Here is a 1,056,781-nt window from a genome sequence, read left to right as displayed (position 1 = left end):
GCGTGCAGCGTAGGTTTACTAGGTTAATTCCCGGAATGGGGGGACTATCATATGTTGAAAGACTGGAGCGACTAGGCTTGTATGCACTGGAATTTAGAAGGATGAGAGGAGATCTTATCGAAACGTATAAGATTATTAAGGGGTTGGACACGTTAGAGGCAGGAAACATGTTCCCAATGTTGGGGGAGTCCAGAACAAGGGGCCACAGTTTAAGAATAAGGGGTAGGCCATTTAGAACTGAGATGAGGAAAAACTTTTTCAGTCAGAGAGTTGTGAATCTGTAGAATTCTCTGCCTCAGAAGGCAGTGGAGGCCAATTGTCTGAATGCATTCAAGAGAGAGCTAGATAGAGCTCTTAAGGATAGCGGAGTCAGGGGGTATGGGGAGAAGGCAGGAACGGGGTACTGATTGAGAATGATCAGCCATGATCACATTGAATGGCGGTGGTGGCTCGAAGGGCCGAATGGCCTCCTCCTGCACCTATTGTCTATTGTCTATTGCCTAAGATATTCAAGATTCAAGATTTAATTTAATTGTCACATGTACCAATTAAGGGACAGTGAAATTTGAGTTACCTTGATACCTTATAAATCTGATTACATCTTTGTCTATCCCACCCTTTTATGGTGTGACTTTCAGAAACCTAATAGCTTTTGATTGATTTTTGTTTTTACTATCTCCCCTCTAATTCTTAACTCAAATCAATGCTGCAAATGATTGACCTCCTTGCTGTTCGCATTTAACTTTCCCATCGTTTTCAATCTCTGAATCTTGTTTATTATATATAAAACAAACAGTTTATCATAACCTTCATAACCATAATTCTTTTGCACTGCCAACATTCTGATCAATCTCTTTTGCACCTTGTCCACATCACATCCTTCTAGCAATGTAAATAGTACTCAGAGCTGTGTTCCAACCAGTGTTTTATTTAGTTCTGACATAAGTTCTCTGCTATTATAATCTATGCCTCAGCTGGTAAAGGCTAGTATCCAATAACCCATTTTAACCACCTGTCTCACTAACTGCAGATTACTGTGACTATTCCGTCCAAGATTCCTTCTTAATAAAATATTGTTTTCTATGTAGTTCCCTGCCTTGTTTATTCCTATCCCAAATACATTATCTCACACTTCACTGAACAGAAACCTCATGCCAGATTTGGGTTGACCTAATTAGTCCTTTGATAACTTCTTTCAGTCCAGCACTTTCTCTCCATCAAACACGATTTTATTTTTGTTTATAGTGAGTAAACATTGAAATCAAGCCCCCGGCATTTCAGTTTTGTTTTAAATTCGTTTTTGGCATTTGCATATCATTGGCTGGCCCAGTATTTATTTTCCATTTTCGAGCGCAGTGAAGTTAATTTAGATCTGGAGTCAGACTTTGATGTTAAATTTCATATCTTCAACTTTTCATGCAACAGAAAAAAAGGCTGTTCAACCCGCTGAGTGTTTGTCAGCTCTCCGAGCAATACCATCAGTCCCATTCACTCACTTATATCATGTAACCTATTCTCTCTATCACATGACCAACTCTACCCTGACTCACCAATCATCTACCGACAATGTTTAGTTCAGTTTAGAGATACAGCGCTGAAACATGTCCTTCGACCCACCGTCCATGCCAACAGCGATCCCCACACACTAGCACCATGCTAAGCACCCGGGACAATTTGCAGTCTTTACTAAAGCCAATTAACCAACAAACCTGTACATCTTTGGAGTATGGGAGGATACCGGAGCACCCCAGGAAAACACACGCAGTCACGGGGAGAACGTACAAACTCCCTGCAGACAGCATCTGCAGTCAGGATCAAACCTGGGTCTCTGGCGCTGTAAGGCAGCAACTCTACCGCTGCACCAGTACAATGGCCCTAGTACAGTGGCCATTTCACCCACCAACCAATGTTTAGCATATAGGAGTAAATCAGTGCACCCAGGGAAAATCGCAACTTCGCAGGAAGAAAATACAGTTATTTCATGTTTACCGTGTTTACCACGACTGATACCCACCTTATTGGATAGGCACATAGACATGCAGGGAATAGAGGGATATGGATCATGTGCAGGCAAATAAGAACAGTTCAGCTGGGTATCATGCTCGGCACAAATATTTGGGGCCATGGCGCCTGTTCTTTTGCTGGAGTCAATTATAAAAGACGAAATTGCTGAGCATTTGGATAGCAGTAACGGGATCATTCCGAGTCAGCATGGATTTACGAAGGGGAAATCATGCTTGACAAATCTACTGGAATTTTTTGAGGATGTAACTAGGAAAATTGACAGGGGAGAGTCAGTGGATGTGGTGTACCTCGACTTTCAGAAAGCCTTCGACAAGGTCCCACATAGGAGATTAGTGGGCAAAATTAGGGCACATGGTATTGGGGGTAGGGTACTGACATGGATAGAAAATTGGTTGACAGACAGAAAGCAAAGAGTGGGGATAAATGGGTCCCTTTCGGAATGGCAGGCAGTGACCAGTGGGGTACCGCAAGGTTCGGTGCTGGGACCCCAGCTATTTACGATATACATTAATGACTTAGACGAAGGGATTAAAAGTACCATTAGCAAATTTGCAGATGATACTAAGTTGGGGGGTAGTGTGAATTGTGAGGAAGATGCAATAAGGCTGCAGGGTGACTTGGACAGGTTGTGTGAGTGGGCGGATACATGGCAGATGCAGTTTAATGTAGGTAAGTGTGAGGTTATTCACTTTGGAAGTAAGAATAGAAAGGCAGATTATTATCTGAATGGTGTCAAGTTAGGAGGAGGGGGAGTTCAACGAGATCTGGGTGTCCTAGTGCATCAGTCAATGAAAGGAAGCATGCAGGTTCAGCGGGCAGTGAAGAAAGCCAATGGAATGTTGGCCTTCGTAACAAGAGGAGTTGAGTATAGGAGCAAAGAGGTCCTTCTACAGTTGTACCGGGCCCTGGTGAGACCGCACCTGGAGTACTGTGTGCAGTTTTGGTCTCCAAATTTGAGGAAGGATATTCTTGCTATGGAGGGCGTGCAGCGTAGGTTCACTAGGTTAATTCCCGGAATGGCGGGACTGTCGTATGTTGAAAGGCTGAAGCGATTGGGCTTGTATACACTGGAATTTAGAAGGATGAGGGGGGATCTTATTGAAACATATAAGATAATTAGGGGATTGGACACATTAGAGGCAGATAACATGTTCCCAATGTTGGGGGAGTCCAGAACAAGGGGCCACAGTTTGAGAATAAGGGGTAGGCCATTTAGAGCGGAGATGAGGAAGAACTTTTTCAGTCAGAGGGTGGTGAAGGTGTGGAATTCTCTGCCTCAGAAGGCAGTGGAGGCCAGTTCGTTGGATGCTTTCAAGAGAGAGCTGGATAGAGCTCTTAAGGATAGCGGAGTGAGGGGGTATGGGGAGAAGGCAGGAACGGGGTACTGATTGAGAGTGATCAGCCATGATCGCATTGAATGGCGGTGCTGGCTCGAAGGGCTGAATGGCCTACTCCTGCACCTATTGTCTATTGTCTATTGTCTATTGTCTATTACCTTTTATTTATTCAATTTTCCGGATGTGGCTTTCAGTGGCAAGGCCAGCATTTATTGCTTATCCATAATTGCCCCTGAGGAGGTGGCGGTGAGTATCCTCATGAACCACAGCAGTGATTTTGATGAAGAAATTCCTGAAAAACTGTTGGGGAGGGAGTTCCAGCAGAAATGGCAATATATTTCCAAGTCAAGGTGATGTGTGACTTGGAGTTTGCAGGTGGTGGTATTCTCCTCCACCTGCTGTCTTTGCCCTGCTTGATGATAGAAGTTCATGGGCATTGGGATGTGCTGTCTTGGTTGTTTGAGTGAGTAACCACAGTGTGTTTTGCAGAAGGTTCACACTGCAGCCATAATGCACCAGTGCCTGGATTATGTCATTGTTATTAACTGGAAACCATCTTGATTAACAGACTTGGTCCTCATCAGTTGTCGAAAAATCTAGAGGAAGCTGTAATCCTTCTGGTAAATAGAATGTTTATAATTAACTTTTATGGTTCATAATAAGTACTGTAAAGGCAGTTAACTTTTCTACAAAATAACTCTTTAGCTGCAGGAATGAGGAGCATACCTATGTCAGGATAACTGAGGAAGACATTAAATGCAAAACTTGTATCCAAAAGGGTCCTGAACCAAAATTTCCTCCAGAGTTAAAACAGCACTTTTTTTTTGTAAACCAGCATCTGCAGTTCTTTGTTTCTACTTAGCCTTATTACAACCTATTTAAATGAGTTGATTCCCACCAGGTATTAGCTGACTGTCCCCACTCCAAACCACCTGCATCAGTAGAACCACCCTCTTCTCCCCCATCATCAGTTCCAAAAGGGATTGTTATTGGGACTCTGGCTGTTTGTTAGGTGCATCAATGAGTTAAATGTGAATGTAGGATGTATGATGAGTAAATTTGCAGATAACATAGAAAATGGTGTTGTTGTTGATAGTGAGGATCAGAATGATATCGATCAGTTGGTAAGTTAGGGAGGGCATTGCAGATGAAATTTAACCCTGATAAATTGATGGCACATTTCATGGGCCCCTGCAAAATGTACAGTTTCTGTCCTGTAGAATTCTATTAAAATAGTAAAAGAGTGATGTGGAGACAAATTGGAGTCAAGTTGAGATCCAGTTTGGAGCCTTTAACTAGTCCCAAAGTCTTGCAATTTCCCTTAGTCCTAAAACTGTCACCTGTTTTTAATATAATAATAATAATGCATTACATTTATATAGCGCTTTTCATACACTCAAAGACGCTTTACAGGGATTTAAAGAACATAGGGAAGTGAATAAATAGATAAATAAGTAAACGAACAGAGAAAGGATACAGAAGGTGAGGTGACCTTCAGTGGTTGAAGGCAGTACTGAACAGGTGAGACTTCAGTGATGTTTTGAATGTGGTGAGTGAGGAGGAGTCTCTGACGATTTGGGGTAGTGAGTTCCATAGGGTGGGAGCAGCGATGGAGAAGGTCCTGTCCCCCCAGGATCTGAGTTTGGTCCGGATGGGGGGGGATAGGAGATTGGCAGCAGCAGAGCGGAGGGTGCAGGTGGGAGTGTGCCTGTGGAGGAGGTCAGTCAGGTAGGATGGGGCCTGGTTATGGAGGGCTTTGTAGGTCATGAGGAGGATTTTGTACTGGATTCTCTGGGGGATGGGGAGCCAGTGGAGTTTGTAAAGGACGGGGGTGATATGGTCACGGATCGGGGTGTGGGTGAGTAGACGGGCAGCGGAGTTTTGAATGTATTGAAGTTTACTGATGATTTTTGAGGGTGCGCCATAGAGGAGGCTGTTGCAGTAGTCCAGATGGGAGGTGATGAAGGCGTGGATGAGGGTTTCTGCAGCTGTGGAGGAGAGGGATGTTTTTGAGGTGGAAGAAGGCTGTCTTTGTGATGTGTTTGATGTGTTTGTCGAAGGAGAGGGTTTGATCAAAGATGATTCCAAGATTCCGGAAGTGAGGGGAGGTGGATACTGGGAGACCATCAATATTGAGGATGAAGTTTTGGGTGGATTTGGTGAGCGTTTTTGGACCAATGATGATGATTTCAGATTTGTTGCAGTTGAGTTTGAGGAAAATTTGATTGAAGCCAAGATTTTATTTCAGTGATGCAGTTTGTCAGTGTAGAGTGTGTGGTGGTGGAGATTGACTTGGTGGAGATGAGGAGCTGGATATCATCGGCGAAGCAGTGGAAGTTGAGACCATGACGGCGGATTAATTGACCAAGGGGGAACAGGTAGAGGATGAAGAGGAGGGGGCCAAGGACTGAGCCTTGGGGAACACCTTGGGGGAGGGGAGCGGTGGGGGATTTACAGTTGTTAATGGAGATGAACTGGTGCCTGTCAGAGAGGTAAGATTTGAACCAGGATAGGGCTGTGCCGGTGATGTTAAAGGAGGTTTCAAGTCGGGTGAGGAGAATGGAGTGATTTATGGTGTCAAAGGCGGCGCTGAGGTCAAGTAGGATGAGGATGTTGAGGTTGCCAGCGTCGGAGGAGAGGAATAAACTAATAAACTAATAAACTTTGAAATCGTTTTTCCCTTTCAGCCAACGCATTCTAGGACATAAGCCACTAGGTTAAAAAATGACCTGGTATAAAAGCCCATTGCAATGCAAGGTAACAGTTCCCCTCAGAATATCTTTAATTGGACTTCACTGGACTTTTCTTGCACTAAATGTAATGCCCTTTGTAGTGGTAACTTCGATCCTTTCCACTAAAGTCCTCTCCGCTTGCCACCACTTCACAGAGAGTGGACTGATCGATCTTGATGCAAACCAACAACAGAGAGGCCTTCAAGACGTTTCAGTTTAATTAGTCGTTTATTGAAGTAGTAATACAAACAGATCTGTATCTATCCAAACTCTTCTCTCGTCGCAGGTCTGTTAAGAACTACATCTCACCCTGGCTCCTCTGTGTCTAACCCTCCCATCTCTGCATTCCCAGATATACTCCTAATTCTGGCTCCTCCCAGTCCATTATGTCCATGTATGTATTCACCCCACGACAACCCCCAAGTGTCCAAAAATAATACAGCCAGATACAAAATAATATAATATGCTAAAACAGCTAGTACAAACACAAATGACTTCTACACCATTTATCCTGCACCTGTCCACTGTGGATGGCTCAATTGTAATAAAGTATAGTCATTCCGCTTACTGAAAAGCACGCAATTAGAAAGCTTTTCACTGTACCTTGGGATATGTGACAATAAACTAAATTAAAAAGCACTATAATTAAAGATCACACGCTGTCGTTTTGAATACCGAGGCAGATGAGAAGAGTTGAATGCCCTACCCTTGCATCTGCTAACCATCTAATATGATAGTTATTAACTTTTATAAAGTTATTGAACAGAGCCTTTGGGATTGAGGGCTCACAATAAGACTGCCCTGTAAGCAACAGCATAACCATAAGTTATTATTATTTGGATTGCTAGGATTTTTAAAAAAAGTTTGTGAAAGTGCAACTCAAAAGAGGTTGGTCTTCATTCTTGGCACGGCTACGCGGCCAATGGCAGCAAGTCAAGAGTGTTTTATTGTCATATGTCCGAAACGGAACAATGAAATTCTTGCTTGTGCCAGCACAGCAGATATGTAAACATTGTACTCAGACATCATAATAAACAAAACCAAAGTTCAAAATGTAAAAATTAAAAAATATAGTGCAAAGACAAAAACAAAGTCTCAAGTACAATCAAGGCCATTTGTAGTTCAGAGTTTAATTGGAGTATGTAATGTTTTATAGCCTGATGGTTGTTGGGAAGAAGCTGCTCCTAAACCTGGACAGTTTTCAGGCTCCTATACCTTCTTCCTGATGGCAGGAGTAAAATGAGAGGTGTTGTGGGTGCTTGATGATTCAGGCTGCCTTTTTGAAGCAACGCCTCCTGTAAAGCAGCCTTCCTGAACTGCAATGCCCCTGAATCCCTGATAGTGAATAGCAGTGGTTGGCTACATTGGAATACTGTGAAGCATTTCAAATGATTCTGATCTGCACTCCAGTGTGGTGCAGTGCTGGCAGTGATTGACACCAACTTAGGGTTAAATTCTTCACTGATGAGCAATTATTACAAAGTTTCCTTTGGAAGTCATTCCTATTATCTTTGTGGTTTTGCTCAAAAAGGGAATATCATCCCAAAACCTTAAGCCTTACAAATGTCCAATATGATATCAGTGCCCACAGGCAACAGATCAAATTGAGTTAGACTTGTTTGAAGTAAAAGAAAACAAGCATTGCATCCCATACCAAACAGCAAAGGTAGAGTAAACTGTTCTTCCAACATTGATATTCAACATTTTTACATCTGGCTCAAATCAAAGTGCCGTTTTACTTCTAGTTAGCACAGTTTGGAAATCACAGTGGTTAATAATTTTTCTGCTACTTATATGAAGTAATGAATTCAGTTTAGTTTATTTTATTTTAGAGATACAGTGTGGAAAGTAGGCCTTTTGGCGCACCAAGTCCGCATCACCCGATGATCACCCATACATTAGTTCTATGTTATCCCAGCTTCGCAGCCTATACACTAGGGGCAATTTACAGAAGCCAATTAACCTACACACCTACTCTTCTTTCGGAATGCGGAAGTTAACCAGTGAAAAGCCATGTGATCACAGAGAGAACATACAAACGCTGAAGGGACAGCACCCGTAGTCAGGATTGAACCGACTACGGGGCTGTTATTATCATATTCTTGAACCGACCTTCACAACACTAATTCTACCTTAGTGATGCAACACTACAGATCACCACTTGTACCACCATGGACTTTGGTTTTCTAATTATGCATTTTTGCACTAATATCTTGTTTTTCTGTACAGTCTTTTACACTGTCTTGTAGAATTTATGTATAATTTCTGTACAATTTATGTTCTGTGTTGCCTAAGATGATGTCTGTAATGCTGCTGCAAGCAAGATTTCCAATGTACCTGGACATCACCATACATGCATATGACAATAAACTCAATTCAACTTGACTTGCTAACCTTTAAGATGAGGCTGCTACCTTTATATCTTTTGATACTCGTGTTCAATGGGACTTTGAAAATGTCTGGCTCTTCAACAAACTACTGTATCACAGATTTGAGGCATTAACTCCATCGAGCTTGAGTGTGCAGTTGTATCTCCTGCGCCCAACTCTGCCGTTTCCTCAGTGTCTTAGCTTTTGCCTTGGGAATCAGCCAGAAAAGTCATGGAAAGGCAGTGCAGTCCAAAGATGTTACAGCAACATGTGAGGTTGGGTCCACTGAGGATTTGTGTCATGGATGCAAGGAAACAAGATTACACTTGCCCTATGTTATGTTGAAGGTCTATTTGCTGCCAATTTTGGTTGATTGAGCATATTAGCAAATCACTCAATGACCAGTTTTGCCTGCTCTCCACACTAACTGCATTATGAGATGTATCTCAGCATTATTAACACGTCTGATTAAACACTCATTAAGTTAATGTGAGCTGTGTTCCCATATGTACTTCAGTGTGTAGGCTTTCGATTCTGTTGCATTACAATGTTCATGATTCAGACATTATAATCAGAAAACTGGTGGTTGCAAATATTCATGACAGGGTTGTTGGTGGCCTGATCTCCTAGCTCTTTAGCAGTACTATAAAGACTCTCTCCTGGGAATGTTACAATCAGGCACATTTAGATGGAAACTTGCAAGTTGAAGTCATAACATAATGTGGATTCTCAATCAGTTATTGTGTTTTTAGGTTTAAATTTAGATTTAGATTTAGAGATACAGCGCGGAAACAGGCCCTTCGGCCCACCGAGTCCGTGCCGCCCAGGGATCCCCGCACATTAACACTATCCTACACACACTAGGGACATTTTTTACATTTACCCAGTCAATTAACCTACATACCTGTACGTCTTTGGAGTGTGGGAGGAAACCGAAAATCTCTGAGAAAACCCACGCAGGTCACGGGGAGAACGTACAAACTCCGTACAGACGGCGCCCGTAGTCAGGATCGAACCTGAGTCTCCGGGGCTGCATTCGCTGTAAGGCAGCAACTCTACCGCTGCGCCACTGTGCCGCTGCAATACTTGGAGTCCACTACAATATTGTACCATTGTGTTGTTTTGAACTTATTGAATGGATTGTCATATTTGTCATTACTGTATGTTACTCTATTAAAGCTGACATTTACAGGCCAATGGTGCTAAAATGCAGGGTCTTTAAGGTGATTATCCATCCCAATGTACATCATGGACATATGAAAACCATAAAGGGAACAATGAAGAGGGTTTTCCCAAAACTTGGTCAAGGGATTAAGCTTTAGAGGAAAACATAAAGGTTCAGAGAGGGAATTTCAGTACAGAATAAAGGAATTGGGTTTACACAAAAGCTGCAAAGAAACAGAATTCTTGGAGAGTAACAGGTCTGTATATGTGTATGGAGGTAGGTTTGAGGAGGTAGTATGAAACGATTTTAACATGAGAGTAAGAGTTATAAATTTAAGGCTTTGGGGACTAGATTCAATGTAAGAATGAGCACAAGGTTGTAGGAAAGTAAACATGATCCAGAATAATGTACAGATAGGCTTGTTTACGTAAACTGACACTTCTATGCACAGTATTATAATATGTCTGCACTAATGTTAGCATGGATGAAAAGAAACTTCATTCTATTGGCATTGTATTATTAGTTACAAAGGACTCAAACGAGTTGCATCTGGTATGAATAATCTGTCTCCACAGTGTAAATTCTTCTAATTTACCTGACTTAATGGACCTTATTTTATAACCTCAATAAAATAGTACAAAATATTGGCCAGAGGAGCAATATTTGCAATGTGCTCATACTAATAGCAGCTGCCTTTGTCCTTGCATGTAATTGTAGCGGCTTTAATGCTTCTAATTATCACCATGGAGTCTTTTCACTTGTGCTCATCATTTCACCACACCAGGCTATTGATAGAATTAACTGCACTCAAGTCTACTATCAACGGAGGGAAACTAAATGCAACTCAGGTTATTTATGAAACTAATAACAACATTTATGCAACAATGCCTCTGCCAATTCTAACCCGCCTTTGGGAAGACATAAGAAATTCTGTTGCAAGTGATTTACCATTTGCTTTAGCTCAAATTGCATATTTTAGTGAACCATTAATCATGGCTTCCACCTAACAGTTGTATTAATACATTTTATTAGTGTAAACCTCCACCTTTCCTTTCCCTACCAATGTCTGCTTCCTGGAATGTGTGTTTATCACTTTGGTTTTATTAGCGTATTTTTATCAGTAAATTATTAGTCGGATTGCATTTGCTGAAGCAGGAATGTTCCACACCACAAAACCTCAATTGTGAAATAACACATTGTACTAGACACCCCATTGAAAGGAACAGGACCTGTGATTTTATTGTGGTTCAGAGGCTCAGTGCCAGAACAACATGGTAGGAACATTCCAGACATTAGCAATAAGTGTCTGGTTTATCAAAGCAATTTTTTGTTATGCTTTCTGGCGATCTAAGTGGACCTGTGGAAACAGTAAAACCTTGAATTAATACGGATCGCATTCCAAGTCTCCTTAAAAAGACAGAGGACGAATAATCAGTCAGAAACTGTGACATTTCAAGAGGCTAAGCTCCAACCTGGTCTCTAAATGTAGTTATTTTGTAAAATTGAGAGAACATGGTGAAAGGTGAAGGTGCGATAAGTTGGAGACCACCGGGAAGACATCACTGAAGGCAAAGATTTACAAACATGTTTAAGAGCATGAAAAATAATAACCTATCATACATTCTTTAAAAATAAGACTCTTTTGTCACCTTGGCTGTATTATACAAAGGCAAGTAATCACTTTTAATGCCTGATTATCACTGCTGGAAGGTGAAGCCATGCTCAAAGTCTTTAGCTGAGTTGTGTTCCAACTCACCATTTTACTTTGACCTGATAAGCCATAAAGTCGAGTAAAATTTTGATAATCTGCCATCTGATTGTTTGAAGATCCAAGATCCAAGATCGCCAAAGAAAAAAAAGATCCACAATAAACTAAACTAAACTAAAGATCCCGATAGTTTGGAATCTGGTTCACTCTTTGGTCTGGAGTGTGACCTGGGGTTTGGAGTGTGGGTTTGGAGTGAGACAATCGGCTAAGTGTGTGTCCTGGGCCAAGATGGGATGGCAAGACAAAGGTCATGAATGTGGATAGGTTTGCGGCAGGAGTCTGGGTCCAGAGTACTTTGTTTCAGCTTGTTTTGACATTCAAACTGAAACTCACCTGGATCTGATTCCGTTCTCTTTAAACTCACTGGGCTCAATGAAACAAAATGATACTGTTGAAAGAGTGAAATTAAGGTGTTGCTCCAATTCCCTCCAACATCCCATAGATATGCAGGTTGGTAGATTAATTGGCTGCTGTGAATTGTCCTTTAGTGAGGAGGTTAGGGATAGAATCTGAGAGAGCTGAGAGAATGTAGGAAACATTTAAAATTGGGACTAACGTAAGATTAATGTAAATGGGTGGTTAATTGTTGGCATTGACTTAGAGGAGCAAAGGGTCTATTTCTGTGCCATCGGAATCCATGACTATATTCTTATTGCTACATAATAGATCTTATTGCTACAATACTGAAGCAGTCAACTAAACCGTTTCTTTGCTGCAAGCATAAAAGGCACCATGGAGGGTTAAGAAGCAGCACTTCACCACTTTGAGTAAGAGTTGGGAATGATTAAAACATGTTGACCTCACAGTAGTGTCTGCCTTCCATGATTGATTACAACTAAAGAAGAACATGAGTGTCCACAGTGACACGGTCTTGATGACATCATTTCCCTCTTGCTGCTTATATCAGTATGCAGTTAAGTAAAATTATGAACACAAGGAGTGTCCAAATCAACATACCAAACAATATGACGCATCCAGTGAATGCCAAAACCATTCAATCATTGATTATTAACCCATTATTTATTCACTTATGCACTGCCTTTGCCATACTGCTTCTATGCACGGCACTGGAAGAGGCTGTTAAGGAAGATCTTGAGCATTGCCACACCTAGGTGGCTTGGCTACACCTTCTCTGTCATCTGAGTATTGACAAAGTCTTCTGGAACAGAACTTCTGAATGAACCCACTACCCAGGAGCTAGCAAAGGAAAAGTCTTGCTCTTTGACTGCTTCACAAACCATGACCCCATGAGGTACATGGATAGGACAGGTTTAGAGGGATATGGGCCAAATGCAGGCAGGTGGGATTAGTATAGATGGGATATGTTGGCCACTGTAGGCAGGTTGGGCCATAGGGCACTTTTCCACTCTATGACTGACCAGCCAAAGCAGATTTCACCTCTAAATTACTCTTACTGCTGAGGGAACAGTTTCTGAGCTGGTGGCCACAGTTGTCAATATAGCAAGGTGCTTGACCCCTTTTGTATCCTTTGGCTGAATTGCAGTGGCCAGGAATTGCATGTATATATGAATGGAGAAGGACCTGATGTATTGCCACACTGAGCCCCAAGATGATGCATTCCTGAAAATAATTCCTGTTATTCTGCACTAATAGAAAACCATCTTTGCACAAGTTGTAAGTGTGAAATTCAGCAAGGAGCAGATTGAGATGCAATGACCTGGGTTTTTTGTTCTTTGCTATGACAGTACATTCTGTGACGTATTTGGATTTCTAGTCCTGTAACAATAGACAATAGACAATAGACAATAGGTGCAGGAGTAGGCCATTCAGCCCTTCGAGCCAGCACTGCCATTCAATGCGATCATGGCTGATCACTCTCAATCAGTACCCCGTTCCTGCCTTCTCCCCATACCCCCTCACTCCGCTATCCTTAAGAGCTCTATCCAGCTCTCTCTTGAAAGCATCCAACGAACTGGCCTCCACTGCCTTCTGAGGCAGAGAATTCCACACCTTCACCACTCTCTGACTGAAAAAGTTCTTCCTCATCTCCGTTCTAAATGGCCTACCCCTTATTCTTAAACTGTGGCCCCTTGTTCTGGACTCCCCCAACATTGGGAACATGTTTCCTGCCTCTAATGTGTCCAATCCCCTAATTATCTTATATGTTTCAATAAGATCCCCCCTCATCCTTCTAAATTCCAGTGTACAAAGAAGAGTAGACAATATCTGGCCACAGATTCGTTCATTAGTTAATATAAGCCCCCCAGCCCAGCGTTCTATTTTGGGCTGGTTACAACCTTCCTTCCTTCCCATTGTGAAGTTGATAATTCCCGGCATTTATCACTGCTTCAGATATTGTTTTCGGCGGATACCACGAAGGAAAAGACAAATTGTCTCCGGCACTTTTGCATCGGATCATTCTTACTTGTGGTTGATGCTTCCACAGGGAATAACATAGAAACATAGAAAATAGGTGCAGGAGTAGGTCATTTGGCCCTTCGAGCCAGCACCGCCATTCAATATGATCATGGTTGATCATCCAAATTCAGGGAAGTAAAATTCAGGCTATTAAATAACCAGCTACCTCCTCTATGCAGGTCAGCTCATCTCTGACTTCAATACCTGCAGATTGAAAGGCAGAAGTCAGGCACAAGCTGATGTCAGATGTGGGCATGTCTGTCCTCCTGTTCCACAGCCAAACTCCACCACTGACACAATGCCGCCCTTCACCTCAACCTCACCAACTGACATAACCAGCATACCTCACCTCACTAACTGCTTATCTCACTAACTGACACAACCAGCATTCCACTCAGCCAGCATCATCAGAGGCCCACACCAACCTGGCCACAATCTCATTTCACTTCCCGGTGGAAGAAGGAATGGAAGCTTGAAAACTGTAACCTCCAGGTTCAGGGGCAGCTTCTTCCCAACAACCATCAGGCTATTAAACACTACAACCTCCAGATAAGCTCCAAACTACATAGACTTATGGGGATTGTTTTTGTCTTTGCATTATTATTGTCTGTTAGTTTTTTTAAATATATGTTTGTACTGAACTCTTTCATTGTTAAATGAATAAAAAGGAACTGCAGATGCTGGTTTATACGACACAAAATGCTGGAGTAGCTATCGGGTCTGGCAGCATCTCTGGAGAAAATGGCTGTGCGTTTTGGGTCAAGACCCTTCTTCAGACTCTTCTTCAAATCCTTCTTCAATGTCCTATCTGTTTTCTTCAGAGATGCTGCCTGACCCATTGGGTTACTTCAGCATTTTGTGTCTATCTTGGGTGTAAACCAGCATCTGCAATTCATTTTTTCTTTTTGTTGTTGTTTATTATGATGTTTCCAGAGTACATGTTTACATATCTGTTGTGCTGCTGCAAGTAAAAGTATAATTGTTCTGTTTCAGGACAAGTGACATTCCAGCACGTATTAGTCTCTCACATGGGTAGCTTGAGGTGGAAAGTGCCAAGAATAATGCCCTTCTGAGTCTCTGATCAAGTCATTGTTGTAGTACTGGTCATTTAGTTTAGTTGAGAGATACAGCATGGAAATAGGCCCATCGGCCCATCGAGTCCACGCCAACCATCGATAACCTGTTCACATTAGTTCCATGTCTTCCCACTTTCTCATCCATCCCTACACATTAGGGGTGATTTACAGAGGCCAATTAACCTACAAACCTGCACGTCTTTGGGATGTGGGAGGAAACCGGAGCACCTGGAGGAAACCCCTGCGGTCACAAGGAGAACGTGCAAACTCCACACAGACAGCACCTGAGGTCAGGATTGAACCCGGATGTCTGGCTCTGTGAGACAGCAGCTCTAGCAGCTGCACCACTGTGCCACCCTTTGTTGGTAGGCGAATGATTTACTAAAGGTACAGTCACGGAATGAGGTTGAATTTCGACAAACCTTTAACAAATCAATCCTAAAATATATTCTAGATTACTGGGTTATGATTAATTTTTAAAATAATGAGCAAATTCCTACTGTTTCATAACCTATGAGGGGCAGTAATAAGGAGCGACATTCTCTGATTTTATAGTGTTCATGTACATACCAGCCATTGCAGGAAATACCTTTCCACTATTTTTCTACCAGGGGTAAATGACGCAGATAAAAGGGCCTCATTCATTATTAACAAACCTTTATTCAAAGATTATTTCCAACTACCAGCAGTCCATGCTTAAATTCATTCTCTCTACAGAAACAAATTCCTGTAAGTGGTGTGAAATATAAATTCCGTTGAACACACAGCCTTTGTGAGTGGAAGGCGCAGTGCCTCATTTCTAACAGTCTGTCAACCTCATACAGCTCAGGTTAATCATAGAGTTATTCCCAAGCATACTTTGGCAGATTTAAGAAACAAACTATCAGATTACTACAATAAAATGTAAAGAATATCGTCCTTTCAGGTTTTGCTGGCGCATAGATTTCTGGCAAACCTGACCAATGGGCATATTTGCGCGTAAAACAATACCGGAAAAGAATTCCAAAAGCGAAGCACGAATATGAAAACAGTCGATGCCCAGACTTGAGGTTGCTGATGGAAAAATACATCCTTGATTATAAAATCAAATCCTTATCTTAATTGTGTAGCCAAGTGTCTTCTGGTGTTATTCATTATTGAAAGGTAAAATATAGGGAAGCTTTGAAATGAGTTGGCTGGGAGTCTTGACAAATCAAAGGAAAGATAACAGTCTTTTTGGTTTGGAATTTGGCTCCAGGATTATAAACAGTTCAAGATAGTGATACATCATGCCTAATTAAATTAACTAGAAGACAATCATTTCCTGTCTGGCTGTACTTTTGGACTTTTATTTCCAACCCCATTTGTCGTTTCAGCATTTATGGTTCAAAGCTGGTCATAAGATCATAAGATCATGTAGAAGGAGCAGAATTAGGCCATTCGGCCCATCAAGTCCACTCCGCCTTTCAATCATGGCTAATCTACCTCTCCCTCCTAACCCCATTCTCCTGCCGTCTCCCCATAACCTCTGACACCCGTACTCATCAAGATTCTATCTACCTCGGCCTCCACACCCTTCAGTGGCAAAGAATTCCACAGATTCACCACCCGCTGACTAAAGAAGTTCCTCCTCATCTCCTCCCTAAAAGAAGGTCCTTTAATTCTGAGGCAATGACCTCGAGTCTGAGACTCTCCCACTAGAAGAAACATCTTGTCACTCGGAGAAGGGGAGGTAAGTGTGATTTTGCCAGTCTCTCCCTCATCTCTGCTTAGCTTTATGCTCACAGATCCCCAGAGAGAGCTAACAGTACCTTCAATGTATTGTGACACTGGTGTAGTCACGGGTGGCTTCCAGCACTTTGAGGATCGAACATGCTTCGAAGGTCTGAAAGTAGATTTGTGATGTAACATGAAGGCAAGAGGTTATTACAGCGGCCAATTAAACCTTATCAATAACACAAAATCATGGAAAAAATAATGAGAGGAATAGATCAGGTAAATGCACAGAGTCTCGTGCCCAGAGTAAGTGAATCAAGGACCAGAAGACATAGGTTTCAGGTGAAGGGGAAAAGATTTAATAGGAATCTGAGGGGTAACCTTTTCACACAAAGGGTGGTGGCTGTGTGCAACATGCTGCCAGAGGAGGTAGTTGAGGCTGGGACTATCCCAATATTTTTAAGAAACAGTTAGACAGGTACATTGATAGGACAGGTTTGAAGGGATATGGACCAAATGCGGGAAGGTGGGACTTGTGTAGCTGGAACATGTTAGCCGGTGTGGGCAAGTTGGGCTGAAGGCCCTGTTTCCACACTGTATCACTCTAACATGCTGACAGCTTCCCACTCAAGGTTCTCTTCTATGACCAAATACCATATTTCTTCCATGATTTTTGGCAAACATGACAACAACTGGATATGAACCTATAAATTTCTGTTCTTCCGCCATTTGATGCTGTCCTTCATGGTTCTATCCTATAGTGAAGCTGCTTCTACAGAGAACACAGAATATCCTTGAATCAATTGCCTGAGCCATCTATTTTCTTTATAAGATTGAAAATTAGTTCTGTGTTTGAGGTTCAGTTCCAGAACAAGGAGAGAGGTCCAAATCAGAGCCCTTTGTTGCAAGGATGTCCGTCTAAAAATGCCTTCTGACAGATGACCACTGGAAGATTTTAGAATATTAAGGGAGTCAAGGGATATGGGGTAAGAGCAGGAAATGATTAGCTATTTGTATCAGTCACAGGAGCAGAAGTAGGCGATTAGGCCCATCGAGTCTACTCCGCCATTCAATCATGGCTGATCTATCTTTCCCTCTCAACCCCATTCTCCTGCCTTCTCCCCATAACCCCGTCAATCTCCACCTTAAAAATACCTAATGACTTGGCCTCCATAGCCGTCTGTGGCAATGAATTTCAACATGATCAATAGAATGGAGAAACAGGCACAAGGTGCCTAATAACACATTCCTACATATGTTTTATATTATTATATCCTAAAATAGTTGTTTCTCTGGCATCAATCACATTACATCTCTTAGTTTACCACCAGTATTTGTTCCACTCCATAGCCCAGAGGTCTGTACAGTCCTCACCTAATAACCATTCAGAAAATATACATTGGTGGGAACTAGATAAAGTGATTAAAAATGGCTAGTCTGATAGAAAAAACAAGGAGCTGTGTATTTCTTACCTACATCTAGCTGGTGTTCTTCACAAAGTGAGCCAGATAGTGATGGCTGTACGGAGTTTTTATTCACAAAATGCTGGAGTAACTCAGCAGGTCAGGCAGCATCTCAGGAGAGAAGGAATGGGTGACGTTTCGGGTCGAGACCCTTCTTCAGACTGATGTCAGGGGGGGCGGGACAAAGGAAGGATATAGGTGGAGAACGGAGTTTGTACATTTGCTCTGTGACTGCGTGGGATTTCCCTGGGTGCGTCCCACAATCCAAAGACGTACAGGATTGTAGGTTAATTGGCTTTGGTAAAGATTGTAAATTGTCCCCAGTGTGTAAGATAGTGTTAGTATATGGGGATTGCTGGTCGACGCGGACTCAATGGGCCGATAGGCCATTTTTCCACGCTGTATCACGAAACTAAACTAAATTAAGCTAAAACAAGCCATGGTTGTTAAAAAATATCAAAGGATTATTAATAATTTAGTGAACTTTCTATAATGTAACAATCGACATAGTGCTGGGTGACCAATCAAATAACATAACGTTTTCAAAACAGGTTATATTTACTGTATGTTGTGGATTCTGCTTTTCCGGCATTATAATGGTCTCCATGAAAGGATCTGAAGTGCAACTTTCCAATGCCATTACTGGAGTGATATAGGAATGCAAAAGCAAATAGTTTTTCATTGCACTTCATTTTCAAATAAGTTGCATCAGTGGGCACTGTGGTATGGCTCATTTGATCATGTAATTTGAAATATGCCACTTTCTTTTCCACTTGGATGGGATGGTGGGGAGATTTCCAGGATTATTTTTATGCAACAGAGTTGCTGGCTTGGGTCCGACATTCCACGCACACCTACTTCTGACTGATCAGGCTGGCTGCTGCCAGAGTCTGTTGATCTCTTCAGCTTGTTGAATACAGATGGCTCCTTGTGATACAGCAATCGCCGGTAAAACAGATAAAACCCATACGCAGAGCCTGTGGTACTTCAGAGATCTCAATGGACAATCAGCTTCACAGTGGGATAGAACCTAGCAACCTGCACAATGCTAATCTTACCTCCACAATGAAATGCTCCAGACCACCTCTTGCACTTCCATGGACTTGACTTTAATTTCTTATTGTGTTTAGCACGAATGTCTTTTTTTGCACAGTCTTTTTTCTTTTTTCCATCTTGCAGAATTGTATGTGTAATTTAGGTATAATTGATATACAATTTATGTTTTAGCATGTTTATATGTCTATGATACTGCTGCAAGCAAGGTTTTCATTGTACCATTGACTCACAGCACTTGTGCATCTGACAATAAGCTCGTCTAGACTTGCCTGTAAAGCCAAACCTTGAAGATCCAGTTTGGATCCACTTTTCCTAGCATTCATTGTTTTTTTTTCTCTTTTCATTAAGTTCATCTAGTTTACTGTGTGCACTCTCTTTAACATATTAATAACATTCTGGATGGAGACTAATCAGTTGTCCCGTGGCTCTACCATTCCCAAGGATGTGGGAGTGTTCAGTGGAGCATCTGCTCTCTTAACCAATGATAGGATGCCAGTAGAGCAAAGTGGCCAGATGGTAGTACGTGCCACTGCAAAACTGTACTTTGTTTCTGCAGATGGCAAGTCATCTTCCGGAGTATTCTTGGCAAATTAAATGTAACTCAGTTCCATTCTTGTATAGTTGGGGGAAAAAATATTTCCCTTTGGTCCACATACCATTAAGTGACCAAATCCTGCACTAAATCAGAATAAACAGGAGCTAACATTTTTGCGGCAGATTTTATGTTATTCATTTGGGCAGATATTCTACTGATACTGAGCTTGTCGGTTCTTGGACGGCACTGTTTCTTCCAATATTGTCCTGGGAACAATCAGCTGCTGGGAAGGTGATTCCCAGCTCATTGGCTCAGGCCGGTACCATGTACTGGGACTCTATTCCTTGGAGTGCAGGAGGAATAGAGTCCCAGGTGGTGATCTTATAGAAGTGTACAAAATCATGCGAGGAATACATTGGGTGGACACACAGAGTCTCTTGCCCTGAGTGGGGAAATCAAGAATGAGAGGGCTTAGGTTTTCATGTGAAGGGGGAAAGATTTTATAGGCATCTGAGGGGTTACTTTTTCACGCAAAGGGTGGTGGGTGTATGGAACGAGTTGCCGGAGGAGGCAGTGGTATATGGATTGGGCAGGTTTGGAGGGATATGGACAAAACGCAGGAAAGTGGGATTAGTGTAGATGGGACATGTTGGTCGGTGTGGGCAAGTTGGGCCGAAGGGCCTGTTTCCACATTGTATGACTGTATTTCTATGTGAAACAATGCAGTGTACATGTATACTGCACACGTAGAGTGGCTCTCTCAGCCAGAGGCCTTGTTGCCAGAGCTGTCACTGAGATTGAATGGTTGCGACTGTTTTTAACTCAAGCATACTTAAACACAATTAAATTCATTTGAGCTGACTGAATTAAGTTTAAATACTTAATTCAGATTTGCTTTCATGGCAACCATTGAGTCATAGAGTCGATAAGTGCTGAAACAAATTCCTTGGCCTACCCCATCTATACCTACCTGCGCTAACTTCATTTACCCATATTAGATGGAGTTTGTTGTGCCTTGGTGTTCAAATACTTGTCAAAATGCTTCTTAAATGTCATGGAAGTGTCTGCCTCCACTAACTCCTCAGGCAGTGCATATCAGACTTCGATCAACCTCTGTGTGAAAAAATATTCCTCTCAGGTTCTGTGTCGCGCACTTTTCACTTTCGACCTATGCTCTCTTGTCTATGGTACCTCCTTCTCATTGATTTCAATGGGGAACATTTGCTCCTGCTCAACCGGATGCAGGTTCAGTAGCATTTCTCTGGGCCTTAGGGGACTCCAAATCCACCGGAGCAACATGGCGGTCATCACCTGCTGAGCGGCACGGCAGGAGAAAACAGTGCCAGCGTCAGCTCTTCCAAAGGGAACCGCAGATATGTCCAACAGAAGGCCTGGGGTCTGATCTCCCCATGGTCTCTCATAAAAAGAAATTAGGCTTGTTGTGTTTTGTCTCCTTCGCAGTTAATGACTGGCCTTTTGCCATGATTTGTCACACTTTCTCAACATTTGGCATAAAGATTTCCAGGCCCTCAGCCTCCTAAGTGGTGGTGTTTACAAATCTGTACAGCAGTAATAAATTACTGTAAGATATTGGAAGGGTAACCGGGCTCTTTGACATCCATCTTTTAAGGCTGACAAGGCCTCCTGTTGGTAGAAAATGGCACTCAATGTGAGCACACAATTCCAAATGGGACCTGAAATGTCACTTGTCCCTTCCGTCCATAGATAATGCCTGACCCGCTGAGTTCCTCCAGCCTTTTGAAATAATTCTAATGTTGACACCGAATCAACAACTGTTGAAGAGTCACAGAATAACCAGGTGTTAAGCCAATAAGTTGCAAGTTCTTCAGCACAGGAAACTCATGCAAAATCAGACATGTTAAGACAAGTGGAGTCAAGTCACGTTTATTGTCATGAGCTCAAGTACGGTGAGGAACAGGTACAATGAAAAACGTTGACATGCACACAATGACAAGGTCCAACAATGACTGAAGCCAGTCAATTGACCAAATCTGTCATGGCTGTGTGAAGAGCATTTCTGCATAGTTTTTAAAGAAGGAAAGCAGTATAATGTGCTTATTTATAATATATTAGAAAAGGGTGGACCCGTTGGGCCCAAACCTCTCCTGCACTGGTCTAGCACCCTCCCTTCCCCCATTCTCCCCCTCCCCCCTTCCCCTGCCCCCCACTCCCCCCGTCCCCCCCTTCCCCCCCCCCCCACTCACCCACCATCCCCCCATCCCCCCTCAACCCCCCTTACCCCCTCCTCCCATTAGCCCCCCACCCACTCACCCACTCCACCACCCCTCAACCCCGCTAACCCCCTCCCCCTCCCCCCCACTCACCCACTCCATCCCCCCTGAACCCCCCTTATCCCCCGCTCCTCCCGCTCAACCCCCCTTATACCACCCACCTCCAACCACCCACTCATTCACTCCATCCCCCCTCAACCTCCCTTATCCCTCCCACCTCCCCCCCCCCCCCCCCCACCCTCCGCCGTTTGCACCATCGCAAAATCGAAATATCGTAAGTCGGGGAGCATCTGTATTAGATCACGTGGCTGGAAACGAGCTGCGGCTCGCTACGGGTCACTGCCATTTGCACCATCGCAAAGTCGAAATATCGTAAGTCGAAGTATCGTAAGTTGGAGAGCATCTGTATTAGATCAACGGGCCCCAACTGCGCACGCATGGCCCTTCTCCCAATGTGACGTGGAAAATGCAGCTCGGTGGCAACGGCCATCTTGTTTGACTCTCTGCTGCAGCCCTGCGCCACGGGAGGAAGGTCAGGCTCGGGGCACGCCGGGACGGGCGCCGGTCCTCCCAACATGGGGAGGGGGAAGTGCACATTTATTAAAGTTTCAGCTCAACGGCCCCCTCATTGCCCGCCACTCCCGTCATTCTGGAGGGTCCTAATCCCGGAGGCCATCGTGCCCCCTCCCCCCCCCATTGGCCGCCACTCCCATCACTTGGGCGGCTCCCATTGTGACGTTGCACGCGACTGACGGCAAGGGAAATGGAGAAGTGATTTTTTAAACTTTAAAATGTCAATAACTTAAAACATATAAGACCAATTTGAATGAAACTTGGGTAATACAGACCCCAGGACAATGGTGAGTAAGGTGGGCCTAAAATTGTCGCGCTATCATGTACCGTTTTGGCAGTCGGATCAACGGACACAGACAAACGGCACAAACAAATGGGACAAACAAACGGCACAATCAAATGGGACAAACAAACAAGATGAGAGTTTTTGTGATATATAGATAAATAAGTCATGAGGATACACAATGCAGTCATGCCATCAGGGTGTGTATGATACAACATTTCTTATTGAGTATTGATTGTTTCTTATTGAGTAGTGAGAGTTGCTAACTGGCCAGAATACAGGATGCACTCTTGTTTTGAAGCTCCAGGTGCTGGTATTATTGCTTTTGAATTTACCGTTACTCTCATCGTAGTCTAAGATCCACTCTAAAGTATATTACAGGCACATCTAAACCCTTCTGTGTGATTCCACTGGTAGCCATTGCCTCAGCAATGTTCTTTATAATTATTTCCAGCACTATTACCTCCTCAGGGGTTTAAACATGAATAACATTTACCTCATCCTGTTTATTCCATGCTGAGTGTGTTACACACCACCTTTAACTATAGGTGTAAAGGAGTATGGCTGTGAGTGTTATGGATGTGCCTGTCATCAGTTGCAGTCAGTAGGTTTATAACAGAGCTAAGTACAGGTGAGGTCAAATATATTCATTTTATGGCTGACTACAAATGGATAAATGGCTTGAGGATACAAGTTGGTTTTATGTAGCCTTAGTCACTCACGATATTGGGCACCTTGCAGATAGAAACATAGAAACATAGAAAATAGGTGCAGGAGTAGGCCATTCGGCCCTTCGAGCCTGCACCGCCATTCAATATGATCATGGCTGATCATTCAGCTCAGTAGCCTGTACCTGCCTTCTCTCCATACCCCCTGATCCCTTTAGCAAAAAGGGCCACATCTAACTCCCTCTTAAATATAGCCAATGAACTGGCCTCAACTACCTTCTGTGGCAGAGAATTCCACAGACTCACCACTCTCTGTGTGAAGAAATGTTTTCTCATCTCGGTCCTAAAAGACTTCCCCCTTATCCTTAAGCTGTGACCCCTGGTTCTGGACTCCCCCAACATCGGGAACAATTTTCCCGCATCTAGCCTCTCCAACCCCTTAAGAATTTTATATGTTTCTATAAGATCCCCCCTCAGTCTTCTAAATTCCAGCGAGTACAAGCCCAGTCTATCTAGTCTTTCCTCATATGTAAGTCCCGCCATCCCAGGGATTAATCTGGTGAACCTTCTCTGTACTCCCTCTAAGGCAAGAACGTCTTTCCTCAGGTTAGGAGACCAAAACTGCACACAATACTCCAGATGCGGTCTCACCAAGGCCCTGTACAACTGCAGCAGAACCTCCCTGCTCCTAAACTCAAATCCTCTTGCTATGAATGCCAACATACCATTCGCTTTCTTCACTGCCTGCTGCACCTGCATGCTTGCTTTCAATGACTGGTGCACCATGACACCCAGGTCATGTTGCATCTCCCCTTCTCCCAATCGGTCACCATTCAGGTAATACTCTGCTTTCCTGTTCTTGCCGCCAAAGTGGATAACCTCACATTTATCCACATTATATTGCATCTGCCATGCATTTGCCCACTCGCCTAATCTATCCAAGTCACTCTGCAGCCTCCTAGCATCCTCCTCGCAGCTAACACTGCCACCCAGCTTCGTGTCATCCGCAAACTTAGAGATGTTGCATTCAATTCCCTCGTCCAAATCATTAATATACACTGTAAATAACTGGGGTCCCAGCACTGAGCCTTGCGGTACCCCACTAGTCACTGCCTGCCATTCCGAAAAGGAACCGTTTATTCCTACTCTTTGCTTCCTGTCCGCCAACCAATTTTCTATCCACCTCAACACTGAACCCTCAATACCGTGTGCTTTAAGTTTGTACACCAATCTCCTATGTGGGACCTTGTCGAAGGCCTTCTGAAAGTCCAGATATAACACATCGACTGGTTCTCCCTTATCCACTCTACTAGTTACATCCTCGAAAAATTCTATAAGATTCGTCAGACATGATTTGCCTTTGGTAAATCCATGCTGACTTTGTCCGATGATTTCTCCACTTTCCAAATGTGATGCTATCACATCTTTAATAACTGACTCTAGCATTTTCCCCACTACCGATGTTAGGCTAACTGGTCTATAATTCCCCGTTTTCTCTCTCCCTCCCTTTTTAAAAAGTGGGATTACATTAGCTACCCTCCAGTCCTCAGGAACTACTCCAGAATCTAAAGAGTTTTGAAAAATTATCACTAATGCATCCACTATTTCTGAGGCTACTTCCTTAAGCACTCTGGGATGCAGCCTATCTGGCCCTGGGGATTTATCTGCCTTTAATCCATTTAATTTACCTAACACCACTTCCCGACTAACCTGGATTTCCCTCAGTTCCTCCATCTCTTTAGACCCCCGGTCCCCCGCTATTTCCGGCGGGGGAAATACACTTGCAGTTACTGGGTTTTATCCCACAAGACTGCAGGTCATGATTATGTAAAATACAGCATAGAAAGACTTGCAATTATATGGCATGTTTCACAACCTCAGCCTGTTCCAAAATCTTTATCTACCAATAAACAAATTTTGAATTGTTGTTACTCTTGTAATGTCGAAAACATGACAGTAAATTGTCCACAAGCTCCAAAAATAACCATGTTATTCTGATGTATTGACATTAATGTAGTTGTAAGGTTGCAAGATTAAATATTGGCTTAGAGGCTGGGGAAAAACAAAATTACACTCTTCAGAATAGTTCTTCATAATCATTCACAACTGCTTGCAAAAGTAAAACGGAAGACATTTCCAACAGTACAACAGTCCCTCAGTGATGTGCTACAGAGATTGCCTTGACTTTGACTGTGTTTTCTGGACTGGGATTTGTTCAACATCCTTGTGTTCCACAGCAAATTACAGAATCACAGTTGACAGTAACACCATTAATCACAGCCTGAACTAGAATCCGAGGAAGGTTCCTGACACGGAACGTCACCTATCCATGTTCTCCAGAGATGCTGCCTGACATGCTGAGTTGCTTTGTATCCTTTTGTGTATTAACCAGAATCTGCAGTTCCTTGGTTCTACCATTAATCATGTAACATGAACTCCATGTTCCATTTTGGAGTTGGCCAAATAATTCCCTAAAGTCTTAGAAATACTCAGCAGTTAATGGATCTGATGGTCTGAGATCCAGTCTGTCACCTGGACTTACTGCCTGTGATGCCCACCAACCTTCTCTAAGTGTGGAGGGGTCACCATGTTTAACTTCTTCATCGTGCAGGGTGAGGAAGTCTCTGAGGCTAATGGACCTCAGGTGGGGTATTGCTAAAGCCCACCATTAATACATCCCAGCTTATCACAGCTTGAGAAGCTCAACGGCTTTGCAAGTGTATTTTAGATTCTTAAAACTATTTAAAAACCATTGACTGAATTAAGTAATTCAAATATACTAAAGCTAATGAAAAAAACCCTTAAAAACTCTTTAAAATACTAACATGTAATTAGTTATTCAAATTCAGAGATCATTGTATATGATTAATTTACACCCATTCATTGCATAATTAAGATAAAATAAAACAACATGAAAAAATTCCCTTACATGCACTGACATTTCTCGCGGGGTTTGATTGAAAGGGACTGGTGATTGTGCATCATACTACCAAGTGCAAGGGGGCTGGATGCAATGTATTCCACCTCTGGGCTCAATATGAGTCCAGTGGTAGTGGGGGAGGTCGTGTGCCTCGGTGTCTGAGGTCCTGGAATTCCCCCATTTGGCTCTCCAAGACACGCTGAAGCTTGAAAGGGTGAGACCAGCCTCTCCCAACAAAACTGCGGCACCTCATTCAGCTTGATCCAGCCCATTCTGTCCAGTGGATGATATTCCATCAGAATTGGCAATTTTTTTTACCAAAGCCAATTTACCTGCAAACCTGTACGTTTTTGGAGTGTGGGAGGAAACTGGAGCACCTGGAGAAAACCCACGTTGTCACGGGGAGAACATACAAACTCCGTACAGACAGTGCCCATGGTCAGGATCGAATCCGGGTTTCTGGCACTGTAAAGCAGCAACTCTACCACTGTGCAACCGTGCCGCCCCTAAGTTTTCAGATAACCAGCTTTTCCTGTTTGTGCAAGGATGGGCTAGTTCTTTAATGCAGTCAGCCACCTTAACTCATTTTCCTCTCTCCACATATGCTGCCTGATCTGCTAGATGCTTCCTGAACTTGCTTTTATTTCACGTTTCCCGCATCTATTAATTAGATGGCTCCAAAAGCATTGCGTCACCTGACCAATGTTATTTTAACCCTATTCTCTTTTACACATATACAGCAACCTCCCTTTGAATCAGTCTGAAGAAGGGTCCTAACCCCTAAAACGTTGCCTGTGCTTTACCTCCCCAGATGCTGTCTGACCTGTTGAGTTCCTCCAGCACTTTGACTATTGTTCAAGATTGAGGCATCTGCAGGTTCCTGTGTCTTCCTTTGATTCTTTTTGCCATTAACTGGGGGCAATCTGCACTTTCTATGTAGATGTAACACTATATTTTGCACTGTTTATTTTCTATTTTGCACTGCCTGACGTAATCATGCATCGTATACTTTGCTTGGATAGTATGCAAAATAAAGTTTTTCACTATATCTTGGTACGTGATGATAGTAAACCAGTATTGATTTACAGTAGCACAGTAGTGCAGCTGGTAAAGCTGCTTCCTCACAGTGCCAGAAAAATGGTTTGGATTCTGACCTCAGGTCCTGCCTGTGTGGAATTTGCACGTTCTCCCTGTCACCACGTGGGTGTCTTCTGGGTGCTCCAGTTTTCTCCTGCATCCCAAAGATGTGTGGGTTTGTAGGTTAATTGGCCTCTGTAAAGTTCCCCCTAAAGTGTAGGGAATGGATGAAAAAGTGGGATAACATAGAACCAGTGTGAACGGGTGATTGATGTTGGTGTGGACCTGGTGGGCCGAAGGGGCCTATTAATCTTGAACTAGACTGGTCTAAACAAAGCAGCTAATTAACCTTCCAACACAACTTTGGCATGCCTGAGGAAACTTGAGCACCTGGAGAAAACCCTTGTGGTCACAAGGAGAACCACACACCACTGGAGATCAGGATCAAAATCAAGTCCTTGGAGCTTTACAAGAATGATCCCGGGAATGAGTCGGTTAACCTATGATGAGCGTTTGTCGGCAGTGGGCCTGTACTCGCTGGAGTTTAGAAGAATGAGGGGGGACCTCATTGAAACATACAGAATAGTGAAAGGCTTGGATAGAGTGGATGTGGAGAGGATGTTTCCAATAGTAGGAGAGTTTCGGACTAGAGGTCAGAGCCTCAGAATTAAGGGACGTTCTTTTAGGAAGGAGATGAGGAGAGATTTCTTTCGTCTCAGGGTGGTGAATCTGTGGAATTCTTTGCCACAGAAGGCTGTGGAGGATGTCAGTGGATATTTTAAAGGCAGAGATAGATAGATTCTTGATTAGTACAGGTGTCAGAGGTTTTGGGGGGAAGGCAGGAGAATGGGGTTGGGAGGGAGAGACAGATCAGCCATGATTGAATGGTGGAGTAGACTTGATGGGCCGAATGGCCTAATTCTACTATTCCTCATGACATTATGAGCTGTGAGGCAACAGCATTAACTGTTGCCCCACCATGCCGCACATCACAGACATTCCCTCTATGTTCCCCGTCCCTTCCCCTCACTGCATCTGAAAATGCTTGTTTTATCACTACTCAGGTAATTCACCTACAACATTAAACCTGCTTCTTTTTTCAGTGCCACTAAGGTGCTGTCTGGGCTGATGATAATTTCCGGCCATATTCTGTTTATATTTCAGATTTTCCCGTGTCTGCAGAGTTTTGATTTTGAACCAAAAGGAAGGTTTATTAAGGAATGGAAGGGTAATAGATTAAATCACATCGTGAGTGGCAGAGTAATGTGAAAGAAAGTGTTAATGAGAAAATAAAGAAATTAAAGGTCGGATTGCAAATTTAATTCAGCAAAGGAAAGTGACTGCTAGAAATCTGAAATAAAAATGCCTAGCATGCTGATTTAAAAAAAGTTTTTTAACTAAATCTTCTGAAGCAAGCTGTTCTATACGTAAGCAAAAACTGATAGAAGATCAACCACAATGATACGGATTAGCAGAGCAGACACAAGGTGCCAAATGGCTGACCCCTGGTTCTTTTATGTTCAATTGATCTGTAATCTCCTGGACACAAGGAACTGCAGATGCTGGTTTGTGAAAAAAGACACAAAGCGTCGCAACAGTGACTCCACAGGTCAGGCAGCATCTCTGGATTAAATGGACTTGTTTTTATCTCCATTATTGTGTTCTTCCCAATTATTTTAATAATTGAAAGTGCTAACTCGAACCAGTTGCTGTGCCTCCTATGTTACCTATCCCAGTGTTGAGTGGAAGCAGATTAATGAACTGTATGGTGCTTAGCAGCCAGACTCACTGAAACAGGGCTCATTGGGGAGCAATCTTAAACAGGAACTCTGGCTGAATTCTGAACAAAGGCTGGAGATTTGCTCTGGGATATTTCGGTCTTAAAGAAACTGCTTGTAAAATGTAGCTCATGGCTCTACTTCCACCCATTTATGACTGTTCTACTTGAAACAACACTTCAATGGGAATGTGCACATTTTCTTCAAAGTCCGATCGGATGGTTTTGTGTAACTAGGGCAATATCAGGCTTCACCAGGCACCACGCTTGGTTTCATTTGGGGCAAGATGACTACATCGCGTCTCAACACCACTGATTAATGGAGGGAGAATCCAGTTCCTGATTGGTATCCAATGTGGGAGTACATGAGAATACAAGTTCAAAGCTGGACAAGGTTGTAATTGTCTGTCTTATTACCAACAAACACATGGTAGAAAGCCAGGAAAGTGCAGTTCATGAACATGGATTATGATCTTCTGGTTTGCTTCCCTTCCTACACAAAAAAAAACAATAAGACAGTTCTCCTTTAAATAATAGAACATTCATTTCCATCCTTGGAAAACAACACAACTGATGGACTGCATTAAACCACATCTCTCCCACCACTACATAACTTAGTGCAAAGTGAACAGCAAGTTGGATGGCAGTGTGAACTGTGAGGAAGATGCTATGAGGTTGCAGGGTGACTTGGACAGGTTGTGTGAGTGGGCGGATGCTTGGCAGATGCAGTTTAATGTGGATAAGTGTGAGGTTATCCACTTTGGTGGTAAGAATAGGAAGGCAGATTATTATCTGAATGGTGTCAAGTTATGAAAAAGGGACCTACAACGTGATCTGGGTGTCCTAGTGCATCAGTCACTGAGAGGAAGCATGCAGGTACAGCAGGCAGTGAAGAAAGCCAATGGAATGTTGGCCTTCATAACAAGAGGAGTTGAATATAGGAGCAAAGAGGTCCTTCTGCAGTTGTACAGGGCCCTAGTGAGACCGCACCTGGAGTACTGTGTGCAGTTTTAGTCTCCAAATTTGAGGAAGGATATTCTTGCTATTGAGGGCGTGCAGCGTAGGTTTACTAGGTTAATTCCCGGAATGGCGGGACTGTCATATGTTGAAAGACTGGAGCGACTAGGCTTGTATACACTGGAATTTAGAAGGATGAGAGGGGATCTTATCGAAATGTATAAGATTATTAAGGGGTTAGACATGTTAGAGGCAGGAAACATGTTCCCAATGTTGGGGGAGTCCAGAACCAGGGGCCACAGTTTATGAATAAGGGGTAGGCCATTTAGAACAGAGATGAGGAAAAACTTTTTCAGTCAGAGAGTTGTGAATCTGTGGAATTCTCTGCCTCAGAGGGCAGTGGAGGCCAATTCTCTGAATACATTCAAGAGAGAGCTAGATAGAGCTCTTAAGGATAGCGGAGTCAGGGGGTATGGGGAGAAGGCAGGAACGGGGTACTGATTTAGAATGTTCAGCCATGATCACATTGAATGGCGGTGCTGGCTCGAAGGGCCGAATGGCCTCCTCCTGCACCTATTGTCTATTGTCTAAGTCTGTAACTGCAGGCTTTTAACAGTATGATCAGTCTGCAACAGTTGGCCTTTATTTGCTTCGTCTATCTCACCAGGAGGTTATTTAATCCACCGATCCCTTGCACTCCTTTCTATCCTTCAAACTCTTGCAGTCGTTGCAGAGTACTGATAGCTACTCAGCGCATAACTTCTGAATGTTTATTTCTTGGAAAATAAACCCATGTAAAGCTCATCAGAGAGTATCCAATGTTAATGCTAATATATATATAGATCGGGGCCAAGAATGCTCTGCTTTCATCAAGTGAAGTGAGGCACACATTGAGTGTGGTTTCCCTTGAGCAGAATCTAGTAATCTGGTGCAATGAGTGCCAACTGTTTGCCTCTCTGATGATCCATCACTGCACAGTGCCTAATGTGGAACAATAAATACCCATTGTCCCATGCCCTCCCTCCCTGCACGCTTATGATAAATTGCAAAGCCATTCGTGAGATTGATCTTTGCAAAGCTCTCTTGACAGCAGTAAGAAAAATCATGCCCATATTGTGTTTCTGGATTATGTAAATGAAGTAACAGCGTAGCCTCACAGTCATTAGAAAGCGCCATTTCCACTAATAGATCATCTTGTCGAACAATATTAATGTTACGAGTGCAGTGGATTTAGCACCTGTTGTACTATTTTCTATTGGAGAGCAGGTCCAGAATGAATGTGTAGGAAGGAACTGCAGATGCTGGTTTACTCCGAAGATAGACACAAAATGCTGGAGTAACTCAGCGGATCACGCAGCATCTCTGGAAAGAAGGAATGGGTCCTTCTCCAGAAATGCTGCCTGTCCCGCTAAGTTACTGCAGCATATTGTGTCTATCTTAGGTCCAGAATGAAGATAGACACAAAGTGCTGGAGTAAGGTCATAAGGTCATAAGGAATAGGAGTAGAATTAGGCCATTCGGCCCATCAAGTCATTGCCGCCATTCAATCATGGCTGACCTATCTATCTTTCCTAACCCCATTCTCCTGCCTTCTCCTCATAACCTCTGACACCTATACTAATCAAGAATTTATTTATTTATGCCTTAAAAATATCCACTGACTTGGCCTCCACAGCTTTCTGTGGCAAAGAATTTCACACATTCACCACCATCTGACTGAAGTAATTTCTCCTCATCATCTTCCGAAAAGATCGTTCTTCTGAGGATATGACCTCTAGTCCTAGGCTCTCCCACAAGTGGAAAAATCGTCTCCACATCCTCTCTATCCAAGCCTTTCACTATTCTATGTTTCAATGAGGTTCCCCCCTCATTCTTCTAAACTCCAGCGAGTACAAGCCCAGTGCCGACAAACATTCATCATATGTTAACCTACTCATTCCTGGGATATTTCTTGTAAACCTCCTCTGGAACCTCTCCTGAGCCAGCACATCCTTCCTCAGCTCGCTATGGTGCCCAAAATTGCTCACAATATTCCAAATACGGCCTTACCAGCGCCTTATAGAGCCTCAACATTACATCCCTGTTTTTGTATACAAGCCCTCTTGAAATAAATGCTAGAGTATGCTTCAAGAAATGCTTGAAATAAATGCTGGAGTAACTCAGCGAGTCGGCCAGCATCTCTGGAGAAAATGGATGGGTGACATTTCGAATTGGGATCCTTCTTCAGTCTGACCTACTGAGTTACCCCAGCACTTTGCGTCTATCTTCGGTATATACCAGCATCTGCAGTTCCTGTGAACGTCTGGGGGATGCAATAGGTTCAATACCTTGTTAGTTGATGGAATAGAAAGCCGACCCTGACAAAGAAGGAAATCTAGCCCCGTATTGAAGAGATGAGTTAGTTGATGGCTCATGGGTGCTGAAGCCATGTGATACATCCATTTTGTAGACCTCTTCCTGATCGTCCTGATCTTTGCCGAAGAATATCTTATGTGACAGCGAAAGAAAAATACCATAACTGTATGTTTTGCCAAACGTGGGCCTGGGATAATGTGGATGAATGTTCATCTGACCCAACAGGTTGAGTCTGACACCTTATACAGTTCGCTCTGCACCAGGCTCCCAAGGAAATTAATGAAATTAATTTATGTCGGAGAAATGGCAGCTCTCTGTGTGGTAGAATACAGCTTCTTGACTCATGCCTTCCTTTGAGCTCTGCTAAACTAAATTTTGCCCAACTTCCCTTTAATCTGTTTGGGGAATACATCTGGTAAATTCATCTCTCCAATGCAGGTCAAATACCACTAATCATAACATCAACTCCTGTTAGATTTCTTACTTAGTGCTACTAAATCCTGGTTGATTGTCCTTGGTATCATAAAGTATGTTTTCCAGACTTATTTTGGGAAATGATCGAAAAAGGATTAGTCACATCAGATTTTTAAAGTCAGCCCTAAACGAAATTGGTTGAGTCTTATCTGAAAGGGATACTTAATTATGTCTGTGCCAAAACATTGAGTGATGGATGTCTTGTGGAAGGGTACCTACCTGGTCATTGCACTATGAGAAGCATTGATAAAAAAGGTGGCTCTCTGTGAAGCGTAGGTTGATAAGGTTGTAGAGTTATAGGAAGATACATCACGGAAAGGCCATTTTGCCCATGAGTCCGCATTGACTAACAACCACTCATTCACATTAACCCTACATTGATCCCATTTTTTATACTCCCCACATTCTCCAAATGCTGGATCGACAAGTCCACCTCGTATCTTACAGGACTTGAAGGATCTGTTGCTAATGTTTAGGTGCCAGATACCATAGGACACCTTCAGGGGTCTTGTAGAGTCCATGCCTTGGCGGGTCGGCGCTGTTTTGGCAGCACACGGAGGACCAACAACATATTAGGCAGGTGGTCATAATGTTTTGGCTCATCAGTGTATATATAACTCTTTGCAATTTCTTGGGTTTCTGGGAAGAGCTGTTGCCAACAGTACGCTTTCTATGGTGAATCTGTAGAAGTTTGTAAGCTCTTGCAGACACACCAAATCTCTCCAGTCTCGTCAGGAATTAGAGGCATTGGTGTGCCTTCTTGCTGTTACATCAATGTGGCTGGTCCATGACAGATCATTGATAATATTAACGCCAAGGAAATTGAAGCACTCCACTATTTCCACTTCGACACCATTGATGCTGATTAGAAGATGTATCCATCACATTTCCTGAAGTTGATAATTAGCTCTTTGTCTTGCTGATATTGAAGGAAAGTTTGGTGTCCTGACACCATGTTACTAAATTCTCTATCTCCTTCCTGTACTCCGTCTAATCATTGCTTGTGATTTGGCCCACCACAGTGGTGACATCTGCAAATTTGTAGATGGAGTTAATACCAAATTTGGCTGTACAGTCATGAGTGTACACTAGGGGATGTATAGCAGAGGACTGAGAACATATCCTTGTGGGGCACCAGTGTTGAGAATCATTGTGGATGAGATGTTTTCATCCATCATCACTGATTAACGTTGGTGGGTCAGAAAGACGAGGATCTAATGGCATGGGGGGGGGGGGGGGGGGGGGGTGCGGAATCCTAAGTTCAGAGATGAGTTTGGACGGGATTATTGTGTTGAAGGCAAAGCTATAGTCGATAAATAAGAGTCTTGTGGAGGAGTCCTTGTTTTCTAGGTGCTGCAGAAATGAGTCAGGCCCAGGGAAATGGTGCCTGCTGTGTGGATCTGTTGCAATGGCAAACAAGCTGCTGTGGAGCAAGGCTGGCTAGGAGGCTGGAGTTAATGTCATCGCCAGTCTCTCAAAGATCTTCGTGATAGTGGATGTCAGAGCCACTGGACGGTAGTCATTTAGGAACGCTACCTTACCTTTCCTTGGCACCAGGATATTAGTGGTCTTCTTAAAGCAAGTTGGGACCTCAAAATGGAGTAGTGAGTGCTTAAAGATGTCATTGAATACCTTTGCAAGCCGATCTGCACAGGTCCTAATGATACGGCTAAGGACTCCATCCGAACCAGTTGCTTTGTGTGGATTCGTTTTGAGGAATGCCAACCTTATGTCAGCCACAGTTTACTGTTGGTACAGGTGCACCCAAGTCTGGTGGAGCCGGTAATGTTCCTCCACCAACCTTTCTGTTCAAAGCGGATGTCTAATACATTGAGCTCATCGGGGAGGGATCTATTATTGCCAGCGATACTGCCCGCCTTTACTATGTAGCCCATTATAACATGAAAGCCTTGCCACAAGCTATGGGTATCCATGTCATAGCCTTGGGACCCCAACTTTGTCTGGATATCTCTCTTGACATTCTTAATGGCTGAATAATAGATAACCAATGCACCGATGCAACAAAAGCTTGTACCTAGAGGGACGTATGTTATTAGCAACTGGTGTTCACTCTTTCAGAGACCTGCAGGATAATTATTTTGTGCAACATTATGTCAGTTTTCAATGATGCAAGACTTTCTTATTCAGGTGCTGGTTGAACTAGGTTCTAGACCCATGCTTTTTATGGTTTAGTGCCTTGAGAAGAATGTTACATTTCAGGGATAATTTTATGACAGTGTTTAGAAATCAAGATGGAAAAATTGCTAATTATATGCTCCCCTGAATGGGAAGTTATTCAGTACATGAATCAGGGAAACTGACCTCATACTGACATCTCCTCTGTGATGGGTTCCAATCAGTCAATATATTATGATGGCACCACAGACTTTCAATTTTAACCATTTGGTCACATGATCAGGAACTGCTGTCACTAATGTGAGAATATCTTCTTGGACATGATCCATATTCAGCCTGTGCCTGGTGTAGGTCTGCGGTGAATATTTTATTTTAGAGTCGGGCATTATAATAATAATAATAATAATAATGCATTACATTTATATAGCGCTTTTCATACACTCAAAGACGCTTTACAGGGATTTAAAGAACATAGGGAAGTGAATAAATAGATAAATAAGTAAACGAACAGAGAAAGGAGACAGAAGATGAGGTGACCTTCAGTGGTTGAAGGCAGTGCTGAACAGGTGAGACTTCAGTGATGTTTTGAATGTGGTGAGTGAGGAGGAGTCTCTGACGGTTTGGGGTAGTGAGTTCCATAGGGTGGGAGCAGCGATGGAGAAAGCCCTGTCCCCCCAGGATCTGAGTTTGGTCCGGATGGGGGGGGATAGGAGATTGGCAGCAGCAGAGCGGAGGGTGCAGGTGGGAATGGAGGAGGAGGAGGAGGTCAGTCAGGTAGGGTGGGGCCAGGTTATGGAGGGCTTTGTAGGTCATGAGGAGGATTTTGTACTGGATTCTCTGGGGGATGGGGAGCCAGTGGAGTTTGTAAAGGACGGGGGTGATATGGTCACGGATCGGGGTGTGGGTGAGTAGATGGGCAGCGGAGTTTTGAATGTATTGAAGTTTACTGATGATTTTTGAGGGTGCGCCATAGAGGAGGCTGTTGCAGTAGTCCAGACGGGAGGTGATGAAGGCGTGGATGAGGGTTTCTGCAGCTGTGGAGGAGAGGGATGGACGGAGGCGGGCAATGTTTTTGAGGTGGAAGAAGGCTGTCTTTGTGATGTGTTTGATGTGTTTGTCGAAGGAGAGGGTTTGATCAAAGATGATTCCAAGATTCCGGATGTGAGGGGAGGTGGATACTGGGAGACCATCAATATTGAGGATGAAGTTTTGGGTGGATTTGGTGAGCGATCTCCCTGAGTTAAATATAGGACTGTAAACCTGTTTGTGTGCATATTATGCGCAGATTGTTTGCTTTGCATGACTAGAAAACCATGTTATTGATTCCTGATTATTTCTCCTTTGCAGTCTTTTTAAAGGTGTTGTGGAAATTAGGCTGTCCTACTCTCCCCTACGTCACCACTGCTCGTGCTGATCTTCAGTTGAGTGAAGCCAGTTTCTAATACTGTACTAAACTAGACAAACCTGGGTGGTCCCAGGCTTGATTTATCTTGTCTAAGTTGGTGCGTTGCATTTGGCCTCTGTATGAAGGAAGGAAGAAGTAAGCAGTATGTCTTCTCTTGCTCAGCAGGGACATGAACATCAGAGAAGAGGTCTTGGGCCACAGTAATGTCTCCCCCCCCCCCCCCCCCCCCCTTCCCCATTCAGGACGTTTACATATGTATGTGCACAATATACACTTCAAAAGCAGCCGCGTTTAAATTCCTGGACATTTCCCTTCTGTTCAGTAGTTTGTGTTTGTGCAAGTGTATGAATGTTTTTACTGGGGGATCAGAGCAGTGCTGTCTTAAATTTGCATTCTGCAAAGTATCAGTTCAATTCACTCACAATATGTAGTGAATCTGAATGTAGTTCAATCTGGATCCTTTTAACTCTCCGGTATTTATTGGAGATGTTGCCACAAAACAAAATAAAATCTAATTGATATTATGCAGGTGACCCCTTCAAACCGTTTACTTATTTGGAGATGAAATGCACAAATGGGTTAACTGAAGCAGTGACTAACATCTAAAGCCTATTCCACTGTGGTTAGACCTTCCAAAGTCAGCAATGTTTCAGGAAAATACAAATATGACAGAATGGATAATATTTTAGTTGAACTTTATCCATTCATGAAATGCATGCAAGACATGATGTTTGCTGACTTCAGTTAATGGGGAGAAACTGCATAACCACGAGTGCCTAAACTATATTTTGACGGCCTATTCGGAATGGAATGCAATTTTTCAGATGGAAATAATTATTCTGTATGGAAATGAACAGCTTCAAATAATAGAACAATGTGTAAATATCCTCATATAAAGAGGCTGTTAGATTTCTCATGGCACAGAGTGCTGGAGTCGCTTAGTGGGTCAGGCATTATGACCCGCTGAGTAACTCCAGCACTTTGTTTCCTTTTTGTAAAACCAGCTTCTGCAGTTCCTTGTACCTACCTACATGTTATTGCTCCACTGTAAGATCTCCTCCAGGTGTGTCTACTTTGAAGGAGTTCTCCTCCTCTCTCCAATGGACACCCTCTCTCATTGCTCCACCCTTTGTGATCTCTACTGCTCTCCGGTTCTACGACAATGTTTTGACCTGAACTCATTACCGCAGCCATGTGTGTTTCCTCAACACTTGCCTTCATCACCATCTTGTTCCATGTGGCTCCAACTTCTGTTCCAGGCCTCCCAGTTCGGGCCCAACCAGGATTTTAAAAATGCTGCCTGACTCACAGAGTTATTCCAGCATTTTGTGTCTTTTTTTTTTTGTAAGCCAGCATCTGCAGCTCTTAGAATCTAGACTCCCTATAGGCTATGCTGACTTTGATGGGAGTTTGTTTTATTGCACAGTTTGTTTTTCTGCCAATCTACAATGACTGTTGGGAAAATTCAGGTAATAATTGCTTTCTATTAAATGCAGATTGCTGCAACAATTATTTTTTGGTATTGATTACAATGCCATTTTAAAAATACCTCAGTAAACATTGGATGATACAATATTGTAAACCATGCTCAATAAAGAGAAACACTTATTTCTCTCCTTCCTTGGTGCATTTAAGGTCAATTTTAATTCAGTTTCAGCATCTGGGCATTCTTGGCAAGGCCAGCATTTATTGCCCATCCCTACTTGCCCTGGTGAAGGTGTAAATGCTTGAACAATGCAGAACATTTGGTGAAGATACTCTATCAGATCAGTTGGGTAGGGCATTCCAAGATTTAGACCCTGCTGCAATGAAGAAACAACAATGGGCAGCACAGTGGTGCAGCGGTAAAGTTGTTGCCTCACAGTTCCAAAAACCCGACTTCCATCCTGACTACGGGTGTCATCTGGACGGAGTCTGTATGTTCTCCCTGTAGCCACGTGGGTTTACTCCAGGTGCCCCAGTTTTCTTCCATATCCTAATATGTGCAGGTTTGTAGATCAATTAACTTATGTAAATTGTCCCTAGTGTGTAGGATAGAACTAGTGGTCGGCATGGACTCGATGGGCGGAAGGGTCAGTTTCCAAGCTGTATCTTTAAAACTAAAACTGAAAACTAAAACAACATACTTCCACAGCAAGATGGTTTACAGACTGGATGCAGGAAGGTATTTTCCTGACTGAGGACTCCAGGACCAAGGGCCGCAGTTACAGAACAGGAGGTGGACCATTTAGAACTGACATGAACAGAACTTTCTTCATGCAGAAGATGAAATTATCTACCATGCTGCATCATGGAGGCTGAATCACTGAATTTGTTCAAAATAGAAACTGATAGATTTCTGGATGTTGAGTGAATTGAGAAATGTGGGCATAACGCAAGAAAATAGACTTGAGGTAAAAGATTAGCCATGATCTTGATGAAGTGGACAGACCTAAAGGGCCAAATGCTTTTATGTTCTACTTCAGTGCCCTTTTGTCCTCAGTCATAATATTCCCCATCTTATGAGTAGGCGTAATGCAAACAACTCACGGCTCTAGAAGAGTGGCATAATGATGCAGCTGATAGAGCTGCTGTCTCACAAGTCCAGTGAATCAGGTTTGATTCTGACCTCCAGGCATGGACCTACGTGGTTCATGCATGGAGTTTGCTTGTTCTTCCTGCGACCATGTGGGTCTCTCTGGCTGTTCTGGTTTCCTCCCACATCCCAAAGACTTGCTGGTTGGTAGGTTCATTGGCTACTGCAAATTTCACCTAGTGTGTTGGTGAGTGGCAGAATTTGGAGAGTGCCGATGAGATCATGCGGAGAATAAAATAAGGAAGAGTGTAGATTTGTGCACAATGATAGTCACTGGACTCATACATTGGATTTTCATTGGGTATCAAACCTACCTCTGTTTCATTCACCCATTCATCTTCCTCGGTGCATACTGTGTTTCTGGCGTCGTTTGTATTTGAAGTTGTACCGTTAGGACTTCTGGAAACGATCCTGAAGCAGGAGGGCTGGTATTTGGCAAGTGACACAACCCAGTTCCTTGATAAATCTGGATTCAATCTGCGACATTGTCTTGTGCTCTCATTAAATATTTCCAGACTGTTCAAGGACATGGTGCAGTCAATGAGCGGCGCTGGGGCCTGGCTGCAGCTTGGAGTGTGGTACAGATCAAACTATGGCACACACTGTGGAGAACACCTAATCTGAAGAATGGTCTTGACCGGAAACGTCACCTATTCCTTTTCACCAGAGATGCTGCCTGACCCGCTGAGTAACTCCAGCAATTTGTTTCTATCAACAATAATCTAATGCTTGGCTAATAATGCCTGCAGATACTACATCAATAAATAGACCAGCCGGTTCTTTCCATCAGTTCTTTTGGTCATATGGAGCAAAGAGGCCAAAGTCTCAGTCTCTCTAAGAATCCTTAAAGGCACACTATTTACAACTCTACATTTAATATTGCTAACAGTGCTGGGTTAATAATGTGTTATGGTATATGCTGCAGTATTAAATACACATTTTTTAATCTTTAATTATTTCAAAATGTTTTAACTCTGACAAATCTGTTGTAAATTCTAAATGAATTTTATATCCCGTTGTTAATACAGCAAAGTGCTTTTGACATGTCTTTCCATTATGTCATTTTACAATCGCAATGAACTTTGCTCTACTGTGCTTTTGTCTTTGCAAGCACTTGTATGCAATCGTACACCAATGTTTGTTGTTCTTTCACTTGGATATTGTGTTAAATTTGACATTTCTATCAAATTAATTTGCTTTGCATTTTCATCGAACTAAGAATTAAGAATTAAATCTATTTTACTAACATCTGCAAGATTCTCTAATTATAGCTTCAGTTTATGGAGTCCAACCTGAGTATAAGGATGTACTATTCCAGTGTAAAGTACAGTTTAGTTTATTTTTGACTCGTGGCTGTGTACATGTATGTTAATGACAAGGCATTCCATCTGTATCATATTCAATTTGGATTCAGGAGGAACAATTTTCCACCTATAACTGGTGGTTCAGAATGAAAGTGAACACTGGGGGCACAATGGAATGACAATGGAAATACAACAGCATTCTCAGCGGGAAGCCTTGCATGTGTCAATAAATCAGCATCCATTAGCAATGTGCAAATTCACCCATACCGAATACTAATCCCACCAACAACTGTAATCAGTCCCTTAAGGTTAATTGTACTATCATGGGGTGACGCGATGTAGAAATGAGGTGCTACGTTAATGGATGACAGAAAAAAAACTGCAGTTAAAGTCTTGCCATGATAATGGCTGGAGTTGTGGAGAGTGATGAAGGTTATCAAACTCTTCAGCTTGATCTAGATCAACTACAGAAATAGGTGGAGTAATAGCAAGAGGAATGTAATCTTTGGATGGTCGAACATAGGGGAAGATATATGATTGATGGCAAGACCCTTAACGGCATTTATGTGCAGAGGGATTTTGGTGTCCAGGTCCATAGCTCCATAAAAGTGGAAGCACAAGTAGAATGAGTTGTAAAGAAGGCATATGGCAATACTTACCTTCATTCATCAGGGTATTGAATATAAGAGACAGGGAGTCATATTGCAGTTCAAAAAACTTTGGTTAGGTTGCATTTGGAGCATTGCGTGCAGTTCTCATCCCACATTACAGGAAGGATGCGGAGGCTTTGGAAAGGTGGGAGGTTTGCCAAAATGCTGCCTGAATTAGAGGGTATTAGCTGCAAGGAGAAGTTGGACAAACTTGGCTTGTTTTCTCTTGAATGGTTAAGGTTGAGGGGAGACCTGACAGAAATATTTTATAATTATGGAAGGCACAGAAAGGATAAACAGCCAGAACCTTTTTGTTAGGATGAAAATGTCAAAGAACAATCATATGAAGAAGTTTTTTACATTGTAAACATGCATCTCTGGAGGTCCTTAATTGCTAACATTAAATGGACAACTGCTGAAACATTCTAACCTATTCATCAATTTGACTGACCCATGCTTTCTATGGTCTTGGTTGAATAATTTGCAGTGGACCTGGTACAAGAGACTGCAGATGCTGGGAACTGCTTGTTTCTCCATCAGCGTGTTTTTTGCTCATTTGGTAACACTGTTGAATCAGAAAATCAAGGTCCAGACTTTATAATGTTACCACAGAACCAGTGCTGGTGTTCTTGTCCATGAGGAGGTGCTGCTTGCCAAATGGGGCTTAACAACTGCGCTTTTCAAAGTGGCATAAGAGGTTGGATGGCATGAATTGCAGAAAAGCAGTAGTGTTAATTCCAAAATTAGATTAATTGCTCATTCAGCTTCCATTTTAGGAGCATCTATCAATCTATGAAGCAGTTTGATGTGTACTAAGGATGAATGAATGAATGAATGGTACTTTATTCTCACATGTGACAAGTTAGGATTCATGATTCAAGATGGGTTTATTGTCACATTTACCATAAGGCGCAGTGAAATTCGAGTTACCATACGGCCACACCAAATGAAAAGCATTAAGACACACAACCACATAAAATAAAATTTAACATAAACATCCACCACAGCAGCTCCCCACATTCCTCACTGCGATGGAAGGCAATAAAGTCCAATCTCTCCCTCTCTCTTCTCCGCGGTCGGGGCTGTCGAACCATCCGCAGTCGGGGCCATCAAAGCTCCTGCAGCCGGCGATCTGAGGCCCTCGTGTCGGGGTGATGGAACTCCCTCGTTGGAACGGTTGAAACTCACCACGGCTTGGAGCCCCGACACAGTCTCTAACCAGGGACCGCGATGTTTAAACCGGGCTCCAAGATGCCGAAGTCCACAGGGCTGCAGTTGGAGCTCTCCACAGTTGATCCCTGGCAAGGGGATCGCAGCTCCATAATGGTAAGTTCGCGCCGTGCCCGCGTTGAAGCGCCGTGTCGGTCTCCAGGAAAGGCCGCGCCGCTCCACGATTTTAGACCACAACGGGGGGGGGGGGGGGGGGGGGGGGCGGAGATACGACATGGAAAATATTGCATATCCGTTGAGGTAAGAGATTGAAAAAAGTTTTCCCCAAACCCCACCCCCCACACAAAACAAACCAAGAAACACTAAAACCTACTTTTAACACATACCTAAAATAACAAAACAGAAAGAAAAGACAGACAGACGATTGGCTAGGCAGCCATCGTCGGCGCCCCCTGGTGTCACAGTTATATTCGATGTTTTGCACACCCAAGATATACCTAGAGGCACCGCATAAAGGGTGCTGACAAAGTACTATGTTGTCACACAAAGATTTATTCTTCCCCCTGTAATGAAAATAGAATCTGGAGAGTGGCAATCAAACAAATATTCGCGATCTCAGAGTTAAACAATTTATTATACTTTTACTCAGTGATAAACATCAGGTAGTATTGTACAATTCTTATTTCAAAAAAAGGATTTAGCCTCCACTTTTATACAAAATTCTGAGGAAAGACTAAGACAAACTGAAAATTTGGATTGTGATAAGTGTGTTTATATTAGAGGGGTTGAATCATCTTCGATGGGTATCCATCAGTGTTAATTTGTTTTAACAGGTCAGTGTGATCTCAGTGCTGTTTTCCATGAGTAACTTTTAACATCTTGCATTCTTTAATGTAGAATCTCCCTGAAGGCCCATTCAGACAAAAATGTAATTATTAGCATGGGTGACTTAATCCTTGGATCACAGCAATTATTTTAAGGTGCAACTTGATAGAGAGGCAAAGAAAATAAATAATTCCTGACAGCCAAAGTTAGAAACGCACAAGAGGTTAGTTCTGGAGAAAGGCAAGTCCAGTTTATTGCCCTGTGCCCAAAGAGAGAACCGTACAGGTACAATGAAAGTCTTGCTTGCAGCAGCACATAGATAATACACAAGCACATAAGTTATTATACATAATTTACACATAAAGAAAGACTGCTAAATAAAACAGGACCATAGCACAGAAGTACACTCCAAAGACAAACAGGTTTGTAGGTTAATTGGTTTGGTATAATTGTAAATTGTCCCTAGTGTGTGCAGGAGAGTGTAAAGTGTGCAGGGATCACTGGTCGACATGGACTGGGTGGGCCGAAGAGCCTGTTTCTATGCTGTAAAACTAAACTAAACTAAACTAAACTAAACTAAACTAAACTACACAATAAGAATATGTCCTCTGACAGCTCATTCCCGACATTACCAAGTCCATGGTGGTGCAAGATGTGGTCCGTGGTGTTCGATTGCCAACATAGGGTTTGGGTCATAAGGTCACACAGCACAGAAACACACCCTTCGGCCCAACTTTCCTGTGCCGAACAAGATGCCATATATACACTAGTTCCTCCTGCCCGCGTTTGCCCGATATCCCTCTAAACCTTTCCAATCCATGTACCTGTCCAAATGTCTTTTAAATGTTGCTTTAGTATGTGCCTCAACTACCTCCTCTGACAGCTCGTTCGACATACCCATCACTCTCTGTGTGAAAATGTTGCACTTCAGGTTCCTATTAAATCTTTCCCCTCTCACATTAAACCTGTGTCCTCTGGTTCTTGATTTACTACCATGGGAAAAACACTGTCCATTCGACCTGTCTATTGCTGGTCTGCGTGGACTCGGTGGGCCAAAGGGCCTGTTTCTAAAATGCCTAATGTCTGTAAACCTCACAAACTAGAGGTGCTGGTGTGCCTTCTTTATGATTACTTTTATATGCTGGGCCCAGGACTAATCAGGGAGGAATGTTGGCTCCGTGGCAGGCTGTAGTGTTGTAGGGTTGTGTTTGTAAGAAAAATAGCTCTGGATGCTTGTGTTCAATGGATAAATGTGGCAAGGAAGTGTGATTCCATATATAACACATCTCAAGGGCTTGTTAGTTTGCAGATCTTAGCAAAAACAGCAGGTGGAATGCTGGCAATGGTCTTGGGGCAAATGTATGAAGGATATGAGAAAATATTTCGGTTATTAATTTCCCTTCGGTCATCCCTGCTGGTAGTTTACGTATGTGGGTTAATTATAACCAGTTGAGCTTTTATCGTGAGATCGTGCATAGTCAGGTAGTAAATCAATATTATCTAGGCTCACCAATGCTTATTATGTGAAGATAGGGAATGAGTAAATGAGTAAAAAGGCAAGGAAATGGGCAAAATATAAAGGTTAAACTGCTTGCAGAGCAGGTCTTGCACTGATTGCAGAGGTTCGCACCTACAGTGAATCGTAGGGTCCTGTCATTTAATTGTCACATAATCTGTGATACAGCTATCTGAAATTTTAGTTTGTAGATACAGCGTGGAAACAAGCCCATCGGTCCATTGAGTCTATGCCGACCCGCGATCACCCTGTACACTAGCACTATCCAATACATTCGGGACAATTCACAATTTTTACTGAAGCCAATTAACCTACAAACCTATACATCTTTGGAGTGTGGGAAGAAACTGGAGCACCCGGAGAAAGCCCACATGGTCACGGGGAGAATGTACAAACTCTGTATAGACAGCACCCGTAGTCAGGATCTAACCCGTGTGCGTCTCTGGCATTGTAAGGCAATAACTCTACCGCTGCGCCACCGTGCCAACTAAAAATGTCAAGTATAGGAAGTGGAAAGAATAAGCAGGTGAAGCTACTTCATTGTTCAGCACCCTGACTATCACCAAAGAGACCTCAATCTCAACCACCATGAAGTAACAATCACAGATATTTCACCCTGCAACATATCCCTCTGTTTCCGATAAAGCTTCTGTTCACACTGCTAATATAATATAACTAGACCAAGTGGACCCGTTGGGCTCAAAATTCTCTTGCATTGGTGCAGCACCCTCTCTTCCCCCACTCCCCCCCTCAACCCCACTCCCCCCTTCCCCCCCTCCCCCAACCCCTTCCTTCCTCCACCCTCCTCCCCCTCTCCTCCCCTCCCTCCACCCCCTCCCCATCCACTCCCCATTCCCCTTCCCCTTCCCCTTCCCCTCCCCCCCCACTCCATTCCCCTCAACCCCCCCTTATCCTCTCTCCTTCCCCTCCCTCCCCCCTCCCTCCCTAGGAGATAGATTTAAACTTTAAAATGTGAATAACTTTAAAAATATAACACCGATTTCAATTATACTTCTTCCATTAGCACCAAAGGGACGACGGTGAGTAAGGTGGGCCTAAAATTGTCGTGCTATCGTGTACCATTTTGGCTGTAGTTCAGGAACAAACAAACAAACAAATGAGAGTTTTAGTATATCGATGTTGTTAGTAAATTCAACAGAACATCAGAAACTTGTAAGAAGGAACTGCAGCTGCTGGTTTACACTGAAGATAGGCACAAAATGCTGGAGTAACTCAGTGGGACAGGCAGCATCTCTGGAGAATAGGAATGGGTGACGTTTCAGGTCGAGACCCTTCTTCAGACTGAGAGTCAGGTGAGAGAGAGACTAGAGATAAGTAGAATATATGTAGAGATATGTGGAGATATGCAGAAACTTGATGGTTTATGAAAATTGAATCCATTGCACCGCCCAGTAGAGTTGGTCAGTGCGTGTGCACTGATCACGGCAACATCAGAAGGAAGGATTCCTCTGATAGTCACAGAACATTTATCTATGGCATTGGCAATTATGATGCATCTGAGAGGAGTATAAATAGGGAAGAACAAAGAGCATTGTTTATTCTAAATTGTGACTAATATATCATCCTGGAAATAAAGTGGGCACTTTAATTCCCAGTGCCAGAGGGTATTTGTAAACCAAACTGAAAATATCCAAAGACTCCATCATGTTTTGATGCGTGCTGTTAGCAGTCGGCTTTATTTGCTTTTATCTGTGTTTTCACTTAAAAATGATGTTAGCCCTCTGTACTGTCAGGCATTCTGACCTTTCAATGTAATTCTGATTTTGGCTGAACCAAACCCACGGCACGCAATGCTCGTCGGTACAGAAGTACGGTTTCGAAAATCAAGCCAGGCAGTGTTTTGTTTCCAATTGAATGTTACTATGAGAAACACATTCAAAAATACAACAGGTCAAATTCCTGTGATATTTATTCAGTCTCGGCAAAAGAATACTGCGATTATATTTAGACTGGGTAAAAAGTTTCTTCAACGGATGACAATTTCCTGAATGTAACTTCAGGGCCAAAGTATCTCTTCTGAGGTTTGTGGCAGCTCTCCAAATGGTCCTCAATCAAATTCTGCTCCACCAATTCTTGCATTGGTGACAATGAAAGCAATAAAGAGCCCAGACACTTCCTGAACTGATAGAGCAAGTCTCCTGCACTGACAGTGAACGAGACAGCTGACCTTCTGATAAAATGTTCTGATTTCCTTTTCGCACAATCAATGAATCTTTCTCAAGTCATGCAGTGTTATCAATGATCAGTGCCGGGGTGCACCACTGCAGCCTTTTCTTCCTGTGCAAGTTCCACATCAACAATCTTTCAGCAGTATTGACACAATTAATTGTAAATAATATAAACTCTAACCACTCAGACTTCCTTCAAACATTTTTTTTTCTCTCTACTGTTTTCAAATGTTTATGTTTTCTTTTTAAAAGCTTATATGGTTATTGCTTTCATGATGGGTTTTTGAGAAAAAACTTTTTTTTAAATGTTCTGCAAATATGAAAATGCTTCTCACCTTCAGAGTGTCAATGTCATTCTTTACGCCATCTTTAGTTCGTTCATCAATCGCCTGAAATCTGTTGCCCTGGACTTTGCCATTGCAGCAGTTTATCTTTACTCACTTTACTCCACACCCTCCGTGCTTGTGAATACTTCTCCCAAATCACCTCTCAGTGCAATGTGTTATGAGGAAAGCTACATTAATTCTTCCAGTCTATCTGCATAACTGAAATACATCATCCCTGGACCATTTCAGTAAATTTGTTCGGCACTGTTTTTAAGACCTTTGCATCTTTCTTGAAGTGCAATACATTGAATTGGACGTAAAATTCTAGTTGAGGTTAAATGCCTACCTTACACCACTTCAACGTGTTCCTGGTTAGGTCACATTGACACTGACACATATTATGGTGGATCTATTACAAGGAAATAAAAAAAATGCAGGAATGAGCTAGACAAAAAAAGGAGCTATGAATATAAGCCTTCTATCTTATTTCTCACCAAATCAAAATACTATTTTTACAATATGCTAGAAAAAGACTACTTTTCCTTTCTGCATTTATCTTGCTTTCCCTTAATATATCTGTGTAAATTGTCTGAAATTAATTAAAAATAAGTCTGAAGAAGGGTCTCGACCCAAAATGTCACATATTTAAGTTTTCCAGAGATGCTGCCTGACCTGCTGAGTTACTCCAGCACTTTGTGTCTTTTTTGTTGTAAACCAGCAGCTCTTTGTTTCTCTTTGAAATTAACTATGTAGCCAATGCTACAAAGTCACACTTTGAGGGTAACTACGATTTTCCTGAATAATTTATGAAATGAATTCTTGATAACATACTTCGAACCCCTACTCGTGCACAATACAACTTGTGTACAGCATTACGTGACTGAATAGCACGCAAACAATGTTCTTCACAATGTCTCGGTACACACGACAAAATAAAACAATGCCTCAAAATTCCTGATGAGGAAACAGCACAATGTCTAACCTATTTTACCTCTATAAATGCAACTCTTCAGTTTAGAGGGAAAAGAGCCCCAGCCAGCAAATGTTTTGAAAAAGTGTATGCTTTTGATTAGCTGATGAAGTGAACACATATGTACTGTGTGAGCGTGTGATCTCATGACACAGGAGTGAGCTGAAAAATGAATTGGAACAAGTAAATCTGGTCCTATCTGAGTATGTTGAAATATATGTCTTTATTATGTTAAAGTAAATAATCTTTGTAACCAGAAACAACCTTCACCAGGATTATTTAATCGCATGGACACATTCTCTACCTGGCACTTCATATTTTCAGAGTACAATGTTCTCTTGGCACAAAATAATTTAGCAAGGTATTGCATTTTGGCATCACACTCAATATGGCAGTTTTTAGTTAGCTGACTGTGAACGTATTATTGCTGGATACTGGAATATATTCTGCAGACACCATCCACACTGCCAACCCATAAGGCCACAATTATCCCATTCACCAGGTTCTGTTTTGTTTAGAATGGTCAGAACTAAACTCTTTGAAAATCTTTTTTTTTTCTTCTATTTTTCAAACCTTAGCTGCAGTGCGTAGTTCTTTGTGAATTACTATTAGTTGAACTGCGGTAATTTCAAGATGAATCTGCAAAAATTTATCCAGTTAACTTTGAAGAGTATTTTACACTAATATTTGGATTGAGATGTTACGCCAGTGTTTATGTAATTACTTCATTATCTAAGCTACGGATAACGTTAGAGAAATCTGACCAATGCATTCTTTTCTCCTCCAATACATCCACAAAATACTTTGAATGTTGGCAATCTGAAATAAAAGTGCTAGCAAGGCTGAGTACATAGAACATAGAACAGTGCAGCACAGGAACAGGCCCGCCATGTTTGTGCCGAACATGTTGCCAAGTTAAACAGATCTTATCGGCCTGTACATGATCCCTATCACTCCATTCCCTGCACTTCCATGCGCTTATCCAAAAGTCTCTTAAATGCCACCATCGCATCTGCCTCCACCACCACTCCGGAAGTGCGTTCCACGCCCCCACTGGTCTTTGTCTAAGAAAACTTGTCCCTCACATCTCCATTAAACTTTCCCTTCTCACCTGATTGCTTATGCCCTCTAGTGTTGGACATTTCCACCCTGGGATAAAAGTTCTGCTGTGTACCTTATGTTTGCTTCTCATAAGTTTATGGACTTCCATTGCACGTTGTTGTCACTGTGAATTGCTCCTTTACGTGGAAGGAGAGTTTGGGGTGCTTGATGACAGGAAGGATAGAGATAAAAGGGCTGTGTATTGCAATCCCTCCATAGGGAGATGCAGTGGTAAAAGGGTGTTCTTGATGGAAGTGGTGTTCTTGGTTCTTGGTCCTCCAAAATATTCCAAATGGAATTTAAACTGGTGGTGGCGGAGTATGGACTTAAGCAGGAAGGGCTTCTTGGAGAAGAAGAGCTGCCTTAAATTTAGTTGCGTCTGGTTGAGTAACTATAGTAGGGCGAAGACTATTCCATGCTTTAATTGTGCGAGGGAAGAATTAATTGCTATACACATCTGTGTTGATTCTGTAAACTAAATATTTGCCGTTGTTAATTTCAGATGTCTCTTCTTTTCCCACTTACATCTCATCAGACCAAGCATTTGATTTTTATTTGTTTCATTCTAACAGTAATCCCTCTTGACATTTAATCTCTCCTGCCCTCCATTTTATAAAATAACTCCCCTTTTGTTTCGTTTCAGGTTGAGACCCTTCGTCAGACTGAAGAAGGGTCTCGACCCAAAACGTCACCCGTTCCTTTTCTCCAGAGATACTACCTGGCCCACTGAATTACTCCAGCATTTTGTGTCTATCTTCAGTACTTTGCTGTTCTCTCATGTACTGATTGAAAACGGCCAGTATGTTATATTATAACCTACTATTCTAGTGTAGGAAAATAACTGCAGATGATACCATTCTAGTGTGTTCTGTCACTGAGCATTGCCCTTGTACCCTTTTGGTCTTGGGGTCCTATTCTTAGATAACTGCAGAATTCCACTTTGCATTCAGTCACTGTGGAACAATGCCAACATATGCAGTGCAAACAGGGCTCTTAAGAACAAAATACAATTGCAATGCAAAGTAAACCAGTTTGTTGGCAAAAATAGAACAAACCAACAGTTGTGTCCTCCACATCCCTCTGGGCTTATTCAGGGTATGCTTTCATATAGGCATCAGCAGTCTTTTAGTAAGTTGCCCAAGTAAATATTCTTTCTGCATGAGCAAATACAGCAGGTTTAGCTACCACTGGAGAAATAACAATTTAGCTTGATGATACCCTTGCAGGCCAAGGTGTCCTGGTGTACATTTTACAATGAGGGAACAGATACTGGAGAATAACTGGGGTTATTGGAGAATACTGGAGAGGGCGGCATGGTGGTGCAGCGGTAGAGTTGCTGCCTTACAGCGTCAGAGACCCGGGTTCGATTCTGACTACGGGGGCTATCTGAATGGAGTTTGTACGTTCTCCCCGTGACCTGCTTGGGTTTTCTCCGGGTGCTCCGGCCTCCTCCCACACCCCAAAGATGTACAGGTTTGTAGGTTAGTTGACCGGTAAAAATAGTAAATTGTCCCCAATGTGTAGTATAGTGCTAGTGTACAGGGATCTCTGGTTGGCGTGGACTCGGTGGGCCGAAGAGCCTATTTCTGCTGTATCTCTAAACCAAACTAAACTAAATAAACAGGATTCCGGGATAATGTCCAACTGTTCGGTTTGCACTGTTGCTCCATCTATCAATGATGTGATGTTGTTCTAAAAGACTGCACTGGGTTGCGGGTGGTCGTCACCAAGCCCAGTGGGATTATGATCACTTGCTCCCATCTCTCTTAGACATTGCCAACTCACATAAGAGTAGTGCCTGCTTTTAAACACCGCCTCTCTCACTCCACATCTATTTAATTCTGTCAACTCCCTCATCGAACGTGCGTTTATAAGAGATGCCGCTTGATTTACCCCTACCCTCTTAAATGGCCTGAATCAATAAACATAAATCAGCAATATATCAAAAGTTTAGTGAATCGTCATTTGAAATGTTCCCTATAATGATGGAAAATGGATTCCACCTTTATTTACTATAAACAGCAGGAATTGCATTTCGTGTTAATGTTCAGGTGCAGGTGCAGGTGCAGGTGTTCAAGAAATCATGAAATTGGAAAAAAATTGCCTTTGAAAAATCTTCATGGTGGGTTTCATCCTAACTGCTGTGTGAATTTGTGAGCTGGATAGTTCCAAATAGCAGCTACTTGCAGAGATAATAACCCCTCCTCTGTGTCTTTACTGCTCCACATTAAGGGAAGTGGGTCATACATTTACCGAATCTCAAGGAAGCAATAGCACAAAAACATGAATGACTGTCATGGAGGTGAAGGCAAGGAAGGGGAAGGAACATATGTCTTCAGTGCATGTTTAGTTTTAGTTTAGTTTAGTTTAGAGATACAGTGCGGAAACAGGCCCTTCTGCCCACCAAGTTCGCCCCTACCACCGATCCCCACACTATCCTACAAACATTAGGGATAATTTACAATTTTACAAAGCCAATTAACCTGCAAACCTGTACGTCTTTGGAGAGTGGAAGGAAACTGAAGATCTCGGAGAAAAACCACGCAGGTCACGGGGAGAACATACAAAGTCCGTACAGACAGCACCAGTAGTCAGAATCGAATCCAGGTATCTGTTGCTGTGAGGCAGCAACTCTACTGCTGCACCACCGTGCCCACGTGTCTATTCCCTTCCATGACCAGGGAATCATGGGTTGATTCTAACGCTATTTGTAGTCGCTCATCATTTTGAGGCCTGGGTTCGTTATTCAGGCAGCGATTGCAGTGTATCTGCCCTATGCCGGACTTTGACAGCCACAATTAATCATTGTTCGGCTCGGACTTGATTCAAAGTAATGTTCAATGTTAAAAACCTCTGGAGGAACTGCAGATTGCACCACGTCAATAACACAACTCTTAGCCAGGTCCCTGTTGTGAACCTAGCCACTCAGAGACTAAAGATGGTGGATATAAAAGTCTTTATTCATCAAGAGGACCAAATATTCTCTTGGAGACTTTCATGGTAGAATCTCCAATCTCTAAGTACATTGAGTCTTTGTATTTTTTAAACACAAAGCCAACAATAAATGATGAACTACAGTTTCAATGGCTGTAATTAACTACTTCGCTTTAACATTTTGAGTGTGGACAAGTAACATTGCAGAATTACTTACAGACAATGGGTCTGGACTGCGGTTGCCAAGACACCTCTGAATATTCAAACACCTTTGATGGGACAAAGTAATTGATAACGATAGTCTAGAAGTTTCAGAGAACAGAACCCAGACATCTCAAATATGCCTCTTTTGTTACCGTGTTGAGGGACGGCTCCCTGGATACCCGAACAACAGAATATTAAATTACGAGATAATGTGCATTGAATGTCAGAGATAGGCCTTTAAACAATATGAGATTTTAAACAATACACGAGATTGAAATGTAATGTTTTCCCTGATTTCATCATGGAGGTTTCAATGAGGTCCAATTATAACGAACATTCATCTACAGTCCTCGATGGCGCTGGTCAGTATATCCCACACTTAATGAAGCAGACACAAAATGTTGGAGTAACTCAATGGTCAGGCAGCATCTGTGGAGGAAAAGAAATAGGTGACATTTCGGGTTGAGAAGTTCTCTTCTATTTTGTCTGTCCCACACTTAATGACTGGTTCCAAAAGCCTTAAAGTATACTTGCAAGTCCACTTGCGAACACGGTGCTTTGTCGTTTTGAAGATATGTTCTTATTGTAATAAATATCTCCTGTCGACATCATTCTTTATCCCTTGGAATATTCCCCAACAGTAGCTTTAATTCACGGCAAAAACAAACTGCTGGAGGAACTCAATGGATCAGGCAGCATTTGTGGAGACAGAGGGATGATCAACATTGCAGCCTGACATCCTGCAGCAGGAAAGGTTTGGACATTTTGCTGCAGATTACAGCATCTACGATCTCTCGTGCCTCCTAATTCATATCTCTTTGTCAATCTACTGTGTGATTAGCATCTTTTTTTACTGTGTGTTCAAAACAAAGGTCCTAGATTGCACATTATTATTCCAGTTTCTGAAAGAAAGTCAGGTGTGAACTTTGCAACATGATATCATGTGCATAAATAAATCCTGGAAAGCAACATCCACAAAGTACCAAATAGTGCCTGGAAGTGCCGTGAGAGTGCTTAGATATTACACTACAGGCAAATGTACACTTGAAAAAGATGTTATTACAAATATTTATGCTTTCATATACGAATTCTTTATCCAAAATGGGTGCGTGTCCAATTGCTGAGCATTAATAACTTTGTAGCCTTTTTAGGTTGAGTTATTCAATTTCTTTCTCTGTAGGGCAAGGCCACTGAAGACAGGGGAGCTGGATTGTTGAGCTGATATGTGCATTCATTGCATGGCAGCTACCAATACAGACCAGGAGAATCCAAATCTCATTCTGTACCGATTTACTCAGGCTTAACTGTAACAGTTGGCATGGTGTTGTGATCATCAATAATCCTACAGTGAGAGAGCAGGGAAAGGTGACTCAGTTTCCACTTCTAATCACTGTGCAGTAACTCTTTCTAAAACCTGTGCACATGTGTGAAGGTTGGATGAGGACCGATTTGATCTCAATTTAGTTTAGTTTAGTTTAGTTTAGAGATACAGCACGGACACAGGCCCTTTGGTCCACTGAGTCTGCACCGACCACCGATCCCCACACATTAACACTATTCTGCACACACACACTAGGGACAATTTACACTATACCAGCCAATTAACCTACAGACCTGTACGTCTTTGGAGTGTGGGAGGAAACCGAAGATCTCGGGGAAAACCCACGTGGCCAAGGGGAGAACGTACAAACTTCATAGAGACAGCACCCGTAGTTGGGATCGAACCCAGGTCTTGGGTGCTGCAAGCTCTGTAAGGCAGCAACTCTACCATCAGTTCATGCTTCTTCCTCAAATGTACTTGTACCTGACAATGGCCATCTAGGTTTTCACATGATGAAAGGTTATCTGGGTGAAGGGGTCGGTCAGGATTATTTCTCCTGACAATGCACTTCAGTACGGTTGTTAACCTTCAGGGGAGTTAAGAAGGAAAGAGCTATAGAAAAAGATTCAGTATTTTGATGTTCTACATTACTCTGTCATTTTTGACGTGTTCTATAATTTTCATTTATAAATGAAGAATAATGGTTGGTGTAGCTCAGCCAACATGCAGGAATGTATTGATCAAAATCTGTGCTCTTTGTTGTTCAATTATTACAAGCCCATATAGAAGATATTTTGAAGAAATAAACTGTAGATGCTGGTTTATACCAAACGTAAACACGGTACAGACATCACCTGTAGTCAGGATCAAAGCTTATGGACGGCACGGTAGCGCAGCGGTAGAGTTGCTGCTTTACAGCGAATGCAGCGCCGGAGACTCAGGTTCGATCCTGACTACGGGTGCTGCACTGTAAGGAGTTTGTACGTTCTCCCCGTGACCTGCGTGGGTTTTCTCCGAGATCTTCGGTTTCCTCCCACACTCCAAAGACGTACAGGTATGTAGGTTAATTGGCTGGGTAAATGTAAAAATTGTCCCTAGTGGGTGTAGGATAGTGTTAATGTACGGGGATCGCTGGGCGGCACGGACTTGGTGGGCCGAAAAGGCCTGTTTCCGGCTGTATATATATGAAATAAAATGCTGGAATAACAGTGGGTTAGGCCGCACCTCTGGAGGGTGATGTTTTGGGTCTGAACCCTACTTCAGACTTAGTGGGTGGAGGGCCTGCTTCCGCGCTGTATCTCTAAACTAATGTTCTCTGGTTTGTTTTATGTGGGGGGTGGGCGGAGGTAATCTCTTACCTTGCTGGAGATGCGACGTTGTTCTGGACCGTATCTCCGGTCGCTCTGCGGCCTAACATCATGGAGCTGGCAGCCTTGCCCGGGACTGACTTTGAGCCCCACCGCGGGGCTGTGGACTTACCATCAGAGCGAGCGATCCCTTGCCTGGGATCGAAGCTCCAACTGCGGCCTGCGGACTTTAACTTCGAAGAGCTCACAGTCTCGGGTAGAGACCGACGTCGGGAGCTCCAAATCGCGGAAGGTTTTCAACCAGCCCCGACTCGGGGTAGATCGCCTGGCACGGGAGAGATGAGATTTCCCCCCGATGCGGGAGCTTGATCACCCCAACGCGAGGGCCTGGCCGCTAGCTATGGGAGCCAAGATCGTCCCGTCAACAGAAGGCTCGAGGCCCCCGACTGTGGGATAACAAAGAAGGGAAGAGATTGAACTTTTTTTCACCTTCCATCACAGTGAGGAATGTGGAATCTGCTGTGGTGGATGTCTATGTTAAATTTTATTTTATGTGGCTGTGTGTCTTGTTGCTTTTTACTTAGTATGACTGTATGGTATCTCAAATTTCACTGCACCTTAATTGGTACATGTAACAATAAATTGAATTTTGAATCTTGAATCTTGAATCTTAAAATTAAACTAAACTAAACTAAACTAAACTAAACTAAACTAAACTAAACAATCAATATATCCTGTTATTCCATTTTCTCTCAACTAATAGTTATCAAGTGAACAAAATGGTTAAGGGAAATAGTTGACTTTGCTGAATTACTGAAATATTCAAAGAAGCAAATAAAAATCGAGCAATTAGGTGTAAAAAATGATATGAATTATAGCTTTCTTAACTATTGATGGAAACTGATTTTTTATATGATATCTCTATCTATCTATCTCTCCCTACCTATCCCTACCTATCCCTACCTATCCCTACCTATCCCTACCTATCCCTACCTACCTACCTACCTACCTACCTACCTACCTACCTACCTACCTACCTACCTACCTACCTACCTACCTACCTACCTACCTACCTTGGCCAGAATTAGCAATCCAGATTCTGAAAAAAAACTATTTTTCCAATCATCTACATGAATTAGGCTTGATAATATATTCAAATACTGACTCCACTAATAGTTGGGTACTGACCGGTGCAATGGTCGCTAATATTCAATTCAGTATCGGAACCTATTATGGGGTTCTATTTCATGATCGCACAATATCATGTTTTCCTGCGTTCTTTTGTTCTAAAGGGTATATATTCTTGCTGAATCAAAGCAAGATTTACATTACACGACACCATTACCACAATTTAATCAATTCAATTCTAACCAGTAATATCCCCTAAGTTTTCCTGCAATCTATAAGTTCAAAACATGCATTTGAATACCAAAGCACTACTCTGCAAATTACTTGGCATTTATATTGAAGATAGACACAAACTGCTGGAGTATCTCAACGGGACAGGCAGCATCTCTGGAGAGAAGGAATGGGTGACATTTCGGGTCGAGACCCTTTCTGCCATATGTACTATAATGCAGCGAAAAACATAGTTTTGCATGTTTAGTTTAGTTTAGAGATGCAGCGCGGAATCAGGCTTATCGGCCCACCGAGTCCACACCGACCAGGTATCTACGCACACATACACTATCCTACACACATTAGGGACAATTTACAATTAAACCAATCCAATTAACCTACAAAATCTGCACGTCTTTGGAGTGTGGGAGGAAACTGAAGATCTCGGAGAAAACCTACGCAGGTCACGGGGAGAACGTACAAACTCCGTACAGACAAGCACCCATAGTAGGATCAAACTCAGGACTCTGGTGCTGTAAGGCAGCAGCTCTACTGCTGCTCCACCATGCCATCCCAGTGTGATCCTGGCAAATCTTACCATCAAGCAATGCTAAAGAGAAAATGATGCTCTTCTTTTCTTAAGTCCTTTTCTTTTGACAAATCCAAGAGCTTTGAAAATTACATTCAATAAGATAATTTCATTTTGCTGGAGGCAGCCTGTTTATGATCTGTGCCATGTTTTGTTGCCCTTGTTCAAACATAATGAAGCTGGGCCTAAAAAATTGCACTTTTAACCACAGACTATGACTTCTCATTATAAAGTTATATTTCACAAAAGATGCAAGAACACTGACAATAAACTCTTGAGCATTTTAAATTGTGATGAAGCCTGAAAGGATTTAAATCTCCATAGAATTTAATTCCAAGATATTATTGTGCTTGTGGGTTGGTATCCTCAAGGAGGATTGAACATGGAGTGGGGTGGAGGGTGGAGGTGGAGGGGATGGCAAATGTGACTATTCTCCTGCATCTGGCTGTGGGTGGCCATAAATCACACAGAACTTGGCGCACATATTTGCATTAAACAGTTGACCCATTATAATTCTGGAACATCTAAGAAACTACAAGTTAAAATGGTTCTTTTTTGATAACCGAAGATCACTGTAAAAGGAAAATAATTTTTAATAGACAGGCCATATATACTTTTGGCTTTTCTTGCCATGTTTTCAGCACAAACTAAGTGAATTATCAGTCAATAATTTACAGTCTGCAAAATTACCAGCAAATCTGTTCCACTACAGACCATTCTTAAAGGAGGCTGTGTCCCAATAAAGTCAACAATGGGAACACCTCAGTGGTGATAACCAAAACTGTGTTTGGCTTAAAAACATTTGTCTCGTGGGAAGGATGAGACTTTTGTTCACATGGTAATAATTGTTTCAAAGAAAACTGGCATCATGACGGAAGTGATACAAACCTATAGATGAATATCTAGTTGGGAAGAGGCTTGAAAGCTCCTTTAATGGAACTAGTTGGGAGGAAGATTGATGGTTTTAGTACTCAGAACTATACAATTCTTGGGATAGACAATAGACAATAGACAATAGGTGCAGGAGTAGGCCATTCAGCCCTTCGAGCCAGCACCGCCATTCAATGCGATCATGGCTGATCACTCTCAATCAGTACCCCGTTCCTGCCTTCTCCCCATACCCCCTCACTCCGCTATCCTTAAGAGCGCTATCCAGCTCCCTCTTGAAAGCATCCAACGAACTGGCCTCCACTGCCTTCTGAGGCAGAGAATTCCACACCTTCACCACTCTCTGACTGAAAAAGTTCTTCCTCATCTCCGTTCTAAATGGCCTACCCCTTATTCTTAAACTGTGGCCCCTTGTTCTGGACTCCCCCAACATTGGGAACATGTTTCCTGCCTCTAATGTGTCCAATCCCCTAATTATCTTATATGTTTCAATAAGATCCCCCCTCATCCTTCTAAATTCCAGTGTATACAAGCCTAATTGCTCCAGCCTTTCAACATACGACAGTCCCGCCATTCCGGGAATCAACCTAGTGAACCTACGCTGCACGCCCTCAATAGCAAGAATATCCTTCCTCAAATTTGGAGACCAAAACTGCACACAGTACTCCAGGTGCGGTCTCACCAGGGCCCGGTACAACTGTAGAAGGACCTCTTTGCTCCTATACTCAACTCCTCTTGTTACGAAGGCCAACATTCCATTGGCTTTCTTCACTGCCTGCTGTACCTGCATGCTTCCTTTCAGTGACTGATGCACTAGGACACCCAGATCTCGTTGAACATCCCCTCTTCCTAACTTGACACCATTCAGATAATAATCTGCCTTTCTATTCTTACTTCCAAAGTGAATAACCTCACACTTATCTACATTAAACTGCATCTGCCATGTATCCGCCCACTCACACAACCTGTCCAAGTCACTCTGCAGCCTTATTGCATCTTCCTCACAATTCACACTACCCCCCAGCTTAGTATCATCTGCAAATTTGCTAATGGTACTTTTAATCCCTTCATCTAAGTCATTAATGTATATCGTAAAGAGCTGGGGTCCCAGCACCGAACCTTGCGGTACCCCACTGGTCACTGCCTGCCATTCCGAAAGGGACCCATTTATCCCCACTCTTTGCTTTCTGTCTGTCAACCAATTTTCTATCCATGTCAGTACCCTACCCCCAATACCATGTGCTCTAATTTTGCCCACTAATCTCCTATGTGGGACCTTGTCGAAGGCTTTCTGAAAGTCGAGGTACACCACATCCACCGACTCTCCCCTATCAATTTTCCTAGTTACATCCTCAAAAAATTCCAGTAGATTTGTCAAGCATGATTTCCCCTTCGTAAATCCATGCTGACTCGGAATGATCCCGTTACTGCTATCCAAATGCTCAGCAATTTCGTCTTTTATAATTGACTCCAGCATCTTCCCCACCACTGATGTCAGACTAACTGGTCTATAATTACCCGTTTTCTCTCTCCCTCCTTTCTTAAAAAGTAGGATAACATTTGCTATCCTCCAATCCACAGGAACTGATCCTGAATCTATAGAACATTGAAAAATGATCTCCAATGCTTCCACTATTTCTAGAGCCACCTCCTTAAGTACCCTGGGATGCAGACCATCAGGCCCTGGGGATTTATCAGCCTTCAGTCCAATCAGTCTACCCAAAACCATTTCCTGCCTAATGTGGATTTCCTTCAGTTCCTCCATCACCCTAGGTTCTCCGGCCCCTAGAACATTTGGGAGATTGTGTGTATCCTCCTCAGTAAACACAGATCCAAAGTAACGGTTTAACTCGTCTGCAATTTCTTTGTTCCCCATAATAAATTCCCCTGCTTCTGTCTTCAAGGGACCCACATTTGCCTTGACTATTTTTTTCCTCTTCACGTACCTAAAAAAACTTTTGCTATCCTCCTTTATATTATTGGCTAGTTTACCCTCGTACCTCATCTTTTCTCCCCGTATTGCCTTTTTAGTTAACTTTTGTTGCTCTTTAAAAGAGTCCCAATCTTCTGTCTTCTGACTCTTCTTTGCTATGTTATACTTCCTCTCCTTAATTTTTATGCTGTCCTTGACTTCCCTCGTCAGCCACAGGTGTCTCTTACTCCCCTTAGAGTCTTTCCGCCTCTTTGGGATAAATTGATCCTGCAACCTCTGCATTATTCCCAGGAATACCTGCCATTGCTGTTCTACCGTCTTCCCTGCTAGGGCCTCCTTCCAGTCAATTTTGGCCAGCTCCTGCCTCATGCCTCTGTAATCCCCTTTGCTATACTGTAATACCGACACTTCCGATTTTCCCTTCTGCCTTTCCATTTGCAGAGTAAAACTTATCATGTTGTGATCACTGCCTCCTAATGGCTCTTTTACCTCTAGTCCCCTTATCAGATCAGGATTATTACACAACACTAAATCCAGAATTGCCTTCTCCCTGGTAGGCTCCAGTACAAGCTGTTCTAAGAATCTATCTCGAAGGCACTCTACAAACTCTCTTTCCTGGGGTCCATTTCCAACCTGATTTTCCCAGTCTACCTGCATGTTGAAATCTCCCATAACCACCGTAGCATTACATCTGTGACACGCCAATTTTATCTCCTGATTCAACTTGCACCCTATGTCGGATTAGGATTCCCGACAGACATCACATTTTCAAAAGCTGCAGTAAACATTTGATGTAGCTCATTATAAATACACACAAAGGTCTTTGACCAAAATTAGCCATGTACGAAAAGTGACAAATGTGCATCAGGCAATCCATTTTAAGTTCCCTCTTTGTACCCCAGGGCACCGATCCATGTTTCTCAGCGTTGTGCCCTAAGATTCAAAGAGAATCACAGCAACTGGAGAAATGCCTGAGTTCATGATCTGGTATTCCAACATTTAGCATCAAAATTCTGCCTGCTAAATAACATCTTTTGCGGCAGTTTGGTGTAATATATATGTAGATCCTCAGTTCATTGTGCTTTTGGTTTTCAAGGGGCAAAGGTCACGGAAATGACATTAAATACTGATGTCATGAATCTTCAAAATTTTGTTCATTTCCTGGGCCCAACAGAAAAATATCACACAGCGACACAAATGTTTAAATAATAATAAAATAACCTACATAAAAATCAAAATGAGCTCATTGGGTAAGAACAAGGGTGATGCTATTTTGATAATGCCATTCTTTGTTGACAGGGGTCCTATAGCAAGCTATGAGGTCAGAGAGGGCTCTAGTTTAACATGTAAACTCTGGTAGTGCAGCATTCTCTCACCCTCTCTGTACTGAAACATTCACATAGACTGTGATAGAGTCATAAGCAAAGAGGCCGATACGAGATACGAGGCCGGTCATTTAGAACTGAGGCGCATAGAAATTTTTTTTCTCGGAGTTTGATGAATCTCTGAAATTCCCTGTACTAGAGGGTTGTGTAGGCTGGGTCATTAGAATTATTTATGGCATTGAGAGATAAATAGTTAAAAAATTGAAGATTTGATGGCCATGGGCGGATTGGCACAAGAGAAAGATGAGGCCAGCATAGATCAGTCAGTCTGAGGAAGGGTCTCGACTTGAAAGGTCACCTATCCATTTCTCCAGAGATGCTGCCCGGCCTGCTGAGTTCATAAGTTCATAAGTCATAGGAGCATAATTAGGCCATTCTGCCCGTCAAGTCTACTCCACCACTCAATCATGGCTGATCTATCCCTCCCTCTCAACCCCATTCTCCTTCCTTTGCCACATAACCCCTGACACCCATACTAATCAAGAATCTATCAATCTCCACCTTATTATCCATTGGCCTCCACGGCCTTCTGTGAAAATGAATTCCACAGGTTTTCCACCATCTGACTAGAGAAATTCCTCCTCATCTCCTTTCTCAAGCTACGTCCTTTTCTTCTGAGGCCATAGCCTTTTGTCCTAGACTCTCCAACTAGTGGAGACATCCTCTCCACATCCACTTTATTCAGGCCTACTCCAGCACTTTGTGTCCTTTTGTGTATTAATCAGCATCTGTAGTTCCTTGGTTTTACATAGATCAGTCATGATCATATTGAATGGTAGGGCAGGCTTGAGTGGGCCGGTGGCCTACTCCTGCTCCTATTATCCTGTGTTCTTGTGTACTCAAGTCACTGAATGGTGACATGGCTCCATAATCTCTGATTCGGAGGCAATAGTGCCACCATTGAACCATGGCTGATATGTCGGAAGGTGATCATGAAATGGATAAATAACATCTCTCATGGCAGCAGGGTTGTAGTGACAACATCAGAAGATATTGCAGCAACTGGCAGCCAAGGAAGAAATATTTTGAAGGAAGGTGAATTGAGCTTTAGTCTGTGGTGTTCCTTGGTTTGAGGATTCAGTGCTCCATCACTCTGGACCAAGAGTCAAATCAGCTCTTATCTCTGTCTTGTCTGTGCCCATCTCCAAAGACGTACAGGTATGTAGGTTAATTGGCTGGGCAAATGTAAAAATTGTCCCTAGTGGGTGTAGGATAGTGTTAATGTGCGGGGATCGCTGGGCGGCGCGGACCCGGTGGGCCGAAGTGCCTGTTTCTGCGCTGTATCTCTAAATCTAAATCTAAAAAAATCTAAAATGAGTAGGAAGGAACTGCACATGCTGCTTCACCTTTCCTTGATCATCGTTGCTGCTTTCGATTTGTTCTTTTCATACCTTTGATTAATTTGTTCTTTGTACCTTTCCATACCTCCAGTTTCCATCTCCCCTGACTCTCAGTCTGCAGAAGGGTCTCGACTCGAAACGTCACCTATTCATTTTCTCCAGAGGTGCTGCCTGGCCTGCTGAGTTACTCCAGCATTTTGTGTCCCATCTAAGAGGAGGTGAATTAAAGATTCCTGCAGTCACTTTAGACACAGTTTATTCAGAAACAAATCAGATTGCTCTCTGGAGCTGTTTCTTAAGAAGGTCACTGCCTAAAACACTTATGCTTTGTGTTCATGAAACCATGAGGGAAAATAATTTCCAGAAAATGCTCTCTTACAAAGAAAGTAGGAGAAGAGGGTTAAATTAATAAAATAAGAAAATTCCGATAAACCCCAATGCAAATTGCTCGCTAACCAAGAATTCATTCTTCCACATTTTATTGGTCCTGTAGTAACAAGATCCTAGATGGTTTAATTTTTAAAAAAAGACTAGAAATGTATTCATAATTTATGAACCACAAGTTAAGACCACATCCTACTTACTTTTTAAGTAGTTTTCAAGTTATGCAGTTAATGAGGCTATTAATAGTTTTTTCTGGGGTTGAGAAGGAAAGCCTCAGTGTGAAGCTGGCAGAGGTACAACCGCTCGATTCAGTAACCTGAGTCTGTCTTGTTGCTAATGGTGGCTTTAGCAAGCTTTATGTGTGTGTGTGTGTGTGTGTGTGTGTGTGTGTGTGTGTGTGTGTGTGTGTGTGTGAGTGTATGTCTGCATGTGTGTGTGCGTGTGTACTTGTTATTGTGTGTGAATGTATGTTTTTGCATGTGTGCGTGTGTTTAGTTTAGCTTAGTTTAATGCCACGTGTACCAAGGTACAGTGAAATTTTTTTGTTGCGTGCTAAATCAGTCAGCGGAAGACAAACATGATTACAATCTAGCCATCCACGATGCAAGATACATGATAAAGGGAATAATGTGAATAACGGTTAGTGCAAGATAAACTCCAGTTGTTGTTGTTGTTGGTCTTTCGGGTTCAAAGATGACCATGACTTCACTTTCAGTTGGAGGATTGGTGACTGTGGGTCCGGAAGTGACTGGTGAGGCCAATCCAGGCCCGAAGGCACGCCCACACATAGGACACAAGTGGATGGCTGCTGCAGTGGAAGTGGAGGTAGCTCGGGCCTTGCACGCGGTGCGTTTCCTCTGGGCCTCTGCAGTGCGTCTGTTCTCTGCTGCACGGGCTCCTGTGGTGAGCTTGCTATGCCACGTTGGACGGTCCAGAGCGAGAGACTCCCAAGTGCTGAGGTTGATGTCCCCGATCAAAGATAGTCTGAGGGTCATCAATGAGGTAGATAGTAGCTCAGGAATGCTCTCTAGTTGTTGGTAGGATGGTTCAGTTGCCTTACAACAGCTGGGAAGAAACTGTCCCTGAAGAAACTGTTCTGTGTGTGTGTGTGCGGGTGTATGTGTGAGTGTATGTGTGTGCATGTTTGTGTGTGTGTGTGTGTGTGTGTGTGTGTGTGTGTGTGTATGTTTTTCTATGAATGCGGTTGTACATATGTGTGCATGAGATAGTGGGGAGGGGTAGATAAATGATGGGAGAATCTTGGCAATTGCTGCCTCCCTAGTCACACTGCACTTAGTCTTGTGTTTTTTAAAACTACTCCAGACTCTAGCTCCAGCAATCATGCACCACCACTCCCCCAAGAAAATAACAAGCAGCTGCTTCAACAAGAATGATCTTTCATTTTTTACTAACTACTACATATTCTACTACATATTTTAGTTAAGGAAGATAAATAAACGCAATCCCTTGCAAACAGCAGAGATTCCCTGTCTGCAGGCTGCACGTATTTTCTTCCCAGGTCAATATTTTTTCACTGGTGCTTACATAGGGAAATCCTCCATATTTTATGTCTGGCTATTGGTTCTTCAATCCTTCATTGAGGCAGCAACAGTCATAGAGTCATAGAGTGATACGGTGTGGAAACAGGCCCTTTGGCCCAACTTGTTCACACCGGCCAACATGTCCCAGTTACACTAGACCCACCTGCCTGTGTTTGGTTCATATCCCTCCAAACCTGTCCTATCCATGTACCTGTCTAACTATGTCTTAAATGTTGGGATAGTCACTGCCTCAACTAGGTCCTCTGACAGCTTGTTCCAAACACCCACCACCACTTTGTATGAAAAGTCATCTTTATCAGTCTGCTTCAGCCTGTTTCAAAGCTCTGAAGAATATCTCAGCAAATTATTCCAGTAACCCAGGGTTTGAAAAGAAAACATGGAACACTTTGAAGTCCCAATAATATTCCACAGCTTTTTAATGAGAATTATAATAAAATTCTGATGTAGACCATGGATATGTTACTTTCATTGTTGTGCTAATCAAGACCTTTGGAGGTCAGGTTAAACTGCAAATAGAAGTAATATTTCTTTATAAAGCAGCAAAATTCAATTAAAAAATCCCCATAATTATATATTTTTTGAGTACCTGATTTTCCAGAGTCTATACTTTGCATTAAAATGGAAATGTAATTTCAGATTTAATATCTCACTTGCAAAAAAAGACTAACTTTTCATGGCATGTGAGTCTGATTAGGCTGCCCTGGAAAAGCAGCCAACATAATGAAAGACCTGTCCCACCATGGTCATTCCTTCTTCTCCCCACTTGGGTCAGGCAGGAGTTGCAGAAGCTTGGAAGCGCGCACCATCGGAGTCAGGAACTATTTCTTCTCCTCTGTTATCAGGCTTCTGAATGGTCTTTCTAAAAGTTAGGCTACTGCCTGATTCATTGGACATTGGACATTATCTCAGAAGCTGTTGCGCTACAATGCTGAGAATGATATGCTGCACTCTGTATCTTTCACTTTGCTCTACCTATTGTACCTATTGTCTGGCTTGATTGCATTTATGTATAGTATTATCTGATTTGTTTTGATACCTTGCAAATCAAAGTTTTTCACTCTAGTACCTTGGTACATGTGACAATAACAAACCTAAACCCAAACAACGTCACCTGCAGTATGCAAGAATGTTTAAGCAGGTCAGAGTCGATTCTTGAATCAAGACTGAAACCTATACAATGTCAACCATACAATCTGCTCTGTAAACTAAATATAGTACTTGTGAAATTGTGATAAGGAGTGAGGAAAGGGACAGTAACGACATCGGCAAAGTATAAGAATGGCCATGCAAATGATTCATATATACAGCATAAGCTCAAATTTTGAACTTGCCAATTTTGGTATTCAAAAAATTGGGCTACAGTAAACCCTCGTTTTAATGGATCTCTTCATAACAGGTTTTGGTTACTGAGGGTGGACCTACCGTTGAATACCACCCATGGCTCCCACTCCCTCTCTGGCCATTTCTGGGCTGGGTTGCCAACGTCACCCCCTCCCGCTTTCAGGCTGGACTGCCGCCACCACCCTGTCCCCCACCCCCTCTCCAGCAGCTTCCATGATGCGCCTGCTATCGCCATCACTACTGCCGACCCTTACCTGCACTCTGGCGACCATAGACTCTGTTGATCCTCACTTCACATATAAATTTTTTAAGGGATTGGACACGCTAGATGCAGGAAACATGTTCCCGGTGTTGGGGGAGTCCAGAACCAGGGGCCACAGTTTAAGAATAAGGGGTAGGCCATTTAGAACTGAGATGAAGAAAAACCTTTTCACCCAGAGAGTTGTGAATCTGTGGAATTCTCTGCCTCAGAAGGCAGTGAAGGCCGGCTAACTGGATGCATTCAAAAGAGAGTTAGATAGAGCTCTTAGGGCTACCGGAATCAAAGGATATGGGGAGAAGACAGGAACGAGGTACTGATTGTGGATGATCAGCCATGATCACATTGAATGGCGGTGCTGGGCCGAACGGCCGAATGGCCTACTCCTGCATCTATCTATCTGTCTGTCTGTCTGTCTGTCTGTCTGTCTGTCTGTCTGTCTGTCTGTCTGTCTGTCTGTCTGTCTGTCTGTCTGTCTGTCTGTCTGTCTGTCTGTCTGTCTGTCTGTCTGTCTGTCTGTCTGTCTGTCTGTCTACCTACCTGTCTACCTGTCTATCTGTCTATCTATCTATCTGTCTATCTATCTATCTAGTATAAGAAAATAACTGCAGATGCTGGTACAAATCGAAGGTATTTATTCACAAAGTGCTGGAGTAACTCAGCAGGTCAGGCAGCATCTTGGGAGAGAAGGAATGGGTGACGTTTCGGGTCGAGACCCTTCTTCAGACTGATGTCTGTCTGTCTGTCTGTCTGTCTGTCTGTCTGTCTGTCTGTCTGTCTGTCTGTCTGTCTGTCTGTCTGTCTGTCTGTCTGTCTGTCTGTCTGTCTGTCTGTCTATCTATCCTATCTATCTAATCTATCTGTCTTCTCCCCAGCTGCCAGTAGGCCGGGGCCATCAACTCATCTGGATTCCAGGCCCAGTGCTGGGCTGAGAGTCTGAAGAAAGGTCTCGACCCGAAACGTCATCTATCCATATTCTCCAGAGATGCTATCTGACCTGATGAGTTATTCCAGCAATCTGTGTCCTTTTGTTTATTAACCAGCAACTACTTATACAATGACAAAAGCTTACTTGGTAATAGTGGACAATTGGCAATAACCAACACCATTCCCCCCTTTCCCACCAGTCTGTTATAATGAGGGTTTAATGTATATCAAACCCTATGGAATTTCAGAAACTGTAATTTGTTGCATGGTTAGCTCCCCTTTTTTTTTATTAATACATGACAGTAAACAATCAATAAATTATGAATGGAATCATGATAAAATCAAGGCATTGAACCAAAGACAACCCAGACCATATTCTCGTTGTATTATTGGCCAGCAGCTTGAATCTCAGTGGTCCACTGGAATTTTTTAATTATCTTCTTGGCTTAAGGCAGGCAACCCTATACCTTTATTTTCAATGCTTCTTTGTTATGTGCTGTTTTTATAAACTAATCCACGGAGAGAATCGACCTTAATTATCTTCAGTGATTATGTTTCACATTATCACTACCAGTAAAAGGCTTTCAAGGGAGTTCAAAATTTCAAATTATTGTCTCTGCTGCCTACATCTCCTTTTGGAGTTACGTGCCGGTTTTTTTAAAGGCCAGCTGATCAAAATGCAGGATCAGCATGTTCCAGTATAAAGGAGGGATAAGGATGGCAAGGTGAGGGAACTGTGGATGACCAAGGAGGTTGCAAACTTGGTCAGGAAGAAAAAATAAGCAAGAAGGTTGCATCAGATAGGGCTTATGAGGAATATAAAATGAGTTGGAAAGACCTCAAGCGAGAGATTAGAAGGGCCAAAACGGGCTGTGAAATATCTTTGACTAGCCAGATTAAGGAATATACCAAGGCTTTTATACAAATGTTATAAATAAGAGGTAGACCAGGGAAAAGGAAGGACTGCTCAAACATTAAGGATATCTATGCTTGGAGTCAGAGGATGTCGGTGAGGAGTACTTAGCATCTGTATTCACTGAGGAGAAGGTCTTGGAGAACACGAGATCAGGGGGGAGAATACAAATATGTTAGAGTAGTTTGAGATCAAGAAGGAGGTATGTTGAGGGTCTTGAAGAGCATTAAGGTGGATAACTCCCCAGGGGCTGATGGGATCTATCCCAGGTTATTGAAACGCGATAACCTTGGATTTACAATAATACTTGAACGTAAATGTAGATGGGTTGGTGAATACGTTTGATACCAAATTTGAAGGAATCGCAGTGAGGAAGGCAGTCAGATACAGTAGGATATAGGTCAGCTGCCGAAATGGGTGGAGAAATGGAGTGTACTTCGAGCACGGGTGAGATGCTGAACTCTGGGTGGATGATTGTGAGGGAAAAGTATAGTTAATGGCATGACACTTAACAGCATTGACGTGCAGAGGGATGCAGAGTCCAAATTCATAACTCAATGAAGGTGACAGCACATGTAGAGAGGGTGGTAAAGAAGGCATATGGTATACTTAATTGCTGGAACATTGAGTATAAGATCACAAAATCCTGAAGCGGCTCGATAAGACTTTGGTTAGGCCTCATTTGGAGTATTGTGTCCAGTTCTGATTACCCCATTGCAGGAAGGATGTGGAGGCTGTGGAGAGGGTTCAGAAGAGTTTTGCCAGAATGCTGCCTGAATTAGAGTGTTAAGGAGAGTTTATATTTCATCTCTGGGACATCCAAGGATGAGGGGAGACTTGATAGAATTATATACAATTGTGAGAAGTATAGATAGGATAGACAGTCAGAACCTTTATCCCAGGGTAGAAATGTCCAAGGCAAGAGAGCATAGCTATAAGGTGATCGGGGGAAAGTTTAAGGCAGTTGTGCGGGGCAAGTTTTTTACACAGAGCGTGGTGGGGACCTGGAATGGATTGCCAGCTGTGGTGGTGGAAGAAGATACAATAGTGGTGTTTAAGAGACTTTTAGACAGATACATGGAAGCACAAGAATGCTGAAAGCCATTGGATGCCTAAAGCCATCAGTAAACATCTGCACTGTTCTTACACATCAGAACCGTTCTGAGTTTGTGATGAGCTGGCTGGGGCTTTGCACATAGCCACAGTATCCAGGAGTTAGGAAAAGGGATAACATCAGGCCCGGTTTCCCTGTAACATATTGCTACCAGAGTGCAAGTACATAGATACAGGGCGGCATGAACTTTGTGCTTGATTGCAGGCACTGCCCTCACAAAGGAAAATGAGGTGGTGGGTAGCTGGAAGGTAATTGCATCCATGGAGTATTCTGTAGAGGTGTGGAGACAAACTTGTGTCAAAAAGAAAATTTGTCTGTACGGAGTTTGTACGTTCTCCCCGTGACCTGCGTGGGTTTTCTCCGAGATCCGGTTTCCTCCCACACTCCAAAGACGTACGGGTTTGTAGGTTAATTGGCTTGGTAAATGTAAAAAAATTGTCCCTGGTGGGTAAAGGATAGTCTTACTGTGCGGGAATCGCTGGTCGGCGTGGACCCGGTGGGCTGAAAGGGCCTGTTTCCGCGCTGTATCTCTGTAAAATGATAACTTTTTGCAGTACCAATAATGGCCCAATTTGCTGGAGCCAGAGGTTGCCGTGGGATACGACACATCATTATGGGCAAGATTGAAAGGGAGCGATGAATTTAGGACCGGTGTTTCTTGTTGCAATTCACCTCTCACTTTAAAATATGGTAAGAAATCAATACCCATTTCAGGAAAATGGAATGATTGTACCTCACCAGACAACCGCTCAAAATGAAGCATAAAATGCGCATTCGATTTTGTTTTAATTAACACCAGGAATTTGAAAAGCTCCTTCTCGGATTACAAATCAAGTCCAGATGGGACAAATTCAACACCCACAGGGTTAATTATGAAAACCAATGTCTGGTTTGACTTGTTAAATATTGTACCACCACCTTCCTGATACAAGCGTGACTCTAATACATAAACATCTTTTTGTTTGGGGCATCTGACAGAATAGACATTACACAGTAAAATATATAACGATTCTGAGATTCTAGACCGAGGGTTAATGGCCACAGTAAGAAAGTGTATGGCTGTTAGAAGTCCTCCGATTAACTGAGATGGCAAAGCGTGACTGATGTAGTCAGGCTCAGCCTGCCTGAACCTATCTGATCTCCCAGTTGCCGGACGCATTAATTCTCCTTCCCATTCCTACACGGACCTTTCTGTCTAGGTCTCCCCCATTGTTAAAGTGAGGCTAAACGCAAATTGGAAGAACAGCATCACATGTTTCGCTTGGGCAGCTTACAGCCCAGTGGTATGAATATTCATTTCTCTCACTTCAGGTAGTCCCCGCAGTCCCTCTCTCAGAATCCCTCCCCCACCCAAGTAGCACTAGCTTCTTGCTTTCACCTGACAAGCAGCCAACAATGGCCTGTTTCCTTCATCATCGCTACTTTTTTCTATATCTTTTATTCATTGTTCTTTATCACATCATCGTCCAAGTCGCTCATTTTCCTTATCTCTAACCAGTCTTGACCCGAAACGTCACCCATTCCTTCTCTCGAGAGATGCTACCTGTCCTGCTGAGTTACTCCAGCTTTTTGTGTCCATCTTCAGTTTAAACCAGCATCTGCAATTCCTTTCTATGCAATATCTCAATACACTGCTCTCCTAAGAAAACTGCCCACTGCATAGAGACAAACACAGCAACAATAAAACCTTTCATCACTGTAATTAAAACTCAACCTTTTAATTGACGACTAAGTAAATAAATGGACTCCTTAATCAAGATTCAAGAGATTCAAGATATCTTTATTTGTCATCCAAAAAACAAGTTTTTTGGACGAAATTTCGTCACCCACAGTCCAACAATAAGAGCAATAAAATCTAACTTTAACAGTTTTAAGTGTATTGTTTTGCATAGATTTATTTGTTTTTTCAATACGATGGAAGTTCATTAGCCATCTTTGCATTTGTTATTTCAAACTGCTACCAAACACATTAAACGCACACAAAATGTCCACACAATGGCTTCACAATATTATCTTTTATCCTCAAACGTAATTACTTCTCCACCATAGTTGACAGAGGTCTCAATGTCTGTTTCATTTCTTGCTTTTCTTTTATCATTCCCTCTCCCACCCAGAACAAGGGTTTCCCTTGTCATCACCTTTCATTCCACCAGTCTCCACATTCAATGTGGTATTTATTGTGGTAATTCCGACAAGTCCAATGTGATCCCACATCTTTCCCTCCTAACACCTTTCAGCAATCCATGGCACCTTGACTGCATGGCACCTTGGTTCCATCTCCACCAACATTTGTGGCAATTTTTGCAGCACCATTCTAAGCAGGGGACGATGGATGTGGTCTTTTACCTCCTTCTTCCTCGGTGTCCAGGGACTCAAGTATTTCTTCCTGGTGAAGCATTAATTCGTTTGTACTTCTTCCAGTCCAGCATCGTGCTAAACTGGAACATTACAAAATATTATCTCATGATAATGTCCCCACAACATTGATGATCCAAATGCAGGTTGGCTGCCCAGCAGAACACCTCCATTCATTCTAGAAGCATGACTCACTCCACATTTTCAAGTAATCAGCTTTACCCGCATTGTACATCATGTTTACCAGCATTTATTTTCTTATCCCTCCCCTCATCTGGTGTTTCTGTTGTATCCCTCTTTTTATTTACACCTCCTCCAGACATGCCTTTACCATCTTCATTCATACAGCACCACCACCATTTGTGTCATGAAATCCCTTCTGGTATCAATTCCATCTCAGATCTTCTCTTTTGCTCTGCCTGCTGTTCCCCCTCCTTTTCCCTGTAAAACGTCTAATTTCCACAATTCTGATGTAAGATCATTGACCTGTCATGTTTTCTCTCTGGAGGTGGTGCCAAACCTGCTGAGTATTTCCAGCATTTCCTGCTCATATATTCACTTTGTTGAATGTATATATAAATTTTATCCATTTCACTAAAGTCCTACAGGCCAGTTCCCATCAAGCGTGCAGGAAAAGGCCACAACCCAAGATTCATTGGCCTTGTTCATCGCAGTCAGGTTGGAGAGTTTGTGCTCAGGAGCATGTCTTGTCATGAAGGCACATCCTACCACCTAGTGGTACTGCGGGTTGAAGCATTACCAAAACCTACTGCATTGGATGTGTAAACAAATCAACTTGAATTTGATCAAGCTGACCCCCATTACTGGGAGAAAATACCACATTTAAGCCTCCAGTGATCCTAAAGGTCTTTAGACCTATGCTATGAACCATCTAATTTTGCTGTGCACCGGGGCTAATTGTACTGAAGAGTCGATATGTAATGTTTATAGTTTGACCTGAATTAACATGTGTAGAGTGCATGTTCTAATATTATTTGAAACGTAGCATTGTGTACGTTAGAATATAAACGTCAAACCTTAAACATAATTCCCAGAATGAGGCAAAACATTGTGAAGTTGGGAGGGATATAATACAAAGCCACAGAACAAAATGTAAATTGTTTTGTTTTTAATTTTTAATTATGTTCTCAAAAGATAATTACAGAAGTCTACACTTAGACTAGTCATTCACTACTTACCAAAATGGGTACATGCAGTCATTAACTTATGCTAATTATATAATTTTCACAAATAGAAACCTCTTCCCACCTCATAAAAAGCATCAGATCTCCTCCCGCATCCCCCACTTTAACCCTAAACCTTCAATGTTAAACTATTGCACTGTAGACTTGCTTAAGAATAAGCACTGAATTCTAAAATCAGGATGGGTCCCTTTCGGAATGGCAGGCAGTGACCAGTGGGGTACCACAAGGTTCGGTGCTGGGACCCCAGCTATTTACGATATACATTAATGACTTAGACGAAGGGATTAAAAGTACCATTAGCAAATTTGCAGATGATACTAAGTTGGGGGGTAGTGTGAATTGTGAGGAAGATGCAATAAGGCTGCAGGGTGACCTGGATAGGTTGTGTGAGTGGGCGGATACATGGCAGATGCAGTTTAATGTAGATAAGTGTGAGGTTATTCACTTTGGAAGTAAGAATAGAAAGGCAGATTATTATCTGAATGGTGTCAAGTTAGGAGGAGGGGGAGTTCAACGAGATCTGGGTGTCCTAGTGCATCAGTCAATGAAAGGAAGCATGCAGGTTCAGCAGGCAGTGAAGAAAGCCAATGGAATGTTGGCCTTCGTAACAAGAGGAGTTGAGTATAGGAGCAAAGAGGTCCTTCTACAGTTGTACCGGGCCCTGGTGAGACCGCACCTGGAGTACTGTGTGCAGTTTTGGTCTCCAAATTTGAGGAAGGATATTCTTGCTATGGAGGGCGTGCAGCGTAGGTTCACTAGATTAATTCCCGGAATGGCGGGACTGTCGTATGTTGAAAGGCTGGAGCGATTGGGCTTGTATACACTGGAATTTAGAAGGATGAGGGGGGATCTTATTGAAACATATAAGATAATTAGGGGATTGGACACATTAGAGGCAGATAACATGTTCCCAATGTTGGGGGAGTCCAGAACAAGGGGCCACAGTTTGAGAATAAGGGGTAGGCCATTTAGAACGGAGATGAGGAAGAACTTTTTCAGTCAGAGGGTGGTGAAGGTGTGGAATTCTCTGCCTCAGAAGGCAGTGGAGGCCAGTTCGTTGGATGCTTTCAAGAGAGAGCTGGATAGAGCTCTTAAGGATAGCGGAGTGAGGGGGTATGGGGAGAAGGCAGGAACGGGGTACTGATTGATAGTGATCAGCCATGATCGCATTGAATGGCGGTGCTGGCTCGAAGGGCTGAATGGCCTACTCCTGCACCTATTGTCTATTGTCTATTGTCTATTGATGTTAATTTTAATCTAGCCTGCCTATTGGGAACCTGATAAACTGGATCATAATCAAGTCTTGTGCTTAACATTGAAATCAAGGGTTGGTCATAATTGGGAAGACCATAAAGCTGAAATTGCACCAAGCTATTGATTTCTCTAGTGGTTGGAAAGGGCAACGTAACTCCAAGTAAACGGGGTACATAGAACAGGATTTTAAAAGAAAGGGAACACTTATGGAGAGTGATCAGCTTGAAAGCCCAGTCCACATTTCCCAAACCCCCAGTCCTTGCACTCCAATCCCCCAGCTTCAATTGCTCAGCCATCACACTCCAATTGCCCAGTATCTGTTCCCTGCTGGTGAATCTCATTGTTAGCCTTGCAAATTTGTAACATCTACCTTATAGAACTAAACACTGCATACATACTTATATACAATTAACAATCAATTCTTTTGAAATTTGAAAACAAAGTTAGTCTTCCGTCAAGCAACAAGATTGTCTACTGCAAGTAATTATATAAATGTCAAAAAGCTCAACTTGCTAACTTCTCGCTCTGCTGCAGAGTATGCAGAAATTGGATAATGCTGAAATAATCAACATGCTATTCACACTTTTGTCATGATTCCCTTCCAAACATTCAAGGAAAGAATTGTTATGGAACAACACAAAACATACACTGATCAGCCAAAACATCATGATCACTGACAGGCGGTGAATACCATTGATTATCTTGTTACAGTGGCATCTGTCAAGGGGTGGAATATATTAGGCAGCAAGTGAACAGTCAGTTCATGTGTTAGATGCAGGAGAAATGGGCAGGAGTCAAGACCTGAGCGACTTTGACAAAGGCCAAATTGTTATGGCCAGACGACTGGGTCAGAGGACCTCTGAAACGGCAAGGTTTGTGGGGTGTTCCCAGTCAGCTGTGGTGAGTACCTACCAACAGTGGTCCGAGGAGGGACAAACCACAAACCGGCGACAGGGTGCTAAATGCTCAAGGCTCATCAATGCGCAAGGGCAACAAAGGCTATCCCATCTGGTCCAAACCGACAGAAGGTCTACTCTGGCACAAGTTACAGAATGGTTTAATGGTGGGCACGGGAGGAATGTGTCATAATACACAGTGCATCGCACTCTGCTGCGTATGGTGCTGCACATGGGGGACCAACAGCATATTGGGCAGGTGGTCATAATGTTTTGGCTCATCGGGTCATAATGTTTTGGCTGATCGGGGTATCTAATCACTAAGTAGTTGCTCAATTGCAGTCATAGATAGACAGTAATGCAGTTATCTGATGCAAGAGGAACGTGGATGAGGGGATATTTTATTGGCATTTCTGCAGTTATTGTCTTAAATCAAAGCAACTTTACATCAAAGGCAGCAAGTCTTATCCTTGAAGACCCTCCTTAAAGATATGATACAAATTAAATTTCCCAAGTTATTTCAACCACGAAATCTGAAATATCTGCTGTTTTGATTTTTTGTAGTTCATTATGACAAAAGATAAATCTTGACTCCACAAGGCAGTAACTTTAAATTAGTGCCGAAAACTGATAGCTCTCATGGCCATATACTTTCCCTCTTTAGTTGGAGAGATCTCCCATTTCGTGGTGCATTCCAAGGGTGTCGGAACTTATTCTAGTGCCCCAGCCAGAGGAGCAGCTGAAATTGTCCATCATAATACAGTCCAAATTCACTTTCAACTTGAAGAAGTACTTTAAGAATGGAGTCTGGATAGTGATTTAGCAAGTGAATCTAGCTAACTTCTCCCTCAATGTACATGGGGTACCAATGTTAAGAGAAGCACTTTTACTATTATACCAAAACCAAAACAGTTCAGGTTATCAAATCCAAGGATTGAGAAGTTTCTGTGGGTTGTATATTCACTGTTTCTACCCACTTACATAGAAACATAGAAAATAGGTGCAGGAGGAGGCCATTTGGCCCTTCGAGCCAGCACCGCCATTCATTGTGATCATGACTGATCATCTACAATCAGTAACCTGTGCCTGCTCCCCATATCCCTTGATTCCACTAGCCCTTAGAGGTCTAACTCTCTTTTAAATTCATCCAGTGAATTGGCTTCCACTGCCTTCTGTGGCTAGAAAATTCCATAAATTCACAATTCTCTGGGTGAAAAAGTTTCTTCTCACCTCAGTTGGGGATCTCTGGAAATGATTTCATTTTCCGTTGAATAATTTAAACTGCAAAACATATTGATGTGGATGGATTTAATTCTAACTTCAAATACTTTGCTATTTATAATCTAAATGCATTTCACCATTACATTAACGCACAGATCTAACAACTTGATAACAACTTGGCTTAAGCTGAAATAAACCCTCACAAATATGCCTTTGCGATAGATCAGATAAACTTCCTTCAATCATGTGCTTATCATGCTATAGTATCCTATAGTCAATAGGTAAGCATGGTGTCCTATTAAGCATGGTGTCAAAATATGAAGGTACTGCAAAAACAATGTCATTTTTTCAATCCTCAAAATAAAACTTAGTGTGAGATTGAAGGCAGGTACACTTCATTGCAATTGAGCACAGGATACCAAATTACAGTCTTCTTTCAGTGGATCATTCAAAAAATATTGAACCAATAACAAATACATCAATTCAGCCTTTTGAATGAATCTTATATGGTTTTAAAGAATGTCCACTATGTGGGAGTATTTCACCCTTGAGGGTTCCTACCAGTTTATGTTAGATTTGTACTCTATGATCTAGCTGACTGAAGTTTCGTGGGTTAATTTATATATGTGGCACGATCTTGGTTCCAGTGAAAGGCTTTCACATTCTCTTGATGCTGTTACTACAGGGTGGACAATGCAGCTTCACCTGGTCCAGCTCATAGGCCTTTCCTTGCAGTGGCTGCTCACACTCCAGGCAGCAGAAGTGTTTCTTGTGCCATGTCAGTCCCTTGCATTCTACGTAGTCGTCTGAGAAAATTAACTGCAACAAAAAGAGATCGCAATCAAACACATGTTATTACACAGTTCTTGTCCCCTTCCCTGCCATTCTTTGTAGACTAAACCACAGCCGCCATTTCAATGCAGTATTTACAATAAGAACATTTAAGGGCGGCACAGTGGCGCAGTTGCTTCCTTACAGTGCTAGAGACCCAGGTTCAATCCTGACTACAGGTGCTGTCTGTGTGGAGTTTTTGTATGTTCTCCCCATGACTTGCATGGGTTTTTTCCGGAAGCTCCGGTTTCCTCCTACATGCCAAAGACGTACAGGTCTGTAGGTTAATTTACTTGGTAAAATTGTAGGTTGTCCCTAGTGTGTGTAGGATAATGTTAGTGTGCGGGGATCACTGATCGGCATGGACTCAGTGGGCCAAAGGGCCTGTTTCCACGCTGTATCTCTGAACTAAACTAAACTAAAACATGCCACAGTATGAAGGTAAAGTTCCACATTATGTGCTCTGTTCTAGAGTAGATCCTCAACTCTTGATCTTCTGACTCAGAAACCCATGACATGGGTGACCTCTTTACGATGGCGAAGGAGGTTATTTGGCCCATCGGATTCACGCCAGTGTCCACAAAGCAATCACATTGCTTCCATTTTCCCCTCCTTATTTCCTTGTAGACTTGCAATTTATTATCTCAGGTGTCCAAGAACTCCCCTTTGACACTAGGTGTAATTCATAGTAGACAATTTACCTTTATAGATATTATTTTTAGATATTAAAGGAATCAAGGGATACATCCATGTTCATATTCAACCCTTTCAACCCAGAGAGGATGTTTTCTTTCAAATAAAAACATCACTTATCTTTTCCACCAACTAAAAGCTTGATTTTATAATCACTGACAAAATCTACTATCCCATTTCCCATCTTCTCTTTTGATGTAGATGGAGGCCATTCTATCCATTGAGTCCATGCCAGCACGAAGAGCTATTGCCATTCCTCACTAATTCCTTGCAACCTATTCTCTCCCATCAACTACCTGCCCCCTGCCCTCCTTACCCAATTGATTCTCCTGTCATCTCCGGTACCAGGGATAATTTGCAGTAGCCAATTCAAATACCATGTGTACATCTTCTGGAGAGCCAACAGTTTATCTCCAGGAAGTAGTCTTTATTGATGATTACAGAAAAGGTTTATGTAATAAAAGGATCTCAGCATTCACTTTGAAAATGATGGTTAAATCTTGACACAGCTATTGAGTCCAATTTCTGAGATATTATGAGGCATTGATATCCAATTGAATATTGCATTTATGTGGGAATACAATTCACTATTTAGCCGAACTTTTATTTTTATGTTTTAAAACAATATTCGTAGCAATTAGCACATGTCAAATCCATGGTCTGTTTATGTTTCTAGTAAATGAAATGTAACCAACTGCAGACAGCTTTTTAAAATTCCCCGTTTTTGAAGCAACAATACAAAGATATTGAATGATTGTTAAAGATAACAATCTCCAGAACTCAAAAAGGATTCCTTGGAGACAATATTATATGCAGTGAGAAAAGGACATGTTCCTGGGTTATGTTCCTGGGTTGTCACTGCCATGATTGGCAAAAGCAAGCTTAAAATCAGGGGGCATGACAAATGTAACAAAAAGCATCAAAACATAAATCATTCCCTTAAAAAAAAATATTGGCTATGGGGGGCTTGGATCAGGTCACCCACTGGAATAGAGTCTTCATGTTGAGAACAACGATGAGAAGGCCTACGATGAGAAGGCCTACCGGGAGGAGGTGGCTGATCTGGCACTCTGGTGTCAGGACAATAGCCTCCTCTTGAATGTCACAAAAACTAAGGAGCTGATTGTGGACTTTAGAAGGGCTCAACATCCAAGGACGTACACACCACTGGAGATAAATGGGTCTACTGTGGATAGGGTGAGCAGTTTTAAATACTTGGGAGTCCACATCACAGAGGATCTGACATGGGCAACGCACATTGCCGCACTGGTGGGTAAGGCAAAGCAGTGCCTTTACCACCTTAGACAGCTGAGGAAATTCAGAGTGTCTCTGAGGATCCTTCATTGCTTCTACTCTGGGGCTGTAGAGAGCATCCTGTCCGGCAACATTACAGTCTGGTTTGGGAACAGCTCTGCCCAGGACAGGATGGCCCTGCAGAGAGTAGTGCGTTCGGCAGAACGCACCATGGGAACTACACTTGCCCCCCTGCAGGACCTATACATCAGGAGGTGCAGATCCAGAGCAAGCAAGATTATGAGGGACCCCTGCCACCCCAGCAACGGACTGTTCCAGATGCTACAGTCAGGCAAACGCCTCCGCTGTCACGCTGTGAAAACGGAGAGGATGAGACGGAGTTTCTTCCCACAGGCCATCAGGACTGTTAACTTTTATAACCCCAGAGACTAAATTTTGTCTTCTCTATATTAACTTTATTAACTTTATTTATATGCTGTAACTGTAATTATTTTTTGTGCACAATCCGCAGGCATTGCCACTTTCATTTCACTGCACATCGTGTATGTGCATGTGACAAATGACAAATAAACTTGACTTGACTTGATGTTCTCTGTTAGTCTTTTCTGAAAAAGTGAAGATTCAAAGCATTTTACAAGAGGGGAATGGAAAAGAAAGCAAAAGAAATGCCATTAGATTAAGACTGATGGGACAAGCACAGCTGGGTATCTTGGTCAGCGTGGATGAGCTAGGCCAAAGGGTCTGTTTCTGTGCTGTATAACTCACCGACTAACAATAATTTAGAATTGAATTTCATTAAATTTTCCTTTTACAGCTCTCTGTAAGTGACTAAATGCTCTGCAAAATAATGCTCCCATTAACTTTAGTTGTATTTCAGTGCATTTCTAAACAATGTAAGCAGACCTTAAATTTTCAGGTTGTGTAGGAAAATAACTGCAGATGCTGGCACAAATCGAAGGTATCACAAAACGCTGGAGTAACTCAGCAGGTCAGGCAGCATCTAGGAGCAAGGGAATGGGTGACGTTTCGGGTCGAGACCCTTCTTCAGACTGATTTTCAGGTGGTTTGTGTGCACATACACAATGATTAAGATAATCTTTAACATCAGACTTTCATTGCTGACCTAAAACCAATTTTACTTTCACAGCCATTTCCACCGAGAACACATTGTTTCACATGGAACTTTGTGTTTTCATCTTATTGGAGATTAATGCAATGCATTTGGCAACATCAAAATGTACAAGTCTATAGATTACACTCAGAGGTGGCACAGGATGTTGTTCTTAGGGGCTAACCACATAAAATTATATTTAAATGGAAAATCGTGCTTGCAATGCAGACGTAAGGCTGGTGGAGAAATAGTCTGCACCGTTCAGATGAGTCGTTCTCCTTGCTGCTTAGATAAGATATCTTAAAGCAGTCAGTTGTTTGTACTTTTATGATTCCGGGGCAAGATTTTGTAACTTTATAGTGATGTAGTGAGTTCAGTGCAGCTGTGACCATTACACAGCTTGTAGGCTTCCAGGATGGACGATGTTATCTTTGACATTTCCAAGGAGCGAACATCACAGTTGGTTGTATCCATTTCAATTGACCGCATCCAGAATGACTTCACCACATCAAGGCTGCAGCCCACCGGTATCATTAATAAGACGTTGGACACCCGGTTGAATTATTACGCACTGTGACCCAGCCTTTTCTTGGGTTGTAAAGCTGACAGCTATGTGCAGGAAGGAACTGCAGATGCTGGTTTATACCGAAGATAGACACAAAATGCTGGAGTAACTCAGCGGGTCGTGGCAGCATCTCTGGAGAAAAAGAATAGGTGACGTTTCAGGTCAGACCCTGAATTGTCACCTATTCTTTTTCTCCAGAGATGCTGCCTGACCTGCCCGAGTTGCCCCAGCATTTTGTGTCTATCATTGACAGCAATGTGAATACACATTGCTTCGTGCTTGGGCTTGTAATGCACTGAACATCATTCTCCCACCAACAAAGAGCGGCAAGATGGCGCAGCTGGTAGAGCTGCTGCCTCACAGTGCCGGAGACCCTGGTTCGATCCTGACCTCAGGAGCTGCCTGTGTGGAGTTTGCACATTCTCCCTGTGGCTGCGTGGGTTTCTTCCAGGTGGGTGCTCCAGTGTCCTCCCACATCCCAAAGACGTGCGGGGGTTGAGGTAATTGGTCTCTGGTATGTAGGAAGGGGATAACAGAACAAGTGGGATAACAGAACAAGTGTGAATGGACGATCGATGGTTGGCATGGACTTGGTGGGCCAAAGGGCATGTTTCCGCACTGTATTTGTAAAATAAAGCACACTCACCTCATCACAGGCATTGCAGCGAGGTTTCTCACTCTCACAGTAATGGCGCCCACACAGCAGCCGGCCGCTCTTCCAGAAGTATATGAGATCCACCAAGGGTTCTTTGCACCAGCTGCATAAAAAGCACGCTGGGTGCCAAAGGCGGGCATACCCAGCTCGCTCGCTATATACCACAGGGTACTCACTGCTGACTGTCTGCTTGCAGAGCTCACAATGCTACCAAATAAAAAAGAAATCAAAAATCAGGTCAGCAGAAAACAAATCGCACACAAATGTTTCCATCAGGAAAAAGACAGTTTCAAACCTTGAGGTGTGCCTCGCTCTTGAAACAATACCCTTTGATTTTCAGATGAGGCCAACCCATTTCCAGCATTTCCGTTTTACATGTGCTGCATTCAGAAGACTGGAACAATTTTCTATTAAATGGGGAGAGGGTTGGGAGTGGGGGGGGGGCTGGATGTTTGGACTCTGGAATGCTACTAATGGGCTAAGTTCCAAAGGTTGTGCTGCAGTTGACCTCTGAAGTTCACTTCTAATGCAAACATTTCAGTCCAAAGCCAAGTAAAAAGGACTCATTATGAACACAGGGTAATTCCACCACAAACCACATGTTTGCTGAGCAACAATCCAGAAATGTGGTATTTTAATGCAGGACAAGGCTATTTATGAATTGAAAATACATTTTTAAAGCATGGATAGATTCAAACCCAAAGCTGGAAATATTAGTGCTAGCTCACAAACTTGTTGGTGAGGAGCTATATTGGCACTTTTTAAGTTTATGTGCTTTAGATGGAAGGAGAAATTGTGTTGGCAGATGTTGATGTAGAATTTACCCTGCAATTTTAAATAAGGATTTTTTTACTTGCAAAGCAAATTCCACAGCTCAGATACAGAATTTCAATATTGCCGGTGGAAGGTCTGGATGCATCATAATTTTACATATGACAACAGCTCACTGTTTGGGCAAATTGGCTCCAGACACAACACTATCCAAAAGCTACTTTGTGTTTGACTGAAGCTGCAGATTTTGCATTTCAAAGGTGAATATACCACCTTCACGAATGAATAGTTTCTTCCATTTATTCCATTCCTGTTGATACTCCCCAAGGTGAAAATTGTGTGAGTCTTCTCTATCCAGTCAAACAAAATAAAATTCAAAAACACCTTTTTAAAAAATAATTTTCTGTTTAAAACACCTTCTAAAGAGTGATGGAAATGTTTAACCTCATAGTCAAATAGCTGTGCAAGGTCCAAAGTTCTTGATTTTCTGCTAACATTTTCCATCTAATCTTCACCTTCAGTAATTGAAAACATTTTTGTGGTTAATAATATGGAACTTCTAGCTGCCTATTGTAGGGTTCTGCACAGCCTGGGGCCTGGAGACGAGAAACAAGCAAAATGGCCACTGGTCTATAAAATAAAAGGAGCCAATGAGAGCAAGACTATACAGAAAAAAAAGGAATTACTTAATTTCCTTCTTCATTAAGACACGTGAGATTACAGATGCTGGAATCATCATATCATATCATCATCATATATATACAGCCGGAAACAGGCCTTTTCGGCCCTCCAAGTCTGTGCCGCCCAGTGATCCCCATACATTAACACTATCCTACACCCACTAGGGACAATTTTTTTTACATTTACCCAGCCAATTAACCTACATACATGTACGTCTTTGGAGTGTGGGAGGAAACCGAAGATCTCGGAGAAAACCCACGCAGGTCACGGGGAGAACGTACAAACTCCTTACAGTGCAGCACCCGTAGTCAGGATCGAACCTGAGTCTCCGGCGCTGCATTCGCTGTAAAGCAGCAACTCTACCGCTGCGCTACCGTGCCGCCCCAATCTCAAGCAAAACTGGAGCAACTCAGCGGGCCCAGCAATATTGTTTGTCCATTCCCTTCTACAGATGCTGCCTGATCCACTGAGTTCATTCAGCTGTTTTTTTTGTCTCTCAATGACATTGGTTGAGAGAATATTGGATATGACTTTAGGAGAACTCCCACTCCACCTCCCCTCTCCCTTCTCCCCAACCCACACAGCCACCTACCTCACAACACAGTGTCACAAGATCACATTTTGAGCCAAACAGGTTTAAGGCCTGTCTAGAAAACAATGAAGTGCAAACAAGATGGAAGAAATTAACTGGATACTAGAATTAGTCATGTCTCTATCTTCTGTACATCACAGGCTTTGGAATCAATTCTAGTCCAGTAATACAATTCTTTGAGCTGCCTGAGAGCGGTGGTGGGGTGGGAATGAAGCATTGGGATGGGATAAGAATATAAAATAAATCACAGATTCTATTTTGAAACTTGCTTAATAACCCCAGTCCAAGTGTTTGTAATTATCCGCTAACAAATACAACTTAGTTCTAAGAAAATTGTTATCACCTCAATGCAAATATCACTTCAAACCAAGAGATTCCTACATCCTTATAAGCATTATCAACATTTCGTTTTTCATGCCCCTCTGATGCGATCAGTTGGTTGATATGTTCAATGTCGCAATGTCCAATGTGCTAATTCTTTAAACTGATAATAAAGCTCTCAGGAAATACCAAGAGTCTTGTTAATGCATTTTCCCCACCTCCACCCAAATCCCATGCCCGCAAAGAAACTCATTAGTCAAATCATTAACAGTTCATTCTATTCACTGTCCCCATCTGCCCCTGGCCTGTGTGACATTTTCTGTTTAAAAAAACCAGAGCATTTACCTTTGAAACTGGCAGAACCTGACGTCAATGCAACTAGATCAAAGTTAGAGAAGTATTAAAAACTTCAACATGCAGCAACAAATCAGCCAACAATGAAACTTGGAAACTAGAAGACTTTACAAAACAACCAGAGGTGAAATTAAAAGGCCAGCATTTCCATCACCAGTGGTAAATAATACTTTAGTTAATCAGCAGGACACAATCATCAGTGAGGAATGCTCCTTTCCACTACAACAAAATGTTTAGGTCTATTATTGTCACGCAGCTGAGATTTTGTGGATTCTAATAAATACTTTTGACCAGTTTATCGACCTTCTCAAGTGCTTACTGAAATCTAGAGGTAAACAAATGTAGTTTAGTTTAGTTTAGAGATACAGCATGGAAGCAGGCCCTTTGGCCCACCAAGTCCGTGCAGACCAGCGATCATCCCTTTCACTAGTTCTAGCCGACAAAATAGGGACAATTTACAGCAAACAATTAACCTACCAACCTTGGGATGGGCCTGGAGAGGCAGGTTTTGCAGGCCAATGTGGTTGAAAATCTTGGCATCTGAACTTTACATATTCAAGAGAGTAAAAATAGTTTAAAAAAAAGTAGTAAAATTAAAAATCTGTCAAAAACATGAACAGGCAAAATTTATTTCACCGGGTTAACCTGACTTTCATCAGCTTTGCTGTTGTCTGGAATTCACTAAATTAAATTCTTGTCCACTCTTTCCAGAAAATGTCACTTTTCTCAAGTATTTTCAACAGTGATATACTTTGGCAAGCAGTGACCAGATGGGTCAATTCTAAACTACATTTAGACAAATGGCCAGTGAATCTGCTTTGAGCAGTAGACGTTGATGGAGGATTCAGGAAATCTCAATGCTTTTCTTTGGAAGAGACCATGGAATCTTTGTTACCCACTGGAATCTTCTAGTGGTTGTTTAATGTATCAGACAATAGCACCTCCGATAATGCAGTGCTTTCTGAGTCACATCTATCGGCCTCTCAGATTGTTTTTTCAAATATCAGAATTTTCAAGATCTAGCTAAATGAATATTTGTGAACGAGTGCAGGGCTATTTTATTCTGATAAAGGTGGCCATTGGTACAATAAACCTTTCCAAAATGGATGCATTTGCCCATCGGAATTACCAGACAGTTGGAGTAACCCAGTGGATCAGGCAGCATCAGGCGGCACGGTAGCGCAGCGGTAGAGTTGCTGCTTTACAGCGAATGCAGCGCCGGAGACTCAGGTTCGATCCTGACTACGGGTGCTGCACTGTAAGGAGTTTGTACGTTCTCCCCGTGACCTGCGTGGGTTTTCTCCGAGATCTTCGGTTTCCTCCCACACTCCAAAGACGTACAGGTTTGTAGGTTAATTGGCTGGGTAAATGTAAAAAATTGTCCCTAGTGGGTGTAGGATAGTGTTAATGTACGGGGATCGCTGGGCGGCACACGGACTTGGTGGGCCGAAAAGGCCTGTTTCCGGCTGTATATATATGATGATATGATGATGATGATGGGAGAAAAAGTAGAGGTGACACTTTGGGTCGGGATCGTTCTTCAGGCAGTCTGAAGAAGGGTCCTGACCCGAAACATCACCCATCCTTTTTCTCCAGAACTCTCGCTTGATCTGCTGAGTAACTCCAGCGCGTTGTGTCTATCTTTGATATAAACCAGCATCTGCAGTTCATTGTTTCTACATTAATGGACAGCTCTTTATTAGCACCAACAGAGGTAGTCAATCAGCCAATGACACAGGGTTGAGCATCAGGCACAGCAACAATCAATCCGCACCTTATAATTTCATATCCTCATATCTGATTGTTCCCATTGTTCAAATGAGGCCCTCAATTATGATGAGTACTCACCTTTTACCTTCTTCTGATGCTGCTGTCACACAAAACAAAAGTGATTGCTTTTCAAAGCATATACCAGATGTAAATAAACTCACACACCAGAGGCTAGGTTCTGGGATACATCAACCAGCTAGTAATTTGAACCAGCCCTTGTAGCTGGTTTTAATCACGATTGGGGCATTTGTGAATCCTGCTTATCGTGGCTAGCTTTTTTACACACATGGTCACAATTTTCAACATAATAAGTTAACTAATCAGATTAGAATCAAAACAGAAACTAAGTTGGGGAGTTTACTGCTGTTGGGGAGCAGTAAAACTTCCAAAGGCTGAATAATTGCAATCAGCAGTATCTCAGAATCGTAAATGTTTCACAAACATTAGCTTTACTTTAAGCAACTGATCTGTCTTTTCTAAGAGGTCAGATGGGTGATTTCTGCTGTTTCTGTGGGTGATTTCTGCTGTTTCTGTGGGTGATTTCTGCTGTTTCTGTGGGTGATTTCTGCTGTTTCTGTGGGTGAAACAAATCTGCAGCCTGTTACAGACTTCACCCCACTGACAAAAGATGGCATTGAAAAGATCTATATGTTCACATCATTGACAAGTGACAGCAAAGATTCATAACTCTGCTCCACTCACAAGGAAAAATAATTTGCTGAGTACTTTTCACTAAAGAGCTATCCATTTGAATTCCTGAGCTGAAGTTGGTAAGTCCATAAAATGGAATTTTAGCTGCATTTTTACTATGTGATATTGAAATACTTACACATTTACTGGCAATTAATCTTGGTACAATGTGAAAGCGCGGATATCTGAACTCAATTAATTTTAACCCTGGCAGCTCCAATTTTATAATTAGTGGTACAGAACAGGTGGGGGGCAGAGTTTGCTGCCTTATCAGAATACACTTGAAGCTACTCAGTGCATTAGTTGTAACTGGACATTCTCAAATTTAAATGTATTCCATTCATCATTATAAGTGTTTTCAAGTAGTTGTTTCAAGTTACTATTATCCTCCCTCTGTAAAACTGTGACAGGTCAACTTCCATTGATGGAGTCATTATGCAGTACTGACATGCTTGCTAACTCACTAGGGCAAATCAAAGTGTACGCAATGAAGTTACTAGCCTGATGAGTTTACAGAAACAAAAGAGAAGGATATGAACAGACTTAATAATACTTAATGATCAGTCCTTGAATCTTAGCAAACCTGCTCTGAATGTTAAAGGGCTAGGATGGAGAAAATTCCTCTTTGACTCTCTCATAAGATCACTGGAGGAAGAATGTGGCTAAAGATTTCTGACCACATACAAGACACTGAAAGGCATTTGTTAAACGTAAGAACCTTCTCTTGGCATTTTATACACACACATATACACTCTGTACATTAGCACTATCCCTCTCACCAGAAACAATTTACAATTTCATTGAAGCCAATTAACCTACAAACCTGCACATCTTTGGGATGAGGGAGGAAACCGATACACCCGGAGAAAACCTATGCGATCACAGGGGGAATGTACAAACTCCGCACAGACTGCAACCGCAGTCAGGATTGGACCCCAGTCTCAGGTGCTGTGAGGCAGCAACTCTACCACTGCGCCACTGAACTGTCCCAAATATGTTTAATGTAATTGATGTTTAGGTGTGGAACCCAAGAATGTAAACTCCATTGCGAGGTTTAGTAGGTGCTTTGTGAAATAAAAGTATTAAAGCATCTTTGCTAAAAGCTAAAAAGTAGAGGTGAGGAGCAAACCGATCCCAATCTAAGTAACTGGTAGAAGTGACCAAACATGCATTTGATCAATCCTGTCCTATGTTCTTGGGGTTGGGAGGTGGGTTAGGACTGAAGAAATAATGTGCAAACAAAATGCTTCTGAACATCAAGACATTTGGCTTTGTGTAGCAAGGTAGGGTTTTCAAGTTATTAATTCAAACAAATGAACAATATGGCTCTCCCAACCCAGATGTTCATGGAGTGATCTACACTCTAGGGCTTTGAACAAATTACTTGGGGGGGGGGGGGGGGTTAAAGAAGTAGCACACAGATACAGTTGCAAACTTATAACATTAGAATATGAGAAGTACACTTACTTTTTAAGTCTTCTTGAAAGGGACCACAGCTGTGTTTTACAGATCAGAGTGACCATTTGCAGTCAGAATTTTTTTTTGGAAAGTGAAAATAAAATCCTTGTTTTCTGTGCAAAGGTACCTTGGAAGTGAACAGATCTGGCTAAAAGTTTCCTCTGGATTTGGGCCAGACCTTGAGTGAAAGTCTCCGTGCAGTGAAATAAGTCAACCAAGCCTGAAAGGGGAAGGTTTGAGGAATCCCAAAATTGAAAGAGATTATGACCTAATTTCCTTCCTTGCTTTCAGCTAACATCCCAATTCTTTGGGATGGATAAGAATTCTTCAAATCATTTTTATCCCAAATTGCATATGACCATTTTGAGGTAACCAGCCAGTGGGCATAAAAGCCTAGCTGACTATTTGGGACATTTTTTAGGAACCATCTGGTCCAATTCCAAAGAGACAATTCTTGCAGTCAATCAAACAGAGAGCAATTAAAAATATTTCTTCAGAAGCTGATTTAATTCACCAAGCTGCATGTACACAACATATCCATGGGTGAAACCTTTCTTTTTTTAGGTCTCTTCCTCGGGGCGTGGCTCGGCCGCGGGGCCTTCCATCGCCCGGTACGGCCGCGGGACTTAACATCGCCGGCGCGGCTCGGCCGCGGGACCTAACATCGCCCGGCGCGGCTCAGCCGCGGGACCTAACAGCGCTCGGTGCGACTCGGCCGCGGGGCCTTCCATCGCCGGGCGCGGCTCGGCCGCAGGGACTTCCATCGCCCGGTGCGGCTCGGCCACGGGACGTTTCAGCGCTCGGTGCGGCTCGGCCGCGGGGACTTCCATCCCCTTGCGGGGGCTGTGCGGGTCGGTCGCCTCGGTAGGGGTCGAGCTGTCTGTCCGTGGGCATGGGGGAAGAGACGGGAAGTTTTGTTGCCTTCCATCACAGTGTGGGGGTGTTTGGAGTCACTGTGATGGATGTTTGTGTTGGGGTCGTGTGTCTTGTGTTCTTTTTTTTTTTTTTTGTGTGTGTTCTGTGACTGCTGGAAATGTAATTTCGTTCGGTATCTCGGTATCCAATGACAATAAAGCTCTGTATGTATTAGGGATGGAAAATCCTTAGGCCTTGAACTTGATGGTTCATGAATAAAGAGCTTAACCACGTACTTCCTGCCATCGCAATGCTCATCCCATTGTAAGGTTATCGACCTCAAACCCGCCAGATTCAGTGGCATGTCCACAATGCAAGCATCTATTATTAAGGATCCCCAACATTCAGGCCATGCCCTCTTCTCACTGCTACCATCGGACATTAGGTACAGAAGCCTGAAGCTCTCCACCACCATGTTCAGGAACAGCTACTTTCCTTCACCAGTCAAGTTCTTGGATCAACCTACACAATCCTAATGTGTAGGATGGAACTGCAGATGCTGGCTTACACTGAAGATAGACAGAAAATACTGGAGTAACTTAGTGGGTCAGGCAGCATCTCTGGAGAAAAGGAATCTTATTTTGACAATGGAAAACTACACCCCACGTCTTATTTCACTCTGGACTTCTTTTATCCCAATTATGTTTTTGCATTCATATCTTATTTTTTCCCACAGTCTTATTTGTGTTCAATTTATTTTGTTTTGTGTTCAATTTATGTATAATTTGTTTTTGCATTTTTGTCTGAGTCCATGTGCCTGTGGTGCTGCTGGAAGCAAGATGTTTCATTGTGTCAACACCCACCGCACTCATCCAAATGGCAATAAACTTGAATTCATTGAAAATTTTCGGGAGACACGGGGAACTGCAGATGCTGGTTTATAAATAAAGACACAAAGTGCTGGAGTAACTCGGCTGGTTAGGCAACATCTCTGGAGAACATGGATAGGTGATGTTTTGGATCAGGACCCTTCTTCAGACTGAATTACTCACTGAACTCATTGAAATATTCTAGCACTTTGTGTCTTGTTTTTTAAACTATCAGCTTCACTGTCTGAATGTAGATCAGTTAAATAATGCTGTTTGTCAATTGTGCAACCGAATAACAAGGCGATATCACAGAGTCAAGAATAAATGATGGCCTTTCTGTTATCCTTTGATGACTTTGGCTTACATCTCCTGCAGACTAGGTTATTATCAACATGTCATTTATAGAAACATAGAAAATAGGTGCAGGAGTAGGCCATTCGGCCCTTCGAGCCTGCACCGCCATTCAATATGATCATGGCTGATCATCCAGCTCAGTAGCCTGTACCTGCCTTCTCTCCATACCCCCTGATCCCTTTAGCAAAAAGGGCCATATCTAACTCCCTCTTAAATATAGCCAATGAACTGGCCTCAACTACCTTCTGTGGCAGAGAATTCCACAGACTCACCACTCTCTGTGTGAAGAAATGTTTTCTCATCTCGGTTCTAAAAGACTTCCCCCTTATCCTTAAGCTGTGACCCCTGGTTCTGGACTCCCCCAACATCGGGAACAATCTTCCCGCATCTAGCCTCTCCAACCCCTTAAGAATTTTATATGTTTCTATAAGATCCCCCCTCAGTCTTCTAAATTCCAGCGTGTACAAGCCCAGTCTATCCAGTCTTTCCTCATATGAAAGTCCCGCCATCCCAGGGATCAATCTGGTGAACCTTCTCTGTACTCCCTTTAAGGCAAGAATGTCTTTCCTCGGGTTAGGAGACCAAAACTGCACACATATGGTAGGCAGCAGTGGAAAAAGTGAGAAGGGAAAGAGAAAGAAAAGACTGAGAGAAACAAGAGAAAGGCAGATAATTTGATAGGCAGATAAAGGATGAGAAAATACATTTTATCGTCTGTGGTTGTATATTATTTGCATAGAAGATGAAGATCTAAGGAATGAAATGTGCAATCATTCGTAATGAATGGCAGGGGTATTTATCTTGCTCTGTCTTGGAATAATTTCTTACACATATGCCAAGACAAGTATTTTTGAAGTTGAAATAAATTTAAAACAGATATGAAAGTGAATAGGGTCCACAATTATTTTCTTTTGATTTAGCTGAGTAAGCTTTTTAATTAAAAAAAAACTATTTGTGTTAACTACTCACATATTTATCTTTCTGTTGGGACTCTGCCAATGTCCCATTGGGTGCAGCTGGGCTATCCTGGGGTTGTTCCTTTGCTATTTTTCCGTTGGAAAACTGTCCCTGGGCTTCTGTCTTCTGCCTTTGGTTGACTTCGTCTTTGGTACCGGCTGCTTGGCCGGGCAATGCCACTTCACCAACGCCCAGCATGTCGGTCTTGTACTTCCTGATGAATTCCTGCATGCTTTTCACTTCACTCTCTGACAAGGCATGACATTGAAAGGGGTCTTGGTCGTAGACAGGCAGCTGCCTCATTAGTTGCCTGCGGCGATAATAGGCCCCTTCGGTACCAGTAATTGGCTGCATTTCCTTTGGAATGAAATCCATATAATGGATAGCCTGATGGGGAGAGGGAGAGAGAAAGAGAAAAAAAGAACCTCTGTGATCTATAACAACAAACATATGGATTTAATTCCTCTTAAATTACAGCCAGTATTCAACTACAACGTGCATGAGTATAAAACAGCTATTTCATTCATTACCCAGCTCTTCGTGTTTTATAAGTATTTTTTGAAGTTGTGATATTTTACTATAAATGGTCATAAATTATTTCCAGTGGTGGTGCTCGCAGATTACTCATTCTAACGTATTAATAGAATTCTACAAATATTGTGTTGTTTGGAACAGTTTGTGCTGAATACAGTGTCCATTCCGATTAAATGGAAAATCAGTTTCTCTTCAAGCATTTTTGGTTCTTGAGGCATATTTTCTATGTCGGTTCGCGCTGATTACACTCGCATAAGTGTCTTGCTGAAAATAAAGATATGCCGTAACAGATCAATTACAAGTAAAAGATTTAAAGATAATTCTTATCATTTTTGCCAGACAGTTCTTTGGCTCCACGTGAATCATCAGACATAGAACACATGGTCTGCCCAAGATTTCATGGGCTTCGAGTATAGTAAATGGACATGAATTTACTGATACAATATCAAGACATATCTTTCTTGGCTGCTGTCCAGGCATGTTAACGGAATAACTAAATCTGCAGCAGAATTCCCATTACCACATGGGCTTTCCCGGGAAAGGGGAAATAAATCAAACTAGCAGCTCTTCATGCAGACTCTGACCTCCTGGCTTCTTTAGGTGTCACCCGGCAGGCGCACAGAGTCCCTTGCCCAGTGTAGGGGAATCGAGAACCAAAGGACATACTGTAGGTTTATGGTGAGGGGAGAAAGATTTAATAGGAAACTGAGGGGTATCGTTTTCACCCAAAGGGTGGTAGGTGTATGGAATGAGATGTTGGAGGAGGTAGTTGAGGTACCACCGCTATGTTTAAGAAACATTTAGACAGGTACATGGATAGGTCATGTTTAATGGGATATGGGCCAAATGCAGTCAGGTGGGACTTGTGTAGAATAGACATATTGGCCAGTGTGGGCAAATTGGGCCAAAGGTCCTGTTTCCATGCTGTAAAACTCTATGACCATGATCTGACCTCTTCCAAAATTTCTGTCTACCTCCTGAGGATGGTGACACGGTGTAAAAGGATACAGACTCAGAATTGCTTCCAGGAGAATCCTAGTTTCCGAGTTGCGGGTTCTCAGTGTCACAGGGTAACTTGAATGACAAGTGCGGAAGACATGGATTAGTATCTGTGTCAGGTGATCACCCGTATGCTAGTTATCCCAGTTTCTCATACACTCCCATACACTAGGGGCAATTTACAGCGGCCAATTAACCCACAAATCTGCACGTCTTGGGGTGTGGGAGGAAACCAGAGATCCCAGAGAAAGCCCACGCGGTCACGGAGAGAACATGCAAACTCCACACAGACAGCACCAAGGTAGCTAGAAAAACAAACCAAAAAAATCCATACTTTTTTCAATCTCTCTCGCATGCAGGGCTGAAGATAAATAGTTTGGGAAGTTTACAGATTGTGCTTGGATGGGTTTGATGGGGAAACCAATTTAGTGCAATGGCTCAGTGACCTTCTCTGAGTTTGCAGGTGAGAGAGCTTTCTGTGAAACACAGTCTGATAATAATCCTCCAAGAGAAGTTATTAGGTACCATTCATTAACTGAAATCCAGTTTCTTCTCACTACCACAGAACTGCAGCATTTCAAATGCTGCTTACAGTAAAATGGCATTGCGGGCACTGAGTTTATCAGGGGAAATCTGAACAACTGCAGAAGAAGTCTTAATTGTTTGTTCTTTTGCTTCTGGGTGCTTTCCCCCCTGTGGATCATTGCAAAGGGGAGGCTTGGCTACAGGTTGACGAGTAAGCAGTCTGGAGCAGACCGGAGGACCAGGCAAATCTGTTCGCTGGCCCTGGCTTTGTTGGGGTTGGCCACTGGGGTGGGGGTTCTAAGAATCTGGGCAGTGAAAGGGCGAGTATTGGGAGTAGGACTCATATTTTGACTGTGGAGAATTGTGTGGTGTTTGGATACGGGGTAAAAAAAAAACATTATTGTCCATAATTAAAGCTATAAAGATGGTTGCATCAAAGCAACATGTTTGAAAGTGGAAAGAGACACTGTAAATAAATTGGCTGCTCATGTTTATCCAATCTCCTGAAAATTTGTGAGAAAGAAATACTTGGACGTTTTTTTCTTGCATTTTATTACTCATGGAAACGTAACTGGAATTTTTTAATACATCCAAATTTTCTTGAACATTGTCAGCATTTCCCAAAAACATTTGATGAAACTGTTTTTCCACATCATATTAACTCCACCTAACTCCTCTATTGAAAAGAAAAGCACAGATGTGCTGAATTTACAACCATTTCCAAGAGGTATGAAATATAATTATGGAACGATTAAAATATATCGTATTTTCTGCTGAATTTTTGTTAGTAATGAAAAAAAACAGCATATACTGTGTATGGGTGTGAAATTGGGCCCAAGATGATGCCTCATGTTACGATAATAGTTTGTTGTTGACATAATGCTGTCTGTAAACATAACACAGGGACTACCACTGGGTGGCGCCGTACGATGGCAGCCTCGCCAACAGTCTGTCTTGTCCTTTTTCTTCTTTTGTTGTTTTTAGTCTGTTGTTAAATGTATGTTTCAGTGTATCTTTAGTTTTGTATTATGTGTGTGTGTGGGGGTTGGGGGGGGGGGGGGGGGGGGGAGGGTGGTGGGGGAAACCTTTTAAAATCCCTTTCCTCGACGGAGATGCGACTTTTTCCATATCGTATCTCCGTTCGAGCTGCGGCCTAACATTGTGGAGCTGGCAGCCTCTTGCTGGGGATCGACTTCGGGAGCTCAGACAACATCGTGGACCTGCTATCACTTTGTCAGGGATCAACTTCGGGAGCTCCAAGCCACAGGAGATTCAACCGCTCCGATTGCGGGAGCTTCGATCGCCCCGACGTGGGAGCTTCGATCGTCGGCTGCAGGTGCTCCGGTCGCCCCAATTGCGAATGGTTCGACTGCCCCGTCATCAGGAGAATAAGGAGGAAAGAAGATAAGACTTTATTGCCACCCATCACAGTGAGGAATGTGGGGGAGCCGCTGTGGTGGATGTTTATGTTAACTTTTATGTGATTATGTGTCTTGTTGCTTTTTTGGTATGACTGTATGGTAAATCAAAATCCTTGTATGTTTTTACATACTTGGCTAATAAATTAATTACAATTACAATTCATGGAGCAGCGTTATTGCGTTCCATTGAATAGCATTGCACCGACATTGCCCAGTGTAATCATTGGATTGTTAGATTAGTTTAGTGCCATATGCACCAGGGTGCAAAGAAATTTCTCATTTCACATGTTCACATGTAGCTCACTGAGTAAACATTCCATGATGATAACCGGAAATATAATGATGAGAACAATGCAGTAAGATGGTGCAAGATCATAGTGCAAATCTGAAGTAGTGCAAAATATTAAAATATAAAAAAGAATAATTGAATGAGGTAAAGTTAAGAGTAAATGTATGTGGCAGCCCGCCCAGGAAGTGAGCACAAAAGAGGTGATTAGTTCAGGAGAGTAGTGGAGAACCCTCCTACTTCTAGTAACCCTTACATCCCCTCTCTTTCCGTCCCTCTCCCACCCCAGTTGTCCTACTAATTTCACTGTCGTCCTGCTTAATTTTTGTATCACATTCTCACCCTTTCCACAGCCAACAATGGACTATTGTGGGCTCCACCTTTCCTTGATCATCATTGCTAGCTTTGATTTACCCTATTGCATACCATTCATTCATTTGTTCTCTGAACCTTTTCATATCTCTAGTTTCCCTCTCCCTTGACTCTCAGTCTGAAGAAGGGTCTCAACCTGAAACATCACCTATTCCTTTTTTCCGTTTCTGCTGAGTTACTCCACCTTTTTATGTCTATCTTCGGTTTAAACCAGCATCTGCAGTTCCTTCCAACACAAGCTATTTTTAATTTTGCATGTCTGAGCTTTCAACCAACAAAAAGTACGAGAGAAAAGGGAATGGTCATGGTGACGGGCATCTTTGGCAATACTTCCAGCCTTTCTGATGCAACAACTGTGATGAACAGTGTTCGCCAGTCTCTGCAGTTTCAGAAAGTCAAGAGCACTTGCGGTCGCCAAACCAGGCTCAGATGCATTTCATTAGAATATTTTCTATGGTGCATCTGTAGAAGTAAAAGAGAATCCTCGTAGATATGCCAAACCTTCTCATATGCCTAAGAAAGTAATTACTCTTGATCGCCACATCAATGCGAAGGCACCAGATAAAATTGGTGGTGATGTGGCTCCCTAAGAACTGAAAGCTGTAATTACAAGTTCTCGCAGTTTTTAGCGTGAAGCACAGAAGATGCAATCTTTGCGGTCAGCTCTTAACAGGACATACTGCAATATAATTTATCTAGCTATGGGAATTATTGAGCATTGTTATTCAAACAGATGCTACACAGATGGGAGGGAGTTGGGGAGTGTTCTTGGACATTTGGTGAACAACAGATTTCTCTAACTTCAAGTAACACTTACATCCCCTTTCCCTCCGTTCCGCCCCTGCTCCCACCCTAGTCTTCGTACTAGTTCCACTGTCGTCCTGTTGAGTTTCACTCTCTACATAACTCATTATCACCTAATCCACAGCCAACAATGGACCATTGCGGGCACCACCTTTCCTTGATCATCGTTGCTTTTTGGATATCTTTCATTCATTCGTTCTGTTTACCTTCTATATATCTTGTTTCCCTTTCCCCTGACTCTCAGTCTGAAGAGGGTCTCGACCCAAAATGTCACCTATTCCTTTTCTCCCAAGATGCTGACTGACCCGCTGAGTTACTTCAGCTTTTGTGTCTATCTTCAGCCTACACAGGGGACGTTCTTTGTGCATGAGAGTTATTAAGGCTCTTAATGCCTTAGACAGGCAATCCTGGCATGAATTTGCCAGGGGGATATCTTAAAGACATGAACGCAGTCACTTCAGGAGAAACAAATTCAGCAAATCCAATTGTCCTGTGAGTAAATAAGAATTTGTGTTTATTAGACCAGTCAGTTTGAAAAATCAGGCTGTGGACAATAATGCATGTTGCACTACATCTGGGAAAGTTTCATGGTTGATAAAAAGGGTTTGAGGGAACACAAATCCTGCTATAAATTGACATGAATTTCCTTATGGCTGCATGCAGATATACTCATAAAATTATTTTCCTCTGAGTTGGCCCAATTTCAACTCTACAACAACATTTTGAGTAGTGCGAAACTTACAGATTTGTGTGTTTAACCAGGTGACTTTATTACATCATATTCGCAGTCTTACTTTTTCCATGAATTACACTTAAAGGCATATTAGTTAAGGTAGTAGAATACACATGACGTCTGCTGGAATCTCATTGTGCTGGCAAATTGTGATGCCAATCAACAGCCAAAAAAAAATGATATCTGCGTTGACATTTTGGTGCTCAACATCCACGTAAATGCCCTCTCTTAACCTTGCACACATGAGCACATGTTAACAACTGGAAAGGATTTCTCTCCAAAGCTACTCAACGGAATCACCAACTGCATAGAAATGATTCAGGTGTTTGGTGCATTCTCTTGCTGCTTCACATTGGAGGTGTTGTTCTACGTGTTAGCCTGGTTATCTGCTGCACTGCTGTTCACCCTCATCACAAGGACATAACCCCTGCCACTGGGTATATGGCAAGCAGCAGAGCAAAAGGCACATATGTCTGACAAGGCCAATGTTTAAAGGCCATCCCTAGCCTTTCTCAAGCTGCCCCCCTAACCCCTTGCAGTTCAGATTGTAACAGCTCTGTTAGGAAAGAAGCTCCAGGATATTATCATAGTGGTGATGAATCCATCAGGATAGAGTATGTCTCAGAAGAGCTATAGGGTGAATCTCTATATCTCTACTGACATGGCCTTTCTGGGTGGTGGAGATTTACTACCTTGGAGGTACTGGTGAAGAAGGCCTTGGCCAGCTGTGGAGGAAGCAAACTTTCAGAGTCATAGAAGAGGTGCCAATCTCCAAGCTGCTTTATCCATGGTGGCGTTGAGTCGTCGGAGAGTTATTGACTCTCCCAGGCAAGTTTACACTATTCAACTTTTCTCCTGACAGATACTTGATAGATGACAAAAAGGTTTGGGTGTGAGGAGATGGATTCTTCATCACGTTAGCTTTTGACCTAATATTGTAGCAGTGATAGACATACAGCGTGGAAACAAGCTCTTCAGCCCAACACATCCATAACAATCATAATACCTATTTATACTCATCTGCATTACAATCGCCTGCATTAATTCCATTTCCCACTATGTCCTGTTCATTCAAGTTCCTATCTAGATGCCTCATATATATTGTTACCAAAAATATGGATTGGTACATAAAATGTGGTACATAAAATTATGCTTCTAATCAATGATGCCTCATGAATGTTAATTGTGAGGCACTTAACATAGAATATAGAACAGTGCAGCACAGGAATGGCCCTTCGTTTCGCAATGTTTGTGCCAAACATGAAACCTAGTTAAAATGATCTCATTTACCTGTACATGATCCATATCTCCCTTTTCCCTGCACTTCCATGTACCTATTTAACTTGATGTTGATAATGTAATTGAACATTAAGAGACAGGAGTGACACACTTCCCTGTTGATGATGGCACTTGCATGGGATGAAAGCTATTTTTTAAATTTATTTTTTTAGATTTTAGAGATACAGCGCAGAAACAGGCCCTTCGGCCCACCGGGTCCGCGCCGCCCAGCGATCCCCGCACACTAACACTATCCTACACCCACTAGGGACAATTTTTTACATTTGCCCAGCCAATTAACCTACATACCTGTACGTCTTTGCTACTTCTCGGCCTATGCCTGAGTGCTGTCCAGGCTTTAGTGCAAATAGAAACTGGCTATGATATGAAAAACTGTGAATGGAAGAGAACACAGTGCAACGACTTAATTAGGACAAAGATGCACACAAAGTGCTGGAGTAACACAGGGTCAGGCAGCATCTCTGGAGAATATAGATAGGTGACGTTTCGGGTCTGTACCCTTCTTCTCCCACCATTTATTTATTTAAGATATATATTTCAACACATATTAAAATGAATAATTAATAATTATTTAATCTCCCACCATTGCTCACAAGAAGGTGTAACAGAACCTCAAAGCATTGGTCACTCTGTTGGTTCTGGGATTGCTTAGCTTGGTCTTGAGTGTACTGCTTCCACTGTTTAGCTCATATAGTTCTGCGTTGTTGCGTCCTCTGACTGATATTTCTTTGTTGGCTATGCATGGTGCTTTCCTCCGCAAGCTGTGTTGCATTCCTTACTAAACCAGGGTTAGTGTCCTGGCTTAACGACGTGACAGAGGGAAGGTCATGCTGAGGTGAAGGTTACCGATTGTGAGAGAAGAACATTACGCCAGTGAAATCCTACAGCGCCTCACAGATACCTGGTTTTGCATTGGCACCATTCCAGTCAGGGTATATTTAGATCAGATCTAGTGGTTCACCTTCAGCAAGACAGTGAGCTGGTTTCCCGACTGCTACTAAGGACAACAATATTGATTAAGGTAAATAGATTTTGTGTGCTGTTTCTCTCAGTACTTGCTGTCAACAGCCCATACACCTTCAGACTTGGCCACTTTGGTCAGGGTTGATGTTTTGAAGCAAATCTTCATGCTAGACCATAAACCTCCACACCTGAACACAATCTTGCCACCACTGCTGCTTTTTCCAAAATTCAGCATTGAGGATTATAGACTCATTAGTTGAGTAAAGCACTAGATTATGATGAATGGTTTGCTTTACCTGATACAGTGATGTCTATTGTGCTCTGGAATCAATTGTTTGGAATTCCCAGGGTCTGTCTCTCCCAACTCATAATTCCCATTTCTGGCACAAGCCCTGCCAGTGAGATTTGGTGTATCCCGGGATCATGATGGAGAAATCTTTCACATTGTGAACAATTGTGGGCATCATATCTGAGGAAGGATGTGCTGGCTCTGGAGAGGGTCCAAAGGGGGTTTACAAGAATTAGAAGGTTAACCTTTGATGAGCGTTTGTCGACACTGGGCTTGTACTCGCTGGACTTTAGAAGAATGAGGGGGGACCTCATTGAAACATACAGAATAGTGAAAGGCTTGGATAGAGAGGATGTGGAGAGGATGTTTCCACTAGTGGGAGAGTCTAGGATTAGAGGTTATAGCCTCAGAATTAGGAAGGAGATGAGGAGAAATTTCTTTAGTCAGAGGGTGGTGATTCTGTGGAATTCTTTGCTACAGAAGGCTGTGGAGCCCAAGTCAGTGGATATTTTTAAGGCAGAGATAGATAGATTCTTGATTAGTACAGGTGTCAGAGGTTATGGGGAGAAGGCAGGAGAATAGGGGTTAGGTGGGAAAGATAGATCAGCCATGATTGAATGGCGGCGTAGACTTGATGGGGTGTATGGCCTAATTCTACTCCTATTCCTTGTGACCTTATGACCTTATTGGCTGGAAGCTATGTTATAACTATATGTATCTCTGATCATGACCTAGTGTAAGGCTGAAGGTTAACTAATCTGTGAAACAGCTTTTCATATTTAGTACAAGGTACGAGCTGTTCCTACACAGGAACCAGCTACCAGCCTTGGAGGGCATCTACAACACACGATGCCTCAGAAAAGCCACCAGCATTCACAAAGACTCTTCACACCCCTGCAACAGTCTGTTCAAACTTCTACCATCGAGCAGACGATACAAGGCCTTCTACGCCCGCACCTCCAGACTCAGGAACAGCTTCATCCCCAGGGCCATAGCTGCTATGAACCGGTCCTGCTGAGCCGGATGGTCACATCACACAGTGAACCGGCACAGATCTACTTGCACTTTATTCTGTTTTAAAACTGTATTATTTGTTTCATTGGGTTGTTTAAATGAATACTGACTAGCTAATTAATTTATTGCATCGTATGGGAGGCGCATTCCCAATCTCGTTGTACCCCCCCTGTACAATGACAATAAAGATATATTGTATTGTATTGTATTGTATATTAACCAGGTGAGATATGAATTTGTCGGTTCTCGGTTCTCGGTTCAGTGGTCATGGTGATGTTAGGCAGTCTGTAATCTGTCCGGTTTTATTCTTGTGTTGTCCAAGAGTGTGGTGCAACCAAATGACTTTGCCATTGCAGGATCCATCATATTGCTGCTGACCTGGAGTCACATATATACCAGATGTCTGGCAAATTAGCCTGTTTTTTGACTGACAATGCAATAGTTTGAAGGCAGCATTTAATAGCTATCTTTGTGATTCCATATCTATCTTATTAGATGAACTGAATTTCCAATTTCCAAACAGGTGTGGTGAGATTTGAACAGATAGCTCCAGATCCCGGTAATATTAGTGCAAGAATAACTAATACTCTATTCGAAGAATAGATCGGGTGAATGCACAGTCTTTTTCCCAGAGTAGGGGAATTGAGAACAAGAGGACATAGGTTTAAAGTGAGGGGGGAAAGATTTAATAGGAGCCTCATGGGTAACTTTTTTACATATAGGGTGGTAGGTATATAGCATGAACAGCCATAGAAGGTAGTTCAGGCAGGTACAATCGTAATGTTTAAGAGACATTTTGGCAGGTACATGGATGAGATATGTTCAGAGGGTTATTGGCCAAGAGTAGGCAGGTGGGATTACTGTAGATGGGGCAGCGTGAGCAAGTTGGGCTGACAAACATGTTTTCATGCCGTATGACTCCATGACTCAATAACTTAACCATAGCACTGCCACTTCCATATTGGGAAGGATGGGGTCCAATAAATACAAGCATCTCTCCGGCCCCTTGTTGCTCCTTTATTTGGAATGCATGCCTGCTTATCTGCACCCAATGCACCAAACAATTCTTTGCAGACACTTGTCAGCTTTCCAAAGCTTGTGCAATCAAAGTCCACATCTGAGAGTTCTGCATCAGTAATCTGTCCCCAAACTTCCTCCAATCCCCTCCCCTTCCCCACCTCCTTTCTGAAGTCACAATTCACAGCATTAGTATAGATCCCACCATCCCTGCTTTGGCTGCACGCCAATTAGTAAATACAGACCCACCTCTAAACTACACCCCAAGGTGTCTGCACTTCCTTTTCCTTGAAGCTGCTGCTATTTCCACTTTGTTTAGTGGGAGATCCATGTCGGATGGACACTAAAAGGCTTCAAATGGGACCAGGGTAGGTCTGTTTTCGGCAGAGATCAGCACATAATAGATGGACACAAAATGCTGTAGTAACTCAGAGGGTCAGGCAGCATCACCGGGGAATAAGAATAGGTGACGTTTCAGGATGAGACCCTTCTTCTGAATGAGAGTCAGCGGAGAGGTTGCCTCTAGTAGCTGCCTGAGCCACAGAGTTACTCCAGCATTTTGTGTCTATCTTTGATGTAAACCAGCATCTGCAGTTCCTCCCTACACATTTGATTAGCACATAGTGCCATGTTGGTGAATAGGTTGAAGCCTGCTCTTAGAAATGGCAGCTGTAGGTCTGCTAAGGTGCTGTTTGCATCATAAAATACCTCTGTGAAAAAGGCTAGGGCTTCACCTAATGCCTACGTAAAACCAAGCAGCTGGTTGGGATTAAAAACAGCATTCTATTCTTTCTATAAAATCTGTGTGGAATGGTTAATGCTTCATGTCCTGACATTGAATTTTCTATGGTTTTCAACCAAATAAGTCAATACAACTTATTTTGCTTAGACAATGTCTGCACAAAACCACAGGTCCATAGTGTGAGATATTTAAAGCAATCCTTAACAAAGGAGGAGATCTTTCAGTCCATCAAGTCTGTGCCTCCAACTAGCACAGTCCCATTTCTACACTTAATTACCTGGTCTACCCCACAAGCCCATCAACTTCCCTCGATTCTCCTTGCAGCCAACTGCACAGGAGATGATTCACATAAAGAATTGGTTACCAACTTCACAGAAACCAGGGCTGCATGGTTGCGTAGTGGTAGAGCTGCTGCCTTACAGCACCAGAGACCCTGACTACGTATGGCATTTGTCTGGAGTTTGTACGTTCTCCCCGTGACATGCGTGCGTTTTCTCCGAGATCTCCGGTTTCCTTCCAAAGGCGTACAGGTTTGAAGGTTAATCAGTTAATTGGCTTCTGTAATTTTTTTTAATTGCCCCTAGTGTAGGTAGCATAGTGTTAGTGTGTGGGGATCGCTGGGCAGCATGAACCTGCCACAGGGCCTTTTATCTAAACGAAACAATGAACCTACCAACCAGCATGACTGGGATGTGGGAGGAATCCAATGCACCCGGGGGAAATCCATGTGGTCACTGGGAGGAAGTGCAAAATCCACACTGAAAGCACCAGACATTAGCAGCCGAGACCCAGCACTCTCTGTGCATTACAGTAGTGCCCTTGTAAGTGGTGCGTGTTCAGGCACTACACTACACTGTTCTCCACAACTCACTTTAAATATCTCACACTCTGGTGCTCTGGTTTGTGTGCAAACACTGACTAAACAAAAAAAGATGTTGGATTGACTTCTTTCAATTTGGTTATGGTTGTGAAATCAAAGTCAGAATATACTTGATTCTATCAAAGACCAAACATGCAGACTGTATTGAAAAGCAAATCCAACAAACTTGATCCTGGAGGGAAGTTTTTTAACTACACATTCTGCACCCACATTGCCCCATTATGTGATTCTACTGAGGCATTTTAATCATTCTGCACTATTCCAAAGTCCTCACAGAATCCAAAAGATAAAAGCAAAAGGCCCAATGGTGAAATATAAACTCTAGGTCAGTTAACATCTACTGAAGTGTATCACTTGTACATTAAAACTGTTTTTAAAACCCTAGAAATTTAAAATAAATCGGATAGAAGTGCTGATAAAGACAATTGCTCTACATCTTCCCTTTTCCACCCCAAAAAAGAAAACACACTAACATAGACCATTTATAACAGTCAGCACAGAGATCTTAATTTCTGTGGGATATAAAATTGAGGCAACAAGCCATGATTTACAATTCCTGGTGACTTAAGGAAACAAATAAACCATGTGCAAATAATCTCCAAAGGCAAAAAGCAGGAATGAAAATCTCTTCAAGCTGTCTTATCACAGTACTTAGTTTAATTTGTTTGGCTGAAAAAAACTCAGATTTACTGTGGAAATCAAAAGAATAAAGGATCTTTGACCCGCAATGTTAGCTATGTTTTTCTTCCCACAGATGCAACCCGACTTCATAAGTCTTTCCAGATTTGCTGTTTTTATTTCAAAGTTACTATGCATCTTTTATAAAATGTACCAATTTGTTTAACTTCTCCTCTTGAAGAAATTGATACAAGATGCATGATGTTAAGCCATTTATCGGACCAAATCACGCTGATGGTTGGGTGGACAACCTCTCGCCAGCTGCAGTGTGCAGGTCAGTGAGCTCTGCACTGCCAACCCAAACAACATCAGAGCGTTGTACAGAACTGGTTGGAGGTCAGATGTAGGAAAATCAGGCTTCTTGCTCTACCTCTGGACCTGCACCAAGTCCAGGGGGTCTGCAATTTGCTGAGCCTAGGGCTTGGAATAAAAGCAGAAAGTATAGCTCCTCAGGAAGTCAGGCGGTATCTTTGAGAATTGAAAACATATTGAAAAATTACAACCAACAAGTCAGCTATCTTACCATTCCTTTCAAAACAAGGATAAAGTCCACTAGGATCCAGAGACTGCCAGCCTAAAGCTCCAGCAATTTGCTCAGTGCCCCTACCCCAGTGATTGCAGTTCCCCTACCCCAGTGATTGCAGTGCCCCTACCCCAGTGATTGCTCAGTGCCCCTACCCCAGTGATTGCACAGTGCCCCTACCCCAGTGATTGCACAGTGCCCCTACCCCAGTGATTGCAGTGCCCCAAACCCAGTGATTGCACAGTGCCCCTACCCCAGTGATTACACAGTGCCCCCACCCCAGTGATTGCTCAGTGCCCCTACCCCAGTGATTGCAGTGCCCCTACCCCAGTGATTGCACAGTGCCCCTACCCCAGTGATTGCACAGTGCCCCTACCCCAGTGATTGCACAATGCCCCTACCCCAGTGATTGCTCAGTGCCCCTACCCCAGTGATTGCACAGTGCCCCTACCCCAGTGATTGCACAGTGCCCCTACCCCAGTGATTGCACAGTGCCCCTACCCCAGTGATTGCTCAGTGCCCCTACCCCAGTGATTGCACAGTGCCCCTACCCCAGTGATTGCACAGTGCCCCTACCCCAGTGATTGCAGTGCCCCTACCCCAGTGATTGCACAGTGCCCCTACCCCAGTGATTGCTCAGTGCCCCTACCCCAGTGATTGCACAGTGCCCCTACCCCAGTGATTGCACAGTGCCCCTACCCCAGTGATTGCAGTGCCCCTACCCCAGTGATTGCACAGTGCCCCTACCCCAGTGATTGCACAGTGCCCCTACCCCAGTGATTGCACAGTGCCCCTACCCCAGTGATTGCACAGTGCCCCTACCCCAGTGATTGCAGTGCCCCTACCCCAGTGATTGCATTTCTTCTTCCCTTCCTTCTAATTCCCAATTTCACCTGTTTCTGGTATGGTACTTTATTTTCGATTGAAATCTTACATAAAGTACCAGTTCAATTCATTTGCTCTTAAAGTACCAGTTCAATTCATTTGCTCCTTTATTTCTATTAATTCCTCTGACTCTTCCAGAAGGATCAACTTTGATAACTCTCAAAAATATCTCTTACTGTTTGGTGTTACTTTTCTAGTTAGCTTTTAGCACTGTTTCTTTCTTTCAGTCATTCAAAGCTGTTTGTATTCGTCCCACTCTTCAGACCTGCCCCTAGTTTTTGCACAATCATATGATATTCCTTTGAGTGTGCTGCTACCTTAAGTTTAGTTTAGTTTAATATCATCATATGGATGGAATCTATCTATTCTGTCTTTTCTTAAAGAACCCCTTTGACCTCTGCTGATGACCAACCGATTCTTTAATCTAATTTGTTAATTGACCATTGTCTTTCCCTGCTGACTGGTTATCACGCAACAAAAGCTTTTCACTGTACCTCGGTACACGTGACACTAAATTAAACTCAACTCATCTTTTACATCCTCATGATTGTACCTAAAATTTAAAATATTAGTCATGGAGCCATTCCCCTCTCCCTCAAATTGAAGGTAAATCTCAATCATATCAATGATCCATTGGTGAAAAGATGCCTTTTCAATGAGAACGATAATTAAACACATTTTTAATATAATACCAAAGGCAGCATTGCTTGCTCTCCAGTTGTCTCCAGGATATGCTGTTACAAGAAACCATACTAGAAACACTATAAGTTCTTCATCTAGGCTATCTGTGCTCATCTGATTTTTCAGTCCACATGTAGTCTTGGGCGGCACGGTAGCGCAGCGGTAGAGTTGCTGCTTTACAGCGAATGCAGCGCCGGAGACTCAGGTTCGATCCTGACTACGGGTGCTGCACTGTAAGGAGTTTGTACGTTCTCCCCGTGACCTGCGTGGGTTTACTCCGAGATCTTCGGTTTCCTCCCACACTCCAAAGACGTACAGGTATGTAGGTTAATTGGCTGGGTAAATGTAAAAAAAAAAAAATTGTCCCTAGTGGGTGTAGGATAGTGTTAATGTACGGGGATCACTGGACGGCACGGACTTGGAGGGCCGAAAAAGGCCTGTTTCCGGCTGTATATATATGATATGATGATATGATATGATAGTCTAAGGTCCCCCATTATTTCTGAAAACCTTGCATGATTTCTTCCTCTTTTTCCTGCCCTACCTTGAAGTTAATGCACAGGGGATCGAACACCATTCTCACAAGTGATAAGCTGCCTTGATCGCTTCTCATCTCCGCCCAACATCCTGTTTCCTGAACAAAGGCCACTCCTCTATTGTGTAAAGTTCATTATTAATAACAGAGTCCTTCCTGCACCTTTTTCTAGCTTCCTCTCCTTCTCAAACGTCATATAACTATCAACATTCAAATCTCAATCTGTCATCCTACAGCCCTACCTCCATAATGAATAAGAGATCACACATTTTTATTTCAGTCTGAAGGTTCTCGACCCGAAACGTCACCCATTCCCTCTCACCTAGATGCTGCCTGACCTACTGAGTTACTCCAGCATTTTGTGATACCTTCGATTTGTACCAGCATCTGCATCTACACACATTTTTATTTGCACACTCAAATCATAAAAAAAAATTCTGGTGTTAGGTGTATTTGGATACGGAGCCTTTGGATTTTTTTTCTATTGTTTTTATCTGCCGATTCAAGAGAGAGCTAGATAGAGCTCTTAAGGATAGCGGAGTCAGGGGGTATGGGGAGAAGGCAGGAACGGGGTACTGATTAAGAATGATCAGCCATGATCACATTGAATGGCGGTGCTGGCTCAAAGGGCCGAATGGCCTCCTCCTGCACCTATTGTCTATTGTCTATTGATTTAAAATTAAATTTATATTTTATCCTGTGTATTATTTCGATATTAATATTTTTTCCCTGGCCTTGTCTATAGTCTTGCATTTACCACATCTTTCCTATTTTGGTCTCACTGTTTAGTGTTAATCATCTGGTTTCCTAGTTCCCCACTACTCCCACCCACTGTTGCACTGCTATTTTAATGACCCCGATTAAAATGTGCCTTCCCTGGGATAAGCTGAGGTGCATCTGGACCCTTACTCAGGATATCACTGCCAATATGGTCAGTCACTGGATCCAATGCCGAGTGGAACCAACAGATAGATGTGCCAGTATCTTGGACGACAAACTTTCAACTGTGCACGCACAGAATTCCTAGAGACATTGAGGCATAAATATCTGATGGGGAGCAATTCTGAAGGGAACCATTGGCGATGAGATCACAATTCTAGTCCTGGTATTCCTAACAGTGTTGCCAATCCCCATAGTTAGCAGTCATTAAGGACAAGTCGTGAGGCCATGATTTGCACCGAGCAGTCCTTGGAAAATTGCAGCAACACTCAGGATACAGCAAGGTTTTGATCCTGTGAACTGTTCATGACCCAGAGAGTTTGCAAGTCAGAAATGCAGTCACAGACTGAGTTCTGAAATCGCAGGAGACTTCTGCAATCCTACATCAGCCAGCAAATCCGTCACCTCGGCCTCCCAAAGGCTCATTCATATGTATGGACTGTACATAAGCCGGGCGTTCATAAGCTGGGGAGGACTGCCGTGATCAGATAACTCAGACCAAATGACACCGTGCATTTTTAACATGTGCAAACTGGAGCGCCTGCAGTACGAGAGGCTGGTTGTGTACTCCATCCTAGCAACAGCAATACACACAGCATGTGCAATACACACCATTGTTCTCTGCTGCTAAGCCAGCTGAGTTTCTTTTTAAAAGGATAGCCACAAGGCCATAAGTTTAATTTCTGTAATTCTCAAAAGGCCTTTTGGGGGCTTAATTGAAGCTTTCAGGATGGATTGCAGTCAGAAATGTTTAAATATCTAGCTCCCAAAAGGTGTCAAATCTTTCTATTGTTTTGACACTTTGATGTGACATGAACAGCATACTGGATGCAATGCACTTATATATGAAGGGATTGAGTATGTATCTCCTTTGCAAGTAATTCTAAGTTAAGAATTCAGATGCATAAAATCTAAATTTTAGTTTGGCTTAGAGATGCAGTGCGGAAACAGGCCCTTCAGCCCACTGAGTCCGCGTCGACCAGCGATCCCCGCATATTAACACTATCCTACACATACACTAGGGACAATTTATATTTTTATACAAAGTCAATTAATCTACAAACCCGTACAACTTTGGAGTATGGGAGGAAACCAAAGATCTCGGAGAAAACCCACGCAGGTCACGGGGAGAACGTATAAACTCCGTACCGACAAGCGCCCTCAGTCGGGATCGAACCAGACTCTCTGGGGCTGCAAGGGAGCAACTTTACCACTGCGCCAGCGTGCTGCCCTGAGCAAGTGAGTAAATGAGCTAAACTATTTTATTTGTAGAATAAGTTTCCAATGCACTTTGAGGGAGAAAAGGAGATTGTAGAGGAACTGTACACGTTCCTGCCAATCAAGAGATGTTATTATACTATAAGTGACATCTCTTTGAGGAAATGACAAGATAAATTAGCTGGCTAGTCATTTTTGTCATGTCTGAAAATAGCTGGATATTTATCTGTGATTATTGTCTAGCAGCTAAGTGGGGTGTCAGCTGGGAGTCATTACACAAAGCGGAGATACAGATCATCACCATCACTAAAATAATCAGTCCAAAATGACTCACTGTGCAGAAACAGACAGCAAACAGCAGGAAAGAAGATGACAAAAGCATGGTCGATGCAAATTTCAAATGCAAAACCAGAAGTAGCAAGGTAAAGACCTTGGTGAGTCTAGAACTAAGAAAGCAAAATTATTGAGAGAGAGAAAAAAAGAAAGAAAAGATGTATGGAATGAGTATGGAACCAGTGTATGGAACAAGCTGCCAGAGGAGGTTGAGGCTGATACTATAGCAATGTTTAAGAAACATTTAGACAGGTACTTAGATAGGACAGGTTTAGAGGGATATGGGCCAAATGAAGGCAGGTGGGACTATTTCCATGCTGTAGGACTCTATGACTCTAAACAAATAGGAAGAAAGACAGCATGAGCATGCGAGAGAATAGAAGCAAGTGAACAAGAGAATAGGGACAAGTGAGAGAATGATGGAGAGAAAATGAAAAGAAAGTCGTACAATTAATTGTGCCTGCTTTTCCACCGACTTACTTTTGACAGGAACGATCCAGTGGTTATTATTAATCTGCCTAGCACACATAATGTGGTGATCAGGGCATATGGGCCTCAAACTAGAGCAGGCGATTGCACTGCAAGCTGTGAAAACATAAACTTATCAATAGACAATAGACAATAGACAATAGGTGCAGGAGTAGGCCATTCAGCCCTTCAAGCCAGCACCGCCATTCAATGCGATCATGGCTGATCACTCTCAATCAGTACCCCGTTCCTGCCTTCTCCACATACCCCCTCACTCCGCTATCCTTAAGAGCTCTATCCAGCTCTCTCTTGAAAGCATCCAACGAACTGGCCTCCACTGCCTTCTGAGGCAGAGAATTCCACACCTTCACCACCCTCTGACTGAAAAAGTTCTTCCTCATCTCCGTTCTAAATGATCCAAGAGAACCACCAGCTATAGCTCAATTTAAAACTTCTGCAGCTCATTTGAGAAGGATGATACCCATGATCCGAAACTCTGCAATTTTGTCAGACCAGTCACAGAAGATTCTTACTGATAATGACACAAGACTATCACTCAGAGTGATCATTTGATTCACTGATACCACTGATCTCTTTCAGAAATTCAAGGTAGCGTTAGATGGTTGTTAATCACGGCAGATTTGATGCGCGCACTGCTGCAGTGATCCTGATAATCTCTCAATAAGCAGAGCAACCACCGCGGGGCTCGTAAAGGGCAACATGGTGCTTTGAATAAATCTAAAGAAGCTGCAGGCAGCCTTCCTTCATCCAGACGTCAGCTCTCGCACTGACGAGAGGGATCTCAGGACAGCTCCACATCTAGACCTAGCTCCATAAGCCGAGCATTCAAATATTAGCTTCAAAGCTGCCCTTTGGCGGTGAGGACAACATGAGCAATAGCAGGAGTAAATCAGCGGGTCAGGCAGCATCTCTGGAGAAGGGGAATAGGTGACGTTTTAGGTCGAGACCTGTCTTCAGACCCAAAATGTCACCGATTCCTTTTCTCCAGAGATGCTGCCGGACATGCTGAATTACTCCAGCTTTTTGTGTCTATCTTCGGTGTAAACCAGCATCTGCAGCTCCTTCCATGTTCCTTATTGTTCCAAATGCATTTCTCATTCTTCATGCTGTAACTCTTCGCAACAACGAACCTCAATGCAAGGCTTGAGGAACAACACCAAAGCACTTTGCAAAGCTTGCGACTCAATACTGAACTCAACAATTTCACATAACAAATCATTTAAACTTTTTTTCCCTTTCCTCATCATTTGCTGGGTATTTCTTTGTTTTGGCTTTCCAATAACTGACATGTTTGGCATCTTACAATCCCATCACATTCTTTTGTCTTAATAGAACAAGAGCCCAGGAACAGGCCCTTTGGCCCATGATGTCCGTGCCAAATATTATGCCGAGTGAAACCAATCTCCTCTGCCTGCATGCTATCAGTATCCCTCCGTTCACTGCAGAACTGTGTGCCAATCTGAAAGCCTCTTAAATGTCTTAAATGTCATATCTGCCTTTGTTGCTATCTGTTTTTTTTGTTCTCAGCTCAGAAAGCCTGTACAACCTAGGCCTCCACCCAATCACAGGTATTCCCTTTGTTCTCTCCATCTAGCCATTCTATGCAACTTAAAACAAGTTTTCTCACTTATCCTGCTCTAATGAAGAATCATTGACCCAAATCAATCATTATGTTTCTTTCTTCACAGGTAGAATCTGACCTGTTAAATATTTATAATAATTCAGTTTCATGTATGTTCCATTTAAATGAGTGTTTCTAGCGTTAAGCTCAGCTGTATCATAGAGTTAAATTATTTTTAAAAACTCATGTGTATAGATCAGGAGAAGCCTTTAAGCATGGTTATGTAGACAGAATGTTGTGGCTTGTGGTGAATTAATGCACAGTCTCTTTTAGTCCAGAGCAATGGAGATCAAAAGGCCCCAGACTTTTCCCACATCTGTACTAAGTTAGCTGATCACTTTGAGGAACTGTGGTTGAGGTGTTTCAAACGGTCTCAAAATACTTGGGTTAGGAAAAAGAAAACAAAATCCAGGTGCTTCACTCCTCATTGTTATTCATGAACACCATCTGTGGCTATGCAGGTATTTTTGCCTCTAACGGAAAAAAAGTTTAGTTTTAAGTCCCATATCAGAAACTTGAGCACCAAAGCTCAAGGTTAATATAGACAATAGACAATAGGTGCAGGAGTAGGCCATTCGGCCCTTCGAGCCAGCACCGCCATTCAATGTGATCATGGCTGATCATTCACAATCAGTACCCCATTCCTGCCTTCTCCCCATACCCCCTGACTCCACTATCTTTAAGAGCTCCATCTAGCTCTCTCGAAAGCATCCAGAGAATTGGCCTCCACTGCCTTCTGAGGCAGAGAATTCCACAGATTTACAACTCTCTGACTGAAAAAGTTTTTCTTCATCTCCGTTCTAAATGGCCTACCCCTTATTCTTAAACTGTGGCCCCTGGTTCTGGACTCCTCCAACATTGGGAACATGTTTCGTGCCTCTAATGTGTCCAATCCCTTAATAATCTTATATGTTTCAATAAGATTCCCTCTCATCCTTCTAACTTCCAGCGTATACAAGCCTAGTCGCTCCAGTCTTTCAACATACGACAGTTCCGCCATTCCGGGAATTAACCTAATGAACCTACATTCACTATGTTCCAATGTAGTACTGAGGGCATGCTGCCGTGATGGAAGTACTGTCTTTCAGATTGGAAATTAAACCAAATGGTCATCTCTGAGGCCTGATGAACACAAATTATGTTGTATAGTGGAGCATCCTTCGTACCTTAACCAATAGTTATCTCTTTCACATCCTTAAATCAAATTATTCATTCTTTATTCCTTTTGCAAGCTTTCTATGAATTGACTTTCTTGTTCATTGTTTGAATGCTAATTTACTATCTATAAAGTATTTGTGATGTCCTGAATGGGGCATGGAGGGTACCCTGCAAATGCAGGCTTCCTTTGAGCTCTTCTGGTAAGAGAATTAGGAATTATCAAGTATTGCGTAAAAATATAGCAACATGACTTGACCATTAAGCCCCTTGCGACAATCCACCAACAAAAGACACAAAGTGCAGAAGTAAATTTGTGTGTCATGCAGCATCTCTGGAGAACATTGATAGGCAACCTTTCAGGTCGGGATCCTTCTTTAGACTGAGTGTAGTCAGGGGTGGGGAGGGTCGGTGGGGGGAGAAGGCAGAGTGGCAAAATGGTTGTTGAATCTCCAGTTGGTCTCACTGATGTAAAGAAGGCCACATCAGGAGGACAGAATGCAGTAGATGAGGAAGAGATAGTATACCTTGCTGGAACAAGGCATCCTCACTGGAGCGCCGGAAGTTGGTCACGGCCGAAGTCCGCCGACAGGAGGAGTCGAGTAGGTGTGGCTCTGGCTGAAGAGGAAAGACCCAATCTGGTCTCCCAAATAAGCCGGCTAGGCAGATGTAGAGGGTGGTGGTTCTGGGACGCCAGAATGCACTGCTGAGCCTACTGGAGACGTCGTGGGTCCAATCAGCGAAACGTCGATGAAAGTATGTGACCACTTGATAACCCCAATGACGTGTCTGCCTAGCCTTTCTTAACATCGGAGGAGAATAGGTGAGTGCGTAAGCCTCCCATCACCACCGGGAGCAAGTTGACATTTGGCACTTTGGATTTCTAACATCTTGTCCTGTGTATTTGGAAACAAAACCTGAAGCTCTATCTCAACTGGCACTGCTGTTGGGGTCCTGAGATGGATGTGAGGGAGGAAGTATAGGGACAGGCATTACACCTCCTGTGATTGCAGGGGAAAGTACCTGGGAAGGGAGTGGTTTAGGTGAGATGGGATGAGTAAATTAAAGAATTGTGGAGGGAGTGGTCTTGGCAGAAGGCAGAATGGGAAGATGTGACTGATTGTGGACATGTTAGAGAATGATATGATGGATGCAAAGCTGGCGGGATGAAAGGTAAGGACCAGGAGAACGGGAGGATTATTCCTATTCCATCATGTGAGAGGGGGAGCACAAGCAGAACTATGGGAACAGAGGCAACATAGAAGGGTATCTATCCACAACAGAAGTGGGGAAACCAGGTTTACTAAAGAAAGGGGACATTTCAGATGTTCTAGAATGGAGAGCCTCATCTTAGGAGCAGATGCGGTGGAGATGGAGAAATAGAGTAGGGGGTGGTGTCTTCGCAAGAGGCAGGGTGGAAGGTGATGTAGTCCAGATAACTATGGGCGTCAGTGAGTTTATAGTAGATGTTAGTAGATAGTCTTTTCCCTGTGATGGAGTCAGAGGGATCAAGAATGGGGAGAAAGATGCCAGAGATGTGATTTTTTTTAAAGTGAATTAGAAGGCAGTGTGGAAGTTAGTGATAAAGTTCATGAAATTAACGAGTTCTACATGGGCACAGGAAGCAACTCCAATGTAGACGATGATGTAGTGGAGAAAGAGTTGGGGGATAGTGCCAGTGTGCGTTTGGAGCAAGGACATAACCAACGAAAAGACATGCATAGCTGGGAACCAAGGCTAAACCTTTTATTTGATGAAAGTGAGAGGAGTCAAATAGAGAAGTTGTTGAGGGTGAGGCGGGAGTTTTGCTGGGGCGGAAGGGAGCATTAGGAGAGGGTAACTAATTGGGTCTGCTCAAGGAAGAGCCATTTTGATGGGGAATGGCGGTGTAATGGGACTAGATATCCATGGTAAAATAAGTCAATGAGGGCCCAGGAATTGAATGTTATCGAGGAGTTAAAGGTTGTCTCAAACAAACGTCAGAAAGGACTGGATAAGAGGGGATAAGATGGAATCAAGGTATTTAGAGATGTTCTATTGGGTAGGAGTAGGTAGAAACAATGGGTCTATCAGTGCAGGCCTGTTTGTGGATTTTGTAAAGGGGATAGAAGCGGGCAGCACAGGGCCGGGGAACAATAAGGTTGGAGGGTTTTTTCCAGTTTTTAGTTTTAGTTTTTAGAGATACAATGCAGAAACAGTCCCTTCGGCCCGCCGAGTCCGTGCTGACCAGGGATCCCCACACACTAACACTATCCCACACACACTAGGGACAATTTACAATTTTACCAAGCCTATTAACCTACAAACCTGTAGTTCTTTGGAGTGTAGGAGGGAACCGGAGCACCCAGAAAAAACCCACCCAGGTCACAGGGGGAACGTACAAACTCCACACAGACAGCACCCGAACTCGGATGATCGACCTCGGGTCTCTGGCGCAGTAAAGCAGCAAATCTACCGCTGCGTCACCTTGCTAGAGCAGAGGCTGTGGAGGGGAGTACACCAGCGCTGATAAGATTGGTAAGTCTGGGAGATGGTGGCCTGGTGTTCGTCTATGGGATCTTGGTCAAGGGGTAATTAAGAAGAAGTGTCCACGAGGTAGCACCTGGCCTCAGCATGGTGGAGGTGAGCCTGCCAGAGTACAAAAAGTACTGCCCTTGTTTGCAGTTTTGAAAACACTATTTGGATTGTTACTGAGTGAGCGGAGGGCTGTGTGCTCAGAAGGTGTGGGTTTGGAGTGGGCAAGGGGAGTGGAGAAATCATGATGGCTGCTGTTGCGCCTTTAGCTGGAAATAAAATGGTCCAGAGAAGGTAGAAGGCCAGCCCATGGTGTCCATGAGGAAGAGGAGGAGCATTGGAGACGAGAGTTGTAGTCTTCATTGGGAGGTGAGGACTCCTTGCCAGAGTATAAGGGGCAGAGGAGGCAGAATCGTGAGAAGAGCTCAACATCGCGATGGGTGGAGAGCTCATTTTGGCATGGATGTAGGGGTACCCAGGTACATAAACGTGGTTTCCCCCTGCTGTCATGGATGCATCCCTCACCCTCGTCTCTTCTGTGACATGCACTTCTGCTCTCACTCTACCTCCCCCCTCAGATGGAACAAGGATAGAGTTCCCTTGGTCCTTACCTTTCACCCCACCTCCCTTCATATTTAATTAATACCAAGGCTTTGCTTGTGCCTTCTAACTGGAGATGGTTGGGAGCAGGGCTTCAACAGGGCTCTTCTGGATGCATGCCCCATCATGCATCTGTGTAGTATAAAGTTGGGAAAGTGAATTGAGAGAGATGAGTGTTGCCTTCAGTTAAATCCCACATTAACTTCCAAAGAAAATTAATGCACAAATAATTGCCAATCATGATCAGATGATTATAAGAAAATAACTGCAGATGCTGGTACAAATCGATTTATTCACAAAATGCTGGAGTAACTCAGCAGGTCAGGCAGCATCTCGGGAGAGAAGGAATGGGTGACGTTTCGGGTCGAGACCCTTCTTCAGACTGATGTCGGGGGTGGGACAAAGGAAGGATATAGGTGGAGACAGGAAGATAGAGGGAGATCTGGGAAGGAGGAGGGGAAGGGAGGGACAGAGGAGCTATCTGAAGTTGGAGAAGTCGACGTTCATACCACCGGGCCGCAAACTGCCCAGGCGAAATATGAGGTGCTGCTCCTCCAATTTCCGGCGGGCCTCACTATGGCACTGGAGGAGGCCCATGACAGAGAGGTCAGACTGGGAATGGGAGGGGGAGTTAAAGTGCTGGGCCACCGGGAGATCAGTTGCGTTAATGCGGACCGAGCGCAGGTGTTCAGCGAAGCGATCGCCGAGCCTGCGCTTAGTTTCGCCGATATAAATAAGTTGACATCTAGAGCAGCGGATGCAATAGATGAGGTTGGAGGAGGTGATCAGATGATTGTCAGGTCAAAGGCATGGAGCCTCCAGCTCCCTTGCTTTACTACTGGTAGGTTACACTCTCTCTCATTTCTCCCCCCTTTGCTTCACGGCATCAGATTCAGCAACCTTTCCGTCTTCCTAACCTTGCTGTGTGTTCCACATTAAAAGTGAATGATAATAGCCAAGTAAGTACGAAAAGAGAAAACGGAAGGGAAATAGCAGACCAAAGACAAACATGACTTAGGGTATACAATTAGCCAAGATTATATAATGCCTTCATTTGATTGATCCAATGATCCTGCAATTGATGAGTGCTTTGTGGGTCATTACATTCTTTTAGTAAAGCTTTGCCTGAAGTGCCTGAGACAACCAAAGCAGACAATTTATCTGTGATGTCCCAGAGGAAAACATTTTACTACCAGATAGCTTATTCCTAGCCCCATTCCAATCTGCTGAGAGGATTAACAGACCGGCATTTATTCATTTCTAATTGATATACATGGTACTTAACAGGAAGAAACAAGTCCAAAAGTCAAAACCATGTTTGGTCACATGGACAGACAACAGACATGACTCAAAGTTTAATTGCCTAATGGAATTTGACCCTCCGGTTTACCAATTTAGAGTCAAGTGCAAGGTTGAACAACTGTTATATTTGCCTCAAGCTTTATTATTCTAGTTCAGTCTTTTTACAGTGAACTATTTGATAAGAGTCCTTTGGGCCCATCAAGTATGTGGATTCTTTCAAAGAGCATTCTAGTTTGTCCCAATATTTTTTTCCAACATTTCCAAATTATTTTTCTTCCTCTTTGTTTACCTTTTGAAAGGCTACTATCAATCCTGAATTTACTGCCTCGTTGAATTTCAAATCTTTAATCATTCATTGCACAACAGAAAGTCATTCCTAATTCTTTTGCCAGTGACATTAAAACTACCTATGTTTAGAAGAAGCAGATTTTTCTTTATCCAAGAACTTCACATTTTAAGTGATTCTTTTCACTTGCAAAGATATTAATTGGTTGTCACATTTGCACTTTAAGTTTTACAGATTCATGAAAAGGACACCCAAGGTTAACTCTTCTCAGTCTCACCCCTTTTAAAAATTACTATGCCTTTATTTTTAACCCCACACGATCCTTCATGTCCTTACCCATTTTCTTAACCTGCCCATGCCCCCACCTCTTTCCCACACTGAATCATCAGCAGACATGGATAGATTACATTTGATTCCACTCTTTCAATGCAAATTGGAATGAACAGTTGGACCCCTGCAGCAGCTTACTTCCTCTCAACCCAAACATTACTTTATTCCAAATTTACATGTTCTGTCAGTTAATCACTCATCACTCCATGACTGGAACATTATACTTTTAGTACCACTTGCTCCAATTTTGCATCATAACCAGTTGCGTGGCACCTTATCAGATTTCTATTCTTCTCAAGTAATTTCCAAGTTTGATCATTATCAGCATTTTTCATTGATTACATACAAAAGTAACATTATCTGTGATGCGCTGAAATTCCCGTTTAGAAGTTTTGGATGGAGGGGGAATGGGGAAGAATGTGGATAATCTTTCACCAGAACATGCATGCTCCAATACAAGCTGAGAAAGCAAGTTTGGAATTGTTGTCCAGATGGAAGATGAGGAGTAGTACCTCGTTGGAATGGAAGCCAGACAGATAATACAGTCTGGGAGTGTGATGGAGAATTGAAATTCCAGGCAAGTGGAAGCTTGGGGCCATCCCTGCAGACTGAGCAAAAGTGCTCCTCAAAGCAGTCATCTCTCCTGCTTTAGTTTTCTCTAGTATAGAAGAGACCACATCATATCATCATATCATATCATATATCATATATATACAGCCGGAAACAGGCCTTTTCGGCCCACCAAGTCCGTGCCGACCAGCGATCCCCGTACATTAACACTATCCTACACCCACTAGGGACAATTTTTTTAAACATTTACCCAGCCAATTAACCTACATACCTGTACTTCTTTGGAGTGTGGGAGGAAACCGAAGATCTCGGAGAAAACCCACGCGGGTCACGGGGAGAACATACAAACTCCTTACAGTGCAGCACCCGTAGTCAGGATCGAACCTGAGTCTCCGGCGCTGCATTCGCTGTAAAGCAGCAACTCTACCGCTGCGCTACCTTGGAACGGAACAGGCACAAGAGAATCATCACCAGCCAAAAGGTCTTTCTGAATTTCTGTTTGGTGGGAAAGGAGAAGGTCAAATGCCCAATGCTGCATCTCCGATGGTTACTTGAGAAAGTGGTGCCGAATGGGCAATGGTGGGTGAAGATGGAAGATTGGTCCAGGGTGCCACGAAATGGAAGGCCACTTAAAAATGCTGAAAGGGGAGCGGAGGGAAAGATGTGCACAGGGAATCCCCTTGAAGGTGGCAGAAATTGCAGAAGGTAATCTGCTGAATGTGGAGGCTGGTGGAGTGGAAAACGAGGACCAGGGGAATTTTATCCTTGCTTTAAACGAGCTTTGCAAGTGTCACTTTCTCCATCATTCACAGTCAAGTGTCACAATTTTTGAATTACTATTTTAAACACATAACCTCACTCCTTTTCAAAAAAAAGGAACCCAAAAAAAACCTTCCATGAACAGAACATTTGTGTACAAGTCACAGTACAGTACAGTTTCTTGTACCAAAAAAAAAATGCATTTCAGCTTGAGAGTGAAGCAGAAAACTATCTTTGCCAAAGTTTACGCAATGTGTCAATAATTCATCTTGATATCCAGTCAAGCTTGTTATTTTAACCAGGCTTTTCATTAGCCACTAACCTCTACTCGGCTGCAATGTACAGGGATGGGACCTCTTGATCATGTTCCATTCTCTGACACTTAGGGATGAAAATTAACTGTGACTCCCTTCCCACCACTCGAATGAGATCACAGCATGTCCGTGGGGGGAAGAGAGTGGAAGTTTTGTTGCCTTCCATCACAGTGAGGGGGTGTTTGGAGTCACTGTGATGGATGTTTGTGTTGGGGTCGTGTGTCCTGTGTTCTTTTCTTTTTTGTTGTGTTCTGTGACTGCTGTAATTTCGTTCGGTATCTGTACCGAATGACAATAAAGTTCTGTAATGTTTGCAAAGTACTTTATAAACAATGATTGTCCAGGCCTGTCTTTTATGGATGGTAACCCCTGTTCTACATGGGTAGGCCAGGACAGGGTGATTGCAGGTAGTCCAATCGCAAACAAACAGCATTATTCAAGGTCTACCTTTCAGAAACTGCTGATAGTCGAACAGGGAGAAAAAATGCCCTTCAACCCACTGAATCTGCTCAACATTGAGCACCCACTTACTCTAATCCCATTTTAATTCTCCCCTTGCATTCCCATCAATTTCCCCCCAGATTCTACAACTAACCTACACATACTAGAATCAATGTACAAAGGCCAATTAACATACTAATGCACACGTATTTGGTATGCATTCACGTATTCACGTTATTCCCATCATCATTTATCTGTACACTGTGGATAGCTCGATTGTAATCATGTATTGTCTTTCTGCTGACTGGTTAGCATGCAACAAAAGCTTTTCTCTGTACCTCAGTAGAGTGGCAATAAACTAAACTAAACTATGTGGGAAGAAATAATAACACCCAGTAGAGACCCTAAAAGAAATCATTCACAGGGAAAATGTGAAACTTCAACAGATAGCAGCAGAGGTCAAGATTGAACCTGGGTTGGTGGAGCTGTGTAGAAGCAACATTTTGCATTCGGTTGTCTCGAACGATACAATCATTCTGATTATTTTGTTCTATTTTCGGAATTTCTCCCTGTGTCAAAAACTAATGTGTCTACACTTCAAGTAAAACAAGTTTTGTAAACGCACACATCAGCTCTCCTGGGTGGATCACCTTACCAGTTTCTGGGTCAGTCCAGGTGGGGCCCACTCATATGTGACCGTGACAAAGGTTGGATCTTTCCTCGATACAATAGGGTTGGTTATGATCATCCTGTTCCTTTTATAAATGCGAACTCCATCTCCTCCCTTCACCCGAGCGGTCAGATTGGAATATTTAGAGTCAGTCAAAAGCCGGCCAATTTTCCGATCATCCTCCGCATCAGAGGGCAGGCTGTGATCCTCTTGGCTGCATTTGCATGACTTGCATATCTTTCTGTGTTAAAAGAAAGAGTGTAACATTAGACAGCTTGCATTTCCCGGTGAAGGAATGACCATCAGCTGGTAGATCAGTGGAATTAGTCATGCCACAGAATTAGAACACTGGACCTTTGAGCACCAACGCATCTAATGGAAAAGTTGCACTTAGTACAATGAAGACTGCATTATAGAGGACAGACTGTTTAGCCTCTGTGCAACATCGAGAATGATTCCAGGGATGATTGGATATGTGATATGATGAGCGTTTGACAGCACTGGGCCTGTACTCGCTGGAGTTTAGAAGGATGAGGGGGGACCTCATTGAAACTTACCGAATAGTGAAAGGTATAGATAGAGTAGATGTGGAGAGGATGTTTCCACTAATGGGAGAGTCTAGGACCAGAAACTATAGCATCAGAATAAAAGGACGTACCTTTAGAAAGGAGATGAGGAGGAATTTCTTTAGTCAAAGGGTGGCAAATCTGTGGAATTCATTGCCACAGACAGCTGTGGAGGCCAGGTCAGTGGATATTTTTAAGGTACAGATTGATAGATTCTGGATTTGTACGGGTGTCAGGGATTACGGGGAAATGGCAGGAGAATGGCGTTGTGAGGAAAAGATAGATCAGCCATTATTGAATGGCGGAGTAGACTTGATGGGCCGAATGACCTAATTCTTCTCCCTGTGAACGTAATTGAGCAATAGGACTGGTGGTGTTGTGTCCAACAACATTGCTTCAATAAAGTCTGGGGACTCATTTGGGATTCAAGCCAGACTGAAATAAGCAAAAGGATTTCTCCTTCCCTCCTGGTGTCAAGAGTCACAAGAAATTGGCAAGTTCACAATTCACTTTGCAGGCAGAAAGATCCCATAAGCACAAATGTTTTTCAAAACTTGGCAAAACATTACATTAGCAATCTGCTAACACCTCTGAGCTCTCTATAGTAATAACTCAAGAACTGCAGTGTCATAAATGAGGCCATTCTGAAGTTGGAGATAACAGCAATTATACTGAGAGAGCATGGCAGTATCACCCTGTTGACCTGACTGAAAAATGCTTATTGTAGATAAGGCTTAACATGTAACAAATCATTCAGTTGTTCAACATTAATGTGCCATTTTTAAATTAATTAATTTATTTTTAAAATTATTTTTTTATTAATTAATTTAATTAAACATTAATCAACAAATGCCAAAGCTGCAAAGCTATATCACCAAAGGTGAAAGTTAAGAGTGTCTTCCCTTTTCCTACCTTCCTTTCCCTCCAAAGGACCCAATTAACCTACAAACCTGCAAGTCTTTGGAATGTGGGAGGAAAACTGAGTATCCAGAGAAAACCCACATGGTCACAGGGAGGACATGCAAACTCCGTACAGACAGCACCCAAGGTTAGAATCGAACCTGGGTTTCTGGCACTGCGAGGCAACAACTCTCCTGCTGTGCCACTGTGCTGCCCTATTTCTTGGGTTCTTTGTCCTCCTTGCCATAGCACTGACCACTGTCTCTAGCTTCTTCTCCTTCCTAAGCTGCCACTGTCTTTCATCCCCAACCCCCCCCTCCCCCACCTCCCCTTTTTCCAAACTCAGTTTCCCCTTGCACCAAGTTTTGTGTGAGAAACACTAATCCCTGTGCTATGGGCATGTTAACTACAGGATCACCTGAAACAGGCACAGATTTGGGAAAGAGGAACCCATCATGTGTTCAAGAACCCAACTCAGCCCAACCCTATTTGGACTGTGTACACGCATGTGAAGGAGAAAACAGCTTTACTCTAATCCCTGCATCAAATCATGACTTCTTATTCCCATGGATCATCCACACCAATGATTAGCGAAACAAACAAATCATATTCCTCGACTTAAAACTAACACTGAATTTTGGGCACTTGTCCAGCTCATATTTCATTGGCATTATTGGGAATTGTCCATTGCCAGTTTAAAAATTAACTTTGACAGGAACATAGCAAGATATACTTGCCTCAACTCGAAACTAAAATTCAGAATTTTGTTTAGAAACTAACCACAAGATAGCTGAAGATGAAAGTTTATACTGGAGCATTGTAGGATTTTCTTGCATTTATCATTATTCCCTGAAACTCTCCATAACCCTGTATTCTTCCTATGAGCCAAGTATCGATTTAAGGCAGTTATCAATTAAAAAAAATTACGACATATAAGGCAGACTATTCATTTCCATGGATTTCAATGGATTACAGTGATTTTTTTCCAGGTTTGTGTTGCCTTTTGGGAAACAAAATAGAGGTAGGTCATATACAGTAGGGCATTGATGAATGCTGACGAACCTGAGAATGTGCCCTGACCTATGAAATCAGTCTGAGGAAGGATCCCAACCTGAAATGACACCTATCCATGTCCTCCCCAGAGATCTGTCTGGCCCACTCAGTTACCCCTGCATCGTGTGCCTTTTTTCATAGAATACAAGAGTTGGGACATTATGTTGCAACATTACAAAATACAGGTTAGGTCGCACTTGAATAATTGTGTGCAGTTCCGGTCGTCACACAAACGTAAGGGTGTGATAACACTGGAGAAAGTGCAGAGGAGATTCACCAGGGCGTTGAATGGATTGGAGAACTTCAGTTATGGGGGGGAGAGATTAGATAGACCAAGTTTGTTTTCCCTGGAGTGAAGGAGGCCGAAAGTCAATCTGATAGAGATATACTACTGTACAAGGTGATGAGCAGTGTGGATAGGTTAGATGATTAAAAAATATTTTTCCCATAGTAGGCATATCAAAATCAGAATTGACATAGACTGAAAATGAGATTAAAGAATTTTTAAAAAGAGAATTTGAGGGGTAATTTGCTTTAATTTCCCCCCACATAGAGAGTACAGGCAACTCACATTTTACACTTGTTTGAAGTAACGCTCTTGTTCAATTAGTACCAAAGCCTGATTTGCACGCACATATCTTTGGAATAACTCACTCAAATTTACACTTGGCAGTGTAGTGTATGTATAGTGTACGCATTTTTGAATTATGTGCTGTTTTTAAATTATGTAACCCGCACATAAAATGTGAGGTGCCTGTAGTTCATTTCCAAAACTCGCTGTAGAGAGGTAGTGAAATGAGATACAATCACATTTAAGAGGCATTTAGCCAGATACTTAAATAGCAAGGCATAGAAGGATATGGATCTAATGTGGATAAATAGGATTGGAGCAGATGGACAAAAAGATTAGTGTGCACTTTATGGGCCGAAGGGACTGTTCCTGTTCTGTATGACTTCATCTAAGCTTAGCCTGATGAAAAGGATGTATCCCACAATTTTAATCTGCATAGATTCCTCAAGAAACAGGGTCCCTGGGAGGGTGGGCTGGAGTTTCGATTTTCTGCCACACCCTGCACAGATGTCAGCGCACTCGGGACTGGGTGGAAGTATTACTTGAATCTTACATTGGCCAACCAGGCTTTCCATACTGCCAACCCCACAGCCCCATTACAATTTAAGAAAACAACCGTGGACTTAGAAAACTTTCTTATTCCTCAATCTGGAGCAACTTAACCAGAAAAACAGAAACCACATTGATAATCAAATCCAAATAATGCATTTCAAATAATGATTCCTATTCAATCTGTTAAGGCCTTCCCTCCTCAGCAGCATCCAGCATCCTCTATTCACAAGGGAAAAGATAAACTTTCGGCCGCAATAAATTGATCTTTAAGCATTTAAAATCAGAAAAGAAAGGACAGATGTTGTTTACAAACACAGTGTTCGTGGACCAACATTTTTGAGAAGCAACTCGTGTCTCTCTAGACACTTAATCTTCAACCCTTCCAAAATCACTGGTTTCCTTGTGAATGAGAGAGACAAGGTTTCCAAGTTTCAATGCCACAAGTTCACAAGTTACAGGAGTAGTATTAGGCCATTCGGCCCATCGAGTCTACTCCGCCATTCAATCATGGTTGATCTCTGCCTCCTAATCCCATTTTCCTGCCTTCGACCCATAACCCTTGACATTCGTTCTAATCAAGAATTTGTCTATCTCTGCCTTAAAAAGATCCCCTGACTTGGCCTCCACAGCCCTCTGTGGCAATGAATTCCCCAGATTCACCATCCTCTGACTAAGTTCCTCCTCGTGCAGTTGCAATGTTACACATGCTGATCCATGTGTGCATATAATCCACCATGCATTTGTATCTGCGTCTGTCTGTTAGTGCTTGTAGTTGAATCTTGCAATAATCAACCATATGAAAGTAATATTCAATTAGAATTATTTATTAATAATTTGGTGCAGTTCCTTGAGATAGTTCTGCCTTGCATTTTGGTCATGGTTGATCAGCTTCTCAGCATCATTTATGGTTCTTTGACCCAAATTAATTAATAACTTTAAGAATCTGAAAGAAAAAAAACACAGGCCATTCAGCCCCTCATGCCCGATTCACCTGTAGATTGATTGATCATTAATTAACCAGATTCAATTTGTCCTGGTTTTTGTAAACTGGACATACTTGGCCAATTTCTCACATAGTCATCCGATTTCTCAAGGCCATTTCATATCAGAGGCCACCAATCTGAAAAAACAATCCTCCGACATGTCAATGGATCCCATGTGATGTCATCTTCTACACCAGCCTACTACATTGGACCTTGTTTAAAGTGTTGAGAAAGTCCATGCAGATGCCCACAGCCCTGCCCTCATCAATCCTCTTGGTCACCTCTTCAATAAACATCAAATTAGTAAAAAAATATTTCTCATGCACAAAGCTATGCTGACTATTCCTAATCAATTCGAGCCTTTCGAAATGCAGGTAGATTCTGTATCTCAGAATTCCCTCTATTAACTTTCCCATCACTAATGTTAGATTCACCGCATGTCCTTGCAGCCCTTCTTAAATAAAATGCACAACATGAGCCACCCTCCAGCCTTCTGGTACCACATCATTGGCTAAGCAATATGCAAATATTTCTGCCAGAATGCATATATTTCTTCCCTTGCTTCCAACAACATCCTAGGATATACTTGGTCAGGCCCTGAAGTGTTTCCACCTTCATGTGCCTCACATCATGGGTATTAATTACATTTTTTTGAGAAAAACAATAAATTCTTACTATCCAGGTCTCAAACTTTAAAAAAAAATGAGATGAATGGTATTACGTTTACTGAAAGTGGGTTTAAGTGGTTCTGTATCTATTTAAAAGTCTATGAACAGTTAAGGCAAACCTATTTTTTGAAATACATCTCAGTGCATTACATTCCACAAACACTTATTGTTCACACTATACATCTTATAATGAAATCACAACAATGCAAAGTATTCACTAGGATATTGAACTATAATCCCTTAGCAGCCACAGAACAATTAGAACAGGAATGAATATGTGAGGTTGGTGTGGTACCAAATAATGAATTAGGAAATAATGTAAAAAAAACAAAGGCAAATGAACACCTCAAAAATAATTCATATTTAAACTTGCATATGCTTCATGCCAGAGTCTGGCAGACAGAATGAAGCAAGAATTGTGTAAAAGACATCTCACGATGTGACTGCAGTCAATAGACAAAGCCTAAATGTCTAAACATTTCTTTATTAATAGGTTACAAAAAATGTGCTAGTTTGCCTTGCGAAATAAAAAGGTCTTTTATTTTTGGACACCAAAGTCAATAGAAATGTAATTGACTGGGAGTGCTCTGATATGCTTTTAAATATGACAAATATTCACTCATAAAGTAATGAATTACTTCCTTAAAGAGTGTTTGAGCCTGCAGTTCACTAGATGGATAGGTAAAGGAAGCAGATTCATAGTAACGTTCAAACAGAAATTGCATATACAGTAGTAAAGAAGAAAGATAATTCATCTGGGGGACATACAAGGAAAATAGATATTTACAGATATCATTTTGGGCCAAATGGGCTTCCTTTGAACTGTGAGATTTTATGATCTATACATGGACCATTTACCTCCAAGGATGTGGCTCAAATGCCTTACACATCCCTCTGCATCCTAGGCACGGGGTTCCTTTTCCTGCCTGATGGAGAATGGACATCTGTAAAGAAAATACAAGAGTGAAACAAGAGAATAAATAATGACAGGATAGCAAGCACATATTTGCCTAACCCATCTCCCGAGAAGTACTTCTTCAAAAGGTATTCCTATTCTGTAGAAAGCCAATTAACAAATACTAAGATAACTATAAACTTGAATGGACATCCACATTGACGTAACTACATAGAATTCACCCCGTTACAAATATAGATACCACACAAGACCTTTTTTATTTGCCCATTATGTTTATGTTAGCACTTTGAAAGTGCCTTCCTATTAGCCCCTTTCCCTTCACAAGGTATCAAGACTGATACTTGCATCTGATCAAATGACCATTGCTTTGAATGGAACTCCAGTCGATATATAGTCATAGAGTGATACAGTGTGGAAACAGGCCCTTCAGCCCAACTTGCCCACATCGGCCAACATGTCCCGGCTACACTAGTCCCACCTGCCTGCGCTTGGTCCATATCCCTCCAAACTTGTCCTATCCAGAGGACGCTTATTTTAGATCAAATAGACAATTGTTCTGGAAAACCGAGATATCAATGCAAAATAATGTTGAGACAAGGCTGAAAATATGTTCACCATGCTCAGTGATTTTACTGCATTTTCTCCAAATCACTAGCAGTTTGAGGATCTCTTTCCAATATGGTTTAAAAAGAGACATGCAGCTTTTCCATTTCCTGCTGGCAATGCATTCAAACATAAAATGTCTTTATTTTTGAGAATGATGAATAGTTCATATTCCTTGGAGACACAGGTCCTTTTACACCCCTCAGAGTCTAACAAAGACGAATATTGTTTTACTTAAAAATTGGCCCAAATCTATTAATCAAAATACCTCTACGTGAAAATTCTTAGCTGCAACATGACTAGGCTGTTTACAATATTTTATCATTGTCCATAAACTTCAAGCACTCAACATAATGTCCACTAAAGTACAACTTGTATTCTGAAAGTTGCGATGTCAACAGCTTTTATAAAAAAGGTCAAAATAAACGGCAAGCAACATTGGCAAAAATTGAGAAAAATAAACTAATGACTGGGCTGAAATGTATTTAATTTATCATAAAATATCAAGTTCAGAGAAATAAAATTGTGAAAGCTTGCTATGAGTTGCAAAAACATTGGTTAGTAATAGTGGAAAAAAAAATGTTGATAACAGCCAACAATCTATAATGGAATGCTCAAACTTGGCTTAACACCTCCAATTTTGGGCAACCTTCCATGCATCTTGCAGAACAAAGGAAGTCTGCACCAAGGCATCCTTTCAAAGGGGTGAAATGAAAAAATACCAATTACTTTTTGTGTTTAGTTTGAGTGAAACTCAATTTAAAAAAGAGGATGATTTCAACTGGTGGAGGCTCGAACACATCTCCAAATGCAAAATACAAAATTAATCCATGTTTATCCATGGGACAATGGATTCCTACAATCCCACCACTGATCGTCAATTTTTACCAAATTTTAGTAACTGGAAATGGTTTGGTGAAAGAGAACTAGAAGCATACAAACATAGAAAAATAGGCGCAGGAGTAGGCCATTTGGCCCTTCGAGCCTGCACTGCCATTCAATATAATCATGGCTGATCATCTAAAATCAGTACCCCGTTTCTGCTTTTTCCCCATATCCCTTGATTCATTTAGCCCTAAGAGCTAAATCTAACTCTCTCTTGAAAACATCCAGTGAATTGGCCTCCACTGCCTTCTGTGGCAGAGAATTCCACAGATTCACAACTCTCTGGGTGAAGAAATTTTTCCTCATCTCAGTCCTAAATGGCCTACCCCTTATTCTTAAACTGTGACCCCTGGTTCTGGTCGCCCCCAACATCGGGAACATTTTTTGTGCATCTAGTCTGTCCAATCCTTTAAGAATTTTATATGTTTCTATACGATCCCCTCTCATCCTTCTAAATTCCAGTGAATACAAGCCCAGTCGACCCATTGTTTAATCATATATCAGTCCCGCCATCCCTGGGAATTAACCTGGTGAACTTAAGCTGCACTCCCTCAAAAAGGTCCTTCCTCAAATTAGGGGACCAAAATTGCATACAATACTCCTGGTGCAGTCTCACCAGGGCCCTGTACAACTGCAGTAGTTCCTCCTTGCTCCTAAACTCAAATCCTCTCGCAATGAAGGCCAACATGCCATTAGCTTTCTTCACTGCCTGCTGTACCTGCATGCTTACTTTCTGTGACTGAAGTACAAGCACACCCAGGTCTCGTTGCACCTCTGACACCTTCCTGTTCTTGCCACTAAAGGGGATAACCTCACATTTATCCACATTATACTGCATCTGCCATGCATCTACCCATTCACCCAACCTATCCAAGTCACCTTGCAGCCTCATAGCATCCTCATTGCAGCTCACACTGCCACCCAGCTTTGTGTCATCCGCAAACTTAGAGATGTCACATTTAATTCCCTCGTCTAAATCGTTAATATATATTGTAAATAACTGGGGTCCCAGCACCGAGCCTTGCGGCACCCTACCAGTCACTGCCTGCCATTCTGAAAAAGACCCGTTAATTCCTATTCTTTGCTTTCTGACTGCCAATCAGTTCTCTATCCATGTCAATACCCTACCCCCAACATCATGTGCTCTAATTTTGCACACTAATCTCTTGTGTGGGACCTTGTCAAAGGCTTTTTGAAAGTCCAGATACACCACATCCACTGGCTCTCCCTTATCCATTCTACTTGGTACATCCTCCAAAAATGCCAGAATATTAGTCAAGCATGATTTCCCCTTCATAAATCCATGTTGACATCCTGTCACTACTTTCCAAATGTGCTGCTATAACATCTTTAACAATCGACTCAAGCATCTTCCCCACTACCGATGTGAGGCTAACCAGTCTATAATTCCCTGGTTTCTCTCTCCCTCCTCTCTTAAAATGTGGGGTTACATTTGCTACCATCCAGTCAACAGGAACTGATCCAGAGTTGAGAGAACATTGGAAAATGACCACCAATGTGTCCACGATTTCTAGGGGCACCTCCTTGGGATGCCGACCATCAGGCCCTGGGAATTTATCTGCCTTCAGTCCCAACAGTTTACCTAACACAATTTCCTGACTAATGTGGATTCCCTTCAGTTCCTCCCTTCCACTAGATCCTCGGTCCCCTTGTATTTCTGAGAGATTGTTTGTGTCCTCCTTAGTGAAGACAGAACCAAAGTGCTTGTTTAGCTGTTTTGCCATTTCTTTGTTTCCCATTATAAATTCACCTGTCTCTCTGATTATAAGGGACCAACATTTGTCTTCACACTAATGAACCCTCACACTAACTCATTAATCAATGTTCAAGGACATGTTTGCACTGTGTGCAAAGGCAAGGCCAATGGCAAGGCAGAATGTATTTATCAATACCATCGATGTATGCATGCCAATAATGATTGTAGAATAAAGTTTCACACCATTAGCAGATCTAAAAAACTAAATAAATAAGACACCACGAAGATAGAGGAATAAAATAGGCAAGTCACAGAGTTAAAGTGGAACAAGCTTCAGGTGTGCATTAAATCTCCTACTTTGTCCCCACATTGTAGCTAAAACTTTCCTTAGAAGAGCATTGTTCATCAAATTCCAGTTTTATTCTCCACACCTTACAGTTTTAAGGTTTTGGATCTTCCCTATTTGCCAATTACTTGTCGTTCCCTTTACCCTGGGTACAATGTGAATTGCCAGTAAGCCTTTGACTTACAGTAAGATTGGAAGTATGAGAGCGAGATTCTTCAAATGTCCTTTCAAATTGGGACTGGGTTCAAACCCTGCACAAAGTAGTAATTGTGTACTTTTTGTAACTCACTGCAAATTTATTTGCGCAATTATTGCTTGCGAATAACCAGTTACTAAATCGATAAATATTGGACAGATTGTTGTTTAAAAACACTAAAGGAAATGGAGACCAAGATAGAACTGGATTCAAAGTGCAAAAACAGCATGATCCTATCCAAAAGGGGTCAGATTCTGCTAACTTGATCACCACCTGGCAAGAATCACTGTCCCGTCCCCTTCTAAGCTTGTCACAATGTACAGAGTTTTGTTGTTAACCTTGCCTTACAAATGTGTTTGCTTGCTTGAAAAGCCCCATTTACACCTTTGCCAGTTGAACCCTAAGAATTTATTTTCAACATTAGATTTTGAGATATTTGAAATGTCATTAAATCTATTAATTGAATAATCAAAACATTGCAAGTCTACGAGAAAATACTTATAACTTTATGCATTTCTCAATTTACTGTCATTCTATCTATGAATTTTCTGCAAAAGCGTCTTTGACTAGTTAAAGAGTACACATCCTGTATGAATCTATTCTTCACTATAATAAAAAGTACACCACTCACCTCCCAAACACCACACCAAAACACACGATGAATTTAACCCAGAACAAATTTATGACATTTTGCTTAATGAAACGTTTTCCAGGAATGTAACAGTCATAAATCCAAGAACATTCCGTTATAGAGACCCATAAATAAAATTGAGATAACAAAAAAAAATTAAGCAACTTACTCTTTGGAAGGCAGATTATTATCTGAATGGTGTCAAGTTAGGAAATGGGAAAGTACAAAGAGATCTGAAGTTAACATGCACGTACAGCAGGCAGTGAAAAAAGCTGATGACATTTTGGCCTTTATGACAAGAGGAGTTGAGTATAGGAGCAAAGAGGTCCTTCTCCAGTTGTACAGGGCCCTAGTGAGACCACACCTGGAGTACTGTGTGTAGTTTTGGTCTTCAAATTTGAGGAAGGATATTCTTGCTATTGAGGGAGTGCAGCGTAGGTTCATTAGGTTAATTCCCGGAATGGCGGGATTGTCGTATGTTGAAAGACTGGAGCGACTAGGCTTGTATACACTGGAATTTAGAAGGATGAGAGGGGATCTTATTGAAACATATAAGATTATTAAGGGATTGGACACGTTAGAGGCAGGAAACATGTTCCCAATGTTGGGGGAGTCCAGAACCAGGGACCACAGTTTAAGAATAAAGGGTAGGCCATTTAGAACGGAGATGAGGAAAAACTTTTTCAGTCAGAGAGTTGTAAATCTGTGGAATTCTCTGCCTCAGAAGGCAGTGGAGACCAATTCTCTGGATGCTTTCAAGAGAGAGCTAGATAGAGCTCTTAAAGATAGCGGAGTCAGTGGGTATGGGGAGAAGGCAGGAACCGGGTACTGATTGTGAATGATCAGCTATGATCACATTGAATGGCGGCGCTGGCTCGAAGGGCCAAATGACCTACTCCTGTGCCTATTGTCTATTTGCTTCTCAGTTCTACAATCCCCATTGAAATCAACGGGGTCGTCAAACGTGGAAGACCTCGACTTATTACTGTTGTACGGTCCAACTGCTGGCAGTTCCAAATTTAGTTAATTAAATGATTGAGCAGATTCAAAGTTCAAATGTCCAGTCCTGTATTTATTTCTTACATTCTTTCTCTCTACCATTCAGACACAATACTGCAGCAGACACTGTGTCATTTAAATATACAGGCCAGCCTGCAACTCCTGCTCAATCCATTTACCAATTTGAAATGTCTACTTTATGATGTATACAAAGAGACCATGGTGCAAAGGCAGACTTTTGGGTCTGAACATATTTAGACATGTTTCATGTCTAACAGGGCATTTAAATTAGTCCAGCTGTGTACGCCTTTTGCCCCCGATTAACATTTCTGAAATTTCTACTACATTTCACAAAAGGCTGCATTAAAAAACAAAATCACTGCAAATGCGATAAGCCAAACACTGATCACCATTCATGGTATTGCATTAGTCTCGGTTTAAGAAAGTCCTGGAAGTTTCCAACATTGCACAATATTTTGTGTGAGAATACTGTGGAGCACTCTCTCTGCTCATCAATCAGAACTACATTTGAAACAAAAATAGTTAAACCGAAAGGATGTCAACAACATCTCAGGAGTCTGGAGCTATGCTGGAATTGCATTTGAATCCAAATATCAGGGGCTTATTCTCTCAAACACCAGCCAAAAGCAGGTTCACCAGCATCTATGGGAAGGCAGATAGGTTACTATTATGAATGCATGTTCTTCTTAAAAGAAATAGTGACAAGGTGAGATAGTTGTACTAAATAAAATAAAAAAGGGGAGAAGATAAATACAATAACCATTTCCCCTTATTTATTCCCCTTTCCCCTCACCTTGACAGATTGAGCAACTATGATGTTCAATTTTGAAACTATAATGTCCATTTTTTTCGGGGTTTTGCCTTTGATAAAGGGCTGAATATTGTGTTTAATATTTCCAATTCTTGTTTCCAGCAAGTAGTTACTGTGCTTTTGAAATTTCTATCCAATTTTACAGATTGGTTGCTTATGGCAGAGAGGAAGAATGTTCTAAACTATTAAATTTTAAGAGACTGCTTGGTAAATGTGAGGAACGTTTCTCCTTTCAGTAGGTCCTTAGATGTTTACAGATGAGGGAACACAAAGATTACAGTCAGAACATGTGCAACAAATCACTAAAGGTACTATCTCTGAAATGCATTGCACAAAGAACATCAACTCTGCACTGACTAGAAGAGTAACTTAGCACTGATAAGTGAAGGTTTCAACAGTAAGATATCACAATTAAACAGCTTTGAAAGTGGACCCTGTGTTGTTTCCAAAAGCACAGGCATTTTTCCATGGAAGAATTCAATCGGTGGCGCAATTGTGCGGTTTTATACAGCTCACCATAACTGCACAGATACAATAGGCTAGTGCTGATGGAATTGTGTTGATGATGAAAAGAGAAACTGGTTGAAAAGAAATCAGCTCAAAGAAAAATGTGAAATATGAATTAGGTGTCCAAAGTTGTCAGTTCCAGTTCCAATCTAATCTGTCAACTTTAAAATCCCTCCATCATTCTTCACTTTATGAAGTGTCTTTTAAAAGTATACTCATTGACTGGATGTGGGCACTGGCGGCGAGACTTACATTCCTTCACGAGTCAACACATTCTCAGATCAGAGAACACATGGATCAACTAAAGACTGCTGATTTTCTTCATTGAAGAACATTACTAAACCAGAAGGATTTTTACATACAGTCAGTAACCATTGCACCAGCTTTTATTTTAGATTTTAATTTGAATACTTGAACTGGAATCCACCCAAATGCAATGATGGTATTTAAACTTGTGCCTTTAGATCAAAAGCTGAGTCCTCCAAACACTTGACTAATAAGCAAGCTCCAGCCTTGTACGCTTGCTGTACCTACCAAAAGCTAGGACACCCCAAAACACTTTAAAAGCAGAAAATGCGGGTAATACTCAGCAGGTCAGGCCACATGTGCAGAAGGAGAAACACTACTAATGTTTCCCTGACAAAGAATCCTCGACCTGAAACATTCGCTCTGGTTCTCTTCCCACAGTTGTGGCCTGATCTGTTGATCATTTTCAGTATTTACTGTTTTTATTTTAGATTTCGAGAATCTACAGGTTTTTTTGATTATCACTCACAGCCATTTGAAGTTTTTTGGATGCAAATTCAATCATGCCAAAGTGTCAGTCAATTTGTGGACCAACTGGGGGGGAGCTGAAACATTAACCCTGTCTCTCTTCACAGATGCTGTCTAACTTGGTTAATACATCCATCATTTTCTGCATTTTAATTTTTTTGTTGCTTCCCATGAATTGCATTCAGATCATTGATGGCCCTCTGTTTTCTCACCCGACTCTCTGGTCATATCCCAGACTTTTAATTCACCCTAGCCTTGAATGTGTTCATTGCCAGACAGCCACAGCCCTCTGCAAGAGAATAAATCCCTGGAGTTGCAACTTTCCTGTTGAACTTTCAAAATTCATGTTGAATTTTCTGTTTTATTTCAGACTTCTGACCACTGCAGGACATTTTCATTTTTATTTTTTCAAAATAAAAGATTTGAAAATAGGATAAACTGAATATTTTTTCATGATTACAGGCATTGTTAAGCAATAATCATAGTCTGTCATGGAAAAACTCAACTTCACCTCATCCAATAAAGTGTAATGTTCTTAGGAGGTTAGCGGGGAGAATATTTTATAAGCACCTGACATTCCCATCAGATCACAAATCCCCTGAAGGTGCCCAGATTGGGGTGGTACTGAGTGCAAGGCCACGAAGAGTCTCAACCCGAAACAACACCCATTCCTTCTCTCCAGAGATGCTGCCTGTCCCACTGAGATACTCGAGCATTTTGTGTCTATCATTGGAGATGTGGACATCCCCAATCATTGTCTAAAATACATGTACTTCTTTGAACCAGTTCTATTGCCACCATTTAGAAACTGAAGTAAACATATTTTCTCAAACTCAGTTAAAACTTAAAACGTATAGGCATTTAATAAGTGCCTCGGGTAGACATTTGTTTATGATTATTGTCATGTTTGGCAAGATACAGTGGAAAAAAACCACTTTGTTCTGCATTCTAGCCAGTAAATCAACAAATCATATTTGTGTTTCCTTCCATTTATGGACACTACAAAACCCAATAGCTAGCGGACATAATGTTTGATCCAAATACTGTCTGCAGATTGGAAAAAAAAATAAAAATCACAGCATTGTGCAAATAGGCTGTTTTCAGAATTGAACAACATCCTGTTTATTAGCTGTTAATCTTATATATTATGAATTCAATTCATCTAATCATGATCCAACTGTACTTAATGAATATTTATGATGCATTCACACTCTGAAGCAAGACTATTTCAAATAAATGCAATAATATGGAAAAATGCATGATTGCTTTAGCAGTTGTGATGGAATCTCATTGTGGTTGGGAGAGACACATGTTTTCATCCTTCTCTGATCAGACAGTGGAATTTGCCTGTGGTCATTGGACTAGACCCACGAACTTTTGGATTATTTCTGTGCAGCATTTTCAAAGAAAGGTTAAAGTCACAGCTCCCACTTTGTTTTATAAGAGGAGGTCTACAATTAGCAGTTGCAGGTGAGGTGATGCGAATGAGATCAGGTTTATTACAGGTGCTGTGATTTCTGACAGAAATAAATGTACTATCAATGGATCAATATTAGCAAACCTACAAAAAGTTATCTTTTCCATCAAACGTCTCCTTAAATCATTGCAATTATTAATATAAGTATTGATTTTCAGGATTAGAATTATCAATGTAATTTCACTTCTATACAGACAACAGATAATTTTGTGAGGAAAGACAGGTATTTTTAGTCTTTTTCAGTGAATACTGAATGAATGTGGCGGCATGGTGGCGTAATGGTAGAGTTGCTGCATTACAGCGAATGCGGTGCCGGATCACGGGTCCGATCCCGACTACGGGTGCTGTCTGTACGGAGTTTGTACGTTCTGCCCATGACTTGCATGGGTTTTCTCTGAGATCTTCGGTTTCCTCCTACACTCCAAAGACCTACAGGTTTGTAGGTGAATTGGCTTGGTAAATGTAAAAATTGTCCCTAGTGGGTGTAGGATAGTGTTATTATGCAGGAATCGCTGGTCGGCGCAGACCCGGTGGGCCGAAGGACCTGTTTCCGCACTGTATCTCCAAACTAAACTAAACTTAAACTCAACTATACTTCTGCCAAAGTGCTTGCAAATGTGAATTCACATTGAGATGTTAGATTCTTTTGCTTACTTTTTATTGTACCCTGTAAGAAAAGGCGAAGCTAAGCAAGCAAAATTCAGCAAGAAGCAATACTGTGTTCTCTTTCTGCCCAGTATCCTGCGAATGCTCAGCCCCAGCATGAAAATGTTTTACATTTGGACAATCATTTCTTCAAATTCATTTTTGAAGTTTCCCCAACCAAGTGCATATTAAACATAAGAACAACACCAATGGAGAAAATGGAGAGCAGAGGACACCTACTGAAGGCACCAAAATAGCCAGGTGATCCCTGGAACACTAGTATCTGATATCTCATAGAAACATAGAAAATAGGTGCAGGAGGAGGCCATTTGGCCCTTTGAGCCATTCATTGTGATCATGGCTGATCATCCACAATCAGTAACCTGTGCCTGCCTTCTCCCCATATCCCTTGATTCCACTAGCCCCTAGAGCTCTATCTAACTCTCTTTTACATTCATCATGTGAATTGGCCTCCACTGCCTTCTGTGGTAGAGAATTCCACAAATTCGCAACTCTCTGGGTGAAAAAGTTGCTTCTCACCTCAGTTTTAAATGGCCTCACCTTAATTCTTAGACTGTGGCCCCTGGTTCTGGACTTCCCCAACATTGGGAATATTTTTCCTGCATCCAGCTTGTCCAGTCCTTTTATAATTTTATACATCTCTATAAGATCCCCTCTCCTTCAGTGAATACAAGCACAGTCTTTCCAATCTTTCCTCGTATGACAGTCCCACCATCCCGGGGATTAACCTTGTGAACCTTCACTGCACTAGCTCAATAGCAAGGACGACCTTCCTCAAATTAGGAGACCAAAACTGCACACAATACTCCAGATGTGGTCTCAATAGGACTCTATACAATTGCAGAAGGACCTCTTTACCCCTATACTCAAATCCTCTCGTTATGAAGGCCAACATGCCATTAGCTTTCTTCACTGCCTGCTGTACCTGCACGCTTACTTTCAGTGACTGGTGTACAAGGACACCCAGGTCTCGTTGCACTTCCCCTTTCCCTAAGCTGAGATAATAATCTGCCTCCTTGTTTTTGCCGCCAAAGTGACACTAATTTTGCTCAACAATCTCCTGTGTGGGACCTTATCAAAGGCTTTTTGAAAGTCTAGATACATTACATCCACTGGCTCTCCTTCATAATTTTACTTGTCACATCCTCAAAACATTCCAGAAGATTAGTCAAGCAGGATTTCCCCTTCATAAATCCATGCTGACTTGGACCAATCCTTTTACTGGTATCCAAATGTGCCGTTATTACCTCTTTAATAATTGACTTCAGCATCTTCCCCACCACCGATGTCAGGCTAATTGGTCTATAATTCCCCGTTTTCTCTCTCGCTCAATTCTTGAAAAGTGGGATAACATTAGCTACCCTCCAATCCACAGGAACTGATCCTGAATCTATAGAACATTGGAAAATGATCTCGTCTAATGCAAATTTCTTTCAGTTCCTATGTCTCCCTAGATCCTCTGTCCTCTAGTACATCTGGGAGATTGTTTGAGTCTCCCTTAGTGAAGACGGATCCGAAATACCTATTTTCAATTCTTCTGCCATTTTCCTTGTTCCCCATAATAATTTCACCCGTTTCTGCCTTCAAGGGACGCACATTTGTCTTTACTAATCTTTTTCTCTTAACATACCTGAAGAAGCTTTAACTATCCTTTATATTCTTGACCTGCTTAGCCTTGTACTTCATCTTTTCAGCCCGTTTTGCCTTTTTTGTTATCTTCTGTTGTCCTTTGAAAGTTGCCCAATCCTCTGGCTTCCTGCTACTCTTTGCTATGTTATACATCTTTTTTTAAGTTTTATTCCATCCCTAACTTCCCTTGTCAGCCACGGTTGCCTCTTACTCCCCTTAGAATATTTCTTCCTCTTTGGAATGAAATGATCCTGCATCTTTTGGATTATGCCCAGAAGTTCCACCGTCATTCCTGCTAGGATCCTTTTCCAGTCGACCTTGGCCAGCCCCTCTCTCATGCCTTCATAGTCCCCTTTGTTCAACTGCAACACTGACACTTCTGATTTAACCTTCTCCCTCTCAAATTGCAGATTAAAACTAATCATATTATGGTCAATACCTCCAAGCGGTTCCTTTACCTTGGGTTCCCTTATTAAATCTCATTCATTGGACAACACTAAATCCAGAATTGCCTTCTCTCTGCTAGGCTCCAGTGCAAGCTGCTCTAAGAATCCATCTCGGAGGCACTCAACAAAGGTTGGAAGTAGCAGGTGACCTGTTCGTAAATCTGTGGGTAGGTTGGTCCCATTAGCTATCAGGCTAACTTGTGTTAGCCTGGCATTCAGGGCGCTGAATTAAGCATGTACATTTCTGCTCCCCCTTCTGTACGCTGGCACCTGCACCATTCATTCTGGGCCAAGCGCACAAAAGGCTGTGGATTCATCTGTTCACTTGGTTCTATGGCACAGGCACTCATGTTTAAATGATGAACGTATGGTTGTTTATTACAATACTTCTGTCGCATGTTGATGTATTGATAGAGCTAACTGTCTACAATATGCTTAACATGCCCTGATAGAAGTGCTCAGATTTAAATTCCTGCACTTTCTCTTGCAGTTTCTGAAGATTACTCTTCAGATGGTGTAGAGCCTCTTTGTATATCTCTGAAGAAAGACACATTTAATACCGCTGGAACCCATTCATACTTTTGACTTCCCATCATAATTTATTGCACTGGGTTATTTAATTACTGTAAATTTTTGGCAGTTTTCCCAATTTTCTAACGTTTCCATATTTTTAATCTTCTGTCGTTTGATATTTTAATCCTTTGACATAGAGACATCTTGTCCGATTCAACTTCCACAAACCAAGAAAAAAAAGGTCTTTCCAAAGAAGCCTCTTCTACAAAATCTAAACCTTCGACATCAACAACCTCTATAACCATCATGTCCAATTGCAATTCACAAAGAAAATAGCAAATATTTTTTCAAACAGCTTTTCAAAACTGCATTGTATTCGAGATGGAGGTTTGAACAATGTATTTTTTAAAATTGAACTGTCCCCATCTATTGGAAACACAAACGTAATGGCTTTTCGGGAAAAAAATTGTCCCCAAGTAATTAGCTAGTGTTTCACAGACTGATCTTTTGTTACAGTGAATCATTCCCAAAAATCACGTGCAAAAATTGACATATTTTCCCTTCCTTTGTCCCCTAGAATTCCCAATTTTGTTTAGCAAACACATTAATCTACCTTGGATCAGTATAATGCTACACATATCAAAGTTGATTATTTTAAAACAGCCTTAACCCATTATTATTCACGAGATGGAGTGTATAGGTCAACATCAGTGAAGTTAAAGGGCAGCTCCATGGAGATTGGATTCAGTGGAAACAACACCCCAAACCAAGTTGACTGTAGACTGGGAATCACATTCTGTTAAAGGGCTGGATGGTTTGGAGTTTGTAAAATGTGTGCAGGATAGTTTTTTGCAGCAATACGTAGAGGTGCCTACCAGAGAAGGGGCAGTGTTGGACCTCCTGTTAGGAAATGAGATGGGTCAGGTGACGGAGGTATGTGTTGAGGAGCACTTTGGGTCTAGTGATCACAATGCCATTAGTTTCAATATCATTATGGAGAAGGTCAAATCTGGACCAAGGGTTGAGATTTTGGATTGGAGAAAGGCTAATTTTGAGGAGATGAGAAAGGATTTAAAAGGAGTGAAATGGAAATTTTTGTTTTATGAAAAGGATATAATAGAGAAATGGAGGATATTTAAAGGTGAAATTTTGAGAGTACAGAGTCTTTATGTCCCTGTTCGGTGGAAAGGAAAGAATAATAATTTGAAAGAGCCGTGGTTTTCCAGGGAAATTGGACACGGTTCGGAAAAAGAGGGAGATATACAATAAATATAAGCGGCAGGGAGTAAATGAGGTTCTTGAGGAATATAAAGAATGTAAAAGGAATCTTAAGAAGGAAATTAGAAAAGCGAAAAAAAGATATGAGGCTGCTTTGGCAAGTAATGTAAAAGTAAACCCCAAGGGGTTCTACAGATATGTCAATAGCAAAAGGATAGTGAGGGATAAAATTGGTCCATTAGAGAGTCAGAGTGGACAGCTATGTGCTGAGCCGGAAGAAATGGGGGAGATATTAAACAATTTCTTTTCTTCGGTATTTACCGAGGAGAAGGATATTGAATTATGTGAGGTAAGCGAAACAAGTAGAGTAGTGATGGAAATTAGGAGGATTAAAGAAGAGGAGGTACGGACACTTATGAAAAATATAAAAGTGGATAAGTCTCCAGGTCCTGATAGGATATTCCCTAGGACATTGAGGGAAGTTAGTGCAGAAATAGCAGGGGCTATGACGGAAATATTTCAAACGTCATTAGAAACGGGGATGGTGCCGGAAGATTGGCGCATTGCGCATGTTGTGCCTTTGTTTAAAAAAGGTTCTAAAAGCAAACCTAGCAATTATAGACCTATTAGTTTGACGTCTGTGGTGGGAAAATTAATGGAAAAGATACTTAGGTACAATATATATAATTATTTGGATAATCAAGGCCTGATTAGAAACAGTCAACATGGATTTGTGCCTGGAAGGTCATGTTTGACTAATCTTCTTGAATTTTTTGAAGAGGTTACCAGGGAAATTGATAAGGGCAAGGCTGTGGATGTTGTCTATATGGACTTCAGTAAGGCATTTGACAAGGTTCCACATGGAAGGTTGATTAAGAAGGTTAAATCGTTGGGTATTAATAGTGAGGTTGCAAGATGGATTCAACAATGGCTGAATGGGAGATACCAGAGGGTAACGGTTGACAATTGTATGTCAGGTTGGAGGCCAGTGTCTAGTGGAGTACCCCAAGGATCTGTGTTGGGTCCACTGTTGTTTGTCATTTACATTAATGATCTGGATGATGGTGTGGCAAATTGGATTAGTAAATATGCAGATGATACTAAGATAGGTGGTGTAGTTGATAGTGAGGTAGATTTTCAAAGTCTACAGAGAGACTTGGGCCTTTTGGAAGGGTGGGCTGAAAGATGGCAGATGGAGTTTAATGCTGATAAGTGTGAGGTGCTGCATTTTGGTAGGACAAATTAAAATAGGACGTACAGGGTAAATGGTAGGGAATTGAGGAATGCAGTGGAACAGAGGGATCTGGGAATAACTGTGCATTGTTCCCTGAAGGTGGAATCTCATGTGGATAGGGTGGTGAAGAAGGCGTTTGGTATGCTTGCCTTTATAAATCAGAGCATCGAGTATAGAAGTTGGGATGTAATGTTAAAATTGTACAGGGCATTGGTGAGGCCGAATCTGGAGTATGGTGTGCAGTTCTGGTCGCCAAATTATAGGAAGGATGTCGACAAAATGGAGAGGGTACAGAGGAGATTTACTAGAATGTTGCCTGGGTTTCAGCACTTAGGCTACAGAGAGAGGTTGAACAGGTTGGGTCTTTATTCTTTGGAGCGTAGAAGGTTGAGGGGGGACTTGATAGAGGTTTTTAAAATTTTGAGAGGGACGGACAGAGTTGACGTGGGTAGGCTTTTCCCTTTGAGAGTGGGGAAGATTCCAACAAGGGGACATAGCTTCAGAATTGAGGGACAAAGGTTTAGGGGTAACATGAGGGGGAACTTCTTTACTCAGAGGGTGGTGGCTGTATGGAATGGGCTTCCGGTGGAAGTGGTGGAGGCTGGCTCGATTTTATTATTTAAGAGTAAATTGGATAGGTATATGGATAGGAGGGGATTAGAGGGTTATGGTCTGAGTGCAGGTAGATGAGACTAGGTCAGGGAGAATGGTCGGCGTGGACTGGTAGGGCCGGACAGGCCTGTTTCCATGCTGTAGTTGTTATATGGTTATATGGTTATAGGGAACCATCCCCTATCTGCTGTTCACCCCTCATCATGTCACGCACACGTCAAATGCAAGAAAGAAATCCAATATGAGTTGGAAGCCAGATGCTGGTATATGCAACATCCACTCCATCACTATCTCCACATTGATTGCCAGTGTGAGCTGTGACATACTAGAGAAAGAGTTTAGATGCACTTCACATCCAGTCTTTAGCTTCATTGTAGATGTTATCACATGACAGGTGATGCTATTGATTTGAATAAAGGCACGTACCAGCATGCAAGAAGTAATTTGAAGATATGGTGAAATGTGGTATGTGCACCAGCCAATTTTAAAATATTCCTATTTTACTTTAACAGCACAAAAGGATAGGGTTTTTTGGTACCCACAGAGATCCCATTGGTCCCATTTTCCTTTTCCGCCTGCAACTTATGTACCCATCAACTCCCTGTTTGGTTCTTTGGCCACTATGCTGGTATTTTCACTAGCCAATTAACCTACCAATTAACCTTGTACTGTCAGAGGAACGTACCCTGTAGAAACCACACAGTCACATGAAGGGGAGGGGGTGGGGAGACAGAGACATAGAAACTCAACACAGAGAGCAGCTGAGGTCAAGATTGAACATGGATCCTTGGAACGGGAAGACAGTAGCACTAAATGCTATATCACTATACCATCCATCATGGCGGTGTCAATATTGTTGTTGTAATAGAACGGTCTTGTAAAGATTAAAGATAGACACAAAAAGCTGGAGTAACTCAGCAGGACAGACAGCATCTGTGGAGAGAAGGAATGGGTGACGTTTCGGGTCAAGTTCCTTCTTCAGACTAGTCAGGGTATAGATTGTTTAACATTGCCAACATTAAGTTATAAATCGTTAAAGCAAATTTGTTTCGTTTATTGTCATGTGCACCGAGGTACAGTGAAAAGCTTTTGTTGCGTGCTAACCAGTCAGCGGAAAGACAATACATGATTATAATTGAGCCATTTACAGTGTATAGATAGTATAAGAAAATAACTGCAGATGCTGGTACAAATCGATTTATTCACAAAATGCTGGAGTAACTCAGCAGGTCAGGCAGCATATCGGGAGAGAAGGAATGGGTGACGTTTCGGGTCGAGACCCTTCTTCACAGTGTATAGATACACGCAGTGAACAAATGTAACATGCATCTACAAAGATCAAAGTTGAGAAGTGATGCATGATGGTAGTCAGAGGAATGCCAACTGCAAGAGGATGTTCGAAATATAATTCGAATTATATTTCAAACTTGCAGACTGTGAAGGGAAGTGTAGTAAATTGAACTGCAACCTTATGTTGGAGGAAGAGAGATAAACAGGAACAGAACAACAAGATTACATCTATAAAAGACCTTATGAAGTGTGAAACCAGACAATTAGGGTGAGAACACACTCTAAGAGATAAAGGAGTGAAAATAAGTGATTCAAACATCTGTAGGATCACAATATTTAAGCAAAATTGTAAAGGAATGCGATTACATTACCACATCTCATCAATTAGCTCAAGACTGTAAGGAAGCAAATGAGGCTCAGAAGGAAAGTCTCAACTGCAAAAAGAAACAAAGCTTATAGAGAATACTTAATGTATTTTTGAAATGACCAGGGATAAGGTAACTCTCACAACTTGTGGTTTGGATGCAAATATTAGAGCCAAAGGAATGGAAGTGGGAAAGGGACCAGACCAAATGCAGATGTAACCCTGGGTGCTTCACTTCAGTGCTTGTCAAACACTGGATACATTAGAATTTCTTAGCCAATGTCTCATGAGCAATCTATCTGGTTGTACTTCAATGAAGTGCACACAAGTATCCTAACTTGCCAGTTCTGCTGCAAGTCCAAATCCTCACATCCTGCTTGAATGTCTAAATCATGCTAGATGACCATTGCAAACACGGGAACAAAATTCTCCCAGATTTTTTATCCCCTTCCTTTTTAATTGGGGGGTACAATGTTCATTGTTTAATACAGAACACAAATCATGCATTCAGTTGCTCAATTTGGCATCCCAACACTGAAATAAAAAAGTTTTGTGTTTGTGTGTGGAGGTCAAGTCAAGTCAAGTCAATTTTATTTGTATAGCACATTTAAAAACAACCCACGTTGACCAAAGTGCTGTACATCTGATTAGGTACTAAGGAAAAAAATGAAACATACAGTAGCACGCAAACAGTTCACAGCGCCTCCTCAATGAGCCTCAAACGCTAGGGAGTAGAAATAGGTTTTGAGCCTGGACTTAAAGGAGTCGATGGAGGGGGCAGTTCTGATGGGGAGAGGGATGCTGTTCCACAGTCTAGGAGCTGCAACCGCAAAAGCGCGGTCACCCCTGAGCTTAAGCCTAGACCGCGGGATAGTGAGTAGCCCCAAGTCGGCCGACCTGAGGGACCTGGAGTTAGAGAGGGGGGTTAGAAGATTTTTGATGTAGGGGGGGGAATGTCCATTTAGGGCTTTATACGTGAATAGGAGGAGCTTGAAGTTGATTCTGTATCGTACAGGGAGCCAGTGGAGAGAGGCCAGAATCGGGGTGATGTGGTCCCTTTTACGGGTACCCGTCAGGAGTCTCGCTGCGGCGTTTTGGACCAGTTGCAGGCGGGACAGGGATGATTGGCTGATCCCAGTGTATAGGGAGTTGCAGTAGTCTAGGCGGGAGGAAATGAAAGCGTGAATGATTTTTTCTGTGTCGTCGAATTGGAGGAAAGGTTTGATTTTAGCTATGGTTCGAAGTTGGAAGAAGCTGGCTTTTACCACAGCGTTGACTTGCTTATCAAATTTTAATGCAGAGTCAAATATCATGCCGAGGTTTTTGACATGCGGTTTGACTAGGCAGGATAGACTTCCAAGACTGCCTGTTATCAATTTAATGGAGTCGGGGGGGCCGAATAGGATGACCTCAGACGGTCTCATTTAATTGGAGGAAGTTCTGTGCCATCCAACATTTTATGTCCTCAAGGCAGTGTAAGAGGCTGTTTAAATTTGACTGGTTGTTGGGTTTCAGGGGGAGGTAAAGCTGAGTGTCATCGGCATAGCAGTGGAAAGAAATGCAGTGCCTTTGAATGATTTGGCCAAGGGGGAGCATGTATAGAGAGAAGAGAATGGGGCCTAGGATGGAGCCTTGTGGAACTCCGCAGGAGAGGCTAGCTGGAGCAGAGGAATAACTGCCTATGTTGATGCACTCCAATCAGGCAATGATCACATGGAGGTATAAACTGTGAATATAAACTTTATATACATGTAATTCACAGAAATTCCATAAAAATCAGAGATATTAATGCTTCAGGTAAACACCAGTTGTATCATTCTTCTGCTTTTAATGTTGATGTAAAGAGTTTATGATTAATATCAGATTCACTAAGTGGGTTATCAAGTTAGTGATTAGTAGACACTAAAAATGACCAAAGGGTCCTTTGATAATTAAGCTATAATTATCCTATCAAATCATGATTACTAAACAATTATCTCCCCAGATTCCTTAAAGCCTAAAAACTAATAATGGTAAATGAGTGGAAGATTACAAGATTCAGATGCAGAGAAAGTGTTGGTGCAGATCAAGTTTAGCTGCACTCTTACCCTGGGGTTACCTGGTGAATAACATAACTTTAAAATGCATGCAGAATGAAACTATGTGCCCCATCATTCACCACCATCATGCATTCCTGTCACATTCAATTTCACAGCCAGGAGCTTGCCATAAACAAAAGGTTTGTGTGAGAGAGAGAGAGAGAGAGAGAGAGAGCGCGATGCTTCATACTGTAATCTCCTCATCTCGCTTCTGCACAATTTGAATATTGCCACCATGTCCTTCCATTCACCCATGCACTCACATACCTGTAGAGAGGGCCAGAGAAAACCCATCATGATCTAATAATTTGGCATTAGTCACCAATAATTGTTAACAATCCACCGTCACAGCCTTCCCACCCTCAATTACCTTCGGGTTAGGTTTCCTTTGTTTCCCCATAACTCAAATGCAACACATCCTTCTGATCTCCCAGTTGCTAAACATTTGAACTCTCCCTCCCATACCCATACTGACCTTTCTGTCCTGGGCCTCCTCCACTGTCAGAGTGAAGCCGAATGCAAATTGGAGGAACAGCACCTCATATTTCGCTTGTGCAGCCTACAACCCAGCGGTATGAATATTAATTTTTCTAACTTCAAGTAACCCTTGCTTTCCATCTCTCTCCCACCCAGGTTCTCTAAATAATTTCACACTCCTGATCAGTTTTACTATTTGTATGCCTCGTTGTCACCTTTCCCTCAGCCAACAATGAACCATTGTACATTTGTTTTACCACAATCTGCTTTGATCTGTCCTCTTCACACCTTGCATGTTCTCCGTACCCTAACATATCTCTAGTTTACCTCTCCCCGACTCTCAGTCTGAAGAAGTGTCTCGACCTGAAACATCACCCATTCAATCTCTCCAGAGATGCTGCCTGTCCCCTGAGTTACTCCAGCATTTTGTGTCCATCTTCACACATTATTCCCATTAGTCTTTAAATGAAGAATTAGTACATGTTTTTTTTATCATTATTTTTGCTCAGATTGCTACCATTGTTTAGCTTTAAAGTCCCAAATTGATTGTTCTTCAATTTCTTAACGGTGGGTTCTTTTGTTGCCTCTTCAACCTTGACATTTTAGTTTGATTTATCTTTTGATTTTTGATTTTTCTGTCATGGGTATAAATAGAGATATATATCTAACCACAACAGCTGAATTGAAAGGTGTTGAAAAGAGCAGGATGAGTCAACGGCCCTTTCTCATACCAGACTGAAGTGTCCCAAAATATCTATACTTCAACACATGGGTAAAGAGCTGCTACATGATTGAAGCTTAGCTTCTCTGGTTTAAATAAGCTCCATAAAATTAGTGATTACTCCCTATTCCCCTGCTCGAGCAAGAATCTCAGAGACCTTACACACTGGGGCGGTGCAAATAGTTGAGTTCCAGCAACTCAAGTTCATTCTTGACCCCTGATGCTATGTGCATAGAGTTTGTGTTCTCGCCGTGACTTAGTGTTTTTCCCAGTTCACTGGTCTCCTCACACTTTCCAAAAATATACAAATTGGTTGGTTAATTACCCAATGTACATTGCACCAAATGCGCAGTTAAGTGATGGAATTGAGGATGGGAATGAGAAGAGAATAGAATGATTTTAGGAAGTATTAGCATTAAAACAAAAAGTGTTTGATTGATGTGGACTTGGCTGAAAGACCCATTTCCATGCTATGATTTTTCATAGACCACAAAATAACCACAGATAAAGTGGGATCTGTGAACTATCGTGTCTGTTGTTTGTTTGCCGGCCAACCAAAGTGTACACCACTGGAATTCTATAATCTGCAACTTTCAGCCATGTTGCCAGTGAACATCTATACCTTCCATTCAGAAAATGATAACTACATTTTAGTGAAATCACTCACTTATTAGATGGGACCTAGTACCCATTAGCAAAACGGCCTGTTTCCTTTCGCCAATCAAAACCAGAGACAACTAGAATGGATTGGTTGGAAAGGTCAGGGCACGGTGGCGCAGCGGTAGAGTTTCTGCCTTACAGCGCCAAAGACCCTGGTTCGATCCTGACAACTAGTGCTGTCTGTATGTGGTTTGTATGTTCTCACTGTGACGGTGTGGGCTTTCCTCGGGTGCAAGAGATTTTTGTTGTTGACATCGTCAGGGTAAGGAAGTTGTGGAGTAAGGAGAATGCAAGCTAGCAGAAGCAAGTGACTACTGGAAGAAGAGAATCCACTATACACTACTACTTGGAAAGTCGGCAAGGAAAGTTCCTCGGGAGTTTCCTCCCACATTCGAAAGACATGCAGGTTTGGAGGTTAATTGGCTTCTCTAAATTGTCCCTTGTGTGTAGGATAGAACTAGTGTAAGGGTGATTGCTGGTCGGCATAGACTCCGTGGGCCGAAGGGCCCGTTTCCACACTATATCTCTAAACTAAATCATGGATTCAAACTTTCCAAGTATTTGCAATAAATTAAAAATAAGTGAAAACCCAAATAATCAATATCTTCATAGCATATTGTATACACTGTGCGTTGAAACATGGACAAGATGAACTTGTTATTTGATTTGTAAAAATGAACCCTTTTAGGTGATTATAGGCAACCATGCTAACAAACGGGTAGCTATACTATCAAACATTCTCTCATGTGACTTCACTTTCTTCCATCCAGGGCATTGCACACAAACGCTGCTTGTCCAAGGCCAAAAATATCCTTAAAGACCCCACCCATCTCCATCATGGACTGTTCACCCTGCTGCCCTCTGGTCAAAGGTACTGCAGCACACGGAGCAGAACAGCCAGGTTCTGCAATAGCTTCTTCCCCCGAGCCATCAGACTCTTGAATTCACAATGATCCGCCGCCATTATTTTATGTGCGAGTTACTTATTTATTTATTTTTATTTAATCAATTTTTATTATTTGTTGTCACATTGTGAGCCAGTTGCAACGGAATTTCGTTCAAATATGCACTCGTCTGTATAGTTTTGAATGACAATAAAGTTATATTCATTCATTCATTCATTCATTCATTCATTCATTCATTCATTCATTCATTCATTCATGTGACCACAAATGATAAAGGATGGTAATCTGTACTCTCATCACTCTCGCCTTGCCGACTTTCCAAGTAGTAGTGTATTGTGGATTCTCTTCTTCCAGTAGTCACTTGCTTCTGCTAGCTTGCGTTCTCCTTACTCCACAACTTCCTTACCCTGACGATGTCCATAACAAAAATCTCTTGTTCAAGCCAATACTGCAACAAATAAATCAAGCGTTTGAAGGTCCATCAGAGAGAAAAGATGGATTTCACCGTTGCTACTGAAGACAAGAGATCAAGAGAGAGTTGGATATAGCTCTTAGGGCTAACGAAATCAAGGGATATGGGGAGAAAGCAGGAACTGATTCTCAATGATCAGCCATGATCATATTGAATGGTGGTGCTGGCTCAAAGGGCCGAATGGCCTACTCCTGCACCTATTTTCTATTTTTCTAAGACAGTGGAGCGAGTCAGATCTTCCCACTGGTGCAGGAAGTGGACCAGACCACCAGCACAGATCAGCAAAATCTGTTTGCATTCAAAGATTCCTTCCAATTTTCAATTAATTATTATTGATAGCCATTGGCTATATAGCTCAGCATACTATGGCAACTTGCAGAGAACTGCAATTATTGTTGACAGGTAGAATATGGAAATGATTAATGCTGCTTGCTTTTCATGTGCAAATGATGCTTCAGATCAGAAATTGATGCATGTCCAAATGCAACAATTCAGAAGTTTTGCTTGTACAGCACAGCCACTGCGTTTACAAGTGTCATTTTTGGTCTCGTTTACCATTGAAAGGCATTGTAGATGACATGCAGATATTGTATTTGACTAGAGGATACAAATTAAATCTTACTATAATCACGCAATGGGAAATCTTAACTTTCTACATATTACAAAAGCATGTGAACTGATTACACACTTTGCAAGTGTGAATTCTCTCACGTTTTTATTGTTATTTTTTAAAAAGACAATTATAACACTTTATTTCACTCCATTTACATTATATCACAATCTAGCCAAACTTAATTTATCCATTTTCTTTTTCCATATCTCATTTGGCAATGAAGTACAAATAAGTTAGATGATGTTCCATGCCCTGCCATAGCACAATTGGGGCGTGAAGTCCAATCCTATCTGAATGCTACATAAAAGAATCACTGCACTACTTCCGATTATTTTGACGCCTGTTTCACTACCATTTCCAATTAATTGCTGACTGTTTAATTATTCTTTTTATCCCAACATACCCACTTAAAATGTTTAACCACCATATCCAAACAGTTGTCTGGGGACAGGGATACATACAACCATTTTCATGTCTGGCAAATGGGTAGTGCTCTCCTGCCCTGAAATAAATATTCAGATTGGGGCTACACGAGTTGATTTCCTTGTGACTCTTGGAGACTAATCATAATACAGGTCTCTCCATAAACTCATCAAAATCTAAATTGGTTTAATTTATACAAAATTCTAATAACTATGTTAGTCAATTTGGTTTTATTAAATCGCAAAAATCTTATTCAAGATACTCATCAATAAAACATTTCCAAAACTATCAATGTAATCAGTTATTCCTTTAAATTTGGAATTTTAATAAAAATCTTGCAACTTCCCAAAAAAGGCAAATGGCCTGGATCTCAAACAAGGAAAAACTTGCATCTAATGTTTCCCCCCACAGTCCGTTGCTTCAGTGGTTGTTTTAATTAAGGAGAACGGTTGCAATGTAGTCCGTTAATGGGGGTAACGGGCTGTTCATTGAGCAATGCCATCTGAATACCAAGAGCAGACCAAGCTCCAGTTACTTAAGGATGGATACTGGCGTGTTCTCTCAGTAACATGGACACGTCTGTGGAAGGGGTATCAACCAGATGCGATTCAGAAACAAATCAGTCATTGAACACGAGTCTCTAACATGAACTTGTTTTGAATGACTGGTACGGAGTAGGGAACCTTTCCATATCAGAATTGATCATTAGTAAATGTTGCTACTACAAAAAATAAATCTGGGCCGCTGTAAATAACAGTAAAAACACAAGGAACTGCAGATGCTGGCATCTTGTGTAAACACAAAGTGCTGGAGTAACTTAACAGGTTAGGCAGCATTTGTGGAGGGATTGGACAGGCTTGTCCATTCTCTCCACAGTTGCTGCCTGACCTGCTGAGTTACTCCGGCACTTTGCGCGTTTATTAACATTCGGTCTTGTTCATGGGATAGTTCTGTCCTGTCGGCGATAAAATACAGAGAACCCGAACACCTTCTGCATGTGGACAACCCCACACATTGTCCCTCCCCACGCTATCAAGCACCTCATGGCACTGACACCGGATGAAACAAACACTGTGTGGCGGAAGAAAGTGCAGAAGGAGAAGGACAGAAGTGCAGTCTGAAGAAGGGTCTCGACCCGAAAGGTCAGCCATTCCTTCTCTCCAGAGATGCTGCCTGTCCCGCTGGGTTACTCCAGCACTTTGTGTCTACCCAAGAAAGTGCAGATGCTGGTTTACGCCGAAGATGCAACATGCTGGAGTAACTCAGCGGGTCAGGCAGCATCGCCGAGGAAAAAGGATAGGTGGCGTTTCGGGTCGCAACCCCCTCTCTTCTGAAAACACTTGTTTTCTGCATTTCTCCCAGCCGGTTGTCTGGCTCGGGGAAAATAGCGACCGAAAGCAAAACTTTCAGTATAAGAAAATAACTGCAGATGCTGGTACAAATCGAAGGTATTTATTCACAAAAAAATGCTGGAGTAACTCAGCAGGTCAGGCAGCATCTCAGGAGAGAAGGAATGGGTGGCGTTTCGGGTCCAGACCCTTCTTCATTCCTTCTCTCCTGAGATGCTGCCTGACCTGCTGAGTTACTCCAGCATTTTGTGAAAGCAAAACTTTCTTTGGAGCAATCCCTCTTGGTGGGGAAAAGAGACTCGTGGGCAGCAGCAGCAACAACTCCTCCTGACGACCTGTGGGAGACCAGGAGAGAGAGAGAGAGAGAGTGCCTTTGACAGAAGTCAACAGACTCCGGCGCCTCGGTGCCTCGCACGGGGGACGGGGATGTTGCCAGGGGACTAGAGGGTGTGAGCTACAGGGAGAGGTCGAGTAGACTGGGACTGTATCTATTCCGTGGGGCGCGGGAGTATGAGGGGTGATCTTTATAGAGGTGTACAAGATCATGGGAGGAATAGATCGGCCAGGTGCACAGAGACCCTTGCCCAGAGTAGGTGAATCGAGGACCAGAGGACATCGGTTTAAGGTGAAGGGGGAAAGATTTAATATAGAAACATAGAAAATAGGTGCAGGAGTAGGCCATTCGGCCCTTCGAGCCTGCACCGCCATTCAATATGATCATGGCTGATCATCCAACTCAGATACTGTATGTTTCTTTTTTTTTTTCCTAATCAGATGTGCAGCACTTTGGTCAACGTGGGTTGTTTTTAAATGTGCTATACAAATAAAATTGACTTGCCTTGACTTGAATATCCCGTACCTGCCTTCTCTCCATACCCCCTGATCCCTTTAGCCACAAGGACCACATCTAACTCCCTCTTGAATATAGCCAATGAACTGGCCTCAACTACCCTCTGTGGCAGAGAATTCCACAGATTCAACACTCTCTGTGTGAAAAACAGGAATCTGAGGGGTGACTGTTTGCACACAAATGGTGGTGGGTGGGTGTATGGGGCAAGCTGGGCGAGGCAGGGACTACTAGAGCAACATTTAAGAAGCAGTTAGACCGTCGGGCACATGGACAGAGTCTTACAGCCTTCCAGCCCCCCGCCACACGGTCTCCACCCGCCTCCGGGTTGTACGGTCGGGGAAGCCGCCAACACCAGAGGCTCGCCTCGGGGAACAGGGTCACCACCAGCCTCCCTCCAGCCCGTACCTTCCCCGAGTGAGCCCCCTCTCTCTCTCTCTCACACACACACACACACACGGGGGCGGGAAGATGAGTTTGGAGTTGATCAGGTGAGCGGACCTCTTTTCGCGATCAGACTTTTTACCTCAGTAATTAACTTTTTTTTTAAAACAAAACTGAAAACAAAAAGGGCACCCGTCAAAACAAAGTGTAAGAAAATAACTGCAGATGCTGGTACAAGTCGAAGGTATTTATTCACAAGATGCTGGAGTAACTCCAGCAGGTCGTCAAAATAAAGTGACGAATTGTCTGCCTCAGAAGGCAGTGGAGGCCAAGTCTCTGAATGCATTCAAGAGAGAGAGCTGGATAGAGCTCTTAAGGATGGCGGAGTCAGGGGGTATGGGGAGAAGGCAGGAACGGGGTACTGATTGTGGATGATCAGCCATGATCACATTGAATGGTGGAGCTGGCTCGAAGGGCCGAACGGCCTCCTCCTGTACCTATTGTCTATTGATCAGAATTTGTTTTAAACCATGCACTAGTCTTCCCACTAGTAAAAGAAGTATGTGAAATCCTTCCACTGGTGGATTACATTACACCCTGATTACAAGAAACAAGGGTCGGAGACTTGCCCACATAAGGATGCCACAGACCCCCCCCCCCCCCCTTCAGCTCCCCTCTGCAGAAGGGGCTCGACCCTAAACGACACCCGTTCCTTCTCTCCAGAGATGCTGCCTGACCCGCTGAGTTACTCCAGCTTTTTTGTGTTTCCCCTCTCAATTAAACAGTTTGTTTAATTCTCCTGAACAGCCTCAGCTGCTGGCGGCAAACAGCGTTCAACCACCCGAGTCTTACCTTCTGCATCCCCGTGCTCAGATCCATGTGGAAGTCTGCAAACTTGCACCTATTGTCGACTTCTGTGGCTCCTCTCTCCTCCGACCTCGGGTGCTGGTGTAGACAGTGCCTGGATGTAGTCGCTCCCTGTGCACGTTGCCACGGGTCAGTTCAATTCTGCACCAGGAGTGTGCAGACAGAGGTGGTTTAATTTGAGTGGGAGGGCAGGGCTTGCGGAAGCCGGGAGAGCGAATCAGGAGGTGCTGGGGAGTGTGGACCTCCGTCCTCCCCGGGAGATGGGAGGGTTCAACTGTTGCCACCCAGCCCATCCCAGGCAGACCCGACGTCAGGGCGAACCGTCAGCACCACACTGACCCGCTCCAGAAAAATGCTTGATTCGCCTCCTTCGTGCCGGGAAGACTAGTTGTTTCCTGCTTCTTATCATCGCCTCTTCCCTTTCAAGGAAACGACTTCCAGCCATGCCGACGAGACGTAAACACCAATCCTCAGAGTATTTGTTGAATCAATGGGCAGGATTGAAAGTGTATTTGTGAGTCAGGTTTAAAAGACCGTCTCCTACGTGAAATGATCAAACTCACCATTTTTTCTTGCTTAACTCTCTTTAAATAGAAAAGGATGAATCAGTGTACAATTTGTGGTTTTTCACCATGTGGTGGCTTGACTCCTTGTGAGGATTTTCTTTCTCTCTGATTTGAACTAGCAGTGGCGTAATATTTGAGTGTGTTTCGCAGTCTTCTCACTTGTCACAATGTGAAGTTCTGTATGGTATTTGACCCTGACACCATGTTCTCTCCATCTCTAAGAGCAATTCCATAACAATAACATCCATTTCCATAACACCACTCAATAACCTCAACTTTGGGCATTGCCCTTTCCTCGTCAAACTCTCCTGGTTCCTCCTCTGAGGAATCAAATTCTAAGTACACATGTTGAACCATGTCCTGATTCTTTATTAGTACTCGTTTCTATTCCGTGTTCCTGTGGTAATGGATTTATTCCATTCACTGGCTGGGCTCCAACCTATCTGCATCATATGACTTATGGCTCCAATCCTTACGTCCACTTCAACCTCTTCCTTCCACTTTTACAACCTTTGACCCTATCCATGTAGACCCACAATATATTTTTTCGTGCACATGCCTTCTGTTACATTCCTCAACTCTTCTACTATTCTTCAGTGTTATGCCATCATTGAATTCAGGCATTACATTTCTGCAGGGCACCGAGTATGTAGTGTGTAGGGATGGTTCTGTATATCTATGAGGAATGTACCACTGTAGCAGATCCTGTAGATCTCAAGTGATTATTTGTGGCTTGTTAAGGAATTACTGAGAAAGAAATGAGAAGCAGTGTAATTTAAAATAGGTCCTTGGATTTTCTTCAATACTAGTATCAGACAACTGATCGTTCACAATGCACACACATCCAATTGTAAGCAAAATAAACACTTTTTAAAAGCCTTGCCTCCGATATTCAAAAAGGACAGACCAGACATGTTAGAGCAATTTGAACTGGTTTTCCGAGTTTCAGGGGTTGCAAAATTCATTTGGAATATCATAAACTCAAATTAATTTGTGGTAAGATGACAATGTAGCTGGATGAAAATGGACTCATTTTATGACAGCATAGAATATTGCAAAGCCAAGCAGGTCAATGTTAATATGAGGCAAAATGCAGAAAACACTAAAATAATTTCAGATATTGGTAATTTGGATCTTTATTTATTGAGTTGGGCAAAGTTGAATTCATTATGAGATTTCTTAGGACTAGAGTTTACATAAGAAACCTCTGGATCGCCTAATCGTAAGATAGTATTATGTGTCTTCCGGATGATGTTAGTGTCCAATGCTGGGTGGATTTACGCAATCACATTTGGGTTCTTAATAGGTCTACAGCACAATGGGTAGGTTGATTCAGACACCACAGGACATAGTGATGGATAAAAATGGTAAAATCACTTACTTTCCTGGGGTAGAGGCAGTAATTTTAATTTATATTTCACCCGAGCTTAAATGTGCTGTGTCTAAGTGCTGACATTGGTGGATCAGAATGGAAGATGTTGCAGCATTAATTACTTGCCTTAAGAACACAAGATTCAAGATTCAAGATATCTTTATTTGTCATCCTTTTGGACGAAATTTAGTCACCCACAGTCCAATAATAAAAGCAATAAAACAAACAAATTACACAACCCCACCCAACGCACACAAAAAGAAACATCCATCACAGTGAGTCTCCTCCAGTCCCCTCCTCACTGTGATGGAAGGCCAGAATGTCTTTTCCCTTCCCCTGCCGTCTTCTACAACAGGTAATGGCAGACGTTTGAAGAATACCTCAAATTAAAACATTCTGGTGGGAGTGGATGCCCTCTTCGGTAGGGAAAGACAGACAGCAGCTGTGTAGCATAGTCTCACACAACCTGGAATGTGTTGATGCACTGCAGTTTGAGATATACTATGAATTCCTAACCTTGGTTGATTTGGCACCATGTTCCACTCAGAACTCAGCATATTTACTGCTGAGATTTAAGCGAGGGATTAGAGAGACCTGGGCGTGCGAAGAACTTCCAAATGGAGAAAACCACATACCCAACTTGTAACAGATTGCACAATATCCTCGTGCTAACACATTGTCACAGCGATGGACAGTAATTTGGCCGAGGTGCTTGTCTGTGTCTTGGGAGTTAGAGTCAAGACATGCAGTGTTGGGTTTTTTTTCCTCCCATCTTTCTGCCTAATGGTTTGGGCAGGTCTGTGCTGGAATTCTCTTCTGGGAGTATTTCTTCCGTAGAACTGACAGCGGCTGAGCTTCCTAACAAAGTGAGCTATTGAAGGGCGGGTGTTCTCAATGGATTCCAACCATGGTTTTGATTCCTCTCGCCTTTCCAGATAAAATATGATTTAATGTAATTGTTTTTTTGTTTTTCACTGCTGGTGCCCAGACTGCGAGGGAATATTGTGCTGAGACAGTTTCAGACATTCTTTTGAAGTGATTCACAAACCCTATTTGCAAAAACATCTTTCATATCTCACAGTAACATTTCCCTGTGATCACGTCTCTGATAAAAATATACTACAAGGTAGAAAGTATTTCTGCTTTGCTGATTTCAGTCTGCTAACCTAGAGATTAACTACAACTATGTGACTAGTATACACCTGACTCTTCTGATTTTGTAGGGAAATGCTCTTAACATTGTGCCTGGCACCAACTATCCTCCCAGAACTGTGGTCCAAGGGCAATCAAAGAAAGGTCATCAGTGCTTTCACTTAATTTTGAATGGTCAGCGGCTGGGATAAAATTAGTCAAGCTCATTTTAAATTAAAAGCTATTGTTTTTATTAATTTATCCCTGGACAGTGTGTCATTGTCAAAATTCTTCTGGCTGTAGGAAAGAACCCTGATTATCCAGATCCCCTGAACTTGACCATCAAGGACATCTTTGCAAATGTGCCCTATTTGACTGATTCCTATTCATTTTACATTTATAATAATATAATAATAAGCATTTATTTTATATAGCGCTTTACCAAAAGCTCAAAGCGCTTTACAAAAACAGTCATAACATAAAAACAAACAGACAAACTATCCTGACGGAGAAGCGGCGAACAAACAGCGCCAGCGTCCTCTCACGTCAGGGTCCGGCAGTAGACAACAAAAAGCACAGGACACACAGATACAATTTTAACACAAACAGCCATCACAGTGATTGCTCCAGGCACATCCTCACTGTGATGGAAGGCAAAGAAAAGTCATTATCTCCTCCTCATTCTTCTCCCGTGGCGCCACGAGGCGATCGAGGCGATTGAATTGTTTTATCCATTGCTATGAAATAAAATGGGAGTTTTTGCCAGAAGTTTGTTGCATTGTTTATTTTTATACTGGGAGTCTACTCTGCCATTCAGCCATGGCTGATCTATCCTTCCCTCTCAATCCGATTCTCTTGTGTTCTCCCCAATAACCCCAATAAGAAAAATGTTCCCAATGATGGGTGAGTCCAGAACCAGGGGCCACAGTCTTAGAATAAAGGGGAGGCCATTTAAAAATGAGGTGAGAAAAAACGTTTTCACCCAGAAAGTTGTGAATTTGTGGAATTCTCTGCCACAGAGGGCAGTGGAAGCCAAATCACTGGATGGATTTAAGAGAGAATTAGATAGAGCTCTAGGGTCAAGGGATATGGGGAGAAGGCAGGCACGGGTTATTGATTGGGGACGATCAGCCATGATCACAATGTATGGCGGTGCTGGCTCGAAGAGCCGAATGGTCTCCTCTTGCACCTATTTTCTATGTTTCCCCTTGACACCCTTACTAATCAAGAATCTGGCAATCTCTACTTTAAAAATACTCAATGACTTGGCCTCCACAGCCACCTGTGGCAATGAACTCCACAGATTCACTACCCTCTAACAAAAGAAAGTCCTCCCCATCGCCTTTCTAAAGGTACGTCCTTCTATTCTGAGGTTGTGCTCACTGGTCATAGACTCTCCCACCAGTGGAAACATCCTCTCCACATGCTCATCTATCTAGGCCTTCCACAACCCGGTAAGGACCCCCCCCCTCATCCTTATAAGCTCTAGTGACCACGGGCCCAGAGCCATAAAATGCTCTTCACATATTAACCTAATAATCCCCGGGATCATTCTTGTAAACCTCCTCTGGACCCTCTCCAACACCAGCACATCCCTTCTCAGAGATGGAGCCCAAATGTAGTTCCATCTTTTTGAGACCTCACTCAACGAGTCAGTTTTCAATGATAGCAGGAGAGTTTTCAAGTTGACCACCCTATGATCCTCACATAAAATCTGCAAACACTGCATTCAGTGTCATTGCTGAATCCGGAGGAAGATATATTTCCTTTACCTTCTCCAACCATGTGACACAGAGATTACCTCCACTTCTATGACTGCTGCCAGCTAACCGCATTGAAATTGAACTAGAAATTATAGATGTCATGGTCAATCTGCTGTTGTTTCTAATGGATTAAAGAACTTACAGTTATGCTTCTGTAGGTAATCAAGGAATCCATAGCCAATTAATTACTTTTGACATGGATTCATTTTAGAACGTCCAACAATGTATACAGGAAAGCTTTTGCAAACAACAAATGGATGAACAACCAGGTCTGATGCTTTTACCTGGGAATAAATATTAAGCTTCCTTAGTAGTGCGGGTCTCATACATCCCTGAAGTAACTGATGGGGGAGGGCACTGTTTTAATGCACATAGGATAATGTGGCACCACATCAGGTAGATTTGGAAATATGCATTTGAACTTGCAGCTTTCCTAACACAATGCCTGGTCTTCAAATGTAACTCTGTCATGATAAAACTGAGCATGTGATTAGAGATTACATAATGGTTCAATGGTGCTTTGACCATTGAAGTCAAATCACCGAGGATGTGATTAGGGGGGTTACATAACTGTGTGTTTTCCATATTTTGTCCCTTGTCTGTCACGTCCCTCACATTCTTCACCATCTTTTAAATTGGTGGGATGAATTAGTGAAATGTACTCCAGTCATTGATGAGGAAGTGTCTTTTTGTCTTGGAGTTTCTCAGCTGCCTTTAAACCGAGGTCCATTCCAATTGTTACGTGGCCATTCATTGGTACTCCTCAGGGCAATGTAAGGGTGGGGAAATTGTTGTCTAATGTGGATGAAAGGAAATTTGTACAGATGATCAGTTCAACCTCATGATGCAGGACATAACCTTATCCCCTTGAAATTTTCTCCAAGAGTCTGGGGAAAATAGGGGTAAGGGTAAGGGAAGCCAATTAGAGGTGGAGAAAGCTGGCAGAAGAGGGGATGGCAATAGAAGTATGCAGAATGGGAGACAATAAGGCACAATAAAGTGGAATGATTAGGGAGATGAAGAGAGATGTGGGTCAGTCTGGGTGGGAAAGAGAGAAATGACAGAGCAATAACATCTGAAAGATAATTGAAGGAGACTGTACAAAATGGTTGTGGGCAATCAAAGCTTTAGACAATTCAACATTTTTCCAGTGCTCTTTGGCAGTGATTCAGTGGTCATGACTGCAATGTTGAAAGAATGAATGGTATAAGATTGAGCCATGTTGGTGTGTCTGTGTGTGAGAGATTCCGTGTCTGTTTGTGTCTGTGTGTTGGTTTGAAAGATGTCAGCCTGGCTGCATGGAGAAATCTCACAAACTGCATTGTGTTAGTTGGACTGGCAGGCAGCAACAAAAGGCACAGATTTCACACAATCCTTTCCTTTGGCCCCTTTTCTGCAGGTATTCAATATCGGGCAGAAATGTTGTGAATTTCTGTGGCATGACTGGTCCGCACGCACACATTCCCAGTTCTTCAACTGCAAGTCAAGTATTTACTTTCCCATAATAATCAGTTTTATTTTGGAAGAAAGCTAACTTAAGTATTTCCCCATAGTTTGTCAAGAATATCAAGTGTTGAAGGTGTTTTGATTCTGTGAGCATGGGGTGCTACAGTAAAAGATTGCTGAAACTGCCCCCTGGTGGTATAACAACCATACTTTCAACCGGTTGGCAACATCATTTTTTTGAAACCATGGTTACATGGACTGTGAATCAAAGTGGTGATATAACACACTTTGAAACTGGATGTAAATCTGATGTAAATCAGTGTTAGATCTACAGTTCATTGCTAAGTCCCTTGCTCAATTTTAAAGGAATGCATGGCGAAAAAAAACTTGCAACTATTTGCAAAAAACTTGCAACTTGCAAAAAAAAACAAACACCTGGAGGAATTCAGCAGGTCAAGTTGAATCTGTGGAAGGAAACAGATAGATGACATTTCAGGTAGGGACCCTCTTCACATGGAATCAATAGAATCTCAAATTCTTTAGAGTGATATGCGTTAATGTGGTGCAGCGGTAGAGTTGCTGCCTTACAGCACCTGTAGCGTCAGAGACCCTGGTTCAATCCCGACTATGGATGTTGTCTGTACGGAGTTTGTACGTTCTCCCCATGACCTGCATGGGTTTTCTCCGAGATCTTTGGTTTCCTATGTATACAATTTTGGTTTTCTGTAGATGATTCGTGTAATGCTTCTTCTGGTCTACAAGATATTTCTGGACTAAAAACAAAATTGTCTCGAGCATGTGTTGTATAGTGTTAATATGCGGGTATCGCTGGTCAGCGCGGACACAGTGGGCCGAAGGACCAGTTTCCGTGCTGTATCTCTAAACTAAACTAAACCTTAACTGCGGTTGGTCAGGAAAATTAATGAATCAGCAGAGGCATTTTGTTTTTAGTCCAGAAATATCTTGTCGACCAGAAGAGCCATTACACAAATCATCTTCAGAAAACCAAAATGGTATTCGGTCCACTTGAGGTTATGTCAAATATAACATCATAAAGGTTTGAAGGTGGCTTAAAATTGAAATTATTAGTGCAAAAATATGGCTCAAAAATGAAACAATACCTTTTGATTTAGATTGTGAGGCATCGGTGAAACCATGGCTTTATAAAATATGAAAATTGGCACATTTCTGTGGCTGGTTGACTAAATTAATGGAGCTTGGTGCCTGTGTGTGGTGCTGATACCAGTGGATGTAACCAGAAACAAAGCCTACTCTGTTCTATGAATCACCACTAAAGTATGCTCCTCCATTGTACAAAACCTGGAATCTGGTACAGAGCATTTCATTAAATCCTTTGCTGTTATATTCAGCACGCCAATGGGATATTATAAATGTATTGTCTGACAAGGTCATCAGACTGGGTTATTTTTATCTTGCTACATAACATCTACAATAAGTCAGTGGCTCAATCGTCAGGACTATTGCATATTGATTTACAAAGGAAGAACAAATACCAATGCAGCTCATCAACATTGGCTGTTCTCACAATAAGTCATTATCAAGGTGTATTGAGAATTTTTAGCATGGGTGCCAGAAATTCTTGAATCGTGAAAACAGTAGATATGTAACAGCCAAAAAAGGATAAGCAGTGGAATAGGATTCTGCCTTAGAATTTGCAAGTATTTCATAGAACAATTTGGTACACTAATTGTTTTAACCTCCGAATTGTGTACAATACAGAAAGAATTAACGAGGATGTTTGGGTTCAATAAAATGTGATGAAAGTGCTTGGATTTTATCGTAAACAGAAAAGGCCACAGAATGTGAGCCGTTGTCTGCACATAATATTTGATACTGAGAGAAGTCAGGAAATTTGAGAGTTGCTATCCTCTGTCATTTTCGTAACATGGAGAGGAAAGGATAGGAAATTATGAAATATCTAGATTATCACTCTAACAGGCTTTTGGTGCAAATCCAATTATTTCAATCCAGAATTGAAGAAAAATTACGCAAATCGTTCAATCTGTTTCTCTCCCCATAGAGGCTGCAGCGTCTTCTGAGTGCTTCTCATCATCTCTATTTTGTTGTAGCGAAGCTGATGGTAGGTTGCCTAACTTGTTGGCGATCTATCATGCGAGAAGTGGAATAGTGAAAGAGACAACATAGACCCTTGTATATTTTTGGTGTTGAGCCCAGAGAAGCTGAGTCACAAAAGCCATGAAAGAAAGTAATGCATGGGTTTGCAGCAGAGAAATTTATTCTTTAGATGCAGCTTTGCAATATGTAGACAATAGACAATAGGTGCAGGAGTAGGCCATTCAGCCCTTTGGGCCAGCACCGCCATTCCATGTGATCATGGCTGATCATTCTGAATCAGTACCCCGTTCCTGCCTTCTCCCCATACCCCCTGACTCCGCTATCCTTAAGAGCTCTATCTAGCTCTCTCTTGTAAATGCGGTCGGGGGGGGGGGGGGGGGGGGGGGGAGAGAATCATTGGCAATTTAGGGAGAATAAAAATGGGATTACCGTTGTATTAATGTAAATAGATGCTTGATGGTTAGCAAAGGACCTGGCTCCAATCAGTATATTACTATGATCTAGATATTAAGGAGGAAATTATGCTGTTCGTTGATCTTCAGTTTCAGAGTTATAGAGTCATACGTCATGGAAACGGGCCCTTAGTCCAACAAGTCCATGCTGACCATCAAACACCCATTTACACTACTCCGAAAGTAATCCCATTATATTCTCCTGTATTTCCATCCACCCCTCCCAGTTCTTAAAAAAAGTGGTTGTTGAGATATTGACTGCATTGATCTTGTATTTCTAGCATTCCATACAGCCGAGAACACAAACCAAGGTTTGTAAACTAGCAAAAATATTCCCAAGGTTCAAGAAGAAGTGAGGAGGGAAAATAGGCTCTCGTCCCAAAATTGTGTGCAGCTTCAAATGAAGCGTTATGGAGCTATCAAGCCACACAGAAGGGAAATGGTCTCTTTGGCCACCGTCTCTGTGCCAACAGTCAAGTACCTATCTGTACTAATCCCAATCTCGACCACTTGACCTGTGGCCTTCTATGCGATGTCATTAAGGTGCTCATCTATATACTTCATAGATGTTGTGAGAGAACCTAGTGTGACCATCCACTCAGGCAGTAAATTCCAGATTTCAACCGTTCTCTAGGTGTAAATAATTCCTCCTTGAATCCTTTTAAAATCTCCTGCACCTTAAACTTATGCCTTCTGGTAAAAGACACCACTGTGAAGGAGAAAGGATTCTCACAAGCACTGCTCCTCAATTTTGAGTACCTCAAACAAGTCCTCCATGGCCTTTTCTGTTCCAAGGAAAACAAAATATTCAATCTCTTCTCAAAGCTGATATTCTCCATTTCCGAAATCCTGGAGAATTTCCTCATGTCCTTCCAACAGTGTTTGCAACCAAAATTATAAACAGCAATACAGCTGTGCCTGAGCTCATGATTTATATGCAGCTATCCAGCATCTATGGGGAATGGGTGTGGGGGGTGTGTGTCAGTCGCATGAGAAATGTTAAAAAAAAACACAAATCGCAGAACTATATGTCTTCTCCTTAGATAGACACAAAATGCTGGAGTAGCTTAGTGGGTCAGGCAACATCTCTCGAGACAAGGAATAGGTGACATTTTGGGTTGGATCCTTTCTTCAACCTTCTTCTTACCCTTTTAAATAAAAATATTTTACACTGCAATTCTATATTTTAAGGCTAAACATTATTATTGTAAAATATAGCAAAAACAAACCAAATTAATGCCTGCACTTGCCATTACATGAAGTACCAAATATTTTAAGGTGCTGTTGCTGTTAATTAGACTATAACTGTACTGCCCTCCCTGCTCTTCTCCCCCAGCTATTGAAACCAAGTTTATTGCATGATAACCTTGGTTCTTGCTTAACCATCTTATCTGCCTGTTGAAGAAACAAGGAACTGCAGATGCTGGTTTACAAAAAAAGACGCATTGTGCTGAAGTAACTCAGTGTGTCAGGCAGCATCTTTGGAGAACATGGATATGTGATGTTTTGGGTCAGGACCTTCTTCAGACTGTTCTCCAGAGATGTTGTCTGATCTGAAGAGTTACTCCAGCACATTGGGGTATTTTTTTAAATCTCCCTGTTGTACTACCTTCATGGATCCTTTGGCATGTACACCATGCTCCTCTGCTCCTACCATTCATTGTATATATTTTAGCCTTAATGTTATGAGAACAATGACGATAAGGCTTTGTGTATACATGCGGCAAAACTGAATTTGTAATTATAGCAGTATTTAGACATTCATTGTTGCACTGTTTGAAATGGAGACTGTGAAAATGTTACCTTGCTCAAGGTAAATTTTGTTAATTGGGCATTTTTTTGGAACAACTATTCGGAGCGAAACGGTCCATTTCTACACTGCACGACTTTACAAACTTACTCTATAGTAAAGATATGTCAAATCTCATTATGTTTATGTTTATATTCAGGAGTTTAAAAATTATGTGGATAGATACTTATTAAAATTAAACACAAATTTCAAAAAAGCAAAACAACCCATTTGCAAGTTAACTTGCAAGAATACTTTAAGGTTATTGAAGCCAGTCATTGGGTGTGGGACATTCTGATCAGAACCATTGGGGACAATAGATTAATGTGTATGTTTATTGCCTCCTATTGAAAACACCAGGATGAGATCTGGAAAACCATTAAGTTGCCATCTTGCATGTTAACATATAATTAAGAACATATCCCTGCAATTCAGTACATAGTTTATCTGGCCATTTAATATTCTCCTGCTTGTAAATCTAGAAAGCCACCCCTCAACATTGGTGTCTGCATTCCATCCTCAGAAGCTTTTAAGCCATCCATATGAATTTGTATGTCCCAACAAAGGTGTTTGTATATTCAGAGGTGTCTTGGAATCTGCAGTGTACCCCCACTGTTTTTGTTGCATGTGAGAGAGAATTACAGGGAAAGATGTGAGGCAATGGGAATGATTGGAATGCTCGTATCCAGCATAGACACCATGGAAGCTACATTACTTCTTTCCATGCCAAATGTAAATATGACAAAGAATTTGAGCGTGATTCTCCACACCAACACCAGTTAAAAGCAGAAAATCAAGGTTACAGGGAATGAATGAGGAATGGGATTGGCCATTAGCCTCAGTTGTGCAAAGCCAAAGTGCTGGAGGAACTCAGAGCGTCAAACTTCCTGAGAATGAAGAAAGGTTCCAATCTGAAATGTCACCTGTCTATTTCCTTCAAAAGATACTGTGTGACCCGTCGAGTTGCTCCAAGAATTTATTTTTTGCTCAAGATTCTGCGGTCTCTTGTTTGCCCAATCTGAGTTGTGGTTCCATAAGGTCAATGGTGAGGCCATTGTTTCAGATATTCTTGTCATTCCACTTTGGCTTCCATTGTTTCTTTTAATAACATAACAGTACAAGAGCAAGAAAGTGTTGCTGGAATTACACAGGACTTTAGTGGGACCACATCTGGAGTTGTGTCACTTACCAAATGAGGGATACATTTACTATAGAGAGGTTCATTTTCTTAATTCCTGGAAAGAAAAGATCACCCTGGGAAGGGAGGTTGACTGGAATGTACCTATAATTTCTGCAAGTTAGATGATATCTCATAAAAATGTTTTTAAAAAATCACTTTTTTTAAACATCTACCTTAATTCTAGATCATAAACATTGGTAGATATTTAGACACCAATTCCTTTTAGCCAAAGAACCTAGAATTAAAGGACAGAGGCTTGGGATAAGGACTTGGACACTTACAATTGAGATGAAATTTCTTCACTTAGAAGGGCTGGGCAGGCTTGATGAGTCATATGACACACACATTCTCCTTTGTATTATGTTCTTAAGTGTTTAGTTTAGAGATACAGAGCGGAAACAGGCCCTTCAGCCCACCGAGTCCACGCCGACCAGCGATCCCCGCACACTAATACTATCCTACACACACTGGCGACAGTTTACATTTATAGCAAACCAATTATCCTACAAATCTGTATGTCTTTGGAGTGTGGGAGGAAACCGAAGATCTCGGAGGAAACCCACACTAATAACTCTGATCCTATATTACTCCAATGGGCACTCTTCAAAAAGTACTGAATCTAAAATGCTTTGCAACATTAATGGTTTTGAAGGGCATCAAATATATGCAAGTCTACATTTTGTATCAATACATGAGCAACTTATTGTCAGTCAGTGAATTTAAATTTAAAATATTCTTTATTAAAGAGCTATGTACATTAATATAATCAATTAATTATCTTACTGATCATATGCTACATTTAAGTGCAACTCAATCCCCAAAATAGTTTAAATTTGAATTATCAGGATCATTAACAATTAAACCTGCATATTCTCAAATAGTTAACCAATTGGTGTTATGCAAATATTGAAGCAGGGGCGGGGATAGTGATGGAGGGTTGCAGAAGAGGATGTAACACATTATTACATAATGTTCCATAAATCCTAGCATTCCCAAATGGGATCAATTGTGAACCCATTTCATTAATAAAAAGTCACTATATTCTATCGTTCGAACCTCTGAACTGTCAAGCTGATATTAGCCTGTAAAATAAACACAGTGAACTTGAAATTAAGCTTTACAATGTAGTTATATGATTTCTTACTGTAGTCCAATTTAGTTTTTTGTTTTAATAAATGCATTTTTTCATTTAAAGTAAATAGGTTAAACATTGCTAAAATTAATTTCATACAAGGTTTCAAACCAACGCTGCACAACATCATTTCAAGCATAATGGTTTTTTATAATTGCAGAAATATAACCGTCGGCTTTTGAGAGCCGGATGTGAAGTATTTAATTGCAAAGAACTGTTCTGAACAGAACTTGGCATAGCTCTCCAGAATTACAAAGCTTTGTAATTGAAAATATCTGAAGGGGACTGTTCTGCATGGATGAATTGTTTATAAAGGTGTGACTGTTTAGAGTCCTGGACCCCAATCATGTAGCTGGTGCAAAAATGTTTCAAGTCCTAGTGCTGTAGGGTCAAGCACTAGCTTTACAATTAACTGCTTAGGCATTTGCATTTCAGTATTTCAATATTACACACTGCCATTATTTTTCCATGTTTTATGTTATTTATAATTAGGCTAGTTATTGCAGAATAGCCACCTGTCCCTCTAAATGCCTTCCCCTCTCACCAATATGGTTGCCAGTAACATTGGCTACCCTTTCCCACCAGTCGAGCAATAATTTCTCAACAGTTAGTCCCTCCTGGCTCAAGTAGAAGCATCATCTCAGCGATAACAGATGTCAATGTGCATAAAAATTCTCAAATGGGATATTGGCCCAGATTTCATTCTTGCTATGCTGATAAAACAGTTACAGTTTGCCATCGTTCTACAGCACCTTCTGTGGTACACACGCACAGTTAAACATGGAAATCTATAAAATGGAGTTAATGATTCTCAGTTCCTCGATGTGCTACAGTGTTCTGGGGTTCTTTCTAACATAACCTTCAGAAATCAATAATCTGCCAATGACTTTGTGAACCAGTTGCACTGGAAAGGCTGTAAAATACTGAGTTTGTTGCATGAGGTGGAAGTGCATTTTTAATGGCATGCTAAGCTGTTATTATTGTGAACCCGTATCTCTGACTTTAAAATGCTAACTTCATCTGTGTGGATTGTAACATCTTTGGATGCATATTCCAAAATGTAATTGATTTTAAAATAATAATATTTAAAATGTGTGCATTGCATCTGTCTGTATTGCGTTCGCAGGCCTGTTAAGCTGCTGCAGGTGTGAATTTTATTGTACCATTGTTGATACAGATGACAAGTAAACACTCTTGACCCTCATGCCTCTCTAATAAAACATATTATTGAGGCTTGGTTACTTTGTTTCAACATCTACCACAATTACCTGTGGGAATTCTGAAGAAGGGTCTCGACCCAAAACGTCACCCATTCCTTCTCTCCAGAGATGCTGCCTGTCCCGCTGAGTTACTCCAGCATTTTGTGTCTATCTTCATTTCATCGACTTTTACTTCCCAATTTATGGTCTGCAAGAATTCCTCAATTTGATTGGTTGTTTGAGCATCTTGATCATATCACATTAGAGGGATAAATCTCATGCTTAACACTAACCAATATCAGAGGAGTCCATTCCACAGTTTCTATGTAAATAATATTGTGAGCAGCTTTCAGTAAGGATAGCATTTAGCCCATCATTGTTGATAGACGCTGCTAAATCTCAGCCATTTTATTTCAGAGGGATAGGTTATACAGGCATTTGGATAGGCAAGGGCTGATTAGGAATAGTCAGCATGGTTTTGTACGTGGGAGGTCGTGTCTCACAAATCTGATTGAGTTTTTTGAAGACATGACCTAAAAGGTCAATGAGGACAGAGCTGTAGATATTGTATACATGGATTTCAGTAAGACATTCGACAAGGTTCCGCATGGTAGGCTGCTCTGGAAGGTTAGATTGCATGGGATCCAAGGAGAGATAGCTGAATGGATAGCAAATTGGCTTCATGGAAGGAAGCAGAGGGTGATGGTGGAAGCTTCTCTGACTGTAGGCCTGTGACCAGTCGTGGGCCTCAGGGTTCGGTACTGTTTGTCATTTACATTAATGATTTGGATGAGAACATACAGGGCAAGATTGGTAAGTTTGCAGATGATACAAAAGTGGGTGGTTTTGCAGATAGTAAAGATGGTAGTGAAAGATTGCAGCAGGATCTGGATTAATTGGCCAGGTGGCCTGAGGAATGGTTGATGGAATTTAATACAGAGAGGTGTGAGGTGCTGCATTTTGGGATGTCTAACAAGGGCAAGACCTACACAGTGAATGGTAGGCCTCTGGGGAATGTTGTAGAGCATAGGGATCTAGAAGTGCACGTGCATGGTTCCTTCAAGGTCGAGTCGCAGGTAAATAAGGTGGTCAAAAAGGCTTTTGGCACATTGGCCATCAGTCGGAGTATTGAGTATAGAAGTTGGGAGATCGTTTTGCAGTTGTGGTGAGCCTGCATTTGGAATATTGTGTTCAGTTCTGGGCACCATGTTTTAAGAAAGATATTGTCAAGCTTGAATGAATGAATGGATGAATAGCCTTTATTGTCATCCAAAAACATGTTTTTGGACGAAATTACATTACCCACAGTCAACAATGAAAGGCAATAAAAAAGAAAGCAATAAAGCACACAATCACAAAAACCAACATAAAACAAAAAACATCCATCACAGTGCGTCTCCTCCAGTCACCTCCTCACTGTAATGGAAGGCCAGAATGTCGTCTCTCTTCCCTGCCGTCTTCTCCCGCAGTCAGGCAGTCGAAATTGCCACCTCGGGGCTCCCGACATTGAAGACCCCGCCAGGCGGTGGAAAATCCCGTGGCCTATTCCAGGCCGCGCCGGACGGTGAAAGGTCCGCAGCGGGCCGACCCAAGTCTCGCAATTCGGGGCGGACGAAGACGCTGCCGCTGAAAGGGTTCAGCAAAGATTTACGAGGATGTTGCCAGGACTAGAGGGTGTGAGCTAAAGGGCGAGGTTGAGTAGGCTGGGTCGCTATTCCTTGGAGCGCAGAAGGATGAGGGGTGATCTTATAGAGGTGTATAAAATCATGAGAGGAATGGATCGGGTAAATGCACAGAGTCTCTTGCCCAGAGTAGGGGAATCGAGGACCAGAGGACATAGGGTCAAGGTGAAGGGGAAGAGATTTAATAGGAATTTAAGGGGTAACTTTTTCACTGAAACTCATGAACAAATGTGACATTGGGAGTTTGTGGTGGGTGTATGGAACAAGCTGCCAGAGGAGGTGGTTGAGGCTGGGACTTTCCCAATGTTTAACAAACAATTTGACAGGTACATGGACAGGACAGGTTTGGAAGGATTTGGACCAAGCACAGGCAGGTGGGACTTGTGTAGCTGGGACATGTTGGCCAGTGTGGGCAAGTTGGGCCGAAGGGGCTGTTTCCACACCGTATCTCTCTATGACTCTATAACTCTATATTGAAACAAACTCCTCAACGCAAACCAATTGCTGGAAACATTCAAAAGGCCAAACAGTATCTGTGGAAAGATTAACAAAGTTAATATTTCAGGTCAAGGACTCATCAGAGCTTCTTCATTGTCTTGGCCATTAACCTTTGCACAGTTTTATCTTTTTACTGCAGCCTAGATTTGTAAATAACATCATGAATCAATGGTAAATTTCTCTCTAAATTAAAATATACCTTCCATTTTTCAATGAATTTCCTGTGCTGTAAAGGAACAGTTAAAAAGTGTTATGAAACCTGATAGAGATGTTGTTGTTTGACATAGCATAGCTCTTTGTTGTTTATACCAATTGGCTCCATGCAAGCTTCACGGGCAGTGATGAAGCTGAACTATGCAGCTTCAAATGAACTTCATTCAAAATGGTTGCTGTAGTGGAGTCAATGGGTGCACATCAGTTGCAGGCGAGTTGAGCCTTGATCAAGATCAGATCAACCATGACCTTATTGAACAGCAGGGCAAATTCAAGGGGCTGTAATCTGGTCCTAGTTATCACGTGTGTCTGTCCTCTTACTGAGAGCAATGGGTTTATTCAGTCAATGATATAGCAATGAAACAAAGCACTGGGTGAGTTACATGAAATGGAGCATCTAATATGAAAATGGACTCTGGGTTGCGAATATTAAGAACACCAGAGGATAACTTCAAAAGGATTAATGGTTTGATGGAGACTTTCTTCAAAGTAAACAATTTTTTTAGATAAGACACCCAATTTCACAATTGTTCATGAGTTTCAGTGACATCTAGTGGCAAAAAATGAACTTTGTGCCATTATTTGTATTGTAAAACAAACCCATAACGAAGAACTGCTGAAATGAAATTATATTAAACTGCAAATGAGTATGCTGATTTTCAATAGATAGTTCTGGGGGATTTACTCTAAGCTTGGCTAGAGGGAACAGTGTGCCAATGATGATGTAAAATATTAACCTTTTATGACTTTTATCGCTTGCTATATTTATCGAAATCTTATCTCCAGGATGCCCTTGATAGCCAGGAAATTGATGTATTTGGCAGGATTATTGCACATAAACATTAATGCAGTATGACTATAATTAAATTGAGAAGCAATTTTCTCTGTACTTGCACATCACGAAAATGTCCTCAAGGTATAGCTGCCAGTGGATTATGAAACCATAATTTTAGACATTATGTTTTTACCCACAGACCCAATTCTCACTTGTTTGTATGCAACTTAATTTCTGAAGGTGAGCCAGAGGATACACTGTGTATAAGAAAAGTATCCCCCGTGGCAACACCCAAAATCAAAAATGCTACACCTTTCTTCGGACAACGATGTATCTTTTTTCTCTCAGTTATTTTGCATTCTCTCTATCACGTGGTCTCTTGCTCGCTCTGATCATAATAACGGTGCGTATTACTATATGGACGTGTGGGATTGATTAATGTTTGGTATCGGAATACCGAGGGGCGAAAAAAATAGAGGGCAAATCTGATTTTGCATTCATTATTGGCATAACAAAATCTTGAGAAGGCCAAAGTCACTCTCCTTGACAACATCTCCCCGATCAATTTATTTTTTTCATCCCACTCTCTGGCAACTCACTGAATAAGTCCGTTCGCAACCTTGGTCGTTTTTGATTCTGAGATGAGCTCTGAACAAATATCAGCACAATCATTAAACCCTGCTCTTTCCACATTTACAACAAATAAAGACTCTACTCTGCCTCAGTTTAACTGTGCTGGAACCCTCATCCAAGTCATTGTTACCTCTAGAATTGTATATTCCAAATGCCTTTGTTAAATCCTTTGGTATTTATACCATAATAGAACAAAACAAAGAACGATGCAGCACTGGAACTGATCCTTTGGCCATGATCGTATCTACTTCCACCATCATCCTGGCAGTATGTTGCAGGCACCTACCACCCTCTGTGTGAAAGACTTGCCTCGCAAATCACCTTTAAGCTTTGCCTCTCTCATCTGTGTCCTCTACTATTTCATATTTCCATCATGAGAAAAAGGATTCAACTGTCCACCCGATCTATTCATCTCATAATTTTTATCAGGTCTCCCCGCAACCTCCAGCATTCCATAGAAAACAATCCAAGTCTGTCCAACCTCTCCTTGTAGCTAATACTCTCTAATCCAGGCATCATTTTGGTAAAGATAGACACAAAATGCTGGAGTAACTCAGTGGGTCAGGCAGCATCTTTGGAGAAAAGGAATAGATGACGTTTTGGGTCAATGCCCTTCAACAGACTGAGAGTCAGGGAGTAGGAAACTAGAGGTATGGGAAGGTCCAGAACAAAGCAGAGCCTGCATCGATGACTCTGGAAAAGTGGAGCCCACAATGGTTCATTGTTGGCTGGGGATGAGGTAATAATGAAGGGAATACAAATGGTGAAATTAGCAAGAGGACGAGGGTGGGGGAGGCACAGAGAGAGAAGGAATGGGTTACTTGAAGTTAAAGAAATTAAAACTGCTGAGTTGTAAGCTGCCCAAGCGAAATATGAATATGAAATATGAGGTGTAGCACTGATATTATCCTATTCTTATTCCTCCTCCTTACTGGAATATTCCAATCCTGAATCTTGATCAATTGGCCTTTAAACAACTCCCACATGTCAGATGTTGACCGACCTAATGTACCCTCTTAAGATCCCGCCCAATAATGGTGTAATTTGCTATACTCAATTTAGTATCTTCTCACTCAGTCCAGATATCGCTATTCAAAATAACCTTAAAACTAGTGGTTAGGATAACTCTCCCCAAAATGTTTTAATTTACATGAAGATCTGCTTATTGACACTGTGTCTGCCAACATCCCCAGGTTTTGCTAAATCTTGGGTTCCTGGTTAAATCTCACCTCAATTTAAAAACTTTCAAGCTTGTTTCCATTTCGTTCAAGGTCTCACTGTCCTCTAGTATCAAAATCCCCTCCATGCCTAAGCCATGCCAAAATATGTGCCCTGTTCAAATTCTGATGTCTAATGTAAATCATCATCGAATCATTCACTGCACCTGCCAAGGCAATGAGCTCTGGCATTTCCCCACTAAACCTAACACTTCTTTCCTCTTATGTCTTCAAACCCATTCCCTTTGATGAAGTTTTTGATCGTTTGCATTAACATCTCCTGCTGTTGCTTTGTTTAATAACACAGCTGTGGAGAGCCCTGCGATGACTTGCAACATTAAAAAGTGCTATACAAATATGTTTTATTTTGTCATTTGGCTATAACTGGATGCAAATATGAGGATATATGAACAGTTAGGGGGAAATATGAGTGGAAACGTTGGAAGAATTTGGGATCACTACTATTGAGGGAGGCACCAGGACTAGGGGAGATACTAGACTTTGGAGGGTTGAGGGGGGATAGAGTGGGTGAGTGAGTGAGTGGGGGTGAGGACGTATAAGGGGGGTTGAGGGGGAATGGAGTGGGTGAGTGGGTAAGGGGGGTGAGGGGAGGATAAGGGTGGTTGAGGGGAGATGGAGTGGGCGAATGGGGAGGGTACTAGACCAATGCAAAAACAAAAACGCCATTTATTTTAAAGAAAAAACGCGATTTTCATTAAGATTTATTTAAGAAAAATTTAAACGCCATTTATTTTAATGAAAAGACGCAATTTTCATTGAGATTTATTTAATTTTTTTAAAACGCGAATCTCCCACATGGGCGAAGGATGATGATATAAAAATGTGCAATGGAATTGAAACATCTGATACGTTTCAAGGCAGATTGCATCTAAAATATGAATGCAAACTTTGTAAAGTTCAAACTTTTTAAATAGCGTCAGTTGTGTTAGTGAGAGTCTGGCCTGGAATATTTAATGATCACGTCTATAAGAGCTCATCTGAGGCAGTTTGTGCTGCCTCCTTCTAGCATTATTCCTTGAAGCCATCCCTTAGTCTGGAGAATCGGTCGTGTGAGAATTGACATGGTTTTATTTTTGTGGAACTCACAAGTGCACCTAGTGTTGGCATATTATCAATCTCTGGACTTAATAATGTTTTCCTATTCTGGCTTGTGAACAATTATGAAATTCACTCCACTTCGATCACACAGACCTCTTCACCATTCCCAAATTTTGTGTAGTTGGAGTTAGTGCTTTTGTGGACTTCACTGAATTTCTTATTAATCTTCACCTGAGAATCATTAGATTTTGATACCTTTTAAAATTCTTTACTAATCAATCTTCTTATCTTCAAACTGTCCATTCCTACAATGTCGATTGAGCCTGTTCAGTTTGTGATCCTTGAATGTATGTGTCTCTTTTCTTCCATAAGTCCATTACCATCTGACTGGGAAGGAACTACAGATGCTGGTTTATACCGAAGATAGACACAAAGTGCTGGAGTAACTCAGGGGGCAGTCAGTATCTCTGGATAAAAGGAAAAGGTGATGTTTTAGGTCAGGACCCTTCTGCAGACTCTCTTTACCATCTTTCAACTTTCCCATTAAACTTGAGTGATAAGAAGTGAGCTGATGCTTATTCCCTTGCTGTTCATAAATTATTGAACTGTAGTTATGAATTCTTCTAGAAGTTAGATTTTAAATCCTGTTCTGTACAATCATGCTGCAACACTCCACATTCTTCATGTCAAATCACTTTCAATGACTGTTGACCAATACCAATATGCTGTCCATCCCTCATTTACAATAATCTATGAGGATGCCCTGGAATGATCTGTCCACTGCAATACCTTGAATGGTGCTTTATGGAGTCATGCATTGTATTGGGATTGCTATGGGGTTTTTTATGGTCACGTATCCAGAGATACGGTGAAAGACTTTGTTTCATGTGCTACGCAGGCAGATCATACCATGCAAGAGTACAAGACGCAGTGCAAAAGAGAAGATAAACAAAGAGCGGAATATAGTTTTACAGCTACAAAGAAAGTGCAGACAAAACAAAAGCAGAAGGTCCACAACAAGGTAGATCGTGCTTTCCCGATCTCCAATTTTACTGGTCTGGGACGAGCCTGCCAGTTCGTTTTGTGCCCACTTTAACAAATACAAGGCTTGTCTTTTTAAAAACCGGCACAACCTTAATCTTTCTTTCGAACGGTTCGACCCTGCATCTTAAACTGACTATGATTAATTGTGGTTCTGAGAGACACTACCAATGCACTTTTGCAGTCCTTTGTCATCTTTAATGCCTGTGACTTTTCACCATCCTTGTATAGTCTATGTCCTCGTTGGGTTATTAACCTCGAACAAAGCCCACCGTGGAATGCACACAATGATACATATGGCATGAGGAACTCAAACAAAATCATTTTACTGAAAGGTTCTATGTAGACCATCTCTTGAATAGTCCAAAAATGTGGCAACCAGGAGAGCAGTAGTTACAAAATAATCCTTAAATTATTAATCATTGTACTTCAGCATTATCCATATTCAATATTTTTGGAGTCTTCTCCTATCCTACCTAATTGAACTCCAATGGTATTTGCTTTTATTTTTTTCTCTCTCTCGTGTATTCATTTAGCTTTCTCTGTCAGTAATGGCTCAGTTATTGGCACTTCAGTCTCTGCACCAGCGAGTTTGTTCCTCTCCAGAGACTTGAACAAAATACCCAATGACGCTTCAGTGCCATCCAGAACCAGTGCTACACGATTAGGGGACTTTTGCATAAGCAATGAAATGAAACCACTGCTTGCTCTTTTAAGATGACACCATTCAAAGACACAAGAATGTAATCGTAGTAGCAAGGCTCAATTTTAATAATTCAATATTTCTAAAATTAATCTTATTATTATAGACAATAGACAATAGACAATAGGTGCAGGAGTAGGACATTCAGCCCTTCGAGCCAGCACTGCCATTCAATGCGATCATGGCTGATCACTCTCAATCAGTACCCCGTTCCTGCCTTCTCCCCTTACCCCCTCACTCCGCTATCCTTAAGAGCTCTATCCAGCTCTCTCTTGAAAGCATCCAACGAACTGGCCTCCACTGCCTTCTGAGGCAGAGAATTCCACACCTTCACCACTCTCTGACTGAAAAAGTTCTTCCTCATCTCCGTTCTAAATGGCCTACCCCTTATTCTTAAACTGTGGCCCCTTGTTCTGGACTCCCCCAACATTGGGAACATGTTTCCTGCCTCTAATGTGTCCAATCCCCTAATTATCTTATATGTTTCAATAAGATCCCCCCTCATCCTTCTAAATTCCAGTGTATACAATAGTTTGTGGGAACGTGTTTTTTAATAGTTAATTCAGTACCTACTCTTGGTGAAATAGTTTAGGAACATATAAAAGATGGAATATTAACGTGGTCTTTTAGTTCCCCACAAAATACCCACACAATCTGTCTGGCTAGACCACTTAAGATGATAACGCGTTCCATATTCCACCGATTGTCTAATTAAAAAGTTTCAACTGCATTTTTCATTTAATTAATTTTCATTTAATTAATTTTATGCAAATGTGCAATGTTCATATCTTTGTAGCTTACCATGGAACTGCAGCTACTGTACATTTTAAGAGCTGTAACGAAATACCATGACCTCTACGGCACTCTGTACCTGGTCCCAAACCTTGGGGAAGACATCTAATGGAGGATATTCATTTATCCTCTAACATCAAAACATTCCCAGTTTCAGTGCAATCAGATATGCAATCTACTGTGCTCTCAGATGGCAGAAGGAGGAAGGAATACGTAAATAAAATATATTGTTGAATAATCTGGAAATAATTCTCAGATATTCCTGAGATGATGCAATTTATAGCAAGGTTCACACACAAGGATAATTGTGGTTCAAAAAACCACTCAGAGTCTAGATCTGTAGATGTAACATGTATTTTATTCAACACAAGCAGACACATTGGGAGACGATAAGAATCTTCCCAAACTTGACTCCATAGTCAAGGCAAATGTGGGTCCCTTGAAGACAGAAGCAGGGGAATTTATTATGGGGAACAAGGAAATGGCAGACGAGTTGGATCTGTCTTCACTAAGGAAGATACAAACAATCTCCCAGATGTTCTAGTGGCCAGAGATCCTAGTGTGACGGAGGAACTGAAGGAAATCCACATTAGGCAGGAAATGGTGTTGGGTAGACTGATGGGACTGAAGGCTGATAAATCCCCAGGGCCTGATGGTCTGCATCCCAGGGTACTTAAGGAAGTGGCTCTGGACATTGTGGACGTATTGGTGATCATTTTCCAATATTCTATAGATTCAGGATCAGTTCCTGTGGTTTGGAGGATAGCTAATGTTATCCCACTTTTGAAGAAAGGAGGAGAGAGAAAACGGGAAATTATAGACCAGTTAGTCTGACATCAGTGGCAGGGAAGATGCTGGAGTCAATTATAAAAGACGAAATTGCAGAGCATTTGGAAAGCAGTAACAGGATCGTTCCGAGTCAGCATAGATTTACGAAGGGGAAATCATGCTTGACTAATCTTCTGGAATTTTTTGAGGATGTAACTAGGAAAATTGACAGGGGAGAGCCGGTGGATGTGGTGTACCTCGACTTTCAGAAAGCCTTCGACAAGGTCCCACATAGGAGATTAGTGGGCAAAATTAGAGCACATGTTATTGGAGGTAGGGTACTGACATGGATAGAAAATTGGTTGGCAGATAGAAAGCAAAGAGTGGGGATAAATGGGTCCCTTTCAGAATGGCAGGCAATACAATACAATACAATACAATACAATATATCTTTATTGTCATTGTACCCAGGGGTACAACGAGATTGGGAATGCGCCTCCCATACGATGCAATAATTTAAGTAATTTAGACAGCAGCAACCCAACGAAACGAAACAGTTGTAACAGTTTTGGACAGGGTAAAGTGCAAGTTGATCTATGCGTTGTGGCCATCCGGCTCAGCAGGACCGGTTCATAGCAGCTATGGCCCTGGGGATGAAGCTGTTCCTGAGTCTGGAGGTGCGGGTGCAGCGATAGAAGGTCGTCAGCAGCTGTTGGGGTAGACCAGACTTTTTCAGTGTTCTTAAGTAGAACAGTCTTTGTTGTGCCTTCTTGACCAGCGCAGCAGTGTTATTGGACCATGTTAGGTCCTCTGAAATGTGAGTGCCCAGAAACTTGAAGCTGGACACTCTCTCCACACTGTCCCCGTTGATAGAGATCGGGGCATATTCCCCGTTATGTGATCTACGGAAGTTGATGATCAGCTCCTTGGTCTTGGTGGTATTTAGGGACAGGTTGTTATCCGAGCACCAGTCCGCCAGGTTCTGCACCTCCGCTCTATAGTTTGTTTCATCCCCGTTGGTGATCAGCCCGATCACCGTTGTGTCATCTGCAAACTTGACAATGGTGTTGGTGTCGAATGCAGGAACACAGTCGTGTGTGAAGAGGGAGTAGAGCATGGGGCTCAGAACACAGCCCTGTGGTGTGCCGGTACTCAGGGTGATAGTGGAGGACAGGTGCGGGCCCATTCTCACTGCCTGCGGTCGTTCCAGCAGGAAGTCCAGTATGACTGGTGGGGTACCGCAAGGCTCGGTGCTGGGACCGCAGCTATTTACAATATACATTAATGACTTGGATGAAGGCATTAAAAGTACCATTAGCAAATTTGCAGATGATACAAAGCTGGGTGGTAGTGTGAACTGTGAGGAAGGTGCTATGAGGTTGCAGGTTGACTTGGACAGGATGTGTGAGTGGGCGGATGCATGGCAGATGCAGTTTAATGTGGATAAGTGTGAGGTTATCCACTTTGGTGGTAAGAATAGGAAGGCAGATTATTATCTGAATGGTGTCAAGTTAGGAAAAGGGGACGTACAACGAGATCTGGGTGTCCTAGTGCATCAGTCACTGAAAGGAAGCATGCAGGTACAGCAGGCAGTGAAGAAAGCCAATGGAATGTTGGCCTTCATAACAAGAGGAGTTGAGTATAGGAGCAAAGAGGTCCTTCTGCAGTTGTACAGGGCCCCAGTGAGACTGCACCTGGAGTACTGTGTGCAGTTTTGGTCTCCAAATTTGAGGAAGGATATTTTTGCTATTGAGGGCGTGCAGCATAGGTTTACTAGGTTAATTCCCGGAATGGCGGGACTGTCGAATGTTGAAAGATTGGAGTGACTAGGCTTGTATACACTGGAATTTAGAAGGATGAGAGGGGATCTTATCGAAACATATAAGATTATTAAGGGGTTGGACACGTTAGAGGCAGGAAACATGTTCCCAATGTTGGGGGAGTCCAGAATCAGGGGCCACAGTTTAAGAATAAGGGGTAGGTCATTTAGAACAGAGATGAGGAAAACATTTTCAGTCAGAGAGTTGTAAATCTGTGGAATTCTCTGCCTCAGAAGGCAGTGAGGCCAATTCTCTGAATGCATTCAAGAGAGAGCTAGATAGAACTCTTAAGGATAGCGGAGTCCGGGGGTATGGGGAGAAGGTAGGAACGAGCTTTTGAGAATGATCAGCCATGATCAAATTGAATGGTGGTGCTGGCTCGAAGGGCCAAACGGCCTACTCCAGCCCCTATTGTCTATTGTCTAACTTAAAACACTTCAAGTTTAAACAACTTATAGTTCGATAAAAATGTGATCAAATGCAATTCCAATATTTAACCTCAATATTTTGTATGTGAACAAATGGTTCCATAGAATTATATAGTAACAATGGGAGGACATATTCAGTATCAATACCTACATTGTTGTTGAGATATGGTGTTTACATTAATATTGTAAAACCACAGAAGACAAAATCTAGTCATCCAAAAAAACCCTTTTAATTACCACAGAATTGTGGGAGGCGGTTCTTTGATACACAAACACCCGAAGTGTTGATTGGCAGAATAAATATGGCTTTGTCCATGTTTCATGTTCTGTGTTGCAAAATATTCAGTCTGTAACTTCCCTTAATCTCATTCTAGGATTAAATCTACAGGTCCCCCCCCCTTTTATCTATGTCAGAATGGATCAAAACATCTTTGCAATTCAAGATGTCTAATCCCTCGTACCAATGCCTCGACCTTTATTGTTTCTCAGTATCAACAGATGTCACACTTCCTTCTCAGTTTATTTAGTCATTGCAATTGATAATACCTCATGGTCATTACATATTTGCTATATCTCCATATGTAACAGTTACCTTGATGTAGATCTCTTTTGAGATATCAAGTATATTCTTGTCAGTTTCCAAAGCATATCAGTTAAGTAGTCTCCTGATGCATGCAAGTATGCACATTTGCTTCTACAAAATTCTTCATCGTGCAGGGATCGCTGGTCAGTGTGGATGGTGGGCCGAAGGGCCCGTTTCATGCTGTACCACGAAACTAAATGAATTGCAAAACTGATTCTTACTTGTAAATCACATTTAGAACAAATTTGGAGTCTGGATCTTGCTTTGATAATTAAATTAATTAATGGTTACTATACTATGTAACCTCTGCCTACGGCACATGACTCACTAACAGTAATTATTGATTTAATGTAAACAGGTAGCTATGTGTAAGGGGTTTCTGCGCCGAGCTTTCGCCCGACCTAAGGTCCCCCCGTGCCTTGCTCTGATCCCTTGACCAGGCCGCGCACACTGGTTCCCCGTGAGTGGTTCGACCCACTCACCCCCTACGGTTCTAGACACTGGACTTAGATGCAGGAGCATTGATAGTGCAGGAAAAACTCAGCCAGACCAGATTTGAAGACCAGGGTTTAAATGGAAAAGGCTTTTATTGAGCGCTTGGGACTATTGTACATGAATGCTCTTCACAGTTCTATAAGACATATCTATAAGACACATACCGAATTACATGAATACTTTTGACTATGAATCATAAAACGCACAGTTCTACAAGACATATACATGAATACCTTTTACTCTGAATTATAAAACGTACAGTTCTACAAGACATATACATGAATACCTTTTAAGATGGGGCACGTACGACACATCGCAAAATTGGCCAACACATATACACTTACACCCACGTTAATTAAAACCACCCTCTACACTAAACTATGTCCAGGATGTGCAGGATCGGGGTACATGCTCACCATGGGGCTATTACTGGGTTTACTGGCTGTTCGTGCTGCTTCTCCGCTGTTCTTCGTGAGGGTCATGCTTGTTCCGTGAGTTTCTTCCTTCCGTTCTTCTCGGTGAGTCTCCGTTCTCCGTGCCGTTTGTTGCGTTCTCTGACTTCTGTCTTGCATCAGTTCTTCTCCCTCCTGGCTTGCGTTCCTTGCATGAGTTTAAAACCCAAAAGTCGTGGCCAGTTATACTATTGTGACCCGTCCTATCTCCCGCCAGATCTCGGGATCTCTTTGTTTCAAAGATGGGTATTTGAGTTTTCTCTCTGATCTGCGTTATGTCCGGGGGTACCGGTGATGGCCAGACAGTCTGTTAATCTGTTTCTCGTTGAGAGGTGATGGGTTTAACTGGTTTCCCATCTCCTGCCAGGTAGGTTTCTATGGGCTATTGTGCCCCCTTAACGAGATTAACTGTGTAGGTCGGCTTGGGGCATTGTGAGTATGCTGATGTCAGCGCCGCAGTGTCTGGACTTCGACCTGGTTTTGCAGGTTTCTGCATGGCCAATATCCATCCATTGTTCTGGCCGTGGCTTTGCAGAAACCTAGAGACTGGGCTGTAAGGTTTTTGCTTTTGTGGCTGGTCACGAGGTCCCGCGGCCATCTTAGGACCCATGGATTGTGACATCCCTTGTTAAACTGACCGCAGCCTTTCTCCGCTATCAGCCCCAGTCTCCCGTGTAAAATGTCCAAACTGCAGCTCTTTGGTTTTGTGTTGATTGCAGAATGAGGGAAAACTTCTCAAATCTTACAGTCCCTCCTGTTGATTTGCATAACCCCAGCTTATCGAATCAATTAAATAATGTGGTTGAGCAATGTTTTCCCGATTCTCCACATCCAGACCCCTGAGGTTTTAACTAACTAGTGCCCCATTACGAACATACAGTCCCCATCTTTTAGGCTGACCTAAACTGTCCGTGTCCCGGGCAAAACTATATTACAAACATTTACATTTTTCATGTCTAGACATATACACTTACACCTTGTCCCAGGCCGATGCCTCCGCCATCCTCCTACTGGTGTCAGCTTTAATGTAGGACATGAAAACAACACAACAGCAAAACTATACATTTTGTACATTCCTTCAACACAATCACTCTTTGTACAATTTTGAAAAAGGACAATGCAAAACACAGTTCACTCGGTGCGGAGGGGGGCCCGTCCTCCTAGCAGCTTGCGGCTGGGTCCTGCTCGCCCACCCGCACGTAACGGTCTCTCCATTCTCCTTTATATACCCGGTTATTGAGGCGCTGCCCTCCTTTACATTTCACACATAGTAAATATAGTCAGTAGCACCTGGTACAGTCTTTCAGTTTCCCTGGGGCACCACTCCGGCAACTGCACCTCGGTGAGGTTTAAGATCACCGAGGCTACCGCGTAGTGCACCCCCTGGTACAATACCTGGTCAGTCAGTATCAGTACCAGGCCATTCCCGGGCCCCTTAGTGGTTTTAGGGCACTCGCCCTCCTGTGCTACTGCCAGCGGAACTGTGGGAGGTATTGTGCGTGGTCGTGTGATGAGTTCGGTGGCGTTTACCGGGATCGGGGAAAGGGGGACCCCACAAGCCCGTGAGCTAAAATCCCACCTCATCCCCTTACCGTCATCCTGCCACTGTCTCTGGAAAAATATGCTGTTGCCTGTGGGGCAGCGGTACCTCGAACCCCACATACACATATAGATCCCCTCATCCGGTTCCACCATTTGTCCCAACACACACTCAACTGTTCTTTAGTTCCAGAAATAGTCCTGTAAGTGTTGTTGTCAAGTCTCTCCCACTCAACAGTGGAGTTGGCCATTGTCCTCCTCGTTTTCCTCAGCCACCACCACCTGCTCGCGGGGACCTTCCCCGTGCATACCCGGCAGATCCTTTTGCCAACGGTGGTGCTTATCTTTTGGGCGATGATCTTGACTCTCGGGCACAATAACGAAGTGTACCGATAAGCAAAGCCTGAGGTGCTGGAATATTCTGAAAAGTTCGATCCCAGCCACCCCGGCCACCAGCCTTCATGGAAGTGAACTGCGGTCTCCTCCGCTTCTCTCCTTCCAGTCCCATCGGTCGCGATGGGAGCCGTGTCCCCGGAGCAGCCGTAGACGATGATGTCCTTGGTGCGGCCCCCATAGGCCCACCCACATCCGATCGCCGTGGCAACGATCCACCATACGAGTGCCTCCTTCCACTCCAGAAAACTGATAAAAATATGGTATAGCCAGCCTCTTGGGGAGCGCTTGGCTTTGTTAACGCCTCTGCGGGCGGGTCTCTTGACCCCCAGCCTGCACCCCACACCTGCATCCTGGACGCATCAACTTTATTTAAAAACTATCCCCACAAATTTATCTAAATTACTTATCCGTATCTAAAATACTTATCCTTATCTAAAATACTTATCCGTATCTCAAATACTTATCCTTATCTTATTCTAAAATATAATACAGCGCCGCCTTCCCAGGGCGGCTCAGCTAATCCCTGTCAGGGCTGCAGCGGGTCGTCTCCTGCGGCTGCACCACGCTGTCTCCCACCTTTGACCCTCCGCAGCCTGTCGCTGCCTGTCGGGGGCTAAACCTCCTCTGAAACGTTAGCTCCCTCCTCCTCACTTGGCTCCCGTACCTCGGGGCGTGATTGACCTCTGGCCAAAACTTTCTCGGTTGGGGTTCCCTACTAGACCTACGGAGAGTCACCTTAGGCACTGCCCCCTGGACAGCCTGGCTGAGGACCGGTTCCTGCCGTGCCGCAGCTCGGGTACCCCCCGCAGCTGCCGACCCTGGCCCCTCCTCATCCAGCTCTGCCCCCTTGGTGCTGGGTATACCCGCGGCATCCGGCCTCACCCTGCCTGTACCTACAGGTGGTGAGCCTTCGCCCGCTACCCCCGCCTTCCTGGTGCTGGAGTCGAGGACGTTACTGTCGTCCCCCTCCGACTCCTCCTCCTCCGTAATGGGATCCAGCCCCTGGTCGAGCTGATCAGGCTCTTCCTCGTCTGAATCCCACCCAAAACGCGAGACTCTCCATTCCTGGAGAATGTCCTCCCCCCTCACGCAGGCAGCCTTGCCTGTCTGCGTGACCTGCTTCATCTTTGGTTGTGAGTCCCCACTCCCAGGGCTGGCCCCTGTGGTTGACCCCTGTGCTCCCGGTTTATACGATTTGCATTGGTTGATGTGGAACCATTTAACCCGCTGGGGCATCTTCACGGCGTAGACCATGAGGCTGGCTTTATCTACAATGCTGTAGGGCCCCGTGTAGAGTGGTTCGAAACTACCTACCCTAGCGTAGTTCCGAACCATTACCAGTTCTCCTACCTCCCACTCCTGCAGCTTGCGCGGCTCCAGCAACAGCTTGTTGCCCAGGTGCTGCCTTCCCATGTTCCCAGCCGCCTGCCCGTGGACCTGCTTCAGATGCTCGAAGAGGTTCTGGACAAACCTGTCCCTCTTAACCTCTTCGAGCTGACCTTCCGTGAGCACCGGGGCCAGAACATGGGTGGGAGTGCGCATAACCCTGCCAGTCATCAGCTCGTACGGGGAATATCCCGTGCTCTTAGACTGGCTGGCCCTGATCCCCATGAGGACTAGGGGCAGGACCTCCGCCCATTTTTGGGGCGAGCCCATAGCCTCCTTCCTCAACCTTTCTTTCAGTGTCCTGTTCATGCGCTCCACAATCCCTGATGACTGTGGGCTACGTGCCACTTCCCCTCAATGCCCAAGAGCATGAGGGTGTTCTGCATTACCTGTCCGGTGAAATGACTCCCTTGGTCGGACTCCACAAAACGAGGGAGCCCCCACTGTGAGAACACCTCCCGGACCAGGATCTTGGCAGTGCCCAGTGCCGTAGCTGCCTTACAGGGGGAAGCCTCCACCCACTTGGAGAACACGTCTATCAGGACGAGGCAGTACTTATAGCCTCCTTGGGTGGTGGGCAAGGGCCCGATGTAGTCGATCTGGATCGACTGCCATGGTCCCTCCACCCTCCTGACGTGTCCCATGGGCGCTTTCCTTTTCTGGGGGTCTGGGTTATTGGCAGCACAGACGAGGCAGCTGGCACAGAACTCACGGACCTCGTCCCTAAGCCCCGGCCACCATCCCGCCTGCTCTACCCGCTGCCACGTAACCTCCGGTCCGGGGTGCCCTGCCCCTGGACCCTCATGTGCCAGCTGGAGGAACTCCCTCCTGTGCTGCTGTGGCACAACCCACTGTTCGGCATGGAAGAGCATGCCTTCTTTTACGGAGAGAGTCGCCTTACCGTAGAGACCCTCTGCCTGCTCGCCCTCACTAACAGCTCTGAGGACGGCTTTTAAAGCAGGATCCTGAGCTTGGACGGTCCTCAGGTCCAGAGGCAATGTGACCTTTGGGGTCCCGACGTTACCCTCCTTACCCTGGATCGCTGCTATCTGCCTGTGCGCATAGGGGTCACAGAAAATGCCACTGCGGGCGCCCTCCTTAGCCAGGGCGTCCGCCTGCTGGTTGCCCTCCCCCCGGGGCTCTGTGGTGGAATGGGCCTTTACCTTGTGGATAAAAACCTTCCCTTTCTCCCCTGCTGCGGCCAAGATCTGCTCTAGCAGGGGCTTAACCGTTAAGGGTCTTCCGTCTGAGGAAGTGTATCCACGACGGGACCAGATGGCCAGGTACTCGGTGCACGAATTGCATGTGAACATGCTGTCCGAGCAGATCGTGTACGGGGTTGGGAACCTCTCTGGGTGGGTAACAATGTACGCCACTGCGGACAGCTCGGCCTGCTGCGCGCTCATGGTACTGGGGAGCTTAATTGCCAAGGCAATGCCTGCCTTGGGGTCATAGACTCCACATCCCATGAGTCGTTCGCCAGCTGACACCGTGCTGGAGCCGTCCACAAAGATCTCCCGGCCTGTGGGATGGATCCCAGCACGTAGACCTATGTCGACGTCCCAGACCCCCTCCACGGAACACCGATGGGCCATTCCGGTATATACTAAATTGGCCGCGAGCTTGGGTTCGCACAGACCTTTAAACTTCAGATTCATCTGTGAAAGGAGGAGGGTCCAGCGCGCAATGCGGGTGCTGCTGACAGTCCCATCCTTGATCCTTCCATCCAGAAGCATCTGGGTGGGTGTGTGATGGGTGAGGAGAATGATTGGAGAGGTACCTGTGAAGATTAAAGCCCTCTTCACAGCCCAATGCGTGGCTAAAAGGTGCCTCTCGCAATTGGAGAAACTCCTCTCCACATCGGTGAGCACCCTGGAGGAGTACACCACTGGTCGCAGCCTACCGTGCCGTTCCTGCAGCAGCACGGCACTCAGGCTGTCCCCACTGGCTGCCACCTCCAGAGAAAACCCTTTCTCCCCATCTATGGCTCCTAAGGCTGGTGCGGTTTGCAGATCCCCTTTCAACTTCTCGAACGCGGCCTGGCAACCCTCATCCCAAGACCACTCCACTCCCTTGTGTAGGAGTCGGAGTAGCGGGGCTGCGGTGGCCGCGTAGTCCTCGATGAAGTCTCTGCAATACCCGGTCAGTCCCAGGAAAGACCTCACACCCGTTACAGTACAGGGAATTGGCAACTCCTGCACTGACTCCCTCCTAGCCTGATCTATGGCCCTTTCCCCAGCGCGGATGGTCAGACCCAAGAATTTTACCTCTGGCAGACCGATCCGTGCCTTTTTCGGGTTTATTTTAAAACCCTTCCTAGCCAGCAGCTCTAGCAGCTCGGCCAGCAGTGGACCGTGCTCCTCCTTTGTGTCTGTGAACAGGAGGAGGTCGTCCACATGCTGCACGACCTGGTGGCGCTGGCTAAACTCCCTCAGGCTATCCGCCATGCACTGGTGAAAAATGCTGGGGCTGTTGTGGAAACCCTGTGGTAAGCAGTTCCAGGTATACTGTTGCCCTTTAAAAGTAAAGGCAAACTTGTACTGGTCCTCCCGCCGCAGCGGAATGGACCAAAACCCATTTGAAATATCCAGCACCGTGAACGTGGTCGCGGATGCTGGGATACTTCCTATGAGGTCGGCAACTGCTGCCACCGTGGGTGCGCAGGCGGGGATATTACTTGTTGAGGACCCGGTAGTCCACTGTGGCCCTCCATGAGTTATCCGGTTTCCTAACCGGCCACAATGGAGAGTTTACGTGTGTGGCTATAGGCCTCAGTACGCCCTGCTGCACCAGTGAAGATATGGCTATCTCCAAATCGGGTTCCGCCTCCTTGGGGAAATTGTACTGCCTCTGGGGTCTGGTCATGGGGTCCCCGTCTATGCTGACCTCGAACCCCACTACCCTACCACAATCGTGTTTGTGGGTCGCAAACGCGTTCAGGTTGCTCCCCACACACACTTGTAGTTCGGCCGGGAACTCCGCCACCATGCGCTCGAGGTCGTAACCCTCGGGCGGCTTCATGGTGCACAGAGTCCCTTTCCCCTCCTTTCCCCTAATTACTATTATCTCACCTTTACCGCCCTTGTCCACCCAAAGGCAGTGGTTCCGTAAGTCCATGAGGATCCCATGGCTTACTAAAAAATCGGATCCAATGATCCCCTTTCCACCCCCTTCTGTCCACTTCATCAGGATACACTCCCATGTGGTATGGAGTGCCCCCAAATGAACGGACAGCGGGATGGAACGTGCGCCAGCCTGTTCCTTCCCTGTGAACCCTGCCAGTGCGAAAGGGACCCCTGTGGACAGGGGAGAGTCAAAGGGTTCCTCTGTGTGGACCACGGTGCATGAAGCCCCCGTGTCCAACAGATAATGGCGACCACGAAGGGACACTGGCAGCAGGACGATAGGGTGCCAGAAAAGGATTTGCAGACTAGGGACGTAATGGACGAGCGCATTGCGGACTATGTTTTTAGCAAGGTGAATATCACCAAACAATGGATGTGTGGTTTATTAGAGGACAAGCACCCACTGGATGCAGCGATCCGGTGGACGGCCAGCAAAGCCCACAAGAAATCTGTGGAAAAGGCGGTCTGGCTGACCTGCTACAAAAAGCAGGTCCAGCTCTTGGACCGTGTGGTTGTGGCACAGGCAGCCCAGATCAGGGACCTTCTTGAGGAGGTAGAGGAGAAGGCTGCGGGCGGGCACCAATTGATTGAGGCTCTGGACTCTTTAAACAAGGAGCGCCGGGTCGTGACCAACCGCCATAAATCCAGGGTAGAGCTGATGGAGTGCCAGATCACTGAGGCCATGCTCAGTGAGGGCAAGCTCAGGGAGCAGTGCGCTTCCCTGAGCCGCCAGCTGGAGACCCAGGAAGAGAACCTCAAGGGGGTTAGGGCAGCCTACAAAATGGTTTTGGAGGACAGTTCGGAAGGGGCCGACCACGGGGCCTGCCTGCAGGAGATAGAGGGTCTGCGGAGTGCTTTAAATAAAGCAAGCGGGCTGGTCTATCTAATGAACCCCCCAGCGAGCCAGTCGCTGGCGGTTGCGAAGGTCCCGGTTCCGGTCCCCAGAAAGACCGTGATGGCTTCGGCCCCCAGACTCCACAATTCCCCTAGCTACGAGGCATCCTGGGAAAGGGGTAGTGTAGGGGAGAGAGAGAGAGAGGAGCTCCCGGTCGAGGACTTGGCACAGGCGCCCATGTGCCCGGTCCTGGAAACCAGACGAGGACCCACCGCGCTGAATGGGGACGCCGGACCCATTCAAAGCGAGATCGTGGTGCCCCACAGCTCCCAGCAGTTAAGAGCCATGATCGGGCATGTAATGAAATTGTCCGAATCAGGGGACCCTTCGCTGCATTTTAGGGAGGTCGAGCAAACCGCCGCAATCAACAGTTGCGACGAAGGAGAACGGGCAAAAATGTTGCTGTTCTCCCTGGACAGCTCGATCCTCCAATGCCTCTCAGATGAAAGCAAAAGAGGGACCAGGACCTATGATCTCCTACGGGACGAGGTCCTGGAAGTCTTGGGGATGGGCGATGAGGGTCCATTTGCCCGATTGGGGAAGACCCTCCAGATGGAGGGAGAATCCCCAAAGGTTTTCGCGGCGCGACTGTGGTCAGTATACCAGAGCAGCTGCCCGCACGTCCCTGCGCGGGATGTCCTGGTCGAGAATGGGAGAGCCCAGTGGCTCCGATGTCTGGTATCAAACAGCCTGGCGGCCGTCAGGGAGCAGGCGAAAGCCTGGTTTGATCCCACAAATAGTACAGAGGAGGCGGTTTTGGACCGTCTCACGGTAGGGTATAGGAACACCCGGGGCACATCCACCCGACTCATAAAAGGGAAGTTGCACTTAGCGGAGGCTACTGCACCGGCCCAAAAGGAATGGCGACAGGAGGGTAACCCTACCGCACAGTCCAAGTGTTTTAGGTGCGGTAAGGTGGGGCACTGGCGGAAGGATTGCAGGGCCCACACCAAGGAAGATAGGGTTGGCTCCACCCTGCGCGCCAATGTCCCAGTTAAGCCCGAGATCATCGAAACGATGATCGAGGTGATGCGGTCCCTCATGGCCGAACAGGGGAAGGTGGCAGTCGCTACCGGCTCCCCGGGTGCGAGGGAGGCACTGGACATTCCCAATGACATCAGCCCGCGCTGCCCGCCTATCTGTGTCCTTTCCGCTACGATGCGTGGAAGAGGCCGCTTGTGGAGATGGTAGTGGAGAGGCAAAGGGGCAATTATCTGTTGGACACGGGGGCTTCATGCACCGTGGTCCACACAGAGGAACCCTTTGACTCTCCCCTGTCCACAGGGGTCCCTTTCGCACTGGCGGGGTTCACAGGGAAGGAACAGGCTGGCGCACGTTCCATCCCGCTGTCCGTTCATTTGGAGGCACTCCATACCACATGGGAGTGTATCCTGATGAAGTGGACAGAAGGGGGTGGAAAGGGGATTATTGGATCCGATTTTTTAGTAAGTCATGGGATCCTCATGGACTTACGGAACCACTGCCTTTGGGTGGACAAGGGCGGTAAGGGGGAGATAATAGTAATTAGGGGAAAGGAGGGGAAAGGGACTCTGTATGTAACCTCTGCCTACGGCACATGACTCACTAACAGTAATTATTGATTTAATGTAAACAAGTTGCTATGTGGACTGAAGAAACTAATTGACTGTGAAATCCTACTTAGGAAACTCCAACACAAAAGTAAAAGTTCATTTAACTCAAATTGGGATTTTGCATCAATTCCAGAAAAACCACCCAACATTCATACATGGTAGAACCATTGTCCCAAAGTGCCAGAGACCCAGGTTGAGACCTGACCTTGGGTGCTGTATGTGTAGAGTTTACGTTTTTTCACTGTGACTGTGGATTTCCTCCGAGTGCTCTGGTATCTTCATCCCAAAGACGTGCGAGAGTAATTGACCTTTGTAAATTACCCTTGTGTCTAGGGAGCCGATACAAAAGTGGAAAAACATAGAACCTGTGTGAATGGATGATCGATGGTCAGCGTGGACTTGGTGGGCCAAAGGCTTTCCATGCTTTCAGTCAATGAATTCACTAAGCTTGAGAAAATGATTTGCTGTTACTTCTGTACATTATTGTTACTGCCAAGTATATAATTCCAAATCCCTACGTCAATCAAAGGTAAACAGATGAAACACCTAATCCCCATTACCCACACGCCAGCTTGTCAGGGCCATCCACAGCAAATGTCCAATATTTTACCCCAGAAAGACAAATTGAACTTTGGTCTACTTATCCTTGCATGAGTTTTCCCAAACTTCTAATTAACAACTCTGATCTCCTATATTTTAGTCTAAGACTCCTTCGTTCAGTATTGACAGATAACCTCTCTGCATTGTTTTTGCTTATAGTCATTACACCCTCTTGGTTGATGGGTCAAAACAACCTCCCACAGATTCTCCAGGTTCTCCTGTGGAGTCCTGCCAATTTCCCAGATGTGCAATCCAACATTTAGTTGTTTCTCTTCGTCTCGGGTTATCATGAGTGCAAAACGCCCAAAAAGAAAACTCTTTCGAATGTTTCAGAAACAGAATGTGGGTAATTTCACCTGGAAACATGCAGCAGGCTAATTTCACAAAGCATTAGGTGCCATTATGCATTGATCAGAAAATACATGTCTTGAGACCAGAAATGCAATGTGCTCAGGTACAGAGGCAATTTCATTAGGAAATTTGTTGATTGATACTTACAGCAACAGAACTTGCTTAAGAGATTGAAGCATGATGTTTACACTGAACGGACTGTTGCAGACAGATGAACAATTAGCATTTAGGATGGGAGAAGCAGGAGAGGCAGCCAATAAAATATACACTTCACCAAAATCTCTCCTTTTTATGGCATACTTAATAGAAGCAGGCTTCCATTGCAGTGGATATGAGACCATACTGGCTTGTGAAAAAGTCTTCCATTAACAGCTGTACACTTTGAATTGATGGTAGAGTAGAGACTGTTTTGTCATGGCATTGTGCATTTACTTAATTTGGATGCAAGAAAACAGTCCCTCAGAGAGTGCTCGATCGGTTTTGAAAGGAATATTATTAAGAAACACATTTGTTGAAAACACCTGCATATTCATAGATCTTCAACAACAGAAAAGACCGACATTCAGGCTTTATTAAGTTGATATGTTGGTGACCATTCAGTCATAGAACACTACAGCTCGGCAGAACATATGGCCATATAACACCCACGTTGACAAAGAATTATCCATCATTTAACACTCTATTCCACTCCAAATAGTTATGTAGTTTTCAATTCCCATGCATTCCCCTTGGTAGAGTTTTTAGAAAGTTTACAAATGCAGAGTGGAAATAGCCCTTCAGCCCACCAAGTCCATGCTGGCCATTGATCACCCATACAATAGACAATAGGTGCAGGAGGAGGCCATTCGGCCCTTCGAGCCAGCACCGCCATTCAATGTGATCATGGCTGATCATTCTCAATCAGTACCCTGTTCCTGCCTTCTCCCCATACCCCCTGACTCCGCTATCCTTAAGAGCTCTATCCAGCTCTCTCTTGAATGCATTCAGAGAATTGGCCTCCACTGCCTTCTGGGGCAGAGAATTCCACAGAGCTTCCATTCATACTAGTTCTATGTTATCCCGCTTTCTCGTCCACTCCCAACACACTAAGACTAATTTACAGAGGCCAATTAACCTAGAAACCCACAGATGTGAGTTGTGGATGGAAACCGGAGCACCCAGAGGAAACCCACGTGATCACAAAGAGAACATGCAAACTCCACACAGAGAGTACCCAAGGTCAGGATCAAACCTGGGTCTCTGGCACTGTGAGGCTGCAGCACTACCAGCTGTACCACTGGATCATCTGTGTGTGTTTTGGAATATAAAACAGTATTTCATCTATTACTTTTTGCTAATGATCTGAAGGCAATGTTTTCGATTATCAATCTTCTGTTGGTGGAAACAGTTTTCATTTACTATTAATAAATTATTTGATATTGTGAAAAATCTTCCCTTAATGTTCTCTGTTCTGAGAAATGAATCCAGGTTTCCCAATGTCTCCACGTAACTAAAGTCCATCACCTTTGACGACTCCCCGCCACATCTTCAAGGCATTGGCATCAAACTTGAGGGCTGATCCAAAATATATTAAATGGTCTATATAATGCTTGTTCTAACTCAGCATTCACTGATCCCATGGTTATTTGGGCAGACAGGATGAGAGGCTTCCATTTTGGCCTCTGACAGTTCACTGCTCTCAAAGGCCTTTCCAAGTGGTTCTAAAGATCAGTGATATTTGTAAGCAATTTAAATGGATTTATAAATAAACATTACCATTAAAATTAGTTTGAAACTCATTCATGCATTCATGTCTTGCCAGTTTGAAAGGTGCCGTGAAATAAAAACACCTTTTCAATTAATTTAGAAGCCCTATTCAAATAATCAGTGTACCGTTTTACAGTCAGCCCCAATGCATCTGAACCATCAGTAAGTACATTGTGTTCCAGAGTTGCTCTGGATGTAGTGGCAAGTCTAGCGGTGCTGCAGGTCAGATGTTTCTGTGCTTCTGCACTGCAGTGCTGATTCAGAAGTCAAGGGTATGTAGAAGAGAGGCAAGCATGCACTTGGCTGGACAAATGTGACTCATCCCAATTCTTCAGCTGAGGCTCAGCCACTGATTATTAATGAACACAAATCCTTGATTTGGTACTCCATGGCTGTTTAACTGGGTAAACAACAACTAATTTTATTCAAAGTAAGTTACTTTTTCCTTTCTTTGAAAGAAACCGCCATTTCCTTGTTTTGCTGAGTTACGTAATGAATACACATTCATTATCAGCATCTTTCGAATCTTACTCTGAATTCCACTGACCTTCAGTTACATTTGCGTAAAGCTACATGTACTAGTGCATTAATTGTGGGCGACTTCTTTCCATCTAACTTTAAAAATTCTATCTTCACACAATAATCCGTTATATCGTGGTATTTAGATATGAAGCGTATAGGATTTACTATGAGATGCTACAGATTCTTGTTCATGTTTCAATATAATTGCTTAAAATATATATTTTATGCAGAGATCAATGAAAGTCTGTTTTACAACTCCACATCTATATCTATATAAACATTACTAAAACTCTCATCGGGTTTATCATATCATATCATATATATACAGCCGGAAACAGGCCTTTTCGGCCCTCCAAGTCCGTGCCGCCCAGTGATCCCCGTACATTAACACTATCCTACACCCACTAGGGACAATTTTTACATTTACCCAGCCAATTAACCTACATACCTGTACGTCTTTGGAGTGTGGGAGGAAACCGAAGATCTCGGAGAAAACCCACGCAGGTCACGGGGAGAACGTACAAACTCCTTACAGTGCAGCACCCGTAGTCAGGATCGAACCTGAGTCTCCGGCGCTGCATTCGCTGTAAAGCAGCAACTCTACCGCTGCGCTTATCCTTCCTTATTTTTTTCCCCTCGTCACACGACAGCGTGACAATTTTAGGACCACCTTACTCACCATTGTCCTGAGGTCACCTTAATGCAAGTTTCATTCAAATTGGTCATATATGTTTAAAGTTAGAGCCATTTTAAAGTTTAACATTACCTTTTCCAAGTCCCTCGCCGTCAGACGCGTTTGACGTCACAATGGGACCCGCGCGAATGACGGGTGTGGCGGCCAATGAGGGAGGGGGGGCCCACGATGACCGCTGGGGGCGGGACCCGCCAGAGTGACGGGAGTGGCGGCCAGTGAGGGGGGGGGGTTCCGGGCCGACGAGCTGCCGCTAACTCACCCACCCCATCCGACCTGACCCCCCTCCTCCCCTCCCCCCCCACTCACACATTCCATTCCCCCTCAAACCCCCCTTATCCCTCACCCCCTCCTTCCCTTACCCACTCAGCCGCTCACCCCCCCCACCCTGCGGGAGGACGCGCAGTTGGAGTGACCTACGCTATTTTGACTGCAATGGTGCAAAAGGCAGTGATCCGTGACGTGGCACAGCTTGCTTCTGGCCACTTGAGGGGGGTGGGGGGAGAAAAGGGGGGTTGAGGGGGGAGGGAGTTGGGTGTGTGTCTGAGGGGGGAGGTGAGGAGAGGAGGGGGATAAGGGGGATGGAGTGGGTGAGGGGGGGAGGTAGGGAAGGGGGTTGAGGGGGGATGGAGTGGGTGGGAAGGGAAAGAGGGGGGTTCAGGCGGAATGGAGTGGGTGAGTGGGGGGGAAGGGAGGAGGAGGGGATTAAGGGGGTTTGAGGGGGGATGGAGTGGGTGAGTTGGGGGGAAGAGGGGGAGGTAAGCGTGGTTGAGGGGGATGGAGTGGGTGAGTGGGGAGGAGGTGGGCAAGAGGAGGAGTGGTTGAGGGGAGGGTGCTCGACCAATGAAGTTTTAGGGGATTGAGGGGGGATGGAATGGGTGAGGGGGGGGGTGAGGGGAGGGGGGATAGAGGAGGGATGGAGTGGGTGAGTGCATGAGGGGGAAGGGAGGAGGGGGGTTGAGGGGTGGGTCGAGTGCGTGAGTATGGGGGAGGGGAGAGGGGGATAAGTGGGATGAGGGGGAATGGAGTGAGGGAGGGGGAAGCGGGGGGGGGAGAGGGGGAAGTGGGGGAGGAGCGGGTGCTGGACCAATGCAGGAGAGGTTTGGGGCCAATGAGGGGGAGGGGCCTGCTGAGCCCACGGGCTGCCGCTAACTTTAATAGATGCGCTCCCTTCCCCCCCCCCCGCCTGGAGGACCGGCGCCCGTCCTGGCGTGCGCCGTGCCTGACCTTCCTCCCATGGTGCAGCGCGGTGGCAGAGGGTCCAACAAGATGGCTGTCGCCGCTGTTAGCCGCCCTTCTCCGCTGTTTGCCGACGATCGCCGCCATGCTGCAGAGGGAGGTTTCGCGTCCATGGCTCGCTCTGGCTGCAGCGCTGGTAGCAGAGGGCCGAGGTGAGTGCCTCCATCTCCCCTGCCCTGTCCTCCCTCGCCCATCCACGAGGACACTCCCCACCCGACAACGGGCTTCATCAGTTGGAGGAGGGTTGCCCCAGGAGGGGCCCGCAGGACAGATTTGGACCCAACAGGTCCACCTCAGTCTAGTAGACACTAAATTCACCCATTAAGCAAATAAACATAGAGTAGGGAAAACAGACAACAGCAGCTGTCAAATGTTAAAACAAAAGGATTAAGTGGCTGCCGACTTTGCAAGGTACTCTCACTCTCAATTACATTTGAGCTCTCTTATAATGGATAACCTTCAAACAAAAGAAAATACTTTGTTTCTAATAGTTTTGATTAACCACTTTCAATGGTCCATTTTAAAACCCTACTGGGATCAGAGATTATACTGCCATCTTCAGTAGAGTGGGCCTTGCACATTAATTTTACTTAAAAGCCCTAAATTCTGCTTACATCGCCGTAGCACAGACAGTGATGGAGAATGTGTAGCTTGTCAAACTTGCTCTCGGTTAGGCAATTCTCAGGTTTAAGGTTGCCGTTACAGACAGAGGTTTGGGTTCCTTAGGTGGGGGTGGAGGACACGGACACACACACACGCACGCACGCACGCACACACACACACACACACACACCATACACACACACACACCCACACACCACACACCCATAACCACACACACACCACACACACCCACCCACACACACACCCACACACACACACACACACCACACACACGTCAAAGCCAAATTTCAGGATAAATGTTTTGGATGGTTCCAATAAATTTAATACTATTCTACATCTGCACAATCGCAAACCAATTATGCATGCAACTCACAGCTGAATGATCTGTGTGGCTGTGCACAATCCGTCCCTGTATTTCTCTTCAGCTTCCTTCAGTGTTAGTCATGGAGACTGACAGAACGTTATCAAGTATGCATTGACCGTCAAGCACCCATTACACTAATTCCTTTTTTCTTCCTACATTTCCATCAACTCCCTGTAGATTCTGCAACTCAGCTACAGATGAAGAGTGATTTACATTGGGCAATTAACCTGCCAAACAGCATCTTTGGGATGTGGAAGGAAACCAGAGCGCTCAGAAGAAACCCATGCACACAGGGAGAATGTGTAAATGCGACACAGACAGCACCAGGGGTCAGGATTAAACCTGGTCACTGGAACTGCAGCGACACTACCAGCTGCCCCATCTCTGCATTCCCGCATATCAATAGTCGTTTATTTGTTACATACACATAAATGTGTAGTAAAATGAAACATTACCCGCAGTTGAACAATAAGACCAATAAGATTAATCAATAAAAATGCAATAACACATACAATCACAACTAACACCAAACAAAAAGAAACATCCATCACAGTGAGTCTCCTCCAGTCCCTCCTCACTGTGATGGAAGGCCAGAATGTCTTTTTCTCTTCCCTGCCGTCTTGTCCCGCGGTCAGGCTGTTGGAGTTGCCACGTCGGGGCGGTCGGGGCTCCCGATATGTCTGAACAAAGGGTCTCGATCCGCAACGTCACCCATTCCTTCTCTCCAGAGATGCTGCCTGTCCCGCTGTGTTACTCCAGCATTTTGTGTCTATCTTTGGTTTAAACCAGCAATTTGGTTTATCCAGAATGAGTGGTCAGTCATCAAGCAGCTCCCATCTCTATCCAGTGGACCAGCCTGGCTGACTGCAGTAACTATAGTTGCTCAGCAACTTTCATACGTAAATATTGCTCAGTGCCCAATTAGTTTTATGACCCAGAACAGGTGTGTTACTCAGTTTTTTTCATTGTCTGACTGATTATACTGTCAAGATGTAAGATAATGAACAGTAAAATATTGTGAAGTTTGAAGTCATTGTAGAGTTGCTGGAGTAATTCCAAAGTTTGAGTGGTCACAATAGTTGGCAAAGATTCATCGTCGTTATTCTTATAACCCATGCGATGGGTTGCTTTGTTAAGCTGCCTACAACTTTAATACTGTTGTGGTGTTAGTAGTGATGGAGGAGGAGGGGGAAGTGGACCAAGATGGGGACCTCCAGAGTCATTTTTAGGCATGGAGAATGGGGGAAATGGTGGAATGCAATGAGAGTATGGCCAGAGCTACAAATTAGATGAGAGGCAGCTAAGTTGATGTGAAGAAGGGCGTGGAAGGGGAGGCATTTGGGTATTGGGGGTTTGTATTGGATGAGAAACCCTTTAAAGAATTGTAACTAGGAATGTCTTTAACTTAAATGCATTTATCCACAGCCAATTACCAGCCCAAACACACACACATATAAAGTAGTTCTCAATTCGTAGCAAAACCTAACTTCTAAGCAAATGGATGGCAAATTAAGTTAATGGAAGTGGCATCCGGATGGACACTGCATGGATAGACCTATTGTGTCTGACCTGATATATCGGTCTGTTAGCATGTGCTAACAGCACACTCTCTTCTTGACTGGGAAATTTTTCTGTAAAGTGCACATGGACACTGTGCCTCCGAGTAGAATGACTCAACCCAAGAAAAACATTGGCGCTGTAGCCTGCTTTTAATCAAATTTGATCTCCTTGGTGCATGTGTGGAACAGGACCAAGTAGAATGAAAAAAAGTACCAATTTCTTGATTGCACCGAAAACATTGGTCAGATAAACTTGAATTTATTCTCTTTAATTTTTGTGGTGTGATATATAATTGATGCAGAAAGTTATATTGTACTAGTCTAAACCGAACATTTATTGTATTTTTCATACTGTCAAGGCATAGTTGAATATTAATATTCAAATCCGTTTCCCATTTTCGCCTTGATATATGAATTCCTTGTTTAGGGGCCTTTTTTTAAAATTAGTAGATTTTCACACAAAGACAGATCCATGCCAGTGTCGAGCTCCATTGGCTTCAGCTGCCCCCTCATTTGCAAGATCCTTGTATCAATATTAATTTGAAAGGGATGAACATTTGATCCACAGTCATTCTTTGATTATTTTTTTTGTCGGGATTAACTTTAGGCAAGCTTTGTATTTCGAGTTGAGATGTTTGTGAAATGTTTACACCTGAGTTAATCACACTGGCCTGCAACATATCAGATGTGACACACCATGCAAGCACTGCTTTTGCAAACTACAACATCCTTGGCATAGATCATGCTGGTGGCCTCCACACCACAGTCCTTCTGCAAGCCAGGCCGTCACATGATGCCCAGGCTGCTAAACCCTTTCCTCACCCTCAGCAGTGTCTCGATAGCCTTTGACAACTCACGATTCTCAAAAAGCATTTTCACTGTTTGATGATGATTTAAAAACAGGTGGAACAGATTAAAAACTATAACATCTAATAATTAAGTTTAAAAAAACATTACCATTAAAAGTAGGATTATACTGTCAAATAAAGGAAAGTAAATATAAAGCTTGACCAGACTTCTTGTTTTCGTGAAGGTCAGTGATCCTATTCTAGTGAATGGGCTTATTGCTTTTCCATCAGCCGTAGTTGGATGTAAACCAAGGTAATGAATACTTCAGCATCTGAGCGACAGAGAGACGTGCACTGCAGTGTTGCAGTAGTGAGATCTGGATGTTGAAGACAGCGGATAGTGATATGTGGAGTTTCCCTGTGGAATCTCTGTCTACAACAAAACATGATCTGGAACACCGAGGGACGATGCTGACAGTAACTGGGGTATTTTGCTTCTGTTTCACCATTTTAAACATTTTTCCCCAAAAAAAGAATGAAATGTGCCAGCTGTTCATCTGATAATATCTGGACCTGTCTCTGATGGAATGCATTGTGCTTCATTTACTTGAATATTTTCTTATCTTTGCATTAAGTATCAGGTGGGCAACAGTATGAATACACAAGTCGATTTGGGTCATGTTGCATATCATGACATTTTAGTTCTCTTCATATAGCAAGATGGACGGCTTTGCATGTAAATGAGCTAAATTTTAATGTTGAATTACTTACATATCTTTTTAATTCACCTCATCATTTTAATGCATGCATATTCAATATTCATTTTTTGTAGAAGTACGATATGTTATTCCATTTGATCTTTGAAGCATCAGCTATAACTCAGATGGAAGCAATCTCAACTCAGGGCATTGAGTGAGGAAACTGGGATCACTGGAGTTTGTAAAGTGCTTTAACAGAAGGTTCACATCATGACTGCTTTGGCACAAAGATGCCTCAGACATACTATGGAAACCCGTGTTGGAATAGCAATTGCTAAGGAATAGCAATTCCTTATTATCAGGGAAGGATAACAAGGCTCAAATTAATCTATGCTTCTCAAAATGGCTGAGATTCTCTATTACTGCAGCATCACTCTCAAGCATTCATTATTCCCCATTTAATGTGTAGCAATTAGCTCCATACACTTGGTATCTCACCTTGAAAATAATCCTTTTGAAAATGCTCCTCCTCAGTTATTTGTATTATTACATTTTACTTATGAGGGAAGAGAACCAGTCTCATTTGTCAGAAAATCTATCTGGCCATCAAATTAAGCACATCAGTAACATTGCAAAATCTCTCTCTACAGATGCTGCATCCCATTGGAACACAAAGACTAGTTGGGGAGGAGTATTGAAGACAAGCCAAGGTGGGTCAATGAAACTGAAGAGAAAATTAGCCCTGCTTAGGCGTTAAGAGTCTTGAGATTTTAGATTTTAGACCAGATATACCACGCAGAAACAGGCTCTTCGGCCTACCAAGTCCACACCGACCAGCAATCACCCCGTACACTAACCTATACACACAAGGGACAATTTTACAACTTACCGATGCTAATTAACCTACAAACATGTACATCTTTGGAGGGTGGGAGGAAACTGCAACACCTGAAGAAAATGCATGGGGTTTTATAGAACGTACAAACTCCATACGGACAGCACCAGTAATCAGAATCGAACCTGGGTCTGGCATTGTAAGACAGCAATGTTACCATTATGCCACTGTGCCACCTCATTGAATTGGTATTGTATGATGGTGCATTCTCAAGGAGCTGAATGACTTAGACCTGAGACGCAAGCAACTGTGGATGCTAGAATCTTTCACCTTTCCATTTTCTAAGCAGAAAAGCCATGTCTTGGCAGAAAACATTAGCCTTTTGACTTTTGGATTTGAACTTCAATCACAGAGAGGATTATAGTTTATTTTCTCCAATGATGTTAAAGTAGGATGAGTTGGATTCAGTCCCGACCAAGCTTGGTTGCTGAGGCCTAGTTCCTTTACTCTTTGTTAAAAGTAACTATGAAGAGTGAAATGTGAACAGAAAGTGTTGAAAATACTTAGCAGTCAGGTAGCAGCAGTAGAGGAGAAGAATTAATGTCTCAGGTCAATGAGTTTAAGGAACCAAAATGTCATCAACCTCAAACAATAATAGTATAATTCTCCACAACTACCACTTAACATAGAACATGGAATAACACAGCACTGGAACAGGCCCTTCAGTCCATATTTTCTGTGCCAAATATGATGTCAAGATAAACTGTTTTCATCTGCCTCCACATGATCTATAACTCTCTAATCTCTGCACCTCCACGTGCCTATCTAAAAGCCTCTTAAACATCACCATATCTGCCTCCATCATCACTCCTGGCAATGCGTTCCAAGTCCCCACCACACTCTGTTAAAAAAACGTTCCCTGCAAATCTCCATTAAGCTTTCCCCCCACTCATCTTATTGCTACACTCTCTAGTGTTGGGCATTTTCACCCTGGGAAAAAGGTTCTGATCCCCTACCCTATCGCTGCCTCTCATAATTTTATATATTTCTATTGAATCTCCCTTCAACCTCCAGCTTGACTTCCCCTTTCCAGCACTTCATGGTTTATTTCAGATTTCCAGCATCTGCACTAATTTGCTTCTGAAACAAAAGACACAGACATTGCATTTACATGTCATCTTTCACTTCCCCCCACAACATGTTCCAAATACCGTTACGAAAGCAACTATGTTTCAAAAGTTCTTTGTTGGCTGTGGTGTAGTAACAGCCAGTTGGGGTAGAACCAGCTCCCAGAAGTAGCAGCATGATAACAATCAGAATCTGCTTTTAAAGATGTTGGATCATTAAAATATATTAGGCATGGCACCTGGGAAAACTCTACAGCCTTTCTTTAAAGATCACCCTGCACTATTTTAAGAGAACAGCTGAAGCCTCAATGTAACTTCCCATCTGAGAGCCTTTACCTTTGGCCATGCAGCACTACCTCAGTATCAGTACAACACTAAGTGTCTTAACCTGGTCTCTGGAGTGCTACTTGAAACCAACTGACTGCAAGTTTGAGAGTGCTACCATCTGAGTCATAGCTGACACTATGAAGATCAACCAGAATATCATAATGTACTTTAATAAAAGTTAAAATTTAATATGCAAACTTTATCATGATAGACTGAATTAAAAAGATACTTGGGTAAATTAACATTCATTGCATGCTCATTTGAAAACAAAACTGTCGATCTTACTTTTGGAAGAAAACTAAAATATCACAGTTTGCAATATGACCCAAATCAACTGGCTGAAGAAGGGTCTCGACCCGAAACGTCACCCATTCCTTCTCTCCAGAGATGCTGCCTGATCTGCTGAGTTACTCCAGCATTTTGTGAATAAATACCTTCGATTTGTACCAGCATTTGCAGTTATTTTCTTATTAAAAAAAACTGGCTTATTGCAAACTGTTACCCATCTAACACTTAATGCAAAGATAAGAAAATATTCAAGTAATTGAAGCATAATGTATCAACAGAGATAAAGCAAGTTGTCCCCTGGTGAACAGCTGGCAATTTACATTATTTTTTTTAAGAAACATATCTGAAATTGCGAACCAGAAGTAAAACCCCCAGTTACTGGAAGTTTACAGTAATACCAAAAATAATCAACAGGCCAGTCTTACTCTGTGCAGGGGACAGGAGTACTATTTTAGGTCAATGGCTTTTCATTGGAATTAGGAAAGGTTAGCGTAGGCAGCAGCTGATGAGGAATGCAGCTGCAATGAAAGGTGGGAGAGAACAGAATTAAAGGAGGGGCCTGCCCTAGGATGGAGAGCGAGAGACAAATAAACCATGATGGTGCAGAGCAAAAGAAGATGTGAAAGGGGCAAGAAATATTAGAGCATTCCTCAACCAAGCGCAACACTTCATCTCTTCCTGCCCTTCCCACAGCCTCCTCATATGCAGCAACTGGAAATACCACACTTGCCATTTTATCTCCTACCCTTCCCACTATTCAGAATCCCAAAATACTCGTTCCAGCCGAATAGCAAACTGCTTTAGACAGTAGACAATAGGTGCAGGAGTGGGCCATTCGAGCCAGCACCGCCATTCAATGTGATCATGGCTGATCATTCTCAATCAGTACCCCGTTCCTGTCTTCTCCCCATACCCCCTGACTCCGCTATCCTTAAGAGCTCTATCTAGCTCTCTCTTGAATGCATTCAGAGAATTGGCCTCCACTGCCTTCTGAGGCAATTTATTTTTATTAAACAGCTTTTGTTTCCTTACTTGTTCCTTTTGTTTTGCACTTCATACATTACTAACTTACTAACCATTTCCAGAATTTTCTCTTATGGTAGATTCTACACACTAAAACTGTTCTTAACTCTTTATAAATACTGTATATCACTAGTGTTATTTCATCTTAAAAATAGACTATAACGTTGTAATTTGATTTTCCTGTGACCTAGAAATAAAGTTAGCATTGCCTCTTGTTACAGTCCTTGCATTTAACCTACTTAAACAAGTTTCTTGTTTGCAGCATCTATTTTCCCAAATGTAATTAAAATTCCTTTGAGTAAGCTGTAACATCAGTTGACAGTTTAAAATTGAAGGCACCTACCACCTCATAAATGAACAATGCAATTTTTAAAGAGGTCAGTCTATAAGTAACAATCTGATCTACATTTAAATTCTTATCTGCTGCTGAAGCTTTCAGTTAATCGGCCTCTATTATGTTAAACTATGAAAAACAGTTTACTGGCGGGTAGAACCACAAACAATTGGACATCCAAAGGAATAAAATGTGCTGCTTTAGACCACTTGGAATCATAAGATTTAAAATTTGATTCAAGTTGTATGCTTTCTGATCTAGAATTCAAGCAGCAGATTACTCAACCTGTATCTCTCTTCTGCTTTAAAAAAAATGTTTGACCATTCTAATCTGTAACTGCTCTTGTTCAGAGTCACAGTGAGTCAGAGTCACACAGCGAGGAAACAGGCCTTCAAGCCCAACTTGCTCATGCCAACCAACATGTCCCATCTACACTCATCCCACCTGCCAGTATTTGGCCATATCCCTCTCAACCTATCCTATCTATGTACCTGCCCAAATGTGGGTAGGATGGTGTCTGCTATTGGGCGGCACGGTAGCGCAGCGGTAGAGTTGCTGCTTTACAGCGAATGCAGCGCCGGAGACTCAGGTTCGATCCTGACTACGGGTGCTGCACTGTAAGGAGTTTGTACGTTCTCCCCGTGACCTGCGTGGGTTTTCTCCGAGATCTTCGGTTTCCTCCCACACTCCAAAGACGTACAGGTATGTAGGTTAATTGGCTGGGTAAATGTAAAAATTGTCCCTAGTGGGTGTAGGATAGTGTTAATGTACGGGGATCGCTGGGCGGCACGGACTTGGAGGGCCGAAGGGCCTGTTTCCGGCTGTATATATATGATGATGATGATGATTGCTGAATGTCTGCTGTAACTGAGTGAGGGAGTAAAGTTTAATCCAAGGCTAGGAGGGAAGAAACGCATGTTTTTTTAGGGGGGGGGGGAGGGTTTAAACAAGCGGGAATTCACAAGCCAGGGAGCCACAGAGCCCCCAGCCCCACACACGGTGCACCAAGGACGGGTCTGGTACTCAAAACGCCTTCTTGCTGCCCACTCTTTCTGCTCCCACAACCAGATGCATGTCACATAACATCATCCTATTAGGGGAACTGGTGGAAGTGGATAGGTGGTGCAACTGATCCTCGCTCAGCTATGACCCAAATCCGCTATATAGAAGTTCGTTAATGCAAGGGTTTACTGGATTAGTAGGTTTGAATTATTTGAATCTGCAAGTTATGTTTCATGAACCAGACTGGTTCCCAAATAGGAACTGCCTTGAATGGTCACTGCTCATCAGAACTCCTGTTTGCCAGATCTGGAACATTGATCTCATTAGTCCAGACCATCTTACAGACAAATGGTGAGGCTTTGGTGGCATCAGGGCCTTGAATAGTACAAAGGACTAACAGGAATGGCTTCTTCCCCACTGATATTAGAGTCCTGAAACAATTGCCTCCTTCACACCCCCTTCCTAGACATGCTGCCATGTAACTTTACTCTTTACCACTTTTGGCTATTCTGCACCTTAGCATTTAACTGCACTACTTCAGATTGTACTATATTTTTTTCCAGTTCCGCTGTTTTACAATCATTGTATTTATCATTACTATGTGTACTGTTTGCTCATCAACCTTCATGTGAGCAAGAAATTTCATTGTGAATATCCTGAATATAGGTAGTGATTTCCAAATTCCATATTGGTGAATTCCCATTATCTGAAACAGCATAACACTGTACGTTATACATTAGTAATTGAGAATTCAAACGTGTAGTGGAGATCTAAGGGTATTGACTTGTGAATGGGGCTAGTTTACATGTAGAAATATAAACCAAATTGTAGCTAGTTAGGTCCAAACCATCAGGAACATCGATGTAAATTCGAACAATGCATTCCCAGCACAAAAATAGGACCTGGGTAAATTATCAGACCTTGAATGCTAAAATATTTATACTTCGGATCTAAATCAGATTTTTTTTTCATGATTTAGCCAGTTACCCAAGGTTCAAGGCTGATGGGTTTCTTTGAGAGATATTCAGGAAGATCCTTTATTTTGTGGGGAATAAACTTGGAAAATGCATCCATAGTTGTTGAGTTTTTAAGTAAAATCTTTAAATATTTAAGATGTTTTAAATAAAACATAGAATCTCTTTGAAAGAGAATTGCGTGGAATATAGATATAAGGTTTTACCCAATGGGCTGCAAGTCTGATTTCTGAGCCATTATTGGCTTGATTTTGGCAATATTGATTCAAGAGTATCCAATCTCATTTCACTCAAATCATCCATACTTTGGCTTTTTTTAAGTGGTCAGACGGCTGAAATCGATGACTAGCCTCACAAGGTGGCTATCATAATTGTGAATTAGTTCAACTACAGAACTAGCCATACAATAGGTAGTTCATGATCTTGCTTACAAGTCAATTATACGTTCCTCAGCCTGGCAGTTTCACTAAAATAAAACTTACAAATGATACATGTTTGGTAAAATGTATATCTTCAATGGCCAGTATTTATCATAAAATATCTTTATTAAAATGGACTTCAAATGAAGCGTTTTTATTATTCACTGGATCCAAATGAATCGTGTGCTTGGAAATGGATGGGCAAGCAAGAGAGACACATTGTGCTGGAGTAACTCGGTAGGCCAGGCAGCATCTCTGGAGAAAAGGGATAGGTGATGTTTTGGGTTGGGACTCTACTTCAGACTGAAAGTAAAGGGTGGGGGTCGGGTGGAGATGAAGAACTGGAGGCGAGAAAAGACCAGGTGGCAACAAATGACCTCGGCCATGGTGGTACTCTGGCTTGTCAGTTGCAGGTTTGCATTAGTAGTTAGACAAGTGAAGCATAAATATCACCTCAGCAACCCAGATAACAGCTGATTAAGTCTCCAAAGAACTAATCATTCCAAGACAATGCTCTGCTTTGGTTGTAGAAAGCTTGCAAACAAGGAATTGAACTGAAAACCCAGTGGATTTATGATCCCTATGGTGAGAATATGATGAGTGCTTAAAGTAAATTGTAACTGCAATGTTTTCTATGCTTTCAAACAACGGAATTGATGCCATAGTGTTGAAATAAAGAACTGCAGATGCTGATTAATATACAAAAGGACGGTGCAATAGTAATTTTACAAAGAAATAAATAAATAAATGGTATCAGGACCTGGTAACGGGAGGTAAAACAACAAAACAGACTTGGTTGGTAGTCCCCTTCCTGCGGAGTTTAATGTTATAATAGAGCGATTGTTTCTACCCCTTTTTTTTTTTTTTTCTTTCTTTTCTAGGGTCTACTTTCTTACTTTACTTCCTTCTCTACTTCTTTTCCAAGGGGCTTTCTTTTCCCAACACTCTCTTGCACTTCACGACTCTTGCGCACTTTCTTTCCTTACTTCTTTACTTCTATCTTTTTCTTAAAGCTCAAAAAAATGAAGCGGTATAAAAAATGTATTAAGATATATCTGTTGTATTATTGTAATTTACCGTACTTTTAATAAAAATATTTAAAAAAAAAAATATATATACAAAAGGACACAAAGTGCTGCGGTAACTCGGCATCTCTGGAGAACATAGACTGATGATGTTTTGGGTTGAGCTCCTTCTTTCCCTGTTCTCCTTGCCTCTGGCAGCTCCTACAATTGGCCTTCAACTATTCTGAGTTGAGCGTTCAATGTGAGCCATGATCACATTGAATGGCGGTGCTGGCTCGAAGGGCCGAATGGCCTCCTCCTGCACCTATTGTCTATTGTCTATTGTTCCCTCTTCAACCAATTTGATATGTTCTAATGGGCTCAAGTCCTGCTTTTAAACTTAGCTCACTGGACTCACACTATCACTAATAATTGTAGAGAAACAAAGACCAACCTTTTCTTCCAAATGCAACAAAATGACAAAAGGGTTGAAACAATCACTTGAAACTGTTAAAACGCTAGCAGTTCTTCCCCAATGTGCAAAAGTTTCCATCATGTAGCTCCAGGTACTTATGAAAAATACAGAGGCAATAATAATGAAAGTCATTGCCACCACTGCAATTGTAAACACTACCCATTATCCTTTTTGTTTTGATGTGTTTATGCTTTATTCTTAATTGTTAACTGTATGTTTGTGTTGTCATTTGTGAGCGGCGCACCAAGGCTCATTCCTTGTATATGCATACTCATTCATTCATTACTTCTCACGTTAAAGGGTGTGGAACACAGTCAGGAAAAAGTAGTGCAAGCACAGATGATTATGACTTCATTGAATGGTGAAATAGACCCCTACGTTGAATGGCCTTCTCTTCAGCCTATCCTCACAACGAAACTGAATAGTACCTTTGTAGAGAAAACAATGGCCTTAGTTTCTCTTTTTTTCCACTTTTTTGGCAGAGTTTTATTGCAAGTTCAAACAGGCACAAGTGGCACAGTGGAAACTTGCCCAGAGATCGGGAGATTTAGGAGCTTTGGAATGGTTATCGTTTGCTTGCAGAAATTGTAGCTTTGCACACTGTTCCAAAAAAAAGTCAAAAAGGCAAGTCACAGTCCAACAAATGAATTGTAAATAATTCTCACTGTGGGACTTCAGATGCTTAACTGCCTGAATGCTTGATTTTTATTTTTACTTCACTGAAACATGGGTCATGACACACATCGCAGTAAAGCTATGTTATCCTTCCACTACCTTTTATTCCTCTGAGTGACTGCAAGTGCACAGAAAATTTATGTCTTCTTGTACTTATTGAAATGCGAGGTGATGTATTTGCATACCAAACCATTCAACAGAATAAGCAAGTTCATGTTCTAACTCATTCACCATTCTCATGGTAACAGCAAGATAGGAAAAGAATAGAAACCACTTAAGGCATCTTATGTACAGCCAACTCTAAATCTTCCCTCGCCCTTAGTTGTTGAGGTTGAAACATGGCCAGGCTCATACAGTAGACTAAAATCTTTGTCTCAATCCAAACAAGATGGATGGGGATCAATCCTCTCACTGTAACCTCCACAAATAATAAAGGACATGCTCTTACACAGCACCATTCAGTACCTCTCTTGTTCCAAATTACTTTATAGCTAATGAAATTCTTTAGAGGGCAGTCGTGGTTGTAACTATGCAATTTCACACCATTTCATTTTATGCATTACTGGTCTGCAAAATCATTGTCCACAGTTCAGGAGAGATGGGCTACCTTATACAGAAAGGTCACAGCATTAGTTGGCCCTCACCACAATCCTAACTATTCATTCCTTCCACTCTCAGGATACCGTGGCTGCAGTGTGCATCACCTACAAGGCTACTCCAAAAACACTTAATAAGCCTAAAAGGAGAGTAGGTTCCCCTCCAGATCACACACCACTCTGACTCAGAAGTTTAAATTCAGGAATGTCTTCCCCACAGTAGAACTTCAGCATTTCAAAGTGGCTCACCATTATCTTTTCATTAGGAGTCAGGAAAGGTAATGTATATTAGCCTTGGCAGTGACACACAGACCCTGGGGAGGTGCGGTGGGGGTAAGTGGGGAAATTGAAGTAACAGACCAAGGCAGTGGGGAATTTTTTCAAAGTTTGATCCAAGGGACTGATGTTGACCAAATTCTGAGTGTTATTTGTTCACTAAACTTGCTGACAGAAAATAAGAACAACTGTACACTATGTTTCACTTCAGTCTTCATTGAACTGAACTAGGAGTGAAATTGAGTGTGGATTAAACCAGTGTGTGAACTGAAATAACCTATTGTGTTTACATGATCCAGACCAGTCTAGAAAGTCAGAAGTGGATAGGCCACAGAACAGCAGCAATAGTGAAGTAAATTAGGCACTTTACTGATGTATTTTCATAGTGGAGTTAATCTTAATAACCTGGCCCACGTTTATCCCTCAATCAATATTAAAAACCACGATGAATTATATATTATGTACACAATGCATTTTGTGGGATCTTGCAGATAATTTGGCTACATTTCCAACAGAATGGTAATTCCAAGTCAAACTCATTAGGTTGTAAGGCTCTTTGGAATAACATAATGTTGTGAAGGAGACAATGAGTTGAAAAAGTTATATTGCTCCTTGTGCTGCATGCGGAAATAGGTGGCAAAAGAACTAAAATTGACAAGGTTAAAAAGAAGCACAGCAAATGGTTAAGTTCTGGATTACACTACCATGGAGGTGGGAGCAGTGAGCAGTAAAGGGTAGATGGTAGAGCAGTAAAGAGGCAGATTCAATTATAGTAATCAAAGGTGAAGTAAATATTACTAAAAGGAAAAAGATATTACACATCCATGGTGGAAAAAAGCAGGGTATTGAACCAACATAGACACTCTGGGCTGAAAGACCTCAGACTGGGCCGAGAGGCCTCATCCCAAGCTGTAGCTTTTGTGGTTTGGATTCCTTATTTCTTTCATTACCCTAGACACCAAACACATACAGACCAGCCGTCTTGATCTAAAGCGGAAAATTTAAGAGTAGCATCCAGGACCTCCAATCAGGACACCCATCCCTACTGTTTCAACTTGTATAGATTCTGTGGGACTAGTATACGTCCCTTATGAAATCCATAATACAAAACAGGCTGATTCACCTACTGTAGACACAATTTGGTTATGACTGCCATCAACCAGGGACCCAGTAAAATAAGGGTAAAGGTTTGTAACATGCCCGCTTAATATTTCCTAACCACTGTTCTCAGACCCAGGAACCCTAGGCCAAGGCCAACTGGAGGGAAGCAGACTTCCATTTAACTTTTTTTTGGCCTACTTTATATCAGGGTTAATACTGAGAAATTAGCTGAGCTTTGATTTTTATTCCTCTTTCATTTACCCTCAGAATGTCAACACTTGACTGTATTCTTAAATCCTTTAGCCATTTAATCACCACATACAACATTCATTCAATTTTTTAATGTTATGTTCAAAACTTTAAATCTTCTGAACATGTTCAACACTTCTCAATGTTCAATCCACTTCTCCGTGGATTGTCACCTTGTCATGGTGGAGAAGCTTGTGTGGTCCTGAGATCTTGAGAGCGATGCCGTCTGGAGCTATGCTCCTGGTAGGGTCACCCATGGCAGTAAGGTCGAGGGGGAGGTCCCTGACAAAGAGCAATCCAACCAAGACCTCAACGGTGAAACAGGCGGAGGATGATGGCTGACTTTAGTGGAGTGTCACAACGGCTGGGAAGGCGGATGAAGGCTGCAGTGGGCAGGTGCTATAGATGAGAAGGTAGATGTTCCCGCCCCCACGAGTCTCGGGCAGATGAGGCTCATCATCCTGGGAAGGCAGTCCATCTAGGAGAGGGAAAACTCTGATCTAAAACCTCCACTACCTTGTGGCCATGTCCAATCATGGAAAAGGTTCCAGGAGTAAACCTCAAGAAAAATCCGGAGTCGGAGTCCTTAGGGCAGTTCGTCGTTGTCTACAACCTCGTTCTGGCAGCTCCTGCGACGGCGCTGGTGCCAAACTGTAATGGCTCTGCTGTTCCTTTGGATCGATCAGCGACGTGGAGAGGGGGGACGTGCTGCATGGGCAACAGCCTGTCCTTCATATGACATCGCCCAGGCTTACATCCGACCACACATCGACACTGCTCTAGCTGAGGTTTGGAGCAAGCAACCAACAACCAGGATGCGTCACCCATGGTCAGCCATGACCGAGGGGGGCCTTAGAATGTCCAAAACTTTTAATCTTATGAACATGTTCAACATTTGCATTAGAATTACTGGCTAAAATGGGTCAAGTACCAAATATTAATCAGCCATTTCTGACTGATAGTCAAGCCTATGATAAGATTGTATATAAATTCCTTTGATGTCAGCGAGTTGTCAAATATATTTTTGTTAACGCTAAAGACTTGCTTTCCTACCCAATGATTTCCCTTTTGAAAATGAATATGCTGCAGATTTATTAGTTCAGTTTCAACAGATATCATCATCGCCATGACAAACAAACATTCGATTAGTCACAGGTGATGCCATGCTAACCATTAACCAGCACAGCTATCATCACTTGCCACATAAGTAAATGCCAGGAGAGGGAGAGGAGAGTTTACTTTTTATTAGAAGAGATTAATATCTAGATATTCATGCAAGTTGTCATATAGTTGGAGTTTATTACCACAATACTATTAACACTTAATTAATACTTACTGTATGCTCTGGCTAATGTAAATATATAGTGTGCCAGATGCAGCTAATTTACTTTGTGGTTATAATCATTTCATTGATTTCTATTTACTGCCTGGAAATATCCTTATAGTTCTGATGTGCTAATGCACCATCATTGAACAAGTCCATCAATTAACATAACTAGATATACCATTTTTTTTTCATATTATGCTTGATTACAATACTGTTACAGAGGTGATGTACCCTATTCATGGTGCCTGAAGGCAACAAAATTAATCTCAATCAAGATACTTGAAGCACCACCATCCAGCTAAACTCCAGATTAGCTATCCATGGTTTATAAATTAAGTAAATAACAGATCAGACCCTGGAATTATTTAAAATGTTACTTTTCCTTCAAATAGAAACAGTTTCTCCCTACCTACATCAGAATCCCTTGATTCTAAACACGTATTCTTTACGCTCATACTGATGAAAGATCAACAACCCAAAATATTTACTCCATTTCTCCTTCCATAGATGCACCCTGATCTCCTGAGTGTTTCCACCACCTACCATTCTATTCCAACGCGCAGTATTGTTTTATTTTTACCTTGGTCCTCAGAAATCTGTCTTAACCTTCTTTGCTCCCTTCTGCATCAGCTGTATTGTTCTTGCAGAATGTTGAATGACCTTCAGTGCTGTACCGTTCTATAATTCTCTTAAAAGGCAGCCGAGGAGGGCACAGTGAGTGTCTCATTATTGTGTTTCTGTGGCTGAATATGTCTTGACACTTGGAGATTTGTGATAAACTTGAAGGCCACAGATTTCAGAACGTGTCACTTTTCCAATTCAATGGCCATGATGTATTTATGCCACTGCACTAATAACAGTGAGGAATGTTTTTTGGGCCGACCATTATATAATACATGGTTCCTCAAAATATAGTCACACCTGTCAAGATATTTTGACCAGAAGCTGTCAGTTCGAATCCTCTGGAGAGCATCGCAGCACAATTAAAGCTTTCTGGTAACATCTCCACATAAAAAGAAAATCTCGTGGAAGTGCCCAAGATGATGGCATACAAATGTCCATCGTCCCCACTGCTTTCAAAAATTTGACATGTGATTTTAGTGTTCAATATTTGAAGAAATATTTCATGTTTCTACAATTACTTCATCAATCAAAGAAATTACAAGCATGCATAAGCACACGGGACATATAAGGGTGGCACTTAGTTTATGAATTGTGCTCTAAGGATATCACAAATTCCACCAGCCATCAGTCTGATGTTGACGGGTCAAGGAATTAATCAGACCAAGGTTCCTCAATCCTCACAGATGGAGAAGATCTCAAAGCAATGTATCTTCCCTAGCCACCCCCCCCCCCCCGACCCCCCTCCCACCCACCCATCCACATTTCCCTGCACAATACATAAATTCCTCAGCTGAAATCAAAAAGATTGGTTATGATATTACATGGATGGGATTCTGGTATGTCCTGTGTTTCCCATCGTACAACAATGAACACCATTCATGAATGCATCATGAGCTCTAAAAGACAACTTTGGGAGGAACTGGGGTAATGAAATCAGTGATAGAAATACAATTCTGTTCAAGAATCAACAGAGTGGTTAATTGATAATATGCTCTGAGACCAGTACACTGACATTCTTACAAGCTGCAGCTTTACAGACACATTAAAAGCAACAAATATAATAAATAATAATAATAATAATTTTTTTATTTGTCATATGTAGGTTGGCACAGGGTCAACGGTACAATGAAATGTATTTGACAAGACAACGGGTCACCTCAGCAGTAATATTCCAAGGATAAATAAGATTAAAAAATGACATTAGTAAGGTAAAAAGACGATATTAAAAATAGTTAAAAAGACAATATTAAAAAATAATCAACATATATGATTTGAAATGTGTTTATGAGTTCAGAAGCCTGATGGCCTGATGGTAGAAACTGTTCTTAAGTCTGGTTGTATGCGCAGCCATACTCCTGTATCGTCTGCCTGATGGTAACAAGAACAGCCTGCATGCTGGTTGGCTGTCGTCCTTGATGATGCTGCGTGCCTCCCGCAGGCACCGCCGGTAGAAAATGTCCTGAATGGCCGGGAGATAGTTGCCAGTTATTATCAGTTATTCTTGGTAAACCAGACCGCAATAGTGCAAGCCAAAGTACTTAGCACAACTTAGTGGTAGAAAGTCCATAGTAGTTTGATGCTGAGGTAGGATTATTGCTAGGATTGTACAAGGTGGTTCAAGGACCTGATGGTTGATGGGATGAAGCTGTCCCCAGAGGTGTAGTAAGGAACTGCAGATGCTGGATTAAACTGTGGTGCAGTTTAGAGATACATCGTGGAAACAGGCCCTTCAGCCCACTGGATCGACGCCGACCAGCGATCCCCATATATTAACACTATCTTACACACACTAAGAACAATTTTTATATTTACCAAGCCAATTTACCTACATACCTGTACGTTTTTGGAGTGTGGGAGGAAACCGAAGATCTCAGAGAAAACCCACTCGGGTCATGGGGAGAACGTACAAACTCTATACAGTCAGCACCCGTAGTCGGGATTGAACCTGGGTCTCCGGCGCTGCAATCGCTGTAAGGCTGCAACTCTACCACTGTGCCACCGTGCATAGACACAAAATGCTGGAGTATCTCAGCAGGACCCGAGACTCGGGTTGAGACCCAAAACATCACCCATTCCTTCTCTCCAGAGATGCTGCCTGTCCCGCTGAGTTACTCCAGCATTTTGTGTCTATCTTTGGTTTACCCCAGAGGTGATAGTTATCAGACCTTCTTCACGATGGTAACAATAAACGTTAGCCAGGGTGGTGTTTGTCTTTATAATAGGAAGGAACTGCAGATGTTGGTTTATACCAAAGAGAGTCACAAAATGCTGACGGCTGGAAGTATTCTCAAGGATGCCCACCACCTTGGCATTTTCCTTTTCCTTCTACTTTCTGGAAGAATATACTGGAGCTTGAAAACTCATATGTCCAGACTTAAGAATAGCTTCTTTCAAATGTCATCAGACTTTTGAACAAATCACTTTCACAGCCCCTTCCCGGAGACGTTGCCACATACTCTTAACTCAACCTCATTTGGTTATTCTGGTATTGTCCTTCAGTACTTTTTTGTGCTATTTCAGATTACGCTACAATCTTTGCATCAAGCTGCTGTTTTACATTTGTCATTGTATTTATTGCTGTACCAAACATTACCATGTATATTGTTTACTCCACGAGCGTTATGCAAACAAGTAATTTCATTGCACCCTGCTGTATACCACAAGAAACTAATCTGAATCTGATTCTGATAGCTTTTGGAGAAAAAAATGGACATAAAAAAAGAATAAAAGGATCCTTTCCTGTTTAAGTCCTATTCCATTCTTAATTTTGGTCATGATCAGAGATCCATGCAGCAAATCCTCTTCCACTCTAGTTTTCTCCCATGGATCTATCTTCATGCACATTTTGTTTCCCATCACCAGGCTGCTTCCAGAGTGGCATCATCTAAAATAGCCACAATCTTCATACTTGCACTCAGGAAATCCAACCCTACTTCAGCACCAAATACCTTGACAGCTGCATCTCTAAATTATTAGGCTGGTTGCTAAATCTAGTACATGTATTAAGAAGCTTCAATTTCACCCCCTGCAACCTCCATCTTTCTCTTTGGATTCCTTGAGTTTGAATGAAGCAGCATGCAAACTTTGGCATCATCATTTGACTCTGGGATGAGTTTCCAACCACCTAGTTTTCATCTTTGAGTCTAACTACTTTCATTCCCACAGCACTTTGTGACTCAAAGCTCATCCACTACTAAAAGCTCCTTCCATGACTTCATTACCTGTAGACCTTCTACAGAATTTTGGGCATTACTTCTCACTTCCTGCAGGTGAAAAACAACCCAATATTCATTTCTCATGTTCTAACTTGAAGGAATCTCCATTCACCCAGCACCATTCTGTTTGTCAAATTGCATTGGCTCTAGGTTAAGTAGATTAGAGGTTTTAAGAGTCTTGTCATTTCCAAATCTCCTCTCCATCTGTAAAGCTTCTAATCCCACCTCCTTCCAAGTAATACAATCTCTTCTGATCTTGTGTATTTGCTTTAAATCACAAATTGTACTTGTTCAACCTCAAAGACCCCGAACATTGGATTCCCTACCTGATCCTCTCTGCTTTTCTTTACTCAAAGTATTTATCATCTGCATTGCATCTCCTCATGTGCTTTATTGTCAAATGTTATTTAACATGAATTATTTCTTCTTAGGCAGCCCATCATGATAGAATATGACTTACCTCCACACTGGCTCTGTGGGTTGTGTGGTGACTAATAAGGGCCATTGCGGGAACATATTCCACAGATGAGTAGGAGGAAGGAGGAGGCAGATGGGCGTGTAATTTTTGAGATGGTCTATTCCTTCTATGAACGCAGTGTGTCCGTGTGCTCATTGGGCATGGATTCAGTGTTCCTAAAACCATTCCAAATGATTCCTCTTCACTTTAAGTGATTGTGGGCCAAAAATTCCCTACAGTAATTGTGGAAGTTTCCTCATGGAGGCTTTGAAATCATTTTCTCCACTATCTCCCTGGTAATCTCATTCCATGACAGAACAGAATAGACTATGTAATCATCTCCTGGTGTAGTGTGCTGTCAAACGTTGTTTGATAGTACCCTTCTCACTGTGTTAAATGATTATAAAAACTGTTGCTTTTGATACGTGGGTAATTATTATCAATAACAGCTTGAAGTGAATAGAGATTCCAGTGTGGAACAGAATAAAGAAAAATTGTGTCAGTGAAGCTCAATAACTTATTAAAATCACCCCCGTTCTTGCTTGTGTTCATTCGTGCCCTTGGCAAAGCCAGGTTGTAAAAATCACCTTTTTTTATTGTTATTCATTTTGATGTCTGGTTAACAATGATGTTATTCAACAAAAAACCCCTTCATGTTGCAATTTATCTTAGTAGAAAATGCAGGTATGTAGCATTACATCTGTGCAACACAGAAAAAGATTGCAAAACTATAATCTCATTTTGGGATTTATATTGTCAGTTTGAAACCACAACAGTTTCAGAGGATGAGCTAAACCCACAATTATATCAGCACCTTGTAATCAGAATCCCCATATTTAAAACACTTTATATATACACCTGCTCTAAGAATTCTAAAGCAATGGAACAGGAGCAGGCCATTCGGTCCCTCTAACCTGTTCAAACACACAATTGATGGCTGATTTACAATTCAATTCCTTTGAGATCCTTACCTACTTAAAACAATCTGAATGGTGAAAGCTCAAAATGTGGCAACACTCAAACATCTGGGTAATAGAATTCCAGAATTCCAGATTTTAACTATTTTAAATAAAATCTGTTAAGTAGACTTTTCTTGACATCCCCACAAGGCATCCACACAAATGGAATATTTCAATCAGATCATTCATCAAATAAGTCCTCATCATTTTAACCCCTTTTGTCCCCATATCAGTCTGGTATTATTTTTATTATTGTTATTAAAGTAATGTGTGCTCTACTCCCTTCAAGGCCAACTTAAAGGTAAGCTTCACAACTCTTATTGGGGTCTGTCCAAAACTCCCTTCAATCTCAAAGATAAAGGGTTTCAGTAAATTTTCAATTTATTTTGAAAAATTAACTTAGTTTTCAAGGGACCGTAATGTTAAACAAGCAAGGTAGGCACACCTGGAGATTTGAAAATATAGGCAGCAGAGAACAGGCGAGTTAATGCACAATCTAGGTAGACCCGAATTGCTGGGATCCATACATCACCCATGTTTCCCGTTCCACCACACAAACCCTCCCAATCCCTTCTCCCTAGATTTCCCCATGAATTTCTCACGGAAGCATTGCCATAACTCAATTGTGTTTTCTGATATACTTTTATTTGTAAAACTATTACAATGAAGTAAATAACTGATAAGAAAAGTAGTTTAGAAAAAAACGAAATCACAAATTAAAAAATGAAAATCTACTAAAGATATAATTAACAGACTACAGCTTATTCTATTCTTATTTGCCTCTCCACAGCCTGATGATTCCAGATTCAAATGAATAGGCTCCTGGATCCTGCGGCAGAATTAACAAGACAGAAGTTGTTCCATTGTAAACGCAGGGAAATAAGCAAGTTGTAGTTTTCTTCCCTCCACTAGTACTTTTAGTCTGAACAAAGGTCCCGATCCGAAACGTCGTCTGCCCATTGTTTCCACAGATGTTACCTGACCCGTTGAGTTTTTCCAGCATGTTGAGTTTTGGTCAAGGTTCCAACACCTGCAGTTCCTTTTGTCTCCAGGGTAAGTTCTTACTCTTCTTTTGGACTCCACGGTCGCGACGGTATTTGAAGGCCAGCAATTTCGCAAATAAACGACCCTACCTTTAAACCCGTACTAAAGACTGACGCCACAGTGAAGAACTTCCACCAGAATCCGCGTTTTGGTCTGTTGGTGTGAAGTTGAGTTGATTGTTTCGAGCCACATGAGGGCATCCTGGTACCATTATTGAGCTACTGAATAAAATATACGGGCTCTTCCTTCCTCGATCGATTGCCAAATGGACGACTTTTGTATTACTTTCTCAAACCAGATAAATAAATAAAAAAGACATCTAACAAACTGACCCGAAAAGGGTGATATTTTATTAGTTTATTTCAAGACTATTTTGTAAATGTTTCAAAAAGATCACATTTGGTATCAAATACAATAAAGACGTCTACCGAAGTGGTAAATACCAGTTGATAATTTAACGTTAGAAATGAATAAGAATTGACCTACAACAACGCGTTCACGGCCAAAACCACCGAGCAGAAGTCGTGCTCTTTCTCTGAAAGTGTTGGAAATACCTCAAATACAAAACTATTTCAAGTGCTTAAAATGAAAATACTCGGAAAAAGTTTGCTCCTTGAGTTGGTGGGCAGAAAACAGTCTGCGCTCAATATCTGAGAACACAGCATTGTTTATGGTTGTTGACTCAGTGCTTTCATATCCCAATGGTTTTACTCCCGAAGGTGTCAACTGAGAAAACGAAATCAGATGGAAAAAATCTCTGTTAAGAGATACACAGTTAAAGGGCTTGGGCGGAATGGGGTTTCCCATTGCTCTGATGGCCAATTAACCCGCCTCCTGGGTTGGCAATGGCGGAAACGAATGGTCCATTTATGTTTAATTACTCTTTGATAAAAGAGACAGCAGATCAGCGGTCGAGCAATTGGAAATCTGATCACTGAGCTGTTCAATTCAGTGCAACCCCGTTCCGCCCCACACAAGACGCGGGACTATTTCGATGCTGCACAGAAGCTGAACTCCCATCTCTCCCGAGTCCCAGTTTCTTGCTCCTCGGGGGATAATCGGGGGAAGGATTTTAAAGTCACTTCTGATGAGATGAAATACTGAATGCAGCAACCCCTCGTCTCGAATCAATTTGCACCGGCAGCCTTATGAAATATCATGGGTAATGCAGTCTACTAAGTAATCAAGAAAGGCAGTTTTCTGGAACTCTGGTTTGAGATGCAACCCAGGTCGTGGCATAATGTATTACCTCCCAGTGTGGAAACCCCATTCCGCCCAAGTTTAACTGTCCTGCGTACTTCTCTGTTTTGGAACAGCGGACAGCATTTAATTTTAAACCCTCCCCCCAACCTCAAAATGTAAAGGACGATACGATTAAAGTAGGATCGTAGGATTAAATTGCCTTGAATGGCTTCCACTCTCTCTTTCTCTCAACTCCCCTGAAGTGGCCTCCCTCTGTGTTCAGTTGCAATGCATTAGCATCGCCAGAGTACTGTGGTTTGATGACTGGTGGACACAGATCTGATTACATTTGCCATCTCTCGCCACGTGTCTGGAGGTCTGGTTTCACAGAGCGGTAAATGTTAACCTAAACAGCTCTCATTTTGTAATCACGGATTGAGAGGTTTTATGTTCTTAATTAGAGTCATGAAAATTGCCTCACTACTTTTAAATCCGCTCACTCAGGTATATATTAAAGGGAATTAAAAGAAAGCGCCGTTTACACGCCACCACTCTCTTTAACAGTGGTATTATGTCCCCCCCCCCCCACCTTACAATTAGTAGCATGTGTGCAAACTAGCTATTAATTCCCCAGGAGCTGAAAACTCAAAGTTCTGCTGGTAGGTTTGGTACCATATCCAAGATGATGTTTGTGCGCCTTGTACCCGAAGTTAAGAGCCCCACACAACCATTAAAAATTTTTTTTTTTTAAAAGTTAAACAAGACCCCCTGGCTCAAACCACAATATTCCCGCCAGTGACAGCCCATTGCAGCTATTACATAATTTCCGCGTTCAAATTCTCACCGTATTAAAACAAGCTGGAACTGTCAGGGACGCTCCAAGCCCGAAGGCGGCAGATTGGGGAGGGGCTGGGGAGGGGCTGGGGTGGGACTGGGGAGCGGCTGGGGAGGGGCTGGCGAGGGGCTGGCGAGGGGCTGGGGTGGGGCTGGGGTGGGGAGGGGCTGGCGAGGGGGTGGGGAGGGGGTGGGGAGGGGCTGGGCTGGGGGCAGGGCTGGGGGCAGTGGATGATTCGTCTCACTGGAACTGAAGTCTGTTGGTGAAGAATAACGCAGAAGGGCCACGGAAAAGTTGGAGAGAAAAATTGCAGTTTACAAAGCTTCTGTTTTTATTACGGTTTGAGATTTGTTGTGAGTCTTCCCCATCCGGCCGCTGTCACAAACATGCCAGGGGAAGATTTTATGGATTAAGAAAAATCCGGGCACATAGTTCAACTATTCCACATTGATGAATTAATCATCTGAATTGATTATAGGATAAAGGTGAGCTCGGGTGGAGGTGGCGGTTTAATGAGAGAAGTGATGATACAGGTGCGGAGATATTTCAGTGTGGGATTGCGTTCTCCAATCATGTTTTGCAGAGCTGTTGAGTTACACGCCGTTCCCTTAAAATCAAACGGCGCACATTAGTGTTGAAGGCTTGTTTAATCGGGTTGCAATGTTCTAGTGCCTGTGCGGTTATAATGACACCTGTTGCACCCGCAGTTCTTTTTAATAATGTGTCTACATCCCCCCCCCCCCCCCCATTTAAATCAGAGCAGATGGCGATAGCTCAAGACAGCCGCATCGCATTTCCAGGATGATTAGATAGGCTGCAGGTGCATGGAGAAAGAAGATGTTCCGCAAGTTTGGAAAGAGAGCGTTAGTGTTCAATTATTTTTTTTGTTGAGCTTCATGTTAAAAAAAACCCCCCATTAGGATGTACACCAAACCAAATGTCGAGAGGAAAACACTTTTGACAATAACAAGGGAGGTGGACCCAGTGAAAGCAGTACAAAGTAGATAATATTGTAGCAAAACCTAAAACGAGTATCAAGCGAGAGATGGAGAATTGTGTGTCACACTCGGTGTTTTGATGCGATTTTCTTGCCAGACCGAATCTGTTCTAATGTATCAGATCCGATCCAGTGGATCTGATTTCCCGAAAAGAATTGAGCACGGAATTCGCAGGCATTCCGCATGACATGTTCTCCTCGGCTGTAAGAAACGGCGGTTGAAGAATCCAGCGGTATGGCAATAAAGCCCTCCTCCACCGCCCACCCTCTCCCCGACATTAACCCGAGGGACTCGAATCCAACCGATCACCATCACTTGCTGCATGTCGGAGAGTCTCTCTCACTTACTCCACTACAGAATGCAACGTGATCCACTGCCACAAGGTAGGAAGGAGCGAGAGCAACTAATGCATTTTATAACCATTGCAGTATTTTAAATTAAATGTAACGTCGTACGATTAACAAATCGACGCGGGGTTGGGCTACGCTTTGATGCCTTAAGAGTTTACTTAAAGATTATTATTTTTAGCTGCTTGTGTGTATGGATATTAGTTTACCGTGTCTGTTTTTCCCAGGAACAGGCTTCCTAACCCTCGGCGCCGAATCGATGGTTAGCTAACTGCAGTGTTACAGGGTGGAGTTGGGACATAGCGTCATTGCTTTCCGCTGAAGCCACTTGAAATCTTTTTTTCTTCCCCCCCATCTCTTTCCATCTACAACACCCCCCCTCCTGCTCCCCCACCCCCAACAACTCCTCTCTCTGCTACGCGAGTGTCTTTTCACTGGTAGAATCGAAACTATCGAGGACTGGATGGAGGTCTACTGCAGAGAACGGCTCATGCTCAGAATCATGCCGACACCACACGCTCCTTAAGCGGGAGAGAGATTCCCTGTAGCCCCGCTGGTTGGTTGGACCCTTGGTGGCGGCGGCTGTTATTGAAAAAAATAATAATAATTTCCACACTTTCCAAATCTGCGCATGGATCCTGCTACCTGCAACTCGTCCAACTTTCCATAGCTTTTTTTTTTTACTGGAGACAGCATATAACGGAGATCGTGAGGGTATTGAAAATCCCCGTGTACATATATTGAAACATACAAGCGAAGGCAGGGTATGCTGTTCACCAAGAAGTTGCTTCTTTGCCGCCAGACCCTAATAGAGGTGCCTTTTCCAAAAAAAACTTAGTTCGATTGCAACTCGAGAACGACTGGGAGGTTAACGATGGTCTGTTCAGGGAGAGCTCTACACATCTTGTGGGGATTACTGTGGTTGGCAGCGGCGGTGTGCGGAGAGGGTTTAGCCCAGGAACCTTTCGCGATTCATTCCATTAGGACAGACGGAGACCTCACCTTGGGTGGCCTTTTCCCAGTCCACGCCAGAGGACCGAAGGGGACTCCCTGCGGGGACCTCAAGAAGGAGAAGGGAATCCATCGTTTGGAGGCGATGCTTTACGCCTTGGACCAGATCAACAGCGACCCTGATCTTTTGACCAACATCACTTTGGGCGCTCGCATCCTGGACACCTGTTCCAAGGACATCTACGCACTGGAGCAATCTCTTACTTTCGTTCAAACTCACATCCAGAAGGACACTTCGGATGTGAGATGCACGAACGGGGAGCCCCCGATCTTTGTCAAGCCCGAGCGGATAGTTGGAGTTATTGGGGCATCGTCTAGTTCCGTCTCCATCATGGTGGCCAAAATACTGAGACTCTTCAAGGTAGGTGAAAGCGCTTTTTCACGTTTTAAATGTATGACCGGCAAAATTCTGTCGCACCGCGCTCTCGCGTTCTCTCCACTCTGCACTCGCCCGGGTTGCGGGGATTCCCGGGTCCCCAGAACTAATCAATAACGCGCAACAAGATTTACAACAAAAAAAAAAGATGGATAATATTGGCCCTTTCTGATGGGAGCTAAATGTTGCCACTTGATTATATCCCCCCTACCATTCCCTATGGCATGCACCGCTCCCGACGATGGACACGTTTTGTGGTAATCTGGTTGTACTTGGTCCAATGTGTGTATTTCCTTCCGATATACGTATCCCATGTGTTCCATTCTAAAATGTTCTTGTGCAGTGCGAATACGATGAGTTGATTTTGAAAGGGCATGTACTTTGCCTTGCATTTTTGAGGGAACAAATGTTACGTTGCTCTGTGAGTGCAAGGTTGGACTTGCTACCTGTCAATTCATTCGAGAAAGCAATAAGGTGGATTTCAGATTGGCCTTTCCCGCCACGTTAATGGGAGGCTGCGAATGTGTGGCGGCGGTTCAGCATCAATAAGGTAGCGATTAAATGGCCCGAGAGGGATAACGCTGCAGGATAGAGATTACGCAGAGAGAGCGGCAGCGGTTCAGCTAACTTTGAGAGAGAGGATAATGAAAAATGGTGGGGATTTTTAGACCATTGATGTATAGAAGATATGTCGTGGTCGGACTGAAGTGGCCAAGACTTGCCTGAGGTCAAAGTAATTGGCTTTAAAAAGTACACTCCATGGGCTCCGTTATCTGAATCCAGACCCGAGACCTGTTAAATATCGCCTCGGGATGTCACTTTAGCAGCCTAGCGCGTTCAGATGTGCTGAATCTCGGGTCTAAAGGCGATTGGGCTTCTACGGAGAGGATCAGTCAGTTAGTTGCTCTCTGCCGCTCTGAGTCTTGTATATAAACTATAGCAACGCATCTCGCTAAAACACTTTCTACCCAAACTGAGCGCCACCTTCCCCCCAAAATATTCCTGGAAGGCATTTTATTTTTTAAAAAACGTAACCAGCCACATCTTTAAAGAGGCAAGCAATTGCTTGTTACGTTTAGTAGCCGCCATGGCGTAAATGATATGTTTATTAAATCATTGCTGCCGTGGGGCGTGTGAAGAGTAACTCAAAGCCAAGGGCGTAAGAGATCGGACGCAATCTGATCACTTTGAGTATCTCGCAGGTGGATTTTGAACCCGGACTCCTTATTCACGTGTGTAGTGTGACTAAGCCGCCTTCTCCACAGCCTTCTCGGTGAGTCAGTGAGCTGAGGCGCATTTCAGCTTAACAGCTACCGTAGTGGTGTGTGGTGATCGTGAAGACCCAAGCGGATCGCAGCCTCGCTTAAACGCACGGGGGCGGGATTTTTAGCACCGTTTGCGTCAAAATAAATGTCAATTTCGCAACCCAATGATTTATTTTTTTTGCTCCGAATTCTGGCGGAGAGATTGCATCTCCGCGTATTTTCCGATTTGCCACATTTCAATGTGGAAAGCACCTGCAGGTCAATCAATGTCTTAGCCCTCGCCCTCAGCTCCTCATGGCGTCAAATCCAATCAATTGCCGGTGCCGATGGCCGAATCACGCCCCCTCTCCCCTCCCCTCCCCCCGGTTTATCTGCACGCATATTAAATCTTTGATTACACTGTTATGGCTGTAAACTGCACGGATCTACAACCCCTGTGTATTAGGATGCGCGCTGTAGCCACTCCATAGTCAATGTCGTGATGCTGACACTTGGTGGGCATGGACATTGGCACCCAAGGGGTTAACCTTCCGTTGGCTTGAGGTGAAACGCTTGCTGTGAAGGTAGGCACCCCGTGCTGCCAGTATGAATTGGCCCAATGGCGAGATTAGCATTAGCTTTCCATCCGTCTAAGACAAAGCGGTGCAAACTCAAATTCGCCAATAAACTTCTCGGTGGAGGGATTATTGATGAGTGGTCGTGAATGAATCCACAGTGTGTGTGTATATATATATATATATATATATATATATATGTGCTTCGAGCATATTGTTTCGCCATCCTTTTGCCAACCCATATGAGCCTTCTCGCAACTCGGCCCTCTAACAAGTTATTTGTGGTATAATTCTCCCAATGTTTCTTCAGTCATTTTATGTAGGAAAGATCCAAAAAGGCTCAGCTAGGGTTTAATTAACCAGGAGGAGGGAGGGAAACTGCGAGGGCAGGTAATCTCGTGGCGATGGCCTCGAACGTGTCAAAAGTGTTTACGATGTACATTATAACCGGAGCGTTCTCTCCTGTAACCACCGTTCTTTCTGGCTGGCTTGCCAACTGAGAGCTTTACTGTAAATTAATCATGTTCATTTTTTGCAAAAAATATATATATATTTTTTTCCTTTTGTGCCAGGTGCCTGATACGTACACTTGAATTTAGTTAATTTTATTCTATCTCCTGCTATTCTAGTCAATATGTTTGAGTGTGACGGTTTGATAGAATCGATCTCTTGCGCCTTTTGAGGGGGGCCGTTGTATTTTTCATGCAGGTGTCTCGACTATTGTGGGTTGAGTGGCCAGTCTTCTGCGTGTACTAGGATAGGCAGTTCACTTCCAGTCATTTATGCTTTCAGAAGCTGCACTGAAGGTAGACATTGTTTTGGCAATGAAGTTATGTTTGGATAGAGATGGAAATCAAAGAACATTTTTGCATTTACTGATCTGCAGAAGACTTTGGATGAATGCTTTTATTCTGTAGCTTTGAGATGAGATATTCTCTCCCACCCCAACAAAAAACTAGCAACACTTGCCTACCAGGAATTCGATTGACTGTGTCTTTAAGATGCATACCAATACAAATGATGGTGTGGATAAGACATCCTTATGAAATCAGACACATAGAAGTGGCAGAACAAAACGCGTTGACATTTTTTAAAGCTGGGTGAAACTTGGAACCTCCAAGTTTGTTCCCTGCTGTTTGGAGAAGATGCTACTGAATTGTCATTTCCTCCTTGCTCACCATCCAAGGCTCTGTTTCTAATGGTTGAACTGCCCTTTGACAAGAGTACCGGAGCTCTCCAAGACGCATCAATGTATTTGGTATGATTGATGAGGAAATCACTGTGGACAAAAGTGGTTGAATTTGCGGTTGTTCTGTGTTGAGATGATAACATGTTGGAGACTGACAATTGTAAAGTATTAGCAGGGCCAAACTCTATGTGATTGTAGGCTACACCGTGAGCCCATACTCCTTGTCACACATGTTAACACCTCTAAATGCTGTCAACCTGATACAAATCTTTAATTGTAGCCCACGGCTAGATGTTTAAGAATTGGTATCCATGTATAATATTGACTCAATTTTTTTCTCTTCATGAAGATTGTCTAGTTCGACGGGCATTCTGCACAGTTCTGGAATTCATGGCTTTTGTATTTCACCTTTTTGTCTTTAAGTCCCTTCGCTAATGTATGAAACAGATAACTTTAACAAAGAGATTGTGTCCATTGCAGCCCAAGCCCGGCCATTTTGCGGTTATTTGACTCGGCCCCTATCCATCTTGCTCCATGCCCTCTGAAACTTTAAACTAACTCTTATCTATTTCCCTGCTCTAAAGAGACCTGAAACATTAACTTTGTTCCTCTTTCCACAGATGCTGCCTGATCTTTTGTGCGCTACCTGTCATTTACTGTTTATAGATTTAAAGATGGGTCAATTTTAGCAAATGAGATGGCATTGTGGAAAATAGAGAACATTGTCTTGCAAGTCTGAAAGTACAAAGTGAGCTTCAGAAACAATTGTTTCTTTTATTTAACACAAATAATTGTGAGCATAGTTCACTGCCATTTATTAAATAGCTTGAGGGTTGTTGGCACCTGAATAATGCATGAGGAGACCATGATGAAAATAATATTTAATTCTACTTTCTTAGCCTGAATAAATGTTCTTTGCAAATCCTATTCTGGTGATTTAGACCTGATTGTTCATTGTCACTGCTGCCCAAGGGAGGTCTGAATCATTTTAAATGTAATGATTCTCCTTGCATATGAAATGCACTGCAGTCACCTGACATTTATTGTTAGTTTTTATTGATTATAGTCAGCATTCTGAATTCTCTGCAAGACTGTGATTTAATGAGCATTTGTCGAAGTTCATTCATAAAAATGGGCAAATGGTAAAGCTAGACGTTGGATTATTACTTATTACTTGTATGTAGGCAAGTTAAATCCAATCTTTCTCGGCTGGGCCACTCTTTAGTATAGAATTTAAGCCATTCTCTATACACTGAATGTCCAGTGTTAAATTCAAAGGGTTAAGATGCACAAATGTTGGTCACGTGGCTTTGGATGCCATTAGCATGCTTCGTTAAGTATTTCAATGAGCTAATGACACATTGTGGTTAGCGATCAATGCTACCCACTCTTCATTGCTCATTATATTGACAACCACTCGAGGTAGAGTTTCAGATCCATCTTGTAGGACTTAATTGAAGCGTCGTGTATCCTGTTGGCCAACTGGATAGATGAAAGATTATATGGAGCAGTCTTTTACTTCTCCCCCCTCCATCCCCAACTGCTACCATGTTCAACCTATCCATCTTTGTTTTATCACCTTAGTAATATAATCACTGTTATGTGACACTCCCAACCCTAATTAAACCATACTAATTTAGCCCAATTAAAATGCTATATTTAAAAGAATAGAACTGAGTTCTTTGAGTTTGTTAAAGTTTTAATAAATGTGGCAAAATATTTAAATATGGGCAAAAATGTACCAATTAGTTCACTGGTAGCAAGAAGGATGGTAGATTTAGTAAAATATTAACTCTTGCTGTTATGTGGAGTTGTGTAAGCCTTGTGGCTGCTAGGGTTGTGCTTGATATTGACACGATAGAAATGTCTCATTCCATTCATGTATAAAGTTGATCATTAGTTTGTCTCTCAGAACTTTGCTTGTTTACCGAGAGACCAGAATCAAATTTCCTAGTACAGGATAACATAATGGAGGTAGAAAAAAAATGGTGCAACCAGCAACAATGCAGGTACCGAATTCATGTGGATTAAATTAAGTGGCCTATTGCCGTAAAAGAGTTTACTCGAGTCTAGCAAGTAGATGTGAAGTTCAGAGGAAGGTAGGCAGGGAAATCTGAGGTGAATACTGGGCTTAGATTAACATACATGAGAGATCTTCACCACATCCATTTAAACTGAGGAATTGGTAGCAAAAAGAACAAATCTAGATTTTGATATGAACATGACCTCCTGCTTGGTCTGAGAGGGATGCAAAAGAAAGGAACGGTGAAATAAATTGGGCAAAGGGAAGACCCAATTCTGAATGAAACATAATTAAAATTGTTTCTCTCTCCACTGTTGCTGCCTGACCTGTTGTAAATTTACAAAATGTTCATATTTTATTTAGATTTCCAGCAAATGGAGTATTTCATCTTTAGGAACAGGTGAATCAACCTCTACTTCAATGAACTGATTTTTAAAAATCACATGGGAAGATAACATTTATCTTCACGTTTTCCCCCTATGAGGTAATTAACTTCTTCCCAGACGCCAGACTGTACACCCGCTTAGATAAGTATATCGAGGGGACGAAGATCAAAACTGCACTCCAGGCATGTTCACACCAAAACGGTGAATAAACACTATAAAAACTCTTTCGCATGTACGCTAATTATTTTATATTAAAGGCCACTTTAATAGCTTTCTTAATTGTGACTAATAGATACGGCAGGGAATTAAAACATTTCCTGATTAAAATGTAAAACTAATTACCTTAGGAAATGCATCAGACGCTCAAATGGATGGGGTACATGGGAGATAATAAAAGTTAAGGTGAGAGGAAAAGATTGAGGTAATTGGAATGATAAGAGATCTGTAGGATTTAAATAGCAAAACGGATTAGTTTGGCTGAAGGGATTTTTATGCAAGTTTTTGCTGCACCGCTGATAATTTTTTTGCCCTTCAGAATTTTTAGAGATAGATAAATATTACACATCCACAGTGTTTTATGGTCTGGAGTGAACAGAAAATTATTCCCCTACCAATTCCATTATTTCTTTTTGAAAAATTGTTAGCCTGGAGATCAGTAAGGCTGCCTTTAAAGGTACAAGATGCCTGAGTTTGGGAAGGAACTGCAAATGCTGGTTTAAACCGAAGGTAGACACCAAATGCTGGAGTAACTCAGCGGGACAGGCAGCATATCTGGATAGAAGGAATGGGTGACATTTTGGGTCTTAACCACTGAGTTCCACTGAGTTACTCCAGCATTTTGAGTCAATCTTAGACTTCTGAGTGAAATGAAACTGAAGTCAAAGCTGAACTTTCTCCATTGACTGCTTTGCACTGTTGCCTCATGGTCTTGGCACTGAGTATGAATGTGCCTTCCAACAGTGTCTCATTTACGTTAACATAAGCAAGTCCTGGCATTCTCTTACGGCAACATAAATTATTTCCTCTCTCTCCTCAGGGAATTTTAGATTTGCTATTAAAGCTGAAATTGCAAATACAATTTGTGTAAGAGTTGGCAGTTTAAATATTTGGAAGAAGAAAATGCTGAATGATATAACTAAAATATGATTTCACACTGGGATACATCTGCTTTTACCAATTTTCACCAGAGGAGGGGAATACTCAAAAGCATTCTTGATTTGTATGAATGTAATATGCCATCTGTGTAACTGATTTTTGCCCAGTGTAACTAGTGGTTCTGAATAACAACAAGCCTCTGTAAAATGTGAGGGGTATTTCCACATCCAATTTAAAATGTGGACAGCACAGTGGTGCAGTGGTAGAGTACTGCCTTTCAGCACCAGATACCCAGGTTCGATCCAGACTGCTGCTATGGAGTTTGTACATTCTCCCCGTGACCAGGTGGGTTTTCCCGGGATGCTGTGGTTTCCTCCCACACTGCAGACGTTTGGGTTTGTAGGTTATTTGGCTTCTGTAAGATGTCCCCATTCTGTGGGTTAGTGCTAACATAAGGGGTGATCACTGGTTGGCACAGACTTAATGGACTGAAGGGCCTGTTTCCATGCTGTATCTCAACTAAACAAAATATCACTCGTGTCTGGCAGAATGGTTTTAAAGCCATGATAAACCTCTGAATTTGTGCCATGACCTGTTAGAGTTGGATGGTTTTTTTCCATGTCACTTAGTCGGATGCTCCTGGTGGCATCTCTTTCCCGGTACTCTTGAGAAAGGAAAAAAAAGTCTACTTGCATGTCCCTAATCTCTTTCCAGTGATTTGTTGCTTTAAGGTGTGTGTGTGTGTGTGTGTGTACTTTCAGGTTTATTCATGGTTGGGTTCATCCCTGGGTTAGAACTAGCTGATGCATATAATTCTGACTGACTATCAGAGAAAGGGTGGACCAAGTGCCACAAGGGTCAGGAAAGAATAAATAAATAAAAACTTGAATGGAATTCTGCTGGCATAAAAAAAGATTTGACTGAATAACATGCACAAATGTTAGGTGACTCTCTCTTCCAAGTGGATATATTTAATATTCTGTGGTTTACTTGCGTAATTTCATACACTAATCATAGCTTGGCATCGGCCCTATCTCAAAAGGAAATACGAGAGAGAGCTGGATAAATAGTTACTTGGAAAATTAGGGATTGGAGATGCTTAGTGTATAAATGACCCCCCTGCTTTGTGCTTTGGAGGTTAACGATTCTTCTGATGCTACACTAAAGGGAAAGGACGAGGAGCTGGAGATTTTTGAAGGTGGTGAGAATTTTAAATTTAGTTAGCTGACATTTTATTTGACGTTTTAGCAGTTAAAAAGCACTTCCAGTTGCATGACTTAGAGGCTGCTTTAAGTGTTCAGGTATTCCCTGGTTGTTTGTGGGAGAGAAACCTTGTGGCGTAAATTTTACTTTGACAGCGCTCTGATGTGCAGAATTCCTTGCCAGTGCGTCTGCCAGAACATGCTGCGAAGCTGCTGTCGTCCATCAGTCTTTCTGAAACCAAATGAGAATACTGGAGAGTGACGGGCACTGACATTTTATGCGCAGGTTGTTTTGAAATAAAGCCATGCGTGCAATTCAAAGGTGCAATAAGAACATTAGAAGTAGGAGCAAGAGTAGCTGTACAGCTCTCGGAGCCTGCTCTGCCATTCATCAAAACCATGGTTGATCTCTCACTTAAATGACCCATAACCCAGATTTCTTTAATATGTAGAAATCTATCTTTCTGTTTTGAATGCGCTCTGTAACTGATCCTTGACAGCCCTCTGGGAGAAGAGAATTCTAAACATTTGCCATTCCCACCCCTGTCCAAAGGAACTTGTCCTACTTCTGGGATACTGACCTCTAGTCTCTTCAGCCAGGGTAGCACCTTCTCTGCATCCAGCCTGCCGTGCTCTATAAGAGATTATCTCTTATTCTTCTAAACTCCAGAGAGCACAGGCCTAGCCTACTCAAACCCTCTACAGAAGATAAACTGCTATCTCTGTAGACTACTTAGCAAGACACTTTGACACCCTTGTTGCAAATTCACAAGATAAAAAAATTGTGCACCAATACTCCAGTTGCAGTCTCGCCACGGCCCTTTGTAATTGCAGTTGGCATTGTAACTACTGTGCTCAACCCCTCTTGTCTAAAGGTCAATGGACCACTTGGCTTCTTAATCCTTTGACGTACCTGAATTTTGTCTTTCAATTACTTTCGTAGCCAAAAGCAAGGTACCTTCAGAAATTAACACTTCCCAATCTCTGTCTTAAAAAAACAAACGGTTTTCTGGTTTATGAACCAGAATGCATGTCCTTGCATATTTTTTTTTGCATAGTCTATTAGCCATCTTTATAGAATTATCATTTGTTTACCAAAATGGAGCCTCTTGGACTTAATTGTCCACAGCCCTTGTGATGCCTATCCACTCTAATCACAGTTGCTTGCATTAGCCATGTTTTGCTGTACTCCTTTCCTGTGCAATAATGAGAATTATATTCTGCACTCTATCTTGCCCTTCATTATATCTTTTACAGAGTTGATTTTGGCTTCATTGGCTTGGCTATATTTATGTATAGTGTTATCTCATTTGATTTGATGGCATGCAAAACAAAGCTTTGAACTGTACCTCGGTACATGTAGCAATAATAAACCTAAACTTGAGTGCCCGTCTAAATCTCTTTTGAATACTAATTGCATCTCCCCTTGTACCTTTCTGGTAGCTTGTTCCACATAACCACAACCCTCTGTGTAGAGGGGGAAAAAGCTTGCCTCTTGGATCTCTTTGAAATGTCTGCCCTCTCACCTTAAACTTAAGTCCTTTAGTTCTAGACTACCCTGTCTGGGTAAAAAGTCTCCATCTATTCTTCCTTGGTTACTTTAAGACTGTAAGCAATTCCTCTACTTGATTATTGTCACTTGTTCTGTATTCTTGACCACTCCTCTTTTCATTCTCCTTGCTCACAATCTGCTTAAAAAAAATATTCAGCCATCTTGGGGAATTTAGTCCACAGGCAAATAATCAACATAGTTGATAAGTATTTAGGGCCCCAAGTACCAATCTCTGCTGTTTCCCATTAGTCACAGCCCATCAGGCAAGGGGACTTAGTTTTTCACTTTTTATATTTTCTATTGAAATCCAATTCTCTATCTATTCTCAATTCAATGTGCTCTAACTTTGCCCACCCTTTCAACTTGAAACTTTAACAAAAGCTTCATTATTTTTCATATTTCATTACAACATGAAAATAAACCATTTGGCCCACCATTTCTTTCTACTAGCTCCCTAAACGATCCCATTTCTCAATTTCTGAGAATCCAAGTGTTTCTTTCTTGTCTATTTCACTCAACCTCAAACTGCAGCAGATTCATCAAAGCATTTTATTTCTAAGTGCATGCTGTCTCTGCTTGGTCCTATATATTTTTTTAAAGGTATTCAGTTATTGTATCCTTCGATGTTATCGGAAATATCTGAAATGTTTTCTTTATGGAGAAGTTGGGAGAAGATAAAGAACAAGATATTTCTTCCGCTTCGGAAATGTACACAAGTTTTGTGCCCCAATCTCCATCATTGGTAAATAAACAATAACTAGCTATGGAGGTGACAGGGCAACTTACGGTGCATACTGCATCAATATGATTTTTAAATGGAGGAATACACTAAAAGGGCTTTGGCTTTTAAAAACTCGGTTCTGGGTATTTCATGAAAGACAGATTTGAAGAGAATTAAGGGATATACCAATTGTTTGAAGATTGTACTCTGTTAGGGGTGGTTTCATGGAGCTGTTCGGAAATAATGGCTTTGATAAAGATAGGACCATCTCCTTCTGCTGGAAAGAGGCACAATTAAGATGACTTGCCACAGAACCTGGGGAAATAAGCTCTTAATTCAAGTTATGATGTGGAATGCACTGACTTCAAGGATAGTGCAACATATTTATTTGTAACACTCTCGAGGAATTTGGAAGTATGCATGCATATAGGAAGATGTTGCAAAATTCTTGTGTGAATGGGGTAGTGGGATGAATTGAATGCTACATTCAAAAGTCCAACATAGGCAGCATGACTACCTAATATAGTTAATGAAGATTAATTGGCTAAAGAGAGAACCTCTCGTTATTTCTCAAATTTTGTTAAGGGATAATCACATTTTGCCAGAAATAAACTGTTGCCACAATATGTCCTCGCCTCAGGTTTTCAAGGTTGGTCCAATTATTCCATGTCCCCAGATTTTGCCATCACCCAGGCGATAACCTGATGAAGTGAAGTTGAAGCTGGATCCTCAAATGCTTTTTGCTTTCAAGGTGGACATTCCCCCATGTCCATTGTCATTTTCCACAAGGTCTTCAACATTGGCAAAGAGCCACTGGTGTATTAGTCGGATTTGAGTTAAAGCATGCATGTTCAATGTTGGTGGCACATTGGAAGACAACGTATGGGAATAAATGAACGCAAGGATTATTTTCAGGTGGTTCAGGAATACCAGGGATCTGTGATGCATTGGAGGCCCAATTGGCAAGTGGCTTCCCATCGCTTGTCACCAAAGCCATTACCTTGAATGCCATCTCCTTTACTGCTTGTTAATGATCCCATTCTTTATTAAAACCTGACGTTTGAAGGAACGTTTTGGTCACAAATGGGGAAGGTTAGCATGGCTCAGGTTAAAGGATTGGATCAGTGATAATGTTTTTAGTTATTTCTATTTCACAAAATGTACCAGCCAGAAAATGTGAGAGCCTTTTCATTCTATTTTAGACAGCTTTGTGGCTCATCGTTTTATATACTTTGCACACACGAGCTTTGACATTGACATGGCCTTGACTGTTAGGGAACACAGTAGCTTCTGTGAATGATCAGCATGTCATGAAGATCGGAGCACAATGTAGCAATGGACAGATTGGAGATAGCAGAGGTGGAAAGACCTTAGAAATTGTTCTTGTGCAACAGTAATGAGGAAAATGGTGGATTTTTTTGACTGATTTTCTCAAATGGACTTGCCCCTCCAATGTGTTGACTTACTGACATATTGTAACTTCAACTAAATAGGTTCTTAGTCTTCATCGGTCTCTCCTCATTTTACATGATTGGAGTTGGAGGAACTTTGTTTTCATTTCTTTCCTCCTTTTAAAATGTGCATGGGTTTACTTTGGTAGGTCAAATCCCAGGCACATACCACCCTAACATTCTGGATGATATTCTCTCATGCTGGATGCTATACGGTCAACTGAAATGGACCTCGCTTCAAATGATGCAGTGAAATTGCTGCCACAATGTTTCATTCCATTCTTGGAGTTCAAGGGATTCTGAGGGACATGATGAACTGATCAGCCAACCCAATACAATGGATAATTTGTTACTTTAGGAGGTGATACCCTGAGGTAAATCAACTGTTTGAATGTGATTAGCATAAAATAAAGGAAATAAATTTAAAATATTTTGCAACGTTACTAAAGCCAAATACTGCAAAGGCTGAGAATCTGAAATAAAATCTGAAAATGCAAGTCTGGCAGTATGCATGGGAAGAGAAACGGAGTTTAATATTTATGTAGGTGATTTTTTTAAAACATCTGAACTGAGAATCTCTTGGCTTAAAGTTTACTTCAGTTTAGAGATACAACATGGAAAGGGTCCCATCAGCTGACGATCGATCTCCCATTTACATTAGTTCTATGTGATCCCGCTTTCTCATAGCTGCAATTTACAGCAGCCAGTTGACCTGCAAACGCACAATACTTTGGGATGTGGAAGAATGCAGGAGGACCTGGAGAAAACCCACATGGTCACAGAGGGAATGTACAAACAGCACTCAAGATCGGGATCAAACCTGCATCTCTGGCACTGGTGGGTAGCAGCTCTGCCAGCTGCTCCCCTGTACCACCCTTAAATTGTGTCCGTGACATCCATCCCCACATTTCCACAGAAGTCATTGAATAAAGGGTAAGGGCCTAATGGCCACTGATCAAAGGTGTTTCAAAATGTGTGATACCTGCTGTCAATAACTATGCCATTAATAGCGAGTACTGCCTCCTTTAATGCTGGTTCAGTGATGTCCTCTTACAGAACTGCCTTAATTATTTGCAGCTGCATTGCACTAAAATGGAAAGAATCTTGACTTTAAATTGCTTTCCTCTCTCGTAGCTCTTTTCAGTGTGAATATTAGCAGCAGTCTCCCTGGAATTCCAGAGCCATTAGACAGATACTCTCACGGAAATTTAGTTCTTGGAAATATGCTTTGCAATGCCAAGGCAGGCTTCATCAAAGCAGCTTTGGTTTCATGTGGTTATCTACTTCTGATTCCCTTACTGGGATTTATACTCCATATGTTGCCTGAGTTTCTCAATGTATAGCAAAGGTGAATTTTACCTTTTGCTTTGAGAATTGTCTGCCCCATTTTTGCATGTTCTTGAGTGAAGGTCTGTTGCTGGATGGATTTTGTCACATGTTTCTGCAATCAATCAGGGTAGATATTGCAGCAGTGCTGTGTATCGGCCCCCACCAGTTCGCTGTGAGACTAGGGCAGGATGATTCGTATGTATGCATATTCCTACATGAGCAGTTTGCACAATCTTCCTGTGACCGCATGGTTCCCCCCCCCCCCCCCCCCCCCAAGTGCTCTGGTTTCCTACCACATCCCAAAGAGGTGCAGATTTGTAGGTTGATTGCCCCTGGTGTGTAGGAAGTGGATGAGAAAGTGGGATAACATGGAACTAGTGTGAACGGGTGGTCGATGGTTGGCGTGGGCTCGGCGGTCTGAGAGCTAATTCCTTGCTGTATCTCATGTCTATACTCTGAATAAGCATGACAATAATTCTTCCTTGAGCATCCACAATGTGGTGTCAGAGGTCAGAGGAGGTGGAAGATGATGTGAGAGGACCAGAACTGCATCTTCACTGTTGGATTTGTTATCAAAGTTCCAGGAAAATGGAGGCCTTGTATCCCTGGTTAAGACTTAACTCTGTGTTCAAGATTTTACATCCTGCATTTGAGATTGATCAACATCACTTGACTTCATTGGATTTGCCATGTGTGTGGAATAAATAGATCAACGTGTGCTATGTGACACAGTGCTTAATTTAGTGATCAGATTTCGAATAAAAAATTATAGCACACAATAAGTGATGCTGTTCAAAATTACTCGCAGAAGAAATATGAAGGAAGATTATAAAAATGTGGAATTGTAAAATGATATGAATGGTAGAATAAAAGATCAAAAGAAGCACTTTATTTCACAAAAATGCTGGAGTAACTCAGCAGGTCAGGCAGCATCACAGGAGAGAAGGAATGGGTGACGTTTCGGGTCGAGACCCTTCTTCAGACTGAAGAAGGGTCTCGACCCGAAATGTCACCCATTCCTTCTCTCCTGAGATGCTGCCTGACCTGCTGAGTTACTCCAACATTTTGTGAAATAAATACCTTCGATTTGTACCATCATCTGCAGTTATTTTCTTACAAAAGAAGCACTTTAATCTCGGAAAGAATGGAACTCCGAAGATGTAGAAATAGAATTTTTGGGCTGAAATAGTTTGAGCAATAATCATAACAAAACTATTAAAAAAAATTCACAAGCACAAAATTGCAAGTCCTATTTTCTTTTCTCGTGTATCTAAATGGTGGCTACAGCACATCCCCCCCTTCATCCCTTGCCCAGTTTTTACATTGACCTCAAAGCTGAATCCATCAACAAGCATTTTTTTTATTTTAATGGAATTATTTGAAGAACATGTTAATTCAGTTAATAATTATCAGACTTAAAAAAAAAAAAAAATTAGACATGCATAATCTGCAAATATCACAAGATCATCAGTGATAGGAGTAGAATTTGGCCCATCTAGTCAACTCTGCCATTCAATCATGGCTTATCTATCTCTCCCTCCTAACCCCATTCTCCTGCGCCCCACAGCATCTGACATATGTACTAATCAAGAATCTTTCTATCTCTGCCTTAAATATATCCACTGACTGCCTCCACAGCCTTCTGTGGCAAAGAATTCTACAAATTTGGCTTTTTACTCAATAATTAATAAAGGCTACCATTTGCTATTTCTCCTCCAAATCTTTCTACTTGCAGTTGATACAGTATAATGAGTCCAATGTTCTTTAAGGTCACTAATCTGCTAAAATTGGAAGAGTTGTTATCATTTGTGGGGCCTCGCTACATTAACTGGGCATTATAAACAATGTGATTTATGATGGGGTTGGGAGTTGTGTATCTTGATATTTGGGGAGTAGACAATAGACAATAGGTGCAGGATTGGGCCATTTGGCCCTTCGAGCCTGCACCGCCATTCAATGTGATCATGGCTGATCATTCTCAATCAGTGCCCCATTCCTGCCTTCTCCCCATACCCCCTGATTCCGCTATCTTTAAGAGCTCTATCTAGCTCTCTCTTGAATGCATTCAGAGAATTGGCCTCCACTGCCTTCGGAGGCAGAGAATTCCACAGATTCACAACTCTGACTGAAAAAGTTTTTTCCTCATCTCTGTTCTAAATGGCTTACCCCTTATTCTTAAAATGTGGCCCTTGGTTCTGGGCTCCCCCAACATTGGGAACATGTTTCCTGCCTCTAACGTGTCCAACCCCTTAATAATCTTATACGTTTCGATAAGAAACGGGTAGGACCCCGTATTACAAGGAAATAAATTAATTCAATACATTTAGCTTCTGTGCACCCAGAGAAGTGTTCATGACCTGTTACCGATTTCTGTGTGAAACGTTCTTTCTGTCAGAGGCTAGAGATTTGTTTTGAAATTAAATATTAATCTAAAGCCAATCGTGTTGATTTTTGACTATTGTGGAATGATGGTGTGGCTGTTGATGTTAGAATGAATAATCCACAGACCTGAGTCAATGGATCAAGTGGTTGGAGTATTTCAATTCTGTAATTTAAAAAAATTAAAACTAACGTTGGTTTTTGGAAAAATGGCAGTGAAACTACAGGATCCTTGCAAAATCCAATATTCACTAATGCCATGCAGGGACAAAATCATTTTGTTCCCAGACCCACAGGTGTGTTGTTGACTTTGATCTGCTTACTGCAATGGACTGGCAAGCCGGCAGATGTACAAAATTCTCATTTTTAAACAAAGCATGAATAAAAATGAAAAGATTGCTCTCCTGGAACTTCCAAGCCATCAATGCTGTGTGGGTATCTCTGTTTAAAAGACTACGGCAGTTCAAAAAGCCAGTGGACCACCAACATTCTGTAGCAGTATATTCTGCCTTTGACAGCTGACCACATCCTGTAAATGAATAAATAAAAAATATCTCTTGCGCTTGTCACTGCATGTATGTTGCTGTGGGGGTTTTTTAAATCACATTTCAATCTAGTGAAAGACTTCTGATTTTAGTTCCTGTTGTGTGGAGATCAGAGATGAATATCATGGAGTAGAAGTTTTCATTCTACTCTCCAATGACAAAATGAAGATTTAAAGTAACAACTGTAATAAGAGAGCAGCAAAATCTTTCTTGCCTTTTGTATTATGCAGCTTTATGCAATGGAAGTTGGGCCGAGAACAATTTTATTTGGAATGTGTTGACTTCAGAAGGCCGCTGTTATTCATCCCAAGATTTGAGGTGAATGCTAGTGATATGGGCATCTCATACAAGCTGCAATCAATCAGTGCCAACCAATGCAAATATTCCACTTTCAGAAAGATGGAAAGTTAACAGCTGACTAAATGTTCTTTATGGTCAGCCCATGAAGAACAGGCAAACTGATTTTTTTTTTAACAGAAATGGGAACTAACTCAACATAGCTGAATGAGAGGGAATGTTGAAAAAAATCTTAACGATGAGATTTTAGTTGGGTTAAAATAAAGTTTAATTTTAAGCACGTTTTATAATTTGTATTAATGAAATATCCTTTTAAGGAGTGGGTATACAAAAATATTTATGTATCTTAGCTTCAGTGTCTTTGGAGTACTCTACACAGCCAGTTTAGTTCATTAGTTGAGTTGTTTACTGTCACATGTACTGAAGTACAGTGAAAAGTTTTTGTTGCGTACTAGCCAGTCAGCAGAAAGATAATACATAACTACAATTGATCTCTTTGCAGTGTATAGATGCAGTCAAACACAACAGGTACAGGCAGTCATGTCTATAAAGGGGGACGGTTGAATGGTATTTATTCATCGGAAGAGGATCGGGATAATCTCAGGTTGCATTGCATATTAAGCTACAATACGCATGCATATTAATATAGGGGCAAGTCGGTCTCTTGTAGATCGGTACATCTTTTATCTGCTTTTTAAGCCAACAAAATAGTGTGTGCAGAACAAAATAGTGTATGCAAAAGGAACTTGCTAAGGTATGGTGAAGGTGAACTGCTGGGCAATCAGTCGAGACATATGGTTAAAATCCCCAATCATAGTTAAAGGGTGAGATGCATGAACCAGGGTCCATGAGCACAGACTATATTGATTCACTTGGACTGATAGTCTGTATTCTTGGGAGGAACATGAGATTGTACACTGAGGAAATTGGGAGCCATTTGTGCTTCAGGCTGCATTGGCTCAGCCGAAACAGATCAGTGGTCAGATGTAAAAACGAGGAACTGCAGATGCTGGTTTACACAGAAGGACACCGAGTGCTGGACTATCTCAGTTGGCCGGGCAGCATCTCTGGAGAACATAGATGGGGTGACGTTTTTAGGTAGGACCTTTCAGATAGTTGAGAGATGCCAAACACTCTAAGGTTCTAAGGTCTCGGTTTGCAGTTCGGTGGGAAGTCATGGAAAACAAAAAATCAACGACCGCCATGACACGATCAGGGAGGAGAGTAAGTGAATGCAAGGATGAGTCTAGCAATTACAGACTGCTCTTTCACAGGAAGAGCCATGGTGTTGAACATGTGATGGTAATGTACAGCTGTCACTGTAAATAGAATCTGATGACATTTTGCATTGAGTTATGCTTGCCCTGAAATGCAAGATAACCAGCTAAACACAATACACTTGGGAGCATTAAGCCATTAATTGTGATGATGCATGCAGAGGTTGAATCCTAAAAAGTTCAAGGAATAAATGCTGATTATAGAACCGTGGATGAAACTAGCCTGCCACTGCACGCAATGTGGAATATCAAGAATTAGATTGCAATGTGAGTTGGAAATATAAGCAAAGGGTGTGCCTTCCAGCATATGAAGGGAATACTGATCTTCCTTGTGTTACCACGAGGTTCTGTTCCTGAGAGCAGAGTTCCCACATGCAGACCTGGCCAATCCATCCAGCTGGTCTCCCGAGTGTGCGAAGCATTAACTGGTTTCCCTCTCCACAGATGCTGTTTCACTGGTTGAGTTCTTCTAATTATTTCTGTTTTTGTTTTGGGGTCCAGCATCTGTTTAATTTGTTTTCTAATATCACTCGAGGTTGCTGCACACCATGCATTGACAGGTGAGTTTTGGGCAAGCAGCCTTCTGTCTAGAAGGCTTGCGGCATTCATTGAATTGGCTGAATCAACCATTGAGAGAGTTGGAATTTTTAAGAGAGCCCCGAGTTACAATGCGGAGATGCTCCAAAGCTCTGAAGATCCCAAGGAACATGTGTATGAATTCGATGATGTGCAGTGCAGGCAAGAGAGGTTGAAAGCAGTCAAAGCAATAATGAGCATTGGACACAGTTCTGTGAGGGGGGAGTCAGAGGAGAAACATTTATGATTTCAAAAGGGACAGGAGTGTAGAGGCTAGATATGGTTTCTGCAGGGACTAATTGTCGGAATCTGGATGCCAGTTTTGTGCACAGAGAATGTGATCTTTAAACAACTGAAGGAAAATATGTTGTGTAATTTGTTTATGTAATTCTGCAAACGATTCCTTGATTATATAATTTAAACTATGCAATATCATTTGTGTAAATAAGTTGTATGGTACAATGAAGTGGATAAATGATGAGAAAGTGGTGTACTTTAAGACACCTGTACCATGTAATATGACTTAATTATAGCAGTGAATAAAGGGCATATCCCATTTCCGCAATTTCTAAGACGATGCCGGCAACTGTCAAAGTCGTAGCAGATCGCCGAAATATCTTTTTTTTTTTTTTTAACCCCACGACAATGTCTACGACTCCACCTACGACAATGCCTACGACAAGCTACGTCAACCTACCACCTAGGCGACGGCAAGCTGCCGACAACCGGCGACCCAGTCGTCACGACCTAGGACGTTCACCTACGACAGGGACTACGACAAGCTACGACAACCGAAGCCAACCTACCTCCACCCTCGACAAGCTACGACCCTGTCAGGTCACAACTGATGGCAACGGTTGCCATTTCACATAATTTTGGCAAAAAAATTGGTTTGGGTAGGGTCTCCGATCATTCAGCATCATGACTGCCAGGAAGCAACATATGATGGCATTGCTTTTGCATCAAATGCGAGCCCTGCTGCTTGCAGCGGCCCTCATGCTTACAATTCTGCAAGACACAAGGACAAGAAGAATGGGGAAGAAGCAGCCCAAGAACAGGTCTGTGTGGTTGAAGCCCTTGTCCCTGAAGAGACCCAATGCAGTGCAGTGTCAAAATAAATGAAAAGGGTTCGCTTTTCATTGCAGTGCAATGCTTGTGTTTATGTTTGTTTTTTTGGTCAAAATAAAAATTAAAATATTTGAAAGAGATGCCATGAGAAACTACTCTGAAATACAATAACTTCAAACATCAATCTTTGGTTAAAATGTCCAAAATTTCCTTTATTCAAACAAACAAAATTCTTATAAAAGGTGGATCAGCACCGGCGACAACCAAAGTCACCTGGCGCCAACCTAGGACAGCGCCCACGACAGGATACGACAAGCTACGGTCATTGGCGTCAAGCCAGCTGTTGCCGAAAACTTTAGAGCAGAGAGAAATTTCCGCGTCGACCCGAGAACAGCTACGACTCATTGGAGACGACTCACGACCATGCCCGCGACATTCCGGCGACCGTGCGGCGACAGCCTAGTCGCCAGCAGTCACTTTAAAAATCGCCGAACTGGGACAGGCCCTTAAATCAACGTCTGTTGAATGTTAACTGTCTTCAATACAGGTAACTCTACCACAACTCTAACTCCCCCCTGTCAAGAAGCAGCACCAAAGGTACGATATGATCAAACTTTATCCCAGGAGGGAAATTCGTCTGCCAACAGTCATAAAACACAACAAGATGCATGAAACACAGAATTAAAGTGACGAGTGGCAAGTCCAGGTTTGGGGATGTGCAAAAATTGGAAAGGGGAGTCAGTCTATCCCATGACAGAAGGGGGAGGAGTTTTACATGTTGATAGCCACAGAGAAAAAGGATCTCCTGTTGTGTTCTGTGTTTCCTGAATTTCACTATTGGCTAAACCTTTGTTCATTGAGAAACTCATTGAGAAACACCAGGTTTTCCTGCAAAAAAATATCAGAGAAATTCTGATGTCCAATATCATATCATATCATATCATATATATACAGCCGGAAACAGGCCTTTTCGGCCCACCAAGTCCGTGCCGCCCAGCGATCCCCGTACATTAACACTATCCTACACCCACTAGGGACAATTTTTACATTTACCCAGCCAATTAACCTACATAAAACAAAGGATCTGCAAATCTCTTGGTGGAACCAGTCTGTTGCTGAAGATGCTCCTCAGGTTGACCAGTGTGTCATGAAGTGGTGAACTGTATCGTCCAAGATGCTCTGCAGTTTGAGGAGCATTCTCTCCTCCAAGACCACCACAAATGAATCCAACTCCATTCCCAGGACTGAGCCAGGCTTCCTGATGAGCTTGTTGATTCTGTTGTAGTCCGCGACCTTCGCCCTGCTACCCCAGCACATGACAGTGTGGAAGATGGCACTGGCAACCACTGATTGATAGATACGATGGATTCTGCAAAAAACTGTAAAAAGATCCTGGTTATGTGTATCGCAGAGATTTGCAGATCCTTTATTTTACATTGGAGATCAGAATTTCTCTGTTATTCTTTTTGCAGGATAACCTGGTGTTTCTCAATGAGTTTCTCAATGAACAAATCCAAAAAAAAAATCCAAAATAGCTTTATTTGTCATTCGTACAGAACGAGATTACTTAGCCAGCAGTACAAAAAACACAAGACACAACCCCAACACAAACATACATCAGAGTGACTCCAAACACCCCCTCACTGTGATGGAGGCCAAAAACTTCCCCTCTCTCTTCCCCCATGCCCCTCCCACGTACAGACAACTCGACCCCTACCGAGGCGACCGACCCGCACAGCCCCCGCAAGGAGATGGAAAGTCCACGCGGCCGAGCCGCACCGGGCGATGTTCAGTCCCGCGGCCGAGCCGCACCCGGCGTTGTTCAGTCCCGTGGCCGCGCCGCACCGGGTGATGGAAGGCCCCGTGGCCGAGCCGCACCGCGCACTGTTCAGTCCCTCGGCCGAGCCGCGCCGTGCGATGGAAGGCCCCGCGGCCAAGCCTCGCCCAGAGGAAGAGACCTAAAAAAAGAAAGATTTCCACCCCCCCCACATACACCCCCCCCCCCCACATACACAACCAAAACAAAACACCCCAACACCAACACACAAACAAAAAAAGGACAAAGGACAAACAGACTGCCAGCGAGCCGCAGCCGTTAGGCGCCGCCACACGTGACCAAAGGTTTAGCCAATAGTGAAATTCAGGGAATGAGCTTCATGTTGTGAATGAAAGAGATTGAACGAGCCTCAACTTTTAAACATTGTTCAGAGTAGGTCAAACGTTTATGCCAAGTGAGTCAAAGTCCAAGTTCATGCCAGATGCTTAGTTTTCTGGGCTTCTACATGTGTGCTGGTGGAGGAAAGATAGATGATGTATTGGAGAAACAAAATGTAATATCCTTTGACAAAGGTTCTGTGCTCCTGGCACCTAATGCAAGCAGTCTGTTTCCCAGAAGCTTGACTGTTAATGCACGGCAATCTTTTCAGACATTTTATCCCTGATCAGTTTGGCATAATTTGTACAAAAGGAAAAACACTTTAATGCTGCAGTTCTGCGTGGTCCACCGCATAGTCACCAATGCATTTAAGTCTGTCCAGGCAATCTGGAATAGTCTGGTGATCCGATCACGGTGTTTGCCTCCATGTGTGTGCAATACTTTAAAGATTCACTAAAGCACTGCTTTAATTCAGTGTGGTTCTTGCTGAAAGAAAAATGAGAATCTGTTATTACGTTAACTGGAATCAATGCATCTTACTGTTACTTATTCACAAAGTGCTGGAGTAACTCAGCAGGTCAGGCAGCATCTCGTGAGAGAAGGAATGGGTGACGTTTCGGGTCCAGACCCTTCTTTAGACTGATCATCTTACTGTTACAATTAGTTATGGTTTAATTTTCCTCATTCCACCTTTGTCTGTAATTCACTGTCTTTCAATTGACACTGTACTTCCAAAGACATCTTGTCTGAACAACCATCACGTTTTAATATGCATTGTTGAGTAATATACAGTGGTTGCACTCTGCACAATCCATCCATTCTGGCACCAAACCAGGAACTTGCAGAAGACTGTCAACAAGTAAGTGCAATGTCACCCAACGTAATCCTTGCTATCTCCATTTTTTGGGGGGATTTCTTCAGCTAATCTTGCTATAATCATTTTGTTTGCATTTGCTATGATTTCTGTATTCATTCTATATTTTTTGCATAATATTTCACACGTGCTCTCTAATCTTGCACAAGCTTTTCTTTCTCTATTCCCCCATTTTAACTTTGCAGCATTTTCTCAGCGACATCGGAGTTCTTTGTCAGCAATGCTGCGCTTTGTATACTTGCAACCTATGAACTTTGAGCTGTTTTGCTGACAGGCAGTTACAGCACAACAATATTATCCAATTATAGGTTCTTTCAAGTTATTAAGCTGGATCATGTTCAAACTTGCATTCGACCTGTGCTGTTTCCATGATCCTGTTGACTTCTTGTAGTGCTGTGGTTCCAATTACACATGGAAAACCTTGGTGCCATTATCATCCTCCAAAGCAGAGCGATCCATGAACAGTTCACTAGGTCCTTAACTGGGGCACTCTAATGCTTTCTCCTTGAATATCTCTGGCCATTTGATGGGTGTTTGGTTGTCATTATTCTGTCAGATCGTAGTCGCATACATCTATAATCAGACAGATGAGTAAATGTACTTAACACTTATTGAGTATTTAATATAGAAGCCTCGAGATGCATTTAAATTTGTGAGGGAAAGCAGTTATTTTTCAGACAATGAAGATAACTCTGTTCAGATAAATGAGTTTGAAGCTGTGAGGCCGGGTAGGAAGTACTTCCGGCTGATCTGTTCATGATTTTGCAGTTAAATCCACTGGCAGGGAGGAGTTGAAAAAGCAAGTATAGTATGGTTATGGCCTGAAGAAGGGTCTCGACCAGTAACGTCACCCATTCCTTCTATCCAGAGATGCTGCCTGTCCCGCAGAGTTACTCCAGTATTCTGTTTCTATCTTTGGTTTAAACCAGCACCTGCAGTTCCACCCGACAACAATAGAATGGTTACGTGCTCTACGTCGGAAAAGGGATGTGGGTGATAAGTGTGAAGCTGTTGTTACAGGGCCATGTCCAATGAAAATATAGAAAATCACTAAATGCCGGTAAAAGGTGAATGGTTGTAGCATAATGATGGAGCTAATGGGGGGGGGGGGGGGGGGGGGAGGGGCAACGGACTGTTACCTCCACTGTTCCACAGTTCGCTCATCCATTTCCACCCAACCCATCCCCTCCCCAGATACGTCCCCCTGCAACCACAGAGCTTTCAGGTAAGACAAGGGCTCACGTGTACCTCCACTAACCTCATCTGCTACATCCAGTGTTCCCGGTGCAGTTGGATTTGGTTTCCACGTACACTTCCTCCCAACCCCTACATTGCCTCCCACTGTTTATCCGTCTCTCCACATCTGCATTTCCCCTTCTCTTCCTGGGTCTCCGTGGACTCTTTCCCTTAAGTGTGAATTAGCACAATCAATTGAAATTGGATACATCAGATGCTCTCTTTCTAGAAATGGTGCCATGAACTGTATCTTCAAAGTCCAAGGCTGCTTAATGAATCCTTTTAGTAGCAGAGCTTCAAAGTGCTCCTGCCACTGAAGGAATAAATATCCTGAGGGATTGTTTTCTTTTAACTTTCATCTTGGCAGAGCCACAAGTACAAGGACAAACCATAATCATACTTGCTCTGTGCCTGTGTGATTTCTTTGTGTATTTATATAAAAACACATTTCTTTCAAGGATAGCACCATTTGAATAAAGGCTTGATGATGAGCCTTCAACAAAGTTTTTGAACCTAGTCTAAGATAGACAACATGCAACCTAATTTGAGTGGAATGGGATTCTATTGTGTTGTGTTTGAGTGTAGATACAAAGAACTGCAGATGTGGGTTAAAAACTAAAGGAAACATAGTGCCGGAGCAACTCAGCAGGTCAAGCAGCATCTCTGGAGACCATGGATGGGTGATGTTTCAGAGATACAGTGTGGATACAGGTCCTCTGGCCCACCGTGTCCGCACTAACCAATGATCACCTGTACACTAGTTCTATCCTACACACTAGGACAAATTACACAAGCCAATTAACTTACAAACCTGCTAGTCTTTGGAATGTGGGAGGAAACCGAAGCACCCAGAGAGAATCCATGAATGTACAAGAACGTACAAATTCTGAACAGATGGTGCCCATAGTCAGGATCAAACCTGGGTCTCTGAGAATGTAAGGCATCAACTCTACTTCTGCACCGCTGTGCCACCCTGCACTTATCTCTGGCCTTTGTTCCAACCATCTGCCAATCCAAAAAGAACTCTGGCCTGTGTCAACCTATTACTTGCCATGCTTTGTCCTGCCTCTCCCCTTTCCCAGCGTTCTCACCCTCCCACTCCCCCGCCCCCCCCCCCCCCCCCACCTCACAATCAGTCTGAAGAAAGGTCTCAATCTGAAACATCCCCTATCCATGTTATCCAGAGATGCTGCTTGACCTGCTGAGTTACTCCAGCACTTGTGCCCTTTTGTATCGGGTTTGAGATCGGAGTCAAAAATGTTATTCTCGCTCGGGTCTGGTTTTAACTTTCTACCTGAACTGATCTTAAATGTGTTGTCAATTGGATTTTGTCCCTCGTTCCACATTAGAAAGTGAATGGCGCTTATACAACATTCCTGAAGGAATTTGGGATATATTGAGATCATCGTGCATCTCGATTCTGTTGTTCCCAATCATTACCCCCTTCACCATGTTCTCAATGTTCCTCCTCTTCCCCTCTGTCCCATTTGCCTGTGCTCCCTCTTTCTACGTGTCCTTACCCAGCATTACTAATTCCTTCATGTTTTCATCTGTGCTTCCTTTCCCTCGGGATGCAGGGATGTAACTAGTGGAATTCATCAGGAATCTGTCCTTGCCCCTCAACTGTTCACTATTTATGTGGATAGTCGAGCCTGGATCATTACAAATACTTCAGGTGGAGATGGGTAAATCTTTGAAAGATCGAATTGAGGGTGATTGGGAACTGGCACAGCCAAAGAGTTGAGGCCAGCCTAGAGGCCGTGATCAGATCGGATGGTGGGGCAGGTTGTAGGTGCCCGGTGGTGTATTCCTATGTTGTGCTCTTGCATATCTCCATGTATTTGATGGCGGGTGGGCAGGAAAGTATAGCATTCTCAATAATATGTGCACTTCTAAGGTTATATGTAGACTGAAGGGGAAAACAAATCTTGGTATTTATTTCCAGAAGTATTCTCCAAAGACATTTAAACACAAACACCACAGTGGCGCAGTGGTAGAGTTGCTACCTCACAGTGCCAGAGATCCGGGTTCAATCCTGACTGGGTGCTTGTCCGTACGGAGTTTGTATGTTCTCCCTGTGACCTGTGTTGGTTTTCTCCGGGTGCCCCGGTTTCCTCCCACACTCCAAAGATGTACAGGTTTGTAGGTTAATTGGCTTGGTATAATTGTAAATTGTCCATCGTGTGTGTAGGAAAGTGTAAGTATGCAGGGAACACTGGTCAGCAGGGACTCGGTGGGTGGAAGGGCCTCTGCACTGTATCTCTAAAATAAACTAAACACCATTGAGCTGATATCAATGGCAGTTCATCTGTGACTGATCAAAGAATCAGGATGCATTTAGTGATGCAAAGTGCTGTGCTGGATGGATAAACTGTGCTGCTGATACTTGATTTTAATGTTGCCAATCCCTCAGGGCCTTGAAACTAAGGATCATGCAACTGATGCTTTCCTTTTTTCGAACTGTTCAGAAATCATGTTCTTTTGCAGTCGGATGTTGGCTCAGCCTCTTGCTTTATTTTAAAAGCAACCTCTCCTCAGCCATCTATTTCTGGCTCCCCCCTCATTTTGAATCACCCCTCCCCTGCCACAGCATTCCCCCCATCACCATCCATTCAAGTTCTTCAAGCAGCTGTAAATTGACAAAACCCAGAAACGCATCTTCAAACTAACTTCAGCAAAATAGATTTGCGCTCCAATCTTTTTTGTTTTTGAGTGAAAGCATTGAAGTGATTGACTGCAACCAATACCAGCTTCTCCACACCACTGTGTATGGAGTATGTTTTATGAAAATGGAAATGCATAGATTTGTGGGAATTTGTTCTTTGCACTGGGTTCACTTCATATTTCATTAACTCGATGAACCAAATGGTTGCCCCTTATGAGGCTCTCAGAGCAATCCTATTTTCTCTCTTACTTGCAATTGTGTCCCATTCTCTTCACACACAAGAGTCAAGAGTGTTTTATTGTCATATGTTCCAGACAGAACATGTATGTAGACACATAGACATGCATACATATAGAGACACATTTCTTCCAGATTTTGTCACTCAAGGCAATTCTACATTTCACCACTTTTGTGCCCACTTACCCTCCCAACCCACCCACATCATTGGTATGTGGAGGGAAACTGGAGCTCCGTGGGGAAACCCATGCAATCACAAGGAGAACGTGCAAACTCCACATGGAGTACACCAGAAGTTAAGATTAAACCTGCATTGCTGGGGGTGTGAGGCAGCATCTCTTCAAATTTCTGAATTCAATTGTGTAAAATTAGTTTATATTTAAATTGCCCAAGTGATGTGTGGTAAAAGTTCAAAATGCTGTTGTGAGCCCACAATTTTGAGAAAAACACGAGCAGGTTGGGAGTCTGCAAAGATGATTCTGAACTTCCAGTCACTTTAGTACTGTCCCACTTCCAGTCTGACCTCTTAATCTTGGGTTTCTTACCTTCCTCCAGAGATGCTCTGTATCAGTACAAGGGACTGTACTTCATCTTGTAAAGCATATCAATATGGATATTGGAGCCCTGAAAACTGCAACGTTCAGGAACAGCTTCTTCCCAACAGCTGTCAGGCTATTATACACTAAGCTCTGAACTACATAAACTTGGGGTTATTGGTTTTATCTTTTTGCACTTTAATTGTTTGTTTTTATATGTGTGTGTGTATATATTTATGTGTGTATGCACTGAACTTTTTTTGTTTATATTGTTTACAGAGTACTATGTTTACGTATTCTGTTATGCTGCTGCAAGTAAGAAATTCATTGTTCTGTCTGGAACATATGACAATAAAACACTCTCTTCCATCTTGCCATATTATAATCTTCAGGGCTGAATACTGAGTTTAACAATTTCAGGCAAATGATCATTTTCCTCCAATGTAGCTGCATCTTTGTTTAATCTGTTATGTTTCAGTAAGTCTCTGTGTCATTTTGTTCCAACTGCTGGGTTTTTAAACCCGTTACCTTGACAACTTTGGAGTGCACCATTTCACAGACATTTCCTTTGTTCTCTTCACCACCTTTTCCATTTCTACACTGAAACAAGCTCCTCTCATGATCATGACAAAGAGAACTGTAAGGTTCACTGTTTCTGTCCCCATTGATACTGCCTGACCTGCCAATTGCTCGTGCATTCTCTACATCTGCATACGTTGGCTTCACGTATGCCCGCTTGTTGAAAAGTCACTGCGTAGTTCTCTAATGGGTGATCAATTTGTGCTGGAAACAAATGCCAAGCCCCTTGGGAGCAGCAAATTCATTAAACTATGCTTGGGGATAGGTTTTTGTCTGCATTCTCACCTAATGTGGATTTTGATTTCCAAAAGAAGACGTGTGTAAAATGTACGAGTCCACAAATTGGACAGATCAATAATCTAACGGTTGTAAGTCTGCTTTACCCCTATTTAGGCAAATCTGATTTTTAAGTCCTGAAACTGAGCTTTTTTTGCTCAGTGTAGGAAAAAGTGAACCAACTTTCCCCAGTGTGGGATAAATCAATTGAGACTTGTTTATACCGATGCCTGGCTTTTCAATAATTATTAGAAAGTTATGACACTGCAGACGTGCAACATGGAGCCAGGGTAGAATGGCATGGAGTGGGACTAATTGGAAAGTTCTTTCAATGAACTATCATGAACAGTGGACGATACTGTGGCCCTCTGAGCTGTGTCCCTCTATCTTCGTGACTTTAAAATGGCACTCTGGCCAAAACTTAACGTTTCTCTCCCAGGTTTAACTCCACCAGGCAGAAGCGTGAAGCTACTTGCTCGTCCCCACTGCCAAACATACACATGAAATAACAGAACAAGGTGGCAGATGGTACAGGATGAGTCGTATGGTTTTTTCACCAGTGCACTTGATATAGACAAGCATCTGGAACAATTTTGTGGTGGGACCCATTTTTGGAACTAACTTAAGCAAGTGACAGTAAGATTCATGAGCATGAACTGGGTTTTCATCCTCTTTTTTTGTATAATGCTTACTTGGATATGCATTAGCATACTCTTGGAAAAAAATCAATATTGGAAAATACAGCAGTTTGGAGACTGCTGCAGATGGATATAATTAAGTATAATTGATTGAATTTCTTCGAGGAGTAAAGTAGTGAAGTTCCCTTTCGTACTTCGTTATAGAGATCTGCTTGGAAATTGTCTCCTGGAATCCTGTCCCAGATATTTGTAATATTTCAGCCAACTGACCATCTAAAATGGAAATGGCGAAACAATGAATATCTTATTTGTTTCTTTTCCATTTTAGATTGTCAGTTGGCTGAAGCTGTGTCTCTCTTGCACAAATAAACGAAACAGGGCATATTTATCTCCCTCCTCTTCAGCTTTCCCATGCACAACATTTTCTGAAGATTCACTCCATGTGATGTTCTACACTTGCTCGTGAAACTAAATGCAAATGATAAATACAATAGACAATAGGTGCAGGAGGAGGCCATTCGGCCCTTCGAGCCAGCACCGCCATTCAATGTGATCATGGCTGATCATTCTCAATCAGTACCCCGTTCCTGCCTTCTCCCCATACCCCCTGACCGCTATCCTTAAGAGCTCTATCTAGCTCTCTCTTGAATGCATTCAGAGAATTGGCCTCCACTGCCTTCTGAGCCAGAGAATTCCACAGATTCACAACTCTCTGACTGAAAAAGTTTTTCCTCATCTCAGTTCTAAATGGCCTACCCCTTATTCTTAAACTGTGGCCCCTTGTTCTGGACTCCCCCAACATTGGAAACATGTTTCCTGCCTCTAACGTGTCCAACCCCTTAATAATCTTATACGTTTCGATAAGATCTCCTCTCATCCTTCTAAACTGTAAAACTGTTTAAGCGATGGTTCCATGTGTCAAAAAGTATCTTTCCTTTTGGGTTTTTAGTATTCTGTTGGAATCCACAAAATGATAAATGTCAAATCAAAAATTTAAAAACAAGTTTAATTTAGAGATACAGTGCAGAAGCAGTCTCTTCGTCCCACAGTCTGTGCCGACCAGCGAACCACGCGTACTTACACGATACAGTTTCCAATCATACCAAGCCAATTAACCTAGAAACCTGTAGTTCTCTGGAGTGTGGGAGGAAACTGGAGAAAACCCACGCAGGTCATGAGCAGAACGTACAAACTGTACAGTCAGCACTCATCAGGATCAAACTCTGGTCTCTGGTGCTTTAAAGCAGCAAATCGACCACTGCGCCACCATGCCGCCCTGAAACACCATTATCGTGACTGCACAAATAATAAATCTACCCACAATGGCAGTGGTGATATTTGAACCAACGCCTCCACAGAGACTGGAGCCTTAACCCAGCGTCGTAGACCACTCGGCCACAATCCCGCACAATTGGAAACTTAACAGGTTGGGCAATATCTTCGGATGGAGCTAACTTTGTTTTTGCAATGAATGTTTCCAATTTATCACAGTCAAAAGCTTGCACCGAGTCCATCGACACACATGCGCTCAGCAGTCACTTGTACAGGGTTTCAGTTCAGCATCTTGTTTTCCTGCACCACCTCCAGTACAGAAAGAAATTAAATGACTTGGGATGGAAAAATAACTGAACCGATGGCACAAAACTAACTGTGATAAACCAATTCCAAATTGGTTTCAGATTTTCACTACAGATGCTGGAATCTTAAGCTGATTCAGACTGCAGGAAGGTCCCAACGCAAAATATAACCAAGGCATTCCCTGCACGGATGCTGCCTGACCCGTTGAGCTCCTCCAGCACTTTGTTTGCTTTCCTCCCACAGAATTTGCCTTTGAATCTGACAATTCAAAGCCCTTCCAATGGGTTCCAGATGCTTCAAACTGATCAGCCTTTTGTTTTTAACAATATTTGTGTGCAGCGGGAATGGGGAAACTGGTAAATTTACCAGTCCTGTTTTTGCAGAAGATCTACACTCCAGATTGTCAATCATCTTGATTGTAGACTATGGAGGTAATGGGATGCAAGATGCCAAACATCAATGTGCAGTAGGTTTAGGTTGGTGGCAAAGTGAAATTGATTGTGGATAGTCTGTGAAGTGTGATGATTCAGAGATGATCCAAGTGCCTTTCGGACTAACTTTTCCCATCAACTTAGTGTCAAGGAAGGGCTGTGTCAGCAGTCGTGAGATGAATAACATTCTCCGGGTGCTAATCTTTTTTTCAGGTAGCTGCAGCTTAACATTCACTATCAATATCCATACATCCTCCAGTCTGACTACTTGTGAAAGGCAGTGAGACTCATTCTTCTTCGATGAAAAATATCTGAGCTCCTGGTAATAAATCCGGCAGCTTATACAATTTCTGCTGTCCTGACAGATTTATATTAAAAGATTCAAATGTAGACTGTTTCCCCACATGATCAATTTATTGTCAGGCAGGATCCAGATTCAGCTTCTCAATTCGAGTACAACTTAACTGACAATGTTTAAAAACAAATTATCCTGCCATTAGTTTGTCAAACATCTTGCAATTCATCTCTTGGTTACATTGAAATATGCTTGTTGGCCAAGCTGCCTGAATGTTGTCATTTGTTATTTGGGTTGATTCAGACAGCAGGCAAACTATTGGAAGCCATGGCCTTATTATGAGCATTCTTTACAATAAGATGCAGTTTATACGTTCTCCTTGGAGTTTGCACGTTTTTCCTGTGATGGCGTGGGTTTGCTCCGGGTGATTCGGTTTCCTCCCACTCTCAAGGTGTTCGGGTTTGTAGGTTAATTGGCTTCGGTAACATTATAAATCCTCCCTAGTCTGTAGTATAGTGCTAGTGTACGGGTTGATCGCTGGTCGGTGCAGACATGGTGCACTGAAGGGCCTGTTTCCACGCGAGATAGTCTGTTTCGGTGCGGACACGATGGGCTGAAGGGCCTGTTTCCACACTAGCTAGATAGTCCAATGGTTTAAAATAGCTTTGGTCCAGTTACATCTGTCGGTTATTCACAAATGTTGAATGATGCTGTTATTGTGATCATAGCATAATCAAGAATGAATAATTATCACTGATAAATTGAACAAATTCATCAGCAGAACTCTCTTCACTCGTATATCCATGGGAATGGGTCACATAAAACATTTTGCCAATATCCTTGATTTGTGATTGTTATTTCCTGATTTAATATCCTTAGAATGGTGTGAGTATTCGGTGCTGGACCACTTGGACAACAAAAAACGTACATGTCAGGCTGTTCATCGATTACACTTCGGCATTCAATGCCATCTTCCCCTCAACTTGTTAACAAACTCGGGGAACTGGGTCTCTGCTCATCCCTATGCAACTGAATACTTGACTTCCTCATTGGCAGACCACAATCAGTAAGGATTGGCAACGACCCCTACTCCTTGATAACCATCAGCACAGGGGCACTTCATGACTGTGTCTTCAATCCTGTGCTCTACTCTGCCCATGACTCTGTAGTCAGTCATTGCTCCAACGCCCTCTTTAAATTTGCTGATAATACCACCATTGTTGGATGAATAATGTGCAAAACAAAACTTGCCCTGCACATCTCCTTTTAAACTTTACTTTTTATACCTTGAAGTTATGCCTTCTGGTCTTTGACATTTCCACACTGGGGAAGAGGTTTGGACAGTCTACCCTATTTATGCCTCTCATAATTTTTACATGCTCCAATCAAGTTCTCTCCCTAAATCTCTGATGCACCAGAGAAAATAATCCAAGTTCGTCAAACCTCACTTTGCAACTGATACCCTCTAATCCAGGCAACATTCTGGTTGGGTGGAGTCTGATCGGGAGGTGTATGTACCACAGATTAAGATGACTGTGGAAGGATGTGGGGTTGAGAAATTGTGCTAGTCATTTAGTGGTGAGAATCTGGAGTTTCACTGGAGTTCATTGTGCTAGTATTTAGTTGCGCTGAAACAAGCAATGGCAACACAGAAAAGATTGGATTTGGAGGAGGATGGTGTGATTTACACAATAAAGGCTGCACAGAGGTCAAGGAGGAATAAAACACCACTATGACTGTCATGAAAATTGATGCTTCATAGTTTTTGGAAATGAACCAAATATTGGTGCATTCTTGATTTAATACTTGTTCTAACTTTTTTTATTTTTTACCAGGCATTGGTGGTAATGGTTTTTGACGCAAGTGTGAAACTGAGTCTGCTGTGGTTGAGTTCAGTTTTTATCGTTATATATTTTGATACTTACTGCTAAAAGAAAACTACCAACTAAGTTTTTTTTAAATGTTATACATTCTGAAACTCCGAGCAATTAAATATGAAGTGCTTACTACATAGTCATCTCTGACACTGGCAAAATCCAAGATGTAGAGAACATACAGGACAAGATTAGCAAGTCTGCTGATGATACAAAAGTTAGTGGTTTTGCAGATAGTGAAGATGGTTGTGAAAGATTGCAACAGGATCTAGATTGATTGGCTAGGTTGGCTGAGGAATGGTTGATGGAATTTAATACAGAAAAGTATGAGGTGTTGCATTTTGGAACGTCGAATAAGGGGAGGACCTACACAGTAAATGGTAGGCTTCTGGGTAGTATTGTAGAGCAGAGGGATCTAGGAGTACAGGTGCATGGTTCCTTGAAGGTCGAGTCACAGGTAGGTAACGGGGTCCAAAAGGCTTATGGAACTTTGGCCGCCTTCAGTCAGAGCATTGAGTATAGAAGGTATGATGTCATGTTGCAGTTGTATAAGATATTGGTGAGACCGCATTTAGAATATTGTGTTCACTTCTGGACACCATGTTATAGGAAAGATATTGTCAAGCTTGAAAAGGTTCAGAAAAGATTTATGAGGATGTTGCCAGGACAAGAGGGTGTGAGCTGAAGGGAGAGGTTGAGTAGGCTGAGTCTCTATTCCATGGAGTGCAGGAGGATGAGGGGAGATCTTAGGTGTATGCAAAATCATGAGAGGAATAGATCGGGAAGATGCAGAGTCTTTTGCCCAGAGTAGGGGGATTGAAGACCAGAGGACATAGGTACAAGGTGAAAGGGAAAAGATTTAATAAGAATCTGAGGGGTAACTTTTTCCACACAAAGGGTGGTGGGTGTATGGAACAAGCTGCCAGAGGAGGTAGTTGAGGCTGGGACTATCCCATCGTTTAAGAAACAATTAGACAGGCACATGGATAGGACAGGTTTGGAGAGATATGGACCAAGCGTAGGCAAGTGGGGCTAGTGCAGCTGGGATATTGTTGGCTGATGTGGGCAAGTTGGGCCTAAGGGCCTGTTTCCACACTGTATCACTCTATGACTCTAAGTTATGCAATTTGCATTACTGAATAATTTTATGTTCTGTAAAGCAAAATCTCTTTCTCAAGATTTTTTCTTGTTGATTTAAAAGCAGTATAGCTATCGCAGTGATGTTTTAGCATATGAATGGATTGTTTTCTGATGCTGCTTTGAAAAACCAACCTCCTCCCATTTTGGAAAATAAATTGAGACTTCAATTATGGGAGGTCAGTAGTTAAGAGCTAATGGCTGTAAAATTAGTCTGTGCAAATATTAATACATACACTTAACGTCTTTGCATCAAATCACTCACGGATAATGGGTTCATCTCTCACTCCAGGACTTGAGCTTATTAATCTTGGCTGATGCTTCAGGTGAAGAACAGCATAATTGGAGAGGGCAGTGTTCTTTTAAATTGCAAATGGGCAGAAAACATCAATGGACAAGCATTTCCCACTAATTTCCCAAATAATTATTCTTGCTGCAAGACTGCTCAAAAATAAATTATATCGCCATTCATCTCTGGAACTTGGCATTCTGTGCATGGATTGTCGAATTAGTTTCCATTGTTATTGACTGCGCATGAAAAACATTGCATTGACTGTGAAGCAGTTTGGGTCTTCATGAGGATATTGGAAGACAATAGACAATAGGTGCAGGAGTAGGCCATTCAGCCCTTCGAGCCAGCACCGCCATTCAATGTGATCATGGCTGATCACTCTCAATCAGTACCCCGTTCCTGCCTTCTCCCCATACCCCCTCACTCCGCTATCCTTAAGAGCTCTATCCAGCTCTCTCTTGAAAGCATCCAACGAACTGGCCTCCACTGCCTTCTGAGGCAGAGAATTCCACACCTTCACCACTCTCTGACTGAAAAAGTTCTTCCTCATCTCCGTTCTAAATGGCCTACCCCTTATTCTTAAACTGTGGCCCCTTGTTCTGGACTCCCCCAACATTGGGAACATGTTTCCTGCCTCTAATGTGTCCAATCCCCTAATTATCTTATATGTTTCAATAAGATCCCCCCTCATCCTTCTAAATTCCAGTGTACACAAGCCTAAATGCTCCAGCCTTTCAACATACGACAGTCCCGCCATTCCGGGAATTAACCTAGTGAACCTACGCTGCACTATATAGATTTAATAAGGATCTTTTGAAAACTGAGATGAAGATTGTACATGTGGTTTACCAGAACCTGGTAAAAGATTTCGTGCGTGGAAGCCTAACTCCAAGGAAAGAAGTTGGTTGAAGGCAAAGGACTGGAAATTGTGTATATATATATTTTTAAAAAGGCAGTGCTGGAGTAACTCAGTGGGTCAGGAAGCACCTCCAGAGGACATGGATAGGATGAAGACCCTTCTTCAGACCATTCAATCTGAAGAACCGTCCTAACCCAAAACATCAGTTATCCATGTTCGCCAGCGATGGTGCCTGACCTGCTGAGTTACTCCAGCGCTTTGTCTCTTTTTGCAAATTAGCATCTGCAGTTCCTTGAGTCTCCTGGAAATTGTATATTATGGATTAATGTCACTCTGAAGTGAAGTTAACATTGTCTCATGGGTCAAGGTTAGGTTTTTTTTAATGATTGGACCAGATAGAGGGATTGAATATCAGAATTTATAGACGAGACAAAAATAATGTGATTAACTGTAAAGAAAACACAACAGCTTGAAGATCCAGTTGCATTTAATTGGGCAATTACATGTCAGTTGAAATTTATGTGTGGAGAAATATAAAGAGGATGGAAAAGACTAAAACATTAATTGGCAAAGCTTCAAGATGAGAGAAGCAGAGACACCTGTAGTTTAGATGAACACCTTTTTAAACACAAGATCAGGTTAGTAAAATTATAAAAGATTAACAATTGTTCAGATTCTTTAGTTCGAAATGTTTTGCCGAGAACAAAGGGATCATACTGAATCCACACATGGTAAAATCTGTGCAATTTCTGGAAGCATTACCTTTTATAAATAAACCTTTCCAAGACAACATAAATAGTGTTGGAAAGATGCAGTACCACAATGTCAGAGGAGAGATTTCAGGTGAGAAGTGGAGAGAGCTGAAGTTCTTTAAGGCAGAGCTGAGAGGAAAACTGATGGACATGTTCCAAATGGAGGTGTTTTGCTCTGAATCTGGAAGAACTGCTTTCATGAGTTGGTAGCATAGGGCCAAAATGCTGAGATCATCAATACAAATAAATTGGAATGTGATATGGGTAAGATTACATTCTTCTGTTTCATTGATATATGGATGTGTTACTGTTGTCTCTTTCACTGATATTATTCCTATAGTGTTATTCACTGGAGTTTTCCAGGATTTTAATCTAATGAATGCTGGGAGTCAATAGACAATAGGTGCAGGAGTAGGCAATTTGGCCCTTCGAGCCAGCACCGCCATTCAATGTGATCATGATTGAGGAAAGTCCTCGGATGTATATAAAAACCCTAGCATGTTAGTTGTTAAGCAGAATTATGGGTTGTGATTTATCTTTTAATCAAGATAACTCAAACATTATGCCATCTATCTACAGAAACACATTATGGCAGCATCTGCCATGTTTCAAACCAACTTAACAAGCATAAATGTCTTGAGAACACAATCTAATGATAGCACTGTTTGTGGGTCTTGCTCTCTGTAATTTGGATGTTGCATTTCTTGCATTAAAACAGTAATGCACCATTACTGGTGCAGTGAGGTACGTGCATGAAAAATTGGTTTCCAATTTGAATCTTTCTTTTCCTTCAGTTGTGTTCTCAAGACATTTATGCTTGTTAAGTTGGTTTGAAACGTGACAGATGCTGCCATAATGGGTTTCTGTAGATAGATGGCATAGTGGCATAGTGGCATAGCTAGTTGAGTTTCTGCCTCATTGCTCCAGCATCCCAAATTAATCCTGGGTGGTGTCTACAAGGAGTTTGCTTGTTCTCTCAGTGAATGGTCCAGTTATCTATCACATCCCCAAAACATTTGGGGTGGGGTGGGGATGTAATTGGTAGTTTCAAGGGCCATTGTATGTTGTTTTTCGTGTGTAGGTGATTGTTAGAATCTGGGACCATTAATAAAATGTGGGATAATTAAATGGGATTAGTATATTAGTATAAATTAGTGCTTAATGGTCAGTGTTGAATCAGTAGGCTGAAGGGCATGTTTTTGTGCTGTATGATTCGCACTGCAGCTGGGGGGGGGGGGGATGTGGGGGGGATGTGGGGGGGATGTGGGATATGGGGGGGGTGGGGGATATGGGGGGGGATGGGGGATATGAGGGGGGGAGAGTTTTGTTTCCTTAAATGATTTCCACGGGAAGCTCTCTCAATTGACAAACTCCAGAGTTAAAAATGTGCTTGGTATATATTCGGTTCTTCAAGGACTCGTGAAGGAGGACACAAATGAGAAGCTCAATATTTATGACTCGGATACATAATCCGAGTTCTTTTGCGTCATCAGTTAAAGCATGGAATAAAGAGTAAAAATTGATTTCTACATCTACCCAAAGTTAACCCTTGTGGCTGCCCAGTCATACTGCAGTAACACCTGAATCTGCTTTCATTGAATCTTGAATCATAACTTTGAAGTTCTTGTTTCATATCTCTTTTCTAAATGAATACCAAAATAAGAACTGACCTACACAATCAACAACAAAACCTATCAATAAAAAACATACAATATTTAATTGTCCCTTACTTTGGAGCACTTGCAAATCCCAAAATAGATAGCATTTGGCAATCATTCACTGGAACCAAAGATAGACACAAAAAGCTGGAGTAACTCAGCGGGACAGGCAGCATCACTGGTTGAGAAGGACTGGGTGACGTTTTGGGTCGAGACCCTTCTTTCGACCAAATGTTGTTTTAAAAAAAAACCTGTCATAGATAAATCCTTTATCCTCCAGACAAAAGTTAATTTCAAAATCAAAAATTTGCACCAATATACCTCCTTCCACAAAGATGAACATTTCATATGCTTTGCAGAGGCGTAATCAGATGAAAATAAAGGCCAAGCCTAAAGAGGAGATGTTTAGAGCAGTGATCAAGAGAGGCAAAATTTCAGTAGAATATGAGGGACACCTTGACTTTCACTATGTATCTAAAATGAGCAAAATTCATGCATGATTTAAGTGATTTATTAATTCCGAACACTTTATCAGTTCGAAATGACGTATGTTCTGCAATTTATTAGCTGCAAATCTGGAAGGCTGCACATTTGGACATAAGCTTGTTGCTCGGGTATGTTGGAGGTCAGGGTCATGCACTGTGCCCGCGGACAACTGGTGAAGACAACAGCAGCCAAATGCCTGAATGGGTTGGTTCATACCACTTGTTGTTAAATTATAAAAATACGTATAGATCAGGCAGCCGGAGTGACACGACTGGCAACCCAACTTCTGGGTTTTGATATTTCTGATGTGATGGACAGGGAGGGTAAAGAGGTGGAGGTGTCACGCTATTAATTGAGGAGACTGTCACAATGATACTTCGGACGTACTGGAGGATTCACCCACTGAGGCAATATGGGTTGAGTGTAAAACTAAAGGTGCATGCACTCTAATGAGATTGTACTGTGGGCTCCCCAATAGTAAGTGGTAAATAGAGGAACAGATATGTAGACAGATTATTGAAAGATTCCAAAGCACCAGGGTTGTCTTATTGGGTGGCTTAAACATCCACATTATTAAATGGGGCTTGCCGGTTTAGACGGATGGAAATCTTCAGGTGTTTCCAAGTGGTTTTCTTGAAACATTGTGGATAGTCCAGAGAAGCAAACCTACTGGCCCTTGTGTTTAGAAATGAGTCTGGCCAGGTGATTGGTGTTTCAGTGGAAGAGCATTTTGGAGATGGTGATCATAATTCCATATAATAGGGATTATTCTGGACGTTGTGGGAATGTATTAAATTGGAGTAAGGCGAATTGCAATGTTGTTAGCCAGGAGCTCGTGAAGATACACTGGGAGCAGTTGTCATCTGCATGTAAGGGTCATTTAAAGGCTAGATGATAAAGTTCATTGCTGGTATTTTTCAGTAAGGAGGAGGGATAAAGATGACAAAAGAGGTTGTAAATTTGTTTCAAAAGAAAAAGGAAGCACATGTGCAGGGTTGAGGATGGAATTGGACAGAGACTTGGAGGAATATAAAGAAATGGGGAACAGGCTCAAGTGGGTGATTAGAAAGGCTAAAAGGGGCCTCAAAATGGCTTTGAGTTGGATTAAAGAAAACCCCAGAGCTTTTTATACCTACATCTGGTAACTAGTGAGAAGGTCGAACCGCTCAGATAAATGTGCAAATTTGTGCTTGGAGTCTGGGGATGTAGGGGAAGTACTAAATGAGAACTTTACATCTGTTTTGTCCAAGGAGAAGGATGTGGAGGACAGTGAGATCTGTGTGGTGAATACTAACAAGCAAGGGCAGTTTGAAATTAAGAAGGAGGTGGTGGTGGGGCTCTTCAGGAACATTATTTGAATCGCCCGTCGGGGACAAATAAAGTGCTTATGACTATGACTATAAATCCCCAAGGCTTAATGAGATCTATTCAAGGCTATTGAGAGAAATAAGAGTGGAGGTTGCAGGAGCCTTGACTAATATCTTTGCATCGTCGCAAGCCACAGGTGCGGTCCTGGAAGACAGAAGCTACTGTGATTCCTTTAAGAAGGGAAGTAGGGGGAATGCATGGAATTATAGGCTGGTGACCTTGCAGAAGTGTCTAAAATTGTGAGAGGCATAGAGAGGGTAGATGGGAAGAACCTTTTGCCCAGGTTGGAAAAACCAAATAGTAAAGGACAGCTTTAAGGTGAGAGGGACAAAGTTTAAAGGAGATGTGTGGAGCACGGTTTGCACAGTGTGGTGAGTGTCAAGAATGTGATGCTGGAAGTGGTGGTGGAGGCAGATACGATAGTGGCAATTAGGAGGCTTTTAGATAAGCACTTGCAGATGTAGGGAATAGAAGGATATGAGTTATATAAGGTAGTTAAGGGTTGGCCTTGGCATTTTGTCGGTACAGGTGATGTTGGCTGAAGGACCTTTGCCTGTGCTGTACTGTTCTCTCTGTTCCATAATTTGACTCATTATGCCCATTGGAAGGCAAAAGCCATTTTAGACTGTTCCATTTTGGCTCTCACTCTGTTGTGAAGAAGCTCTTGCACATCGAGTGCTCATCAAGATACTTAAATGTGATATGGGAGGAATGGAGGGTGGGCAATGTGCCTTCAGACAAAGTGTTCCATAGCCCATTGTATGGATTTCTAGGCATTTCCTTGACTCCATCCCCTCAAATCTCTTTGGATGTACACATTTTATTTTCCACATCCTCTCTTCCCACCCCTCCTGTCCACCAGCAATATTAATCATAAACTCCTTGACCAGGTGAAATTGCTTTTTTCTTTGCCCTCTCTGAGCCTTTTGTACTCCTTAATTAAATCTTGATCTCCTCTATTCTTCAGAAACGGCCAATTTGAAGTGTTATCAAATCTCAGACCATGGGTTCCAAGGCCATTATGTTGGCTTGCACTTCAGTGAATGTAATGTCATACTACAGTGTATCTTTTAGAGTATGATATACAGTAGTTAAGTGGACTGATGTCTGGACAATGTGTACAGTTATTATGGTTGAGGTTGTATTCATTAATATTCTGTTTCGGGGACGGTGTGTGTAAATTGTCTGCCATCCTTGCCTATGTAACCACAATGATTGCATTTTAAATGTGAATCCTTCATTCTGATTGCTTTTGTACATGTTTCGGGTTGTGACAAGGTCCTTTATTGTGTGGTTGCAGTCAGGCATGAAGGGCTTAATTTTCAATTAATTAAGCAATAAAAATACCCAACTTTTTTTCATTTACTCTATACCTAGTTGGGTGAGTGCGTTGCTTGTGCTTGGACCTTGCACTGATTCAGCTTTATAACTGTCCATTTGGAGATGGTGAACAACGGGCAAGATTAATGACCTAGAATTATTTCTTGTACTTCTCGCATGCTATGATTCTGTATCGCACCACCATTTTCCACCCTTACTCACTCACTGTGGGGCAGCTACAATGTGTGACCTTGATACACAATGGTGCTGTACGTTTCTACATTACTTCTGTGCTGATTACACTTGCATCTCCAACTTTGTGACAGAGGTTACATTAAGTTTGTTTCGGTGGCAATCTTCAAAGCAATCTGCTTCAACTGAGATTGCCATAATGCCATTGTGTTTCATGGAATTACTTTAGTTTAGTTTAGAGATGCAGCGCGGAAACAGGCTTTTTGCCCAGCTGAGTCCACGCCGATCTCTGTACACTGGCACCAACCTACACACTTGGGCAAATTTACAAGTTTTACCGAAGCCAATAGACCTAAAAACCTTTACATCTTTGGAGTGTAGTAGTAAACCGGAGCACCTAGGGCAAACCCACGCAGTCACGGAGAATGTACAAACTCTGTTTAGACAGCACCCGTGGTCAAGATTGAAGCCGGGTCTCTGGCGCTGGAAGGCAGCAACTCTACTGCCATGCTACCATGACACCCCAAGCAATCATGAATTTAAAAAAAAACACTTTTCTAAAGGAGAATTTCCTTTTTAAAACTGGCTTTTTCAACTACTGATCTTGCAGCTTGATTTGAAAGGACTGTTAGGCACAATCTTGTGATCCATCACTCATCTCCTGCTAAATGGGCCTTTGTGCAAGTATCAGCATGTAATGGATCAACCAATTCTGGAAAAGCATCCTTTCTCAATGAGAGTACCATTGATTTTCTGTGGAGATGGAACAACTTATTTTCTCATTAGTGTGTGGTTTGGGGGGGGGGGGGGGTGTTGGGGCTAACAGCTCCTCCTGTTTGTCAAGACACCAGTCTATTACATCTGGTGAGCCAAAGACTGATACAATTCTCATTATTCTTCCCGTCGGGTCTAGGCAGCTCTTTCAAGATTAATCAAGAGCTAATCTCTCTCATTTGTGCTTGTTCAGGTGCTGTAGTTTTTTTGCTTTAGATATATTGCGGTTTTGTGTTTTCAGCTGATAATGGCTTGTCACTCACTCTCTAACTAATAGGAAATGGTCAAAACAGACACTGTTCACTTGGGCAAAGCCCTTCCATAGTTTCAAAGCTGTTGGAATTTCACATCATTCACTTTAATAAAAAATATTTTGGCATCTCGTAACTACTTCTCCACCCATGGCATTGTCTCGGTGACTTTGTAGTGCATGCAGTATTGGTGAGGTCCTTATGATTGCCCATGGCATCCTTGTATTTTAACTTATCTCTTACCAAAAGATTAATTTATCTTTGGAATACGCAGTTGTAGATTCAAGCTTTTCTTTTTTTTTAATAAAAGTATCGCAACAGTTAAATTTGTCATTAACACTGTCTCCACTGATAAATATGACGTATTTGCATAGGATAATTTGGATGAGCTACCACAATAGTACTGTTTCAAAAGGGGTTCCAGGAGGCCTTTGATCGTAAGATACACATTTGGGCAGTCATAAGTGTTGCAGCCATTTTGGTAATGGTAATTCGCCCTTGCAGGATTTACTAACCGTTACTCAAAAATGCAATAAAAATTGTTCTCATGGTATTTATATGATGTAAAATTAAATAAAGATGAATTACTTTTCAACTTTGATTTATTGCGCATGTGCAGATGACTTGGCTTTGCGTTATGGCAAAATCTGGGCATGGGCTGTTTTCATGGAGCACAAACCCTCCTGTAAAGCAATAGTCGCCTTACGCAGTTCTTTGAGCGGTAGCAGGCCAAGTTGAAATAACTTGGCAAAACGGGGCCACGTGTCATCTAGTCTGTACGTCGTGTTGTCAAATGGGTCCTTGTGTCATCAATTTGAGACGTTCAATGCATACCGCATCAATGCCAATCCTGTGGCCTGTTTGAATGAATATATAGTTCAAATGTTTTGGAGTGGTGTTGCCTCAATGGTGGCAGGATCTTGGATTGCAGAACCTCCTCACAAAATCTTTGCACAGGCTGCACCAATCTTCAGTGCAGTGACGTTTTGTGTTGGAATGCTTCTTCAGACTGAATGATAGAGGTGGGGGGCTGACTGGAGGAAAGAAAAGGATCGAACATAACTGGGCCGGCAACAGATGACCTCAAGAAGGGTGGAGTTCATAATGGCCCATTGTTGGTTGGGGAAGATGTGTTAAGGATAGAGATACAAGGATGCAAACAGTGAAACATGTAGGGTGACGAGGGTGGGGGGTGGGGGGGGGGGGGGGGGGGGAGAGCAATACAGGAGTTACTTGAAATGAGATAAATCTACCTTTCATATCGTTGGGTTGTAAGTTGCCCAAGGGAAAAATTAGGTGCTGTTCCTCCAATTGTATTTTTTTTCTCGCCCCCAGTTCTCGCCTCCCCACACTCCGCCCTCCCACATCCAGCCTCTATCCTTCAGACTGAAGAAGGGTTCTGCCCCAAAATATCACCTATTACCTTTCTTCAGAGGTGTAGCCTAGCTTGCTGAGTTACATAAAAGGAAGCCACTGCCACATGTATTGCCCCTTTCCTAATATCCAAAGACCCAACTTGTAGGTATGTTTGTAGGATGGATTGCAGCACTTCCTCACAAAATCTTTGCGCAGGCTGCACCAAAGTTTGTACGTTAATTGGCTTGGTCATGTGGGTAATTCATTAGGAATAGGCTTGCACTTTCCCGCAGGTGGATTTTGTGAGCAAATTGACATTTCGATTTCCAATATTTCTTTCCTCTCAGGCACCATTAACATTACATTGGATAATTAGGGTCAATCAGTATTTAGGTTACCAAAGTGATTTGAAATAACGCTCAATGTCATTTTCATTTATTCATCAATAGAAACATCTGAATGTAATAAATCATTGGCGGTTACAGTAGTTTAAAAATGATTTAAGCAGAAACTTTCAATTGCAAGAGGGTCATTCAGAAGATAAATCCTTTTTTGAGCTTTTCCCATTAGCATAGCACATCATCAATAACATTTGGCACTCCCTTTGTATTTAATGTTGCAACATTTTTTCCCCAATGAACATGTGTTTCAGGTCAATTTCACTTCAGGTTCAATTCATTAGATGGATGGAAATGTTGAATGATGGAATGATCTTACAAGCAAAATTAAAAAGTTCTAATTAGGTGAGCAACTGCTCTTCTGTGGTATGGTTGTTGTGGAATTGTTCATCCGTTCTGCAAACTGATTTGTGTTCCAAAGTTAAAAGCCCAAGGGCACTGTGTTACAAGGTAAGTTGTTGGTACACTCTGGGCAAGGTGAATGTTCCTGGCCTGCACAATTAGAAATAGGTGTTTTTAACAATGCATATCAGCTAGTGGTATTCCTTTTGCTTTTGGTTCAAGAAGCTGCCAAGTAGGGTATGGCCTTATCTATGCATGTCCTGCCTTAAAAAAACACATAGTTTCATTCAATGAGTTAGCACCTCTCTGACCAAGAAAACATACAAGGATAAAATGAATTGGCGATAAAGGATAGAGCTCTAGGGGCTAGTGGAATCAAGGGATATGGGGAGAAGGCAGGCACGGGTTATTGATTGTGGATGATCAGCCACGATCACAATGAATGGCGGTGCTGACTCGAAGGGCTGACTGGCCTCCTCCTGCACCTATTTTCTATGTTTCCGTGTTTTTACTGTGCAATTGTGCAAAGCTAGTTTTGACAAATTGGGTTATCTTGACCCTTTCCACAATGCAAAAATAATTTTTGTTTATTAGTAGGCAATATTTGTGAGGGCATAGGATTGGATTGTGTTGAAGATTTGCAGCTGTTTTGTGCTTTCCAGTATCATTCCAGATTTCCAGATTTTTAGCATTTGCAGTATCTTGTTTTATTGTTAAACTCAAAGCCACATCTCTGCAAAATGTGTAAGAAGGAACTGCAGATGCTGAAAATGTTCCACCTAAAGAATCCTATTCCCATCTTTTTCCAATATTTCTATTTACCCTTTGCTTACTTTCCTTTCCAGCAGTAGACCATTATGGACTCCACCCTTACTGAGGTCATCTGTTGCCAGCTCTGTTTTGTTCTGGCCTTCTCTATCAGTCTGAAGAAGGGTTCTGACCCAAAACATCACCTATTCCTTTTCTCCAGAGATGCTGTCTGATCCGCTGAGTTACTCCAGCATTTTGTCTCCATCTCGTATGTGTGATGAACTCTTTATTAAATATTGCAGGGCTTAATTACTTTTGTGTAACAGTCTCTTTTATCTCTCCTCTTTCTTCTCCTTTTTGATCCTTCTCACAATATTCCAGAGATATAATCGCCATTTTGTTCCAGTTTGAATAGTCTCCACTCTCATCTTCCTCCTTCATCCTCAGCCCTGCTGTCACCTCCTTCTGCTTCTTGCGTTTGAGGCAGCAGAAGTTATGAAGCTGCTTCTGCTTCTGCTGTCTCTGTTTGTTGTCGTTCGCCTGACTGAGGTCAGTTGACAGGGCTCACCACGGGGAGGTCGACAACGTGAACCCCGCTGCCACCTCCAATCTAATCACTCATAAAAATGTTTCATGGGGCTCCGAGCAATAAGAATATTCAGGTTCCAGTTGGAGCCCATAAAATGCAGACATCCAATAAAACTCATGAAGCAATTGAACCATAATAAATCTCTGCACTGCATAAATTTTGTTCTGCACATTAAAAATAAATTTAATAGCCAACTGTGCTATTTCGGCCTCTTTTATCACAGCAATTATCTACTACTAGACCAAGTGGACCCGTTGGGCCTAAATCTCTCCTGCATTGGTGCAGCACCCTCCCCTCTCCCCCTCCCCCTCAACCCCCCTTATCCCCCCCATCCATCCCCCCTCCCTCCCTCCCCTCTCATTCCCCAGGAGATAGATTTAAACTTAAAATTGTGAATAAGTTAAAAAATATAACACCGATTTCAATAAAACTTCTTCCATTAGCACCAAAGGGATGACGGTGAGTAAGGTGGGCCTAAAATTGTCATGCTATCGCATACCGATTTGGCTGTAGTTCAGGAACAAACAAACTAACGAGAGTGTTAGTATATAGATGAGTGTTAGTTATAATTGAAGGTACAAAACACCAAACGAGTAAATGTTCAACTTGAAGCATTTTCCCAGTGAGAATTCTGCTACCTGCACCGTGTGCTGAGTTTACTCCGACTGTCTGATACCACTTTCAACTCTTTACTTGAATGAGAACATGAATTTTGGAAGAATGAAAGATGGGATATAAATATGTAACCATTTTTCCCTTAAAGCGCTTGATGGGCATCTTTTGTTGGGGGGAAAAAGGCACCTCTGTAGTTGCATTGAATGTCTAGAATTGCATTGAATCTATGGTTTCATATTGTTTGGACTTGTATGAATGCTATCCTGCTCTCATTGTCCAAGATTAAGGAGCTACTCAGGAGATGAAAAAAAAAGTAGGTGCTGTTTGTTAAGCCCATAAACTGTATCTTTCCTTTCACCTGGGTAGCTTGCAGTATGGTCCCAGATATTCACTACTTGCACTTGGAGCCATGGTTATGTCCCATCTTCAATGAAGGCCCCAGAGGTTAATATGCTCGTGCCCCCACCTCTAGCTACAACTGAGTCTCTTCCTTGAAGACCAGTTTCATCTTTCAATGGATGTGGAGCAGGACATGAATTGTGTTGCTATGGGAATCCACAGGATTTCTAACAGTGCCTATTATTTCTTTCATTGTGCTTTGCTCCAGTTCTTGGAGCGTGGCTCCGACCTCTATTGTAACATACATGGCTCTATCCAGCCTTCACAATATCTTCATCATCCCCTCGTTGAGTTCCTTTTATAATATTAATTCCTCGTCATTTAAAGCATTTATTGACTTCCCACTGAAGCTGTCTGACAGTTTTGAAATTTATTTTTGGGATGCTAGCATTGCTGGTAAAGCCAGTGTTTGTTCTTCATTTTCACTTGCTCTGGAGAAAGGGGTGGTGCTCACATCCTCTTGCCATGTGATGGGAGTCATTACCATCTGACCTGACAAGATTAAAAAATGATATGGATTAATGCCAGTGCAGGATGAGAAAGTGGATTGAAATACTTGCAGGTTCCTGAGTTGCAAAACTGAGACGTAAAGAAGTAGAGCGCAAGGGTGTCACGGTGATCAATTTGGCTCGTGTGGCTCTCACAATGATTCCATCCATTCAATAGTTTCCATGTTACGTACTCTATTCCCTTAATTTCCTCCCTCCTCCCTTCAGTTCCCCACCACCCACCAACACAAGAGGTAATCAGCATTAATTCGGTTTAGTTTATTGTCACATGTGCCGAGGTACAGTGAAAAGCTTTTGTTGCGTGCTAACCAGTCAGTGGAATGGCAATACATATTAGGCAATAAATCTAGCATTGTTTTTAGACGTGGTAGAAAACCGAGACATCAGAGGGTCCATGTGGTCAATACACCACTTAGAAAACGCAGAGGTCAGGATTGATCTTGGGTCACTGGAGCTGTGAGACATGGCTCTCTCAGTGCCACCTTGACGCTTAAACCTGGAGGTTGTGAGGGTCAGAGGTTATTAAATGGTATTGACTGACTAGATAGAAACTGGTGGCCTTGGTGAAGGTGGGGGGGGGGGGGGTCAGGAATTGGAGGGCATAGTTTGGCAAAAGAGCCAAGTGTGGCTTGATGAATTGTGTTGCTTCATACAACAGGAGGCAGTGGAGGCCAGTTCGTTGGATGCTTTCAAGAGAGAGCTGGATAGAGCTCTTAAGGATAGCGGAGTGAGGGGGTATGGGGAGAAGGCAGGAACGGGGTACTGATTGATAGTGATCAGCCATGATCGCATTGAATGGCGGTGCTGGCTCGAAGGGCTGAATGGCCTACTCCTGCACCTATTGTCTATTGTCTATTGTCTATTGTCTTACGGGACAAACAAATTTAGCCCAAAATATGGGACGTCCCGGCTAATACGGGACAGTTGGTAACCCTACCCCCCCTGACCCGGCCAGCCTCGCCCCGCCCACTTGGGCACTGGTCCCGCCCACTTGGGCACTGGTCCCGCCCACTGAGGCACTGACTACGCCCACCGGCTTCCAGTCCCGACCATTGGGGCACTGACCACTCCAAAGACGTACAGGTATGTAGGTTAATTGGCTGGGTAAATGTAAAAATTGTCCCTAGTGGGTGTAGGATAGTGTTAATGTACGGGGATCGCTGGGCGGCACGGACTTGGAGGGCCGAAAAGGCCTGTTTCCGGCTGTATATATATGATGATATGATGAGGAGATTGGGATCTGGAATGCCCTGACTGAGACAGACTTGACTATTACATTCAAAAGGGAGCTGGATAAGTATCTGAAAGAAAATGCAAGGCTATGTAGAGAAGACTCTTGTGGTGTGTAAAGATGGCAAGGACTGGATGGGTCAAAAAGGTATTTTCTGTGCTATAGCTATTCTGTGATTCTATTAACGTCAATATGTTGCACAAAATTAAACGCTACATGGTCTGCATTTTTCCAAATGGAATGTGCTGTTAAGTGTGTTGGTGGAGGCAGATGTGATGGCGGTGTTTGTGGCTTTTGGATAGCACCCAAGTATCTAGGGAATGGAGGGTGTGCATCACGTGTAGGAAGATGAGGCCAGTTTAACTTGGTATGTTTGGCACAGCAGTTGTGAGTTAAAAGATCTGATACTGTGCTCTACCTATCCGTGTTCGATGTACCTATCTGATGATGAGTTCCTACATTTTCTTTCTTCCCCAGTTCCAAAGAACAATCTTTAACTTGAAACATTGAACTGTTTCTCATTTCACAAACTGTCTGACATGTTGAGTGTTGCCACCATTTTCTGGTTTTGTTGACTTCAAAAATGTACTCTGCCTATATCACCTTAACTGACTTCTAATTTTCAAGACTGGAAACTTTGTAGTTTGACACGTCTGCTATCTGCCTCTCAACATGAACACAGTGTTCCTTCTGTGCCCATGCATATACTTTACATGTTGTGATCATGATTGGATTGGAATCATGTCATGTGCCTACTTTGCTTTGCACCATTGTCACACATTTTTAGAAGGATATCTTAATCTCGATGTACAAGTAATTTTGGTGTCCTGTCTTTAAAATCCACCAAATTTTGGGTGCATTGACTGAAAGCATTTGTGAGGTGGTAACAGATTGGTATTATTGATGCACATTAGCCCTTGGTTGGCATGTTTCTAGCACAAAAACTGGTGTATTGTGTTTTAAGGAATATAATCTCTCTGTCGTGTGTGTGTGTGTGTGTGTATATATATCAATGTGTATGTGCAGAACAGAAAGCCACTGGTATTGATGTTGTCAATAGACTTGCACACCCAAACTTGCATAACAACATGGCTACCTCAGCTGGTTGTATCAGAGCATTAGCAAGTATGACTAGCATTCAGTTCCATTATAAAACAGATGATTGTGCTCTGAAAAGTGTACAATATCCTGGCTGTTGAAGGTGATATTGTGACAGCTTAAAATGATGTGATACGTGATGTGATACGTGAGCGTATTCTGCATCAACTCCAGCATCTTCCCCACTACCGATGTAAGGCTAACTGGTCTATAATTCCCTGTTTTCTCTCTCCCTCCTTTCTTACAAAGTGGAGTTACATTGGCTACCGTCCAGTCCACAGGAACTGATCCAGAGTGGAGAGAACATTGGAAAATGATCACCAATGCATCCATGATTTCTAGGGCCACCTCCTTGAGAACTCTGGGATGCAGACCATCAGGCCCGGGGATTTATCTGCCTTCAGTCCCATTTGGGACTGCAGTGACGGGATCTGCATTTGGAAAGCAGTGACGGGATTGGTCAAAGTCAGCATGGATTTATGAAGGGCAAATCATAGTTTACATAGTTTACCTAACACCATTTTATGACTAATGTAGATTCTCCAGTTCCTCCCTCCCACTAGATCATCGGTCCCCTAGTATTTCCGGGAGTTTGTTTGTCTTCCTTAGTGAAGACAGAACCAAAGTACTCGTTTAACTGTTCTGCCATTTCCTTGTTTCCCATTATAAATTCACCTGTCTCTGATTGTAACGGACCTACATTCGTCTTCACTAATCTTTTCCATTTTACATACTTATAGAAACTTTTACATTCAGTTTTTATATTTCCCGCAAGCTTTCTCCTTTTTCCCCCTCTTAATTAACCCCTTTGTCCTCCTCTGAGTTCTAAATCTTTCTCTGGCACACAGGGTGAAAGATGTCTTGTTTCAAAGGTCTTTTATTGTCATGTACCAAGGTACAGTGATATGCGAATTACCACACAGCCATACTAAAAAAGCAATAAGACACACAACTACATAAAAGTTAACATAAACATCCACCACAGCAGATTCCTCACTGTGATGGAAGACAATAAAGTCCAGTCTTCCTCTATATTCTCCCGCGGTCGGGGCAGTCGAACCATCTGTCGGGGTGATCGAAGCTCCCGCAGCCGGCGGTCGATGTTATTGTGTCAAATGAAAAAGATTAATATGAAGCTATTACAAATAGCTGAAAGCTACAAGTTCAGGAAGAGGCATGAGAAGGACAGATCCAATTACTGAGTATGTTGTTTCATTAAAGAACTTGATTGTGCACTGTACATTTGGTGATGTTTAGATTGTGGCTTATGCAGTAGGATTGTGTACGGACTAGTAATTGAGCAAATTCAATCCAACCTCCTGAATATGTAAAACTCATTTCTGGCAATCTCACACATCTTTGCTGTTTCTCAAAAGTATTTGTACAGATATTACAAAATCTTTAGTTTATTTCCCCTACGCTCTCTACAATTTCCTCTCTAAGTAATCTCATCCAATTTGGAAGTTAGCCTTGTTCAGGCTTGGCATAATTTGAGCCATTGCATTAGAAAAACAATCATTGTAGAGGTTTTAATACGTAGAATTTAGTGAAGGGAATGCTCCAGGGAAGAGAATAGGCCAGAGAGTAAGGGGTGGCATGGTGGTGCAGCAGTAGATTTGCTGCTTTGCTGTGCCAGAGACCCGGGTTCGATCCTGACCTCAGGCACTGCGACCCACAGGGTTTTCCCTGGGTGCTCCGGTTTCCTCCCACACTCCAAAGGCATGCAGGTTTGTACGTTAATCGGCCTTGGTAAAAATGGTAAATTGTCTCTTGGTGTGTAGCCTCGGGTGAGTGTATGGGGCGATCGCTGGTCGCCCCGGACCTGGTGGGCCAAAGGGCCTGTTTCTGTGCTGTATAACTGAATAAGTAGAATAATATGTACTGTATTGAAAGGCAGGGTTGATGCTTGTATTGATTGTTGCACTTTGTGACATTTGAATTGAATAATATTTAAGTCAATAGGTATCTAATCATAATGGTTTGAGTCATTTCTCTCTCAAAGGAAGATCAATGCAGTTGTTAGAAATCATTTATCCCTGGACATCACAGTGGCAGAGTTCCACCCAGTGGCCTCTGACCAACTACATTAAGCTGCTTCATTAATGACCATCATTTCATCATGTGGTCAGTTTTCTTGCAAATTGCACAATGTTGAAATCTATTCATCAGAACACACAGAGAAGCAGGAGAAGACCATTCATCTCCTTGTATTTACTCTTCCATTCAGTTGGTTTTCGGTGGAGCTTTTACCTTGGTAGCACTTTCCTCTACTCACCCCATATCTCATAGTCATAATTCTCTAATTGTCCTTTTCTTGCCTATGTTAACAGGCAATGACGTATCCAGGCCATTCAGTACCATGCTATTAAATTTGTAGGAAGGAACTGCAGATGCTGGCTTGTACTAAAGATAGACACTAAGTACTAGGGAAACTCAATGGATCAGGTGGCATCTCTGGAGCAAAAGGATGGGTGAAGTTTCAGGACGGAACACTTCTTCAGACTCTGTCTTCAGTCTGGAGAGGATTTCTGACCTAAAACATCACCCATCCTTTTTCTCCAGAGATGCTGCCTGACCCACTGAGTCCATAAAGTGATAGGAGCAGAATTAGGCCATTTGGCCCATCAAGTCTACTCTGCCATTCAATCGTGGATGATTTTACTCTCCCTCCTAACCTCATTCTCCTGCCTTCTCCCCATAACCCTTGACACCCGTATAAATCAAGTTATTCCAGCACTTTGTGTCTATCCACACTATTTAAATGATGGGTTATATTCATGTCATGGATTATCCCGGCAATGACCATCTCTGACAAGCAAGAGCCCCACAACCTATACTTTTAAATGAATGTTGCCTTTGCCTAATCTCCTCCCATCAATTTCCAGGGAGGTCATCGTTGACTGGGCCTCAACTGACTGGGAACTCAGCTACACATCCGACATCCCAGCTACAGGGCACCAGTTGGGAATATTATGGAGTATTCTCTACCTGCGTGGATGTGTGCAGCTCCAAGAACACTTGCTGCTTGATACCATCTAGAAAGCGGCAACTCGTTCACTATTCTAAACCTACATTCTCTCCACTGCCAGAATGCTGTGACTACAATATGGACCTGTTAGTTCCTCGTATTTTGCAAAACATACTTGGCTAATAAAGTATTATTGTGATTGTGATTAGAAAATGCACTACAAGTTCCAATCTCAGCTATTCTAACATCTCTCAAACCCAAGATTAAGGCAGAAGGTACATATGAATATCACCTGTCACTTTGCCCCCCAAGTTGCACACTATCCTCACTTGAAAATGTGTCACTGATTTATGTTGGCCGGGTCCAAATCCTGGAAACCATTCCTCCACAACTCTCTGGTGAGTGCTTTCACCAGATGGACCACAATGGTTAAAAAAGGCAGCTCCCCATCACATTCTTAATGGAATAACCAATAAATGCTGGGGTTGCCAGTGATTCCCATGTTCCAAAAATTGCACACACAAAACATTGTGATAACACATGTCTTTAATGTTAAGTATATCTTCTGCATGATGCTGTCCACAACATGATTATATGTACCCCAAGATAGAGAAGGAAGTGCAAATCATTTGAGAACTTTGATTAGTTTGATAGGTACTTAAACCAGCAAAATGTTTAACATCCAAAACTCTGAGGACAGTCAAGTGAAAGCAGTAATGCTCCTTTGATATTTGCGAATAATTTGTCTTGTTTTGTTACTTGTGATTGAAAGGGAAGTGTTGTGATTTAAAACCGATGGCGGTGATGATGATGGAATGTCTAATGGCAGGTTCAAATATTCTGCAATGGCCTTCATTGAACTCCACCCACCTCTCTCTTCACTAACCACATCATCTGGCTACCTCTACATACCGTCTTGCAAATATTGAAGCTCGGTCAACTGTTTCTTTGGGTGCCCATCGCAAAGAAAGCGTGGTGCAGATACACCGAGGGGGAAAAAATCAATGTCTCTTGATATACTGATGATTGGAAGACTTTGCAAAACTATGTTTAAAAAAAACAACATTTTATATAAAAGTAGTCATTTGTGATTAAACTGCTAAAGTGCACAATGTATTAAACTCCGCAGGCAGTTTCCTTTTATCACACTTCTGATTTTGATCGAGCGGTACAGTCCCTGTGAAATATCTATATTTTTTCCAATATAAATCCAGTGCATCGGATGATCTTGTTATTAATAATAATAATAATAATGCATTTTATTTATATAGCGCTTTTCATATACTCAAAGACGCTTTACAGAGATTTAGAGAACATAGGGAAATGAATAAATAGATAAATAAGTAAATAAGTAAACAAACAGAGAAAGGAGACAGAAGGTGAGGTGACCTTCAGTGGTTGAAGGCAGTACTGAACAGGTGAGACTTCAGCGATGTTTTGAATGTGGTGAGTGTGGAGGAGTCTCTAACGGTTTGGGGTAGTGAGTTCCATAGGGTGGGAGCAGCGATGGAGAAAGCCCTGTTACACATCTCTTGTTGATAAGCAGTGGAATAGACCAACATAAATACACTTGCTACAGGCTATGTTTACATCTTGCCAGAGTTATTAGTTGAGCATCTTATTGCTAACCAGTTGGGCTGCTTTGGGGATTTGCGAAATGTTGTTTTTTTCTGCCACACTAGCATTCTTACTCCAGATTTCTTAACTGATTTCCACAGTTTGTTGATCCTGTAAATTCAATCATTCTCTATTTGACATCGGAACAGAACTTGCCAATTGACGTCAATGAATTCCCTTGTTTTGTGTACAAAATAGTAAAAACGTGGATGCAAAGCCCTGTTAACTCTCTTATTAAACTCGCCCCCCCAATTATTTCACACCTGAGCACACTTAGAAGCACAATCCAATACCTTTACGTCTGATCTTTATTTGAGGCCTGGCTATAGTTTAATAGAGTAAGATTAGGTCTTTCAGCCTCTTTCTCTGTTCAATTAGATCACTACTGCTGGCATTGCCAACTCTATTTACCTGTCCTGATTGCTATCTTAAATTTTTTAATTGATTCTATAACTCAGCAATGCTTTTCTCTGGGCATCATTCCCAGTTGTTTCCTACTCTTTATGTGAAAACTGCCTATCTGATTTCACTCCCAAATGACTTCGCTCTAATGCGTTCCTATTGGGAACGTTTCCTATTGGGTAGAAATAATTTCTCAGCATTTTATCAAATTCATGAATCATTTTAACCTGCTCAATCAGATTATCTCCTCAATCTTTTGAAATCTTGAAGTTTATACATTCTGCCTTTTCTTATTTAAGTTGGAATCGCTGGTAGAAATCCTTGTACCGTCGATACCCTTGGTGTGGTGCTGGAAGACTGGTGGATGGCTAATATATAGCCTTTATTTAAGAGAGTTTAGTTTTTAGTTTGGAGATACAGTGTGGAAACAGGCCCTTTGGCCCACCGAGTCCACGCCAGCTAGCAATTCCCGTACACTATCCTACACACTTTACAATCTTTACCAAAGCCAATTAACCTACAAACCTGTACGTCTTTTGAGTGTGAGGGGAAACCAGAGCACCCGGAGAAAACCCACGCAAGTCACTTACAAGCACCAAATAGACAGCGCCCTTAGTCAGCATCTAACCTGTGTCTCTGGCGCTACAAGGCAGCAACTCTACCCCTGCGCCACTGTACTGCCCCTGCGCTGCCCTAGCCTTAAGGACAGGCTGGATAAGCTGGGTCTCTCTTCCCAGTGTAGGTAGGTGAGCGCTGACCTTAAAAAGTATATAAAATCATGCGTGGCAAAGATGTGAACAGGCATAGTCTTTTCTAAAGGTGGAGGAATGTAAAACTAGTGGGCATAGGTTTAAGATTTAAAAGGGACCTGCGGGACAATGTTTACAACACTAAGGGTGGTGCATACATGGAACGAGCTGCCAGAGGAAGTAGTAGGGTCGGATACAAACACAACATTTAAAATACTCTTTAAAAAGGCACCTGGATAGGAATAGTTTGGAGGGATGTGTGTCAGGCGCAGTAAAGTGGGATTAGCTTGGTTAAGCAATTTGGTTGGCATGGATCCATTGGGTTGAAAGGCCTGTTTCTGTGCTGTACAGTTCTGAGGTTATTACCATTTCATCTTTAGTAGGTTCCAATTTGTAAGTTTCAGAAAAGGAATTAGCAATCAAGTACAAACCCAACAAATCCTGTGTCCTTTGAAATGATCTTTGCCCCTCCCTCTACAGCTGAATAGTTTGTCACTTGTAGTTAAAGAGTGACTGCTGTTCAATGTATAAATCAGATTGGGGTAACTTTATGAGGAAGAGATGTTAAAGAAACTGCAAATGCAGGAACCTTGAGCTAAGTACAAAGTGCTGGAGTAATTCAGTGGCTCAGGCGGCATCTGTGAAGGGAGGTGGTGTTTTGGGTCAGACTGAAGAAGGGTCCAGATCAGATTGAAGTATGTTGCCAACCTGAAACCTGAGGTTCCATTCCCTCCACAGATGCTGCCTGACCCGCTGAGTTACTTTGTGTTTTGCTGGGCTAACTTTGAGATTTGGTTGACTTTGAAGTGGAATTTCACATTAGTATGGGCCAAGTCCACCTTTCTTGCTCACTACCCCGACCCCAACCAATAAAACATTAGCTTAAAATAACGTCCTCAGCCACAGGAAGCAGTCAGAAAGCTGCAGCAGGCAAATAGTTGTTTGTGCAACTGAACAGGAGATTCACTTTGAAGTCCTTGCAAATTCATGATAATGCTGTTTGACTAATATATGTGTGCACAGATATTTAAATTTTCATGCAGATTGGAACTGCCATGTGTTAATGGTTACCATGGAAACAATGTTTTATAGCAGCAGCTCGAGCTGCTGGTTGTGATTATGCACATGTGCTTGACAAGATTTAGGGATTTTGTTTTAATCGTAGATTAGTACAATTTACAATTTCTCTGAGTGTTTCAGCACCTTATGATACAAAATTCTATCCTGTTAATTAATAATAGTTGTTCCCCGGTGGTGGAGCGGCATGTTGGAACCCCAGCCTCACACTAACGACAACTGTCCCACCTCCCACCAGCCATGGGTTGTGGGACCACAGTTGTGTGCTTCTCATTGCAGTACAGGAGATGAGGCACCAAAATGATGGCAGAGTCGTGTAGTATGTTAATAAATATGGTGGAGTGATTTGATCAGGATTTTCTAATCCTGGTGTTTGTGTTGTGTTGGGAATTATCATTAACCTGGGTACATGAAAATATGATCGCAAGCAGTCAACCTTTTGAAATCTTGAAAAAGGTCTCTGGAGTAAAAGGTTAACTGATTCTCTTTATATGGTCGCCTGGGTTGCTAAGGGTTTTGGATTTATTTGATGTTGATCTTCAATTTCTGGCATCCGCCAAATTTGTCTTAGTCTCCATTAATAACCTCCAGTTAATGCTGTGCAGTGCAGTTTTATGACTATCCACTGGTCAGGATGAGGGCCCTTTTGCCAGAAGCTCTGTACTTAGAATGAATAAGCAGCACTTTATCAAAGAACCGCTCAAAATACAGCTCCCTGAGATTGGGAATCTGTCAAACGCTTTTGCCTTGACAGAGTTTGACTATTGTTGGAAATCTGACAGAATTTACTCTTGTAGTTTCTGAACTCTGTGTATCTCAGTCTTGTAGTTTAAAAAAAAAATCCTCTTCTCTGTCTATCTGTCGTGAGTTTGAGGGGCTTGGTGATTAAGCTACCCGCGAAATCTTCTCACCAGTGTTAACCGTGAGTGTTCCTGGATCTTATTACTTGCTGTTTTCTTTGGATAATTTAATCAAGTCTACACCCATTTCAAAGTTAGGCACCAAAATGCTGGTGTAACTCAGCGGGTCAGACAACATCTCTGGAAAAGTGGATAAGTAATGTTTCAGATCGGAACCCTTCTTCAGATTGAAAGATAGAGAAGGCTTCATCTTTGTACCCCTCTGCCTCATCTCAACAAATTCGGGGCCGGCCTTGATATAGAACATTTTCCCGTTGCCTCTGCTTCCATTCCTTTTTCTATGGGAAGGAGTCCTCGCTACTTGTGATGACCCCCCCCCCCCCCCCTTCTGTTTCCACCAGTCCTCCTCTTCTTGAACCTCCCCGGATGGCCTTCTACCCTCTCTAGACCTTCTCATTTTTAACTGCCGGCGGGCCAACTACTTAATTTTTGGACTCCCCTACCTACTCTAACCTCACCCCCTCTGAATGTACAGTTATGGGCCTTCTCTATCTTTTGGTTTAAAGAAGGGTTCCAACCTGTCCTTTTAATCCAGAGATGGTGCCTGACCTGCTGAGTTAGTCATACAGTGAGACTGTGTGGAAACAGGCCTTTTGGCCCAACGCCCACACCAGCCAACATGTCCCAGCTACACTAGTCCCACCTACCTGCGTTTGGCCCATATCCCTTCAAACCTGTCCAATCTATGTACCTGTCTAACTGTTTCTTAAATGTTGGGATAGTCCCAGCCTCAACTACCTCCTCTGGCAGCCTGTTCCATCCACCCACCACCCTTTATGTGAAAATGTTACCTCTCAGATTCCTATTAAATCATTTTTCCTTCACCTTGAACCTATGTCCTCTGGTTCTCTATTCCCCCACTCTGGGCAAGAGATTCTGTGCATCTACCCGATTTATTCCTCTCCGTTACTCCAGCGTTTTGTCTATTTTTGGCATAAACCAGCATCTGCAGTTCTTTCCTACTCTACCTATTTCACTTGTTATCGATTCCCTCTGTATCTGTCACGTGGACCAAAAGGTAAAGATATCAGGGAATTCTGCTGTGAAGTGATGATTTTAAAATTTGATTATATTTTCCATTATATTTTTCGAAGTAAAATCTGTCCAATGAAATATCATCTTTAAAGAATTTCCATCCCCGTGCATTTTCTTTCCGAAATGGCAGGTTTTTGTGATAAATTCCTGGACCATTCGCAATTGGCATCAATATCAGTCACTCGGGGTCATGCTGGAATACCTTGCTTTGGTTTAGTTTAGAGACACAGCATGGAAACAGGCCCTTCGGCCCCACCGAGTCTGTGCCGACCAGCGATCCCTGCACACTAGCACTGTCCTGCACTCGAGGGACAATTTACAATTTTACCGAAGCCAATGAACTTACAAACCTGTACATCTTTGGAATGTGTGAGGAAACCAGAGTACCCGGAGAAAACCCACACGGTCACGGGAAGAACGTACAAACTCCGTACAGACAGCACCTGTAGTCAGGATCGAACCTGAGTCTCTTGCACTGGAAGACAGCAATTCTGCTGCTGTGCCACCGTGTCACTCTGTTTTTATCTTTGCCCTCTGATGTTTTAATTCACCCCCCCCCCCCCCACAACTTCAGTGTTATAGAAGAAACGTTCTTCAAAATGTTAGGGGAATAAGGAGAAATCAACAGACCAGCCATATCTTGGGTTGTTCTGAGGCTGAGAAGAAAAAAAAGTCTATCTTGGCTTCCCAACCATGTTCAGATTGGCAACATTTGGATGTACGGATGTGAGGTGAGGATGGGACAGTCTTGGTGATGCTTTTCACAACGTAATGGCACATGGGATACCACCATCCCTTCAGCAGCTTGCTCCATTCCTTGCTTCTAGCAAAGGTTTGGCAAGAGAGACCACTCTATATTCTTTCTTGTAAATTTACTTACCATGTAGATTTGATGGGCTGAATGGCCTCCTGCGAGTGTTTCGATTAGTTCCATTACTCTTCTACTTTCTAACCTAATATCCTTCATGAGCTTGTTAATTCTGCTCCTTTCCCCCGTTCTTTCCACCCCCCATTTCTCTTGCTGTGGTCAGGTAGGCTGCCTTTCAGTGCCTAAACCCTGAGGGTTTGGATGAAGTCCAATGGCTAGAGGTGTGTAAGATACCTTGATTTGTCAATTTTCCAAGTTAAGTCCAGATGGCAGGACAGGAACAATCTTCTGGAGTTTAGAGATACAGCATGGAAACGGGCCCTTCGACCCGCTGAGTCTGTGCTGACCGCTGATCACCTGTTGAATTGAGTTCTGTTATCCCATTTTTGCATCCATTCCCTACAGACATGGGCCACTTTAGAGGTCAATTAACCAACAAATGCACACGTCTTTGGGATATAGGAGGAAGTCGGTGAAAACTCGTGCAGTCACACGGGGAATGTGCAAACTCCACACAGACAGCACCTGAGATCAGGATCGAACCTGGGTCTCCAGCCCTGTGAGGCAGCAGCTCTACATGCTGTGTCACTTTGGGACTTCACCAATTCAGAGTTTAAAGGACGTAGGTTTGATCGCTGCTCAACACTGTTAGCTGGGCTCAGCCAAGGTACTCAGCAATTGATGGCACTTGTAGTAAAGGGGTGGGGAATGGAGAGCACAATCAGCCAGAGTTTCTGCTCCCCATTGTTGGTGAAATCCCTGGAACAGCAAAGAAGTGAGCTTTGTTCTCTGGGGGGGGCTTGAGACAAAATGTCTGTGGAGCAGCAAACTGGAAGGTCTTTGAGTATTTGTTTTTCTTTGTTCCTTGTGTGGCATGGCATTATTACATATGATATGGTATTATTCTTGTATTTGTGTAAAGCGTTTTTCTGAGTTTCTTCAATTGATTCATTGGAACTAATGCTGTTGCATTGCTTTTATCCTCTGGTTTCCACACAAGGGGACTTGAGGTAAAAAACAGCACCTGTCAACACAATGAAACACTGCGACCCGCACACCTCAAACCCAAGCTCAGTAGTACGGTGTTGTCCATCGATATACGTGTTTATTTACCACCATGTTCCAAGTTAAGATAGCCAGCTGGCTTTGAATTATGGACCATTTGTGTTCTGCTGAGTTACTTCAGCGCTTTCCTTCGCGGGTTACTTATTTATAGGTTTGCCTTTGAAGCAACAAGTCTGAAGCAATGGCTGAGGGTCCCGAGACAATGTGAGTGGATCAAAGAGCTCGCCCAAGGCATTGGCTTTGAAATTGTTGGACAGTGGCAAAGTTTCTCACAACCAGAGGATTTAACCCTGGCCAATTGATTTTCCTCTGGTGTGGTCCAAGAAAAGAATAAAGGAGGTGGCTTTTGCAGCCTGCAATCTCTTTGCCTTTTATTGTAGACAATAACAAAAATGGACAAAAGTAAAATTGTGATAGTTTTCAGATTTGTTCTGAAATAGAAGGAAAAGCAGTCAATTGAAGCAAAGGCTGAAAATGATTCTGGGAATAGGCAAGGGGTATATTAAAAAACACAAAACATCAGGACTTCATGAGCATCCATTTCAATCAAATGAAGAATTTAATCTTCACTTTGGTTTTAGAGGAAGATGGCTAAATGGATCAGGTTATTAAAACTACATCTGTAGGGAAATCACCTCATTATACTGTTGGAGTGGCTGATAACTTAATGGTCCATTATAATACAGTTTATATTATATATTGTATATATGTTATATATGGTATTATTTTATCATATCATATCATATATATACAGCGCGGAAACAGGCCTTTTCGGCCCACCAAGTCCGCGCCGCCCAGCGATCCCCGTACATTAACACTATCCTACACCCACTAGGGACAATTTTTACATTTACCCAGCCAATTAACCTACATACCTGTACGTCTTTGGAGTGTGGGAGGAAACCGAAGATCTCGGAGAAAACCCACGCAGGTCACGGGGAGAACGTGCAAACTCCTTACAGTGCAGCAGTGCACCCGTAGTCAGGATCGAACCTGAGTCTCCGGCGCTGCTTTCGTTGTAAAGCAGCAACTCTACCGCTGCGCTACCGTGCCGCCGTATACATTATAATACATTATAATACATTATAATACATTATAATACATTATATATGTATACATTATAATCCATTACAATATAATTCATTATGATACAGTAAAATCATTAGCATAGGTTCTGTATTGTGACTCACTCTTATTTATCTGCACCTATTCCATTTGAGTTGGCTTTGCACTTGCCATGTCTGTAGCCTGTTTGTTCCTGCTTTATAAGATGAATAACAGAGGCCGAGCCTCCAATAAAACATCCTTTAGTGAAGGTAATTAATTCTCAACTGAAAGCAATTGCAGGTATATCAAAGTGTACATTTGCTATTAGAGTGCATTCTGTTTTCACACATTAATGAGATGTGGACAGTGAAGACACCGCCAGGAGTCGAGGTCTATACCTCATTGTCCCCAGAGGCAGACACGGGTCAGCCGCATGCCTGGGCTGGTGCAGTGTCTTGTGATTCATTCTGGATCCTGTGATAGACACAAAAAGCTGGAGTAACTGGGTCAGGCAGCATCTCTGGAGAAAAGTCATAGGTGATGTTTCGGGTTGAGACCTTTCTTCAGACTGAGAGTCGGGTAAGGAAACCGAGGGATACAGACGATGATATAGATAGATATAGAACAAAATGATCAAGGAAAAGTGGAGCCCACAATGGTCCATTGTTGGCTGTGGGATAGGTGTCAATAAGTTACACAGACAGTGAAACTCAACAGGATGACAGCGAAACTGATACAACAACAGCAAGGGTTGGGGTGGGGGGTGGGGGGGGGGGATGGAGAGAGGGAGGGAGGATGAAAGGGTTACTTGGTTAGAGAAATCAATATTCATACTGCTGGGATCCTGTGATCCTGTGATGTTGCTCAGACTATTAGATTCTTATTGAAGAACATGTGAGTGAGTGTGGAGGGAGGAGCAACAAAGTGCACATGAGTTCAAACTCTACAGAGAGACTTGGGCCTTTTGGAAGGGTGGGCTGAAAGATGGCAGATGGAGTTTAATGCTGATAAGTGTGAGGTGCTGCATTTTGGTAGGACAAATCAAAATAGGACATACAGGGTAAATGGTAAGGAATTGAGGAATGCAGTGGAACAGAGGGATCTGGGAATAACTGTGCATTGTTCCCTGAAGGTGGAATCTCATGTGGATAGGGTGGTGAAGAAGGCGTTTGGTATGCTTGCCTTTATAAATCAGAGCATCGAATATAGAAGTTGGGATGTAATGTTGAAATTGTACAGGGCATTGGTGAGGCCGAATCTGGAGTATGGTGTGCAGTTCTGGTCGCCAAATTATAGGAAGGATGTCGACAAAATGGAGAGGGTACAGAGGAGATTTACTAGAATGTTGCCTGGGTTTCAGCACTTAAGCTACAGAGAGAGGTTGAACAGGTTGGGTCTTTATTCTTTGGAGCGTAGAAGGTTGAGGGGGGACTTGATAGAGGTTTTTTAAATTTTAACAGGGACGGACAGAGTTGACGTGGGTAGGCTTTTCCCTTTGAGAGTGGGGAAGATTCCAACAAGGGGACATAACTTCAGAATTAAGGGACAAAAGTTTAGGGGTAACATGAGGGGTAACTTCTTTACTCAGAGGGTGGTGGCTGTGTGGAATGAGCTTCCGGTGGAAGTGGTGGAGGCAGGCTCGATTTTATTATTTAAGAGTAAATTGGATAGGTATATGGATGGGAGGGAATTGGAGGGTTATGGTCTGAGAGCAGGTAGATGAGACTAGGTCAGAGAAAGTGGTCGGCGTGGACTGGTAGGGCCGAACGGGCCTGTTTCCGTGCTGTAATTGTTATATGGTTATATGGTTATATGGAGTGCAAGAAAAGATCAAGTGAAACTCTGCTTAATTGTACATGTGTGGAGAAATTGACATCTGAAGATTCAAGTTCTATTGCAAGTGTAAGAAAATAACTGCAGATGCTGGTTCAAATTGAAGGTAGACACAAAATGCTGAAGTAACTCAACGGGTCAGGCAGCATCTCGGGAGAGAAGGAATGGATGACGTTTCGGGTCGAGACCCTTCAAGTGTAATCTTAGTTTATCGTATTTATTGTGATGGTTTATAATACTATACAATATATTATTGCTATAGATATTATTATGTGACTACTAATTATAGTAATGTTATTGTGGTATTTTGGTTTGTCAGTCTCGCTGCACATTAATTTTGTTTCCTATCGGCAATTGTTATATTGGGGACGTTTTGGGTAGCAAAGGAAGTTCCCCAGAGACCATGTGGAAGCTGCATGTGGAGTTAGCTGCTACTGTGATTGCCTGTGCTTAAAGATGAGAGGTTGACAACACTGGGCCTATATTTGTTGGAGTTTAGAAAAATGAGGGGAGATCTCATTGAAACCTACAGAATAGTGAAAGGCTTGGATAGAGTGGATGTGGAGAGAAAGTTTCCACTAGTGGGAGAGTCCAGGATTAGAGGTCATCGCCTCAGAGTTAAAGGAGGAATTTCTTTAGTCATACGGTGGTGAATCTGTGGAATTCTTTGCCACAGAAGGTTGGGGAGGCAAAGTCAATGGATATATTTAAGACAGAGGTAGATAGATTCTTGATTAGTACAGGCGTCAGAGGTTAAGGGGAGAAGGCAGGAGAATGTGGTTGGGAGGGTGAGATAGATCAGCAATGATTGAATGGCGGAGTAGAATGGATGGGCCGAATGGCCTAATTTCACTCCAATGACTGATGATCTTATGAAAGTAAAGAACAAACGATAGTGCAACTGTAACTATTGCCCATAGCCCAGAGTGACTGGAGTAAATCAAAACCTAAAACGTAGCGTTACATTCGTATATATGGCGTGATGGATGGTGGGCAACTGCAATGAATTGCATTCAGTTCTTGGATCATCAGAAGCAAGCACAGATGTGAATAAGAAAGGAGTTGCTAGGTATAATGTGTGGAATTGTTTGGTTCATTCTTGTCACGTGTACCGAAGGACAATGAAAAGGTTTTCTTGTTGCGTGCTGTCCTGTCTCTGAAAAGACTGCACATGATTACAATCAAGCCGTGCTCAGTGTACAGATGCAGGATAAAGGGTACATCATTTGGCACAAGGTAAAATCCGATCAAAGGTCTCCAATGAGGTAGATGGGGGGGGGGGGGGGGGGGGTCAGGACGGCAGCTGGTGAGAGGATGGTTCAGTTGCCTGATAACAGCTATTCGGTCAGTTTTCCAACGGATGCTTCACCTCATTTAACAGATCATGAAAAATTTCAAGCAGGTGTTAGATCAGTGTTGGTACACGATATGGTAACATCAGGATCCAAAAATAGATCATTCTTCTATTGCTGAATGATTATACAGTTGAGCACAGAAGCTTCAAGCTGAACAGCATACCAGATATTTTGTTGTGGCTACCATAGACAATCTGGGTGAAAATATGAACTGTGTGTTAAATGCTGGCATTGGGAGCTAACCTGTAATTTCAACTACATCTGTAGTAGGGCAGACCTAGAAAAACGAGCTGGAAAAAAGGGAGATGAGAAAACATTGAAAGGATAGGAGGAATATGACCAGTTTTTAGATGGTCCGAAACCATTCCACAATCATTAACATTGAGTATAAGAGTCAGGAAGTCGTGATGCAGTTCCATAGGACTTTGGTTAGATTGCATTTGGAGAATTGCATGCAGTTCTGGTCACTCCTTTACAGCAAAGATGTGGAAGCTTAGGAGAGGATGCAGAGGAGGTTTACCAGAATGCTGCCCGGATTAGAAGCTTTCAGCTGCAGGCAGAGGTTGGATAGACTTTGATTGTTTGATCTGGAACATCTGGATCTGGATGAGGGGAGACAATATAAGAATATGAAATTATGAGGGGCATAGATAGGGTAGACAGTCAGAACCTTTTTCCCAGGGTGGAAATGTCCAACACTGGAGGGGAAGGGAAGTTTAATGGCGATGTGCAGGGCAGGTTGTTTTACACAGACTGGTGGGGGGCCTGCAAGAAGGGGTGGTGTTAGATGCCGATACGATAGCGAAGTTTAAGAAACTTTTTGATAGGCATATAGAAGTACAAGGAATAGAGGGATATGGATCATGTGCAGGCAGATGAGATCTGGCATGTTGGGTGTGAATATTGTGGGCCGAAGGGCCCGTTCCTGTGCTCTACTGTTCCATATTCTATTTTTATCCGTTGTTTTTGAATAGCAGTGCACCAAATGGAATTGGCATGGTAATACGTATTAATCTGACATTTGAATATTTTGGCCAAACTTTACACTCCACATGCAGGAATAGTAGGAAGCAAGGATTTGCCGAAGCTGGTTTACAAAAAAGACACATTGCTGGAGTAACTCAGCTGGTTAGTCAACATCGCTGGAGAACATGGATAGGTGATGTTTCGGGTCAAGACCCTGCTTCAGAGTGATTGTATTAGGGGAGAGAAAGTTGGAAGAGAGGTGGGCAGTCCCTTGCCTCTTTTAGCTTTCTCCCCTTTACGACAATGTCTGAAAAGAGGGTCTCGACCTGATACATCATCTACCCATGTTCTCCAGAGATGATATAGGATTAATTGATATGAATGAGGCCAAGATGTTTTGTTTACTGGTGTTATTTAACAGTGAATTTAAACTGTGTACACAAAAAAATCAAAACCAACTGTGGGTGCTGGATAATTTTAAATAAAATCTGAAAATGTTGGAAATATCCAGCCGGCCAGGCCACATCTGGTGGTGTTGAGGCATTTAGATAGACACATGGCAAGGTGGGGAACAGAGGGGTATGGATGATGTGGAGGGAGACGAGATTAGTTTATCTTGGCATCATGTTTGGCACAGCCAAAGGACTTGTTCCTGTGCTGTACTTTTTTTTTTCATGTTCGAGGTTCTGAGTCGATAGTGCAATGACTGGATGTTCTAGCGCTGTCGTTTTCCTGAAGATAATGAGAGGGACAAAATTTGAATTATGCATAAAACACACTGTGGCGCACCAGTAAAGTTGCTGCCTTATAGCGCCAGAGATCCGGGTTCGATCCTGTCCACGGTTGCTGTCTGTACAGAGCTTGTACTTTTCCCCTGTGACCGTGTGGGATTTCTCTGGGTGCTCCCAGGCTCTCCAAGACTTGCAGGTTTGTGGGTTAATTGGCTTCAGTAAAGATTGTAAATTGTTCCTAGTGTGCAGGATCGTGCTGGTGTACGGGGTGATCACTGGTTGGCGTAGACTCGATGGGCCAACGGGCCTGTTTTCACACTGTATCTCTAAACCCAAACTAAACTAAACATTATTTGTCTGCACTTCTGTGTCCTGTTCCAGATGCTGTTGGATGGCTGAGCATTGATTTTTGCCTCTTGATATTAGAGGCGTTACTTGGTAAACCACAGCTGGTTAAATGGCCGCCTGTTGTTAGTGAGCAATCACCTCGGAAGTCTAGGTGATCTTTTTTTGTGTGGAGAGGAGGTGGTGGGGAGTTTAGTGTGCAATGGTTTCAATTAATGATACCTGTCAATTTAAAAGACCCAACGAAGCTTGAGAATAAGAGTTACAATAGATCAAAGGGTAATTGGGTTCAAACAATCTGAACACTGAGTGGCTGTGTCAATTATCCGATCAGCTAGAATGTGCCTTTGCAGCCAAGTAAAAAGACTTGCTATTAAAGTGACACCCCAGATTATAGTGCATCGTAGTCACAGTCCTAAGAGTTACAATGGTGCTGGGTAGGAATGTTCTGTACTAATCTTCTAGCCTCATCCCTAGCTTATAGACCATAAGAAGTCTAGTCAATATATATTAGATTTGTAACTTCTAAAAATAATTAAAACTGTATTGATCTTTAAAGCATCAATTAGCCCTTGGTTATGTTGAGAGGAGATTATGTGCATGTCCCATGCAATGCTGGTCCGTTCTTTTGTAAGGTAAAATGTAGGCCAAATGCAGCCTACTAACCATGGTTGTACAGTAAAATAGAAGTGTGCGGGGATCGCTGGGCCGAAGGACCTGTTTCTGCGCTGTATCTCTAAATCTAAATCTCTAAATCTAAATCTAAAAAATCTGTATTATAACTTCTTTGACCTCAAAGCCCAAAGTGCCTCAGACACTGGAATTCTGAACTGTGACTGCATTTCTCAAAAGGGAGGCATTGCAGTCTGTTTGGGCAAGTTCCCATAAACAGTAAAGCAATGTCATTTTAATTAGATGGCATGAGTAATTAAAAAAAAATATTGGTATGTTAATGATTTTCCCCTGCCATAAAATGTACAAAATTTGTTTGAGGTGGAAAGCCAATCTCCAATCATAAAGGACACCAGTAAGTGAGGAAATTTGGGTGACACGGTGGCTCAGCGGTAGAGTTGCTGCCTTCCGGTGCCAGAGACCCGGGTTCGATCCTGACAGCGGGTGCTGTCTGTATGGAGTTTGTACATTCTTCCTGTGACTTGCGTGGGTTTTCTCTGGGTGCTCTGGTTTCTTCCCACATTCCAAAGATGTACAGGTTTGTAGGTTAATTGGCTTTGGTAAAAATTGTAAATTGTCCCCAGTGTTGGTGCACAGGGATCGCTGGTTGGCGCAGACTCGGTGGGCCAAAGGGCCTGTCTCTGCATGGTATCAAACTAAAGTAAATTCACATGATTTACTCAGCAACAACCAGGAGATGTACTTTTTCCCACAAAGGGTGACATGCAGAAAGGAAGCAGTTTAGTGAAATCCCGTCTATGTGCTTGTTCATCTTGGGAGGTTTTGGAGTGCTGTACTTTCAACTATCTTGGCAATTTGAACAATGCTTCAATACACAAATTTGTTGCAGGGTATTTGCATCAAATGGAGGGCATTATTTGTCAGCCTTTCCATGACAATAAAATCAACAGACCTGGAAAATGGATCTCTGAACGCTCATTTCCATTCAGGAATTGTGCATAACAGCAAGTTAACTGGGTTAGTGTATGGTAGCAATAATTTCCAACTGAAATTGTGCCGGATGGGTAATTGGTCCAGGAGTGTCTTTGAGAGTTTCACATTAGTGATTTTTGATGTATTCTGGTCCTCAACCATGAGCTTAATGCCAAATGCCATGCACCCAACCAGGTCTCTGCTTTCTAACATTAAATGGAGCTGTCGGACGCATCCTCTGATCTTCATTGAACAAGCAAAAATTATCCACAAGTTGTTCCATCTTTACTTGCAGTCTTTTAATGCTATGAACATTAAAACTACATGCCGTGATCTATCTCATTGATCATTCTGCACCTTGCCGAGGCATGTGGCTACGCCCAGCATGGGATGACTTGATCAATCGCTCCTCGCCACTAGCCGTCTCGGCAACCTTTATATACAGCTGTTCTGTCACTGTCATTTGGAGAGCTCCTTCAAAGCCATGACAGCTGCAAGCTTCTCTTTTTGTTGTGTGGGGGGCCTGACTGGGTGTCAGAACCATAAGCAGCATGTTTCCCTCACCTTAAAAGGACAGGGTCCATTTTACAGGCAACACTTTTATTGCTGAACTTGCCCACTGAAAGCAAAAACTATTGATAATTTGCACCCTGTTGAATTTACCATTTTCACAAGGTGGATCAAATTCCCGACTGGCTTTGATGCAAATGGGAAAATTTGTCTCTCTTGAGAAATTTAAAATTCTATGAAACTTTCAATGTGCGGAAGATCTAGCAAATAAATGTTGGCACAATAATTCTTCTTTGCATTGCAATCTGGTATAGTTTGTCTAGGACTTTAAGTGCCTCATAATGGTGGATGGATTTGTGTAAATGAGAATCTAAGTAACATAGTTGGTTATTATGGCAGTTTCCACTGCAGAGAGGAAGGATGATGTCCAGAGGCAATGTCTCGGATTGCATCCTGCTGAATGTAAGCCAATACCACAACATGTTTCCAAAATCGTTAATTGGCATCTTCAATTTTATGGACTGCAGTTTCTGTCAATGAAGTAGTGGGTAGGCTACATTATTATTGGGAAATGCTGAATTAGTTCTGGAGTTGAGGTGAACAAGCTGGTTGATAATAACAAATATATCTGATTTAGGATCTAACGATGCTTGGTGGTGGGATTGTATTTCAATTGTGTTGTCACAGAGATGGGAATAAGGGAAATGAATCGTGCATATTCCTGTGATTGCATCCAATGCCACTTGAAGGTGCTGTATCTAACATGTAGGTTGTACTGTGAATAGTTTATCCCCTCTTAAAACCATTTACACTAAAGTTGTATCCCATCAAAGTTTCAGGGCATGCAAGAGGTATTGAGGTTAGTCCAAATTGTGCTTTTGGACAGTTAGTTGTTCTGGATGTTTGGGCCTTGAAATTTCAGAGGTGTGCTATTTGCAAATGGATATATTTGGACTGATTAATTTAACATGAATGTTTATAGTAAACTGCTAAAATTGACACATGGGCACAGCAGTAGAGCTGCTGCCTTAATGTGCCAGAGACCTGTATTCAATCCTGATTATGGGTGCTGTCTATGTGGAGTTTGAACCAGTTCTCCCTGTGACCCGTGTGGGTTTTCTGGTTTCCTCCCACATTCCAAAGATGTGCAGGTTTGTAGGTTAATTGGTTTCTGTGAATTGCCCCTAGTTTCTAGGATGCCAAAGTGGGATAATAGTTCTGGTGTACTGGTTGATCGATGGTCGGCGTGGACTCGGTGGGCTGGTGGGGCTGTTTCCATTCTGTAACTCAAAACTCTGCAGGTATTTAATGCATAAGCTGAGACCTGTCTTGTTCAGCCTATTCTGGCCTTTTAGCCCTCTCTTGAACTGTGTGTACTGACTGGGGAAGTGGTGGAAGCGAATGTGATAGCAATGTTTCGACAGGCATATGAATGTGTAGGGAATGGGGGCAGTTGAGTTTATTTTAATTCTGCATTATGGTTGGCAAAGACATTGTGGGCCAAAGGGCCTGTTCTGATTATGTCCTGTTATATCTTCTGTGTTAATCACATCAGGAGATCTGCTTTACACAACCTCCAAAATGATGGTGCCCCAACCTGCTCTGTCTGCCATAATTGACGGAACCCTCTCTTGAGCTATTAATTTCCAGTTGCTGATGTGACATTTACCTCCGTGTCTTCTCTACTTACAGCGCCAGAGACCCGTGTTCAATCCTGACTTCGGGTGCTTGGCTGCACGGAGTTTGCACGTTCTCCCTGTGACCTGGTCGCTGCAGACTCGGTGGGTCGAAGGCCCTGTTTCCACACTGTATCTCCAAAACTTAAAAACTAGAAAACTACTCCCCTTGTCCACTCCAAACTTGCCTCCCTCTGAGCATGCAGCACCCTCCTCATTTTGTATTAATCCCGACCCTGACATCAAACCCACATTTAAGGGTAGTGTTCTCTACCTTCTTCTTCTTCTTCTTCTTCTTCTTCTTCTTCTTCTTAAGCCCTTGGCTCCTCTAGGGTGCATAGGCCATGCTTAGGCCCAATAGTAGCTCTATTAAACACCTCATGTTTTGACCTTTCGAGCAACCATTTCCTTCATTTCCTCTGTGAAGGTTTCTGAATGAACGTGTCAACAATTTGTGAGGCGTGCATATTTGAGATTAGCAAAATTACCTCCGACTTTGCAGCCGTTCTGCTGCAGGGCAGTCTAATTAACAAGCTGACAATGTGGAGGCATTCAAAATGAGAAAGCTTGTCAGTGCCTTTGATTGTCCTCGTCAATTGGCCTGTTCTGTTCTAGAAATGTCTTGATCGTAAGGGGTGGAGGGATACGGAATTAATACATGCAAGTGGGATTAATGTAGATAGGCATGGTGATCAGCATTGATGCAGTCTGTTTCAATGCTGTGCAACTTGATTATTCTGTGACTCAATAGACAATAGACAATAGGTGCAGGAGTAGGCCATTCGGCCCTTCGAGCCAGCACCGCCATTCAATGTGATCATGGCTGATCATTCTCAATCAGTACCTCGTTCCTGCTTTCTCCCCATACCCCCTGACTCCGCTATCCTTAAGAGCTCTATCTAGCTCTCTCTTGAATGCATTCAGAGAATTGGCCTCCACTGCCCTCTGAGGCAGAGAATTCCACAGATTCACAACTCTCTGACTATAAATGTTTTTCCTCATCTCTGTTCTAAATGGCCTACCCCTTATTCTTAAACTGTGGCCCCTGGTTCTGGACTCCCCTAACATTGGGAACATGTTTCCTGCCTCTAACATGTCCAACCCCTTAATAATCTTATACGTTTCGATAAGATCCCCTCTCATCCTTCTAAATTCCAATGTATACAAACCTAGTCGCTCCAGTCTTTCAACATATGACAGTCCCGCCATTCCGGGAATTAACCTAGTAAACCTACGCTGCAGGCCCTTAATAGCAACTCTATGTAACACGGGTCCTGGTTCCACTCCGATCCATTTGCAGACGGGTTTGCTTGGTTGTTCAGAGATGGAGTTCACGAGGCTATTTGCCACAGGGAAATAACACTCGTTGAGTCCTGCCATGAGTTGGTGAGTAGCAAAAGGTCATAGATCAGGGGCATGAAGATAAATTGTGTTCTCTCATATGGCTGTTGCTGTTTCAAATCCTCTAAACAGCTTAGGGCAGGATTTAAATGTGATTGCTCCTTACTGATTATGGCTCACTACTGCTAAATGAATAGCAAGTGCAGAGGATATCCTTGAATTAACCTGCATTGTTCAAGAAGAAATAAGTTTGTAAAATGTGTACTCAAAATTTAAATGCCCACTTTCAGCATCTGACCTAGTCCAATCACTTGTGTTGAAGAAATCAAATACAGTGTAAATTGGTGCATTTCTGGTTGTCAAGCAATGTGGCAGAGAATTATCAAATTGTTCAAAGTAGTTCAGGTGTTAGTTTGCCTCAGATGGAGATGTTCCTTTTAGACTGAACCTTGGACTTTGATCTGAGGAGCACAATGATTGCCCAGGATTTTCCAGCATCAGTGGGTTTAAAATTTTAATTTCACAACCTACCCATGGAGAATTTACCTTCTAATCCACATCAATTTTAATGGGCAGGGACTTTATTTTCACCTCGGGAGTTCAGTTTTGACAGACACCAAACTGTATGATAGTGAGCAATGGGTTGGAAAGATTTTTGAAGCACGATTATCGATCTTTAAGGAAGTGATGGTCTGGTTGCGGGCTTGGGATGAACACTGGGGCAAATAGTACGATTATTTTCCACCTTAGATTTGTCCCGGTTTTATAGACCGGATGCACTAAGGTAGTCTGCTACTTGGTTTGGTAAATGCTGGTATTGTGATATTCCTGGAGCAACTTGGCTATGGGAGCAGCTAGTGTTGGACCATGTTTCCAACAAAAGAGCCCTGCAGGTTATTGTCAGGATTCTGAGTTTTGACCAGTGCATGTGGCCACTATTTGATGTTGAGTGAATCAGATTTGCTGTAAACTGGCTCTTGTAGAGTCATGGTCATCCAGGGTGGAAACAGGCCCTTCGGCCCACGCCGGCCAACATGCCTCACCAACGTTAGTCCCACCTGCCTATATTTGGCCCATATCCCTCTAAACCTATGCTGCCCATGTAACCTGTCTAAATGGTTCTTAAACGTTGCGATCGTACCTGCTTTGCCTAACTCCTCTGGCAGATCTTTCCATCCACCCACCACCCTTTGTGTGCATTTTTTTTAAAAATTACCCCTCGGGTTCGTGTTAAATCTTCTTTCCCCCCTCCCCCTCCTCATCACCTTAAACCTATGTTTTCTGGTTCTCGATTCCCCTACTCTAGGTAAAAGACTGTGCATTTACTCTATCTCTTTCTCTCGTGATTATGTACACTCCAAAGACGTACAGGGTTTGTAGGTTAATTGGCTTGGTATAATTGTAAATTGTCCCTAGTGTGTGTAGGATAGTTTAAGTGTGTGGGGATCGCTGGATCGGACTCTGTGGACTAAAGGGCCTGTTTCTGTGCTGTATCTTTAAACTAAACTAAACTCTTATTCCTCTCATGCTTTATTGTAATTGTCAATTAAATTGAGGGTGGTGGGTTGAGGAGCTTACAAATCAATTGGTCTTGGGTTTAATCACTAATGCTGGGCACTGCCATCATTGAGAACGTTCTCAAAGCAAACTTCACCTGTTTGTAGTTCAGTTCTCCTTCATCAATCCTGACAGACTGTGGCAGGACTGCAGAACCTGATTTAAACTTTGGTTTATGGAATTATTTAGCTTTGCCAATGGTAGTTGTTGACTTCACATGCACTTGAATAACAGTGACAAATCTACATCCCATGCTCAAATTTAATACGTCCAATTCCATGAATGTTTAGTTTAGAGATACAGCACGGAAACAGGCCCTTTGGCCCACCGACCAGCGATCTCAGCACATCAACTTCATCCTACACACACTAATTTGCACTTATACCTAGCCATTTGACCTACAAACCTGTACGTCTTTGAGTGTGGGAGAAAACTCATGGGAAGTACGTACAAACTCTGTCCAGACAGCCCCTATAGTTGGGATCGAACCTCGGTTTCTGGCGCTGTAAGGCAGCAACTCTACCACTGTGCCATTGTGCTGCTCCATGCATGTTTATGCCTCTGTGAAATGTCCTGAAAAACTCTCTCCAGTTTAAGATATTGTCAAGGGGTTGGTAAAGCACTTGATCAGAATTGAGTCCATTTTTACTTCAGAATGATTGAACATGCTTCAGAAAAATCTACCAACCTAACTTAGGAGTAATATCTCAAAGAGCTGGCTTTTTATTCGATAAACATGGAGCAATCTATCTGTAGCAATGTCAATAGCAGTAAAATAGTTGCAGATGGATATATGGTGGAGTGTGCAGATTGGACATTTATGTCTTTGAAATGGCTTGAGGCGTAATGCAGTGAGAAAAATTAATCAAAGTTTTCTGCCTTTAACATGAGATTGGATGGATGAAGGCTTCAGGGAATGCACTGTTCATCTTTCAGAGGTATTCCATAGCAATTCTTGAATCCTTATTTCTGGAAGTGAACTAAGTAAAGAAAAGATTCTATAGAGAAGACGAGGATTCCCTGATTAATTGTCCATTTGTGGTGCTCTTCACCCTGAGGCATTATGATGGTGCATAAGACTAACCAGGCAGGATGTAGGCATCTTGTGCAGGAAGGAGCTGCAGATGCTGGTTTAAACCAAAGATAGACACAAAATGCTGGAGTAACTCTGCGGGACAGGCAACATCTCTGGAGAGAAGGAATAGATGATGTTTTGGGTCCAGACCCTTCTTCAGGCATCTTTTGCTATCTTCCTCACAGTGTCTCTCTTCTATCTTTAGTGGTGAGTTCTTTTTGCCTATGAAATCTCTGACCATCAGTGGACTAAAGTGAATTTGTGTGTGTTAGTGCTTAGGAAAATCTTGAGAAAATCTAGTGTTTGAATTCTTGGTTAAGTTGCTCAATGCAAGGTTAGAGAGCATGATTATAATTGCTGGAAATGAAGTTCAAACATGATCTGAAAAAGGGATATAACATAGCAAAGGAATTTGGCAGGGTAATTAGGTAGTAGTTATTTAAGTAAGTGCACATCATATCTTTGTTCTTGATATCAGAAATTGATGCTTGTGGTGAAATTGGTGTGTTCATGACACCAAAAGCTTATGATATCTTTTGTTGCACCAAAACAAACTAATTTTCTCCTTCCGAGCTCTGAGGGGTCACAGACTTGAAACCTAATCTCGGTTTCTCTTTCCACATATGCTGCCTATCCTGCCATGTGTATTCAGCATTTTTTGTTTTTATTTCCAAGTTCCAGTATCTGCTTTTCATTATTTTCCAGTGGACGTTCTGATTTGATTTGATTTATTTCACTTTTGGAACTGAAGGTAGATTCAGTTGCAGTGGTTATGTCGATGCCAAAAACCTCCCTGAGAACTAGCTGCAAGATTGCTAGGCTCTTTGAGTATCAGGTTGTATCCATTTATCCCATCGTTCCCAGGCTGGCCTGCGTTGTCTCAGTTTCATCATTCTGTGGTCTTGCCCTTTCTAAACTTTAATATGCTCTTGTCCCAGATAACAAAACCCAAAGGGAGATGAGGAGGAATTTCTTTAGTCAGAGGGTGGTGAATCTGAGGAATTCATTGACACAGGCGGCTGTGGAGGACAAGTCATCGGGTATTTTTAAATGCAGTCTTTTACCCAGCATGGGGGAAATTGAGAACCAGAGGACATAGTTTAAGGTGAAGGAGAAAGATTTAATAGGAACCTGAGGGGCAATGTTCTTACACACTGGATGCTATGATATGATATGATATACAATACGGTAGAACGTTATTTATGCCAGGAGGGAAATTGGTCTGCCAACAGTCATGAAACACGGCAAGATACATGAATCATGAAATGAAAGTGATGAGTGGAAAATACAGGATTGGGGATGTGCAAAGATTGGGGGGGAGGGGGGGGGGGAAGGGAAGTCATTCTGCACCACGACAGAAGGGGGAAGAGTTGTACAGCTTGATAATCACAGGGAAAAGGGATCTCCTGTGGCATTCTGTACTGCATCTTGGTGGAACCAGTCTGTTGCTGAAGGTGCTCCTCAGGTTGACCAGTGTGTCATGGAGAAGGTGAGCTGTACTGTTCGAGATGCTCCGCAGTTTCAGGAGCATCTTCCCCTACGTGACCATCTCCAGTGAATCTAACTCCACCCCCAGGACGGAGCCAGCCTTCCTGATAGACAATAGACAATAGACAATAGACAATAGGTGCAGGAGTAGGCCATTCAGCCCTTCGAGCCAGCACCGCCGTTCAATGCGATCATGGCTGATCACTCTCAATCAGTACCCCGTTCCTGCCTTCTCCCCATACCTCCTCACTCCGCTATCCTTAAGAGCTCTATCCAGCTCTCTCTTGAAAGCATCCAATGAACTGGCCTCCACTGCCTTCTGAGGCAGAGAATTCCACACCTTCACCACTCTCTGACTGAAAAAGTTCTTCCTCATCTCCGTTCTAAATGGCCTACCCCTTATTCTTAAACTGTGGCCCCTTGTTCTGGACTCCCCCAACATTGGGAACATGTTTCCTGCCTCTAATGTGTCCAATCCCCTAATTATCTTATATGTTTCAATAAGATCCCCCCTCATCCTTCTAAATTCCAGTGTATACAAGCCTAATTGCTCCAGCCTTTCAACATACGACAGTCCCGCCATTCCGGGAATTAACCTAGTGAACCTACGCTGCACGCCCTCAATAGCAAGAATATCCTTCCTCAAATTTGGAGACCAAAACTGCACACAGTACTCCAGGTGCGGTCTCACCAGGGCCCGGTACAACTGTAGAAGGACCTCTTTGCTCCTATACTCAACTCCTCTTGTTACGAAGGCCAACATTCCATTGGCTTTCTTCACTGCCTGCTGTACCTGCATGCTTCCTTTCAGTGACTGATGCACTAGAACACCCAGATCTCGTTGAACATCCCCTCTTCCTAACTTGACACCATTCAGATAATAATCTGCCTTTCTATTCTTACTTCCAAAGTGAATAACCTCACACTTATCTACATTAAACTGCATCTGCCATGTATCCGCCCACTCACACAACCTGTCCAAGTCACCCTGCAGCCTTATTGCATCTTCCTCACAATTCACACTACCCCCCAGCTTAGTATCATCTGCAAATTTGCTAATGGTACTTTTAATCCCTTCATCTAAGTCATTAATGTATATCGTAAATAGCTGGTTAATGAGCTTGTTAATTCTGTTGCCTTCCACAGTCTTTGCCCTGTTACCCCAGCACACGACAGCGACGAAGATGGCACTGGCCACCACTGATTGGTTAGAACATCTGCAGTATCTTACTGCAGATGTTAAAAGAGCGGAGCCACCTTAGAAAGTACAGACGGCTTTGTCCCTTATACAGGGCCTCAGCGTTCCTGGACCAGTCCAGTTTACTGTCCAGGTAAACTCCAAGGTACTTGTACTCCTTGGTAAATTGCACATCCACACCCTTGATGGAGACAGGGGACAGGGGCGTTCTTCTCCCAAAGTCCACCACTAACTCCTCAGTCTTGTTGGTGTTGAGCTGCAGGTGATTCAACGCACATCACTCAACAAAGTCGTTGACTACACCTCTGTATTTAGCTTCACTCCCCTCACTGATGCAGCCCACAATTGCAGTCATCTGAAAACTTCTGCAGGTGGCAGGAATCTGAGTTGTATCTGAAATCTGAGGTGTGGATGGTGACCAGGAAGGGAAAGGGGACCGTCCCCTGTGGGGCCTCTGTGTTGCTCACTACCATACCCGAGACACGGTCTGTAGCCTGACATACTGTGGTCATCCAGTCAGGCAGTTGGTGATTCAGGACACCGATGGAGTATCCACCCACATCTTTGTCAGTTTGCTCCCGAGCAGTGCATGCCAGATGGTGTTAAAAGCACTGGAGAAGTAAAAAAAAAACATCTCTCAGTGCTTCCTGGCTTATCCAGGTGAGCATAGGAATGATGGAGCAGGTGAATGATGGTGTCCTCAACCCCCATCTTTGTTTGGCAAGCAAACTGCAGGGGGTCCAGGTAGGGTTAATCCAGGTAGGTGTATGGAACAAGCAGCCAGAGAAGGTAGTTGAGGCAGCTACTATCACAACGTTTAAGAAACATTTGGTCAGGTACATGGATACGACAGGTTTTGAGGGATATGGTCCAAACACAAACAGGTGGGACTAGTGTAGGTGGGGCCTGTTTTGCAGACGGGCCTGTTTCCATGCTGCATGAATCTTTATGACTCCATGTAATCAATAGATAATGAGTAAATCATAAGAAACTGTTTTGAGAGAAACTTCACAAAATGTCCACTCTAGCACCATCATTCCAGGGTAGGTTCACTAACTGTGTTCAGTTTTGGTTTCAATCAGATGTCCTTAGCAAGGAGATAAATCTGGTTTTGTAACTGGGTATCTGAATCTCAAACACATGGGAACCACCTGCTATTCAAGTGAAGATTTGAGTTTACATTTCGTTTTCTTGAGTTATTCAGATGGAAGAAGGGTCCCAACCTGAAACATCACCCATACTTTTTCTCGAGACGCTACCTGACCCGCTGAGCTACTCCAGTACTTTGTGTCTCTCTTGGGTATCAACCAACATCTGCACTTCCTTGTTTCTACATTTTGGTTGCAAGCGAGGAAGTGCAAACTCCACACAGACAGCACCTGTAGTCAGAAGCCGCCAACACTGCAGACAGCACCTGGGTCTCTGGTGCTGTAAGGCTATAACTTCACTGCTGCACCACCGTGCCAACCTTAACCATCAATAATCACCCCTTAGCACTAATCCTATTTACATCAATCATTAAGATTTTTAAATGGTCCCGATGAATGTTATTGCACTAAAAGATCTCCAGGTTTCAGTTAAGCCTGCTTCACAGGAAGCAATGATTTGACTGAGCAGTGTACGTGTATGGTATGCAGTTTTGAGCAAAACGCTTCTGTGAATTACAACTTGCTTTTTTTTTGTAATTTCTCATTGCATTCTGATATATCCCACAGCTTCAGAGCGGGCCATCTCCCAAATATGTTCTGTAAAGTATTGGGAAATGCATTAGAGCTGAGAGTTGGTGGTCAACTTTCATGTCCACATTCTTTGACTGAATTAATAGGTTCTGGGTTAAAATCCACAAAATCTAGACAATCAATGGTGCAGTATTGAATGAGGCCTGCACTATCAGTCTTCCCATCGACAATCCTTGTGAGTAAAGAGAAAATCATGACGTTATTTTGGCCCATTATTTAGAAGAAGAGCAAGTATCTTTTCATTGGTTTCCTGAACAGTTTTTAATCTCCCAATCAATATTGTGAAATAGATTATCTTGCTGTTTATTACACTGATGTTTGTGAAGGTTTACTGTGTGCATTTGGCTCTTATATTTCTTACTTTACAACTTTGCCAGAACTGATACAAGGTACTATGGGCTTGAGGCTCACAATAGCAGACATTTTCCATGGGTCTGCACCGTGACATGTCAGATGGTGCTCCTGCCTTGTGGCTCCAGAAAACTGGTTTAGATTCTTACCTTGGGTACTATCTCTGACATAGAGTCGTAGAGTAATACAGCACGAAAATAGGCTCTTCAGGACAACTCATCCATACACGTGTAGGAACGAACTGCAGATGCCTGTTCAAACTGAAGATAAACACAAAACTGGAGTAACTCAGCGGGACAGGCAGCATCTCTGGAGCGAAGGAATGGGTGATGTTTTGGGTCAAGACCCTTCTTCATCCATACATGTGTGGGTTTATAGGTTAACTGGCCTCTGTAAATTGCCCCTAGTGGCTGTATGACTCTGACTCTAAGTCATGGTGTAGACTTTGGTTGAGCTGCAGTTGCAGTATTGTGTGCAGTTCTGGTCGTCCCATTATGGACAGGATGTGGAAGATTTGGAAAGAGAACAACTTTATACATAGATACATGGACAATAGATGTAGGAGTAGGCTATTTGGCCCTTCGAGCACCACCATTCAATGTGCTCATGGCTGATCTTGACTTTACCAGAATTATCCACGGATTAGGAGATATTACTATAGGGAGAGGAAGACAGACTTGGATTGGTTTCTCTGGAATGCTGGAAGTTGTAGTGAGACCGGACAGATTATGAGAAGCATAGACAGAGTAGACAGTCAGAATCTTTTCTCCAGGATGGAAAAATCAAATACTAGAGGGCATAGTTTTTAAGGTGAGAGGGGCAAAGTTTAAAGGAGATGTGCAGGGCAATTTTGTTTACAGAGTGATGGGGAGTACCAGGTGGTGGTTGAAGCAGATAGGTTAGTCGTATTAAATGGTTTTGATTAGGCATATGGGAATGGTGGGACATCGATTATGTGCAACTGGATAAATATGGGTCTTGGCATCATGCTCGACACACACATGGCCTGTTCTTGTGCTGTACAGTTCTATGTTCCTGGATGGTGCCGGAAACATTGCTATTCTTCTGTACTGCCTCAGTTAAATCTGCTGTTCCTACGCTCTTGTACTTAAGTATGATTGGGCCTATGTTTACAAAACTGTATACAAAAAAAGTGGGATAACATGATTGTTGCTCAGCATGGACTCGATGGGCTGAAGGACCCGTTTCCATGCTGTATCTTTCATTCAATTAATCAAAGTACAGTTATTTTCCCTCATTTTGATAACTTGACTGCTGGGTAAGTGTGATCGATTTTTTTTAAAAAAGGCTTAATTAAAAACCAGCTGGTCAAAGTGGAATGATTTCTCAATAATTGCATCTCCCAACTGTAACATTAAAAACATAATTCAGAAATGGCATCATGAAAGCATAAAAGAAGAATGGGAATTGAATTCATTGCAAGGTAGTTTCATAATGAGGTGAATGGTACGGTAATTTTATGTGACTATGAAACATAGGATTTGCATTTTGTATCGGACCTGTAATTACACTGAAAAGGTGCAAGTTTCAAGCAAGTGCACATCTGTAGTAACTGAAATATGGAATGTGGGCAGAATCTACATGATTTCATGTTCCAGCAGCTTAAGCTGCAGATAAATAAAACTCCAGGTGAAGAGTTGAGGATGTTCCAGGAGACATGCCTTTGATGGTATTGGTAATTACAGAAGGACAAGAAGTGCTGCTGCGTTTTGCATCAACTGCAGGTTTTGTTTCATCGGGTGGGTTTGTGTTATTCCTGAGTTTTCAAACCCAACGGAAAACGAGTCCCTCATTATTTTTCATGATTTTGGAGATGTTCATTAAGTATCCCTTGGACCTTTTCTGCAAGTGCTTGCAATGTGGGATCTTTAACAGGAGAAATAATAAACTCCTGGGAGTTGGCAAGGTGGAGACATCTGTGATAAGTCTTCGTTTTTTTGGGGGGGATACATTTTCTGGACTCAGCATAAATCATTGCATCGTGCGTAGACAACCTGTTAATAGATCTTGTGTGTAGGAAAGAACTGCAGATGCTGGTTTAAATCGAAGGTAGATACAAAATGCTGAAGTAACTCAGCGGGACAGGCAGCATCTCTGGAGAGAAGGAATGGGTGATGTTTCGGGTCAAGACCCTTCTTCGAACCGAAACATCACCCATTCCTTCTCACCAGAGATGCTGCCTGTTCCGCTGAGTTACTCCAGCATTTTGTGTCTCCCTGTTAATAGACCTTGATTGGTCTTCGCAAAAGAAAACTTGTTTCTATCCATCAGGCTTCAAACCCACAGCGATGATGATGAGATGCTTTTAAGTAAGAATCTAGAGCTGAAATTTGGCTCTAGGAACAGTGAGTGAGGAGGAATCTGGACACAAACCAATTTCTATTTTGTTTCTCTCCTTTTCTAACCATCGCCTAGTTTTTATCTTGGAGAGAAGATGGTTATTCTGTTGGGTCTCTTTTTTAAAATCTTGAAAAATGATCTGAGCATTGCAGAAACCAAACACAGCTTGGTGATAGCTTTGTGGACCACTTGCACTCAACCCATAGAAGTGACACTTAACCTTTGGTTGCTTGACACTGTAATTCATAATCCCACTCCTGCTCTGTCTTGTGTTTGTGGCCTCCTGCGCTGTTCCAAACAGCTCCCATGTATGCTTGAGGAACAACATCCGATCTTTCATCTGGGTACGTTACAGCCTGTAGGCCTCTCAAATTCTCCAACATTAAATTTCCAGCCTCTGAAGTCCTTTTAATTTCATAAAGAAAATGATGGTGATCTGTGCCAGTCTGCTCCTTCTCTCCCTTGTGTCTGTACCAGTATATTGGCATAAAGTTTCCTCAACTCTGCAGATTTAAAATCATCATACTGCTGTTTAAAACCCTTAATGACTTCCTATCTTTCCTGCTCTCTAAACTTTCTCCAGCCAAACAAACGCAGCAGGGACTAAAACTGTGAAGAATGGTCCCGACCTGAAACTTCACCCACCCTTTTCTTCCAGAGATGCTGCCTGACCCGTTGAGTTACTCCAGCACTGTGTCTATCCACCACAGACTAACTCGGGCCCCAATTTGAGCAGCCTTGAGCTAAGTAAACATAGAAACATAAAAATAGGTGCAGGAGTAGGCCATTCGGCCCTTCGAGCCAGCACCGTCGTTCAATGTGATCATGGCTGATCATCCAAAATCAGTACCCCGTTCCAGCTTTCTCCCATATCCCTTGATTCTGTTAGCCCTAAGAGCTATATCTAACACTCTCTTGAAAACATCCAGTGAATTGGCCTCCACTGCTTTCTGTGGCAGAGAATTCCACAGATTCACAACTCTGGGTGAAAATGTTTTTTGTCATCTCAGTCTTAAATGGCCTACCCTTTATTCTTACATTGTGACCCCTGGTTCTGGACTCCCCCAACATCGGGAACACTTTTCCTGCATGTAGCCTGTTCAATCCCTTAAGAATTTTATATGTTTCTATAGGATCCCCTCTTATCCTTCTAAATTCTAGTGAATATATGCCCAGTTGATCCATCCTTTTATAATTTGTCAATATGGCCATCCCAGAAATTAACATGGTGAACCTACGCTGCACTTCCTCAATAGCACGAATGTCCTTCCTCAAATTAAGAGACCAAAACTGCAGACAATACTCCGGGTGTGGTCACACCAGGGCCCTGTACAACTGCAGTATTGCCTTGAACCAGTGAGAATATTTCATTTCTTTGCAAATATTCAAAGAGGAGTTTTTTCCCTCTCCCCAAAATTGCTTGGTATCGTAGAGTTGGAGTAGCATTCTTTCTTTGGAAGTTCAAGGTCGTTCGTATAAATTATGCCCCCCTCCACTGGAGCTGTTTGAGCATAATCAGGCCCTTGGTGAAATTGGCCTGGAAGAGCTTGTTCTCAAATGTAGTTATGCCTCTTATGATAGATATCATGTTCCAAATTGCATCTAACTGATTTCCCCTGAAAATATCAAACCAAATTATTTTGGATTTGTGTTATTTCATTAGCATTGACCAATGGTTCAGGTGAGATATATCTTTGTATGTAAAGAGAAAATACAACAAATAAACTTGTAGTGGAAGGAGGTTGTAATGTATCCAGGGAACTGGAGGTAAGTCAATTTAACATTTATTATCAACAAAAAGAATGAGATACTGCAAAGGAAAGTAATAAAATATCTAGAAATCAAAAATGTAACTGAGTAGTTAACATGGATCTCGAAAGGGAATGCATACGATAAAACGTTGATTTGTTTGGCGTGATAGTTCTTCAATTAATGTAGCAGATGTCATTTATCTAGATTTCACAATAGCCTCTGATGTGGTGCTGTTATACACTAGAGATTAATAATAGAACATGTTGAGTTAAAATGCATGGTTAGTGGCCTAAATCATAGTTGGTAAAAATAAAATATCTAAGCGAGCCAAAAGTTGAAAGTCAGATCATTCAAAGATGGTTGCTGGTGCTATTTTTCACATACATGTTAGTTAAGTTAAGGCCCCCCTCGGTCATGGCTGACCGTGGGTGATGCATCCTGGTTGTTGGCTGCTTGCTCCAAACCTCGGCTAGAGCAGCGTCGATGTGTGGTCGGATGCAAGCCTGGGCGATGTCATATGAAGGACAGGCTGTTGCCCGTGCAGCACATCCCCCCTCTCCACGTCGCTGATCAATCCAAAGGAACAGCAGGGCCATTACAGTTTGGCACCAGCAACGTCGCAGGAGCTGCCAGAACAAGGTTGTAGATAACGACGAACTGCCTTAGGGCCTCCGACTCTGGATTTTCTTGAGGTTTACTCCTGGAGCCTTTTCCATGACTGGATATGGCCACAAGGCAGTGGAGGTTTTAGATCAGAGTTTTCCCTCTCCTAGATGGACTGCCTTCCCAGGCTGAGGAGCCTCACCTGCCCGAGACTCGTGGGGGCCTGAGCATCTATCTTCCCGTCTATAGCACCTGCCCACTGTAGCCTTCATCCGCCTTCCCAGCCTTTGTGACACTCCATTAAAGTCAGCCATCATCCTCCGCCTGTTTCACCGTTGAGGTCTTGGTTGGATTGCTCTTTGTCAGGGACCTCCCCCTTGACCTTACCACCATGGGTGACCCTACCAGGAGCATAGCTCCAGACGGCATCACTCTCAGGATCTCAGGACCACACAAGCTTCTCCACCACGACAAGGTGACAATCCATGGAGAAGCTTTCATGTTAACAATTTGGCATAAAGGACAACTTCTTGATTTGTGAATGTGTGAGGAAGGATTAGTAATGTTGAGGAGGAGGGCTGCAACAAATTTCTCAGATGACATTTAACACCTTTTGGAATAAGCAAGTAATTGGAAAGCAACCTTTTCCCTGAATGTGAATTTTTATATTTTGTCAAGAAAAATAAGGTCACTCATTACTTGGAAGGTAAGAATCCAAATTTGGTTGCAGAGTTTGGAGTACGTATATAAACCACTCAAAGTAGTAATATTTGTTTATCGCTCTTTGCCTTGTTGATGAAGCAAACAAACACAAACATTTATTTCTAGAAAGACAGAGCGAATAATGAGTTTTGGGATACCTCTGGTTTCTCTCTCCCCTGACTGTTGGTCTGATCTCGACCTGGTCCTTTTCTCCAGACATGCTGCTTGACCCGCTGAGTTACTCCATCACTTTGTGTATATCTTCTGAATAATGATAAGTTGTGTTAAACCTAAAGTAAAATCTTCTTGGCTCCCATATGTTTTGTATAGTTCTAACAGCAGTATTCTAAGTATGATAACAGATACACGAGAAGGCCCAGAATGGATTTTCAGGTTATGATAGCATAAGGATGGGATTTTACAAGGAACAAACGAATCCATCTTTGAAAAAGTGTATTAGTGTTCAAAATTGAGAGGAACAGATCGAGAGCATGCTTCCATGTACCCTATGTCTGTGGGCTATCCATCGCAGAGAGCAAATTATGTGAAGACAAAGTTGGGTTAGGGCAAGCTCCAAAAGCATACATGGGAGAATGGGATGGAGGGTTACACTTACAGAATTGGAAAGTGAATGGGAAAGGAGACGCAGATTGCAGATGTTGAAATCCTGAGCACAATACGACGAGGAGCTTAGCAGGTCGGGTAACACCTGGGGAAGAAATGGATAGATGCTGATTCTGCTCAGGACTCTTCAGACTGTTCAGGTTTGTGTGGTGCATGGATCAGCTGAGTTAGAAGCTCTGTTTCCCTGTTGTGTCTTATACTGCCTTGCAGCTCTGCAATTTCCTCAGATGATGGATCATAGTAAAATTGATGCCATCAGGATAAACTTCCAATTCTGAATAGAGGTACACTTAGATTAAGTACGCTTAATCTTTGATCTTACACCTCCAGTTCTTTATCAAAGCTCATAAAATATTGGTCCCGAATTAGAAATGATAGGGCTAACTAAGGCCATTTGTTTTGTGTATCTTATCCATACAATTATTTAGTGCATCAGAATACAGTCACTACCACCCAACCAGAGCCATTCAGTATGCACAAAGCAGGCTAATTATGTTGAGTAAAAAATTTCAAAAGCTTCCTTCAGGCAGTTGAAGATAGCCCAAGAGACCGCTCCAATCTACGTTTTTCACACTCGTCTCTAAGGTGAGGTAATTTCCAGCCCAGACAGAAATGGGTTCTGTTCTCAATTGAAGTTATTCAAATTGGTTGTTACTGCGTGAGCTGACAACCTATATCACCATCCCCAAGGAAAAGAGCCATCTTGAAACATTAATCATTCTTTGGCCTCCAAATAACCTGAATGTGTGATTGACCCCCCCCCCCTCCCCATCCCCCCTTCCTTCATACCAGCACTCCACAACAGTTTGAACAAATTGTTTGTATGCGTTTTACTCATTGATGTTTCTTAAGGCCTTTCTACACCCATTCATTGCAAAGAGACACCAATTAAGTCCTTAGTCACTGATTAAAATTAGTCTTGGGAGAGAGAACATCAATTGTCTGATTTCTTTCCAAAACGCATCTGCTAGTATCGCCTGTTAATGGAGTTGTCGCCTTTTTTGAAATGTTGGGAGCCAGATCAAAGATTCATTTAAACAGATGGGGCTATGTTTATTTTTGGGAGTGTAATGCATCAAAATGTGGCATGCTTTTAACAAATGAGTCTCTGAAAGGAAAAGTGCTTTGCAAGGCTGGCTGTCTGGTGTGCTTGTTCTTTCAAGTATCAGCGACGAATGGAAGACTGCATGGGCAAAGGGCAGGCAATGGGTGAATGAATGTGCAGGTGAGATGGAAACGAGGAGAAGGGGACACATGGAGTGATGCCAATATTGCCAGTAAGATTAACTTTGAAGGTCCATCTGTCATTTTGCCAACATCCCACTGTACTTACATATGCCTAAACTATCTGGTCATAACTCCTCTATGGCTTATGAACTTCACTAAATGTTAATTAGCTACACTTTTATGTTGCAAAAGCTCTGCACTTAAAACATATGAAGCATTGCGGTTTTGCAATGCAAAAATGCTGCAGGAATGCAAAAGGAGTGTGTGGGAAGGGTTTGCAGATGCTGGACAAAATGCTGGAGTAACTCTGAAGAAGTATCTCAACCCGAAACGTCACCCATTCCTTCTCTTCAGAGATGCTGCCTTTCCCGCTGAGTTGCTTCAGCATTTTGTGTCCATCTGCCGAAATGCAAACCTTGAAGGGGGAAATATCGAGATTTTTTACTACCACTTTGTCTCTTAATCTTGTGCACATGCACCTTCCCACCCACCCGAGTCTACAATGCCCCCCTCCAATCAATCTCACTGGTTTCTCTATGTTGACTTGCAATTTTCTGCATTTGAACTGTCTTCCTCCAGTTTGCAAGACTCAGGCTGCTGAAGAAGCTCACGTCAGTGGTGAGAGTTAAATGGCCTAACATTAGTGCAAGCTCTGAAGTGGGTTAAAATGCTTCTCTGTGACATATGGCACTCGGGATTTTGAGAGGAAAGGGAGTCATTTCATAGTTCTGTACAGTAAGATAGAATGGCAGCCTGAACATTTTGGAAGACATATCACTGAAAATATTATCAGGTAAATGGTTGAGTGGTAGAATTTATATTAAATTAAAATGTGGGAATTGCTTTTATCAATAATGTGAACAACACTTTTTAATTTTAACTAATTTATTCCAAAATGTTGAATTATGTTGCCATTGTGATTTAAATATTACAGGCAACTTCAAGTTATAGGAGTAGAATTAGGCCACTCGGCCCATCGAGTCTACTCCGCCATTCAATCATGGCTGATATCATGTCTCCTAATCCTATTTTCCTGCCTTCTCCCCATAACCCTTGACACTCGTTCTAATCAAGAATTTGTCTCTCAACCTTAAAAATATCCACTAACTTGGCCTCCACTGCCCTCTGTGGCAATGAGTTCCACAGATTAACTACCCTCTGACTAAAGAAGTTCCCTCTTGCCTCCATTCTAAAAGAAGTGCCCTTTAATTCTGAGGCTATGACCTCTGGTTCTCGACACCCCCACCAGTGGAAACATCCTTTCCAGATCCACTATCTATGCCTTTCATTATTCTGTAAGTTTCAATAAGGTCCCCTCTTAATTTCATAAGGCATAGAGTCATACAGCATAGAAACTTGTCATTCAGCCCAACATGTACACGCTGACCAGGTTTTATAGCTAAGCTCATCCCATTTGCCTGTGTGATCCCATATCTTTCTAAGCCTTTTCAATCCTTGTACCTGCCTCAAAGTCTGTTAAATATTGCCATTATACTCACCTCTACAGCTTATTCTCGCAGCCTGTTCCATTAAACACAATTCTCTGCATGAAGAAATGGTCTCTTGGATCTCTTAAATCTCTCTCCCCTCATCTTAAACCAGTGCCTTCAGTTATGGACTCCTCTACCCTGGGGGGGAAAGCCTTTGACCAGTCACCGTGAGTTTTGTATGCCTCTAAGGTCATCCTTCAGCCTCCTAAGCTCTTAGGGAGAAAAGTCCCAACCTATCTAGCTTCTCCTTATAAGTTCTTGAGTTCTGATAATTTCCCACTAAATCTTTTGTATTTCTATTGCAACCCTGAAGGCATTCCCTATTTTATGAATTTATTGTCAGTGCATCTCCATAAAATCCAGACCATTAGGCTGCAACTTCGGTCACAGGTTTACGGCACAATTTCAAACTACCTCAATCACCCTGGCAGTGTAGTCAGTTTCTGAGAGAGTTTTGAATAATGGCACACAGTTTGGTGCCAATTCAAGTTGTGCTGAACCTCGAATGTCCTTTTTCGATGTTTAAGGGTGACACGGTGGTGTAGCGGTAAGCTACTGCCTGACAGCGGCAGAGACCTGGGTTCGATCTCGACTATGGGTGCCTGTCTGTACGGAGTTTGTACGTTGTCCCCGTGACCTGCGTGGGTTTCCTCCGAGATCTTCCTTGTTTTCTCCCACACTCCAAAGACGTACAGGTTTGCATGTTAATTGGCTTGGTGTAAATGTAAAAAAATTGCCCCTCGTGTGTGGAGGGTAGTGTTAGTGTGCAGGGATCGCTGGTCGACGTGGACTCAGTGGGACAAAGGGGCTGTTTCTGTGCTGTATCTCTAAACTAAACTAAACATTGGGGAAATGGTACCAGGATAAAGCCATGCAGCAGACCAGAACATGCATGTCAGCCACACACCTGGTCCTCTTTTATTAGCTCCCCTCTTCCCACCACCATGCACTCCTCCCCAGCCCTTTGGAAGTATTTTTTTTAACGAGATTACTCATTATTTTAAGATAGAATTTGTCACTCTTGAACATAACATTCTATTATATGTGAAATGAATCTCAATTCATTTCCTAACCTCATTTCATTAAATTAAATAAAAGATCACTCAAATTTAATTATGCATAACATTTGATGCTTATTGGAAGTTATTTATTCCATCGTCTGAAGGTTTCCGAAATAATTTACTATCAAGTAAATAAACTGAAATGGAATGATGGAATGGAATAAGGTAAATGTTTTAGTTTAATTTTGTTTAGAGACATAGCAAGGAAACGGGCTTTCCGGCCCACCAAGTCCGCGCCAACCACTAGTTCTATCCTTCGTGCAATAGTGCACTGTCGTATGATGAAAGACTGGAGCGACCAGGCTTGTATACACTGGAATTTAGAAGGATGAGAGGGGATCTTATCGAAACATATAAGATTATTAAGGGGTTGGACACGTTAGAGGCAGGAAACATGTTTCCAATGTTGGGGGAGTCCAGAACCAGGGGCCACAGTTTAAGAATAAGGGGTAGGCCATTTAGAATGGAGATGAGGAAAAACTTTTTCAGTCAGAGAGTTGTGAATCTGTGGAATTCTCTGGCTCAGAAGGCAGTGGAGGCCAATTCTCTGAATGCATTCAAGAGAGAGCTGGATAGAGCTCGTAAGGATAGCAGAGTCAGGGGGTATGGGGCGAAGGCAGGAATGGGGTACTGATTGAGAATGATCAGCCATGATCACATTGAATGGCGGTGCTGGCTCGAAGGGACGAATGGCCTACTCCTGCACCTATTGTCTATTGTCAGATTCCGTACCTGCATGTTTTAGTTTTAGTTTAGATGAGGGATATAGCATGGAAATGTGCCCTTCAACCCACCAAGTCCACATAACCATTGGTTCCATGTTCATATATGTTCTGTGTTATCCCACTTTTGCATCTACTCCCTACTCAGTGTGGGTAATTTACAGAGGACGATTAATCTACAAACCAGCACGTCTTTGGGATGTGGGAGTAAATGGGACCAGCCAGAGGGAACCCACGCAGTCACAGGGAGAACGTGTAAACTCCGCACCTTACCTGAGGTCACGGTTGTACCTGGATCTCTGGCACTGTGAGCCAACATCTCTGCTAGCTGTGCTACTGCACTGCTCTGAGGAAGGATGTAATTGCAAATGAGGGAGTGTAATGAATGTTCACCAATTGAGTCTTTGGTTGGTGTGTTTAGTAGCAAGGCATTAAGCCGACTGGTTATATAGTTTCTTAAATTTAGAAAAATTAGAAAGAATCATGAAAATATTTATAATTTTCGCTGGCCATGACAGGGTAATTGCAGTGTTATTATTTTGCTTGGCTAGATTGCCCAGAAAAACACGGTTACAGTTTTAAAAATAAAGAACCAGCCATTCAGGGCACAGAAGAAAATTATTTTTCCATTGAAAGGACAGTGAATTATTGTACTTGTGCAAATTGCAATGAACTCAACTTGACTTGAATCTTTGGGACTCCTTAGCCAAGAGTGCTGTGGAGGCTCGGTGTTGAGTATATTCAAGACAGATTTCCTGTTAGGGGAATCAAGGGGGATGTGGTTGATGCAGGAGGGACAAGACAAAAGATCAGCAGCAATCATACTGAATGGTGTAGCTGGTGTGAAAAGCTAAATGGCTTATTCCTCTTATTTCTCATGTCTATGCAAAGTTTGAGCACCCTAGTTTAATTGCACTTGGGTCAAGTGGCTGCCTTACAGTGCTTGCAACGCCAGAGACCCGTGTTTGATTCCGATTACGGGTGCTGTCTGTACGGAGTTCCTACGTTCTCCCCGTGACAGAGTGGGTTTTCTCCGAGATCTTCAGTTTCCTCCCACACTCCAAAGACGTGTAGGTTTGTAGGTTAATTGGCTTGGGTTTGTATACTTGGTATAAGTTTAAATTGTCCCTGGTGTGTGTAGGCTTGTGTTAATGTGTGGGAATCACCGGTTGGTGCGGACTTAGTGGGCACTAAACTAAACTAAATTAAATCAATTGTGCGATTCTCGTATTCTCTTCGATTCCCCCAGTTTCCACTGGGATGATTATTTTATTATCCTAATCGGTAGAGGTAATTAATCTAACAACTCAGACATCTTTGAGATGTGTGAGATAAAGTCATAGAGTCTTACGGCATGGAAACGGGTCCATCGGCCCAACTTGCCCACACCGGCCAATATGTCCCATATGCCCCAATATGTCCCGCAGCTCGTTCCATACACCCACCACCCTTTGCGTGAAAAAGTTACCCCTCAGGTTCCTATTAAATCTTTACTTCCTCACCATAAACCTGGTTCTTGATTCCAATACTTTGGGCAAAAGATTCTGTGTGTGTACCCAAACTATTCCTCTCATTGAGTAGATCAGGATAGACCAGGATTCCGGAAGGAAACCCAGTTAAAAGGAGGATGAGCAAACAGCAGCGGAGGTTAGGATTGAAACTTGGTCTATTGCAGCAGCTGTAACCGCATCTTTAAACAAATGTGTTTTTAACCAATTTCATTGCTTTTTTTTAATCCAGGTGTCCCAGTTTGGCGTTGGCTCTGAGCATAGTGCTGTTTTAGTACTCCAAATATAAGTGAAATCCTACTTCCAAGCAATGGCTTTTTTACAAAGTTTGTTCATGTTCATAGATTGAAGGGAAATCCCTGTCTGCTGCTGTTGGAGATGATATCAATCAGGCTTGTTTAATGGAGATGGGAAGCACTGAGTGAGCCAGTCCTTGTTTGAGATCAACAACTGAAGTCATTGAAGAAGGAAGCATTGGGCACCTCAGTCCATCCCTATCATTCAATAGGAATGTGGGTGAACTTATCAATGCTGAGTGATGTCCTTTAGGAAGGTGTAGTATTGATGCATAACGTCCAATGCAAATTTAAGGTTAAAAGAAGGAACAAATATGTTGTAGGTCATGAATCAGACTGCCAATGACCTGCAAATAGATTGACATTGGAGGCAAGAAGTCTATGACTTAACCTGCCTGATTAATAATAATGGGTTATAGTTGACAGCAAAAAACAATTGTTACTTCTCACGCCAGGCTGTAATTTAATTTATTACATAATAAAACTATTAATGAAAGGAAGTTTAAACTAAATTTCTGATGCAAATTGGAGTTAAAGTTCCACTCCAGCAGTTGTGAAATTGTATTTATTAGCTGTTTTGCAAATAAGCTTAAATATTTGCAACTAAGCAGAAATGAACGAGATAGCTTTCCCATCAATTAACAGCTCAACAAGTGTTTGTAGGTTGAAAACATAAATATGAAACACGTAGATTCCTAAGGGATCTGTCAACAGAAGCGCCAGTGGGATTGGTAATTGACCACCTCTTTGACGTATAATTGAAGAATATACCTCACGGGTTGATCTGTGCTCCTTGGGTAAGATTTTAACTGCTTGCAGCTTAATATTTCCACTTTTCAAATATTAACTAAGGAAGTAAAAAATGGTAGCAGGAGTAGGCCAATTTTGCCCCTCAGGTCTTTTAACTTTGTGCCACTTTTCTGTCCTTAGCTTGTAACCATTGATTTTCTTAATATCCCCAAATCTCTGTCATCAAATACTCAATGATTGAAACTCCCATTTTCCTCTTGGTTAATGAAGGGATTAGCCATTCAAACCCGAGATGATTATTTTACACAGACTCCAACTAAGCCAAAATCTCCTTTCAATCTTTACTAAGGCCTAAGCTATACTTAAATAGAATGACCGTTACTTTTCAGGCAATTTTTCCATCGGTTTGGAAAACTAGTTTCATCAAAATGTTAGATTCGTCAAGCAAATTACGAGGCAACAAGTTTCAAATAAACATCACATTTCTGGTTTTACTCCAGTAGAACAAATATTGATATATCTTCTCTGAAGACCTTAACCAGGAAGATATTTGGCGCGCCTTGGGTATTCAATGATCAACTTGCATCCATTGTGTTGCAAAGTGTTTGACTTGGGTATTGCTTCATCTGACTTTTCTGCTGGTGAAAAGATGCTGATAATCAGGTTCAGCAATGGCTGTGATTCAGGATTTAAACAAAGTTACTGGGACATATTTTGGGTGGATTCAAGAGGAGCTTGCAGGATAGTTGATGGTTATTTAGTTTAAATGAAGCAAAATAGCTTGCTAGATTACCCAAAGATAAAATGTGCGCTTTGACTGGAATCCAACCATAACTATTCCCCTGTGGCTTGCTGTGAAATCAAAGTAGCTTAATTTGTATCAGTTATTTCTTACCAGATGTTTTCTCAGTCAGCCTTTGAGGAGTCAGATGGTACAAAGCTTTAATATGTGATTCTCATCGTAAGGGGTTCTTCTGTTGCAGCATCTATCTCTATTGTATTGCAACAGTAAATTGAGACAATTTAGGCAAATTCGAACATTCCAACATTTAGTGTACTCTAGGTCCATCCAGAGATGGGACCATTATACCAACAAAGGTTTCAAAGATAAGACCATAAACTTGTAGCAATGATTCATGTTCATAAGTGATCGGAGCAGAATTATGCCATCTGGCCCATCATATCTACTCCACCATTCAATTATAGCTGATCTATCTTTCTCTCTTAATTCTTCTCAGGAGAGAGTTAGATTTAGCTCCTAGGACTAAAGGAATTGAGGGATAAGAGGAAAAGCAGGGGTACTGATATTAGATGATCAGCCATTATCATATTGAATGGCGGTGCTGACTCAAAGGGCCGAATGGTCTACTCCTGCACCTATTTTTCTATGTTAATCCTATTATCCTGCCTTCTCCCCATAATCCCCAACACCTGTACTAATCAAGAATCTATGTATCTCTGACTTAAAAATATCCTACAGCCTTCTGTGGCAATGAATTTCACAGATTCACCACCCTCTTGACTAAAGCAATTCCTCATCATCTCCTTCCCAAAGGATCATCCTTTAATTCTGAGGTTAAGACCTCTGGTCCTAGACTCTCCCAACTAGTGCCATAATCATTAGCGAAAAACATCAATAAAAGTGAAGAGGTTGTTACGATTTCATTAGCCATTTATCTGGATGAGATGAGAATCGAGTAACAGAGTTAAAAGCATTCTCTGAATGTTCCAAATCCTCGACACCTGCGGGCATTGAGATCTAATCATTTCAAATGGGGGAGGGAAACCTGCAAAACATGAGAGTAAAGTCATTTGTTTCATTGGGTTGCTTAAATTAATACTGATTAGCTAATTAATTTATTGCATCGTATGGGAGGCGCATTCCCAATCTCGTTGTACCCCTGTACAATGACAATAAAGATATATTGTATTGTTGTATTGTATTGTAAGTGGTTTTCACTGAAAACCGCCCCTGACCACAACAAAGAAACGTTGCTCTGCTTTCTAGGTAGTTGTGGTGATGGGTAGGTGGAGTCGTGGAAACTTTGCAGCCTGTCTTTGTAGACTGAGGTTGAACAGGTAATACAATACTCAGTGAGTAAATGAGTAATAACTTTCTTTTATCCATCAGTTAAGGCAGACCACAGTGTTAATGTATCTGCAGATAATGGTCTGGATTGTCAGAAGCAGGCTTTCAATACCCCTATTATAGAGAAAACTGCTCTACTGCCATTTGAATGAATTTGTAAATTTTTTGGGTTACTCATTCGAAGCACAAACCTTTAAGCGCCAGTTTTTCAGTGACAAATTACAAAAAGTGCCCTAGCTGGAGATCTTAAAGCCCAACTTGTTTTACTTTAATCCTGTCTGCAGGGGGATTTTAAATGTGACAGACATATAAAGTGGGAATACCATAAGCAGATGAGGCACTGAGAAATCGGAGAATTTATTTATCCCATAAATTAAAAGGCTTGAATTGCAGTAAAAGTATTTCCTGATCTCACTTCTCCAGAATATCAACTGTCTGTCTCTGTTCATGTGCTGTTAACACTTCCCTTCACCATCACAACCAGGTTTATTCTAATACTCCACTCAAGGTTCCCCTCTTTGCTTTCCTCCTGGAACCCTGAGCTTAACCAAACTTTTGCAATCACCAATCGCTCTAGGACTGGAAACTACATTGACTCCCAGTTAAACAACTTATTTAAAAGTTCTCATGCTTGTTTGAAATCTCCTGAACTCCATTTCCCAAAGCCCTCTGGATGTATCTGCTGCTCCAGTTATGGTTTCTTGCAGATCCCTAACTGTTTTTGCTCGCCTATGAAAATCGTGTGTTCAGCTATCTCAACCTAAATCTAAGAACTATTTCCAAACCTCTTGACACCTCCATTTCGCCGCCTGGTGTTCTTTGGCGTTGTGCCCAGTTGCTCAGTAATTTTGCTGGGTCCCAACCTGAAACATCACCTATTCATTTTAGCCAGAGATGCTGCCAGTCCCTCTGAGTTACTCTAGCATTTTGTGCCTTATCTTTGAGATAAATCCGATGTTTGCTTTGAAACGTTGAGCTTAACTAACTCTGGAATGTAAGGAACTATGGCTTGGAAGGCCGAAGGATTGATTCCAGATTCTGTCCATCGCCCATTGTAAAGCCTTTTCATGACTTTTTTCCAGCAGTTTATCAGTAGACAGAACATGTGAATGCCAAAGCAAAATTTCTGCGATGAAAAAATTAACTTGGGGGTCAGTTTCCTGGATTACACAGAGTGAATTTCTGGTGGCATCTCCACCTATTAGCTTACTGTCACCAGAGAGGAGTGGTTTAGCTGTGGCATTTGAAATGCTAGAGCTGAAGCACTAAGGGTGGGTTGAATTTGGAGGAGGGAACGGAAATTGGCCTTCCGTGGCTAGAAGAGATACGAAGCAGGGAAACCTACAGCATTCCGAACCAATCCCCGGAGTGTTCATGGCAGAGCTAAGGATTGGCACTGTAGCGGCCAGCTTCTCATCTATCTCAATTAGCTCCCAAGCTGCCACTTGCATAGACCGGGTCAGCGATAAGCGTAATGACTCGAACAAATAATAACAGAGATCCTCCTTGACGTTTAATAGTTAGTCTTCTTTATTTCATATCATATCATCATATCATATATCTACAGCCGGAAACAGGCCTTTTCGGCCCTCCAAGTCCGTGCCGCCCAGTGATCCCCGTACATTAACACTATCCTACACCCACTAGGGACAATTTTTACATTTACCCAGCCAATTAACCTACATACCTGTACGTCTTTGGAGTGTGGGAGGAAACCGAAGATCTCGGAGAAAACCCACGCAGGTCACGGGGAGAACGTACAAACTCCTTACAGTGCAGCACCCGCAGTCAGGATCGAACCTGAGTCTCCGGCGCTGCATTCGCTGTAAAGCAGCAACTCTACCGCTGCGCTACCGTGCCGCCCATTTATAAGGTGCAATAAACATATTGGCATATCTCTTGTCATCGACTGGTTATTAATTGCTAGGTAAAATTCCATATTCTACCACAGTCTATGCGATCGATACTGGTTGCCAGATATTACTTCGACACAGTTTGTATTCAACAGATTCAACAGATTCAACAGATTCAACAGATTCAACAGAGCTTTATTTGTCATTCGGTACCAAGGTACCGAACGAAATTACATAGCAGTCACACACAAAAAAGAACACAAGACACATGACTCCAACACAAACGTCCATCACAGTGACTCCAAACACCCCCCCACTGTGATGGAGGCAACAAAACTTCCACTCTCTTCCCCACGCCCACGGTCAGACAGCTCGTCCCTGACCGACCCGCACAGTCCCCGCAAGGGGATGGAAGTCCCCGCGGCCGAGTCGCACCGGGCGCTGAAACGTCCCGCGGCCGCACCGGGCGATGGAAGGCCCCGCGACCGAGCCGTGCGCAGCTAAGTCCCGCGGCCGAGCCGCGCCGCGCGATGCTAGGCCCCGCGGCCGAGCCGCACCGGGCGATGTTAAGTCTAGCGGCCGAGCCGCACCAGCGATGTTAGGCCCCGCGGCCGAGCCGCACCGGATGATGATAAGTCCAGCGGCCGAGCCGCACCAGCGATGTTAGGCCCCGCGGCCGAGCCGCACCCCGCGCGCCGTGAGGAAGAGACCTAAAAGAGAATGGTTCCCCCACCCCCCACCCCCCACCCCACACCACCACCACCCCCCACACATACACAACCAAACAAAAACAAAAACCATCCCAACACCGACACACAACAAAAAAAAAGGAAAAAAGACGAACAGACTGCTAGCGAGCCGCAGCCGTTAGGCGCCGCCGCCACTGTTAATAAAACAGGCGATTACGTCTTGGCTAATATATCGTTTGGCGGAGTCTCTGGTTGACCCTCTGTCAGCACCTCCTTGGCTCACACCTACTCTCTGCCAGCACGTACCCAACTGCCCGCACTCTAGCTCTGCCCACCTCCTACGTAAGCATTGCATTAACTCTATAGTGTCCAGACTACGGCAGGATACAAGGTAATAATATTAATAAGCAAAAATAACTAATAAACGCAAAATGGCTCCTACTGGCACTTTTCAACGGAAAGTTTTACAAGTGCAAACTGTGAAGAGGAAAGGTTGTACAGTTTGTTGTTGCCCCTGTTCCAGGCCAAAAGTGTCTTCACAATCTTAAGATTGTTGCTAATATGAGCCAAATAGCTGACCTTTTGCGCAGAGAACATAAAACCGTATACTACAGGACCAGTCCTTTAGCCCACCACGCATGTTTATGTGTCTCTCTAAAAGCCTCTTAAATGTCAAAATGATCTTTGCTTCCTCCATCATTCCTCTATCCCCTTCCCCCTCCCCCCCAATCTCCGCAACAAAAGCTTTTCACTTACCTCGGTACACGTGGCAATAAACTAAACTGAAACTGAGCACTTTGTTCCAGTAACCTACCATTCTCCGTCTGCAGAAAGAACTTGCCCCACATATCTCCTTTAAACTTTCTCCCTCTCACCATAAAGCCATGACATCTAGTATTTGACATTCGCAGACTGGGAAATACACTCTCACTATCTGCGCCTCTCATAATTTCATAAACTTCCCTCAAGTCGTCCCCCTGCCTCCGATGCTCCAGGGAAAATAGTCAACTTTAGCCAACCACCTGTAACTCTAAACTAAACTTATTCTGCCTCTTGATTCCTCAGCCTGCGACCAGCCTGTCTTGTTCTGCAGGAATTTTGTACATTTCAGTTTGATCCCATCTCTTTCCTGTAAACGTAGGCACTGAAAAGAAACCAGAAGTTCCATAAGCAGGGTCTCAACAGGGTCCATGTGATCACAGAGAATATTCATCTGCACAGCAAACAGCAAAGTCAGGATTGAAGCTTAGTCTTTGGGAACTGTGTGGCATCAGTACTTGCTGTTCCATATTTATTCACAAAATGCTGGATGGAGTAACTCAGCAGGTCAGGCAGCATCTCAGGAGCGAAGGAATGGGCGATGTTTCGGGTCGAGACCCTTCTTCAGACTGATGTCAGGGGGGCGGGACAAAGGAAGGATATAGGTGGAGACAGGAAGACAGTGGGAGATTTGGGAAGTGGAGATCTGCTGTTCCATAAGGCTGCAGGGTGACTTGGACAGGTTGTGTGAGTGGGCGGATACATGGCAGATGCAGTTTAATGTAGATAAGTGTGAGGTTATTCACTTTGGAAGTAAGAATAGAAAGGCAGATTATTATCTGAATGATGTCAAGTTAGGAGGAGGGGGAGTTCAACGAGATCTGGGTGTCCTAGTGCATCAGTCAATGAAAGGAAGCATGCAGGTACAGCAGGCAGTGAAGAAAGCCAATGGAATGTTGGCCTTCATAACAAGAGGAGTTGAGTATAGGAGCAAAGAGGTCCTTCTACAGTTGTACCGGGCCCTGGTGAGACCGCACCTGGAGTAATGTGTGCTGTTTTGGTCTCCAAATTTGAGGAAGGATATTCTTGCTATGGAGGGCGTGCAGCGTAGGTTCACTAGGTTAATTCCCGGAATGGCGGGACTGTCATATGTTGAAAGGCTGGAGCGATTGGGCTTGTATACACTGGAATTTAGAAGGATGAGGGGGGATCTTATTGAAACATATAAGATAATTAGGGGATTGGACACATTAGAGGCAGGAAACATGTTCCCAATGTTGGGGGAGTCCAGAACAAGAGGCCACAGTTTAAGAATAAGGGGTAGGCCATTTAGAACGGAGATGAGGAAGAACTTTTTCAGTCAGAGAGTGGTGAAGGTGTGGAATTCTCTGCCTCAGAAGGCAGTGGAGGCCAGTTTGTTGGATGCTTTCAAGAGAGAGCTGGATAGAGCTCTTAAGGATAGCGGAGTGAGGGGGTATGGGGAGAAGGCAGGAACGGGGTACTGATTGAGAGTGATCAGCCATGATCGCATTGAATGGCGGTGCTGGCTCGAAGGGCTGAATGGCCTACTCCTGCACCTATTGTCTATTGTCTATTGTCTATTGAGAAACAAGACTCGCGTAACAAAGCATTATGCAGAGTTTTATTCTCTTTCCTCAAGAATTTTCCAGGCTCTGGGCATGTACTCACTGGAGTTTAGAAGGATGGAGGGGGAGGGCGGAAATGTGGGAGGGGATGGGTTGAGGAAGGGGTGGGGGGATCTCCGTGAAATCTACCGAATAATGAAAGGCCTACATCGAATGGATGTGAAGAGGATGTTTCCAGTAGTGGGAGTGTCTAGGATCAGAGAGTACAGTCCCAGAATAAAAGGACATACCTTTTTGGATGGAGATGAGGAGGAATTTCTTTGGCCAGAGGGTGGTGAATAAGTGGAATTCATTGCCACAAAATCCCTTATAACAAAAGTACACACAATCCCTTATAACAAAAGTACACACAAGACATTTGGTATTTTATGAGTTGAAATTGACAGATTCTTGATTAGTAAGGGTGTCAAAGGTTATGGGGAGAACGCAGGAGAATGGGGTTGAAAGAAAAATAGATCAGCCATGAGTATTTTGGAGCAGACTCGGGGCCGAGTAGCCTAATTTTGGTCCGATGTCTATGGTCTTCAGTGAAGTCTTACCAAGGCCCTATACAGTTTCAGAAAGACTTCCTTACTTCTGTTTATAAAATCCCTTATAACAAAAGTAAACATACATTTTGCCCTCCAAACTGCATGCTTTACCCGCATATTGAGGTTTGGTGCCTTGTGTAAAAGATTACCTTTGGACATCAAATTCTCATTGCTTTGATAGACGGTTGGAATAAATGGCAGCGGTAGGAATGGAAGGTGTGAGACAGGTTTGAAGAGTTGCAGATTGCGGAGCCAGAGGGAGGAAAGTCACAGTGGAGCTGGTGGGGGTTTGAAGGGATGAAATAGGTGGGAGTTCAGATGTGGCGGAGGGGAGGGGTGTTGGTTAGTGCACTAACAAATTAACGCACCAGTTCTGGAGACAAAGTCCTCTTTGATTTGCCAGGTCTGATCAGTCAGTACAGTGGTAATACCATGGTTATTCTTGATGTGAGGATGTCACTTTCTCTCGACATCTTCCACAGGAATATCGGCGATGGCGAGGTCATGTAGGTGTATCCCTATGCATTGGTTCACTCACTTCCTTTCTGAACTGATTGCTTCAGATGTGCCACAATGGGTACCTAGGTTGGCAACCTCGAAAGTTCATCTTTTCTAGTTTTGTACACAAATTCATTCAGCGGTCAAATATAATTGTTCAAATGAACTCCTGGTCTAGTAAATGCTGCAGCTGTAATCGGGAGTTGTTGTTTTTTCTTATTTAGAACTGTTTCAATCTTTCATGCTCCATTATCTAATATTTACAGTACATACAATTACTGTTTACATCATCTGCAACCAACAGATGCTGTGCTAATTGCACTTTGTGCACTAATTTGTCGACTAAATGCTGACATGGAACTTGTACGTGTTTTTCATTGCAGGGATCAGTGTATTTGTGTGTGCTATGTTGCACAAGATTCAACAGATAACATTGCTTTTAATCAGTCATTGAGGGGGGAATGGTGGTGTAGCGGTAGAGTTGCTGCCTTACAGCACCAAAGACGTGGTTCGATCCCGACTGTGGGTGCTGTCGGTACGGAATTTGTATGTCCTCCTCGTGACCACGTGGGTTTCCGCCAAGATCTTCGGTTTCCTCCCACACCTCAAAAACGTACAGGTTTGTAGTTTAATTGGCTTGGTTTTGTCCCTACATTAGCTTAGAACAAAATGTAAGTTGTCCCAAGCGTGTGTACAGTAGTGTTAATGTGCAGTGATCATTGGTTGGCATGGATTCGTTGGGCCGAAGGGCCTGTTTCGGCACTGTATCACTAAACTAAGCATCATTGACAACTGGACGATAAACAAGAGCTCAATCAAATACATAATACCAGGGGAGATGACAAATATCTAGATGCAAGGGTTGACTACAGGTCAGGATTTGCTAAAAAAAACTGCTATTCAAAATTCAGTGATTTTACAGCCTTAAGAACACCAAGCTGAAATCATTACAAAGGATTGAGATCCTTGGGACCCACATGGTCCCAAGATTTTATTCCCACCTTATCTTCACAAATGCATCCCAGAACTGTTTAAAAGAACTGGACAGTCTTCTAAAGATAACGGTAAAAGTTAATTCACCTGCCAAGTGAAACCATGAATGGATTCCTTATGCAAGGAACCGGGAAGGTGTTGCAGCGGTAAAGTTGTTGCAGCGGTAGAGTTGCTGCCTTATGGCACCAAAGACCCGGATTCAATCCTGATTACGAGCGTTGTCTGTATGAATTTTGTACGTTCTCTCTGACCATGTGGGTTTTCCACGGGATCTTCGGTTTCCTCCCACACTCCACTTGTAGAGGTTAATTTGGCTATGATAAAAATTGTAAATTGTCCCGAGTGCGTAGAATGGTGCCAGTGTACAGGTATCGCCGGTTGGCGCAGGTGGGCCGAAGGGCCTGTTTCCGTGCTGCATCTCTAAGCTAAACTAAACCGTGCTGGATGACTGAGTTTTGTTTCTGACAGGGTTAGTGAAAGTGAATGTGAGCAAAAGTGGTCATTACAGAGAAGATGGAAAATTGAATTTCTAGAGTGGTACCCTGATAGCACAGGAACAATGGGCCAAAGGGCCTGTTTTGTGCCATACAGTTGTATGACGTGGAGGCTGTGTGGGGAGGTTAAATAAACTCCGTTTTCTTGCTTTACAAAATAAGATTTCAAATGACCCAGTGGAAGTTTTCAATACCTTGAAGGGAGTTGTTCAATTCTGTCATTCTGTTCTGTTCAAAGAAGTGTTCAAATACTCAGAGAGACACGGTTAAAATTATATCATCCTCCCCCCCCCCCCCCCCCCTCCAGTCAAAGATGCTGACAACAGTAAAGAATGGGGGATTTAAACGCAGTGTGAACTGTGAGGAAGATGCTATGAGGTTGCAGGGTGACTTGGACAGGTTGTGTGAGTGGGCGGATGCATGGCAGATGCAGTTTAATGTGGATAAGTGTGAGGTTATCCACTTTGGTGGTAAGAATAGGAAGGCAGATTATTATTTGAATGGTGTCAAGTTAGGAAAAGGGGACGTACAACGTGATCTAGGTGTCTTAGTGCATCAGTCACTGAAAGGAAGCATGCAGGTACAGCAGGCAGTGAAGAAAGCCAATGGAATGTTGGCCTTCATAACAAGAGGAGTTGAGTATAGGAGCAAAGAGGTCCTTCTGCAGTTGTACAGGGCCCTAGTGAGACCGCACCTGGAGTACTGTGTGCAGTTTTGGTCTCCAAATTTGAGGAAGGATATTCTTGCTATTGAGGGCGTGCAGCGTAGGTTTACAAGGTTAATTCCCGGAATGGCGGGACTGTCATATGTTGAAAGACTGGAGCGACTAGGTTTGTATACACTGGAATTTAGAAGGATGAGAGGGGATCTTATCGAAACGTATAAGATTATTAAGGGGTTGGACATGTTAGAGGCAGGAAACATGTTCCCAATGTTGGGGGAGTCCAGAACCAGGGGCCACAGTTTAAGAATAAGGGGTAGGCCATTTAGAACAGAGATGAGGAAAAACTTTTTTAGTCAGAGAGTTGTGAATCTGTGGAATTCTCTGCCTCAGAGGGCAGTGGAGGCCAATTCTCTGAATACATTCAAGAGAGAGCTAGATAGAGCTCTTGAGGATAGCGGAGTCAGGGGGTATGGGGAGAAAGCAGGAACGGGGTACTGATTGAGAATGATCAGCCATGATCACATTGAATGGCGGTGCTGGCTCGAAGGGCCGAATGGCCTACTCCTGCACCTATTGTTTATTGTCTATTAAGTACTAACTTGACCATAAGACTGTTTGAATTGGGGATTAAGTTGCAAACACTGCAACACTTGCTAAATATATGGGTTAATTGACTATGGTTTTGTTGCGTTTGAACTCTTAACCTTTTGGATAACTGGTCCAATATCACGTCCTCAGCAGAAATGTGTTACTACTTCAGGATATTTCAGGTGACCAGCTACCCGATTAGCTTCTGAAGTTTGAGATTGTATTCCTGCAGTATTGTATGACAATTGATGTAAACTTGGCATAATTCAAATACTGATGAATATGTTTTGCAAATATTTGGATGATTGCACAACTGGACTTACCATGTGGTCAAACATCAGCCATCCTAGAAAATGTCTATTAATGCCAGAGAATTAATGCCCGCCCATATGAGACAGCATGGTGGCACAGCAGTAGAGTTGCTGCCTTCCAGCGCCAGGAACCTGGGTTCGATCTTGACTATGGGTGATTGCACAACTGGACTTACCATGTGGTCAAACATCAGCCATCCTAGAAAATGTCTATTAATGCCAGAGAATTAATGCCCGCCCATATGAGACAGCATGGTGGCACAGCAGTAGAGTTGCTGCCTTCCAGCGCCAGGAACCTGGGTTCGATCTTGACTATGGGTGCCGTTTGTTTGGAGTTTGTACATTCTCCCTGTGACCGTGTACGTTTTCTCCGGTTTCCTCCCACACTCCAATGACTTACAGGTTTGTAGGTTAATTGGTTTGTGGAAATTGTAAATTGCCCCTCGCATGTAGGATCGTGCTAGTGTACGGGGTGATTGCTGGTGATTGCGGACTCAGTGGGCCGAAGGGCCTGTTTTCATGTTGTATCTCAGGTCTAAAGACTAAAGATTTGGAGTTGTTGAAAAATTCCAGTGAAAGCTTAGGTAAAAGTGCCAATCACAGCTACATCCTGTTTCAGATTAATTGTTAATAGAATCATGAAGCAGTTAAGATACATGAAGGTGTCAGAGTGGAACAGAGCCATAGTAGGGAATTATTATTCTGAGCTGCAGCATGTTGGTGATACAAGATAACTCTTTACATTATTGGTATTAAGAGGAACAGTAGTAAGTGGATGATATAGGATCTAATTTAACCACCACAAATCACAGCTGGTGTCCTTTATCAAATGTACTACACCAGTGGGGGAACAAATACCTTCTGTGTTCTGGCCCTTTTCTTTTTTAATCCTTGTTTTGTATTTCTCTTTACATTACTGACTGACAAACCAAATATCTGGCATATTCTGCTCATTGTTCATGTTTCTGATATTCCAAGTTTCTTTTATTTTACCTCTGGAATTGAGGCCAATAAACATCTGTTTTCTCAGCCTCTCGCTTGTTTCCGCTGTTTGATAGAAACATAGAAACATAGAAAATAGGTGCAGGAGTAGGCCATTCGGCCCTTCGAGCCTGCACCGCCATTCAATATGATCATGGCTGATCATCCAGCTCAGTAGCCTGTACCTGCCTTCCCTCCATACCCCCTGATCCCTTTAGCAAAAAGGGCCACATCTAACTCCCTCTTAAATATACTCCCTCTTTGATATATCAAAATTCTTTGTCATCAGGTGTTCACATAGGATTTTTAAAAATTGGATAAACTTATGGTTATCATACAGTCTTAGTAGATGAGCCATACCGGTTGGCACCAAGGGTGGCATGGTGGCGCAGCTGTAGATCTGCTGCCTTACAGCGCCAAAGACCCAGATTTGATCGTGATTATGGGTGTTGTCTGTTCGGAGTTTAAGTTCTCCCTGTGACTGTGTGGGTTTTCTCTAGGTGCTCAGGTTTCCTCCCACATTCTAAAGTTTTGTAAGTTATTACTTGCAACTGGTATAGAACATTTGATAACAGACAACAGCTATGATTTGGCTTATGTGTAGGATAGAACTAACGTATGGGTGATTGCTAGTTGGCATGGACTTGATGGACCAAAGGGCCTGTTTCCACACTGTATCTCTAAACTAAACTTTATTAAACCCCCGCCTCCCACCAATGTATCAGGACAAGCCTTGTGTAGACAGCTGGAGGAGCAACATCCCATCCTGTCAAGGACCACCTGTGACAAAGACTGTGGATCAAACATTGAGCTCGTCAGTAACTTCGCAGTCCATGGAACTGGAGTCAAAGATCCCAATCCTCCGAATAAAGGAGTAGCATGGGACCATATCAGGATTATATCGAAGGGATCTACAGGGGTCGCTGCCTCAAAAGACAGTCAGCATCAACCGAGACCTACACCACCCTGGCCGCACTTTCATTTCACTCCTACTATCAGGAAGAAGGTATAGGAGACCGAAAACTACCGTCCGGGTTTGAAACCGGGTTCCGCGGCATTGCTTTTATCTTTGCACTATTATTGTTCATTTTATTGAACTTTTTGTTGTTTATTATTGTGTTTAAAGATTACGGTGTTTACATATGTTGAGCTGCTGTAAGTATGAATGTCATGTTCTGTTTTGGGACAAATGACAATAAAACATTTGTGACCAGATAGTAGAAGCCGAAGAAATTCTATCAGCAATTGTGGTAATTGGCACAGTCACGGGACATTACAGTGTTGCAGTTATTTTTCTTTAAGAGCGTTTTGTGGTAATGAATTACAGGAATGACAAAAGAATAGTCAAAATATTTCAGTAGATTTTTTAATGCTGATTGTTGAGCCGTTACAGATTCCAATGTTGCCATATAATTAATATTTTATGTCCTAATGGTGCCTATTATTATAAATGAAAGGAGGAAGAGCACAGGTGAAGGATGATACATGAACCTGTTATTAACTTTTATTTTTAATAACCGGCCAAAAAAGCGCAGGAAGGAAGGAATCTTTCTGGCATCAAAAGGCAAAGTGGTATCTCATCCCTTTATGCTTCAACTGGGCTCAAAATCAATCTGACTTCCTGTCTCATTTAGCTCAATCGATAAATGTTCACTAGCAGCAGAATGATGAAGTTTAAGTAATGTTATTAAATACCCTTTCTCATTCATTTTTTCATTTGGCTCAATGCCAATGCAATTGGTTCCAGCACAAATTGCTATATTATTGCCTGTTCCAATGTGTTTCATTACCGCATTAAACATTTGGTCACTCCAAATTTGTCGACAGTTGCCCTGAGCCCTCAATTCTTATCTCCCAGTTGACAATATGAATGGGAAAATTATCCATCATCTTTAATTAAACCGTGGATGGGTAATGCGTTCCAGTGTACTGAAGTAAATAGTTGATGCATTGGTCATTGTTTTCTAAAATTCTGCAGAGAGTGGAACATTCGCAAAGGAGGGAGTGGGGAAAAAAAGGGGACTAATTAGTTTAAAAGACACTAAAATGCTGGAGTAACTCAGTGGGTCCGGCAGCATCTCTGGAGAAAAGGAATAGGTGATGTTTTGGGTTGAGACCCTTTGAGTCTGATGAAGGGTTTTGACCCGAAATGTCAGGGGCGAGTGTTTGTGCCCATATATTCATAATATACAGCCTTGATTTGGATGTAATTTTAAATTACATTGAATGACGTGAAACTGGAAGGGATAGAGTTGCGAGGAGGACGCAAAGTGGTTCCAAAGTAATTCAGACAAGTTGAGTGAATGGGCAAATACAAGGCAGAGGCAATTAACGTGGATAAATGTGAAGTCATCCGGTTAAGTAGGAGAATCAGAAAGGTAGCCAATTATTTAATGGTGATAGATTGGGAAATGTTAATGTGATCTGCATGTCCTAGGCACCAGTCAACAAAAGAAAATGTTTAGTTACAGCAGGCAGTTAGAAGATGACTTTTATTGCAAAAGGTTTTGATAAGAATATCTAACAATTATACAAGGCTTTGGAAAGATCTTATCTGGAGTTTGGCGCATTGAATGCATGCCATTACCAAGGAAAGGATATGCTTGTTCTGGAGGGAGTGCAGCTAAAGTGTACCAGAGCAGTTTCTGGGATAGACGGACTGATGAATGTGAATCAACCAGTATTGTATTAATTAAAGTTGACATGAATGCAGGGAGATTTAATTGAAAGGTCCAAAATTGTGACGTAGCCCCACGTGTTAGATGCAGGAAGGATTTTCCCCAGGCTAGGTGTCTAGAATCTCAATTCTAGTGATCCATGCATCACAATCTCAAGTTAAGGGTAAGATGTGAAGGACTGAGATGAAGATGGTGAATTTGTACAATTCAGTTGGTGAGGAGACCAAGATGCTGATGACCCCGACATTACAGGGAGGAGAGAGTTGTGTTCATGGAACATAATACCTATTGCAGTTTTCTCGAATGTAAAGCTGTGTCAACAACCGATGTGTCAAGAAATACAAAATAAATGGTTAATTTTTTTCCCTAAAACTTCATGAGTGAATTTTAATCTGTATCTCAAATTTTTGGGCAGTGACGTGTGAATTATTAGGATGAATATTCCGAATGGTCATAATGTGGGGGTACATTAAAAAAGATCAAGAGACGCTAAATGCATCTGGGGCAAGGGGGTTGGGGAAGGAAGAGGTGGGGTATTGGGGAGAGAGCATGAATCTAGTCAAAGAGATAGAAAGTCGCAGAGTGTCGGACAGCATGGAAACGGTCGCATCAGCCAAACTCATCCAAGATGCCCCATCTAAGCTAGTTCCATTTGCCCACATTTAGTCCATATCCCTCTAAATCTTTCCTATCCATCGTATTGAAATGAAAAATCAGCCATGATTGTATTGAATGGTGGCGCACGTTTGGAGGGCTGTATGGCCTATACTTGCTCCTATTTTTCTATTTTGATACATCTTTTGGATTCTTGAGATACAGGCCAACAAATCAAGGGATATGCCTGGTTTTAGTCCCTTTAAATTCCACTGTGTTTGCTCTTCAGTCCAATGATCTACACTATTGTTTCCCCATCATAGTTTAGTTTAGAGATACAGCGTGGAACACAGGCCCTTCGGCCCACCGAGTCTGCTCCGACCAGCAAGCCCCGCACATTAACACTATCCTACGTGCACTCGGGACAATTTACATGTATATCAAACCAATTAACCTACAAACCTGTACGTCTTTGGATTGTGGGAGGAAACCAAAGATCTCTGAGAAAACCCACGCAGGTCACAGGGAGAAAGTACAAACTCTGTACAGACAGCACCTGTAGTCAGGATCGAATCCGGGTCTCTGGCGCTGTAAGGCAGCAACTCTACCACTGTGCCACACTAGCTGCTGAGTTTATTTTATTTCCTGTTGTGAGGATCAATACAAAATGTTTAATGCTGTGGTCATTTCTTTATTCTGACCCACCTTCCATTTTTGTTCATCACCTGCCATTGTCGCTTTCAAAGAATTTTTTTCTTACTGTTATCTATTTGCATCGGTAGCAAATGTCTTTTTGAAAAAAATATTCTTGCTCTTGCACTAACTTTCTTCCTTCAACAATTTTTGTAATTTATTACAAGCGTGACTACTTGACTCAAAACCTGAGAGAGGGTTGGAGATCAACAAGGATTTGTCCCATGCAGCCGATACATTCATGCTCATGTTTCTATTTTAAGCAAAATAAAAATCTCTTTAAATTGATCGAATCTTTAATCACCTCAGTTAGCCATCTCATTGATTATCAATTCTCAGTGAATTTTCTTCTTGAAATTTTTCTGTCAACATTTTCTATTGTTTACTTTCTAAAAAGCTTTTTAATTTAATTTAGCACTGTGTGAACAGCTCTCGTAACTATATACGGACTTCATTTAAATTCAAAACTGAACTTTCTCACTTGAACTCTGCACAAAATTCTAACTTGTTCTAATAACATTTCTCCAGAGGATTCCTTCCTTTGGGATTACTAATTATCTCTGGTTCGAAAGTAACATGTTCCCTCAGTTGCAAGTAATAGAGGTCACTGATTAAACATGTGGTTCCCCATTTAGACAATAGACAATAGGTGCAGGAGTAGGCCATTCAGCCCTTCGAGCCAGCACCACCATTCAATGTGATCATGGCTGATCATTCTCAATCAGTACCCCGTTCCTGCCTTCTCCCCATACCCCCTGACTCCGCCATCCTTAAGAGCTCTATCTATCTCTCTCTAGAATGCATTCAGAGAACTGGCCTCCACTGCCTTCTGAGGCAGAGAATTCCACAGATTTACAACTCTCTGACTGAAAAAGTTTTTCCTCATCTCCGTTCTAATTGGCCTACCCCTTATTCTTAAACTGTGGCCCCTGGTTCTGGACTCCCCCAATATTGGGAACATGTTTCCTGCCTCTAACATGTCCAACCCCTTAATAATCTTATGTTTCAATAAGATTCCCTCTCATCCTTTTAACTTCCAGTGTATACAAGCCTAGCTGCTCCGATTTAAGACCAGATTAGGCCATTTTTTTTTTCTTAATGGGTCAAATGCCTTAGGAACCCTCTTCCTCAAAGTTCAGGGGAAGTAGAGATTTTGAATATTCATAGTGCAGAGGGAGATAGATAATTGATAAACAAAGGGGTTAAGGATTTCACAGGTAGACACAAAATGCTGGAGTAACTCAGTGGGACAGGTAGCATCTCTGGAGAGAAGGAATAGGTTAAGGATTTCAATAGGTAAATGGACATTTGGTTAAAGTCACACTAATCGATGTTGTTGGGCAGTGAATAGGCTCTATGGGGCATATGTCCTTTTCCTGTTAAGTTGTTTATCCCATGATGTGTTTTGTAAATGGAAAACTGCCCTAAATATACTCTGAGCTTATCTTGCGAATGTTCCCCCTTCTATGTGCAGATCTAATCTCTTGTCATCAGTATCTTTGCAGCAAACATTTCTGCCTCCAGTTCTGTTTGAGAAGCTCCTAATTATCTTTTGTCCCCATCAGTTCTGTTTCTATTTCCTGTTCTCCGTAAGGTCTTGCTCTTGTTTTAGGTCACAATAGCTCATGCTATTTTTTTTAACGATCAGAGGAACACATCTTCCTTTTTAAAAATCATTATATACAAAAAAAAAAACAACTTTGGGAATGATGGTGATTTGTGTTTGGATCTCTGAACACAGTTGCAATGGTACCAGCTTTCTTTCAAGCTTTACGAGTTTTCTTTGAAGCTGGTTGCAATCAACTGCTACAACTTGGTTAAAAGATTAAGGAAAATTCTGCCTATATGATTTAACTCTGCATTAACTAAATGTTTCTTCCAACATTTGTGTTATTTATTTGGAGACTTCATCATAGGATGTCTCTAGCTTTATGTATTCTCAGTCAAACCTATGCCCTAATTTTCTGACTTGGATTGTTTTGGGCTTGGATTGTTTTCTCTGGGACGCCAGAGGTTGTAGAAATAAACATAAATGAAATTATGAGAAGCGTAAATAGGGTAGATAGTCAAAACCTTTTTCCTAGGATGGGAAAAATCAAATAATAGAGAGCATAATTGTAAGGTGAGAGGGCCAATGTTTAAAGGAAATATGTGGAGCAAGTTTTTTTTTACACAGCGGGTGCTGAGTGTCTGAAATGGCCATTGCAGATGGTGTTTGATGCAGATTCAATTTAAGAGACATTTGGGTGGGCATCTGGATATGCAGGCAATGGAGGGATATGGATTCTATTCAAACAGATAAGTGATCTAGCTAGGCATCATGTTCAGCACAGACATTGTAAACCGCAGGGTCTGTTGCTATGCTGTACTGTTCTATGTTCAGCAAATTGCCCAATTTTCAGACAAAGGGATTTTAAACTTAATGTTAATTGTTTCACTTTCCACAAATGCTGCACAACCTGCTATGATTCCAGTAGTTTTTATTTTTATGCAGCCCTTGGATTATTCTGTATCCCACGTTCCTTTACATGTTGGGATGGGATTACTTGCATTGTAGCATATCGAATGTAACATTCATTTATTGAGGAGGTGGAGAGGCTATTCAGGAGACAGAAAAGCCGGAAATCTCCAGGACCAGGCAATGTTTTCCCCCTACCCTCAAGCTCTGTGCCGAACAACTGGCACCAGTCTACACCGGCATTTTCAATCGGTCCCTGCAAATGTGCACTGTCCCTGCCTGCTTCAAAGTCTCCACTATTCTTCCTGTACCTAAAAAGCCAAGAATTACTGGTCTTAATGACTACAGGCCTGTCGCACTGACCTCTGTAATCATGAAGGCCCTTGAAAGACGTGCTGGCCCAGCTGGAAAATATCACAAACCCCCTGCTGGACCCACTGCAGTTTGCATACTGGGCAAATAGATCAGCGGATGATGCAGTCAACCTAGACCTGGACTTCATCCTCCAGCACCCAGACCGCCAGGGGACCTGTGCCAGAGCTACTACATTCCAACTCTCCCAGTTGACTGTGCCTGAACCCCTCTGTCTGTGGATCACCAACCTTTTGACCCGCTGACCCTCAGCATAGGTGCACCGCAAGGCTGCGTACTCTCCCCTCTCCTTTACTCTATCTACACCAACGACTGCACCTCCACAGACTCCTCTGTCAAGCTCCTCAGGTTTGCGGATGACACCACCCTGATTGGACCGATCCAGGATGGGGAGGAATCTGCCTACAGACAGGAAGTGACACAGCTGGCGTCCTGGTGCCATCGCAACAACTTAGAGCTCAATGCTCTTAAGATGGTGGAATTGATTGTAGACTATAGGAGAGCTCTCCCTCCCCTCCCCCCACTCACCATCAACAACATCACAGTCACATCTGTGGAGTCATTTAAGTTCCTTGGAACCATCACCTCCAGGGACCTTAGATGGGAGGCCACCATCGACTCCACAGTCAAAAAGGCCCAACGGAGGATGTACTTCCTCTGGCAGCTGAGAAAACACAATCTGCCACAGGCAATGGTGGTCCAATTCTATACTGCCATCATAGAGTCTGTCCTCATCTTCTCCATCATGGTCTGGTTTGGTTCAGCCACCAAGCATGATATCCGGAGGCTGCAGTGCATCGTTCGATCAGCTGAGAAGGTTGTTGGCTACAACTCCCCCTCCCCCCCCCCCCCATCGATGAACTGTACACTGTAAGGGCCAGGAAGCGAGCGGGTAAGATCATCTCTGACCCCTCTCACCCTGGCCACAAAACTCTGAAGCACTTTCCTCTGGAAGGCGACTCCGGACTGTCAAAGCCGCCACAGCCAGACATAAAAACAGCTATTTTTTTCCACGAGCAGTAGCTCTACTCAACAGCCAACGGTCTGTAGCCTCCTTTTGCTCTGGTATTTTATTTCATTCCTCACATGTTTAAATTATAATGTTTGATTTTTAATCGTATTGTTACTTGCAAGCAAAGCACCAAGGCAAATTCCTTGTATGTAAACATATTTGGCGAATAAAATTTATTCAATTCAATTATAAAATCTTACAGCCATAATCTATTAAATGGTGGAAAACTGTTAAAATAGTTTTTCCATATGTATCCTGAATTTGTTATTACAAGGATGACTACACCTCAGTTCTTTTAGTGTAATCCATTGTGATAGTGATTTTATATGGAGCAAGCAACCAGTTCGATGAACAACCAGTTAGTGGCGGTGTTAGTTGAGCAAGGATATTCGTCAGAACAGCAGGGAAATTGTGCCATTCAAGCAGGATCAAGGGCTGATCTTTAAAATTCACCTGTCGTCCTGTAATAGGCAGTCACAGGGTAAGCTTCAATACAACATGCAAATAAATAATTAGAGCTGTGGTCTTTGTAACATCTCCTCAGCATTACACTGGTTAACATGTTATGAACCTATAATTTTTTGACATAAAATGAGTTGAGTTTAGGTTAGTTTATTGTCACGTGTACCGAGGTACAGTGAAAAGCTTTTGAGTGTTGAGCAGTCAGCGGAAAGAATATACATGATTACAATCGAACCATCCACTTTACAGATACGTGCCAAAAGGGAATAACGTGAATAAATGAGGCCAGAAGAGAAAGGAATGTGTTAGAAAGCATTCTAAGAATGTGTGAGATCCATTAATGTTGGGAAATAACTCTTGCAATGCTGTGTAACTTGAGCTACACAGCTGCAATGGATAAGCTATGATCTGCAATATACTTTTGTCAGGTCTTTGAGAATTTGGTTGCTGCTGACACAGCTCTATTCCAACCTTGGGCCATTGCACTTTCAGTCAGTTCCACCATTTCTGTCACAATATATTAATTGCAGCATACATCTTACAAGTTTCACTGGGTATGGAATAGATTTCTTATCCACGTTCAATATTTGGCACTGTGTTAATGCAGGGTGTTGCTTCCCAAGTGAAGAGATGGTCCTCTGTGTTGCATTAATGATTGTTCTAGTGAATTAACTATAGTCGACGAGCCTTGGTATTTGTTTTATCGAGAGTGCCGAACTTTAGTTTTACCCACTGATGCTGCATTGTGGCACTTTTTTCTTGCGCAAAGTTTACCTCCTTAAGCTTTCCTGTCTGAACGATGCTGGGTTTGGGTGCGGAAGTCAAAATGACTGACCTAGACATGTGAGCTTGGAGTGCTGCCACCATAGAAATGTGGATGGCAAATAGAATGCACTATAAAAAGATGTCTTGGTTATATTTGAAGCATAGAATTTTGCAACTAATGGTGTCAGTGGTGCAACAGTAGAATTGCTGCCTTACAGCGCTAGAGACCCGGGTTCCACCCTGAATAGAGGTGCTGTCTGTATGGAGTTTGTACGTTCTCCCTGTGCCCACGTGGATTTTCTCCAAGTGCTCTGATCTCCTCTTGCATTCCAAAGACGTGCAGGTTTGTAGGTTAATTGGCTTCTGTAAATTGTCCCGAGCATGTCGAATTGAACGAGTATGGGTGATTGTTGGTCGGCGTGGACTCAGTGGGCTGAGGGGCCTGTTTCCACACCGTATCTCTAAACTAAACAAGATGACAAATCCGTATATTTAATATGGGAGCATCTGCACCTATGAGTTCAGCAATGATGGACACAATGGTGCATTAGAGTTCAGTCAAGTCAATTTTTAATATCTCTGACAGCATGGTGCACAGACTGACAATACCCCATGGGTTTGAATCCGAGAATGGAACAGCATTGAAGACCATTCAGCCCAAGCTGATTGGTAGAGTGATTCATTTGTCTGCTCTTCCATTATACCTCTTGGTTCCCCATTCAAGTAAATATCCAATTCATAGAAACATAAATAATAGGTGCAGGAGGAGGCCATTCGGCCCTTCGAGCCAGCACCGCCATTCATTGTGATCATGGCTGATCATCCACAATCAATAACCCGTGCCTGTCTTCTCCCCATATCCCTTGATTCCAATAGCCCCTAGAGCTCTATCTAACTCTCTCTTAAATCCTTTTTGTAAGTCACTATTTAAAACAAAAGGGTTTCATGGCACTTTCAGTTTTTGGATTTCCACTCCTGGCATTTTAAAAACTTAACTTTGCGTCATCTCTATTTGGTAATGAAGTGACTTAAAATGTCTATCCTTCATTAACTGAATATTCTAACACTAGAAGTTTTTTTAAATTTTCGCTGTCAAACCACTCCTGATTTTCATCTCCATTAACAAAAAAACATCTCGGCTTTCCCAGCTCGGCTGCCAATTTTTTTAAATTCCCCCTGAACCCTCTCCGAATGCTTGATGTTCTTTAGTAAGGGTGTCAGGGGTTATAGGAGGAAGGCAGAAGAATGGGGTTGAGAGTGAAAGTTTGATCAGCTATGATTGAATGGTGGAATAGACTGGATGGGCTGAATGGCCTTATTATGCTCCTAGAACTTATGAACATCCCCATGCATCTCCATACAAACACGGTGGCCAGAACGGATCATAACTGGCAAAATAATTGTCTGTCTGGAACTCCTCACCTTGAAGTCTGCTGCTATACATCATGCCAAGAGTCCCATGTATTTTTTCTTGCAGGCATCTCAGTTTGTCCTGCCACCTGCAAACATTTTTGTACATACAGCCCCGACCATTCTCTTCCTGTGTCAGGTTCAAATTGTGCCACTCACTTTATATAGCTTTGCTTCTCATTCCGTCTGTTCAAAATAGAATTGCTTCACACTTATGTAACAAATTTCAAGTTGACTTGTACCTTCTGAATCTAAACACCGGGGTTGTAGGGAAAGATTGATCGGCCATGATTGAATGACGGAGTAGACGTGATGGGCTGAATGGCCTTATTCTGCTCCTTGGAACTTATGAACAAAAATGGCAGGTGGTTGCAACATGGAGTGAACCTCTGTTGGTAATCTTTAGGGCAATGCCTTCAGTCATCACAAAGCCAACAATGGGGCATAACCAATGGGAGATTCCTCACTTGAAGCCCTTAGGATTCTATTATAAGGTAAAATAGAGGACAACATACTTGGAGACACTTCTATATTGTTTGTCAAGATGAGAAATTAGAATTATTTTATTCACCAGCCCAATTCAGCAAATACTGGCATTCTGTTTGTCTCTCTTTCCTTCACTGTAAATGACTAAGAATTTGATTGAGCTAAGAAAGAAGTTTGTAGGTTTGAGGAGGTTTCCAGTATTGACTGATGGGCTTGAGGTCAGGGAGGGATGGCACAAGGATTCCATGACCAGAGCTGTTCCCTCACAACTCCAGTGACATCAGTTTGATCCTGAGCTCTGGTGCTGTGCGTGGACTCTTGTTCTTCCTATGACTCCAGGTAATGCAGCATCTCTGAAAAAGAATCAAGAGAGAACTATTCGGGTCAACATTTCTCTGTCAGACTGGGAAAAATAAAGGAAAGCACAAAGTACCGCAGTAACTCAGCAGGTCAGGCAGCATCTCTGGAGGACATGGATAGGTGACGTTTCGGGCCGGGATCCTTCAGACTCTAAATTAAAAGGTATTTCTAAGCTTCAGAGAAGGGGGTGGGAAGATGAATTGGACAAAGAGAATGTTTGTAATAAGGTGAGGCCAAGATGAATTATGTGGGATCAATGGGGCAGTTAAAGGGCCATAATACAGGTAAAGAAGTCCAATGTGTTGCTAATCCAGTGATGGTATTTGTCCATTAGATCAGGCTGTATTCATGGTGATCAAATAACTGAGCTAATATCACATTTGCAGCAGAGAAAGCTGGTTCTGACACAGACTAGCATGACTACAGTCATGTTGAGAATGACCATGACAATCTCTTCCTCGGGCTAAGCAGTCAACACAGCATGTGGGTGGATTTGAAGTTCCAGGAGATGGCAGATCACAGAGGACAGAGAAGGTAACTTCACCCAGTGTTCTCTTTAAATAGTACAGTTTTAATGGAACATTAAGGTGAGTGAATCTTGGTTTCTCTGCCATTTTTCAGACCAATGTACTGAAAATCTCGCTCCAGCCAAGTTTTGTTTCTTGTGGCACTGTTGAGGTCATGTGTAGGAGTTTTAAGGCTGGGATGAGGTGGGGGCGGAATAGGATTGGGAGGAGGAAGTGCAAAGAGGAATGAAATCCCTTAAAATGTAAGGAGATGCACCCGACAGGCTCAATCCTCACAGCCAGTGCTGCCGTGAGAGTGGTCCCCGGGACAGGTGGGCATAGACCAGTCGGGTGCCGTTCCGTCAGGTTACAGGTGTTGCAATTGGAAATGCATGGTGGGGGTGTGATCAAGGGAGCAAGACCCAGACAACCGGCTACAAGGAGCCAGCGCTGGCGAACACAGCCTCTGCTGGTGCCGCCTTCTCCGGGAGTGGCGTAGGGCTGAAGAGGAGCGAGGTTTGTGTGGAACGAGGATGAGTTTGTGCAACACCCATGTCTCCTCTGGAAGATGGCACAAATGACATTGCCTGGGGTGGGAGGGAGGGAGCTCTATAACCCGCAATGAAGCACCGAGCGTGGGGATTTTTTTTGATGTGTAAGAAGGAGCTGTAGACGCTGGTTTACACTGAAGATAGACACAAAATGCTGGGGTAACTCAGCGGGACATACAGCATCTCTGGAGAGAAAGAATGGCTGATGTTTCAGGTTCAGACCCTTCCTGTAGGGTCTCGACCTGGAACGTCAGCCATTCCTTCTCTCCAGAGATGCTACCTGTCCCGGTAAGTTACTCTAGCATTTTGTGTCTACCCGAGTACAAATTAACCATAAATACACCTAATTCATATTTTTTAAAGCAGTATTTTCTCACCACGACGAAGCAAGACTGGAAAATACGGATGAAATGCAGGTCTGTTTTTTTTCTGTCCATATTTTCAAAGGAGATTTCCTTTACAAGATTGACTCTATTGTTAGTGGGGACATTAGGCAGGTGTATTCTTTTCCTATCTCTCTCTATTACATATCTCATTTTAATGGGTAATTCCCATAGTTGTTACTCGAGTTCTAATGCTGATGTGCGTTGCTACGCTTGTAACTACTGGAATTCAAGCAGAAGCTTAAGGTTGTTGGCTGTTTTATTATGGAATTTAAAAGGGATTTGAGCTCAAATACTGGCAGAGTCCTAACTTTGAGACCTCTATCCTTGCCAAACAAGCTGAGAAGCTCATTTTCTTTCCCAAGTTAACTTGGTCCCTACTTTTGTTTTAGTATTTATTGTGATCTTGTACATGTCTGGTCTCTTTGACCATAAGGACAGCAAGGTCCGGCCAGACCATTTCACACGTCACTGTCCTTTATGGTCAGGTGTGCATACCCCCTACGAACAGCATAGCAGTAAAACTCAGTTTATCTTTGTGTTAGTAGTGTCTGTCTATGTGTGAGCTTTGACCTTTAATAAACGTAGTGAAATGCCTGTGGATGTGCTTGCCTCATAGATCTAAATAAATGAATGAAAAGTGTTCTCATCGCGCAGCGCGTGTGTCAGCGTTTGATTTTAATGGTCAAAATGAATGCGACTTGAATCTTTGAATGAGATGTCATGATAAAGTACTTAGAAATTCAATAAATTCCGACACCTATTTTTTACAAAATCACCAAAATCAACTTTATTCAAAAACTCTTTGAATGAGATGTCATGATAAAGTACAGGCGACAACCTTGCAAGCCTGGGGACAGCATGCGACAGTGCCCGCAGTAAGCAACGATACCTGCCGACAACGAAGCCAGCTGTCGTTGAGAAATTTCAAACCGGATGATTTCTCAGCGACGCGCCGAGATCCACTACGATTTTTGGAAGACTCCTCACAGCCTAGTAGCCGGCAGTCGCCTTAAAATCGCCTAAGTGTGACAGGCCCTTTACCAACCAAACAAAAAAATTGTTCAGACTAGTTCAAGCAATTGAATAATTGAGGAAATTGGGGAAATTTCCTTTCAAACTGGTGAGATTTTTTACATTTTGAAATATATATTTTTTAAGATTCAGATTCTACAGCGCGGAAACAGGCCCTTTCGGCCCACCAAGTCCGCGCCACCCAGTGATCCCCGCACATTAACACTATCCTACACACGCCAGGGACAATTTTTACATTTACCCAGTCAATTAACCTACAAACCTGCACGTCTTTGGAGTGTGGGAGGAAACCGAAGATCTCGGAGAAAACCCACGCAGGTCACGGGGAGAACGTACAAACTCCATACAGACGGCGCCCGTAGTCAGGATCGAACCTGAGTCTCCGGCGCTGCATTCGCTGTAAGGCAGCAACTCTACCGCTGCGCCACCGTGCCGCCCCTGATCCTTGTATCCTTTTTCAGAGGTCACTTCATACCCATTTCAATAATTCGTACCTTACCTCAGATGTGGTGGGGAGGATTTTGGTGGTCTTTTTTTACCTCTGCAAAAGGCGAGAGGCATTTCATATCATATACATACAGCCGGAAACAGGCCTTTTCGGCCCTCCAAGTCCGTGCCGCCCAGTAATCCCCGTACATTTAACACTATCCTACACCCACTAGGGACAATTTTTTTTTTTTACATTTTACCCAGCCAATTAACCTACATATCTGTACGTCTTTGGAGTGTGGGAGGAAACCGAAGATCTCGGAGTAAACCCACGCAGGTCACGGGGAGAACGTACAAACTCCTTACAGTGCAGTGTTTTGTCTTCCTATAAAAGCTCATGTTGGTAAATGTGATTGGTTATCAGCACCAGGGACCCAGTGCAATCTTGGCCTTGGGTGCAATTCTGACCTTGGGTGATGTCTGTTTAGAGTTTGCATATTCTACCTATGACCGCATTGGTTTCCTCCTGGATGCTCTGCTTTCCTCCCACATCCCAAAGAGGTGCAGGTTTGTAGGTTTATTGGCCACTCTAAATTGCCCCTAGTATGTTGGGAGTGGTGAAGTGGAATGATATAGAACTAGTGTAATAGGGTGATCAATAATGGGCGTGGGCTCTGTGGGCCAAAGGGCTTGTTTCCATGCTCTATCTCTAAACTTGGAGATAGTCCTCCACTCATGCATAATGCATGACTATGTCTCATTTGATTTTATAGAGCAAAACTAAACTTCATAATTTGGAAATAAACTGGAAATCTGAAATATTGAGTAATTATAGATAATGGGCATTTCACTGGGCTTTCTGGCTGTGGTATGGCATGTCTCTGATATGGTGCATAGCTTTGATGTATTGTGTGTCCATCATGTGCACACTGAAAAAAATTATTATATGCCCAGTTTCTACATTATTGGATGGAGATTGTAATCCTATACAACTTACATTTACACTGGCATACAGCACAGTGCAGTTCTCCACTTAAAGTTGCATTGAACTACATAGTTGAGCATTAAGTTTTAAAATGGTCCATTTCACTGTTATTTTTGGCGCTTTTTAATCTGCTAACATTAAAGGTGTCATATCTTGCTAAGTCTTCGATAAAGTGGACATGGACCTTGTTAATTAAACAGGTTGAAAATATGATTGAGATTGAATAATATGACCATCATCATTTTGAACGTTGTTGATAAATGAAAAATATATCATTGCAATGCCACCTTTGATTTCTCTCGAGCTGATTACTTTCCGTACTTATTCTTGCTGATTTGCAGCTGTAATATCTTTTAACTTTAGTTTTGAACTTCATAATTAGCAAGTCTTAGCAAGTCATTATCACAGCCATCTGTTTCAGCAATGAGGTCACAATTATCATGAGAAAACCACAGCTAATAAAATATATTCAATTTGCATCCTTCTAATATTCATGACATTGTTGCATAATTTATTACTGGTGCATTGACAGCTGAAGTTGTGAGAAGTTCAACCTCTATTTAGTCATGTCATTGCCAAATTCAAAACTGCTCAATTAAGCTATTTTCATTGATCTATTAATTGGTATTCCTGAAGCAATAAGGTTAACTTGCATTTATTTTCAGCTTTCGTGCCCTTGGGAGGTGCCAATTGACTGGTCACGAATTTTTGAAGTGTAGATATTGTTGTTTGGACTTCGGCCAGTTCATTGACTCAAAGTATTTGTGAAGGATCTCATCTGTTTGCTCGAACCAGCACTGTATGACATTCTGTACTGGGTCCTTCAACTTCTGTTTCTGCTTGTAGAGCAGTGAGCAAAAGCAGGCGAAATGTGTGGGAAGGAACTGCAGATGCTGACTTAAACCAAAGATGGACACAAAATGCTGGAGTAACTTAGCGGGACAGGCAACATCTCTGGAGAGAAGGAATAGGTAACGTTTCGGGTCAAGACCCGAAACTACCCGAAACGTCACAAATTCCTTCTCTCAAAAGATGCTGCCTGTCCTGCTGAGTTACTCCAGCATTTTGTGTCTTTCTAGTGAGTAAAAGCAGAAGCAGGCAGTCAGATTTTCCCAAGTGTGATTGGGAGATGGAGTGGTGGGCATCTTTGGTTGTGTAGTTGTGGTAGAGGGTGTTTGGGCTTCTGCTAGGACATGTGCACTACATTTCCTTCTCCCTCTTGAACTGAATACTTTATTGTCACATGTGACAGTGAAATTCTTTGCTTGCGTACCCAAAGTATGCAAATAGTCACCCATAAAGGGCGACAAACTTAAACTTATTGTCATTTGTTTAAAGCACTTGAATTCTGTCAAGCATTTACGAGCAGTGCTTCCTTTTATCCTTCAAACTTTAGTTGTTATTATTGAATCAGAACGTACCTCTTTGCTCTCTTACAATTTTAAACCTTGGTAGTGATCTGCAGCATTGCAGATATTCACATTCCATTAACAAACTCCATATTTACATCATTAACAAATGAACCTGTGATCAATATGCACCTATTCAACTATTTATACTACAAAACTGCATTGTATGATTAAACAATTGGGGACAAAGCGCCTTTGAGATTCCAACTAAACTTACTGCTGTAAATACTGTATAATATTGCTTCACGATCCTTCCCTGGACCCAGACTAGAAAGCTAAAAATAAGTGGCGTGAGTATGAAACATTTTACCAATGTTTAGAATTAGCACCATTAACTTCGGAGTGGGGGTGGAATTGATAATGATTTGTTGGGATGAACAGGGATATTTGACTCAGCGAGGAATTAAGAAAGATGAACAAACTGCTGAAAGGAAGAATTCGAAAACGCGAGTAGTTTAGAGAGGGAGTTCCACAATTTGGGGCTGCAGACAAGAACACAAGGGGTGGTGGGGAGTAAAGGGATTTGGGTTGTGTAAGTGTCCAAAGTAGAGTGGTGTGTTCAGGAGATCAAACGGGTGAGGTTTTAATGGGAGGAATTATAGGGGTGGATGACATTCAAGAGAACTAATGGGCCAGTCAGTTAAAATTGAAGTGCTTAGAATTTTTTTTTGTCAGATGGAAGTGAAACTCTGGCCTATGTAGGCTAGAGTCATGGACTCATCCAGCATGGAAACAGGGCTTTCAGCCCAACTTGCCCTTGCCAACCAAGGTGCCCCATCCATGCTCGTCCCACCTGTCGGCATTTGGCTCTCGTCTCTCGAAACCTGTCCTATCCACGTATCCGTCCAAATGTCTTTTAAATATTGTTATAGTATCTGCCTCCCTTGCTAGTTCATTTCATTTTCCCACCATCCACTGTGAAAAATTTGCTTCTCTGGTTCCGATTAAATCTTTCTCTTCTCACCTTAAACTTGTGTCCTCTGGTTCTTAATTCCCCTGCGTATCTGTCTCTCCCCTTCATCATATTATACAACTCTATAATATCACCACTCAGCCTCTTGCACTCCAAGGAATAAAGTCTTAGCCTGCCCAGCCTCTCCTTATAGCTCAGGCTCCCAAGTCCTGGCAACATCCTCGTAAATCTTCTCTGCATTCATTCTAGCTTAACATCTTTCTTGCAGGAGGGTGACCAAAACTGAACCCCCAAGTCTTGCACAGCTGTAACATAACATCTCATCTTCTAAACTCAATATAGACATGAAGTGCTGGAGTAACTCAGCAGGTCAGGCAACATCTCTGGGGAAAAAGGATGGGTGACGTTTCGGGTCCGGATTCTTCAGACTCTTCATCCTTTGTCTCCAGAGATGCTGCCTGACCCGCTGAGTTACTTCAGCACTTTGTGTCTATCTTTTGTGTAAACCATACCAAAAATTGATTAAACGGATTTAAACATTAGATTATTTAGATAGGCAAATATTTCGAAGAACAAGGACTTGTGGGTTATGAGGAACTGATACAGAATAAGAGTTGAGGCCAGCATAGATCAGCCATGATCATGTGTTGTAGGGCAGGCTTAAGGGGACTGGTGGCTTGCTATATATTTTTTGGAATTAATATTGTATTAGTCATCTTATTTCAGAACGATGTTAATTTCCCTTGTGTGGGCGAATTAAGGACGGGGGGGGGGGGGGGGGGGTGGGGGAGGTGTTAAGATGCAGGAAGTGAATTTCTGCTCAGATTGTCTCGAGCCATGAAGTCTGTTCTTCAAAGTGGCGTAGAAGAGGAGTTTTAAGGCAGAGGTTGTCAAGGGTGTGAATAGCAAGGGCGTGAAAAGTCACCACAGGTGAATGGGAATGCAAAATGAGTTTACAGGCAGATCAAATACTCCCTTCAAGAAATGACAGAGCTGGTTTGAGGAGCCAGGTGGTCTACTCTTAGTCCTAATTTGTACGCTCATGAGTTCAACAGAGGGTTGAAAAGTCTGAGTTACTAAACTATTGGCTGCAGGCAGAGGCAGTTGTTGGTGGGGATTGAAACACGTGATGGGCTTAGAATTTGTTGCAGGTGCTGGAAATAATTGTAATGGTCTTAACAATTTACTGCAGCTAAAGATTGAAAATCCCTTCAAGACTGGATGCTTGAAAAGCACTCTGATGGCACAATGACAATGGAGTGGCTGAGAAAGGATCAAGTGAATCGCCAATTTTTTTTCCACTGTTGAATAAGATGTCAAAAAGTTATTAGTAAGTAAATTATAGTAATGTTGGTGATCCTGTCAGTGTTGTAGACTTTTTGTTATCTCCAAAGTAATAAATAATGTGGCTGTTGTCAGGGGTGCCGTGCTGCCAGAGATCACCGGAGTGCCGTTCGGTCTCCTCTGTAAAATAAAAGCAAAAATAAACAGCGGGGGATTTTAATTAGCGGGGAATTTAACAGCGGCCGCACTGGCACCAGTGACAGCTCTGGCGCCAAACAAAATGAGCACTGCAACCCTGGTTATTGTTGGCAGTCTCGTCTCCAGTTACAAATAGGACAGATTGACTGCTGTGGGAATAACAAGAACGTGCTTGCCATAGTCCCTGTTCAATTATGAAGATTACTTTCTAAATTGGTAAACATGCCATTGAATTGGGGTCTGAGAGTTTAGGTTTCTACCTGTAACATTGCTTCAACAACCTTTGCCAGTCCCTGCATCTTTGAGTCGAGCACTTTAGGATTATTGGAGCGCGAGAGGTGAGCAATAATCCTGAAGGTGTTTGCTTTTCTTTTCATGGGTCTTGGTGGGTTTGAACTTTCAACTTTTACACAGACTGATTTTTGCCTTCAACTTTAACACAGGCTGAACTATGAGACCAAAGGGATAAGCGAGCGTTCTATATTGTGACAATACTTTCACCTTGGGTCCTTTATATCCCATTCGAGATATTATTTTCTCTGTTAATCGGAGTGAATCAATAATAACTGGAAGAAGCATTTCCATCACTCAATGACGGCAAGATGAAGGAGCTAGTTATTGACATGAGGAATTTTGGCAGTGTACGTGCCCCAGTCAGCATCAATGATGGTTGAGTGCTTCAAGTTCCAAGGTAGAAATAACACCAACAATTTGCCTTGGACCTACCACGTTAAAGCTATGGTCAAGAAAGAACACCAACACCTACCTCTACTTCCTCAGAAGACCAAGAAGGTTTGGAAAATCTCCAATGACTCTTGCCAACCTCGACAGATGCACTGTAGAAAGAATCCTATTGGGATGCATTACAGCTTGGTTTGACAGTTCTGCCCAGGATCACCAAAAATTGCGGAGTTGTGGATACAAATCCCCCCCCCCCCGGGCATTAAGGTCACATAGATTCTTTGAAATAAATAGAAACATAGACATAGAAACATAGAAAATAGGTGCAGGAGTAGGCCATTCGGTCCTTCGAGCCTGCACCGCCATTCAATATGATCATGGCTGATCACAAGGGTGGTCTATCCAAAGGGTCTCTATCCGAAACCTCACCCATTCCTCCTCTCCAGAGATGCTGCCTGTTCCGCTGAGTGACTCCAGCATTAAGTTTCAGTAATATGTTCCTCTCTCTAGATTCCATTGATAAATTTTTAACGTTTTTAATATAACAAGTGAATCTTGCTGCCAGCAATTTCTTTTACTGTTGTAGCTTTTGTGTTTGATTTACAGATCATATTCATTTGTAATCTCATATTCTCTTACAATTTAAGAGATCATTTGGCCCATTGAATTTCTGCCAGCTCTCAAAACATTCCCATCAGTCCCATTCTCTCATTTACTTCATTGCAGCCTATCCTCTCTTTAAAGCCAATCATTGGTCAGCATAGTGGCGCAACAGTAGCGTTGCTGCCTTACAGCACTAGAGACCCAAGTTCGATCCTGACTACGGGTGCAGTCTGTGTGGAGTGTGTACATTCTCCCTGTGACCGTGTGGGTTTTCTCTGGGTGCTCAGGCTTCCTCCAACATTCCAAAGACGTACAGGTTTGGGGGTTAATTGGCTTCATTAAGTCGTGAAATTATTCCTAATGTGGAGAATAGTATTAGTGTATGGGGTGATTGCTGGTCGCTACAAACTTCTTGTGCCAAAGGGTCTCTTTCTATGCTGTATCTCTGAAGTCTAAACACCCCAATAACTTTTCTGTTGACTCTTTTGACACAAATGAGTGGTTGATATCTGGAACTTGCAGCCAGAGGAGTTTGATACAGGCACGGTGGTTAAGAGATGTTTGGACAGACACTTAACGAGGCAAGTCCACAGATGGATATGAGCTTCATGTAAGCAAATGCAATTCATGTAGATGAGCAAAATGGTCAGCATTGAAGTGATGGGCGGAAGGGCCCATTTCTGTTCTGTGTAACCCTTGAAGCTTTATAGAACAAATATACCACAGTATATCAGATCTCATTAAAAACTGGCATGACCTAATTGTTCCTAGCAAATCAGAGATTTTAGTACATCTCGGAAAGCAATGACGTCATTCAGTTTTTATTAGAATATCACTCCCATGTAAACACTTCTAAATGACAATAGTCAATTGTAAAATTTACATGTAGCATAAAGGCAAATAATGTAGTTGAGAAATTGTTAAACTATGTCAACTGCTGAAACTTTAGCTTCGCATGAATTTGTGTACTTGCTGCTGCCCGAGATTTCCACTGGACCTGGACAGGGAATGTAATCAAAACTGCCTGATTTTACTTGAGCCGAGAATTTAGACTTGAGAACTGCCTTGGAACCCAAATGTCACACTTCACAGTGCCAAATGTTAGTTAGTCATCTGTTTTTTTTAAAAATTCTTGAAGCTGACACAAGTTCACGAGCAAATTGCCAAGTGTAACCTACCCTTGCCAAACAACAGATAATGATGAATAACCTTAGGCTGTGTTTACTTACATGTATTATATTTTCTGGCTTGACAAAGAGATGGTAAATGTTTCCAGCTTTCGCATCAGAACCACACTCAATGTGCTACGCAGAGAGAGTGAGAACTGATCCTTTAAAACTATAAATCCTCGAATGCCACCATCAATTTTCATGGGAGGTCCAATAATAAGCATTCTGCCTGTAAAACATTTGCTACACTTTGTATGGTTTTATATATAGAATGAGCACTCAAGGCCGTTTATGATGTGAAGAATCTTCCTTTTTTTATGTACTTTAACCAGTGATAACATTTTGAATAAAACAATTGCAGGGACTTTTTTAGTGGCATATCAGCACTTACATTTTCTGTTTACGTTTGACTGCTAACAATCAAAACTTCAAGGGATGTAGGAAAATAACTGCAGATGCTGGGATAAATTGAAGGTATCACAAAATGCTGGAGTGACTCAGCAGGTCAGGCAGCATCTAGCAGAGAGGGAATGAGTGACGTTTTGGGTGGAGACACTTCGTCAGTCTGAAGAAGGGTCTCGACCCGAACCGTCACCCATTCCCTCTCTCCTAGATGCTGCCTGACCTGCTGAGTTATTCCAGCATTTTGTGAAGTATTCAAGGGATAAGTATTAGTCATGGAGCTGTACAGCACAGGAATGGCCCTTCAATCCACCACATCTATACCAATCTTTTTTGTCCATTCACATTAATAACATTTGCTTGCATTAGGACCGTATCCTTCCAAGCCATGCCTATTTAATATTGTCTAGGGTTTCTTAAACATAATCGGATCTGATTTTGCCATCTTCTCTGATAGAACATTTCAGATATCAAGCGCTCAATTTGTATATAGAAATTAAATCCTTTTGATATACCTCTGAATTTGGGAGTAAACTATACCTTGGCTCACTACTTAATGTTTCATCCCTCCATGAAAAATTAAGTAGTGAGCCAAGGTATAGTTTACTCCAGTATAGATAACGGATTGTTGGTAGGAATCAGTGATGGAAGTCAGATTGTGTGTGGATGTAGCAAGCATTAAATAAAAAAAGGGCAAAATTAATGATTTTGTCCATTTTCTTTTGAACTAGGGTTTGCTTTGCAAAAATCAGATGAAGACCAATTCCCCCTGCAGAAAGAAATTGATATGGCCATACTTGATTGTTTCCAAGGCAACCACCATTCGAACCAATTAATTTGAATCTCCTCAAATGAGCATGTCATCAGTGAAGTTTGAATATTAACACACTTATGAGGGTGGATGGGGAGAAGTTGGGAAAAAGTGTCAAAGTTATCAATGTCCCAGAATTTCTGAAGTCTGAGAGTAAGTGTATTACATAAAACATTGGACAGCACTTCATAGGATTGGACTCTTCGACCCACGATGCTTGTGCCGAGCATGATGCCAAGTTAAATTGATCTCATCTGCCTCTGCATGATCCATCTCCCTCTATTCCCTGCACTTCCTTGTGCCTATCTGAAAGCCTCAAATGCCCCTGCCTCTACCACCACCCAAAGCAATACATTCCAGGCCCCCACCACTCTGAAGAAAAAACAAACTTTCCCTGCTCACCTTCATTAAACTTTTCTCCTCTTACCTTATAGCCATGCCTTCTTCTATTGGACATATCCACCCTGGGGAGATGAAAAGGTTCTGAGTCTACCCTATCTCTGCCTCTTATGATTTTACATAGTTCTATCATCTCCCCTCAATCTGTGACTTTCAGAGAAAACAATCCCAGTCTATCCAACCTCTCCCTGCAGCTGAAACCTTCTAATCCAGGCGGCATTCTGGTAAACCACCTCTGCACTCTCTCCAAAGCCTCCACATCTTTCCTGCAATGGAGTGACCAGAACTGCACACAATACTGCAAATACTCTATCTAGTATTGCTTGATGGGAACAAATGCCCTTAAATCTGATTTACAAGTTACACCTGCGTTTTCTGTCGAATGGGTCGGTGATGCCTCGTGCACTTGGATATATTGGAATATTTTTTTGTCATTAAACTCTGCAGTCAGCGTGTTTCATTTTTACTGCCTCTGCATTTTTCCAACTTCCCATTCAATATTCATTGAATGTACAGATGTAATATTTTAGGCTGGCAAACAGAAACACAGAGGCACTATGGTGATCTATTTTTATTTTTGTAATATTCATTTCTGCTTATGCGATCTCTTGGGATGGAGGGCGAATTGCTTCTACTCCGGGTTTTGCAGGTTCTGAGATTATGGTTAAGGTCAATGTTGGAACAGCAGACTCTTCTACTGTGGGCATGGGAGGTGCCGAGCAGGGCAGTCACGTTGGTGGTTGGTGAGGTGGATTGCTCCTTTCACCGTTTACACAGTGCTCGTCTGTGCTGCTCATGCATGGCCTTGAGGTGCTTGGAGCATGTCCTTCAATGTTTTCCTCTACTGTTTGTTAATTTCTTCCTGTGGAGGCCAAGTCAGTGGATATTTTTGAGGCAGAGAGAGATAGATTCTTGATCAGTACAGGTGTCAGAGGTTATGGGGGAGAAGGCAGGAGAGTGGAGTTAGGAGGGGAGAGATAGATCAGCCATGATTGAATGGCGGAGTAGACTTGATGGGCCGAATGCCATTCTACTCCGATCACTTATGACCTTATGACAACTGTTGCAAACATCTGGTGCTGGGCGTGTAAACGGCATGTCCTTCCTAATGTAGCTGAGTGGTGAATATGGCCTGGGCGAGGCCACGGGCATTGGTTTGCTTGCCCTTCCTATTCATTTGGAAAACTGCCGATTCGGTGTTGGGGATTTTCACTAATAAAATTAAGGTTTGGCTCACACTTTACAAGTTGAAAGTGTAGACTGAAAAATCAATCTCTCTGATTCTCTCAGCGATGTAAAACTGGTGAAGAAATATCAAAGAAACTGGGGTGGCTTTCTCTGTGGCAGAGAAGATTAATGGGAGATATAAAGTGGTCTTAAGTCATCAAGGGTTTTGTGCAGTAAATAAAGAGAAATTATTTTCAGTGGCATAAGGACCAGTAAACTGAGGTCCCAGATTGGTGATGTGGAGAGAAGTAAGGGTGATGTGAGGAAAGCATACTTTGCACAGAAAGATGTTATGAACAGGAATGCACTGCCTTGAAGCTTGGTGAAAGCATTTTTAAGAACAACTTTCAGAAAGGATTCGAATGTGTACTTCATGGGAAAAAAAATATGAGGCCATTTGGTTAAAAAGTAAAGGGGTAATCATACTGATTTATTTTTGTCAAGTGTACCAAGATACAGTGAAAAAATATTGAAACTAATTGGAAAACATGTTCAAAGGATCAACATGGGCACTCTGCTAAATGGCTGTCTGTGTGGGATCGATCTATGGACCTCTGATTCAGTGCAGCAGGTAAGATCACTCATGTGGAATGAATCTGATCCTGGAGAACTTGCAATGCCCTTTGCCTTGCTTGGAGTCAACAACTTCTGGAAAAAGAATAAGCTTCAAGCTCACTTCTCATTTCATTTACAGCAACACCAACTTCCTTGTAATATGATGAAACATCTCTAGGCGTTTCACAGAAGCAGAATCAAATCACAGGTCACATCGTGTAAAATAACATGTAGTTAGGACAACTGATCAAATGCTTCACCAAAGAGACAGCTGGAAAGAACAAACATCTGACTAGGAAAAATAGCTTACATTTCGCACAGCGGTTTGGAAAAGACATCGCTTTATTAAAAAAAGGTTTTCTGACAGCATACTGGTCCAAATTTGATTCCCAGTTTGTGCAGAGTCGATTGCTCACAGCTTTATTTCATTGAAGCTGGTGTAGATATAAAGGTAAAAGTGTAGCGACCATAGAGAATGGTCCAGGTTGTCGAACCCTCGGATTGGCCAGCGAGGTCACGTGGGAACGCGACCATGAGGATTGGTCCAGCAAACGACATCGCTGATTGGCCAGCGATGTCAGGTGCGCGTTTGGCGCCCGATTTAGCCAGTTCGGCGAAGTCTTCAAGGAAGACAGTAAGTTTATATTGGTTGTCCTGTAACTTGTTGTTTTGATTCTGTATTCGTGTATTGCGGCTGCAATAAACTTCGTCTACAACTAGCAAGTTTCGGACTCGCCATATTGGTGACCCCGACGTGATCTGGACGATCACCAATTGAGCAGGAACCCGACGCCTCGTTGACGATGACCGAGCAGGGCACACCGGAGTCAGGCGCGGCAGGCGTTCATCTTCCGTTATTTTGGACGTACGCACCGCAAGCTTGGTTTATCCACGCCGAGGCTCAATTCCACATAAAGAAGGTGTCGGACGATTCCACGAAGTACTTCTACCTCGTCAGCGCCCTATCGCCGGACACAACCAAGCGCATGATGCGGTTTATCATAACTTCACCTGCGGAAGACAAATACGAAACCATGAAGAAGGCATTACTGCGAACCTTCGGGTTAAATAAGCATGGTGGTGCGGCAAAACTTCTGCACCTACCGGAGCTTGGAGACCAACTGCCTTCCGTCCGCATGGCTGAAATGATGGTGCTAGCCGGTGAGCATACGGATTGCCCGATGTTTGAACAGGCATTCCGCGAGAAACTTCCCAAGGATGTCCGACTGCTGCTTACGGATTGTTCTTTTAAGGACCCCGAAGCATATGCAGCGAAAGCGGACGCGCTCATAGCGGGAAAAAACAAGGCCAGTGATTCCATCAACAAAGTCTCGACATCGGTGACCACGCCACAGCGACGGAAAGATGGCGCCACGTCTCCTGCCAATTCCCCGAAAGCCCGCCAAAAAGATCCGCACAAGCGCGGCTGGTGCTATTATCACCTACGATGGGGTAACGAATCCCGCAACTGTCGTTTGCCTTGTACCTTCACGGGAAATGCCTCGGCCGATCGTACATAGGGGCAGTTACGATTGGCCAGAACCGGCGCCTCTATGTCCATGATCGATTCACGGACACAGAATTTTTGGTAGACACTGGAGCCATCGTCAGCATAGTGCCGCCGACCGACCTCGAAACCAGATCGGGTAAGACAGGTCCCACCCTCATCGCGGTTAACGGCAGCCCAATTCGCACTTTCGGCACACGGAAGATGTCCCTTGCTTTAGGCCTCCGCACGTACGAATGGCCATTCATCATAGCCGACGTCAAACAAGCGATCCTGGGCGCAGATTTTCTCTGGGCTTTTTCACTGGTTCCTGATGTCTGCGGTAACGACCTCCGACCCGCTGCTGAAGACGAGCACGTCGCTCCGGCAATCGCCTCCTCGCCCAGCCCTACTGTCCAGGCCGTCGTCGCGGCCCCCGACTCGTATGCTGCGATTCTGGCAGAGTTCCCAGAGCTGCTCGTCCAACGTTTTGACGCACCTTCAGCTAAGCACGGTGTAGTCCATCACATCCGCACTGAAGGCCCTCCCGTTTTCGCTCGGGCCAGGAGACTACCGCCAGACAAACGGGTGGTGGCACGGGCGGAGTTCAGGAAGATGGAGGAAATGGGAATTGTTCGTCAGTCTGACAGCCCGTGGGCCTCGCCGTTACACATGGTCTCCAAGGCATCTGGGGGGTGGAGGCCATGTGGCGATTATCGGCGTCTCAATGCTGTCACCACGGCTGATCGCTACCCCATACCGCACCTACAGGACTTTTCATCTGGACTGGAAGGAGCGGTGGTGTTTTCCAAAATCGATTTGGTGCGAGGATACCATCAGATTCCGGTGCGACCGGAGGACATACAAAAAACTGCAACTATTACTCCGTTCGGGTTGTTTGAATGGTTGCGTATGCCTTTCGGTTTAAAGAACGCGGCACAGGCTTTCCAGCGACTGATGGACCGCGTGGGCAGGGGTTTACCCTTTGTGTTTATTTATTTAGACGACATCCTGGTAGCCAGCCCCTCAGTGCAAGAACACCAGGCCCATTTGCGGACCGTGTTCCAGCGGCTCCAAGACCACGGGCTCATTATTCAACCCTCCAAATGTCAATTCGGCCTGCCTGCTCTCGATTTTCTAGGTCACAGAATTACCTCTGCCGGCGCTGTCCCTTTGCCAGAGAAGGTGGAGGCTATCCGGGCTTTCCCCAGGCCTACCACAGTAAAAGGGCTGCAGGAGTTCGTAGGCATGGTTAATTTCTACCATAGATTCGTTCCGGCAGCGGCGCGAGTCCTGCGCCCACTTTTCCAATGCCTTGCAGGTAATCCGGTAGAGTTGTTGTGGTCCCCGGCCGCAGAGTCGGCTTTTACGGCAGCTAAGGCAGCCTTGGCAGACGCCACCATGCTGGTCCATCCGAGCCCCTCCGCCCCCACGGCCCTGACGGTTGACGCCTCTGACGTGGCGGTGGGCGGGGTTCTGGAGCAGCAGGTTGGTGGCCGTTGGCAGCCTTTAGCGTTTTTCAGCCGGCAACTAAATTCGGCCGAGCTGAAATATAGTGCATTTGACCGAGAGCTTCTAGCTCTCCATTTAGCTGTCCGTCATTTCAGGTATTTCCTCGAGGGCCGCCCATTTGTGGCATTTACGGACCACAAGCCATTAACATTTGCTTTTTTGAAATTGTCTGACCCATGGTCGGCCCGCCAGCAGCGGCACCTGACTGCTATCTCAGAATTTACCACAGATGTCCGTCATATCGCGGGTAAGCTGAATGCCGTTGCTGACGCCCTGTCTAGACCTGCTTTTCCCCCTATTTCGGCGGTGGACTGCGAAGTGGATCCCCAGGAGCTCGCGGAGGCACAGCTCCTGGCGGATACCGTTTCGACGTACCAGTCCACCACTTCGGGATTGAAGTTGGCCCAGGTAGCTTGTGGGTCGGAGGGCACGAAAGTCTGGTGCGATGTTTCTCTTCCTCGCCCCAGGCCGGTAGTACCGCCCTCCCTTCAGCGCCGGGTTTTCGATGCCATTCATGGGCTGGCACACCCGTCCATCCGCTCCACCTCTGCCTTGGTGGCAGCGAGGTTTGTCTGGCATGGCCTGCGGAAACAGGTAGCGGGATGGGCACGTTCCTGCGTGCCCTGTCAGACCGCTAAGGTCCAGCGCCACGTCCAGCCCCCCGTACAGGATTTCGAAGTCCCGGCTTTTCGTTTTTTCCACATCCACGTGGATTTGGTCGGGCCTTTGCCTTCCTCCCGGGGCTACACCCACCTCCTCACGGTGGTGGATCGGTTCACCCGGTGGCCAGAGGCTTTCCCATTGTGTGATATCTCGTCAGCGTCTTGTGCTAGGACTTTGGCCCTTCACTGGGTAGCTCGTTTCGGGGTCCCGGCAGTTATTACAACTGACAGAGGACCACAGTTCACTTCGTCCCTCTGGGCCGCGCTGGCGGAACTGTACGGGTCCAAATTGCAACCCACAACTGCATATCACCCCCAGGCAAATGGACTCGTAGAAAGGTTCCACCGCCAACTTAAGGCGTCCCTCTGTGCAAGGCTTGAAGGCCCAGACTGGGTAGACCAACTCCCTTGGGTTCTGTTGGGCATCCGGACGGCTCCTAAGCCAGATCTCGGTGCGTCGTCCGCAGAGCTGGTATATGGCTCGACCCTTCGAGTACCTGGAGATCTGTTTCCGGACACTTCAGCCCTGCTCCCTACAGTCCCATCAGCGTTAGCAGCTCTCCGGGAACGGGTGGGCTCCCTGGCTCCAGTGCCGACTTCACGTCATGGGTGTCCCATGGTACATGAACCGTCTTCCCTGAAGGACTGTGAGTTTGTTTTTTTGCGTAAAGATGCCCATCGCGCCCCGTTGCAGAGGGTCTATCAAGGGCCGTTTCGGGTTTTACGTAAGGGAACGGCTACTTTCACCTTAGACATGGGCGGCAAGAGTGAACTCGTCTCGGTGTCCCGGCTCAAACCTGCCCATTTGGACCCAGATCAACCAGTCCTGGTCGGTCAAACCCCTAGAAGAGGCCGACCTCCGTTAGTTCCGCCCAGTCCACAAGCCCCCATTCCGACAGTTCCTCCGGGACCTCCAGTTTCGGCAGTTCCCCTAGGACCCCCCGTTTCGGCAGTTCCTCCAGGACCCCCCGTTCCGGTAGTTCCTCCAGAACCTCCCGTTCCGGTAGTTCCTCCAGTACCTCCCGTTCCGGCTGTTCCACCGAGTCCGGAACCTCCGGCTCCTGTGGTTCAGTACTCTCCGTACTCGTTATGGTCGCGAAATCCGGCTCCCTGCTAGGTTCCGCACCTCGGGTTCTGGGGGGGGTCATGTAGCGACCATAGAGAATGGTCCAGGTCGTCGAACCCTCGGATTGGCCAGCGAGGTCACGTGGGAACGCGACCATGAGGATTGGTCCAGCAAACGACATCGCTGATTGGCCAGCGATGTCAGGTGCGCGTTTGGCGCCCGATTTAGCCAGTTCGGCGAAGTCTTCAAGGAAGACAGTAAGTTTATATTGGTTGTCCTGTAACTTGTTGTTTTGATTCTGTATTCGTGTATTGCGGCTGCAATAAACTTCGTCTACAACTAGCAAGTTTCGGACTCGCCATAAAAGTCAGTTTAGGTTTCTTTTCCCGATTACTCTTCCATCTCTAGGAAGTATACAGTAAATAAACGTGAGGTGGGCACAAGAAGAAAGGCAGTTGTGTTGTCCTTGAGGTTAACGCCATACCTACATGAACTATCGCATCCTCCACTCCAGAAGCTCAAAGGCATCCAGATCTCTATCCATTTAATAATGTATTGTCAAACATTTTTAAGCTTTCAGATAGGCACATGGAAAAGTAGGAACTAGAATAGTCTGAAGAAGTGTTCCGACCCGAAAAGTCGCCCATTCTTTTTCTCTAGAGATGCTGCCTGACCCGCTGACTTAGTCCAGCACTTTGTGCCTATCAAGGGATTAGAGGGATATGGATTATGTACAGGGAGATGAGAACAATTTAACTTGGCATTATGTTCGGCACAAATATTGTGGGCTGAAGGGCCTGATCCTGTGCTGTACTGTTCCATGTTCTCCCTCCATTATTCACCTGTCACCTGTTTATCACTGGTCTCAAGCTTGGGTTCAAAACTATGTTCTTAATGTTCAAACCTCCACAGCTATCTCTCTTTGTAGCTTCCCTCAGCACTGCAATCCTGTAGGAATGTTGCATTTGACAGTGATGGCCTCTTACTCACCCACAGCTTCTTTTATCTCACTGATGACAAGCCTTAAACTGTCTGAAGCCTGATTCCCTCCAAAACCCCTCTACCTCTTCACCCGTGCATTAAGTTGATGCCAATGGCTTCTTGCGATCCAATGGGTGGAGAAATGGCAGAAGGAGTTTAATCCGAGCGATGTTGCACCTTGGGGGGTAAAAAGCAAGGGGAAATTGTACAATTAATGGCATGATCCTCAACAGCATTGACGTACAGAGGGATCATGGCATCCAAATCGATAGCTCCCATCAAGTGGCAACACTAGAACACAGAATGGTAAAGAAGGCATATGGCATGCTTGCCTTTCAGTATCGGGGCATTGAGTGCAAGAGTCAGGATTTCATGAAGCAGCTTTATGTAACTTTGGTTAGGCCACACTTGGAGTATTGTGTGCAGTTCTGATCGCCCATTAGAAGAAGGATGTAAAAGGTTTGGAAAAGATGCAGTGGAGGTTTACCTGAATGTTTTGGGGATTAGGGGGTATCATCTACAGGGAGAGGTGGGACAGACAGGGATTGTTTTCTCCGGAATGCTGAAGGTTGCGGGGAGACCTGATAGAAGTATATAAATTATGAGAGGCATTGATAGGTAGACAGTCAGAACCATTTCCCAGGATGGAAAAATCAAATAGTAAAGGGCAGAGCCTAAAGGTGAGATGGGCAAAGGTTAAAGGAGATGTACAGGCATTTTTTTTTACAGAGGCTGGTGAGTGCCTGAAACTTGCTGCCTGGGATATGACAGGGACTTTGAGGAGGCTTTTGGGTAGGCATGTGTACAGTAAATGCAGGACGTGGATGGATATGGATTATGCGCGGGTACATAAGAGGTGGGCTTGGCATCATGTTCGGCACAGACATTGTGGGCCATTTCTTGTGCTGCACTGTTCTGTGTTCAACAAATTGCACTATTTAGTTCATTATTTACTCTTTAAATATACACCCCCATCTCATGACTCCCCATTGCCCTATCCTGCACTAATTTAAGCACCAAACTGATTTTAAAATTCTCATCTGCAATACTTACACTCTTGTACTTAGGCATGATTGTGCATATGTATAGTAAGATTTTTTCCTGAACTGTATGCAAGCTCGATTGACTTTGGTACATGTGACAATAAAGTGCCATTGAGCTTCGCCTTTCTCTTTTACCTTCTCCGGTGCATTGGATTGCCAATGCATTTGTGCGGCTCATTCTAATTCCAGCTGCATGCAGTAACGATCTTTTTGAGTACATTTTTTTTGGCAATGTTCAGATGTTCATCTCTGTGTAAGACAGTCCATAATATGTTTGCTTGCTTTATAGTTCAACTCTTATAACCATTCAGCTATCAAATCTTTTCCCAGTGGTCGTGGGGAAAGGAAGAGAAAAATGTCCCCAATTTACCGCAAAATTAGCCACCTATTTCTGTGAGGATGTTCACGGCTAGCTGGGAAATAGAGGGTAGGTATCCTGCTGCAGTGGAATGAATTGTTTAGAGGTTGAGGCTGAAGCTGGATGATGAGAACTCTTGTAGTTAAATCTCTCCACTGGGGGAGTACATTGTGCCAACAGTCATTTATTGGAAAAGTGTTTTATTGGGGCAATATTTATGTTTTCCCACAGCCTCCATTCTTGAAGGGACATATTTGTAGCCATCATTGGTCATAAATGGACCATAATTTTTAACACAGGAAAAACAATAAGTACATGAGAATAAAATATAATGATCAAAAATAGGACATGACTCTTATATGTTTGGATAAAGTGGCGAGAATATTTTGTCCATTAAATTCCTGTAGCATGAAGATCTAGTATCACTATACTGGTCATTATAATTATAACATTGAAGGGTAAATCTCTTTGCTATTGTTAGTGTTGCTTAGTAGCAACAATGAAATAGAAAGTATTAGCTCTGACAGTGAACTAATTTGCCCTTTCAAATAAAATATTGGATTGTATTTGTTGATGCCTGTGCAGACTTGTATATTTCTCCAGTGAGATATTGGTTGTGCTTGAGCAGTTTAAGAAATGGAAGAAGGCAGCTTTTGCATTTTTAATACCTTGCAACAGGAATGCTACCATGAATTTTAATGCAAGCTCTGATTGCAAGTTATGAAATGGCTAGTAGTGGCAATAAATATGACAATCTGCGTGGGTTCATTCACACCAATATTGATGTAAATTGCAAACAAATATAAACATCTTAAAGGAGATTTTACACCTTGGGTTCTTAAGCTAATTGACCTGGTGCCATTGAATTAACAAACATTTTCTGATTTTAACACACTGGAGTGAATGGAGGAAAGATTATTGTACATCACAGGGAGGGGGGCATGGAATCTACAGGGTCAAAGTCTGTCACAGTGCAAAGATCCACCATCATTAGTTTATTATCACGTGTACCGAGGAACTGTGAAAAGCTTTTTGTTTCATGCTATCCAGTCAGCAGAGAGACTACACATGCGAAAAATCGAGCCGTCTGCAGTGTACGGATATAGGATAAAGGGAATAACGTTTAGTCCACAATAAACTCCATTAAAGATAGTCAGAGCGTCTCCAGTGAGATAATGGCTCAGGACAGCTATCGAGTTGGTGATAAGTCGATTCAGTTGTCTGATAACAGCTGGGAAGAAACTGTCCTGGAGTCAAAGATAGTAGTAAAGATGATGAAATTGGGATAAGATTACATAATACCTGTTGCATCAGTCCAATATTGTTGAAAATATGTATCTGAGAGAGAGTGTTTTCTTGTCATATGTCCCAGATAGAACAATGACATTCTTAGTTGCAACAGCACAGCAGAATATGTAAACATAGTACACTGTAACAATATAATAAACGAGAAAAAAAAAGTTCAGCTGGAGTTGAAAGCCATGAGTTCGATTCTGTCGGCAGCTGTAATTGGAACAAACTGAAACATCGATACCTGCATGCAAAGTGAGAGGAGAGGCCCAGAGCTTGCTGACTGGAAAGGTTAAATCAGTCAGTTTGGCTAGTTGCTGGGGACGATGTGAATTCCAGCAGTGGAGATAAGTCTTACTGGGATTCCTTGAGAGATCCCCTCTGTTCCTGTTTCAGGTTAGACTCGACACAGGATCGGAGATTCCATTGATTTCAATAGGTATTAATGGACAACACATGGAGGCAAAATGGGAGGTTCGCAACTTTAAATTATTTTGCTTTACTTTCATAAATTATTTATTTAAAATTATTTTACTATCATATTTCAATTGCATCTTTACCTAACTAAACATTTTTAGAATTTTTTTTTGCTTCAAATTTGATCAACTATTGGCAATCAGCAAAACTCAACTCCCCTCTTTAGGTAGTTGCAGGGACAGGATCTGCTTGCTGAGCTGCCCAAAGTGCTGTCTCCATCTAAACCATGCTGCTGGACTTGTGGATATCAAGTCAAGTCAAGTCAAGTTTATTTGTCACATACACATACACGATGTGCAGTGAAATGAAAGTGGCAATGCCTGCGGATTGTGCACAAAAAAGAATTACAGCATATAAATAAAGTTAATAAAGTTACTATAGTGTAGACAAAATTTAGTCTCTGGAGTTATAAAAGTTGACAGTCCTGATGGCCTGTGGGAAGAAACTCCGTCTCATCCTCTCCGTTTTCACAGCGTGACAGTGGAGGCGTTTGCCTGACCGTAGCATCTGGAACAGTCCATTACTGGGGTGGCAGGGGTCCCTCATAATCTTACTTGCTCTGGATCTGCACCTCCTGATGTATAGGTCCTGCAGGGGGACGAGTGTAGTTCCCATGGTGCGTTCTGCCGAACGCACTACTCTCTGCAGGGCCATCCTGTCCTGGGCAGAGCTGTTCCCAAACCAGACTGTAATGTTGCCGGACAGGATGCTCTCTACAGCCCCAGAGTAGAAGCAATGAAGGATCCTCAGAGACACTCTGAATTTTCTCAGCTGTCTAAGGTGGTAAAGGCGCTGCTTTGCCTTACCCACCAGTGCGGCAAGAAGCTGAGCAAGATTGTCCAGAGGAGTGGGGGGTCGATTGCGATTCCTCCAGATAGATCTGGGCCAGTATCATGCAGGTCGTTAGTCTTTTCATCATGGGGTCAAAGGAAAACAGACCACTCAGTCCCTTCATCAGTCTGAAAAGACCCAAAACATCACTTAGCCATGTTCTCATGTGATGCTGCCTGACCCGCTGAGTTACTCCAGCACTTTTTGTCATTCAATCCCTTAAACCATTTTCAGCTTTCACTCAGATCAAGACTGACAATTATCTCTACCCCAGATAATCTTGATGAATAAAAACCTCCTGATCACCTCTCGAATAATAAATTACACCCTTTTTGCTCTCCCATTTAAAAAAAAAAGAATAATTTCTCCATTACCAAAGCACCGATTTTTATTTTACACTTGAATTCACACTTGAATTCTTCATTGATCTTCTAAAATCAGTATATTTGACACACCTTCATAATTTAATCCTTTTAAATCGTGGAATCACTTTGGTGAATCTGTGCTGTAATACATGCAAGGACATTAAATCCTTCCTGAGGTGCAGTGATCAGAAATAAATACTTCCAGACCAGGCCTGGCCAAGGTTCCACATTGCCAAGGCATTGTCTTCTTCTGAAGCCATCTCCCTTGGGTCAATTATTGCATTCTTTTTTGCACCAGTGAACTAGATTTTTGTTGTTTAGATTGATGTCCTGGTCTCCCGCATCCCTTTGCCACCACAGTAATTGGTCTCTTACAAAGTTGTACCTATTTGCTTTTCTTGGATCTAATGTGTGCTTTTCTTTTACAAGACCAGCAAATCCGACAAAAACAGTTTAACAGACGCTGTGAATTTGTGAAGTTATTCTTCACAGTGAATGAGTGTCCCATTTTATCATTTAACTCCTGTTGGTGCATCTCGAAGTATCTCACTTTATTTTATGCTCTTGGTAACATTTGCAAGAATCATGTGCTGCATACATTCAAATACCGTTAACATATTATAAGAGGTAAAGGATTAAGTTTAAAAGACATTGTAGAGTTAAAGTCGCATTGCGTCACTGTAAATTCAGAAGAGACGGTAACATAACTTAGTTGCTTTGACTTTGTGGACATGTTTAGTATTCTCGCTTGCAATTGCTTCACTTGCCTGCCAATGTGTTACAACGAGCAGTGAGCTTGGGGTTTATTTTGCTCATCTGTTTATTTTCTGCTTCACAATCTGAAAAGATAAAAGATGCAGTGTAAATGTTCCCTTTCAGAGGGTGGGTGCAAATATCCAAAATGAAAGACCTTGGAGTTGGACTTCCGGTGTAATATTCATGGAACACAATTATACCCACACATTTATTATCATTGTTACCCATCTGATAACCTTTTTTAAGGGAAGTTGTGAGGTACCCTGGACTTGTAAGGACTGTGAAAGTGTAGGAAGCTGTTGATAGCACATCAATCATATCTGTGCTATTAAAATATCCTCTTGCTTATTTGCCCCCCCCCCCCCCACGCATACACACTGTTACCTTTAATTGTGCCAAAAATATCAGGAGAGTTCATAATTGCTTTGGTTTGCTGTTAATTGTCATCATTTTACGCTATCAGATTTTGTCTATAACTTCATGCCTCAAACAAATTGAGATGGTTAAAGTATTGTCTACCTCTTTCATAGTGTTGTATAATCATGGTATTTCACTAGAAAGTACCCGGTACAGCTCTTATTAATTAACAGCATTCCCAAGTGTGAACAAGCTTGTTTTTCCATCGTGTCAACCATGAAGCAACTGTTGTTATAAATACAATCTAAATTAATTAGGGAAACAATGAATGATTTAAATGATGCACGACTGGAAGTGTCTTTCAGTTACTCACGGATAATGGCTCTCAAAACCTCAACGTTATTCCCATAAGATGAATCCATAGTAAAATCCTGAGTCTTTGAGTTAATCTTATTTTTTAATTATTATTTTGCGTTCGCTACACTCACTAGTCTGGGTGAAAATCGTGGAAATTTCTTAGTTCAGTTCAATTCAGTTTGGAGATACAGCACAGGAACAGGCCCTTCGGCCCATCGGGTCCGCACTGGCCAGCAATCCTTGCACATTAACACAAGCCTACACACGCTAGGGATAATTTACACTTATACCAAGTATAAGCCAATTAACCTACAAACCCGCACATCTTTGGAGTGTTGGAGGAAACCAAAAGATCTCGGAGAAAACCCATGCGGTCATGGGGAGAACGTACAATCTCCATACAGACAGCGCCCGTACTCGGGATCGAACCCAGGTCTGTGACGCTGCAAGTGCTGCAAGGCAGCGACTCCAATGCTGTGCCACCATGCCCCCTGCTTAGTTGTGTTTTTTCCTCATATTTTCACTGAAACATCCTTACCTATTGCCAAATGTAATTGGATAACCTACAGAATCAATGATCACATTAAAACATAATTACTTTTCAATGTGTTTTCCAAAAGTAAAAATAATGTGGCACATTTCTAATATTGCTGAAAATGGGTCTATCGTTAAATAATGCACTTTTGACTACCCTGTTTTGGATGATTAAAAGTGGCTTGAAAGATGAAAGCTGCACAAATCTGTTTATTTGTAGCACTCTGATATATTAGTTAGTTTAAGAGATTTAAAATCTGTTTAATGGTTAACTCTGTTTAAAAAGTTGCTTGTTGGTCCTTTTATTTCATGAGGATGTAAACTTTAGGGTCTTCTCATGAATGGAATAGGTTAAAGTTCATCCTCTTGATTAATTTGATCCTGTGACAAAGCCGCTCTTGTGCATGGTCTTGAAAAGAAAATATTTTAAAGAATAAATGATCACAGGAACTTGATTTGCTCGTAGTGCATGAAATTCCATCTTCAGTTATATGGAGTTGTAGATGCCAATTTGCACACACCAAAGTTCCAACCCAGGCAGGGAACAAATGGCGAATAGATGTTGTTTGGGAACGGAACCTTGAATGTGTGAAGGATCCAAAGACGTACAGGTATGTAGGTTAATTGGCTGGGTAAATGTAAAAATTGTCCGTAGTGGGTGTAGGATAGTGTTAATGTACGGGGATCACTGGGCGGCACGGACTTGGAGGGCCGAAAAGGCCTGTTTCCGGCTGTAGATATATGATATGATATGATCTTTTATGTTGTCTTAAAACAATGGAAGTAGCATGAGACTTGTGGCTTTCTCTCATAACCAAAGAACGACGAGAGTAACCTTTAAACTACCAAGTTGTCCAAAGAAAATATTCAGCTGGTTCACTAATGTCCTTGAGGAGGAAAATACGTGGCTTTCTTATGTAATTTGGCCAATATGTGATCCATTATCCACCAGATGGACATGTTTCTCCCTTCTCAGTGTAGGGGCTATTAGGAATTGTTGTTGGAATCAAACCCAATAACAGGAGTAACAACTCATAGTTTTATTGTAACACAAGCGGAGGAAACATTACATGCTATCATCTCCGTAGTGAGCATCTAGTCTGCTGTGAGACAGCATAAGCAGCTTGCATAGCCTAGGTAGGGATACAGATCCGGACTGGATCACATGTGGAATGTGCAGCATACATAATAAGTGAGGTGATCTAATATGGTTATCTACATCCTACCTCTTAAGGAATTAATAATAAAATAGATATAGATATGGTGGTCACTTGCAAAATATATGTACCCCCAATTATATGTGATGACATGTAAGATGTATAAACAAGCCGACAGCGAATGACACCAAAGGCAGTTCAAACGTAGCCCTGGTACTTTATGTTAGGCCTGGCACTTTATGGTAGGCCAGCAGATGGGACCTGCACGTGTACGGTACAGTCCCGCATCTCTTTCTATTGCCGGAGATGAGAACGGTGGTGGAACAGGCTCAAAAGAGCGAGGCAGCATTGCCTGCGACGGGACAGGAGAACGTGGCAGGAGCGTGGTCTTTGGCGAGACGATCAGGGCAACGGTGGATGCCGTCGTTGACCAGATAAGAACGTGGTTCGAGAGTAGTTCTAGATATCACACCAAGGCATGCTGCACATCCCACATCTGACTCCATGTTGTTGAAATCAAACCCATACTCATAACAACTCATAATTTTATTGTAATATAAGCGGAGGAAACATTACATGCTATCGTCTCCGTGGTGAGAATCTAGACTGCTGTGAGACAGCATAAGGCAGCTTACATAGCCTAGGAAGAGATACAGATCCGGACTGGATCACATGTGGAATGTGCAGCATGCATAATAAGTGAGGTGATCTAATATGGTTATCTACAGGAATGGACATTACCAGTGACATCCACGTCCTGTGAACAAAAAAGCAAAAATGCGCAATGCTCCCTCAGTGGTGTCCCAAATTCTGAAAAAATAAAATGCAGGTTTATTTATACAGAATACAGAGCTTTATTTGTCATTAAAAAATAAAGCTCTGTATTCTGTATAAATAAACCTGCATTTTATTTTTTCAGAATTTGGGACACCACTGAGGGAGCATTGCGCATTTTTTTGCAGGTTTATTTCCTATTGCATTAGAATTATTTCTGAAACAATTGCATTTTCTTTTAGTTTTGAGTTTAGAGATACAGCACGGAAACAGGCCCTACGGCCCACCGAATCCGCACCGACCGGAGATCACTGCACATTAACACTATCCTACACACACTACGGACAATTTACAATGATACCAAGCCAATTAACCTACAAACCTATACCTCTTTGGAGTGTGGAAGGAAACCGATGATCACAGAGAAAAGCAACGTTGGCACGGGGAGAACATACGAACTCCGTGCAGGCAGCACCCATAGTCAGGATCGAACTTGGGTCTCTGGCGCTGTAAGGCACCAATTCAACCACTGTGCCACCCTGTTGCGATTTTTATTGTGATTTGGAATCAATAATTACTGTTTCTCTAGTTGTTGTGGTTTTTATTTGCAACACAAACCTTATGATCCACGGCACAATGCCAGTTCCTCCACGTCTCCTTCGCTGCTTAGGTTTGCCATTGGTGGAAGTTCTCCTTCCTCTCAGGTTTCCATCATGATGCTCCCAACAATTCTGAGAGAGAGATTTTGGGTAATTTCTTGAAACAGTGGTGCTCTATCCTTGAGAGTAGGTCGTTATGCCAAAGCACAGTAGGTGTGACAGCCATTGCAGTGGAAACTGTTATTTGTTCCAATGTATCTCACTCAGTCCTCTATGTCCAAACCAATTTTCCGTCAGTCGCGTCATCCCCACTGATTAAAACCTCATCCTCATTTGTGTTCATTCAAGTAAAGAAATGAATCGCATCAATCATCATAACTCAATTATCATGACTGGCTTCACCTCCCCCTTTAGTACGTATTTATCTTGCATAAAATTGAAGCTCCTGAAAATGAAGATGCGATATGGACTCTGGAAAATCGCCACTGCGTTCTCCACACTGAATAAATGATAAATATCTCTCCTTTCTTTTTCTTTTTAGATTCCTCAGATCAGTTATGCCTCCACTGCACCTGAGTTGAGCGATAACAACAGCTATGCCTTCTTCTCCCGTGTTGTTCCTCCGGATTCGTACCAGGCTCAGGCCATGGTCGACATAGTGAAGGCCTTGGGGTGGAATTACGTGTCGACGTTGGCCTCAGAAGGGAGCTACGGTGAGAGTGGAGTGGACGCTTTCATCCAGGTCTCCAGAGAAGCCGGTAAGAGCATGCAACTGCAGTTCAGTATGTAATAATAATTAATCTGCGAAACACCACCAAGCCAATTTCATTAAATGTCGCATATGGTTATGCAGTGCTGCTCAACCTTAATGAACTTACTGCATCAAATTACTGTGCCTTTTGTCACCTTAAATCATGGTAATAAACTCGAATCGAACTGAGCTGTAAGGTCAAACAGAGTTACCATTTCTGGTTTACGGGCAGAGCAGAGGCGCGGCATGATGGTGCAGTGGCAGCGTTACTGCCATACAGCGTTGCAGCGGCGGAGACCCGGGTTCGATCCCGACCAGGGGTGCTGTCTGTACGGAGTTTGTACTTTCTCCCCGTGACCTGCGTGGGTTTTCTCCAATCTTTCCTCGGTTTCCTCCCACACTCCAAAGACGTACAGGTTTGTAGGTTAATTGGCTTGGTATATGTGTACATTGTCCCTAGTGTGTGTGGGATAGTGTTAATGTGCGGGGATCGCTGGTCTGTGCAGACTTGATGAGCCGAAGGGCCTGTTTCTGCGCTGTGAACTAAACTAACACTTCTATAAAAGAGCTCCTCCCATGAATCTTGTTTGCGAGCGGAGTGTGCATAGCTTAATATTTTCTAGTTCAATATTTTTAGTAAGCTCTATATTTTTCTTGCCTCAAACCTCTGACAATAGACATTAGGTTCATTGTTTTTCTCTGAGGTGTCTTACAGCTGAATATCTTGCTTAGATTAAGGTAAGCAAGCAGGGGAAGAGAAAGGATAGCTAGTATTCTCCTGCTAAAGGATAGATTTGGTTCAGACATGGAAGTTCATTCAAGGACGGCTGAGAATGTAGATGACAGTCAGATCTTGAACATGGCAGTGGGGTTAATAAATGTTTTACTAGGGGTGGTCAGGCAGCCTTGGAAATAGCCTAGTGCAGAGCTGGAGTGCAGAGTAAAATACTGAAATGCTGATGGTCTCTTAACGATTCAGGTCGCAGCACCACCAATGGTGCGATGAGTCAAAGGCAATATTAAGTGACAAAGAGACACATCAGTTCAGACTTTCCTCAGAACTTACTTTCAGACGGCACAATAAAAGAGTTGCATGTGGTGTGTTTGCAATCACAGGTCTTAGAGTGCAATAAGATGGATTGTGGAAATAATCAATTCTGAGCGATTGCATGCCGAAGGACTCAAACTATTTCATTAACTTTGTTCATCAATCAGTCATCAGTCTGAAGAAGGGTCTCGACCCGAAACGTCACCCATTCCTTCTCTCCTGAGATGCTGCCTGACCTGCTGAGTTACTCCAACATTTTGTGAATAAATACCTTCGATTTGTACCAGCATGTGCAGTTATTTTCTTTCATTAACTTTGTTCGGTCGGTTTAGTTATTTTTCGCAAGTGGTCATTCAAATGTTTCTATTGTGATTAGAGAAAATAATATTAATAATGATTTAGTGGTTAGAATTTTGCCTCTGCCTCTTAGGTTTTAATGTGGCGATCAGTACCCAAGCAACAATCAGCCCCAATTTGTTACAGAAAATTGCATCGAGCGAGCCATTTGCCTCACTCATGTCTATTCAGTCGCATTTGTCACAAAATGTTATGTTCTTTGGAAGAGCATTGCAGTATCATTATTAAGGCGGCATAATGGTGTGGTGGGAGAGTTGCTGCCTGGCAGTGCTTTCAGCGCCAGAGACGAGGGTTCGATCCCCACTGTGGGTGCCGTCTGAATGGAGTTTGTACGTTCTCCCTGTGACCACGTGGGTTTTCTCCGAGATCTTCGGTTTCCTCCCACACTCCAAAGACGTACAGGTTTGTAGGTTAATTGGCTCGGTATAAATGTAAATTGTCCCTAGTGTGTGTAGGGTAGTGTTAATGTGCTGGGATCCCTGGAGTGTGCAGAGTAGTGTTAATGTGCGGAGATCGCTGTTCAGTGCGGACTCGGTGGGCCGAAGAGCCTGTTTCCGCGCTGTATCTCTTAAAATGAAAAATGATCTTTAGGAAAATAATGCAATTAGCCAGGAGAATGAATGTGCTTCAATGTGCTGGAAATCTTTTCAGTCACTGTTTCCTGAATTAATTGCAATTTCAATGTACCTTCTATCCAAAATGCATAATTTCACACTGAAGCACATTCTCAAATGTGCTCTTAGATCTAACTGATGTTTGCAAAGAATTTACTTTACACAGTGATTTTTTTGATGGATAAATACTTCATCAGGATTTTGTACTTGAAGAAATATTTCCAATTTGGGTCTTCACTATCTTTATATAACAGGGAAATAATTATTCTTTATATCGAATAATTGCATTGACATTACATGGCTGTGGAAAAGTGGTAAATTAATTTGCATGCTGTGTTGACGTTGAATTTTATCACAAAGCATGTCATTTGTGTGAAAAATACAAAATGAACAAACAAATCCTCTCATTATCTGGTTAATAATTTGTTTGTCAACAAGTTTAATACATGTGGCGTTGGCGCAGAGGTAGAGTTGCTGCCTTGCAGCACTTGCCGAGCCAGAGACCCGGATTCGATCCCGACTATGGATGCTGTATGTACAGAGTTTGTACGTTCTCCCCGTGTCTGCATGGGTTTTCTCCGAGATCTTCTGTTTCCTCCCACACTCCAAGGATGTACAGGTTTTAGAGGTTAATTGGCTTGGTGTAAGTAGATTATCCCTCGTGTGTGTAAGGTAGCGTTAATATTTGGGGATCGCTGGTCTTGGTGGGCCGAAGGGCCTGTTTCTGCACTTTATCTCTAAACTAAACTAAATGTGACATTGTGCTGCCCCTATTCCAGAGGAGGTATAGAAAAGAGAGAATATATTGGGAGGATGGGAATTGTGTGTGGGGTGGAGTGGTTCAGCTTGTAGAGCTGCTGCCTCAGAACGTTAGAGACTTGGGTTCAATTCTGGGTTCCAGTGTTGTGTGTTTGGAGTTAGCATCTTCTCTCTTAACATTATGGGGTTCCTCCGAGTATGGTCAGTTTCCTCTCACAAAGCAAAAATGTGTGGTTGGTAAGTTAATTAACCACTGTCAAATACCTCTTGAGTAGATGGGTGCTAGAATCCAGGGAGAGTTGTGGGGAATCAAATGGGTGAGGATGAGATTAGTGTAAAAATCAGGGCTTTAGGTTTGGCAACAATGCAGTGTGTTGAAGATTCTCTTTTTGACTCCATTTGTGTAAATGCCATGCCAAAGGACATGGTTGCATGGAAGTCGACTAAATGAAGATAGAGATGCAGAATGAACAGTGTTCGAGAGGGAAATAAAATCAGCTCGTCAGGCTGGGATGCAACCTAGGAAGTTTAGGGACAGAAATTCGAACTATTCTGGATACAAAGTATTAATCTTCACTGCGAGTGGGATGGTTTAGGGCTAGGGTTGGAGGATCAGAGTGAAGCTATTGTTCATAAAAAGAAACAGGATAAATTTGGTAAATGGCAGGCCAGCTAATCTCAGGTCAGTGTAGTGATGCCTTGAGAAATATTAGTCTGGGAAAGAATCATTGCCGATTACTAAATGTTAACTGATATGGAAGGTCACAATGGTAATGTGGGCTTTTCACAAAACTGAGGCACCTGTGTTTGAAGGACCAGAGAATGGGGGAGTGAATGGTTTTCCAGGGTAGACCGGGCTGCACTGATTTCCCTTGATAGCAAACAGAAGACTTAAAACTTTTTTAAATAGATCAAATGCTGAGAAATCTAACAAGTACTGGAGAGCATACTGTGTGTTAGTGAAGTGTGCAGACACAAAGCAGATGAAATGATTATTTTTTGGAAGTTAGCATGGGGAGTGGAAATATAAAGGTAAAAATTGAAAAAGAGTTTAATTTGTGAGAGATGGTTTTGTATGCCCACAAGACTGAAAGCAGCAGGAACAGTGGAGCCGGCTTTAAAATGAAATAAATGGCAAGTGGAAGGAAGGCGTACTCAGCTTCCAGTCACACAGATTAGATCCAAATTGAAGAAGGTTGTGCATTTTGGACACCCTCAGGCCATAAGAATACAGGAAACACTATGTTTTTATGAATGATGCCTGGAACGAGGGACTTCAGCTCCAAGTCGGGACTGGGGAAACTTAAAATATAAATAAAAAGAACTGCAGATGCTGAGTTATGCCAAAGATGAGCACACAATGCTGGAGTAGTTCAGTGGGTCAGGCAGCATCTCTGGAGAAAATGGATAGGTAGGTGATGCTTTGGGTTAGGATCCTCCTTCAAACTGATTGTGGAAGCATGGGAGGGGAGGGGGGGGGGATTGGAAACAAGAAAAGACCAGTACAAATCATGGCCGGACACAAACTACCTCAGACAGGGAGGTTCCCTGACAGGCCAATTGTTGGCAAGGAACAGTGTGATCCCAAGAGGGAAACGTTATTGTGAACTGTGGAACTGGTTAAGCAACCTTTATTGGAGGAAGGTGGGGGGGAAGTGTTTGTCGAAGTTAGCTAAAATTAGAGAATTCAGCAAGTCGGGTAACCAGCCAATGAACTAATGGAAAATATTATTAACGCATTTACAGAGCACTTAGTGTCGATTGTAACCAGATTCCCAATGTAATGAGTCTGATTTTGACTTGCTTTGATGATGTCACTTTTGGAATGTTTGACCTTGTATTGTAATTTGTGAAGGATCTGCTACCCTGCACCAATAACATTTTTTAGAATTTCTTTCTGTTAGGAGCAGTGAATTTTATTCACTGAATGGTTGAATTTAATGTTACTTACTGTAATGCAATAGCCCATCTACATTTACGTTTTCTATCAATTTGCAGTTAGCATTTCACTGCAGGCATAAAAATGTTAAACCAAACTGGATGTTGACTAGTTTAGTCAAGAAATGGACAATAACCATATTACGCATGTCTACTTGCGGTTTATTTACTTAAGGAGGTGGTGACCTACCACTTTAAACCACTGCAATCCATGTGCAGCTGTTCCCTTGGTGTTATTTGAAAGGGACATGCAATTTTGCTTTGTGATATTAAAGTAATTATCTGTATCCAAGGATGGGCACAAAATGGTGCAGTAACTCAGCTGGTCAAGCAACATCTCTGGAGAAAAAGGATGGGTGAAATTTCGGGTCGGGACCCTTCTTCAGACTGGTTGGTACAGGATCTAAAATCAGATTAAACTGTTCAGTTACTGCATGGAAAAAAAGGCAACCTATAAGTTACTGTCTGTCGAAGGATAGTCTGACAATAATTAATAGGTTGTGATTTATCTATGCAGTAACCGGACAGTTTAATCTGATCTTGGATCCTGTAACATTGGTTAGTACCACCTTAACTACTGTATCCTTTAACCAGCTGCTCATCATGGTGTTAGAAAATTGCTGAGCGGAGACTTTGCCAGAGTCTGTCTGCCTCTGTGGAGAAAATCAGAGCCAAGAGATGTCTCTCTTTCCACAGATGCTGCCTGACCGCCTGTGGATTTCCAGCATTTTGTTTTATTTGAATTGCCAGCATCTGCAGTTTAAAAAAAAATCACATTGTCTTAACATAAAATGTTTTCAACAATTTAATTGAAGTTAATGGTTGGTCCTTCACTATAGCTTGATCAGTTGAACTTTGGTTATTAAGTAGGAGACTTGGCTTCTCAATGGGCAATTAGGAAAGACAATGTCTGCTGGCCTTACCAGTGATGTACAAACCTGGAGAATTAGTAAATGTAAAAGAAACTACTTATTAATTAGAATCAACGACTATTTTCTACGATAGCAGCAAGTGAGTGAGACAAATTAATTTTAGTCATTTCCCTGTTAGTCGGTGAATTCAACAGATTTCACTTCCTATGAGTGTGGTACAGGATTCAATAGACAATAGACAATAGGTGCAGGAGTAGGCCATTCAGCCCTTCGAGCCAGCACTGCCATTCAATGCGATCATGGCTGATCACTCTCAATCAGTACCCCGTTCCTGCCTTCTCCCCATACCCCCTCACTCCGCTATCCTTAAGAGCTCTATCCAGCTCTCTCTTGAAAGCATCCAACGAACTGGCCTCCACTGCCTTCTGAGGCAGAGAATTCCACACCTTCACCACTCTCTGACTGAAAAAGTTCTTCCTCATCTCCGTTCTAAATAAAATGTTATCCGTCGTGGGTCTGAAGAAGGGTCTCGACCCAGAACGTCACCCATTCCTTCTCTCCAGAGATGCTGCCTGTCCCGCTGAGGTACTCCAGCTTTTTGTGTCTATCTTTGGTTTAAACCAGGGTCTGCAGTTCCTTCCTTGACATTTATTTCAACGGTTTGCAATGCAGTGTGCGCCTTCCAAGTGATTGCAGCAGAGAGGAGAAAATATCAGCAAACTCAAAAGGAATAAAAGTTGAGTTCATAAAATATCGCCTGATGAGATTCATTTAATAGAAGGCAGTTTAGTATGTGCTCATTGTGTGATGATAGCTTGGTAATTTGTGAGATGTTTGTACATTGTAGGGCAGAGTTAATGTCCTGTGATAGAAATCACCACATTTCTCACAGACAGGTCAAGATGCTTAACACACTGAAGCCTCCCTTTGGGTAATTGGATTGCTGATGGAATTGTATTTGAGAAAGAAATTCCCATTGCCTTCCAGCCAAAGGAGCTGCCAATACGAGGAAATAAACACAAAAATTCACTCATTTATGTATCCATTTTGAAGTTCACCATTTTATCCCCATGCAATTCCTTAAATAAATTGCGGGGGTTTGCAGGTTAATGGACTTCTGTAAATTGTCCTTAGTGGATAGGATCGAACTCGTTTGCGGGTGATTGCTGGTCAGTGCGGACTCAGTGGGCCGAATGGCCCGTTTCCACACGGTATCTCTAAACTAAAACTAAACTATCTAAGTGAGCAAACCATTTGGCCCTGAATATTACTTTATCTTACTCTATTTTTTTGGTGAAAATTTGTTATCTCGTGCAAATCCATTAAATGACCTCCCTTCAAATAGATTTTGTTTTTTATATTTAAATACTGTTAATATTTTTTTCCAATCAACAATGAAAAAATATTGAATGCATCTGTATTTTCATACTGGCCATTGTAGTCCTGTCTGCATTCCTCTTTAATGACTTCACATTTCCTGTACCTCACAATTTTAACATAATCATGAAATGTTGTTAGATATCCCTTGCAATACTATATTCTCTATATGTTTAATGTACTATCATTGATTTTGTTGTCCGAGCCAAGTTTCCTGTGTTTGAGTAAGTTTAATCTTTTTGCTGATCCTGTATTTCGTTAGTTACTGACAGCAATACTTTTGAATTATATTTTGTCCCAATGCTTTGAATCCATTCCACGCTGCAGTTGTATCCATTAATGGAGAAGTCAGACATTTTCTGTTCTTCACGTAACGGCTGATACAACATTCGATGATGTTATGAGTACTCTTTGCAAACTGTTCCTATGCTGTCATATTGTTAATTAGTTCTGGGTCATTACTGATCATTAAATTGCATAATAAGCTTTTTTTTCTGTTAATTCTGAAACCATTCATTCCAATGTAAAGGTCTCAAATGTGTGAGAGAAATTTATGGTCTTTGAATCTTGAGCTATTGTCTAGTTAGTACAGAAATCTGTGGCGTTTGAATCTTGAACTATGTCTCAGTTAGTACAGAAATTCCAACCCCCATTATAACCCCTTTTTCTGAGACACTGAACTTTGAGACTTTTTCTCACTGGCTCACAGCATGTGATAATTGAATGCTAAGGAGCAAGGGCTCTGTGTTGATTTTAATCTTATGTACATGTCCCTATCTCGAGATGAGCTCTGAGTTTTTGTAAATGCCACACAGGATTTTTTTTCATAATAGTATCATTGAATTGGTCTCCTTGTGATCTGGAAAAGGTATTAAAAAGCTGCACTTTAAAGTTTGTAATACCCTCTGGCTTTGACATTCCAACCTTCCGTAGAGTGACAGGGAGAATGACCTTAAAATGAGTACAAAAAAACAAATGCTTGGTGTTGTTATTCACATCAGTTTCTAACTAGTTTTATAAACATGGTAGAAATAATACTGCAAGAGGATTCAAATTCACATTGAGAATGACTTCCACAAACATGTTGACCTGGTGGTTGGATTCTGGATAAACAGATTGAAAGTATAAATCCTATTCATGAGCCTTCAAGACTGGCACTTCGGTGCAGTGTTAAAAAGTGGACTTCAAGATGAGCAAAATGCAAAGTGCCGGAGGAACTCTGCAGGTCAGGCAGCATCCATAGGAGGAAATGGACAAGCAGTATGTTGAGATGGGACCCTTCTTCAGTTGTAGCATGGGGAGAAAGCTGGAAAAGAGGGACAGGATAAGCCAGGCAAGTGATAGATGGAGCAGTACATGATCTCCGGGTTGCTAAACACCTTAACTCCCCCTCCCATTCTCTTACTGACCTTTCTGGCCTGGGCCTCCTCCACTGTCAGAGTGAGGCCCAATGCAAATTGAAGGAACAGCACCTCGTATTTCGCTTGGGCAGCTTACACCTCATCTACTGTACACTTGCACCTCCTCCAACCTCATCTACTGTATCCGTTGTTCAAGATGTAGACTCGTACATCGGTGAGACCAAATGGAGACTGGACGATCATTTTGCTGAACACCTTCACTCAGTCTGCCTGGACCTACCTGATCTCCCGGTTGCTAAACACTTTCATCCCCCTTCTCATTCCCACACTGACCTTTCTGTCCCAGGCCTCCTCTATTGTCAGAGTGAGGCTAAATGCAAATTGGAGGAACAGCATCTCGTATTTCGCTTGGTAAGCTAACTACCCAGGGGGTATAAATATTAATTTTCTAACTTCAAGTAACCCTTGCATTCCCTCTCTCTCCATCCCTCCCTCACCCAAGTCACACCAGCTTTTTGTTCTTACCTAGCAAACAGCTAATAATGGCTTGTTTCCTTTATCATTGGTTTTGACATGAAACGTCACCCATTCCTTCTTTCCAGAGATGCTGAGTTACTCCAGCATTTTAGGTCTATCTTCGGTATGAATATGGACTTCTCTAACTTCAAGTAACCCTTGCTTTCCCTCCTCCATCCTAGTTCTCTGACCAATCTGACTGTCCTCCTGATTGAATTTTATCTTTGTATGCCTCATTGTCACCTTCCCCTACAGAACAATGATCTATTCTACTTTCCTTGAACCTCATCCCCTTTATTCTCTCGTTTTAACACCTTACCCTTCCATATCTCTGTGTCTCCCTCTCCCCAGACTTAGTTTGAAGAAGGATCTTGACCCAAAACATCACCCATCCCTTCTATCCGGAGATGCTGCCTGTCCTGCTGAGTTTCTCCAGCATTTTGTGTCTGTCTCAAGTGATGGATGGGTACAGGTGAAGGAGGTTTTGAGTGGTAGATTCCCCTCAATTGTATCCACGGATACAATTCCCTCCGTAAATGTTGCCAGAACCAATTCTGTTTTGCTGACGATTCCAGCATTTTCAGTTCCTTGTGACCACATGAGGATGGAAGAACTTCCTGAAAGATGAGGGAGGGACATTCTGGCAACATCCCGGCCTGCTTTCATTTTCACCATGTATCAGTAAAACCGAGTATCTGGTTTCTGAGTATCTGATCTCGAAGCTGTTTACAAAACCTTGCTAGGTGCAAAATGGCTGCTGCATTTTTATGCAATTCAATAAACATCAAAAACAATTTCATTGGTCACAAAGTATTTTGGAATCATATTAAGTTGTAAAAAGCATTGTATATGCAAGTTTTTTTTTGTTTAGAAATGCTCCCATTTATCGACTTAAAAGGTTTGTATATGTCTGTTTGTTTGTCTCTTATCTAGTTTGATATAATAGAGTAAAAATGATGCATCACTGTGAATTTCTATCAAATGCTTGATGTCTTTTTTCACATTTATTTGCTTTTCAAAAATGCCAAAAGAACAGAACCCTTTGTTTATTTTTGAATGCTTCTGATGAAAGCCCAAGTGCTTATTAAACAGCAGTTCTGTGTGGGTTTCTGTTGTTTTGAATTGCACTTTGTTACCTTTAAGAAAAAAAGACAAATTATTGCAAAATTATTTAGCATCATCACACAGTAACTCCAGCAATTGAAATCAAGGCAATAGCAGCACCATTGTATTGGTGATATACCAATCATTGTGCCTACATTTATGTTGCTCTATTACAGAGGTAGTGAACTAGAGATAAGGATAATATCCTTGCAGAAGGAAAAGAAACACATATTTTATTTACATTAATTATAATTTGTGTCATCTGCAAACTTGCTAGTATTACTTCTAATTCCTTCATCCAAATCATTAATATATATTATAAATAGTTGTGGCCCCAGCACCGAGCCTTGCGGAACTCCACTCACCACTGCCTGCCATTCTGAAAAGAACCAGTTTATTCCTACTCTTTATTTCCTGTCTGCCAACTAATTCTCTATCCATGTCAATACCCTACCCCCAATGCAATGTGCTCTAACTTTGCTCACCAATCTCTTGTGTGGGACCTTATCAAGGGCTTTCTGAAAGTCTAGATACATTACATCCACTGGCTCACCTTCATCGATTTTACTTGTCACATCCTCAAAAAATCCAGAAGATTAGTCAAATATAATTTTCCCTTCATAAATCCAAGCTGACTTGGACCAATCCATTTACTGCTATTCAAATGCTCAGTTATCACCTCTTTAATAATTGACTCCAGCATCTTCCCCGCCACCGATGTTAGGCTAACTGGTCTAGAACTCCCCGTTTTCTCTCTCGCTCCTTTCTTGAAAGGTGGGATAACATTAGCTACCCTCCAATCCACAGGAACTGATCCTGAATCTATTGAACATTAGAAAATGATCACCAATGCGTCCACGATTTCTAGAGCCACCTCCTTGAGCACCCTGGGATGCAGACCATCAGGCCCTGGAGATTTATCAGCCTTCAGCCCCATCTATTTCTCGCCTAATGCAAATTTCTTTCAGTTCCTCTGGCTCCCCAGATCCCCCTAGAAACAACATCTGGGAGGTTGTTTGTGTCTTCCTTAGTGAAGACAGATCCGAAGTACCTGTTCAACTCTTCTGCCATTTCCTTGTTACCCATAATAATTTTACCCGTTTCTGCCTTCAAGGGACCCACATTTGTCTTTACAAATCTTTTTCTATTAACATACCTAAAAAAGCTTTTACTGTCCTTTATATTCTTAGCCAGCTTCCCCTCATACTTCATCTTTTCACCCCGTGCCCATTTTGTTACCTTCTGTTGACATTTGAATTTGCCCAGTTCTCTGACTCCCTGCTACTCTTTGCTATGTTATACATCTTTTAGTTTTATTTCATCACTAACTTCCCTTGTCAGCCACGGTTGCCTCTTACTCCCCTTAGAATCTATCTTCCTCTTTGGAATGAAATGATCCTGCATCTACTGGATTATGTTCAGAAATTCCTGCCATTGCTGTTCCACTGTCATTCCTGCTAGGATCCTTTCTCAGTCCACCTTGGCCAGCTCCTCTCTCTTGCCTTCTTTGTTCAACTGCAACACTGACACTTCTGATTTAACCTTCTCCCTCTCAAATTGCAGATTAAAACTAATCATATTATAGTCACTACCTCCAAGCAGTTCCTTTACCTTGAGTTCCCTTATTAAATCTGGTTCATTGGACAACATTAAATCCAGAATTGCCTTCTCTCTGGTAGGCTCCAGTACAAGCTGCTCTAAGAATCCATCTCAGAGGTACTCTACAAACTCCCTTTCTTGGGGTCCAGAACCAACCTGATTTTCCCCGTTTACCTGCATATTGAAATCCCCCATAACCACAGTGGCATTATCTTTGTTACATGCCAATTTTAACTCCTGCTGCAACTTACACCCTATATCCAGGCTACTGTTTGGGGGCCTGTAGATAACTCCCATTAGTGTCTTCTTACCTTTACAATTCCTCAACTCTATCCACAGTTCCTCTGTCTCCCGAGATCCTCCACCCTCCACCACTTGTAACTGGTCTCTGTCTCGTGACTGGCTTTCATGACGATCCTCTCTTGCCGTGGTGTGTCAGAAAGCTTGGTAATCAGTTTGACTGAGACTTAAGCGGGATCTTTCCGAGTTTAGTCATTTATTATTGTCACGTGTTCTGACATAGAGTGGAAAAATTGTGTTTTTGCATGTTAACCAAGCAAATCATAACAACATGCATCGCAGTGCAAACATTAAAAGAAACAAAGTGCATAATATAGTGTTACAGCCAAGCCTGCTGCTGGTGTCCACAGTGGTGCACTGCCTGACTGGAGCTTCAACGGCATGATTCCTGACAACGGCCATGCCCTGTGCTGGCCAAACATTTCCATTCTGGTCTAGTGGAATGATAAATGCCTACCAAATTGTATGCTTTAAGGTTTTACTTTATTAAAAATTTAGGTAAAATGGCCATTGAGTGGGTTGGCTCTTGGTTCTTTCTACTGTTTTTCTTTGTGCACTATGAACAATGAGATTGAAGTGGCTGATGCTTCTACAGCTGAGTTGACCTTGGATTATCTGGTGACATAACTCACTTTTTTCTGGCCTCATTGACTCGTTGCCACAATACTGTTCCATTGTCAACTTTAAGTGTCTCGCCCAAGTGTTCATTAATTAAATGCTAACATTTAACAGTCTGCTTGCTGGTTGATCACAGTTGGCAGCACAGTTTAATCATTTTCTGTCTCACTTGATGCCCATGTTTTTACCCCTCTGGGGGGGGGGGGATCACTAGATAACCATGAAGAAATAGCTCTAAAAAAAATTGTACAAATTCATTTAATATCCACAAAGCTCAATCTTTAATTTCTCATCATCCATTCATGGCCCCTTCTCCTGCCTCCACCGGCCCCCCTCCTCTTAGACTCCCCTGGACGGCCTTCTCCCCTCTTTTGACCTTTTTATTTCTAAGTGCCGGTGGCATGAAATCAACCACAGTCTGAAGAAGGGTCTCGACCCGAAACGTCACCCATCCCTTCTCTCTGGAGATGCTGCCTGTCCCGCTGAGTTACTCCAACTGATAGTTGAGCTCCTCCCTTATTCGCCAAATGTTGGTGAAAACTCAACGGAGTTTACATGAATCACCTTGCATGCAGCAAGCACATAATGAATTGAGGAACGTGGTAAATCTTTGTTAAACTTAGTAACGAATATTTGGAGATTTGCACAGTGGGGAGAAAAGTGAAAAAAGATCATTTGTATTTACCAGTAATATTTTCAGCACCTTCTAAGTTTCCTTACAGCCACTTGGGTACTTGTGAAATATAGTACCTGTTGCAGCATATGTATCTTCATGGGAGGTTTTATGGAACAGGATTTCCTTGTGGTATTAGGGAGGAGTTGATCATAAAGCGTTAGAGTAATTGGGTCCAAAGGATTGTTGTAGTGAATGCACTGATCGATTTGTAGTCAAACGTTTGAGTCGGTGAGTATCTGGGTCATTTGATCTTAATTTAGGTGGCAGCTCCTCACATGGCTTCCTACCTTCTCAGAAACCAGCCCTTTCACTCTTCCCTGATCCCCTTTCCTACTTTCGTGCAACTTTAAAAACTCTTAAGGTCTCCCACAACCAATGAAAGATCAATCAATGACCTGAGATGTTACTTAACTGTTTCTTGTTGCATGAATGCTACACAGGTCTGCTGTGTGTTTTTGTCTTTTACGTCAGTCCAGCAAATCTCGTCACCTCCTCTGAAGGTCAACTCTGTCCCCATTATAAATCATAATTTTACTGTGTTCTTCTGGAGCAACTGATCAATACTATTCAACTGATTCAATGTTTATTTTCACTTTTCAATTTTGAGAGGATTATTGTTTTTTTTGTTTCAACTCACACATAATATGGTGTCTCTTGACTTGTGCTCGAGTTCCAGATTGCGTTATATTCCCTTTGCTTTTCACCTGCAGGAAAGGCGTTTGAATCATGCTTACTGCGAATAGACAGTGAAATGGTAAAATAATCCTTTCAAAGCTCTACTTAAATAATTCATAAACGTGGTTGAGGAAGCTGATGAAACCAATGGTTACAGTTGGAGCCACAGCAAATTCTTCTGAAGTGGACACTTCCAGTATTGGGAGGTGGCATTGCATAGTTACATGAATATGACAGTGGTTTGTGCTGTAGTCTAGCTTTCATCAGTTGTGCCTCTAAGCATTGCTAGGAGTGTTTTATCAAATCTATTGACGGTAAATTACCCAGTTGAAGGGTGAATCGCTTTAATCCTTAAATCTGACAACAGTTTCCTCCAAATGGACATAATGTGTCTGACTTCCTTCCAGGAAACTTGGGAAGAGACATCTATCATGAGACTGGCTTAGCTTTTCCTTGGAATGTAACCTGAAATGTGTCAAAAGATGTGTGTACAGTGGAGCTCATGTGCTTGGATCTTTTGAAGGAACCAGAATATATTCAAGTCAAGTCAAATTTATTTGTCACATACACATACTCGATGTGCAGTGAAATGAAAGTGGCAATGCCTGCGGGTTGTGCACAAAAAGAATTACAATTACAGCATATAAATAAAGTTAATAAGTTACTAAACATAGCACAAAAAGTGTCGACAAAAATTTAGTCTCTGGGGTTATAAAAGTTGACAGTCCTGATGGCCTGTGGGAAGAAGCTCCGTCTCATCCTCTCCGTTTTCACAGCGTGACAGCGGAGGCGTTTGCCTGATCGTAGCATCTGGAACAGTCCGTTACTGGGGTGGCAGGGGTCCCTCATGATCTTGCTTGCTCTGGATCTGCACCTCCTGATGTATAGGTCCTGCAGGGGGACGAGTGTAGTTCCCATTGAGAGGGTAGTTATCAAAACGTTTACTCTATTAATAGACACACGGCACAAAACCATCAAAGTTATGTTGAACCTTTACAAAATTTTAGTTAAGCTACAAATGGAGGATTGTCTCCAGTCTGGATGCCAAACATTAGGAAGAATGTGGTTTATAAGAGGGTGTATAGGGTGTATTTCGCATGCACTTCCTACTGCATCTACTGCATTCGGTGCTCTTGAAGTGGCCTTGTATACATGTGCGAGATCAAGTGCAAACTAGGCGACTGCTTCACCGAACACTTGCGCTGAACCTGCCAAGGTTTGCTGGATCGCCCTGTTGCTAACCATTGTAACTCCCCTCCCCATTCCCATTCCCATTCCCATACTGTCTTTTCAGCCCTGGGCCGTCTCTATTGCCAGAGTGAGGCCAAATGCAAACTGTAGGAACTTCACTTTGTATCCCATTTGGGTAGCTGGTATGAATATTGAATTCTCCAATTTTAGGTAACAATCCACCCCTTCAACCTTTTCCCCATCTCTTCCCTGCGCCCCACCAGGATGTACACCCATTTCTGTCACTATCCTGCCCTCCTATCCGCTTTCCCTCATCCTCTTCCGCCCATGTCACTTCCTCTAATTTCACAATTTACTCCTCTTCTCTCCTTATCTTACAGCCTTTTGTCTGCTTTTCATCTCTATCCACCCATCTGCCAATAAAATTATCCACCTATCGCTTGCCAGGCCTTCTTCCACCCCACTTCTTTTCCCATCTCTCTCCTCTGCACCACGACAATTAGTCTGAAGAAAGAATGTGACCCGTACTATTGCCTATCCATGTCTTCCATGTCTTCCAGAAATGCTGCCTGACCCGCTGAGTTACTCCTGCACCCTGTGTCTTTTTGTTTTCCTACTGTATGTGGACTGTTTTTATTATCTTGGGAACTTGCTGTCAGCTGAGGCATTCATTGATGATGTCGGTCTCAGATGCATCAGTGCAGCTTTTGTCTGTGTTTGAAGATAAAGACCTTGAAGCAGACATTGCTGGATATTCTTCCTGCATACATTATGTAGGTACTACAAAAAGGCTTTATCTGGGAAAAAAAATTGCCACGATAAGCAAACTAATTCTGGCGTCATTGCCCAGACCAGCATTCCCAGCATGGAAACTCAAAATATATGCAGTTGGCTCCAATGGACATGCCATTTTATCAGACTTTTACAGATACAGCCTACATGCACTTGGCACATATTCTCTTGAAATTCTTCAGATCACAATGGTAAAGAAAAGAACAAGATGAGACCTAGCTGCTGATGTTTACGTGGAACCTGTGATACAAAAATGTAACATGGTCAATCTTTAACTTAACGCAAATATATCTCAGGGGAAGTTAGATAGGTGCAGGGCTGAGAAAGGCTGTGCTGATAAGATTGGATTAGCAAGGGTGGGAGAGTCTCAGGTGGAACATAAATTTTGATGTAGAATGTTATGTTTGAATAGGCCATGCCTCAGCTTGTGAACTCTTTGTAGTCCCGTATTATTCAGTCCAATGCATTATTAGTGGTGATACGTTCCACTTGAGGCTCCTCACAGTAATTCCTCTCCCCAACCTCTCTCCTTTTTCCTCCAATCCTTCCATCTTACTCACTGAATTTGTTTCTCTATAAATATATCACCTTGAGACTAAATGCATTTTTTTATATTCCCGTCAAGACAATAGACAATAGGTGCAGGAGGAGGCCATTCGGCCAAACTTAAAGAGTTTAAGCATATCCTTTTGTTAGAGCTTCTCACAAACCACTTGGATGCTAATGTTTCTGAAGACTTTGAGAAAATTTATGGTTCCGAAACTCCCCCTTCTGCCTATTTTAACAATACTATTGATGGATGGAGGGCTCTTGAGTATAGATAATCAATTGTATTATTTTATGTAGCAATGGATTAAAATTAATTGGTCCATAAATGTTTCTGTCAGTTCTGTCATTTAAAAAAAAATGTGGGTGCCGTATGTATCTAAGTTTCAAATCTACTGTTAGCTTCTCAGCTTCCATTGACTATCTCATAATGATTGTCAGGCGATCACAGATCTTCATTCTCATCTCGATGTCCTTTGTGATGAATTTGAAATATCCTTGTGGATTTATTGGTTTCTGATTTTTTTTTTTAAAGCCCGTCTATCTCATTTATAGCATTGATTTTACTGAATGATCTTTGTTCAGTGAGGGTACGTGCTAATGTTTTTCCTTGTAAAGAAAATGTGTAGTTGTGCACTGATCCCCCATTTCACTTCCAATCACCAGACACCCATTTGGTTCAAGCTCAGAGACATGCATTTTCTCAGCCAAACTTTGCCCTCTGATGATATACTTAACATGCTTCTATCTTGTATTAATTTAATTGAAAAATTTCTCTCTCTTATCCTTGCATGATTTGTGTTCCCTTCTGTTCTCAATTTTAATTCTGTGAAGGTAAGATTAAGCTGTACTTGCAGGTTTGTCCTGCAAGTATAGCATTCATTTTTTAACACATGTTTTCTGCTGAACTGTTGGTGAATTTATTCATTATTATTTATTTATTACCTTTATTTTCATTATTATCTGATTGCACATTTCATTTAATCCGGATCTCTGTTAAAGCTGCATTTCCAGTTCTTGGTCTTTGATTTTTCTGAGACTACCTTAAATATTCTGGTCACTCTCCTCTCTGGCTTCCATTTAGTTTGCATTTGTTAGTAACGTCCAGATAAAATTGAGAATTTCCTTTCATGACATGTTTGATGAACTGGGTTAAGAAGCTTTCTATCTGCCATTTCCATTTCACCACTTGGACTTTTCCAGTTTAAACTAAATCGATTGAAGTCTCCCACTTTTAAAAAAAGGCCTGTTCTCGCATCCTTCCAAGCAGCTCTTGGGATTTATTGTCCTACTTATTTAGTTATTTAGTTTGGAGATACAGCACAGAAACAGGCCCTTCAGCCCACCGGGTCTGGGCCAACCAGCGATCCCCGCACATTAACACTATCCTACACCCACTAGGGACAATTTTTACATTTACCAAGCCAATTAACCTACAAACCTGTACGCCTTTAGAGTGTGGGAGGAAACCGAAGATCTCGGAGAAATCCCACTCAGGTCACGGGGAGAACGTACAAACTCCATACAGACAGCACCCGTAGTCGGGATCGAACCCGGGTGTCCTGCGCTGCATTCGCTGTAAGGCAGCAACTCTACTGCTGCGCCACCGTGACCGCCCTAAACATGCTGATGATCTGGAGAATGGATCTCATGCTAGTCCACATCATTTCCACTGGAGTTATCTATCCACAGCAGTTCAGTTTTAAGTATTCTAGCTTCCTCAGGAATTCTTATAGGTCTAATCTCTCCACTTAATGTTGTGCAACTGTACGGCGTATTTTTCTGATATGATCAATCTTAGTCGATGTGTATTTGCCAGATTGCTTAAAGTCAATCTTGAACACACTCCAACATATTTAAACCTATTCAACCTAATGAAGATTTTTCTTCTATTTTCACATTTGCTTCAGGCTGTTTCTCTGCCAAGAGGCACCCATGCTCCACATAAACTATCACCAGTTTTTCTGCCTCTTGGCAGAGAAACTGCCTGAAGCAAATGAGAAAATAGAAGAAAAAACTTCATTAGGTTGAATAGGTTTAAATATGTTGGAGGGCAACACCATACCTTTGCTCACTTTTTTCCCCCTGAATATTCCACTGAATGACAAAGTGATTTCCATTCCCTGGATCTCCCCATTCCTCTTGGCACTGGTAACTGGACTGTCTCCAGGTAATGATATCTAGACCTGGGTTTCTGGCCCAGGACTTGTTTCATCTGGCATCCTTTTTTCTCTCGCCCCCTTCCTGTGGAGCCAAATCTCTGAACACCATCAAAAGACTTGGCTGAAATGGAGACAGTGTACAGTTTGTTTAGGAATGAGGTGAACAGATTATGATTTGGCATCTTGGAGTCTGAAGAAGGGTCCCAACCTGAAACATCACCTATTCATGTTCTCCAGACATGCTGCCTGACCCACTGAGTTATCTCAACACTTTGTGGCCTATCTTGGAAGTTAAGTTGGCTAAGCAGTGATTTGGATCAGGGGGCATTTGTTCAGCTGACACTTGGAGGAGGTGGTGTCTTATTACTTTGCATTATTCAGTGTGGTGTAGATTAAGGAAACGTGTCCTTTGCAAGTTCTTAGTGTGCCAATTGTGGGTGATTAGAGAGGGGGAGGGGGGGGGGCATGGGAGGACTGTAACTCATTTGTGATCTGGATATGGTAATTATAATGTTCATAAGTCATAGGAGCAGAATTAGGCCATTTGGCCCATCGAATCTCGTCTGCCATTCAATTATGGCTGATCTATCTTTCCTTCTCAACCCCACTCTCTTGCCTTCTCCCCATAACCTTTGACATCCTTATTAATCGAGAACCTGTCAATCTCCACTTTAAAAATGTCCAATGACGGCCTCCACAGCAGTCTGTAGCGATGAATTGCACAGATTCACCACCCTCTGACGAAAGAAATTCCTCATCTCCTTTCTACAGGTAAGTCCCTTATGTTTCAATTTTGGCCTGGACCGGATAACTCTCAGGTAAACCCACGGCCCTTCAGACAGATTTTATTTATTGGGGAATTCAATGATTGCAGGCACCAGCTTCCCAACCAGTGTTCACTGGATGCTGCACACCGACCGGTTGCATTAAATTGTTAATTGCAGTCATGTATGATTTGATTTTTTTGCCCTTGACTACATTTACAAACAAATCATGGACAATCTTTTTCTCCTCAAATGTTTCATCCTGAGGACACTGGGTACAGCAAGAAAACAGTCAACCTCTCATCTTTGGCCTAGTTGGCTATTCTCTGCATAATAACATCGATAATACAGAATAACTTGCATTGATTCTGGACTTTCTGTGACCTCAAGACCTCCCAAAGTGCATGAAGTGACTTCAATGAGTAGGCAGTGTTGTAGGAATGATAACTGGTCTGTTAGCTTCCATGGATCTTCTTATTTAGTAAGCAATTAGTCACAACTCGAAGTAAAATGCATGGCGACTTTTATGTCTGTTGGGAGAAAGCAAGCCGAATCTCAGTTTAATACTTCCACCAAAGAAATATGCTTTTTTTAAAAGGACCAATCTCCTTACTAAATTGAAATGCTGACCAATATTTTGTGTGCTTCATGAGTAGGTATCGAATGTGGAATCCTGTAACTTAGAGGTGATCACATTCTCTTCAATAGCCGTCCCCATTAACCATGATTATTATTTTGTTATTTTAGTCTTAGAGGCACCGCACAGAAACAGGACCTTCAGCCCGCTGAGTCCGCGCCAACTAGTGATCCCCGCACACTTACACTATTCTACACACACGGGACAATTTACAGTTATGCCAAGCCAATTGACCTATATGTTTTTGGAGTGTGGGAAGAAACCGGAGCTCCCGAATAAAACCCTCGCAGGTCACGGGGAGAACGTACAAACTACATACAGAGAAGCACCCATGGTCAGGATCAAATCTGGGTGTCTGGCGCCGTAAGGCAGCAACTCTACCGCTGCACAATGCTACCGCTTTATGTTACTTTAGATTCTCTCATATATTCTAATTCTTGCTGATGGAAGACATTTGCAATGACACAACGTGCTTGAAAACGCGAACGGTTTCTTCTGCAAAGAGCTGGAGCTTTAGTGAGCGCCATTCAAATGCGGCTCCATCTACCTGTACACTGATTCTTGGCAGCATTCCTTGGTGTGATTGCTCTGTAGGAAGCTGCCTGCGCCCGAAGGAACTGGCAGATCAATGACGTCAGTGCCTAAATGATTTATGTTCACTTATTGTAGTGCAGCAACATTAAAGCAAGTAGATGGGTACATTATTGCCTGGCTTAAAAATATTGTAGTTATGCGAGGCATAAATCTGATGGCGACAGCAGCAGGAGATGCATCAGGGAAGTTATGGTATGATGAGCACTCCTACAGTGGCATAAATTACTGTAAAGGATAACCCTGGAAAGGCAATCTGCTTGCCACGTGCTCAATATAGTGTATTTGATTCCATCGTAACTCCTCACAGCGCACACACAGGTGCTGCTGAGACCAAGGCATCGCTGAACACAGTGACGTCGGAGGGTAGAGAAGTATTTTTGTAACTACAGATCGGAATGACTAGTCATAAATTAATACGTGAGCCAACACCAGTGCCCATTCCTTTCTCGGTTTGCTACATATGTTGTGTCCTCTGCTGTGGGCACACTGTATTATCGACCTCGCTCCTAGTTAGTAAACAGTTAGTGTTGCTTAGGCAGTTCCTTGGGGTTTGAGGATGTCTTGCTTCCATTCGAATACTATGGATTCTGATGGGTTAGAAGAGTCCCGGGGGAAACTGCAGACTGAAGGGGAAGGTAAGTCGAACTTAAGATCGTGGTTGAGTATTAGTTTTGGATGTTTTGTGCTCTTTCCTCTGATTCTGTATTGCCTCCACATGCTTTTATTGGAGAAACTCGAGGTGCTTGGTATCTTTCATGGTACTCTTTCTTATTCTGAATGGCATGGGCTACGAAGGTTGCTGAGTCGGTGAGTAAGGTTAGGTTTTTGTCCCCCAAGGATACACTGCAACTGTCCATGAGGCATTTTCTCTGCCCTTCCAGAAGTCTCTTGCCAAGAAAAAACTTGGAGAAGAACACGAGCTGTGGGAATCTATTTTCAGATTCCCAAATGATGTGGCCACTAAAGCTGGTCAAGTGCCTCAGTGCTGGGGATGGCAGATGGCTGTGGAGGCCAAGTCAATGGATATTTTGAAGGCAGAGATAGATAGATTCTTGATTAGTACGGGTGTCGGGGGTTATGGGGAGAAAGCAGGAGAGAATGGGGTTAGGGGGGAGAGATAGGGCAGCCATGATTGAATGGTGGAGTAGACTTGATGGGCTGAATGGCCTAATCCTGCACCTATCACGTGACATATTGGCTTGGGGAGAATGGCTTGGAGAGGATGGTGGCATTCACTGCCACATCCTGATAAGAGGATTTTAGAGAGGCAGTGTTGGTGGTATGTCTTCAATGTTGGTTGCCAGACACCAGCAGTTTGATTTTGCTCCCTCATACGACACAGGAGCAGAATTAGGCTATTTTGCCCATTGAGTCTGCTCCGCCATTCAATCATGGCTGATCTACCTTTCCCTCTCAACCCCATTCTCCTGCTTTCTCCCTGAAACCTTTGATGCCCTGACTAATCACCCTTACTATCCATCCCCACGAGATACTTTATTAATAAAAATCCTGCTTGAAATCTGAATCAAAAGCATCATCAGCCTAATGGTCGAGCAACTCTTTACAATGCTTAGCGGATAAGCCTTTCTTCAGCGTGATTTGAAATCTGATGATACTGCAGGCCTAATATTCTTTGCCTCTTTACAGGAGTTAATCAGTACATCTGCAGCCCAGTGCCTGCATTTTCCATTTCTCTAATTATGTGTAATGGAGTCTGAATTCACTTATGTCCTTAAAAGGGAGGAAATCTTCCAACCTTACTCTATCTGACCTTTGTGAATCCAGACTCACCATTCTAGTTGACTGTTAAGTGTCCTTTGAAAATGGCCAAGCAAGCCACTCAGTTCATGTTCACTGATCACTGGAGAATTTAACCTCTCACTCTGCTGCTGGACTCTGCTATGGATTTGAGTCAGAGCCAAGGTGTGCCTGGGTGCATTTTGTACATGGCTCTTCAGCTTTTGCCAGCTACACTAAGTAGAGGGAGCATGGCACCATTCTTATGAATGGGACACCAAGCTCAATTTAAAAGAGCTTTGCTTTTCTTAACTTTACTTGATGTTTGATTTACTGTCTATCACCTAATCTGTCTTTCAAATGCTTTAAATTATTTCAATATTTTAAATCTTATTTACATCTGTTTCAGTTGACTGCTTACAAATAACTAAAATGACCTCTAGAATATCAAATAATTTTGAGGTGGAGGTTGGCTAGGCATCTGAATCAGGCTTTTGAGGCCTAGTTGTTATTCATGGATTTATAACATAGAATGTGCAGCACAGAGCACCACAGAAACATAGTGTCCCAAACACAATGCCAAGCTAAACTAGTTTCCTCTGCCCGGATGTGATTCATACCCCTCCATTCCCTGCATATCCGTGTGGCTATCTGAAAGCCTTGTAGATGTCATGGTCATATGGCTTCCACACCAAATCCTGTCAGCACCCACCTCTTCGAATGTAAAAAAAAATTGAGCATTCTCCTTCAAACATTCTCCCATTGACAGTAAAGCTATTCTCTCTAGTGTATAACATTTCTACCCTGCGAATTAGACTCCGATAGTCTCCTCTTTTCTAGACTGCCAGACCAACCAGGCCCGGAGCAGAGCCTTAATATTTATGTTGCCTACATGAGGTGAACCAGACCAAGCATGACATTGCCCAGAAGACAGACACAAAATACTGGAGTAACTCAATGGGTCAGGCAGCATCAGATCAGACAAGGAATAGGTGCTGAAATAACTCAGTGGGTCAGGCAGCATCTCTGGAGGCAAGGAATAGGTACTACCCGGGTATTGATATTGCCCATGTTGCTGCTGTTCTCATGTTGCTTTTTATTGTATAATTTGTGTATATGACATGGCTCTGCACTGAATGTTTTTTTGCTGGATATTAACTATGTAATAGTAACTGCAGCATTGATAATTGTACTCTCAATTTGGCAAGTATCTAACTCATTTTTAAATTATTTTTTAAAAAGAGATTCTTGGGTTATAGCCTGTTGTCTGCTGTATAGTTGCTCAGGAGCAGTGGTGGACCATCATTGTGGACCACCATTGTGGACCACTGCAGAACCACAGCAGTAGGGATTCATGAGTGGTTCTGGGGTCTTACATGGGGGCACAACCATTTCCTCATAGGAGGATATTCGTGCATGGTTGGATTTTGACCAGTCTCCATGGTCATTTAGCAAATCAAGCCAAAGTTTTTTCATAGACCTCTGTTGTGCGATTTGAACTCATTAGTTTAAGTTTAGAGATGCAGCATGGAAACGGGCCCTTCGGCCCAACAAGTCCGTGCCGACCAGCGATCACCAGACACTAACACCATCCTACACACACTAGAGACAATTTATAATTTTACCAAGCCAATTAACCTACAAACCTGTGTGTCTTTGGAGTGTGGGAGGAACCCGGAGCACCCAGAGAAAACCCACGCAGGTCACGGGGGGAACGTACAAACTGCATACAGACAGGATCCGTAGTCAGGATTGAACCCAGGTTTCTGGCAGCAACTATACCATGGTGCTGCCTCATTCTCTGTGTAATATGTTAAAGAACTGGACCACCAGCCAGGCACAAAACTAAAGTTTAAGTACACAAAACGCAATGTTTAAGAAACCTTTCGACAGGTACATGGAAAGGATAAGCTTAGATGGATATATGGACCAAACGCAGGCAGGTGGGACTAGTGTAGGTAGATAGGACATGTTGGTCCGTGTGGGCAAGTTGGCCCAAAAGTTTTGTTTCCACGCTGTATGACTCTCTGGCAGTGATTCCGTATGTTACACATTTTCTAGTGTTTTTGCCTTGCATTATCCTTGTTCACTCAGACCCTTAGTCCTTTAGAGAGTACCAAAACCTTTCTTGAAATGAGGCTGAACATTCTCAAACTAGTTTTTTTTGCAAATTAGCCCAACCTGTTTAAATTAAATGGCTAAATAGAATTGTTAAATTCACGATGATGTAATGTCATGTCCTTCAATGAAGAAATTGGTAAAGTGTGAATTAATGCCAGCAACCTAATGCAAAAGGAGCACATCGGTATTTATTTTCCTCACTGATGTGTTTTCTCCCACCACTATGTCATGTCCTGCCTCACTGTGCAGCTAACGGAGGGAGAGAGAATGTTGAATGTGGGAAGAAGAAAGTTCTGTCGGCCTAGCAAATGAACAACTCAACCTGTACATTCTGATGCACGGCACACGTTATTCATTATCAAAATGTGGGCATCAATCAGACAGTGTTTACAATGCTGCCTTGTGACACTGCAGTACCGCAAATACAGTCGATCATTCCAAGAAAATAGGTCAAATTATCACATGGTGAGGAGCATTAATCATTCAGCTCTCATTGGATTTTCTCTCAGCCATTTATCCTTCCCCTTCCAGAGTGACAGTGGCAGCTCATTCCTTTTAGATGCCAAGATTTAGTGACAGCATACATGTAACCAGGTTCAAGGACTGGACGTTGCATTCTGCCACAACATTCTGTTTTTGCCTCATAAAGCAGCCTCTAGTTCAGTCCGCTGTGATGCAAACCTCGTGTATAAATGAGCCTGACAATTTTCAGGTTTGGTTTCTGACACAATGGCCTAACCCATTCAAGTGAAACGCACGAAGGATATTATCTTTTACAACTGTTTCATACCATCCTAGCTACTATACTCAATAACCTGACTGATGACGGTCCATATACCTGCAGCTGACGTTACCACCTTATCTACATTTAAAGCCACTTTCAGGGAACTATGTTCAGTCTGAAGAAGGGTCTCGACCCGAAACGTCACCCATTCCTTCTCTCCAGAGATGCTGCCTGACCTGCTGAGTTACTCCAGCATTTTGTGAATAAATACCTTCGATTTGTACCAGCATCTGCAGTTATTTTCTTATTACTACCTTTACACCTAGATCACTCTGCTCTGCAGTCCACTCCAGAGCCCTGTCATTCACTGTCAAGGGCCTGCCCTGATTTAACTTCCCTAAATTCAACACGCTGTTATCTGCATTAAATGTCATTCCTCAACCCATTTGCCCAGCTTATCAAGATCCTACTGTAGTTTTTGATAACCATCCTCATAGTCTCCAATACCACCTGTATTAGTGTCATCTGCAAACTTACTAATCATGCCTTTTACATTCTCATTCAAATTGTTGATGGAAATTACAAGCAGTAAAGAGCTAGCACTGATCCCTGGGGGACACCACAAATCACAGTGGGCTTCCAGTCCCAAAGACCCCCTTCCACAATCATCCTCTCCTTTCTTCCTTAAAACCAATTCTGTATCCAGTTGAAGAGAGACACAAAATGCTGGAGTAACTCAGTGAGCCAGGCAGCATCCTTTTCTCCAGAGAATCTGCCTGATCTGCTGAGTACTCCCGCATTTTGTGTCTATCTTTGGTATAAACCAGCATCTGCAGTTCCTCCCTGCACATTATGTCCGTATCCAGCCGGCTAGCTCTCCCTGGATCCCATGCAATCTAACCTGCTAGAAAACAAAGGAACAAATAAATTATTGCTATTCTCATCAGATACTCTGCATGTCTTGAAATACTGCTGCTTACAACAACAATTGTGCACCAAAGGCATCAAGATGCCAGAACTTTTTGGAATATTCAAGCTGCATCACACTAATTTGCGTTCACTTGCAACCTGCTAACTTCTTTGAAAATGCCGAAGATGCCCCACTCCCTCAAGGCAATTAATAAATGCTGCCAAGGAGTGTCCCAGGGGAATAGCACAGGTGACATATTTTCAGTTAAACATTATAAGATGTATGGAGCTTCTATTTTCTTTCATTTTAGAATTTCATTATCCAGACTCAACTTTGTTTGCAGTCTCTCCCTGCTGCAGAGGGAAATCAGGCTGGCTGCTGAATTTCAGCACTTGGTCTTTTCTCGCTGGAACCAGAGATCTCAAAAGTACAATTGTTTGATCTGTTTCAGGAGGATGTTGCTTGGTCACTCTGAGACGGTGATAATTTATCCTTTCATACCATTTCCAATATTTTGTATTTGTGATGCACATTTTTAGTCCTGAGCTCTGCTGCTAAATAATCCTGAAGGTAAAACTTCTGATCTGTCTCCCATGACGTCCGGCCAACAGCATGTACATGAAGCTGGTACATGAAGCTGGTACATGAAACCATTTCTAATGCCTCAAATATGTGATGGACGTATTTCAAAATCTTCCATTTCCTGTAATTATAGGTTTAGAGTAATACAGTGTGGAAACAGGCCCTTCGGCCCAACTTGCCCAAAACGGCCAACTAGTCCCATCTGCCAACGTATGGTCCATATCCCTTCTAACTTGTCCTATCCATGTACCTGGCTGTTTCTGAAATGTTGGGATAGTCCCAGCCTCAACTAGCTCCTCTGGCAGCTTGTTCGATACACCCACCATTCTTTCTGTGAAAATGTTACCCCTCAGATTCCTATTAAATCTTTTCCCCTTCACCTTGAAGCTATGTCCTCTGGTCTTTGATTGGGAGGATTTTGATCCTAACTATGTTAGGAATAGCATTTCTGCTGATCCAACCCCCTTTACTAAATATGGGAATACCATAGCTAACCTTCTGGAAAGCTCAAATGTAGAAATGGGGAACTGCAGATGCTGGTTTATATTACCAAAAAGATACAAAGTGCTGATGTAGCTCAGCAGCTTTGGCAATATCCCTGGAGAACATGGACAGATGATGCCTCTGGTCAGGACCCTTCCCCAGACTGAAAATTCAAATGGTAACCATTGATATTTTAATATTGTGCTGCACATGCCAGTTGAGGCTTGTTGTCTGGAATTACCACAATTACCTTCCCATTGTGGGTACCAGCTCCATAAGTAGAGGATTCGCCTAATAAGACCAAAGCATCTGCTGACTCCAGTCTGAAGAACGGCCTCGACCCGAAACATCACCTATCCTTTTTCTCCAGAGATGCTGTCTGACCCACTGAGTTACTCCAGCTTTTTGTGTCTATCCCAGACTACAGTAACATGGGTTACTGGGGGACTTCCATCGTGTCCCAAGGAGACCCTCCCTCTGAAATGTTATTGAAAGCCTTAACAGTAGTCGACGAAGATCTGCCCCATCCTCCCCTCCCCTTCCACTCATTGCCTCTTCCCCCCCCCCCCCCCCCAACCACCTCCCCTTTGCTGACTGCAAATGGTATGAAAATTAATTAGCAGATTTTAAAACCTTTCGCATTCAGAGACATTTTAAAATCTTATCTTTTCTGAAATTAATAAATGAAATGTTCTGAAATTTAAGATGTTCAACCTAAATTATATTTTTAAATAGACCAAGTGGACCTGTTGGGCCCAAACCTCTCCTGCATTGGTGCACCCCCCTCCCCTCCCCCCCTCCCCTCCTCCCCTCCCCCACCACCCTCTCCCCCAACACCCTCTCCCCCCTCCCTCATCCCCCTCCCCCCACCACCCTCTCCCCCCTTCCCCCTCCCTCATCCCCCTCCCCCTCCTCTACCCTCCCCCTCCCCCCACCACCCCCTCCCTTCCTCCCTCCCTCTACCCTCCCTCCCTAGGAGATAGATTTAAATATTAAAATGTGAATAACTTTTAAAATATAACACTGATTTCAATGAAATTTCTTCCATTATCTCCAAAGGGATGACTGTGAGTAAGGTGGGCCTAAAATTGTCGTGCTATCATGTACCGTTTTGGCTGTAGTTCAGGCACAAACAAACAAACAAACAAACGAGAGTTTTAGTATATAGATGTCTGCAGCAATAAAGCAAAAGGGAGCAGATGTCCTTACCTTTGTATCTGTAGCCCCACAGGTCTGTTGAAATCGCTGTGTGCAGATCCTGCACAGGCCTAATTTGGTGTAAGATGTGAGAGGAGTTACCTGATAGAAATGACAGCGTCTCGGAGAGCTCTACTGCTGGAGCCACATGGAGTACAATGATAGAGTGCACTGCCAAATTCAGAGTTCTACAGCACTGAAACAGGCCCGTCGGCCCACCCTGTCCACACTGACCAAGATTGCCCCATCTATCATGTGTCGGAAAGACCAGGAGTCTTTCTGTTTGTCAATTCATCACTGAGTGTTTTGAATAATATGCAATCAGAAATATGGAATGAAAAATGGCTAGACTAAAGTCACTGGATTTAAGACTTCACTCCTGAATAACAATGTTTTTATTCCTCTCCCTTGTTACTCAAGGCATGTGACAGTAAAGAACAGATCGTAATCTACAGTGGGTATGAACAAGATGAAGGTTGGAAGAGTCAGGGGTTAAAGGATTATTAGTAGAAACACACAAAGTCTGGAGTAACTCAATGGGTCAAGCAGCATCTCTGGAGAAAAAGGATGGGTGACGTTTCGGGTCGGGACCCTTCTTCAGACTGGTTAAGATTGTTATTCAGGCAGAAAATGATCCTGAATTTTGTGAATTTACACTAGAGTTAAATTTTGTCTGTTTTGATAAGCAAATTACTCTGGCCTCAGAGGTAGAACCATCCAATCTTCTAAGATAACATTGAAGGCAGTGCTATAATATAAATACTATGCTGTCACTTTGTGAACATCTTGCATGGCTTGCTGCTGAAACATTAATGGCAGGCTCTTCGATCTTGTGCAATAGAATGAATGATCAACAATAATATATTGCCATGCCTTTCTGACACGATGTTGATCGCAATCTTATTACACAGTACATGAAAATGGTAGATTTCCTACGTGCTGCTTGCATTATGTTGGAAGGATGTGTGGCAAATGCAGACTTTCATTTTAAGCCATTGTTGCTCTCTCTGTTTCAATGTTTCCCATTAGTCCCTGGTGATAATGGAGCTTGTATCATGTTTGGGCCCTGCTGTGTTTATTGGTCCCTAAATATTCAATGCTAATGGCCTGTATTTTTAGCAGAGATGAATAATACTTTGAAGACACCAGGCAGGCATGCGATCAAACACTTGTTCTCAAGTGCTAGCATCCGTACCATAGTAGCTGTTTGCAGCCAATGAGTTTTAAATGCGCCTTGTCATTCGTCAAAGAATATTGCTGATTTCAAAAGCTTCTCCATTCAGAGATGAGTGTGCAGTGATTAGATGTCAAATACTGGCAGAATTGGTTGGTGAGAAAACCTGACATTAAAAAAAACGACACAAAGGAAAGAAAAACCATAACATGTAAGCACTCGCACATTGCTTTAAGTCAGGATGTTGGCTATCAATTCAACGAGTAGTTGGGTATCAATTTTTTCACAATTACACATTTTTACAATCCCGACAGGTTTCTCTCTCTTTTTTTTTCCTTTTGTGCAGATTTTCCTGTCTGGCACCACTATAAACTATAAAAAAACAAAGGAAAAGAGTCTCGTAAAAGTCAGACCACGGTTCAGCCATTGGTGCAGAATACCATTTGATCATCAATGCTGAATCTTGAAATTGGTTCCAGGATTTTGACCCAGCGGCAATAGAAGGCTGGTAATATATTTTACAAGCCAGGATGGCGTGTGAATTAGAAAAACAAACAAGTGATAGTAATAAAGCTGCTGCCATTGTCCCCCTTGTCAATTGAGGTTGTGAGTTTGGGAGGTATTGTTGAAGTGATCTAGAGAACTAACGTTCTAGAGACAGAACGTTGCAGTCATAGGCACTAGATGAAGAGGGAATGTCAGTTTAGGGTTTGTTTAAGTTCCTGACCCATTATCGGGTGATTTGTCCTGAATGGCATAGATTTTCTTCAATGTTGCATCTGCACTTATCGAGGCAATGTTTGGAGCATTCCATCATTCTTCAGACTTGCGTCTTGTTTGTAGATGGTAGAAAGACGTTGGGTTGTCAGGAGGTGAATCACTAAGTGCATATACACTACCTCTGAACTCAACGTATCCACAGGTCTTATGTGGCTGATTGAGTTGACTTTATGGTGACCCACTAGAATATTGCTCCTGTGATACCTGTTCATTGAAGATTAGATGGTTAGACGGGTGCTCTGGTTTCCTACCACATTCCAAAGATGCGCAGGTTTGTAAGTTAATTGGCTTATGTCAATTATAATTTACCCTTAGTGTATAGGATAGTTGAGATGTGTGGGGTGATCGCTGATTGGCATGGACTCGGAGAGCCCAAAGGCCCGTTTCCACGCTCTATCTGGAATTTCAGATACACTGGAATTTAGAAGGATGAGAGGGGATCTTATCGAAACGTATAAGATTATTAAGGGGTTGGACACGTTAGAGGCAGGAAACATGTTCCGAATGTTGCAGAATGTCCAGAACCAGGGGCCACAGTTTAAGAATAAGGGGTAGGCCATTTAGAACGGAGATGAGGAAAAACTTTTTCAGTCAGAGAGTTGTGAATCTGTGGAATTCACTGCCTCAGAAAGCAGTGGAGGCCAATTCTCTGAATGCATTCAAGAGGGAGCTAGATAGAGCTCTTAAGGATAGTGGAGTCAGTGGGTATGGGGAGAAGGCAGGAATGGGGTACTGATTGAGAATGATCAGCCATGATCACATTGAAAGGCGGTGCTGGCTCAAAGGGCTGAGTGGCCTACTCCTGCACCTATTGTGTATTGTCTATCTCTGCAGTCTAAAGTCTAACTCTCTGTGGTGAAGTCCTGGGTCTAGGATGATTGATCTCCAACAACTCGAACAATATTCCTTCATGCAAAGTGTCACTTCAGCCATTGGAGACTGTTCCCCTTATCCGTGTTGACTTCAGTTTTACCAGGCTGCCTCGATGCCACAATTAGTCACATTATATTTAGATGTCAAAGACAGTCAATCTCACCTCGCCTCCAGAATCCGGCTCTGGTCCACATTTGAGCCAAAGTGGTTTGGTTTGGTTGAGAGATACAGCGCAGAAACAGGCCCTTCGGCCCACTGAATCTGAGCTGACCAGTGAACCTCTCACACTAACACTATCCCACACACTGGGGACAATTTACAATATTACCAAAGCCAATTAACCTATGTCTTTGGAGTGTGGGAGGAAACCGGAGAAAACTCACGCAGGTCACGGGGAGAACGTACAAACTCCGTACAGACAGCACCAGTAGTCAGGATCGAACCCGAATCTCTGGCGCTGTCAGGCAGCAACTCTTCCTCCGGCGTGATGAGCAGGAATTTAGATTAGGACCATGTGAAGTTGAATGGTCCTGATGAGCCCAAACTGTACTTGATGAGCAATCTATTGGAGAAATGTCACTTGATAATGCTCTCAATGTAATTTTTCATCACTTTTCTAACTGACAGTAGACGAACTGGCTGGCACTTAGCCAGACTGGCTTTGCCCTGCTTATTGCGGTGGAGGTCCAGAGTTTAGGAGCTGGAGCCTTGGTAAACAGCTGCAGTCTACTTTGTGAAAAGTATACATGGTATAGAGTCGTGGGGGGAATTTGAAACAGCATCAGGCATGAGGTAGTTCAACATATAGCCAAGTGATTGTGCATCATAAATTGTGCATGCAACTAGTCTCTCAGCTTGACTAAATGATGCTATTTTTCCTGGAGACAGTTTAGCACATTCAATTGGAGATGGGTCTGGTGCAGACCTTCGGTTGGACTTGAAGAAGCAGGGGATCTCATTTGGCCAAAATTTAACCACATAGAAAAGCACAGTACAGAAACAGGCCCTTTGGACAACAATGTTTGTGCCAAACATATATAGCAAAATTAAAAAAATCTCCTCTGCCTGCACATAATCCCTGTCCTTCCATTCCCTGCATATCCGTATGCCCATCAAAAAGCCTCTTAAATGCCAGTATCATATCTGCCTCACCACCTTCCCTGGCAGCTATTCAAGGTACACACCAAACTCATTTAAAAAAAAAATCTGCCCCTCATATCACCTGTAAACTTTGCCCCTCTCATCTGAAAGCTGTGCTCTCTTGACTTTGACATTTCCACCCTGGGGGGAAAAAGACTACCCTATCTATTGGCTCTCATAATTTTATGGACCTTTATCAGGTCTCCCCTCAGCTTTTAGCATTCTAGAGAAAACAATTGATCCAACCTGTCCTTGCAGTTAAAATGCATCAAATCCAGGCAGCGCTCTGGTAGGTCTGTTCTGCTCCCTTTCCAAAGCCTTCACATCCTGTAATGTTGTGACCAGAACTAAACTCAAAATGAATTCTAAATGTGGCTGATCCAAATTAATGTACATCTGCCTTCAAATTTACCTCTATGAAGAACCCAAATCCTTTACTTTTGTTCAACGCTGAATTTCATTAGAGAGTTGTATAATTGTTATCCTCATTTACTATTTTAATCTTCCCTCGACTGTTGGCCCAAATGCATTTCTCCATTGCCTGCTTAATGAGGTAGTTAATGATTATTAATCATTTTTTAAATCATTTTTTTACTACTTAATTCTCTACATTTTTAAAATTTTATTATTCTTACAGGAAAACCACAAAGGCAGTGAAAAATTACAATCTGAACATGTCTCGGCATTAAGGCAAACAGTCCAAAAGTAATTCAAAGTTTTAAGGAGGTTTTAAAATTTGAATTTTCTACACCTGCCTTTTAAATACCAAATAAATGTTTCGGGAATTTATAATGACATGGAATAGATGAAGCCAAGTGGTTGAATAAGTGAGGAATTTGATTTGAGTTAACTGTACTGGGCTTTACGAAGACCAGACTTGGACCATTGTGTATAATTTGGAGTTTGTTGCTATAAGGAATATATACTTGCAAAGTATCGGTTCATTAGAGAATATAAGAAAATAACTGCAGATGCTTGTACAAATCGAAGGTATTTATTCACAAAATGCTGGAGTAACTCAGCAGGTCAGGCAGCATCTCAGGAGAGAAGGAATGGGTGACGTTTCGGGTCGAGACCTCTCTTCAGACTGAGAAAGTGGTCAGCCTATGAATCATGATTGAGTAGTTTTGGCCTTTGCGCTTTGGAATTTAGAAGAATAAAACTTTGATTTTGAACAAGCTTAATGAGGATACTGAGAGAATATTTATTTTGTGACAGAAAGTAGCAGTAGGGGGCCTGGGTTTCAGGTTGCAGAATTTCTTCTCATGGTGTTAAGAATCTTTGGAATTTTCTATTCTATGGAGATGCGAGGCTGAGCTATTGTATATGTTCAAGGCTGAGAGGGGTTTTTGGACTGGTAGGAAATTGAAGTTTAAGATAGTTAAACGGGGATTGTAGTTTTAGCCAAGTTCAGATACAGTAAGTCATAATCTTGCGGGGAAGCAGGGTGGCGCAGTGGATAGAGCCGCTGCCTTACAGCGCCAGAGACCTGGGTTTGATGGGTGCTGTCTGCACGGAGTTTGTACATTCTCCCCGTGACCTGCGTGGGTTTTCCCCGGGAGCTCCGGTTTCCTCCCACACTTCAAAAGACGACCAGATTTGCAGGTTAATTGGCTTCAGTAAAATTGTAAATTGTCCTTAGTGCATTGGATAGTGTTAATGTGGGGCAATCACTGGTCGGCATGGATTCGGTGGGCCGTCGGGCCTGTTTCTGCGCTGCGTCTCTAAAACGAACTACTGAGTGGCAGAGCAGATTTGAGGGATTCTATAGCAAATTCCTGCTCCAAATTCTTTTTTCTTGTCCAAATCCAAATATTTTGTTATATATTTCAGTCAATTACAGTATTTTCAACATGTTCATTTTTCACGTTTTGGTGTGTCAGGATTTAAAAAAATCTGTTTCCATGAATTTTTCATGTCTCCTTTGCAGTGTGCACAATTTACTGTTGCCTTTTGATAAGGGTTTAGCATCGGGTAACATGAACCACTGTCATGCACAATATTGATTGATTACTCTAAGTTAAAATCTCGACCAGAGATTCACTAAATTGCTTTTTCTGTAAACATAAGGATTGCTGAAACAAATTCTGTGGCATCTTTCGTATTGAAAATGGTCAGGACTCTAAATGTTGCTGGAAGGATGTGTTATGGACTCATGTTGTCACCAAACTAATTAAGCAGCATGATTTTGTAATTGTTACTTGACTTTTCAATTTATTCGAATTTACAACTGTGAGATAAGAGTCCAGGAAAGATGAAAATAAACAGTAAATGGACCCAAGAGGGAATTGAGGGACTTTGATTTAGATAATATGCTATCAGTGGGTGGCACATAATACTTTCAGTCGAACAAAATGGTACTTTGGCTCCAGCAACAGAACTTGAGAGAAAAATTCCCTCTGACAGTTTAAATAGGGACATCATTACACATTTCTTTAAAACTTGCAGTCAGAATCCAAGGTCCCAGGAGTTTGCTTCAATGCATTCAATAAACAATCTTAAATGCAGCATACTCGTAAGTGGTGGAGTGAAAGGAAATAGGCAATATTAAATTTTCACATCTTTTGTTATCATCTATTAATGCTTTCTGCCATTGCTTAGATATTGATGAATGAGCATACGCTTTGCTATGGTTCATCACTAGAATTCACTTTTTCCCAATGAATGGCATATGCCCAAAGTGTTGTCATAAAACATTTGCTCGAGGCTCATTTTTTAGACTTTTGAGCATTCTAGTTTCAAGCTTTTTCAAGTTTGCACAGAGGACAGGGTTTTTGTTATGTGGTGCCCAGTTTAAACATGGTTGCCACTATCTCATTCTGCAGAGCTTCCAACATGCCATTTATGCATTACATAACAACAGGATCCAATCATTCAGATCTTGTTTCCAGCCTTCTCTTTATCAAAACCAAAAGGCATGACTATATAAATGCCAGGAGCAATGTACTGCAGAATTTCTATTTCTTTCCCACAGATCTTTCTTAAAATGTTGCATTTTTCCAATGTTTCTGTTTATACAGCCAATATTAATTCAATTCTATTGCTCCCAGCCTTCGTGAAGCCTGCTTTACCTGGTGAAGTTAGCAAAGTTGATGCTGTATTGTGGAATAGTGACAGTGCAAGATGTTGTCACTCAACTCAAGAGAATTAGCGTAATTACCTTTAAACTGGATTCATAATTGTTATTCCAAGCAAGAAAGGGAAGCAGGAATAGGGCACTCAGCTTTTCCTGCTCTGGCTTTCAATAAGGTCATGACTGATCTTTTAGTGTTTACTTGCACTAATCTTGTCTCCCTTTAATATCTCAAAATCTATTGATCTCTGTCTGGTGTACTCAGCAACTGAGCCTCCGACTGTCAGTGTGGGTGGAGAAGTCCAAAGATTAACCAGCTGTCTTCTCATCTCCATCCTGAATAGCTGACCTCTTATATAGAGAAGGATGCCACTGTTACTGTTCACCCCACCCAAGGAAATCATCAACTCCATCACCTATCTTGTTAAGCCCTTTAGATCTAGCAGATAAAAGAATAATCTGCAGACTATTTTGGGCTGAAAATATACTCAAATATTCTTCTTGCATCAGATGGAATGTGCCTGATATTCCTCCTTTCAGCCCCTCTCTCCCTTTCTGACCTCACACAAGTTTATACTTCTTATACTTCACTTGAGTGGCCAGTATTCATATGTGGATGGATGCCTGTTCACAAGTGGTTGCACCATAAAGGGCCGAAGGGCCGAATGGCCTACTCCTGCATCTATTGTCTAAGATGCAGTGGCAGATTGGACTGGTCCCATGCTTCCTTGGGTATCAGTGAGGCTGGGAAATCTACGTTGTGTTTTCTAACCCCAGGCTACTAAGACGAAATCTTGGATGGACAACCTATATGAGTGAGTGATTTGTGAGGTGATATATAAACAGTTTGAGTATGATTCAGAAAATGCCATCTACATGGAAAATACAGTGAAACCATTTGCCAATAACGATGGAGCAGCCCTGCTTATGAATGGATACAAGGTGATCGCAAGCATCTGTCTTGAAACCCTCGAGCAAAGTATGGCTGCATTCATTAGGATAGATTGAAAATAATTTTCCAGAGCAAATAGTGTTATTCTCTCTTTTTGATTAAAGGAAACACTTCAATTTAAACCAAATAATTAAGGAAACACTTAAGTGGAAGATTGCTTCTACAAAGAAATGTTTTTTGAAAATTCACCCAAGAGAATAAGCATGGCACAACTTGAAACGATTAAGCCCAGGAAATGAACTGCATTATTTTGCAAATAAATGTTATATGAACTAATGACAATTGGAAAATATTGCAGAACAGAGAGCCTGAATCTATTATTGATAATAAGGGAAATGAGATTAGCATCTGGAAATACCACTTCCTTGCTTCTGTACATCTTTGTGACAAAGAAGGAAGCCACTTTGGTCTATCCCGCAGTTTCATTCCTAGGTAATTTATTCTGTAACCTTGTCCTCATCGTAATCCTGTCAACTCCCCCCAGATTCTACCATTCGCCTATACGTTAGAGCAATTTATAGTGATCGCTGATCCTACCATCCAGTGTGTTTTTTGGATGCGGGTGGTAACCCATATGGCTACAGGAGGAAACACCACATTGCACAACAGGGTAGCTGGAGCTGTGAAGAAGCAGCTCTCCAAATTGTGGACACTGTGCTTTGTGTCACTCATGAATTTTGTCCATTTGAGAAATACTGGAAAAAATCTAAAAGTTGTGGCTGGAAGATCTATTTCAGCATGATAAAATGAACTTGGATAGAAAAATACTAACTTGTTAGAGATCTTATTCCAACTGTGCAAAAGAAAAATCCTCATTCAATGGTAGAATCTAAGGGGTTGTTGGCAGGAATACGATAAGGACAAGGTTACAGAATAAATTCCTGAGGAATGAAATTGCAGGATAGGACAAAATGGCTTCCTTCTTTGCCAATAGCCAATATGTTCTAGAGCAGGATAGCCATGGATTTGGACAAATATTCTCTGAGTTTAATAATTCTATTTTATCAGGGAAAGTGGGAGGGAGATGTGAGGGTGTGGTTACCCATGGAGGACACCAGATCTGGTAGCCGGTGTGAAACTGGGTGAATATTCTCAGGTTTTGTTGAGAACTAACCTTTGAAGATCATGTGATGTTCAATTGGAACGGTTCTTCAGGAGATTTAAAGGGATTAGTTGGAGCTTGTAATGGTGCAGACTGAAGAGGGCCTGTGTTGAATTGATGCATTAAATGGTCTGTTTGACTCTGCTTATATTTTCTAGCTAGTGCATGTTAGCCGTCACGCATTTAATCATATTTGACTGTGAAAACAGAAAAGTTAACATAAAAAATTCCAAGCCATTGGGTTTTGTGACCTCTTAAGTACTTGATTTAGTGGGAAACGACCTTCAAACACTATTTGTCGTCTTTGTCACGTAGTCTATCTGCCAATCCAACTTCACCTGTATCCATTTATCACTTGTCATGCTTTGTCCTGCCCCTACCTCTCTTTTCCAACTTTCTCCCCCCTACTACAATCAGTCTGAAGAAACGTATTGACCTGAAATGTCACCTGTCCACTCCCACCATAGATGTTGCCTGACCCGTTGAGTTCCTCCAGCACTGTGTTTTGCACAAGATTCCAACATTTGCAGTTCCCTATGTCTCTTCTCAAACTCTTAACAAGTTATAACTGTGAGTGGAATATAGTAAGCCTTTGCTTTCAAAGTGGAAATATAATTATCAGAGAAAGTATTTTTCATTCTTGTGTTCCTTATGAAATTCAACTTTTGGTGTTCACATTGTGAGAAAGGTCGGTATGATGCACAATGGAGAAACCAATTGCTAGCCTGACTTTTTAATAACTTTTTGTTCCAGTTCAGTGGATTTTGTTCATTGATTTGTTGAGTCAGATTGAGCCTCCATCTCATGGAGTGATATCTCAGTGTAGCCCAGGAGACCTGAAACCAAGCTGCAAGGTTTTGCTGCCGGATTATTGAAGTGCTCCGTAAGGCACATAAAGGGACAGATCATCTATTGATTCACAAGGTGCAGACTGCCATCCCCTGAGCTGGGATATTAATTAGTTTAGTTTAGAAATACAGCACGGAAACAGGCCCTTCAGCCCATCGTGTCCACGCTGACTAGCGATCCCCACACACTAACACCACCCTACACACACTAGGGACAATTTACAATTTTTATCAAGCCAATTAACCCACAAACCTGGACTTCTTTGGTGTGTGGGAAGAAACCGATGCTCCTGGAGAAAATCCACCCAGGTCAAAGGGAGATGTACAAACTCTGTGGAGACAGCACTGGTAGTCAGGATTGAATTTGGGTCTCCGGTGCTGTAAGCAGCAACTCTGTGCCACCGTGCACCCCAATTAATTCCAATGCGTCCTGTCGCAGTCCACCATGGCTGCCCGCTTCCGCCATTTTAATGGGACCTGTAGCAATCTCTGAAGATTGCTGGCTGCTCTCACAGAACAAATTTGACCTCCCCTGACCCACCAAGCTTGAAGGCTGTCAACATGGGCAGGTCATTGAATTCCTGCCAACCTCTTTAACTACTGAACATTTAAATACACATAGGATGTGCAAACAAAAAAAAAGAGAAATTTGATTTTGGTCCAGTTTCATGATTTTGCATATGAAATATTTGGGGCAGCTCACCAGCGGAGTTGCTGCCTTGCGGTGCCAGAGTCCTGGGTTCAATCCTGACTATGGGTGTTATCTGTACGGTGTTTGTACCTTCTCCCTGTGACCATGTGGGTTTTCTCAAGATGCTCCGGTTTCTCCCCACACTCCAAAGACATACAGGTTTGTAGGTTAATTGGCTTCGGTAAAAATGTAAATTGTCCCTCATGTGTAGGATAATGCCAGTGTGCAGGGTGATCGCAGTTTGGCACGGGGACGGTGGGCTGAAGGGCCTGTTTCCGCACCGTATCTCTAAAATCTAATACAGCCCACGCAATAAATATCAATTAATTAATATTATTAAAACTGACTTCAATAAGAATAAGCATACCTTTCCCCCAGAGTCAATGTTTCCCACTCATTTTAGTAGATTCCGCTGCGCTGATAAAAAGGTTTTCCAGCTTTGGTCCTGAGCGTTTGACAGTCTACAGAAAGCCATACGGCATCATTGAGTTCTGTGATGTGCTCACTGCAACTGCTCAGGAAGCATGGAAGCAGAAGTAGTAACATACAAAGTGCTGGACTAACTCAGTGTGTCTGGCAGTATTGGTGGAGGACATGGATAGGCAATGTTTTGGGATGTGCCCCTTCTTCAGACTGATTGAAGTAGAGAGGGCATGCCTTATTTGTAAACCTGGATCGTAGGGTCAATAACTCATTAAGATCTGCACATGGTGCCAACGTTGAACGTGAGATTCCTCCAGTGTATTGTGAGAAAAGAACATCTAGAGTGTATTGATGGAACGACTAAATCCCAATGCAGCTTGTTGTTGGTGAAAAGAGACATGACAAGAAGAAAGAGAATAATGGTAACTAAACAATAGTTCACTCCACACTCTCCTGCGATTAGCTTGCTGCAGCACACTGTAACCTGCATCTCTAATAAACAATCCATTACTTCCATGCAGCTTCAAATCAGCATGCACTCTCTTCATTCATATCTGCTGATAAAATGCAATCATAACCACATCCGCATCTTGCTGGGGTGTGTTGAAGAGGCCTGGCTGATCTACTGATGGTAATGGTTGCTTATTAAAGAGGTAAGTTCAGGTATTTACATCAGATTGTAACAAAGTATGAGCAGGTTATTAAAACAATAATATAAGCATTTATTAAAATAACAGTAAAACCACAACTGAACAGCAGCAAAGCAGTAAACAAACACTCATTTTCTTATGTCCTTGAAATGCAAAAATTTATTGAGAAGCACCTTGCAAAATGCTTGCTGGAAACTCCTTATGAGAGCTTGGCCTGAAGAATTTTCAAAGCATCTCAAAGTCTGTGGGTGTAACTAGCATCTGCAGTTCTTTGTTTCTATGTTGATGTCTATGGGTCTTGATGCCGTTGCGGATTCACAGCCCGAGGTGAAAACTAGTGAGCTCACTCACAGTGTGCATTTATATAATCAATAAGCCTGCACTTCTACCCTAATCTTCTAAATGCAGTTGACTATGTTTTTGGAATTACCATTTGTTCTTAGTACTGATAAGAAGGATTATTTATTACATCACGCACCAAGCTTGTCTCAAATGTCTCTGAGAAAGAAAAGTTTATCTTTTTTGTGCTCGTATAGACCTCATAATTTACCGCTTCTACTAAGTGAGCTCAAGTATTTTTCCAAGCACCGTGTTTTCCTTTTCATTTGGCTCGCTTGCTTGACATACAGAGAAACGAGCAACTGCAGATGCTGGTTTACAAAAAAGAGACACAGTGCTGGATTATCTCAGCGAGTCAAGCAGCATCTCTCTATAACATTTTGGTCGGGGCCCATCTTTAGACTGAAGGGTCCTGATCTGAAACATCACCTTTCCATGTTCTCCAGGGTTGCTACCTGACCTGCTGAGGTGCTCCAGCACTTTGTGCCTTTCTTTCTGCTTGCTTTATATGTGGTGCTACTTGCAGGCAGCTCCGGCTTAGCTGAAAGGCCTGTTTACTCTGACAGTACACTGATTTAATATAGTTATGGTTAGATGTAGATCCCTCTGACTATCGGCAGTGGTTCCAAGCAAGCCCAAAGTTTAGTTTATGATTGTTACATATACTGAGGTACAGTGAAAAGCTTTGCATGCGATTCAGCCAAAGAAAAGACAAGGTATGATTACAATCAAGCCGTCCTCAGTGTGCGGATAAAGGGCACAACATCTAATGCAAGGTAAAGTCCGATTACAGATGGTTCAAATGACTCCAATGAGGTAGCTGGGAGGTCAGGACCACACAAGATATCAAGCCATTTAAAAGTTATCAAATCCTGGACTTGTGCACAATAGCTGTCAAAGGTAGAAACTGGGGATTTTCTATCAGCTTTGGAAGATTAAATCTGTCACTTTCTAATGTCGCTCCACATGGAATCCAGGAGAGGAACGATTCCTTGCTGAGAAACAGCCTCTCAGATCCTTTACCGGAGCCGGCAGAGCAGGGACCATAACCTATTATTTTCAATTGTGGTTTTGTGGAGCAACAATTTCAAGGGAGATGTGAAGATAGGCTGCATTTGAAATAAAAATGTCTCACTTTAATGTTTTTCAATTATTTATCATTTCAGTTAACTTTAAAAAATATTTTTCCATTTCAAAGTGATTAAAATTATTCGCATCACATTGAAGAATTTTTTTAATAACTCTCAATGTCAAAGCTATATGCACAGTTGTGAATATACGGATAATTTGCAATATTATCAAAGTAGCCTTACCTACTTAAGACAGTTTGGGATTGCCAATAACTGTTGGGTTAGCCAAGGACACACAGGTCCTGGGGAATTCATTTTAAATAGTGCCTCCATTCAAATTCCAATTTTCCAAACCTATTCCAATTTTGAGGATTTAAGCTTGCTAAGATTGTCATTCCAGGACTAACTACCCACACATGCTAACATTTCTGGTCTGCCAGTCATAAAGATAGGGTTGGGTCAAACGTGTCTAAGAACATATGTAACAAAAGCAGGAGTAGGCCATAAAGCTCAATAACATGAATGCTAATCTTTTACCTCAGCACCACCTGTATGCACTATCCCCATATCCCTTGGTTCCGATATAACTGTTCGGATTGAGTTGGGCTATGCTATGCCGATCTGTTTCAGTATCCAGTTCAGGAATCTTTGTTTAGTATTATGGTACCTGTCTTTGATCAATGGCAATGTATATGCAGACTGGCAAAAGCGTTATTCTGCTCTTTCTACCAATTCCTCCTGGCCCAATCAAGTTGGGCTTGGATTTGCTGTGGATGGATTGGATATGGGTTGGTATTAACGTTGTATCTGAGCGGAGCTTTATGCTACACTAATGAAGACGTTTGCTAAAACGGTTTCCAAATTGGCAAAGATTGAGCTGGGGTTCTCCAACCCCCAAGAGGAATTAAACCAGGGCTGCTTCCCGCTATAGGAAGAAGCTGAGCTATTACATTCTTGTATTGAAAGCAGTAGGGCTCCTTCGTTTGCTTGAAAAGGGTTTGAGTGGAGGCTCAACTAAACTTAGTCAGCAAAAGCTCACTCTGAGTAGAAATGAGCTTTCAAGTGAATTACTGCTAATACCTTCAAAATGCAAAACTTAGGTGTCCCTAACGTCATTACTGAGAATATTTTAGCACAATAAGGAAGGGCTATACTTCAACAAACTTATGGTGTTCTGAATGGAATTGAGGCAGATGCTGATTTTACTGGTCCTTGCACTAAACAATATTCCCTTTTCCTGCATCTGTACACTGGGTAAGGCTTGATTGTAATGTGTATAGTCTTTTCGCTGAGTGGATAGCATGCAACAAAAGAGCTATTCATTGTACCTTGGTACACATGACATTAATAATAAACAAAATAATTTAGTACTCATGATCCTCATTAAGTCAACAGATTAAAGCTTCTTTAGTTTAGAGATACAGCATGGAAACGGGCCCTTCGTCCCTCCAGGTCTGCGCTGGTCAATGATTCCTGCAGCCTAACACTATCGTACACTTACTCTGGACAATTTTACCAAGCCAATTAACCTACAAACCTGTACACCTGTGGAGTGTGGGAGGAAATCTGAGCTCCCGGAGAAAACCTACGCAAGCCATGGGGAGAATGTACAAACTTCATACAGATAGCGCCCTTAGTCAGGATCGAACTCGGGTCTCAGGCACTGTCAGGCTGCACTCTATTGCTCCATCACTGTGCTGTCCTTCTGAAGAGCAAAATATCGTATGAACCCTGGAAACATGAGAAAATAAACCCAGAACATGAACATAATGTGCAATTCAGGTTAATGGAGAAAGAAACTGTTTATGTTTGGGGTTATGATGACCTTTTGTCAGATTGAAACTTCCATATGCTGAATCCTTGGAATCGTTGATTGTATTCACCTGTTCCGAGGCATTTACAGCAACTAAGCTCCTCGACCAATATCATCAACACACATAGTTTATAAATGTGGACTGTTTATTCTCTGCAGGAAGCAAATGTTGAATCTTTACACAAATAAAATTGTATGGATGCCATAAAATGGAAAACAATGGAAATACACAGCAGATGAGGCAGCACCTGTGGCGATGGGAAAACTTCAGGTTATTGGCCTTTTGTCAAGTTTGGGGAAAGTTAGAAACACAAAACCGAGAGATTCAGTGGTATTTTTAAAACAATATTGTGTGGTTACCCTTGGATTATTTAGGTCCAACAAGATCAAAATGTTTCTTTGTGATTTATAGAATATAATTGTGTGCTTTCTTCGTCTAATATGAAACAAGGAACTGCAGTCTGACTGCTTAGCATGCAACAAAAGCTTTTCCTTGTACCTCGCTCGGTACACGTGATAAGAAACTAAACTCAAACTCAAACTCAGATGGTCAGTGTGAAGAAGGGTCCTGACCTGAAATGTCACCTTTCCCTTCGTCCCACTGAGTCTGTGCCGACCAGAAACCACCCCGTACACTAACACTATCCTAAACACTGGAAGCTATTTACAACCCTACTGAAGCCAATTAACCTACAAACCTGTATGTCTTTGCAATGTGGGGGGAAACCAGATCACCCGGAGAAAACCCACGTGGTTACAGGGAGAACATACAAGCTCTGTACAGAGAGCACCCAATGTCAGGATTGAACCCGGGACACTGATGCTGTAAGGCAGCAGCTCTACCACTACACCACTGTGCCGCCCAAAATTTTACCTAAGCATGTTCTTCAGAGATGGTTCTTCTTTCGTGTCCATCATTCAAATGTTACATCATTATTATCGTCCGTCCTGAAATGGGTGCAAGCCTCCTGCGACATTCAGTGGGAGCCTCACTTGTACAGTAGACAATGGTGATAGCAGAATTAGTTCAGGACACTTCCAGTTTCCAGCCCCGCGACATGGACACTTCTGCTATGGGGCCTTCAGAGATGCTGCTTGACCAATTGAGTTACTCCAGCACTTTGTGTCTTTATTGGGAAACTTATTAATGGTTTTCTGTAAACTTTGCAATTGGAGATCTTGACCTTAGAGTCATAGAGTGATACAGTGTGAAAACAGGACCTTCGGCCCAACTCGCCCACACCAGCCAACAATGTCCAAGTTACACTAGTCCCACTTGCCTGTGCTTGGTCCATATCTCTCCAAACCTGTCTTATCCTTGTACCTGTCTAACTGTTTCTTAAACGATAGGATAGTCCCAGCCTCAACTACCTCCTCTGTTAGCTAGTTCCATACACTCACCACCCTTTGTGGAAAAGGTTACCCCTCGGATTCCTATTAAATCTTTTCCCCTTCACCTTGAACATATGTCCTCTGGTCTCAATTCCCCTACTCTGGGCTAAAGACTGTGCATCTACCCGATCTATTCCTCTCATGATTTTGTATACCTCTATAAGATCACCTCTCATCCTCCTGCACTCCATGGAATAGAGACCCAGCCTACTCAACCTTTCCCTTTAGCTCACACCCTCTAGTCCTGGCAAACATCCTCATAAATCTTTTCTGCACCCTTTTAAGCTTGACATATCTTTCCTATAACATGGTGCCCAGAAGTGACCACAATATTCTAAATGCGGTCTCACCAACGTCTTATACAACTGCAACGTGACCTCCCAACTCCGAGATTCAATACTCTGACTTATGAAGGCCAAAGTGCCAAAAGCCTTTTTGACCACCTTATCTACCTGCGACTCAACCTTCAAGGAACCATGCACCTGTACTCCTAGATCCCTCAGCTCTACAATGCTACCCAGTGGCCTACCATTCACTGTGTAGGTCGTGCCCTAGTTTGACGTTCCAAAGTGCAACACCTCACACTTCTCCGTATTAAATTTTGTCAACCATTCCTTCGCCCACCTGGCCAATCGATCCAGATCCTGCAGCAATCGTTCACAACCTTCTTCACTATCTGCAAACCCACGGCACGGTGGCGCAGTGGTAGAGTTGCTGCCTTACAGCGAATGCAGCGCCGGAGACTCAGGTTTGATCCTGACTACGGCCGCCATCTGTATGGAGTTTGTACATTCTCCCCGTGACCTGCGTGGGTTTTCTCCGAGATCTTCGGTTTCCTCCCACACTCCAAATACGTGCAGGTTTGTAGGTTGATTGACTGGGTAAAAAAATGTAAAAATTGTCCCTGGTGAGTGTAGGATAGTGTTAATGTGTGGGGATCGCTGGGCAGCGCGGACTTGGTGGGCCGAAAGGGCCTGTTTCCGCGCTGTAGAATCTAAATCTAAATCTAAAAAAATCAGCAAACTTGCTGATCTTGCCCTGTATGTTCTCATCCTTGTTGGACTTGAACAAATTTTTTGAGGGTAACATACAATGTCATTAAACAATTAAGTGGACAAACCACAAGACCAGATGCACGCTTCCAGCTCAAGTGCGGTGTTGCTAAATAAATAGGTACTGCAATAAAAGGGGAGAGCTGGCAGAATTCTCCAGAGGTTTCATAGGAACCTGATTGGGAAGTGAGGTTGATGTGACCACAGAGGGGATTGTCTTTGTAGTGAAGGAAACAGGATTGCTGCAGGACTAAGACCAAAGCTGTTGATCGGAAGCTATGAGGGATATTTCTGTAATATCTTTTACTTCATGGTTGTTGTCTATGAATTTCTGCACTGCAGGCAAATTCGCCTGCTTGTTCTGACATTTCCTGGGGAATGAAGGAAGAGTTTATGAAGTATATGTTCACCTTGGTATGGTATCGGGCTGATCTCAGTGATCGAGCAGTGAGCAGCAAACTCACATGGCACAGATCTGTCACAGTCTGGATTGATCCAAATGCCATTTGGACTTCAGAAATGGCACCAAAACATGGCTGTGCCCACATGTGTAAAAGTGCAAAAAGAATTTCACTAAGCAGTGACAAATAAAGCACCATTGATCCAGAAGCCAAGAGTGACTATGATCCTAACTTTGGCCACAGCAGTCAAAGCACATGTGAGATGGTGTTTGAGATCGCAGGAAGTCACGGCTCTTAGTCAGGGCAGAGGATGTATTTGAGCGTTGACTCTTTCACTGGAGCTGCCACTTTTCAGCTCCACCGACCTGGGTTCGATCCTGACCTCTCGTGTTGCCTGTGTGGAGTTAGTACTTTCTCCCTGTGACTGTGGGTTTCCTCCAGATGATCTGTTTTTCCCTTTTATCCCCTCCTGCTAGTCGAGTGGGCAGGTTAACAGACCACTGTAAATTGCCCCCTCGAGTGCGGGTGAGTAGGAGAATGTATTTGAGGTTGGGGAAGAACTGATGAGACTCTGGAGAGAATTAAATAAGTTGGTGTACGATTAGGGTTAAAATGGGTTGCTAACAGTTGGCACTCGAAAGGCCTGCCCTGTACGTTATCACTGTATGACTGAACTATTTTTTCTATCAATAACTAGGTTTCAAACGAAGCAGAGTTTTAAAAACAACTGTTCTATGTCTCAGATCAGAGAGGATTAAAAATCGTCACATTAGGGATGAATTTTGGGTGCTGCATTATTGTCTATGCCACTTTATTGTTCTCGGGAGAAAATGGTGCCAAAAGTCGGCGTATTAATTTCCTGACCAATACTACTACACCCACAAGTGTATACAATATTGTTCTAGTCTTAGAGATTTTCAAAAGAGTTTCTCGTCCAATAAATTTTAATGTGCAGGAGGAGGAGGAGGAGGAAGGAGGGGATGCTGCCAGATCGGCTGAGTGTTTCTGTTGTTATAGTAGATCATTATTTGTGATGCCTGTCTTTTATCTATGTAATTTCTGAAAAGTTAACGTTGGGAAGAATGATCTTTTATAGAACAATAAAAATAATAGCACAGAGGGAAAGCATTCAGGTTGAAAGATTGTTCCATGCCATTTCTCTGGCAATGAAACTGTCATGGGCCAACCTCTCACCACTTGTACCTCATCACTGCATTAAGAGCAGGAATCTCAATATAATGGTTTGTAGGAGAACACTATTGACGTTCCCTGTGCAATGACATGCTGGCATTGACATTTAGAGCTGGAGTAACTGAGCGGGTCAGGTAGTATCTCTGGCCAGCGTGGACTGGCGATGTATCAGATCAGGCCACTTTTCAGATTCATCCCCTCAAGAGAATCGCTATCAAAAACGTTGCCTATCCATGTCCTTCCGAGAGGCTCCTGACACATTGAGTTGCTCCGGCACTTTATATTCTGCTTAAGATTCCTGCACCTGCAATTCCTTGTGTCTCTTCCAGTGGTGGAGTTGCAGTGGTAGAATTGCTGTTTTACAGAGCCAGAGACCAGGGTTCAATTCTGACTATACGGGTGCTGTCTGTACGGAGTTTGTACGTTTTCCCTGTGACCACGTGGCTTCTGTAAATTTCCCCAAGAGTGTAGGATAGAACTAGTGTACGGGTGACCGCAGGTCGGCACGGACTCGGTGGGCCGAAGGGCCTGTTTCCATCCTGTATCTCTAAAAACAACTTTAAAAAAAACTCTGTGATTGACCTTGTTGGTTGCAGCATGGAGTTCACAGTTGATGTCAAGTGGGTTCGCACCAGCATCTTGCATGGTAGGTATGACCTTGGTAGTCAACTCTTGAAGTGCATGTGAACACGATCGCTTTTCCAGCTCCAGGAACGTGTTGCCACTGCGGGACTGGGGAGGTGAGTGGGATGGGGGTGATTAGTGATACAGAGTTGCTCTGGTAAGTGTTGTAATATATAAGACAAGGGGGATGTTGTGATATTGCTGGGACTACTTTGTGTATCCAAGAACTACTTTGTATGGCTGTGTATATAAGTGATGGGTGTGATTAGGCGGTCACTCTGGATGCAGGTGGCCATGGAATAAACAGACTGGAGTTGAGCTCCAGCAATGTAACCTTTTACACAAGTGTACTCGTGGTCCTTCCAGAGTCACAACAAAGGTACAACAAGTACCGGACCACGAAGTACAACTAGGTCAAAGAAACCAGAGCCAGGCCTCCTGCTCAGAAAATAGAGCACTATCTGTAATGATAAACGCAGTCTATGTTATGTGTAACATCTACACTCTGGGGAAGTAGGTGTGCCTACTTCTGTAGGATGAAGGGATGTAGCTGAGGTCTAGTCAACACTGAGTTTGGGTGACTTCACTAATGCAGCAGGAAATGAAAATGAAAAAAAACTACAGTTGCTAGTAATCTGAAACAAAAACAGAAAATGCTGCATTTTGGCAAGCAATTGTGAAAAGAGAAAGAGGGTTAATATTTAAGGCCAGAATCCTTTTGTCAGAAATGGGTGTGACCTAAAAAGTTAACTCTGTCTCTCCTTCCACACATACTGCCTGACCTATGAGTGTTTCCGGTATCCCAAATCTGTGTCCCTGTTGTACCAAACTGTGAGACGCATAGAATTCAGCAGCAGGAACAACCCTATTGCCGGGAAGTTGAGAGTGACCGTGAACCTGACCTCCAGCAAACCAGTCAAGACGCACAGAAGGTTTTATGAGGCGATAGCCAGCATGAGAACTCAAAGAGAACAAAGCGCAGGTTGCATATTTGCATGGTTTTGAGAGGAATCTGGAGGGAGACGGATAATGTAACCAGGTGGTTCTGGAAACAAATCAGATCTTGATAAACAAGGAGACAAATGTTTGAAGAGCACAAAGATACCCAGTAAAAGGCCTGTGTCACTTAGGCAATTTTAAGGCGACTAGGCTATCGCCGACAGTTCGCCGGGTGTCGCGGGTATGGTCGTGAGGAGTCTTCCGAGAATCGTAGTGGATCTCAGCGTGTCACTGAGAAATCAACCGGAGTGAAATTTCTCGGCGACAGCTGGCTTGTCGCCAGGTATCGTTGCTTATTGCGGGCGCTGTCGCATGCTGTCCCCAGGTTTGCTAGTTTCTCTTAGATGCATTTAGAAGCACATAATATTAAAATAAGTAAAGTAATTCCAAGATACCATAAAATACTTGTGTTTAACCAATTTATTTACCGTCAGGACATTTGACAGGTAGATTGGAGGCGACAGTTTGACGGGCAGGTAAGCGTGGGAATTTTCGCGATCTTTATGGCCATCAGCGATCACATTTAAAGTGGGCTCCCAACCCAGATATGCAACCCAGAAACCAGATATGCATCTCCCGTACATTTTCAAAGAATGCCAACCCACTTTTCACAAAAATCCATTTAACCACTTTTTAAATTAAATTTCTTAATACTGCTATTAGTAAACTGGAAGTCAATCCAGTTTATGCCTTGTTACCGTGAAGCTTGGTTTTCAAGTAACCCGGGCAAGATGCTATATTTCAAAACTCTCAAGTACTTACCGACTTGTCAGTGATTTCAGCGAAGATTAGGACGCCGGAGAAGCATTGACAGTGTGGGAATTTCGCGATGTTTCTGAAGACGGTGTCATCTCGACCTGATTCGGCATTGTCGTGGTCATTGTCGTCGGGTAAAGGAAAATTTTGGCGATCTGCTACGACTTTGACAGTCGTTGGCAGTCGCCTAAAAATCGCCTAAGTGGGACAGGCCCTTAATGACACAAATTTGGTCTGCTCCTGTTTAATTCTGATTTTTAACAGAAAAACTTTTATTGTTGGACGTGTGGATTTCTTGTCCCCAACCTTTTGCATTGGCACTGGTTCTTGTCCTCCAGTTGGAGCTGTCACCTCATCACTCCTTGCATGTTACCCTTTCCATTATTTTATTGCAATATGATGACCATTATTTTAAAATTATTTTAACATCTCAGCTTCTGAAATCAGTTGATGTAAAGTATTCCATGTTGTGTTAAGTTTGTGTAAAACATTTGTCCTTACTATTCTTTTATTTGCCATTGAATGTTTTTTTTTTGTCTCTGCCGACGACATAGCGATTCATTACCAAAGAAATCTTTCCATGAGAATCTTTATAAGCAGCTCCCCTTAATCTCCATTTCAGTGGGACAAATCACAATCTTACAAGCCTTTCTTCAACAAAACATCTGTTGAGTTACAGTTAATTTGTTGTCCAAGCAGCCTGCTTTTTCTTTTATATTCAATCGTAAAACATTTTACAAACATTTTGGCCCTCTCTCTCACCTCTTAAATGATCGATGTAGCTGTCTTTCTAGTTTTCCCTGAGCCCTCGTTTGTTAATGTTCGTTTGGTGCATGGTTGTATGTCAAGCAGATTATGAGCACGCTGTGATATATTTCAGATTTAAACCATTTGACGAGGTATGAATGAATGATTGACAGCTCTTTTGCGAACCCAGCGACTTCTGTAGTTGCCACCTCTTTTGCCACAAATAACAAGGTGATAGCAAGGTGAGGTGACTGCTTTGTAGCTGAGCCCAATGTGAATGAAGTGATGATTTGATATGGAAAATCTAATATTCTGTTTTGCCTTTACTGAGTAAAGGAATACGTTTTCAATAAATTGTGATATCTAGTTAGTGGGAGACCCCTACATAGGTAAATTGCATTGCCATAAATAAAAATACCAGTCCAGTATACTCTTGGCAATTGTTTGCTGTCTGGAATGTCAACTGTTGGCCATTGATCACATACAATCCTTCTTACTATCTCCAAAGATTATTGTTTCCTTCAGATCAAGGTTTTTGCTGAGGAGCTCCTGTTTTAATCTTCCCATGCTCAGAACGGTATAGATAATAATTGTGTAATGAAAATTATTGTTTTTGGTCATGGTTTTTAATGTTTATTCTTAAAAACCTTAATGCCATGCCCATGCCCTCTATCTTCATGTTCAGACTCTTATTCTCTCTTTTATTTGTTGCTTATTTTGTCACCATGTCAGAAATATTCTTGATGTCCTCTTGCTACGTGTTTCTTTCTGGCCTTCCTTCATTTGCCGTAATAATATTTTTCCCAGATTTGTGTCTTAATCGAGGGCTAATCTGCTTCATCAGAAAGCTCAGCCCATTTTACGAGTGGATGACCACTAGTATGACTGGAAAGGTATGTTCACGATTTTTGCTGATGTAATTGTGGATGGCATTAAAGCTAAGACTTGCACTAGTGAAATGGTTACCTTGCAATTAAATGATTCCTTACTTATTTGGAGAGACTAAACCTGGAAAGTTTCATTGACCAGCTTTCTAGGACCAATTATCAAACACACCATGTGCATAAAATTGGCATCCATGATATTACTTTTGCCAATTATTTAGATAGGCCATTATAATTTAAAACTGAGGACTGTATATATAAAATTAATCCTAGGTACTATCAATGATTTATAAACATGAAAAGGATAGGTTTTGTCCATGTATTACCATATGCATGTCATTGTATGTAGTGCAAATTTGAGGTTTGCATTCTCTCTTTAATGTGTTTTTATTTGTGCGGTGTATCAACTTCTCTTCTCAGAGACAGAGTAGAAATGATTTTTTTTCTGTGTTTGCTTTCTGAGCTCATCCATTGTACAATTGTGCTATTTCCTTATTCAACCGTCTTTCATTTTTGTTTGATGTATATGTTCTTTATATTTTAAAAATATATATTCAAAAGATATATGTATCTATTTTCTGCACACACTTAAGGTTTATATTTACACTTTAAAAATATTTATGAAAAAACAAAATGTTTGAAAAGATCAGCAGATTAGGAAATATCCGTGGAAAGAAATCCGTGGTTAACCTATGTTCAAGATAGACACGAAATGCTGGAGTATTAAAAGAGGAAACTGGAAACCTAGAAGGAAACTGAAAACCTAGAATCTCCCTTGTGAACTCAATGGAGTTGTTCAGCAAAGCCATCACCCAGTCAATTTGTGTTTGATTTCTACAGTGAAGAGGGAATCACATTTTGAGCACAATTAGTCAACATTTGTATGAGAATTAGTGACTCTGATTTTGTTTGACATTAGATTGCTTGCACCAGGAGGGAGCATTCTTTAGAACAAAGCAAATTGAAATATGTTAAATCAATTAATGTAGTACAACTCCTGTCAAAATAAAACTGAAAAACACGTGAGCAGCTTTGAATTTGCTAACCACCCTGTCATGATGTGATTTGTTCTTTCACCATGATGGATGGATGGTGTGGGTGAGGGAATGCTGGAGGGCAAATCTGCATATTAAATATATATTTTTCATTTTCTGTGAATGCATGCAATTAGCAGTATTTAATAACTTTAATTATTCATTGAACGTTGTAAACAGTGCAAGTCATGCCAGTTTATTGAATAATTTTCAATAATTTGAACAAAGGGACTACACATCAAGGAAATTGGCCTGGAGTGATGGAATAACATTTATTTCAATGTGGTGACGTTAACTTCCCATGTCTTTGGGTTACTTATCATGTGTTTGAGAACATTGGTGGAGCTTGAGGGGACTGGCTCTATTACTGCCACCAAAGCACCTCTCTCTATGTTATCTCTGACGAGTGTCAGGGCTTATGGGGTTGAATGGGGTTGAGAGAGAAAGATGGAGCAGCCATGATTGAATGATAGTAAACTTGATGGACTGAATGGCCTAATTCTAATCCTATAACATATCAACTCATGAACTGCAAGGCCCATGAATTTAATCTTGCTTTAAGGAAGATTAAGGGACTTTAAGGGACTTGATAGAGAAATGATTTGAAAGGGTATATGTCATTAATTTCCAGACACCCATCTTTTGAAGGGGTTTCAAAACTACAGGACCTTTGCCAAACAACTTGACCTTCCAGTTTTTATTTATCCCCCTTCTCCTGTTTATTGCAGTACACAAAAGAGAAAAATGCAACTTTTAGAACCTCAATGTTGCAAAGCATTTTACATCTAATTGTGTAGGAAGGAACTGCAGATGCTGGTTTACACCGAAGGTAGACACAAAATGCTGGAGTAACTCAGCATCTCTGGATAGAAGGAATGGGTGATGTTTCAGCTCTTCAGACTGAAGAAGGGTCTCTTCAGAATTGGATATCTTTTACATCCAATTGCTTAATTTAGGAATATTGTTGCAGTCGAAAAGTTGGTGTGGTCATGCACTTATCCTCTTGTATCTGGTGGGTCAGAAACCCACAGATTCAGCATGGAGAGTTGTATCACTGAGTCATCACTGAAACATGAAAATAATCAAAGCACCATGATGTGTCCCTTCACCAACAATCCAGAACGACGCAGTTTATAACTCGACTATTATTAGTGTTAAGACTGTCAATGGTTCCAGGGTTGGTCCATGCTTCACCACCATGCGAGTAGTTGCAACTCATTGCTGGACACTTTTTCAGTCACATGCTGAGACAATTCTAGGCAGCAAATTACTTTCTATCAAGCACATGTATTTTCCAATTGAGGTAGTTAGAGTTGCAGTTTAACGGCAGAGGTTAAAGATGCAATACTTTGTCTTTATTTTGTTTAAAATTGTTCCTAGGCATGTTAGCTTTGGTTTAGCTTTTTCCCAAGTACATAGGAAACCTGAAAACCTGTTTTGCATCTGCAGTTTCTCCCTACACAACCTATTTTGTATGTATGAGAAATAAAGCAAAGTAGGTTGCAATGAAAACAAATGGCCATAGAGTGACGTGGTATTGTTTTGGCCTTATTCACGTTGTATATCAAACCCTTACCATCTTTTGTCAAACCTCAGCATCAAACTAGTCTTCTAAAAACTAGATGGAGAATAAAGAGGAGCAGCAATAGAAGTAGGCTCTGCTTTATCAGCCTGCTTCAGTTTTCAATAGGATTATACATTTTTCTTATACCTCAAGTTCACTTCTCTTTCCCCTCTGTCACCCTGGCCTTGAAGATACACAGTGGCTGTGACTGACATAGCTCTGTGACAGGGAATTTCATAGATATCCAACCCCTAAAACATCTCTAACGTCCTTGACAATATGCCGCAGCTTTAAGAACAGCTTCTGCATGTGCAATAATATTTCCTTTTTCCTCATCTGTTTTGTTGCTTCCTGCAAAATGTCACTCGGTGGTAAGGGCATTTTGGCACAAAATCAGAAAATAGTGGAAATGCTCAGTAGGCCAGTCAGTATCTGTGGAGAGCGATTTGGAGTTAACATTTCATGTTGATGACCTTTCATCGGAAGTGTGGCAAGTTAGAAATAAAAATGTGTTTTAGGCGTCAGCGGAAGAGATGAAATGATGTGGAAGAATATGCACTAAACTCTCCATATAAAACTGAACACAAGGCCAGCAATTCTGATCAACCCTCATCGCTATCATATCCGCCTCCATCACCACTCCTGGCAGCTCATTTCAGACGCACATCATCCTCCGTGGGAAAAGAAAACTTGCCCAGCACATCATCTTTAAACTTTGTCCCTCTAACTGTTAAACTATACCCTCCAATCGTTGATGCCTACTCTATCTATGCCTCATAATTTTAAACACTTATATCAGGTCTCCCCTCAACCTCCGGCGTTCCAAAGAAAACAATCCAAGTTTGACCAACTCCTTGTAGCTAATGCCATCCAATCTAGCCAGTATTCTACTAAACCTCTTCTGCGTCCTCTTAAGTCTCGACATCCTTCTGTACTGCAGTGACCAGAACTACACACAATACTTCAAATGCGGCCTTAGACTTGTACAATTCTTGCTCAGAACTTGCAGTCTCACCTTCCCTGTTAGTAATCTGTGCCATCTTTGATCAGTGTCTCAGGTCAGCATTGCACTCTGCACCTTCCGTTTCTCATCTTATTCGTGCACTTTTATCATTCCTGGCCTGTGGTTCCTGTGAACTGGCTCTCTGACTGTTAAACTAAATTACCGATTTATCCTCCAAACCCTTTCATATTGTGGTTTGTGAAGATTCCTGGTTTTTAGGCGACCATGTGCTAATGAAGTGGACCTGGTTTCTTCACATCAGACAGGCCTTTTCTCATCCTGGACTCAACCTATTTCCTTCTGGAATAGCTTGGATTTTTCCAGTCAGCTTGTTACTTTTCAGTCCATGTCTCTTGAAGGAAGAGCTCAGAATCCTCTTTTTGTCTCTTAAGGTGCCCTCTGTCCCAGTCACATTGGAAGCCCACTTTTGTAGATATTGTGTCCTCATTCATGATCATGATGCTTGATCAGCGCCCGTGGCTGTTTATTGCACAGATTTCCCTCTATTCCCGTCAGAGAGCAGATGTGTTTTATCTCTCCACTGGAGTTCCCATCTTTCGCTGATTAGGTCTCACGTCAACCCCAACTTCAAGCTCCTCATCCGATTGACTGTCAACAAATTCCCATTTGCAATGCATGAGCGCCTTGCTACCCACAGTGTGATCAAAATACATGGAAAGAGGTGCTTGTTCTCGACCCATTCTCATCCTGGGATTTCTCTCTCCCACTGTTTTAAGTAGCCATATGTTAACCACCAGAAAACTATTTTCAGGCAGCTATTTGCGTGCTAGCCACAGAAGCAGATCTGCAAACTAGTAATACAGTCGCTCCACACTCTTAAATCCCACTATACACTGTAAATGGAGCGATGGTAGTCATGTATTGTCTTTCTGTTGACTGGTTAGCACGCAACAAAAGCTTTTCGCTATACCTCGGTACACGTGACAATAAACTAGACTGAAAACTGAAACTGATTTTCTTGTTTCATTGGTGCAAGCGGGTAATCCTGGTCTTCACTTTAAGATAAGACCTCTTGATTCCTCTGGAGCCCATCTGATTCAGAATGTGAGTGGCTCCTCGATCTATCTTTTCACTGCACAGCGCCAAGATCCTGTCAAACACACAGTCCTCCAATTTGAGACACTTTGTGGCGTGTACAACACTCCACTGCTCATTCATGAACCGTAACCATGATAGGCAACTAGACCCATCGGTTCCCAGCAGCAAACCAGCAATTCACCTACCCTTGCATATTGGAGGGCTCCTCCTACATTTGGAACCAGTGTAATTTTTCTGCTGCTCAGATAAACACTCATCGGGTTGATATTGTGTACAATGTGTGTACAATTTATGTGCATGAACGTATGTGCATGTCTCTGCGTCTCTATGTCTGGATGATTATGTGCATAGAATGAGATGGGAAATGAACATCTGTGTGATTTATGGATTATTGTCAAGGAATCCTGTAGAATTAGTCTTATAGATACCAATTACATTCCTGTTAAAAGTCAGGAAGTCAGATCCAATTTTGTTTGGCTTCTGATGTTTGTCATTTATACAAACCTGAATTTACTTCAATGGGTTGATCTTCGCATTGAACTTTAATTTATGGACTTTTTGGAGTCAGACTGCTTCCTTTCGCTGTTCACCACATGTGGTTGCAGGTGAATTGTGTATGTGACCAGACTGGGTAACAGGAAGAGCGGAGATGGGTTATTGCAAGGCTTTGTGTTTTCCACTGGATGATATCCTTCAAAGTTGTAACTCCTTGAAGAATATAATTTTGTTTGTGATGGGATTTGGATTGGCACAGATTTAATTGTACATCTCTGAGAAATATGGTTTTGTAATCTTTTGTCAAGGAATTCAATAGACTTCAAAGGAAAGAGTTCAGACAAAGAGGTCGCACTTCAATCCTTGTGATTGAGAACAATATACCATAATGATGTTGTTGCTGACATTTAAATAGTTACCACCGACTACCAACATTGAAGGGGAACTGTACATGGTAGCTGTCTTCTCAGCAAATTTATTGAGATTATGTTAAATTTGCCAAGTATCAAGAAGGATCTCCCCCTCCCCCTCCCCCTCCCCCTCCCCCTCCCCCTCCCCCTCCCCCTCCCCCTCCCCCTCCCCCTCCCCCTCCCCCTCCCCCTCCCCCTCCCCCTCCCCCTCCCCCTCCCCCCTCCCCCTCCCCCTCCCCCTCCCCCTCCCCCTCCCCCTCCCCCTCCCCCTCCCCCTCCCCCTCCCCCTCCCCCTCCCCCTCCCCCTCCCCCTCCCCCTCCCCCTCCCCCTCTCCCCCCTCCCCCTCTCTCCCTCTCCCTCCCCTCAATATTCTTCATCTCTGCTATCTCTACTTTTCTTATCTTTGACATTTCCACCGAAAGACAATGCCTTCCTTCACCTCCCCTCCACCTCTGCCCCGACCTTTCTCAAAGTTAACCTTGGCTGCCATCATCCCTCCGAGTTCACACTCCTCACCTTCTGCTATCCAACTTCTTTCCATCTCATTTTTCCCATGTCTTTCTTCACCCATCTATTCTTTCTTAGTCTTTCTGCTCTGCCTGGTCCCTGAGGTATTAATAATCTTCCTTCATTGTAGAATAGCAAGAGTTTCGAAATTATACTAGTGCTGAAAGGTTTGAACATTTATTAAATTAATTCAATTTAAAAGTGATTCATTGGATTACATATTTGGGCTCCAGCGATCCAATGATAACTTTGCCTCCTTTCCCCTCCTCCTTCATATAGTCCTCTCCCATGCCTGGTCTGACATTTCCCTTTTATTCTCCCCTCGCTCCACCCTCTTGTCCCATTCCACCCATTTCACTTCTTTCCTTATCTGTACCTTTTTGTCCCCTTTTCATTTCAAGCCTTTATCATTTATTCCACCCATCTTCCAATCAACTTCTCCCCACTGTCCTATCATATGCACCCTAATACTTGCCAAACTTTATCCCTCCCCCACCTCTCTTTACCAGCTCCCCCCCCCACCCCCACTCCAATCAGTCTGAAGACAGGTCCCGACCCAAAACATCGTCTGTCCATTTCCCTCCATAGATGCTGTCTGACCCATTGAGTTCCTCCATTTTTTCCCCAGGATTCCAGCATCCATGGTTCCTTGTATCTCTCTGTGCTTTTAATTTTTTTCTGTAAGTGCAGTGTTCGGATATTGAGGGTTAACTGGATGCACATTCTGTACAGGAAGCTCCACTGTTTTAGCGCATTGGTGGAAATGGAAAGGAGCCTATTAAAATATTTAATTGCATGCTGCTTCCTGGCTATTCCTTTGGGTTCCAAACTTAAATAGATGCATCATTGCACAGGGTGATGTGCTCGTTTTTCACAAACTGGATTCTGTTGAGTTGTGTGCATGCAGCCCAGTGTAGAGAAAGGTATTTTGACAAATGGGACCATTCTAATACTAATTCACATTCAAGGTCATAAAGCTACATGTTAGAAATAAATATTTAGGATTCTTACCTCATTAAAACATTTGTTTAACACTGGTTTACATGTTGTGGTACGAGGTCAATCATTATATCAGAATAGTACAACACATTGCTGGAAAGCCATTGAAGTATTGTATGTGAATAATTTATTGATGGTTTTTGCTGAGAATATCTTCAGAACGTATGCTGATGCATAATTAACATTGGACAGTTGGTCCATATTGCTGAAGTATTATTCAATTGTTTGTAGAGATTTTTATGAAAGATAAGCATTTAGAATTTATTGCTTCATTGAACCACTTGAGAAAACCTGTCACCCCAGTGGTAGCTTTATATATATGACAGGTATGGATTTGCAGAGACCTATGCTGGCGAGAGATTAAATTCTTCAAGATTGGGATGAAAATCCCTTAAAACGTATTGGTTGCTCTGTTCTCTTTTTAATACTATATGTTAATTTGGTCAATATTTTCTTCTTTTTGTGCTCTGATTTCCATGTGCTATTTGCTAAAACCAGATGGCTAATGAATAACTAGCTTTATTTTGCATTAAACATTTTTAAATGTTATTCCCTTATCATGTATCTTTACACGGTGGGTGGCTCGATTGTAATCATGTATTGTCTTTCCACTGACTGGTTAGCACGCAACAAAAGCTTTTCACTGTACCTTGGTCCACGTAACCACAAACTAACCTCAAATAAGTAAAGTAAATGAAATCTGTGTCACTTCCATGTGCCATCATTGTTAAGTAAACCATCACCCTGTTATTTTGTTGACTTTCACCAATAGTGATGACAAAGGTCCTGGCATTAGATGAGAAAATGATCCCAAGACTCTTGGAAATGAAAAGAGTAAACTATATCTTCGAATCAAGATTATCCCTTAACCAATATCTCTAAAATGGATTACGTGGCTATTTATTGTGTCATTGTTTGAAGACAGACTGTTGTGTCTCCCTATGTAACACTATATATAACAGTAATGATATCTCAGAGGTGCTTAATTGACTGCAAAACACTATGGGATAAAGTGAAGCAGTGAAAATTTTAATATAAAAACACAAGTTTTTCCTTTTCTAACTAGAAACAGCAGGTGGGTAGTTAGCATAATATCTCTCAAAATAAAATTGAATATTTTGATTCCTGATGAATTGATTATGGTGGTCTTCATTAATGCAAAAAGAAAGTCTAAGGCACTAACAACAAATTACATGCATCTTTAGCCAAGTAACATTGTTAATTGCAATGTGGCACTCATTCTTATTACCAATGTTACCAATGATTTGTCATGGACCAGCCACATTGAATTGATGGCCAAGGTGGCACACTAATGCCTCTACTTCCTGAGGAAATTTGGCATATTTCCAATACCTCTTAGAAACTTTAACAGATGCACCTTAGACAGCATGCTCTCGGATTGCATCGCAGCTTGGTTTGGAACAGCTCTGCCCAAGAGTACAAGGAATTGCAAAGAGTTGTGGGTATAGCCCAGCCCATCAAACAGACTAGACTCCCCACCATTGATTCCATCTCCACTTCATGCTATCTCAGGGAAAGCAGCTAATATAATTAATGACCTTTTCCATCCCGGTCAATCCTTCCTCTCTGCTCATGTTGGGCACAAGATGCAGAAGCTTGAAAATGTGCACCACTTGATGTGAGAACAGCTTCTTCCCCTCTGCCATCAGGCTTTTGAACAGTCCTTTTATAAGCGAAGCTACAGTCCGATTTCCCCTCTACCTTATTCGGGACATTGAACTTTATCTCTGGACCTATTGTGTCACAATACAGAGATATTGTGCACTCAATATCTTTTCCTTTGCTGTAACTGTTGTACTTCAGTTTGGGTTGATTGTATTTATGTATAGTATTATCTCATTTGATTGTATGTATTGCATGCAAAACAACGCCTTTTGCTGTACCTTGGTACATGTGACAATAATAAGAATAAACATAAGGAGATATTACAATGCATAACCCAATGTTAGAACAAAAAGAAAGGTTATAATTGAGATTCTTAAAGGAGGAGAGTGAAATTCAGGGTGAGAATTATTAGTCATTGGGTGGAGAAAGCTGAAGGCCCTGTCAGTGATGATGGAGTGGGTAAAATCCAGTAAATCTTCAGGGCACATTGCAAAGAAGGAAATTAAAGGGGTCCTGAGATTTTTAAATCATCTTTGAACCACTGAGTTGTCAGATGACTGAAAGACAACAAATGTGGTACCTTGATTCGTGAAGTGTAGCAGGAATAAGCCGAGTAATTACAGGCCAGTGAGTCTAGCATGAGAGATTGTGCCAAAAAATCTGAAGGACATTTATATAACATTTTTCACTACCTTACTTTATTGGCTGCAAAACACTTTTGGGAAAAGTACCTTTTGAGATACAATTATCGTTATGGCATAGGAGAACACAACAGTCTAATGTGCGCTTGGTGGGCAAAAATTAATCAAATGTAATCGGCTTGATTTTGTTAATGCAGAGAGCATGTCTGACAAATTTGGTGAGGAGTAAGAAAGGTCAGAGAGACTGAAATGGTCTGTACTTACTTTTGTAGGATATTTTACCTGGTCCCACATTGAAGACTGGTATGAAAGGTTACAACCGATGGAATCCAGAAGAAGTTGGCAAATTGAATTTAATTTGGACTTGTTATTAGCAGGCAGAGAGTGATGGTTGCTTTTATGATAGGAGACCTGTAACCAGTGGTGCACCACTGAGCTAGGTGCTGGGACTGTGCCTGTTTGCTATATAAATTTACAATTTGCCTGTGAACGTATGTGGCATGATTAGTGTATTTGCAGGTGACCTGAAACTAGGTGTTATTGTTGACAGTCAAGAGGATAGTCATAGGCTGTAGGATGATATTGCTGAGTTGATAATATAGGCAGAGCAATGTCGGATGGAATTTAATCCTGATCAATTAGAGATTCTGTATTTTGGGAGGATTAATAAAGCTAGGACATAAATAATGAATGGTAGGGCCCTAGGGAGCATTGAGGACGAGAGCGACCTTAGTGTCCGAGTCCAAGGAGCCCTGAAGGTGGAAGCACAGGTGCATAAGGATGTTGAGAACACATACAGGATACATGTCATTATTAGATGGAGTATAAAGTATAAGAACAGAGAGGTTTTTCTCAAAAGCCAGTCAGACCCCAGCTCGAGTATTGCATGCAGTTCTGCAGGTCACATTATCGTGTTTGTGCTGGGGAGGGTTGAAATAAAATTTACCAGGATGTTAGTTGGGATAGAGTGTTTGAGTTATGAGGAGAGAATGGATACACTGTGTTTGATTTTCTTGGAGTGTAAGAGACTGAAGGGAAAATCTGTTTGAAATTGAGGTACATGGATGGTAAGAAACCTCCCACGTAACAGAGGTGTCTTTAACTGGAAAGCATGAATTTTGAATAATGGGAGGGAGGTTAGCAGGGGATCTGAGGAATAATTTTTCAACCAGTGATTGACAAAGGGAATGCACTACCTGAGGTGGGGACAGTGAGGCACAGTGTCTCATAAAATCTGGGAAGTTAACAGAATTGCTAAGGCATGGAAGGACAAGTAATTAAAAATACGATTCTGTGTAGATGGTTACTTGGCAACCAGCATGTACATGGTGGGACGAACAGGCTACGTTTTTATTTTTGTTGTATGATATCACAAGTAAGGGGAATATTATGTAATTCAGTTATGCAAAATTTTCGAATTGGCATAAATTTACAACAGAATAAGGAATATATTTTGGAAATTAGTATCTTCATAAAGGGTCCTTCATTTTTCAGATTTGTTTGGTCTGTGCACCAGTTTGGAGTGAAACTGCTTTTCATTAATCCAGCTCCAGTCACCAACTGATTGTTTTAGAATTATAACTTATTACAAATATTTGGAGCATTTAATTTACCTTTTCTTGGGTCAATACAAGTCAAATCGTAAATTGTATGGGTTGGAGGTTGGTGACTGTTGTCTGTGGGGTAGCTGCAAACCATGCAGTTAAATGGAAGCTTGTTTGGAGAATTCAATTAACTTCTGATTGTGAGCACTGAATTTATGGAGTAATTTAAATCGCATCTGGAAATCAGTATTCACATTTTCCCAGTTGGCATTCTGTTTTGAAATAGAGGGGTTTTGGAAGTTTTCTTCCTTGTGATCAAGACTGCTCTGAGTATTCTTCCATAGAAGTGACCAGTGATGTTAAATACACCAGCAAATATAACCAGCATCTTGGCCTGGATCACCCATATTGAAGCGATGGACATGAAAGCACACCAACACCTCAACTTTCTTCAAAGGCTTAGGAAGTTGAACATGTCCCCAACAGCTCTCCCCGAATTCTCCAGATGCACTGTAGAAAGCATTTTATCGGTATACATCACAGCATGGTTTGGGAACAGCTCCATCCAGGACCGCAAGAAACTGCAGAGATTTGTGGATGCAGCCCAGACGATCACACAAAATCCAAACTCCCTTCCATTGAATCCATTTACACTTCACAATGCCTTGGCAAGGCCAGCAGCATAATCAAGGATGGGAGCACTCCCTCTGCTCCCTTCTCCCATCTGGCAAGAGGAACAGAAGTGTCAAAAAACATAGCTTCTTTGTTTACTAGGCAGCTGAACCATCTTATCAACAACTGGAGTGCAGTCCTGAGCAAAAGCTTGAAATCACCTCCCTCCAGACTTGCAAACAGCTTTGTTATCAGACTTCTGAACAATCTTTCCATAATCTATGATGTAATCTTGACTTTCCAACCTACCTCATTGCAACTGAGCCATCCTACTGACAACTGGAGAGCAGTCCTGAGCCACTATCTACCTCATTGGAGACCTCAGAATATCTTTCATCGGACTTTACTGGACTTCATCTTGCACTAAACATCATTCCCTTCATCATGTGTCTGTACAATGTGGATGGCTCTATTAGTCTTCTTTCCGCTGACTGGTTAGCACACAACAAAAGCTTCTCACCTTACCTCAGTCCATGTGAGAATAAACTAAACTAAACCACACAAATATGGGTGAGGGTTTTCAAAGAATTCAGCATTGAGGGCATAATTATCATTACTTTTGCCACAGAACTATTGGATGTTGCTAAACTAAACCTTATGAAGGGAAATTGTAACATAGTCAAAAAGTTATAGAATGCCAAGGCAGAGGAAGTGATAGAGGCCAGTATAATTACACGCTTTAAAAAAACATTTGGACAAGTAAATGGATAGGAATGATTTAGAGGAATAAATGCAAGCAAATGGGACTAGCTTAGAACAGCAACTTAGTCAGCATGGATAAGTTGGGCTGAATGGCCTCTTTCTGTTCCATATAATTCTGACTCCAAGGCAATCAATTGACCTCTGTCAACATTATTACCTCGAAGACCTCTGCCAACATTATTACAACCCAATAATGTTATTTAAAGGAAAACACGAATGAAAAATATTGTAAGAATTCATGGAAGTGGGACTGATTTCAGGAAATATAGAAAGCTTTTGTGAGTAATTTTGTCCTTTTTTTATTCCAAAAGATGTGGTTTATGTGAGGCAGTCATGTTTATCGTGCTCTGCTTTGCCTGCCTCACCGGGTCAATTGCTACACATTGTAACATTCCTACATTTCTCACTTATCAAGAGGAGCTGTGAATTTATTTGGTAGCCAGTGTTATTTGTGTGGGACAAATCATATTAATGTTCCATAAATTTCAATTTTGGTCATCTGAATGCACTGCACTCTTCAGATTTATGGGTGGCTTAAGTTGCTATTCATTGATTTCTTGTCTTAGTCAATGGTATTAACCCCAATCTTTCTACCTCAGTGGAATGGTTGGCAGTCACAACGTTAATATAGGCCCTTGCCTGAAATTTTCTTGATTTCCATTAACACTAGCTCTATAAATGCCTTTTCAGGTACCATTTTTTTTTAAGCTTCTCCAAGCAAAGGAACATTAACATCCCTTTTGTACTCACTTTTCTATGATTGGGTTTGCTCCGAAACTAAAACCCTGATAATTCAACATCTTGGAGTTTGGGATCACAGCTGGAGACAGCATTGGGGTCTGGAAGAATAGGGCAAGAAATGTGTAGAAAGGAACTGCAGATGCTGGTTTAGTTTCTAGTTTAGTTTAGAAATACTGCGCGGAAACAAGCCCTTTGGCCCACCGAGTCAGCAATCCTCGCATATTAGCACTTTCCTACGCATACTAGGGACAGTGTACATTTATACAAAGCCAATCAACATACAAACATGTATGTCTTTGGAGTGTGGGAGGAAACCGAAGACCCACACGGTGAGAAAACTCATGCGGTCACGGGGAGAAAGTACAAATTCCGGACAGACAGCACCCGTAGTAAGGATCAAACCCAGGTCTCTGGTGCGGAAAGTGGTGTAAGGCAGCAACTTTACCGCTGCGCCACCGTGCCGCCCCACTGTTACACCGAAGATTGACACAAAATGCTGGAGAGATGCGGCAGGTCAGGCAGCATCTCTGGATAGAAGGAATGGGTGATGTTTCGGATCGAGACCCTTCTTCAGACTTCAGTCTGGGCAAGGAATGTGAGCAGGTTTGCTGATAGAATGCTTATATATTTTCCACTCCCTTTAAACTCGCCAGGTTTATTGGAAAATGTATTACACTGCTTGGAGGAAATGGGAAATAGAATTATCTGATTATTAATGGGAGTAACATCAGATAATCAAGAAAATCCGCTTATCTGGCGCTGTAAAGGATGTGTAGGAAAGAGCTGCAGATGCTGGCTTAAATCGAAGGTAGACACAAAATGCTGGAGTAACTCAGCGGACAGGCAGCATCTCTCTCGAGAATGAATGGGTGACGTTTTGGGTCAAGATCCTTCTTCAGACTGATGTCAGGGCAGTGGGCGGGACAGAGATAGAATGTAGTCAGAGACAGTAAGACTGGCGGGAGAACTGGGCAGGGGGAGGGGATGGAGTGAGAGGGAAAGCAAGGGCTATTTGAAGTTAGAGAGGTCAATGTTCATACCGCTGGGGTATAATCTGCCAGATACAATCAGATAGCACTTGGGCGGCACAGTGGCACGACTGCTGCCTCTCAGTGCCCGAGACCCGGATTCAATCCTCACCTTGGGTATTGTCTGTGTGGGGTTTGCACGTTCTCCCTGCGACTATGTGAACTTCTTCCGGGTACTCCTCCCGCAACTCGAAGATGTTTGGAATTGTATGTTAATTTGCTCCGGTAAATTGCCCCTAGTGTGTAGAGACTGGATGTAAAAATGGGATAACATAAAACTATTGTGAACATGTGACCGTTGGCCAGCATGGAGTTGGTGGGCTGAAGGGCCTGTTTCCTTGCCGTATCTCTAAATTAAGCACTTGGTCCTTGAGGCAAAATTCTATCACTGGCCATCCTGTTAGTCATGCCATTGAGTAGACTTCTGCACTTGAAATACTGTTCATCCAAACACAATGGCCCACTGCATATCAGTGCAATGTTCTCTGTAGGATCCTAATGCACTGGGTTTATCACAGATATTATGGCATATTTTGCTTGAAAGTTGAATCACCTTTCCTTAACTTTATTAAGGACAATAGTTTAAATTTGGGATCTGGCTGCCCAATATCTTTCCAAACCAGTTTCAGACCTCCTTAGAATACAAAACCTAGTATTCTTAACATTTTACTGTGCAGTAAGTTAAGGTATAACATTATATTGGGGACTTTAAAGGATAAATGTAATGTTGATACTTTACCTCTCTGGGATGCTTAGAACTTGGTCACTGTTTCAAAATAAGATACCAGTCATGAGAAGAATTTCTTTCAGCCAGAGGCTATGAATGCCTGCAATTCTCTACCCTGTTGGAGTGTGTAGGTAAATTCAAAACAGATCGATGGATTTTCAGACTTTTCAGGAGTCAAGAGATATAAGGTTTATGCAGCAAAGAAGCATTGAGACAAAAGACCAGCCATGACCCTATTAAATGGGGACAGCAGACGCAAGGGGCTGAGTGGCCTATTCCTGCTGTGACTTCTTGTATTATGGAATTTCATTGGGCAACAATTGAAACAAATTGTGTCGAGGGGGCCGAATGTGTGGAGGAGCAATGAATCAGCACATCAGGGAACAGGCATCAAAAGTGAAAAATGGACTGGTGCCAGGAAACACAAAGAAAACGGTCTGCTTCTCAAATTGGTAAGTTTGGTTGGGTCAGGCCAAAGTCAACCTGCCCCGCAAAAACTGAGTTGCAATTATCGGGAATAATTTGAACTATTTCTCTAACTTTTGGTGAGTTATGCTTCAACCGTCTGGCTCTTTGGGCTTTGAAATATGGATGCTGTTGAGCAGAGTGCTGCACACCTTTACTCAGTAAAGGGGCAACTGTATGTATAGCTTTAGGAAGGTGGGATGCAACTGTCCTGGTAGCTTGGCAATGCAGCAGTGTCCTTGGTGAGCTAGTGGTTTGCAGGTAGTCATGTAGAGCTGAGCATCCACCCAACTCTTGCCCAATTATAATGTAGACACAAAGTACTGGAGTAACTCAGCGGGTCAGGTGACATCTCTGGAGAAAATGGATGGGTGGAGTTTCGGGTCGGGACCCTTCTTCAGACTTCTTGATCAGCTGTGTCATTTAAGGTGCCACAAACAAACATTGGTTGAAGGTGGCAATGCTTATGCTTACTGAATACTGCAATGACTGAAACCATAAGTGAATGTTGTGAGGCATTAATGGAAATGATTGAATATTATGTGCTGTTATCTGCAATAATGTTTGACGAAGGGTCTCGACCTGAAATGTCACCCATTCCTTCTCTCCAGAGACGCTGCCTGTCCCGCTGAGTTACTCCAGCTTTTTGTGTCTATCTTCGGTTTAAACCAGCATCTGCAGTTCCTTCTTACACATAATGTTTGAATAGTTGGGGCAATATTGAGCAAGCTGCTTGCTGATGTGATTTCAATGGTTTTGTTGGTATCCAAACACTCAAAGTTTTGGGTGTTAGGAGTGTTGGATTAGTGGATGGGTGTTGGTAAGTCATGAGGAGTTGTTGGGTTGGTGGGTTCTGTTGAACCATTAGGTGTCTGGTGTTGTTAGGTCAATATGTGGTGTTGGGCAGTGCCTTAGGGTTAGTAGTTGGGCGTTGGGAGTTGGCGTAGGTTTGAAGGTGTCAGGGCTCTTGGATTGGCGGGTGTTGGGAAGTACTGCTGGGGCAGTGAGCTTGGAGTTGTAGGGTCAGTGGGTGGATGTTGGGAGTTGTTGGGTCAATGGGGCATGTCCAGAGGCATCTTTGGGTGTTGAAGTTGCTGTTGAATTGATAGGTGTTGGTGTGCTCAAGTCAATGGGTGTCGAAGTGAATGAGTATGGGGGTGCTCACATGGGTGGGTGTTGGGGGTGGGTGTGATGCTGCCAGAGTGAATGGGTGACAGAGTTCTCAATTGGGTGGGCATTGGAACTGTTGGGAGGCAGAATTAGGGTAGTTTCAATTCAGTTTGTGTGCTTCATACAAAATGTTGCAGAAATATTGGCTGTGTACCATTTAAGTCTATTTGGAATTCGTGAGCTGCGTAATGAGTTCTGCATGTTGTCTTTGACGAGTCATATGAGGTACAAGGAATCATAAGGAGGCACAGTCCTCTTTCTTACAGTTAGGCTTTCTGCCTAACCAATTGTTCAAGCGATTTTGATTGCAACATGCGCCATAATTTAGTTCAACAAAGAAACTGACAAGTTACTAAAGAACTGGGTGATGAGATATAATTGAGATCATCAGCTTCTGTGGCATAATTGATACAATTACCTGGTCACTGGATTTAATTGTAGTCATTCATTTAAATCGGTTATAATTGAGGTAATTGATTGGGTGTAGTGAGGCTCATTTGATGTATGAGTTGGGTACAGGTCATTGGGGAAGGCCGTTATAATTGGGCTCTGTTTCTGAATAGTCTTGTTATCTGCTGTGTATTATATGCAGCACAAAGGGGGTCATTAACGGTACCATGAGGCATTTGTCTATTATTAACTGGGGACTAAGGTATAATTGGATTCAAAAGCCGGTGTTGTTGAGAACAATATTTGGATCAATACCTGGATATTTCACCAGGATCTTGGATACTTGCCAATCATTGTGCCTGCATTGCTTACCGAATTACTGCAGGTTGAATTGCTGCAAATTCTGAGGTTATGTACGCCAGGTCAGATCCATGCAGGCTATCTGAATACTGATGGTGCTGGATATAGACATGAATGGCTGGAGTAACTCAACGGGTCAGGCGGCATATCTGGAGAACACGGGTTGGGTGATGTTTCGGGGTCGGGATCCTTCTTCCGACTCAGTCTGAACTGGATGTTGGAGGGTTGATACCTCCAGGCAGCTTTTAAGCTGAGAAGTGAAATTTGCACCTGTTAATTTAAGATCACTGGCTGCTTAAGTAACATCTTGGCAAGATTAACTGGTCGGTAATCAGAAATGGGCACCATGAATACCACCGTTTGAAATTACAGACACAAGCAAACAGAAATTCCTGTAATGCCTGTGTGTGATGTCCAGTATTTTCCTGTAATGCCTGTGTGTGATGCCCAGTATTGTCCTCTGGCTGTGGCTAAGTCTTATTCACGTTTGCAATTTTGTAATTGCCCAGTCTTATGCGTCTGATTTAAATGAATGGAAACTATGTGTGGTGAATGGAAGGATCTATCTCTGAAATTCATTTATTTAATGGCACTTCCATTTCACTGTAAACCCTCTCGAGTCATGGGGAAAGATGCAGAGAATTTTCAAGGCAGGCTAAGTACTGTTATGCAACTTAAAAGATTTGTATGAAAAGAGCTATTGGGAACCTAGGGAATTTTAATGCATTCAATTTCATAATCCTCCGTACAAGGAAGAGATACATTGTTATGAAACAGCTTTGATAGCTTCTGGGCATCCCAAAGCATTTTAAGTTGATGAAATAATTTTGAAGTATAGCCACTGTTGCAATGTAACAGTGCCCATAGCAAGCTCTCACAAATAATAATATAATAAGGTCTTGATGGCGCATAATTTTTAGTGCTGCTGATTAAGAAAATATTGGCCAGAATATCAGAGATGACTCTCCTGCTCTTTGCCTTTGTGCTTGGGATTTTTTTTCCATCCATCTGTTGAAGCAGAGGAGGACTCAATTTAACATGGCATCTGAAGGTGGAACACACCTTCGAGCGGCACGGTGGCGCAGCGGTAGAGCTGCTGCCTTACAGCGAATGCAGCGCCGGAGACCCGGGTTTTATCCCGACTACGGGTGCTGTCTGTACAGAGTTTGTACGTTCTCCCTGTGACCTGCATGGGTTTTCTCTGAGATCTTCTGTTTCTTCCCACACGCCAAAGACGTACAGGAATGTAGGTTAATTTGCTTGGTAAATGTAAAAGTGGGTATAGGATAGTGTTAATGTGCGGGGATCGCTGGTCATCACGGGCCCCGTGGGCCGAAAGGGCTTGTTTCCATGCTGTATCTCTAAACTGAACTAAACTAAACTAAACACCATCAGTGAAGTGCTAGAGTTATATTTTATGTCCAAGTTGCAAGGGAGAGAGCTACAAAACCTCTGTCCAAGTCAATGATCCAATGATACTTTATTCAATGATGCTTTATTGTCACGTGTACCTGGGCACAGTGACATGCTTTGCTTTGCATACTACCCGGTAAAATCATACAGCAGACCTCATCTAGGCGGCACATAAGTGTCACCATGTTTTGGCGCCGACAAAATTGCATAAGCTCACCAAGCAGTCCCATCTTCATCCCCCCCCCTCGCACGGGGTCCCCCTTTGTTCTCGCCCCCCCCCCCCCCCCCGCGAGTCCCCCTTTGTTCTCGGTGCCCCCCCCCGCGGGTCCCCCTTTGTTGTCAATGCTCCTTGCTAGGTCCCCCTTCGCTCTCGGCGGCCTCTCTTGCCGAGTTCCCCTTTGTTTTTGGCGCGCCCCCCCTCCCTTTGCCCGGTTCCCCTTTGAAGTCGGCCGCATCCCCCCTGCCGTTGGGTCCCCCTTTGTTCTTGACGGCCCCTCCCCCTGCTAGATCCACCGTTGTAGTCATATGTACAAGTAGTGTAATGACTTTAAATTATTTTATTGTTAATTGGTGTCAAATAATTCAAAGGAGATTAAATCAAGGTTCTGTCATTTTAACCAGCAAATTGACACTGTAAAGCATTTTAGAGCTTATAGCCTGACTAAACAATGGTATTACAACTTATTTGGACTGAATATGAATCTCCATTAACTGTCACCTGGACTCGCAACAAAAGCAGTGAAAATGAGCCATGGTACAAATTCACAAAGCCAAGCCACTAATTTCAATGTGTGGATGTTATTTTGGTGGTCGAGGCCACAGGGACCTTTGGACTGGTGTTTGACAAATGTCAACAATCTGTTACTTTGTAGTGAAAATTCTGATTGGACTGACCCAGGATGGGGAGGAATCTGCCTACAGACTGGAAGTGACACAGCTGGCGTCCTGGTGCCATCTGAAAACCTGGAGCTTAATGCTCTTAAGACAGTGGAATTCATTGTAGACTTTAGGGGAGCTTCCCGCTCCCTTCCCCCCACTTATCATTAACAACATTACAGTCACAGTCCTTGGAACCATCTCCAGGGACATTGACTCTGGCCACCATTGACTCTGCAGTCAAAAAGGCCCAACAGAGGATGTACTTCCTGCGGCAGCTGAGGAAACACAACCTGCCACAGGCAATGATGGTCCGGTTTTACATTATCATCATAGAGTCTGTCCTCACCTTCCCCATTATAGTCTGGTTTGGCTAGCTACCAAGCATGACATCTGGCGTCTGCATCGTTCGATCAGCCGAGAAAGTTGTTGGCTGCAATCTTTGCCCCATTAACGAACTGTACACTGCAAGGGCCAGGAAGCGAGCGGGCAAGATCATCTCTGACCCCTCCCACGAACCTTTAAAGTACTTCTTTCTGGGAGGCGACTCCAAACTATTAAATCTGCCACAGCCAGACATAAAAACAGCTTTTTCCACGAGCAGTAGCTCCACTCAACAACCAAATGTCTGTAGCCTTTTTTTATTCTGGTGCTTTTTTTTCATATGTTTAAATTATAATGTTTTATTTTTAATTGTCTACTGTATATCTGTTTTTATCCTTTAGTGAGCAAAGCACCAAGGCAAATTCCTTGTATGTGTACACACTTGGCTAATATATTTTATTCTATTCAATTCAATTCAAATTCAATGGGCTCATTCCTGCCCCATTTCAGTGAAAGGAGACAGTTTTGGCTCAGTGTGTGGGTCTCATGTCTCTTAGTCCCAAGCTTCTGGGTTTCATTCAAATGTTTTATGCACATAAAAATTGGTTGGCAGCATCTTAAAAAAGAGCTGTTGAGATATCCTTGGTGTTCAGGTGACTGCTTATCCTTTAAGCAACATTCAACATCACAAAAAATAAAATTACAGTAAAACATCAACAACAGTATCTAATTTTTCCAATGGCTAAGCAGCTGACTTAAATGAGTGGAATAAAATGTTCCAGACAAGTATTTTCTGTGCTGTTAATTGTGAAATGAATAGTTAAGCATTTTTTAATTTAGATCATCTCCTTATTGTTTTTTGCCCACAAAGTCACCTGGCAACATTTCCCCTGTGCATTAAACTCAACAGGTTCTGTTTCCCACTTGCTCCGAACTCTCAATGTTCAACTGAAAGATTCTGCCCCTCTATAACATGAAACCATGTGAAGTAAAAGCATGTTTAGTGGTATCATCCTTAGTAGAATCATCTGATAATCCAGTTTTAGTTTAGTTTTAGAGATACAGCGCGGAAACAAGCCCTTCCGCGCCGACCAGCGATCCCCGCAGATTAACGCTATCGTACACCCACTAGGGACAATTTTTACATGCAACAAGCCAATTAGACTACATACTGTACGTCTTTGGAGAAAACTCACGCAGGTCACGGAGAGAACGTACAAACTCCGCACCCCTAGTCGGGATCGAACCCGGGTCTCCGGCGCTGCATTCGCAGCAACTCCACCGCTGCGCCACCGAGGCGCCCTGGAGGTCTAGAGCTTGCTTGGTTATTGAAGCGTTCCAATCACGGGCTGTTGTTACAGTGTTGTTTATGGGTGCACTCGCTGTGTGCAATTCGGTTGCCGTATTTTCAGTCCAAATGTAAGTACAATTATGTAGGACTTTGTTAGCTTTAGAGCAGTATGAGATATCGTGAGATCTTCAATGGTGTTAAATAAATAAATAAATAAATAAAGCCCTCTTCTGTCACTACCCACTTATTCTAATCGATTCAATTTTAGCCCCACACGGTAATAATTGATGCTTAACATTGATGCAGAAACTAACAATGGATGCTCATAAATGAAGATCCACATTTAAAAAAAAATCTATGTTGTAACTGCTGGTTACAACATTGTTGCTTCCAAGGCAACTTCAAGAAATTTGAATGCCAAATGCAGAGCTTGTTTATCTCCCATTGTGCTCTTTATGGTCGAAATGGTGTAATGGTTATCGTGTCTGAGTAGTTTTTCAGTGTGGGACTTCAAGTTACCAAAGAACAGAAAAGCAATTAAGTTTAATGATCTCCCCAAAATAATGTATCCCAGCATCATTAAGTTTGCAGCCTTTCAGTTAATTACATCTTTCCTAGTGCCATTGAAAGACGGGAATACAAATTCCCATTTAGCTACTAAAATAATTGTAACCTGTGACTTCGCTAAGCAGTGCTTATGTATGACCTGAGAGTGATTTGAGTGTGCTGGTTCATCAGATGCAGAAAGCAAACTTGCAGGTATAATATCTATATGCTAAAACTCTCGTTTGTTTGTTCCTGAACTACAGCCAAAACGGTACACGACAGCATGACAATTTTAGGCCCACCTTACTCACCGTCGTCCCTTTGGTGCTAATGGAAGAAGTTTCATTGAAATCGGTGTTATATTGTTAAAGTTATTCACATTTTAAAGTTTAAATCTATCTAGGGAGGGGGAGGGGGGAAGGGGGTGGAGGGAGGGGGAAGGGGAAGGGGGTGGAGAGGGAAGGTAGAGGGGAGGGGGAGGGCGGATGGGGAGGGGGAGGAGAAGAGGGTGCTGTACCAATGCAGGAGAGGTTTGGGCCCAACGGGTCCATTTGGTCTAGTAGAACTTTAAAAATAACCAGTCTTGATTTGAATAGATTTGGAGTGCAAATGTAAGAATGTCTTGTTGAAGTTGTTCAGAGCTTTGGCAAAATGATATTTTGAGTATTATGTGTTCTCTGCACCTCAGAGAGGATTTGCTAGGTTTGGATTCATTAGATTGAATGTTGGGATGAGGGGATTATCTTGTGAAAAAGATAGAGTAAGGTTGGTCAAAAAGTAGAAGGTTGAAGATGAAATGTGATCTCATTAAAACTAACAGGATTCTAAGATGTGGTAACAGAGAAGATATCGAGATTATCTTTACTCAACATGCAGAGCGTAGAACGAGGGGATTCAATCTTAGGAATAAGAGTCTGAAATGTGTTGAACACTAATTTCATGCAGTGGGTTATGAATTTTTTGAAATGCTCCTTCGAAGGATTATAGTGATTAGAGATAAACAGTGATTCAAAGAAATGGAGACGGGTGGAAACATGGCTTGAGGGATGGTAGCAGCCATGATGTTATTGAATGGCAGAGTCAAGAGTGTTTAATTGTCATATGTATTGGCAATGGAAGAATAACATTCTTACTTACTACAATCTTACAGGTCTGTAAATGCAATACCACACAGATAAATATATATTGATTTGAGACCGATCCCACAACTATTCCTGCCTCAATAACCTTGTGCTTTTCACATTCCGCTAAGAAATGGATAATCAAGATTTCATACAAGACACTGATTTTGGCATTATTTATGTTTGACTATAGAGGAACAAATAAAGATTATTGGGAAAAGAGTTGGAAGTTCCAACAGGACAAAGTGGGAAGATTGTGTCCCAGATTACCACTTTTAGCTTCAAAGATGTTTTCTTCTCAGCCATTTCTTTCTGTTATACTTCCGTTGTTTCTTTCCGTTGTTTCTTTCCGTTGTACTGGAAGTGCACTTTCATTGGTATTGGTTTATTAATGTCACATTTACCGAGATACAGTGAAAAAACATAGCTTTTCTGCTATCTAGGCAGAACATATAATACATGAATACAACAGAAACAGGTACAAAAGAAAAAAAATAAACAGAGTGCTGAATAAAGTTTCAGTTTTGTTTATTGTTGCGTGTACCGAGGTACAGAGAAAAGTTTTTGTTGCGTGCTAACCAGTCAGCAGAAAGCCAATACATGATTACAATCAATCCATTTACAGTGTATAGATATATGAAAAGGGAATAATGTTAAGTGCAAGGCAAAGTCCGGTCAAGAATAGTCCGAGGGACATCAAAGAGTTCAGCACTGCTCTCTGGTTGTGGTAGTATAACGGCTGGGAAGAAACTGTCCCTGAATCTGGTGGTGTGTGTTTTCACACTTCCAAACCTTATGCCTAATGGGAGAGGGGAGAAGAGGGAGTGGCCAAGGTGCGACTTGTCCTTGATTATGCTGTTGTCTTCCTCACGGCGCGGGGTGCGGCTCGGCTGCGGGGCCTAACATCGTCCGGTGCGGCTCGGCCGCTGGACTTTACATCGCACGGTGCGGCTTGGCCGCTGGACTTAACAGTGCCCGGTGCAGCTCGGCCGCGGGACTTAACATCGCCCGGTGCGGCTCGGCTGCGGGACTTTACATCGCTGGTGCGGCATCGTCCATGGGACTTTTCATCGCTGGTGCGGCTCGACCACGGGACTTTTCATCGCTGGTGCGGCTCGGCTGCGGGACTTAACATCGCCCGGTGCGGCTCGGCTGCGGGACTTTACATCGCTGGTGCGGCTCGACCACGGGACTTAGCTGCGCAAGGCTTGGTCGCGGGGCCTTTCATCGCCCGGCTCGGCCGCGAGACGTTTCAGCGCCCGGTGCGATTCGGCCGGGGGGACTTCCATCCCCTTGCGGGGACTGTGCGGGTCGGTCGGGGACGAGCTGTCTGTCCGTGGGCGTGGGGAAGAGAGTGGAAGTTTTGTTGCCTCCATCACAGTGAGGGGGTGTTTGGAGTCACTGTGATGGACGTTTGTGTTGGGGCTATGTGTCTTGTGTTCTTTTTTTCTATGACTGCTATGTAGTTTCGTTCGGTACTTCGGTACCGAATGACAAATAAAGCTCTGTTATATATACTGTTATATTATATTTTGCAAGTAACAAGGCAAAAAGCTGCCCTGCAATACGATTCTTTGCACAGTATCAAGATTCGGTGAACAAAGGACACAAGTTTACTGGGTGTATTTTTATTGATTGATATATTACAATCAATGTGTTAAGAAAACAAAGGTGAATTGGATTGGATCCATGACTGCCATTGCCAATATTTGTTGGAGTATTCATTTCGTATTTATGGTGGTGGAATTATAGGACTTTGCATTGGTGATGTGAAGCTTGGTGTTATGAAAGGTTTCACAGAATAAAGCACTCGGATCCTAAAATTTTAAATGATGATGGAAGAGCCTACAGGAGCTGGAATCGTAGAGCAAAAAGTAAACTGCTGGAGGAGCTCAGTATTTCAGGCAGCATCTGTGGAAGGAAATGGAAGAGCAAGGTTTTGGGTCAACACCCTTTTTCAGATGTCGCTTGACTGACTTCCTCCAGAAGTTTATTTTTTTCATCTTAAATGATGAGATGTAATGTCGATGATGACACTCTAAATTGGCAATGTCTGATGCAATATCAATTTTTAAATCTTGCAGCTCAATAACATTGCTGCATGCGCGCTTATAATTTAAAATCCAGATATACAGTATCCAAAATTCATTTTCTCACAAAATTGTAAATGATGTGAAACCCTGAAGGGACACAGTTCAAGATACAAAGCTTGTAATTTTTATTAACCGTTTATTTTCAAGTATCATTTTCCAATGTTCTATAGATTCAGGGTCAGTTCCTGTGGATTGGAGGATAGCTAATGTTATCCCACTTTTCAAGAAAGGAGCGAGAGAGAAAACGGAGAATTATAGATCAGTTAGCCTGACATCAGTGGTGGGGAAGATGCTGGAGTCAATTATTAAAGAAGTAATAACGGAGCATTTGGATAGCAGTAAAAGGATTGGCCCAAGTCAGCATAGATTTATGAAGGGGAAATCCTGCTTGATTAATCTTTTGGAATTTTTTGAGGATGTGACAAGTAAAATTGATGAAGGAGAGCCAGGGCCAGTGTTTCTGGACTTTCAGAAAGCCTTTGATAAGGTCCCACACAGGAGATTAGTGGGCAAAATTAGAGCACGGTATTGGGGGTAGAGTATTAACATGGATAGAGAATTGGTTGGCAGATAGGAAGGAAAGAGTAGGAATAAATGGGTCCCTGTCAGAATGGCAGGCAGTGGCGAGTGGAGTACCGCAAGGATCGGTGCTGGGGCCGCAACTATTTACAATATATATTAATGATTTAGTTGATGGAATTAAAAGTACCACTAGAAATTTTGCAGGTGACACAAAGCTGGGTGGCAGTGTGAACTGCGAAGAGGATGCTAGGAGGTTGCAGGGTGACTTGGACAGGTTGAGTGAGTGGGCAGATGCATGGCAGATGCAGTATAATGTAGATAAATGTGAGATTATCTACTTTGGCGGCAAAAACAAGGAAGCAGATTATTATCTCAATGGTGTCAGATTAGGAAACAGGAAAGTGCAACGAGCCCTGGGTGTCCTTGTACACCAGTCACTGAAAGTAAACATGCAGGTACAGCAGGCAGTGAAGAAAGCTAATGGCATGTTGGCCTTCATAACGAGAGGATTTGAGTACAGGAGTAAAGAGGTCCTTCTGCAGTTGTACAGGGCCCTGGTGAGATCACATCTGGAGTATTGTGTGCAGTTTTGGTCTCCTAATTTGAGGAAGAATATCCTTGCTATTGAGGGAGTGCAGCGTAGGTTTACGAGGTTAATGCCCAGGATGGTGGGACTGTCATATGAGGAAAGATTGGAAAGACTGGGCTTGTTTTCACTGGAATTTAGAAGGATGAGAGGGGATCTTATAGAAACATATAAAATTATAGAAAGGACTGGACAAGCAAGATGCAGGAAAAATGTTCCCAATGTTGGGGGAGTCCAGAACCAGGGGCCACTGTCTAAGAATAAAGGGGAGGCCATTTAAAACTGACATGATGAGAAAAAACATTTTTACAGCATATAGACTGTCATCCCAACTTCAGGGCAAACTGAGGCATGTGTGGCCATTAGATGAGTTTGCACATGGTCTTTTCGCATTTTACTTGGAAATTCACCAATGGTATCACAAAATAATCAAGATTCATTCATCCCGTACATAACACAAACAGCTGTGTGGTTCGTTGGAAGTGATGGTTCAGGTGGACAAGATGGTGAGGAAGACAGTTGCCATGCTGGCCTTCATTGGGAAGAATATTGAATACGAAGGTTGGGACAAGTTATATAGCTGCACAGGTCATTGGTGAGACCAGACTTGGAGTACTGTGTGCAGTTCTGGTTGCCCAGCGATAGGAAAGGTGCCATCATATTGGAAAGGGGACAGAAAAGATTCAACAGGTTGTTACTGGGATTTTTGTGTGCTTGAGTTATAGGGAGATACTAGATAGACTGGGACTTTTTTTCCTTTGGGGCATAGGGGTGAGGGGTGAGGGGTGATCTTAGAGGTACACAAAATCACGAGGGGCATGGTTAAAATGAAGACTTGGTCTTTCTCATAGAATAGAGGATTCTGAAACTACAGGGCATATGCTTCAAGTGACAGCGGAGAAATTTAAGAGAGAACTTGGGCAACATTTTCTCGGAGGATAGTCTGTATCTGGAAGGAGCAGCCAAAGGAAGCAAGAGACACAGAAGCAATCACGATTTTCAAATTACAATTTGGATGGATGCAAGGATTGGAACAGTTTGGAGTGATATGGGCCAAATGCAAGGAAATGGGACCAGTCCCTATTGCCAATGTAGTTAAAGGGCTGGTTTCCTGTTGTCTAGCTCTATTGCTCTCTGACCTGGGACCTGCCTCTCATTTCCAGAGTCGAGGCAAATTGCAGATCGTGCACTTCCAAAACAAACTTAATCCCTGTTTTAATCGATATCAGTAAATTCCATGTTGATAAGATAAAATTGAATAGCAATGTGCATTTTGTGATGTGCAATGAAATTCTAAAGTTTACATTTATTAATAATACGTATGCGGCAAATTTAATCTCTAGGAAAAAGATCAAAACATTCTCTGAACACTTTCATTCTGAAACTACGTCCAGCGTGTATCCACTGCTAAATCTTCCAGCTCCATTCCAAACTCATTGCAAACCTTCCCATAATTTAGAGCTTTCTATTACTTGAAGATCAATGCAAAGGATCTGCTTGCAGACTCGATTCTCACTCACCTTGTTCTATGTTGCTTCTTTTCTGAGTACCACTAAAATTGAGAGCTAAAGAGGCCTTAAACTGGTGAAGCAAGAGCAGAATAGTAGAGATGGTAGAAATTGTAAATAAATAAGAACAGAAATGGTTTAGACTGACATGTCAGATAGCATCAGATCATTTAGGCCATTAACACTTTACCCAGTGGCAAGTATTTTTAACATTGATCTATAGCTCTTAGAATATTGTGATGTTTTTTTGTGAAAAGGGTCATAGTTGAGTGTATAATGTCTGTAATCAAAACTGCTCTTTGGGTCTGGGCATATGCCCAGATTAGAAAATGAGAATTATTTCACCATATGGTTTGCTGATGACATGAAAGCAATCTGTCCCCATGGTAACAATAGAAGGTAGACACAAAATGCTGGAGTAACTCAGCATCTCTGGAGAGAAGGAATGGGTGACGTTTCGGGTCGAGACCCTTCTTCGGACTGATGTCAGGGGAATGGGCGGGACAGAGATAGAAAGTAGTTGCAGACAGTAAGACTGGTGGGAGAACTGGGAAGGGGAGGGGATGGAGAGAGAGGGAAAGCAAGGGCTATTTGAATTGGAGAAGTCAATGTTCATATTTCACTGGGGTGTAAGCTACCCAAGCGAAATATGAGGTGCTGTTCCTCCAATTTGCGCTAGGCCTCACTCTGACAATGGAGGAGGACCAGGACAGAAAAGTCAGATTGGGAATGGGAGGGGGAGTTAAAGTGCTGAGCAACCTGGAGATCAGGTGGGTTGAGCTGGACTGAGCAGAGGTGTTCAGTTGTCTTAGTACTGGCCACATCTTCCCATCTCCACCCCTTTCTGCTTTCCGCAGAGACCATTCCCTCCGCAACTCCCTGGTCAACTTGTCCTTTCCCTCCCAAACCACCCCCTCCCCGGGTACTTTCTCCTGCAACCGCAGGAGATGCAGCACCTGTCCCTTTACCTCCCCCCTCGACTCCATCTAAGGACCCCAACAGTCTTTTCAGGTGAGGCAGAGGTTCACTTGCACCTCCTCCAATCTTATCTGCTGTATCCGCTGTTCCAGGTGTCACCTCCTGCATATCGGCAAAACCAAGCGCAGGCTCGGCGATCGTTTCGCTGCGCACCACTGCTCAGTCCGCCTTAACCTACCTGATCTCCCGGTTGCTCAGCACTTTAATTCCCCCTCCCATTCCCAATCTGACTTTTCTGGAGGAACAGCACCTCATATTTTGCTTGGGTAGCTTACACCCCAGCGATATGAACATTGACTTCAAATAGCCCTTGCTTTCCCTCTATCTCCATCCCCTCCCCCTTCCTAGTTCTCCCACTAGTCTTACTGTCTCCGACTACATTCTATCTCTGTCCCGCCCACTCCCCTGACATCAGTGTGAAGAAGGGTCTCGACCTGAAACGTCACCCATTCCTTCTCTCCAGAGATGCTGCCTGTTCTGCTGAGTTACTCCAGTATTTTGTGTCTACTTTCGATTTAAATCAGCAAATAGTATCAGTTTATCCATGTGGCTGTTCAATTGGCAGAGTTATGTTGAAACTTGCAAGTTTTGATGCTGCTTTGGACTCGAGGCCAAACATCATTCCAAGACTCTGTGTTGGACCTTGAAAGTCTCAGACTGATTCAGATGAGTGTCTGCCAACCACAGTCAAGCTGTGCCTCCAAATCAATAGTTTTGTTCAAAATATGACTTTTTATGGAAAATTGGGTTAGTTGTGTTATACATATATAAGTGCAAGCTACTTATTAAATGCACCGCAGAGATTAGTGTAGGCAGTTGGAGATCTTCAATGGCACAATAACTTTGCAGTAAGGATAAGTTTAAATGAAGATTTACTCGTGTGAAGATGAACAGACAAGTGTTTCGAGAGACAACTGTGACTGATAAGACCAAATTAATAGCTCTTACCAAAGTTGAAGTAGGCATGTCCCAGGCAAGAGGACAATAGATTAATGGAAAATATCTGGATTAAACAGAAAACTTGGGGTGGATAATCATTCCTAGGTTTTACAGCTTTTAGGCAAATATATGTGCAGTTTTCTCTTGTGTTTGTTGATCCTTGATGAGAGCTTTGACTTTGAATCTTAATTTCCTTGCTTCCTTCGGTGGCAGCTGGGCTTCCTTCCTCAAGGCTCAATGTCTAGACTTTATTTATTAATGCCTCCTTTCTTGTTTCCTTTGAGACCTCCTATAAAACCTACACTGGTGGTTTGATGAGGCACAAAAACAAAGATTACCATCAATGACAGAGTAATGTTTGGCGTGTTGAGGGTGGGGAAAGAGATTGCAAGTTTTGATTTGTGGGAGGAGAAGGGAATTCAATTTAAACTGTGATGCATGGAATCGGGAAGGAGAGGATTTGGGGGTTGGGTAAAGATCACGGTGATGCATTGTGGCAGTAGAGAAATGCAATAAACAGGAGGATCCACATCCTCTAGAGATGCTGCCTGACCTGCTGAAGTACTGCACTTTCTGATGAGTTCTATGAGTAATGCTGCAATGGCAGACATTTCCCCCAAGACTAAGTTTTCATCTGGCTGTTCTCCACTGATTTCTGATTAGGCCAACGTGATGCCATTAGAATATTTTAAAGGCAATATATATAAAGGCCTTATGTAGGTCGTGTTATTTAATTCTCTCTCTCAGGTGCATTTACTTCCTCTCTGACTTTTTTCAGTATTGCTCTCTGTCAATGAAACATACTGGAGACGCTTTGACCACAAGTGGTGAGGGTCATCGTAGCAGAGTGTAGCTTGTCAGGATAGTAATATATTTTAGGTTAATCTTTGAATTAAAGTGCATGCTTAGTATTATCTATCATTTATTGGTGTTTTCCTGTGCATTGTTCACTGGAATTGAAGAAACGTACCGTGTGTGTGCAAGTTCTTTGTTCTGAATTATAACCTAATTGCCGTGGACCTGGCTAGCATTGGAAGGAAAACGTTCTAGTGGTGTTCGCAAGTTTTGAAACTGTAACTATAAACATGTAAAAGTTGGCATGACCAGCATGTCGGGGGTTTAAGAACTATTGATTTGACCCCAGCTATTGTGTTATGGATTCTACCTATCAAACTTGAAGGTTTTCAAGTCTAAGATACAGAGGCAGTAGTTTGGATGAAAGGGCAGAGAATATGGATTTCCTGGTTCCTTTTGTGAGTGAAATGAATCTGAGTGAATGGAGGGATATGGATTATGTGTAGGGAGATGAGACTTTGTCTTGGCATCATGCTCGATAAAGCAGCGGTAGAGTTGCTGCTTTACAGCGAATGCAGCGCCGGAGACTCAGGTTCGATCCTGACTACGGGTGCTGCACTGTAAGGAGTTTGTACGTTCTCCCCGTGACCTGCGTGGGTTTTCTCCGAGATCTTCGGTTTCCTCCCACACTCCAAAGACGTACAGGTATGTAGGTTAATTGGCTGGGTAAAGGTAAAAATTGTCCCTAGTGGGTGTAGGATAGTGTTAATGTGCGGGGATCGCTGGGCGGCACGGACTTGGTGGGCCGAAAAGGCCTGTTTCCGGCTGTATATATATGATATGATATGATATGATATGATATGACACAGACTTTAGAAATACAGTGTAGAAACAGGCTCTTCGGCCCATAAAATCCGCACTGACCAGCATTCATATCATTCACTCGCACTATCCTACACACTAGGGATAATTTACAATTTACAGAGGCCAATTAACCTACAAACCTGTACATCTTTAGAGCGTGGGAGGAAACCGGAGCACCCGGAGAAAAAACATGGATTCACAGAGAGAACGTACAAACTGGACAGACAGCATCGGTAGTCAGGATTGAGCCCGGGTCTCTGGTGCTGTAAGGCAGCAACTTTACCACTACACTACTATGCAGCCCAAGAAAATAGAACAAACATGATGGGATGAAGGACCTGTTCCTATTGCTGTACTGTTCTATTTCCTGTGTTCTTTGCACTTGTAAACGGGAAATGTCCAGAGCTATGAAGAAAGAGTATCGGACTGGGATAGATTTCAGAGTTCTTTCAAAATCTGATATTTTGAGCTGAATGGCCATGCCCTTGTTCTCCATGTGTCCAATGTTCTGATACCTGTGTCACACCTAATGGCCAATTCTTGCCACTTAATATTCATGGCTCTGGAGAGTTTTTCTCTAAATGCAATGCACCAAACTGGCCTTGTTAACTTTAAATGCTTCAGTTTGAAAGGATAGTGCAAAACCAATTTTAGACTACATGGTACAACAGCGCGCTGGGATATATAGTCTGCCAGAATAGACATCTGCTTCAAACAAAGTAGCTCCTTGGTGGTTTCTGCTGTGTCTAAAGTTATTAAAAGTTTTGTCTCAACTCATCCCTCAGGATTTTGTGAAATCTCTTCCTGAAAATGTCACTTGTTTGTGAAATCCTTCTTAAAAGAGGATTTGATTTTGAAATTAAAATCCTTGTGCAGCAGGAGGTCGAGCATCTAAACTGATTACAAAGTCAGACCTGAAAAAGAGGGTTCAACTGAGCAGAAATTATCCCCTGATAATCTATAATAAAACACCAAGTCTAAATTACTGACTGAATTAAACAAGAATCATTTTGTTTTGGGTGCATCATTTTCTTGTATTCACTTGATTTTTGTTTTCTACTTCTAGGTGGGATTTGCATTGCCCAATCCCTTAAAATCTCAATGGAGTCCAGAAGAGTAGACTACGACAAAGTCATCAGGCGGCTTTTGGATACACCTGATGTTCGTGGCGTAATAATTTTTGCCTCTGAGGATGATATCAGGTAAGAGGGACATGTCGTTGTTCTGGATCTTGGCTTCTCTATGTGAAGATGCATCGATAGTAACCCTTCACAGCAAAATGTTATCGAAGTGGTGTTAAAAGAAAGTTCACTCCACATTTGTTCAGAAAAGGAGTTAATGAAACAGAGATTTTGTATCAGTTAAGGTTGAGGTTTAACGAGATATTATTGGAGTTTGCACATATTATTCTGCCTTGTGGGGGGTGGTGGTTGCTGCTGCATGATATGATCTGAAGACTTGGGTTTGGGATAACGGGAGGTGAGGCTTCTGCCTGTCTAAATGAGCAATAATATTTTGTATATTAACTAGGAAACAAGGAGGGAATTGGGGAAGTCAGTTGTTGAGGTAATTAAATCATGAGTTAGGAGGCTTTGTATGAATCTACAAAATATAATTTACTGGAAAATATTTTCTCTGTCAGTTTATCTGTTGATGTAATTTAATTGCCATGGTTTTGTCTTTCAATGGGGAGTGGGAATTAGGGACATGCCGCATTGTGGAGGTAAACATGATAGAAGAGTGACCATGAAATTGGACAAATAATCCATAAATTCAAACTAATAATCTGCAGATCTGCATGTCTGTGCGGGAGAGCCCTGAAAGCCCCCAACAATGACTTAGAGCACACAATGTATTTTGATATCAGATGCACAGACAACAAATCTACAGATCACTCCCTTTGGGCCACAGTCTTAGAATAAAGGGCAGGCCATTTAAAACTGAGGTGAGAAGAAACTTTTTCACCCAGAGAGTTGTGAATTTGTGGAATTCTCTGCTGCAGAGGGCAGTGGAGGCCAAATCGCTGGATGGATTTAAGAGAGAGTTAGATACTCTAGGGGCTAGTGGAATCAAGGGATATGGGGAGAAGGCAGGCACGGGTTATTGATTGTGAACAATCAGCCATGATCACAATGAATGGCGGTGCTGGCTCGAAGGGCCGAATGGCCTCCTCCTGCACCTATTTTCTATGTTTCTATATTTCTAGTCCACTGTTTAATAAATGTTTCTCTCTCTCAAAAACCATACGGAAGAAGCACTGGGGATTGTAGAGGGACAAAATGTACCAGGGGTATGGGAATTCAGTGTCCTTTATGAGTGGCCCAGTTACTTTATTACTGATTGAACTGGGTGTGTCCTGGGTCTGTGTCAGATCTATCAGCAACAGCCATAATATGTAACCGAGAGGCATATTCCCCGCTCTGCCATTTCCATTACATGAGAGGGGAAGCCCTGGTTCGAAGAAAACTGTACAAGAGCTTGCCAAGACCATCAGTAGAAGGATGCAAAAGTGAGATCCCGATGTGATGCTGCTAGAAATAGGACTGCATGCGTGCTAGTTAGTAAAAGAAACAGCTTGTAGTTCTACAACCAGCAGATCAGATCCAAGTTGTAATGTTAAGCATGCTGAATAATGGATGGTGATGATTAATCCAAGGCTAAGAGTGTGAAGCTCCAGTAACAGATCCAGTCTCAGAGCCTAAAAGATTGGTATGAAAGACCAGGCTGGAGCATTTGCTGCCATCTATCTGAAATGTTAAGTGAATGATTCAACTCTTTTTTTTTCTGAATTTCTGGCTTCATTCCATTCAGTTCAGGGAATGATATCAAGAAATGATTGGAGACACTGGGTCCCAATGAGACTTTTGGCCTCAGCAACATTGCAACTGTGGTACTGAAGGGTGATGCTCCATAATTTAACCCTGTTTCTTGCCAAGGGTTTCAGTGCAGACACTGTTCAATAAGGATAGGTGGTGTTTCAGGTCGAGACCCTTCTTCATCCCGGCTTAGACTAATAGTGGAAAGTGCGCCCTCTTCATTTCTGCTGCGAAACGGCTTGAATATTTCTGTTTTACGTTCTAAGCTATGAGAGTCAGCCGTGGCTTATTTGGTCTGAAGGCAGCATGTCCCAGAAACCATGAGATTGAGATTTGAGGTAATACCCTGATGCCACACCCAGACCTCTGTGGGGAATGGATAACTGTATACCAAGTGAAACTTTACACTGATATCCTGTGCTTTTGGAAACAATGTGATCAATTGGGCCCACACCAGCTATCAGGAGAGCAATCCCACCAGTCCCATTCTCCCTCTACTTTTATCCATGTATCTCTGCAACTTATTTTCTCTCATTCATGTTCATCATGTTCATGCCCTTTAACTTTTTATGCCATGAATCATGACAAAGGAATAATTTACAGGAGCCTAATTGACTAGTATCACGTCTTTGGGATGTGGGAGAAAACTGGTGCACCCGGTGTCAACCCATCTTCTCGCACCCAGCACTGTGAATCAGGATCGGACCTGGCCTCTGAGCTGGGAAGTAGCAATACCACGAGCTGTGCCATCATGCTGCCCACTTCTAATATTAAACCCATTATTTTCTGGAATGAAAATTTCGGAACAAAATTTCTCCCACATGTAAACGTCACGTGATGCTCTCTCATCATCCTCAGAAACAAAAGGGAGACGGTGGACGTGTGAGGGAGAATACTTTCTAGGGTGCACGGAAATGAGGGGGAGCAGGACCAATGGAATTGTCACTCGTCTCCTCCAAGCAACCTGCATGGACCTGATTTCCTGAAAGGCCCTCCCAATCACAATTATAAATTCCAACTCACTTTGACTTCAGAAGTAAATGGACCTTAAATCCCTTCTCTTGGCGAAATGGAATACCAGCAATAACCAAAACAGTTACTTCCCAATATACTACTGAAACAAAATTCCATGAAGGATTAGCTCCATTTAGAGACCACCAAAGAATCGTCTGCACATGTTTAAACTTATGACTTGAAAAAGGTAGACTACAGTTGGTTTTCTATCAAACAAAAGTGGAGAGCATTGACAATTAATGGCTCGTATGCCCAGAGGACAGTATTTGTGCATTTAATAGAATGTATTAAGAACAAAGATTAATAGTGCATATAATGATTGATCCAGGATGGTCCAAATCTGGCCATCTTCAATAAAATGGGGGATGATACAGTTATAGCTAATAGAGCTGCTGCCTCACTGCACCAGAGACCTGGGTTTAATCCTGATCTTGTGTGCTGTCTATGAGAAGTTTGCAAGTTCTCTGAATGATTACATGGGTTTCCTCAAGGTGATCCAGTTTCCTTCCATATCCCAAAGACGTGCAGCTTCATAATTTAACTGGCTGCTCTAAATTGCCCATAGCATGTGATTAAAGTTGATTAAAATCTGGGGGAATTGGTAATAATGTGGGGCGAATAAAAAATTGGGTTTATTTAGGATTAGTGTATATGGATGGTCGATAGTCTCAGGGCCACGGACCCGTTTCTGTGTGAATGTCTGTGACATTCTGTCGATTTTGATTAATAATTCGTTATGATTCTTATCCTCTGCCCCCATCACTGGCCAAGATGTTGCAGGTAATTGGTTACTAATAATCCGTTCTGGGGTTTTGGAGAGGTACAAGATTAGTCCATCAAACAGAGCGCTGTTGCTGCAGTTCACGAATCTCCATCTCCATGAAGGCACTTCATCTGACGTGTTCAGCCCAAGCTCGTTATGACTCTGAACTCTTCGTTCTTTTGTGCAGGCAGGTTCTTGCAGGTGCCAAAAGAGCAAACCAAGCCGGCCATTTCATCTGGATCGGCTCGGACAGCTGGGGCTCGAAGACCTCTCCGGTAAAGCAACAGGGGGAAGTGGCTGAGGGGGCAGTGACCATTCTGCCCAAAAGAGCCTCTGTGGAAGGTAAGAATTTGGCGACACACAAACCATTGGCATTGCAAGGTGAACACTTCTGTAAGAGCAGGGGAACCACCATCTTAACCACTGACATCTAAGAGGAGACGGTAAAGGTGACGTGCTTTCCAATGGAATAAGATTTTGCCAGCATCTTAATTTACAACCGCTATTGCTCACACATTGGTCCCACTTGACTCATCCAACCGCCTTATTCTCTATGCAGAAATTGATTTAAATACTCTAGATTTTGACCACAAATAAAAATAAAAATACTGACAGAAGTATAATTTTATTTTATTTGAGTCAAGGCCAAAGGACATTTTCCATCCTGGGTGGCAGTGATTTATGTCATGGTCCATACTGTTTATATCTGCTGCTTTTTTGTGTGTGAGATGGATAACCAGCCAAATATCATTATTTCATTGTGTTGTGCAAAAGTTTAAAAAGCATTAGAGGTTTTGACTATCGCAATGAAACAATTTTCTTAAATGCACTTTCCTGTGTTCGTGCCTATTTCGAGACAACTGGCAGTCAGAGATGAACACATGCAAGGGGGGTGTTTGATAGGTAGATTGTTGGATAAAAGGCCAGAAATGAAGAGCCTGAAAATTATAGTGTTTTCTTCCTCAAGAACCCCGGCCATCTTTCTTTCCCCTCCCCACCCCCCTTCTCCTTTGAACCCTGGCTGACTTTGCATCATTTTCTCCCTACACCTCCATCTGCAGTGTTTTCCAATGGATACACGATTTACAACTTTTCTATCCCGAGCTTAACAATTGTCAACTCTTTATCTCACCTTGTCATTCACTCGGTGCCTGCTATCCTTTTTGCTTTGTGCAAAGAGTGCTGTGGATTCTTCCTTCTGCACGAATCTTGGATCATACGCTGTAACTAATCTTATTTTTAATCATGTCATACAGATTGAAGTAATAAGCGGGAGTCATTTCAATTATCGCCATTGTACCAATTATTTTAACAAGCTCTCCAATTAATTATTTCTACCCAACATTCGTCCGACTACTCCCAATGCCACTGTTTTACACAGATCCCTTTCAAATCTACCATTAAATCTACTTCCATTCCTGTTCAAACTGTGCATTCTGCATCATAACAATTCACTTAGTAAAAGCATTTGTCCTCTCCTCCTCCTGCCATTTACCATATATTTGTGTCCTCTGGTTACCAATCCTCTTGGAACTAAAAAAACATTTTGTTTTTTATTGGAGTTGTGTTTTTTGTAGATTGAATGAGCCTGGGGCATGAAGGAGGAGAGTGTTCAGTTTTATTGTAACTTATCACTTTATCACATGGAAATGGATTGCCTTTGGTCCAACTTACAAACTCCTCTATGTTAGTAGCAGAAGGTAAAATGTTACTGAGAGAAAACCAATTCTCATTCAAGGTAGCTGTGGAATGTACACTGGGCTAAAAAATTCTGGACTCCATAAAATAAAATTGGTATTGTTGACTGAGGATTGCCTTGATTGCTGCAAAGGTCTATCTGGCTCATTCATGTCTGGAGAACGCAGAAGTGGCATGAGTGGTGTTGCTGCCTCACGGCTCCGGTGACCCTTGTTCAATCTTGACCTTGGCTGCTGCCTGTGTGGAGTTTGTATGTTCTCTCTATGGCTGCATGGGCTTCCTCTGGGTGCTGCGGAGTTTCCCCCCACATCCCTTTGATGTAAATGTTGGCGAGGTTAAGTCGCCTCTGAATTTGTCTCTAGTGCGTGAGTGAAGTGGTGAGCAGGTTGTGGGGAGAAACTAATTGGATTAGTGTTGAATTTTTCGTGTTTAATATCAGCGCGGATGCAATGGGCTGGGAATTCTGCTTCTATACCCACTAATTGAGACTGTTTAATTGTCATGTGCACCGTGAATGGAACCATTAGATTCTTACTTTCTGGAGCTTTTACAGGCACGTTAAATGCAACAACACTACAAATAAAGATACAATAAACAATAATGCAATAAATGCAGTTATTCTAGGTAACCATGCATCAGTTATACTATGTAAAGCGGTAGAGTTACTGCTTAACAGCACTTGCAGCGTGGGAGACCCGGGTTCGATCTGTACGGATGTGTATATTGTCCCCGTGACCGCGTGGGCTTTCTCCGAGATCTTTGGTTTCCTCCCACACTCTAAAGATGTACAGGTATGTAGGTTAATTGGCTTGTTGTATGTGTAAATTATTCCTAATGTGTCGGATAGTGTTAATGTGCGGGGATCGCTGGTCGGCGTGGACTCGGTGGGCCGAAGGGCCTGTTTCCGTGCTGTATCTCTAAGCTAAACTAAATAAAGATACAATAAACAATAATGCAATAAATGCAGTTATACCATGTAACCATGCATCAGTTATACTAGATAAACAGAATGCAATCATTCAAGCTAATGTATGTAGTGTAACCTTATGTAAAGTCTATAGTAGTTCATGGTCACACAGCATGATTGAAGAGGCAGAAGGGAAGAAGCTGTTCTTGAACCAAGAAGTATTGCTTCTCAGGCTCCTGTACCACCTTCCTGGAGGTAGCAATGGCATGAGAGCATGGCCAGGGTGGTGGGAGTCTTTGATGAGTTTTTCTGCTTTCTTGAGGCAGGGCTTCATATAGATGGTTGGGAAGTCAAAACCCGTGATGGACCGGGCAATGTCAACCACTCTCTCTTGCCTCCTTTGTCCTTGGGCGTTTGAGTTATCGAACCAAATCGTGATGCAACCAGCCAGTATGCTTTCTTCACTGTATGCCTGTAGAGGTTTGTTGGAATATTCAAAGATATGACTCTGAATTTGATGACTCTAAATTGAAGCCTAATTCTGAACCATTGCAGCATGTTGTGGTAGGTCATCTTACAATGGGCACGTCTGTTCATACAGTTGCCCCTTGATTGAGTAGGTGTTGCAATATTGGAGGCAGAAACAGAGCTCTTCTTAACTATTTTGGTTTTTACTTTCACAACAGAGCATTTTAATTCATGTTGAACACCAGGATGGTATTTTATAAGGTAACTAGACCAAGTGGACTTGTTGGGCCCCAGCATCTCCTGCATTGGTGCAGCACCCTGACCTCCCCCACTCCCCTCTCTCCTCAACCCCCCCTCCCCCTCCCTTCTCCCCAACTCCCCCCTTCCCCCCTCGCTCCCTCCTCCCCTCCCCCTCCCTCCCTTTTAAACTTAAAAATGAGAATAACTAAAAATATATGACCGATTTCAATAAAACTACTTGCATTATCATTAAAGTGACAATGGTGAGTAAGGTGGGCCTAAAATTGTTGCACTATCGTGTACCGTTTTGGCTGAAGTTCAGTCACAAACAACATAACAAACGAGAGTTTTAGTATATAGATGAGAAGCATAGATACGATAGATGGAATGAAAGGTGTATCAAAAATAAAAGAACATCAGTTTAAGGTGAAAGGAAGGTGTTTTAGGAGGAATCAGAGGGGGAAGTTTTTTTAAAAAGTGTGGTTGATATCTGAAGCCCACTGCCAGAGGAGCTGGTAGATTTTGATGCAATGGCTACATTTTAGAGACATTTCAATGGACACTTAAATAGCCAAGCCAAAAAAGAATACCTATCTGATGCGGGTAAATGGGTTTAGTCTGAAGAAGAGTCTCAACCCAAAACGTCACCCAATCCTTCTCTTCAGAGATGCTGCCTGTCCCACTGAGTTACACCAGCATTTTGTGTCTATCTTGGGTTTAGTAGAGATGGGCAGAAGGGTCATCGTGGAAGTGGTGGGCTGAAGGGCTTGCTTCTGTGCTGTACAACTCTGACTTACGTTCCATACAATTGATATCTAGACATGAGAACTGGCCTCTGAAAAATACTGACAGCTACCAGATGTGAAGCAGGTTTTAATAAATCTGGGCATGTAAATCATCCTCCCAAACATCAACAGCTTGCAGATAGGCTTTCTCGCGCTCAATGCTCTTCTGGCTCAGATCCACATTATCACCTCGAATCTCTGTGTTGTTTATATAACGCAATTATGTAAGTAACCAGCAGAGGGATCCTACACCTGTAGTTACCAGTCAACTAAATGGCTGAGCTTCGCCAGAATTGCCACAGTATTTGCAAATGAGGTAATTAATGGTTGCTGATGGAGGGAGAACAGAGAGATGAGCACTGGCCCACTCTTTTCTTTACAATCTTAACTGCACATACGCACAAAATGTTTGTGTTTTTAAATTGATTCTGGCTTCACTTCAGTCCCGACCTCCAATGCTGTTTGCGTGTTGTTTGCACATTAGAGTCATCGAGTCACACAACTTGGAAACAGACTGTTCACCCAAACTTGCCCACACCGATCAACACTGGTCCCACTTGCCTGCTTTTGGTCCATATCTAAACCTGCCCTATCCATATACCTGTCTAAATGTTTCTTAAATGTTGCGATAGTACCTGCCTCAATATCCTCTTCTGGCAGTTGTTCCATACACCCACCACCCTTTGTGTAAAAAAGGTTAATCCTCAAATTCCCATTGAATCTTTCGCCCCACACATTAAACCCGTGTCCTCCGGTTCTCGAGCATGTCCTCTGCTTCTTGAAAGAATCAATCATTCTTCCTCTGAATGGATTTCCTCTGGGCTCCTCCCACATCCCAAAATTGTATGGGATGGTAGACAAATGGGCGATGACAAATTGTTCCTTGTGTAGGCCAATGGTAGAATATGAGGAAGCTGATGTGACCATGGGGAGAATAAAAAATGGGCCTCATGTTGGATCAGTGTAAATGGGTGGTTGATAGCACAGATTTGGTGGGCTGAAGGGCCTGTTTCTATGCTGCATTTCCCTATAACTATGACTAACTCCAATTAGCCATAAGAAAGGATTGGACAAACTTGGATTATTTTCTATGGAGCATCAGAGGCTGAGAAGTGAACTGATAGACGTTTATGAAATTGTGAGACGCATAGGTAGAATAAATAGTATTTTCCCCAGGGTGAAAATGTCAAATACTAGAGGGCTTAGGTTTACGGTAACGGGGGGGAAATCCAAAGGAGATTTACAGAGTGTTTTTTACATATGGAGTGATGTGTTTGGGAAGCACTGCCATGGGAGGTGGTGGAGGGACATTTGACAGTCAGCACAGTTTGAGACTTTTGGACAGGCACATGAACAGACAAGGAATGGAGGGGTGTGGACTATGTGCAAGTAGATGTGCAGTTAAAATTAGAATTATAGTAGGCCCAGACATTGTGGGCCAAAGGGCCTGGTCCTGTGCTGTACTGTTCCATGTTCAGTTTCATCCACTTATTGTTCCACTAATCATGGCAGGGGGTGCCTCCTCACAGTTGTGCTGATTAAAGAAACTCATGAATGAGTACAAGTATTACATATTGTCAAGATGAGTTTAGAATTAGCCACTAAAAGTGAAGTGGAAACACAAGGAACGGCAGATGCTAGTTTTCCAAAGATGAGACATGGTGATGGAATAATTCAGCAGGTCAGGTAACATCTCTGGAGATCATGAATAGGTGACGTTTTGGGTCAGAATCCTTCTTCAGACTGATTGTGTTGGAGGGGTGGGGTGGGGGGGAACCAAGCTGTGTTCAACCATTTCCCTGCGATGGATAACCTAGTCTGGCTCTTTGCCTAAGCAATGTCGTGATTTTAAAATGTCAAAAGAATGTATGAACTGGAATAGACCACCTACACCGCCATTCAATATAATTAGGACTGATCTCCTTCAGTCCTTGCCTCCTCTTCTGTGTCAGTTCCCCATTGCCCTCAAATCACTGACCTTTCAACAAAAAAATCAACTTCCTCGTGAAACAGACCTACCAATCTAATTTCACCAGATTCTGGGTTATCCTCTAAGAACTTCCTTTGCATTTTGATTCTAAATGACTGCCCCATGTCTTGCAGCTCTGATCTCTCATTCAAGATTCTCCCACTCATGGAAAGATTTTGACATTTACCCTGTCGTAACACTGAAGTATCTTGTGAGTTTCAATACAGTCACTTGTGACTCTTAAACTCCAAAAGAAAGTGGAGATCCAGGTTCTTCAGTCGTTCGTGTTACAACAACCATTCCAGGTATTAACCTGTGAATCTCTTTTGCACTGCCTGAAAGGCTGGTATATCCTTTCTTAAATAAAGAGATAGAATGGTGCCCAGTACTGCAAGTGTGGCATCATGGTATGCTGTACAATTGTAACAATGTACCTCTCTACCTAGCACCGAGAAAGGGCCTCGACACGAAACGTCACCCATTCCTTCTCTCCAGAGATGCTGCCTGTCCCGCTGAGTTACTCCAGCTTTTTGAGTCTTCCTCTCTACCAAATCGCCAAACCATTTGTAATAGAGGCAAATCTAACAACCAACCAGATACATTTTTATTAAATTTTTATGCACAAGAACATCCAGATCTCTCTGTACTCCATTAATTGACAGATTCTTTCCAATTAATAGTAGCTTACCTTTTTAATTTATCTAACAATGATTTCACAATGTTCAAATTAAATTCTACATGCCAAGTCCATGCTCACTTATTCAACCCATCTACATCCCTATGTAGAATTCAGATATCCTCATCCAGCAGGCCTCCCATCTATTTTGTCGTCCTCAGGGCGGCATAATGGCACAGGTGTTGGAACTCCTGCCTCACAGTGCCACAAACCCAGGTTTGATCCTGACTTCAGCTGCTGACTGTGTGAGAGTTTGCACATTCATCTATGACCTCCTATCTTTCCTCCAGGTGCTCGAGTTTCCTCCCACATCCCAAAGACGTGCAGGTTTGTAGGTTGACTCAAAAGGCTGGAGTAACTCAGCGGGGTCAGACAGCATCTCTGGAGAAAAGGAATAGCTGGCGTTTTAGGTCGAGGCCCTTTTTCGTGACCCAAAACGTCACCTATTCATTTTCTCTAGAGACGCTGTCTGACCCGCTGAGTTACTCAAGCTTTTTGTGTCTATCTTCGGTTTAAACCAGCATCTGCAGTTCCTTCCTACACAGGTTTGTAGGTTAATGGGCCTCTGTAACCTCTTCCTATTTTGCAGGGAGTGGATGAGGAAGTGTGATAACATAGAACTGGTCTGAACGGGTGATCGATGGTCACCATGGACTCGATGGGCCGAAGGGTCTGTTTCCATGTTGTATCTCTAAAATAAACAAAACTAATATTTTAATATTTCCACATATTTCCACTCCAGATTATCAAAATCATTAATAAATACTTGAGGACAAAGAACTAATCCTTGGGACACGCCACCAGTTATATCCTTCCAGCCTGAAATAAACTCATTTATTGTGACTGTGTTTTCTGTGCAATAACCAGTCCATGTTAACACTTCAGTCTGAAGAAGGGTCTCGACCCGAAACATCACCCATTCCTTCTCTCCAGAAATGCTGCCTGTCCCGCTGAGTTACTCCAGCATTTTGTGTCTACCATGTTAACACTTACTCCAGTACTGTTACCTCTTAACTTGTGCACCTTTCCTTATGTGTACCTTATCAAATGCTTTCTGGAAATCCAAATACATTACATGCCCATGCTCCCCTCTGTCAACTCTGCTTGTTAAATCCTCGAAGATCTGCAGCTTCACTCCTCTCAAATGCAACCGTTCAAACTGCTTTTGCTGCTCCAATTCTGCCTTTTTGTCCGTTTTCAATTTTACTTACAACAACAATCAAAGACCCAAGTTTTGTTTTTGAATTTATATACTTTTTCCTAGTTTAAGATGTTCTGCATGCTCTATCTCCCTGCTGTGGATCAGTCATATTTTGCTTCATAATGCATCTTTGAAGCACCTTGGGATGTGTTACCACATGAAAAATGTTTGATAAATATAATTTGATGTGCATCCATTTGATGAATGCGCTTAATGAGGATACCAGGGGCTGCTCACTGGTCTAGTCTTCCACATCTACATTTGCTTAAGGGATTTCTCATGGATTATTTTATATCATGGTGAGGACTATATTCCCAATACAGTAACAGCAGAGGTTCCATACAATGTATGGAACACAATCCAAAATGATGGTTACTTTATCATATCATCATATCATATATATACAGCGCGGAAACAGGCCTTTTCGGCCCACCAAGTCCGCGACGCCAAGCGATCCCCGCACATTAACACTATCCTACACCCACTAGGGACAATTTTTACATTTACCCAGTCAATTAACCTACATACCTGAATGTCTTTGGCGTGTGGGAGGAAACCGAAGATCTCGGAGAAAACCCACGCAGGTCACGGGGAGAACGTACAAACTCCTTACAGTGCAGCACCCGTAGTCAGGATCGAACCTGAGTCTCCGGCGCTGCATTCGCTGTAAAGCAGCAACTCTACCGCTGTGCTACCGCGAACCTATTGCAGAATTTCAAAGGACCGCAGATACTTAAAATTATATCTATGTTTATGCCTCAAATTGTTCAAACATAAAGAGTCATAGAAAAAGACAAAAAAAACCAACTTGATGCATTATGGTTTTATAATAATGTTATAAAAGAAATCTCAGAAGCATAATTAAATATAAAGTATTACCAATATCAAAAGTGGTGAATTTATAACTTGTGGAGTACCATCTCTGAGGTTGACATTTGGAGACCGATTCTGGACTGGGTTTATGCTTGCTTTAATTGAAATGAATTCCATTGCAGGATTTTGAGTGCCAGCGATTTGCTGGTATCTGTGATATACTGCGCAGAGTTCAGATTGATTTATATTCAGGATATGTTGCCGGTGTGTCTGGAGTCCTCTAAGGAACATGTAAAAAAAACCTGGAGTGATATCCCCCAGGTCTACTCTGAACTGAATCAAATATTTGCATTCCTCTTTATTCTATCAGTGAAATCTCTTGTGTCTCATTTCACTCTCCGGTGATTATTCCTGTCAGGTCTGGGCTGGGCTGGGCTGTGCTGTGACCACCTTTTCACCTTGATGGTGTAGACGTCTAGCAGAGGAGAACAGTGTCATTTGACTTTCTTTATCAAGCATTTGAGCATTCACCCTGGTATTCTTCAGATATCTCAGATGATCAGTGTCACACAGCGAAGCCAGGTTTTCTGATGTCTTGTCAAGGATGTTTTGTCAAGTGACACCCATTATTTCATGCCTGGATGCATCCAGTTTCCTGTAGCTGCCTGTTTGTGGTGGGAACTAGAGTGGAAGCCAGACTGATATTAGTGATGCCACCTCTGTGCTTAATGTGATCACGGAGCAAGGGTCTGCTGATGTTACAATGGGTTGTTCATTGGCTGGATCGAGGGGGAGCAGACTGGGATTACAATGAAATGTAAACAATGTATGAAGTAAAGGCAATAAATCATATGTGTATAAGGGAAATGCCGATGCTGGTTTATACCAAAGATAGACACAAAGTGCTGGTGTAATTCAGCGGGTCAGGCAGCATCTCTGGAAAATAAGGATGCGTGATGTTTCAGGCCTGGTCCCTTCTTCAGACTGCAAGAAATCATTTGATCCTCAACATGAGATTGTCTGATTTATCTCAATTCCATACTAGCCTCCGTTCCCTATGACTATTAGTTACCTCAGTCTTAAAATCTATCCCCAACCCTGCAAATGCTAAATGTCTGGGTATCCATAATGCTTTGAGGAAGTGAATGCCATATTCATAGCCTTAGAGTAAAGCATTTCCTCTTCAATCCAGTACTTAAGACCATGGCCCCAGATCGATGCACTTCCGCCAAAGGAAACAATGTTCCAGCATTTAGTCTGTCCAAACTTTTCAGATTCTTGTAACTTTCACTGGGCTCACTTACCATTCATCTAAACGCTTCTGAGTATGGTCCCATCCCATTCAGCACTCTTAGAAGGGAATCTTTTTCATCCCCGGAATCTGTCCTGTGAATCAACTTTGCAATGGATATCATTCCTTTGGTACAGAAAACAAATTGAACACTTCTTTATTCTGCTTCTCCAGCCCCACGTTAGAACTTCCAGAATTAGGCAGAAAAGATTTAGTTAAGGGGTTGAAAACCCCCTCTAAAGCACTCATTTTGATTATGTCCATGATTAAGTACTATTTTGCCCATATGTAAACCTGAGTTCATCCAAAACTCTACCGCCCATGTGCAAAAGTGCATCATGTCCTGTTCACCCATTGCCCAAACCAAGCATTAGAATGTCTCCCAATTTACAAAGCTTCAGTTTTAATATTGTCAAACCTGTTTTCAAGTCTCTCCATACTTCAAGCACACCATGTCTCCAGTCTTGCTGTTCTCCCAGATCTCAATACACCTCAATTCTGCTTCTAATCATCTCTCCGTAGCCCATCCTCCTTGGTGGATTTCAGCCACCTCCATCAAAGATAACGGTACTTGGAATTGGCTGGACCCTAAGTTCTGTAATTCTCTCTTTAATCATTTCTGAATCTCTGCTTCGCTTTACTTTCTGCACACATCATTGACCAAATGTTGTCAAATGTCTTCACAGCCATCTGTATCAGATTATGTTTGTAGTGCCAACATGGTCGCAGTGTTCTTTGGTTTCATGCCAACATCATGAGTTGGATTTGGTAGTCAATGTAGAGCAGACTGAGGATAGAGCAAAAATGGATCAAGCTTGGCCCTTAATAACACCAACGTTAGATAGACACAAAATGCTGGAGTAACTCAGCAGGACAGGCAGCATCTCTGGAGAGAAGGAATGGGTGACATTTCAGGTCGAGACGCTTCTTCAGTCTGAATTCAGGTCTCGACCTGAAACGTCACCCATTCCTTCTCTCTCGAGATGCTTCCTGTCCCGCTGAGTTACTCCTGCATTTTGTATCTATCTTCGATTTAAACCAACATCTGCAGTTCTTTCCTACACATCCGAACACCAACTTTAGTTTAATTTAGAGACACAGCCCGGGAATAGGCCGTTCAGCCCATTGATTCTGCACTGACCAGCGATCCCCACACACTAACGCTATCCTACACACAGCAGGGAAAATTTACAACTTACAAGAATAAGGGTTTGGCCATTTAGGACTGAGATGAGGAAAAACGTTTATAACCAGAGAGTTGTGAATCTATGGAATTCTCTGCCACAGAAGGCAGTGGAGGACAATTCACTGGATGCTTTCAAGAGAGAATTAAATTCAGCTCTTCTGGCTAAAGGAATCAAGGAATATGGGGAAATTGCCGGAACGGGGTACTGATTTTGGATGATCAGCCAAGATCATATTGAATGGCGGTGCTGGCTCGAAGGGTCGATCGGCCTACTCCTGCACCTATTTTCTATGTTTTTAAGTTTCCACCAAACCAATTAACCTACAAACTTGTACAAACTTATTTGGAGTGTGGGAGGAAACAAGAGCTCCCTGAGAAAACCCATGGCAAGGCAAGTTTATTTATATAGCACATTTCAGCAACAAGGCAATTCAAAGTGCTTTACATAAAACATTAAAGAGCAGTTAAAAGCAATTAAAAACAGTCATTATAGAGAATAGAAAATGAAAACAAGCTAAAATAGAATAAGACCGGTATAAAATACAAGAATAAAAGTTATCGTGCAGTGTAAGAAATGAATCATTATTTGATGTAATAAAAGACAGCATCAAACAGAAAAGTCTTCAGCCTCGATTTAAAAGAACTGAGAGTTGCAGCAGACCTGCAGTTTTCTGGGAGTTTGTTCCATATATGTGGTGCATAAAAACTAAACACTGCTTCTTCATGTTTAGTTCTGACTCTGGGGACAGAAAGCAAACCTGTCCCAGACGACCTGAGGGTTCATAATATAGCAGAAGATCAGAAATCTATTTTGGCCCTAAACCATTCAGTGCTTTATAAACCAACAGAAGTATTTTGAAATCAATTCTATGACAGACTGGGAGCCAGTGTAAAGACGATGTGATCCACTTTCTTGGTCTTAGTGAGGACTCGAGCAGCAGCGTTTGAATTAGCTGCAGCTGTCTAATCGATTTTTTAGGGAGACCTGTAAAGGGGTTGGACACGTTAGAGGCAGGAAATATGTTCCCAATGTTGGGGGAGTCCAGAACCAGGGGCCACAGTTTAAGAATAAGGGGTAGGCCATTTAGAACGGAGATGAGGAAAAACTTTTTCCGTCAGAGAGTTGTGAATCTGTGGAATTCTCTGCCTCAGAAGGCAGTGGAGGCCAATTCTCTGAATGCATTCAAGAGAGAGCTAGATAGAGCTCTTAAGGATAGCGGAGTCGGGGGTATGGGGAGAAGGCTGGAACGGGGTACTGATTGAGAATGATCAGCCATGATCACATTGAATGGCGGTGCTGGCTCGAAGGGCCGAATGGCCTACTCCTGCACCTATTGTCTATCAAAATGCATGGACAGGTTTTTCCAAATCCTGCTGAGCCATAATTCCTTTGCAGGTCACGGGCAGAACATACAAACCCTGTTCAGACAAGCACCCATAGTCAGGATCGTATTCGGGTCTTTGGCGCTGTAAGGCAGCAGCTCTGCTGCTGTGCCGCTGTGCCGCCCTAAACTTACCTTGCTGGGATTTAACTTCCAGATCTCAAAGTTGCTGGCCAAGGATCGGAAGAAGAAAATGATAACTTTCCTCCAGAGGTTGATGATACCGCAGGTATTATGTGTAGCGATGAGCCTGGTTAACAGAAGCGAGTGTTGGGTGAGATAAACCATTTGGGTCGTGCACACCTTGTCTGGTGCAAGTAAAACCTGTTCATTCAGGATCGGTAGGAAAGCCCTCTTCCTTGGGTGGAAGAATGAAGATGTTGGGTCACTTGTGACATCCTTAGGAGTTATGATTGAGGCCAGAGAGTAAACACAGTTCACATTTTTAATTATTGTGCAACATTCATATAAATTGCAATGGAAATAGAATACGGGTGCTCCCTGGCTTACGATGCTTGGACTTGCGATATTTCGCCTTTGCGATGGTGCAAACAGCAGCGACGCGCAGCGAGTCGTGGCTCGCTTCCGGCCACGTGATCACGCGTATTCAATGCATTTCAACTTACGATATTTTCAGTTTCCGATGGGTTTCTCGGAACGGAACCCCATCGTAAGCTGAGGAGCACCTATGGATAAAGATTTACTCGGAAGGAAAGAATGAATTAAGTTTGAGTACAGTGGGGGAAAATTGTCTCGACTCCGCTGAAGATATGTTCAAATGTTTTTGTTCCCTTACCTCTAGATTAGGAATTCAGTGAAGTAGCACATTCTGATCCCCATTGTCACAGACTCTCCATTACGATGTTAATCCTGCTCCAATTATTGTGGGTTTCCGAATGTGCTGTAATTTGTATTTTTGTAAATATGATGTAAATGCGGCTATATTTACTGACAGGATTCTCCTGTGGCTCCAGTAGAAGTAAGGGAAGGAACATTGAAATGGCTGCAGAGTTGTGAAACACGTCCGTGGGCAGACAACACACATCAAAAGATGTGAGTTGTGGCATCAAGAATATCATCTTGATTATCTCAAGGGGGTTCTATTCCTTGCAAACTGCAAAATGTTGACAATGGTGTTTGGGATCTGTATGTAGTTTTTTGACATCCATTATAGTCACTTGCAAGGTCAAGCACTGAGGGACATGCAGAGATGGGTACCGATTGCCAGTATTAAATCTGCTGAATCTGGTTAGCAGCACACAAAGCCAATTCAAGAGAGATTATTAAATCAGACATGAAATCACAACTTATCAAACACGTACAACAGCTTCTGGTTGAAGAGGCAATAGGCTCATGGTATCTGCTTGTGTATACATTACGTCTGCAACCTGATGACTGGCCTTTGACCTTGTGGAGAGAACCGAGGACGTGTCAAATATTATTTGCTGTGATAAATTTCCTGCTTGCTGGCCAGTAAGTCCTACCTGCCTGAGAGTTATCATCTTCTTTAATGCACATTCAACCTGCCCTATTCATTTATACTGATGCTCAACATCACAGCTGAATGATGTGGGGAATGTCTGAAAAATTAGGGCCTGACTTGTCAGACTGGTCAGGCTGCATTTGGAATATTGTGAGCAATTTTGGGCATCATATCTGAGGAAGGATGTGCTGGCCCTGTAGAGGGTCCAGAGGAGGTTTACAAGAATGATCCCAGGAATGAGTGGATAACATATGATGAGTGTTTGACGGCACTGGGCCTGTACTTGCTGGAGTTTAGAAGTATGAGGGCGGACCTCATTGAAACATACCGAATAATGAAAGGCTTGGATAGACTAGATGTGGAGAGGATGTTTCCACTAGTGGGAGAGTCTAGGACAAGAGGTCATAGCCTCAGAAGAAAAGGACGTTCCATTAGGAAGGAGATGAAGAGGAATTTCTTTAGTCAGAGTGTGGTGAATCTGTGGGATTCTTTGCCACAGAAGGCTGTGGAGCCCAAGTCACTGGATATTTTTAAGGCAGATAGATTCTTGATTAGTACGGGTGTCTGGGGTTATAAGGAGAAAGCAGGAGAATGGGGATAGAGGGAGGGATAGATCAGCCACGATTGAATGGCGGAGTAGGCTTGATGGGCCAAATGGCCTAGTTCTGCTCCTGTCACAATATGACCTTGTGAACTGATACCAGAACATGGACAGATATATATCATTATGTTGTGATGCCTCCACTATCAAGTCTCTGTTTTGTGTTAACCTTAATATTTTTCAATTAACACAAAACAAGTAAAAGTAAAGGTTTGGGTAGCACAGTGGAACGAGTTTTCAGAAAACGAGTACAATTACAGCATGTAAAAGACAGGTAAATAGATAGGTAAGGTTTCGAGGGGTATGGTCTAAGTAAGGAAAATGGATCGAGCTCAGGTAGGCACCTTGGTTGGACTGGAGACGTCTCAGAGCTGTATTACTTTATGATACTGAAGACAAGCAACCCAGTAATGATTAATATTAACGATTCAATATATGTTCAGGAAATCTTTATTCAAAATAATGTACAATTTAAAAAATAATTACACGATGGCCAACATTGTTAAATAGATAGCACAATATACATTTAAGATCATAAAAATGTCTCCTATTCGGCAGACATTTGGGGAATTTTGTTTTCCACAAAAGGTTGTGAGGATATATAATGGCCAACCATGAACAATGATGGAAGCAGAATACATACTTGAGAAGGGGAGAACATTTCTAAAATTGTAGCTGTGAAAGATTACACGATATGTGGGAAATGGAACAAGCAGCATTTTATTCAGAGGGAAAATCGCAGAGAAGGGAAAATCCCTCCATGTCAGTACCAGGGACAGGTACAAGCTGATGAGGTACTAGCAGGGATAAGGTAAATATTTAACTTGGGCATCAGGGGTTATAAGGAAAAGGCAGGAGAATGGGGTTAGGAGGGAGAGATAGATCAGCCACGATTGAGTGGCAGAGTAGACTTGATGGGCCGAATGGCTTAGTGCTGCTCTTATCATTTATGACCTTATGACGTTCAAATGTAACTTTGGTCAAGTGTTGATGAACAAAGCAACCTGCCCCATTAGAGTAGAGCCACCGGGCTCTTATTAAAAGGCTTTCATTAGAGAGAAAGTCAACAACGTCTGCCGTTAACTTTACTCTGAACTTCTGATATTCTAGAACACTGTGGGCTATCTATATATCAAAAACACTGATTGTGGTAGAAAAACAACAAATTTATTTTGGTTTATTGTCTTCAGACCCTCAGAGAAAGTAATTTCAACAGCAATTGCACCTTCGATCGCTGCTTCCCTTGCCTCTACAGCAAGGTATGAACCTTTACTTCTGAACATCTAAACTGCACAAACCCGCTCATGTAAAGCAATAAAATGTTGGACGCGTACTGGATCTTTCGACTTTAGACTTTAAAGATACAACACAAAAACAGGCACTTCGGCCCACCGAGTCCACACTGACCAGCGACCATACTGTACACTAATACTATCCTACGCACTAGGGACAATTTTACAACTTACTGAAGCCAATTAACCAACAAACCTGCACGTCTTTGGAATGTGGGAGGAAACCCATGTGGTCACAGGGAGAATGCACAAACTCCATACAGACAGCACCCGCAGTCAGAATTACACCCGTAGCCAGGATCAAACCTGCATCTCTGGCACTGTAAGGCAGCGGCTCTACCGCTGTGCCCTTGAACGTGTGACTTCTGATCTGGAGTCATGGAGCTAGTGCCAGAGACGCTGTTTGGAATCAGCAAATGGAAATGTTTCCACTATTCCTGCTTGCTCGTCTTCTGGACCCACTTCCCTCACTTGAACCACCACTTTTTGCCATTTTTTTTGGTATAACTCCAGTACTTTGTGCCATTTTTTGGTAAGCATCAGAAGTTCCTTGTTTCTACGTTTTCCATGTTGTCCAGCGTTGCTGCCTGACCCGTTGAGTTACTCCAGCACTTTGTGTCTTTCTTTGTAAACCTGCATCTGCTGTTCCTTGTTTCTACTTTTTTCACAAGAACCATTTCTTCACGAGATCATAAACCTTAGATACTGCTGAACCTGCTCAGAATTTCTGTTTCTGTTTTTACAAAGAGATTAGGTCGATCGTGGGTTGTTACGGGAGATGTATCGGCACAGAAGATTCCTTCTGTCCGTTCCATAAGGGTATTATACTCATTGGTCCGACTTTTGTGTTGCTGATTAATTGCAGACAGGGAATAAATATTTACCTGAATTCTGCTTTATCTCTGCCATCAAGCGGCATTCATTCAACTGTGAACTTGTTTTTTTTGGGCCGTTCTTTTAGCCTTCCTTTTATATGTTCTAGGGAGTTGAAGTATATTTAATTTTCTCTTTCATCTTCAGCACTCAAGTGACTTTCAATGCAATATAATTTATCCAGAACTAATGGAAGATGTAACAAAGTGGCCTCTGGTATATTGCTTTTCGCATGGTGCTATCACGTGATGCATGCCAAACTCCTGAGTCTCAGGGTGCCCTTTTTTCTTATTGATTATATCTATTTCCAGAGGTGGAGTGCATTTTCTTGAAATTAATGGTTGCAACAGCTTCAACTAAACTGTCTGGGAGTTGTAGTGCTGGAAGCGAAAAACACATCAAATGAATTTGGTTGTAAGGGCGAGGTTTACTGATTCAGTTACTGTACATGGCCAAGGTGATTAAATTGTTACCATCAGAATAACGGAAATTATGATGACTTTAATTCTTGTGGCTAAATAAATCATCATATGGTATCATAAGATGAACATAATGTTGGCGATGTGTGTTACTGTGAATGACTGATTTTATTTTTTTAAAGTTTCCAAATCTTGATATTTTCAATCCATGGACAGACACTGGTTGGAGAGGAAGGGGGGGGGGGGGGAGAGGGGTGGACAGGGTTGATGATGTTGAGAAGGGCCAGAAGGAGATTAAGGAACCTTCACAAAACTATTCAAAAGGGAAAATTGACATCAAAATAATATAACTGAGGCTGAAGAAGGGTCTCGACCCGAAACGTCACCTATTCCTTCTATCCAGAGATGCTGCCTGTCCTTCTGAGTTACTCCAGCATTTTGTGTCTATCTTCCCTGCACAAAGAAAGGTGAGTTTGGTTGTTGAAAGTCAGTTTTTTCAGCTGTTGGTCATTGCTGTAGCATTCATACCAGGCAGAATCCAAGACTCAGTCATTTACTAATGCCTCATTAATGACTCTCCCCTGCAAAAGAAGTCAAGATGTTTGTTTATGATTGCACAATATTCAATTCTATTCTCAACTCTGCAGAAAATACACGTAGCAAAATGCTTTTGTTTTCTTGTGATTCCTAACATAAACAGAAGTCCAATAAGGCAGCACTTATAGTTAATGCTACAGTCTCACAGCACCAAAAGACTGGTTTGAACATGATCTGTGGCGCTGTCTGTGTGGACTTTGCACGTGATTATGTGAGTTTTCTCCAGGTGCTTTGGTTTCCCATCACACGTGTGGGTTGGCCGCTGTTAACGGCTGCAGTAAATTGCTGATGTTGCTGGGTAATAGGAGAATTGAGATGGGGAGGAGGGTATTGATGGAAAAGTGGAAAAATATAATGGAGGATTGATGTCCAAATGATGACAGACCCATGTCCAAAATGTCTGATGCCTTTCTTGTCCTGTGTGGTAAGGGAAATGACTTGGGAGAACCCTATTTGGCCACAGCCTCCCAGCCCAAAAATAACCTGTTTATTCCTCCACTGTTTACCCTCTATTAACTAATCCTTAATCCGTGCCAGTGTATTGCTGACAAATGATTAATTTTAATCATTCTTTTGTGCAGCTGATTAACAAAGGAATTCTAAAAGTCCAAGTAAAGGGCAACTACCTGTCTTTATTTTCTCTGCTAGTTAAAATGTGCAGAATTTTCTAACACATTGGTCAAACAGGATTTTGCCTTTTATAATTCCATATAGATTCTGCTTAATCCAATTATTATTTTTCCAAGTGCTCAGTTACTGCTTCCTTAATAATAGGCTCCAATATTTTCTTTGCTTCTACAATATAAATGGGAGATTTTTTTCCATTTCATTCCTTTACTATGGGTAGAAATTTAATAGTTTACTTCATCATCAACTAAGGTCGTAAGGGCATAAGGAATAGGAGTAGAATTAGACCATTCGGCAAAAAAGTCTGCTCTGCCATTCAATCATGACTGGTCTATCTCTCCCTCCTAACCCCAATCTCCTGCCTTCTCCCCATAACCTCTGACACCTGTACTAATCAAGAATCTATCTATCTCTGTTTACATTACATGTAATGTAGTTTAATTCAGGCCTAAATTAAGTCTAAACATTACGGAGAGCAGTGGGTTAAGGGATAATTAAATTCAGTTTTTAAAATTATGATAGGGTCGAAGACCCAAAACTGATACAGTGATGGGAAGATCAGAAGGCATGCAAGATGATTGCAGGAAAACCAGATGAAATGGGAAAGGATGAGATAGCTCTTTGCACAGTAAGTTGCTGTCACCTGCAATGCAACTTTGGCAGAATATTGATGAAGCCAGTAATGAGAAGGGAAGAGGGAAGAGCCTTTTCATAATATCACCAATGTTACAAAGGACTGGAGGATCTCCTGTGCTCAATAATTCATTTAAAAATGTGGATGAAAGAACATCACCATTTTCTAAAATGTTTGCAAAATGTTACATAGATAAGGTCATTCGATTTGACCAAGTACAGTGCGTCACTCTTGCAAGGAATTGTGAACAATGAATCTGGCTTTCATGTGGGTTCAGTCACCCTCTTAATGGGTCAGATGGGGCAGGTGCAAAGAACATCTCATAGAGCAGTTTTTATTCACAAAATACTGGAGTAACTCAGCAGGTCAGGCAGCATCTCAGGAGAGAAGGAATGGGTGACGTTTTGGGTCGAGACCCTTCTTCAGACTGATGTCAGGGGGGCGGGACAAAGGAAGGATATAGGTGGAGACAGGAAGACAGTGGGAGATCTGGGAAGGGGAGGGGAAGAGAGGGACAGAGGAACTATCTAAAGTTGGAGAAGTCAATGTTCATACCGCTGGGCTGCTAGCTGCCCAGGCGAAATATGAGGTGCTGTTCCTCCATTTTCCGGTGGGCCTCACTATGGCACTGGAGGAGGCCCATGACAGAAAGGTCAGACTCGGAGTGGGAGGGGGAGTTGAAGTGCTCAGCCACCGGGAGATCAGGTTGGTTAAGGCGGACTGAGCGAAGGTGTTGAGCGAAGCGATCGCCGAGCCTGCGTTTGGTTACATCGGCGAAACCAAACGCAGGCTCGGCGATCGCTTCGTTCAACCCCTCTCTTAAATCTATCTATTGTCTCTTTTAACATGACCTCTAGGTTACCTTCACGATGTCCCCCTTTCACATTATATTTCCCCAGTATGTATGTTCTTGGGTTGTACATATTAGAAAACCTGCAATTTTTCTTATTTCCAGCATTTCCCACATCGGTCACAGTCTGGGTCCCTGTTAATCAGTCCTTCATGCAGTGTGATTACGTATAGCAGCTATGCAGTCATGCGTGAGTGCAATGCATTGCTAGCTTTGCTGGGTGAATGTAAACGCTGCCCTTCATCAGCGTCACAGGACTGAGTGAATAATGTTTTCTCATGAGTCAATGAATCCGATAATGCGTCAAAAAGTTGTGTGGTGCTCAATGTGTATCATGAATATTAATGAACTGAAATGAATACAAACAGCAGCAAAATATTTTGAAAAGTGCCATAAATATTCAGACCTTTTGGATTCGAAGGGATTATTAAAATACCATTTTTCAGCAGGATAGTCGTGACATTTTTAAATAAAATAAATATGGTACCCAAGTCATAATAGGCCGCACTCTGCTGGTAAATGCTGAATGCTCCTCCTGAGGAAAGCTTTGTGAAGTAGCAACAAGTATGGAACGGGCAAGCACACATGTGCAAAGTACACGTTCTGGACATAATGAACCTTGCCACTGTATCTGTTAAAAGCTTCACCCCTCCCTCCTTTCCCCTCCAACTTCCTTCTTTAGGAGGGTAGTAGGGAAATGGCTGTTCGATCCTATTCCAGTGTGTCGGGAGGAACTGCAGATACTGGTTTACACAGAAGATAGACACAAAGTGTTGGAGTAACTCAGCAGGACAGGCAGCATGTTTGGAGAAAAGGAATAGATGAGGTTGAAGAAGGGTCTCAACCCGAAACATCACCTTTTCCTTTTCCCCAGAGATGCTGCCTGACCTGCTGAGTTACTCCAGCATTTTGGATCCAGCTCGAAGTTGGACCAAAGGAATGGGAACTACAGGACAGTGGGGAGGACAGGGAAGGAAAAGGCATGTTTCTTCTGTCCCTAATCATTTAAAAAATATTTTGGAGTGATCATTGCTCTTATTGTTTGTGCATTGAACTTTGCAAGGTTACAGCCTTAACTGGAGCATGGAGCTTCAATAATGGTCATGCTAGCATCAAACCAGTGGTAGCCACTGATTGATAACATGGTCTGCTGTCTGGACCTGTTTCCTCTGAACGTTTTATCTGCATGTGTTCATGTCCTCATCAGTACCTTCCATTCTGCACAAGCAGAAGCTACCCAACATACTACACCTGCTTTGGAAGCTTAGAGTGTCCTCAGAGTATCCTTGGTCTTGCTGATATTGAGAGCAAGGTTATTCTATTCGTCACTTTCCTGTCCCATCTTAATTCCAGGATCTGCAGTCTTTTGTTTGCAGTTATCACCTCCCAGCTTTTATTTATCTTTACCCTTCCTTTCCAGCCCTGACTGTTATGTGCCCATCAGGCCTCCCTCACCAATATCCACCTATTGCTTGCTCACTCTTGCCCCAGCCCTCTCTCCTACTTCCTTATAACTTGTAGAGATGTCCCCTCTACTCTTTCAGTCATAGAAACATAGAAACATAGTAAATAGGTGCAGGAGTAGGCCATTCGGCCCTTCGAGCCTGCACCGCCATTCAATATGATCAAGGCTGATCATCCAACTCAGTATCCCGTACCTGCCTTCTCTCCATACCCCCTGATCCCTTTAGCCACAAGGGCCACATCTAACTCCCTCTTAAATATAGCCAATGAACTGGCCTCAACTACCTTCTGTGGCAGAGAATTCCACAGACTCACCATTCTCTGTGTGAAAAAAAACTTTCTCATCTCGGTCCTAAAAGACTTCCCCCTTATCCTTAAACTGTGACCCCTTGTTCTGGACTTCCCCAACATCGGGAACAATCTTCCTGCATCTAGCCTGTCCAACCCCTTAAGAATTTTGTAAGTTTCTATAAGATCCCCCCTCAATCTTCTAAATTCCAGCGAGTACAAGCCGAGTCTATCCAGTCTTTCTTCATATGAAAGTCCTGCCAACCCAGGAATCAATCTGGTGAACCTTCTCTGTACTCCCTCTATGGCAAGAATGTTGTTCCTCAGATTAGGAGACCAAAACTGTACGCAAACAGTCCAAGTGAAAGGTCAGGTGAAAGGTCCAACCTAAAATGTCCTGACCAGAAACATTAACTGTCCATTTCCCTCCACTGATGCTGCCTGGCCCATTCAGTACCACCAAAAGTATTTTTTCCTACAACCAACTTCTTCATACCCAAAGAGCATAGGTTCCTCCAGCAGCTCTCCTTTTTTGGGCTTTATGTTTACATGATACTGCTTTTGTTTAGTTGTGTCTCCTCTTTCTTCTTTGCCCTTTGCTTTCAGGTGTGAGATTGAAGGGGACTGCTGAGAGCAGCAGTTGTCTGTAACAGTGCGGTGTCCAAGGAAATTGCAGTTGTTGGCTCTTTTCCCGTCCTTTCAGATCATTCTTACTCCCACTGGAAGCCTTATTCACCTTCACCTCGTTCTTCCCCACTGTACTAATTGGACAAGTGCATTATATGACTTGTAGCCGCCCACCTGCCCCCAGTGCAGAATATATGATGGAGTTCAGTGAACATTGGATTAATGAATAACGAAAACCCCGAATGCTTTGAACTGAAGCTTCCCCTTGCATTGCCAAGGTTTCTGTGCATGGGAACGGGGCTACTGTGAATACTTGGGCTCGGCCTCCACACAATGATTGCTGAGGTTAGGTTAGAATGAACGTGCACAAAGCTAAAATAATACTCCAATTTACCAATGCATACACTTGCCTGGAATGTAATTATTTCATGTAGAAAGTGCCATACAATAAGCTTTTGGAGTGGAGGAGTTTTATCAATCCCTGTTAACTACATGTCTGATGGTTAAAAATTCAGATCATCTCAAGGTGCCTGTGGGTTCCAAAATGGTAACAAAGTGAAATTGACAGGCATTAATCTTGCATCCTGCACTTTCAGCAGAACCTATACAATAGTCAGCAGTGTGTCCTCTGCCACAATATTGTATAATGTGCCTTGAGATTGAATAATCTTAACTGTTTCATTTCTCATTACTCTTCGTACAAATATGTAACTCAGTCAATTAAGCAGTTCTAGTTAGCTCGTTTCAAGACAGGACCAGGTTAACATTAAGCTCTGAGATGATAAATGACAAATAATTGTTGAACAGCTGCACTTGACGTTCAATAGTTTTACCATCACCCAAGCCTTTCCCATTAAAGTCTGGAGGGATTGAAACTCGACTGAATCAGTTACAGACTGCAGTAACTATAAGAGAAGGTCAGACGTCAATGGTTGGGGGTCTGGTTTGTGCTCTGATGGACTGGGCTATATCCACAACTTCCAAAAATTTGCTGCAGTCTTGGGCAGAGCTGTTCCAAACCAAGCTGTGATGCAACCCGACAACTTCACAGTTTTCACAGTCACTGAAGACATGCAAATATCATCAGCCACCCGGAAAATAATGGGCTATGATGTGTCTTCTTGGCTGTTGCTTCAATGCATTGGGTCCACAAAAGATCATTGGTAATATTTACTCCAAGGAACTTGAAGTTCTTAACCACTATTGGCACTATTGACGCAGAATAAGGGCAGTAGGAGTTGCCAGTTCCACAACAATGTGGACACTATCAAGACTTGGAAATATATTGCCTTCCTTCATCATTTCTGGATCGATGTTCAGGAACACTGTATTCAAATCATTGTTGCAGAAGTGCTGCTGCACTGGTTTGAGAGATGGCTAATGACCACTTTCTCAAAGGTCAATGTATCCTCGTGGACTTGTCTTGAACACTCAATCAGACCTAGAGAAGTTAGGCCCTGGTGCAACCGGACGAGCTGCTGCCTCACAGCACCAGAAATCCATGTTCAATCCTGACCTCGGGTACTGTCTGTGTGGAGCTTGCACACTATCCCGGTAACTGAGTGGGTTTCCTCGGTGTGCTCCAGTTTCCAACCCCATCTCAAAGACGTGCGGGGGTTTGTAGGTTAATTGGACTCTGAAATTTGCCCCTAGTGTTTGGGAGTGGATGAGAATGTGTTCACTGTTCACTAACATTGAACGGTGTGAATGGATGGTCGATGGTCGAGGTGGACCCGGTGGGATGAAGGGCTTGTTTCCATGCTATATCTCTAAACTAAACGAAACAGAACACTAATTTTAGGCATCTAGGTTTTCTGTCCTCAGAAGCTTTTAGGTCATCCATATGAATTACATTGTCCCAGCAAAGCTGTTTGAATATTCTGATGTCTCTTGACAACTACACAAAGCTCCCATTGTAAATATTTAATTCTGCAAAGCTATTTATTTAGCACCAATTTTAAGGAAATGAATTCTGAGTTTATGCATACATCAATTCATACTCTTCTGTTAACTTAGAAATTCTGCAGACAATTGCATTAAATTGTATCCTGGTGTGAGCATGTTTTTTTCTGCAGATTCTCCAGCTTATGTTCTGTTTTACAGTGTGTGGTCAGCTGGACATTTTGTCAATTTGATGTCTGAAAACCCTTCCTGTCAGAACAGTACTCTTGGCTGATCTCTTTGCTATTGGTTTACTTTGAACCAAGTGTGTGCTTGCTCGTGGTTTGGAAATGGATGGGATGATGTGGGTTTGGAGAGCAAAATAAATCCAGACCAAGCTGAGTCTTTGGTGGGGTGGCCAAGCAACTGGAATGTAAATGCAGGCAACAGGTGCTATTGTAAGGTCAAGCTCACAGGAATTAGAAACATAGAAACATAGAAAATAGGTGCAGGAGTAGGCCATTCGGCCCTTCGAGCCTGCACCGCCATTCAATATGATCATGGCTGATCATCCAACTCAGTATCCCGTACCTGCCTTCTCTCCATACCCCCTGATCCCTTTAGCCACAAGGGCCACATCTAACTCCCTCTTAAATATAGCCAATGAACTGGTCTCAACTACCTTCTGTGGCAGAATCTCCTGATCAGAATCTCCTGATTTCCGTGTCATGTTAGTTTAACGTGCGTCAAAATTCTGCATTCTCACACACATTTCTAAATTGGGGCTGCTCTGCTCTGCTTCTTTCCTGGAGTGAAGGGTTTGCGGATGGTGGTAGTGCGAGTGGCTGGCTGGGAGTGGCATCAATACAGATCTCAGCTTGCTGTTGCCTGGTCTCAGTAGTGTCCTCAGTAATAACCCACTCCTGTTTGCAAGCACATTCCCTCCTGCCAGCTTCCCTGACTAACTCATTCTCATGTTGTTCTAATTCTTTTGCCTGTTTCTCTTCCGTGTGTCTGTTTCACGCCCTCTCTGTTAGTCTTCCGCCTGGTCCTTCAAGCTGTCCAGCTCTACTTGTACACTGTCTTGCTGTTCTCTGTGTTCATCTTATTCTCTCAGTCGTTCTACTATTTGTACACAATGTGATTCCTCACACTTTGTTCTCTCCTGCAAGCACACATGACATAAGACGACTGCTACTTTATCTCACTTTCTCTTTGATTTCCCTTTTCCACCAGTGCTGTTGTTCCTCAGGGCTGTATGTTTTAATCCGTATGGCTTCCCTGTTCAAGGACTATATGCTCTGCGAGTTCTCTCCTTTCTACATTGGGGCTATGATGCAGCAGTGGTACTTTTGTAGAACATTAAATATTCCTGTACTATTTTTCCCCACGAACTTTGATTCTGAAGTTTTCACATTTATATACTTACACACAAGTTCCCTGCAATAAGGTTTTCTGAACAAATGTGCAAGCACCTCTCTGCCATCCCTAATGATACCCTATACTCATAGAGTCATAGAGTCCGACAGCACAGAAAGAGGCCCTTCGGCCCATCGTATTCGCGCCGCCCGTTACCAAACACAGTCTAATTTTAATCCCATTTTCACGCATTTGGATCGTAGCCCTGAATGTTGTAGCATTTCAAGTGCCCATCCAAATGCCTCTTAAACGTTGTGAGTGTTCCCGCCTCCACCACCACCCCGAGGTGTTCTCAGTAGCCATGCTGCAGTAACACAGATGCCCATCGACTGACTATACATGTCTTCCCTCTCCCACATACTGAATTGTCAGTAACGATTTTTTGCAACTGGTGACGTTGTTTCATCAAACTTCTGTTCAATGGTTGGTTCCTTAGGTGTGCATGCATGTGCATGAGCTGAGGCTCTATAAGGCACTGGTGAGGCCGCATTTGGAATATTGTAAGCAATTTTGGTCCAGAGGAGGTTTACAAGAAATATCACAGGAATTAGTAGGTTAACATATGAGTGTTTGATGGCACTGAGCCTATATTCGCTGGAGTTTAGAAGATTGAGGGGGGACCTCATTGAAACATACATAATGGTGAAAGGCTTGGAGAGAGTGGATGTGGAGAGGATGTTTCCACTAGTGGGAGAGTTTAGGCCTAGAGGCTTACAATCATCAGTCTGAAGAAGGGTCTCGACCCGAAAAGTCACTCATTCCTTCTCTCCAGAGATGCTGCCTGACCCGCTGAGTTATTCCAGCTTTTTGTGATACCTTCGATTTGTACCAGCGTCTGCAGTTATTTTCCTATAGAATTAAAGGATGTTCTTTTAGGATGGCGATGAGGAGGAATCTCTTTAGTCAGAGGGTGGTGAATCTGTGGAATTCTTTGCCACAGAAGGCTATGGAGGCAAAGTCAGTGGGTATATTTAAGGCAGAGATAGATTCTTGATTAGTATGGGTGCCCGAGGTTTTGGGGAGAGGGCAGGAGAAATGGAGTTAGGAGGGAAAGATAGATCAGCCATGATGGAATGGCGGAGTAGACTTGATGGGCTGAATGGTCTAATTCTACTATCACATGATCTTATGATCATTTGATGTGGATGCATGAGGACGTGAACACTTTTGCGTTAATCTCTCTTGCCCTCCTTCATGTTCCTTGCAACCCCATGGTTGTTGGCATGAGCAGATAGATCTAAGTGAGGGGTGCCATACCTCAATTCTCACATCCTTAGACTGCTGAGGACGCTGACCACATAACAGGGCAAAATGTATCCCAGAAAAGCCCAAAATGATGTGACTATATGACTAAGCTGAGAGCGACTGACACTGATGGTTATAAAAGGTCTCCATTCATTTGCTGCAAGCAGGCATTCTCTTGGAAGAATCTCCCCGAACACATTGTACATGGAGTTTTTATACTCTGAAGAACAAAGATAACAGCAGGTGATTCAGTAGAATTTCAATAGCTACAATGACATTATTTAGCTCAATATGTTGGGGCCAGCAAATGGTTGCATTGAAGTACCTGTGTGCTGTGAGAGTGCAGCACAACTGACCAGATGTGTCTGAATATCCAAAACATCTTTTGTTAGGAGAGAATTCGCATGGATAGTCTTAAATACAGAATACAGAATACCGAGAATACAGAGCCTTTATTTGTCATTCGGTACCGAGGTACCGAACGAAATTACGTTACCAGCAGTCACACAAAAAAAAGAAACACAAGACACATGACCCCAACACAAACATCCATCACAGTGACTCCAAACACCCCCTCACTGTGATGGAGGCAACAAAACTTCCGCTCTCTTCCCCACGCCCAAGTCCCCGCGGCCGAGCCGCACCGGGCGCTGAAACATCCCGCGGCCGAGCCGGGCGATGGAAGGCCCCGCAGCCGTACCGTGCGCAGCTAAGTCCCGCGGCCGAGCCGCGCCGGGCGATGGAAGGCCCCGCGGCCGAGCCGCACCAGCGATGTAAAGACCCGCGGCCGAGCCGCACCAGCAATGTAACGTCCCGCGGCCGAGCCGCGCCGGGCGATGTTAGGTCCCGCGGCCGAGCCGCGCCGGGCGATGGAAGGCCCCGCGGCCGAGCCGCGCCGGGCGATGGAAGGCCCCGCGGCCGAGCCGCACCAGTGATGTAAAGTCCCACGGCCGAGCCACGCCGGGCGATGGAAGGCCCCGCGGCCAAGCCGCACCTGGCGCTGAACCGTCCCACGGCCGTACCGGGCGATGGAAGGCCCCGCGGCCAAGCCGCACCGGGCACTGTTAAGTCCAGCGGCCGAGCCGCACCGGGCGATGGAAGGCCCCGTGGGCGATGGAAGGCCCCGCGTTTAATTTTTTTTTTTTTTAGCGCAAACGGAGATACGACTCGGAAAGGGTCGCATCTCCGTTGAGGAAGAGATTTTTTAAAAGGTTTCCCCCACCCCCCCCCACCACCCCCCATATATACACAGCTAAAGATAGGCTATTTCATACATCTAACACTAACAAATAGACAAAGAAAGAAGAAAGACAAACAGACTGCCGGCGAGCCGCAGCTGCAGGGCGGCGCCGCCACTTCCGGAAATGTTCCTTTGGATAGAGACCCCAGAAAGCCCAGAATTTGCTGTATATGAAATTCACAAGAAGACCATGCATCTGATCTAGCAGACTATGTTTCATAACAAGGATTTAAAAAAAAACCTTTTCTGGTCTCTCATAAGCATTAGCACAAACTTTGTCGAAACCATTCTACTTTTTTGATCGTAGTCATTCACATTCGTGGGCAAGTGTATGTACCCGAGTCCTTGTTATCTGCTGACTCACTGTCCGTGGATCTCATGCAGTCTATTACTTTTTAAAAACTATTTGGAGTGTTGATAAACATTGTGTGTGGTTGCAGAATCCTTACTGGTGAGATCCTGTAAGTCCTGTTTGCCATGAAATGGATTGCATTTGACATCTTGTGCTGGCAAGTTGTGGAATTTCAGCCGGGTCTGGGAGGTGCCCAGGATCGCTGGATCTGCACGCTGGACCTGGCTTGTGGCTCCACAGCTAGTGTTAGGAGTGGGAACAGTACAAGGTCAGGAATGCGGTAGGTTTGTAGTCAGAGCTGGGGTCTGGAGAGTGAGCCACGTGTGGCCAAAGCTGAGGATAGAGTGGGGAACATCGAAGGGGTGTAGAAAATGGTTAGGTTTGCAGTCAGAGCCAGGGTCCAGTGCTTGTTTTGACTCGCTAACTCATGCACGCAAGTTGTTATTATCTGTGGAGCAATTGGCCACCGTCTTTCACTGGAGCCTTTGTGTCTTTGTGTCTTTTCCTAATTCCTTAATTTGGAGGATAGTGCTAGTGTTGGGGTGATCGCTGGTCAGTGTGGACTCAGTGGGCTGAAGGGCCTGTTTCCACGCTGTGTATCTCTAAAGTCTAAAGACTGGTCACCCAAAGATGATAAATTCAACTTTGTGTAAACAGTTACACAAAGAATGGGAAGGTAGGAGAGAGAAGAATAAATCTGACAATGAAAGTGATTTGATAAATGTTCCTTCATGTACATGGTAATTTTGGTATTGACAAAAAGCTCTGCACACATCTTAAAATGTATGAATAATGTAGGCTAGAAATTCTGTTTCTTTCCATTGGTTGATCTTATTACCTACCATGTCCCCAGGGATGCTTGATGTTCGTTGATAAGTTTTTTTCCCAGTTGGAAGTTAAGACAACACCGTTGCAAATGTCACTTGTACATGGAACACGTGCAGTCTCCCTTTGTCTCTCTCAGTGAGGCTGGCTGATTCATCTTCTCAGAGCTGCCATTAAATCGTATCCAACATGACCTGAATTGTGATAACATTGCAGGAAAAAAAACCCTGGGAAATCCCAGCTGACAAACGCGAGGTGTGATTTCAAGTTATCTACTGTAGAAATGTAGAAACATAAAAACATAGAAAATAGGTACAGGAGGAGGCCATTTGGCCCTTCAAGCCAGCACTGCCATTCATTGTGATCATGGCTGATCATCTACAATCAGCAACCTGTGCCTGCCTTCTCCCCATATCCCTTGATATGGGGAGAGAGGACAAAATTATCCCTGTAGAATGAGGACGACATTATACCTGCACTTAATAGCAGATAAATCTTGATGGGATCCAAGTTGTCAATAGAGCTGATTTGTAAAGTAAATGTTGATGTATGGAGGCAGGAGAGTCTGCAGAGGCTAGAAATCTACAGCGGAAAACAAATTGCTGAGGGAACTCAGCAAGTCGGGCAGCACCTGTGAAAGGAAATGGCGTTTGGGGTCAGAACCTACTTCAAAAGGTTGAATGTCCTGGGTCGCTAAAAGGCTTAAGATTATGGCAGTTACCCAGGCATAATTGGGTTATTTAATTCCTAACTCATGTACAGCAGTAGTATGTGAAAGCTTCACAGGTGGTGATTCATGAGAATTGGGGAAAGGAGCCGTGAGTGGGACGGGCAGCAAATATCACTCTACCCCAGGTAGACTTGTCCAAACTCCTGATTGATAGGGGCAATCTCCTGAAGGGAAGCAGAAACACCTTCTGTCATGGTGTAGACTGACTCCCCCCCCCCCCAACCCCAACGTTTGCACATCCCCTATCCTGGACCTTTCCCACACGATAATTTAATTTCATGTTTGTGCAATATTACATATGTGCTGTGCAATAACTGGTCATTTAAATCTCATTATTATAATGCACATGACATTTTCAATGCCTTGTAACTGTATCTTTTGACCGGTGGCAAACTAATTTTCCTCTGGGATAAATAAAGTGGTATCTACAGGATCACCCCTCAGCATTCTGCTCTATAAGGAATAATGTCCTAGCTTGCCCGATCTCGCCCATTAGCTCAGCTCGTCGAGTACCAGCAACATCCTCTTAAATGATCTCTGCACCCTTTCCAGCTCAATAGCATCTTTTCTTTAGCAAGGCATCCAAAACTGAGCACAACACTCCAAATAAGACCTCACCAATGTTTTGTACAACTGGAACCTAACTATACTTCTATACTGGATTCCTTGACTGATGAGGTCTACGTATGTCAAAAGGCCCCCTTCACCATCGTATCTACTTGTTATGTCACTTTCAGGGAATTATATACTTGTATACTAGTTCAGTGCTTCATAAACTATTTCAGTTTCATTCACCCTTGAGTCTTTATCACAAAATTTCATTCACCCTCGACTAAATTTTCTGATGTTTTTTGGTAATTTCCGTCTAATTCTCCCTTGTGGATAATTTTATATATATTATTAAGTCATTCACCCTTCATTCACCCCTCTAGCTTCATTCACCCCAAAATAATTTCATTCACTCTTGGGTGAACCATTCACCAGCTTAAGAAGCACTGTACTAGATCCCTCTGCTCTACAGTATTCCCATGGGCCTTCCTATTCCTGACCTGGTTTGACTTCCCAAAATGCAACACTTATCTGAATGGCACCTACTTCTTATGTTCTTATCATAAAGCTACATCAATCTGGCAAGTATTAATTTATTTCTGCATTTCTGTCCACTGTATCCAGCATGAGTGCCAGAAGTCTTATTCATTTGAGTATTCTACAAAGGTTCTAAGCCTGTTGAAGTACCTTGCTCAGAAATGGCCTGGTTTGTGTTGTGACAAATTCATCGCACCATCCCTTGTGCTCACTCGTTCAAGAGTCAAAAGAGAGTTAAGTGGGTTTAATCGTCATATGTACAGAAAGTGGAACATTTAAATTATCATATCATATCATATATATACAGCCGGAAACAGGCCTTTTCGGCCCACCAAGTCCGTGCCGCCCAGCGATCCCCGTACATTAACACTATCCTACACCCACTAGGGACAATTTTTACATTTACCCAGCCAATTAACCTACATACCTGTATGTCTTTCTTACTTGCAGCACCATAACATATCTGTAAACATAACACTCATAGATAACATAATAAACAAAAAAAAAATCAATAAATTAAAACCCCAATATTAGTGCAAAAATTCAAAAATCCTGGTGAGGAGAGTATAATATGGGAATGTGTAAACTTTATCGGTTTTGCCAGGAACGATTAAAAAAGAACATGCATTTTATCTGAATGGTGAGAGATTGCAGAGTTCTGAGATGCAGAGGGACCTGACTACCCATAATTCACGAAAGGCTGGTATGCATGCAGAGCAAGTAATGAGGAAGCCTAACAGAAGGGTTTTTTTTTCCTTGATGAATTGAATGCGGAGGTGGAGTGATTCAGTTAAATAGGGCACTCGTGAGACATTTGGAGCATAATCTCCAGCAGTGGTCTTATCTAAGAAGGGATGTAAAGTCCAGAGTGGGGTTAACAGACTTATTCTTGGATGGACATGTTTTGAGGAAAGGTTGAAAAGATTAGGCTTGTATCAGCTGTAGTCTTTGCAGGGTATCTGGATACTCGATTGAAAAGAAAATCCTGTAAACGGTAACCTAAAACCAGTAGTTGTTCAAAAATAAAGTATCGCCCATTTAAGGCAAAGATGAAGTGATATTTTTCTTGCGGGCAGTGAGTCTTTCTCAAAGACAGAATCTCTGAAGTAGGGTCCTGATCCAAAACATTGTCTGTCTGTTCCTCCCTCAAAGCTTCTTCACCCGCTGAGATCCTCCAGCACTTTGTGCATCGTTCACAATTTCATCATCTGCAGCTTTTTTTAATCTCCAGAATCTTTTAATATTTCTTTCGACAGATTCTTAATAAACAAAGATGAAAGGTTACTGCAGTGGTGACTATAATATGGAGATGTGGCTTTGGTTAAATGAATGATGACCAAGATAAATAGTAGTGCAGACTGCAGGGCAGATTGGCTTCTCCTACTCTGTGTATTTGAGTGATTCTCTCACTGGTCATGTTTCATCGGCAGGGTGTTTGGGCTTGCTGCAAACAATGTGTGTGTGCTCTTTCTCCGCCAGGTTTTGATACATACTTCACCAGTCGGACCTTGGAGAACAATCGAAGAAATGTCTGGTTTGCAGAGTTCTGGGAGGAGAACTTTGACTGTCAAGTGACAAGAACGGGATCAAAAAAAGACACGGCAAAGAAGTGCACAGGTTATCAATCTTTCTGTCTGTTTTCACTGTTGGCTTTCAGAAGCGAGTCTTGAATGCAGCAGTTTAGAATCAATATTTTGTAATGAAATTTGATGAAGTTATGCGGACCAAAGAAGGAATGGTGTCATGTAACAGACTGGTGTAATGTAGCTATTATACAATGGTGTAATGTAACTATTCTTTCATATTTTATGGGATGACAGTTTCCATTTTGTAGTTCACATATCAAAAGTGTAAGCATACCGCAGATTTGAATTTAACATATTTTAACAAAAGGGGAAAAGTGCTTTTCATTCTGACTTTTAATACAATAGATACATCATTATCACTGATGTGTAATAAATTGGTTGCATAGTTGAATGTATTATTCTGGCACTGACTTGCGAGTCGTCATTTGTCTCAGCTGACTCAGACGATTAGATATTAGGTGTTCTTTCTGGATTTGATTGTTTTTTGAAAAAAAAAGTTCACAATGTGCACATTAATGGGAATGACTGATTTTCACACCAGCAGCTGTATGGTTCAAGGTGATAATTATTTTGGACCAGTTTTCTCTCCTCCTCCTACCCCTCCTACACTGCTGAGTCACCATAGATTTTTTTTTCTCCCACTGGCTATTCTTCTATCGGCTGGGTACAGACTAACAGTGTGGGCAGATAATTTCTTGGAGTGCTCAGCCTGATCGGACCCTATCATTTTTCTCTCAGATACAGTATCTGTAGTTAATTATTGGATTATGAACATCTTTATTTTAGACTTTGGAGATACAGCACGGAAACAGGTCCTTTGGCCCACCGAGACTGTGTGAATGGAAGATCCACATACACACGCACTATTTGCACACTAGGGAAAATTTACAATTTTGCCGAAGCCAAGTAACCCACAAATATGGGAAGAATCCGGAGCACTCGGAGGAAACCCTCACCTGCCTCATTCAATATGGAAACATATGAATCCACTGAGTTTTAGCCACTCTGTTGAATCCCATCTGTGAATCTGGTCACAGTTTAGTTGTGGAAAGCACCATGGTAAGTGGCATGGGTAAAATAGTGTTGCAGTAAACAGGCAGGTGAAATTTCCGCATTTCCGCGGATTTCCACGTTTTTAAAATCCATTTTCCGCGCTATTTGCATGATTTCCGCGTTTTTCACTTTGCCAAATAAACGGAGAAATCGGATCAAAAAAATAAAGAAAAAAAACCGATGTATAGACGTGTAATGAACACTAGGGTTCCGCGAGAAATCCCCCGCATCCTGGAAGTCTCCCCGAAAATGTGGCACCTAGGCTGGGCAAGGCAGCCAATCTCGACCTCATCGGGACTTGCATGGCCAATTTTGCAATTCGGCCTCTAGAGGTCGCTAGGGGTTCCGTGAAAAATCCCCCAGCGCCCTGGAAGTCTCCCTGAAAATGTGGCACCTAGGCTGGGCAAGGCAGCCAATCTCGACCTCATCGGGACTTCCATGGCCAATTGGTGGGTTGAATTTGCAACCTGCGGCCGGGGCTCTGGAACTCCAGCCCAGCTGGAGCCAGCACATCTATCCCCATAGCCGACTTCCTTGGCCAGCTGGATAAACCAGCAAAGCTCTGGAACCAAGAGTGCCAGAAAATCAGTGGTGGAACTGTAATGAGTAAATATTAAATTTAAGTGCAAGATTATATAACTAAATTAATTAAGACAGGGTTAAAATATAAAACACAGCAGAAAAGCCAATTACCACCTTTTTGAGCTGATTATCAATGAATGTGCGAAATTACTTCAAAATGTTATTAGTATACAGTGACATATTCACATTATTTTGTAATGTCTGTTTTTACTTTGAAATGCACAAAAAGAGGCTTGAAACTGGTAATTTTGTGTGCATTTTCAACATTTTTCCAATTTTTTGACCCCCGTTGTACGCCTCGCGCAAGCACTCGGCTCTTTCCCTCTTTTTTGTTTTGACCTCACTCACATACCTGAGTAAAATAGTGTTCAAGTTAAAGGACATGGCATCACCCTGTAATTTGTATGTCTGTCCATCCACAAGTGTTGTGCTGAGTTGTCTGTCCCAGCTATCTGCGGAGTAAACACAAATAAGGTATCACACAATGCGAATAATGCAGGGGATATATCTTTCCTGAAATAAATGTGAATGAACACCTGTAGCCTTGGCAACCAGGGAAGACTCTATGCATTCAGGTTAGCTGGCTCCCACAGATTTGGACCAAGTTATCCGATGGTAACTGAAGCAAAGAGTCAGAATTCTTTCAAAACTGTTAACGTTTCTCCTCAAAGTGTTAATAGACGGAGTGGATCAGAAACTTTGTCCTTTCTCTTAGAGGTTATGCTTCCTCAAGAAAAATGAAAGGCTGGGGTGAAGAGGAGCAGGATCTCAGCTTAATAGGATCAATGAGTCGACACAAATAATAAGCAAAATATTTTGACTCGTTTTCTTAATTTCTACTAATTGTGTCTTGATCTCAACCTTAATTTTATTCTTAACTGGGATTCTCTTTCAAAGGAACAATTTATTTTTATTTTCCATATATCAGTTATCCTTCTAGCCAATGAGTGAGTTTGGGAATTTGTTGTGAATTGGGTACAGTTCCTAATAAATTGAATTATTCAAAATCTCCTTACTTTCAGCATTGCAGATTTAATTTAGTTTAGTTTAGAAATACAGCACGGAAATAGGCCCTTCGACCCACCGAGTCCACACTGACCTGCGATCCCCACATATTAACACTATCCTACAGGCACTAGGGACAATTTACACTTATACAAAACCATTAACCTACAAACGTGTATGTCTTTGGAGTGTGGGAGGAAACCAAAGATCTCGGAGAAAATCCACACAGGTCACGGGGAGAACGTACAAACTCTGCGCAGACACGTGTAGTCGGGATGGAACCCGAGTCTCCAGCACTGCAAGCGCCGTAAGGCAGCAGCTCTACTGCTGCGCCACCGTGCCACCCTATACCAAGTAATCTTTGCCCCTGCAGCTACAAAGACTTTCCTTGAACAGCAACCTTAATAGCATTTCAAGATGATTTATTTGTTTTCTTCCATTCTCTAGGGGGATTTTTGGCAATAGAATCACAATGTACCCCCACTTATGTTCATCAATGTCACAAGCAGTTTAAGTAAATCAACATTTGTATGGACATTTCCTGAACTTGCTGTGGATTAGATGCAGTTTCCATGTGGTACATAATCTGAAACACCAATTTCTAAAGTTTTCTATTTGTGGAGGGCGAGTACCAGTGGCTAAAGGGAGGAGCAATTTAAAAAAGCTCATCGGCTAATGAAAGGCTGGCGCAATATTTTCTTTCTTTCTTTAAAACAGTAACTATAAATCTAATTTAAGGTTATTTCATTATTGTGAGAAAAGGAGAAGGTGACAATAAAACAAACAGAGATGCAATGTAATCGAGGACAGTCAGACTGGTCAGAGAATCGGAAAGAGGGAGGGATGGAGAGTGAGGAAAAGCAAGAGTTACTTGAAGTTAGAGAAGTCAATATTCATTGCTGGGGTGTTAGCTGCCCGAGCGAAATATGAGATGCTGTTCCTTCAGTCACCTTCTCCGAGCTAACAATGATCTATTCTACATTTTCCTTGAGCTCTTTTGATATCTCGTTTCCACACACTTTACCCTTCCTTATCTCTGTCTCCCTCTCCCCTGAGTCTCAGTCAGAAGAAGGGTCTCGACCTGAAAAGTAACCCATTTCTTCTATCCAGAGATGCTGCCTGTCTCACTGAGTTACTCCAGCATTTTGTGTCTCTCAAAATCATAACAGTTTCACTGACCAAATTTAGAGAGGGGACATTCTGTTCATCCCGTGAACCTCCTTGCTCTCTGTTGATCACTGGCAGTTTTATTTTGTGTACTAAACCAAATATTGTGTGCTGAGTGCACAACAGAGGCAAAGCCAAGGAAGTAATCCAAATGCAAAATCCTTTAGATGTAAAGTCCTCAAAAGTGAAGGCACAGATAATGTTGTATATTCTGAGCATCAGTGGATGCAGAAACAGAGAGATCACTTCAGATTAATGATCTTGCATCAGATCTGCCATAAGTCAGAAATGCAATCAGTTTTAAGTTGAAGAGAAGAGGGGTGGAATCCAAAGGTATGTGACATGATGGCGACCAGAGGACAGTGAGTGATCTAAGTGGCGGTGATGCCAGCTGAAAGAAGGTGATAAAACACTGATGGAGATATAAATAGGAAATACCAGGAGAGAAAAATAAATGAATGCTGGAACTGTGTAATGCAAGACTGAAATAGCTTATTATTCACTGTTGAATTCAAAATTGAGTCCTGAAAGTTGTAATATGCTAAGTCAAAAAGAAAAGATAATTCTAATGCATAAATAATTTCACTCGATTCCCTGGGCTTTTCTCATCTTAATTAACAGGTCTGCTGAATTGAGGGCTTGCTTTAATCCATGATGTAGAATATGAATGCACATTGCACATTTGTTATCATGCTGCATTCTTATATTGCTAAGGATATTACTTTATCCATTGGTTTCAATCAGTCTGGGAACATATCTAGTTAGCAAGGAGCGTCATGTGAGGCGAGGTTTAGAAAGTTAAATTGAACCATGATAATAAGTCAGTTTAGTGCAATTGTTGATTATGAGTAGGATGTGAGGATGCATAGTGGAAGAGTGCAGCTGTGAAGAGGCTCAAAGTTTTGAATAGTAATGAAAAAGTTAAAATTGTAGACTTTTTGAATGTACAAAGCATTTTCTGGAAATAAGGTCAGAGGATATGGTCAACCATATTTCCCAAAACCAAAAAACCTGCATGTCTTGTCTAGATATGGGGATAGGTACATGTAAACAAAAGATTTAGAGGGATATGGGGCAAAATGGATAAGGTTAGTTGGGATTTGGGCTTAAGGGCTTGTTTTATACTGGATGACTCTCACACTGTGACTGTATGGCTTTCTCATACTCAGTTTATTTTTGATTTTTTGTGCATGTCCGGTGGTATGGGAAAAGACTAAAGCTTTTTTTTGTCATGAAAAGCTGAAGAAGGGTCTCGACCCGAAACGTCACCCATTCCTTCTCTCCCGAGATGCTGCCTGACCTGCTGAGTCACTCCAGCATTTTGTGAATAAAAAGCTTTTTTTTTGTTGTGCACCTAAGGGACTTGCCACTTTGTTGAAATCTTTTCTTTTCACCTCTGGCAGTGTCTAGCAGATATTTTTGTCTTGCTAATGGTTCCAATTATGTGGTTCGACATGTGCCAGCTACCATCTAAAGCAGAAGATAATAAAACTCCATGACAAAAATATCTTTTTGTATCAAAAGCCACTTCCTCATTTCTCAAACCACTTTTACGATACCTGCAGGTTGACTCAGACAGGCAAAAGCAATTTCCTCTATTACACTGTCCCAGGAGCAGACACTTCAAATAAGTAAAGGAAATCAAACAATTATGAAACTCCTGGCTCATTTGCACAGTGCTAACTTATATGTATTTGTCCATGCTCTGATATTAGATCATAAGGTCATATGTGATAGGAGCAGAATTAGACCATTCAGTCCACCAAGACTACTCTGCCATTCAATCATGGCTGATCTATCTCTCCCTCCTAACCCCATTCTCCTGGCTTCTCCCCATTATCCCTGACACCCATACTAATCAAGAATCTATCTATCCCTGCCTTAAAGATATTCATTGACTTGGCCTCCATAGCCTTCTGTGGCAAAAAAAAATCCACAGATTCACCACCCTCTGACAAAATAAATTTCTCCTCATCGCCCACTAGTGGAAACATCCTCTCCACATCCACTCTATCCAAGCCTTTCAATATTCTGTATGTTTCAATGAGGTTCTCACCTCATTCCTGTACATTCCAGCGAGTACAAAATGCTGGTGCAACTCTGGGTCAGGTGGCTACTCTGGAGAAAAGGAATGGGTCATGCTCCAGATCGAGAGCCTTCATCAGGATCTTGAGTCTTTGGTGTAAACCAGCAGTTCCTTCTAACACATGTTCTGATATTTATTGATGGCTTCTAGTTTTCTTCCTGTTTGTAAACAGAATTCTCGGTGTCTAGCCTATTAAAATCTATCACAATTTTAAAGAACCCAAATTGGACACACCTTGGCCCTTGGTTTTCAAGAGTGAAAATTGAACCTAATTATACCATCCTGACAGGTTTAATCTCACCATTTTGGCATCATTCTTTTGAATATCTTTTGCTTCACCTGATTGTTTAGAGTGTAGTCTACAAGAACTTAATAAAATATGGTCTGAACTAAATTGATATAACCTAGCATAACCTCCTATTTTTCTGTTCTAGAAATGAGCTCTTGAGCATGGTTTATGGCTTAACATAGAAAATAGGTGCAGGAGTAGGCCATTCGGCCCTTCGAGCCTGCACCGCCATTCAATATGATCATGGCTGATCATCCAGCTCAGTAGCCTGTACCTGCCTTCTCTCCATACCCCCTGATCCCTTTAGCAAAAAGGGCCACATCTAACTCACTCTTAAATATAGCCAATGAACTGGCCTCAACTACCTTCTGTGGCAGAGAATTCCACAGACTCACCACTCTCTGTGAAGAAATGTTTTCTCATCTCGGTCCTAAAAGACTTCCCCCTTATCCTTAAGCTGTGACCCCTGGTTCTGGACTCCCCCAACATCGGGAACAATCTTCCCGCATCTAGCCTCTCCAACCCCTTAAGAATTTTATATGTTTCTATAAGATCCCCCCTCAGTCTTCTAAATTCCAGCGAGTACAAGCCCAGTCTATCCAGTCTTTCCTCATATGCAAGTCCCGCCATCCGAGGGATTAATCTGGTGAACCTTCTCTGTACTCCCTCTAAGGCAAGAACATCTTTCCTCAGGTTAGGAGACCAAAACTGCACACAATACTCCAGGTGCGGTCTCACCAAGGCCCTGTACAACTGCAGCAGAACCTCCCTGCTCCTAAACTCAAATCCTCTTGCTATGAATGCCAACATACCATTCGCTTTCTTCACTGCCTGCTGCACCTGCATCCTTGCTTTCAATGACTGGTGCACCATGACACCTAGGTCACGTTGCATCTCTCCTTCTCCCAATCGGTCACCATTCAGGTAATACTCTGCTTTCCTGTTCTTGCCGCCAAAGTGGATAACCTCACATTTATCCACATTATATTGCATCTGCCATGCATTTGCCCACTCGCCTAATCTATCCAAGTCACTCTGCAGCCTCCTAGCATCCTCCTCGCACCTAACACTGCCACCCAGCTTCGTGTCATCTGCAAACTTAGAGATGTTGCATTCAATTCCCTCATCCAAATCATTAATATACACTGTAAATAACTGGGGTCCCAGCACTGAGCCTTGCGGTACCCCACTAGTCACTACCTGCCATTCCGAAAAGGACCCGTTTATTCCTACTCTTTGCTTCCTGTCCGCCAACCAATTTTCTATCAAAACTGAACCCTCAATACCGTGTGTTTTAAGTTTGTACACCAATCTCCTATGTGGGACCTTGTCGAAGGCCTTCTGAAAGTCCAGATATAACACATCGACTGGTTCTCCCTTATCCACTCTACTAGTTACATCCTCGAAAAATTCTATAAGATTCATCAGACATGATTTGCCTTTGGTAAATCCATGCTGACTTTGTCCGATGATTTCACCACTTTCCAAATGTGATGCTATCACATCTTTAATAACTGACTCTAGCATTTTCCCCACTACCGATGTTAGGTTAACTGGTCTATAATTCCCCGTTTTCTCTCTCCCTCCCTTTTTTAAAAGTGGGGTTACATTAGCTACCCTCCAGTCCTCAAGAACTACTCCAGAATCTAAAGAGTTTTGAAAAATTATCACTAATGCATCCACTATTTCTGAGGCTACTTCCTTAAGCACTCTGGGATGCAGCCTATCTGGCCCTGGGGATTTATCTGCCTTTAATCCATTTAATTTACCTAACACCACTTCCCGACTAACCTGGATTTCCCTCAGTTCCTCCATCTCATTAGACCACCGGTCCCCCGCTATTTCCGGCAGACGGTTTATGTCTTCCTTAGTGAAGACAGAACCAAAGTATTTGTTCAATTGGTCTGCCATCTCCTTGTTCCCTATGATCAATTCACCTGTTTCCGACTGCAAGGGACCTACATTTGCCTTAACTAATCTTTTTCTCTTGACATATCTATAAAAGCTTTTGCAGTCTGTTTTTATGTTCCTTGCCAGTTTTCCCTCATAGTCTATTTTCCCTTTCCTAATTAAGCCCTTTTTCCTCCTCTGCTGGACTCTGAATTTCTCCCAGTCCTCTGGTATGCTACTTTTTCTGGCTAATCTGTATGCTTCATCTTTTGTTTTAATACTATCCTTGATTTCCCTTGTTAGCCACGGATGCACTACCTTTCCTGGTTTGTTCTTTTGCCAAACTGGGATGAACACTTGTTGTAGTTCATCCATGCGACCTTTAAATGCCTTCCATTGCATGTCCATCGTCAACCCTTTCAGCATCAATCGCCAGTCTATCTTGGACAATTCACGCCTCATACCCTCAAAGTTACCTTTCTTTAAGTTCAGAACACTTGTTTCTGTATCGACTTTGTCACTCTCCATCCTAATGAAGAACTCTACCATATTATGATCACCCTTGCCCAAGGGGCCTCGCACAACAATACTGCTAACTAACCCTTCCTCATTACTCAATACCCAGTCTAGAATGGCTTGTTCTCTCGTTGGTTCCTCGACATGTTGGTTTAGAAAACCATCTCTCAAACATTCCAAGAAATCCTCTTCCTCAGCACCTCTGCCAGTTTGGTTCACCCAATCTATATGTAGATTGAAGTCACCCATTATAACTGCTGCACCTTTAGTGCATGCATTTCTAATTTCCTGCTTGATGCCATCCCCAACCTCACTACTGCTGTTAGGTGGCCTGTACACAACTCCCATTAGCGTTTTCTGCCCCTTAGTGTTTCGTAGCTCTACCCATATCGATTCCACTTCCTCCAAGCTAATGTCCTTCCTTTCCACTGCTTTAATCTCCTCTCTAACCAGTAACGCTACCCCACCTCCTTTTCCTTTCTGTCTATCCCGCCTGAATATAGAATATCCCTGGATGTTGAGCTCCCAGCCTTGGTCACCCTGGAGCCATGTCTCCGTAATCCCAACTATATCATAATCATTAATAACTATCTCCACATTTAATTCATCCACCTTATTACGTATACTCCTTGCATTGAGACACAAAGCCTTCAGGCTTGTTTTTACAACTCTCTTACCCCTTGTACGATTATGTTGAAAAGTGGCCCTTTTTGATTTTTGCCCTGGATTTGTCTGCCTACCACTTTTACTTTTCACCTTGCTACCTGTTGCTTCTACCCTCATTTTACACCCCTCTGTCTCTCTGCTCCTGCTCCCATCCCCCTGCCACATTAGTTTAAATCCTCCCCGACAGCACTAGCAAACACTCCCCCTAGGACATTGGTTCCATTCCAGCTCAGGTGCAGACCGTCCTGTTTGTACTGGTCCCACCTCTCCCAGAACTGGTTCCAATGTCCTAAAAATTTGAATCCCTCCCCCTTGCACCATTTTTCAAGCCACGTATTCATCTGAAATATCCTCCTATTCCTACTCTGACTAGCACGTGGCACTGGTAGTAATCCAGAGATTATTACCTTTGAGGTCCTACTTTTTAGTTTATCTCCTACCTCTCTAAATTCACCTTGTAGGACCTCATCCCGTTTTTTACCTAAATCGTTGGTGCCAACGTGCACCACGACAACTGGCTGCTCACCCTCCCCCTTCAGAATGTCCTGCAGCCGCTCAGAGATATCCCTGACCCTTGCACCAGGGAGGCAACTACCATCCTGGAGTCTCGTTTGCGGCCGCAGAAACGCCTTACAATTGAATCCCCTATCACTATAGCCCTTCCACTCTTTTTCCTCCCGTCTTTTGCCGCAGAGCCACCCACGGTGCCATGAACTTGGCTGCTGCTGCCTTCTCCTGATGAGCCATCTCTCCCAACAGTACCCAAAATGGCATATCTGTTTAGGAGGGAGATGACCGCAGGGGACTCCTGCACTACCTGCCTACTGCTACGCTGGCTAGTGGCCACCCGTTTCCTTTCTGTCCGCTTATCTTTTACCTGTGGTGTGGCCAACTCACTATATGTGCTATCCACGACCTTCTCAGCATCGTGGATGCTCCAGAATGAGTCCAAACGCAGCTCCAACCATTCAATGCGGTTTGCCAGGAGCTGCAGCTGGACACACTTCCTGCACACGTAGTCATAAGGGACACCGACAATATCCCTGATCTCCCACATGTTGCAGGATGAGCACTCCACGGGGCCGATCTCATCTGACATGTCTTACCCCCAAATTAAATCAAATCCCTCTTAATCCTTTAAACTGTACCTTTACTAAAAAGCACTGAACCCTTAACTCACTGAACCCTTAACTCACTGAACCCTTAACTCACTGAACCCTTAACTCACTGAACCCTCAACTCACTGAACCCTTAACTCACTGAACCCTTAACTCACTGAACCCTTAACTCACTGAACCCTTAACTCACTGAACCCTTAACTCACTGAACTCTTAACTAAAAGTACGAACAAAAAGCAGAATTACAACCCCGGGGTTACGCCCAATCAGCTGCTTCCTCTAGTCCGCTTCCACCAATCAGCAGCTTCCTCCAGACCACTTATTTTGAAGTGTGAGGGAACATTTTTATCCTGCTCCAACCGCCTCCAACCGCTTCTGGGCCTCTGGGTGAACAAAGCCCCGCGCTGGGTTTTTAAACCTACCGCCCGGACGCTGCTCCAACCGCCTCCAACCGCTTCTGGGCCTCTGGGTGAACAAAGCCCCGCGCTGGGTTTTTAAACCTACCGCCCGGACGCTGCTCCAACCGCCTCCAACCGCTTCTGGGCCTCTGGGTGAACAAAGCCCCGCGCTGGGTTTTTAAACCTACCGCCCGGACGCTGCTCCAACCGCCTCCAACCGCTTCTGGGCCTCTGGGTGAACAAAGCCCCGCGCTGGGTTTTTAAACCTACCGCCCGGACGCTGCTCCAACCGCTTCTGGGCCTCTGCTTCTGCTTGCTTGCATCTGGTGATTTAAATTTTCACCCATTAAAAATCTTCTTTAATTTTTTTTTATCTATGACCTTTTCACCACAATATATCTCTGATTTATTTGTGGTGGAATTCATTTGCTAGGATTATGGCCATTCTAAAAAAAAAACGAATGTCATCTTTTAACTCCATAGAAATAAATCCACTCACTTCCCCATCAGAACTGGTGGTCTGAAATGTTTAGAAAAGTAGAAGTTATGGTTTTGTTTCCAAAGTCCATACTCTTAAACAGGTTGTAATTATTTGCTGCTCATTCTGCAATCTACCATCAACCATCACCTTATACCATCCTGATGAATTTTTAGTACCGATGCGTGCCGATCTCCAACAGGCTGACTATTGCTTCTGCTCTTTGTCCCACCATCCAACATACTCTGAAGTTTGGCAAATCTGCCTCTACCTTTACCCTCTGATAGTTATTCAAATAAGTCAATGTGGTTGGGCAAGCAGGACTGTGTAGGAAGGAACTGCAGATGCTGCTTTAAACCGAAGATAGACACAAAATGCTGGAGTAACTCAACGGGACAGGCAGCTTCCCTGAAGAGAAGGAATGGGTGACGTTTTGGGTCGAGACCCTTCTTCAGACTGATGTCAGGGGAGAGGGAGATACATAGATAAGGAAGTGTAAGATGTGAAAATAGGACAAAGGGAATAGAGATCAAGGAAAATGTAGAATAGATCATTGTTAGCTGGGAGAAGGTAACAACAAAGCAAACGGAGATAAAATGTAGTCGGAGACAGTAAGACTGGTCGGAGAACTGGAACGGGGAGAGATGGAGAGGGAGGGAAAGCAAGGATTACTTGAAGTTAGAGGTCAATGTTCATACCACTGGCGTGTAAGCTGCCCAAGCAAAATATGAGATGCTGTTCCTCCAATTTGCACTGGGCCTCACTCTGACAATGGATGAGGCCCAGGATAGAAAGGTCAGTATGGGAATGGGAGGGGGAGTTAAAGTGTTTAGTAACCGGGAGATCAGGTAGGTTTAGGCGAACTGAGCGGAGGTGTTCAGCGAAACACCTCCGCAGGACTGTCTCTTTTGAATTTCGCACTGATTGTTCATCAATGAATCTTTGCTTTCTGTATTTTTCCAGGGAGGATTGATTCTGTTTTTTATATAGTCAATAGTCAATAGTCGTTTATTTGTCACATACACATAAATGTGTAGTGAAATGAAACATTACCCGCAGTTCAACAATAAGACCAATAAGAATAATCAATAAAAATGCAATAACACATACATTCATAAACTAACACCAAACAAAAAGAAACATCCATCACAGTGAGTCTCCTCCAGTCCCCTCCTCACTGTGATGGAAGGCCAGAATGTCTTTTCTCTTTCCCTGCCGTCTTCTCCCGCGATCAGGCTGTTGGAGTTGCCACGTCGGGGCGGTCGGGGCTCCCGACATTGAAGCCCCCGCCGGGCGGAGAAAATCCCACGGCCTATTCCAGGACGCGCCGGACGGTGAAAGGTCCACAGCGGGCCGACCCAAGCCCCGCGATTCGGGGCGGGCGAAGACGCTGCCGCTGCCGGAGCTCCCGATGTCGGCCCCCACCCAGTTCCGAAGTCCACACGGCCCGCGCCGAAGCCTCCGGATACGAATCGCAGCCGCTCCCGCAGCATCCGCAGGCAGCCAGCGCTGTAGGTGATGAGTCCGGGCCACGGGCTCTGCGAACCAGAGCCCCAGGTGGTCCCAAGTGCATGGCCGGTGGTAGGCCGCAGCGAGAACGGAGACACGACACAGAAACAAAGGTCGGGTCTCCATAAGGAAGAGACAATGTTACAGTTTCCGTTCCCTCCCACCCACCCCCCCAACATAACATACAAACACTACACCATATTAAAACTACAATTCAGGCAAAAACAACAAAAAACACAAAAGACAGACAGACTGCAGGCAAGCCGCAGCTGCGAGGGCAGCGCTGGCTCCTCCTCGCGAGGCATCCTAATTTCTAACCCCCAATCTATCAGATTGCCCCTTGGATCGAAAACACAATTTTCTGGAAAAGATCTAGGAAGCAAATGTAGGGATGGAACCTGGTCTGCATGACCAGCCCAGTATCTCCCAACAGAACTCTGGCAGTTGTCCAGAACAATCAGATACTGGGCCTGGAGCTGAGCCTGAAACTCAGGTGGGGTGACCGCTCCGGGGTGCTGCTGGGCGTTGGAGAGGCGGGGGTTGGCGGAGTCGCTGGATGGGACCCGCGGAGGGCTAGAGTAAAGTTTCCCTCTCCCCGACTCTCAGCCTGAAGAAGGATCCTGACCCGAAACGTCACCTATTCCTTTTCTTCAGAGAAGCTGCCTGACCCACTGAGTTAATCCAGCATTTTGTGTCTATCTTCGATGTAAATCAGCATCTGTAGTTCTTCCCTACACAGGATATCACCTGTTTGAAGGAGGGCAGCACAGTGGTGCACCGGTAAAGTTGCTGCCTTACTGCACCAGAGGCCCGGGTTCAATCCTGACTGCGGGAGCTTGGCTGTATGGAGTTTGTATGTCCTCCCTGTGACTTGCAAGAGTTTTCTTACGGTGCTCCCGTTTCCTCCCACACTCCAAAGACGTACAGCTTTGAAGGCTAATTAGCTTTGATTAAAAATGGTAAATTGTCCCTGGTGTGTGTAGGATAGTATTAATGTGCAGGGATCGCTGTTCGGCGCGGACTCGGTGGGCCAAAGGCCCTATTTCTGCACGGTATCTCTAAACTAAATTAAACTTTCAACTAAACTACTGGAGAGGGAATTGCATTTATTTTTTTCCTACTAGTAATTGCAGATCAGCTAGGATATATTATCAGCATTGTCCCTTGAATCACAAATATCACCCCTGTCCAGTTAATTACTGGATCAGATTCCTTCATGTACAGTTTTTCCAAGCCAGCCACTTAGAGAAAGAGCAATGCTTTATTCTCAAGTGTTTAAGCATGTTGCAAGTGCATTCATTGCAAACAAGGTTGTTTAATCAAAATATCTTTGCTGTTTCACTCCAGTCAGATCACTAAAGTCTGATCTAATGTGCAGCAGGTATGATTTAAATTTATTGCACTTATTTATTTTTATGTTCTTTTATTTTATGAGAATCACAGTAAGTAGCTGGTTTTTATTAATGGTACAATTACCATTCTGAACAACAACAAAAAAGTAACCCGCACTGGAATGTAGTAAGCAATTTTGTGATGCAGTTCTCTGAACATGGCCTTTTATGTATATTACCTAAAGCATTTGAGATGAAAGAAATATATTAAGTGCTCAAAAATGAGAATTGGGCGAGGCACTTGAAACTCTAGCCTTGAAATATATCGTCCAGTTAATAGATATATTTGTTTACAATTATTTCAAATCAACATTATGCCGGATTCCAGTTTGTCACAGCTTGTGGATATATTGAGACATATTAAGGCCGATTTGTATTCTAATGCAAGTTGTAATAAGTAGCTTCCCACATTTACGTAATCGTTGAATTAAAATATTACAGCATTTAACTATTTTTATGACACCTATATTGGTGATAGCTGCATCTGGACCCCTGTGTCTCTTTACAATACGCTCTTGCATGGCAGAGTATGGTGGAGGCTGTCTCCAGATTGGTCACCTCCTGGTGGACTTTCTGACCATCGTGGACAGCTGGCAAGACCCCTTGCCAATGCCTCCAGTTGTCAAAGCTGTGAATGTCTATGTCAAAGTATCCTCGTGCTCTCCTCATCAAAGTCCCTTGAGGTGGGTGACCTCAATGTCCATCAATCAGCCAGCTTGGTCACACTTCCACTGGTCATGCTGCCTGATCCCTGAAGGTCATCACTGCCATACCTGGCCTACAGTAAGTGCTGAGTGATCCAAATTGGAGGATAAGCCTGCATCCTCACGAATCACCCAATAGCGAATGCAGAATAGCATTGGTAATATGACCAAGGCACTGTGCTTGTGGAGACGATTTCCATCTTTACTTTTAGGATGTTCTTCCTCCTGTGTGTTGCAGTTGAGTGCAAACCCGATAGTCAACGATAGACGTCCATGAGGTGTTGTGGCCACCACTGGCAGTTAAAACTGCTAACTTGGGTATTCTGTACCCAATGGTAGCAGGTATGATTTAAACTTAGTGCACTTTGAATATTTATGTTCTTTTATTTTTTGAGGAACACAGTAAGTAGCTGGTTTCTGGGAGATCCTTCACCAGAATGACAGCGGTGGACCAAGTATGCAGCTCCCCACCATCTCAAGGAAAAGTATGGATGTGCAATCAATGCCGGTCTTGTCAGCAATCTTCAAATTCCTGGAAAATGCAACAAAACAAAAGTGAACAATAGAAAATGATAATGCTCTTATTTTCAAAATTGTTAACTGCTAAGTCATTGTCAGCTAGGATACATCAAGGGTGGGATTTTTCCCAACTTCATTTTGTACATGTGTAGGAAGGAACTGCAGATGCTGGTTTATATAGGTAGACACAAAATGCTGGAGTAACTCAGCGGGTTAGGCAGCATCTCTGGAGAAAAGGAATCGGGTCCTGTAAGGTTATTGAAGGGTTTCCGACCCGAAACGTCACCTGTTCCTTTTCTCCAGAGCTGCTGCTTGACCCCCTGGATGGGCTTGTGTACCTCACCAGAAGGATGCTAGCCAAGCCAAACCTGTATCTAGGACTCTTTAAAAAAAAAACATACCAACCAACTCTCTCTCCAAAGGCACACACGTAATGTAAGCCAGACTTGTCGAATGGCATTCAGGTGACTAACTTTCTAGCTGCATTGGGTGTAGATTCCAGCTGTCCATGTAAATTGGCATATTAGTGCTTTTAATGTGGCTGCAATCATTAAACAGCTATCCGGGTTGTGATGCATTGCCTTTTTTTGAACTTAGCAGACACTATGTAGTACATACTCCACTATTATTTTTCAATTAAGAATCAATATCGGGAGCTATTCCAACTGAGAAATGGAAATGTTACAGCATACAGTATTGCACTATTAACTTACTCCAGAAATGTGTTTGAAATATTAAATTATTAGCATACCAACTGATTTGCGTAGCTCATTTTTAAATTATATGTGCATTTAATTTTCATCCTTGTTGCCATGTCTGGTGGTCTGGGCTGTTTGCACTGATAGAGGGTACTAACCCTTACTTTTAGTGGAAATGTCTTTTTTTGTGGTGAAAATCACAAAACCAAAAAAAGGGTTCTTGAGGAAAAAAATTCCGGCCTACTTGTCACCCTGCTCATATTGTACACACCACGTCAGACCATATACACAAAAACACAGTGACTAGTGGGGTGCTGCAAGGCTCAGTGCTGGGACCCCAGTTATTTACAATATATATTAAAGATTTAGATGAAGGAATTAAATGTACTCTCCAAGTTTGCGGATGACACAAAGCTGGGTGGCAGTGTGAGCTGCGAGGAGGATGCTATGAGGCTGCAGGGTGATTTAGATAGGTTGGGTGAGTGGGCAGATGCATGGCTGATGCAGTATAATGTGGATAAATGTGAGGTTATCCACTTTGGTGGCAAGAACAAGAAGGCAGATTATCTGAATAGTGTCACATTATGAAAAGCGGAGATGCAACAAGACCTGGGTGTCACTGAAATTAAGCATGCAGGTACAGCAGGCAGTGAAGAAAGCAAATGGCATGTTGGCCTTCATTTTGAGAGGGCTTGAGTTTAGGAGCAAGGACCTACTGCAGTTGTACAGGGCCCTGGTGAGACCGCACCTGGAATATTGTTTGCAGTTTTGGTCTTCTAATTTGAGGAAGGACGTTCTTGCTATTGAGGGAGTGCAGCGTAGGATCACCAGGTTAATTCCCGGGATGGCGAGACTGACAGATGATGAAAGAATGGATCGACTGGGCTTGTAGTCACTGGAATTTAGAAGGATAAAAGGGAATCATATAGAAACATATAAATTTCTTAAGGGATTGGACAGGCTAGATGAAGGAAAAATGTTCCCTATGTTGGAGGAGTCCAGAACCAGGGGTCACGTGCATGGATTTACGAAGGGGAAATCATGCTTGACAAATCTACTGGAATTTTTTGAGGATGTAACTAGGAAAATTGACAAGGGAGAGTCAGTGGATGTGGTGTACCTCGACTTTCAGAAAGCCTTCGACAAGGTCCCACATAGGAGATTAGTGGGCAAAATTAGGGCACATGGTATTGGGGGTAGGGTACTGACATGGATAGAAAATTGGTTGACAGACAGAAAGCAAAGAGTGGGGATAAATGGGTCCCTTTCGGAATGGCAGGCAGTGACCAGTGGGGTACCGCAAGGTTCGGTGCTGGGACCCCAGCTATTTACGATATACATTAATGACTTAGACGAAGGGATTAAAAGTACCATTAGCAAATTTGCAGATGATACTAAGTTGGGGGGTAGTGTGAATTGTGAGGAAGATGCAATAAGGCTGCAGGGTGACTTGGACAGGTTGTGTGAGTGGGCGGATACATGGCAGATGCAGTTTAATGTAGGTAAGTGTGAGGTTATTCACTTTGGAAGTAAGAATAGAAAGGCAGATTATTATCTGAATGGTGTCAAGTTAGGAGGAGGGGGAGTTCAACGAGATCTGGGTGTCCTAGTGCATCAGTCAATGAAAGGAAGCATGCAGGTTCAGCAGGCAGTGAAGAAAGCCAATGGAATGTTGGCCTTCGTAACAAGAGGAGTTGAGTATAGGAGCAAAGAGGTCCTTCTACAGTTGTACCGGGCCCTGGTGAGACCGCACCTGGAGTACTGTGTGCAGTTTTGGTCTCCAAATTTGAGGAAGGATATTCTTGCTATGGAGGGCGTGCAGCGTAGGTTCACTAGGTTAATTCCCGGAATGGCGGGACTGTCGTATGTTGAAAGGCTGGAGCGATTGGGCTTGTATACACTGGAATTTAGAAGGATGAGGGGGGATCTTATTGAAACATATAAGATAATTAGGGGATTGGACACATTAGAGGCAGATAACATGTTCCCAATGTTGGGGGAGTCCAGAACAAGGGGCCACAGTTTGAGAATAAGGGGTAGGCCATTTAGAACGGAGATGAGGAAGAACTTTTTCAGTCAGAGGGTGGTGAAGGTGTGGAATTCTCTGCCTCAGAAGGCAGTGGAGGCCAGTTCGTTGGATGCTTTCAAGAGAGAGCTGGATAGAGCTCTTAAGGATAGCGGAGTGAGGGGGTATGGGGAGAAGGCAGGAACGGGGTACTGATTGAGAGTGATCAGCCATGATCGCATTGAATGGCGGTGCTGGCTCGAAGGGCTGAATGGCCTACTCCTGCACCTATTGTCTATTGTCTATTGTCTAAGAAGGTGCGAGGTGATTGCTGGTCGGCGGGACTCGGTGGAACAAAGGGCCCATTTCCGTGCTATATCTCTAAACTAAACCATTTAGGATTGAGATGAGGAAAAACGTTTTCACCCAGAGAGTTCTCTGCCACAGTCTCTGCCACAGAAGGCAGTGGAGGCCAATTCACTGGAGGTATTCAAGAGAGAGTTAGATATAGCCCTTAGGGCTAAGAGAATTAAGGGACATGAGGAAAAAGCAGGAACAGGGTACTGATTCTGGATGATCAGCCATGATCATATTGAGTGGCGGTGATGGTTCGAAGGGCCAAATGCCCTACTCCTGCACATACCTTCTATGTCTCTATGTTGTTGAGGAGTAATGGACAGAGTTGGGACATTAGCTTGAATCTGCCTACACTTTGACTGCACCTTGCCATGTTTTACCTTGCAAATCCAGAACCCTTTTGTTCAGGAGAATAAAATATCCACCCTAAGGAAAATGCTACAACTATGCCGCCGCCACTGTTCTCTGAATTAATTTTCATGTTTAGTTTAGTTTAGAGATATAGCAAGGAAATGGGCCCTTTGTTCCACCGAGTCCCGCCGACCAGCAATCACCTCGCACATTAACACTATCCTACACACACTAGGGACAATTTATACATACACCAAGCCAATTAACCTACATACCTGTACGTCTTTCGAGTGTGGGGGGGGAACCGAAGATCTTGGAGAAAACCCACGTGGTCACGGGGAGAACGTACAAACTCCATGCAGACAGCACCTGTAGTCGGGATAGAACCTGGGTCTCTGGCGCTGCCAGCGCTGTAAGGCAGCAACTCTACCGCTGCACCACCGCCTCTTGGTATTGATCACTAAAGTATTCTGGTAATGTTTCTGAACTTCAATAAACATGATGTATTACAGTATTCATCAATGGCATTTAGCTGAAAGGTCAACACTGATCCATTTTGCAGTCCATCTGGAAGGGCCTATCAACAAGGGAAAGATGTTTTAATTTCTATTTTGTGTTTGTAGTTCTAATGCTTCCGTTGAACATCAAAAAGAACATAGATGCTGGAAATCTGAATTGAAAACAGAAATTACTAGAAAACTCAGCAAGTTAAGCAGCTTAACAAGAGGCGGCACGGCGGTGCAGTGGTAGAGTTGCTGCCTTACAGCGTTGGCGGTGCCAGAGACCTGGGTTCGATCCCGACTACTGGTGCTGTCTTTTAAAAAAAAAAAATGTATTTAATTTTAACAAAACAAATACATGTATGAACTCATAGTACGCGATGGTACCTACATTATAACTTTGATTATACATTTAAATTCGATTATACCTGTATTGTTCTGTATTATCTCCCCACCCACAACCCCCCTCCCCCCACCCCCCACCCCCCAGTTAGAAAAAAGAGGAAAAAGGAGAAGAAGAAAGATAAAGAAATACAAATTTAAAAAAAGGAAAGAAAGAAAGAAAGAAGAAAGAAGGGAACCTGGAGACAAGAAGGAAACACTTCCGGCTAATTTCTTATTAAATTATTTTTAGGGGTATCAAAACAATCCTGAAATTAAATATTTCCAATTCTTAATCCTAGTTTTAAAGTGAATGGGTTTACTGGTGCTGTCTGTACGCAGTTTGTATGTTCGGCTTGGTGGCGTAGAGGTAGAGTTGCTGCCTTACTGCACCAGAGACCCAGGTTCAATCCTGACTACAGGTGCTACCTGTACGTGAGTTTGTATCTTCTCCCTGTGACTGCGTGGGTTTTCTCTGGGTGTTCTGGTTTCCTCCCCTACTCAAAAGATGTACAGATTTGTCGGTTAATTGGCTTCTGTAAAAATTGTAAATTGTCCCTAGAGTGTAGGATAGTTCCGGTGTACAGAGTGATCTCTGGTCAGCGCGGACTCAGTGGGCTGAAGGGCCTGTTTCTATGCTGCATTATGAGATTGATTGCTGTGGATAATAACATTGTCCTGCGATGAGATATTGTGGAATGGAATTGAGAAAAATGACAGGTGATGTAATCAAGTTAAGCAACATTTTGTAAGAGAGTGATGCGATGAAATCTTGGAGGTTGGCTTCTCTGATGATTAATCAAGATGCAGAAGAACTCTTTCAGGATAAGGGATAATTCTCTCCAGTCTAATGGTGGATTTTTTGTAAATATCTACTTGTGAGAATTATGCATGCTGGGTCTTTGAATATGCTCAAGAATGAGATTATAAAATGTGTTGGATGATCTGCAGATGTTGGTTTTAATCCCAAAGATAGACACAAAATGCTGGAGTAACTCAGCATATCAGGCAATATCTCCAGAGAAAAGGAATAGGCGATGTTTCAGGTTGGAACCCTTCTTCATTCCAAGGGTGTGATTTACAGATCTTTGAGCACAAAGGATTGAAGGGAACTGGGATCAGACAAGAAAGTGGGAATGATCAGCCATGATCACATTGAATGGCGGTGCTGGCTCGAAGGGCCGAATGGCCTTCTCCTGCACCTATTGTCTATTGACCTGAGGTTAAAATCATCAGTAGAGATGTACAGTGCAGAAACAGCTCTTCAGTCCACCATCTCCTGACTGACATTCTTGCCCATCTTTGCTGATCATATTTGCGCACATTACTTACTTGTCATTCTATTCCTTGCCCATCCGAGTGGCTGACTAAATGCCTTTTGAACATCGTGATTGTGTCCTCCACCTTCTCTAGCAGGACATTCCACATGTCAACTGCTCCCTTTGTAAAGTAATATCTCCTCACATCCCCAATGGAAAAAAAACCTGCAGATGCTGGTTTAAATCGAAGGTAGACACAAAGTGCTGGAGTAACTCAACGGGTTGGGCAGCATCTCGGGAGAGAATGAATGGGTGACGTTTCGGGTGAGAGAAGGAATGGAGACTGAAGAAGGATCTCGATCTCGACCCGAAACGTCATCCATTCCTTCTCTCCCGAGATGCTGTCTGACCCGCTGAGTTACTCCAGCATTTTGTGCCTACCAACTTGTCCAATCTCTCTTTATAACTGATTTTTTTTCCAATTTCCTGAGGCTGAGAGCAGAATTTCGATCTGCAGGATTGCTTTTATTTGGGAGCAGCTGGGAAATGGAAATCAAGGAAATTGACAGTGTGTCAAGAAGCTAGAACCATCTTTCCAATTGCAGCATTTAACTGGAGTGGTCAGACTGGGTGTAGGCTGCTCCCTGTTCAAGGCAGGCTGTCAATATCCATCTGTTAATCACCCTCTGTGGTGACATTAACATGGCTGTTGTAATTTACCGGAGAGACCATGGGCTTCCCCTGCTTCCTGATATCTCCATTATAAACAAGTCCAGAACATGCCCAAACAATCCAGGGGCGACACAGTGTCACAACGGTGGAGTTGCTGCCTTGCAGTGCCAGAGATCTGGGTTTGATCCTGACTGCAGGTGCTATCTCAGTGTCAGTGTGGACACACTGATAGGGATGTAAAGGATTATCCAGTCAAGTATGGATGAGTTAAGTGGGTGTAAGGAGAGGTGTGTTCAGTTGACAGAGGTTCATAATGGTGGGGATTCTTTTACAGCTGTCATTGGTGGGGACTTGAATATCTCCCATTGATGACACTGGCACACTGTGATTGGCAGTGATACTGGCACAACTGTGATTGGTGCTGATTCCAGTGCGACTGTGGTGGTGATTCCAGTGCGATTGGTGGTGATTTCAGTCGACTGTGGTGATGATTCCAGTGCGATTGGTGGTGATTCCAGTCGACTGTGGTGATGATTCCAGTGCGATTGGTGGTAATTCCAGTCGACTGTGGTGATGATTCCAGTGCGATTGGTGGAGGTTCCAGTCGACTGTGGTGGTGATTCCAGTGCAATTGGTGCTGATTCCAGTCAACTGTAATTGGTGGTGATTCCAGTGCGATTGGTGGTGATTCCAGTCGATTGTAATTAGTGGTGATTCCAGTGCGACTGTGATTGGTGGTGATTTCAGCGAGACTGTGATTGGGGGTGATTCCACTTGTTGAGGATTTCAGATGTATGTCTTACTGTTCTTCTTGCACTGGCGGCATGGTAACACAGCAGTAGAGTTGTTGCCTCACAGAGCTTGCAGTGCCAGAAACACGGGTTCGATCCTTACCTCCGGTGCTGTCTGTACGGAGTTTGTATGTCCTCCCCGTGACCGCATGGATTTTCTCCGAGATCTTCGGTTTCCTCCCACACTGCAAAGACGTACATGTTTGCAGGTAATTGGCTGGTATATGTGGAAAAATAAATTCTCTCTAGTGTGTGTAGGATAGTGTTAATGTGTGTTGATTGCTGGTCAGTGCGGACTCAGTGGGCCGAAGGGCCTGTTTCCGCGCTGTCCCTGTAAACTAAACTAAACTACAACTAAACTAAACCCAGAATGTATTACATGCAAAATGGTTCTTACATGCGTGAAAATAACATTGGATTATGAGCAAAGGCCAAGCTGTAAACCTGCTTGCGTGGTCCAAAACATATAATTTCTGGTTGGTTCTTCAGGCACGGAACTTGGCTCATTTCAATCTCTTCAGCTTTCGCTGTCTCTTTCAAACCTGTCGATAATATCCACCACCAGAATGAAATGCATTCCATCAACATTAAAGAGTTTCTACCATTCTTCGATTAATTAGGAATCTATCCAACCTATTATTTACACAGAATGCTGTGTGTTCATTCTTCAAAGCTTGCCTTGGCGTGTACGGGACTGCATAGGTATTAGATTAGTAAAATTGCCAATGTTACATAAATAGATAATGATCCTACCCACAATAGATGAAGGATTTATATTTGTTCTGCATTTAGATGCCATAAATGTAAATATCAATCAGTAAGTATCAATTTAATCCATTTGGCCCTTCTCCACATTTCAAAGATATTTCTAATCCCTCCTCATTAAAGCATCTGGTGCTTCTTGAGTGATTCCAGTTTTCTCTCCATCACCACACTTCGAAAACCATCCCAAATAGCAAGATAACTGGAGCTGGTCTTGTAATAACGAGAATTACATTGGCACTCTACATTGTCACATAGTCTTGAGGTGGGAGATTTTCTTTTCTCGTTGGCCTGTGTAAAGGAGTAGCCTCCTTCAACAGGTCTGTGTGGCAGTAATCTGAGTTGTGAGGGTTAGTGTGATCCGCCAGCTGACAGCTGATCCGTGGATTGCTAAATGCGTTCAACTCTGTACATTGACACTTCATGCACTGAGGATAAGGCCATTTCCGTGCTTGATGCCAGAAAGTGAAATCACGGTTAAGAGCACAGATCCATCTGCAAGCATTTGTGCTTTGAGAGGAGCAAGAGGAAACTTGGGCCCATTTCCCAACTACCCGTATCTCTCTTCCTATGATAGTGGGTCTGCCTACTCCTGCACTCCAGGTGAATCCTCAGCAATGACTCTTTCTCGCTCTCATCAGAATTGTTCTCATGAGGATGTTGAAGATCTTGCAGGGGTTTCTTCTCTCAGCTAATTTGCAGGATTTTGTTTTGTTTTAAACAAACAAAACATCGAAAATAGCTGCAGGAGTAGGCCATTTGGCCCTTCGAGCCAGCACCGTGGCTGATCATCCAAAATCAGCAACCCGGTCCTGCTTTTTCCCCATATCCCTTGATTCTGTTAGCCCTCAGAGCTAAATCTAACTCTCATTTTGCATTAACAAAAGCAGAATTCTGCATTCACACAAGCAGAAAATTAATTGATTGCCCATTCGTAACATACCTTGTGTTCAACAGCAGAGATGAACTGTTCCAACTAAACCCAGCATAAACTTAAGGAATAGCACCTCAATTTGCATCTTGGCATGTTGTAGCCATGGGATTCAATATTACATTTTAAAGTATTTCAAAAAATCAACCTTTCTGATTTGTCTCAGAATTGGCTAAAACTTAAGGAATAGCACCTCAATTTGATCTTGGCATATTGTAGCCATGGGATTCAATATTACATTTTAAAGTATTTCAGAAAACCAACCTTTCCGATTTGTCTCAGAATTGGCTAATTATGTTGAAATATCTTCAAACTGCAATATTAAGTTTTTTAAAATTTCTCCCTCTGACTTGTTGAGTATTTTGAATTTTTTTAAATTACAGACCTGAAACATAAACTCAATTTCTCGTTCTGCAGATGCTATCTGATCTGCTGAGTATCTCCAGCATTAGCTTTTTAAATTTTTGTTCTTCAATATCTGCAGTATTTTTGCTTTAAGACTTTCTTTCCTGGTTTGCTAATAGACTGCACAGAGTTTCCATGAACTATTGTAACAAACTCCGTCATCTTATTCGTTAAGAATTATCTTCTGTTTGATATTGTGTTTTGCACGGAACTTGGTGAATTCTGCATTATCTGATCTATAGAATAGACATAAAAGATCCTTTGACACCACTGTGAATAACTAGCTCACTGGTTGAAAATGTTTTTGCCTGAAAGCTGCACTCGTTTGTAAAATGGGAAGTTAGCTTGCCACGGCAACGAAACAATGAAATTCTTACTTGCTGCAGCATTACAGATTAGTGCAGCTTCGCAGCTTAGTCAAATCAGTGGTGAAATAAGTATCAAGATGCAGAGAAATGCGGGAGGAAAGTGAGACCGAAGGAATGAGCTGTTAAAGGTTGGAAGGCTGGAGGGTTTAAAGGAATGAAGGGGTGACGATGCAAATGAAAAGAATGGTGATATAACAAAGATAGACACTAAATGCCTGGAGTAACTCAATGGGTTAGGCAGCATCTTTGGAGAAAATGGTTAGGTAATGCCTCGGGCTGAAACCTTTCTTCAGATAGATTGATGGGGGGGGGGGGGGGGGGAGGACTGGAAGCAAGAAAAGGACCAGGACAAATCAGGGCCAGCAACAGATGACCTCAGGCAGGGTGGTTCCCTGATAGGCCAATTGTTGACTAAGGACAATGCAATACATAGGGTAAGAAAATAACTGCATATGCTGGTACAAATTGAAGGTATTTATTCACAAAATGCTGGAGTAACTCAGAGGTCAGGCAGCATCTCAGGAGAGAAGGAATGGGCGACATTTCGGGTCGAGACCCTTCTTCAGTCTGAAGAAGGGTCTCGACCCGAAACGTCGCCCATTCTTTCTCTCCTGAGATGCTGCCTGACCTGCTGAGTTACTCCAGCATTTTGTGAATGCAATACATAGGGATACATAGTTGAGAATCGTGATAAAACAATCTAGATTTTAAAATAATTCATCCTGAGTGAATAATTAAGTGGAATTACTGGTGAAAGGTGTGGTGAATGCAAGTAATCTGAAATAAGATGCTGGAAATGCAGTTATTGTTGAACTTTGTGTTGAGTCAGGAAGGGGCGTAATGCTCCTGGTCAGAAGATGAGGTCCTGTTACTCGAGCTTGCGTTGTGCTTGGCGAGGATCGTGAAGGAGATCAAGGGCTGAATCAGGCATTCTGCAAATCATCCAGCCACTCCGCATTTGGTTTCCTCAATTTACTGGGGAGCAACAGCATGACCGGCAAATGCAGTGCACTAGATTGGAAAGAGAGCAAGTAAAACATTGCAACAAGTGGAGGTATTGGATGCACTGTATGAAGCTGAGAACAGAGTGGAATTTTACAATGAGGATGAAACAGCACCAATAGCATTGTCTCTTTATTGCAAATGGAGGGAATTGGATTGAAATGTCAACGCCACATCCCGTAAAGAGGAAGCATTACCCAGAGCCACATGGATTCCAATGCTCTCTGCATGTTATTTGCAGATAATGAAATTGTTAAAGATATTAAATAAATGAGTAATTTTTAAATTGGCATTCACTGGACCTTCATATTGACTGAAATAGAAAGGTGAACCTTCAGTCATAATTGGTTAAAGAGCCACTTCTCTTAAAGAAGTTCATAAATGTTTAATGTAAGTACATCATACTGAATAATAAATTGATACCAGCCGCATTTTACAAGTTCTGAAAGCTCAGGAATTGGATAATCCAGTGATTTAAATTTGATGAACTTGGGATTAGAAGGGCATTAGACCGTATATCTGGGACTTGTCAATTTTTTTCGAATGACCTTGCCCCTTGAAATGTACAAGTGAATCACAGGATTCTCGCATGTTGCATTTTCAAAGCATTGTCACTGAGTAGAACATTTCTGGTAACTTTGAAATGATCATTTTTAACATTTACAGCAATCAATTAACTAGAAGCCATTCCCTGAAGATTAATTGTAAGAGGCAACAGTTAGAAAACAGGTAAAACTACAGATGCTGGAATCTGAAACAAAAACAGAAATAGCTTGCACACCAATGGTATGAACATAGAATTCTCCAATTTTAGGTAACTAACCAACAAACACTCCCCACCTCTGTTTTCTCCACCTCTCTTATCTGTGCCCCATCTGGATGCTCACCCATTTCTCCCCTTATTCTGCCCACTTCCCCCTTCACCTGTCTCCTTCCACCTATATCTTTTCCTCTGCTTTGACCTTTCATAACTCTTCTCTTATCTCCTTATCTCACTGCCTTTTTTCTTTTCAACTCTGGCCTATCTTCGACCATCTGCCAATCATAACCCCTTCACCTGTATCCATCTATCACTTGACTAAAGATAGACACTAAATGCTGGAGTAACTCAGTGGGACAGGCAGCATCTCTGGAGAGAAAGAATGGGTGACCTCAGTCTGAAGAAGAGTTTCGACCCGAAACATCGGCCATTCCTTTTCTCCAGAGATGCTGCCTGATCCGCTGAGTTACTCCAGCCTTTGGTGTCTATCTTCGGTATGAACCAGCATCTGCAGTTCCTTCCTACACATATCTCTTGCCTGACTTTGTTCTGCCCCCACCTCTCTTCCAGCTCTCTCACCGCCTACTACAACCTGTCTGAAGAAGGGTCCCGACCCAAACCTGACTATGTATGTCCTCCAACGTTGCTGCCCGATCTGCTGAGTTCCCTCAGTACTTTGTGTCTACATCGAACCCAGGTGCTATGATTAGCCCCAAGGCTTGTAAATTCGGGCTCATTTAGGGGCTAGTGATCTTTGCCTTTCATTGAGGTGCTCCGTGCAGACATGCAACAGCCTTTGTCAATGATACCTGAAGGTGAAAGTGCAGTAAATAAAACTTATGGTAGCAGAGTCTGTTGCTTAAATGTCAATCCCCAATGTGCTTTTAATCCAGTTATCCAGTTTATTACTCCTTTTTTAAACTGTTAGTTGGAAACGAGGGCTCTAGTTTCCTCAATGCTGTTCCCATTTTCATTAGTAGAGCAGACACGAGTGCCATGTAATTTGATGGCTTCGCCATGATCACAGATGACACTGGGTGAACTGACAGCGGGGGTGGATGCTATTTTGATAAAACATGCAGAACATCGTATCTATACATGATTCACATACAAAAAAAAGCAGGCGTGATATGTTACAATTTTCAGGCAACAAGATAAAATCAAGCAAGGAGGGTCAAAAAAACAATTTCCGAAAGATGTTTGTTAGCAAAGACCTTAATAGTTGACAGATTTCGGCTATGTTTTTCTATTTTCAATAAAATAAGTCATCAGTTTGAATTTGTAACAAAGTAGGGAAAGGAAAGAGAAGTTAGTAAACATTTCTTTCTAGAAATTCTAGAAAGATTCTAACTTGATTTGCCAGGTGAGGCATAATTAGATATTGTTTGCCCAATCTAGGAGAAACTAAATTGTTATAAAAAAGTAGCTTAGAAGTAAATGTTATCAGACGGAGATGGGGTGACAAAGGCAGAGAGGATGCGAGGCAAGTTGCAAAGGTTTCGAACATTTGTGCGAGCATATGAAGGCTGATAAGTATTTTTTTTAAATGTGTATAAGCCTACCACAGAGATTTTACATAGTGGCAATATTTTACGTAGTGGTAGGTGCCTGGAACAAACTGCCAGGGTCAAAGCAGATATATTTACATTTAAGAGGCATTTTAAACGTAAAGCCTCTTACATTTAAAGGCACATGAACATGAATTGTGGGATATAGACCACGTGCAAGCTGATATGTAGTTTAAATTGGCATCACGGTTGGTTGGACATCATGGGCTGAAGGGCCTGTTCCTGTGTTGTGGTATTCTATTTTCTAGTTTGCTTCATGACTTTCCATTGAACTGAAACTCTTGTCATTGTTCACGTGCCATGAGAGTGGCAACAGTAAACATCTGTCTACATGACTTGAAACATAGGAGTCATTTTTCACTTGGGGTGCAATTGACAAATCCACTGAGAATTGTGATCACAGTTTTCCCCAGACTTGTTTGCATATGGCCATAATCTTCTCTGAGCTTGGGTAACTTTGGCTTAAAAAAAAATCAAGAAAAAATAAAATAGTACTGGTTAATTAACGGACCTATTTAAAAATATATAAGCATTTTACCCTGTTAATTTACCACTTGTGAACAATTTACACTTTAAAATAATGAAATCAGCTTAAAATATATCTATGTATATTTTATAATAATATTGGTAGCCAGTTTCATATTATATTTCAAAAAATAAATAAATCATAAAATATATCTGATAATTGAGTTATTTAGAAGCTTAGAAACTCAGTGGTGATGAAGGCACCCCATTATACAAAAGGGTTCTGCTTTGAGAACAATATTTCCACATCAAGCACAAACGATTGCGGACTTGCACTAAATACAACTGCATTTTTAAAACATCACAACTTTTTGAGCCAATTCTATTGATGTTAGGAATTAGACATGGTTAAGGAACCAGAGTATTGGTATTTGGTTGCCTAACAGTCTAAAGGTGATTGTGAAGTGATTCTTTGAACGTATTAAAACATATATATAACCCCGTATTTACCATGCCATCAGGCCATTAAACACACCAACCTCCAATAAGCTCTGAACTACATGGAGTTGGGGGCATTGGTTTACAGAATACTATGTTTACATAATCTGGTTTGCTACTGCAAGTAAGAATTTCATTGTTCTGGCTGGGACTTATGACAGTAAAACACTTTTGATCTCTCGAATAATGGTTGGTGTTTTTGCCAGTATTCTCGTGGGCATAATGATGGTAGTGACTGGTAAGAGTGGAGGTTTACGATGGGAGATTGAGAGGAATAATGGCAGGAATCTGCTCGGAGTAATGGTGAATGTTTTTGATCAGCATCGAGTAGGAATAATGGCTAGAGTCTGGTCAGAAGGAAGAAGCCGTATTAACATTTAAACTCAGTGACGTTTTGAGAGAACTGGAAAAGTATGAAAAAAAGCATGTTTTAATTTGCAGAAAAGTGGCAATGATGGAGAGAACAGGATAGAGACAAAAATAGACACAAAAAGCTGGAGTAACTCAGTGGGTCAGAACAGCAGCATCTCTGGAGAAGTGGAATAAGTGATGTTTTGGGTCAAGACTCTTCCTCAGAATGCTTCAGATTGATGGCCTTGGTTTAAATTGACCAGGTCTGAAACAAATTGGAAAGGCTGATTGTAGAAACAAGGAACTGCACTTGCTAGTTAATGTACCAAAGGACACAATGTATTGGAATAACAGCAGCTCAAGCAGCATCGCTGGAATACATTGATAGGTGATGTTTTGGTTCAAGACCCTTCTTCAGACTATTTGTGGGGGGGGGGAAGAGAAGAATGCTGGAAGAGGGGGGAGGCAGGACAAGTGTGGCAGGTAATAGGTGGACACAGGCAAGGGGGGTATTGATGGGCAGGAACAGAGGTGTGAGGTTGGAACAGAGGTGTGAGCTGGCATTGGATAGTTGTGATCATCTGAAATTGTTGAATTTGGCACTGTATTCTGATCGGTGCAACTTGCTGAGACAGACGATGCCTTGACAATGCCTTGATCTTACTTGGAGCAACATAGGAATGTCTTCGGCCTTCTGCACTGTTCCAAGCACTATCTGCCACTTCTCAGGCAGGGGTCAAGAATCTGATGGAACGCCCTCCACTCAGAGGAGAGAAGCTTTAACAATTCTCAAGAGTTCAACATCATCCAGGTTTACAAAATCCACTCGATCAACACCGCACTTATTGGTTTCAGCCTCTTGGTTCCTCCTGGTTATAATGTGTATTGTTCTGCAGGAGATCTTGCAACATCTCCAAATTCAAAATACTGGGAAGAAAGGAGGATAAGGGTAAGAAGCACATGGGCACATCTTCACCATTTGGAATTCCATACCCAATAGCATGGTAGAACTATCTACATCACATAGATTGCAGCAAGATGAGGTGGCTTACTGCCACCTTGGGGTAGCCATGGCAAGCCATTTAATTCTTGCCTTGTCTTGGTTGCCTGAAACCTAAGGATGACTATCTGGAAAGAAGACATGTTGGACTGTGAATGATATAGCTGGGTGCTGCATGGTATATTTCATTATCTCTCATCATGTGCTTCATCAGACCAAATGATCTGATCTCAAACTTGAATTTTCTTTTCTGTACTGGCTAAGTCTCCAACAGCATATCAATGCTGATGACTTTGTGAAGTTAATGTCACATTGTACACTCTATTTACACCATGAATATAAGCATGCTCTAACTAAATTAATGATAAAGTGTTTTAAGTCGCTGCTCAATCTATTAGCGATTTATTATTTGATGCTTTATGAGAAATTAATTAAAGAGAAATGAATAGCCTATAAACACATTAGTTTAATGAGTAATCCTTTTAGAAATGAATTAAGTTAATTCATTAAGCAAACAGTGAACAGCCACATTGATTATTCAGAGGCAGAAGGCATCATCCTTTTAAAAAAGTTAACTCATTCCAACTCCAAAAATTGCATTAAAACTATTTGGGATAATAAGTCATTAGCTGCGCTCTACTTTAATTTCTTGATCATTTATGTATTAACTTACAAATGTAAAATTATACCCAAGATAACCAATTTATTTCATGTATTTAATCCTTGAGTTACAATAATTTATAACTTCAAAGTAAAAAACAACATTTATTGCAGCCAATTTCTTAACTGTGTAACCATGTGAGATTTCAAAAATTGTAAATTCTGATAAAACTTTACACCTAGAGATGTTGAACGATAACTTTTTTATTGACTGAACCGTAACACGATTTGAATTTTATATTATTATTAACCAGAACCAGGGGCCACAGTTTAAGAATAAGGGGTAGGCCATTTAGAATGAAGATGAGGAAAAACTTTTTCACTCAGAGAGTTGTAAATCTGTGGAATTCTCTGCCTCAGAAGGCAGTGGAGGCCAATTCTCTGGATGCTTTCAAGAGAGAGTTAGATAGAGCTCTATGATAGCGGAGTCAGGGGATATGGGGAGAGGGCAGGAACGGGGTACTGATTGTGGATGATCAGCCATGATCACATTGAATGGCGGTGCTGGCTCAAAGGGCCAAATGGCCTACTCCTGCACCCATTGTCTATTGTATATAACATCTTATGGGCTTATTGTGGGGTTTTTCAGTTTTTTTCATTGCTAATATGTTTTTATATTAAGTGTATGTTATTGCAAGAAATTGTTGATGGAATCATGATAGTCACTTGTTTTGCGGTAGATTATTTTTTCTGAGATGAGAGCGTTGAATGGTTCCAACGAGTGCTGAAAAGCATCCACTGAAGTTCTGCCAATTGGATCTGGGAGCAACAAGTTAATGACTGATATCTATTCCCTGCGTGCTTTAATGAATGGAATTGCCAGGATAAAATTAAGGGGCAAAGTTAAATGGAAGCTTAAGTAACGCAGGTTCCAAACTTCTTGAATTTTCCCCTGCTTAACATGGCCCATTCTTTACAATTGAACAATTTATTTTCTACAACAATCACTTCAGGAATGTAATTCCATGATATAAGAAAAAGCAAGCAAACCTTTCTAAATATCTGACATGCAGCAAAGGATTGTGTTTAGAGTTTAGCGATATAGCCTGGAAACGGGTCCACACCGATCATTGATCTGAATCAATGGGTCTGAATCTGAATCTGATTTGATCTGAATTGATCTGAATCTGATGGGTCTGAAGAAGGTTCTCGACCCGAAACGTCACCCATTCCTTCTCTCCTGAGATGCTGCCTGACTTGCTGAGTTACTGCAGCATTTTGTGAATAAATACCTTCGAATTGATCACCTGTATATGAGTTCCAAATGTTCCCACTTTTGCATTCCACGCATTCGCGGTAATTTACAGAAGCCAAATAAACCTACAAACCTGCACGTCTTTGGAATGTGGGAGGGAACCGGAGCACCTGGGGAAAATGCAAAATACTCCATCCAGATATTACCAATAGTCAGGATCAAACCCGGGTTTCTAGTGCTGGAGGCAACAACTCTACTGCTGTGCCACCGTTCCGCCCCATGGATAGATAAGTCAAATTTGTGCATATCCCATAGATGTACTTTGGCATTTTTTGCAAGAAAATAATTGTGGTCATTGAAGAAGGTGAAATGGCCAAGCACCTTAGACAGTCTCTAAGGACTAAGGATGACTCCTTCTGCTCTGATTGTGTGTTCCTGGCGACTGATGAAGCCAGTGTACAAATTGCAGATTTGTCCACAAGGTGCCTGACAGGGTAGGCAGGTGGTGAAGTGCTGCACCATCTGCAGTATGCTGCTTATGCTCCCAGTGCACTGATTCAAAGTTCTCAGTGCCACTCTAAATGCTCATTCTCCACTTTGAGCAGTCTGGGCTCAGGATTGCCGAGAGTCAGTGGGATGGTGCTTTTCAATGATGCTTGGAGCACATGCTTGAATCCTTCCTCTGCACCTGGTACCTCTTCCCAAGCCACAGCTTGGATCAGAGCATCTGTTTCCTGGACCTGGTGCTGGGCATGCAAACTATGTTGTCTGCCCCTCAGCACACGTTGAACCTAATTAGAGCCTCGACATTAGGCATGATGGCCTGGAATCGGACACTGACATTGATTCACTTATCTGCTTTGTGGATATCTGCCAGTGCCTCTGATACTTGCCAATGTTATTTTGTGATTTATCTGGTAAACAGTATCGTCTGCATTGAGGTTTTGAGCTATGCTCTCTCTGCATGAGTAATCTTTTTAAAATCCTCATAAAATCCCCATAAGATGATGGTGATCTAATACCTATGATGGTGTTCTTTTCACAGTCCAGCCAGAACCATCTGGATTCTAAAGCATTATTGCATTAGCTCCTGCATTAAAAATCACTTAAAATTATCTATTATACCCAGCATAAATATACACCTGAAGCTTCCTATGTCTCTCTGTTAGATTATACAGCACAGTGCGAGTAAATCACGATGCCTTACAACGGAGAAAGTGGCCATTCAATCCATTAAGTTTATGCTTGCACGAAGAATAGTCCCATCAATTGCATTTCCCTGTTCATTTCCCTGTAACTTATTTTCTATCAGATGCCCAATAACTAACTCCCTTCTAATACTCCTACCACCCACCTGCACAGGGGGTAACAGAGTTGCCAATTAATTTACCTACTAGTATGGCTATGAGAAGTAGAAGCATTAGAGGAAACCTGTGCATTCATTGAGAGAGCATGTAAACTTCACACAGACAAGATGGTAGATCATGATCCAACCTGAGTCACTGGAGTTGTGAGACAGCATCATTACCTTTGTGCCATTCCTAGTAGAGTGGGACTAGGTTAGATAGTGCATCTTGGCTGGCATGGATCAGATGGACTGAAGGGCCTATTTCTGTGCTCTACGGCTCTGACTATATGACTCTAAATGCCGAAGTGGTTGCGGAGAGCCTGAGCGATTGAAGATCAATGGGTCAAATACATGACCATAAACGAGATGCTGAAGTTCCTGGGACTGACTTCGTATCAGATTTATTGCAGCTGCAAGCAGAGCCGTCTTTACAGCATTATGGGCCCCGGGCAAAGCAGTGTACTGGGGCTCCTACGACAACTACTCACAGGAATAAAAATGTAAATGGTCGATAAAATTAAACATATACCACCACCAACCCCCACCCTTGCTGTCCCCCTCCCCAGTCCCACTCTGCCTCCTCCCACCCCCACTCTCTCTTCCTCCCACCCTCCCCGTCGCCCCCACCGTTACTCTCCCCCACCCCCCTTTCCCTACCAGCACCCCCCCCCCCCCGTCGTGCCGGCGAAAAGCACTTACCGAAAAGCACTTAGCGATGGACTTAGGGTGCTACATTGTTGCGAAAAGCACTTACAGATCGCTGTGAGAAGCACTTAGGGATGGAAAATGTTGCGAAAAAAGCACTTATTGAACCTACATTTTTAAAGTAGTATTTATTTATTGCAAGTCACTTAACATACACAGATCAGCATGGGGCCCCTATGCTCGTGGGGCCCCGGGCAAGTGCCCATCAGGCCCATGCGTTAAGACGGCCCTGGCTGCAAGTAGGTTTGCAAGGTCACGGGTAAATGCAGTCTAGAATGACGATGGCCCAATCAAAGTTGAATACCTTGATCCTCCACATGGAGACCACCAAGTCTAAGGTGAACTTCAGCAGCTCAAGGGTCCACAGTATTTGAAATCTGCTTTGCCCTGGATCAGGGAACTTGAACATTGCAAGCCAGCGTTCAGCAAATCAGTAGGAAGGAAGGGCAAATGCTGGTTTACACCGAAGATAGACTCAAAATGCTGGGTCAGGCAGCATCTCTGGAGAAAAGGAATATGTGATGTTTTGGGTTCTGAAGAAGGGTCTCGACCTGAAATATCACCTCTTCCTTTTCATCAGAGATGCTGCCTGACCCATTAAGTTACTCCAGCATTTTATGTCTATCTGCAGCAAATCAGTGGCAAGAGTAAAACTCCAACAAGCACTTTGAATAAAATAATTTGGCATAGATATTGCACCTAACATGACCTACGCTCAGAGCTTGAGTAATGGAGGCATTTGCCTTGAGTCAAATCCATGGCAGTCATGAGGAGATGCTCATTACTGTAAGTGCAGGAGTTCAACACTGCCCATGATGTTGCTTTGCTTTGGCCCATGACAATTAATGCAATTTGTGTGTGCTGTTAGTTTGTGTGCTGTTTGTTAAATCAAAAGCCTGAAGGGCCAATGGATGTAGGCTGATGATTTAATGTCCATATGCAGCAGGGTATTTGATGCACATCTCCCCTCAATAAGAAAATAATTTGAGTTTTGCTGAAGCGAGGACATTTTATTATGCTTTTTACTTGATTTATGATCAACTATGACAGGTATGGCTTTAAGGCATGTACTTTTAATTAATCCTGTCAAATCAATAATTACTATGCTAATTAATCCTGCCCACAAATAGGCTTAATTGCTCTGGTGCAAGGTGATAACCTTAGAGACCGTTCACTTGAAATATCCTGTCTCCAGTCAGAGCGAAGGGCTACTGAGCTTCTGACTTAAGGGCTAAGATATCTCATCACATACAGAAAATAAATTGTTAGAAATGTTTAAGCTTCAGTGGACAGATGCTGTGGTATCCCCTGGGTCTACTATGCCTACATGCAGGAATGCAGCCTCGCATGCGATATTGGCAGAAATCACCACATGATGTATAGTTGATTTTGCTATTGCAACATGTTATAGCAGATGAAACTGTAGGAGCAGACGTTTCCACACTAAGTGAAGGCCAGCACTCCTCTAAGTTAATGGGCCTTTCCTTACCTGAGCCACTGTTAAGGAGTCTAGCAGAGATGTCAGCCCTGGAATTCTTACAAAGGGTCCCTTTCAGTTTGATATCACATCTAAGACCAAGTACCATTTCCAATTTGATTACGTCCTACCATCCACCAGAGATGCCCACTGCCCATCTCCTGTTTGTCACTTGAAGTCAAAGTCACCCCATATCTGGTTCACTACTTAAATTACCATTGAGTTTGGTCCCTGCTGGGACAGTGGTTTAAAATCTTGGTGATATACCCTGTCCAATTAGAACACAGATTATGGTCAGAAGATCCTGTGGGTGAGAAAGTAATTCCACCAGAGCCCCACAAAAAGATGGCCCAGCGCAACTTCAAGAGGTTTTCAAGTTAAGGTGTTCTAGCCCTTTGGAATCGCAATGTCTTCAACAACAGAACAAGTGACTTGAATAATTGAAAGAGGACCTAACCTCTATTTTCCTGACACTGTTTCCTAACTCGCAAGGAACAACTAAACCAGGGAGCAATGTGAGTCAGAGGAATAGATAAAAATAACTGATCGTGTTCAATAGATAAAAATAACTGATCGTGTTCTTTTTTTAAGCAGAGAAGAAGGTGTGGAGATATTTAGTACCATGAAAGATATATAGGTAGAGGATAGCATCTGATAGGACAGTTTCCAGACCATAATATTCTCAGATCGTTTTGGCTCAAGATGATATCTGAGGCCAAACGAAAGGTCTGTAACAATTCTACTCCTGAACTAAGTGGCTACTAGCCATAATGGACCAACAGACATTGACTATTAGATCTATCACCTCCTATACTTCCAATATGTACTGAACTCTCCACCATGTTATGATGTATAACATCATATTCAATCATATTATACCTACACCATCAAATTGCTTAGTCATTAGTTACTGGAAATAATTTGGATAGGTATTTCCACAAATTATTAATCTTTAATCATAAATAGAGGTGAGCGCAGCGAACACTGGTCTATGTTATCCTTGCCTTGTATTGAATTCCAGCCAAAGATATCAGTGATCTATTTCCTTTCTCATTGAAATAATGTGATACCAGAGACATGTAGATCAATTGTATCCTGGAATAAGTCTTGTGAACGTTTCATTCTATGATAGAATATAGCCTTAATAAAACTCTAGATTGTGGTGGCAATAATAATAGGCTTGTGCTTAACAGTTTCATTGAACAGTCTATCAAGTCTTAATCATTTAAAAAAGATTCGTACACTAAAATGTCTGACTGAGGAATGCCCTGTAATTAACTTCTCGTGGACTAATGTTTTGATTTTGTTTTAAAGCCGATGAAAATGATCTCTTTAGAGTAAATTTTTTTGTGGTGATTAATCTTCACTGTTGAATTTCCACTTCCCCAGGAGAAGAAAGGATTGGATCACATTCGCAATACCAACAGGAAGGTAAAGTTCAGTTTGTGATCGACGCTGTATATGCTATGGCCCATGCACTGCAGAACATGCACAAAAACCTGTGCCCCGGCTACATTGGCATCTGCCCTGCGATGGACCCAGTTAGTGGAGAAGATCTCCTGCGGTACATCCGCAATATACATTTTAATGGTAAGTGTGTTGATTTTCCATTGCCGGAAAAAATGTGGAAAGGGCAACTTCATTTCCATTCTTCGTGTATTTGTTGCTATTCCATTACATTTGTGCATCACATAGGACAAAATCAATTGATCAATGTTTCAATCATTTTTATTCATCTAGTGCAGTGCTTCTTAAACTATTTCAGTGTCATTCACCCTTGAGTCTTTATCACAAAATTTCATTCACCCTCGACTAAATTTTCTTATGTTTCTTGGTAAATTTCGTCTTATTCTCCCTTTTGTATAATTTTATATATAATTTATTTTGTCACTAAGCAAAAAACATAAATCAGCTCATTTCTTATGTGTTTATTCTATTCAACTTTTTGAACATCCTAAAGATATGTAAAGAAAACTAGGAGTGCAAAAAAATAAGTTTAATTACCACTGGAGTTGGAAAATCATTCTATTAGTACGATAAAAAACCATTCCAACGTCTAAACACTGGGCCTCAGCCCCATCCTACCCTTTTGGGCTTTGATTACTTGGAAAAGTAATCTTTTCTTGGAAAACTAGCAAAAACACCATGGAGTATATGAGTTAATATATTAGTATCCAACTAATATATCTTTCTATAACTCTCCCCGACGAAAGCTCACAATACCACCAAATATCAACTTGCCATATTTGGTATACTTCTCTCCAGAAGCTGGTTCTTCCAAATCCAGATATATTGTAAAAGTTGTGCATGTGTACATGCATGCTCAAAACATCGTCACAACATTGTCTGTTGTTCTGAATATCCGGCGCCCTCCCATCCTCCCAACTAGGAGTGACAAAAAAATTAAGAATAGAAAGATTATCAGAATTTTTCTAGTTTACATAAAGTAAAGTTAGTAAACAACTGTCTTAAAACTTAGAATTAGATTCTAAGAAACAATGTTTTCTTATTGTGTATGTTTACCACAAATAAATGACAAACAATATACTTCTACACTTATCATCAATGACTAGGATGTTCCTGTACTCCTGTGACAAGCTTCTCAAACCGAGGTTCAATTTCCTTCTCCAAAGCAACCCACATTATCGAATCAACATACTGAAGTGAATTGCATTTTTTGGATTTCAGTTCTACCAAGGTCGAAAATCCTTGTTCATACAGGAAAGTTGTTGTCATCATTACTAGTGGTTGATGAGCCTTCAAGGCAATTGATTTGTATTCAGGGAAAGCAAGTAATCCAATTCAATAGTCTCCATAGTCGGTGTATATCTCAAAAGATGATTTTTGAGTGAGGTCATAATGAAGCTCCATCAACACTTCTGACATTTCCCCAAAATCTGTTCGCTTGATGTGGCTTGCGATAAAAGGATTAACTATCCACATCTGATTTTCCAAGTGCTGCAGATGCTTCTGAGGAAAATATGTTTCATAATTTTTAGACAGCAACTGCAGATGGTCGGAAATTCAGTGTTTTCTCCAGATCAATTTGCTTTTCTTCCCACTCACACTCTTTGAGGAAGCTTTCCAAATGTGGGAAATTGGAGAAATTGCATTTACGAATGTTAATGTGCCACATGGTGATCTTCATTTTCAAGGCTTCTATTTTCCCAAGGACATCGAAGATGTCACCTCCTTTACCTTGAAGTGACAAGTTGAGCCAATTCAAATGTTCAAAAATAGAAGTAATGTAGCATAATTTGGCCAGCCAAAAATCATTGTTAAAATGCATTGCTTTCATGTCGCCTTGCTCAGTAAAAATACTGACAGTTCATTCTTCAGGGACAGTACTCTTTCAAGGACTCTTCCACGTGACAACCATTGAACCTCAGAATGCAGGAGGAGAATCATGTGATCTGCAGACATATCCTTGCATTGCCCTGAAAACAGCTGACATTTTTTTGCTTGCAGGCGAATAGCATTTACAATTTTCACCACATCTTGCAACAATTCTTCCAGCTCATTTTTCCAGTCATTGCAACGTGTTCAGTTTCTTGGCAGCCAGTGCTTCCCGATGTAAACAACAAGGTAAAAAGGCGCAATTATGGGATTTTTCTTTGATGCAAGCAGTGGCTCCTTTATGATTCCCCATCATGGCTGCAGCACCGTCTGTAGTCACAGCAACATATTGGCTCCAAGATAATTTTTCATTTCCATCAAGCTTGGAGAAAATAAATCCAGCTGTAGTTTGCTCCCCAACTGGCAAGCAAAAAAGATAATGCCCGACAATTTTTCCCAAGCTATGATCCGGGAATCGACAATACACAATGAGTTGTGCATCGTTTTTAATGTCTGTAGTTTCATCAAAAATGGTGCTTCCATCCATTTCGCCATCAGCTGATGCTTCAGATCTTCAGCGATCATAGTAGATCGAAGTTTCATTGTTTCATTGGACAAAGGAATTTGCACTACTTTATCCACTGCTTGCTTTCCACCATGTAGATTGGCAATGATTTTCAAACACGGTTTGACAACTTTCTCAGCCTCTGTGTATGACTTTTTTTCTTTCATGAGCACATGTGCTATTTGAAGACAGGCAAGAAGAAGAGGGTTTTTAGTCGCAGTGTCATTTTTTACCAAGTCAAGTCAAGTCAAGTTTATTTGTCACATACATGATGTGCAGTGAAATGAAAGTGGCAATGCCTGCGGATTGTGCAAAAAAAAAAGAATTACAGTTACAGCATATAAATTAAAGTTAATACTGAGAAGACAAAATTTAGTCCCTGGAGTTATAAAAGTTAACAGTCCTAATGGCCTGTGGGAAGAAACTCCGTCTCATCCTCTCCGTTTTCACAGCGTGACAGCGGAGGCGCTTGCCTGACCGTAGCATCTGGAACAGTCAGTTGCTGGGGTGGCAGGGATTCCTCATAATCTTGCTTGCTCTCGGTCTACACATCGACTGGAAGAAATTCTGCTGCTTCCACAAATACTCACGAGCGTTTTTGAAAAACTGTATGGACTTGTTTTGATGATTGCTATGCTTTTTATTAAAGGAGTCCGTAATTTCGAAGGGGCCAGGCACTGGGTGCTATATTTTACACTGCAAAACATGCACTGAGTTGAGGGAGTAGGGCTTGTTAGTTCATCTTGGGAAAGGAAAAAGCCCTACTTGATGTTTTCTTCATCCCACTTTCTTTTCTTGAGTTTTGAGGAGAGGGTACTTTGGGCCTGGTATTTTCTCTTGAGATTAAGTTTTTCCATGCCCTTATCATTAACAGAGTCATCATTTGTAACATACGTAACTGGATTTTTAAGTTCGTTATCCTCAGTTTCCTTGTCACCCTTCACAAGTGACTTGTCTCCTGAACATACCTCCTCCCGAGTCCTGATCGTTTCCCTTTCTTTCAGAAATACAATACAATACAATATATCTTTATTGTCATTGTACCCAGGGGTACAACGAGATTGGGAATGCGCCTCCCATACGATGCAATAATTTAAGTAATTTCGACAACAGCAACCCAACAAAACGAAACAATTGTAACAGTTTTAGACAGGGTAAAGTGCAAGTTGATCTATGCGTTGTGGCCATCCGGCTCAGCAGGACCGGTTCATAGCAGCTATGGCCCTGGGGATGAAGCTGTTCCTGAGTCTGGAGGTGCGGGCGTAGAAGGCCCTGTATCGTCTGCCCGATGGAAGGAGTTCGAACAGACTGTTGCAGGGGTATGAAGAGTCTTTGTGGATGCTGGTGGCTTTTCTGAGGCATCGTGTGTTGTAGATGCCCTCCAAGTCTGGTAGCTGTGTTCCGATGGCCCTCTGAGCTCTATGGACTACCCGCTGTAGAGCTTTCCTTTCTGCCTACTTCTGAACTACTTCCTCCTGCACACTCTTCCTCTGGAGCTGATTTCTTTAGGTACTTCAACAAAGACATAGTGTCTTAATCTGCAAATCAAACTCGCAAAATACTGAAGTCGCTAGAATAGAAAATGCAGATTATCACTACAAGAAAATGGCACAATCTAACTTTAGATTGCCTAAAAACGGGGCTCAAATCTTCTTAATATAGCGAGAATTCATGTTCCTTGATGCAAATACGTGCTGGTAGATTGTATAGTAAATATATATAGAATTCTAGCTCTAGCAGAAAAGTAGCTAAATTGGAAACACAAAGTAAAGTTACAGTTCAACAGTTCCCTATGGCGATCCTCCAGTGTTGCCATTTATAAATTTATGATCCCACTAGCTCGTCTGGTCTTCCCTAAAAGGTTATATTACAGTAAATTCGGGTAATATCCTGCTACTTTGAAATTAGAAAACCATAGGTAGAGAGGAAAAAAGTCAAATTTCCAGCTCCACTGCCATTAAAACCAATAAGAGCTTACTAACCACTTTAACGGCAATGCCTTTTTTGTATGAAAAGAAATATATAAATATCTGAATAAATTAAGTCATTCACCCTTCATTCACCCCTCTAGTTTCATTCACCCCCAAAATAATTTCCTTCACCCTTGGGTGAACCATTCACCAGTTTACGAAGCACTGATCTAATGAGTAACAATACCACAGTAAATGCCATTTCAGTCTTGGTCACCTCTCGTATGTCTTAAAACAGTAGACATTGCGAAGTGGTTGGATAAGTTTTCACTAAACGTTATTCCCATTATCATGTGGCTGTACATTGTGGATGGCTCGATTGTAATCATTGTCTTTCTTCTGACTGGTTAGGGCATAACAAAAGCTTTTCACTGTCCTCGCTCGGTACATGTGACAATAAACTAAACTCAAACTCAAGTGGAAGATTTTGTTACCTGATGCGCTGCTTCTCTTTCTTATGTTCTTCTGACACATATTATGCACTGGATAACTGTGAATAGTAAATACAGTTAGGGCAAATCTGGACTTTGGATCTGAGATGATGTTAAAAATAGGAGACCAATATCCGTCTGAGGAGCATTAAGGTGGCAGCTACAAACCATTGTCCCATGAACATAAAGACATTAAAAAAAGGAATGGCAATGACTGACACACACATAATGGAGACTGCACTGCCGGCAAGGATTTATTAATTCAGAAATGGAAATAAATCCAATTTTAGAGATTGGAACTTTTTATTCAAATGAACTCTACACCTGAAGGCTAAATTTCTCAATGAACTCACTTGATTTTAAGTCTTTCTTTTTCCTGAACGTTTTTGTCTCTATAATCGTGTCTTCGACATTTTCCAGACCTTGTTCTCACCTTTTACTTCAGGGTGCCACCTACAGTGAAGGTAAAGGCCAGTAAGGCACCACATAACCTTTTCCTTATTGTTGAGAGAAAAATCAGGAGAACAGCATGGGTTCAGGAGACCTGTTATACAAACACTGTCACTGTCATGGAGACTGCTAAAAGTAACCACCTGGAAGCAACCACGCTGTTGTGACCATTGATGATGAGGTCACCTTGAAAAGGCTCCATCAATTATTTATTAAACAGAAAGACTAATCGTCAAATGCATGGCATTCTATCACAACCCATTATGACACCTTCAACAGTCCTTGAATCTGCATTTACCAACACTTCTGATTTTAGTAATTAACAAAATATATGTTATTCTGAGGTTGGGTCCCAACCTTACTCCAAAGAAAAGTAGTTTTTCAGTTTGGACACCAGCTGAATGCCAGTCCGATTTAGGTCCTGATATAAAAGGCACGCAAATTTCCAAATGACTGATGCATATGTTATTTATTATTATTAATTGAATATTAGATGCTCTGATTTGTGATGAAGAACTTGTTGAAATGACACGCTCGGGTCTGGTAGTTCAAATTTGTTCTTCTTTGATTGGAAAATTGCAGAAGGAACAGAGATAAGCATAACAAGTTATTGCCACAACATTCTCAGTGCCCCCCCCCCCCCCCCCCAGGGCTTAGATAACCCCGACAAGCCCCCCTTCACTTTATTTCCCCCATTATCCTCCCTGTGCCCCACCTGGACTCGCACCTATTTCTCTCCTTTACCTCCATCCACATATCTTCCTCTGGCTTCACGTTTCACAACTTTCAAATGGCTGATGTTTCACACATTTGGTTTTAATCTCTGGCTTTTGTTCCAACCATCTGACAATTATCTCTCCCCCCCCCCCCCCTCCCCACCTCCCCACCTCACCTTTGTCTATCTATCACCTGCCATGCATTGCCTCTCCTCTAAACTTTCTTCTTTGATTACTTTGATCATCGCATTACCAACTAAACACTGACACTCATGCATTCATCTTTCATCCACGCACTTAATACCTTGATGAGATAATACTGGATTAGAGGAGTGACATCTGGTTGTAGATCAAAGCATGTTGTTTACATTCTGCTGATTCAGATGCAACTGTTGTCATGTAAACAACGAAGCACGGAAATCTTCAACTAATTAATCAAAATTGCTAATTTGAGGAACAAAAGAGTCAACTCTTGTTGGAGCAATATCTCCCCCAGTGAATTCAGGAAATTGGACTTTCTCCAGCGCATTTTAGCTGGCAATTTCTGTTGAAGGATACTCGAGGTGATAGCAATGTGGCAAGGACAATGTAGATTATGTTCCTAATGCAATTTATATAACAAGTGGAGTACTGCAATTTTTGGAGATTTGAAATAACAGCAGAAGATGCTGTAACCTGTCAACAGGCTAGGCAGAAGCAGTGCAGCAGGGAGCAGAAACATATTTGTTCGACGATGATATTCTATCAAAATGCAGAGTGGTATGTGCATGTTCTATTTGGAATCCATGTGGAATTTATCACATCAGTTATAAATGCAGAGGCCAATGGCTCATCTCTGTTTCGGAGAGATTTAATGATGAGAAAGAAGTAGATTGTGTGGGAGGAGTGTCTTTTCCCTCTTGTGCCTATCCTTTCATTGGCAGGTACAGTGATGCAAGGTGATGGCAAGATCAATAGTCAGGTCGACTTTCAGTGCTTTGACAGTCCTACTGTGGCCATTGAAGTGGGAACTAATGTCAATTCAAATGGTGGCGTAGTGGTATAGCTACTGCCTTACCACGTGTTCAATCCTGACCGCAGGTGCTTGTCTGTATGGAGTTTGTATGTTCTCCCCGTGACTGTGTGGGTTTTCTCCTAGATCTTTAGTTTCCTCCCACACTCCAAAGACGTACATGTTTGTAGGTTAATTGGCTTGGTGTAAATGTAATAAACTGTCACTAGTGTCTGTAGGGTAGTGTTACTTTGTGGGGATTGCTGGTCGGTGTGGACTCGGTGGGCCGAAGGGCCTGTTTCCATGCTGAACTAAACTAAAACATCCAACAAGGTCTCGTGAAGGGACTTTTAGCAATTTACTTTTTGGGCTTGAATGACTTGATTGGAACTCATTGAGACACACATTTCAATGGAAATCAACCTGTAAAACCATGCCCCGTGACCAGAAGATAAGGATTACCTTCCCTCCTTCCAATATCTACTGGAAAGGTGACATTCCACAAGAAGATGTAGTCAGGGAGGCGAGCAAAAAAATAACAAGCGTTCAGGTTAAACTTTGACATGCTGTGAGCCAGGTATGGTTCAATGAGGGGAAGTAAAAGGTTAGCCTTCGAGGTACATCCCCTCATGGGTATGTTTCTTAGCAGCACTTGCTTCATGTTCTTGACCTTATCAGGAATTATTCTGTTTCTCTTGACAAAATTGGCACCATGACAGGTAAATTTAGCACTTAGCGCATTCTCCCCTTTGAGGTACTTGTCTAGACAGCTGCAACTGTCGGCAGAATCACAGAAACCCAGGGAAGATGCTGACTTAATTTAAAACATTTCTTATCAAAGTAATGAACAACATTTTTCTTCATGGGAACGAGCACACTGGAAAAATGATGTATCCCAACTCCCTTTAATTAAAAAATGCCGGAAATGCTGAAAAGAACAGACAGAGTGGCAACATAACCTAGCCAATGCAGAACTGGAAGTTCAAATTTAACTAGCCTCAAAAGGCCACATTATATTAGAATCTTTTCTCTCTTTAGAACAAGGAATACACGAAGTAGACGAGAGGCAACTCAAGTTAATGTCATATTGATCGACTATTTTTCAAAGGAGCTGGATAAATATTTGATTAGGAGCAAGTTTAAAGGATCGGGAAATAAGTGCAGACGAAGATTATCAAGTACTGCATAGAGTATGATACGATATGTTACGATAAAACTTTATTTATCCCCGGAGGGAAATTGGTAGTTGATAGTTCTTGTACTGCTGGGACTGTGGCTGTAAAGCAAAGGTGTGAGGTTGAATGGATTTACATTATAGTTTCTTACTTTTGGGGTTAGGTAAAATAATTGCAGAGATTTAGGAGATGAAATGATAGGAAGAGTTGCTGATGAGGAGAATTGTTCATGGAATGAAATTTAAAACATCCAATGGACCAGGTAGCAGCTGTGATAGTAAGCCGTCATGCTGAAAGATGAGACACCTTTTCTTCTCTCTGTACAGTTGCTGTCTGACCAGCTGAGACTTTCGAGCATTTTCTGTTGTTATTCCATATTCCCAGCATCTCCCGTATATTGCTTGTTATATGTTATATTGGAAACATTAACCTGCTTTCTGCAGCTTTACTGCATAGATATTAAACTTAATAATGCCATTTTTGAATCATTAATTTGAGTAGTTTAATTTCTGTTCCAATGTACCTGCAGAATATTAAGTAACCTTTTTTGAGGGAAGGTAATTGCTTTGCAGATTCATTAATTTAATCATATCTGTCCCCTTTAAAGTCGAACAAGCCTTGACATTAATCATATGTTCAGTTAAATATTGCACTATTCAATCATTTATGCAATTCAGCACTTTACAGTGATCTAATTATTTGCATTTCCCCTGGCTGGCTTACTTTCTTCCTACGTAGTTCCTTCTCCACTTTCCAGCCTTATTTCCAGGTAGATGGAGCGATCTATAGATCTGCGCTGTAGTGGGTACAGTGCTTATCATTCCATGGTCAATCTACACTGTTAATCTACGCAGCATCATGGACAATACAGCTCACCCCCTCCAGAACAAGGGGCCACAGTTTAAGAATAAGGGGTAGGCCATTTAGAACGGAGATGAGGAAGAACTTTTTCAGTCAGAGAGTGGTGAAGGTGTGGAATTCTCTGCCTCAGAAGGCAGTGGAGGCCAGTTCGTTGGATGCTTTCAAGAGAGAGCTGGATAGAGCTCTTAAGGATAGCGGAGTGAGGGGGTATGGGGAGAAGGCAGGAACGGGGTACTGATTGAGAGTGATCAGCCATGATCGCATTGAATGGCGGTGCTGGCTCGAAGGGCTGAATGGCCTACTCCTGCACCTATTGTCTATTGTCTATTGTCTATGACATACTGGTCAACCTGAGGAGCACCTTCAGCAACAGACTGGTTCCACCAAGATGCAGCACAGAACGCCACAGGAGATCCCTTTTCCCTTTGGCTATCAAACTGTACTGTACAACCCCTCCCCCTTCTGTCGTGGGGTATACTGACCCCCCACACCCTCCCCTCCCCAATCTTTGCACATCCCCAATCCTGGACTTTCCACTCGTCATTTTAATTTTATGTTTCATGTATCTTGTTGTGTTTTATAACTGTTGACAGACTAATTTCCCTCCTGGGGTAAATAAAGTTATATCGTATCGTATCGTATCGTAAAATGGACAGCCCATCAAGTCACTGAAGGGAACAGTCTATTTCTGTGACAGTACTTTGTCAAATGAAAACTGCTTAACCAACCCACAATGTTGCTCTAAAACTTAAACATAACATATGTGTTTCTTTTAGGTCGTTTGCATTGTGCTGTTACTGTCTAATGTAAAAAGTACAACAGAAAATAATTTATCGTGTATACAAAAACAAGTGTGTAGAAACATTTGGGCCTTAAGGTCCAGAATTATCTCCCTAATCTAGTTTGTTTTAAGAGCCCACTCCATAACCATGGTTGTTTTTCTGTCATTTCTGTCATAATGTCTTTTCTGTTTGCTGGGTACCAGTTTTAGAAGGATACTAAGAATAACTAGAATCAAGGCACTCTTAACTGGATTGCTGGAAATCAGAAGTCAGGCTGTTTGATCTGGATTGGTGTCATCTTTATCTGCAATGTGCAAAGCATTTTTAGTTTAGCATACACCAGCTCCGAACTGCCATCTATTCCCTCCCTCTCTTGGGCACTCTTTCCCCAGTCTGACAGCTGACAGGAAAGTTCCCTGAATGTAGTTCGCTCAGTACTGCGATAATTATCAACTAGTACTTCAGGACACACACACTGAAAGAGCTCCTTAAATTTCTCTGTTGTTTGATCGGTCTCCCTATTACACCTACACTCCATTTCTTGTATGCATTACCATATTAAAAGAAGATAATGTCATAAAGAAATTAAAATTTAAGGTTTACTTTCTTTGGGCCCAGTTATGTTTGGATCAGAATAAATTTCTTATCAAACCTGTTAAGTCATTTGATTCTCAAGATGGTATCTAATCTCAAGCCAAGAAAAGGCGATGAGACATTTCTTGTTTTAATATCTTTTTGAGACAGAAATGATCAATATTTTTGTCGTCTTTTTTCCAGTTCTTGTTAAGAAAGAGTTTGGACAGAAGACTATTACACAAATAGTTTTGTCAGAGTCTGCCACAATTCTTACTGCTATAAAAATAGGGTCATATCACTCAAATATCATATTATCTGATGGCGTTGATGAGAGTTTGGCTTTTTAGAGATATGTTTAAGGGACTGCAAATTGTGATAAGAGTGTTTATTGTATATCTACTGAGGGTCCTCTCATCAGCTAATGTGCGATCCTGACATCCCATCTAACTCATTGGAGACCTTTGATCCATCTTTAATCAGACTTTATCGCACTCCAATGTTGTATTTCACTGTGCCTTGTCACATGTGACAATACAATATTCCATTCCATTCCATGTATCCTGTACTGATTGTTGTTCCCTTTATCTGTGCACTGTGGACGGCTTGATTCTATTCATATGTAGTCTTTTCTCTGCCTGGATAGCACGCAAACAAAAGCTTTTCACTCTACCTCAGTGCATGTGACAATAATCAACTGAATTAAATTAGACTGCAAGTGCCAATGTCAATATCTGAGCACTTCTGATACAATTACAAAGGTGTAGTCAAATCACAACCACATTGTTCAAAATAATTCAAGCACATTATCTGGTCTTTTATTTTGTAGCTTTGATGTGGCATCACTGATCACAAATTGTCACTTTCCCTGCAAATGCAACCACGGCACAAAGGTATTCCATTGGCCGTAAAGCACTTGATGCACTGAGGGGTAAATAACTGCACATGATCTTTGGCCTCTCATTTTTGCAAGATCACCAGATTCAGAAGCTGAGAGTCTGAATCTGCTCCAGTTTGCTCCAGCATCCCAATGACTTGTTGCTTGTAGAGTAATGAGCTACTGTGAATCACCCCCAGTGGCGGTGGCTAGTGGGTGATCTCGTTGTCAATGGCCATGTTTGAGAGAAAGGGTTAAAGGGAATTAAGTGGAGGTGATAGGACTGGTGGGATTCCTGTGAGAGCTGGCATAGACTCAATGGTCTGAATGGCCTCCCATCTCGTATGTGAATTCGAATTGGATGCGATTTTAACCTTTACCAACCACAGAACACTTGCATCAAGAAAAATGATCTCATTACCTGCAGCAGACTATCTGTGATATAACAAGTGGTCGTCCAGTTGTCTGATTCAGACTTCTTCATAAGTTCATAAATCATTGGAGCAGAATTAGGCCTTTCAGCCCATCGAGTCTACCCTGCCATTCCATCATGGCTGATCTGTCTTTCCCTCTCAACCCCATTCTCCTGCCTTCTCCCCACAACCTTTGACACACTCACTGGTCAAGAATCTGTCAATCTCCGCTTTAAAAATACCCAAAGACGGCCTTCACAGCATGCGTAGTAATGAATTCCACAGATTTACCCCCCTCTGACTAAAGAAATCCCTCCTCGTCTCCTTTCTAAAGGTATGTCCTTTTATTCTGAGGCTGTGCCCTCTGGTTCTAGACTCTCCCACTTCTTATCCAGAAGGGATCAGGCCTTGGCTGCATCTCTCTGCACAATGCTTGCTTCCTCCACATACCCTTCACTTTACTCTTTCTTCTCCCATTCTATTCTGTTCCACGAGACTTGCGTAATAAAATGGCCGCAATGGTGGTGCAGCAGTTAGTGCTGCTGCCTCAGCTCCAGGGACCCAGGTTTGATCTTGATCTTGGATATGGTCTGTGCGGATTTTGGGTGTGGGTTTCCACTCACAATAAAGGAAATGCTGGAAGATTAATTAGCTGCCTTTGCAGGATTAAGGACATGATGGCACATATGGGATAGCATTAGTTGCAGAGCACAGGAAAATAAAGAGAGAGGGAATTTGACTGATGGTGATGGCTCAACAAACCACATGGCTGCTTTCTGTGACATTGCAAAGAAACAAAATCAATTTAACCACTTCCATCTGATAAAATATCCCAAGGTTGACAGAAAGCCACAAACAGTAGGACAAGTGAAAGGTAGGTTTTAAGACCAAATTAATTTCCACCTACCTCGACTCCATCCTATCCCTCCTGGTCCAATCCCTACCTATGTCCAAGACACCTCACATGCTCTGCATCTCAATAACTTCCATTTTCCAGGCCCCCACTCCCTCATATTTGCTATGGATGTCCAGTCACTCTACACCTCCATCTACCACCAGGATAGTCTTGAAGCCCTCCGTTTCCTCCTCGACCGCCAATCTCCATTTACCAATACACTTCTCTGCCTAACAGAGCTTGTTCTTACACTCAACAACTTCTGCTTTGACTCCTCCCACTTCCTCCAAATCTGAGGCGTAGCTGTGGGCACTCGCATGGGCCCTAGCTATGCCTGCCTCTTTGTAGGGTATGACAAACAATCCCTGTTCCAGGCGTACACAGTCTTTCCAGGTGAGGCAGTCTTTCCAGGTGAGGCAGAGGTTCGCCTGCACCTCCTCCCGCATCTATTGTATCCGCTGTTCCAGATGTCAATTTCTCTACATAGGCGAGACCAAGCACAGGCTCGCCCATCGTTTCGCTCAACACCTCCGCTCAGTCCGTCTCAACCAACCTGATCTCCCGGTGGCTCAGCACTTCAAATCCCCATCCCATTCCCAATCTGATCTCTCTGTCCCGGGCCTCCTCCATTGTCAGAGTGAGGCCCAGCACAAATTGGAGGAACGCATCTCATATTTCGCTTGGGCCGTTTACAGCCCAGCGGTATGAACGTTGACTTCTCTAACTTCAGATAGTTCCTCTTTCGCTCTCTATCCCCTCCCCCTTCCCAGTTCTCCCTCTAGTCTTCCTGTCCCCTACTACATCCTATCTTTGTCCTGCCCCCTCCCCTGACGTCAGTCTGAAGAAGGGCCTCGACCCGAAACGTCACCAATTCCTTCTCTCCTGAGATGCTGCCTGGCCCACTGAGTTACTCCAGCATTTTTTTATCTACCTTCTTTTGGTTTTAAAAAGTATCTTAGAGGGGAAGGTGGAGAACTTCAGGAACTTTCCAAACAAAGTTCTCAGCCACAAGTGCCTGTACGTTCTCCTGGCCATGGTCTCCTCTGCAAGCAAAATGTTATTTTTTTTAAAGTCATTCTGCTGTGCGCAGATTGGCTGCCGCGTTTCCATTGATGGCTAGCTTTTAAAGTTGTTTAAAGAGCTATCATTTTCACTTCTTAAGAGTGTTAATGGAGTTGCAGAAATGCCAGCTCATTGATTTATTTTAATGTGGTTTATTGATGCCTAGCTAGTGTGGATGTCAGTTCAGGATGTTCCTGTAACAAGCTGTTAGTTAACAGTTGCTGCACTATAACACAATTAGAAGATTAAATAATAAGACTCAAAGTAAGTTTTAATATAATTTCTACAAACAACAGCAGTTATTTTTGAGATGAAGTGCAATATATTTCCTTGGAGGTGAAAGGTCCAAGTATATGAAAGAAATGCCAAGGTGAATAAATTCTTTTCATTATCTGGTACAACAATCCCTTTTTGCTAAAAAAAGGTGCATAATGTGAAGGGAAGCGGGTTTTGGATGCAAGTCACGATTTCCCAGCTGAGTCTGGCCTCCAAGGACAATATCTCTCACAGACAGATGGAGCAATACTGTGCGAAGAAAAAAACAATATTTAGTGGCTTAATTCCCTGGCTTAGTTCTTCCTAAAGACCACACCGTGGGTGCATTCTAATACTCAGTGCCGTGCAACAGTTTTCTATTAAGCTTGGTACAATCAATTATTCCTTGAAGCAGTCCATTGAAGACTTTGTTAATTAATCAGACGGAATGATTGGAATTTATTTGTGACACTTGCAGAATTTCTCTCTCTGTTTGCCTGCGTCGTTAAATCTCCAATCAGTTACATTGGTGGTTCTTTTTCCTTCTCAGGTAGTGCTGGAAACCCCGTGATGTTCAATGATAAAGGTGATCCTCCCGGCCGTTATGATATCTTCCAGTATCAGCTCATTGCTAACAATACCTGGGCCTACCGCCTCATTGGGCAGTGGACAGAGCAACTGTATCTCAATGTAAGTCCCACCCTGCTGGACTATTAACAGCCATGGAACATTGTGCAGCTGGTAAAACCAATATGTTTCTCCCAAGGGGACATCTTACTTGAAGGTAACATGGCAGTTAGCTGGGGTACTGTGGCATTAATATTTTGGCCCATGCTTCCCCCCCCCCCCCTCCTCCCCCAACCCCCCTCCCCCCCACCTCCCCCCCACCCCCCCCCACCTCCCCCCCACCCCCCCACCCCCCCCATCCCCCCCACCCTTCAGACTGAAGAAGGGTCTCGACCCAAGTCGTCACCCATTCCTTCTCTCCAGAGATGCTGCCTGTCCCACTGAGTTACTGCAGCATTTTGTGTCTATCTTTAATGCTGCAGATTAATGGCCTTGCTGCAAACTGAAACAAATTGGAAAGGATGATTGTGGAAACAAGGAACTGGACTTGATGGTTAATTCACAAAAAGATACAAAGTTCTGGAGTAACTCAGCGGGTCAGGCAGCATCTCTGGAGACCATGGACAGGTGAACACGGATTGGGATCCTTCTTCAGAGCAAGAAAAGCTGCTGGCTTCAAGGCATGATTGCCCAGATTCTCCTGCTTGTGGTGATAATGGAATTCAATTCTCTACAGGTTTAAACTGCAAACCACTTTGGTGGCAATGGCGGGATATATTGATGTAACACTTACTATAGAGTTCACTTGGGTTTAACTGTGCAACACTAACTGGAGTTAAATAATTGCTGAAAAGTCCAAGGTGACAAGCTGCCTCCCAAAAGGAAAGCGCATGTACTGCCAAGCAATCTCGCTGGCCCTCGCCAGAAGTTTGACTAAACAGATGCAGACATCAAAATATCGCAGGAATAACAAAGCAGCCAATGTATCATGTGCCTGGATTAAAACAATAATTAATTTTGAACTATTTGGGGGAAGTTCCAAGCTTTCTAGCCAGAAGTAGCCTGAATTTGACACTCGCATTAACGAGTACCAGCCTAGCATATAGAAATCGCAGAAGCTTGTGTGGGAGAGTGTTCATGACAATTGATGTGATTAATGATGTGCATTTGAATTTCTGGCCAGCACAAGCGACAAGAAAATTGCCCTGGAGGTCGGTGTATAATTGCCAGCGTGGTTTCAGAAAATAAAAGGGGTTGTCAGAGGAAATGGGAGACTATTGTAATCAGGAAATACTTGTGGCTGTGCTATTTCTATCTGAATTCTGATATTTAACAAGGCAGCTCTCTCAGCTTTGACTTGCAAGTAAACAGAGAAATCCACAAGGATGTCCATTGATTTGGGTGCTATTCCCACTCTAATTTGATGGAATGAAAGGGTCTTTTGTGAGGAAAATTAAATCGTAGCAACTGAAAGGGTTCGTCTGTCCCTTCCTATAAATAAACTAGAATATCTCAACAAGTAGAGAAAGATTAAACATATTTCAGCACCGTACATGTAAGAAAAAAACCATTTTAACAAAAGATCTTCAGCAAAACATATATGTATATACATTACCATCATTAAGTTATACAAGTTCCCCATTATATAATTTACAGGTGCCTACTTGACTGTAGGATTTAGACTGTAGAGATACATCGAAATAGCACAGTTAAAATAACAGACACTGACTATAATTTAGATTAGCTCTGCATCTGGATTAATATAGCACTTCTCAACATTGAAAATAACCGATCAATGCAGACTTTATTAATACTATCCAATACTTTTGAATAATAGTGACTATAAAGCTTAAAATGCAGCATGGCATAAGCTTGATAACCTGCTACAGCATTTACAGCTTTTAATGACCTTGACTATACTTGCTTGACTATCGAACGTGTGCGAAGTTGCTCTCCTAATATTTGTCTTTGCAGTTCTCTTCTCTGCCTGTTCAGTTCCTTTCTGAAGGTTATCTTGTCTGCGCATTCTAGACAGAAGATATTTCTCCCACACACCATCCTACAGGTTAAAATTGTTTTTGTAATTTCAAAACTTTTTTTCATAAATATATATTTGGAGGTACAATACAATAGGCACACACCTTTCTTTACATTCATTGTATCATCAAACTAATTTGTTCTATCTACAATGCACCAATGCCATTTGGGTTTCCTCTATCAGCAATACTTACAAAGCTTTTGATAAGTTGTTAGATAGGACTGCAACCTCCAAGACTGGTCCTTCTGAACAGAACCTCCATGATGAGGTTCACCCCTCAGCATGTACTCTTGCAACTAGAATATGTCAGTTGGCAGTATTTCCTGACAGACATCTTGTTGCAAGACCAATGGCTCGATTGTGGTCATGTATTGTCTTTCCGCCGGCTGGTCTGCACGCAACAAATGCTTTTCACTGAACCTTGGTACACGCGACAATAAACTGAACTAAAACTAACCAAACTAAAGTTTCAGTCACACCAAAGTGCGTCCTTCACCAAAATGATGACCTTCCAGTAGCAGTTGGTGTTTGTCTTGGTGTGCATCCCTTACAATGGCCCATGGAAAGAGAATTCGCTGTTACTTAGATGCTCGGGAAGAACCTCAACATGGACCCTTGAGTCCTTTCCCAGATCATCTTGGCAAAGAGGTGGACGATCAAATCTCCTTGTATTGTACCATTTCGACATAATGTACAATCACCTCCATAATGACTTCCAATGTTTGGATCCACCCTTTAAAGAGGTGCAGATTGGCTTTTAGCAATACAGCACGGAAACAGGCCCATCGGTCCATCGAGTCCTCACCGACTAGCGATCTCCCCGTACACTAGCACTATCCTACACACAAAGGAGAATGTACAATTTCACCAAAGCCAATTAACCTTCAACCCTGTATGCCTTTAGAGTATGGAGGAAACTGGAGAAAACCCACAGGGCAGCAGGGAGAGCGTACAAATTCTGTACAGGCAGCGCCCGTAGTCAGGATTGAATGTGGGTCTCTGGTGCTGTAAGGCAGAAACTCTAACACTGTGCCACCGTGCCACCCCATCAGCTTTAATCAGCTTAAACTGGTGTTGGCCAATACCACAATTGGACCAAATAGCCTTTTGCTAAGGCAACCTGACATGTAGCTATTACTGGTTCGATACTAAACTCATCTGTCAACATAAATGTCATGCAGAGCCTGTGCTGGATATAAGAGGTGTGGCTTAATCACAGTTCTAGAGTCTAGTTCCAGTTTCCCATTGCGAATCAATTTAGCCCCCAAGGAGCATAAAAGCTAGGACCTCATGCTAATCCTTTTTCTAAAATAACATTTGAATCTCAGCTGGAATGTTGTACACATATTTGGGAATCCACATCTTGGGGTCTCGGGATATAGCAACAACAGTAACACAGAAAGAGGGACTCGAGTCCCAAGAAGACAAAAGTGAAACTAGGATTGTGTAGGAAGGAACGGCCGATGCTGGTTTAAACCAAAGATAGACACAAAAAGCTGGAGTAGCTCAGCGGGACAGGCAGCATCTCTGGAGAGAAGGAATTTGGTGACGTTTCAGGACGAGACCCTACTTATAGACAATATAGACAATAGACAATAGGTGCAGGAGTAGGCCATTCGACCCTTCGATCCAACACCGCCATTCACTGTGATCGTGGCTGATCATCCACATCAGTACCTCGTTCCTGCCTTCTTCCCATACCCCTTGACTCCACTATCTTTAAGAACTCTATTTAACTCTCTCTTGAAAGCATCCAGAGAATTGGCCTCCACTGCCTTCTGAGGTAGAGAATTCCACAGATTCACAACTCTGAGTGGAAAAGTTTTTCCTGATCTCTGTTCTAAATGGCCTACTCCTTATTCCTAAACGGTGGCCCCAGGCTCTGGACTCCACCAACATCAGGAACATGTTTCCTGCCTCTAGCATGTCCAATCCCTTAATAATCTTATATGTTTCAATAAGATCCCCTCTCATCTTTCTAAATTCCAGTGTATACAAGCCCAGTCGCTCCAACATATGACAGTCCCACTATTTCGGGAATTAACCTAGTAAACCTACGCTGCACGCCCTCAATAGCAAGAATATCCTTCCTCACATTTGGAGACCAAAACTGCACACAATACTCCAGGTGTGGTCTCACTAGGTCCCTGTACAACCGCAGAAGGACCTCTTTGCTCCGATACTCAATTCCTCTTGTTATGAAGGCCAACATTCCATTAGCTTTCTTCACTGCCTGCTGTACCTGCATGCTTACTTTCAGTGACTGATGCACTAGGACACCCAGATTTCGTCGTACTTCTCCTTTTCCTAACTTGACACCATTCAGATAATAATCTGCCTTCCTGCTCTTACCACCAAAGTGGATAACCTCACATTTATCCACATTAAACTGCATCTGCTATGCATCTGCCCACTCACACAACCTGTCCAAGTCACCCTGCATCCTCATAGCATCCTCCTCACAGTTCACACTGCCATCCAGCTTTGTGTCATCTGCAAATTTGCTAATGTTTACTTTTAATCGCTTCATCTCAGTCATTAATGTATATTGTAAATAACTGTGGTCCCAGCACCGAGCCTTGCGGTACCCCACTAGTCATTGCCTGCCATTTTGAAAGGGACCCGTTAATCCATACTTTTTGTTTCCTGTCTGCCAACCAATTTTCTATCCACGTCAGTACCCTACCCCCAATACCATGTGCTCTAATTTTGCCCACTCATTTCCTATGTGGGACCTTATCAAAGGCTATCTGAAAGTCCAGGTACAGTACACCCACTGGCTCTCCCTTGTCTATTTTCCTAGTTACATCCTCAAAAAATTCCAGAAGATTAGTCAAGTATGATTTCCCCATCGTAAATCCACGCTGACTCAGACATAGAAACATAGAAACATAGAAAATAGGTGCAGGAGTAGGCCATTCGGCCCTTCGAGCCTGCACCACCATTCAATATGATCATGGCTGATCATCCAACTCAATATCCCGTACCTGCCTTCTCTCCATACCCTCTGATCCCTTTAGCCACAAGGGCCACATCTAACTCCCTCTTAAATATAGCCAATGAACTGGCCTCAACTACCTTCTGTGGCAGAGAATTCCACAGACTCACCACTCTCTGTGTGAAGAAATGTTTTCTCATCTCGGTCCTAAAAGACTTACCCCTTATCCTTAAGCTGTGACCCCCTGGATCTGGACTCCCCCAATAGACCGATCCTTTTACTGCTATCCAAATGTTCCGCTATTTCATCTTTTATAATTGACTCTAGCATCTTCCCCTCCACCGATGTCAGGCTAACTGGTCTATTATTCCCTGTTTTCTGTCTCCCTCCTTTCTTAAAAAGTTGGATAACATTAGCTACCCTTCAACCCACAGGAACTGATCCTGAATCTAGAGAACATTGGAAAATGATCACCAATGCGTCCACGATTTCTAGAGCCACTTCCTTAAGTACCCTGGGATGCAGACCATCAGGCCCTGGGGATTTATCGGCCTTCAGTCTCATCAGTCTACCCAACACCATTTCCTACCTAATGTGAATTTCCTTCAGTTCCTCTGTCACCCCTGGACCTCTGGTCACTAGTACATCTGGGCTATTGTTTGTATCTTCCTTAGTGAAGACAGATCCAAAGTACCTGTTCAACTCGTCTGCCATTTCCTTGTTCCCCATAATAAATTCACCTGCTTCTGTCTTCAAATGACCCACATTTGTCTTAACTATATTTTTCCACTTCACATACCCAAAGAAGCTTTTACTATCCTTTATATTCTTGGCTAGCTTACCTTCGTACCTCGTCTTTTCTCCCCATATTGCCTTTTTAGTTATCTTCTGTTGTTCTTTAATAGTTGCCCAATCCTCTGGCTTCCTGCTCATCTTTGCTATGTTATACTTCTCTTTTATTTTTATACTGTCCTTGACTTCCCTTGTCAGCCACGGTCACCGCTTACTCCCCCTTAGAATCTTTCTTCCTCTTTGCAATGAACTGATCCTGCACCTTCTGAATTATTCCCAGAAATACCTGCCATTGTTGTTCCACCGTCTTCCCTGCTAGGGTCTCTTCCTGGTCAATTTTGGCTAGCTCCTCCCTTATGCCTCCATAGTCCCCTTTGCTCAACTGTAATACTGACACTTCTGATTTTCCCTTCTCCCTCTCAAATTGTAGATTAAAACATCATATTATGGTCACTACTTCCTAATGGCTCCTTTACCTTGAGTTCCCTTATCAAATCCGGTTCATTCTTCAGACTGCTTGTTCTCCTCACTCTTGCAAGAGGTTAATAAAAGATTTTGACAGAGGTAATCTAAAATGTAAAGGGTTTGATAGACTCTTGGAGACTATTTTCATTGACAGGTGAGTCAATATCAAGGTCACAACTGGAGTGATTGGCCAAAACGCTGCAGCGAGATGAGCAATTCTTTTCCCAGCAAGTTATTATAATCTGGAATGCGCTATGTGAAAGGCTGGTGGAAGTAGATTGAATACTGACTTTGAAGAAAGATATTGGACAAATAGTTGAAGGGTAAAATAATTCCAAGCCTATGGAGGAAGGGCACAGAAGTGGAATGAAGTTGATTGCCTTTTCAAAATTGGCAGAGGCACAATGGACTGTATACCCATCATCTGTGCTGCTGGATTCTGTGAGTTCCAATCTCCAACTTTTGACATTAACTAATCCCAGCTGAGATAATAACAAACAAACAGCAACCGTCCTAAAATCTCTGGGATAGAAAGGAGAAATTTGATTGTGGATCTTGTGCCTACTGCCTCAAAGATTTCTCATAAGGTTTCTCATCTACATGCAAGTCAATATAAGATGAATATAAATTGAGCTGTAAGACCTTCTGTAGCTGTCATTTACTGTTAGCTTTACATGGGAATGATTGAATACTGGGCATCCTTTGAATCTCTTCCTCTGGGAGAAATAGAAGGGGTTAGATGTTGTTGGGAAAATAACCTTAACTTGATAGCATTGTAAACTGACAGCAAGTTTTGAATATCAAGGAACAGGTCCAGCTACTCCCCATTCTACATCTAACCTTTGTGAATCTATTCTAAAGAATATAAATTTAACATGGGGAGAATAAGTATAGATATGTTTAAATGTATTTTCAAAGACTGAAATTGTCCGAAGCATGAAACAGCAGTCAGGGTAGATAAATAAATTAAAGTTGTGGTGAGGCTCCTTTGTTAAAAAGGACTCAAATATGTTTTTAGTTAATTGGATATAAAGGGAAGAGCAAGAATGAAATACCCACACCAGCATGCAGAAATGTAGGTTCTCAAAGTAGAATAGAATAATTTTGTTATCACATATGACAAGTCACAGTGAGACTCTATGCTTGGCAAGGTATGCAAATAGTCACCCCTAAAGGGTGCTTACAAAGTTACAGATTTCTCCCCTTTGTGCCAGTACCCCCTTTGTTCTTCCCCCCTCACCCCTCACCCCTCCACGCTTGGTCGCCCGTTGTTCTTCCCCCACCCTCACGGCCGTTCCCCCATGCCGGCATGCAAGGGCCATAGGACTTGTGCCTTTATCAGATGAGAGATCTATTCTCCTGGTCGGGGTTACAGGGTGGTGAACTCCACAGCGAGGAGCAGGTCAGCAACAGAGAGGCTCCTTAGAAGTAAGAATGAAGTGTGATCACTTGGAAATTCAGAGTCCAAAGCTGAATGAAACAAATTTGCATCTGTCATCAGGTAGAGAAACAAAATAATGATTGGGAACTAAAGCGATTAAAAATGTGAAATGAAAGAGACAAATAGAAAGCGGATAAAAATAGATGATTTTTATTTCATTTATAACATTTTCATAATTTTTTTTTTTCTTCCAAGCTTTAAATTATTTTTTTATTGCCAGTGTCTGCTTCAGTAATAATAATAATAATAATACATTTTATTTATATAGCGCTTTTCATATACTCAAAGACGCTTTACAGAGATTTTGAGAACATAGGGAAATTAATAAATAGATAAATAAGTAAATAAATAAATGAACAGAGAAAGGAGACAGTAGGTGAGGTGACCAGTGGTTGAAGGCAGTACTGAACAGGTGAGACTTCAGCGATGTTTTGAATGTGGTGAGTGTGGGGGAGTCTCTAACGGTTTGGGGTAGTGAGTTCCATAGGGTGGGAGCAGCGATGGAGAAAGCCCTGTCCCCCCAGGATCTGAGTTTAGTCCGGATGTGGGGGGATAGGAGATTGGCAGCGGCAGAGCGGAGGGTGCAGGTGGGAGTGTGCCTGTGGAGGAGGTCGGTCAGGTAGGATGGGGCCAGGTTATGGAGGGCTTTGTAGGTTATGAGGAGGATTTTGTACTGGATTCTCTGGGGGATGGGGAGCCAGTGGAGTTTATAAAGGACGGGGGTGATATGGTCACGGATCGAGGTGTGTGTGAGTAGACGGGCAGCGGAGTTTTGAATGTATTGAAGTTTATTGATGATTTTTGAGGGTGCGCCATAGAGGAGGCTGTTGCAGTAGTCCAGACGGGAGGTGATGAAGGCGTGGATGAGGGTTTCTGCAGCTGTGGAGGAGAGGGATGGACGGAGACGGGCTATCACGTATCATCCTATTCAACAGTGCGGCACACTGGTGAAGAAGGGTCTCGACCCGAAACGTCACCCATTCCTTCTCTCCCGAGATGCTGCCTGACCTGCTGAGTTACTCCAGCATTTTGTGAATAAATCGATTTGTACCAGCATCTGCAGTTATTTTCTTATACAGTGGTGGAGTTGCTGCCTTACAGCGGTAGAGAGACCAGAGTTCGATCCTGACTACAGGTGCTGTCTGTAAGGAGTTTGTACGTTCTCCCCGTGACCTACGTGGGCTTTCTCCGGGTGCTCCGGTTTCCTCCCACACTCCAAAGACATACAGGTTTGTAGGTTAACTGGGTTAGATTAAAAAAATTAATTATCCCGAGTGTGTGTAGGTTAGTGTTAGTGTGCAGGGATTGCTGGTCAATGCTGACTCAGTGCGCTGACGGGCCTGTTTCTGCGCTGTATCTCTAAACTAAACTCAACTAAACAACTGTGTCGGAAGGAACTGCAGATGTTGGTTTCAACTGAAGATAGACACAAAAAGCTGGAGTAATTTAGCTGAACAGGAAGCATCTCTGGAGAGAAGGAATGGGTGACGTCTCGGGTCGAGACCCTTCTTCAGACTCAAGAAAGGTCTCGACCCAAATCGTCACCCATTCCTTCTCTCCAGAGATGCTGCCTGTCCCGCTGAGCTACAGCTTTTTGTGTCTATCTTCAACGAAACAACTCCCAAGTTCAACATCATGAGTTTGTGCTTCTCTCTTTCAACCAGAAATAGCACATAACTGATTTTCACCAGTCCTCTCAACACTGAGGGCTTTCAGCAGAGCTCTCTGGATCAGTGGAACATCTTTGACAGCAATGTCTGCATTCCCAAGTCTAATTGGCTGTTTGGACGTCAGAGGTTGGTGCCTTTTATAACGGTAGCACCTAGTAGTAACAATGAGCAGTGACAGCGTTAGTGTTATTATTATGATTGCAGCAAAACACAGTCCTCTGACTCCCTTCCTTTCACCAGCGACCATTGCCCCCTCTTTCACTCTGGGTGTATGTACTCTGAGCAGACAGACTGCACCTGCTCAAAGGTTTGGCTCACTTTAATTTTCTTGAGTTCAATTGAGGAAGGTTAATAAACGTTGGCGGAGGGGCCCGCACAACTCATGTAAAATCAAACAGCCCTTTTGTTTCTATTTAACTTTTGAAATGCTTTGATCATCAGGCCATTCATCAAACTTATTGTACTGACGAGGGAATGTTATCATATTTTTAACCCGCCAAACTGCAGTATTTAATAATAATCAAATAATATAGATAATTACATGGCAGCATATTCAACAAGTTATGTTTAGTTTGGAGTTACAGCATCGAAACCATTGAAACCCCACACACTAGTTCCATGTGATCCCACTTTCACATCCTACACACTAGGGGCAATTTACAAAAGCCAATCAACCTACAAACTCTACGCCTTTGGAATGTGGGAGGAAACCGGAACACGCGGAGAAAACTCAGGCGATCACAGGAAGAATGTACAAACAGATAGCACCCTTGGTCAGGATTGAACCTGGTCTCTGGTGCTAAGAGGCTGTAGCTCTACTACTGTGCCACCCTGAAGGTTTAAGGTGCATTCTTAAACAAGAATAGAGTGGTAGATTTGCCACCTTACAGCGCCAGAGACTCTGGTTCGATCCTGACTATCCTGTCGATCCTGTCTGTACGGAGTTTGCACATTCTCCCCGTGACTGCATAGGTTTTCTCTGGGTGCTCTGGTTTCCTCCCACACTTTAAAGATGTACAGGTTTGTAGGTTAATTGGCTTCGGTAAAAGTTAACAATGGTCCCGAGTGTGTAGGATGTTGCTAGTTTACGGGGATCGTTGGTTGGCGCGGACCAGGTTGGTCAAAGGGCCTGTTTCTGCACTGTATCTCAAAACTAAACTAAACTAAGAAAGGAATCTGCATATGAATGAATAAGTTTATTGGCCAAGTATGTGCATATACAAGGAATGTGCCTTGGTGCTCCGCTCACAAATGACAACACAAACATACAGTTAACAATTAAGAATAAGCATAAATACATCAAAACAATAAGGATACAACATTACGGTCTAAACATGTGGGTGTTTAGACAGAGCAAAAAAGAATATGGATCAAAAGATGGTTTGAGAGGTCATTGTGCAATGTTTATGATTACATGAGAGACTATGTTTAGAGGCAGAATATTATGATGCAAAGCAAGTAATAAGTCCATGGGACGTAACTGAACAGAAAAGTAGACCATTACTGGCATAGTGGGAACCACAGGGCTAATATAATAAGCTATAACAAAAGTTTGCTGAATGCTAAACACATTTAAAAAACCCAGAATTTGTTTTAAAAATTCTATTATAGGGGTGATTGTTTCATTTGTAATGATCCATTTGTGTTTATTTCTTGTGACGTTTTGTAATTATTGGAATTATTCTCCTGTCATAGGATAGGATGCAGCTGTGGTGTTCTTGACTGAATCCGCATTGTCACGCTGAAGGGCACAATTATACCTTTACCGACAGTTTACCAGAATATATGATGCAGCGCAGGTGATTTATTTCCCACTGTGTTAGCAGTCTGCTGTAGGCAGTACTCTGAAAATACAGTGATAGTTAACCCTATTTTGCAATTCTAAATTTCAGATGGGATTATGGCTAAAACAGGACAGAGGGGATTCAAAAAGAGACCGTTTAGTTTAGACAATAGACAATAGACAATAGGTGCAGGAGTGGGCCATTCGGCCCTTCGAGCCAGCACCGCCATTCAATGTGATCATGGCTGATCATTCTCAATCAGTACCCCGTTCCTGCTTTCTCCCCATACCCCCTGACTCCGCTATCCTTAAGAGCTCCTTAATATCTTTAAGAGATATAGCGCGGATGGAAACGGGCCCTTCGGTCCACTGGGTCTGCACCGACGCGCTCTCAAATACTATCCTACACACACTCGGGACAATTTACAATTATACCACGCCAATTAACCTACAAACCTGTATATCTTTGGAGTGTGGGAGGAAACCGGAGATCCCGGAGGAAACCCACGCAGGTCACCGGGAGACCGTATAAACTCCGCACGGACAGCACCCCCGTAGTCAGGATCGATCCCGGATCTCTGGCTCTGTAAGTGCAGCAACTCCATCACTGAGCCACTGTGCTGTCCACTGAGCAAGAATGAGGAGGAAAATGCAGCTGAGTGGAGTGTAAAGAGAAAGCCTGGCAGTGGGGAGAGAAGATCATTGTGTGCATTGAAAACAAGAGTGCTGATGACCAGATCCCGCTGAAGATTGTATGGTGAATGACTGAATATGTTTAGCATGCAATGAGGATTAACCAGGCCAGGTACTGGGAAACTATTTAAAATAAACTTAACTACACCTCCGTCTTACCTAAGCACTTCATAAAATGAGGTCAGAAAACACTTGCACACGATCGATGGTGAAAAACCTTAATTCTCTTTGAAGAAAGATTGTCGATGCTGCATCTTCTGGCGAATTCAAGAATAAGAATGTGATGTTTGTTAGATGGGTTTCAAAGGATGTTGAGCTAAATGAAATAGAGGTACAGATCATCTCCGAGCTGAATGAATAATGGACTAGGCATGAATGGCTCTCCCTTTGGTTGAACACCTTGTTAGAAAGTGTTTTATAATTACTCTGCTGCAACAAAGCAGATTAAACTAGGCATATTTGTAAGTATCCTCGGTGAAAATCATAACTAAATAACGAACTGCATGCTTTTAAACCTGAATCAATATCTTAATCATGTTTTATTTAGATGTTGTGTTGCTCCATTGGTTTTATGCAAGTGTGCTGATCTGTTTTGCATGCTCTGAACAGCTTGTGTCCACTCATAAATCACACCTACACACTCGGCTCCTATCATGTGTCCCAGGGCAAATATTCTTTGAGCTCCCCTGCGGCAGTGGTCAGTGTGGGACTCTGATATGACCTGTTGTCAGAGTGATTGAATGTGCCCAGTGTCGCTGTCTATATCACCATTCATCACCCTTTCCACACTCTGCTTCTCAAGCTACACATCGCTGTAGTTCATTGCGCTGGCAATGAACTATCCGACGGTGAATGGAATGGAATTAAAGGTAGCATTGATTTGTTGGCAGTTATTCAGTTTTGTCCTTCCTGCCACTTTCTAAGCAATGCACAGACGCCTTGAATGCAAGTACACCACAGTAGGGTACAGGTATGCAGCGTAATGCAAATACGTAAACCGTCCAGAAATGCTACAGGAATACTTGAACAGCAGTATTCTGTCAAACCTGGATACTGCAGGGATTCTGCAATGGTTTCACATTAATCTGTATTCATGGAATTTTCTGTCCTTATCGGTTGGCTGTATAAACCATATCCCCCTCCCTTTCTTCTTTCCCCCACCCCCACTACAGTACACCATCCCAACCTAATTTAATCCTGAATCGATGTATGAAGCTGCTTCAACGCGGCTGGTTTCACCATGTGTGTTTATTTTAGTTTCAAGATACACCGTGGAAACAGGCCCTTCAGTCCATGCCGACCATCGATCACCCTCACACTGGTTCTATGTTTACCCAGTTTCACATCCTTCAGATTCGGGGCAATTTATAGAAATCAATTAACCTACAAACCTGCCTGTCTTTGGGATGTGGGAGGAAACTGGAGCACAGGGTGAAAACCCACACAATCACAGTGAGAATGGACAGATTCCACATAGTCAGATCGAACCTGGGTCTCTGGCCCAGTCGGGCAGCAGCTCTACCAATGCTCCACAGTGCTGCCCTGCTCTTTACTGGAAAGAAAAAAAGGTTTATTAGGATTTCGACCTGACTGGCCTCCCCCACCCCCCCTCCTTTATGATTGTATTTGCGATCCAACGGAATTGCCAAACCCTAATTCAAATGATAAATTAAAAAGAAGCCAGAGAATTTGAACTTGCAAGCCCTAATTTTGTTGTATTCATTTTTACCCCTGGCAATTGCTTGCTCAGTGTCTATATTTGTGTGTGAACTATTGCCAAGTTGAGAGAGAGCATCAAGAATTTGCCACTCATGTCTAAGACTGAGGCAGCAAGATCTTCTTTCTCACTTACTTTAAGTTCAGGTAGTCCCTGTTGTAGTAGGGTCAGGGGCATGCACTGTAATACTGTGGACAAACCACATGGGCCTTAACATTATCATTGACACCAACCACAACGACTGCAGTGTCTACGTGAGACAGCACTGGCAAGCAGGACTTGCAAGGAAGGAAGGTCAGCAGAGAGAAGGCATTAGACATGAGAAGAGATGGTTAGTAATCAACCTGGTAATTAATCAAAGAGCTAGTACTGAGGAGGTTGTGGTTCATTGGGGAAGCAATTACAGGAGATATACATCAGCAGCTTCAGATTTAGTGGAATCTTCGGTGGTTCAGTTGGCTTTATTTTGACAGCAGTAATTAATTTTCTTCTTCCACATCTGGCTCTTCTTGGAAACCAGAGGGTGGTTGCAGGCAATGGGCAAGATTGATGCACACTTCAAGGCTGCTGGGTTCAATATCTGAGAGTGCCTGGCAGCGTTAGAGAACAGGGAGCAATGCAGCTAAAAATAGCAGAGCCCAGGGTACTTGTGACACTGATTAGCTCCATGAACAGGAAGTGACAGCTTCAACAGCATGAGCCATTCCTAGAACATAGAACATAGAACAAAGAACCGTACAACAAAGGAACCACCATGTCTGTGCTGAACATGATGCCAAATAAATTAATCGCCTCTGCCTGCACGTACGGTTGCCAACTGTCCCGTATTAGTCGGGGCATCCCGTATTTTGGGCTAAATTGGTTTGTCCTGTACGGGATCGCCTTTGTCCCGTATTAGGCCCGGACGATGCTGTAGGCCCGGACGGTGCTGTAGGCCCAGACGGCACTGTAGGCCCGGACACTGTAGGCCCAGACACTCTACCCGGGGGCCGCAGCAGTCCCGGACAGTGTAGGCCCGGGTGCCGCGTAATGGAGGTTGTGTGGCATCCCGGCCTGGGCGGCCGCCATTGGTGTAACAGGAGCACGTGGCCGCTGGCTGGGTGAGGTCACGTGGGGCGCTGGGGGGTGACGTCTTCCTTTGTCCCTTATTTGGGAGTGAGGAAGCTGGCAACCCTACCTGTCATATCTCTCCATTTCCTGCAGATTCATGTGCCTATCCTAAAGAATTTTAATCACCACTGTTGCATATACTTGCATTACCACCCCTGGCAGTATGTTTGAGGCATACGCCACTCTGTGTTTAAAAGATATATATTGTCCCATGGGTTTCTTTAAACTTTGCCTCTCTCACCTTAAAGCAATGCTGTCCTGTGTTTGGCATTTCCACCCTGGGGGGAAAAGATTCAGACTGTCTACCCTATCTATGTGTCTCATAATTTTTATGTTGTATTCCCATGAAAGTAATTTGAAGACTCGGTAAGGCACGAGAGATTCTTAGACTGTCTAATTCCCCCACCCAGTACTAAATATGTAGGCCAGTAGGTCTCAGAATCTCCAGGTTCTTTTTAAACGTAATGTGGGTTTCTGCCTCCATTATAGTTTCAGATAATTAATTCCTGTCCAGTTCCATTGGGTGCAAAAAATACTTCTTCATTCCTCCCCTCTTCCCTCTTCCCCCCACTAAACCTCCTCCCATGATCAACCAATATCTTTTTTTGTAGCAGGCCAGGTGCAAGGGCTGAATGGCCTACAATACCATTTATTTCCCAAGGGACCACACCAGAGATAGAACATTGTGTTTAGAAATTGGAAATGTCGTATTTCCATTACCCTTCCACATACTGCCTGATCAGCCGAGTCCCTCTTTGTTTTTTTGCTCACGATTCCAGCATCTGCGGCCTCTTTCGTCTCCATAAACAGGGAAACTTACAAAATTCTTAAGGGGTTGGACAGGCTAGATGCAGGAAGATTGTTCCCGATGTTGGAAAAGTCCAGAACAAGGGGTCACAGTTTAAGGATAAGGGGGAAGTATTTTAGGACCGAGATGAGAACGTTTTTTTTCACACAGAGAGTGGTGAATCTGTGGAATTCTCTGCCACAGAAGGTAGTTGAGGCCAGTTCATTGGCTATATTTAAGAGGAAGTTAGATGTGGCCCTTGTGGCTAAAGGGATCAGGGGGTATAGAGAGAAGGCAGGTCCGGGATACTGAGTTGGATGATCAGCCATGATCATATTGAATGGCGTTGCAGGCTCGAAGGGCCGAATGGCCTACTCCTGCACCTATTTTCTATGTTTCTATGAAAGAGGCGCACTGCCTTCCAAAGTGCCCACTTACCTACCACTAACCACTTGCCTTCCACTGCCAGCCCCAGCAATGGAGTATCTGGCATTGGCTTGTTGTCTTTATCATCCACTTTGGAACCCGGCAAACTGGATTGGAAGTAAACCGTTCTCAACTCTGAGAGACAGTCTAAAAAGAATAGAGTCCAGGATATCAAAATGATTGGTGGATTAGCATGATTAATGTGTTAACAAGAAAGAACTCATGGTATCACAAAACGAATTCTTCACCGCTTGTCAGCTCATTATTATTTTGAATAGCAGTGTGATTCATGCAAAGAACAATTGTTTGATAACCACAAAAGCTATGGAGAAAAAAAAAAAGGCATTTGTTTTCCATCAGTGGGACAGTTTTCAACTTCAGGTCATCAATTCAAAAGTGGTTATTGATCATTCTGTGCACAATCTGACTGCTCACAGAGGCTGTCTGGAATTAAAATGCTGATGTTACCCACAACGTTATCTATTCAGTTAGCCCTTTGCAGCATTGTCAAACAGATGTCTTGTTTCTGAAATATTTTACCTCGCTCATTGACAATCTATCCTCTGATTCATGAGGATGGTTTGACCACGTCTTTGTAAAGTCAACATTAAATAAAACAATTTTGACAACAGCCATTACAATTATTTGCATGGAGTGGCATTTGCACAAAAAATGAGCTGAAGTGTAAGGGGAAGACGTTTAACTTTTAATGAGTTGTCGAGTTGGGGAAAGACTTTTATATTGGGTGGGAAAAGGGATAAGAGAGTGAAAGGTCGGAAAACCGTATTTGTTCTGATTGGCTGGATGTGATTATTGATATTCCCCACAAGCACTCATTACCTTGGGTTTCCAACTTTTGGGATTTGGGAAAATATACAATTAATGGCAAGACCCTTAACAACATTGATGCACAGAGGGATCTTGGGGTACAAGTTCATAACTCCCTGAAAGTGGCAACACAAGTAGAGAGTGATGAAGAAGGTGTATGGTATGCTGGCTTTCAGAGGTCAAGGCATCGGCTAAAAGAATCTGGAAGTCATTTGTAGGACTTTAAGGACTTTTAGAGGCTTTATAGGACATTGTGAGGCTGCATTTGCAGTATTCAGCGGCACCATCTTCAGTTTTGAGGGCTTTAAAGAACCCACTGCCCCCAACAAATGATGAGGATAAATTTACAAAATTATCTCGGAAAGCAGAATCATGGCAGAGGGTGGTGAATCTGTGGAATTAATTGCCAGATGCATGCTGTTGACTCACAGCTCTATGTTGGTTCATGGGCTCGGGTGTTGCTTTTGAGACACGCTTTCTCCATTATCATGACGGTTTCCTCCACATGTTCTGACTTCCCACCACTTCTTGACGACGAACTGTAGTTAACATCCGCTATAAATTACTCGTTTGTGTTGATTAATGACAAAACAAATCAATAGCGTGGATGACCGTATGTAAACGAAAACAGGAGAGTAAGGAATGGGGGCATGGGATGATTAGAGTTTCTACCCAGGAAGCTGGCATGGACCTGATGGGTTGAAGAGTCCCTTTTGTTGTTAAAAGTGAAAGATAAAATCTCAGGAAGTTGAATTATTTAATTGAAGTGCTTAAAAATATTAATTTCAAAGGCAGACAAAATGCCTGAGTAACTCAGCGGGACAGACAGCATCTCTGGAGAGAAGGAATGGGTGACGTTTCAGGTCGAGACCCTTCTTCAGAAGAAGATTTGAGAAGATTTCTTCTGAAGAAGAAGGGTCTCGACATGAAACATCACGCATTCCTTCTCTCCAGAAATGTTGCCTGTCCTGCTGAGTTACTCCAGCATTTTGTGTCTGTCTTCGATTTAAACCAGCATCTGCAGTTCCTTCCAATCCTTTTTAAAGGCGTCAGACCGCGTGGTTGCTGTTAAAGATGATGTGTTTTATCCATCCGTATTTGCCTTGAGAAGGTGGTGGAGGGACAGCTATCAGAACCATATTATGGATACCACTGAATGACCCTGACAGCTGGCTCTGAGGGAATGGAGCTAATGGTGGTGGTACAAAATGGTTAGCCGCATATGGGACAAACTGGAAAGACATCATATTTCTCAGGCACAGTGAGATCTTCATGACAATTTCTTTTGCTTTGTCGACGAGCTTTTTTATTTCCAGACCTTTAACAATTCTTGAATGCCACTGAAATTTGCGAGGCGGGATGGCTAATCTGTGACACAACCATGATATCGTATCCATTTTAGAACAATTGGATGGTAGAAAGGGAAAATTACTCAAATCTCGGGGTAGATATAGAAGGACTTTCAGGAGGCTGTTGCAAACAGGGAATCAGCTATTAAAGCAATAGTGGTAGCTAAAGCAACTAAGTGTTTGAGTCTGGTGGTTAATCAGATCCTGTGAAAGATGGGAGTTGTGTGTGGTGCAGGGAAAGGCAAAGGGAAGCAGGCCAGAGCTGGAACAGGTTATAAATCAGGAGAGAGGATGAACAAATTTTAGTCAAATAAGATTGCTGTTAATTAAGAAAGGAAGGCACAGAAGATTGCTGTGACTTTATCCCTGCTGGAAAATATCCTTCCCTATCGCAACATTACCTTTCAGTTTCTGTCTAATTAGACATCGTACATGTTGAACTTGATGGTGATTACAGGCAAGTTATTCAATGTCAGGGGGCTTCACAGCTCAGCTCCAATTTGACCTTTTCCTGATGTACTTCCAGCAAGGTCACTGCGTTGGCCGATGACTGAGGAATGCTTCCTACCCTCCCAAAACCAGATTTACCCAGGTCAACTTGAGCAGTTTGTTTGGTTTAGTGTATGGATACAGAATGGAAACAGGCCCTTTGGCCCACTGAGTCCGAACTGACCAATACATTCCCCCATACACTAGTTCTATCCTACACGCTAGGAACAATTTACAGAAGCCAATTAACTGACAAACCTCACGTCTTTAGAATGTTGGAGGAAACCGGAGTCAACCAGAGTGCATCCGGAAATCCAGACAGTGTCCCTGAAGAACAATCTCTAATACACGAGCAATCTCGCAGCTGCACGACCTTGCTCGACTGTTTCAATATACAGGGCTCACACTATCAGACAAGGGAGTAATACTCCTCTGTCTACTCCCTATCATTCATAAAAGGACAAACACATTCCATCCCAATGATAACATTTCTGCCACAAGCATCCATCTTACTGCTTTCTACTGAAAATAAGCATTCATTTTATATTAGCCAAGACAACAACAAAATATCAATATCTCTAATTAACTATATCAACTAATAGCATAGATTCTCAAGGATCTCCAGAGATGCTGCCCAGCTCACTTTGGGACTGTGCAGTAGTGGCTTGTGCAAAATAATTTCTCTGTGCATACGTAACAATAAAGAACCATTGAAGCTGCACCCCATTGCAACATAAAATAAGATCCTTTCAGAAATAAAGTCTTGTTAAACCTGTAAACTCAAAAGGTGATTTTTCCTTGGATCCAGAAATAGTTCATCAGTTAGCTTAGTGATGCATCCCACTTAGTGCATCCAGCAATGAAGTGCATTCAAGAGTCATAAACATTTACTAATGAAATGTGGCAACTAAAAACCAGAGGTGCCAACCCGTCATGTTAAAAGTGGAGATGCCAGATGCTCTGTTTTCAGCAAAATTCATCTGTCAGTTTTTTTTCACAGGTCCGTTGAGTTTTCAAAACACAACTTCAAGTTTCCACATTGCAGATGGCAAACTGGCATCTCTGAGAAACAGGCTGGCTCAGGAGATAACCATGAGGCACACCTAGGGTCAAAGACATGGTTCTCAGCTATAATAATTGCAGCAGTACAAAATAGCCCTGGAGGGTTTTTGTTAGGTCTGATTTGTCAGTACACATTTATAAAATCCAAAGGCACAAGGAACTGCAGATGCTGGAATCTTGAGCAAAACACTAAGAGCTTGAGTAACTCAGTGGGTCAGGCAGCAACTGTGAAAGGATGCAGAAGGATCCCGACCCGAAATGTCACCTGTCCGTTCCCTCCACCGATAATGCCTGATCCGCTGTGTTGCTATGGCACTTTATGTTGTGCTGAAGTAAAAATTCAGTGCAGTTTCATTCAAAAAAGAAAATCTGCATGGCTGAAAGTGAATTGAAAGAAATAATACTGATTTTGAAAGATTCTTGCTCTGTAAGACTAGTAAGATAGATAAAGCCAAGACTAGTAACTGGAGATGCTATGCAAATCAACCTTGTTCTCAATGACTGGCAGAATAGGTTTGAGGGGCAGAATGGCTTTTTGCTATCCCTAAATGCACAGCCCAAGATATTTAGTTTAGTTTGAAGATACAGCGCGGAAACAGGTCCTTCGGCCCACTGAGTGAACCCGCACATTAACACTATCCTACATACACTAGGAACAATTTACACATACGCCGTCAATTAACCTACATACCTGGACACCTTTGGAATGTGGGAGAAAACCGAAGATCTCAGAGAAAACCCACGCAGTCATGGGGAGAACGTACAAACTCCTACAGACAGCACCTGTAGTCGGGATTGAACCCGGGTCTCCGGCGCTTCAAGCCAGCATGGCCGCCGTGACCCTGACCGACAGATGTCGTCCATTGTCCTGTCTCGGTTTTACCATTCCCTTTTCCACCCATTAGCTGATTGTGTGCAGCAAGGAGCAAGCAGGGGACTGATACTGGAATTCTCATGCATGTGAGAGTGTAATCTGAAGGGACAAGTTGACTGCTGGACATCCAGCAGTACTTACAGAGCACAACTCTAAAAATTTCAGACATAATTGTTTCAGTTCAGTTGCAGCCCCGTGATTTTTTTTTGTGTAGTGAATCTTCCCTGAATTTATATTTCCCATTGGAATGTATAAACGTCTCCCGGTGTGGCTTATCTTTGACATTGAATGTGACCTCCACTTGCTCTGTGGATTAAGTTACTCTTTCTTGCAGCCTGCCTTCGGCTGTTCAGGACTATGTACAAGCACTTTATTTTGACTTTATCTTGCACTAAATGTTATCCCCTTTATCCTGTTTCTGTGCACTGTGGGTGTCTTGATTGCAATCATGTACAGTCTTTCCATTGACTGAGTGGCACACAACAAAAACAGCTTTTCACTGCACACATGACAATAAACTAAACTAAACTTAAAATGACCATTTGTTAGAGGAATGGTGGCGATACCAGTGCACATTCAATGGATTCATTATTATGTGACCAGTGAATCCAGTGAATGTGGATTTTGAGCAGAGTAAACAGGTTTATTTATCTTTGTGTAGAAAGATGCTGATTTTTACCAAAGACAGACACAAAGTGTTGGAGTAACTCAGTAGCTTTGGATGGACTTTCAGTCCGAAGAACAGTCTCGTCCCAAAACGTCACCTATTCTGTTTCTCCAGAGTTGTTGCCCGTTCCGTTGAGTCCATCTTATTTATCTTTGACGTTGTATTGGCGGTTGAGTTGTATGAAATGTGTGATGCAAAAGATGACCTGCTGGTCTCCATGACAGAGCTGGCTTTACATTTAACAGAGCAATTATTGCCCCTCGCCGTCTGTCAGATCTATTGAACCCATTCCTTGACAACTTTTGAAAAGATTGTGAAAAAACCTGAAAGACAACGTGCAATATTTCCAGATAGAATGCTACCAGGAAGCTTAAATGAAATCTCTTTCAAGCCAAGTGACAATTTATGCTCCGAAAATTAATCCTGACATACTAAGGCATATCACCCCTATTAACATTAGATCAGAGACAATTAGCAAACTCAGAGACTCCACCACTCATGTGTTTGACTTGCTTTTCTGTTCGACGTGAGTTCACATTAGTTGATGATCACGATAATATTTCCTTCAGTTCTTATGAAAAAAAAGGTCAATACCAGCACTCTCTTTAGAAAAGGGTCTCAACATCTGGACCACTGGATTGAGGCTTAGCATCAGACTTTCCAAAATGATTACACCTCTGGAAGGCGGGAATAGAATTGATGAGCGTGATCATGATGAAAAGAGCTTAAATATCGTACACATATTCGAAACAGCATGAAGGTTATGTGACTCTGCAATAATTGTTTCATTCATCTTCTCTGCCTGTGCTGGAATTGTTCCAGCTAACATTTTGCTCATCGTAATCTTCACCGAGGTGATTCAATTGTTATTAAAAGAAAGTTAGCAGAAAAATCCATAAGGATATTAATGCCAGTGAATCATCTCACATTTCTCTCAAATATCAATAATTCTACATTACCAGGAATTAGGCCATGCTCGTTTCAACAATAAAATATACATATTTAGAGAGCAGATATATCAATGCCAAGCTTATAATGCCCATTACCCTGACCAGAGGAGGAATGCAGTGAGGTGGAAGCATTATGGTCAGTATAGTTGAAATATCCTTCAGTTACTCATTGAGGTAGAATATCTCAGCTTTGGTGAGTTCAAAAATAAATAAGCTCCTCACTCTGCAGTTAGCAGCAGTATTTTCTATTTATATTTCTCACCCGTGGGAAATTCTTGGGAGATTAGTCGAGTTTGCCTTACAGGAAAGCGTTTCAATGTTTTGACACACTAGTGAATGGATAGAAACAATGCTAAGTGTACCTCTATTTAACAGGACTTATCTTATGAGGAGAGAGTCTGCAGACTGGGCCTACACTCTCCAGAGTTCAGAATGAGATAATTAAATCCTTCAGAATATACATTTTTAAAACTTTGAAATGCAAGGGGATGAGGCAGAGTCTAATTGCAATCTACATGATGGCAGTTTCTGCAGAGTCCATCAATGTTAGCGAAGCATCTTTACAGGGTAGAATATGTATTATCAGCCCTTACCACTTTTCTTGGGTGCAGAAACCTATAGCCTTCACTGATCCCTTGGGCAAACAAAGGGATTCTGTGAAGAAACCGTCTCAGGCAGATTAGCGATGTGAAAGTTGTTCATTTGAAACCAGCGAACCTAGTGAATGGGCCTTGACAAAATCATCCTTGGCTACATCTGGTGTGTAATGTTGTTATGTTATTGTATACAGATCATGAAAACAGTTCAGCTCATGATTAAGGACTCAGTCTATAGATTGGTAGCACATAGTACAATCGATGGGAATAGCAATTATGAACCAACTGTGAGGCCTCCACATTTAGTAGCAATGTACGTGCGCGTGTGCATTAATTACTAATCTAGGTGGTTCATTCACAGCTGGGTACAGGGTTATCTTAATGAACAAGCTTTCATAAGCATATGAAGGAAGTGACATGCTGGTTTAAACCGAAGGTAGACACAAGATGCTGGAGTAACTTTTAACAGCATTGAAGTACAGAGGGATCTTCAGGTCAAAGGCCATAACTCGTTGAAAATAGAGTGGTAAGGATGGCATGTGGTATGTTTGCCTTCTTTGGTCAGGGCATTGAATGTAACAGTCAGGAAGTCATGATGCAGCTTTATAGGACTTTGATTAGGCTGCTTTTGGAGTACTGTGTGCAGTTCTATTTGCCCCGTTACGGAAAAGACGTGGGGGCATTGGACGAGAGTGCAGTTTAGCTGAATGATGCCCACATTAGAGGGTATTAGCTGTAGGGAGAGGTTGGCTGGGTGTTTTTTTCTGGAATGCCGAAGGTTGCGGGGAGACCTGATAGAAGCACATAAAAGAATGAGAGGTTTAGATAGGGTAGACAGTCAGAACCTATTCCTGGAATGGAAATGTCAAATACTAGAGGGCACAGCTTTAGGATGAGAGGGTCAAAATATAAAGGAGATGTGCAGGGCAAGATTTTTTAAACAGAGGCTGGTGAGTGCCTGGAACGTGGTGGTGGTTGAGATGGATGTGATAGCAGCATTTAAGAGACTTTTGGATAAGCATATGGATAAGCTGATAATGTAGGGATATGGATTATGTGCGAGTATATCAGGGTTGATCACAGCATTATGCTTGGCACAAACATTGAGTTAAAGAGCCTCTTCCTGTCCTCCTGAAATGTAATACCCAAAGATACAAGAGGAACAAGATGAACCACTCCGTTGAAATCGCTTATACTGAAGTATAGTATGCAAAGCAACGTAATGTCCGCCATTTTAGTCGGCAAATCCCGCCATTCGCTATGCCTCTCGCAGTGTAATCAGTGTTTTTGGGGAACAGTATGTGATGATACCATTAAAATGCAGAATATATCTCATCTATCAATTCACAGATTTTTAAAAAAAAATGTTTCTGCAAGTTGTTATGTTATTGTTGTTATGTTATTGTATACAGATCATGAAAACAGTTCAGCTCATGATTAAGGACTCAGTCTATAGATTGGTAGCACATAGTACAATCGATGGGAATAGCAATTATGAACCAACTGTGAGGCCTCCACATTTAGTAGCAATGTACGTGCGCGTGTGCATTAATTACTAATCTAGGTGGTTTATTCACAGCTGGGTACAGGGTTATATTAATGAAGAAGCTTTCATAAGCATATGAAGGAAGTGAGATGCTGGTTTAAACCGAAGGTAGACACAAGATGCTGGAGTAACTCCGCAGGACAGGCAGCATCTCCGGAGTGAAGGAATGGGTAACGTTTTGAGTCGAGACCCTTCTTCAGGCCTGAAGAAGGGCCTTGATCCAAAACATCACCCATTCCTTCTCCCTAGAGATGCTACCTGTCCCGCTGAGTTACTCCAGCATTTTGTGTCTATCTAAGCTTTCAGAAGCAATAGAAGCTGTTTCAGAAGCTGTTTGTTGTCTCCGAGCAATTATAATTTGGAAAAAGTACAATTCTGACTGCTCAATACTGAAGAAAAGGGAAGACGTTGGGTGTATAACAAAAGATTATGTGGAGCAAGAAAGCAAGTGACTGGAAAAAAACTTTGATAATGATCTTTTATTTATAACTGTTAACATTTCATAAACACACATGCACACAACAGTCTTGGTGTTAGAAACATAGAAACATAGAAAATAGGTGCAGGAGGAGGCCATTTGGCCCTTCAAGCCAGCACCGCCATTCATTGTGATCATGGCTGATCGTCCACAATCAATAACCCGTGCCTGCCTTTTCCCCATATCCCTCAATTCCACTAGCCCCTAGAGCTCTATCTAGCTCTCTCTTAAATCCATCCAGTGATTTGGCCTCCACTGCCCTCTGTGGCAGAGAATTCCACAAATTCACAACTCTCTGGGTGAAAAGGTTTTTTCTCACCTCAGTTTATTCTAAGACTATGTCCCCTGGTTCTGGACTCGCCCAACATTGGGAACATTTTTCCTGCATCTAGCGTGTCCAGTCCTTTTATAATTTTATATGTTTCTATAAGATCCCCTCTCATCCTTCTAAACTCCAGTGAATACAAGCCTAGTCTTTTCAATCTTTCCTCATATGATAGTCCCGCTATCCCAGGGATCAATCTCGTGAACCTACGCTGGACTACCTCAATTACAAGGATGTCCTTTCTCAAATTAGGAGACCAAAACTGTACGCAATACTCCAGGTGTGGTCTTACCAGGGCCCTATACAACTGCAGAAGAACCTCTTTACTCCTATACTGAAATCCTCTTGTTATGAAGGCCAACATTCCATTAGCTTTCCTCACTGCCTGCTGTACCTGCACGCCAACTTTCAGTGACTGGTGTACAAGGACACCCAGGTTTCGCTGCACCTCCCCCTTACCTAACCTAACTCCATTGAGAAAATAATCTGTAATTGAGATTGCAATTAATAAATCAATTGTTAATTTGCCGCTTTGAAATTGCTTTGCTTGCTATTTAACTGCGTTGTTGGCACACAAATGACTGCATAATTTTGAAAACCTATATTTTCAATATAAAATATTTACCATGGAGTTCAAGCATTATGTATAAAATATTGCATTAAAGAAATCTTGTTGAAATTATATTTGTTAACATATTCCTTCAGTTAAAGAGGCAAGCACTATGTTGTAGCTGTGTTTGGGTATGCTTTGCTTCACTTATATAGACCCGTTGGTAAGACCATGCCTGGAATGTTGTGAACAGGTTGATCTCCCTACCTGAGGTGGGATACGTTTGTGATGAAAGTAGTCCATTGAAGATTGCTCTAATTGATTCTTAAGAAGGAGAATTCATCTTGTGAGGCGAGATTCAGCAGACTGGGCCTACACTCTCTAGAGTTAAGAATGAGAGAATTGAATCCTTCAGAATATGCAGCTTGACATCAAGGATGTAGGGATGATGTCCCCCAGTAAAATGTACAATTAATGGCAAGACCCTTAACAGCATTGAAGTGCAGAGGGATCTTCAGGTCAAAGGCCATAACTCGTTGAAAATAGAGTGGTAAGGATGGCATGTGGTATGTTTGCCTTCTTTGGTCAGGGCATTGAATGTAACAGTCAGGAAGTCACGATGCAGCTTTATAGGACTTTGATTAGGCTGCTTTTGGAGTACTGTGTGCAGTTCTATTTGCCCCGTTACGGAAAAGACGTGGGGGCATTGGACGAGAGTGCAGTTTAGCTGAATGATGCCCACATTAGAGGGTATTAGCTGTAGGGAGAGGTTGGCTGGGTGTTTTTTTCTGGAATGCCGAAGGTTGCGGGGAGACCTGATAGAAGCACATAAAAGAATGAGAGGTTTAGATAGGGTAGACAGTCAGAACCTATTCCTGGGATGGAAATGTCAAATACTAGAGGGCACAGCTTTAGGATGAGAGGGTCAAAATATAAAGGAGATGTGCAGGGCCAGATTTTTTAAACAGAGGCTGGTGAGTGCCTGGAACGTGGTGGTGGTGGTGGTTGAGACGGATGTGATAGCAGCATTTAAGAGACTTTTGGATAAGCATATGGATAAGCTGATAATGTAGGGATATGGATTATGTGCGGGTATATCAGGGTTGATCACAGCATTATGCTTGGCACAAACATTGAGTTAAAGAGCCTCTTCCTGTCCTCCTGAAATGTAATACCCAAAGATACAAGAGGAACAAGTTGAACCACTCCGTTGAAATCGCTTATACTGAAGTATAGTATGCAAAGGAACGTAATGTCCGCCATTTTAGTCGGCAAATCCCGCCATTCGCTATGCCTCTCGCAGTGTAATCAGTGTTTTGGGGGAACAGTATGTGATGATACCATTAAAATGCAGAATATATCTCATCTATCAATTCACAGATTTTTAAAAAAAAATGTTTCTGCAAGTTTCTGCCTACTAAAATGGCACCATGACATACTACGGTTTTTAGGGTCGAGTGGTCTATCTTGCTCCTCTAGTATCTTTGGTAATACCTCATTTTTAAAATTAATTTCTATCTGCTATTTCTCCGCCCCTCTTATCAACTCATCAATCTTGTTTGTAGATAAAGACATCTTGAAATCTGGAAGACACTGCCTGATAGGAATGGTGGTGACCGTGATACTTCACAACCTTTTAAGTAGTATTTTGATGAGCACTTGGAAAGCCATGGCATAGACAAGGACAGGCCAAGTACTGTGAAATGGGATAAGTATAGATACGTACTTGATGTCTGGCAAAGGTCCGTAGGCCATGATGTAGGCCAAAAGGTCCGTTTTGGTGCGGTGTGAGTCTGTGTCTCTATCTGCCATGATCTTGTTGAACAAATGAGCAAGCAGCAAGGGTCAGCTCACCTCCTCTTCTACCTCCTAACATGGAGTGAGGCTGGATCAAAGTGCTGCAAAACAAGCTCTCCTTTTTGTTCTCTTTGAAAAGAGAATTTGAAGGATGCCAGGGATATTGCCTGGTGGGAAATCACGCAGCAAGAATTAGAGAGGAATCGAGCTTAATGAGCTCTCATTACTTTCCAAGCGAGCTTTGAAGTGTTTAGCCCTGTTGGAATAGATGTCCCTTTCCAGATCCTTCATTTTGACGACTGCCATGACTGCACCACACCTTAGGATCTTAACTGTATTAATCAAGCAGGTGCTTGAGCAACTGGATCATGGTCTTATCAGGCTGCCACATGTGCAACCTGACTCCCTTGGCATTTGTACACCTGTAGAATTTGTTACTGAGTCTCGCCTCTATTTTATAAAATCTCACCAGAAGCAAGCGAAACATAGATTCAAGGAATGTTACAAAATCTGCAAAAATCTTTCATGCCTAACTTTCTAAGTTCTCTCACCAACCTTTTCTTTGCTTTCCTTGATATCAGAGACTCAGCCCACAGTGACTAGATCTCTAGATAGACACAACGTGCTGGATTAAATCAGACAGCATCCCTGCAGAAAAAGTGTGTAGGAAAGAATGGCAGATGCTGGTTTAAATTGAATTTAGCCACAAAATGCTGGAGTAACTCAGCGGGACAGGCAGCATCTCCGGAGAGAAGGAATGGGTGATGTTTTGGGTCGGCACTTCAGTCTGAAGAAGGGTCTCGACCCGAAACGTCACTCATTCTTTCTCTCCCGAGATGCTGCCTGTCCCACTGAGTTAGTCCAGCATTTTGTGTCTACCCTGGAGAAAAAGTGATGGGTGGCCTTTTGGATCACGGCCCTTCTTCAGACTGTTGATTGCAAGACACGTGGTTGCAAAGTGATTAAGACTGGGAATGAAATACCACAGGATATTTAACTATCAGAAGAGATGGAAAAACAGACGAGGCTAGCCCAGATGTTAATTAATGTGGGAATCCTATTAGAGGAGAAGTATCTTAGTTTTGAAAATCAATTCAGAATCAGTTTGGGTGGAGCTAAAAAAAAACCCCAAGTGTCATAAAACAATTGTGGAGCTATCTGTGGGGCATGTAGAACATGCTGTAAGTCAGGACATTAGAAGATGCATGTAACAAGGTTAATACAATGCTTATGGAAAGGCACAAAATGCTGGAATGACTCAGCGGGTCAGGCAGCATCCCTGTCTGAGAGGGAATCTGAAGAAAGGGCCTCACCCAACATGTCACCTATCCATGTTCTCCATGGATGCTGCCTGACCTGCCAAGTTACTTCAGCATTTTGTGTCATTCCTTGGTAAACCAGCATCTGCAGTTCCTTGTTTTTAACGAATGCAGTAATTATAATGTATACAAACAGGGAAAGGGATGGGCAGCATAGTAAAACTCATATAATGTGGTATACGAGACTCTGGTAGTGCCTGGCCAGCAGATTATCCAAATTAGGACTACCCTAATCAAGGAAGGATATCCATACAATAGAGTGTTTCCAGAGAAGGTTCACTGGGTTGTTTCTTGGAAAGGTAGATTTAAAGTGTGAGAAAGGATTAAGCAGCTAAAGTCTATACTCTCAAAAATTTAGAAGAGTGGGTCGAGATCTTATTGAAAGAGGCAAAACCCAAGCATTTTGACAGGATAGTGATGTTTTCCCAGGCTGGGTCACCTGGAACCAAGGTTTACATTCTCGAGGTGAAGGGATGGTCATTTTGGTCAAAGGTGAGAAAGAATTTCTTCACCCAGAGGGCATTAATATTTTAAACTTTCACTATATCTGAGAATTGTGCAGGTCAGTTTGCAGAATATATTCAAGTTTTTTTACACAGAGGGTGGTGAGTGCCTCGAATGCACCTCTTGAGGTGGTTTCAGCAGATACGTTAGTGGCGTGTTGGAGACTTTTGGATAGCACGAGGATAGGCAGGGACTGGAGGCATGTAGATTATGTGCAAGCTGATACTGTATGAATTGGTCTTGGCATCAAGTTCAGCACAGGTATTGTGGGCCGAAGGGCCTGTTTCCGTCCTACACTGTTCAATGTTCTAAATTCAGTGCAGCGCTAGATAGAGGGAAAGTATCACGAAGGTAAAAGATAACCCATTATCTTATTGAATGGCAGAATAACGGTTTGGATTGCCTACTCTAGCTTTCAATTGGATTAATCTTGGAAAGACATGTGCAGGCAATCTACTGAAATGCCACCCTGTTTCTAGTAAAATTATATCATTATACACATTAATACAAAACAGAAAGAGGCCATTTGACTAATTATTCCTGTGCTGGCTCCTTTCTTAGACAATTATATCACTCTACTCCTTTGTTCTCCACTGATAGCAACGGAAATATTTGTCCAAGTTCCTCATTATAATTGGCACTAACTTCCCATCCCTGTGACTTCAAGACAGTTTGACTCCAGATCACAGTGACTTGCTTGACAAAGGAAACTATTCACACCGGTCCTGATTATTTTATTGATTCTCTTACATATATGCCTTCCATTTACTGACCCTTCTGTTAATGGAAACAGGTTTTTACGTTCTCCTTGCAAATTCTTCTTCAATTCAGGCTTCCTTTATCCAACAGCCACTCTTGAGTTATAGATTTTATTTGGCTTGACAAGTATTAGTTAGGAATTGTATAGGAAGCCTTTCTGTATTGACCCAAAAACTGCCTCCAGCATCAACAGAATAAGCTTTAATTTCTTTCTGGTGCATCTTGGGCTTTTATCAAATAACAGAACAAGATAAATTCTGAAGCTTTTCTCAATCTCTAAATCGCTTTTGTTTTGTCTCAACTGAACACTTGATGCTTGACAAACATCGATAAAGCATTAAAGGAAGAAGCCTGTTATATACCATCAAGCACCATTGCATTCTGATGCAAATAAGCATGGCTTTTTAAAAATCAAAATGAAGGATGTGGGCCTTCTGAGCAGCAAGGTTTGTGTCCAATTAACCTGACTTCAGAGCAATAAATTGCCAATCCAGGTACCAAAGGAGGGTCAAAAGGAGACCAATTGCCTTTGTGAGTTGTAGCCTTAATTATGGTTTGAGAAGAACTGGAAGGTATGGATCAAGAGAGAAATCTCTTGTCATGAGCATATCATTCTGTACATTCTCATTGTATTTCCATTAGATATAGGAGGCCATTCAGCCCATCAAGTCTATGCCAGAATACAGCACAGTCCCATTTCCCCACTCCCATTCCCAATGATTTTACTATTCATGTACAGAGTAGAGTTAATTTATATGGGCTAATTTTTAATCAATCAACCCTCACATTTTGGAATGTGAGAAAACTGGAATTCTCAGGGAACCCCATGCAGCGACAGGGAGAGTGTGCGAACTGTACAGATAGCAACAGGTCAAGATTAAACCTGGGACATTGGAGTGCGATGCAGCATCCTGCTAGCTGTGCCACTCCAAGTGCAGGGTGTTAACGATATTGACCTCACTGGCAATAACATTAAAAAGTTAGACATTTCAGTTAAGTTTAATGGATTAGAGGAGTCCTATAAAGAAATCGTGCAACTAAGCTACCATTGCAGGTGTGCTTAAAGATCACAGATACACCTTAGAACTCACAGGTGAAGGAGAACCGCACCGGAATAACCTGAACCGCACCGGAATAACCATGGAACGCTGGCAAGGAGTGGGACCAGTTCCAAATTTGCAGTGAAGACACGGCAGGCATTTTACCTTCACACGACCAAGCTGACAAAAATAGCTTGCCACTTATGTCAGGATATTCTGCAGCAGGCAGCACGACAACCCTATGTGCCAATTAACAGTGCAGCCATCAAGGCAGAGTGTAAGTATCCAAGTAAACACATGGACAGTTATGACGTTCTCCACCAGGCCTGAAATTGGTTCACTGATAGCACGTAGAGCATGAAAAGACCCAGCACCCGAACAAGTTCTTCAGCCCACAATGTCTGTACCTTTATTCCACATAACCTGGCTTTTCAACCCAGTGTCTTTAATCATAAAGCTATGCAGCATGGACATGGGTCATGCAGCCTAACTTGTCCATGTTGACCAAGTTGGCCTTCTGGGTCAGACCATTTGCCTGCATTTGGCTTTTATTCCTCTAAACTTTTCCCATCCATACTCAGTCCAAATGTCTGTCCCACTGGTTTCCTGGCTTTGACCCCACAGTCACAGGGTACGTTCCAGGGCCACTCTGCTCTTTCATATCCAGCTCCAGTAAAATACCGCCACTACCACCTCTAGTCCAACTTCAGTACATTTTCATCCCTGCCCAGTACAACTGAAGATAACTGTTCATGTTTCCAGTCTTCTGCCAATCTGTGCCTCATCTAAGTGCCATCCGTCTGAAGATCGATCAGACCTTTGCAACCAAACTTTGTGAGGATGGCACAGTGCTACTGCCTCAGAACTCCAGCAGCTTGGGTTTGATTCTGACTGCGATGTCTAGACTCTGCATGTTCTCCCTGTGACCAAGTGCATTTTCCTCCCAGATGCACTGGTTTTCTCATCGCAAAGATACATGGGTGGGTCGGTTTGTTAGCTACTGCAAACCATCCTTTGGGTATGTGGTTGGTGGGAGATTCAGACTGGAGCTGATGGACAAGTGAGAGAGTAGGTTACAGGGAAACAAATGGTAATGCGATTGCTCTGAGAGCCCACTTGATGGGCCGAATGTCTTCTTTGTATGTCAAAGTGCAATAGAGGAATTAGATGCCAACTAGTAACAGTACAATTCCTGTCTGATTGTTCATTGAACATTGTTCTACTTCTCCAAGAAGCCCTTCTTGCTTAAGTCCATACTCCACCACCTCCAGTTTAAATTCCATTTGGAATATTTTGGAGGACCAAGAACCAAGAGATCCATAATGTCAATGGCACAAAGTGACAAAGTGGGAATGGGTTACCAAGGAAGCTGTTCCTGACCTTGCCATCACCACTGGCATTAAGGACAAATTATTCAATAAACTTAGTTGGTGGTGTGGACCTCAATTAACATTTGGAAAAGTGGGAACCTAGGAAGTACCCTAAATATAGCTGAAGTCTCAACGATTTTGCTATTTAAATGTATTCCAAAATACAGGAATTTTATGGAAATTTTATGTAAAATAGCATTGACAGAACAAATGGAGACTAATTGTTAACATGTAAGTCTATCAAGATAATTTCTTTTTAACCTGTATTCGTTGGAGTCCATAACAATGATACTTGATCTTGTTCAATCATTTAAACATTTAAAAGATCGAGGATTTGAGGGCTGTGGGAACTGGTGGAGAAGAGGAGTTGAAGCCCATGATCATATTGTATATGGCAGGGCTGGTTTGAGGTGCTGGGTGGCTGGGCTGGTATATGGCAGGGCTGGTTTGAGGTACCTGCTCCTATTTTCTTATCTTTTTGCATTTTTGTATTCATTTCTGAGGATAAAATATTAAGCTCCCCAAACCTCTTATTGACCCAATAAATGAATGACAAGTACGTCTGGGATGACATGTTGGATTTCACGATTTGGTATTTGTTATTTTGGACTATTTCAAATTAGTAACCTGTTCATACGTACACCGAATAACCAGATAACTGTCCCAATTGTGCTTTATCAGATGACACTTTTCATATCACATACCGGTAAATTGCTTCATGATTATTAGCAGCAGTATCACTGTGGCACCAATGATCATTGATATTCTCAGGCCAAATAATTGCCCTTCAATAAATGCTGCGTTCAATGCTGTTTTTTGTGGATGGTTAAGACACTCAGGCAAGTTGCAAAAAGTAGGTCATCCTTCTCTGAACTCTTCTCTGTAATCTCTGTCAGGATCCGATAGATTACTGCTGTAATTCAAACCCATTGCACCAAATTTAAAAAAATACAAGATTCTAGCAATCACTGGTACTATTAGGTAATGATTTAAAGTCATATGTAATAGGAGCAGAATTGGGCCATTTGGCCGATCAAGTCTACTCCGCCATTCATTCATGGCTGATCTATCTCTCCCTCCTAACCCCATTCTCCTGCCTTCTCCCCTGGCACCCTGACACCCGTACTAATCAAGAATCTATCTATACTCTGCTTTAAAAATATCCATTGACTTGGCCTCCACAGCCTTTTATGGCAAAGAACTCCACAGATTCACCACCCTCTGACTAAAGAAACTCCTTCTCATCTCCTTCTTAAAGGAACACCCTTTAATTCTTAGGCTACGACCTCCAGCCCTCGACTCTCCCACTCGTGAAACATCCTCTCCACATCCACGCTATCCAATTCAGTACATTTCAATGAGGTCCCCCCCTCATTCTTCTAAACTCCAGTGAGTACAGGCCCAGTACCATCTCAAACGCTCATCAGAAATTAACCCACTCATTCCTGGGATCAGGAATGGATGTCTCATTTAAATGGATGTCTTCTGAATCATTGGCCTTAGAAAATAAAGCATTGTAAATCCAAGTTGAAGACATCCTCCTTCCAGCCTTTGATTTTTAATGGATGGAATTTTTTTTTCTGGCCAAATAATTGGAATTATAAATTAGATAATTCATTTATTAAATTCTATTGTATCTCTGTCACATGCACAATGCTCAATATGTGTCAAGTCAGAATTTTTAAAATTAATTTCATATGCAGGAGATGATGCAACAAAAATAAAACTTGACCTGTGTTGTTATTTTCTCGTGAAAATAATTTGTTTCTAGCCTTTTTCGTTTGCTGTGGATTTAGACTTCAGTGGGCTCCATGGGAATGATATATTTGCAAAGCTGCAATGAAGCAAGTTTATCATGGAGTGCTTTATATAAAATACAATTCGCTCATTATGCTTGATTCAATTTTTTCTTTCTTTCTTAAAAGAACATAACCCAAGCAATCTTGGTATTTTATGTGATCGATAAAACCAAATGACTTCATGTTTTTAGAGCATTGCTTTAAATTCTAGTGTGTGGGACAGTAATAATCCTTGATTCAGAGAACATAAATTCATCGTGGCAGTCCCTTGAGGTCTTTCATCTAATGTGCTTATAGAATTGGACTGATTTGATTACTGTGGATTTTTCCAGTTATTTGTAAGTCAGTTATTAACAATGATAAAATACGGGTCACAAATGAGGCACCATTCACTTTGGAACAGTTGCAAATAAATATATGGTCAGTTGAAGGTGATTTAGTTTAGTATTTTAGTTTGGACTAGACCAAGTGGACCCATTGGCCCAAAACCTCTCCTGCATTGGTGCAGCACCCTCTCCTCCCCACTCCCCCTCCCACCCTCCCCCCTCCCACCCGCCCTCCCCCCTTCCCCCCCTTCCCCCTTCCCCCCCCTTCCCCCCTTCCCTCCCTCCCCCTTCCCCCTCCCCATTCCCCTCCCCCTTCCTCCTCCCCCACTTCCCCCTTCCCCCTCCACCCTCCCCCATCCCCTTCCCCCGCCCCTTCCCTCCTCCCCTCCCTCCTCCCCTCCCCTCCCCCTCCCCTCCCCGCCCCCTCCCTTCCCCTCCCCCTTCCCCTCCCGCCCTTCCCCTTTCCCTCCCCCCTTCCTTCCCCCCCTCCCTCCACCCCCTCCCTCCCTAGGAGATAAATTTAAACTTTAAAATGTGAATAACTTTAAAAATATAACACCGATTTCAATGAAACATCTTCCATTAGCACCAAAGGGACAACGGTGAGTAAGGTGGGCCTAAAATTGCCGCTCTATCGTGTACTGTTTTGTCTGTAGTTCAGGAACAAACAAACAAACAAACAAACAAGTGCTTTAGAATATAGATAGCGCCATAACCCAGGCGACTCTTTGTGTGCTAGCCACAGAAGTGGATCTGCAATCACACATTACAACCGCTCCACCATTTAAAATCTCCACTCTGACAACGCCATTTCTTACTTTCACTAATTGTTATTCACATCATTCCCTTTATCGCGTATCTGTACACTGTGGATGGTTCGATTGTAACCATGTATAATCTTTCCGCTGACTGGTTAGCACACGACAAAAGCTTTTCACTGTACCTCGGTACATGTGACAATAAATTAAATTCAACTCAACTTGTTTGGTAAAATGTAGAGCCATAAGTACATCAAATAGACAATCAGGGAAATAATGGTGAAATTTCCATTTTGAATGCCTTTATAATGAAGAGTTTGCTTTTGTTCATACCAATTAAAAAAAACCCATCTTTTAATCGAATTGCTAGAAGAGATCAGTGTGCAGTTCAATTTATTTATATTTCTTACAACCACTGTGGAGATGTTTCCTTGATCAGTAACCATTTAATTCCACCTCCTTGCTTCTTACGTCAGTGTTTCAGATTATCATCCAGATGCAATGCACACCTCAAGTTCTCCCTGAAGAGTTTTCAGTGCAGTGGTGTTGCATAAACATGACAAACATAAATATAGCCAAACTGCTGACAGTTTGGGAGCTGAATCTGGGTAGAATACAATGTCACGTAAATTTGGATTGTATTCCAGCCATTTGATCATTGAAATTTAATGTATTTTTAGAGATAATTAGAATTTAAAATGAGCGGTCTCCATGAATCATTTAATAACTTGCACCCAGGTCTATTTTTACTGAGTTTGAATTGTTGTTTACGGGGCTCAGTGGTGGTGTATTATTCTGGTTGTCACTTCAGTGTTACACAAAGAGATCTTTGCATCATTGCAAGTGCCATCTTCCAACGGTTCAATGGTTGATTTTACCATCGCATGTACCAAGGTAGTGTGAAATATATTTTTTGCATACAGATTAGTGAGATTATTGCCATACATCAGGGCAATCCCTGATTACATACCAAATGCATAGCAATAGCCCACTGAGCCCATATGCAATACAGGTGCTCCTCAACTCACGATGGGGTTACGTTCCGAGAAACCCATCGCAAACCGAAAATATCGAAAGTCAAAATGCATTTAATACACCTGATCACGTGGCCGGAAGCGAGCTGCGGCTCGCTACGTACGGGTCACTGCCGTTTTCACCATCGCAAAGTCGAAATACCGGAAGCCGAAGCATGGTAAATCGGGGAGCATCTGTGGTCGCCAGGTTTTGGCACCACTTTCACAGTCCAAGTTACAGCTGGCCAAGGCCCATTGCAGCCCTCTCCTCCATCCCTCTCCTCCATCGGACTATTCTCTCAGGGATAGATGTTGAGATTTCCATGGCACTGGAATAATATAAGAAGGGATTCTCTCCCAATGTCCCAAATTATGCACCTCAATCAACATCACAAATTGGATTTAAAAACAGAAAATACTGGAAAGACTTAGCGTGCCAGGCAACATCTGTGGAAAGAGAAACAGTTAATGTTTTAGTCAGATTCACCTCAGCTGCCTCTTTTGCATTAATCACCCTCAGTGTTTTTGTGAAACACAAGTTTAGTTAGGTTCGCAAGAAAATAGGATGCTCCTCAAGCCTGGCCTTACATTCTACATGATCATTGCTGATCTATGTTGACCTTAACTCCTCTTCTGTGCCAGCTCCCTACAACACTCACTTTCCTGATCTTTCCTGCTTTCAATACTTTTGTCTCCACCATCCTCTGGGGTGAACTATTCCAGAGATCAGCCACCTTCTCTGAAAGGAGCACACCATCTAAATGTCTGACCTCCAATCTTGTAACTATGTCCCCTCTTTCAAAACACCTACTTTGTTTCTCTGTCCACAGACAGCCATTTGCTGCTTCCAGCATTTTTCTGTTTTATTTTGATTTCAGATTTCCAGCATCTGCCCAGTCCTTTTTTTTTGATATTCACAAGATGGATAATCTGTTCATTTATACTAGTGTTGGTTGTGGGGATTTGCTTTCCATTATTCCTTCTGTTGTGACAGTAACTACCTTTTTACTAGTTGAGTCAAGGAACTGAATTGAGGGATGGGAGTTCAAGGTACCAATAGTTCTACATCGCATGGCTAACCAGGAACAAATCTCTATCCCATTGACTGTTTCTTCTCGCTCTCAATTAAGATCATGCAATAGGTGCAACCACTTTAGCTGGTTGCTTTAATGCTCCCAAGACAAAGGGGAAGGTGGGGAAAGTTAGCATAATGGAAATTAAAGATTTGCATCTTTGCAAACCTTTAAAAAGGTTCTTTATCTGTAACATTTGGCCATGGTCAATGAATCCAAGGTAAAGTCTAACACTCCTAACATTGCATAGATAAACATCTTAAAATTCGAATTAGGAGCTGATGTAATATTAAACATTTCTGCCGAATACCAGGCACCATCTGAGGTCATTTGTGGGTAGCCTTGACTGGTCCTGGTCTTTTTTCGCCTCTAGCTCTTCAGTCCCCCTCATCCCCTACTTTCAGTCTGAAGAAGGGCCCCAACCTGAAACATCATCCATCCTTTGTCTCCAGAGATGCTGCCAGACCCACCGAGATACCCCTGCATCTTGTGTCTGTCTATGGCATAAACCAGCATTTCAGTTCCTTGTTTCTATCTTCTATGTTTGTAGTTGGCAGGCATGAGGGAATCAGAGCAAAGAAGAATAATTTATGTCTCGGGTGGCAGAACTTTTCATTGGAACTGGAACAAAATGAGACAAGTTTGAGCAAATAAAGAGGTAGGAAAAAATGAAGGAAGATAGTAGATTGGAGAGGTGACACGATGGTGCCAGAAAGTGTCTAGTCACACCTTTCTTGACTGAAGAAAATGGAAGGACAAAGCAGTGAAATAAAAATTAGAAGCAAGGTAAGAAGGACATGTTGTTTTAGACTGGACGGATATGTACAGGAGTCTATTGCATGCGGTGAGTCATGAACAATCTACTATTTTCTGGTATGAAACGTGAACTCTGATATATATTAAGGACTTGCTCTTTGGTGCACAAAGCATAATCTCCAAATGATGCATGTGGAATGAAACAAAACTTGGAGATCTGCAGAACAGACCTCAGGAGGATAGGGCCACGATGATGGAACGGTAGACGGAATGGAAAGTGTGAAGCTTGACAGTTTGGTAGGAAGATTGAATAGGGAGTAGAATGCCCAATTCTAAAAGGGATAGATCTGAGAATATATTTGCATACATCACTGTAAATTAGGAAAACTGACGAGAAAGCACACGAGACTCTGAGTTTTACAGTAGAGATATAAACCAAAAAGTTAAATCCGTTAGTGCTTGCTTTTATGCACAATGCACAAAATTGAACTTGCACTCAAGGACATTTCCAGGTAAAATCATATCCATTGGGAAATGGGCCCATTAACTTCCACTTAACCTCTTCTGCCATTTTCCAGGATCTGCTTTGCATCCATTGATGTCCATTGTTGCACACACCACATTTTTTCCCTTAATAATATTAACTGGAGCTTTTGTGTGCAATATGTGACCTTTGTTGAACACTCACGAAAACTAGGAATATATCACTCAAATCGTGTCAATTAGACCTTTCCACCCTGGTGTCAGTTCCACCCTTGTACACATACCTGCTTGTTCAGTTTGCTTGAGGCCTCATCACAGGTTGTTCCATCATTGATTTCATCCTTCTTGCACCATATGTATTAATGCCACAATCTGCTTCCCTGCTCACCCCGTATCTTCTCATGACACAGAGCATATTTGGGGAGTTGATCTCTGAAGCATAGAAACATGGAAAATAGGTGCAGGAGTATGCCATTTGGCCCTTCGAGCCATTCAATACGCTCGTGGCTGATCATCCTAAATCAGTACCCTGCTTCTCCCCATGTCCCATAATTCCGTTAGCCATTACCCACACATAATCAACCTCTGCCACCTGCACCACCACCAAGGCAACCTTTAAGTCAACTGCAGTTTGGCTGCCTTGTGTAGGGTTCCTTTAAGGCCTAATGCTCTTTCCAATTGTCAGCTCAGCAAAGACAGAAAAATATCACCATGGGAAATTTTATTGGGGATTTGGGGTATAAAGGAACAAATTGCGGCTTTTGAATATATTTTCCAATCTTCTTGGCCAATTTCCTGATCTTTTCCTGGTGGTTGTCTGTCTGGGCACTGCCACTACATGCAATATATGTTTAACACACCAAAAAGGTATGGAATCCTTTTCATCAGCAAAGCAAGAGAGCAAGCAAGTCACAATCAGCTTTTATAAAGCACTGATTTGGCCCTTGGTGAAATATTGGGTTCAGCTCAGGGGGCCTATGTTTTGGGGTAGTATGACAGACCTTGGAGAAAGCAGAGAATAGATCCCTGCACCCCTACTAGAATGATTCTGCAGATGTGAAACTTTAATTAGGCCCCTTCCCATTAATTGGGCCCTTTTCCATTTCCATACTGACCTTCTCTCCCGAGATGCTGCCTGACCTGCTGAGTTACTCCAGCATTTTGTGAATAAATTGATTTGTACAAGCATCTGCAGTTATTTTCTTATACTATCCATACTGACCTTTCTGTCCTGGGCCTTCTCCACTGTCAGAGTGAGGCCACACACAAATTGGAGAAACAGCACCTCATATTGCGCTTGGGCAGCTTACAACCCAGTGATATGAGTGTTGATTTCTCAAATTTCAAGTAACTCCTGCATTCCTTCCCCCACCCCTACCCTCGTTGTCCTACCAGTTCCACTGTTCACATCCTCGTATCTCTCTCATTAGCACATCTTCTCTAGCCAACAATGGGCCTCTATGAACTCCACCATTCCTGAGGACATCTGTTGGTGGCCCTGCTTTCTTCTGGCCTTTTCTACCTTTCTGTCTGAGGAAGGGTTCAGACCTGAAACATCCTTTTCTTCAGAGATACTGCCTGACCCGCCAGCATTTCGTGTCTATCTATAATTATCCAGATAAACTCGGAAAGGTGAGGTGGATTCCTTTGCATCAGAGATGGTTTCAAAGTAATCTGATAGATCATGAAGGCTGTAGGCAGAGTTAATAGAGAACAACCATTCCTATTGGAATAATAAAGAGTCAAAGGTCAAGAGTTTGGGGCATAGCATAAAGGGGATTGGCAAAAGAAACCAAGGGAATTGAGGCAGCACGGTGGCGCTGGGGTAGAGTTGCTGCCTTACTGCGAATGCAGCGCCGGAGACTCAGGTTCGATCCTGACTACCGGCGCCGTCTGTACGTTCTCCCCGTGACCTGCGTGGGTTTTCTCCGAGATCTTCGGTTTCCTCCCACACTCCAAAGACGTACAGATATGTAGGTTAATTGACTGGGTAAATGTACAAATTGTCCCTAGTGTGTGTACAATAGTGGTAGTGTGCGGGGACTCATTGGGCCGAAGGGCCTGTTTCCGCGTTGTATCTCTAAATCTAAATCTAAAGTTAGATGAGAAAATCCTTGCTTTGCGATGAATATTTAGTATCAGGAATTCACTGCCAGGGTTAGGGAGCCATGTTTGCACACTGTTTGAAAGGGAATTGAGCTGTTGCTTAAAGAATAACTGCATTGTGCTGCCAAATGTTCAGTGTTAAAGTGCAGATTGAAACAAGGATCATGCATGTGCTACTCGTGGCTAGCAATTGGATGCTATTTAAACTGACATTTGGTGGTGACTATAAAAAAGAGGTATTTAATAATGCATTGCTGGCTTTTAATCCAACAATGGCAGCAGCATAAAATGAAAAATACATTAATGGCCCAATGTTCTGAGCTTATCCACCAAGACAAACATAGCCGTGTCAAGGAAATTAAATTAGTTGTAAAATTAATGTCAAAAAGAAATAGTATGAGGCTGGACAGTTTAATGGCAAATTTGAGGAATGATAATAATTTGGTTTTAATACTGAACACGTACTTTTGAATACTGACAATGCACTGAGTCATAACTGATGTTAATTCTATATTGAGCTGTCTCCAAAGATCTAAATGTTGTCAAAGGTTGATCTTTTGATTAGAAATTTCCACTCTTAAGTTTATTTTAATGATAAAGGTCTTGCATACGAGACTTGCTATTGAATTAATAAGAAATGTTCTTTTTTTCACAATCCTCTCACAGTGTTGGGTATCATTCTGAGTTCACTTGATGTTCTGGTTTAGGGAAAGTATTAATATTAAACAGAGTTTTTTCAGCAATCATTTAACGTAGTCAGATTGCAGCCTTTTTTTCACCCCTTATCCAATGTTGAACGCCTCTTGTTAAGATCGCTCGTGTTGTGGAAGATAGTTAAAGAGTCATACATCATAGAAATAGGCCCATCATGTCCATGCTCAACATTTTGCCCTGATCCCATTTGCTTATATTAGGATGGTATTTTTCTCAGCTTGGGCTATTTGAGTGTCTATCTAAATATCTCTTAAAGATAGTCATTGTATTTGATTCCACCACCTCCTCTGGCAATGCATTCTAGATATCAACTACTTTCTGTGTAAATACAAAAAGCTGCCCCTCAATCCCCTTCATGACTTCTTCCTCTAACTTTCAACTGATGCTCTTTTGCATTTGATACCTCCCCTGAGATGAATAGAGGTTTAGTCCCTCAACGCTTGGGATTATGAATTCATAATCGCAGGGATGTCATCTCCAGTGATTTTCTGCAAGGGAGGAGAACTGTGAGAGAGGTTACTTCGAGTTCTTTCGATCCACTTTTGAGACATGCAGATGCCAGTGAACAGATGGTCCCTGGTGGTCTGAACGGTAACAATCAAAACACAAAAGTGTTAGAAGGGTAGTGGGGGAAGCAAAGTCCTTTTTGTTCAGCTCCCATTTTGTTCCCTCCTCTCCAGTTAATTCCCTTCAACACAGGGAATTTCGAATGGTGTGTGACTAATCGTCATGCAATTGATGCAGTTGCAGTACAGTAAGTGGTTGGCTTTTCCGTGGTTGCCATTATGTACTGGGTCTTCAAGATTTTTATGCCTGGTCAATTTACATTGCCCATGAGGTCATATTTGTTGGCCATAAATGAATAGTGCTGATTGTCTAAAAAGATTACTTCATTTAAATTCTAATGAAGTCATTTTCACGTTCAATGAAGTCTTTATTTTCGGAAATTGGGCTATTTGTGCAGTGCGCGAGATGGCTGAATTGTCTGAGTTGCCATCTTTTAGATGCTTGCAAACCCTGACGGCTTCTGTTGAAATAAAATGCCCCATGAAATAAACACAAAGGGTGGTAGGTGTATGGAGTGAGCTGCCAGAGGAGGTAGTTGACGCAGGGACTATAGTAACATTTAAGAAACAATTAGACAGGTACATGGATAGGATAGGTTTAGCGGGATATGGGCCTAACGCAGGCAGGTAGATGGGACATGTTGGTCAGTGTGGTCAAGTTTCCACGCTGTATAACTTTATGACGTTACTGGAAAAGAGTCGGCAGTTATTATGATAAACATTCCCCACCATAAAACGTCTCGTGTAACATTATTCTTTTAAAGCTTCCTACGTACTGTAGGGATGAAGTTCCACATAAAAGCTTTGGCCGAGATGGAATTACATATACAGGAGATTCCATGAACAATTTCTGCTGATGTTGCACTGTGAAGGTTGGTTGTATAATTGAGGTGGAGCTGGTGAAACTGGTGAAACCTTCAATAACCCTTGCATTTCAGTCCCAGTATCATTTTGCTGAGGGTTGCCATTAGAGACATAGCCATTTGCTAAGGGGTACTGGGCCAAATCTGACCATCCTTTTCAAATCAAGCTGTTTATTTTCATGTGCACAAGCACGGTGAGGTACAGGTACAATAAATCTCTTTGCTTCCAGCGGCATTTCAAGCACATGGGCGGTGGGTGGGTGTATGGAACGAGCTGCCAGAAGAGGTAGTTGAGGCAGGGACTATCCCAACATTTAAGAAACAGTTAGATAGGTACATGGATAGGAGAGGTTTGGGGGGATATGGAGCAAACACGGGCAGGTGGGACTAGTGTAGCTGGGACAAGTTGGCCAGTGTGGGCAAGTGGGCCGAAGGACCTGTTTCCACACTGCATGACTCTATGAATCTATGTACTCCCAAAAGACACACAAAAAAATATATAAATAAATTACAATTTATAATTGCATCATCGCCCTATAGCTAATACAGATTTGGAAGGTTAAAATCTCTATTTTTATTAGCAGTCTCTGGGCATGCATTTACAAAACCACCTGTAACATATCGATGTTTCGAATTATTCTTGGCATCTTTTGTGAAATCTGGAAGCAGAGTTCAATTATATGAAGCCAAATGATCTTATGACTTGAAGGTGAGATCGATACCTTTGTTCCAGATGAAACTGCTGCATTTTTTTTTCAAAGACATGCACTGAACATCCCAAACCAATTTTGATTTGATAAAATAACAGCGTGTCTAATGATAGCTGCAGGGAAAACTGTTTCCATGATAATCAACCTCGCTGCACTTTGGATTCCATTTCCCTCTCATCACAACATGAAAGTTACTTGCACAAGTGACGTACCTCGCATACCAGATGCAATGTTTTCTCAATCACTTTGGAATACTGAGTATTACATTAAGGTTTACCTGATTAATAATGAGGTTTTGACACAAAAAGATGGAGTAACTCAGCGGGTCAGACAGGATAGGAATCTGAGGAGTAACTTATTCACACAAAGGGTGGTGGGCGTATGGAACAAGCTGCCTGAGGAGGTAGTTGAGGCTGGGATTATCCCAATTTTTAAGAAACAACTAGACAAAGTGGACCCATTGGGCCCAAACCTCTCCTGCATTGGTGCAGCAACCTGTCCTCCCCCCCCTCCCATCTCTCCTCAACCCCCCCTCCCCTCTCCCTTCTCCCCCACTCCCCCCTCCCCCTCCCCTCCTTTTAAACTTTAAAATGTGAATAACCTTAAAAATATAAGACCGATTTCAATAAAACTACTTGCATTATCACTAAAGTGACAATGGTGAGTAAGGTGGGCCTAAAACTGTCGCGCTATCGTGTCCCGTTTTGGCTGAAGTTCAGTCACAAACAAGATAACAAACACGAGTTTTAGTATTTAGATTAGACAGGTAGGACAGGTTTGGAGGGATATGGACCAAGCGCAGGCAGACTAGTGCCTGGGACACTGTTGGCCGGTGTGGGCAAGTTGGGCTGAAGGGCCTGTTTCCACATTGTATCACTCTATGACTCAATGACAGCATCTCTGGAGCAAAGGAATAGGTGACGTTTCAGTTGTGACCCTTCTCCAGACTCCAATGATGTTTATCTGACTTGAGAATTTTGGATATCCAAACCATTCCAAAATTGTCATGTCTGTGTTATTCCTCAGGGATGCATTCTAAAACCAACGTTACTCTGTTAAAAGGACATGAATGTTTTATGTAAAGTGTTCACAGTTCCCTGAAAGTGGTGGCACAGGTGATAGGGTGATGAAGAAGGCTTTTGGCATGCTGGCCTTCATCTATCAGCGGATTGAGTAGAGAAGTTGGAATGTTATAACCTAATTCCACTCACAGTCCTGTGCCCGCCAGTACTGTGGCCCAGTATTAAACACTGACAAATCTGTACCAACCAGTACCATGACGCAGTGTCAAACATTGACAAATCTGTACCCAACTCTAATGTGACCCATGTTAAACACTGATAGATATGTACCCACGGATACTTAAATCCAGAGTTAAACACTAATAGATATGTAGCCACTAGTAATGTGACAGTGTTAAACACTGATAGATATGTACTCACCCGTAATGTAACACTGATCGCCGACCAGCGATCCCCGCACACTAACTAACACTATCCTGCACACACAAGGGATAATTTACAATTTTATCAAAGTCAATTAACCTACAAACCTGTATGTCTTTGGAGTGTAGGAGTAAACCGGAGCACCCGTAGAAAACCCACACAGGTCAAGGGAGAGAACGTACAGGGAGAGAACGTATGGGGAGAAAGCAGGAACGGGGTACTGATTGAGAATGATCAGCCATGATCACATTGAATGGCGGTGCTGGCTTGAAGGGCCGAATGGCCTACTCCTGCATCTATTGTCTATTGACTATTGTCTATTGTCTACAAACTCTGCACAGACAGCGCTCATAGTCAGGATCGAACCCGGGTCTCTGGCATTGTAAGGCGGCAACTCTACCGCTGTGCCACTGAGGCCTCGGTGAATGTCATCTAGATGTGTGGAACATCAGCTAATTCTCCCTTTGATTCCTGGCCCAGTGGCTGTGGCAGGCAAGGACCTTGGGCAGTGACACTGGACAGCAGGTCAAACTCAACTCCAATTGCCACGTTCATGTTTAAATATCTTTGAGTAATATCATATAAATGAATACTTCTGTTGATCTAAGATTTCCAGCAGATTATGATTAAAAATTCACATCCAAATGTGAGGCAAACCTTTTGACAAATGATACTGCCAATACAAGATGAGAAACCATTTGGAGGCCACAAGAGAAGCATGAATTTTATTAAAATGTAATGATAGGGTTTGAAATTGATGACGCTTAATCAGATGAGCAAATATGCTTATTTGTCAGTATGACCTCAATGCTGTTCTTACATTTGCCTGAAATCAGGCTGTTCCAATCTCTAACCATGCAGAGATATTTTATCACCATTATTCTCTAAGGTAAAGAATGGTTGCAGTTTTGGCGACAATTTGTTTTTTCCACCACCTTGGAGTTGGTAGGTAGTTCTTGTGATGTGCAGGTCAGTTTTAACAAGATTCAGCTTATACATTTAAATATGCAAATATTCAAACCTTAAGCAATGTTGTCTCTGAACTTTCAACAATATTAAATTGACCTTTGGTTGATTAAAATTCAGGAATGTGCTGAAGAGGCTGATTATATTATCTTTCGGGTGGCACAGTGTCGACACAATTCCAGTAGCCCAGGTTTAGGTCTGCCTTCCTGTGCTGTATGGTGTTTATGTGTTCTCCCTGTGACCACAAGGGGTTTCCTCTGGGTGCAGTTAAATAAGCATTCAAGTTTTTGATATTTGCTGCCTTGTAGTCAATTTCAATTAGAGACTTTGGGTTAACAAGTGAGAGTGTACTATAAACAATCACGCATGTCCAGTTGACTTACTACTCCTCCAGGATTGGGTCTCCAATGCATTACCTAAATAGTAGTTTTAACTTAGTGGTCTTTGAGTCAGAAGATTGTAAATTCAACTTCCATCTCAAAGATTAGCAGGAAAGTCTAAACTGACATGCCAATGTCTGAAGAAGGGTCCAAAGAAGGGTCTCGACCCGAAACGTCGCCCATTCCTTCTCTCCTGAGATGCTGCCTGACCTGCTGAGTTCCAGAACAAGGGGTCACAGTTTAAGAATAAGGGGTAGGCCATTTAGAATGGAGATGAGGAAGAACTTTTTCAGTCAGAGAGTGGTGAAGGTGTGGAATTCTCTGCCTCAGAAGGCAGTGGAGGCCAGTTCGTTGGATGCTTTCAAGAGAGAGCTGGATAGAGCTCTTAAGGATAGCGGAGTGAGGGGGTATGGGGAGAAGGCAGGAACGGGGTACTGATTGAGAGTGATCAGCCATGATCGCATTGAATGGCGGTGCTGGCTCGAAGGGCTGAATGGCCTACTCCTGCACCTATTGTCTATTGTTACTCCAGCATTTTGTGAATAAATACCAATGTCATACAAAGTCAGTGAAAAACATTATTGGTAGTGCTGCCCTACGCACACACAGTCAAAACAAAGCAGATTCTGCCCAACTAAGTTAATATTCAGACAACCAGGTGGTGGTGTAGTTATTAAATTACCAAACTAATAACTCAGAGAAGTCCCATCACCAAACTCAGGACACCTCCATTGTTTTGTGAGACACTACAGTTGTGTTAAAAGGGATAGGCTGAGAACAGGCCTGGCAATTCAAGACTGGGCTTTAATCATTAACTGACCTGCATGCCATTCTGCAACCTCTTGGCATTCATATCCCTCACACCACTATTATTATTAAGCCTGGAGACCTACCCTGGTTCAATGGGGAGTGACTTTCAGTCTGAAGAAGGGTCTTGACCCAAAACATCACCCATTCCTTCTCTCCAGAGATGCTCCCTGTCCTGCTGAGTTTCTCTGGCATTTATGTCTATATTTGGTGTAAATCAGCATCTATAGTTCCCTCCTACACAGTTTGTCTGCCTGCAATGTGTTATTGTTGACACAAAGAACTGCAGATATTGGTTTACAGAAAAAGACACACAGTGCTGGAGTAACCCAGTAGGTCAGGCAGCATCTCTGGAGAGAAGGAATGGGTGATGTTTTGGGTCTTCAGAAGGGCCTCGACCCAAAATGTCACCCATTCCTACTCTCCAGAGATGCTGCCTATCCCGCTGAGTTACTCCAGCAATTTGTATCTATCTTTATGGAAATTGTGTAAATTCAAATGCTTTTTCATTTAAATACCGGCTTAGATCAGCAATCATTAAGTTGTTACACGCAGAGCCAAAGAACTCAATGTTCGAAAGTTGTGATGGGTATTCATTGTTCCATGATTTCAACTGCTAGCCTTTGGCTGCTGTTGTTGTTACTGTAAAAGTACATGATGTCATTCGCATGCATAATAACTAATGTAGGTTTGCATGCTGGGAAAGAAGGCAAGCTTTATTCCTCTGATGGTTCATTTTGTTCATTGTTCCCATATTATCGAATTAAATGGCAGAAGTAGTTTAGACTTTGAATGCCAGGTTATTGGTGAGAATCTGTTTTAATTTGCAAATGAAGCTTTCTCTGTGACAAAGTTGGACTGATTTGCATGTCTGATACACAAGGCAATAAAGACAAATTCAATGTTCAATCATTTGAACAGCGTAAACTCTCTTTACAAATGATTGACATAAACTTTAAAACATGACAGTTTATTTTTAATTAATAAATTTGTTGTTATGCGCCATTGGCATATCCTATCATATCGCAGTACTTAATTTTGTTGAACCTGTGGGGACACATCAGTCTGAAGAAGGGTCTCGACCCTAAACGTCACCCATCCCTTCTCTCCAAAGATGCTGATTGCCCCTCGAGGTTACTCCAGCATTTTGTGTCTATCTTCAGTTTAAACCAGCATCTGCAATTCCTTCCTACAACAATGAATGGGATGTTCTTCTTTAATTACGTTGCAAAAAATCCCAATAAATTAATCTGGACATTATAATCTTAGAATTTTACACCTGCTTTCCTTTTTTATTAACTGTAATTTGCAAAAACTACTCTGCCTCTAGTTGGCAAATTCATCTTGTACTGTATTGCTAAATAAAACATACGGATGAAATTCTCAATTCTTGGGATTCAGATCTACTTTTACAAATAGTTTTGCTTTGTCGAGTTTTGGATGCTGCACAAACTCTGGCAAAGGGTTCACTGTAGATGAAATTACATTTCTATTAACATTCAGTAGTTTTGGAAGCTATAATTCAAAACATACCATTGACATACCTCCCTGAAGAACTAATATTAGTCTAGATTAGTATGCCACACTTCTATGCTGGAGGAAACATACTTTTGAAGCAAATTTATGCAGACCTGTTAGTTCTATGCCTGGGCATATTTTTAACCTTGTGACAATCGTATTAACTTGTGAGCTGACTCTGCTACTAAAGAGTGTAATGTACCTCCTTTGTATGCAAAATTAATGTTTTATTCACATGAAACTGTCACTTTAAACCCCGATCTGTTTAAGGTCTTATTAAATAATTGTCTCCTTGGCCATTTTGTTTTCAGTTCAAGCACTTCAACTAAGGTTTGCATTTACTGTATATAACACAAGCTGTGTCACTGAAGGATAAATGTTGATACCAAACATAAGAACCTCAAGGGTGGAAAGGAAGATGAAGTGGAAATGAGTTTTATGAAAGGAATTCTTACGTTTTCTACACTGAAGCAAACTCAAAACTGGGTGGCAGTATGAACTGTGAGGAGGATGCTCTGAGGATGCAGGGTGACTTGGACAGGTTGTGTGAGCGGGCAGATGCTTGGCAGATGCAGTATAATGTGGATACATGTGAGGTTATCCACTTTGGTGGCAAGAACAGGAAGGCAGATTATTATCTGAATGGTGTCAAGTTAGGAAAAGGGGAAGTACAACGAGATCTGGGTGTCCTTGTTCATCAGTCACTGAAAGTAAGTATGCAGGTTACAGCTGGCAGTGAAGAAAGCAAATGGCATGTTGACCTTCATAACAAGAGGAGTTGAGTATAGGAGCAAAGAGGTCCTTCTGCAGTTGTACATGGCCCTAGTGAGACCACACCTGGAGTATTGTGTGCAGTTTTGGTCTCCAAATTTGAGGAAGGACATTCTTGCTATTGAGGGAGTGCAGCATAGGTTCACGAGGTTAATTTCCGGGATGGCGGGACTGTCGTATGTTAAAAGACTGGAGCGACTGGGCTTGTGTACACTGGAATTTAGAAGAATAAAAGGGGATCTCTCATCTCCAAATGCCCTACTCCTGCACCTATTGTCTATTATCTATAAAACACCCCTGTGATATCATATTCAGCTCAATTTATTTTGCCAAATGAATGCTGCAAACAAGAAAAATGCTAAATATATCCCCTCTGAAATTTATCTTTTCTCTCCCTTTGTTATTCATTTTACTTTTGTTCTAGTGCCTACTTCTTGAAACCTTTGCTTAATGGGGAGAAGGCAGGAACGGGGTACTGATTGAGAGTGATCAGCCATGATCGCATTGAATGGCGGTGCTGGCTCGAAGGGCTGAATGTCCTACTCCTGCACCTATTGTCTATTGTCTATTGTCTATTTAGACAATAATGACAAAAGATTCACTGTTCACTCTCTAGAATTTTAAAGTCAGAATGTTTAGAATATGCTTTTGATTTGATAAGAATTGTATCCAAGTATCCAAACACTTAACACACACTTAAAAATCTAACAAAAAGTAAGCCGAGGAGGAATAAATATAACCATGGATGTGATTCCAGGAAAATACCAACATTCAACATTCTTCATCACTGTGCATGATGGGCTCAAGTATTGAGCAATAAATAATATTTCAGGCAATTCTAATCACAGCAGTAAACGTTTTATTTTCACGCAGATGAAAACTGTTGCTTAACGTATTTATGAGAGAGTTAGATAGAGCTCTGGGGGCTAGTGGAATCAAGGGATATGGGGAGAAGTTGGGCACAGGTTACTGATTGTGGATGATCAGCCATGATCACAATGAATGGTGGTGCTGGCTCAAAGGGCCAAATGGCCTCCTCCTGCACCTATTTTCTATGTATTGGGGCATTATCTGTTTATTAATTAAGTTCTCAATAAGACAAAACAAATTTCAGGAGTACATTTTATTTTCCCAGCTATGTATATGCTGAATAATTTTTCTCATAATCATCTTCTTTAAAAAGTCTTGATACTTAATATATAGGTTCACTATTCACCCAAGCAAAGAGTTCAAGCATCTAACGAGGTTTTTAAGCATAAGAAGGGAAATCAAACAGCATAACATAAGTGTTATGCCAAAAGGCAGCAGCTAAGTCGAAAATCTAAGTTGAATTGTTCAAACAGGAGATAATTCGGTCACATTGGTCTTTGGAATTATCTGTGCTTCACTGAAACTTCTATCCTGTCAACACGTCGCACCATTTCCTTATCCGGTGTGTGCTTGCTAACATCCCTTTAAGTACATCAATGCTCTTCACATCATGTACTTGATAAGGTAGCAAGTGTTTTATCCTAACCATTCTTGTGATAAGGGTTAGGTTCAGGAGCTGCATATCTGTAAAGGAAGAAGTCTACTGCGTGTGGAGGATTGCCTCAAGATAAAATGCACTTTTTGGGTCTATTTACAAAAGTTACTTGGAAGTAAAGAAACCTTTGAGATGCACACTGAATAAGGGTGACCAAGGGGAGTCCTTTATTCTGGAATTTCTAGCATATTATGGTCAGTTAATTTTTGCCAGAGGTTCAAATCGCATCCAGATTTTCAAGTTCAGTGCTGGAAAAGTTGGTGGAAATCTGATTTGAACATATGTTGAAAGTGCATGATCTAAATGGCGGAATGTCACATTGCAGTTGACACACATGATTGATATTACTGACATGGTACTCTATGTTTGCTTCTTTTGCTGGCAGGGGTGTGATTGATAAGGAGGGAGGATTTGTACAGTTTCTCTTCAATGCGGGCTACTTTACACCAAACACAGGCTATCTGGTCACACCAGGAAAGGCTTGTCCACTGGAGACATCAACATAAACATAGCGCCATCTCAATGTGCATCGTTGCAATGTGCTGTGCCTCTTGTGTCTCCCTCTCCGCAGGTGGAGGACATGCAGTGGGCTGGAGGGAACCATGAGCTCCCTGCATCTGTCTGCAGCTTGCCCTGCAAAGCTGGAGAGCGAAAAAAAATGGTGAAGGGCGTATCCTGCTGCTGGCACTGTGAGCTTTGTGACGGATATCAGTATCAACGAGATGAGTTCAGCTGCTCCCTGTGCAGCTACGACAAGAGGCCCAATGTGAACCGGACTGGTTGCGCCAACATCCCGATCGTGAAGCTCGAATGGCATTCACCATGGGCCATTATCCCCGTCTTTCTTGCTATGCTTGGAATTATCGCCACTATTTTTGTGATTGCAACTTTTATACGGTACAACGATACTCCCATCGTGCGGGCAACTGGCCGGGAACTCAGTTACGTCCTCCTCACCGGGATATTCCTCTGCTACATCATCACCTTCCTAATGATCGCCAAACCTAACACGGGAATTTGCTCATTCCGTCGCATCTTCCTGGGCCTCGGCATGTGCATCAGCTATGCAGCTTTATTGACTAAGACAAACCGGATTTTCCGTATCTTTGAGCAGGGCAAGAAGGCGGTGACGGCACCCAGGCTCATCAGCCCAACCTCCCAGCTGGCAATCACATCCAGTCTCATCTCCGTCCAGCTTCTTGGAGTGTTCATCTGGTTTGGGGTTGACCCACCAAACACAATCGTGGACTACGATGAACAGAAGACCTCGAACCCTGAGCTCGCCAGAGGTGTCCTCAAATGTGACATCACAGATTTGCAAATCATATGCTCCCTGGGATACAGTATCCTTCTAATGGTGACATGTACTGTTTATGCCATCAAGACAAGGGGCGTCCCAGAGAACTTCAATGAAGCTAAGCCCATTGGATTCACTATGTACACTACCTGTATAGTCTGGCTTGCCTTCATTCCAATATTTTTTGGCACTGCTAAATCAGCAGAAAAGGTAAGTGGATGTTTTTTTGTTTGCAATTATAATACATTGGCTTTAGTTTCAGCATGTACAAATGCCCACAGATTAATATGCTCCTTATTCATATAATTTGGCATTAGTTGCCTCAGGTATGGTGCACAGAGGTGTCTCTTTGTACCATGGTGATGAACTCTACAATGAACAGCCTGGAAAATCAGTATTAGATAAAATCCATACAATGACTGGTCTGATTTCCATTTCTCGCTGTGAATAACGTTTATGATTAACTTGGCTTTCATTCTATTCCTGTTATTTTTCTTTGCTTATGACCTTGCATCTCCTGGGGCCTAAGAATTTGGCCTCAGGGACGCAGACTAACACAAAATTGATTCCCAAATGGGCAACAAGATATTATTGGTGAGCTCAGGTCCTCGTTCTTGTTGGAATCTCCAACTTTGTCCCAGGCTGAAGTTTTACGATCATGTCCAGGTTAGGAGAAATCTCAAATTCTCGGCTAAGAATACACAAAGCTAATCAAAGCCTTCAAGGTTGAAATGGCCACAATTCTGTTAAATAGAGATATCAAAGGGATGTGGAGCTAAGCAGTGCAGTAGAACTGAAGTATGGATTAGATGTGAAGGAATTGAATGTAATGATTGAGATGCTGAATGGTCTCGTTTTGTTCCTATGTCTTAAGATATTTGCATTGCACCCCGAGTTAAATCTATAATGAATTGTGTGAGATCTACTTGTTTTTATCGTTGATGGTTTGCAAACTAAATACATGGTGTACATTTGAAATGTCTATATGTGCTAGAGATTTATTTTCTACTTTATTGGATTCTACTTGTAACACTGTGAGTAACTGCAATGAATAAGGGATGGTGACATCCTGATATAAAAGTGTTTTTGATTGAAATGAAAGCTGGATTTGCCTCTGTTGGTTCTCATTGTTTGAGACAGTGCTAATGGATTTGCCCACAAGAAATAGATGAGAGGCAATCTTTAGTGATAAAAGGAACTATTTGAGTATATGGTTTTGAATAGTGTACATAGCATTTCATTGATTGAGTTGCCAAAGGATTAATTGAGTGCAATTTGGTCCACTTTTTAATCCTGTAATTAGTCTTTGTGTGAATTTTCCATAATTTATTTAAATATATATAGACAATAAACAATAGGCAATAGACAATAGGTGCAGGAGTAGGCCATTCGGCCCTTCGAGCCAGCACCGCCATTGAATGTGATCATGGCTGATCATTCTCAATCAGTACCCCGTTCCTGCTTTCTCCCCATACCCCCTGACTCCGCTATCCTTAAGAGCTCTATCTAGCTCGCCAAATATACCTTGCTATTCACAGTGGCAGTTTCAGGCAACAAAACACAAAATGCTGGAGAAACTCAGTGGGTCTGGCAGCATCTGTGGAAGGAATGGACAGATTATGTTTTAGGTTAGGACCAATCTTCAGACTGATGGAGTAGGGAGGAGAAAGTTGGAAAAGAGTTGGGGGCAGAACAAAGCCTGGCAGGTGATGGATGGAATCAGGGTGACAGGGGTTTGATTGGAAGATGGATGGAGTAAAAGTGACGAAGGAGACAAAGGTGAAAAGGAGACAAATGAGTATCAGATTTAGGGAGGAAGAGGGTGAAATGTAAAGCCAGAGGGAGGGCAATGGGTGAGCAAGGGAATGGGGGAAAGGAAAGAGGATGGAAGGGAGATGAGAGCCTCGGTGTAGGGACGGGGTGGGAGATGAATGAAAGGAGAAGGGGAAAAGGGCAAGGGGGTTTGGGGTCATGAAAAAGAGAAGCGTGTGTACACTTGAGTGGGGGGGGGGGGGGCATGGGAAATGGGGTGGGGGGTAAATGGGGTATGACTTGAAATTGAAGAATTCAATGTTCATAATGTTGGGTTGTAAATTACCCAAATAGCATATGAGGCACTGTTCCCTCAAGCACTTCTGCGGCCTCACTCTTTGGCCATGGAAGAGGCCAAGGACAGAAAGGCCATGGAATGGGAAAGGAAGTCAAGATAGTTAGCATTTGTGAGATCATGCAGGCCTTGGCAGACAGAGTGCAAGAGTTTGGTGAAATGATCTACGCTTGTCTTGCCAATGTTAAGGTGGCCACATTTGGAGTACAGAAGAGATGCACGTGAATCTCTGAATCACCTGGAAGGGCACTGGGGTCCCAAGATGGAAGGGAGAGATGAGGTGTAGAGACAGATGTTACATCTCCTGTGGTTGCAGAAGAATGTACTTGGGGAGCGGGTAGGTTGGTTGGGGAGTAATGAGTAAACCAAGGTCAGAGGGAGTGGTGCGATTGGAAAGTGGAAAAAGGTGGAAATGGGTAGATGTGACTGGTGGTGGGATCATATTGAAGACTGCAGCAATGTTGGAGAATGATATGTTGGACGTGGAGGCTAATGGGGTGAATGGTGAGGACCAGGGCAACTCTATCATTGTTCCACCTGGGGGGAGGGCAGGAAAGAGCAGAACTAACAGGACACAGTGAAGACACGGGTGAGGGCACCATCTATCACAGCAGGGGGGGGACCATTTTTCCACCAGAACAGGAAGGAAATCACTTTACCTGCCTTCCCAGCTTCAGCTAATAAGTTGGTCTCTCTAATCAGCATTCTCTGTTGCAGGTAACTTTATAACAGTTTGACGCCATGCATTTTGCAATCTCATCAAAATGTGGCTGGTGAATGAATGATAACGGCTTTATTTGGAAGTTCCCAGATTTACCTTATTGTATACAAATCCACATATTTTACATTAAAAATTAACATTGGAGAAAATGTTAGCTCTATTTAGAGCGTATGAAAATCTATGCTTTTGTCAGTTTTGCCACAAAGAGAGGCTCTATATAGCAAAAAATAATAATGTGTGTGAACATGCAGGGAGATTCAATAAATATTCGGTCATTCCACATAATGTGGCATTGACTTTAGACTTTAGAGATACTGTGTGGAAACAGGCCCTTTGACCCATCGAGTCCGTGCCTACCATTGATCACATCGTACACTATCCTACACACTAGGGACAATGCACAATTTTACCAAAGCCAATTAATCTATAAACCTTTAAGTCTTTGGAGTGTGAAGGAAAACAGGAGCACCTGGAGAAACCCACACAGTCATTGGGAGAATGTGCAAACTCCATACAGACAGCACCTGTAATATGGATCGAACCTGCTTCTCAGCGCTGTAAGGCAGCAACTCTACCGCTGCGCCACCGTGCCGCTCCTGGCGTTCCCATTTAAACTTGCTTCTTACTCATTCTCTCTTCCTCATATGAATTCCTTAAACCTACCCTTTGGATTGGCCATAAGTTTTGACAATTGACCCTTTATTCCTCTTTCTCTACATTCTATCAGCTGTTGAACTAAGGGCTTAAGTTGCAGCATTCGAGATCTCTGGTAAAGCTGCTTTAGTTCAACACAAACTTCCATGTGGTAAGGTGGGACATTATCTATGTATGTCTTACCTCCTGTCCACACTCAACCTTCACCATGGTGAGAGGAGAGACATGACTATAGTGGTATCAAGCAACATTTCCCAAAAATATTGGTTCAAACTCACCAAGCAACATGGATTCAGAAGATATTGTTGCTTTTACCCAATGTGTGCAAAAGGGCTGCATTCAGTGGAGAATGGTGACGTACAACTATTATTTTGGGGTTCAGCTTTCACACACATTCCCTTCTTTTCCCTTTACTTTGACTCAGTTTCCCACCATTGTCGGGAGATTGTAGGAAACAATCTGGGCCTTCTGCCTCGTGAAATATTCATCATCATCAGCATCATCGTTCATGATCACCCAAAGTTGTGTTTGATAGTTCTCCTGATGGGTCCTTTAAACGGGGTCTCCAGATGGCTGGAGAGCACATTCCTGGAGTCACAGACTTTATTTGTCCATCCAGCTGGATGCCTGTGTGGAACATCTTTTAGCCTGGGACCACTGGTGAACGGACATCCATCATGCTGTGCTTGAGAGAGACAGAGCCACGTGTCAATGGTGTGGATTCCATGGTGTTTGGGAGTCTTTGTCTCCTACAGCCTTCTTGTCCCTTCTCAGCCATTGTGGTGTTCCACTGCTGGCCGGCCGCCATCCTCCACCTGTTTTACCATTGGGGGTCTTCTTCTTGGGCTGTGCTTTGTCAAGAACCTCTCCCTTAACCTGACCACCTCGGGCTGACCATGCCAGGAGTGTAGCTCAGACGGTTTAGGTCTCAAGATCTCATGCACATGCAGGCTTCTCTACCATGACAAGATGGCGATCTTTGAAGAAAAATGAAATAATAGATCTTCTGCTTCAGGGAATCAATGGCTGGGCAAGAGGTTGACTCATTACCTTTATACCGGGCACTCTTAATCTAGAAGGACAAATTGACAGGAGCAGGGGATTGGATTTCAACAGTTGCACCTCAATTGGTCTCAATGCTAACTTTTGGAACAACTTGATCAGCAACAATGGGAATATATATGTGTAATAAGGATCGCAGAGATCTCTGGCACCTCCTTAATGACCAGAATGTATAAATACTGACATTCAAAGACGTACAGGTATGTAGGTTAATTGACTGGGCAAATGTAAAAATTGTCCCTAGTGTGTGTAGGATAGTGTTAGTGTGCGGGGATCACTGGGTGGTGCGGACTTGGTGGGCCGAAAAGGCCTGTTTCCGCGCTGTATCTGAAATATGAAAAAAAAAATATATATATATATATTCCCAGCAACACTTAATTTCCAAGAAAGAGAAATACATTTTTAAGATGCCGGAAAGTGAAATTCGTACAGACTCCCTCTGAGTATTGAACAAACAACTTTAAACCATCTTTGGACCCAGTCTCCTCTCTTTTGTAAAACATAATGACTGAATTGTAACTGTTGTTAAAATTAACCAAGGACCTTTAAGATTTGCTGCTTTTGATTTGAGAATCAATGCAGTATTTTCTGAACATCATTACATCCCTAATTGCCCCATCAATAACAATTTTGCCGGACTTTTGTGGAGCTTCTAATTTATGTGGCACTCACATTGATACAGACTTTCAGCTTTGTGAATAATTGATCATTCTTTGTGGATTGCAACAGTGGGGACTACATTGTTTGGAAGACAGTCTCTCATACCGACCCGGGGTTCCCCCGCCTTCACCTCGCCTCCTTCAAAAATTAATGCGAAGAGAAGCAAATAAAGGGTTTTTTCTTGTCAGAATAATTAGAAACCGAAAATGGTTTATTGTGGACTATTGTGAACGTGTTATGGTACTCCCCAGAAAATGTGAGCTCATGACTCACAACAGTGAACAAACATAGCAGGATTTTGATATCATGGCTGTGTTGTGTACGTGGATTAAATAAACATGTCCTAATGGATTTGACTCTTAATTTGCACCTCTACCTACACTCAAATGTTGTCTCTGACTTGTGAGAGATTAGTTTGTGGACTCCTGCAGTTGTGAAGAGCTAAAATTATAAAAATCCTTCCGTTTTCACTTACAATTTCTTTTTGGAGAAATCTCAAAATGTGGTGTTGAGGGAGGGGGAATATGCAAGTTACAGAGAATGGAGGGACAAACTGCCTCAAGCACACAGGAAATAATTGGGGGAAAGCAGATGAGACACTGGTGGAGAAAGGAAGGGGACGGGAAAGTCAGGAGAGGGAGATGAGAGATTTGTGAAGGTACCAAAATACTCACCACACCAAGATATGTTCCAACCTTAACATAACTTTCCTTCAATTCCTTTGGAAAAGATAAGACACTCAAAAAATTGTGATGATTGGAAATAATGGGGTTATTTAGACAAAGAAGCAACACTTTATTCATTTTAAACAGTACCATATATATTTAGAAAAGCACAATGTTCTTGGATTGTATGACCACCTCATGGGTTTTATTGTGCTAAGAGTTGATATTTCTAGATGGACATTAATGTTTCCATGCGGTATTTTTCCATCAATGTTCATTTCTGACCAGGAATGAGATGCATTTGTGTTAACGTAGCATTAATCTCAGCTTTCTGTACCATTTCCCAGCACACGAACAGTTGCACGAGAGAACTTTTGAAACTTCCTGTGGAGAAGTACTTTAATTTTTCTGTGTCCTTTCCTAATGATGTTTCCCAGTTGGCGGCTTGAAAGCTTTATTGAGAGACTCGGGCCATGGCTGAAAATGTTAATCATATTTCCTTTTGCACAAGAATTTGCAGTTTTGTGACCAAATTCCCTTTATGGTTGATAATTCTCTTAATTTAGTTTATGGAATAAGGGTCTCGACCCGAAACGTCACCTATTCCTTCTCTCCGGAGATGCTGTTTGTCCCGCTGAGTTACTCCAGCTTTTTGTGTCTATTTTCTGGTATGAATGATGAATGGAAGCCATATCTGTTATATATCAGGACATTTTCTGCATTGCACCTCTGATCCTAATGCGCCATTGTCACAGATTAGTTCCAAATATACCGTGCAGTTCCAATAAATTTTACAGCCCTTGGAAATTTCAAGGGCAGTGGGATGGGGTGGGGTGGGATTTGGAGAAAGAAGCCATCAGCTGCAAATGGACAAAAGAGCAGGTTCTGGAAATGATCAGCAAGTTAGGCAAAGAACTGAACAAGGTGAATGGGAATCCACCAAAGAAATCGCACAAAGAAATAACAGATGTAATAGAATAACGTTGAAAAACTAACAGAGTGCAGCTTTGGTGAACTAGCAGCACTGTAAGTGAAGATTTAACATGAATTGAACTTTTCTCTTCCAGATGCTAACTGACAGGTGTGATTTCAAGATTTGTTGTAAAAGTCTTAAGTTATTGTTTTAGCAAAAAAAATGGGTATGAATTTTTGATCACTGGTGCTCCAGCCTAATGTGAAAGAATCCATATTTAAATAATTTCAATGTGTTTGCTTCTATTTGCTTCTATTTTCTTACATAATAATTATTGCAAATAATTAGTAGATTGGAATGTTTTTACCTCTGACTAAATCATTCAATGATAGTTATTATCAAAGCAATGTGAACAAAGCAGCATCACGTTATCAAAACTCCATAGTTCCAAGAAGTGGTTGAGTTCGACGCAATCCTCCTAACAATGGTACTGGTGTTAAATCTATTCCTGTCTAATGCAGATCTACATGTGCTTTGTGTGCTGACAGTAGGGTCCTCTCCTGTATGAAGTGGATTACGTTGTATCACTCCAAGATTCACTGAGTGTTGAACCCCAATGAGAAACTGCTCCAAACATAAAGATTATATAAAGATTATGGGGATAGATCCGGGAGTTAGTGAGTATAGTTGTACATCCAACCCTAAACTCAAGTTTTAACTTTAGTTTTAAATTTTAGTTTTGTGACAAACCCATTTACTTTTTTAAAAATTCAATAAATGGAGACCATATTTTTAAAAATAGATTTGGTTTGTCAATTAAGGCAAACCTTATTTTTTCCAATTCTCTTTTTTCTTTGCTTTCTCTCTATTAGTTTATAGTCTTTTTTTCAGTCTTTCATCTTTATTTTTTCTTTAAAAATTTAAAATTGAAGCTATGTAAGAACTCTATAACCAGTTTGTCGTTTATTATTATTTGTACATATGCTTTAAAAAAAAGAAGAAAAAAAAGAAACTGCTCCAAAACATAGTGGCTAATAATGGGAGGCTTCTCCGCAGGTTCGGGTTTAGGTTACAGATACAGCATGGAAACAGGCCTTTCACCCCACTGAGTCCATGCCAACCAACAATCACTAGTACAACTAGTGCACTAGTTCTATCCTAACAACAGTTTTATCCTAGCAACTCTAGCCACAATTTCCAGAAGCCAATTAACCAACAGACCTGCAAGTCTTTGGAATGTGGGAAGCACCCAAAGAAAACCCAAGCGGTCACAGGAGAACGTACAATCTCTATACAGACAGCGCCTCGAGTCAGGATTGAACTCTGGCGCTGTTCTGGTAGGTTAGTGGGTCAAATAAATATCATGGCTGAAATGAACTTCCAGATTTTGAAAAAAGAACCCACCCTTGACTGATGCTGACTGTCCATCTCACCATGTAACCAAGTAGGCCAAGGTAACCTCCCAGGGCACGGCAACGAAGTCTGAGGTAAGAAACAGTCCTTTGTAAATGGATGGACACAAAATGCTGGAGTAACTCAGCGGGATAGGCAGCATCTCTGGAGAGAAGGAATGGGCGAAGGTCTGAAGAAGGGTCTCGACCCGAAACGTCACCCATTCCTTCTCTCCAGAGATGCTGCCTGTCCCGCTGAGTTACTCCAGCATTTTGTGTCTATCTTCGGTTTAAACTAGCAACTGCAGTTCCTTCCTACACTATTATAAATGGAGTTCCTTTAAAAGAATTGTAATTTTTGATGTGAAAGGCACTATAGAGATGCACATCTGCATGAACTTACTTTTTCTTTTGATTCTGCTGGTTTCATAAATAGCACAGACAGACACAAAATGCTGGAGTAACTCAGCAGATCAGGCAGCATCTCTGGAGAAAATTGATAGAAGATGTTTTGGGAAATGAAACCTATCCATTGTCTCCAGAGATGCTGCCTGCCCACTTTGTTACTCCAGCATTCTGTGTCTATCTTTGGTGCAAAACCAGCATCTGATGTTCATTTTTATTTCATAAATAGCAAGTTGCATCACTGCACTGACCAATTCAGTGATAAGGACTAATCATCCTGAACAGAGGTAAACACAAAATGCTGGAGTAACTCAGCGGGACAGGCAGCATCTCATCTCTGAAGAGAAGGAATGGGTGACGTTTCCGGTCGAGACCCTTCAGACTGATCCGAAACGTCACCCATTCCTTCCCTCCAGAGATGCTGCCCGTCCCGCTGAGTTACTCCAGCATTTTGTGTCTACCTTTGATTCAAACCAGCATCTGCAGTTCTTTCTTACACAATAATCTTGAACATATCAGTTCAAATCCTCTATTAGCAATATGAAAATTAAGTGAAATTTGGGGATTCAATTAAACTCAGCCATTTAATCACTGACCTTTTTTTAATTAAAGTAAATATCTTCTTTTCTTATGTGGTTTCAGTATGACTCTAATTCTAATTGGAGGCTTTCCTGAAGGTTCCCATCTGAAGTGCAGATCATAGAGTGATGGAGAGATACAAGACTGTAATAGGCCCTTCAGCCCATCCAGTCTGTGCTGACCTTTAATAATTCATTTATACTAACCCTATGCTGAGCCATGTCATTCTCCTCACAGTCTCATCGATTCCTTCCCAGTTTTATCTCTCAGCTACTGAATATTACATCAAAGGTGCATGGTAGAGGTGTTTTCCTAAAGAAAAGAATGGAGTTCTATCATCTCCAATCGATGATTACTGCTAAGAGACAATTCTTGCATGTTCTGTTGGTTGCTTCTCTGAAAACTACAATATCAAGGAGAAATAACTATTGGTCCCAAGCCAAGAGTCGATACCCTTTTGCAAATAGAGAATTGTTCCATTTTTTAAAATAAAACAGAATATGCTGGGAGAATCAGCCTCTCAGATGGGTACATGGATATACAGGGAATGGATCATGTGCAGGCAGATGAGATTAGTTAGTCTCTGCATAAATTCGGTACACACATTGTGGAGAACCTGTTCCTGTGTTATGCTGTTCTATGTTCTATTCAGACAGGAACTGTAGAGAAAGAAACTGATTTAACCTTTCATATTGATGAGCTTTCATCATTATTTCAGATTTCCAGCATTTGAATATTTTTCTTCTTTTCATATCCTGTCTCTGCTGGACAGTGATTTAAGGTCATAAGTAATAGTAGCGGAATTAGGCCATTCGGCCCATCAAGTCTATTCCGTCATTCAATCCATCTCCCCCTCCTAACCCCATTCTCCTGTCTTCGCCCCATTTATAGTCCATTATCGATCTCTGTTGCTGTGAGGCTCTGGGCCCACTAGCTTCACCACTGTGCCACCCTTCATTTTAAAATAATTTGTCTGGTAAATGTACGTTGTACCGACTTCAGGAAAAGTATAACCTTAGTAATGGAAATCCAAACTGCAAACAGTTTTCCAGATCCCGGGTGGGTGGAATTAACTAATTGAACTAAACAAAATTACTTTGTTGCAGCTCTCTTTGGCACCTGCAAGTGCTCGACCCGACAAATTATCTGCAGACATTTCTTGTCATCTGTGCTCTGGTATCCTGCAGTCTTGCAAGCGAAGGCATTGAGAGCGCAGAGTAAATTGTTAGATGTTTGCAGCAAATCAGGAACTTCAGCAAAGTTCAAACAAAACTAAGCCACAGTTTGCATTAGCAGGCTCCCGACTTCCATTATTTTCTGTGAAGTCTGAGCTCCTGGATCGTCCCCAGCAGTGAGATAGTCTCAGCGGGGGACCGCTCTTTTGTTACTTGTAGGGGAAGATCCAAAAATAATTTGTTCTTGTTCAAGGAAATGTAGGTCATTTCTTATACGGCAAAACACCAAAGCGAACGGCATGAATTGGCGGCGGCTGCCTCCAGTGTGTGAAGATCAATTTTAAAAAACAATTCAATGGCTGGCCTGAAGAAATATGCTGCAATTAAAAGAAAAATGTGGCTCCCCAGGTACTTTGCTGAGATTAGAGAATAAACCAGGAGCTGCAACTTCAGAGTCATTATTATGCAGATCTTGTGACAGCAATGCAGTCCTGGGAGGACTTTGTATCTGCACTGTAATTCTGCAAGTGACTGGGCATCTGTTGCAGTGTGTGTGTGTCAGAGATGATGAAATGTTGTTAAAAGCCTCTAAACTGGTGATTTGTATTCTCAATTAAAACAGAGTGAACAAAAGGATACATGGTAATTAGCAATTGGATATCAGACTTATGCCCAGGTGAGCCAAGGCTCGTTTTTACTAGTAACACTTAGAGTACATTATTAAAACTATTGCAGCTGCTGGGAGGGTCAGAGCAGTACTGTGGACACTGTTTGATGAAGATTTTGTGGAAATTTAAGTAGAGCAGATTGCAACTTTGTTTACAATTTTTTCTTTAAAGCTCGGTGCTTTGGCAAGACCAAGATCTGACCATCTTTAATTTCTCTTGAGGAAAATCTCGGCGAGCTAACTCTTTGAACCACTGCGGTCATTCGGGTGAAGATGCTCCTGCTGTGCTGTTGGGCAGGAAGTTCCAGAATTTGAAACCAGGGATAATGAAGGACCTGTGATTTATTCACATGTCTGGATGCTTTGCGACTTAGAAGGGACTCTGTAGGTGGTGGTGTTCCCATGTGCCTGCGCCCTTATCTTTATGGTGGTAGATGTCGCGGGATTGAGAGCGACAGATGGATTGAGAGTTGTGTTGATTTTATTGCAGCAACCATGTCACTGGGGTCAAGTTCCCTGAAACGCTCTAAAGGAATGTGGCCAGAGGTAAGACATGGAAATTGTGTTGGGATTGCAAGGCTGAGCGAGATTTGAAATACCCATTGAATATTCCAGTGATGCGGAATGACTCAGAAATGGTCATTTTTGTGTTTAACTCTGGAAAAAAACCCCAAAAGTTCAGCTGTGTAACAATGAGGTCTTTTGAAGTATAATTTCAAGCAACTATTACTTATCAGACTTTCCCTTAAACGTTTGTACACTATTCACCTCAGCTACTTCATGTGTAATATGTTCCGCATCTTAGTCATTGTCAGAGTAAAGAATGATTAGTTGTGATTACCACTTTTTTGAAACTTTGCTTACTACTGTCACACAATTTAAAGTACATAATTATTGGTGCTCTCTGATGTGATTTATCCTGGCTGCACACTCATCAAGATGATGTTAGCTGATGCAGTCCACAGAGATGGTACAAATTGGAGCATTTGAGTAGGGAGATACAGTGGGTCAGTGGCATGAGGTGAAGTGGGAAGAGGCTAAGCGGGACAGGACAGGGGAGTGAGAAGTTGGGAATTGGGGAAGGGGATGGCAGGGACAGGCTGGGTGGAAAGGGGCTAAGAGGCTGGTCTAAGGTTCAGCAGTTGGGTGGGATGTAGCACCAGCAAGGTGAGGGAGAGGCCAGCTGGGGTGAAGCAGACAGGGTGGGCTATGGAGAGGAATGGTCTGGGCAAGGGGAAGGAAGGGCTTGGTGCGATGGACATGGATATTATTTGAGATATAAGAAACTGTAAATGTTGGAATCTTGTGCAATACACAAAGTCTGGAAGAAGTCCGCAGGGCAGACAACATCAGGGGAGGGAATGGACCGATGCCATTTTGGGTCAGGACACTTCTTCAGACACAAGACGAGCAACATCTCAGATTGGGGAACGCCCATCGCTCACAGAAAGTGGCTGAACTGAACCTTGATCATTAGAAGAGGTTGGTGTACCACACACCATCTCAAACATAAAATACATGTGAACATTCGATTGGAGTCAGAATTACATACAGTATAGTGGTAGAATTGCTCTTACGGCATTAGAGGATTGAAATAATATCATTCTCTTTTATTTTATTGAATGCAAATGCAATGTAAACTCCTAATTGTCTCATTTCTCTCATGGTTCACAACTGTATGACTCAGATTGCTTGTTGATGTAGACTATAATTCAATTTTGTTCCATTACTGTTCTTGTGAAATATTTTGAGTCTTCATCTCCAGGCAGGGTAATAAATAGAGATTTCATCAAACACAGTGTATTGACCTATTTTGATTAAAAAATAATTATGGGGAAACCTTTGCTTCCTTGGCAAATGTTTTGCAAACTAGTACTGAACTATTAATGGACATTATCGAAGTGAGTAAGCTTCTTGTCAAATCATTTGCATTAATTCATGTTGTTCATCTCATTCATCACGTCTAGTGGTGTTAATCCTTTGATTTCGCATTAGAATCCCTCTCTGTGTCATTTCAATTTTCTATCCAATTTCTACTCTGATCTCTCTGCCTTTGGTCTCATATCCCGTTCCAATAAATCCAATATAAAACACAATCGTACAATTCCCTCACAGTTGCTTCCTGATTCCTGATTTTTGTTTCGTTTAAATTAGAGATACAGCACGGAAACAGGCCCTTCGGCCCACCATGCCAATCACCAATACCTGTACTATCCTGCACTATCCTACACACTATGGACAATTACTTTTTTTAGCAAAGCCAATTAATCTACAAACCCGTATATCTTTGGAATGCAGGGAAAACCCACGCGGTCACAGGGAGAACGTACAAATTCCGTACAGACAGCAACTGTAGTCAGGATCAAACCCGGGTCATTGGTGCTGTAAGATAGCAACTCTACGGCTGCACTTACATTTAGTTCCTCCTGAAGTTTGTCTTTTAAACCCATTGTTAGATTGAGGAACAGCAATCCACCACCTGATGTGGGCACCTAACAACCCTGCAAGCTCATCATTGCAATCAGCAACAGATACATTTTCTTTCACGGTCAGTGTCAGAACTGAACAGCTCAAAAGGTAAGGTCATCAACCTATAATGTTAACTTCTTTTTCCAATTGCAAAAGATGATGCCTTATCCGCTGGGTATTTCTGGAGTTCTGTTTCTCAGTTTTCTAGCAACTGCAGTGCTCTGCAGCTCACACTTCCAGCATTTTTCTCTCTCTTTGTTCTTATTCATCCTCTTTTTACACTTCCTCCAGATGGTCAGCACTGATTAACAAGCCCCCTTCACCTCCTCTTACCTGACATCACTGTAATATTTGTCATCTAGATTCTTTTGCTCTCCACCCTTTATTCCCTTTATTCTCTCACCCTTCTCACTTTCCTCTAACTTCAAACCACCTTGTTCCTCATTCTGATGAAAACACATCAGTTTACAAACTAACTCTAATTTTCTCTTTATAGAAGCTGAGTACCTCCAATATTTTCCATTTTTATTAGTCCTGGAGTCATACGATACGATATGATAGAACTTAAGTTACGATAGGTCATAGAATCATGTGATAGTAGAATTATGCCATTCGGTCCATCAAGTCCACCAGTCAATCATGACTGATCTATCTTCCGAACACCATTCTACTGCCTTCTCCCCATAACCTCTGACATCCGTACTAAAAATCTATCCCTGCCTTAAATATATCCACTGACTTTGCCTCCACAGCCTTCTGTGGCAAAGAATTCCACAGATTCACCAACCTCTGACCAAAGAAATTCCTTCTCGTCTCCTTCCAAAAAGAACATCCTTTAACTCTGAGGCCATGACCTCTAGTCCTTATTAAGAATAAGGGGGGACCTCATTGAAATGTAACGAATAGTGAAAGACTTGGATAGAGTGGATGTGGAGAGGATGTTTCCACTAGTGGGAGAGTGGAAACATCCTTTCCACATCCACTCTATCCAAGCCTTTCACTGTTCGTTTCATTTCAATGAGGTCCCCCCTTATTCTTCTAAACTCCAGCGAATATAGGCCCATTGCCATCAAACGCTCATCATACGTTAACCTACTAATTCCTGGGATCTTTGGCCCATCTTGCCCATACTAACCAAGATGCCTCATCTACGCCAGTCCTACATGTCCGCATTTGACCCCATTTCCCTCTAAACAAGGTTTAACATTTTCTCTGAAAGGTTTCACATCAGAAAATGCAGCCCTCTGAGCCTAAATATCAATTTAGTTTATGCCCTTAAATTTAAGGTCTCCGTTCAATCTCTTCTTCTGTTTTTGTTTATATGTTTGAATTCTGAAGAGTTTGATTATTCTGGAACTTCATAGATAGACTTCAGAGCAGTCTACCCTTTAGAAGATGTGCAGTTCATTCTGGGAAGAGCCTTCTTCATTGATTAGTAAAGTTGGTGGATGAGAGTGGTTGTATCTATTTTGCTTTGTTGGCGTTTTGCAACAAGCTACTTCATCTCAAGCTGCTCACTTAACTTATTCATGATATAAATAATTTCTCCTTTAAGATCTCAACGCTAAAGATATAATCAGGAAACAAATTAATTCCTTTGAGCAAATTAATGAGTTGATAAGAATGGGGTGCCATTCTCATTGAAAATCACTTTAAACTTTTCAGCCAAATGAATAAACGTTATTTTCATTTATACTGCCTTGTTTCGCAGATGCCTTTGCCAGTACAATTCATTCATTTAATGGATTTTATTTGAGGTTGTTAATGAACATTTAAGATAATTTTGGCACTTAGCAGCTTGCAATTTTATTTCTCCAGATTATATTTGAGCAGTATTTTACAGGATTATTGGAAACAGAATAGGTCAAGTCTATCTAACTTTCTTCTCCAACCTGATTGCCAATATTCTATTGCAGCTGTACCAAATGACAATCTTGTTAATCATACTCTCAACCAATTAGTCTGCAACATCCCAGAAATGATGGGGGGGGGGGGGAATCCCCCAGTGTAGGAATTTATGATTAAAAGTTACTGCTTATTTCCAATCATGTGATATTGCCCCACTCCTTGTGTCTCAAATTGCAAATGTACATGATTACCATTCGGTGACACCTTAAACTCTGCCTCATGGGCAGTGTCATAATTTTTCAAATAAGTAAGAACCTCTTTACCTCTTAAAACAAAAGTCTTAAAAGATACTCCTGCCTGGTGTAACGAAAATGATTCAGCCTTCACAGCTCCTCAGATAATCAAATAATTCTGTGAGTTTTGGCCAGATTGGATAGCTACCTAGGTCCAAATGTAGGAGTGTGGCACAGCCAGGAGAGAGGGGGTGAGTAATATTTATGTTTTTGTAACATTTATGTCATGTTTTAAATATGTCTGAAGAAGGGTCCCGACCTGAAATGTCACCTCTTAATTTCTCCAGAGGTGCTGCCTGACCTGCTGAGTTATTCCAGCACTTTGTGCCTATCTTTGAGTATATTGTTTATTGATAAGATTGTTGAACATGAAGGAAACACATTGGTTCCTCTAGTCAACAGGTTGTGCTGTAAAAGCAGTTATTTCTTGTATTTTATCCTTCTCACCTTTGACTAGTCACTAGTTTCCCGAGACCTCCTAAGTCCTTTTGCTTTGCACTAGCACCTCGTGCCACTGCCCTGAAGCCAGAAAGGGTCATAACATTCATGTAAGGATGCCCTGTATAAAGCAGATTCGTCACCATCTTCCCATGTCTCTTTTAAAAACTGGAAGTGAAAAGGTTTTAATTGTCAGTTACTGAAACATATATATATCTTTAACTTAACCTCTATGATCCACATATTACTATGGAGCACCTGGAGTATTGTGTACAGTTTTGGTCTCCTAATCTGAGGAAAGACATTCTAGCCTTAGAGGGAGTACAGAGAAGGTTCACCAGATTGATCCCTGGCATGGTAGGACTTTCATATGAAGAAAGACTGGATAGACTAGGCTTATACTCGCTGGAATTTAGAAGACTGAGGGGGGATCTTATAGAAACATATAAAATTCTTAAGGGGTTGGAGAGGCTAGATGCGGAAAGATTGTTCCCGATGTTGGGGAAGTCCAGAACCAGGGGTCACAGCTTAAGGATAAGGGGGAAGTCTTTTAGGACCGAGATGAGAAAACATTTCTTCACACAGAGAGTGGTGAGTCTGTGGAATTCTCTGCCACAGAAGGTAGTTGAGGCCAGTTCATTGGCTATATTTAAGAGGGAGTTAGATGTGGCCCTTGTGGCTAAAGGGATCAGCGGGTATGGAGAGAAGGCAGGTACAGGTTACTGAGCTGGATGATCAGCCATGATCATATTGAATGGCGGTGCAGGCTCGAAGGGCCGATTGGCCTACTCCTGCACCTATTTTCTATGTTTCCAAGACCTAGACTTTGGCTGGACCTTTCCACAAATGCCCAATCGAAGGCAACACACCAAATCAGATGTCAGAAAGAAGCATGTGTGGACTCTCACGCCTAGAAAAATCTTGATGGGAAGCAAAGTAGTGGTTTCAGTTTCTTTTCATTGTTGTCTGTCTGTCTAACCTATCATCTATTATATCAGTAAAACTCTCTGTTTGTTTGTGCATTTTATTGTTTGGGGCTTGACACAGCCAAAATGGTACACGACAGTGCGACAATTTTACACCCACCCTACTCACTATTCCCCTATCCTCTCAATAAACCCACTTTTGTTAATTTTTAAAAACAAGGGGAGGAGAGGGTGCTGCACCAATGCAGGAGAGGTTTGGACCCAACGGGTCCACTTGGTCTAGTATATATTACTAAAACTCTCATGTTGTTTGTTCCGTATGTTTGTGCCGTGGTTGTTTCTTTGTGCGGTTGTTTCTTTGTGTGGTTTTCCTCCAAAAATCGGTACACGATAGCGTGACAATTTTAGCACTACCTTACTCACCTTTGTCCTGGGGACACCTTCATCCAAGTTTCATTCACTGTGCTATTTTTTACCTGTTTTGCAGTGCTGTTGCAAGTATGAATTTCATTGCTCCATCTGAGACATCTATATATTAAAACTCTTGTTTGTTTGTTCCTGAACTACAGCCAAAACGGTACACGATAGTGCAACAATTTTAGGCCCACCTTACTCACCGTCATTCCTTTGGTGCTAATGGAAGAAGTTTCATTGAAATCGGTGTTATATTTTAAAAGTTATTCACATTTTACAGTTTAAATCTATCTCCTAGGAAGGGGGGTAGGAGGGTGGACAAGGGGTGTTGAGGGGGGTGGGAAAAGGGGGAGGAGAATGTGGGGAGGAGGATAAGGGGTGTTGAGGGGGAGGGGATGGAGGAAAGGGGGAGAGGAGGAGGAGTGAGGAGAGGGGAGAGTGGAGGAGACGGGGGAGGAGAGGGTGCTGCACCAATACAGGAGAGGTTTGGGTCCAACGGGTCCACTTGGTCTAGCATGACAATAAACCCCTCTTCACTCTCTCTTATGCAGAGAGCCCTCTGCAGTTTGACTCAGTGACAAAGCATAGCCAGCGATTGAATAGCCACCAGGAATTTATAATAATCGACTAAATTGATATTTAGGCAGTGTGCTATATTTGTTTGAGTTGCCACACCTCTCTGAGAGATTAGTGCAGTCGAGTCTTTGCATTCACATCCCTGAGACACAAGGTTTGATTCTGTGTCAGGGGTGTGACCGCATAGACTCTACACCACTATTCAAAGTAGAGCAGCGTGTACTTGTACTAATTCTCTCTGGGCAGGCTATGTGGTCATTCACTCAATGGTGCTGGTTGATCCTGCAGCGCGCCAACTGGCTGTTACTTATAACAACACAGCATCAGTGATTGCTTCCCATGAAAGGCATTAAGAATTCTGAAAGTTGTTTTCCAAATGCAAAACTTTTTTTGTGATTTGGTTCTCAATAAAAACAACAAAAACTTGTATTTATTTGGATCCAATGACAGGACGTATATTAAGCATTTGAATCCTTTCCACTGCAGAGTGAAGGAGCACCATTTTCTGTAAAGAAAAATCTTTATTATTGTTGGCTGATGATCAAGTACCAATTTATAATCTTCGGAAATAGTCACATTTTTGATCTTTGTTTTGAACTAAGTGCTCTGCTCACATGAAGTCTTTGCACTAAATACATTAATACACGTCTTCAGTAAAATATCGGAATTCAGGCAATTAATACACGTGCTCTCTGGCTCCAACGCCAGTCACCTCTCTGTCCAATAATGGTAGACATGATTAAATTAATCTGGTTGCATAAAATCAATGCGACCTTTGTATTTTGGAAGGTATGTGTTGTTCTTATGCTGTTTTCTTCTTTATGATTGTTAATGGAGTTGCCCAAGGCGAGTTTAATTATTCAGTCGGGCCTTGTTCAAGCGCTTTTACTTGATCTTTCACGTCAGCCTCCTTTGATAAAGTAGGGCGAGTAGTGGTATCTTCATCATGCATTCCCCATGTTCTTGTCCAGTTACTGCAGTAATTCATAATGATTGGGAAGCAATTGTGTGATTTTTGGTATTTGGTGTCATTCTTGTTTCGTCCCCTGTCTGAGCTTTGTTGTGGACACAGAGGAAACACTGTCTGTTCTTCTGAAATGTAGTAATCATTCAAAGCAATTCCATTTTTATTTACTTTTTAGTGCATCTTGTTGCAGGTTAAATGATTTTAACATTAATTTTATGGAGCATCTTCTGAAGTGTGGAATAAATCATGGTCCTATTCTGGGCACCATGTTCTAAATAAGTGATCAATGTAGTGGTGTGTTGAGTTGTATAGTTTCCATAATCCTGTCAACAACTAGAGAGCAGTCCTGAGCTGCCATCTACCTCATTGGAGACCCTTGGACTATCGTTAATCGGACTTTGCTGGACTTTATCTTCCCTTTATTCTGTGTCTGTACACTGTGGACGGCTCGATTGTAATCATGTTTAGTCTTTCCACTGACTGGATAGCAAGCAACAAAACTACTTTTCACTTGGTACACGTGACAATAAAACTAAACTAAACTAAAGTAATCGGTGGTTTCCTCCTTTGGAATGTAATCGAGGCAGTATTGGTGCGATTTCTAGTGTGGGTAGATGTCATGGTGCTGCCATGAATCTTTTCTGTTTAAATTTCATTATCATATCACTGAAATAAAAGGTTGTATAATACACTAATAATAGCCATTACTGTATTTTCAACAATTCTGCAGTATTCCTGTTCCAAAGTCATTTAGGATATGGTTATCTCAGCAGTTCTTGAGGTGGGCTAACAGAGCATGCATTAGCATTGAGAACGGGGACATATATATTTGTATGATGAGATTCAACTGTGGTACAGTCAATGGCAAGAAAGCTCTGATGATATTCATCATGGCAAATTTGAACAGAAAGTAATTGTGAGCCCTGCTGCAGAGTTGCTCTGTGTTGAAACAAACACACACATAGCCCATGAACAGTTACCACTGGGCCAGAATTTAATTCCACCTATTTAACTCACATGATGGTAACTGAATGGTTTTTAGTGTGTTGATAAGCCCCTTAGTGAAACGCAACATTGGGACCTTAATGAATATTGTTGGCATTGAAATGGTGAAGGTCACAGACAAGCTGAATCATCCCATGTATGTGATTTTACATCCACATTAGTCACTTGAAATTTCTAAAGCAGTAAATACGATGATCAATTATGGAAAGGGTGGAAATTTTATGGAAAGTTGAAATGGGCAGTGATGCTAATAGATGAAAGAAAATTGTTCCATGATATATAGCCGGCTGTCTCCACAGACAGGATCCATTCTAAATGTAATGCATTAGGAGGAACAACAATTTGTTAGCTAAAGTCATTTAGTCAATTAGATGAAAATCTGGACCGTGCCAAAGAATAATAGACAAAATTAACTTCTAATGGAAGGCAGCTGTAAAATATAATATGTGTTATCATCATCGATGACTTGCTGAATGTTTGTGAATTCCTTGCACACCTCTCTCCAACATTCATATTCAGAATCATTACTGTATGCATTTAATCATGTGTGAATCTGTTTAATCTTTCTGAGTTGACCTAGAAAAGCTTACGTGATGAAATTTGATAAAAAACCTGGAGATTTATAAGCGCCCACTGCACTGCTACAGTTTCTTGGCACATGTGCCTTAAACTACCGATTGCATAGGATCTGACAAAATTGCCTTCTCCATTTTATGCACCATGCCGGCATTAGTTGTCGAAGTATTTATGGCTACCCTGCACCAAGACTTGCTGATTTTGGGGCTTAATGTGCAAAATGAATGCGCTCAGCTGCAATAAAGTACTTGTTTTATTTTAGTCAAAATTAACTAGCGTTGCAATCTGAACGCTTTGAAGCCAACGGGTCTAATTTAATACTTTGAATTAATGGTAAGCAGTTACAACAATTACACAAAATGAGTTACAAAATTGCTGGAAATAGCATTTTCTGTATTTTAGCCTAAAACTTAGAACTTAGAAAATAGACCAGTGTAGCATGGAAACAGGGCTCTTCTGCCCACGATTTCTGTGCTTAACATGATGCCAAGATAAACTAATCTCATCTGCCTGCACATGATCCATTTCATAAGGCCATTAGTGATGGGAGCAGAATTAGGCCATTCGGCCCATTAAAGTCTACTCTGCCATTCAATCATGGCTGATCTATCCCTCCTAACCCCATTCTCCTGCCCTCTCCCCATAACCCCTGACACCCATAATAATCAAGAATCTATCTATCTCTGCCTTAAAAATATCCATTGACGGCCTCCACAGCCTTCTGTGGCAAAGAATTCCACAGATTCACCACCCTCTGACTAAAGAAATTCCTCCTAATCTCCTTCATAAAGGAACGTCCTTTAATTCTGAGGCTATGACCTCTGGTCCTAGACTCTCCCACAAATGGATACATCTTCTCCATGTCCACTTCATCCAAGCCTTTCATGTCTTTCTATTCCCTGTATATGTCTGTGCCTGTCGAAAAGCCTCTATTGCCACTATCATATCTATTTTAGTTTCAGTTTCCCAGCACTTGCTCTTTGACTGCTGGTAAACAAAACTGATGTCATGGGTGGCAGCTTTAGTTTGATGAATATCACTCTCACCATTGAGTCTGGAGGTTGTGCTTTAAAACCTACTCTAGATACTTAAGCATGTTGTTAGTATTCACACTGCGGAGAAGTATTAAAGGAGCGCTGCATAGCTGCAACTGCATGTTTTGAGTAGATATAAAACCGAGACCGTGCTCATGGATGTTCACATGATATATTTTAATGGAAGTTCACGAGTTTTCCTGAGTTCCACACTGACCAACATGTCCCATCTGCACTCGTCCCACCTGCCTGCATTTGGCCCGTATCCCTAACGCTATCCTGTCCATGTACCTGTATAGATGGTACACACTGAAGCTATGGTTCATGGAAGTGAATATCGAAGGCTAAAGCCATCATTTAGCCCTTAACATGTATCACTCAAACTTCCGAATTGGCCATTTACTGATGCTTGCAAATTTCCCTACATTGTAACAACGAGTACTTTTCAAAGAATGTCTTGTATAAATGTGCATTGTTGTTTATCATTAATCTCTGCAACCTCAAAGCCTCCACTTTCTTGCGATATGCTTTTAGTGTCCAGATTGTCAGTCAATAAAGAGACGAGTTCAAATGCTCTGCGCATCAGCTCTTGTGAATGTATTTTTTGATTCATGGTAGGATGGTTTGCTATCATGTTTGGCTGAGGCATTTGAAGATGTGGCTGCAATGAGATGAATGACCTATACCTTTCTAATGTCCTAGGTTTCTAATGCCACTGGCTTCAAGAGTAAGTCAGGGGATGGGTATCTGCAGGAAGTTTACCTTCGTCCTATTCTCTCATCATCAACAAGTTATTAATGTGACTCACCTGCCAGAATCAGTGTAGCTTCAGTAAATCTCTGACAACATGGTACCATCCATAACAAGGCATCCTTTTAGATATTCACTTCCATGAACCGTGGCTTCAGTGTGTACCATCTAGACAGGTACATGGACAGGATAGGATTTGAGGGATATGGGCCAAATGCAGGCAGGTGAGGTGGGACATGTAGTGCAGATCGGACTTGTTGTTCGGTGTGGGCAAGTTGGGGCTGTTTTCACACTGTACGACTATGATTTGCTATTTGATCATGAAAAATCCTTTCATGTTCCTTTGTGTTCGAGTTCAGACCAAAAGGAGCCGGGAGGGCATCAAGGATGTCAGACCTGTTCCTGTTGTTACAGCAAAATGCATCAGTGCCAAGTAGCTATCTGAGAATGAAATAATGTAGATTTATTCCCTGTGTTGATCCTCTCAGCATCGACCATTAGCCCACTTTGACAACTGTATCCTCCAGAGCTGGAATTGGTGCTGTCAAACATCTCTCCGTTATGAAATGCCCCATACAAAGCACATTCTCTTCCCTTGCTACCTCCAGTGTTCCATTAACTGTTCAAATGGAGGAGCACTGAGATATCACTTGAGGAAGAGGGGAATACCAATCTATTGTCAGGAAGATTCCTTGCCTGAATTTGATATCGCAAGACTTCATGTGGTCTGGAATAAGTAATGAAGATGCCCAGGGTTGCTCTCTGCTGACTGTTTCTTGATCACTTTGTTGCCAAAGTTGCCGTGTAATGACTGATATATGACTCTGCATGACTGCTGTCAGATTGCCCGCGTGATAGGTCTGCAGGCAGGATTCAAGCATTAATGAGAATGACTGCTGGATTCAAGTCAAGACAAGTATTTACTATCATATTAGGTGAGGTATCCAGAGACAAGTGCAGTAGGGTACAGGGACGCAAAAACCTTGCGTGCAGCAGCATTGCAGGCACATAGGCTCAGACAAAACACAAAGTATACTTTACACAAGGCAACAAAAAGAAAAAAAAGACGTTTGACAAAAACGCAATTAGGAAACAAGTCTCTGGTAGTGCAAGAGGTGTTCCATTGGTAAGGTTGGATTAGGGTTGTGCAGGTTGGTTCAAGAAGCTGATGGTTGAATGAAAGTAGTTGAACGTAGTAGTAGTTGAATCTGATGGTATGGGACTGCTGGCTTTTGTACCTCTTGCCCTAACATCTTAGTTTAAAAATGTTTCAAGTCAAGTCAAATTTATTGTCAGAGTTACAGATGCAATGATAATCTTGTTGCAGCAGCAGCACACGCACTTAGACTCGGACAATACACAAACAACATAAATTACTCAAATTATGCATAATGCATACATGAATTTTTGGTTATGTGTTTAAATCCCGTTATCACTTTGTCTTTTCCTGTCACAGTGGCTGCCTCCAACTTATCTCCATTCTCTTGCACACACTCCAATTTCTCTCTTACCATCTGGAGCAATACCTTATCATAAGCTTCACTCACCAACCTACATTTTAAAGCTTGAACACATGTACTCCTAGCTGCTCTACCAAGTGTTGCTTGGGTTATTATGCTGTTAAGATAGTGTTTATTATGGTGTTTGCAATTATTCCCATGCAAACAGGTTTTAGAACACTCCCTGCAATTGAAATAAAATCTAATTTAAATATATAGTTGTTGCATGCAAAATATAATTAGGGGATTAAAAAATGTAGTTTAATTAAAGTTACCATAGAAATATACATGCTTAAAATAAACATGTATACAAAAGTCACATTTACGATCGTTCTCGTTAAGTAGGTATACACAAGTTGTAATTTTTTATTTATTTGAATGTTGAAGTGCTTTAGAATACACTATTTCTTTGGAATTTTCTTCTGGAAAAATGCACAGATTATTTTTTTAATCTCCAACTCTAACGCAGCCATCTGACTGCAGGGAGGGCATTAAGGTTTGAAATTAAAGCCAAGGACTTTTAGCGAATGTCCTTGTGTCTTGCTCATGCTCAGAGCTGAATGGGGAACTGAAATTACTTGAATTGAAAAGGTAGGTCAGATAGGATAATTGGTACCTGAAAGATGGAGAAATGTTCCCCAACAATATTGTAGCTTCCACTACATGTGGCAGTAATTTTTGAATTGAAAATCTTGTCCATTCATAGTATCGTCGATCCAAATTCAGGAGTAGCATGATTGGAGCTCCTTCTTTTAGTTCAAGATTTTGTGATGGTACACAGATGAGTTTGCTTTTGATTTATTATTGTCATGTATACAGAGATAGAGTGGAAAAACCTATTGTGTTATCCAGGCAGATCAAACTGTAGATGAGTACCATCAGTCTGAAGATGCGTCCCGAACTGACTTGCTAAGTTCCTCCAGCACTTTTCCCCTAAGATTCCAGCACCTGCAGTTCATTTGGGTCCTTCTGAATACAATCGTTCCATATATGAATGAAATAAACAATGCTTAACGAGAAGAGAACAGCGTACAGAATATAGTATTATAGCTAAGATAGACACAAAGTGCTGGAGTAACTCAGCTGGTCAGGCAGCATCTTTGGAGAAAAAAGGATGGATGATATTTCGGGTGGGGCCTCTTTTTCAGAATGGGGGCTCGAAAAAACTTCACCCATCCTTTTTCTCTAGAGATGCTGCCTGACTAGCTAAGTTACTCCAACGCTTTGTGTCCATCTTCAGTATAAACCAGTATTTGCATTTGCTTTCTACACAACTAAAGAGTAAAAAACAATTATAATAAGTTTAAAAATACAACATGTGAATGTTCAGCCTCTTCAATGTCTATCACAGTCAATAGATTTGTATTGTACATTTGGGAATCTTTATCATATCATATCATATATATACAGCGCGGAAACAGGCCTTTTCGGCCCACCAAGTCCGCGCCGCCCAGCGATCCCCGTACATTAACACTATCCTACACACACTAGGGACAATTTTTTACATTTACCCAGTCAATTAACCTACAAACCTGTACGTCTAACCTACAAACCTGTACAAAAGCAGGTCTTCATGGACTGCGCATTGCTCGAACTGATTTTTCATTCAACTATTGATAATTCAAATAGTATCAGTAACACGTGGAAAATATAAAGGATGCAACCATTCAGTTCAAGTTTTTCATCAAAATCATTCCTCTTGTATCTTTGTGTTTCAATTTCCCGCTTCTTAATTTCAGTAAATTCAAAGTGGGCTCTCTCATAGATGAATCCCTGTTAAATGCACTCACATATTGCTTTTCATGTTTAATTGTTTGTTTCCCAGATATAAGATGCTTCAATGCAGGCTTTCAATTCATCATTTGTAGTATCTCGTGGAATTATCACTGCAACACCATGCTGCCTTTGTGATCATTGGTGCCAAGGGAAGTGACTCCCTGATAATGACTCACTCGTGAGCTGTCTGGGAATCAAGAACTTCAAGGATTTTCCCTCACTATTAGCTAGGGCTGCTTTCATCCAAACGAGTGATTATTGCACAGTGGCACAAGAGTTGCTGCCTTACAGCTTCGAAGACCCAGGTTTGATCCTGACTAAGGTTGCTGTCTGTACAGAGGTTGCACGTTCTCCTTGCGATTGCATGGGTTTTCCCCACAAAAGCTGTGCAGGTTTGTAGGTTAATAGGCTTTGGTAAAAAATGTAAATTGTCTCCAGTGTGTGTAGGATAACAATAGTGCACTGGTATCAGTGGTTGACGCTGTTTCTCTAAACTAAACTATCAGGCAGCATCTGTGAGGAAAACGTACATTTTGGATCGGGATCTTTTTAAACTGATTTATATTTGATTTGTTGGATCACGATAAGACACCAAAGGCAGGGAGATCAGAGTAGAAATTGGATAGGAAATTGAAATGACACAGAGAGGAAATCTGATCTCGGATGAGGGAGTCCTTCCAACTTGCAAAACCGCAGTTACCACCTGGCGATTTCATCTCTGTTAAAAGAAAGTATCCATGCTACTGATTGCATGTAAAGAATGGGTAAACACCAAAAATCTCCGTTTTAGTGCGTAGGAATGAACTGCAAATGCTGGTTTAAATCTAAGGTAGATGCAAAATACTGGAGTATGCGAGACTGGCAGCGGGACTGGCAGCATGTCTGGAGAGAAGGAGTGGGTGACATATCAAGTCGAGACCCTTCTTCAGACTGAAGCCACCCATTCCTTCTCTCCGGAGATGCTGCCGGCCGGTCCCGCTGAGTTACTCCAGCATTTTGCGTCTAATTTCAGATTTAGCTTGGTTGTAGTAGCCTTGCGACACACCTAACGCATTTTCCCGAGGTCTCATCTAAAGGCTTTGTGGTAAGATATAATCCTTTCCATTTGTGATCAATGACATCTTATCTTCCATCGGGTTTATCTGACCTAGTCATAGAAAGCGCATGTTTCCTCTCCAATGTCTCTATTCTCAAGACATGTAATTTGTCTGGACAGCCAGCAGCTTTCCTATTTTGTTCCATTGTGTTAAATGTCAATTGAATCACACAGCTCCTGCCTCTCAGCTGTTATCTCAATTGGGAAGGATCACAACCAGCAATCAGGTTTCTTTCATTTGGGGGCATCGTTTAAGTCCAGAATTTTAGTCAGTGTCTCTCACCTTCTTTCCCCTTCCCCTCTCCCTCCTTCTCCCCTCCCCCATCCTCCCCCCCTTCCTCCCCTCCCCCCTCATCCCCTGAAAAGAGACCAAAATGCTGGAGTAACTCAGTGGGACAGGCAGCATCTCTGGAGAGAAGGAATGGGTGACGTTTCCCTAGAACATAGAAACATAGAAAATAGGTGCAGGAGTAGTCCATTCGGCCCTTCGAGCCTGCACCGCCATTCAATATGATCATGGCTGATCATCCAACTCAATATCCTGTACCTGCCTTCTCTCCATACCCCCTAATCCCTTTAGCCACAAGGGCCACATCTAACTCCCTCTTAAATATAGCCAATGAACTGGCCTCAACTACCTTCTGTGGCAGAGAATTTCACTAGAGGGCACAGAGGAGGTTTGAACAAGTTACCAGATCTGAAGTAATGGGAATCTGACTACACCCTGGTGATTTCTTTGAACAAAATAGACTGGGCAAAACCGACCCGAAGCGTTGCCCATTCCTTCTCTCCAGAGATGCTGCCTGTCCTGCTGAGTTACTCTGACTTTTTGTGTCTCTCTTCTGCTTATATCTTTTTTTCTTTCTCTTATCTCCACCTCCCTCATTTCCCCTCTCATTCTGATAAATACAATATGAATGGGTGACATTTCGGGTCGAGACCCTTCTTCCGACTCCTGAAGAAGGGACTCGACCTGAAATGCCACCCTTTCCTTCTATCCAGAGATGCTGCCTTTCCCACTGAGTTACTCCAGCATTGTGTATCGATCTTCGATGTAAACCAGCATCAGCAGTTCCTTCCTACACTGATAGACTGTGTGCAAACTTCAATCTGAGCCTAGATTTTTGCATTCACTGTGTTAACTAAGAGTCAAGATTTGTTTAATTGTCATATGTACTGACAACAGAACAATGAGATTCTTACAGCAGCATAATAGGCTTATAAACATAATATTCGTAGATAACACAATAAACAAAATCAATAATTTAACAACAATATTCATGCAAAAATGCCCAAAGCTTTTAGTGAAACCAAAGACAGTCCACAGTTAATAGTTTAGTTAGAATTGTATTGTGTTTCAAGGGTCTGATGTTTTAGATTTAGTTTAGTTTAGAGATAAAGCATGGAAACAGGTCCTTCGACCCACCGAGTCTGCACCGATCAGCAATTACCCATACACTAATTCTATCCTACACACGAGGCAATTTACAGACGCCAATTAACCTACAAACCTGCACGTCTTTGGAGTGTGGGAGGAAACTGTAGCATTCGTAGAAAACCCACGCGTTCAGAGGGAGAAGATGCAAACGCCATAGAAACATCACCTGTAGTCAGGATTGAATTCTGGTCTCTGTGGCTATGGGGTAGCAACTCTATAATGGCAAGGAGCTATTCTTGAGCCTGATGGTCTGGTCATTGTTTTCAGACTCTCGCACCTTCTTCCCGGTTGTAGGTGTGGAATGAGAGCATGTCTAGGGTGATGTGGATCTTTGGTGATGCCAGCTGCCTTTTTAAGGCAGCGCCTCCTATAAATGCCTTTGATGATAGGGGTGTCAGTACCCGGCACTTTCTCCACCACCCACCCTTCACTTCCTCTACGTGAAACAATGTGGAAAATGGAGATAGGAATAGTCCATTTTGCCCCATGTGCCTGCTCCACCATTTAATATGATCATGGTTGCTTTCTTACCTTAGTGCACTTCACTGCAATAATTCCATGTTCACTGGTTTGCAATGTGTGGAAAATTTCATCAACTGGCTTGAATGTACTGTGAACGGGTATCCACAATTCTCTGGGATAATGAATTCAAAGATCTTCTTAGTGAAGAATAGTCTCACGGTCGTCTTACACAACTGACCCCTGCTGTTAGCTAGCGAAAACACACCCCCCCTCCTCAACCCACCATCATCCTGTCAGGCTCTGTAAGAATATTGTGGTTTCATTCAAAGCACCTTTCATTATCCTAAACTCTGAGAGTACACTCCAGTCTGCTTAATTTTTCGTCCAATGGCAACCACGCCATCCTAGGATTCAATTTGGTGAGCCTTTATTGTATTCCCTCTTTTGTAAGTATATCTTTCCCCTTGTACACTGTATGCCGGATGTGATCTCAGCAGGGATTCATGTCATTAGAGAAAACCATCTCTGCTCTTGTCCTCAAATGCTGTTGCAATAAAGGCTAATGTGCCATTTAGCTTCCTAATTGCATGTTGCACCTGGGTGTTACCTTGCGATGATTTGTGCACCAAGATCTGAGCACCAATGCCTTTTAGTATTATGCCTCTTAACTTGTCTTAATGTTTATAGAATTTCTTAAACATAATCCTGTGGTACATATTCCATCTAGATCACAAGGTCATAAGGAATAGGAGTAGAATTAGGCTATTCAGCCCATCAAGTCTACTCTGCCTTTTAATCATGGCTCATCTATCTCTTCCTCCTATCGCCATTCTCCTGCCTTCTTCCCATAACCTCTGACACCTGTACCTCTGCTTCTTTGGGCATTTGCACTTGTTTTATTCTGCATGTCCCAAGTCTCTACGTCAGTGCTGTCGTATGATGAAAGGCTGGAGCGATTGGGCTTGTATACACTGGAATTTAGAAGGATGAGGGGGGATCTTATTGAAACATATAAGATAATTAGGGGATTGGACACATTAGAGGCAGGAAACATGTTCCCAATGTTGGGGGAGTCCAGAACAAGGGGCCACAGTTTAAGAATAAGGGGTAGGCCATTTAGAACGGAGATGAGGAAGAACTTTTTCAGTCAGAGAGTGGTCAAATATGTGGAATTCTCTGCCTCAGAAGGCAGTGGAGGCCAGTTCGTTGGATGCTTTCAAGAGAGAGCTGGATAGAGCTCTTAAGGATAGCGGAGTGAGGGGGTATGGGGAGAAGGCAGGAACGGGGTACTGATTGAGAGTGATCAGCCATGATCGCATTGAATGGCGGTGCTGGCTCGAAGGGCTGAATGGCCTACTCCTGCACCTATTGTCTATTGTCTATTGTCTTCTTCCGTAGCTTCAGCTTAGGTTATGGACCTCACAACACAACAAGGTTGTGTGCAACTTTAGCGAAGTCATGGACCCATGAAGATCCCGAGAAAAAAATCAAACTCCAGCCAATTATTTATGGTAGAACATATACCGGGGCAAATATGTGGAAGTAGGATTTTCCTTTGGAATCGTTTATGTAATCTGATGAAAACACTGCCTTTGTAACCACAGTAGTATTTACAAAGAATGTCAGGATGGAACATTTATCTGTTTTCATTCTTCTTGGTGTTCCATGATTAATGGTCACCTCAGTCTTGATTCACGATTTGAAAATAAAAATGAACAGTTGAAGTATATAATATGCACAGATGGAAGTTTCCCCATTTGTCAGAATGACCATCTGTTGCTGACAGATGGGTACATTTCCATCTGTGGTGTAGCATATATTCTAGGATAACTGATATGTTATTTCTGATCATTGGGGAAAGGACTGAAATTGGGTAAAACATTTTCACCAGCCGCAGATCTGGTGGGTTAGGCACGCAGGGTCTGGGTTCAATCGCATAAAGGTCAATGGCCACATTTCCTCTGAGACTGGGGCGCACCAGTGGTAGAGTTGTTGCTTCACAGCGCAGGAGACCCGAGTCCGATCCTGACCACAGGTGGTGTCTGTGTGGAGTTTGCGCGTTCTCCCTGTGATGGCACGGGTTCCCTTCAGGCGCTCTGGGTTTCCTCCCACGTTCCAAAGACGTGCGAGTTTGTAGGTTAATTGGCTTCCATAAATTGTCCCTCGTGTCTAGGATAGAACTAGTGTATGGTTGATCGCTGGTCAGTGTGGACACGTTGGGCCGAAGGGAATATTTCCATGTACCTCTAAAAACAAAAAAAAAAGAAATGCAGCAGTTCTCTAAAATGTCCATGCACATTCAATGCAATGCGAAGAGACTGTGAACCCCAGTAAATGCTGAATCAAACTGGCACCAAGTAATTATTCTCAGTGAAGATTGATCTATTCGACCGCAGGGGAGGGTCCCGATCCGAAACGACACCTGTCCATTTTCTCCAGGGATTCTACCTGACCCGCTAAGTTGCTCCAGCATTTTGCATGTAGCTTGACATACGTGTTGTTATTGTCTAAGTGATCCAGTGCAGAGTGGAGAGCCAGTGGGATTGCATCCCTCATTGATCTTTTGTTATGGTCGGCAAATTGTATTGGGTCCAGGTCCTTGGCAAAGCAGGAGTTAATAAAGGTTATAACCAATCTCTCCAAGCACTTCATCACCACGGACGTTAGTGCCACTGGTTGGTAGTCATTGAGGCACGTCACCTTACCCTTGGGTGCAATAAAGAACAATCCCCAGTTCCAATCAACTAGCCTTATTCACTAGAAGATGGCAGGATCAAAGAGAAGTCCGAGAGCCCAATATTCTGATTTAGAGCTGAGGAGAATTTAGAGTATGAAGGAGGGTCTTGAGCCAAAACATCGTCCATTCCTTCTCTCCAGAGATGCTGCCTGTCCCACTGAGTTACTCCAGTTTTTAGTGTCTATCTTTAGTATGAAAGTCTTGGCAGTTTCAATGTGCTGCCAATGTAATTCAATGACACCATTTAGACTTGATGGGCCAAGTGGCTTTGGCTTAAACTGGCAACAGCAATTCTTTCCTGCACATTCAGATTTAGAGCTTGCTTTCTTCTATTCAACAGATTTTATTTGTGACTATATAACTGCAGCTCATTATCATTGAACATAGCTTTCGGTCCATGGAGTCTACATCAAGCACCTATTTTTACGGTAATCCTATAAATCCCATTTCATTCTCCCCGAGTTTCTGACAATAGCCACCACCAACATAAATCTACCATTCACCTATGTAGGGGTAATTTGTGGAATTCACTGCCTCAGAAGGCAGTGGAGGCCAAGTCTCTGAATGCATTCAAGAGAGAACTAGATAGAGCTCTTAAGGATAGCGGAGTCAGGGGGGTATGGGGAGAAGGCAGGAACGGGGTACTGATTGAGAATGATCAGCCATGATCACATTGAATGGTGGTGCTGGCTCGAAGGGCCGAATGGCCTACTCCTGCACCCATTGTCTATTGTCTGTTTAGTGTGGCCAATTAACCTCCCAACCCGCACATCTTTGGTCTGTCTGCCCTCCAGTTGTATATCTGCTAATTAGCAGCACCAAATGCTGAACCTGACAGTCATTTTGCTCAAGTGTGAAGCAATTGTGCTGCAATATTAATATTAATTTCCAAATCCTCATTATCATTCATTGCCCACAATCAAGCACGTGGACTTAATAAGGGAGAGGGACCTATCACGAGTGGAAAAACTTTTTAAAAAATTGGTAAATGAGGTTGAAAGTAAAATGACCACAGCAGTTGTTGAAATTCTGATCATTAGCCATGAGAAACAAAAATAGCCTGTCAGGTATCGCCGAAAGAGGCCCTCGGGTACTTAATAATAAAACCCTTGTAAATGAAGAAGTGGAGATGAATAAATCTGATCTGAAAGCTGATGGTAACTTGCATTAGAAAAGGTTTTGACGGACTGATTTGATTCTCATGGGGATCGTTCAATGACAGAAAGCTGCCCTTCTGCATAGATTAATGCAAATTAAGCCATTGAGATACAGGCGAGAAAGGAAGGGAGATGCAATGAAAATGTATTATGTGTGCAGCAATACCATGAAGGGTACAGTTGCTCGATAATGTAGGGCTCTTCATTGTAGCTGAGCTCAGAAGGGTCTCGACCTGAAACGTCACCCATTCCTTCTCTCCAAAGATGCTGCCTTTCCCGTTGAGTTACTCCAGTATTTTGAGTCTACCTTCGATTTAAACCAGCATCTGCAGTTCTTTCCTACTCATTATACCACCGCTGGGCATGTCTTTGCTGCACTTGGAACTCAAAGACAACTGATGCCACCATCAAGGAGCCTATTAATATTTGCAAAATATTTATGCATGATAATTGAAAGCCTATTGAAACACAGGGTTATTTTACATTTGGATTCATCAACACAATGTATTCTTCACATCCCTGCCTTCGGAAGGATAAATTAAATAACTCTTCACAGAGTTAGAAATTTCAATAGAGGGATTCAGTTTTGTAACAGTTGCCGTTAAAAACCTCAACAGCCATGGTTACCTTAAATCCTTGACCTGATGTTTAATATCTATACAATCGTCCTTGCCAATTCTTCCAAAACTGTTTGTTCATAAAATGTAGCCCCAGGGCAAGGTACAAGGATGTTTTTTTAAGGAATATTAACAATGTGAGTTTGAGAATTTATTGATGGCCTCCAGGAATAACAAATCACAAGAGAATAAAAGATTGCACCTTATAGATTGCAAAACCAAAGAAAATCAACCTAGACTCATTCAATTGTACTACCTCAGGGAAGCAGTGGGTTGCTTTTTCAGCCACATGTGTTCCTCTTAGACTGAATAGACTACGGCGAGACATTGCTTGTATTTCTCTCTGGTTAGTCAGCAGAAGCATCTTCATACTGATGTTGATGTGGCACAACAATAATGATAGAAAGTTAATTGGAGATGCCCTTGTTCTTCACACTTTGTGCCAAGTGTAAATCACTTAAACCTTCTCCCTATTCTCTCTCACTTTCCACCTCGTGATTTAGCACGTTCCTTCCCGAGATCTAATTTTATTCAGAATTGACGTGTTCTCTCAAAATGGAGGTGTGGTCCCCCAGAGCAACTTTGCATGTCTGCCCATCAAAATAAAGCCAGTTTCTGCTGTTGTGCCTGCAGTTAAAATGGAAATGATATGATACACTGTAACATGAGGTGAATAATGAATTCCACTCTCTCCCTCAGCAGTCATGTCAAAAAATCCAAGTTTTACATTCATTAGTTGCATAATATCTCTATTTTTATAATAATGTGACACTTAGATAGTATTAGCCACGAAGTGGTTGCAGATAGAACAAAACAGTGTAAATTCTGCAAATGTAAAATAAAGGAAGAAGCTTCCATTGATTTGATGCCCCCACGTGCTCACGGCCTACCTAAAGTTCCACTCACTGATGCTATGTAGCCAAAATATATGTGGGAAGGAACTGTGAATGCAGGTGTACACCGAAGATAGACACAAAGTGCTGGAATAACTCAGGGGGATCAGGCAACATCTCTGAAGAAAAAGGATGGGTGATGCTTTGGGTCGTAACCCTTCTTCAGACTTCAGCCAAAATATATGCAGCTTGAACCCTCAACCTTCTGACAGGGTTAACAAATGTGCTCTGGTGCAATACTGCACAAAGGAACAGGCACAAATCAATTATCTTCCTGATTCCTCTCTGCTGTTTAGTGAGACCAAGGCTGATCTTTGGTTCAACTTTGAGTCATAGAATGATACAGTGTGGAAACAGGCCCATCGGCCCAACTTGCCCACACTGGCCGACATGTCCCAGCAACACTAGTCGCACCTGCCTGCGTTTGGTCCATATCCCTCCAAACTTGTCCTATCCAAGTACCTGTCTAACTGTTTCTTAAACGTTGGGATAGTCCCAGCCTCAACTACCTCCTCTGGCAGTTTGTTTCATACACCCACCACTCTTTGTGTGAAAAGGTTGCCCTTCAGATTCCTATTAAATCTTTTCCCCTTCGCCTTCACCACTTCATATAATTACATCACATCTCATTGCGATGTTGAATGAGCCACACAGAGATTGAAGCTGCAGAAGTAACAGCTCTTTATTCAGAACCGCGGGCATTCAGTAGGAGACTTGGTGTAAGATTTTCTCTTGGGAGAATCACTCAGTAGAATACTTCTGAAATCAAAATACATTGATTTTTTAAAAAACATTTAAGCATGAAGATAACAACAGATGATTGTATACAATTTCAATAGTTGCCATTATTTATGGTACTGCACTTCAATGTTTTGAGTGCAGATGAATGATGTTATTCAATTACATATATACAATGGCAGCATATTGAAACTACTAAGAGTTTAATACTACTTGGCCGAGACAAAATAATTCATATCAATAATGTAAAATTTTCTGAGGACTGAAACCCCAGGCACTCAAAATTAGTGTTGCACGGTCTGATTTTCGGAGTACACCAATTATTGATTGATGGAACAAGTTTGTCTATGACCATAACGCACGCTCGGTGATTAATAACTAGTGAAGAATCTTCCTTGATAGAGTCATAGTGATACAAAGTGGAAACAGGCCCTTTGGCCCAACTTGCCCACACCGGCCAACAATGTCCCAGCTACACTAGTCCCACTTGCCTATTGATCTCTGTCAAAATGATGCAAGATATTTAGCTAAAGATGATCGACCATTAGGGTGATGTAGGTTGTTTAACATTGTCCCATTGTCTGTACATTTGGCCAATGCAAATGAGAGCATCTCATGGTCATATCAGTTTGAAAATCATATCTTTTGAGCTACAATATGGAAACAGGCTCTTTGGACCATCGTGTTCACGCCGTCCATGGGTCACCCATTCACATTAGTTATCCCATTTTCTCATTTTGATGTGGGAAATCATAACAACAATGCTGAGAAAAGATATTCATGTGGGATCATCCAGTGATGCTATATGGAAAGACTTTGAAACACGAAGGGGATGATCACTTTGATGCGTCTGTATATTTCGGCCACCCAAGTCAGCAGGAATAGATATCCAAGGCAATTGCAGATAGACAATAGGTGCAGGAGTAGGCCATTCGGTCCTTCAAGCCAGCACCACCATTCAATGTGATCATGGCTGACCATTCTCAATCAGTACCCCGTTCCTGCCTTCTCCCCATACCCCCTGAGAGCTGTAAGAATATTAATAAACTATTCGTGTGTCCCTAGTATGTTCTTTAATATTGTTCCTTAATATTGACCAGAGCACCCATTGTACAAAATTCTTGGATGGTGTGGAATTTGTTAAATGTGCCAAGGAAAACATCCTTAATCAATGTATAGCGAGCCCTACTAGAGAACAAAAGTGGACCTCCTCTTGGAGAAGTTGGTTGGGCAAGTAACTGTCAATGGTGGAGCATTTTTAGACCAGTGACCATAATTCTATTGGTTTTCAAATTGTAATTGAGAAAGATTGGACTGGTCGACTAGTTAAGGTCATAAATTGGGAGGCCAATTTTGGAGACATTAGGCTGTAATTTGCAGAGGTCGACTGGGTGAGACTGTCACAGGTAAAGGGATGTCTGGCAGGTGGGAATCTTTTAAAGTGCGGTAGCAAGAGTTCAGGGGCAGCATGTTCCTGTTGGTGTGAAGGGAAAGGCTGGCAAGATCAGGGCCCCCTGATTGATCAGAGATATTGAGGCTCTGGTTAGGAAGAAGGAGACATACATCAGGTTTGGCCAATCGGGAATCGAGTGAGTCTCTCTGCGAGTATAAGTGGAGGTGTACATTTAAAAGGGAAATCCAGGAGGGGAAACAGAGGGGGTGAGATAGGTCTGGCAGCAAGGTAAAGGAAAATCGGGAAAAGATTCTATGGATTTAATAAGAGTAAAAGAGTGGCAAAGGGGGAAAAAGTTAAACTTAAAGAACAACATGCCATCTTACACCAATCAGCCAAAGCATTATGACCCGATGAGCCAAAACATTATGATCACCTGCCTAATATGCTGTTGGTCCTCCATGTGCAGCCCCATACGCAACAGGGTGTGATACACTGTGTACTGTGACACATTCCTCCCGTGACTACCATTAAAATTTTCTGTGACTTGTGCCACAGTAGACCTTCTGTCAGTTCGGACCAGACAGGATAGCCTTTTGCCCTCGCGCATCGATGAACCTTGGGCGCCCATCACCCTGTCGCCAGTTTATGGTTTGTCCATCCTCGGACCACTGTCGGTAGGTACTCACCACTACTGACCGGGAGCACCCCACAAGCCTTGCCGTTTCAGAGATGCTCTGACCCAGTCATCTGGCCATAACAATTTGGCCCTTGTCAAAGTCGTTCAGGTCTTTACTCCTGCCCATTTCTCCTGCATCCAACACATCAACTTGAAGAACTGACTGTTCACTTGCTGCCTGATATATCCCACCCCTTGACAGGTGCCACTGCAACAAGATAATCAATGTTCTTCACTTCACCTGTCAGTGGTCATAATGTTGTGGCTGATCGGTGTATGTCTGAAGCTATAGGAGATGGGGGAGATTTTTAGTGAATATTTCTCTTTAGTTTTTACTGTTGAGAGGATCATGGAAGCTAAGGAATTGAGGGAAATTAATTACAAATTAGTTGAAAAGTGTGGCTCAGTGGAGCAGTTATATGAGCTGCTGTCGTACAGCGTCGGAGACCCGGGTTCAATCCTTACCTCATGTGCTATCTGTGTGGAGTTTGCATGTTCTCTCTGTAACCATGCAGGTTTCCTCCGGGTGCTCCAGTCTCCTTCCACATCCCAAACATTAATGGGTTTGTTGGTTAATTGACCTCTGTAAGTTGTTCGTAGTGTGGATGTGAAAGTAGGATAACATAGAACTGGTGTGAATAGATGATCGATGGTCGGCGTGGACTCAGTGGTTCAAAGGGCCTGTTTCCACACTGTACCTCTAAACTAAACTAAACAGAATTAAAGTTCTATGAAAAGAAATATGGAAAATTGTTAATCCTGAAGCAGAGACAATAACTGCTGCATAACATGTAGCAGATCATCTCCGCAGTGGATTTGTTGCAAGTAGCTTGAGTTGATATTGCAACACCTATCTTTTAAAAGAGGCCATAAATATGTGGACTGGGGGAAACAATGCTCTACAGTCTACTGGACATTGTTTATACAATGTTTTTCCTGGTCTCCTTGTTCAGTCATAAAGCAAGGAATGTCCAAGTAGCTCATGGGCTAGGAACGATCTCAGTGCTGCTGTCCCATCACAGTCTGAATTAATTTCATCTCTTGGGTAACACAGTGGCCCAGCGGCAGAGTTGCTGCCTTACAGCACCAGAGATACGGGTTCAATCCTGACTAACAGTGCTGTCAGTACGGAGTTTGTACTGTCTCCCTGTGACCACGTGGGTTTTCTGTGGGTACTCTAGTTTCCTCCTGTTAATTGGTTTTTGTAGTTTGTCTCTCGCGTGTAGGATAGAACTAGTGTACAAGTGGTCATTAATCGGCCCAGACTTTGTGCCAAACGACCTGTTTCCATGCTGTATTTCTAAACTGTACTAAATCTAAGATTTTTGGCCTCTGTAAATTGTTTCTTCGTGTGTAGCAAGTGGACGTGAAAGTTGAATAATATAGAACTGGTGTGAAAAGGTGATCAATGGTCGGCGTGGGACAAAGGCTATTTTCATTCAAAAATCGAGCTTTGAATTTTAATTTTAAGCTAAAAACGATACTTCACTGAATGAAAGAATGTTCTGAGTGAATGAATGAATGATACTTTATTGTCACATGTGGCAGGTTACAATGATATTCTTTGTTTTGCATACCCAAGGTATGCAAAAAGTCACCACATAACATAGCTACATAGCCAACATGAGTCAATGAGTGAGCTTCTTTTAAAGTACTTCACCATTGTTACAAAATGGAGAGACAGGCTTATGGGAGAAATAATATACAGGATGGCAAATAAAATGTAAAAGGAGGCTCTTTGTAATTGATCCAGGTTGAGGGTGACATTTCAAAGGGCCTCTAAGAATGAGAGGAGGAACAGAAATGTACATACTTTGTGAAGCAAATTAATGTATTGTTAACATGAGTAATGAAAGTGCTTATTTTCATGTGGTTAATATTGTGGTATTAAGCAAGAAACCTAACTTTGTAAAGATGTTCTGGATTCGCAATCGGTCAATATGTTAAAGGTCAGGAAGGAACTTGGAATTGACAGTCATAATGAGGTTCCAATTGTTTACTCCCCTGAGAAATTTGAACTGACTAAATCTCTGAAACAATGCGACTGGGTGTGTGGGAGTCAGCAGCAGCTAGTTCATGTGGAATATATATTTTTGGAGCAGTTGTGAAGCCTTGAATTATATTCAAACATTGAGTATATTTGTGTTATATTGTGTTTTGTGTTTGCTGATGGCTTCGTGCTGTCATGCAGTGGAAAGGGGATAGAAAACTTAATTCTCTTTTGCTATAATATTTCAGATAAACACTACCCATCATAGCTTTTCCAAAAAATTAGACTAGTTGGTTTGCACTGTTGCAATCAGTCCCATTGGCACAATGTAATTGACTAAAACTAATCAGATGTGTGGTATAAGATTCAGAAAAAGCTTATTTTGCCAGCAGTCAACGAATGCTCCACATTCCTCCCCCCACCCCCAAGCAGATTGGCAGTCACTTAAAGATCATATAAGTAAAGTTTAGAGATACAGAAACTGATCGGTTGAAATTTGTAAATAATTTAGGGATATTTGATTTATAAATCTGGTTTGGAATTATTTTTGTTTTAGCTTTGAGATTAAAGTCACTGTAAATCTAATGACCTGTTGCTGCAGAGGAAAGGAGCTTTATACAAGTGATACTCCAGCTAGCAAGTGGGTCAGAGTAGGTTTGATGGCTAGGCTGATCTTCACGTGCTTAGTATTTACAGTATATTGATTTTGGGTTAAATGCTTCCTCGCTAGCAGAAAGATTTTGAAAAAAAAACAATTATAAAGGTGGAGAGCATAGGGTGGAGGGTGGATTGCAAGAATCAATGGTTCGATGGTGATTTTATAATGTGTGAAAATAATTTTCACATGTATGAAGTGCAAACGCACAGTGCAATTATTTTCTTATGAACAATCCAGTAGAGAATTCCAATACCTAAGCACATCCCCGAGTAGCAAATTGTACAGAAATAGTCTACTTATCCCGGTTGTAAGAGACACCATGTGTTGCACCATTTTCAAAGTCCAGTCCACACACCAGGTATTATGAGCGGTGTCTGTTCCAGACAAGACCCAGGCTACTGCAAGCCCCCTGCCATCGCCTTCCCTTGGAAGTACGGATCAACCTGCGAACCGCCATGTCTCTCCATGCTCGACCACCTTTGTGGTATCATCTCGTGATCATAGTGTGACTGGAAAGGCGGGTTTTGAGAAGATTTAAAAAGACAATAGACAATAGACAATAGACAATAGGTGCAGGAGTAGGCCATTCAGCCCTTCGAGCCAGCACCGCCATTCAATGCGATCATGGCTGATCACTATCAATCAGTACCCCGTTCCTGCCTTCTCCCCATACCCCCTCACTCCGCTATCCTTAAGAGCTCTATCCAGCTCTCTCTTGAAAGCATCCAACGAACTGGCCTCCACTGCCTTCTGAGGCAGAGAATTCCACACCTTCACCACCCTCTGACTGAAAAAGTTCTTCCTCATCTCCGTTCTAAATGGCATACCCCTTATTCTCAAACTGTGGCCCCTTGTTCTGGACTCCCCCAACATTGGGAACATGTTATCTGCCTCTAATGTGTCCAATCCCCTAATTATCTTATATGTTTCAATAAGATCCCCCCTCATCCTTCTAAATTCCAGTGTATACAAGCCCAATCGCTCCAGCCTTTCAACATACGACAGTCCCGCCATTCCGGGAATTAATCTAGTGAACCTACGCTGCACGCCCTCCATAGCAAGAATATCCTTCCTCAAATTTGGAGACCAAAACTGCACACAGTACTCCAGGTGCGGTCTCACCAGGGCCCGGTACAACTGTAGAAGGACCTCTTTGCTCCTATACTCAACTCCTCTTGTTACGAAGGCCAACATTCCATTGGCTTTCTTCACTGCCTGCTGAACCTGCATGCTTCCTTTCATTGACTGATGCACTAGGACACCCAGATCTCGTTGAACTCCCCCTCCTCCTAACTTGACACCATTCAGATAATAATCTGCCTTTCTATTCTTACTTCCAAAGTGAATAACCTCACACTTATCTACATTAAACTGCATCTGCCATGTATCCGCCCACTCACACAACCTGTCCAGGTCACCCTGCAGCCTTATTGCATCTTCCTCACAATTCACACTACCCCCCAACTTAGTATCATCTGCAAATTTGCTAATGGTACTTTTAATCCCTTCGTCTAAGTCATTAATGTATATCGTAAATAGCTGGGGTCCCAGCACCGAACCTTGTGGTATCCCACTGGTCACTGCCTGCCATTCCGAAAGGGACCCATTTATCCCCACTCTTTGCTTTCTGTCTGTTAACCAATTTTCTATCCATGTCAGTACCCTACCCCCAATACCATGTGCCCTAATTTTGCCCACTAATCTCCTATGTGGGACCTTGTCGAAGGCTTTCTGAAAGTCGAGGTACACCACATCCACTGACTCTCCCTTGTCAATTTTCCTAGTTACATCCTCAAAAAATTCCAGTAGATTTGTCAAACATGATTTCCCCTTCGTAAATCCATGCTGACTCGGAACGATCCCGTTACTGCTATCCAAATGCTCAGCAATTTCGTCTTTTATAATTGACTCCAGCATTTTCCCCACCACTGATGTCAGACTAACTGGTCTATAATTACCCGTTTTCTCTCTCCCTCCTTTCTTAAAAAGTGGGATAACATTTGCTATCCTCCAATCCACAGGAACTGATCCTGAATCTATAGAACATTGAAAAATGATCTCCAATGCTTCCACTATTTCTAGAGCCACCTCCTTAAGTACTCTGGGATGCAGACCATCAGGCCCTGGGGATTTATCAGCCTTCAGTCCCATCAGTCTACCCAAAACCATTTCCTGCCTAATGTGGATTTCCTTCAGTTCCTCCATCACCCTAGGTTCTCCAGCCCCTAGAACATTTGGGAGATTGTGTGTATCTTCCTCAGTGAAGACAGATCCAAAGTAACGGTTTAACTCGTCTGCCATTTCTTTGTTCCCCATAATAAATTCCCCTGCTTCTGTCTTCAAGGGACCCACATTTGCCTTGACTATTTTTTTCCTCTGGATGGCACAGTGGCACACCCGACTGGGATGCTGCATAACAGCTCCAACGACCCTGTCCTGTAACAACACCCGGAGCTGTCTGTGTGGAATTGTACACGTTCTCCCTGTGATCACCTGGGTTTCCTCCAGGTGCTAAGGTTCCCTCCCATATCCCAAGGATGTGTAGATTGTTGGTTAATTGGTCACTATCATTTGCCCCATGTTGTGTAGGTGAGTGGTAGAATAGAGGGGGAGATGATGGCAGTGTGGGAATGACACCGGTGGCACGATGGCACAGCGGTAGAGTTGCTGCCTTACAGCGCTTGCAGCGCCGGAGACCCGGGTTCGATCCCGACTACGGGTGCTGTCTGTACAGAGTTTGCATGTTCTTCCCGTGACCTGCATGGGTTTTCTCCGAGATCTTCAGTTTCCTCCCATACCAGGTTAATTGGCAAGGTGTTTGTGTAAATTGTTCCTAGTGTGCATAGGATAGCGTTAATGTGCGCGGTGATCGCTGGTCGGCACGGACTCAGTGGGCCGATGGGCCTGTTTCCGCCCTGCATCTCTAAACTAAACTAAATATAATGAGATTACAGTAAATGGTTGCTTCATAGTCAGCCTGGATTCATTGGACGGAAGGACTTGCTTCTGCACTATGCAACTCTTATGAATGAGATCAGTAAAGTGCGCATCCCAGTCACGGGGCAAAGGGATGGAGATGTGCAAAATATTGGCTTGCGATTTTTTTTCTGCTGGTTTGGGATTGAAAGGCTGGCAAGATGCACAGTCAATATTAGGACTTCCTTGCCTTTGCAGTGCAGTTTAGAAGTTGGTCCAGGTCAATGAGCTGTGTTGCCCCTCATGATCCACCCCATCCAACAAATACAGGTCTGCTTTGGGGAGCCGGTGATTCAGCACTAATTTCTGCCTGTGTCCCAACTCACCACCCCACCCCTGCCCCCCCCCCTCCTCTTATCCTGATAGAGCATTTGCTACATGCCACAAAAGTGGGATAAATTAATCTCTTCATGCTGTTGCTGGTGCTGTGAAGCCCAGCTAATAAAGATCTTTGTCTTCCATGTTGCTCTGACTGAAGGGACAGCTTTAGTTTTAAGTAATAATAATTTTTATAACATATATATTTTTTTGAATATTTATCATTTTTGACTGCTTTAGATGAATTATTTATTGATATTAGTATTCAGATTGCAAGGAGAAAACTTTATTAATGTTTGATCACATATTCATTTTTGCACAGCATTAAACATTTAAGTGGATTTGAAAGTAAATGGACAGCTAAGTTCTAATTACATTACACTATAATTGAGTTTAAATTATGTACTCAAGACTAATTTCTCCCCTACTTGGCATTGCTTACTTGTGCTGTCACACACCTTGGCAGCAGTTAAAGTGACATTGCCCAATGCTAGGCCCCACATTTGTACAGACCAATCAATAGTTTACATCCATTTTATAGTATGGAGACTAGATTTGTCACTGTTAACATCCCTCATATAACTAAACAAATCTTATAATAGGTTAACTCTCTTCTGCCAGAGAGCAAAATACAGTCATCTCAGGATCCTGAATGTTTAGTTTAGTTTCGAGATGCAGCGCGGAAACAGGCCTTTCAGTCCACCATGTCCGCGCCGACCAGTGATCCCCGCACACTGACAATACCCTACACACACTGGGGGCAATTTACATTTTTACCAAGCCAATTAACCTACAAACCTGTGTGTCTTTGGAGTGTGGAAGGAAACCGGAGCTTTCTGGAGAAAACCCACGCAGGTCATGGGGAGAACGTGCATACTCTGTGCAGGATGGAACCCGGGTCGCTGGCGCTGTAAGGCAGCAACTCTACCGCCACGCCACCATGCTGCCCTGTGTTCATTGTTTGTGGGAATGACTTTGCCCTGAATGTTAGGGTGGATCATGCTGGCAGACCAAGTCTAAGGTTGATAGTAAGCCTTGTCCTGGCCTTGTGGACCCTAATGCTCTGTGGGTGTCACTGCCTCAGTCATTTCATGAAGGCAGAGCAGAAGTCAGGCAGAGACTGGGGCCTCGGTCATGGGCTGACCTTATGCTGCCAATATCCTTTTCACTCTTTCTCATGGTCAGAGATATATAGCAACAAAATTGAAATTGAAAACGAGTTTGAAAAAAAAATTAAAGACATGGCAGTTAATATCCCATGTGGACAAATGGGTTTAGTGTAAATGGGCATAAAGTCAGCAAGGTGCACCATTGCATCTGTTTCCCTGCTGCACAATTCTATGATTCTTACTTCATTTCTGAAATACCCTTGTCTACTTTATTGTCACGTGTACCAAGGTACAGTGAATGGCCTTTGTTGCATTTAAACGAGTCAGCGGAAAGATAATACATGATTACAATCCACAGTTTACAGATACATGATAAAGGGAATAACATGAATAATGTTAGTGCAAGATACTTACTTACTTACATACTGCCCATTATGCCTCCTGGCAGGTAGGGCAACAACAAAGGTCCTCCACTCCTGCCCAGTAGTGTTGATTCCTTCAGTTGTTGTTTCCTTAACATATTCGTTTTACGAGGTGGGGTTGTTAGCCCTGTGCTCAACCCACAACCTGGAGGACCAGTGGATCGCTCTTCGTCTCGTCTCTACCCTTCGACCTGTCCAGCATGGGAAACCCTAACAGGAGACAAATCTCCTGCTGGCATAGCTCTTGGGGTCACTGAGACACACAAGCCCCCAGACCACGACAAGGTTGCAATCCAACGGGAAGTTAGTGCAAGATAAAGCAAGTAAATTCCGATTAAAGATAATCCGAGGATCTCCAATAAGGTTGTTCGTAGTTCAGGACTGCTCCCTAGTTGTGTTAGGATGATGGTTCAGTTGCCTGATGAGAGCTGATGTTAAACTGATGTCAGTGAAGTAAAAATATTAATATGAAGTAAAATAGACATGCACTTTGATGCATTCCTAGGAGCGAAAGCACTAATGGAGTCAGTGCTAAAAGGGGACATGACAGCATTATATGTGGAGAGAGGTGCGCTACACTTCTTTTATGGCACCTGGGCCAAGTCCCTGCTCCCACTGCGATGAATCATCCATGGTTCAGTGGGGAGGTTGGTTGTCGGCTGAATGGTAGTAACCTACCCCAAACTGAAAAGAGATCCACCTGCATCTAACTTGCAGCGTGATCTGTATTTCTGCACTGCAGAGCTGAGAAAGTCTGAAGCATCTAGGCACATGCACTTCAGTTATTCAAGAGGTCTCTGTGGAAACATCAGTGAACTGTCGGTGTAAATCAGTTAATGTCTTTATAACAGTAAAGTGACATCCTAACTCTTGTACACAGTGCCCCAACCCAAGAAAGCAAGCATGTTGTATATAGGGGTGCCAACTTTCTCACTCCCAAATAAGGGACAAAAGTTGATGTCACCGCCCGCACCCCGCCTGACCTCACCCAGCCAGCGGCCACGTGCTCCCGCTCCACCAATGGCGGCCGCCCGGGCTGGGAGGCAGGTTGCTATGCAACCTCTGTTAGGCGGTGCCGGGGCCTCCACTGTCCGGGCCTACAGCAGCCCCTGGCCTACACTGTCCGGGCCTACAGCGGCCCCCGGGCCTAATACGGGACAAGGGCAGTCCCAAACGGGACAAACCAATTTAGCCCAATACATGGGATGTCCCGGCTAATAAGGGATAGTTGGCAATCCTAGTTGTATGCCTTGATAGACACAAAATGCTGGAGTAACTCATTGGGTCAGGTAGCATCTTTGGAGTAAAAGGATAGGTGACACTTTTCGCCAGCGATGCTGCCTGACCCGCTGAGTTACTCCAACACTTTACGTTCCTCTTTGGTATAAACCAGCATCTGAAGTTCTTTGTTTCTATATGTTGTATGCCTTCCTCACCACCATGTCACTGTGTCGCCATTTTGAGGAAACCATGCCCTAGATTTCCATGTTCAACAGCACTCTTCAGACCCCTGCAAGGCTTAACTTCCCAAAATGAATCACTTTGTGCCTGTCAGGGTTAAATTCCATCTGCCATTCCTTTGACCACTTTTGCAGTTGATTCAGATCCTGTTGCAACCTTACACCACCTTCTTCACTGCAACACCAATTTTGATGTTATTTGCAAATTTATTAATCATTCCACTACATTCTCATTCAACTGTAGTTCTGGGAAATGAAGGAAAAGCAATAGAATTTAAGTGAAAATATGATGGCTGTGGAAGTAAATAAAATATGAATTGATCCTGAATATTCAACTGGGAAGTCAATCCTGGGATACTAATTACTTAAGAATGAACTTGCATTTGAATGCACTTGCACTATTTCAAGATGTTGCCAAGTTTTTGACTGCCAGTTTTTTTCACTGCCAGTTAATAACTTTGGATGTTCGGACGAGGATGTAATGTGGGATAACTAAACAACCAATTTGTGTGCTGTGCAATCCTGCAAACAGTGGTGGATGCCCAGCGTTGTGTTTTCATTAATGGTGTTGGACTGGATGTGACGAGGAAGTGTTCTGCTCCTCAAAGGTACATCAATCTTTCATGAACAATTTGGAGAGCATAGAACGATCTCCAAAAACACAGCATCTGTGCAGAACAATACTTCTGTGGCATGTCAGGGGACTGGTGGCTCTGCACACTTGTAGTCCTGAATATCTGTCTTTCATAAGACGTCATCTGCTCTGAAGCACTAACTGGCTGGGTGAAAAGGAGACGATAAAACGTATGTCCCCATCTCACGCTTGTTGAGAATTGTATTGCTTTCTTCTCTTGATCGAATGGAGATGCAACATTCTTGAAATTGCTTCAAATGAACATAATAACCTAGCAACGTATGGTGTTTTTGAGTTTGCATCAGCAAAATACTAGAAAATGACCATGGTCAGGTAAACTAAAAATTCCATTATGTACGTGAAAATATAAAATAAAATAATAAGAAAGAAAATAACTCCTAACACTCCAGAGGTAAATCTCTTGACTATTTTTGATTCTCATAGAAACATAGAAAATAGGTGCAGGAGGAGGCCATTTGGCCTTTCGAGCCAGCACCGCCATTCAATGTGATCATGGAAGATCATCCACAATCAGTAACCTGTGCCTGCCTTCTCTCCATATCCCTTGATTCTACTAGCCCCTAGAGCTCTATCTAACTCTCTTTTAAATTCATCCAGTGAATTGGCCTCCACGGTCTTCTGTGGCAGAAAATTCCACAAATTCACAACCCTCTGGGTGAATTTTTTTTTCTCACCTCAGTTTTAAATGGCCTCCCCTTTATTCTTAGACTGTGGCCCCTGGTTCTGGACCCCCAACATTAAGAACATTTTTCCTGCATCTAGCTAGTCCAATCCTTTCATAATTTTATATGTAATTTTCTCCATCTCTATAAATCCCTGCAACTGTCTGCTGCTGCCCTGTCCTTTGTTTTTCTTGTTCATGGACGTCTGCTGTAGAGGAGATGAAAAAAAAATCCCAATACTGCGGGCGGTGGAAATGTGAAGTGTGAACTGAAAAGACTCAGTAGATAAACTGATGCGGAATGGTCTTCCGGATATGGATGGAGGCACTGGGGCTGCACAAGGTGTGGCCCATGTCTCCGGGGAATGATTCCCTTCTTGGACCATGCCTGGGCAGGCGAGATCGGACTCCTTAGACACATCTCCTCTGGACACATCCTTGTAGTTACGATGATTGATTTGAAATGTTAGTTCAGTTTCTCTCCCTGCCAACGTACTGCGCATTTTACTTTTTAAAAAAAGAGGCCTTTGCTCTGTTTTTATTACAGTATAGAAGTTGACCATTGGTACTGTCTCGACCCGTAACATTACCTATTCCTTTTCTCCAGAGAGGCTGCCTGACCTGCTGAGTTACTTCAGCTTTTTGTGTCTACCTTCGGTACTGTATCCACTTTGACCGTAAATGTAAACTGTTGTATTCAGTCGCAGAGCTACTTCTTAACTCCCATTACATCTGCAGGAAGGGAATTTTGCTTTATGAGCTGTCCAATATTTTCAAAGGAATGGGTTCTTAGTGATGCCTTGGGTAGTGCTGTATCAGAATTTTGGCACCATGCCTGGAGCTGTCAGTTCCCAGGGTTCATTATGGATGTGCCACTTAACATCATTGACTTTCCAACAAGTGACCAACACATAGAGAATTGCCATTTGAGACTGTGCATCCTTACCGAACTCAATAAATGCACTGAAAAGTCCCTAAATAAACAGATTCAGGAAAGGGCAGTGTATTACAGCAAGACTGTTGTCAATTGGGACTGTTTTTATGACTCTGAGTGATAAATCTCATTCTCTTTGTAGTTCTAATGCCTGCCATAAAATCTATGAGGCAAAGAATTCTTGTATGTGTACACATGTATAACACACTTGTGCATCACAATAAATAGCAAACCTTTGGAAGACAGTACATTAAAACTGAATTTAAAAGGGGGGTACTGACGACCTCGATCTGTCAGCAAATGTATCCAATAAATGGGTCTCAGTTTTGGTCCTGATGTGTAAGTGGGTGCACCAAGCAGCAGGAAATAAAATCTTTATGGTGATTGCTGTCTGCTAGGCACGGTGGCGCAGCAGTAGAGTTGCTGCCTTCCAGCGCCGGAGACCCCGCTTCGATCCTGACTACAGGCGCTGTCTTTGTGGAGTTTGAAGAAATTCTTCCTGTGACCACATGGGTTTTCTCCTCATGCTCCGGTTTCCTCCCACATCCAAAGATGTGCAGGTTTGTAGGTTCATTGGCTTCTGTGAATTGTAAATTGTCCCCAGTGTGTGGGATAGTGCTAGTGTGCGGAGTGATGGCTGGTTGGCGCAGACCGAAGGGCATATTTCCACGCTGTATCTCTTGTCTAAAGTTAAATTTGAAGTGGTGGTGCCCAGCAGCAAAATGTTGTATCTATGTGGACACAAAGAAGTACAGATGGAATCTTTAGTAAAATACAAAGTGTTTTGAAAAACTCAGCAAGTCAGGCAACATCTGTGAGGGAAATGAACAAATGGTGTTTGGGGTAGGGACCCTTCTTCAAACTGATAGTCATGATAAGAGGAAGCTGGAATAGATAAGTGAACGGGGAGGGGGGGGGGGGGGTGGGTGGACACAGCCTGGTAAGTGATAGGTGGATACAGATGAGGGGGATTTGATGGGTGGAGTAAGTGACCAATATTAGAGGTGAAAAGGAGACAAAGGAGATCAGATAAGGAAAGAAGAGTGTAAGCAGATAAGGGGAGAAAGAGGAGTGTCTTTATGTAGTGCCTTTAACAAAGTGTACCAGATATTTCATAGGAGCATCAGCAAACGATGTTTGACATGAGCAATGGATGGCTAAATGCCAAATTAGGGAGACTTTAAGGAACATCTTAAAAGAGAAGAATGGTTGAGATGTGAAAGAATTTTGGGAATCAGGGAGTGACAAAACAAGTAAGAATTTCATTGTTCTCTCTGGGACATATGACAATAAAACACTCTTGACTCTTGACAAGGGATTTCTACGGCTGTGGGCAGGATGAGGTTCACTTGTAACGTTGTGATCATCCCAAAATTTGAAATATATTTTAAACACTCTCAGCACATGACTACTGAGCAGCAGAGTGGAATGTAGTTGAGCAGCAAACTAGAAGGTGGCTAGTGCTATATATCTGTTTAAGGGCTGACTGCTGAGATTACAGCTGCCAGGATAAATGCCAGCGGTTAATTACAACACAACTGATTGCTCTGTTCACTGACTTTTAAAAATAGCATTGGGTTAACATTCAAATAATACAATCCATTTAAATATAATAAAGAACCTTCTGACCATTAATTTAGAATTTGAACGACATTGTTGGTGAAATTGACAGCATTTGCTGCATTATCCCATATGAACAACAGAAACATTGAGATTCCCACACATGTGAATGAGAGCATGAAAACAAGAAAGCTGCTGTCAGTAGTTCACCACCAGGCTGTTGAATGCAATGATAGAATTCAAAGAGGATGTGTGAATTTGTGGCACGTTGGCGCAGCGGTAGAGTTGCTGCCTTACAGCCCTTACAGCGCCAGAGACCCGGGTTCGATCCCGACTACTGGAGATGTCTGTACGGAATTTGTACCTTCTTCCCGTTAACGCATGGGTTTTCTCCGAGATCTTCGGTTCCCTCCCATACACCAAAGGCGTACAGGTTTGTAGGTTATTTGGCTTGGTGTATGTGTAAATTGTCCCTAGTGTGTGTAGGATAGTGTTAATGTGCGGGGATCACTGGTAGGCATGGACTCGGTGGGCCGAAGGGCCTGTTTCAGCGTTGTATCTCTAATCTAAACTAAACTAATTGGGTAACAATCCACCACTTAAAGGAGAAGTTGCTCAAAGTTCCTAAACCAGGTTACTGGGCACAGCGGTAGAGTTGCTGCCTTACCAACCCAGAGACCCGGTTCGTTCTTGACCACAGGTGCTGCTTGTATGGAGTTTGTAAGTTCTCTCTTGTAACTTGCATGGGTTTTCTCCGGATTCTCTGGTTTCGTCCCGCACTCCAAAGACATTTTGGTTTGTAGGCTAATGGGCTTGGTAAAATTGTAAATTGTCCCTAGATTGTGTAGGTGGGGATTGCTGATCAATGGGATCTCAATGGACCAAAGTAATAATCCAGAGGATTGGAAAGGTTTTAGAAATCAGCACAGGATGCTGTACAGAAAGGACCAAATAGATTACAAGAGTAAGCTAGCTAGAAATATAAAAACAGACAGAGTTCTTCCACAAATACATGAAAATGGAAAACTAGTTAAACATTAGTCGCGTTGAACATGAAACTGGGGCATTCATAATGGGGAATAAGGAAATAGCAGAGACGTTAAGCATACTAGAAGATGTAAGAAGCATCCTAATAATAGGTTTAAGTATATTATTGCCATCTGTACCGATGAACAGTGAAAAGCTATTTTTTGTATAATGGGCATTTATGGTATGACCTTCATTGCTGGGGGCATTGAGTATAAGGAAGTCATGATGCAGCTTTGTTGGACTTTGGTGTGTTGTGTACTGTTTTAGTCGCCCCATTACGTGAAAGATGTGGAGATTTTCTAAACAACATTTATCTAAACTGGTTGGTAGAGCCCCAGGCAGTGCTCCTTCAATGAAGTGGGGAGTAAGTGCACACGTATGTATTGTCAAGTGGTCATATGTCAGCCCAGAGAGCTATTTAACATTTCAATTCTGGCTCCTGAATTTGGTTCTTGGAGATGAAATCAACGTGCTGGCTGGAAAAAATGGGACCTATGCACAGGATGAACATTGCAAAGGAGATCTTGCCAGAGGAGTATGGAGACATATGTGAGCTACACACCTGATCTGATCATAAGTGATTGGAGTAGAATTTGGCCATTTGGCCCATCAAGTCTACTCCGCCATTCAATCATGGCTGATCTATCTCTCCTTCCTAACCCCATTCTCCTGCCGTCTCCCCATAACCTCTGACACCCGTAGGCAGTGATGAAGGCAAAGAGAAAGAATTATTATACTCCAGTCATGTCTCCTTAAAGGCTGAGACATCAATGTAAAATCCATATGAAGTCCATAGTTGCCAAATATTTTGTACCGAAGGAAGTGAATGGAGAGCAATGATGATAGGTATTCCAACTGCAGAATCCAATAAGATGAAGCAGTGAGAAGGTTGATAAATTAAATAAATGGAAGATTAAATTAATTGAAGTAAAGCCAACTACAAAGACAGAATGAACTGGGGAAAATGGATTGGATCAGACTGCAGATAAGCAGTGGTAGACATTTAAGGATATTTCAAAATCTCAAGAAAAATATTTGATTGAGAAATAAAGAAGTGAAGGGAAGTTTGATCCATCTGTGGTTAACTAAGGAAGTTAACGATGTTATCAAATTGAAAGAAAAGGAGACTGAGTGCTGTTTAGATTAGTAATAATCCAGAGGATTGGAAAGGTTTTAGAAATCAGCACAGGATGCTGTACAGAAAGGACCAAATAGATTACAAGAGTAAGCTAGCTAGAAATATAAAAACAGACAGAGTTCTTCCACAAATACATGAAAATGAAAAACTAGTTAAACATTAGTCGCGTTGAACATGAAACTGGGGCATTCATAATGGGGAATAAGGAAATAGCAGAGACGTTAAGCATACTAGAAGATGTAAGAAGCATCCTAATAATAGGTTTAAGTATATTATTGCCATCTGTACCGAGGAACAGTGAAAATCTATTTTTTGTATAATGGGCATTTATGGTATGACCTTCATTGCTGGGGGCATTGAGTATAAGGAAGTCATGATGCAGCTTTATTGGACTTTGGTGTGTTGTGTACTGTTTTAGTCGCCCCATTACGTGAAAGATGTGGAGATTTTTGAAATGGTGCAGAGGAGGTTCACCAGAATGATGTCTGGATTAGGGGGTAGTAGCTCCAAGAAGAAGCTAAGCAGCCTTGGATTGTTTTCTCTGGAACACTGATGTTGAGGGGAGATCTGATAGATATAGAAAATTGTCAGAGGGATAGATAGGATCGACAGTCAGAACCTTTTTTCCAAGATAGAATGATCAAACACCAGAGGGCATAGTTTTAAGGTAAGAGGGGCAAAGTTTAAAAGAGAGGGGGGGGGGGGGGGGGTGGAAAAGTTTTTTTACACAAAGAATGGAGAGTGCCTGGAACGCTCTGAGAGGAAGTGGTGGAGGCAGATGTGATTAAGTAATTTAAGAGATTCTGGATTGGCACATGGATGTGCAGATAGTGAAGGGATATGAATTATGTGCAGACAGGTAAAAGTTGGTCTTGGCATCATGTTTGTCATAAACATGGCACCAAAGGGCTTGTCCCTGTGCTGTACTGTTCTATGTTCTATTGGAGACGATGGCACCAAGAATTTCGGGTCAGTGGTACAATGGTGCTTTTACACACAGTGCAAACACACAGTGAAATTATTTTCATACATACAGTTCTATTCCCATACCGAAGCACATCCTCGATTAGCAAGTGCACAGAAATAGTCTATTGAGTCCGCATGCAGGAGACACCATGTTTAGGTGCCATTTTCAGAGTCCAGTCCAAGCTCTACTTCTTAAGAGCGGTGCCCGATCCAGGCAAGCCCCAGGCTGCTGCGGGCCTCCAGACCTCCAGCCTTCCTTGGACACAACGTCCTTCGCCTCGCCTGTCCGCTTCTGTGACCCGGGAGCACCTCCCTCAGCCAGGACCGTAGGTCATTATGCATGTTATGTGATGATGGTGGCTGAGTGAGAATTCATGCTCCCATTAGATGCATCCATCTCCATGATCTGGGAAATTGCAGACCTGAATCCACCAAACCATGATCAAAGGACAAAGTGCTGGGGGATCTCAGGAGATCAGGCACCATTAGTGCAGGGAAATGAACAGACAACATTGTGGCTCAGAACCCAAAATGGCGTCTGTCCATTTCCCTTCCCAAATACTGCCTGACCCTCTAAGTTCCTCCATGACTGTTCTTTGTGCAGATGTTTACACAGGTTACACACTGTGGCGACTAGTGTGCAAATACCACTCCATGTTAAAAAAAATAATGCATTGACATCTTCTGCTCCTCATGTGGAATGAAAGCAAGTCTTCCTTGACCCCGAGAGACTGCCTAAAAAGAAGATAGAGCAGGAAGGAACTGCAGATGCTGGTCAAAACTGAAGATAGACACAAAAAGCTGGAGTAACTCAGCGGGTCAGACAGCATCTCTGGAGAAAAGGAATAGGTTACATTTCGGGTCGAGACCCTTCTTCACACTGAAGAAGCGTTTCGACCCGAAACATCCCCTATGTCTTTTCTCTAGAGATGCTGTCTGACCCGCTGAGTTACTCCATCTTTTTGTATCTATCTTAAGAAGATAAGGAGGTTTGACATTAACTCAGCTGTCTGTTTTGGAGAGTGGGAGGTGGAAATGTGAGAAGGAATGTGATTCTGAACAAGGAGTTGAGGCAATCTGTCAAAACAATGTGGGAAGTGTGTCTGATGTGGAGAGCTTGAAGCTGTCACTTGATATGAAGTGTAAACCACAAAACTGTGTTCCACTGCCAGTCCTTATTTTGACAAAATGCAACAAAAAGAAAGGCACTGAAAGGATAAGCAGCCTATTTAAACAAATGATGAAATGACATTTTAATCATTCCTCCCTCCCAAGATGAGCAGCTTGTGTAAATACAGTAATGGTTAACTGCTTCATATGTGGATAGGAAGTAGAATGGGTGGCACAGCGGTAAATTTGCTGCCTTACAGCGCTAGGTTCAATCCTGACTGTGGGTGCTGTCTATGCGGAGTTTGCATGTTATTCCTGTGACCACGTGGGTTTCCTCCCACGCTCCAAAGACGTGCAAGTTTGTAGGTTAATTGGCTTTGGTAAAATTGTAAATTGTCCCTCGTGTGCAGGATAGTGCTAGTCTACGGGGTGATCTCTGGTCGGCGGATACTCGGTGGGCTGAAGGGCCTGTTTCTGCACCGTATCTCTAAAGAATGGTTAGTTCATCACCTAGTGGATGTTTTACATAGCAGCTTCTGTTTCTATGGTCACTACTGCCTTGGCCTGTATGTTCAGCTGTATTTATAGGTATCACACATCGAGTTGTGGACAGTGCAGAAGGCTGTCAATGACAGAGCAGGAGAGAGATCAGTTACAGATATAGATGGAGAAATAGCAGTGAGAGTTTAATCCAAACAAAAGTGAAGTGTTGCACTTTGGGAGGTCAGATGTAAGGAGAAATTATACAGTGAATGGCAGGACCCTTAACTACATTGATATATAGAACAATCTTCGGGCCCAAGACCATAGGCTCCTGAAAGTAGCAACACAAGTAGATAGGTAAATAAGAAGTATGGTATGCTTGCCTTCATCAGACAGAGCACTGAGTATAAGAGTCAGGAAGTTAAGTTGCAGCTTTCTATAACTTTGGTTCGGCTGCGTTTGGAGTATTGTTTGCGATTCTGGCCATCCCATTACAAGAAGAAATGTGGATGCTTTGGAGAGGGTGCAGAAAGGGTTTCCCAGGATGTTGCCTGGATTAGAGGGTACTGGCTATAGGGAGAGGTTGGACAAACGTGGAGTGTTTTCTCTGGAGCATCGGAGGCTAAGGAGAAACCTTATAGGTTTATAAAAATAATGAGAAGTATGAATAGGGTCGAATGTCAGAAACTTTTTCCTGGGGCAATGAAAAATACCAGAGGACCTTGCTTTAAGGTGAGATGGGAAAGTTTCAAGGCGATGTGTGAAGTATGTGATGGGTGCCTGAAACGCACTGCCAAGGGTGGTGGTGGAAACAAATGTGAGAGGAGCATTTAAGAGGCTTTTAGATAGGCACAGGAATATTGAATGGAAGGATAAAGATCCCAAGCAGGCAGAAGAGATTAGTTTGATTTGGCAACGTTTGCCACAGGCATCATGAGCTAAAAGGGCCCATTTCCTGTGCGTACTGTTTTACTTTCTCTGCAGTATTATTAAGCTTTTATATCTTCTGCCTGACAGTAGGAGGGAGAAGAAAGAATGATCTGGGTGTGAGAGGTCCTTTATAATGTTGACTGCATTATGACATAACTTTTCATTGACTGAATGCAATATAGCTTGCTGCACTGATTCTCCTGCACATGTCCCCAATAAGTCATTACTTGACTTTGTGTAAAAATAGTTTAAAGATACAGTATGGAAAGAGGCCCTTTCACACACCGATTCCACATTGACCATCAATCACTTGTTCATACTCGTTCTATGTTATGCCACTTTTCACATCCACTCACTACACACTAAGGGCAATTTAGAGGCCAATTAACCTGCAACCCTGCACGTCTTTGGGCTGTGGAAGAAAACCGGAGCACCCAGAGGAAATCCCTGTGGTCACAGGGAGAACGTACAAACTCCACACAGACAGCACCCGAGGTCAGGATTGAACTAGGGTCACAGGCATTGTGAGACAGCACCTCTACCTGCTTCTCCACTGTATTGCCCGATGGAGTTTGGTCAAATAGAACCAAGATGAACTAAACTGCTGAGTAACCACCATTTTACAGACACCAATGATTAGAATGCAATTGTTTTTAACCGGTGGTTTGCTCAACGATGAATTGTTGCAAGAGCCCTGAAATGACTAACAAATGCTGCTGCCTCTATAAAATGTTTTGTGTTGTCGTTGGTTTGGCCGTGCTATGTAAATAGCAATGGTTTTAATTTTCAAATGGGTGATTTGAAAGCCAACAACTGGAAGCTAGGAAGATGTTTATGTAATTGTAACTAAGACGATGCTAGAATGCAGGGTAATTACTATAATTATCATAATTACCTCAATCTGATTGTCAAGTTAGTTAATGAATTTACACTGCACATTTTTTAAAATTTTCCTTTAAATGCTGCTCTGCGCCTAACCTTTTATTGATGAAAGATTGCTCAGTAACTATTTGAATAAAGGCTGTATGTGCAATTTACTGTGGAAAGATATTTTTCAAATATTCCTTCCATGGGCTAACAACTGTAGGCAGGGAGATAAAATGTGTGGGCTGCCACGCTTTTGAAGTTGTTGCTACTCGTTTAACTCGATGAATGCCTCTGCCAGAAACAGTTTCTCTCTCTCATCACTGTTCATAAAGAAGGCGGTAGTAAGGCATTCAAAGCAACCTTATTCCAGCTGTTCCGTAATTCCCTCCATCCAAATATTTCTGCTCTTTCCTCTCCTTTTTACCGGCATGGATACCTTTTCTCAACCACAATGCCTTTCCCGCAGAGTAGCAAGGCAGAGGGGTTTACGTTTATTATTATTGTCACATGTTTACATTCAAAACTCCGCTGCCCGTCTACTCACACACACCTCGATCCGTGACCATATCACCCCCGTACTTTACAAACTCCACTGGCTCCCCATCCCCCAGAGAATCCAGTACAAAATCCTCCTCATAACCTACAAAGCCCTCCATAACCTGGCCCCATCCTACCTGACCGACCTCCTCCACAGGCACACTCCCACCTGCACCCTCCGCTCTGCCGCTGCAAATCTCCTGTCCCCCCACATCCGGACCAAACTCAGATCCTGGGGGGACAGGGCTTTCTCCATCACTGCTCCCACCCTATGGAACTCACTACCCCAAACCGTTAGAGACTCCTCCACACTCACCACATTCAAAACATCGCTGAAGTCTCACCTGTTCAGTACTGCCTTCAACCACTGAAGGTCACCTCACCTTCTGTCTCCTTTCCCTGTTCATTTATTTATTCACTTATTTATCTATTTATTCATTTCCCTATGTTCTCAAAATCTCTGTAAAGCGTCTTTGAGTATATGAAAAGCGCTATATAAATAAAATGCATTATTATTATTATTATTATTACATGTCCCGAGGTACAATGAAGAGTTTTGTTTTGCGTGCTATCCAAAAGGATCGAATATACCATATACAGATACAATCAGTTCAATAGACAATAGGTGCAGGAGTAGGCCATTCGGCTCCTCGAGCCAGTACCGCCATTCAATGTGATCATGGCTGATCATTCTCAATCAGTACCCCGTTCCTGCCTTCTCCCCATACCCCCTGACTCCGCTATCCTTAAGAGCTCTATCTAGCTCTCTCTTGAATGCATTCAGAGAATTGGCCTCCACTGCCTTCTGAGGCAGTGAATTCCACAGATTTACAACTCTCTGACTGAAAAAGTTTTTCCTCGTCTCCGTTCTAAATGGCCTACCCCTTATTCTTAAACCGTGGCCCCTGGTTCTGGAAAATGTAGGAACAAGGAACCGCAGTTGCCGGTTTACACAAAAGGACACAAAGTGCTGGAGTAACTCAGGTCAGGGAGCATCTCTGTAAAAGTTTGTAAGAGTCATTGGATTTGTACTCGCCTCAGGAAGTGTTGGTGTGCTTTCTTGGCTGCTGCATCAATGGTTGGTCCATGTGTAAACAGCATCACATATTTCGCATGGGCAGCTTACAGCCCAGTGCTATGAATATTGATTTCTCTTACTTCAGATAGCCCCAGCATTCCCTCTCTATCACTCCCCCACCCAAGTTGCACTAACTTTTCATTTTCACCCTACAAACAGCTAACAATGGCCTGTTTCCTTTATCATCGTTACTTTTTTGCCTATCTTTCATTCATTGTTCTTTATCTCTCCACATCACCGTCTATATCTCTCATTTGCCTTATCCCTAACCAGTCTGAAGAAGGGTCTCGACCCGAAACGTCACCCATTCCTTCTCTCCAGAGATGCTGCCTGTCCTGCTGAGTTACTCCAGCTTTTTGTGTCTACCAATGGTTGGTCCATGACAGATCAGTGAAGCTCTCAACCATTTCCACATCTGCACCATTGATGTTAACACTGACATTAGTTCACTTCTCCCACTGATGGGTGTAGAGGCAGCATTGTTGGTATTTCACCAATGCTCTGGTGCCTAATGTAGGTGCTCCAAGCTTCAGAAGCATTTAGGAAAGTGGTAGACCTTAAAATTTGTGTTGTGTTTGAGGTTTATATCTTCAAAACAATTTATTTTCCTCAGACAACCAAACGCTCTGCTGGCACAGTGAAGACAATGGTGAATTCCATCACCATTGTCTGCCTTCATCAATAAAGGCCTCTAAAATATGGAAAGAGGTCCACATTTTCTAGAGATTTATCATGGACAATTACGATCAGGGATGTGTTGTGCAGCAGATCATGATGAGAGAGGATCTTTGTTTTGCATTCTCCTTGTGTAAAACCTATTTCATTAGATGTTTTGATGATGGAATTGACAATGGTTTGGATCTTAGTCTCCCAGAGTGTGTATGCCATATAAGAAATGTAGAACATGACAGAAACATTTCTTCAGATTGTCTGAGGAAGGGTCTTGACCCGAAATGTCACCTATTCCTTTTCTCCAGAGATGCTGCCTGACCTGCTGAGTTACTCCAGCATCTTTGATGTAAACCAGCATCTGCTGTTCCTTCCTACACTTGACAGAAACATTGATGGCTGTATGTGGGTTTTTTTTAGATCATAACATGGTTCATTTAAAAATTCAAGCTTGCTTTTTGAAAAGGTAATTAACAATAGACACAATGTGTGGAATTCAGGGTGGCAACCACCAAAGCACATTGAAAGGTATGTTAGTTTAGACAAGCAAAATGAATAGAGAACATAGAACTGGAACATAGAATTCTTCGTGATTATATGAACTTTTTGATTAGTGCTTGATTCAACAGAAGAAACATAAACTAAATGAGATTTATTGAAGTAAAAGAAAGAGATACTGGGATTTATGCAGAATACCACATGTCTTCAGAAAATATCCTAACACGCTTCAACAAATAATGGGGTCACAGTTGTCATGTGGGAAACTCAACCCTCAGGACAATGGAGTATTACACAAGGTATGGCCAACCCCACATCCCTGATGGACAAGTAGACACAAAAAGCTCGCCCCGAAACATCACCTATTCCTTCTCTTCAGAGATGCTGCCTGTCCCGCTGAGTTACTCCAGCTTTTCGTGTCCATCTTGGGTTTAAACCAGCATCTGCAGTTCCTTCCTGCACATCCATGATGGACAAGTTGCATTGGGTTGTTAGAACAACGAACACCAAAATGTGCCCAATAGTATTTTCTGAGTGATGAGAAGTGCCCTAGATACGATTCCCTCGTGGGGAAAAAAAGGAATGTTGTAAAAAATACATCTCAAGAATCAGGAGTGCTTCATTGTTATTTGCACCGGGACCAGCAGACTAAAATCGTTCTTACTTGCTGCAGCTTTACAGGCGCATTAAACACAATAAATAAACATACAATAAATTATCAGTTATTACACCTAAAAGAGACCATGGTAGTGCATGCCATTGTCAGCTACGCAGGGTCGGCATGGACCTGATGGTTAATGGCAGGAAGCTGTTCTTGAACCGGGCGGTATTGGTTCTCAGGCTCCTGTACCTTCTTCCTGATGGTAGCAGCGAGATAGAGTGTGGCTAGGATAATGTTGGTCTTTGATGATATCTGCTGCCTTCTTGAGGCAGTGCTTCCCAATTGAATTCTCTGGGCAATTATTTTATTTCTCTTGAATTCTTGTGATCCTTCTTAAATGCATGCTTTTCGATTGAAACAAGAGAACGGTTGTAATGTACAAATGCTAATGACCTACTTTGTGTTCAGTAATGTCCCGTAAACAATTGAAATATTTTTATGCAATAAAAGTGGAGCGAGCAATATTACTCACAACATCATTACCTTTCCCCCCCCTTCAAGGTAAAGAAGTGGGAGCCTCAGTGAAAAGCAGAGCCTTGGTTCAATACCTCATTTGAAAGTCCTCATCTCTGCTAGTTCAGCAATCCTGATTACTGCATTGGGAATATTGTTCTAGGTTTGTGTTGAAATTTAGAGTTGGATTGCAACCCACGGACCTCTGACTCAAGAATTGATATAACATCAAACTAAGTTTAGGGGCAGCACAGTGACCTGGATTCAATCCAGACCTCTGGTGCTTCCCTGTGTGAAGTTTGCACATTCTCCATGCGACTGCGTGAGTTTCTCTCATTTGCTGTAGTTTCCTCCCACATCCCAAAGACAGGTGGGTTTGTTGGCTAATCAACCATCTTAAATTGCCCGCAGTGTAGGCGTGCGATAGAATCTGTAGGGGAGTTTACATGGATGTGGGAGGAATGAAATGGGATTTGTGCAAATGAGTGCTTGATATTTGATACGGACTCAGTGGAATGTGGGCTTGCTTACATGCTTCATGATTCAATTTGTCATCAGTCTCTACCTTTAAGTCGCAAACAGCATCAAGTGATGTGAAACGTGCATGGTTGGGATACGAGCAAACTCTTTGAATTTGGCTGTGTCTTGAAAAACTTAAAGGTGTTTGTACAAAATTAATGAGCTTCAAGCAAAACTTGGCAATACCAAGTTCTCCTCCTCCAGAGCAGCTGAATCGAGGACTTCCAACAAAGCAAGCTGGCTCATTAAGTAACCGTGTCTTTGTTCAGTTGTCCCACACATCACTAACCAAGGATAATAATTAATTGATGGTTTCTGCAAAACAGAATTTTGATTATTAGTTTGAAAGGGCCCAAAACTACCTGGTGTTGCTGCAGTATGGAGACAATGTCACGGCCTTTGTAGTTTCTATGGTTGGAAAGAAAGAGAAAAATACATGTTTGAGCGTTGTTAATCATAAGTGGAGCCCACTTGGCTCTACTTAAAGTTAGCAATGCCAATATCAAGAAAATGTTTCTCATTTTCTGAAAATTAGGAGGAAGTAATTTTATTGTGACATTATTAGCATTTCACTTCTTAATATTGGACTTAATAGCCAAATGTACAAAGGATGTTTACAATAAAAAATAATCTCTGCACCATCTCCTGCTAGTTGCTGCCCCCAGTGTAATGGTAGGAAGTTGATGCTTGTTACACACTAAAATAGACCAAGCTGCAGTATTTACTGTATCTTCTAGCAATCACAGCACACAGATAGTGGAGTAATGGATGCATATCAATCAGCCTCCATTGAACCAGAAATGAGGCTAGAATTTGCTCACTGGTATAAAACTTTTCCTCCCAATCCTGATACACTCCCCCATACACCAGTCTCATGTACTGAGTTATAGGAATTCAGAGCTTACAGTCATCAGTCTGTGTTTATATACCATCTTCGGTGTAAGGCTGCAAAACTTAATGTTTCCTTGTTCAAATTTTCTAAAGGTTTGTGCACTGTCCCTCGAGAACACTAAGGACTGTCTCTACAGAATGTAGTCTTTCAATGCTTTTTAGACATTGAACCTCCTCATAGCCATACAGCACGGAAACAGATGCTTTGGCCCAACTCGTTCATGCCAACTAAGATGGCCCATCCAAGCTAGTCCCATTTGCCCATGTTGGGCCCATGTCCCTCTAAACCTTTTCCTGTCCATGAACCTGTCCAAGTGTCTTTTCAATGTTGTGATTGTACCTGCCTCAATGACCTCCTCTGGCAGCTCGTTCCAATATCCTCTAACCTATCAATACCCAATACCTCACACTTACCTGAATTAAATCCATTAGCCCTTCCTCAGCCCACTTGCCCAGCTGATCAAGGTCCATGTCTTATTTTTGATACCTATCTTCACTGTACGATACCACCAACTTTACTGTCATTTGCAAACTTACCAATCATGCCTTGTATATTCTCATCCAAATCGTTGGCAGTAAACAAACAGCATGGGCACAGCACCAATTTTTGAGGCACCACTATTCACAGGCCTCCAGTCTGAAAATCGCTCTTCCACTACCATCCTCTGCTTCTTTCCATGAAGCAAATTCTATATCCAGTTAGTGGATCCAGATCATTTCTCTCTGGATCCCGTGTGATCTAAACTTCCAGAGCAGCCGACCATTGAGCCATCTCTTGAAACAACCGGTTGAAATTGAAAAGTGGGAATAGCAATTTGGCTTTTACTCACTCAAAGACTTCAAAGGATAGAAAGACAGGGCTACAAAATGTTCCTATGGGATATTTTAATCTTCAGATTTGCTGCCTTTCTCATCTGTGATGAGGCAAATTCCCAATTATTAAAGCAGCAAAAATGTTGTCCTCAGTGTTAATTATATGCCCTGCCCCTGTCTGTTTCATGTACCTTTTAATCTCAGTGAGTCAACTTGATGACTGGTAATTCCAATGAACATTAATCATGAAAGCATGTCTTTTCAGTTTGATATTTAGAGATATTTGTATTTTTCACAAAAAAAACAGCAGTGTTCACCATTTATATTCACCCCAGATAAGTGACAAACTGGAGAAGCAGAAATATAATTCCTGCTCTTCAGACGACCACTGTGCTTCATTGTAAGTAATTTATTACAGTACTAAATAAATGGCAGGAAATAATTGTCCAAGTGAATACTTGCGAACTTGGACCTCTGAGCAGCTGTATAATATTTACCTTGTGAATTCATAGCACCAAGCGTGCCATGAATCCTGACTCATTTGACAGCTTCGTGGTCACGTTGTGTGAAAAATCACATATTTCTGCCCCACACTTGCGTAAACTGTTGCAGAAGATGATGTGGCAGGTTGAACAATGATCTATCAATAGTATTGTCAGAAGAGTAATTTATGGTGAAGAGGGGGGAAGCAATAAACTTTTGGTAATTATGTTGAAGGTTCCCAGTCAGAATGGAAGAAATCTTTTGCTTGTCAGAGCAACAGAGGTTTATCGCTGGAACTTAAATTATTATTCATGTAGGGTATAGCCATTACTCAGTAAAGACATGTATACTTCCATTATATTTTCACGCTTGGCGTTGATAATTATCCAACTTTAGACCTGCATTTGACATGAAGTAATACGGAATCTTGACTTATTTATGCCCTTTACAAAAGCCCTACATAATTATACTTGTATGGTGCTTGATCTCATTCTTTCTACATCATAAATCATTGCGCGAGTAATGAATAGTGAACTGTTGATGAAAACAATGCCTAACTGATGTTGTTATAATGCCTTCGAAGGCATAAACATGGACCTGATTTTGGTTGACAGGCCACATATACACTCTCCATTAGACTTTTCAACATTAGAATTATTAGATCGATTGGACCTCCATTAGACCTAACTCAAAAGAGAGTTAGATAGAGCTCTTCGGGCTAGCAGAATCAAGGGATATGGGGAGAAGGCAGGAAAGGGGTACTGATTGTGGATGATCAGCCATAATCACACACTGCACACTAAGGATGATTTACAATTTTTACCGAAGCCAATGAACCTGCAAACTTGGACGTCTTTTGAATGTGTGAGGAAACCGGAAAACCCTTGCGGTCACATGGAGAACGTACAAACTCTGTACAGACAGCGCCCGTAGTCAGGATCGAACCTGGGTCTCTGGAGCTGTAAGGCAGCAACACTACCGCTGTGCCACCGTGCCGCCCCACTTATTATGATATTTACAAAATGCCTCTCGTATCACAGCTCAGCCTATCTTGTACAGTCTGACTGCTCTTTCACATGGAAAAAAAAAGAAGGGGGAAGTATCATTCTTGATGTGGGAAAGAGGACCACTGGTTTGGAGTCCAGGGCTTATAAGTCCTAAGAGGGAAAGTTCGGAACTCACATTTTACAAAATTTCTTTCATGATCGAAGGTTGCCATTTGGCCCATTGGGTCTCTGCTAAGTCTTAGAGCATCCCCATAAATCTCAAGAACCTGCCCACTGCAATCATCACTGTGCAGCTACAGCCAAGTGTCGCTCAAATCACTGCACTATAGGCACTGGCTTCAATACCAGGGGATATATTCCAAGGAATATAGTTAAAGAATAATTATCGAGGAAGGAGCTTAGGAATTTCTCTCGAGGTTGTATGAAGGCGGAGAAGAACTTTGTCATTGATGGTGGAGCAAAGATAATGGGACAATTAAAGGACATGACTTGGAGGACTGTAGCAAATGGGAAGTATAATTGCAAAGGCAAGAACTTTTAACTGAAGAGAAAATGATTTAAGAAGTATTATTGGAAATCAATGACCCAGTATAGGTCAGTGAGAATGAGCGAGCGAGACAGGGAGTGGACAACTGACTCGGGTACAGGTGTGATTTGTAAAAGGCAGCAGCAGGGAGTGCAGTAGAATAATCACATTTAGAAATGTGAAGTATTTCAACAGCTGAAGGAATGTGATCGTGTGAGGAGTGTTGCAAAGATAGAAATAAATGGTGTGGACAACAACAACAGCTTGATAATATCACACTTTTAATGTAGAGGGAAATCTCTCTGTGTACTGTACAGAGACGTAATCGGTCAAAAATAGATATTGTGACACAGGAGAATGGCAGAGAGATGGATCAAAGTCTTCAGATTGTTAAAGAAGAGGACGGAGGTAAATTGGGTGGAAGACTGTAAGGAGGGAATTCCACAATATGAAGCCTAGGCAGCATTAGTGAATTAGATTAGATGCACAAGTGCTGAATTGGATTTGGGTGGATCGCAGGAATGGGAAAGACAAGAAGGAAGAGGATGAAAATATTAAATAGAAACCATCAGTGGACGAGAGGTTGTTACTTCAGATGTAGGTCCTGATATAATTGCAACAAGACATTCCCACCTCAGTTATTCTATGATAACAACCAACATATCACTTGCCTTTCTCATAGTTTGCTGGTCTTGTATGTTAGTTTCCACTGACTTGTGTATAAGAACTTCTAGGTCCCTTTGAACATCAGCTTTCCTAATCTGGCAGCCTTAAAAAAAAAAGCCATGTTTCTTTCATGAACTGAAACGGTTGACCTCACATTTTTTCCACCTTAAATATTTTATAAAATTATAAGCATAGATAGGATAGCTAGAGTATTTTACTTTCATCTGTCTTAGAGTAGAAATGTCAAATACTACATGGCATATCTTTAAGGTGAAGAAACCAAGAAAATGCACGTGCTGGTTTACAAAAAAGGACGCAAAGTGCTGGAGTGACTCAGTGGATCAAGCAGTATCTCTGGGGAACATGGATAGGTGATATTTTTCGTCGAGACCATTCTTCAGATGCTACCTGACCCGTTGAGTTACTCCAGCACAGCACTTTGTGTCTTTTTTAATCTTCAAGGTGAGATGGGGAACATTTAAAGGAGATGTGCAGGGTGAGTTTTTTTGCCTGAAAGGTGCCTGGAATGCACTGCTAAGCAAGGATGGTCGCAGCAGATGTATTAGTGATGTTGAAGAGGCATTTAGATCAACCATGAATAGGTGGAGAATGGAGGGGATAGATTAATTTGTTATCAAGGTCTTCACACACATCATGGGTTGGAGAGCATGTTCCTGTGCTGTTCTGTTCTATGGTCTATATTCTATTATATGGATGTTCTCACAGCTCATTTAGCTTGTCCATATCTGATTGCACTCCTTCCATCCTCCTCTCTAGGGACACTCCCACCTGTTTTGGTTTCATTAGCAATCTTGGAAAAATGGGATTTCATCTCCTCAGCTGCATTGTATATGTAGATAGTCGGTAGCAGGGCTCAAACACCCATTGCTCAGGTATTCCACTGGTCACAGATGGTCAACCTGAGAACCTATTTACTCCTATCTTTGCTTGTCCTCTGTTAACCACAGAGGACTCCATTTGTGATTTTGTTGAGGTTGATTTCAAGGGTGTGGACTTGCCATCCAACTCCTAAGGTTCACAAGAAGCTTCACTGTCTCTGTTTCACAAGAGAGTGCGAATCACCTTATGCCACTGATGACAAGACAATCCAGCCAGATTAGCTAGTTAAGAAAGATTCTCCCAATTGCTTGAAAACAATGAGTTTGTTTAGTTGATGTATTGTCTGTCATTTCTATGGGAGAATCTTCTTGGTGATACAGTGATACAGTGTTAATATAATGCTGTCTTTATCACATCATCTAAGTTCTATCTTTATATCCCAGGTGAGTGCCATTGACCAAGCTGTTTCAATGTGCGTCATCCACTGACTAATAATAGAAGCAGATTTGACAAATTGGACATTTTTGATGAAGAATCTTTTTTTTAAATCTTGCAGTTGCTGGAAATCTGAAATAAAAACAAGAAATGCTGGAAACATCCTGCAGGTTCATAAGTTATAGGAGTATAACTAGACCATTCGGCCCATCAAGTCTACTCCGCGGCTTAATCGTGGCTGACTATCTTTCCCTCTCAACCCCATTCTCCTGTATTTGTGAACACTGCCCAGTCCATCACTGGCTCTGACCTCCCCACCATCGAAGGGATTTATCGTAGTCACTGCCTTTAAAAGGCAGCCAGCATCATCAGAGACCCATCACCATCCTGGCCACACACTCATTTCACCACTGCCATTGGGAAGAAGGTACAGGAGCCAGAAAACTGTAATGTCCAGGTTCAGGAACAGCTTCTTCCCTACAGCCATCAGGCTATTAAACACTACACCCTCAAATAAGCTCCAAACTGCAATAGACTATTATTATTATTATTATTATTATTATTATTATTATTATTATTATTATTATTATTATTATTATTATTATTATTATTATTATTATTATTATTATTATTATTATTATTATTATTATTATTATTATTATTATTATTATTATTATTATTATTATTATTATTATTATTATTATTATTATTATTATTATTATTATTATTATTATTATTATTATTATTATTATTATTATTATTATTATTATTATTCTACTATTGTTTGTTTTTTGAGTATATGTGTGAATATATATATATATATATATATATATATATATATATATACACAGTATATATACTGTATATATATATATATATGTGTGTGTGTATTTGTGAGTATGTTTATAAACACACTGAACTTTTTTTTCTCTCTCGTTTATCACATTGTTTACAGTGTACTATGTTTACATATTCTGTTGTGCTGCAGCAAGTAAGAATTTCATTGTTCCACCTGGGACATGTTACAATAAAACACTCTCGACTCTTCCCATAAATCCTGATACCCATACTAATCACAAATCTATCAATCTCCCCCTTAAAAATATCCATTGACTAGGTCTCCACAGCCTTCTGTGGCAATGAATTCCGTAGATCCACCACCCTCTGACCCAAGAAATTCCTCTTCATCATCTTTCTAAAGGTACATCCTTTTATTCAGGGCTATGGCCTCTGGTCCTAGACTCACCTACTAGTGGAAACATCCTCTCTCCAGGCCTTTCACGATTTGTTAAGTTTCAATGAGGTCCCCATGCAGGACCAGTGAGGCCAGGCAGTCTGTTGAAAGGAAAACAGGGCTAATGTTTCGTGGTGAAGACCCTTCCTTGGACTATTCTGATGCTGCACTAATTTTCTCTGATGTGTATGTGTTAGTGAAATATTTTGTATTCTATGCTATGTCTGCAGACATCCAAGTTAACCATAGCTGTGATGTGTTTGTGGAACAAAGAGGCTGCTCTATTTGAAGTCAACACTCAAAGTCTTCTCAAACTTAAGCATTAGCAAAAGTTGCTGAATGTACGTGTTAAATAAACCTCCTGGAATCATTTGATGAATTCCAACACTGCCAAATCTCATCTCTCACAATCACCCTCAAGCAAATTAATGAATCTTTAATCTCGTTCTTTGTTTTTTAGATCTTTCTTGTTAAAGAAATGGAGAGCCTTCTTTTTTCTCTTTGAACTTTTAACTAAAACCACCAATGTCCTATCCTTCTGCATTGAACTAATTTTAATATTCAATTTGTCATTTTGTTTTTAATTGTTTCCTTACTCTGGGAGGTGCCCTAGGTTATTATCATTGGCTGTGTGGGGTTCTCACTCAAAAAGCAAAATGATGACTTGTACATCTTCCAATTCTGTGCCCTTTTGAGTGTATATCCAAACCATGATATGGTGAGGATGTAACCTAATTTAATAAGTAGAAACAAAGAACTGCAGATGCTGGTTTATACCAAAGATAAACACAAAGTGCTGGAGTAACTCAGCGGGTCCAGGTAGCATCCCTGGAGATAAAGGATGGGTGACGATTTGAATCAGGACCCTTCGTCAGACTGAAGAAGGGTGCTGACCCAAAATGTCACCCAGCCCTTTTCTCCGGAGATGTTGCCTGACCCGCTGAGTTACTTCAGTACATTGTGTCTATTGTTAAACTAATTTACAAACCATGTTGTCAAGATTCTCTCCCAGTTGATGATCCTGTATTTGGGCAGAATGGCATTTCACCTGGCTGCATCTCATCTATTAAAGCGCGATTGATTTCCTGTTTCCTTCCTTTATTCAACTGCAGTGCTTTTAGGTCACCAAATTTCTTGATTGACCAGTGTAGTTTACAATATCTAGTAGAAAAAATACCTAGAAATTAGATAACATAGGATTCTTTTATTATTCAGCATTGTGTAATTGAAAATTGATGTATTGTAACAATAAATTCACATGTCAAATCATGCCAGTTGGAATACTGAACCAGGAGTCCCCCCTGGAGCCACAATATGTCCAGGTTGTAATGCCTTGTCTGAGATGCTTGGAATTGTGTGTGTTATACAGCATTACACCATTGTTGTTTAAGGGGTGGCCTTTATTGGACACATCCTGGACAATCCTGAGACGCCTTCAGGTAAATAAAATACTTGATCCTTAGATGTTTACCTGACCTTCATGCTGTTGACTACATGATCTGCCAGACTGTTTCCAAAGTCCTCCGCGCTCCAATGACTCAAGTCCTCTCCCCTCCCCAACTTCCACGCCCACAGTGCCAACTGGACCTCCCTGCCCTGTAAGGCTTGGGCAAGTGGACTGGACGGATCATGTTTGAGCAAGACCAAGGTCCAATTGTTTGCAAATTATATTCCAATCACAATCACAAGTTAATTTTGATAGAGCAAAAGCGACCAAAGTAACACTCTGCAACTTCTGAACATGGGTGATAGAACTTGCAGCAGTGTAAATCTTGGTTGATCATCATGAATAAACAGTGGAAGGGTATGACAGAAGTTAAATATCTTTCATTGAGGACCAGAGGAGAGAGGTTCAAGATGAAGGGGAAAAGATTTAATTGGAATCTGAGTGGTAAGTTTTTTCACACTAAGGGTGGTGGGTGTATGATACAAGGTGCCAGAGGAGGTAGTTGAGGCTGGGACTATCCCAACATTTAAGAAACAGTTAGACAGGTACATGGATAGGACAAATTTGGAGGGATATGGACCAAGCGCAGGCGGGTGGGACTGGACTTTGAAAATGGCACCAAAACCTTGCGACTCTTGCATTACGGTCTCAGTGTAATATTTCTATGCTCTTTGTACTATCGGAGAGTATGCTTAGGTTTGGCAATTCTTTACTGAACTATATGCAAAAAAAGGGATTTCACTGTATGTCTGTGCATGCGATAATAAAGAACCATTGAACACTTCAGGATATCTGGAAATGCTGCATGCATTTAAGCCCTTTCTATTGTATTTATTTTAATTAAAGGGACATATAAAAGATAGACACAAAATGCTGGAGTAACTCAGCGGGTCAGACAGCATCTCTGCAGAAAAGGAATAGGTGGCGTTTTGGGTCGAGTACCTTTTAAAGACATATACAGACGTTGTGTTGAGTTTCCAAATCTTCGGATGTCATGCTAGTTTTGCAGTGAAAAATGAACACCTTGCAAGTTCCATGTAAGTTTGCCTTGGGACCCTGTCATTTTAATAAAATATACTTACTTCCTGCTAATTAATAGCCCCCTTCCGTCGTCGTTTCAATCAGGGAGGAGAAGTGAGTTTGTGCAGAGCTCAGGTGTTGGGATGCACAAAGCAGTGACCTCGATTCCTGTCAGTTAGGTGTTCAGCTTCAGTTTCTGCAGGAACAACGATGTGGCCCAATTACCGCCAAGAGAAGACAAACTACCACTTAGAAATGCATTACAAATGTCTGGTTGACTGATCCATTGTGGTATTATGTTTGACTTAAAGATATGATTCATTTGGAGGTAGTGCTGAACGGTTTGTCTGTGACTTGATTTTGTAGGTTAACCAACCAATTTGGGAAATCCAATCCTTTAATGAATTATTTATTTTTTGGTTGCACTGATCATCACATGATGGTTGGGAACCAGCTGGGAAAATAATTAAAAGCTATATTAATGCAGCTTTCAGCTTGCTTCAACAGTTCAGCTATTTTCTTTTGCCAATCGCAGATAAACATTTGCAAGGCTTACCAGCTTTCTGAGGATTTAAAAACAAAAGCAATACTGAAGGTCGCTCCCTAAGATCAGAGTTAGGTTTTTAATAATCTCATCAACAACTCTTCGGTGGCAACTGTAACACCACCGATCAGCCAAGACATTATGACCACCTGCCTAATATGCTGTTGGTCCTCTGTGTGCCGCCAAAACAGCGCCGATCCACCGAGGCATGGACTCTACAAGACCCCTGAAGGTGTCCTGTGGTATCTGCCAGCAAAACATTAGCAGCAGATCTTTCAAGTCCTGTAAGTTGCGAGGTGGAGTCGCCGTGGATCGGACTTGTCGATCCAGCACATCTCACAGATGCTCAATCGGATTGAGATCTGGAAGACTTGGAGGCCAGGGGAACACCGTGAACACTTCATCATGTTCATCAAACCATTCGCGAACAATGTGTGCAGTGTGGCAGGGCGCATTATCCTGCTGAAAGAGGCCACTGCCATCAGGGAATACCATTGCCATGAAGGGGTGTACCTGGTCTGCAACGATGTTTAGGTAGGTGACATGTGTCAAATTGACGTCCATATGAATGGCCGGACCCAGGGTTTCCCAGCAGAACATTGCCCAGAGCATCACACTCCCTCCACCGGCTTGTCGTCTTCCCACAGTGCATCCTGGTGCCATCACTGCCCTCGCGCATCGATGATCCTTGGGCGCCCAACACCCTGTCGCTGGTTTGTGGTTTGTCCCTCCTCAGACCACTGTCGGCAGGTCCTCACCACTGCTACAGGGAGCACCCCACAAGCCTTGCCATTTCAGAGATGCTCTGACACAGTCGTCTGGCCATAACAATTTGGGTCTTGTCAAAGTCCCTCAGGTCTTTACTCCTGCCCATTTCTCCTGCATCCAACACATCAACTTCACGAACTGACTGTTCACTTGCTGCCTTATATATCCCACCCCTTGACAGGTGCCATTGTAACAAGATAATCAATGTTATTCACTTCACCTATCAGTGGTCATAATGTTTTGGCTTATCGGTGTAATTAAACAAGCCAAGCGCAGCACATGAACAAGCTTTCTTTTCTTTGGTTTCAATTTTCGAGTATATTTTTTTTTTGCATGATCAGGAAACAGATGTCATTTCAGTTTTTGTGAAACTTGGCTGTGTGTCCCATTATTCATTCATCTGACTTGCCCGTGCTGCACATGAGGTTTGATATGGAGCTTTATCCCTGACTACATAGAGCAAAACTAGCTACCTCCCATGATAGACACTGGAGTAACTCAGCGGGGCAGGCAACATCTTTGGTGAGAAGGAATGGGTGATGTTTCGGGTCAAGACCCTTCTTCAGACTGGGTCTGAAGCTGCCTCCCATTTTTGTAATGGTAATCTCATGTAGATCAGGAGTGTTCTACTTGGAGTGCAGGAGACTGACATATGATCTTATAGAGGTTTTTTAAATCATGAGGGGAATTGATAGGGTGGATGCACAGATTCTTGTACCTACGGTAGGGAAATCAAGAACTAGAGGACCTGCCAGTGGAGGTATAAGAAGATAACTGCAGATGCTGGTACAAATCAAAGGTATTTATTCACAAAATGCTGGAGTAACTCAGCAGGTCAGGCAGCATCCTGAAGAAGGGTCTCGACCCGAAACGTCACCCATTCCTTCTCTCCCGAGATGCTGCCTGACCTGCTGAGTTACTTCAGCATTTTGTGAATAAATGCCAGTGGAGGTAGTTGAGGCAGGTACAATAACAACATTTAAAAGACACCTGGGCAGGTACATGAATAGGAAAGTACCTATTCTTTTGGAATAATGAATATGGACGGGATATGGACCAAATATGGGCAAATAGGACTTAGTTTAGATGGGGCATCTTAGTTGGCATGGACAAGTTGGGTCAAATGGCTCATTTCTGTGCTGTAAGACTATATCTGAGCAGCTCAAATACCCCATGAAAAAATATCCTTTTTATTTTAATCTTCATGTTAATCAAAATATTTAAACAGTTTTAGGTTCAATAATATGAATAGAATTATGAAGTGGGAAACAATACAAAGGTGTATTTTATCACTCAGGCAAAGTTTGACCTTTCCTCCTGTGCACCTTTATTCCCACTGAAGTATCAATGATCAGGAGCTTCCATTTACTGTACCATATATGTCAAATCCATGTTTGCTCGCACAACTTTCTTATTATTATTATAGTTTTCTCTATTCATCTCTCTTTTCCCATTCACTTTCTCTCTTTTTCTTCATCTCTCCCGTGTTCTAAAGTCTCTTACTTTGTGAAATCTCCAACAGCATTTCATGGGCAGGCTATCCTAGAAACGTAACCTACGTTTTAAATTGGTTGGAATTATCTAACAACTTTTCAACCCTTGTGTAATACCTCCTGGGAGAGATCTTAACCTACAGTTACTCTTGCAGTCCTTCCAAAGGACAGCTATTAATGTCATTGTGAATCATAGCATTTTTCAGTGACTGATGAAACTCCTCTTCTTAGTGTTAGAAATGTCAAGGAATTACAAATGCCTGTTGGCTAATGACATCAGGTTGGCCATATGTGATGAACTAAAATTGTTCACTGTTCATTTGAGTTGAACTTTCCAATAAACCTTCTCTGAGCTAGATGGCGCTATTTTCTGGATGGAAGGTTCCATCAGAAGCTGCCTCCCTCCAGTACACTAGACTTCTCCAATTCTGCACTCCACTTCAGAAGTGTGTAACTTGCTGGCAAACAGATGAACCAAAATCCAGCCCCCTGTTCTTTAGCTGGAATCACTATTAACTCTTGGAATAGCTCTGAGCTGAAGGCACAGGTCCACTTTACATCCTGCACCTCTTATTTATGCCCTAAGTGGTGATCTCATTATTTTCAAAGATGCCTCATTCATCTGACTACCATTTAAAAAAAGTCAGCAAATTTAAAAAAACCAAAAAAACCACAGTACATTTCTTTCGTTCACTGGAGACACTTGTGCTATCTTTAATCGAACATTGCTGGACTTTATCTTCCACTAACCGTTATTCTCTTTATCCCATATTTGTACATTGTGGATGGCTTGATTGGATAGCATGCAACAAAATGGCTTTTCACTGTACCTCGGTTCACGTGACAATAAAATAAGTAGCATACTTATTTGTTATTATTTGAATATTGAACAAGCGAGTATTGAGTTTGAATTTGAGTTTAGCTTATTGCCATGTGGACTGAGATGCAGTGAAAAGCTTTTGTTGCATGCCAACCAGTCAGTGGAAAGACAATTTATGCACAAAATGCTGGAGTAACTCAGCAGGTCAGGCAGCATCTCGGGAGAGAAGGAATGGGTGACGTTTCGGGTCGAGACCCTTCTTCAGACTGATGTCAGGGGGCGGGACAAAGGAAGGATATAGGTGGAGACAGGAAGATAGAGGGAGATCTGGGAAGGAGGAGGGGAAGGGAGGGACAGAGGAACTATCTAAAGTTGGAGAAGTCGATGTTTATACCACCGGGCTGCAAACTGCCCAGGCGAAATACGAGGTGCTGTCCCTCCAATTTCCGGTGGGCCTCACTATGGTGGAAAGACAATACAGGAGTACAATCCAGCCATCCACAGTGTACAGATCCATGATAAAGGGAATAATGTGATTAGCATAGTTAAAATTAGAAATGCTGCTGCTGGAGTAGAGATTTAAAAGGGTGGAGGGATTGTAATGCGTAATTGCAGATCCACTTCTGTGATTAGCACACAAAGAGTTGTCTGGCTTGGGCGCCATCTTGGATCTGAATCTATTGGCTCTATTGAACAGCAAAAACGTTTTTGTCAGCGGCGAGCTGTCGAATATCAGAGCTATGCTGGGAACAGGGCTGGTATTATGTGGGGAACAGCACTGGCATTATGTGGGGAACAGCGCTGGCATTATGTGAGGAACAAGGCTGGCATAGAGGCTGGATAGAGCTCTTAAGGATAGCGGAGTCAGGGGGTATGGGGAGAAGGCAGGAACGGGGTACTGATGGAGAATGATCAGCCATGATCACATTGAATGGCGGTGCTGGCTCGAAGGGCCGAATGGCCTCCTCCTGCACCTATTGTCTATTGTCTATTGGCATTATGTGTCATCTTCACCATGTGCAGCCCTATGCTGCCATGTCTAAGAACTGAGGAGTGGAAGCCTCCTATATGCACCAGTAAGTGTGGTCACACAATTGGTTTGGAGAGTCAGATACAGGACCTGACCCGTGGATCTCATGTTATCGCTGAGCAAATAAGAGTTTAATGTTTTCTGCAGCTTGTCATCTCATTAATTGATCATATTGACTTTTTTTAGTGGACCAATTCTAAACCAGCATTATCAGTTACATTGGTGAATTTGCTGTGAAGCAAAAGAAACAAGATGATATTTTTAAAGCTCATTTGCAGTGCAAGCGAGGTTTGGCAGTAATTAGTACCTGCGTGCAGTAAAAAATGTACTTTAACTGGAATAATGATATAAATGGGGTGAGTGCTGACAGCCTCATTGGTATTTACACAGCCAAATCTAGGCCAGTGTATATTAACAGTGAAGGTATAGTTTGTTACATTCTTTTTAAATATTAATGTGTTCAGAAAGTTTCACACTTGGTTGCAAATCCCCTACGACAATTAAATACTTTGAATGCAGGTATGATTAGCAAGATACATGAGGCTAAAAATATCCATTGCTCTAGAACATTGCTTGAAACCTGAAGGAAAATTATAGCTTGCTGGTAACACTAAATTTAAAATGCACTGCTCCACTGTCACCTCATTACATCTTTGCACATTTCTTAGTGGTTCTGATGGCTTATATTCTAATGTAAGTTAAATACTACATTACCTATACTGAGATAGACACAAAATGCTGGAGTAACTCAGCGGGACAGGCAACATCTCTGGAGAGAAGGAATGGGTGACGTTTCGGGTTGAGACACCTACTTCAGACTGTAAATTACGGGAAAGGGAAATGAGAGATCTAGACGATGGTGTAGAGAGATATAGAACAAATAAATGAGAGATATGCAAAACAGTAACAATGATAAAGAAAACAGGCCATTGTCAGCGAGGTGAGAATGAAAGCTGGTGTGACTTTGGTGGGGGAGGGATGGAGAGAAAGGGAAAGCAAGGAGTTACTTGAAGTTAGAGAAATCAAATTCATCCCCCTGGGCTGTAAACTGCCCAAGCAAAATATGAGATGCTGTTCCTCCAATTTGCGTTTAGCCTCACTCTTACAATGGAGGAGGCCTAGGACAGAAGGATCAGTGTGGGAATGGGAAGGGGAATTAAAGTGTTTAGCAACTGGTAGATCAGGTAGGTCCAGGTGAACTGAGCAAAGGCGTTCAGGGAAACGATCAGCCATTCTACGTTTGGTCTTGCCAATGTATAATAGTCCACATCGTGAACAACGGATACAGTAGATACTATACCTATACTAAGGTTGTAGATCTTAGTCTGACATACCTATATTCAAAGGGTAGCTGGATATATGACCATTGCATTGGACTCAGTTTCACCCTCAGGATTCAGTGCTGCTAAAGTTTTGTGATGTGGCTTTTCTTACATGATGATTACAGATATAGTAAATGGACCAGGTACTCTGGTTTCCTCCCATGTTCTTCCATGTTAACTGGCCTCTAATAAAATTGTCCCTAATGTATAGAGAATGGATAAGAAAGTGGGAAAGCGTAGAGCTTGTGTGAATGGGTGATTGATGGTTGGTGTGGACTCAGAGGATCAAAGGGCCTGTTTCCATGCTGTTTCACTTAACTAAACTAAAATATTGTCATATTTTGATGCACGGGCCCATGAAGGAAATGTGTGTAGATGCAAAGGCACAAGACACCAACAGCTGATGGTACCCACAGCCTTGTTATATTGACAGGATAGTTGTGGGAAGCCCAGTGATCTTTATTTGAGCCTTTAGATTCGCAGGCTGATTTTGAATCGTAGACTTGTGCAATAGATTGAAGCCACTTGAAGTTAAACTCGACTGCCAACATGCTGTGTGGATTCTGCTTCATTTGAAGAGGTAAAAAAGGGTCCTTCTTTAGACTTTAGATGCCTGAAGAAGTTTCTCATTCCGAAAGATCATCTGAACATTCCTTCCACAGATGCTGCCTGACCAGCTGAGTTCCTCTAGCACTTTATGTTATGATCAGGATTCCAAAATCTGCACTTTCCTGTATCTCAAGCGGACATCAGATTGACTACTGCTCCTACTTGTGCTCTTGCATCCTGAGGAGGAGGCCGAGAGAGGAAGCCTGGAGGCCTGTGGAGAACAAATCCATCCAATATGAGTAATTTGTGCATAAACTGAACAGGAAATTTAGGGGAAAGTTATTTATTCATATTTCAGTCTCAAGGCACACCTGAGGCAAATTAAGGGGAGGCTGGAGAAAGACACAAGGGAGAATGAAAGATTAATCGGGCTTAGATAGCTGGAGAGAGATGGTAGGAGTGAGGACAATAATGCCCCAAAGACTACTTGAGAAAGCAACCTTTATCTGTACTTCAAATAGACAATAGGTGCAGGAGTAGGCCATTCGGCCCTTCGAGCCAGCACCACCATTCAATGTAATCATGGCTGATCATTCTCAACCAGTACCCCGTTCCTGCCTACTCCACGTACCCCCTGACTCCGCTATCTTTAAGAGCTCTATCTAGCTCTCTCTTGAATGCATTCAGAGAATTGGCCTCCACTGCCTGCTGAGGCAGAGAATTAATTCCACAGATTCACAACGCTGACTGAAAAAGGTTTTCCTCATCTCCATTCTAAATGGCCTACCCCTCAATTCTATATATACCAAAAGTGAAGGCATTACCTGCCTATCTATGCTCTACAGTAGCTTTGATTTTGAGCATAGATTCATTGTCCTAGAATTACAATCCCAGGCTGCTGTTCCCTCCCTGTTCTCCATGACTAAACTTGGACAGAGCAAAAACATGACTATCTCCCTATCACTTTACTCAGCTCCAAAAAATGGATTGAACATTCCCTGATGTGGGTCTTAAATGTGCATCTGACACAATCTCCTGTGACCATGTCAAGTGGTATTATTCCCTGTGCGCATGGAGATTTAAAAAAAAGCGATGTGCTGGACCCAGCGCATGATTGAAGTTTGCAGTAAGGGGACCAAAAACTCAAATGGGATTTGGTGCACTGAGCCACAATTGTACAGGGCGTTTGAAATGGTGCGCAACAATTTCTAGGCCATTATGTATTAATGTTCAATTTTAATCTAAGGGCTCCTATTGCAATGATACAATAAACTAAATGAAAATGTAATTTGGAAATTAATGTGCTGTACCATGTTCCTACAGAGCACACTGCCACAATAGGCCTGGATATACGTTCTAACAGAAAAAGGTGGCTATGGCAACCATCATGATTTGAAAAAACCTTAACCTCTTTTAATTTGCCCGTATGATCTATTGAAGATGCTTATCTGAGAATTCTATTTAATTCTAAGGTGGGTCTTTCCAGCACCTACTCCAGACATCCAAATTCGCGTCATGGAATCTTCTTCATACATACCCCTTAACCATAACTCCACTGACAAACACCTAGCCACCTTCCCAACCATCATATTTTATTAACATCCCATTGCCTTCACCTATAAGGTTGGAGGCTATGGTGTGCTGATCTCTTCTCTATTGTCTCCAAACTTATAGTTCCCCAACCCCACACTGAATGTTTCTGTCTCCTTCCCAAAATCTACAAACACAAATGGCATTGGAGGCCCATTTTTTTTCTGCCTGCTCATGCACCACTGAATTCACCTCCGAATTTAACTGTTTTATCTTGCCCATTTTTGTCCAGTCCCTTCCCACCCTCACCTGGGAAATCTCCCATGTTCTTTGCCACTTTAATAACTTCTAATTCCTTCGTCCCTATCGCCTCAGCCTTACCATGGATATCCAATCTCTTTACGCCTCCATTCCCCCAACAGAAAGCCCTCAGGGTCCTCCATTTCTTCTTTGAGCAGACACTTAATCAGTACCGTGTAGGAAAGAACAGCAGATGCTGGTTTAAATCGAAGGTAGACACAAAATGCTGAAGTAACTCAGTGGGACAGCTAGCAGCTCTGGAGAGAAGGAATGGGTACTTAATCAGTATAAGAAAATAACTGCAGATGCTGGTACAATTCGAAGGTATTTATTCACAAAACGCTGGAGTAACTCAGCAGGTCAGGCAGCATCTCGGGAGAGAAGGAATGGGTGACATTTTGGGTCGAAACCCTTCAGACCCTTAATCAGTACCCCTCAGCTAACACACTACCAGTTAAACTTGTCCTCACCTTCAAACAACATTTCTTTTGAATTCTCTCACTTTCTTCAAGTCAAATGCATGGCCATGGGCACTCACAGGGGTAGCAGCTATGCTGACTTTTTGTTGGCAATGTTGAACACTCTTTGTTTCAAATGCTCCTCTGCACCATTCCCCAACTCTTTCTGCACGACATCAATGTTTGCATTGGGGCAAAACTCTTTGATTTAATTAACTTCACCATTAACTTCCACCCTGCCTTCAACTTCACGTGGAGCATCTCTGACACCTCGCTACCCCCCTTTCTACATCTCTCTGACTCCATCACAGGAGACAGGTTGACATCTACTACAAACCCTCCTGACTTCCACAGCTACCTTGGTTGTTCCTCCTCCCACAATTCCTCTGGTAATGGCACCATCCCTTCCTATCTGTTTCTCTGTCTCCACTGTATCTGCTCCCAACATGAGTCTTTCAACTCTACAGTATCTGAGATGTCCTCTTTCTTCACTAAACGTGGTTGGAGTCCTCCCACATAGAGTCATGGGGATTTCCTGCAGTTCTGCTCTTGCTCCGTATCCTCCCAGACAGAACAAGGATTGAGTTCCGCAGAACATCACCTTTCAGCCCACCGGCCTTTGCATCCAATATATCCTTCACTGATATTTCCACCACCTTCAACATGATCCCACCACTAGTAGCATCTTCCCAACTACATGACATGTGTAAATGCAGTTTGTTCTGAACTGTCAGGTGATCCGATTCTCAGGTTTTAAATGGAGACCTATTTCCAGTCTTCTGTTCTAGTCTTCATTAAGATTTTAAAGAAATGCAGAGCTTGATTTCAGATTGAAAGAACACACAATGTGGGTGGCACGGTGCCGCAACAGTAGAGTTGCTACCTTACAGCGCCAGAGAACCGGGTTCGATCCTGACTACGGGTGCTGTCTGTACAGAGTCTGTACCTTCTCCCTGTGACCACGTGGGTTTTCTCCGAGATCTTCAGTTTCCTCCCATACTCCAAAGACGTACAGGTTTGTAGGTTAATTGGCTTGGTATTAATGTAAATTGCCCCTAGTGTGTGTACGATAGTGTTAGTGTGCGGGGATCGCTGGTCGGTGCAGATGCGGTGGGCAAAAGGGGCTGTTTCTGCACTTTATCTCTAAACTAAACAATGCCTAAGCATATATATTTTGTCACTATCTTGAGAACGAAAGAGCTTTGAAAAGTCACTATCAAAAGACAATCCATACTCTCCTAATTAAGCGCCGAGAGTGCTACCAAAGACCTACTGCTAACTATGTACTATTCACTTGACTGCCCCATATTTTAAGTAGAGGTTTGAAGAAACGTCTGTTCCTTGACTTAGATGGTATCCTACAGGAGGGAAGCCACATTGGCCAGGAATCTACTCTCCTCCCTTCCTTCTGTAGCTTTCAGTTGGGCTAGATAATAAACCATCGTCATGGTTGAGCGGGATATGGCAGGATTAAACCCAGGCAGCTGGCCAACAGATCCTGATTATTCCTCTGCGCCGTTGAATATTGAACTAAAAGTATTCTGTCGGAAGTTAAATATCCCACGGCAGACCTTAAAGAGCAATATATCTTCTCAGCAAATATCCTGTTCTCAACCAATGGTATTGAAAGCAGATTAAAGAGTCGTTCAGCCAAAACTAATAATCAGAGAAGAATTTGGAGTTGGCATCTAGAATTTTATTCAGTTACAATTTCCAAATAAAAATCTGCTTACTAGATCATTATTAACAGGTTTGCAATCTTTTTGTAAAACGTGTGAACAATTCAATGTAGATTTCAGCTGGATACAAATTGATCAGGAAGTTTAAAAAAAAGGTTTTGTTAGTTTCTCTGGATACTCAAACTATCAAAAATGTAACAAAACATTTATGGTCATGATAGAGTTGATAAAGACCTATGAAGCGCATGTTACTTCTGTTTTACTCAATAAATGATATGCATACACTTGCATGAAAATAAATTGATCCTCTGCCTGTGACAACACGAGTAGCCAAGGTAGATCGGGTGGTCTAAAAGGCTTTTGGCACATTGTCCTTCATCAGCCAGAGTATAGAGTACAGAAGTTGGGAGGTCATGTTGCAGTTGTATAAGACGTTGGTGAGGCCACATTTAGAGTATTGTGTTCAGTTCTGGGCACCGTGTTCTAGGAAAGGGTCAAGCTGGAAAGGGTACAGGGAAGATTTATGCGGATGTTGCCAGGACTAGAGGGTCTGAGCTATAGGCAGAGGTTGAGAAGGCTGGGACGCTCTTCCTTGGCGTGCAGGAGGATGAGGGGTGATCTTATAGAGGTGTATAAGATCATGAGAGGAATAGATCGGATAGATGCAGTCTCTTACCAAGAATAGGTGAATCGAGGACCTGAAGACATGTGAATGAAAAGGTAAAAATGAAATTGAGTGTGGGAATGGGACTGATGTGAACACTCTGGGAGATGTCATTGACTTATGCCTCTATGAATATGATAATAAAATATGGGAATTAATATGAGCGGCTCACAAAACAAAAGTTTTATCTTTCTCTGTGCGGAAACAGCAAGTGCTATCACACTTAGTGTTAGTTTAGTTTTGAGATCCAGCGCGGAAACAGGCCCTTTGGCCCACCGAGTCCACACCGACCAGCGATCCCCGCACTCGAACACTATCCTATATGCACTAGAGACGATTTACATTTATACCAAGGAAATTAACCTACAAACCTGTATGTCTTTGGAGTGTGGGAGGAAACCGGTGCACCCGGAGAAAACCCACATGGTACGTACATAATTCCTGCACACAGCACCCTTAGACAGGATTGCTTGTCAGAAGCAAGATTTTTTCGATCCATAAATTACTTTAATATTCATGTGCATTTCCCTTTATGTATTTTTCCAGGTCAATGTACGAGGCATGGGAACAATAGGAAGGGTGGGATGTTTGAAAAGGTCAGGAGTGATGGAAGGAAGTTTAAAATGAAACATTGCTTCTGTTGTCAGTCCATTGGGGGTACTGGCCTCCCCATCGTCGAAGGAATCTATAGCAGGTGCTGCCTTAAAACGGCAGCCAGCATCATCAGAGACCCACACCACCGTGGCCATGCTCTCATCTCACTAATTTCATCGGGGAGAAGGTATAGGAGTCTGAACACTGTGACCTCCATGTTTAGGAACACGTTCTTCCCAACAACAATCAGGCTATTGAATACCACAAACACCAAGTAAACTACGAACTACAAACTCTCTAGATTGCACTTGGTGCTTGGGGCTAATGTTTGCACTGATAGTGTTTTTTTTTAATTTATTGAACTCTTTTGTTTACTATGTTATCTATGAGTGCTAAGTTTACAGACCTGTATGCTGCTGCAAGTGAGAATTTTACTGTTCTGTTTTCGGAACATATGACAATTAAACACTCTTGATACTTTTTTGATATGAAGTATGCAAAAATTATGAGGGGCATTGGTATGGTGGACAGGGAGAAACCTTTTCCTGCAACAGAGATGTCTAAAGCCAGCAGGCATATGTTTACGGTGGAGTAAACTTGGGAGAGGGGATTGGAGGACAAATATTTTCCCACAAAGAGTGTCTGGAATTCACTTCCTGAGAAGGTAGTGGAGGCAAGTATGCTCCCAACTTTGGACAGGCATTTGGATCGTCAAGGCGTGTACAATGGCCGAAGGGCCTGTTACCGTGCTGCATAACTTGAAAGCACTGCATGATAGATTGAAAGTATCAGTGCAGTTTGATGAGCTAAAGGTTGTCTTTGTTCTAAGCTATTGTCGTGATTCGATGACTATCCACTATCCCAAGAAAAACGTTCCCTCTTGTGTAGGCCATTGTGCGTTGTGTAAGCAACTGCAGCATTTGATGTCTGGCTTTTATCGATGATCTAATGGTGGATTAATGAGTTCATTTTGCAGGGCAGATCATTTTGCTGCTTCTTGTCATTGTGCCTTTGGTGATCTCATTTCCTGATGGAAGATATATTTTGAATTCCTGATATGAAAGTGAGAAGGAAAGATCTCATTCAGGTGGACTGGAGTGATATATTAGATAAGAAACTGATACAATCTTGGTGCGTTAAAGTAAACGCAACAACTATATTTTTGATGTTGTGTAGCATTCTGTGCTACATGCTCCCTGAACAACATAAGTGGCCTGTCTGACAGACTAGAAATGATATAAAAATGAAGCATTGCATATATATTTTCCTCCACCAAGTTAGTCATTGAGTACATTGTTCTGCTTCCTGTCCTTTCAAACCCTTTCGACCTTCTCTGGCAATGATCTCCTGGGTGACATGTAAATTTAAATTACTCATGATGAGCATTGCAATTTTTTGTCCATCTTTGTTGTCTTCTTTATCCTCATCTACTCCCTGTGTAGTTATAAATTGACTTTTGAGGTTACTGCATTGGACCTTTGGAAAGAGAGTTTGTCTCAAAAACGCGACATTTTCTCCATCAGATCACACGGGTCACCCCAGGTCTTTCAGTTTCTAACCACATCTCAAACTTTGTGCCAGTTAATTAGCCGTTGTAAATCGCCCTGAATGTCGTTGGGTCACAGGACAATTGGGAGCAGTTCATTGGCTTATACTGGAATTTAGAAGGATGAGAGGGGATCTTATCGACACATATAAGATTATTAAGGGGTTGGACACGTATACAGGAATACAGAGCTTTATTTGTCATTCGGTACCAAGGTACCGAACGAAATTACATAGCAGTCACACACAAAAAAACAAAAAAGAACACAAGACACATGACCCCAACACAAACATCCATCACAGTGACTCCAAACACCCCTTCACTGTGATGGAGGCAACAAAACTTCCACTCTCTTCCCCACGCCCACGGACAGACAGCTCGTCCCCGACCGACGTTAGAGGCAGGAAACATTTTCCCAATGTTGGGGGAGTCCAGAACCAGGGGTCACAGTTTAAGAATAAGGGGTAGGCCATTTAGAACGGAGATGAGGAAAAACCTTTTCAGTCAGAGAGTTGTAAATCTGTGGAATTCACTGCCTCAGAAGGCAGTGGAGGCCAAGTCTCTGAATGCATTCAAGAGAGAGCTAGATAGAGCTCTTAAGGATAGTGGAGTCAGGGGGTATGGGGAGAAGGCAGGAATGGGGTACTGATTGAGAATAATCAGCCATGATCACATTGAATGGTGGAGCTGGCTCGAAGGGCCGAATGGCCTACTCCTGCACCTATGTCTATTGTCTATTGTTTATTATACGTTGGTTACAGGGAAATAAGAGTGGGGAATGGGGCTGATGCGAATATTGTCAGGGTTGCACGTACTCGATGGACTGAATTGCTTCTTTCTATGTCTCCACATAAAATATATGAAAATGGGTTGGGAAACCGACCAGCGATTGTCATCTGATCCTTTGTTACTTTTCCAGATGTATATACAGACCACCACCCTAACCATCTCCATGAACCTAAGTGCTTCGGTGGCTCTGGGAATGCTCTACATGCCGAAGGTTTACATCATCATCTTCCATCCAGAGCAGAATGTTCAGAAGAGGAAGCGCAGCTTTAAAGCAGTGGTTACCGCGGCAACAATGTCCTCACGACTATCCCACAAAGCCTCAGACAGGCCGAATGGTGAAGCCAAAACAGAGCTGTGTGAAAACGTAGATCCGAACAGTAAGTAGATGAGATATATGGACAAGATTATTGTTTAGTATGGTCGTCTCCTCACAGTGGACCAGTGGCTGAATCGAAGCGCTTGAATTTAACAATCATTTACAAAGAATTAACGATAAAAGGAATTCCGCCTTGATCTAGTGTTGAGTTTTTCTCAAGCCCTCATGCGCAATGATCAGCACTACCCCATTTTGATGATGCTGATTGGGTTTTATTCAATGTAATTAATCCTTGCTTCATTACATTTACCAAATACTAGTTTTTCAGAGTGCACTGAAAATTATAGTTCAGGTATATAAAACAGATAATACTGGAAACACTCAGCATGTCAGGCAGCATCAGTGTAAAAAGAGAGTTCCCAGCTTTTTCTGTTTTTATTCCCACCATCTGTGTTTTTCAAAATTGAAAACAATGGCAGAGTCCCATCTCCTTTGACAATGTTGACGATGCTTCTGGTATGTGCTTCAGATGGTCAGTAATATGAAGATTTTACTCCAAGGATCCCCTAATAGGGCGGCACAGCAGTCATAAGGAACAGGAGTAGAATTAGGCCATTCAGCCCATCAAGTCTACTCCGCCATTCAATCATGACTGATCTATCTCTCCCTCCTAATGCCATTCTCCTGCCTTCTCCCCATAACCTCTGACACCTGAACTAATCAAGAATCTATCTCTCCCTTAAAAATACCCACTGACTTGACCTCCACAGCCTTCTGTGGCAAAGCATTCCTCAGATTCACCACCCTCTGACTAAAGAAATTTCTGCTCATCTCCTTCCTAAAAGAACGTCCTTTAATTCTGAGGCTATGACCTAGACTCTCCCACTCTCCCAAGATTAGATCAAATAACTAAAAGCTCTTTGAGTTGAAGAGAATTCTTCAGTCTGAAGAAGGGTCTCGACCCGAAACGTCACCCATTCCATCTCTCCTAGATGCTGCCTGACCTGCTGATTTACTCCAGCATTTTGTGATACCTCCTATTGAATTGTAGAGATATATTTTGAAAAGAGCCAGAGGTGGTTTGCTAAATGTTTTTGTATGTATCATAAGTATTTACACTATTTTGAAGTCCTCATCTGCACAATCTGTAGTAAACTTCATCAGAAGGCTAGATTAGCAACAATGATATCACAGAGACGTACCACAAAGAGTGAGAAAATTGTGAATTTGTGAAGAATAGGCATAAGCTGGAAGATATTTCAAAAATGTTAAAAAAATCTCAAGACTTTAAATTTAATTGTGTTGTGTCAGCACTGTGTCAGTACTGACATCTTAGTTTAGTTTAGAGATGCAGCACGGAAACAGGCCCTTTGGCCCACCAGGACCGCACCGACCAGTGATCCTCGCACATTAACACTATCCTACACACATTAAGGACAATTTACACTTATACCAAGCCAAGTAACCTACAAACCTGTATGTCTGCAATGTGGGAGGAAACCGATGATCTTGGAGAAAACCCATGCGGTCACGGGGAGAATGTAAAAACTCCGTAAAGACGGCACCCATAGTCGGGATTGAACCCGGGTCACCGGCGCTGTAAGGCAGCAACTCTACCGCTGCGCCACTGTGCCACCTTTCTCATTCAAAGAGAGTGACCGAATAAACCTGCCAGTTCTCCATTTGATGTTGTCAGCTGTTGAATGTGTTTGTGAAAATTGGAGTTCATCATAAGAATGTTCTGGATTTCAGTGACGTGTCATTCCATAAACAATGTTTCACACTACTTGGCATCTTATAGAAACATAGAAAACAGGTGCAGGAGGATTCCAGTGAATACAAGCCGAGTCTTTCCTCATATGACAGTCCCGCCATCCCAGGGATTCACCTCGTGAACTTAAGCTGCACTGCCTCAATAGCAAGGATGTCCTTCCTCAAGTTGGGAGACCAAAATTCCAGATGTGATCTCACCAGGGCCCTGTACAACTGCAGAAGGACCTGTACTCAAATCCTCTCGTTATGAAGGCCAACATGCCATTAGCTTTCTTCACTGCCTCCTGTACCTGCATGTTTACTTTCAGTGACTCGTGTACAAGGACACCCAGGTCTCATTGCACTTCCCTTTTTGACACCATTGAGATACTGACACCATTGAGATACTGACACCATTGAGATACTAATCTGACACCAAATCATTAATATATAGTGTAAATAGTTGCTGCCCCGGCACCGAGCCTTGTGGCACTCCACTCTCCACTGCCTGCCATTCTGAAAAGGACCCATTTATTCCTACTCTTTGCTTCCTGTCTGCCAACCAATTCTCTATCCATGTCAATACCCTACCCCCAATACCATGTGCTCTAATTTTGTCCACTAATCTGCTGTTGGGACCTTATCAAAGGCTTTTTGAAAGTCCAGATTCACTACATCCACTGGCTCTCCTTTATCCATTTTACTTGTCACATCCTCAAAAGATTCCAGAAGATTAGTCAAGCAGGATTTCCCCTTCATAAATCTATGCTGACTTGGACCAATCCTTTTATTGCTATCCAAATGCACAGTTATTACTTCTTTAATAATTGACTCCAGCATCTCCCCCACCACCGATGTCGGATTAACTGGTCAATAATTCCCCGTTTTCTCTCTCGCTCCTTTCTTGAAAAGTAGGATAACATTAGTTACCCTCTAATCCACAGGAACTGATCCGGAATCTATAGAACATTGGAAAATGATCACCAATGCATCTACGATTTCTAGAGCCACCTCCTTGAGTACCCTGGGATGCAGACCATCAGGCCCTGGGGATTTATCAGCCTTCAGTCCCATCAGTCTTCCCAATACTATTTCTCACCTAATGCAAATTTCTTTCAGTTCATCTGTCTCCCTAGATCCTCTGTCCTCTAGTACATCTGGGAGATTGTTTGTGTCTTTCATCATGAAGACAGAACCAAAGTACATGTTCAACTCTTCTGCCATTTCCTTGTTCCCCATAATAATTTCACCTGTTTCTGCCTTCAAGGGACCCACACTTGTCTTTACTAATCTTTTTCTCTTAACATACCAAAAGAAGCTTTCACTATCCTTCTTTATATTCTTGGCCAGCTTACCCTCATTCATCTTTTCACCCCGTATTGCCCTTTTTGTTACCTTCTGTTGTCCTATGAAAGTTGCCCAATCCTCTGACTTCCCGCTATTCCTTGCTATGTTATACATCTTTTATTTTAGTTTTATTCCATCTCTCATCCCCTTGTCAGCCACGGTTGCCTCTTGCTCCCCTTAGAATCTTTCTTCCTCTTTTGAATGAAATTATCCTGCATTTTCTGGATTATGCCCAGTAATTCCTGCCATTGCTGTTCTTCCGTCATTCCTGCATCATGTACTGTAACAGGCATATAACAACCCACTGCATTATGATTTAATGTGTATACCTGTTTCTTGTGGCTTTAATTGTCCATCTCATTAGAAGCAGGGCCATGGAGCCCAGAGTTTATTTTGTCATTTACTGTTTTGTCATTTTTTGTCTGGTTTACCCAGAACAGACATTGGACTTTTTCACTGAAACGGTTAAGCTACATTGTTGCTAAATTATATTCTGCACTCTGGTATTTTTCCTCTTTGATCTACTAGTTGTACTTGTGTTTGGCTTGAATATATTCATGTATAGTATTATCTGATTTGATTGGAGAGCACACAAACAAAATCTTCTCACTGAATCTCCGTACACCTGACGATAAAAATATAATACCAATAATGAGCTGATAACTAGTCCTGTACCTTATTCACCTTCCTGCACATTCTCATATCCCTTGATTCTCCTAATATCCAAAATCTGTCCTTGTCAACCAAGCATTTGTGGGTGACATGGTGGCACAGCAGTAGAGCTACTGCCTTGCAGCGGCAGAGACCCGGGTTTGATCCTGACACGGGTGCTGTCTGTACGGAGTTTGTACATTCTCCCCGTGACCACCTGGGTTTTCTCCGAGATCTTTGCTTTCCTCCCACACTCCAAAGACGTACAGATTTGTTGTTAATTGTTGGTATAAGTGTAGATTGTCCCTGGTGCGTGTAAGATAGTGGGGATGGCTAGTCGGTGTGGACTCAGCGGGCCGAAGGGCCTGTTTCTGTGCTGTATCTCTAAAATAAATATATGCAATAACTGCACATCCCTAATCTTCTGGCGAAAGAACATTTTCTATCAGCTAAGTCCTAAATGGCTGATCCTTTATCCTGACTTGATTCCCCTAAAATCTAGGTGCTCTAGCCATATTTTTTTTGTCATGAGATTGTATCTAAAAACATTCAGATTGTTATGCATTGATTCTCTTTTTCAATCAGTTGCCAATATGGAATGGTAATGACCGGTATCATTTAATTCCATAAAATATTGATTTAAAATAATATGAAAATAATAAATATGCCACATCATCCCACCAGTGGAGCTTCGCGCTTCAACTAAAGCAATTTTCAAATCCTCCCATATTCCATCTTACAAACTATCTAATTGTCTAATTTTCACCGCATTTTTTTAAGCAAGATTCTATTTTTGTTTTAGTCCAATTCTCCCTTGGTTTAAAATTAAGCCTTTCACCTTTGGAAATAATACTGTTGATATATATTGAGTGTATAACCATTGAGGAGATACACTGAAGATATATATGATGCTAACTACCTTTCATTGTTTGCACTACAATGATTCAAATCCAATGTCTGAGAAATGACTTAAATCTGGTGTTTAGAAGACTACATTTACTTTCCGCTTCCACCTATATCCCTTCCTCTGACTTTACATTTTGCGACTCCTCTCTCCATATCTCACAGCCTTTTGTGTTCTTCCCATCTCTGGCCTTTGTCCACCCATCTGCAAATCAAACCTCTCTCCTACCTGTATCCACCTATCACTTTAACCAGAGACTAAAGTTCAATCCCACTGTAGTAACTGGGGAATTTAAATCTAACTAATTAAATATATTTGGAATGAAACTGATTACAAGATTACAAAGATTACAATAAAATTAGTGGAAAAAAAGAGACACACAAGAGACTGCAGATGCTGGAATCTTAAGCAAAAGACAAATTGCTGGAGGAACTCAGCGGGTCGGGCAGCGTCATTGGAGGGAATAGACAGATGTTTTGGTTCGGGACCCTTCTTCGGATTGATGGAGTTGAGGGGAAGGTCTTACAGAACATACATTGGAGAGAGGAAAACTTTGAAGAAGTGTGTATAAAATCATGAGAGGAATAGATCAGGTAGATGCACAGAGTCTCTTGCCCAGAGTAGAGAAATCGAGGACCAGTGGACAGGTTCAAGGTGAAGGGGAAAAGATTTAATAGGAATCTGAGGGGTAACATTTTCACACAAAGGGTGGTGGGTGCATGGAACAAGCTGCCAGAGGAGGTAGTTGAGGCTGGGACTATCCCAACTATTGAGAAACAGTTAGACAGGTACATGGATAGGACAGGTTTGGAGGGATATGGACCAAGCGCAGGCAGGTGGGACTGTTGTAGCTGGGACATGTTGGCCGGTGTGGGCAAGTTGGGCCGAAGGGCCTGTTTCCACCCTGCATCACTCTATGACTCTATGACTTGCCAGGCTATGTTCTGCCCCCATCTCTTTCAGCTTTCTCCCCCCCTATTACAATCAGTCATCGGAAGGAACCCAACCAGAAATGTCGCCTACCCATGTTCTCCAGAGATGCTGCCTGACCCGCTGAGTTACTCCAGCACTTTGCGTCTTTTTTTGTAACCAGCATCTGCACTTCCATGTGTCTACATGTTACTAAGTGTTTTAAATATATACCTAATTATCTATAATGCCTTTGTTTAATAGGAAGTAGCTAGTGGTGATGGCACATAGGCTCTTGTGTGACTTAGGTAAAAGGGAGAGGAGGAGGACGGGAATAATTGGATCAGATCATGGAGCTACAGTAGAGTCTCTGTTTTCAAGTAATATGCTCTGTACTCTTTTTGGTGAACTTTGATTCTATATTATTCATGGTTAAATGATGGGATAGAAAGCAAATTAAGAAGAAGAGACATAGTCTGTATTTAGATAGTGCTCTTGAGGCAAAGAATCCTGGTTCACTTTGTAGGAGGAACTGAGTATCAAAGGGAGCTCAGCATTGCACCACCTGAGAGATTAGGACAGCAATCCTGGTCAAGGCAGTTTTTAAACAGTTTCTTAAAGACGGAATAAGTGTTAAAGAGCTGGAGATATTCAGGAAGTGTCAGGCCCACGGCAATTTGTGAACACGGTCACTAATGGTAGGCTGATTAAATTCAGGAGAGATCAACAATGGAAGGACATGCATATTGTAGAGGGTTTTGTGGTTGAATAGATTCCAGAGATACAGGGTCAGGGCCAAAGAGAAATTTGGAAGTCAAGTCAAGTCAAATTTATTTGTCACATACACATACACGATGTGCAGTGAAATGAAAGTGGCAATGCCTGTGGATTGTGCACAAAAAAGAATTACAGTTACAGCATATAATTACAGTTACAGCATATCAATTACAGTTACAGCATATAACGAGGACAATGTTTTTAGAATTAAGGGGTTATTTGACTGTGAATTATTGTAACATAAGGGGAAGCTGGCAACAGCATTTACATTTCCCTGAACTACCGATGGAAGAGCAGATAGCAAATTTAAGTTCTCCTATGCTGCCAATTGTAGGAGAATATAATTACAGCTGTGACAAATTCACCAAAAAATTGTTTGCATTATAAATATGGTCCCCGATGTTCTTTTGAAGGTTATTTTTTCAATAATTGATCTAACAATAAAACTTAATGAAGAAATTAGAATTAAAAGTTAAAGATAAGATCACTGGGGGGAGAAAGGCAGCATCAAGACTGTTTCCTTGTAAGGTTCAAATTGTGAAGTGGTTACCAATTTTTCAGGGTCATCCAGATGGATTAAAAATATAATCTCTTGGTCAGCACTGTGCACACCAAAGGTGAAAACCTGAGCAGCTAATGTTGTTCCTTTGTTTAAGAAGGGAAGTTGCGAGAATCCAGGGAATTACTGGCTAGTGAACCACATGTCAGTGGTAGGGAAGCAATTGGAGAGCATTTTTTCAGGATTTTGGTCTTTGCAGTGGCTTTGTACATGGCAGGTCATGTCTTACTAACTTGATCGAGTTTTTCTGAGGTGCTGAGGAAGATATTGATGAGGTTGTGGATATTGTCTACATGGATTTTAGTAAGGCATTTGATAAAGTTCACCATGGTGAGCTGATCCAGCAGACTATGAATGCACTGGATTAGCAGTGAGTATGGTTGTATGGACTCACATCTGGCTTGCTGATCGAAGGTTTTGGTGGAAGGGCAATACGCAGGCTGGAGGTCGGTAGTCAGTGTCGTTCTGCAGGGATATGTGCTGGAACCTCTGTTGTTTGTAATATAGCTAAATGACTTGGACATAAACGGAGATGGGTTAGTTAATAAGTTTGCAGGTGACATCAAGTTTCTGGGGTCATGGATTGTGAGGAAGGCTGTCAAAGTATACAGCGGGATACAGCAGAATAAGGGGTAGGCCATTTAGAACGGAGATGAGGAAGAACTTTTTCAGTCAGAGAGTGGTGAAGGTGTGGAATTCTCTGCCTCAGAAGGCAGTGGAGGCCAGTTCGTTGGATGCTTTCAAGAGAGAGCTGGATAGAGCTCTTAAGGATAGCGGAGTGAGGGGGTATGGGGAGAAGGCAGGAACGGGGTACTGATTGAGAGTGTTCAGCCATGATCGCATTGAATGGCGGTGCTGGCTCGAAGGGCTGAATGGCCTACTCCTGCACCTATTGTCTATTGTCTATTGATATAGTTCAGTTCTAGAAACGGACAGAGAAATAGCAGATAAGAGTTTAATCTGAGCAAAGTGGGGGGGGGGGGGGGGTGGGTGAAGTTGCACTTTAGGTTGAATGTAAGGCAAAAATATACTGTTAAAGGCATGACTCGTGACAGCATTGATTTATGGAAGGATCTTGAGGTCCAATTCCATAATTCCCTGAACGTGGCAACTCAAAAACATTGTGTGGGCATATGGTATGCTTGCCTTAATTGATTGGGGCATTAAAAGACCAGGGAGTCATGTTGCAGCTTTAGAGGACTTTGGCTCGGCTGCAGTCGGATAATTGCAAGCCGTTATGCCCGCCCCATTACGGGAAGGATGTGGGGGCATTGGAAAGGATACAGATGAGGGTTACCAGAATGATGTCGAGATTAGAGGGCATTAGCTACAGGGAGAGATTAGACAAGCTTGGATTGTTTTCCTCTGGAATGCAGGAGGTTGAGGGGAGACCTGATAGAAGTGTCTAAAATTCTGAGAGGCATACATAGGGTAATAGTCAGAACCTCTTTCCCAGGCAGAGTTTGAAGAATATATGTGGGGCAAGTTTTTTTTACACAAAGGGTGATGAGTGCCTGGAATACACTGCCAGGGGTGGTTATGGAGTCAAGCATGATTGTGGCATTTGAGAGATGTTTGGATAGGCTCATGGATATACAGGGGATGGGGGTCCATGAATTATGTGCAGGCAGATAAGGGTTCATCTTGGCATCATGTTCAGCACAGTCATTGTGGAGTGTAGGGCCTCTTCCAGTGCTGTCCAGTCCTGTTACCAATCTTACATGATCATCCATCTATATACTAAAACTCTCGTTTGTTATATTGTTTGTGACTGAACTTCAGCCAAAACGGTACACGATTGTGCGACAATTTTAGGCCCACCTTACTCACCATTGTCACTTTAGTGATAATGCAAGTAGTTTTATTGAGATCGGTGTTATATTTTTAAAGTTATTCACATTTTAAAGTTTAAAAGGAGGGGAGGGGTGGGGAGGAAGGAGGGAGTGGGGGAGAAGGTGGGGGGGAGTTGAGGAGAGAGGGGTTGAGGGGGGGAGGACAGGGTGCTGCACCAATGCAGGAGAGGTTTGGGCCCAACGGGTCCACTTTGTCTAGTAAGCATTAAAGATCTCTGGGTTTAGTACTGTACACAACACAGGTGAAAACATCACTGGGGTATTCAAGTATATTTAATTTTTCCTTTTATTTAAACAGTTCTGTATAGTGTGATGTAAGGAATATTGAGAGTGTGAGTGAAAAGGGCAGGTGATGAAATCTTTAGGAATTTGCCCAAACAGAGCGGGCAATAAAATTATGGGTGTTCAATTTTTAAAAGGACAATTTCATATTTAATATCTCCTAGTTTAGCAGATGATAAATGGTTGAATACCTCTGTTAAAATGCAGGAGAGTTAAAAATCTCCATGAAGCAAATTACTATTTACCTGGCAGTATCACATAATATCAATTCTCAGCTCCCCTTTCTGTTGCATTGTTCTACTCTAGAATGAACTATAGAAATAGTAACGAAAAATAGAAGGTAATTGCACTGCTTTGAAACCAAGTGTTTTTTATACTACTTTGTAGATGTAATTTATTTCACTATGTGATAATGCCATGCAATTTTAGGTCGGAAATAAATTTGGCAGATTGTTAGCACAATGATAAAATGAGAACAGAAAATTCTTGCTTAATCTATTATTCATGATACAGAGATCTCATTTATTGTCTCCAATGACAACTAATTAGTCCTGTATTTATTTACCTCATATAATGTAAGTGATCTATTTTGGGAATTAGCAATGCATCCAAAATGACTCACTGGTGACTCTGTAGCTTACAGAAGACAAAGTTTAAGGTGTTGTATAATTATCTCATAATTTAGCAGTAAATTTCGAATGGGCTTCAAATTTAGCCCATTCATTAGACAGCCTCGAGGGGCATGGATGATGTGACTGCAATCCCGTTCTATATGTTCTGAAGAGGCCAAAATGTCTGCTCGTGACAAGGAGACTCCAGGTTTGCAATGCCTTCCTGGATGCTGCTTCTCCATTTTGATCAAAACAAAATGATCAATGAATTCCACGTTGGAGAGCCAGGACCACATCTTGAAACACATTTGCTACGGTAGCCACAGGTTGCACCTGGCCTGGTGATGGGAGTTGTGAATGTCCTCATTAATGTCCATAGTCACTGAGCAGTGCCCCCTGTCAAGTGGTCGTTAGTGGTTTTTGGTGGTCTCTGGTCTTATCATGGACTTTCATTGGGTGAGAATGCTGCTGTGGATTAGGGGTACATTGGTAAATGACCTTTGTGAATATTTAATGCAAGGCCAACTTTGAATAAGCTAACTCACATTGTTATTCTTGAACTGCATTCTTTCTACTCAAGTTGGAAGTATTAAAAAGATACAAAATGCTGGAGTTACTCAGTGGGTCAGGCAGCATCTCTGGAGAAATTGGATAGGTAATGTTTCGGGTCGGGACCCTTCGTCAGACTAATTGTGTTGTAAAAAAGACACAAAATGTTCCTTGCCTGAAGTCATCTGTTGCTGGCTCTGATTTATCCTTTTTTTTGGTGCATCCAGTTCTCCCTCCCCCCCGAACTCATCATCGGCCGTCACTCGAAACGAGTATGACTGTCCTCTCCATTTTGGGAGGAGGCCTGTGCGTGACTTTGTTTAACATGGGAAGACTGATGCACAGTCAGCCACCACACGGTCCTTGACAGATTTGGGTCAGGATCCAGTGGCATGGAGTCCAAGACGACCGAGGACCCTTTCCTGCTGCAGCTTTCATCCGCCTTCCCAGCCATTGTGACGCTCCACTAAAGTCAGCCATCATCCTCCGCCTGTTCCACCGTTGAGGTCTTGGTTGGATTGCTCTTTGTCAAGGACCTCCCCCTCGACCTTACCGCCATGGGTGACCCTACCAGGAGCATAGCTCCAGATGCCATCGCTCTCGGGATCTCAGGACCACACAAGCTTCTCCACCACAACAGGTGACAATCCAAGGAGAAGTCCCCCCCCCCCTCCCACTACAATCAGTCTCAGAAAGGGTCCTGACCCGTAACATCACTTGTCCATTTTTGCAGAGATGCTGCCTGACCCGCTGAGTTACTCCAGCATTTTGTGATTTGGTGTCTTTTTTCTACTCAAGTTGTCTCTTGCTTCATGATTGCAGTGTTGGATTTCGTTTAAAAGATGGAAAAAAGTAATTTTATCAAATGCCTGAAATTAGATATATAGTTTGTCAACTGCATTACCTAAAGTCACAAAGTGATGAATATTTTCACAAAGCCCCAAACACATTGTTCATACCCTTCCTTTAATAATCCATATCGTCTTCTCTTTTCCATCTTCCTCTCACAAGTTAGCTGCATTGATATTCCTTTTGTTGACAAAAGACAATGAACTATCAAATCTGTCATTGTAAAGCAGTCTGAAGAAGGGTCGCGACCCGAAACGTCACCCATTCCTTCTCTCCAGAGATGCTGCTTGTCCCGCTGAATTACTCCAGCATTTTGTGTCTACCTTCATTGTAAAACTGTGATATATTATCAATGGTAATTGCTAATTTGGAAGCTTTGTTTAATCAAACTCGGCCAGAAACATTGCCATAATTGCACCGATACATAGCAAAGATAATGAGCAATGATATTATGCAAATTATCTCAGATATTCAAAAACTATGCATTCAGATAACTTAAATTTCAGAGATTGCTCCCGTCATCCATGAAAATCAAATTGGATTTAATTAAAAAGAATAATATATTTTGCTATTTTTACAGAAGCTCTCACAAGTCAAGGCTAATTTAATATTTGTTGATCCATAGGTACCTTTTGATGGAGTGAAGTTTCCCAGCCTGTCTGTGCTTCATTTTAATTGTTTGTGGTTAAAGTTTTATACTCATCTAATTCACATCCTGCAAACATATTTGATTTTGTTCTCCCACTTCTCACCTCTATTTCACATTACTGCCAGCATAAATTCAGTGGGGAAAGGACATCAACAAATCATAATGTGGATTTTTGAACATACATTCTGTTCAACATCTTCCCCTCACGATGAAAGAGCAAGCAAGAATGCCTTTGTTCTTTTATTAACCTCTTGGTACATAAGCATTAAATCATTCAGGCATATAGTTTGTTCCAGTTCATAAAGTATGTAATATTTCCTTTCAGCTTGTATTCTCAACAGTTTGATCCTTCTGAGATCACTCTATAGCACAAAGAAGATACATTTTCTTACTTGAATTACTTCACAATTTTCACCTTACTAACCCCATGCTCTTTTTCTTTTTATATAGATTCATTCATTCATGGGTCATGCAAGTAAGACCCACATTTATTGGAGGACACAAAATGCTGGAGTAACTCAGCGGGTCAAGCAGCATCTCTGGAGAGAAAGGATGGGTGACGTTTCAGGTCGAGACTGAAGAAGGGTCTCGACCCGAAACGTCACCCTCAGTCTGAAGAAGGGTTTCGACCCGAAACGTCACCCATTCCTTTTCTCCAGAGATGCTGCCTGACCCACTGAGTTACTCCAGCATTTTTTTTATATTTTTTTTATATTTTAATTTTGAAAAGCATATGTACAAATAGAATTTTTTTTTAAAAACCACATTTGTTACAGAATTCTTACATAGCTTCAATTTTTAAATTTTTGAAAAGAGAAAGTAGAAAAAAACAACAACAAAAAAACTATAAACTTGAGGAGAGAGAATAAGAGGGTTAAAAAAAAAATATATATATATATATTTTTTTTAAACAGGATCTAACTATAAAAATTAAAGGAAGTAGATCCGGGAGACAATAGCAGTACATCCAACCCCTAACTCAAGTTACAACTTTTAATTTAAAATTTTTATTATAGTCCTGTGCCAAACCCATTTACTTTTCTAAAAATTCAATAAATGGAGACCATATTTTTACAAATAACTCAGGTTTGTCAATTAAGGCAAATCTTATTTTTTCCAAATGCAGGGTCTCTGTCATTTCCGTAGTCCACATTTTAATTGTGGGGGTTATTGGTTTACTCCAGCATTTTATGTCTACCTTCAATTTAAACCAGCATCTACAGTTTTTCTCCCCCACATTTAATGCCTGTCCCTTCTGGTTCAGTACAGGGTCAAAGTGACAGGTGACAGTCTCTCTTAAAATCATCTAAAACATTCTTTACAAATTTTAACTCAAATCACTGTAAAAACATTAAGGCACGTGGGATCAAAGGTGAGCTGGGTAATAGTGGTGTACCTCATTTCAGTTTTGTTTATTTGCTCTGAGTTACCTCCCTGTTATTATATTTTATGAGCCCCAGATGCTTGGTGCTCTCAACTTGCCCTGCACAGATATATTCAGGTCCTTTCATTTCTACACATTTCCCCGTCTTACATGTGATCTGCCACATTAGATTCTCCCAATAGATTCTCAGTGATTTCTTGCAGTTCCGCATTATCTTCCTCACTGTTCATACTTCCGTTCTATGTCATCAGCAAATTTTGAAATGTTATCCTGTCTATCTGCATGGGTTTTCTCCGGGTGCTCCGGTTTCCTCCCACACTCCAAAGACATACAGGTTTCTCGGCTAAGTGGCTGGATAAAATTATGTATTGCCCCTAGTGTTAGTGTGTGGGGATTGTTGGTCGATCTAAGTCTTGGTAGGCCAAAGGGCCTGTTTCCATGCTGTAGCTCTAAACTAAACTAACTATAACTATGTCTTAGAGGAAGCAGTGACAATATATAGAGCAGTGTTTCCAGCAACAACTCATGTCAACATCCCCGAGTTAAAAACAAGCATTTACACCCATTTCCTGCTTTAAAACAATTTGCGAACCATGCTGACCCTATAATTCCATGGATCTCAATTGTGCTGACTTGCCTCTTGTGTGAGATTTCATCTAATGCCTGAAAATCCATACAGACAACATCCAGTGCATTCCCTTCATCAATTTTCTTTGATACCATTTAAGTCAAGGTTTATTTGCTTTTTTACAAATCCATGCAGGCCCTCTTTCATCAACACAAACTTCTCCAAATGCACATTGATCTTTTCCCTGATAAATGTTTCTAAACGCTTCACTACAACCAAACATAAATCGATGGTTTGCATTTGCCTGGCATTCAACTAGGATATTACAATTGCCATTTTCCAGTTCTATCACATCTCCTCTGCATTTGGGGAGGGTTGAAAGATGATGGTGATCCCTTTTAGAACCTGCAGCACTTTTCCCCAGAGAGATGGACGGTCTTTGAATAACTTTGGTTGCTTGCCCCAAATGGTTCCATGTACAGAAGTTGCAATGCGCTTCACTTCAGTTTTTCATTCACCTGGATCTTCATCATGTTTGCATTCTCCATCAGGATTTTGCTTTACCCTGACGAATCAATACAAATGATCTTTAATTTATTGTTCACAGCAATAACCCTTTTTTTTTTCTTTTATCGATATAGAAATTATTCAATATAGAATTCCTGCACTGCTTTCAATAATATGATTTTTTTGTTCATTGTTAGTGATTTGGGCAGTGCTGGCAAAGCCCAACTGAACTGCCCTTGAGAAAGTGGTGTGAGCTGCCTTCTTAACTACTATTATATTTAGACTTTAGGGGTACAGCGCGAAACAAGCCCTTCGGCGCACCGAGTCCGTGCCGACCAGCGATTGCCCCATACAATAAACTAGACGCACTAGGTGCAATTTTGCTACAACTTACCAAAGCCAATTAACCTGAAAACCTGTACGTCTTTGAAGTGTGGGAGGAAACCAGAGCACGCAGAGAAAACCCACGTGGTCACAGGGAGAACGTACAAACTCTGCACAAATAGCACCCGTAGTCGGGATCAAACCCAGGTCTCTTGTGCTGTGAGACAACAATTCTGCCACTGTGCCACCCCACTCTTGTTCTGTTGGGTGTGGTGTTCCAGTATGTACCAATGATTAAAAACATGATAATTTTCCAATTGGGATTCTTTGCGACTTAGAGGGGGACCTGTGGGTGCTAGTGTTCCCTTGCTTGCTGGTAGAGATTGTCGGTTTACGTGTTCACAATGAACAGCTTGTTCTGGCTTCACCAACATCTGTTCTTCTGATTTAGCCCTTCTGTACAGTGTGCAGATAGACCTCCATTCCACGGTAAAGGTTAAAGTCAAATGTACCAAGTTGACCATGCAAATAAGGTATCAGCACAACCAAGTGGTTGACTGTATATTGCATCCTAGGATATAGAAAGAGATCAGTAGAAAATTTGTATTGGCTTTTTCTTTCCCAGTCTATTCCCTAACTATCTTTTTCAAAATTTAAATCACACATCCTCCAATGTGGTGCCACCAACATGCATGTTTCAATTACAAGGCTAATCTTTTGGTTCATGAATAATAGCTTCTGTCTCTCATAATATACTGGGATCACAGGACGTGTTTTAAATGACAGAAATAAAAAACTTAATTCAGGCCCACACAGTTTGCATGTCCCGCATGACATAAAATTCAAGAACTAAGTTCATTCGTCAATACTCCCCAGTACCCCAAGAAAATAATTCATTCAAAGACAGAGCACAGACACAGGTCCATGCACCTAACTTGTCCATGCCAACCAAAATGCCCCACCTAAGCTAGTCCCATTTGCATGTTTGGCCCATACCCATCTAAACCTTTCATATCCATGGATCTGTTCAAGGACTTCCTTCAGTCATGAACAAATCTCACAAACAGTCTCACAAGTCTGATTGACCTGATTGAGTTTTTTGAAGATGTGACAACAAAATGTCGATGAGGTCAGAGCTGTAGATGTATATATGGACTTCAGTAAAGCATTTAACAAGGTCCCTCATGATAGGCTGCTCTGGAAGGTTAGATTGCATGGAATCCAAGGAGAGATAGCTGAATGGATTGTAAATTGGCTTCTTGGAAGGAAGCAGAAGATGTTCGTGGAAGGTTGCTTCTTGGAATGGAGGCCTGTGACTGGTGGTGTGCCTCAGGGTTTGGTGCTGGGCCCATTACTGTTTGTCATTTATATCAATGATTTAGATGAGAACATACATGGAAAGATGAGCAAGTTTTGCAGATAGTAAAGATGGTTGTGAAAAATTGCAGCATGATCTTTATCAGTTGGCCATGTGGGCTGAGGAATGGTTAATGGAATTTAATGCAGAAAAATGTGAGTTGTTGCATTTTGTGAAGTCAAACATGGGCGGGACCTACACATGGTAGGGCTCTTGGCAGTGTTGTAGAGCAGAAGGATCTAGGAGTGCAGGTGCAGAGTTCCCGGAAGGTGGAATCGCAGGTAGATCAGGTGGCCAAAAGGCCTTTAGGCACATTGGCCTTCATCAGCCAGAGCATTGAGTATAAAAGTTGGGAGGTCATGTTGCAGTTGTATAAGACATTGGTGAGGCCACATTTAGTGTATTGTGTTCTTTTGTGGGCACCGTGTTATTGGAGAGATGTTGTCAAGCTGGAAAGGGTACAGAAAGGATTTATGAGGATGTTGCCAGGACTAGAGAGTCTGAGCTCTCGGCAGAGGTTGAGTAAGCTGGGACTCTATTCCTTGGGTTATCTTATAGAGGTGTATAAGATCATGAGAGGAATAGATCAGGTTGATGCACACTCTTGCCCAGTACAGGTGAATCGAGGACCAGAGGACATAGGTTTAAGGTGAAGGGGAAAAGATTTAATAGGAATCTGAGGGTTAACTTTTTCACACAAAGGTTGGTGGATGTATGGAACAAGCAGCCAGTGGAGGTAGTTGAGGCAGGGACTATCCCAACATTTCAGAAACAGTTAGACAGGTACATGGATAGGACAGGGTTGGAGGGATATGGACCAAATGCTGGCAGGTGGGACGTGTAGCTGGGACATGTTGGCTGGTGTGGGCAAGTTGGGCCGAAGGGCCTGTTTCCACACTATATCACTCTATAACAAGATGTGGATGCACGTGCTAGGACTACCATTTATTCCCGATACTCAATTGCCTCTTAACTAGTTCAGCCACAGAGTTGTACTTTGAGAGACTCATGAAAGCCCACACTGGGCAAGGACATTATTTTCTTTCTGAAAGGATTTTTGAGAACTTTTTTACAGATTGATAATTTCATAGAGTCAATTTCTGATTCTCGCTTTTTTTTTGGATAATTCTTGATTTGTTTAATTATATTAATTTTAATTTTCCATGGTGAGAATTGAATTTGCAGCTTGGGAATATCGGTGTGAAATATTGGTTGTATATTAGGGATTTGGATGATGGAATTAATGGCGCTGTGGCCAGGTTTGTGGACGATACGGAGGTAGGTGGAGGGGCAAGTGAGTGTAGAGGAAGCAGGGAGTCTGCAGAAGGATGGACAGGTTGGGAGAGTGGGCAAAGTGGTAGGTGGAACAGCGGAGCAAAGTGTGCAGTCTTGCACTTTGGAAGTGTGAATATTGGCGTAGGCTATTTTCCAAATGAGAAGAGGATTGAAGAATTGGAGGTGTAAAGGGATTCGGGAGGGCTGGTGCCAGATTCCCAATGATGAAAGGCTTGGAGAGAGTGGAGAGGGTGTTTCCATTAGTGGGTGGGTCTTGGATCCGAGGGCACAGACTCAGAATAAAAGGACTTACTTTTAGAAAGGAGATGAGGAGAAATTTCTTTAGCCAGCGTGTGGCGAATCTGTCTAATTCATTGCTACAGACAGCTGTGGAGGCCAAGTCTGTGGGTGTTTTTAAATTGGAATTTGATAGGTTCATGATTGATAAGGATGTCCAAGATTTTGGGGAGAAGGCAGGAGAATCTGATCGAGAGGAAAATATACATCAGCCATGTTTGAATAGCATACTAGATGGGGTGAATGGCTCAATTCTGCTCCAATGACTTATGAAATGTGCTCGGTGAAAGTTCAAATAGCACTTCTCGGACAGAAGATCAAATAAATCTGTCACAGCGAATGCATTGACAGCAGGTATTGCGTGAAAAGATCAGTTTGGTTTATGATTTTTTTTCACCACCTGTCAGAGAAATTAGAATCCATTGAAAATCTGTCTTAAAATTGATCACAGTTGAAGCAGTGATGACGGATGTATTAAACTCAAAGCTAAAAAATGGTCCATTCTTGAGTGGCCAAGTCAATCACCCGATCTGAGCCCAAGTGATCAGCGGTTGCCGTGATCTCGATCGGCTGAAGAGCCCGTTTCCATGCCGTATCTGTAAAACTGAAAAATTAAAACCAAACCAAATACCCTGTTCTTCTTAACCCTGTCCTTTTTACATATTCTTCTTTGCCTCGTTACTGATTAAACCTCTGGCTACCAAAAGACAATGTTTTGGAACTTGTTTATAAAATCCACCTGCCAGTTAATTTCTACCTCCTCCTGTAAAATACTAGCACTTTTGATCACCACTCTCAAAACAAACAACTCAGAAAGTACTTTAATGCACCTTACACTTTAACGCATGCCAGTTTGAGGAGCAATTTTAAAAAGATTTGGGCCTAAATTAATTCCTGCCCCATACCCATTCCCCTAGCCCTTGTTACTATCTGATTAATGACTGGCACGACCAAGATCTTGCCTGGAATAGCCTCAGATGTTTCAAAACTGGAGAAAGAGTCTTGTGGAGAGATATACTCCCTCCAATTCACCAAATAGTCTTTGCTAGTAAAAAGGATAATCTGATCTATCATGTCTTTCCATCACTTTCTTTGAGACGTAGTAATCGATTTCCAATTTGTGTTTCCCTGGCCATTGACAGGGACACTGGTGTTTTCCATCCCATTGCTCCCCAGAGTATTCAGTCAGTGCCTTTGAGTATTTGCAATGCACAGTAACTGAAGTCATTTGTCCTTCCTCTCTGTATTAACATGAAGCTGCGTTAACTGTTTTCTGAATTTAGATTGTTAAGTGAGTCGTTAAGAACTTGGGGGTCATTACAACAAGTGAATAATTGCCAAGTGCTTTTGCATCACAGGGGTGGCACAGTGGCAGAGCTGCTGCCTCAGCACCAGAGACCCGGGTTCAATCCTGACTCTGGGTGCTGTCTGTACGGAGTTTGTACGTTCTCCCTGTGACCGCGAGGGTTTTCTTCAGGTTCTCCGGTCTCCTCCCACATTCCAAAGATGTGCGGTTTGTAGGTTAATTGACCACTGCAAAGTATCCCTTGTGTGTAGGATAGAACTTGTGTGAATGGGTGATTGCTGGTCGGCACAGCTTTTAATGGGCTGAAGGACCTGTTTCCACACTGTGTCTCTTAAACTAAACCAGTAATGGCAATGTTGGAAAGTGTGCATTTTTGTAAGGAAAATATTTTTCTCTGATGGTATTCACAAGCTCATTGAAAATTGTTGTAATGCTTTGGTGGTGATTATGGAATTAGGGCTGGAGAACCAGTCACCGTCATTTTGACCTGATAGTTTTCAAAATCTTTTTAGCTGAACTATAGATGGAATTCAACTTGATTAATTTATAAGAGGTTTTTTTTAGAAACCATTCAACTAAAATAGCCTGCAGCTCTGAGCAAAGGGTATCTGGAGAATAAATCCTGTTATCTAGGCCTCTGCTGCTGCCATACACAACGTCTATTAATTTTTAATGTTGAAGTACAATACCCACTGGATGTGACTGGACTTTCAAATGGCAAATGATCGGCCTTTTTTTATTTAGCTTTGTGATAGCACCATGGCCGTCCAGCTGGAAAATTATTTGACTGCTTTGGTTGGCCTTTTGAAGCTCAGCCTTGTTGGATTTCATGAATGTAATGCCGGGGTGAAGACGATGAATTGGAACAAATGCTATAGATGAGGATAAAGCCTGTTTCCCACTTGCAACACAGACCTCAAATTGTTTGAAATAAAAAGAAACAAACTAGGTTCAGTACAATGCACTCGCTGGAGACATTATCAGGCATCAGATCTGCTGTCCATCCTTGTCTTGACTGGGAATAGTAGAGTAGTTTAGTTTAGAAATATGTATAAAATGGGCCCTTGCCGATATTGATCGCTCGTACACTAGTCTACCCTACACACCAGGGATAATTTACAGAAGCCAATTAACCTACAAACCTGCACGTCTTTGGAATATGGAAAGAAACCAGAGCATCTAGAGAAAACCCACACGATCACAGGGAGAACATGCAAACTCCGGATTGAACCCGAGAATCTGTGCACCCAGGATTGAACCTTGGGTCTCTATGCTGCCACTAAGTGGGTTGACTGCACCTCCCATTAAATGCTGGCCAGGCCCGAGCCTGCTTAGCTGGATAATCACTGGGATTGTCCTGACCCATTGCTTCCCTGATCTCTGATATTTTGTGGAATTACATGCCCCGTAACATAACATGGAATAGCATTAAATTGGGTCCATTTTGTGCTGAGATGTTAATTTAATTGATTTCCAGAAGTAAACTATTCGAAGGATTTATATTCCTGGAATATACTATGACCATTGGGAAATAACATGAAGCAGTCACACTAATTGTCCTTAAAGAGACCACTGCCCCAGCACAAAGACCTGCTTCCAGGAAGTACAAGAGTGCTGCTCCTGAGCTCCAAGATAATCCACAACCCATAACTGGACAGACAGTGAGGGACTATACACCAAAAATAAAATCAAGCAGGTTGCACAACTTTATTCCCTTTTTCTTGACTCCAATCAGAATTCAAAATGTTTTTAAGATATTACTTTAAAAATGTGCAAAAATGTAATCGATGTGCATTGGAGCCAGAGGTTACAGTGCGACAGGGAATAAGGGGAATGGTTGAAAGGGTTGCTCTGCTAGGAGCCAGCAAGGACATAATGGGTTGAATAATCTCCTGCATCAAAATAGGTTAAATAAGCCCGTGTATTGTATAGCAGGCTTCAACATCTTTTGCTTTGAGGAATAAATAGAAACATAGAAAATAGGTGCAGGAGTAGGCCATTCGGCCCTTCGAGCCTGCACCGCCATTCAATATGATCATGGCTGATCATCCAACTCAGTATCCCGTACCTGCCTTCTCTCCATACCCCCTGATCCCTTTAGCCACAAGGGCCACATCTAACTCCCTCTTAAATATAGCCAATGAACTGGCCTCAACTACCTTCTGTGGCAGAGAATTCCACAGATTCACCACTCTCTGTGTGAAAAAAAACTTTCTCATCTCGGTCCTAAAAGACTTCCCCCTTATCCTTAAACTGTGACCCCTTGTTCTCGACTTCCCCAACATCGGGAACAATCTTCCTGCATCTAGCCTGTCCAACCCCTTAAGAATTTTGTAAGTTTCTATAAGATCCCCCCTCAATCTTCTAAATTCCAGCAAGTACAAGCCGAGTCTATCCAGTCTTTCTTCATATGAAAGTCCTGCCATCCCAGGAATCAATCTGGTGAACCTTCTCTGTACTCCCTCTATGGCAAGAATGTCTTTCCTTGGCAAGAATGTCTTTCCATTTTCACTCTCGATATTGTGCAACCAGGTGTATTGTTGCACATTTAGGATTATCCCAAATCAATGAATGGCTAATAGAAAACACAGGTGCTGATGACTGTCCGGTCTCACCTGGGGAGAGAGCACAGGGGCAGAGTATCGAAGTCCTGTTGAACTATGGAGACGCACGAGTTAATACTTTTGGGGGGAGACAGGGGAAGGAGGAAGGCATCTGGGCTGTGATGGTGGGGGGGCGGGAAATAACTAATGTTGTACACTTGATGCACCTGAAAGATTGGGAACATTAAACACAAAGCATCAACAAAAGAGAAAATGAATCAGCTGCAAGAATTTGATTTTGTTTTTCCTTGTCAACCGTGCCTTTTATCTTATGCTTCAATGAATTCCACATGGGTAAATTAAACTGTCGTGTATAAATTGGCCACCTTTTCATATCAGTGATCCATCAATACGTGGATCCATCCATCATTCACTACAAACTTCACTGACGAGGAACCTTTCTCCAATCAGTAGTTATTAAAGATCCAATGCAGACAAGTATTTTTTCTTTTCTACTGTAGGTCAACTGTCATTACTTTTTTTAGTCATTGTAGAAAAAAGTGAATAAGAAAGGACACTCAGTCCCTCTACATCTCCATCCCCCACCAGGAGGGCCTTAATGCCCTTTGTTTCTTCCTCATAGCCAATTCCCTCTGCTAACACTCTCTTCCGCATGGTGGAACCTGCCCTCGCCCTCAACAAACTCTCCTTTGACCACCCAATTTCTCCAACTCAAAGGTGTAGCTATGGGCACTCACATGGGCCCTGGCTATGTCCTTATTCTAGGTGTACACTGGCCCAATCCCCCAACTCTTTCTCTGCTACATTGATAACTGCATAGGGGTTACCTCCTGCAGAACTCATGGACTTCATTTACTTCACCACTAACCTTCACTCAAATTCACCTTGACTACCTCAGACACCTCTCTCCCCTTTCTCTATCTCTCTCTGTCTCCATCACAGGAGACAGACTATCGACAGACGTCTATTACCAACCTAGCAACTCCCAGTTAGCTGGACTACATTTCTTTCCACCTTGCCTCTTGCAAAGATGCTGTTCTCTACTCCCAATTTCTCCGTCACTGCCCCATGTGACCCCAGGCTGAAGTGTTCCGTACCAGGACTGATATCCTCATTCTTCCTGATGGATTCCTGATATCCTCATTCTTCAGGGAATGTGGGTGCTCCCCTTCTGTCATAGATGGAGCCCTCCCCCCAGATGCAACAAGGACAGAGTTCATGGGAGTGGGGGAGCGAGAGCAGATCTATGTGACACAGAGACGACAGCAGTGAGGGTTCCATGAACAACAACGGGAGAAACTACATTTACTGCAGAAAGAGGACATCTCGGATATCCTGGTGGAAAATTAATCTTGGCAGCAGATGTGGTGAAGTGGGAGAATTGGAGAATAGGGAAGGTTTTACATGAGGTAGCTACAGAGAAGGTGAATGCACTGATTATCATTTTTAAAAAATCCATAGAATTTTTATATAATTTCAACCAAAATGCAGATTCAATTTCTAAGAAAAGAGGCAGAGCAAATTCATGGAAATATAGCCCAGTTAGCCTGACATCCATCACAGAGAAAATGCTATAATGTAACGTTAAGAATGTGGCAACAGAAAAGTTTGAATAAGATTGGGCAGAGTCAGCATGGAGTTCAGAAAGCAGATTCATGTTTGACAAATCTGTTAGCACTTTTTCAAAAGAAGTAATTTGCAGAATAAATATTGGTAAACTAGTTGATGTGTTTTTGGATTTTCGATAGAGCTTTGATAAAGTGCAATGGAAGGTTATTAAACAAGATTAGAGTATAAGTGATTGCAGATGGTACCCTGGTGTTGGATTGATTAATGGATAGGAAAGAGAGAGTTGGAATAAACAGGTCATTTTCAAGTTGAGAGCTTTGATCAGTGGAGTGCAGTAGGGATCAATTTATAGACCTCTGCCTTTCACAACCTATTGCAATGGGTTTGGATGAGGAGACCTGATATAATACATTCAATTGTGCTGATTATACTGAGCAGTGTGCATTGTAAGGAGGATGCAGAAAGGATTCAAAGATATATTGACAGGCTACATGAATGGGAGAAAACATGACAGCATATATTGTACAAAAGTGTGAATGTATCCATTTTGGCGGAAAAACATAAGGAAGTGCGAGATTGAATGGTGTTAGAGTGCAGAGGGCCATGGCTACCCTTGCACGCAAACCTTTAGAGGTTAATGTGCAGGTGAAGCAAGGAATTGGGGAAAACAAGTGTGATATTGTTCCTATTGCAAGAGGTTTTGACTGAAGACTGAATATGTCTTACCATCAATGTATTGGGCCCTGGTGAGGATGCACCTGGACTATTATGTACTGGTCAGACCTCCCTGCTTAAGAATATACTTGGAAGAGAGGGAATGCTATAATTATAGACCAGATTGATACTTGATATGGGGGGGGGGGGGGGGGGGGGAGGAGCTTGCCCCATGAGGAGAGACAAAATAGAGTGTACCTAGTTCATTTGATCCCACACACCTAAGATGTACAGGTTTGTAGATTAAGAAAATAACTGCAGATGCTGGTACAAATCGATTTATTCACAAAATGCTGGAGTAACTCAGCAGGTCAGGCAGCATCTCGGGAGAGAAGGAATGGGTGACGTTTCGGGTCAAGACCCTTCTTCAGACTGATGTCAGGGGGGCGGGACAAAGGAAGGATATAGGTGGAGACAGGAAGATAGAGGGAGATCTGGGAAGGAGGAGGGGAAGGGAGGGACAGAGGAACTATCGAAAGTTGGAGAAGTCGATGTTCATACCACTGGGCTGCAAACTGCCCAGGCAAAATATGAGGTGCTGTTCCTCCAATTTCCGGTGGGCCTCACTATGGCATTGGAGGAGGCCCATGACAGAAAGGTCAGACTGGGAATGGGAGGGGGAGTTGAAGTGCTCGGCCACCGGGAGATCAGTTTGGTTAATGCGGACCGAGCGCAGGTGTTCAGCGAAGCGATCGGCGAGCCTGCGCTTGGTTTCGCCGATGTAAATAAGTTGACATCTAGAGCAGCGGATGCAATAGATGAGGTTGGAGGAGGTGCAGGTGAACCTTTGTCTCACCTGGAAAGACTGTTTGGGTCCTTGGATGGAGTTGAGCGGGGAGGTAAAGGGACAGGTGTTGCATCTCGTGCGGTTGCAGGGGAAAGTGCACGGGGTTGGGGTGGTTTGGGTAGGAAGGGACGAGTGGACCAGGGAGTTACGGAGGGAACGGTCTCTGCGGAATGCAGAGAGGGGAGGGGATGGGAAGATATGGCCAGTGGTGGGGTCCCGTTGTAGGTGACGGAAATGTTGGTGGATGATATGTTGGATCCGCTGGCTGGTGGGGTGGAAGGTGAGAACGAGGGGGATTCTGACCTTGTTGCGAGTGGGGGGAGGGGGAGCAAGAGCGGAGCTGCGGGATGTAGAAGAGACCCTAGTGAGAGCCTCATCTATAATGGAGAAGGGGAAGCCCCATTTCCTGAAGAAAGAGGACATCTCGGAAGCCCTAGTGTGAAACACCTCATCCCGGGCGCAGATGCGGCATAGACAGAGGAATTGGGAGTAGGGGATAGACTTTTTGCAGGGGAGTGGGTGGGAAGAAGTGTAGTCCAGATAGCTGTGCGAGTCAGTGGGTTTATAGTAAATGTCCGTCACTAGACTGTCTCCTGTGATGGAGATGGTGAGGTCCAGAAACGGGAGGGAGATGTCGGAGATAGTCCAGGTATATTTAAGGGCAGGATGGAAATTGGTGGTGAAGTGCATGAAGTCAGTGAGTTCCCTTCCCTTCCTCCTTCCCAGATCTCCCTCTATCTTCCTGTCTCCACCTATATCCTTCCTTTGTTCCGCCCCCCCTGACATCAGTCTGAAGAAGGGTCTCGACCCGAAACGTCACCCATTCCTTCTCTCCCGAGATGCTGCCTGACCTGCTGAGTTACTCCAGCATTTTGTGAATAAACAGGTTTGTAGATTAATAGGCTTTGGTAAAATTGTAAATTGTCTCTAGTGTGTAGGATTGTGCAAGTGTATGCGGTGATTGTTGGTCGGCGCGGATTCGGTGGGTCGAAGGGCTTGCGTCTGCACTGTATCTCTCAAGTCTAAATCAGGCATTGCTGGCAGAGTTGCACAATGGCTACATTTTCCCCATGTTGGCAAGCCTCCCTTGAGGCACACATGCTCATGGTGTCTAGTTGCCTTCAGAAACAGTTGACGAATGGCTTTTCTTCAGGATAACCCACTGAGAGGTCATTGACCTGAAATAACCTCCCTTTCTCCACTGAAGCCATCTCATCTGCTAAGTATTTCCAGCACTTTCTGTTTTTATTTCTGCTTTCCAGAAAACCTGTTTTCTTGCTCTTCATTGGCATTTCTCACCTTCATTTCAGTCACTGCTGGCAATTGGTGCAGATGAAATTGCAAAATCGTTGACAATGAATAAATGCGAAAACAGTCTTTCCCACTGCATAACTCAAAATATTCACGAAGACCAAAAATATCCTGCAAATTTTCCCTCCTTTGTTACTCGAGAGCTTTAGTCAATAATTACTGGTCCAAATCGGTACCTTTACCTCTTCCATTCCAAGAAGAATAATCTTCCCTTATCAAGAGTGTTTGCCATTGAACGCTGAAGGTCCCATCATCAAATGCTGCTCAAGATTTGAAATACAGTAAAACTCCGATATCTACTGTCCTATTATTCAGAAATCCCGCCCCCTCCCCTGACATCGGTCTGAAGAAGGGTCTCGACCCGGGAAAGTCACCCATTCCTTCTCTCCCGAGATGCTGCCTGACCCGCTGAGTTTTACTCCAGCATTTTGTGTCTACCTTCAATTTTAACCAGCATCTGCAGTTTTCTTTCCTACTTTATTATCATTATTGTTCTAACCTGAAATATATCATTGTCTTTAGTCACAAAATGTTGGAGTAACTCAGCGGGACTTGCAGAGACTCTCGAGAGAAGGAATGGGTGATGTTTTGGGCCACGACCCTTCTTCAGACTCACCCGAAACGCCACCCATTCTTTCTCTCCAGAGATGCTGCCTGTCTTGCCGAGTTACTCCAGCGTTTTATGTCCATCTTCGGTATAAACCAGCATCACATCACTTCTTACACATTGTGTATAGTCATACAGCACAGAAATAGACCTTTCAGCCTACTATGTTCATGCCAAGCCTATTGCCCATTTAGACCAATCCCCAATTTTTCCATGTTAGATCCCTGTCCTACTAAAGCCTTGTTATCTGTCCCTGTCTAAAATCTCTCGTAAACATAGTGGTTGCGTTTGATTCCACCATTTCCTCTGGCAGTGGTTTGATCCGTGTTTTGTAAAGTTGCAACATAACATACCAACTTTTATATTTTGCATCCTGACCTCTCACCACCCAATTAACCTATGTTACTACTTTTAGGGAACTTGATCATGTTGACAAAAATTCTCTGCCTAACCTAGTCCCATTGCTTGTATTTGGCCCATGTCCCTGTAAACCATTCCTATCCAGGTACCAATGATTCCAAAGCACATTGGAAGAATTTAAAGAAATACTGGACCAAGTGGACCTGTTGGGCCCAAGCCTCTCCTGCATTAGTGCAGCACCCTGTCCTCCCCCCTCCCCTCTCTCCTCCCCCCTCCCCTCTCTCCTCAACCCCCCCTCCCCTCTCCCTTCTCCCCCACTCCCCCCTTCCCCCTCCCTCCCCCTTCCCTCCTTCCTCCCCCTTCCCTCCTCCCTCCTCCCCTCCCCCTCTAAACTTTAAAATGTGAATAACTTTAAAAATATAACACTGATTTCAATAAAACTACTGGCATTATCACTAAAGTGACAATGGTGAGTAAAGTGGGCCTAAAATTGTCACGCTATCATGTACCGTTTTGGCTGAAGTTCAGTCACAAACAAGATAACAAATGAGAGTTTTAGTATATAGATATTGCATTGGTATTATTATTTAATTTAAATCAGACAACTATAAGTATGTATAGCACTTCATGTTTTGGAACTGAAATCTTTAACTTAGCAAATGACCAATTGATTTCTGACAGTTTTGCACTTATGGGAGAGTGGAGGTCTTAATTAAGTCTCTGAATTGGGTCATGAACCCATCGTCCAGAGCCAGAAGCAAAGAGTGGAATTAGTTAGGAAAGTCTAATAAATAATTAGTTTTTTAAAGTGGTGATATAAATCTTAATTAAAAATGTTGAAATTACTAATTTTCTTTTGCAATTTTGGTTCCAGTTAAAAGAGTGACTGCAAAGTAGGTGAGCTTCTGACTGTTTATTTTGGATGACTCCTTTCAACTATCTGATTGTTGAACGTTGTAATGTGAAGGAGAATATAATGTGGTGTCTGCAACAGGCTTACAGGTTTCGGAACAGATCCACCTGTGAAATGTGAGATTCAGCTCGTGGGCTTAAATTGTCATCTGGAAAATTACCTGTTGAATTTGACATCTGATGCCAAGCTCATAAAGAAACCTATATAAGCATGATATTTTCATCTTCACTTGCAAGGTACAAATGGTAGTAAAAATGACTGTGTCAGAATCAAGGAGTATCGTTTCAAATCGTTTCTCATGCAGATCGACCTTTATTACAGATACTGCCTTGTCTTCACCTCCACTGATGTTATCTTATTATTAAGGAACCCCTGATGTGGAGCCAATTCAAATATACCAAGCACCAGCGAGGGTGCCTTAAATCAAAGATGATTTGCTGCTGCTTGTTGGTGCTAGTCTAGAAATGTTTGATCCTGTCTGATATCAGAAGCTAAGCCCCTTCGAAATGCCCTGTGTATTGGGTCTACCGAGAGATATTGCAGCACCAGGGCACTTTGACCAAGAACCTCCTCTGATTCAAGCATTTTAAATGCCACAATGGCTATCGTGTCTTCTTTCACCTTAAATGGCTGCCATCACCCTTTGCTGAGAAACATTGCCGACCCATCCTTTGCATCTTAAACGGATGTTACATTTTGTCCTTATTTCAAATCAAACTCACCACAGCAGGTCCAGCAATTTGGACAAGCTTCATATTAAGAAATGGTGATTGAGGTTTACCGCCTGTAAGCAACATTTGCACTTTTATAGATTGTCCGTGAGGCAAACTATTCCCTCACGTGGAATCTCTCCACACCATTGGCAGAGGGTCTGGGGTGGCACAATGGTAAAGGTGCTGCCTTACAGCGCCAGAGACACGGGTTCGATCCTGACCATCGGTGCTGACTGTACAGAGTTTGTTGTTTCTCCCTGCGACTGTGTAAGTTATCTCTGGTGCTCCAGTTTCCTCTCACACTGCAAAGCATACAGGTTTGTAGGTTAATCTGTTAATTGTAAATTGTGCCCAATGTATAGGATCATGCTAGTATATGGGGCGATCGCTGGTCGGTGTGGACTCAGTGGGCCGAAGGTTTCCACACTGTATCTCTGAAATCTAAGAGGGTGAGGAATGGAGAGGAAGAGGGAAAATCAGGGTGAACATCTGCAGTGAAAGTGAGCCCCAAGCAATGAAACAACCCAGCTGATCCCTGTTCACGATCAAGTTCTATCTCAGCACCAGCAGTAGAGTTACAGAGGTTAGAGGATATGGAGCTGGGATCATTGGTAATGTTATTGAAAGCAGGCAGTAGTGAGAAGGTGAATAGTCTACAATGGTTTATATTCCCAATGGGGCAAAGGGGGCAAATTGCTGACTGCATTCATATATGGGCAAACAGGGGTAGAAAAGAAGAAGGGGTTAATGGATCTCCAGGTGGAGAGCCTCTGGTGACCTAAGAGAGGCCGATTGTTCCCCACACTGTGGCTGGCTCGCAGTAGTAGTGAGGCCACGAATCAAGATGTCTATGCCCTGAAGACAAGGGGACACATGTTCCAATCTATCCTCAATGGTGCTGGCAATGATATTTTTCATACCATAAAAATCACAACATGAGAGTTTACAAAAAACATCGTCCCAGCAACTGCCTTTTATTAATGCAGGACTCATGACTATCAGTGGGGAAAACACTCCTGGCTCAAGGAAGTGCTCACAACAGGTTGTTAATCACAGTGGAAATGGTCCAGCTACCAGGTTTTTCCATCTTACAGGGAGAAACGTACATTTACACTGCACCGCTCGCTGCCTCAGTCATTGACGTACAAAGATTTTTGTGATGGGAAGAAAATCCTTCACACACTGGAAGGGAGGGAGCTGGAGAATTTCACAGAATTAGAACTCGGCATGAAGATCTTAATGCATGACCATTGATGACTTTTAATTGCAAAGCAGCAAAGGATATGTAGAGTGTCTCAGTCGCACAGAATAAATAGCCAGTCAGTGAAATTGTAATTTATATGGCTATTCAGAAAATTCTATTTGAAGCTATTTGAAAGAATGTACAATGGCCAAATGGGATATGTGAAATATATTTGCAGGGCCCTGATAGCATCTCCACAGTCTGCGTAGCAACTCTGGTATTGTGTCCTGAGCCATGTTGCAGGCAAGTCACGAAACAAACTGATCTTCGTATAAAACGCCTGTCCTTTCTGACTGTTCTTCCATGTTGCACTTTTGTCTGTGGCTCTGGTGCTTGTGAGTTTTACTCACAAGGGGGTGCAAGGGAAAGAGTTGTGGAACGGTGCGTGTGGGGAGAAGTGAAAAAAATCTTAATCTTTTCAATGTCCCTGGCCTTCTTTGCAATAGAACAAGAAATGGTGGATGGTACACCAACTCATTCAGCTGAAGGGTTAGCTCATTATCCAGGACAATGTATGAGATAGGGACGATTTCAAACATAGTGGCTTAAATATAATCAAGCCTGGGTTAAAACCCCATATATGGAAGATAGAAAGTACAGCACAGTAACAGGCCCTTTGGCCCACAATGTTTGTACCATGATAAACTAATGGCCAAGATAAACTAATCGCATACCGTAGACACAAAATGCTGGAGTAACTCAGCGGGACAGGCAGCATCCCTGGAGAGGAGGGATGGGTGAAGTTTCGGGTCAAGACCCTTCTTCAGACTGATATGATCCATATTCCTCTATTCCCTGCATATCCATGTGCCAATGTAAAAGCCTCTTAAATGCCACTTTTGTGTCTTCTTCTACCACTACCCCTGGCAGCATGTTCCAAGAACTCACCACCTTCTGTTGAAAGAAAGTTGATGCCGCTCATATCTGTTAAACTTTGCCCCTCTCACCATGAAGTTATGCCCTCTTTCTTGCCTTTGATATTTTTCACCCTGGGGGAAAAGGTTCTGACTGTCTACCCTATCAATGTGTCTCATAATTTTATGTACTCCTATCAGGTCTCCCCTCAACTTCTGGCAATCCAGATAAAACAATCCAAGTCTGTCCAAACTCTCCTAATACCTAGAAGCTAGCAATCCCGACAGCCTTCCGGGCAAACCGCTTCTACACCCATTCCATAGCTTTCACATTCTTCTTGTATTGGGGTGCCCAGAACTGCTCGCAATACTCCAAATGTGGCCGAACCAAAGTGCTATAAAGCTGCATCTTGACTTGTACTCAATGCCCCGACCAATGAAGACAAGCATACCTACGCTATCTTTATGACTAACTACTTGTGTTGGAATTTTAGGAAGTTATTGATTTGGACCTCAAGATCCATCTGTAAAAAAAAAATGCTGTTAAAATGGGTCTTACCATTAATTACATAATTGCCCCATATATTTGACAATTAAAGCATAATGCTAAATAAAAAGCAGCTTTCCAATGAGCTGGACTCCATCAGGCAGGTTGCTGACACACTGAGCATGGCATGCCTTTGATTTCATTTGATATATTTGTGCTGCAACAATAGACTTGATTTGGTGGGTTCTATTTGATAAGCATCGTCGAAATTTCATGTTGCCAGTTTGGATTACAGGTTGTGAGAGCTGTATTCAGTTTGTACCATGGGAATTGAACAATAGGAAATGTGTATTTTGTTCATTTGTACCAACAAAGAAAACTCCGATTTCCTGAGTCAATTCTTAAGGAACTGTACATCTTGGGAATTGTTCATTTTGATAATAAACATTTGCAAAAAGTGTTCATGTGCTGTAAAAGATAAACATTAAACAAAGAAGACGGGTACGTCAGAGTTATGTTGTGGAAATGTATCTACATTTATTCCTAGTATACATCACTATATGATTTACTGTGCACACATCACGCCTCTGCTTTGCGGAAACAAGGATCAAAACATTATCATGGAATCATTTTGTCACCATTGAAGGAAATTACACACCTGTAGGGAATTGGGGACAGTTAATTTACTTTAGAGATATAGCCGACTATCGATCACATATTTACACTGGTTCAATATTATCCCACTTTCATTCGCTCTCTATTGTACCAAGGCCAATTTTTAACCTACAAACCTGCACATATTTGGGATGGGCCAGTGGAAACCAGAGCTCCACTCAGACGGTATCCGAGTTCAGGGTTGAACCCAGTTCTGTGGCGCTGAGAAGCAGCAGCTCTTCCAGCTGCACCACTGTGCTGCACCACTGTACTGGATTGCTCAACATTAATTTATGTTGTAAGGAACACGAGTTGTGGACAGGAGCAGGACAATGATGCCATCAACTTCTTACATTTTGTTGTTAAAGTTCCTTTAACACAGAAGCATATCCTAAGATGTATCTTAGAGATCGAGGGTTGAGGCAACGAGTCCAGGAGAATCATCAAGGTGTGTGAGGCAGAAAGTTAGATGTTTATGCAAATATAATTTCAGATTTGGCAATGTTTAAGAGATGGGAATAGACAGCCTTTTGGGATAGAGATCTCTGGGATTGGTAGGGTGGGCAAGGTTGAAGTCAGATGGCAGCCCTGCATTTGGAATGGCACTGTGCATGGATATTGCTGCAATTGAGTCCACAGCTGTATGCTGAATCTACCCTCATTGTCTGTACCAAACATGTCCATTGTATATGAACTTATTATTCTTTGAATTAATTTTGTTTTGTCAAAGTGTTCTTATGACATATACAAATTGACTTTGTTCGATATATTTCTGAATTGAGTGATGAAACTGCAGATGAATCTCTAATTTCTCTGTATTCAGGCCGTGTTTGACTCAAAAATCAAAATGAACTCCAACAGTGAATTCACTTAAATATTTTCACAAAACAATAGATCAAGAGATGACTGGGGTATATTTGCTGAAAGGTTGATTGCGATTTCTGGACTTGAAATCTCAGAGTTCTTTTGAGCATGCATTTTTCTGTGAAAGACTTTGACAAACTTGGGCTTTTAATGCATTGTGATCTCTTGTTCAGAGATACTGCGATTTTTTCCTCTGCGAAACTTCAAAAGGCTCTTTGAAGTAATTAATCTGTGTCACTGCTATTGGGTTAGAATGCTGCCTTATCAACAGACATTTCCCAGCACTAACTTTTATCTCACTGCTTTCCTTGCAGGCCCGGCAGCCAAAAAGAAATACGTGAGCTACAATGACCTTGTAATTTAATTGCTACGACCTGAAGGGGAGGTCGGGTTCTACAGGCATCTGGTCATTCATCTGGCACAGGCCTCCATGTGCCCTACTGCCTACTGGTGGAGGGGCCTGTAAGCCAGGCTTTACCTCAGAGATTGAACACAGAAGACCCGAGTGTTTGATAAGCTCCATAAGAAACAATTCCTTCAAACCACCATTGGACTAGCAAGTCACTGGCACTGTTGTATTGCTATTTGCGTGACCTTGCGCATCAGTCAGAGCTGAGACCAATGTATCTTTTCGTGTGGGCAAACTGCAATGAGCAAGCGAGATCTCACAGGGCCTATAAAGTCTTTGAGTGTACTTCCAGACTGCAGTTTTTGACAGAGAAAAAAAAAATCCCATCTATATAGTTTGTGAAGTTTTACGTGGTGCATCCTTGTTGCTTCTGTTTCACTGTTGCTTCCTGAATGCAGTCACACTTATTAATTGGTCTTGGAATTACTTGTTTAGTCAACAGTTCATGTCTTGTTATGTCCCCTATGGAGCTGTGTGATAAAGGACTATGAAAGCATGTTCATTTTCTCCAGTTTGTTTGTAACCAGTATTGACAATCTTGCTGCTTATGTGCCAATATTGTGAAATATTCTTTCATCCAAATATGATTTTTTTTTTTTCTTATGGTCACTTGTTAATTGGAACAAATTATGTGTTATTGTCAACAAATGTATTAGCACAAGAAATAAACCCATTTGGATTAATTTTCTATTCATGCAAAAGGTGTTTTCTGGTATTATTCTATTGTGATGAATCCAGCAGAAATAAAGTGAAGATGCATCAATGAATGAATTAAAGCATGAGTAGGCCACTGGGTTTCTCAAGCCCCTTTCTGTCCTTCAATAAGAATGGTGATCACATTGCATTCTTGTCCATCCACAATAACATTTGACCCCTGCAACCCTTGCTTATAAAAAAAAATCCACTTTTACTTTAAAAATATTTCAAAGACCCCTTGAGGAAGAGAATGCCATAGACTTGTGCCATTCAGGGAAAATGGCTTCATTTCTGTAAATGGGCAAATAATTATCTTTAGAAAGTCTCCTCTTACTGAGAGCTTCCCCTTCAAAGGAAACAGCCTCTCTATACCCATCCAATCAACATGCATTGAGAACTAATACGTTTTTAATTAAATACCCCTTTGCCTTTCTAAATTCGCGAAGACAAGTCTAAATCTTATCTTTCTTCACAAGACATCCTTCCTCTGGCAACTTTGAACTACTTCCGGCACATCAAGCATTGATATTAGCAATTGCTTGAGTAACTGCCCTACCCTACGTACAACATATTTAGTAGTTTATCATATTTGCTGCTTTGTGGATAGCTTGTCCTAAAATCTGGCCATTTGCTAGAAAGATGAAAAGAACTGAATAGCGGGGCAATTAATATTTGGAAGCGGGGTGAGCCAGCAGTGCTGAAGGCACAGTAGAAATTTTGTCTGCCCTTTCTGATGGACATAGGAAAACTGACATCTCTTAATCATCAAAAACTAGCCCTCATCATTGCAACGTGAGCAACACATTTCAGCACACTGGGGTGTCAAACAGTGTAGACCAGGACCACATATGACAAATTAAAAAGCCTATGGGAACTAGGGAGAATAATTGAGGCAGGGTGGCCTTCCTCATGATTAAGGATGCAATTGCTCTTTTGAAAGAAAGGATGTAATTTGAAGGATCGAACAATTGGAATGAATAGGAAAGAATTTAAAATTGAAGTCGAAGTTATGTAAAGAAACACAGAGCTGTAAACATAATGTACAAAATCATGAATTAGATAAGCATGTAGAAAAAACAAGACTGGTTTTAATAGAAGAGCAAAGTTAAATTTAGGATCGTGATTAACTCGTTAGAAAATGCTGGATTTTCTCGAGCGTGTTCAGACATTTGTTTGGACAATATTACCTCGACTCAGAGAAGAGTAAGTTAGGGCACTAAGTAACATTGTAACTGAAGATGAGACAAGAGTGACACGATTGAGTAAATATTTTCGATCAGTACCAAAAGAAAGATGAATTTCATTTATGCTCCTTCGTTCACAAACTCAGGAAGCCCTGACATACTTTATAAACAAGTAAACACTTTAAGTCTACTGTAGTAAAGTGACATCCAACTACACTGAAGCCAAAACTGTAACTAGAACACTTAAACATACAAGGAGATAAAGCAATTGTAAAGTGAAGGCAGTTGTTCATTTCACACGTCAATGTGACCTGATTTCCTATCTCAACATGGCATTAGCAATTAAGAATTTTTATTTTTTGAAGAAACTATTTAAACACACAGAATTAAAAAATCTGAGTCTCATATAGGCTGAGATTCAAACACAAATGACCCAAGGACATAATTTATGTAACTGTTTTCACCAACAGATAATTTAACATTTAAATATTCACTTGGAGTAGGAACTTTTGATAACCTAAGAGTTCTTCATCACTGCAAGAGTTTTTTTTAAGATGATAAGGACTAATCAAATCTGAGAAACTCATAGACCTATGGTACAACGAAAAGGGAGTAATTTGCGTTAATCCAAATTGTCACGGGTGTGATGTGTGTCATTAATAAAAAAAGGTGATTTGGGGAAACTTGCAATGGAACTGTAGATAGGGGTGATCACCTGTGTGAATGGGAACACAAGTTCCTCCAAGAAATCACTGGAGTGAACTAATGTTCAGAACCAGAGTTAGAACAAAGTACATGCAAGCTGAAATTAATTTTGCAGTTTAAGAGTTAAAGCTGTTTAAGGATGTTAGAATACAAAGGTCATATTAGTGCATGATATTTTGTACTGTTTTATATCAAATAATCTTTTGTAGTTGTAAGATTTTATGTTATATTATTTGTAGTGCTTGCTTTTATATTTTATTTGTAATGTTTACTTAGTGGTAATAAACTTATTACCATAATAAACTTATGAAAGATTTTTGGGTTGTGATGCTCTGAGACGTCTGATTGCAGTAACACTGTAAATTGTCCCAGGTATTTAGGATAATGTTAGTGTGCGGGGATCGCTAGTCGGCCTGGACTTGGTGGGCCGAACGGCCCGTTTCCGCCCTGTATCTCTAAACTAAAGGGAAAAGACGCAAAGCAAATCTGAAATGGTGTAGAAGGATGCAGCAATAGTGAGAATTATAGTGAGAAAGTTGCCATCAACTAGATAGGAGTAAGAAAGCAAATGTGGAGACTTGTAGCAGTTACCTTGAAGCAGAGGCAGTGCAGTTGAAGTGTGTGAATAATTGCAGCAAGATGTGGATGGTGAACAATTGAAGGTTTTATGAGTATAGGGATTCAAAGTCAGCAATTGTAGTGTTGCAAGAGTAACGGGATCTGAACAGCCGCAGCAGAAGGTACAGTACAGGGAGGTGTAATCCTTGGGATGAGGGGTGTAGAGGAGCAGAATGCTTAGACACACGACGGAAGAGAAAGCTTTTAAAATGCACAGCAGAATGAAGAAGCATAAAAGAGACAATAGAAAATAGGTGCCATTCGGCCCTTCGAGCCAGCACCGCCATTCAATGTGATCATGGCTGATCATTCTCAATCAGTACCCCGATCCTGCCTTCTCCCCATACCCCCTGACTCCGCTATCCTTAAGAGCTCTATCTAGCTCTCGAATGTATTCAGAGAATTGGCCTCCACTGCCCTCTGAGGCAGAGAATTCCACAGATTCACAACTCTCTGACTAAATTTTTTTTTCCTCATCTCTGTTCTAAATGGCCTACCCCTTATTCTTAAACTGTGGCCCCTGGTTCTGGACTCCCCCAACATTGGGAACATGTTTCCTGCCTCTAACGTGTCCAAACCCTTAATAATTTTATACGTTTCGATAAGATCCCCTCTCATCCTTCTAAATTCCAGTGTATACAAACCTAGTCGCTCCAGTCTTTCAACATATGACAGTCCCGCCATTCCGGGAATTAACCTAGTAAACCTATGCTGCACGCCCTCAATAGCAAGAATATCCTTCCTCAAATTTGGAGACCAAAACTGCACACAGTACTCCAGGTGCGGTCTCACTAGGGCCCTGTACAACTGCAGAAGGACCTCTTTGCTCCTATACTCAACTCCTCTTGTTATGAAGGCGAACATTCCATTGGCTTTCTTCACTGCCTGCTGTACCTGCATGCTTCCTTTCAGTGACTGATGCACTAAGACACCCAGATCACGTTGTACGTCCCCTTTTCCTAACTTGACACCATTCAGATAATAATCTGCCTTCCTATTCTTACCACCAAAGTGGATAACCTCACACTTATCTACATTAAACTGCATCTGCCATGCATCCGCCCACTCACACAACCTGTCCAAGTCACCCTGCAACCTCATAGCATCTTCCTCACAGTTCACACTGCCAACTAGCTTTGTATCATCGGCAAATTTGCTAATGGTACTTTTAATCCCTTCATCCAAGTCATTGATGTATATTGTAAATAGCTGCGGTCCCAACACCGAGCCTTGCGGTACCCCGCTAGTCACTGCCTGCCATTCTGAAAGGGACCCATTTATCCCCACTCTTTGCTTTCTGTCCGTCAACCAACTTTCTATCCATGTCAGTACCCTACCTCCAATACCATGTGCTCTAATTTTGCCCACCAATCCTTGTCGAAGGCTTTCTGAAAGTCGAGGTACACCACATCCACCGGCTCTCCCCTGTCAATTTTCCTAGTTACATCCTCAAAAAATTCCAATAGATTAGTCAAGCACGATTTCCCCTTCGTAAATCCATGCTGACTCTGGCAGCATGACATTGACAGCATGTATATAAAGTTATCTAACAATGCAACAGTGCAGTGAAGTTGATAAAGTTGGTTTCTCTGACTGGCAAAAGACAAGTCATGGTATTCCCCCAGGGATATGTATGCAAGTTATTGTTTTTTCAAAACTTCTATTAAAGACCCAGACCCAAGGACTGGGCATGCAAACCACAATTTCTAAATTTGTGGATGACACAAGATTAGGTAGTATTGTGAACTGAGAAGAGGATAGCGATAAATGGCTGAAGAGGAAAAGAGAGAGGATTTAGTCAGAGGGAGGTGAATCTGTGGAATTCTTTGCCACAGAAGGCTGTGGAAGCCAAGTCTGTTGATATTTTTAAGGAAAAGATAAATAGATTCTTGATTAGTACAGGTGTCAGGTTTTGGGGAGGAGAATGGGGTTAGGAAGGAGAAATAGATCAGCCATGATGGAATAGCGGAGTAGACTTGATGAGCCAAACAGCCTAATTCTACTCCTATTCCTTATGACCTTGGGATGGTTCGTGGCCCGAGCCTGTCGTGGGCGATGGAGGGGAATCGGGAGTCACTCTGGTAGAACGAACACACAGGAATCCGGACTGTGAACTTGATGTAATGGCACTAAACATGGTGTCTCCGGCATTATATGCAAAATGAATTACAATGTAATGTTTAATTGCATATGTGATAGTAAATATCCATCGAACCATAGAATGTAGTAGGATATAAGCAGCTGGTTGAATAGGCAAGCAATGGCACACAAAATTTAATGTTTAGATATATGAGATTACACGTTTTGGTCAAAAGAACAGAAAGGTAATACAAGGATATTCTTCGAAAAGGAGTACAGGAGCAGATGGAATGGGGTTATAAGTGTGTTGAAAATGGCAGGGAAATGGTTAATAAAGCATATGCGTTTTTGAATAGGAGAGAACTGCAGATGCAGGGTTAAACCGAAGATGGGCACAAAGTGCTGGAGCAACTCAGCAGGTCAGGCAGCATCTCTGGTGTAAGGGAACAGGTGACATTTTGGGTTGGAACCCTTCTTCAGACTTGCCAGTCTGAAGAAGGGTTCCGACCCAAAATATCACGTGTTCCTTTACTCCAGAGATGCTGCCATATACGTTTTTGAGCCTGTGTGAACAGAAGCATAAAACACACAAAAGCAAGGAAGATATATTGTACCTTTAGAAAACATTGTGATGACTTCAAATTGAGTATTCTGTTCATTGCTGGTCACCACATTAAAGGAAGGATATAAGTGCATTCGAGAGGGCCCAGAAAATGTCTAATGGAATAGATATAGGGAACGGTAGAGCAGGCTAGGACTCTAGGCTTTCAATTGTGTAATTAAAAGGCTTTTAAACCTTATATGATGAGGAGTGATCTTATAGAGGCGTATAAGAGCATGAGTGGAATAGACTGGGTAGATGCACGATCTTTTATCCAGAGCAGGGGAATCAAGAACCAGAGGACATAAGTTTAAGGTGAGAAGGGAAAGATTCAAGACATTTTCACACAAAGAGTAGTGGGTATATGGAATGAGCTGCCAGAGCAGGTAGTTGAGACAGATACAATAACAACATTTAAAAGACACTAGGATAGATACATGGACAGGAAAGGTTCAGAGACAAATTGTTCCTCCAATTTGCACTAGGCCTCACTCTGACAATGGAGGAGCCCAGGACAGAAAGGTCAGATTGAGAATGGGAGGGGGAGTTGAAGTGCTGAGCCACTGGGAGATAAGGTAAGTTAAGGAGGACTGAGCGGAGGTGTTCACCGAAACAATCGCCAAGCCTGCGCTTGGTCTCACCGATGTAGAGAAGTTGACATCTGGAACAATGGTTACAGTAGATGAGGTTGGAGGAGGTGCAGGTGAACCTCTGCCTCACTTGGAAAAACAGTTTGGTTCCGAGTCGAGGGGGGGGGGGGGGGGTAAAGGGACAAGTGTTGCATCTCCTGCGGTTGCAGGGGAAAGTACCTGGGGAGGGGGTGGGGGGGTGGTTTGGGTGGGGATGGGACGAGTGGACCAGGGAGTTTCGGAGGGAACAGTCTCTGCGGAAAGCAGTGGAGATGGCAAGATGTGGCCAGTAGCAGGCTTGGTGACCTTTTCGCTGAGCAGCTCAGTCCAAATGGCCAGTTTCTGCACGGTATATCTAAACCAAACTAAAAAAATCATACAAAGGTTCCAACTTCAGAATTTCTGGTTGACCCAGTACAGATTATCGTACAGCAACAAGGAACTGCAAATGCTGGTTTACAAAAAAAAGACACAAAGTGTTGGAGTAACTCAGTGGGTTCGGTAGCAACTTTGGAGAACATGGATAGGTGAACGTTTCAGTATGAAGAAAGGTCCTGAGCCAAAACGTCACCTATCCAAGTTCTCCAGAGATGCTGCCTGACCCGCTGAGTTACTCCAGCACTTTGTGCCAGATTCTCATGTTCTAGGAGCCAAGGACAGGAGTCAGGCTGTAGATCAGTCACTATATTCACAGTCTATGTCGGGTGTTTGCAGACACCAGTTATCTGGTGAATCAGATGCGTGCTACCCAGGGGAGGTTCCGGCGGGAGGCACATTTGAGAACTGCGGCTTTGTCTGTAAAGTCACAATATGGACGGTGCAGCATGTTTGCAGGAAGGAAAGCCCGTAGTATATGCTTCACGGACGCTAACTGACACTCAGCACTATCATCAGACATGGATGGCCCAGCAAACAACGCAAGCTTCCACATGCTGTTCGCCCTTATTTTCCTTTCAAAGATGAGCTAACTATTGAAGACGGGGTCATCATGAAGGGTCACAAAGCAGACTACAAAAGGAGTACATCAGCATTATGCACGGAGGGCATCCTGGTGCAGAAGGAATCGCAGACACATTTTGCCTGTCGTCGAGCCTGCCCCAGCACAGCTAAATCAATGTGACACCGACACCGACACTGATCACCAGGATACTGGACTTCATTATATGGTTAAGAAGATCGACACAAAATGCTGCAGTAACTCAACGGGTCAGGCAGCATCTCTGGCAAAAAAAATAATAGGTGATGTTTCGGGTTGGAAACCTTCTTCAGACTCATTTTTCTCCAGAGATGCTACCTGACCGGCTGAGGTACTCCAGCATTTTGTGACTATCTCACTACATAATCTTCTGGTAATTGTCCCAGTTGCGAACACCACAGCTGGAAATAACCAAGGGTGAAATCTAGAGGTATCCCAACAAATGGACGGATAGACCTTTAGTATCGTTTAGTTTAGTTTAGAGATACAGCGCAGAAACAGGTCCTTCGGACCACCGAGTCTGTGCCGACCAGTGATCACCGCACACTAACACTAGTCGTACACACACACACGCACACTAGGGAAAATTTATAATTTTACAGAAGCCAATTAACCGACAAACCTGTATTTCTTTGGAATGTGGGAGGAAACCATTGCACCCACGCAAGTTATGGGGAGAACGTACAAACTCCGTACAGATGGCATCTGTAGTCAGGATTGAACCCGGGTCTCTGGCGCTGTAAGGTTCTCCCGCTGCGCCACCGTGCCCCAATACCTGTTGCTTCTACGAGCCGCTCATTTATTTCAATTGCTGAGCGAACTGATAGAACTTATTTCCAAGTGGATACAAGTCCAGCACATAAATTGGCCCATATTTCAATGTATAGCTGGCTGAAATAGGAGTGTGAAACAGCACGATAAGCACTACTATTATCAATGATATAAGGTACATTAAGGGGAAAGAATAACAAGACCAATGTACTGAATCTATCACACAACGTATCAGACTGTGACTCACCAAATGATACCACAGATATTCTCTACATTTGTTATGTACATCCAAGGAAGTGAGAGCATCAGCAAGCTACCTTGCCTCATCAATCAACCGATCAAGCATGATATCCCCAGAGCATCAACTCCTCATTTGTGCCAATTCTCAATAGCCCTAAATTCCTTCCAAAATGTTATCTACCGCCTCTTTAAATACCTCCAGTGATCCAGCCTCCACAATCTCCTGTGGTAGAGAAGGTCGGAGGTTCACCACTCTCAGTAACAAGAAACTTCAACACACCCCGGGAAATAGCTTAATAATTCTCTTCTGAAAGCTTCCAAGCTTTCTTAAATAAGGGGGACCTAACCTGTACAACGTTGTCCAGGTGCAGCCACATCAAGAACTATAACACATCTCTATTTTTAAACTCCAACCTTATTAAATAAAGACTAGTATGCCATTTGCTTATTATGTACTTTCTGCACCTGCATGTAATTTTTCTGTGATTCTAACACAGAAACACCCAGATCCCTTCGTGCTCCTCTCTCATTGTTCAGATGAGACTTTTGATTCCTCTTAGCCAAGTGCAGGACTTCATACTTTCCCACATTAAACTCCATTTGTCATGTTTTGTCTCTTTCACTCTTTGGCCTTTAGAGATACAGCGTGGAAACGTGCACTTCAACCCAATGAGTCCACGCCGACTGGCGATCACCCCATACAGTTGTACTATCCTGCACACTTGGGACAAATTACAATTTCACCGATGCCAATTAACTTACAAACCTGTATGCCATTGTAATGTGGGACAAAACCGGAGCACCAGGAGAAATCCCACACGGTCACAGGGAGAACGTACAAACTCCGTACGGACAGCACCCGTGGTCAGGGGGGGGTAGAGAGGGCGCTGCACCAATGCAGGAGAGGTTTGGGCCCAACGGGTCCACTTGGTCTAGTGGAATACTAATACTTTCATTGCAGCATGCTCCCCAGCTCTTAATTTCAGCAGCAAATTTGAACATGTTATACTCCGCCCCTTCACCGTTATCAATATACACTGTAAATAATTGATGGCCAAAGACCCATTCTTGGGGCACTTCACTACTTACCCCTTTCTATTCCAAACTCCAAATTAAGAATCTTCTTATTTCAACTCCTGATTTGATGACCAGTTTTTGAATCCATGCAAACACATTTCTGCAAATACCATGAACTAATGTATTTGCCTTTTAGTTTAGTTTAGTTTAGTTTAGAGATAAAGCACGGAAACAGGCCCTTCGGCCCACCGAGCCCGCACTGACCAGCGATCCTCGCACATTAACACTACCCTACACACACTAGGGACAAATTTACACATACACCAAGCCAATTAACCTACAAACCTGTACGTTTTTGGAATGTGGGAGGAAACCGAAGATCTCAGAGAAAACCCACGCAGGTCACGGAGCGAATGTACAAACTCTGTACAGACAGCACCTATAGTCAGGATCGAACCTGGTTCTCCGGCGGTGTAAGACAGCAATTCTACTGCTGCGCCACCATGCCACTCACCGTTTGTGTGGCACCTTATTAAATGCCTTCCAGAAATCCAAATACACTACATTCACAGCTTCTCCTCTGTTAGCTCTGCTTGTCATATCCTCAAACCAATTCCACAACACTTGTCAAACATGATTTCCCATTTTCAAATCTTTGTTGACATGCTTTGACAGCATTCAGCTTTTCTAAATGATTAGCTTCTACTTCCTTGATTATCAATGTCAGCATCTTCTCAAAGCAGATGTTAAGCTAACTGGCCTACAGTTTTCCATTATTTTTGTCTCTCTTCCTTCTTCAACAACGGTGATATTTGCAGTTTCCCCAATCTTCTGGTACCTTCTCAGCACTCTGAGTTTTGATATTCAACCAATAGCCCCGATACCGTTTAAAACCTGATTTTCAAGCCATTATGTCCTACCTATTTCTCCACCTTTAATCTCAGTTCTTTTGCAAAACTTCCATCCTTCATGATAGGGATGAATACAAATTCTTCCTTCTTATATGAAACTACCCCATCCGTAATCCTTGGGACATCGGCAATATTCTCTACTGTGAAGGATGATAAAGTGTATTGGTTTAAATTATTCATCACTTATTACCCAGCATTCGTTCCCCAGCCTCACTCTCCAAGGGTCTGACATTTACATTAACTATCTTTGTTATTTTTTAATTTTCATAGAAGTTCTCTGTTTAATTTGGTATTAATTGCCAGTTTTCATAAGCAATTTACTCTCATATTTGCTGTTTAGTATTCTGCTTCCAGTTCATGAAAATTCCTGGTCATCTAGTTTAAAACGGGTTTTTGCCACTTTATATGTTTTAGTTCTAATTTAATATTTTCCATGACTTCCTTTGTTGATAATAGACGGTTCATGTTTCCCACTGCCTCTTTCTGCTTGGGATGAATTTCTGCTGAAAAGTATAGTTATAAGATTGTAAGTCATAAAGTCATACAGCACAGAAACAGGCCCTTCTGCCAACTCGTCTGTGCTGGTCCCATTGCCTGCACCGGACCCAAATCCCTCTAAATCTTTCTTATCTATGTACCGATCCAAATGTCTTTTCAATGTGGTATTTGTACCTGCTTCAACTACTTAATCGGGGAGTTTATTCCATATGCCTTTCACCCTCAGGACATAATTGCAAGTCCAAAATTTGCGAAATAGTCATATGATTTATATTTTCTATATAAATAATGATCAATTGACGTATTTTCAACTACTGGAACAGAATAAATGAATAACATTGAATTGTTTAAGGCTGTTGCATTAACAAAGGGCCCATAATATTGTGTGGACTCATGTTTAAATTAAACTAGACCTAGTGGACCCGTTGGGTCCAAACCTTTCCTGCATTGGTGCAGCACCCTCTCCTCCCACCTTCCCCTCCTCTCCCCTCTCCCTCCTCCTCCCCCCTTCTCCATCCTCCCCCCTCCTCCACCCCACCTCCCCCCTTCCCTCCACCTCCCCTCTCCCCCTCCCCCCCACTCCATCCCCCTCAACCCCCCTTATCCTCCTCCCCATCCCTCCCTCCACCACCCCCCAGGAGATAGATTTAAACTTTAAAATGTGCATAACTTTAAAAATATAACACCGATTTCAATGAAACTTCTTCCATTAGCACCAAATTGACAATGGTGAATAAGGTGGGCCTACAATTGTCATGCTATCGTGTACCGTTTTGGCTGTAGTTCAGGAACAAACAAACAAACGAGAGTTTTAGTATGTAGATGGTCACTTATCCATCATCAAATGCTTCCCAACTCATTGAAAAGTTTAAAGTCTCTGATCATAAATCTTCCATTGAAGTTACTTTTCTAAACTGCCAACTACATGCTGAAATTTATATTAAGTATTTTCATAATATATGAAATCAGAACCCTACAGGAAGTCCTGAATTTCTCATTTCTATTTAAAGTAATATTGGATACCCAAATCAAATGGTTGTTACAAAAGAACCTGCTTCTTCTCTGGACAGTAATAAATACATTGAACCAAACTGTAAATCCTGCACCGTAATTCTATCCGATTCCTCGAATATCTAAAGGTTAGGATAATGACCTTTATGGTGCAGCGTGTTTAAATGACTACCGACCGGTGGCCCTCACCTCGGTTGTCATGAAATGCTTTGAGAGGCTAGTCAAGAAGCACATCTGCGCCCTCCTTCCTCGCAACATGGACCCACTAAAGTTCGCATACCGTCCGAACAGGTCCACGGATGATGCGGTCTCCCAGGTTCTACACACCGCTCTCTCTCATTTGGACAGCCAGGGGGACTATGTGAGAATGCTGTTCATTGACTTTAGTTCAGCATTCAACACAATAGTCCCCAGCAGACTGGTTGAGAAGCTGCTGGAACTGGGGCTTAGCACCCCTCTGTGTGCCTGGGTCCTGGACTTTCTCACTGCCAGGCCCCAAGTGGTCAGGATGGGGGAACACACATCTAGCTCCCTCACCCTGAACATAGGATCCCCCCAGGGCTGTGTCCTTAGCCCCCTACTGTACTCCCTGTACACACATGACTGTGGGGCGAGGTTCAGCTCAAACTCCATCATCAAGTTTGCTGATGACACTGTGGTGGTGGGCCGGATCTCCAACAACGATGAGAAGGCCTACCGGGAGGAGGTGGCTGATCTGGCACTCTGGTGTCAGGACAATAGCCTCCTCTTGAATGTCACTAAAACAAAGGAGCTGATTGTGGACTTCAGAAGGGCTAAACATCCAAGGACGTACACGCCACTGGAGATAAATACTTTTAAATACTTGGGAGTCCGCATCACAGAGGATCTGACATGGGCAACGCACATTGCCGCACTGGTGGGTAAGGCTAAGCAGCGCCTTTACCACCTTAGACAATTGAGGAAATTTAGAGTGTCTCTGAGGATCCTTCATTGCTTCTACTCTGGGGCTGTAGAGAGCATCCTGTCCGGCAACATTACAGTCTGGTTTGGGAACAGCTCTGCCCAGGACAGGATGGCCCTGCAGAGAGTAGTGCGTTCGGCAGAACGCACCATGGGAACTACACTCACCCCCCTGCAGGACCTATACATCAGGAGGTGCAGATCCAGAGCAAGCAAGATCATGAGGGACCCCTGCCACCCCGGTAACGGACTGTTCCAGATGCTACGATCAGGCAAACGCCTCCGCTGTCACGCTGCGAAAACGGAGAGGATGAGATGGAGCTTCTTCCCACAGGCCATCAGGACTGTCAACTTTTATAACCCCAGAGACTAAATTTTTGTCGACACTAATAGTAACATTAACTTTATTTATATGCTGTAACTGTAATTATTTTTTGTGCACAACCCGTAGGCATTGCCACTTTCATTTCACTGCACAGTATGTGTATGTGACAAATAAATTTGACTTGACTTGACTTGACTTGAAGAACGACACTTTAAGATCATCTGAAAATAAGGAATAGGAGTATGATTAAGCTATTTAGCCCATCAAGTCTACTCCGCCATTTAATCATGGCTGATCTATCTTTCCCTCCTAACCCCATTCTCCTGCCTTCACCCCATAACCTCTGACACCTGTACTAATCAAGAATCTATCTATCTCTGCCTTAAAAATATCCACTGATTTGGCCTCTACAGCCGTCTGTAGCAGAGAATTCCACAGATTAACACCCTCTGATTAAAGAAATTTCTCCTCAACTACTTCCAAAAAAAAGGCCTTTAATTCTGAGGCTTTGACCTCTTCCCCTAGACTCTCCCACTCTCCCAAGATTAGATCAATTAACTAAAAGCTCTGAATTGTAGATTTTTTTTTTTAAAGAGCCAGAGAGGTGGTTTGCTAAAAGTTTTTCAATAAGTATTTACACTATTTTGAAGTCCTCATCTGCACAATTTGTAGTAACCTTCATCAGAAGGCAAGATTAGCAACAATGATATCACAGAGTCGTACCACAAAGAGTGAGAAAATTGTTCAGAACATCAAACGACTGCTTGACTGCATTAGTATTTCAAGTCTGTGAAGCTTATTAATAATTATAGCAATGTATGGCACAGACTCAAGTGAGAAGATAAAGGCAGAATTTGATTTGGTAAGGATTTCAGAGGTTATGGGGCGAAGGCAGGAGAATGGGGTTGAGAGGGAAAGATAGATCAGCCATGATTGAATGGCAGAACAGACTTGATGGGCCGAATTGCTTAATTCTTCTCCTAGAACCTATGAACATGTGAATTTAAAATTAATACAAGGCAACAACCAATTATATTGCTGACAGTGATTCCAACAAGATGCAGGTGACTTTCAGTTTCAAAGCAATAGGAAACTTTTCCTTCTGGTGAATAAGGTTCTTGAAATAAAGAACGAAATAGGAGAAATGCAATGTAGGCAAAGTTACTAAAACTCCACAGAACAATTGATGAACCAATTAAAATATAATTAAAAGAATATAGAGAAGATGCAAAAATCAGGGCCAAAGACTGTAAGTAAAAATGTGCGACCCATAACCAAAGGATAAGAGAAATACTTACTGCCAAAAGAGACATAAAGTACTAAGGTAACCCAGTAAATCAGGCATGATCTCTGGAAAACATAGATAGGTGACGTTTCAGGTTGGGATCCTTCTTCAAACTGATTATGGTATGGGCGAGAGGCAAGAAAGCAGGAAGAGAGGAGTTCAGGAGGAAGTTTGGCAAATAATAGATGAGCTCAGGAGAGGGGGTGGGGGGGGGGGGGGCAAGGTTGATAGACAGATGGTTGGACAAATGTCAGAGATGAAAAAGAGTGCGAGGCAAAAAGATTGCAGAGTTGTGATCGTGAAACTAGTGGAAGGAATGTAGGTAGAAAGGCAATGGGAGGGGGAGAAGAGAAATAGGTGAGTCCAGATGGGGCACAGGGGAGGGGAGGGGGGGCAGAAGAAAGGGGATTGAAGAAGGTTGGGGAGGTTGGTTTGGCGAGTTACCTAAAATTGCCAAATTCAATGTTCATCCCTGTATGATCGTTGAATTCTCCTATTTTCAGTAACTGACCAGACCACCCTCCCTCTCCCCTCCTTTCTTATCTCCCCCTTGCTGAATGATTTTTTTTTTCAATATTTCTCTAGAACCATATGATGTGATGTTTAAGGATTCATATACACCATCCATACATGTATAATGTTAAATTCCTTGTAGGTCTACTTTAAATTCAGGTCCTTACCACAAGCACTGTGCACCCAAGTAGACGATGAACCAAACATATTTATAGGGCATTCCATATTGGTGAAGGTAGTACACGGTGACAGATCAACATCTAAAGTGGTGGCACCTATTGCCCACATGACTATCTATTACAGAATAGATAATGAATAATAACTCCTGCCCACGTCTCATAATCTCTACATCGTGTGATAGGGGGTTTAGTCAGAGGGTGGTGAATCTGTGGAATTCATTGCCACAGGCAGCTGGCAATAGATATTTTTAAGGTGGAGATTGACAGATTCTTGATTAGTAAGGGTGTCAGGGGTTATGGGGAGAAGGCAGGAGAGTGAAGTTGAGAGGGGAAGATAGATCAGCCGTGATTGAATGGCGGAGTAGACTTGATGGGCCGAATGGCCTAATTCTAATTCTATTCCTAGATTTTATGAAAATTATGTAACTCCCACAAGGAATTGTGTTCATATACCAAACTCTGAAAGTGTCATATAAAGCATTGCAGGCAATGATGATGGAGATGTTTCAGGGGAAACCTACATTGTCTGTATAATCAGGATAATATTATAACTGCAAAGGCCATGAAGGAAGAAAATCTTGAGGAAGGTATCGAGTTGGTTTGATTTAACGTAATTTGAAGAGTAAAGAAACAAATGCACTTTTAAGTACAAGTAAGTAACTTATTTAATTTTGAGACATGATGAATGCAGGCTGCAGTCAGGTAAAGAGAAAGGCAAGAGGATCATTGGGCCCAAGAAACCGGAAAATGTTATTGTACTTGGTAACTTCTGGGGATGATCCAATATTATACCAGATTTCTCCTGTGCCAGCAATCACATCAACTATTCAAAGATCACAATGACAAGGACCAGTAAATCTGTGCACGACAGTTAAAAGGTTTTTTTTGTGCTTTAGATCATCAACTGCACGATAAAACGATGTTGTAATACTTTGACCAGGGGAGATGAGGTGGTGGTCAGTCACATCGTGGACTGAGGCCACTAGAAGCTATTCCTTCTGAGTTATGTAGTGACAAAAAGTGAGCAAAATAGAGGAGATTGTGGAGATTATAACCATTGTTACGAGCTTACACCTTTTCTTAAAGGGACACCATTCACATTAAGTACAAGTGGCTATTGGCCATATTGACCACCAAAGCCTACTATTCCCACAGAGACTCCATCAAGGATACAGAGGTGGACCATCATTATATCTCTCGAGGAACATGACACTGAAAGCACAGCATCAAAACAAAATGCCACAGAGGAAGGCTCATCGAAACCACCTCACGAGGAAATCACAATATAGAACGTTTATATGCTGCGGGCAGGAATAGTTGTTCCCCAGCAGCTGGAGTTACTTAGAAAGACTAAGTGAATAGACAGATTTAAATGGAGATGTAAGTTAAGATACACAACAATTTGATTTTAGACATAATGAATTGTCCATTAACCAGGGTATTATTATGCGGCAACATAGAATGGTGAAACTAAGATAAATGCACAGGAAGATTACGAGGAAATCCATGCAAAACATTTGAAAGGTAAATATGCAGGTTATAACCATAGGATTTGTCTATTGGTCTAACAGATAATATATCATGGATCACAGCCAGCCAAGACCCCACTGGAGTTGTGAAAGTTTATTAAATCAGGAGAGACAAAGAGACAGTGCCACATGATAAGCTAAACCTCCTAATAAACCACAGCCTTTTCCCCAGGATAGAGAGGTCTAAAACTGGAGGCAGAGGTTTAGGGTTCGAGGGGAGAGATTTAAGAGGGACAACTTTTTCCACCACACAGTGGTAGTGCATAAATGGAATGAGTTGCCAGAGGAAACTGTCAAAGTGGGTATGATTACAGCGTTTAAAAAACACTTGGATAGGTATACAGAGAGAAAAGTTTGGATATTGGTCAGGTACATAGGACCAACTCAATTACGCAACTTAGTCGGTATGGACAAGTTGGACCAAAGGGTCTGTTTCAATGCTGTGCAACTCTATGACTCAATACTAAGTGGCCTAAAGACCATTGCAGTAGTGCCCGTTAATCATGGTGAAAAAAGAGAGGAAAAAACCTGCTTCTTTTATAAGCAACAGTGGTTTTACCCGCTAAGGTTGTAGCATGGGGAACAGATGATAAACGATCTAAAATTGATTTTTGCTACACACACACACACACGTACGCACGCGCATGCGCACATACGCGCGCACACACGCACTCTCCATGAAGAAGGTTGCATCAGATAATGGTTTACGCTTTAGCTTGTTTCACTTTGAATGATTCAAGAAGACGGTAATATAAAACACCGTTTACCTCTCCATACCATCCTGCTTCAACTGGGGAAGGTGAACGCTCAGGGAACCTCGTGGAAGAGGCAGTAAGGAAACAGGGCTAGAGAAGATTAATTGAACTTCAACATTAAACATCGATAAGCACCATTTCCCCTAAGCTTTAGGACACCATCCTCTCTACTACTGTTGAAATATTAATGCAGAAAAGACAGAACACAGAGCCTTGTCTAACCCAATTTAGAAGGGAATATAAGGCAATTAAATATTATTGAATAGAATAGAATTGAATAGAAAGGTGATTAAAACTAGGAAAGCATCAAAACTTAAGCCACAAAGTGAAGGGGGTCAGCACGTGTTGAGACTTCACAGCAGGTCAGAAATTATTAAAGTGTCAGGGAAATGATGTTAGAATACGAGTCCTGGAATTATCATATGAAAATTGCACAGAAATTTCTCTCAGGTTCATATTAACCATCTGTACCTTGCAAATGATGTCAGGTGGGGAAAGAAAGGTAAACAGTGAAAGCAACCCCAAGATTGACGATGCAAGTCCAACTTCAAGAGTTGTTGTGTAACTATCCAACAAGGGTCATGGTGAGAAGACATCATTAAGTCTAAGAGTTTAAGAGTAGCGTGAAAAAGAAAGGTCGGAGAATTTAAAAATAGTGCAGGAATGAGACCTCAGGTGCTTAACAATAGCAGTCCGTGCATGGTAGAACTCCTGATGGGCTGCAGCCATACCCTGGGAGTAGTCCGAGCTTGCCCGCCCTGGAACCAGGAACCCGCCTGCAGTCAGAGGCTCCTCTCCTGCTCACCCCCAAAGACCAAGAACCGGAGAGGGGGTGGACGGAGTTGGCAATGGCGGCGGATGCTGGACAAAAGGTCGGTTATAAGAACCGGAAATTTTACCTTCCGCACCATCAAGGTTGGCTGTGGGAGGCACCCTTGGGGCACAAAGGCTTGAAGTGGCCAGGCGAGGAAAGAGACGACGGTTCACGGGACGAATCGGGTTGAGGCGTCGGCTGCAATGGGCCTTTATGGCCAGCTGCAGCTGGGAATTTGAAAATGGCGTCAAACCCTGGCAACCCTTGCATATGGACTTAGTGGGCTGTTTCTATGCATTCTGTTCTATTTGGGGATTGTACTTATGTATGGCAATAATGTTACTGATCTGTTTGCAAAAAAAAGAATTTCACTGTATCTTGGTACATATGATAATAAAGAACCATTGAGCACAGGAGCGAAATGCCACAAAATCTGTGATTGAAAGACCATGATCGACTGGTGAGTAATAAGATATTTTGCTTTTTGTCGAGAGTTGGTAGCCCAAATTTACCTTCTGGAAATAAAATTGGAAAATTAAGATAAACAGCCAGAAGGTTATTAAATTCAATGGAGATGACAATTAGACCTTTAAATGACCGACAAACAAAGTTCTTGAATAAATTGAAAATGAGGAGGGAAATATAGCACAAAGAAATCAAGAGGCTGAAGTGGAACATAGGTTACGAGATGGAGGCCTAGAGTTTTGCTATAGGCGAGGAACACAGAAAGGTAAGCAGAGGATGAAACAAGAAAGATAACTGTATCTCTTTTGAATTAGAATTATATTAAGTTAACTTTTTGGAGGCTTAAGCAAAAAGAGGATATGGAAATTTATTTTCAACCATGAGTGTGTCATGTTGTTTGTAATTCCAGGGCCACGTGCAAACTTCACAACAATTCTTATGTCCTATGGAGCAACACATGAAAGAAGTGCATCCAGATTCTTGGAGCATTGGGAATTGTTCAAACTATTCAAAAAATGCTAATTGTTTTTAAGAGAACTACGACCAAAGATTCATGGACTTCAATGGACGGAAACAGTTTAAATAGGTTCCAACATAAAATAAAGTGCCTGCAAGAATAAGAGTATTGGATCGGAAATACTACCATCTTAGAGACCAAGAACTCTCAGCAGACTAAGAACTACAAGGAGTACAAAGATAAGCATGGATTGCAGATACCAAGGGTAAAGGCTGAGTGAAGTTAGTGAGCTATAAATACAAATAGCGCCTTGGGAAATTGATGCAGTGGCATGAACAGAAATGTGGTTTGAAACTAATGAGGATTGAGAGCTTAACATTCACAGACTTAGTGTTTCAAATAAAATGGTAGGGAGGGGAAAAAAATGGGTTGGTAGCATCGATTACAGAAGACATGGTCATGTTGAACAGAGCAAATCCCTTTGGTTAGAGTTATGAGGCAAAAAACATGTGACCACACAACTGGTGAAATAATTAGTAAGACTATGGACAAACAGTGAGAGAATGGGACTAGCTAGGATTGTTCTTGCACAGAGCTAGTATTGTTTTACAATTGTTTTGTGACTCTATTCGCGTACACGTCCTCCTGTTGTGACAGGATTCCATCCCCGAGAACTGTTCATAACCCAAACTGTTTTTCATCGTAAATGACCACAAAAAAAAAATCACAGAAACCTCTGTGACAGAAAAGCGAGCGGGTGAAGGTGGAGCTAGTGAATCTGCTCAATACTCTCATCTCTGCTTGGTTTCACCCAGCCCCCGACTGTTGTGCTTCAGGGAAGGAAGCATGCGGAGATAAAGCATCTGTCACACTGTCTTTCTTGTTCCGCACTGTCCCCCAGTGAGCATGTCCATGGCTGGTCTCGCCACCCATACTCCGGCTCACTAATGAGACTGCATAACTGCCATAGTGTCATCCAGTCATACAGTGTGGAAACAGGCCATTCGGCTCAACTTGCGCACATCATCGAACACAATGGAACACTTGACTAAATGCTCTCTGGGTTGTATCCATGTTTGCAGAGAGTTCCTGAGTAGGCAAACTATGAAGACCCCTTAAATAAGCCAGACCCACCGATTTGAGGCTCCTCGTTTCTCCTGTACATCTGCACCCACTGCAATATGTAAAACATAGAACAGTACAGCACGAGAACAGGCCCTTCAGCCCACAATGTCCATGCCGAACATGACGCCATGTTAAATTAATCACCTCTGCCTGCACATGATCCATATACTCCCATTTTCTGCATAAATGCCACTATCATATCTGCCTACACCACAACCCCTGGCAGCACGTATCAGGCACTCACTACTCTGTTTAAACAAAACTTGCCCAACATATCTCCTTAAAACTTTCCCCCTCTCATCTTAAAGCCTTGCCTTGTAATCTTATTTAATTAAGGGATGGGAACTAACTAGGGTTGCCAACTGTCCTCTATTAGCCGGGACATCCTGTATTTTGGGCTAAATTGATTTGACCCGCCCTTGTCCCGTTGTGTTCGGGGAGCGGGGCCGAGTGTGTTCGCCTAACGGAGGTTGCGTAGCAATCCGCCTCCCGGCCCGGGTGGCCGCCATTGGTGGAGCGGGAGCACGTGGCCGCTGGCTGGGTGAGGTCACATGGGGTGCAGGGCAGTGACGTCACCTTGTCCTGTATTTGGGAGTGAGATAGTTGGCACCCCTAGAACTAACTGGTCATTCATATCTTGAACATGGTGTCTCTCATCCCCATCTCCAAGTTTTGCATTCATTTAAGTGGATCTTCATAGCAAAAATAATAGAATATTTGCCATTTCAAATAATATTGTGCATGAGTATCTCAACTATAAAAAACTAATTTAAGATAAACATTTGTTGTATTACAGAAAATGCTGTGACCAAGCCTCACAAGATTCTCTCAGCTAGATCACAGCGGAAAACAATATCACTTTATGTTTGCCTAGATGTCTGTAATTAGAAGAACATATAGTTCATTTTCAAAGTTCATAACTCTTGTTTGAAATTAAAACTACAAAATTAAGAAGTGCAATCGAAATTGAGTCCATCACAGCTGGGACTCACCCTATGATTAATAAAACTTTTAATATCCCGTATTAATATATGACATTTATTAGCAGCAGGACTCCAATGACATTTTGCTTTGTGGAAGCCATTCTGACACCTAAGGATTTTGTCTGCAAGATTATTAAAAGACGCTTTCAGTATTTGTAATCCGAGGAACTGCGCACCCTTGTACAAAGTCTAATCAAGCTTTTTCTAGGCGTTGGTCCCAGTGGCTTACAGTTGCTTCTGTATTACGTAGGATGACATTCTTTGGTAAGTCCTACATATAAAGGGCAGCAAAACGGAATTGGGACGAACACTTGAGAGTTCTGATGCTTGCTTAATGATTAATGAAATTCCATCAAAGCCCTTAACGAGATGCAGGCCACTGGATATATAAATGAGGAAAGAAAGAAATAATATCTTATGCAAAAATTGTCGCTGGCAGTGTGATGTACGAGGGGCGAAGGAAAGGCGTTTTTACTCACAGGTGGACGAGGTTCGCAGATACAAGGGGCCGGTGGTGAAGTGCTGGTGCGATGCGGTGCTCTCTGTACCATCACGGCGACTACACTAACCTGGAGCCTCCTGGGTTCTCTTCTCCTTTCTTCTCTTCTCCTTTCCTCTCTTCTCCCCTCTTCTCTTCTCTCCTCCTCCCCTCTCTTTTCTCCTCTTCCCCTCTCTTTTCTCCTCTTCCCCTCTTTTCTCCTTTCCCCCTCCTCTTCTCCTTTCCCCCTCCTCTTCTCCCCACCTCCCCTCTCTTTTCACCTCCCCTCTCTTTTCTCCACCTCCCTCTCTTTTCTCCTCCTCCCCTCTCTTTTCTCCTCTTCCCCTCTCTTTTCTCCTTTCCCCTCCTCTTCTCCCCACCTCCCCTCTCTTTTCTCCACCTCCCCTCTCTTTTTTCCACCTCCCCTCTCTTTTCTCCTCCTCCCCTCTCTTTTCTCCTCCTCCCCTCTCTTTTCTCCTCCTCCCCTCGCTTTTCTCTTTTCCCCCCTCCTCCTTTCCCCCCTCCTCCTCCCCCCCCCTTTCCCCCCTCCTCCTCCCCCCCCCCCTCTTCTCCCCTCTCTTTTCTCCTTCCCCCTCTTTTTTCCTTTCCCCCCCTCTTCTCCCCTCCCAGCTCTCGTTCTCCACATGGGGACGAGGAAGGGTGGGGCTACACGCACTTTGTGTTTGACCCTTGCACTATCCATCCACTGTGACCTCATGCAGAAAGATAAGAAGGAAAGTCAATTTAACTTTTATTAATGTCCTTACTTTACACCAATTAAATGCATTTCAATGTATGCATTACTTTTTATGTTATCTTCACCTGTTTCAACTTTTTTTTAACTTGTAGTATTGGAGATATTCAGAAGCCTAGGCTTTTATCATATCATCATATATATACAGCCGGAAACAGGCCTTTTCGGCCCTCCAAGTCTGTGCCGCCCAGTGATCCCCGTACATTAACACTATCCTACACCCACTAGGGACAAATTTTTTTTTTTTACATTTACCCAGCCAATTAACCTACATACCTGTACGTCTTTGGAGCAAGCTATCTAATGGCCAAAGCAGTTGCTGGGCTGAGGGGCTTTGGAATCCACCAGCTGAGGCCTGTTCCTGGTTACAGGTTGCCCCCATTTTATGGGACAAGCCGTGGTAAGGGAGCCTCGGGCTTGTTTAGATCCACAGGGCTGCAAAGTGTTTGTGCAGGCGCAGAGATGTGAGCACAAAAACGAGTCGCGTATATTTGTACCCAATATTTGGTAAGAAAAGTGGGCAGCAACTAAGTTGGCAACCAAACCACAGGTCTCAACTCTCATGAACAATCTCATCCAAAAGAAGACTTCAATTTTCTTTAAATCCCTGTGTTCAAAAGTGTTCTACCCATCTATAATAATGCCATTAAAATTGTTCCTGAGGTATCCAATATAATGGCCTGTAAATCTAGCATCTTTTTCATCTCTTAAAACATATTTTCCTTGCATCTTTTCTTCCTAGGTAACTGCTAGCTAAATAACTACAGTGAAATGTGTTGAAGTGTGTCCATTTGGTTGCAGCAGCTCATAATAAGCCTACTTTTCCGATATCAAGCTCATTTACAGGTGTACATCTGTGCAACAGGAGAGCAGTTGATGAATTTAACAATCACATTTGGCTGAAACGTTATTCCCTTATCATGTATCTGTACACTGCGAATGGCTCGATTATAATCATGTACTGCCTTGCTGCTGGCTGGTTTGCATGCAACAAAACACTAAACTGAAACAATTTCCTCCGTAAGTTAGAACATTCGACAGTTTAAGAATAAGGGGTAGACCATTTAGGACTGAGATGAGAAAAAAACCTTTTCAGCCAGAGAGTTGTGAATCTGTGGAATTCTCTGCCATAGAGGCCAATTCACTGGATGTTTTCAAGAAAGAGGGTTAACAGAATCGAGGGATATGGGGAAAAGCAGGAACGGGACACTGATTCAGGATGATCAGCCATGATCATATTGAATGGCGGTGCTGGCTCGAAGGGCCGAATTGCCTACTCCTGCACCTATTTTCTATGTTTCTATGTCTCTATTGAGCAACAGGATTCAGGGGGGTCGAAATTAGCCATCACCTTCTCGGGCAATAAGGTAACATCGCATCAAAGTACATTGAGATTGTACTTCTGATAAAAGATGATCTAATGAATAGAATTAATAGGATTGATTAACTGATGCAATGCCATGTGCCACTAAAGCTGAAAACCTGCTTCTGGTGAATAATCAAATTAGTAGGTTACCCTGCAACTGAAAACAAATCATTATGTTTAGCTCGCCTCAGGAATGACAAGGTGAATAATTTAATCTCTTCCATTTAATTTGTCAACATATTTAGTTAACTAAGTCCAAGCCTGCAGCTATCCAGCAACGTGTTAAATCCATACAATCTCTGTAAAATGGAGAGAGTGAAAAGCTAATAAGCTGGAGTTCTCAACTTTCTTGCTATATACTCCTGGCCATTTAGTGCTGACTAAAGACAAGTTGAATCATTAGAGATGAATCATTAATAGTGAACATTCATTCGCACATTTATTTTATTTCTACCAACATCGTGTGATTAGGCCTGCAGTTCTTGGTTCATCATTGATGCAAACTTGGTGGTGACTCAAACCAGTTTTGTCACTCCCCAAACTAAGAGTTCTAGTCTGAATCTAGTCTGAAGAAGGGTGTCGACCCGAAACGTCACCCATTCTTTCGCTCCAGAGATGCTGCCTGTCCCGCTGAGTTACTCCAGCATTGTTGTGTCTATCATCGGTTTAAACCAGCATCTGCAGTTCCTTCCTGCACACTAAGAGTTCGACAGCATGGAAACAGGCTATTCGGCCTACTGAGTCTGCACCAACCATCAAGAATCCATTATAAACCACCGGGTGGGGCCGCAGTAGTTGCTTTGTCAACAGTCTGTCTCGTCCTTTTCTTCTTTGTTGTTTTTTAGTATGTGTTAAATGTATGTTTTAGTGTTCTTTAACTTTGTTTTATGTGGGTGGGGGTTGGGGGAAACTTTTTTAAATCTCTTACCTCGACAGAGATGCGATTTTTTCCCGTATCGTATCTCCATCCGCCCTGCGGCCTATCATCGAGGAGCTGGCGGCCTCTTGCTGGGGAACGATGTTGGGAGCTCCAACTGCGGGAGCCTGCGGACTTAACATCGTGGAGCTGGCGGGGATCGACCTCGGAAGCTCCAACTGCGTGACCCTGCGGACTTAACATCGTGGAGCGCACGGTCCCTGGTTAGGGACTGACTTCGGGAGCTCCGGGCCATATATGTTCAGCCATATATGTTCAGCCACTGCAAAACAATTCTAAGTTGCAGCAATGCACATTGAACTATTTTGCCTCAATTGAGAATGGAAACAGTGTAAATTACTCTGGTGTTTGTTGTTAGGGTCAGAAGAGCTGAGAACCGGAATTCTCAGTTTCAACCCAGAGACTTTCTCGGCCAATATTTATCTCTCCACCATCGTGACTAAAACATTACCTGGGCTGCATCACAGTTTGCGGGAGCTGGCTGCATTCAATTGGCTGCCATGTTTCTTACACAGGAACAGTGATTGCTGAGTATAAGGCAATTCATTGCTGTGAAGTGGTCGCATCATTATGTGATGTCTTATTATTTCCTATTTGAATGCACGTCTTTCAATCTTCTATTTTCTAATCCTTGGTGGGACAGTTTCAGCATATTTAGGTCACATACTGTACAATTTACCATTGGTGTCTATTACATATGAATATCTAAATGTAACTTTTCTCTCCCCCCCCCCCCCCCGCACTATCAGTCTGATGAAGGGTCTCTTGTTGACCTTGAGGGAGAGATTGTTGTCTTGACACCAGGTTATAAGGTTCTCAATTTCTTTCCTGTATTCCATCTCATCATTAATTGACATCTGGCCCACTACGGTGGTGTAATCTGCGAACATAAAACTTGAGTTGGATTGTTATTTGGTTGCACCCCCCATGAGTATATAAGGAGTATAGAGGGGGACTGAGAACGCAACTTTGCAGGGTGCCAGTGTTGAGGATTATCATAGAGGATGAATTGTCACCCATCCTCGCTGATTGTGGTCTGTTGGTCAGGATCCAGTTGCAGGTTGGCCACAGATTCCCTGAATATGGACCAGTCCACTGAGTCAAAGCAATCGTGTAGGATGTCATCTGTCTCCGCAGGTGAGAACTGAATGACTTTCTGTACCGGATCTTCCTGCTTCAGTTTTATGTTTGCAAGCATGGAGTAAAAGCACAGCTAGATAATCAGATTTCCATAGATGTGGCCGGGGAGTGGATCAGTAGGTGTTTTTAATAGATGTCTAGGGTAAGGGTCTAGGGTGTTCTGGCCCCTGGTAGGACAGGAATCATGCTGATAGTATTGTGGTCGTATGCTCTTGAAGTTGGCTTGATTGACCACAAAGACCAGGCTTCGGGATATTTTGTTGCATGCTGCTAAAGCTCACAATTCTTTAGCACAATCTGTTACCAGCAATGACATTTATTCTCTGTAATACTACTTTTAATGGCTTAAAAACCCATCAAATCAAGGAACATCAGCAATGTTGGCCAACAATATCTGAATCAAGTAATATTGTACTAGATTTAGAGTAGAATCACAAACTCTGAAGAACTTTTCACCAGCATGAAATTCTAAAGAATGTTTGATGTCCATTTCAAGCGGTTTCAAAGTGTCTAATCACTAAAGTTATCAGTGATCCATTATGAAATCCACACCAAAATTCCTTGGTAATTATTATATCACCATGGAGTCATGCACATTTAACAACACAGAATACATATTACTTTATGTTTTACTTTAATTTCACAGTTAAATTGTGAATCAAACAAAAATAATCTGAGTTAGATTTAGACAAAGAAGGAAACGGATCAGAACACAAAGTGCATTGCTGAGAGTGGGGAATACAAGGACTGGGTAGTTTTGAACTGCGTGCTGTGTGGTGACTAGCTGGCTTTCAAAGCCGGAACTGAAGCAGATCTGCTTATTCCGGGACACAAGTGCCAGCAAAATGAAGACTTTGATATTTATGTAATGAAGCTCAAAAATTGCAATCAAAGTGAATAATGAATAAAGCTGAGTGAAGTGCCACTAAATTAAGCATTTTGCTGCTTAATAATTCTTGCTGCGCCTGTCAGCAAACATCCCACATTATTTATTTATGAGGTAATACTTTTTTTCTCAAATGCAATCTCTTTGATAATCATCTGACGCGTCCCTATTCTGTGGGTACTTTTGCGTTAACTCTGCCTACCCATCTCGAAATCGTGGAATGAGCAAGGAAATGTGAAAGTAGAGTTCGAAAACAATGTGTGCATTACCTCAACACTACTTCGTGATGTGGTGATCTTCAACTCACAACAGTATTGATAGGAAACCATACCACTGCATCGTAACCAGAGGATTAGCATGTGGTTTGAATTCAAGTGAATTCTAGAGAGGATCTGCCCCGGCATAAATCACAGTACAGTTTATTGTGAGCGATAGAGGAATACAATGTGTAGGAAGGAACTGCAGATGCTGGTTTACACCGGAGATAAACACAAAATGCTGGAGTAACTCAGCGGGACAGGCAGCATCTCTGGAAAGAAGGAATGGGTGATATTTCGGCTCGAGACCCTTCTTCAGATATAGGAACACATATAAACTTGCTACCTGGGCAGGAGAAACCGAGGCCTTAAAGTCACTACATATTTCAGAAATGGCCCAGTTTCTATTTCTGTCTTCAATGTCCAAATGGAAATCTGCCCGACATCTTCCCCGGCATCAGTAATTTTCCCTCCTCAAACCTTTTAGCGGTCACATTACATGAGGCGGAGCAAACAAACTATATCGACTCTAAGAAGCCGTTTGCTTGTACTAACTGTGCATTCTCTAAGAACGTCTTCAGATTTAGTTCAGGTTTTAATTCATGTGTTCACATTTCAGGAAATTTTAATTACAGGGTGCTGTTTGCTGCAAACTGTCTAATTCGCTGTTTCAGGCGCGTTAGAGTTGTTTTTCATAACACAGCTATCAACAAAAAGGTAGCAAGTAACAACATGTTACTTCAGGGGGAACATGTTACATCAGGGGGAACATTCTTCCTCTACATCACCAACCCAACTCTCACTGCCACAGAATCTTTAATATAGATTATTACTCTATCACCACTACGAATCATGGGATTGTTTCATTTAGTTTAGAGATACAGAGCAGAATCAGGCCCTTTAGCCTAACGAATCCGCACCAACCAGTGATCCCCGCACATTAACACTACCCTACATACACAAGGGACAATTTTACATTTATACTGCCAATTAACCAACAAACCTGTACGACTGTGGGGAGTGGGAGAAAACCGAAGATCTTGGAGAAACCTCACGCAGGTCACGGGGAAAACGTACAAACTCCGTACATACAAGCACCTGCAGTCAGGATCAAACCCAGGTCTTTGGCGCTGTAAGGCATTAGCTCTACTGCTATACCACCACGCCACCACTGATCCTGATATCCCTCATTCCAGGTTCGTTATGAGTTATTTTCGCTGCAATTAGTGTTTGAAAGAAAATATATTTAAACTTTGAAGTATCATATCTATTAATTACACCTCTATACCATAGTATTCTATCTGACAATAGACAATAGACAATAGACAATAGGTGCAGGAGTAGGCCATTCGTCCCTTCGAGCCAGCACCGCCATTCAATGTGATCATGGCTGATCATTCTCAATCAGCACCCCGTTCCTGCTTTCTCCCCATACCCCCTGACTCCGCTATCCTTAAGAGCTCTATCTAGCTCTCTCTTGAATGTATTCAGAGAATTGGCCTCCACTGCCCTCTGAGGCAGAGAATTCCACAGATTCACAACTCTCTGACTAAAAAAGTTTTTCCTCATCTCTGTTCTAAATGGCCTACCCCTTATTCTTAAACTGTGGCCCCTGGTTCTGGACTCCCCCAACATTGGGAACATGTTTCCTGCCTCTAACATGTCCAACCCCTTAATAATCTTATACGTTTCGATAAGATCCCCTCTCATCCTTCTAAATTCCAGTGTATACAAACTTAGTCACTCCAGTCTTTCAACATAGGACAGTCCCGCCATTCCGGGAATTAACCTAGTAAACCTACGCTGCGTGTGAATAATTCTCCTTCAAATAATTTTAAAGGTCTGTCTAAAGTAAGCTCTCCTGCAGAATTTTTCAAGCTCTGTATTGTCCCGCTAGATATGTGAAGGAGAAAGTGTTGGAAGGCTAATAGCAGGGAGTCCAGCAAATTATCTTACTGTTGTAACCTTAGTTATGGGGTGAAAGGAAAAATGAGAGGAATCCAGGATAAATTCCCAGTCAAAACAATCTTCACAGAATTGAATTAGATGTCTTCCAGTTGGAACGTATTAGAAACACAGCATTTTCAACTAAAGATTTGAGCAAAACTCAAAATGCCAGAGGAACTCAGTGTGTCAGGCAGTCTTTGCAGAATAAAATGGACATTTGTCGTTTTGGGTCGGGACCATTCATGTGAACAAAAGGAGATGTAGGTTTTTACATGAGAAACCTTACCAGTTTTTGCTCTTCTTCACTGTTCTTCATTCATGTTATCTGCAGGCAAAAAAAGAATCAACAACAATGTGCCAACAAGGACAGCAGAGAACACATGGATACTGTATTTTCTTGGTCTCTTTTCCCCTCCAAGTTCCCAGCCTGCAATATACTCATTACATGCATTTTATATACTAAACAGACAAAAGAGCACTGTTTATATAGATAGCCACCTGGAATTTTCTCAGTTACACTACAATATTCACTGCAGTGAAACTGAATACTACACTCAGTTCTCTTCTTCTGAGGTGAGGCTTGGGAAGTTGGCTGCAAGCATGATTGTGTTAGTCAGCATCAGATTGGGGGGGGGGGGAGGTGGAGGGTATAGGGAGGGTTGGGTGGATTGGAGTGAGAATTCTGGAACTGGGCGCCATCCTTTGACTAGAGATTGGAGTCACGGCCATTCATTTAGTGGCGAATGGGAAGAGTGGTAATTGAGATAGACACAAAATGCTGGAGTAACTCAGCGGGACAGGCAGCATCTCTGGAGAGGAGGAATGGGTGATGTTTTGGGTCAAGACCCTTCTTCAAACTGTGGTTGGACTGACCATGATGAGTGGGGACTGGGTTGGGGAATGGGGGGGTTGCATGCTACGCTGGAGAGGCGTTGGGGTAACATGGAAAGGAGGGTGTGCACTACAAGGACGGTGTCTTCAAGTATCACTGCATTGCTGCAAAAGCAATGTTGCACTGGAAAGGGCATCTCTAAGTGTACATCTGATGTGCTAATCACACCAAGATTGCAAGAATGACAAGACAGGAAATACTGATTTTTGACTGATATATTTCTTATATAAGCAAGGAATGGGGTGAGGGTCCAATTGGCACATTGCAATCTTGGTCACACTTTGAAGGAGCTGTCCAGAATAATTGAGTTTATTGCCTGAGTGGGAACCCATCCCTCTCTTCAATAGTGCAGTGCCTAGCATGGCTGCCTGGCAGCTCCTCACAGTCCTAAACTCAAGTGTTGTCAATGTGAAATTTGCACATTCTCCATGTAAGTGCCTACGTTCCAAAGTAGTGCTGGTTGGGAGGTTGTTGAAGATACATTGCCCCTGGCATGGGTGGATGTAGGGAGAATCTGGTGGGTTGGGTTGGAGGTTGTGGGAATATGAGAGTGAAAATGGAATTAGTGTAGATGGGTATTTGATGGCCAGTGTGAACATTGTTTCTGTGTTCCATCATTGTAACATGAGCAAAGACCTTCCAGACTTACTAACAGCTTTTTCCCCTCTATCACTAGGCCTTTGATGGTTCTCCACAAGCTAAGGTACTGTCCGATTCACCGCTACCCCATTGCAGACATTGGACTTTATCTTTGGAATTGACCACATTGCTGAGAACTGTATTCTAGATTCTGTATTCTTCCTTTGCTCTACCTGTTGCACTTGAGATTGACTTGCTTGTATTTATGTATAGTATTATTTGATCTGTTTGGGTAGCATGCAAAACAAAGCTTTTCACAATAGCTTATTACATATTACATTAATAAACCTGACTCTAAACATAAACCCAAAGTCATCTGTGGTCTTCCAAATGACACCTCCGGTCTTGGACCACCACAAGGTAGAGTTTTGCAATCTTGTGTGGACAGACAGTTACAACACCACGATGCTGGCCACGCAACTAGACAAAGCAGTGCATACAATTAATGGATCACTGGAATCAATGACCATCGATCAGTTCTCAATCCTGACAAATATTGCTCTCTCAGGCATTAGCAAGGAAGCACCATCAATCGCTTTGTTAATCATATCTTTACCCAACCTGATCTGTGCAATTGATTTTGACTCTTCATGTTTTCAAAAGCATGTATGCAAGTCAAGCCAAGTCAAGTGGAGTTCGTCGTCATAGCACCAGTACGGTGAGATACAGGTGCAATGAGAATCTTGTGCATACCAGTCACAAACTCAGGCAACATGCAAAACATAACATTGATGAGACTGGATTTAGAGTATTGTGTTCTGGGCACTATGTTATAGGAAAGATGTTGTCAAGCTGGAAAGAGTACAGAGAAGATTTACGAGGATGTTGCCAGGACTAGAGGGTCTGAGCTATAGAGGGAGGTTGAGTAGGCTGGGACTCTATTCCCTGGAGCGCAGGAAGATGAGGGGTGATCTTATAGAGGTGTATAAAATCATGAGAGGAATAGATTGGGTAGATGCACAGAATCTCTTGCCCAGCATAGGGGAATCGAGGACCAAATGACAAAGGTTTAAGGTGAAGGGGAAAAGATTTAATAGGAATCGGAGAGGTAACTTTTTCACACAAAGGATGATGAGTATATGGAACAAGCTGCCAGAGGAGGTAGTTGTGGCTGGGACTATCCTAACATTTAAGAAGCAGTTAGGCAGATACATGGATAGAACAGGTTTGGGGGGATATGGCCAGGCAGGTAGGACTAGTGTGGCTGGGACATGTTGGCTGGTGTGGGCAAGTTAGGCCGAAGGGTCTGCTTTCACACTGTATCAATCTATGACAATAAATTATACATAACGTCGATATGTTATGCAAAATAGTGAAAAGGAGAAACAGTGCAGAAACAAGACCGAATCACATGAAACGTCTGAGAAAATAGAGGGGTTGAACAGCTTCCTTCATGATTACATCTAGGAGCTGTGCCCATGACAGGTCATTGGAGATGTTAATGCCCTAAAGTTCCTAAGTTGTTAGCAGGAATTTGAAGTTGCTAACAACTGAGGAACCTATACATTCTAAACATATTAGTGGAGTGCATAACATGCAGTTACATAATTCTTCCTGAGTCAGACTAACAGTTTTTATAAAGGCAATTGGTCTGAAGTAGAAGTCCTAAATAGTATTCCTTTATGATTAATTAAAGTGACAAAAAGTGCAAGTCTAAACATTCCCTTTTGCTTAAACTCCTTGAATTTTTTAAAGGTATTAAAACTAAGCAATTTTACTATGTATTAAAATTAAATGAAAATTATTTTTATTGAACGAGTCTACCTCAACCATTTGCAAAACTGATTACCTTTAAAAAAAATTATATCGCCATTAAAAAGATATAGTAGTGAGTCATACGCCACAGAAACAGGCCCTTAGGTCCAACTGATCCAGGCTGACCAAGGTGCCCCATCCAGACTAGTGCCATTTGCCCTTAGCTGCCTCATATCCCTATAAACGTTTCCAATCCATCTATGTACCCATCCAAGTATCTTTTAAATGTTGTTATTGTATCTGCCTCAACAACTTCATCTGCTAGTTCATTTCATATTGTTGAAAAACTTCAAATTTCTAGGAGTAAACGTCACCAGCAACTTATCCGGGACCACCCATATCGAAGCAATGGCCAAGAAAGCACACCCAACATCTCTACTTCCTTAGAAGCCAAAGCCTTAACACTTATGCTCAAACACATAGCATAAAACACACAGCCTCTCTCAAAATGGCCACTGCCAAATGGTCGCTCCAGAATGGTCGCTCTGCAAGTGCCTGCATTCTTTTAAAACACCACTATTGATATTTGTATTGGTTTATTATTGTCACGTGTACCAAGATACAGTGAAAAGCTTTTATTTGCATGCTATCCAGTCAAATCAAGTCATACTGTACATAAGCACAATCAAGCCATACACACATGCGAGGTACTGTGTAGACAAACATACGAGAGTGCAGAATATACTTTTACAGCGTTGTGGCGTTGCAATTCCAGAGAAAAAGTCCAACATCCGCGAAGTCGTAGGTTGGAAGATTGGGACTAGATCCTAGCTTATGGGAGGACCGTTTGGTAGTGTGATAACAGAGGCAAGGAGTTGTTCCTCGTGGTACCTGCTTTCCAGCTTTTGAACCTTCTGCCTGATGGTAGAGGGGAGAAGATGGAATGACTGGGGTGACAAAGATCCTTGGCTGCATTCACAAAGTAGCATTAAAGGTAGATGGAGTTGATGGAAATAAGGCTGGTCTGTGTGATGTAGTAAGCTACAACCACAACTCTCTGCAATTTCTTGCGGTCTTTGACAGAGCTGTTCCAAAACCAACCGGTAATGCCACCCAATGGCCTGGTTTCTACAGTACTTCTGTAGAAGTTGGTAAGAATTGTTGGAGACATCCCACACTTCCTTTGTCCCCTGAGGAATGAGAGGTATTGGTATGCTTTTTTGGGCCATATTTTTAATATGGTTGATCCAGGACAAATTATTGGTGATATTTATGGTTAGGAACTTGAAGCTCTTGACCATTTCTACTTCAGCACCATTGATGTTGATTGGAATATGTATCCCACAATGCACACTGAAGTCAATGACTTGCTCCTTCATTTTGCTGACAGTGAGGGAGAGGTTGCTGCCTTGACATCAAGTTATTGAGCTCTCTTATCACCTTCCAGTACTTTATCCCGTCATTGTTCGTGACCGACCCACCTTCGTGATGTCATCTGCAAACTTGTAGATGCAGTTAGAGCACAATGCTGAGTGTACAGGGAATATAGTAAAGGGCTGAGAACACATCCTTGTGGGTTTGAAAACTACTGTGGAATAGGTTTTGTCACCTATGCTCATTGTTTGCGCTCTATGCACCAGAAGTCTAGGTTCCAGTGCCAGAGTAGGTTGCTGAATCCTAGGTCCAAGAGTTTGGAGATGAGGTTTGTTGGGATTATTAGTGTTGAAGGTGGAGCTATGGTTCTTCTTCTTTCATGTCCATCATTCAAATGTTACATCACTATCATCGTCCGTCCTGAAAAGGGCCGAAGCTTCCGGCGACAATCAGTATGGTCGAAAATAATAATAATAATATATAATAATAATAATAATAATATATTCCTTTATTTGTCCCACACCGGGGAAATTTGCAGTGTTACAGCAGCAAAGTGGATAGCAAGAGACATTAATTATAAATAAAAATAAAAGTAAGGATAATTGGCATCATTTACTGTGTTTTTTTAAAAACTGTTACTGTTAACTGGTCTGTTGACTGGTCTGCTGGGAGTAGCGCTGGTTTTGTGCAGTCACACAGCAGCGGGAAGGAAGGAAGAAATAAATAGTTGGACCTCGGTGTCCTTGCTATCTAGATGTTTCAGAGCTGAATAGAGGGCCAGAGAAATGGCACCTGTCGTGTAGCAGTTGTGCTGGAAAAGAACAGCAATGGATCAAGGCTGACTGGGAGGCTGGATTTAATGTGTGCCAAGACCAGCCTTTTGAAGTACTTCATGATGGTGAATGGCAGAGTCACTGGATGGTAATCATTAAGGTACATCCTTATTTTCTTTGGCTTCAGGATTATTGTGGTCATCTTAAAGCATATGGGGACCTCAGAATGGGGCAGTGAGAGGTGTAGGATGTATGTAAATACTCCTACCAGCTGATCTGCAAAGGATCTGAGGATGTGGCCAGGGACTCCATCTGGGCTTTTGCTTTCCATGGGTTCACTCTCAGGAAGACTGATCTGAGGGTTCAATCTGTTCTTGAGGGCTGATATCACAGAGATACCCAACATTGCAACCCCATCTCTTACAACCTGGCAGATTTTAAAACCCAAGCAAATCATAAACTAAGAATGGTTCCAACCCGAAACCCCCACAGGTGCTGCCTGACCTGTGGAGTTCCTCCAGCACTTTGTGTTTTCTTTTAGATTTTTAGATTTAGAGATACAGCGCAGAAACAGGCCCTTCGGCCCACCGGGTCTGGGCCGCCAAGCGATCCCCACACACTAACACCATCCAACACCCACTAGGGATCATTTTTACATTTGCCCAGCCAATTAACCTACATACCTGTACGTCTTTGGAGTGTGGGAGGAAACCGAAGATCTCGGAGAAAACCCACGCAGGTCACGGGGAGAACGTACAAACTCCGTACGGACGGCGCCCGTAGTCAGGATCGAACCTGAGTCTCCGGCGCTGCAATTGCTGTAAGGCAGCAACTCTACCGCTGCGCCACCGTGCCGCCACCGTTTCCTCAGATACAAACATCTGCAGTTCCTCGTGTTTCCATACTCACATTTTTACTTCATGTGTTAACTTCTACTCTTTATCAGCCTTGAGTCACTCTGTTACTGTACTCTTTAACAGTTTGTTTGAGAAACATTGACAGATCGAAGTTAATTTAAATAATGCACAAAATGTCACTTGAAATCTTTCCTAGTGCAAGTTCTATTTCTAGGTACAAATGGATTATTTTATCCACCGTAGGGGGAAAAGGGTAATGGAAAATTTGCATTTAAAAGAAAGAAGAAATTGGACTTTCTGTCATGCCTTACCAAGATGCCTTACCATCAGTGAAGAATTTCTGAAGCACACACAGGATTGTAATAGGAATTCCTCAATATTTGATTTTTTGCTGTAAGGCCATTGACTTTGCAGTGCGTGTCTTTGGTTTATAAAGCTATTCGTCACTGTACATAGGAATGCATTCACGCATGATGCATTTCACCTAGATTTCTTGATTTACAAAATTTAGCTAAAGGAACGGCTTTTCAGGAATAAGTCAACTTCCTAAATCATGGAATAATTAACTAAATGTGCTGCCACTTTGAACTGCTGTCTCAGTTTCAGCATTAATTGAATGTCATTCCATTTGCTGGTTTGGGAGGTTATAGTTCATATATCAATCTGGAGGCTTGAGCCCAAAGTCTCGGTTCTTCTAAGGAAGTGATGCATGGATGGCTGTATTGTCTTTTGGATGTTACATTAAACGTACACCATTTCTACTATTTTAAGTAATGACCCCAGAACACTATTTCACAGAAAGACAGTGGAAATCTTGTCAAAGATTATTGATAGAGTCATAGAGTTATTCAGCATGGAAGCAGGCTCTTTGGCTCAACTCATCTTAGGCTGAGAAATGGTCAATGGAATTCAATACAGATGCACTTCCTAAGATGCACCATCTAAGCTAGTTCATATCCCTCAAAACCCTTCCTTTTCATGCACCTGTCCAAGTGTATTTTAAATGTTGTTATTATACCTACCTCAAATACCTCCAGTGGCAGCTCATTCCATATATCCGCCAACCTTTGCGTGAACAGATTGCCCCTCAGGTTCCTATTAAATCTTTCCCTTCTCACCTTAAACTTATGTCCTCTAGTTCTTGAATCCCCAACCCTGATAAAAGATTCAATACATTCACCCTCTCATTTCACTTCATTATTTTAAGCATCTCTGTAAGATTCCCCCTTAGCCTCCTGCGCTCCAAGGAATAAAGTCCTTGCCTGTGCAATCTTTTCCTATAGCTCAGGCCCTTGATTCCTGGCATCAGCCTTGTAAATATTCACAGCACTTTTTCCAGCTGAATGACATCCTTCCTATTCCAGGGCGACCAAAACTGAACACAATACTCCAAATGTAGCCTCACCAACATCTTGTGCAAGTGTAACATAACATTCCAAATTCTATACTCAATACCTTGACTGATGAAGCCCAATGTACCAAAAGCCTTCTTTGCCACCATATCTACCTGCAATGCCACTTTCATGGAACTGTGCACCTGCACTCCTCGATCCCTCTGCTCTACAACACTCCCCAGGACCTTATCATTCACTGCGAAGGTCCTGCCCTGGTTTGACTTCACAAAAAGCATCGCCTCACAGTTATCTGTATTGAATTCCATTGACCATTCCTCAGCCTAAACAGCCAGTACTTGTTAAATGTCACATGAAAGATTGTGCAGTTATTATTGCTTTGTTGATCTATGTTCCCCCTGCTACCACAGTACTTGATTAGCTAAAAATACTTTAGTCATGAAACTAGCATTCAAATTACAGATAATCTATACTAATATAACAAATAAAGATTGGCCATGGAATAAGCGAAATTGAGCCACATTTCATCATATTCAATGGGAAATTAGGCTCATCTTAGATGGCAGGGTAATCCTCAGTTTAATGCTGCATCCAAAAGACAGCAGCATCAATATTACAGCATTCCATCATAAATGCATGGAAATATCTTCCTGGTTGGTTCTAAGTCTACACACTGGACTTGATCCGAGAAGATTGGAATATAGGTCAACTGTTCAATTCCCTGAACAGGCCCCATTCTGCAGCTCCACATCACTTGTTAGCTTTATCCAAGTTAAAACCGTGGCCCAGAAAAGTTCAATGGATCCAGGTTCTAAAAATGTGTCAGGATAGAAGGTTCCAAACTGTTACCATCCAAGGAGGGTTGCCAACAGATTTCAATTGCAGCTAGAAATGAGCAACAAATATTGGCCATGGAATAAACGGAACTGAGCCACACCTTATCATATTCAATGGGAAATTAGGCTCATCTTAGACGGCAGGGCGATCCTCAGTTTAATGCTGCATCCACAAGACAGCAGCATCAATACTAGTCTGACGAAGAGTCTCAATCCGAAACGTCACCCATTCCCTCTCTCCTAGATGCTGCCTGACCCACTGAGTTACTCCAGCATTTTGTGATAGCATTAATACCAGAGCATTTTCTCATAAACTGATGGAGATATCATCCTGGACTTGCAAAGGGTGGTGGGTGTATGGAACAAGCTGCCAGATGAGGTAGTTGAGGCTGGGACTATCTCAACATTTAAGAAACAGTTAGACAGGCACATGGACAGGACAGGTTTGGAGGGATATGGACCAAATGATGTACGGGGATCGCTGGGCGGCACGGACTTGGTGGGCCGAAAAGGCCTGTTTCCGGCTGTATATATATGATATGATATGATATGAAATGCGGGCAGATGGGACTAGTTTAGCTGGAACATGCCGGCTGGTGTGGGCAATTTGGGCCAAAAGGTCTGTTTTCACACTGTATCACTATGACTCAATGACACTAAATGTAGTCTTGTTAACGTCTCTAGAAAACAAAATTTTAAAATGACTGATTGAACTTATGTTTTGATTTAAAAAACAAACAAGAAAAGGCGTGAGTGAACAAGAAATACATTCATGTCAAACTGCTGCTTTCAAAGCCATTATAAGGTTCATTAAATCTTTTTAAGTAGATAATTTATTACTTAAAATTTTCATTTGGCACACTGAATGGTGATAGGCAACTGCAATTGAATGAGTCCCTTGAGGAATAGAGACCTTCTAGGAGAAAACTTAAGAAAGAAAAAATAGGCCATGAAATATCCTTAACAGACTAAGCACAATCCCAAGATATTCTATTATATTAGGAGTAAACATTGTAGCTCAGATAAGATAGGACCCCTAAGGAACCAAAGACATAATCAATGCAGTGGGCCAGGAATATGGTCAAAGTGAATACTTCCCATCTCTATTCACCATGGAGAAAGTTGTGGATGACAGTGAGTTCAGAAAAGGTACCCTGATTATCTGGAGCATGTTACAATTGAGACAGTAGAGGTGTTGGATGCCTGGGAAAATATAGAGATGGATAAATCCCCAAAGTCAAATTAGATCTATGGGAGCAAGGGATCAAGTATGGGAGCAAATGAGTAGATTCCTGGAACACTAATGGGAAATATTGCATTTTCATTACCCACAGTTTCAATATCATAAAGCTGGAGAATAGCTTCCTTTATTTCAGAAGGGTAACAGGGATGTGCCAGGTAACTACAGGTTGGTGAATCTTGCATCAGTCACAGATAAATTACTGGGAGAACATCTTGTAGATTTATTGACATTTGTAAAGGCTGGAGCTGATCACCAGGATGTAGATCACATGGAAAATTGTGCAGGGATTTGGCAGACGGAATTTAATCCCGACAAGTGTGAAGTGATCCATTTTGGAAAGTCAAACAGGGGTGGAACATATGTGTAGGAAGGAGCTGCAGATGCTGGTTTACACCGAAGATAGACACAAAATGCTGGAGTAACTCAGCGGGACTGGCAGCATCTCTGGTTAGAAGGAATAGGTGACTTTTTGGGTCAAGACCCTTCTTCAGTCCATACACAGTAAATTTTTAGATTTAGATTTTATTTAGATTTAGCGATACAGCGCGGAAACAGGCCCTTCGGCCCATCGAGTCCGCGCCGCCCAGCAATCCACGCACATTAACACTATCCTACACACACTAGGGACAATTTTTACATTTTACCCAGTCAATTAACCTACATACCTGTACGTCTTTGGAGTGGGGGAGGAAACCGAAGATCTCGGAGAAAACCCACGCAGGTCACAGGGAGAACGTACAAACTCCGTTCAGACGTGTTTAAATGATAGGACACTAAGGAATGCTGATTAACTGAGAGACTTTGGGGTTTAAGTTCACGGTTTTCTACAAATGGCATCTGCAGTTCCTTCATACAAATTTTTAAAGCAGTATCTGTTAAATTTAAAGAGTCAATGGAAATAAAAAAAACATAATGTGCAGCAAGGAAATAGCATTACTAATACAGAGCCCTGGTTTTCCCCTGTAAGGTGCTTATCTTGCTCATTAACAGAAGGGTCGTGTCTCCAACAGAATATTGACTTAGCAGTGTAATTTTTAATCAATTAACTATTAATTATGTCTGTGATTAAGGCGCAATGGTTGATTACTTGATTAAATAATTGATGCTGGAGGCTGTGTCTCCAAACTCTATGATCACTTATTCATGTGCCTGGACTTCAGCTCAGTATTGTGATGAGTTCCTTCCCTTTCTAGCCGAACTGTAAAATGCCCCTTAATGGATAACAGACTAGCTTTACAATCACCCTATCTCAATCCCAATAAAGATCACGGTGGTCAGACTGAAACACGGTGATTCTGTGACTCTGTGAAAGAGTTTGTAACCCACCAAACGCTTACAAACGGATAAAATCAGTTCATTGATATATACAGGTACACCATCGATTTTCCGGCAACTGATGGTCCGGCACCTCCTTTAATCCGGACAAAATTATGAGAGTATTGCATTTGTTTTTTTGTTTTTTAAACTATGAATTCTTTCGTCTTTCGAATTCTAAAGCATCATTCGTCCATGGTGCTCTAGAGACACGGGAGGGGGATAATTAGAGGGTCAGAGGTGTATTGTTGAATTCATACTATGTGACATCTGTTGATCTAGCAAAATGGATGATCCAGCAAGGTGCTGGAACCAAGGGTGCCGGAAAATCAATGGTGTACCAGTAAAAAACCTGTTCAAACTGTTCAAATCCTCCCCCTCTGCTCAAACTGTAAACTCCTCCCCTTTCTGTTGTAGGGTGCACTGAGACTGACTCCCCTCCACTCTCCCCCCCCCCCCCTACAATCTTTGCACATCCCCGATCTTTTCGACTCATCACTTTAATTTCATGTTTCATGTATTTTGTGTTTTTATGACTGTTGGCAGATCAATTTCCCTCCTGGTATAAATAAAGTTATATCGTATCGTATCGTATGTATGTGATGAGAGGAGAAAACATTTTTTTTAAATCATGGATCAAAAGATGTGATATCCTTTTGGGTCCTTTGTCTAAATTCCACTTAATTTCACCAGGAATAATTTTATGTTTAATTAGATCTTTTTATTGTATTTGCATCCTCGTTTAGCGAAGCATTCACAGAGTGTTTGTCTGTAATTTACGAACAGATAATTGCTAGTGTGTAGTGTTAGGGTTAACTTAGTGATGAACTGGGAGGATTGTGATCAATCAGTGCAAGCTGGAGGATGTTCAGAGTGTTATTCATCTGGATGCAAACCGATTACATTCAGGGAGATATTAACATCCCACCTCAGCAAGGCACTGATTTATTTTTCCATCATGTGGAAAGATTGGCTTTCTAAACATCCTCTTAAAAGACTTTCTACAATGAAAGATCTGGAATTCATTAACCAATGCAATAATTTGACTGTTAGATAATAAAAAAACGCCTAAAGAAGGGTCTCAACCAGAGACTTCACCCATTCCTTCTCTCTAGAGATGCTGCCTGTCCTGCTGAGTTACTCCAGCATTTTGTGTCTAAGTAGCACATGTCGTTCTTTACTTTCAAAATGTCAGGTCTATCAAGTCAGTACATTCTATTTACAAAGCACCGAGGCTATTTAGATAACCTCTTTGAAAAATATACCTGCTGGGACACTGAACTCAGGCCCTCCCTGTCCAGCGGTAACTTAGTTATTCACCTTCATGAACACAAAAGGCAAATGCCTCTTAATGTCAGGAGTCTGCTTATTCAGCTGTCTGGTTCACTTAGTTATTACAGTAAACTGATGCTGAAGTAAGTTAGTTTCTTTTTCCATCATTCTTCAAAGAGGTTCAACGTCTTGCAAAGTGGCTGCAATGTTCTTGTGACGGAAGACTGTATTTGACTCAACTTATTTTTAAAAATGGTTTAGTTTAGCTTAGAGATACAGTGCGGAAACAGGCCCTTCAGCCCAACGAGTCCACGTCGTCCAGCGATCCTCATACAATAGCACTATTCTACACACCAGGGACTTTTTTTTGCCGAAGCCAATTAACCTACAAGCCTGTACATCTTTGGAATGTGGGAGAAAACCTGGGCACCCTGGGAAAACCCACGCAGTCACGGGGAGAATGTACAAACTCCGTACAGACAGCACTTGTAGTCAGGGTCGAACCTGGGTCTCGGGTGCTGTAAGGCAGCAACTCTCCCACTGTGCCACGGTGCCGCCCAAAATACAAATTAAATAATATTTAATGGAATTTAAGGTTTATTTCATGGAATTTAAAATGTGGAATACAGATTCCTACTTCATTCAATATTAATTCAGATAAAAAATATTATTAATTAAAAATGAAATGAAAGGAACGGAAACAAAAGAACTGCTTAAAATGTAGGTAGGAATGATGAAATGTGAGGAATGGTCTGGCTTTGGTTTGTTTCTTAGCAGCATTCGTAAATAACTTTAGCAGTTAAAACAAGTTAATTTACAGCATGAAATTAAACTTTAACACCATCATTAAAGTGTAAAGGAAAATAGAAAGAGTGGGTGGAGACTTATGCAGCTCTAAAGATTCACACAACCTCTGAAAGTGAATGTTGCCATTAAAATTTGAGGTCCTGTAACTTTATTTAATTATTGAGGGAAAGATTCTGTTATTTACTTCATTAACGAACACAGCAATATCCTGCTGCATTATTCGTTTAGACAGAACATAGGATTGTCTTATTTATTTCCTTCCAATGCTGAATAAACAAACAACCAGAATATCTTTCACACTCACACACATTTGCTCGCTCACTTTAACACACTGTCTCTCCTTATCTCTCTCTCTCTCATATAACGCAGAAAGAAAAAGCTGCCAAAACTCATGCAACTTTTACAAACCTTCAGAGCATTCACACAGTTTTGATTAGTTTGCAAACAAAATATGACAATCTCAGGAATCAAATAGATTGGACAACTGTACAACAATTGTACCCATTTTTTGGAGTCTTTAAACCTTAAAACCTTTAAACATAGGAATACTGTTACATTTTTGATCATACATTTTTGATAATTTTGCTACACACCCCCTCCTTGCTGCCCAACATCAGTCTGGCCACTTCTCCATCACTAACAATAGAAATTGAGGAGGTGGAGAAGCTATTCAGGAGACAGAAAAGCCGGAAATCTCCAGGACTGGACAATGGTTCCCCCTCGACCCTCAAGCTCTGTGCTGAACAACTGGCACCAGTCTACACGGACATTTTCAACCAGTCCTTGCAAACCTGCACTGTCCCTGCCTGCTTCAAAGTCTCCACTACTGTTCCTGTACCCAAAAAGACAAGGATTACTGGTTTTAATGACTACAGGCCTGTCGCACTGACCTTTGTAATCATGAAGACCCTTGAAAGACTTGTGCTGGCCCACCTGAAAAATATCACAAACCCCCTGCTGGACTCCCTGCAGTTTGCATACCGGGCCAATAGATCAGTGGATGACGCAGTCAACCTAGGCCTGCACTTCATCCTCCAGCATATCTCTATGACATTTTCTCCAAATCTGCCTACGTGTTAATAGTTTTATTAACTCGCTATAGATTTCACAACAACAGGAGTTTCATCCTAGTCTTCAGATGAAAGAATGGATCGACTGGGCTCATATTCACTGGAATTTAGAAGGATGAGAGGGGATCTTATAGAAACATATACAATTATTAAGGCATTGGACAGGCTAGATGCAGGAAAAATGTTTCCAATGTTGGGGGAGTCCAAAACCAGGGGTCACAGTTTAAGAATAAGGGGTAGGCCATTTAGGTCTGAGATGAGGGAAAACGTTTTCACCCAGAGAGTTGTGAATCTGCGGAATTCTCTGCCACAGGAGGCAAATTCACTGGATGTTTTCAAGAGAGTTTGATATAACTCTTCGGGGTAAAGAAATCAAATAATATGGGGAGAAAGCAGGAATGGGGTACTGATTTTGGATGATCAGCCATGATCATATTGGATGGCGGTGCTGGCTCAAAGGGCCGAATTGTCTACTCCTGCACCTATTTTCTATGATACTGATGCAGATGAAATGACTTGCACCATTCCTCTTACAAATGCAATATATTATCCAAATATTCCTGGATCATGGAGCCCTGATGCAGGGTTTCGACCTGAAATGTCACAGTTACTTTCCACCCACAGATGCTGCTTGACCCATTAAGTTCCTCCAGCACATTGTTTTTATTACTGACACCTTTCTTCATGTTCTCCTTATCAAGCATATGTTGGTATCATCTCCATCCTGATTCAACACTTGGATTTAACTAAACCCATCGAGGTGGAGTAAAACCCATCAAGGCTCACAGAGGACCAAACACAATGTTACTTTAATATTATAAGCTCGGGACAATTTACATAAGGCAATTAACCTACAAACCTGCGTGTCTTTGAAATATGGGAGGAAACCGGAGCAACTGAACAAAAACCCATGCAGTCACAGAGTGAACATACAAACTCCATGCAGACAGCACCAAAGGTCAGGATCAAACCCGGGTCTCCAGCGCTTGTGAGGCAGCAACTGTACTGCTGTGCCATTGTGTCACCCTTTTAATATAATAGAAACTTAATTAAACCTAATTCCTTACTGTCCAAACTCATGTACTGAAATTGCAATGACCATTATAGTGATGCGATAAACTCATACAACCAGGATTCCTGCTCTACCAAAGTGGTCAAGTGGCAGTATTTCCAACCGACCTTTGAGTTTTCCCTAGAAGAGTTTCCTGGTTTTATTAAGGTTAACTTTCCCTCATATCAAAATCCCAACTTTCTCCTCTGATGTTGAATCATATCACATGAAGCTCAGACTGTGATGAATTGATTTTGTTTCTGACCAAGCCTTCAGACCTCAATGTCAGGGAATTCATAAACGTTTAACTGTTAATCACTTTAACCTAATATTTTCTCCCTGATGTTAAATTCACATCCTGCGCTTGGCACTTTGCCAGCATGATTACTGATGGATCTCTCCATGGTGACAGTTATTCCCACCTGACCAAAATGTTGTAAAATGTGAATAATGGGAACATGGGTTCAAAGCTATGAAAGAATTGATGGGCATTTTGAAACAAACCAGGTTTTAAAAGACAGTATGACACCATAACATTGCCCTATGACACTGAGAACAAAAACAGACCGCTGAGTTCAGCAGAATCAATAAGAACAAGGAAACTGCAAGCACAGTTGACAGAGCTTCCAACCATCATAGTATTATTTCCCTGAATATTTGCTCCAGATCTCCTTTTAATACCTTTTTTGAAAAAAATATTCCTCAATCTCTAAGCAACTATTCTCTGATATTCCTCAAATTCTAAGCAACCATTCCCTGAATTTATTTAATAACAAGGAACAGCAGATGCTGGTTTATACCAAAAGAAAGGCGCAAAATGCTGGAGAAACTCAGCAGGTCTGAACCCAAAACCCTGAACATCACCTACAGTAAACGTGTTCTCCAGGGATGCTCCTTGAGCTGCTGAGTTGCTCCAGCATTTTGGGTCCTACCCTGAATTTATTTGGTGTTTATCCTCAATATTTGCTTTAAGTTCCTTTTTCTGGAAAAAAACCCCAATCAACTGCAAATTCCAACTGATGAGAGAAATTCAGGGTGATTGGAGAGGGGGAAACATTTCGTAGAAACACTGCTTTGCTCCTCTGCATGTTTGTGCATTTTGTGCAAAGGCTGTGAATGGATTAATCAACATCTTCCTTGTAAATTGATCTGATGAATCCCATGCAAAATTCATAACTTAATTCCATCATATTTGCAGTATTTTCAAAATGTGTTGGTTTTGTTCCAAGGCTTGGTACAAGTTTCTGATCACAGCACCACAGAAGGGATTTACTCAACATTGCAGAAGGTGAAAGAGGAGTAAATACATTAATACTGCAGGCTAACTCTGAGCATGAGAGGGCTATTCCAGTCAGTTTGGGGCTGTATTCCTCAGCGATTAGAAGAATGAGAGATGATCTAATTCAAACATATCAGATCCTAAGGAGGCTTGAAAGTGTAGATGTTGAGATGCCTTCACTAGTGGAAGAGCTACGAACAAAATAGCTACAAAATAGGGGGCCGGTAATTTAAAATTGCTGCATGGAAATTTCTTCTGTGGGGGGAAGTGAATCTCTGGAATGATTTCCCCGTAAAAGGGTGAAGAAGGTGCAGATGGATAAAGATTTGGAAGATCTATGGAGAACTGGCATAGCTGTTGAGCCCAGCACAAATCAGCCATGACTGAATGGTGGAGCAAGACCAAGGGACCTGGTGTCCCACATCTGCTCCTATGTTCTTGTGCTCTTGTTCTAGATTGCTTCATATATGTGCACTTGTGTAAAGGAGAAGCTTTTGCACTGTGCAACTTCACTGAGGTTTGCAAACTGGTCCAGTAATTTCTCTAGAAACAAAGAACTGCAGATGTTGGTTTATTCCAAAGATAGACACAAAGTGCTGGAGTAACTCAGCGGGCGAGGTAGCATGTCTGGAGTAAAAGGATGGGTGACGTTTCATGGAGTCATAGAGTCATAGAGTTTTACAGCATGGAAACAAGCCCTTCGGCTCAACATACCCACACCGGCCAACATGTTCCAACTACACTAGTCCCACCTGCCTGCGTTTGACCCACATCCCTCTAAAACTGACCTATCCATGTACTTATCTAAATGTTTCTTAAACTAAACTGGAATTTAGAAGGATGAGAGGAGATCTTATCGAAACGTATAAGATTATTAAGGGGTTGGACACGTTAGAGGCAGGAAACATGTTCCCAATGTTGGGGGAGTCCAGAACAAGGGGCCACAGTTTAAGAATAAGGGGTAGGCCATTTAGAACTGAGACGAGGAAAAACTTTTTCAGTCAGAGAGTTGTGAATCTGTGGAATTCTCTGCCTCAGAAGGCAGTGGAGGCCAATTCTCTGAATGCGTTCAAGAGAGAGCTGGATAGAGCTCTTAAGGATAGCGGAGTCAGGGGATATGGGGAGAAGGCAGGAACGGGGTACTGATTGAGAATGATCAGCCATGATCACATTGAATGGCGGTGCTGGCTCGAAGGGCCGAATGGCCTCTTCCTGCACCTATTGTCTATTGTCTATTGTCTATGGCGATAGCACCTGTCTCAACCACCTCCTCTGGCAGCTCGTTTCATATACCCACCACGTCTCGGATCGGAACCCTTCTTCAAACTGGGTAGCTTTCAGCACTTGGTGTCCATCTTCGGTAATTTCTCTAATTCCTTTTATGCAAGGTCAGTAAGAAGAGGCTGCTTTCAATCCTCACCCTCTTTATCCAAGTGGTTAAATAAACCATTTGCGTCATTAGCATATGGTTTGATGAGTATATTCCCCCAGGTTGGCAACAGCTTTGTTAAAACTGGACGAATGCTGAAAATAGAAAAAGTCTGTGCTGCATTTATTAAACCATTTTCATGCTCCCTGCTACAGTTAGGCCCCTATTTTTAACACATCAGCTCCCCATGCTGTGCTGACTTTCAGTTAAATCTTTGTACATCCATCTGTCATCTTAATATCTGTTATGTGTCTATTCATCCGTCTTTCTGATCTTAATGCACATTTCAAATTTATTCTCATACTTAAAGGCTGTTCCTGATTTTAATAAGCAGGCTTCCCACTGGCAACTACTATAATTAAACATAGCACATACAAATAGTGAGGGTTTTCTGCAATCACTGCGGTGCTTTGGAAGTAAGTTCATGCTTGCATGAAATAATCTTGTGAATGCATTCTCAAAGGCTTTAATTTAAATGACGTAACTCAAAAATCCTTCTTGATACTTCCTATGCTTTAACAGTGACGATATTTCAAAAGGACTTCAGTAATAATATGGTGCTATGAGTTGGAGAAAGTTTATATAAAAATGCAAATCTTCCTTTAATTTGCAGTCATTCCAGTCACTGAGAGAATTCCAAGGAAACGTATAGTATTTAAAATACAGGCTTGGGGGACGGGACCTCAACAAATAAATCATGCTCGACACATGCTTCTGCATTGCTTCACCTCATCCTATCAATGCATTACCTTTTAAAGTGCTGTTAAGAGTAATCTTATACCTCGATTTCTCTCATTCCTTGTAATCTTTTCCTTTCCTAGCTCAGTTTGTGTTCCCAACAAAGACACCCACATCAATAATAAGGTATCACAAAATGCTGGAATAAATCAGCGGGTCAGGCAGCATCTCAGGAGAGAAGGAATAGGTGACATTTCGGGTCGAGATCCTTCTCCAGATTGAAGATGTCTCTCCTGAGATGCTGCCTGACCAGCTGAGTTACTCCAGCATTTTGTGATACCTTCGATTTGAACCAGCATCTGCAGTTATTTTCCTACACATCAATAATAAGATTTTTTTTGGAGAACAATCACAAAGCTTGATAAGACATCCATAAAGGTTTACATTCTGTTAAACCTGGGGATGTGTCATGAGAGAATCTTTGAATCAATTTGTAGAATGAGAATTCGAATCACTGAATGTAAAAGCAGTCTGATGGTTAGTGTGCATTTAGTCTGTTTGCATTGTTAATCTTCCTGCCAGTTCATTAATGTCCAAATGTAGTACATGATTTGGTCTGTGCTAACTACTATTGTAATAGTCAATGATGTTTTTTGAGATGTGCAGTTTAGAACATTAATAAACCCTATCTGAAACAATCATAGAAAATGCCAAGAAAGACAATTCTCAGGCTGATTAATACATTAATAATTTATTGAAATTAATATGACAGATATACGTTGACGAGGCAAAACGTGACAAATAATAGTAGCAATATGTTAGACTCTGTCAGGGAAATTCAATACTACTGCTGCTATTGTGTTGTGGATTAGCAGGAATGACCAGGGATGAGGTTCTGGGATTTAAAGTGAAACTGTGGTACTCGCAGTTTCCTTCATCTTCCTAAAATATAAAACAAAGATCTTCATGTAAATAACTTGGTGCTGAATTTGTAAAAACCACGGTTATTTCAGCTCTAAATTACTTGCTGAACAGACCCAGTCCCAGTACATCTGTGTGACCCAGACTTATAGAACATGGCCATCTGGTGGTGCATTTATGTGTCAGCTCCAGTTCAATACAAAGCTACAGAGGTTTCTTCATGCAGAGTGGACCATTGGTAATGCCAGCTACGATCACTAAGCCTGACTGAGGAGGCTTAGGTGTCAATTCTTCAAACACCCAAGGGGTGGCTTGGTGGCGCAGCGGTAGAGTTGCTGCCTTACAGCGCCAGAGACCTGGGTTTGATCCTGACTACGGGCGCGGCCTGTACGGAGTTTGTACGTACTCCCGCTACTATCATCGCTAACACCCCTCCCATCTCTTAGGTCTCATGTTCAAGGTCTTGTGTAAAAACCTGGCACAAGACTGCCAAGCTCTATTTGGCAAGACTCAGTGAACACTCAGTGAATCACAGGTTTATACAAGTGTATGAACAGGCATTACTTGGCCAATATATTTGCTTAAATTAGCATTGTGGGCAATGTGTTTCCAACTTGTCATTTATGAACCTTAGCCTTCTGTAAAATGTGTAGGTCAGTTAATAACATTTCTGACTCAAGGAGTCAAATATTGAGGATCAATACAATAATGCTTTTCTGATCATTTTACTTACTTTTTCATTCGGCACTTCTAATCTACTTGACACAAAGTGCTGGAGTAATTCAACCCGTCAGCAACATGATATTAACATTCATTAACCATCGGGATATTTGTGAAGAACATAATTAACATATAATATTATGCCGACAGATCTCTTTATTGTTTGGCTCAATGTTAATGATGGCAATGTTCTATATCACTCAGCCAAGATTTGGGCTATTTATAAATAACACCATACCGAGTGGCGCCGTCAGCTATGGCAGCCTCGGCAAAAGTCTGTCTGTCTTTTCATCTTTTTTGATATTTTTAGTGTGTTTTAAAAGTATGTGTTAATGTTCTCTGGTTTGTTTCATGTAGGGGGTGGGGGAGGGGATCGGGGGAAACATTTTTTCAATCTCCTACCTTGCCGGAGATGCAATTGTTTTCCGGATCATATCTCCGGTTGCTCTACGGCCTAACATCATGGAGCTGAAGGCCTTGCTCGAGATTGACAGAGCCCTACCGGGGGGCCATGGACTTACCATCGAAGCCTGAGATCCCTTGCCTGGAATCGATGCTCCAAACGCGGCCTGCGGATTTCACCATCGAGGAGCTCGCAGTCTCGGGTAAAGACTGATGTCGGGAAGCTCCAAAGTCGCAGGATGTTTGACTAGCCCCGACCCGGGGTCAGATCGCCTGGCGCAGGGGAACTAAGATCTCCCCCCGATGCGGGAGCTTGATCGCCCTGTTGCGGAGGGTTCGACCGCCAGCTGCCAGAGCCAAGATCGCCCTGACAACGGAAGGCTCGAGGTCCCCGACTGTGGGAGAACAAAGAAGCGAAGAGGATTGGACTTTTTTTGCCTTCCATCACAGTGAGGAATGTGGGGAGTGTTCATGGTAAAATTTATTTGGGTGTCTTGTTGCTCTTTATTGTTATGACTGTATGGCAAATCAAATTCCTTGTATGTTGCAAAAAATACTTGGCTAATAGAGTACAATTATGATTATGATTATGATTAGAGGTAAGCAAAATATCAACGTTGCTTTTGTAAATATCCTGCTCCCTGTGCCTTGACTATGTTTACCCTAATTGGAGTCCGAGAACTAGTACAAGAGGAACTACCTACAAAGGCGGAGCAGGTCGAAGAGGCCCAGTCAGAAATGTACTCTTCACAGAACATGATTCTGGATGGGGAAGCCCAGGGAAAATATGGAAAGGAAATCTCCTGCAATGGCAGATGATTAACCCTTTTGTAATACATCCTGGGATATAAAGCAAGGGTGCATCACAGTACCATCCACAGAACAAATTGGCAGTGTTTATCAGAGTTTATTTTTGTTTAGTTTGGTGATACAATGCGAAAACAGGCCTTTCGGCCCACCGAGTCTGCACCAACCATCAACCCCTGTATACTAACACTATCCTACACACACTTGGGACAATTTACAATTTTACCAAGCCGATTAACCTACAAACCTGTATGTCTTTGGAGTGTGGGATGAAGCCAGAGCTCCCGGAGAAAACCCACGCAGGCCGCAGGAAGAACATACAAGCTCTCTACAGACAGCACTCATAGTCAGGATCGAACCCGGGTCTCTGGCGCTGTGAGGCCACAACTCCACTGCTGCGCCGCCGTGCCACCCTAAGAGATTTACCTTTAGTAATTAATGTATATCTTACTTGGTGAAATTCTAAAACGAAGTTTACTTGGGGACTCATTAGCAAGAAATCTGGCTTAGGAGATATATAATGAATTAATTGATGTATGTGAAAACAGTGCTAGTCCAAACCAAATCAGTAGTTGCTGTTAAAAATACAGAACTGACAGAGGGACACATCCAGCTAATGGTGCCTGTAAAGAAAAACAGACAGGTATTGAAAATATAATCTTCATACTCCACCGGGTTCCTGAGATGTACCATGTACTCCATGCTCAGTTGGAAGTATAACCTGTCACTTCCACCTACAATTGGAAAAGGGCCCAGTAGATTGTGAAAGCAGCCAGGTGTTCCAAGGATAACATAAGCCCACGAAGATGGAATTGACTTCTCTAAACAGACTGGATATATTCCATGAACCAATTCCTACAGCCTCAAATTACTGGGTGACCAGGATTACAAAGAGAGATGCCACAAAACCAAAAAACAAGTCCTACTTTAACATGTATCACCTGAAGGCAATTGTACAAGTTGTGCAATTTTTCAATAATGTGGAAAAATATTTGAGAAAAGGCAATCAAGGCTTTTTGGTTTAGAGTAGAAATTGTGTTCTGCAGATTAAAATTACCAACACTTGAAATGGCCTTCCAGACTGCACAGCTAAACCAGTTGGAAACTGTGTATTGGGAGAAGAAATGGGAAATCAGTTCTGGATGGAAGACCCATTCAGGATGAAAGATCTTTCTCATCCATGACCATCTTCCAGCCTTACATTTGTCTCTGATTAGGTGGTTGATCTGTTTGTCCCTTTGGTGGCGTTGAAACTAAAAGCATTTTCTGGGCAAGACCTCATCAGATGTTCAAGGCAAGTTTCTGTCTGGGAAACATCCCTTCTGAAGTGCAAAATTTGAGTTCATTTTAATTTCTTGTTAAAACCTGGAAAGACTGCCAGAGGAGGTAGTTGAAGCTGGGACTATCCCAACAATTAAGAAACAGGTAGACAAGTACATGGATAGGACAAGTTTGGAGGGATATGGCCCAAAGGAAAGCAGGTGGGACAAGTGTAGCTGGGACATGTTGGCCGGTGTGGGCAAGTTGGGCCGAAGGGCCTGTTTCCACACTGTATCACTCTATGACTATGACTCTATGACCCATTCCTTCTCTCCAGAGATGCTGCCTGTCCCGCTGAGTTACTCCAGCATTTTGTGCCTACCTTCGATTTAATATCTAATGTTGGCCTGAATGAAAGTGAAATTGTCCTTGGATAATAGGATGGATCATCACATATGGATGAGGAGAGTGTTCTGGTTTCTGAGCAACCACCTGGGAGCACTTGAAAAATCCAAGTATTGTTAATCGCTGTGGGAAAAGAGTGTTGCTGCAATCTCCAGGGTTACATTGAATTAGGCAACAAGCTGTGGGTCGGGAAGGTAGTTCCCTTTCCAAGTGATATATTTATGTGTTGGTTTTCCAACAGTATTGAGGACCGCAGGAAACCCTGTCACTCGCACTTACTCTTTCAATTGCTTCACGGAAAATCTAGAGGTGGAAAAGTACATTTGAATGTGGGATTCATGAACCATTGAACAAATCTTCTTTAATACTGCCAATTGATAATGTGATTTAGGGCATATGTATGGCCTGGCAGGATTTGGTAAGGTGAAGACTTGTAGACGTGAACAGCCACTACTAGCGCTATATCCCTGATAGAATAGCCATTTGCTGCCATAATTCCCACATCAAACGCAGAAGAATTCATACTTTCTACCTTTAGGAGACCATCTTTGACCTGGTTTTCGGTTGCCTTGATATAATATTGATACTGACTTTTAAATTATATATATTTTTTGCAGAATGTACTCTCTTGAACTTGCATTCTCTTGTTGCCATGTTGGGTTTTGAACGTGCACCTTAATCATATGGCAGACACAAAAAGCCGGAGTAACTCAATGGGTCAGACAACATCTCTGGAGAAAAGGAATAGGTGACGTTTCGGGTCGAGACCCTTCTTCGGACTGAAAGTCAGGGGAAATGGAAACAAGAGATATAGACGGTGATACAGACAGATATGGAACGAATGAATGAAAGATATGCAAAAAAGTAACGATGATAAAGGGAACAGGCCATTGTTCGCTGTGGTCTAGGTGAAAGCTAATCATATGCTGTTGTATCCCAATATCATTACTCACTGTCTTGTGTCTATCCCTTTAATTGAATGTTGGAACTACCCGCATCAGACTCTTGGATCCTCCATTGCTATCAGAATACTATGGCTGGCTTAGGGAGTGTGCTTTAAGGGCTAACAGTTTCTTCTGTTGGGCAGAGTGTTTGGTGCTGTATAAAATTGCGATGGTCTTCCCATCAGGACCTACATTGCATTTATGTGCTTGTTTCTCAACCTTTTAACCATTTTAACACTATTTCACAGTGGATTCTGGCAGATTTAGCAAACGTTGTGCCATAGCGTCATAGAGCATTCAGTGTGGAAACAGGCCCTTCAGCTGAACTTGCCCACACCGGCCAAAATGTCCCATCTAGACTAGTCCCACCTGCCTGCATTTGGCCCATATCCCTCTAAACCTGTCCTATCCATGTACTTGTCTAAATGTGTCTTAAAAGGTGTGATAGTATTTGCCTCAACTACCTCCTCCGGCAGCTCGTTCCGTACACTCACAATCCTTTGCATGAAAAAGTTACCGCTCAGGTTCCTATTAAATCTTTCCCCCCTCACTTATGTTCTCTGGTTCTCGATTCCCCTACTCTGGGAAAGAGACACTGAGAATCCGCCTGATCTATTCCTTTCATGATTTTGTACACTTCTATAAGGTCACTCCTCATCCTCCTGCGCTCCAAGGAATAGAGTCCTAGCCTGCTCATCCTCTCCCTATAGCTCAGGCCCTTGAGTCCTGGCAGCATCCTCGTAAATCATCTCTGCGCCCTTTCCAGCTTGACAACATCTTTTCTACAACATGGTGCCCAAAACTGAACACAATACTCCAAATGTGGTCTCACCAACTGCAACATACAACTGCAACTTCAGGAGGTAAACTGAATGAGACTTAGTGCTAATCAAAGCCATGTTTCACCATACCAGAAATACGTTATATCCATTTGCATTATGATTTGATCTACATGGTTTTAATCTTTACTTTCTGCTAACTAGTACCTCCTATGACTTCAAGTTTTTGAACCACTGGCCTTTTCCTGTTGAAACAGTGAATGAGACATTTACAATTATGATGTATTCCATTTTTTTTTTCTCTCTCATACTTTAAAATACTTCTGCATGACTGTCGGCTCATCCAAGCGAGTGTGTGTGATTTGGAAAAGTTGTTGTACTTACTTTTGATTAATTACTTCACTAAGTTGCTGCATGCATTTTATAAATCTGTTTACTGATCCAGTGAATACATTTATTGAGCATGGTCTGCATTACTGTGTTCCAGTTGCCCTCTATTGAAGTGCGACTGAGACACTATCTTTCCCCTCTCCAAAAACCGCAGACCCACCAACCACCACACCCAAACGATCAAATTCCTCAAGTCCTTAAAGTTGTCCTTGTTAGAATTGTTAGAAAGACATGCCAGACTCCTGGTCTTGCTGCTTCTGAAGTCAAGCTGATAATTCATCTCTCCGTTCTATTGCGTATTTCTCCTGAGGCAATACATCCTCATGTACTTTGGTGGGGGAGAGAAGGGTGAAACTAGTTACAATGTCTAGGGAGATGATGGGGGGGAGGGGGGAGGGGTAGATGTGAACCTACCCCCATCATGTCCTCTATTTCTCCCATCCCTTCCAGCTCCCATTTTACCTCCCCATCCCCCCCTCTCTCTGGTTCTACATTTTCACTGCTCAGTTTCCTTTCTTGTTAGATCCCACCATATGCAGCCATTTTTCTTTTACATATCACTTCCAATCTTTCTTACTAACTCCACCCTCATCTACCCTATCTAACACCTTTGCCAATCAACCTGTCCTTACCTGCACCCACCTATCACTAACCAGAAGGGTCTCGACCCGGAACGTCACCCATTCCTTCTCTCCAGAGATGCTGCCTGCCCCGTTAAGTTACTCCAGTATTTTGTGTCGATCACCAACCAGCTCAGTTTCCCTCCCCCCACCCCTTCTTCTCTCCTCTTTCTATCGACTCTTTCCCTCCCCCATCCTAGTTACTCCAGCATTTTGTGTCTATAGAAACATAGAAACATAGAAAATAGGTGCAGGAGTAGGCCATTCGGCCCTTCGAGCCTGCACCGCCATTCAATATGATCATGGCTGATCATTCAGCTCAGTAGCCTGTACCTGCCTTCTCTCCATACCCCCTGATCCCTTTAGCAAAAAGGGCCACATCTAACTCCCTCTTAAATATAGCCAATGAACTGGCCTCAACTACCTTCTGTGGCAGAGAATTCCACAGACTCACCACTCTCTGTGTGAAGAAATGTTTTCTCATCTCGGTCCTAAAAGACTTCCCCCTTATCCTTAAGCTGTGACCCCTGGTTCTGGACTCCCCCAACATCGGGAACAATCTTCCCGCATCTAACCTCTCCAACCCCTTAAGAATTTTATATGTTTCTATAAGATAGGTGTAAACCAGCATTTGCTAGTCGTTCCTACACATCTAACAGGTGAAGGCCAATGAGGTAAACGCCTTCTTGACCACTCTATCTAACTGACACCACTTTCAAGGCCCGCAGTCCTAGATCCCTCTGTTCTACAAAACTCCCCAGAGCCCAACCATTCACTGGTTTGACATCCCAAAATGCAACATCTCACACTGATCTGCATTAAGCTCCATTAATCATTCTTCAAACCACTTGCCCAAGTGATCAAGATCCTGTTGTAATTTTGATAACCATCTTTGCTATCTACAAGACCACCCACTTTAGTGTTATCTGCAATTTTTTCATGTTCTCTCTGGGACCACATGGGTTTCTGCTGGTGCTCCAGTTTTCTCCCATATTCCAAAGACAAGATTAGGCAGGTAAATTGGTCACTGTAAATTGCCTCTAGTATAGATGCCTGATGGGATAATTGGTGGGTAAGGTCAGGTTGTGAGGGGCTGATGAAAGAGAATAAGTTACAGGGAAGTATGTGCATGGAATATGATTGGTAAATACACTGAGACCTGACACAAGGAGGCATGATGTTCAGAAGAAAAATGAGAGACATCTGTGGAAGTGTGGGATGCAGCCCAGACCATCGCACAAACCGACCTCCCTTTTATTGACTCCATTCATACCTCATGCTGCCTTGGCAAGGCCGGCAGCATAATCAAGGATGCTTACGTGATCCTCATCTACACAGTGTGATTTTCTGCCAGTTATGATACTCCATCAATTGCCTTACTACGATAAGGCACGGTGGCACAGGGGTAGAGTTGCTGCCTTACAGTGCTGGAGACCCAGGTTCAATCCTGACTGCGGGTGCTGTCTGTACGGAGTTTGTACGTTCTCCCCGTGACCATGTGGGTTTTCTCTGAGATCTTCTGTTTCCTCCCAAACTCCAAAGACGTACAGGTTTGTAGGTTAATTGGCTTGGTTATAAATGTTTTTAAAAATGTCCCTAGTGTGTGTAAGGGAATGTTAATGTGCGGGGATCTTTGGTCGGCACAGACTCGGTGGGCTGAAGGGCCTGTTTCCGTTCTGTATCTCTAAACTAAACTAAACTAAACATAAGATGCTGTTCAATATTCGTTCCCACTAAACATTTCTGCAAATCAGTACTTTTATCAGAATCAGAATTTATCCACAAGAGATATCTGTGGTCCCCAAGGAGTTTCCAAATGGTATCCTATAACAATCCATTTCACATTGTAAGTATTCTGCTCTTTCCCACCGTCTACTTGTATATCTCTGAGGTATCATTTTGCTATTCATTTCTTGGCTTTTTACTTCCATCTTGATATCTGATCTGAAGATGCCAGATATGCATCTGCTAATCCTAACTTCAAAAGTGGAATTCTCTGCCACAGAGGGAAGTGGAGGCCAAATCAATGGATGAATTTAAAAGAGAGTTAGATAGAGCTCTGGGGCCTAGTGGAATCAAGGGATATGGGGAGAAGTTGGGCACAAGTTACTGATTGTGGATGATCAGCCATGATCACAATGAATGGCGGTGCTGGCTCAAAGGGCCGAATGGCCTCCTCCTGTACCTATTTTCTGTTTCTATGTTTCTATCTATTTGAAGAGTTAGATCTATTGCATTTTCCCTATTTACTTTGTGTAGAAAATTAATATTTGTGAAACTTCCGATGGATTACATAATGCTCAAATCTGCTTTTCTGTCAGGTGCTTTATCAAGTAATTCCTTGACTCTGTAGCTCAAAATCGTTTTGTATAATGCTGGAAATAATTTCCTTTGTTTGGCAAGATGGCCATTCCTACAAAAAAGTACCGTCTCTCAGAGTTGTTCCCTGGAGATGAAGAAATAAATGAGTTTATCAATAGGCTTAAAGTTTTCACAAAGCAATCAAAAGAAAACACTCTATCACTTTCTTCACTGACACTGAGCAGTTTCAGATTGGTTGAAAGTTCCAAGGAATCAATCAAGATGTACAAAGAGGGAGTGAAGTCAGCCTCACACTATTGGACATTTTGCTTGTCCGACTAATACGTCTCTGAACATTTCTGTCAGCAAACGCAGAAGCTACTCTAATTAAATAAATAGCTGGAGGCGAAAGCCAAACTCTGCATTTTTTATGAAGGATTTTCATCTCTTTATCAAAAACCTTCTAACAGTGGCATCACAGGTTTTATTTTTTGAAGAAAAATTCTAACCTATTCAGTCTTTATAGGCATCTGCTTTCTACACCTCCAGCATCTAGTTAACTGAGCTGCAGCTTTGTCAGCTGGGAGTAGGAGATGATACACCACCCATTGATGCACTGTGTGTCTCCTCCCTTGGTCCAGTGAGATTTCCATGTTCAGGGTTACATTCATAATTCAGATGGATTCACTGGCATCTATAGGGTATTCTGCCTACAAAAGAGAGCTAACGTTTAGTACTTAACACTGCCACCTTCCTCTTTACCCCTCCGACACCCTTTCTCTTACGCCAGGTTTGCCATCTAGTTTCTCTAGTTTCTTTTTTCTCACCCCATCTACACACACCCAAAGACACACAATCCATGCACAATTCTTAAGGGGTTGGACAGGCTAGATGCCGGAAGATTGTTCCCGATGTTGGGGAAGTCCAGAACAAGGGGTCACAGTTTAAGGATAAGGGGGAAGTCTTTTAGGACCGAGATGAGAAAGTTTTTTTTCACACAGAGAGTGGTGAATCTGTGGAATTCTCTGCCACAGATGGTAGTTGAGGCCAGTTCATTGGCTATATTTAAGAGGGAGTTAGATGTGGCCCCTGTGGCTAAAGGGATCAGGGGGTATGGAGAGAAAGCAGGTACAGGATACTGAGTTGGATGATCAGCCATGATCATATTGAATGGCGGTGCAGGCTCGAAGGGCCGAATGGCCTACTCCTGCACCTACTTTCTATGTTTCTGTAACACATGCAGACAACACAAGCATGCACACACAAACACTTTGTCACCTCCTCAAAACACTCAATTACATTTGTAAGACCTACCACTAACAAAGGTTGGCTGATTGCCCCTAATTAGCCAATTATCTTCCAAACGCAAGTAAGTCCCATCCCTAAGATTCCTCTCCAACGGTTTTCCTCCCCACTGCTGTGAAGCTCACCAGTTTATAATTTCCAGGATTATCCTTGTTTAACGAAAAACCAATATGTCTACTCTCCACTTCTCCACTGTGTCTGTGCCAACCGGCGAACACCCAGACGGCTAACACTATCCTACACACCAAGGACAATTTTACAACTTATTGAAGCCAATTACCACACAAACATGTGCACCTTTGGAGTGTGGGCAGAAACCGGGGCACCCGGAGAAAACACACGCGATCACAGGGATAACATACAAACTCTGTAAAGACAGCACCCGTAGTCAGGATCGAACCTGGGTCCCTGGTACTGTAAGGCAGCAACTCCACCGCTGCACCACAGTGCCTGCTGTCTCTCTTCATCTTCCCTTAATCACAGATATTAACTTTCTCATATACCTCAAATAAGAATATGATATCATAGATCCAAAACACCTCCCCAACTCTCACCACTTTTCTGCAACTTAATATCCATTAAACTTATTTTTTAACTTTTACTCATTTTGATGGAGTATCATCAGCAGGAAATATTATTTCCTATTTTCGTGCCACAGTTTGCCGTCTAACCTGCTGAGTCTCTCTGGCATTTGATGTTTACGCTTCTGATTTTGAGTTAGTTTGTTTTAAAAATAATTTTGTTACGCTGCAAATTGATGAGGTATAGTTTGCTTCGTTCCTTGCAAGCACATGACTTGTACAATGGTCGCAACTCAATGCAACATCTGTGAGTTTAGTCAACAGCTGCTGGTGGTTCAGATGAAGTTTCACTTATGTAAGGCATAATTGTCGTGGTTCCTCCTTGCCAGGCTTGATTTACAATTCTGCCCTTCATAACATTTTACATTCGTTTGTTATTCTCATCACTCTCCAGCTACTTCCATTAACCCAGCAACCACTCCATATCACCAAGGCAACCCTGGCCTCACCCTATCGCCAATATTCTCTCCGTCCTATCCATTCCACCCCCCACCTTCAATGCAACTTAAAGCCAACTTGTTTTTCCCAGCTCTAATGAAATATCTTCAACCAGAAACAATAACTTTGTTTCTCTTTCCGCAGATGCCACCTGATCTGCCGAATGTTTCCTGTCTTTTTTTCTGTTTTTATTTTTTATCCCAAAACAAAATGGCATGCGACCAAGGACTTTTAACAACGATGTGAAGGGTAAGTGTTTTTATTACGCACATGAAGTAGTTGATATCAGGATTGTGCTGCCAGAAGAGGTGGAGGAATCCGATGCAAAAAGCATTTCGACTGCCACTTAAACAGGCAAAGCATAGAAGGATACGATCCTCATGCAAGCTAATGTGATTAATAGAGATGGTAAAACATGGTTGGCATGGACGTAATGGGCAGAAGGCCCCACTTCAGATTTCCAATGTCAGACTTTTTGACATTGTAATAGCTCCAGTCAGTTGACTGAGGTTTTGCTTGTAAATTTGTTCCTTTTCCATCACTAAAGCTATCCAGTTGCTTTGGATCCTCCTGGTATTAGTGAAACATTTGTAAGTTGGCAGTGGTGTGGAAATCTCCTTCTGCTCATTGTCCATCATAGTGTAGCTTGCCCCAGACTGATTTACATGAGGTAATTTTCAAGCCGAATGAGAAAAATTGGCTTGGAGTTCAAGCATGTCTCTGGAAAAAACGTGCTCCCTATAAATTGCTTTGGATTGTTGTGCCTTCAATAACTTTGCCTTCCACGGTGAACAGGGTTATAATGAACGAAAATGAACCCACGTATCATTTCAGCTCTCATAGTTAAAGAGTCACTGGGAAAAAGATAAATTAAGCTGCAGCTTGGAAACAGAATATGCATCAAGTTCATCTGTTAATTATTTCATAAAACACACAACTCTGATACAATGAGCACTCCATGTCTTTAAAACCGGAGCCCATTCATGCTAGTTCCAGGTTTCAGCAGTGAATACTTGACCCCTCCATTCTTCAGCATTTCCTCGGCACACATCCAAATAGCAATTATACCAAGCTCAGTGGAGTTCTAATTTAGTGCCTGGCTGCTACTGCCTCCTTGTTAAGGTTGACATATATCAGCTTCAATTTTGTCAGAAAATGGTACAGTTCATAATGAATCCTATTCCCTTTGTGACCTCAAACTTATTGACCTGAAACCTGCTTCAGTCAGAAAGTTGAATCACTGCATCATCATCGCCGCCAGATCCCTCTTCATGAACAATTTATAGCTGGTGCAGCCCATACTCTAGAGGGGGGCAAGTTTGAAAGCTCTTAATTTACTTGAACATGCAATGTACTTTGTGTAAGAGAGAACTGCAGATGCTGGTTTAAACCGAAGATTTAATCCAATGTACTTTCCCTAAAAAGGAATGTATTGGCAATCAATTCAATGTGACACAGGTTGCTGAGATGCAATGCCAGTAATTCTTAAACAAAGCCATAAGGAAATCCAAACTTGGATCATTTGGAATGAAAACATCAGAATGCAATTATAGTTGTCGCACTTTACCTGAAGCTATTATGTGTGATTTCAGCCCGATCTATCGGTGGTGTTGCAGTAGAGTTGCTGCCTTACTGCGCCAGAGACCCGGTTCGAACCTGACTACTCTGTACGGAATTTGTACGTTCTCCTCGTGCCTGCATGGGTTTTCTCTGGGATCTTCGGTTTCCTCCCACACTCCAAAGATGAACAGGTTTGTAGGCTCATTGGCTTGGTAAAATTGTAAGTTGTTCCTTGTGTGTGTAGGAGAGTGTTAGAGTGCGGGGATCATTGATCGGCGCGGACTTGGTGGGCCGAAGGGCTTGTTTCTGCGCTGTATCTCTAAACAAAACTAAACTCCTTCAGGGATGTTAATATGCTGTTTTGCTAAAACTTGTGAGCGCAATGTCATCCTTATTTTCTCACAAGCATGGAGTAAGATAATGATTTATCCAGGGTGTGCTCATATATCACTGAAGGATCATTCATCCCACAGTGAGCTTGTTCAGCACATACAGCAAACCCTTGAACTATAGTGAACTTGCTGAACATATGAGGAAATCTGTGGGGATCTCAAACAGTTTACAAATAAATTTGTTTGGGAAGCGATTGCTAATTTGGAGGGAGACTCTCAAAGAAGAATGAACAATTAGTTCTGATCTAACCACATTGAAGCTTAAGCCGTGAAATCACAACACCAGAATGCTAAGGATTTTGTGGCATATCTCCAGTGACTGTCACCCATTTTTATAGCTACACCAAAAATGTATATCCCATCCAGATGCATCACACCATGGTAAAGCAACTGCTCTGCTCAAGACCACATTAAATTGCGTAAGGTTGTGGACGCAACCCAGTTGGACTTGCAAACCAACAGCCCCACTCCCCATTAACTCCATTTATACTCCACAGTGCCTCGGGAAAGCAGCCAACATAATCAAGGATGTCACACACCTTGGTCAGTCCCTCTTCTTCCCTCTCCCATCGGACATAAGTTACAAAAACTTGAAAGTACGCACCCCTAAATTCATGAAGACTGGAACAAACCTGAGACCATTAATACCATTGCTTGGTCAAGACTGGGCTGCCACGAAGCTCCACTACTGAGGCTAAGGCTGAGTGGCTGGGGTAAGCTGAGGAAAGTTGAGACGCCAGTGCCTCCTCCCACCCAAGAACAATGGGGGACTACACACACGCACACACACACACACACGCGCACACACACACACACACACACACACACACACACACACACACACACACACACACACACACACACACACACACACACACACACATACACGCGCACACACACGCGCACACACACGCGCACACACACACACACGCACACACACACACACACACACACACACACACACACACACACACACACACACACACACACACACATACACGCGCACACACACGCGCACACACACGCGCACGCACACACACACACACACACACACACACACACACACACACACACACACACACACACACACACACACACACACACACACACACACACACACACACACACACACACACACACACACGTAGTGGACCGAAGGATCTGTTTCCGTGCTGCATCGCTAAAAATAACACTAAAGCAAAAATTAAAACCTGCCATCCAACTAGAGGTACACAATAGAATAAAATCACTCAATTGCACAGTACGCACTCAACTGTTTATAGTGCACTATGTTTACAGTGTACGATGTTTACTTATTCTGTTGTGCTGCAGCTAATAAGAATTTCATTGTTCTATCTGGGACATACAGGTATAACAATAAAACACTCTTGACTCTTGACACTTGACGGATAATTACAGGTAGCGTAAATTTGGATAAATTTACCTCAGATTCAGATAATGATTAGAAGTAAGTTTTGTTCAGGCATTCCATGGTCCATGATCTCAACCTCTTGGCTGAATGTTCTGTTCTAGATGGTAAAAACTAAGGTTTCTATATTTTTCTTTGAACAAATTGCCTGAAACCTGCCACTAAGTTACAGAATTCAAATCACAACACCTGTGCATCAATTATTCTCCACAGAATCTATCCCAGCTGCTCAAAGAAGAATTCAGTTTGTGATTAACTGCAGGATGTCTATTGCTGTGTATTTAAACTATGAGTTCTTTGCGTCTGTCTCACTTCCAGATATTCATCATTGCACATAATCTGCTCTCCTTAGATAACATTGATGTCACCCCACAGACACCCAGAAAAGGAAATTACATTTGATACTTAATGGAACAGTTCAAAATCTTGAGACATTTACTTATTGAGAAGTGGATCGATTCTCAATAAGTAATGAGGTTTTCAAATGATCCTTTTAGGCATGTGAATAGATTAACATTTGCAAAACACGAATGGAGCTAATTAACTTGATATTTAAGAATGTGCTATTATGGAAATGGTTGGTGAGCCTTACTCATCAATTCCTCCATGGAAATCAATGGGAGGTGTATTCGTCCCCAAGGCAAACCTACACGGAAAAATATATAAGGTCATCAGATTCTAAGGTCTATTCTACCTTCATCTGTGCTAATCTATCTTCTATCAGTGCCAGATGGAGGCCATATGCAAACTGAAGGAACAGCACCTCATTCTCTGCTTGGGTAGCTTACAACCCAATGGTATGAATATTGAATTTTCTGATTTTGGATGAAATCCCCTCCTTTTTCCGTCCCTTTCTTTCCTGTGCTACCCCCCCCCCCCCCTCCCACCCCCCCCCCCCCCCCCTCACCCTGCTCCAATGCACACCCATTTCTCCCACTATCCAGTACCCTTTCATCCCCATCCCTCCCTCCGGCTTCACACATTTCACTCTTCTTCTCTCCTTATCTGACATCTTTTTGTCTCCTATCCATCCGTCGGCTTTGGCTACCCATCTGCCAACCAAACCCTCATCATCTGAATCCACCTATCACTCACAATGCTTTGTCCCGCCCTCCCTCATTTCCAGCTTTCTCTCCCCTAAAACAATCAACCTGAAGAAGGTTCCCAACCCGATACATCGCCTATCCATGTTCTCCAGAGTTGCTACCTGACCTGCTGAGTTACTCCAGCATTTTGTGTTTTACTTAAGATTCCAGAATCTGCAGTCCCTTGTGTCTCCTGCTTTTCTGATCAGTTGTGCACTTGAATATTGAAAGAACCCTGACCAAATACGAAATGATACGATACGGTAGAACTTTATTTATACCAGGAGGGAAATTGATCTGCCAGCAGTCACAAAAACACAAAATACATGAGACATGAAATTAAAGTGACGAGTGGAAAGGATGTGCAAAGACTCGTGAGGGGGGGGTGGAGGTGGGGGGGGGGGGGGGGGTGGGTGGGAGGGGAGTCAGTCTACCCCACGACAGAAGGGGGAGGAGTTATACAGTTTGATAGCCACATGGAAGAAGGATCTCCTGTCGAGTTCTGTCCTGCATCTTCATGGAACAAGTCTGTTGCTGAAGGTGCTCCTCAGGTTCTCTTCATGAATCTTCATGAATAAAACCTCAAATGATTTTCCCTTGCGCTCTTAGTTCAAAGTATCTTCTTCTGGACCTAAGCATATTCAGAAATCAATGAGGCATTTTTTTTGCCACCAGTCCCAAGTAAACTCATTATATTTGCTAATTAATTCAAATGTGAGTGTTTGTTTATAAAGCATTTCTTTCTTTTTTGTCGCAGAGAGCATTTGTTTCAGCAAATGCAATTTTAAAAAAAAATCATCCAGTAGATTACAAACAAAAATGAATAACAAAACTTAATGAATAACATTAAAGTGAAATGAAATCCTTGGAGAGAGATGCCAATTTGCATTCATCTGAAAGAGGCTCTGATTAATGAGGTATTGTACTCTTCATTGTTCATTCCAGTACCACTCCTGCGAAGCTTTGATTGACAAATGTTGTAATTAGAACATTTAAACAATAAAAGCAAGCTTGGACTTAGATTATTCTCTGCTGAATCAATGCGTGATGAGTGGAGACATTGTGGATCATTTTACTTTTCTCAGAGCTCCAGGTATTGCCAACACTTTTTGGTAATGTCCAGTTGTCCTGCTTTAGATCTTAGCCAGGTACATTCTAAGGTTTCTGGATAAAAGGAATGGGTGACGTTTCAGGTCGAGGCCCTTTTTCAGATGTTCAGATGTCTGAAGAAGGGTCTCGACCCGAAACGTCACCCATTGCTTCTATCCAGAGATGCTGCCTGTCCTGCTGAGTTACTCCAGCATTTTGTGTCTACCTTCAGTTTAAACCAGCGCCTGCAGTTCCTTCCTACACATTGTAAGGTTTCATCTGTGGTCCAGTGGAGGAATTGCACCTGGTATATGAAGCGTTTTGTTTTAGCTATTGCGCAATGTTTGAGTAGAATAACTAAATGTTGAAGGTTGACATAAAGTGATTAGTTTAGTTTAGTTTAGTTTAGTTTGGTTTAGTTTAGTTTTGTTTAGTTTAGTTTAGTTTAGTTTAGTTTAGTTTAGAGACACAGCATGGAAGCAGGCCCTTCGGTCCACTGAGTTTGCGCTGACCACAATCACTCGTACATTAGTTCCATCTTACACACTGGGGACAATTTTTGAAAAGCCAATTAACCTACAAACCTGCACGTCTTTGGGAGATGGGAGGAAACCAGAGCACCTGGAGAAAACCCACGTGGACACTGGGGGAACAAACTCCTGGAGTAACTCAGTAGGTCAGGCAGCACCTCTGGATGGGTGACGTTTTGGGTTGTGACCCTTCTTCAGACTGATCGTGGTGGTGGGGAGAAAGCTGGAAGAGAGGAGCGGTCCATACAAAGCCTGGTGAGTGATGCGAAATGTGTAGGAAGGAACTGCAGATGCTGCTTTAAACCGAAGATAGACACAAAAAGCTGGAGTAACTGAGCGGGACAGGCAACATCTCTGGAGAGAAGGAATGGGTGACGTTTCGGGTCGAAACCCTTCTTCAGTCTGAAGGAGGGTTTCGACCCAAAGAAAGGTCTGGACCCGAAAGGCCACCCATTCCTTCTCTCCAGAGGTGCAGTCTGTCCCGCTGAGTTACTCCAGCTTTTTGTGTCTATCTCTGGTGAGTGATAGGTAGATGCAGGTGAGGGGGGGGGGGGGGGGGGGGGGGGTGTGATAGGCAGATGTTTGGATAAAGGTCAGCGCTGAAATTAAATGGAAGTGGAATAAAAAAATAAGTTTAAAGTTTTATTTTAAGTTAATAGTTTTAAAAGAGGAAAATTGATTTAGGAAATTTTAGACTCAGCCATTGCAAAGCGAAGTAGCATTATATCATATCATATCATATATATACAGCCGGAAACAGGCCTTTTCGGCCCTCCAAGTCCGTGCCGCCCAGTGATCCCCGTACATTAACACTATCCTACACCCACTAGGGACAATTTTTACATTTACCCAGCCAATTAACCTACATACCTGTACGTCTTTGGAGTGTGGGAGGAAACCGAAGATCTCGGAGAAAACCCTCGCAGGTCACGGGGAGAACGTACAAACTCCTTACAGTGCAGCACCCGTAGTCAGGATCGAACCTGAGTCTCCGGCGCTGCATTCGCTGTAAAGCAGCAACTCTACCGCTGCGCTACCGTAACTGAGCATTACTGGAGCTCAGTTGGAATAGTATCATAATTTTCTTCTGTGTCCAACAAATAACACAAGAATATTCAATTGAGAGCACTAGCCTGTTCTTCCATTCAATGAGCTAATGGTTCATTTTTGTTTTGGACACATCCTTCCACTTTGATTCACAAACATAAATATTTTTACCTTGAAATATTCGATCAACCTGCAGATTATATTCAGACCCAACTGATGCCACATTTTCACTTTCTGATTTCAATCTTGATCGAACTTGATGTTTGAGGAACCTGTTCTGACTCTGTCCTGTAGAAGTCAAAGTGTCGGGCCCAGAAATGAGTGCTAACAGGTTAAAGTAACTGAAGCACAACTTCCATCCATTTATATATTTAAGATAATGAGCCTCATTGCCTAGAATGTCATCTCTGGATTGTGGTGCTAATTATCGCAAATAATAACCAAATCCCACAGTATAGCAGCACTCTCCCAAGATAAAGGGTAATAGTGAGGCCCTGGGTAAAGTGGACTACTTCCAGTACCCTGGTTAGTTGACTTGGTTGGTAAACAGGAAACATGAATGTGTGTTTCGGCGAGCTATAACGAGTGAGGTACCATGTAGGTCAGTGCTTGGACCCCCAACTGTTCATAAATTCATCAGCGATTTGGATGAGGGAACCATAATGTTACATTCAAAATTTGACCCTAACAGGAAGCAGAGAGATCTGTGAACAGCATGAGAGGCGTCTTCAAGACAATTAAGTGAATTTGCCAGCATGAAGCAGATACGGTATTGAATTATAGAGTCAAATAGATAGAACCAAATAGCTAGAATCCTTGGTTCAGAGATCCAGGGACAAAGTCTTTTAGTTAAATACAACCAAAATACAAAACATTCAGAGCAGGGTGACAAAGAGAGTCGGTGTGAAGGAGAAGCAACCCCAACAGCCATGATTCTGATAGTTGTGAGCCAAGGAGAAAGTGCTAAGTGATAAATTATTGATTCTTTTTCTGCTTCAACTGAACCTGAAGCGAAAAAACCCCAATGATAATTGGATGATTTTTCAGTTCCACAAAGAAATGCCTCACATATCCTGCAGCAGTGAAGAGCCGTGACAAATTTCAGTTGGGAATGTATATTTTCCATTTAATTTCTCTTCCAGGGCGCATTACTTTCTGATGTTTCACTTGGTGAACCAATGAATTAAGGTGCATTGCAGGATTAATTTGGATTCAGTTCTCAAACATGTAATTCACGAATGATGCGTATGTTCCTACAAATAATGAGGTCATTCCAATAATCTCCCAAGTATGCTTAGCAATGAAATACATTATGATAATACATTTCTATTGCATACTATCATACCTAGGATAGAAACACATCGTACAGAATCCAAAGACTTCAAATATGTTTGTTAGCAATAAAATGTTCTCATTGATGTTTGGCTCTATGTCAGATATGGATTTGAATGGTGTGCCACGATTATTCTTGCCATGTTTTAGATGAGTATCCAATATTTGTCCAGAGAGTAATGTGATAAAACAGCTGTTGAGTCAATTGTCACTTTCACCAGCTCACCTACTCAGCCAAGACTTTACATAGACTAAGGTTGGATCCGGACCTTTGAGGTCTGAGTGGAGTTTGCACCTTCTCCCAGTGACCATGTTGGTTTCCCCTAGGTATTCCTCCCACATCCTAAAGACATGTTAATTGACCTCTGTAAATTTCCCCTCATGTGGTAGGGAATGGATGTGAAAATGGGATAACAAAATCAGTGTGAATGGGTGACTGATGGTTGGTGTGGCCGAAAGACTTTCTCCGGTATAAAAATACCCAGTGACATCCTCCACAGCCATCTGTGGCAATGAATTCCATAGATTCACCACCCTCCGGCTAAAGAAATTCATCCTCATCTCCATTCTGGTTCTTTCTCCATAGATGTTGCCTGATCTGTTTAGTATCCCCAACATTTTATCACTAGTGGAGACAATTTATCCAAATAAATGGACTTCTGCATTCATGGAACAGCAAAGGCCTTGTCCTAGGGTCACATCACGGAAACCATCTACCTTCTTCGCCAAGTTCAACACGCACGTATCTAGAAGTCATTCAGGATTTAAATGAGTCACACTTAGATCAGCTCACTGCCACGAGTTTCAGAGATAGACATGATATCATTGATGCAACTGTTTAAAAAGATCTTGCACCACTGAACAGAAATTCTAAACACGGGTCGCTTTAGCTTTCCTCAGAGAACAATCATTTCATCCTTCAGGAATCGATCTTGTGGACCTTTCTTGCACTCACTTCTCTATGTGGGGAGAGCAGATTTGAAGATGATATTCCCCAGGTGCAGTCTCGCCTAGCAAGATGTAATTTCAGAAAAAAAATGTCTCTATTCTCTCCCTTGCCATTACATTGGGTTTCTGCTCCAGAAGAAGATCTTTAAACCATTTCCTTTATCCCTTCCGACCTCCTGGCCTTATTCGAAACAGAGCAGCTCCACAAAGCTTCCTCTCCAAATGTCTGTCTGACTCCACGCTTTCTCCTTTGACCTTCCAATGATTGTACGTCGTCTCCCTGTCATTTGTTCAATTGCTGGCTGACCTCAGATCTGATATCGCAGAGAGTGTAGTTTGCCTGAGTGGGTATCATTGTAATCTTTCAACAGGAAATGTCTCCAAAGTCAAACCATTTATTAGTCTTGGGTCAGCCCAGCAAGCTGGGAGTTCCATTATAATGTTTGAATGTTCACTCCACTCATACGTATAAAACTCGCACTGATCAGTGTTCAATTGGGCCCCATTCTCCCATTGATTGCACCCTGCCAGCCATTCCTCATTCATTCTTCACAGAATCTGCTGCCTTGCTCTCTCAACAACAAACTGCTGATCCTTTCCCATACATCTGCAGATCCCAGAGCTCTCCTCGTGTAGATTACCCCCTTCACCGATGCACCCCACAACTTTTGCCTGCCTAAACTTTGGGCACTGAGCAAGTCTCAGCAAATATTTTGCACGTTAAAGTCACCCAGTAAGACAACCCCATTGCTTTGTGTAATGAGAAGGAACTGCAGATGCTGGTTTATACCGAAGGTAGACACAAAGTACTGGAGTAACTCAGCGGGACAGGCAGCATCTCTGGATAGAAGGAATGGTTGACATTTTGGGTCAAAACCCTTCTTCGCCCATTTGGAGTATTGTCTGCAGTTCTGGTCATCCCATTGCCGGATGTATGTGGAGACTTTGGAGAGGGTGCAGAGGAGGTTGACAATGATGTTGTTTGGATGAGGGGGTACTAGCTATTAGAAGAGGTTGGACACACGCAGTGTTTTCACTCAATTGTCTGTAAACTGTATTATTTAGACCTGTTGAAGTCCACAACTGTCCCCCCACCCTCTTCTCCAATCTTTGGCCAATCTTTCTCATGCATTTTTGCACATGCCTCTCCACATATTCACAAAGTGAATTCATACATATTCACATTCACTAGTCCCAAGTGTAGCTGGGACATGTTGGCCGGTGTGGGCAAGTTGGGCCGCAGGGCCTGTTTCCACACTGTAGCACTGTCTCACTCTATGATTCTATGACTCAATAATGTGGAGTGGGTGGACACCAGTGACACAGCTACAATATTTCACACACAGGAAAACAACAGGGCAGGAGTTGCAACCCAGTTAACTTAATGTAACTGCTCAAACATAAAAATCCCTCTCATTAGACATGACCATAAAACATAAGAGCTAAATTATGTCATTCGGCCCATTGAATCTGCTGTGCCATTCGAACATGGCTGATTATGGCTCCCAGGATATTGAAGTTTCGGGACTCACTAACGGTAATGTCATTGAATAGCAAAGTGTAGGCAATTAGACACTCTTGATGGAGAAGGTCTTTGCACGCCACTTCTGTTGTTAATAGCCACCTCCTCCACAGGCACACTCCCACCTGCACCCTCCGCTCTGCTGCTGCCAATCTCCTATCCCCCCACATCCGGACCAAACTCAGATCCTGGGGGGACAGGGCTTTCTCCATCGCTGCTCCCACCCTATGGAACTCACTACCCCAAAACGTTAGAGACTCCTCCACATTCACCACATTCAAAACATCACTGAAGTCTCACCTGTTCAGTACTGCCTTCAACCACTGAAGGTCACCTCACCTTCTGTCTCCTTTCTCTGTTCGTTTATTTATTTACTTATTTATCTATTTTTTCATTTCCCTATGTTCTCTAAATCTCTGTAAAGCGTCTTTGAGTATATGAAAAGCGCTATATAAATAAAATACATTATTATTATTATTATTATAACAACTTATGATTCATGTATGCATGGGCTGTTTCATCTTTTGAGGAGTTGGAAATGGAATTGAACATGGTGCAATCATTTCTGATCTTATGATGAAAGGATAGCCATTAATGAAACAACTAAAGACAGTTGGATTGAAGATGTTGCTTTTGGAAAATCATTGCAAATCATTCTATTTTTAAATGTCAATGGTAACATTCATATCCCTTGGTCAGAAGACTGTGTATTTGAAGACTTTATTTCACATTGCTCCCACTTTCCCGCACAATTCAACCAAAATCGAGCACAGTTAAACTCTCTGTGCTTTAATTCATGACTTGCCATCTGCTTATTAGCTCCGACATTTGGCTGCCCAACAGTCGTTGAACTTCAGAAAAAAATCACTGATTGTGAAATGCTTTGGGAAGCCCTGAGATTGTGTTAAGATGCTAAGAAACACTGCACATTTCTTCTTTTCTATCCACATAATAATAACCTTGATCACAAATATAATGAACAGATGTAGAAAGTAATGTGGCTCCCATTGCCATGGCAACACTCTACCTCCCTTCATGACAAATCAATAAATTGATTCTTTAAATGATCCTTTTGAATGCTCTCTGTGCCATGAAATATTGGCTTAGCTCAGGCAGATCATAGCAATTGCAGATCCAATCTTGAGTACTGGTAGTTTCATGGCTTTGAAGAGACCATTGCCATTTGCTTCATCACTCCACAGGGTACAGTTCCTGATCTATAACACCCAGGTGTGAATGCTTAATATGCACAAACTGCCTTTCATTGTGCATTATATATAGACAGGATGAACATGAATGGTTCACAGCCTGTCTAAATATAACCTACAGTGGAATGCATGAATAGATCGAGCAATCATTTGGAAAGTTTCCCAATTGGAAACTGCAGCCTAGTAATTTTTAATAGGGAGGTTTCTGCTTTAATAATTGGACAGTTTGTTATGTGTAATATAATTACAGAGATGCAATGGAATTCTGCAATTGGGCATAATGCAAGGGTCTTAACTAGTTAGTTAATGCAACTTGGAAAAATATTGCTATATTCTGGGCTGCAAACTGTGAAGAGTAGAATGAGCAGCACAAATCACATAAACTCTTCCTAGCCTTTCTTGGACTGCAAGACTCAGTTGTCACATTGCACGGGGTTGGTTTGACACAGCAACACAGTGAAAGCAATACCATCCAATATTCTTCAACTTAGGAATATTTAGATTTTTTAGATTTAGATTTTTTAGATATAGAGATACAGCGCAGAAACAGGCCCTTCGGCCCACCGGGTCCGCGCCGCCCAGCGATCCCCGCACACTAACACTACCCTACACCCCACTAGGGACAATTTTTACATTTGCCCAGCCAATTAATCTACACACCTGTACGTCGTTGGAGTGTGGGAGGAAACCGAAGATCTCGGAGAAAACCCACGCAGGTCACGGGGAGAACGTACAAACTCCGTACAGACAGCGCCCATAGTCAGGGTCAAACCTGAGTCTGCATTCGCTGTGAGGAAGCAACTCTACCGCTGCGCCACCGTGCTGCAGTGGAGTGGAGCATATTCTAGTGGAGAAATGATGTGCTGGCCAGCAGTGACTTCATTGACTGTCAATATAGAAATGGAAAATGTAGATTGATTTTAAAAATGTGCTAATGAGAATAATTCAAAAAGGGACCAGCATGGTGAATAACAATTCTTATGTGTAGAAGTTGAATTGGACTCATTTGCGATTAATCATAACTTTTTTTTTGCATTTCGTGCGAATGCCCAATTAGATTCCCAGCAAAAACTGGGGACAAAGAACTGCAGATGCTGATTAATGCACAAAAGGACACATCGTGCTGGAGTAACTTAGCAGGTCAGGCAGCATCGTAAAAGGACAACGTGCTGGAGTAACTCAACAGGTCAGGCAGCATCACAAAAGGACAACGTGTTGGAGTAACTCAGCAGGTCAGGCAACATCGTAAAAGGACAATGTTCTCGAGTAACTCAGCAGGTCAGGCAGCATCACAAAAGGATACAATGTGCTGAAGAAGGGCCTCGACCCGATAAATCACCTTTCCAAGTTGTCCAGGGATGCTGCCTGACCTGCTGAGTTACTCCAGCACTTTGTGTCATTTTAGGTCCCCAGCAAAATTGTTTGGTTTGTCTAAAATCCACTTTCAAATAATGATAGGATGGTGTGCACCCAGAATTGAGCCCTAAAATGGAAGATGCATAATTCCTGAAAGGCATAACCAACTTTGTGCAGTTGCTGGCACAGGAGATAAGGAACTCCTTTTGAAAAAGCATTCCTCTGTCAGGTCGCATCATTTGTTATGTGTGGCCCATGCCTGTGCCTCAGCTTGGCCGGGAGATAAGGTTGTGGTTGCTCTCAGTTTGCCTGGTAGACAACGTCTTCCTGTTGCTCCTATCACTCCTGCTGTTCTCCACACTCTGCATCATGACCCTCAGGCTCCAAGGCTGTTTGCTCCTCCACCTCTGCCATGGCATCGGCCTGCTGCGATTCAGTGTAGCATGCAACATCTGGTGATGGGGTCTCTGCATTTACACAATGTGTACTTCTGTGCAAAATCAGGGGAGCACATGCTCTCATTGGGGTTGATTTGGGTTGAATGTCTAGTGGAAACTTCACCTCAAAGCAAGTGCAGCTGCAGGCAATGTTTGTCGAGATGCAAACAAACACGAGAAACCAAGGATTACCAATCAATATCTGTTATTTATTACAGGAGACCCACCCCGTGATACTGCAACAATCAGGAAGAATGTAATCATTTGTATTAAAATGGATTTTGCATTTCTTCTGCGCCACATCAAGCAAATTCCTCAATCCTTCTTGGATGAGTTTATATTGTTTTCTCAACATTGGCGAGCGCAATAAGTTTCATAACCAGAGATGCAGGATGAGTGGTTATGAGGGTATTTTAAATTCCGATCTTGTTACAATACAATACAATATATCTTTATTGTCATTGTACAGGGGTACAACGAGATTGGGAATGCGCCTTCCATACGATGCAGTAAATTAATTAGCTAATCAGTATAAATTTATACAACCCAATGAAACAAAATTAGAAACAGTTTTAAAACAGTATAAAGTGCAAGTAGGTCTGTGCCGGTTCACTGTGCGATGTGACCATCCGGCTCAACAGGACCGGTTCATAGCAGCTATGGCCCTGGGGATGAAGCTGTTCCTGAGTCTGGAGGTGCGGGCGTAGAAGGCCTTGTAGCACCTGCCCGATGTTAGAATTTCGAACAGACTAATGCAGGGGTGTGAGGAGTCTTTGTGAATGCTGGTGGCTTTTCTGAGGCATCGTGTGTTGTAGATGTCATCCAAGGCTGGTAGCTGTGTTCCGATAGTCTACTGAGCTCTATGGACTGGAATAATGGAACTGGATAATTAAACATCACTTTGTAGCTGAAGATTTGCATCACAATGTGTTCACATAATCTTACCTAACATGGTATTTTGCAAAGTCTAATGTATAATTTCCCAAAACCTAATCTATTATATGAAGCTGCAAAATTTCAGCAATTTAACATTAATATCACTCAGTTTGGGATGAAGAAGTGCCATGGCTTGGTGTAAGTTCTCAGAAGTTACACTGGAGAGTCTGTCCATTGAACCTTCTCAAATTAGAATTGGCACAGGCACAGACCTGATAGAAGTGTATAAAATTATGAAATCCATATTTAGGGTAGACAGTCAAAATCTTTTACCCTGGGCAGGAAGGGTAAAAGCTAGAGGACGTAGCTTTAAGGTTAAGGTTAAAGTTTAAACGAGATAGGTGGGACAAGTTTTTTTACACACAGTGGTGGGGGCCTGGAATTCCACCGGGTGGCACCAGCAATGGCTGCCTCACCAACAGTCTGTTTTTAGTGGTCTTTAGCTTGTTTTATGTGGGGTGGTGGGGGAGGGGGTTGGGGGAAACTTTTTCTAATCTCTTACATCGGCGGAGTTGCGATTTTTTTCCGTATCGTATCTCTGTCCGCACTGCGGCCTAACATCGAGGAGTCGGCGGCCTTTTTTGGAGACCGACTTCGAGAGCTCCACCGCTGGAGCATGCGAGCTTTAATACCGTGGACCTTGCGATCCCTTTGCCAGGGATCGACCTCTGAGCACTACCGCGGTTGCCTGCGGACTTTAACATTGTGGAGCTCATGGTCTCTGGTTAGAGACCGACTTCGGGAACTCCAAGCCACAGGAGCTTCAACCGCCCGACGCGGGGGCTTCGATCACCCTGACGCGGGAGCTTTGATCGTCCCGTCTTGGGAGCTTCGACCGCCGGCTGTGGGAGCTTCGATTGCCCCCACGGATGGTTCGGCTGCCCCGACCGTGGAAGAAAAATGAGGGAAGAAGTTTAGACATTATTGCCTTCCGTCACTGTGAGCAATGTGGGTAGTCCGCTGTGGTCAATGTTTATGTTAACTTTTATGTAGTTGTGTGTCTTGTTGCTTTTTTAGTATGGCTGCATGGTAATTCGCATATCACTGTACCTTAATTGGTACACGTGACAATGAAAGACCTTTGAAACCTTTGAAAACTGAATGTGCTGCAAGAGGTGATAAAGGGGGCATTTACAAAAGTGGCATTTAAGAGGCTTTTGGATAGGCAGATAGATATGCAGGAAATGGAGGGATATGGATGTCGTGCAGTTGGAAGAGATTAGTTTAACTTATCCTCAGATATTGTTCCTATGCTGTACTGTGCTTTGTTCTATTTCTATGTCCAAGAAACTGCAAGAATGGAGAGGAAGAATATTAATTATTCTTCCTTTTGTGTTTTTAATTTTGGTTTAGTATTAGTTTTATTTTAGTGATTCAGGGCAGAAACAGGCCCTTCGGCCCACCGAGTCCGCACCTACCAGCGATCGTCGCATGCCAACATAATCTTACACACACTAGGGACACATTACAATTTTGGCATGGTGGCGCAGCAGTAGAATTGCTGCCTTACAGCAGCGTCGGAGACTCAGGCTCAATCCTAACTACGGGCGCCGTCTGTACGGAGTTTGTACGTTCTCCCCGTGCCCTGCGTGGGTTTTCTCCAAGATCTTCGGTTTCCTCCCACACTCCAAAAACGTGCAGGTATGTAGGTTAATTGGCTGGGCAAATGTAAAAATTGTCCCTAGTGGGTGTAGGATAGTGTTAGTGTGCGGGGATCGCTGGGCGGCGCGGACCCGGTGGGCCGAAGGGCCTGTTTCTGCGCTGTATCTCTAAATCTAAATCTAAATCTAAATTAGCCTATAAACCTGAATGTCTTTGGAGTGTGGGAGGAAACAATGGATCTCATGTTTTACCCATATTTTTGCATGACTTGATGTTCGGAATAAAAATCAAAGTCCTTGACAGTTTGAAGGATGCCAAGGAGGCCTTGCAATTGCAAATGTCCCCAATGGTGCTGTGTGTTTCTCGCCCACCCGATCAATGGAAATAGATCATCGAAGGTCTCACTATTTCAGATTAGAACAGTGCTTGTGAGCAAATTCTCACCAGTTGATTTGGAAGAGGCACACCCACAGAAGGATTTTAGCTGTATTTATGCATTCATAATTAATTAACAGGATTATGTTCGGAAAGGTTAAATAACTCTGTGCAGATTTGCTAATGCCTGCAGTGTCACATTCCCAGTTAAATAGATTATGAAAGGGTTGGATCAAAGAAACGATTTAAAAGGGTTCTTGAACAATTTTCGGATGAAGCATACAGAAGCAGACATGAGGTACCAGGTACCTGTGACACGAGGTACCAGAGTCGGTCACATTCCTCTGAGATGAATGAGCACAATTTGATGTCTGGAATACTGACATAGGGAGGAACCTTAGTACTGGGAATCCAGACGTATATAGGAACTTTGTTAATTAAATTAAGAAAATAACTGCAGATGCTGGTACAAATCGATGGTATTTATTCATAAAATGCAGGAGTAACTCAGCAGTTAATTAAATTAGCACCCCAAGATGGGTATCATCAAAGGAAAGTATCCAAATAAATTATGATGAGGTTTAGTTTATGTTGAGTTTAATTTAGAGATACAGCATGGAAGCAGGCCACTTGGCCCACTGAGTCCAGGCCACATCCTTCACACTGGGGGCAATTTACAGAAGGCAATTAACCTACAAACTTTTTGGATGTAGGAGGAAACAGGAGCACCCAAAGAAAACCCAAGCGGTCACAGGGAGAATGTGCAAACTCCACACAGACAGCACCCTTAATCAGGATCGAACCCGGGTCTCTGGCAAGGTGAAGTAGCAGTTTAAAGGCTGTGCCACTATGCTGCCCTGTGCTGAGGGATAGGAAGGCCAGTTTTAGGAGAAAGACACATGTAAGACATAAGACCTAGTACCTGTAAGTTGGCAATAGAGATAGAAAAGAAACAATAGGTCACAGACTGACTCCTCATGGAATGATGGAATGATGATGTTTAATTTGATGTTCTGAGGGAAAATCCCACATCATCAAGGATCCGCACAATCCCGGCCAATCTCACTATTCCCATCAGGCAGGAGGTACAGAAGCACAAAGTCCCAAACTGCCAAGTTCAGCAACAGTAATTTTCCAACAACCATCAAGTTCGTGAACTGACTGACACAACCCTAATCCTACCTCAGCAGTGGAATACTCTGGCCCACCTCTTGCACTACTATGGCCTTGTTTTTTAAATTCTAATCGTGTTTTTGCACATATGTGTTTTGTACAGTCTTTCTTTTAGAATGTTACATGTGATTTATGTATAAAATATGTATAATTTCCAACATTGCCCTGCCTGCGGTCATTTGTGAATGGGCCTGATTGGTCTTTGTCTTTTCTCACCTTCAGCTCTTCAACTCCCACCCCCCGACCTCCTGCTTTCATTCTGAAGAAGGATCCCGACCGGAAACATCACCCATTCTTTTTCTGCAGAGATGCTGCCTGATGCGCTGAGTTACTCCAGCACTTTGGGTATTAACCAGCATCTGCAGTTCTTTTGATTCTGTAATTTGTTTTTTGTTTGTTTGTCTGAGCCCATGTGTCTGTAATGTTGACCAAGCAGGATTTTTAATTGGACCTGTACATCACCGTACTTGTGCATATGGCAATAAACCTAAGTTGACTTGACTTGACCTGAAGTGGTGACAGGAACAACGTGCAAACTCCATTCAGAGAGAGCTTTGGAGGTTAGACACAAAATGGTGGAGTACCTCAGCAGCACAGGCAACACCTCTGGATAGAAAGAATGGGTGACGTTTTGGGTCGAGACCTTTCTGGGTCTCAGCCCGAAACCCAGAAAGGTCACCCATTCTTTCTATCCAGAGATGCTGCCTGTCCCGCTGAGCTACTCCACCATTTTGTGTCCAACCTCAATGTAAACCAGCATCTGTTGTTCCTTCCTATGCATTGGAGGTGAGGATTGAACATGGGTCAGAGGCTGTAAAGCAGCAGCTCCACTGGCTGTGACACTGTCGCTGGCACTCAGTATCCGAATGGATAGATTGTGGCATGGACTACAATATCCCCGTTGAATCCATTATCCTGCTGAGTCTGTGCTGCGTTGAATCACATTGTCAATGGGACATTTTTTTTCTCTGCACTCTTCAGAATCATGCAACAATATTCCTTCAGTGGGTGGATAAGGTATTTGCCAAACTATAATGCTTATGAGTCAGGCAGAGTTTTTACAAGGATCCCTGCTCTTTCACCAGCCTTTCAAACTGCTCCTGCCACAGCGTAGAATCAAATTTAATAACAAAGCATGGAGCCTGTAACTAATGAGAATTTGCAAACTTAGAGGGGCAGGTGGGTGGAGAAAATCGTGAGCAATCTCCCTCCACGATGATTTGGTCTCCTCAGTACTCAGCATGACAGATTGGTTGCCTCCCACTGGAGAGACAGCTCTGTTGAAATCTGATGAGCTTTAATAAATTCAATTTTCTTCCCAACATCAAACAGGCCATTAAAATGCAACTGTGACAGAATAGTTTTAAACATCATAACTTACTGAGTCGGTAATAGTTGTCATGAAAAGATGACGTGATCTAGATTGGAGAAGGTCCTTGAGGCAGTGAAAGGAGATTGCGATAGGCAGAAAGGGTAGTTTCACGATTATCCATAGGTTTTGTCCATCTGCAGGATATAGTATGGAGGTGGAAATCAAGAAAATCAACCTGATTTATTAATGAGAAGTTCATTTTCTGTAAAAATCACATGCAAGTTCATTGTAAATTTAATGAGCCAAAAACTCACTGCAGTCACAAACGTGTTTGTAAAATAACAAAATAAAATTAGCTCCAAACTGAAATGATTGGCATCATATTTTTGATGCTTTACTACAATGATAAATCTAAAAGTGGTTAAGGTTCATTTTATTTAATACACCAGATGCAACAATTTGCATTTATGTTGCATTTTATTTTTCTTAGATAAATATCCCAGGGTGCTTTACAGATTGAAATTAAAAGTACACGAAGGATGTTAAATTAATTGTGTAGGAAGAAATTGCAGATGCTGGCTTACATCGAAGATAGACATCAAATGCTGGAGTAACTCAGCGGGTCAGGCAGCATCTCTGGAGAAAAGGAATAGGTGATGTTTTGTGTCTGAAGAATGGTCTTGATCCGAGCCGTCACCTACTCTTTTTCTCCAGAGATGCTGAATGACCCGCTGAATTACTCCAGCAATTTGTGTCTATGTTAAATTAATTAACATTTCTCCCCCACTCTCCCTACTGCAATCAGTCTGAAGAAGGGTCCCGATCTGAAACGTTACCTATTCATTGTCACCAGAGATGCTGCCTGACCCGTTGTTACTCCAGCATTTTGTGTCTATCTTTAGTATAAAGCAGCATCTGCAGTTCTTTTTCATCAAGTGCCTATTTCCTCATGCCTGGGGGTTCCGGTTTCCTCCCACACTCCAAAGCCGTACAGACTTGTAGCTTATTGGCTTTGATAAATTTGTAAATTGTCCCCAGTGTGTTGGATAGTGCGAGTGCTCGGGGTGATCGTGGCTCAGTGGGCCGAAGGACTTGTCTCCGCGATGTATCTCTGAAGTTTAAAATCTAAAGTAAACTGCGGCAGTTACATTCAACCAAGACTGTCCCATCCATAGCTTGTGCTGACCCACTGTTTAACCGTGTGAAAAGTAAGGAAAAAGATTTATTGCAGGACATGCACATAGCAAATTTTGTAGACAAATAAATCACAATTATTATTTTTATTTAACTATTTCTTCACACCTGATATTAATACTTGAAGCTGCAGCCATAGCTGTACTGACCCACTCTCCTTCCCTGCTCAGAGTTAGAGAGGAGAAAGCTTGTACTCACTCACTTTATATAACTCAGCACAGACTGCTGATCACACTTACTTGCTCTGTGTAACTCAGTGACAAATAAATTCACTGAGATTTTGGGGATTACAAATTATTTTTAAACGATTCACTATACATATCCTGAAAGTGCACAATAGCCCTTTCATACTAGAGTTGTGCAACAGCGCCTGTAATCTAACCGATTTTCTTTTATTTAATACATGTCAGACACACAGTATGCCAAATCGTTTCTTTAAATCCCAAATCGAAGTAATTGTATCCACAAATGGCCGAAAGAATTAAATTATGGGAACATGTTGCAGAGATTAGGCTTGTATCTCCTCGAGGTTATGGGGCGATCTAATGCTTTAAGATGATTAAATAAGTTGATACAGTAGATGAAGCGAGATGATTTCTTCAGATCAGATAAAGGGCAAGTAACAACATTAGAGTAATGGTTTTCAAGGGTGAGGGCTGGAAGCACTTCTTTCCTCAACTACTGCTCACGTTCAATCCTGACCTCTTTTTAATATAAAAGTTTTATTCCAAAGAAAAACATACAAACATACTAAGCAAAATGTGATCAAACAAAAGCCGCCTGTATCGGCAGTTTACAAAATAAACAATTATCACATTAAAATCCCGCCATCTCTGTCAACAATACATTCAACCCCCCGCGGCGACCAGCGTTCATGGAAGGCCTCCAGAGTCCCCGTGGACACCACGTGTTCCCTCTTCAGGGACACGCAGGCACGGACGTAAGCCCGAAACAGGGGTAGGCAGCCGACCTCTGTGAGGCCGTCGACTGCCCGCTGCCTGGACCCGCGGATGGCCATCTTGGCCAGGCCCAGGAGCAGACCGACAGGGAGACCCCCTCCTCCCTCCTGACCCTCCCCCCTCTGTACCGGGTGCCCAAAAATTAAAAGCGTAGGGCTAAAATTGAGCCAGAACTTGAGGAGCAGCCCCTTCAGATACTGGAACAGGGGCTGTAACCTCACGCACTCTGTATACAAATGGTACACGGTCTCCTCCTCACCGCAGAAGCGACAGGCGGCGGACGAGACCGTGAACCGGCTCAAGTACCTGTTACAGGCTACAGCATTATGCAACACTCTCCACCCCAGGTCCCCGATGTAAAGGGGGAGGACCCCCTTATAGAGAGACCTCCACTGGGGACCGCTCCCGCCATCAGGTGGTAACACGGACCGCCAGGGCGTGTCCGGACGGAAGACAAGAGCGAGGAAGTGGAGAGTGTGCAGGAGCAGCCTGTGCAAGACGCGCCTCTCCGCGTCATGGAACGGCACGCTGGGCATCTGGGAAAGGCGGCTCATATTGTGTGGGGCCGGCTCTCGGGAAGGGACCCGGGCCGTGGGCCCGATGAGCAATTCCGACGGAGCGGGGGTAAGCCCGGTCGGAATCGCTCCACGCACACGCCTCTTCTCAACACCCACCATGGCAGGGTGAGGACTGGCCCCCCTCACAACCACAGCACCCTCCTCCCCCTGAGGAGCAGCGCCCTGGCTGAAGGTGACCAAATTCCTGGCTCTCAGGAGATCACGGTAAAACCCAGGCAACTCCCGCCTAGCGCGCTGACTGATGCCCGCTACCGGGAGCCGTGATCCCTCCTGGAGGCAGCGCCCCCGGCAGAAAAAGTACGTGGCCAGCGAGTGCCATCTGGGAGGGCACTCGGAGTACACGTACCTCTGCAGGGTCCTGAGTCGGAGGGCCGCCACCTGAGTGCGGACGCAGACCAGCGCCTGACCGCCCTCCTCCAACGGGAGACTCAGAACCCCAGCAGAGACCCAGTGGATTCAATCCTGACCTCGGGTGCCGTCTGTGTGTAGATTTGCACGTTCTCACTGTGACTTCTTCCGGGTGCTTAGGTTTCCACCCACATCCCAAAGTAGTGCAGGTTAGGAGATTAATTGGCCACTGTAACCTGTCACTAATTGATATAAAGCATAAATAGCAACGGGCCAAAATGTTTTTTAAAAAGTCCCAGTGAATGGTAGGGCCCTGGGGATGTTGTAGAGGTGAAGGATCAAGGATTACAGCTAAACATTTCCCTGAAAATTGTTTCACAGGAAGATAGGGTGATAAAGAAGGTCTTTGGTACCTTGGCTTTCATCAGTCGGGGTACTGAGTAGTGAAGATAGATGGCAAAGTGCTGTAATAATTTAGCGGGTCAGGCAGCATCTCTGGAGAAAAAGGACGGGTAACATTTCTGGTGGGGTCCCTTCTTCAGTCTGAAGAAAGGTCCCGACCTGAAAGGTTACCCAGCCTTTTTCTCCAAAAATGCTGACTGACCCGCTGAGTTACACCAGCTCTTTGAGTCTATCTTCAGTATATACTAGCATCTGCAGTTCCGTTCTGCACACAGTGAGCGTAGAAGTTGGAGTGTTTCGTTACGGTTATACAATATGTTGATCATATTGGGTTAGGTGTTAGGTGATGGGGTAGCAAAGGGGGGAAATGAAGTTAAGATGCTGATGAATTGAGCGGCTGAGGTTCATTCAGCCTCAGGAATGATGAACTATTGGAGGTTCAGTCTTCCAGAGAAGTTTAATCAAGACTAAGGGCGGCAAGGTGGCACAGCGGTAAAGTTGCTGCCTTACAGCGCCAGGTCCAACCAATAGTCAATAGTCAATAGTCGTTTATTTGTTACATACACATAAATGTGTAGTAAAATGAAACATTACCCGCAGTTGAACAATAAGACCAATAAGATTAATCAATAAAAATGCAATAACACATACAATCACAACTAACACCAAACAAAAAGAAACATCCATCACAGTGAGTCTCCTCCAGTCCCTCCTCACTGTGATGGAAGGCCAGAATGTCTTTTTCTCTTCCCTGCCGTCTTGTCCCGCGGTCAGGCTGTTGGAGTTGCCACGTCGGGGCGGTCGGGGCTCCCGATATTGAAGCCCCCGCTGGGCGGTGAAAGGTCAACGGCCTATTTCAGGCCGCGCCGGACGGTGAAAGGTCCGCGGCGGGCCGACCCAAGCCCCGCGATTCGGGGCGGGCGAACACGCTGCCGCTGCCGCTGCCGGAGCTCCCGATGTCGGCCCCCATCCAGGGGCCTGCGGGCTTCCGACGTCCACGCGGCCCACGCCGGAGCCTCCGGAGACGAGTCGCAGCCGCTCCCGCAGCATCCGCAGGCAGCCAGCGCCGCAGGTGGTGAGTCCGGGCCGCGGGCTCTGCGAACCAGAGACCCAGGTGGTCCCAGGTGCATGGCCGGTGGTAGGCCGCAACGGGAACGGAGACACGGCACAGAACAAAGGTCGCGTCTCCGTTCTGGAGAGAGAATGTTACAGTTACAGTTACAGTTACAGTTCCCGTTCCCTCCCACCCCCCCCAAAACATAACATACAACACTACATTATTAACACTACAATTGAGACAAAAACAACAAAAAACACAAAAGACAGACGGACTGCAGGCAAGCCGCAGCTGCGACTATTGGTGCTGTCTGTATGGAGTTTGTAAGTGCTCCCCGTGGCCTGGGTGTTTTTTCTCCGGGATCTCCGGTTTCCTCCCACACTCCAAAGACGTACAGGTTTGTAGGTTAATTGGCTTCGGTAAATTTTAAATGTTCCTAGTGTAAGAAAATAACTGCAGATGCTGGTACAAATCGAAGGTATTTATTTCACAAAATGCTGGAGTAACTCAACAGGTCAGGAAGCATCTCAGGAGAGAAGGAATGGGTGACGTTTCGGGTCGAGACCCTTCTTCAGACAGAAAAATGTTTCTAGTGTGTGTAGGATAGTGTCAATATGCGGGGATCACTGGTCAGCATGGACTCAGTGTGCCGAAGGGCTTGTCACCACACTGTGCCTATAAACCAAAGAAATCTCAAACAAATAATGAAATCATTTTAGAGTACAGCAATATTTGAAGTAAAATATTTCCTTCTGCAGAAAGCCTTGTCAGTCAACCCATTAGCACGTTGCATCTCATTCTTACTGGTATTGTATACAGGTGCTCTCCGACTAACGATGCTTCGATGTACGATATTTCAAATTTACAATGGTGCAAACTCTAGGCAACGGCAGAGACCCATAGCTCGCTTCCGTCCACGTGACCAGGTGTATTTAAATGCATTTCGACGTATGATATTTTCGGTTTCCAATGGATTTATCAGAACGTAACCCCATCGTAAGTTGAGGAGCACCTGTACTTAATGTTGCACAAAATGTGAATTGAAACTACAGTGTATTAATAGCACAAAGTTACTTTAGGCTTGTTTCCGTGCTGTATCTCCAAACTAAACTAAACCAAACTGGCCTGTCAAAGAATGCAAAAGATCACAAAGTACTATTTCGAGAAGGGCAGATGGGTTCCCCCCAATGTCCTGTTCAATACTGATCCTTCAATGATGATCAGAGACGATGGCATCGCATTGTAGTTTGCGGGAGCTAGCAGTACAATATCAGCTGCTGCATTTTCTATAATAGAACAATGATCACGCTTTAAAATTACTTCACTGCCTGTAAAGGCGCTTTAATAGGTAGCCAGGCCATCGTTCTTTATTCGAAGGTGCTGAAAGTGCAGGCGTCTGAGCAGATTTGAGCCATGGCAAATCAAGGCTTTCCCCCAGTTAACCTTGGCATTTACTAAGACAAGGTCACATATTGGGGATAACATAGACTGCGGTTGCATTTGTACAGTGCCATCCACAGACAAAGAACACAGCACCACTTTATGTCTTTATTTTTTATCTCTTTCATGCTTCGTTGCGTTAGGTTGGCAGTGAATATTAAGCAGGCTGTTGCTGGGATTGGCAGGCCTGGATGAATCTGATTCAGAATTTGTGACTGGGGCTGCGGCAGTTTTTGCTGAATTATTAACTGTATATGCAGTGAGCCTACAAATTGCCAGAGAATTGTGTGAATGTGCGGCACGGAAGGAAGGCCATTCGGTCAATTCATGTCAACGCTGCTAAATGCTAAATCTATTCATGTTCATCCTACCTCGCAGCTCTCAGTCAGTAACTTTGTTATGTACGGAGGCACAGGAGACTGCAGATGCAGGAATCTGGAGCAAGAAGCATTGTGCTCCAGTCTGTCCTGGGCATCATCAATGGGGGGGATGAAACGCTGACCTTGAATCTACCTACTGTTATCAGCCACTGGCTCCTGTCTCACCACTCCCTTTCTCCTCTTTATATTGGCCTCCTTCCCTCTCCACTCTTAGTCCCAATGCAGGGTTTCGACCCGAAACTTCGACAGTTCCTTATCCCCCCACAGACGCTGCTCGACCCACAGAGTTCCTCCGGCGGGTTGTTTATTACTCTCTGCATTAATTGCTTTTGTTCCTTCCTCGTCTCCCTTGGCACCGTTGTCTTGCTGCTGCTGCACCTCTCGAGCCAGCCGGTTTGAAGCTCTCGAAGGGACTCGACCAAGAGGTTTGCCAGCATTCCTGTGCGCAGCGGCCCAGTATTTGACTGCCCACCGACCTAATGCTGGGAGTCACCCTAGCAGTTGGATGCAAACAGGATATTTGGCTGGGAATGAGAAATAAGAAGAGGGTGATCATTTCATTGGATTGTACTATCGGCCCTCAATACTCAGCAAAATCAAGGATAGCAAAATATATAGGGCGTCATGAGTAGCTGCTATAATAATGGCACATGTAATGGTGTTTTGTTAACTTTCAAATAGCAATTGGGACTGCCACATTGCTAAAGTGTGGATAGGGTACAATTTATTAAGTGTGTTCAGGAACAATTTCTCAATCAATATGTAGATAGCCTTACTACAGAATGGATAAAACTTGACCTGCTCTAGGGAAATAATATGGAGCAGGTTTTAGTTTAGTTTAGTTTATAGATACAGTATGGAAACAAGCCCTTGGGCCCACCGAGTCCGCATCGACCAGCGATCACCGCACACTAACACTATCCTGCGCACAATAGGGACAATTGACAATTTGACCGAAGCCGATTAATCTACAAACCTGTACATCTTTGGAGTGTGGGAGGAAACCGGAGCACCCGGAATAAACCCACTCAGGTCATGGGAAGAACGCTCAAACTGTACAGACAGCAACCGTGGTCAGGATCGAACCTGGGTCACTGGCGCTGTAAGGCAGCAACTCTACCGCTGTGCCACTGTGCTGTCCATGAAGGGGACTGAAGCATTTGCAGGGAGCACCTTGGGACCAGTGACCATAATTTGATGTGTAGGAATGAACTGCAGATGCTGGATAGACACAAAATGCTGGAGTAACTGAACGGGTCAGGCAGCATCTCTGGAGAAACGGACAACATGGAAAATAGTTTTCCTGTTGGCTAAATATTGAAACATCGGGCTAGCATTTCACCTTTTTCCAGTTTTTTTGAAGATCCCAGACATAGAGAGGATTTAAAATTGGTCAGCATTTGAAAGATGCAGGTTCCACATGCACCACCGCATGGTGACCATACTGTTTGGGAGATAGTCGGCTAAGGGATGGGAGATGATGTCTCCTGACTGCAGTTTGCTCCAGTGAAGACCTTTATCTTGAAGTGCTGAACAGACGATAGAGCGTGCATTTTTCAATAAAATAGCTCAAGTGGACTCTCGTACAGGCAACATTAACATGATGAATTTGTGTTTAAGTAGGGTTTTCCTGCTTACATAACATCTTTAATTAACAAAACATTCCAGGGCTATTTGGATGGAACTGAGAAATGAGAAGAGGTTGATTATTTTATAGGGTTTGTATTATAAGTCATCAACAGCTCTTGCAGGGCTGAACACAGGCTACGGTCATCACCAAGCAACACAAAGACAAATTAGGGCAGAACTAAATTGGTCAGGGAGAGCTTTACGGGTGCTCTGTATTCTTGATCTTCCAATCTACCTCGTTCTGACCCTTGCAATTTGTTTTATCTGCACTTTCTCTGTAGCTGTAACACTATAATCTACACTCCATTTATTTTCTCTTTTACACAAGCTGTTGTACTTATGTCTGGTATAATCTGCCTGGATGTAGGGTTTTCCTGTCTAAACAAAGTCTTTCGCTGCATCCCGGTACATATAAAAATAATAAACCCATTTCAATACCAAATGCTGCAATTATCCAGAAGGCCAGGCAGCATCTTGAAATGATTTCTTCTCCATTGATGTTGCCTGATTTGTTGAGAACAACTGCATGGTCTGAAGAAGGGGTCTAAGCCCGGAACGTCACCCATTCCTTCTCTCCAGAGATGCTGCCTGTCCCGTTGAGTTACACCAGCATTTTGTGTCTACCTTCGATTTAAACCAGCATCTGCACTTCTTTCCTACACTGCATGGCTTTAAATATAAGTTAAAAAAAATGCAGATGATGGAAATCTAAAATAAAAACAGAAAATAGTGGAAACACTCACAGATCAGGAAGCATCTGTCGAAGATGAAGGGGCTTCAACACGCAAAATGTTAATTCTGCTTCTCTTTCTGTGGATGTTATCCGTCCATTTGAGCATTCCCAGTGCATTTGTTGTTTTGGCAGTGATTTACATGCAAAATAAAGCTTATTATTTAATTACATAGTCATTCTTGGGAAACAATAGGATTCACAGATGTGGACCTCATGAAGGGTCTCGACCCGATATGTCACCTATTCCTTTTCTCCAGAGATGTTGCCTGACCCGCTGAGTTACTCCAGCGTTTTGTGCCTATTCTCAATGTCGAAAGACTGGCTGGATTTCAGAAGTGTGTCAGTTAGGAAAGGCTAACAATAAATAGTGTGGGAATAGCAAAGGTGGGAAAACCAGACTCAAATGACCATCGACCACGGTGCAAATGAATGGCAGAATATTTCTGACGTGTTAGCCGTTTCATCCTACCCTGGGGTTATTGTATTTTTGGTTGAAAGCTAATTTTGCCTGTATATAGATGAATTAAAGCATAAAGTAGATACAAACGTTATCTTTGTTACATTAAAATACATCCATTGATCCTGCTGTTCTGTACCTCTTCCTGACGGGAGGATTCTATTGATGACCCATGCAAATGAGAATATAAAACAGCTCCTTATGGGAGCCAAAACTCTGATTCTTCTTTCTCTTTTATTTTTCCCACTTACCAAATGGGTTTCTACTTTCGTGTAAATCCTCTATCTTAAATTACGTTTACTGGAAAATCTCATCACTCGAAATCGAAAGGGAAGAGCAAGCAAGAGTGTTTAATTGTCATGTGGACCAACTACATTGTAGCAGCATAACAGGTCTGTAAACACAATACACATAGGTAATATATAAGGAACAAAAACTCAATACATTCAATAAGTTAATAACCGCCTGTGGATTGAGACAGTTATTACACTAGAAGACATGAAGGGTCCAGGTTGGAGGCTTGTGTAGATGTATGTGTGAAGCCTGTAATAATCTTGATTTCTTCCTTTCTATGTTTTCCCGAGTGTAATCTCATTCAGACCCACTGACATTTCCATCTCTTATCCATTTCCTTTATCACCGTAGCTACAAATGATGTTGGGAATTTCACTAATTGTGGTAATTATTTGCTGAGTGACAGTATAATGAGAACATTAACCTGATTCCAATTGTTACAAGCTATTTGGGGAATTATTATTTTTTAATTTATTTGTTGTGAGGCACTAAATGCAGCAAGTAAGGGTAATACAGGTCCACCCCCGATTTTCCGACAACTAATGGTCCGGCACCTCCTTTAATATGGACAAAATAACAAGAACGCACTTGAAACCGTCCCACCCGAATGTCTCCCTGAAAATGCAGCGCTTACGCTGGGTGAGGCGGCCGATCACATCCTCGTTGGGACTTATAGACAATAGACAATAGGTGCAGGAGGAGGCCATTCAGCCCTTCGAGCCAGCACCGCCATTCAATTCGATCATATCATATCATATCATATCATATATATATACAGCCGGAAACAGGCCCCCTCGGCCCTCCAAGTCCGTGCCGCCCAGCGATCCCCGCACATCAACACTATCCTACACCCACCAGGGACAATTTTTTTTACATTTACCCAGTCAATTAACCTACACACCTGTACGTCTTTGGAGTGTGGGAGGAAACCGAAGATCTCGGAGAAAACCCATGCAGGTCACGGGGAGAACGTACAAACTCCTTACAGTGCAGCACCCGTAGTCAGGATCGAACCTGAGTCTCCGGCGCTGCATTCGCTGTAAAGCAGCAACTCTACCGCTGCGCTACTCTCAATCAGTACCCCGTTCCTGCCTTCTCCCCATACCCCCTCACTCTATTATCCTTAAGAGCTCTATCCAGCTCTCTCTTGAAAGCATCCAACGAACTGGCCTCCACTGCCCTCTGAGGCAGAGAATTCCACACCTTCACCACTCTCTGACTGAAAAAGTTCTTCCTCATCTCCGTTCTAAATGGCCTACCCCTTATTCTTAAACTGTGGCCCCTTGTTCTGGACTCCCCCAACATTGGGAACATGTTTCCTGCCTCTAATGTGTCCAATCCCCTAATTATCTTATATGTTTCAATAAGATCCCCCCTCATCCTTCTAAATTACAGTGTATACAAGCCTAATTGCTCCAGCCTTTCAACATACGACAGTCCCGCCATTCCGGGAATTAACCTAGTGACTTCCGCAGCCGGACTTCCGATCGGTGGGTTGAATTTGCCCCCTGCGGCTGGGTCTCTGGAACTCCGGCCCAGCCCGAGCCGCCAGATCCGTTCCCATAGCTGGCTTCCAAGGCCAAACTCGCGGGTTGGTATCTCCGGCAAAACAGGTAATCCGGCAAGACTCTGGAAACAAGGGTGCCAGAAAATGAATGGTGGACCTGTTTAATGATTATTATCACTTGTACTTTTATTTACAGGTTTCAGTCAGAAAGTAACTATCATCCCACTTCTGATATTCCTTTGGGGGATCTGGGTTTCAGAGTAAGGTCAGTATTTATTGCCTATCTCTGATTGCCCTTGAGTGGAAGGAGGACCGTGTTCCTGAACTGTTGCAGTCATAGGGAGGTTTGACAATTCCTCCGGGTTTCCTCAGCGTGCTCCAGTTTCCAATCACATCCCAAAGACGAGCAAATTTGTAGGTTAATTTGCCTCTGTACATTCCCCTGCATGCCTAGGGAATGGAAGCAAAAGTGGGATAACATAAAACTAGTGTGAATGGGTGATCAATGGTGGGCATAGACTTGGTGGGCCGAAGGACCTGTTTTCATGCATCTTTCAATCAATTCAATCAATGTTAAGGCTTATTTCAAAAGTAATTTCTTCTTGTCAGCTCTTTACTAAAGCTTTGAACACGATCATTCAGACTCAGGTTACCTGAGGCTTGTTGGTAGCTTGTAATTACAGTGCGTTACCATCAGTTAGGTCTGGTGTGGGCTCACATAGACCTCTTTGCTAGAACTTTGAGATGATCTTCCACACTCTTTTCAACAGTACATTCTGGTTTTAAAGCCCTCGTGACCTGAGCTGCAGTTTATTTGTGTTTTTCCCGTGTGGCATTTATCAGAGAGTGTTAATGCTGATGGTCTATGTACATTATTACACCTATGGTTGGGTCTTGTTCTTTCCTTGCATACCGTGTAGTCACCCCTCATGACTGGAAATTCCTCTTTAATCCATGATGCCAAACGATTAAGCAAAAACAAATCTCTGGAAGAACACAGTGGTCCAGGCAGCATCCATGGAGGGATGATGTTTTGGATCGCTACCCTTGTTCAGAGTCTGGAGAGCAACATCATCTGTCCATTTCCCTTCACAGATGCTGCCTGACCCTTTGAGTTCCTCCAGCACTTTGTTTCTTGCTCAAGATCTGCAGTCTGCAATCTCTTCTGTGCCAAACAATTAACAGAGCCTTTAGCAAACATGACTGTGATAAACTAATGCACCTTGATTCCAAATAAAATCCAGGGCCTCCTTGAATAATCTGGTTAAGTCCGGAGATAAGCGTTTTGATATCCGGGATGTAGCTCTGAAATCCAGGTAAACGAGAAAATGTTAGCTTTCCCTTTCCATTATCGTGAGGTCTAAAGAAGCATTAAACACATGCTAATCTTTCTACCTTTCTCAAGCTAAGGAAAGGAAAACAATTGCACAACAATATGCAACATCTTTTAGATGGAAGATAAACAAACTTGTGAAACCCTGCAAGGTACAACTCAGTATGCAGTTGCTTGTTATCATTGTTTTCATTCTGTCTGGATGGCATTGTAAAATCCTGAAATTATCATTCTACATCATTGTGTGAAATCTTTGGTTGCCCGGCAACCAAGGAATATCAAAAGAATGCCCTTGTCATTGGGGATTACAAAAACATAATTGGTTTCATAAAGTTTTATGGAGCAATTTAGTGTTGATTGTAATCAAATGAATCTTCATCTTTCCCTCTCTGGTGTGTCTTTGACAGCTCTGCAGGATCAATCAGCTCCTGAAATTAGTATCAGGCCATTCTCCTATTTTTTTTCTAAAACCTTCCCGGAAATCGTGCTGGATCAAGGGAAAGCAAGGAAGAGGTTACTTTTTCACAATGGCCACGGTGCTCGGCTTGGACAGAGAGTGGAGTTTACACTGGGGCAAAATGATCAATGCAAATAGGGGTTATCGAGTCATAGAGCATTGTTGAGTGATACAGCATGGAAACAGGCCCTTTGACCCAACTGGTCCATGATGACCAAGATGCTCCATTTAAGTTCATCCCATTTGCCCACGTTTGGCCCATATACCTCTAAACGTTTTCTATCCATGTACCTGCCCAAGTCCCTTTTGATGGTGTGATAGTACCTGCCTCAACTACTTCTTCTGACAATTCCATATAGCCTCCACCCTCTGTGAAAAAAATTGTCCCACAGGTTTGTATTTTTTCCATTCCCCTGCCATGGGTAAATGACCCTGCATTCAGCCGATCGATATTTTCCCTTTTATTCCCCATATTTTCTATATTATTGTCTATATTTTATTTTCAATGCAATGTTCAGATGAATTCTTCTATCCTTTGGATTAGAGTAAATGGATGCTTGATGGCCAGAACTGACTCAATGGGCTGAAAGGCCTGATTTCCTGCTACAAGATTGCTTGATTCCAATTGCCCCCCAGCACCCTGTTCACATTGCATGAAAATGCATTTACATCTAATACCTCACCATCATTGCCCCTCATAACACACCTACCTGTGCTTTATGCAGAGCTGTAGCAGTAGGAGGGATGCAGTGTTAGCAGTCATACTTTGATTAAACTTTATAAGATAATGGACAGATTAAATTGCGTTTTCACTATCTAATAGTGGATAGTTAAAACCACTATTTCTAAACGTCTATTGAGTGATGCTGCCTGTCTCACTGTTACTCCAGTATTTCGTGTTTATCTTTGGTGTAAACCAGCATCTCCAGTTCCTTCACACACTATTTCAGTATCTACTATTAGATTATTTGACAACATTTTGATTGAAATGAGTTCTGAGAAATTGGAACGTCACGTCAAGTCGAGTTTATTGCCATATGCACACGTTCATTGAGATACAGTTACAATGAAAATCTTGCCTGCTGCAGCAGCAGCATCACAGGTACATTGGCCCAAAACATAAATTACACATAAATTATACATAAGTTGCAGGATGGAAAAAAATGTTTAAATTCTTCAAAAAAAGACTTTAGAGCAAATTGGAATTAGGAAAAGAAATAAGTCCATGGTACTGTTCGAGGTTTTGTTTTGCAGAGTCAGGTTCAACATGGCACAGGAGATTTATTCACAAAATGCTGGAGTAACTCAGCAGGTCAGGCAGCATCTCGGGAGAGAAGGAATGGGTGACGTTTCGGGTCGAGACCCTTCTTTAGTCTCGACCCGAAACGTCACCCATTCCTTCTCTCCCGAGATGCTGCCTGACCTGCTGAGTTACTCCAGCATTTTGTGAATAAATCGATTTGTACCAGCATCTGCAGTTATTTTCCTATGGCACAGGAGATTCACTGACTTCCCCTGACAGTGAGGTTTTTTTTTAACTGCATGTCTGGAAGAAGAGGGATTTTGGCCACAAATGGAAAAGCTAGGACTGTTTTCCTCAGAAAGGTAAGAAGGTTACGAGGAGATTCATAGAGGAGAATGGGTTGATTAGAGAGAATTCCTCCCAGCACCCTGTGCACATTGCATGAAAATGCATTTACACCTAATACCTCACCGACATTTCCCCTCATGACATTAAATTAGAGAGAATAATTTTCAGGGTTGTGGGTAAAAAAATGGTTAGACAAGATTGCTCATCTCGGAGCTGGAGCATGTTTGATGGGCTGAATGGCCTCCTTCTGTAGTGCAACAATTCTGTATCGTGTCAATTCATTGACTTGTGTTTCTGCAGCCAATTCACAACTCTACAATCAGTCTGACATGTTTTTTGGATCAGGTGGAGATCACCTTGTGTTAGAGCACATGGCGGCAAATTGGGGGCAGCACAGTGGCACAGTGGGGTAGAGTTGCTACCTGACAGCGCCAGAGGCCTGGGTCCGATCTTGACTATGGATGCTATCTGTACAGAATTTGTATGTTCTCCCTGTGACCACATGGATTTTCTCCGGGTGCTCTGGTTACCTCCTACACTCCAAAGACATGTGGGTTTGTAGGGTAATTGCAGGTTAATTGGCTAAAATTGTAAATTGTCCCCAGTGTGTTGGATAGTGCTATTGTACAGGGTGATCGCTGGTCGGTGCGGACTCAGTGGGCCATAGGGCCTGTTTCCGCTTTGTATCTCTGAAGTCTAAAAGTCTAAAGAGAGATAGGAAGCTGATAAAGTTTATCTGAGTCAGTTTGTTTTCTGGATTATTTTTGATTGTCTAAAAAGATCAAAGAGGAATACACTTCACAACTGAATTAGGTTTTTATACATTTTTCATCCTTCCTTTGATATGACAGAGAGGGTAGTGGGTGAGGTGCCGTGTGGGCTGGGCTGCACAACTGAATGGTATAAGCTTACAAGGAACAATAGACCTTTTCTTGTCAACTATTTCTTTATTGCTGCATGCATTTTTTGATCACCTAAAATCGAACATAGAATTCCAATTTCCTCCTCACTGGAGACCAGCAACTCAGAATAATCTCCACTGACACAGGACCATGTTCTTGAGATGTGTTTTGGTATTTCATTGCTTCCCTCTCAAGAAAATGTCTGTTTCAACTTGTAAATGTCAGACATATTCCATTGTAAAACACATTGCACACTTCCATGCAAGAAGACATCCACCATTCGTGATGTTCATCACTTAGAGCGGCATACATGTTTTCACAGTGCAGTCATTTTTCTCATCTGTGCCACTTGGCCATGCATTTTGATGGAGCATGTTGCAATTTCACAAGAGGCAATCTTGTTCACGAAGGGAAGCTGTAAACAATGGAGGACCCTAAAAACAAGTCAAACAAATCTCCACGGTCTCCCTAGCAAACTCCTCCAGCTTCACGGTTCTATACTCAATGCAATGTTCAGATGATAGGTCTCATTCAAAGGATCTTCCGCAGCTCAGGCGTAGCAATAAGCAATTGTTGTAAAGAAAGGGTCGACTGGGCTTACATTCACTGAAATTTAGGATAAGAGGGGACGTTACATAGATACAGATATATAGACAATATGTGCAGGAGTAAGCCATTCGGCCCTTCGAGCCAGCACCGCCATTCAATGTGATCATGGCTGATCATCCACAATCAGTACCTCATTCCTGCCTTCTCCCCATACGCCTTGATTCTGCTATCCCTAAGAGCTCTATCTAACTCTCTCTTGAATGCATCCAGTGAATTGGCTTCTAATGCCTTCTGAGGCAGAGAATTCCACAAATTCACAACTCTCTGTGTGAAAAAGATTTTTCTCATCTCAGCTCTAAATGGCCTTCCCCTTATTCTTAAACTGTGGCCCCTGGTTCTGGGCTCGCCCAACATCAGGAACATGTTTTCTGCATCTAGTGTGTCCAAACCCTTAATAATTTTATATGTTTCTATAAGATGTCCTCTCATCCTTCTAAATACCAGTGAATACAAGCCCAGTCACTCCATTCTTTCATCATATGACAGTCCCGCCATCCCTGGAATTAACCTTGTGAACCTACGCTGCACTCCCTCAATAGCAAGAATGTCCTTCCTCAAATTAGGAGACCAAAACTGCACCTAATACTCCATGTGTGGTCTCACCAGGGCCTTGCACAACTGCAGAAGGACCTTTTTGCTCCTATACTCAACTCCTCTCTTCATGAAGGCCAACGTGCAATTAGCTTTCTTCACTGCCTATTGTACCTATATGCTTACTTTCAGTGCCTGATGTACTAGGACACCCAGGTCTCGTTGTACTTCCCCTTTTCCTAACTTGACACCATTCAGATAATAGTTTGCCTTCTCATTCTTGCCTCGTAAGTGGATAACCTCACATTTATCCACATTATACTGCATCTGTCATGCGTCTGCCCACTCACCCAACCTGTCCAAGTAACACTGCATCCTCATAGCATCTTCCTCACAGTTCACACTGCCACCCAGCTTTGTGTCATCTGCAAATTTGCTAATGTTACTTTTAATTCCTTCATCTAAATCATTAATGTATATTGTAAATAGCTGCGGTCCCGGCACTGAGCCTTGCAGCACCCCTTTAGTCACTGCCTGCCTTTCTGAAAGGGACCCGTTAATCCTTACTCTTTGTTTCCTGTCTGCCAACCAATTTTCTATCCATGTCAATACCCTACCCCCAATACCATGTGCTCTAATTTTGCCCTCTTATAGAAACATATAAAATTCTTAAGAGATTGGACAGGCTGGATGCAGGAAAAATGTTCCCGATGTTGGGGGGGGGGGGAGTCCAGAATCAGGGGTCACGGTTTAAGAATAAAGGGTAGGCCATTTAGGACTGAGATGAGGAAATAACCTTTTCACCCAGAGAGTTGTGAATCTGTGGAATTCTCTGCCACAGAAGGCAGTGGAGGCCAATTCACTGTATGTTTTTAAAAGAGAGATAGATATAGCTCTGAGGGCTAACGGAAACAAGGGATATGGGGAGAAAAGAGGAACAGGGGACTGAATTTGGATGATCAGCCATGATCATATTGGATGGCGGTGCTGGCTTGAAGGGCCGAATGGCCTACTCCTGAACCTATTTTTTTCTGTTTCTAATTGTTCCATTTTCGTTTACCAACACGCATGCCACAGACCAAAAAAATATAATCTTTAGTGGTGGCACAGTGGTGCAGCTTGTAGAGCTGCTACCTCACAGTGCCTGAGAACTGGGTCCGATCTTGACCTTGGATGCTATCTGTGTAGATTCATAAGCACCACCCTCTAACCAAAGAAATTCCTCCTCATCTCTGTTCTAAAGGTAGGTCCTTATATTCTGAGGCTATGGCCTCTGTGGACCTAGACTCTCCCACATGTGGAAATATTCTCTCCAAATCCACTCTATCCAGGCCTTTCATTATTTGGAACTTTCAATGAGGTCTCCCCCTCATCATTCTAAAGGAAAGTTTATACATTCTCCCTGTGACTGCGTTGGTTTTCTCTGGATGGTCCGGTTTCCTCCTAGATCCCAAAGATATTCAGTTTTGTTAATTGGCCCATGTAAATTGCTCCTAATGTGTAGGGAGTGGATGAGAAAGTGGTATAACATAGAATGTGTGTGCATGGGTTTTCGAAAGTCGACATGGACTCAGTTGGGCCAGAATAGCCTGTTTCCATGCTGTATCTCTAAAATAATCTAAAATTAAAAATCTATGTTTTTTTTCATTGGTTAAACGACTCAAGTTTCTTCTATTTTAGTCTTAAATTACCTCAGGATTTTTCTCAAAGCTTCAAAAGACCCCGGGATTTTTTTATCAGTGTCTCTGGAAGATGGGGAATTTTGTCCGCATGGTCAGATAGGAAAAGTTGGGACTGTTCTCCTCAGAATGAAGAAGGTTGCAAGGAGATTTGATAGAGGAGGACGAGTTCATGATTAAATTGGAGAGAATAATTTGCAAGATTGTGGGTAAAGAGTAGGACAGACAAGATTACACTCTAGACTCTGGACTCTCTAGACTCCAGAGAACGCAGAAACAGGCCCTTAGGCCCACCAAATCCATGCTGACCTGTGATCACCCTGTACACTGGTTCTATACTACACACTCGGGACAATTTATCATTTACAATTTACAAGGCAATTAATCTACAAACATGTACGTTTTTGGAGTATGGAAGAAAACCGGAGCACCTGGAGAAAATCCGCGCAGTCACAGGGAGAACGTACAAACTCCATACAGAGAGCAGGCATTGTCAGGATCGAACTCAGGTCTCTAGGCTGTAAGGTAGCAACTCCACCCTGCGCCACTGCGTCGCCCCCTAGTTGGACTAGTTGGAACTGGAATATATTCGGGCTAAATGGCCTCCTTCTGTACTGTAAGAATTATATACTGTTACAATTCTTTGACTCTGGTTAATTATCTGGGTTTCTGCAGCTAATCCAACACTTCATAAGCACTTGTACTAATAGATTCCTAAATTGAATTCCAATGTTAAATCTCCCTCAAAGGGATTCAAAAACATATCCTCTGGATAATCCATCTAGCTTTCTGGAATAGCAGTCAACAATATAATGAATGTACCATTACATCCAGCAGTGCATTGTTTCAATACATGATATTGACATTTTCCATAATCGCTGCACTACAAAGCCATGTGTCTCATATTTTCCCTGAATGATTATTTAACATGTCTTCTGCAGAGAGTGCATCATTCTGTGTCTGTCACCAAAACTCTTGCCAGAAGTTGAAAAACTTGTTTATGCCCAAGGTTAACTTCTAACTTGAAAAACAATGTTTAATTAAAGGTTGTCCTGCAAAAGCAGTCAACATCTGCAGTAGAAACGATTTCCTCTCCCTGTGATGATTGCCAAACGGAGAATATTCCACCTGGGCAGCCTTTCATTTACAACGCATGAGGTTGGAAGTCATTCAAACACAGAATGTCTGAAGTGCATATAAAATATGCACCACAATGGGAAAAGAAGGCCACTGTGGAAATGCAAACACTTTTATACTGCTTGAAAGAATAAGAATAAAGCTGAAAGGGCCACAGAGAAGATTTGGGAAAATGTCAGGAATCGGGTGCCTGAGCAGTAGGGAGAGGTTGGGCAGGCTAGGATTGAGTGTAGGAGGCTGAGAGACAATCTTAAACATAGAAACATAGAAAATAGGTGCAGGAGGAGGCCATTTGGCCCTTCGAGCCAGCACCGCCATTCATTGTTATCATGGCTGATCATCCACAATCAGTTGTACCGGGCCCTGGTGAGACCGCACCTGGAGTACTGTGTGCAATTTTGGTCTCCAAATTTGAGGAAGGGTATTCTTGCTATGGAGGGCGTGCAGCGTAGGTTCACTAGGTTAATTCCCGGAATGGCGGGACTGTCGTATGTTGAAAGGCTGGAGCGATTGGGCTTGTATACACTGGAATTTAGAAGGATGAGGGGGGATCTTATTGAAACATATAAGATAATTAGGGGATTGGACACATTAGAGGCAGGAAACATGTTCCCAATGTTGGGGGAGTCCAGAACAAGGGGCCACAGTTTAAGAATAAGGGGTAGGCCATTTAGAACAGAGATGAGGAAGAACTTTTTCAGTCAGAGAGTGGTGAAGGTGTGGAATTCTCTGCCTCAGAAGGCAGTGGTGGCCAGTTCGTTGGATGCTTTCAAGAGAGAGCTGGATAGAGCTCTTAAGGATAGCGGAGTGAGGGGGTATGGGGAGAAGGCAGGAACGGGGTACTGATTGAGAGTGATCAGCCATGATCGCATTGAATGGCGGTGCTGGCTCGAAGGGCTGAATGGCCTACTCCTGCACCTATTGTCTATTGTCTATTGTAACCCGTGCCTGATTCCCTAGCCCCTAATATTGTCTGATTCCGCTAGCCCCTAGAGCTCTATCTAAGTCTTTTAAATTCATCCAGTGAATTGACCTCCACTGCCTTCTGTGGCAGAGAATTCCACAAATTCACAACTCTCTGGGTGAAAAGGTTTTTTCTCATCTCAGTTTTAAATGGCCTCCCCTTTATTCTTAGACTGTGGCCCCTGGTTCTGGACTCGCCCAACATTGGGAACATTTTTCCTGCATCTTGTCCAGTCCTTTTATAATTTTATATGTTTCTGTTAGATCCCCTCTCAATCAACCTACAAATTTGTACATCTTTGGAGTGCGGGAAGAAACTGGGGCACCCGGAGAAAACGCACGCAGGTTCACAGGTGGCGCCATAAGTGACAGCCTCGCCAACAACCTGTCTCATCCCTTTCTTTTTTGTTGTTGTTTTTAGTTTGTTTAATTTGTATGTTTTAGTGTATCTTTAGTTTTGTATTGTGTGGGGAGTGGGGGGGGGGTTGGGGGAAACTTTTTTATCTCTTCCCTTGATGGAGATGCAACTTCTTCCGGGTCATATATCCATCCGCATTGCGGCCTTACATCCTGGAGCTGGCGGTCCCTTTGTTAGGGATCGATTTTTGGAGCTCTAATTGCAGGAGCTTCGACCGCCCTCATCACGGGAACCTCGATCACCCCGTTGTGGGGGCTTCGATCACCGACTGCGGGAGCTTTGATCGCCCCTACTGCGGAGGTTTTGATCGTCCTGACCGAGGGAGAAAAGGAGGATGAAGGTAAAAGTTATTTGCCTTCCATCACAGTGGGGAATGTGAGGTCGCTGAAAAACAAGATAGACGTGCTGCCTGTGCTGGCGGGGACTCGGAGGGAGTGCTGTGAGTGAGGTGATCTCGGTGTTTGCGAGAACATTGCTCCATGAGAACATCCCGGAGTCCAGTGCGAGTGTAGACGGCTTTCTGACTGTTCGGGCGGACAGGGACTGCAGGGAGGGACTGCAGCGGTCGGTACAACTCTGGTCACATCACGGTGAAGGAGCGTGTGTGTGGCCCGGACATTGAACTGATTGCTATGGGTCTCCACTTATGTTATGTGCCCTGGGGATTCTCACACACTGCTGTGGTGGCTGTTTATGTTTAATCTTTGTGTAGTTTTGTAACTTATTGCTTTTTTGGTATGACTGTATGGTAAATCAAATTTCACTGTACCTCGGTACACATGGTAATAAAGGACCATTGAACTATTGGACCATTGAACCATTTAAGAAACTGGGGCACCCGGAGAAAACCCACATAGGTCAAGGGGAGAGCGTTTTAACTCAGTACAGACAGCACCCATAGTCAGGATCGAACCTGGGTCTCTGACGCTTTAAGGCAGCGACTCTACTGTTGCGCCAGGGTCATATTTGTTGGACCTTCAAAGTCTGAGTCAGTTTGTCCACCACTACAGTCTGCAGTCAGATACTACAAAACTCTTTATTCCCTGACTTCCGATTCCAAACCCCGAATCGCGGGGCTTGGGTCGGCCCGCTGCGGACCTTTCACCGTTCGGCGTAGCCTGCAATAGGCCGCGGGATTTTCTCTGCCCGGCGGGGGCTTCAATGTCGGGAGCCCCGACATGGCAATTTCAACAGCCTGACCCCGGGAGGGAAGAGAGAGACATTCTGGCCTTCCATCACCGAGAGGAGGTGACTGGAGGAGACTCATTGTGATGGATATTTTTTTAAATATATGTTGGTTTTGTGATTGTGTGTGTTATTGTTTTATTTTTATTGCTTCTTATTGTTGGACTGTGGGTAAAGGAATTTCGTCCAAAAACATGTTTTTGGATGAAAATAAAGGCTATTCTGATTCTGATTCTCTTCTGACCTTAGAGAGGAATGAGTGTCTCCCTGAGATTACCCTGTTGTAATTTTGGGTGCCCATTGGGACTCCCCTTCATGTTCTCTTAACATTGAGAAAAAGTCTTGGTCCAAAAAGAGTGGACAGTACTGTCCTGTACATAAAATCCTCTAATGAGCAACACCGTCAGTCAATGCCAGAATTACCATAATCCTCACATTTTAGTTAAAACAAGTTCCCTGAAGGATAGAACTGAGGACAGCAGGAGGGTGGCACAGTGGCCTAACAAGTGGTGGCACAGTGAGACTGCTACCCAGAGCCTACTGACTCTGTAGTCTTATGGGTGAGAACCATGATTTTCTAAAGCAAACCCAGAACCTTCCAATTCCCCTCTGCCAAGACCTGAGATTCTAAACAGACAATGTGGCCGCTCCAGAAAGTCTGAACTGACAAATGCAATCAGTCTTACCCTGCCTCAGGACATGGCATCAACGCGACAAGAAGATTAATGACCTCACACACACACAGCCAAGGTAAGAATTATTGCTCGTCTCATCTCACCTCTCTGCATCACAGACTGGCACATCTTTCTTCTTCCTCCACCACCACCATCACCCCCCCCCCCCCCCACCCCCATCACTATCCATCCCCCATCTCCAAAACCACACGTTGTGACAAGCCCTCTCCCATCCTCGTCGCAATTGAAATATCATAAATGGCTACTGCAATCATAGAAAGAAAGGATTGTTGTTAGCTGGTTGCATTGGTATTGAGGGAGGAGAGGCAGAGACGGGAGAGTGCACTTAAAATGGATATTACAGCAGACAGTCCCTTGGTGAAATGCTTTATTCCTGTCAGTTGTTCTGTTCAGAAAAGAAAAGCAAATGATTGCTATCATAATTATCTACATATGTGCTTCACAGAGAGAACATTAATAAACCAGACATATTTTTAAACAACATTCTAGTGCTTTCATGGCTACCATTACTCAAATTAGCTTTTCTCCCTTAAATTCCAGATTGTATTTAATTACTTCAAGTTAGATTCCCCAGCTGTTGTGGTGAGAATCAAACTCATGTTTCTAGTATCATAACAATTTCCCTGTTATAGAGATTGTATTCTGCTGCAACATTTGTACTAATAATAGTCAGAGGAGAACTGAACATGATACCTGGAGGCTTGTGTATGTTAAGTTATATAAACTGGGCAGGGCTTCAATTGATGGTGCCTAAACTAGTCTTGGAGTCATACAACATGAAAACAGGGCCTTCAGCCCAAGTTATCCATGCCCTATCTAAGCTAGACACCATTTACTCTTATTTGGCCCATATCTCTTTAAACATTTCCCATCTGGGTATCTTGCAAAGGTCTTTTAAATGCTGTTATGGCATCTGCCTCAACTACCTCCTTTGGCAGTTTGTTCCATATACCCACAACCCTCTAGGTGAAAAGTTGCCCCTCAGATTTCTATTAAATCGTTCCCCTCTCACCTTAAACCTATACCCTCTGGTTCTTAATTCAGCTACTCTGGGTAAAATACCCTGTGCATTCCTCATCCCTCAGCCTCCTGCTCTGCAGGGAATAAAGTCTTACCCTGCCCAACCTCTCCCTATAGCTTACACTCTTGAGATATAGCGATATCCCCGTACATCTTCGCTACAACCTTTCCAACTTAATGACATCCTTACTATCGCTGGGTAACCCAAACTGAGTACAATACTCCAAATGCAGACTCACAAATGGTCCCGAATCTATCAGTCTGAAAAGCCCATGGTCTGCAGTATACTTACATTGAAAATATACATTTAATGAATGTGGGCAACACCAACAATAACATTTAATAGGAATCTGAGGGGCATTTAATATCCAATCTCCTTGTCTGTGGGGGAGAGAAAAATGCAGCAAGGAACAATGCAAAGAAGCAGGCAAGGAAGGGCATTTTATTCTGCCATATTTAGGGGCTGGAGGGGGGATGGGGGGGGGGGGTGCTGGGTGTATAATAACATAATGATTGATTTCCAGATTTAGAAATCAGAGTCCATGGCAACTGAGAAACTTTAAATTTAAATAAGTAAAGAGAAATGCTAGTTTCAGGAATGGTGGGAATGAAGCTGTTAGATTGTTATGAAAACTCATCTACCCGAGAACAAACAATCTATCTCTGCTGTAATGCAGACTAACCAATATGGCTATACTTACTGCCTTCTTAGCTGAAGGGCAATTAGAAATGGACAATAAATGCCGATACTGCAGGTGATGCCGACATCCTGTGGATAAATGTAATCCTATGAGCAGCCTAAGCATTTCTATTCTTAGCCCAGGGATGTAACAGGAGACCCTCTAGGGATCTGCAGCAGACGGTTGTGTCTTTTGCATGAATGATTGTTCGTTCTCTCTTGAAGTCAGAATGAGCAAACTTCCTTCAGTGAAACGAAGCTTGATGTGAATCGATGAGTGCTTTATTTCACAATAAGAGCAACATGCCGAACAGCAGCGCCAATTGGACTCAATTAGCTTCAAACAGTGCAGCTTATCCTCATGCAGCTAATGCATAATAAAGCCTCTCCCATGCTCCCCCACATCAACTGGTCGATATATGACTAAATACAGACCATACCTGACTAACCCTTTCGACACACTATCCCTTTTCTGATTGACTGCAATGTCAGAAACATCCTTTTAACAGAAACTTTATCTATTGTTTATGATTTGTTTAATCTCATGAAATTCATTTGGAGGAGCAGTTAAATACATGCAAGCATAATGTGTGTGGAGCGCTAAAGTCTGAAGAAGGGTCTCATCCCAAAACGTCGCCTATTTCTTTTCTCCAGAGATGCTGCCTGACGCGCTGAGTTACATACTCCAGCATTTAGTGTCTATCTTTGCTATGTAATCTTGCTATAGTATGATAAATGATCAAATTTTGCAGCTAGGCAGACTCAATATTACCAGTTATTAACACCTCAAGGTCTGTAATGTCTTTTTTTCATTATGTTGCTATACATTTCCCTAGAAATTGATAAGCAAAAGCTAGACTGTGCATTTCGCTATTGACCATTGATATTGGTGCTGTGGGGATACTCATTCAAATACCAACATGGAACCTGGACGGATCATCGCCAGGAGGCAACGATGCACCCTGGGATGATGGAATAAGCTTCTCCGTAGGCACAAACAAAGTCCATTCAAATGCCTCAATGTATTCTGAAACTGCTGAAATCACACAAGTGTTTGCTGTTAGCTGTGAACAGGCTGGTGTTTTTCAAGAGCAAAAAGCTGCCGATCAGAAAGACCCTGATGCCATCAGGAACCTAACTGCTGCTGTGTAGAGTTTGTGCTGTAATAGAGGCAGTGAAGAACATAGACGACCGAAGTCTCACCTGAAGCACAACCCCACATTTCATGCTTGGCACTGGGAGGGTATCAATAGCATTGTAGTGTCAGGAAGTGCTATCAATTCTCAACATCTCACCTCCCATCATCAGTTCTTAAATGCTACCCTGCAGTCTGTGGATCTGCTGTACCCTCTCATGTCTGAAGAAGGGTCTCGACCTGGAACGTCACCCATTCCTTCTCTCCTGAGATGCTCCCCGACCCGCTGAGTTACTCCAGCTTTTTGTGTCTACCCTCTCACTTAGAAACATTGTTTCTGTCATTTGAACCTTTAGGTGAAACCCTATAATCAATGTCAATGCCAATACCCCGTTTAATCCCGAATGCTTCCAAATTATAAATAAATCTTGCATGACACAACAAAAAATTCAATATTAAATTATTGAAAGGGCAGCATGGTGGCACAGCGGTAGAGCTACTGCCTTATAGTGCCAGAGATCCAGGTTTGATCCTGACTACAGGTGCTTGTCTGTACAGAGTTTGTACGTTCTCCCCGCGACCGCGTGGGTTTTCTTCAGGATCTCCGGTTTCCTCCCACACTCCAAAGACGTACAGGTTTGTTGGTTAATTGGCTTGGCATAAATGTAAATTGTCCCTAGTGTGTGTGGGATAGTGTTAGTGTGCGGGGATCGCTGGTCAGTGCAGATTCAGTGGGCCAAAGGACCTGTTTTCGCGCTGTATCTCTAAACTAAACTAGAAACTAAATATGAAAATAAAAGTACTGTTTTTCTAAATCCTTTCTGCGTGATAAATCTTTACAATGTGCCAAAACCTCACCACATCTCAAATTCACTTGTTAAACTCTTTTAAAGCACAAAATAAATTGAAAGATGTGAGAGTTCTTGCAATTGCAAGAGTGGTTTAACAAACTTTGAGGTGTTGGCTTATTAAAGATAATTTTTAATGTGTTCTTTATTGCAATAATCTTGACCAGAAGCAAGTAAGGAAATAAAAATGTTAGAACACAAGTGTGCAGTAGCAATAAATGATCTCAGCTTGTAGAAAGAGCAGTCAAGTAATGGCTGCTTTAAGAGGGCATACTGCTAATTTATTCATTTGTTCTGACCAGTCTCTTCCCTTTTAAACTAAATCTTGCAGAGAAGATAGTGAAGACTTTACGTGTAAGAAGGAACTACAGATACCAGTTTGAACCGAAGATAAACACAAAAAAACTGGTGTATCTCAGCAGGACAGGCAGCATCTCTGGAGAGAAAGAATGGGTGAGGTTTCGGGTCAAGACCCTGCCTCAGACTGAGAGTCGGTTGAGGAGGGAGACACAGAGATAAGGAAGGGTAAGGTGTGAAAACGAGACATCAAAGGGGTCGAGGTCAAGGAAAATGTCGATTGGATCATTGAAGGTAGACACAAAAAGCTGGAGTAACTCAGCGGGACAGGCAGCATCTCTGGAGAGAAGGAATGGGTGACGTTTCAGGTCGAGACCCTTCTTCAGACTTTTCTACTAGAGTACAAAAAATAGATCAATAGAGAAAATCATTAACTTCTGAAGAGCATCTTTTCTTCGGTGCTTGATAGAAAAGTAAACCCTAACTTCCCTTAGAATTATAATATATTATTATGATTGGTATTTTGTACTATTATCGGGCAACCTTATTATTACTGCCACTACCCATTTTGTTCCATGAATTTTCAATGCTGTCAACAAGATTAAAAATGGCTATTTTCTAATCAAATGCCTTCTGAATATTCATATACACATTTGCCGCATTTCATTTTCCTTATCTCAAAGAAAAACCTCGGTAAATAGTCAACTATGATATGGCTTTAATGTATCCATGTCGACAGTCCTTCATTAGTATGTACTTGATATTTGATTTGTTCTGGATTATTGCATTTTTCCTGACATCGAGGTTAAACTCATTATTCTTGCTTATTTTTGTAACAAAGACAGTGCAGTGTACATAGGAAGGAATAGAATGTTATGCCAAGTACTCCTGCAGTTACCAGCCTTCCCTGGCAACCTAGATTGCACACAATCTTTCTAGATGGTCCTGCCTGACCCGCTGAGTTACTCCAGCACTTTGACTGTTTAGACCGTTTATTTTCTTTCCTGTGATTTTAGCATTATCTTCTTTCTTGATAAAGGCAGGGAGAAAGTACTCATTTTGTATATTTGCCAAGACCCTTGCATTCATGTACAAATCTCCATTATTGTCCTTGGTGGGCCCCATTCCAGCAATATCTTCCTCCTTGGTAAAGGAAGATATAAAGTACCCATTTTGTATTTCTGCCAAGAAATTTGGCCACTGGGGACAGATCTCCATTATGGTCCTTGCTGGGCCCCAATCCTCTTTACATCCCAGTTACTATTTAGGTGTCCACTGCAGTTGTTTCATGACAGTTATCAATCTACTCTCATGTCTTCACTTACTTTCAGATTTTTTCATATTCAGCGTGATTCTAATCAACATTATAAATCTGATATATATGAAATGCCCCTATTTTCTGCTTTTTAAAAGCTTTTTTTTCAAGGGTGGCACAGTGGTGCTGCCTTACAGCGCTAGAGACCCGGGTTTGATCCTGGTTACGGGTGCTGTCTGTATGGAGTTTGCACATTCTCCCTGTGACCACATGGGTTTTCTCTGGGTACTTCGGTTTCCTCTCACATTCCAAAGATGTGCAGGTTTTTAGGATAATTGGCTTCTATTAATTGTCCCCACAGTTTGTAGGATATAACTTGTGTGCAGGTGATCACTGGTCAGCGCATACTCTGTGGGCCGAAGGGACTGTTTCCACACTGTGTCTCTAAATTAAACCAAATTTTCCATCTCATAATGTCATAGAGACATAGAGTGATACAGTGTGGAAACAGGCCCTTTGGCCCAACTTGCCCACACTGGTCAACAATGTCCCAGCTACACTAGTACCACTTGCCTGCGCTTGGTCCATATCCCTCCAAACCTGTCCTATCCATGTACCTGTCTATTTCTTAAACGATGGGATAGTCCCAGCCTCAACTACCTCCTCTGGCAGCTTGTTCCATACACCCACCACCCTTTGTGTGAAAAAGTTACCCCTTGGATTCCTGTTAAATCTTTTCCCCTTCACCTTAAACCTATGTCCTCTGGTCCTCGATTCCCCCACTCTGGGCACGAGACTCAGTGCAGGGTGCTTACAATTAACCCGATCCGAAACATCACCTATTAATGTTCTCCAGAGATGCTGTCTGAACCACTGAGTACCTCCAGCACTTTGTGTCTTTTGGGTTAAAACGGCAGCTGGCAGTTCCTTATTTCTACCTCCATAATCAGATCTTTATTGTCCTGGTTCCCAACTTGAGGGAATGTATCCAAACAGTCTCTTCTTTAAACTCTTACTTTTCATTTACTGTTTTCCCTGCTAACCTGGGACTTTTATTTACCTCTTAGGTTCATTTTTATCCCGCTTGAAAGTGGCTCTCCTCCTATTACATATTTTAATTTGGATTGCTTTTTAATCTCTTACTAAATTCAGCTTACTTAAAATCTTTCAATGCTGTGAAAACTGTCCTCTGAAAGTTCCCCTGCTGAATTTGTCCTCATCGTCCTACATCATTGAAATGCATTGATCTTGCATCATTTACATTATTGCCACCCTGAGCGATGTTAGATATATTGAAAAAACAGTGAACTGCAGATGCTGGTTTCTACCAAAGATAGACACAAAGTGCTGGAGTAACTCTGCGGGTCAGGCAGCATCTCTGGAGAAAAAGGATGGGTGATGTTTTGGGTTGGGAACCTCCTTCAGTCTCATTATACTGTATATGTTACACATCTGTCTAAAGACATCACCTATCCTTTTTCTCCAGAGATGCAGCCACTGTGTTACACGGCACTTTGTGTCTATCTTTAGATTTATTGAAGTCCTCCTTTATTACTACTGTAAAGTTCTTACTTCTCCCTATAATGTCTATTGAGGTCTATTCCTCCTTGTCCGTTTCACTAATTGCAGACCAATTGATATACATGGAAATGCAACATGATCTCTGTTGTTTATTCGTTCCAACAATATCGATTCTCTCCAAATGTAGGGTCATTGGCCTAAAACATTAACTGTTTCTGCCTCACAGAAACTTTGAGTGTTTCCAGTATCTCTATTTTTTTTTTTATTTTGTATTTCTAGCATCTGTAGTTTTTTTGAGTTTGGATACTCTTTGGTTTTAGTGTTAGTTTTAAAGATACAGCGTGGAAACAGGCCCTTCGGCCCACCAAGTCCGCACCGGCCAGCAAACCCCACAGACTAACACTGTCTGACGTACACTAGGGACAATTTACACTTATTTCAAGCCCATTAACCTACAAACCTGTACGTCTTTGGAGTGTGGGAGGAAACCGAAGATCTCGGAGAAAACCCACGCAGTGACGGGGAGAATGTACAAACTCTGTACAGACAGCACCCTTCGTCGGGATCGACCCGGGTCTCCAGCGCTGCAAGCAGGTCGCTGTAAGGCAGCAACTCTGAGGCTGTGCCACCATGCCACCTTGACTGAAATGTAATCTTTCATTAAGATTTACTGGAGTTCATTTGTCAGTTCTTAATGTTTTTTTCTCTGTTGATGTTTTAAATGCAGCGATGGCAGCCTCGCCTACAGTCTGTCTGTCTTTTTGTTTTTTTGTGTTATTTTTAGTGTGTTTTAAAAAGTATGTGTTAATCTTAATGTATGTGTTAATGTTCTCTGGTTTGTTGTAGGTGGGGGGTGGGTGGGGGGGGTCGGGGGAAACTTATTTTCAATCTCTTACCTTGCCGGACATGCAATTTTTTTTCTGGATCATATCTCCGGTCACTCTGCAGCCTAACATCATGGAGCTGGCGGCCTTGCTCAAGACTGACTTTGAGCCCCACCGTGGGGCCGTGGACTTACCATCGGAGCTTGCGATTCCCTTGCCTGGGATCGCTGCTCCAACCGCGGCCTGCGGATTTCAACATCGAGGAGCTCGTAGTCTCGGGTAGAGACTGATGTTGGGAAGCTCCAAGCCGCAGGCGGTTCGACCAACCCGACTTGGGAGTCCGATCACCTGGCGCAGGGAGCTGAGATCCCCCCCGATGTGGGAGCGTGATCGCCCTGATGCAGAGGGCTCGACCGCCAGTTGTGGGAGCCAAGATCACCCCGAAAACGGAAGGTTCGAGTGCCCCGACCACGGGAAAACAAAGAAGGGAAGAAGATTGAACTTTTTTTGCCTTCCATCACAGTGAGGAATGTGGGGAAGTCGCTGTGGTGGATGTTCATGTTAAAAAATTATTTGGGTGTCTTGTTGCTCTTTATTGGTATGGCAATCTGAATTTCACTGTACATTAATTGGTATATGTGACAATAAACAAACCTTGAAATGCTATTTCACATTATATTGACATCACTATTCATTAATCTCCAAGGAGTCAAGAATGACCACAAAATATCATTGACTACTTTTGTCAATAATATGCGATTTTATTTGTCATTTGTCACTTGTCACAGATGGTTTGAAACTCCAACTGAGGAGACAATTATCAATTGAGAACAATTAACAGCTCTCATGGCTGCCAGGAATCCAATTAAATACATCATAACCCACAATCATGCTTGGTCCTCCTTGCTCTTAATTGGCCAATTAGATAATAGATTGCAGTTGACATGGAGAGACAGCGTAACAGATAGACTTGTTAAAGTATCTCCCAGGAAGAATGATGGTTCGCAGGTAACGTTTAACCTTGCAGCTAATGGCAAACATTTATCTGCATTTTGGTAAAAATAAATGCCATATTATACTTACAATCTGGACCACGATAATTTTCCTAGTAAACTAATTGTGCCTTGAAAATGGATCATCATATTTCTGTGCGTTGCGTCCGATTCAAGGTTTCAAGGTCAGTTTATTGCCACATGTACCAATGTACAGTGAAATTTCAGTTACCATACAGCCATACTAAGTGAAAAGCAACAAGCCACAGCCACATAAAATAAAAGTTAACATAAACATCCACCACAGCGGCTCCCCACATTCCTCACAGTGATGGAAGGTAATAAAGTCCAATCTTCTCCCTGTTTATTCTCCCACGGTCGGGGCTGTCGAACCATCAGCAGTCGGGGCGGTCAAAGCTCCCGCAGCTGGCGATCCGAAGCCCTCGCTCTGGGGTGATCGAAACTCCCGCGTCGGGACGGTTGAAACTTGGAGCTCCGGAATCGGTCTCTAACCAGGGACCGCGAGCTCCACGATGTTAGTGCACAGGCCCGCAGTTGAAGCTCTCCACAATCGATCCCCAGCAAAGGGATCGCAAGCTCCACGATGGTAAGTCTGCGCCGCGCCCACGGTTGAAGCGCTGGGTCGATCTCCAGGAAAGGCCGTGCCACTCCACAATGTTAGGCCGCAGTGGGGATGGACATACGATACAGAAAAAAAATCACATCTTCGTCGAGGTAAGAGATTGAAAAAAGTTTCCCCCATCCCCCACATAAAACAAACCAAGGAACACTAAAACATATTCTTTAACACGTACTTAAAATAACAAAACCAGAAGAAAGGGCAGACAGACTGTTGGCGAGGCAGCCACTTGCTGGCGCTACCCAGTGCAAAGTAAAATACAATGGACAATCATCGACTTCAGATGAGTTGCACAAATTTGCAAAAGTCTGAAAGAAGAGTCTCGACCTGAAATGTCACCTATTCCTTTTCCCCAGAGATGCTGCCTGATCTGCTGAGTTAATCCAGCATTTTGTGTTTATCTTCGGTGTGCATCAGCATCTGCAGTTCCTTCCTGCACGTGCACAAATTTCTTGACCTGATTTCTGGGCATGTATTCGCTGGAGTTTAGCAGGATGAGAGGAGACCTCATTGAGACTTACCGAATAGTGAAAGGCCTGGATAGAGTGGATGAGCAGAGTAAGTTGCCACTAGTGGGAGAGTCTAGGAATAGAGCACATAGACTCAGAATAAAAAGACCTACAAAGATGAGGAGGAATTTTTTTAGCTTAGTTTAGTTTAGTTTAGTTTAGTTTAGAGATATAGCGCGGAAACAAGCCCTTCGACCGACTGAGTCCGCGCCGACCATCGATCCCCGCACACCAACGCCATCCTACATACATACTAGAGACAATTTACAATTTTATCTGCCAATTAACCTACAGACCTGCACATCTTTGGAGTGTGGATGAAAACCTGAGCACCCAGATAAAATCCACGTAGTTCACAGGGAGAACGTACAAACTCTGTCCAGTCAGACTTTAGTCAGACAGTGGTGAATCTGTGGAATTCATTGCCACAGATGGCTGTGGAGGCCATGTCATTAGGTATTTTTTTTAAAGCAGAGATTGACCGGTTCTTGATTAGTAAGGCTGTCAAACGTTGTGGGGAGAAGGCAGGAGAATGGGGTTGAGAAGGAAGGATAGATCAGCCATGATTGAATGGCAAAAACTCAATGGACAAATGGCCAGATTCTCCTCCGGTGACTTGAACTTATGACATCAAATGGTCCACATCCAGTTGCCATTTGCCCAATTTTCAGCCATGACTAATGCTGATTACTGGCCAGAAGCAGAAGTCGGCCCTCACAGATCTTGTAAAAGTTAATTAACTGCACAAATCCCAAGGCCCCATCAATGGTAACTCGCTTCAGATTGTTCTTATATAAAAATGCATCTGTTTTTATCTTTCTCCATCCACACCAGTTCCCCATTATTCCTTTGCATCCCGTTGAGCATGCCAAAAAATCCAAATTCCTCATTCTCAACTGATCTGACTTAACTTTCAACCTCACCCATCAATCTCTACCCCAGCCTCCTCCTCGCCACCTAGCAGCCCACCAACCTGATATCCCCCACAACATAGACCCTCTCCAAGTTACGGACCTCCTCCAGCGTTAATGATCCCACCCTCATCAGTCTCTCTCCCTGACTCTTCCTGACTACATTTTACCCTCTCTCACAATAACTGGTAGCTAATTCCCACCTCCAAAATCAGTATGTCAACTCGTTACCTCCCCCCTCCGCCAAGTCCTGCCTCAGCTACTTTACTGCTACTGATCTTTAAATGAAAGTACACTGACATATCTACGATACGATGCGATATGATACGATACGATAGAACTTTGTTTATGCCAGGAGGGAAATTGATCTGCCAACAGTCATAAAAAAACAAAAAATATGAAACATGAAATTAAAGTGACGAGTGGAAAGGATTGGGGATATGCAAAGATTGGAGGGGGGGGGGGGGGGAGGGGAGAGTCTCAGTCTACCCCATGACAGAAGGGGAAGGAGTTGTACAGTTTGATAGCCACAGGGAAGAAGGATCTCCTGTGGCGTTCTGTCCTGCATCTTGGTGGAACCGGTAGGTTGCTGAAGATGCTCCTCAGGTTGACCAGTGTGTCATGGAGGGGGTGAGCTGCATTGTCCAGGATGCTCTGCAGTTTGAGGAGCATCCTCCCCTCCAAGACCACCTCTCATGAATCCTACTTCCCAGTAACAATAAATGGTGCCTTCTGTTGAGGATGAGTCTAAGTTACACCCATCATTTTGTTATCAGGCAACTGAATCATCCTACCACAACCAGAGAGCAGTGCTGAACTACCATCTACCTCATCAGTGACCCTCAGACTATCCTTGATTGGACTTAACCTTACACTAAACTTTATTTCCTTATCATGCATCTGTACACTGTAAATGGATTGATTGTAATCATGTATTGTCTTTCTGGAGATTGGATAGCACGCAACAAAAGCTTTTCACTGTACCTCAGTACACGTGACAATAAACTAAACTGAATTGATTCATCTCTTCGCGTGCAGCTCACAGTTATGTTAAGCTGACAGTAGTCCTAAATGTAGCTTTTGCATGAAAACATGACATGACCAACTCTGTCTTGGAATCCCTATCATAGTAAGGTCAGTTGCTCATAGTGACGAAAAAAAAATCAGGGTTGTTATAAATAGATCAATTGTATGTTGATAGAGTCATAGTCACAGAGACATACAGCGTAGAAACAGGTCCTTCAGCCCAACTTGCCCTCGCCGACCAACAAGCCCCATTTACTTTAGTCCCACCAGTGTGCCTGACAATAGACAATTAGACAATAACCCTCTAAACCTAAACCTATCCTATCCTATCCAGTGAAGCAGGAATTTCTGGAGATCACAAGCATGCTGGTTGACCGGAATGATCATTGTGTGTAAAATCTAATGGTTGGCCATGCAGCTCCAGCAAGTAATTTGAAGCACAAATGAATATCAGCCTTTATGTGTTGTATATTGTTGTTCCAGTTGTTCCAGGATTTGGTTTAACTGCACCTGGAGTGCCGTGTACAGGTACGACCTCCCGATATAAGGAAGGATACACTTGTCTTAGAGGCAATTCAGATCTGATTCATGGGTTGATTTTTGGGATGAAGGCATGAATTTATGTGTTCATTGAGCAGATTATGCCTATTGTATACAATCTCATTCTCCATTTTTAAGGAAAGGTATGTTTGCTTTGGAGGGAGTAGTGAGAGGTTTTCCTCAGTTGATTATTGGGATGAAGGGACTAGTGTATGTAAATAGATTGAGCAGAAGGCCAGACCTTTATTCATTGGAGTTTAGAAGGATGAGAGGTGACCTTATTGAACCATTCAAGATTCTGATTGTGATTCCGAGGGGCTGATACTGTGAGGATGTTCCCCCTGGATTGGGAATCTAGAACAAAGGAACATCATCTCCGGATAACGGGATGCCACAAAATGTCTTTATTAAGTTACGAGACTTTACAATTCTCAACCCAAGAAAGCTGCACTCTCAAGGCCAGCTTGATAGAGTTTTGAACTGCAGGGCAATACAGAGTTATGGAATGAGACTAGAAAATGGTATTGTGGACAGGACCATGTCTAGCATGATTTACTGAATTACTCATGGGCATGGATGGCCTAATTTTGCTTCTCTGTTTTCATGCTTGCAAAAGTAAGACAACATCTGAAATGACTACAGCAGGAGGAATTTTATTGCTCACCAACTGCATGACATTAAACGAAAGGATATTTGGAAATCCACAGATTTGTTCTTTCTTACTTTCTGTTGTATCCTCATTTCCTTCTAATGAAGAATAATTGTACTAACTGTGAATACATTGGGTGGATTTGCATTTAATGATAGTATTTAACACATTGCTTTCTGCAATTAGAAATAAAATAATGAGCAGCATATGTTAGAAAGAACCAATAAACTGCAGATGCCTGTTTACAAAAAAAGACACAAACTGCTGGAATAACTCAGCGGGCCAGGCAGCATCTCTGGAGAACATAGATAGGTGATGTTTTTGTTTGAACCCTTCTTCACACTTCTTTAGTAAATATCATCACTGACTTTCTATAGACATACTGCAAGCTATTTGAATTTGAGGCCCTTTTGGACAGTGGGGAAAATTAAAGATAGACACAAAATGCTGGAGTAACTCTGGATAGAAGGAATGGGTAAGATTTGCCAACATACAATGGTGGCAAACTGAAGTTACAGCAGACTTTGCTTTCAGCCTGTTTCAAAGAGTTTGCATCAAAGCACAAAGGTTACAACCCAATCATAAGTGTCAGCCACACTTTGTATAAATCTCAATACTTTTAGAATACCAATATTACGTAATCTCTTCAGCCTGTTCCATTAAATGAAAAAGCAAACATTTCAGAAGTCTTCTGAATCTCGACGGGTTTCCAAATCACATTTCTCTTTCATTCATTGAGAATAAATCTCTTTTAAAAGGAAACCTTCAGAATAGTTTACTCAAATTGAATGAAATGGAAGAAAAGGGACAAAAACCAAACACTTTTAATCAATTGTTCTAAGCAGTAGTCCCTGTCTGATTAAATCATGCAACATCCTTGCTTCTGCATGAGGGAGAACAGACCAGGATCCTTCCTAAAAAGTTATTTTAACTGCAGTACAATCTTCTTCCAACTTTTCAAAGGCATTCTGTTTTTAAATAAAAATAAAGGGCCACAATTTTAACTTTTCTATAATATTTGAAATCACAATTTTCTGCATCAGGGTCTGCAAGTGTGGAAAAAAAGGGATTTAAAGATAAACAATACTGAGGACGATAATCACATAATATTATTTTTTGGCTTTCATTTTGTTTAAGACAAGTGGTAGAGGAAGGCTGAGGATTTATCTGGCATAGAGTCCCCCTCTTTGCATATGTTGCCTTCGTTTTAAATATAATGTACTTCAGAAGAGGGAAATCCATTGGAGACTTAAATTGTTGTTTCACAGGAATGAGGTGGAGCCAACTAATGCCTTGCGAATGTTATGTTCACAATAATATGGAAGGATGAGTTGATTGCACACATTTTCACTGCTGTGTTAGCATATAATTAGTTGGATAGTAAAACGTGGAAACGATTCTCATAAATACCAGTTCTGATAAAGGTCTGACCTGGTGAAATAATGCTGTTTAATTAATGCAGGCGAATTAATGCTCCACAAATCTAGCCCGATTTGTTGAATGCTTTTCAGCATACACAGTCATTAACCACACCAATTTGCACTACAATGGTATTTTTGTGCAATTAAAAATACCGTGGTGTTTCATGGGAAGAAAATAAAACGAAATAAAATGAAACTTATCTTGAAGGAGGAGGAGAGAGAATTAGAGAGAGGTTTAAGAAGACATTCTAGAGCTTGGAACCATAATAATTACATTTTAGCTGCTAAAGTTAGAGCGTTAAACCTGAGGATGCGCAAAAGGCCAGAATTAGATTTATCACTGAGCTCATTGAGTTATCCAAGGCTATTTGATGTGGAAGCAAGGCCATAGAAGGACTATAGAAGAGTAAAATGAAGCATTGTCATTTCAGGGGACATGTAAAGAAATGGGATTTAATGTCAGTTTTGAATAATTGGGTGCTTCCAAAAAAAAATCATTATTGGAAAGAAGGCGTGAAGGCATTAATCCCATATTGTCATTGGGAGCTGGGCATGAAGAGAGGATGGATTAGACTTTGGTTTACTGCTCACCGAGCCAACAGTATTCAGTGGGGATATGGGACCAATTTATACACCCAGTCATTCCGTTCAAAAATGCTAGTTGAAAAGATACTCAAAGCTTTGTATTGGAAACAACATGAATATTTGCTTAGCCCTCCTTTCACATTAAAAGGAGTTGCTTCAACAAAGCAGCTGCCAGAATCCGTTTAAAGTTTTAATAATATTGGATAGCCAACAAATTAAAATGAGACATGAAGCATTGTACATAATACGAAACCACAGAAATACTTGGGTTACGATTCATCAAGAAAAATTGGTTTATTTGTGAAACAGAGCATTTCATTTTTTTAGCTTTTTAAAGTGAAGAGGGACAATATGTTTGGCAAAATAAGCATTGTAAAATTAATCAAAAGCAATAAAAATGCAGATGCTGGAAATCAGAAATAAAAACTGCTGGAACTACTCCATAAGAAACATATAAGATTATTCAGGGCTTGGACACATTAGAGGCATGAGACATGTTCCCAATGTTGGGGGAGTCCAGAATCAGGGGCCACAGTTAAAGAATAAGGGGTAGGCCATTTAGAATGGAGATGAGGAAAAACTTTTTCAGTCCGATTGTTGTAAATCTGGAATTCTCTGCCTCAGAAGGCAGTGGAGGCTAATTCTCTGGATGCTTTCAAGAGAGAGCTAGATAGAGCGCTTAAAGATAGCGGAGTCAGGGGGTATGGGGAGAAGGCAGGAATGGGGTACTGATTGTGAATGATCAGCCATGACCACATTGAATGGCGGTGCCGGCTCGAAGGGCTGAATGGCCTCCTCCTGCACCTATTGTCTTTTGTCTATTGTCTTAGAATCAGAACTATACAGCATGGAAACAGTCACTTCAGCCCAACTCATCTATGCCAACTAATTTGCCAAACCAAGCTAGTCCTTCTTGCGTAGGCCTGGCCCATAGTCCTCCAAACTTTTCCATCATTTATCTACCTGCACATACCCCATATCCCAAGGCTCAAGGCCCCCGACTGCAGGAGAACAAAGAAAGGAAGAGAATTAACTTTTTTCGCCTTGCATCACAGTGATGAATGTGGAGGAGTCACTGTGGTGGATGTTTATGTTATAATGGATTTTGTTTGTTTTGTTGCTTTTTATTGGTATGAATGTATGGAAAATCAAAATCCTCGTATGTTGCAAAACATACCTGGCTTTTATGATTTATTTTATGAACACAACACTTTTTGTGTCTTAAAGGGGAGTATAGGCATGGAAATGGACATCAGATTCACTGCTGCGGATGTAAAGAAGGTATAGAAAACGTTGAACACTTGCGGGGAAATACCACATGTCAGGAGCCCCAGGAAGCCACCAGAAATCAAAGTAAAACTACGGCTACTCCCCAAGTTTTGACAGGCTTCAGTTTGTGCGAACCATCTGTAAATCGAACCGTGGCTCGGCACAAAAAGCTGGAGTAACTCAGCGGGACAGGCAGCATCTCTGGAGAGAGAGAATGCATGACGTTTCGGGTCTGAAGAAGGGTCTCTATTGGAATCATCATCCATTCCTTCTCTCCAGAGATGATGCCTGTCCCGCTGAGTTACTCCAGTATTTTGTGTCTCACTGCTTCTACTGTGATTAATTTTTGAAAATGATTTAGTTTTCACCTGATTTGGGTGATGCATAAAATTAACAGCTGATAAATGGACCATTTAGTCCACTACTGGCATTTATGATTTATTTTATGAACACAACCCTTTTTGTGTCTATCTACAGTTTAAACCAGCACCTGCAGTTTCTTCCTACTGGATATGTCTTCTTCTTCTGTCGTATGTCTTTTAGACCTGCAGCTCCGTTGAGGCGAGCCAGGCTAACGTGTCATCGTCCAGGTCAATCAGACCTCATTCACCATTCGGTGGCCGGTATTTGGGGCAATTGGCGACTATGTGCTCCACTGTCTGTGTCGGGTTCTGTCCGTTTGCATGTGTTCCCTGTGACAATAGATGCTTCAGTTTCCTCCTGCAACTGGTGACTATGAACATCGACTTCTCCAACTTTAGATAGTTCCTCTGCCCCTCTCTTCCCCACCTCCTTCCCAGATCTCCCTCTATCTTCCTGTCTCCACCTATATCCTTCCTTTGTCCCGCCCCCCCTGACATCAGTCTGAAGAAGGGTCTCGACCCGAAACGTCACCCATTCCTTCTCTCCCGAGATGCTGCCTGACCTGCTGAGTTACTCCAGCATTTTGTGAATAAATACCTTCGATTTGTACCAGCATCTGCAGTTATTTTCTTATACTATGTGCTCCACGTCTGCAGACCGTAAAACGCCATGCCTCCCCAGGCCAGGCGGCACCGTCAAAAGCCGCCAACTGTCGAGGTTTAGCGCTACTGCAGCTCAACGTTGAGGGCCTTACCACTGCCAAGCTCAACATCATCGAACAGATATGTGGCTACCCAGAAATATATTTATACACAAAATTAGGATAGTGATGGGCAAAGGGTAGTTAAATCAGGACGTCTAACTCAACCATACACATTTTTTTCTGCAAAATGCAATGATATTGCTATGAATTGAGTAGCCACATGACAGCAGATGCCTGCAGTCCCTCAGCAGTCAGCAGATCCTTCTCGCTGGTCTCCCAAAGGCTGGCATGTATGTGTTGGCCATATATCTGTCAGACACTCATAACCTGTGGAGAGAATCTGCACAGGGAGAAGCCAGAGAGATCGATATCTGGGGCAGCGCTCCAGAATAACTGGTCCATTTGGTCGGAGGTTCAATGACTTAACACGTGCTATGAAGCCAAATGTAAACAGCAGCTAATTCCAAATCTGCAAGAGCCGCCATGTTTGCACAATTACTCTTACTCTTATATGCACACATGTCATGTAGAAACCCCAAGGACTGCAGATGCTGGTTTACACTAAAGATAGACACAAAGTCACTCAAAGTGCTGGTGTAACACAGCGGGCCAGGCAACATCTCTGGAGGGAAAGGATGGGTGACGTTTCGGGTCAGGCCACTTCTCCAGAGGTGCTGCTTGACCCGCTGAGTTACTCCAGCACTTTGAGTGACATTTCGGGGTCTAGACCCTTCGTCAGGCGAGAGGGAAATTAGAGGTATAAAAGGGTACAGAACAGATCACAGCTGGCACCACGACCAAAGAGCCCACAATGGTCTATTGTTGGCTGCGGGTACAGGAGTAAATCAGCAGATCAGGCAGCATCTCTGGAGGAAAAGGATGGGTGATGTTTCAGGCCAACACTTCTCCAGAAATGACACCCATCCATTTTCTCCAGAGATGCTGACTGACCGACTGAGATACTCCAGCACTTTGTGCCTATCTTGCACACATATCGTAACTTTTGCACACTTAAAACTAAGCATCTGTTCCCAGCATATAACACATGTGCATGCACCACACTCAGTAAACTCCTTCTCTCTTGCACAGATGCTCATCTTGCAGCTAGAGACTGAAATGGGCTCCTCCCAGACCCACGGATTTGATTGTTCGAGGCAGAGGTAGCTGGGGCAACCTCATTGAAATGTACCGAATAGTAAAAGGCCTGGATAGAGTAGATGTGGAGATGATGTTTCCAATGGTGGGAGAATCTAGGACCAGAGAGCACAGCCTCAGAAGAAAAGGATGTACCTTAAGAAAGGAGATGAGGAGGAATTTCTTTAGCCAGTGACTGGTGAAACTGTGGAGTTCATTGGCGCAGACAGCTGTGGGGGCCAAGTCATTAGGTATTTTTAAAGCAGAGATTGACAGGTTCTTGATCAGTAAGGGTGTCAAGGTTTGCGGGGAGAAGGCAAGAGAATTTGGTTGAGAGGAAAATGTATAGATCGGCCATGATTGACATGGTAGGCCAAATGGTGGACATGGTGGGCCAAATGGCTTAACTCTGCTCCTATGGCTTACAAACTTATGAACTTGTGAACCAACAAATGAGGGCAATTTCCAATTAATCTATCAACCCTCACGTCTTTGGGGTAAGGGAGGAAGCGGGAGTGCCACACAGTGATAGGAAGACAGTGCAAACTCCTCACAGCTCTAGCAATTCAGTTTCAACCCTGACAAAAAAAACAAGTGGCCCAGATATCAATCACCAGCCCCTGCATCCCTCTGTCCCCCTCCACCAATGTACCTTCTTCTGTTGGCATGGTTGAATAGCTGATGGCATTTGTGCAAATTATAAGCTGTGGGCATGAGGTTGGCAGCAGAACAGTGCTAAATGTATGAGTGTGAGGTTAGTTACAAACATTAGGTCTCGGGCCTGATTGATAGAGGTTAGCATAGGCATAGATAGTGGATGTGGAAAGGATATTTCCACTGGTGGGAGAGTCTAGGACCAGAGGTCATAGCTTCATAATTAAAGGGTGCTCTTTTAGAAAGGAGGTGAGGAGACACTTCTTTAGTCAGAGGGTAGTTAATCTGTGGAACCCATTGCCACAGAAAGCTGTGGAGGCCAAGTTAGTGGATATTTGTAAGGCAGAGATAGACAAATTCTTGATTAGGATGGGTGTCAAGGGTTATGGGGAGAAGGCAGGAAAATGGGATGGGATTAGGAGGCAGAGATCAGCCATGATTGAATCGTGGAGTAGACTCAATTGGCCGAAAGGCCTAATTCTATTCCTATAACGTATGAACTTAATAGTGCATGGGCGATGGCACTGAACCATGTCAGAAGCTAATGGTGTGGTTGTGCCCCTTCACTGACCTTGCACACCTCTGTGAGCCCTCAAGACTTTGCTGCATTGTATCGATGTCACACCTTGACTCTTGGCTTTGACCACCATGGCTGTCTGTTCCCATTGCCTTCCGAGAAATTGACTGCCTTTCCTGGATAGCCCTTGCCCCACCCATTCTGCCAGTGAAGTGTTGGTATACTTCATGTGTACATCCATGCATGCCATAAACTGGATTTTTGCACATCATCGTGATCTCCACAGTCTTCCCCAACTACAGTGCACAACCACTTTTAGGGATCCATCCTTGCTTTAAGACTCGCAGGTCAGCTTAAAGCACTGCTGATTCCCCACGGCATTGGCGGCAAATGCGATTTGCGGTTACTCGTCAGCACCGTTAATGCTGTAATCATTATAATGAGCTGACAAGAACTAAGTTGATTAAACTGCCTGCATTGGAGGCATGGCTGTGGGTCAGGGCTGCATTGTTATCCTCCAGGCCTGTTTCAGGGTCCATCCGAATTTGGCTCTTATGAAACCCAAAAGTTAAAAAAAGTTGGAAATTATTTCAATTTACAATGCCAGAGTTTGGCTAATGTCATCTTTACTAAACAGAATTTTTAAAGAGGTGCCACTCAAAATTTTCAGATTATGCAGAGCTGTTCCTTCCTAGATGAGCTTCAAAGGGATGTGCCATGTTCTCCTTATTTCCATCTCCCCACCCTTAGGCTTCTGAGGGCTGTCTGTATTCATATTGTTATTTCCAATAGAAGAGGTCCAAAGCTGGTTATTCATGCTGAAGTTCTGACAAACTAAATTGATGGAAATGTTTTTTTTTTGTTAGCGCATGCATTGAAGCTAAAGGAACACGCTTCAGAGAAATTCTCAAAGGAATACTTTTTTTTTCTCTCAAGCTCTAAAATTTCCACTGAAGGAGAACTTAAAAAAAAATAGAGAATAAAATACTTCCATTTATGTTACAATATTCTTTGAGTTGGAATGTCCTAAAGACTGTTACAGCTAAAGAAACAACCTAATATAATTAATCGAACCGAAATGCAAATCTGCTGCAATAGCGACTCTGGAGAATTTGGCACTTTGGCCCCCAGATTCTGTGCCAACCATCAACCAACCAACCATCATTTGCACTGATCCTACATTAGTCCCACTTTTTAATATTCTCCCCACCTGCTCTTCAGCTCCGCCCAGACTCTGCCCTTAGTTTTTTCTAGTGTTTAGAGATACAGCATTGAAACAGGTCCTACAGCCCGCCAAGTTTGAGCCAACCATCAATCACCCGTACACCAGTTCTATCCTGCACGCTAGGGACAATTTACAGAAGCCAATTAACCTACAAATCTACATGGCTTTAGAGGAAGACGTTTGGACTTATTGCCTTCCATCACAGTGAGGAACGTGGGGAATCCACTGTGGTGGATGTTTATGTTAACTTTTATGCAGTTGTGTGTCTTGGTGCTTTTTTTTAGTATGGCTGTATGGTAATTCGAATTTCACTGAACCTTAATTAGTACACGTGACAATAAACTGACCTTGAAACCTTGAACCCAAGCACCCAGAGAAAACGCACACAATCACAGAGGGAACGTACAAACTCCGCACAGACAGAACCCAAGGTCAGGATCGAACCTGGGTCTCTGGCACTGTAAGGCAGCAAATCTACCCACTGCGCCATTGTGCTGCCCACACTGTGCCACGGTGCCACTGTTAATAAGGATAATTTACAGTGACCAATTAGACTACCAATCCGCATGGGAGGAAACAAAAGAACCGAGAGGAAACTGCACATCACACAGACAGTGCCCAGGATTGCAACCGGATCGCTTGTGCTTGAAGGCCACAACCCCACTAACTGCACACTCATCATGTGGTGACACTGCTCAATATTAATGTGCAAGGTATCAATGCAGAGAAAGAGCAGTACAGCCCTTGAACGTAGGAGGTTTAACAAGTCTGTGCTGGAAACAGAAAGAAGGTCAGGTCAAGCATCTTCAGTGATGAAGGAGACAATAATAACCTTTAATCACAAGAGGAAGAACTCGGAGTACAGAGGCAGTGAAAGGGAGAACAGAATAACTGGGAAAGTCTTCAACAAGATGGAAGGAAGGAGCATTAATTTGACAAAAAGTAATGATGATGCCCGAAAGGGAATGGGAATGGAATGGAATGGAATATGTTAAGGAGCAAAAGGTAGACCAAGCGTAAATGTCAACGGCAACAGCAGAAACTTTGGCATCTATTGGAAGAAAATGGGATGACTATTTGATACATTGTTGTTTTAACCGTTTGCAGAATGTGTGTAGATTAGGATGTCATTGTTCATTTATTCTGAGTTGATCTCTTCCTAATGTTAAAGAAAATGCTAAAGATGTGATTAAAATACTGTGGAGAAATGTGCACCCTTTCCATTGATAATATCCACCGACACAGTTTAGCCCATTAAAGGGTTGGGAAAAACTCAGATACTTGTTACTTGCAGGACTTCATCTTGCCTAGCACAGGGAAGCCAGTAGCAAAATCAGGAAATATATGCGTTTTCAAACTGTGAAATAGGATCTGGATGTTTGATTTCTGAAAGATCTAGTTGCCTTCAAGACTGAGGTGAAGATTTCCTCTGTTACGCAGGAGTAAACAGGGATATGAAGTGATGTTATTGAAGAGAATCGAAGTACAGAGTAGCCATGATTGAAGAGAGAGGTTGAACAGACTTTATGATCAGCCCCTGTTGCTACTTTCCGTCATCTTGGGACTTGGCACACAGCCATCCATAAGATCATAAGTGAAAGGAGCAGAATTAGACCATTCAGCCCATCAAGTATATTCTGCCATTCAACATGGCTGATCTATCTCTCCCTCCTAACCCCATTCTGCTGCCTTCTCCCCAAAGCCTCTGGTACACGTACTAATCAAGAATCTATCTATCTTTGCCTTAAAAATATCCATTGATTTGGCTTCCAAAGCCTTCTGAGGCAAAGAATTCCACAGATTCACCACCCTCTGACCAAAAATATCCCCCTCATCTCCTTCCTGAAAGAACATCCTTTAATTCTGAGGCTTTGACCTCCAGTCCTAAACTCTCCCACTAGTGGAAACATCCTCTCTACATCGACTGTATCCAGACCTTTCACTATTCTGTAGTCCCCCCTCATTCTTCTAAACTCCAGCAAGTGCAGGCCCAGTGCTGTCAAACGCTCATCATATGTTAACCTACTCATTCCTGGGATCATTCTTGTAAACCTCCTCTGGACCCTCTCCAGAGCCAGCACATTCTTCCTCAGATATGGTGGCCAAAATTGCTCACAATATTCTAAATGCGGCCTGACCAGCACCTTATAGAGCCTAGGCATTACATCCCTGTTGTTGTATACAAGCCCTCTCGAAATAAATGCTAATAAATCCGAAATAAATCCATTACAGTGGCCTGTTTCTTCAGTGCTGCCATGTAGTGTATTTTTCAGTGCGACTTAACCAGGCTGCCACTGTGTTTGAAAAATGTAAGATGTTGTAGAGTATGACATGTAGCTGTATCCCAGGTGCAGTGGGCACCTTTTGTTGGGCACTTAAAGCGGATGGCTCATGTGTTTGCTGCATTGTCAGTCCACTTCAGTTCAGAACACCACAGACTAAGTGGAGCATGACAGCAAATGTAAATTAAAAACCTCAAAAGAGCCATAAAATATTCAGTAAATGTAAGTGCCAGCCGACGGTAAAGAATGACTTACACTTAAATGCATTCAATAAGGGAAGATACCAGTGTTTTCTTGTGTCAGATTATTATTGTAATCATGTACAGTCTTTTCTTTGTGTCAGAAGGAACTGTAGATGCTGGTTTATACCGAAGATAGACACAAAGTGCTGGAGCAACTCAACGGGTCAGGCAGCATCTCTGGAGACAGGATGGGTGACGTTTCAGGTTGGAACCCTTCTTCAGACAGTCTTTTCCTTTGACTGAATTAGCATACATACAAAAGCTTTTCACTGCACCTCTGTAAACGTGACAATAATAAACTAAATTAAACTAACCTACAAGCTCAACATCGACTCTCTCTGGACATTTTCATCTCCAAATGTCGGTGTGACATCGACCCCCTTGACTTCTCCGCTCCCCTTGCCCACTCCAATCTCACCCTCTCCCCAAATGCACACCTCTGCTCACTCAGTAACAACCCCAATAAAATGAGACTGAAAAAGGGTCTCGACCCGAAACATTGGCCGTCCATTCCCTCCTCAGATGCTTCCTGGCTGAGTTCTTCCAGCATATTGTGTTTAGCTCAATACATCTTCCCTTACTTTTCATACAATGGAGTATAGGGCATGCTATATATATATATATATATATATATACCCCCTTACTCCATGCCCCATACTCCATTTTATGAAAAGTAAGAGAAGATTTTATATATATAGATTAAGGAACATTTGTGCTGTATTTTTGCAATGTTAGAAGGCACTTTATAATTAGAGTTATACAGCATGGAAGCAGGCCCTTCAACCCAACTCATCCATGTTGACCAAGGTGCCTTTCTGACATTCCCATTTTGGCCCCTATCCTTTTAAGCCTTTCCTATCCAGGAACCTGCACAAATATATTTAAACATTGTTATTGTACCCACCTCTACTACCTCGTCTGCTTGTTCAGTACATACCGAGAACCTTCTGCGTGAAAAAAACTTCACCCTTTAAACCTTTCCCCTTAACCTATACCCTCTGGTATTAGATTCCTCTACCCAGGTGAAAAGCCTATGTTCATCCACCATATCAGTGCATCAATAAACTAATCATGTATTCTCTTTCTGCTGAATGGTTAGCACGCAACAAAAGCTTTTCACTGTACCTCGGTACACGTGACAATAAACTAAACTGAAACAGGTAGGCTTTGGTGTCACCATCATACCATGGGCAATATGGTAACTAATGCATGTATGTCAAGATCACTTTAAGTTGGTGGGATGTATGTGACAAATCTAACCTAGTGAATAACTTGGTCCTGCCAGTTCTGCTTAGGATCTTAAGATCTGGTTAATTAGCATTGCTCATCATTGCTCATCTGTTTGAGGGACATTGTACAGTCACTGTATCATTCAATCATTTTGATGCCTTGAATGCTACCATTATTTTATTTGACTGTCAGCTCTGTTTGTTTCACTTCTACATTTCCCTGTACCCTTGCTTAATTCTCCTTCCACTTAAACGAATACAGCACCAATCAAAGTTTGCACTAATTTGCCATAAAGCTTGATTCAGATATTTGTTTTGTAATAATGAGTTGAGTTTAGTTTATTGTCACATGTGCCGAGATACAGTGAAAAGTGTTTATTGCATGCTAACCAGTCTATGGGTTACAATCGAGCCCTCCCCAATGTACAGAGTCATAATAAAGGGAATAACGTGAATAATGGTAGTAAAAATGGTAGTAATGCCAGTAAAGTCCAATCAAAGATAGTCCAAGGGTCTCCAGTGAGGTAGATAGTAGTTCAGGACTGCTTTCTGGCTGTTGGTAGGATGGTTCAGTTGGCTGATAACAGCTGGGATGAAACTGTCGCTGAATCTGGAGGTGTGCGTTTTCATTCTACTGAATGGCCTACTCCTGCACCTATTGTCTATTGTCTATTGTACCTTTTGCCTGATGGGAGCGGGGAGGATAGGAAGTGGCCAGGGTGTGACTCATCCTTGATTATGCTGCTGGCCTTGCCGAGGCAGCGTGAGGTGTAAATTGAGTCAATGGAAGGGTGTGTGAAGGTCTGGGCTGCGTCCACAATTCAAATTTTCAAAAAATGTCAATATTTCATCTTTAAAGGCACCCTCATTTGTGCTTAATTCTACCTCCAAGTGTGATTTTGCATTATTCACATGAATACAGAAAACATCTTTTCAATTAGCAAAATACAAAGTGCTGTTGGAACTCAACAGACCAGGCAGCATCTGTGGAGGAAACGATATGTCTGAAGAAAGGTCCCAACCCAAAACATTCCCTCCAAAGTTGCTGCCTCACCCTCTGAGTTCCTCCAGTAATTTATTATTTGCTTACGGTTCCAGCAACTGAAGTGCCTGGTATTCACATCTTATCAATCCCCGCTTAGTACTTTGTCTAATTAACTGCAACTATTGACAACTGCTGACCATTGCAGCACACTATTAATTTGATTTAACCTAGTACCTGTAATATTTCATCAGAATATGTCTTTGAGACTAACTGTGCTCTCTGACAGTGGGAGAGAGCTGCTGTTTCTCTATCTACAACAGAACAATCTAGAGCTGGATCAATATGCATGTCTACTGACTGGTCATTGATCTGTACATTGATCTTGAGATCTTGCTGTTTGTCACCATTTCCAGTAGTGGAGTTGGCTAGATCTATCCTGCCTAGCTGCTCTTTAATATTTTGCAGATTCCAACTAGGTACTTTCGTCTTTGAAGAAGCTTCTCAATGTGAAGCATGTACTTTGGTAGCATTGCTTTGATTTCTAGCTTCGGGCTGAGATGTGCATGCCATTACTCTAGGCCTATTCCATTGATATGTAGTGTTTTGCTACCTTAATGAAACATATTTGTGGTGGATGGCTCCTATTTTATCTCTTGTCAATGTTCATACCTCGAGAGTGTTCATGATACAAACCTTGTTGAGTGATCCAGCTTGCATTGCTGACATCTGACGTTGGCACGGTGGCACTGCGGCTAGAGCTGCTGCCTCACAGCGCCAGAGACCCCGGTTCGATCCTGACTATGGATGCTGTCTGTGTGGAGTTTGCACGTTCTCCCTGTGACCTGCGTGGGATTTCACCGAGATCTTCGGTTTCCTCCCACACTCCAAAGACGCAGGTTAATTGGCTTGGTATACGTGTAAATTGTCCTTAGAGTGTACGATAGTGTTAGTATGCAGGGATTGCTGGTCGGCATGGACTCGGTGGGCCGAAAGGCCTGCTTCCATGCTGTATCTCTAAACTAAACTAAACTAAACTAAACTAATGGTAAACTAAAGTTATATTTGTGCACATTCACTGACTTCATTGTTGAATTTGAAACTTTTACAAGCAGGTCAAAATTTAGCACCCGTAATAAACTGCACTGAATCTTTTCTTCATTTAGGCCATGTAAATTCTACCTTGCAGTGCCCGACATAACTATTCTTCAATGCTGAAATATTTGAATAAATCTTTTGATGTAATATTAGCTGCTGTTTCCCCTGCTCCTTCATTCCTAATGCTAAAATTATAACTCGACTATTTTTAAATGTTTTATATGTCTGTGTATTTGTGTTATGAACTACATCTCTTACAGATCTATTCTGGCTGGATGCTCTTTAATGTTTAGTTCAGTTTATTATTGTTATGTATACCTAGGTACAGCGTGCTATCCAGTCACCCTCCTCTTCTTCCTTCGTATGTCAATCACAACAATCAAAAGTGGCAAATGGTGCGTCAGAGTGCCGTAGTTGATGCTTTGCTGAAAATGTTGCCATTTCTGTAGAACTACCCAGGGTGGACGACAAGGATGTAAAGCAGCTCCCACCCCATTCAGTCAGCGAAAAGACTATACATCATCAGAATCAAGTGTAGATGCAAGATAAAGAGTATAATGTTTAGTGCAAGATAAAATCCAGTAAAGGATGATTAAAGACAATCTGAAGGTCAGATGAGGTTAGTTGAGGTTGGGACTATCCCAACGTTTAAGAAACAGTTAGACAGGTATGGAGGGATATGGACCAAGCGCAGGCAGGTGTAGCTGGGACATGTTGGTTGGTGTGGGCAAGTTGGGCCGAAGAGCCTGTTTCCACACTGTATCACTCTATGACTCTGAGGTCTTCAATGGGTAGATGAGAGGTCAGGACCACCTGTACTCTAGGGGAGTCCAGGATATTCTGGGGAGGGGGCCAGTGGTGAATGCCTCCTGTGTTGAGCTCTTCAGATCATCTGCATCAGCAGAAGTTAGAGTGGGTGGGTAGGGAGCCCTTGGGCAGTGAGCCCAGGCAGTATAAAATGAAACAGAAAATAAAGTAAACACTCAACAGGTCAGGCAGCACCTGTGGAAAGAGATTCAAAGTTATTTTTTTAGATGAAATACCTGAACTGAATCCAGGACTGGTATCCAGCCCCTTTTAAATATTTCCAGAAATGCGGTGATTTGGAAATTAAAAATACTCCAGCCACCAAAACCCAAATTGGTAAAACCAGGAAAATTAAACACAAAACATGACCCATTGCTTCTGGCTTTTGCTCTTCTGCAATGATCAATGAACAAATTCAATCAATCCAGGTATTCGATAAATATTCATACAATATCAGGTAATTTTTCCAGATACATTTCTCTCGTGCAATCAACCAATATAGTCAATCCTGCTTTCCTTCAGCTCCAAAGTACAGCCACCCATCTAATAACTTGATAATTTATTTTATACCCTCATTGGCACAGCTCAGTTCATATAATGCACCTCAACATGATGTTACAGAAGATGATATGGGAAACACTTGGCTGCCCATGACTCGACCAGTGTATTGCCACCAAGATTTATTAAGCAGTGTTTGCATTGGTGAACAGAAGCATTGATGTGCATTAAATAGTCAGGAGAAAAATTCATCTTTGATCACCAGCAATGAATGAGTGTGGGTGCATTACCTGTGCATTATACTTACCTTTGCACATTGAATACAAACATCTGCAGATGGGTGCAACCAATAAATGGTACATGGATTTGCATTCAGGAAGGAAAGACACATTTCTCCTCTTTAATCTTTAACCTTTCCTGCTCGGAGGAAAGGAAATAAATCAAGCTTGTTGCATTAAGCTGATCTAGACATGGTAGTCCTTGAATGTCAAAATTTATATGGTGCTGTTTCCTTTCCTTGGTCTGTTGTTTTTTTATTTAAGTTGCAAGATGGCAGGATGATAAATGTTTATTGTGAAAAAGAATACTTAAGAATGAATTTTAAAGATCATCCAACTGAACATAAATAGTTGAGTTGAATGGCTTGATCATTTTCTTAAGTGCATGTGTAGACAAGCCATCCATTTTGATGTTCCTGTGGGTTGTTTTTCTCTATGTGAGAAATAAATCAGCCTTTCATTGTTTCAGAGACAAAAAATGCCATTTCTTTGATGAACTTAAATTCATTTTCTTTTACCTCCTTCGGCTTTTGTAATTGGGGTTCTTATTTTTCAATAAAGAGTGATCGCTTTTCCATTCATACATTTATTTCTGCTTCGTTTGAGACCCTTGTTATACAAAGGAAGGAGCAACTTCGTCTTCCTGTCTTCAGGACCAAGAAAAGTCAAGTCACATCTGTTGTGAGCAGGCAGGTAGGGCTGTCACCGGAGATGGATTCACTGACATTGATAATTCAAACTCCCCCTCGGGCAGATTAGTCATTTATTTGACCCATTAATAACACTTTGACTCAAACATACAGCTGCCAGCTGAATCATCGCTCATTCATGATAAAAACAATCTTTGACATGTACCTTCTCCACTCTATGTGTGCAGGCATGAACGTTGATGAATTACAGTGCCCATCAATGCGAGTTAAAATGTGTTTGTGTCATGTTGGAGATACAGTTTTTCTTTAAGTGTGGACGAATAAGGGGAAGCCATGTAAGTAAATGGGGGAGAAGGGATTAAAAGGATATATTATCATGATAATTAAAAAAACATAACTGGTGCATTAATGTCGTTCAGGGAACGGTAACCCTGCCTTAACTTGCTATGGCCTATATGCAACTCTGATCGAGTACTATGCTATTGACTAATAATCCTCTCCAGCATCACCTGGAGAAAACTAGAAATGGGATATAAATTGAGTCTGTTTAACATTATTCACATTTCAACATCAAACATACATTAGGACATAAAGGTTGCTCAGTGAAGAAAGTTTTGCATTGACATTTGGCCAACTATTGACTAATGATGCTTAATTGCCTGCCCTTCCCTCTGTAAACTACAGATTACCTGCCCTGGCATGGTCAAGTCAAGTCTCAATGTGCTGGCCACTGCCAACTCCACCCCACACCTTATTTTCCTACAAGAGAAGAGATGGTTAGTATTCTATATGTAAGCAGAAACAGATGTGTGTCAGCTGTAAGCAGACGTAGTTTGCTATGTGATCCCTTGCAGGGTGGGAAAGGCAGGTATAGGGGCTGTCACCAAGGTTCATAGCCAACTACATCCCTTGCTCAATCTGTGCCCATCATGAGTGCTAAATTCTCCTCAAGTGGAGAAATGATCTGAAAAAAACACTTTGCTCCTGTGACCTCTTTGTACTTCAGAACCATTGATAGCAAGGAAGAGGGAGAGCCTAGTTGGTCACGTACCAACTAGATTTTTGGCGTGAGCTGGCTATGGTGAACAGGTGGCAGATTTGAAGGCTGTGCCAGCCTGGGATTGTGGGTTGATTGCGCCATTGGCAACAGAAAGAGGTGAAATCCTACGTGCACCACTGCAGAGGAAAATGGCTGCCTATTGTCACGTGCAGGATGGAAATGTAGCTGACTTCCTGGAAACAAGATTGCCAAACCTTTCTAAGCCCTGTGACGCAGTGATGCAGATTACTATGCATGATAAATGTCTTTACATCATGTGCATAGCACCATTATGTCAATAATACTTTGCAGCTGTTTCATTTTTTGTTCTCGGTCTCCAAGATCATGCGGTCTCAAAATTCGCACCGTAATTTGTTTTGAGAAAAAATATTCCTCAAGCACCTAAAATCCTCTGAGATACCCATCAACAAGTAATCTCTAAAATTAGCACAACTGCATCCCAGAATTACTACAATAAAATACAATACAATATATCTTTATTGTCATTGTACAGGGTATAACGAGATTGGGAAATAACATTACTGTTATTGGCTTTACACAAAAATATAGTGGATTATTAAACCTCCTTAAAGGATTTTTTCAGCTACTGCCTAACAGAAACGACGAGATTCACAGTTTAAGAGTGTTTTACTGTATTTTTAATGTTAGGAGTTTGAAATCTTTGCAAACCATGATTCATTAAAATATGGGCATTTCCTTTATCTTCAGAGAACAACATTATAAACATCAGTCTGAAGAAGGGTCTCGACCCAAAACGTCGCCCGTTCCTTCTCTCCAGAGATGCTGCCTGTCCCACTAAGTTACTCCAGCATTTTGTGTCTAGCTTCATTATAAACAAGGATCTTGCCACACAATGTTACCATGGAAACCATTCTTTTAACGAGGTCTCATAGCTGAATGCTGAAGAGTTCTGAGTAATAGTGTAGGCACAGTTACAGTAAACACATGTTTCTAAAGTCTCCTTCTGCTTAGAGTACCAGATCTAAACTTTGCCTGTAATAGTCATTTGAGGAAACTCCACCTTACTCTGTAAATCTTTCAGGGCAATTTGGATTCTCAGGTTATGGATCCTGTTTACGCAGCTTTTTGTAGTTCTTGTTTGTATTTTTACACCCCTTTTATGAGATGTCAAGTTCCTTAGTCTTGCATCATTGAAAAAATTGGTCTTTTCAATCTTTGGTTGCACCCTGTCCACTCCCTCTTCCCCCCCTCTCCCATCGGGCAAAAAGGTGTAGGTGTGAAAACGCACAGCTCCAGGTTCAGGGACAGTTTCTTTGCATGAGTAATCAGGCAACTGAAGCATCCCACCAACAACTGGGGAGCAGTCCTGAACTACTGTCTACCTCATTGGAGACTCTCGGACTATCTTTGAATGGACTTTACTGGGTTTATCTTGCACTGAACTTTATTCACGTTATTCCCTTTATCATGTATCAGTACACTGTGGATGACTGAATTGTAATCATGTATTGGGTTTCCGCTGTATATTACACGTGACAATGAATTAAACTCAAACTCTTGACTTCCTTTCTGCACGGTTTGACTTTAGCCGTTGAACAGTATTCACCCCAATTCATATTGATTTCTGACGTGTCAGGCTTCCAAAATGCCACAATGTCCATTGTACTCACCCTCACCTCATCTTTGGAATTCAGGTGTGAACAAAACCTGTCATGGGGTCCGGACCTGAGAGTTCCTGGCAAGATCCAAACTGATATTTAAGCAAGTGCCATATATAATACAGCACCCGCCATTGCTTTCTCGAAGATGGAGAACTGTCAGGCTAATAATTGGATCATTTACATTTCTCTTTGCTTTGCTTGACTGGATCCTGGTCTACAGCTTGGGAAACATAGGCTAGCTACTAACATCCATTACAAGATGGCTGACTGCCTCAGCTATTCCAACTAGTTTACAGCCCACTCTGTCTCTTGTGATGACTCAATTCCCTTCTCCCAGCTCCTCAATCTCCATCATTTTTACTCAGATTATGAGACTTTCCAGACACTTGAAGGGTTTCTGAGAGGCACAATTTGACAATAAACACAACTTGAAATGTTTTCCTTCTTCCTGAACCATGGCTTTCCCTCTACCATGTTTACAAATACCTTCAGAACATCTCATCCAATTCCCATGCCTCAGCTTTCATCTCATCTCTGTTGTGATATTGCTGGGACTACTTTGTGTATCCAAGAACTACTTTGTATGCCTGTGTATATAAGTGATGGGTGTGATTAGGCGGACACTCTGGATCCAGGCGGCCTTGGAATAAACAGCCTGGAGTTAATCTCCACCATGATAACATCATAAACATGTGTACTCGTGGTCCTTCCAGAGTCACAACAAAGGTACAACAGGTACCCGACCACGAAGTACAACGTGGTGGCAGCGGTTTGGGTGTTTAGCCTAGAAAAGGAAAACAACAAAAACCCCAAGAAAAAAAGTTAACAAGTGCGTAAGAAAAAAAAAAAAAGAAGGTTAACATAAAGGAACCCAGCAAAAAGGTTAACAGGAAGATAAGATAGAGCCCTGAAGAACGAAAAAAGTTTCCCGCTCGGTAAGGGGCCAATATATGTAGGTATACTTACCTGCTCAGTAGTCAGCGGCGAGCTGCCGACGTGACGCTGCAAGCTGCTGAGGGCGGTGTGTGAAGGCCCACATCGCGCCCCAGCACCTGTGCAGGCCCGAGATTAGGAGCCTGCGACTGCTTCGCGGGGGAGAGACCGCAGGCGACCGGGAGACCTGACACCCACGGAGGTGTGCGGTGACCGGGGAAGACCGACACCCACGGAGGTGTGCGGTGACCGGGGAAGACCGACACCCACGGAGGTGTGCGGCGACCGATAAGACCGACACCCACGGAGGTGTGCGGTGACCGGGGAAAACCGGGAGACCCGACACCCACGGAGGTGTGCGGTGACCGGGGAAGACCGACACCCACGGAGGTGTGCGGTGACCGGGGAAGACCGACACCCACGGAGGTGTGCGGCGACCGGTAAGACCGACACCCACGGAGGTGTGCGGCGGCCGGGGGAGGCCGACACCCAAGGAGGTGTGCGGTGACTGGTAAGACCGACACCCACGGAGGTGTGCGGCGACCGGTAAGACCGACACCCACGGAGGTGTGCGACGACCGGGGGAGGCCGACACCCATGGAGGTGTGCGGCGACCGGTAAGACCGACACCCACGGAGGTGTGCGGCGACCGGGAGAGCCCCGGAGGAGACCGACACCCACGGAGGTGTGTGGCGACCGGGGGAGGCCGACACCCACGGAGGTGTGCGGCGACCGGGGAAGACCGGGAGACCCGACACCCACGGAGGTGTGCGGCGACCGGTAAGACCGACACCCACGGAGGTGTGCGGCGACCGGGAGAGCCCCGGGGGAGGCTGACACCCACGGAGGTGTGCGGCGACCGGGAGAGCCCCGGGGGAGGCTGACACCCATGGAGATGTGCGGCGACCGGGAGAGCCCCGGAGGAGACCGACACCCACGGAGGTGTGCGGCGACCGGAGGGCGTCGGCGACCGGAGGGACCGACCACCCACGGAGGTGCGGCGGCCGGTAAAGGCCGAGGCACTACATACTCACCCAGGCGCGTCGACCGTAAAATTCGGGACGGCCCTGGGCCCGAGGCAGCGGCAGCGCATTCGAATTGCGCGGCAGCTGCCGGGAGCACATGTGGGCGGGGCCGGGGAGCACCTGTGGGTGGGGCCAGCACGCAGCGGCAGCGCGTTCGAAAAGTTGAGCGGCAGCTGCCGTGGAGCACCTGTGGGCGGGGCCAGCGCGCACTGCAGAGGAGGCGCGATCGCACCGCGATTACAGCAGTGGGAGCCCAGCAGTGGGAGCCCAGCAGTGCCAACCCAGCAGTGGGAGCCCAGCAGTGCCAGCCCAGCAATGGGAGCCCAGCAGTGCCAACCCAGCAGTGGGAGCCCAGCAGTGGCAGGCAAATCATGGTGGTGGAGCATCTAGAGCCTACACTACGTTTGATCTACACAGCACGTCTTCTTGAGGGGAAGATATGGAACAAAATGAATATTTTGTGTTTAATGACCTGTGTAGTGATCTGTGTACTGAAAGCTTAATGTAGTATATTTGATGCTTTTGTATAAATGTATATATCTGTGGAGTGACCACACGGAGTGAGTGACCACTCGGAGATGAGTGACCACCCGGCGATGAGTGAAATTCCGCAGAGGAGTGACCACCATGATGGCGAAAAAAAAGCAATTGTGTTTAATTGTGTTTAGTTGTGTTATTGGTTTTGTTTGCAAAAAGCAATGGTGTTTTGTTTGTTAAATATATTTTAGCCCTCGAATGGTAAAGAAAACAATTTTATATAAGACAAGGGGGATGTTGTAATATATAAGACAAGGGGGATGTTGTGATATTGCTGGGACTACTTTGTGTATCCAAGAACTACTTTGTATGGCTGTGTATATAAGTGGGGTGTGATTAGGCGGTCACTCTGGATGCAGGTGGCCACGGAATAAACAGCCTGGAGTTGAGCTCCAGCAATGTAACCTTTTACACAAGTGTACTTGTGGTCCTTCCAGAGTCACTAAAGGTACAACAGGTACCGGACCACGAAGTACAACAATCTCTTCCAGGATAGAACAAGGATAGACTTCCCCTGGTCCTCACTGTCCACCCACTGTATTCAACAGATCATTCTCCATTTTTCCAGCATGTTCTGTTTTTATTTTAAGCAGGTGAACATTAGAAGTGCTTGTGATACATCGATTGATAATATGGCTTGGGAGGGAGTTTTAAGTTTTAGTCAGTTTTTTCTGACTGATGATTAGTTTGAGAGTTCATTTTTGTCTCCATTTCAAAGAAAGCAGGTTCATGCTACATTTGGCTGGGGCAGTCAACATGGAGTCATAGAGTCATAGGGCATTGAAACAGGCCCTTCGGCCCAACTTGCACACACCGACCAACATGGCCCCTTTACACCTGCTTTAGGCCCATATTCCTCTAAACCTATGCTATCAGTGTACCTGTCTAATTGTTCCTTCAACAAGCCAAGGTTTGCGCCAACAGGGCAACTTAACATCTGCTCCAGTGTGTTGCCCACATCACAGAGGCATTTTCATGGGCTTAGTGGGTTTTTGTTTGCATTATCAAACCTTATAGATAATGGAGGGGATTGTTTCATGCACCAAAAGTGCAATGGAACCAAGCGTAATGGACAATGGAGACAAGAAGTAGACTTCATGGGGCGTCTGACAAACAGTGACAAACAGTGTTATGAGAAGGCCAGCCTCCAGCCCTCGACACTGAGGATAGAACTGGAATACAGAATGATAGGATCACTGAATCTTAAAAATCCACGCAACTCATCCAGACAGCGAAAGGGGTCTCCAATTAATGCCACATCCCTACCATATTGCCCAGCTTTGCAAATGTTTTCTTTTTCAACATCCTATTATTGAGTCTATTCAGCAGTCCTCCCAGCCAGTACTTTACTGATAGTAGCAACACCGTGGAAAATATTTTCCCATCGTTTTACTCCTGGATCTTTTGTGAGTTCCGTATCCTCTGATTACTAGTTCTGCTGTCACCAGGAACAGGTTCCCCTCATTTATTCAAGCCCTTCTTGATTTATGAATGGGCAAAATGTCATCTCTCAAAACTTCTCTTCTCTTCAGTTTTTAGTTTTGAAGATACAGCACGGAAACAGGCCCTTCAGCCCACTGGGTCCATGCCGACCAGCGATCCCCGTACACTACACTATCCCACACACTATGGACAATTTACAAATGTGTAGGAAGGAACTGCAGATGCTGCTTTAAAATCTCTCTCTGTACGGAGCAAACAGGCCTACCATTCCTACCACTCTCACGTTACTGAGTGGAAACATTTGACTATTTCTGTGCATTCCTGCTAAAATCAACTTAAGCACCATTGGTTGGTAAATTTCTGATTTAAAAAATAGACAATCAGAAATCCGTGTGAGTCCCTATTAGTGGGTGGTTTATAAAGGAGTGAGGAGATAATTAATTTGGAAAGATTTTAATATCCAAATTAATTTAGATTCAGAAAAAGCTTTAGGGCCAACAATGATATCTATACTCTCGTAAGTGCATGCAATACACTTGCCTGTTTGATGAAATAAACTGTCTTGGGTCTGGTCCACTGGGTACATTGACCTCTCCTGTATTTGTATATGCTGTCCTTCAAAGTATCTGAACACAAATCGTCAACAGGCACTTGACGATGAGTTGTGTCCAAATAGCCCTCGCCTAATTTAATTAAATTATCTTACTGAACAATAAGCACTAATTAGCAATTAAACTTTGATTGATAGACTGGTGCCTGTGGCAATGTTTTTGCAGATGATTGGTTCAGCTGCAGAAGGGTTTGAGTTCTGAAATGCTGGGATTGATGTATATTGTTTCACCATTTATCAACTGTATCTTAAATGACACCAGCCTTTGTGGTGAATCACTGTGGTGATTGAAGTGAGCAAGCAGGGAATTAGGAATCCTCCATATCAGAATTAGGTAACTCTACCCGTAATGTCTGTGCGAGCTCATTGTGTGAGCTATTTAATTCGTAGTTTTCCCCACAGCTTGACACACTCCTACTGATCAAACACATACCTTTCTCCAATCTTTTGCCACATTTGAGCGCTCTCCACTAAGATAAAGGGAAACTTTCAGACTAAGTCTACACTAAATTGATTTAGTTTATAACAGGGCCATCTGACAAACCTGAAGCTTTGGGTTTGGTTTGTTTCACTTTTCACCAATACTGCCTGAGTGTCTTGCATTTTTTTCATTTTAGTTCACATCCCAAAAACATCCTTAGAAGGCTTAGGAAGTACAGCATGTTGCCAACAAATCTCACCAACTTCTGCAGATGCACCATAGAGAGTATTTTATTAGTGTGCATCACAGCATGGTTTGGGAACAGCTCCATCCAAGACAGGTTGTAGTGATTAATAGCCTGATGGTTGTAGGAAGAAGCTGCTCCTGAACCTGGACGTTAGAGCTTTCAGGCTATACCTTCTTCTCAATGGCAGGAATGAAATGAGAATGTGGTCAGGGTGGTGTGGGTCTCTGATAATGCTGGCTGCCTTTTTGAGGCAGCGACTCTTGTAGATCCCTTCGATGGTGGGGAGGTTGGTCCCTGTGATGGATCGGACAGTGTTCCCCATTTTTTCCAATCTTCTTCATACCTGGGCGTTTCAGTTGCTGAACCAGTCTGTGATACAACCAATCAATATACTCTCTACTGTACACCAGTGATAGATTGATTGATACTTCATTATCACGTGTGACGTGTCACAGTGAAATTCTTTGTTTTGCATACCATACACAGGTTATGCAAAGAGTCACCACATATAGGGAGCCCGTAGAGGTTCAAGAGGATATTTGTTGACATACCGATTCTCCTCAATCCTCAAGTAGAGGCACTGATAGTCAATAGTCAATTTTATTTGTCACATAAACATAAATGTGCAGTGAAATGAAAGATTACCCACAGTCCAACAATAAGAGCAATAGAAATAAGCAATAACACACACAATCATAAACCAACACCAAACAAAAAGAAACACCCATCATAGTGAGACCCTCCAGTCACCTCTTCACTGTGATGGGCGGCCAGAATGTCTTTTCCCTTCCCCTGCCGTCTTCTCCCGCGGTCAGTCTGTTGAAGTTGCCATGTTCTGGGCCGCGCCGGATGGTGAAAGGTCCGCAGCGGGCCGACCCAAGCCCCGCAATTCGGGGCGGGCGAACACTCCAATGTCAGAATAGGAGGTGGAAGGTGGGGCCCCAAACATATGAGGCCTGAATAGAGTGGATGTGGAGAGATTTATTCACAAAATGCTGGAGTAACTCAGCAGGTCAGGCAGCATCTCGGGAGAGAAGGAATGGGTGACGTTTCGGGTCGAGACCCTTCTCCAGACTGGATGTGGAGAGGATGCTTCTGCTAATGGGAGGTCATAGCCTCAGAATAAAAGGACGTTCCTTCAGGAAGGAGATGAGGAGGAATTTCTTTAGTCAGAAGGTGGAGAATCTGTGGAATTCATTTGCCACAGAATGCTGTAGAGGCCAAGTCAATGGATATTTTTAAGGCAGAGATAGATTCTTGATTAGTACTGGTGTCAGGGGTTATGGGGAGAAGGCAGGAGAATGGGGTTGAGAGGGGACGATAGATCAGCCATGATTGAATGGCAGAGTAGAATGGCAGAGTAGAATGGCCTAATTCTGCTCCTATAACTCATGGACATGAAGTTATCACCAAACACTACTAAATCTGAGCTCATAGGCATGGATTTGGACTGGAAGGGCCCAAAATTAGGGACAGCACAGTGGTGCAGCCAGTAGATCACCACACCAGTGATCATGGTTCTAGTTAGAGGTAGGGGATACAGAGGCCATATTTGATTTATTATTGGAATTCCTGTTATTCTCAGGATTCTGGGTTGTGCCATCAATCACGATCTCCAAAGAAAAATACGCACAGTGAGAAGATGTCCTAAGGTTGAAAATATTGTGCCAACTACATGATTCGTTTTGCCTGTAATTCACAGCTTTCTAGTTTGGGGGATATTTGGTTTATTTACAGTGCGGAATGGCCAATGTGGACTCCCTATAGAAGTAAAATCAATGTATGAAGGGAACGTGTGGGAACCGAGCATGCCTTCTCCTCAAAAGATGACAACCGAGATTTTATCTTCTAATTGTATCTTGTAAAATATTGTGCACTCCTAACTCCTCCAATACGTAAATAAATTTATAACTGTGCCAATATGGAGTCAGGGTTGAAACATCCAACAGACTTTGGAATTGATGAAATGTCAGCAAATGTATTTCAATTGCCCTCTTAATACTGCTCGGTAAATCTCATTTGAGATGCAAGATGGGTCTGATGGATTTCAGGGCTATTGCACTGTCTACCACCAGTAATAGAATTTATTTTCTCAGATTTTCCATTCCATTGTCATTAAAAAATATCAGGTTTTTTACAAAATAATTATTCATAGAAATGCAGGAAATGCGATCAGAATTTCTTTGGTTGTACAATTTCCCAAGCCTTTTCACCATTCAATAAAATCATGACTGACCTGATCTTGGCCCCCGTTCCATTTTATTCTATGTTTTCCATGACCTTTGAGTCCCCGTAGAATGGAAAATGATTTATCTTTGTATGCGTTCCATGAATCTGCCTCTACAGAGAATTGTAAGGCTTCACAACCCTTTGAGAGAAAAAAAATTCTTCCTCATCTCTGTCTCAAATGGGCAAGCCCTTCTTCATTTCAATTAAAGAGAAGCAGATTACATTCATAAAATTCACGCTCAATTAACTGCATAACCAACTCCTCTCTTGAGCCAGATGGTATTTTATAGAAAGGAGCAGCACTGACTGGAAATTATGAAGGATAGTGATGGCCCTGCTTTCTGGATGAATGATTTATGGAACACAAACAGGAGTTAATAACAGGCTTGGATCTGATCTGCAAATTATCAGGCGGCTGAAGTACATTGCCTGGAGAATTTGCTGCTTTTGTACACTAATAGACCTGATCTAAATGAGATAACTCTGGCTGATGTACATGTAGGTGGATTTTCTCTCACCAGTTCGCATTGTGCTCATCATTAATGCTACAATGTTTAGTTATAAAGCCTTTGAACTCAACATATTTATAATCTGGTACTTTAGTGAACAATAATTAAGATAGATGAAATTTCCCACTCTATGTACAGCAGAACTATGCCCTGCTTAATCTTATATGGGCTTGTTCTGTAAATGTTTTTTATAGTCTGCATGTTGTTCCACTTACTTTATCCTTGCACATTAATGTTATATTCCCATTCTTTTCTTCTGCCAATCTGATCTGCTTAATGTAATGGTTCAGATATTTCACATCTGTAAACTTTGTTCACAAGAGGTGGCACGGTGGCGCAGCAGTAAAGTTGCTGCCTTACAGTGCTTACAACGCCAAAGACCCAGGTTCGATCCCGACTACGGGTGCTGTCTGTGCAGAGTTTGTACGTTCTCCCTGTGACCTGCATGGGTTTTCTCCGAGATCTTCGGTTTCCTCCCACACTCCAAAGACGTACAGTTTTGTAGGTAAATTGGCTTGGTAAAATTGTAAATTGGCCCTAGTATGTGTAGGATAGTGTTAATGTGCGGGGATCGCTGGTCGGCGCGGACCCAGTGGGTCGAAGGGCCTGTTTCCACTCTGTATCTCTAAAATTTATAACAGTGCAGCTGCCTCATAGCTCCTGTGATACAAGCTTAATCCAAGCCTCCGATGCCATTCCCATGAATTTGGCGGGTTCTCTGGTGTCCTCCCACATCCCCTACAATGTACAATTTTACCAAAGCCAATTAACCTACAAACCTGTATGTCTTTCGAGTGTGTGATGAAACCTGAGATGCCATAGTGTCAGAAGGTCAGAGAGTTGTGCAGGACTGAAATGTGCCATTTGGCCTACCACACCCATCTTCCAATTAGGTGTCTATCGAAATGCTACCTGCGCGTAGAAATTGTAACAGCCACACCTCCTCTAGAAATCTGTAAACATTTTCTACCTGTCATCTTAAAATTATGCCCACTTGTTTTTGATACCCCTACAAAGGGAAAAATAACCTTTCAATTTGAAGAAGGGTCAAAATCTGAAACATTGGCTGTCCATTCCATTCCCAGATGCTGATTGACCAGTTGAGTTCCTCCAGCTCTTCAAGTATTGCAAAAAGAAGTTTTGATAATCTTATACAATCTTAGATACCTCTACCAGGTATACCCCTCAGTCTCCTTTGCTCCAGAGAAAACAAGCCTAGCCAGTCCAATCTCCCTCCATAGCCAAAGTCCTCCAATCCAGACAGCATTCTGGTGAATGCCCTCAGCACTCTCTCCACACAGTCGTATCCTTCCTATAGTAAGGCACAAAGTGTTGGAGTAACTCAATAGGTCAGGCATTATGTTTTGTTTAGTTTAGTTTAGAGATGCAGTGCAGAAACAGGCCCTTCGGCCCACCGAGTCCACACCGACCAGCGATCCCCGCGCACTAACACTATCCTGCATGCACTAGGGACCATTTACATTTAGACCAAGCCAATTAACCTACAAATCTCTATGTCTTTGGAGTGTGGGAGGAAACCGGAGATCTTGGAGAAAAACCCACGCAGGTTACGGAGCCAAACTCCGTACAGACAAGCACGCGTAGTCAGGATCGAACCCGGGTCTCTGGCGCTGTAAGGCAACAGCTCTACCATTACACCACAGTGGTGCCCTTATGGAGGGATTGGATAGATAACATCTTTCTTCAGACTGACTCTTTTTCCTTCCTATAGTTTGGTGACCAGAACTGCATACAATACTCAAGTGCAGCTTAACCAGTGCTTTGTAACATCTTTCTGCGTTGACTCTGTCTGCCCCCATGGAAAATTAGGCTATGATACTGTGCTGAAAATTGGCTGCAAGCAATGGTACTGTTATTAAAGAGAGTTTCATTGTGCAATTGGCCTGCCTCCAAAATCATTTTTATTGGCGGTGTGTGCTTGTTTTAATAATCTCTAGCCTCTTCGCATTGAATTCAAGCAATGAAAGCATGGCAACCTTTTTATTAACCCAACCTTTCAGCCAAGGAGAATAACTGTAGTCAACAAACGTTCATTTAGTGGACATGGATGCAGCTCAATTTGACAATGTTTTTTTTAAAAAAGAGGTTCTCCATCCTTGGTTTCAACCTCAGTGTTACGGACAAATGTAATCCTTAAAAACAGTTTTTAAGTAAAAACAAAAATTAAAGTTCATGGATTTAAAATAAAATTAAAGTTCATTTAACCCATAACTTGCCAACCTAATTTTCTACTATTTTCTTCCCAGCCTCTTCTCTCTAAAGGTAAACTGTAGTGTCAGCCCAGTCTGAAAAATGGCAAACACATTCTGTTCATAGAAACCATAATACCATTGGAACGTAACGCTAAAGGAAAAGGACTTCTGTTTCTCCTGGATGTTTCAAAATAATTCAGAGATAACTAATTACCTTACAATTATAGGCTCTGTTATTCTGTTGGCGAATTTCCACAGAGAAAATGTCCATCTAATAGAGATAAGATAAATGATGGGTTTATCTATTTTGGTGAAGAAAGCCGAACAATAGATGCTGGTCAAATTAGTCCTCATTCTATCGATCTTTTTCAGGTCTGTGTTATGAGTTCTGCTTTTCTTTTGAATCTTAAGTTCAACACAAACCTAGAACAAGCCATTTGCTCAACTAATCTATTTTGATGTTTATACCTCGCTGTATCTAATGGCTTCCCATCCTGTGAGAATACACTTCATTTCGCTGTCATGTACCTGCATAGCTTCATCTTACATGCATCCATTCTATTAACCCCAACTGCTCCATAATAAGGCAATGTGCTTCTCATTTCACACACAGCTACAATTTTTTGAAATTTCATCTGAATGCATTGTTTGATGTATGGGTAACTCAAGTTTGTGTAATATTTGTGTTTACATTTGTGGCTTATTGAATATTTCCATCTGATGGAGCAGATAGAGGTTTAGTTTAAATTTCCAGTTGCACACAGAACATAGATCAGTGCAGCACAGGAAGAGGCCCTTCAGCCCACAACGTTTGTGCTGAACATGATACCTTGTTAAACTGATCTCATCTGCCTGTACATGATCCATATCTTCTATTCCCTGCGCTTCCATGTGCCTACCTAAAAGTCCCTTGAAAGCCACTATTGCATTTGCCTCCACCATCACCCCGACAATGCATTCCAAAGCACACTACTCTCTGTAAAAACCTTGCCCCACATATCTCCATTAAACGTTCCCCCTCTCACCTGAAAAAACTATGCCCTCCAGTGTTGGAAGGTGTGAATAAGGGTTCCGACCCAAAACGTCACCTATTCCTTTTCTCCAGAGATGCTGCCTGACCTGTGGAGTTACTCAAGCATTTGGGTCTATACTAGTAAGTAAAGATCGATAGAATGAGGACTAATCTAAAAATCTATTCACTGACCATGTTCAACATTGCACTGGGCTAACCAACAAGATGTGCAGCAAAACAAATAAAAAGGTAGAGCCGTGACATTTTTAAAAATTGGTACATTGAATCCCTCTGGTGCCCCAGCCCAATTATCTCAAGTCGTGCAGCATCTTTCAAAGAGCAAAGCATTTCAAACAAATCTGCTGGAACAGAAAATTGATTCTATGTCGTTTGGGCAAGCATGCAAAATCGTGCCCTGATAAGGTTTGTTTTTGGAAGTATCTTAAAGGAGAAGAGAGCATTTGAGGAGGTAACAAAGTTGATCAATGAGGGTAGGATGGTGGATGTTGTCTACACGGGATTGTTGTAATTTGATAATGGTGGGCCAATCCAGAAGATTAAGATGCACGGAATTCACAGTGACTTGGTCATACGGATTCAGAACTGGCTTACTCAGAGAACGCCGAGTGTTGTGGTAGAAGGCCGCTTTTCTGGCTGGAAGTCTGTGACCAGTGAGGTGTTGCAGGGATCTATCCTGGGACCTCTGTTGTCATAATATATAAATGACTCGAACATATATGTAGACGGTGGTTACAAAATTTGCAAATTACACCAAGATTGCTGGAGTTGCGAACAGGTAGGAAGGCTGTCAAAGTATAGAACCGATGTCGGTCAACTACATAAATGGGCAGAGAAACGGCAGATGGAGATTAATCTGAACAAGTGTGAGGTGTTGTAGTTTGGGAGGTTGAATGTTAGTGGAAGATATATGATATAATTGCAAAACGCTTAACAGCATTGATTTGTAGATGGATCCTGTTCCAAACAGCTTCCTAAAAGTGACTACACAGGTAGATAGAATGATAACGACGGCATATGGAATGCTAACCTTAATTAGTCGGTGCTTTGAGTATAAGAGTCGGGAAGTCATGGTGCAGTTTTATATGACTTTGGTTTGGCTGCATTTGGAGTATCGCGTGCAGTTCAAGTCACCTCATAACAGGAAGGATGTGGAGACATTGAAGAGGTTGCAGAAGAGGTGTACCAGAATGCTGCCTGCATTAGTGGGTATGAGCTACAAGGAGAGGTTGGACGATTCTGGAATGTTGGAATTTAAGAGGAGACCTGATAGAAATATATAAAATCATGAGAGGCACAAATAGGATAGACGGGTGGAAATATCAAAGACTAGAGGGCAATGATTTAAGATGAGAGCAGTAAAATTTAAAGGTGCGCAGAGTTAACTGTTTTGCATAGAGGGTAGTGGGCGCTTCAAACTCACTGCCAGGGGTGGTGCTGGAGTCAGATACAAAAGTGGAGTTTAAGAAGCTTTTAGATGGGCACATGGATATGGAGGGAACGGTGGAATATGTTCGGCACAGACATTGTGCGCCAAAGGGCCTGTTCCTGCCCTGTACACCTCCATGTTCTATGTTGAATGTTCTAGATGCAGAGAGGTTTAGAGAGGGAATTCCAGAGTTTGGGACCCATACGGTTTAAGGCAAATCTTGAGGTGGTGGGGAAAGAAGTCACAAGCAGCCTTGTGAGAACTCCAAAGATTGTAGGGTTGGAGGAGGATCGCTGGAGTCCAATTCACACAATTAATGCTGTTAGCGCACACAGTCCTACATCTCACCTCCTCCATGTTGGTCCTCATCTGCATGGGCTGAGGGAGTGGGAGGGCCAAGTGCTCTGTGACAATGTCCCTTCACTCCCGTTGGAAGTCAGATGCAGGGAGATTAAAAAGAATAAAGGGAGATAAAGCAATTTGCCTGTGTCAGCGAACCATAGCACCAGGACACAACCAGTTTATCAGCAAATGGGTTTTTTCACACAAGGTTGCATCCACAGTTGGAGGCACCTGAACAGTTCACCTCATCAGTTTTACCAAGAGAAGCTGCTCGTGCTAATACATCTGTTATTGTCATTATAGTAAGCTTAAAGGATGCAATGCTGAATTGCAAAAGTAAGCTACTTGTGCATGTCAGCATGTATTGAGTGCACAGAAATGCTTTTGAAGTTCTTATTGCAGGTGTGATCATCCATTTACAATCTGTCTCAATGCTAATTCTTTCCCAAATAGCTTTAAAGTATGAACAGTGGTTCCTGAGTGAGATACTGTTATCGTTGTTCCACAATGGCTGGGCTCTAAAAAAAGGCTTTAATGCAGGGAGAAACACTCTGCATCTGTGAAGAAAAAAATAGAGTTGACGGCGTCAATCCTCGTGGGTTAGCCCAACAGGCCAGAAATGTGGAGGCTGTGTCAAATTTAATGGCAGAGCCTTATCTTAAGCCACTCCCAACCCAATCATATAAACTGCTTGTTTAGTTTTAGTTTAGAGTTTTGTTAGAAATACAGCATGGAAACAGGCCTGTCAGCCCACCGAGTCCGCACCGACCAGTGATTCCCGCACACTTACACTATTCTACACACTGGGGACAATTTACAATCTTTACCAAAGTCAATTAACCTACAAACCTGTACGTCTTTGGAGTGCGGGAAGAAACCGGAGATCCCGGAGAAAACCCACGCAGGTCACGGGGAGAACGTACAAACTCCATTCAGGCAACACCCGTAGTCAGGATCAAACTTGGGTCTTTGGCGCTGTGAGGCAGCAACTCTACCGCTGTACTACTGTGGAGGCACAATAAAAGACTTACTATCAAGCGGCCATTGCTAGCTGCCCATGGGTTTGGCTGCCAACTGTCATTGCGCGCAGAGGTTTGCAAAAGATCAGGGGTGAGAGGTGTCTGAGAGAGGGGGGGAAACAGGGATGCAGACTAGTATCCCAGTCATGTGTCAAAGAGGGGAAGTTCACACCAAGTACCAGCCCCCACCCCCCTCCACTGGCTGTTTTCCTGCTGTCCACAGGATTGTGTGACTGGACTTTTCAGGTTTAACAATTCAAGAATTAGATTTCTTGTTCATCTGAAGAGGGCCGGAAATAATGCTTAAAACATCTTAGATGCCTGGATTGTGAAATCATTTGCTCTGTCACTTGGCATAATATTCCAAGTGGCTGTTTTCTCCGTAACTCATCCCTTTATGGGTTTTTGAGAATCACGATGGGTTTGCTCCATTTATATTTTGTTTGGCCGTTCAGCAGCAGCTTCCAAAGTTGCAGCAACAAACTTCACAAATACACAGTTCTTCCTCGCCTCTACTCTTGAAACCTCCACTGTCCCTTGGCCTCACCACTCTATCTCTGTAATCTTCTCCAGTGCCACATGTCCCCAAGATATCTGCTCTTCCTCAGTTCTAGTCTCTTTTTGCACTCCAAACTTAACTGTTGCGCCATTGGCAACTGTACTTCAGCACAGGAAACCATAAGCTCTAGAATATCCACCCACTGTGCCTCGGCTTCTCCATTTTCCTTTTCCTTAAGATGCTCCTTCAAGCATGCTTCCTAGAACATCTGAGTTGATGGGATGTGAGGGCACTGTGTCTACTTTTTGTTTGGAGTCATTCCTGTGTTAGTTGAAGGTGCTGTATAAACACAGGGCAGTGAATCTGTGGAATTATTTGCCACAGAAGGCTATTGAGGCCAAGTAGGTGTATATTTTTAAGGCCAAGATAGATAGATTCTTGAGGCTATGGGGAGAAGGCAGGAAAATAGGGTTAGGAGGGAAAGATAGATCAGCCATGAATGAATGTCAGAGTAGACTTGATAGGCCAAATGGCCTAATTCTACTCCTATTCCTTATGACATGTTATTATTATTGCTCAGCTATTATTTTATCCATCAGGAGAGGTGGGCAATGCTTTCAAAATACGTCTCTGTGGGAAGGTGCTAAGGGCATTCTATTCAAGTGCAGAGTCATATTGTTTGTGTGCCCCAAACTAGAATGTAACTTCCACTTACTCCCCTTCCCTCCCCCGTCCCCCTTGCCTCCTTTCTCCACCCTAGTCATTTTACGAGTTCCACAGTGCTCCACATTATTTTCTCTTGAGATCACACCATACTTAGCCAACTATGGGCCTACCAGGCACCACCATGCCTGCGGTAATTTGTGGCCAGCCTTGATGAGCCCTGGTCTTTTCTTGCCTCCAGCTCTTCACTCACTCCTCCCCCCCACCCCCATCACCCCCTACTTTCAGTCTGAAGAAGGGTCCAATCCCAAAATGTCACCCAGCCTTTTTCATCAGAGATGCTGTGTGACCCACTGAGTTACTACAGCACTCTGTGCCTATCCTGAAACAAATGCTCTGTTACAGGCTCTAATCACAGGGGCGATTAGCAGATGGTTACAAAGAAAAGGTTTAAGAACATGCCCAAAGTCCGCTTGGGAAAGTCCAAGATTCCTACTGAGGCCCAGCAGGTTCTGGTCCATGACTGCTCAAAGTAGCAAAGGAGCATTGGGGCTGCTATTGAGAACCCATGAGTCCATGCATCATGAAGATGGAGAAGGTTTATGGTAGTGGCTGAACAAGCAGACCATGTCACAACATACCGCCCCCGCCCCCCTTCCCCCCCCCCCTTCCCCCTGTCAGGCATGTGTGGAAGCGAGCGGGTAAGATCACCTCTGACCCCTCTCACCCTGGCCACAAACTCTTTGAAGCACTTCCCTCTGGAAGGCGACTCTGGACTGTCAAAGCAGCCACAGCCAGACATAAAAACATTTTTTTTTCCACGAGCAGTAGCACTACTCAACAACCAAATGTCTGTAGCCTCCTTTTGCTCTGGTATTTTATTTCATTCTTCACATGTGCAAATTATTCTTCACATGTGTAAATTATAATGTTTTATTGCAGTAATTGTTTACGGTATGTCATGTTGTTACTTGCGAGCAAAGCACCAAGGCAAATTCCTTGTATGTATACATACGTGGTTAATAAAATTTATTCAATTCAATCAAGAGTTTCCAGAAGCCGACAATTTTCTGGAAGTTGTAACTAAATATAGCCTGTTATGTAATACGGCTTCAGAACGAGCTTGAGGAGAAAGGCTCATGGACCTGAACCAATTACCTGTCAACAGATATAATAGAATGCATAGAATGCCATGTTTCTTAATACACATCAGCCCCGTCTCATGCCTTCCATCGTTTTTTGTTAATTCAGTGATAACTATTTATAAAAGCACAGGTGAACATTAAATGGACTTGTGCGCGAAAATATTTACTGCCGATTGGAAAATCTGATCACACCACCTAATTCCCGAGTGTCACAAGGCATTCGTTCAAATGTAACTGTGAAGCAGAATGGAAAGCTCACTGCATGAGCTGTCACTTAGATCCTGATTTAGGAAGTTGATTCAAATGGCCCACATTGGGTATTGATGTTGAACTGTGTAGTGTCGTCACAAGTGTCAGTTACCTGTCGGCTGAGTTACGTGCAGCTTTTGGAACCGAAGGGAGGAAATATGCCCTTAAATATATATTTTTCTTTTTTTTGCTTGAGGGTGATTACCACTATTGTGGCTTACAAATGTTAGAGCTCGTGTGGTCCCGGTTTCAACAAACAAGCTGCTTCTGCCGCCTGAAAGAAAAAAAAAAAAAAACTGTGGGTACTGAGAAACTGAAACAGGGAAAGAAAACGTTGGGAATTCTCAGCAGGATGAGTGGAGATGCCAGTTACCATTTTTATCGGAACTGAAATAGCGAGAGATAGCACAAGTTAAAGGTGTCGGAGGGAGGAGAGGGAAGAACAAAAAGGATGGCAAAAGGCTTGGGTATGAATACTGAATTCTCCAATTTCAAGCAATAAGCTTCCCCAAACCCACACACACATATTTCCTCCATCATCCCCCGTGACCTCAGTTACCCTGTCCCCCTCCTATCCTCTGCGTGCTCATCTCCCAACCCCATGTGTGCCATTTATCCCCTTCCCTGTACCCTTCCACTTATATTCCTCCCTCTGGCTTTACATTTCACCCCTCATTTTATTTCCTTATCAGACATGCTTTGGTCTTCTTTTCATCTCTAGTCTTTGTCACGTACTCCAACCATTTGTCAATCACCCCCACCCCTCCTTCACCTAAGTCTATCTATCAGTTGCCAGGCTTTGCCCCAACTCTCTTTTCCAGCTTTCTTCCCCCTGCTCCGTCAGTTTGAGGAAAATTCCAGACCCAATACTTCGTCCGTCCGTTCCCTCCACTGATGTTGCCTGACCAGACTGAGTTCCCCAGTACTTTTATTACTTAAGGGCCTGTCCCACTTTAGGCGATTTTAAGGCGACTGCCGGCGACTGTCAAAGTCGTAGCAGATCGCCAAACTTTTCTTTTACCCGACGACAATGACCACGACAATGCCGAGTCAGGTCAAAATTACAGCATCTTTGGAAACATCGCGAAATTCCCACGCTGTCAATGCTTCTCCGGCGTCCTAATTTTCGCTGAAATCACTGACAAGTTGGTAAGTACTTGAGAGTTTTGAACTATAACATCTTGTATGGGTTACTTAAAAACCAAGCTTCACTGTAACAAGGCATAAACTGGATTTACTTCCAGTTTACTAATAGCTGTATTAAAAAAAAAAGAATTTTAGGTGGTTAAGTGGATTTTTGTGAAAAGTGTGTGGGCATTCTTTGAAAATGTACGGGAGATGCATATCTGGTTTCTGGGTTGCATATCTGGGTTGGGAGCCCACTTTAAATGTAATGGCTGATGGCCATAAACATCGCAAAATTCCCACACTTACCTGACCGTCAAACTGTCGCCTCCAATCTACCTGTCAAATGTCCTGACGGTAAATAAATTGGTTAAACACAAGCATTTTATGGTATTTTAAAATGACTTTATTTATTTTAATATTATGTGCTTCTAAATGCATCTAAGAGAACCTATCAAACCTGGGGACAGCAGGCGACAGCGCCCACAATAAGCAACGATACCTGGTGACAAGCCAGCTGTCGCCGAGAAATTTCACTCCGGTTGATTTCTCAGCGACGCACTGAGATCCACTACGATTCTTGGAGGACCCCTCACGATCATGCCCGCGACACCCGGCGAACTGTTGGCGACAGCCTAGTCACCGGCAGTCGCCTAAAAATCACCTAAAGTTGGACAGGCCCTTTAAGATTTCAGCATATGCAGAATATACAGAGCTTTATTTGTCATTCGGTACCGAGGTACCGAACAAAATTACGTTACCAGCAGTCACACAAAAAAAAAGTACCCAAGACACATAACCCCAACACAAACATCCATCACAGTGACTCCAAACACCCCCTCACTGTGATGGAGGCAACAAAACTTCCGCTCTCTTCCCCACGCCCACGGACAGACAGCTCGTCCTCGACCGACCCGCACAGTCCCCGCAAGGGGATGGAAGTCCCCGCGGCCGAGCCGCACCGGGCGCTGAAACATCCCGCGGCCGAGCCGGGCGATGGAAGGCCCCAAGGCTGTACCGTGCGCAGCTAAGTCCCGCGGCCGAGCCACGCCGGGTAATGGAAGGCCCCGTGGCCGAGCCGCACCAGCGATGTAAAGTCCCGCAGCCGAGCCGCGCCGGGCGATGTTAGATCCCGCGGCCGAGCCGCGCCGAGCGATGGAAGGCCCCGCGGCCGAGCCGCACCAGCGATGTAAAGTCCCGCGGCCGCAATTCTTTATGCAATTCTTTTGAGTCTACACATGAGATGGTCTGTGATCAGGTGGAAGGAATGTTCATGAGTGAGCATAGGCCTCTCTACCCTGAGGAAGAGGCTTATCTCCTCCAGCCTGATGAGATCTGCTCGAGATGGGGCCCTCCTGTCTCGACTGCTTTCTACATATGCAGTGTAGAAAGCATACTACTGGGTGGCATCATAGTTTGGTTTTGAAACAACTCGGCCCATAAATGCAAAGAGTTGTGGATGTAGCCCAGTCCATCACACAGATCAGACTCCCCATCACTGACTCCATCTCCACTTCACACTGCCTCAGTTAAGCAGCCAATGCAATCAAAGACTTGTCCCATCCCAGTCATTCCTTCTTCTTCCCGCTCTTGTTGGGCAGAAAATAAAGTGCCCACCACCAGACTGAGGAACAGCTTCTTCCCCTCGGTCATCAATCTTCTAAATGGTCCTTCCATAAGCTGGGTGCAGTTTGATTCACCTCTCTCTTGTTGTGGACACTGGCCTTTGTCTCAGGAACTGACTTTGGAACTTGTCTCAGGTAAAATGCTGGGAACAATATTTTGTACTCTCTTTGTACTTATTGATTTTGAGTTAGGCTTGATTGTAAATATATATAAATATATATATATATTTACATGGGACAGGTTTAAGTTTATCGTTGTTGCATGTACTGAGGTACAGTGAAAAGCTTTGTTTTGCAAGGAATCCAGTATAATATAATTACACACACACACACACACACACACATATATATATATATATATATATATAATTATTTTGGATTACTTGCAAAACAAAGCTTTTCACTGTACCTCAGTACATGCAACAATAATAAACCTAACCCTATCCCATCCCTCATTGTTTCAGCTGAAAAGCAATAGAGGGACTTTGAATGTGCTTTCATGCAATCTTAGGAGGGTTGACTCGGTTGGAGTTTAACATTTGAATGTCAATGATGTGAGATTGAAGTGTGGTGCAAAAGGATTTGTGGTGCTTGGCATTTCTAGATGGGGCATATGTTGTGGTGGGGTCTGAGCTTGTCTGTGGTACATAATTAGTGTTTGTGTGTGTGTGTGTGTGAGAGAGTGTGCATGTGTGTTTCCCTGTGCGTGCGTGCGTGTGTGTTGAATGTGTATGATGAGAAAGATATTTTTAAATGGTCCTCTATGTGGGCCCTGGCTCACCCTGAGGTCAATGAATAGTTCGAAATCCCTGTAAGAATACAGAAGATTTGATGAAAATAATCATAAGATTCGGCAGTCTCGCGTAGGGAGTGAAATAATAACAATAATAATAATGCATTACATTTATATAGCGCTTTTCATATACTCAAAGACGCTTTACAGGGATTTAGAGAACATAGGGAAGTGAATAAATAGATAAATAAGTAAACGAACAGAGAAAGGAGACAGAAGGTGAGGTGACCTTCAGTGGTTGAAGGCAGTACTGAACAGGTGAGACTTCAGTGATGTTTTGAATGTGGTGAGTGTGGAGGAGTCTCTGACGGTTTGGGGTAGTGAGTTCCATAGGGTGGGAGCAGCGATGGAGAAGGCCCTGTCCCCCCAGGATCTGAGTTTGGTCTGATGGTAGTGTAACTTCCTTGCCTTGCTTGCAGTTTAATGAACTGTGAAATAACGCACAGGTTAAAAATTTTGCAGCAGTGGTTTTATTATTTTTAGCTTTTAACGATGCATCAAGAATCTAATGTCTTCTAATATTGACTGCAGTGCATAAAGCATAAAATGCATCACCAAATGTAATAGCCAGGGAATTACTGTTTGACTCTTATTCATTGTTTCACAGTGGCTGATATTTGCCTAATGATTCATGCTATTTAATTAAGTATTATTTATTTCAAATGCCTTGGAAAGTGAGCAAATAGCATATTCTAATGGAGGAAAGAAATTTGTTGTGGTTTGGTAGACCTGACAAGTGGCAGAAGAATCAGAACATTTTCATTTTATTGAGGCTTATACAGCTGGGAATTTTTCATGTGAGAGAGAGATTTGTATTTGCATTGTTCCGAACACAACAGATCTCAAATGAATTTACAGTCAATGATTTACCTTTGAGTGCAGTTAATTTACATGGATAAATATGATCGACTGTTTGTGTACATCTTCTTAGTTTACTGTACTTAGATACAGCTCAGAAACAGGCCCTTCTGCCCACCGAATCCGCGCCGACCTGCGATCCCCGCACATTAACATTATCCTACACACGTTGGGGACAATTTACATTTATACCAAGTCAATTAACCTACAAAATTGTACACCTTTGGAGTTTGTGAGGAAACCGAGGATCTCGGAGAAAACACATGTGGTCACGGGGGAAACGTACAAACTTTGTACAGGCAGCACTCATAGTCAGGATTGAACCTGGGTCTCTGGCGCTGTAAGAGCTAATAAGGCAGTAACTTCACCGCTGCGCCACCGTGCCACCCTGATAAACAATTGATGAATAACCAGCTTTTGGTGGTTTTGACTGAGGGAGAAATGCTGCCCAAAAAATCCTGCCAATTACAATGGGGTTTTCTTAACATCAAATCTATCAAAGTTCAACTCCAAGGGAGGACTTCTTCTCTCACAGCACCTCTGGCAACAGATATGTACACAATGTACAATAAGGAAACAACCTTATCTGGCAGAAATGTAATTAAATATAATAGATCTGTGCTATATGGCATGTACAAAGACTGCAGGATTCTTTTCCTTTTCTTTAGTTTAATTTAGAGATACAGTATGGAAAAAGGCCCTTCGACCTACCGAATCTACATCGATCAGCGATCCCCATACACTAACACTATCCTACACACTTTTGTCAATTTTTGCAATTTTACCAAAGCCAATTAACCTGCAAACCTGTACATCTTTCGAATGTTGGAGGAAACCGGAGTACCCGGAGAAACACCCACACGGTCATGGGGAGAACGTACAAACACCATACAGACAGCACCCGTTGTCAGGTTCGAACCCAGTCTCTGACACTGCAAGGCAGCAACTCTATGGCTGTGCCACCATGCTGCCCTCAAAGCTGAAAAGCACTGGAGAACGTAGATTTAAGGTAAGGGGTAAAAGATCTAGAGAGGACCTAAGGGGAATCTTTTACATCCAGAGAGTGGTGAGTACCTGGAACAGACTGCCCGGGAGAGTTGTGGAAACAGAGTTGCTGACTTCATTTAATAGGTGTCCAGATGACCATTGACATAGAAGGCAATTGCTGGATGTTGGAATTTGAAATGGATGGGTGAACACTGATGGGCATAGATGTGTTGGGCCGAATGGCCTGTTTCCAGGATGTATGACTCTGTGACTTTATAACTTTGAATTATTGGACTCCCAACTGAAAACTACAAAGATCTAATTAAAAATGATAATAGCCTGACAGGTGTGGGGAGGATGATTTCCCTTTGCTTGGTTTCTAAAACAAAGAGCCACCCTCTCAGCATACAAGGATAGAGACTGGAGAATGTGATCAGGACAAAATTTCTTCACCCAAGGAGTAGCGAAGCAATTGAAATCACAGCCACAGTTGGCTGTAGAGGACTGTAGTGTATCTGAACATTGTTAAGATGTAAGGCAGTATCTTTACCGCTGCCTAAAGACATTGGGCAGAAAGACATTGAGGGTGTGACAACAGAGTGGAATCTGCTGTTGAGGCAGATGATTGACCATGATCATAATGAATCTCAGAGCAGACTTTATTCCTGCTCCTATATTTCTATGTTTCCATGTTTTTAAGCAACCCTTCCTTACTGGAAATGTTAATATTTCTGTGCTATCGTGCTAAGCCATCAGTATTGCTATTCACTTCCTTCGGGGCAATAGTAAATTAGAAAAGTGTGTTAATGGAATCATTAATCTTAGCTGTGCCTATGAAAAATGGTACAGAACCAATAGTCTCTTGACCGCCTGAAAGGTTTTAGAAGCAGGACATTTTGCATCAATTGTTATCTTTATATCAAGTTATTTAAGGATTAATGTGCTCAGGTTCAATAATAAATTACTAATTGTGAAAGACAGCTCACTGGTGTTCTTGTAGCTACTGATTATGCTGTCTCTTTGAAGGTTATCATATGAATACATACAGGTTAAAACCGTTAATCTGATTTACATCTGAGTAAAAAATTATACTAATGCTAAATACTGCATGTGGTGTAAGGAATCAGCACGTCTTGAATGCAAAAAAATTTGCTTTTAAGAGATCACAAAAAGCCTTTTGCAATTAATCCCTTTATTGTAAACAAGGGTGCTTTTAGATAAACAAATTAGATTTGTTTCTTGATACATCATCCAAATGTACTGCATGTGAACAAAATGCAGTTGTACAGGACCCTAGTGAGATCACCCCTGGAGTATTGTGCGCAGTTTTGGTCTCTATATTTGAGGAAGGACATTCTTGCTATTGAGGGAGTGCAGCATAGGTTCGGCAGGTTAATTATCGGGTTGGCGGGACTGATATAAAATGAAAGAATGGGTCAACTGGGCTTGTATTCACCGTAATTTAGAAGAATGAGAGGGGATCCTATAAAAACATATACAATTCTTAAGGGATTGGACAGGTTGATGCAGGATGACATGTTCCCGATGTTGGGGGAGTCCAGAACCAGGGGTCACACTTTAAGAATAAGGGGTAGGCCATTTGGGACTGAGATGAGGAAAAACCTTTTCACACAGAGTTGTAAATCTGTGGAATTCTCTGCCTCAGAAGGCAGGGGAGGCCAATTCTCTGGATGCTTTCAAGAGAGAGTTAGATAGAGCTCTTAAAGATAGCGGAGTCAAGGGATATGGGGAGAAGGCAGGAACGGGGTACTGATTGTGGATGATCAGCCATGATCACAGTGAATGGCAGTGCTGGCGCGAAGGGCTGATTGGCCTACTCATGCAGCCATTAGCTATTGTCTATTGTCTAAAATGAAACTTGGATCCTCTGAAGATGGACACAAAATGCTGGAGTAACTCTGTGGATCAGGCAGCACCTGTGGAGAAATAGGCTCGGTGACATTTCGGGTTGGAACCCATCTTCAGACTGAAAGTAGACAGGGAGGAATTAGAGGTAGGAAAAGGCTAGAACAAATCAGGGCTGGCAAAAGATGACCAGGAAAGGGTGAGGCCATGAAATTCCCATTGTTACGCAAGAAGGGTGCAGCGCATTTTAAAAAAAACCCTCTCCTCAGGAACCTTCCCCGGCAATCACTGAGACATGGCTACAAGAGGACCAGGGCTGGGAACTGAATATTCAGGGGTACACAACGTATAGAAAAGACAGACAGGTGGGCAGAGGGGGTGGGGTTGCTCTGATGGTAAGGAATGATATTCATTCCCTTGCAAGGGGTGACATAGAATCAGGAGATGTTGAATCAGTATGGATAGAAATGAGAAATTGTAAGGGCAAAAAGACCCTAATGGGAGTTATCTATAGGCCCCCAAACAGTAGCCTCGACTTAGGGTGCAAGTTAAATCAGGAGATAAAATTGGCGTGTCAAAAATGTAATGCTACGGTGGTTATGGGAGATTTCAACATGCAGGTAGACTGGGAAAATCAGGTTGGAAATGGACCCCAGGAAAGAGAGTTTGTAGAGTGCCTTCGAGATGGATTCTTAGAACAGCTTGTACTGGAGCCTACCAAGGAGAAGGCAATTCTGGATTTAGTGTTGTGTAATGATCCTGATCTGATAAGGGGACTAGAGGTAAAAGAGCCATTAGGAGGCAGTGATCACAACTTGATAAGTTTTACTCTGCAAATGGAAAGGCAGAAGGGAAAATCGGAAGTGTCGGTATTACAGTATAGCAAAGGGGATTACAGAGGCATGAGGCGGGAGCTGGCCAAAATTGATTGGAAGGAGGCCCTAGCAGGGAAGACGGTAGAACAGCAATGGCAGGTATTCCTGGGAATAATGCAGAGGTTGCAGGATCAATTTATTCCAAAGAGGTGGAAAGACTCTAAGGGGAGTAAGAGACACCTGTGGCTGACAAGGGAAGTCAGGGACAGCATAAAAATTAAGGAGAGGAAGTATAACATAGCAAAGAAGAGTGGGAAGACAGAGGATTGGGACTCTTTTAAAGAGCAACAAAAGTTAACTAAAAAGGCAATACGAGGAGAAAAGATGAGGTACGAGGGTAAACTAGCCAATCATATAAAGGAGGATAGCAAAAGTTTTTTTAGGTACGTGAAGAAGAAAAAAATAGTCAAGGCAAATGTGGGTCCCTTGAAGACAGAAGCAGGGGAATTTATTATGGGGAACAAAGAAATGGCAGACGAGTTAAACCGTTACTTTGGATCTGTCTTCACTGAGGAAGATACACACAATCTCCCAAATGTTCTAGGGGCTGGAGAACCTAGGGTGATGGAGGAACTGAAGGAAATCCACATTAGGCAGGAAATGGTTTTGGGTAGACTGATGGGACTGAAGGCTGATAAATCCCCAGGGCCTGATGGTCTGCATCCCAGAGTACTTAAGGAGGTGGCTCTAGAAATAGTGGAAGCATTGGAGATCATTTTTCAATGTTCTATAGATTCAGGATCAGTTCCTGTGGATTGGAGAATAGCAAATGTTATCCCACTTTTTAAGAAAGGAGGGAGAGAGAAAACGGGTAATTATAGACCAGTTAGTCTGACATCAGTGGTGGGGAAAATGCTGGAGTCAATTATAAAAGACGAAATTGCTGAGCATTTGGATAGCAGTAACGGGATCGTTCCGAGTCAGCATGGATTTACGAAGGGGAAATCATGCTTGACAAATCTACTGGAATTTTTTGAGGATGTAACTAGGAAAATTGACAAGGGAGAGTCAGTGGATGTGGTGTACCTCGACTTTCAGAAAGCCTTCGACAAGGTCCCACATAGGAGATTAGTGGGCAAAATTAGGGCACATGGTATTGGGGGTAGGGTACTGACATGGATAGAAAATTGGTTAACAGACAGAAAGCAAAGAGTGGGGATAAATGGGTCCCTTTCGGAATGGCAGGCAGTGACCAGTGGGGTACCGCAAGGTTCGGTGCTGGGACCCCAGCTATTTACGATATACATTAATGACTTAGACGAAGGGATTAAAAGTACCATTAGCAAATTTGCAGATGATACTAAGTTGGGGGGTAGTGTGAATTGTGAGGAAGATGCAATAAGGCTGCAGGGTGACCTGGACAGGTTGTGTGAGTGGGCGGATACATGGCAGATGCAGTTTAATGTAGATAAGTGTGAGGTTATTCACTTTGGAAGTAAGAATAGAAAGGCAGATTATTATCTGAATGGTGTCAAGTTAGGAGGAGGGGGAGTTCAACGAGATCTGGGTGTCCTAGTGCATCAGTCAATGAAAGGAAGCATGCAGGTTCAGCAGGCAGTGAAGAAAGCCAATGGAATGTTGGCCTTCGTAACAAGAGGAGTTGAGTATAGGAGCAAAGAGGTCCTTCTACAGTTGTACCGGGCCCTGGTGAGACCGCACCTGGAGTACTGTGTGCAGTTTTGGTCTCCAAATTTGAGGAAGGATATTCTTGCTATGGAGGGCGTGCAGCGTAGGTTCACTAGATTAATTCCCGGAATGGCGGGACTGTCGTATGTTGAAAGGCTGGAGCGATTGGGCTTGTATACACTGGAATTTAGAAGGATGAGGGGGGATCTTATTGAAACATATAAGATAATTAGGGGATTGGACACATTAGAGGCAGATAACATGTTCCCAATGTTGGGGGAGTCCAGAACAAGGGGCCACAGTTTAAGAATAAGGGGTAGGCCATTTAGAACGGAGATGAGGAAGAACTTTTTCAGTCAGAGGGTGGTGAAGGTGTGGAATTCTCTGCCTCAGAAGGCAGTGGAGGCCAGTTCGTTGGATGCTTTCAAGAGAGAGCTGGATAGAGCTCTTAAGGATAGCGGAGTGAGGGGGTATGGGGAGAAGGCAGGAACGGGATACTGATTGATAGTGATCAGCCATGATCGCATTGAATGGCGGTGCTGGCTCGAAGGGCTGAATGGCCTACTCCTGCACCTATTGTCTATTGTCTATTGTCTAACCGCAGGAGATGCAACACCTGTCCTGAGACCTCATCCCTCGACTCCATCCAAGGGCTCTGGCAGTCCTTTCAAGTGAGGCAGAGGTTCACTTGCACCTCCTCCAACCTCATAAGTCATAAGGTCACAAAGATTAGGAGTAGAATTAGGCCATTCGGCACATCAAGTCCACACACAACTGCCATTTAATCATGGCTGATCTATCTCTCCCTTATAACCCCATTCTCTTGCCTTCTCCCTATTACCTCTGGCACCTGATACCTAATCTACTGCATTAACAATTGACAATTTTACCAAAGCCAATTAACCAACAAACCTGTACGTCTTTGGAACGTAGGAGGAAACTAGAGGACCTGTAGAAAACCCACACGGTCAGAGGGCGAATGTACAAAGGTTGTACAGACATTTTATTTTATTCAGAATAAAAAATGTATACAAAACAAAACTGTGCAAAGACTCTTCACACATTCTCAGTGTGTCTATACATTCAATATGCTGGAGTAACTCTGCAGATCAGGTGGCATCTGTGGAGAAATAGGATAGGTGACACTGGTGCCCGTTGGCGCGGTGGCACAGCGGTAGAGTTGCTGCCTTACAGCACTTCCAGCGCCAGAGAGCCAGGTTCGATCCTGACTACGGGTGCTTGGCTGCACGGAGTTTCTACATTTGCCCCGTGACCTGTGTGGGTTTTCTCCGAGATCTTTGGTTTCCTCCCACACTCCAAAGACATACAGGTTTGTAGGTTAATAGGCGTGGTATAAAAATGTAAAATTTGCGGGGATCGCAGGTCGGTATGGACTCGGTGGGCCGAAGGGCCTGTTTCTGCACTGTATCTCTGAACTAAACTAGTTTAAATTAAACTAAGTGTCCAATGCCTGGTTTGATGTAGGCCAATTAACATTGCCCAGTTGTTAGTATGCTTGGCAAACACATCCAAGAATGTGTCACGGTCACTTCACTTTACAAACCATATCACTTGGGCAGCTTTTAGCTGTGAGCCAAGAACCAGTTCTCTCCTGACACTGGTGCTCATTCATGCAGCCGTGATTTTAATTTCAAAACTAATTATTGTTTGTAGTTTACATTTTGAAACAGTTCATGAAGACCAATAGACAATAGACAATAGGTGCAGGAGGAGGCCATTCGGCCCTTCGAGCCAGCACCGCCATTCAATGTGATCATGGCTGATCATTCTCAATCAGTACCCCGTTCCTGCCTTCTCCCCATACTCCCTGACTCTGCTATCCTTAAGAGCTCTATCCAGCTCTCTCTTGAATGCATTCAGAGAATTGGCCTCCACTGCCTTCTGAGGCAGAGAATTCCACAGATTCACAACTCTCTGACTGAAAAAGTTTTTCCTCATCTCAGTTCTAAATGGCCTACTCCTTATTCTTAAACTGTGGCCCCTTGTTCTGGACTCCCCCAACATTGGGAACATGTTTCCTGCCTCTAACGTGTCCAACCCCTTAATAATCTTATACCTTTCGATAAGATGTCCTCTCATCCTTCTAAATTCCAGTGTATACAAGCCGAGTCGCTCCAGTCTTTCAACATATGATAGTCCCGCCATTCCGGGAATTAACCTAGTAAACCTACGCTGCACGCCCTCAATAGCAAGAGTATCCTTCCTCAAATTTGGAGACCAAAACTGCACACAGTACTCCAGGTGCGGTCTCACTAGGGCCCTGTGCAACTGCAGAAGGACCTCTTTGCTCCTATACTCAACTCCTCTTGTTATGAAGGCCAACATTCCATTGGCTTTCTTCACTGCCTGCTGTACCTGCATGCTTCCTTTCAGTGACTGATGAACCAGGACACCCAGATCTCGTTGTATGTCCCCTGTTCCTAACTTGACACCATTCAGATAATACTCTGCCTTCCTATTCTTACCACCAAAGTGGATAACCTTACACTTATCCACATTAAACTGCATCTGCCATGCATCCGCCCACTCACACAACCTGTCCAAGTCACCCTGCAACCTCATAGCATCTTCCTCACAGTTCACACTACCACCCAGCTTTGTATCATCTGCAAATTTGCTAATGGTACTTTTAATCCCTTCATCCAAGTCGTTAATGTATATTGTAAATAGCAGCGGTCCCAGCACCGAGCCTTGCGGTACCCCACTAGTTACTGCCTGCCATTCTGAAAGGGACCCATTTATCTCCACTCTTTGCTTTCTGTCTGTCAACCAATTTTCTATCCATGTCAATACCCTACCTTCAATACCATGTGCTCTAATTTTGCCCACTATTCTCCAATGTGGAACCTTGTCAAAGGCTTTCTGAAAGTCAAGGTACACCACATCCACCAGCTCTCCCCTGTCAATTTTCCTGGTTACATCCTCAAAGAATTCCAGAAGATTAGTGAAGCATGATTTCCCCTTCGTAAATCCATGCTGACTCGGAACAATCCTGTTACTACTATCCAAATGCTCCGCAATTTCGTCTTTTATAATTGACTCCAGCATCTTCCCCACCACTGATGTCAGACTAACTGGTCTATAATTTCCCGTTTTCTCTCTCCCTCCTTTCTTAAAAAGTGGGACAACATTAGCTACCCTCCAATCCACAGGAACTGATCCTGAATCTATAGAACATTGGAAAATGATCACCAATGCGTCCACAATTTCTAGCGCCACCTCCTTAAGTACTCTGGGATGCAGACCATCAGGCCCTGGGGATTTATCAGCCTTCAGTCCCATCATTCTACCCAACACCATTTCCTGCCTAATGTGGATTTCCTTCAGTTCCTCCATCACCCTAGGATCTCTGCCCACTAGAACATCTGAGAGATTGCTTGTATCTTCCTTAGTGAAGACAGATCCAAAGTACCGGCTCAACTCGTCTGCCATTTCCTTGTTTCCCATAATAAATTCCCCCGCTTCTGTCTTCAAGGGACCCACATTTGCCTTGACTATTTTTTTCCTCTTTACATACCTAAAAAAGCTTTTACTATCCTCCTTTATATTATTGGCTAGTTTACCCTTGTACCTCATCTTTTCTCCCCGTATTGCCTTCTTAGTCTTCTTCTGTTGCTCTTTAAAAGAGTTCCAATCCTCTGGCTTCCCACTCTTCTTTGCTTTGTTGTACTTCTGCTCTCTTATTTTTATGCTGTCCTTGACTTCCCTTGTCAGCCACGGGTGCCTCTTACTCCCCTTGGAATCTTTCCTCCTCTTTGGGATAAATTGATCCTGCAACTTCTGCCCTTGTTATTATCAATGGCGACTCTATCTTAACCTTTAACCATGGCAGCCTTGCCCTAACACACGCTTATATAATCTTAGAGTTTAGAGATACAGCATGGAAACAGGGCCTTTGGCCCACGTTCTGTGCCGATCTGTGATCCCCACACACTAGCACTAACCCACACAGTAGGGACAATTTACAATCTTTACCAAAGCCAATTAACCTACAAACCTGTACGTCTTTGGCGTGTGCGAGGAAACCAGAGCATCTCGGGGAAAACCCACGAGGTCACGGGGAGAATGTATAAACTCCATACAGACAGCACCCGTAGTCAGGATCAAAGCTGGGTCTCTGGCACTGTAAGGCAGCAACTCTACCGCTGTGCCACCATGCCACCCCTGACAAGCTGACAAGGGATGCTCTGATTATTTCTAATTCTTCTAGGTGCATCTTTTATTTGCAACGAACAACAAACAACAACTTGATAAAGTCTGACATCTCACCATGGCACTCTGCAATAATTACAGGCTGGGGGATGGTGGGGATTTGCAGAATACATCTCCCTCTTTCTTACATGATCAACACAAAATATAGTTTTCATGTTCCGGAAATATTTATATTAGCTTCTCAATATGAGCCATTTAAATAATGAAACCCTTGAGGACTGAAACCATAAACAAAGCATGGTGGATTTTTGAGGGCATAGTTACAAAATGAGCAAAATTATGCTTCACAGAATGTTAAATATAACGTTTCATGCCATAATTTTTGCTGCACATTACCATGGGAGGAGAAAGCTTACGAGCGCTAAATTTATTCATTATTATGCAGTGGCATAAACCAATTAGCTTTTGTAATGCAGATGTCAAAGATAGATAGACACAAAGTGCTGGAGTAACTCAACACATCAGGCAACAACTCTGGAAAAAAAGGCTCGGTGACGTTTTGGGTCAGGACACTTCTTCAGACTCAAAGCAGGGGTTGGGGATGGAGGTGAAGGCTGAGGTCCAAAGATCTTGTGTTTGCTAATGGCAATCCTTTGTGCCCCCACATGCCCAGGTAAAATAGCTGCTTAATGTTATTAGATTCTTGATCATGTCAAGTAAAATAACCAACAGATGTAGAGAAACATATCATTTTGATAATGCATTGCAATAAAAGGAAAAGTTAAGTGGATTAAAATGAAGTGAATCTGTTTAGAAATCTTGCTCTGTGTAGGAAGGAACTGAGGATGCTGGTTTACACTGAAGATACACAAAATGCTGGAGTAACTCAGTAGGACAGGCGGTGACGTCTCTGGAAAGAAGGAATGGGTGAAGGAAGGAAGAAGGGTCTCGACCCGAAACGTCACCCATTCCTTCTCTCCAGAGATGCTGCCCGTCCCGCTGAGTTACTCCAGCATTTTGTGTCTATCTTAGAAACTTGCTCTGTTCATTCATTCACCTGCTTTGAAATAAACCAGCTCAGAAATTTACAGTTGCCCTCACTTCACCAAATCTTTTCTCAGTCTGGTTTAAAAGAGAACATGAACTTCTTCAATGTGTGAAGGGCTTAAAAATCTCCTTGAGATCACAAATGTGGTGATTATGCTTCTGAACACCATGAACACATCACCAAATGAAAAGCATTTTGCTAGATACTCATTCGCTCACTCAATAGTGCAAAGTAGGCTCTTAATATAAACTCATCCAATATTTAATTATCTTGAACTCATCGGAAGGAATTATCCATGTAGGGAGTGGAGGAGCATATAAAAGATGACAACTACAACACCACCTCTTTCCCATTTCCGTCCAAGGTAAATTTCTAACTTGAAAATTACGCGGAGGATTCACATCTCTTTCTAAGAGAACGTTTAGATATTTTAGAGATATTTTTAAGGCAGAGATTGACAGATTTGTAATATTGATTAGTGAGGGTGTCAGGGGTTATGGGGAGAAGGCAGGAGAACGATTTGAGAGGGAAAGATAAATCAGCCATGGTGAATGGCAGAGTCGACTCGATGGGCCAAATGGCCCAATTCTGCTAGAACTAATGAACTTATGAACATCTAACAAATTGTTAAATGGAACAAAGATAGAATATTTACTTGTGAATATAATCAGCTCTGGATTGAATATGAATTACGTTTATAAGTATATTACTAAATCCAGTTTCGCTTCATAAGTTTACAAAAGTAAATCTGTCAATGATTTTTTTTGTTTCACACTTCAAATTTATAGCCAAAAATGTTGTAAATGTTAATTGATGCAACTGATTGCTTTGCCTGAGAAAACCATTATTTTTTTTAAAAAAAATTTCTTGAGATTGAGTTGCTTTATAAATTTAAGATACTTCAGAGAATAAAATACCCCATTTTATGTGGTCTGACACGCATGTGACTCCAGACCCACCTATATGTGTGGCACGGTATTGTAGTGGTAGAGCTACTGCCTTACAGCGCCAGAGACCCTGGTTTGATCCTGACTACAGGTGCTTGTCTGGACGGAGTTTCTACGTTCTCTCTGTAACCTGCGTCGGGTTTTCTCTGAGATCTTCAGTTTCCTCCAACATTCCAAAGGTGTACAGATTTGTAGGTTAATTGGCTTGGTATAAAATGTAAAATTGTTCCTAGTGTGTGTAGGGTAGTGTCAATGTGCGGGGATTGCTGGTTGGTGCGGACTTGGTGGGCCGAAGGGCTTGGTTCCGCGCTGTATCTCTAAACTAAACTAAAGTGGTAGCTTCTTATCTCCCCTCTAGGAAGCCATTCACTTCAAACAGTAAGTGGGGATACACAATAAATGAATGATTGAATGACGTGAAGAGGTTAATCTAGAACCAGGAGTGGGTTAACTATTTTGAAGGCATAAGAAAATAGATTCTTGATAGACACACATTTATCACAACATGGGAAGTTGAGAGTTATGCTCAACACCATTTAATAAGGTTGCTGTGCGTAGGTTTGAACTGTACAGACAAGGATTATTTGAGGATATAAAACTACTTCTGCAAATACAAAATCGATGTTGTATTTCACCACATTGCCAGAATATATAACATCGCGGTAAATAATTAGGATAAAAATGTAGTAACTCAAATCCTAGAAGAAATGAAAGGGAAATTAATTGCTAATTATCTAAGAGGTGCCATTTATATTTCAGCCTGGAATAACCCTTCAATGAACCTAGGTTAATTGCAGTTTCAGACATAATTAATAGACTGTCACCTTCCTTTCAAACTTGGAAACCTATGTCCTGATGCCTTCCAAATTCACTCTGATTTATATTTTGTAACTTGGTTCTCACACGTAAATTCAAGTGATTTTCTTTATAACGTGCCAATATATGACTCCATCATTCATTATAATAGAGTCATCTAGTTTTACAGTGCGGAAATGTTTGCATCAAGCTCCAAATATCTGATTGACAATTAAATTAAACTATTCCAGTAAACTGCAAGAGAACATAAATGACAGAAATTTGGAAATACTGTTTCCTGTGAACTTAATTATATTCTGTTGTACTCCAAGTCTATCACCAACTTCAAATCCAAAAATTAATGATTTACAACTGTCTTAATCTACAAATGATGAGTGAATAATCCATCATAACTACCTCCTGAGGTCCTGCTAGTTTAGTTTAGAGATACAGTGTGGAAACAGGCCCTTCGGCTTACCGAGTCCATGCTGACTAATGGTCGGCTATATACCAGTCCTATCCTACACACTAGGGAGAATTTACAGAAGCCAATTAACCTACAAACCTGCACATCTTTGGAATGGGGTCGGAAACTGGACCACCCAGAGAAAACCCACGTGGCTATGGTTACAAACTCCATACAGGATCATAGTCAGGATCAAACCCAGGTCTCTGGTACTGTTAGGCTACAACTCTACCACTGTGTCACCGTGCCACCTCCCACATTCCAAATTCTGACAGCAACAATCAGGTCAATCCAATCCAATCCTTCCAGTTAATAATCTGATTATCAGCAAAGTGATGAAGAGGGTCACCGACAGTGTACAAAATCATGAGATGGATGGATCGGGTGGACACGCAGAGCCTCTTGCCCAGAGTAAGGGAACCGAGAACCCGAGGACAGGTTTAAAGTGAGGGGGGAAAGGTTTAACAGGAATCTGAGGGATAACTTTTTCACGCAAAGGGTAGTAGGTGTATGGAATGAGCTGCGGGGGGAGGTAGTTGAGGCAGGTACTATCGCAACATTTAAGTAATATTTAGACAGGTACATGAATAGGACAGATTTAGAGGGATATGGGCCAAATGCAGGCAGGTGGGACTAGTGTAGATGGGACATGTTGGGCGGTGTGGACAAGTTGGGCTGAAGGGCCTGTTTTCACGCTGTAAGACTCTATTACTCTATGACAGTGCTCTCTGGTAGCGCTTACTCACCATTTATCTTCCCACTGATGTGCAGCTTAAGCTTTGCCTGGGAAATCTGGTGTCAGACCTCATCAGGGTAACCCAGTGGCGCAACGGTAGAGTTGCTGCCTTACAGCGCCAGAGACCCGGGTTCGAACCTGACTACGGGTGCCGTCAGTATGGAATTTGTACCTTCTCCCCGTGACCTGCGTGGGTTTCCACCCGGGTGCTCCGGTTTCCCCCCACACGCCAAAGACGTACAGGTGTGTAGGCTAATTGGCTTGGTAACATTGTAAATTGTCCCTACTGTGCATAGGATAGCGCTAGTGCACGGGGATCGCTGGTCAGCGCACACTCGGACTCTGTTTCCGCGGTGTATCTCTAAACTAAACTAAACTATTCCAACCAGAATTCCTGCCGGTTCTGTGGTGAGAAAGTTTGCTTTATTCATGTTTGAAAGCAAGACAGTTTATAGCTCATATGAGCTATTTTTAATACGCTCATTGCTGCTCCAGTACCTTTGTGACAGGTGGTAATGCAGGGACTGTGTTTTCCTTAATGTTTCAACAAAGCCCTGATCGTGGAGTGCTATTTCACTGACAACAAGATCCACACATTCAACCAGCTCAAAGGTTGTCTTTGTGATAGATCAAAGGAGATGAGCTATTATCCTGCTTTAATATGTTAGAATGTACAACCACAATTTACAGAACCCAATCAACCTACAAACCTGCACTTCTTTGAATTACAATTAAAACACAAAGTACTTAAGGTCATAAGGTCAAAAGGAATAGGAGTAGAATTAGGGCATTTGGCCCATCAAGTCTACTCCACCATTCAATCATGGCTGATCTGTCTCTCCCTCCTAACTCTATTCTCCTGCCTTCTCCCCATAACCTCTGACACCTGCACTAATCTAGAACCTATCCATCTCTGCCTTAAAAATATCCACCGACTTGGCCTCCACAGCCTTCTGTGGCAAATAATTCCACAGATACTTGTGCTATAACACCAGGATAAGAGCTCAACCAAGGAAACCAAGCCCAACACTAACGTACTATCCAAACTGATTATACAAACTTATGCTAAGGACAATAACTAACTCCATATGCAATAATCAGCTACCTACATGTTAACAAGCACATTAAAAAACTGATTGTATAGATGCACCGTGGGAGGGAACTGGAGCACCTGGAGAAAACCCATACTGCCCACAGGGAGAAAGTACAAACTCTGTACAGACAGCACCCGTAGTCACGATCGAACCCGGGTCTCTGGCGCTGTAAGGCAGCAACTCGACCACTGTGCCACCGTGCCACCCTCTTCAAGCAATCCCCAATAGGTGTAACTCCAATTTAGTTATTAAAATTGTGTTTGCCACTTGGATATAATTCGAAATGTTAGCCCTGTGATATAGGAAATTGTGGCAAGCAGCTGATACTGGTACTAGACAGCAGATTGGGAGGTGGGGTGGGGTGGGGAGACAACTGAAGCACTGCGGCTTTGGAAGGAGGGTTAGAATTAGCATTAGACCAGAGGGGGAATATTAGTTGATACCAGCTAGTAGGGTTATAAGTAAAAAGTTAAACCTCTCAGCCGCAAGGGCACTGCAGCTTGGGTCATTCTCCAAATTTATCCCCAGAGATAAGCATGACTATACAGGGAGGATAGACACAAAATGAAGAGAGCTCTCAGTCTTAAAAAGGGTCTCGACTTGAAACATCACCTATTCCTTTTCTCCACAGATGCTGCCTGACCTGCTGAGTTACTCCAGCATTTTGTGTCTGTCTTTGGTGTAGACCAGCATCTGCAGTTCCTTCCTACACATGACGACACAGTGCTCAGCTTCTGCAGTAAGGGAGAGTGAGTGGGCATTGTGGCGTCAGCTGTCATATTGTGGTTTCTGCAATCTCTCACCTCAGATGCAAGTATATCCCCACAGTCTCTTGTCATTTACTAAAAGTTCCCCAAATAGGACTTTTGCACAACTGGCTGTAATTCAATTACCAGCTCGTTGTAACTGCAGGGAGCCAGGGCGAGACACAAGACCAAAAGCAATTCCAAACGAATTCTCCAGTGCTCTGAACATTGCACTGAAAAACTGTTGTACTATAATGAATGCAACACACAACATACACTGCTGTGATCAGCTCCTCCTGTACAATGCCGCTAGATCCTTCTAATGAAATACTGGACCTACCATAAATAACCCAAGTCCCAATCTACCAGTTCTTCTCACCCTATTTCCTTCGATATTCATTCATCTCTCCTTCTGTACCTGAAGTCCGACATGCAAACAGGCAATCAAACCTTCATTTTCCAGAGCTATGTGAAGACTAATGTGAGCCTGTGACCGAAGCTCGATTGGAAAGCTATTGCCTTGAGGAATCACCAGGTCACTAAGTAAATCAATGATTTCTCCTTCACTGTCTTGGCAGAAGGGAAACATCACTTCTCACTGTACTGGGCACAAAGGAAACATCACCTTCTATTGTTCACTCATCTGAAAATATGTGACCAAGTTAGGGAGCTCATACAATTCAGTTGTTTCATTCAATACAGTCACATTTTCGTTGCTTTACAAATTGAAACTGGGCCATTTGAAACTGAGGCCGCCAAACTCCACTTGGACCATAACCCAAGAGGTTTAGTCCCATGGTTGCTTGCCTTCACTGTTTGACACATGTCCTGCACAATTTATGTTACAGTTGTACAAGGCATTGGTGAGGCCACGTGTATAATACTGTGTTCAGTTCTGGTCGCCCTGCTGCAGGAAGGGTGCTCTTAAGCTGAAAAGAGTGCAGAGAAGATTTACTAGGATGTTGTCTTGACGGGTCGAACTACAGGGAGAGTTTGGGCAGGCTAGTACTTTATTCCTTGAAGCACAGGAGTCTGAAGAATGATCTTATAAAGATATATAAGTATAAAATCATGAAGGGAATAGATTGGGTGAATTTGTGGTCTTTTACTCAGGGGAATGGAATGAAAAAGTATAGGGCATAGGTTTAAAGTGAGTGGGAGAAGATTTAATATGATCCCAAGGGGCAATGTTTTTACACAGAGGGTGGTGGATATGTGGAATGAGATGGCAGAGCAGGTAGTTGAGATAGGAACTATTGCAGCATTTAATAGACAGTTGGACCGGCACATGGACAGGAAACGTTTAAAAGAATGTGGGACATAGGTAGGCAAATTGGAATCTCTTAGATGGATCATTTTGGTCGCATGTGCAAATTGAGCCAAAAGGTTTGCTGTAGGACTCTATGACACTAAGTCTCTATGACAAGCCCATGTGGTGATTATCTCATGATCAATGATGACAGATTATGTAAAATTAGTGAACAAGGTGATTCTTGTAAGACAGCTGATTACAGTACACTAATTTTTAAAGTGGGAAGAGATGAACAAAAGCATGCTGGGGACTTCAACAACAATTAGAGTTTAACCTGAATATTCACCAATACAGAGGAAACATTGACACCCAGTAGCTTTTGTATTTCGTGCAATTGCCTAGAAGGGATTAAAAACCAATTGTACTCGAATGTCTAGTGGGTATCATCTAAATTCAATGAGTGATTCTATCCATGAGCTATTAAACCTCTGTTCAGAGTGCTGAGCAGAGTCTTGCAATGGTTAGTACAGCTACCTCACAGTCCCAAGGACCCATCCTGACCTCAATTGCTGTCTACAGCATGTCTGCATGTTGCCTCTGTGACCATGTGGGTTTACTTTGAGTGCTCTTGTTTCCCCTCACATCCCTGAGACTTGCTGGTAGGTTACTTTGTTACCAGAAATTGGCGTAGATTAAAAGCAAAAAAAGAATCAAAGTAAAAGCTGATGAAAGGCAATAAATTGCAGGAGTATATGAAAACAAGAGGGGGAGTGGGACTGATGAGGATGCTTCTTGGGTGCAGGCATGGATCCAAAAGGCCAAACAGTCTTCTACTTTGTTGTTATAATTATAAATTTAAAAAACTTGATTGCTGACCCCACACATTTTTCAGCTGCAAATTATTGTTCTCGATTTGTTTTTATCATGACAGGCAGTTAACTAATATTTGCAATTAAGAGGTTTACTTCTGTGCTATTTCAAGCTACGACGGTGTCATGTAAGAACTAGAGGTTACATGAGGAAACATACTATTTTTCAAGAAGTGATTCAGATTTGGAAGGCACTACACGATAGCTGGTGGATACAGAGTCAACAGTGGATAAGTAGAAGTGGAAAAATCGATGAAGCTGAACAGATAATGGGGAAAGAATAGGAGAGTGAATCTATCTTCAAAGCAACTAGCACACAATGAATGGGCCAAGTGGTCACCATTAGAATGGACCATTCTATGGTTCTATTGTAGGATATTGCAGAATTGCAGTTACTTCAACGAGATGGACATTGTGAACTATGGTAAGGGTTGCATGGTTTGATAACCCTAGCACAAAAATGAAAATAAATTATAGGCTGCAGCCAGAAAATGTTGGAATTTGATTTAGGAAAAAAAACGTCATCAGTTCAAGTAGAATTGATGAAAGGTGTCTTGGTGAAATGTTACGAACATTTAATCATTCAGAGTTAAAGGCTTTTCATATTCTTCCATAGTTTTCTAATCTTGAGTCCTCGTTCCAAGGCCAGTGTTCCAAAACAAGAATTATATTAGTTCTTCTGTCTTAAATGTAGAGAGTCCTTGTATCAAGCAGCAACTACAACATGATGACAACACTTCAATGAGCAATAGTAATGGGCACTTATATCATGGTTTCGGTGTAATTATACAACTCCAAGCTCTTTATGGAGTTGAAACCATGAAAGGAATTACAAATATTAAACCTTTATCAATTGATCTCACATCTTGGTACAGCCCTCTCCCTTTTTGCACATATTTTTATTAAAGTTGTTACTTTCCATCACTCTGATGAATCCCAGAGTGATTCCCATTTCCAATCCATTAATTCCAATGGATGCAGACGGAAAAAAGATGGACAAGTGATTTAGAATTAATTACCAGGTTTTGACTAGACAACAACTTAAGGACTATTATAGCCTGATCTCTTTTGACAACATTGGACATTATTCCAAGACCATTCTGCAATGAAAAGATCATTCTCAACTTCCTTTCTCTATTGTAAACTGTTTCATGAAGCTGTCTGCTGCTATTTCTTCCAAAAATTAGTGTAAGACATATGCTGGGCTTCTCTGTCTCTGAGACTGAGGCCATGAAGTTAGCTGTTTCCTTAGCCACTTGGCTAATCATCAATTTTTTCTTCCAGCCTCAGCTCTAAACACACATGGTTTCCTCATTCCTCTCCATTCTTCTATCATGCCACCTGGAGCTCATCTTGCCCATCAGACTTGCTTTATGTTCCCTTTAGTCTTTCCTCACCTGACTCTTTACCTCACAGCTGCCTCGTCTGGCCTCAATGCTAGCTAATCTCACTCCTCAAAAGTTCAAGGATTACAATAGGATCTTAACAGGTTTGGGCAAGTGGGCCGAGGAATGGCGGATGGAGTTTAATTCAGATAAGTGTGAGGTGTGGCATTTTGTGAAGTCAAACGAAGGCAGGACCTTCACAGTGAACAGTAGTGCCCTGGGGATTATTGTAGAGCAGAGGGGTCTGGGAGTACAAGTACATAGTTTCCCGAAAGTGGTGTCACGGGTAGTTAGGTGGTAAAGAAGGCTTCTGGCACATTGACCTTCATCAGTCAGGAAATTGAAAATGTATGTCTAATTGTAAATAGAAGTTGGGACTTTATATTGCCGTTGTACAAGATGATGGCAAGGCTGCACCGAGTATTTTGTTCACTTTTGGGCTCCCTCTACAGGAAAGATGCCATTAAGCTGGAAAGAGAATAGAGAAGATTTATCAGGATGTTGCCATAACTCAAGGGCCTGAGCTATGACAGGCTTGGACTATTTCATGGAGTGTATTAGACCGCGGGATGATCATATACAGGTATATCAATCATGAGGTGAGCAGATAAAGCTAGTGCACTGAGTTTTGTTTCCCAGGAGAGTGGAATCACGAACTAAAGAGCATAGATTTACAATGAGAGAGGACAGATAGGTACCTGAGGAGCAACCTTTTCACACAGATGGTGGTGGGTATATGGAGCGAGATGTCAGAGTTAGTAATTAAGCCACATACAATAACAACATTTGGATAGGTACAGGAATAGGAAAGGTTTAGGGGGGAAGAAAGGTCTCGATCGGAAATGTCACCCATTACTTCTATCCAGAGATGCTGCCTGTCTCGCTGAGTTACTCCAGCATTTTGAGTATCTTCGGTGGAAACCAGCATCTGCATTTCCTACCTACACAACTCCCCACTGATATCCATTTTCACTCTCACATCTATCAACTCCCCAATGATTTTTTTTTTTAAATCCTACACTAGGGGGCAATTTACAGGAGGCAATTAAACTATCAGCATATCATCAGGGAAAACCTGATAAAAACACACAGTGTCATGAGAAGAACACACAAACTCCCCACAGACCTGAGATCAGGATCGAACCCAGCTCCTTGGGGTTGTGAGAATAGATCTAACTGCTGCACAACAATGTTACCCAAACATGGTTATGATTCCCACTTGTTCCCTTTTTCATCTCTTGTCCATATGCTGCAGTTCAGGAACAATTTACAAAAAAACAGAGCAGCTTCCACACAAAAGGCAATAGTACCCAGTTTTAACTCTCCATCACCTTCCTCTCTGAAGTATAATGGAGCAATCTAACATCCAGAAGTTAGACACAAAAAGCTGAAGTAACTCAGCGAGTCAGGCAGAACCTCTGGAGAAAAGGAATAGGTGGTTTTGGGTCGGGAATTGTTAGTCTGAAGAAGGGGTCCTGACCCAAAACATCACCCATCCATGCTCTCCAGAGTATCATCCCAAAGACATGCAGGTTTGTAGCTTAATTGGTTTCTGTTAATTGCCCCTAGTGTGCAGGGAGTGGATGACCAAGAGCACCGGCTGATTGATGGTCGGCACAGACTCGATGGACTGAAGGGCCTGTTTCTATGCTGTATCTATAAACTCTAAACTCAAGAGGAACCTCATATTCCTCCTCTGTAGTTTACACCCCAACAGTATGAACACTGAATGCAGAAACAAAGAAGTGCAAGATACTGGTTTACACCAAAGATGGATACGGGGTGCTGGAGTAGCTCAGCAGGTCAGGCTTCATCTCTGGAGAACATGGATGGGTGATTGTCAGATAAGATTGTCAGATCATTCCCGAGAGGAAAAAAAAAGCCTGCATTGTTATTGGAGATGATGCCAGCTCAAAATAACATCTAACGGACAAATAATTTTTAGTACTTTTGTATAAACAAAAAAGTGATCATTCACAGAATCAGATTCACATTCACAAAGTACTTGTAAACTTGTTTCAAAACCTAGTGGAATCTCTAAGCACTCTACCATTTCTTCGACCATATTTTTGCCAAAGATCAGAACTAATTCAATAACTGATATAATTACTCAAATTTTTCAAACATTTTCAGTGATAACCAAAGGATTACCTGTAACATTTTAAAGGTTAAATTGAAGAGACCTGCATTGAAAACCTGTTTGGTATAAACAAACACATGAAGTGACAGCATGCTAAATTGCTGATAGCAATTTCTAAATTAAATGAGAGATTTATTAGTTTGTTTGAATTTATTAGTTTGTTTAACATTTATTCTTCCTGGAAAGATTAAATATTGTGTTGTGGGCAAGTCTGCTTTGGATGTCATCTGGAGGCTATGTTAAATTGGTTCTTATTCCCACTTTGCAAAACTGTAGTTGAAATAAGTCCATCAATGACATTGCTGTGGTATATTTGTGTTGTATATTAGTTACAACACAATTTGATCCAATGTCTGGCAATAATAGCGTAAGCAAGGGTTTCATTTAAGTGTGTTTTCTATTTCCATCAATTGCTTTTCTAATATACTGAAAGGTACTTTAGCTTCCAAAATCAGAGCTACATTTATCAAGATTTATGACAATTTCTGCTGCAAATGTGCATTAAACACAATCACAAGTTTTTGTTCCAAGGCTGAGTCCGTTTGGAGTCTTAGGTTTTCGTGACTGGTGCCTGGTCTGGAACACTTTGTGTAAATTCATTGAGATTAAAAAAGAAGAAATTGACTACAATTTCTGGAGGGGTTTTTTGAAAGGAAAAGGTCTTGGCACCATGTTCAGCACAGACATTGTGGGTTGAAGGGCCTGTTCTGTGCTGCACTGTTCGATGCTCTAAGAGAGTTTAGCTTGAGGCACTTGTTGGACTGGAGTAATTGATGGAAGTTCCTTGTTGAATTAATGATAAGACTTTGGGTGAAGCAAAAGTCACCCGCGGGAAGGAGAAGAACTCCAACAACCAGGGGTCACAGCTTAAGGATAAGGGGGAAGTCTTTTAGGACCGAGATGAGAAAACATTTCTTCACACAGAGAGTGGTGAGTCTGTGGAATTCTCTGCCACAGAAGGTAGTTGAGGCCAGTTCATTGGCTATATTTAAGAGGGAGTTAGATGTGGCTCTTTTTGCTAAAGGGATCAGGTGGTATGGAGAGAAGGCAGGTACAGGCTACTGAGCTGGATGATCAGCCATGATCATATTGAATGGCGGTACAGGCTCGAAGGGCCGAATGGCCTACTCCTGCACCTATTTTCTATGTTTCTATGTTTCTATGTTTCTAAAAGGTGTCAGTGTAGCTAAGTGCAGTCAAGAACAGGTAGGGGTGATTTCACTTGTTTTATTGCACTTTTTCAATTGTGAAGATGCTTGAGAAGATATTGAGAATTTGAGCTCTATCATCAAACATTACAGCACTAAAGGAAACCTAATCACACTATCAGAAGTTAGACACAAAAAGTTGGAGTAACTCAGCGGGACAGGCAGCATCTCTGGATAGAAGGAATGGATGATGTCACCCATTCCTTCTATCCAGAGATGCCGCCTGTCCCGCTGAGTTACTCCAGCATTTTGTTTCTATCTTCAGAGTAAACCAGCATCTGCAGTTCCTTCCTATTCACACGATCAGAACTTTTTCAAAGACCATTGCATTTTAATTTCAATTCCTTGCATTTCCCCAGACACTATATTTATTTTGTGTTTAAGTTTTATCCAATTCACTTTCGGTATCTTAAATTGAATTTATATCCACATTCTGCCGAACAAATACCATGAACACCACTTATCAAATGAAACTTTCTTTTTCCCATGTGTCACCTTTGGTCTTTTTTACTGATCACGTTAACTCTGTGCCCGCAAAATGAAAACAGTTGTTTCTTAATTTACCATCTCTAAATCCTTCTTTAATTTAGTGACACCACATGGAAACAGGCCCTTCGGCCCACCTGTGTCTTCCTTCTCTGCGGGAAGGAGAGGAGCTCCAACACTTATTCCAATAAAACGTTCCGATACACACTCGAACGCAGTTATTTCTGCATCCTCTCCAAATATTGATACAATATTCCGGCTATACATCAGTGATGTCATATTTGGAGTATTTTGTTCAATTTTGGTCATCCTTCTAGAGTAAGGATGTTGCTGTGGTATATTTGTGTGCAGGGAAGGGGGCAGAGAAGATTGACAAGGATGTTGCCAAGACATGAGGTCCTGAGCTTTAGTGAGAGGTTGGGCAGGCTAGAACTATATTCCTTAGAGTTCAGGTGGCTGAGGGATGATCTTATAGAGATGTATGAATCATGAGAGGAATAGAAGGATGAATGCCCAGAGTCTTTTACCCAGATTAATGAGTTTTTGTGAGAATTAGCATGTTGTGTATAATTCTCTCTCCTTGTGCAAGAAACATCCAGACAACCACGTATCTCCAAGGCATAGAAGACTATGGATCAAATGTGGGTAAATGGGTCAGCATGAATATGGTGCGCCAAAGGGACTGTTTCTGTGTTGTACGACACGATGACTCTATATGCTATGGAAATAGTTCAGAGGAGGGTTCACTGATTCATGAGTTGAACAGATTGGAATCCGAGGAAAGAATAGAGAATGTTGGGCAGATACAATGGAGATCAGAAGAAGGACAGTTGACTTTATTGAAACCTAGAAGATTCATATGGGGTTTAGCCTGGAAGATGCTGAGAGGATGTTTTCCATCATGATGGGATCCAGAATTGGTGGCATAGTTTCAGAATAAGGGGTCAGCCTTTTAAGATGGAGATGAGGAGGACTTTCTCTTCTCAGATGGTCATGAATATTCTTTATTTTGAGAGATAATGTCTGAGATTGACAGATTGGAATCATGGAGGACACAAGGGTGAGCAGGAATTGGAAGAAAGGTGGCCTTGAAGCAAAATCATGACAGCCATGTTCTTACCGAACAATGGAACTGGACACTCCTCTTTTTTATATTCCTCACAGTGAGAAGTTCACCAACATATATAACTGAAAACAACTGTGCATAAGGGAATGGGTGTGTTAGACGGGAATAGAGCAGGAAATAGTGCATTATTAAATGGGAAAAGGCTGAGGAAAGCAAAAATGAAACACTCAGACAAGATGGAAAAAGAGGAACAAACTAAATATCATGTAATTTTGGGGCATCATGATGTGTTATACTCGACTGATTATCTGATATATTTTAATTGAAAATGTTCAGGCAATGATCGTAATAAAAACAACATAGGAGCAATTAAGAAACTGAAAGTTATATGAAGCGGTTCAGCCACAATGACACTTGGCAAGAATGAACATAATAGTGAATTTAAGAGAAAAAAAAATTGATTTATTTTTGGCTGGCTAACAGATTTGGACAATTTCCAAATTCAATAAAACAGCTTGTCTTAATCTGACTAGCAAATGTTTTATGTAGGCCAATCTTTTGGAAGGACGTAATTTTACTGTTTCACATTTAACCGTTGATGACTGTCACCAATAACAAACATAAAATGGATATTTTGCCTTCAGACAGATACTCATTTCCAGTTTCAAGATGCCAGTATTTATTATATTTAAGTGACAGGAGCAGAATGAGGCCATTCGGCTCATCAAGTCTACTCTGCCATTCAATCATGGCTGATCTATCCCTCCCTCCTAACCCCATTCTCCTGCCTTCTCCCCATAACCCCTGACACTTGCACTAATCAAGAATCTATCTATCTCTGCCTTAAAAACAACTATTGGCTGTCTCCACAGCTTTCTGTGGCAAAGAATTCCACAGATTTTCTACCCTCTGACTAAAGAAATTCTTTCTAAAGGAACGTCCTTTAATTCTGAGGCTATGACCTCTAGTCCTAGACTCGCCTACTAGTGGAAACACCCTCTCCACATCCATTCTATCCAAGCCTTTCACTATTCGGTACGTTTCAATGAGGTCCCCCCTCATTCTTCTAAACTCCAGGGAGTACAGGCCCAGTGCCGTCAAACGCTCAGCATATGTTAACCCACTCATTCCTAGGATTATTCTTGTAAACTTATAAGATATAAGATATAAGACATCTTATAAGATATATAAGGCATAAGATAAAAGACTTAAAAGATATAAGGCATCTTATATTTCTTGAGCCAATGTATTTCATAATTGTTTTATTCAAATTTTATGGTTAAATTAAATGTTCTTCCAGGAGCAGCAAATTTGATTTCCTATGCAAGTTGTTGGCAATCCTAATGCCTTTTCAGTGTTCCTGTCCATCGTATTGATCAGCTTGTCAAAACCTTGTAGCATAAGTGAATATCCGAGGCATTGTTTTACTGGAGATAAAGCTTGAGATGGAAAGCCCTGAGACATTAGCACATGATTCCCTTGTTGCAAGCAATTTACTACCATATGAGTCTTGATCTGACATTAGAGTCGGAACCATACATTTTCTGAAACTAGATGAATGATCTATTTAATTGCTGAGGCTGATTGTCATTGAGATGCTGTACTATCTTTAGAAGACTGCTATCTATGAATGTTGATAAGTGTGAGGTAAAAGGTCCATCATAATAAAAGCCACTTTAAAGCTTTTATCTATCTAATATGCATCCAAAGTATCTAACAACCATAACTATCCACATAAAAGAGTGATTTTATTTTGTGATACTGAAGCGAATGGTTTGAGAACTAAACTGAAATGATGGCCAATGATTCCCTTTTATATTAACAGTTTTTTATGTGATTGTAAAATCTAATTTTCATGTGGAAACTGGCAAACTACCATCTGATATACAGTATGCATGATCAAGTTGGTTGACCTTTTCTTTCTTTCTTTCTTTCTTTAGCTTTCTTTCCTACAACAAGCTTCCTTTAACTCTTTCTCTGGCTTTCTCCTTCATCGAGGGATTCTGATGTTGTTACAGGGACACCCTATGTGTGCGGTCTGCTTTATGCATCGTAGTTGCCGTTTGCAACAATGGACCAGCCAAATGCATTGAATTTGTGAATACTACAGTCTTTGGCTTAGCTCTATGTAACAGAGTTCCATCGACTCAAAGCAAGCTTGTGTGGTTCAACCTCCATGAAGCATGGCCTGGATACGCACTTTCCCAGTGAAGATCTTGACAGTTCAGAGCTATGATCAGACATAGGGAAGAGTGTCATTCGAAACCTAAACAACTACGGAAGTGCAAAGTCATTCACCAGTTGGATTTGGTGTATGGTCATAAATTCATAAGTGATAGGAGCAGAATTAGGCCATTCAGCCCATCAAGTTTACTCCACCATTCAATCATGGCTGATCTATCTTTTGTGGTATAGAATTGATTTAAAAATGCATGAATGTTTCACAAAGAGCAATTTCAACTAAACCTGACCAAATTTATTTTCCACATTCACGGATCAAATTGAAGCAAAGTTGTTATTTGGAAGATAACAAGCCAAGTACAGGTACATGGATAGGAAATGTTCAAGGGATATAGGCCAAATGTCTGCAAATGGGACTAGTGTAGATGGACATCTTGGTCGGCATGGACGAGTTGGACAGAAGGGTGCATTTTTGTGATGCTTGACTTCATGACTCTAAAGGTTTTACTAATGATGAATCACAATAAATATTCCACTGATCTCACCTCTGTTTTAGTACTTTTCTATGCTCTGGTTTTATAAAATAGCGTCTTCACCTGCTATGAATTCAGCAAAGTCTTTTTTCATGTTGATAAGGTCATGGAACACAAGAAACGGATTAATTTCTTATTCTGCACTACAGTCATGTTTGGTTAATGTTATAAACTCTAACCAAATTAAAACTCAGTCCAAAACACAGTCTGCAGTAGACTTCTTTATAGAACAAGCCTTCAGTTTGTGTGAATTTTGCATTACTACTCTTAACCTGCAAAGTGTTTAGAATGAATTTCCACTTGCAGTTAATGTTTTGACAGATTCTAGTTTGCATTGAGCATTTATCGTCCTCCTGAAAATGTGTCACCTTTAGTAAAAATATATTAAAATCTAAAAGTACACTTGATTAATACTGTAAGCTCGATCAGCTTACCTGTGTAAAAGGAGGATGTGTAGGAAAAAACTACAGATGCTGGTATAAATCGTAGGTAGACAACAAATTACTGGAGTAACTCAGTGGGTCAGGCAGCATCTCTGGAGAGAAGGAATGGGTGATGTTTCGGGTTGAGACCCTTCTTCAGTCTGAAGAAGGGTCTCGACCCGAAACGTCACCCATTCCTTCTCTCCAGAGATGCTGCCTGACCCGCTGAGTTACTCCAGCAATTTTTTGTCTACCTTGTGCAAAAGGAGGATATCATTTGCTATCTCACTCCGTGTGGAGCCTGGAGCATACTACTACATGAACAGTACTATAAAGGTGTAAGTATTGTTGTTGTGCTGCATATCACAGCCTAATTTAACATTTAAATATGCAGGGAATCAGGGATTAGTGTGGGAAAGTGGCACTGAAGTCAAAGACCTGCAAGGTTCTTACCGAATGGCATAGCAGGGACCGAATAGTATCACGCTGCATCTGTGTCTTGTGCTCTTATGATCTAAAACATGTAATTATTGCAATGGAAACAGATTGTTATTTCAGATTTATCTAGGTATCAGAGCAGCAGTACCTCAGCCCCTTGGATACAATGAACTTCATCTGTCAGATATGAATATTTATACTGTGGTGTTTCCATTTGATGGGCACTTTCATGTGTGTTGCAAGTACCATCGTCTGTTTATTGATGGCTCATTGCTATTGAACTAGTTAGAACCAGGCCCTGAGCACTCCTAAAGTTTAATCACAGGAGTTTTAGGGAGTAAAAAATTGAGATGGTTTTTATAATTGTCGTCGTCATCGTGGCTATCCCTCGAGGTGGAGAATGATGGTCTACGTTCCAATGTCAGAACGAAGACGCCTGTGCGTGTGTTTGTTTAACGTGTACTTGATGTTGCACTCCAAGAAGCACACAGTCCTTCACAAATCAATCAACTAATTCCAATGGCAAGGGAACCAGGATGATTGGAGCTGATAGATTTGTTGCAGCCTTCATCTGCCTTCACCGCCGTTGAGTTCAAGATAACTTCATCCGCCTGATCCGCCGTTGAGGTCTTGTACGTTGGATCGTTTTTAGTCTGGACCCTCATCCTCGACCTTACCGCCATGGGTGGCCCTACCAGAAGCTAGTGCTTCCGACGGCATCGCTGTTGGGATCATGGGGGCATGCAAGACTCTTCACCACAACAAGGTGAACGATCCGAAGAGGTCTTATAATCACCCATAAGTGTATTGCAGTGTAATCAAAATCCATCCAAAATCAACTCTGTGAATAGCTGATAAGATATCAATCTTAAATCTGTTTTCCATTCTATAATTGAATCAATGAGTGAATTGAAAGCCCGTTAAAGCTTGTAACAAGCGCTAATTACATTTGTGCAGTTGGGATTTTCTTCAAGTGACAAGCTGTTTACATGAGCATTCTTAACGGCCTCTTTTGTCATGAAGCCACGGCGACTGACAATTCCCCCAACAGTAATTCTTGAAAAAGTGCGTAGATCAACAAATAATTTTGCTTATTAGAAAATGACTCTGACCAAATGAAGTAGGAGCAAAAAATTAGTTATGTATTCTCAGAGAAAAAAAATCAAATATGAGATGATTTAATTGCATCCATGATATACAACCCTTCAAGATCTAGTTAATTGCTCCTTGTTTACGCATAATAGTGAGATCAAAAACATACATTTTCCAGTCACCTAAAAGTTCAAGTGCATGAATGCTGATTGAAATTGCTTAGAAATCTTGTTCTTCAGAATTAAATAACAACTATGTGCAGAGACTAAGCAGCTGACAACACATGCACTGGAATAGGCTTCTAGTAAATTCGGCTTCGGAACACCTCCGCCTAGACCTACCTGATCTCCCAGTTGTTAAATACTTTAACTCCCCCCCCCATTCCCACACTGACCTTTCTGTCCTGGGCCTTCTCCATTGTCAGAGTGAGGCCCAATGTAAATTGGAGGAACATCACCTCATATTTCGTTTGGGCAGCTAACAACCCAGTGATATGAACATTTGACTTCTCCAACTTCAAGTAACGTTTGCTTTCCCTCTCTCTCTCTCCATCCCTCCCCCATCCTAATTCTCGAACTAGTTTGACTGTCCTCCTGATTAAATGTTATCTCCCTGGTCCACTCGTCCCTTCCTACCCAAACCACCCTAACCCCGGGCACTTTCCCTTGCAACTGCACGAGATGCAACATCTGTCCCTTTACCTCCCCCCTCAACTCCATCAAAGGACCCAAACATTCTTTCCAGGTGAGACAGAGGTTCACCTGCACCTCCTCCAACCTCATCTATTGCATCCGCTGCTCTAGATGTCAACTTATCTATATCGGCGAAACCAAGCGCAGGCTCGGCGATCGCTTCGCTGAACACCTGCGCTCGGTCCGCATTAACGCAACTGATCTCCCGTTGGCCCAGCACTTTAACTCCCCCTCCCATTCCCAGTCTGACCTCTCTGTCATGGGCCTCCTCCAGTGCCATAGTGAGGCCCGCCGGAAATTGGAGGAGCAGCACCTCATATTTCGCCTGGGCAGTTTGCGGCCCGGTGGTATGAACGTCGACTTCTCCAACTTCAGATAGCTCCTCTGTCCCTCCCTTACCCTCCTCCTTCCCAGATCTCCCTCTATCTTCCTGTCTCCACCTATATCCTTCCTTTGTCCCACCCCCGACATCAGTCTGAAGAAGGGTCTCGACCCGAAACGTCACCCATTCCTTCTCTCCCGAGATGCTGCCTGATCTGCTGAGTTACTCCAGCATTTTGTGAATAAATGTTATCTTTGTATGCCTCGTTGTCAACTTCCACTACCCTTCAAAGGTCTCAACCCGAAACGTCACCCATTCCTTCTTTTCAGAGATGCTTCCTGTCCCATTGAGTTACTCCAACATTTTGTGTCCATCTTCCATTTAAACCAGCATCTGCCATTCCTTCCTATACACATTGTATATGTCTTTTGTTTTGCCCATTCCTTCCAGCATCTCAATTAGGATTTATTTTACTGAATTTGGTTTGACAACTATTCACTATTAACCTCATCAATTTTTTCCTGACTGATTTAAAATCAATCTGAAGTAGATGCTTGAAGCCTTGGCTTCAGGATTGTCACATGAACTAAATAATATTTTGAATAATTTCACCAGCAATTGCCTAATTCGTACTTCAATACAGCACCATTTTTAGTCAAGACAGTGCATTCCCTCACAGCCAGCAGCCTTCAGCAATATAGCCCTGAATAGGTTTGTAGAGGTTGAATTAAAAGCATCAATACATGTAATAGCTTTCAAAAGGTCAAGAGCTTCTGGAGATATGACTCTGTGAGAAACTGCTAACGCGAGATGAGTAAGTTTGAGTAATTTATTGTGAAAGTTACATGTAATGCCACAGTATGAATCATTTCCCAGACAGAATTACACAATTGATATTGATTCAACGTATTAGTTCTTGGGGGGATCTTATAGTGTGTGGAATAACTCATGCATGATCATGACAAATGTAGTGTGACTCTTCATCCTGTAGTCTTTCTGAGCATAAAGCAACAATTAGGTTTCAATGAATGAAAAATCTGTTTTAAGTATTACTAATATAGCGAACACAGGGGCAAAATATTTTGATGCAAATATTTTAATTTGTGATAAGTTTGATGGGAGGTTGCTGTCTCCCAATCTCCACCAGCCACACATCCTGGTGAACGAAGGTGGGAATGCTACAAATGTACGGTGCTTCCCTCTCTGTAGCTACCAGTTGCCAGATGGTGGAGGTCTTCACCCTCCACCTTGCAATGGGTGTTTTGTTTGTTCCTCAGTCAAGAATAATAAGCCTATGTGCGACGACAATGGTGCCTGCTCGCCAATGGGTGCAGTTCCCATGGTGGGGGCTGAGGCAGAGGGTGTGGTATGACAATAGACAATAGACAATAGGTGCAGGAGTGGGCCATTCGGCCCTTCGAGCCAGCACCACCATTCAATGTGATCATGGCTGATCATTCTCAATCAGTACCCCGTTCCTGCCTTCTCCCCATACCCCCTGACTCTGCTATCCTTAAGAGCTCTATCTAAGGACAGGGGGAGCATCATTGTGTGGCAAGGTTACTGAATGCCTAGCCAGCGAAGTGATCCCGACCACTGATGTGAGGAAAGGCAGTTAAAACCAATCGCAGTGAAACTCTGTCAATATTTTAAAAAGATCTGCAATTAGAGAGTTAGTTCCAGCCATTGTAAGCATAAATCTACCAAACTATCATAACTTTGTGCAGTTCAGAAATCCCAGCCGGGGAAGGATATCATCCACATTCTCTCCAGCAGGTCTAAATGTGACACCAGAGTCACGACAATGTAGTTGACAATTCAGTGTTCTCTGAGTTCTCCAGTGAACCACTTAGCTTGGAGCAATTAGCAATAAGCAATTTAAAGATAAGTATGAACACTACTAAGAATGGCACAATTGAATGTTAAGACACTGAGAACGTATGACAAGTTTCGGCACAGTTTTTGTTTTGCACATATTCTTCTCCACAACGTTTATTTGTGAAGGAAAAGAATTAGAAACAGACTGTAAACGTCAGTAATGCCTGCAACTGATAATTTAAAAAATAACAATCGTGGGACAATTTGGCAGTGGTTAACAGACAGACTTGAATATGAGGAAGTGCTGAGTAAGAGAGGGATCTGTGTATTTCAAATGTATTTTGATGTGACAAATAAGGTGATGAGAAGGGTTTGACAAAATAAGGGAGGGCTACAAGTTAGCTTGTGTGTTAATAATCGAATCAGGTCTGGAAAGGTGACCATGGTTGTATGTTGATCTACAACCTATTGTGCACACCTATTGTACATCTCTTGCTCTGTTGTTTTCCAGGCATTATCATACTAAAAGGAGAAGTGCTGGAGAAACTCAACAGGTCAAGCAGCATCTCTGGAGAATGTGGATAGGTGACGTTTTGGGTTGAGGCCCTTCAAGGATCCCAACCCCAAAAGTCACCTATCAATATTCTCTATAGACGCTGCCTGACCCACTTAGTAACTCCACACTTTGTGCCCTTTTGCTTAAACCAGCACCTACAGTTCCTTGCTTTTCCTTTATCAGACTAAATTCATCTGAGTTAACAACAGAGCTATTCCCTTGACTTTGGATAGATCAACGGAACTATTCCTCTCATTTCCTAATTTTAATCATAATAAAAGGGCATTTCCTCCAACTGAAGAAACAATTAGACAGGTACATGTGTAGGACAGGTTCAGAGGGATATGGGCCAAATGCAGGCAGGTGGGACTAGTGTTGCTGGGACATGTTGGCTAGTGTGGGCAAGTTGGGGCAAAGGGCCTGTTTCCAGTCTGTAAGATTCTATGACTCTATGACTATAATTGGCTTGCTACCCAGCATGGCACAGTTGACACCTGCGTGGTATATTGAGGATTTACCCAGATCAATTTAATTTTTATTTAAGACATACACTGCTGTGACTAAATTTCTTTCCCCAGCCCAATTACAGGCCTGGAGAACATCAGATTGAAACAGTATTGAATCTTCTTTTGTTTACCCTGTTCTTAGGCCCCCCTTGGTCAAGGCTGACCATGGGTGATGCATCCTAGTTGTTGGCTGTTCGCTCCGAACCTCGGCTAGAGCAGCGCCGCTTGTGGCTGAAGAGACCAATGCGGGAGTGATTGCACCCTGTACAGACCAAATAATAAGATAATCTTTGGGCTTGACAGTCTGTCTCTCTGTTTGTGAAAGTCCTTTGGCAATTTGATTGATGCTTGCTTTGCACAACATCTACCATTGAAGCTTGCAGCTTAGCAGAAATGCTGCAGACAACATTTGTACGCCATTCCAAAGGCAGGCAGACCAAGAAATTCAATGGATCACCCTCGCATTTATTTTTGGGACGAATCACAGTTCTCCATTAATTTGACTGGACACTGTTGGCTGTGAATTACATTTAAGGACAAACCAAGGAAGTACAGGCCAATGAGCCTAACATCAATGGTGAGATCGTTACAGGATGGGGTTCTGAGAGACGGGATTTGCCTGGATTGGGAAAAGCAAGAACTGATTAGAAAAATATTCAACGGCCTTGGGTTCCAGAAGCAGTGACAGCATTACTGCCTCATAGCGCCAGAGACCCAGGTTCGATCCTGATTACTGGTGTTATCTGTACAGAGTTTGTGCATTCTCCCTGTGACCGTGTGGGTTTTCTTCAGGTGCTCCAGTTTCCTCCCACACTCCAAAGATGTACAGGTTTGTAGGTTATTGGCTTTGGTAAAAAAATTATAAACTGTCCCTAGTGTGTAAGATAGTGTTAGTGTATGGGCAGATCGTTGGATAGCATGACTTGGTGGGCCAGAGGACCTGTTTCCGTGCTGTATCTTAGTTTAGTTTAGAAATACAGCGCAGTTTAGAGATCCACGCTGAACCAGAGATACTCGTACATTGGCACTATCCTACACACTAAGAACAATTTACAATATTTACCAGAGCTAATTAACCTACAAACTTGTACATCTTTGGAGTGTGGGAGGAAACCTGAGCATCTGGGGAAAACCCATGCATTTCATGGGGAGAAGGTACAAACTCTGTAAAATAGCACCCGTAGTCAGGATCGAACCCGGGTCGCTGGTGCTGTAAGGCAGAAACTCTACTGCTGCACCACCGTGCCACCCTAAAGTCTAGGGTCTAAAGTCTACAAAAATTTGTTATGGAAACCCTAAAACTGATACGAGTCCACAGAGAGTCGTGAACACTGCCTGGTCCTCCACAGGCTCATCACTTCCTTCCATCCAGTCCATCCATTAAAGCAGAGATAGATAGATTCTTGATTAGTACAGGTGTCAGGGGTTGTGGGGAGAAGGCAGGAGAATGGGGTTAGGAAGGAGGAACTGATCAGCTATGATTGAATGGCGGAGTAGACTTGATGGGCCGAATGGCCTAATTCTACTCCTGTCATATGACTTATCCAGTCCATCTTCATCGCGAGGTGCATCAGGAAAGCTGGAAGTCTCATCAAGGATACCTGTACCTTGGCCATTTCTTACTTCTGTCTTCTGATAGAAGGTACAGAAGCTTGAAAACCTAAATGTCCAGAGTTAAGAACAGTGTCTTCCCCATGGCTTTCGGACTGATGAACCGATCTCCTGCTTCACAGAGTTGCTGTCAGGTTCCCTTGCTCTTAACTCTACCTTATATGCTTATTTTGTTATGCACCTTAGTTAGTATTTGTACTATCCTGTGCTGTACTGTTGTTGTATGTTCCAAGAACTTCAGTTTATATTGCAAACTTTGCACCATTCTGCTGTTTTTACATTAATCATTGTATTTATTTCAGCTATTTTTTTAGTCGATGAGCTTCATACGAACAAGGAGTTTCATAGCACTCTGGTGTGCAGTATATGGCGATGGACTGATCTGTAACCGCTTCCCCACACAGCTATTGTATTCTATGCCTCTCACACAGTGAACGAACATCTGGGTTACCATTCATTATCAAATTTAGGCAAAATTGTGGCTCCAGGTACAAATTTAAGAAGAAATAGCTGCTTAAATGACAGAAATAGTTTCTCGTTGCCAATACAAAATTAAATTTTAAATATTCAAAGGAAAACTGCAATTTTTATGGGATCGTATTAAAATTGAATTCCTACCATGTCATCAATATGAATAAATGCAATTTCAACTTCAGAGCCTGAAAAACCCAGCAGGAGAGCAGACAATTGACAACTGCATGTTGCGAGGTGTTTCATATTTTGGAAAGTGAAAGGTTAAGAGGTTGTGCAGGGCAGAAACATCAGAGGGTTTTTTTTGTGACATATATCTGTGATATCATTAATCATGTTCAATTTAGATAAATTACACCAACTTACATTCTTCATATTCGTTTGACATATTTTGGATTTGACTGATGTTGAGCATTCTTCCCCCTACAGGTTCTACTTCGGGCTATTCCATACACTTCAATATTACTGCATACTCCTCTGCTCCACTCCATGTTTTAAAAAAAATGGTAGTTCATTGCTTATTTCATTGAAAAGCACGCCCTTTGGGCCAGGCCATTTATCTATTTCCAATATTTCGAACTTTGTGATACCTTGCAGAAGGAGCAATGCATTATATTTTGAGGTATCATGATTATATATTTTTGCCTTTCTCGCTTCTGTTATCTCCAGTGTTGTTTCATGTTGAGAGGAACATAAAACAGAATAGGAGAGCAGAAGGTTGAAATGAAGCATAGGAATTATGCATGCAGGATGAAGGGAAGGTTATCGATGGTAGATTCAGGGACGCCACAGGTTCTCCCAGATGGAAGGCAGATTGTGGAGAAGTCCCCTGTTAGCTATCACCCTCTCCAACAAGTATTTAATTTCAGATACTGTTGGGAGGGTGGGGGATAGGCCTCTCAGGGGCAAATAGTAGCAGTCGTTGGTGGAGGCAGATATGATAGTGGCATTTTAGATGGGCACATGGATATGCAGGGAATGGAGTAGGAAGGAACTGTAGATGCAGGTTTAAACCGAAAAAGACACAAAAAGCTGGAGTAACAGCAAGACTCTGAACAAGGGTCTGAAGAAGGGACTGGAGTCTGAAGAAGGGTCTCGACCTGAAATATCACCCATTCCTTCTCTCCAGAGATGCTGTCTGTCCCGCTGTGTTACTCCAGCTTTTTGTGTCTATCTGTAAGGAGTGGAGGTGTGTGGCCAATGTGCAGGCAGATTAAATTAGTTTAGCTTGCCATCATGTTTGGCACAGACATTATGGGCCTGTTTCTGCGCTGCACTTTTATTTATTCTATATTTTATGTGAATAATTTTCAAGCCAATTACCTGAAGCTCATCTCTCAACCTTGCAGGCCTTCCTCTCCATTGAAATGGATGTAGTTAATGAACTTATGCCAGCTGATACATATTTAGAGCTTCCGACTTTAGAGATGCAGCGTGGAAACAAGCCCTTCGGCCTTCCGAGTCTGAACTGACCAGCGATCACCCGTTCATTAGCACTACCCTACACACTAGGGACAATTTACAATTTACAGAAACCAATAAGCCTATAAAATCTGTACGTCTTTGGTGTGGAAGGAAACCGGAGCACCTGAGAAAACCCGTGCGGTCACAAGGAGAACATCCAAATTTCGTACAGACAGCAATCATAGCCAGGATCGAACCTAGATCTTTGGCGCTGTGTGCAGCAACTCTACTGCTGCGTCATTGTGCCGCCCTGTCTAACAACTTGAAATTCTGTTTGGGTTTCCAAGCCTCAGTTTTTCATTTGCGGTACATTAAAATGGCACATGGATCATTAGATATTTCTCGACAATATCACTTCTGAATAATAACCCTTCTCTCAAAAGGTTTTCTTAAAACATCTCCATTATCTGCCCACATCCCATCATGCTTTCAATAACTGATTACATGCAGACATCCTACTTGCCTGCTTATTTTGCAGCTTTTATTCAATGAAGTTGCTCAAATATCAGTATTTCAGTGAAGGTTCAGACGGACGATCTATTTAAAGAAAACCCCATAACAAATCCAAATTGCAGTCAACAGTGCACTTCAGGTACAATTGATTTTACATTCGTCTTCAGTAAAACAGTTAGAATTACAGTAATGGCACTCCTTTGGAACCCTATCTTAGTACTGATACTGAGAAGCCCTTTCTAAGAATATAGAACATAAAACATGGTACAGTACAGCACAGGAACGGGCCTGTCAGCCCAATGTTTGTGCCGAACATGATGCCAAAATAAACTGATGTCATCTGCCTGTACATGATCCATATCCCACCATTCCCTGCACTTCCATGTGCATCATTAAAAACCTCTTAAATGCTACTATTGTATCTACCTCCACCACAACCACCCCTGGCAATGCGTCCCAGGCTCCCACACCCTCTGTGTAAAAAAAGCTTACACCCGCACATCTCCATTAAATCTTTCCCCTCTCATCTGATAGCTGTGCCCTCTCGTGTTGGACATTTCCACCCTGGGATAAAGGTTCTGACTGTCTAACCTATGTACGCCTCTCATAATTATTGAAAAATGTTTGCCCATCACAAAGCAAAGGGAGATCCTTTGTATCTAACTGCTGTCCTAACTTCCTGGTTGCTGGTGAAATGCCTTGTGGCAAAGAGTCCAAAGTACTGGTTCAAGTATATTCATTTAATCCCAGAGTTGGATAATGGTAACAGGTGGAAATCCCATCATTCAAAAGTATGGCCGATTACAGGAACAGGGCGGCACGGTGGCGTAGCAGTAGAGCTACAGACTTGCTGCGCCAGAGACCCAGGTTTGATCCTGACTACAGGTGCATGTCTGTACGGAGTTTGTACGTTCTCCCCATGACCCGTGCGGCTTTTCTCCGAGATCTTCTGTTTTCTCCCACACTCCAAAGACGTACAGGTTTGCAGGTTAATTGGCTTGGCATGAATGTAAAATCGTCCCTAGTGTGTGTAGGATAGTGTTAGTGTGCGGGGATCACTGGTCAGTGAAGAACTCGGTGGGCCAAAGGGCTTGTTTCCTCGCTGTATCTCTAAACTAAACTAAAACTCAGAGTACCTGTGTTCCATTTACTATATGTAAACCATTAAATCAAAATCACCAGCCACATTTGTTTGCTTTAAGTTACTTTATTCTCCTTTTTGCTGTGCCAAACACATCAGAATAATTGAACGGTCTCAATTGAGTAAGATATTCTCAAACCCAGTTCATAGTTGAATGAAACAGGAACAAAGGAATTTGCAGATACAGTTAGTTTAATATTGCGGGAAATTAAAGTTCTAGTCTGCCGGTGAATAATCCATTTGTTCAAGGGAAAATCTTAAATATAACTACGTGGCACAATGCTTTATTACCATGGGAGATAGGTGCGTGCCATCATTCTGTCATTTGCACTTATCTGTGGCTGTTAAGGAGCATAATTCACTCTAGATAAAACAAAATTCATCACTTAACTGCACCAGACATTGTATCATGGTTGTCTAGTCCAAGCTTCATAAATGACACATTTTGCATATGGTATTCATGTTGTATTAATCATTTAAAACCACTTTTAATATCCCTTTACAAAAGCTGGCATGTTTCTAATTGTGCTGCAAGGAACTACAGATGCCGGTTTAAACAGAAGTTAGGCACAAAAAGCTGGAGTAACTCAGCGGATCAGGCAGCATCTCTGGAGAAAAGGGATTGGTGACGTTTCGGGTTGAGATGCTTCTTCAGGCTGAGAGTCAGGGGAAAGGACAACGAGAGATATGGCCGGTGATGTAGAGAGATATGGAACAAATGAATGAAAGTTATGCAAAAAGTAACGATGATCAAAGGAAGGTGGAGTCCTTTTATATGCAGCTCGTTCCACATACCCACCACCTTCTGAGTGAAAAGGTTACCCTCAGGTGCGTATTAAATCTTGTCCCTCTTACATTGAACCTATGCCTTCTGGTTTTTGATTCCCTCTCCTGGGTAAAAGGCTCCGTACATGCACCCTATACGGTCCCCTCTTGATTTTATATACCCCGATAACATCACCCCTCAGCCTCCTGCGCTCCAAGAAATAATGTCCTAGCCTTCACAGTCTCATTATAGCTCAGGCCCTCAAGTCGTGGCAACATCGTCATAAATCTTCTCTGCACTCTTTCCAACTTAACAACATCCTTGCTATAGCAGGGGGATGAAAGCTGAACACAATGCTACAAATGCGGCCTCCCCAATATTGTGTACAACTGAAACATAATACCCAACTTCCAGATTTAATATCCTGACTGATGAAGGCCTATGTACCAAAAGCCTTCTTTACCACCCAATCTCCCTCTGATGCAATTTTCACGGATCTATGTACCTGTACTCCAAGACCTATCTGCTTTGTAACACTCCCCAGGGCCCTGCCATTCACCGTGAAGGTCCTGCCTTAGATTGACTTCCCAAAATGCAAAACTTTCCATTTATCTGTACTAAACTGCATTACTCATCCCTCAGCCCACTTGCCCAGCTGATCAAGAGCCGACTGTAATTTTGCGATAACCATCTTCATTATCCACAATACAATATATTTAGTGTTGTCTACAAGCTTACTAATCATGCCTTGTACATTCTCATCTAAATTGTTGATAGAAACTGCAAACAACAATGGGCCCAACATCAATCCCTGAGGCACACCGCAAGTCACAGACCTCCAGTCTGAAAAGCATCCTTCCCTCACCACCCTTTGCTTCCTTCCATGAAGTCACATCCCACATCCTAAAGACGTGCTGGTTCATAGGTTTATTGGCCTCCGTAATTTTCCTCGCGTTTGTGGAGAATGGATGTAAAAGTGGGATAACATAGAACTAGTATGAGTGGGTGATCGATGGTTTGCATGGACTCGGTGGGTCCCTGTTTCCTTGCTGCATCTTTCAATCAACTCAGTGAATCAATTTAAAAGGAAAGGATTTTCTTTTGTTTCCAATGCCTTGGTGCTGATTAAAAACGTTACAATCGCTGATCCTGGTTGTTTGCCAAGTATAGCATTCATCTCTAATCCCTTGGGTCCATGTGACAAAACCTGAATGTTTCGGTGTCATGTTTTATTTAATCATGCAGCTCCTAATCCTCATTGGATGCACTATATTCCTTGCAAACACATGACTACCGTGTAGCCGAATACCAATCCAACTCAATTTACAAACTTGTATATGACGCCACTGTCGTGGGCCGGAGGTCAAATAATGACAAGGTAGAGTACAGAAAGGAGTTTTAGAACCTCGTAACCTGGATCCAAGACGACAACCCCTCCCTCAATGTCATCAAGACAAAGGAGATTGTGGTTGACTTCAGGAAGTGAAGCAGTACACACAGAAAATAAACCAACGCCTGCCTCCTCTTCCTTAGAAGATTAGGACTTTCGGCATGTCCCCACCAACTCACATCAACTTTTACAGAGCACCATAGAAAACATTTCATCCGGATACATCACTGCTTGGTTTGGGAAAAGCTCCATGTAAGACTGCAAGAAATTGCAGAGAATTGTGGATGTAGCCCAGACCATCACATAAAACCAAACTCTCTTCCACTGACTCCATCTACACTTCACGTTGCCTTGGCAAGGCCAGCAGCATAATTGAGGACCAGGCTCTCCCCAGTCACTCCCTCTTCTCCCCTCTCCAATATCCATACCGCTGGGTTGTAAGCTGTCCAAGCAAAATATAAGGTGCTGAAATTACAGGGCTGGAAGTTTGTTGTGAAGCAACACTGCTACAGTTGTAAAATTCAGTATCAGTTTTGATTTGTAACTCATGTGTCTGCTCCATTTTGTAAAGTTCCCTTGCTAAACATAATTAAACATTAACCTCAGGCTGCATGTACTTATTTACCGCAATTAGACTATTTAAGCTTCTAAATGGATGTGCCAAGTATTTAAATAAGGGACAGAATTGGATTTAAATAAAGAATCTCTAAGGGAAACTATCCGTCTTCTTCAAATAATGCCCAGATTCTTTCACATCCCATAGGGATGGGAGGTAACACCTCCACCATTCCCTCAGTATCACACTGGAGTAATTGGTCCACAGGATAGCACATTTTCAACACTCAGCATCCATTTATGTAGAGATGCACAGAGTCTCTTGCCCAGAGTAGGGGAATTGAGGACCAGAGGACAGAGGTTCAAGGTGAAGGGGAAAAGATTTAATAGGAGTCTGAGGGGTAACTTTTTCACACAAAGGTTGGTGGGCATATGGAACAAGCTGCCAGAGGAGGTAGTTTAGGCTGGGATGATCCCAATGTTTAAGAAACAGTTAGACAGGTACATGGAAAGGACAGATTTGGAGGGATATCGACCAAACACAAGCAGGTGGGACATGTGTAGCTGTGACATGTTGGTGTGGGCAAGTTGGGCTGAATGTCCTTTTTCCACACTGTTTCACTCTATGACTATATGTAGGGCAACACCACTAGCGTATATTAAATACAGCACCTAATATAGCACCTTTGCACAAACAGATGTGAAATGCAGCTGCCATACTTTCTTCCAGTTTCAAAACAACGTCAAAATCCTGAGTGCTACTGAAAATGGCCTCAGATCATCAGAGCATATTCCAATTTGCAAAATGATTTAAGGCTCTGCAATCCAAGTTGGCAAAATTCCCTGATCTAAAGAGCCATTCTGGTTTCAAAGGTCCTCAGGTTCCCTTTATGAAATAATTAAACATTATCCATTTGGACCCGAGAAAGGCTGCAAGAAATTAACTTGATGAATATAGATGTGTTGGGAGAAGCCAGATATTTCAGTAAACAAGCTGCAGCCTGCCAACTGCAAAGGTAGATTATCATTTCAGATCATGACTCTTTGTCATCAAATCTGAGCAAGACTGCCCACAATATTAACAAATCCAACCGTAATTTCCTGCATCACCTATTCTACCTTCTTTCACTGTCATTGTGGGAGATATTGGAAGGCAGCGGTTTCACACAATAGTTAGGTCCCTGACTTGGATATGGTTAATTTTTGAAGTTTAATTATATGATTATAATTCATATTATCATAATAGCAGCATAGTGGTGCAGCGGAAGCATTGCAGCCTTACAGCGCCAGAGACCCAGGTTCAATCCTGATTACGGATGCTGTTTGTATGGAGTTTGTACGTTCTCCCCGTGGCCTGCGTGGGTTTTCTCCTGGATCTCTGGTTTCCTCCCACACTCCAAAGCCTTGCTGGTTTGTAGGTTAATTGGTTGGAATAATTTTAAATTGTCCCTAGTGTGTGTGGGATAGCGTTAGTGTGCAGGGATCGCTGGTTGGTGGGCCGAAGGGCCTGTTTCTGCGCTGTACCTCGAAACTAAACTAAATATAAGTGACTTACGTAGCAACTCAACAAGAAAATTAAAGCATATTCTGTATTTTCAGCAAACATCATTGATCAGTTAGCCTTAAAATGTATTTGTTTTATAAATATGCTTTTAAGTGTGAATTTTGTTTGTAACTGAGAAGTTTTTAAAATATTTATTAAAAAATGCTTGGCCCTTCTTGCTCATTCCAACCAAGAAATTCACATCTACACTAGTTCCACCTGCCTGCGTTTGGCTCATATCCTTCTAAATCTTTCTTATCCATGTACTTGTTCAAATGTCTTTTAATTGCTGTGATTCAACCTACCTCAACCACCTCCTCTGGCAGCTCGTTCCATATACACATCGGTTGCCCCTCAGGTTCCTCTTAAATTTCCCCCCCCCCCCCCCCCCTTAAACTTATGTCCTTCGGGATTATTCCAATTCAGTTACAGTGATGCCTCTGAAGCCACTCTTGTTGACGGACATTGATGTCTCCATTCAGTGCAGTATCTGTGGTCTTGATTCTTTCAATATTTCTTCCAAGTTCTGTTCCTATGATGAGCGTTTGACGGCACTGGGCCTACGTTCGCTGGAGTTCAGAAGAATGAGGGGGGACCTCATTGAAACATACAGAATAGTGAAAGGCTTGGGTTGAGTGGATGTGGAGAGAATATTTCCACTAGTGGAATTAAAGGACGTTTTTTTAGGAAGGAGATGAGGAGAAATTTATTTTAATCAGAGAGTGGTGAATCTGTGGAATTCTTTGCCACAAAAGGCTGTAGAGGCATAGTCAGTGGGTATACTTAAGGCAGAGATAGATGGATTCTTGATTAGTACGGGTGTCAGAGGTTATGGGCAGTAGGCAGGAGAATGGGGTTTGGAGGGAGAGATAGATAGATCAGCCATGAATGAATGGTGGAGTAGACTTGATGGACTGAATGGCCTAATTCAACTATTACTTATGATCTTATGAAATGGAGGGTAATGATTCATCAGCTATGGGTGAATAGCAAATGGTAATCAAGAACAGCTTACCTCATTCATCAAACATCAGTGGACTTTTTCTCCTGAGTGAGGATGCTTCCTTCTGCCCATATAATAATGCCTTTGGTTGTTCTGCCTGGCTGGGTGAGAGGTCTGTGACAGTGTGTAAGAGGCTTGATCCCATAAAGATGACTGAGCCAGGCTGTGGCCTGACTAGTATGTGGGTCAGCTCTTAGACACCATTCTCCACATGCTCAAGAGGAAGAATTTTGCAAGACTGCCAACCAAACCAAGTACTAATAGATCTAAGATGGACACAAAAAGCTGGAGTAACTCAGCGGGACAGGTAGCATCTCTGGAGAACATGGATAGATGGAAGAGACCCCTCTTCAGACTAAATAAGGGTCTCCACCCGAAGTGTCACCCATCCATGTCCTATCAACAGATCTGCCTAGTTTTATTCTCTGGAGAGAAGGAATGGCTGACGTTTCGGGTCGAGACCAGACTGAGCATCAGGGGAAAAGGAACCGAGAGATCTTGATGATGATGTACAGAGATAAAGAACAACGAATGAAAGATATGCTAATAAATCTGTAGAAACTAGGAACTGCAGATGCTGGTTAATACTCAAAATGATACAAAGTGCTGGAGTAACTCAGCAGGTCAGGCAGCATCACTGGGGAACATGGATAGATGACGTTTTGGATGAGACCCCTGTTCAGATTAAATAAGGGTCTCCAGCTGATGTCACCCATCCATGTCTAACTAACAGATCTGCCTAGTTTTATTCTTATTTTGTCTTTTTATTGCTTTTATTCAGTTTTGAAGCAATAAAAAGTAGCTCATTCAACTGGTTGGAAGTCTACCCCATTACTGTGAACTTTTAGATAAGAGTAATTTAGGCCAGTAGATTTCTTTCCCTGAAGGGCATTAATGAACTAAAAAGGTTACACTGCAGTGCAAAGGGACTAGGATATTTTTCTTTGAAAATAATGCGTGCTCATTGCTCATTAACCTTAAGATAATAGATCCGATAGGGTTGTCAGAGATTTGCACAGAATCCAGGAAGCTGTGGGAACAGCAGTCGTAGCAAGGATCCAAATTAGATTCTTCACCCAGTCCAAGTATTCCATTCTTCAGCACCCTCTCTGTTACTCTGTGAAACTTGGAAATAAAGGAGTCAAAGTATTTTTTCGCAATTTCTTTGCACAAGGTCATTTCCACTGCTCACCATGCTTTGTGTTGAATGTCAAATTGTCAAGGTTTTCATCCAAACTGACATTAAAAAAAGCCCTCTTGTTGGATCATACAACATTGAAGCAGGTCACATCATGTTGACTGTTGAGCAAACATCTCCACCAAACTGATCTCCCGGTGGCTGAGCACTTCAACTCCCCCTCCCATTCCCAGTCTGACCTTTCTGTCATGGGCCTCCTCCAGTGCCATAGTGAGGCCCACCGGAAATTGGAGGAACAGCACCTCATATTTCGCCTGGGCAGTTTGCAGCCCAGTGGTATGAACATCGACTTCTCCAACTTTAGATAGTTCCTCTGTCCCTCTCTTCCCCTCCTCCTTCCCAGATCTCCCTCTATCTTCCTGTCTCCACCTACATCCTTCCTTTGTCCCCCCCCCTGACATCAGTCTGAAGAAGGATCTCGACCCGAAACGTCACCCATTCCTTCTCTCCCGAGATGCTGCCCGACCTGCTGAGTTACTTCAGCACTTTGTGAATAAATACCATCTTTCTTCTATTGATAACATCACCCTTCCCACCAATTATTTTGCCACTCACCTACACATGAGCCAAATAACCTACCTCCCAACACATATTTGGCACATGGGAGATAACTGGAACAGCTGGGGCAAATCTATGCAGTCACAGGGAGATCATGCAAACTCCTTACAATCAGCAACAGAGGTCAGAATTAAAGCCAGATCCCTGGAGCCAAGAAGCACTAGTCACAAGAGTCATAGAATCATACAGCGTGGAGACAGTCCCTTTGGCCTAACTTGCCCAACCCGACCAACATGTTCCATCGACACTTGTCCCACCTGCCTGTGTTTAGCCCATATCCCTCTAAACATGTCCAATTCATATATCTGCCTAAATGGTTCTTAAAGGTTGCGATAGCGCCACTGTTTGATGTACCATCACAGGAATTGGGTAATTTCTGGCCAATTTCTTCCTTCAAGATATGTAATAAGAAATGCATCTTTCTCAAAAAAATGCAAGCAGAAATAATTTCTCTGTTGAATAGACAACTTGATTTGTGTATAAGAAAAAGCTTTCATTTCCTCAGCAGTTTGCAAAACCTTTCTTGTTTGGAATTTAAGCTGAAGATATTGGCAATTGCAGGAGAAATAAGAAGCTGAACACTTTTTGATTATGTTGCAGGAAATGGTATTTTCTATTCATTTTTTAATCTGATCTCTTAACCAAACGGAAGGTTGCTCCTTGTGTGAAAGGCATAATTTGTAATTAACTGTGAGTAGCAAAATCATTTTTAAACAATCACGTTTTGTTTTCCCTGTCTCGGCCTCATTGCATTTATCATAAATTTCTTCAATAACCTAATCACAAAAGCTACCACGATTTCAAGAAATGTATAGGATTGCAGTTTATTTATTTTCTTGATGTAAGAGTTCACCAGGCTCCAAGTCCACACTGACTGTCGATCATCAGAACAGGAGTTCCATATTATCCCACTTTCGCATCCTACATACCAGGGGCAATTTACCGAAGTCAATTTACCTACAAACTTGCACATCTTTGAGATGTGGGAGAAAACCGGTGCTTCCGGTGGAACCCAGGTCACAGCAGTTACAGGGAGAACGTACAAACTCCGAAGATAGACACAAAATGCTGGAGTGACTCAGCGGGTCAGACAGCATCTCTGGAGAACAGGAATAGTTGACATTTCAGGTCGAGACCATTCTTCAGACTGAGCGCTAGGGAAGAGGGGAAACCAGAGGCATGACAAGGTACAAAGAACAAGAGATATGAAAATAACAAATCTAGGCCAGCAAGGATGATCAAGGAATGATGGAACCCACAAAAGCTGTCTTTAACTAACATGCATCTGGATGCTTTCAGGCTGAAAATCTAAAAATCAATAATGTTTTCTAGTCATCACAACAAAGACTGAAGGATAAAGCGGATGCATGATTTGAAAGATGCTTTAGTTAAATTAAAATGCCAATGGATATGAGCTTATGATCTGAAGGGCAGCCTAGAAGGCCGTCTTCATCCCTACCACTTCCCTCCCACCCCAGGTACCCAGCACTACTTATGATACAGATTCATATGTATACATGTTACAATCACCTTACTAATCACCTTGCTTGTGACTTCCAGCAGCCAGTCTTGAGGGAGCATAGGGCACCAAGCACATCAGCCAGGCAAACCACTACTACTTCAGCTGCAGAATCCATTGATGAGGTAAGTAACAGTCAATGGGAAGCACAAATGAACACAACACATGGATATAATGAGGGAAGATGCCAAGATTTATAAAAGATTTGGAGATTTATAAAAGATTTATAAAAGATTGTCACTTAGGCATGTGGGTGGCCTTTTGGCTCATTTTGACATTGTCAGTGCTATCTTATGACTTCACCTCACAAAGCCTTGAAAACATTTCCTTTGCTAATATATATCCAAGTTACTTCTGAAAATTATGGCCAAATTTCCCCTCTACTCTCCTCTCAAGCAGCTTGCCATATAAATATAAAAGGAAAAAATTTGCCTCATTTCACCTTTGGCTGTTTTCTCAATTGAATTAAATCTATGTCCTCTGGTAACCATTTCTGGTATTGATGGAAAAGGGTTCTCTTTATTTACTCAATTGATCTGTTTCTAAGTGACAGATATAATGCACACAATGTCTTCAGGAAAGAACATATCTTGAAAGTTTTCCTTTTTCGTCTTTATCTTTTAGTTTATTTTCATTTAGAGTTACAGCGCAGAAACACGAGAGACCTTGTTGGGGAGTCCAGAACCAGGGGCCACAGTTTAAGAATAAGGGGTGGGCCATTTAGAACAGAGATGAGGAAAAACGATTTCAGTCAGAGAGTTGTAAATCTGTGGAATTCTCTGCCTCAGAAGGCAGTGGAGGCCAATTCTCTGAATGCATTCAAGAGAGAGCTAGATAGAGCTCTTAAGGATAGCGGAGTCAGGGGGTATGGGGAGAAGGCAGGAATGGGGTACTGATTGAGAATGATCAGCCATGATCACATTGAATGGTGGTGCTGAATCGCCTACTCCTGCACCTATTGTCTATTGCCTTTCGGCCCATCAAGTCCGCACCATCCAGCGATCCCCGCACACTAACACTACCCTAGACACACTAGGGACAATTTACAAATTTTCCCAAGTCAATTAACCTACAAACCTGTACGTCATTCCGTGTCATTCAGTGTCATCCAGTGTCATCCAGTGTTATCCAGTTTCATCCAGTGTCATCTCGTGTCTTTCAGTGAAAAAGCACCAAATGAGGTTCCCAAAACCAAAAGGCTTCAGTTAAACAAATGTTTATGTGGGATTATGTCATACGACTTTACTGCATTTGGCGCACTGATATTATGCAACAAAAAAAAATCTTGATTCATCATTCAAAGCAGGCTTGTTTGATACCTTTCATCTTCTAGGTAACTCTTCATTTATATCTTCTAGGTAACTCTTCGTTTCAAGGCATCCATTCGAGTTATTCACATTCTATGTCATGTTTCCTATCAAAGTTAATCATATCTTAAATTAATTGCAAACATCTTAGTCTCCTGTGAATTCAGATTAGAAAAGATGGGATGCAACTGAGATCAGTTAAAATAAGGAAGGTACAGCAGATCCAATGTATAGTTTAGCTTGTGATCACACTGATTTTCTAGGGGTAGCCATGTATAATGTTGGATAGAAAATATTTTAGGCTACCCGACTTGACAATAGTTTAAGTTTTAAGATACAACATGGCAACAGGCCTTCGGCCTACTGAGTCTGCGCGGACCAGTGATCACCCATACACCAGTTCTATCCTTCACACTCGGGACAATTTACGGAACCCAATTAAACATCAAACCTGCACGCCGTTGGAATGTGGAAGGAAACCAGAGCACCTGCAGAAAACCCGTGTGGACACTGGGAGAAAGTTCAAACTCTGTACAGACAGAACCCAAGGTCAGGATCGAACCTGGTTCTCAGGCGCAGTAAGGCAGCAATTCTACTGTTGCGTCACTGTGTCGCCCTAGGATAAAGGTCTAAGAGGTTCTGTTAAGAGGAATCTCTGCTTATCATGTGATTTGACTTGATTTCAAAGTAGAGGAATGTGGAGGTTGGTGTGATGGAAAAGGATGATTCATTTCAACAGAAGTAGGGAAGGGACTCTTCCTGAAACTGGTGGTGGTACATACTTTCAGCTTTAGCATAGTCTTCCCAAGAGGAGAGTAGATGGAATTACCTCTTCATGAAAGGTGGTCATGAGATGAAGAAAATATTAGGCTACCCAACTTGATAATAGTTTAAGTTTTAAGCAGTAATCTGGGGGGGGGGGGGGGGGGGGGGAAATCATATAACAATTAGGTCCAGCCATTTTGAGAACCAGTCAAGGACCATGTGGTGGCAGTAGGTGGACCAGTCTCCCCACATTAAAAGATAACATGCACAGGCATCCAGCTAGAGGGAACTAGAAGGACAATCATACTCAACCTTGAGTGATCGCAGATGATGATATAACATTACAATTACAGAGAAATCGCAGATTAAAAATTGACCAAGGTGCCTCAAGTGGAAATAATCAAATATAGATATTAAAACAGTGATCAAAACAAAAGGTAAAACATTATCCGATGAAATTTTATATTGTAGAAGCTCCCTTTAAATCTCCCTACCAGAACGAGATTGAGCTATGGTGATGGGCCATACCAGCAAAACAAGACAGAATCTAAGTCCTAGTTTAGCAGATTTTTATAAAAATGCAAGTGCCACAATTAGGTGGGTTAGGAGATTGGGACTAGTTTATGGAGGTGCATTCAGTAGTCTACTAACAGTAGGGAAGGGGCTGTTCCTGAAACTGGTGGTAGTACATACTTTCAGCTTTAGCATAGTCTTCCCAAGAGGGATGATCTCTTCATGAAAGGTGGTCATTTTCATGAAGATGAAGAAAATATTAGGCTACCCAACTTGATAATAGTTTAAGTTTAGAGATACAATGTGGAAACAGGCCTTTTGTCCTACTGAGTCAGCGTGGACCAATGATCAGCCATATACAGAGGAATAGATCGGGTAGATGCACAGAGTCTCTTGCCGAGAGTAGGGGAATCGAGGACCAGAGGAAATAGGTTCAAGTTGAAGAGGAAAAGATTTAATAGGAATCCGAGGGGTAACTTTTTCATACAAAGGGTGGTGGGTGTATGGAACAAGTTGCCAGAGGAGGTGGTTGAGGCTGGGACTATCCCATTGTTTAAGAAACGGTTAGACAGGTACATGGATAGGACAGGTTTGGAGGGATATGGATCAAGTGCAGGCAAGTGGGACTAGTGCAGCTGGGACATTGTTGGCTGGTGTGGGCGAGTTGGGCCGAAGGGCCTGTTTCCACACTGTATCACTCTATGACTAGGATTCTATGAACTAGTTCTATCCTACACACTAGGGACAATTTACAGAACCCGATTAAACAACAAACCTGCACGCCGTTGGAATGTGGAAGTTCTGTGGAATGCTGGAATGTTCCAGCTAAATAAAAATTAGAATATATGTGAACCCCAGAGGGAAATAAATTATAAATAGGTTCAAACTGCCTGACAATCAATTGCAGCAGGTTAAATGCATTGCTCACGCCCAGTTGTGCAACCCATCCCATTAACGCCAACTTCCCTCACAAATCCTCACATATAATTAGTTCTAAATGATATTTCAGACGTTCACAATAACTGTACAAGAAATCATTTGAGTCGCTGCCCAAAATAATTAAAAACTGAAAATTTGTTTCACAACATTAACTTTGTTGTGTAAACACCAGACCTTCTCACTTATCTGAGCACCAGCTGCTGCCTAACTGTGGCAGATAGAAGAAGCCTGTTCATAGGGGGGGAGGGAAGCGATGAAGTTGTCAGAAATGGCATTGCTGCATTGTCTTCACGTGCACCAAGATACAATGAAACTCTCAGCATCGCATGCTATCCAGTCCAATGACACAACGTGAGTGCATTCAAGCCACGCACAAGTACATCAAGTAGTGCAAAGAGAAACATAACCAGATACAGAATATAATGCTTCAGCTACAGAGAAAATGCAGATAACCAGAAAAAAAAGTGCAAGTGCCTAAAATGAGGTAGGTTGGGAGAATGGGGCTACACCTTCAGCTTACGAATGGTCCATTCAATGGCCTAATAATTGCAGGGAAGAAGCTGTTCCTAAATCAGGTGGTACCTGCTTTCAAGCTTTATGCACCTTCTGTCTGATAGGAGAAGGGAGAAGAAAGGGTGGCCAGGTGTATGTGGTTTATGTTATGTTGGTTATGTTGGCTGCTTTCCTGAGGCAGCATTTAGAATGGATGGGGTCGATAGACGAGAGGCGGTAGGCCTACGAGCGGGGTAGGCTGTTTATGTGACAGACTGAGCTACATTCACAACTCTCTTGCTGTCTTGGGTACAGCAGTTGCTAAACCCTGTCTTGATGCATCCCTGCAGTATGTTTTCAACTGTGTATCTGTAACAAATGGAGATGTGCCGAATGTCCTCTCTTCGGAGAAAGTAGAGGCTCTGGTGCGCTTTCTTGGCCACAGTATCATAGTGGTTGGACCTGTACAGATTACTGGTGATAATCATTTATGTGAACTGTAGCTTTGTTGCACCTTGTGTCAGCTTACCTTTTGCCTTATATTATAACTGGGTTACCTGGCGAATGCTGTCTGCATACCTTGAAGCACATGAGTTGTTGGATGCATTCCCTATATCACAACAGTCTTCTTGTCTCTGGGTACCTATAAATTGAGTATGTGGTTTGCAAACAGCTGTCTTGTCCCTTCAGAAAAGGAGACATTTCAATCAAATGTGCATCCTTGTGTGGCATCTTTGATGAGCAACACAATGTTTAGTGTTGATGTATCCTAGCTCCAGTGACCCGGGTTCTGCCTGTGTGGAGTTTGCATGTTCTCCCAATGACTATGTGGCTAATCTCCAGGTGTTCCAGTTTCTCCCATATCCCAAAGCCGTGCTGATTAGAGGGTTATTTGGCCACTGTAAATTGCCTCAGTATGGTAGGATCAGGGAGAGTTAGTGATCATGTGAGAGAGAACACATTACAGGGGGATCATATTGTACCTATAACTGGGAGAGCCAGCATCGGGTCGATGAGCACAATGGCCACCTGTTGGAAGGAAATATGACGAAATATGATTACATTTGAAAGGCACTTCATCAGTTATAAACTGTATTAAAAAAATCATGAGTAAAACCAAAGGTATTTATTCACAAAATGCTGGAGTAACTCAGCAGGTCAGGCAGCATCTCGGGAGAGAAGGAATGGGTGACGTTTCGAGTCGAGACCCTTCTTCAGACTGATGTCAGGGGGGCGGAACAAAGGAAGGATATAGGTGAAGACAGGAAGAGAGAGGGAGATCTGGGAAGGAGGAGGGGAAGGGAGGGACAGAGGAACTATCTAAAGTTGGAGAAGTCGATGTTCATACCACTGGGCTGCAAGCTGCCCAGGCGAAATATGAGGTGCTGTTCCTCCAATTTCCGGTGGGCCTCACTATGGCACTGGAGGAGGCCCATGACAGAAAGGTCAGACTGGGAACGGGAGGGGGAGTTGAAGTGCTCGGCGACCGGGTGTTCAGTTTGGTCAATGCAGACCGAGCGCAGGTGTTGAGCGAAGCGATCGCCGAGCCTGCGCTTGGTTTCGCCGATGTAAATAAGTTGACATCTAGAGCAGCGGATGCAATAGATGAGGTTGGAGGAGGTGCAGGTGAACCTTTGTCTCACCTGGAAAGACTGTTTGGGTCCTTGGATGGAGTTGAGGGGGGGAGGTAAAGGGACAGGTGTTGCATCTTGTGCGGTTGCAGGGGAAAGTGCCCGGGGATGGGGTGGTTTGGGTAGGAAGGGACGAGTGGACCTGGGAGTTACGGAGGGAACGGTCTCTGCGGAACGCAGAGAGGGGAGGGGATGGGAAGATATGGACAGTGGTGGGGCTGGCCATATGAGTAAAACCAAAAGTTGGTTGTTTTGTCCTTGTGCATGATCATGTCCAAGCTTTTACCTCAGTGCCATTTTCTGCACTGACCTGTATCACTTGATTGTATCACTTGTCCAATCCCTTAATAATTTTATATGTGTCCATAACATCCCCTCTCATCCTTCTAAATTCCAGTGAATACAAGTCTAGTCGCTCCATTCTTTCATCATATGACAGTCCTGCCATCCGGGGAATTAACCTCATGAACCTACGCTGCACTCCCTCAATAGCAAGGATGTCTATTGTGGCTATTCAGCTGAACGATCAGCTCTGCATCTCCCACATCATGTCCTGTGAAGATTTTGTCCATCCTGGGGAGTTTTATGCTGATGAAATTAAAATTACAAGATAAATGTAAAATGCTTTCATTTTACGCTGTTTCATCTTCTTTACTTAAAATATTTTGTTTCTCCACTTGCCTGTTCCTCGTCAACCTTAACCAGTAATGGCGTGCAAACTGCTGAGGTGATCCAAGTTAGTGCACAAAGCAGCAAAGCACTTGTTAAATGATGAGAGGATAAGTAGTGTTGATGTTCAAAGCGACCTGGTTGTGCTTGCCCATAAATTATTGAAGGACAACATGCAGGTTCAGGGAGCGATTAGGAGGGTAAATGGTTTGTTAGATTTTATTACAAGAAGGTTTGATGACAGAAGTAATTTTGCATTATAAGGGGGGATTTATGAAACCGTGCCACAGTACTGTGTGCAATTCTGGCCTCCTTACCTAAGAAAGGATGTACTTGCCTTAGAGCAAGAGCAGCAAAGATTCACTAGGCAAGTATGGCAGGTTTGCCATGCAAAGAGAGACTGAGAAGACGGACTGTATTGGAGTTCAGAAGGGGATCTCATTGAAGTGTATAGATTTGCGGGCTACTTGGAGAGAAGAAATTTCCTGTGATTGAGCGTAGGAACAGGAAGCTTCTCATTGAGATGAGGAGAAACATGTTCACTGAGAGGGCAGTGTACTTTTGGAATTCTTAACCCCCGAGGGAACAAAACTTCATCCATTGATAATCATTTAAGCAGAGACCCCAGGATTTCTGGGCTTTAAGGAAATCAAGAAACATGGAGATAGTGGTGGGAAATGGTACTGAGTAGAAGGTGAGCCATGATCTTGATCACTTTTGGAGCAGGTTCAAATGGATATAAAGTTCTAATTTCTCAAAATTGGAGGTGAAAATTGATAAGAGAATTCCTCTCTCTTCATCCATGTTTCCATATTTTGCGATTGCAGCTGGGTGGCACAGTGGCGCAGGGGTAGAGTTGATGCCTCACAGCGCCAGAGGCCCGCGTTCGATCCATACTACCGGTGCAGTCTGCATGGAGTTTGTACATTCTCCCTGTGACCGCGTGGGTTTTCTCTGGGTGCTCCGGTTTCCTCCCACACTCCAAAGACGTGCAGGTTTGTAGGTTAATTGGTTTCGATAAAAAATTGTAAATTGTCCCTCGTGTGTAGGACAGTGTTAGTGTACGGTGTGATCGCTGCTCTGCACTGACTCGGTGGGCCGAAGGGCCTTTTTTCACGCTGTATCTTTAAACTAAAGTAAGGCCAACCATTTTCAAATGTTCAAAGGTAAATTGCACATCTATATTTGCAATTGTATTTCGAAACTTTGAAGAGGGAATTGAACCTGTCACCTCTAAGCCCCTGGCCATGCTTCCCTCAATTTTATATCCTGCCAATGCCCAACGTAAAGCAGTGCTGAGAGCACATGCTATTTATTCATATAGGTTGATATAAAAAACTGGCAGAGTTTGCATGAAGGCTCAAGAATAGAGCATGTAGAGCAATAGACCAAGGAAGAGCAATAGATGCTGAAGAAGGGTCTCAATCCGAAACGTCACCCATTCCTTCTCTCCAGAGATGCTGCCTGACCCACTGAGTTACTCCAGCATTTTCTGTCTATCAGCAAGTTGGCTACGTTTGGCTAATAAAACACAGTAAGGTTGAGAAAGTTCACCAAATAAAATCAAGTTTATCTTCCTTGCATTTCCTTTGAATGGCGTTCGCTGCCAACATTTCAGAGAAATAACTGTTGAAATCCTAAATTTTCATTAAAACCAGATTAAAGTGCATCACGGTTTTCGTGGCTGGGTTCAGGATGTGACCAGTTCTCACGTCAACAGAGTCGGGTATATATGTACTTAAAACCTTTTGGATTGCAGACCTAGCATGTAAAAGTGAGCCGTTTTAGCTGAATAAGTGCCCACGCAATGACACATACACAAATGCATCTTGATAGTCACATATGGTGTCTGACACATATTGTTTGCTGGAGCTGTTTTGATTAGATTATGATGTTAGTCAATAGACCAGTGAAGCATATTAATTGTTGCTACCCTGTGGATGTGTTCAATCATGTATGTCGGAGAGAAATTAACATTTTGGGTTTGATTGGCTTCTTTCATATGGTTTCCATGCAGTGTTAAATGGTTAGAATCTTTTCTTCCCAACATACAACTGTAGAAGACATTTTAAAGAGTTTATTTTGTCTTAGGGAATGCCGTTTGAGAGGGCAGGCCCCATAAACCATGCTCATAATTTCTATCGCAGCAATAATAGTATTGCAGTAAAGTGGAGGCCACCCTGTTATGTCAACTATCCTCATTACAGCTACACTACATGGCTTGGGAGCCAAAGTCCAATCATTGATGTTTTAACTGAGGTCAAGTCAGCATGATCTGTGAGCTTTGAAATCCCTGAAGTTTATTTGAAAATAGCACGAACAGGAATTTGTTATAAGCACATTAAACATTGTAACCAAAGCAACTCCAGTTAGGAAATATGTCCTAATGAGCCAACTCTCCCCATTACAGCAGAGCAGGACTTAATAAATCAACTGGAAGTTTAAGAAAAAATTCCCAACAGGTTATGTCTTTAATTTATTACTTTGTTATAATCCGCCTGCATTCAAGAACTGCTGTATTCACGTGACCTGGATTCTGTGAATTTGTGATGAGCCTAATATGTTAACCATTTGAATCTTACCAAATTGTAGGAAAACACCATTGGCAAAGAACAAAAATAGAGTTGGGCATAAATATGATGCTTTTCATAGTTTTGAAACACTTCACAATGAACAAATAAACTTTGACAAAATATCATTTTGTAATGGCGGATATACAGAAAATCCTACAAAGAACAATTCATAATTTGAGGAAGGACATCCTTGCTATTGAGGGAGTGCAGCGTAGGTTCATGAGGTTAATTCCCGGGATGGCGGGACTGTCATATGATGAATGAATGGAGCGACTAGGCTTGTATTCACTGGAATTTAGAAGGATGAGAGGGGATCTTATGGACATATATAAAATTATTAAGGGATTGGACACGCTAGATGTAGGAAACATCGTCCCGATGTTGGGGGAGTCCAGAGCCAGGGGCCACAGTTTAAGAATAAGGGGTAGGCCATTTAGAACTGAGATGAGGAAAAACTTTTTCACACAGAGAGTTGTGAATTTGTGGAATTCTCTGCCACAGAAGGCAGTGGAGGACAATTATCTGAATGCATTCAAAAGAGAGTTAGATAGAGCTCTTAGGGCTAGTGGAATCAAGGGTTATGGGGAGAAGGCAGGAACGGGATACTGATTGTGGATGATCAGCCATGATCACTTTGAATGGTGGTGTTGGCTCAAAGGGCCGAATGGCCTCCTCCTGCACCTATTGTCTATGTATCTATGTATCCATATTGACGAGATAATCTCCCTTTTTTGACATTGATGATGATTAGTGGATAATTATTTCAGAGAGACAGAGACAGAGACAGAGACAGAGACAGAGACAGAGACAGAGACAGAGACAGAGACAGAGACAGAGACAGAGACAGAGACAGAGACAGAGACAGAGACAGAGACAGAGACAGAGACAGAGATTAACAATTCACAATGATATTTATCACCATGTGAATTTGAATGTTCATTATTGAATACATTATCTCAGTTATCCCACATTTCTTAATGATTGAGTAGTTCCAGAGGTATTTAGCAATGATTAGCATTTTCTGAGTAAAAATTGCAATATGATATTATCTCAGTCAGACCTTCTCAAGCTCCACAGAATGGGAAATTGAATTTTCTGACTCAGCAATATTTAATATAGCCATTTACAATATTTATTCACTAGCGAGGATCATTTTAAGTCTGAAGTCTGAAGAAGGGATCCGACCAGAAACGTCACCCACCCTTTTTCTCCTGAGATGCTGCCTGACCCGCTGAGTTACTCCAGCACTTTGTGCGCATCTTCATTTTAAACCATGTTCATATTCCTCACAAAATGGGATTAGGCTATTTGGCCTTTCAAGTAACCTTTCCATCCCTCCCCTTCCATTTCTCTGACCAGTCTGACCAGTCTGACTGTCCCTGATGACATTTGATCTCTGTTTGCTTTATTGTTTGCTTCTCCCAGCTAACAATGATCTATCCTCCATTTTCCTTGATCTCCACCCACTTTGATGTCTCGTTCTCACACTTTACACTTCCTCACCTCTTTATCTCCCCCTCCCTTGACACTCAGTCTGAAGAAGGGTCTCGACCTGAAACATCACCCATTCCTTCTCTCTGTCCCACTGAGTTACTCCAGCATTTTGTGTCTACCTTTGGCCTTTCAAGTATATCCCTGCTTTCAGAGCAATCCATTCTCCCACTTTTCCCAGTAAAACATGCTCTTTCTCACATGCCTCTTAACTCAGCTCTAAATTTTCTACCACCCACCTCATCCAGGAACAAATTACAGTTATCAATTAACTCAAAGATTTTTGAGATGTGGGAGGAAATCAAAACACAGAGAGAACATGCAAACTCCACAGTGAAAAAAACATCTGAAGTCAGGATTGAACCTTGGTCACTGGATCTGTGAGACAGTAATGCCAGCCACTACTCCATTCTGCTGACCCCAGTCACCAAACACTGACCAAGCCACTATAATGTATCACAGAGTGACTCATTTATTTTGTGCTAATAATTAATTTATTGATTCCAATGACATTTTGTTAAATATAATTTTCAGAGGCTCCCACATTGTTGGTGGGTGTGAAACAACCATGGAAACCAGGAACTCAAATGAACCTCAACCAAGGCCATTAATGATCCTACAATGAACTTTGGCACCTGGAATGAAGAAGCTAATCGTAAGTGGCGATGATTATTTTCCAATTATTTGGACAGGGAAGTTTGAGCATTGTCTAAATAGTTGGCTAGCTCACAAATTACCATGCTCCATGGCCAATGTACAGCCAACGCTCAGATGCAGCTAAGAAATTATATTTTGTCACGATGAAGACCTTCAGCTGTGCTCAGAATATCCAGTAATGAAATGTGAAGTGCGGGTTTGCAAGCTGTGTGGGATTCATTTGACTTCAGATATCACTGATGTTTTGTAGAATGGTGGTGTTTTATTCTAATAAACCTAACTGTGGAGTTTTATTCAAACAGATCTTAATTATTGCTGGAGATTTGTAAAAACACATTCTAAAAATATTTTTCATCAACTTTTTTAACCCCAATTCTCTTTTCCTTGCTTTATTTTACTTCCTGGCTTTGATGTTTCAATGAACTAGATATTTCGACAATGTTGGGAAATGTTTGGCGGTTTCATTTGACACTATGAGGTGACCAAGATGGGTCTTGAGCTGAGGAGCTGGTGTTTACTATTTCATCATCAAGTAAAGGCATTTGGCGCATGTTTGGAATGCTACCCAGAGAATATTTAAACAGCATAATGTCAGAAAGATTTATTAATGAGATAGCACATCAATACCCAGGAGAAAACAGCCCACTTGCTGGGCATCCCATTAGCCACACTTGATAATCAGCGTACAGTGGCTGCAGTGTGCACTTTAGGTTATTTTTAGTTTAGTTTAGAGATACAGCGCAGAAACAGGCCCTTTGTCCCACCGAGCCCACACCAACCAGCAATCCCCGCACACTATCGCTGTTCTACCCACACACTGGGGACAATTTACAATTTTTTACTGAAGAAAATTAACCTACAGACCTGCACTTCTTTGGAGTGTGGGAGGAAACTGGAGCTCCCAGAGAAAACCCACACAGGTCATGGTGAGATTGTGTAAACTTCCTACAGACAGAACCTGTAGTCAGGATCAAACCCAGGTCTCTGGCACTATAAGGCAGCAACCTCACAGCTGCGCCACCGTGCGTACTGTCTATAAAGTGCACATCAGTTATACATCTACATTGTTAGCGACTATTACACCTGCCGCCTCTATCACTAAAGATAAGAGCAGAAACTGCATGGGAGCACCACCACCTAAAGGTTCCCCTCCATGTTGCACAACCTGAGACTATATCATTAATCCTTCATGGTCACTGGGTTGAAATCCTAAAACTCCCTATCCAGGAACAGGAGCGACTTTGTCAAAAGTAAAATTTAAAAAAAAGCTGCAGATGCTGTAATTTTAAGTAAAATTAGAAAATGCTGGAGATACACGTCCTCCTTAGGACCTTCTTCACTAGGACCTCCAGTACCACATCTGAAAACCTGCACACACTGTTCTTTGGTGCTTGATCCATTCTCATTTGTATTGCTGCATGTCAACCAGTGCTGGCTATGCCCCCAGTAGGAGTGGTTCAGTGGAGCCAAGAGTGTTGCTCCACAAATGCTGCTTCCATCATTGTTGAATGATGAAACGTACCATCTCAGCACTCCTAGTTGAGTTCAAACTATTGTACACAACAAATTGGATCAAAACTGTGTTTTGAAGTTACACTTTCAAGTAAGCCTATCAACGTCACATCAGTTTTTACACTTTCAACAACATTAAGCCCCGACAAGTTTGATTAGTAGTATATAATATTTGCGGGCGGCACTGTGGCAAAGCAGTAGAGTTGCTGCCTTACAGTGCGTGCAGCGCCAGAGACTCGGGTTGGATCCTGACTACGGGTGCTGTCTGTACGGAGTTTGTACGTTCTCTCCGTGACTGCGTGGGTTTTCTCCGAGATCTTCGGTTTCCTCCCACACTCCAAAGACGTACAGGTGTGTAGGTTAATTGGCTTGATGTATGTGTAAGTTGTCCCTAGTGTGTGTGTGAGATAGTATTACTGGTCGACACAGATTTGGTGGGCCGACCAGTCAAAAAATAATCTGACTATTTGAAGAGGCACTTCATCATTCAGGCCTTACATGGTCCAAGTATTTTTGGACAGCCGAGGCATGGTTTATGAGCACACAGCTGGAGTGAGGCATGACAACTATTAAACTCAAGGAAACTTGCTGAGATAATCCCAACATTCATTCTTCTGTTTCCACCCAGTAAGGCTGGTCATCACCTGACTTGAATTCCAAATGAATTTATGGGTTCTGATGTGGCGTGAATCATATTCATATCCCAGCTACATATCCATAAACAGTCAGGTAATTTAGCTATTTTCCTCTTATGTTACCCCACTCATTAGATTGGATTATAAATACAGAAAAATATATATTTTTTAAAAGACATCTTCAGCACTCAAGGTTTATGTTTGATTAATTTAATTAATTTTTAACCTTCACTAAACTGAATCAGAAGCAACTGACATCCTCACACAAATACACAAATATACAGATGCAGAAACACTCACATGCATGTATAAATGCATACATGTACACATACATCCTCACCCACAAATACATATGCACACATGCACATGCTCATTCATGCACACTCACACATGCTTAAATGCACACACAAACAAATGCAAATATCTGCAAAATGACCCATGCACATACAGATATAATGTGTAAGGGGTTTCTGCGCCGAGCTTTCGCCCGACCTAAGGTCCCCGTGCCTTGCTCTGATCCCTTGACCAGGCCGTGCACACTGGTTCCCCGTGAGTGGTTCGACCCACTCACCCCTTACGGTTCTAGACACTGGGCTTAGATGCAGGAGCTCTTATAGTGCAGAAAAAATTCAACCAGACCAGATTTTAAAACCAGGGTTTAAATGAAAAGGGCTTTTATTCAGCACTTGGGACTATTGTCCATGAATACTTATTATACAGTTCGATAAGACATATCTATAATACACATACCGAATACATGAATATCTTTTATTTATTAATCACAAAACGCACAGTTCACAAGACATATACCCGAATACCCTTTTCGCTGAAAACTTAAAAGCACACAGTTCCACGAGACATATATCCGAATACCTTCTTCGCTGAATCCTTGAAACACACACAGTTACACAAAACGTATACACGAATACCCTTTTACTTATGAATTCTTAAACACAGTTGTGCAAGACACATACACGACTGTCAGATGGGGAACGCACGACGCATCGCAACCTTGACCAAACCCTATTTTAATACACACCCAACGTTTATTCACAACCACCCTCCTCTCTACACTAAACTATGTCCAGGATATGTAGGATTTGAAGTGCATGCTCACCATGGGGTTATTACTGGGGTTACTGGCTGTTCGGTTTTGCAGTATTTCTTTTCGAGTTGCGTGCCTGTTCCTCTCTCTTGCATCCGTTCTTCTTTCCGACTTTCTTCTTGACTTCAGACTTCGAACCCGGTTTTCTCTGCGCTTCTTGCCTCCTGTCCGTCTTCTTGCCTGCTTGCGTTTCTTGCAGGTTTTCTTCTAGCTTCAGCTTCTTCTTCCAGTATTTCTTCTTGAGTTTAAAACCCAAAAGTAGTGGCCAGTTATACTGTTTCTGACCCGTCCTATCTCCCGCCAGATCTTGGAATCTTTTTGTTCAAAAGATATGTATGAGGTTTATCTTCTGATCTGCCTTATGTTCCGGGATACCGGGGGGGGGGGGGGGGGGGATGGCCAGACGGTGTAAATTGGGATTTCATTGTGAGGTGATGGGTGTTAACTGGTTTCCCATCACCTACCAGGTAGTTTTCTATGGGCTATTGTGCCCCCTCACTGAGATGAATTGTTTAGGTCGGCTTGGGGCATTGTGAGTATGCTGATGTCAGCGCCCCAGTGTCTGGACTCCGACCTGGTTTCGTAGGTTTCTGCATGGCCAATACCCATCCTTTGTTCTGGCCATGGCTTTGCAGAAAACCTAGAGACTGGGATGTAAGGTTTTTACCTTTTTTTGTGGCTGGTCACGAGGTCCTGCAGCCATTTTAGGACCCACAGATTGTGACATCCTTTGGTAAACTGACTGCAGCCTTTCTCCGCTATCAGCCCCAGTCTCCCGTTTAAAATGTCCAAACTGCAGCTCTTTGGTTTTGTGTTGATTTTCAAATGAGGGAAAACTTCTCAAATCTTACAAATGCAAACATAGATACACGCACACACACACACATACACACACACAAACACCCACACACACACATAAAACTACATATGCAGGTATATAAATGTCATTTACAAACACACACCGCACATACCCAAAGCTACAGACTGCCATAAATAATTTAATTTATTGCTGACATCAAATGAAGAAAATGATTGCTTGGTGCTAATAATACGGGCTATTAATGCCACGTTACAGGATTTGTGTGGGTGTGAAACAGCAATAACTATCATTTCAAACAGATTGTTATCTAACTTATTGGTTGCTTTACCAGGGAAGAGGTCTGTATATTAACACTCGACAGTAAAATGCACCACCTCCCTCACCACCCCCCTAGTTGCCAACCCCCCCCATTGCCATTCCCCACTAAAGCTCACATAAGATAAATAAGAAATACCTATTCAATAAGGTAATCTAAAATAATTGAGGTAAATTATAGAAAGGACAACTGAATAATTTGAAAATGCAGTTTGACTTGTATTAGTTTTACAAGCTTCAAACACAAATGGAGATGTGTAGGAAGGAACTACAGATGCTGGTTTAAACCGATGATAGACACAAAAAGCTGGCGGAACTCAGCGGGACAGGCAGCATCTCTGGAGAGAAGGAATGGGTGATGTTTCGGATTGAGACACACACACACATATATGTACATACGTATATACATACATGCAACATAATACATAAATACAGACATACATAGGGGCAACACAGTGGTGCAGCGGTAGAGTTGCTGCCTTACAGCTCCAGGGTCCTGGGTTCGATCCTGACTACGGGTGCCGTTTGTATGGAATTTGTACGTTCTCACTGTGACCGTGTGGGTTTTCTCCATGAGTTCCCTTTTTCTCACACATTCCAAAGACGTGCAGGTTTGTAGGTTCATTGTTTTCTGTAAATTGTCCCTAGTTATTAGGATAGAACTAGTGTACGGATGGCGCGGCCTGAAGGACCCGTTTCTAAGTTGTATCACTAAACTAAACTAAATACTCACTCGCACTCGACACTCGCACTCGACACTCGCACTCGACACTCGCACTCGACACTCGCACTCGACACTCGCACTCGACAATCGACACTCGCACTCGACACTCGCACTCGACCTCGACACTCGCGCACGCGCACACACGCACACACACACACACACACACACACACACACACACACACACACACACACACACACACACACACACACACACACACACACACACACACACACACACACACACACACACACACACACACACACACACACACACACACACACACACACAAATTTATCAAAAACAGATGAAATTGTAGCTCTCCATTTGATATCACACCAGGTTTTGTGCTCCTCACTCCCACGCTAGCCTCAGTAATCAGGGCTATCTTCCCTCTCCTGTCTACATTTGAACCTGTCGTTTAATACAACAATTAAAGTGTTCCAATGCAACAATTCTGAATTACTTTCTAGGTGGTCAAACACCTTTTCAATGGGTTTAAGAACAGAGGCCATAGAACAGTACAGCATAGGAACGGGCCCTACAGCCCACAATGTTTGCGACAGACATGAAGCCTTGCTAAACTGATCTTATCTGCCTGCACATCCATGTGCCTATCCAGAAACCTCTTAAACACCTCTTATCGAGTTTACTTCACTTCCACAGAGTGTCATGTGGGAAAATAGTGTTAATGCAATTAAATATTCATAATTGGGTTACATATCAGGTGGGGAAAATGAAAGATAAAAGTTCCTGTTTTGTGCTCTCTATTTCAAACCAAGCTATATTGAAATGATATATCACAAGTCAATAATCAAGTTCTTCACCATTCTTTCTGAGTCTTTCTTGGTGACTCAGTAATTATTGAGCATTAGAATTTCTCAAGGTTCCAGAGCAAGTCAGCCAAAATGCACAGAGGCTTTTTACATCTTAGTGCCTTTAACCTTATATTGGGAATAGTTAGAGCAACCTAGAAAGCTGAAGATGGAGAGAATCACTCTGGAAGTATGATAGAGAATTAAAGTGAATGGGAGTCAGAGGCTACTGGTCACCCTTGCAGACTGAAAGGCTCTGAGCTCTCAATATTAAATTTATCAATTTCAGTTAACTACCCTTCTTGATCATTCCACCGATGTTTTATCTTTTGCTTTCAATGTGTTTTCCCACTTCTGTATCTGTTATTCAGTTGTTAAATACATTTTTGCCTTGAGAATAGTTTCTGGTGCACATTTCCATATTTCCCGAAGACATAGAAGAAGCCTTTTTGGTTCATTGTGTATTTCCTGACCCCACTAATCACCTGCCACACTAATTTTACCTGCATCTATTTTCCCCCCATATTCTCAATATCATTCACCTATGCACTCAAGATCTTGTGACGTGAGGTTAAATCAGAGTTCCTGGACTGCTTGCATGTGGTCACAGAGAGAACATGGAAACTCCACATAGAATTGGACCCTAGTCGCTGAAGCAATGATAGAGCTCTATTAATTACGCCACAGTGCAGAGAATATCCTCTGATACACTAATCCAAATAAGATTTGTCAAATATGATTTTCATATGATTTTAGACTTGCTTGCATCTTCTATACCCAAGATATTGAATGGCATGTTTTATTGTCATTTTGTTTCATTCCAAGCTCCATCATGTGGATGTTGTCTATATGGACTTCAGTAAGGCATTTGACAAGGTTCCACATGGAAGGTTGATTAAGAAGGTTAAATCGTTGGGTATTAATAGTGAGGTTGCAAGATGGATTCAACAATGGCTGAATGGGAGATACCAGAGGGTAACGGTTGACAATTGTATGTCAGGTTGGAGGCCTGTGTCTAGTGGAGTGCCCCAAGGATCTGTGTTGGGTCCACTGTTGTTTGTCATTTACATTAATGATCTGGATGATGGTGTGGCAAATTGGATTAGTAAATATGCAGATGATACTAAGATAGGTGGAGTAGTTGATAGTGAGGTAGATTTTCAAAGTCTACAGAGAGACTTGGGCCTTTTGGAAGGGTGGGCTGAAAGATGGCAGATGGAGTTTAATGCTGATAAGTGTGAGGTGCTGCATTTTGGTAGGACAAATCAAAATAGGACGTACAGGGTAAATGGTAGGGAATTGAGGAATGCAGTGGAACAGAGGGATCTGGGAATAACTGTGCATTGTTCCCTGAAGGTGGAATCTCATGTGGATAGGGTGGTGAAGAAGGCGTTTGGTATGCTTGCCTTTATAAATCAGAGCATCGAGTATAGAAGTTGGGATGTAATGTTGAAATTGTACAGGGCATTGGTGAGGCCGAATCTGGAGTATGGTGTGCAGTTCTGGTCGCCAAATTATAGGAAGGATGTCGACAAAATGGAGAGGGTACAGAGGAGATTTACTAGAATGTTGCCTGGGTTTCAGCACTTAGGCTACAGAGAGAGGTTGAACAGGTTGGGTCTTTATTCTTTGGAGCGTAGAAGGTTGAGGGTTGACTTGATAGAGGTTTTTAAAATTTTGAGAGGGACGGACAGAGTTGACGTGGGTAGGCTTTTCCCTTTGAGAGTGGGGAAGATTCCAACAAGGGGACATAGCTTCAGAATTGAGGGACAAAGGTTTAGGGGTAACATGAGGGGGAACTTCTTTACTCAGAGGGTTGTGGCTGTATGGAATGGGCTTCCGGTGGAAGTGGTGGAGGCTGGCTCGATTTTATTATTTAAGAGTAAATTGGATAGGTATATGGATAAGAGGGGATTAGAGGGTTATGGTCTGAGTGCAGGTAGGTGAGACTAGGTCAGGGAGAATGGTCGGCGTGGACTGGTAGGGCCGGACAGGCCTGTTTCCATGCTGTAGTTGTTATATGTTATATGTTATATGTTATGTAGATTTGTTATTAAAGTAGATATAATTGACTGTGATTAGATTTTAATCCACAGTGATACAACTGTTTTTATTTTATTTTAAAAAGCATGCAAAGGATCAGTAAGATCATAGAATCATGGACATTTATTACAGAAGTAGTGGTTATGTGTCCATCTTTTGATGCTGGCTGGATAGGAATTATTTAGGCCAATTCCCTAAAGAGTCTAAGAAGTATAAGAAAATAACTGCAGATGCTGGTACAAATCGATTTATTCACAAAATGCTGGAGTAACTCAGCAGGTCAGGCAGCATCTCGGGAGAGAAGGAATGGGTGACGTTTCGGGTCGAGACCCTTCTTCAGTCTGAAGAAGGGTCTCGACCCAAAACATCACCCATTCCTTCTCTCCCGAGATGCTGCCTGACCTGCTGAGTTACTCCAGCATTTTGTGAATAAATCCCTAAAGAGTCTTCTGCCTTGAGGGTTACGGACTATCTTGAGGTGATCATTATATGTGATGGCCGTTTCTCCCTCCACCAAATTTTCTTCAGTGAGTTCCAAACCCCCAAATGTCTCTCAGTGAAAATCTCTTCCTCGACTTCTCTCTCCTCTTCTTGTCTACGAGCTTCAATCTAAGCTCCCTGGTTATCGACGTCTCTGACAAGCTTCATCTCTGCACTCCGACAAGCCTCTCATTAACACTGCAGTGTGCCTGACAAATAATGACAGCGACTGACCAAACATATTAACTGTTGTTTCATACACTGTGTGAAGACACAGCTGCGTGCTCCTATGGCAGGGTCAAGTACCTGACAAATTTGCTTAGAACTGGAGATATCATAATTAAATTGCATTTGATTTGGAATGAGATAAATGATTTTATATTTGAATTTACAAGAGAAAGGTAATGAATAGAAGGCAGAAAAATACCAGTTAGCCTTCAGACACCGCTATTTCTTGGAGTATTACTGAATCCTATTAAATAAAAGCATGATAGTTTGTGCCTTTACATTCGGTGCCCATAACCTCTGTCTTCTTTCAAGCTGAAGATGGTGATAAAATATCACAGTGTTTGGTCCTTTGCTGGGTTCATAAGTTCATAGGTTATATGACATTCGGCCCATCAAGTTTACTCTGCATTCAATCATGGCTGATCTATCTTTCCCTCTCAACACCATTCTCATGCCTTCTCCCCATAACCCATGACAACCGTACCAATCAAGAATTGTTAAGAGTGTCACTTGCACTATGTATTCAAGATAGGTGACACACACTTTGTACCCAGCGAGACAGGAATTCACCTAGTTCCCTTTGGTAGGATTGTGCAGGTGATTGGCTTTGCTGACTCTGCCTGATTTCCTGTGTGGCAAGGAATGAGAGAGGGCATTCACTCTGTATGAAAGGCTCCACCGATCAATGTGGATTTTCACTCCTCTAATGCTCACATTGTGTGAGATCATATCCAGATGAAACTTAGACACAGTGCAAGACATCCTGATCCATAGCAAAGGAGCAGGTGGAGATCACACCATACAACAGATAGCTAATGGCACAGTCCAACGAAAAGAAACTAGGTACATAATTTAGTTGATAAGTGTCCCGTTATCAACATTCTAGAGGATATCGGAGACCAGAAGCTTAACTTGGAAACAGTATCTTATGCTTTCTGTCACGAGAGACTCGCCAGACCCCTGAGTATAGACAAGGAACTGCAGATGCTGGTTTACACAAAATGACACAAAGTTCTGTAGTAAGTCAAAGGGTCAGGTAGCATCTCAGTCTGAAGAAGGTTCCTGACCCAAAACATCACCTATCCATGTTCTCCAGAGATGCTCAGCCAGTATTTACCCCCTGGGCCATAAGCCAATTGTGAGTCATCCTTCCTCTAGGAAAGATGTATGTTAGTAACCTTGTGACAATGCATCAAGGTCATGTACCTGCCATGGTTGAATACGTGGATAAAATGTTGAAGCTATACATTGGAGGGGGTGACCTTGAGTCATGGGAAGTGCGCATTTAAGCATATGATAGTGATAGTCTTTGTGAAGCAATGTTTTGCCTTCAATAGGAGGGATAAATCAACCTTTTAGTGGAACTGCATGGGTCCATGTGACTTCTTCCCTTGGGTCTGGCCTGGAGCACAACTCCCAGCTATTGGAGCTTTAGGATCTATTATAAATAGCCTCTTGACCTCTGTGTGTAGAGGTCCTCACTTGTCCTTTTAGCCACACCCGAAAACCATACTCCCCATACTTTTCCACCTTCTTTCACAACGTCCAACAACATTTCTAAATCAATGGAATGGCTGCTGCCAGTTTCACACCATGAACATGTCTTGTTAAAGAAATCAAGGCAAGGATTAGATTGCCAGTGACTGGCATATATGGTGCTAGAGATTTCTGAAATTGACTCTTAGGGATGTGCATTAGTTTAGTTTAGTTTTGAGATACAACGTGGAAACAGGTCATTCGGCCCACCGAGTCCGTGCTGACCAGAGATTCCTGCACATTAACACTATCCTACATACCACATGGACAATTTACAATTTTCACCAAGCCAATTAGCCTACGAACTTGTGGACTGTGGGAGGAAATCCGAAATCCCAGAGAAAACCCGGGCAGGTCACGGGGAGAATGTACAAACTCCATACAGACAGCACCAGAAGTTGGGATCGAACCTGGGCCTCTGGCGCCGTAAGGCAGCAACTCTACCGCTGAGAATTGAACCTGACGGATATGCATAGGTTTAGTGTAGATTTGGGATACAACGTGGAAACAGAGACCCACCGAGCTTGCACCGACCATGACCACTATCCTACACACCGGGACAATTTACAGAAGCCCATTCACCTGCAAATTTGCATGTCTTTGGAATGCAGGAGGAAACCGGAGCACCCAGACAAAACTGATGTGGGCTCAGGGAGAACATCCAAACACTGTACCGAGATCACCCATAGTCAGGATCAGACCCGGGTCCCTCACGCTGTGAGGCAGCAACTCGACACAGTGCCACTGGGCCACTGGGCCACTGTGCCGCCTGCTGGCACATTAATGTAATAAGCAGCATCGTTTGTGTTGTTTGGGTATAAAGCCATGGAAACACATCATTTCGTGCTAAGAAATAGGAGCAGGAATTTGGTCTACTCTCCATTAGGATGAGGCTGAACATTCACACCCACTCCATCGGCCTGGACAATCTCTATGTCATTAGATTTTTTTTATTGCCCTTTCTTGCATGTTCTCATTGATTGAACAATTAGAGTTCTTTATGGAAAGGAGTTGCAGTCTTGCATCTACTGTGACATTTTCCACCTCTGGCCTCTTATCTTAGGAATATGACCTTTAGGTTTAGACTCTCCAATCAAGGGAAAAACACACACACACACCATCTGTTCTCTCTTTTGTTTCAAGGAGATTATCTCTTGATCTATGCTGCACATTATAAAGCCACTCAACTCAATTTCCAATGGTAAGAGTGACCTGTGATCTCAGAAAACAATTAGTTGCTCTGCCTCCAAGACAAGCATATACTTCCTTGTGAAACAAAAAAAACCAAAACTATGCACAATGTGCTTTCATCAAAGCCCAGCACAATTGGATTCCTATCTGGAGATGTTGGTGCACTGAGACCTTTGATAAACATGACTTGTGCACTGAGCCATCACATCGTTTGTCTGCAGCTTTGTCACTTCAAATTGCTGTTGGGTACGATGCTGAAGGCGTGAAGTAATAAAGAGCAGCCCTTGCAATAACTATCAAAATTAAATGCCACTAATCGGCACAGTGGCGCAGCGGTAGAGTCGCTACCTTACAGCACCAGAGACATCGGTTCGATCCTCACCATGGATGCTGTCTACACGGAGTTTGTGTGTTCTCCCCGTGACCGCGTTGGTTTTCCCCAGATGCTCCGGTTTCCTCCCACATTCCAAAGACATGCAGGTTTGTAGGTTAATTGGCTTCTGTAAATCGTCTCTGGTGTGCAGGATGGAATTAGTGTGTGGGCGATCGCGGTCAACACGGACTTGGTGGGCCGAAGGGCCGGTTTCCATGCAGTATCTCCAAAATGAATGAAATAAATACACAAATAAAAAACAGTGCAGGTGCTAGAAATCTACAATTACAATAACAAGTTCTGGTAACCCGCTGCCACATGAAACCTATTTTGCTCTTCACGGATGCTGCCTGACCTGACGTGTGTTTCTAGCACATCAGGTTTCCTGCATCCAACATCTGGAAATGTTGTTGTTTTTCATTAGCAGAGAGCTGGATCAGATTGTGTACACTGGTCATTTACAGAGAAGCTTAGGTAAGGCTGTAATGACTCTATAATTACACCTTGTGTGGTACATGCTTTTTAAAATTCAAAATATCTATTGGTAACCCAAGTATCAATTCTGCTTGGTACGTCCTATTTTGAATTTGTCAAACTTGATTTCCTTTCATAAAACCATATTGAGCTTCTCCAATCATATAACATAGAAGATTACAGCAAAGAAACAGGCCCTCAGCCAATGATGTCTGGGTTGAACATGATGCCTACTTAGACTAATCACTTCTTCCTGCATGTTATCACTACTCCTCCATTCCCTGTATAAACATGTGCCCATTCAAAATCCTTTTAAATACCATTATCATATCTGCTTCCACTACCACCTCTGGCAGTGTGTTCCAAACTCCTTTCACTGTGTAAAAAAGCTTTCCCGCACATCCCCTTTACATATTCTACCTTTGATCTCACAGCTATGAACTCTAGTTTAGTTTTGTTCAGTTTAGAGATACAGCGCGGAAACAGGCCTTTCGACCCACCGAGTCCGGACTGACCAGCGATCCCCGCACATTAACACTATCCTACACACACTTTCCATACCTTCAACATAACAGAGAAACCAATTTTGTCAAACCTCTCCTTACAGCCAATATCCTCTAATGCAGTGAGCATCCTGGTTACCCTCTATACCCTCTCTAATGTCTTCATATATTACCTCTAATGGGACAATCAGATGAATATTCGTCATATCCTTGACAGGATTCAGCATGCCCACTAACAACTGTAAGACTGTTCACTTGTACTTGACTGTTGCCTGCTTCCAATTTCCTTACACTCTTGAAAAGAGGATTTACTTTCGTTACTTTCCAGTCACGGAGACAATCCTAAGATCCACAGAATTCTAGAAGATAAACTTGATGCATTTACTACCTCACTAACCATCTCTGCTAACATAAGCAGAAACTGCTGGAAATACTCAGCAGTTCAGACAGCTTCAGTGGAGTGAAAATCAGGCACAAACATTTCAGGTGAATGGCCTTGCAGCAAATGAAAGTCATAACTAAACCACAGAACCAGTGAAATTAATGTCATGGAGCCCATTTTCACCTCCTGTATCTATTTAAGCCATAAAGAATATATTTAGTTTTGGGTTTAAATTATTATTGAAAGTAGGAGGCTACTACCACCAATTTTGGGACATTCAGTGGGTGTTACTTTGAGCAGGTAGCTCAGTATTTTAGTTGCCACTTTACACAACAGAGTTGTGTGAACTCTAATGTGCTAGGCCATGCCACTGAAGTGTTTTGTTCCGTTGGTTGTACCAGACTGTAAACAGTGGACTAACAAAGGGCCAGATTTCCGTAGAAATGCCATAATGTAATGTAATGTAATGTGCTATACAGGGTGTAATAAACCAATAACGTGCACAGAAAGATTGTTTAAGTTCTGGCTCCCCTCCGTATAATATTTGGGATAGACACAAAAAGCTGGAGTAGCTCAGCGGAACAGGCAGCATCTCTGGAGAGAAGGAGTAGGTGACGTTTCGGGTTGAGACCCTTCTTTGGACTTAATATTCTTCAGAATTCAGAGATTTGGGATGTTGGTGTGTGTAAAATGGTCACTGCGTTTCGTTCCTAGAGCAACATGAGAGGCCCGGAGGAATTCATTGTGCAGCAAGAGGTTTGGGATATTTCCAGGAGATGTAATGAGGTGCTATTTTAATACAGGTTCGGTGAGGTCACATTTCACAGTCATTCCATGCTAATATCAAGAGATTTGCTTTTGGTTGTGTGTGCATCATGTGGAAAGGCAGCTTGTTTATAGCTTACAGTTGAGGAAGAGAGAGCTCACGAGAAGGAAAAGCTGCAAATTCATTGCCTCGTGGTTCCAAAAGTATGAGTCTCTAATGTTGGCTGATGTCAGAAGCACTGCTGGGCCTCCTTTATCTGTTACCATGTTATTACCTGCCACCAGGCTGCCTATTACCTAGAACATTACCCCAGCAGGCGTTATATGTATCCAAGTAATCAACGCAGAGTGGAGTTGCCTGGATCTTCAAACCGCTTGTGCCCTGTGATGACTCCCATTACCTCTCATTTCATCTGGATTCTGCTCCCTGCCCGCGCACTTTTACCCTCCAAGCTCCACTAATGAGCTGCCTGAGCTGCTCCCTTACATAAAAGCCGTCACAGAATATGCCCAGCGCCTGGCAAATGAGAGAGATAGATTGCGATCAGAAAACATCGCAATCTTTGCAAATCAGAACGGAGCGACTCTTCTTCAAAGTAAAAAATGCTCAGCAGGTGATGTCAAGCTGGTTGCTGCAAGCTCCTGATGCTAATAAATTATATATTTCTCTTGTGTTTTTCTTTCCTTGCTTCCTTCAAAGATGCGTCTGGGAACTTTGGGAGTCAGTAACAGTGCTGCACTCTTTCATGTTGTCTTCCCCCTCCCCCCAGGCAGTGTAATATATGACAAAGCAAGCAAGGCCTTAGTGTCTTGCCTCATGTATCAGGAGATGAATGATTGACTTACCTGACAAATGTCATTAATTGTGATACCAAACAAACTTGCCACAGAGGGACAGGACCGTGAAATAAATACCCGATGCACGTTGAAGGTCATGCCGAAAGTTTATCTTTGAATGTTGGTGCTAACAATGTGCAAAGGTATTGATCGCTCGATCATCTCTGGATATTTGGTTCAAATTTGTCCTCACACGTACACTCCAATCCAGCTGGGCATGACAGGGCAATGCTAATAAAAATATCTCATCAAATGTTGACAATAATAGGGCTGCATCAGAAATAAAAACTGGAAGGAGTGCAGTTTTGATGTTAATAGAAGCCGATTAGCAAATGAACGCTACTTTTAGTTTCGGTAATCAATATTCTTGCAAAGTGCGCAAGCCAAATGCTTTACAATCCAGCCATCAGTCTTCATTTTGCATTCCGGTCATTAATCTTCCTTGGGTCGAAATTGGTTTTACTCATTGCAAACTTGCTGGTGTCAGTGTAAGATTAACTTTGGTTGATGAACAAAAAAAGGGGCGCATTTACCTTTGAGATGTTTTCTTTCTCGAGAGCAATTTATATTTTCTGCATCTGTTTGTTTTTAGGCTTTGATGTTTCACCTCCACAACTAGAGCTTGAAGCAGACAGATAGTTTCGACCAGGCCGGTGGTTGCATCAATGTCACATCACTCTTAGGTAAGGAATGTGTGTGCTGTGCAGTGGTGCATTTATATCTAAACACTACCCCAAGAGATTACTGAAATTAGAACCTTATCTTGAATCACTCTGGCACAAAAGCGATACAGGCACAAAGGAATCACTGCACAGCTCACCTGGTGTACAGAGTGATAAGCTTAATTGTGACAACATTTATTTGTGTTTTTGCTAGTAGCTGGAGGATATCCTTGTGCATGAAATCAAAATTTAGATTGCGCCCTTCATCACCAAGCTTGGTGAGTATAAGAAGAATCAACCATTTTCCCTGAAAGGGCAGCTGTTCCCGAAGAGCAGATGATATCATTGAGATGTGTAAGAAGGAACTGCAGATGCTGGTTTACACTGAAGATAGGCACAAAGTGCTAGAGTAACACAGCGGGTCAGGCAACATCTCTGGAGAAAAGGAATAGGTGACGTGTCAGGTCGAGACCCTTCATCAGACGCAATTTCATTGAGATATTGGGAGAGGACAAAGTATGGAGAAGTGCAACCATGCACAAAAAAGTTGAAGTTGACGGCAATAGAGGCCAGGAAGCACGAGACATTGGTGAGCTTGGTAGCACCACAAACCGCAAACAAGGCCACATAATGAGGCCATATACAAATCCTGAAGGGGCATTTTTAATTACAGCGACTTCTCATTCAATGAAGGAGTAAATTATCAACTTCAGGAAGCTTGTTGGAGTTCATGCCCAAATCAGCATCAACAGTGCTGAAGTGGAAATGGTTGAGCTTCATATTCCTTGGTGTAAGTATCATCAACGATGATGCCTCAAACTTACTTTCTAGTGGAACACCACACACCTCAGTGCTCAACTCTGACTGATCAGAGCGTACATTAATAATTTCAATTTTAACGTAGAGACTATTTACCATTATTACCATTTTAACGTAGAGACTATTTATCAGCTCTCACTAATCTTTCCCCTACAACGGCCTTGGTCCTTGGCCTGGCCTCCTGGTGCACATCAGTTTGATAAATCGCCTGTCACTACGAACACAACTACGCATGGCCTTTCCATTTGCTCCTACACATACTTAGAAAGGGCATACATGGCAAGGGAAGGCAGAATAAATTGACAAATGCAGTGTGGGCTTCAGGCAGTGTGGGCTGGTGATTGTGGCGGGATGGCCCAAGAACATGGTGACTACTTTGCAGTAACTTCTTGTGTGGAATATTAGCGAGCGTCTTTTGAAATTTCAAATATACACCAATTGATTTTCCAAGCATCGATCCTGCTAGTTACATCAATTAATTAGATTGCCAGATTCAAATTGCTAATCATTGAACTATGCTGACCTAATCAGACTGTTATTTTCCAGGTCTCCTATCAATAGTGTTAATAATCCCACTTCAAATTGGTCAGGTTACTGGCCAATAATTGCCTGCTTTCTCTTCTCTTCTCTTCTTGAATAGAGGGATTAGTGAGACCACATTCAGGAATGGTGTTTGCCCCCAGGTTTAGTTTAGTTTACTGATACAGTGCAGAAACAGGCCCTTCGGCACACCGTGTCCGCGCCGACCAGTGATCCCCGCATATTTACACTATCCTACACACACTTGGGACAATTTTTACATTTACCAAGCCAATTTACCTACATACCTGTACATCTTTGGAGTGTGGGAGGAAACCGAAGACCTCAGAGAAAACCCACGCAGGTCAAGGGGTGAACGTACAAACTCCGTACAGGCAGCACCTGTAGTCGGGATCGATCCCGGGTCTCTGGTGCTGCTTCTTCCTATTCTTCTTCTGTTGTATGTCTTTTAGACCTGCAGCTCCGTTGAGGCGAGCCAGGCCAACGTGTCATCGTCCAGGTCAATCAGACCTCGTTCACCATTCGGTGGCCAGTATTTGAGGCAACTGGTGACAATGTGCTCTGGTGCTGTAAGCGCTATAAGGCAGCAAATCTACCGCTGCGCCACTGTGCCGCCCTAGTTATGTTGGTAGAAATCAGAAGGCAGCAGAACAAATGGACAAGAAGTTTTGAGGGTAAATATAATTTTCTTTCTTAGCAGAAGTATGATATTTTAGAGCAAGGAGGTTATGCTGGAACTGTAGCTAGGCAACGACAAGCAGAAATTCCCATCCCATTTACAAAGTATTTGAATGTAGACTGATAGACAAATTGTAATTTTCCTGAAATCTTTCCTTAACCTCAACACAAACACAACTTGTCACATTCCAGTCAATAGAAAGACTCAGCTGGTGCCTTGCCCCTCTCTAGTTCTGAAATCTCCCCAGCCCTACCACACTCTATGGTCAGACACCCCTCAACTTCTGGCTTCCAGTGCATTCCTAAATTAATGTATAGGAAGGAACTGCAGATGCTGGTTTAAACTGAAGATAGACACAAAATGCTGGAGTAACTCAGCGGGACAGGCAACATCTCTGGTGAGAAGGAATGGGTGACATTTCGGGTCGAGACCCTTCTTCAGACCTAAATTATTCTGAAATAAAATTGTTTCTCACTTGACTGAAATGTCAAGCTCAGGGATTGTCTCATTTGTTCACTTTCACTTGGTCCTTATAACCTCCCTCTCTGTGCAAACCATGGGTCATCTGCTATTATATGCTGCCAGTTGTCAGCTTGGGTGGTAGTACTTCCCAAGCTGATTCTGGAATTGTTTTTATTGTAGTGAAAATGCCGCATGAATGTAGGTTGCTGTTAAATATTATAAGATCATAAGATCATAATCATATGATAGGAGTAGAATTAGGCCATTCGGCCCAATGAAGTCTACTCCGTCATTCAATCATGGCTGATCTATCTCTCCTTCCTAACTCCATTCTTCTGCCTTCTCCTCATAACATCTGACATTTTGAGATCATGCGCTCCAAAGAAAAATATCATTACCATCCTAAAATAAAACACTTGGATTTTAATTGTTTTTTTGATTATGGATAGCTCAACTGTGCATTTACGAAGATTTACAAACACAGTTAATAACAATAAAAATAAATGGACCTCTGGAGATTGTCCCTAATGTTTAGGAAGTAGATGAGAAAGTGAGAAAAAAAAGAGAACTGGTATGAACCCCTTACTCTTAATTTTGAAGCAGATGAATCCTTATGTGAATCCTTATTTTGATCACTTTTATGATGATCGCTTTTTGAACAAAAATCTTATTCCCTGGAGCAGCAATGAGCCCGTGCATCATTCTACAGTTGTGCAAAAGTCTCTACTACATCTGTACACATGACACTGACTTTCCACCAGAACATTATGCAGCATTTAGTACGCTAACCACCACCTCTATTTCTAGTGACCAGCACTTTGTCAGAACATACAATGATGGATCAGCATTGAAGGAGGGAATTGCAGATGCTGGTTTACACCTAAAATTGACACAAAATGCTGGTGTAACACAGCAGGCCAGGCAACATCTCTGAAGAAAAGGGATAGGTGACGATTCAGGTCGAGACCCTTCTTCAGAATATTTGGTGACTTCTTCAGCGATTGGGCTTTGCTTTCTTTTCAGCCCGAGTACAACTGCACAAAAAAATTGCACAAATTGTTCCATAACTGTTTAAACAAATTTGTACCAAACAATATTCGAAACGCACTTGGAGTATGCCCCCACTGCTTAGAACCCCGGTACCAAGAAAAATAAAGATGTTCTTCAAAATGTTCAACGAAGAGCAGACCGGTTTGTGCACGGCGACTTCAGACGACAATCCAGTGTAACCAAAATGCTCACCGACTTAAACTGGGACTCCCTTGAAACCAGACGCCAGACGCTCAGAGTGACTAACCTTAACAAGATCACCAACAAGGACATTGACCTTGATGCTGACTTATACGTCAACGAGAAAACAACAAGGTCCAGAAGAAGCCACAACAGGCAACTTCAACAACACACATCTGCTCCCTACATCCAGTTGTAGCGACCATAGAGAGTGGTCCTAGATGTCGAACCCTCAGATTGGTCAGCGAGGTCACGTGTGGGTGCGACCGTAGGGATTGGTCCAGGGAGTGAGATCGCTGATTGGACAGCGTGGTCACGTGCGGCTTTGGCGCCTAAAGGAGTCAGTTGAGAGACTTCTTCGGAGAACAGTTAGTTCTAATGGTTGTCTGTAATCTCGTTATGTAAACTTTGTGATCGAATATTGCTGTCGCAATAAACTTCTTCAACAAAGAACGAGCCTCCAGACTCGCCATATTGGTGACCCCGACGTGATCCAGCCGATCACCGACCATGAGTGAACCAAACGCCTCGTTGTTGGCTTCTATGCCCGGCGCACCGGAGCTAAGCGCGGTCAGCGTTCACCTTCCGTTGTTTTGGGCACATCAACCACAATCTTGGTTTGTCCATACCGAAGTCCAGTTTCACTTAAGAAACATCTCGGCAGATGCGACGAAATACTACTACCTCGTCAGCGCTCTACCGCTGGAGACGACTGCATGAGTGATGCGGTTCATCGTCAACCCTCCCACAGAAGACAAGTACGAGGCCATGAAGGCACTGTTACTATGAACCTTTGGGTTCAGTAGGCATGACCGAGCTAAGAGGCTTATGCACCTACCGGATCTCAGAGATCGGCTGCCGTCCGTTCTCATGGCTGAGATGTTAATGCTAGCAGGTGAACACACGGATTGCCCCAAGTTCGAGCAGGCATTCCGAGAGAAGCTTCCCGAAGATGTCAAACTCATGCTCACGGATTGTTCTTTTAAGGACCTCGTGGCATATGCAGAAAAAGCTGATGCGCTCATGGCGTCCAAATCAAAAAGAAGCAGTTCGATCAACAAGGTCTCGACATCAGCGGCCGCGCCACAGCGGCATAAAGATGGCGCCGTGTCTCCCGCCAATTCTCCAAAAGCCCGCCAAAAGGATCCGCACAAGCACGGCTGGTGCTATTACCATCTACGATGGGGTGGAGAATCCCGCAACTGCCGCTCACCTTGTACCTTCTCGGGAAATGCCTCGGCCAATCGTACATAGAGGCGGTTGTGATTGGCCAGAACCGGCGCCTCTACGTCCGAGACCGATTCACGGACACAGAATTTTTGGTGGACACGGGAGCCATAGTCAGTATCGTACCGCCGACCGGCCTCGAGACCAGATCGGGTAAGACAGGTCCTACCCTCATCGCGGTAAACGGCAGCCCCATCCGCACGTACCGTATGCGGACAATGCCCCTGGCTTTAGGCATCGGCACGTACGAATGGCCATTCATTATCGCGGATGTCAGCCAGGCGATCCTAGGTGCAGATTTCTTCTGCGCCTTTTCACTAGTCCCTGATATACGTGGTAATGACCTCCGACCATCCGCCAGCAGCGATGAGCCCGCCGCTCCGCCGGCCGCCACCCCGCCCAACCCGACTGTCCAGGCCGTCATCGCGGCCCCCGACCCGTACGCTGAGGTCCTGGCGGAGTTTCCAGAGCTGCTCGTCCAACGGTTCGATGCCCCTTCGGCCAGGCATGGCGTGGTCCACCACATCCGCACCGAGGGCCCACCCGTTTTCGCTCGGGCCCGGAGGTTACCACCCGACAAGCTGGTGGTGGCGCAGGCAGAATTCAGGAAGATGGAAGAAATGGGCATTGTCCATCAGTCCGACAGCCCGTGGGCCTCGCCATTGCATATGGTCTCCAAAGCATCTGGAGGGTGGAGACCATGCGGCGATTACCGACGCCTCAATGCCGTCACCACGGCTGACCGCTACCCCATACCGCACCTCCAGGACTTCTCGTCTGGGCTGGAAGGTGCCGCAGTGTTCTCCAAGATCGATTTGGTGCGGGGCTACCACCAGATCCCTGTGCGTCCGGAAGACATACCAAAAACTGCCACGATTACTCCGTTCGTGTTGTTCGAAAGGTTGCGCATGCCTTTCGGTTTAAAGAACCGGCACAGGCCTTCCAGTGACTCATGGACCGTGTTGGTCGAGGTTTGCCTTTTGTGTTCATTTATTTAGGTGATATCCTGGTCGCCAGCCCCTCGGAGCAGGAACACCTGGTCCACTTGCGGACTGTATTCCAGCGGCTCCAAGACCACGGGCTCATCATCCAACACTCCAAGTGTCAATTTGGCCTCCCTTCTCTCCATTTTTTAGGGCACAGAATCACCCCTGCCGGCGCCACCCCTTTGCCCGAGAAGGTGGAGGCTATCCGTGCATTCCCGCGGCCCGCCACAGTGAAGGGTCTGCAAGAGTTCGTGGGCATGGTAAACTTCTACCATAGGTTCATCCCGGCAGCTGCATGGGTCATGCGCCAGCTCTTCCAGTGCCTCGCGGGTAAACCTGTAGAGTTGGTATGGTCCTCGGCCGCGGAGTCGGCTTTTACAGCAGCTAAGGCGGCTTTGGCAGATGCCACCATGCTTGTCCACCCAAGCCCCTCCGCCCCCATGTCCCTGACAGTTGATGCGTCTGACGTGGCGGTGGGCGGTCTTTTGGAACAGCAGGTCGGTGGCCTTTGGCAGCCCTTGGCGTTTTTCAGCCGGCAACTGAGTTCGGCTGAGCTGAAATATAGCACCTTTGACAGAGAGCTTCTGGCTCTCTACTTAGCTGTCCATCACTTTAGGTATTTCCTAGAAGACCGCCCGTTTGTGGCCTTTACGGACCATAAACCGTTAACTTCTGCTTTTTCCAAATTGTCCGACCCATGGTCGGCCTGCCAGCAGTGGCACCTGACTGCCATCTCTGAGTTTACCACCGATGTCCGTCATGTCGCGGGTAAGCTTAATGCCGTTGCTGATGCCCTGTCCCGGCCAGCCGTTTCCCCCATTTCAGCGGTGGACTGTGAGGTGGATCCCCAGGAACTTGCGGAGGCACAGCTCCTGGCGGACACCGCCTCGACATACCAGTCCACCACTTCAGGGTTGAAGTTGGCTCAGGTGGCCTGCGGGCCGGCGGGCACAAAAGTCTGGTGTGATGTTTCCCTCCCCCGATCCAGGCCGGTGGTGCCGCCCTCCCTTCAGCGCCGGGTATTTGATGCCATTCACGGGCTGGCGCACCCGTCCATTCGCTCCACCTCTGCCTTAGTGGCCGCTCAGTTTGTGTGGCATGGCCTGCGAAAGCAGGTAGCTGCTTGGGCCCGTTCCTGCGTTCCCTGCCAGACCGCTAAAGTCCAACGCCATGTCCAGCCCCCGGTACAAGAGTTTGAGGTCCCAGCGGTCCGTTTTTTCCACATTCATGTGGATTTAGTTGGACCTTTGCCTTCCTCCCGGGGCTACATCCATCTGCTCACGGTGGTGGATCGGTTCACCCGGTGGCCGGGGGCTTTCCCATTGTCAGATACCTCCGCTGTCTCTTGTGCCAGGGTCCTGGCCCTCCATTGGGTGGCCCGTTTCGGGGTTCCGTCTGTTATCACCACCGACAGGGGGCCACAGTTCACCTCTACCCTCTGGGCCACGCTAGCAGAGCTGTACGGCTCCCGGTTGCAAAACACCACGGCGTACCACCCTCAGGCTAATGGTCTCGTGGAGAGGTTCCACCGACAACTCAAGGCGGCCCTCAGTGCGAGGCTGGAGGGCCCGGACTGGGTAGACCAACTTCCCTGGGTCCTTTTGGGCATCCGGACCGCTCCTAAGCAGGATCTCGGTGCTTCGTCCATGGAGCTAGTATATGGCTCGCCACTTCGAGTACCCGGGGATTTGCTGCCGGAGTCCTCTGGCCAGCTGCCCTCAGTTCCCTCAGTGTTAGCATCACTCTGGGCACGCGTAGGTTCCCCGCCCCGGTTCCGACTTCGCGTCATGGGTGTCTCATGGTGCATTAACCGCCTGCCTTGAAGGACTGTGAGTTTGTATTTCTGCGTAGGGATGCCCATTGTGCCCCGTTGCAGAGGGTCTATGAAGGGCCGTTCCGTGTTTTGCATAAAGGGACGGTCACCTTCACCTTAGACGTGGGCGGCAGGAGTGAACTCGTCTCGGTGTCCAGGCTTAAACCTGTGCACTTGGATCCGGATAGCCCTGTCCTGGTCGGTCAACCACCTCGGCGAGGCCGTCCTCCTGCAGCTCCACCCGGTCCAGGACCCCCCGCTCCTGCAGTTCCACCCAGTCCAGGACCCCCCGCTCCTGTGGTTCCGGCTGCCCCTCTCCTTACTCGTTCTGGTCACGAAATCCGGCTCCCTGCTAGGTTCCGTACCTCGGGTTCTGGGGGGGGGGTCATGTAGCGACCATAGAGAGTGGTCCTAGATGTCGAACCCTCAGATTGGTCAGCGAGGTCACGTGTGGGTGCGACCGTAGGGATTGGTCCAGGGAGTGAGATCGCTGATTGGACAGCGTGGTCACGTGCGGCTTTGGCGCCTAAAGGAGTCAGTTGAGAGACTTCTTCGAAGAGAACAGTTAGTTTTAATGGTTGTCTGTAATCTCGTTATGTAAACTTTGTGATCGAATACTGCTGTCGCAATAAACTTCTTCAACAAAGAACGAGCCTCCAGACTCGCCATACAGTCATTTTTCCCTGAAGCAATTTCCCTCTGGAATGCCCTCCCACAATCCTCTGTTGACATGCCCACCTACGCAACCTTCAAAACCTCCATCCAGGCCCACAGACAGCACAGCTGGACCAGACCCACTCTCGTCACCTTCCAGTATAGTCCCTGGTGTACTCTCTGGAAGTGATGACCACAAGATACAAGCTCCTTTGGCCAGCACTGCTTCTCTGTAGAGAAAACAAAAGATTGGAAATATCTAGCGGTATAAATTAACGGGAGTAAATCGCTATAATCATTGTTGGTGCAATTATTCTGGAAACTAGAAAAGGTAAAGATGAATGGCACCACACTTGTTTCACTGAATAACAAAAATTGAAAGATAACGGAGCTCTCTCTCTGTGTGCATTCACAGTGTAGGTGCAAGTATCTCAATGTAACCTGATGCAAATGTTATCCAAGAATGTGTACTCAGGTCTCCAGAACAGAATCTGAACCCATGATTACTCTGATAGACAGATTATTGTACCGGTGATGTGCAAAAACCTACTGCTGGTATATAATAATTTTCACAGCAAAGAGGCTGATGTTTGACAGAAAGATATTGTGTGGGTCACGAATGAGTTGTCACATCTAACTGACAGTCAGAGAGAAAGAGCAATTGCATAATTGAAGCCTCATCATAAATATTTTATTTGTATTGTAGCATTGTTATATAAGAGAAGAATCTCCCTTTACTATGCTCTGCAATGAAAGATCATCTAACAAATGAAAGCCTGCTGCTAAAATAGATCCAGCATATCTTATCTGAAGAGGAACAAGATGGACCACTACGTCAAAATCGCCTATACTGAAGTGTAGTACGCAAAAGAGCGTAATGTCCACCATTTTAGTAAGCAAACCCCACCGTTCACAATGCCTCTCTCAGTGTAATCACTGTTTTGAGGGAACAGTATGTGTGATGATACCATAAAAATGCAGAATATATCTTATCTATCAATTCACAGATTTTTCTTTTCTTTTAAAATGTTTCTGCAAGTTTCTGCTTACTAAAATGGCGCCATGACATACTACGATTTTTAGAGTTGAGTGGTCTATCTTGCTCTGCTCTATTATCTTTGCTTTAGACTGAACTTTGTAACCATGTAAATGGCTGCAGTGGGAAGGACAGACCATGATGGTACTGAGAATGTTTCCAGACTGCCTGAGTGCTTTCAATCCCTCCAGATGTTACACTGTGGGCACACAAAGAAATTAAAGTTTGCATCGTGGGTTGCACTTAGAGGAATCCATTGTTGACCCCATTGCCCTAGAAATGTAGCTTCATGATAAAAAGATTCATTGAACTGGGTAGAACTTACGAGTGAACAGAGCCTAGGTCCTTGTAGGAAAATAACTGCAGATGCTGGTACAAATCAACGGTATTTATTCACAAAATGCTGGAGTAACTCAGCAGGTCAGGCAGCATCTCAGGAGAGAAGGAATGGGTGACGTTTCGGGCCAAGACCATTCTTCAAACTGATGTCAGGGGGGCGGGACAAATGAAGGATATAGGTGGAGACAGGAAGATAGAGGGAGAACTGGGAAGGGGGAAGGGAAGAAAAGACAGAGAAACTATCTGAAGTTGGAGAAGTCAATGTTCATACCGCTGGGCTGCAAGCTGCCCAAGCAAAATATGAGGTTATGTTCCTCCAATTTCCGGTGGGCCTCACTATGGCACTGGAGGAGGCCCATGACAGAAAGGTCAGACTGGGAGTGGGAGGGGGAGTTAAAGTGCTCAGCCACCGGGAAATCAGGTTGGTTAAGGCAGACTGAACGAAGGTGTTGAGCGAAACGATCGCCGAGCCTGCGTTTGGTTTCGCCGATGTAAGTCCTTTGTGTTTATCCCGCCCAACCCGTTTTCTCTGATTGAATTTCGTGGCCAGTTTAGTTTGGAGATACTGCACAGAAACAGGGCCTTTGGCCCACAAAGTCCGTACTGACCAGCGATCCCTGCACACTAACACTATCCTACACACACTAGACACAATTTTTTAAAGCATTTATACCAAGCCAATTAACCTACAAACCAGTACGTCTTTGGAGTGTGGGAGGAAATTGAAGATCTCGGAGAAAAACCACGTGTCTGTGTCTATATCTATGTTTTTGTTGGCATATATCTCTCTCTATCTCTCTCTCTCTCTCTCCCTCTCCCTCTCGTGCGTACTGTGCGTGTGTGTCCCCGTATGTCTGCGTTTGTATCTGTGCGTGTCATTGTTGGCACAGGGGTCTGTGAGTGTGTGTGCGCATCTCTGTATGTCCATCTTTTGTCTGTGTGTGTCTTTGAGGGCATATGTGTATGGGTCTGTATGTGTGTCTGTATGACAATTCCTATGTACATTAAGTACCTGTGATTTGCAATCTTCCTTTGCACTTGGACGAATTGCAAATTTTTCGACATTTCTTGGCTTGAAAAGTTAAAAGCAAGCATATCTCTTACTTGTAACTGCCATTTTCAGCCAATTGCGTCCTGACGAAAGAATTCTTGAAGGTGAAATTATCGAATTATATGAGTGTAAAGGGTAGCAGGAGACCATTCTACCCATCATGTCTGTGCCAGTCAAAGCCAAGGCATTCAACCTAGTCCATCTGTTAGCCTGTAACCTTGTGGGTTATTGCCCACGAAATACATATTCACTGACTTTTTAAAAGCACTTGGGGTTTATACCTCTACCAACGCACCCCTCCACTCTCATCCCATACCCACCTGTATGGTTTCAGAGAGCAAAACATCTCCTACACTCCTTTCAACCAATTACTGCAAATCTATAGCATCAGGAGGCAGTAGTCCTCGAGTATACTGGAGTCTTGCCTGCAAAGGGAAAGGATTTGAGAATGATATTTGTAACCTCTGTTAATTCCTTCCTTGCATCTTGTACAAGCCCATAATAATATTCATCCAACCTTTGTGATTTACTGACTTCCAAAGACATCAAATCCCTTAATATTTCCTCTGTGAATGCTTATCTTGTCAAATATTCCAGATTTTCCATTGCTCAACTGCAATGTTTGCCTTCCTCTATTCTTTTATAAAGACAGACAGAACATTGTGTGTACATCTTCCAACTCCACAGAACAGCCTGATTTTTAGTCTCTACTATATCTGTTTTCAGGTATCCTATTTCTCATTATATACTTGTAAAGATTTTTCTTGATTGTAGCTGCCCTCTCTTTGTTACCTTACTTTCCTTTATACTTTCTTTCCTGAGCTTGTTAGGACTCCTCCAGGCTTTCTACGGTATTGAGCTCTCAGTATCTGACATAAAGCCTCCCTTTTACTTGCCTTATCACCTCATAACAGGCATTGGTTTTTGATCGATGCATACTTTGCTGAGTCTGGTGATAGTCTAGCAATGTAACCACATACACCACACTGACACAGCATGACTCGATCATTAGTTTTGTTTAGCAGCAGGAATGGAAATATCTTTGTTCCAGCATAGAAAGGGCTCGTAGACCACAAAAAAAGCAAAACTGCTTTCATGCTGATTTATTTCCCTCGATTCCATAGATAGTAAAGGAACATGTTGTGATCTTGAAGACATGGAGTTTATACCAGTGAGATGAACTACCTTCGCAACCGCACGCATCACCAATTACTCAAGCTGATGACGTTTTTAGGGTTGACAGTAAATTAAAGTCCACATTTTCGCTTGCTGTGATGGCAGTGAGATTCTTATCACCTTGGTCAGTCTGCCTGCCCCTCAAACATCCTTCCCTCCGTTAAAGGAAGAAACAAGGCAAGCATTTAAACTGGACCCTCCCATGCAGCACAGTGGCACGGGGTAGAGCTGCTGCCTTACAACGCCAGAGACCCGGGTTCGATCCTGACTAAGGGTGCTGTCGGTACGGAGTTTGTACGTTCTCCCTGTGACCGTGTAGGTCTTCTACGGGTGCTCCAGTTTCCACCCACACTCCAAAGACGCACAGGTTGGCAGGTTAATTGGCTTTGGTAAAAATTGTCCTCGTTATGCAGGGGATAGTGTTAGTGCAGTGCACCAGTGTCGTGTTGGTCAGCACAGACTCGGTTGGCCAAAGGGCCTGTTTCCATGCTTTAAACTTAATTAAATACCTCCTGGATATCACAAGGCATCTTACAGTTATTGGAATACATTTAATCACTGATACATTGTATGGATCACAACAACTAAATATGTATGTAGCAAGATCCCACAATCCCAAGAATCGCATTGTGGATCTCGCCAGGCAATCTGTTTTCTGTAGATAGAAACAAAATGGTGGAGTAACTCAGTGGAACCGGTAGCATCACTGGAGAGAAGGAATAGGTGATGTTTCGGGTTGAGACCATTCTTCAGACCCGAAATGTCACCTGTTTCTTCCATCCAGAGATGCTGACTGTTCCACTGAGTTACTCCAGCATTTTGTGTCTATCTTTGGTGTAAACCAGCATCTGAAGTTCCTTCCTACACAATCTGTTTTCCGTGTTGTTAGTTAAGAATCTCAACATGTCCCATTCCTTTACCTCTCTTCTAAAGTGTTTGTTCTCCACCACATGCCAGGTACAAAGAAGAGCTTTCTCGAGTAATATTGTGCCTGACAGTACCTTGTGATATTTTATGATGTTGAAGGCACAATATAAATGAAAGTGGTTGTTAAGCTGAAGGTAGACACAAAATGCTGGAGTAACTCAACGGGTCAGGCAGCACCTCTGGAGAATAAGGATATATGACTTTTCAGGTTGGGCCACTTCTTCAGACTGTTATTAGGCTGGTTGCTTTTAGGATTTATTTTGCTCCTTGCCTAACAATGAGTAAAATCTGCTTTAATGATGTGATTGCTCTATTTATTACTAGAAACATAGAAAGTAGGTGAAGGAGTAGGCTATATGGCCCTTCGAGCCAGCACCGCCATTCAATATGATCATGGCTGATCGTCCAGAATCAGTACCCGGTTCCTGCATTTTGTGCATATCCCTAGATTCCATTAGCCCCAAGACCAATATCTAATTCTCTCTTCAATACACCCTGTGAATTGGCCTCCCCTGCCTTCTCTTGGAAAATAATTCCACAGATTCGCAACTCTTTGTGTGAAAAAGTTTTTCCTCATCTCCAACATCGGGAAAGTTTTTCCTGCATCTAGCCTGTCCAATCCCATTCGAATTTTATTTGTTGCTACTCTTTACTCTCTTCTTATGTTACTACTAATTTGTAATAACCATTGTTTCCTAGTTCTGAACTGGTTTTTTATTACTAATATATAAAAGACATGTAATAGACAGGCTGATTCTTACCCTGTCACTGGATTGATCTTGCAAAGGCTCAGTGGCAATGAAGTCCAGGGTGATAATTACTGGCAAAGCTGACAAACCTTTTAAACCCAGCTCCAGGCGCACATCAATACTTAATTGCTTATTCAGTCTGAAATTCTATCAGTGAGATGATTGGAAAGTTAAACGAGGTATGCCAAGTTTAAAACTAATAAGTGCTCTTCATCTAACCCTGTTTTCTATCCGGTGTCAATAACACCATTAAGCCCATTAAACCAAAGTTCATTTCTGCAGACTCAGCCTTTACAAAGGATGTTTTACTTCAGAGATAGACTGGAGTAACTCAATGGGTCAGACAGCATCTCTGGAAAGGAATGGCTGATGTTTCAGCTCGAGACACTTCTTCAGATTCCAGAAAGTTTGGTTGGTGATCAGGTTTTAATTGATACTGAGTTTTTTCTCTAAACCTGACTTCAATTAAACCCTTTTCAATGGAGTACATAATTTTTAACCCTTAAGATTCCCTTTCTCTATGAGTAAGTTTGTTTATCATGCATAACGATATCAGAACTAGGAAACAATGGTTGACATGAAACAGAATAGTTCAAGTAATGGATAAATGAAATAAAAATGGCTAATACAAATTTTCTGCAACATGGCTTTGAAAGTTAGCAATAATCAGTCTTGCTTAAGTTTGACATAAGAAGATCAAGAAAAGGAGATTGTCAGAGACATGATTTAAATGTTTGTGACTCATGACAAATGGTGTCAGAAAAACACAGAATAATACATTGTTTTCTTGTTACTTGCTATGTGTTATTCCTTCCTTGTGCTTCTGCCTATCAAGTTGAGGGATGGTGATGCCGAGAAATGGAAACTCTTTCCGATTTTTCACCCAGTGGCAGGAACAAGCATTCCTTGCAGCGTATTGCAGAGGGCAAAGGCACAAAATGCCATCTCCTCTGTATTGCAGTGCGTTCATACCTGAGGAAAATTTATTGGAGTATCAGCAAACTGTTCTTTCCTTGTGCCAGCGATGTGCCTAATGGTGGCATAGTGGCACAGCTTGCTGAGCTGCTGACTGCAAGACCCAGTGACCGTAGCATAATCCTAACCTCTGATGCTGGCTGTGTGGAGTTTGCATGCTCTCCCTGCGACTGCGCGGATTTCCTCTGTGTACTCCCACGTCAAAGTCATTGCATTTCAACAGGAGATTGGCTTGAACTCTTGTTATGGACTATTCATTCTGTTCTCCGTTATCCCATTTGGGTGCTGGAAGCCATGGGTCCATTTGTTCCGCTGAAGATGCCTTGTTGAGCTTTGCTAATAACATAAACACTGCCACAGGGTGTCAGATTTGGACAGCCGAGGGTAAGCAAAATGGCCGATGCTCAAGACAATCAGGTTTGCAGACAAACAATGGAGGGAGCACTCAGTGGGTCAGAACATGAAAATAATCTTGGACCCGATGCATTAACTCTGCCTCTTATTTCACAGATGCTGCCTGAATTTGTGTTTATTTTGGATTTCCACCATCTCCAAGAGTTTCTTTTAACTTCATGTTGCCTGCTTTGGCCTAAACGAAGCTGAGCTTCTTCCATGTGCTCAGAGGAGATGAAGGGCATACACTTACATGCTACACTTACAAATGATGAAATAAAACTCAGTCAGGAGTGAGTCTCTTGCTGCGGAGTGCACAGGCTGTGACAAACACATGCAGCTGCAGTAAATATGTAGCTGGTTCTGATCTGCACCATGTCAGGGGTGATCAGGAAAATAACAATGACTTGGCAGATGGACGGCCAAGGAACACAGCTAAGCCACCTCTCTTCCAAAGATCACGCCCTATTGTCGACCTATCATTAACACTCTGCAAGCCATCAACATCTTGTGGAATTTGGACATGGGCTGCCCCTTTGGCGGAGTGGAGCCCTCGGCTAGACTGCAGGATGGTCAGACATATTCTGTCAACAAGGGTTTTCTATCAGTCTGATTAAGGGTCTCGACCCGAAACGCTGCCTGACCTGCTGAGTTACTCCAGCATTTTTTGTGTCTACCTTCGATTTAAACCAGCATCTGCAGTTTTTTTCCCTATTGGTTTTCTATCATTACTATCGATAAAAAAAGGCACTGCTTTGTGATGGCATTTTTCAACCAGCACAACACGACAGGCCTCGATGTAGCAGTTGTGAACTTATTTGGTTAAAGAAAAAGCAGCAAAAATCAATAGTGTTAATGACAAGTTGTCAGTCCATTTAAATGGATTAGAACCGGTGCAATCTCCTGATGACAATGGAGTTACCAACTCTAAGGGAGTCCCGGATGGCAAGGGGTCCCCGACTTCCCAGAGAATCGCATTTACACTGAGTACTGTGCTAAGAAACATTGAGGGGGCCTTCATTTAGACAGGAAACGTGGTCGACAGAGCGGAATACAAATAAGACAAGCATGGGGGACTACAACCCCCTCACCCCCACCCCCACCCCACCATCCCGCTGGCCAATGTACAGTGCCTAGAAAATAAAGTTGAGGAATTGGGTACAGTGCTAGAGTTGCTGCCTTACTGTGCTTGCAGCGCCAATGACCCAGGTTCGTTCCTGACTATGGGTGCTGTCAGTACAGAGTTTGTACATTCTCCCCATGACTGCATGGGTTATCTCCAAGATCTTCGGTTTCCTCCCACATTCCAAAGACGTACAGGTTTGTGCGTTAATTGGCTTGGGTTTGTTTACTTGGTAAAAGTGTAAATCGCCCCTGGTGTGTGGGCTTGTGTTAATGTGCGGGGATCACTGGTTGGTGCGGACTTGGTGGACCAATTTCAGTGCCTGTTTCAACGCTGTATCTCTAAACTAAACTAAGAAAACTAAATTAATGTCAAGACTACATTATCAACGAGAGATGAGGGAATGCTGTATGCTTTGTTTTGGTGAGACATGTCTCACCCTCAGCTTCCCAGACTCGGCCCTCCAGCCTGAAGGTTTCTCCATGGGACAGAACAGGGGGATCGAAGAAAGGGAGAGGCAGAGGCTCCCGTCTCATGGTAAACTCTGTTGCTTGTATGTAGCGGTCCTGTCCAATTCCAGCTCTCCACACTTGGAACACATGGCAGTGATGTGCTGCCCCTTCTATTTCCCAAGGGGATTCACCTCCATCATCATGACTGTGGTCTATATCCCACCCCTGGCAGACGTCTGTCCAGCACTGGAGAAGCTGCATGTCGTGGTCAACAAACACCAGTCGGTGTACCATGGCGCCTTTCCTATCACCACAGGGGACTTCGACAAGGCCAGCTTGGTGAAGTGACTTGCAAACTTCCACCAGTACGCATCCTGCAGCTCCAGATGATCATATATCCTCTCCCATGGCTATTCCACCATCCAAGATGCATATCGCTCCATCCCTCATCCTCATTTTGAAAAATCTGACCACCTTCTTCCACGGTGGCTGTGTCTAGGCAGCGGCTGAAGAGCTAAGCCCCAGTGGTGAGGACTGCACATAGCTGGTCAGGAGAGGCAAAGGAATGACTCTGGAATTGCTTTGACTCGGTAAATAGGGCGAAGCACAAGGATTCAGCAACGGACCTGAATGAATACACCACGGTTTTTACCAACTCCATAAGGAAATTTGTGGCAGAGTGTGTTCCCACCAAAACCATCCGAGTCTTCTCCAACCAGAAGCCTTGGATGAACCAAGAGGTCCGCACTCTTCTAAGGATTAGATTGCGGGAATTCAAATCTGGCGACAGAGGTTCATAGGTAAGGCCTCAATAAGTCCATCTAAAAGCCTAAATGAAACTTTCACTTTAAATTGGAGGATGAGACATGGCAGGTGTGGCAGGAACAATTTGCACTGGCCAAATAATCCACTAATGCCCAGGTCATTGTGAAGAATCCAGCCACTTGGGGGAAACCACACAATTGCTGGAAGAACGTGCAGACTATATATAAGCAACATTATGAGGCAACACCTCCACTAGGTGCATCACGGCCACAAACGAGAAATAAACATTGGGTGGATATTTGCCTTTAACATTACACAATTCAATTTGGTAAATGTCATTGTGTGAGCTGTGTGTTGGCAGTTAAATTCCACCTCAGTCAGCACCCACAGCTATGTAGAAAAAGTACTTTAGTTTTCGTTTAAAGATATAGCGTGGAAACAGGCCCTTTAGCACACTGAGTCAATGCTGGCCATCAATCATTCATTTACACTAGTTCTATGTTCTCATCCATTGCCCGCACACTAGGGGCACACCAGGGGCAATTTTACAGAGGTCAATTAATCCAGAAATCCACACGACTTTGGGATGTGGGAGGACAATAGACAATAGACAACAGGTGCTGGAGGAGCCAGCACCACCATTCAATGTGATTATGGCTGATCATCCACAATCAGTACCCCGTTCCTGCCTTCTCCCCATATCCCATGACTCCGCTTTCTTTAAGAGCTCTATTTAACTCTCTCTTGAAAGCATCCAGAGAATCGGCCTCCACTGCCTTCTGAGGCAGAGAATTTCACAGATTCACAACTCTGGGTGAAAAAGTTTTTCCTCATCTCCGTTCTAAATGGCCCACCCCTTATTCTTAATCTGTGGGCCCTGGTTCTGGACTCCCCCAATTGATGTGACCATGAATAAATCTGCGATGTGAATCAGCAACGCGTTTTACAAAAGTTAGACCGTTCTCCACGCACCTCATCTCAGCCCACTTTTAGATGGTTTCCCCTGTTTTATGTGGAACAGCTCAGTTATTGACACCCCATTAACATGCACTCTGTTACCTGTCCATTTGTTGACATCAGCCATCACTTCCATCAATCATCGTTCAAAGTATGACAAATAGTATCATTTTGCTAGCATGTCCACAGCATTGTTTTGTGCCCTGAAACTGTCGGGTTTGTTTGTGCAAAACTCTATCTGTGATCTCAGCCTCAAGGTAGAAGCATCTAAATGTATATTTCACCAAACAAGTGTGTTGTTCCGGGATACATGTAAATCCACTGAAAGTACTGACACTTGTTAAACTCCAAACAGTAATAACAGTTTTCTTATCAAGAGGTGTAAAGTAGGAGTAAAAGATTAAAGGGTCTTTCTTGAGCCAGCAAATTACCTTTGCAATTACCTACATTTTATAATTTCCAGCAGTTAGGAAGTAAGAGTAAATCTCAGAGATCTGAGATGCTGACCAAAGGGGTGCCAAGGTGGCCCAGCAGTAGAGTTGCTACCTCACAGCGACAGAGTCCCGGGTTCGATCCTGACTACGGGTGCTGCCTTAGTTTAGTTTAGAGATACAGCGTGGAAACAGGCCCTTTGGCCCACCGAGTGCCAGCAATCCCCGCACATTAACACTATCCTACACACACTAGGGGCAATTTACACTTATAGCAAGCCAATTAACCTACAAACCTGTACGTCTTTGGAATGTGGGCCGAAACCGAAGATCTGGGAGAAAACCCACGTGGTCAGGGAAGAACATACAAACTCTGTACAGACAGTGCCCATAGTCGGGATCAAACCTGGGTTCTCTGGTGCTATAAGCGCTGTGAGGTAGCAACTCTACCAATGTGCCGCCGTGCTGCCCACAACGTTATCTGTATGGAGTTTGTGCGTTCTCCCTGCGACCTGCTTGAGTTTTTCTCCGAGAGCTGTGGTGCCCTCTGACACTCCAAAGATGTACAGGTTTGTAGGTTAATTGGCTGGTAAAATTGTCCCCAGTGTATATAGGATAGTTAGTGTGTGGGGATCGCTGGTGGACTTGGCGGACTGTTTTTGTGTTGTATCTCGAAACTAAATTAAACTAAACTAAAAAAATCTGCGGGTTTGAATTAGTTGTGGCAAATAGAGAGAGAGATGATACGTGTGTACTCAGAGTTTAAGAACATAGTACCGCACAGGAACAGGCCCTTCGGCCCATCATGCCAACCGAATATGATGCTAAATTAAACTAATCTCCTCTGCATGTGTGATTCACTCCATACCCTGGATATCCATGTATCTATCTAAAAGCCTCTTAACTAATTTGCCCTTGCCCCACTCTCATTCGTTCACACTTCTAGAGATCAGAATAGAATACATCCTAGCCAAGGGAGAATGTGCAATGAATTGAATGGTTAGACACAGGGAATATACATAACCTGCTGGTTAACTTGTTTATTGTTTTACGCAGTTTTAGACATAAGAATTTCTGCCCTATCACTTTGGTCAAACTTTAGTTCAATAGAGTTTTAGAGTACCACAATGCACCTTTGAAGAGCATGGTAACAAGATATTGGGCCTGCTCCAGGTAGGATCACCATGGTAACCAGTGCCTGATTGGTGGGCAAAATTAGAGCACATGGTATTGGGGGTAGGGTACTGACATGGATAGAAAATTGGTTGACAGACAGAAAGCAAAGAGTGGGGATAAATGGGTCCCTTTCGGAATGGCAGGCAGTGATCAGTGGGGTACCGGAAAGTTCGGTGCTGGGACCCCAGCTATTTACGATATACATTAATGACTTAGATGAAGGGATTAAAAGTACCATTAGCAAATTTGCAGATGATACTAAGCTGGGGGGTAGTGTGAATTGTGAGGAAGATGCAATAAGGCTGCAGGGTGACTTGAACAGGTTGTGTGAGTGGGCGGATACATGACAGATGCAGTTTAATGTAGATAAGTGTGAGGTTATTCACTTTGGAAGTAAGAATAGAAAGGCAGATTATTATCTGAATGGTGTCAAGTTAGGAAGAGGGGATGTTCAACGAGATCTGGGTGTCCTAGTGCATCAGTCACTGAAAGGAAGCATGCAGGTACAGCAGGCAGTGAAGAAAGCCAATGGAATGTTGGCCTTCATAACAAGAGGAGTTGAGTATAGGAGCAAAGAGGTCCTTCTACAGTTGTACCGGGCCCTGGTGAGACCGCACCTGGAGTACTGTGTGCAGTTTTGGTCTCCAAATTTCAGGAAGGATATTCTTGCTATTGTGGGCGTGCAGCGTAGGTTCACTAGGTTAATTCCCGGAATGGTGGGACTGTCGTATGTTGAAAGGCTGGAGCAATTAGGCTTGTATACACTGGAATTTAGAAGGATGAGGGGGGATCTTATTGAAACATATAAGATAATTAGGGGATTGGACACAGTAGAGGCAGGAAACATGTTCCCAATGTTGGGGGAGTCCAGAACAAGGGGCCACGGTTTAAGAATAAGGGGTAGGCCATTTAGAACGGAGATGAGGAAGAACTTTTTCAGTCAGAGAGTGGTGAAGGTGTGGAATTCTCTGCCTCAGAAGGCAGTGGAGGCCAGTTCATTGGATGCTTTCAAGAGAGAGCTGGATAGAGCTCTTAGGGATAGCAGAGTGAGGGGGTATGGGGAGAAGGCAGGAACGGGGTACTGATTGAGAGTGATCAGCCATGATCGCATTGAATGGCGGTGCTGGTTCGAAGAGCTGAATGGCCTACTCCTGCACCTATTGTCTATTGTCTATTGTCTATTGATCTGAGCAAAGAAGTACCTTAGGTGTGAGGCTGCCTGACCTGACCAAGGACAGAGGTCTGTGAACACAAGATGACCAAGTGGGGGTGGTGATGCCAGAAGCAATTGATCACATGCTTTGAGTTTGAGTTTAAGTTTAGTTTACTGTCACATGTACCGAGGTACAGTGAAAAGTTTTTGTTGCGTGCTAACCAGTGAATGGAAAGACAATACATGATTACAATCGAGCCTTTCTACTCTTGGGTTGATCAGAAGGCAATGACTAAATGTCTGCATATTGGCAAAATGTTTCTACCTTACATATAAATAGATATAGAATTGTAACGCATTATGCTAACAGAGAGAGAGAGAGAGAGAGAGGGGGAGAGGGAGAGAGGGAGAGAGGGGGAGAGGGGGAGAGGGAGAGAGGGAGAGAGGGAGAGAGGGAGAGAGGGAGGGAGAGAGAGAGAGAGAGAGAGAGAGAGAGAGAGAGAGAGAGAGAGAGAGAGAGAGAGAGAGAGAGAGAGAGAGAGAGAGAGAGGTCGTGTTTTTCTCTGCTCCGGCGACTGAGAAGTTTTGAAGCAATCTTTCAAGGTTCTTGTCGAAGGAGGAGGAACAGTTGCAGTGAGATTTCATAGTTCGACCGAACGTCGGACTGTGGAAACTTTCCTTTGTTTAAGGATTTCTCCATTTCGTGTGGAATTCCTGAGTTCCTCTGCACCTCGGTGGGAGCAGCCGTGGCTGGCGGATTGCCAAGAGTGCCTGGATATCGTGGGTAGGAATGATTTCGGTGTCTTTGACATTTATAGCACCGACTCTCTGCCCCAATACCGTTTTGCACAGTGCTGTTGCCTGGGCTTAACGTGAAGAGGGTATCTTTTGCTTCTGTCAGGGCTTTGAAGAGCCTTCCAAAAGCTGCTCTGGACTGTGGAGGTGAGCTTGGGGACTTTCCTTTCTCTGGCTGGAGGAAACTGCTTCTGCTGCTCATTCAGACTGTGACTGTCTCTGAGGATCGCTTTTGAGCTGAGGTGCTGCTGTCCCTGGAGCTGAGGTGTGCCACTGTCATGAAGGCGGGGGCTCGGCCTAAGGTTCAGAGCTACGCAGTGGCGGCTTCGACGGCGGCCTCGAGGCCACTCGTGGATGAGCCTCATGTTGACTTGGACTGGGATATTTACGGGATCTCAGTTCAAACCGGGTTCACGTGGAGCAGGGCTGCAATTGCAAAGGGCTTGCATGATCTGTTCAAGAGGGATGTCATTGCCTCTTCCGAGAGTGCAGGAGGGAAGGTTCAGTTGATACTGAAGTCCCGGAAGGATGTGGCCCAAGTGTTGGAGAAGGGGCTCACGGTGGAGGGGGTCCATCTACAGGTGGAACCGTGGGTGTCCAATGTAAAATCGGTTCTCCTACGGAATTGTCCCACGTTTCTCCGGGATGCAAAAATCCTTCCACACTTGATGAAGATTGGGGAGGTGCGGTCTAAGCTTACTAGGCTCATGCACCCCGGGAATGACCCGTATGAGAAAGGGGTGCTGAGCTTCAAGAGGCGCGTGTTTATGAAGGTGGAAGTGGGGTTGGGTGCCGAGGGGAGTTTCGCTGTGGAGCATAAGGGTCTCTCCAATCGCGTGTATTGGAGCTGGGGAGAGGCACAGTGTCATGCGTGCAAGGAGTTTGGACATCTCCGTAGAGAGTGTCCCAGGAGCCGGGCCACTGCGAGAAATTCTAACGCAGGGGCCCAGGAATGCAGTGCTGGCCCATCCGGGGCGGCCCTCCAAGCCTCGGTGGCCCGGGGTGGAACTGCTGACTCGGCTGGGGCTGCTGGCTCCGTCTCGGTAACCCGGGACGGCACTGCCAACCCATCAGAGGCTGCAAGTACTACCTTGGTGACCCGGAGCAGTGAGGGCCCCCCCCCCCCCCCATGCCCTGAACCTGTGGAGGTGGTAGATGGCAAGGCGCAGGGGAAGGGTGAAGGGGGGGAGGGAGGTTGGGTGACGCAGAAGGGGAAGATTAAAAATAAGGATAAGAAGAAGAATAAGCCCCTCCAAGGGAATCAATCAATAGCAGATGGGCTCCTGCCCAGTGGGCCCAGTGAAGTCCAGGGCGCACCTGGTTTGGCTCAGCAAGGAGCTGAGGTGAACCGGAAGGGGGCAGGTGGGAGCAAACATGGGAGTAGAAAGGGGGCAGCGGGTGGTGCGGAGGCGGAGGACCCTTCCTCTATGGAGGTCACCGCACCTCCCATAGCCACTGGGACAAAAAGAAGGCTGTCGGAAAGCGAGGAAGAGCATGAGCGCGGGCCCAAATTAAGGGGGACGGATATTTCGAGACCTTCCACCCCTGTCGAGAGCGGTGACCACGGACTGGTGACTTGTGGGCCGGAGGATGAGCCTCTGGTTCAGGGACCTTCTGCAGGTGTTACCAGATCAGTTACTGGGATCGCCTCCCCTGAAACCGTGTCCTCTGGGTTGGTGGCGGCCCCCTCGTCTCTGGGGCCTTCCGAGGAAGTCATCTCATCGGGTAGCGGGGTTGATGCCCCTGGGAGTGTGTCCGCTGGGTCGGAGGAGGTCCCCTCGTTTCAGGGGCCTTCTGAGGGTGATGGCACGCCGGTTGATGGGTTTGACTCCCCTGGAAATGTGCCCCCTGGGATGGGGGATGAGCAGAGTCAGCCTGAGGGGGGAGGAGCGGGAGATCAAACGTTCCACTCTGAGCTCTGTATTAGAACCAGTGGAAGTGATGAGGGGAGTGATGCCTCATCGGTTGAGGTAGTAGGGGAGACTCCAAGAACACCTGGGACCCCGGGGGTGCCTGCTGTTTTTTCTTCCCCAGACCCAGATGTGGGGTGTGATGGGAGAGTGCAGGAGCCTAGCCTTTTACCGGACAGCTTGTTGCTGTCAGAGGCATCGGGACCCTCCCTCGGCATTGATCCTGGGGGTGGTGTCATGCCGGAGGAGGGGGAGAGCGATGGGCTCGGCCTGTGCAGTGGGGTGAGTGAGCTTTCAGCAAGCTGTAGTCCCACAGACTCTGACACTGGCCTTGAGCGATGTGCAGAGGAGGCTGCTGCTCCAGGTGTGAGTGGGTTGGCGGAGCACCCAGACTTCAGGGCTGTGTTTAACGCAACCCTTATCCGTGAGATTCAGGACTTTCTCAAAACATCTAAAAGTCACAAGACTAAAGTTGAAGCAGCGAAGAGGCGGTGGGGAGAGCTGCCAGGGTTTATTGAGGATCTTGAAAGCATCCTTGGCAGCAAGGATAGTGATATTTCTGCGTCTGTGAGGCATCAGCTTGGGGATTTCTCAAGGTTCCTCAAGGAGGATGGTTCTGTGACCAAGAGCAATGTGAGGAAATAATTCCAACGTGTTTGCAAATTCACAGTAGTTACATTAAATTTAAATGGCAGTAGAGCGAGCTTTCGCAGATTTCAGCATTTACAAGTCCTGAGAGAGGGGAAATACGCGGTGTGTTTTCTGCAAGAGACGCACACTGTTGTCGGTGACGAACCCACCTGGCGACTGGAGTGGGAAGGGGGGGTTTACATGAGCCACCTCAGCACAAACTCGAGCGGCGTGACTTTTCTGTTGGCCCCGACTTTTCAGCCAGAGATCCTGAAGGTGCAGGAAGTGGTGCCAGGCCGTTTGCTCTATCTGGCTGTGAGTCTGGATGGCATGCCGTTGCATTTTATTAACGTGTATGCCCCCAGCAGTGGCACGATGCAGGCCTGCCTACTTCAGGAGGTGACTGCTCTGTTGAGCACTATTGAAAGAGGAGAGTGTGTCTTTCTGGGGGGAGATTTCAAATGCACACTTGAGGTGCGAGATCGTTCTGGTACTCAGTGTGCCCCTGCTGTAGCAAAGAAACTGAGAGGCTTGCTTGATTCCTTTGAGCTAGTGGATGCATGGCGGAACCTCCACCCTGACTCAAACGCATTCTCGCGGAGGTCTGAGTGGGGCGGTTCCCGCATTGATCGAATGTATATCTCCGGTGCGTTTGTCTCCCGTGTCTCAGCGGCCTCAATGCGGCTGGTGCCGTGCTCGGACCACTGTCTGGTGCGCGTGGACTTCAATCCGGGGCGCACGCGGGCTGGGTCTGCTGACTGGCATTTCAATAATAAGCTGCTGGAGGATCGGTGTTTCCAGGAGTCATTCAGACGGAGTTGGGTGAAGTGGAGAGAGAGGCAGGGGAACTTTTCTTCACTTAGGCAGTGGTGGGATGTGGGGAAAGCTCACATCCGCCTCTTTTGTAAGGAATATACGTGGGGTCGACCGGAAGGCGGGACTCAGCGGTTGAGCGGCTCGAGAGGGAGCTATCGGGGGCGGAGTCTCGCCTGGGTCGGATTGGTGAGGACTCCTGTGAATGGGGAGAGTTTCAGGGGAAGAAGGAAGCCTTGAGGAACCTGCTGCTTGAGCGGTCCCGAGGAGCTTACGTGAGGTCGCGGGTCAAAATGCTGCACGATTTGGACCGAGCGTCACCTTTCTTTTTCTCTCTGGAGAAGGGGCGGGGAGCCCGCAAACAGCTCGTAGAGCTGCTCGCGGATGATGGCTCCTCTGTCACAGATCCAGAGAGGATCAGTGCTTTAGTCCGGTCCTTTTATGGGACCCTGTTCTCCGCAGATGGTTGCAGCGGGGAGGCTCAGCGGGTCCTGTGGGAGGGTCTACCGACTGTAGATAGGGAAGTGTCCGATCTTCTGGATGACTCCTTATCACTGGAGGAGTTGACACGTGCCCTGCACCAGCTCAGGAGGGGCAAGTCCCCTGGGATGGATGGGTTGACGGTAGAATTTGTTAGAGCCTTCTGGGATGTCCTGGGGGATGATTACATGAAGGTTCTGGGGGAGAGCCTGGCGACCGGGGAGATGCCCCTCTCGTGGCGCAGAGCAGTCGTTGTCCTGCTGCCCAAGAAGGGTGAACTCCGCCTGTTGAAGAACTGGCGCCCGGTCTCTCTCCTCTGTACAGAGTACAAAATCTTTGCACGGGCGATGGCAAATCGCCTAGGCTCTGTGCTGTCTCAACTGATTCACCCTGACCAGTCCTATACAGTCCCTGGTCGGTCCATTCAGGATAACATCCACCTGGTTAGGGACCTGATTTATCTGTCTCAGGGCACTGGTCAGTCAGTAGCCTTCCTGTCTCTTGATCAGGAGAAGGCTTTTGACAGGGTAGACCACGACTACCTACTCGGGACGCTGCAAGCGTTCGGATTTGGACCGCATTTTGTAGCCAGGGTCCGGCTCTTGTACGCTGCAGCGGAGTGTCTTGTGAAGGTTAATGGGGTGTTGTTGGCTCCCATTCATTTTGGGAGGGGGGTTCGTCAGGGGTGCCCCATGTCCGGTCAGTTGTACTCGGTCTGTGTAGAGCCATTCCTGTGTCTTCTTCGGAGGAAGCTGACAGGCCTGGCTCTACCAGGTCCGGGGGTGGAAGTGGTTCTTTCAGCCTATGCCGATGATGTGCTCCTTACGTTCACTGACCCTGGTGACCTGCGGAGGATGCGTGACTGCCAGAGGACTTTCTCGGCTGCATCATCCGCCAGGATTAATTGGAGTAAATGCTCTGGACTATTAGTGGGTCAGTGGCAGGTAGACTCCCTGCCGGAGGAGATGGCGATGTATGCGTGGAGCACCACGCACCTCCTCTATCTGGGGGTGTACCTGAGTCCCACTGAGGATGCCTGGCCGGCGAACTGGCAGGAGCTGGAGATGAAAATCGTCGCCCGGCTGGGACGCTGGTCAGGCCTGCTTGGAGTCCTTTCCTTTCAGGGGAGGGTGCTGGTCATAAACCAGCTGGTGGCCTCCATGTTGTGGTACCGGCTGGCTACTCTTGTCCCGCCCTCCATCTTTGCAACTACTTTACAGAAGAAGCTGGTGGACTTCTTCTGGGGAAATAGGAAGCATTGGGTTACCGCAGCAGTCCTGAGTCTCCCGTTGGAGGAGGGCGGCCAGTCCTTGGTATGCGTGCGTACCCAGGTGGCGGCTCTCCGTCTCAGGACTCTGCGGAGGTATATGTACACGGAGAACCCCCCCAGGTGGCACGCTCTGGCCACGTATTTTTTTCGTCGGGGTTGTTGCCTACGGGGGGTTTCGCGGCTGCCGGTGGCGGGCATCAGTCGACCCGCCTTACGGGGTCTGCCTTGTTTCTATCGGGACGTGCTTAGAGTGAGGAATTTGGTTGTTTTCAGCCGACGTGTTGCTCCACAAAGGGAGGGGGACGTCGTGGCTGCGGGAGCAGCTGGTCCTCACCCTGTCATGGCGGGTGTCGAGGAGAGGCGTGTGCCTAGAGTAGTTCTGACTGAGCTTACCCCTGCTCCGTCAGATTTGCTCATCGGGCCTAGGCTCCGGGATCTCTCCCGGGCGCCGGCTCCGCACAACTTGAGCCGCCTTTCCGAGATGCCCAGCGTGCTGTTTCGTGATGCGAAGAGACGCACACTGTACAGAATGCTCCTGCACATTCTACACCTCCATGTTTTCGTACACCGCCCTGATACATCTTGGCGGTCTGTGTTACCACCTGAAGACGGGGACGGTCCTCAGTGGGGGGCTCTCTATAAGGGAGTTGTTCCCCTTTACATCGGGGACCTGGGGTGGAGAGTGCTGCACAGAGCGGTGGTGTGTAATAAACTGTTGAGCCGGTTCACGGGCTCGCCGACCGCCTGTATTTTCTGCGGTGACGAAGAGACCGTGTTCCATGTCTATATGGAATGTGAGAGGTTACTGCCCCTGTACCAATATCTGAAGGGGTTGTTCCTCAAGTTCTGGTTACACTTTAGTCCTACGATTCTAGTGTTTGGACACAAGGCAGGGGGTGGGGAGGGTCTTTCGGGGGGGTGGGACCTCCCTGTCGGTTTGCTCTTGGGCCTGGCCAAGTTGGCCATTCGCGGGTCCAGGCAGCGGGCGGTCGATGGTCTTGCCAGAGTCGGCTGCCTTCCCCTCTTCCGGGCCTACGTCCGTGCGCGTGTGACCCTAGAGAGGGAACACGCGGAGACCACGAGGACTCTGGAGGCCTTCCGTGGGCGCTGGTCACCGTGGGGGGTTGAGAGCATTGTAAATAATGAAGGCAACATTGTATTATAATGATTATTTGATGACTTGTAACCCCTGAATGTGGTTTTGATGTGATGTATCATGTGAATGTGCTGAATAAAGTCTTTGAAAATGAAAAAAAAAAAAAAAAAAAAAAAGAGAGAGAGAGAGAGAGAGAGAGAGAGAGAGAGAGAGAGAGAGAGGAGAGAGAGAGAGAGAGAGAGGAGAGAGAGAGAGAGAGAGAGAGAGAGAGAGAGAGAGAGAGAGAGAGAGAGAGAGAGAGAGAGAGAGAGAGAGAGAGAGAGAGAGAAGAGAGAGAGAGAGAGAGAGAGAGAGAGAGAGAGAGAGAGAGAGAGAGAGAGAGAGAGAGAGAGAGAGAGAGAGAGAGAGAGAGAGCACTAATAAGGTAGAAAGGATTTCTCTCTCCCTCTTCAAGATAAAAGATCGATTTAATAAATATTTGACCTGAGAACAGACTGTGTGAGTTATTCTTTTTTTCCATGTTAATCCGAATCCCATAGTCCCAAGGTCTTTTTGGAAAGATACATAATTTTATTTTTTTCCAGTGTTGGTGCTTCTAACTTGGATGAGAGCATAGTTTCTGCCTGCTATTTTGGAAGCGTGATAGGTCGATATTGTAGGAGCTGTGCAGCGAACAGTTGTGTGCTTGCAGTTAAATCGCAGCTCTCTCTCTCTCTCTCACTCAAAATCTTGCCAACCCCCATTCTCAAGAGAACGATGATATATTGACTATTGGTGTTCAGCTTCCTAAATGCACAGAACACATGCACTAGAGAGGCCGCTTTGAGAAAAATGTAACAGATCTCAGCAGGTTGTTCTTTAACCTCACTTCTACGCCCGCACCTCCAGACTCAGGAACAGCTTCATCCCCAGGGCCATAGCTGCTATGAACCGGTCCTGCTGAGCCGGATGGCCACAACGCATAGATCAACTTGCACTTTACCCTGTCTAAAACTGTTACAATTGTTTCGTTTCGTTGGGTTGCTGTTGTCTAAATTACTTAAATTATTGCATCGTATGGGAGGCGCATTCCCAATCTCGTTGTACCCCTGGGTACAATGACAATAAAGATATATTGTATTGTATTGTATTGTATTGAAATTGATCAAAGGGGGGGAAAAAAACGATAGAAAGTTTGTACCAAAACCTGGTTCTTCCAGAAAACAAAGTATCGTTAATTTATCATTTAATGCATTAGCAAAATACATTTCAAGTGATTAGTACTTGTAATGGTCACACTAGGCTTCTTAATAGATGTATGGACCTCTCGATGAACAGATTCAAATGTAGTCATGTGTAAGCTATCAGTCAATGCAGAAGTGAACTGCTGTGACTCAGTGCAGGCCAATAACACTGTGGGTAGCAAAACTTTCATAAATGTGGAAGTGAAATCTATTCCAGAAGATATATCTATAGCACAATAATGAATTGCCCTGTTGTTTCCAATACATTTGGTATTTCGAGCAGGCCAGTAAGTTAATCAACATTCTTCCCACCATTATGCGGCTCATAGGATTCAATGAACAAACCTTAGAAACAGAAAGGCCAACGGAGGATGTACTTCCTGCGGCAACTGAAGAAACACAATCTGCCACAGGCAATGATGGTCCAATTCTGTACTGCCATCATTGAGTCCATCCTCACCTTCTCCATCATGGTCTGGTTTGGCTCAGCCACCAAGCACGACATCCGGAGGCTGCAATGGATCGTTCGCACAGCTGAGAAGGTTGTTGGCTGCAACCTTCCCCCCATTGATGAACTGTACACTGCAAGGGCCAGGAAATGAGCGGGCGAGATAATCTCTGACCCCTCTCACCCTGGCCACAAACTCTTCAAAGCACTTCCCTCTGGAAGGCGACTCCGGACTGTCAAAGCAGCCACAGCCAGACATAAAAACAGCTTTTTTTCCACGAGTGATAGTTCTATTCCATAACCAAAGTCTGTAGTCTCCTTTTTTCTCTGGTTTATTTTCACCCACACATTTAGACCGTAATGGTGTATCCTTATTGTTTTGATGTGTTTATGCTTTATTCTTAATTGTTAACTGTTTGTTTGTGTTGTCATTTGTGAGCGGAGCACCAAGGCACATTCCTTGTATGTGCACATAATTGGCCAATAAACTTATTCATATTCAAACTTGTTGTGAACAAAGACCTGCATTGCTGGGTTCCGGCTGGGAACTCTTCCCAAGAAGAGAATTATCATCCATCAGGATAGTAACAGCAATCCCAGGATAAATGAGTTTGGATCAGCTTGCAGCAATATAAGGAAAGGGAGGTTTCAGAATAGAACGCGGAATAGAGTTTTATCGGCAGAATGAAGAACGCTACTTTAAGTCATAGCGTCATAGAGTCTTACAGTGTGGAAACAGGCCCTTTGGCCCAACGTCCCATCTACACCACTTCCACCTGCCTGCATATGGCCCATATCCCTCTAAACCTTTCCTATCCATGTACCTGTATAAATGCTTCTTAAAAGTTGCAATAGTACCTGCCTCAACTACCTCTTTCGGCAGTTCAGTCCACACACCTACCACCCTTTTGCATGAAAAGGTTACCCCTCAGGTTCCTATTAAATCTTCCCCCCCCCTCACCTTAACCCTATGTCCTCTGGTTTTTGATTCCCCAACTCTGGGCGAGAGACTCTGTGCATTTACCCGATCTATTCCTCTCATGATTTTGTTACAATACAATAATAAGTGGGAAAGCAGAGGGTATCATTTTACCTTCAAGCTCTGGTTTGTTGTGAATGGGTTAACAGTTAAAGTTATGCGATTTTACAAAAAATATGCACCAGCACGCCCACTTCTGGGTTCAATATGTGTGCCTCGATATCCACCATTAACCTACTCACTGGAATTTGGACATTATTAAATGCAGAAGGTGGATAGCTGAAGTGACGATTGACATTCTTATGAGATGGTAATTTGGTCTTTTTAAATGGACTTTCGGTGACTTTAAATTTAATGTCTCCGGCATGGATGTCCCAGGGCCCACGAATCTCCGTGCTGAGGCAGAGGCGAGTTTGAGATGCAGCTCAGGTAGGCAATTAAATGTGATTCTCCTGCCTGAATGGAAACTTGAGTCATTGCAGCTCGTGTCAGCTCCCTCTGGCAATGAGAATTCTTGTCACAGTGAACATATTGGAGAAACTTCGTAAGAACGCAGACAGAGACCGGCTGAATTGGAAACGCACCGAGTCTGCTTGACACGACATCAAGACCTGCACCCTTGTGAGAGGTGACAAAGCACTGCGGTGGAATCAGGACATGCACACCACAAATCTATTTATTCATTTGTTTTTTCAGGAGGTGGGCATTGCTGAAAGGATCAGCATTTCATGCTGCCCCAGACTGACCTTGCCAGCTCATCGCTTCCTCCATCAGCTGAGACCCTTTTGGTGAAGGCACTTCTACATTGCTGGTGGGATGGGACTTCCATAACTCTGGCAATGATGAAGGAAAAAAACATGTACTTCCAAGTCAGAGGAGTGTTCAGCTTGAAGGGGAACTTGCAAGTGGTGGTGTTGCCATGCACCTGCTGCCCTTGGTCCTCTGTGTTAGAAGCAACTGCAGATGCTGGTTTACACCGAAGATAGACACAAAATGCTGGAGTAACTCAACGGGTCAGGCAGCATCTCTGGAGAAAAGGAATAGGTGACAATTTGGGTCGAGACCCTCTCAGTCTGAAGAAGGGTCTCTAACCCTAGTCTTCTTGCTGTTGAGGTTGATGATTTGGGCAGATGTCAGAGCAACCCAGGGTACATTTTGAAGAAGGAATACCAATCAAGCACTCTTTTATCCTGGTTGGTGCTGAGCTTCTTGGGAAATGTTAGAGCTATGCTTATCCAGGTAAGTATAGAGTTTTCTTTCATGATCTTGATATGACTTTATTAGGCAGTATAAAGGGTTTGGGGCATCAAGGTGTGAGTCGTTTGATGTAGGATATCCAGCCTCTGATCTGTACTTGTTGCCAGTATGTACTTGGCTGGACTTGTTACGTGTCTGGTCAATTGTGACCTATAGATTGTTGATGTTTGGAGACTCAGTGACAGTAATGCCGCTGAATGTCACGGGTGGGTAGTTAGATTCGCTTGGAGATGTTCATTACTTGGCACGAACAACGTTATTAACCTAATGTGAACGTGTGTCAGTGCAATGGAATTCAACATCAACTATCTGTAAGTTCCCTTGCTTTCCATTTCTAATGATACTAGGACTTGAAGCTGAGCATGTTATTGACTCTGACCTCCATGTTTTTAAGGAAACGGGTGGTCACAGAATTCAATGAAGGGTTGCTTGCGAATGCAGCCCAAAGAAATAGCAGTTGGAGTTTTGCACAGTTTCTGGGGAAATGAGTTAGGAAAACATGGTGTCATGTGAGGAAAGAAAAACTGCCCGACTAAGAACGGGATCCTGCAGCTTCTGGTTTTGTCGGCACTGAGCAATTTCACTTTTACCTCACTGTGAAGTCATGCCAGATCATAAGGCCAAAAGGTCATGTGATAGGAGTAGTTAGGCCATTTGCCCCATCAAGTCTACTCCGCCATTCAATCATGGCTGATCTAACTCTCTCTCCCAACCCCATTCTCCTGCCTTCTCCCCAAAACCTCTGACACCCGTACTAATCAAGAATCTATCTATCTCTGCCTTTAAAATATCCACTGACTTGGCCTCCACAGCCTTCTGTGGCAAAGAATGCCACAGATTCACCACCCTCTGAATTCTTGTGCAGCGGGGTGATATTGGCAATTTTCCGATCATCTGGGACCACTCCTGTCTCTAGGGATTCTTGAAATATCACCATCAATGCCTCTACAATCTCTAAAGCCACCTCTTTCAGAACCCTAGGGTGTAGTTATAGAAACATAGAAAAATAGGTGCAGGAGTAGGCTATTCGGCCCTTCAAGCCAGTACCACCATTCAATATGATCATGGCTGATCTTCTAAAATCAGTACCCCATTCCTGCTTTTTCCCCTTATGCCTTGATTCCTTTAGCCCGTAGAGCTAAATCTAACTCTCTCTTGAAAACATCCAGTGAATTGGCCTCCACTGCCATCTGTGGCAGAGAATTCCACAGATTTGCAACTTTCTGGATGAAGAGGTTTTTCCTCATCTCAGTCCTAAATAGCCTACCCCTTATTCTTCAACTGTGACCCCTGGTTCTGGACTCCCCCAACATCGGTAACGTTTTTCCTGCATCCAGTCTGTCCAATCCTTTAAAAATTTTATATGTTTCTATAAGATCCTCTCTCATCCTTCTAAATTCCAGTGAATACAAGCCCAGTCAACCCATTCTTTCATCATATGTCAGTCCTGACATGCGTTTTCTCCGGGTTCTCCGGTTTCCTCCCACACTCCAAAGACATACAGATTTGTAGGTTAAGGGCATGTCCCACTTAGGCGAATTTTTAGGCGACTGCCGGCAACTGTCAAAGTTATAGCAGATCGCCAACATTTTCTTTTACCCTACGACAATGACCAAGGATTGCTGAGTCAGGTCGATACAAGTTACTTTTTTTGTAAAACTTGCACCTGGCTAAGACATTATACCGTCTTCGGAAACATCGCAAAATTCCCACGGTTACCTGACCGTCAAACTGTCGCCTCCAATCTACCTGTCAAATGTCCTGACGGTAAATAAATTGGTTAAACAAAACTATCTGGTATCTTCAAATGCCTTTTCTTAATTTAATATTACGTGCTTCTAAATGCATCTGCGACAACCTAGCAAACCTGAGGACAGCATGTGACAGCGCCCACAATAAGCTACGATACCTGGCGACAAGCCAGCTGTCGCCGAGAAATTTATATCTGGAATTTTTTTCCGTGACGCGCCGAGATCCGCTACGATTCATTGAAGACTCCTCACGATCATGCCCGCGACACCCTGGCCAACGTTCGGTGACAGCTTAGTTGCCTTAAAATCGCCTAAGTGGGACAGGCCCTTAAATTGGCTTCTGCAAATTGTTCCTAGTTTGTAGGATAGAACTGATGTTTAAGAAACAATTTGATATGTACATGGATCGGACTGGCTTGGAGGGATACGGGCCAAATGCAGGCAGGTGGGACTGGTGTAGATGGGCCATATTTGTTGGTGTGGGCAAGTTGGGCTGAAGGGCCAGTTTTGTCGCTGTATAATTCTATGACTATACCTAGTGTATGGGTATTTGTTGGTCGCTGTGGACTCAGTGGGCCAAAGGGCCTATTTTGACCCTATGAGGCTATAACCTAGTGTACGGGTGATTGTTGTTTGCTGTACACTCGGTGAGCCGAAGGGCACTGTTTCCACGCTGTGTCTCGAAAACAAAAACGTAAAAGATATTCCCTTAGAGCTGGTCAACTCTCCTCCACCCTCTCTACAATTGAAGACTCACTTGCTTCCCTTCTTTCTCGATTCTGAAAAAGGTCTATGTATCTGAATCAGTAACCCTTTTGATACAATCAGTCTGAAGACAGATCCTAACCTGACACATCATCAGTCCATTGCCTTCACAGATGCCGTCTCACCCGCTGAGTTCCTCCAGCACTTTGTGTTTTATGCTTTTGATGCTGTATGAGCTGCTGCTGACTGTTTGCAGTGTTTTCGGTTTTTAGCTCACTGCACAGGGCTGCGCTTTCAGTCAATTTCTGAAACTGTGAAAGGCAAAACTCTTTATTGCCCAGTCATTCAGCCCCATGGCTAAAGTTACCATTAGTCCCTCTTCCTGCAGACAGAACTGCAGCAAATTGTGGTTTTGCAAGACTGACATCAGTGAGGTGTGTGACAATCCACAGCTGCTTCCGGTTTTATATCATTGATTCCATCCCCCTGCATTGAACTAGGTTGCCCGATATAAGTTGTGCTGAAATTATACGCTGCCAATTTCCACAGCAAAGTGGAAGATCTATCGAGGACGAGAGGCAAGAGACCCCAGATGCCGGAACCTGGGGTAAAATACAAACTGCTTGAGGAGTTCAGTGGGTCGAGCAGCCTGCAGTCAATGTGGACCAAAGGTGTTGCAGGTCCATCAATACCACTGATAATGGACAGCATGAGGCCCAGTTTCAGTGACAGTGTTCTTTTATGCCGCGTTTTACGTGGTCTGTGAAGAAAATGGTACGGGTGGGGGGGGGAGGTAGTTCTGAGAATCTGAGCCTGCTGCCAGCATAATAGAATGCGTCGCGCATTTGGTGAGGATATCCTGACAGAACATGTCATTTTAGACAGGCATTTGACTAGACAGGCTTGTGTTAACTCTAATGGGTTAGGGCATATCATAGAGGTGATCTCTAGCCATGCTGGCATCTGACTATGGATGGCTGACAAGCTATTAAACCCATCTGATATCATCCCACATAACATCATTATCGATGCAGGTGGGTGCTATCAGGCCTTAAGATTGTTGTTAGTGGTGGCACCAGGATTACATTCGACTAGCCGGCACACTCTGCTAGACTTAGTTGTTGAAGATGATCGCCTCATTTTTACCAGCACCTTTAACATGTTGAAAATAGTGCTAATAAATATACAAAACCTAAGGGCTTGTAGAAACAAAGAACTATAGATGCTGGTTTATACCGTAAGGACGTAAAGACGTACAGGTATGTAGGTTAATTGGCTGGGTAAATGTAAAAATTGTCCCTAGTGGGTGTAGGATAGTGTTAATGTACGGGGATCACTGGGCGGCACGGACTTGGAGGGCCGAAAAGGCCTGTTTCCGGCTGTATATATATGATATGATATGATACTATCAGTGTGTCAGGCATCATTTCTGGAGAAAAGGAATAGGTGACATTTCGGGTTGGTGCCCATTTTGGGTGATGTTCTGACAAGAAACATCATCCATTCTTCTTCTCCAGAGATGCTGCCTGACCAGCTGAGTTTCTCCAGCACTTTGTGTCTATTAAAGGTTTAGCTTGACGCAGTCCCTTTCATGCAAAATTTTCAAAATAACATTGACGAGCAAGAATATTAAATAGCCAAGTGTGTGTGAGGGGAACTTATTCCCATGGATTAAGAGTAAGGATGCCAGAGAGCTTGCAGATAATTCTTGATGTTGTGCAACAAATTGTTTTGAACGAAATATACTGATTGGAATATACTGATTAAAATATCACAGACTTGAAATGTTAACTCTGTTTTTGACTCCACAGATGCTGTCTGATCTGCTGAGTGTTTTCAATGTTTTTTATGATCTGTTATGACTAAAGTCGAGCAGTCTGAAAGAGGGTCTCGCCCTGAAAAGTCTCCCAGAAATGCTGCCTGGCCCGCTGAGTTACTCCAGCACTTTGTGTCTATCTTATAGCAATGGGGTTAGGTATTGGTAATCTACAAAGAAATGTTTGTGGGCTGGTGTGGAAAGAACATTGGGAGTAGGATTATTATGGAGAGCTCTCTCAAAGAGGAAGCATAGGCAGATCGTTGTGACACTTTTGTGCAGTGCTTTCTTTTGTAGCAGTGCATACCAGTATGGCATACATTAAACATCATTATTTTGTTTTTTTGGCCAAGGGCCACATTTGTTTATTAATCTAGTGTACTTGTAACTTTATGTGCACAAAGAAAAAGCACTTTGGTGGCTTCTTTTGTGCTCAATGGTCATACAAACCAATTAATCTTCCAAATATGGAAAGGGAATGCCAATTCTCAATCAATATCTTCTAAATTGACAGACGTTGAGAGTAATTTCAAGCTGAGCCACCAATCGACTTTGTAATATCAAAAAAGAATGTGAATTAAAATTGTGTTGGTATATTAATAAGAGTATTATCCAATATTCTGGAAATCTGCCAAAATCCCTGGGGTAGTGGATTATCAGAGATTTATTGTAGAGAGCAACCCAATTGCACAGAAGGTCCATTGTTTAATAAGAAAAGTAATGTAGAAATGTCAACTTGAATTCATTTTTAGTTCAGTTTAGTTTGGAGATACAACATGGAAACAGGCCTTTCGGTCCACTGAGTCCACACAGACCAGCAATCCCCGCACACTAACGCTATCCTACACAAACTAGGGGCAATTGACAATTATACCAAGCCAATTAACCTATAAACCTGTACATCTTTGGAGTGTGGGAGGAAACTGGAGATCCCGGAGGAAACCCACACAAGTCACAGGCAGTACGTACAAACTCCGTACAGACTGCACCCAGGTCTATGGCACTGTAAGGCAGCAACTCTACTGCTGCGCCACCACCTTGGAATTTATTTGATTTTCACCATTGCCTCTTCAGCAATGGTTTTCATTTTCTACAATGTTTAACACCAAAAACCAAGAGATAAAACGCATTCTGATTTAGAGACCTGTTCTGGGCAGGGGGCCAGTATTTATTGGCAGGGTCTAATACACTTAAGTTGTGCATGCTTATCTAACTAATATATGTGCTGTAATGCTCCACTTCATGTTGGCAGGTGCTTATTGAGCTGCATTCAAGATCATGATTGAAAACTTCCAACAAAAAAAACACCAGCTGATGCAGGGATGGCAGTTTCTCGGCTCCCCCAAATCATCCATGTGCTCAACCCTCTCATTTTAATACAAATCATCTGCGGAGAACATTGCAAAGCGCCGGTTCAGTGAACTGAAACAATGGTAATACACTCAGCTGCAAACAAATAAGTGAGATACACATGAAACGATCGTACCGTACAGTAAAATGATGATTCAATAGGAGTGTGCTGTTGAAGTCTTCATACTGGCCAGGAAGTTAACGAAGAATGAGAGATAATATTATTGAAGTAGACAAGATTCCTTGGGTATATGATGGAATAGATTTAGTCTGGAGCATGATTATAGCACGGAATCAGGCCCTTCGGCCCACCGAGTCCGTGCCGCCCAAAAGGCATAATTTGCAGAAGCCAATTAAATTAGAAACCTGTACGTCTTTTGGATGTAGGAGGAACCCAGGACTTCTGGAGAAAATCTCCGTGGTCACAGGGGGGATGTCCAAACTCCGTACAAACAGCGCCTGTAATCAGGATCAAACCCAGGTCTCTGACGATGTAAGGCAGCAACTCTACTGCTGCGTCACTGTGCCACCCAATATTCCAACATGGCTCTGTTAGTTAAGTAGTGGCGTAAATAAGGATAGCGGAGTCAGGGGGTATGGGGAGAAGGCAGGAACGGGGTACTGATTGAGAATGATCAGCTATGTTCACATTGAATGGTGGTGCTGGCACGAAGGGCCAAATGGCCTCCTCCTGCACCTATTGTCTATTGTCTATAAAGGTTACTGCTGTTGCCTCACAGCTGCAGGTGCCTGAGTTCACTCCTTACTTTGGGTACCTACTTTTAAGCACAAACGCAGTGAACTAAACGTCCTCCGTCGGTTTTGTGAGCAGTGATTGTTCCTCGAAACTTCACTCTGCTCTGTACTGGAGTCCCAATCAAGCTACATGATTGGCACCCTAGGGTGGAACTTGAGACACCTGACCCTATGCCTCTGCCAAAAGCATGGCCCGTACTGCGAGTGGTCATCTGCATTTAACTCTGGTGTTCGGACTGATGTGAACACATTTTGTTGTTTTACTATTAGTTTTAGAGATATAGCATGGAACAGACCCTTTGACCTGTTGAGTCCACGCCGATCATATCATATCATATCATATATATACAGCCGGAAACAGGCCTTTTCGGCCCACCAAGTCCGTGCCGCCCAACGATCCCCGTACATTAACACTATCCTACACCCAATATCATATCATATATATACTGATCATCGATCATTCGTCCACACCGGTTCTATGTTATCCCATTTCTTGTGCACTCACATACTCGGGGAAAATTGACAGAGGCCAATTAACCTACAAATCTGCATGTCTTTGGAAAGTGGGAGGAAACTGGAGCACCTGGAGGAAACCCAGGTGGTCACAGGGAGAACTTGCAAACTTCACACACAGACAGCACCCAAGGTCAGGATCGAACTAAGATCTCTGGTGCTGTGAGATGGCAGCTCTACCTGGAACTAGTCGGAGGTGAAGAAATCAGAAAGTCCCTTTTCACAAAATGTTGCTTTTTTTTTAAAGGTAATAAATCAAATAACTATTCGCTGCCAACTCCCAGCAGCTTAGATTTATGTTGACACTTTTGGTTTCTCCATTGATGCAGCCGCTGCTAATTAACCATCATTGTAATGCATGGTTCAAGAATGGGAAATAGAGAGCCCATTAACCAAACTAACTTCTCTTCCTGCAAAATAAAACATGTTTTTTTGTTTTTTTTAAAAATCAAATATATTTATTCAAATATTAAAATAATATATACAATACAATAAAACCAAAACAGAACCCACCACCAGAATAATATACAAACAAATATACCAATTGAAACTATTATACAATTATATTACAATCCCCATCCAGGATACATCCAATCCCCCGCGGTGCCCAGCGGTCCCGGAAATCCTCCAGGGTGCCCGTGGACAGCGCGTAGTCCCTCTCCAACAGCACCCGGGCGCGGACGTAACCCCGGAAAAGGGGTAGGCAGCTGGCTCGGGCAGAGCCCTCTTCCGCCTGGCGCCGTGAGTCGCGGATGGCTAGCATGGCCAGACCCAGGAGCAACCCAACCAGGACATCCTCAGCCCTACCCTCTCCCCTACGATAAAACATGTTAGAACAATCAGTGCAGGCTGTAAATTGGGGTAAAACATTCCAATTTATTCTCAGATGATTGAACAGCTGCCCAAGGCACCATTATTGCTCAATCTTTGGTCACCCATTCCTTCTCCCCAGAGATGCTGCCTGTCCCATTGAGTTACTCCACCATTTTGTGTCTACCTTTGGTTTAAACCAGCATCTGCAGTTCCTTCCTACTCACTATGCCCTGTAAATGGATCAATTGTAACCGTGTGCTGTCTTTCTGCTGACTGGTTAGCACGCAATGAAAGCTTTTCCCAGTACCTCGGTCGGTCCACGTGACAATAAACTAAACTAAAACTACACGCGTTTGAATTCATGTTATTTTGTTTCACCTATTTTATTCGCTACATTATGCAGATACTGTAATAATAATTTTCCTCAGTAAGAATACTGTGGTTTCATATGCCATGACAAAATGTCAAATTATAGTCTTTCAGGCTAAATTTGAAGTCCGTGCTATCTTCATTAATCCAAACTTTTCATTGTTTTACAAAGGTTGTTCCCATCCTATTTTAGGAATGTTCTAACAGATATATTGGCCTGCAGAGATTACAGTATAATAATCTGTATTAAAATCATGAATACATCTGTTTTGAAAGAGAGCACATATCCCACTACTTGCTGTTATGTTGTTCAATATCTTCCATGGCTTACATCTGCTTTAAATAACATCTGCACAGCTGTGGCACACATCCTAATTTACATTTATGAGTTTATTGTCAACTCTCTCAATTAATTTAGGTTTATCTAATAATTATGATTCAAACTTATTTTTAAAATACCTCACTACAGGTTTATCCACCGGGTGGCACCAGCAATGTCTGCCTCACCAACAGTCTGTCTCATCCCTTCCTTCTTTGTTGTTTTTCAGTAAGTGTTAAATGTATGTTTTAGTATTCTTTAGCTTGTTTTATGTGGGGGCTGTGGGGTGGAGTTGGGGGAGTCTTTTTTTAATCTCTTACCTCGACGGAGATGCCATTATTTTCCGTATCGTATCTCCGTCCGCACTAAGGCCTAACATCGAGGAGCTGGCGGCCTCTGCTGGAGATTGACCCAGGAGCTCCAACCGCGGGAGCCTGCGGACTTACCATCATGGAGCTCATGATCCCTGTCGGGGGTCGACCTCGGAGCTCCAACCGCGGGAGCCTGCGGAGTTTAACATCGTGGAGCTCGCGGTCTCTGGTTAGAGACCGACTTCGGGAGCTCCAACCGCAGGAGCTTCGACCGCCCCGACTCGGGGGCTTCGATCGCTCCGATGCGGGGGCTTCGATCGCCGGCTGCGGGAGCTTAGATTGTCCCGACTGCAGATGGTTCGACTGCCCCGACCGCGGGAGAAAAAAGAGGAAGTAGATTGGACTTTATTGCCTTCCATCACAGTGAGGAATGTGGGAAATCCGCTGTGATGGATGTTTATGTTAACTTTTATGTACTTGTGTGCCTTGTTGCTTTTTATGTATGGCTGTATGGTAATTCTAGTTTCAATTCTAGTGACAATAAACTGGCCTTTGAACCTTTGAACCTTTACAGATAAATTTTGAGTGTAGTTCTCAAAATTTTACCTTCAGGAGAGTTTCTCACTGGGACAAAAAAAACTTGAGAGTAAACAAAAGTTTAGTTTATTGTTTGTTGTCACGTGTACCGAGGCACAGTGAAAAGCTTTTGTTGCATGCTAACCAGTCAGCAGAAAGACAATACATGATTACAATCGAGCCATTTACAGTGTGTACATGACAAGAGAATAACGTTTAGCAAGCAAAGTCCGATCAAAGATAATCCGAGGGTTATCAAAGTGGTAGGTAGTAGTTCAGCACTGCTCTCTGGTTGTGGTAGGATGATTCAGTTGCCTGATAACAAAATCGAGCCAAGTAATGCGAAGATTACTTTTCTTATCAGAAAGCAAAATACTGCAGGTGCTCGAAATCTAAAATCAAAACAGGAAATACAGGCGAATATAGGTCAAGTAGCATCTGTGGAGAGAAAAGTAATGTTGCAGGCAAAGACCTTTCATCAAATCTCATGAAAGGGTGCTGCAGGTGTATTTATTTTACGGCACTCAGGATGTTGGGGTGCAGCAGATTAAACATGTTGCCCTGGGATAAATATCCCCGTCCTTTTGAACACGTTGGCCCTGGGTTGTGACAAAGCAGTACACACACTCCCCCACTTACTCAATAGGCAACTCACATAAACTCGCACTTACGTAAACAATCCCAAGTGCAATCAAGGCCGTTTGTAGTTTCCATAACACTGTACGCTTACTCGAGTTTACATCGGAAACAAGCTGGTAATGGAAGGCCGCAGAAAGTACCCAACGGTCATAAGGAATAGGAGTAGAATTAGGCCATTCGGCCCATCAAGTCTACTCTGCCATTGACTGATGGCTGATCTATCGCTCCCTCCTCCATTCTCCGGCCTTCTTCCCATAACCTCTGACGCCTGTTCTAACCAGTAGTAAACGGTGAGACGGAACTCAAGTTTACAAGTAGCTTGAGCAAAACACAAAGTGCTGAAGTAACTCAGTGGGTCAGGCGGCATCTCTGGAGGACATGGATGTACATATCCTCCACAGATAATGTGGTGAGGTGTTGAGTTATTAGGTGCTATGGATGCCACTGAGGCAGCGAGCTTTAGCAGAGCAATGTTGACTTGTGGTTTGAGCGAAGACAGAGACATTGATTTGTCTAAGCATGCAGAGCTATGCCTTGTCAGCTGGATTCCAATTAATACTCTGTGAGTTACTTTGGGCAGGGGATGGAAAACAGACAAAGAGTCGGCGATTCCAACTTGTGTAAAATCTAACGGAACGTAATCTTTACATAAGTCGGGGAGTGCCTCGTATAGGCAGGACAATTTGGAACAAACAGATGGAGACCTAGAAGAAAGAGACAACTGATCTATTGGCTTCAGCAGGACAGCCCATGGAATGTTTTGTTTAAGACGTTGAGGGACCAAGGCTTGTTTCTAAAGCAATTAAACTCTTTGGGAAGGCAGAGAGTGGTGATAGCTCAAGCAAATGAGCAATGAACTTCAACAAGTTAGGAATTATCACATTGGTAAGATTTTTAGACCTGCTTAGTTTAGTTTAGTTTAGAGATACAGTGCAGAAACAGGACCTTCAGCCCATTGAATCCACGCCGATCAGCGATCCCCGCACACTATCACTATCCTACACACACTCGGGACCATTTTGCACTTATACCAAACCAATTAATCTACAAACCTGTGTGTCTTTGGAGTGCGGGTGGAAAAAAGAAGTTCTCGGAGAAAACCCATGTTGTCACGGGGAGAACGTACAAAATCCGTACAGACAGCGCCTGTAGTCGGGTCTCTGGCCCTGCAAGAGCCGTAAGGCAGCAACTCTACCGCTGTGCCACCGTGCTGCCCAGCTATGTTGAGGTTTTTACAGATTCTGCAATGTTTGTTGATGGCTCGGTCAATGAATTTGAAGAGAGTTTGAACTTTCACTACAGCCATGCCAGAGAGCATTCACTGTACGATATGTAGTCCACCCTGGCCCATACTGGGGACAGCTTCAGTGATGGCAACAGAGGAACCAATAGCCCTGGACAATGTTCCCCAGCTGGAACAGCAAAGCAGACGTGAAGAAAGCTGCACAGCAAAAATATATTGCAATGAAAATTTGCACAGGACTCAGTTTACCCATTCTGTTTGCCCGACAACTTGTCATTTCATCTTTGCAGTATGAAAATGTAATGTGATTTCCAATATTTACCAGCTTGCTAACACACGGTGCCATTGAAATGCTTGTCAGCACTTTGATTTCCACTGAATTTAAAATTATTCTATTGATAGTAATATCAATTATATCGCACCCCTATTTAGCTCATTTTAAAAAAAAGATAAAATGTTGCAATTTTTTATTGATTGTTTAATTATCTGATTACTTGACAGAAATATAGGTAATTTGTCATCTTTGTGTTCAATTTCATTAAACTAAAGCAGCAGAAATTAATTATGAATCTTATTTAATTTATTAGCTCCTGTTTCTGGACCTTGCATGTCACACATAAGAAGGGGTGGAATCATGTGGGACAGACTTGGGCATTTTTATTGACTAGTTTGCATATAAAAATACACTGAGCTCTTTATTCTGGATATATATATATATAACAAGTACCACTGATTCTGGAACAGCTGCCAATTTGATATGTGGGTGCAATTTATTCCTACACTGCCTAATATAGAAGATTGATAGGACTGAATCCACAGTCTTAAACCCTTGCTGATTCCATTCTCCATTAAAGCTAGTGAGAATACAACAGGATGGATTGTCAAGCAATCTACTGACTTACTCTCAGTGGTTTCCCAATAGGCATCCTGGATTAAAATTATACCGCGATTGGGAATGCGTAAAGTAGTCCTTGCTTTCATTCATGACCTGCTGAACAGTAAGCTTGGTGCAAAATGCCACGTGGATATCACTTTAAAACAAAAGGCCCAAGACAGTGGGCAATATAAACCTGAATAATGTTGCAATAAGTTGAGAAGCAGGGCTTAACTAACACTGGGGTCGAAATTAGTCCTCAATTGCTTGTGTTAAATTTCCAATATTTTAGCACAGGGATGTTGCACTCTGCTTCCAAATTAAAATTCTACAAAAATCATTTAGATACCTAAACTAACTTATGCCACAGCCTGTGCAAAAAGATAATCACTGTTGTGCATCCCCTTCATCCAGCTTTTACCCACCTCCACAGGCTGAAGCATGAATGGTTTATAATGGCGAGCAAAACTATGCGCCACACTCTCTGATGAGCACTGCACCACAGGAGGCCCTTCTTCAGACTTGAAATCTTCATGCTTTTAATCATCTCTCCAAAGCTCACAGACCAGGCCTGGACTCCAAGTCAACATGCTGTTTAAATGCCCTGACTCAGTCTGATGAACGGTCACCTATCCCTTTTCTCAGCGATGCTGCCTGATCCGCTGAGTTACTCCAGTATTTGGTGTCTATCTTCTGTTTAAATGCACGATGTACTTTCAGAAATCATTGTTACTGTAATAATAACTGTAAATTCTCATCAATCCATATTTCAATTAAAACTTCGAACCAATAATGTATAAGTTAGCTTTTGTAATCAATGACTCCAAAGCATGCCATCATTTTCCTAACTAAATACTTGTCTCTGTGCAGGGAGGTGGTGCCATGAGCTGTCGACAATTTATGTATTTAGTTATTCATAAGGCGTGATATGTTGCAGTGGACCAGAGGACAAATCTAGCAGTTATTTTATAAATGCTGAAAAGGTGGCTTCATTGGCAAGGAGCAATCAATTTAATTCAGCACATTTGCCTCAGATAATTACTGGGATATAATTACATTGTGACTGTAATTTCTTTACAAGTGAATACTTGCTTTAATTTAGCATTTTTGCAGAATGCATTCTACAACATTTTGATATCCAATATCCAGCATCAATATTTTGTCTGGGAAAAGTATTTAAGAGGTACTGGTAGTGGTAAATTCGAAGCACAGTGTTAATCTTCTGGTTCCCCCTTTCTGATGCACATTGTGATGTGCTGCTGAACCTTTAATCAAGTTTTAATCAACCTTTAATCAAGAGGCAGGTACAGCAGGCAGTGAAGAAGGCTGGTGGGATGCTGGCTTTCATAACGAGAGGATTTGAGTATAGGAGTAAAGAGGTCCTTCTGCAGTTGTATAGGGCCCTGGTGAGACCACATCTGGAGTATTGTGTGCAGTTTGGTCTCCTAATTTGAGGAAGGACGTCCTTGCTATTGAAGCAGTGCGGCGTGGGTTCACGGGGTTAATCTGTCACATGAGGAAAGATTGGAAAGACTGGGCTTGTATTCACTGGAGTTTAGAAGGATGAGAGGGGATCTTATAGAGACGCATAAAATTATAAAAGGACTGGACAAACTAGATGCAGGAAAAATGTTCCCAATGTTGGGGGAGTCCAGAACCAGGGGCCGCAGTCTAAGAATAAAGGGGAGGCCATTTAAAACTGAGGTGAGAAGAAACTTTTTCACCCAGAGAGTTGTAAATTTGTGGAATTCTGTGCCACAGAGGGCAATGGAGGCCAATTCACTGGAGGAATTTAAAAGAGAGTTAGATAGAGCTCTAGGGGCTGGTGGAATCAGGGAATTTGGGGAGAAGGCAGGCACAGGTTACTGATTGTGGATGATCAGCCATGATCACAATGAATGGCGGTGCTGGCTCAAAGGGCCAAATGGCCTCCTCCTGCACCTATTTTCTATGTTTCTATGTTTCTATAAGATACAGAACACAGGAACAGACACTAAAGGTTTAACTGCACATTGACACAGCTGCCTTACAGCACTTGCAGGGCCAGAGACCCGGAATCGATCCCAACTACAGGTGCTGCCTGTTTGGAGTTTGTACGTTCTCCCCATGACCGTGTGGGTTTCCTCCGAGATCTTCGGTTTCCTCCCATACTCCAAAGACATGCATGTTTGTAGGTTAATTGGCTTGGGTTTATATACTTGGTGTAAGTGTAAATTGGCTTGTGTTAATGTGCGGGGATAGCTGGTCGGTGCAGATTCAGTGGGCCAAAGGGCCTGTTTCCGCGCTGTATCTCTAAAAACTAAAAAATCTAAAACAATCATAGTGGAGGATAGATTGAATGCCAGTCAATACCAGGTGCATGGATCAGAATGTGTGATTCAGTTATAGCCATTCAACCCAATGCAAGTGGTGCATACGTTTCATAGTGCCTTCTCTTTAGACTAGACTTTAGAGATACAATGCAGAAACAGGCGCTTCGGCCCACCGAGGCATCGCCAACCAGCGATCACCCCGTACACAAGCACTGTCCTACACACGAGGGACAATTTACAATTTTACCAAAGCCAATTAACCTACAAACCTGCATGTCTTTGGAGTGTGGGAGAAACCGGAGAAAACCTATGTGGTCACATAGAAACATAGAAACATAGAAAATAGGTGCAGGAGTAGGCCATTCGGCCCTTCGAGCCTGCACCGCCATTCAATATGATCATGGCTGATCATCCAGCTCAGTAACCTGTACCTGCCTTCTCTCCATACCCCCTGATCCCTTTAGCCACAAGGGCCATGTAGATCAGTGCATGTTCCTTTAACATAGTGACCTCACCACTACTAACCACTCCCCATTGTCTCTTGTATAATTGTAGCTTCCCCACCTCCAGCTCGCTCTCTAGTTCCAGTGATGACCACGGACAGCTAGGGCACAACATGTGTGTAGTGAAATTAATAAACAATATCCAGTAAAAGACTCTGTGTGCAAAGGACGTCTCTTTACATGGTGTCAGAGCGGTAGACTTGCGTCTCCTGTTTATCGGGTTTTTATTTTTAGCATTTGTTCGTCCCAGTTGTGTCCCATCCTTCCACTTTGCCATGGCTCCCTCGTGTCGTCGTCCGGACACGCTTGTTTTTGATGAGGACATAGTGCACCGCTGGACTGTCTTCCAGCGGGACTACGAGCACTATATAGCGATTGCCCATCCTGATGCAACTGCTGCGATAAAAGCTCACCTGCTCCTCAACCTGGCTGGTCCGGAGGCAATGGAACGCTATGCGTCGTTCGAATTCGTCCCTCCGGAGGACCGCAACGACCCGGTATGTCTCATGGCTAAGTTCACTGCCCTGTGCGATATACCCACCAATAACATTATCGAACGTTTCAACTTTTTCTCGCGGCGTCAGACTCCAGGGGAGCACGTTGACGCCTTCATTGCATCCTTAAGACATATGGCTCAGCGGTGCCGCCTTCAAACGATTACACCCGACGAGATGATCAGGGACGTCCTGGTCAACGGTCTCCTAAACTCTAAGCTGCGGGATGAGCTCCTGATGAAGCCTGACCTGTCGCTAACGGACGCCATACATGCCGCACGCATGGCCTCTGCTGTTGGCTCAGTATCTCGGCCGGCGCCCCAGGACATAAATTTCACCGGCCGCCGGCGATTGAATGACCCGCAGACCAGGGTCACCCCCTCCGCGCCCACTATGGTCACCCCTCGCAGATGCCCAAACTGCAACTTCTCGTCACACAGGTATAACGTTTGCCCAGCGCAGGGCAAAACTTGTAATTCCTGCGGGAGGCAGAACCATTTTTCTGCAGCTTGTCGTTCTCGTGGGAGACCTGTCCCTGCTCCTAGAAGGAGTCTAAACAACCTTGCGACCGATGATAGCGCAACCGGTTCCCGGTACCAACATGAGGAACTCCATGGCTCAGATACGACTTCCTCCCATGGAGACTCTATGCTGTTTTCGCTTTTGGGTGCACCTGCATTGATAACGGATCCATCCGTGCATGTTACAGTCAATGGACACTCCTTCCCTGCCAAGGTCGATACTGGGGCTTTTGCAAATGTTATGTCTGTGGGCCTCTTCGAGCAGATAAGCTCGGGGGAGAGGGTTACTCCTGACAACTCCCGCCTCCATGCCTATGGGGGAGGCGTTCTGATTGCCGTGGGAAAGGCAACGGTTATCTGTACTGTTCTGGAGACCTCTCGGCCCCTCACGTTCCTCCTGCTAGCATCCGACAACGTCACCCTGCTGGGCGCCCGTGCATGCCAGGACTTTGGTTTGGTCTCATTCCACCGCGACATCCACCTGGTGCAGGCCCCCATGGACCCCCTGATCGAGTACCCTGACCGATTTGATGACGTCCTGGGGAAGCTGCCCTGTGCCTACAAGATCGTTGTGGACCCGGGGGTCGACCCAGTGGTCAGACCGGCCCACCGTGTGTCTTTTGCCATGAAGGGCCGCGTGGAGTCCACACTACGTGGCATGGTGGACATGGGCATCCTCAAGGAGGTGAGTGCCCCCACCCAGTGGGTCTCCACCATGGTGGTCGCTGCCAAGAAGGACGCGAGCGAGATCAGGATCTGCATCAACCCCAAGGACCTGAACCTGGCTATTAAACGCCCGCACTACCCCATGCGGACGGTGGAGGACGTCGCGGCACAGGTCGGTCCAGCCACAGTTTTCTCGGTCCTGGATGCCAAGAGCTCCTTTTGGCAGATCCCGCTGGATGCACGTTCCTCCTTCCTGACCACCTTCAGCACACCGTTCGGCAGGTTCCGTTTCCTCCGCATGCCTTTTGGGATCAACTCGGCAAGCGAGGTTTTTCAGCGTACGATGGAGCAGCTGTTTGCTGGGTTGCCGTGCGCCATCATTGTGGATGACATCCTGGTGTACGGGAGGGACGTCGCTGAGCATGACCGACACCTCCGCCAAGTCCTGGACAAGGCTCGTGAGATCAACCTCAAGCTTAATCGAAGGAAGTGTCGGTTCCGCGTTGAGGAAGTCACCTACGTCGGCCACGTTTTCACGGCGGGGGGCCTGAAGCCAGACCCCGAGAAGACGGCGGCGATCACCAAAATGCCCGCTCCCACTGACGTGCCCGGCCTGCAGCGCTTCCTGGGCATGGTCAACTACTTGGGTAAGTTCATACCCGACCTCAGCGAACTGAGTGCCCCCCTGAGGGAGCTGACCAAGAAGGACAATGCCTGGGTCTGGCTCCCGCACCACCAATCGGCCTTCGTGGCCCTGAGGTCCAGACTCGCACGGACCCCCACTTTGCAGTTCTTCGACCTGAACAGGCCAATCGTCCTCACCTGCGATGCATCTCGGTTCGGCCTTGGTGCTGCCTGCCTGCAGCTCTACGACGACCGACAGCTGCCCATCTCCTATGCCTCTCGCACAATGACCCCTGCTGAACAACGCTACGCCCAGATAGAAAAGGAGCTCCTTGCCGTGGTGTTCGCGTGCTCCAAATTCAGAGACTACGTTCTTGGAAAAACTTTCACCATCGAAACTGACCACCAGCCGCTGGTCTCTATTTTAAACAAGCCCATCCACGCAGCCTCGTCCCGCTTGCAGCGAATGATGCTGCAGCTGCAGCGTTTCACATTCAAAATCGTGTACCGCAAAGGCAAGGAGATGTTCGTGGCAGACACTTTGTCCCGTGCCCCACTACCTTCCACTTCCCGCCATCCGTACGAATCGGCTGACCTGATGGTGTTGAACGTCAACATCGTTCCATCTTGGCAGATGCAGTCACTGGTCACACACACTGCCGCTGATCCGAACCTTCAACAGCTTGAGGGCGTCATCCGCCGTGGCTGGCCTGAACGACGGTCTTCCCTGCCGGCTGGTGCCGTGCCCTACTTCCTGGTTCGGGATGAACTGGTGCTGCACGCGGGCGTGGTGGTGAAGGGTCACAAGGTTGTGGTGCAGGCTGCGCTGCGAGATCACTACTTCCAGACTGCCCACAACGGACACCCAGGGGTGGAGGCCACGTTATCCCAGGCCCAAGCACAGTTTTACTGGCCTGGCATGGTCAAGGACATCCTGGACAGGGTCTCCGCCTGCGCTGCCTGCAACAGCCTATTACCTCATCAGCAGCGCCAGCCTCTCCTGCAGCAGCCGGCTCCCGAGTTGCCGTGGATGGCTGTTGCCGCTGATATTTTCGAGTGGCGTGGCAAACACTACCTGGTCCTGGTGGACTCCTACTCCAGCTGGTTCGAGGTGGACCTGCTGCCGTCCCTCACGTCTGCTGCCGTCATCGGGAAGCTTCGCCGCCACTTCTCTACCTTTGGTTCCCCGGCATCCCTCCAGTCCGACAACGGCAGCCAGTTTACCAGCGCGGAGTTTGCTGCTTTCGCCACCCGGTGGAACTTTCGCCACATCACCAGCAGCCCCGAGTACCCGCAAAGCAATGGACTTGCAGAGCGCGCTGTCCGCAGCGCTAAGGAACTGATGGAACGTTGCCGGCTTGACAGTTCGGACTTGTACCTTGCCCTCCTCAACCTCCGCAACATCTCCCGGGACCCCGCGCTCGGTTCCCCTGCCCAGCGCCTCATGTCCCGCACCACTAGACCCCCTATCCCCGTCTCCCAGCAATCCCTGCAACCCACGGCTCGGAGCCCTGCCGCTGTCAGGGAGTTCTTCACTGAAAAGCAGCTCATTCAGAAGCGCTCCTTTGACAAATCGTCCCGTCCCCTTCCACCTCTGTTCGCTGGCCAGGTTGTCCGGATGGAGTCCACCTCCGGTCACCACCGGCTGGCCGTGGTCGTCGGCAATGCTGACTCTCCACGGTCGTACCTGGTCAACTACGAGGGCACCGTGTATCGTCGTACCCGCCAGCACCTGATGCTGGTAAACGAGCCTGCACCGCCTCCCGCGGTCCCGTATTCACCTCCCGTCCAGTCCCCGGTGCCTGATGTGCCTCCTGCTCCGGTACATCCGCAGTCGCCCCAGCCCCCTTCCCCTCCCTCGCCTGCGCGTGTATCGCTTCCCAGTCCTCCTCCTTCCCCTGGTTCCCCAGCCTCTGTACCCGCACCCGTCCATGCTGTTCCTTCGACCGGAGGGGATGGTGCGTTGCGCACCCGCTCTGGGAGAGTGGTCAGGCCGCCTGTCCGGTACGGTGTGTACGAGTAGTCTGTGTTGTGCTGCATTCTATCTGCTCCCTGCTTGTAGTTTGAGCCTAGCGCATGAGCCGTGGTCACTTTTGTTTCCAAGAGGAAGGATGTAGATCAGTGCATGTTCCTTTAACATAGTGACCTCACCACTACTAACCACTCCCCATTGTCTCTTGTATAATTGTAGCTTCCCCACCTCCAGCTCGCTCTCTAGTTCCAGTGATGACCACGGACAGCTAGGGCACAACATGTGTGTAGTGAAATTAATAAACAATATCCAGTAAAAGACTCTGTGTGCAAAGGACGTCTCTTTACAGGCCACATCTAACTCCCTCTTAAATATAGCCAATGAACTGGCCTCAACTACCTTCTGTGGCAGAGAATTCCACAGACTCACCACTCTCTGTGTGAAGAAATGTTTTCTCATCTCGGTCCTAAAAGACTTCACCCTTATCCTTAAGCTGTGACCCCTGGTTCTGGACTTCCCCAACATCGGGAACAATCTTCCCGCATCTAGCCTCTCCAACCCCTTAAGAATTTTATATGTTTCAATAAGATCCCCCCTCAGTCTTCTAAATTCCAGCGAGTCACAGGGAGAACGTACAGACTCTGTACTGATAGCACCCATGATCAGGATCGAACCTGGGTTGCTGGCACTGTAAGGCGGCAAATAACTCTGCCGCTGTGCCACTGTGCCGCCCTGTTAATATAAATATACTACCCTGATGGTGAACCACCTCTAACAATCTAACAATATCTGCTTCTAAACTGGCTCCTCACCACAACCATCATTTCGTGCCTCTCTCCTTTTGCAGCCAGCATGGTCAGGGAAGCCTTACTGAAAGTCATCGTGATTTTCCAGCACTGGCTCTGACACTCCCAACCATTTCTACCAGCCTGCACTCATTCCCAGGAGTTCCTAGGTATTGCAGAGGTCTGGAACTCATTGCAAAGTTTCACACATTTTCATACCGCCTGAACTGTTTGAAAATCTCTGGACACCAAATACTACTTTCCTCAACAAATTACCTGAGAAAAAAACAAGAAGTCATTAGTTTACTGATTATTGATCTTTTTCAATTTATAGCAGAGCATCCCGCATTACCTGTGGTGAATGCTGAAGAAACATGACATTTTCTGCATTGCTCAGATCCAATGTGACTGCACTGACGATGGATTAATGTTGCGCTCTGACAAACTTCGTGGTCAAGCAATTTAACTAGATTCAAGCAGGTGAAAGCGCCACAATGGTTGCCGTGGGCATGTAGAGAGTGTACATCACATCAGATTAAAATTAACCAAACAGATGATGGGAGTCAAGGGTTTTGGTCTGGTAGTTCAATTTACAACTGAATCGAGGTCGAACCTGGATTAAAATCTGATGGATTTATGTTAACATTCAAGTACAATTGTTTTTCTGTCTTGAACAGACCTCTCATAAGCTCAGGGGTGCATTCTCCATCTCCCATCCTATCTTGTTTTGGCCCTTGCACTTTTTTTTAATCTGCGGCTGTGCACTGTATCCTTTCTCTTTTGTACTGCCTATTGTACTCTTGTGCAGCATGATTTGCCTGGATAGCAAAGTTTTATTGTATCTTGGTACGCACATTAATAACAAACACCAAATTCTGCTATCTACTGCTTATGTTTCTAATTTAGTCATTTCAGCAAGTCAATGCCAAACACTCCCTGATCATCAGCAGTCCAGTGAGATACTCCCTCCTGCCTGAGCCTACGATATGTTGCTTTATATAAGAGGATGTGTTGCAGCAACTTATCAACTCTTCATTTAAACCATCTGTCTTCACCTCTGGGTGGCACGCTGTCGGAGCTAGTAGGGATGTTGCCCCACTGCTCCATGGTCCCAGGTTCAATATTGGGAGTTTGCTTTATCTCCCTGGGACCACTTGGTTTTCTCCCAGGTGCTCCATTTCCCTCCCTTACCCCGAAGACATGCAGGTTGGTTGACTAATTGACCGCTGTAAATCGTCACTAGTGTGTGAGTGAGTGGACGAATCTGGAGGGAATTGATGGTGATGCAGGTGATTTATTGTCAGCACCTACTTGCTGGGCCAATTAGCCACTTTTCCCCTGCTTATTTTCTCATAGACAAGAATACCAGGTGCATGGACATCCCTATCCATTAGTTTGTCTTCGTCTCAAATTATCCCACGCTCAGTATATATTGTCACTCCTGGTGTGTTATAAGAGTATCTTCACCACAAGGATCACAGCAGTTCAGATGCAAGAGGCATTGCTAACTATAGATGGACAATACATTTTACACAAGATAGAAAACATCCATATCTCAAGAACAAACATAGAAATGCAAAAGGTTGGTGCTATCTCACCACTCCTAAGCTGGAAAGAGTGCAGAAAAGCAGAGAAGATTTGGGTCTCAAGGGCCAGAGTTGTAAGGAGAGATTGGACAGGTTAGGATTTCATTCCTTGGAGCACAGGAGGCTGTGCAGTGATCTTATGGAGGTGTATAAAAGCATAAAGAGATAGGGTGAATGCACAGAGTCTTTTCCCCTGGGTAGGGGAATCAAGGACTAGTGGGCACATGTTTACCGGAGGGGATGGATTTAATAGGAATTTGAGTGGCAACATTTTCATACAGAGGATGATTGTTATATAGTTGAGGAAGGTGCAACAACAACATTTAAAAGACATTTGGCAGGTTCATAGATAGTAAAGTTTTAGAGGGATACAAGCCAGTCAATGGAAAATGGGACTAGGTTGCATAAGGTATCTTGGTCAGCATGGATGAGTTGGGCCGAAGTATATGTTTCCATACTGTATGACTCTGACTCTATTGCTAGATCATTTATCTTCCTTGCTCTTCAAATTTAGTTTATTGTCTCTTGTACCAAGGCACAGTGAAAAGCTTTGGTTACATGCTAACCTGTCAGTGAAAAGACAATACATGATTACAATCGAGCCACTCACAGTGTACAGATAGACAATAAAGGGAGTAACGTGAATAATTTTTAGTTTAAGATATAAAGTCCAGTAAAATCCGATCAAAGATAGTCCAGTCAATGGAAGGGAGGATGGTTTGTGTGATGGTCTGGACTGTGTCCACAATTCTCTGCAATTTCTGTGTGCAATTTTGAGTGTGCTCTTCGGGAACATAAACAGTGGAGATCAGTTGGTTCATGGAGTAATTGGACCAATTGTTACATACAGAGTTGATGTGTGTAACTTCATTCTGATGTCCATGCTGGATTTTAGTGCTTGATGTTTATCCAGCTTTGTCTGTTGAAGTCATTCTGTCCAAACTTCCCTCGTCTTGAATGCCTGACTGACTGATCAAGTGTTTCCAGGTTATTTTTAACACAGGGATAATAGAACACCAGCCTTCAATGTGAGGGTGCGATAGCCGATCATAAAGGGGAGCCTGGAAGGGTTTAAAACTATGATAGGAATGTAAAGAACATTATTAATTCAATATAGTTTGATACTCTCCTTGGAATAAAAGGTAAATGCTATTTCCAAAAACATTAACTGAGAAATGAGAGTGGAACATTAATATTTTTATTTATTCCTGCCAATTTAGAAAGTAGTAAAAGCAACAGTTTAATGGGGTGCAAAAAAATCATTTTAATTTCTCATTTCTTGTGTGAATACCGACCCTTTTTATACTTTACACAGCCTGTTATTTTATTTAATGTGTGACTCAAACAATCTGGGGTTTGCACCTGTTTGAGGCAAATCACAGACTTTATTTGTTGAAGAAGTAATGGTAGAGACAGACAGACTAATTACTTCTGACAAAACCCGAAGTACAAATCAGCAAACCAATGCCCCTTTTTCCCAGCCTACACTCTTATCCTTGGCAACATGATTTTTTTTAAAATAATGGTCGGCTGCTATTTTCCATTAAGGTCAATTCTCTCTATTTTGTTTCAGTTAATAGAAGCAACAAGAAATTGTTTACTGATGTGGAATGCAACTGCATAAATTGCCAGACAGCCAACTGAATCTATAGGTTGAGCTGCCATTATCATTGCGGATGTCAAATCTGCGATAGGTGAAAGGGATTGCAGATTACATCTATATATCAGCCCTGCCTCTGAGTGTTTTGCAAAAGGGAACAGGAGAGCAAAGATGAGGATGTTTAAGGAATAACACAGAGCTGAAAAAGAAGTTGCAAAAGACAAAATGGGGCTCAAAATTTGGGAGTTGATGATGGTTCTAATGATCTAATAATGCTAAATGATTGGGGAATGAGATACTGAATAATGGTGAGGAGTAAATTAGAATTAGTCACAAGGGGATTTTTATGGTGGTCAATTTTTTGTTGGAAACACTCACTGCAATTGCAAGTTCAAAAGCCTGAGGAAAAGAACATTTTGGACTGTAATCAGGAACCTGTCTTTACTGGAAGGGTGGTAAATCTTTGGAAATTGCTCTCCCAAGGGGATTGTAGAATTTTGGTCGGTGTGGAATATCACCCACAATCTTACTGAATGAAATAAAGGCTCATGAGGCCAAATAGCTTAATCCTGTTCCTAATTTTTATCCTTTTACCACCCTAAATTTAAATTTTATGAGGGACCTAGTTTTGAAGTAATAGCTATTTCTCTTTCTGCAGATGTTTTGTGACTGTTGAGAGCTTCCAGTATTTTCTGTTTTTATTTAAAATCTCTTTTGAAGGGAGTATTCATATTAACTGTTCAATCAACATCACTTAAACATATTATCTGATCTTCAAATTGTTGTTTTTGGAATTTTGTTGTGTGCAATTTGACTGCTGCATTTCCCTGAATTACAATAGTAAAGAAATATTTCATTAATTGCAAAGTGATTTGTGACCAGCAATACATAAATATACATCCATGCCTCAAATAGTGTGGAAGAATCCAAGGAGGGAGTTAGAAGTGAATTTGAGAATCTAAAATAAATTAACTGGGTTTAAGGAAACTATAACATTTACAAGGGCAGGGTGTGGGATTGGGATCAAACTGTAAATACAGTAACTCTTTGCAATTGACAGACCTCCATATAGTGGATAGACATAAAATGCCAGAGTAGCTCAGTGGGTCAGGCAGCATCTCTGGAGAGAAGGAATGGGTGACGTTTCGGGTCAAGACCCTTTTTCTTGGTTATAGCGGACCAAGGCTTCCATCGCACCGTCCTCCTACATCCACCAGTTACCCGATGAGCGGCGTACTTACGGTGGTGGGAGTGGAGAGAGCGAACAGCACGAAGGCAGTGTCAGTACAAGACCCGTCCCTGGCGCACTGTGTGTGGGGCTGTGGGCTCTGTGGACCCCTCTAACATTGCCTTTCTTCCCTCCCGGCCTTGGGTTAAACTTTACCCCCCTCACTCGGTTATAGCAGACAATTGGCAATAACAGACACCCCCCCCCCATGCTCCAATATCGTGAGGGTTTACTGTATTGTGTTAGACATGGATAGTGGAAGGCCTTGTCCATTATCCATTGAAGAGGGAATCCATAAGATAATTTATAAAACTGCAACAGATGAGAATTTATTCTTCAGGGCAGAATAGAAGCACACGATGCTAATATCTAATAGATAATTTCTTAATGAGAATGCTAATATCTGAAAGACAAGTTAAAAGATAATTAGTAAAATTTGGGTTAAATAAAAGAGAGAGAATTTTAGCTATTCAATTAATGCACTCCAATATCTCCCTGAGATATCTTGCTCAGTGCTTCTCTCCACTCTGGCAAAATCTCTCCAATAAATACTAACTTTTGTCTTTCCAACCACAGTTGTTCATCTTTTTCCAAAGTTTATTCTGATATCCCATAACATTGAATTTTGGTTAATTGGCAAGTGTGGAACTTTATCAAAAGCTTCTTGGAAATGAAGGGCTACCAACAATTCACCTGGATCATCACTTCCTCAATGAAGCTGCAGTTAGTAGACAGGCTATTCCTCATCAGATTACATAGGTGCAGGAGGAGGCCATTCGGCCCTTCGAGCTGCACTCCAACTTTCTGTGACTGGTATACAAGGACACCCAGGTCTCGCTGCAACCCCCCCTTACCCAACCTAACACCATTGAGATAATAATCTGCCTCCTTGTTTTTGCCACCAAAGTGGATAACATACTTCCTAACCTTTCACAAGTTATTGTTATGCAAGTCATCCACTTGTTTGCTCCTTATATCTTATGTTGAAGGAGAAAATAAATAACACTGGCCAATCTTTTGCTGCTTGCTTCGTTACCATTCTTCAATGTGATCACCGCATCAACCAATTTCTAATACATGGGCGCATTCACAGTATCCAATGAAACCTTTATATCAACTTTCAGTCCTTTACAATCCTTCAGTCTCTTTCACCATCATGGTGCATGCCATCCAAGCCTTTGAAGTGGGTGTTGTAGTAACATAAACCAGCAATCAGTTGTACATATTAAAGATCCACAAAATGTAAAAGGGCGAATGATAAATTAATTTAACTCAAGTGTCTGTGATCCTGACACTTGACTCATTTTTTATGAAGTGGAAGTAATTGATATTTAGTCAGTTGCTTCATAAGTTATTTGATATCTATTCATCACATTGGAAGGCTTCAAATCTAATTCTACTTCCTACGCATTCAATGATATTTGGCCAAACCTTGCCAATTTTCACCATGCTTAGTTTTTTAAAGTTTTATTTTTAGTTTTAGAGATACGGCATGGAAACAGGCACAAATCCATAGACCCAGTTTCCTGAGTTTGACGTTAAATTTAGAGAGGGTGAACTACGATACGATACAATGCAATAGAACTTTATTTATCCCAGGAGGGAAATTGATCTGCCAGCTGTCATAAAACACAAGATACATGAAACATGAAATTAAAGTGACGAGTGGAAAAGATTGGGGATGTGCAAATATTGGGGGGGGGGGGGGGGGGGAGGAAGAGAACTACATTATACTATAACTAAAAGAGATAATGGTGGAAGCTTTGGCAGGTTAAGTAGCATCAATGGCAGAGTGCAACAGAAATGACTTTTCAAATCAAGGGCCCTTCATCACCTCAGGTCCTGCTACGGTGCTTGAAGTTCAGCTAACAGTTTAATAGCATGCTAAAGCAGTCTCTGCTCCTTAAACATTGATTCATATAAGATAATTATATCATTATTTTTGTGTTTTACAGCAATAAAAACAATTTTAAGAAGTTTTCATAATGATTTTTCAGCTTTTGATATAATTTCACATCTTAAATCCTAATGTTGTTCCCTCGACAGAATGTTTCCAGTTTGCTTAATAAGATTGCTTACGATGTTAATTGGCTGCTGAGGGCAACATTGCCACCACACATATCAGGTCCATGGGATTTGGTGTGAAGCTTCTTTCAAGATCAGTACTGTCCAACCTATCTGACTGGCTGCAAAGTCAAGTCAATATTACACTGGATATCTGCTTGGAAGGAGTACGCAACTTTAAAAGGTAATTTAGATACTTACTCTCTTCAATCTACAGTACATCTTTTCAGATTTTCTCTTCTTTTTTTTCTGACCATGGTTTTTTTGCTGTGCTTGTGAAAGACTTTGCTCATATTTAGCCTCAACATATTTGCCTTTCGCAAAACCATTCATCACCAACATAATCACACTTTTCATGAGCTTCTACGTTTTTTATAGTCAACCCTTCCACATAGGAGATCTGTCTGGACCATTTTTCCTCTTTTCCACTTCTAATGTATTTACTAATCCACTTGGGATCACATTTTGGTCATTTGTTTCCGGGGATTCATTTATCTTGATAGCTCATCGTTATATGTTCAAGAGTGATAAATAGTTACAACACCAGGGAATGGCAGTATTAATGAGAGGTTTTGCTTGAATATTTAAACATGTTTTCGTGGAGTTCTGCATTTTTATTTTGTAGATTCAGATAGATTTGGCAAAATAATTTCATGAATGCTGCTAGGGTATCTAGCCACATTGAGGGGAAGTCAACAGATAATGATGTGTTAAATCTATGGTGGCAATATAACGTTCCATCTGCAGAATGTACTATCCTTATCATCCATTGCCTTCAGAATCTTTGAAAATTGGATCATTTCCCCATTCTTTATCTTGGGTCAGGCAGAATCCTTTCAACAAGAAAACAAGTTGCCCAAATTAAATGCAGTGAGCATCTTATCTCAGGAGATGTCGCTTTTCACATCATAGAATCATAGAGTCATAGAACTTAACCTTGAAACCCTGGTATATTTCTCATGAATTAGATTTTTAGATTTAGAGATACAACGCGGAAACAGGCCCTTCGGCCCACCGGGTCCGCGCCGCCCAGCGATCCCCGCACATTAACACTATCCTACACACACTAGGGACAATTTAAAAAAAACATTTGCCCAGCCAATTAACCTACATACCTGTACGTCTTTGGAGTGTGGGAGGAAACCGAAGATCTCGGAGAAAACCTACGCAGGTCACGGGGAGAACGTACAAACTCCGTATGGTACAGCACCCATAGTCAGGATAGAACCTGAGTCTCCGGCGCTGCATTCGCTGTAAGGCAGCAACTCTACCGCTGCGCCACCGTGCCACCCTATATCCGCACTATATCCTTTTCAAGAGTAATCTACTTTTTCAGCAAAGTAATCAAAACAGCATGTGGACTATAGGGCTTTCTTGTAGATTATAGTGGACGATATCTATACATAGATAATATATATACTGTATATATTATCTTCAATGGGACTCAGTTCAGCAGTGACAATACCATGCTTCTTCGGTTGTACAGTATTTGTTGAGCCGGAGCTGGAGTGTTAGGTACCCCACCATGGGGAGGTAGATTATTATTGACCAGGGGTATAATGCAGAAGAAACTTGTCTTGCTCTACCTCAAGATTAAAAGGTGGGAAGAAGGGTGGGGGTGTATAACTAAGCTACCTAGCATTGTTATAGGAATCAGTGGAATAACTAGAAAGAATACATGGCACAGTGATGTAGTGGTAGTGCTTCTGCCTTACAGCACCAGAGACCCGGGTTCGATCCTGACTACGGGTGCCGTCTGTATGGAGTTTCTACATTCTCCCTGTGATCTCCATGGATTTTTTTCCGGGTGCTCCGGTTTCCTCCCACACTCCAAAAATATACAGGTTTGTAGGTTAATTGGCTTTGGTAAAATTGTAAATTGTCTTTAAAATGTGTAGGATATTTTTAGTGTGCGGGGATCGGTGGTCGGCAGGGACTCAAAAGGCTGAGGGGCTTGTTTCCGCATTGTATCTCTAAACTAAACTAAACTACTACATGCTGGGGAACATGAGCGGTAGATTGAGCGTGCTCTGACTCATTGAGTTTATAGGGTTCTTCCTCAGCTGCCACATGCAGCCAGAGACAGTCCTAGTAATGCTGCCAGCCTCCAACTGTGATTGTCAAGCATTGGGCGGTAGAACATTAGGAAGAGGTGTAAGCTTTTCTGCCTCTTGGGAATATATAGCCACTCAATTGAATCTGAGTTCACTTATATGACATTGCTTCATATCCCTTGACACCCAACCAAAGCAATTGAATTCTGTCCTGAAAATTTAAATTATCCAATCCTCCTCATCTTTTTGTGTGACTAGTGAAATTTCTACCATCCATTTAGTGCAGCACAGTGGTGCAGCAGTAGAGTTGCCGTCAGCAATGGCAGCCTCGCCAACGGCATGTCTGTCTTTTTGTCTTTTTTGTTATTTTTAGTGTGTTTTAATGAGGAATGTGGGGGAGTCACTGTGGTGGATGTTTATGTTCAAATGTATTTTGTGTGTTTTGTTGCTTTTTATTGGTATGACTGGATGGCAAATCAAATTCCTCGTATGTTGCAAAACATACTTGGCTAATAAAGTATGATTATGATTATGATTACAGCGCCAGAGACCTGGGTTCGAACCTATGACCACAGGTGCTGTCTTCACAGACATTTACGTTCTCTCTGTGACTGTGGGTATCCTCCGGGTGATCTGATTTCCTCCCACACTCCAAAGACATACAGGTTTGTAGATTGAGTGGCTTTGGTAAGTTGTAAAATTGTCCCTTGTATGTCGGATAGTGTTAGTATAGGCTGATCGCTGGTCGGTGCGGACTCGGTGGGCTGAAAGGCCTGTTTCCATGATGTATCTCTAAAGTCTAAAGTCATTGCCGATGATAGAAATACACAATACCACCCGATTTCTCTCATGAATGACATCCCTTCTTAGTAGAAGAAGGGTCTCGACCCGAAACGTCACCCATTCCTTCTCTCCCGAGCTGCTGCCTGACCTGCTGAGTTACTCCAGCATTTTGTGAATAAATCCCTTCTTAGTAGAAGTCATTTCTCTGCATCTCCTCCACTGAATCTCTTCAGCGTTTCATGCACCTCCTTTCCATCATCCCATAATCTCGCATGTAATACAGAAAATAAAATGCAAAGCCTGAGGAGAAACAGAGGCAGAAAACATTGCCCACTCTTGCCACAAAACTGGATGTGTGGATTGGGATCTTATAAGCAGCTGCAAGGTCTAAGTATTGAAGCTGGCTAAGAGGATGTAGGCAATGGTCTGCTGAATACATTCCCAATTTCAAGTTAATGAAAGGAAATGCAGTGAGTGTCTTTTTTTAATGCCCTTTATCTCCCCCTCTCTCCCCAACGCACCTTCATGGTTACTATTCAATTTAAGATTTTTTAAAAAGCAGATTGTACGGTAGATCTCAACATCATTGGAAATTAGTTACATTGCAGGGGAAACGCAATGCAAGAACGCAAGCCACCTTATTTTTCAATTTTTCTTGAAACTTATTTTCAAATTGCCCAAGCCACGTGTTTTCTCCATTGAGTTTACCCATAGTTTCTCTTCTTGGCAGCTAAAATTTAAGAATAAGTAGCATGGTTCTGCCAAAGTGAGCGTGCAGTGATCTTAACGTTCTCGGACTGATCAGATGTGACGGGGCTAAACAACGGGCGATGAAGATAAGTGAGTCTGGGATGAAATATGATTAAAGTGAGGTTTTTTTCCATTCGCTTTCAATTTAAAACTACACAGGACAAACGATTCATCTTTGTTGCTCACATAATGAGCCAGTTGATCAGCAGGCAGACAAGAAAAAAGGTCAGGATGAAGAAGAGAGAAGCCAGAAACAAGCTGGGCCATTTGATCACGTTTGGGTGAGTTGTTAAAAGCTGTTGAGATTTAAGTTCATAAGTTGTAGGAGCAGAATTAGGCCATTCGGCCAATCAAGTCTACTCCGCCATTCAATTGCGGCCGATCTATCTTTCCCTCTCAACACCATTCTCCTGCCTTCTCCCCATAACCTTTGACACCCTTACTAGTCAAGAACCTATCGATCTCCACCACAAAACATCAATTGACTTGGCCTCCACAGCTTTCTGTGGCAATGAATTCCACAGATTCACCACCCTCTGACTAAAGAAATTCCTCCTCATCTTTCTAAAGATATGTTCTTTTATTCTGAGGCTGGTGCTAGACTCCCCACTAGTGGAAAAATCCTCTTCTCATCCACTCTATCCATGCCTTTCACTAATCGATAAGTTTCAATGAGGTTCCCCCTCATCCTTCTGATCTCGCGAATACAGGCTCAAATCCATCAAACGCTTATCACGTGTTAACCCAAACATTTCTGGGATCGTTTTCTTAAACTTCCTCTGGACCCTCTCCCACGGCAGCATGTCCTTCCTCAGATATGGGGCTCAAAGATGCTCACAATACTCCAGATGCAGTCTGCCCAGTGTCCTATAAAGCCTCAGCATTACATCCCTGTTGTACTAGTCCCTGAGTGAGTGCCGGTCAGGTTGGGATTTCTGCTCATGTGTACGAGAGCACAGAGTTCCCAGCTGTGCTGACAGATGTTTGCTGTCACCTTCAGGGTCAGGCACTGCTGCTGGGCTTCTCATGGTGACCAGCGCCAAAGCAAGAAGTTGCAACAGTTCCCCATCGTTTAGATAGAGAGACCCGATTGAAAAAAGTCAAGTCAAGTCAAGTCAAGTTTATTTGTCACATACACATACACGATGTGCAGTGAAATGAAAGTGGCAATGCCTGCGGATTGTGCAAAAAAAGAATTACAGTTACAGCATATAAATTAAAGTTAATACAGAAAAGACAACATTTAGTCCCTGGAGTTATAATAGTTAACAATCCTGATAGCCTGTGGGAAGAAACTCCATCTCATCCTCTCCATTTTTACAGCATGACAGCGGAGGCGTTTGCCTGACCGTAGCAGTTGGAACAGCCCGTTGCTGGGGTGGCAGGGGTCCCTCATAATCTTGCTGGCTCTCGATCTACACCTCCTGATGTATAGGTCCTGCAGGGGGGCGAGTGTAGTTCCCATGGTGTGTTCTGCCGAATGCACTACTCTCTGCAGGGCCATCCTGTCCTGGGCAGAACTGTTCCCAAACTGTGCAAGGTTGAACTTCGCACTGTCAAATTCTCCAATCATTTCAATGTAGTATGAATGAATGAATGAATGAATGAATGAATGAATAAGTTTATTGGCCAAGTATGCATATACAAGGAATGTGCCTTGGTGCTCCGCTCATAAATGACAACACAAACATACAGTTAACAATTAAGAATAAAGCATAACCACATCAAAACAATAAGGATACAACATTACGGTCTAAACATGTGGGTGAAAATAAACCAGAGCAAAAAAGAGACTACAGACTTTGGTTATTGAGTAGAATTATCACTCGTAGAAAAAAAGCTGTTTTTATGTCTGGCTGTGGCTGCTTTGACAGTCCGGAGTCACCTTGCAGAGGGAAGTGCTTCGAAAAGTTTGTGGCCAGGGTGAGAGGGGTCAGAGATGATCTTGCCCGCTCGCTTCCTGGCCCTTGCAGTGTACAGTTCGTCAATGGGGGGAAGGTTGCAGCCAACAACCTTCCCAGCTGTGCGAACGATCCGTTGCAGCCTCCGGATGTCATGCTTGGTAGCTGAGCCAAACCAGACCATGATGGAGAAGGTGAGGACGGACTCAATGATAGCAGTATAGAATTGGACCATCATTGCCTGTGGCAGATTGTGTTTCTTCAGTTGCCGCAGAAAGTACATCCTCTGTTGGGCCTTTTTGACTGTGGAGTCGATGGTGGCACCCCATTTAAGGTCCCCTCCCTCACCTGCGTCTCCTTGCTGCCCTTCTGCCAAAGCCGGCTGCCTTTTATTAGCTTGGTTGTACAGCACATAGCAGAATATACCTGGTGTCTACACAGTGGGACCCTGGAGAAAAACCTGACTCTGAGTGGATTGTTGGTGCTTTCCATTGATATAATTAATACCTCTTAATTACTGTAATTATCTCCTGAATGGTTAGGATTTCAAATTGCAGTTTTTTCTGCAGAGAGGCTGCCTGACCAGCTGAGTTGCTCTAGCATTTTGTGTCCATCTTGGGTGTAAACTAGCATCTGCAGTTCCATCCTGCACAATAAAATCCTGGTGTCAGATGGCCCAACAAAAAAAGAGAGTGAAAAACAAAAACTGCTTTTGTAATGCTCACCAGGTCAGCAGTAACCATGGAAAAGACAACGTTCAATGGTTCAAGTTGATAACTTTTAACCAGGCTTCTGATGAGAGCCGTGAACCTGAACTGCTAACTCTGGGTCTTCCTTCACAGATGCTGCCTGATCCGCTGAACACTTCTGAAATATTTCCAACATGTTCAGAAAAGATGGTGGCAGCAGTGGAGGGTGAAAAATGAATCAGAAGAACGCTCAAAGAAAATATGCCTTCGAAAGAGTCAAATAATTATAGTGATTAAAAGATATTGGCTGCAATTTGGAATCCTAAATATTCAGGAGATAATTATGGCAATTAAGAGGTTCTGGCTGTGAATTATGACTGGGAGAATGAGTGGAAGGTGAAAGGTATGTTTTCATGAAGAAGATGTTTACAAAATGACAGAGTAAAAGGTTCAGGGTGCTCTGACTATTTTTCCGGTGTTAAACAACCTTCAGTTGGCCCTGCAGGAAGGTGTATATTCATGTAGGACAGAATAGAATCTTTGCCATGCTGGTATTCCAATGAGCAGCAGCACATAGAATAAAAAGGGACAAGGTCACCCCAGCATTATTAGTTTTCTGTGGGGTAGACAACGCCAGAAGATCAGAAAAGGGGCTGTTGCTGCTAATAATAATAATTTGACTCCATTGAAGGCATATTTCCTTTACATGTGGTTTTGCTGCTTGCCACTTAAGTCAGTAAGGGGATCTCTACAGTGCCAGGTGTGCTCGCACTGGAGGTCTTCTTTCGTGTGTCAACTACAACAATCAAAAGTGGCAATTGGTGCTTCGGAGTGCCATAGTTGACGCTTCGCTGCAAATTTTGCCAGTTCCGTAGAACTACCCAAGGTGGACGACGAGGACGTAAAGCTGTTTCCACCCCACACTGGAGGTGTATCAAAATGATGGCAACCATTGTTCAAGCTATGATCTCAACCTGATACGACCTCTTCTCATCCCCCTCACTGCTTTCCTCCCCACTATCAGTTAACCTTCCAATCTTGCACAAACTGCAGTTAACCGTGAATCTCAGTGGCTCTTTCTCAGTGCTAGGCCATGATCATTCAAACCAGTGTGCACCGTTCACTGTTTAGATGATTCCAAGGACCAAAGGGTGAATGCACAAAGTCTTTTTTCGCAGAGTAGAGGACGGTGACCGCGAGGGACGTTCTCCGAGATCTTCGGTTTCCTCCCACACTCCAAAGACGTACAGGTATGTAGGTTAATGTGTAAATTGTCCCTAGACTGTGTTAGGATAGTATTAATGTGCAGGGATCGCTGGTCGGTGCGGACTCGGTGGGCCAAAAGGCATGTTTCTGCGCTGTATCACTAAACTAAACTAAAAGAAACAAAGGCTAATCACATTTCTCGTTCTTGAACTTCCTTTAGCTGCTCCACTTTAAACCAGTGGCTATGTGGCCAGGTTTTAAGATCAAACAACCCTTAATTAAAGTTGACACCTGATTTCAATTCGAGTGAGCCATCCTTTTGTTGAATAAAGCTATAAGAATAAAACAACGAATCTGCATGATGCTGTTTTTTGAAGTGATGAAATTGGAGTGATGATCAATGGCAACAAATGCAAATGGTATCATAGTGTTGTACAGCAGAGAAATGGACCCTTCGGCCCACTCTGAGCATGTTCACCATGGAACTAATATACGAGTCACATTTGCACACATTTGCTCACAGCCTAAGTTGCAACACTGAACTCTGCGTAAATGGTGGCTTCACCACACCCCTGGTAAAACATAGACAACCTCCTTAGATGGAACAAAAACTGTGGCAAAAAACTATAACTGCAGCATGACTAGACTTCAGAGATACAGTGCGGAAACAGGCCCTTCGGCCCACTGAGTCTGCGCCGATCAGCGATCGCCCTGTACGCTAATGCTATCCCACATAGGAGGAACACTTTTACCGAAGCCAATTAGCCTATAAACCTGCACGTATTTGGAGTGTGGTAGTTAACTGGAGCACCTAGCGAAAGCCCACGCTGTCACAGGGAGAACGTACAAACTCTGTGCAGACAGCACCCGTAGTCAGGATCAAACCAGGGTCTCTGGCGCTGTGGGGCTGCAACTCCACCTCTGCACCACTGTGCTGCTCTATGACTTTAGCATTCAGTTGTAAACTATTATTTTCTTTGAAGTTGATGGGCACACTATGGGCGGCATATTGGCTTAGGCAGTATAGTTTCTGCTTTACAGCTCTGCTGACCCCATTCTGACCTCCGCTGCTGTTTGTGTGGGGTTTGTATACTTACTCCATGACACGATGGGTTTCCTCCAGGTGCACCAGTTTCATCCCATTTAATCCTCCAGGTTAATTTGCCGCCGTAATTTTCCCCTAGTGGGAGGGTGAAGGGTAGAATCAGGGGAAGCAGATAGGAATGTGGGGAGAATAACATGGAATTAATATTAGATTAGTGTAAATGGATGTTTGATGGTTACTCTAGACTCCATGGCCCACTGTCTGCTTTATGCTGTATGACTCTATGAATATTGAGCAATAACTGTAAGCATGTGTAATTATTGTTGCTATCATATATTGTATTACTGTCTAATCCATCAGCTTTGCAGTTAACACCCAGTGTCACATTCAAAGATGATCGCATAGGTAGACCAATAACTGAATAAACCTTGCAATCACAGCATATTGCCTTGGGTGCTGCAATATTAGTAAATGAAAGCCTCCTCCAAAAGCCATGTGGTCACAGGGAGAGCTTGCAAATTCCACACAAACAGCATCCAAAGTCAATTCAAACCCAGGTCTTTGGTGCTGTGAGAAAGATTAAAGGTCAATGATCAAACCCTAAATGGAGTTGCTTCCAAAAACCTCTTACGTCTTAAATAAATACAGACTCAGATGTAGATTATTTATTTTCACCATCTGGCAAGTCGTTCCACCATTTAATGAGATTAGGGATGACCATACTCCCTCCATCTTTGTTCCAAATCCCTTAACGCATTGGCTTGTATAAAACTCTAAATAACCTTCCTAAAAAAAAAAACAGGACCACTTATCAGCCATCAAAATATGAGCCGTCCTTCAAACTCTGTTAAATCTGAATTTATTTGACAGGTTTTTTTCATTTGTGAACTCTATTGTGTGTTGTGAGATCAATCTGTGTTCCACGTCATGCGAGTGCTTTTAATGTGTGCTGACGGACCAGACTTCCAATTGACGCCACTCTTCCTCGAAACACTTTGGATGCCATTTGAAATCTTGAACTGCAGCCTATGCCTTGTATGTTATTTGAAATGGTTCCCGATGCCATCATGTCTATGGCACAAACCTTCGGTGTTTAGTTTAGTTTAGAGATACAGCGCGGAAACAGGCCCTTCGGCCCACTGAGCCCGCACCGACCAGCAATCCCCGCACACTGACACTATCCTACATGCACTAGGGGCTATTTTACATTTATACCAAGCCAATTAACGGACAAACCGGCACGTCTTCAGAATGTGGGAGGAAACCGAAGATCTCGGAGAAAACCCATGCAGTCATGGGGAGAACGTACAAACTCCATAGAGAAAGCACCTGTAGGCAGGATCGAACCTGGGTCTCTGGCGCTGTAAGGCAGTGACTCTATTGCTGCACCACTCTTCCGCTGCATAATGTGAGTCTTGACACTTCGTTCTTGGACCTGCCTGGATGTTTTGCACTTGGTGTAGTTGACTATGTAGAACCATGTAGGATCTTTGGAATGGATTTTGGTGTGGTCAGCCAATAAGCCCCATTTCATGTCTGCAATACTGCACATCTCAATAACAGCAATGTTTGGAATTATTCATAAAAGCATTAAAAAAAACACTGCACAAGTGGGACATATAGCCCCATTAACATCTGCTCCAACATTTTAATTAGATTATATCTCGTATAATCTGATATCCAGTTCCTCTCTTCTACTCATTTCCCATAACCTAAGACTCCCTGACAAACTGAAAATCTCAACCTTCAATGGTTCATCATTCACAGCTCCACAAGGCAGAGAATTCCAAATATTTGTAACTCTCATAGATAACTCATTCCTCCTCACCTCTTTGTTTCAAAGGTGAACTTCCAGTAAAAGATTTGCTTTATTTCTCCACATTATTTTTCTTTTTACCTTCTGGTCAAATTTATGTATAATTCATATATTGTGTATTTGTCTATTTTGTTGTGATGCAGCTGTGAGCAAGACTTCCCTTGCATCTGTACTTAACCCTACTCCGTCCACTCAACCAATCCTCCTCTGAATCTTAAATGCCTCAATAACTCCATCGCTCACTCCTCTAAATTTACATTGAGTGCAGTCTCAGCCTTGCGTCGTTAGTAACCCCCTTCATCCCTGAAATTAACTGAATGAACCCAGTCCAAACCAAAGATACTAGAGGAACAAGATGGACGACTCCGTTGAAATCGCCTTTACTGAAATGTAGTACGCAAAGGAGCCATTTTAGTAGGCAAAACCCGTCGTTCACTATGCCTCTCGCAGTGTAATCAGTGTTTTGGGGAACTGTATGTGTGATGATCCCATTAAAATGCAGAATATATCTCATCTATCAATTCACAGATATTTGTTATTTTTCTTTTAAACTGTTTCTGCAAGTTTCTGCCTACTAAAATGGCGCCAAGACATACTACCGTTTTTAGGGTCGCGTGGTCTATCTTTTTCCTCTAGTATCTTTGGTCTAAACCCCTTCCGATGAAAGTGAGCCATCTTGAAATTAGTGTCAAATTTTCAGCAGTATTCCAGGTTCTGAGTTTTCCCAATCTTCTTATCCACGAACAAATGTAACATTTTATGCTTTGCATTTTATTTTGGTATCTTCCTTATGCCTCTTTCTCATGATTAGAAGGTCCATTTCCAGTAGCAGGTTTGATTTATTCCTAGCAGCCTTTTTTTTTTAACTGTCTTGTTGAATTAATGTCAGATTTATGTACAATTTGTTTTTGTGTGTATGTTTGAGTCTATGTTCCTGCAATGCTGTCGCAAGCAAGATTTCTATTGTACCTATATCTCACCCTACTTCTGCACATGGCAATAAACTTGACTTGATTGGAATTGATTACTCTGTAACAGAAAGTGTGGCTGCTACATTTAAGATGTAGCGCTAAAGTGATTTACCCTAACTAAAACATTTCATTCTGTAGAATTTCACACCTACTGCAAAAACATTGCAAGATGTTCTGTGGCTAAATTCTGGGCGATAGGCAGGGTAGAGAGTCATAACCTAGTTCCCAGAGTGGCAATGACAAAAAGCTAGAGGACAAAGGTCAGAGAGGTGAAGTTTAAAGGGGATATGTGGGGCAAGTTTTCTACACAGAGTGGTGGGTGCCTGGAACATGCTGGAGGCAGATATAATAGTGGCATTTAAGAGGCTTTTAGATGGGCACATGGAACAAGATTCAAGACCAATTAAGGTACAGTGAAATTTGAGTTACCATACAGCCATACTAAGTGAAAAGCAACAAGACACACAATCACATAAAAATAAAATTTAACATAGACATCCACCACAGCGGATTCCACATTCCTCACTGTGATGGAAGGTAATAAAGTTCAATCAACTTCCTCTTTGTTCACCCGCGGTCGGGGCTGTTGAACCATCCACAGTTGCCGCTGCCGACTGTCCAAGCCTTCGCGTTGGGATGATCGAAACTCTCCGTGTTGGGACGGTTGAAACACTCTCCGCGGCATGGAGCTCCCGAGTCAGCCTCTTCTTACCAGAGACGCGGGCTGCACGATGTTAAAGTCCGCACCGCGCCCACGGCATGAAGCGAAGGCCGCCAACGCATCGACGTTAGGCCGCAGTGGGGACGGAGATACGATAAGGAGAAAAATCGCATATCTCCGTCGAGGTAAGAGATTGAAAAAAAGTTTCCCACAATTCTCCCCCACCCCCACATAAAACAAACCAAGAAACACTAAAACATACTTTTAACGTACTTAAAATAACAAAGACAGAAGAAAGGACAGACAGACTGTTGGCGAGGCAGCCAGTGCTGGTGGCGCCACCCGATGGATATGCAAGAAGTGGAGGGATATGGATCATGCCCAAGGAAAGGTTTGTTTAAATTGGCATCATGTTTGGCATGGACATTGAGGTTAAAGGTATGTTCCTGTGCAGTAATTTTTACATGTTTTATGTTTGAAATCTATATGTTATGCTATGTTGGTCTGTCAGGTAATACGCCTGAGAAACTCCACACATATGCGCCAATGTTCATGCACTATTAATAGAATGTGGTAGCAATGGCTGGTCAAATATTCACATTGATGCCACAAATAATTTGCCACTGATTGAACACAGTCTTCAGACACATCTCTTGTCATTCTATTGCGGTTTGGATAAGTTCCAAGCTTTGGAAAGCCTTGCATTAATAGTGGTATCAGAGATGGGATAATGGTGCAGAGTATTTCCTGACTAGAATGTAAAAGCTGTCAACTGGTTTTAGTTCGTGCTTAACGAATCTACCTTTTGTTATTGTATCTTTCTATTATATAATTGGATACGTGTTATATTTTATGTTGTGCGATCATATCATGATTTTGCAAATGATTTAACAAAATTAATCATCAGCCAATGTGTAATAAAGTTGTATAATATAACTGGATGATCAAATTTATGGAATAAGTTCACAATCTATTTCAAATACAAAAAAAGAGTCTCATCCCCAGTCTACTGTATAGTTTTTGTTTTGTTTTGATAGTAACAGAATATAATTGCTATAAACTGCATGCCGAGAAAATATGGATGATTGGTTCTATTGTTAGCCCTGCTGGAAAATCATTGAATGGGGGAATAATTAAAAATGATCGCCTTGTATCTTGATGGGAGCACAGAGGCATTGGACAGTCAATTATCAGGTCATGAGGTCATAAGTGATAGGAGCAGAATTAAGCCATTCAGCCCATCAAGTCTACTATGCCATTCAATCATGGCTGATCTAGCTCTCCCTCCTAATCCTATTCTCCTGCCTTCTTACCATAATCCCTGATATCCGTACTAATCAAGAATCTATCTATCTCTGCCTTAAAAATTTCCGTTGAATTGGCCTTCCACAGCCTTCAGTGGCAAAGAATTCCACAGATTCGCCACCCTCTGACTAAAAAAACCCTCCTCATCTCCTTCATCAAGGAATGCCCTATAATTCTGAGGCTATGGCCCCTAGTCCTAGACTCTCCCAATTATGTCATTCTGGAGAGTAAGCCTTGTACAATTAATGCAGTGCTACAAACAATCAGGCAGACAGGGTCAGAAGAATGATCAGGGGAAATTAACGGAGCTTATTAACGGTGATAGGTAAGATTATTTTTTAATTGTTTCTTTTTTCTGCTTAAAGCTAGAATTGAATAAGTCACCTGAGATGTGATTAATCTGATGCAGGAAAATCATCTTCTATTGAGGGGATAGTTGATTTATAGCTTGCATAATATCTAAAATACTTTAATCTGTATTGAAAAGTTTGAAAAAATACTTGATCTCAGTCGTGGTGATAAAGAAATGCATGGTCTTTCCAGTTGAAACTGATAGTGGAAAGCAGAGAAAGGATGTATATGAAGACAGTCTCAAACAGAGTAAAAAGCAGCCAGTATTATATTAGGCTATATATCTTTTATGGTCTATTCCTGTATGGAATGCTCAAAACTAATGGCACACAAAAAAGTCATGTCAACCAGGAAAGGTCTGTGGAGCCTATTGTCATCTTCCAGCTCTTGATCTGCAGATTCCTTTCACAGAATCAACTTCAAGCTCCTCCTATTCACATATAAAGCCCTAAATGGACATTCCCCCCCCTACATCAAAAATCTTCTAACCCACCTCTCTAACTCCAGGTCCCTCAGGTCGGCCGACTTGGGGCTACTCACTATCCCGCGGTCTAGGCTTAAGCTCAGGGGTGACCGCGCTTTTGCGGTTGCAGCTCCTAGACTGTGGAACAGCATCCCTCTCCCCATCAGAACTGCCCCCTCCATCGACTCCTTTAAGTCCAGGCTCAAAACCTATTTCTACTCACTAGCGTTTGAGGCCCATTGAGGAGGCGCTGTGAACTGTTTTGTATGTGCTGTTATGTTTGTGTGCTACTGTATGTTTCATTTTTTCCTTAGTACCTAAACAGATGTACAGCACTTTGGTCAACGTGGGTTGTTTTTAAATGTGCTATACAAATAAAATTGACTTGACTTGACTTGACTTTCCTCCAATTATTTTGACTTTTGGGGCTTTGTTGTTGACTTTCCAATTGCGAGGTCCATTTAATTCACTCTCTCCAAGTTTCTTGTCATTTTACCCAGCTCAACTGGCTATGTTATTTCAAAAACATGAAAATAATAATCAACAAAAAAAATGAAGCTGCTGGAATTTTGAAATAAAAGTAGAAAATGTTGGATAACCCAAGAGGTCGGACAGCAAATGTGGAGAGAAGAGCAAAGTTAATGATTCAGTTCAAAACTCCTTGTGAACTAGGAAAGAGAGAAATTGTGTTAGTTTTATATTGCTGAGAAGTCGGGGAGAGATGGATAGGACAAAGGGAATATCTCTGATAGAGTGACACCAGGATTGTTGTGTGGATAAGTTAGGTAGGTTATCCACCTGAGGCCTAGCAGCAGGATTACCAAGGTAACGAGGCCTCCAGCTCAAGTGGACCTGCTAGGCAGCAAACAGTGCATCTACAGAGGCAAGTGCAGGTGCTGGACAGGATTTTACCCGATCTCAGCTCCACTGCAATTCTGCTTTAGTTTAGCTTAGTTTGATTTGGAGATACAACATGGAAACAGGCCCTTCAGCCCACAGAATCCATGCCGACCATCAATCACCCATTTACATTTGTTCGATGTTATCACTTCCTACACACTGGGGGCAATTTACAGAGGCCAATTAACATACAACCCCGCAAGATTTTGGGATGTGGGTGGAAACCAGAGGTGCTCAGAGGAAACCTATTCGGTCACAGGGAAAACCACAAAGGCACTGCCCAGGGTCAAGATCGGACCCGGGCCTCCTGCGCTGTGAAGCAGCTGCTCTACCAGCTATGCCACTGTGCTGCTCTTCAGCAAATGAACGGTCCAAGTGGATTCTTTAATAAAAAGTTGGAGAGGATGCAATGATTTTTCCCTGAAATGCAGCATAAGAAGTGAAATGAAGTCAGGAGGGCAAGTGGCTTGTGTTCACTTGAATTTAAAACATTAAAGGTTGACATAATATAATGCTAAACGATAATTACTTTTAAAAGCTGTTTCGCTTGTTGATGAGATCCAGAACAAAAGAACTGGACACATCATGATCATGCTTCGTCAATAAGCAATGATAGTTTCCTTAAAATTAATTTTTGATAAAGAGATCATTAGACTTTTATTGGATAAGGCAATTAAGCAATGCAATGTGGGAGCAGAACAGTTCGTCTCCTGCAACACTCGTCCGTGGCTGATGTCTTGGAAGGGTTTAACAGGTGGATTACATGCGCCGCAGGTCGGATGGGCCTGTGGTGGGTGCCGGTGGTCAGTCGAAGATGCGCTGCTGAGAGAACAAAGAGGGACCTGACGTGGGGAGGGGAGGGGGGGTGCGGGGGTGCTGAGAACAAAGAAGGACCGGCGTGAGATGTCTGCCGAAACAAAGAGGGATCCAGCATGGGGCGGGGGGCGGGGGGGGGGGGGGGGGGGGGGGGGGGGCACCAATAACAAAGAGAGACCAATGTGGAATATATTGAATGCTTCCGTAACTTTGTCGGCACCCTATATGTGGCGGCTTTGTGCGTACTTTGTGTATGGTATGCAAAACCAAGAATTCACCGTGATTTGTCACACGTGATAATAAAGTATCAACCAATCAATCAATTAATCAAACACACCAGAGGATTCCTCCACCGATGTGCTCTTGGAATATAAAACAGTGAACAGCATTGCACAGGAGCAGGTCCTGTCACGCACGGCGATTAGCAAATGGAGTTTCATTCAGATAAATGTGAGATGTAGCATTTTGGGAAGCAGATCCGGATTTTCACAGTGAATGATAGGGCCCTGGAGAGTGCTGTAGAGAACAGGCATCGAGGTGTACAAGTGCATAGTTCCCTGAAAGTGGATTCACAGATAGATGGGATGGTGAAGAAGGTTGTTGGCATGTTGGTCTTCATCAGTCAGGGAACTGAGTTCACAAATTGGGACATTATATAACAATTGGACAGGTATATGGATAGGAAAGGTTTATCAGGATATCGGCAAAATGTGGGCAAATATGACTAGCTTAGATGGAGCATCTGGGTTGGCATGGATGAGTTGGGCTGAAGGGCCTATTTTCATGTAGCTAGACTCTATGGCATTGAAGTTACAATAGACAATAGACAATAAGTGGAGGAGTAGGCCATTCGGCCCTTCGAGCCAGCACCGCCATACAATGTGGTCATGGCTGATCATTCTCAATCAGTACCCCGTTCCTGCCTTCTCCCCATACCCCCTGACTCCGCTATCCTTAAGAGCTCTATCTAGCTCTCTCTTGAATGCATTCAGAGAATTGGCCTCCACTGCCTTCTGAGGCAGAGAATTCCACAGATTCACAACTCTCTGACTGTAAAGGTTTTTCCTCATCTCCGTTCTAAATGGCCTACCCCCCTTATTCTTAAACTGTGGCCCCTGGTTCTGGACTCCCCCAACATTGGGAACATGTTTCTTGCCTCTAACGTTTCCAACCCCTTAATAATCTTATATGTTTCGATAAGATCCCCTCTCATCCTTCTAAATTCCAGTGTATACAAGCCTAGTCGCTCCTGTCTTTCAACATATGACAGTCCCACCATTTCGGAAATTAACCTAGAAAACCTACGCTGCATGCTCTCAATAGCAAGAATATCCTTCCTCAAATTTGGAGACCAAAACTGCACACAGTACTGCAGGTGCGGTCTCACTAGGGCCCTGTACAACTGCAGAAGGACCTCCTTGCTCCTATACACAACACCTCTTGTTATGAAGGCCAACATTCTATTGGCTTTCTTCACCGCCTGCTGTACCTGATTGCTTCCTTTCAGTGACTGATGCACTAGGACACCTAGATCTCATTGTACGTCCCCTTTTCCTTATTTTACGAAGGAAAAGATGCAGAGAAAGTGCAAAGATGGCCATTATTTGTAGGGAAAAGTGTTAAACTTTGTTGGGGTACGATGTTAGGATATTGGGAATGAGTTATTTCTTGTTGCAGACACAAACATTGCCAGACTTTGCTAAGAGGAAGAAGCACTTCAATTCAAAAACAGAATGCTCCAGAATTTGGAGATCCAAATAATGTGCTACAACCTTAACAATAGCTCAATTATATTAAATTACAAGCCGAGTAAGAGGAACATTAAAAAACTGTCAGAAATAATTGGTACACAAGATTTTTTCTTGCTATAAATTGAATGAGGTCAGACCATCTCAAAATAAGACTGCCATTAAAATTCAGCAACTCACAAACATTATGTGATAGCTATACTTAGCGTTGAAGTATTCACAAGAGTAGGCACACTTGATAGCTTGTCATTGGAATGAGAAACATGAGGAAAAAGTGAGTACAAAAAGTAAATTATAATTAATGTCTTGCTGTATTTCTGCTGTTGGCTTTGACAAGAAGGGCCATGGACTAATGGAAAGAAGACACCAAAATATCCTGACAGAGTGAAATCAGCTTGCTTGCTTTTTTTAAATATCAAGATTCAAAATAATTGAGTTCAAGTGGAGACCAGGATCTTAAATCCAAAACAAAAGCAAGAGATGATGAGTGTCAGGCCCAGCCTCTCGTGTGCTCTATTGAATGAGCCATAAATATCATGGACCTTTGCCTCTGACCATGTGCAAGCAGATCTTGCCTGCCGCGGACTGGGTGACCTTTGTTTCTGGAGTATTGTTGCTGTACATTAACCAATTTAGCTTGGAGTTTTTTGAAGATTATCTCTACCCCCCCGCCCCCCACAATTTTGATGGAACAAGTGGTGGCACATTGGTGCAGCGGTAGAGTTGTTGCCTTTCAACACCAGAGACCTGGGTTCAATCCTGACTGTACTGTACGCTGCTGTCTGTACGGAGTTTTCTGCACTCTCCCCGTGATCTGTGTGGGTTTTCTCTGGGAGCTCCAGTTTCCTCCCACACTCCAAAGACGTGCAGGTTTGTAGGTTAATTGGCTTAGTAAAATTGTAAATTCTGCCTAGTGTCTGTAGGATAGTATTATTGTGCAGGGATCGCTGGTCGGCACAGTGTTGGTGGGCTGAAGGGCCTGTTTAAGCGCTGTATCTCTAAACTAAACTAAAAAGATGCAATATTGCAGCAAGTAAGACCGAGAGAAGTATTTGGGCAATGACACAGCCGAATTTGAATATGCTCTCCACTGAGATCAGTTCTTTTGTAGACCAAAGTGGACCAAACATAAGATCGAGACACATTTCAGCAGATGGTCTATTTTGAGGTGATCCACGGTCCCTCCCATTCTGCACTCTGCATCCTCCTCTTTGCTCTACCTATTGAAGTTGACTGTGTCTTGATTGTATTTATGCAAAGTATTATCCGATCTGATTAGTTAGCATGCAAAACAAAGTTTTTCACTGTACCTCAGTACACATGACAATAATAAACCTAAACCTAAACCTGAAGGAGTCTAACCTGAAGAATCAGATGCCATCAATCCAAGAAGACTGTACTGTCCATCCAACACCTGCGTACTCTCATCCTACACTAATCCCATTTTATTCTCTTCGCATTCCCATCAACTGCCATCAGCTTCCACTACTCATCTGCTTGTTGGGGGCAATTTATGTGACCTACTATCCTACCGACCCCTCGCATGTCTATGGGACGTGGGAGGAAACTGGGGTGGAGTGGGGGAGCACCAGGGGTAGAGTGGGGGAAAGTACACGAGGGCACAGAGAGAACGTGTAAGCTCCACAAAAACAGCAGCAGAGGTCAGGTTTGAACCTGAGGCACTGGTGCTGTGAGGCAGCAGCTCTACCTGATAAGTCACTGCTCTACCAGTGGCTTGTCCTGCTACCTGCATTTTTCTTGGAGTTGTTATTTAGTGAACGTTGTATTCACTGTGCCTCACAATGGTTAAAGATTGAAATGCATTGGTGTTCAGAGAAATCTATGTGTCCTCGTACTAAAATCACTGAAGCCAAATATTTAGGCACAGCAAGCTATTGTGGAAGGCAATATAATGTTAGCTTTTATTGCATGAGGATTTGAAAATGCAAGAGTAAAGACATCTTACATTAATTACTTATCACCTTGTTCAGTCTGCATCTATAATATTATGCAGGACTGGTCTCCTCATGTGAATAACGAGATAGAATGTCAAGAGTGTTTAATTGTCATATGCACCGGGACAAGAACAATAAAATGTTTACTTGCTGCAGCAACGTGAATTCAACAACACTTCAAATAAATAAATGATAATTTAGTTTAATTTAGTTTAGTTTAGTTTAATCCAGTTTAGTCTAGTTTGGTTTAGAGATACAGCATGGAAACAGGCCGTTCGGCCCACCGGGTCAACGCCAAACACAATTACTGGTACATTAGTTCTATCCTAGATACTAGCGACAATCTACAGAAGCCAATTAACCTACAAACCTGCACATCTTTGGAATGTGGGAGAAAACCGGAGCACCCGGCAAAAACCAATGTGGTCAGGGGGAGAACGTACAAACTCCATACAGACAGCACCCAAGATCGGGATCGAACCCATGTCTCTTACGCTGTAAGGCAGCAACTCTATCACTATGCCACTGTACCGCAGTGATAGAGTTGTCTTTTGCGCCAGGTAAACCAGGCTACAAGAGTGCAAGCCAAAATCCATGGTGCAACATGGACATTACAAAGTCTTTAGTAGTTCAATGCTGAAGTAGGATTGGGGTTAGAGAGGTGTAGTATCATTTAAGAACCTTATGGTTGATGAGAAGAAACTTTTCTTGAACCTGCTGATAATAGTTTCCAGGATCCTACACCTTCCCAATGGTAGTGATGTGATGAAAGCATGGTCAGTGATATTGGTCTTTGATAATATTATCTGCCTTCTTGAGCCTGTGCCTGCAGATCCTTTCAATGATGGGGAGGTCAATACACATGATAGACCAGGAAATGCTCACCACAAGATAGACATGTGGATGCTGTCTCCACTGACTGGCTTGTTTGTAACTGGGGACTCAGTCTCAAAATGAAGGATCAGCCATTTGGAAATGAGGAGAGGAGATGTTTCTGAATCTAGAACGACCCGAGTCTTTGGAATTCTTTACTCAAGGGGGTTATGGAGACTTCTTCATTGAATGAAGATAGAGATGAATAAGCCATTTGGACTTTAAGGGAATGAAGGGATGTGGAGTTAGTGCAGGAAAATGGCATGAAGATAAAGGGTCAGCAAAGGTATTGGTGGAATAGTCATGAAGGGTCAAGTAGCCCAAATAGCCCAGTCATTGTCCCATATCTTCTGCTCTTACTGTCATGCCCAGCCAGCTATTTGAAGACACCAGGACTAGTTGAGGAGTTTCCTGTATTCAAATCAAGTCAAGTTGAGTTTATTGCACAAGAGCAGTGAGGTAGAGATACAATGAAAATCTTGCTTGCAGCAGCGACACAGGCATATTGACTCAGACAACACACAGGAATATAATTGTTGTATAAATCATACAGAAATCACCCACAAATTCTACAAGATAGTATAATGAAAAAAACACACCAGACATTAATACAAAAGCACAATCTCTATGTACTAAAACTCTCACTTGTTTGTTTATTTGTTCCTGAACTACAGCCAAAATGGTACACAATAGTGCAATAATTTTAGGCCCACCTTACTCACCGTCGTCCCTTTGGTGCTAATGGAAGAAGTTTCATTGAAATCTGTGTTATATTTTTAACGTTATTCACATTTTAAAGTTTAAATCTATTTCCTAGGGAGGGAGGTGGGAGGGATGGAGGGAGGGGGGGAGGGAGGGGGGAGGGAGGGGGAGGAGGGAGGATAAGGGGGGTTGAGGGGGATGATGGGGGAGGGGAAGGGGGGAGGGGAAAGGAGGAGGGGAGGGGTAGGGAAGGGGAGGGAGGGGTCAGCGAAGGGAGGGGAGGGGGGGAGGGGAGGGGGGAGGAGAGGGTGCCGCACCAATGCAGGAGAGGTTTGGGTCCACTTGGTCTAGTTAGAGATAAAAACTACTGCACAGAAGTGCACGGGGTGGTCCTTAATCTTGCATTGTCGATTGTAGGACCAGGGTTATGTGGGTCGATTCAAGAAGCTGATAGTTGTGGGAAAGTAATTGTCCCTGAACCTGGTGCTGTGCGATTTCAGGCCGCTGTACCTCCTGCCCAATGGTAGCAGTGGGAAGAGGAGTTCACCTGGATGGTGGGGCTACTTGATGATAAATGCCATCTTACTAAGGCAGCACCTCAAATAAATGCTTTTGATGGATGTGAGAGCTGTCCCTGTGATGTTTTACCCATGTTCACATGATTCAATAAAGGCAATCGTTCTAAAAGTTATTTGTGAGCTTCGTTTGGGGCAAATCCTGGGCAACAAAACCCAATGTAACATCCGTCCTAGGAGGATAGAAAAGAATAAATCATTTTGGTTGCTAATTGTAGGACATGGATTTAATGTAATTGGCAAATATTTCAGGAGGAAAATGTTTCACATAATGCAGAAAATTGTTACGATCTAAAACATACTGCCTGACAGCATGGTGAAGGGAGAATCAGGAGTAATATTCAAAAAAGAATTAGAGATATACTTGAAAAACAGCAAACAATGAAAGTTAGAAAGGCCCCAATCCAAAACGTCACCGATCCATTTTCTCCAGAGACGCCACCTGACCCTTTGAGTTACTCCAGCACTCGGGGTTAAAAATGAAAGGTAAAGGGTGGCACAGTGGTGCAACCGTAGAGTTGCTGCCTCAGCTCCAGAGACCTGGGTTCAACCCTGTCTAGGGGTGCTGTCTGTACGGAGTTTGTACTTTATCCCCGTGACTGCTTGGGTTTCTCTGGGTGCTCCAGTTTCCTCACAAACTCCAAAGACGTACAGGTTTGTAGGCTAATTGGCTTGGGTAAAAATTGTAAATTGTCCTTAGTATGTAGAATAGTGCTAGTGTGCGGGAATCACTGGTCGGCGTGGTCTCGGTGAACTGAAGGGCCTGTTCCCATACTGTACCTCTAAACTAAACTAAAATAGGAGTGGGAGTAATTAGGTACTAAATTCAAAGAGTTAGCACAGAGAGGAAGGGTGAAGTGACTCCTTCTGCACTGAAATTCCCTAAATCAAACCAAATTGAACTGGGTTTGCAGATGATCTGAGGACTGACTCCACGAGACATCGCGATCTTGAGATTTCATGCACTGAATGAATGAACATCCATGTGAATTTCCTATATCTGGTATTTCAATTGAGGAGTGAACTGTTTAAAATAAAGAGCTTTGCAATGAGTGACATTTGTGTCTTTGCAATGAGTGACATTTGAAGCAAATCTGCTACTAGCTGATCTGCCAGAATGGAACCTGCAATTTTAAGTGTTGTCACATGCCTCGAACTGAACTATGTGTTCCTTGTTCAGATGGAATTGATTTTATTGTCCTTTCCTTTCTGCAGGTCAAGCCATCATGTCAGGTACAATTTATAAGGAGATAATCTAGTCTATTTCACCCCGTCTCTTCCTTTCTATGTCTACCTTCCTCTATAATAAATTCCAGCCTGTAATCAGTTGGGTTGGAGATGGCTGCAGTTATAAATCTTCACAAGAGCTGTCACACATGAGTTGTAACAAGTTACAATTAGGAGGATGTCTGGTAACTGTTATCGATTGCAGATGGCATGGAAAAATTGCTGTTTGATTTTATGTCGCAAACAGCGTATAAATTTCACTTTTACAATTCTTTGCTCACAAATTAATTAATGAGTTTGAATGTTACAGTTGGAAAGCAGATTATTGTAATATTTTGGAGAATTATAGTAATTGCACGAATTAAAAACTCTGCTGTTTTTTTTGTCAGGAGCAGTGCCAAACATGGTGGGGATTTTTCACTTTTTACAATGTGATGTTCCTCATTCAGCTTGTCTAGCGGTACACACTGTGCTGGTGATGTTCTCACCAGACCCCACATATCCCATTTAGAGTTGGCTGATCTAATTGTTTCACCTCTGTTATGACCTTTACAACAAAGAAACATAAGGTATTATTCACAAAATGCTGGAGTAACTCAGCAGGTCAGGCAGCATCTCAGGAGAGAAGGAATGACCCGAAACATCGCCCATTCCTTCTCTCCTGAGATGCTGCTTGACCTGCTGAGTTACTCCAGCATTTTGTGAATAAATACCTTCGATTTGTACCAGCATCTGCAGTTATTTTCTTACACAACATAGAAACATAGATTGATTGTGGATGATCAGCCATGATCACAATGAATGGTGGTGCTGGATCAAAGGGCTAAATGGCCTCCTTCTGCACCTATTTTCTGTTTCTATAACTCTCACAACCTCCTCCTGTTCTTTCCAACCACCCTCCACATCCCCCTATCACCCATTTTCCTCCTCTCCCCCAACTATCCCATCTGCCCATCACCCACACACTCCTCCCACTGACCGCACTGTCCGCTCCTTCCACTGTTCCCACCTGCCCACCATCCCTCCTTTATTTAGTTCCACTTTCCCTTTCTTATAAGATCCCATTATCTGCAGCTCATTGTTGTCTCCGTTTGTACCCTCAAAGGCTCTATCGTTTGCTTGCTTTTGCTCCATCCCTTCCCTCCCCTCCCCTCACCACGTTACACTGGCTATCTCTCCTTTATTCTTTGAGTCCAGATAAAGGGTCTTGACCCATGCCGATTGTCCATATCCTTCCACAAAATCTGCCTGGCCCATTGAGTTCCTCCAGACGTTTGAAGGAACAAAGAACTGCAGATGCTGGTTTACAAAAAAAGGCCATAATGTGCTGGGGTAACTCAGTGGGTCAGGCAGCATCTTTGGAGAATGTGGATAGGTCACCTTTCAGGACGGGACCCTTCTTTAGACGCTACATCTGAAGAAGGGTCCCAACCGAATGTCATCTATCCGTGTTCCCCAGAGATGCCATCGGACCCGTTCAGTTACTCCAGCACTTTGTGTCTTTTTAATCGTCCAGCAGTTTGTTTTTTTGCTACCATTCAATTACAAGCAAAGAATGGATTTGTTGCCAAAACACTGTTACCAAGCGACACCTAAAATACCTGTCCACAATGCCCAGCTTGGTCTTCACCAAGAAGACGAGGCTCCAGATCTCAAATCATCCTTGATCCAAATGGGGAACAAAGAGCTAAATTCCAACGGTGAGGCGAGAATGACTTTTCATGCCTGAGGAAACCTCAGCAGTCACAGGGAGAACGTGTCGTCTTCACATATGTAGCGCCAAGGATGTGGTTGAGGGGGGCATCAGGATTGAACTGGGTCGCTGCGGATGTGAGACAGCTGCACTGCAAAAAGTTCAAGGTAATGAACTTCATGAAGAGTATGTCCAAGATGCTGTTGGGAACACTTTTTCATATTTATGTGTGGAAATGGTTGAGTGAAGCAAAAGCATATTAATTATGGATAAGGAAATCTTCTTAGACTATATAGCAGGTTTTTATTGCGCACCCATAAATTCACGAACAGAAATGCACATTTAGATCATCTTTTATGTTTAATTAAAAAATAAGCTGTTCTATAAAACTAGTGATGTATTTGTTTTGGGTAGTGCTAGTTCATTGCTGAAAATCTGTTGAATATAGATTCTGCCATTGCATCTGGGAACAGTATTCCTGCTCTATGTGGAGACTTGTTTGGAAGATTCTACATACATGATACTTAGCGCTTTGTGTGTGGTTTAGTTGCTCCATATAGTTACATGCACCTGTTGTTTGCCTCGTTCCTTTTCATGGTCAAACTCACTCCAGACATATTGCAAGAGAAATTAAGCTCAGGTGCAAGGCTCAAGCTCGGTCAATGGAGTGTAATTCAGAAAAGCATGAGGTGTTATGTTTCAGGATGACAAACCAGGGCAGGACCTTCACAATGAACGGTAGGGCCCTGGGGAGTGGTGGGTAGCAGAAGGGTTGAGAAGTAGAAAACACATAGTTCCCTGAAACTGGCATCGCATGTAGATATAGACAATAGACAATAGGTGCAGGAGGAGGCCATTTGGCCCTTTGAGCCAGCACCGCCATTCAATGTGATCATGGCTGATCATTCTCAATCAGTACCCCGTTCCTGCCTTCTCCCCATACCCCCTGACTCCGCTATCCTTCAGAGCTCTATCCAGCTCTCTCTTGAATGCATTCAGAGAATTGGCCTCCACCGCCTTCTGAGGCAGAGAATTCCACAGATTCACAACTCTGACTGAAAAAGGTTTTCCTCATCTCAGTTCTAAATGGCCTACCCCTTATTCTTAAACTGTGGCCCCTTGTCCTGGACTCCCCCAACATTCGGAACATGTTTCCTGCCTCTAACGTGTCTAACCCCTTAATAATCTTATACGTTTCGATAAGATCTCCTCTCATCCTTCTAAATTCCAGTGTATACGAGCCTAGTCGCTCCAGTCTTTCAACATATGATAGTCCCGCCATTCCGGGAATTAACCTAGTAAACCTACGCTGCACGCCCTCAATAGCACTTCCCACCCAGACCACCCCCTCCCCAGGTACCTTCCCCTCCAACCGCAGTAGATGCAACACCTGTCGCTATACCTCCTCCCTCGATTCTGTCCAGGAACCCTGACAATCCTTTCAGATTAGGCAGAAGTTCACTTGCACCTCCTCCTGGGATTATCTGTAAAGAAAAATTATTATTAAAAAAGAATATTAGTTCCAGTAACTGAGTCAGGATTTCCCGAACATCTGAGCAGTGAGATAAATAAAGAACACAAGATCACAAGGGAGTGGGAGCAGGAATGGGACACCTGCGCCCTAATGCTTGCCCTGCTATTCAATATGATTGTGGCTGATCTACAACAGGTCCTAACTCCATCCCTGTGCTACATTCCCAACACCCTCAATCCCTGCTCTGTTGAGAATCCACCGTCTTTCGCTTTAAATACTTCCGATGAGCTAGTCTACTTAGCTTTCTGAGGTAAAGGTAAAGGTCCATCAACCCAGCGCACAAGATAGACTATGTTTAAAAATGTGTGTACAGAATGGAGGTGTTGTTGCTAGGGCTAGCATTTATTACTGATCTATAATTGTCCTTGAGAAGGTGGTGGTGAATTGCTTTCTTGAACTGTTGCAGTCTTCCTGCTGACCACTAGGTCCAGGAGCAGCTATTTGCCTGCAACCATCAGGCTCTTGAATTGATCTGTTCACCCCCAATCCTCAAGGTTTCAAGGTCAGTTTTTGTCACAAGTACCAATTGAGGTACAGTGAAATTTGAGTTACCATAAGTGAAAAGCACCAAGACACACAACCACCAAAAATTTAACATAAACATCCATCACAGTGGATGCTACATTCCTCACTGTGATGGAAGGCAATAAAGTACTTCCTCTTTGTTCCCTCGCAGGGGTAGTCAAACCATCCAAAGCCCCCACAGCCGACGATCGAAGCCCCCGTCGGGGTGATCGAAATACCCGCCTCAAGGCGGTTGAACCTCTCTCCGCGGCATGGAGCTGCCGAGTTCAGCTTTCAATACCATAGTCCCCACCAGACTTGCTGAGAAGCTGCTGGAACTGGGGCTTAACACTCCTCTGTGTGCCTGGGTCCTGGAACTTCTCACCGCCAGGCCCCAAGTGGTCAGGATGGGGGAACACACATCTAGCCCCCTCACCCTGAACACAGGGTCCCCCCAGGGTTGCGTCCTTAGCCCCCTACTGTACTCCCTGTACACACATGACTGTGTGGCCAGGTTCAGGGAGGAGGTGGCTGATCTGGCACTCTGGTGTCAGGACAATAGCCTCCTCTTGAATGTCAAAAAAACGAAGGAGCTGATTGTGGACTTTAGAAGGGCTCAACATCCAAGGACGTACACGCCACTGGAAATAAATGGGTCTACTGTGGATAGAGTGAGCAGCTTTAAATACTTGGGAGTCCACATCAAAGAGGATCTGACATGGACAACACACATTGCCACACTGGTGGGTAAGGCAAGGCAGCGCCTTTACCACCTCAGACAGCTGAGGAAATTCAGAGTGTCTCTGAGGATCCTTCAATGCTTCTACTCTGGGGCTGTAGAGAGCATCCTGTCCGGCAACATCACAGTCTGGTTTGGGAACAGCTCTGCCCAGGACAGGAAGGCCCTGCAGAGAGTAGTGCGTTCGGCAGAACACACCATGGGAACTACACTCATCCCCCTGCAGGACCTATACATCAGGAGGTGCAGATCCAGAGCAAGCAAGATTATGAGGGACCCCTGCCACCCCAGCAACGGACTGTTCCAGCTGCTACGGTCAGGCAAACGCCTCCGCTGTCATGCTGTGAAAACGGAGAGGATGAGGCGGAGTTTCTTCCCACAGGCCATCAGTACAGTTAACTATTATAACTCCAGGGACTAAATTTTCTTTTCTGTATTAATTTTAATTTTTATGCAGTAATTGTACTTTTTTTTGCACAATCCGCAAACATTGCCACTTTCATTTCACTGCACATCGTGTATGTGTATGTGACAAATAAACCTGACTTGAGTTGGCCTCTTCTTACCAGAGACCGCGGGTTTCATGATGTTAAAGTCCACAGGCCTCACGGTTGGAACTTCAGTCCTTGGCAAAGGGATCGCAAGCTCCACGATGTTAAAGTTAGCAAATTTGCCGATGATACAAAGCTAGGTGGCAGTGTGAACTGTGAGGAAGATGCTATGAGGTTGCAGGGTGACTTGGAAAGGTTGTGTGAGTGGGCGGATGCATGGCAGATGCAGTTTAATGTGGATAAGTGTGAGGTTATCCACTTTGGTGGTAAGAATAGGAAGGCAGATTATTATTTGAATGGTGTCAAGTTAGGAAACGGGGACGTACAACGTGATCTGGGTGTCTTAGTGCATCAGTCACTGAAAGGAAGCATGCAGGTACAGCAGGCAGTGAAGAAAACCAATGCAATGTTGGCATTCATAACAAGAGGAGTTGAGTATAGGAGCAAAGAGGTCCTTCTGCAGCTGTACAGGGCCCTAGTGAGACCGCACCTGGAGTACTGTGTGCAGTTTTGGTCTCCAAATTTGAGGAAGGATATTCTTGCTATTGAGGGCGTGCAGCGTAGGTTTACTAGGTTAATTCCCGGAATGGCGGGACTGTCCTATGTTCAAAGACTGGAGCGACTAGGTTTGTATACACTGGAATTTAGAAGGATGAGAGGGGATCTTATCGAAACGTATAAGATTATTAAGGGGTTGGACATGTTAGAGGCAGGAAACATGTTCCCAATGTTGGGGGAGTCCAGAACCAGGGGCCACAGTTTAAGAATAAGGGGTAGGCCATTTAAACAGAGATGAGGAAAAACTTTTTTAGTCAGAGAGTTGTGAATCTGTGGAATTCTCTGCCTCAGAGGGCAGTGGAGGCCAATTCTCTGAATACATTCAAGAGAGAGCTAGATAGAGCTCATAAGGATAGCGGAGTCAGGGGGTATGGGGAGAAAGCAGGAACGGGGTACTGATTGAGAATGATCAGCCATGATCACATTGAATGGCGGTGCTGGCTCGAAGGGCCGAATGGCCTACTCCTGCACCTATTGTCTATTGTCTATTGTCCCGCAGACCCCTGTGGCTTGGAGCGCCCATCGGTCTCCAGGAAAGGCCACCAACTCCATGATGTTAGGCCGCAGTGGGGACGGAGATACGATACGGAAAACAAAATCGCACTTCCGTCGAGGTAAGAGATTGAAAAAAAGTTTCCCCCATCTCCCCCCCCACCCCCCACATAAAACAAACCAAGGAACACTAAAACATACTTTTTAGCGCCTACCTCAGCAATGGAACACTACTGACACCTCTTGCACTGCTGTGGACTCGTTTATTTTTCTAATTGTGTATCTCTGCACATCATTTTTTTGCACTCTTGTTTTTCACTCTTGTAGAATTCATGTGTAATTTATGTATAATTGATGTTTGTCGTGTGCTGTCTGACTTTATGTGAATACGATGTTGCTGCAAAGCACCATTTTCATTGTGCCTGTAGCTCTCTGTGCATATGTCAATAAACTTGATTTGAATTGATTTGAAGGAACTCCAATCATGCCGCTGTGAAGGAACTTCCAGGATTGCGACACTGCAATCGCAAAGACATTTTGTATGATCATCCTTGACTATCTTGATCATCCTGAGCATCCTGAGCAGTAAAACCATTCGATCAACGGCTCTCTGCTTCTCCACTGCCGAGTATGCCTGCGCAGTATGGGAGCGCTCAGCTCATGCAAGGAAGATTGATCCTGTGCTAAACACAAGCTGTGCACTGCACCAGTGGATGCATGAAACCTACCAAGACTGACAACACCTACCTACTCTCTGGCATTGCACCTCCTGGAATCAGAAGAGCTGTAGCCAGTCAAAAAAAACGCCTCAGACAATCAGAGGATGAAAGACACCCCCTACATGACCACCCTTCCTCAGCGTTTGAAATCACGCAGAAGTTTCCTCTCTTCTGTCCATCCCCTGGACTGCAGTGCATCGTCCAGAAGGCTCAAACTCTGGGAAGAGAGAATAGAGAAATCTCCAGAAGACACTCACATGGCAATCGATCCCTCTGAGAAACTCCCGCCAGGTTCCGACCAACCGTGGATAACCTGATGTAGTCTCAACAGACTGCGGACAGACGTGGGGAGGAGCAAATCGAACTTGCTGAAGTGGGGATGTACTGAAGATGCAGGAGACTGCGAGTGCGGACGGGGCCTCCAGACTATGGAACATCTCCTGAGCTGTGACATGCTGCATGACACATGCACTGTAAAGGATCTTGCAGAGGCCAACGACATGGCACTAACATTTGCTCACTATTGGCAAACCGTTGTGTGACGACACAAATAAAATCCTGAGCAGAACCATGCAACCAGGAATAGACTCCCCTGAATGATCACCAGAGTGCGTTGTGTTCAGAATCAGCTATAGTTAGGTTTAGAGATACAGCGCGGAAACAGGCTCATCGAGTCTATGCTAACCAGCCATCCTACTATAGGTATGCTATCCTAGGTATGGTATCCTACTATCGTTCTCACTAGGAACAATTCACTTTTTTTTTTAAACTGAAGCTAATTAACCTTCAAACCTGTACGTCGATGGAATGTGGGAGGAAACTGGAGCACCTGGGGGAAATCCAGGCAGTCACGGGGAGAACGTACAAACTCCGTACAGATAGCACCCATAGTCAGGATCGAACCCAAGTCTCTGACTGTGTAAGGCAGCAGCTTTACTGTGCCGCCCTTTGATATAGGATCACATGAGAGTGCATCTCAAGGCAATAGTGAATGAAAGGGATGGTATTTCCAAAGCTTATTTTATAGGATTTACTTTGCACTTTGTAGTATTTTTTCCTGCCATTCCTTGGCATTTACCTTGTATATGGATTATGTATGTAACGTCGATTTATTCACAAAATGCTGGAGTAACTCAGCAGGTCAGGCAGCATCTCGGGAGAGAAGGAATGGGTGACGTTTCGGGTTGAGACCCTTCTTCAGACTGAAGAAGGGTCTCGACCCGAAACGTCACCCATTCCTTCTCTCCCGAGGTGCTGCCTGACCTGCTGAGTTACTCCAGCATTTTGTGAATAAATCGATTTGTACCAGCATCTGCAGTTATTTTCTTATACTACATGTATGTAACGTCAGCAGTTCTTGCCGGGTAGTCCTTGCTCTGCAGTGTTTACATCGTCGTTTTAAACACAATATATTGTTAAAAGAAAATTGAGTTGCACTGCTCTGTGAGCCTTAACCATTCCTACCTGGACAGGTTCAGGTTGACCTCACAAGCACGGGGATAAAGGCTGTTACGAGAGCACCCTAACCACACCATCTCTGATATATAAACATTGGACACATTTTACGTAAAATTAACTCCTTTAAAATGTGAAGCTATTAGTGTAGCAGCTCAGCAGGAACGACTTCCTATGTCTGGAGGGGAATATAAATTGGTTGAGATGTAACAAAAAGGCAACTGCTCACTTGCACCACTTCCTCCACTCATTGATTCAGGATCTGCACCAACATCTCTATTATTTTAAGCCGATGCTCAACTAAATTTGCTGATTCATTTTCTACCTCATTCATCTTAGAATATAAATGATTACGATATGTTTTCAACACATATCATTATGATCAATATATTTAAAACCAGCACATTTTGTTGTCTCTCTGGACAGCACCTCTTTAGATATTCTAAATAGTTTTATCCTTTTGTTTGCAATCTGATTTTTTTCCTCCCCATTGCAACAACAGCCTATGATAATCATTCATTCTTAAAAATGTATGAAGAAACTGCTTTTGCTGTTTTATTGAAAACAATAGAAATTCCACATTAGGTTTCTCATTAACTGCGTTGCCACCACTGCAGATATTCATTTAATTTTCCACAGGAGCACTTTCAACCCAATCTCAAAGGATGCACAGGCAATTTGTGGAGCAAATCTATTTCCACATTATCCATGTTTTGTAACGTCTGATCTATCTTAGGGAATATACCTCCAAGTGGTTCTGTTCCCATTCCAGTGATCAGGATGATCCTGCTAAAATTCTTTTAAAGCCATATTAATGCATATTTTAATGTATTAATTTAAACCTTCATTGAAGAGAGAAATTGAGTTCAAGTGCAGGATTTTTTTTTGCAAGAACAATTTTATCAGATTCAATTTAAATTATTTGTAGGGATCCTTCATTGTGATTGAAACATAAAAGGTCAAGTCCAATGTAGGTCATTTTGGCTCACACTTCATTCAATAGGTTTTCCTTTCCAACTTATCCAGTGAGTCATTGGTTGCTTATATTCCAATTGCTGTAAATTGTCCCTAGTGTGTGTAGGAGAGAATTAGTGCACTGGTGATTGTTGGTCAGTGCAGACTTGGTGGACCAAAGGGCCTGTTTCCATGCTGTAACTCTAAACTAACCTTGAGATAGCAACTCCACTAGCTCTTCCCATTAGATCTGTTAACCAAGACATCTCAAAATATATCTCCTGATTCTGCCCTACCACTTCAAACAACATTACACTCTGTGAATGTGATACATTTCTACCACTGGCTGGTGAAACAGTAATAAGCAGATAGGGTAGGAAGGAACTGCAGATGCTGATTTAAACCGAAGATAGACACAAAATGCTGGAGTAACTCAGCAGGGCAGGCAGCATCTCTGGAGAGAAGGAATGGGTGACGTTTTGGGTCCAGCCCCTCCTTCAGACAGTCTGAAAAAGGGTCTCGACCCGAAACGTCGCCAATTCCTTCTCTCCAGAGATGGTGCCTGTCCCGCTGAGTTACTCCAGCATTTTGTGTCTTTCTAAGGAGATGGGGTTTTGACCCAGAATTAAAGGAACAATTTGGAAAATATTCTTTCCACTGCAGATGATTAAAATGTAGAAGTCTCTTGCAGACTATCATTGAAACAGCAGCCAGACATCTCAGTTAAATAGGAATTAACTTTAAAGATAGAAATACTAAAGGACAAAAGGTGCAAACTGGAACTGTGGAGATAAACACTAGAGCAGACTTGATGAATGGAATGCTCTGATTCTGTATTTTAGCACCCTATAGTTCAAAGGAAAGGTAGTGCAACTGTCAGACAAAATTGTTTCTATTTAAAACCTTGTGAAATTTTACTGTGGGAAACTATGAAATCCTTGTGATTTTTGGCTGCAATAATTCTCCTGTCGTATCGAAAAAAATGCATTGTAGTTGAAATGAGATGTCAAAACAAATGTCAGACATCTCAGCCTAGAAACTGCATTGCAGAGCACCCATTTTACACGTCCTGATCACACACAAATCTACTTAACCTGGAGCAGATTGTGCTAGTGAATATTTACAGATGCCTGCTGGAGATCTAGATAGGACACTTCTGAGTCCTCTTTATAATAATAATAATAATAATAATAATATTCATTTATTGTCATTGCAACGAGTACAACGAAATTAAAAAATAGCCAATCCTGACGGTGCGTACAAACATATATGCAATAAATGCAAAAACAAATAAATACATAAATACAATTAAATACAATTATATTAAGTACAAGATTTTTTAACGGTGTTGCCTAGTGCAAAGGTAGTGTTCAGTTCTCGTATGGCCCTGGGGTAAAAACTGTTCTTAAGTCTGTTTGTTCGGGATTTGATCGACCTGAAACGTCGACCAGAGGGCAGATGAACAAACAGACGGTGGCCGGGGTGGGATGGATCTTTTATTATTTTGCCTGCTCTACTGAGGCAGCGTAGTCTGAACAGGTGCTCCAGGGAGGGCAGTGAGCAGCCGATGATCTTCTGGGCCGTCGTGATGACCCTCTGAAGGGCCTTCCTGTCCTTTTCTGAGCAGCTGGCATACCATGTGGTTATACAGTATGCCAGCACACTCTCGATGGAGCAGCGATAGAAGGACAACATGAGCTTCTCCTGCAGGTTGGTTTTCCTGAGGATCCTCAGGAAGTGGAGTCTCTGCTGTGCCTTCTTTACTGTGGTGATGGTGTTGGTAGACCAGGTAAGATCCTCTGCGATGTGCGTACCCAGGAACCTGAAAGCTGGTACCCTTTCCACACAGACCCCATTGATGTAGAGTGGGTCGTAATCTCCACTGGTTTTTCTAAAGTCAATTATAAGTTCCTTTGTTTTGGAGGAGTTCAGGACCAGATTGTTCACTGAACACCATGCTGCCAGCCTTTGGATTTCATCCCTATAGGCTGTCTCATCTCCTTCTGAGATGAGTCCAACCACAGTCGTGTCATCCGCGAACTTGATGATGGTGTTGGTGGGATGGGTGGGGGCGCAGTCGTGAGTGTAGAGGGAGTAAAGGATGGGGCTCAACACACAGCCCTGTGGTGAGCCGGTGCTCAGTGTAATGGTGGAGGAGAGGTGAGGGCCTATTTTGACGGTCTGGGGGCGGTTGGTCAGGAAGTCCTTGATCCATTGGCAGATGGTTTGGGAAAATCCAAGGTCGGAAAGTTTGGTGACCAGTCTGCTCGGGATGACCGTGTTAAAGGCAGAGCTGAAGTCGAGGAAGAGCATCCTCACATAGCTCCCCTGGTGTTCAAGGTGGGTCAGTGCAGTGTGAAGAGCAGTGTCGATGGCATCCCCTGTAGACCTATTTGCTCTGTAGGCAAACTGGTGTGGGTCGAAGGTGGGTGGGAGGCTGGCTTTGATGTGCTGCAGGACCAGTCTCTCGAAGCACTTTGTGATGACCGGTGTGAGTGCTACCGGACGGTAGTCGTTAAGACCGCTGATGACAGACTTTTTCGGCAGTGGGATGATTGTGGCGGACTTCAGGCAGGGAGGGATGGTGGATTTTAAAAGGGACAGGTTGAAGATTTTTGTGAAGACCTCAGATAATTGGTCTGCACATTCCCTCAGCACTCTGCCCGTCACACCATCGGGGCCTGCAGCTTTCCTGGGATTCACTGCTCTGAGCACGCGCTTAACATCATACTCCTGCACAGTGAAGGTGTTGCTGTCAGGTGCTGGAGAGGGTGTTATGTCTGCCACTGTAGCTTTCACCTCGAAACGAGCAAAGAAACAGTTAAGTTCCTCTGCCAGCGAGGTGTCGCCGTCGGCAGTCGTGCGGTTGCTGGTCTTGTAGTTGGTGATGTGCTGGATGCCTTGCCATACCCGCCGTGGGTCATTGTTGGAAAAGTGGTCCTCAATCTTCCTCTTGTAGGACGCTTTGGCATCCTTGATGCCTCTCTTCAGGTTGGTTCTAACAGCACTGTATAGAGCTCTATCACTAGACCTGAAGGCGGTGTTACGGTCCTTGAGGAGAGACCTGACATCCTTTGTCATCCAGGGTTTTTGATTGGGATACAACCGGATGCGTTTGTCGACGGTGACATTGTCAACACAGTTTTTGATGTAGCAAAGTACAGTTGATGTGTACTCCTCCAAGTCATGATCCTCAAAAATATCCCAGTTGGTCCTTTCGAAGCAATCCTGCAGCTGCGAGGAAGCTCCTTCAGGCCATGTCTTAACAGTCTTTATGGTGACTGGAGCTTTCCTCCTGAGTGGGGTGTATGCTGGAGTTAGGAATATGGACAGGTGATCTGACTGCCCCAGGTGTGGTAGTGGTGCTGACCTGAAACCCTTCTTAATATTTGAGTAAACCTTGTCTAGTGTGTTTTTCCCCCTGGTAGCACATCTTATGTGTTGTTCAAGTTTCGGGAGAACTGACTTTAGGTCTGCATGGTTGAAGTCCCCGGCTATGATGTGGGCTGCTTCTGGATATGTGCTCTGTTGTGAGTTTATTGCACCGAGCAGGTAGCCTAAAGCTGTGCTAGCGTTAGCATTCGGTGGGATGTAGACTGCTGTTACTATAACCCCTGTAAATTCGCGAGGAAGGTAAAAAGGCCTGCATTTAACTGTTAGGGACTCCAGATCAGGAGAACAGTGGCTATCTATGATTTGGATGTTAGTGCACCAGCTGTTGTGCACGTAAATGCATAACCCCCCCCCCTTGCTCTTACCGGAGTCGATGTTTCTGTCCCAACGAAACGCTGTACGCCCGGCTAGCTCAATGGCTCCGTCTGGGATAAGTGGATGAAGCCATGTCTCTGTTACTAAGAGAATGCAACAGTCCTCCACGAGTTTGTTTGCTGATATCTGTAGTTTTAGTTCGTCCATTTTGTTGATGATGGATCTGGCGTTGGTGAGAAACATGCTGGGTAGCGGTGGTTTGTGTGGCTGTCTCTTTAGCTTGGCAAGTATACCGGACCGGCATCCTCTCTTTTGCTTCCTGTTTCTCCTCCGCCTGCGACGCCTGTTCGTGCCGACAACTATCCACGGAGCGCCCGGTGTCCTGGCTATCTCTTCCGGTATATTTCGCGGGTGTGGAAATTCGCGCACAAGGTCCCGATTGCACTGGAATCCTATGAACAGAAGATCCTTTCGGTTGTAGGTAGGATTTGCCTGATTTTCCTGATTTTCCTGACTAAATTTGACTAACAGACATAACACAGATAACACACATAAAATGCACCGAAAGGGAGAGCTGTGAGCCGCTGCGTCCGTGCGCGCCGCCATCTTATCATATCATATCATATCATATATATACAGCCGGAAACAGGCCTTTTCGGCCCACCAAGTCCGTGCCGCCCAGCGATCCCCGCACATTAACACTATCCTACACCCACTAGGGACAATTTTTTACATTTACCCAGCCAATTAACCTACATACATGTTCCGATGTTTTCCCAGCTTCAGATATGATCCTAATGATATCGCTATTTGTACGACATACACTTTCCATCATATTGGCTTAAATTGGCGTTTTATGGAGCGAGACAGTCTCAGAACTGTGGCACATTGTGTTCTTCTGCGCTTCTCTTGTTATTTAAGCAACCCTCTGTCTAGGCTGTCCCAGATATAAAAGCAGGCATTTCACACACACATCAGAGTCTGGAGAGTGGACCTCACCCACTTGAAATTGTTTTCTCCAACGCTTGCTGTGATGTATCAGGAGTCTCTGTGAAGATTTTCTGGAGACACTTTAGTTTAGTTCAGTTCATTGTACCTCAGTACACATGTCAATTATCAACGAAACTTAACTTATTATTCTTGGGCAGATTACAACCCAATGGTATGAACGTTAGTTTCTCTAATTTCTAATAACCCCTCCATTCCTTTTCTTCCCCCCATCCCTCCCTTTCTCACCCTAGTCATCCTTCTAGTTCCATCCTTGTTATCACCTCTTCCCCAGCCAACAAAGGGCCATGTGCGTAGGAAGGAACTGCAGATGCTGGTTTACACTGAGGATAGACACAAAATGCTGGAGTAACTCAGCGGGTCAGGCAGCATCTCTGGAGAAAAGGAATAGGTGACAACCTGAAACATCACCTATTTCTTTTCTCCAGTGATGCTGTCTGACCCGTTGAGTTACTCCAGCATTTTGGGTGTATTAACATTGGGCCATTATGGGCCCCACCCTGTCTTGGTCATCTGTTGCTGGCCCTGCTATGTTCTGGCCATTTCTTACCTCCAGTTCCCTCCTCTCTAATTTCAGTCTGAAGAAGGGACCCGACCTCGAAACATCACACATCCTTTTTCTCCAGAGATGCTGCCTGACCTGCTGAGTTACTCCAGCACTTTGTATCTATCTTCGGTATAAACCAGCATCTGCAGTTCCTTTCTACACTTAGCTTATTATTCGACCCATAATGATTGTCATGGCTGGCTACATAGGATGGGTAGTGAACTGCTCGGCAAGAGGCAAACATATATCCATCAGTGAAGAATCAAACCCAGAACATCTTAGTTTAGTTACACAGCGCGCACGGAAACAGACCCTTTCCACCCATCAGGTCCACGCCGACCAGCGATCCCCACATATTAACACTATCCTATACCCACCAGGGACAATGTTTACATTTATCAAGCCAATTAACCTACAAACCTGTACGTCATTGGAGTGTGAGAGGAAACCGAAGATCTCGGAGAAAACCCACGCAGGTCATGGGGAGAACGTACAAACTCCGTACGGACAGCACCTGTAGTCGGGATCGAACCCAGGTCTCCGGCGCCACACTATCTGTAAGGCAGCAACTCTACCGCTGTGCCACCATGCTGCCCCCTATCTTCAGAGACATCCCTCCCGAACCAAACCAAATCCTCTCTGATGAATAATACGCTTGTACGTTTCGGTTTTGCAAGGCTGTCTTTATTGACATATGTTGCAGGCTGCAGGAGAACCTGAGGACATTATTTCAATTCTGCGCTGCTCTCTCTGCCAGTATCAAGGTCATATTGACTCTCAACCTTCTGGCCAGAAGGACTTTTCAAGTAATTACATCAGATCTCCTTATTAATGGAGATGTACTGGGCAAATTTGTAAACAGAGGGTGGCTGGAATGTGTTACTGGGGCGGTGGTGGAGGCAGATATAGCAGTGGCATCTAAGAGAATTTTAGATAATGTTAAGTTTAAGGAAGAGGCTTATCAAGTTTAGAGGTAGAACTAGCATAAGGATTGTGATCTGTTTCGAATTCAGCAAATGTGAAACGAGGTGTAATAACACTTTGGGTCGGAGAAATTGGGTAACAGGCCAGAGCCAGAAGATTCAAAATCTCAAATTGTTCATATTCATAAAACAAGGCAAGAGACATAAAAGCCATCTGAAAATAGCTGCATGTATCAAGTTGGAGGATTCATAACAGGGATTAAAGATGGCAGAGAAATTAATCAAGTACTTTGAATTTGTCTTTAGGGACAAATTTACTCCAGCATTTTGTGTCTATCTGCAGTGTAAACCAGTATCCTCAGTTCCTTCTTACACAATAGTAAAGATGTTTGATTGCAATTATATAGGGCCTTGGTGAGATTGCACCTGAGGATTTTTTACTATTTAGTTCTCCTAAACAATAGAAGGATATACTTGTCAAAAGGGGAGTGAAACCAAAAATCTACCAGTCTAGTACTGCTATGGAAGATTTAGCAGATGACGAGGGACTAAGTCGATTAGGCCTGTATTCTCTAGAGTTTAGAGCAGTGAGTGGTAATCTCATTGAGATTTATCACATGAGAAGGTGCACCTGGCTGTGGTTTCCAGAATCAGGGGTCACTGACACAGAATGAAGGGTGGACACAAGGTGCTGGAGTAACTCAGTGGGTCAGACAGCATCTCTGGAGAAAAAGGAGAATCTGCCTGACCCGCTGAGTTACTCCAGCACCTTGTGTCGATCTTCGGTATAAACCAACATTGCAGTCCCTTCCTACTCAGAATCCATTTACGACTGAAATGAGGAGAAATTCCTTCACTGAAAGGGTGGCAAACCCTTGGAATTATCTGCCTTAAAGGGTTGTGGGTGCTCATTCACTGTGTTAATTCATAGAAGTTAGAACATAGAAAGGTATAGCACAGGAACTGCCCCATTGATCCACTATGTCTGTGCCAAACATGATGCCAAGATAAACTGATCTCATCTGTCTGCATATGATCCAGGTCCCTCCATTCCCCGAGTATCTTTGTGCCTATCTAAAAGCCTCTTAAACACCACTACTGTATCTGCCTCCACCACCACCCTTGGCAATGCATTCCGTCACGAACCTCCGGGTGGGGTGGGAGCTGCTTTACGTCCTCGTTGTCCACCCTGGGTAGTTCTACAACACTGGCAAAATTTGCAGCAAAGCGTCAACTACGGTACTCTGAAGCACCAATTGCCACTTTTGATTGTTGTAGTTGATATACGAAAGAAGAAGACCAACCTTCGGGTGAGTAAAGAAAGATATAAGAAAATAACTGCAGATGCTGGTACAAATCGATTTATTCACAAAATGCTGGAGTAACTCAGCAGGTCAGGCAGCATCTCGGGAGAGAAGGAATTGGGTGACGTTTCGGGTCGAGGGTCTCGACCAGAAACGTCACCCAATTCCTTCTCTCCCGAGATGCTGCCTGACCAGCTGAGTTACTCCAGCATTTTGTGAATAAATCTTCGGGTGTGTAAAATACTTGCCCCACACCTCTCCTATCAATTTACCCTTGTGCCTTAGTCTTTGATAGTTCTACCCTGGGAAAAAAAAGATTCTGACTGTCTAATTTAGCTATTCCTTTCATAATCTCATATACATCAACCAGGTCTCCCCTCAACTGCGAGAGAAAACAATCCAAGTTTGTCTAATCCCTCCTTGCAGCAAAATTCAAAACAGAGTTCATAAGTTCATAAGGAATAGGAGTAGAATTAGGCCATTTGGCCCATCAAGTCTACTCTGCCATTCAATCAGGGGTGATCTATCTCCCTCCTAACCCCAGTCTCCTACCTTCTCCCCATAACCTCTGACATGGGTTTCTGTAAATTAGGGGATTTTGGGAAAAGATCAGCCATGATCTTGATGAATAAATAAGGGAGCCAATGTATAAGTTGACTTTAGATTTTCCGAGAACTCTTGACAAATTCAAGGTACTGCTTGGCCTATTACTGCCCTCATTTTGTACATTGTTATGTCATTTTCTCGGCATAACCAAACTCTTCTCAAAGACTGCTTTTGAAAAGAAAGCTTAGAGCAAGATGTGAGGATAGAATTTTGTGGACTGCATGAATTGCTTCATTTTACTTTGTTCTTCTCAATTTTTACATTGTTATACAGTACAACAGAATTCCAGCCCTTTCTATTTCTTCCAATTCCAAAAGGCTTCCGAAAAGCCTGAGTAGTGATCTGATATAAATGGATATGTGTTGCTCCATTTTCTTTCATGAACACTTCAATATATTAACAAATCTTTCAGCAGTGAGACTAGTGTGGCAGCAATGTCTTGAGGCAGTGCCTGTCCACACACTTAATTCCTATAATTATGGTTGAGTAACTCACATGTGTAAGAAATGCCCTTGAAAAGACCAGGGTCAATGATTTTGAATTGACATTTTAAAAACATCAATTTGTAATACTGGTACTTTGGGAAATGGTGGAAGGAAGGAGAGAGTGCTTCAGATTCTGATTAAAGATGAAACACCTTAGAATCAAATGATTTCTTACTAATCTGAGACTATTGCAATGGGCATAGGCATTATACATTATTCAGGATCTGAGCATCACTGGAAAGGCCACCGTTTATGGCCCAATCCTAATTGCCCTTGAGATGGTGCTGGTGAGATACCTTCTTGAACTGCTGCAGTTCTTCTGGTGAAAATACACCTGCAGTGCTGTTAACATGGGACCTGCAGCATTGTAGACCCAGTGACCTTCACAACTAACCAATAACTTTCTTTCTGCCTTACCTCTAGAACCCTAATAGCCACACCTGATAAGAATGGGTCAATCTCAATTTGCAATTGACCTCTGTCCTCAATTAGATTTTTGGAAGAGCTTCCGTAGTCGGGATTGAACCCGGGTCTCCGGCGCTGCAAGTGTTGTAAGGCAGCAACTCTACCGCTGTGCCACTGTGCTGCCCAATGAGGTGTAGCTATGATCAAATGAACAGAAAATCTTGACGTTATATTTCCACATGTTGAAGCTCAATATTCCAGCACAGATTCTTGTGGACCAAACCCATCATTTGCCATCACAAACTATTTACTTTTAATTATTTTCTCAGTTTTCTCTTCTTTTAAGTCGCTTGGAATACACTCACCTATCTGCATCCATGTGGTCCCATCAAAAGCAAAATCCACTTTTGAGGCAAAATCCTTGCCCTCAATGGCCCCATTTCAACAAACAAATACATTTATATAACTAATGATGGGCTTTTCGAAAATACAAATACGTCTGCAACAGCAATCTGTGCCGCCCTTTCAATGTATTGGAAAGAACTGCAGATGCTGGTTTAAACAGAAGGTAGACCAAAATGCTGGAGTAACTCAGCGGAGACAGGTGGCATCTCTGGAGAGAAGGAATGGGTGATGTTTAGGGTCACTTCTCAAGAAGGGTCTCGACCCGAAACGTCACCCATTCCTTCTCTCCACAGATGCTGCCTGTCCAGCTGAGTCACTCCAGCATTTAGAGTCTATCTTCTGCCCATTCAATGGTTCAATGGTTCTTTATTATCACACGTACTGAGGTACAGTGAAATTCATTTTGTGCATACAGTTCACTAAATTATTACTATACACAAACACAATTCCAGATTAAGTACAAATTGTATAGAAATAGCTCACTGAGGCCATGTACAAGAGTCACTTGGTTTGGTGCCATTTTCAAAGTCCAATGGTTCAATGGTACTTTATTGCCACATGTACCAAAGTACAGTGAAATTCCTTTTTTTGCATGCACTTTGGAATTACTATACATTAACACAATCTCTGTTAAGTACAAGTGTATAGGGATTATACATTGAGATAGTATACAAGAGTCCAAGCTTCAACTGGTCATAAAGGCCTCCAATCAGCGAACCATCATCCCTTTCCTCGTCCGGCCACCATCCAGCCTTAGTACCATGAGGCCGCCTCTTGCAGACGACCTTGAGGACATGCAAGGTAAGACCCTGGTTCCTCTTACTGACCCTTTGGTTTTACATCCTCCGTTGCTGACTCTCGGTTCTATGGTTCTCTAGGGTGTGCAGGGGCCCAGCTCAGTGGCTTCCCTCTTCAGGTGGGTTTACTGGTTCCACTGCGGGTGAGCCAGTACCTTGTACCACTCGTCCCACAGTCCATTCATTAATATACTTTCATTTTTTAGCAGCTCCCTACGATGCCATTTTAAAGGATTCCATAATTGCATTAAGCTAACTGTACCCAGAAATTGGCAGATTGCAGACTCAGAATTATACCCTGGGAATGGGGTCAGGAGCAGGTATAAGGATGCCAGAAAGAATAGATGCTGGCGAGGGAGGGATTTATTTGATTTTGTCCCCTTTTTTGGGTACAGCGGTAGAGTTGCTGGCTTACAGCATCAGACACCAAGGTTCGGTTCCTACTATGAGTGCCGTCTGAATGGCATTTGTACGTTCTCCCTGTGACCGCGTGGGTTTTTTTCTGGGTGCTCAACTTTCCTCCCACACTCCAAAGATGTAGAGATTTTGTAGCTTAATTATCTTCGGTAAACTGTCCCCAGTGTGTAGAACAGGGCAAGTGTACGGTGTAATTGTCGGTCAGCACAAACTCAGTGAGCTGAATGGCCTGTTTTTGCACTGTATTTCCAAAGTATAAAGTCTAAAGTGCAGCATAGTTCTCAGCCCTTTCTGGGTTTTTTTTAATCAGTGTTACAATGAGAGTCTCTGATCTTCTCAGATCTTTGAGAAATATTTCCACCGTGACATAAACAGAAAAGATGAGCCATGTTTACAATTGAGTCAGGACAGCAAATGTGGGCAGTTATGTAGGTAATGCTGTGCATAAGAAAATCCAGCCATATTTTTGCAAACAATCCCATTACTTGATGTCTCATTTCATTTCCGGCACTAGGCAATAACTCTTGGTATAAATACAGGGAATATAGTTGTTCTGGGTTTGCATCAGAGAGCACCTTTCAGGAAATTTATATTGATTGGTGAGTACTTAGTGTAGCAATTTGAAGCAAGGGGCAGAAAACAAGGGTAGGAATTCTCTATAGGTCTTCAAACATTAATCAAAAAATTCAGGTCTGTATAACATGGGTATCACAAGAATCAACAAACAGACTGGGTAAATCAAATCAGAAATGTTAGGATGGATGATGCATTTATGGAGTGGTGCATTTAGGAATTGGTTTTCAAGACTGGTATGTTGTAAGGAACAAACTATTATAGGTCTAGTTCTGTGTAATGAGAAAAGGTTTATTGCAGAAATGGTAGTTAAGGGATCTTGAGGGAACAATTATCATAATATAATATAATTCCATTTGAAGATTGAGAATGATTTAGTTCAATCTAGAACCAATGCCTTAAATCTGAATGGACCAAACTACAAACACACGAGATGTGAATTGGCTATGGAGGGTTGGGAAATGACATTAAGAGATGAGAACTATGTGCAGAGCAACTTTAAAATGACTGTGCAAAGACATGCTAGGTGGAAAATGTGAGGTCATGTACTTTGATGGAAAAAAATAGCACAGACCATAGAGGATAAAACATAGAACATAGAACATAAAACATATAACATAAAACAGAACAGTACGGCACAGAATCAGGCCCATCGACAACTTAGGATATATTTTAAAATAATGTGCGCTTGAGGTCCATTGATATTCAATAGGATCTGGCTGTGCTTTCACACATAGTACTTAAAATTAATTCAAAGGATATTAAAGGCATTAAGGCAGATGGGGTTAGTGCAGGAAAACAGGGCTGAGATATTCAGCCTGTTTATCTCAGATCTGATCTACTGAGAGTTGCAAGGTCGACTCCTATTTCTATCTCTTACATTCTTAATCACAGATAGGGCAGATATCCTAATATGTTTTAATAATAATAATAATAATATATTCCTTTATTCATCACACACCGGGGAAATTTACAGTGTTATAGCAGCAAAGTGGATAGCAAGAGAGCAAGAGATCATTCATTATTAATAAAAGATATATAAATTGTCATCAGTTTTCTGTGTGTTCTTAGCTGTTATTGTTGACTCGGCTGCTGGGAGCAGTGCTGGTTGTGCAGTCTCACAGCAGCGGGAAGGAAGGACCTCCTATATCTCTCCTTCACGCGCTTGGGATGAAGGAGTCTGTCACTGAAGGAGCTACTCAGTGCAGTGACAGTGTCCTGCATGGGGTGGGAGTCGTTGTCCAGCAACGATGTAAGCTTTGCCATCATCCTCCTCTCTCCCACCACCTGCACTGAGTCGAGGGGGCAACCCAGGACAGAGCTGTCCTTCCTGACCAGATTGTCGAGTCTCTTGCCTTCTGCCGCTGAGATGCTGCTGCTCCAGCAGACCAAATCTCTTATTAATTTTGGCAGTTAATGAACCTGCAAAGTCCAGAAGTGCTCCAATGGATTAATCTGCTTCATTCCATAATGAGTGTCAGTAAAAAAACACTTGATTTAGTTTTTTCTCCCTCATTGCAGTTTAATGCTGATGCAAGATGTTTAGATACCACAATTGGATGGATTATATTGCATTAAAGATTAGTTTAGAGATACAGTGCCCACTGAGTCCGCACTGACCAGCGATCCCCACATATTAACACCACCCTACACACACTAGGGACATTTTTACATTTATACCGAACCAATTAACATACAAACCTGTACGTCTTTGGGGTGTGGGAGGAACCCCAAGATTTCCGAGAAAACACAGGTCATGGGGAGAACATACAAACTCCTTACAGACAAGCACCAGTAGTGAGGATTGAACCTGGGGCTCTTGCGCTATAAGGCAGCAACTCCACCGCTACTTCACCGTGCAGCCCAGTTTTTGCAACCATAAATGTGAATCTTCTATGGCTAAGTGCAAAATTAGGAACAAATTTCTTTGCTTGCAATGTAAGATGATTTGAGCACCGGAGTAGAGATTCTTGCTCCAATTAAGTGGGGCCACGATGAGATGACCTCTGTAATACTGTGCATAAGTCCATTATCCCCAACTAACTGAGGTTATTGCTCACCAGATTGATTTCCGTGATGGCAGGTCATTCACATGTGGAGAAATTAAACGAAATGGGGCTTTATTGTCTTGAGTTTAGTTACACAAAAGTGAATCCGCGTTCATCTTCACCTTGAGTCCTTCTCAGTAAAGAGTACATGCAGATTTCAACCTATCCTAATTATACTTAGGTACCTGTCACTCAACGGTTGAGCAGTTGTAGCAGACTATTTTCAGACACAATACAACTGATGGATGTCTTATTTAAGGGAATTAGATCAAATCTGGTTTTTTTTGTTGCTATTAACTAGTAATAACAAGGCATACTTTTGTAGCTCATTCATTGCTGCAAATGCCCCCATGGGATTTTGTCAAGTAAAATTTGTTTGAATGACGTAAATATATGTTAGGGATCCTTATAGGTGAAAGTTCTATCGTTGAAATATGTGTTGAGAAGTGTCTTAATGCAGGAAGAATTGAAGGAAGGTAGAGGGTGTTAACCAAGGATTGCGAGAGTATAGAGCAACTGACAGCGCAAACACCACTGTAGGAGAGTTGTAGTCTGTGGGGTGTGGATGGGAATATGGGGAGAAGAGGTTTAGTTTAGTTTAGTTCAGTTTAGTTTAGACATAGAGTGCGGAAACAGGCCCTTCGGCCCACCGAGTCCACGCCGACCAGCGATCCCTGCACATTAAGACTATCCTACACACTCGGGACAATCTACAAATTTACCAAGCCAATTAATCTACAAACCTGTACATCACAGTATGGTGTGCAGTTCTGGTCGCCAAATTATAGGAAGGATGTCGACAAAATGGAGAGGGTACAGAGGAGATTTACTAGAATGTTGCCTGGGTTTCAGCACTTAGGCTACAGAGAGAGGTTGAACAGGTTGGGTCTTTATTCTTTGGAGCGTAGAAGGTTGAGGGGGGACTTGATAGAGGTTTTTAAAATTTTGAGAGGGACGGACAGAGTTGACGTGGGTAGGCTTTTCCCTTTGAGAGTGGGGAAGATTCCAACAAGGGGACATAGCTTCAGAATTGAGGGACAAAGGTTTAGGGGTAACATGAGGGGGAACTTCTTTACTCAGAGGGTGGTGGCTGTATGGAATGGGCTTCCGGTGGAAGTGGTGGAGGCTGGCTCGATTTTATTATTTAAGAGTAAATTGGATAGGTATATGGATAGGAGGGGATTAGAGGGTTATGGTCTGAGTGCAGGTAGATGAGACTAGGTCAGGGAGAATGGTCGGCGTGGACTGGTAGGGCCGGACATGCTGTAGTTGTTATATGTTATATGTTATATGTTGTTATATGTTATATCTTTGGAGTGTGGGAGAAAACCGTAGCTCCCGGGAAAAACCCATGCAGACCATGGGGAGAATGTACAACCTCCGTACAGACAGCACCCGTGGTCAGAATTGAAACCGGGTCTCTGGCGCTGTAAGGCAGTAACTCTGCTGCTGCGCCACCATACTGCCCTATATGGTTACAGGGAAGGTTTCTTTCTGTGAACAACCTAAGCTCCATAGCACAAAATGGCAGCTAATGTATCATGAGGAAATATGTAAACGTATGGTATTAGTGGAGCGATTAATTTGGGTGTGAATGAGAGGCCTGATTCATTTACTCATATCAAGGGTTATGGGGAGAAGGCAGGAGAATGGGGTTGAGAGGAAAAGATAGATCAGCCTTGATTGAATTGCGGAGTAGACTCGACGGGCCGAATGGCTCAATTCTGCTCCTATGTCTTATGAACTTACGATTCCAAATAGAATATTTAGGAATCATAAATCTTGAGAATTCTAGTGTGTGCGAAATTTGCAGAAATGAGAAGGGCAAGATTTAATTATCTTCACTTTAGATTCATTGCTACTATTTCCCAGCCAAGACTAGGTCTTTCTGTTTCAATTAGGCATTGACCTGCAGAGCAGAGTCATCTAACACACATAAACAGATTCAGCTGAAAGCTTGTGAAATTAAATTATTTTCTGCTTCTGCAAAAATACAATAATATGTTTGAACAAAGACAATGAGATAAAGGTCAAGTTTAACCAATTACTTCCTGACTAGGAAAAGGACAAGAATATAGAACACAAAACAGTATAATGCGAACAAGTACTTCAGTCTACAGTGTTGGTGCCGAACATGATGCCCAGGTAAACTAACCTCCTCTGCCTGTATATGACCGATATCCCTCCATTCCTCTGCTCGACAATACTCCCCAGAGTCCTGGCATCAAAGGTTATGGAGAGAGGACTGGAGAATTGGGTTGAGGGGGAAAATGGATCAGTCATGATCGAATGACTGAGCAAACTTGAAGGGCAAATATGTCTAATTGTGCTCCTAAGTCTTATGGTCCCTCATCTGAAACTTTATATGTTTTTCTTTCCAGAAATGCTGTATGACCTATTTTGTTTTGCTCTCCAGAATATTCAATTTTCTGTTTTCCTAAGTGAATGATACAAAAACATTGCAGTGATCTTCATAACACTGTAGGTAACTTGCACAAGGTAACAACAAACAATATGATAGCTGAACATGGGAATTCATCAATCTCGATTGGCAAGAAAGGAAATCTAATAATGTTTCTGGCTGAGGCAGATGTCAAAATAGAATTTGTCCGTAGGATGTATAAGTTTGGAAAGCCAGATTTTCAGCTGGCTGAGATGCTAAATGGCCCTTCCACAGTACGGACAATGACAACTCACTCGCAACATGGCTGCCCATCGATTCTCCTCGGCATGTACCCGAGTCACCATGAAAGTTCACACGACACTTTGTTATATCTTAATATGCAAAAGAAGGTGGAGGCTGACATATGTCCATCAGCATATTTATTTCTTTTCTTCAGGCTTGCTGAGTGCACACGTCTGCAATCTAACCTCCTTCAGGCATCAACCAAAATGGTGTCTACCTAAGATCAAAGAAGTGACACGTTAAGGCTGCATGGTGGCGCAGCAATAGATTTGCTGCCTTAGCTTGCAGCGCCGGAGACCTGGGTTTGATCCCGACTATGGATGCTGTCTGTACGGAGTTTGTACATTCTCCCAGTGATCGCGTGGGCTTTCTCCGATATCTTCGGTTTCCTCCCGCACTCCAAAGGTATGTAGGTTGGTACATGTGTAAATTGTTCCTCGTGTGTGTAGGATAGTGTTACTATGTGGGGATCACTGGTCGGTGTGGACTTGGTGGGCCGAAGGGCCTGGTTCCATGATGTATCCCTAAAATAAAAGAGGTCTGAACCTCCAGGCATGAGGGAGAGCATTATCAACAGTATACATTTAATTTTATTTATATTACGACATAAACTATAAACATAAACATCACATAAGTGGTCATCAAATCTCATTCAGAACAAATAACTAGGAGTCAAAACAAGGAACAGATGCTTTGTTTACATAAAAGGACACAAATTGCTGGAGTAACTCAGTGTGTCAGGCAGCATCTCTGGAGAACATAAACACATAGGTGACATTTTGGGTCAGGATCCTTTTGCAGGCTGATTATGGGGAATCGGGGGGGGGAAGGGATTCCCCAGCGTCTTTCCCCCCTCCCCAGTCTGAAGATAGGTCCCAGCCCAAAATGTCGCCTCTCCATGTTCTGCTATAGGATCTCCAGCTTTTTTATGTCCTTTAAAATAACAAGGGAAACGGACTCATAAGATTATGTGATTCAGCCCATCAAGTCTACTCCGCCATTCCATCATGGCTGATCTAACTCTCCCTCCTAACCCCATTCTCCTGCCTTCTCCCCATAACATCTGACACCTGTACTGCAGAAGAAAGATTGAATAATCACAATCCATTGTGTTGTAAACTGTTGATAGCATAATTGGTTCGTGTATTGCCTGATTGGCTGTGTATTGTTTGCTGCATGTAGCTCTTTCAGAACTTTGGGTTATAAGTTTTGACCAGTTAGCACAGGGGGAATAGGGGAGATTCTTGATGAGCTCGGTATGTGGACCTCCTATGGCACTGGTCTCCGCCTGTGAAATGAGATTCTGGGAAGAAGCTGAAGCTGCAATTTTAAGCTCTTTAGTTCAGTCAAAGTATTGAGCTCAAGGTCTTCTCATTACCTGTTAACTAGAGTTCCCCACAGTGTTTCACCCAAAGGAAATTCTAAGTGCTCGGATATTTACTGTTCCAGCTTTTTGCATGCTGTGGCTTTATTTTTTTCTAATCCAAATAAAACAATATTTTACTGCAAAGAATCAGATTGCTAGATATAAAAATGTCTTTGCAGAGAATAATCTGTTATGTTTCTGAATATTTAAGGAGTGGATATCCATAGGAACTGGCCAACTCATCCAACTACTGAAGGTCACCTCACCTTCTGTCTCCTTTCTCTGTTCATTTATTTATTTACTTATTTATCTATTTATTCATGTCCCTATGTTCTCAAAATCTCTGTAAAGCGTCTTTGAGTATATGAAAAGCGTTATATAAATAAAATGTATTATTATTATTATTATTAACTAATATTGGCAAAGAAATTGCAAAACCCCAGAAACAAAGACCTTTTGACTAGTTCCTTTGCTGTTGAGACATGAGATAGCGCAGGATCATTTAGTGAATGCTACCTCAGGAACAGAGCAATAGAGTAACGGAGTAGAAAAGACAGATTCAAAGCAAATCCGGGTTCGATCCCGACTACGGGTGCTGCCTGTATGGAGTTTGTACGTTCTCACCGTGACCTGCATGGGTTTTCTCCGAGGTCTTCGGTTTCATCCCACACTCCAAAGACGTACAGGTATGTAGGTTAATTGGCATGGTAAATGTAAAAATTGTCCCTAGTGTGTGTAGGATAGTGTTAATGTGCGGGGATCGCTGGGCGGCGCGGACCCGGTGGGCCGAAGGGCCTGTTTCCGCGCTGTATCTCTAAATCTAAATCTAAATCTAAATCTAAAAAAATCAAATAAATCATTGCTCTTTAGTTTAGAGATACAATATGGAAACAGGCCAGCCATCAATCACCCATTCACACGAGTTCAATGTTATCCCATTTTCCCATCCCATCCCTACCCACTAGGGACAATTTATGGAGGCCGATTAAGCTACAGACCTGCACATCTTTGGGATGTCGGAGGAAGCCGGAGCACCTGTAGGAAACGCACACAGTCACAGAGAGAACGTGCAAACTCCACCCAGACAGCATCCACGGTCAGGAATGAACCCGGGTCTCTGGTGCTGGGAGGCAGCAGTTCTAACAGATGTGCCACTATGCCTCCCCCTGCATTATGCCATGCCTTTTAATCAAAGTTACAAAAAAAAATTTGAAGAACCAGATCCCTTGTGTTCCAGATTCCTCAAAGACCATTCCCAAGACATAAAGTTCCTGTTGGTTCAAAGAGAAAGTCAACCCATGTGGTTCATTAATCTTCCACTAGAGTTTGCTCATATTAGTTTAAGGTAACGCAATTTACAAACTTTCCCAATATCTATGACAATCAGATTTTGGCTGTAGTTGGCATGCAGAGGGGGTGATAGTGAATTGGAATCTTGCCTATTAAAGCGCCAGAGATCTGGGTTCGATCCTGACTATGGGTGCTGTTTGTATGGAGATTGTACGTTCTCCCCATGACCAAGTGGGTTATCCCCAGATGTTCCAGTTTCCTCCCATCAAAGACATACAGGTTTGTAGGTTAACTCACTTTGGTAAGAATTGCAAATTGTCCTTAGTGTGGAGGAAAGTGGAAGTGAACGGGAATTGCTGGCCACTGTGGACTCGGTGGATCAAAGGGCCTGTGTCCATGCTGTCATTCTAACTAAACTAAACCAACTGAAAGAAAGGTAACAGAGGAAGGACCTGCAGATGCTGATTTACACCGAAGATAGACATAAAATACTGAAGAAACTCAGCAGGACAGGCAGCATCTCTGGATAGAAGGATCTTGACCCGAAATGTCACCCATTCCTTCTATCCAGAGATGCTGCCTGTCCTTCTGTGTTACTCCAGCTTATTGCGTCTCTCTTTGAAAGAAAAGTAGGGTGTTGTAAAATTGTGTGTTTTTGCAACGGAGCCAATATATTCACCCAACCTCTCATCAACTTACTTGATGAATGTATTGTTTCGATGGACAACGTGGAGTAAAATGATTCAGTTCGAACACCTTTCTGATTGAATGAACAAACGACCATACCTTCCAATAAGGATAAAAGGATACAAAGTAACTCAGTAACATGGGTAGGTGATGTTTTGGGTCGGGACCCAAACTGTCATCTATCCAAGTTCTCTGGGGATGCCACCTGACTCGTTGGGTTACTTCACCACTTTGTGTCCTTCTGTGTGAACCAGCAACCACAGTTCCTTGTTTCTACTTCCTATCGGGATTTGACCTTGAAATACCAATCAGAATAGTATTGATTGTGCAGACAGACATGCATTCCTCTGATTTCATAACTATACATCAATAGCATGGGCAGTATTAATGAGGGTAAACCTACAGAGAATGAGATGTTTCCCAGTAGGAGCCACATGTGGCTGCATCTAATGATTGGGTCCAGAGTTTATCGGTGAGGCAGATAGACAAGAAGATGTTACGGTTGGGGCAGAAAGCTGTTCTGTTAGTTGCAAAATAGGACTGGCAAGAGCAGCGAACAATTGAAATAACAAGCACTGAAATATATTAAAAGGATATATTGATTTTTTTGAACATTCAATTATGAATAAATAAACGATTACATTTCAGCAATGGCTATGTTTTTGCTTGGCAACCACGGGATTCTCCAATCTTCTAATGATAATACAGAATACAGAATACAGAGCTTTATTGTCATTCGATACCGAGATACCGAGCGAAATTACATTTCCAGCAGTCACAGAACACACAAAAAAAAGAAAAGAACACAAGACACACGACCCCAACACAAACATCCATCACAGTGACTCCAAACACCCCCTCACTGTGATGGAAGGGAAAAAAACTTCCACTCTCTTCCCCCACGCCCACGGACAGACAGCTCGACCCCTACCGAGGCGACCGACCCGCACAGCTCCCGTAAGGGGATGGAAGTCCCCGTGGCCGAGCCGCACCGGGCGCTGAAACGTCCCGCGGCCGTGCCGGGCGATGGAAGGCCCTGCGGCCGAGCCGCGCCGGCGATGTTAAGTCCCACGGCCAAGCCGCGCCAGCGATGTTAAGTCCCGTGGCCGAGCCGCGCCGGGCGATGGAAGGCCCCGTGGCCGAGCCGCACCGGGCACTGTTAAGTCCCGGCAGTGTTTGAATACAAAACAAGAAATCAAATTAGAATGAGCTTATTAAAGTACTGGTAATTATTTGTGACTTTGCATTGTGCTTGTGCCAATGAAGATGTTTCAAAGCAAAAGACTGAGCAGACAGCAAGGATATAAAGAGACTTGCACTTCCTACACTTTGACTAATGGTGCTTATGGGCCCCCATCTTTCTCCAGTAATTAGGAATGATGTAGCTGAATATCATCACGCATAGGCCCAATATTTTTCTTTCCATTTTCATTGCTTAAATGAGTTAATAAACAGTGCAATCACTAAGTCTAAGATGGAAACGAATTGTAAATATAGAACGTATTAGAACATAATGCTTGGAGTATGGGCAAACATAGACATAAATCTAACTATGTACCTTGATCTGCTTGAGTGGTCCATTGGCATTGATGATTAGTTGCATCCACTCTGGGTCAATGGATTCTGAAGTGACTGTAAGATCAATGTGTGAATCACAGTCTCTTACATATTTGAGGCAGGAGGAGCCTCATGGGTTAAGGGAAAGGAGAATATGTGACATGGTACTCTCCTTCTGTGGCTTTAGTTTAGTTTAGTTTGATTTTGAGATACAGTGCGGAAACAGGCCCTTTGGCCCACCGAGTCTGCACCGACCAGCCATCTCCACACATTAACACCATCTACACACACCAGGGACAATTTTACACTTATACCAAGCCAAATTACCTACAAACCTGTACGTCTTTCGAGTGTGGGAGGAAACCGAAGATCTCAGAGAAAACCCATGGGGAGAACGTACAAACTCTGTACAGACAGCACACGTAGTCAGAATCAAAACCGGGTCTGTAAGTGCTGTAAGGCAGCAACTCTACTGCTGCGCCACTGTGCCGCCCACAGCTTCTCTGCTCCTGGTGCATGCGGTTTGTAGTTCTCTACATCATCCTGTTTAGTTTAGTCAATGCCCCTTTGCCAGTGAGCAGCCATGTGCTAGTACATTTGTTTCTATTTGAGGATATCCTGTAATCTATTCTTCTGTCTGCCTGTTAATCTCTTCAACGCACCCTTAGACCCCCCCCCCCCCCCCCCCCAAATTCCCCTTCTGTCACCCACCTCAACCTCCCTCCGCATGTCAGAGCATGGAAAAGAGTTTCTGTTTTGTGAGTTCAGTGTTAGATTGTAAACATTGTGGTCTGCACACATTGTGGTAGCTGTTAGAGCTACTGCCTCATAGCACTAGTGACCCGGGTTCAGTCCTGATCTCGGGTGCTGTCTGTAAGGAATTTGCATGTTCTCCTTGTGAAGGCAAGGGTTTCATCTGGGTGCTCTGGTTTCCTCCCACATCCCAAAGATGCGCGGGTTTGTAGGTTAATTACCCCCTGTAAATTGCCCCTTACGTGTAGGGAGTGGATGAGAAAGTAAAATAACATAGAATTAGTATGAACAAGTGATCGATGGTCAGTGAGGACTTGATGGGCCGAAGAGGTTGTTTCCATGCTGTATCTCTAAACTAAAATAACTAAACATTATTGTTATTGGATGTGAACATATCATAAGGCCCAAAATGTAGCAAAATAATTCTAAATATATTTAGTCAATTAATAATAAGCAAGTAATGCCAAGCCTCATCTATTGCACCCAATAATTGATTCCACACTTTAGAAGGACTTCTAGGATTTGGGAAGGAGGTTTCTCAGACTGTACCAATGATCCAATACTTACTTTATTTGGAGAGACTGGAGACTGGATTAAGACTATTTGTCTTGGAGTTGTCCAGTTTGAATGGTGATTTAATAGAGATGTTCAAATGATAAGTTTGCTATTGAGCTGTCAGACTGAAACAGTAACATAAGTAGGAGAGTAAGTCACAGTAACAGAAAGAGGGAGATGGGAACAGATTTAAAATGAATTGCAAAAGACCCAAGGAGATGATAAGAAATTTGACAGTCATGAAGATTAAGTTGATCAGAAACTATTTATTGTTAGCAGGTAAATTATACTGAGAATCTGAGCCAATGGTTCTGTGCCACAATTGTTTGATTTTGACTTTCATGATGACTGTAACTGAGCAGAGCTAGAATGGCCCCCAAGGCAGGTACAATGTACGATTTAGAGGCACAAGAGATTGCAGATGCTGGGATCCGGATGCAAGGAACCTGGTGGAAGTATTCATGACATCAGTAACGGTAACAGTTCGTACAGCAGTGCAGCGGTCGAGTTGCTGCCCTACAGTTCTAGAAACCCTGGTTCGATCCTGACTTTGGGTGCAGTCTGTATGCAGTTTGTCCGTTCTTACTGGGACTGCTGTTTTCTCCGGATACTCCAATTTCCTCCCACACAAAGACATGCAGGTTTGTGGGTTAAGTGACTTTGATAAAGTTGTAAATAGTCCCTAGTGCGCAGAAAATTATTAGGATACGGGGCGATCACTGGTCGGCACGGACTCAGTGGGCCAAAGGGCCTGTTTCCGCGCTATATCTCTAAAGTCTAAATCCTCTCCGGAATTCCCACCTGCTTTTGTGAGACTGGTATCTTCCCAGTGCTGAAGAAAAACAAGGCTACATCAGCAGAGTGAGCCTCTGGAGGCCACGAAGCAGCCTGGAGCCCCATTAGATCAGGAGCGTTAGCCAAGTGGCTGTGCACATGGAACGGATGTTTCCTGCAGTGATGTGGAGCAGCTGAGGACATTGAAACATCTCCGGGCCAGGACAACCCCTGCAACTCTGACCAGCATCACTACCACGACAATGGGCGTGTTAGGCCAAGTTTAAATTCCAATATTTAAAAAATAAAATTGGACTTGAAGAGTACAAGATTGCATCTGAAACATGGCGACTCTTGTGTACTGGCTCAGTGTAGTCGACTGTCTGACACTCTTATATTTAGTCTGATTGTACCTAATGTGTGGCAGGATTGTCACTGAGCTGTATGCAAAAACAAATACAAAATTGCTGTACTTAGGAACGTGACAATAAAGTACCATTGAACCATTGAACAGGGAGGTCGGTCAGGCAACATGTATGAAGACAAATGCATAGTCGACCAATGCAAGTTGAGACACTGCACCAGTGGAAGAGGAATTAATTTTCAAAGCAAAAATTATTTTGCTTTATTTTAAAGTGACTTATTTACATTTGATCTGGCACATGTGGCAAACATATGATGTGGTAATGATCATTTTTTTTTAAAGAAGCACTGTTAATGGATATAAAATATGATCAATAGCACAAAGTTTATGGGAAGGACTTTTACAGGTTTCTATAATCTGATTACAGATCGGAGAGATAACGTTTTAACATGCCAAGTTTCTGTATTAGATTTCAACATTACATCTGAAAGATGATAGAAAAAATGTCTTAATCACTGAAGCCAGCTGTCAGATGTATAGGGCTTTCACTTTTGATATTTCTTTCTAAGCCTGGCTAGTCCAGTACTGTAATGATGTTTGATATCAACATATCTGACAGGATGTAGATAGTAGTCCATGATTATTACCTCTGAAATTATTAATATGCATTAAAAGCAGAAAATCATTTCATTGGAGCAGGAGATTGGGGCCCAAGGAGGTACACACATCATGTCCATTAAATAAGCATGGCACATCATTGCACATGCAGCGTGCAAAGTATGTGCTGAAGTGTTATCATGCATCATTGGATCTGACTAGAGTAAGGGAAATGACAAGTGTTTTTCAATCCTTCCTCATTTCTCATTTCCTGACGGAGTGTCTATTACCCTTACAGCTGTCTCCGCATCTTTTTGTGCTTGCGATACGATATAAAAGACAATGGATGGGTTATCACCTGGGAAACGCGAGCAGAGTGACGAGTCTTGGGAATCACAGAAAAAAACTGCAGCTGCTGGAAATCCGAAACAAATTTGTCGCCGACGTGGGAAATTTTTAGCAAGTCAAGAAGCATCTGTGGAAAGAGAAGCAGTCAATTTTTTTGGTCTGGGGAAAGAGGATAGCAAAAGTTTCTTCATATATATAAACAGTGAGAAAGAGGCAAGAGTGGACATTGGACCATTGGAAAATGATGCAAAAGAAGTAGTAATGAGGAATAAAGAAACGTAACACCTTTCCCTAAGCTTCTTTCCTCACCTCCATCCAGGGACCACAGCAGTCCTTCCAGTTGAGAAGACAAATTGATTCCGTTTTTTTGCATCAGTCTTCACGGTGGAAGGCACCGGCATTAATGAGGCTGGTCCAGTTGAGCTCCCACCTGATCGGGATGAGGTTGAATGAGGTGCATGTGTACCTCTGTCTCACCCGGAAGGACGGCTGTGGTCCCTGAATGGAGGTGAGGAAAGAAGCATAGAGCAACACCTGCGGTAGCTGGGGAAAGTGCCTGGGGAGGAGGTGTTTTGGGTGGGAAGGGATGAGTGAACTAAGGAGTTGCAGATGCAGTGGTCTCTGCAGAAGGCATAAAGGGATGGGGATGGGAAGAAGTGACTGTTGGTGGGATCACATTGAAGGTGATGGAAATGTTGGATGATGCGTTAGATGCAGAGGCTGGTGAGGTGAAAGGTGAGGACCAGGGGAACTCTATTCTTATTCTGCCCGGGGGCAGGGAGAGCGAGAGCAGAATTAAGGAAGATGTGAAGAAAGGGAAGTGCTATATCTGATGTAGTCCAAGTGAATTTGAGGGCAGGATAGAAGTTAGTGGTAAAGTTAATGTAACAGACAAATCAAAAGTGTGCTGCAGTGTTAATAGCAAAAACATCCAACGATTTGTTGGTACTTCAACGTTCTGCAGGTGCTGGATTAGTGGAGTCTTACTGTAGCTCTAATGCACTTTGGAACAGCCTGTGGTCATGAAAGATACGGTGCACATGCAAATGTATTTATTTCCCAAGTGCTGAGTGGCATTCATCAGAATTTGTAAAATAAATCCTGCAACGTTGACCATGGATTTACCTGACGGAGGATATCGTCTGATCTACATTGAGGTTTTGTGGACATTGTCACTGAATGAGGACATCCTGTGCCATGTACTTTAACTACACAGTTGAACCTCTTCCAACTGGTCTCATATTCTAACATCAGTTACCGAGCTGTGGATCAGCTGGGGGTTTTACGTGAATTTTCAATTGCAGGCTGGCTTCATAAGTTATTTATCTGTAGATAATTTAATTAGGTTAATGGCTCTCTTCAGACAAGAAATATTTAAATGAAGCTAATGAGCAACAAATGGGGAGAGAAGGTGGGAATTATTGGATAGTTGGAGGCTAAACTGAAAGGGTGAGAATATCACTGACATCTCAAAAATGTGCACAAAGATTTTAGAAACACTGGAAGGATTTGATAAGGTAAAAGCCTAATGCAGTTGCCTTGACTGCACGAGTAGACGTTCCCCATAGACTTGTGTGAATGGAATTAATTTTGGAAAGCATCAAACACTTTTATAATATCATAGCAATTGACAGCAGAAGTATATTAACAGCTAACCTGGAGGATGACTCCTTTAACCTGTTCAGTGCAACTACCACGTATACGTGGGTCGGAGTATACAAGTGAAAAAATATCTTGGCAGAGAACAAGTTAAATGATGTTTGTGATGGTCACTCATTGTGTTGAATGCAAGTTCGGCTGTGTAGTGTTAAACTAAAGCACACAAACATTTTACCAGATGCCCTGGTAATACAGCACCATCATGAAATGGCCACCAGGGCATTTTGCCATATAAGCGTGTGTGTGCACATTTTGAAAATCTACAGGGATTTGTAGCATCCAGAACATAAATGATAGGACAGTGCGGCACTGGAATAGGCTCTTTGACCCACAATGTCCACGCTGAACATGATGCCAAGTTAATCAGATCTCCTCTGCCTGCATGACCCATATCCCTCCGTTCCCTGCATATCCATGTGCCCATCGAAAAACACGTGTTTTAGCTCACAATTCCAGCATCTTCAATCTCTTGTGTCTCCAATTGCTATTTATAACTCTCTTCACTCTGCAGTTTTTACCCATCTATTTTTGCCACCTTCTGAACCCTATAATCTGTTATTTTATCCTATTTATTACTTTAATGTGATGTATTGCATGGATCAAGTAGAATAATTTAAATTAGTATTGCACGACAATCAAATATTCATTCTTTCAGAGGTTGCAGCAGTATCATTGTTTTTGCTTCCCAAGTGATGGGGAGCTTTATCATTAGAATCCCTCTGGTACATACAGGGTGTGAATAATAATTATGACTTTAACCCTGTCATCCCTTCTACGTGACTAACTACTGCCGGAATTTTTTGTAGGAACATCCAAAACCCTTGAATAAACCACACATATTTTGCTTGAGCTCTTTATGTTTCATTTACCATAAGGCCTTAAGACATAGGAACAGAATTAGGTCACTCTGCCCGTCAAGTCTATTCCACTATTTGATCATGGCGGATCTATTTTCCTCTCTCAACCTTATTCTCCTGCCTGCTTCCTGTAACCTTTGACGCCCTTATTAATTAAGAACCTGTCGATCTCCGCTTTAAAAATACCCAAAGATTTGGCCTCCAGCGGCAATAAATTCCACTAATTCACCACCCTCTGACTAAAGAAATTCCTCCTCATCTCCATTCTAAAGTACGTCCTTTGTGCCCTCTGGCCCTAGGCTCTTCCACTGTTGGAAAAATCCTCTCTACATACACTCTATCTAGGCCTTTCATTATTTGGTAGGCTTCAGAGAGATCCCCCCTCATCCTTCTAAACTCTAGTGCGTACAGGCCCAGAGCCACGAAGCACTCATCATGCATTAATGCAATCATCCCTGGTATCATTTTCGTGAACCTCCTCTGGACCATCTCCAATGCCAAGCACAACCTTCCTCGGATATGTGGCCCAAAACTGCTCACAACCTTCAACATGCAGGTAGACTGGGAAAATCAGGTTGGAAATGGACCCCAGGAAAGAGAGTTTGTAGAGTGCCTTCGAGATGGATTCTTAGAACAGCTTGTACTGGAGCCTACCAGGGAGAAGGCAATTCTGGATTTAGTGTTGTGTAATGATCCTGATCTGATAAGGGGACTAGAGGTAAAAGAGCCATTAGGAGGCAGTGATCACAACATGATAAGTTTTACTCTGCAAATGGAAAGGCAGAAGGGAAAATCGGAAGTGTCGGTATTACAGTATAGCAAAGGGGATTACGGAGGCATGAGGCAGGAGCTGGCCAAAATTGACTGGAAGGAGGCCCTAGCAGGGAAGACGGTAGAACAGCAATGGCAGGTATTCCTGGGAATAATGCAGAGGTTGCAGGATCAATTTATTCCAAAGAGGCGGAAAGACTCTAAGGGGAGTAAGAGACACCTGTGGCTGACAAGGGAAGTCAGGGACAGCATAAAAATTAAGGAGAGGAAGTATAACATGGCAAAGAAGGGTGGGAAGACAGAGGATTGGGACTCTTTTAAAGAGCAACAAAAGTTAACTAAAAAGGCAATACGGGGAGAAAAGATGAGGTACGAGGGTAAACTAGCCAATAATATAAAGGAGGATAGCAAAAGTTTTTTTAGGTACGTGAAGAGGAAAAAAATAGTCAAGGCAAATGTGGGTCCCTTGAAGACAGAAACAGGGGAATTTATTATGGGGAACAAAGAAATGGCAGACGAGTTAAACCGTTACTTTGGATCTGTCTTCACTGAGGAAGATACACACAATCTCCCAAATGTTCTAGGGGTCGGAGAACCTAGGGTGATGGAGGAACTGAAGGAAATCCACATTAGGCAGGAAATGGTTTTGGGTAGACTGATGGGACTGAAGGCTGATAAATCCCCAGGGCCTGATGGTCTGCATCCCAGGGTACTTAAGGAGGTGGCTCTAGAAATAGTGGAAGCATTGGAGATCATTTTTCAATGTTCTATAGATTCAGGATCAGTTCCGGTGGATTGGAGGATAGCAAATGTTACCCCACTTTTTAAGAAAGGAGGGAGAGAGAAAACGGGTAATTATAGACCAGTTAGTCTGACATCAGTGGTGGGGAAGATGCTGGAGTCAATTATAAAAGACGAAATTGCTGAGCATTTGGATAGCAGTAACGGGATCATTCCAAGTCAGCATGGATTTACGAAGGGGAAATCATGCTTGACAAATCTACTGGAATTTTTTGAGGGTGTAACTAGGAAAATTGACAAGGGAGAGTCAGTGGATGTGGTGTACCTCGACTTTCAGAAAGCCTTCGACAAGGTCCCACACAGGAGATTAGTGGGCAAAATTAGGGCACATGGTATTGGGGGTAGGGTACTGACATGGATAGAAAATTGGTTGACAGACAGAAAGCAAAGAGTGGGGATAAATGGGTCCCTTTCGGAATGGGAGGCAGTGACCAGTGGGGTACCGCAAGGTTCGGTGCTGGGACCCCAGCTATTTACGATATACATTAATGACTTAGACGAAGGGATTAAAAGTACCATTAGCAAATTTGCAGATGATACTAAGCTGGGGGGTAGTGTGAATTGTGAGGAAGATGCAATAAGGCTGCAGGGTGACTTGGACAGGTTGTGTGAGTGGGCGGATACATGGCAGATGCAGTTTAATGTAGATAAGTGTGAGGTTATTCACTTTGGAAGTAAGAATAGAAAGGCAGATTATTATCTGAATGGTGTCAAGTTAGGAGGAGGGGGAGTTCAACGAGATCTGGGTGTCCTAGTGCATCAGTCAATGAAAGGAAGCATGCAGGTACAGCAGGCAGTGAAGAAAGCCAATGGAATGTTGGCCTTCGTAACAAGAGGAGTTGAGTATAGGAGCAAAGAGGTCCTTCTACAGTTGTACCGGGCCCTGGTGAGACCGCACCTGGAGTACTGTGTGCAGTTTTGGTCTCCAAATTTGAGGAAGGATATTCTTGCTATGGAGGGCGTGCAGCGTAGGTTCACTAGGTTAGTTCCCGGAATGGCGGGACTGTCGTATGTTGAAAGGCTGGAGCGATTGGGCTTGTATACACTGGAATTTAGAAGGATGAGGGGGGATCTTATTGAAACATATAAGATAATTAGGGGATTGGACACATTAGAGGCAGGAAACATGTTCCCAATGTTGGGGGAGTCCAGAACAAGGGGCCACAGTTTAAGAATAAGGGGTAGGCCATTTAGAACGGAGATGAGGAAGAACTTTTTCAGTCAGAGAGTGGTGAAGGTGTGGAATTCTCTGCCTCAGAAGGCAGTGGAGGCCAGTTCGTTGGATGCTTTCAAGAGAGAGCTGGATAGAGCTCTTAAGGATAGCGGAGTGAGGGGGTATGGGGAGAAGGCAGGAACGGGGTACTGATTGAGAGTGATCAGCCATGATCGCATTGAATGGCGGTGCTGGCTCGAAGGGCTGAATGGCCTACTCCTGCACCTATTGTCTATTGTCTATTGTCTATTGTCTATTGTCTAGGCTCATGAGTGCCTTATAAAGCTTCAGCATTACGTCATTGCTTTTATGTATTTTAGTCCCATGGAAACGAATGCTAACATTGTTTTTGTCTTCCTTACTCCTTACTCATTTGTAAATGTTTGCGATGTTCTTTGGTGGAGGTTAAAAACCCACTGAGCAACCATATTTCACACCAGCGACAAAGTAGTAAAGATTAACAGTCTTTGTAAAGGGACAAATTTTATGAGGATTCCAAATGAAAAAGCACAAGACTGTGTTGTAAGCTGAGTCAATTAAGTTCATAATGGAAATTTTGAGGTGAACACTCATGCATGAAGAAAAGGAAAGAGATGCAAAGATCAATGTGGAAGAAAAGTGAAGTCCAGTAATTGGCAAAGTGGCAGACAACGCAAACCAAAGTTCCCACTGTTCCAATTAAATTGACTAGGGCCCTGATTTAAACCAATTTAAATTTATTGGGCTCTGTGCTCAGTTTAAACTAATAATCTGTGTCCTGCACCCTATGTCATCTCATTGGCGCCCCATTTTCTGTGCTTCCTCTAGCCATACCAGTGACCCACTTCTTTTAAACTCATTGGTTTGACTGGAAAATATATGAACCCAACACATAATATTTATGAAGAGTGAATTAAAAGATGCTGGGGCATTAATGGAAATAACATTCAATAGTGTGGATAAAGTCGCATCACTAAATTTCTGACAAAGCCAGTTTACTGGAGTTTTACTGTACTGTTAACTGAGCAAGTGGCCCCTTTATATGACATATATGTACATTTTACTATCGAATTGCTACATGCAATAGGACAACAGAATAAATTCTTGCATCTGGACTTTTAATCAATGTGTGGTTAAAAGTGACAGAAGTAACAGACTCTGAAGTCGCTGTGCTGTGGGAGGATTAGCAATTCAAACATTTAATCCTCATTGACCCATAGAAACATAGAAAATAGGTGCAGGAGGAGGCCATTTGGCCCTTTGAGCCAGCACCGCCATTCATTGTGATCATGGCTGATCATCCACAATCAGTAACCTGTGCCTGCCTTCCCCCATATAGGATTCTGCTAGCCCCTAGAGCTCTATCAAACTATCTTTTAAATTCATCCAGTGAATTGACCACTAATGCCTCCTATGGCAGAGAATTCCACAAATTCACAACTCTCTGGGTGAAAAAGTTTCTTCTCATCTCAGTTTTAAATGGCCTCCCGTTTATTCTCAGTCTGTGGCCCCTGGTTCTGGACTCCCCCAACATTGGGAACATTTTTCCTGCATCTAGCTTGTCCAGTCCTTTTATAATTTATACGTTTCTATAAGATCCCCTCTCATCCTTCTAAACTCCAGTGAATACAAGCCCAGTCTTTCCAATCTTTCTTCATACGACGGTCCTGGGGATAAGCTCGTGGACCTTCGCTGCACTGCCTCAATAGCAAGGACATCACCCATGTCACCCATGTCATAATGGCAGCAGAATTGGGAAACATCACGCATTTTTACATTACATTGTTTTCAATAGCTCCCAACAAACACCTCCTGGTCCATGAACAATGTCTAACAATATTCATCGTGATTTACCGAAAATGTGCTTAAAATTCACGCAACTATATTTCAAACTTCAAATTTAGATAGTTTTCTCCAGAACACTGGAAATCCAGATAACATTATATGAGGCATAGAGAGGGTAGATAGTCAAAACCTTTATTCACAGGGTGGAAACATCAGACTAGAGGGCGACTAAGGTGAGGAGGGCAATGTTTCAAGGAGATAGGCAGGGCAAGATTGTGGACAGAAGCTGTGTGGCGCGTAATAAGAAATTAGCCAGAAGTGTTTCGTTCTTGACTCCAGGTTTCTTTCTTTCTTTCTTTTTTTCTTTCTTTCTTTCTTTCTTTCTTTCTTTCTTTCTTTCTTTCTTTCTTTCTTTCTTTCTTTCTTTCTTTCTTTCTTTCTTTCTTTCTTTCTTTCTTTCTTTCTTTCTTTCTTTCTTTCTTTCTTTCTTTCTTTCTTTCTTTCATTCTTTCTTTCTTTCTTTCTTTCTTTCTTTCTTTCTTCCTTCCTCCCTCCCTTCCTCCCTTCCTCCCTTCCTCCCTCCCTCCCTCCCTCCCTCCCTCCCTCCCTCCCTCCCTCCCTCCCTCCCTCCCTCCCTCCCTCCCTCCCTCCCTCCCTCCCTCCCTCCCTCCCTCCCTCCCTCCCTCCCTCCCTCCCTCCCTCCCTCCCTCCCTCCCTCCCTCCCTCCCTCCCTCCCTCCCCCTCCCCTCCCCCCCCTCCCCCTCCCCCTCCCTCTCTCTTTTTTTTTTTTTTTTTTTTTTTTTTTTTTTTTTTTCATTTTCAAAGACTTTATTCAGCACATTCACATGATACATCACATCAAAACCACATTCAAGGGTTACAAGTCATCAAATAGTCATTATAATACAATGTTGCCTTCATTATTTACAATGCTCTCAACCCCCCGCGGTGACCAGCGCCCACGGAAGGCCTCCATAGTCCCCGTGGTCTCCGCGTGTTCCCTCTCTAGGGTCACGCGCGCACGGACGTAGGCCCGGAAAAGGGGAAGGCAGCCGACTCTGGCAAGACCATCGACCACCCGCTGCCTGGACCCGCGAATGGCCAACTTGGCCAGGCCCAAGAGCAAACCGACAGGGAGGTCCCACCCCCCCGAAAGACCCTCCCCACCCCCTGCCTTGTGTCCAAACACTAGAATCGTAGGACTAAAGTGTAACCAGAACTTGAGGAACAACCCCTTCAGATATTGGTACAGGGGCAGTAACCTCTCACATTCCATATAGACGTGGAACACGGTCTCTTCGTCACCGCAGAAAATACAGGCGGTCGGCGAGCCCGTGAACCGGCTCAACAGTTTATTACACACCACCGCTCTGTGCAACACTCTCCACCCCAGGTCCCCGATGTAAAGGGGAACAACTCCCTTATAGAGAGCCCCCCACTGAGGACCGTCCCCGTCTTCAGGTGGTAACACAGACCGCCAAGATGTATCAGGGCGGTGTACGAAAACAAGGAGGTGTAGAATGTGCAGGAGCATTCTGTACAGTGTGCGTCTCTTCGCATCACGAAACAGCACGCTGGGCATCTCGGAAAGGCGGCTCAAGTTGTGCGGAGCCGGCGCCCGGGAGAGATCCCGGAGCCTAGGCCCGATGAGCAAATCTGACGGAGCGGGGGTAAGCTCAGTCAGAACTACTCTAGGCACACGCCTCTCCTCGACACCCGCCATGACAGGGTGAGGACCAGCTGCTCCCGCAGCCACAACGTCCCCCTCCCTTTGTGGAGCAACACGTCGGCTGAAAACAACCAAATTCCTCACTCTAAGCACGTCCCGATAGAAACTAGGCAGACCCCGTAAGGCGGGTCGACTGATGCCCGCCACCGGCAGCCGCGAAACCCCCCGTAGGCAACAACCCCGACGAAAAAAATACGTGGCCAGAGCGTGCCACCTGGGGGGGTTCTCCGTGTACATATACCTCCGCAGAGTCCTGAGACGGAGAGCCGCCACCTGGGTACGCACGCATACCAAGGACTGGCCGCCCTCCTCCAACGGGAGACTCAGGACTGCTGCGGTAACCCAATGCTTCCTATTTCCCCAGAAGAAGTCCACCAGCTTCTTCTGTAAAGTAGTTGCAAAGATGGAGGGCGGGACAAGAGTAGCCAGCCGGTACCACAACATGGAGGCCACCAGCTGGTTTATGACCAGCACCCTCCCCTGAAAGGAAAGGACTCCAAGCAGGCCTGACCAGCGTCCCAGCCGGGCGACGATTTTCATCTCCAGCTCCTGCCAGTTCGCCGGCCAGGCATCCTCAGTGGGACTCAGGTACACCCCCAGATAGAGGAGGTGCGTGGTGCTCCACGCATACATCACCATCTCCTCCGGCAGGGAGTCTACCTGCCACTGACCCACTAATAGTCCAGAGCATTTACTCCAATTAATCCTGGCGGATGATGCAGCCGAGAAAGTCCTCTGGCAGTCACGCATCCTCCGCAGGTCACCAGGGTCAGTGAACGTAAGGAGCACATCATCGGCATAGGCTGAAAGAACCACTTCCACCCCCGGACCTGGTAGAGCCAGGCCTGTCAGCCTCCTCCGAAGAAGACACAGGAATGGCTCTACACAGACCGAGTACAACTGACCGGACATGGGGCACCCCTGACGAACCCCCCTCCCAAAATGAATGGGAGCCAACAACACCCCATTAACCTTCACAAGACACTCCGCTGCAGCGTACAAGAGCCGGACCCTGGCTACAAAATGCGGTCCAAATCCGAACGCTTGCAGCGTCCCGAATAGGTAGTCGTGGTCTACCCTGTCAAAAGCCTTCTCCTGATCAAGAGACAGGAAGGCTACTGACTGACCAGTGCCCTGAGATAGATAAATCAGGTCCCTAACCAGGTGGATGTTATCCTGAATGGACCGACCAGGGACTGTATAGGACTGGTCAGGGTGAATCAGTTGAGACAGCACAGAGCCCAGGCGATTTGCCATCGCCCGTGCAAAGATTTTGTACTCTGTACAGAGGAGAGAGACCGGGCGCCAGTTCTTCAACAGGCGGAGTTCACCCTTCTTGGGCAGCAGGACAACGACTGCTCTGCGCCACGAGAGGGGCATCTCCCCGGTCGCCAGGCTCTCCCCCAGAACCTTCATATAATCATCCCCCAGGACATCCCAGAAGGCTCTAACAAATTCTACCGTCAACCCATCCAGCCCAGGGGACTTGCCCCTCCTGAGCTGGTGCAGGGCACGTGTCAACTCCTCCAGTGATAAGGAGTCATCCAGAAGATCGAACGCTTCCCTATCTACAGTCGGTAGACCCTCCCACAGGTCCCGCTGAGCCTCCCCGCTGCAACCATCTGCGGAGAACAGGGTCCCATAAAAGGACCGGACTAAAGCACTGATCCTCTCTGGATCTGTGACAGAGGAGCCATCATCCGCGAGCAGCTCCACGAGCTGTTTGCGGGCTCCCCGCCCCTTCTCCAGAGAGAAAAAGAAAGGTGACGCTCGGTCCAAATCGTGCAGCATTTGGACCCGCGACCTCACGTAAGCTCCTCGGGACCGCTCAAGCAGCAGGTCCCTCAAGGCTTCCTTCTTCCCCTGAAACTCTCCCCATTCACAGGAGTCCTCACCAATCCGACCCAGGCGAGACTCCGCCCCCGATAGCTCCCTCTCGAGCCTCTCAACCGCTGAGTCCCGCCTTCCGGTCGACCCCCACGTATATTCCTTACAAAAGAGGCGGATGTGAGCTTTCCCCACATCCCACCACTGCCTAAGTGAAGAAAAGCTCTCCTGCCTCTCTCTCCACTTCACCCAACTCCGTCTGAATGACTCCCGGAAACACCGATCCTCCAGCAGCTTGTTATTGAAATGCCAGTAAGCAGACCCAGCCCGCGTGCGCCCCGGATTGAAGTCCATGCGCACCAGACAGTGGTCCGAGCATGGCACCAGCCGCATTGAGGCCGCTGAGACACGGGAGACAAACGCACCGGAGATATACATTCGATCAATGCGGGAACCGCCCCCCTCAGACCTCCGCGAGAATGCGTTTGAGTCAGGGTGGAGGTTCCGCCATGCATCCACTAGCTCAAAAGAATCAAGCAAGCCTCTCAGTTTCTTTGCTACAGCGGGGGCACACTG

The 1,056,781-nt window shown here is 42.8% G+C and overlaps 2 protein-coding genes across 7 annotated transcripts; one reads left to right on the top strand and one right to left on the bottom strand.

The window, feature by feature from the left end:
* Positions 1 to 73,524: 73,524 nt before the first annotated feature.
* Positions 73,525 to 152,449, bottom strand: lmcd1 (LIM and cysteine-rich domains 1). Its single transcript, XM_078414456.1, has 6 exons — positions 152,205 to 152,449; positions 125,427 to 125,512; positions 119,261 to 119,516; positions 90,567 to 90,941; positions 80,874 to 81,089; positions 73,525 to 76,592 (listed from the first exon to the last, which is right to left on the bottom strand). Exons 1-6 carry the CDS (start codon positions 152,229 to 152,231, stop codon positions 76,431 to 76,433), a joined length of 1,122 nt encoding a protein of 373 aa, XP_078270582.1. The 5' UTR covers positions 152,232 to 152,449; the 3' UTR covers positions 73,525 to 76,430.
* A 65,775-nt stretch (positions 152,450 to 218,224) lies between these two features.
* Positions 218,225 to 707,670, top strand: LOC144601908 (metabotropic glutamate receptor 7-like). Of its 6 annotated transcripts, none has more exons than XM_078414451.1 (12): positions 218,225 to 218,453; positions 219,064 to 219,349; positions 219,541 to 220,685; positions 364,045 to 364,261; positions 447,543 to 447,678; positions 451,257 to 451,411; positions 483,698 to 483,835; positions 521,074 to 521,274; positions 535,587 to 535,726; positions 587,117 to 588,052; positions 671,882 to 672,128; positions 704,732 to 707,670. In XM_078414451.1, exons 3-12 carry the CDS (start codon positions 220,188 to 220,190, stop codon positions 704,779 to 704,781), a joined length of 2,718 nt encoding a protein of 905 aa, XP_078270577.1. In that variant the 5' UTR covers positions 218,225 to 218,453; positions 219,064 to 219,349; positions 219,541 to 220,187; the 3' UTR covers positions 704,782 to 707,670. The 6 variants fall into 6 exon arrangements, with proteins under 6 accessions (XP_078270577.1, XP_078270579.1, XP_078270578.1 ...); XM_078414453.1 differs by adding an exon at positions 699,564 to 699,586 and having other exon boundaries at positions 218,225 to 219,349; XM_078414452.1 differs by having other exon boundaries at positions 218,225 to 219,349; positions 219,547 to 220,685.
* Positions 707,671 to 1,056,781: the final 349,111 nt, after the last annotated feature.

The sequence above is a fragment of the Rhinoraja longicauda genome, chromosome 17 (assembly GCF_053455715.1).
Source record: "Rhinoraja longicauda isolate Sanriku21f chromosome 17, sRhiLon1.1, whole genome shotgun sequence".
In the NCBI taxonomy this organism is placed as follows: Eukaryota; Metazoa; Chordata; class Chondrichthyes; order Rajiformes; family Arhynchobatidae; genus Rhinoraja; species Rhinoraja longicauda.
This window is presented reverse-complemented; position numbering and strand designations above follow the sequence as displayed.

Bases quoted from the DNA above. Each gene is read 5' to 3' on its own strand.
- lmcd1 (XM_078414456.1), bottom strand. From the start codon at position 152,231: ATGGATCTGAGCACGGGGATGCAGAAG. The intron at 125,513-152,204 runs GTAAGACTCGGG...TTTTCTTTACAG, and splicing joins TGAGCACGGGGATGCAGAAG to ATGTCCATTCTCCATCAGGC. The intron at 90,942-119,260 runs GTAAGGTGATCC...TCTCCCCATCAG, and splicing joins CTGGACTGACCCAGAAACTG to GCTATCCATTATATGGATTT.
- LOC144601908 (XM_078414451.1), top strand. From the start codon at position 220,188: ATGGTCTGTTCAGGGAGAGCTCTACACATCTTGTGGGGATTACTGTGG. The intron at 220,686-364,044 runs GTAGGTGAAAGC...TTTTCTTTTTAG, and splicing joins AAATACTGAGACTCTTCAAG to ATTCCTCAGATCAGTTATGC. The intron at 521,275-535,586 runs GTAAGTGTGTTG...TTTCCTTCTCAG, and splicing joins CCGCAATATACATTTTAATG to GTAGTGCTGGAAACCCCGTG.